Here is a 1,153,433-nt window from a genome sequence, read left to right as displayed (position 1 = left end):
GGTGTACAGAAAAGCAGTTTTTACTGCTTTTCTGTGCACTTTCCTGGTGCCGGAAGAAATTAGCGCCGACCTTTGGGTCGGCGCTAATTTCTTAGAGTAAAGTGTGCGGCTTGGCTGCACATTTTACTTACTGGATCCCACGCGCATACCTAATAGGGCCATCAACATGCATGCATTTGCATGTTGAGGGCGCTATTAGGTGCCGCGGGTGGGCCGCGTGTTTTCCTCCCCTTACTGAATAAGGGGTAAGGGAAAACACGCGTCCAGAGCAGGCTGACAGTGCGCTCCGACGGAGCACACTTTACTGTATCGACCTGATAATTGTTATATATTATATTCCTGAGTTCTTACATATAATACAGTTCTTGAGTTCTCATGTATAACATTCTTGCGTTGTTATGTATAATGTTCTTGAATTCTTATGTACAATACTGTTCTTGAGTTCTCATGTATATTATTATTGAGTTCTTATGTATATTGTTCCTGAGTTCTCATATATAATGTTGTTCAAATGTAAACCGGAGTGAAGGCCAACACTAATACTTCGGTATATAAAAACAAATAAATAAAATAAATAAATAAATAAATAAATAGGAGGTGTATTGGTGTTTTAGGGCTTGGTGTAATATTTGTAGGGTTGCCCTTTCATAGGTAACTTCTTACTTTTTGAGTTCTGGCAGTTAGTGTTGTTTTGGTATGGGTGATTTAAAATATTGTAATTGTAATTCAGTGTATTCATGGTTTTCTGAGGGTTAAGCCTACCACTTTTTATTATGTTTTATCTGTACCCTGCTACAATCATTGGAGTGGCGGCTAACAAATATTTTTTTAAATAAATAAATACACCTATATGCGCTACCATAGACCTAATACAATATGGGTTCCAAGTGTCTGTTCTGCAAGATTTTGTGATAGGCACCACAGCAATGCATGTAAATAATACTGTACATGTAGTGATTTTTTACCTCAGAATGTCCTTTTCATGTAAAATCTAGTATTATAAACGTATAATTTTTAATTGTGAGTGGGGAGGGTGGACTGGGAGAGGGGTGACACCTGGTGGTTGGATTGGGAGCCCATGATTGCAAGGTCCTGAAGGGAGCCCTGATGCATGACCCCCAACCTAGAACTGACACTACAATGATAAGAGTAAAGAAAGTTGGGAGGGGAAAAAAAGATCCCTGGTAATTGTAATTGAAGGCTCGTGGCACCAGGATCTTGATGCTGGTCCCAACTGAGCTGGAAGCCCAGAGGAACAGGAGGAAATTTCTGGGTCACAATAAAAATAAAAGCTCCCTTACATTTAACAGTGTCTCCCAGCTCATGATGTTATATGTTGTGTTCAGGATGAGGGCTCACTTTTTCATTTGGCCATAGGTGCCAAATGGCCTAGCTACGGCTCTGAGAGATGGTAATGAAGAGAAAAAAAGACGGAAGTCGAGTAGAGAAAGCTGAATTGAAGGTGAAAGACAGAACTTGGGTCTTTGGTGGTGGGCCAGAGGTAGTGGTAAGTAGTTGCACTATGGTAAAAGCAGTTTATTTTAGCCCCCCATCAGCAATCCCTTTCCCTCCTCCCACTCATATGCAAAAGTTAGTGTTCAACAGTAACGCACATCTGTACACAGCCTGGGAAAAATGAGAGGGAACGTTGGGTCTTGAGTGCTACAAGGACATATCAGTCAGAACAGATTTTCTGTAACATATGGCTGGAAAAGTGGAAAGCAAATCAGAGCTCTTCTCTACAGTTTATTACATCAAAGTCAGCGTAAAAGGTCTACAGAAGTGAACGCTGTTGCTCGTAAATCCTCATCATTGTTGATTTATATCACACTTTTCCAACTAAACAGCTTAAATCGAATTACAAGAAGAATCTTTAAACACAATTGACTACTCTGTTTACCCCCTGGAAACTATCGGTCTCTGTCTTGTCTGTCATCCCTCTTACCCCACTGACTTTTCTTGTGACCCTGGGCAAGTCCCTTTACCACCCTTGTAAACTCCGTTTACATGGTCAGACCACACCCTCATTTCTACATCTCTCGCACTGAAAGAATCCATCTCTCCCAATATCCCTTCACCCTCCTTCCACTACAGGAAACGATGCACCACGGAAGACCTCAACAACCAGTTGGATTCACAGCTCCCTCTATTAGACCTCACCGACCCAAACTCTGCCATTCACTCCTGGAACAATATAACAGAAAACATAGCTAACAAGCTCTGCCCGACAATCTCTAAAAAATCTCACACTAATGCCTCCAACAGACAACCTTGGTTCACCAATGAACTTAGAAAACTAAAACAAAGTTTAAGAAAGAAAGAAGCGATATGGCGTAAAACCCCTTGTGACAGTACCATCTCTTCATACAAAGCCACTCTACACCATTACAAATCACTCACCTCTAAATCAAAAAAAGATTACTACGCTTCTAAGATCCACAACCTGGTCTTAGACGCCAAAGCCCTCTTCGCTTATGTCTCCAGCCTCACTCACACCATTCCCCAAGAAATCCCCAATAACCTAGCACAATCCAAAGCCGAAGAACTCGCTCTGTTTTTTCAAAACAAAATTACCAATCTCTTAACCCAACTGCCTACCAACTCCACCACCCTCCCAACATATCAGCACCCTCCCTACAAAAACATCAGCCTAAACATCTTTGAACCCGTCTCCTCCTCTGAGATACAAGCCATCATGAAAAAAATGAAACCCACTTCTCATCCTGCGGACCACATACCCACCAAACTACTTCTATCTATCCCAGACACCATAGCCTCATCATTGACAGACATCATCAACTGCTCTCTCGCCCAAGGAACCTTCCCAGACGATCTTAAAATGGCTTCAATCACTCCTCTCCTAAAGAAACCTAACCTTGACCCGAAGGACCCCAACAACTTCCGTCCCATAGCTAATCTCCCTTTCATCGCTAAGATCATGGAAAAACTAGTGAACACTCAACTATCAGACTTCATTGAAGACAACAATATTCTCTGCGCTCCCCAACACGGATTCCGTAAAAACCGAGGTACAGAATCCCTCCTCACCTCTCTGACAGACTATATCATAATGGGCCTCGACAAAGGTCAATCATTCCTACTAATCCTGTTAGACCTATCCGCAGCATTCGACATGGTCAATCACGCCATCCTCCTAAACCAACTATCGTCCATAGGAATCAGCGGCACCGTACTATCATGGTTCAAAACCTTTCTCAACAACAGAGGTTACAAAGTTAAACTACAAAACAAGGAATCTTCAAGATTTGACTCTACCATAGGAGTCCCACAAGGTTCATCACTATCCCCAACTCTCTTCAATATTTACCTTCTTCCTCTTTGCCATCTTCTCACCAACCTCAACCTAAAGTATTTTCTATACGCAGATGATATTCAAATTATCATCCCCATCAAGGACACATACTCTAAAACTCTTGAATACTGGGAATCTTGCCATCAAAAAATCAAACAACTACTCAACAACCTAAACCTCATCCTAAATTCCTCCAAGACTGAAATCCTACTCATCTCGCCTGAGAATAGCATTCCTAACAATAATCTTCCTACCAACCTACCCACCACACAAGTTAGAGACTTAGGAGTGATCATAGACAACCGGCTGAACTTCAAGGCTCACATCAACAAAACAACCAAAGACTGTTTCTTCAAACTCCAGGTACTAAAAAGAATTAGACCCCTTTTCCATGCTCACGACTTCAGAACGATCATCCAAGCAATCATTTTCTCGAAACTAGATTATTGCAATTCTCTATTGCTAGGTCTTCCTTCATCCTACTCCAAACCGTTGCAGATGGTTCAAAACTCGGCAGCCAGACTACTAACAGGCGCCAGGAGAAGAGATCATATATCGCCCATACTGAAAGAGCTTCACTGGCTACCTGTACACTTCCGAATTTTGTACAAAGCCATATCCATCATATTCAAAACAATACATCAACTCACCACCCTTGATCTGCAAATCCCAATCCAAATTCACAACTCGTCAAGACCAACCAGAGACGCTTACAGAGGCTCACTCCTAGCACCCCCTGCGAAAACGACCAGACACGCTACCCTAAGAGATCGTGCCACTTCCACAGCTGGTCCCCTCATTTGGAACTCCATTCCTTCAGATCTCAGACAGGAGCCCTGCCTCCTAACTTTTAGAAACAAACTTAAGACTTGGCTTTTCAAGCAAGCGTTCCCGGACACAATCTAACGACCCCACTATCACCTCCTCAAAACTTCCAGTCTTCAACCATGCATTGTATATAGCACTTAATTTGCATATTGTTTAACCGCTACTATTCTATCCTTTCTCTTCCTCCTTCTCCCAGTTCTGCTACCCCTGTTATATGTAACTGCACCTTCTGACACACAGTTCCAGTTTGATGTATATACTGCACCCCTGTTTTATGTAAACCAGCAAGATATGTTGTCATGATTGCCGGTATATAAAAACCTTAAATAAATAAAATAAAATAAAATTGTCAGGGAATATTGTCGCCTTGAGGATTACTTAGAAAGGCGGGCTACTCACCCCACCCCACCCCAAATCTTTATCTTTATTTTGGATTTATGATTTACCTACTACCAATTTGCTATGCGATGTAGAAGCAAACATACATACATTAAAATGATAATTAACAGTAAAAATAAAGGATGCAAGCCAGACTGGCACCAGCTACCAGCGGCCACCCGCCTAGGTAGCGAAAGCTTGACAAGCGCAATTAAGCGATCAAAGCTGTCAGAACCCGGCGCACGCATCAACCTGCAGGAGGAAGAAGGCAGAGCGCGCGCCAGTCTACCCACCATTGCGCTACAGCAGCGCCCGATCACGTGACCTGTGCCACGGCCGCGGCATCCCCGTCACGTGACAGGGAGCTCGGTTTCTTCCGGGTTAGATGACTCGGGCGGCTGAAACGGGGCGACCATGGCTGCGGTGCCAGCTCAGAGTTTGAAGGCGGTTGACATTCGTGAGCCTGCGGCGCTCTTCGAAGCCTATGGCGCCGAGGAGATACGCGGTATCGAGCGGCGCCTGCGGGCAGGCATCGAGCAGAAGAAAGAAGAGTTGCGACAGATGGTGGGCGAACGCTACCGAGACCTGATCGAGGCGGCGGACACAATCGGTGATATGAGGCACTGCTGCGGTCAGGTGCTGGGGAGCGTACAAGATATGCACCGCACCTGCAGCGCTCTGCGGAGGGGTCCCCGCGGGGAGCAGGTAATAGGGGGAGACACATAGGGGACATGCACCTCTGCACCTAGTGCCTGGGGCAGGGGACGACGACAAGCATCTCTTTACCCATTGTCTCTGTACCTACCGGCAGTGGTGGTGGTGAGGGGAACGACAGGCACCGCTTTACCCACTGCCCGGGGAGACTTTTACTGTGCACCCACTCTTTAGGGTAGGTGGGAGCACCCAGGTACCTCACCACCTACTTTACTGCCTGGGGGAGATGAGGGGGACACAGTAATGCATCATGTTGAGATGTGGGGTAGGGTCTGTGGGTCCTAGGGTTGGTGTGAGTAGGGTCATGTACAGTACCTTCATTAGAAAGGAAGGACACATGATGATCTCATGGGACATTTGATTGTGTTTAAATTTAATGATACACAATCGTCAAACCTTTTCCTTTGGAAAGAAATCAGTAGAACTAGAGGTCACGAAATGAAATTTCAGGGAGGACGACTCAGCACCAACGTCAGAAAATATTTTTTCACGGAGAGGGAGGTGGATGCCTGGAATTCCCTTCCGGAGGAGGTGGTGAGGACAAAAACAGTGAAAGAACTCAAAAGAGCATAAGATAAACACTGTGGATCCCTAAAAACTAGAGGATGGAAACAAAGAAAAGAGTGCATGGGGGTAACTTGCTGTTGCGGTGGTTATTACCCTTAACCAATAAACTTGCATGCTGTTAGTGCAACTCCATCCGTGCTCTCTGCTTCAATGGCAGGGGAAAAGGGCCCTAACATTTTTGGTTTGGGAAACTGTAGACTGGATGGGCAGACTGGATGGACCATTTGGTCCTTTTCTGCTATCGTTTCTATGTTTAAGTTAAAGGAAACTTTCTTTCTGTCCATTTCTATTTTATCTAGACTCCAGTTCGGTCACAGGAGAAGTTCTACAGCATGGCAGCCCAAATCAAGCTGCTGCTGGAAATCCCAGAACAGATCTGGAGCTGCATGGAGGCCTCCCAGTCCCTGCGGGCGACCCAGCTCTACCTACTGTGCTGCCACCTGCACAGCCTCCTGCAACTGGACTCCTCTGGGTCCCGCTACAGCCCCATCCTTGCCAGGTTCCCTATCCTGGTGCGACAGGTTGCTGCAGCCGGCCACTTTCGGTAAAGCAACTCATGTGAAGCCTTTACTTTGTTCATGGAATAACGTCTCCCTGGAACCTTGGGGAGTTTTTGTTTTTTTTAAATATTCTACTAATTGGAAGACAATCTCTTCCTCTCTTGTCTCATAAACAAAGCTGATGACAGTAAATATATAGTGTGATAAATAGTGTTTAGTTTTTTTTCTAATATCACACAGATCAAACTATTAATCTTTTAATTTAATTTACAATGTATTCCCTATTTTACGAAATAAAAATTTGTTCAAGCAAATAACTATTTGACAGATTAGCAGAATAAGCCCATTCTACTTGCAGAATGCCTGCTATTTACAAACTAGCAGAAGGGAGATGAGTTCCAGCAGGATTAATAGGAATACACAAAGGCTGAAGCTCCTCCTTGTGGCTCATGGTTTAGGCAAAATTGTTTCACCCCAGACTTGCACGCTAAAGGAAGACTGCTTTGTTCACAAACTCTTTTCTTACTAGGGCAACAATCCTCCAGGAAAGCAAATCCTTGCTGAAATGTCCAACTGTTTCGGACCAGGCTGTTGCTGAAGCTTTGTGTGCCATCATGTTCCTAGAAGATAGTTCTCCACGTCAGGCTTTGGCAGACTTCCTGCTAGCCAGAAAAGCTGCCATTCAGCAGTTGTTGAACCAGCCCCACCATGGTTAGTTAAATTTATTTACACACACGTGTATATGTGTGTGTGTGTATATTTTATTTTTATGTATTTAAATGTTTTATATACTGTCATTCCATGTGAGAATCACTAGTTCATAATGGTTTACAGTTAAAACATTCAAAATATGTGTTGCAAGGTGAATAAACATTCATAGAAACAGAAGTAATAAAATGATAGACATCAAACATGAAAACAGAGTTAGATTATAGGAGATAGCGAGGGAGGGTTATTGTACAAGAGTTATTTAGGTTATCTGAGGGTGTTTGTCAAGTGGAAGGTATTTTTGAATAGCCAAGTTTGTGTGTGTGTGTGTGTATATATGTCCTGTTCTGGAGCAGGGCCCCCATGAAAGAGTGAGCCGGTGTTTTTCTGTTTTTCAGGAGCAGGTATAAAGGCACAAGTGTGCTCAGTGGTGGAGTTGTTGGCCACTACCCTCTACCAGGCTCATGCCCTCTTTTACACCCTGCCTGAGGGGGTGTCACCGGACCCAGCGCTTCCATGTGCTGTGCTCTTTTCAACATTGGAGACTGCCACAGGCCAGTATCCAAAAGGTGAGCTGCTGAAGTCACAGTTGCCAGGTTGTCTTTGTCAAACAGCTAGAGTTTACTAAGATAAAGCCCCATGACTCCTCATGTCTCCAGAAAAACAGGTCTTTACCTCTTTTGATTTCTCAGGTAACATAAAGGTTTGATATTTGGAAGCTGTTCTCATTGTCTTGATGCAATGCTTGTTTCTGACATTTTTTGCACTTATTAATTACACTATCAGCAGGCAATGTATAGCATTAAATACATTCAAAGCATGAATGTGGGGATGAACATCTGGGGAGGAGAATAAGCATGAAGGCAAGGCCATAATGAAGTGTGCATACTTTTTTTGTTTTTTGTTTTTTTTGTTTTTTTTTCCAAAAAAGTAAGTGTGTAAGAATTTTTTTACACACGAGAGAGGACATCTCTAAGTGAGACTAAAAATCGGAGTGATAGAGCCTGATGAGACAAGATGGCATGAGTCAGTGAGGTGATGCTGCAGTTATACAATTCATTAGTATTAAGCGCCAAACACACAAGGATACCATTCCAAAATGTGTAGAAACAAATATCAATCTTATGTTGCATATCCTTGGGAGATACAGATGGCAGGACTTCTGCTTATGAGAAGCACTAGCCCCTGGCTTATTTGAAGAAACTTCTTCATTAGGTAAAAAAACCAGTTTGATTATGATAAAGTGATTTATGGGAGTTAGCATAAAATATGGCAGAGAGAGCATCCTAGTTTAGGAAGAACACGATAAAATGTAGGAATTGTTTGTGAATGCTAGGGTGATGTACACAGTTTGGATTTGGATGTCCTCTTCCCTCCCCCCCTCCCCCCCCACACACACACCCTTCTCAAACTGAGAATGTGGCTGGAGAGCTCTTCCAACACTGGCAAAAACATTTTGGGAATGAAAGCTGCATTCCATAAGCCTAGATCATAGAAGGTTGATATGCAGCTGACTACTGAGGTGGGAAAGTTACCCAGATGTTCAGTAGAACATGGCTGTATAATTGTTCCACTGAACATACCCGGCTATAGTTCCTTACCTTGCCAGACCAGTCTAGATGAATGGGTTATCCTAGTTTGCCAGCAGATGGAGACAGAGAACAGAAGCCTTTTCTGTAGTCCTGCTCCCAGGATGTCTGATGAGCCAATCTTTTTGGGACAGCCTAAAACTAGTAGAAAAAAAGAATGAAGGCCAGGATTGGCTGCTCTTCTCTCCCTAAAGGGAAAAAAATCAGTTCCCATTTAGGCTTGGTAATGAAAGCATAACGGGGGAGAGGGAGAGTATGCCTACAGATTCTCCTGATGGGCCTGCAGAAGGGCTTGGTTTCTCCCATGCTTCCCCCAACCCCGGCTGCAGAAGACCAGGGGAGAGAGGGAGGAGGTGTCTCGCTATCTGGCAACAAAGTATAGTTGCAGATCCTTTTTGCAGGAGCTGCAAGAGCCCGGAGGAGTCTGTGTTTGTTCAGACAATGCGGGAAGAAGTAAAAGCCACTGCGGTGTCTGAAGGGGAGTAGCTGCCGACTCATTAGAGGGCCTGGGTGGGTGTAGCACTGGCTTGCCCAGGAAGCAATGGAGACAGCAAGAATACTACAGCCAAGCAGCAACAGACCCCAGGACTCCACTGAGGACTTGCCTGGGAGTATCACAGCAGGACTCCACAGTGGAACAGGGGTTTTCCATGGAGTTGGTCCTGATTATGCACAACTCTTATTTTGCAATGAAAATCGGGGGAGAGAGGGAGTCAGTAGAGGCTGTTAAGCCCCCTCCCGATCCTGGAGAGGAACAATCTCCAGGTTTAAAGAGAAGCCAGATGGAACTGAATACATATTTTTCTCAGGACCGTTCCTGGACCTCCTAGAGTGATCCATAGAAGGGAGGTTGAGAGAGACGGGCATCTCGGGGCAGGACTCTAGAGAAGCAGAAATTATATCACTCTGAGGTGAGGGCACAGTGGCGTGAGACTCTTTAGGAAAGCTGAATGTGGGGGTGCTTATATCCTAAGTAGTCCAATCTCTGAAGCTTTCATATAGACAGGAAAAGGAAGCAGCTCCATGAAGAGATCCAAGTTTAGCAAGGAGTAAGAAACCACCCTAAAACCTTCCTGCTTCATCCAGTAGTACAAATGATTACAGCAGAATGAAAGCCCCTGGACTTCTCCCTTAGGATCAAGAGACCATGCCAGCATTTTACCCAATTCAACAGGCAGAAGTGGACTGCCTGTTGTGAATGCAGCAGTGGCTGCAGTTACATGAAGGTGGAAGGGGATACAGCCCTGAAGTGCTCCATGGATAGAAGATTGAAGTAGCTCCTGAAAAGATCCTTTGGGATTATCAGTTTGTCCCTACTGGTGGCAATCTGGTGGGGGTACATGGCTAGACTGTTTGGGTGGGCCCAGCAGCTGCAACTGGATGCGGAGGAGCTCCAGGTCACCCAGAATAGAGAGATGGCTAAGCTGGAATTGGGGGCAGCCCTCTTAGTGAATACTTTATAGTACTTCATTAGGACATCAACCAAACAGGTAGCAATGGTGGTGTCAGCTAGGAGGTTGCAATGGCTGAGGAACTGGGTGGCAGATTCAGCCTCCAAAGTCTGTGTAGGCTACACTTCAAAGGGAGGTTGTTCGGAGAAGAGCTAGAAAAGTTGGTAAAGAACCTGGGAGGGGAAGGAGTTTCCAGGCCTCAGACTGCCAGAGGACAGGAGCAGCAAAAGGTTCTCATGGTCATTACCGGGAGGTCAGGCAGTATAAACCCAGAAGATGTCACCCCCTCAGAAAGCTAGGCTACTGACAGTCCACAGCGTTTGGGGGAGCTGAAAGAGTAGCTCAGCACGTCATGAGGACCCAAAACTCAAAATAAAGCTACAAGGGTCCACGCCTCACCTCCACCAGTCAGTGGCCGTTTGCTATGGTTTTATGAGGAGTAGATTCACATTACTGTGGAGAAATGGGTCCTGGTATTTATTCAGCAGGGTTATGCCCTTGACTTGGCCACCCTTATTCCAGAGGCTTATGTCCACTCCCCTTGCAGACTGAGATCAAGGAAACTAGCCATCCAAGGGACGTTAGGCCAACTGCACTAGTTGGAGACTACAATGCCAGTTCCCAAGAAGGAGATCAAGAAAGGCAGATACTCCATTTACTTTGTGAGGCTCAAGAAGGAGGGGATGTCTCACCCAGTCTTGGACCTAAAGCATGTCAACAGTGTACTTTGTATGTTCTATTCTCGAATGGAATCCTTAAGATTAGTAATGCTAACAATAAGGAAGGGAGAGTTTCTTACCTCCTTAGATCTTTCTGAAGCGTATCTTCATATCCCCATCAGGAAAAAACATCAGAGATTTTTGATATTTGCAATATTGGGGAACCACTACCAGTTCAGAGTTTTATTTTTATTTATTTATTTATTTTAAAACTTTTCTATACCGTCGCTAAGTTATATACCATCGCAATGGTTTACAAATAGGCACATAGACTAAGGTAAGTAAATGTAGGATATCTTACATTCTAACAGGTGCCAATAAAGTTCGGTTACAATTTCATAAATAAAATCATTATTTGAGTAATGTTGGTCAAGTCCAGGTATATTATTGAGTTACTATCGCTTTGAAATATTACTTCTTAAAAGTAGGATTGATTAAATTCATTCTCATCTGCATTACCTTGTACTTTCATTCTCTACCCTCCACACTCTTTAGTGAAGGCTTTTTTAAAGAGCCATGTTTTTAGATTTTTCTTAAAAGTTTTGAGATTATTCTGTAATCTGAGTTCGGGTGGCATCGTGTTCCATAGTATGGGCCCAGCCAATGATAAAGCCCTTTCTCTCACTTGGGTTAATTTTGCTGACTTTACTGAAGGGATTGTTAGTAGTGCTTTGTTTGCTGAGCGGAGGTTTCTTTGTGGAACGTGTACTCGTAAGGCTGTGTTTAGCCAGTCTGCTTCTTTATCATATATTAGTTTGTGTATGGTGCATAAGGCTTTGTATTTTATCCTGTATTCGATGGGTAACCAATGTAAGTCTGCTAGAGTTTCGGTTATATGGTCCCTCCTCTTTTTTCCCGTTAGTATTCTGGCTGCAGTATTTTGAAGTATCTGGAGTGGTCTTATCGATGTGCTTGGGAGTCCTAGTAAGAGTGCGTTGCAGTAGTCAGTGCTAGAAAAGATAAGTGTTTGCAATACTGTTCTGAAGTGGGCAGGTGTGAGTAATGGTTTCAATCTTTTGAGGACCATAAGTTTTGCGTAGCCTTCTCTTACTTTTATAGATATGTGGCCATGGCCCCGCAAATCTTTACCAAGGTGATTTTAGTGGTTGCAGCATTCCTGTGCGAAGAGAGACTATTAGTTCACCTCTTTTTGGATGATTGGCTAATTCAGAGCCAAGTGGAAGCAGGAGTGTCAGAAGGCCACAAACAGAATTCTCCAGCTCCTGCAAGCCCTGGGTTGAGTAGTCAACAGAGAAAAATGCCAGCTTAATCTGACTCAGTTCATAGTTTACTTGGGATCCCAGTTGGACACGAGATTAGAGAACGTTTGATGCCCAAGAGAACCACCAGGCTGCAAGCACAGGTGAGGGAGGTGTTGACTTCCAGATATCCTAGAGTAAGATTGTATTTACAGGTATTAGGGTCGATAGCTGCAGCCGTTGATGTGGTATCCTGGTGAAAGATCTGCATGTGCCCCCTGTTCTTTTGATGGTCTCCTCAAAGGCAGGACTACGAATGGCTCTCACTGTACCTCAAGGATCAATTTTAATGCCAGCTTTGTTTAATCTTTACTTGGCACCACTTGCCCTTCTGATTCAGGATTTTGGTTTCAGTGGCTATTTTTAGGCTGATGGTTTGCAGATTGTCACCTTTACAGATTTGTACTCTGATATTGATTGCTCAGCTTTAATGTCTTGTTTTTCTGCAGTTGCCTCTTGGTTATATGATCAGAAATTAAAACTCAGTCCAGATAAAACAGAGGCACTGTGCATTTCAAGATTGAACCAACCTTTAACTAATTTTTCCTCTTTGCTGAATGTAACACTACAACCAAAAGATGCAATTGGACAACAGGAGTCAAATTAGACTCCAGACTTTCAATGAATGATCATATTTCTGTTCAGAGATGATTTTTTTTTTTGATATTTAAATGTTATTAACCATAGCATAATAAACATCGAATCCTTTACATCATAGGGTAAGAATAGACAACATGAAAATGGTACATACACATGATGCTAGTACATAGAACAGTAATGAGTTAGCAACTACCCCTGAAATGCTATTCAGAGATGATTTTAATGGTTGTGCTTCTTGAGTCAAATCAGATTTTAACTAGGAAAGATTTAGAAACAGCTTATTCTTTAATCTTCTCTAGACCAAAAAGTATGATCCCATTACTGCCTTCATGATTAAATTTGATTGGCTTCTCATTAGCTGTAGAATTAAGTTCTTATGTTTTGTCTTTAAGGCCTTATCTAATGGATACTCCTCGTATGTTGTTAATATGCTACCAGCCCCAACGTTTTGTTGTGCTCTATTCAGCAGGCACTTCTGGTTGTTCCCTCTTCAGTTAAAATTAGCCTTGAGCACATTTGCACACAGCATTTCACTATGTTGCACTTGCGTTATGGAATAGTGTTCCACTGACAATCGGGGAAAGAGAAAAATTACCTGAAATTCATAAGGCCCTGAAAGCATGGATGTTTTCTCAAGTATGAGGATCATTTAGACTAGCTTAGAAAGTATCTGATGGCTTCTTTTTCTTTTCTGTTTTCTCTTTTTTTGATGATTAATGTCATTTTATTTGTATTTTATTTTTCTTATTGCATTTACTTATTTTAGAATTATTTTTTTTTGTTCATATTTTATTGAGAATTTCAAAGTAACAAAAGCATCTGGTATGGCAGTAGAACACTTAAGTACAAGCAATATGACCAGCCAATAAAAATGCAGATCAACAGTATGCACTGCCCCCTCAACCCTTCCACCATTCCCTGCTCCAACCCCTAATACAACAACTAAAGACTGCTCAAAGAAAATGAGGTATCGGAACCTAAGTAAAATCACACAGGGTGGTTGTTGCACATCCACTTTTATAAAAGGATCCCAAATCTTTTCAGATCTGTCCAGACCATGATTTTTATAGGTAATAAGCTTCCCCAAATGATTAAACTCCTCTAGGTAATGCCGTACTGCTCCCAGGAAGGGGATGGAGACTTTCTTCCCCCATTATGCCAACTTGCAGTGAGCTGCTCTTAGAATCACTGAGCTAAGGGTGGAGCCTTATCATTGATGTAAGGGGCAGGAAACTCAAAAGACAGAACTTGCGATCCAGTGGGAAGGTAACACTAGTTCCCTGTACGAACCAGGATCAGTCCAGACCGCTGGGTTATGCCTCCCTTCCAGCAGATGGAGTCAGAGAAAAGCTGAAAAGCACCCCCAGATAACCCGGTGTGCCACCTGCACTCCTTCAGTATTTCTCTGACTCCAGCAGATGAAGGATGGCATAACCTGCGGTCCTGATCCTTTGCAAAATTCTTTATTTGATTGATTAATAAGTGAAGGGGGTATCCTATCCTTAGTACCTTTTGACTAGATCAACTTGTAGTAAGTAGTAAAAAAAAAAAAAAAAAAAAAAGGGAAGACTGAAATCACTTTGTAATAGCAGGTAAGGCTGGGCTTCTTCTGGCCTTGGCCTTAACACCCGGAGAATATTGACACAGCCCGGTGAGTTGGGGGGGATTTACCGGTGGGCTGGTCCCTCCCCCCCATACAGTGCCAGAGACATCTTAATTCCTCTGGTGGGAGCTACAAATTTGATATTAAGCCCAGGGACGTACATTCCCCTGATTGAGTAGCTCTGAAAAAGAAAAAATAAATACATAAATAAAAGACAAAGGATAAGCCTTTTAAACAGAGCGAGCCTGCTGAACTCTCCCGGGGCTCCAGAGGGGGTGAATTACTTCATTCAGCTGATTTTCTGCTTACGGCTTAGATTGCCATGCTGCAATGATCATGATGTGCAGCGTGTGGAGATCCGGCAGTGCGGCTCTCTCGCAAAGGCCTCTGTTCCGGCTGTATCCCCGGGGGCGAGGGGCCTTCGCAGCTGTCGATTGCAGGGAAAAGATCAGCGTCGCTACGATTGTGTGGCTTAGGCCTGTAGAGAAGATTGCGTGGCTTAGGCCTGTAGAGAAGTAGAGGCCTGCCCCGTCCCCGACAAGCGCGGGAAGGGCAGCCATTTTGCCCGATTCAGGCCCCGATGCTGCGCAGGGCTCAGATGCTCAGGGGGAGGGGATTTCCTGCTGATTGCTCCGCCTGCGTTAAGCCCCCAAAGGCCTCGCGATTTGGGACATGATTCTTTTCCTCCTCCTGCCGTGCCTCCGGGGGGGGGGGGGGGGGGGGGGGGGGGGGCGGGCTCTTAAAGAGACAGTACCCATTTTCTTCTCAGTTTATTTTACTGCTTCACAAAGCTTATATGGAGGCTGAGGGAGACTTGGATGGGCAATATTCTCCTCCTGCTAAGATTCCCAGGACTGCGGAGGATCAAGGGGCTCCTAGGACTCGGCCTTCCCGTCCCGCTCCTGCCGCTGAGCTACCAGCGCCTTCCACTCCTCCGGGATCCGTGCTTCCGGACCGCTCCCCGGTGGATACGAGCGATGATGTTGACAATGCCACTCCGGTGGAGGGGGATGATCCGCAGGTGCTCTGGTTATTTCGTAAGGAGGAGCTAGACCCTTTGATTCCTCATGTGCTACAGGAACTAGATATTCAGACTCTGCAGCCGGTGACGGATCCTTCTTCAGGGGATCCTGTTTTGTCGGGCCTGCAGGCCCCTCCTAGAACTTTTCCTTTCCACCCGATGCTTTTACAGCTTATGACCCAGGAATGGGATGGGCCTGAAGCCACCCTAAGGGTTAGTAGGGCCATGGAAAAACTTTACCCGCTGCTGGATGAGTTCTTGGATCTTCTCAAGATCCCTAAGGTGGAAGCGGCCGTGTCGGCCATCGCCAAGTGTACCACGTTTCTGGTAACGGGAGGAGCAGCTCTCAAGGACCTCCAGGATAGAAAGCTGGAGGTTCTATTCAAGCGGATATTTGAAGTATCGACCCTTGGAGTTAGGGCGGACGTCTGTAGTAGTCTCATACAGAGAGCTACCCTTAGATGGGTTCAGCAATTACTCACACCTCAAGAGCTCCCTCCGGTGGAGGCAGAACAGGCCGACTGCATGGAAGCGGTGGTTGCTTATACAGCAGACACTTTGTACAATCTTCTTCGAACTTTTGCGCGCACGATATCCTCTGCAGTTTCGGCACGGAGGCATCTTTGGCTCCGCAATTGGTTGGCTGATATCTCTTCTAAGTCTCAGCTGGGTGCCTTTCCATTTGGAGGAAAGCTGTTATTTGGAGATGATCTGGAACAACTGGTTAAGTCCTTAGGGGACAATAAGGTTTACAAGCTCCTGGAGGACAAGCCCAGGCCATCTCGCCCTTTTGGTGTGACTCAGGGTCATTTTCGGGGTCAATGCCGTTTTCGTACAGGTAGGGTCTTGTCTTTTGCCCCTCGGCAGTCGTCAGCAAGGTCTCAGGCTTGGGCTCATTCCTTTCATGGTAGATGGCCTTAGCGCGATGGATCCTCCCAAGGATTTTCCTCCAACAAGGCTTCCCAATGAAGGTGCGCCGGCCCATTCCTCTGTTCCCAAGATTGGGGGTCTTCTCTCCCTGTTTCGCGAGGAATGGGTCAAGATTACTTCGGACTAGTGGATTCTAGATATCATAGAACACTGTTACGCTCTGGATTTTGCTCACCCACTTCGGGATGTTCCTGGTGTCTCCTTGCAGGTCTCGGCTCAAGGCTCTGGGAGCGGTTGTCCCGGTGCCACGAACGAATGTTGGACTGGCAGGAACTCCATTTATTTCATAGTCCCCAAGAAGGAGGGCTCCTTCCAGCCGATATTGGACTTAAAAAAGGTCAACAGAGCACTACGGGTCCCTCGTTTTCGAATGGAGACATTGAGGTCCATCATTGTGGCCATCTACAAAGGCGAATTTTTGGCTTATTTGGATCTGACAGAGGCTTACCTTCACATAGGAATCAGAGAGCATCATCGAAGGTTTCTGCGGTTCATAGTCTTGGGCGAGCATTACCAGTTTCGTGCGCTGCCGTTCGGTTTAGCAACGGCTCCTCGTGTCTTCACCAAGGTGATGATGGTAGTGGCTGCGTGTCTGCAGCGGGAGGGGGACTTAGTTCATCCCTATCTGGACGACTGGCTCATTCGGGCGAAATCGGAAGAGCTCTGCAAGGTGGTGGTGCAGTCTGTTTTGCATCGCCTCCATTCGCTCGGATGGGTTGTCAATTTCTCCAAGAGCCAATTGGTACCGTCCCAGGTGTTGGAATTTCTGGGAGCACGGTTGAATACGTCTGTGGGCAAGGTTTTGCTACCTCGGGAGAGGATGGGCAAACTAATGTTTCAGGTTTGACATCTTTGGCCCTTCCGTTTCCCAAGGTATGGGACTATTTGCAAGTTCTTGGTTCTATGGCATCTACTCTGGAGTTGGTTCTCTGGGCATTTGCTTATATGAGGCCTTTGCAGAGGATGTTTCTTTCCTCTTGGGACCCCAAGTCCGAGGAGTTCCACTTGCCCTTGCCCCTTCTGGATCCAGCCAGGGCCAGTCTAGAATGGTGGTTGATCCCCGATCACTTACAGCAGGGAATGGATCTAGAGAATCCACAGTGGATGATCGTGACAACAGATGCCAGCCTTCCCGGTAGGGGGGGCAGTCTGTTAGTCAATATCAGCACAAGGTCAATGGACAGCGCAGGAGTCCAAGAGGTCCATAAATCGGTTGGAGATAAGGGTGGTTCGTCTAGCATTGCGCCATTTTCTCCCGCTAATCCAGCATCGTTTGGTAAGGATCCTATCCGACAACGTGACAACCGTGGCTTACATAAATCGTCAAGGCGGAACAAAGAGTCGGCTGGTGGCCGCAGAGGCGGACAAGTTGATGGTCTGGGCAGAAAGCAATCTGCTCCAGTTGGCGACATCACACATAGCCGGAGTGGACAACGTCCAGGCAGATTTTCTCAGTCGACAAAGGCTAGATCCCGGCGAATGGGAACTGTCCGAGGAGGCGATGCGGCTCTTGACTCGCCGGTGGGGAGTCCCCCGGCTGGATTTGAAAGCAGCTCGTTTCTTCAGTCGCAGAAGGGAGCACGGGTCGGAAGGGGTGGATGCCCTGGTCCTTCCGTGGCCTCACGACGTGCTCCTCTGTGTTTCCTCCTTGGCCGTTGGTGGGGAAGGTCTTAAGGCGAATAGAGTCCCACCGGGGGCCGGTTATTCTCATAGCTCCGGAGTGGCTGCGGCTCGCAGACCTGATCAACTTGGCGGTAGATGGTCCCTTGCGTCTTGGTCACCTACCGAATTTACTCTGACAGGGTCCAGTATTTTTTGATCAGGCGGCTCACTTTTGTCTAGCAGCTTGGCTTATGAGAGGAGACAGTTGAGAAAGAAGGGCTATCTGGATGCGGTGATTACCACTCTACTACGCGCACGAAAGACCTCTACTTCTCTCACCTACGTTCAGGTGTGGAAGGTTTTCGATTCCTGGTGCAGTGGGTTGAAGGTGTCCCCGCGCCAGGCCACTATTGTGCACATTCTCGCGTTCTTGCAGGAAGGCTTAAAGAAAGGACTGGCATATAGCTCGCTTTGGGTTCAGGTAGCGGCGTTAGGCTGTTTAAGAGGTAAGGTTGATGGTACATCCATTGCAGGACATGCGGATGTGGTGCGTTTTTTTTGAAGGGAGCCAAACATTTACACCTGCCGGTGCGTGCAGTGTGTCCTTCATGGAGTTTAATGTGTGGTTCTCTGTGGGCTCTGCGGTCCTCCCTTTGAGCCTATCAAGCGGACTACGCTGAAAGATTTAATACTCAAGGCGGTGTTCCCCGTGGCTATCTGTTCAACCAGACGAATATCGGAGATTCAAGTGTTGTCCTGCAGAGAACCGTTCTTGCGAATCTCGGACTCTGGGGTTTCGCTTCGGACAGTGCCTTCTTTTCTGCCGAAGGTTGTATTGGCGTTTCACTTAAATCAGTCAGTTGAGTTACCAGCTTTTCCAGATTTGGATAGGAATTCTCAGACTCAGGATTTGAGGAGACTGGACATCCGCATGATACTTCTGCGGTATTTTGAAGTGACTGATGCTTTTCGATTGTCAGATCATCTTTTTGTCTTATGGGAGCAGCCCTAAGAAAGGGTGTAAGGCTTCAAAGGATACTATTGCTTCGGCATACGTATGTCACGGGCGGCAAGTGCCAGATGGTCTTAAGGCTCATTCGATCAGATCTCAAGCGGCATCTTGAGCAGAGAGCCAATGTGTTTCGCCACAAGAGATTTGCAGGGCAGCTATTTGGAAATCTTTGCACACGCTTGCTAAGCATTACTGTTTGGACGTCCAGGGAAAGGAGGGACAGAAAGAACCGAGAATGGGGGTAAGGGAAGGCGTGAACTGACCAGGGATTGGGGGGGGAGGGAGGGACAGAGTGAACTGGGAATGGAGGCAGTGAAGGGAGAGAGTGAACTAGGGATTACAAGGGAGAGATAGGGCCGGGATAGGGACAGAAATGAGCCAAGATTAATGTGGGGTTTGTGTGTGGGGGGGGGGGGGGATGGAATGAATCAGGGTGTGTGAGTAATTCATGAAGGAGGTGGGGAGTGAACCTGGGGGTTTGTACTATTGAGGGAACCAAGATGTGGAGAGGACTTGAAGGAGGAGAGTGAGGGATCAAAAAGGCTTTGGAAGGGGGATAAGGGAAAGAGTATGGCTGTGTGATTTGGAGTGGTTGTGGCTTTCCTCCTTCTCCCCAATTACTAGTCTTTCTTTCTCATCCCAGTCTTCCCTTGCTTTCCATATTCCCATCCCTGATCCCTCCTTTCTTTATCCTCCGTGAATTCCCCATCTTTTATCTCTCTACCCCTCCTACCTTCTTCATTTCCCTCTGCAGTCTTCTTTCTTCCTATTCCCAGGTTCCTTACTTTCCTTCTGCCCCAGCCCTAGTAAAATCCCTTTTTCCTCAAATAAATAACCATATAAATTAACTGGACACACAAATGTCAGAAAATAACTTCAATTTTATAAAGTAAAAAAAATATATATTTATATTGTAAATATATGCAAAATTAGGCAAATTTGCCACATAATTGTTGCAGAATTTTGAAAAATCTGCAGAATTTTCAGACTCTTGCTGCAGAATCTTGAAAATTTGCCACAGGAAACTGGGGGCATTGATGAAAACAAATCAACATAATGGCTATTATTCAGTGTAATTATTGCAGTGCATTAAGTCTTAAGGCAGACCATCTAGAAGCTCAAAACTTGTCCTATTTGCCTTCAGCTGTCTGCAGTTAAAAAGAAAAAGGAGTGGACTCAACTGAAAGAGGAATTGTCTGTGATTAAATAAGCCTTCCCAACTGTTCAGCATCCAAAATATTCCCTCATTTCCACAGAGAGTTCAGAAACCCAGGAACAAATGAATTTCAGTGGTCTCTGGGAGGGTAAGATCTGTGACACAGACGCCTATTCTTCTAGATGATACCCATACAAAACACCTTTTCCGCATTGGACGATGATGCTCCAGAAATGGAAACTGAAGTGGTATCTGAAAAGAACGACACGCAATGCACACAGAAACCCTCAAATATTTAAATCATAACAGAAAGCCTGTTCTGCTAAGAAATAATGTCACTAGAGTCCTAGAGAAACCACAAAATATGACCGAACATCTAACAGAAGCTGTTTCTGGTGGGAGACTATATTATTAGAGGCACAAAGTTGGGGACTGATTTTGAGGGATACACAATAGTTAAATGCATTCCAGGATCCTCAGTTGGCAGAAATGCAAATCAGATTCAGTGCCATTAAATTAAAGTAAGGACTATAAAATTGATGTTATCCATCCGGGGGCCAATAGCATCCAAGCAGTGCAGAGAGATTTCAGACTCTGGGGAAGCAGCTTGGGCAGCTAAAGACCATTCCCTGTACTTGCCCAGATCAGTCCAAGGAGGACTTTGTAATTGGCTCAAGATTCCTAGAGGTAATGACGGCGTTACCTTATTCAGGTTACATACTGCTCGAGCACATGCCATTTATTAGGACTAGTCTGGCAGGGTGATAAGGAAGGTGAAATTTAAGCTGCTTTTAATTTCCTTTCCTTGAATCCTGACCAGTCCAGAACCCACCCATGGGGCAATAGTGCCTTTTTCTTATTCTTTTTCTGGTTGGCTCTTCAGAAATATTTGGGAAGCCCACTAATATTGGCATACAGGGAGGAGAATAAAGTTTTTCCCAGAGATGGAAGAACAGGTGAGCCTGTTTGTGGCCCTCGGATAAGTAGATCTATAATTTTTGTTTAGATACTGGGGTAGAGGGGGGACAAAAAAATTGTGATTAGACAAAGGCTTGGGCACAAACCTATTGACGGCCCTTCTTGCTACACCCAGCTATATAGGGGAGCATGACCTCAGAAAAGGCTTGTATTCTTAGCCTCCACTTGCTGGCAAGCAAGAATAATCCAATTAGCTTAGGTCCTGACTAGTCTGTCAGGACCTAAGGACAAGAAATGAACAGGTATGCTTACATTTCACCTTACTTGAGTAACATTAAGACAGCTAATTTCCCACTGTAGACTTCTCTGGCTAACTGTAGCCAGATGGCACTGAATATCACTGCTGTTCACTGGTTAAAATTATCACCCTTCCATCACTGCCACTTTTTTTTTATTCAGCAAAATGTTGTGCGGGTGATCGGCTACCTAGCAAAATTTAGCCAGTCAGCTGGGGGGAAATATTCAGATCTCGAGTTTTGGCTGGATATCTTGAAAAGTTACCTGGACAAAACCCTTTGCCTATCGACTTCTGTGTGTTTTCGAGATGTCTTTTCATTGAATTTCACTGGCTGTGTTTGTTCCTGTCGAATTTAAGTGGAGCTTGCTCACTATTCTGTGGCTCACAACTGTTTCCAGGGCAAAGTGTCCGAGTTCTGCAGGAAGAGATGAAGTCAGGAAGCTGGTTTAAGTATTTGCCTTCCTCCATCTTGGATTTCCAGCCAGCGTTGAGGACCTTGGCCCACCCCATCAGTCGAGACTATCTGCGGGACACGCTTCAAAAATGGATCAGCATGTAAGAAAGGAGGGAACCAACGCTGTGAATCCGCCACATGCTCAAAAAATAACCAAATGAATTCAGCTAACAGAGGAACACTTGAGGGCAGTTCAGGAGATTAAATACCAAATACTGTTTGCTTAGTTCGGTCACACTTGTCCTGCCTCCTCTGTTGGCTGTTTTTATTATTGTTTGTTTCTGTAATCCTGTGATTAATGAGTTTTGGTGTTAATGAGTGTTTGCTATGCTTCCTTAGGACTGTGCAAAGCTGCTTGACAAAGTGAGATTTGAAGTCCTCCCCTCCCCCCACCTCTGACTAGATATTTATAGGGTCGGGTGGTTGTACTGTGATTAACTTTAGTGTGTATTTACATCAAGCCCTCCTTGAACAGTTGGGTTGCAGATATTCCTCTAAAGCAGGGTGGCAGAGAAGGGCATCTGTAGATGATGGCCAACTTTATTTGTAGAATAGGAAGATTAGCAGCTAGCCATTAGTAACCACAGAAATTTCTCTATAGCTTGGATGCTCGCGTGAGAGAAATCAGGGTCACATGACTTCATTTATGGTTCCCTGACTACTGAATTTCTGCTCCTTTAAGACAAAAGGCTTAACACCAGCGATGGGAAAGATCGTGTTCTGATTTGCAGAATTACGGTGCATGCATTTAAGCCTTGATTTTCTTGAATTTGTGTCCAGGTGCAGTGAGGATATCAAAGCCAGCATTGCGACGCTCCTGGTGTACATAAAGACTCTGAAGGGACTAGCAGGAATCCGGGACGCTGTGTGGGAGCTGCTCAGCAGCGAGTCCATGAGAAACAACTGGGAAACTGTGTGCTGTCGCCTGCTGGATGGACCCCTCCGCTTCTGGGAAGACCTGCTACAGCAGCTCTTTTTGGCCAGATTGCAGGTGATGGGGCTTGGTTACTGGGAAGGGTGGTACAGACAGGAGCCAGTCATTAGCACTGGGTTTGTTGTTTTTTTTTTTATTTAGCTACTTCTGTCCTTATTCCATTTTTCCTGTCCTTCAGCAGTAAGCCATGACAAATACACCATCTCCTGTTTTCTCTGTTCAGCTGTAGATGGCATACTCCCATGGCCCAGGGAACAGAGTCCTTTCCAATACTGCTTGTGGCTAATTTCATGTTATACTAGTCGTCCCCCCCCCAGGGCTCTGTAGGTTGTCATTCGGTTCAGCCCAGGGCTAGTGACCTGTCCAGCTTGCTGTAACTCAAAGCATTAAGTACTGTGCCATTCCTATGGCAATCTGACTTACCCATTCACTTTGGGATGGATTGTGGGTTACCACAGTGCCAGACTCCGTTGCCTACATTAACTCTCAGGGCAGTACCTAAGGAGACAGCACACTGCCAGAGGTGGGTATCCTTCCAGCGCAGTAACATTGCCTCCACGTACACTAGCTCAGAAAGGGTGAGCTGCTCTCTGAATAACATTCTGTTGTGTGTTTTCCAGACACTAACCAAAGAAGGATTTGATTCCATCTCTAGCAGTTCCAAACAGCTTCTCCTCTCTGCGCTTCAAGAACTGGTTGTAAAATCCAACAAATACGTACACTTTGAATACGATATGGCATCATTTCTCTGGTCGGAAAGCTTGAATGATCTTCCTTCTGATGCAGCGTGGGTCAGTGTGGCAAACAGAAATCAGTTTGCCAAAAGTGGCTTGTCCATGAAGGCCCGGGGCCTCACTCCTTGTGTTCAGAGCTTCTGCTCTGCTTTGGATGCCAAACTCAAGGTCCAGCTTGATGACCTGTTGTCTTACCTCCCGTCTGATCCTTCCGCATCTAAAGAGCCCTCCATCAGCTCTTTGCCTGCACAGATGCAGCACTCTGCTTTTGACAGATATATGGATGCCAGCATTGTGGAAGAAATGCTGCGAAGTCACTGTCTCGCTTGTGTGGAGTATATCCTGAGCTGTCTGGAAGGAGAACTGCAGAATGTCCAGGGGAGCTTGGAAAACAAGGACACACTGGACATTCAACTCAGCCCAGTTCTGTTTATGGCAAGGCTCTGCCAGTCCCTGGGAGAACTCTGTCCTCACCTGAAGCAGTGCATCCTGGGAAAATCGGGCAGCTCGGAGCAGGCGTTGAGGGAGGCACGTCCAATAAAAAAGCTGGGGAAAGGGAAGATACAGGAAACCAACCCAGTGCTGGCCAAGTGGCAGGAAGTGAAGGAAAAGCTCTTGCAGCAGAGCCTGGCGGCCTATCGCATCTGGAGCTTGGCAGTTGTAAATGTAAGCAGCTATGATTTATTTTTTGGCGATACGTATGCCTCCAGTTTATATTTCTCCAATACCACTTTATAAAAAAGCCTGCAGCTTTGTAAGCGATGTTGGCAGAGGGCTTCATGTACAGGTGTCACTGTTATGTACCGCTGCCTGTGATTGCTAGTTGTCTTCCTTTTACAGGCGCTGGTTCAAAGCTTCACACAGACCTTGCTCCTGGAGTCAGCTGGATCTATACTGACTACAGCTACCAACTGGGAGGAGACGGAGATCCAGGAGGAGACAGAGTCCGGAAGCACTGTGACCTCCAAAATCCGTCTTCCTGTACAGGTGCGAGAAGCCTGCCCTTAAAGAAGGGGAAAAAGGAGGAAGGTCGGTTGATGCACTCAGTAGCAAAAGTGTTTCCTGGATTTTTCTTGTTTGGTTAAAACGTTTTCAAAGGATTTTATGTGGGTAAATGAGTGGGTTTACTGATGGAGAAAGCCCACTTCAAAATTCCATCCATCTCATGCAGGGTCATCTTGGTTAAAGTACACAAGGGAAGAATTTATTATTTTTTTTGTAACACCCTGCCCCCTCCCGGTGCACTTCCTGGTGGGGTGTTTGCAGCTGCAAACTCTGTGGGCGCTTCTGTATCTGCAGTCTCTTCCCAACTCTTTGGGGAAATTTCCATATTCAAAATGAGCCTGCAGGCCCATGGGGAGGGACTGGAAATTGCCTTCTCTATGCATACTTGTACCGTTTTGTGTTACTGATTAGCACGTGCAGCACTGCTTCCTGTAGAGTCGGGCCTAAAGAGGTGGGGGAATGGGTGTCTCTTGCCTCTGAATGTTAATTGGTTATTGAAGTGTTTTTCTCTTTCTGGCCAGTCCCATTCGAGTCCAGCAACGCCACATGTGCTAGTCATGCGCTGCAGCATCTCTCACCATCTCCTTGCTTAAGCAAGGAAACTCCCGAGTCACACAAAGGGGGGTGTGGCTACAGACGAGAGAATAGAAGGAATGCATGAACAGATACATTTAAAAACTGATCCTTGAAAGTATTTTTCTGATGATTCTGAGCTAGTTAGGACTGAGCCAAACTCCAGCGAATTCTTCCATGAATATCCCAAGGGTTTTTTGTTTTTCTGTTACAGGCTTCTTGGTACGTTCAGTCACTGTTGTTCAGCTTGTGCCAGGAAATTAATCGGGTTGGAGGACACGCCTTCCCTAAGGTCACACTGCATGTCCTGCTGAGGAGCTGCCTGACGGAGGTCACCACCAGCTACGAAAAGCTTTCCCTGGAGAAGCAGCACAAGGTGTGTCACTTGGATATGTCGGCTAAGAATTTGGAAGAGTCTGTATTTTTTTTTTAACCTCCCAAACAGGTTTTATCATCATCTGAGTGTAGTGACTTAAAGCAAGAGAGGATTTCACTTCACTGTGAGATCAGAATCACCACAAAGAACCATTTAAAAAAAAAAAAAAAATGGAAATGTTAATTGAACAGAAATCCCAGGCCTTAATACTTGGTGCATCAGGTCTAATTTAATTTGGTAATTAAATAAATTGGACTAATGTATTTTGTAATTGCATGGCTTTAATTAAAAAAAAAAAAAAAAAGTTGACAGCACAATGGTGACACCTAGTGGCCTGACTCAGGATACACACGTATTGGGCTCTGGCGGGATCCGGGTTTTGTGGCCCCTGGCCGAGGGCTGTTGCTGCATCTGGCTGTACTGTATGGAAGGTGTGGGGAGCACCATTTCTGATTGAGCTGGAAGCCCAAATGGAACAGGACAAAACAGCTGGGCCACCCCAAAAAAGAAAAAAATGTTGAGACTGGCAAACCTGGCCTTAAATACAGAGCTTAATACTGCTTGCAATTATTAGGAAGTTTTTTTTTAATGTGCTTTAAGATCTGCCCATTTAACTCTTGTGTGTGTGTGTTACAGAACCAAGGTCTCTTTCCCATGACCCAGAACAGGGCTCTGCAGTTGCTGTTTGACCTGCGCTATCTGAGTATACTTCTAACTCCTCGGAGCGAAGATGTGAAAGGAAGCAAGAGCAAGCAGGATGTACGGTGCGGTGTACACTGTCAGATTAGGTCCCTCCTTTCTGTTGCCAGCATGCTCGCCTTCTTCTGAAAGTACACCCCGGGGAACATTAAGAAAGCTGCTGGCAGGGGGGGCGGTGGCAAGTACGGAGGGCAGTCCAAGCAGTTCAGGCTCGAGCTATCGTGTGACCTGGTGGCTTTATAGTCAGGGTCGTTCATTTCTGACAGCTCTCACATTCTGTAGCAAGAGGAGGAGAAGCTGTGACTGATTTATCATGAAACTAGCACATGTCACAAAAGGAGATGCAAATTCACCCTTTGCCATCTCGTTTCAGGATTCAGAAGGTGGCAGATCTTCTGGAAAGCCATATTGACCCATTTGACCTGGATGTTTTTATGCCGTACTTAAACAGCAACCTTAATCGTCTGGCCCAGCGGACCTCTGTAAGTCCAGGGAGCTGCTTGGGAGAAATTGCTTATCTGTGTGTAGTGCATGTGTGAAATTGCCCTGTTTTGGGAGCAGGTGAGGATTCTGTACTCCGTGCCCATTACACAAAGCCATTGGTGCATGTTGGGGGCGGGGGAGGAGAAGAAGAGGCAGACTTTACAATCCTTAGGTTACAGCAGTTTATTTTCTTTTCAGTCTAACAAAGGAGAGAATGAGATGAATATCCCTCCACCCCTTAAAAAAAAAAAAAAAAAAAAAGTCCTGCATGCCACTCCTGAGCAAAGCGCTTGTTTCCTGTTTGCTGCCACCAAGCAGAGCCTTATTAACTGAATGATAATATTAAATAGGAAGGTTGCAAAATCCTAACAAAGAAGTGAAGACGGGATTCAGAAGTGCCAGTAGTTTCATACGGAAGCATGGCAACCTCTGCCTGTGATGTGAACAGGTCACTCTGTTGGGGCACAGGTGACCCTGCTCTTTCTTGTGTTCTAGGTTTTGTTTGGATTGCTGACAGGGGCAGAGAATCAGTACACTGCCAGGAGTGCCCCGTTTAGCACCCAGGAGGTGCACAATATCCTGCCACTAGCAACTAGCCAAATCCGGTAAGAGATTTTGTGTTTTATAGCGAAGGTTAGGTTCCCACTAAAGGAAGTGATGTCTGCGTTAATCAAGAAAAAGTGAGAAGATTTCCCTTGTTCATTGAACCTTTGTTCAGACCGATGACCAGAGCCGAGGCACTGAGCAGTCCTCTGCATTCTGTCGCTGAATAATGGAAGCACTGCCCCTGAGCCTGCATGTGCATGCAGTGACCAAGACCCAGTGCTCCAACTTAATTTAGCTTTAATGCCAAGTTCTGGCACATTGCAGCCACCGCCCTCCCATGCAACGTGGCAGTTTACTCCAACAGACACCTGCACGCTTGTGTGGACTGTGGAGGAAGAACAACAGACCTTTGTGTGTGTGTGTGTAAACATGTTTTGGCAGTATTAAGACAGTGAGCACTAGAAAATTTCTTTTCTGGGGCTGTCTGAGTGGCAGTGCTGCGGGCTGCCACCCAGGAAGCCAGGTTGACTCCCTAAGCCCAGCTTTGCTCTCTGGGTCCTAGTGTAACAGTGACACCTAGGGATCCAGCCTGAGGGGGTGCGTATATACTGGGTGCTGGAAGGAGCTGCGGTCTGTGGTCCTTGAATTTTCACTGCCATAGGTTATGTTAAATTAAAAAAAAAAAAAAAAGAGGAAAAACCACAAGTAGTTGAAAGAGGGCTATTGTCACCAAATCCCAGCCTCTGTTTAAATTGAGTTGGAAGACCAAAGGGGCAGGAGGATACGGGAGGGTGGAGGCCCCACTTTTTATATAGCAGTAGTTAGTTTGAAGGCATTCGCAACATACATCCAGTCCCTAAAGTAGATGAAAGCAAGTTATGAAACTTAACCAAAGAAACTGCTACACTCAATGAGCTGTGCCATAATCCTCTAACATTTTTTGTATTTCTACACACAAAATAGTTTGTAAACCTAGGATGACTTTAGCCCCAATGACCCTGTCATCTTTTTGATCACCTATTTTTCCCCTAAAAATCTGACTTGTTTTATTTTGCAATGCAATTAATGCAACTGTTTTCTCTCATAAGATTTGGACTCCTCCCGCTTAGCATGTCAAGTTCTCGCAAGGCCAAATCTGGTTCTCGGATCACAGAGACAATCAGAGCTCCGGTGAGTGAGACTTAGGGAGCTAAAGCTAAATCTTGCAGTATCAACCAAGACTATAAAAAAAAAAAAAAAAGACTATAAAAGATGCCAGAAAGGTAAAACTGCAGCTATATGTATTTCCTGGAAAATGAATGCTACCCTTTATAAAAGAAATTGTTGGCCAGTTATGTTTTAACCTTCCTCTCCCTCCCCCCAGTCAGAAAAATATTAACTCAAATGGATTAGCTAGGGGTCTGCATTGAATAATCCACTGGGATCATTCTCCTTCCAGCTGTAACCTAAAGGATGTGTTTGATTAGTGAGTGGTGGGGTCCATCAGCTGATAATTCCCTGCCAGGTTATCAGCAATAAATGTAAACCTTAAGGGGAAGAGACTTAGTATTTATAAGCTTAGTTAAAAGGGTACTGGGACAAATTCTTCATATGCAAGTCTGCTTTATATAGCATACACCGTGTGAATTTGAATTTCTATAGGGAGTGTTTGTGAAAGGCCCAGTCATCGTGGAGAAATGCTATATGAAAGTATCCTATATGGATTTTCATGAATAGTTTTCCACATTTGCACAGTGCTGGCAGCTCAGTAAATACAATGTTTAATAAAAGTTCTGATAGGACACCCCAGAGTCACCAAGAATCATAGGGTCTAGTTGCTTAGGATTTCTCCTATTTTTGTGTCTAGGGGAAAATGCTTCGTAAATAGGGCCCCTAGTTTGGTAGGATCCCACATTGCTTTTTGCTTTTGTTCAGTGTTTTTCTGTCTGGCACAAAATGGGGAGCAAAATGCCATTCACTGCTTTCTTTTAAGTGCTGCCTTGTAAATAATTCTTGAGGGTAACCATCAGCAGCATTAAGAGCTCTGTTTGCTGCCTGTTTGATCAATTTTAGTGGGATCCCCTGTGAATCAGCTCTTATATCCTTTATTAAAAGGGGACTGAGTGTGAGTTTCACTTCTGTCTCCCTTCCTATTGGTGCTGCAGCCTCTTGTGGCCCAGATAAAGAAAGATTTGAACCAGGCTTTCTTTAGTGTTCCCCATTAAAAAGCTCTTAGTTATGAATAATTAGTCATAAGTCTCTTCTCATGTATTGATGGCAACAAGAGTTTTCCTTACAAAACAGGAGCCCTGCATGAACACAGATCCTGCAGTAGCATTTAGTGTTAACAAGATTGGGAAGTTGTACTCCATGGTGTGCACCACTTCTAAAGCTGCTGTTTATACTGCGTGCGCATTTCCAAAATGTGTGGGTATGAGTGAGAGGCAGGAGTTTGGGTGGTGGTTCTTGTAAGAGACGAGCCCTGTGGGTGCATTTGAGAGCTTGAATTGTGTGTGCTCACTAGCAGATGCTGCTGTTGGGTGGTATTGGAAAAGGGAGGGTGTCCCCTTGGTAATTATCGCGGTCGGTGGGTTTTCTTAGCTTGTACATATAACTTGGTTGCTGCTCAATTTTACGCACACAGGGGCGGATTTTCAGAGCCCTGCTCGCCTAAATCCGCCCAAAACCAGGCGGATTTAGGCGAGCAGGGCCCTGCGCGCCGGGAAGCCTATTTTACATAGGCCTACCGGCGCGCACAGAGCCCCGGGACTCGCGTAAGTCCCGGCGCTCACGGGGCGGCCCGGGGGCGTGGCTGCGCCCTCCGGACCCGCCCCCAGGTCGCGTCCCGGCGCGCAGGAGGCCCGCTGACGCGCGGGGATTTACGCCTCCCTCTGGGAGGCGTAAATCCCCCGACAAAGGTAAGGGGGGGGCTTAGACAGGGCCGGGTGGGTGGGTTAGGTAGGGGAAGGGAGGGGAAGGTGAGGGGAGGGCAAAAGAAAGTTCCCTCCGAGGCCGCTCCGATTTCGGAGCGGCCTTGGAGGGAACGGGGGTAGGCTGCGCGGCTCGGCGCGCGCCGGCTATACAAAATCCATAGCCTTACGCGCGCCGATCCAGGTTTTTAGCAGATACGCGCGGCTCCGCGAGTATCTACTAAAATCCAGCGTACTTTTGTTTGCGCCTGGAGCGCAAACAAAAGTAGGCTATTCGCGCTCCTTTTAAAATCCGCCCCACAGGTTTTGTGGCATTGGAAAAGTACATGCTTATGTGAACTTGGAGGCAGGAATGAATGCTCCCTTGATGCATCCAATATCCTTATATAATACCAATATTTCTGATGCCTCGAGTTTCATGTGAAAAAGAACACAGATAGAAATCTGTGTTGACATAAGGCACTGTCCAGCACTTCCTGTACAGAACCCCTAAAAAAAGTAAAACCAAATGAAATGTTCTCTGTGGACAAACTAGATGATACAGCCACACATCTGGGGTGATGTCATCCGACAGCGCCGTTACAGGTACTGCTCTGTAGTACTTTCCATGCGCTATCCCTTTTGGCGCCCTTGTTGCAGTTTGCCTCAGTCTGTTTTTTTCCTCGCTTTGCTGATAATTGGGGAAAACCTCTCCCTTGCTGAATCGCTGCACATAGATTAAAAGAAAAAGCTTAATATTTTAAAACCTTTAGTTTACGAGTACTAGAATTTAGTTAGGATAAGGTAAGTAAATAAATAATTCAAAGATGCTTCAGAAGGAAGACGACCAAAAAAAGGTAAAAGTCCCTTCAAATTATGTCAGAGGTTTAAGGGTGAAATGGCAGTCCGTGATTTCCATGCCCTCTTGCTACAACGTTTGGGTCCAGATCACAACTCTGAAAAATGTAGGCCGTGTGGGATTATTTCCGCTGCTCCAAGAAGACTGCTTAACCTCCATAGATTTAAAAGATGCTTATGCTCATATACCAGTCTGTCAACAACACAGAAAATATTTGCGTTTTGTATTTCAAGAGCAACACTACCATTTGGTCATGCGGCTGCACCAACAGCCTTCACCAAGTGTCTAGCTGTGGTAGCGCCTTATTTGTGAAAGCAAAACCTATTGATCTTTCCTACTGATACTTGGGAAGATTGACTAGTATTGAGTACATCCTACATAGCATCAGGGAAGGATGCAATGCAGATAATATTGACCATACAGCAACTCAGATTCCTAGTCAAGTTCGAAAAATCCATTCTACAGCTATTTCGACAAATATTTCATAGGGGTTCCATTAAATATGATAGGCAAATCCTATCAACCTTACAACAGGGCCTTTTAAAGCTAAAACACCTGATCCAGAGGCTTTCTGTCAAGAAATGAGGAATGGCTCGCAGTTTTCTAAGGCCTCTCGGACACATGGCATCCACGGTGCACATAACCTCATTTGTTTGTCTCCCAATCTGACATGCCCAGTACCATTTGAAAAGGACATGGAACCAGCATACTCAATCATTGGAGCACAGCACAGAGATAACTGAGCCTCTGACAGTATTGCTTACCTGGTGGAAGCTAGAAGAAAGTATTTGTGCTGGTCCCAGCATTCCTGCTCCAGATGCATACACTGATGCGTCTCCACATGGGATGCACATTCCATTGCCCTTGTGTACAAATGTTATTGCAATCAACAGGAGCTCAAATGTCACGGAAATTTCCTGGAACCGAGTGATTCACAAAGTGCTATAAGTGATTTGAGACCTGGATAGAAAGCAGAGTAGTCCAGATTCAGACAGACAACCAAATGGCAATGTTCTACATCAAGAAGCAAGGAGGAACGGATCCCTAGCCCTCTGTCAGGAGGAAGTGTCTGTCTGTCTGGGAATGGGCAGTTGCCAGAGGGATTACCATTTCAGGAATATACATACTGGGAATACTTTAGCAGATGCTGGGAGTCATCATCTACAACCACACAAATGGTCCCTTCATCATGAAATAGCACAACAGCTTTTCAGATTGTGGGGAACACCAATCTTAGACCTCTGTGTCTCCATGCAACAAGGAGACATTAATTCAAACAATAACTACAGAGGCATTCTACGTTCCTTGCAAAAAAGGCCTCCTTTGTGCCTTTCCCCCATTCCTGTTGATGTCTTGCACAGTTCTCAAATGAAGGAAAGATAAATGGAATAGGATTCTCATAGCCCCTTAGTGGGCCAAGACAGGTCTGGTTCTCGTGGCTTCTGAGATTGCAAGTTTTATTAGCTCTGTTATGGACATTCTTTCTAAATCTCATTCCCAATAAGAGGGACCGATAAATCACCCTAGTCTCATGTTGCTGAAATTAACAGCATGTATATTGAAAGTTTTTAGTCCATAAATAACCACTTCTAGGTCATCCTAGTCTAGGAAGCCAGCAAACAGAAGATCTTCAACCTTTAAGTAGAAACATTATTCCATATGATGTTTGAACTTGGGAATGGATCCATTCACATGTCCGGTTGAGACCAGTCTCACTTATCTGCTACATCTCTCAGATCTAAAGCCCCATGTTTATTCGACTGCACCTAAGTGCTATTTTTGCTTACCATAAACCAATTACCCAAAACCCCCTTGTAAGCAAGTTTATCAAACGTTTATAGAGCAAAACCCCCTCGGTAGTGCCTCCACCACCACCACCACACTGGAATTTAAATATTGTACTTTAATCGGTTATTGCACCCACTGTTTGACCGTCTAATTACAAGTGACTTGAAATACTTAACTTGGAAAGTGCTATTCTTGATTGCAATTACATCTGCCTTAAAGAATGAGTGAGCTGCAAGCTTTAGTTGATTAGGCACCCTCTACTCAAATATGATAAAGTAATAATATGGACTCAGCCCAAGTTTTTACCAAAGACAGTCTCCAAATTTTAAGTTAATCAAACCATAACGTTACCAACCTTCTTTAAAGAACCTCTGTACTCGTTCGATTGCCAAAGAAATATAATAATCTATTTGGACAGGATGACTTTTTTGCAAGACAACTCAGCTATTTGTCAGTTTTCAGGCCCACAAAAAGGGAATGCCTGTACAAAACCAGACGCTTTCCAGAAGGTTATCAAATTGCATTTCATACTCTTGCAAAACTCTGCAATGGGATCCACCCTCCAGTGTAACAGCACATTAGATAAGAGATGTAGCTGCTTCAACAGCTTTCATGAATACTGTGTCTATATAAGACTGTAGCAAGGTGGGTGCCTTGGAACCAGCAGGTCCAGTGGGTTTAGGGTTGTAGCTGTCGTACGCTGGAGTTACCGGCTAATCTATAATCAGGCAAGCTGTGCCTCAGATTCTGATTTAATGCTCCTAAGCCCCTGCTTTCACAGGGCTGGATAGGGTGCCTGGTGATATTTATTTATTTTATTTAAAGGATTTATATACCGGAGGTTCCTGTATAATATACATATCACCCCGGTTTACAAGGAACGGTAATTATCGCTTCATATAGCGGTTTACATTGAACATGTTAAAAACTAAGTAACAAATTTTATTTATTTATTTATTTATTTATTTAAAGAATTTTTATATACCGGGGCACGTAGCAAAACATCACCTCGGTTCACAGTGTAACATAACATAGCAAATAGCTTTACAATGAATATAAATAACGGTTCACAATATAAAATGATATAGTAGCAGGCTTTACAAAAGATTATTATCTGCTTGTAAACTATATACAAGAGACTGAAAATTAACTATATACAAGGGAGGATGCAGTCAAATTTGACTGATAACATGGGCAACAGTAAAGGTTTGGGGAGGAGGGGGGGGGAAACAGAAAACTATTGCTTCATATAGTGATTTACATTGAGAGGTTAAATGATATAACTGATAGTCCTTTGTCGGCAGAGGGATTCACTGTTACATTCCCTTAGTTCACCTTCCCAACAAGGTATTCAGGCTGTAAAGACTAGCACTGTCTCTAAATATCCCAAAAGAAAAAAACAAGTCCATGAAGCAGAGATATTCCTTTAGTCACTTTTATTATTAAACGTCCCTGGTGCCTTCTCCATTCATGCAAATCTCATGCCCCAACAGCATTATTATTCTTCCATAAATCACAGGCAGAATTCTTGGGTTCAAACAAAGCATTGTAATTTCAGCCCCACTAGACCCTAAGGCAGGGTCTGATCAGGCTTCCATCTGTTTTCACCAGCCTAAGCAGTAGTGGGAAACCCTAACTAGCAGGCTGATGCAGTAAGGTGCGGTAGAAAGAAAGAGGTGCATTAGTGCCGGGCGCACCCGCGTTTGCCGCACGCACAGTCTGGATCACATACCGCTCGATACTGTATTTAAATGGCATGCAAATGCAAGCCGCGTCCATGAAGCGCAATCCATTTTACTGTATAGGCGCTATACAGTATCCTGGGTGCGCTGGTACCTGTCATTTTAAATGACATTTGAAATGACAGGTACCAGGAAGTGGATCCCAACTTTAAGCAAAAGAAAACCTAAAATCCAATGCACCGGGAAAGCCACTCTTCAGATCGCGACTAATCCCAGCCCCCCAGCCCCCGCTCACCTGCCCTGGCCGCGTCCATGGGTGCCGGTCTCCGGGGCAGCCCCAGTCCTCTCTCCCATCCTCCCGGGGGGCAGCCGGCGGTGAGAGCGAGAGCAGCCCGGGGCGGATTGCGAGGCGGCTTCCAGCAGCCCCCGCCGGCGAGGGTGCATTAACGCGCGCCGTGACCTGAGCGCCCGGCTGGACGTCGGAGGTCACGGCGTGCGCCCATTCACGATCACTGGCGAGGGCTGCTGGAAGCCGCCTCGCGATCCACCCCAGGCTGCTCTCGCTCTCACCGCCGGCTGCCCCCGGGAGGATGGGAGAGAGGATTGGGGCTGCCCCGGAGACCGGCACCCATGGACGCGGCCAGGGCAGGTGAGAGGGGGCTGGGGGATGGGATTAGTCGCGATCTGAAGAGTGGCTTTCCCGGTGCGTTGGATTTTAGGTTGGGCAGGCAAGAGTTTAGGTTATGCCTGGAAACAACTGGTCCTTCCTTCCTGCTCTGGAGCTGTCAGCGTGCCCGCACAGGAGACCGGCACCATGGACGCGACCAGGGCAGGTAAGCGGGGGCTGGGGGAAAGTTTGCCCGATCCTGGCTCTTGTCCCAGGGGGTGAGGGGGTTGTTTGCCCGTGAAATTTCGTCTCTCTGACCTGACGCTCCACACTAATGCAGGGGTAAGGGTAGGCGGTAAATTAGGTTAAACATGCGGCAAAACTGCAGGTTAAAAAAGCGATAATCGGGGCGCACGTTACTGTATGGGAGGGAATAGCTAATCCGATCGTTTACATCTCATATACATGCCGCGGGCGGAAAGGGTTTCCCGTTGATTTAAAGAAGCGGTAAGGATGGGTTAAAAGGGATAGTGAATCGCGGGTTGGACTAACGCGGCCAAATTGTGAGTAGAAAGCGGATTAGAAGCAGGGTAACCGCGGCCGCACTTTACTGTATCGGCCTGTAGTATAGCAAATTATTTGCTTCTCTGGGACCTGAGTTTCACTGAGGCAACTAGTACTATTAATTAGGAGTATCCCTGGTTTTTTTTAGCTAGCCCTGGTTGGTAATGCCAAATGCTTTACTGGGGACTGAGTTCATTTCTGTACATTTCAACACTTTGCTTTACTAAGCAGGGGCTAGCTTACCCCTCTATTGGTCCCAGGCAACTAATTAAGCATGGTCTTTTACTTCTGGGAGTCTCACAAATAACAGCTTTTTAATTCAAACAAAACACTATTCCTATGCATTTCCCTACTGCAGTTTATAAGCTGAGGCGAGGTTTACTCCTGGGCATGTTACAGAATCCTCTCTCTTACCAGGGCTTTTCAAGCAGTGTCAGTGAGGCTTTTCTCTGTCTCCATCTGCTGGCAGGGATGAATAAACTCAGGAGTCTGGACTGATCAGGGAACAGTCTGTACGCTGCTGCCATTGTCCATATTCTCTTTACTGCTGAATACATTAGAGTCCCCTGGTGCAGCAATCCGATTAGGGCAGAACTTAGCACAGCAAGCAACCCCAAACTTCAACCAGGTTATAGCCTCACTAGCTTTTGCCTTGTTCATCATAAGTGTGTGGCTTCCCTCATCCATTTATACAAAACCTTTCCTTTCATTTTCAGTTTATAATAGTGTCCTCCTTGGGCAGTATGGCAAAGGGAAACTATCACTTAACTTAAAAGTCATGTTGTGTGGAAAATCCTGTCTCAGGGTCCTCTTCATCTGAGTCTCTTCCCATGGTGAGTCTGCTCAGCTATTCCCCTTTGTTCTCCCAGCAGTGATGTTTTTCTTCCTTTACTGCCCCAGGAGCCTCTTATATCCCTCCCCTGAGTCTTCTGTGAGGTACTGACGACGCCTCTGGCCCAAGAGACTAGGCAGAGGTACTCTGGGAAATGTAGTTCCCTGTACAACTACTTTCACTTTTTTCTTACGATCTCGCACTGATCCTATGTTTTTATCCAGGGATTCCTGTGCAGGGACTAAGACTCAGATTGGTGTATCACTACAAAGAAACATGCAAGGCAGTAGTTTGGGCAGCACTGCATTCCTTAACCAAACATTACTGTCTGACAAGTGATCTTCAAAAGATATCGTCTTTGGTCATGCAGTTTTAGCTAATCTTAAATTGTAAAAATAAATAAAAAGATGGATTGTAGAACGATGGAAGCAGAATTTAGTGCTGGAATCCCCAAATGTGTGGCTGTTTTTGTCCAGCTTGTCAAAGGAGAAACTGAAGTTGCTTACCTGTAAAAGGTGCTCTCAATGGACAAGAGGACAAACAACCACACACACCCTCCCACCTTCCCCGTAAGTTAGAGTAGCTATGGAATGGACTGAGAACCGTGCAGTGTCCAATGGGTGGCGCATGCTCAGTTAGAATAGTACCAGACTCAATGACATCACCCCAGATGTTTGGCTCTTTGCCCTTCAGTCCATGAAGAACACCTGTTGCAGGTAAGCAGGTTCGCTTTCTGTACATTGAGGGTGTAAAACTGGACTTTCTCAATCTGGTCTGCTGCCTCCATATCCAATTGAATTGTCAGGCTCCCACAATGAATATACGTACTATGTGTGTATATGTATATGTGTGGTTTGCCATGTATGCAGGTATCTCATGCATATTCATGGTGGGTTGATCTTGAAAAGTTGTGGGCCACCAGGACAGGTTGGGGAAGCCTTGCCGTAGGAGATCCAGATCCTGCCCTTGTCCCAATATCTAATGTTTCTTTTGTACATTGTTTCAGTTTTCTTGCAGTGATGACCCATAAATGCTGTGGAAATCTCACTGGGGTATTTTGTTTTGTAAGAGTTTGCTGTGGTGTGAGTGTGTGGCCGTGTTTTGGTTTTTTTTGTTTGTTTTTTAACCTTCTGGTGAAATCTTTCTGCTGTTACATTTATGCAAGCTGGTTGTTTCTGCTGCAGCTTGGCTCCTGTACCATAATATGCTTTCCTACATACCAAACTCTCTTAATCATTTCCCATCAGGAAGCCAGGATTTAGTTACATCTCATGCTAATTATATTCCCTTTAAAATTAGAAGATACTTGAGTCAGTCCAAAAGTCAAAGGCATATGAAAGCCACCATGGGTTGTGGAAAGCAATCCCATGGATTGTATTGAGCTGTTTATAGATACTGCAGCCGCCTATCGCTTTTGGAGTAGGGCACTTAGTCTGTATTAGGGATGTGAATCGTTTTTTGACGATTTAAAAAAATCGTCAGATATTTTTTAAATCGTCAAAAATCGTTAGAGTCGCGATACAATACAAATTCCCCCGATTTATCGTCAAAAATCGTTAAATCGGGCACGGGACTTATTTGGGGGGAGGGTGGGAAAACCGGCACACCAAAACCAATCCCTTACCCTCTCCCACCCTCCCAAACCCCCCCAAAATGTTAAAATACCTGGTGGTCCAGTGGGGGGGGGGGGTGTCCCGGCGCAATCTCCCGCTCTCGGGCCATCGGCGCCATTTTGGCTGCCACTAATATAAATGGCGCCGATGGCCCAATAAAACAAAAAACAACCCACCCGACCCCCTTAGCCTCTCCCACCCTCCCGACCCCCCCCCCCCCCCAAAACCTTTTAAAATTACCTGGTGGTCCAGGGGGGGCGCGGGGAGCGATCTCCCACTCTCGGGCCATCAGCTGCCACTCATAAAGATGGCGCCGATGGCCCTTTGCCCTTACCATGTGACAGGGTATCCGTGCCATTGGCCGGCCCCTGTCACATGGTAGGAGCACTGGATGGCCGTATTGCCAATATTCAAAATGGCGCCGGCACCATTTTGACTACTGGCAATACGGCCCGAGTGCAGGAGGTCGCTCGCGGACCCCCGCTGGACTTTTGGCAAGTCTTGTGGGGGTCAGGAGGCCCCCCCAAGCTGGCCAAAAGTCCCTGGGGGTCCAGCGGGGGTCTGACAGCGATCTCCTGCACTCAGGCCGTATTGCCAATATTCAAAATGGCACCGGCGCTACCTTTGCCCTGTCACATGGTAAGGGCAAAGGGCCTCGGTGCCATTTTTATTAACGCAGCTGATGGCCCGGGAATGGGAGATCATTCCCCGCGGCCCCCCTGGACCACCAGGTATGTGTAAAAAGTTTGGGGGGGGGTTGGGAGAGTGGGGGAGGCTAAGGGGATAATTTTAAAAGGTCGGGGTGGGTTTTTTTTTATCGGCGCGGGCCTCACTAAAAAAAATTAGTGATGTGAATTGGAATCGGAACCAATTCCAATTCACATCTCTAACGATCAGATTCCCCCCCCCCCCCCAGCCAAACCCGATCGTTAAAACGATCGGGCACACGATTCACATCCCTAGTCTGTAGGGCCAGTTGTCCTAAACATGTTTCTTATAGACATAATAGGGGAAGAAGTTGTGTTAGCGCCTTCAGTCCCACTTCTTAATAGTCTACCAGTTGCCACATTGGTCTGGGGATATCAGCTAAAGGCTAACCTTCCTGTCAAATGTGTGGCTAGTTAATGTAAAACTGCCCAACTTCTGCATGGCTTAACTAAACCTGAAATTGCAAACTGTTTTAACTCTTAAAAACCTTAATCTAACAAGCTTTTGAAGACCAGGGCCTACCTACCAAGCCATTAGCCTGTACTAATGCACACATGAATGAACTCTTACAATGGTGCTAGTCTCACAGCAGTATAGGTGATGCTCAGTCCCAAGTGGCAGGAGCTCTAACGCATGAGTGGGCAAGGTGATCTCCAGCCCGAAAGCACATTTTTCAAGTTGAGCAACATTTGTTTTTGCTTTTGGATAACAACTTTAAACAGTGAGCACTTTGTGCATGATGTGAGAATAACTGTTGCCTTTCTTACAGGGATTATTGTAGTTCAATTACCTATCCTTAACCGAACGCTCTTTCCTCTCCTATGGAAACACACTATGGATTTAGCTTGGATTTTCCTTGCAAGCCTTTGGTTAAAAACTTAAGCATGGTACTTAGCGTACTGAATTATAGCACAAGATGCTTTCTTTCACCATTAAACCTCAGATATACAGCTGTAGGGTAATGTGTCCCTCAAGTTGGTTAATTTTTCTATTAGCCAACTTAATCTTTCTCTACCCCACTGAGAGCGATCACATTGGGCACATGTAGTACTGATTGAATTACACCATGGAATTTGCCTAGTCCAGGCCTTGCCTGTTGGTATTTGCTACCATTATTATGAACTAATGAGACCCAACCTATAACACGTTTGGCATGTGTATACCTTTAGCAATTGCACCCATGAACAGGACCATAACAAATGTTTGGTTGAAATACTTTTATACTAAATGGCAAATAAAGCTCTTCCTCTTACTCAGGCCAGCCAAACAGATTATGCACACCAACCAGCAGATGGTGACACATCAACAGGCTTGCTGTCACCCCTTATATACATCTGTGTTGACACCAGCCTGCCATTATTTCAGTCTCCAGCAGATGGCAGGCAAGCATATCCAATGCTAGAGCTTGGTTAGGCCTGGGCTTGGTTTTTGGGCGGTTCCTGTGGTGACAGCCTTGTGTTCCTTTCCTCAGTTGAGCAGGACCCAGGCCCAGGTGGGTTCCAGTTTCTGTTTAGCCTTTCTTTCCTCTCCCTCTTTTTTTAAACCTCCCAAATTACAGAAAGAGGGGGAGAAAAAGAACTTTGTTGACTAAAAAAAAACCCAAACCTGAAGCAGGGAGAATTCCTCCAGCAGCAGCTCTCCTGCTAAGTCAGCCTTTGAAGTAGGTCGGGAATCCTGGTTGCAGCAGTGCTACTTAGGCTGAGCAGGGGAGTGAGACAAACATGTCCGGTGGCTGAGCATAGGAAGAAGATTGTACTTGGTGTCGGTTGCAGTGTGTGTCAGCAGGTAGCTAGAGGGGGGACTCTAATCTTGCCACAATTTCGTGGAGGAGAGAGGAGCTGAGCAGCAGAGCAAGTTGACTGTTCTGGGAGGGGTGGGAGGCTGCAATGGATTATCCGTTTGTGATGGCAGCCATTTTTCTGATGTGGCAGCAAAACAGGCCTTTCTCAGCCTGTGGTGCAGCTTGAGCAGCAGCTTCAGCTGTGTGTATGTTTCTGCTGTGTTTGAGAACTAGTGAGCTTCAGCTGTGAGTAGTTTGAGTGCCTTTGCTGACCCTTTCGGGAGGGTCCTCTTTGTAGTGATTAAAAATTGTGGCCATATTTGGGAGCTCTGCAGTGAGAAGGATTTGGGGCTGCTTCCTCTTAGCAGCATGTTGTTGAGTTCAGTGGAGGACATAGGCTTTGTCCCTGGCTGTGCCTGAACTGCAGACGTAGAATGTTCTCCATCATGTGTATGGCTGGAGAACAGTTCAGTCTTGAAGATCTGCTCCGGTTGTTCCTACTCCTTTAAAAAAAAAAAAAGTCCTCCTGAGGGAAAGAATAGATCTGCTATACCATAAGGGGAAACCTTCCTCTCTGATGTATCAGTCCTTGCCCATTTTAAATATTGAGACTTAGCTAAAGAGAGAATCCCATGTTAGCAGTATTCTGAGCCTTTCCAGGCCTTTCCTGTGCCTAATATGGAGGCAAATTAAGATTTCCTTCAGCTGCCTGTGTTCATGTATGTGGTGCTATGTCCATTGCCAGGCTGTTGGTGGGAGGCACAGAACTAAGGATGTACAAGATGGAAAGATTGAGGCCATGTTAAAGCAAATTTCTGAGGGGACTAGTATGTTGCTTCAAAAAGTAACTCGTGGTGCTATAGTTGCTGGAGCCAGTCTTCGTTTGGCTCAGCACTTTCACAGGGCAGACAGCCACCGCATAGGACCGAAAGATAGAATTTGGGCTTACATAGGCCTTGAAGGCAGTGAGCATGGCTTTTCAGATAGTGGCAGGTTGCTGCTTTGTTGTAAGATCTTGACTGTGTCTTCTGCAGGATGCCTAGGCAGAGTTAGGGGTCCCTGCCATTAGAAATGGGAATGGCATATCTGGCAGGTGCGGGCTACAATTTGGTGCATGCCTCAGCCAGGAGTGGCATCCACGCTAGAGGCTCAACGGCTTCTCTGGATGTTCGTGGACAATGGACTATTTCCATGGTTAATTTGACTAAGCTGTTCCTTAAAGGTCCTTAAGATGGCAAAGGCATGGGGAAATTAGAAAGTCCTAAGGCTCCCCAGAAGATAGAACTTAAGGGCCTGTCTCAGAGTTACTAGTTTCACAATAGTTCTTGAGGCTCTAGATTCAGATGGAGCTGCACAGTTCTTCGGTACAGAGGGCTAGTCTTTTCAATCCAAGAAATGAGGGAGCCACAAGCTCTAGCTCCTCTATGGCAGTACAGTGAATGCTTCAGGGCCCTGCTTTCGTTATCAGAGATAAAACAGACAGGCAGCTGCATATCAAGGATGGACCCAATATACGACAGATCAATGGATCCTAGAGATGATAAAAAGATGGCTTTGCAGTGTTGCTCGTCGAGAAGAGAGCAGCTGTAAAAAGCTACTCTGTAGAGACTTCTCGGCTTGAAGGCCATTATTCTAGTCCCAAAAGATCAGGAAGAGCTAGGTTGCTACTCCATTTACTTTGTGGTCCTAAAGAGAGAATGGTCCTTTTGCATCATCCTGGACCTGAAACAGGTCAACGACTTCTTGAAGGTGGCCCACTTCAAAATGGAAACCTTAAGATTAGTAATCATGCCAGTTTAGAAAGGAGAATTATTGACCTCTTTGGATTTAACGGAAGCTTATCTTCACATCCCAATCCAGAGAGATCCGTGCTGCATGGGATTTATGGTGCTAGGTGCTATTTTTGATTTTCAGATTCTGATGTTTGGGTTAGCAACAGCATGGAGAATCTTTACAAATGTCACAGGGGTGGCTACAAATGCACAAAGCAGGTATTTTGGTGCACCCTTATTTAGACGAATTAAGTTCTTTCAAGAGAGCACTGCGGCTTCTCAGCAAGTGCTCTAGTTGTTACAGGACTTGGGATGGATTGTACATTTTTCCAAAAGCAGTCTTCAGCCCTTTCAGACACTGGATTATCTGGGAGATTGGTTTGATACGAAAATAGTTCGTATGCGTCTAACATAACAAATAGTTTAGAAGTTGTGTGGCCAGATCCGAGCATTGCGAGCGGCCAAGAAATAGTGTGGTTTTGGATCCATGGCAGTAGCCTTGGATTTAGTACTGTAGGTAAAGGTGCATATGTATTCTGTTCAAAAGGCCTTCCTTTCCAGATGGAATTCCAAATCGTAAGGCTATTCCGTGACATTGCTGCCACTGAAGTCAAAAAGGCAGAGCGTACAATGGTGGCAGGATGGTAAGCATTTGAGATAGGGAGTGGATTGGGTGATCCCAGCCTGGATTATAGTGTTGACACATGCCAGTCTGATGAATTGGGGGGTGCATTGTTAAGAGCTGGTTCCTTAAGGATATTGGACCCCCAAGGAAGCGAGCAGGTCCATCACTCTTGGAGGCCAGGGCGATTCATCTGGCTGTCCTCAGCTTTGTGCCTCTGTTAGAGGGGCAAGCGATCAGAGTGATGTCTGATAATGCCACAGTGGTCGCGTACATAAATCAAGGGGGCAGTTGGAGTCCTCAAGCGTAGCAAGAGATGGACATGCTTCTCCCTTAGGCAGAGATGAATTTGCAGGCCTTATTAGCATCTCACATAGTGGGCACAGATAATATTCAGGCAGATTACCTCTGTCACAGGGTTGTAGAGCAGGGCAATGGTCCCTTTCTCAAAGGGCTTTCTATCAGATTGTTAGCCAGGTGGGGTCTGCTAGACCTAGATATGATGGAGAGCAGCCAGAATGCAAAGGGTGTAGATTTTTAAGCCAACAGATAATCATTCATTTGGAATTGATGCTGTGGGTCAGGTGTGGTCGATGGAAATTTTTTTTTTTTTCCTCCTTGGCCCACGATAGGTAGACTGCTTCAGAAGATCATTGTGCAATCGGGGGTGAGTCCTGAACAACCTTTTTGGCTGACTGGCCAACAAGAGTGATGTCCTTTTATGAAAGTATTGTGGCTTCTCAGCAAGTGCTCCAGTTGTTACAGGACTTAGGATGGATTGTCAGTTTTTCCAAAAGCAATTTTCAGCTTTCTGACACTGGATTGTTTGGGAGTTTGGTTCCATACAAAGATTGTTCTGTTAGATTTACATGACCCAAGAGGTCAGAAGTTCTGCAGCGAGATCAAGCATTGCAGATGGCCAGGAAACAGACTGTGTTCTTAGCTCCAGTCTCTGAGCTGGTTGCTCGGGATTCACTTTGCCATTCGTATGCAGATCCCTTGGGCACCTGCTGTGCAAAAGCCCTCTAGGACTTCTGCCTCACAAGGTGTTACTTTGGTAGGGTCCCATATTTCACTAGGAACAGGGTCAGTTTTGTGTTTTACCCTTGTGGAAGGCCCACTTAGTGAAGAAAGGCTATTCTCATGCTGTGGTGTCTATGCTCCTGAAGGCTAGGAAATTCTCTACGACAGTAGTGTATGTGAGTTTGGAGAGTGTTTTGTGAGAAGTGGTGCTTGGGACATCAGTGTCCCTCAGAACACACCAGTTCCACTGTTTCTGAAAATTTTGCAGAAAAGCCTCTTAGGGATTGACTCAAATTGAAGGTATGAGTAGTGGCACTCTCTAGCTAGAAAGGTTGTATATAAGACAGAGCTCTGTCTTCTCATTCAGCTGTGTAGGTTCTTGAGATATTAAGCGTATTACATCTCTGGTCTGGATTCTGGTTCTGCTTTGGCTTCTGAACTTTATTTTTGGCCTTCTTGCTAGGATCAGTTTGCTCTTCTTAGGGCTATTTTATTAACACTGCTTACAGTGAAGACTTTTCTTTTTTTAATTTGAGCCAAAAAATATAGGATACAACTCGATCCAATTCATAACCAGATATAACAAGGCAATAGTGCAGAGAACAATACCTTATCCTCAGAGTAGGAGAGTCCTTAGGTTCAGACAGCTTTTTGCAGTAAAGAAAACTGAACCTCCACACACACACACACACTCACACTGCAATCACACCCCACTCATCGTACCTGAAAGTGGGAAGCAGCGCTAGGTTCACCAAGAACCTAAACAGGAAGACTGCTAGCAGCACACTTCCAAAAAGCTTTCCTCCATAACTCGAAATAACCTTTGTAAGCAGGTCTTTCAACCGCAGTTGCTCAATCTGCATGGTGGATTGCATCAGCACTAACCAATGATCAAAGCTAGGGCTTTCATCAGTTTTCCAACCCAATAATACAGATTTTTTGGTAAGCAACAGAGCTACCATCAAAAAGAGCTTCCCCTACTGTGGAAGCCTTGAGGGGCCTATCAACAAAATGCAAATAAATTAACTTCCCCGACCAGGGAACTCCATTTCTCAGAACCTTGTCCCAAAACCCCATGAGCTTTAACCACCCAGTGAACATGTGACCCAGAGTGAGTCTTACATGCGAGACACATATTAGATTCCCATTTTAACCCTAGTGATGTAGACTATGTAGAGCAGTTTAAGTTGGATCACCTGCATATCTGCAGCTAGGAGAAACTTATGCGCTAATGTAAAGGCTGAGCTCAAAACACTCGAATTGGTAGCAGGCAAAAGTTCTTTTAAGTGAGAAACCCAGATTGAAATGGTGTTAAATTTAGGCCCTGTATCAAAAAAGCTATCCTCCTCCACTGTATATATGAACTTGAACAATGCTCTAGTGCAAACAGTGGTGCCATAATGATGAGCCTACAAAAAATGCCAAAAAATGACTGTGCGGTACTCCCATTCCTCCTGAAACTGCTGAAAGGATAACCAAGGGGAGGCTGCCTGATCCATTAAGCATGCCAAGTTTCTCACCCCCTTGCTGAGCCAAGCACGAAACATAGCATTCTGGTACCCTGGTAAGAACTCTGGGTTGCCCACCAAACTGAGAAAAGGCAACACAGTAACCTCCCACCCCAGGAGACTGCACCACCAGCGCCACACCTTCCGGGCCGCTGTCAACCAGCAGGCAACCACCCCCATCGATTTAAGGGCCTTTTGTTGCACGTGGACCAAATTAATTGGCAAATAAGGGTAGGTCCAATCATCCAGCAACCCCTCCACTTGAACATCCGCTTACACGATGCCCACTCTTGGAAGAGACAGAGAAGGCAGGCTAAATTAGAAACCCTAAAATCCATTAACCTAACTCCCCCCTTTTTTTTTGTATCCAATCGCAGCACATCATAGCAGCTCCGTGCCCTACCGTTGTTCCAAACAAATGAGCTCACTTGAATGAAATTTGCGAACCTTAGTGTTATCAATCCATAAAGACAAGAATTGTAAGGGGTACAGCACCTTGGGGAGAATGACCTTATTAACCAGAGCATTCCTTTCCAACAGAGAAAGGGGCAAGGAGCTACAGCGCAAGCGAAGGGATTTAACTGCAGCAAAAGCCCTATCAATATTAAGAAGACACATCCTCCACAGTACAAGCTAAATAGATCCCCAGGTACTGAATCTGAAGACTTGCCCACTGAAGTGGGAACTGACCCACCCACCTTATCCATTAGGGCAACATGCAAGGAGAAGGCTTCAGATTTGTCATAGTTAATCCGTAACCCGGAAAAGTTCCCAAAAGCAGTGATTGTGTCAATTTCCGAAAGACAGTGAAAAGTAATAAATCATCTGCAACCATGCTAAGCTTGATCTCCTTACATTTAATTTGGATCCCATGAAAAGAATGCAAGCTGCAATGTTTTATGGCCAGCGGTTCTAGGCCTAACACGAAGAGCAGGAGTAATAAGGGGCAACCCTGTCTAGTTCATCGTCCTAGCTCGAATGCAGCACACGAAGACCTGTTAACCAATATTTGCATGAGGGGGCGATGGTACAAAAGGCAAATCCAACTTAAGAAATAAGGTCTGCATTAAAGCACCCACTGGAAATAAGGCCATTCAACACAGTCAAATGCTTTTTCAGTATCTAAACATGCCAAAAGCCCATCTCTGTTCACAGCCTGAGCAGTGAAAATAGCTGTATACACTCTCAGAACATTCAAATTCGCCAGGCAGCCCTTAATAAAAGGCATCTGATCAGGGGAAACCACTTTTTTTCAATATATCCAAAGCAAGGCTCTTAGGGAAGATAAGGCCATTGCAGAAAGACTAAATGAATTCTTTGCTTCCGTGTTTGCTAATGAGGATAGTGTGGAGATACCAGTTCCGGAGATGGTTTACAAGGGTGATGAGTCAGACAAACTGAACCAAATCACTGTGAACCTGGAAGATGTAGTAGGCCAGATTGACAAACTGAAGAGTAGCAAATCACCTGGACTGGATGGTATGCATCCTAGGGTACTGAAGGAACTCAAAAATGAAATTTCTGATCTATTAGTTAAAATTTGTAAACTATCACTAAAATCATTCATTGTAGCTGAGGACTAGAGGGTGACCAATGTAACCCCAATATTTAAAAAGGGCTCCAGGGGCGATCCGGGTAACTATAGACCAGTGAGCCTGACTTCAGTGCTGGGAAAAATTGTGGAAACTATTCTAAAGATCAAAATCGTAGAGGATATAGAAAGACATGGTTTAATGGAACACAGTCAACATGGATTTACCTAAGGGAAGTCTTGCCTAACAAATCTGCTTCATTTTTTTGAAGGGGTTAATAAAGGTGAACCGGTAGATGTAGGGTATTTGGATTTTCAGACTGTGTTTGACAAAGTCCCTCATGAGAGGCTCCTAAGAAAACTAAAAAGTCATGGGATGGGAGGCGATGTCCTTTCGTGGATTACAAACTGGTTAAAAGACAGGAAGCAGAGTAGGATTAAATGGTCAATTTTCTCAGTGGAAAAGGATAAACAGTGGAGTGCATAAGGGATCTTTACTTAAACCGGTGCTTTTCAATATATATATATCACTGATCTGGAAAGGAATACGACGAGTGAGGTTATCAAGTTTGCAGATGATACAAAATTATTCAGAGTAGTTAAATCACAAGTGGATTGTGATACATTACAGGAGCACCTTGCAAGACTGGAAGATTGGGCATTCAAATGGCAGATAAAATTTAATGTGGACAAGTGCAGGGTGTTAGTCTAGAGATGTGAATCGGAACCAGAATCAGTTCCGATTTCAGTTCCGATTCACATCTCTATAGATGTGAATCGGAACCAGAATCGGTTCCGATTTCAGTTCCGATTCACATCGCTAGGTGTTACATATAGGGAAATATTACCCTTGCTGTAGTTACATGATGTTAGGTTCTATATTAAGAGCTACTACCCAGGAAAAAGATCTAGGCCTCAAAGTGGCTAATACTTTAAAATAGTCAGCTCAGTGTGCTGCAGCAGTCAAAAAAGCAAACAATCCCCCTCATTTATCAAAATGTGCTAAGGCGTTTTCACATGCGATAAGCCCTTAATGCATGCAATAACACGCTGGGTTTACAATTTTGTGAAGTCCTATCGCACGGCTTTAATGCCAATTTTAGCTACGTTTTCAGTAGCGTTAAGCCATGCGATAGCTTGTGTTACAGGGCTAGCACATTTCGCGATGTCTCCTCAAAGGCCTGTTTTAGTAGGTTTGAAGCTCTTGGAGCAGTAGCCTAGCCATCGGGGGGGAGGGGGAGGGGGGAGAGAGAGAGAGAGTGCGCCTAGCCATAATGCACTCACCCTAGAGAGGTATTTATATCCCTATGGGAGGCCCACCTCGGAACTCGAGGTGAGGTTTAGATATTAGTGTAGGGGGTTAGGGGCCACTTTGACAATCAATGTGAGACATATGAACAGAACAGTACTCTCTTGAGAAGATTTGATGACCTTTGGAGTGAGGAAACTCACTCAAAGATGAGATTTGTGCAATGTTCTCTCAACCTAGCTTGATGGGACACTCGACCTGGGGTAAATCCTTTAAAATCTGGCCCTATCTACATGAGAATAAAACGTAAACTGTGTCATCTGTGTGCAAAGCGTGCCAACTATCAATCAGTTGCAGCTCCTGGCACACAAACCCCACCCAGATATCTGCCTGTTTCTTCCTGGGTGACTTTGGTAATCCAAAAGAGGATTATCCGTAGGATTAAAATCCCCCCCCTCCTCCCCTCAAAATGACAGTATAGCTTTTCCAAGTGGCTAATTTCCCCACCAAGGTGGTGAAAAACCCATCAGAGTATGGGTTGGTGGCATAAATATTGGCCAAAATAACCCTCCAACCGTGCAATTATCCCACAACTATGACAAACCTGCCATTGGGGTCAGTGAAAACCTTTTTCTTTCTCCAAAACCACATTTTTGTTAATAAGGATCACACCTCATTTCCTAGCAGTGAAGGAGGAAATATTTCTGATGCTCACCATCCTCCAAATGAGTTTCCAGGAGAAAGGCCACATTAGCATTCCTCTAGTGAGTAATTGTTTCCTTTTAAGAGGGGAATGCAGGTCATCCACATTGAAGGTGGTAATAGTAATTGTGAACATAAGTAATCCCAAATTCTTTACCAAAGCCGCTTGTTACACATAGTTGAGGGCAAGACCCTGCCCCCAAATTCTCAAAAGGCCATTTCCAAGATCCAATACGCACTTCCCTTCAAAAGAAAAAGTCAGCCCCACACATACATCCACAAACATACCCCCCCCCCCCCCCAAATACCAAGATGAAACTCCACCTCTCCTGCCCAAGAACCAACACCCCCCCCCCCAATCCTTGGGGAAAGATGTTGACTCTGCAAACCTCGCCAACCAGGAGATGTTCCCTTGAGCATAATCCTCCCGACGCCAGTGGTGCAATGCAGCTTGTTCAGATGCTGAGCTGCATGTCAGATAGGTGCAAGTCCAGCCACCAGGTCTGACTAGAACTCGCAAAACAAGTCCATCCCACAGGTAAACCGGGAATCAATTAACACTGGTTCCTTTAGCAGATGACATCCCAGTCTGCTGCTCCTCAACAAGAAAAAGGTCGTTATAAAAAGGAAAAAAAGTACACATTTCACTATCACTGGATAATATTCCAAAGGGAGAGGAGATGATGATCCACCAGTGAAAAGAAAAAGGGGGAGGTCCCTGAAGCGAATGTAGACTTGAGTACTCGTTCTTCAACCCCCAGCTCATCAGGAACTGGCTAGTTCCTGATGAGCTGGGGGTTGAAGAACGAGAAACAACCCAAGTTCACAACTTGGCAGCCCCTCAGCGAAGCCAGACTAGTGATTCAGATCATTCCTGAGACAACAGCAAATCTGGCATCCTCAGAAATAGGTCAGCAATCAGCCAAGCTGGCCCACAAACTCTTTGGCCTCTGCACTTGTGGCTAGGATCCATGACTTCCCATTATGAAAGACCTTAAGTTGAGCAGCAAACTGCAAAGGGAAACATAACACCTTTATGAAACAGCTGGTTGTAGTATGGTGTGAATTCTTTGCGGGCCACCAGAACACTTGCTGAAAAATCTGGAAACAGAAGCAGCTTGCGATTTTCATATGAGAGCTTTGCTTTCGCAATAGGCAGACAGTAGCTTTTCCTTGTCAGTAAAATTTAGAAATTTAGCAATCACCTGCGAGGCCGATCCTGATCTGAGCCTCCAGCTCCCAGCTTGGGGGCTCTTTTTACTAAAAGCAGCCGAGCCTCCCCATTGATTTGAAGCACCTCTGGGAGTCATTTCTTGCAAAAAGTGATCAAGGCCTTCCCTTATAGGGACCCCCCAGAATTCATAAATTGTCATGCCGGCTTCTAGTTGCAAGCTCATTTAGTTTGAGTGCCAACACTTTATTCTTCTCATGTGGCTCAATAGCAGTTGTTTCTAGGGCGAGTACGTGGTCATCAAGCTTAGAGATTTTACCCTGCGTGCTACTAATAGTGATGTTAAGTAGCCACCTTGTCCCCTATTTCATCTACTGACAATTGAATCTTCCGCAACTGGTCTGATAGGGCAGCAGATAAAGCGAGGGTTTAAGTCCTGAAGTTCTGCATTAGAAAGGCCTCTGGAGGCTGGGCCTGCCTCCAGTGCCATCTTGTCTTCTCCACCACACACTTTTTCAGTTGCTGGTTTCTTGTGCGCCCAGACATTCATGCTGCAAAGTCGACCTCCACGAGGCTGCCGACACCCACCCCGAGACCTGGGAGATGGACACAAGATCTGGCTCAGGAGCAGTAAAAATAGTAAGAAATGACCTGGGCTTCAAAGGAGCAGGAGGAAAAAGTGGCTCTTCATCATGATGTCATTGCTATGCCCCTCAGCAGACTGTGTTCTCATGGTCATTTTTTGTATTTGGCTTGGAAAATATCTGAATTGCAAGCACTTTCCTGCAGCAAACTTTTCTTATTGATTGCAAAAGATAAGGTCCAGATTCATACAGTTTCTTTCCTGCTGAAAGTGGTTCTGGAATTCATTTAAAGCAGTCTGTTTCCTTACCTTTGTTTAGCAGACAGTAAACATGAAGTCTTTGCCTTTGGGAAGTGAGAAGACATCTTTTAAGATACTTATTCCATCTGGTGGAAAGCAGCCACTCTAGCCATGGTGGATTAAGTGATTACAACAGTTTTATGTGGATTCCAGCACTCCCTTGCCAAAGATAGCAGCTCATTCTAGGAGGGTGCAGCGTGCTTTCTCTTTTGGAGATCTATAAAGCAGTGACTGTCATTATTGCAGACTTTGCTAAGTATTACTGACTGGCTGTCCAGGCTTGGAGGAAGTCTTCAGCACAATGATTTTGTAAGGGGCTAAGGCAGCATTCTATCTGCAGTGGGAGAGTAGATTGTTTATCCTATGTGTCTGATTGTATGAAGAGTGAAATTATGTCGTGCCTGATACTTTCCTTTCTATGAATAGTCAGACCTGTACAAGATCCTTCCTTTTGCTGCTAGCATTTGTTTTTCATACACTATCTCTTGCAGGCAAATAAGTGGAGATGGGGGAAAAATAGATCTCTATGCTTTGTAGATGAATTAAAAAAAAAACAAAACCCAAAAACAGTAATCAGGTTTAATAATTAGTGGTAGTGAGTTTAGTCACAGTTAGCTTGTTAGAGGTATTTGGGTAGGTGGCTGCTAGCATAGATGTGTATATAAAGGGTGATGGCAACAAGCCTGTTTGATCTCACTCCAGCTGCTGGTTGGGATGCATAACCCATGCTGTGGGATTCATCTGATTATATGTTAAGGAAGGAATAGTAACCACTAAGACACATTCACCTTTTCCTGATCCTGCTGGAAGTGATTACTAATGCAGAATTTCAAGAGCAAGCAGTAGAGAGATCTGCCCTGGGGTAGCTGTAGCTGCCATAGCATCCTTTAGGAAGCAGTGTGTGGTCTGGGAACAAGTATCTTTTTCTTATACCTACAAGGTAAAAATAACTCTTGCTTTCTATAATAAACAGGTTCCCTCCCCCTTAAGCATAAGGGCAGAAGAAGAGTCCTTCCAACCAGGTTCCTTATTTAAACAACTGGCTACACAAGAAGATGACATCTCAACACCATCACTCTTCAAACTTGGCTGGCTCTCCAGCATGACCAAGTGAAATGGGGAAGCAGCAGTTACTAAATGGGGTGGAAAATTCCAGTCCTTGAGGACCACCACCCACACAGGTTTTCAAGATAAAGCTCTCTTGGCTATGCCTACAAAGGTTGCAAGCCCTTGAAGACTGGAACTCTGTGCCTGACCTAAAACCTATGCAAATGCTCTAGATCAGGGTAGGCATCTCCCATCCTCACTTGCTACAGACATGTCTACTTTTCAGGCTATTTACACTGAATATGTATGAGCTATCTTTAGATACAGTGGAGGTAGTGTATGTAGATTTTCTGCATATTTGTTATAGATATCCTAAAAACAAGCCCTAGTTCCAGTACTCAAGGATGGGAGATAGCTTCTACACCTGAAGCAGGAATAAGTTTGTTAAATATTTATTTTGTTAATAAAATATCCAAGAATTGGGCTTTTATTTGTATTTATGTTTAGAGGTTTGTACCTGAGCAGGCCTGTTTCGATCAATTCTGACTCCCTTAAGAATCACAGCTGTAGCTATAATAGGACAGATTGCCTCAACATGCTGCAGTTATAGCCTTGTTTAAGTTACATCCTGAAGCTAACCAAAGACAGCAGGCTGGATTCTTAAGAACTTGTTAAATGCCACTGCAGCTCTTTTATTACTATATATCTATTCCCCCCCATCATACATACTGTTAACATCCAATAATGTACATAAGCTTCCCTACAATGAGGTGTGATTGGAAAACATAACTGTGGGCTGCTTCTGACAAAAGGCAGCCATCCTTCTATAGAGTGCTGAAGGGAGATGAATGTATAGTGTTGGCCATGTAACCTTAGCCCCTATATTAAAAAAAAAAAAAGTTCTACAGGTGCTCTTTACAGTAAGGAAGACCACACAAAAATTCCAAGCCAGTACCTTAAGCTGGTGAACTGGTCTATCAACTGCTGTGGATGTTGTGTTTAAGTACTACCATGAAGGCCTGGTAATCTCTCTCTATACTCAATGTACAGTACAAACTATTCAGATTAAAAGGCCCTTAGTAGAAAAGAGAAAAGTGCTTGATGTAGTGGAATCATGTGTTGTTCCTACAGTATACACACATCCTCCTCGACGTTAAGTATTTTGGTAGACCTCTGGCTTGCCTGTCTACTATGGTGAAGAACTGTATAATAAATGTAAAACTTAATGATATGCTTTTCAAAGAGAATCATAGCTTAGTGTGCCACTTTAGATCACAGCAGGAATCACTAAAGGTAATGGGACAAAACTGCAATAACTGTCCTATAAATCTCTATATTGTCCTCCAAAACAGACACACTGGGTAAGGATTATTCCACCATTACTAGTTTATTTCAATTAAAAAAAATTGCAGGACTTTAAAAAACAAAAACCCTCACTTCTTGAAATGAGCAGACACAAACTGGCAACTTGGCAGGTCAGGAAGTCATCTAACTTGAAGTTTTGTACTCTTCCATTATACAATAAAGTTTAACTTCCCAAACTGCCATCTAGATATATCCTTCCCATCCCCTAGCAAAAAGAAATCCTACAAAATTGCTTACAAGCCCCTCTGAAAATTTAATAGTGCAGCAAAACATGAGTAAACAATAGCCTGTTAAGCTTGGTAGACTGAATGGCCAACAGGCAGCGATTTGTGCAATTTTTATGTTGAAATATCAAATGTACACAGTGCTGTCCCTTCACAGAAGGCAAGGAACTGCTGGCTCCTCAAGGTGAGGGGCGGCCCCGGTGCTGTAAGCTGGAGAAGTGTGCCTCCTTCAGGATCTGGTTGATGTGAAAGTAAGGACCTTGGCTTAGTGCAGACTGCTCCTGTAAGGAGAAGGACTGAGGGATTTCAGGACTGGACCCTGCTAGCATCTGATTTAAGCTGTTTTCGGGGCCACTTGCTCTGTCAGGGCTGTTGATGCTGCTGCTGTCACTTCCGGAGGACTTCAGAATGAAGAAGAAGAGAGATCTTTAATTACAATTGATACAATACATACCAGAGTAACATGAAGCTAATCTGATACTGAAATGCCCTTCACTGAACAAAAGCTAACACACAGTTCTACCCAGAACTAAAAAGGAGCCTACTTTCCAGGAAAACCCCAACCCTGCTATAACAAAAATGTGTTGTAGATAAGGGTGCATATACAGCAAAACTGCTTTTCCCTTCAGAAGGTAGGATAAAATTGTATAGGACAGAGGTGGCTAATGCCACTCCAAGAGCCAACCAAGCTCAGGCCTAGTTTTCAGGATATCCACAATGAATATGCATGAGATAGATTTGCAAGCACTGCCTCCATTGTTTGGAGATCTTATGCATATTTGTGGAGATCCTGAAAATCAGGTCAGTGACTATAAAGGACCAGGAGTTGGCCATCCCTGATGTAGTATATAATACAGAATGGTCAATGAGATCAAACTGTAAATGCTTTTCTGCCATTTTAAAAAAGATGTTGGTAATTTATTAATGTATTTGAAAATGTAACACAAACTTTAAACCAGCAAAATATTTACTAAGTGGTTTTGCTTTAAACAATTCATGATTACATTTTATCACATTTTGCAAAAAAAAAAAAAAAAATTCCAAACAAATACTCAGAACATGCCAGCAATATCTGAATGTATGACACCAGCATAGAACAAAAACCATCCAATAAGCTGTTCAGTTATAATTCAGTGGTCTGCACTCTATTAGACTTGAAAGGATGACCAATGAGAGTGAAAGAACTCAATCTGAAGTACATACTAAACCAACCAAGCAAGTTTGTGCAAGGATCGATATTTCATGCTTTAAACTGATTCACCACCTGATTAAAAATATTAAATAATAGCACATGGATTCAGGGTGAAAAGTTAGAAAAAATGGGTCCTGCCTTACCTCCGTATCCCAAGAGTCCAGAAACATGTGGTTCCTGCTGCACCGCTTAGACTGCGGCACATGACTGTCTTTTTCATTACTGTTCCGTCTCCTTTTTCTGAGCAGGAAAAATAAGACATGCAATTCTGTTACATTGAAATTATTTTGGTGGGACTTATTCAACTGTTCAACATTGTACAGAGCTGTAAAACATGGATATCTGCCTTACTCTTAATTCCATCTACACTTCCTCCATTCTGATGTTTAGCAAGTCACCTAACATTTTTGTGCTCAAACCAAAGTGGCTAATTCTTTGGTTAAAGGCCAGATGTCTTATACAGAATAGTACACACTTAAGGTATATGTAAATCAAGAATCCATAACGCTAAAATGTTGTTAAATCAGATTCTTTCCGAAAGTCCTGTCAGACCAATCTAGACAAGTGGAATTTGTTCATCCTTGCAGCAGGTGGAGATGGAGAACAAAACTTAATAATGATCTCTATATATGTGGTACAGCTGAGGAAGTCATCAGGAGCCTCTTGGTCCAGATATCAAATAAATGCCCCTCGAATAACTATCAAAACCAAAAAACATGAGTTAGACCAGCGGTTCTCAACCGGTGCGTCGCGACACACCAGTGTGTCGCCAAGCACCGGCAGGTGTGTCGCGTGGCTCCCGGTCCCTCCCGCTGCTCGTTCTTCCCGCTGCCGTTGCCGCCGGGCTATCAGCACGTTCAAGCCCAGCGGGAACGGCAGCGGTGCAAAAAAAAAAAAAAAGCTGTGGCATCCGCGGCTGCCCTTTTCTTCTTCCCGCGCCTGCATCCCCCCCGGACCCGGAACAGGAAGTGATGCGCGGGAAGAAGAAAGGCCGTGCCGCGTGATAAACTAGCAGGCACGGCCTTTCTCCCGCGGCACGGCTTTTCTTCTTCCCGCGCACCACTTCCTGTTCCGGGTCCGGGGTGGGGGGGGATGCAGGCGCGGGAAGAAGAAAGGCCGTGCCGCGTGATAAACTAGCAGCGGCCGCTGCTAGTTTATCACGCGGCACGGCCTTTCTTCTTCCCGCGCACCGCGTATCACTTCCTGGTCCGGGGGGGGGAAATGCAGGCGCGGGAAGAAGAAAAGGCCAGCCGCGGATGCCACAGATTTTTTTTTTTTTTGCACCGCTGCCGTTGCCGCCGGGCTATCAGCACGTTCAAGCCCAGCGGCAACGGCAGCGGTGCAAAAAAAAAAAAAAAATCTGTGGCATCCGCGGCTGGCCTTTTCTTCTTCCCGCGCCTGCATTCCCCCCCCCGGACCAGGAAGTGATACGCGGTGCGCGGGAAGAAGAAAGGCCGTGCCGCGTGATGAAGTAGCAGCGGCCGCTGCAGCATCGGCCCCCAAGCTATTGCAGCAGACGGTAATCGGGAGAGGAGAGAGCAGCAGGAGCCTCCCGCGATCGATGGAATTCTTCCTTATTGGCCTGCGGGGGCTGGAGGAGGAGGAGCAGCTACCGTTGGGGGGGGGGGGGGGAGGGAGAGAGAGAGGAAGTGAGTGACAGAAAGAGAGAGAAGCAGCCAGCCAGCCTGTGTGTGAGAGAATGTGTGTGATTGAGAGCCTGTGTGTAAGTGAGAGAATGTATTTGATCGAGAGTATGTGTGTGATTGAGAGAAACTGGTCAGAGAGCTGATGTATGTGTATATGTGAGAGACAATGAAAGTGACTGCTCAAGGAGATGACTGATGTGTATGTGAGACAGTCAGGGATGTGTGTTTGTGTGTGTGTGAGAGAGAGAGAGAGAGAGAGAAAAAGCATGGAAGTGAGAAATCTGGGTATGTGAGAAAGCATGGGAGTGGGAAGCCTGTGTGTGTGCATGTATATGAGAGAGACTGGTTGGTAAGGTGACGGTGTGACTGGTGTGTATGTGAATGTGAGAGAGAGAATGTGATTCAGGGAATGAGAAGCCTGTGCACGTGGAGAGCGAGCATGGAAATGAGAGAGAGAGACTGGTGTGTGTGTATGTGTGTGTAACAGAGAAAGTGATTATGGGAATGAGAAGCCTGTGCATGTGAAGAGAGTGAGCATGGGAGTGAGAACCTGGGTGTGTGTGAGACACAGCATGGGAGGGAGAAGCCTGTGTATGTAAGACAGAACATGGAAGTGGGAAGCCTGTGTATGTGTGTGTATGCATGCATGAGAGAGATCAGGTGACGGGTGTGTGTGTATGTGGGAATAAGAAGCCTGTGCATGTGAAGAGTGAGCATGGGAGTGTGTGAGATACAGCACGGGAGTGAGAAGCCTGTATATCTGAAAGAGAACATGGGAGTGGGAAGCCTGTGTGTGTGTATGCATGAGAGAGATCAGGTGACGGGTGTGTGTGTATGTGTGAGAGAGAGAAAGTGATTATGGGAATGAAAAGCCTGTGCAGGTGAAGAGTGGGCATGGGAGTGAGAAACCTGTGTGTGTGTGAGACACAGCATGGGAGTGAGAAGCCTGTATATCTGAAAGAGAACATGAGAGTGGGAAGCCTATGTGTGTGTGTATATGCATGAGAGAGATCAAGTGACTGGTGTGTGTTTGTGTGTATGTGAGAGAGAGAAAGAAAGTGATTATGGGAATAAGAAGCCTGTGCATGTGAAGAGTGAGCATGGGAGTGTGTGAGATACAGCACGGGAGTGAGAAGCCTGTATATCTGAAAGAGAACATGGGAGTGGGAAGCCTGTGTGTGTGTATGCATGAGAGAGATCAGGTGACTGGTGTGTGTGTATGTGTGAGAGAAAGAAAGTGATTATGGGAATGAGAAGCCTGTGCATGTGGAGAGAACAAGCATGGGAGTGAGAGACTGGTGAGTGTATGTGAGAAAGAGAAAGTGATTATGAGAGTGAGAAGCCCATATATGTAAGTGGAACACGGGAGTGGGAAGCCTGTGTGTGTGTGTATGGCATGAGAGAAACTGTTCAGGAAGGTGACTGGTGTGTTTGTCAAAGACTGGGAGATGATTGGTGTGTGAGAGACAGAAACTGGTCATGGGGGCATGACTGGTATGGTGTGTGTGTGTGAGAGACATGGGCCCTAAGGAAGAGGACCATGAGTATAGAGCTTAGCCACTACTGCTGCTTCTGGTGTGTGCTACAGCCTGCATGGAAGAGGAGTAGGACAGCTGCTGGAGGGGGTAAGTAAAGGTGGCTTTTTAAGTTTATTTTTCTTGATTGACTGCCATTTTAATTATTTAATATTATGTGATGTGTCTGCTTTTTTTGAAATATTTTATTGGTGTTTGGAGAATTTTTAATAGTTTTTATGAGTTTTTAATTGTTGGATGTTATTCTGTTCATAGTTGTTGTGAAACATTTATTCTGCTTATTAGTATAGTTTTACAATTATTTCTGTGTGGGGATCTATAGCTGCTTGTTAGTTCTGTTTTCCTAATAAGAGGTGTATTGGTTTTTAGGGCCTGATTTTAATATTTATAGTGTTGCCTTTTCATAGATAGGGTTGCTCCTGTTTGAGTGTATTCCATAATACAGGTGTAACTGTGTGTGGATTAGTTTATGTGCATTACTACAGATCCTGGGAGTATGTTAGGTCGGTTCTGTGTCTGTTACAGAGATATTTTACTAGCATGTAAGTGTTTTATCAGTCTTATTTGTTGCGTTTTCTCAAGAGGACATGCATTGGTGGTAAACTGCTGTCTTTTCATAAGTAGGGCTATTGAGCCTGAAAGTAGAAGGAGTTTGAGTTGCTGTTACTGAGATGACACCAGAACCAGAATATCTTTTTTGTAGATGAGTTGAATGGGGAATGTCATAATTCTGCTTTACATCCATTATTGTGGATCAGGGGGGTTCCCGTGGATGCAAACTGTACATTTACATCTAGCCCTGTGACGATCATGGGTCAGTGTGTCACGCATGTGAGAACCATCTGTCAGGTGTGTCCCGACAGAAAAAAGGTTGAGAACCACTGCTCTAGGACATAATCATTAAATGCTGACACTTCTTGTGACCTTGGGCAAGTCACTTCACTCTATTGCCTCAGGTACAAACAATAAGGTAGATTTATAAAGGGCTACGCATGTGCCTGTAAACGCAAATAGACTCCATTTGTACACTGCAAGTCTCTGCCAGCTGCAAGGTGCAAATCAACTCCTTTTCAATCAATCACTTATAAAGGTCAAAAAATCTTTGATGTGAATTTTACAATGGCTACCTCTGAATATGTCTAAGAGCACCACCCTCCCCTAACCCACCTCCCGAAAACTCACCCCAAATCAAAGTGCCCCCATATAATGGCCCATATATATATATATATATATATATATATATATAGTATAAGACTAAGCCCTATCAAGAGGCCCTCTCTCGATGTTTCACCAGACTCCTGTGCCTCTGGAACACCCATGCCCTGCCCCTTTTCCGCCAACTTTTTCTGGGCACGAATACCTAAATGTACGTGCGCCCTTCCCAGCCATTTAAAATTCGCATAGTTCCCGCTCGGGCCACTTACTCACATAAACAGTTTTTGCATGCGCGAGGCTGTTGTTTTTTTTTAAACTTACCTTTTAGTGTCTTATTTACTGTGGCATTTCTCCCATTTTGTGTCTATGGGAAAAATGCTTAGTAAATGTGGCCCGTAGATCGCAAGTCCACTGGGTGCAGTGAAATATCTACTGTAGTTGAATAGAACTTGCTTTGAGCTACCAGCAAAATGGCATGAGCTAACTATAAGTACATGGCATATAGGAAAGAAAAATTGGTTCTTACCTGTTTTGTTCCTCTAGTACCACAGATCAGTCCAGATTCCTGGGTTTTGTATCTCTGCCAGCAGATGGAGACAAAGATTTATTGAAACTGCTATATAACCTAGAGTGCCTCCTGCAGTCCCTCAGTATAGAACTGGATCCAAGCCAAGATGCCACAACTAAAACAACCAATTTTAACAGCCCATCCTAATGCCCACGAACAAGAGGGTGGTGACGCTATAACATGCTAAGAACTCACCCAAGTTTAAAAAAAAACAAAACCCCAACCCCCCCCCCCCCCCCCCCCCCCCCCCCCAACATCTCAGTGACCTGCTAACAACTCTGCAGTAACTCCAACATAACTATGAGCATAAGCTGATGAATCTCCCCTTTATACCATGGGCATGTGTCTGCACTGATCTGTGTTACTACAGGAACGAAAATTATCAGGTAAGAACCAATTTTCCTTTCCCTGTATGTACCCAGATAAGTCCCAACTCCTGGGATGTACCTAAACCAACTAAACTGGGTGAGGACACTCTCACCAAAACCAGCCATAGTTGCTGCCACGACATCTTACTGATAGTCTGGTGAAAGTGTGCAGCGATTTCCAAGCCTCTGCCCTGCATATTTCCTGCAGCAACACCTGCTGGGCCTCAGCCCAAGAAGCTGCCTGCGAATGTGTCGAATAAGTCCTCAAACCTTCAGGCACTGACCAAGCCCTAGAAATATAAGCCAAACCTATCACTTGCTTGAGCCAATGCGCAATTGTAGCTTCGGAAGCTTGCTGCTCCTTTCTTGGGCCATTCCATAGAACAAAAAGGTGATCTGATGTATGAAAATCATTAGTGACCTTCAGATATCGTAACAATACCTGGCAGACATCCAATAGTCTCAGCTCCCTTACATGAGAAATCCAGATTCAGAAAGGCCTGAAGTTTCACCATCTGATTAACATGGAATCCCAAGACTAACTTAGTAAGGGGGGGGGGCACTGTGTGAAAAGACACCCCTGCCTCTGAAATCTGAAAAACAGATCCCAGCAGGATAACACCTGTAATTCCAAAATCCTCCTTGCTGAACAAATGACCACCAGAAAAACCACCTTAAGCATTAAATCCTTCAAAGCTGCTCAGAGGTTCAAAAGGAGCCGCACAAAGCATAAGCACCAAATTCAGATCCCAAGACAGACTGCTTCTTCATGGACAGTGGTAAGTTCTTCGCTCCACGAAGAAAACATACAACATCCAGATATGTGGACAGGGAATAACCTTGTATTTTACTACAAAGACAACCGAAGGCCACTACCTGAACTCTCAGAGAATTAAAAGCCAAATCTTTTACCAGACCCTCCTACAGGAATGTCAAAATATGCACCACTGTAGAATGCAATGCCTGTACATCTCGAACCATACACCAGGACTCTAAGACCTTTCAGACCCGCTCATAAGATATAGACGTGGAAGTCCACCTGGCCTGCAGTTAAGGTAGTTATTGTTTCTTATATACCACACATCAGATTCCAGATCTAGCCAGAGCATTTTACAATTAAAAACCAACAGTTAAAATGTTTACAGTCAATTTAACCACATACATTTTTATTTTTATAAATAACATTTTTTATATACCGATAGCCGTCTGCACATCGTATACACAACCATAAAAGTCATCACCTTAAAACTACCACACAGTATATTTAACACAATGGACCCGTACCCTTCCTAATGAGAAACACCCACTATCACTTTAAGAGATAATTTGCAAAGACCCAAATTATGATGGAAAAAACCAAGCCTTTACCTTTTTCCTAAAACTGAGGTAGTAATAACCGCTTCTGTATAACCCCGCTGTTTTAGTTGCCTCCCCTCAAAAGCCAGGCCATGAGACAGAAGTGAGCTGCCTGTTCCAAAAATATGGATCCCTGATGAAGATTTTCTGGATGGCTGAACTTCAGGGGCCTGTCTATGGTCACATTGATGAGGTCAGCAAACCAAAGGACTGCACGGCCACTCCGAAGCCACTAAAATCACAACTCCTGGATGCTTCTCTAGCCGCCTTATCACCTTGCCCACCAGAGGCCATGGAGAAAAGGCATACAACAGCATGATGTGAGGCTACAGCATTGATACCCTCCGCACCATGCTCGCTTCTTTGTTGAAGAACTGTGGCACTTTTGTGTTTCTTCTGGTCACCATTAAGTCCATATGACGTGATCCCCACCTCTTGCAAGTTAGAGACATTGCTGCCTCCAATAACTCCCACTCTCCTGGGTCCAATGACTTGCGACTCATGAAGTCTGCCTGTACATTGTCCACCCTGGCAATGTGCGATGCCGCTATCCTCTCCAAATGCTGCTCTACCAGGAGGACCAATTCTTGTGCCTCCTGTGCCACTGCCCAACTCCTGGTTCCACCCTGATGGTTGACATAAGCTACCACAGTCACACTGTCAGTCAGAACTCACTGAATGATCTCAAAATCTTGGAAGAAAAGCATGTAACAAATCACACCGCTCGTCTCTGACTGATAGACCAAGAAGCCTCTTTCGTTGACCACTGGCCCTGGGCCACCTGATCCTGACACAGCTCCCCAGCCTGAGATTGGCATCGGTAATGACAACCACCAATCCGGAACCTCCAAAGGCACTCCCCGTTCTAGATTGGCCCGAAGTAGCCACCAAGAGAGACTGTTCCTGCCTACCACCTCTAGCGGAAGGGGAACATGAAATTCCCCCAACAAAGGATTCCATGGGGAGAGAAGAGCCCTCTGGAGAGGTCGCATATATATGAGAATGCCCAAGGGATCAACTCCAAGGTTAAAGCCATGGAACCCAGGACCTGCAAAGAGTCCCAAACCCAGGGTATTGATGGCCCCAGCTGGCAACAAATTTGACCCTGAAGCTTCCGCAACCTTTCCTCTATGAGGAATACGCTCCCCTTCCTTATGTTAAACCACACCCCTACATACTCCAGGGACTGAGAAGGAACACACTCTTTGGAAGATTCACCACCCAGTCTAGCAACTAACCAGTCCAGCACCTTTAGCACCAACCAATCTTCTGACTCTGCCCTCATGAGCCAATCGTCCAGATACAGATGCACTAGCACTCCTTCCCTTCTTAACACTGCTGCCACCACCACCTTGGTGAATGTATGCGGTGTCGTTGCTAGGCCAAAGGGAAGGGCTCGAAACTGAAGATGTTCCCTGAGAATTATAAACTGCAGAAACCTTTGGTGGTCCTGCCTGATGGCTATGTGCAGATAAGCCTCTATCAGATCTAGAGATGCCAAGAACTCACCTCCTCGTACCACTATGATAATTGACCTTAAGGTTTCTGTGTGAAACCACAGAACTCTGAGGGCCGAACTTTAAATCCAGGATGGGCCTGACAGAACCCTCCTTCTTTGGAACCACAAAATAGATTGAATACCTCCCCATTCTCTGTTCCCCTATGGGAACTGGCACTTCGTCTCCTAGAAGTTTCAAGCGATCCACCGTCTCCTGGACTGCCAACTACCTCGTAAGTGGACAGCAAGAGGAAATGACAAAGGCATCCCTGATGGGACCAGCAAAATCTAAAGTGTATCATTCTCTTACCACTTTGAGGACCCACTCCTCAAAAAAAAAAAAAAAAAAAAGCAATAAACGCTGTCTAACAGCTAAAACCAAAGAGTGGAGCAGCCTCACATCATTATGAAGGCTTTGCACGTCCTGAACCTGTCCCAGAATTGTCCCTGGTAGGTCTATAGCCCCCTCGAAAGGACTGCCCCAGGATGAGGTCCTGGCAGAAAATTGACAATGCAGACCCCCAGAACTTTTGGACTAACAAAATCTTCTGTTGTCCCGAAACCTAGTCAGCACCAGTACCAACTTTCTACCCTTAGGCAACATGTGCACCTTGGTTTCACCCAGATGCTTCAACATCTTCTCCAAACAACAACTTTTCTTTAAAAGAAGTGCTCCCGGCTGCGACTTGGACCAAACATTCGCTGACCAATTCCGCAACCATAGCAGACACCTAGTGGACACTACTGACATCATCTGAAGAGGTCCTGATTAGATCATAAAAGGCATCGGCTCTATACGCCACTGCTGCTTCCAGTCGACCACTTCTTGTGCTTCTGCTGCTCCCGCAGGATGTAAGCCTTGCAGCTACTGGACATAAGAACATAAGAAACTGCCATGCTGGGTCAGACCAAGGGTCCATCAAGCCCAGCATTCTGTTTCCAACAGAGGCCAAACCAGGTCACAAGAACCTGGCAATCACCCAAACACCAAGATCCCATGCCACTGATGCAATTAATAGCAGTGGCTATTCCCGAAGTAAACTTGATTAATAGCAGTTAATGGATTTCTCCTGCAAGAACTTATCCAAACCATTTTGAACCCTGCTACACTAACTGCACTAACCACGTCCTCTGGCAACAAATTCCAGAGCTTAATTGTGCGTTGAGTGAAAAATAATTTTCTCCGTTTAGTCTTAAAATGTGCTACTTGCTAATTTCATGGAATGCCCCCTGGTCCTATTATCTGAAAGTGTAAATAACTGATTCACATCTACTCATTCAAGACATCTCATGATCTTAAAGACCTCTATCATATCCCCCCTCAGCCGTCTCTTCTCCAAGCTGAACAGCCCCAACTTCTTCAGCCTTTCCTCATAGGGGAGCTGTTCCATTCCCTTTATCATTTTGGTTGCCCTTCTCTGTACTTTCTCCATCGCAACTATATCTTTTTTGAGATGTGGCAACCAGAATCGTACACAGTAATCAAGGTGCGGTCTCACCATGGAGCAATAGAGGCATTATGACATTTTCTGTTTTAACCATTCCCTTCTTAATAATTCCTAACATTCTGTTTGCTTTTTTGACTACTGCAGCACACTGAGCCAACGATTTCAAAGTATTATCCACTATGATACCTAGATCTTTTTCCCACCAGGAGGTACACCCTCTGCACACCACAGCCCTGATGGCCAGAGCAGAAACCCCACAAATCCACTTGAGATGGAGCTCCAACTTTCGATACTGCACATCCCTCAATGCAGTGGAGACTGCTTCCAGAATAATAGTTTTCTTGTGACTGCTGACACTGAGGCATACACCTTGGGCAGAGCCAACTCCAGTGTCCTCCAGTAAAGGATAGAGCTTCGCCATAGCTCTTCCAACTTGTAGACCGGACTCAGGAGTATCCCACACTCCCTGACCACCAGCTTCTTTCACAGACTTGTAGAAAGGAAGAGCTTTAGCTGACCCTCTCAGGCCATCCAAAGCCAGATCTGCGCTCTCCAATTTAGACTCTTCCTGCAGCACCTTGATTCCAAGCTTCTCTGCAAAGAGGTGAATCACCTTTGAATTGTCCCTTTCAGCCACAGGCACCTCCTGTGGATTCCACGTTGCAGTGGAATCTCTCCTGGGACCGCCCCAGAGGGCCTCCGGCTGATCCTCCAAATCATCCTGTGGTCCACAACCCAAAGCCAGGCCACCCACAGCGCACTCTCAAGAGGATTAGACTTTGTTTGCACATTAGACTCCCCCAGGGGTTGAGACAGAGAGTCAATCCTGGCCAAAAAAGCCTTGTGCATCAGAAGAACAGACTCAGAGGAAAAATACTTGAGATTAATCAGAATCATGATTCTGAGGGGATCCACCATCCGCAGGCTCCGCATCCAGAGGGAAATCTTCCCCTTCAAGGTCATCCTGATCCACCCCAGGACCCGAAGCAGCTGGGAAGAGACAGGGAGGAAAGGGCACGAGCTCCCCAAACTGCAGTAGACCACATGGCCGGCCATGCAGCAGCATCCAAAATGGCTGCTAACCCTCCCCACGCTGGAGAGAGGGGCCCTGGGAGAAGATCTAATGCAGCACATCAAGCTGCAGTGAAAACGCGAGGGAAGGACCCTGCCGACACGCCTTCCCTACCAGCAGCACACCCGGCACATAGGCTCGAACGACTGAGCTGCGAACGTGACAATGCAGGCCTGGCAAAGAGAAGCATGCAGCATGACCAAAAACGTGAGCTTAGTGTCTGAAAACAGCCCCTCACAGCATCACCGAAAAGCGGACGCCAGGAAAACTTGCCTGATGCACACCTCACACCCTTGGTCATTTGTCCTCCCTTAACTAAGCAGCAAAACAGCAGCAGAGAAAAAAAATTGACTCTTCTTGAACCATCTCTCGAACACCTTCCAGACTCTGCCATAAGCTAAGAACATGGAGCACTTCCTTGACTTAACAATGTGAAGACCACCACCTCAGAGTAGCCATGTTTTTTTTGTTTTTTGTTTTTTTTTTTAACTTCCTCCTTTCAAGAGCCAAGCTGTAAGACAATACTGACTTGGCTGTTCCATCACTGCTGGGCCCTGTCTGAGCAGGCTCCTGGCTGTTCAGCATTTGAGAGATCAGTCTTTGCTTACTCTTACCAGATTTGCATACCATGATCTTCTAGGCCAGTCTGGTGCCACCAGGATGATCCATCCTTGATGGTCCCCCATCCTCCATAATGTCCTTGCTATCATTGGTCCTGGGCAGAACACATATGGTAATGGTTCTGTTGGCCAGGCTGAATCAATGCATCTATTTCCTATGAGTTGCTCTCCTGGTCCCAACTGTAAAACTTCTCAGCCTTGGCATTCCTTTAGGTTGTAATTAAATTTCAGCGAGGTCTCCTCCAACTCCTCTTCTGCAGGCTCCCATTCTTCCAGATCCAACATACGCTGGCTGAGATAGTCCCCCTGCACACAGCTGTATGTCTCGCTGACAGTGCCACAAGGAAATCTCTGCCCAGCTCATGAGTGGCACTGTCTCCTCTTCTAGTGGTGTACTCCGAGTACCATCCTATCTGTTCACATACACCACTGGTCGTACTCTTATTACTCTTGCTTCCAATCCTGGGGCAGAACTTCGAGCCCCAGCTTGATTGCTATTAATTCCCAGCAACTTATTGACTAGTCCTCTTATCTCTGACCATCTGCCCTGCACTAACTGCCCCTTACAGTGGGCTCCCATCCTGTCTGGCTAGCATCTGCCAACGTGGTCCATTCCAGAAGGTCCAGACTCACTCCCACACCTATATCCGCCCAGCCTTGAGTTCTTTCTGGTGCTTCCCATTCTAGCACAATCATCTCTCTGATGGCCAGGTGCAATGGAAAGGCCTTAGCAGGCTTTTTAAACCCTAGCAGAATGGAGTCTCCTTGTGTCCACTTTTCTTCCTTCTCCCCCTCCTGCAGGCTCAAGGCCTGCATTACTTTTGTTATGAGGGAACCTAACTCTTCCTTCCTAAAGAGCCTGATCGTGGCATCCTTGCCTTCCCATGCTCCCTCCTGATTCAGTGCTCTTGTCGTAAGAGCTGACTGGGGAGGAAGTGTGCTGGAGAAAACTCTCCTACTCCCAGCCTAGGCCTTTTTGCCCCTACCCCTCACTCTCCAGAGATGCTGGCCTGTAGTCCTGCCTCATTTCCTGAAGCATCAACAGAACAAGTTCAACAGAAAAGTCCATGCTGTCCCTTAATTCTGGTCACAGGTGCCACTGCCAATCTACTTGGGCCTGCTTATGCGTTGGCGTTATCTCCCAAACCAAGCACTCTGCTCGTGCTGCCACCCCCTGCGTAGGCTGTTCACCTTCAGATATTTGCTTACTCTTTTGTATAATGTCCTGGCTTCCCAACCTCCCGAATCTCAAGTGCCCAGATATATCTTTTTTTCTACATGGAGCTCAGGACCATCAGGACAAAATGAGCCCATTAACGAGCTCTGTCTCCTGCCTCTACAGTGCAGAAATTTCTGGCCTCTTTCAGCCAAGAAGACCGGACCACACAAAGGGGGAGTGAGTGGTGGTTTCACTGTTGCTCACTCTCCTGCTCTCTTTGCTTGAGTCTCTCACTCCTTCAAGGTCCAGCTCTACGGGGACCACAGCACTTCCCCTAAGGACTATGCCTAAATGGGAATTTTTTTTTTTTTAATGGAGGGAAGAACAGCCTGCCTTTTGCTTAGTCCTGTAGAAAGAACTCCTCCTCTACTCTTATCACACCTTTTTCTTTTGGTAGCTTTCCCTGCTATCCCCATTTGACCACACAGCTGGTGGCAGAGAACCACTGAAGACTAACTCTGATATCCCAGAATATATAGTTGGAAGTGTTGTAAAAAAATGGGGGGGGGAGGCGTTCTCTGCCTCCACCTGCTAGCATGCAGGAGTAATCCAATTTGTCTGGACTGGTCTGCAGGATAAAGAGGAAATCTTCATTTTAGTGCCAGATACTCTAACTCTCCAATCTTATCTTTTAGACTTCTGATATTTGCATACAGAAAACTCAAAGTATGCTTTTTATTTTGATTCACAACATGCCTATTCGTAATGGATATAGGTAATTTGGAATCACTTGTATTTGTTCTTATATTTAAAACCACTGAACTCTCAGCTCTTACCACAGCCTCTCTATTGGGATATTCCTAATTTCTCCATTTAAGCAGTATTCTTAGAAAACCTCTCTGAACAATGCGCTCCTGAGAAACTGTATGCTTTCCCCTATATTCTGGTATGAAAGTTGCTCTATATCCTGTTAGATTATTAGCACCAGCAGCTAGGTTCCACCCTAGTAAAGGCAGAGCTCGTCCTATCGAAATATGCTTTCCCATCTCCAAACCATTTCCCAGTCCTAACAAATCCAAAGCCCTCTTCCATACTCTAGAGCTCATCCTGTCTCTGAGGTTCTGAGCATGGTACTGGGAACATTTCTGAGAATGATACTTTGGAGGTTTGGGATTTCAATCTTATACCTAAAAGTCAAAGTGTGGTTTCCAAACTCCCTCCTGCATTTTCCTATGTTGTCAGTATCCACATGTACCATGACAGCCAGCTCCTCCTCAGCATTCTTTGTAATCCTATAGGTGATGGGTAAGGTCCACCACCTTCACACCAAGCATCAAGTTACCAAGAAATTCTCACCAGTCACCCAGCTATCTACATTTCTAACATCTGAATCACGAATACCGCAGGTCTGGTCCTTCCCACTTGGGCACACTTCTATTATCATGAAGTGCTAATCTTCAATTCAAAGGTTAGCAATTATTGTGCACCAGTTCTAACTGTGCTCAGCTTTCCAGATCTTGAACATTTTATGCTGTTGCCCCAGACTACTCTCTACTTTCCTCTCTTATCCTCTATCATTTTATTTTAAACATTCTAAACTGCTTTCCAGGCCATAAACTGGGTGACCAAAGCAGTGTACAAAATATAAACACAAACATAAAAAAATCCTACTAAAACCATTCAATACAAAACAAAAACAGAAAATACAGGCAAAAATCAAGCCCTCATTTTATTTTCCTGGACCAGAAAATCAACAACCATAAATCACCTTTAAGGAAACGGACAGCTTTTACCAGCTTGCAAAAGCAGCAAATTCTGTTCTGATTGGATAGTCATCAGAAGTTTATTCCACTGAAAAAACCCTGGCCAGAATACTAGCTTTTAACTACAAGCAAGGATAACAAAGCCCCTTGACTAGACTGCAATTGATAGGGGCTGGTATACAACTCTAGTTTATTCCTTAGATGCAAAGGCCCATTGCCTCTTAAAGGTGGAAATGTGTACTACATTCATTTGCCACCAGAACTTAGAGGCCAACAAATCCATTTCCTTCTGACCAGATCTTCTACAGTTCTTTCATCTCCTATCCTCTCACACTTCCTTTCAATTGAGATTATGTCCTTTTAAATTTAAAAATATATATTTAAAAACAGCCCACATTTTATGGTGTGGGTTCTGTATTCTGCCTTGAGCATTAATTGGAAAGATAGTGTAACAAGTCAAAGTAATAAATAAAAAGGCATGCTCACTGGGCACATGGACAAATTGGTGACCAATGGAACAGAAGGAATCCAGACTGACTCCTATATTCAGATCACTCAGCTTTGTCATTCAATGGTTGTCAAAGGTCTTTTTTGGGGGTGAAGGGGTGAGACAGGCAGGCATGAAATATGGACCTGTAAATTACTTATTAGAGAGATGCCAGCTGTGCACAGGGGTCTTAGATGTATCAACTGGGCAGCATGTGCACTATTACTGTTAGGACATGAGTTTTCCGAACTTTTAGGATAGATTTTCTTTTGTTAAGGCTATAAGTTATACTAATTTGCTGTTTAGTACAAATAAAATACAAATGCACAACATAAGCATACAGAAAACTTACATAAAAAATAAAAAAAACATAATCTATTAAAACAAATGTTATATAAGACAACCAACAAAATATATATTCTAAAAAGATCTCTATTCTCTTAAGGCTTTCTAAAAACCCAAAAGGTGTTCTACTTATACTGACCTTCATTGATTTCAATGTCAATCCTTCTCAAACCATTCTCTACCCACTGTAGGACTGGAGAAGAGGGTACACAGTGCTTCTCTATGAGGTTGTGCATAAAGGCTACACTATCAGGGCTGAAGAACGCAGATGAATCAAGCAATCATGACATGGTGGTAATTTTTACCCACCTCCCAGTGAGCGGAGAAGTGCTGCGTGTTTCCAGCCATGCAACGTAACTGCAGGCACTTGCAGGTTTTATTGCTGCGAGAGATCTGCGTCTGTTCAGGCAGTTAACTGAACTTGTAGAAGGGCACTGAACTATGTCATGGCTTAGCGCAGCCCAGGACCGGCCCCTTCTCCTTCGTCCGGGAAAAGAAGCCGCCCTATTGGGAAGTTGCAGAACCATCTACCCAAAGTGGCAGAAAACCAGAGGAAGGATCTGGACTGAGCAGACCGGTCTTCCCTCTGTCCTCATTCCCAGTTTTCCTCTTTTACAGGATAGTATCGGACTCCGGTAGGCACAATAACGTCACAATTTCCAGCCACCCAAGCGCAAAGGGGGAAGAAAAAAAAAAAGTGCTCTTCCTCTCCCTCCCCCAAAATGAAAAATTCTTACCCCCATCAAATCCATCCAAACCAATATCAATCCTCCCCACCAACGCCAAATTCCCTCACTCATAACCAATCCTTCTCCACCCCCCGAGCTCCTCACCTACTGTCCGGTAACATCTATCCGCCGAGCACCCCGCGGGGCGGACGTGGGCCGCTTCCGAGAGGGCGGAGGCGATGCGCTCTCTCCTCCCGCCCCCTCACCGCCGCGCAACTCTCTGGGTGCTGCCCGGCCCCGGCACCGCACCACTCATGCTCTTCCGCACGCTGCTTTCTATCAGGGCCTCAGGCCGCGCCAGGAACCATCGCTCTTGCCCGGCGGCCTCAGCCTCGGCCCGCTGCTGCTGCTGCTCCTATCCTCCTCCTCCTCACGGGACAAACGGCGCCTGTTTACCTCACTCCGCGCTTGCGCGTGGCCTACGTCACCACCCAGCCTTCACCAAGATGGCCGCTCGGCACCTGCGCCAGTCGGGTTTCCGGTTTCCCCTTCCTCTCGTAAGGGAAGACGGATCGCAGGCGCACGTGACCATATTGGCTGTGATGGGGAAGAGCCGCAAGCCGATGGAAACTATGGAGATCGTGGCCCTCTGGCAAACGTAATACGTCTCCTGGGTACGTCACTAACAGTATGGTCGATGCCTCCTATATTTTTTGGCGTTATTTGTTATCGGACGTACCGTATAATTATTACTGGCTGATTGTCTTTTGTTCTGGAGCGGCTGCGTTTGATAGAGATTATTTTGATTTATTTATCTGGTAAAGGCGAGTGTGGGGTAGAAGAAGCATGTTCAAGTTATGTCAGGTAGTCGGATAAGAACATAAGAAAATGCCATACTGGGTCAGACCAAGGGTCCATCAAGCCCAGCATCCTGTTGCTTTCCCTGTTTTTCTTCATTTCCAGGCTCTGTCCCTTTACTGATTCTGTTCTTGTTCTTGGTGGATATTCAGGAGAGCTGTGAGGAGGCCCTGGAGCCTGCAGCAGGAGCAGAAGCAGATGTGACTCAGGTGGGAAGGTTGGATTCTCCTTTAATCCTGGTCCAAGAAATGGAACAGGGCATCTCTGACATTTGTGGCCAGAGTTCTGATGGTCATTTCCATGAGAGCTGAAAGTGATTCCTTTATTGAACTAGAAATTGGTTGGTAAGTGTATTGTGAAGATCATTCAGTAACTTCATCACACTAGAGCAGACCTGCTAACTTGCTTATATCTTACATACATACATAGTGTATGAGGCCAGAAAAACACTCCTTGTAAAATGGCTTTTAGAAAAGGAGAAGTTACTACTTACCCGATAATTTCCTTTAATAAGGACAGGTGAACCAAAACCAGTGGGTTATGCACCTCCACCAGCAGATAGAGCTGGAGCAATGCTGACATTGCAGTATATATACCCTTGCAGTGACAGCCTGCCAGTATTTCTCTGCAAAAGCAAACTGTGGATTGACGCCAGTACTTCCTGGAACACACAGCCATGCAGGAGGATAATAGCACCACCATCCAGCAGCCAAGGGCAGGAAGGTGGATTCACCTGTCCTTATTAAAGAAAAGGAAATTAGCAGGTAAGTAGTAATTTCTTCTTTCTTAGCATACAGATAGGTGAATCCAAAACCAGTGGGATGTACCAAAGCTACTCCTTAACAGGCAGGAGGCTGCCAGCGATCCAGTCAAAACCGCATGTATGAAGATTGCATCTTCCTGGGCCTGCACATCCAGGTATGTAAAGAGGACCCTGTTGCAGCTTGGCAAATGTTGACAGGAGACAACAGTCTAACCTCCGTCTCATGACGCTGCCTGAGCCCTAACCTGACTAGGCAATGGCTGCTCAGCATCCACATACGCATCCGTGACTATCTCCTTAATCCAGCAGGCTATTGTAGCCCGTGACGCCGGCTCACTTTATTTATTCCCACCATGGAGTATAAATAGCTGGTCTATCTTCCTGAGAGGTTCAGAAACCTCTTGACATTCAAGGGCTGTAACAGGCAATATTCCTCAGTATGTCTTGCCCTGTCCAGAGACAGCAGGGAAATAGACTGATTCAAGTGAAAAACTGAGACCAAGTTTGGCAAAAAAAGAAGGAAAAGTACCCAATTGTATCACCCCTGGAGTCACTCGTAGAAACATCTCCTGGCATGACAAGGCCTCTAGTTCGGATACTCAACACACAGAACTAATTGCCCCAAGAAACACTGTTTTTAAGGTCAGTAATCTCAAGGAAAGTTTTTATGCATAGGTCAAAAAGTAGGACCCGCTAAAAAAATCCAAAACTAGATTGACTCCAGTAAAGCACTTTATCTGCATTAAATGCAGCTAAAAGCCCACATGTTGTGGAACATCATGCATAAGTTTAGCTGCATTGGAATTCTTGGGGGCATTTAGGTAGGGGGAAGAAATGTATGTGCATAGATTGCATTTTCAAATCTTTGCATTTACTTTTCCTGCAAAGTTTTATTCACAGAAAAGCAGGGTTAGTGCCCAAACATACTTGTATATGTTACTTTCACTTTCAGAACTGCTGCGGAGTCCTGGGGTAAGATGTATGCAGTCTTTGTCTCAATATGGATAGTGTGAAAATGACTCTTTCAGTGGCTTCTGTTCAGTTTTCTAAATAGATACCAGTTGTGATTGCGAGCCAGCCTGCTGCACCAATGCTGCCTGAGCTTCCATTTTGGTTTTAAAACAACTGTGATGCAAAAAAGTCAAGGAGGAGAATAAAGTGTATTTTGGAAAGAGAAGAGGCTGAGAAATGCTGTGTTCTCCTAAAGCTTGCTTTATGATTTCTGAGGTGTCAGTATATGATTATGGGGTTCCTTTTGCTGTGCTCTGTGAAAGAATGAGATGCTGGCATGAAGGCTTCATTGGGCATTAAGACATCTGGGACCTTTATGTGCAAATCTTTCTTGCTGCGCTTGTGTGTTGCAGACACCAGACCACTGCAGTCTATGCATTGCACCTGTAAATGGTTGGGCAGACTAAATATGCTTCCTACTCCTTATCAGCCATCATATCTTATATTTTCTACGTTGTGAGTGGAGGAGGCGGGGGTATAAGTAGTGCTTTGTGCTCCTCAGGTTTTCTGTTATAAATGGTAGCTCAGGAAAAGAAAATCTCTTCATTGGATCCCTTGAATCCCTTTTGGAGATGGAAACGTGATGACCAGATACACATGCTCTGGTTAATACATAAGGAATATTTACAAAACATATTTAGGAACTTAAGATAGCAAAATAAAAGTAATCAGGTTGGTGTGGCTATCATTCACATGTTGTCTTCATCACCAAACTGAGAGCCCTTTGAAAGCCTTGCACTCTGCTCCTGCTTGGTACCAGATATCGCTGCAACATCCAAGAACTTAGTTTGCTGGTGAGCCAGTGCAGCAATTCTCTTCTTAAGAATAGGCCTCTTTACCTAGATGGGTTCTCTTGGAAAGTAAGCAAAATTGGTCCTCCTGCCAATGCTACATGTTCCAGCTTAACTGACGTGATGTGTAAATAATTAGGATGACATGTACTCTCTAAAACCACAAATTTAGTTAAATTCATTCCCAATTTCCTGTTTGTGTTTCAGACTGGCAGATGTTCTAACAGAAATGGAAAGTTGTCCGTACTGTGGGAGACCATTTAAGAGGCTCAAGTCACATCTGCCCCACTGTAAAATGGCAGGAGATGTAAAAATGAACCCGGCTTTAAAAGTTGAGTCTAGGACAGTTACAGTCTGTTCCACTGAAAAATGGAAGAAGCAAAATAAAGATTTAACATTAATAACAGAGAATTCTTCAAAAAGAGAAAAAACGAAAAGAAAATCAGATAGCCCAAGAGTTGGGGCAGAAGAAGAGCTACAACCCATACAGAAAGTACATACAGCTGAGTCGGAAATAAATGAGAACATAATTGCAATTAAAAAAGGTAAAGGAATTGAAAAGCCCATGAAAGAATATAAAAAGAGACAGCTTGAGGAAACAAAGCAAGCGATGGGACAGAAAAAGCCTAAATCACTCACAGACACCATCAAGAACGCAATGCCAGAAGTGAAACCTACCCAGGATGCAGCCAAATCACACAAAACTAAGGGTCTAATCATTTCCAGTCAAGCAAATATTGTGCCTGGCAGCATTGTGGTGCCAGGTGAAATAAAACACAGGATGAAAGACTTGTTGGTCCAGAATCAAACTCAAAATGCTGTAAAACCAGGAGAAGTTAGAGTGAAATCTCCTCCAAATCAGGAAAGCGGGGAAGAACCCATTGGACAGAGCCATTGGTGTTCTGCAGAACCTTCCCCAGAACCAGAGTCGGGAAGACAAAATAGCTGGTGAGCAGCAAGGGCAAACAGGAGTGAGCAGGGTGTATGAATACCCAGGACTGGAGGACAGAAGGAATCACAATGAAACCAAGGGATCAAACCCAAAACTCTGTGTGGAAGGAACCTGTGAGAATCTCCTGTGTGAAGGGAACCAGTGGGAAGACTGCAAGCAGGAAAATGACGTAGCAAAGAGTAACACGTGGCATGCAAGAAAAGCTGATGGCAGGAATGTAAGTGTCATTAAATCTGGTGCGTATGATAACTTGCAGGATCCTGTATGTAAAAATCACTGTAGGGAGAAAAAGCAGCCGGCCAAGGTTCTGGCAGCTCTAGAGAAAGATGAACATCTGGCCTCCTACCGAAACTGTGCTAAGGGGTCCACCGAACTGCTCCCCATCTTTAAAAGCGCCCAGCCTTCACTTCTGACCGGTGAAAAGGAAGAGAGAAACTGCATTTATGCAGCATGTGCAAAGGTGATGCAGACTCTGAGTACAGAACAGGCTTCTGAATCCGTTCTACAGACGTTTGAAGAACTGACAGTACACGGGGAGAGGCCTGTGAAACACTGTTTAGAACCCAGTTTGAATGATAAACCAGCTTGCGCCTCAGTGCCTTTGGGCAATAAAACCATACATTCTGGTTCCCTGGGGCTACAGTACTTTCCAGAATTCCACCACAGTTACCTTAGGCTGAACATTGTCTCAGAAAGACCTTTTTGCCAGAAAACAAACATCTGGAGGACTGGGCCTAACCTTCCCAGTGAAGGATGGCAAGGTATAAGTGGATTCCAATAGATTACTGATAGCAGATTCATCCCCTTGCATCAGTAATTCGTTTTTCATCAATGGGTTATTTTTAATTGCGAACACCTTGAGAGTCTTGTGATGCTTAGGAGATCATGATTGCCTGGGAGAGTTTGTTGGATAGAGACAGCTTAGGAGTAAAACCCATGGTTACTCACATTAAGAAACGCTATAAAGTGAATATTGCACAAGAACCTTGAAGAGTTTTCCAGCACATTAGAAACCTCTAATTTGAAATAAAATTTGGGATCCAGAGTGTGTGCTGCAATAAGAAATCCGCAAAAGAAAGACAGATTACATTATGGAATTGCAGCTACCGTATTTTCCAGTGTATAAGGCACTGCTTTTTCAAAAATGTAATTGGCACGACTTATATACAAGTTTTTTGTTCTCTCGCTCTCTCTTTCTCATTGGTGTGTCCGTACCCTGCCAACCAATGTTTCTCGCTCCCACCGGCGTGCAGTACTCGCCAATAAAAGTCTAGACTCTGTGCACTCCTGTACGGAATTCGCACTCCCTTCCGGTGCTCACACTACATTGGGCAGACTCACTTTCTGACTAAGCCAAATCCACGAGCCCGGCGGAGGACAAACAGGTTTGCCTTATCTACCGGTGGGACCTCTCTACCAACTTTTTCTTCAAAATTGATGTTTACGGAGGGGTGAGATTTACACACTGGAAAATACGGTATATAAAGGCTGTGCGACAGATCCTGTTTAGCCCTTACAATTTATAGACGTGGCTGGCGAAGTGAATGTTTCATATTAATAACAGTTTTCTAGAGATGTAATACTGAACTTATAGGTTGAATAATATGGTTTATATAATCCATAATATATCGGGCTTGGTAGTGTGTCCGTCAGTGTGCGCGCATGTCTCCAGCCTGCCGATACATGGCGCTATAATATATACCAAGCCCGATATATTATGGATCGGGCTTGGGGCGCAGGCGGCTCAAACACGTTGCAACACCAAGTACAAGAGGTACTCCGGGGAGAATTCTGCAGTGGCCATCGCGGGACAGGCTGAAAATAGCTGAGGAGACTCTGGCATGCTGCGAACGGTGCGCGTCCCGCGGCACATGCTCCGTTCGCGGCGAAGATGAAGGCCCGGTGTGCCGTTGCGGTGAAAAGGGAAGGCCCCCGTGTGCTGCATTCGGCGCACCCGGGCCTTCATCTTCGCCGCGAACGGCGCAGGTCCCGCGGCATGCCGGTGAGAGAGAATGTGTATCGGAGAGGGGAGGGTGTGAGAGAGAGCATGGGGGGGGGGATGTCGGTGAGAGAGTGTGTGTGTGAGAGGGGGGGTAACAGAGAGCATGGTTGGTGAGAGGGGGGTGGGGAGGGTGTGAGAGAGCATGGAGGTAAGAGAGGGTGGGTGGAGGGATGCTTGAGTGAGGGTTTCAGAGAGAGGGAGCCTATATGAGGGTGTTTGTATGTGGAAGGGGCACTCTTATAGTGAATTTCTAGGGAAATTCTGCTCAAAACGAGCAGATGTGCCAAAAAGGCTCACCGCCCGGGCGTAGAACAGGTACAGTTGCTAGTTACAGTATAACCAGAACTAGCATCTATTGGTATTTATTCTGTATAAAATCAGAGCAGGTAAAGATACAAGAAGAGCATTAGGGATGTGGGGGCCTACCAGGAGGACTTTATTAAAAAGAGACACTAACATCTATTTGCAGCCACACGGTGAAACTTAAGTAACAGGCTCTGATGCAGTGGTCTTGATCCTTCCTTCAATTTGCATGTTACTGCTGCATCACAGAGGAACCCAGACAGACAGACAAAAGCAGAAACCCATATTTCCCCCTCCAAGACTGCAAATAAATTTGCATTTGCACCAAATTTAAATTGAATTTGTAATTCAAAGCTCTCTCAGTAATCTGATCACTTCTGCATGCATTTTTACTGTGATTTTTGTCCATGCATCAGTAGGCGAATTTACACAGATTGAAGCAACATGACTGGTCGATCCTCCTAAGTAGCAGAAAATCTAAAATAGTTAATACAGTGGCTTGCAAAAGTATTCAACATCCTAAACGCAGATTTGTGTGAATTACAAATGACACACAGGTTGTTCCAGACAGCGTTTATTGCAAACCAGTATGCTCTTAAAGGAAAATTTCAAAGTCAGAATTATTTCTCTGCATTTTTTGTAAAATAAAATTTAAAAACTGAAAAATACTGCTTGCATAAGTATTCAACCCCTTCAGACTAGTACTTGATAGAACCACATTTTGCTGCGATAACAGCTTTGGGGCGGATTTTCAGCGCCCTGCTCGCCTAAATCCGCCCAAAACCGGGCGGATTTAGGCGAGCAGGGCCCTGCGCGCCGGTAAGCCTATTTTACATAGGCCTACCGGCGCGCGCAGACCCCGGGACTCGCGTACGTCCCGGGGTTTTCGGAGGGGGGCGTGTCGGGGGCGTGTCGGGGAGCGGGCCCGGTCGACGCGGCGTTTCGGGGGCGTGTCGGCCGCGTTTTGGGGGCGGGTACGGGGCGTGGCTATGGCCCGGGGGCGTGGCCGCGCCCTCCGTACCCGCCCCCAGGTCGCGGCCCGGCGCGCAGCAGGCCCGCTGGCGCGCGGGGATTTACGTCTCCCTCCGGGAGGCGTAAATCCCCCGACAACGGTAAGGGGGGGGTGTAGACAGGGCCGGGTGGGGGGGTTAGGTAGGGGAAGGGAGGGTAAGGTGAGGGGAGGGCAAAGGAAAGTTCCCTCCGAGGCCGCTCCGATTTCGGAGCGGCCTTGGAGGGAACGGGGGGAGGCAGCGCGGCTCGGCGCGCGCAGGCTATACAAAATCGATAGCCTTGCGCGCGCCGATCCAGGATTTTAGTGGATACGCGCGGCTCCGCGCGTATCTACTAAAATCCAGCGTACTTTTGCTTGAGTCTGATGCGCAAGCAAAAGTAGGCTGTTCGCGCGCCTCTTAAAATCTACCCCTTTATGTCTGTTGGGGTAAGTATCTACCAGCTTTGCACACTGTTTGGGAATGTTTTTTGCCCATTCTTCCTGGCAGATTTGCTCCAGGTTGTTCAGATAACGTTTATGGACTGCAATTTTCAAATCGTGCCACAGATTCTTGATTGGATTGAGATCTGGACTTTGACTTGACTATTGTAGAACGTTCACCTTTTGTTGTTTGACCACTCCTGTGTGCTTTGGCCTTGTGCTTGAGCTCATTGTCCTGCTGAAAGGTGAATTTTCTCCCAAGTTTTAGTTTTTTAGCAGACTGAAGCAGGTTATCTTGCTCCCTGCATGTTGCACCATCCATCCTTCCTTCAATTTTAACAAGATGCCCCGTCCCTGCTGAGGGAAAAGCATCCCCACAACATGATGCTGCCACCCCCATATTTGACTGTTGGGATGGTGTTTGCTGAGAAATAGGCAGTGTTAAGTTTGCGCCACACATAGCATTTTGAATTTTAGCCAAAAAGCTCCATTTTTGTTTCATCTGACTACAAAACCTTATCCCACATTTTAGCTGGGGTCACTTTGATGCTCAGATGTGCTTTGATCTGGTTTTCTTCAGCACTGGCTTTTTTCTAGCCATCCTTCCATGCAGGCTAGATGTATGCAGAGTCTTGATGTGGTTGACTGATGCACCTCCACTCCAGTCTCAGCCACTGAACGCTGTAGCCTCCTTCAAAGTGATCGTTGGCCTCTCTTGTGGCTTCCCTCATAAGCCTCCTTCTTGCTCTGAATCAGAGTTTTGAGGGACGACCTTGACTGGGTGGTATGATGCAGCTTCCATTTTCTCACGATTGATCCAATGGTGCTCACTGGGATATCCAAGCATTTACATATTATTTTGTAGCCTTTTCCTATCTTGTGCACGTCTACAAGTTTAGCTTTAATTTCCTTAGAATGCTCTTTGGTCTTCATTTTCACAACTTCCCTTTAGATTCACAGTGGTACTGGCATTAGGAGGTCTTTTATCCAGAAAAGGCAGTTGTTAGGGCAATATCTTTCATCTATGTAAACTTGGAGCTTAAACAGCATGGGGCTGAATACTTATGCAAGCAGTATTTTTCAGTTAATTTTATTTTACAAAATATGCAGAGAAATAATGAATTGTGATTTTAAAAATTTACTTTTAAGGGCATACTGGATTGCAATAATCATATTGTCTGGAACAATCTGTGTAAGTGTCATTAGTAATCCACACATCTGACTTTTTTTAGGGGGTTGAATACTTTTGCAAGCCACTGTATATTCATCAAATGCCTCTAGATCAGCAGATGCCAGGAAAAGTCCATTAAAAAAAAAAAAACCAAAAACAAGACATCACTAACCCTGCATAAAAATAATCAACTCAAGAGCCCTCTTTTAAAAAAATTAGTAAAATGCCTCTATGAGAGGTGGATGTAAAACATGGAGAGCTGCTGTCCTGATCAGCACCTAAAAGCGTTTCAGTAAAGAGGTTTCCAGCAGCAGTATCCAAAGGTAAAATTAAAGCAGGATAGTGCTAGGATAACTATTGTGTTAATTGTTGGAGGTGGCCCTCGCTGTTATGGGAAATCTAGGTTAAAAACACCATCTGTGCAGAAAGGCAGCTTAGAAATCTTAAATTACAACTGGCTACATGGCAAGAATAGGAGACGTCCCTCTTAGCAGCAGCCAAAAAAGAAAAACAGGATCACTGAGCCAGTCATAAAAACACAAACCTAGATTAGCAAAAATGGCAGAGGAAAATGTGACCATGATAAGTGTGAGCAAATTGGCTGAAATGCTTTGAACTGCAGTGTAGTTTTGGTTAGTACTTTCTGCATACTGCTTGACACCAGACACCTTTTGTGTTTCTCTCCACCAGCCTGGGGCAAATACTACAAGCACATCAACATGAAGACAGCTGGAGTAGCACTACCCGTGCTGGTGGCAGGGTGCTGGGCTCTCACCTATGCATTGCACCATGAGCTTTTTAGTAAGACTTTCTTTACTTTTGTCCAGGGGAGGGGTATGGTGTCTGAGCATGACTTTCTCATGTTAGTTCCTTGCACAGGTTTAATGACGTTTCAGGAAGACAGATCAAACGGGGCCAAAGGCACTGCAACAATTATTACCTTGGGCTGACTAGATTGGCTTTATGGTCTTTATCTGCTGTCATATTCTCAATTTCATTGTTAATCGCCATTTTCCATATCGTCTCTCCCCCCCAAAAAAACAAACCAGCCCGTTCATAGCCAAAGTTCCAAGAACAAATGCTGCTCTTTGACTCCTTTTTTTAGGTGACTGTGTTAGTGTTTCCTTTTGTAGTTTAGGGTCACTAACTGATTTCCAACAGATGTACTCTTTAGTTGGGTTAAGTGCTGAGAAATCTTTGATCAGTTGGGGGTTAGTAGGCAATTTACTATGTAAGAGATAGTAATTTCCTGTATATAATCCTAGTTCCTCCCTATCATCCTGTTCTCTTGCATACTGCATTATGCTGATAAAAGAACTCATTTCCTGGATTTGCACTCCAACATGCTTGCCACCTTCCTTCCATTTTCTTGTCATTGCCCAAGAATGCTGAGTCATTTCAGCCTGGCAGTATTGTATGATAGGGTGACTGAGCATTTAAAACACTGACACACCCCACGGCTACTCACTGCTGGCTTAACGGATCAGTTCAGTGCAGCACACACAGTTTGCTTTTTACATCATATTTGTTGCTTTATTATCATTTATTAGTATAGGATAGAGCTGAACCATAGAACATGCAGAAGTTTCACTTTTCTTCTTCTTTTTTGGTTTTCCTCACATTAGGAACTTGACCGCTGGAAGAAGTATCAAGGAGGACGGATGTTGCAGAGGAGTGTGTGTGTGTGTGGCACCCTTATACCAGCCATGTGAGGGGTATGGTGTCTGACACTCCTCGTATTCAGCCTGATGCAGCAAAGCACACAGGTCACAGCATGCATTGTGATATGAAGACCACCAACAGAATTAGGGAACTTTTGTTTGAGAATTCAAGAAAAGACAAAAACGTTGAAAATGTTCAGGCTTGGAGCGTGACCCAAAGCTGCCTTTCAGGAACAGCCCTAGTCTTCTGGTACATCCTCTCTGTGGCATCTCAGTACCTGACTCTCCTGCCAAATCCAGCCACAGAGGGCCTTCGATACATAGGGACAGACGGTCAAACAAGCCAGTGACAATAGGGGCTTTCTATGGAGGAAATGCACTCAAAATGCTTTGATTGCATTGGAGGAATAGCTTAACGGGGAGAGGGCAGCAAATCAGTGAAGGTGGGGGTCCACATCCTATGGGTGCACTCTGTGATCTTGGTCGTCACGCTTGGTTATGTCAGGTATAAACATGGGGCTTGATTTACTAAGCTTTGTCTACATCGATACAGAATGGGAGAAAAGCCTTAGTAGATCAGGCTCGCTGGGGCTATTGAAAAACCTACGGTACCTGAAGGCAATACACTTTGAAGTGGCCGACCATAAATTTAAAAAAAAAGAGAGGAACCCTCATCTTTCAGGAATGCTCTGCTGCCTGTTCTGGGAAAGTAGTTTCTTTGATAGTCTTAATAAAATTATGAGAGAAGCAGAACAGATAGCAGCCGCGGGGAATAAAGATCAGGCTCAGCCCCAGCGGTTTTACTTTGATATAATTCTGAATCATGGCTGGTTTTGTGTTTTCTAATTACTGTGAAAATGGACATTTTGACTGGAAAAGAAGTGTATTCAATAAAACTGGAATTGTGCTGCAGGGAAGAAATTAAACTCTAGGCACCCTTCAGTCGATCAGGAAATTTACTACCCGAGGCTTTCATTGTCCTTGAGGTCTTTTAATATTTCAGTTTCCTGCTTAAGTAAAATGCTTTTGCAATATGTTAATTTGATGAGCTGTACGCTTTGCTAAAATTATGCATACTATTTCATAAAGGAAAACATGCTTTTTCTCTCCAAATCTATATTTAACTCTGTGATTTTGAAGTCATCTTTTAATATAAAAAACAAAGCATTGTAGCCCCACGCCTCAGCTCCCTCACTGGGCCCATACTTACATCAGTCAAAATCCATAAGAGAACCCTGTTGTCTTCATCTGTATATAAACAGACTCTGATGGCAGACAAGGACCTTACAGTCTGCCGTTCCTGGTGCAGTAGCAGAAATTGCATTGAGTTTTGGCTTTCCTCCTCCCTGCAGCACTGAGGACCACCTGTACCTGCTTTCTTCATTTCTGTCACTGCTTTTGTTCCCCTCCCACCGCAGGCTATTCCATACATCCACCACCCTTGCCACAAAGCAATATTTCCAATGTTGGTCCTACAGCTACTCCCTTGCAGATCCGTCCCATGACCTAGTGTTCTGCAGAATTCTTTCCTCTGAAAAAGTTTACGTCTTGTGCATGATTTATACCTTTTGAGATATTGAGATATTTGAATGTTCCCTCTCCTCTCTGGGATATACCTATTTAGGTGCTTAAGTCTCACTTCACAGGGTTTTTGGTATAGACCCTGCACGGGTTTGGTAGCTTTTCTCTGGACCACTTCTACCCTATCTGTATCCATTTGGAGGTACAGCCTCCAGCACTGGAAAAATATTCTACGAGGTTTCACCAACAACCTGTACAACGTCATCATTTTGTTTTTAGCTGGTTATGCTTCCTCCTGTGCACCCTAGCATCCCTCTGGCTCTGACCACAACTTTATCATACTACCTTGAGATCAGATGTGATCAGCCAAGGTCTCTCCTGCTTAGCCCACATCAATATCTTGCCCTTCCTTGCATCTGATTTTTGCATCCCCAATGCATGCTGTTACACTTTTTGCATTTATCCCTGGAAGTAAGGTACAGATCTGCTGGATATTTGTGACCCAAAGTGGCCACTGTCTGAAACAGCTGGTCTGACACAGCATCACGTATCTTATGTTCTTAACTGCCAAGTATTCACCCATTCCTCGAGCTTTCCTAGATTGCACTTCATTTTGTCTGCTCTTTCAGGAGTGGGCACTCAGATCTAAGGGTCATCTGTATAAAGTGAAATTTCCTTCTAACTCCTCCACAATATAACTCACAAACAGCCCGATCCAGTAAAGTCCGTGGGAGAGCGGACTAACGCCCGCTCTCCCGGCGCGCGCACCGGCCCCTTGCCGGTGCGAGCGATCCAGTATTTAAATTAGGCGATGCGGTGCAAACGAGGAAAAGGAGGCGCTAGGGACGCGCCTTTTGGCCTGGAGCGGCGGCTGTCAGCGGGTTTGACAGCCGACGCTCAATTTTGCCGGCGTCGGTTCTCGAGCCCGCTGACAGCCACGGGCTCGGAAACCGGACGCCGGCAAAATTGAGCGTCCGGTTTTCGGCCCGACAGCCGCGGGCCGAATTCAAAATTTATTTTTTTTTTTTTTTTTTACTTTTTTTTACTTTTGGGGACCTCCGACTTAATATCGCTATGATATTAAGTCGGAGGGTGCACAGAAAAGCAGTTTTTACTGCTTTTCTGTGCACTTCCCTGGTGCCGGAAGAAATTAGCGCCGACCTTTGGGCGGCGCTAATTTCTTAGAGTAAAATGTGCGGCTTGGCTGCACATTTTACTTACTGGATCGCTCGGGAATACCTAATAGGGCCATCAACATGCATTTGCATGTTGAGGGCGCTATTATTAGGTGCCGCGGGTGGGCCGCGTGTTTTCCTCCCCTTACTGAATAAGGGGTAAGGGAAAACACGCGTCCATAGTAGGCTGACAGTGCGCTCCAACGGAGCACACTTTACTGGATCGACCTGAAAGACTGGGGATAGAACTGGCCCCAGGATCCCTAAGGCATCATCCTTCTCCCATCTTCTGTCCTCTATCACAGTGTTTCCCAACCTTTCTATGCCAGAGACTGGCTAGCTACCTTCCTTAAATCATGTGGGCCAGTTGCAGCACTGAAACTGTGGGGGAGGGGGAGGATATACTTTCTAACCCCTCTGCTCTTTAATCTCGTGGCTCAGCCCTGCAGTTGCTCTATGTCATTTTAAGAAGGTGACTAGCCTATTTAAGAAAGTTGTTTTCTCTTTGTGGTGCAGAATGCAGTGCATGAAGCTGCAGGGCAGGTCTTGCTTCTGCCTCATCCACCTGCAAGCACCTGCCCTCTGTGGACCGGCAGAAAAGCTGCTGGAGACCAGTGGTTGAGAAACATCAGGTGGAAAAGCATTCTGGTACATGTGATGATTTATATGCTGAAGGGAAAATCAGCTGAACTATCCATTTACATACATTGGAGATAAGTTTGAATTCTCCCAGTTCTATTGGTCATTTCAAGCTCACGGATCCCTCTGCTGCCCAAGACAGGTAAAAATGGTCTCAAATTCCAAAATGTATGCAGTAAGAAATTTTATTGTCATAAGTTACACTGTAGCATTACAAATAGCAGCCACTTTACACTAAAAGACTGAAAACAGAATTTGGCAATTATTCATCTCCCTAATCAAACTACATGGTATTTTTTCTCCCTTAAGGAGCTGGTGAACTGGCTATACATTTATAAACCTTATTGCTAGTTTGTTTTTTTTTTTAGTACTATATGGAGTGTTGGCTTTCACAATTTATCCTGTTTTTACCTTCCTTCTGATTTCATAAAACCAAATTACACAGCAAATGAGAAGAGATTTTTTTTTTTTTTAGAGAGTTGGATTTCTAGGAAATCTGGGGATTGGTTACAGCTTAGGCCTGTATGTTAATGGAGCTATATAATCTACTTATGAGCCAGGAAGAGCAAGCACATGCGAACATGTTCCATTCCGGACCACTTTGGAGACTGAGGAGATGACTTTTCTGTTTTTCACCGATGATTAGATGGCAACTTCATTCGCATGCTTGCAGGGCACTTGAAATAAGACGGCTTGGCATGCAGGGTGGAGGTGACTTTCGAGTCGCAAGCTGGAGGAAAGCATGTCATGAAAAGCAGCTGGACGTTAGCGGGTCACTGCTGCAGAGGTGAAGCCCAAATTTGTTTCTTAATGAGATTAATGCTCATTTGTTCCCACACTCCTTAAAACACCTGGTTGTTATCCCTACTCTGACCCTGCTTAGTGCCTTTTCCTCCTTCAGGGAATATCACCGGGTTGGTACCCATTTAAAGCAACACCCTGCAGCAGCTTGGCACCATGCCTGACTTCCAGTCCTAGTACGAATAATTTGTGTTTACTTGTAGTCTGAGTGCAAGCCCTTCACATGTGAAACATTCTTTCCTGTGATCTATATGCTCAGGTTTCTGCCTTGGTCCCTCCCAAGATGTAGGCACAAAGTACTAAAATGTTCTATGGTGAAGCTTCTTTTGCATTTTTAAACCAAAAACCCAAGATGTTACTTTTTCACGAGGCATGCAGAGCGGCTTTTGCTGCATTTATTTGCATAATGGCCTTTGTCTCCACACTGTAATTGAAAAGAAGAGAATCACAATTAGAAAATGAGTCGGGCCACTCAGCAAGTCGTGCTTGTGCACTACCTATAACTGAGAACTAGATTTGATTACAGGTTGAGGTCTTCCACTGCCCCTGTCGGCCACCGCTGGGGAAGCTGCAGCGATAGTGTTCATAGGCACTGGGGGGCGAGGGAATCCTAGCCGTTGATCAATGGTGACATCCAGAAGGAGTCCTGGCAGATGGTTCCCCAGTTGAGAACTATTGCTGCAGTGACTGCAATCAAGTAAGGTGGAAGGGGATGTAAACAGGGAAAAATATTCCCGGGTACTTGCAAATGAAGGCTGATGGCACCAGATCTAAGGCCTGGTTCCAACTGAGCTGAAAACTGCTGGGTCAAAAAAAAAGAGAGAGCGAGAAAAAACGTACTGTGGAACCAGGCGGTGGAGTCATCACTGAGGGAGTCAGCCTTTACGGAGGCTCCCAATTTAACAGGAGATGGGGAGGGAAGAGCAGAGATACACAATTTAGTCCCTCCTTCCCCTAAATACAACAAAGGACCATCGCTCTATTATGCTCATAACAGCAGCAACTGAACAAGCCCATCATTCTGGCTGGTTGCGGTAGGATTACTACGTGTGATATTTACTGTGCCCTCATGCTAGGCCCTGCGTTGTAATCCCAAAACAGCCAATGAGAACCTAACCTTGAAACACGTAACCTGCTCCAGTGGGCGGAGCATCCCATAGGGATAAGCTGCTGGGCCCTGCAGCCTCTGCTGGCGGCTCTGGACTAGACTGCCGGCGGAGAGGACAGGGAAGAATGGAATGTCTTGCAGCCTCGGGGGATGAACCGTGGTCTAGGGCACAAAGCAATGAAAATCTCTGTCAGGTGTAACAACAAATCATAAGCCAGGAGAAGAAAGCTGGACAGCACCTTGGCACAGAATTATTTTAATAGAACCACCCCTCTCCCTTTCTAAGTCTAGGTGCCAGATCATGCATCCCAGAGGTGGCTGCATGGCTATTTTTGGAGTGTTAGAAATTCTAACGTGCATGGAGCTTTGGTTTGCAGGAAGGTACTGTATAAATCCACTTTTTTTTTTTCTAATTATATGCAACCTTCCAGCAATAAAGAATGTGTCCTTTCCCTGGGTCCTCCTGGTTTACCAGCAGACCCTGTCAGCGGTGTGGAACACTTAAGGATCCTGTGTCGCAGCAGAAGCATTTCTTTATAATGCATCAGTGCTGACCTCCTGTGGTGTTTGGTTGTGGCTGAGATATAACATGATAAGCAAAGCGAAAATTAGAAGAAGATGGCACTTTCATACAGTTCCAACACATTTCTGCACAGAAAATCAGAAAGGAAAAGGATGTTAAAAAAAAAAAACACTGCAGTAGTATTGTTGGTTCAGGAAGCTTTAGTCTTATTTCTTACCTTCAATTGGTCTGAAAGGCACAACAAGTCAAATTTGGGGCTAGAAAGCAAGATGAGAAAGTGATTTCTAGCTGAGGAAGGAAATTCATACTCAGATCCCCAGGACAATTCTGTGTAATGTGGGAAAAAAAAAAAAGAAAGTATGGTAACGCTCCTTGAAAAGGCAACATTGTCAGACCTGGAAAAATGGGAATTTAAAAATCTCAACCCAGCTGCACCATGGGTCTAAAGTTTAGCTCTTTGGATCTGCTACTTAATTTAACTGTTTGGTGCCGCTGAACCACTTGCTTTGCTCTGCTGGTCTTGCAGCCAAATCTACATGGTGGTGACAGATTCAATAGCAGCAATACACATTAACCTCTCAACCCCCTTAAAGATTATTGTTCAGTAAAAGTCCAGGCAGAAAGAGCCTTTGGAAAGACAGGATGCTGTTTGGTTTGTTTTTTTTCCTAGGCTATCTTGAAAGATACTTACTGTACAAATTTGCACTTAGGTCCTTCTGGGCAGAATCCAGCTAAATAGTTCACGCACATCACTCTTCTGGTGTGTCTGTGTTTGCAAGAAGGACCTGCAGTAAAGAGAGACAGAGATCCAAAGTTCAGTAGCAAATGGAACATTTCTTGCAGCCACTCCACGGGGAGAGTCAGCAAGCACTGAGATCAGGGATCGTTTCGGAAGAGACAATGTGGAAAGGTTTTCCCATTCCTTCATGTAGGCAGGACCTACCCAATGCACTCACCATGCTTGCAGAAACCTCGATCGTACCACGGACAGTCTTTAATTTTCAACGCTGGATCGATGTGCAGGAACGGGCATTCCTTGTTACTGCACTCGCCTGAAACGTACAATTCAGACAGCAAGCCACTGGTGAAGTGAGGACTTGGAATAAAAGGGTCTCCAAAGAGCGCAACCACTGGGAAGCCGTCAGCAGAGTGTAATTCACTGCTGTAGAAAGAAAACTGCACTCGCTTGAGCATGAGCGCTTTCAGCCATAATCCACGTGCTCAAACAAATTGGGACACAGAGTAACAGAAACCTGCAGGCCCACAAAGCCCTCCTGATCCATCCCATGTGGCACCTTCTACTTGATCTCTGCATTACCCTCATACTCCCACCCCTAAGCATCCAGGATAACTGTTCCATGGTTTCTTGAATCCTGATACCCTGCATCCAGCATCCTATCTGTGAGGAAATGCGACCTTTACTCCCCGAGTCTACCACTCTCCAGTCTCCTATCAGGATCTCTTTTCTTACACATTTTTTCCCCACTGAAAATACTGTTTCCTTCTGTGCATTTTCTTCTTTTGGGCCTGGCAGATTCCTCTTCCCCCTCCCCAGTCTGGACTTCCAGTTCATTTGAAAACTTAGGGCTGGAATCTGGGGGAGGAAGTGACGTCACTCCACTAAATGGCAGCTTAGGAGACAAGCTCCCAAGCCTGATCTCAGTAAATCGCAGCGTTTTTGGAGCAGGACCATTCAAAATACTACGAAAAGCGCAGAAAAGCAGTGTGAGCCCCCAAGGATGTCGGCGAGGAAGAAGATCAGGGATCTTAAAACACTTTTCCTTTGACCCGACGAAACAGCGGCCTGCTAGCGCTGTCCCGGAGCAGGGGGAAGCCCGTGAAAATGGCAGCGAGGCACAGCGGGAGGCGGCGAGTGCAATGCTGGATCCAGCCGGTCCTGATAGCGGAGCAGCTCCCTCCCGCTCGTGGAGACTTCCAAGCGTGGTTTGGTGACACGAAGGAGGAGATGACCACGATGAAGGAAGAAATTAAGGCAATGATAGGGGAGCTGCGTCAGGATCGTGAGGCACTTGGAGGACGTGTGGGAGAGGCGGAGCAGAGGATCGGAGATCTAGAGGAAATCCAGGAGTCCTTGCAGCGAGAAGTAAAACTTTTACAAACTTCTAACAGTGAACTGCAATCCTGGGTTGATGACCTAGAGAACAGGTCTAGAAGAGGGAACTTGCGATGTCGGGGGATTCCAGAAGAATTTGCCTCTGCTGATTGTCATGCAGTTATAAAAGATGTTTGTGAACTTATTCTATATGAAAATGATCCCCTGGAAGGGAGAAAGGCGATCATTTTTGATAGGGCACATAGAGCCCTGGCTAAACCCCAGGGCAATCTACCCCGGGATATAATAGTGTGTTTTCACTCCTATCAAATAAAAGAAAAGGTATTGTCATGTGCAAGAAAAAGGAACGACATCATATGGCAGGGTTATGCTATCGAAGATTTTCAAGACTTATCTGCCCATACCATCCAGAAGCGACGGGAATTCAAGGGCATAGTTACCACGCTGAGGAACAGGGAAGTCAGATACAAGTGGCTCTTCCCTTTTGGACTATCTTTCACCATTCAAGGCACTACCATACGAGTGCAATCTGTGGAGGAAGCCAGGAAAGCGCTGATTTCTGCTGAGATAATTACTTCTGGTGGCGATGACACACAGCACGAGGAGGTGGACAAGAGAGATCAACCTCAAAGGTGGCAAAGGGTCCAATCAGGAGGAAAGAGACTGCGTCGCCAGTCAGGAGGATCTACTACATCCACGGAACCACATCGTTGAAGCTCTGCCTTTAGATTTCAATCGGTTTCCTGGTCGCTTTTTTTTTTTTCTTTTCATATCGAAGGTCCTTGGACAATTGATTCCTGGATAATGTTTAATCTAGTTATTCGGTTAAGATTACGGATGAAGTTTGAGAACTGACTTATGAGTGCTGCATCGGCCATAGTAGTTGGCCGTTTTCATTCTACTTTGGTCTATAAGAGATCGGGTTCGGGCTCCTTGGGGGGGCCTTTGAGTAGTCATTCCTTCTATGCATTCGTTGGGAGGGGAGGGAGGGGTCAGGTAACTAATAGTCAGGGGGTACAGAGAGGGCGGTGGCAGCCGAGTAGACTTTTTATTTTGATGGTTTGGGGTACTGAGGCAAGGGAGCAAGGGGGCAATCTTTTCAATGACGGGTACGATTAGAGTGCTCTCTTGGCATGTGAAGGGGTTACAGGCTCACCACAAACGCAAGCGTCTGTTACAGGATGCCATCCAGGCTAAAACAGATATTTTGTTGTGTCAGGAAACGCATTTACGAAAAAAGCATGAGAAGTTAATGTTGTCGCATCATTTCCCAGTTCAGTATTATGCAGCGGCTACGGCCCAAGGGATATACAGAGGGGTTGGTATTCTTTTCGCAAGGAGTATGACGGTAGATGTTGCAAACTGTGATCCGGGATAAGGAAGGCAGGTACCTCCTTTTGAAACTTAAACTTGGGCACCAAGTGTAAACGATAGTAAAACATATATGCACCGAATGTGGGCCAAGGACCCTTTATAGATCAGATAGCAGCGGTGTTACGGCAATGGGCAGAGGGTGTAGTGCTCGTGGGGGGTGACTTTAATTTGCCCTGCTATCTGTATTTGGACACGAGCACGGGTAGTTCGGCCTATTCTAAAACACATAGAAAATGTTTGACACATTTAATGCAAGAATGGGATTTAGTGGACATCTGGCATCATACTCATCCATCTGAGAGAGACTGCACCTTCTTCTCTGTGGCCCATAACTCATACTCGAGAATAGATTTGTTTCTCATTGATAAAATGTTTGGCTAACTTTGTACAGGATACTAGTATTGATGTCCTCACTTGGTCGGACCATGCAGCGATTCGGCTCACCTTGCAGGGAATAGGGGATAAAGGGGGGGAAAGATTCTGGAAGTTCAATGAGAGTTTGCTGGATGATGAGCAGTATGAACTCAAATTCCACCAGGAAATGGAACATTATATTGCAGAAAATGACAATGGGGAAGTCTCTCCCTTAGTTGTGTGGGATTGCTTTAAGGAGGTAGCTCGGGGTAAGTTGATTGCGCGGGCTACTCATGTCAAGAGAGAGAGGGAGAGTCTGAGATTTACTATTCTTCAGAAAATAGGGAAATTGGAAATTAGGAATAAGAGACATCCGGAACCACAAATTGGTAATCAATTGAAAGTACTGAGGAAAAAGCTTGAGCAGCTAGACATGCGCTCTATTGTCCATCAATTGGATAGGGTGAAACAGGAATACTACGAGGGGGGCAACAAAGCCGGCAGGTTATTAGCGAGGGGTTTAAAAGCACAGATGAGTCTAAATCAGATTCTTAAGATTCAGGATGAGAAGGGAGGCATGCTGTCTGAAAATGCGGCCATTAGAGAACGCTTTACTAGATTTTATCAACAATTGTATGCTAGAAGGCAAGATATCTCGCAGGACAACATTCAAGCCTACCTGTCTGGCATCAATTTTCCCCAGTTGGGAGAGATGCAGCGAGAAATGGTAAATAAGGAGATAGAGTTTGAGGTGGGACAAGCTATTAAGGGCCTTAAAATGGCTAAGTCACCAGGGGTGGATGGGTTTTCGGCAGGGTTCTATAAAAAATTGAGGGATATTATCTTGGGGCCTCTAACTAGGGCATTTAATCATCTGTTAGAGGGCGGTATGCTTTCAGCTCAGGCCAACAAAGCGGGAATTACGATTCTGGCTAAACCAGGGCTGGAATCTGGCACCATGATCCTTTATCCACAACCATCCAGGGATTTCATTTCCCCTATTTTATACCCCTACTCAACTCACTCAAAAGCAGGCCGATACAGGAGGAGTCCCTAGCGCCTCCTTATTAGTGGAAGTGGCGGCCCTAATTTAAATACTGTATTGCGCACCCAGGAGAGGTGCCTGGGCGAGCGCCGGCTCTTCTGCCGATTTTTTTGAATCGGCCTGACAGTCATTGCAGAGAGAGAGAACCACCCGCACCAAGGCTCCTTCCAGAATGCAACAATCGTGGGCCCTGAATCCAGCCGCTCTGTGTGGCCATTGCACAGCACTCCACCAGCTTCTCCAGCTCTAGCTGACCAGATGCACGGAATCCAGGACCTCCACACGGCAGTGCATGATACTGTCACCAAGCTCCCAGCACCAGTCCCTCTCTTGCACTATCACAATCACTGCCCCTCGCTCCCTTCCTACTCCTTTGCCAAATGATGATCTCGGAGCTTCTGGTTGCTAAGAAGAGGCAGCCTCGCTCCTTCACTTCTGTCTGAGTGTATTCTGCAGTGCACTTTGTAGTCCTGTCTTCCCAATGGATCAGGGAAGAGGGTACGAATCTCTGGCTGGAAATTAGGAATAGCTAGCACAATTTGGCCCTAGTTGCCTTGAGCTGTGGTCCTGCAAGGACTCACAACTCATATGGAGGAATATTTTATGCACAATTATTTTCATAAATAGAATAGCAATAGTGTTGGCAGATCTGTCGAGTCACCAATCCATAGACCACGGGGCAGACAGCCAGGCTATAAATGGAGCAGCAAACTAGAAGTTCAAATCCTAGGTCTGGAGTCACATTGGGAAAGCCTCTTTAACTCCTTAACCTGCAATTAGTTATAATTGGGCAATAACAACAACAATTGTCCCTTCTCCCTTTTGGAAACTATCCCTCAGAGCAACTATCAAAAGTAGTAGCCAGACTTTTCTCCCCAGTGATGTCTGCACCTACATGCTCTAAATATTAAATGGAAAAGCAGATTGGGATCCAATTTGTGGGAAAGGTATTACTCTAAATCCAAATTATTATGTACAAATAGTCTTCATATGAACCAGTAACAGCTGGTGGGAAAGAAAATCAAGATTTACCATATTTGGAGTAGAAAAAGCACTCCGGCATCTTGGTCATGTCATATTCGTGTAGAAACTCACACTGGTCGCCTTTCTTGCACAGCCCACGCAGCCAGTGTTTGCACACCACAGACTTCTCCCCGCTCAGGTGCCGGAAAGAACAATTCAGCCCTTGGGCAAGAAAGAAAGGCTTCAATGTAGTAGCAGGTGGTCACATTTTTTTGTGGCACGAAACACTCAAGGACAAGGCATCATCCAATGAAGCTAGTGCATGTGCGAGTGTAGAACAGCGATGAAGGGCTGCATTCAGGAAGGTCAAGTGAATAGCTCAAGGTCATGCAATGAGGGAGGCAGAGATGGGGGTCTGCCAGGAGAAAGTGGGGAGGGGTTGTGGTTCAGAGGATGTTGCCCTAACTACCAGGCAACAGGATGCAAGAATCGTGTGACGATATCATAGAGTAGCAATAATACATTCATTCTTTAGACTACTGCCACTGATGCTCACCATATCGACACTGTCCCTTGATGAAAAATTCACATACAGCTGCTCCAGACTCTGTGGTACAAAAATTAATATCATTGTTCATAAAAATGTAAAACCCACCGCAACTGTTGTATAAACTTTTAATGTTACCTGTGCTTTTATTACAGCGCGACTGTTGTATTTTACATTTGGAGCTCAGGAAATTTTTGTGGAAGCATAAGAGACCTAGACTGTCTTATAAGACGTTAATGGCACCCAGGACACGTGGTGGCTATGGTCTCCCTAACTTTTATCTCTATTCCTTGGCTGCAAATTTACGCTTCCTAGGGGATTGGATATTTGGCTCTTCGGAATATACTGACTCGGAGCTTATCACGTCACTCTGTATCCCCAAAGATCCTTGCTTTGTGTTACATCTTTCCAATGCGGAATTCCAAAAATTGAGCATCTCCTTTACTCTGGTGCGAACGATTAGGAAGACTTGGGGCATCACCCGAAAAATGATGGGTCTCTCCTCCCTTGTCTCTCAGCACTACCCTCTCCGGGGTTCAACATCGACATCTCTAGAGCTGCTGCCTGCACAGCCCAACTTCGCTATTCAGCCCAATTGGCCCTTGGGGGTATTTTTGGATTCTAGCTCAGACTGGATGCACTCTTTCTCTCAATGCCAAACCTTACTGGGCCTTCACCCGCAAGATTTTTTGTTGTATGGATATTTACGGGCCACTATTCGTGACCTTATCAGCGGATTGGAGGGACAACTACTTAATTCTACTTATTCTGCCTTCACCTTTTGTTTCCAGCAGCGGCAAGCCTCCTTGTCACGGATGTACAACATGCTCACTGCTATATTGCCGTGCCCCATTTTTCAGAATTTGCTATCAAAGTGGTCCAGTGATTGTCAAGAGGAGTTGGAGGAACACATGCTTACAAATTCTTATGCCTCTATTACCAGCATCACCAACAATGTGGGCTTGAGGGAATTACAACAACGGGTTTTCCACCGTATTGTCTACTCCCAGGCCAGAGCGTATCGTATGGGCAGTGTGCAGTCCGCTGCATGTCTTAAATGTTCAACCCCTGTGGCGTCCCTCATTCATTGTCTATGGTCCTGCCCCCAGATACAAACCTTTTGGAACTCCATACGGTTCTTTTTGTCGACCTTGTTCCACACAGACCTCCAATGGTCTTGCTCTTTCTGTATTCTTAACAACGATATTGGGGACGAGAGTATAAATGTGGATAACACTGGCTTTTTGGCCAAAGCATGCCTTATCGCAAAGAAATGTATCTTACTTAAATGGATTGAGAAGGAACCACCAAACCTTGCTATGTGGTCATCACTTATGACAGAACTTTTCCAACTGGAGTACGGCTCCTTATACAAGCGCTTTTCTCCTCGGAAGAAGCGAGTTTTCCATGACATCTGGATTGAATACTATGGCTCTGTTTCCCCAACAGTGAAACAGTTGGCCCCAATGCCAGGGGTCGGAGTGTAAGCAGACGGGACTGTGTGTTCGAGTTTTTTTAACAAAGGGGCCTGCAATGTTACAATTATAAGTTACAATTATAAGTGTTTTTATGGTACTCAGACGGGACTTGTATGTTGTATTCTGTGTTCTGTACTCGATATGCTCATGATGTACACTGTCAGCTTCTTGACCTTCTTGACCTTTTTAAAAAACAACTAAGGTGTGAGATTCTCTACAAAATTGGGGGGGGGGGGGGGAGGGACTAGTGGCTGTTATAAGTTGAAAACTTGGGTGGCATGTTCCTATGCTTTGTTGGAGTCTCTTGTTGTATTCTCTGTGTCCCCCAATAAAATTGCTTTGGAAAAAAAAAAATGTAAAACCTCCATCAGAATGACACCTTCTTTTGTCAGCCCTTGGGTATTAGTACACCCATAGCAAACCTTCCTGCTACAAGGCTTTCTCCAGTACTAATGGCTTATGGGTGGAAGCAGGACAACCATAGGGTACAGAGGAGAAATCCAACATGAAAAAGGGAACTGGCCATGAGGCAGAACCTCACCGAGAGACCCTCTCATTAACTCACCTTTCCTTTTCCATCCAAGAGGTAGTACCTCAGGATACTGCAAACTGTGCACTTAAGGTTGCCAACTGGCTCCAGTTCTGGTTTTACTCCCCTGCATGCAGAGACCTGTAGTCTTGCTTATTCTTAGGGAATGCAATAGGGAAATGAGAACAAGTCCAAGCCTGCAATGAGGTAAAACCAGGACTGGATCAACCTGTCCTGAAAATCTGGATCCAGCTGGCAACCCTACGTGCACTGGCTGTCTTGGTAACTGCTCTTCCAGTGCTATGTAGCACAGTATGGCTGGCACTGCTTCTAAGTCTGCAGTCTCTCTCCCTTCCCCTCCCTGCAGTCTCTCTCCCTTCCCCTTCCTCCCAAATTTCTTATCTTTATAACAGCTTCCCAATTCTGTCCTGAGAGCCCCAATGAAAACAGTGAAACACTGGCTACGGAGTCATCAGGACAGGTTTGGGAAGCTCTGCTCAAAGTAATAGACATTTTCTTTCAGTTGCAAGCAGCTGCTAGCAAGAAAACCACAGACAACTTTACACTCACTGGAAACTAATGGTATAATGTCACATGCATGGCCTCGACATATAAGGGACCACACCATATGAATTACTTTGTCATACTGATTCATACTGTCGGAGGTTCTAGGAGTGTTCAAAGCCTGTGGTTTGGCAGGAATACTTAAGTAAGCAGGACTACATGGCACCTACATGGTGTGGCACAGGTGTTGGAATGGGGTAGGCCACAGGGGCCATGGCCCCACCAAAATCTGGGCCTTCCTGCAGAATCGGTGCAGGAGATTCTGGGCTGGGTAGGCAGCAGGAAGAGAACTGTGATACATCGGCTGCATCCTCCACTTCTGCAGCTCTAAGACAAACTGCTGCTTTGAATAACATTGGGGTTCTGTACACTGCACAGTTCAAAACAGCAGATGGGCTAGGGGGCAGAGGAGAATGGGGCTAAGGCAGCATCACTCATCTCCTGCTGCTGCTGCTAATCAGCTGGGGAAGGGGGATCCTGTGGGGGAGAGGGAGTCGTTAAGGGAAGACATCCAGAGTGGGTGAAAGAGAGAGAGAGAGAGAGACGGGTGGGGGGGCCTGGGGGACAGAGAGAGAGGGGGTGGTGCTTGGTTGACTTGCCTCCCAACCTCAAAAGCATTCTGCTGATCCTGGGGTTTGACTTTAATTTAAGTTTGCTCAGGCTCTTGAAATGCTACGGCATTGCCTTGGATAATGGCATCAGTGCCCAGCTGAGTTCCATCCCCCACACGCAGATGACTCTGTGACCATTTGCTGTACTACCGTTAGGCACATGATACTTTATAAGCAGGGCACCCTGCTCGAATGCACTGCCTGAGGTTTCTCAGTATAAAGTGGGGCCCGAGCAGGGTTTTTCCTACTCACTGTCCATGCCCTGGAAGGGAAGCAGCATGGCTCCTCTCTGCTCCAGCACATCAGTCTCCAGCTGAAAGGTGATCTTCTCCACTCCAGCAATGAGTTCCTGCATGCTTGGGACCTTGGGCATGAGCCAGAGTAACCTCCCGACCCCAAACAAGATCCAGAGTCTTCTCCCGGGCTACAGAAAACAACGTGATCAGCGAAGGGACTGTGCACAAATTCTCCTCTGTCCCTCAAATCAGAATCATCTGTTTTATTTCCTCAGTTGCCAGGGATTTGTAAATTGAATGGCACAGAAGGGATGTGGCTTTGTTTGTTTGTCTTAACCACCGTGCTACGGTCAGGGGGCCGGCAGGAAGAGACACATTTGGATCTGCAGACTGGGGAGCTGGGATCCAAATTTGGACTCTCAAAACAGGTCCCACGGGCCTCTTAAAGAGACAGCATGCTGGTAGTGCGCCTAAAAAACGAGTTTCTGTTTTTTCAGCCGGAAGAACGAAGAGAGCGTGCGCGCGTGTGAAATAAAAGCAACCAGAAAATCCCAAGGAGCTCCTTTTTATGTATTTGCTTAGTATACAAAACATTGTCACCCATTTCATTCAACCTATAGTAATCACATTTTCAAGATAGGTATATCCATAGGAACGCTGTAAAACAAAATAACGTTTTGTTTCTTAATTTACAACTTCTTATAGAGCACCTCATAAAAGAGCACTCGCACAAAGCAATACACAACAAATAAAACGTATGAATGTAGCCCTAAATTTAAACATGGGAAGAATATCACTCATGCAAACAGAGCCAGTGCAAGAGTATTTGGTGCCCTAGGGAAACCTTCTAGCACATTGCTTCCCCCTACTGGCGGCAGTTACTCTAGAACGGTGTTCTCTTTTTTTGGTAGTTTTAGCTCTGTCAAGCACCTTTCTGGCTCTCATGCTGGCAGGATTTTGCTGCCTCCAAAATGTGGCACTCTAGTTTGCCTAATGGAAGCACCAGTCCTGCATGCAAATTGCTCTGCAGTTCTTTCCTTGGCTATACTGCTGCCTTCACATACTTCAGGGTCTGTAGTTTGTCAGCTGTCATCAATCACCTTGCTGGCTATTGCACTGGGTAATATTTAACATACAAAGGAACTGGCTTTCCCAAGTCTCATATTCCCGTAATGCACTGCAGGTGATGGGGTTAGAGCACGGAGCTTGGAAGAGGTACACAGATAAAGATCAAGCAGTGAGCGGGTTACCAACATGGACATCAGGAACAGGCTAAGTCAGTCCTCATTACCCAGGGCAAATTTAAGATCTTGGTGCCCATGGGCAGAATTCCACCCATGGGCCTAAAACAAGTGGGAAGCAGGATCCTCTTTAGCCTGGTTATTTAGTGCCTTCAGAATATGACACTAGTCTAGGCAGTTGCCAAAGTTACCTATTCCTAAATCCGACCCTGCTCGGTGCATGCAGAGATTGTAAGGTGCTGATGTCCTATGCAGTGAGGGTAAAAACCAGGAATGGCTCAGGTTGTCCTTTATGATATGGAAGTGCTGGCAGCCCTCCGAGAAAAACCTGGCAACAATTGTTTTGATAGAGAGATGCCATGCAATAATATGCAAACAATGAAAACTCCTTTAAGCCAGGGTGCGCAGATCCACAACGCAAGCTGCTTTTCAGATATCTGCCATGAAAAATCATCAGATATGTTTGCATACACATGGCCTAGTAATCAAGTCTAAATTGCATATTTCATTTCTCATGAAAACCAACACATCCCTCCTGCATTAAGCATGAGGCTCTTGTTCAAGCATGCCCCACCCCCTCATCCATCCATGGCCCGGAGGTTAAACACAGATGGATCGGAAATGGAGTCCAGCGGGGGGGGGGGAGATCAACCTAAAGCAGACAAGCACAGGAAACTACAAAAATTAAAATCCACTTGAGATGCTGCTTAAAATATGTAAAATAGAAGAATGTTTGTGGCGTATGGCTTTTCAGTGTGGTGCCCCCTGCTCCCTCGGTACGTGGCCTCCAGACTGGACTAGGCCACATCACTGCAGGTGAGCTCTTGGCCAGGGTTTCCCCCGAGGCAGTGGCAGCTCATTTTTTTTGTCCCCGTTGGTTGCGCCTCTTTCTCTGTGCAGTGTGCACCACCCACCAGCTGTCCCCACCGTCTGCTTCCACTCGTATGGCCTCGAGGCCACTTAGGCTCTGTTCATACCAGTTGCACTTCACCTTAAGAGACAGGATGCCCGAATCGAGGTTCATTACAAAAAAAATAAATAAATGTATAAATAAAATTAGTTTTCTTCTTTTAAGAACTCTCCTCTGCAACCATGCAGGCAGTTCCGTGGAAGACAGGAGGGTATTGCACATTTATATTCCTTTGGGACCAGCCATAACAAAACAGGGCACACGTCCCATAATCTCATACTGCGATAGGAAAACTGGGTAGAAAGAAACCCCAGTAAGAAACGGGAATGTAGGGGCATGGGTGGGCTGCTGCAAGGTGCTTTTCCACAGGTATTGCTGGAAAACTTGTACGAGGTTTGCAAAAATGACCCATTCTGGAGCTAGGCCAGCTGTGTTAAGGGAGACAGCTGGTGATCACACAGTCTTCTAACCTTTGACACTCATTTGTGCCCTTAGGCACAGCCTTAAGGAAACTTGCGCCTTGCCCCCTAGCAGGCACTGCTGAGGAAATTTACAAGTATTTCCTTAAAGGAAAAAAAAACAACACGTTTTCATTTCACCTCAAATTTATGTTTACTGATGGAAGGGCCAGCACTGTTGTAATTCCTGGCAGGATGGAATAACCAGTTATTCAAGACAAGTAATGAGTGTAACAGATTACTTTCATACTTCTCAAAATAAATGTAGAATCAAGGTTTGTTTTTCGTTAAAGCCAATTCTTTTTTTTTTTTTTAAGCACTTGCACAGTGAAATATAATTACTTCCAGATTTTATCTAAAAAAAAAAAAAATTTGGCTAAACAAATTTAATTCAGGGGTTATAGGGCATACAGCTCTGAAATCAAAAGACCCTGGTTCCTTGCCACCTCTAGCAAATCCGTGTCTGACCTTTCTCCTCCTCTGCCAGCACCCCACCCAATGTATATAAATTCTCTTACATGTGACCCAAGACTGCATCTTGCCCCTCTGGTGATGAAATGGTGCGCTGCCCCTTTAAGACCGAGCTGAAGCTCTACACATGGCAGGTTTATGGAACATGTTACTTTTGTCTTTTCTTGTACAGCACAAAGAGCTTGTGTCCAGTTCTCTAGCACAATTGTATCCCTGCCCTGGGCTTTGTGAAGATGCAGTATTTCATTAGCATACATCTGTGCTAACAATAGCACTTTAATCCCTGATTACTTCAATCCATGGCTCTCAGTAGTAGATCTCTAGCCAAGTCTTAACTAATGCATATCGCATGTGGTAAAGCCACTCTCGGCCCTTTCACAAAGCACCTGTTCTTGGAGTCCATAGGAAAGGAATACTCAGTCCTTGTGAAGTTGTGCACATCTGTGCAACCCACACTAGTACCTGCTTTACTTCCTTCTCACAAAGAGGTTTCTCCTCTACAACCACCAGCAGTGACACACCAGTAGTGAATGAACAGACCACCACGTAACTTCCCAGAATCAGACAATGAAGCCCCAAGTCCTTTCCCAAGAAGTGAAGGCACAGCTCGTCCACTGTATTGCAAGCACCTTCTACCTTTCCTCTTGCAGGTACTGCAGCTCTGAGCAGTGCACGGTATTTAGACAGCACCAGGCCTGGGGAACAGAAGATCCGAGCTCTGGCGAAGCACCTCGCTCAGTGACTTTCTGCTCATACGTACACAATTGATTGGTTACAACTTCATATTGCACCGTAGACATAAAAGGTCACCCAGTCAAATGGTAGGGGATGGGATTAAGTTACTCTAATAAAAAGGTACAACCTACCATTTAATGGCTATTTCTCCATGTCCATGGCAAACCCACACGAGGTTATGCAGAGGCACTGCAAAGTCATACTGGAATGCAAAGTTTAGACCACATTCTTTTCTTTGTGGAGTTGGTGGCATAGGGCCCGAAGCCAGGTGCTGTGTGTAATGATGATTGCTCAAGAAGTGTATCAGGAGCTTTTCATTCAAGGAAGTATTTGATTTAGGCAGTATACAGTATTTTTTTTAAATAAAATAAATACATTCAGGCTTCAGTGTTCCACAAATTGAATGTGGTTTTTTTTAAAAAGCAAAGGTGTACACCCAAGACAGACTTTTGCTGTGTTATGTAAGATTCCCTCTCCAATCTTCCTCATTTCTACAACATATCTATGCATTACCTATGTGTTCACTGCATCCAATGTCCTTTACTTCTTATTGTAATCTGCCTTCAGACCACTCCAGGATAACGGTGGAATCTCACATGGGTACAAATAACTAAACAAGGTTTCCAGCTTTGGATGACATCAGCAGTTCGCATGAGTCGCACTTACGGGATATGAGATGCTTACACGCCACGCCGTGAAAGCATTGGACAGGCCGAAGAGCCTTGTGCCGTGCGTGGAGCATGGAGAAAGGATTCATTCAGCACAAGTTTGGTCGCTACTCTCTTTTTTTTTTTTATTTAGTGTTTATATCCGACATGTACATTGTACAAAAAGAATCTATGGTCTGCACTTTCTGCCACTTTCTCTGCCCAGGGCATTGCTTTTGCCATTCGTACCTTGGCAGAATTACAAAAAAATTAAAAACGGTATGTTGCTACATTATTACGTTAGAAAAAATAGTGTTTTATAATCGTGTGGTACTAAACATAGGAGAGTCAGGCTCAGCGATAACAGAGGCACTTAACGTTACTTACCCGCCACTGGCCTATGTGCCAACGCATAAATATTATATTACTTATTCACAGTCCCTCTCTCTACTGGAGCTCTTTCCCACAGCTGCCAGTTTCAGTCCCCTCCTCTTAGGGGTATTGGATTTCAACACCCCCTCCCCCCACTCCAGGTTCAATGCAGGACCACCAATCCCGGCATGGTCACCCCTGCCAAGGAGCCAAGATCACCCTTTTGAAACAGAGGGACAGTTTGGTTAGCAGTGGAAGGCACAGCTGCTTGTGACAGCAAGGCAACGTTCCTTTTTTTTGTTTGTTTTTCCAATGACACACGTTAAAGATGTTTTGCGAGAGGTTATTTTACTGCAGGGCTCTGGGGGTAGACGTGCTGGGCGAGGAAGAGCTGGCAAACGGGGAGAGCAAGGCCCCGAGTGGATTGAGTTGGGAGGGAAAGCAAGGGGGATGAGCGGCGTGTTCCATGTGATTTGCTCACTGGCGAGTCATTAGGTTATTTCTGTACAGGGTTTGCACTCACTTTGTTATATACAGCAGAGAAATGGAATATCGGATTTAGGGTGGGATGGCACCATAATGGAAGTCCATTGTCTGACTGCATGTGTGGTAGGGAAGGGAAAGATCTGAGAATATTCCCTTGGGGTGAGGTCTCCACCCCCCGATTCCTGCCCTACTGAGCTCCCTTCTGCTCAGATTCTGCAATGTTCTGGGCTTCAGCACAGGGGACACAGACTTAGGCAGTTCCAGACATGCCGGTCTCTGGAAGTGGAGGATAAAAAAGCAGCAGAGGGAGAAAAGGGATTAAATGGGAACATTTTCCATTGGTAAAAGTAGCATTGATCTATTTACTCCACCCCCACCCCTCTGTCCCAGGATAGGGTCACTGCCAGGTCAACCCAGTGAAGCTGATCCAATCTTGGCTTTGCCCCATTGCATGCAGGGAGATGTAGTCAAACTTTGCTTAGGGACATCAGAATTAGAATACCATGTGTGCAATGAATCAAAACCAGGACTGGATCAGCTTTCATGAGCTGGGTAAGATGAGATCATTTGACTATTGCTTTGCTCAAAACCCAACCTTAAAAATTAGCATGCTCCCAAATCCCTCTGCTGCAGTATACCGATGAATTCTGTACAGTGCAGAGCTTGCACACAGTGCCCCGAGGGTAAGCGTGCAGAAAACAAAATGCAATATTCCAGATGTGGAGAGAAATGAATTCTAGCAAGCAGCAGGTCCCAGTGAAAGATGGAATTAGAAGCAAATACATCAGCACCCCCCGGGCTGGACACAGGGAGCTGATCTATTGATGGGGCTTCTGCTACTCTGCGTCTATTGGAAAAATGCCCATGTGACTTTTAGCTGCATTGAGTGGCAGAAATCTTTGTGGGGGAAGAGGGGTGGGAGGAAAAGTACACGCCCAGAGTGCATTTTCAAATCTTACACGGGCTATTTTCCATTAAAAATGACCCAGCCCCAGAATCATACCCAAACATCTGCAGATACATGTTTCAAAGTGAAAGTACTTGTGGACATTGTGCTTATGAGGACAGAGTGCAAACTGCCTCCTCTGTGCCCAGAGTCTACTCAAGATGCCTTTGTTAGAAGAGGAGTAACCTTGACTGGTCAGAGTAAGGGTAAAATATCCGTAGCAAAAATGTCAGCTGCTACAGTACAAATGGGCAATCCGGTTTTGGGGGGGAAGAGGGAACTGGAGAACCATCTTCTCTCCCTCTCCTGTCCCTTGAGTGGGGCACTGTGCTTAGAAATACGGGCCTGTTCCTGAACTCTGGCACAGTAAAAAAAGAAAATTCTCTGCATTCGCTCACCAGGAGACAAAGCAGAGCCAAAGGAAATACCATCAGGAACAATCACACTTGACCCCATTGCTCATGTAACACTGTGTCAGTCTTCTGAAAAAAGAAATATATCTACAGAGAGAGAGAGGAGGGGGGGGGTCGGGGTCCCCTGCTTGTACAGTATCTGCAGAATTCAGACTTTCTGCCAGGTCCCATTCAGCTGCAGTTCCCTCCAAACATTAAAAAAATACAAGTGGAAAAAAAATCCTTAAAATTGCTTGGAAAAATATATTGCTCTGAGGCCCAGAGCTTATATCTGTCTGTCATTTTACCAAATACTGGGTCAGCCAACGGAGTGAACGCCTGGAGTGCTGCGGGCAGCTGTTTGATCTCAGCAGCGCACATCTTCCAGATCAGGTTTTAGATGCGGAAGGGCCGCAGTGGACTCTTTAGTCAGAAAACACCACAATAGCCCCTCCTGCCACTCAGGTTCTCCAATTCCCAGGAATCTGTGGAGTGTAGGAAATGTCGTCAGGATCCTTGGAAGTTCAGAGATGAGGGCCCCTGCACTGCTGCTTGCATCTCGGACACGCTCATAGGGTGAATCAGGATGCCTTTATTGTGAGCGGCAGGTCAGTCTTTATTCGTTTCCTGGTCCAAGCAAAAAAAATCATATTAAGGACAGAAAACAAACCCTGTGAAAAGGCTCACATCTTCTCTTTCCTTTTCAGATCCAGTTTACACTCTGATTTCATCGTCCTCCTCGTCCATGAAGGAGAAGTCTTTGTCTTGCAGCCTGCTGGATGTGGGTATTGCGCCGACCGTGTGCCTCACATTTCGTGCCTCGCGCCTTTCCTCCAGGAATCCAGACGCGCCGCTGGACACAGGCCTAACGTCCTTGGTCACATGGCTGCGCCCTGAGCCTGGGCTGTGAGTGGGCCCCCGGATCACTTCCCCAGATACCATCGCTGGCTCTGGCGTGGGCCTGCGATCCATGTACAGCTGGGGAGCTGGTGCAGCGGCTGAGCCAGGGAATTCTCTCTCCGTGCCACTTTCACGCCCGGGGCAGCCCAAGTCCACATCGTCTTGTTCCCACTGGCTTTTGTCCATGATGCTCAGGATGTCCCCTAGCATGGAGGGCCCCAGGTCAATGTGAAATGACATGATGGATTCTGCGTGCTTCATGCCAAAGCTGCTTTTAGGGGCGGTGTACGGCAGCTCCGTCAGCTCCCCAAAGTCGCGTTCGGCCATGATTGGGTCCAAGCTGGGTGTCGCCCCATGGGTCGAGGCGCCATTCATGTGCTTCTGCCCAGACTTCTCCTCGGCGGCATTCTTCACCGGACTCGAGGACAGGCTTTTGGGCAACTTGCTGGCACCTTTCTCTGCTTCCTTCTCTGTGAGCTGTGGAAGAGAAACCGCGTTCTTGACAAAGAGGGCCGAATCCCTCAGGGACCCCAACATGTCCCTCTTGTCGCTGCGGGTGACAGACTGCGATCGCTTACTGCTGCGAAATTTTCGGGACAGCAAGCCAGGCTTGGGTCCCTGTTCCTCAGGCTCGGCCTCCTCCGCCTTGCTGGTGAGGAAGGAGGTGTCCCCGAAGGCATCGCCTGACCTCCCTATGTGCATGGTGTGACGGAAGTCCCCCAAGGGGGCGCTGATCATCTCTGCCGTCAGGTCAGCCCGCGAGCGGCGTTTGGTGCTTGCCGAATTGGTCACCAGCTGCTTTAGAATCGGCATGGTTAGCCCTGCTCAGGATTGGCTTTGCAAGGCCTGTAAACTTCAAATGGTTCTCAAGTGTGTGTTTTGTTTTTTTTTAAGTCCTGAAGTGGGCAGCCCACGGTTTGGAGGCTGTCAGTATCTAGAAGTGCTCAGGTTGTAGCTTCAGCTGCACGTGGAACCTCCCATTCCCAGTGATCTCCTTATAGCCTCCCTCCGAAGCATCAGACCCTGCAATGGGAAGAGGAACACAACAGCAATCGTACCATTAGCACTTCTATAAACACCCAATTCTGATTCAGCACAGCTGAGAAAAGAGCGGACAGAGCAGAACTTAACCACACTAGTTATTGTCAGCCACATTTCCCTGCAGTTTATGAAGGTTTGTTAACAGAAGGAGAAACAACAAGTATTCCCCGTTTTAGGGAGAATATTCTCGAGGTCAAGCGCTGTTAACAGATAGCCTCCACCACCCATGCTGTGGCATCTGGGTGTAAAATTAAACTCTGAAAGACTCTCTTCAAACCAACACAATTTTTTTTTAAGCACATGTTTCTTTCTGCCATAAAATACAAGACTTCCAGAGCTAACGAGCTGGTCTGTGAGAGAGGACACGCAATAGCACTCGCTCTTAGCCTACTTAAATGATACTATCCCAAGACATTAGGGTGACAATAGGGTTTGCCAGCTGGCTCCAGGTTTCAACTAACAAGGTTGATTCAGTCCTGGATTTACCTCATTGTATGTATGCAACTTATAGTTCTGATTTTCTTATTGGAGTCCCTAAGAAAAACAGGGACTACAAGCCCCTACATGCAGTAGGGTAAACCCAGGACTGGATCAGCCCTGCAGGGCAAAATCTGGAGCCAGTCGGCAACCTTACGTAACTATCAGGCCAATACAGTACCGGAGCACACTGTTAGCCCAGGTTTGGACGCGCATTTTCAACACGCTAGCTTTACCCCTTATACAGTAAGGGGTAATAGCGCGTCGAAAATGTGCGTCGAACCCCCCTGAAACTAATAGCGCCTGCAACATGCAAATGCATGTTGATGACCCTATTAGTTATTCCTGCACGATACAGAAAGTAAAATGTGCAGCCAAGCCGCACATTTTACCTTCAGAAATTAACGTCTGCCCAAAGGCTGGTGTTAATTTCTGCCGGCGGCGGGGAGGTGTACAGAAAAAGCAGAAAAAACTGCTTTTTTGTGCAACCTCCAACTTAATATCATGGCGATATTAAGTCGGAGGCCCCAAAAGTTAAAAAAAAAGTAAAAATTAAAAAAAAAAAATTAGAAATCGGCTCCCGGCCCGCGGGTCGGAAGACGGATGTTCAATTATGCCGGCGTCTGTTTTCCAAACCCATGGCTGTCAGCGGGTTTGAGAACCGTTGCCGGCAAAATTGAGCATTGGCTCTCAAACCCGCTGACAGCCGCCGCTCCTGTCAAAAAGGAGACGCTAGGGACGCGCTAGTGTCCGTAGCGCCTCCTTTTACCACGGGCCCTAATTTGCATAGGCCACCCTCCTGAATCGCGCGCCCAGGAGAGTGGCCTGTGTGCGCGCCGGGAGAGCGGGCGCGTGCCAGCTCTCCTGCGTGTTTTTCTGTATTGGACTGAATGTGTTATTCTTGATATAGTTGCCCCTGTAAAAGGGCAGTCTCATGGGATTCTGGTACTGCTGCAGTTCTAAGTCATCCATCCACAAGCCCCACCCTCATCACTCCTGAATAATCCTTCTACATCCAGTAAGTGCATTTGCACATGTGTAGAGTCAGGGCTCTTCAGAGCTTTTTCCTAGCACAGTAAGAGGATCCCGAGAACCGTACATTAAACAAATTCAATACACCATCAAAAAGGTGAGAACAGAGTTCTCACTGTGTGACCACAGTGACCTTTCCTTCTTCCCAGGTATAGCAATGATCCTGAATTGTTACCTGTTCTGGTATGGCAGGGGGGGCCAACTGTGGGCCAAGATTTACCAACAGGCTTGGTTTTCAGGATATCTGTAATGAATATGCATGAAATATAGTTGCATATAATGGAGGTGGTGCATGCAAATTTATCTCATGTATATTCATTGTGGATTATCCTGAAAACCAGGCAACCAGCCTGGCCTGCCCTGTTATTCCTCTCTACACTGCCAAGGATATTTCCCAGCTGCCTATAGGATCTCTCTCCTTTGCCAGAACAGTTTTTGTCATCTTATCTGGGGGAATGTGTTAGTATCCTTAGTGCACTCTCTATCGTGCATTACCACTTAAAAGAAAGTGCAACTCGGAACGGTGAACCATATTGCATTGTATGAAAACCTGTTTAGCAAAGAAAGCCGTGAGAACTGGGTTGACAAGCACTGCTATAGATAACCTGTGGAGTGCCACCTGCTTAGCGCTGAACAAACCCTGAGCCATCTAGAGCCATAGATAGGCAATTTGGCAGCTATGGCCAAATGAAAAAGTGTGTCCACTCTGCGCCCCCCCCCCCCCTTCCCCAGATTACCACAACCACCAACATCTCCCCTCTTTGTCCCCTTCCTCTTCTACCATCATCAACACCCCCCTTTTCCCTCCAGCCAGCACCAACATTTCCCTCTCTATACCCAGGCACCCCATCCTGTGCCCCTCCCTCTACAACCAACAATTCCCCACCTAATCTATAATCCTTGTCTTCCAAATCCCCCCTGCCCTCCCCCCAAACACAGATACTGAAACAAATGTGACAAGGTGGTGGCTAGAGCCAGAGAGATGCTGGGATGCATACGGCAAGGCATAAACAGCAGAAAAAGGCAGTGATCATACCACTGTACAAGTCACTAGTGAGACCTCTCCTAGAATATTGTATCCAGCATATATCTAGCAAACCTGTCACATCAGCTCCCAGAACTCAAACAGCAACAATCCTACCTATGAAAAAGATAGCTCTGCAAATAATACACTAGCCCCTAGAAGATCAATATGCCTCTGATGGGGAAAACCCAAGCTGAACTGCAATAGATCCATTCACAGAAACTACATGCTAGCACAGGGATGGCGAACTCCAGTTCTCGAGTACCACAAACAGGCCAGGTTTTCTGGATATCCACAATGAATATGCATGCATTTGATTTGCATATAATGGAGGCAGTGAATGCAAATCTTTCTCATGCATATTCATTGCAGATACCCTGAAATGGAGAAATTACTTACCTGAATTTTCCTTAGTGTAGACAGATGGACTCAGGACCAATGGGTTATGTTCCCCTGCCAGCAGAAGGAGACAGAGCCAGATTTCAAAGCTGACTTCACCCTAGTTACACCCCTGCAGTGACCTCAGTCCTTCAATATTATCTTCAAAAGCCACTGTGGACATACTATTGAAAAAACTTGATTTAAAATGATTAAAATATGATTAAAAATGGATATCTGTAACTGTACACAACCAATCATAAACACTGAACCCCAGTAAGTTTATAGATGGCCTGATCTAAGGACTGGATGATGGCTTACCCGTAACCTCTTGGAATGTTCTTGGGTAGCCGTGGGCGGGATGCTGAGTCTGTCTACACTAAGGAAAACAAAATTATCAGGTAAGTAATTTCTCCATTTCCTAGATGTAGCTAGATAGACTCAGGACCATTGGGATGTACAAAAGCTACTCCTGATCGGGGTGGGAGGTTGCCCATGGTCCGGTTAACATCGTCCTTGCAAAGGCTGCATCCTCTCGGGCCAGAACATCCAGGCGATAGAACCTGGAGAAGGTGTGCAAGGAGAACCACATTGCCGCTCGGCAGATATCAACGGGAGACAGCAGTCTAGGTTCAGCCCATGAGACCGCCTGATCCCTAGTGAAATGAGCTTTAACCTGAAAAGGTAACAGCTTTCCTGCCTCCACCTAGGCTCCTGTGACCACCTCCTTAATCCAGCGAACTATGGCAGCCCGTGAAGCTGGTTCACCCCGCTTGCTTCCACCGTGAAGGACAAACAGGCGGTCCGTCTTTCGGACCGGTTCTGAAACTTCCAGATACCGCACCAAAAGTCTACTGACATTCAAATGATGGAGGAGGTGGCATTCTTCTGCGTCCTTGTGCTTATCTAGGGATGGCAATGAAATGGACTGATTCAAATGAATCTCTGAGACTACCTTGGGCAAGAAGGATGGAACGGTACAAAGTTATAACACTCCTGGAGTCATCCGGAGGAATGGTTCCCGACACGAGAATGCCTGTAGTTCAGAGATGCAACATGCCGAGCATATAGCCATCAGGAACACCGTTTTCAAGATTAATAAACATAAGGAAAGACTGTGCAGCGGCCGAAAAGAGAGCCCTGTCAAAAATTCTAATACTATATTAAGATTTCACAAGGGAACCGGCCACCGTAGGGGTGGCTGGAGGTGCTTCACCCCTTTCAGAAAATGGGCCATTCCGGATGAGCTGACAAGCGGGGTCCATTCACCTTGCCCATGAAATAGGAAAGAGCTGCTACCTGAACTTCAAGGAGTAAAGGGTCAAACCTTCATTCAAGCCGTCATGCAAAAACTCCACAATTAGTGGGATTTTGTCCGCCCAAGGGGGGCACCGCTTTCCTCGCACCAGGCCTTAAATACTCTCCAGACCCACACATACGCTATGGATGTAGAGAACTTCTGAGTACGGAATAAGGTGGCAATTACTGCCACAGAATATCCTCGCTTCATCAAGTGAGCCCTCTCAAGAGCCAGACCATAAGACAGAATCAAGTCGGATCCTCGTGAAGTGCTGTTCCCTGCTGTAGCAGGTCTCTGTGCGGTGGGAGGCACAGTGGGGTTTCCACCAGGAGTCTCCACATGTCCATATACCTCGGACGCGTGGGCCAATCTGGAGCTACTATTAGGATTAATCCCCTGTGTTGTTTGATTCTGCAAATGACCCTGCCCAGCAGGGGCCACGGAGGAAGGCGTATAGCAACTCTTCTTCCGGCTAGGTCTGAATGAAAGCATCGATCCCCAGGGACCACTGATCTCTTCTGCAACTGAAGAATTGGGGAACTTTCACATTATAAGATGCGGCCAGCAAGTCGATGGAAGGGAGACCCCCAGCAATCTCTATCAGCTGAACGGCTTTGGCTGACAACACCCACTCTCCTGGATCCAGACTCTCCCTGCTTAGAAAGTCTGCTCTGACATTGTCTTTTCCTGTGATGTGGGAGGCTGAGATCATCTGTAGATGTATTTCTGCCCATTCCATAATGAGATGTATCTCCAGTGACACTTGCTGGCTCTTGGTTCCACCCTGGTAGTTGATGAAGGCTACAGTCGTTGCATTGTCCGACATTTCACAGACCGCTTGACCCTGGAGTCTGTGGCTGAATTGTAGAAATGCCAATCTGACTGCCCGGGCTTCCATGTTCCAGAAGGTCTCTTCCTTGGTCCAACATCCCTGGGCTGTCAGTTGCTGACAGTGAGCTCCCCAGCCCCAGAGGCTCGAGTCTGTTGTAAGGACTAGCCAGTTCAGAGAGGACAGGGATATACCCCTGCTTAGATGAGCTTCTTGTCACCACCACTGGAGCCGAGAGCATACTCCCATCAGAAAGTGGAAGCGAATCGAATAGTCTTGAGACTGCGGGTTCCAAAGTGACAGTAGTGAATGTTGAAGCGGTTGCATGTGTGCCCTCACCCACGGCACTAACTCCAGGGTTGCCACCATCAAACCAAGAACTTGGAGATCGCTCCACAATCATCAGGCGTATCGTGCTCATCAATTGACACACAGGGCATCAACTTCCTTATCCGAATGATTAGAAGGAAGACCTTGCCCTGCTTGGTGTTGAACCAGACTCCCAGATATTCCAAGGGCAGGGAGGGCTTGAGACTGCTTTTGTCCAGGTTTACAACCCAGTTCCTGAAGCAAGGAGGACTTGGCCCGGATCAACCAGTCATCCAAGTATGAGTGCACCAGGATCCCCTCTTTTCTCAATGCTGACGCTATAACCATCATAATCTTGGGAAATGTTCTGCAGACGGTGGCTAGGCCAAAGAGCAGTGCCCGGAACTGATAATGATGTCCCAGTACTGCAAAGTGTAGAAAACGTTTGTGTTCTTGATGGATTGGAATATGCAGGCAGGCCTCGGATAGGTCCAGGGAGGTTAAGAACTCTCCCATTGTATGGCCATTATCACGGAGCGTAGGGTTTCCATGCAGAAATGATTCACTCGTAGATGTTGGTTGATGCTCTTGAGGTCCAGCATGGGGCGAAAGGAACCTTCCTTCTTGGGTATGATGAAATAGATGGAATAACACCCTGTATTTTCCTGGGGCGCAGATCCTGGGATTATAGCCCTCATCCTGAGGAGCCTTAAAAGAGTAATCTCCACTGCCTGCTTCTTGTGCTGGGAGTGGCAAGAAGACATAATGAATATGTCCCGAGGAGTGCTGTGAAATTCCAGGTCATATCCTTCTCATATGACCTCTAGTACCCATTTGTCCGAAGTGATCTCGACCCACCTCTGGTAGAAGAGGGACAGTTGACCCCCTATCTCCTCGTTCTGATGGTGGGTCGGCAAATTTTCATTGGGGGGATTGGGACAAACCTGAACTCTTCACCCGTGCTGTCTGGGTCCCTGCTAGGGATACCTTGGCGAGGCGAAGCATGCCTCGAGGTCTGCCGATAGGACTGGGAGAGGGAGGGCTTACCGGCTGAGGTTCTGTCCGGACAGGGGCAAGTGCGCCTGTACGAAGGCTTGAAGGCCCTGGAAATATTCCACCCAGGAGAGCACAGCCAGGTCCATGCCTAGCCCAGAAGGTACTGGGGTAGGTGCCGCTGAATTTCCCTCCCCCATAGATGACCCAGTCCTGGGGGGTACTCAGATCCAGGGTACTTCCAGTTAAAGCTGTGGCTATCCTCTGAATGGGAGGAGCCGGGCTTAGCAAAGTCCGAGGAGGCCATCTCTCCCTGGGCTTATTCACAGTGCTGACATAAGTTGGAATCCAGGTCAGACTGTGAAGCCCTAATATGACAAGCAGCACAGAAAGAAAGGCGCTTATGTTTCTTGGCTGCCAGAGCCATTGGCGGCGATACCTGTGTGTTCAGTCAGCTCGCGCTTAAAATTTTTATGCGCACAGATTTCGGGCGCCTAGGTGGCATGCGGCGAGGTGCACGCACAGCCTGTGCACCCGGCTTTACCTGTATTCTGTGCTTAATAGGTTGTACATGTATGTATGTGTGTGCGTGATATGCACACAGCACATGCCCAGAGCTGCTGGCACTGCGCGTACCGACATTCTATGGAGGGCAATTCGGCACGCACAAAGAAGCGCTCAAGATGGTGCCGCCTCGGCCTACCAAGCGGTGTGCCGATCAAGCCTAAAGCAAGGCATAACCCACCAGTGAGCCGCTCAAGCCGCTCGGAAGCTCACTTCCCCTTACCCCAATGGGATCAGGAACGACATCGGTACAGTGTGCTGAGCTAGGAGACCGGAGGAAGTCTTACTGAAACCCCACCAAATGTCTCTGAATCAGGAGGTAAATCTTCTTCTCTCTCTTTTTTTTATTTTTATTTTACTTACCTGGGTTCAGCGCTTACCAGCTGAGTACAGAGACGGTTTCTGGCTGTGGGGGGAGAGGGCTTTGGTTGTCATCGCCGCACTCGGCTTCCTGCACCTGCTGCCTTTCAGCTGCTTAAACATCAAAGTCCACGCCGGGAACCGGCTACCGGACCAAGGAAAACCTCTGAGGGATCTCGGAAATTGCCTCAGGAATTCTCAACTGGGGGAGGGACCTTAAAGTATCACCGCAGGAGAGAGGGAGGCTCAATTTTTCTTCAATTTAAATATAGAATTTCTCCTTCCAAAAAGTACAGCAATCCCCATAGGGAGATGTGCGTCCACCATCTGCTGAAGATGGAGAAATACTGAACAGCTAAGGTGTATCTAGGGTGACATCAGCTTTGAAATCTGACTCCGTCTCCATCTGCTGGCAGAGGAGCATAACCCACTGGGGTCCTGAGTCCATCTGGCTACATGCTAGGAAAACATGGCCTATTTGTGGCACTTGAGGACTGGAGTTCGCCATCCCTGCTCTAGCACAATCCCTCAGCCTGGTCACATGCACAGAATAGACACTCTAATAAAATACAGAATAAGGAATCACAAAGTTCAAATGTTCAGATAAAAATTGAATTGGGAACCCCCAAGAAGCATGCAGGGCAATACTGGAGAAATGCAAATAGAAATGCATTTTATCCTGTATTGAGCACAGCACAAAAATTAGGAGATGCACATTCCCAAAGCTGACTTATTCCAACCACTAAAGTTAAAATGAAACGCTTTTTTCTCCTTTGTTGTCTGGTCATTTTATTTTTCTAATCTTCATGATCCTGGTCTCTTATTTTCTGCTGACCTCCTCTAATTCCTTTCCCAGATCCATTTCCTGTTTCTTCTCCCTCCCTGACTTCTTCACTTCCTGTCCTAGATCTGTCTGACATTGATCTTTCACTTTTCATCTCATCTTGCTCCATTTCTCTCTGCTCTGCCTCTTTATCTCTTCCTCTCTATTCACTGATAGATTTCACCCCTCCCCCCCTCTCTTTCGCCCTTCAGTTCTCCCCTCCATTCCCCCTTCTCATCTCTCCACTTCCCCCTCACTGGATTGCTTAATCGCCAACTCAGGTCCAAAGCACCTCCCATCTCTCTCTCCTAGCATCTTTCCCCCCCTCTCCTTCCAGCATCTCTCCTCCTTCTCTCTTCCCCTGCATCTCCCCCTCTCAAAATCTCTTTTCTCCTCCCAGCCTCCCCCTTCCCCAGCATTTGTCCCATCCCCCCCTCAATTACCAGCATCTTTGTCCCCACACTTCCTAGCGTCTGCCCTTTCTCTCACCCTTCACTTCCCCGCATCTTCTGTCCACCTTTCCCATCAATTACCTCCACCTCTCTCCTTCACCCCTTCCTCCAGCATTTACAACTACCTCTCCCCCTTCCTAGCATTTCCCTCCTCTGCACTCCTCCACATCCCTCTACTCAGCATCCCTTCTGGGCCTGGGTCCTCCTCCATCACCTGGCTCATCCATCACTTCTTTGGGGGGAGGGGGGTGATGGGGAAACCTGGCCTGGATCGGCCTTCTGATCTTCTGCTTTCTCATGGTCCAGGATGCACCTGCTCTGTCTCCCCTGCCAGCAGGTCTTTCATTTAAATAAATGCAAGCTGCTCTGAGTTTTTATCATGGCAGGAACTGCACCAGAATGGTGAAGGTGCAGAAGGACAGGAGAGAGTCTGCATGCACACTGCTTTCAGGCCCCCTCCTGATGGGAGGCAGAGCCTAGAAGAAGGGCACGTGTAGACTCTCTCCCGTCCTTCCATGCCTTCACCCCCTTCATTATGGTACATTTCCTGCCATGATAAGGCTGGGAGCAGTGTGCAATTATTTAAATTAAAGGTCTGCCGGCAGGGGAGAGGGAGCTGGGGGAAGGTGGGGTTTGCAACACCACCAGCTTCTACACTGTAGCTGGTGCCCTTCCAGCAGTGGCGCCTATGGCCATTACCATATTGGCCATAGGCTAGCTATGGCACTGAGTAGAGATTGCCATTGAAACCAGATCCTGAGTCATTTTTCTTGTGAGCCAAGACAGATGTGAACCAAGGGTTCCAGATGTGTGCATTAACCCACATCCACTCAGTAGTTTGCATTTGTCAGGTTACAGGCAGAGGCACAGCTGCTAAAAGAGCTTGAGTCTCCTGGCTCTTCTTGACATGCTCCCTGGCAAGAAGCAAATTCTAGGACTGTGCCGCTCAGATCAAAAAGCCCAGCCATCTATTCCAACACACTTTCCATTGTTCAGCGACTCGTGGGTAGCGCTACACTGTAATTTTGCTACAATTTTCCTCCCGTAATCCACAAAAAAATGGCACTTTGTATTCAAAGAAAGCTGCACCTCGGGCGATAGCACATTCCTATAATTAGAACGATACCTGCTTTGCTCCACATTGTAACGTATAGTACTGTGAGATTGCACATGTGAAGAGTGCATATTTGCTTGTACAGAATAAATATTATAATAGCAACATCTGAAATGTAGTATGTAATCCTAGTAACAGTAAAAACATCTACTATACAATCCAGCAAGAACCAAAAGCATCAATTCAGAACAAATCCCTTGCAAGACATTAATAGCACGAAGAGGCACAGCTTCTGTCTGGCCACCCGCCCATTGACTTGTGTTATTCCTCATGCCCATTCGCTGGCCGCACGGCAACCTTCCACCCTCTCATTTCTCATCCCTTAAACTACTGGAACATTCATGCTGCCTTTCCCCTACTCCTCCCCCAACCACTGCCCCCTTCTATGCACTGCAGCACTATGAAATGTGGCACTAAGGGGAGATGTACCCTGCTGCCCTTCCAGCCTGGGAAACTGGTCAGAGCGTTATTAATTCCTTCCAAGCTGGTTTTTTATTGCTCCACGGTTAATTGCTTGAAAGATTGCTCTGTCTTGCAAGGTTTATCCTGTGTGAACTGAAGTTTTGCTTTGCACTTCAATAGGTCAAAAAATGTTGGTATTGGTCTTGCGTCTTCCCAGTAAACAAATGGTTTTTTTTTTTAGAGAAGACATTCTGAGCTTTGTTTCCGTCCCAGGGCACCAAGTGTACAGAGAACATGAATCACTCCAGTCCTTCCTTGGCCTGGCTAACAATCAGCAATTGTGACTTGCCCTACTTCAGCCATCTCACTTCCCATTCTCTCCTCAGTCTGGGGAAGCCAGGCAAATGTAATTTGCAAGGTGACCACAATTAATCAAAATTGTTTTGGAGTTCCACAGCTGAGACTACTGACTTTATAACACAGAGAGCACTAATTGCAGAACAACGATATCAAAGGAGGTGAGAAAAAAAAATCCATGCTAAAGGGAAACGTTTGGTGCCATAGGCTAGAGGATAAGAAGTGGTAATCTGCACCAGAAAAGAGGTCTGAGCAGGGAGTAGCTGGCAGCAGCTCAACCAAGGAGAAAGACAGGGCACCCCCTCCCCCGCATGCATATATGGAGGAGGGGGCCTTCAGTGTGCCCCTTTTTGCAAGAATCCAACACCACTGGTTTCTCTCCACGGGTAGAACTGGATGTAAACGACAGTACTGAATGCAGGCTTTCCCTCAATCACCAATGTCCTCCGCTTTCTTCAGAAAAACTCCAAAGCCCCATGTGAGTTTCCCCCAACTCAATAGCTGAAAATTCTGTTCTGCCTCATGCTGAGCAGCTGCTGGTATTCACTGACAGATGTTTCTGATAACAAACAGCACAACATCCCGGCAGCCCAGGGGCCTGTTTTTAAAGCCCACCTGCTAAGTGGGGTTGCTCTTTTGCTGTATTTTAAGCAGTGGTTCCTTGATATACACAGAGAAGTATATCTGATGAGACGAGAGTGCTGGCTGAGGGATGAACAGACAGGAAGAGTTGGGCCTTGGGGAAACCAAAACCCCTGTTTCTGCATCTAAAAGTACTCTCTGCATTTACTTCCAGACACATTGGCACGAGAAGTATTTGTGACCCAGTTGTCATCCTCTGAGGACATCACAAGGTAAGAAAATGTAAGGTGGTGTTTAGGGTGAGGGCGGGTTAGAGTGCTTCTGAGCTAACCTTGCCTAATCTGGACTAAAATGCCTATGCAGTGAGAAAGGATAGCATTTGGTATAAGAGCATGTGTCTCACATCAGACGGCAGAGGCATTACAGAACACGCTGGGCTCATCAGCCAATCAGGTTGCCTAGCTGGCTGGCATGTTACCCAGTGTGCTTTGCCATATCGTGCACTGCCAGATGCAGGAAGAGATCACCTGTGTCTCCCACTTGATTTTATATTTAAGTGGACAAATGCACGTGCAGGTACTGGAGGCACGGCAACACAGAAAGGAGCTGAATTAGCACATATTTGAAACTGATGGAAAATAGTGCCCATTGATGACTGGCACTGCTAGTCACATGCACATTCAAACTTTTTTTTTTTTTTATAAATGTAAAAATCAGAAGTTTTATAAAGCCCCTACTAAGAGGGGATTAGCAGGTGCTCTGTGATAGACTGATCCATCTTGCATAAGGTCACGCTTATAATCTACATACTATTTTGGGTAGATACTACAATTTCTCTCCCTCAATCCAGCAAGATGAAACACTCAGACCTAAAAAGGTACCTTACATGAGGGCTGGGATCAAAGAATTCCTTTCAGCAAAACAGCACTTTCTGGATAACTATCTTCAGATGTAGAAATAATACAAAGTCACTAGCAGAGTTGTGTATGGGACTTAATATAGCTGGGGATGTGCTGGCAGGGATGTGTAGAGGGAACTCAGGAGTAGAGTATCAGAGGTTGCTAGAGCTGTGTGTGTGGTTTTCAGTATAGAAACAGCAGAGGGTGCTGCAGAGCAGGAGTGAGGTGCACTGGCAGAGTGATGTGTATGTCTCAGTATGAGTGCAGCAGGGCAGGAGTGAGGTGCACTGGCAGAGTGATGTGTATGTCTCAGTATGGGTGCAGCAGGGCAGGAGTGAGGTGCACTGGCAGAGTGATGTGTATGTCTCAGTATGGGTGCAGCAGGGCAGGAGTGAGGTGCATTGGCAGGGTTGTGCAGATGAATTTTTCATGTCTGACTCTAACCATTGCTGTTATCTCTCTTACGGGCCAATTCAGTAAAGTCCGTGGGAGAGCGGGCAAACGCCTGCTCTCCCGGCGCGTGCAATTCAGTATTTAAATGAGGCCTGGTGGTAGAAAGGAGGGCAAAAGGAGGCGCTAGGGACACTAGCGCATCCCTAGCTCCTCCTTTTGGCCCGGAGCGGTGGCTGTCAGCGGGTTTGACAGCCGACGCTCAATTTTGCCGGCGTCAGTTCTCGAGCCCGCTGACAGCCACAGGCTCAAAAACCGGACGCTGGCAAAATTGAGTCCAGTTTTCGACCCAACAGCCGCCGGCCCATTTAAAAATTTTATTTTTTTTTTTACCCTTCGGGACCTCCGACTTAATATCGCCATGATATTAAGTCAGAGGGTGCACAGAAAAGCAGTTTTTACTGCTTTTCTGTGCACTTTCCTGGTGCCGGCAGAAATTAGTGCCTACCTTTGGGTCAGCGCTAATTTCTTAAAGTAAAATGTGCGGCTTGGCTGCACATTTTACTTACTGAATTGCGCGGGAATACCTAATAGGGCCCTCAACATGCATTTGCATGTTTAGGGTGCTATTAGGTTCGGCGGGTTGGACGCGTGTTTTCCGCCCCTTACTGAATAAGGGGTAAGGGAAAACGCGCATCCAATGGCGGGTTAATAGTGCGCTCCGTCAGAGCACACTGTACTGTATCGGCCCGTTACTGAATGGAAAGGGGTTGGGCCATTTATCTTCCACCATTCTCACTGCAGAATGGATTACTGAAAAAGTAGAGAAGGGCAATTAAAATGATAAAGGGGATAGAAAAGCTCCCTTATGGAGAAAGGCTAAAGATGTTGGATGCTCTTTAGCTTGGAGAAGAGACGTCTGAGAGGGGATATGAGTGAGGTGGGACTAGGACTAGGGGACTCTCCATGAAACTGGCAACCGGTAGATTTAAAACAAATCGTAAGGAGTATTTTTCATTCAGTGCATAAAATCAGGCTTTGGAATCTGTTACTGGAGGATGTGGTCAAGGCAGCTAACATACTGGGGTTCAAAAGAGGATTGGACAAGATCCTGAAGGAGAAGTCCATCAGTAGTTATTAGCCAGGCAGATTAGGGAAAAGCCAGCACTTATCCCTGGGAGTGAAATATAAGAAACAGATCAACTATTGGGGATCAGCCAGGTACCTGTAGACTGGACTGGCAACTGTCGGAGATGGGATGCTGGACCTTGGTCTGACCCAGCATGGCACTACTTATGTTCTTACTGAGGGGGGGACACCACTACTGTCAGCACTTACACAGCAAAAAGGTTCTCAGGTTTCCCCCATGCCCATGGATGCCTCCCAGATCTGTAGCAGCACACTGTAATTCAGAGCCAGGTACGACTGTGCGGTTAGATGCTGCTAAATGACCTGTCTGAAGCGTCCCTTTACATGTATCTCCATTCCCAATAATCACTGCCCTGCCGCCTCCTCCTCCCAACCCGCACACGCAGCTACCGCCCGCATGATGTTACGCAAACCCGACACCAAGGTGCCCATAGGTCAGCAGCGAGGAGCATCTGTACATGCAGAAGGTAATGGCTACTTGTAGGCTGGAGCAGCAATGACACAGGAAGCTTTGCACAGGCCCTGTACTCACAATCTGTGGTCTCCCTGCACTGGGAGAGGAAAGCTAGCGTGGGGAAGAGGTAGTGTCCGCATGCCCAACCCAACTCCCTCCTCCTGCCACCAGCCCACACTGATAAGGACTGGGCCTTTAGGCCTCTGTGGTGCAGCCCCTGCGGTGCTCCGGGGCAGTTACACCTTTTTGCAACTTCCTAAAGGTAGCCCTAGCAAGAGGTGAAAAGGGAAATTTTATATTCCATCAAAAACCAGTGCATTCTCAAAACCGTTCAGCATGAACCACGGCTGCCACTCGTACACTATATAAGACCAAAATGAATGGGAGGGGGTAGGCTCAGCAGCTAATCGCAGGCTCTGACAGGCTCCAACAATGAAATATCAGCAGAAATAGGGGGGGGGGGGGGGTGTCATCTCGTTCCTTTCCTGGAAGACCAGTCCCTGACAGTAAAGAAGCAACAGCCGGGCTGCGGGACTGTTCTGTGCCACTGAGATTTTCGCAGTCTTCCCACATGAGCCAGTGCAATCTGTTCTCAATTACTTCTAGATGTTGTCTAGCCCGCACCGGCTCGGCCTGGCAGGCTTTGAGGCCTTGTTCTGCCTTTTACCAGGCTAATTGTCCATTATGCACTCACCGGTCTTTCCACATTATCCTTAAGAACGTCTCAGCCTTAAGCCGTGCACAGAAACCCTGACCTGCAGGAAGAATGCAAAGTTTTGTTTTGTTTTTTTTTGGGGGGGGGGGGGGGCGCTATCTGTCTCCTCTGTCTGTCTCTTGACCCTTCCTGGGGTGGTGACTGCAGTTTGTGGCCAGGCTGCAGCCTCCCACCACTCTGACTCACCGCAAGAAGTTAACAGCCTGGCAAGTAAGAGCAGGCACTTGGCACAAGGAAGGAAAAGCCAGTTTCATAGTCTGGGCAGCACTCGGCCCTTACTGCAGGGCCCTGAACCAGGTTCACCTTTCAGCCCACCTGCACCGAGTAGGGATGTGCTGGCACTGCTGGCATTTCTAATCCGAAATGACAGGGAAAAAAGTTTGTAGTGTACATTAAAATGTAGAAACAAAAAAAAAATTGTAAATGAAAACAAAAGAACAGTTTTTTCATGCCCATCCTTAGCAGCAAGTGCCCAGTCCCAGGAAGACCAAAGTCTAAATGTCCTTTATTCCTCAGAGCTGTGGTTCTCTGTGAATTAGCAGGGGGAGGGATACCTGCGTGCTACAGTTATAGGAGATTCCCTTACACAGGACATTGGTTGCTGAATATCAAACCAAAAAGAAAATTTGGGAAGCAGAAATCATTCTCAACCCTCCCTTTGTATTTAAGATAATCATATGCCCTCTTGTTCCCCTTTTATAGCAAACCTTTGTTGGAAGAACACTTGGTCACACCCTCCCCCCCCCCCCAAAAAAAACAAAAAACCAAACCAAAAACAGTTTCCTCTTGCTTCTTTGGGTTTTCAGCTCAATCAGAACCAGATCTGGGATCTGGCGCCGTGGGCAGTTATTCAAAAGTATCTGGGGATTTTAGATCCCCTCCCAGCTTAGGTTAGTCCGCTCATTGCGGAGACCGTCCTCAGCCAGGGGCCATACACCGGGGCTTCTTCTGGGCCCAGATCTGGTCACTTGCAACCCTGACCGACCAAGGAGCAGAAGGAAGACCCGGAACAGGAATCAAACTCAGATCCCTCCACTGAGCCAGCAACAAACTGTCTTTACAGCAAGCAGATCTGTCAATTCACATCTGTTTATAAAGAGCCAAGTATTGTGAAACCTGAGCAAGGAGAATATGGCCCACTGTATTTTAGTTTTAATCATCTCTTTAACCCTCCCCTCTTCCTTCTAGGTAACAGGCAGAGCCATTCTTACACTCTGATTCAGAATTCCTGGGTTTCTGCAGACAGGAGATGAGAGCAGTCCGTCCTTGGTGACCCAGCCATAACTAGACCCCAGGGAGTGTCTGATTCGCATGCTCCAGGGCCTCGTCAGCACCTTTTTGGCAGTCAGATTCCTGGGTACAAGCTTAGGCCATCGGATTCCTGATCGACAGCACTCAAACCTTTCACCAGCACTAAATCTACTCAGAAGGGGGAGTGGGGGGGGGGGGGGGGGAAATCACGTGTACAGGGCAAGAAGCCTACAGGCAGGACTCCACGTCTGCAGGAGGAACGGACTCTGTACGGAGGCCACAAACCGGGGCAGCAGGTCACGGCAGCCACACACGTGGAAGAGGTGTGCATGTGCAGGGGGGTGGGGTGGGGTGGGTTGAACTGTCAGTCCCTGTTCTTCCGGGCCAAGGCACTCACGCAGACGAACAGGGCAATCAGTATACAAGGTTAAGTGTGTGTAATTACAGTTCTCAGCGACCTCTCTCCTTATTACACAACTTCTTTGCCTTCTAACCCCAAGGTAAATTGCATGCTAGCTGGTACTGGGAACCTCAACACACCCAAAAGCCTTTGCCTAGTGTATGATCAGGGGAGGTTGAAAAGTGAAATATTAGCTTTGTGTGTAATGTTACAGCCAAAATTAATGATGTTGACTGCGGTCAGGGAACTCCACCTTACAAACTCATGAACAGTGATTACCAGAAATCACCTTAATACTACTTTTCCTCTCTCTCTCTCACCATCTCTTTCAATGGACAATGAGAGATGCATTAGGGAACGTGGGGAACTTGAATAGACTGCAGCACATGATGAAACGAAGCAGACATGATCAGCATGCCTGCAGGAGAGAATTAATCAGTGCAGCAAAGGGAAATGCTCTTCCGGATTTTAATGGAGAGGCACAGCCAACCTCGACCATTTATGACTTAATAAAGTCAGTCTGAAATCAGCTCAGGGAGGCAACACAACTTGAATGGTGTGGGTTTATTTCTTTCTGCAGTAATCAATGAGTGAAAACATGAAAGAGAGAAATCTTAAATAATAAAATATGCTACGAAGATCTAAAAATGCACAAAACCTAGAAATAGGAGGACAGGAAAAGACCATATAGCCTATCGAGTCTGCCCAGCCACACAGACATTCAGCTTTACAATCCCTACTTTTGGCTCAGAGATCCCCTGTGTTTGTCCCAGGCTTTCTTGAATTCAGATATTCTCCTTTTCTCCACCACTTCCACTGGGAGGCTGTTCCATTCACCCACTACCTTCTCTGTAAAGAAATATTCCCTTAGATTACTCCAGAGTCTACCCCCTTTCACCCTTATCCCATAACCCCCTCATTTTAGACCCTCCTTTCCATTTAAAAAGACCTGCCTCCTGTGCATGGAAACCTTGAAGATATTTAAATGTCTCTATCCCATTTCTCCTCCAGTGTAAACATGTTTAGATCTTTGCATATCCCAATATGCTTTAGAATGAAAACCACTGACCATTTTAGTAGCCAACCTCTGGACTGACTCCATCCTATTTATATCCTTTTGAAGGTGCGGTCTCCACTGTACACAGTGTTCCAAATGAGGTCTCATCAGAGACCTATATAGAGCAATATCACCTCTTATCTGCTGACCATTCCTCTCTCTATGCACCCAAACATCTTTCTGGTATTTGTCATCACCTTATCCAACTGTTTGGCCACCTTAAGATTATCAGATACAATCATCCCAAAACCCACTCATCTTTTGTGCTTAAAAGAATTCACCACCTATACCGTACTTCTTCCTCGGGTTTTTGCTTCCTAAATGCATTTTTTAGCAATAAATCTTAGCAGCCCAAACCTAGACTATTCTTAGAGCTTAGCTAGATCCTTTCTCATGTCTTCTTAACTGTCTACCCTGTTGCAGATTTTGATATCGGTAAAAAGCCACATCTTTTCCAATAATCCTAATAATGTCGCTCACAAAAATGTTGAAAAGAACTGATCCAAGGACTGCTAGTAACCCTCTTCTCAGGGTGAACTTCATTTATCACTATCCTTTATTACCTCCCAATCAACCAGTTTCTAATCCAGCCAGTGGCGTACTAAGGGGTCCGCCCTGGGTGATAACCGGCGAGGGGATGCCATTGAGAGGATTTCATAAATATGGCCTGGTGGCGCAGCACAGACAGGAAAAAAAAAGCATGTTTTGTCTGCTTTCTTGCCACTGACTCCCACAACTGCGACAGACCAAGAAGGGTTGGTGGGGTATGGCCAGTGATTTGGTTTGCAACACGTCTTCACTGTCTGACTGCATGGCAAAGTGCGTGCTGTTGACACGCAGCAGCTAGAGGATGGATTGGCCTATAGAGTGTGTATGACTCAGTGAGTTTGAGAATGTCAGTGAGTGCGTGAGAGAGTTTGAGTATGTGTGTGACAGTGAGCATGTGAAAGAGACTGTATGTAAACAAGAATGAAAAGAAAGAGTCTATGCATACCTCCCATCCCCAACAATCTTAAGACATTTGGAATAAAAACTTCCTAAGTATGAAGAGGAGGGGATTTATTTATCCTTATTTGTTTTAATTATTTGGAGTTTGTTTGTTTTGAAATATTTTATGGAGTACGGGAACATTTTTAAAAATTTTATGCATGTTTATTATTGGATATTTTATTTAACTGTTTTAAAATATGTATTTCTTATTAGTATGGTTTTACTATTATGATTGATATTTTATATTTCTTGATTTTATTATTTGATGTTTTATGAGGAATGTTATAATTCTGTTTTTTCATTGTTGCACTGCATACAGAGTCTGGCTTGTTGCAGTTTCCAGGTCAGTTTTTGCATGTGTGCAAGAGAGACAGGAAACATATGTGTGTGTCACTCACACATACATACTCTGTCTCTCACCAAGCGTATATGTGTGTCTGAGATAGAGGGAGCATATTTTGTGTGTGTGTGTATACAAATGCTTCTAGTCTATCACAATCTCAGGGTGACAGATATGGAAAGCGGGGGATTTTTTAAAATCCTTATTAGTTTTAATTACTGGGTGTTATTTGATGTGTCTGCTGTTCTGAAATATTTTATCAATGTTTAGGAAATTTTACAATTATATGGGGGGGGTGCCAAAGGAAGTATACACCCCAGGTGCCAAATATTTTAGGTACGCCACTGAACCTAGTCAGTCACTTAGAGCCTATAGCAAAGGTGCTCAGTTTATTTATAAGTCGCCTATGAGGAACAATGTCAAAGGCCTTACGGAAATCCAAGTATACTATATCTAGCGCTCTCCCTTGATCCAACCTCTGGTTACCCAATCAAAGAAATTGATCAGATTTGTCTGACAAGATCTTCCTCTGGTAAAGCCATGCTGCCTTGGATCTTGTAATTCACTAGATTCCAGAATCTGCACTATCCTCTGTTTTTGCAATGATTCCATTAATTTGCTCACCACAGAGGTCAGACTAACTGGCCTCCTCCTTACTTCCACTATTATGAACAGGAATCATATCCGCCTTTCTCCAGTCCTCCACAGCTTCTCTCAGTTCTAAAGAAGCATCAGAAACGTTAGCCAATGGAGCGGCCAGAACCTCCAAGTTCCCTTAATACCCTTAGATGTATACCATCAGGCCCCACTGCTCTCTCTACTTTAAATTTAATTAGCTCCTCACAAACTCACTTTTTTCTGAAAATTGATTGAAATTTACTTCACTTCCAGTCCTATTTGTATCCGTTTTTATGTGGTCCTGCTCTTGGCCCTTTTCGCAGTGAACACCGAACAGAAATATTTATTAAGCAATTTTGCCACTTTTGCACTTCCTCCTATCACTATCATATCTGAAAAAAAAAAAATCTTATCTCCTATTTTATCCAATTTGCTGTTTTTTCTTCCATTTGCATCTTTGGATTCCTGACTACTTTCCCGGCTTCTCTCAACCTTTACAGATACTGCCTGTCTTCCTTTTCTCTGCAGTCTCTTACAGTTTATGAACACTAACCTTTTTTCCCTTACCTTTCTTTAGAAAACCACAGCAGTCCCAGTTTCCCCTCTTTGCATTATTTACTTTCCTAACAAAAAGGTTGGTTGCCCTTATAATACCTCCTAGCAGATACAGCAATAGAGGGATGGGGTTTAGCTCCAGATTCAGCACTCAGAATACCCAGCCAACTAGCCTCAGGCTCCTTCATTCTTCTTTAATTGCAACCAGCAGAAGGGGCTCTCGCCAGCAGTCACCGGAAAGATTTGTACTTCCCCCCACTGACCTGTCTTAAACTGTACTAGGACTAACGTGGCAGTAAAAAGTTAAGATCCCCATTTCCTTCCTGAGAATATATTAGTGTTCAACATTTTGGAAATCTAAATAATATCTACATCACAAATCCAAGTAAAAGCATGGCACTGCTGGGCTGACCCTCATCAGAGCCTCGGGCAGGCATGCATCACACTGATACTCAGAAAACATAATTATAGCACAAATCCCCGAAGAGTAGATGTTCATTGAGCCCCATGCAGGCATCGAACTGATACACCCAAGTCAGCTAAAAAGCTGGTCTTCGTGAGAGCCTCATGTAAACATCACACCGATATATGTAAAGCTGGAATACAGCATGGATACCTGAAAAGTGGATCTTCAGAGCCTCAGGCAGGCATCACACTGTTACACAGAAAGCATAATTATAGCACATATCCCTGAAGAGTAGATATTCATTGAGCCCCATGCAGGCATCAAACTGATACATACAAATCATGAATACACAGTCTTCCCCCAGATGTACTGTGTACAATTCTGGTCACTGCATCTCAAAAAAGATATAATTGCGATGGAGAAGGTACAGAGAAGGGTGATCAAAATGATAAAGGGAATGGAACAGCTCCCCTATGAGGAAAGGCTGAAGAGGTTAGGACTTTTCAGCTTGGAGAAGAGATGGCTGAGGGGGGATATGATAGAGGTCTTTAAAATCATGAGAGGTGTAGAACGGGTAGATGTGAATCGGTTATTTACTCTTTCAGATAATAGAAAGACTAGGGGGCACTCCATGAAGTTAGCATGTGGCACATTTAAAACTAATCGGAGAAAGTTCTTTTTCACGCAACGCACAATTAAACTCTGGAATTTGTTGCCAGAGGATGTGGTTAGGGCAGTTAGTATAGCTGTGTTTAAAAAAGGATTGGATAAGTTCTTGGAGGAGAAGACCATTACCTGCTATTAATTAAGTTGACTTAGAAAATAGCCACTGCTATTACTAGCAACAGTGGAATAGACTTAGTTTTTGGGTACTTTCCAGGTTCTTATGGCCTGGATTGGCCACTGTTGGAAACAGGATGCTGGGCTTGATGGACCCTTGGTCTGACCCAGCATGGCATGTTCTTACGTACTATTTGTATGCCCTTACTTTATGGCACCTTAAAGAAGATGCTGGACACTCAGGTGGCGTGTTTCAAAAATAAATTTACAGTAACCAGTAGGCCAATTAGCAAACAAAATCTTGTGTTGATTTTTTTTCACAAAATTAACCAAATCTAAGATGCACTTCTTATCTCAGTTCTGTTGGCTGAGTCAGTGTCCCTCAGATGACAGGCACTAGCAAAAAAAAAAACCCACCAAAAAAACAGACCTTAAGAGGTAGAATGTGGGCTCTTAGTAGAGACTTGGATCTCCTTATCTCTCTGTCTCTATTTCTCGGATGTGAGCTCTGGACCCCTGGTGCTAGAATTCCTAGGATTGCCCAAAACCCAATGGGCAGGAGCTGATGGCAAAACGCATTCCTCGCAAGAACCAACTTTACTCAAAAGGTTTTCTTCTGCTCTCACCTAGACACTCCCTTCCAGACTTGCAGGGGGGAGGTACTGGCAGAGGGACATGTCTCTTCCCCTGGATCAGGCAATAAGGTCTAAAAAATGGGGACCACTGCAAATAACCTGCTACTCCAAAACAAAATACCACACATGCACATGGACGGAGGTGCCTGCAAGGGATGGTCTGCAAACTACATATCCTACCTACAAGCCTAGCCTAGAGCTTATGGAACAATCTGACTAGTGGGGACCTAGACAGTCCCTGCACATATACAGCACAGACAGATGACGAGTGGATCTTCATCAGAGCCCCATGCAGGCATCATACTAATATGTACAAAGGGTGTGGCCGTAACAGAAAATGCACATCTTTCAAACAGAAAAATAAAACTGAAAAATTATATCAGAGCAAAAACAGAGACAAGTGAGGCCCAAGAAGCAAGTAATCTGCTATTTCCAGCAATCTCTCCAGTAATATCCCAATTATGATGTGCCAGAGCAATTCCAGCAGCCCATCATACTGCACCATTCATTCAGCAGCACCCACAGCTAACTGTACTTGTATTTTGCAGACTAGGTGCGGCCCAGGGAGCTTTCTGATTGGTTGAAGCACCTTCTGGATATGTGTATAAAAAGTAAATAAATTACATTAAAAAACTGCATGGCCGAAGTTCCAGCATAATTGTAGCCGACACATGAAATCCTCAAGGATCATTGCCTCTGACACATGCGGGGAAGAGCAGATTATCCTAGTCAGCTTATGATAAAACATGAACTTTAAATGCAAAGACTTGAGATGCTGTTCTGGAACAAACAGTTACTGTTCACTTGTTGTGGTGGTTGTTGGGTTTTTTTTTTTCACATCTGCAAGTCGGGATTTACACTTCTTGGGGACCAGATGAAAAGCTTCCGAGGGGGGCAAAGCCCCCATAGGATTGGTACCACTGGGACTCATAAAAACCTGGCAGCAGAAATGGGAAGGTGGGGGCTTTCCCATGCAAGCCTGGCACAGACCAGAAAGCATGAAAAGACCGGGCCAGCAGCAGCCTTCATGGTCCTTCCACATTATAACACTGCCAAGCAGCAGGAGTAAAGCCACACAAACAATCTGACAGCAGAAAAGGCCCATCCCTTTACTTTCTGGGGCAGTGCCGCAGACCCCAGCTGCTTTCTGGCTTTCTCCTCACTTCTTCACAGCAAGGGAACATTATCAGATTGGGGTCATGGCATTCCTTCGCCGGAGGACCAGTCCCGGAGAGTAAAGAAGCAACTGCGGGGGCTGCAGGACTGTTCTGTGCTCTGAGCTTTTTCTGGGCTTATCCCAGGCCACCTTAAATTCTGTGTTTTTTTTGCCTCCACATTCCATGCATCCACCACCCTATCCAGGAAGAAATATTTTCTAGCATTACTCCCGAGTTCTACCTCTTTGGAGCCTCATAACTGTGACCTCATGTTTTAGAACTTCCTTCCTTTCCACTGAAATAAGTTTGCTTCTTGTGCATTATTTTAATCCTTGGAGATATCTGGATGTCTCTCTATCGTATTTCTCCTCTAGGGTGTCCCGTATCTAAATTAAGTCTCCTCTCACAGGGCTTTTGTTGCCTGTTACAGGAAGGCTAATCAAAAGTTGTAAGTGCAGGAATTATTCTTCCCCACTGACTGAATAACCTTTTTGCTGAAGGTCAAGACCTCCGGAATTTGCAGAGTTTTAGTAATGCTGGGTAATTTCCAGTGTATCGGGGGAGGATAAGGACTGAGCAATTGGGGGGTTTCCTGTAGCAAAATAAAAGGGGAAACACATTCCATTTTTTGAGAGCTGCTTGTGACATGATAGCTGCTAAAACAAAAGTCAGAATGTGATGCAATTTTTGATTCTGTAACTGCTCCTTGCAGTGTCTCTGCCCTGCTGCAGCCCCTGCACGGGAAGAGCTGACAGCACAGTTGGTTATTATTATGGAAGATCGCCTTGTACCGGTGGAGGCAAGCAGGAGAGCCAAGCTTTGCGGTCCTCTAACACAGCCAGTGGGGGGCTAAATTAGGGCACCATAAGAGAGCTGTGTGTGCCGCTCCCTGCCGCACGGTAAGGAGAGAGCTTAAAGAGAGAAAACAGTGTAAAGCCAGCCAGTCTCAACGAACACCAGACTAAAGATCCTATAATAGCAGCAAAGGGCCTACCTGTAACCCAAGACTTTAAAAAAAAGATGAATGGGAAGCAAGTGAGCCCTTAGCAGGGGCAGATGGCCCTATATTCAGCAGCTGGCACCAAGCTAAACAAAAAGGAGGAAAATGCAAGAAAGAAGGTATGTAAAGCTTGGCAGGGCTCGCAGAGCTAGGAAATCTGCCTCTAGATGAAAACGTACAAGTATAGAATGTAGCAACATGCAAGCACCTCGGAGGCCTGAACAGCACAATGGATTGAAAAGGGAGAAGAAAGTCTTCGTGTATTTTTTAAATCATCATTATTATTACAATGGTTTGTGAGACTGGAATAGAGGAATCTGGACATGAGCCTGCAGAATTATGCTGCCCTACTTAAGCACTCGGCATGCAGGGGGTCCTGGAGGTGGGGATGGAGAGCTCGAATGCCGTTTGGGGATTTTCCACACCTTGGGTGCAGAGGGGGCTTTTCCCCATCTAGTTACCTTGCTGTACGCTTCTTCCCAGGGAGTATCCGTTCACATGGAAGAAAGGTCTGACTCCCCGACGAGGGATTTCCAGAGTCAGCTCAGTCCCATCCTGCTTCGAACATTCTGGAGGGAGGGGGAGACTACGGGACCCCAAGAGCAAAAAAATATACTGTCACTGGAGCTGTAGAAAAATCTTATCTGGAAAGTAGATTTCTGAAATCTCTTCCATGCACTCCTAGTGAAGGAACTCCCCTCCCCTTACTCCTTACTCTCTACCCAGCCTGGACGCGAGCACCACCATAAGAGTACTGTGGAGGGAAAGCAGATGGAAGACAGGATGCACGTGTGTGTGTGTGTGTGTGTGTGTGTGTGTGTGTGTGTGTGTGTGTGTGTGTGTTGGAGGGGGTGGGGGGAAGAGACGCACCCTACAGCCCCCAACCTTTACTGAATAGACGTTACCTAGAAAACCATTAACTATGCCATAGCTAGACTCTTTTTAACGGACACATGCATTCAGCAGCTAATTATTTCCACAGGAGTTACAGAGCAGACAGGAAAATGTCTGAAAACACATTACCCCTAGGCAATCATCTTATGGACACTGCGTTACCAGGGCCAGGCAGGGAAGGGCTAAAATTATGATGCAACAGCAGAACCAACCGGATTCCTTACGTTACAGTATCAGACATGCCTGTTTCTTTCCTTTCTTATCTCATCTTCTTCCTAGTTCTCCTTTCTTTTTCCACCTTAATATCCAGCATTTCTTATAGGCTCGTGCCTTTTACTAATAAAAAAAAATTATGGCCCCATTCCCGTTTGAAAATCTCCTTTCACATCTGTTCTTTCGTATTGATCTATTCAATGACTGCTTGGTATTTTGAGATGGATCGGGCACTCCAGTTCAGTAACATTCGTAACAATGGGAACAGCTGAGTCTGAGGGTCTTTCAAAAAGCTTTAAGCACAAATGTCTTCTCTGAATTGAAACAGAAATCAGAATGGTATGATTGTAAAGTGGGCTGGGATTCTAACTGGTGATGAAAAGTACCATAACAATTGCCATCTGCCCAGTACACTACTCACTCAGTAACTCAGGCTCTGCTTTGGAACCTGCATCCTCAGACACAATTAGGAAAAAGAATAGCTGTAGGGGGGTCAGTGTGCAGTGGACAGCCTCTCTGGGTTCAGTACATGTTTTGGTTTTTTTTTTGTTTTTGGTTTTTTTTTTTTACAGGGAATGAGGAAGGATGGCCCAAGTCAAATCTTATCTTTTAATTCTGGAGTACTCCTCCCACTACTCTTCCCTGTTAATAAGGAGCCAGATCAGCACTGTAATGTACTCTTCCTGGCCTCATATCTTGCATCTCTGGAAGCAAAGCAGCCTAGATGTGGGCTAGCTGAGGGGGATTCCCTAACTCCATGCCAAGGTGATTTAACAACAGTTCTGATGTGCATAGGGGGGGGGTGCAATCAGACATATTGTCCTCCGCCTGGAAGGATAGAGAGAGGGCTCTGGGAGGGTCCGGCTACAACAAACGTGGCTCCAGGCCAAGCATCTCCCTAACAGCCTCCTTTATCAAGGAGGGAGGGAGGAGGGGGAGGTACTGTTCTAAATCTGATCAAAGACAAACAATGAGGCTCTGCTTCAGACCAAACGCAAGTTCAGGTCAGTGGTCAGTGCCTGTGTCTGTTGGAGCCTGCAAGGTTAGAAGGGCGAGGATTAGCCAGAGGCCTCACAATATCATCTTGCCTGGGTTATTTTTCTTTGATTTCTGCACAGTTTATTGATTATTCTTTTCAGCATATCTGTCTTTTTTTTTTCTTTACTTTTCTCCAAACATATTTCACTTTCAATAACTGTCATACTTTCTGCGCCTGTCCCTGCCGCGGCCCTGCACGGAGATCTGATGAGGAGCAGCACAGCAGCACCCTATTGTACTTACTGTTCATAAGAGCGGCTGTGTGACTAGCTAGGAGGAGCTTTCAAAAAAACAGTAATATCTCTCGCAATTAAAATGCAGACCAGAAAGAAACATTAGAAGACTCACACTGGTTTGGTTTAACCGCCAACAGAAATATCTTTACAAAAATAACCCCACCCAGCATAATATTTTGCCAGCGCTGCTGCAGGCCATCGGCCCAGCTCTTTTGTGTGCCCGGAGCTCCAGCTCGCCTTCAAAATCCGCATGGGCCACCAGGACCCAGATCGGAGACTAAAGGCGAAGTGTACGGCCTTCTCCTCTCCCCCCCTCCCCCACCCCCAGACCAACTCCTTGGGGGGACAGGAGTGGGGAGAGAGCCCTGACAAAGGAAACCGTGCCGAAAAAGATAAAGCCAAGAGACCCTCCTACTGTCCCCAGCATCTCCCCACCCCCCTCTCACCGCACCTCCTGTTCCTTCCATGTCATCCCCCCCCCCCCCCCCCCAACTAAAACCAGTCCAGCCCGAGGGAACCGAACGGAAAGGGGGTGAGAAGAATCAGAGCCCGGCCGTAGAGCCAAGTTTCTCCTCCCAGCTCCATCGCGGCCAGGAAAACAACTAGCACCACTCGCAGCCTCAGCCCTCCCCAGCAAGTCCGCCAGCTCTCCAACTCCGTCTCCAGGGCTAAAGTTTAAAGACGGAAAGGAAAGCTCGGGTTGGTTCCCCCCCAGCAAGAACCAGAACCATCTGAGATCCATCAGAGGCTCCGAGCAAGGAGAACGGCGGGTGCTCACCTTCCAGGGAGCAGCTTTTTCTCTCCAGTCCTGTCCTAGGCTCCCCGCAGCCCCTCCCCCCGGTCCGGTGCAAGTGACTCCAAAGTTCAGTCCGCCCTGCTCCGCTCCAGGCGAGTCAGCTGCTGCCCGGTGGTACCGTGGGACGGAGGAGCGAGCGCCAGGCGTCCCCCGCTCCGCTAATTCTCTCCGGCTGAAGCGATTCGATCGCTCGCGCCCGCTGCTTCCCGGGGATCGACTGCCTGCTCGGGGGCGCTGGCGCAGTCTCCGACTGCAGTACGAGACGGCCGGCCCTCCTCCCCCCAGTATTTGCATTTCCTTAAAGAGAGCGTCCTGCTTGCGCTGCTGCTCCTCCTGCCCCTAGCCATCCCATACGGAGCTGCATAATGACATTTACCAGCGCACAATGGGAGAGCACTCTCAAATCAGATCTGGCCAAAAGATCATTCACTCAGACTAGCTTTCTTCCTCGCAAAGAATTGCGCCGATAAAATAACACTTTTTTTTTCAGGAAAAAGAAGAAATCATGTTTGCATTAAAATTAGCTGTCCCTTTTCTGCAGCCAGATGCAAGCAATAATTAAAAAAAAGTTTGCATGTGCTGTATTGCTTTGGAATTGCTATTTCTCTCACTACAAGTTCTTTTTTGAATACAAGTCAAACGTACCCTGTTGGGGGAGGATTTCTGTGGCACAGAAGCAATAAATGGACATCAAATAAACACAGACTGATGTACCCTATAGATACAAAATAGAATAAGATAGGTAGTACATGTTGCCCAAATGATATGTACTTGGCATCTAGGCCTCATTGATTTGAACTGAAAACAAACCCAGTTTAAACAAGTACTTACCACCAGTACATGAAGGTCTGTATAACCACTTACCACCATATAAGAATGATATATTCCAACATGGACTGTAGATTTAATTATTTATTTTTCCAAATCTCAATTTAAGGCCGATAAAAAAAATTCAGGTACAGTTGGTAAATCCCTACCCTAGAGGGTTTATAATCTAAATCTATATCTGAGGCAGGGGAGAGAGAAGTGACTTGCAGAAGGCCACGGGGAGCATCAATGGAAGCAGTGGGATTTGAATCTTGGTTTCCCTGGATCTTCGTCCACTAGGAACCACTAGGCTACGCCAGCCCATATAATTGTGGTCCAGCTCTCAGATCCCCATTTTCAAACTCTCATTCTATAATTCTTAATTGAAGGTATTTGAAAATCCCTACTCCGCTTTCACCTCTGGATATTCGCCTGACCCTTCCCGATCTCACTTCAGGATGCGGGTCTGCTGCTCACCGCGGTCTCACCCCCCTCTCTCTCTCTCTCTCGTGCCCCTTTCCCAAGTACATCATCTCTGTATCTCACCTTTTGGTTGAGGCCCGGTTCTCTCCTTCCCCCGATCTCTCCTCTTCCGGCTGCACCTCTGGATGCGGGTCTGTCCCTCTCCCGACCACACCTCTGGTTGCGGGTCTCTTCCTCCCGCGATCGCTCCAGTTTGGATCGTCTCACCTCTGGATGCAGGTCTGTCCTAGGCTGGCTCCGAGTTCCTCTTCCTCATATTTTATTTCCCACCGGCGCGGTCCGGCTGCTCCTCTATTGTTCATTTCTGCGACTCAGCCAGCCCGGCAATGACGTCACCCCCTCTTGGTAGCCAATAGGATTCGGAGAGGTCATGGGGACTTTCGCAGTCGCCTCCATTCAAAATTCAAACGCCTTTGACTTTGACTCCTGTGAGCGCAGAGCAGGTTGGAGCCAGGTAGGTGTGCCGAGGCTGGGTCGCCTGCAGAAGCCACCGAGCTCCACAGGAGCCAACTTTTCAAAATGAGTCGCAAACACAGAAATTACCCTTCCTGCATGGACAGGGGTAGGGGGAAGGAGTATGCCATCCAGAACTGGAGCCCCTGCCGAGCACCAACGTGCAACTCTCTCAAAAGATACTGCGTGTGTGTGTGTATGATGATCCATCTTCCGATGTCTGTGCCACTAGTAAACGGATCGAGCTGAGCAATTTCAAAGCAGCAAGGTCTTGATGGTTTTTAACTGATGTTCAGGCTGGATCGGTTGATTGACTGCAGATGAAATTGTACCTGAGTTCCTTTTGAAACTCTTCAGAAAAATCAGGGAATATAATTCAGAGCCTGTGCCTGTTTTGTTTTTTTTTGTCTGCTGCATGCCGATCAGGTATGCACATAGACTGCAGAATAGGGTGGACCACTAGGGCCATGGCCTTATCAACCTTTTGCCCCGTATTGTATCAACAGCTATGGTACTTGGGGAGGAAGGAACGGAGGTTGGTTTATTTGCTCACACCCACCCCCGAATAAAAAGGTCGTCTGCTGACCCTGGGTGTGTGCACTGTAGTGTGATCCGGAAAGGAAAAGACCTTTGCAAATAAAAACCCAGTATCTCTTTTTGTCCTGCTTTCCTTGGTAGAGGAGAAACAGGGCTTCCCAAACGTTTAGCCAATGTGACCCCATTTTAGCACTTGAAAATTCACATGACCCCAGTGCCATAGAAGGATGTCCAGCCACACTAGGTGGTGATATCATCACATAATCTCTCTCTCTCTAAAATCACACATAACATTGACCCCAGCTTCTCAAAGAAATACATACCCAAAAATGGAAAATGCACTCAAGCTCCGTGCCTCACTTGCACCACTTCTCATCTGGTCCATCCTTTCAAAACTGCTGCCCTTACCGGCTACTCTGCTGCCCCACCCACTTCTGGCACCCAAGCCCACTGCTTACCCCATCTAATGCTGACCCTGATGACTCCCAAAGGACCACCAAAACAAATTAGCAGGAGTGTGTGGTTCCCAACAATTACTCCAGGCTCAACCTCTCTGCATTCGAGCTGGTCCCCTTTTTCAGCTCCACCCTCTCCAGTCAATCATTTACCTGGGACACCCACCTGTCGGATATAACTCAACTCCTCGCTCAGCTGTCACTCTCCCTCAACCACAAAAAACTGAAATCCTACATATCACCAACAACCCCATCCACAGTCTCAAACATCAAAGCACAACTACCTTCCCGAACCAACAACTAACCCTTTCAGCCAGAAACATCGGAGTCACCCTGGATACAGAAATAACCTCAAAAAGCACATCAACTCCATCACCAAAGATGGATTCTTCAAACTCCAGATCCTCAAATACCTCAAACCGCTCCTTTTCCCACATGACTACAGAACCGTCCTCCAGACCTTACTCTTCTCAAAGCTTGACTACTGCAACTCCCTGCTGCTCGGCCTCCCTGCCACCACTATCAGACCACTGCAGCTACTACAAAATGCAGCAGCCAGATCCCTCACAAACAGGAAGAAATCGGACCACATCACTCCCATCCTCAAGAATCTCCACTGACTACCCATCATCTTCTGAACACAACATAAAGTCCTATCCCTCATCCATAAGTCACTCCTCAACGACAAATTGAATTGGTTAAGCACGCCCCTATGCTACCACACGCCGCAACAAAACCTCCGATCCTCCAACACTGGTCTTCTTCACATCCCCACCCTGAAAGAAGCACATCTATCCACAACAAGAGAACGCACCCTGTCCATAGCTGGACCCTCACTCTGGAATAACCTTCCAGCTCAACTAAGATCTGAACCCTCGACACAGCTCTTCAAAAAACACTTAAAAACCTGGCTCTTCTGACAAGCCTTCCCCCAATGATCCTATTCCCCCCCACCCCACCTTCCTTTCTTTCAGCACCTTCTCCCCGTTCGAACCTTGTTACACATATCATTCTGCTTCCAAGTTATCCATCTCGCATGCTGGTTATGTTTATTACGCTTCTTTGTTAGAATTCAAGTCTCATTAAGTTGCATTTTAAGAAATACGTATGAATTTACTTTTTCATTAAAAGAAATTCACAAGAATTTGTTTCATTAAGTTGCCTTGTAAGAAATACGTTCCATTGTAAGAAACAATTTCCTTTCCGTTATCTGTAAACCGATGTGACATATAAAAATCAGGGGCGGATTGGCCTATCGGGGGATTGGGCGTCCCCTGGTGGGCCGATCGCTCCAGTCACGTGGACTGCCGTGCACGGCTGTGACAGAGCCGTGCTCGGCAGACCACGTGATGTAGTCCTGGGCCGGCCTGGGCGGCGAATACCCGGGCCAGTCCGACATCGTGAGTCTGCTGCTGATAAAAAGGTATAAATAAATAAATTTCTCAACCTCCATTTCAAGAGGACCTCTTCTCTGAACCTCCTTCCTTCCAGCAGACCCCCCCCTCTCACAACCTCTAGTTGATCCCCTCTTATATTCCCCAGCTCATTCCCTCTCTCTCACCCACTCCAGTCCTCTTCACATCCCCCTAGTTGATCCTCTCTGACCCCAAGTTCTTCTTATAATCATCAACTGATCCTCTGTCATCTCCTCCCTTAAACCCCATCCCCCATTCCATCCTCAATCTCATCCCCCATCCTCTCTCTTTCACCTCTCCAACCCTTCTCTCACAACCCCAGCAACTTTTACATCTCCCAGTTGATCTTCTGTCATTCCCCCTCTATTGACCTCCACAGCCAATCCTTCTCCAGCTGGTCCAACCTTCAAACCATCATGCATCTGATCCCTTCTCCAATCATCTCTAAGGCAGGGTCAGCAGCAATATTTTCCTAAAGACTTTGGACCAAAGGTGGATGACAACCGCTGGTAAGAAAGGGCAGGCTGATGACGACAACATTTTTCTCTTGGGTAGGTTTAGTGGTGGGTGAGAAGAGAGCAGTGGCAATCTCCACTGGCCAATACACACTCAGCCTTCCCTCATGGCTGGTCCCGAGTCAGATGGTGGTCTGCAAGTGACAGCGGCATTGGTAATTAAAGTCAGCATGGGACCCGCATGCCAGTGCAATCTCACAGGCCTTGCAGTGGCCCCCAATTCTGTTCAGGGCTTCCTATTACCACAGAGCCTCATGCCAGGGCAGGATCATTGCAGGACCTGTGAGCGTGTGCTGGCTCACAGATCCCCATGCTGATTTCCACTACTAGTGCTGCTGCTGCTGTTCAAAGATTGCTTCTGTTTAAAGCACTTGTGACCCCAGCTGAAGATTTGGGTGACCCTATTTGGGGTCCTGACCCACAGTTTGGGAAGCCCTGACCTAGAAGGACTTTGCTTACACCAGAACAGCTGGTCTGCTTACAAACGAACCAAAAAAAAAAACAGGACTATAGTAATTAAAGGGTGACTAACTTTCTAATCTCCGTCACTAGTATGGAGTGGCTTTCATGTTATTTCAGAAGAATCGTGCACTCTGTAAAGGCACAAAGGTTTAACAGAGGGACTATTGGGAAGCGCAGAAGGAAAAATACTTAGCAAATATATACATATTGAAACAAAGACACTTGAAGGTGGTAGAATTATTACAATTGGCTACAGAAAAGAGGTAGTGTCCCTCCTTGGAGAGGACAAGTTGGCATTAAGCATTTGTCTTTGCTTACCTCACCACATATACTGTTTCTCTCCTTTTTTGTCTCTGTCCCAAACACATCACTAGGAACAGAGCAGATTACAGGGAAGTAAAAGAACTAACCAGGAGATGTCCCATATCCTAAGAGCCTGATTCGTGGTAGAGCTTTTCCCACCGATGGGGAAGGGAATTCAGCTGTGAACAGGCCCAGCTTTCAGAACACACAGGCCGATACAGTACAGTGCGCTCCAGCGGAGCGCACTGTTAACCCGCAATTGGACGCGCTAGCTTTACCCCTTATTCAGTAAGAGGTAATAGCGCGTCGAAAACGTGCATCCAACCCCCCCCCCCCCCGAACCTAATAGTGCCTGCAACATGCAAATGCATGTTGATGGCCCTATTAGGTATTCCCGCGTGATTCAGAAAGCAAAATGTGCAGCCAAGCCACACATTTTACTTTCAGAAATTAGCGCCTACCCAAAGGTAGGCGTTAATTTCTCCGGGCACCGGGGAAAGTGCACAGAAAAGCAGTAAAAACTGCTTTTCTGTGCACCCTCTGACTTAATATCATGGCGATGTTAAGTCTGAGGTCTCGAAAGTTAAAAAAATAAATAAATCTGAAATCGGCTCGCGGGTTGAAAACTGGACGCTCAATTTTGCCGGCGTCCGGTTTCCGAACCCATGGCTGTAAGCAGGTTTAACACAGGCAAAATTGAGCGTCTGTTGTCAAACCCGCTGACAGCCGCCGCTCCTGTCCAAAAAGAGGCACTAAGGATGCGCTAGTGTCCCTAGCACCTCTTTTTGCCGCGGGCCCTCGTTTGAATACAGAATCGCACGCATAGGAGAGCGGGCGTTTGCCCGCTCTCCTGCGACTTTTACTGTATCAGCCTGACAGGTAGTCAGCAGGAACTGGATAGAGAACCATATAAAAAACTGGAACTAAATAAACCCATGCTTAGCTTTGACAGAAGCTTAGTTCAACATAAACTATGAGAATAACGATCTAGTAAAAACAATGGGAGAATACAATTTCATTTTCTGGCAACATTTCAGCTTAGCACTTTGTATGTAACTGTGTAACAGATAAACACTAAATCAAACAGTGTTAATGCAGCACTTGTTACAGTGTGGTCCAAGCAACAAGTCCTGAAGGACAAGAGTATAAATTCTATAGCAAAGCCAAATGAAGAACTCCTCCACTAAAACTTAAATCAGCCGCATCGCTGACATTAGGACCCAGCAGAGACAAGCCCACTTTAGCAACTCATATATATATAGGCTCTATATTTCATTCATAGATCCATAATTGTATACACAAAAGAAGCTTATATTCACCAGTTGCCAAAAAGGGCTTGTCTCTGATGGGTCCTTATGTCAATGATGCGGCTGATTTAAGCTTTACATACGGTAGTTATATTGGCTTTGGTATACAGTGGAGGCGATGCCATTCTACCCCCAAAGCAGAATGCAATAAATCCCCTTTCTCACTATCATATTGTTTGTGCAATGGATGGGTAGGTCAGGTGATAAGGATACAGACTGTTGAAAGGAGGATCCTGGCTACATTATAGAACACACAAACACTATTTTGACCGGTTTCCAACCACACACCAGGAGCTGTGAGAATGCAGTGGGGGATGTTGAGCAAACTTGGAATCAACGGTTTCGCTAAGACAGTGACACGGACTTCCGAGTGCCAAGCAGCCTTCCTCACCCTGTCCTGTCTGGGTCCTATCTTTGCTGCTCTTCTAGCTCTGAAAGCTCCGGGAAGGTCCAGTGTCTCTTGCATTAGAGTTTAGGAATCACCACAGGCCTCCCCCCTCCCTCCCCCGACCATACTCTCTTCTGTCTGTAATAACTCATCTGCTGCACAGTGCAGGAAGTCCCTGCCAACCATGAATACATTTGAGTTAAGTACAAAAGACCCCCAGCGGGACCTGAACTGGAAAACTGTGTGCTGGTTAGGGCTGGCATCAAAGACCTAGATAAAGAAGAGTCCAGGCATCATTTCGGGTTCTGACCTAGTAGAGAAATTCTGGAAAAAGTAGGCAGGGAGGGAACAGGACTCGCAAGGCTTAGAGGCAGCATGGTCCATGAGGAGTGGCTTAAACCTTTTAAAATAAGCATAGTGACGAGCACACTGGGCTGTTTGTCTTAAAAGATCCTCTATTAGTTTCGTCTATATTGTTTTATTTTGACGGTTATCTACTTTGCGGCTCCAGCGACAAAGCAGAAACCAAGTTCAAAGAAAGAAAGACCTGAATGACCGGATTACTAGAATCTGTTGCTCAGAGTCAGTCAGTCATGCAAGCTTTGACTGTTCTACTGGGAAAATTCCTCTTTGGGCAAAATACTATTTCTCCCATTTCCTTTTCTTATTCCTGTCCCAGTGCTCCTAGCTCAGAGTTTTTAACGTCCGTCTGTCTGCAATAACAGCAGTCCAGGCAAGTCTTGGAAAATTACTGAATACAGACTTAACCAATGTGCTGAATCACTGGACTTGCCATTCTTACATTTGTGTGTGTGTGTGTGTTTCCTCATTACTGCCCTAACTATGATTCTGTACATTGAGGCATTCTAAAATTCTTCCAGAAACTAAAGTCTGGAGGATTAAAAGACAGTAAAGTAAAGCAACGTGAGAGCCAGAGATGTGACCCTGAGCTGGCTTGTGGCAAAAAAAAATTCAGAAACAAACCGGGTGGCTTTCATTCTCATGTGGAATAGCACTGTCAGAAAAACATGACTACATCTTCCAAGATGGCCCTGGCAGGATGGTGTGTAAGGAGCCTCTGGAGCTCGGCCAGGAAGCCAAGAGTCAGTCCCTGGGAGGCAGAACGGTGAATGACAAGGGCCTGTGAGAGCCACTGCACCTCCAACCAGCACCTAGACAGAAACTCTGCCACTGGTTTTTCCAGTCGCATTCATACACTTCATCCCCATTTCAAGGCTTCTTTAAGGAATCGATTATACAGTGCACTGGGTGTATGAAGCTCATAGTTAGTAGGACCCTCATCCGAAACATTTACAATCTAAATTGAAGCAGATGGAAGTTAAAAGGACAGTGAGTGACACGGAAGACAATGGTGCATTGTTAGTTACGCTCCAGCCAGAGCAGCAGGAATCCTACCAATCCTTTCTGCTTCTTTCTTAAGCCCATACGTCCACAGACCTATCAGCAGAGACAGACTGGGTGGTGAAGGGGAGTGGGGGGAGGGGAGGGCTGGCAAATCAATTTTCTGGGGCTGATCCAGGTTTCATAAAGTGGGCACCTGTTTAATCAGGATGCCTTTATTGACAAAAGAGCCCTTTCCAAAACCAGAGATCCTGACAGAAAATGTATTCCTTGTTTATCATGCTGGGGGGTTATTAGCTGACTTGCTCTGTTGCATTTTTTTCCCACTGCATTTTAATTCTGGTGTAGGCTGCTGGATTACAAACGTTTTGCAGGAACATCAAGTACATAACCCGTTGACTGAAAATCAAAACGCCACATTATTCAAAATATACCAGTTGAGAAAATAGCAAGTCACAGCACTACGCTACTAGGCAAGCACAACTATGAATAATGTCTCTCCCCCCCCCCCCCAATATACTGTGAATATCTGAAGAGAGAGTCCCCTCCCTGTGGCGCTACATTATCATAACTGACAGCGTTCTCATACCCTATACTGCTGTATCTCAGTCTCAGGGGACTCTTTCATGGCGAGAGGTAAGTTCAGTGATCCACACTATTCAGTTCATGTCCAGAGACTCTCAACTAAGGTGCCAACTAGGGTTAGTTGTGTAGAAAGTTTTAAATATTTGAACATCTATCCAATAGGAAATGGACTGAGGCCACCAAGTCATTTTATATGTTCAGCCAATACCTTCTAGATGCTGTTCCCTAAGTCCTCGAGGTGAGGGACTTGTATCCCTGTGCTAACTCCCTGACCCCCTCCAATCCTAGAGGTGTCAGGCTCCGCTTCACTACCCCAATGTGAATTCGACCAGCTATAGACCTGAAAGCCTTTGCTGAATACAGCACTCCTGTTTACTCTATGACAACCATGATATCACTGATTGGGGAAGTGTGCTGGTCCATGATCTTGTGCTCTCTATTATCTTTTGTTTAAGTGGTAAATCCTTATCAGGTTCTAGTTGGAGGAGATCCTGCACTTTTTTAGTCCATTTTATTTTGTTTTGCACAACTTCAGTATCATCACTTTTCATTACTAAATCACAACTAGTATGCAGGGTGTGCACAGAAGGGCTCTGTTACAGTCCTGCAGCTTGAGTCTGGCCTGCAGCATCTGAAGACTGCATTGAAAATCTTGTAAACACACCTTACAATGAATCATACAATATACCCTGAACATGACCTCCTGCCTCCTCTCTCTGCCTCCCACCAAATTCACTCACACATAAATCTTCTCTTTTGTTGGACTGCCATGCAAGAATTGTCATAAAATTTCATGACTCAAAAAAGAGAAAAATTTTCAAGCATGAATCTTCTGTGAAATTACTTAACATTTTCCAGATGGGTTACAAAATGGGCATTCCCTCTGTCAAGTGTCTCTCCAAATAGCATTTGGCTATTGAACTTCTAAGGCAGAATGGTCAAGGATGTGGTGCCCAGTGAGGAAGAATCTTTTGTGGGGCTGCTTTTATGAGACTTGATTCACCACCTGGCAGCTGAGACAAAATGGTTTGTGATTTTTAGGTGTTCTGCGGGTGGACCCTTGGATCAAGGGGGAGTTGTCCCCACCTATGGGGAGGAGCCCTAGAGGTCCCCACCATCGGTAGGCGAGGCAGAAGACTAGCAAAGACCCCGCTGGAGTTTCACCACCACCAGCTCATGTTCACCTCAATTTGAGCCTTTGGGTACCGAGGCCGGCTGGACTTAGGTGGGGCCTCTGCAAAGATAGGCGTCCAGAGAATAGGCTGGTAGCGCAGTCTGTAGTTAGTGTCCAGGCAAAGGTTGTGGCAGGGGCATAGCTCATAGTCAATGACCAGTTAAAGGTCATGGCAGGTGGCGTAGCTCGTAGTCAGTGTCCAGGCAAAGGTAGTGGCAGGCAGCATAGCTCGTAGTCAAGTCCCGTCCAAAGTCAAAGCCAAAGACAAGCAGTAGAGACGAGGAGGGAAGGAATGAGGAAGCAACTCAGGACAACACATGGATCGTAGGAAGTGAGGAGAACCATTGCCAAGGCAAAGGCTGGAAGCCAGATCCAGCCCTAAACACTGTCCCAGGGAGGATGTCATCAGGGAGGGCCGGCAGCATTTCCCTGCTGCGGGCCCTTTAAGAAGGGGAGGAGGGCTCATGTGCGCGTCTAGAGGGAGGGCCCTCACCGAAAGAACTTGGCATCCAAGCATCATGGAGCAAAAGACCGGTGGTGTCCAAGGGGTGGACCGCAAGCGGAGGTGGTACTGCACGTCGGCAGCAGTTTCCCACCGCTGCTAAGGAGCCTTGGCCTGACCCCACCATGGAGCAGCATTGGGTAAGAGAAGCTGGCCGCAGACTGCCACGGCCGGCAAACACAACAGTACCCCCTCCTCCAAGCCCCCCTTCTGATCAAACACTTCCATGCCTCTCATCCCAGCAAGGGAACGGCTTGCTGGGATGAGAGGCATGGAAGTGTTTGATTTATTTATTTATTTATTTATTTATTTCTTTTGTATACCGACATTCGATCGAGATATCACATCGGTTTCCAGAAAACAGGTTGAATAGAGCCGGAACTGCCCTATTTTACATTGTAACAAGAGAACAGTTGATTAAACAATAAATATAAGGAACATTGTAACATATGAATAAAATTAAAGTTAAATATTAGATGTGGGTATATAGAAATGTCATATAGCCTATATACAATATGTACAATATGACTTGGTTATGAGTAGGGTGGGGGACAGGGAAGAGGGAGGTTACGAGAAGGGTGGGGGACAGGGAAAAGGGAGGATAGAGAAGGGGGGAGGGGTTATGCGTTCATGCAGAGTAGAAGTTATGCGGTAAGGCTTTCAAGAGCGTTTATTATAGGATGTTGGGGTTCAGGAGGGAATGCTTTCAAGAACAGCCATGTTTTGAGCTGTTTTTTAAAGACTTGCGGTGAGGGTTCGTTTCTGAGCTGTGGGGGGAGGGAGTTCCAGAGGGTAGGGCCAGCTATTGTAATGGCTCGTTTGCGTGTTGTATTGAGGTGAGCATTTTTAAGAGTTGGGATGGAGAGGAGACCTGAGTTGGTGGATCTGAGATTTCTTTGTGTGAAATATGGTTGGATGTTGTTGTTTAGCCAGACCATTCTGTTGTTGTTTATTTTTTTGTGAAGAAGGGTGAGGGTTTTATACTGGATTCTTTGTGTGATGGGCAGCCAGTGGAGGTCTTTGAGAGTGGGTGTGATGTGGGAGGATTTTCTGTGATTGGTGATAATTCTGGCGGCGGCGTTTTGTAGAACTTGGAGGGGCTTGATGTGGATTTCAGGAAGTCCAAGGAGGAGGGAGTTGCAGTAGTCGAGTTTTGAGAAAATAATTGATTGTAGTACTGTTCGGAAATCATGCGGTTGGAGGAGAGGTTTGAGTTTTTTAAGTGTTTGAAGTTTGAAAAATCCATCTTTGATTATATTGGAGATGTGTCGTTTAAAGTTGAGTTGGCTGTCGATGGTTACTCCTAGGTTTTTTGTGGATGGTGTGAGTGAGGTTCTTGATAAGTTTGGCATCCCAGTGTTGTTTGCGCTTCCTGTGTTGTTTGAGGGGGTGCTCTCGAGGGGGGAAGCGGGATGGTCGTCCTGGATGTGAATGATTTCTGTTTTGGCTTGGTTGAGGCAGAGAGATAGTTGTGATAGCAGTTGAGATAAATTTGAACTGAGTTTGTTCCATCTTTCCATGGTGAGTTCAATGGATTTGGTGATGGGGAGGAGAATTTGAATGTCGTCTGCATAAACGAAGTAGGTGAGGTTGGCATCAGAGAGGTATTTGCATAGTGGGAGGAGGTAGATGTTGAAGAGGGTCGAGGATAGTGAAGAACCTTGAGGGTTCAGATTCTTGTCCAATATGTTGGATGCTGGCTCCCAGGTGTCCTCCTCTGGGCTATATCCTTCCCAAGTGAGGAGGTACTCTCATCTTTGTCCACGTCTTCTCACGTCAAGTATGTCACGCACCTGATACATGGTGCACTCTCAGAGGTGAGCTTTTGCTGTTCAGGTATCTTTCTAGAGGGCCAGGAGAGTACCAGGGGTTTTAGGAGGGAGAAATGGAAGGAGTTGTGGATTCTTAAGGACAAGGGTAGACGGAGCTGGTAGGTCACTGAGCCCAATTGGTGGAGTACTGGGAATGGACCAATATATCATAGAGCTAGCCACATGGATGGAAGCTTGAGCCAGATGTATTGTGTACTGAGCCAACCCTTTTCTCCAGGCTTAAACTGTGGAGCCAATCTATGGTGAGCGTTGGCAAATCTCTTGGTTTTATGCCCTGCTTCTTGAAGCATTTGCTGCGTATAATTCCAGAGTAGATGCAGTTCTTGGGCCATTAGCTGAGCCGCAGGTGAGGGAACATTCAGTTGCAGCAGCAGAGGGGGAAGTGGCCGCCTTCTGTAGATGATCTGGAAGGGCGAAGATCCAGTGGCGGAACAAGGATGTGAGTTATGGGAAAACATCTTGGGGAAGCAGTGTGGCCCAATTTTCCTGCCGAGCCTTGACGTAGGCTTGAAGAAAATGCTTTAGAGTGTGGTTGGTCCTTTCCACCTGACTATTTGTTTGCGGATGGTAGGCGGTCATGAAGTCCAGAGTGATAGTGAATTCCTTACAGAGGGCTCTCCAGTACTTGGCTGTGAATTGAGTACCACGATCTAATATATTATATGCTTGGGATGTCCATGAAGATGAAACACGTGTTGGAAGAAGAGTTGTGCCAGTTGAGGCACAGAAGAAAGACCAGGCAAGGCAGTAAAATGTGACATCTTAGAGAAATGGTCAACTACCACCCAGATGACCTTGTTGCCGTTTGAGAGTGGGAGATCCACGATGAAGTCTGTGGAAATGTGAGTCCAAAGTTCCTTGGGGGCTGGCAAAGGCTGTAACAGCCCCAAGGTCATCTCACCAGAGGTTTCTGCTGAGTCCACATAGGCCTGAACATCCTTAAGCATATTGGGCCACCAATAAAATCGCTGGAGTAATGCAAGAGTCCGGGCTCATCCAGGGTGGCCTGCAATGCGAGAATCATGGGACCTGTACAACACTTTGTTATGGAATTTACGTGAAACAATTGTCCTCCCTGGAGGGACGATCATGATGGTTGTGAGAAGAACCTGTGCTGGATCTATAATATGCCAGGGAGGTTTAATAGTATCCTCAAAAACAAAAGAGCGGGAAAGGGTGTCCTCTTGGACGTTTTTGGCTGCGGGTCTATATCGGAGTTCGAAGTCAAAGTGGGTGAAAAAGAGAGCCCAATGGGCTTGTTATGGTTTAGATGCTGGGCTTGATGGAGATATTCAAGATTCTAATGATCCATGTAGATAGTGATACAGTGTTGAGCTCCTTCTAACTACTGGCGCCACTCCTCCAAAGCAAGTTTAATGGCCAACAGCTCCTTGTCACTAATCCCATAGTTCCGCTCCGCTGGGGAAAATTTCTTGGAAAAGAAGGAGCATGGATGTAAGGTTCCTGAGGACGATTGCTGGCTCAAGTTGTCCCTACCCTCTCGGAGGAGGTATCAACCTCCACAATGAAAAGGCTTTGTGGATCAGGATGCCAGAGACAAGGTTCCCGGAGGAAGGCCACTTTTAAGTCCTGATCAGCTGTTACTGCTTCAGGAGGCCACAGTTTAGGGTTTGCCCCTTTCCATGTCAGAGCTGTGAATGGGGCCACCAGCTTGGAATAGTTATTAATGAAGGTATGATAATAATTTGCAAAGTCAGGGAACCTCTGTAGGGCCTGCAGGCCAGTAGGTTGTAGCCAGTCTTGAATACACTTGAGCTTTTCTGGGTCCATTTGAAAACCTCACTTGGAGACAATGTAGCCTAAGAACAGCAGACTTTCTTTCTCGAAAGAATATTTCTCCAGTTTGGCAAACAACTGGTTATCCTGAAGATGTCAAACATCAAGAACTCAAGAAACATCTTGGCAATAGGTATTTAGGTCCTTGGAGAATACCAGGATATCGTCAAGGTACATGACCACTCATTCATAAAGTAGATGCCGGAGAATTTCGCTCATCATGTTTTGGAAGACGGCAGGCGCATTGCAAACTCCAAACAGCATGATCAGATATTCATAATGGCTGTCTCTGGTGTTGAAGGCCATCTTCCATTCATCACCCTCTCGTATCCAGATCAAATTATAGGCACCCCGGAGATCCAACTTTGAGAAAACTCTTTCCCCCTGTAACCGGTCGAATAGTTCCGCAATAAGAGGTAAGGAATAACAGTCTTTCCGGGTGATGGTATTCAACCCACAGGCAGAAGGAACTATACACAGGCGGAAGGTCCCACCTTTTTTGGTCACTAAAAAGAATCCTGCCCCCACAGAGGAGGGGGCAGGATACATACAGGTTTTCCTGTATGTATTCTGACATCGCCTGGGTCTCAGGAAGTGATAGAGGGTAGACTCAACCCCATGGGGGCTCAGTACCGGTTAGAAAGTTGATGGCACAATCATACTTGCGGTGAGGAGGCAGAGTGTCTGCTCTCTTTTTGGAGAAGACATTGGCGAAGGAAGAATATTGTGGCAGGAGGCCAGCAGGAAGGAGCAAAGTCAAGAGACAATGCTGGGTGGCAACCCTCTCCAAACAGGATGTGACAGCCTGGGCCCCATCGGGACAGCTGCAGAGAAGCCCAATCGAACTGGGGGGAGTGTTCCTGGAGCCAGGGCAGACCAAAGACCACAGGATGGATGGCTTTGCTGATGACATGGAACACCAAGTATTCCACATGGAGGGAGCCCGTGCAAATCTTCAAGGGAACTGTGCTATAAGTAACTCTCCCAGGAAGGGGATCGCCATGGATGGAGGAAAGGACCTATGGTACTGGAGAAAGGAGAGTAGGAATCTGAAGGTGTTCCACTAAAGCCTTCATGATAAAGTTGCCTCCTGCCCCGGAGTCCACTAGGGCAAAAGTATGGAAATCCTGGTTGTCCACCGAGAGTATCACGGGAAGAGTTAGTGGGGGAGCTGGCATGGTCAGGCCTAGGGTCATTCCCCTGCTGATACCTAGGCTTGAGAGTTTAACGGCCATACCAGACAGTGGGCTATTAAGTCGCCTGCTTCATCACAGTAGAGGCAGAGATTGGCCTGCCGGCGCCAGAGACGCTCCTCCAGGGTTAGCCTGCCACAACCCAATTGCATGGATTCCTCCACTGTGGCTCTAGCATAAGAGGGGCCTTCCATCGGTGAAGAGGAGCACCGGGAGTGATTGACAGTGGTCAGGCATTTCCTGGAAGCTTGCAACTCTTGGTTCCACTCTTGGATTCGACAGTCTATCTGGCCAGCAAGGTCTATGAGAGCATCTAGGGAGGGCAGAAGCTCATGGGCCGCTAGCTCATCCTTTATTCAGGTTGCCAACCCATCCAAGAAAATGAAACATAGACAATCCTCCTCCCAGTGGAGTTCTGAGGCCAGGGTCCCGAATTCAATTACATACTCCGTGAAAGGGGGCAAGCGCCCTGGCAGATGTGAAGGAGATTAGAGCCTGAGGCTATCTGTTGACCAGGATCATCGAAGACTGTCTGGAAGAGATCCAAGAAGCCTTGCAGGTCCCGTGGGATGGGATCTGACTGCTCCCACAAGGGAGAGGCCCATTCTAGGGCCTTACTATCCAAGAGCGAGAGGATGTATGTGGTCTTGGTAACATCATCAGGAAACAGTACAGACTGAAGGCAGAAATGCATGTTGCACTGGTTCAGAAAACCTCGGCAGAGTTGGAGGTCCCCAGAATAGTGGGGAGGAGCTGGAAGTGGTATGACGGAGTGCGTTGTGGGTGCGGGAACCGAGTAACCTGGAGCAGGAGAACTATGAGAGCCTGCCAGGACTGTGGAATCGAGATGAGCTCTAAGACATTCCACTGAAGCCGCTAGCACTTCCAGGACCTTTTGTTGCTCCAGAATCTTCTAGGCCAAGCCTGGAATAGCCTTTAAGGCGGATGTGTCCGCCGGGTCCAAGGCTTGACAGTCTGTTCTGTGGGTGGACTCTTGGACCAAGGGGGAGTTGTCACCACCTGTGGGGAGGAGCCCCACAGATCCCCACTGTCAGTAGGCGAGGCAGAAGACTAACAGAGATCCTGCTGGAGCTTCACCACTACCAGCCTGCATTCACTTCAGGTTGAGTCTTTAGATACCAGGGCCGGCTGGACTTATGTGGGCTCTCTGCAAAGATGGTAGCGCAGTCCGTAATCGGTGTCCAGGCAAAGGTCGTGGCAGGCGGCACAGCTCATAGTCAGTGACCAGGCAAAGGTTGTGGAAGGTGGCGTAGCTCATAGTCAGTGCCCAGTCAACAGTCATGGCAGGTGGCATAGCTCATAGTCAAGTCCGGTCCAATGTCAAAGCCAAAGACAAGCAGTAGAGACGAGGAGGGAAGGAACAAGGAAGGAACATAGGAACTCAGGACAACATGTGAATCGCAGGAAGTGAGGAAACCTGTTGTCAAGGCAAAGGCTGGAAGCTTGATCCAGCCCTAAATACTGTCCCAGGAATGATGTCATCAGGGAGGACCAGCAGCATATCCCTGCTGCGGGCCCTTTAAGAAGGGGAGGAGGTGAACGCCTAGAGGGATGGCCATTCACCGGAAGAACTTGGTGGGGTACGAGCAGTGGGGAGCAAAATACTGGCAGCTTCCAGGGGGCGGACCGCAAGCGGAGGTGGTACTGCATGTCAGCAGTGGCTTCCCACTGCTGCCAAGGAACCTCGGTCCGACCCCACCACGGAGTAGCATCGGGTAAGAGAAGCTGGCCACGGACTGCTGCGACTGGCAAATGCAACATTAGGAGTACGAACCCGATTCAAAATAAGCATGTCACTGCAAGTAGGGCTCTTTATGCTGCTGGGAAATTTCCCGATTCTTCAAAGCTTTCAGGTCTCCTATCCAAGAAAAGTCCATCTAAAGCCACAGAAGTCTTTGAGTACTACTGCTTCCTAGAAAAGTTTAGCAATATTTCACTGCTGGTGCCTGAGAGAGTGTCAGCCTGAGGAGGATGATAGGAAAGAGCCTGCAGACTGCCATTGTATCCTAGGGTAATGCTGCAGCTTTTCTCCTCCTGTAGGGGAGGCAGTCCGTCCCTTTGCCCTCAAGAGAAATGTAGTCATAACAATCAATGCAGACTCTTGTGTCGAAGTTGCACACTAGATAAAATGAAAGAAAACCTTGTGGACTGCAGCAAAACCTTTTCCTTTAAAGCTTTTGAAGGATATGGAACATCCCTACTTGCTCAGCTTAGTGTATCTAGCGTTGCCTTTTAATTTTTTTTTCAAGGTTCATCTCTTCTGTGTCTTGCGGATCATCTCTGGAAGCCACAGCTCATGGTTTGGGAATGCTAATAACATGCACACTTCCTCTGTAGAGCTCTTCCAGGGCCCTATCATTCCCTCCCTATATAATTAGACTTGACTTTGTCTGTAAACATAAATACTGGATGCAAAATCTCCATTGTCCTTTTTCTTACTGAAGAATTTATTGCTTTTTCAGCATTCCACAATCGCTTAGCCTTGGACCATGGCACAGACAGCTGTACAAGAAAACCCTGGCCGAGTTGAAATAAACCTTAACTTTCCTGGCTACAGCAATTCTTCTCCATCTGGGATTGACAGGCAGCCCTTAGCTCATCTGGGACATTATTTCCCTTCTCAACTTTTTGGCTGAAAGATAAGGTCTGAATGGTAATCTAAGGATGGTCCATTCTTGGCCTTTTGGCTGAGATTGAGAACCTGCACACCTTGAGGTTTCAACATCCTGCCATCCAACCCCACTGGGGATACATTGATGCAATGCCCATTGCCAAAGGAGGAGGATCAAGCATTTTGCTTAACAGAAATTTATTTTGCTTCTTGGTCTTTTGGATAAAATCAAATGTAAGGTTTGAGCCATGAGCCAAAGAGGGTCCCTGCATGGCCTTTTGACAGAGAACCTGTGCAACATGGGAGAGTTAACACAAGAGTCCTAGAATCTGACAGCAGTTGCGAGTCCCAGATCGGGGGTGAATCAAGCCCTAAGCCTTTCTCAGCACTCCAGGCTCAGATACCGTAACATAGCATGAAGTCATTGATGATTGGTTCCAAATTTGGCTTCTTTTATAATTAAGCAACATAGACACTGGTGGCTTTTTTTTTTTATTATTTATTTTATTATTATTTTTTAATCTTGCAACCCAAAGTTTATTTAACCAGCAGTGGGTATAAAGAAGATTTCAATCCAACAGAACCTATGGAGATAAGCAATACCTCTGTTACAATGTATAATTATATTTCACACACAAAAATCTTGGCACCACAGCTTGTAGATTGTAATATAATAAAAGGGGACCTACAGTAAATATAGAATTTTTAGAAATGCTTTATTTCAAAGCCAAACATAAATAGAAAACTATTTTTTCTTTGTTAATGGTCCATTCTGATCAGCTTTCTAATTGTCTGAAGATGAATAAAAAATACCTGATCATATCACTATCCTGGGCAACCATGGGAATTTGAGGGTGAATCCTCACTATGTGCCTCTTTTCTGAAAGTAAGATTCATGTGCAATAATGTCCCCCCACAATCTCACATCTTATAATGTTATATGTAAGGGTTCTGCCCAATGCCCAATGTAAACCGATACGATGTGTGAACGGCTATCGGTATAAAAAAGACATTAAATAAATAAAATAAATAAATCTGCCAAATCCTTTGGAAGGAGATCCTGTCCTCTTCAGGAAAAGTAATTCCGTTTTAATCTTGCTTTGTCCCCTACAGAGTGTCCCTCCTCCTTGTGTACATCAGTGATTTTAAGACATCTCTCTATCAAGAATTCTCAAAGGCTGGCTGGGTCCCGTGCTGTTACCTGCCACCCTGGAGATCAGCGTTCAATTCCTGACAGCTTGTGCTTCTTGGGTTGGAGGAAGGGTCAAGAAGCAATCTTTGTACAGCCATGACAGTTATGATAGGATTTAGGGTTCTGAAGGGAGCTGTGCTCTTTTGACTTCCTATTGAGGACAGACACTGCCATGGCTCAGTTATAGAAGAAGAGGATGAGGGAATGAAGAGGAATCTCTGACATCTGCAAAGGTCTATAGTGTTATAGACCCTGTGGGATGCAGGGAAGGGAAGCAGGTTACAATGGAGCTGAAAGCCAAAGAAGTTGGAGAAAGCTGCTGGATGCAATAATAAAAAAAAAGGTTCTGCAGCCTCTGCAGCTCTTTTCTATTCTGTACTTCTACTGCCAGGGGCTGTGGAAAAGCAATGAATGACAGATGTGTGTGTGCATGTGCATTAGAATGAAGGAGGACCCCAAAATGGTAACAACTTTTGGAAGATTTAGGGGCTGATGCAATACAGTGCGCTCAGCCGAGCGCACTGTATAACCCGCAGTTGGATGCTAACTAATCCCTAATGCGCGTCCAATGTGGAATGAATCTAATAGCGCTCATTACACGCAAATGCCTGTGAATGAGGCTATTAGCTATTCACTCTCTATGCAAAAAAAGCGATCAGTAATTAACGCCTGTCTGAAGCAGGCTTTAATAGCTGAGTGCCCTTAAAACTAGTACAGAAAAGCAAAAAAAACTGCTTTTCTGTACTGCCTCCTACTTAATATTGTTGCAGCGTCAGTTTTCCTAATCTGTGGACGGCCGACCCGATCGGGTTCTCATTAGCAAGGAGGCGCTAGGGGCGCACAAGCAACCCTAGCACCTCCTTGCTAATGCGACCCCCTAATTTAAATATTGCATGGCGCCCCCAGGGAGGTCGCCTGGTGGTGCATTAAGAAAGTGGGCGCTGACTGTTCAGCGCCCGCTATCTGCGCATAATTATTGCATCGGCCCCTGAGTTTGTAATGCTCCTTGGTGCATCTTAAATTAGCTCTCCCTAAAACCATCCCCTTGTCTTTCAAAGAAAAAGCAGATAGGGGCCCATGAACAGTCTTAAATATATTTAAATTGTTGTTAACCCTCTGTGGCAACCCCCTGGATATCTTCTACAGACCCTGGAGCAACTAGGGCTGCTGCTGCCATCTGGAAGGGATTTTCCCAGTAGCTTCACTGGAGGAACACTGCTCTGGTATCCCAACTCTTCTGGCAGTGTTTATACAAAGTAACTGCTAGGGCTGCAGCTGAGTTAAAAAGAACATGTAACTTTTAAAATTGATCATGCTGGGCTATTCCTATACCAGCTTTGCTTTTTTCTTTTAAAAGAAAAAGGGTGTCTTTTTTTTCTTTTGTGTTAACAAAATCACTCACACAATCAGGCCGATGCAATATCGTGTGCTGTGGCCAGCCCTCGGCTCTACATGCAATTGGACTCACGTTTTGGCCACGTGTTCATAACCCTCAATGCGAAACAGATGTTAGCACGTCCAAAACACGCGTCCAATCGAGCGCATAGCTAATAGCACTCATCACATGTAAAGTATACGTAGATGAGTGCTATTAGCTAATCCCTGTGATGCAAAAAATTTCCCGCACGGCCAATGCACCCTTGCAATGTGGCAAATTTTTATAGACCGCTTCTCCTTTCTTCCTTTCAATGGCGTGAACCAAGCTATCCATAGCGGCAATTAGTTGTGCTCTTCTCAGTGGTGTTTTTCTCAGCTGCATTTCCTGTGGACCTTTTGTTATGGTTTTGGCTGCTGTGCAGTCTCCCCTCTACCAGAGGACTCCGGTGAGCTCCGCTCTGAACTGTACTCTCTAACACATCCCTGGTTTCATGCCTCAGCCGGTCTTAGAGCCTCCGCTCTATCAGGGGACCTCCATGAGCACATTTCCCTGGCTGGCCAAGCTCCTCTCACCTAATTGCACCACACTCAGACTCCAGCATTACTTAACTCAGTTTGTCCCTTGCCTCAGTGCTTCGGCATCAAGTTCCTGTTGGCTCCTTGCTCTAGTCACTTCTCCCTTGAGGCCTTCCCAGGCCTTTCCTCACTTTGCTTCAAGGCCTTCAGGCCTTCTGATTCCAGTCTTACTTTGCTTTGCCTTGCCTATCCTTGTCTCATGGCCTCCAGGCCTTCTGTCCCCAGCTTTCCCTTGTCTTGCCTTGTAGCCATCCAGTCTTCTGTTCTTAGTTTTGCCCTGTGATGTTAGAGCTTTCTGGCTTCTTCCTTGCTTGTGGCCTATTCAGGCCTGCTCCTGACCTCTGGTCTCCAGGCCTTGTCTAACTCTGTGGCCTCTATAGGCCTTTCTCTGCCTTGCCCCCTCAGGGCTTTTCTGATTTTTTTTTTTTCCTTCGGGTTTTATGTTCCGTGTTCTGTGGTGTCCTTGTCCTGTCCTGTCCTGTCTTAATCTGTCCATGCCCTAGTCTCTGTTCCAATTCCACGCTTACTTGTACTCTGTTTCATTTCCACTTCCATGCTTACCCATACTTTGTTCCATTTCCACTTCCATGCTTACCCGCACTCTGTTCCAGTTCCATGCTTACCTGCTTACATGCACAGGAAAGGAACTAGACAATTCCCAAATAGGGACACAAGCATATATGTGAGGACAAGATATCTTAGGGGGTCTATGACAAGGCAATAGCCAAAGCCAGAAGAATGCTGGGCTGCATAGAGAAAGGAATAACCAGGAAGAAAAAGGAGATTATGATGCCCTTGTACAGGTCCTTGGTGAGGCCTCACTTGGAGTACTGTGTTCAGTTCTGGAGCCCGTATCTCAAAAGGGACAAAGACAGAATAGAGGTGGTACAGAGAAGTGCGACGAAAATGGTGTGGAGTCTGTATGAGAAGACTTATGAGGAGAGGTTGAAGGATCTGAATATATATACACTTGAAGAGAGGAGGCATAGGGGAGATATGATACAGACCTTCAGATACCTGAAAGGTTTTAATGATGCACAATTGACAAACATTTTCTGATGGAAAGAAATTAGTAGAACTAGGGGTCACGAAATGAAACTCCAGGGAGGATGACTCAGAACCAACATCAGGAAATATTTCTTCACAGAGAGGGTGGTGGATGCCTGGAATGCCCTTCTGGAGGGCATTCCAGACGGGCATGAAGGTGGTGAAGATGAAAGCAGTAATAGAATTCAAAGGGGCATGGAATAAACACTGTCAATCCCTAAAGAAATTAAGAAAAAACCGCTGGTATGGCGGTTACTACCCTTAACCAATAAGCCTTCATACTGTTGATGCAACTCCATCATTGCTCTTTGCTTCAACGGCAGGAGAAAAGGAGAATTGGATTCAGACAGCAACCAATGAGGGCCTAACTTTACAGATTGGGAAACTGTTAAGCATGGGGGAAACCTGCACGGCACGGCAGATAACTACCGTGGGTTTGCTGGGCAGACTGGATGGACCATTTGGTCCTTTTCTGCCATAATTTCTATGTTTCTATATGACTCTATGTTTAGGGGTCCACAGACCACTGGTTGGTAATCACTGGTATAAAACAAAGTGTATGAGTAGGTGGGTGGGGAGGGGTGTTTGTAGCCCAAATGATGGGAGGACTGAGGATCAACAACTGTCAGCAGTCCTACCCCTGTCCCTTACCTCCCTGGTCCTCAGACTCAGAAGGTCACTACCCCTGGTCCTCTAGGTTGATGGGCTGTCCAGTTACGCTTCGTGGAAAAGTTGGCCACCCTGTGTTTGACAGATGAACAGAAAAACACATATGCCCAGGATATGTCTGCCGAAAGTCTCTTGAAAGACAAAATCATTTTTTTTTGTTTTGATATCTTTTACTGGACCAACTTAGGAATTATCCTAAGATGATGTCATACCTGAGACCTCAAGGGTTCTGTCTTCAGATACTCATCATTATCTTTGGATAATTTTTCTGCTGGTCTCTTAAAAGGTGTCATTCCCTACAGAAAATCCGATATATTCTTGGACCAGTGAATGGATGCTCAGACTCTGCACCTTTGAAAAAGTGAAGGATTTTTTTAACCTTTGACCTTCTAACAGCTGTTGACTTATTTTGTCTCCTGTAATCTCCACACAACAACTAGCATAAAATAACTGCCACTTGTAAGATGACTAGAATTAGACAATGGTAAGTGCAGTGGTGGATTGTGGGAAAATATCAGCCCAGGGGATTTTTATCCATACTGGTCCATGGGTATCCAATTACACAAAAATAATAACAAATTTCTTGACCACTTAAATATAACAAAATTACAGAATAAAATAAATATAGAAAGTACAAACATTATAATAATGTATAGTGCACGTTTTAAATATGTAATATACTGATTTCGCTGATTTAACGAAAAAATAAAAATCCTCATAAATAACAATCTCAACAACAACACGCAAGACCCAAAAATACAAATCAATCAAACACCAAGTTGGCCCAACTTTGATTCAGCATCTTCACTGGAAATCCAAGCTATCATCAAAAAAATGAACCCAGCAAAACACCCTATCGATAGCATACCCATACCGACGATCAAAGCCATTGAACCATCAATAACCAAAACGTTAACCGACATTGTGAACCTATCCCTCACAGAAGGAAACTACCCCAACTGCCTAAAATCAGCAATTATCAAACCCATACTGAAAAAGACCAACCTTGATCCAGAAAACCCACTAAACTATGACCCATATCAAACCTACCATTCGTTGCCAAAATTATTGAAAAAGTCGTCCACTCCCAACTTAGCTACCACCTGGAAAGGAACAATATCCTACTCCCCACACAATTCGGCTTCAGGAAACACCTGAACACTGAGTCACTACTCCTATCATTAAACGACAACATGCTCAAAAGCTTTGACAATGCCACAGCTACCTTCTAGTCCTACTTAACCTATCAGCAGCCTTTGACACGGTAAACCACTCAATTATGATTGACCGTCTCTCCGAAATTGGTGCAAAGGGAAAAACCATACAATGGTTCTCATCCTATCTATCACAAAGAACCTACCAGGTGTCAATCAACAAAACCCTCTCAAAGAAAATAAACCTTGACACCGGAGTTCCCCAAGGCTCATCTCTATCTGCGACACTCTTCAACATTTATCTTCTCCTGATATGCCACTTCCTCTCAGACCTTAAACTGACCCACTTCATATATGCGGATGATATCCCAATACACAACACTCTGGAAGACACCTACAAAAAAACAACCACCCACCTCAACAAAACAAAGCAACTACTAACCAACATGAAACTCATCCTAAACTTCAATAAGACAGAAATAATCATACTGGATAGAAAGAACAACTCTCCTCAACTACCACCACTCAACATAATGAACCAAAAAGCGGCAATCTCCCCTGTCACTCATGCCCGCAATCTAGGAGTCATAATTGACAATGAACTATCCTTCAAGAACCACATCACTACTAAAATCAAAGACTGATATCACAAACTCCTAACCCTATGTCGTCTAAAACCTTTCCTTTCCCCCAACGACTTTCAGAACAGTCCTTCAACTACTCATCTTCTCCAACGTAGACTACTGCAACTCCCTGCTATTCAACTTACCTCTCACCACCAATCGACCACTCCAAATCCTCCAAAATACAGCCGCCAGAATACTTACAGGAACTAAAAAACACGATCACATTACTCCAACATTTATATCACTACACTGGCTCCCAATAAAATTCAGGATAGAATACAAAATACTATCCATATTACACAAAATAATATACAAAAAACAAACAAACTGGCTAAGTACATCTATAAAACTCCGTTCTCCAAACCGAAACCTCCGCTCAGCTAATAAAGGTCTATTAAAGATTCCACCTGCGCATTCCAAACAACTTACCTCAACTCAGAAGAGAGCCATATCCCTAGGAAGCCCCAAACTCTGGAACACCCTCCCAACCGAACTTAGAACACAGCAAAATTTAAAAACCTTCAAAAATGAACTAAAAACTTGGATGTTCACCAAAGCCTACCAAAACACCCAATGACTCTCAGATATTACTTCCCTCCTACTGACCCTATGCAAACATGTGGAACCAATGCAAGCACATAATAGAACCTATATAGTTTGACATCCGAACTACGTTTATAAAGCATACAATATCTTTGTTAACAATCGCATGAATCTTTTGGACACTATGTTAAACATCAAAACTTTGTAAACCGCTGTGATGGCGAAACCGAACAACGGTATATAAAACTCGATAAATAAATGTTTATAAAACGTTTCAGCAAGCGCTTTCATTCAACAAGAAACCTGCCAGTTTGAGAATATTTTCTGTTTTCAGTGGAAGAGCATTTGGCAGCGTAACAATACAGTGCTCCACAGTCACCAGCAGCTTGAACTGACGGGCTTAATCCCAAAGTCAGAATAAGCCGCTGACCTCATTTATAACAGATTTTACATGAAAAAGGCCAGGGGAGAGGAGCCTGCTTCTGCTGTGGCAGGCCCGGATGGGAAGCTGTGGGAGATCTGGACACGAAAACAGCCACGGCAGTATTTCAGAACGCAGGGAGGAAGTCCCTAGCACTTCAGGCCTCAGCCTGGAAGAGTTCCTGCTGCTGCTGCTGGCTCCCTATCCAGGGAAAGATATCATAGCTTTTGCCCGCTGGAGAAAATAAAAAGTGGGCTTGGGAAGGAGAATGAGCAAAGAGGCCAGAGAATGGAGAGATGGAGGGGAGAGAGGGAGGGGGAAGTGGGGAAGGGAGAATAAAGGCAAAAAGGGTCGAAAAGTTAAATAAGCAAATCAAAATATGAGAAAATAAAGATGAGCAAACTAAGAAAAATACAAAACAGAGAGAAAAACGTTAACGCAAAATAGTAAAAAAAAAAGCAAATGAAAAAAAGTCGAGCAAGGTAGGATGGAGTTTCTCAGCTCCTAAACAATGTTGGCTTGCACCTATTTTTTGAAACATTTCCAGCCCTTATCCTTGTAGTGTATGGCCTGATTGTCTGGGTGTAATGTTATGTGTGTCTTTGTGTTTGTCTCTTATGCTTTGGTCTGAGTGTGTGGTCTATGTCTGTGTGTGATGTGGTCTGTCTGTGGTGTGTCTGTGGGTTTTTTTCCCGTCTCGGTGTGGTATGTCTGTGTCTCTGTGCCCGTCTGAGTGTTGAATTTCTGTCTCTCTGCGGGGTGTCTGTCTGGATATAAGGTATCTGTTTTTCTCTGTGCCAGAATATGTATGTGTGTGTGTGTGTGTGTGTATCCCATCTTGGTGGGTGGAGATGTGGGGGGGGGGGTGTCCAACCAATTGCATGCATGGAAGGGGGGCTGTGGCTCAAAGTTTGCTCACCCCTAATGTAGATGCTGAAAAGTGTGGGGTGTAGGTTTCATCCTTGCTCACGCCTTGCTCCTGTCTGAAGATACCTGTCTATTTATTTTTACCTTACAGCTGATGGATGAACACATGGGTTTAATTATATCATAGGATTTCCCCCCAATTCCAGTTTGTACTAGTTTAAAATTGAGGCCAGGGCCAGTGGAAGGCTTTTGTAGTCAATAAACATGCAAATATACTCCCTGAAGGGGTGCTCTTTACATGTTTGATCAGTGTCAGTAAGGTAAAGATGTGGTCAGTGGTTCTGTGTAGAGCTTTGCTGCTAGGAATTTTAGTATTCGTCTGAGGACATTGCAGGAGAGTTTGCTAATGTTACTGTTGACACAGATCCCTCTGTAGTTATTTGAGTTAGTGGTATCTCCATGTTCATAGCTTGGTATCATTAATCCCTCTCACTATGTCTTAGGGACGTGGCCAGAATGTAGAATCAGGTTGAGTAGTCTTACTAGTACTTCCTAGATTTGTATATATTACTCTACCTGAGCATTTGCTCTTCATGTCTGCAGGTATGCCTTCATCTCCTGTATGGTTACGGGAGGACTGGATATTCTTTGATTGCCCTTTTCCAGCAGGTATTTCTCATGGGTGTGTTCTAGATCTTCTTGTGAGATCTTCAGGTTTGATCTCTGTACAGAGGTGCTGGAAGTGCTCAAAGCCATATTTTTCCATTTTGGATTGCTAGTTCTGTCCCAGGAGGAATTTTTTTTATCTATGGCCTCTGTCTCAGCCATTTTTTCTTCATCTGTTAATTATTTGTTTCTTTTTTAGGGCTGCTTTGTAATTTCTGAGATTGTGATTTTTTTTAAACTCTGCTTAGATTCACTAGTCTCTTGCTATTCTTGTGGAAAATTGTATTTACCTCAATAACTGCTTGGTCTGTGTCATGTGTGACTGCGATTCTTAGTCAGGAAGGCGTGAATGTGGTCTTGTTGCTGCCTTTTCTAAGGATGTCTGAATTTGCATCACTTTGGTGTCCCCATATGTGCTTTTGGAGGGAGTCTGAAGGGTTGGAGGTGGGGCTTTTAGTGCTGATATTTGCTTTGGTCTATTGGTGTACATGGACCATTTGACTGGGGTCTGACAGTTAAGGCATTAATATCTTTAATCTTTGTCGGTTATTGCATAAAAAGCCACACTTTGTTCGTGCATAGAATTAAAAGTAAATCTTCCCAAGGTATACCCCCTTGCTCTGCCATTCAAAATATATAGCTCTAATGATTTAAATAGGTTAAGGAGTTGCTTCCTATTTAGGTTAATTACATTGTGATAGTGGTTTCTTTCTTTTTTTTCATACTAAAAATAAGATATTTTGTCCTCACCTATATGCTTGTGTCCCTGGTTGTCTAGTTCCTTTACTATGCATGTAGTTAGGTTACCATATAATGTAATTTTCTTGTTTGTTTGCTTGTAAAACATTCAAGGTCAAAATGGAATCAGATGGAGATATATAGAGGGCACAGGTTATGTATCTTGTGGCATCTGGAGTAGATCTTTTGATATTTTAACGCATAAATGTCTTGCCTTTATTGATAATTAATGCTTTATAAATAACCTAACTTAAAAACATCAGAATGGAAAGAGCTACAATAACAAGAAGAGCAAGAGATACTAAATGAAGCATGAGGAATAAACTTAAGGAGAGAGAGAATGTAATAATCGCTATAACATACTGATTAAAATGTTAAATATCATTTTATTTTATTGTCTGTATTTCTCACTTATGTCTCAGATCTTTAGTCAAATATATTGGAACATTTCTTTTGATAGATGTAAATCCTGTGATAAACACTATTTCTGTAACCCGTCATTATTTGTTGATTTATAGCTATGAATGTTACTTTTGTAAACCGTTGTGATCTAAATAAATACATAAATAAAAGGCATAATCAATCCGGCTAATTCCTCTCTGTAGCAGATTGATACTTCACAAGTTCCTGTTTTTTCTTTCTTTTTTTTGTTTTTTGTAGCCAAATTAAAGGGGTTTTTTTTTTTAAACCTGTGGGGCAGTGTGTGGCTAAATCTCTGTTTAACCAGTTTCCCTGAAATATATGACCATATTATGGTTTTATTAAATTATCAATGAAATCAGGGTCTCTGCTTTAATCGTCAAACATTGAGACTGTCAGTCCTTGGATTTTCCAACTACTAACAGAAAAACAATTAATTTTATAGCTGCTAGTACTATACTATACTATACAATTTAGTTATGCTATGGCAAGTGAAAAGAACAGTACAATTTCTAGTGATGGGCTGTGAAATACAAGCTTCTCATATTTATGTATTAGTAATAGGAGCAGGGTGTAGAAATGTTTAGGAACGGATTTGCTACATATCAGTTAACAGCAGTTTCTAGTTCTGTTCTGAGTTTCTCTCACAGGATGCTCAGCATTTCTTTTATATCTTTCAGTTATGGTCCCTATGTGCCCCTGCTCTCTTCTTATCCTCTGTACATAGCACATAGCTGCCTGCTGCTTAAAATCAGCGGAGCTGAGACTGCCTGAATCCCAGCCTGGAGGGAGGTGGGGGGTGGGGAGAGTATGCAAGCCACCTGCAACGGTGCCACACCCCACAGCTCCTCCTCTCCTCCACTAGCACATACTAGGCACACACAAATGGGAATGCATCGGGGACCGGAGAACTGGGAGGCAAATTAGACAGGAGGGGAGGGGGTAAACCAGGGAGAAATACCAGACGGTGCGGCTTCTGTGTACAAGGCAGCAGGCCAAGCAAACAGATTAGGGAGTAGGGCCCAGCGAGGGTTCAGGGAGGATGGTGGGAGGCCTCTTACATGATGATACTGCTGCACCATTACCCAGCCTGCCAAGCAGCAGAACAAAAAAGTGAGTGTATTACAAAGCAAGGATGAGTGCGGCTGCGTGTCAGAGACAGAGAATGTCCGTTTGTCGACCTACGTTCCAAGTTTCCGGAATCTGAAAATCTGCATGTGAAAGTGTCTGTCAGAGGGGTGAGAACAAGAGTGTGCACATCAGAGGCGGCATCCCTCCTGAAGGGCTCAAAGGATCAAGGAGTTTAAAAAGAAGATGCAAACCCTGCACTTGTCACCCCCTCCCCCCCCCACCAGCTCTGATCTGTCCTGCTCTCTACTCCATACCTGCAACTTCCCACAGGTTTTTACTGCTTTTACTTAAGGCAGTTTATTTGAGCAGCTATTGTTCCAGGAGGAGTTAGTGTCCATAGTATTAATTCCCAAGTGTGAATCAATCCGGTTTTTTTTTTTTTTTAATATTTAAATATTTTGGCTGGCTTTGAAATGATTTTGGGCCAGGAAGGTTAGCTGAGCCCTGGCAGCACTGTGCTCTTGAGTCTCAGTCGTGTGCAGGAAGCAGTTCACGCTCAAGCCAGTAGAAAGTGAAGCCAGACTTCAGGACGACAAGAAAAAAAAATGTTATCTGGTGCACATCCCTTCCCGCTATGCCCCCTCTCCCACCCCATGCCCGTGGGAGTTGATATGGGGGTTCTTTATATTTTTCAGGAACAGAGTTGCAAAAATACCGCATCGCTTTAAGACTTTTGTTTCCAAGTGCATGTGTATCTTTAAATAAGAAAAGGTAGGCGCCGCCAGGCTCTTTGTGTTACATGTTCTGAAATGTGAGTGGAATGCACCTTGAGGTCCTTTTTCTTTATAATCATCTGCTTCCATTAACAGCAGCAGTATTTAAGACGGGATGGGATAACCACCCAATGGCCCTTTTCCAAAATTAAAGGAAAGCCTCAACAAAATACAACGATCTACTAACTAGAGCAAAGCGACTTGTGAAATCTAGAAGTACAATAAAGTATATTCATTATTATCTGCTTTGCTTGCACTTCTAGATCTCTCAAGTGCCTTTGATCTAGTACAGGGTTGTCCAACTCCGGTCCTCGAGGGCCACAACTCGGTCTTGCTTTTAGGATATCTCTAATTAATATACATGAGACAGATCTGCATACAATTGAGGCAGTGCATGCAAATGTATCTCATGCATATTTATTAGGGTTACTCTGAAAATCAGATCGGTTTGTGGCCCTTGAGGACCTGAGTTGGACACCCATGATCTAGTAGATCGTTGTATTTTAAGGTGCTGTGAAGCTTTAGGATTGGATGGTGCTGTTTTAAATTGGCTTCTGAGTTTATACTCGATTGAAAGCAATTTGTGTTTTGGCAAGGGAATAAATCTATGTGCACTGAGTTGCAGACGGGGTACCACAGGATTCAGAATTCCTCATTATCCCCTATCCTATTAAATGTTGGGTTTTTTTTAGCTCCTTTGGATAAAATGGTGTAGATTTTGAATTTGAAATATTCATCTATGTAAATGATATTCAAATTCTACCTCCTTTTGGGATGTAGCCAAGAGAATACAGTTGAGAGATTAAATCTATGTTTGCAATCAGTGTCTGAATAGTTAAGGAAGAACTGAATGTTTCTAAATTGTGCAAAAACAGAGCTGCTGAAAGTGGGGCCTGACCAGTTAAAGCACTTCCCAATGTTAGGGGGAGTTGTACCGTCTCCCAAAAAAGAGGTGAGATTTTTGGGGATGATTGTAGATGAGGACTTATCTATGGAAAAACAAGTAGTCAGCGTTTTACGCCATACCTATGGGAAATGGAAAATTGTATGGCACTTACGTCCATATTTGGACTTCCAGGCAATGAAAACAATGACATATGCATTGATTTTATTGTGTACAGATCACTGTGATGTTCTTTCTGTCCTTGGGTGCACCTTGAAAGTTGATACGTAAACGTCAGATAATTTAGAATTCTGCCCCGCACATAGTCCCAGGGTGGTCCAGGAAAACTTCAGCTGGTCCCCTTCTATTCCAACTTCACTGGCTCCCGGTCTCTTTCCATTGCAAATTTAAATACCTAAGCTTAGCATTTAAGGCAGTGGCGTAGTGAGGGGGAGGGGCAAGGCCCCCCAGGCACCAGGCTGTAGAAGGCATCTGGGAGCCTTTTGTCTTTTTCTTTCAGCACTGGGAACTTCTGAAAATTCCGGGCCCTATGGATGAAATCATATGCTGACAGACCCGGCACTACCAGGTGTGCAATTGCACAGGGAAGCTCACCTGAGGGGGGGGGGGGGGGTGCACAGTGGCAGAAGACAAGGAGGCCTGCAGACCTGTCAGTAGACCCCCATCCCACTGGCGGCCAAGGAGAAAAGGAGGTCTGTGCGAGAAGAGGCTGCCAGTGGAGCCTATCCCACCAGCAGACAAAGAAAGAAGAGGGAGCCCATTCTCCTGCTCCTACACTGTGCTGGCATGTGCTATCCTACATACATACAGCTAGCATGCGCTCTATGCTAATCTTGTGCATGGTGAGGAAGTGCTAGCCTCGTGAGATTTGAATAACACAGGGGCTGGTATACAAAGAAGAGCAGCAGAATTGACTCCCTCATCTGCTTCCAATAGTATCTGTGTATGTGTGTGAATGAGAACCTGATTGGGGTATGTGCGAATGTGAATGAATGAGAGCCAGACTGGGGTGTGTGGTGGGTGTGTAAATGGAAGCTTGACGTGAGGGTGTGGTGTGTGTGTCTGAATGGGAGACTGACTAGGGTGTGGTGTATGTGAATGAGAGCCTGACTGGGATGGGTGGGTGGGTTGATGTGTGTCCATGGGAACTTGACTGGGGGGGGGGGGAGGTGTGTATGTGTGCATAGGAATCTGACTGGAGTGTGTGTGTATGTGTAAATGGGAACTTGACTGGGGTGTGTGCATATGTGTGAATGGGAGACTGACTAGGGTGTCTGTGTGTGAATGGGATCCTGTTTGGGGTGTGTATGTGTATGAGAGAAAGGGAGCATGTGTATGAGAACACGTGTGTATGAGAGAGAGGAAGTGTGTGTGTGTGTGATAGCCTATGCATATGAGAGGAATGTTTACATGAAAGCCTGTCTGTATGAGAAAGAGGGAGCTTGTGTGTGGTGTGAGAACATGTGTTTATGAGAGAGAGGGAGCATGTGCTTGCGGATGTGCGTATGAGAGAGATGGAGCTTGCATGTGTATGAGAGTCCATGCATATGAGGGAGAGGGGCATATGTGAGCATGTGTAAATAAGAGAGAAGGAGCATGTGTATATGAGAGAGAGAGGGAGTGTGCATATGTGTGAGCCTCTGCGTATGAGAGAGAGGAAGCATTTATGTGAGAGCCTGGGTGTATGAGAAAGAGGGAGCTTGTGTGTATGTGTGAGAACGTGTGTATGAGGGAGCAGGAGCTTGCATGTGTATGAGACCCTGTGCGTATGAGGGAGAGGGGCATTTGTGTGAGCATGTGTACATAAGAGAGAGGAAGTATGCATGTGTGTAACAGCCTATGCATATGAGAGAGAGGGAGCATTTTTGCGAGACCGTGTGTATGAGAGAGAGAGGGAGCATTTGCTTGCAGGTGTGCGTAAGAGAGAGGTGGAGTTTACATGTTTGAGAGCATGTGCATATGAGAGAGAAGGAGCTGTCGGCGGGCTTCCCACACGTGGTCAACAGGAAGATTATTAGGACCACTGGAAGACAGGTGAGTCATTTGGCAGATCGTGACTGAGAAGGAAGGGAAGGGGTATGAATAAGGGATGGGAGGGAAGGGGTGAGGGTGGTGAATGAGAGAGAGGAGGGAGTGAGGGGGCAGGAAGAGATAAATGACTGAGGGGGAAAGGGAGGGGGCGAGTGACTGGGAGAGAAGCAAGGTGAGAGTGAGGAGAAGGGTGCTCAGTGACTGAGGTGAGTAAAAGGGAAGGGAGGGAGGAAAAGGGTCTGAGGTTATAAGAGTGCATGTTGGAATGAACGTGTATGTATATGAGAGAAGAGAAAGTTTGGGTTCCCTCCTCTCCTGTTCCCCCTCCCCCCCTTAACCCCACCTACCCTATTTCCTGTTCCTCACCTGTTCCCCCTCCCCCCCTTAACCCCACCTACCACCTATTTAATCTAGTCTATTAATTGCCTTATTTATTTACTTAAAGTTGAGCTTAGTTTTTGGTTTTACCTATTTATTTAGATCAAGTGGTTTTTTTTTCTTGTTTCAAGTCTTGTTCAATGTAAACTGTTCCATGTAAACTGTTCTATGTAAACTGCCCCCCTGCAATAGTTCTTCTGTTAACTGTGAACCGGAGTGATATGTATTGTATACAGGAACTCCCGGTATATAAAAACTATAAATAAATAAATAAATAAATAAATAAATAAATACCCTCCACTAATTCAGGACAATCTTGGAGGGACTGGAAATCAAAGGTTCCCAGGTATGGCCAGGGAAAATTTTTTTATCCTTATTAGTTTTAATTATTGGGTGTTATTTGATATGTCTGCTGTTTAGAATATTTAATTGATTTTTGGGAAATGTTTAATGTTATTTTTATTCTTATTTATTAGATGCTCTATTCATCATCTGTTTGTGAAAGATTGTTATTTATTAGTATGGTTTCTATTATGATGGATTTGCATTGCTTGATTTTATTCTATGAGGAATGTGATGTTTCTGTTTTTTGCATTATTGTATTGCATACGAGTCTGGCTGGAAGGTTTGCGGGGGGAGAGAGAGGCTGGGGAGCAAGACTGCTAGGGCCTGGAAGGACAGGAGAGTAAGACTGTTATTGCTTCTTTTTCTCTGAGATAGGAAGTGGGAGAATTTGATTTTCTCTGTGTCATTTTTGGGAAATGTGCATCTGAATGTTTCTCTGTTATTTCTCTGGTGTTAGACTGCAGGCAGAGTCTGGCTTTTGGGGGTTTCCACTTCAGCTTTGGTCTCCATGTTTTCTCTTTCTAATTTGTGGCCAGTTATTCTGTATTTGGTGAGGTGACGGGCAGTGTGCTGTAATAAGGCTGCAGTAACGAGTGAAGGTCTAGAAAAAAGGACACATTTGAAATGGTTTTTATTTTATTTTTTCTCCTAATGGTCAGAAATGGAAAAATTGGAAATTTTGGAAGATTTTATAATTTTAACATCACAGACCTTGACTCTTGGTCTTATTTTTTATCTGAAAATGTTTTTGTTTGCTTGCTGTACCATGGAAGGAAGGGGCAATGTGGGCTGGCTGTCTGCAGGCAGGAAAGCTTTTGCCCCATAGCTGCTCCCAACAGTCTGTAAGTCTGACAAAGTACCCCATGAGAAGCTTCTAAAAAAATGTAAAAGTCATGGGATAGGAGGCAATATACTTTTGAGGAATGCAAACTGGTAAAGACAGGAAACAGAGAGTAGGATTAAATGGTCAGTTTTCTCAGTGGAGAGAAATAAACAGTGGAGTGCCTCAGGGATCTGTACTTGGACCGGTGCTTTTCAATATATTTATAAATGATCTGGAAAGGGGATCAACAAGTGAAGGGATCAAATTTGCAGATGATACAAAATATTCAGAGTAGTTAAATCACAGGCAGATAGAGATAAATTGCAGGAGGACCTTGTGAGACTGGAAGATTGGGCATCCAAATGGCAGATGAAATTTAATGTGGATGAGGGCAAGGTGATTCATAAAGGGGAAAAAAAACCTCATGCTCATACATGATGTTAGGTTCCTGCACTGACGTCAGTGTAGCTGAGGCAGGGCTGGGCCGAGGAGCAGGCCCTGATGTCAGCAGCGGCTTCTGCTGCTGTAGGAGGATCCAGGGGCGGCTCCGGCCGCCAGGCAAGCCCGAGGACTGCGGCCTCTGGCTGCGAAATGGCAAAGAAGTCCGTGGCTCCGGCCACGGTGAAGAGACATGATGGGCGGCCTCCGGGCTGCAAGAGAAAACAGAGTCCGCGGCTCCGGCCGCGTGGGAGGCCCGATATTGGCAGCAACTGGCTGCGTCAGGAGCAGCAAGCAAAGGTGAGGAGCCTGCTCGCGGGGGACCGCGGGCAGGATTCATAACAGTACCCCCTCCTCAAACCTCCTGTCAACAGCTTGAGGAAGAAGGTATCAGTCCATACCGAACAGAGGGTATTCAAGGGTCCAAAAACAGAAGCTGCTGATTCCGGGGACTGAAATGAAACAAGTAAGAAATTGCAGAAACACAAGAGAGAACACGAGACCACGCGACCGACATAAAAAAAATACAAAAGAGAGAGCACGGGAACGGGGAGCACAGGAACAGGGTACAACAAGCAAAGGACAACACAAACGAGCAAAGAGACAACCAATAGCACAAACAAGACAGAAAGCACAAGAACGTCAGGAAGACCTGAGGGAGGGAACCCAGGGTGGGAAACCAGACCCAGCAAACCAGTTGGGGTGCAGGCGCCTCCTGCTGGTCGTAAAACCCCAAGCTGGTAAACGTTGGAAAAAGTCTGGATGCAGGCGCCTCCTGCGGGTCGTCAAAATCCAGACAGCTGGCATCTCCAGCAGGTCGTAACAAGAATCCTGAACCGGAAAAAAAATTTTAGGTCCCCAATACAAGTCCAGGAACACAGACAAAGACTTTGAAGACAACTCCAGGAACAAGGCGGATCCATCGCCGGAACACGTTACCGGACACATGGCCTTGCATTCTGTTAAGTGAAGGGTTTTTCTTGTGTCCTTGGGCCTCAGCCCGACCCCAGACGAATCTTGGACCGAACCGAGGGTTGGCGGCATGTCCCAGCATGACGGAGACAAGGTCTTACCCTCTGCCGGGCCTGCATGCTCCCGGAGCCAACAAGATAATGTTGGTAGATGAACAGTCCTCCGACAGTTCCCAGCCCTTTCGGACATGCCGCAAAGGATCGGCATGGAGCAGCAGTCCGGCCTAAGGATGAGGGCAGACGGAGGCCTTGTGACATAGAAGACTTGGGACTATGACTGATGCGAAGACATCACCGACGAGGGCTGAAGTGAAGACGTCACAAACAAGGCGAGAAGCGTAGACCTCGCAGACGAAAGCTGAAGTGAAGACATCAGAAACGAGGCAAGAAGCTGGGAAGGTAGACATTCGCACTGTCTCTCAGGGCACCCTACACAGCCCATCTTCACGGGCGGACCCAATGAGCTGGTTGTGGATCACCCTGACCCACTGTGCGCCCTACACAGCCTAGTCACGGACCACGCAGAGAGCGGGACGAGCGCAGGAAGGAATCCAGCCAAGGCGAGACTCTGATGATGGAGCCGGTGTCATCCGGAGAGCCACAAGAGCTGGCAGGTCAGGAAGGCTCAGGAGCACAGGACAACAGTCCACCTCAGACAACTCCCATGATGAAGACGCGTCACCCGGAGATCCAAAGAGCTGGCAGAACAGAAGGCTCAAGAGCACAGGGAAGAACATCAGGAAGAGCTGAAACATCCGGACACGAGACATCGGATAACGAAACATCAGGAGACCTGGATGAGGACCTCAGGAGATGAAGACATGGCACAAGAAGCAGACGAGACATGGAGCTCCAATGAGGAACAAGAAGGACCTGACTGAGCGCTGGAAGGCAGGAACTTCCAGGAGTGAAGTAACTCCGATGCAAGGCAAAGGCGGAATGCAGGAGCAGCCCTTTTATAGGACTGATACAGGAAGCAGTCCATAGCTGGGGCCCAGGGTATATCCGGCCGTGGGTCCTTTAAATCTTGAAGAGAGGCAGCGGCCCTGCACCGACATCAGTGTAGCTGAGGCAGGGCTGGGCCGAGGAGCAGGCCCTGACTTCAGCAGCAGCTCCTGCCGCTGTAGGAGGATCCAGGAGCGGCTTCGGCCGCCAGACAAGCCCAAGGACTGTGGCCTCTGGCCGCGAAGATGGCAAAGAAGTCAGCGGCTCCGGCCGCGGCGAAGAGACATGATGGGCGGCCTCCGGGCCGCAAGAGGAAACAAAGTCCGCGGCTCCGGCTGCGTGGGAGGCCCGACATCGGCGGCGACTGGCCGCGCTGGGAGCAGCAAGCAAAGGTGAAGAGCCTGCTCGCGGGGGACCGCGGGCAGGATTCATAACATTCATGGAGTGCCCCCAGTCCTTGTATTGTCTGAGAGAGTAAATAACTGATTTACATTTACCTGTTCAAGTCCTTTCATGATTTCTTAGACCTCTATCATATCAACGAACAGCCCTAACCTCTTCAGCCTTTCCTCATAGGGGAGCTGTTCCATTCCCTTTATCATTTTGGTCTCCCTTCTCTGTACTTTCTCCAGAGTGACAATATCCTTTTTGAGATGTGATGACCAGAATTGTACACAGTATTCAAGGTGCGGTCTCACCATGGAGCGATACAGAGGCATTATTATATTCACCATTTTGTTCACCATTCCCTTCCTAATAATTCCTAACTTTCTGTTTGCTTTTTTGACTGCCGCAACACACTGAGCAGACAATTTCAATGTATTATCCACTATAACATCTAGATCTCTTTCCTGGGTGGTAACTTCCAATATAGAACCTAACATTGTATAACTATAGCAAAGGTTATTTTTCTCTATATGCATCACCTTGCACTTGTCCACTTAAATTTCATCTGCCATTTGGATGCCCAGTCTTCCAGCCTCACAAGATCCTCCTGCAGTTTATCACAATCCACCTGAGATTTAACTACTCTGCATAATTTTGTGTCATCCACAAATTTGATCACCTCACTCGTCATACTCCTTTTTAGATCATTTATAAACATATTAAAAAGCACCAGTCCAAGTACAGATCTCTGAGTCATTCCACTGTTTGCCTTTTTCCACTATGAAAACAGACCATTTAATCCTACTCTCTGTTTCCTGTTTTTTAACAAGTTTGCAATCCACAAAAGGACATCGCCTCCTATCCCATGACCTTTTAGTTTTCTTGGAAGCCTCTCATGAAGGACTTTGTTGAAAGCCTCTGAAAATCCAAATAAACCACATCTACCAATTCACCTTTGTCCAATGTTTATTCATCCTTTCAAAAAAATGTAGGAGATTTGTGAGGCAAGACTTTCCTTGGGTAAATCCATGCTGGCTGTGTTCCATTAAACCATGTCTATCTAAATGTTCTGTGATTTTATTCTTGATAACAGTGTCCACGATTTTTCCTGGCACTGGTCAGGCTCACTGGTCCTATATTTTTCCGGATCACCCCTGGAGCCCTTTTTAAATATGGGGGTTACATTAGCCACTTTCCAGTCTTCAGATACAATGGATGATTTTAATGATCGGTTACAAATTAATTGTAATAGGTCTGAAATTTCATTTTTGAGTTCTCTTAGAACCCTAGGGTTTATACCATCCAGTCCAGGTGGTTTACTACTCTTCAGTTTGTCAGTCTGACCTACTACATCTTCCAGGTTCACCATGATTTGGTTCAGTTCATCTGAATCGTCACCCCTGAAAACCATCTCCGGAACAGGTATCTCTCCAACATCCTCTTGAGTAAACACAGAAGCAAAGAAATCGTTTAACCTTTCTGCGATGGCCTTATCTTCCCTAAGTGCCTCTTTAATTCCTCGATCACCTAATAGTCCAACCGACTCCCTCGCAGGCTTTCTGCTGAGGATATATTTTAAAATTTATTTTATTTATTTATTTATTTATTTAAAAACTTTTATATACCGGTATTAGTATGCATACATCATACCGGTTTACAATGTAACTTTAAAGGTAGAAATTACAATGAACAGGGAGGGCGAACAAGGAGGAGTATACAAAGAGCAGGAGGTGGAGGAATTAAAGCAATAAATAAAAACTGCAACGGACTATTTACAGGAATATACAAGGCGTAGGCAAGATACTTGCAGAAGCCGGTGTACTTAATCAGGGTAGGCTTGTCGGAAGAGCCATGTTTTAAGTTTTTTTCTGAACTTGGCGTAACATGGCTCTAGCCTGAGAGTGGTAGGGAGGGCGTTCCATTGTTTAGGGCCTGCAATGGATAGTGCACGGACCCTAGTAGAGGAGAGGTGGGCTTTTTTCAAAGGGGGAATGGAGAGGGTGCCTTTGTTGACAGTGCGAGTGGGTCGTTCAGTGCGTATAGGACGAAAGGGTTCATCCAACCAATTGGAATTGTGCGAGTGGATGGACTTGTGCACTATGGTTAGAATTTTGAAGAGAATTCGGGATGCGATGGGGAGCCAGTGGAGTTCTTTGAGTATTGGGGTAATGTGATCAGCTTTCCTTGAGTTGGTGATGACCCTGGCGATGGCATTCTGGAGCATTTGTAAGGGCTTGGTGGTGGAGGAGGGTAGGCCAAGGAAGAGGGCATTACAGTAGTCCAGCTTTGAGGAAAGGGTGGCTTGGACGACGGTGCGGAAGTCATGATAGTGGAGGAGGGGTCTGAGTTTCTTCAGGATGTGAAGCTTGAAGAAACCTTCTTTGAGTATGGAGTTGATCTGTTTTTTGAGATTGAGTTGTTGATCTATGATAACCCCAAGGTCTCTTACTGTGGGTTGGGGTGTTATGACGTTGAAAGCTGGATCGTTGGAGATCGGTGGTTTGGGAGGGAGGTGAGGAGAGATAAGGAGCAGCTCTGTTTTGGAGGAGTTTAGAGCGAGGTGGATGTTGGTGAGGAAGTCATTGATGTTGGCAAGACATGTGTTCCAGAAGGCAAGGGCATCTGAGAGAGAGTTGTGAATGGGAATGACGATTTGAACGTCATCTGCATAGAGGTAGAATTTGAGGCCGAGGTCTGTGAGGAGCTGACATAGAGGTGTGAGATAAATGTTGAAAAGGGTGGAGGAGAGGGAGGAGCCTTGTGGGACACCTTGAGACAAGGGATAAAGTTTTTATTATGAGTTTTTCCTCTACGGCCAACTTCTTTTCAAATTCTTTCTTAGCCTGTCTTACCAATGTCTTATATTTAACTTGCCAGTACTTATGCTTTATCTTATTTTCATCTGATGGATTCCTCTTCCAGTTTTTGAATGAAGATCTTTTGGTTAAAATAGCCTCTTTCACTTCACTTTCTAACCATGCCAGCAATTGTTTGGCTTTACTGCCAACTTTCTTAATGCGTGAAATACATCTGGACTGCGCTTCTAAGATGGAATATTTTTAACAATGTCCATGCCTGTTGTGCACTATTAACCTTTAGAACTGCATCTTTCAGTTTTTTTAAACTACTTTTCTCATTTTATCAAAGTTTCCCTTTTGAAAGTTTAGTGCTAGAGTTGTGGATTAGCTTACTATCCCCCTTCCAGTCATTAATTCAAATGTGATCATATTATGATCACTATTGCCAAGCGGCCCCAGCACCGTTACCTCTCTCACCAAGTCCTGTGCTCCACTGAGAATTAGATCTAAAATTGCTCCTTTTCTTGTCAGTTCCTGAAGCAATTGCGCCATAAAACTGTCATTTATTCCATCCAGGAACTTTATCTCTCTAGCATGTTCTGATGTTACATTTACCCAGTCAATATTGGGGTAATTGAAATCTCCCATTATTACTGCACTACCAATTTCGTTAGCTTTCCTAATTTCTCTTACCATTTCACTGTCTGTCTCATCATTTTGCCAGGTGGACAGTAGTATACTCCTATTGCTATACTCTTCCCCAACACACAAGGAATTTCTACCCATAAAGATTTAATTGTGCATTTAGTCTCTTGCAGGATTTTTATCCTGTTGGACTCTATGCCATCCCAGACATAAAGCACCACTGTGCCATCAAATTGCTCCTCTCTGGGGGGCGCTGTTTCCGGCGGATGCGGATAGACGGGTGAACCCTCAGCTCCGCTTCCCGCGCGCTAACAAAAACCCTTAGAAAGCTTAAAACCAGCCTAAACTCGCTGAAACAACGCCACACCGGGAGCTGATCCCCATTTTTCAGGTTTCAATGGCCGCGAAAAGAAAAACTGCAGATTTGAAGCAGTTTTCTTATGAAAAGCTTGCGATCGCGGGCAGCCAAGATGGCGCCGAGACTGAAGACGCAGCGGGGAGAGTGAACAATGGAGAACAGGAGCCGGTCGGGACCGCGAAAACTGGCGAAACTACTTCGGACGCTGCTTTACTCACCCGGGATGAGGCAAGAATGTGGTTTTTGGAGATTCGGGCGGATCTGAAACAACATCGTGAGGACATCATGGCGTCTGTAGCAGAATTGAAGGAAGACCTGGCGGCTTTAGGGCACAGAGTTGATGAAAATGAGAACCGGATAGATGGTCACGGTGACTCTATTAATACTCTCATCTCTCAGCAGGCATCCGCCTCATCTGCCATTATAGACCTGCAGACTAAAGTTGAAGACTTGGAGAATCGCAACAGGCGTAATAATTTACGCATCAGGGGAGTCCCGGATACCCCAGAATTTGCAGAGGTGGAGGCGGTGGCCCGTCAGATTTGTCAATTCATCTTGCTTCAAGATTCAGAGGCTTCTCAAGCATCTACCCCACAGCCAGAGGTGGTTAACTTTGAGAGGGCGCATCGGGCACTTGGCCCTAGGACTGCGCAGCGGCCCCGAGACCTCGTGCTGTGCTTCTCCAGCTTCCCTGTTAAGGAGCGGATCTATTCAATTGCTAGGCGAATGAAGGACATTACATGGCAGAACCACAATATCTTTATTTACCAGGACTTATCTCCTGTAACACTGAAGAAAAGATTTGAGCTGCGTGAAGTTACTACACAGTTAAGAGAGCGGAACATTAAATATAGGTGGACATTTCCTTTTGGGCTCTCCTTTCAGGTGCAAGGAATTAGCTATAAGGTCTCTTCCTTGGCTGAAGCGGCTGAGGCATTTTCTACGGCACAACTACCGGTCACATTCCAGCATGCCAATGAATCTCACAACCAGCGGAAGATGGACAATGCGCCACGCTGGCAACGGGCGGAAAAGGGAGGAAAGAGGCTCAGGCGACAACCCGATCCCAAGAGATCAACAGCGCAGGATCATGGGTGATACTGCATTACTTACAGGACATTTGTGGTAATTTTGGGCATATGGCCTAAATAAGGTGGCATAACTACGTGGGCCCACGTGGGTACTCTTGGGCCCGGGATGTCATTGCTCAGTTTATTTACAGTTATGGCCTGGGGATGCGATGGATAGCCGTAACACAGAGTTTGGTTGGTTAACACAGAGTTTGCTTGGTTACAGGGGTTTTTTGAAATTCTCATTATTTGGTTACAACTTGCGGGGGGGGGGAAGTCACAGGGTTGGGAATAGCACGCACCGCCCGAAAACACTGACCTCCGGAGGTGATGTATCCCATGGAGGTACACCGGGATACTTTTGGACTGTTTGGGGGAAACGCTGGAGTTTTTGTATTCATGTATGGGTGTGTGTATGTACATGCAGGGCTGATAGCAACAACTAGTGGCACGTCTGGGGGACGTCATGAAGCGCGGCACACTTGCAGACGGGTGTGGGAGGGTCGGTACGCCTCAAGGCGTGCTCCGAATGATAATAGAGGTATAAATGACCACTAAAATATTGTCATTGAATGTTAAGGGACTTAATACGCCATGGAAACGTTCCCTATTGCAGAGAGAGTTACAGAGACAACAGGCGGATATAATATTCTTACAAGAGACACACGTCCGGAAGCACCACCAAAGGCTTCTGCAATTCTCCAAATATCCGACTTCCCATTGGGCAGCTAGTACGAAATCTTCTAAGTATACTGGGGTGGGCGTCTTAATTGCACCCACACTTATTCACGAAGAAATCTCTCATGTGTATGATCCCTTGGGCCGATATATTTTGGTTACAATGAGGGTGGGTAAGCAGATATTCACATTACTCAATGTGTACTTCCCAAACACGCAAAAAGCCTCTTTCATAGCAATGCTTCATGACCTTCTTAAACAGCATATGGAGGGTGAACTCCTCCTGGGTGGAGACTTTAATTTTGTGCAGAATCCATCTATGGACTCCAGCTCCGGGAAAGTGTCGGACCCGACTACTCGTAGGCGGTGGCACCAATTTTTAGGGGATTGGGGTCTAATTGATATCTGGCGGGAGCGATATCCTGCATCTCGATCCTATACCTTTTTCTCCTATCCGCATGATACGTATACTAGGATTGATTATTTCTACCTCTCCAACACAATGCAAAACTTGGTAGTAAAAACTGACATAGACCCTATCACATGGTCAGACCACGCTCCAATATGGCTCACATGCTGTTTTACAAGTACGGATAAAGGGTTTAGATCATGGCGTCTTAACGATAGTCTGTTTAAAGATGCTGCTTTCTGCGGGCAAATTGAGCGGTTATTACGGGACTATTTCACCATTAACCAAACGGATGGGATGTCACCCCTAACGGTTTGGGAATGTTCTAAGACGGTAGTACGGGGGGCGTGCATCGCAAGGGGAGCCTTCTGCAATAAAACGAGGGAAAGTCAAAGGCGGCAGTGGACACAGGAGCTCGTTGTTTTGTTACAATTGCACAGCCGTACCAAATCAAAATCCACATACAAACAGATAGTAAAGCTACGGGACCAACTTAGAGCTCTAGAGGATACCGCCATAAGCCATCAACTTATGCTGCTGAAACAGCAATATTTTGAAGGGGGCAATAAGGCCGGGAAATTTCTTGCCCGGCAACTTAAGTCAGTTCAGGCTCAGACAGTAGTACCCAAAATACAAAATTCGCAAGGCCACCTGGTTACGTCGTCTGCGGACATTCGAAATACTTTTACTGATTTTTACTCTTCCCTTTATGCTAGGGATGTAGATATTACAGGGGAGGGCATTATTCGGTATTTGGAGAATGTACAGCTCCCGGAGCTCACTGAACAACAAAAAGATGGGCTGGATAAACTTATAGAGCCGGATGAGGTGGTTGCAGCCATTAAACGACTCAAGACTGGAAAAGCCCCTGGGTTGGACGGCTTCACAGGCTCCTATTATCGGAAGTTTGCCAATTTACTAGTAGGGCCCTTAACCGATGCCTTCAACTCCCTGCTGGACGGTGCATCCCTTACTAAAGACGCTAATACAGCGGGCATCACGGTATTGGCGAAACCTGGACGGGATCCCTCTAAGTGTAGTTCCTATCGCCCCATATCTTTAATAAATATCGACCTGAAAATCCTAGCCAGAGTCTTAGCAGCTAGACTTAACAAAATACTCCCTGGGCTCATACACAATGACCAGGTGGGCTTCGTACCAGGGAGACTGGCTGCGGATAATGTAAGGCGCATAGTTGATATAGTAGATGTGGTACAACAACAGCGTATTCCGGCAGTGCTCTTAGCGCTTGACGCCGAAAAGGCGTTTGATCTTGTCCACTGGGATTACCTTTTTCATACTTTAGAGGCCATGGGCTTTGGGAACTCTTTTCTACGCTGGTTACGAAAACTGTATGCTCATCCCCAGGCGCGGGTAAAAGCTAACGGTGGATATGGAGCTCCCTTTTCCATTCAGCGGGGTACAAGACAGGGTTGCCCACTATCACCCTTGTTGTTCGCACTGTTTCTCGAACCCCTTGCTATCAGAATAAGGGGAGATGAAACCATCAAGGGCATAGTTGGGGGCAACACTCACTCAAAAATCTCCCTCTTTGCGGATGATATCATGTTGACCCTCACTGAACCCCAGACTTCCTTGCAAGGTGTGATGGAGGAACTCCGACTTTTTTCGGCAGTGTCTGGAATGCGAGTTAATTACGAAAAATCGGAACTGCTTAATTTAACTCTAGCGCATGATGAAGTACAGGTCCTTAGTCGCAATTTTCCATTTTTGTGGGCTTCCTCCTCACTTAAATACCTGGGAGTTAAGATTGGACCCCATAATCATCAATTGTTTGATTTAAATTATACACCGCTGGTCTCCAAGTTACAGGAGAACCTCCGACGCTGGGGATGCCATAATCACTCGTGGCTGGGGAGACTGGCTATAGTAAAGATGACAATACTGCCTCGCTTTCTTTATTTTTTTACTACCATCCCTATCCGCCTCTCTACCGCCTGTCTTAACAAGTGGCAACAAATTATTTGTGGATTCATTTGGCGGAAACGTCCGCCCAGGGTGGCTAGACACATATTATATCAATCTAAGACCAGGGGGGGATTACACTTACCTAACTTAGCCTGGTATTATTATGCGGCTCAACTTCGGGCCCTGGTGGCGTTACACAACACACAGGAGGTCCCTCAATGGGTTCGACTTGAGCAAGGGATGCTGGGAGCCTTCCCCATATCAGCGTTGCCTTGGCAACCCCGTTCATCCTGGGGACCCCTTAATTTTGTCCCATACGCTTTTCGCACCACTATGTACATCTGGCACAGGTGGAAGTCGGTATTAGGTGGCTTGGAAAGCTATTCCTTAATGACTCATTTATTCACTAACACAGCACTCCCTATGCAGGAGCGTTCTTTAGCTGTCAAGCGCTGGAAGGGCGCAGGAGTGTACCGATTGGGTCATGTTATTCAGAAAGGGAAGCTGCTCTCCAGGGAACTGTTAAGTGCCTTGCACCCGGAAGGGACTATAGACTTTTTTCTGTATGCCGGCATCCATTCATTTGTACTCAAGGGGTTGAGATTGCGTACTGTGCGACCCACTAATACCTTGTTTGAAACTTTGTGCCAGCACGCCCCGACAATTAAAGGTATTATCTCTAAAATATATACCATGTTCAATAACGCAAAGATTAAGGAGCCTAAATTTAGGTTGCTCTGGGAGTCAGATCTTGCGGAAAAACTGGATGATAGCGCTTGGGATATTATTTATACTATGGCTAGCAAGTGCTCAATTTCAGCCGGGCTTCAAGAAAATTGTTATAAAATGCTCTATAGATGGCATTACACACCAGCCGTGCTTCATAGATTCTTCCCTTCAATCCCAGATCGGTGCTGGCGTGGTTGCGGTGAGCAAGGCACGTATTGTCATGTCTGGTGGACATGCTCGGTGATACAGGGATTCTGGCACACAGTGTTTCAGTGGGTGGCACAGTTGCTCCAAGCTCCATGCAATGCTTCTCCCTGGAATGCACTATTGGGGCTTCCTATGTCAGAACATACTATTCACACACAAAAGTTGATTTTACAAATATTTATTGCGGCTAGAGCAGAGATAGCATTACATTGGAAGCAGAGGGAAGCACCGACTTTAGCTGCAGTTCAGAAAAGATCGCTCTCTTATTATCAACTAGGAAGATTGACTGCTGTACATGTGAATAGATTGCAGGCTTTTCGAGCAGTGTGGACACCACTTCAGACATGGTTAGATGCTCAAGGTACTCTCTAAAGTTGTAGCTCCGTTGGGGCAGGTTGTTCCCCTTACAATTGCTGCCGACTTCTTTTCGATTTAGCTCTGTCTGTAGCAACATACTCAGCTAATTTTTGATATTATTTTCCAGCAGGGGTGGGAGGGAGGGGAGGGAGGGTGGGGTTGGTTATACTGTTTACTTTGCTTATCTTGTAAAATTGTCAAAGTAATGTATACACAGGATTCCGATTTTTGTATGTTGGCTCTTTATGATGTTTTGCGATTCTCTGTACTTCAGAATCTAAGTGCGGGTCTGGGTGTGCTTGCCTAGATTGATCTGTACCTGTTTTGCCTGTTATCCTGTTTTCATGTTGGGACAATAAAAATAGATTATATATAAAAAAAAAAAATTGCTCCTCTCTATCATTGCAATATAATTTGTACACTGGTATAGCACTTTCCCATTGGTTATCCTCTTTCCACCATGTCTCTGAGATGCCAATTAGGTCTTTGTCAACATTCACTGCTAGGTAGCAGGTAAGAAAGTGTAGACCAGTTGATACAGTTCTTGAATATTGTTCATTGGGGAGATCAAATTCTTTCACAACAGAATGGATGTTGCAAAAAATGCCCGACTCTGGCTGAGTTTCACCTATAAACTGGGCTGCATCAGGGGCTTGTAAGAATTTGATCTCCCTAATAAACAATATTCAAGAGCTGTATTGACTGGTTTATACTTTATCTGCTTCCTGGATTTCATAGACCGTCTTCCGTGATATCTTTTGGGAACATTCACTGCTATACACTCTAACTCTTCCATCTTACTTTTTAGACTTCTGGCATTAACATACAAACATTTCAAAGTGTGTTTTTTGTTTGTATTAACATTCTGCTTTTCAGTTGACAGGGATAATTTGGAATCTTTTAGCTCAGGTAATTCTTTACTTATAGACACATGGGTGATTTTTCTTATTATTGGAACCTCTCTGTTGGGATGCCCTAACTCTAATGCTTCATTAGTATCCTTCAAAGATACCTCCCTCTGTACCATGTGCTGCTGAGCGACTGTCGGCTTTCCCCTTTGTTCTAGTTTAAAAGCTGCTCTATCTCCTTTTTAAAGGTTAGCCCCCAGCAGCCTGGTTCCATCCTGGTTAAGGTGGAGCCCATCTCTTCAGAAAAGAATCTCCCTTCCCCCAAAAGGTTCCTCAGTTCCTTACAAAATGGAATCCTTCTTCCTTGCACCGTAGTCTCATCCACGCATTGAGACTCTGGAGCTCTGCCTGCCTCTGGTGACCTGTGCATGGAACAGGGAGCATTGTCTGGCTTTTACTATCGCCTTCTCCATTTGTTTGGTGTCCTTGATCATCACATACAATAAATTCCCCCCCCCCTCCAAATCTGCTCTTGTTTCATGCATAGAATTTCACTCCTATACTGTACTGATCATTTGGGTTTTTATAGCCCAAATACATGAACCTGCATTTTTGATGGAAATAAATCTTAGCTGCCAGATTCTAGACCATTCCTCAAAGTTAACTAGGTCCAACGACCGGTCCCTGCAGCACCCACTAATGCCTCTCTCCTCAGAGTGAATGCCGTTTGCAGCAATGTGACAAGGCAATAGTTAAAGCCAGAAGATTGCTGAGCTGCATAGAGAGAGGAATAACAGTAAGAAAAAGAAGGTGATAATGCCTTTGCACAAGTCCTTGGTGAGGCACGGGGATAATCTGCAAGGAGTGGCAGTTACTGTCCCTAACAGAAGGCACGGGGATTATTACCCTTAACCAATGAACTTACTTGAAGAAAGCTGCCCACTCTGTAAAAATGTTGCTAGCAGTAATTTTGTGATGGGTTTGACAGTTTAATTTGGTTAAAAATTAAACTGGCAAATCAATCAATGTTTACAATCAAAACCAAAGTTTTAATTTGGTTTTGATTGTAAACATTACTATCATTTAACATAAGGCTTGGGAGTAACCAGCATGGAGCAGCAGTTGCTACCACAAGAAGCTTGCTGGGCAGACTGGATGGACCACTTGGTCTTTTTCTGCTGCCATTACTATGTTACAGCTACACCTCCCACTCAATCAGTTTCTAACCCAGTGTGAAGTCCCGATAGGCAATTCTCATCTTCCAGCAGGGACCTCTGGGCTTCTGGCTAGCTGGCCAGGCCTCCCAGTTCCTTGACCCACACTTCCTGCCGGCAGCCGTATCATTTCCTATTTGGACAATTATATGCCTAGTCAATAGGTAGCCAGAGCTTGGGTCTCATTCTCCAAACCGTTGTTGGAGTCCTGCTTCAAAGTTCATCTCACTGCATTGACAAGGATATTCCTCATTTCTCTGAATTTCCAATTTCATGTTGTCTGGTTTTCCTGTTTCCAGTTAGCTTGTGCTTCACTCTGCATTCCTGCTGAGCCCTGGGATGAGGCCTACTTTCTAAGCCCTGCCAGCCACCAGCACCTGAGGGCTCATCCTGAGTTGATCATGGCAGTCGGACACCCTGCCACTGTTCCAGTTGGAACCTGTCTGACTTACCTTGCTAGTAGTATACCAGCCACTCCAGCCTCAGGGTCATGCTTCCAGCAGACTGTGCCATCACACTTGGTCACTTTAGTGCCCATATCAAGGATGCTCAAATTATTAATAACAGTATCTGGAACCATATCAAAGGCCTTAATGAAATTAAAGTACACTACATCTAACTCTCTCTCTTCCCTGATCCAACTCTCTGGTCACCCAATCAAAGAAATTGATCAGATTCATCTGACAAGATCTACTCCTGGTAAAGCCAGGCTGCATCGGATCATGTAATCCATTGGATTCCAGAAACTTCACTATCCTTTCACAATAAAATATATCAATAAAACAATTGTTTCGATGGCAGTTACAAAATGTTGCAATATTGCTAGTAAAATTTAATAATACATAAAACAATACATAAAACCATTTTCTCCAGCACTGGATCCCTGTAATCCAGTTTTACATTCTTTCTTCTATCCAGCATATGCAAGACCAAATAGCCATGTTTTTAAATCATTCTTGAGCAGCTTTATATCTTTCTAGACACGCAATTTGCCTGGCATTGAATTCCATAATCTGGGATCGGCGATTGAATCACTCTTCTCTCACGACGCTTAAATGATCAGCATGCAATGAAGGTATTTGTAGTAGACCCTTATTAGCTGAGCTCAGGTTTTGTTGTGGAGTATATAAGTGCAGGGCTGCACTTAGCCAGTCGGTATTATTATTATTAATAATCATATTGTAAAGTATGCATAATACTTTGTACTGTACCCTAAATTTGACCGGTAACCAATGTACAGATTTCAGGATGGGTGTGATATGATCATATTTGTTATTGTCTGCCAAAACGCTTGCAGTAGCATTTTGTAATAACTGCAGGGGACAGATTGTATTTGCTGGCAATCCAAGCCATAATGAGTTGCAGTAATTTAATTCAGTAAATATAAGAGTTTGTAACATGGTCCTGAAGTCATCATGTTTCAGTAGTGGCTTCAATTGTTTCAGTATATTTAATTTATTTGAGCCATTTCTTATTTTATTTGAGATATGCTTCTTCAGCGGCAAGTTGCTATCAATAAAGACACCAAGACTGCGTGCCTCATCCATCAGTTCTAGTTTCATGGAATCTATCATAGAGAAAATCAGGGGTTTTTGTGGGAATCTTTCTGTTTAGTAATATGATTTCTGACTTTTGTGTATTAAGGACTAATGTCACGTGTTTTAGCAGTTGCTGTATTGCAGAAAAATAGACTTCTAATGCTTTAAGGGAATGTTCAATTGATCTGTCTATAGGGACTATAAACTGGACATTGTCGGCATAAATGTAATGGCTAATTCCCATTCTTGACAGTAGATGACATACTGGGAGCATATATATATTAAAAAGAGTTGCTGATAGTGATGATCCTTGAGCTACCCCTGTGTCCATGTTTATTAAACTCGAGGAAGTCCTTCCTAGTCTCACTTGGAATGTTCGATTTGATAGGAAAGACAAACTATTTTAAGGTTTTCCAGTTAAACCTATTTCTATCAGCCTTTGGATCATTATGTTATGGTCCAGAGTGTCAAAGCATGCTGATAAAGCCAATAATACCAGTAAATATGAATGCCCTGCATCAAATCCTCATAGTACTGTATCAGTCAAAGCCAATAGTAGAGTTTCTCTATATAATGTTTTCTGAAGGCAAATTGGGATGGGAATAATATATTATTTGCTTCAAGATGATCTATTAGTTGTAGGAGGATTACTTTCTCCATTATTTTGGCAATGGCTCGTAGAGTTGATATTGGTCTATAATTGTTTAATGCTTTGCTATCATTATTATTTCATTTCAAATTTGATTTAATTTAATAGATGAGCATTTCAATGGCCATGGAATTTCATCTTCTACTAAAGATAAATTCACCAGCTTGGTGATATGAGGTATTACCAATTCAGATATTGACTTTAACAAATTAATATGTGGTTGGCTGGATTTAATCTCTTTAGTATTACGTCAATTTCTACCATGTCGGTATTTGATTACAAAGTTACAATTTGATTCGATGATTGGGGAAAGTTTTGGAATCTTTTGATTAAAGCACTTTGCAAAATTATTGCATCTGGTTCCTGAGGCTTCAGAGTTTTGACTATGGATATCTGAAACATCTTTAGTTAAGTTTTGTACCATCGTAAATAAGGCCTTGGGGTTATATTTTATATCATGAATTATGTTGTAAAATAGCTCTTTTTGGTATTATTAATTAAGGTTCTACATTTATTTAGGTGGGATCTGTAAATTCCTAGAGTATTAGGCGATGGTGATTTCCACCATAAAGTTTCTTTTTTCCTTAATTGCTTCTTTTTCTATTTGATTTCAAGATTATACCAGGGTTTGTTTTTCTTATTTTTAACAACCTTCATGGTTAAAATTGAACTGATACCATTGACTACCATATTTGTCATTTCAATCCATGATTAAGTCGCTGTCTCTATATTTTCATATGACATCATAATAAGCGCCTCTGACATTTGCCTGTAAGATCCTCAATTTGACATTTCCTTTCTATAAGTAATTAACATGTGTCAGCTATAGAGCTATCTTGGGTTTTCATTATATGAACAGATGGATGGTTCAGTCTATGATCTGACCAGGGGATTGTTTTGAGCTCAGTTTGTTCTACCAAAATTTTACTTTTATTGATGAACAACAGGTCTAGGGTAGAAGCAGAGGCCTGTGGTGCTGCCGGTGAACCTGATCCCACCGGCGGCAGAAGAAACAGGAGGCCACAGCAGCAGAGGAAGCCTGAACAGCAACTCCTCCTCATGTGCTGTCCCCGCGGTATTTAGCACTCACGGTGCTAGCACTTCCTGTATTCTCATCTTGCGATGCATGAGATGAGAATACAGGAAGTGCTAGCACTGCGAGTATTGAATTACCTTCGGGCCAGCACGTGAAGAGGAGCTGCAGAATGGTTGCTTCCCACAAAGAAAGGACCCACAAAGCAGGATGGTAAGCGGTCTAGAAAAGCCACGAATGTGAAAAAACAAAACAAGACCGTAACCTTGGAAAGGATTTTATTCAATTGGATATGATCAGCCTGACTCTGGCCAGAGTTTCGCCTTTTATGGTATTTTTTAAACACTCCTGATATTGCCGAATGGAAAATTTTACTCTCTTTCTGAAAAGAGCTTCAAAGGATTAGCCACTGGCTCACCTTACAAGTGATTGAACAAGAAGATACAACCCTTAACCATAGAGTTGCTTGGATATGTATTCACGATTTACTGATAATCAAGAGCCCCTGATGCAGCCATAAAAGGCGAAACTTTGGCCAGAGTTGGGCTGATCGTATCCAACTGAATAAAATCCTTTCCAAGGCTACGGTCTTGTTTTGTTTTTTCACTTCCACAAAGAAAGTACAGGCTGGCAGCAGCAGCAGCGGAGGAGGAGGATCCTGACTGCCTGATCTACATGTGTATGTGAGTGAATGGGAGGCTGCCTGGGATGGGTGGGTGTATGAATGGGAGTCTGCCTGGGTTGCATATGTATATGTGTGTCTGTATGAATGGGATGTTGCCTGTGATGGGTGTGTGAATGGGAGCCTGCCTGGGATGTGTGCGCACACATTCATGCCTGCTTTTGAAAACCTGGATCAGCCCCTTGGATGAACAGGGAGTGTGTATGTGAGAATAGGAGCTTGCCTGGGATCTGAGGTTATAAATGGGAGCTTGTCGTGTGTGTGTGTGTGCGTGTGTGAGTGAGAGAGAGAGAATGGGTACTGCAGGTAGATTCCGACCTGTCAGCACCTGAAATGAGGATGAGGGCATGACGCTGTTGGTAGATCCCAAACAAAGAAAATCTGGAGATGCCTGCGGGTTTGTCTGAGGGGGAGCGTATTGTGTATGAGCTTGTGTGTGTATAAGAAAGAGAGGAGAAAGTTTGTATATCCCACTCCCCCTAATCCACAACAATCTCAGGATGACTGGAAATCAAAGTTCCCAGGTATGGAGAGCATGAATTTTTTAAATCCTTTTTAGTTTTATTTTTTAGGTCTTATTTGATGTGTCTGTTGTTTTGAAATATTTTATTGGTGTTTGGGACATTTTAAAAAACTTGTATGAATTTTCAATTATTTGATATTTTATTCATCAGCTTTTTTTCAAATAATATTATTAGTATGATTTTAGTATTATGATTATGTATTTATTTTATTTCTTGTTTTTATTGTTTGATGTTTGAGGAATGGTGATGGCTCTGTTTTTTCATTTTTGCACTGCATTGAGTCTGGCTTCTTGTGGTTTCCAGTTGTTTTTGTCTGCATGTTTGTATTTCTACTTTATGGTTGCTCTATTCTGTATTCTGTTTATGTTCTGCATGTGTGACTGAGGCGAGGCATTCTCCTAATAGGAAATATATTAGTGTATTTGGGCTTTCAGAGGGTCATGCCCACACCCAACACACATCACAATAGGCCTAATACCATATGGGTTCCAATTATTTAGGCACACTCTTTGCACCTCCAGCCAAGTCATTGCTCAAGAAACGTGCATTCTCGACCACTGGTCCCACACATTGGAACGCCCTCCCCACGGACCTTCGACTAGAACCTTGCAAGCAAACATTTAAGAAAAAGCTTAAGACTTGGCTTTTCACTAAAGCCTTCACTTAAAGGCTTCAATAATCCCTACACCTCAGCTTAGACTGGCCGTTCTTTTTCCTCATTCTTCACCTTATCCTGGGCTAGTCTTCTCCCAGACTATGGTCCTGGGTTAGAAAAATCTCTGGGGCAAATGCCCTTTTGTTCATTTGTTCTTCGGGTATATGCTTATGTGCTCACATTGTTCGTACAACTGTGTTTATTACGTTTGATGTAATACTAAGTTTTTGGTTTATCTATAATTCTTATTACGTACGCCTTGTTATATGTATCACACATGTTCGATGTAATTTCTAACTTTTGTTCTATGTAAACCGACAAGATATGTACTATTACATGAACATCGGTATATAAAAGCCTATAAATAAATAAATAAATAAATAAAGTGTCTTTTTTGCAGGGATTTCTGGTTGGCATTACTATAATGTAAGTGATATTTTTACCTCAGAATTCTGTACTTTGATATTTTTCATGTAAAATATAAATACATAACTCTTAACTGTGTGTGTGGAATGGGGCGGGGGGGCATTTGTGCAAGGCTATAAGGTTCGTCTAGGGCACCTAATACCCTTGCACCAGCCATGGGTTCGGGGGGGGGGGGATGGTGTCAGATTTGAAAGTTTGTGTCACTGAAGGGAGCTGGGTGTTTTTTTGGTGGGCCCGGGACAGAGAATGAATGAATGGGGGCTGGGGGGGCGGGGCGGCACGGTGATTGTTCATGCAGAGCAGCAGGAAAGCTGGCACTGGCCTTGATTCACCTAGTCAGTCCTGAGGTAACTGAAATCCTTCAATTGTGGTGCCAATTTTATTTGCCTTATTGGTTACAATTTCACAGTATCTCCCCATCCTAGCCAGCCTGCTATACTCTTCCCTGTCCCATTTCATTTCCGCCCCTAAAGATTCCAGTGCATTGTTTCCTATAGGACGCTATCCCGCTTGATGCCTTGCCAGGCATCTATAGTTCCACGTCTGCACCAATTTGACCTGCCCATCAGGTTGATATAAGTGGAATCTCAAATGGAATCTCACCTTTCAGGTACTGGTTATACAGTGCAGTCAGTATACAAAGCACAGTGCAAAATAAATCCTATGCTTAGTAGTAGGGCTGGTGCTTTAATTAGGTAACGTAGGTGGTTGCCTAGAGTGGCAAAATATTTTTTGGGGGGTGGGGCATAAAATCCACCAGCCCGAGGACCAGGGGGGAAAAGCCAATGCTGACAAAGAAGGGAGTGCTGTGCTGGAGCTGCCACCAGTGGGTAAGTTGTGGGTGGAGGGTGCATGACCGAAGGTTCACCTAGGGTGCCAAATACTCTTGCGCCGACCCTGCTTAGTAGGTTCCTCATCCCATGAGTTACCATCTTTAAATTGGAGCAGATTGACAGTGAGTGACACAGAAGAAAATTGTTCATTGTAAGCTACTCTCCAGTCAAGATTTAGAAGGATCCCTGCAGCTCTTTCTCCTTCTTAATGAAACCCAGTTTAACAGAACATCCTTCTAGAGTCCTATCAGCAGAGCCAGAAGGAGGACTTCAGCCTTTGGGGCTGATCCAGGTTTTCAACAGCGGGCACCTGTTTAATCAGAATGTCTGCTGCCTTACTGACAAAAGAGCCATTTCCAAATGCTGAGATCCCGATTCAATTGTATTCCTGGCTTCTCTGACTTTTTCTGTTGCATTTTTTTCCACTGCATACTTTTGTAAGCTATCAGATTCCAAGCTTTCTCAGCAACATCCAAGCACATAACCTGCCGAATGAAAATCAAAATGCCACATTATAAAAAAAAACAAAACAACCCAGTTCAAAAAGCAGCAAGGCACAGCACAGCTCTGCAAGGAAAACTAGATTGCTTTCATCTCCACCTCCAAAATAATGGGAGGATCTGAAGTGTCCCCTCCCTGTGGGGCTACATTAACATAACTGAATGTGCTGGTCTTCCTTGTACAGTGGCAGCTTTCTCATACCCTGCCCTGCTGTGTCCCAGTCTCACAGAGGCTCTCTTAAGTGAGAGGTGAGTATGGTGTTCCAGACTATTTAATTCATGTCCTGAGCCCCTCAAATAAAGTGCCACTAGGACTAGATGTGATGGATATTTTAATGATTTGAACATTTATCGACTTGGAAATTGACTGAGGCCACCAATTATGTATTCCTGTGCCCATCCCTGGAGCCCTCCAGTCCTAGAGGCATCAGGCTCTGCTTCACTACACCAGTCTGAAATCATCCAGTTGTAGACCTGAAAGTCTTTGCTGAATACAGCACTCCCAGTTTACTCCATGATAATGATGGTATCACTGATTGGGGCCGTGTGCTGGTCCATGAACTTGTGCTCCCTGTTATCTTTTCTCTTGTATTTTGGAGGAAAAACCTTACCAACTCCCAGATGGAGGAGATCCAGCATTTTTTTGGTCAGGTTTGATGTTTTTTAATTTTTTTTTTTTTTTTTGCTGAACTTCAGTGTTATCACTTCTCATTCCTGAATCACAGCTAGTACGCAGGGTGTGCACTGAAGGCGTCTGTTACACCTCTGCAGCTTGCGTTTGGCCTGCAGCATCTGAAGATTGCATTGAAAATCTTGTACACGCAGCCTACAATGAATCGTACAATATACCCTGATCATGACCTCCTGCCTTTCCCCCCTCCCCCACCAAATTCACACATAGATAAACACTGTCAGTACAATTATGATCATTTTATAGATGTAGGCGGTGGTAGGTATTTTAGGATCACAACCCTTTTTATCTATTCTGTTTTTATTTTTATGTGCTATGATATCTTAAGTCATAATTTTGTTTTATTTTTTATGCGTTTTAATTTATAAATGTCTTTTAGAGAATTAGCTAATTATGGGCCTTATTTTCCAAGGCCCATAATTAGCTAATTCCAAGCTTGCGAAGGTAGCGCACACCTGCGCTACCTACATCGGGGCGGAGTCGGCCCCAGAAGAGGAGGAGTCGGGGTGTCACCGGGGCCCACTCTGCGACGATGGCGCGGACAGCGAAAAGGTAAGGGCCTTTTCGTGTCCAATGGCACCACCTTTCACGGTGGCGCTATTGGGTGCGAAACCGGCAGTGATCACACCGCGGCGGTGCGATCGCTGCCGGCTAGCGCAAGACCGCACCCCTCCATTTCGACCCCCCGCCCCCCATTAACGCAATTTTCTAAAGTATCGCAGGCCTGCGATACTTTAGAAAATGAGGCCCTGTGTGATCTAGAAATGTATGAATCAAAATAGATGATAACCTTCTCTTCTATTAGACAGTAGTGCAAGAATTGTCACCAAGTTTCAAGACTCAAAAAACTCAAGTACATTTACTAAAACATTTTCAGATGAGACTTCCTTAAAGCCTAGCAATAAGAAATGTGGCCAGTCTTCCAGCATTTGAAGAAAATGGCCCTATAGTTTGGGTTTGAAAATAGGTATTCTTTGCACTCTGTCCTGCAAAACAAAATTTAAAAAAAAAATTTCCAGTGCAAGACATCACAACACAGTTACAAGACAAGACCTGTCCAATGTGTCTCCCAAAATAGCTTTTGGCTATTGAACTTTGGTAGGGTGGTCAAGGATGTGGTGCCCAGTGAGGAAGAATCTTTTGTGGGGCTACTTTTAAGAGACTTGACTCACCACCTGGCAGCTGAGACAAAATGGTTTGTGATTTTTAGGAGTATGAACCCGATTCAAAATAAGCAGTTCAAGGAAGGCGGTCCGGGCTTGTCCCGGCCCGACGCAGATAACATGGGCTTGAGCAGCTGTGAGTAAGGGATAGGATTAGCAAAGGCAGGTGGGGGTGGGGGAAAAAAGGGGAGTTAGGTAACCAATAGCAGCATCAGCAATTTGAATGCTGTTATGCTATTGGTCAGTAGTTAAACAATAGGCTGGAGCAGAGCTTAGAACGGCAGTTGGGGAATTCAACAGCAAGCAGAGGGCAGGTTTTTGCTTCCCTCCCTCCCTCCCGAAATTTTATATTGCTGTTAATCATCTTATGAGTGTTTGTATTATATATGTCGCAGTGGAGGCGGAAAAACCCGAGCCATATGTTTAATGTATTATTTGGAATTGTAAAGGACATTGGAGGGGGGGGGGGGGAAATGCTCGTGTAGTTTGGGGCTGCTACACGGGAAGGCCTAAAGAGCAAGAGGGGGCCGATGCTCAGGCCGCATGCTTACCCTCGCTGGTGCCATGGCGGGGTGAGTGATGGGGGGGTGCCTAAAGTCGGCGGGGGGGGGGAAATGCTCGTGTAGTTTGGGGCTGCTACACGGGAAGGCCTAAAGAGCAAGAGGGGGCCGATGCTCAGGCCGCATGCTTACCCTCGCTGGTGCCATGGCGGGGTGAGTGATGGGGGGGTGCCTAAAGTCGGCGGGGGGGGGAAATGCTCGTGTAGTTTGGGGCTGCTACACGGGAAGGCCTAAAGAGCAAGAGGGGGCCGATGCTCAGGCCGCAGGCTTACCCTCGCTGGTGCCATGGCGGGGTGAGTGATGGGGGGGGGGGGGGGGGGGTACCTAAAGTCGGCTTACCATTGAGACGCGGTGGTAAGCGAAAGAGGGGCATGGGGGCGGTGGAGGTTTGGGGGAATTAACTTTGGAATTTTGTATAATTTGCTGACTCGGGTTATGTTTTAATAAACTGCGGCCATTATTTAATGCCACATTGTTGTTATGTGCATTTTGTTCAGGGAGAGAGGGGCAAGTATGTGTATGTATGCACGAACAGCTAGTATCAAGTCCCTATGTTACTACAAGTAGGGCTCTTTATGCTGCTGGGAATCTTCCTGTTGTCAGTCAGTCGTCTTGGGCAGATTAGAGGTTTCAGGTCTCCTATCCAAGAAAAGTCCAGCTAAAGCCACAGAAGTCTTTGAGTGCTACTGCTGCTGCCTGGGAGACTGTCAGCCTGAGGAGGATGATAGGAGAGAGCCTGCAGACTGCCTTTGCATCCTAGGGTAATGCTGCAGTTTTTCTCCTCCTGTAGGGGAGGCAGTCCGTCCCTTTGCCCTCAAGAGAAACGTAGTCATAACAATCAAAGCAGACTCTTGTGTCAAAGTCACACACTAGATAAAATGAAAGAAAACCTTGTGGACTGCAGCAAACCTTTTCCTTTAAAGCTTTTGAAGGATATGGAACATCCCTACTTGCTCAGCTTAGTGTATCTAGCGTTGCCTTTTAATTTTTTTTTCAAGGTTCATCTCTTCTGTGTCTTGCGGATCATCTCTGGAAGCCACAGCTCATGGTTTGGGAATGCTAATAACATGCACACTTCCTCTGTAGAGCTCTTCCAGGGCCCTATCATTCCCTCCCTATATAATTAGACTTGACTTTGTCTGTAAACATAAATACTGGATGCAAAATCTCCATTGTCCTTTTTCTTACTGAAGAATTTATTGTTTTTTCAGCATTCCACAATCGCTTAGCCTTGGACCATGGCACAGACAGCTGTATAAAAAACTCTGGCCGAGTTGAAATAAACCTTAACTTTCCTGGCTACAGCAATTCTTCTCCATCTGGGTTTGACAGGCAGCCCTTAGCTCATCTGGGACATTATTTCCCTTCTCAGCTTTTTGGCTGAAAGATAAGGTCTGAAGGGTGATCTAAGGATGGTCCATTCTTGGCCTTTTGGCTGAGATTGAGAACCTGCACAATCTGAGATTTCAACATCCTGCCATCCAACCCCACTGGGGATACATTGATGCAATGCCCATTGCCAAAGCAGGAGGATCAAGCATCTTGCTTAACAAAAAATTACTTTGCTTCTTGGTCTTTCGGATAAAATCAAATGTAAGGTCTGAGCCATGAGCCAGAGGGTCCCTGCATGGCCTTTTGACAGAGAACCTGTGCAACATGGGAGAGTTTACACAGAAGAGCCCTAGAGTCTAACAGGCTGATGCAATACAGTGTGCTCAGCCTAACGTACGGTTTGCCTTGGAGTTGGATGCACGTTTTGGATGCACTAGAATAACTCCCCATGCAATAATGCGATTAGCGTGCCCAAAACGCACATCCAAACTAGCGCATAGCTAATAGCACTCATCACATATAAATACCATATAGATGAGGCTATTAGCTAATTATTACCCCCAATGCAAATAATCGATGTGCGCCCAACACCCACTTTTTAACCTGCAAAACCTAATGCCAGCCCGGAACTGGTATTAAATCTTCATGTGCTCCAAGCCGCCACAAAACAAGCCCAAAATACTGCTTTTCTGTGTTTTTCTAACCCATGGCTGTGCACAGGTTAGGAAAACAGACACTCGCTAATTGAGCATCCATATTCCTAACGGGTGCACAGCCACTTTTCCTGAGTGCCCGGTGCCATGGACGCACAATGTATCCCTAGCGCATCCTTTTTAGCCTAGCAGCTCTTTTGGTTACTGCGTTGGGCACCCAGGAAAGGGGGGATGTGCGCGCATTGGAAAAAAACGTGCACCCAGTTTGGATGCGCGTTTTTTTTTTTTTTTGGCGCTTGTCTTGCATGGGCTGTAAGTGCTGACAGTGGCTGTTAAGTCTCAGATCGGGGGTGAATCAAGCCTTAAACCTTTCTCTGCACTCCAGGCTCCGATAATGTAGCATGAGGTCATTGATTCGGGTTTGTTATGATTTATGTTTACGATTGAATTTGAGGGCTCACCATTCCAAACACTGCTTTAATTTTGCTGCAAAATATGTGCCAATAGAAGGCCTGTAAGTGAATTTACATTGACGGTGACAATGAATGCAGTTCTTTAAGCTATCCTGTAACATCTCTACTCTGCAAAGGCTGCAGAAAACCTGGAGAAAATTCTAGCGCACTGCCTTTCTCAGACCCTCTGAAACAAAGGTTCTTTTACAAATAAGCAGCACAGACACAGGTTGTTTAGTTTTTTTTGCTTTTTCGATTTGTTTTATTTTTTTTTTTTTTGTTTAAATCTTGCAACCCATAGTTACTTTAACCAGTAGTGCGTGTAAGGAAGATCTCAATCCCACGGCACTTCCGGAGGTAAGCAGTACCTCCGTTACAATGTATAATTATATTTCACACACAACAATCTTGGCACAACAGCTTGCTTGTACGTTACGAAATACCAAAAGGGGACCAAAAATAAATATAGGATTTTTTTTTTAATGTTTTATTTCGAAGCCAAACATAAATAGAAAACCTTTTCTTCTTTTTTAATGGTTCATTCTGATCAGCTTTCTAATTAGCTGGGGCTGATTAAAAAAATATAGATATATATTCCGGATCATATCACTATGCGGGCAACCATGGGCATAAGGAGTTGAAAGCCCAGGGAAGTCATCAATTTGCCAAAAGGATTCGCTGGATTCTCTACGTGATATGCACAAGCTCATGTGAAATATTGTCTCAGATCTGCCAACTCCTTCAGAAGCTCTGTCCTCTTTAGAAAACGTAATTGTTTTTCTCTTGCTTTTTCTCCTACCAGAGTCTCCCTCCTCCTTGTGTACGTCAGTGGTTTTAAGAATTCTCAAAGGCTGGCTGGGTCCAGTGCTGTTACCTGTGCTGTTACCTGTTCAATTCCTGACCTCAGCTTGTGCTTCTTGGGTTGGAGGAAGGGTCAAGAAGCAATCTTTGTACAACCATGACAGTTATGGTAGGATTTAGGGTTCTGCAGGGAGCTGTGCTCTTTTGACTTCCTACTGGGGGACAGTCACTGCCATGGCTGGGTGACAGACGGAGGAAGGCGAGAGAATGACACTGGGGGAAAAACCTCTGATATCTGCAGAGGAAGGTCTACAGTGCTTATTGCCCCGGTGGGGAAGCAGGTTACAATGCAGCTGTGAACCCAAAGCAGCTGGAGAAAGCTGCTGGGCTGCAATAAAAAAAAAAAAAAAAGGTTCTGCAGCCTCGGCAGCTCTTATCTATTCTGTACTTCTACTGCCAGGGGCTGTGGAAAGCAGCGAATGAGAGATGTATTTATGTGTGTGCGCTGGACCAAAATGGTAACAACCCCTGGAAGATTTACAGTTTGGGATGCACCTTGGTGCACCTTAAAGTAGCTCTCCCTAAATCCATCCCCTTGTCTTTCAAAGAAAAAGCAAACAGGAGGCCCATCAACAGCCTGAAATAGATGTACATTTTTTTTAACCCTCTGTGGCAGCCCCTGGATTTCCTCTACAAACCCTGAAGCAGCCAGGGCTGCTGTTGCCATCTGGAAGGGATTTTCCCAGTAGCTTCACTGGAGGAACACTGCTCTGGTATCCCGACTCTTCTGGCAGTGTTTATACAAAGCAACTGCTGGACCCTGGGGCTGAAGCTGAGAGTTAAAAAGAACATGTAACTTTTAAAATTGATCATGCTGGGCTATTCCTATACCAGCTTTGCTTTTTTTTTTTCTTTTAAAAGAAAAAGGGGGCCACTTTTTGTCTAGTGCTAACAAAATCACTCACAAAATGAGCTCTAATAACAGAAAGCTGATGTCTTCTCCACCATAGTGAAGTAGAGAAATAAAGGTCAACGTCCGCTGCAGAACTCAAACGCCGCCGTATCAAACTGTCTTTCTAACAAACTAAACCAGTGACCTCTCCCCTCCCCCCATCTCTTAAGAAGATGGGTCGCTGTATTTCTGTCTGTACTTACAATCTGATTCCAACCCTGAAAACAACCCAGAATTTCAGCTTGAGAGGAAGATAAAAACAGAACACTGTGCTGAGTTCTCAGCTTTCCAGGGCTCCCCTGATTCACAGCTTCAGGTCTGAACACAGAACTGATCTGGCCTTCTGATTTAACCCAAGGTGACCAGATGGCTCCATGAGGCCGATCCGGTCCGGGCTTTAACCCCATTGCATGCATGGATTTGGAGTCTTATTTATTTAGTTTTTTTAATATTCCACTTTTCAGCACTTCAAAGTGTACATCGAAGCAGATTACATTCAGGTACAGTAGGTATTTTCCCTATCCCCACAGGGCTTACAATCTAATTTTGTACCTGAGGCAACGGAGGGGCAAAGTGACTTGCCCAAGGTCACAAGCAGTGACAGCGGGATTTAAACCCTGGTTTCGCTGGGTTGTAGTCTGCTCTCTAACTACTAGGCTACTCTTCTTGGAGGAATGGAAACAACGCCATAGACGCAATGGGGTATACGAGGAGCGGCTTGGCCAGTGCATTTGAAGGCACAAATTCAGTGACTCCCCAGTCCACCAAGTCATTTAAAGCTTCAAGCTCAGCTTTATAGGAAAGAAAATCTTAGCTTTGACAGCCAAGCACTCAATTCCAAAACCTCACAACAGGCTTCTGAAGATATCAACACTTTAAAAGGGCGTTGGGAATGTCCTTGCAGACATTAAACCAATTGTTTTTTTTCACATTTCATTTAAAAAATAAACCTGCTAATAAGCTGTACAGGACATATAATCTTTATTTTCATTTACAGACAGCTGCCACTAACATCCTCTTCCCATCTTTTTTTAATTATATCTATATGATAGTCAAAAATACTTTTTTTCAGATCTACACAAAAGCAAATGAAGGCGAGATGTTCTCATACTTTTGGTCATTCCTAGAGAGAAGAGACATCGAGGAACCCTGTCATTTTCTCATTCGGTCTGTGAGGTCCCCAGCCAGACGAAGACTGTGCTAGGCATAAGATGACAAAGCAATTGCTCAGGCTCCTAGAACTCACTTTTATTTACCATTTATTTGTTCCTTCCTCCTACGGCTGAGGGCCCTCACCCCCGCTAGCACCAGTACGTGTCAAAAAAAAAAAAAAAATACTGCCCTGATGGCATCGCCCTTTTCCCTAAATACACTGTTTCAAGAAAGAAGAAATGTCTTATGAGCAAAAGATGAAGGAACATGTCAGCTGGATCTGGCCAAGTAAGCAGACCTTGATGCTGGTGGACTGGACTCACTCACTGGCACCACAGGAACAATGGGGTTCCTGTGCCACACCTAATTCACCAAGGGGGTTTTCCCACTGGCACTGAAAGAGGGAAAACACAGGGAGAAACTGGACCCTTGATCTCTGGGACCAGTTCAAAGAGGGAGCTTTTGTTTTATGAGGCCTCCTGCTGCATTTTGGGACCTGTAATCCTCTTTGTCAATAGTAACAGTAAGATCACAAACAGCAGAGTGTTGTGGGGTATTATTATTATAATAATAATATTATGGGCACCTCTACGGGGATTTGCAGTAGCACATACTGGACATCTGGTCACAAATTACGAACAAAGGCTCTGTAAATTTGGAGCCCATATACTTTGAGACAAATTAATATACGTTGTATTGGAACTGTTATGTAGAGGCCAATGGGCCTAGTGTAACATCAGATTTAAAACAGGGGTGGAGCGGTTTATAAAGAGAACTCATTTAAGATAATTGTTTTCTGGAAGGAGATCATCCTTGCTTTGAGGGAATACCATCATAAAGCATAGCTGCACCCTCATCAAATGGCCACTTATCACTGGAGTGCCTCCTTTGGGCCACAGTGTCCCTGGTGCCTGCTGCTATTGGTCACGCTGGTCTCTCATGATCGAGAGTGTCAAACAGTCAGTAATTCCTCCATTTCTCACCCACACTTTTGGCTGCCTAGCTAAAGGCCAGGGGCAGGCCACTCCAGTCCTGGTTGTCAGAATATCCAAGATGAAGATGCACCAGGTATATTTTCACGCAGTTACCTCCATTGTATGCAAATATATGTCATGCATATTCACTGTGGATGTCCTGAAATTCAGACCTGGTTGTAGTTTTCCAGTTTCCGGAGTTCCCTTCCCCTGCTGTAGGCAAATTACTGACACCGGGATCCAGCTTACCTGAGAGCACATTCACAAGTCTGCATAATTTAAAAAAATGTGTGTGTGTGTGTGTGTGTACAAAACTTTCAAATATGTAAAAAAAAAAAAAAAAGCCAAACTGGAACTCTGGCTTAAAATAAATCCCCAAACAATTCCTGCCATAAATATTATAATATACACTTAAATTGTCATAAAGTTGTCTTATGTAAATTCTAAACAGAAAAGAACACACGCTACAGTTTGTTAAAAAAAAAAAAAAAAAAAAGGCAAGAAAAAAAAAAGCAAAGCAAAATTAAGAGGAGCTTCACAGAGCTGCTGCCAGAAGCTTCTGGTAGATTCCACAAGACAGGAAGGCTTGGGTATATTTAAATCCTACCTCAAGGTGTTGTTTTTCTCACATGTCGTTGTTATCAGACAGGAAGCATCTTAACTTCATTATCAAACTGTCCTAAAAGTGCCCTCAGCCCCTTACAGTTACAGTGTGCTCTCAGTCAGCTGAGGGAAAAGCGTCCCATCTCTGAGACAGGGCGGGGGGGAGAGGAAAGAGAGCCAGCAAAGGGGGGACCTCGCCTGCATGCAGCACACACACACACACACAGGGCCTGCTGAGCAAGCAGCTCTCTGTGCCAGGACGGACAGGCACAGCCAGTCCTGGTTTTACGCCCCCCCCCCCACTGCCTCTATGGACTTGCAGGTCCAGTTTCTCTAAGGCAAGCGGAAACCAATGCATCCATAGATGCCACAGTATGTTTATTTATTTGTTTGTTTTTACATACCGGGGTTCGATTTAGATATCACCTCGGTTTACAAATAATTTGAGAGGTGCGGGAAGGGAGTCCCTTCCTTTAGAAAGGTGCAGTGAATGATTAGAGAAATGTCATAAAATGATATAGTAGCATTGTGGGTAAAAACAGTGCTAACATAAACCAGGCCTGGCCAAGCCTTGCCCTTATGACCTAAACTTATTGTACCTGTTATAGTTCTTTTTTGTTTTGGCCAGGTTGGTAACAAAGTGAGACCTGGCTTTGATCCAATGAAGCCTGGATGTCCCCTTGACATTGGGCAGCATGCGACTCTTCCGAGATGCTGTCCAATGTCAAGGGGACATCCAATGTCAATGTCTTCCGAGTCGCATGCTGTCCAATGTTTTTACCCACAATGCTACTATATCATTTTATGACATTTCTGTCATCATTTAACTGTCATCTATTAACGCCTGCTGCAGGCAGGAGTTAATAGATGACAGTTAAATGTGTGTCCCAGACTCACATTTTTTTTTTTTGCATTGGGAGTGAATGCCTAATAGCCTCATTCACATGCATTTGCAATGGACGGGCTAATCCCCTTACTGCATTAGGGGATTGATTAGCGCCTATTCTACCCACTTCCGACTGAAGCTTAACATTGCGCTCGGCTGAGCGCAGTGTATTGCATCGGCCCCTCAGCATGTTAATACCACTGCCTGCTTCTAAGCCACATATGCCTTGAGAGGCTAAGCCATTCCAGCTTTATGGAATCCCATCCCATTGTATTCTGGAATTTGCGGTACTGTCATTTTACAATTTTGTTTGTTAGTCTTGCAGCAGACAGCAGGGGAATGGGTGATTAAGAAAACCTGGACAGGCCTATCCTGTGAAGCCTGACTTTGGGTCAGGTGGTAATTCTCAACTGATCAATGTAGGAATGTGTGTGTGTGTGTGGGGTGCTATTAGTTACTGGGAAAAGAAACCAGTAAGGCTTTGGTGCACCACCCCTGTTGTTTTGCCCATTTAAAGCCTTTTACATGAATCTCTCTTCTATATCACATCATCACAATCTCCAGAAGTCCCTAACAGCATCTCTCCCAGAGGAATGAAAGGAAGCCGTGGTAGTTAGTGTCTCTGACAGTCCGCTGCTCCTAAACTCCTCTCCCATCCCCTGCTGTGGGAAGTAATCAGAGGTGTCTTATCACTGTGCTAACACCTTAATTGCATTATAGCTGGAGAGTGTGCTAACCTGCTAATTGCATTACAGATGGAGAGGGTGGAGGGGCTTCTAATCCTCTTTAACTCTCTGCCTGCTGCCAGAAGCTTATTTTGTAAAACAGAAACTTAACATATGTAGGTGTGTATGTCTGTGCCTTGACACCTGGGCCATCCTTATTCACACTGTGACAACCAGAACTGGTTCCAGACCCTGTAGGGGAGGGGTGCCTGCACCCTCCTTCTGTCAAAACATAACACTTTTCTGTTTTTTGTTTTTTTTTACTTCATCAGACCCAGATTAAAAATTGACTTTACAAAGTGCCCTGGGTGAACGAGTCCAGAAGCACAGCCTTCTTAAAGTCTTCACTCTTAATGTTAGAGCACATTTATTTACTCCATTCAGGTTTGCCCTGCAGGCGCTCCTAACTTTTATTGCAGGAACACATGAATAATCCAAGGGTGATGCTGTGCCTGAGCGGTCCTCAGACACAGAGAATTCTTATGCTGCAAACAGTCCCACTTTCGCTGGGACTAATAGGGCTACTGGTTCCCAGCACAAGCACCTGAAGGAGAAGAGCAAATCACTGTTCGCTTTCTGGCCACCTCTTTTAACCCAAAGCATATTACAGAGTGGCGTGGGTTCCGACCATGTGCAAAAAAAAGTAAGGCTCATGGATTTTGAAAATCTACAGGACTGAAGTTATTGGAGCATATCTCTCTAGGGCTTGGAAACGATTTCTTTTAATGAAGGCCATGGTACTCTTCTATTGGGAGACACACAGGAAGCCTGCTGCTTACACACTCCTTTGCAAATAAACGGGCAGGATAATTTCTAAGCATGGGAAGAGAGGCAGCAATTCAGTTCGTAGAACCTTAGTGCCTTTACCAGAGTTGCACAGGGGACTGATACTTGCTGGGTGGACATTTTTCCCTCCAGCCACTGAAAGCATCATTTTAAGGGTGGCAATTTTCAAAGGGACTTCAGGGGGTAAAGCCGCAGATAAGGCCCTTTGGAAAGTTCCACGCATACATACTGTACTTACATGCACAGGGAGAAGCGATCCGGGGGGGGGGGGGGGGGGGATCGGGCGGGGTGAGACTCCCGCGCACACTTTCTCCATTTTAAAAAGTACGAGTGTAAATTCTCCCGGCAAAACTACACCCATCACATAGCAGGTGTTAACGGTGCACCGGTACTTTTGCCAGGATAAATATCCAAAGAGAATTTTCTAAGCGTACGTTGGCATTGCAGCCTGAAAATTCCTCCCCTCCCCCCCTGGAAAACAAAACTGCAATTTTAGGATTTCAGAACTCAACAAACAAGTAGGCACTGTGGAATTTGTTCTGCTGAAAATGAAAACATCTTACTTTGATCATGTTCCTTCCACTGAAATATAACAAAATAAAGTCTGCTTTGTAGATAAAAATGCACCTTTTGAGGTCTCGGTGCAGAGGAGTGAGCGATCCATCCCCAGCATGTTGAAGGGTTGCCTCGGCCCTGACTGACATCAACGGGAAGAGATGCCCAGCAGGTTGCCACAGAAAAGCTGGATAACAGGAACCCCCCCCTCAGCTCTCAACGCCTCATTCGCTGCACTCAAGGTCCACTTGATGCCGTCTTCTTTCTTTTTTTTGTTCCTTCAGACTGGAACAAATCCTGCCCACGATGTTCCATCTGACCCTCCGAGGAGAGGCGGCCTGTTGTGAACTAGAGCCCAGCAACACGACCTCAGCGAAGGCTCGGTCCTCCCCACTCACCCCCCCCTTTTCACTACCAAGGAAAAGTCACAACAAGGTCCAGCCCCCCCCCCCCCCCACTCCACCCAACCGAAAATGCCTAAAAAGAACCAGCCACCCTGTCTTGCTTTGTCGCTCTTGTTTTGTTGGCGTTTGCTTTGCAACACAGGAGTTAAGGAACCGCTTTAAGCACTGACAGTGCCTCACAGAACTGGTGGAGCCTGGGAGGCAGAAAGAAAACCTAGTTTATGGCCTCTCTTCTCCTAATACTTTTTCGATGTGTGCAGTACATTCCAGCCACTCCGTACTGAATGGCGACCGGTTGGCATCTTCCATAGAGCACCGGCAACGTGTCTTGGCCCGTGGTTGCTGTGCCCACATTCTCCACATCACACAAAGGATGTCTGTCATCCACAGCCCTTCAGCCCTCTCTACTCTTCCATCTTACCTGGCTTTTGCTCGTTCCTTTCTTCTGTCTTTGATAGGTATCTGTACGTTTACCATGGACACTCGGTCACAAAAAAAAACCAACAAAAAACAAAACCATCCCTGTGACTGAAAAGAACTAAAAACTTTGGCAAAATGATTCTGCTGTTTAAAGAAAAGTTTGTTCCTCTGTTTGTTTGTACCCTTGCTTTGCTTTCCTTTGCAAGCACTTTTGCTGCTACCATGCTGGATCTGTGCAGGAGGCCCACACTGGTCACTGATTCGCCGTTTTGCATTCAAGAGAACTTTCTTGCAAATGCTTCTGTAGTTCTAGTTCATATTTCCTTTTTCTTTGCACAAGCATCAATAGTATGTAAACGTTTGCAACTTTTCACTTATTACTGTGCAACTTCTGAAGCAGCAAAAGGAATGCGCAGCTACTGATTGTCTGCCATGTAATCTCTCCTTGCTTGATATTTTTTATTTTTTACTTTTTAATTTCTGTTCGTACCTCTTAAAAAATAAATTCCACGTAAAAAGTTTTAACATCAAACAAATGACGAAAATCCGGCTATGGGGGCCCGTGATGCAGGGCCCAGGCTGCTGGGGGGCCGGTAGAGGGTGCTTTGCTGGCTGGGGGGGTTTGTGGACTGTTGGGGCGTAGGAGTCCGGCTAGCCTTGGGCCTGAATAGACTGCCCTGCTGGGTGCTATTGCTGTTGGACACAGGGCAAAGGTCTGGCTCGCCGGAGTCACTTTCGGTATAGTTGTAGGCATGCACCCGGGAGATGCCCTTCTGTTGGCGGCGCCAGGAGTTGTAGTAGGTTGGATCACTGATATAGTGATTGACGAAAGAGTGGGTCTTCTGCCGGTCCTGATCCACTTCATACTCACTGTCGCTACCCTGCAGTTGGACAGAGAGAAGGTTTTCACTATTAGATGGGTCGCACTACCGGCACAGAGAGAGCACCAGGACGCATCTTGATTACTGTGTGCAGTTTTGGTCACCCCCGCCTCAAAAAAAAAGACATAGCAGAACCCTAAAAGGTGCAGAGGAGAGCAACGAAAATGATAAAGGGGATTGGACATCTCTCCCATGAGGAGAGGCTACACAGGTTAGGGCTCGTCAGCTTGGGAATGAGACGACTAAAAGGGGACAGGACAGAAGCTTATAAAATCATGAGTGGGATGGAACGGGTAAATAAAGGACAGTTATTTACCTTTCAAACAATACTAAAACAAGGGGACACTCCATGAAACTAATCTGACAGATTTAAAACAAATTGTAGAAAGTACTTTTTCACTCAGTGCGCAATCGAGCTTTGGAATGAGTTGCCAGAGGACGTGGTCAAGGTGACTAGCACAGTAGGTTTTAAAAGACGTTTGGACAAGTTCCCAGAAGAAAAGTCCATAAAACATTAGCATTCAGGTAGACTAAAGAAAGCCACTGCTATGCCTGGCTGTAACAGGAAGTAGTTCTATTTTTTGGGATCTGACGGGTATTTATGACCTGGACTGGTTATTGTCAGAGTCAGGATGCAGGGTTCGATGGACCTTGGTCTGATCCTGCATGGGATTTATTTTATGTTCTAATGATGACTCATGCAAGGGGCATTGTGGGAGGCCAACATTTCTCCAGATTAAGGAATAGATAAGGCAGAGAGGAACTGAAGTCTAATAATAATAATTAAAAAAAAAGTCAGAAATTGAGATTAAAATGTCCTAAAAAAAAATCTTCCTCTCCTTCTGCAAGGCAAACTGTGGCCTACATCTCAATGTCTGAAATTTAGATGTATGTATGGGTGGTTGTGGGAGGGAGTAGCTTGGTTTCCTTTATGGGATGCACTGAAGGAAAGGAACTTACAGGATGTATCAGTGATAAAAAGGTGACACTTTAGATTAAACAAAACGCCTAAAACGGAAGAAGTCAGGTGGTCAGCCCTGCCCATGCATTATCATTAAACCATGGCTGTGGAACTAGCTCATCTGTGGACAAGCAGATTGGAGTTCCTGGTGCATCTTCCCTCTGGTGATGTTCATTGTATTAATGGGGAAATTCTAGTGTTTTACTGCTGGTGCTATGTTTCTAGGAAAGACTAATCTAATTTGTACGCAAAAAATGCCAAAGCTTCAGCGTTCTCAGATTATGGAGGGGCAGAGGGAGTAGAGTGGGAAACGCTAGGTGAGGAGAACTTTCCACTGGAACACACTGGTGTATAGAAATGCTTTGGAGGGAGAATGGGAAAATGGAATATTTTAGCTTAAATAACAGGGGATGTGCCTTTTTAGGGACGGGGACAGACAGAAAAAGAGGGAGAGAGGGAGTGCTCTGTTAGCACTAGCAGGTGTACAAGCCTTGTAAGCACGCGGAAAAGAAGAAAGTTAAACTGAACGCCAAACACCTCCCACCTTCCTGGCCTTATGATTCCAGCTCTGCCAGAGTAACAGCAGAGGCAGCTCAGACAAAGATACCTGCAGTCTGCCCCAAGAAAAGAGAGATCCCGCTAGTCCTCACCCTGGGAAGAAACTGAGAGAAAGGGAAAAAGAAAACCACATTTCAAAGCTATCTCTAAAAAAAAAAAGTCCCAAAGTTCTTAATTACAGTTCATCAAAAACTAGCTTTAGAACGTCACCTCACCACTGCCCTCTTTTCTCCTCTCCTGACTGAACCTCTTGTCCTTGGGAAGGGACAGAACAATGGGGTCCATTCATCAGAAGCTCCATTGGCCCCAAAAAGGTCTTTCAGCTCTAAACAGCTTCTCAAAGAGATTCAGTCATGAAGAAGAGAAAGGGGAGCTGGTTAAATGCAGGTGAGGCTCGCTGACTCTCCTTCCCATGAACGCAGTGAACACAGCAAGGGCTCACCCTGCCAGCTTACATGGGGCTGCTGCTGCGTACCCAACCAGGCACCTGCTAGAACCAGCTCATGTGTTCTTCTAGTGCCCTGCTAGCAGAACTGCCAGTTCAAGAAGGGGAATTTTAGGCCACCCCTGGATTTCTGACAACTGCCTTCCTGATGCACTTGGGTACATGCAGCACCGATTTAAAAAAAAAAAAAAAAAAAAAAAAAAATAGTGGAAGCAGGGACTACAAATACCACTATGCATTGAGATGCAAGTTCAAAAACAAACCAGAACTGGTCAAAAGTCTCCCTCCTTGAACTGGACTGGGTCACTTAGCAGTTGCGTCTCAGGCTTATAAAACTTGGAGCAGTTTTAGTTTTGCAGCTCAGTCACACTGTAGGGGGTTTGATGAGGCACACTTTATGTAAGAAATTTGGCCAGTCCTAGGTTTTTGAACATCTGCCCCAGTGCATTGTGGGAATTGTAGTCCTGATTATTCCCGCAGCAACTAGCACTCCAGGTACCATACTACAGCTGGAGGGAAGGAGGGGGGAGATTAAAAAGAGTCTGGACTAGTTAAAAACTGGGTCACATCACATCCCTGCAGTAGAGCATCGTGCAAGCTGTAATTCTTTGCGGAGTCCTGCCATTTTGTCGCAGCTCTGGACAGACTTCCAAAAAGTAGGTGGCTGGGCTCCAAACCCCAGCCAGACCCAGTATGTTCCCTAACCGACTGCACGTCAGGACTGTGCTGGGATCGCCGGCACTTCAGAAATTCCCCAGACAAGTTCCTTATTGTCGGCAGAGCCGAGCCTTAGCAAGGTGTGGTTTGTTTACCTGCACGAATTAGGGAGGCCTCGTTCCTGTGGCAACTGCCTTCAGCAAGGGGCGGTCCTGGTACACAGCGCCAGCTTACTTATAATGCAACACAAATACAAACACCCGCTAAGGAATGCCAGATGACAAAGACGCCATCTAACCTTGCTGGTTTCCATTGGAAACGCTAAAAAAAAAAAAAATCTCCACAATGATCTGTGGTGCCTGGAAACTGGAAGAGGTTCCATGCAGGTCAACACACGCTCCCCTCCCCTTGGAAGTATTTACAGTACAGGGGCGGTTCCTATTTTGTGCTAAGAGTGTTTTCGAACAGGAGGCTACAACATTCCCCTTGATTCCATGTCACCAGCAGCTTTGAGATCCAGGCCTGGTTTCCTACTTTACATCTGGAGCTTTGAGATCCAGGCCTGGTTTCCTACTTTACTGCACATGGAAAGGACTGAACGAATCCAGGAATGGGATGCTGCAGGGGCAGTGCTCACAGCCAATAGAGGGGGTGGGTGGGGGCAGGTAGTCGCTACACACAGTGGTGACACCCAGTGGTTGGATTCAGGGTCCAGGATTATAGGGCTCTTGAAGGAGCCCTGCTGTGTGGCCCCTGGCCAGGGACCATTGCTGCAATGACCGAACTAAAGTAAACTGGGAGGGAACATACCCATCTTTTAGTTAGGATTTGAGCCCAAGGCAAGTTACAATTCAGGAACATTAGGTATGTCCCTGCCCAAAGGGCTTAGTACCTGACTTGGTAACTGACATAATGGAGGGGGAAGTGACTTGCTGGAATTTGAGCCATGGTTCTCAGCCTGCTGCTCTAACCACTAGGCCGTTATGTTTTGCGGTTCGGGGGGGCTGCCCCCACAAACCACCTCACTCACCTCCTCAGCTGGGCCGACCTGAAAGGCTCCCATCACGGCCTGATGCTGCCAGCCCTCCCTGCAGTGACCACTGCCTGCCTATGACCCTAGCTAACTACACACCTTCTCTTCTGCCATCAACAGAGACCCCCACCTAAGTCCTGCTGGCCCCGGCACCCAAAGGCTCAACCCGAGCAGAATTTGGGCTGGTATAAGTGAAGGTCCTGACTGGTCTCTGCTGCCTTGCCTATGTCTGCCTGCCGATGGTGACAACATGCAGGGCTCCTCCCTGCAGGTAGCGTCAATCTTGCTTCGGCCCAAGGGTCCACAGACACAACAGTTTTCTGAGGCCATGGACTTGGCAGACTTGACATCACTGCAGGACATCCCTGGCAGAGCATGCAGGCTGCAAGACCATCAAGGTACCCTGGAGCTCCTGGCCTCCACGATGGACCGGCTCACCACCCGCCTGGGCCACACCTTTGGTACCATCTCCATTTGCACTGGTATCACTACCTCCTTCAGCACACAATCAGCCCGTTCCTCAGTTTGCCAGCTCTATCCTGGTATTCTGGGGACCCCAAATGATGTCGGGGATTCTTGAACCAGTGCAAAATGCAATTCCAGTTGCAGGCTTCACTGTTTCCCCGAGGACCAAGCTAAAACAACAGTCTTATGTTCTTATGCTCTTATCCTCTCCCTGCTTGATGGAACAGCACTGGCCTGGGCTTCTCCCCTCTGGGAGCAAGGGGATCCCCTCATGCTTGACTTGCAACAGTTCTTGGAGCATTTCTTCACCATCTTTGAGGAACCAGGTTGTGCAGCAGCAATGGCCTCTGATTTGCTTCACCTCCGTCAAGGCTCCTAAACCCTGGCTGAATATGCAGTGGAGTTTTGGATACTGGCTTCTGAGCTGAACTGGTGAGAGGACAATTTAGTCGTCATCTTCCTAGAAGGCCTCTCAGGGAAAATAAAAGATGAGTTTGCTGCCCGGGATCTTCACCTCGCTAGAAGCTTTCATTGCCCTAATCAGCAAAAATTGGTCGTTGTTTGCAGCAAAGGGCTTGAGAGACTCATCCAGCATGGAGGAGTGTGTCACTGGCTCCTCGCTTCCAACATTCGCTCTCACCTCCAGCTACCACACTTTTGAAGTCTCTTCTTCCAGAAGAGCCAATGCAGTAGAGATGCTACCACTTGGTCCCAGAAGAAAAGCTCTGCTGCAGACAGCAGGGCCTCTGTCTCTACTGCGCAACCCAAGGCCATCTCTTGGCTCAATGTCCACAGAGGTCGGGAAACTTAAATGTCTAGGGTCTTTCGGGGAGATGACCAACTCTCCCAACTCCTGCTGGTCACACTGGAACTGGGATCTACACGTTTCTTCACCCAGGCCTTTATAGACTCTGGTTCTGAGGGGGACGACGACTTCATTTTACAAGACCTAGTCAACCAACTCCAAATCCCTTCGGTCCAGATGACTTCCCCTCTGGTGATCCCCTCTGTCTATGGAGATCTACTTCCAGGCCAAGTTACCAGCCCACAGCGCCTATAGCCTTATTTACTGGCCTCTTGCATCAAGAAAAAATCAGTCTTCACGTGATTTCCAGAGCCACCTTCCATCATATTAGGTCTGCCATGGCTCTAACAATATCAACCACAATTCATCTGGTCTACTTTATAACTCACCTGCTGGGGCCAAGGTTGTACAGACTTCTGTTTAGTGACAGTAGAACCCTCTCGTCGAGTGACCATGGCTTCCACCTCAGTATGTGGATTACAAGGAAGTCTTCTCAAAAAAGTGTGCTGAAGTATTGCTTCCTCATCGCATGTATGAATGCAGCATTGAGCTTATGCCAGGAGCCATGCCTTCACGCGGATGAGTTTGCCCCCTGTCTCTCCTAGACACTCAGGCCATGTCCGACTACGTTCAGGAGAATCTGAAATGTGGATTTATCCACCCTTCCTCCTTCTTCATTGCAAAGAAAGACAGATCTCTCAGGCCGTGCACAGACTACCACGGCCTGAATGCCATCACTAAAAAGGACAGTTATCCATTACCACTAATAGTGGAACTCTTCAACCACCTACAGGGTGCCAAGATTTTCACAAAATTGGATCTCAGAGGTGCACACAATCTCATCCACCTCATGGCTAATGATGAATGGAAAACTGCATTTAACACTCGCTATGGACATTATGAGTATTTGGTCATGCCCTTTGGGCTTTGCAGTGTCCTGGTGGTTTTCCAGAAAATGGTCAACAAGATCTTTCACAATCTGCTATACACCTGTGTGGTTGTATATTTGGACAACATATTGATCTTTTCTCGAACTCTAAGTTCCAATCAAAGAGATGTTTGCATTGTCCTGCAACATCTGTGAGAGAATAATTTCTATGCCAAACTGGAAAAATGTCTTTTTGAACAAGAGGAGCTCCCCTTCTTTGGCTACATTTATTTATTTATTTATTCAAACATTTTTATATACCGGCATTAGTTGTGGACATCATGCCGGTTTACAGTAAACGTGTTAAGCTTGGAAATTACATTTTAACAGGGAAATCAAAACTGGGAAAGGGGGTAACAAGAGGTAGCTTGTTACATAGTGTCACGAGACAGATTTCAGATGGAGCCTGTCAAGATGAAAGCCACCATGGATTGACTTTGCCCTGTGCCCTTGGCCTTACAAATATTCCTGGGTTTTGCTAATTATTACCGTCAATTTATCTCAAATTACTCATCTGTGGCAGCCCCCCTTACTGCCCTTACCCACAAGGATGCCAACAACAAAGATTGGCCAACCGAGACTATTGAAGCATTTCAAAAGTTAAAGAATGCCTTTGCTGACAAGCCTTGCCTGTCCCACTTGGATTCCACATGACCCTTCATCTTAGAGGTAGATGCCTCTACCCTTGGGGTAGGGGCTGTCCTCAGCCAACACACTCTAGAAGGGGTACTTCGTCCGTGTTCCTTTTTTTCTAAGAAATTCTCTTCAGCTGAATGCAATTACAGCATTGGAGATCAAGAGCTCTTGGCCATCAAACTAGCTCTTGAAGAATGGCATCATCTACTAAAAGGAGCTCAACACCATGTTATAATATACAAGGACCACAAGAACCTTGAACATCTACATGAAGCTCAACAGCTTAATGAAATTCAGGCCCATTGGTCTTTGTTCTTTACTCGTATTGATTTTGAATTATAATATCACCCAGTGCTCAAGAATCAACGGACAGACACCTTCTCTCACTCCTTCCAGACCAAGGATGTTCCAGAACCTCTCAGGCACATCATCGATCTTGCTAAGTTACTCCTGGCCACTACAGTAGTTGTCCCTCCAGGGAAGATGGTCTTATTTTCCAGCTTGAATGCCTGGGTGAGCATGAACCCATAAATTGCTTCAACGACATTAATAGTGGCCCCAAATGAAGCAAGATGTCAAGGCCTATGTTGACTTGTTCCCTTCTTGTGCATAGCTGTTACTTTGACCACAGACTTTATCGTGGACCTCTCTCTCTTTAATGGCACCATCATGATTTGGGTGGTGATTGATCGATTCTCGAAGATGGCACACTTTGTCCCATTACCAGGACTTCCCTCCACTCCAGAGTTAGCACGTCTTTTCACCCTCCATGTCTTTTGCCTACATGGCCTACCAAAGCACATACTATCAGATAGAGGAGTTCAGTTCACCACGAGGTACTGGCACTCTCTTTGAAAAGTGTTTGGTATATCGCTCGACTACACTACTACCTACCACCCACAAGACGCTTACCAATTGTACCCTTATAACCTTCCTTCGTGCAAACGTCAAGTGCCAGGATAACTTGGCTACCCTCTTACACTGGGCTGAATTTTCCTATAATAATCACATCAATGCCGCCACTGGCTCTTTGTCCTTCCAGCTGATCTATTGAAAACAATCTCTGTTTCCTCTGCCACTGCCTGTGACAGTGCCCTCTCCAGTGGCTCAACTCTCTGCCCAGGAATTGTATGAACTATAGGAACACACCAATTTTGATTGAGAAAGTCGCTGCCCAAGCCAAGAAGATGGCAGATGCCCATAGAAGGCCAGCAATTCGGTTCAAGGTGGGAGAAAAGGTTTGGTTGAGTACCCAACCTTTAACGCCTATGACTACTTTCTATGTGCCTGGCCCCTCACTTTATTGGACCATTCCATGTGCTTCGACAAGTTAACCCTGTCACGTACCAGCTAAGGCTACCACCCATGTTAAATGTCTATAAAGTGTTTCATTTGTCCTTGCTTAAGTCAGTGGTGCTTTCGCGGCCCTCCAGAGTCCTGCCTGAACCTCAAGAAGTAGCTGCTGACGGAGAAGATGTATAGGAGATCCTGGACTCCTGCCAGAGGGGGAAAAAGTAGAGTATTTAATCTCCTGGAAAAACTATGGTCCACAAGAAAACTCATGGGAGCTATCCTCCAACATATTGGGCAGTAACCTCTTGAAGGACTTTCATCATCAGTACCCTGGAAAACCCAGGACCTCAGGAAGGGGGCTTAAGAAGAGGAGTACTGTTACATTTGGTGGTTCACGGGCTGCCCCCTCAAACCGCCACACTTACCTCTTCAGTTGAGCCATCCTGACGGGCTCCCGTTGCGGCCTGATGCTGCTGGCTCTCCCTGTGGCGAGATGCCATGCTCCTACATGGCAGGACACTACTAGGCCCATCCAGCCATGCTCCTCCTTAGTCGTGCATGCACCCGACCTCCTTTTAAAGGGCCTGTGGTAGGAAAAGTCCTATGGCGCCAGCTGATGACATCACACGCCAAGCTCTATAAAGGGCTCTCCCTGGCCTTTTCTCACTGCCTCAGCAACAGGTCCAGTTACTTCTTAGTAGTGCCTTTTGCTTTCTGCATTCAGTCTTCATCCAACTTGTTTTCAGTCTTTGCCCAGCTTGTCTTCAGTCCTCATCCTGCTTCTTCTTGCCCTTGCCTGCCTACCTTGCCTATCCATCCCTATTTTCCTCCTTTGGATGGATACCTGGTTTTGACCTTGGCCTGGACATGCCTGAACTCCACCTGCCTTTGACCATTGCCTGGACCCCGGATACGCCTGACCTCCACTTGCCTCTAACCATTGCTCGGATCCCGAATATGCCCGACCACCACCAGTCTACAACCCTAGCTAACTATGGATCTTCTCTTCTGCCATCAGCAGAGACTCCACCTGTCCCACCGGCCCACCCAAAGGCTCAACCCTCGGGGAATGTGGGCTGGTATAAGTCAAAGTCCTGACTGGTTGCTGCTTTGCCTGGGTCCTGCCTGCTGACGGTGAACCTGCAGGGCTCCTCACTGCAGGTAGTCTCAATCTTGACTCGGCCCAAGGGTCCACAGACACAACATAGGCTACTCCTTCATTTCAGATGTGAATGAAGGCACAAGGTGCCAGATCCCAGCCCAGGTTCTGACTGAGCTGCAAGTACAATGGAACAGGAGGAAACTGCCAGCCCTATAAAAAATTCAGAGTGCACAGAGTATAGGATCCTTTTACTGACAGAGTGCCCAGGCACATGGCAATATCAAAAACATCCAACGAATCATGTCTCCCTTCTATCACATAAAGCATGTGAGAATCACAGGACGCTGACAGGAAAAAAACATCTCTTGTCTGTTGTATTTTTTGCTGCCTGCAGCAAAAACCTGATTTCAGGACATGTGCCCTGATTCACACGCTGAGACCGATCACTAGCTCCCAAGGATTCACATACCAGTAGCGATTTCAGTAACCCCGGGATTCACATTCCCAGAGCGACCCCCAGCCCCACCGGATTTCCAAGCCGAGACTGATCCCCAGCTCCCTAGATTTACAAGTCGCCACCGACCCGAGCTCCAGGCTTCATACACTGAGACCGATCTCCAGCTCCCTGGGATTCACACACTGAAAGCGATCCTCAGTCCTTGGGATTTACACCCCAATTGTTATCTCCAATAACCTCGCCCCACCCCCCCAGATTCACATACCAAGAGCAAGCCCCTGCTCCCAGGATTCCCACGCCATGAGTGATCCCCTACCCCCCAGGATTCACATATACAGAGCAATCCCCAGACTCTGGGATTTACATGCTGAGAGCGATCCCTAGTTCCTGGGATTTACATGCTGAGGGCTATCCCTTGTTCCCAGGATTCACACGCTGAGAGTGATCCCCTACCCCCCAGGATTCACCTATACAGAGCAATCCCCAGACTCTGGGATTTACATGCTGAGAGCGATCCCTAGTTCCTGGGATTTACATGCTGAGGGCTATCCCTTGTTCCCAGGATTCACACGCTGAGAGTGATCCCCTACCCCCCAGGATTCACATATACAGAGCAATCCCCAGACTCTGGGATTTACATGCTGAGAGCGATCCCTAGGACCTGGGATTTACATGCTGACAGCAATTCCCCAGCCTCCAAGATTCTCAGGTCAAGAGTAATCCCCAGCTCCAGAGACTCCCACACTCATTCTGCCACCTGTGCGGCCTTGCAGGGCTCTCTCCTTGTCACAGCAAGCCTCCCACCACCAGGTAGAATACGGGTAAGGTGAGGACAGCAATGATATACACCAAAGTAGGCGGGAAAGAGAATTAGTTAATGCTGGGATCAGGAGCTCTCAGAGGCTCTTACTGGAATCAATGAGTGATGCAAAATCCATCCCCACCCCCCACCCCCTCCTGGGGGGTATAAGTGGCTCTTCCTTGCATTCTGACTCATGGGAAAAAAAACAGACCAGGGTAAGATATTATTTTCTGGGCGAGGTCTGGAAGTATTTAAGGGAAGGCAAAATCCTCTGTGGTTTGAAGAGTAGAATGTTTTAGTTAATCCTTGTGTGACCTTTCTTCAGTGAACCCCGCCATCTTCGCAAGCTTCAGTGCCAAGATTAAGAGACACAAAGAAATATTTGTAGTGGCTGCTGCTACTCCGTGAAAAGACATATAAGAAAACAGAAAATTCCAGAGCAAGGAGCCGAGACAGAAGGAAGTCGACAGAGCCACGTGTGCACTGGCTGAAGTTTGGATCCGGGTGATCCAGGTTCTAATCTCACTTAAATCTTTTTCACAGTACCTTAGATGGTAGGCACTCTGTAAACACTTGATTTACATTGCACATGGCTATGTCTAATCAGGACACACTAACAGATATTAAATTCAGTATTCTAAATTTCCAAGGAAGACTAGGACACTCCCTTGCCACCCACAGTGCTATGTAAATAAACGTGCAGATTCTGCTCTTCCCACCTCAGACTTCCTTTTAATCCCAGGACTAGCCTAAGCTTCCCAGAACCACAGTTTCAAGGATAAGCTGCCTCTGCAGGGAAGCACTGATCCAGGCAGATTATGTGTCTCTGTGGGACCAGCAGTCAAGAACTTAAACACCCTCTCTGGCACTGATTGTCTGGTCTGTGCGGCCTTAGCAAAGCCACGTTATCTCCTAGAGGCCCCCATTTTCAAGCTATAACATGTAATTATTATTACTACAATTATTTATTGTAAAATTATAAATCACTGTCAGCTGTTTATCCCATCCTCAGTGACCAAACGTTAAGTGGCAACCTACAAATTCCTAACACTGGCCAACTTAATGGGATCATTTGAGTATGTACATCCCAGCTCGCCTTTTATGGGGAAAGATGTGGTACAAAGGGGGTTAATTCCCATGCTCGCTAAAGGATGTGTCCACACCAGCTGACTTTTCCTGTTTATTGATTTTTTAGCCTGGTGAGGGCTGCCACTTCTGTAACAGGACCCCTGAAAGCCACAGATGAAGTTGGGGGCGCTGAGGAAAGGGAGGGATTCCTGACAATCTGTAGACAACAAGATATACAGGAAGGCAAAATGTTAATGTGGGAGCCTTGTTTCCCGACTGCACTGTTAGCAGAGGCAATTGTAAGACATTTCCAGATAGCCCTATAACAGTGTGCAAACACAGAGCTGCGTGTGGGGGTCTCATTGCTGGAATATCAGGGGGGGGGGGGTGCAATGAGTAGAAGCAAGGCCCACTGGCAGAACTGTGTGGGAGGATTTCAGAACAGGAATAATAGGGGTGCTGTGAGGCAGGACTGAGGTGCCCTGGCAGAGATGTATGCGCGCGAGGGCCTCAATACCGGAATAACAGAGCATGCTGTAGGGCAAGACTGGGGTGTGTTGGCAGAGCTGTGTGTGTGCGTCCTCATTGTAGGAGTGCTTCAGGGCACGACTGAGGTGCACTCACAGAGCTCTGTGCAGGTCCTCATTGTAGGAGTGCTTCAGGGCAGGACTGAGGTGCACTCACAGAGCTCTGTGCAGGTCCTCATTGTAGGAGTGCTTCAGGGCAGGACTGAGGTGCACTCACAGAGCTCTGTGCAGGTCCTCATTGTAGGAGTGCTTCAGGGCAGGACTGAGGTGCATTCACAGAGCTCTGTTCAGGTCCTCATTGTAGGAGTGCTTCAGGGCAGGACTGAGGTGCATTCACAGAGCTCTGTGCTGGTCCTCCTTATAAGGGAACTGCAGGGCAGGACTGAGGTGCACTCACAGAGCTCTGTGCAGGTCCTCCTTGTAAGGGAGCTGCAGGGCAGGACTGAGGTGCATTCACAGAGCTCTGTGCAGGTCCTCCTTATAAGGGAACTGCAGGGCAGGACTGAGGTGCATTCACAGAGCTCTGTGCAGGTCCTCATTGTAAGGGAACTGCAGGGCAGGACTGAGGTGCATTCACAGAGCTCTGTGCTGGTCCTCCTTATAAGGGCGCAGCAGGGCAGGACTGAGGTGCATTCACAGAGCTCTGTGCAGGTCCTCATTGTAGGAGTGCTTCAGGGCAGGACTGAGGTGCATTCACAGAGCTCTGTGCAGGTCCTCATTGTAAGGGAACTGCAGGGCAGGACTGAGGTGCATTCACAGAGCTCTGTGCAGGTCCTCCTTGTAGGAGTGCTTCAGGGCAGGACTGAGGTGCATTCACAGAGCTCTGTGCAGGACCTCCTTATAAGGGAACTGCAGGGCAGGACTGAGGTGCATTCACAGAGCTCTGTGCAGGACCTCCTTGTAAGGGAGCTGCAGAGCAGGACTGAGGTGCATTCACAGAGCTCTGTGCAGGTCCTCCTTGTAAGGGAACTGCAGGGCATGACTGAGGTGCATTCACAGAGCTCTGTGCAGGACCTCCTTGTAAGGGAGCTGCAGGGCAGGACTGAGGTGCATTCACAGAGCTCCGTGCAGGTCCTCCTTGTAAGGGAGCTGCAGGGCAGGACTGAGGTGCATTCACAGAGCTCTGTGCAGGACCTCCTTGTAAGGGAGCTGCAGGGCAGGACTGAGGTGCATTCACAGAGCTCTGTGCAGGACCTCCTTGTAAGGGAGCTGCAGGGCAGGACTGAGGTGCATTCACAGAGCTCTGTGCAGGACCTCCTTGTAAGGGAGCTGCAGGGCAGGACTGAGGTGCATTCACAGAGCTCTGTGCAGGTCCTCCTTGTAAGGGAGCTGCAGGGCAGGACTGAGGTGCATTCACAGAGCTCTGTGCAGGTCCTCCTTGTAAGGGAGCTGCAGGGCAGGACTGAGGTGCATTCACAGAGCTCCGTGCAGGTCCTCCTTGTAAGGGAGCTGCAGGGCAGGACTGAGGTGCATTCACAGAGCTCCGTGCAGGACCTCCTTGTAAGGGAGCTGCAGGGCAGGACTGAGGTGCATTCACAGAGCTCTGTGCAGGACCTCCTTGTAAGGGAGCTGCAGGGCAGGACTGAGGTGCATTCACAGAGCTCTGTGCAGGACCTCCGTGTAAGGGAGCTGCAGGGCAGGACTGAGGTGCATTCACAGAGCTCTGTGCAGGACCTCCTTGTAAGGGAGCTGCAGGGCAGGACTGAGGTGCATTCACAGAGCTCCGTGCAGGTCCTCCTTGTAAGGGAGCTGCAGGGCAGGACTGAGGTGCATTCACAGAGCTCTGTGCAGGTCCTCCTTGTAAGGGAGCTGCAGGGCAGGACTGAGGTGCATTCACAGAGCTCTGTGCAGGTCCTCCTTGTAAGGGAGCTGCAGGGCAGGACTGAGGTGCATTCACAGAGCTCCGTGCAGGTCCTCCTTGTAAGGGAGCTGCAGGGCAGGACTGAGGTGCATTCACAGAGCTCCGTGCAGGTCCTCCTTGTAAGGGAGCTGCAGGGCAGGACTGAGGTGCATTCACAGAGCTCCGTGCAGGTCTTCCTTGTAAGGGAACTGCAGGGCAGGACTGAGGTGCATTCACAGAGCTCCGTGCAGGTCCTCCTTGTAAGGGAGCTGCAGGGCAGGACTGAGGTGCATTCACAGAGCTCTGTGCAGGTCCTCCTTGTAAGGGAACTGCAGGGCAGGACTGAGGTGCATTCACAGAGCTCTGTGCAGGTCCTCCTTGTAAGGGAGCTGCAGGGCAGGACTGAGGTGCATTCACAGAGCTCTGTGCAGGACCTCCTTGTAAGGGAACTGCAGGGCAGGACTGAGGTGCATTCACAGAGCTCTGTGCAGGTGCTCCTTGTAAGGGAGCTGCAGGGCAGGACTGAGGTGCATTCACAGAGCTCTGTGCAGGACCTCCTTGTAAGGGAACTGCAGGGCAGGACTGAGGTGCATTCACAGAGCTCTGTGCAGGTCCTCCTTGTAAGGGAACTGCAGGGCAGGACTGAGGTGCATTCACAGAGCTCTGTGCAGGTGCTCCTTGTAAGGGAGCTGCAGGGCAGGACTGAGGTGCATTCACAGAGCTCTGTGCAGGACCTCCTTGTAAGGGAACTGCAGGGCAGGACTGAGGTGCATTCACAGAGCTCTGTGCAGGTCCTCCTTGTAAGGGAACTGCAGGGCAGGACTGAGGTGCATTCACAGAGCTCTGTGCAGGTCCTCCTTGTAGGAGTGCTTCAGGGCAGGACTGAGGTGCATTCACAGAGCTCTGTGCAGGTCCTCCTTGTAAGGGAACTGCAGGGCAGGACTGAGGTGCATTCACAGAGCTCTGTGCAGGTCCTCCTTGTAAGGGAGCTGCAGGGCAGGACTGAGGTGCATTCACAGAGCTCTGTGCAGGTCTTCCTTGTAAGGGAGCTGCAGGGCAGGACTGAGGTGCATTCACAGAGCTCTGTGCAGGTCCTCCTTGTAAGGGAGCTGCACGGCAGGACTGAGGTGCATTCACAGAGCTCTGTGCAGGTCCTCCTTGTAAGGGAGCTGCAGGGCAGGACTGAGGTGCATTCACAGAGCTCTGTGCAGGTCCTCCTTGTAAGGGAGCTGCACGGCAGGACTGAGGTGCATTCACAGAGCTCTGTGCAGGTCCTCCTTGTAAGGGAGCTGCAGGGCAGGACTGAGGTGCATTCACAGAGCTCTGTGCAGGTCCTCCTTGTAAGGGAACTGCAGGGCAGGACTGAGGTGCATTCACAGAGCTCTGTGCAGGTCCTCCTTGTAAGGGAGCTGCAGGGCAGGACTGAGGTGCATTCACAGAGCTCTGTGCAGGACCTCCTTGTAAGGGAACTGCAGGGCAGGACTGAGGTGCATTCACAGAGCTCTGTGCAGGTCCTCCTTGTAAGGGAACTGCAGGGCAGGACTGAGGTGCATTCACAGAGCTCTGTGCAGGTCCTCCTTGTAAGGGAGCTGCAGGGCAGGACTGAGGTGCATTCACAGAGCTCTGTGCAGGACCTCTTTGTAAGGGAACTGCAGGGCAGGACTGAGGTGCATTCACAGAGCTCTGTGCAGGTCCTCCTTGTAAGGGAACTGCAGGGCAGGACTGAGGTGCATTCACAGAGCTCTGTGCAGGACCTGCTTGTAAGGGAGCTGCAGGGCAGGACTGAGGTGCATTCACAGAGCTCTGTGCAGGACCTCCTTGTAAGGGAACTGCAGGGCAGGACTGAGGTGCATTCACAGAGCTCTGTGCAGGTCCTCCTTGTAGGAGTGCTTCAGGGCAGGACTGAGGTGCATTCACAGAGCTCTGTGCAGGTCCTCCTTGTAAGGGAACTGCAGGGCAGGACTGAGGTGCATTCACAGAGCTCTGTGCAGGTCCTCCTTGTAAGGGAACTGCAGGGCAGGACTGAGGTGCATTCACAGAGCTCTGTGCAGGTCCTCATTGTAAGGGAACTGCAGGGCAGGACTGAGGTGCATTCACAGAGCTCTGTGCTGGTCCTCCTTATAAGGGCGCAGCAGGGCAGGACTGAGGTGCATTCACAGAGATCTGTGCAGGTCCTCATTGTAGGAGTGCTTCAGGGCAGGACTGAGGTGCATTCACAGAGCTCTGTGCAGGTCCTCATTGTAAGGGAACTGCAGGGCAGGACTGAGGTGCATTCACAGAGCTCTGTGCAGGTCCTCCTTGTAGGAGTGCTTCAGGGCAGGACTGAGGTGCATTCACAGAGCTCTGTGCAGGACCTCCTTGTAAGGGAACTGCAGGGCAGGACTGAGGTGCATTCACAGAGCTCTGTGCAGGTCCTCCTTGTAAGGGAACTGCAGGGCAGGACTGAGGTGCATTCACAGAGCTCTGTGCTGGTCCTCCTTATAAGGGCGCAGCAGGGCAGGACTGAGGTGCATTCACAGAGATCTGTGCAGGTCCTCATTGTAGGAGTGCTTCAGGGCAGGACTGAGGTGCATTCACAGAGCTCTGTGCAGGTCCTCATTGTAAGGGAACTGCAGGGCAGGACTGAGGTGCATTCACAGAGCTCTGTGCAGGTCCTCCTTGTAGGAGTGCTTCAGGGCAGGACTGAGGTGCATTCACAGAGCTCTGTGCAGGACCTCCTTGTAAGGGAGCTGCAGGGCAGGACTGAGGTGCATTCACAGAGCTCTGTGCAGGTCCTCATTGTAAGAGAACTGCAGGGCAGGACTGAGGTGCATTCACAGAGCTCTGTGCAGGACCTCCTTGTAAGGGAGCTGCAGGGCAGGACTGAGGTGCATTCACAGAGCTCCGTGCAGGACCTCCTTGTAAGGGAGCTGCAGGGCAGGACTGAGGTGCATTCACAGAGCTCCGTGCAGGTCCTCCTTGTAAGGGAGCTGCAGGGCAGGACTGAGGTGCATTCACAGAGCTCCGTGCAGGTCCTCCTTGTAAGGGAGCTGCAGGGCAGGACTGAGGTGCATTCACAGAGCTCCGTGCAGGTCCTCCTTGTAAGGGAGCTGCAGGGCAGGACTGAGGTGCATTCACAGAGCTCCGTGCAGGACCTCCTTGTAAGGGAACTGCAGGGCAGGACTGAGGTGCATTCACAGAGCTCCGTGCAGGTGCTCCTTGTAAGGGAGCTGCAGGGCAGGACTGAGGTGCATTCACAGAGCTCTGTGCAGGACCTCCTTGTAAGGGAACTGCAGGGCAGGACTGAGGTGCATTCACAGAGCTCTGTGCAGGTGCTCCTTGTAAGGGAGCTGCAGGGCAGGACTGAGGTGCATTCACAGAGCTCTGTGCAGGACCTCCTTGTAAGGGAACTGCAAGGCAGGACTGAGGTGCATTCACAGAGCTCTGTGCAGGTCCTCCTTGTAAGGGAACTGCAGGGCAGGACTGAGGTGCATTCACAGAGCTCTGTGCAGGTCCTCCTTGTAGGAGTGCTTCAGGGCAGGACTGAGGTGCATTCACAGAGCTCTGTGCAGGTCCTCCTTGTAAGGGAACTGTAGGGCAGGACTGAGGTGCATTCACAGAGCTCTGTGCAGGTCCTCCTTGTAAGGGAGCTGCAGGGCAGGACTGAGGTGCATTCACAGAGCTCTGTGCAGGTCTTCCTTGTAAGGGAGCTGCAGGGCAGGACTGAGGTGCATTCACAGAGCTCTGTGCAGGTCCTCCTTGTAAGGGAGCTGCACGGCAGGACTGAGGTGCATTCACAGAGCTCTGTGCAGGACCTCCTTGTAAGGGAACTGCAGGGCAGGACTGAGGTGCATTCACAGAGCTCTGTGCAGGTCCTCCTTGTAAGGGAACTGCAGGGCAGGACTGAGGTGCATTCACAGAGCTCTGTGCAGGTCCTCCTTGTAAGGGAGCTGCAGGGCAGGACTGAGGTGCATTCACAGAGCTCTGTGCAGGACCTGTTTGTAAGGGAACTGCAGGGCAGGACTGAGGTGCATTCACAGAGCTCTGTGCAGGTCCTCCTTGTAGGAGTGCTTCAGGGCAGGACTGAGGTGCATTCACAGAGCTCTGTGCAGGTCCTCCTTGTAAGGGAACTGCAGGGCAGGACTGAGGTGCATTCACAGAGCTCTGTGCAGGTCCTCCTTGTAAGGGAGCTGCAGGGCAGGTTTCTGGTTACTATGTATTCAAAGATGTACTGGGGGAATCTGCCTGCACAGTGATGGAGTTCAGCCATGGTGCTAAATTCTTTGCATCATCATGATTATTATCCCTGGAGAAATGCATGCGCTATCAATAGAAGCAAATAAAACAAAAATCGATACAGCGCTGAGCAGCATGCACATTTAACTGCTCAGATATAAAGAAACCCAGGTTCTCTATTCTGAGAAGTCCTTTGGTTGTTAATGAGGCGTTGGCTGTGGCTCGGGTTGCTCCGTCAGGACAGGCCCAGCCTTGGAGATTGTCTCTCTCTACAGGCGGCGAGCCTCCTCCCGTTTCCCTGTAACTGGCTCGGGACATGCAGCCCCCGGTGGATGGCTCCTGCGCCCTGACCCAGGCGGAGCCTGCAGCATCGCAGGGGTCCTCTCTCTCCCCTCCCCCTCCCCCGCCTCCGGCTCACCTGCGAGTCGGAGACCTCCGAGGGCTTCTCTGTCAGGCTGCTGCTCTCGGCTGGGATCAGGTCGTTGTACTTTGTCACGTCTTCGTCGGAGTAATGGAGGCTCCCAGGGCTGGGACGCGGAGGGGACCTTGCAGAAAGAAGGAATAAGGCAGTCAGGCGGAGGAAGACCTCAGTTATTTCTCAGTGTAAATACTTTCTAAACCATCCTGTGGGGGGGGGGGGGATTTTTTTTTTGGGGGGGGGGGTTGGGAAGGCGGTAGAGGAGATGGCAGAAGTAGAAAGACGATCTGAAAATGGGATTCAAAGCTCGGAGGAGCTCGTCACACGTGTTCCAGCTCATCACGGCTACGGCCTTTATTCCCTCAAGCACCATTGCAGAGGGGTAGAGAGCACAAGCAGGCAGAGAGAGAGAGAGAGAGAGAGAGAGAGAGAGCGCTCCCCGAGTGACTGCTGCACCGCCGGGAGAGCAGGTGCAGGCAGGACCACCGCCCCCCCCCCCCCCTGCCCCTGTCACAGCTGATGCTATCCACTCAGCCCTGTGAGCCTACCACATGGGATGGAGTGGGAGTGGGGGGGTTAGAGCTTGCATGAAGATGTGACATTGCACATTTTGTGGGCCTGGATCCACAAGCCCTGTCTTGAAGGAGTGAGCACTTAGCTGTGGGTGCACACGTGCAGGGTAAATTGGCTTTCCTAAATATTGTTCTCCCCCCCTACCCTGCTGAACGAACCTGTGGGTTTCCATAGCGCATGCACTTTTAGCCGGGCTATGAAAAGGCAGGGAGAGGGGGATGTTCAGTTTGGGGGGGAGGGGGGGGGGGGCAGAGGAGGAAGACGGGGGTCGCTTTCCATTTCCATTTGCAAAAGAACATACACTGTTTTACCTGGTTTCCTTCAGTGCCAGGAAAAATAGTGGAAAGTGTTCTAAACATCAAAATCACAGAACATATAGAAAGACATTGTTTAATGGAACAAAGTCAGCATGGCTTTACCCAGGGCAAGTCTTGCCTCACAAATCTGCTTCACTTTTTTGAAGGAGTTAATAAACATGTGGATATAGGTGAACTGGTAGATGCAGTGTATTTGGATTTTCAGAAGGCATTTGACAAAGTTCCTCATGAGAGGCTTCTAGGAAAAGTAAAAAGTCATGGGATAGGTGGCGATGTCCTTTCGTGGATTGCACTCTGGCTAAAAGACAGGAAACAGAGAGTAGGATTGAATGGGCAATTTTCTCAGTGGAAGGGAGTGGACAGTGGAGTGCCTCAGGGATCTGTACTGGGACCCTTACTGTTCAATATATTTATAAATGATCTGGAAAGAAATACGACGAGTGAGATAATCAAATTTGCAGATGACACAAAATTGTTCAGAGTAGTTAAATCACAAGCAGATTGTGATAAATTGCAGGAAGACCTTGTGAGACTGGAAAATTGGGCATCCAAATGGCAGATGAAATTTAATGTGGATAAGTGCAAGGTGATGCATATAGGGAAAAATAACCCATGCTATAATTACACAATGTTGGGTTCCATATTAGGTGCTACAACCCAAGAAAGAGATCTAGGTGTCATAGTGGATAACACATTGAAATCGTCGGTGCAGTGTGCTGCGGCAGTCAAAAAAGCAAACAGAATGTTGGGAATTATTAGAAAAGGAATGATGAATAAAACGGAAAATGTCATAATGCCTCTGTATCGCTCCATGGTGAGACCGCACCTTGAATACTGTGTACAATTCTGGTCGCCGCATCTCAAAAAAGATATAATTGCGATGGAGAAGGTACAGAGAAGGGCTACCAAAATGATAAGGGGAATGGAACAACTCCCCTATGAGGAAAGACTAAAGAGGTTAGGACTTTTCAGCTTGGAGAAGAGACGACTGAGGGGCGATATGATAGAGGTGTTTAAAATCATGAGAGGTCTAGAACGGGTAGATGTGAATCGGTTATTTACTCTTTCGGATAGTAGAAAGACTAGGGGGCACTCCATGAAGTTAGCATGGGGCACATTTAAAACTAATCGGAGAAAGTTCTTTTTTACTCAACGCACAATTAAACTCCGGAATTTGTTGCCAGAGAATGTGGTTCGTGCAGTTAGTATAGGTGTGTTTAAAAAAGGATTGGATAAGTTCTTGGAGGAGAAGTCCATTACCTGCTATTAAGTTCACTTAGAGAATAGCCACTGCCATTAGCAATGGTTACATGGAATAGACTTAGTTTTTGGGTACTTGCCAGGTTCTTATGGCCTGGATTGGCCACTGTTGGAAACAGGATGCTGGGCTTGATGGACCCTTGGTCTGACCCAGTATGGCATTTTCTTATGTTCTTATGTTCTTATGTTCCCACCCAGGCTGCCTACCCAAGCAGCAGGTGCAAAGCCCACACGCGCCCTTTACACTAGCTGCACGTTAAAAGGGCGCGCACACCCTGCCACTGGGTAGGAGTCTTAAAATCACCCCCATACTGCTGTCATCCGAAGCTCTCTGTGGCTTAGCCCCCAGTCACAGCGGCTGCTCACTTTACAGATCGCAGAAGGATGTAATGCAGAGTCCACAGTGGGACGCCTGACTGAGCTATCCTGCTCTGCCCTGAAGGTCCCCGCTGCGATGGGGACACCACGGTGGAAGCCAGATGTGCCGAGCTGAGAGAAGATCCAGATGCGCTGGATCTTCCAGCAACATCTCATCCCATGCTGAACCTGGCAGGGCCTGCGCTGCTTCTGACAGGGGATCTCCCGGGCCCATTTCTTTCCCCGTTCAAGCCCTGGGGTTGGTGGCAGGGACGTCACTTCGTGTCAGGGCGCTCTGGTCCGTGTACGGTTGCTGAGACTCGGATGACTTTTCGGTTGGCAGCCTCTGTAAGAAGCTCTTTCTTCGGCCTTCTCGGACGGCTTGGCTTCCGCCTTGCTGCCGCTCTCTTTGCCAGCCTGTGACACTTGAGGTGCTCCCTGCTCCCTCTCCACACTGGAGCAGCCTAACAGAGGAAGGCATTGTTCAGCCGCCTGTGAGAAGATGCAGAGTCCTTCCCCGTGCTGCAGCTTGCTGGGACGAGACGGGAATACCAAGGGCAAGGATTTACAGCAGGAGGGAAGCAGAAGCAAAACTAAAGCAGGACTTAAGCAACCGAAGGGTCCCTGTCAGAGGCACAGAGAGACTGTAAGGATCAGCAGGCTGGCAACATACGCTAATGAGCCAGCATTACTGGTATCCCTGGAGGAAATGAGACAGCAAATCACCATCAGTGATAAATCCGTGCTCCTGCACTGCTATCATGCACCTACATGCTTACAAAGTTGTTTAGGTTAAAGGAAGGTCAGCAGTCCGCCTTTCCCCCATTGTCCGACAGTTCTCTTAGGAGTAATCCAGGGGAAATGTAATTAGTGGAGTACCACAGGGATCGATACTGGCATAGAAGCCAACTTTTGAAATGGATTGGGTGTGCTGAACTTAACACAAAATTACAGCACCCCCAGCAAAAAAAAAAGGGAAAAACAGAACACAGTAGGTTGTGAGTGTGACTAATCAGTCTATATTTACACGTCCAGAGAGGACATAAGAAGCTGCCATACTGGGTCAGACCGAGGGTCCATCAAGCCCAGCATCCTGTTTCCAACAGTGGCCAATCCAGGATACAAAGTTCCCATGCTGCTAACACTAGTAATAAGCAGCGGCTATTCGCTAAGTCAGTTTGATTAATAGCAGTTTATGGACTTCTCTTCCAGGAACTTGTTCAAATCTTTTTTAAACCCAGTTCCGCTAACAGCCTTAACCACATCCTCTGCAGCACTTCTCCCGGCGCTCACAGTTTCCAGGCCGGAGCCAGTCCCACGCCTGCAGAGTCCACGTAAGACACTCCACCACCTGCATGTCCTGAGCCCCAACAGCTCAGCAGTCAGCATCTCCCCAGTCCCAGGGCCACAGCAGCGGGAAGGGCTTCCTGCCTACGATTTGGAAACCCCAGAGAGAACTGCTGTCTTCTGTGGGATATAACAGGGAAATGTTTTACTTATTTTTGTGAAGAAGGGGAACAATATAATCACCTCAATTCAAGCCCTGGCTGCGGCCCCTCTCGCTACTGGAGCTGCCAGTTTTTGAGAGAAAGATTTTAAGCCAATGATATTGCAAACCACCACAACCTCCTCCCCCTTTCCCAAACTTTCCGTAACATCACTTATTTATCCTGGTGACTGTAGGGCTGGAAGAAAATAGCAGATACCACCTGCCCCCAACTCTTGACCCTGCTCAGCTAGCACAGCTTCACTAAACTTTGAATAAAAAAGTTTCCAACCTTTATGTCTGTGGTTTGAATCTATCGTCTGTCACTCCTTCCTCTTGGCTTTCTCTTAGATTTCTCTCTGCTTCTTTATTCATTTTTCCTTTCAAACTTCTTTTCTTTTCTTCCTCTCATTTCTTTACCATTTATTGTTTTTTTTCTCAATGTGTATCTCTTTCTATCCATTGGCTGTCTCTCCACAGCTCATTATCTTCTCTCAACTCCTCCTAGACTCACCCCCTCCTGCCACGTCCATCTCTCTCCTCACCTCTTCTCTCCATCATGATCCCCTCTTCTCACAACCCTTCTCTTACTTTACCTTCCCTAATAACTCCCCCCTCTCTGTCTACACAATTCCCTTCCCAGTCCCCTTAACCTAACCACTTGACTCTGCTCCACCTCGTATCACAGCCCATGTTTTCTCTCCCAGCTTGTATCCCTTTTTCTCAGCTATTTTCCCCTTCTCACAGCCTAGACCCTCTCGCAGCCTTCTCTTCTGCTCTCACAGCCTCTGTCTACTCCTCTCCCAGTCCCTCTTCCCCTCACAGCTCCTCACCAAATCGTCTCTCAGCCCAAATTCCTTCCTTCAGTTCTCTCCCAGACCCTCACAGCAATATTCTCTTTCCCCCCCCTAGTATCCCCTTTTAAACCATTTTCTCCAACAGTCCTCTCAGCTCCTGTCTCAGCCTCCTCATAGCTCCTCTGTCCCGCGTTCCCTTTCCTAGTCCCTCTGCGGGCAGATCTCCCCATGATCTGGAAAAGGGAACGACGAGTGAGCTGATCATATTCGCAGCTGACACAAAATTATTCAAAGTTGTTAAAACAGTAGTGAAGCTCGAGGTCCCATAAAAGGACCTTTATGAGATTAAGAGACTGAGCAACTGAATGGCAGATGAAATTTAATGTGGAAAAGTGTAAAAGTGACGCACATAGGGAAAAAATAATCCCAACTATGGGCACACAGTGCTGAGTTCTGTATTGGGAGTCAGCAACCAGGAAAAGGTCCTTGGCGTCCTTGTGGACAATGTGTGGAAGTCCTCAGCTCAGTGGCAGTCAAGAAAGCAAATAGCAGGGGGGAATGGCTCTGCCGAACTTACAGGGTCTATTACTGAGCAGCTGAGCTGCAGGGTGCTATGATGTGGCAGAACAGGGACAAACAGGATTTCACAGCTCCCCTTGGAGAAATATGTGGCCGACGGGCTGGGTCTCTCTTCTCTTTTGCTCGAGCTGGATTAATCCTTGCAGGCTAAAAAAGCCCGACGAGTTAGTCCTTTCATTTCACCTCTGCTATGGGAGGCAGTTGGGAAACTTTTGGGACTCCCTCTGGAGCCTCTCTCTCTCTCCCCTATCTCCTACTCAAGGCGACCCCCTCTCGTCGGCACACAGAGAGGCTGCTACCTGGTGGAAAATGGACTTGAAGTCGGGCAGCTATGGGAGGAGAACAGTGTTGCTTATAAATCCTTTTGGGATCTTTATTATGAGTCTGGGACAGAAGGACCCATTGGTTATTATCGCAGGCTGTTTAGCAGTGCTATGTCAGCAATGGGAAGGAGGATGGATACCCAGGGTCCCCTCATAGTTTGAGGTGGTCTTCCTCTGGGAGGAGGCCCCTAGAAAGGGCATCTCATTGATTTATAAGGCTCTTCGGAGCTGTCAGATTGAACGAGATTCCCCTCCACCCTCCTTTCCTGCTGGAGCAGAGATCTGCAATTCACTCTGGGGGGGGGGGGGGGGGGGGGGGGGGAAGAGGACTGGAAGGGGATTTGGAGGGCAGCTCCTACGATTTCATTAGGAAGTTGCAGAGTTCAGTTGCTGATTGAGCTTCTTCACCGGATTTACAGATGCCCCCTTTTCTATGTCAAACTTTCCTGTGGTGGCTGGTAGGATATGCTGGAGAGCGTGTGGGCTGGAAGCTTCTTACATAGATAGGTGGTGGGAATGCCCACCGGTGGCAGCTTTTTTGGATAGAGGTTCTGCAGGAAATTTCTGCCACTGTGGGGGGTTATTTTCACCCCGGAACTTTGCCTCCTGGGGCGGCGCAGCATTTAAGTACATCTAAAAGAATACTAACTGATCAACTGATCCATGCCAGTAGATTTGTTATTTCAACTTTGTGGAAATTTAGCCCTACAAAGGAACTCTGGAACGTGGACAAAGCCATGGGGCCTGATGAGGTTCATCCCAGGATACTGAAGGAGCTCAGAGATGTGCTTGCGGGTCCGCTGTGTGACCTGTTCAATAAATCCCTAGAAACAGGAGTGGTGCCGAGTGATTCGAGAAGAGCGGTGGTGGTCCCGCTTCCCAAGAGTGGGAGCAGAGAAGAGGCTGGTAACTACAGACCGATTAGCCTCATCTCGGTGGTGGGAAAAGTAATGGAGTTGCTGTTGAAAGAAAGAATAGTGAACTATCTACAGTCAGGAGAATTGCTGGACCAGAGACAGCATGGATTCACCAGGGGAAGATCCTGTCAGACAAATCCGATTGACTTTTTTGACTGGGTATCCAAGGAATTGGCTCGAGGAAGAGCGCTCGATGTCATCTACTTGGATTTCAGCAAAGCTTTTGATACGGTCCCACATAGGAGACTGGTGAATAAAATGAGAAGCTTAAGAGTGAGTGCCAAGGTGGTGGCCTGGATTGCAAACTGGTTGACTGACAGAAGACAATGTGTGATGGTAAATGGAGCTCTCTCTGAAGAGAGAGCGGTTTTAAGCGGAGTGCTGAAAGGATCGGTGTTGGGACCGGTCCTGTTCAATATCTTTGTGAGCGACATTGCGGACGGGATAGAAGGTAAGGTTTGTCTTTTTGCGGATAACACTAAGATCTGCAACAGAGTGGACACGCCGGAAGGAGTGGAGAGAATAAGACGGGATTTAAGGAAGCTGGAAGAGTGGTCGAAGATATGGCAGCTGAGATTCAATGCCAAGAAGTGCAGAGTCATGCACATGGGGTGTGGAAATCTGAAAGAACTGTATTCAATGAGGGGAGAAGGGCTGATGTACACGGAGCAGGAGAGAGACCTTGGGGTGATAGTGTCTAATGATCTGAAGTCGGCGAAACAAAGTGACAAGGCGATAGCTAAAGCCAGAAGAATGCTGGGCTGCATAGAGAGAGGAATATCTAGTAAGAAAAGGGAAGTAATTATCCCCTTGTACAGGTCCTTGGTGAGGCCTCACCTGGAGTACTGTGTTCAGTTCTGGAGACCGTATCTCCGAAGGGACAGAGACAAGATGGAGGCGGTCCAGAGAAGGGCGACCAAAAAGGTGGAGGGTCTTCATCGAATGACTTATAAGGAGAGATTGAAGAATCTAAATATGTACACCCTGGAGGAAAGGAGGAGCAGGGGTGATATGATTCAAACTTTCAGATACCTGAAACGTTTTAATTATCCAAAGACAATGACAAACCTTTTCCGTTGCAAAAAAATCAGCAGAACCAGGGGTCACGATTTAAAACTCCAGGCAGGAAGACTCAGAACCAATGTCAGGAAGTATTTCTTCACGGAGAGGGTGGTGGATGCCTGGAACGCCCTTCCAGAGGAAGTGGTGAAGACCAAAACTGTGAAGGATTTCAAAGGGGCGTGGGATAAACACTGTGGATCCATAAAGTCTAGAGGATGTGAATGAAGAGAAGAGGCAAGGGGTGGCTTGTGGGAATGACGGCTACTACCTGGAGATTAATATCCTTATTCAATAAACATACACATGCTTAATGTGACTCCAACATTGTTCTATGCTTCAACGGCAAGAGGAAATGTGGAAAAAAGGATTTGCATCCACAAAAAAGCAGGGGAGTAGCTTACTTGTTATGGTGGTTACTACCCCAAACCAAATAAGCCTGATACTTCACTTTCAATGCATATCCAGTATAGTTCTCTGCTTCAATGGCAGGGAGAATGAAGAAAAGATAATTTATATTCAGACAACCAACAAGGATTGAATTCCACAGGCTGAGTAAACAAGTGTGGGAGTAGCATGTTTATTAAGGCGGTTACTACCCCTAACCAATTAGCTAGATACTTCACTTAGATGCAGCTCCAGCTCTATCTACATCGATGGCAGGGGTGGAAGGGAAATAGAACCAAAAAGTTACTTATAAGGGCCAAGAGTAACAGATAAGTATGAAAAAAATAAGTGTGAAAGCTTGCTGGGCAGGCTGGATTGGCCGTTTGGTCTTTTTCTGCTGTCATTTCTATGTTTCTATGGAACAAACAAGTATATCATATAGCATTGACAGATAAGGTGACATATACACACGATCACAAGAAGATCTGGGGTAGTTATTGGGAATACTGGGACACAAGGTCTGCATGTTTATTTCTGTTCGATTGTTAATAGGTCTAGGGATGTCATCTTTCATCTGTGGATTATGCTCTTCGAGGTGAATTTTAAATGCCGGATGCACTTTGAAATCGGGATATGGGTGCGCGCCTAGCACTAATGTGTGTGCACACCCTATTTTATAAAGTGGACAGATGCGCGCACATCTCACATTGGAAGAAAAAGGGGTACGGTGTGGGCATGGCAGCCTTCTGGGATGGGGCCAAGAGATGTGTGCCCAGGTATCATGTGCATGGTCCAGTGCTGCGAGACTTTACTTCTGCTACGGAGGTGTAAGTTAAAAAAAAAAGACATCTGTGAGGGGTTTGAGGGGTCTGGGGTAACTGGGGGGGGGGGGGGGTGCAGACTGTATAACCAGGGGGTTTAGTAGGTGAACACTGGGGGAATTGATGGGTGAACTGCTGAAACTGGCAGTTACGCGTCCATAAGTTGATTTATACTGCTGGGCGCGCACAAACTTAAAATTAGGCACACACTAACACAAAAAAAACCCTAGACTATTTTATATCATGCACGCATATGTTAACGCAGGTTATAAAATGGTCGCGTCTCTGGGTGTGCGCCCACGCACCCACTTGAACGTTACCATTTTATTGTGGGTTTTTTTGTTGTTTTTTTTTTACCTCTTCCTTGTCTTCTTTCTGCTTTGAGGAAGATTTATGTCTATTGGTCAAAGGCCTGTTCATCTACGGTAAGCTATAACCTACAATCTGCAAGGTGCTGTGTTGCCCCTTTTTGAAAATAAACGTTTTTGTTTTTTTTTTTTTGTTTCTGTTTTAAAAAAAGCTAATAGAATGTTAGGAATGATCCTTCAGAGGAATAAAATGGAAAATATACTGTCCCTGTATCGAGCCATGGTACAATTGCATCTTGAGTACTGCATGTGGTTCTGGTCACCTCATCTCATAAAAGACCTAGCGGAACTAGAAAAGGTGCAGAGGAGGGTGACAAAAACGATGAAGGGGAGAGAACAGCTCTCCTATGATGAGAAGCTATGGCGGCTAGGGATCTTCAGCTTGGAAAAGAGACGGCTGAGAGGGGACCTAATAGAAGTTTATAAGATCACGAGTGGGGTGGAACGGGAAAATAAAGGATGGCTGCTTACCCTTTTACAAAATATTGAAGCGAGGGGATGCTCCATGAAACTAACAAGCTGCTGACTTAAAACAAGTTGTAGAAAGTACTTTTGCACTCAGTGCACAGTCAAGCCGTGGAGTCTGTTGCCAGAGGATGTGGTTAAGGCAACCAGCACAGCGGGGGTTTAAAAGAAGTTTGGACGAGTTCCTGGAGGAAACATGCATAACACGTCGTTAGCCAGACAAACGGGGAGCGAGTGGCAGGAATTAGATCTGCTTTATGGGACCTGCCAGGTACTTGCGACCTGGATTGGCCACTGTCGAACGTAGGTCTGACCCAGCATGGCATGTTCTTGTCATGTTCTCTGTGCATTTACACCAGTAAAAGAAATTCCTTCCAGACCACAAATGCAGCGTTCAGTTCAAAATCGCTGTATTAACACTATGATCCCTAAAGTGGCAAAATGTTCCGTAATTTCACACCTCAGTCCCTTCCTTTGGAGTGAAATCTGTTACCCCTTAATTCTAGAGGATGCCTCTCCTCTTTGGTTTGTAGCTGTTTCAGTAAAGAGAGATCGGTGTAATTCAACCCCCTCTTAACATCTTGTTTCTAATGCCAGTCGCCTCAGATTGAACAATCTTTCAGCACATCACAGTAAATAACTAAACCACCCTAAAATCAAACCTCAGACTGTTTGCTCTTTGGAGGAGTATAATTTGTCTTGCACTGGAACATATACCTTGAGCCCTATAAATTAAACTTAAGGCCTCTCTCTCTTGCTCTCTTTGTGGCTCGCTATGGGGCCGGTGCAATAAATGTGTGCAGAAAACGGGCACTCAGTGTTGAGCACCCATTTTCCTAATGCGCGCACCCAGCCACCTCTCCTGGGCTCCCGATCCAATATTAAAAGGAGGGGTCGCGCTAAAAAGGAGGCGCTAGGGACAATTGTGCATCCTTAGCATCTCCTTGGAATCAGGTGCCCAGGAGAGGTGCCCGGACCGTGTATCTTGTGTGTGTATTGGATGTCCAAAATTTTTTTTTCATAGAATTTTTTTTTTTTAAATAAATACTGCTTTATTTGGTTCCTCCTACATAGTATCACTATGATATTGGGGCAGATTTTCAGAGCCCTGCTCGCGTAAATCCGCCCAAAACCGGGCGGATTTACGCGAGCAGTGCCCTGCGCGCCGGGAAGCCTATTTTACATAGGCCTCCCGGCGCGCGCAGAGCCCCGGGACTCGCGTAAGTCCCGGGGTTCTCGGAGGGGGGCGTGTCGGGGGCGTGTCGGGGGCGGGCCCGGTCGTCGCGGCGTTCCGGGGGCGTGTCGGCAGCGTTTTGGGGGCGGGTACGGGGGCGTGGCTACGGCCCGGGGGCGTGGCCGCGCCCTCCGTACCCGCCCCCAGGTCGCGGCCCGGCGCGCAGCAGGCCCGCTGGCGCGCGGGGATTTACGTCTCCCTCCGGGAGGCGTAAATCCCCCGACAAAGGTAAGGGGGGGGGGGTGTAGACAGGGCCGGGTGGGTGGGTTAGGTAGGGGAAGGGAGGGTAAGGTGAGGGGAGGGCAAAGGAAAGTTCCCTCCGAGGCCGCTCCGATTTCGGAGCGGCCTTGGAGGGAACGGGGGGAGGCAGCGCGGCTCGGCGCGCGCAGGCTATACGAAATCGATAGCCTTGCGCGCGCCGATCCAGGATTTTAGTGGATACGCGCGGCTCCGCGCGTATCTACTAAAATCCAGCGTACTTTTGCTTGAGTCTGATGCGCAAGCAAAAGTAGGCTGATCGCGCTTCTTTTAAAATCTACCCCATTATTAGGAGGAATCTGAGAAAGCAGGATTTTTCTTTTTTTTTCAATGCAAACTTGAGCTTGGCACCCCTTTATGCCAGCCTCAGCTTGGCGTAAAATTCACCGCGTTGCAAGGGGGCACTGGGCGCGCAGAAAATTTATTGGATCGCGGGGGGGTTAGCTAATAGCCTCATCTATATGGATTTCCATGTAGATGAGCGCTATTAGCTATGCGGAGATTTGGACATGCGTTTTGGACACGCTAATCCCCATATTGGATCAGGGGTTATGGATGCGCATCCAAAACATGTTAGGCTGTGGGCAGTGCCTAGTGCACAATATTGAATTGACCCCCATGTCTCTGACCCTGGTAAATAGGAAAAAGAGTTACCCTCCAGTTTACTGTAGCTGAGTAAAGGATTCTGGGTAACCGATCCTTTGCTAGGGCCCATGGAGGCTCCTCTCTGAGCAATCATCACAACCTTCAGATCGGGGAGGCCGTACGGGGTACGGCATGGCACGGCCTGATAGGCTGCAGAAGGTGTCATGGCTGGACAGTGATACCTGGTGTAAATGCCATTCTTTCGACAGAAGGAATTCTTGACGGACAGCCGGCGGTTGTTCAGCTCCAGAGCAGGGAAGCTGCTCTCGTCCAGGCTAAGCATCTCTCCGTGACCCAGGGCATTTGACTTGGTGGCGTTCCCTGCAGGAGGACAGACAGACACAGCAATCTTCAGAAGTCTGTTTGAAGAAACGTTTCATTGTTATTTTCTCCTTCCAAGCTGCTAGTGTAGTCAGGTTTAGCAACGTGCTGCAGAAAGCCTGCTCAGAGAAGGTATTAATGACAGTCCTGTGGGCATAAAAACTACAAGCTCAATTGAACAGGGAAACTCCATCCTTTGAAACTCCTACCGGCACCCACAACATGGGTACAAAGTGCCCATACTAAAGCAGGGGCAACATACGTACAGAGATTTAAATATACAATCTCCATGCATACTCTCCCTCCCCTAACTAAACCCCGCCCACTTTTCCCCATAGCTAAAATGGGGGGAGGTAAGGGTCAATGGGGAGGTAAGAGTCAATAGGGGGAGGTAAGGGTCAATGGGGAGGTGAGAGTCAATAATATGAGGGGAGGTAAGAGTCAATGAGGGGAGGAAAGGGTCAATGGGGGAAGGTGAGTCAATAATATGAGAGGGGAGGTGAGAGTCAATAATATGAGGGCAGGTAAGGGTCAATGGGAGAGGTAAGGGTCAATGGGAGAGGTAAGGTTCAATGGGGGAGGTAAGTCAATAATATGAGGGGAGGTAAGGGTCAGTGGGGGATATAAGGGTCAATGGGAGAGGTAAGTGTCAATGGGGGAGGTGGGAGTCAATAATTTGAGGGGAGGTAAGGGTCAATGGGAGAGGTAAGGGTCAATGGGGGCATGTGAGAGTCAATAATATGAGGGGAGGTAAGGGTCAATGGGAGAGGTAAGGATCAATGGGGGCATGTGAGAATATGAGGGGAGGTAAGGGTCAATGGGGGCATGAGAGTCAATAATATGAGGGGAGGTAAGGGTCAATGGGAGAGGTAAGGGTCAATGAGGGGCATGTGAGAGTCAATAATATGAGGTGAGAGTCAAGGTAAGGGGGAGGTAAGGGTCAATGGGGAAGGTAAGAGTCAATAAAATGAGGGGGAGGTAAGGGTCAATGGGGAGGTAGGTCAATAGGGGGGCATGTGAGAGTCAATAATATTAGGGGTAAGGGTCAATGGGGGAGTTGAGAGTCAATGGGGGAGGTAAGGGTCAATGGGGAGGTGAGAATCAATAATATGAGGGGAGGTAAGGGTCTATGGGGGAGGTAAGGGTCAATAATATGAGGGGGAGGTAAGGGTGAATGGGGGAGGTAAGAGTCAATAATATGAGGGGAGGTAAGAGTCAATGAGGGGAGGTAAGGATCAATGAGGGGAGGTAAGGGTCAATGGGGAAGGTGAGCGTCAATAATATGAGGGGGAGGTGAGAGTCAATGGGGGGAGGTGAGAGTTAATAATATGAGGGGAGGGCAAGGGTCAATGGGGGAGGTAAGAGTCAATAATATGAAGGCAGGTAAGGGTCAATGGGAGAGGTAAGGTTCAATGGGGGAGGTAAGATAATAATATGATGGGAAGTAAGTGTCAATGAGGGGAGGTAAGGGTCAATGGGAGAGGTAAGGGTCCCATTGAGGGGAGGTAAGGGTCAATGGGGGAGGTAAGGGTCAATGGGGAAGGTGAGAGTCAATAAAATGAGGGGGAGGTAAGGGTCAATGGGAGAGGTAAGGAACAATGGGGGATGTAAGGGTCAATGGGAGAGGTAAGGGTCCCATTGAGGGGAGGTAAGGGTCAATGGGGGAGGTAAGGGTCAATGGGGAAGGTGAGAGTCAATAAAATGAGGGGGAGGTAAGGGTCAATGGGAGAGGTAAGGGTCAATGGGGGATGTAAGGGTCAATGGGAGAGGTAAGGGTCCCATTGAGGGGAGGTAAGGGTCAATGAGGGGAGGTAAGGGTCAATGGAAGAGGTGAGAATAATATGAGGGGAGGTAAGGGTCAATGGGGGGAGGTAAGGGTCAATGAGGGGAGGTAAGAGTCAATGGAGGAGGTGAGAATAATGAGGGGAGGTAAGGGTCAATGGGGGGAGGTAAGGGTCAATGGGAGAGGTAAGGGTCCCATTGAGGGGAGGTAAGGGTCAATGAGGGGAGGTAAGGGTCAATGGAGGAGAATAATATGAGGGGAGGTAAGGGTCAATGGGGGAGGTAAGGGTCCCATTGAGGGGAGGTAAGGGTCAATGGGGGAGGTGGGAGTCAATAATTTGAGGGGAGGTAAGGGTCAATGGGGGAAGGTGAGTCAATAATATGAGGTGGTCAATGGGGGAGGTGAGAGTCAATGGGGGAGGTGAGAGTCAATAATGAGGGGAAGTAAGGGTCAATGGGGAGGTAAGGGTCAATAGGGGCATGTGAGAATCAATATGAGGAGAGGTAAGGGTCAATGGGGAAGGTGAGAGTCAATAATATGAGGGGAGATAAGGGTCAATAATTTGAGGGGAGGTAAGGATCAATGGGGGAAGGTGAGAGTAAATAATATGAGGGGAGGTAAGGGTCAATGGGGAAGTAAGGGTCAATAATATGAGGGGGAGGTAAGGGTCAATAATATGAGGTCAATGGGGGAGGTAAGGGTCAATTGGGGAGGTGAGTCAATAATATGAGGGGGTAAGGGTTAATAATATGAGGTCAATGAGGGAGGTAAGGGTCAATGGGGAGGTGAGTCAATAATATGAGGAGCGGTAAGGGTCAATGGGAGAGGTGAGAGTCAATATGAGGGGAGGTAAGGGTCAGTGGGGGAGGTAAGGGTCAATAATATGAGGGGGAGATAAGGGTCAATAAATGGGGGAGGTAAGGGTCAATGGGGGAGGTGAGTCAATAATATGAGGGGAGGTAAGGGTCAATGGGAGAGGTGAGAGTCAATATGAGGGGAGGTAAGGGTCAATGGGGGAGGTGAGAGTCAATGGGGAGGTGAGTCAATAATATGAGGGGGTAAGGTTCAATAATATGAGGTCAATGGGGGAGGTAAGGGTTAATGGGGAGGTGAGTCAATAATATGAGGGGGTAAGGGTCAATAATATGAGGTCAATGAGGGAGGTAAGGGTCAATGGGGAGGTGAGTCAATAATATGAGGGGAGGCAAGGGTCAATGGGAGAGGTGAGAGTCAATATGAAGGGAGGTAAGGGTCAATAGGGGGCATGTGAGAGTCAATAATATGAGGGGAGGTAAGGGTCAATGGGAGAGGTAAGAGTCAATAGGGGGACATGTGAGCGTCAATAATATGAGGGGAGGTAAGGGTCAATGGTGAAGATGAGAGTCAATAATGAGGGGAGGTAAGGGTCAATGGGAGAGGTAAGGGTCAATGGGGGAGGTAAGAGTCAATAATATGAGGGGAGGTAAGAGTCAATGAGGGGAGTTAATGGGTCAATTGGGGAGGTGAGAGTCAATAATTTGAGGGGAGGTAAGGGTCAATGGGGGAGGTGAGTCAATAATATGAGGGGAGGTAAGGGTCAATGGGGGAGGTGAGAGTCAATAATTTGATGGGAGGTAAGGGTCAATGGGGGAGGTGAGTCAATAATGAGGGTGGTAAGGGTCAATGGTGGGAGGTGAGAGTCAATGGGGGAGGTAAGGGTCAATGAGGGGAGGTAAGGGTCAATGGGGAGGTAAGGGTCAATGGGGGAAGGTGAGAGTCAATAATATGAGGAGGAAAGGGTCAATGGGGGGAGGTGAGAATCAATGGGGGAGGTAAGGGTCAATGAGGTGAGGTAAGGGTCAATGAGGGGCAGGTGAGAGTCAATAATATGAGGGGTGGTAAGGGTCAATGGGGGGAGGTAAGGGTCAATGGGGAGATGAGTCAATAATATGAGGGGAGGTAAGGGTCAATGGGGAGATGAGTCAATAATATGAGGGGATGTAAGGGTCAATGGGGAGGTGAGTCAATAATATGAGGGGAGGTAAGGGTCAATGGGGGAGGTAAGAGTCAATAATATGAGGGGTGGTAAAGGTGAATGGGAGGAGGTAAGGGTCAATGGCCGGAGGTAAGAGTCAATAATATGAGGGGAGGTAAGGGTCAATGGGAGGAGAGAGTCAATAATATGAGGGGAGGTAAGGGTCAATGGGGGAGGTGAGAGTCGAATACCAGGTATATCTGGCTAGGTTAGCCGGATAACTTTAGACCTGCTCTTTTATTTTTCCCCAAATGTGTTTATTAATTATTCTCATACAACAGATTTAACAACTTGATTCACAATAATAAGAACAATTCAGTGTAACCTTCTGTAAGTTAACTCACTGCAGATTAATTTTACCCTATCACATCATTCTATATCATCCGTTCCTTACACTCATAACCCATACAATAGGCTCGTTCTAAAGTGTTACACATGGGAGTGCTGGAAGCGTAAACTGGGCGGAGTTTACGCTTCCAGTGCTGCCTATCAGATGCAGCTCTGGAGCCACTGGGAGCAGGTGAGTGAGCCCCTTGTTCCTGGCAGGGATGATTTTTTTTTTGTCATGGGGGGGGGGGGGGGGGGGTTCCAGGTGGGTGGGATGGTGGTTCTGGTGGTGGGGGATAATTTACATAAGGATGGGAGCCGTGGGTCCTATGATTTTTTTTTTCCTTTTTTTAATACTGATACAGTGCTACTTACCCTGGATATCTTTTAAAGTAAGGGTAAGTAGCAAGTTATCCGGCCACACAAGGCCGAATAACATTAAAACATAATCGGCTATATTCAAAGGTGCCCCTAGATTCATTAAACCGTGATGCTTTATCACGGGAGGGGGTCCCATTATCGCAGGGAGGTTTCGCCGTGATAGGCCCTCCCCCCAAAAAAGCATCACGGCTGTATGGCATATTCCTTTGTGACGCAGACAATCATTGCAGCACAGAAGAACTTGGTGAGCAGCCCTTTAACACCTTTTCCAAAATGGCACTGACCTGACCTTGCCCCAGCCCCAGCTATTTTGGAAAATGGTTCTCAGCTCAGGGGCAGAACACCCCTGAAACATCTCCTTTTTATCTGGTTAAATTAGAGTCAAATAACTATTGGTCTGGCTATAATTTACAACTACACGCCCAAGCCTAAACCACCGTGAACACTCTTGGATTTTTGAATTAAGATCTATGAAACCTGAGGGACTGAATGAAGTGATTAATTGGTATTCCCTGATTTAATTGAAGTGATGTCATTTCCTCCTTTGGATATAAATAGTGGTGGTGGACACCATGTTTTGTTAAAGTTTATGAAGAGATTTCACAAATGAAGTTTGTCTTTCGGGGAGCAGAGCGATGAATTAAAAGAATGAAAGAAGATATCACACTCTATAGAGAAGCCCCTGATGCTGATGGGACACTGAAACATGGATCCATGTCGGGGCAATGATTGAAACATTTAAGTTAAGTTTGGGTTCTTTTGCTCTCTATGAGGAAATAAAACGCTTACAAGACGGCTCCTGTGGTGGATCTTTATTATGAGTATATGATCCGGAGATCCGGTGAAAAGTTTTAATATAAAATGAAGTTAAATGAGATCTTAAATAAATAAATAATAAAGCAAAGTTGGACTTACAGAGAACGCAGTTTGTGTCTATTACAAACTGTACTCGTGAAGGTCCCACAAAGAAAAACAATTAAATATTATAAAATATAAAAAGTAAAAAGAAAAAGAGAGATAATAAGATTATTGTGGAATTCAATGTTATGAAATATACAACTGGGTGACAGTGTGGTGGATTTTCTAGTTACTGGCTATAATTTAGCCAGATAAGTGGCTGAATATGCCACATTTGCTATTCAGATGGATAACTTTTGAGTTATCCATCTAAATAGGTTTTGAACATGGACCTCCTTAATGTGAAACCAATGCAATGCATGAGCATTTCCTAGTTCTCCAAAGAACAGAGGATTTTTTGCAGCACAGTGGCGTCTCTTAAATTTTGTAATTTCTGATTATTAATACATGTGTGTGTGTGTGTGTGTTGAGTAGGCTCTGCGGCGCGCACAAGCCCCGGGGCGCGCGTAAGTCCCGGGGCTTTCCTGGGGGGAGGGGGTGTCGGGGGAGGGGGTGTCACGGCGGCGCGTCATTTGGGGGCGGGGCCATGGGCGTGGTTCTAGCCCGGGGGCATTTCGGGGGCGTGGCTGAGGCCTCCGAAATGGCTCCTGGGCCTGGGAATCGCACACCGGCGGCCGGCCCTGCGCGCGCAAGTTCGCCTGCCTTGGGCAGGGGGGTGGGTTAGGTAGAGGAAGGGAGGGGAAGGTGCGGGGGGGTGGTGGAAGGAAAGTTCCCTCTGAGGCAGGCTGTGCGGCTCGATGCGCGCAGGCTGCCAATTTTGCACAGCCTTGCATGTGCCGATCCCAGATTTTAACAGATACGCGCGACTACGCGCGTATCTGTTAAAATCCCGTGTACTCTTGTTTGCGCCTGGTGCGCAAACAAAAGTATGCGTGTGCGCAAATTTGTAAAATCTACCCCTATGTGAGCAACCTGCCACCAACCATATTGCTATATTCTGAACCACCTGAAGCCTGTGCATGAGTACCTCAGGGAGGCCCACACACAGGCAATTACTGTAGTCCAGCTGAAAGTATGTGTGTCCTTTCATTTTGAAAATTAGTGACAAGACCCCCAGACTTTTCATTTTTAAAATTATCCCCATCGTGTACATGGAATGGCAGCAAAAAGGGTACACAAAGTTTACATACAATGGCAGCACGAAGGGTACATATAATGAACATGCAATGACAGCGCACAGGGTATTCACAGTGTACAAGTAATGGCAACACAGAGGGTACACACAGTTTACATACAACGGCAGCATGAAGGGTATACACAGTGTACACATAATGGTAGTACAGAGTGTACACACAGCATACATACAATGGCAGCACAGAGGTTATAGCCCATGTGCATACAATGGTAACATAGTAGGTACACACAGTGTACATACAATGGTAACACAATGCATATACTGTTCCTTTTTTCAGTTCCTCTGACTTAATATCATTGCGATATTAAGTCGGAGAAACCGAAATAGGAGAATTAAAAATAAAACAAACTATGCCAGTGGTCAGGTTAGGGAAAGGGTCGCTCATTTAACAAGTGTCCATTTTCCTAACCCGTGGCTATAGACAGCATAGGAAAAGGGATGCTCATTAAACTGAGTGCCAGACCGAATGGCAGCACAGAGAGTACATACAATAGTAGTGCAGAGGATACACACAGTGTATATATAATGGCTGCGTGAATGGTATTCACAGTGTACATGAAATGGCAGCACAGAGGATACACATAGTGTTCATACAATGGCAGCTCAGAGTGTATACAGGGTATACACACAATGGCAATGCAAAGGGTACACACAGTGTACATGCAATGGCAGTGCAGAAGATACACAGAGTACCCATGTAAAGGCAATGCAGAGCGTATACATGGGCAGCAGATTTTCCCATCAGTTCACAATAAGATTAGCGGGTGCATCGTTTCAGTAGCTGTGCTGTGTATAGAGGTATGTAAATAATGTCAGCCGAGAGAGACTGTGAAGAATATAAGGCTTCTGCTAATTCTTATGACCTGTCATGTCTAATCCAGCCAAGTGTGCTCCAGTAAATAATAATATTAGACATTAATTTAATCTTCAGCTTCTAAAGTGACATTTAACAAGGCCGGTGATGCACATCCATCTATCTCCATCACTGGCTCTGCGAACAGAACAAGAGGAGTTGTGTGCATCTACAGTGGGCGGCAGGTGGAAGCATTATTTCCCTCAGAGCTGCAAATCATGGAAGCAGTAAACAAGAGCAGAAAGTGGCCTGAACTGGGTACAGCATCAAGTTCCATACAGGCAGAAGGTGAAACACTTGTGATGGGGTGCTCAGGCCTAGGTTGGGTCCAGTGAGTCTCAGGGCTACAGATAGTGTCCCAAATATATGCTCCTGTTTTGATTTGACTTTTGGGAGGGAGGAGATGAGCAAAGTTGGGGGGAGATATGATTTAATTTCAGTGTCAAAGGGGTTGGGCACAAAGGACTGAGATTGCTGCATGCGCTGGAAGCATTTCCTAGTTCTCCAAAGAACAGAGGATTTTTTGCAGCACAGTGGCGTCTCTTAAATTTTGTAATTTCTGACTATTTATACATGTGTGTGTGTGTGTGTGTGTGTACGCTGGGTCTCCTGGTCTCACCTGAGTCTGATTTCTTGGCATATTTTTTGCTCTGTCCCCGGATAATGAGGACAAAGACCAGCAGCAGGATAAAGATGAGACCCACCAGCGCGATCACAACCAGGAACCACCATTCCTCGTAGAACGGGTTTGCTTTCTGGGCTGCAGAATAAGGAAATGAAACCAGAGGGATAGGAGATCAAAGGAGCCAGCAAGGACCAAAATGCAACAGCACAGAAGATCAAACCAGGACGAGCCCCAGATCTGCAGTCAGAGTTAAAAGCTAACGAGGTAAGGAGATATTTCTCACTTTTAATACCTGACACTGCCGGGGAAGGGGCACTGGGTGTCCCGTAGCCATAATCATTCACGGCAATCACCCGGAAGTCGTAGCTCACACCCTGCTTCAGGATCTCCATGTTGAAGGTGTACGATGTCACTTCCTTCGGAATGTCCTTGATGAGGATATCCCACAAGCCCTCATCTGAAAGGGAAATATATATCTGTCAGGTGTGCAAGGGCACAGGTGTTGGAGAAGGTGGAGAAGAGATTCTGCTGGGATACACAGCAGAAAACTTCACAGACCTCAGGTGCCATCCATGTCTAGACCTCTGAAACCAGCAACGTCAGTAACACCTCCTACACTTCCAGTCAGGAGCTGGACCTCTCTAGCGCTGGTGGCATTGGATGACTTTGATGGAGGGAGCATCGTGGTATGGGCAGTTACCAAGATTCTGGACCTCTTTCCAAAGTCTGCCTGCCACATCGGGCCTTTGCACATCTGTTTCTGCTCAGAAACGTTTGAGGGAATGCTTCCTTAGGAGGTCAGTGACATCGTTGTCTGAGAGCATGAAAAACCAGCAAGGAAAACTCAGATCTGATCTCTGCAGCTCTGTGACAGTTTGCTCTACAGGAGGATTTCACTTTAGGTACTTGAAGTTTAAAGCGACTGGCCCTTTCTTCGGGTTGGTGAGATGCTGCTGGTGCCGCGAGGTGTATCTTTTATTCATAGGCTGAGAAGCCAAGCTCACTGATCAAACAGGTCCTGATAAATCAGAGCGTAAGGGGATAAACTCTGCCGCAGGCTGCGCGCTGATGATCCGATTTACTTGAAGTGAGAGTTGGCCTCGTTCCAGAGAGACTTTCCCTCTGCTCACCTCCCCACCCCCTTCCCCACCCTCAGTCTGGGCCCCATCAATATTACATTAAAAGCGACAGCAGAAGGCTGCAGCAGGGCCTGGGGGCCAACAACTGGCTCTCCAGACCTCTCCTAGAAGCTTTATCTGCCATCTGAGATGGGCATAGGACAGGTAGGAGCTGGGGGATGAACCTCTGAGAAAAGCCTAAACCTATAAACTAGAAAACTCTGCCCCTTATGGTGAATAATTGGCAAAGCTCAGAGTGGGGAACACGGGGCAAGGGAGGTGCTGTACCTGATGGTCTTGCCTCAATGACATATCGGGTGATAGACCCTTTCCCTGGGTCTCCGCTGGACCAATGAATGGTGATTGCTGAGCTGTACCTGGAGATGAAGGGCTCCCCGGGGGGGCCAGGTGAACCTAACACAGGGAGAACAAGTTGAGATCCATTAGAAAAATGTAGTTTCTTAATAACATCTAGTGAAATACGATCTGCCCCTCAAGATTTCATTTGTTAAAGGGAGGTTCAGTTTATGAACAACCTTTGGGGATATGCCGGGTACTTGTGACCTGGACTGGCTACTTTCAGAGACTGATCTCCAAAGGTAGAAAGTCTGGGGACAGGAGAGGAGTTGTCCTATGAAGAAAGGCCTGTAGACTTTTTCTTTCCTTCAGTGCTAATCTTGTTAACATAAGAAGTGCCACGCTGGGTCAGACCAAGGTCCGTTGAGCCCAGCATGCGGGTGAAAGGAGCTTGATGGTCCTGCACCCCCTCACAAAACGGCTGACCTGGAACCGGTTCTGCCAGGATGTGCCAGGATGTGGACGGCTTCTGCAGCGCCTTCTGCTAGTGCCTCCCGCTAATGCTGGCTTTTTTCAGACTCTTGTCCCTTACCAAAGACATTTTCCCCCCAGTACAAACAAGAAGAATTAGAGGGCAGTTTATCAGCGTTTCCTCTCCTTCTACCCACCAAGGTTTCTTAGGACACGTTTTCAATGGCACAGGACAGCGGGAACGGAAACGGGCGGTGGCTGGTGAATCAAGCCCTCTGACTATCTTCACTGTGCACTTTCTAATAACTCACTGCCCATGTGTTGCTTGCTATCGCTTTAATCTTTTTTTTTTCTGGGGGAAAGCCTCTTTCATCCTATTTCCATTCCTTTCTCGGAAGTGTTTTCTTATTAGAGGTGTTCAGATTTGGCTTTAATAGGCTGCTTCTCTCCGCCCCCCACCCCCCAGAGAAGATTTATCTGATTAGCTTGAGTGCTTGACAGCTTCGTATGGCTCTAGGATACCCGGTCCTCCTGCAGCTGAAGGGCACGGGGGGGGGGGTCACTGACAAAAGGAGAACACGAGAAAATGGGCATCACCTGGGTAGGGCTTGCACCAGAGGGTCATCCCTTCCTCCGAGGGCATGGTCTGAACCAATGGATATGCTTCAAGGTCAATTTTCAAGCTAGGGAACCTATAGTATGGTGACCCTTGAGCCTTAACCTGACACTAGGTAAGGAACCAGTAGAGCAGAGACAGGTGACAATGTGTCAGTGAAAGGAAGAAGGGCGAAGGTGGGATGTTATTTATTTATTTATTTAAAGGTATATTTATTTATAACCTGCACCTTCCAAATGTCCAGGGCGGGGTACAATAAAAAAACATACATACAATAAGAGCAGTATCATATGAGCACAAATAAAAAAATACATTGTAAGGAGTAGCCTAGTGATTACAGCGAGCTATGAACTAGGGAAACCAGGGTTCAAATCTTACTGCTGCTCCTTGTGACCTTGGGCAAATCACTTCCACCCTCCATTGCCCCAGCCCTCTGGGGACAGGGAAATGCCTACAGTACCTGAATGTAATCCGCTGTGAAGTGCCTGAAAAGTGGAATATAAATCAAATCAAATAAGAGGGGATGAGGAGAAATGTGTGGAGGGGGGGATGTGAAAAATGCAGAAAAGTTAAGGGAAATACTTCTGTTCAGTATTCACTAAAGAAAGGTTTGCAGAAGGACCGCTGTTAGTGAGGGTACATATGGTACAGGGGTAGATGCCACACCATTTACAGAGGGCAGTATTTGTGTAGAACTAGAAAAACTGAAAGTGGGCAAGGCCATGAGGCCAGATGGGATGCACCTGGAGGCTGCACTTCAGGAAAGACAGAGCTGCGGCAGGTCAGAGAAGGCCTACCAGAATGGTGCAGAGTCTGCACCAGAAGCCCTGCGAGATGAGACTTAGGGGGTCAGTATCCAAAAGATTTATGTGATAAAAATTGGCTTTTAACTGGATAAATCTAAGAACATAAAAACCACTATACTGGGTCAGATCAAGGGTCCATCAAGCCCAGTATCCTGTTTCCAACAGTGGCCAATCCAGCTCACAAGTACCTGGCAGGATCCCAAATAGTAGACAGATCCCAGGCTGCTAACACCCAGGGATAAGCAGTGGCTTTCCCCAAGATTACCTGGCTTAAAACTGTTTATGGTCTTTTTCTCTAGGAACTTGTCCATACCCAGCTATGTTAACTGTCTCAACCACATCCTCTGACAATGAATTCCAGAGCTCAACTGTTCATTGAGTGAAAAAAAACAATTTTCTCCAATTGGTTTTAATGTGCTACTTAGTAACTTGAGGGAGTGTTCCCTTGTCTTTGTATTTTTTTTTGAAAGATTAAACAACTAGTTTGCCTTTACATGTTGCACTCCACTCATGATTTGATAGACTTCTATCACATCTCCCCTTAGCCATCTCTTCTCCAAGCTCTTAACCTCTTTAGCCATTCCTCATAGAGGAGCTGTTCTATCCCCTTTATCATTTTGGTTGCCTCTCTCTTTACTTTTTCTAATTCTTCTATTTCTTTTTTGAGATGTAGTGACCAGAACTGCACTCTGTACTCTAGGTGTGGTTCAGAGGCATTATTTATTCTTCATTCCTTTCCTAATAATTCCTAACATTCTGTTTGCTTTTTGACTGCTGCTGCACACTGAGTCGAGGATTTCAATGTATTGTTCACAATGATGCCCAGATACTTTTCCTGGGTGGTAAATCCTTATATAGAGTCTAACATCATGTAACTACGGTTTGGATTACTTTTCCCCATAAGCAACACTTTGCACTTGTCCACATTAAATTTCATCTGCCATTTGGATGCCCAATCTTCCAGACTTGCAAGGTCCTCTTGCAATTTCTCATAATCTGCTTGTGATTTAATAACTCGGAAAAATGTTGTGTCATCTGTAAATGTGATCACTTCACTTATTGTTCCTTTTTCCAGATCATTTATAAATATATTAAAAAGCACCAGTCCCAGTACAGATCCCTGGGGTACTCCACTGTTTTATCTTTCTCCACTGAGAAAACTCACCAGTCCTATTTTCTGTTTCCTATCTTTTAACCAGTTCACAAGCCAGAATAAAGACATCTAACCAGTTAAAAATGATATCACCCTCTGTCCAGCCAAAATCTGCCCACTTAAAATCACTGCACACATTTAACCAGATAAAAAGGGGGCCAGGCTGGAGCATGCATGGGACAGGGTTTTCAAAATTTAGCCGGTCAGCATGACAGTCAGTGCTATCTGGCCCAGGGCCTTATTTACTAAGCCCATTCTGTGTGGTTGTTTTTTTTTTATAGAATATTTTTATTAATGTGAGTAAACAAACATCATGTAACACCCAAAAACATCAACACAGTCTGCACAATAAGTTGTGTGTCTTCTTGGGTAAAAAAAGCTTAGTAAATCGGTCCCTAAATTTGGCCGGCTTAGTGCGGCTGCACAAATGCTGCCTTACATTTAACCACACATGGTTTGTGCAGTTAGATTTAACTAGATATTTAGCCCCCATTTTAACCAGTTAGCGGTGGCTGAATTTCCAAAGTTAAACAGCTAAAATTAATCAGTTAACCCTGAAAATCTGTGTCTTAACAGTAGGGGTTCTCAACCAGCTCTTGGGCACACCTTGCCAGTCAGGTGTTCAGGATATCGACATTGAATATGCATGAGATAGATTTGCATACAATGGAGGCAGCGCATCTCATGTATATTTACTGAGGATATCCTGAACAGCTGCCTGGCTAGGTATCTTCTGAGGGCTGGATTGTGAGGCCTTGCCTTAGAGATCTAAATTAGTATACTTGAGAGGAGAGGAGAGGAGGGGAGATAGGACAGGTATTAATATTGCACAACAAACCTTTTTTAATGGAAAAGATGTGGTGGAACATGGGACCACAATATGATGCTCTTGAAAGTAAACTGAAGGGCAACGCAGGAAATATTTTTTTCATGGAGAGGGGAGTAAGATGCATCCTGGAGCTGGTGTTGGAGGCTGTTTGGATTATTGTGGGTCCTTACAGCGCCCCTTCCCCTCCCTATTGTGGGAGGGGAAGGGGCGCTGTGTGTGAACTAAAAAGATGATCTTATATGCTCAGTTAGCCAGGAGGATGGAGTATAATGGAGGAAGATGCTAAATACTATCTTGGATAAGGAGAGATATCCTGCAGGTGGTCACTCTCTATAACTGGCAGCTGAGATGGCAGACGGGATGGACCGATTGGTTTTTTTCTGCCATCACTTAATAATAATGAAAATAATGGGATAGATTTTAAAAGAGTTACGCGCATAAGTTATGCGCGTAACCCTTTTAAAACCCCCCTGCGTGCGCCGAGCCTATTTTGCATAGGCTCGGCGGCGTGCGCAAGCCCTGGGACGTGCGTAAGTCCCGGAGCTTCACTGGGGGGTGTCGGGGGGCGGCGCGATGTTTGGGGCGTTCCGGGGGCGCGGCCGAGGCCTCCGGAACAGCCCCCGGGTCGGGTGATGGTGCTCCAGCAGCCCTCTGGCAGGCGTAACTTTGTTGACAAAGGTAGGGGGGTTGTAGATAGGGCTGGGGGGGTGGGTTAGGTAGGGGAAGGGAGGGGAAGGTGGGAGGAGGCCGAAGGAAAGTTCCCTCCGAGGCCGCTCCGATTTCGGAGCGGCCTCGGAGGGAACGGGCAGCGCGCGCAGGGCTCGGCACGCACAAGTTGCACAAATGTGCACCCCCTTGTGCATACCGACCCCGTACTTTTGTTTGCGCCTGGTGCACGAACAAAAGTACGCACGGGCGCACTTTTAGAAAATCTACCCCAATATGTTATGTCTGTTAGCACATTATTTCTTCCATTTTGCTTCTGATGCACTGAAAGTGTATTTATTTATTTAGATTTTTAAAAAAAAATTTATATTCCGCTTTTCGCACTTTTTCAGCACTTCAAAGTGGATTACATTTAGGCACGGTATGTATTTCCCTATCCCCTCAGGGCTTACAATCTAAGTTTGTACCTGAGGCAATGGAGGGTAAAGTGACTTGCTCAAGGTCACAAGGAGTGGCAGTGGGACATGAACCCTGAAAGTGTAGTATATTTAGGGGTTATCCTTAAACAATCAACTGACATGATAAGACATGCTTCTCAAACTCTACCTTCCCCTGGGCCTGTGGTGATGTTGGCCTCTAGCTCCGGTCCATAAGTGAAGGTCTTGGCCCGTATGCGAAACCTGTAAGTCATGCCCTCCGCCAGGTCCTTCAGCTTCATCCAGAGCGGGCTGTTCCCCTTCACATCTACGGTCACAATCTTACTCACACCTTGAGTTAAATCAAAACAAAAAGGCATGAGATGTCCTCAGGGGCTGGAGGGGGGGGGGGGGGCCCTCTCATCGCAGGTCTCCGAAGCTTCCCGGGGGGATATAGCATGAGTTTATCTGGCTTAACTGGCTCCAAGATACCCCTGCATCATTCTTCTACGATGATGATAAGACCAGCACCATGCTAAGTGAGAGTTTTACCACCCATGAGGTTTTCAAAAGCATCTTTGCATAACGCAAAGTGCATTTGGTATGACAGTACTGTGACCGAGACACGACACACAGAAACAGAGGACCGCATACACCGGGGGAAGCAGGGAATGAAAAGGTCACCAGCATGTACATGCCAAGTCAGATGAGAGGGTACCCGAGCAGGCAGTGGTGACTAGAAGTCCAGAATGGCAGTGGTGATGGGGTGATGGTGTAGATAGATAGAGAGTTGGACTCAGAAGGGAGAGGATATTTAAGCTGAAAGTTAAAGAGGGAAGAGCCAGGACAGTGAAGGCAGACAGGGAGAGAAGAGATCTGGGTGTGGGGTGATGAGACAGAAAGGGAAACAAGGAAAGGATGGGAGGAGGAGACGAGTGCAATTGGGTGAGATAAAGAGGTACAGAACTACTCTCCCATTCGAGCACGTGGACCCTGCAACAACTAAGCAGTTATTCTGCAACTTCTGGTCATGTCTTAATTATAAGGAATTAATAGGATGGGGAAGGGCTCATTATAATTGGAGTGTGTGTGTGCGCTTGTCATGGGAGTCAAGATTTGAGATGGGAGGGGCTATGCAATAATTGATGAATGTGGGGGTGGGCGGAGTTACATGGTGCAGGATTTGTTGATACTGCCCTTAGCAGAAGGCATGGATATTACTACCCTTAACTAATAAGCCTTGATGCTTTTAATGCAACTGCAACACTGCTCCCTATTTCGACAGCAGAGGGAAAAGGAGAATTGGATTCAGACAACAACCAACAGGGCCCCAGCTTCTATGGTCTGGGATACTGGTATGCAGACAAAAAGGGAAAAAGCACAGGACTGCATCTACGGCCAAGTCCATAAGCAAAGCATGTCCGCACTATCTGAATTTTCAAGAAAGCTCATCATCCAGTAAAAAAGGTTGCTAACTGCAATTTGTATGGGTTATCATAAGGCTTGGGGATACTATCTTTAAGAGAAACATGGGAGTAACCTGCATGGAGCAGCAGTTACTGCCTTAGGAAGCTTGCTGGGCAGGCTGGATGGACTAATTGGTCCTCTTCTGCTGTCATTAGTATGTTATTATATCATGAGGTAATGTTTCAGTATGTGCACAGCAGAGGAGGGGATACATGATTTCAGTAGTGGGGGAGGGGAGTCATAAGCTAAAGGTGTTTTTATCTCACAGAGACTATAATGGAGCAGCAATGGGTTTTGTGATGGGGAAGGAGCAGGGATCTAGGATTGTCTTCACGTACCATCCACGGGGGTGCAGGGTTCATAGATGAGCCGGTAACCTTCCAGGATGCCATTGGGGAATGCAGGTGGCTCCCAAGACACATTGACGGAGGTCGTGGTGAGTTCACTGAAGCGAATGGCGCTGGGAGCACTTGGAGCTGGGAGAAGAGAAACATCCTTTGTTGTTAAACTACTCCGGCTCACAAGAGATCCAATGAATGCCCAGCAGAGCTCCAGTCAACCTCTCCCTGGCAAATCTGTGCAGGGTTGAGAACTCTAAACTCATGTCCGAGAGCAGGCAGCTCACTCTAACGCATTGCAGCAAAAAAAGTGTTTGAAATCCGAGTTTTTAAACTCCAGGACTGAATATTTTCAATATATCTAAAGGGGAAAAAAGAAAATCCAGTTTCAGCCCTGGAAACTTCCTGCTCTCCAGAGGATGAGAACAGAGGCATCCCTGTGCTGCCAGCATTCAGAGATTGTATCGCTGCTTTCAGAGCCCCCAACAACCCGCCACAGACCTCGGCAGTCCTGATGTCAACCAGATGGGTAAGTGCAGTCAGCCTAGAGAAATCTTTCTGTGAAGCTTTCCTCTCCACTGTTCTCCCTCCCCTCCCAAGCAGAGGAATCTGAGCACATCACAGGGCTGCTGGCATAGAAACAAAGAGTATGCCAGCAGGTAAGGACTGTATGGACCAGCCAGTCCTTCTCAAAGTTCCTTTTTGGTGCAAAGCCACGGACCTCAGCGGAAGTTCCTAATATCTGCTCCTAGTCCTGGGACTGAGAGCCATGCCAGCAGGGAGAAGACTGCCTTAGGGAGGTGACGGGAGCCCTGATGGCCACAGGAAACCCTGAGCAGAAAATGTGAAACTTGGTACTCAGTTTTTAAGGGGAGGTTGGAAGAAAGAATCTATTGTCAGCAGTTCATGTAGTTTTTAAGCTGTTGATCTAGAGCCACCGGGGATGATTTTTTTGTCAAGCATAAGACAGAATGCATGGGAGGGTTCTGCAGGGGTCAGAGGGCAGCCAAGTGGCTTACACTCGGAGCTAGCCTCAAAGTGATGGATACTTTGGGTGTTGGAATAAACAGGCCTGGGTCACCTGCTGTCCGTGGCCTGCAGTCAGCGGAGACCTGCTCTGCTAGGAAGAAAATGGGCAACACAATGTAGACAATTCAGAGAAATGGGAGGGCTGCCAAAAAGCTGCAAGCCATCATGGACAGGCTGAGCCAGTCCTGGTTTCTATCCCGCTGCACCCATAGACTTTCTCCCATTCAAGATACAATGAGGGTAAAAGCAGGGCTGGGTCAGACTGATCCTTGTGAGAATGGCGGAGACCCCGCCATTCTCAAACGGTGACAGGCGGCTCACTTGCTTTGCCCCCACCTGCTTGCTGTGTCTGCCCCTTGATGGCCAGGCTCAGGGGCCCATCCCCCGCTGCGTTGAAGGCTGACACTCTAATGAGATAGGACGTGTATCCTGTCAAGTTCTTTATCTTCACCCCGTTCTCCGGCAGGAACAGCGTTTTCACCTTCTCCGTTTCATTCTTCCGCTTAAACTCCCAGAAATAGATCTGCAGTTAAACAGGAGACAGCAAGTGACAAGAGAAAGAGGAATGGTGTCTACCTTACTCCGAGTCTAAAAAGCAATAGAGTTACAATAACATTTAGAACAGATGCAGTGTGACTGTTGTGCCCAGTTTAGGGATACCGCACAGTATACAGGAAGTACAAATACAGCCAGCTGGTTTCACAAACATTGCAAACGTGTGCCACCATGTGTCCATAACTGGAGTTGCAGTCATCTTTTCAATAGGGGGGGGTTTCCCTCCCACTCCTCCCCTGGCATCCTTAATTCTTCATCCTTACTCTGAAGACCCCTAAGGCACCTTTCTTTCAGAGGAAGTCAGGATCAGCCGCCTACAAACTTCTGACAATAAAGCAAGGGAGGATCCCAGGAGAGGAGAATCAAGGCAGACTCCTGCAAGCCATCGTGGTGAACCGAGCATTATGACGCTGAATCTTTACACTAATTATGGGACAGGCTGCCGTGTAGCTGACAACATCATGGCTCACTTTTCCGTACACTGAAACAATGGCATTGCCGACGCGTGAGAGTTTGTTTCCATTTGGAGAGAGCTGGAATTTGATAATGCTTTTTCTGATTATATTTTCTGTTCAGGATTCTGCAGTTGAATATAAAAAGTATATTAAAAAAAAAAAACAAAAACCTACGGTACCAGCATATGTAAAAGAAAGTGAAAATAAAGGGAGACATATAAACATATTGGGACCATGAGGTTTTAATCGTAGACAGGGCCGGCTTTCGGGTTGTACAACCTGTGCAGTGGCACAGGGCGTCAAGCTCAAGGGGTGGGGGGGGGGGGGCCCTTCCGCACCCTTCCATATGTCATCTGCTAGCAGGAGCATCAGGAAGGCCGTGGAGAAGGAAAGGGGCGTCCATCTGTGGTGGCAGGTGAAGGATCAGCTTGTAAGGAGGAGGAAGCGAGGAGGTGGGAAAAAGAGGAGGGGATGCTGCTGGGCAGAAAAGGGGAAAGAGAACGAGGGGGGATGCTGGTGCTGGCGAGAAGGTGAGAGAAGTGTTGGACGGGCAGGGGGAGGGCTGGGTGTTCTGTGCTGGAGCCACTGACAAAAGCAGGGAGGGCTGTGCCCGAGCTGCCATCCAGGAAGAGGCGCCAATTTCAGTCCTTGCACCGGACGCCAGTTAGCCTAGAGCCGGTCCTGATCATCGGGCCCCAGACAGAACGAGCATTTTTGTTTCAGGTTTTTTTTCTGCACATAGGGAGGGCAGCGTTCAAAGCCATTTCAGCGGGTAAAATGGGTTTTACCTGCATTAATCGTCTGCCCAAAAACTGCCGTGTGATGACCTCCAGCCACACAGAGAGGAGGCGTTCCCGGGGCGTCTTTAGGGTAGGGGAGGAAAGCATCACATGGAGATTGCAGGAAAAACAAAGCAGGCACAAGTGTCCGCTCTTATGTTGCGCCTACAGCAAGTTTCCACACGATAGGATGCATGGACTTTCGCTTTGAAACTGGTGCCAAAGTCCGCAGGCAAACAATATCTGTGGCCTTTATCCCAATGTGGACTGTTTCAAAATCACCTGCAAACTAGACCATACGGTATTCATTACAAAATTGTCCAGTGACGCTTTGTAATTTTGCACACTTCCAGGGCCGGTGCTAAGGTTTTTTGCTTCCCTATGTGAACAATTAATGTGCGCCCCTCTCCATTTCATTCAGTCTCTGTCCTGGGTCCATCAAAAAAACGCCCAGCTCCCTCCAGCAATCTTATTTTTAAAATCTGACACCCTCCCCCAAAGGGAACCCATGGTCAAGGGAAGGGTATTAGGTACCCTAGGCAAACCTTACAGCCTTGCACAAACACACACACCCTCTACAGACACACACACACAATTCAATTATGCTTTTATAACAGATTTTACATGAAAAAAGAACATTCAAAAGTACAGTCTTCTGAGGCAAAAATATCACTTGCAACATGCATATTATATTTACATACACTGCTGTGGGGTGAACCAGAAAACACTGAAAAAAGGTCACTTGGAATTCCTATGGAATTAGACTTTTTGTAATGCGTGCTGCGTGTGGACTTGGCCCTCAGACAGCCATGAATAAACGGAATTACCATTACAATACAGTAAACCTCCCATACCAAAACAACCCTAACTGCCAGCACTCAAACAGTAACAACCTTATCTATGAAAAGGCAACACTGCACATATGACACCAAGACCCAGGGGCGGTTCTACAATGAGGCAGGGTGAGGCGGCCGCTTCAGGTGGCAAGATTTTGAGGCGGCAAAATTGCCCCCCTGAAGCCTTCCTGCCGCAGCCGCCTCAACCTTCATTCTGTCGGCAGGAAAACCTGCAGTGCTGGCGGCGTGGAGCAGTGACCCGCTGGCGGGGTTACTGTAGCTGGCGTACAGCTGACATCCACCGTGCTCTCATAATGTGGCTGAAAAGCCGCTTCCCCTCCTCCCAATACAGCTCTTTCTCTTGAAGACCAGAGCTCTGCCTCCCAAGTGAAGAACCGACGCGCCGGCAACTGGCATCCCCCCTAGCCCTCAGGGCCGTCCGTGAAGGCGGAAGTGGGGGAGGGGGGGAAGCTAAACCGGGACAGCACTGCTGCTTAGCTCAGTGACAGCGTGCATAGGCAGTGAGAAGCAATGCGGCCTGTGGGGTCCGCATGAATTGCCATCAGCCTTCTTTAGTCCAGTCGAAGCAGGAAGAGCAACGCGACGCTCAGGCCACAAAAAGAAGCATTGGCTCCCCCAGACCCCCTGGCAGTCAGGTACAGGAGAAAGCGCAGCTCGCAGTGTAGCAAAAAGGTGCATCAGCTCCCCTCCCCCTGAAACGCAGGAACAGGAGGAGCAGCGTGGCTCGTGGTGACGCTAGAAGTATCAATAGCCTCCCCCCGCCGCTATCGGGAACAAGAAGAGAGCGTGCTGCACGGGTCACAAAATGAAGCATCGGCCTGCCCCTGGCAGTCAGGAGCAGGAGGAGAAGTGTGGCCTGCTAGCTGAAAGAAGTGCCATCGGTCTAACCTCCCTATCGTCAGGGGCAGGAGCAGCAGGGCCCCAAGCTAGAAGGAAAAGGAAAAGTCTGATGGGCCGAAGGAAAAGGATTCAGCTGCTGATCTTGTGCTTCCAGAGGAGGGGAAACAAATGAGAAAGCAAGCGTGCATGTGTTTATATGTGATTGAGCATGTGACAGTAGGTATGTGTGTGATTGAGCTTGGGTGTGTATATATATATGTGTATATATATATATATATGAGTGTGTGTGTGTATATGTGTATATATGAGAGGGGGTTTGTGTATGTATGTGTGTGTGTATGAGAGGGTGGTGGGGGTGGTGTATGTGTCTGAGAGGGTGGTGGGGTGTGTCTGTGTGTATATATGAAAGGATGTGTATGTGTGTGTAAATGTATATATGAGAGGGTGTATGTGTGTGTTTGAGAGGGTGGTGGGGTGTGTCTGGGTGTATATATGAAAGGATGTGTATGTGTGTGTAAATGTATATATGAGAGGGTGTATGTGTGTGTTTGAGAGGGTGTTGGGGTGTGTCTGTGTCTATATATGAAAGGATGTGTATGTGTGTGTAAATGTATATATGAGAGGGTGTATGTGTGTGTTTGAGAGGGTGTTGGGGGTGTGTGTATGAGAAGGTAGTGGAGGTGTGTGTGTGTATGTGTGAATATATGAGAGGGTGTGTGTGTATAAGAGAGGGTGTTTGTGTGTGTAAATGTGTATCTGTGAGAGAGAGTGCCTACGCACATGTGTGTGCATGTGTGAGAGTACCTATATATATATATGTGTGTATGAGAGAGGTCAAAGTTTGTGCAACCTCCTCTAATCTACAACAATCTCAGGAGGACTGGAAATCTAAAGTTCCCACTTATGGAGAGTGGGAGATTTTATTTTATCCTTGTTAGTTTTAATTATTGGATGTGATGTATATACTGTTTTGAATTTTTTTATTAGTGTTTGGTAATATTTTAAACATTTTTATACGTGTTTTTAATTGGCTGAATTTATCAGCAGATCTGACATTCTTTTTATTGATATGTTTAATGTTTTATAGTTCTTGATTGTGTTTGCATTGCTTACAGAGTTTGGCTTCTTGTGATTTCCAGTTCAGTTTTTATCTGCACGGTTCAATTTATATTTCATGATCTCTTTATTTTGTATTTGGTGAGAGTCTATCTGTGTTCTGCTTGTGTGACTGAGGCTTTAGGTATTATGCTAGCATGTAGTTTCTGTGTAGGGATTTACAACAACCTGGCTTTAATCTGTTTTCCTAATAGGAGGTGTATTGGTGTTTAGGGTCTGATGTAATATTTGCAGAATGCCTTTTTCATAGGTTGAGTGCTGGTAATTGTGATATGGAAGGCTTACTATGTTGGAATTGTAGTTCAGTTTATTCCTGGCTTTCTGTGGGCCAAGTCCACACCCAGTGCCCTTTACCATAGGCCTAATACCATATGGGATCCAGTAGACTGCCTTGATTACTATGAGAAAGGTAGTTTACTAAGTCTATTAAACTATTATTATTGAAAGTATGTTTTTTGCAGTGTATGCCGATATAATATATATGTTGTTGTAAGAGATATATTTACTTCAGAAGATTGTACTTTGAATGTCGATTTTCCAAATGCAATCTGCCTTTTTAGGTTGGGGAAGTTAATACATTTTAAAATGGAAAAGAATGCATAAGTTTGATTATGTGGTGAGGGGAGGGAAGGGGGAATGAAAGGCTGTAAGGTTTGTCTAGGCTAGGGCATCTAATACCCTTGTATCAGCCCTAAGAGAGAGTGTGTCACACACACACAGACTCCCACCATTCACCAATCTCTCTCACCCCAAGGGTCAGATCCTGGCTAAGGGTGGGAGGCAGGCAATAGGGAATGGAGGTGTCCTATTTCTAGTCCCAGGAGGTGGGGCAGCCTTTGGCAACCCTACCCCATTAAATATTTCTTCATCACCTCTAGTGCAGATGCCGAAGACAGATAAAAAAAATATAACAGGCCCAAAAACTGAGTGGTTAGAGCAGTGGGCTGCCAACAAGGGAAGCCAGGGATCAAATCCTATTGTCATTCCTTGTGACCTTGAGCAAATCACTTCACCCTCCATTGCCTCCCCCCTGCCCTCACACAGACACACACACATACACAAGCTCTGACACAGACACTTGCACACAGGTTCACACACACACACGGCCTCCTTTCTCCAGGATCCTCGTGTGGCCCCATCCATCCTCTTCTTCATTTCGGGCCATGGTGGGATGAGCTCCACCATGGCCCTGCGGGCTTGTCTTTCCTTTGGTCCTGTTGGCTTTCTTGCAATTTGGGGGTTGAGGGGGGTGGGGGCCGGAAAGCTGTGAGCGCACATGCGTCTCTAACAGAGCAAACTGCCGCGGCCTTTCCTCAACCCGCCGGCAACCTGCCTCTCTTCTTCCTGGCCTTTTCTCATTTTCAGTCGCCGGAGGGTTGAGCGCCGACGGCGGCCCATGTCCTCTCCTGCTGCTGCCGCCCCCTCAGATGTGCTGCCCCGTGCAAATGCACAGTGTGCGCACCCGGTCGCGCTGGGCCTGCACACTTCCTGGAAAAGCGGTGAAAATTCCAACACACATCATCTGTTCATTAACAGTGCCCTGCAAAAGTAAGGCGCTATCAGAGAACAGAGCACGTTTAAATGCCAAAACACAGCTGCATGGATAGCCCTGTTCAAGAAACATCAGGCTCAGAAATCGAGCCTGAGCTTTACACTCCTGGGGATCTGTACATAAACAGTAAAGCTGACAGAAGTGGCTCACCACTAGACTCATCTTGGAGATGACTGCTCTGAGCCGGTGGTTTACTGTACAGTGGTCTCAAAAGCCACCCGGGATTTGTTGATATGAATATGCAAGAAGGGGACAGATGATGTAGTGCTCTCAAAGGAAGACTTCAAACTGGCATCACAGGCAGCAGGGAAGGGGGGGTAGCAGACATGCAATTTAAGAAAGTTTTCCTGGCGAGATGCTCTGCAGAACTCTAGGTGCCATATTCGTCCTTCAGAAAATGCAGTTTTCTGCAGCCCGTGTTCCCTTGTATTGGACCAACACGGGAATTATCCAAAGATGATGATGCAGATTAGCTTTTATCAAACATAACTGTATTGGAGCGGGAGAAGGCAGCGTGATCCAATGCTTAAGCCTACTGGTCTCTGATTCAGAAGAAATCTGCGCCCCCCCCTTTGCTTCTGACTCTCTGTGTGATCTTGAACAAGTTCCTTTATATTCCTGGGCCTTAAGATTTAATCCTGGCTCTGCCACTGACTGGGTGACCCTGAGCGTGTCACTTTATCTCCCTGAGCCTTCTAATCTCCGTTCTGTCCCCGACTCTCTGCGCGTGATTCCAGCGGAGCCATTTGCTTTCTTTCTGCCTCCTTTCCATGAGGGCAGCCCAGCCCTTGTTTTACCTTATAGCCCTGGATGTCCCCATTTTGTGCCTCCAGAGGTGGCGGCTCCCATATCACATCCAGCTGGGTTGCGGTGCTGCTCTGGATTTCTACATTCTGTGGAGGCGCCGTGGGCACTGTGTGAGAGAGAATCACAGGGTAAGGCATGGACAAGCACTCACCCCGTGCTGCTGCTGAAACAGCACAGATAAAAAAAAAAAGGACCTGGGCATCCTTCCACAGGTAGCAGAAGACCACCCTGGGATCAGGGTGGCTGATTCAGCAGGCTGTATTAGTGTGAGGAGGATCAAGGAATGTACCAAAGTGCTTAACATTACTTTCGATAAACTTCAGGATGAAACGTCTCCCGTGTAGCCCTGTGTACGGTGAACATATTGTTAGCTTGAAGGTTAGGTAGCACACACACCTTGCTAGAAATATTATTCTAGTCCACCAAGAGAAATACAGGGAACCTTAGACTGCCCTCTGCAAGAAACATTTATTACCCAAGGGTCACTCTAACATGGTGGTCTTTGGGCTGCCAGTACCCTGACAATTATATTGCCTCCAAATACTCTGTGGTGCCACTTCTCAGCTAATTCAGGGTGTGTGCAGCCTTTTTGAAGGAAGGGTCTCTCTCTCTGCCTCCGCGGAGGAATCCCATAGGGGAGCTGCGGTGGAGATACCTGACTCTTGCTCTCACAAGATGCAAGGGGGGAGGACGTTCACGCTCAGGTAAGCACTGGGACTTGGCGCTCGGCGTTCCTGTCAGGACCGCGTGCAGACGCGCTAGCGTGCACGATGGGATGAGCCTGGATGGCGATTGGATGGAATTGTGCCAGCATTCATCATGCTATGCAGTCACTCTGCGCTGCTTGGCATCCTACCTCCCCCACCCCCGGGCTTGTCGCACTCACCAGCTTCTCCAACGAAGACCTCCTGCGGAGAGCTGGATGGTCCCTCCCCCACAGCATTGTACACGCTCATTCGGATCTCGTAGCGCTTGTGCTTGCTGAGGTCTATAAAACACGGGCAGCGAGGTCAGTGACCAACCCCCAACATCACAGAGTAAAACCAGACCCAGCAGAACTCACCCCCGAACTCAGAGGAGTCCATACTGAGCGGTGCAGCATGCAGGAGGCTACCCGAATAACTTTAGGCCAGATATTCAGCAGGGTTTATCCAGGTCAGTATGTCGCTGAACACCCCTCCCCCTAAAATTACCCGGGTAACTTTAGGACGGTGACGTGCCCAACCAGACATAGATCCCAAAATTCATCTGGATAGCAATGAATATCAGTACAACCCGAATAAATTTAAGCCATGCTCGCTGAACTATGCCCCTCCCCCCCGCCTCTTTTTATCCGGTTAATTTTTTACCTGGGTGAAATTTTGTTGTTTGGCGGGGCGGGAAAGTGAATTCTCAGGGTTTGTCTGGATAACCAAAAAGTTACCCAGACAAATCCTTTTCAGTATAAAGCTCATGATATAAAACCAGACCCATCACAACCCATGCCAGAATACCCAGTCCCATTGGAATGCACTGCTGGATCCAAAGCATAAAACCAGATCCATCAGAACCCACTGCTGATCCTATAAAGAAAAAACCCATAAGACCTGTCAGAGCCCAGAATCCCAGGGCTTCCCATACCCTGTTCTTGTTAATGTTCCACCATCTCTCCAAAGGCCTCTCCTTCTACCTTCTCATCTGGTTTTCACCAGGAAGCCATCACATACAGCCTTTCTCCTTAAAACCTCTTATCCAACACTCATCAGGGAGCTATCATGCACTGACTATCTTCTTACTTTTCCCCCTTCTGTCGCTCCTCTGAGACCCATCACACACAGACTGGTATTTTTCATGTCCTCCCACATACAGACCATGTAGCACAGTGGCCTCCTGTGACAAAGCAGCATGCAGCTCCCCTGGAAGATACTTGCAGTGCTGATCTCCAGTCAGCCAGCAGGTGTCACTGTAAGAGTCATACTCAGCTCACTAAGGGGGTTATTTTCCAAGCCGCGATAGGCCCTTATCGAGTGCATTAGAGCCTTATTGCGGCGGTAAGATTTAAATTAGGGGGAGGGGAGGAGTCAGGGCGGAGTTAGGGTGGGAATTATGGTAAACGGCAGCGCCACCGCTGCCGGCGATAATGTTTTGAACATTATCGCCGGCAGTAGCATGGGGAATAGCACCACCTTTTACGGTGGCGCTATGCCCGCGATAGCCTGCAGCCATGGTGCGGTCGGCTGGAGGCTGCCACCTGACCGCCCCCTGCTTCGCCACCCCCCCCCTGTAGCGCAGGGTTCATCATTCGGCACGGAATGATGAATCCTGGCCTAAGACTGTGATAACTGCTTTGTTTCAGCAGCAACCCTCAATCCCAGCTGGCCCGGGATGCCGGATCCAGAACCTCAGAAGAGCAGTTACTACAAAAAGTGCAGAACACAAAGGCAACAACTTACTGTCCAGTTCATAGCGGGTGAGGCTGGACTCGCTCAGGTTTCGGATGGCATAGACGGCTACACCCAGGGGTAAGGCAGGAAAAGAGGAGGAGCAAAGCAGTGAGTGATCATTAGTACATACAAACACTTCTAGCAGGCAGGGCAAAGAGCCTAGTGCAGCCTAAGACAACAGTGACCACTTCCCCACGCAGCACTTCAATAAGAGAACCGGAGGACAAGAAACAGGAGAATCCAGAGCAGAGTGTAAAATCCCCTCTAAAACAGAAGCTGGCTGAAGTACTAAAGTCTTTATGCGGCCTGCAATAAAATCATTGCACCGGGACACAGGCATTAGCTGGGGCTTGGGCCAATGTCAGTATAATCCCGGAACCACTGGGCATTTTGGATAAGCAGCAGAGTGGAAATGCACAGCCAGCACGCGGGTCTGGTTTTCTATGTGGGTCTTTAGAGTTTGCTCTTACATAAGAACATAAGAAATTGCCATACTGGGTTAGACCAAGGGTCCATCAAGCCCAGCATCCTGTCTCCTACAGTGGCCAATCCAGGCCTCAAGTACCTGGCAAGTACCCAAACACTAAGTAGATCCCATGCTACTGATGCCAGTAATAGCAGTGGCTATTCCCGCAGTCAACTTGATTAATAGCAGTTAATGGACTTCTCCTCCAAGAACTTATCCAAACCTTGTTTAAACCCAGCTACACTAACTGTACCAACCACATCTTCTGGCAACAAATTCCAGAGTTTAACTGTGCTTTGAGGGAAAAATAATTTTCTCTGATTAGTTTTAAATGTGCTACTTGCTAACTTCATGGAGTGCCCCCTAGTCCTTCTATTATCTGAAACAGTAAATAACCGATTCACATCTACCTGTTCTAGACCTCTTATGATTTTAAAGACCTCTATCATATCCCCCCTCAGCCATCTCTTCTCTAAGCTAAACAGCCCTGACTTCTTTAGCCTTTACTCATGGGACAGCTGTTCCATCCCCTTTATCATTTTGGTCGCCCTTCTCGGTACCTTCTCCAGTGCAACTATAGATTTTTGAGATGCGGTGACCAGAATTGTACACAGTACTGAAGGTGCGGTCTCACCATGGAGCCATACAGAGGAATTATGATATTTTCCATTTTATTAACCATTCCCTTCCTAATAATTCCTATATGCATTCTCCTGATTGGCCACTGTTGGAAACAGGATGCTGGGCTTGATGGACCCTTGGTCTGACCCAGTATGGCATGTTCTTAACATTCTGTTTTCTTTTTTGACTGCTACAGCACACTGAGCTGACAATTTCAATGTATTATCACTATGATGCCTAGATATTTTCTTGGGTGGTAACTCCTAATATGGAACCTAACACTGTGTAACTACTACAGCATGGGTTATTTTTCTCTATATACAACATCTTGCACTTGTCCACATTAAATTTCATCTGCCATTTGGATGGCCAATCTTCCAGTCTCACAAGGTCCTCCTGCAATTTATCACAATCCGCTTGTGATTTAACTACTCTGAATAATTTTGTAAGATCTGCAAATTTGATTACCTCACTTGTTGTATTCCTTTCCAGATCATTTATAAATATATTGAAAAGCACCCATCCAAGTACAGATCTCTGAGGCACTCCACTGTTGTTTACCCTTTTCCACTGAGAAAATTGACCATTTAATCCTACTCTCTGTTTCCTGTTTTATAACCAGTTTGTAATTCACGAAAGGACATTGCCTCCTATCCCCTGACTTTTTAGTTTTCTTAGAAGCCTCTCACGAGGGACTTTTCAGATGCCTTCTGAAAATCCAAATACACTACATCTACCGGTTCAACTTTATCCACATTTATTTATTTGTAATTTTTATATACCGACCTTCTTGCATGAAAATGCAAATCAGGCCGGTTTACAGTGAAACTGAATAAGCAGGAAATCTAATTCCTTAGTCTGATACATTGAAAATCTAAAACGAAACAAATGTTAACAAGGCAAAAAGCTAAACAACTTAATAAAGGTTAATTAAAAGACAAACATAAGTAAACTTATTTTAAAAGAGGCACAAAGGTTAGCACGAAGGGGAGCACAAAGGGGGGAGCCCCTTTGTTGCGTCCCTTCGGCGCGTGACGCCCGGCGCGCGATGCCCGATGGACCGGCGTCGTTTACCGGCTCTGACGCTAGCGTGGTGACGTCATTGGGGGTGGGTCTATTTCTCTCTGAGGAATCCCATTCTTGAAAGTTTCATGGCGATTTTTTCAATTCTTTTCACTTTTTTTCAGCCCGGGATAGTCTCTCAGGGTACCCGATGTTGGTGGGTTGCCCCTCACCTTCCTTGGCCGATTAACCGGCGTCGTTTACCGGCTCTGACACTAGCGTGGTGACGTCATTGGGGGCGGGTCTATTTCTCTCTGAGGAATCCCATTCTTGAAAGTTTCATGGCGATTTATTAACATGTTTATTAACTCCTTCAAAAAAGTGAAGCAGATTTGTGAGGCAAGACTTGCCTTGGATAAAGCCATGCTGACTGTGTTCCAGTAAACTATGTCTTTCTATATGCTCTGTGATTTTGATCTTTAGAATAGTTTCCACTATTTTTCCCAGCCCTGAAGTCAGACTCACTGGTCTATAGTTTCCTGGAACGCTCCTGGAGCCCTTTTTAAATATTGGGGTTATATTGGCCATCCTCCAGTCTTCAGGTACAATGGATGATTTTAATGATAGGTTACAAATTTTAACTAATAGATCTGAAATTTCATTTTTTAGTTCCTCCAGAACCCTGGGATGCATACAATCTGGTCCATGTGATTTGCTACTGTTTAATTTGTCAATCTGGCCTACTACATCTTCCAGGTTCAAAGTGATTTGATTCAGTTCATCTGACTCATCACCCATGAAAAACCATCTCCGGAACTGGTATGTCCCCAACATCCTCATTAGTAAATACAGAAGCAAAGAATTAATTTATTCTTTCTGCAATGGCCTTATCTTCCCTAAGAGCCCCTTTAACCCCCCTCAGTCATCTAACAGTCCAACCGACTCCCTCACAGTTTTCTTGCTTCGGATATATTTAAAAATGTTTATTTATGAGTTTTTGCCTCTACAGCCAACTTCATTTCAAATTCTCTCTTAGCCTGCCTTATCAATGTTTTTACACTTAACTTGACAATGCTTATGCTTTTTCCTATTTTCTTCAGATGGATCCTTCTTCAAATTTTTGAAGGATGTGTTTTTGGCTAAAATAACCTTTTTCACCTCATCTTTTAACCATGCCGGTAATAGTTTTGCCGTCCTTCCACCTTTCCTAATGCGTGGAATACATCTGGACTGCGCTTCTAAGATTGTATTTTTAAACAATGTCCACACCTGTTGTACATTTTTAACCTTAGCAGCTGCATCTTTTAGTTTTTTCTTAACTATTTTCATTTTATCAAAGTTTCCCTTTTGAAAATTTAGTGCTAGAGCTGTAGATTTATATAATGTTCCCCTTCCAGTCATTAGTTCAAATTTGTTCATGCTATGAATACTACGTGGCGCCACCACTATTACCTCTCTCAAAAGATCATGTGTTCTACTAAGAATTAAATCTAAAATAGCACTGCAGCACGTGTGGACTGATGTGTGAACATCTGACTGTGCTGATACCAGAGGAAACCAACATCAGCCTTCTGTACAAGCCTAGTAACGCGGCAGCACCTCCTACTCAGATCAAAAATAGGACACCTGAATTATAAGGCCTATTCAATAAACAGTGGTTCACAAAAAAATAAAAAACCCAACCCCCCCAGAGATTCTGATGGCACAAAGCTCCTCTAGTCTCTGCTTGTTTTTCTTTCCTATGGCAAATGCCACAAACCTCACTTTACTCTGGCTTTCCCTTCACATATTCAGCACCAAGGATCCTCTGTGCTTATCCCAGGCTTTACCCTCACTACCCCAGCGCTAAGGATCCTCTGTGCTTATCCCAGGCTTTACCCTCCCTATCCCAGCGCTAAGGATCCTCTGTGCTTATCCCAGGCTTTACCATCCCTACCCCAGCACTAAGGATCCTCTGTGCTTATCCCAGGCTTTACCTTCCCTACCCCAGCGCTAAGGATCCTCTGTGCTTATCCCAGGCTTTACCATCCCTACCCCAGCGCTAAGGATCCTCTGTGCTTATCCCAGGCTTTACCCTCCCTACCCCAGCGCTAAGGATCCTCTGTGCTTATCCCAGGCTTTACCCTCCCTACCCCAGCGCTAAGGATCCTCTGTGCTTATCCCAGGCTTTACCCTCCCTACCCCAGCGCTAAGGATCCTCTGTGCTTATCCCAGGCTTTACCTTCCCTACCCCAGCGCTAAGGATCCTCTGTGCTTATCCCAGGCTTTACCCTCCCTACCCCAGCGCTAAGGATCCTCTGTGCTTATCCCAGGCTTTACCCTCCCTACCCCAGCGCTAAGGATCCTCTGTGCTTATCCCAGGCTTTATCCTCCCTACCCCAGAACTACAGATCCTCTGTGCTTATCCCAGGCTTTACCCTCCCTACCCCAGCACTAAGGATCCTCTGTGCTTATCCCAGGCTTTACCCTCCCTACCCCAGCACTAAGGATCCTCTGTGCTTATCCCAGGCTTTACCCTCCCTACCCCAGCGCTAAGGATCCTCTGTGCTTATCCCAGGCTTTACCCTCCCTACCCTAGCACTAAGAATCCTCTGTGCTTATCCCAGGCTTTACCCTCCCTACCCCAGCGCTAAGGATCCTCTGTGCTTATCCCAGGCTTTACCCTCACTACCCCAGCGCTAAGGATCCTCTGTGCTTATCCCAGGCTTTACCCTCACTACCCCAGCGCTAAGGATCCTCTGTGTTATCCCAGGCTTTACCCTCCCTACCCCAGCGCTAAGGATCCTCTGTGCTTATCCCAGGCTTTACCCTCCCTACCCCAGCGCTAAGGATCCTCTGTGCTTATCCCAGGCTTTACCCTCCCTACCCCAGCACTAAGGATCCTCTGTGCTTATCCCAGATGATTCTGTGCCTGGCTTCTGGGATTCGGTATGGTCACTGACATACGAACCTCTCAGGCAGGGTAATGATATGATGCTGGACCAAGTGCGTACATCCCAGCAAGCTTGAGAAGATTTCTAAATTCTGCTCAAGCAGCTATCTGGGAAGTTGACAACTCCTCTCCAAACAGCACTTGAGTCTGGTCTACCTCAGGGCCGAATTCTGGGCCAAATTCCCCTTGAACCATTCCACACTCTTGAGGAACTCATTTCTTTAGTAAGCTGATTATGGTAAATCTGACGTTTCTTCCTCTTATCTGATTGGACTATTTTATAGTCCACTGGGCTGTTATTTTTCCATTACCTCATAGGACCCTTGCCAACGGGCGAGCAACTTGCTTTGCAAAGAGGGCAAGAGAACTAGAACCCACCCTCTGGGCTGGAAGCTCCTCTGAACTATGGAATGGTTGTAAGCCCATCCTGTGCGGTCTGAACCTTCTCTAAGTACAAGCGGGTGGCCTGCCTGGCTTTCTTTAGGTGCTCTTGCACCCGTATGACATAGGCCGCGAGACTGTCTGGGGTATTCTTCATCCTCTCATGTCTCTCGAGCCAAATCTAATATGCCTCTTGGTCTTCTACCGTATAATAACTCGAAAGGCGAGAAGCCTGTTGAACTTTGGGGCACCTCGTGGACTGTGAATAGCTCATAGGGCAGTAGCAGTTTCCAATTTTTTGCCACCTTCATTTATGAACTTCTGTAACATTTGTTAAAATGCTTTATTGAAGCTTTCCAAGAGGCCATCGGTCTGTGGATGGTACACCGATAAGAACATAAGACATGCCATACTGGATCAGCTAAGGGTCCATCAAGCCCAGTATCCTGTTTCCAACAGTGGCCAATCCAAGTCACGAGTGCATAGCAAGTACCCAAACATTAGATAAATCAAAAGCTACTATTGCTTATCAATTTCCATAATAGCAGTTTATGGATTTTTCCTCTAGGAACGTATCCAAACCTTTTTTTTAACCCAGTTACATCAACTGCTGTAACCACATCCTCTGGCAATGAATTCTAGAGCTTAACTATGCACTGAGTGAAAAAGAATTTTCTTTGATTTGTTTTAAATGTGCTACTTGCTAACTTCATGGAGTACCCCCTGGTCCTTCTATTATCTGACAGTAAATAACTGATTTACATTAACTTGTTCAAGTCCTTTCATGATTTTGTAGACTTCTACCATATCCCCCCCTCAGTCGTCTCTTCTCCAAACTGAACAGCCCTAATGGCTTTAGCCTTTCCTCATAGGGCAGCCATTCCATGCCCCTTATCATTTTGGTCGCCCTTCTCTGCACTTTTTCCAGTGCAGCTATATTCTTTTTGAGATGCAGTGACCAGAACTGCACACAGTATTCTGATGCACACAGAGTTTTCACCTTAAGCAGGCTGCAGAGTTGCTTCATTAGTTTAGAGACAAATAGGGTCCCTTAGACTGTCAGGATCTCTTTGGGTAGTCCTACCTGAGAGAAAACTTCCATTAAGGTAATCACCACTGTTGGGGTTTTCATTTTTTTCAGTTGTAGGGCCTCAAGGTATCTCGTGGCATAGTCTAGGATCACGAGAATATACTTGTTACCTCGAGTTGTTCTCTCTAGCGGCTCCAGGAGGTCCATGGCCCACCCTTTCAAAAGGGGTTTCAGTTATGGACATGGGAATGAGAGGTGCCGCCTAAACACCGGCAGGTTTAGTGAGTTGGCAGGTAATGCAGGACTGGCAATATCACTGGACCTGTTTATATTCCCTGGCCAATATAACTGGGCCAATATTTCCTCTCAGTTTTTTTTCCTTGCCCAGATGAACCCTCTAAGAGTTACTATGCGCTAGCTGCAAGACTTTCTGGTGATAGGACTTGGGAACTAGGAGTTGCTCTATCAGTTTCCCTTCCACATTCCCCTTTATGACTGACTTGGTATAGCAAGTCTCTTTTCATTATGAAATATGGAGGATCTGGTGCAATCACTGGAGCTCCTGGAACCATCTTACTGTCTACCCTCTTTAAGTGCTCCCTTGCCCACTTAAAAGACTCTTCTCTCTGGGCCCATTTAAAGTCCCCCGGTTTACTCTCCTTTTCCCAGTTAATGGGGTCGGGTATAAAATGTGAGTTGGCTGGTGATTCTTCCCCAGAGTCAGAGGCAGCCTCCTCCTCTGTCTCTTGCTCAACTGCATAACTATATTTATCCTGTCGTTGTTGTCTCTGGGATTTAGGCATTTTAGCTACCTTAGGAAAGAAGTCCATGTACTCTATGGGGAAGAGTTTGGGTAATGGCAACTCCTCAGTAGGGGAGATGGGTGTCCCCATCGTAATCAGGGTCCAAAGACTGTTAAAGTTCAGACAGTCCTACCCAATCAGGACAGGATAAGGGAGCCAGGGAAGACCCCTGACTTTTTTTTCATTTTGGCTGACTAGTGTCTTCAACTGCAATCGACATGTTGGATATTGCCTGTGGTCACCATGTTTGAAAGTCAAAATTACCATTTGATCATAGTTGATTTGACCCTGTTTCACCAGTTCTCGTTGAATGACAGTCTTCATACTGCATGAATCCACCAAGCCTGTGTTGATACCCCATCTATTTCTACTGAAATTAGGAAAGTGCTGCCCTCCTCCGGGTGTATATCCACAAAATGACAACAGTGCGGTGTCACAGCGTTAACGTCCATGACTTCTTCTTCACAATGGGGGTGTCCTGGGTGAAATTGCCGCTCTCCCTGCAACTGAAACATGGGGGGTCTTCCAGAGTTGGGCACCTGAAATGCGAACCTTGTTAGGGCTGGTTCCTCTGGCAACTGGAGCTTCTGATACTTAGGGCCCGTCATCCTTTAAGCACATCACGCAACTTCTCCTGAGAGCGTGGGGTCTCTGATACCAACTGAGCCTGGTAGTAGGCCTCCACCACTTCTAAGGCCTTCTCTAATGTTAGATTCAGATCCTGGCAAACCCACTGTCACATGGGTCAGCTGAGGCTATTTTGGAATTGCTCCAGAAGAATGGTCTTGCGACCTCTTTGCCAGTCTTCCCCTCTGGGCGTAACTACTTCCAGGCAACATTACGAAGCCTATGGAAAAGGTTTCTTGGATTCTCCCCTGCCTGCAGGAGCCCCCGCTGAAAGCATTGTTGATAGGCCTCTGGGTTAAGGCCAACTCTCTGAAGAACGGCGGTCTTCACTTCCAGATAGGTGGCGGTGCCCCTCTAGATTTGTGATCTGGAAAGTATCCAGACAGTCTCCAAATAGTAAATTAGTCAGTCTAGCAGTTCACTCAAAGGTTCTTTAAGAAGCTTTTGGGGTCCTCTCCAGGGGTCATCTTCAGTGATGCTGAGGTCAGTGGGGGTGGTCTAGTCACTGCTGCTTGCACTGCCTGTGCCACTTGAGTCAGCAGAGTGTTTTGATGACCCACCTGCTGCTGGTCCATCTGTGTCTGTGAGGCATTCTGCAGCTGCTGCTGCCTAGTTGCCAGGACTTGTATTATTGCTCCACAAGTCTGGTATTTCTTCGGGGAAAGGAGAATAGGGGAGGGGAAAGAAAGAAAGAAAAAAAAAACACCTGCTGGCCTATTTGGCCCTGCTCACTTCTTGAACTTTACCTATTCTTGGCAGGGCTACGCCCCTTAGCCGGTTTGTAGCGCCGTTGGGTGAGGAAACTCTGAGGGCCTCGGAAACAGAAACACTGTTCTTTGTTTTCTTTTTCTAGTTGTGGATCGGTGCCTGTGCTTTCCTCTGTGCTTATCCCAGGCTTTTCTGTAAGGGTTTTTGCCAAAACCACCTCCCTTGGAAAGCCATTCTGGGCATCCGTGGCCTTTTTGGTGAAGAAATATTTTCTGAAGTTACTTCTGAATCCTCCTGTGATTTCATGTTCCTGAGCTGCCTTTACACTCAGAAAGGTTTGCTTCATGTGCATTGTCTTTATCCCTTCCCCCCTTCCCTCTCCTTTCAGGCCTACTCTTCTCTTAGGTCCTTAAGTCTCACTTTAGGGCTTTCGGCGCAGACTCGCATCCCCTTTCTGTTGCTCATTTTCTGTTATGCTCTAGACTGGCACTTGAGTGCTTGGGAAGTGACACATACCGGTGCTCAGGGACAATTCTGCTCTACAGAAACTGTCCTCTTTGCATCACCACCTGTCAACCTTCATGCTGCTCTTGCTAGCTTGGGATGACAAGTGCGAAGTGCCCCAGCAATCTTTCATTATCTGGGCTTTGCTGCAGGACAGACAGAGGAAAGCAAGTAATTAAAATTCAGACTCAAGGGAACTCATCTGTTTCATGGGATTCTTAGGCTTCAAGTGGTATTTCATCAATTCTGTTTCATGTAAACTCGTGCAGAAAACCATGCATATCACACTGCATTTTATCAGATTTAAGCATGTGGTGGGTTTGTGTGGAGCCTTACAAGGCTGCAAGGAATTTTATGCAAATGGAAACATTTTAAGATATGGATGTATCAAAAATATAAGGCAAAACCCTGCCGCAGTGTTACAGTATGAGACTCCCTCCAGCTTCCGTTTCTCCAGTTTCTCCTCACCCTGGATCTCTTGATCTGCTCTCCCACAGCGGCTCCCTAAGCAGAGGCAATGTAGACAGCTCCGGACATAGGAAGACAGTAGACGTGTGTAGAGGGAAACCAGTGAGACAGTGCCAGACAAAACTTTACAAACAATACTTATGTTTTTAGAGACAAAGCAGTGGAAAATTACATTGTGCTGTCTGTTAGGGAACATTCAAGTGAGAACTGTATTTCAAGGCACATCGTCAAAGCTGGTAAAAATGCAGATAGAAATCTCTTGACATTTTTTTGTCCAGCAGCATCGACCTGTCCTGTGGTGTCTGCACGGCTTCAATTTGCATATCTCAGCTGTTGCATTACAGCACCAAAGTATTCAAAGTTTCATTAAAAAACAGCCAAGAGGTTAAAAAGAAGTTCAAACTAGAGCTAAACAGGCAGCACTGGGATAATTACATCTACTGTAATGCCTTGTATGTGGGACTTCCAAAGAAAGATCTTAGACAGTTGTAGATAATTCAGAATGCCATAGCTCACCTGCTGGTAGACTAACACCCATGCTCACATCATTTCACATTCTAAGGCTTTGTGCTGGCAACTTGTTCATGATAAGGTCAATTTTAAAAACTTGTGTTTGGACTATAGGGGCTTGGATGGCTCCAGAGCAGTTCATCTAAGGGAGTGATTAAACTATTATGGGGCCGATGCAATAACTGAGTGAGGAAAATGGGCGCTCAGTGTTGAGCACCCACTTTTCTAATACACACCCATCCACCTCTCCTGGGTGCGCAATTCAATATTTAAATGAGGGGTTGCACTGCCAAGGAGGCACTAGGGAGAAATGTGCACCCCTAGTGCCTCCTTGGCAGTGAGCACCCATGAGAGGTCACTATCAGCAGGTTGGGAAAATGGACGCTCAATTTTACGACGACTATTTTCCTAACCTGTGCATAGCCACGGGTTAGTAACATGGATGCTCATTAATTGAGCATCCATTTCCCTAAACTGACCGCTGGCACAATTTTTTTTTTAACCTTTTGGTTCCTCCAATTTAATTTCGCCACAATATTAAGTCAAAGGATGTACAGAAAAGCTGTAGTTTCTGTTTTCTGTACAGTATTTTGGGCTGCTCAGAAATTAAACTCTGCTCTGGGCAGGCATTCATTTCTGAGTGTAAAAATGTGCAGGTCGGGCACACATTTTTTTTTTAAGATCTGGGGAGAATAACTAATAGCCTCATCAACATGCATTTGTATGTGATGAGCACTATTAGTTTCGCGGGGAGTTGGACTATAATCCCCTTATAGCATACGGGGTTGTGGACGCGCGTCCAAAACGCTCATCCAAATACGGGTTAAACCGTACACTCGGCTGAATGCACTGTTTTGCATCGGCACCTATGTGCACCTTGGTTGCAGGAAAAACATTCATTAATAGTCTCATCGGTGAGAGAAGCCAGGCTGGCTGGTACTCACAGGAGAGTCTTATCCTATGTTGCTCAGCTTTGGAACAAACTTCTTGGTGAGATGCGTCTCACTGTGGACTACCTCCAATTCTGAAAGTAGTTTAATGGCTGTTTCTATCAGCTTTCAACTAACAGATCCAGTGTGACTCCATATCCTTATAGTAGAAAGTGGTTAGATTGTCTAACTTACTGAGCTAGCACTATAGATACTAAATATTATATATTAAAGAGGTATATGTTCCCTTAGACCTTGAGCTGGTGTCTCTATCTGTAGGTTGTTGTCATCCTGACAAAACAAACATAAAGGAAGTCTGATGATGTCATTAAGTCATTTGTTGTCTGCTATGCAGGGATAAACAGTCATTTGAAATAACATGGAAAACACCAACAACATTTATTGTTTTGCTCTGTCATTTCCCATCAGAAAAAGAAAAAAACCCCAACAAGTTTTCATTTAGGTTTTATATTTTGGTAGTTAACGCCATTCTGCTGCAAACACAATGTTTCATCAGTATAAACAGGAAAGAGAGAGAGAGAGAGAGAGGGTGAGATAAGTATTTCCTCCCTGTCTCTTTGGCTAGTGATGAAAGACTCAGAAATTAAGTAACTCACAGGTCAGCTCACTCCATTTGGCATTGGGGCTATTTATATTTCTCATGGTGAAGCTCCTGAGCCCATCATAAACCAGCTCCCGATACCGGATCCGGAAACCCAACAGAATACCGTTGATCTTGTCCTCTCCCGGGGGCTGAGAATACAGAAAGAGTCAAGGTGCTCTTCAATCAGCGTAAGCTAGATATGAGATTATCCAGCAGTGGGACTATCATCTGTCCTCACTGCTGGCCACTGATGAATTCTTTACATGCAGGACCACTATATGTCCCTGCCACCAGTCCATCATGAAATCTCTAACAAGCCACCTGAGAGATTTCCATCAACATCATTGCTGATGGTTCTTAACACTGACTCAACTGTGGGCATTCTATCAATATCACATATACACTCATAGGGGATATAGAACTGAAACAGCTATGATTTTGGTACTTAATGAAATTAGTCTAGGTATGGATAAAGGCAAAACTATTCTCATGTTCCTATTGGACATGAGTGCAGCTTTAGACATGGTCAACCATTCCCTTTTAATTGAGTTAGGTGTGAGTTATACCCCCTTTAAAATGGTTTCTCTCATACTTATCAGACAGACTTTTTCTGTAGAGTGGAATTCAACAGAATCGGGTCTATTTTATCACCTGCATTATCATCTACATTATTCAATTTTTATTTGTCACCACTGGCTACACTCATTCAAAGTTTAGGCTTCTCTTGCTATCTATATGCTGATGATATTCAGATCATTGCCTCTATTGACACCAAGAATCAGGACTCTCAACTTCAGTTTAACAACTGTCTTTCTAATGTCACAGATTGGCTTTCTATAGGTAAAATGAAAGTCAATCCTGACAAGTCAAAAGCCATTGGTTTTCCAGGAAAACTAATACTTCTACTTTCCCAGCTTCTACTATGTCAGGAATTCATATTCAGGTAAAAGCAGTAGTCTCTTCTCTAGGAGTCCTATTAGATTAAACTCAATTTTAAACCTCAAATCTCCAAACTGATTCAGAAAACATATTTTTTCCTATGTTTAATCAATCGAGTTAGACATTTATTGAATACAACTGACCTGCAACTTTTAATCCATTCATTGATCCTCAATCACCTAGACTACTGCAATTCATTATATCATTCTCCATTGTCCCGTTCCATTCACAGATTACAACCAGCCCAAAATACTGCCATTAAAATAATTTTTGGAAAAATGAATTTGTTTATGTAACCCCTCTTATGCATGACCTCCATTGACTACCCATTTCCCTCCACATCCAGTTTAAGATTGTTGTTTGGCTTTTAAGGCCTTTCTTTCTTGTACCCCCTCATATCTGGACAATCTCTTAATTCCGTATGTTCCAAGTCATGCACTTCGCAATATGATTTAGTTTGAGTCCCCACTTTCAAAGAAATTGTTTATGAGGGCACTCATGAAATGTCTTTTGCTTTTCTGGCCCCCACATTGTGGAACTCTTTCCCTCTCTGAATTTGACTTGAGAAACAGTATCTTAGATTTAGAAAACGTTTGAAGACCTGTCTGTTTTGCAAGGCCTTTCCTTTTTGAGTCCTTATTTTTTTGTAAATTTTTATCCAGTTGAGTATCATTTGATGTTTGATGTGTTTTTTACAATGTATTGTTGATTAGTTTATATTTCAAGTTTTGTTTTAATTAGTATTAAGTATCATTTGATGTGTATTTTACAGTGAACTGTTGATTAGTTTTCTATTTTTAAGTTCTATGTTTTAATTAGTATTTTTATGAATGTTTTATTGTTTTGCTCATTTTGATTTTATTAGAAATCACTATGATTTTTCTTAAGAAAAGTGATCCATCAAATGCAATAAACTAACTGACTAACCAAACCAGCCTATCATGAGAACATAACAAGTGCCATGCTGGGTCACAAGTACCTGTCAGATCCCCAATAGTTGATCTGTTTCTTGTATCATACTCCCAGGGATAAGTGCTGGCTTTTCCCTAATCTACCTGGCTAATAACTGTTTATTAACTTTTCCTGCAGGAACGTATCCAATCCTCTTTTAAACCCCACTGTGTTAGTTGCTTTGACCACATCCTCCAGCAACATATTTCATAGCTTGATTGTGCACTGAGTGAAAAATACTTCTTATGACTTGTTTTAAATCTGCTGTTTGTTAGTTTCATGGAGTGTATCCTAGTCCTAGTGTTGTTTCAAAGAGTAAATAATGGTTCTCTATTTACTCATTCCATCTCACTCAAGGCTTTATAAATTTCAATCATATCCCCTCTCAGTTGTTGCTTTACAAGCTAAAGAGCCCTCATCTGTTTAGCCTTTCTCCACAAGGGAGCTTTTTCATTCCCTTTATCATTTTTGTCACTCTTTTCTGCACCTTTTTTTGAGATGGGTTGACCAGAATTGCTCACAGAACTTAAGGTGAGGTTGCACCACGGATCTATATAAAGGCATTAATGATATTCTCAGTTTTGTTTTTTATTTCTTACCAAATAATTCCTAACATTCTATTTGCCTTTTTGACCACCACCGCACCCTGAGCTGAAGATTTCAAGGTATTGCTCTCAAGGACTGCTTTTACTGGGCAGTGACTCTAACATGGAACCTAGCATCTTGTACCTGTAATTGGGTGCATTACTTTGCATTTGTCCTCATTAAATTGCCATTTAGAAGCTCAATCTCCTAGTCTCATAAGGTCCTTCTGCAGTTCTTCACAATTTGCTGTCATTTTAACAACTCAAACAATTTCGTGTCATCTGCAAATTTGGTCCCCTCACTCGTTGTTCCTTTCTCCAAATCATTTATGAATGTGATAAATAGCCCAGGACCCAATGCAAGCTGCTGGGGCACTCCACTAATGATATTTTTCCATTTGGAAAACTGATCATTTAGTTCTACCCTCTGTTTTCTGTCTTTTATCCAGTTACCAATGAACAATAGGACAATGCCTTCAATTCGTTGACTTCCCAATTTCCTGAGGAGTCTCTCATGAATGACTTTGCCAAATGCCAACTGAACATCCAAATACACTGTATTAACTGGCTCACCTTTGTCAGCAAGTTTATTTATACCCTCAAAAAAATCTAGTAAATTGATAAGGCTAGACTTCCCTTTGCAAAAATATGTTGATTCTCCCCCATTAAACCATGTCTATTTATGTGGTTAATAATTTTATTTTTAAGACTTGTTTCAACTATTTAGCCTGGCACAGACATTAGGCTTACCGGTCTATAGTTTCCTGGATCACCCCTGGAGCCCTTTTTAAACATTGGCATCACATTGGCCACCCTCCAGTCTCCTGGTACTGTGGATGTTTTAAATGATAGGTTGAAAATCATGGGGCAGTTTCTCCAATGAGTATGTAGGAAATGATCTTAATCTCTCAAATTTATTGCTAATGCCCTTCTTGGTACTTGCATTGTGCCAAAGAGAACCTCCTTAGGTTGCAAATCACCAGAAATAGGTCAGCAATAAACTTTTTTTGTTTCTTCAGAACTCTGTGGTGAATGCCATCTGGTCCTGGTGATTTGTTATCTGTCAATCTGAGCTATTACATCTTCCAGTTTCACAGTGATTCCATCTAGTTGCTCAGAGTCATCACCATCAAAAAATGTTTCTAGTGTGGATTTGACCCGAACATTCTCCTCAGTAAAGACAGAAGCAAAGAATTCATTTAGTAGTGATTCTCAGGAAAGATATAAAGGAAACTGATAGGTATAAGCAAGGATCCTGAGGTACCTCTGGAAGCTGCACATCCTAAATATGTCCCCTTTATCCCCTCATTAATCTACTGCCATTAATAAACATGAATGTTACTGTCTGTATCTCAGTATAAGACATTTTGGTATAATTCCTCTGTATCCTGATTCTCCTTCCCCCAACATAATATAGTACAAATATAAACCAACTTGTCCCCCTAATATAAAACTCTTGACTCCCAAAGAAGTTGCAGGGGAATAAGAAGAGCATACTCACAACATTCAGAAAAGAAATTCTGTATAAAATGGTGAACATTGCACAGGCCATTAAAAAATATTGGAGCCCAGGGGTTAGAGAACAAATACCAGTATAAAATTGAGGCACATTGCAGCTCTTCTGTTGCCATCTCTGCAGACAATGTACCAACCTCCACACATTACTTTAAAAACTGGTTAGTGAGCTTCTGGGAGACCTACCTGCCAGTGGATCAGCACAGAGGTGGTGGTATGAGGAGTAACTGAGAGGATTGTGGGAGCGTCATCTGGAGCTGGGGAGAGAGAAGATGACAAAAGGGATATTTAGGGTGAGATGACCGGTGGAGGTGCGAGTGCCAACTTACAGCCTGGGCTAGGAGATGGGAGACAAGGCTTGATGCCTGACTGGCAACCTCCCTGCTGCAAGAGCCAGCCTATGGGGATTCCCAACAAATCAGGGCAATGAAGTCAAAAGCAGACACTGACCAGCCTGCAGTGTGGTTAACGACTCCGACTCCTCACTGTACTCGCTGTCCCCAATGTCATTAGTGGCTTTGACACGGAACTTGTAGGATGTGAAGGGCTTTAACCTGGAAGAGGCAGACAACGGATGCACATGTGAGAGATGGATGGGGGTGGGAGGGGGTTGCTGCTGGGCTCATTTCCTGCCCTTCGCCACTCCCGCCTCACTCCGGGCAAAAGAGAATCAACCAAAAGTTCACTTTACATTTTACTGTTTCAAAATCAAGAGGTAGGTAGGTACATGAGTAAATCAGAGTAATAAAAAAGCCATGGTATTGAGAGAAAAACAGAGGCATTTTCAGAAATGTTCTCCTTCTGGTATCTTCCATTTAGGAGGTTTTTGGCTTCAAACAGAAGCCAGTAGAAATCAGGGTGCTGGGGCCATCAAATACCTTGGTCTTTAAGGCAAGTGCCACATGGTTAAATGAATATATTTCCTTGGAATTTATACATAACATCCAGCAAACTCTGCTCTCAGGACTCTTGAATTTCACACCTGTCTCCTCCAGGCCTGGCCTAGGCAAGGCAGCTGGACTCCTTCAGCCTGGAAGGGACCTCACCTGTCTACCACGAAGGCTGTGGCATTATGGCTGACAGAGGCAGAATGCATGGCCCAATCCTCGCTGGGGAGCTCACGGGTCTGAATGGTGTAATATCTGACCGGGGACAGGCCGTCGCTGCCTGGTTCCCATGACAACAGCACGCTGCGGGCCTTTATGTCCTCCTGCTGTACCACGGGCTTGCTAGGAGGCTGAGGGCGATCTGAAGCAATAGGATACAATGAGGAGAGAGGCTTTAAGAAACAGGCAGGAGGTGTTCCAAATTCCACATGTCAGAAACATGTCCTAAAGCCACAACGCTAGGGATCAGGGTGTATCCTCTGCAGCCCTTGCCCCGGTTGGCTCAGCTCACACTCTCAGGCACAGTTTACCTTACCTCTCTTCTCCGTGGTCACGACTAGTGCCTCGGCTGCCTGCCCCCAACCCTTGCGGGTCTGGGCTGTGATCCGGAACAGGTAAACAGACTCTGGCTTCAGGCCAGTGGCGGTGTACTGCCGGGCGCTGGGGTTCAGCACCTCTACGGTGGCAGTGTTGGCACTGGTGGTGTTCAGGCGGTGGGTGATCTGATAGGCTGCCGAAACAGAAACAGTTTCTCATATCAACGGGAAATATGTAGAAGCCCAGAAACCTCATCTGTACGCTGTGGAGAGCCTTTGTTACTGGAGTTTGGCATGCACATGTGTTATTATGTGTTACACAGTTATGTTTGCTGTGCATATATGTGATTATATGGCTATATATATATATATATTAGTGTGAAGAAAGAGGACATATTTGGGAATGTACAGCAGAATGAAAGGGGGACATGAGTTAATACTGGCTCTAGTGCAAAAATTGCTCCAGATTCATCTCTGACAGTAGCATTCATGTTTATTTCTCCTGCAGGCATCGCTGCCTCCTGTCTCTCACCTAGAATGATACCGTTCGGTGCTGCTGGCGGCTGCCAGATGAGCCGCACGGAGGTGGTTCTCACCTCTGGAAAGAGAATTCCCACAGGAGGCCCCGGCACTGGGAAAGGAACAGCAGAGCAATGAGAATCAGGACAGGTTAGTATGCCAATGCAACCAAGAGCACATGACCTTGAAATCAAGGCCAATCTCTCTGATACTCGGTACAGAAATAGGGAGGGGTACCAGGGGTCTTTAGAGGAATATTTTTATTTTATTTATAGTTGTTATTATTTGGGGTTTTTTTTTTGTTTTGATTTTGTTTATGGAGATTTTGTTGTTTGATAAGAACATAAGAACATAAGATATGCCATACTGGGTCAGACCAAGGGTCCATCAAGCCCAGCATCCTGTTTCCAACAGTGGCCAATCCAGGCCATAAGAACCTGGCAAGTAACCAAAAACTAAGTCTATTCCATGTTACTGTTGCTAGTAATAGCAGTGGCTATTTTCCAAGTCAACTTAATTAATAGCAGGAAATGTAATTTCTATTGTATGCAATGTAATTTTTGTCCTGGGCAGTCAATGAATAATGATTAACAACCTAACTAAATAAAGAAGGGCACCCAAGGTCTGCAGAGGAATGAAGAAGGGTACTAGCAGCTTTCAAAGTTTACTCCTGGGGGAATTCTGCACAAAAATTTACAATTCTGCACACAAATATTTAAAATTCTGCGCATAAAAACTTAAAATTCTGCATACTTCATACTGGGTCAAAATAACACAATATACATGACAGTCTTTAAGAAATAACTTTTTCCATATTACATTTTAAATTAATTACTTAAAGATGCAGAGTTTTAAATATTTTGAGCAGAATTTCCCTAGAAGATCACTGTAAGAGTGTCTCTTCACAGGCTCCCTCTCTCTCTCTCTCTCTCACACACACACACACACACACACACACACGCTCCCTCTCTCTAGTACATATACATACCCTCTCCTACAGGTTCCCTCTCTCTCTCTCGCACACACATCCCCTCACACAGGCTCCTCACTCTCTCTCTCTTTCATGCATACACACCCTCATACAGACTCCCTCTGTCTTTTGCACACAACACCCCCCCTCATACAGGCTTCCTCTCTCTCTCGCACACACACAACCACACAGGCTCCCTTTCTCTCATGCATACACCCTCACACAGGCTACCTATGTCTCTCTCTCACACACCCCTGCACACAGGCTCCATCTTTCACTCATATCTCTTACACATAGGCGCCCTCTCTCTCTCTCACACACACACACACACACACACACACACACACACACATCCCCTTCACACAGGCTCTCTTTCTTACACATACAAACACCCTCGTACAAGCTCCCTCTCTCACAAACAAACAAGCACCCTCACAGAAGCTCCCTCTCTCACAAACAAGCATCCTCACATATACACAATCCCTTTTTAACACACATCAGCTCCCAAACTCTCACTCATATGCACACTACTTCACAATCTCCTCACATAGTCTCCTTCTCTCTGGCACCCACACCCACGCAACCTCACACATGCTCTCTCTCACCTCCCAGGCTCGCAGTGTTATACACACATGCACATGTGAGCACACACACACACACACACATACACACAAATACACATAGACACACACACATCGAGGCCTGCTCCATTTTTGCCATGAGCGGGATGGCCTCCGCTCGTGGTACGCCTGGGCCTATTCCTTCGCTGTGAGTGGAGGTCATCCTGCTTGCGGTATGCCGGAGCTTGCTCCTTCTTTGCTGCGAGTGGGACAGCCTCCGCTCATGGCATGGCAAGGCCTGTTCCATCTTCGCTGTGAGCGTATGCCGTCCCGCTCACAGCAAAAATGAAGCAGGCCCAGGCGTGCCATGAGTGGAGGACATCTCACTCACAGCGAAGAAGGAGCAGGCCCCAGCATGCCGCAAGCGGAGGCTGTGTTGCTCATAACCCAGACAACACAAAGAACACATAGTCTGTCAAACAGACCCTGCTATGTGAGCTCCTCCATTTACACTAGGACTTCTAGTTAATTATTACCTTAGTTACAGCCTGCCAGACTGATCCATTTGCAGGGTTGTTTGTACTTTCTGCTAGGTTCTCTAACATTTCCTCTTCCTCATTTTGCCATTAGGGATGTACACAGCAATAATTTTGTTTAGTTTTTTTTATGTCGTTTCATTTGGGTATTTTTTGTTTTGGTTTTGGAAAATAGTGCAAGCTATTTGCAATTCGCACACACTGTTTTCAGAAACTAAAAACAAGACCCCAGAGGTCTCAGAGACCCCCATCCCACCCCCTCCCGCTGCCCCTGGAGGTAGCTGTTATCCCTCAAAAAGTAATATTTTGTAAAATAAACCCCTCGTCACAGGCCTCAGCACCAGCCTCCCAGCCCTTCCCTTTATTAAAAAATATCCCCCTCCCCACCTTCCCAGGAGCCAGCACTCCTGTGGCCTATCCTAGCCCACCCTCCTGACCCTCTCCCCCTGGAGGCCAGTGCCATTTTGAAAAATGGCGGTGGTTGGTTCTGGGAGCAGAGGGAGTCACTCCCAGGCCCCCATTAGACCACCAGGGAAAATGGGTGAATTTGGGGGAGGGAGAAGGTTCAGGATGGTGAACTGTGGGGATCTGGGTTCCGGGGAGGGAAGGTATTTTTTTTAACAAAGGGGAAGAGCTTGGGGATGGGGCCTGTGATAGGGGGTTTATTTTACAAAATATTACTTTTTTTTGGGAAACAGCCAACTGAAGGGATGGCGACAGGGGATGGAGTAGTGGGGATGGAGACCCCCAGGTTGCGCTGTTTGTTTTGGGTACTTGTGCACACTATTTGCAAATAGTGCACATGAAAATCAATAGAAAACCCCCCCACAAAATTTGATTTTTTTTTTTCCTATCATTTCGTTTCAAAACCGAAATGAAACGATATAGACAATTATCCCCAGATAATTTTCCAAAGCCGATTTGGCACAAAAGCATTTAGAAAATTATCCCACTACTGTACTTTTCCATCTTTGTTGGTTAGTTTTTTGGCCAAGCATTGTGCATGGGACAGATTCTTACCATCATCCAGAGTCCGCTCCAGGATCGGGGGGTAGCTGGGGATCCCATCTCCGATCCTGGTGAACGCCAGCACCTGGATCTCATAAAGGACATACTTTCCCAGGCTCATTAGCTGTACACTACGCGATGAATTTCCTTCCACCAGCCAGAAATGAGGCAGGGAATCAGAGTCCTTCTCCTTGTATACTACCTAAGGAAGCAGACACACAACACATGGAGACAGCTCAGCCTGGAAGAACATTGCAAAGTGTTGTGAACTCAAGCCAGGCTGCCCAGTATTGGTGCTGTGGTTACCAGGACAAGGAGCAACAACTCAATCTTTACATAGGTCACCGGCTATTCAAAAGACGATAATGATTTTCGATCACTACTGATCTTAGAAGTATCAGCTGCATGATAATTGGTCACAATGGGGTCCTTCTGGATATATTCATACCATTGTGAAAAGCTCTTCCATAAAGAGAGCTGATACGGCAGTGTGGTTCCTGTATTAGTCCACTGGGATATGCAGAAATAAAAGACATCAGAAAGGTTGTTGGAGACTTTTTTTTTACTGGACTAATAATATATTTTGGACTAGCTCATAATAATAGACTTGCTACTCGTGCAGTGCCTCCTTGGGCTGCGGAGGATTTCTCTTCACAGCTCTTAAGGGGATGCAGACCGAGTGCACATGAATGTTTCCTGCTGAGCAAGCAAAGAACAGACACTGGAAGGACCTAAGATCTGTGTTCCTCAGCCAACATGCATGCAGCTGTGATACACGAGCTGCCAAAAGGCTAGAAGTGAGTTAAAAATTGCTCTCTGCTTCAACGGCAGTGGGAAAAGGGGAATTGTATTCAGACTGCAACCAACGAGGGCCCTGGGGGTAATCTGCACAGTGCGCCAGATATTAGCAGAAGCTTGCTGGGCAGACTGGGTGGATCATTTGGTCCTTTTTTTGCTGTCATTTCTATGTTTCTATGAAGAGTGAGCAGTATATAAAAGGCACAAGACATCTTGGCTCTTGGACTTCCCTATCAACATGGGGGACAAGTTGGGCTGGAGCTTGTTCTGGCTGGGCTGGAAGCACAGGAATCAAAGGAGGTTAGTTGACCAGAAAACACAAAACCAGACTAGCAATTTCTACTGACCTTGTGACCCAAGATGAGTCCATTGCGGTCTGGCTCAGGCACCTCATTCCACCTCACTAAAATGCTGCTGGATGTAGTTGCCAATGCTGACACGTTTGTAGGTCCAGACGAAGGGACTGATATCAAAGAGAAAATTAGAAACAAGATTTATATTTAGCGCCTACCATTTCCTTAAGCAGATTCCAGAAGTCCAGCTCCTGGGTGTCTCAGAGGTTGCAACTGAGGATCCTGGTTCTAGGGGTAAAAGGGGACTCTGAACTTGCAGCTAAGGAGCCACAGCAGTTGTGACTGAGATAGTTTTATGACAGGGGCAGCTTTGGTTGACCTCAGCTTCTCAGACCGTAGGTCATAATTGTACCTGATTCTCTGGTGCGTCCCAGGACCATTGGACACCAGGGCCCGGCACCAATGGCATTGAATGCCTGGACTTGGACCCGGTACTCTGTCCACTCTTCCAGATCCTCAATGGTGTATTCCCGCTCAATCCGGTCATGGATGACGTGGGTCATAGTCTTACCATGCCCGTCTGCATGGCTGTACTTTATCTTGTAACCAAGTGATTCTGGATTACCATTGTACTCCAACTCTGGGAGAGGCTGTGATGAGAGGAAAGAACAAGAAAATTCTAAACAGACAGACTAGTGATGAAGAATCTCACTCTAACACACCTGACTTGTCATTCTCGAGTCAACTTTTAATAAGGCATCTAACTGCAAAATTATCTGCATACAGGTAAGTCTAAATAGAACAAGTCGGTGTCCAAACCCAAGCTATGCATGTTCATTTAGTCAAAGCAAAATGAGGATGTAAATTTAGGCACACGAGCAGTTTGTTATCTATGCGTGTGCCTTTTGGAAAAGTATGGCTTGAGCACACATCTAAAATGTGTTTATCGTTATTATTTTATTTAAACATGTTTATATTCTGCTTAATTCAAAATAAATCATTCTAAGCAGATGAATACATGCTCCCACGATATCCTCTCGGAACACTTCTTTGTGAAACAGACATGCTGGAGCATATTATGAAAGCATTAGGGGGTGTGCTGTCACTTTAAATAATAGGGAAACAACACCAACATTTTTTGTTCTGTTTTGTGCCATTTCAGTGCATGCCAAAATGGCAAAACAAAACAAAAAAAACCCCACAATAACAAAACAAAATCAAATCGCAGACAAAACAAAACCCTGGAAAAGTGGCTGAAAAACCACATCCCAACATATGTCTTCCTTAAGCAGGTTAACCATTTTGACCTGTGTAACTAGTGTCTTATGTCTCTGAAATCCTACCATTGTATACAGATATGCTCCACTGCAGCATCCCTGGCTGATAAAGTTATCACAAATATTATGTCACTGAGGGTCAACATTCAAATGGCTTGTACAACTAAGTTCGGGGCCTAGCTGGATAGATTGTGGGCTTTAACATTCCTGTGCCTCCAAATTATCTAGCTAAGTAGTTAGCTAATTAAAACTTATCTGGATAGCTTGAAGGTGTTCTGGGGTGGAGTTAAATTAGCCAGAGAAGTTTCTGTGGATAGCTAGGACTTTATCTGGTTATATTCTGTAGACAGCCTAATTGGCAGCACTCTGCTGAATATCCCAGACAAGCTACCCAGCTAACTTTAGCCGGATAACTTGTCTGCTCCCTGCACTGCTGAATATTGGGTTCATCAAATGAAGTGATACTTCGTAATAACATCAGGGGCTTAACCAGCACAGCCAGCTAGCTCACTCACTATCTGTGCGCCCACGTCTAACGTCGCATCTTGCACCAGTACTCACCACCCAGCGCAGCCACAGGCTCGTCTCACTGGCTGTGCGCAGTGTTACATTCACCGGTGACATGTCCGGTGGGGCCTGGAGGGTCTGGATTTTCCGTGATGGTAAACTTGGAGGACTCGTCCCGACAATGTTTACCTGCCTCATTCGGAAACTGCGGGGGGGAAGAGAAATTATCCTGGAAAGCAAGAGACTCCACAGCAGGTATGCCCACCAGTGCAGGCAGGCAGCCAAGCAATGACGCCCCTAACATAGAATAACAATAACACACTGCAACATGCTATAATGGAGAAATTACTTACCTGATAATTTCGTTTTCCTTAGTGTAGACAAATGGACTCAGGACCAATGGGTTTATGCTCCCCTGCCAGCAGATGGAGACGGAGTCAGGTTTCAAAGCTGATGTCACCCTAGATACACCCCTGCAGTGACCTCAGCCCTTCAGTATTCTCTTCAAAAGCCTCTGTGGACATGGTATTGAAAAAACTTGATTGAAAACAATAACCATAACTGTACTCAACCAAACATAAACCCTGAACCCCTGTAAGATTATAGATGGCCTGATCTAGGGACTGGATGACGGCTTACCCGTAATCTCTTGGAATCGATATCCACTCCACGGGCAAATTCTTTACACTGTTTTTGGGCATCTGTGGGCAGGATGCTGAGTCCATCTGTCTACACTAAGGAAAACGAAATTATCAGGTAAGTAATTTCTCCATTTCCTAGCGTGTAGCCAGATGGACTCAGGACCAATGGGATGTACAAAAGCTCTCCCGATTGGGGCGGAAGGCTGCCTGCGGTCTGATTAACACCGCTGCATCCTTCCGGGCCTGAACTCCAGGTGATAGAAACTGGAGAAGGTGTGCAAGGAGGACCACGTTGCCGCTTGGCAGATGTTGATGGGAGACAGCAGCTTGGCTTCTGCTCATGAGACTGCCTGAGCTCTAGTGGAATGAGTTTTAACCTGAAGGGGTAATGGCTTTCCTGCCTCTACATAGGCTCCTGTGACCACTTCCTTAATCCAGCGAGCTATGATAGTCCGTGAAGCTGGTTCGCCCTGCTTCCTTCCACCGTGAAGGACAAACTGGCGGTTTGTCTTTCGGACTGGTTCTGAAACTTCCAGATACCGCACCAAAAGCCTACTGACATTCAAATGGTGGAGAAGGCGGAATTCTTCTGCGTTCTTGTGCTTATCTAGGGATGGCAACAAAATGGACTGATTCAAATGAAACTCCAAGACTACGTTGGGCAAGAAGGATGGAAAGGTATGAAGCTGTAATGCTCCTGCAGTCATCCGGAGGAATGGTTCCCGACACAATGCCTGTAGTTCAGAGATGCTAGGTGCCGAGCATATAGCCACCAGGAACACAGTTTTCAGGGTTAATAAACAGAAGGAAAGACTGCTCAGTGACCGAAAGGAGAGCCCTGCCAAAAACTCCAATACTAGATTAAGATTCCACAAGGGAACTGGCCGCCATAGGGGTGGCTGGAGATGCTTCACCCCTTTCAGAAAATGGGCCATGTCTGGATGAGCCGAGAGGCAGGTTCCGTTCACCTTGCCCCTGAAACAGGAGAGAGCCACTATCTGGACCTTCAGGAGTTAAGGGTCCAACTTTTATTCAAGCCATCCTGCAAAAATTCCAGAATTAGTGGGATTCTGAGGGGAAATACCGCGATCCTTGCACCAGGCCTCAAATACTCTCCAGACCCGCACATACGCTAGGGACTTTGAAAATTTCCACACACTGAGTATGGTGGCAATTACTGCCACAGAATATTCTTGCTTCATCAGCTGAGCCATTTCAAGGGCCAGACCATAAGTCCGGTCCCTGCTGTAGCAGGTCCCTATGCGGTGGGAGGCACAGGGGGGTCTCCATCAGGAGTCTCTGTATGTCTGCATACCACGAAAACCTGGGCCAAACTGGAACCGCTAGTAGGACTAAACCCCTCTGGTGCTCGATTCTGTGAATGACCCTGTCCAGGAGGGGCCATGGAGGGAAGACCTATAGCAGCTCCTCTTCTGGCCAGGTCTGAACAAGATCATCGATCCCCAGGGTCAACTGATCTTTTCTGCAACTGAAGAATTGGGGAACCTTCGCATTGTGAGATGCGGCCAGCAGCTTGATGGACAGGAGACCCCAGTGATCCACTACCAGCTGAAAGGCTTTGGCTGACAATGCCCACTCTCCTGGATCCAGACTCTCCCTGCTTAGAAAGTCTGCTCTGACATCTTTTCCTGCGATATGGGAGGTTGCTGTATTTTGGCCCATTCCATAAGGAGATCTATCTCCTGTGAAACTTGCTGGCTTTTGGTTCTACCCTGGCAGTTGATGTAGGCTACCGTTGTTATGTTGTCCAATATTACGCACACAGCTTGACCCTGGAGTCTGTGGCTGAATTGTAGACATGCCTGTTGGGGGAGCGCTGGGAAGCGATCCCGATTCTGGGGAGATTTAGTGTGCTCAGACCATGACACGACCCCAGAGGACTCCAGGGAAATACCGAGACAAGACGTGTTCAAGCACAGGCGGACTGGTAGAACACCAAGGAGCCTGATCTCTGCCAAACCCATCGCACCAGAAGAGACCCAACAATGCAATGCTGGTCTATGGGGTAACCCTCTGGCCACTCGATAACCCTTTCGGACCTGCAGCTTGGGAACGGCAGATGCAATGGGATGGACAGAGGTCGAGGACAGGTGATGGTACTGGAACAGGAACAAGACGGAGTGCTTGGAGACTTGGACGAGATGAGGAAAAGTGGAGACTTGGATGAGAAGAGGAAACTTGGAACTCAGGCAAGGATTCAGACATAGACGAAGGTTCAGGATGCTCAAAAATGGATGAAGATACAGTATGCTCAGACGTGGATGGAGATGTAGGATACTCAGAGGATTCAGAATGGAATACAGGTTACTCAGAAGACTCGGACAAGGTTTCAGGTCACACAAAAGACTTGGACAAGGATTCAAGTTACTTGGAGGTCTCAGGCAAGGATTCAGGACTCAGGCGAAAGTACTGGGTGAGAAATGCATCACAGCGTGCCCTACACAGCCACCATGGCTGGTAGTGGTCCACGATGAACGCGAAGCAGACTCCAGGTGAAGAAATGGAAGTTGAAGCCAGGACATGACGAAGATTCTGTTGCGATTCCGGGCCGCCCCCGGAATCGCCACCCACCTGGTCGCGCGTCCGCTCGGGCCCCGTGCTCCCCGGGCCTCCGGGGATCTCTGCCGCCGCAGGCCCGGCGTCTCCCCACCTCGCCCGGGCCTGCAGCGCCTTCAGTTCCTGCTCCTTCGCTTCGCCGGAGCAGCCGGCGCCTCGCGGTGCTAAGCCGCGCGTCTAGGGCTAGTATTTAAAGGGGTCAGCGCGGGAAACCTCAGGGACGCCCCCTGATGACATCAGACGCTGCAGGGTACTTAAGCCCTGCAGCTGGACCAGGACATCGCCTTGCAACGAGGTTCCCAGGTTCGTCCTGCTCCCAGTTGCTGTGTTCCTGCTCATCGCTTGATCTCCTGGTTTTCGACTTCGGATTGGCTTGTGGTTCTTCCTGGCTCCTGACTCTGGTTTGGCTTCGGTGACTTCTGGCTCTCAACTCGGCTTGGCTTTCGGTACTTCTCTGGCTCTTGACTTGGACTGGCTGACGACGATCCTCTGGCTCTAGACGCGGACTGGCTGACGGCGATTCTCCGGCACCTGACCCTGGCCTGGTGAGCTCGACTCCGTCGGTAGAGATCTCCTAAGTCCCAGCGGCCGGGTTCCTACGGGCTCCTCCCGGGGGGACACCGGCTTCCAGGGTGAATCGCCTAAGTCCCAGCGGCCGGACTCCTACGAGCTCTCGGGGGAGTACCGGCTTCCAGGGCGAAGATCCTCTTCCACCGGGTCAGCCTCTCCTCCTGGCCCTTGGTCGCATAGGGCCCTTCGTGTCCTCCTCTCAGCTGTCCGCGAGCCTGTCTTCGCCGCCTCCCGGTTGGAACCGGTGTCTCTACCTCTCTAAGGTATTCCATCTCCTGGTTCCGATCGGCCCAAGGGTCCACGAAGCTGACAGATTCAGGAGAGGCCTGCACTGGGGCACGTCCTACACAGCCGCCAGTGGCTGGTCGCGGACCATGCTGAAGCGGAGCAGGTTCTGGTAGAGTATTAGGCATGGAAGGAAGCAGGCATGGACTCCGACAACCGGGAACAGGATACAAGACTCAGGATTCAATACTCGGAACTTGGAACTCGGATTCAGGAACATTAAAAGCAAGGGTCCATTAGAGACTTGCGCTGAAAGGTGAAAGCGGGCCAAATGCCACGAGGCGCCCTACACAGCCAATCAAGGCAAGGCACGGGCCATGACAGAGGCACACCAGGAAAGATGGAAGAAAGGAACCTGGAAGCTGGACCAAGAGCTGACAAAGAGGACGTCAGGGTCAGGACAGGAACGAAGACCATTGGGTACATTAGAATGGTGGCGGCTCCAACTGCCGTAGAAGTCAGGCGACGGCCTCCAGGCCATAACAAGATGGCAGGCTGGCAGTGGAGAACTGGCGTTGGTAGTGGCGGCCTCCAGGTTCCGCTAAGGTGAAAGGCTGCTTGTGAGCCTATCCCACAAGCAGAATCGTAGCAACGCCAATCTGACTGCTCGGGCTTCCAGGAGGTTTATGTTCCAGAAGGCCTCTTCCTTGGTCCAACACTCCTGGGCTGTCAGTTCCTGACAGTGAGCTCACCAGCCCCAGAGGCTCACATTTGTCATGAGGACTAGATAGTTTGTAGGGGACAGGGGTACACCTCTTCCCAGATGAGCTTCCTGCAGCCATCACTGGAGCCGAGAGCATACTTCCATCGGTAAGTGGAGGCAAATTGAGTAGTCTTGAGACAGTTGGTTCCAATATGACAGCAGGGAGGTTTGAAGGACCGAGGACTTGAAGATAGCTCCACACCGTTGGGTATATCGTGTTCATCAAGAGATGCACTTGGGACATCAACTTCCTTATCCGTGTGGTCGGGAGGAAGACCTTGCCCTGCTTGGTGTCGAACCGAATGTCCAGATATTCCAAGGATTGGGAGGGTTTGCGTGTTCAGATGGCTGGAGCTTAAAGTTTTATGCCACAGATTTCGGGCACTTACGCGGGCCGCAGTGAGGTGCACGCACAGCCTGTGCATCTGGCTTTACTTGTATTCTGCACCTAGTAAGTTGTATACGTATGTACGCTTGCGACATTATGCACACAGCCTGTGTGCGGTGTTATGTGCACAGCACGAGCGCAGAGCCAACACACACTGTGCTTACCGAAGCTCTATGGTGGGCAATACAGGCACAAAATTGTGCGCAAGATGGTGCCGCTGTGGCCTACCATGCGGTGTACGCATCTTCTGGAGACGGAGAAAATTAAAGGGCTGAGGTCACTGCAGGGGTGTATCTAGGGTGACATCAGCTTTGAAACCTGACTCTGTCTCCATCTGCTGGCAGGGGAGCATAAACCCATTGGTCCTGAGTCCATCTGGCTACACGCTAGGAAACATACAATGCAATCTTAATAGGCTGCAATACTATTGCTAGATCAACATAAAAAGACGCTGTTGTATCTAAGCTTTTGAGACCGTAAGGGCCCCTACATATTTCATACTGAATAAGGGGCCTGTGTGATCTCAAAATCTCAGGACCTAAAGAAGAAATTACTTCTTACCTGATAATTTTCTTTCCTCTAAGGAAGGCAGGCCAATGCACACCAGTGGGTTATGCACCCCTACCAGCAGATGGAGATGGAGTAAACTGACTCACTGACATCACTGACATATAGCACTGCCCAAACATCAGTCTGCCGGTATCTCTAGAAAAGCCAAACTGTGGAGAAACTGATTACACTTAAACCATGACTATTAACAGCCAATTCGGAAGTACTGAGCTCAGTAAAAAATGTAACATCTTAGGGGCTGGTTCATCATTTACCAGTCCTTCAGATAACTCAGAACAAAGAACACTGCATCGTCCTCGAATAAGGAAAGAACTGAAACCAAAATCAAGTAGGCAGCCTAAGGCTGCTTACTTGATTTTAAGGTATAAATTTATATTGTAAGCCCTCTGGGGAAAAGGAAATACCTACAGCACCTGAATAAAATCCGCTTTGACGTGCTGAAAAAAGTGCAAAAAGAGGAATATAAAAATCTAAATAAATAAATAAGGTGGATTGTGGATTGGCCTGCTTTCCTTAGAGGAAAGGAAATTATCAAGTAAGAAGTTATTTCACCTTCCTCTGCACTCAGGCAGGCCAATCCACACCAGTGGGATGTACCTAAGCTACTCCTAAATGGGTGGGAGGCTGCCTGCGTTCCTGTCAACACCGCCCGCACAAAGGCCACATCCTCTTGAGCCATAACATCCAAGCAGTAATGTTTGGAGAAAGTATGCAAAAATGACCATGTTGCCGCCCAGCAAATCTTGACCAGAGACAACTGAATCTCCACCCACGAGATCGCCTATGCTCTGGTGGAATGTGCCGTGACTTGCCTAAGCAATGGAACATCTGCATCCATATAGGCAGCTATGATGACCTCTTTAACCCAATGGGCTACTGTCACCCACAACGCAGGTTCTCCTTGTCTACTTCCACCATGGACAACAAACAGCTGAACAGTCTTCCTCAAAGAGCAAGTAACCTTTGACTACTGCATCAGATGACGCTTCACATCTATGGCATGTAACAACTGAAAATCCCATTCCTCTCTCTCCCTGTCCAGCATGGGCAAGGAAATATCACTGATACAAATGGAACTCCAATACCACCTTCAGCAAAAAAAGAAGGTACAGTCCTGAGCTGCACCGTCCCTGGAGTTATTCGTAGAAATGGCTCAGAAATACGCCTCACCAAACAGATCGCCACCAGGAAAACTGTTTTCAAAATAAGCAGCTACAAAGAGAGATCATGTAGTGGCCAAAAAGCAGGGCCCAACAAAAATCTCAGTACTATATTAAGGTCCCAAAGAAGCACCAGTAGGCACAAGGGAGGCCATAGATGCTTGACTCCCTTCAAGAACCTATTCCTATCTGGATGGGATGACAAGGGCCTACCATTAATCCACCCTCTATAGCATACGAAAGTCGCTGCCTGTATCTTCAGGGTGTTTAGGCCAAGCCCTTAACCAATCCCTCCTGCAAAAATTCCAAAATCAGTGGGATCTCTACTCTGAGAGGGTGAGAAACTTTCAAGCCAAGTCGCACCAGTTCTTGAAAACTCTCCAAACCAGAGATGTAGAAAACTTTCTAGTGTGAAGCAATGTGGATATTACTTCTGGAGAATAACTACGCCTCAGCAGGCAAGCCCTTTCAAGGGCCAAACTGTAAGATAGAACCGACCTAGATTTTCGTGCATAATCCGCCCCTGATGCAAAAGGTCCTCTCTGACTGGCAGTCTCATAGGACTGCCCATTAGGAGTCATTAGAGGTTGGTGTACCACAGTCCTCATGGCCAATCCGGAGCCACCAGATGCACAGTCTTGGTATGACTCGCTATCTTCTGACATACCCTGCCGATCATTGGCCACGAAGGGAAAAAAAACCCACCCCGTTCTTTGGCCACTATTGGGCAAGAATATTGATTCCCAATGCTCTCGGGTCTTTTCTGTGACTAAAGCTTGCCATTAAATCCAGATACTGCTGCCTGTAACATGAAAACATGAAACCATGAGCTGAAAGGCATCGTCTGCCAGCTCCCACTCTCCTGGGTCTAAGACATGCCTGCTGAGAAAATCGGTCCTCATATTGTCTTTCCCGACAATGTGAGAGGCGGATAACGCCTGAAGAGGTTGCTCTGCCCATACCATGAGTGCATCTATCTTCACTGACATCTGATGACTTCTGGTTCCACCCTGAAGTTTTATGTAGGCAACTGTGGCATTGTCCGACATTTCTCTCACTGCTTCACTTGCCAACTGCTCAACAAACCATAGACACGCCAAGTGAACTGCATGAGCTTCCAAACATTTGATGGCCCACTGATGTTTCTTGGCATTCCACCGACCTTGTATCATCAACTCTTGACAGTGAGCCCCCCAACCCAGGAGGCTCGCATCTGTCATGAGCACCAACCAGTCCGGTGTCTCCAAAGGCGCGCCTTTCCTAATGTGGTGCCTTTGCAACAGCTACTGCAACTGCTCGCTCACTTCCATCAGCAAGTGGAGCCTTATTGTGTATTCCTGTGATTGCGGATTCCACCTTGAGAACACCACATGCTGAAGTGGCCACATATACACCTCACCCAGGGTATTACCTCCAATGTTGCTACCAATGACCATTGGTAGCAACATTGGAGGTAATGGATGGATGGATTGGATGGAAGGCCATCTTCAAGAACTGAACTTGGGTCACCAACTTCAGGATGTGTTTCTTTGGCAGGCGCACTTTGCCCTACTCCATACTGAATCACTGAGGTATTCCAGGGTCTGTGTCCGCTGTGCTTTTGGCTAAGTTCACCACCCAGCCTAGCTCCTGAAAGAGACAGATCACTTTGCGAGATGCCAATTGATTCTCTTCGGCACTCTTGGCTCAAATCAACCAGTTGTCCAGATGTGGATGGACTACAATGCTCTCCTTGCGCAGAGATGCTGCTACTACCACAATGACTTTGGAGGTTCTGGGCCCCATAGCTAGACCGAACGATAGGGTTTGAAATTGATAGGCCCTAGAACGTCAAAACAAAGAAACTGCTGATGCTCCTGTCGAATGGGGGTATGCAGATAGACTTCTATCAGATCGAGAGATGTGAGGAACTCCCTTGTCTTTACTGCCATAATTACAAAACATAAAGTTTCCATTCTGAAGTGAGTCACATGCAAATGCCGGTTGACTCCCTTCAGATCCAGAATCGGTTGGAAGGAACCTCTTCCTTCTTGGGAATGACAAAATAAATGGAATATTGCCCCATATTTTCCTGCGATCTGGGAACTAGAATCACAGCCCTGAGGTCTAACAGCCTTCTCAATGTATTCTCAACTACCCTCTCTTCATTAGCAGGTTGCATGGAGAGACCTTAAAGGCATCCAGAGGAATTTGGAGAAATTCTAGAGCATAGCCATTTTTTATTACATCTAGGACCCACATGAGATAAAAGCAAGATAGATATCCGCCTATCTCCGGAAGATCGAGATGCTACGGTTCTGGAACCCACGTCCTTATGTGGCTTCTTAGGCCAAAATAACTGAGATCTTCATAAGGGATGCGACTTCTGAGTAGCCGTCCCTCATTCTCCAACTCATTCCTGAACAAGCGAGAACCCTTAAAGGGTAACCTTGTCAAATTCGACTTAGAAATTGCCAACTAATTCCATAGCCACAGCAGGTGTCTTGCCACTATCATAGAAGCTACACTTCTAGTGGCCATATGTACCAAGTAACAGCCCGAATCAGCTAAAAATGCAGCTCTCAGTTCCATTGCGGGTCCACTATTGGCTCCCACTCCTTGAGAGTCCTGACAGAGATGCAAACCTATTCGTACCATTAAGCAGCAGCAAAAAGCCATTTGTAAACTCATTGCCATCGCTTCAAATGCCTGCTTGAGGATGCCCTCAATCCTTCTATTCTGGGCATCCTTCAGTGTTGTTCCCCCTTCAAATGGGATGGTGGTTCACTTGGTGAAAGCACACACCAAGGCGTCAACTTTTGGGAACTGCAACTTCTCCCTTGCTTTCGGATCCAAGGGGTACAGGTCTGCTAAGGAGCACTGACCTTTAAAATTCCTTCTAGAGCATTCCACTCAAGCTCAATTAACTCTTGCGCTGGTTCCAGGAGGGGAAAGAAACAGGATGCCTTGGCAAGGTAACCAAGATGGGAGCTTTCTTTTGTAATCCCTTAGCGTCATTTCTGTCTACTCTGAGTGTTTTCCAGGTCTGAGTCAATAGACTGGTAACTCGTCCTTGTGAAAGAAGCAGAGTAGAGTCCTATGTGGCTCCAAGTCAGGCAGAATTTCCCCCTCTTCCAGAGGTGTGGAATCCAAGTCACCACTGGAATCATTCGACAGGTCATGATCCTCATCCTCTTCTACCTCATTTGGGACTGGCTCTATATGGCGCTTGTCTGACTTGGATACCAAGTGGGAAGATCTATGACATATCCCCTTCTTATGGGGCTGCTTTGCCTCCACTGTGCTCCCTTTCAGAAAGGCCTGTAACCCCTGGAAAAAAACTCCACCCATACCAGCCCCATAGGATCAAACATGGCATGCCCCAAACCCTCCCCCAGGGATGTCTTTCCCATTAGGAAAAAGGGGGGAGGGGAACTGTCCATTGTATTGCCTCCTGTTCTCCTCTCCACTGAGTCTTCCATCAGTAGGACAGATGCCCCAAAGGTGGCAAAATCCTTGGGAGGCAAATTGCTTTTAGACTCCAGACAATGTTGGCGTAGGTGAAGTGCGAGCAATGGCTGGATTGCCCTTCTATGGCAAGCTGCACCAAATGAAAGGCACTTAGACTTTTTGGCCCCCCCCCCCCCACTAGTGCCATTATCCATTTCCAAAAAGGCCAGTCTCCTCATATGCAGACTCCTGCACGCACACCTAAGCATGTGTGGACGTACCCGCGCAATTATGCACTCAAATCTAGGCCGCGGGCTTGCGTACATACACGCATGCATACGTGCACGACTACTCTAAGCCACAGCCGCACTGCTTGAACTTGCATGCGTACCTGAGCCTGCGGGAACAAAACTGCCCACCGTGGCCTAAGCGCGCTTCGTTGCAGCCTAGCCACCCACCACGTGGCCGTACGACAGGGCCTGTGATGCGGGGCCTAGAAGCAAATGCTGCTCTACCTGCTGACCCAAGCCGCCTCCACTCTCCCCTAACTCCCGGAGGTGTGGGAAGGTTTCACGCCGAGGGAGAGAAATGATCTGGTAAGGAAAAGGGGGGCCTATCACTTCTCTCCTTTCTCTTTTTTACCTGAGCTCAGCCCTTCCCTGGCTGAGAGCAAGATTGGGTCAGCAGCTATGGGGGAAGAGGGCACAAGCCTTCACTGCCAGGTCTCCTTTGTCCTCCGACGCTCTCTCTCTTGTTTTTTTTATTTTATTATTTATTTTAGCACAGGCAATCCCCACTAGGAAGATACATGTCCATCATCTGCTGGAGGCAGAGAATACTGACAGGTTGATGTTGGGGCAGGGCTATATATCGATGAGTTCAGCAAGTTGATTCACTCCGTCGCCATTTGCTGGTAGGAGTGCATAACCCACTGGTGTGGACTGGCCTGCCTGAGTGCAGAGGAAACAGCTTTTTATGTTGGTCCTATGAGTCCAAACTTTTAGACAATATGACCCCATTTTAGCACTAGAAAACTCACCACCTTAGGATGACTAAAATAAATTAGAAGGGGTGCGGTCTCCTTCCAACAATCACTCTACTTTCAACCTCCCCGCACTCCAGCTGATCCCTGCATCTCAACCTCCATCTTCTCTCTCAACCTCCACCCCCACCAGAGGATTCCTTATATTAACTTCCTCCCCTCAAGTGGACCCACTCTGTCAACCACTGCCCCTCTAGTTGATCCCTTTTACATCCCCCGGCTTCTCTCCCCAACCCATCCCCTCTCTCTCATCCTTCCCAGTCCTTTTCATATTGCCCCAAATGATCCTCTCTCACTCTCAAGCCCTTCATAAAACCCACAACTGATCCTTTCACCCCCTCTCACCCCATCTGCTATTCCCTTCTGAATCTCTCTCACCTTCTACCCTTCTCTCACATCCCCCCAGCTGATTCTCTTTCATCCCCAGCTCCTCTTTTACATCCCCCAGTCGATCTTCTATCATTCTCCCTCTCCCCCGCAAAGCCAATCTCTCTTCAGCTGATACAACCATCAAACCTCTACTGCACCTGATCCTTCCCTTCAAACAGCCCCTCCTCCAAACATCCCATGATTAGGATCAGCGGCAACATTCTCCTTTGGGCCCCTGGGCTAAAGTTGGATGACAACTGGTGGCAAGAGAAGTCAGGCTGATGAGAGGGGCAACGTTTTTCTTTTGGGTAGGTTCAGTGGTAAGTGAGGAGAGTGGAGCAGTGGCAATTTCTACTGAGCCATATACATTCAGCCCTCCCCTCTCTTCATGGCTGGTCCCAAGCCTGACGGTGATCTGCAAGTAGTAGCAGCATTAGTAATGATAGTCAGCACAGGGCCCAAGCTTACAGGCCCTGCAGGAGTCTGGATCCCTCATCATTAATGAGGAATCAGTGCAAGGGTGGGACCACTGCAGTGCCTGTGAGTGTGTCCCGGCTCACAGGTCCATGCTGACTTCCACTAATGCTGCTGGCACTTGAAGAGCGTTGCCATTTGAGGCACTCATGATCCCAGCTGAAGGATCTGTGACCCCCATCTGGGGTCCTGACCCACAGTTTGGGAAGCTCTAGTCTATGAAGATTCCAGTTTTCCCAGGGATGGACCCATTTCCAAGAGCTCTGTACAGCAGAGAATTAATGAATACACAGTAACTGGGAGCACACATGGTCCACCCACACAGGTACTCACCTATAGTAGGTGTAAGGGTTCAGGCTGGGGACCTCCAAGGACCGGATATCAGGCTCATTAGCCAGCTGGTGCACCAGGATCCACTCTTCATTTTCACCAATTGTGCCAACCTTACATGCAAGAATGAGAGAAAAGAGAAATAAAGGGGCACTGTGCCAGCCTGTAATATCACAGGTTCAGGACAGGGCCAATTGCCATTCTTCAGTATTACTGGTACAGGACTAGGCACTTCATCTTATTATGCATTTTCTGGTATAACACAATTTCGTTGCTATTATAAGGAGGGTTTTGTTTATTTGGGCATGAATAGCACCGCATACACCAACTTTATCAAATATAATTTCTCTCTTTTTACCTGGGCTTCCACCTGCCACCTGGAAATGGAGGTCTTGCCATCATAGCCTGGCCGGAACTGTAGTGTCACTGAACGAGGACCAATGTTAGAGATCCCGAGGTTTGTGGGAGCTCCAGGAAGCTCTGAAAGGAGGACGATATCAGAGGTAAAGAGAAAAAGTCAGGGAAAACATATCTGCAACTGAAGACGTAGTCAATCAGATTCATCCCCATTGCCTGGGCCATGGTAAGGGATTTAGAAGAGAGTGAGAGAGAGAGAGAGAGAGAGAGAGTACTGGCAATAGTCACAGACAGAGAGGAGAGGAATGGAAAGAGAGAGCTGGGCAATTGAGGTCTTTTGCTGAACAACAGGAGCTGTTCTTACCTGGGGGTACTCCAGAGGAGATGGTGGAGGAGGAGACCTGCCCCTGTCCCTTGGAAGTCATGGCTGCCACCTCAATGGTGTAGGTGGTGAGGGCGGTTAGGCCAGTGACCCGGTACTCCAGGGTGACATTGGGGAGGTAATGCGTCACTCTTGTGTTGGTTCGATTGTACTCCTCCCATGAAATCCTGTAGCCTGAAAGACACCATCAGAATCTGCAGGCATTGCGTCCAGTTCTGCCCACTACACAAGGACATCAGTAAAGCAAGAAAGGTCTTACCTCTGGCAGGAAAACCTAGCAGAGAGCTGCCCTCTGCTCAGGTGCTCGGCACAAATGCAGCCATCACATCATAACTGGACCAACAAGTAACATCAACCTACCATTTTGTGAATGCCTTGATAGATGTCCCGATACAGTTTAATAGTGATGTCGCCGAGGACATCGTCAGGCCGCTTCCAGTGCAAGCCGGTTAAAAACACCAGCATGCCACATCTCAGTCCTGCATCATGCAGACAAACACTTGGGGAAAAGTAAGTAGCATGCTCCCATTTCAATCAGCTTGTACTGAAGGGTGAAGCAGGGCATACGGTCTCAAGGGCATTTAACCTCCTACACCCTACAGCCCGCATGGGCTAAAGTCTGCAGATTCTTCTTACCCACAGCGTTAGGCAGAATTTTCAAAACTGATAAATTTAAGCTCATAAATCCGCTTTGAAAATTCGTGGGTGTGAGCAGAATCAGTGCCGAAATTCAAGCACAGATAGTTACACTTGCTCGGGATTGGATGTAACCTTCCGCATGTACGTTTATGCACCTACGTTTGAAAATCAAAGCGTGCACATAAGGTCCTGTCCCTGCCCCTGCCCCAACTCTGCCCCTCCCCCCAGAATTACCTCTTTGTAGCACACATGTGTGTGACATGGCTTCTGCACGTACTCTTACACGCACAACCTTCCCGGCCATTTACAGGCATAAAACTAGGGCCTATGCACATAAATCTGCCTGAAAATCATCCCCTTACATACCTCCAAGGAATAAATACAATGAGGCTGGAGGAAGGGAAGCTTGAGAATGAGGGGGTCACGGGTGAAAGGAGTTAGACTCAGGTGTAAGCTATGGAAGTATTTATTTACTTATATCAAACGGATAAGTTATTATTTAACGTTTTTATTAAGTACAAATAGAGGTACAAAAGGTGAAACCATTATGACATGGAAACATTCAACAGATGTACCCCAGGGAACGGATATGCCAAAGCAGTAGATGCGCAATTATTTTAACACTTTCAATCCCCCAAAACCTTCACCCCACCCCCACCGCAAGGCCTTTCCCACTCCCTTCCCCCAACCTCCATCCCCTGCACCCCAGGCTTGGGTGAACACAGTACTAAACTATGAAGAGATGATACAGCAGTCCTTACACAATCACTCAGAGTATCTGTCCTCAGCTAAAGTTCTTTAAAAGTAAATTCCTGGATTTCGCTGACAGCGACTGAATAAAGGGATTCCACGTCTGCCGGAAACGCCGCTAATGTTTAGGTGTAGTCCGTGACGCCATTTCGTCCATGAGCATCATTTTATGGAAATGGTTGCACCACGCCCAATACGAAGGTGGGTCTGAGCTCCTCCATTGCAATAAAATTATTTTCCTCCCCACATAACATGTCTTTCTGACCAGGAGACGAGCCCCTGGAGTCCGAAGCAATCTACTGGGAATAGCATCAAACAAAATCCACTTTGGGGAGAGTGAAAGGTGAACATGCATCAAATGATTCAGGTATCTAAGAATGCGACCCCAAAATCTCTTAATAGATAAGCAAGACCAGAAGAGATGTGTAAGGGACCCTTCCTCCTGCTGACATTTCACACAGAGGGGAGAGGTTATAACATGAGAGTGAAAGGCGACTACCGTAGACATGTGTGCCCTCTATAAAAACTTATGTTGCATTTCCCTGAAATACATATTGGGGGAAGTTGACGCTATCCTATGAAAACTTGCCTTCATCACAGGAACCATTTCTCGACCAACCAAGGAAGAGGGTCACAGTGGATATGGCCTTTCAACTGTTTATAGTAATAGGAAAGAGATGCCCAACAAAAACAGAGCCTCTAAGGTGGTGAAAACTTGTGGTTGAAGGGACGCTGCTGACAGGGACTTAATGTAGTGCTGTAATTGATAATATTGAAAATGTTGGGTTGGCCGTAGATCATACAAAGAAACAAGGTCTATGAGTGGTAGCAGGTGGCCAGTCGCATCTAGAACCTGTCCCAGCTGGAGCAGGCCCTTAGCCCTCCAAATTTGAAAACCCAAGGACTGAGTCCCCAGGGCAAACTCAGGGTTGACCCTGAGCGGCAGTAAATATGCACATGTCGAGGGCAAGGACAGGGCCTTCATAAGTCTAGCCCATGTTTGTCGGATAGGAGACACCAACACCCTGAGCGCCGGCGGGGGAGAATATTTATCATCGGGGCACTGAAGCACATAGCAAAGATCCAGGGGATCCATTACCGCGGTTTCAGCAGGGAGATTCACAAAATAAGATTCCACCACCAGCCACTCTAATGATCCGCATATTGCAAGCCAGATTATATACGCCTATGCCGGGACACTCAAACCCCCCGCCACCCCATCTATCTTGTAGACGAGCGAGAGAGATACAAGCCTTTTTGTTTCGCCAGAGAAACCATCGTAACGCTGTCTCTAGCAGACGTACATCCCGACGTTTGAGGAGCAGGGGGAGATTTTGAAGAATATGCAACCATTTTGGGAGCAGGGCCATCTTGAACAAGTTATTCTGCCCATTAAGCAACAGGGGCAGATGTGCCCAAGCTCGCAGTTTAGCCTGTGTCTGACATAGAAGAGGAGTGATATTGTAGTCATACAAATGGACTATATCCGTGGTAATATACACTCCAAATATTTAAGTTTCCCTTCTGCCCAGGCTAAGAGAAAAGAACCGTCCCATCTATCTTTCAATGCATCTGGGAATCCCAAGGCTTTGGACTTGTCAGGGTTCAATTTCAAACCCGAGAACGACCCAAAGTCTGCAAAAACAGACAACAGAGCAGGCAATGACCGAGGAGGGTCAGTTAAAAAAACCAATATATTGTCTGCAAAGGCAGTGTACTTAAACGTCTCCTGATGGAAGTGCAGGCCTTTTACACACTTATCAAGCTGGATCGCACACAATAGTGGTTCCAATTGGAGCAAAAATAACAGAGGGGACAACGAGCAACCCTGCCTTGTGCCTCGCTGAACCACAAATGGCGCGGACTGATTGCCATTGGTCAAAATAATTGCGTCTGGGTTACAGTATGTGAGATGCACCGCGTCTAGAAAAAAACCCGTTATCCCCACCTGGTCCAGGACTGAGAAAAGATGGGGCCACTCCACCCTGTCAAAAGATTTTCAGCATCAAAGCTAACTGCGAGATAGGGCTCCCTCATGTGACTACAAAGAACCGTAGCCTTAAGAATTTTCCTGATGTTAGTAAGACCATAGCGCTTCTTTACAAACCCCACCTGTCCCGACTGTATTAATTGTGGGAGTAGGGAGGCTAACCGGTCAGCCAGTACTTTTGTCAACAATTTCTGGACCACATTTAGGAGGGAAATGGGCCTATATGATGATACCAACATTGTATCCCTCCCAGGCTTAGGAAGAAGCGCGATATGTGCCAAATTTGCATGTTCTGGGAAGCGTCCACCGTGAACCAAAGCATTATAGGCTCGAGTCAAAGGTGAGGTTAAATGATCACGGAGGCTTTTGAAAAATTCTGCAACATATCCATCCGGGCCGGGGGCCTTATGTTGTTTCATATTTTGGATAGTGACCCTTACCTCCTCCTCTGTGATGGACCTACTCAACCATTCTTGCTGGGGCAAGGAAAGGCGTGGGAGATCTAAGGGGCCTGAGAAGGCCTCACTGGCAGAATTATCTGAGCTCCCAGCGGTATAAAAACCTTGATAATAAGTTCTAAATAACTGCAATATTTGTGGGGTGTCCGTAACAGTCTGCCGTGAAGGGGAGCACACTGCCAAGACATGGCAGGGGGGGGGGGGCCCTCTGAGCTTGGATTAGATTAGAGAGCAACTTGCCAGATTTATTACCATATTGATAGAGTTTATACTGATAATAAAGGAAACCTTTTTTGGCCCTCTGATGAAGCAAGGAATTCACCTCGCCCTGCAATGCAAAGTAAGCTTCCTTGTTGGCACAAGTGCTCGAGCCCGCCAGAACCCGCTTTGCCTGGTTCAATTTTGCAGTCAGGAGAAGGAGATTCTTATCCAATAATTTCCGCCTTTTAGCTACATAGACAATAATCTCCCCTCTCAGGACTGCCTTTGCTGTGTACCAGAAAAGAATAGGGTCTTCAATATGACTCCGATTATGTTCTTGGTACTCAGTCCATTTATCTCTGAGATAGGATTGAAATTTGGTGTCCTCAACTAAATAATATGGATAGTGCCACAGAAACTGAGTGGGCGAGACTAAGTTAGTAGTAAAGTCAGCCCAGACTGGGGCATTATCCGATATGTGGTTCAGGCCTATCCCAGTCTCCTGAAGCTCAGAAAAATGGCAAGCACTAATTAAATTATAATCCAGCCGGGACTGGGAGTCATGTGCCCTCGAGATGTGCGTATATTCCCGTTCCATAGGCATTTGAGAGATGCAGCATGCGCTCCTAAAAAAGAATCCTAATGTCCAGGGGGGGACGGGTAGAACTAGACGCTTGTTTATCCAACTGTGGGTCTCTCAAGGCATTTAGGTCACCTCCTAAAATAATAGTGTAATCCAAGTATGGGAGGAGTAGTGTATAGATGGCCCTAAAAAATGCGGGGTCAGGACTATTCGGGACACAGACATTGCAATACACGGTTGTAAAGCCATGATGTTCCGTAACCAGAATAAGATACCTCCCCTTAGGGTCTTTTATTTCCTGGGTCACCTGTATGGGCAGTCGCTTATTGAGAGGGATTGCAACCCCAGCCGAATGAATGGTAGCAGAAGCAAAGTAGACTTTGCCAACCCATCGCAGACATAGTTTCAAATGTTCTTGATCATTCAGATGCATTTCTTGCAGCATCGCTATATCTGCAGAATGCTTTTTGAGCGAGGTGAGAATTTTTGTTCGCTTAATGGGGGAATTAATACCACTTACATTCCAGGTAATCACTTGATATCCTCTCTTAGCCATTTATCAGAAGGTAAGTGCAAACTGAAAATTTTCCATCTAAGTGGAATGTATGGAGGCCGTCCCAGCTAAGACCTCCACACTTATAGCCAAAGGCAGATCTTGATCCACGTACCTTTACGAAAGCTCTGAATGATCGAGATTTACAGTGTTTCCCCAAGAAATACCACAATGAGTCGTCCCCCCCTTCCCCCCCCGCCTTTTGGTCTATTCCCACCATAACACTTAGTTAGCTGTCCGCTAGGAAGAGGTCCGTCCCCTCCCAAACTCCCCTCCCTGAATAAAATGCTACATTATGAAACTCGAAAACCACAACCCGGTTTTTAGCAACAAAAACGAACAACAACATGGGGAATCTGGAATTGGGCTGTTAGGATAGAAATTGAACCGAGATTCCTAGCGTCCGTAATTGCTGATGACAAACCATAACAGGGATGTAATGCAGTCTGCTGTGGAACAATAACAACATGCAGTGAGGCTGCTTCAGCCGTCCCTCATTAATTCCAAGAAAAATGGAGTAGTTGGATTGAAACAACGTGACCCTGAGCTGGCACTAAACTGTTAGACCCAACACCGGTCCTCAGTGGGGTGCAACTGGCGGCGGCGAGGATCTCGCCTTCTAGCCCTTAGTCTCCTGGGTGCTGAGAAATTGCTGAGTCTCCATCTCCATCTCCAACCAGCGAGCGCTTTGCTCTGTCGCCACTCTAATCCATGCCAGATAGACCAAATGTGCCCTGCTGCCCAGAGCAAATAATTTCGCACAGTAGGGGGCCATTTTCCTGCGCTGCTGGGAGAGTTGTGCCGAAAAGTCTTGGAACACCAAGATCTGCTGGTTCTCGTACAGAAGCTCTTTCCCTGACCTCAACACCCGCATAATCTTGTCTTTATGAGCTTAGTTAAGTAGTTTAGCTATGACCACCCGTGGTCTGGGTAAATTATCCTTTCTAGGCCCCAATCTGTGTGCACTTTCAATACGGAGTGGTCCAGACTGCAGCGTAAGGGCCAGCTCATGGGTGAGCCAAGTTTCCAATGTCTGGGTAAGATCTCTCTCAATCAGGGACTTGGGCAGACCCATCAGCCAGAGGTTGGTGCGCCTGGGCCTGTTTTCCAGGTCTTCAAGTCTCTCTTCTTGCTTCACCAGCTTTGTTTTCAATTGTTGCAAGTCCACCTCTGAGTCCCGACTGCCATCTTGGAGGTCGGAAACCCTCTGCTCAAGATCTACGAAGCACTGTTCAAACCCTGTGATGGCTGCAGTCAGCTCTGATAGCTTAGTGGAGATGATGGTGAGTTCTGGCTTCAGGGTAGCTTGAATCACTGCTTTAATATCGGCCAGTGTTCCAGTCGGTGTTGAATCCGGTGGCCCTTTCTCCCGGTATCGGATTGGCCTGTCTAGGCCTCTCCCAGTCTTTATCTTTCTTTGTGAGTCAGGTCGCCATGAACCAACCCAAAAATGTTCCGTCAGTCAGCGGCAAGCTCCAGACAGAGAGAAGGTGAATTTCGGCCATATAGTTAGCGGATTATTGCGGATATGCGAGGGGATCACAGCAGCCTGCACGTTAAGTCAATGCAAAAAAGTTCAAAGATGACGCCCATCCAAAAAAAAAAAAAAAAAAGAAGGCACTGATGTGTACACAGATCCCTCAAATAGCCTCCCATACTTCAAATCATCTGACTGTTATGTGATTTATTCAGGAGGGTAGCTGACAAGGACGGCCGCCATCTTGGCCATGTGGTGCTGCATGCCGCTCTGTACCCGCTGCGGCCCCAGGCACCAGAGCCTTCCCAAGTAGTTTCTTTTAAGGGCACAGACCTCGCCAAGCCCTCCGGTCCAAAAACGCCACACAAACGCCAGCCAGGTCCTGAAAATTAGTCGGGGTAAGTTCCCATAACGGCTGCCATCTTGGCCCCGAGGTTTCTGCTCTGTTTCACGCCGTACCGGCTGCAAGCTCCAGCTACCCGCGGCACAGCAAAACAATTAAAAACACATCGTTGGGGACATGGGCCTGTTAGAAGTCCCTCCCCCGGCGAATTTAGCGAGAAATCGCTGCCCCGGCATGTAATAAGCGAGGGAAATTCAGCGGGAGGCCGGGGAGCTCCGACTCCAGACGTCCTTACCGGTGATGTCATCGCTGGACATCCACGGATAAGTTACAATGTTGGTTGAAATCCCCATTCACACCCTCCGTTCCCAGGCTGAGTGCATGGTACGCATAGCACAGGAAGTGGTCTCTCAATAGTCGATGTCAACAGTCACGGGCAAAATGCTTTAGGTACTGAACAACCTATTCTGCCGCCAACTTTCCGGCTATATTCCTGGGAAAAGAAAGCACTTGTGTGGCTGTGCAGCCACATACAGGGGACGTGAAGGTCTCGCTTTTCCATCACCAGAGGATGATTTGTGAAGGAGTTTGGGAATTGCAATCAGTCAGTACCATCCCTCCTCCTTCAGTTAGTGAATGGCTTTTGCTTTGCAATGCCTCAGTACAGTTTCACCGCTACCTTTCCACTGTAATATTATGAATTCGCTTGTACGGCGCCTGGAGCCTTATTTGGACAGGCAACTTCAAAATATAAATAAATAAAGTTTAAAGAAGACCCTGAAGAAGATGACGCATGCCTTTCTAGGGTCTCCCTAAGGTAGAATCACAGCAGGTGTGAACCAGCCTGAGATTCGGGACCCATCCATAGGACCTTCATCAGAGCAGTTGTTTTTTAGAATAGAACTTTTATAATTACAAAAGAATATAAGAACATAAGGCTTGCCATACTGAATCAGACCAAGGATCCACCAAGCCCAGTATCCTGTTTCCAACAATGGCAAGCCAGGTCTCAAGTGCCTGGCAGCATCCCAAGGGATAGATAGAGTCCATGATGTTTATCCCAAGAATAAGCAGTGGATTTCTGCAACTCTATCTTAATAATTGTTAATGGACTTTTCCTCCAGGAACTTGTCCAAAACTTTTTTAAATGCAACTATACTAAAAGCTTTCACCACATCCTCTGGCAATGAATTCTAGAGCTTAATTATGCATTGAGTAAAAAAATATTTTATCTTATTAGTTTTAAATGTATTTACTCAGTAACTTCATTATGTGTCCCCTGGTCTCTGTACTTTTCGAAAGAGTAAACAATTGATTAACGTTTATTCTTTCCATTCCATTTATTATTTTATAGACCTCTATCATATCTCCTCTCAGCCATCTCTTCTCCAAGCTGAAGAGTCCTAATCTCTTTAATCTTTCTTCATAGGGGAATCATTCCATCCCCTTTATCATCTTGGTCACCCTTCTCTGTACTTTTTCTAATTCTGCTATATATTTTTTGAGATGCGGTGACCAGAACTGCACACAATACTCGAGATGAGGTTGCACCATGGAGCGATACAGAAGCATTATGATAGTCTCTGTTTTATTCTCCATTCCTTTCCTAATAATCCCTAGCATTCTATTTGCTTTCTTGGCTGCTGCCGCACACCGAGCAGAAGATTTCAATGTGAGATGGGGATACCGAACAATAGCAAAAGAGATTAGATGTGGGGATAAGAGCGAATGGCCCCCATGCCGCCGCTGCCCCCTACCTGTCAGGATTCCATTCTTCTCCAGTGGCTCCTGCCAGCTCACCTTGAGCGAGGTATCCAGGATCTCGGAGAAGCTGAGGTGGCCCACGGGGCCTGGGACTAGAAACACAAGCACACAAATACCCTAAAGTGGATGAAAAGGCAATCTGAAATAAATAATTTTACTGGATCCATATCTGCTTGCAACCCTTCCCCTCCGCCCCCCACCCCCCCCAGACTGCAAATTGACTATTGGGAGAAGGCTATGATTTTTCACTAAAAGTGTATCATGGGGATGATTTACTTGTGGCAGTTATGGGGTGATGAAACTTATAGAGGTAAATAATGTATGGTGTCTGCCTTAAAATGCTGGGATCACACTGAAGACAAAGGAGAATTTAAAAAAGCCAATACATCATATCAGATGACCATGGGTTAGTGAGGTCAGGCTGAGCCAAGCTCCTGCTGCACATCTGGAACTTGTAGTTCCAACATCTGGAAGAAAAGCAGGAACTGCAAGTCCGTGAATGTAACTGGGTCCAACAAGGGGGGATACACGTCCACACAGAAATACAAATGGTGCAGAAACCAGGACTGGCCCGGCCTCTCCCTTACTCATCTACTTGCAATGTCTCTCTCTCTCTCTCTCGGCTTTCCTTCTCCCATTTATTCTGTAGCCTTCCCTCTCCTGCACATCTGCTTTACAAATTAAAGATCCCTTGGTGGAAGTCTCCTACCATCCTCATGGGTATGCACCGGCTGCGCCGGGCTGCGCGGCCCATCCCCTGGCGTGGTGAAGCACAGCACGGATGTCAGATACTCTGTGAACTTCTTCAGGCCCGAGATGAAACCCACGTGGACGTTGTCCTGGAAGTTAGGCCTCACAGTCACCATGGCTATGTCCTCTTCTTGCCCAGGCTCCCAGGCTATCAGCTAGGGAAAGAAGAACCCCTCTTAGTAACAAACACAGATCTCAACACCACTCAGTTTTCTGCTCTTATCTGGCAGTCCTTTCAAAACAGGGGTGCCAGTTGTCTACATTTCTGTCTCTTCTTCTTTTTTTTACCCTTTACTTTAAGGAAAACAGCAAAGCTGTCCTGGATAGGCATGGTATCCTACAAGGAGTCATGACTTATAACTGAAAGCTGAGATATCCCCATCCTTGGGCAGTGAGGAGGAGAATAACTGGCAGATTAGAAGGGGCCAATTGGGTTTTCTCTGCCTTCATCTACTGTGTTCCTATGCAATCAGTGCTACAATTCCAAGCATGCAACAGGGTTAAAGCAGGACTGGTTTGGCCCGACCAGCAGGCATACAGCCAGTTGGTATCCCTACTTTGAGATGTGCTTGAGCTCAGAGAAGTGTGCAAAATAGAGATTTGTGAGCAAAAAAGGGAAATTTCAAACGCTCTGCCAAAATGATTTCAGACACTGTTTGGTCACATGCTCCTGTCTGAGGAGGCACCGTGTGGATCCTGTGCAGGCTGTGGATCTTTGCCTCTCCCGGTAACAGAAAGCTGCACGTCACCTCTGTTTATCAGAAGTATGCCCTGCCCTGCTTAGCACCATCCTTAAACTGGAAGAAAGAACTTGAGATTTTTGTGAGAAGACTGGCAACCATTAAATTTAATTCAAACTCTCCTTTCCACTTGACCAAATTACTTATCACAGCAAAACTATTCATCTGCCTAGTAACAACAGATCGTTTTATTGTTTTCCCTTTATCGTGCTGTTCTATTCCACTCTTTTTAGAGATCCATCATGTGTGGCTTCTCTCCTTAGTTCCTCGTGACTTTCATCGTGCTTCTGCCTGGTGCCAACTGTTATATCTCTGTAAGTAGAGGAATCTTTAGGAGTGGGCAGGGGGAACAAACTCTCACCCCCTCCCCTCCAACTACCCTCCCAGTCTGGCTGGACCACTTTTGATTGGTTGGAAGGTAAATCACTTGGAGTTTATTCACCTTGAAGTTCAGTGTGCCCCCCCCCCCCATGCCCCCTCATACAAACATTTTTTGAGCCACCACTGCCTCTTATGATAAAATCTATGGACTATTTGGGTCTTTATATACCATCATTTCCTTTGTTACTATGTTACTTTGTAAGAGCTGGCAGTCGGCACTGATGTTTTGAAGCTCGCAGTGCTATGAAACACCTCATTCAAGTCACTCCTGGAGTTTTACATCTTACCAAAAGATGTCACCATTGTACAACAGATGAGTTTTATTGATCATGGGTCTGATTTATCAGAGGTTTACTCCACAAACACAAAATGAAATATATAAGCTAAGCACTTGAGACCCACAGAAACAATCTTATCCAGATTCAGAGAGCGAATGTACTGAGCAGACATTCCCAAGAGGATAGAAAGACTCTCTGTGGACAAGGACAACAAACAGCCACACAAGATAGGTGAAGTCATCTGAGTGCACTGAGTCGGGTCGTTTTTCTCTCAAAGCGCAGAAAGTTTTTTGCTCTTTGAGCACGTGCGGGCCTTCCTGCACGTGAGTTTCCTCAGTCTGTTTTCATCCACTCAGCGTCACCATGTGAATTTAGAATGTCTGTGGACAAGAAGGGGAAAAGCCCATTTTAAAAATGTAAACAATGTGGACATAGGATGTCCTTACTAGATTTGCATACTCTTTGCCTCAAATGCCTCGGGCCAGATCATGCTGAGGCCACTGATTTACTGTGAGCTCCCACACAAATATAAGCACCCAGGCTCATCAAAACAGAATAAATCAGAAATCCTGTTAAAAACACAGGAACAAAGAAGCCGGGAATTGATGGTGGTAGACACAGCAACACCAAGGCAATAGGGCCAAGACACGCCTGTGCCTAAGAGGCATAGTGCCAAACAGTCAGAGTCGATGAGTCGGAGCAGAGAACCATCTACACCAAAGAGGCACAGTGCAGATCCATCGATGCTGAAACACTGAAGCCATGAAGCACTGGTGCTGAAAAAATATGGTGCAGAAATACTGGTACCGAGAATCTCTGGAGCCGAGAATCGCTGGTGCAGGAAAAAAGCATCTTGGACCACTCAGAGCCAAAACTTCAGCGCAAACGTACTTGCAAGCCGCAAGTTACCTCTTCATCAAGCTGTCCCTCCCATCTCATCAAAATAGGAGGAAAGTATTTAAAGAAGAGAAAACATTCAGAAACATCAAGTGGTATGTCTTCACCTCCTGTGTTGGCGCTTCAGACAGAGTCAAAAAGAATTGCATGTCCAGACATCCTACCATAGCAACCACTGAAGGAGTGTCATGCGTTGGTGTAGAAATTGTGGGTTGATATTCGTAGACACATATATGAAGCGAGTGTCTCAACAACAGAAGTCTGCCACTCATCTCATATTGGAAAGGTTGAGGGTACACCTAAAAGCAAAACTCCCACTTTCCTCTTCTGAGAGAAAAAAAGGAAGATACGGCAAAGGGATAACACAAATCAGAAACAATATATGTATAGACCATATTGGACGATTCATGTAGTTCCTATTATTCCGTACTCATACAATCAAATGTACCATTGGACTCGAAACCAGAACGCTACCTGAAGACTCCAAATATCCAGATTTTCTACAGAAAATATGGGAAGTAATATCATTCAGTTTAGAAGAGGACCAAAAGGAAATAAGCAATTTACAAGGAGTCCTAAACTTCATTCAACCTCTGAAACAGGATAAGGTTCTACCAACGCATGATGCTCTAATGAAAGTGCAAACTAAACTCTGGAAAATACTTTTCACTGGACCAACTATAGCAAAAACTATTGGGGTAGATATTAAAAGCTGGCTGTGTAAGTAACTTAGCCAGTTAGACTAATCCGGCTAAGTTACGATGTACAATCAGCAGCAAGGCTGGCTAAGTTTAGATCTGTTCTGTGGGGCATCTAAACTTAGACGTAAACAGCGATGGATTTAGGACATTGCCACCCTAGGCACTAGTGGTGCTGTCACCACCCTCCCTTCCCCTGAATAAGGAACAGAATAGAAGATATAAGGCACAGTCTTCTATGCTCTGCTCTCCCTGCTCACCTTCTCCCTTCATGACTTGTATTGGATTGGCCACTGTTGGAAACAGGATGCTGGGCTTAATGGACCCTTAGTCTGACCCAGTATGGCATGTTCTTATGTTCATACTCTGAATGACAGAGAGAGAGCTGGATTAGGGAGCAGAGTGGGTTTTTTTTTACTCTCTTTATTGGGGGGGGGGGTGTGTTGGGGTGAGCATGAGGCACTGGAGGCTGGAATAGGGAAATAACAGTTTTTCTTTGCTCTGTCCATTCCAGCCTCACCCCTCTCCTCCTGTTCTCTGCTGAGTGAGTGAGATTCAGCAGAGCTGGGAGTCAGCAAATCATCAGCTGGCCTGCTGCCCCCAGATTTTTGCCACCCTAGGCATAGGCCTAGTGTTCCTATTGGCAAATCCAGACCTGGACATATAAATTATATGGCTAACTCGCTCTGCCTCCGATCCGCCCAGTACACATCCACTTTTTGTGCGTGTAACGTTTAGCCATATAAGGGATTATACAGCTAAACGGTGGCTGCTGAACGTAGGCACATATTCAGCAGCCACTGAATAAATTCTGCTTATCTGGCTAAATAGCGCTGAACACACTTTGAATATCTACCCCATTGATATTAAATATAGAATTCAAAAATGTCCCAGGCATGAAAGCATGCGACTCCCACATGAAAAAAGCTAAGACGACGAAGATGTATTCAAACTCACCACCAGGTAAAGATCCAAGGATTCTTGATATGATTGGCAAAAGGGTATATCAAGATGTTACCTTGCAAGCCAGAATTGTTGCCCATCAAATACAGATGATACAGTACCTCTATAATAACTCTGAGAAACTACAGAAAAGATCCAACAACCTGCCAGACGAAGAGAGGCAAACCTATAATGAGATCATCACAGACATGAAAGATTGTGCAAAACACATCACACAATCTATTTATGACTCTTTTGACACTGCTACAAGGGTATCTGTAACAGCCATCTCAGCAAGAAGGTTGGCATGGCTAAGGACTTCAGGCCTCTGGGATGATGTCCATGAAAAACTGGCAGGTGATTATTTATTTGACAAAATAAAAGATACAGTTGAAGCAATAAAGAACCAGAATACTGCTCTTCAGTCTCTCACTTCTGCTCTACAGGAATCATCAACACAATGGTAATACAAACAAGAACCTTACAGAAGATCATACTTCTGCTCACAGAGGAGATGATATAATCCATATTATACCTACAGACAACGTCCTGTAATCATACAGCAGCAACACCAGCCAAAACAGCAGAATCAGCAACCACAATCCAGACAACAAAATCGAAACAGATCTCAACAAAGGCAAACCAATCAGCCTCCAATAAGATCCACTCTGTCCTTTTGATCCCAAACTAGCATACTAACAAAAAACATTTCCAGACCTGGAAACAGGAGGAAGAGTTCAATTTTTTTCAAAAAGTGCAGGAATCAAATAACAATGGACAAATGGGTTTTGAAAATAATTAACAAAGGATATTTTCTAAACTTCTAAATCTTGCCACCTTCAAATCCCCCAGTTTATGAACAACATCCAATAGATCAGCTGACTATTCTACAGAGGGTGCTGGAATCACTTCATTGGACAAAGGCAATACAACCAGTTCCTCCATCTCAAAAGGGAACACGTTTTTATTCCAGTTTGATTCTGAAAAAACAAAATAAGAGACCTTTGCTCAGTACTACATCTCGGAGATTTAAATACCTACCTAAAAAAAGAAATTCAAGATGAATTCTATAGGTACCATATTACCACTCCTACAAATGGGAGACTGGCTTATGTCCTTGGACCTAAAAAAACACCTATGCGCACATTCCAATCAACAGAGCTTATTAAAAGTACCTAAGGTTCACCCTAGATCTGCATTAACAATACAATATGTTGCCTTTTGGTCTCTGAGCAGCATCCAGAATATTCACCAAATGCCTACCAGTGGTAGCAGCTCACCTATGAAAACAGAACATATTAGTATTTCCATACTTAGAGAGCTGGCTAATATCGAGAATATGCTATGAAAATTCAATCGAAGACTCAGTCCTACTGATAAAAGCATAAATTATGAAAAATCCAAATTCACATCAAAACAGCTTCTGGAGTTCATAGGCATAAAGTTGAATATGATCAAAGCGAAAGCATATCTTCCAATGAAGAGAGCAAACAAATTTAGCAGCTTAACACAGGAAGTGAAAGTGAAGAAATGGAGAAGAGCCAAACAATACATGAAATTATTGGGATACATGGCATCAACAGCAATTGTAACTCCTTTCGTACTATTAAAAATGACACAAGCACAATGACATCTAAAAAGCAGATGGAATCAGCTCATTCAACCACTGAGCTCCAAAATCCACCTAAACAACGAAGGGAAAAATTCACTCTCATGGTGGACAGAAAAAAGAAAACTTCTACATGTTCAGAATTTCCGCTCACCAATAATGCAAACTATAGTGATAATGGGCACATCTCATCATGGATGGGGAGCACATCAACAACATCTGTACACAAGGAGACTGGTCGAAAGAAGAATCTATTCTTCATATCAAACTTCTGGAGCTGAAAGTGATTTTCAATGCTCTAAGAACATTTGAGCCTTGGCTGAAGCATAAAACCATACAAATATAAAGGGACAATCAAGTAGGCATGTTTTATATAAATAAGCAAGGAGGAATAGGATCCTACTTACTCTGCAAAGAGTCCATGGCTATATGGAATTAGACAACCAAAAGGAAAATGCAGTTCTCAGCACTCTATCTACCAGGAAAGAACAATATAATAGTCGACCAATTAAGCCATCAGTTACAACCACATGAATGGTCACTCAACAATGTCATACTACAGCACCTTTTTGCAACTTGGGGCACATTGGGGTAGACCTTATTGCATCTCCATTCAATCACAAAACTACAGAAGTATTGTTTGAAAAGACCATCACAAGACACAATAGCAAAGGATGTCTTTCTAATTCCTTGGAATGAAGAGATGGTATATGCCTTTCCATTGCATTAATAGTAAAGATAATTCTGAAATTAAAGAAGGACAAAGGAATGGTGATCTTAATAGCTCCCTACTGGCCTCATTAAAGTGGGTTCCTTTGGTTGATCAGACTGGCAGCAAATGTGCCTGTAAAATTACCGATAATTCTGAACCGAAATTGGTAGTGCCGCCCCAGGACATTGAAACGAAGATACTTCTGGTGTTCCTGACTGATCAGGATGTGAAGGTAGGCCTCAGTCAAGTCGAGAAAGGCAAGGAATTCACCTGAGTGAACCGCTGCTATCACCACCCTCAGGGTCTCCATTCAAAAATGGGGGACCTTGAATGCCTTGTTGACTCTTTTGAGGTCCAGGATAGGTCGAAAGGAGCCGTCCTTTTTGGGGACAATGAAGTAGATGGAATACTGGCTGGACCCCTGTTTCTCCTGGGGGAACCGCAGGTTCTATTATCTGCATCTGCTAGAGACAAAGAAATACTGAAGGGATGCAGGGTGAGCACTGTCCTGATATAGGATACCCTTTCAGTTTTTCTCTGTCTCCATCTGCTGGACAGGAGGCTCAACCCACTGTCTGGACTGATCCGGGTGCGTACAGGGAATTTTAATTTTTGAAATTATTTGTTTTCACTATGTTTTTATTTTATTTTCATAATTTTATTTTGTTGTTTAAATTTTGTATTTATTGTAAGTTTCAAATTATGATGCATGTTTTATTGTGAGCAGCTCAGAATTTCAGATGACGCGACCTCTAACTTTTCAAAATAAATAAATAAATACATACATAAATTGTTGGCATGGATATTGAAAGTAACATGATAATGCAGGTACATTTACCACAAAAACCATAAATGAAATTCTAATCGCATCCTGAAAACCTGCCACAAGAAGGTCCTACAATTTCAAATGGAAAAGGTTCACTAATTGGTGCACAAATCAAGGAGAATTCCTTTCCCGTGTTCAACTTCTAAAATTCTCCAGTACTTACTAGAATATTTTAGCACTATATGCTCAGGACACTGGGCTAAAAAGAAATTCCATCAGAGTACATTTGAACACCATAGCAGCTTATCACGACATGAATGAGGGAAAGCCAGTTTTTCCACGACCATTCATAAAAGGACTGTATAACCTTAGACCACCACTATAAAACCCTGCACCTCAATGGGCTTGAATATTGTGTTGACACGGCTTTGAACCAATGGCTATTGCAGATATGAAGTTCCTGGCATAGAAAACCTTTTTTTTTTTTCCTAATAGCAGTCACATCAGCCAGAAGAGTAAGTGAACAACAGGCATTAGTAACTTATACCCCCGTTCTACCCAGATTTTCGAAAACAAAGTACTCCTCAGAACTCATGCAAAGTTTCTTCCAAAAGTAGTATCACAATTCCATTTAAATCAAGAAATAATGCTACCGGCGTTCTTTCCTAAACCCCACCTGTCAGTGGAGGAACAAGCATTTCATATCCTGAACTGCAGAAGAACCCTCTTGTCTTTCTTGGACAGAAGGCAAACACTCAGGAAATTGACCCAGCTTTCCATATTATATGACACAGCTGAAAAAGTATCAGCCGTTAAAGAACAGATTTTATCAAGAAGGTTGGCACTATGTCTCTCTCATTGCTATGCATTCATGAGGCTGGAAATACTGCACACTGTAAAGGCGCATCAGATACGAACAATGGCCACGTCAAAGGCAATTCACAATTAATAAGAAAATAAGAAGTTGCCATACTGGGTCAGACCAAGGGTCCATCAAGCCCAGCATCCTGTTTCCAACAGTGGCCTATCCAGGCTACAAGTACCTGGCAAGTACCCAAAAACTAAGTCCATCCCATGTTACAATTGCTAGTAATAGCAGTGGCTGTTTTCTAAGTCAACTTAATTAATAGCAGGTAATGGACTTCTCCTCCAAGAACTTATCCAAACCTTTTTTGAACCCAGCTACACTAACTGCACTAACCACATCCCCTGGCAACAAATTCCAGAGTTTAATTGTGCATTGAGTGAAAAAGAACTTTCTCCGATTAGTTTTAAATGTGCCACATGCTAACTTCATGGAGTGCCCCCTAGTCCTTCTATTATCCGAAAGTGTAAATAACCGATTCACATTTACCTGTTCTAGACCTCTCATGATTTTAAACACCTCTATCATATCCCCCCTCAGCCGTCTCTTCTCCAAGCTGAACAGCCCTAACCTCTTTAGTCTTTCCTCATAGGGGAGCTGTTCCATTCCCCTTATCATTTTGGTCTCTCTTCTCTGTACCTTCTCCATCGCAACTATATCTTTTTTGAGATGCAGTGACCAGAATTGCACACAGTATTCAAGGTGCGGTCTCACCATGGAGCGATACAGAGGCATTATGATATCTGTAAGGCTGCCACATGGACAACTATACTGACTTTTGCAAAGCATTACTGTCTGGATAAGGACTCATGGAATGATAGTTCATTTGGATAGGTAGCGCTTAAGAGTCTTTTTAAATAATCGAAACAAAACGGGTTGCAAAATAAACCATCGAAAGCCAGAACTACTTTGAAGCAGCTCTCAGGTGAAGAGTCCCATGTCTGTGGCTATTTGTTGTGCTCAACTACAGAGAAAGCAAAGTTGTTTACCTGTACCAGGTGTTCTCCGTGATCAGCAAAGCAAACAGCCACACAGTCCCTCCCACCTTCCCAGGAAGTTTACCAAGCTTGGAAAGAGATTGAGGTGACTCCCGTGTGGGAAGGCCAGCGCATGCTCAGAGAACAAATTAGAACTTTCTGGGCTTTGAGAGGAAAAAAAGACCCAACTCAGCGCAGTCAGATGATGTCACCCATCTTGTTATGCAGTTCATGGAGATCAGGTAAGCAACTTCACTTTCACAAAAATCCAAAACTCTTCTCGTAGCCATCGCAAGCTCACTTAACCAGCTATTTTTCTGTATCCATCACTTTGCATAAAAATTTCCCAAGGCAAATTGAGACGTGACAACTGGCGGAGGTTGGCTGAATCTCACATGTGAGCAGAACTATAATGTAGCACTATAGGCTCAGGACAAGTAAGAGAAAAATCTTCATTTTCCTCCTCTGTGCTGCTTAGCTCCAACTGCTGAAAACCCTCTCTGGAAATGCTGCCAAGCGGCAGCATTTCCAGAATGCACAGAGGTGCTTCTGGGCTGCGTCCCCTTCCCTCGTTTTATATGCACATAATCTCTGTGTTCTTGATATGTTTGACTGCTATGTACTTAGCCATGGTCTGTGCCCTTTTCCTAGACTCCCATGATCTGTAAGAAATACTCTTGTCTTTCATCCGCCACTACCCAAACTAGTCTCAAATTAATTAAACACCATTTTGATACTAAAGTTAATCATCAGAAATCTTAATTGACATTTAATAAATTATGTTGTATCTCTCCCTGGAACATCTTGATTGACAATTAAGTTTCAAAAATTCCTTTTGAGTACTTTAAGCAACACACTTAATGTGGATTAATTATACTTCTGAGCCAGTCGCAGAGTCCCTGGGGCCTCCAGAAATGTTTCCTGTCATTCTGAGTGGCTAACACATTCCCTCCCACAAAACAAAATAAAAGAATAAACCCCGCCACCTGTAACATGGTGAAAGGGCTTCAGAAGGCCGACAACCCGGCGGATTCCATTTCAGATTCTTGTCCCCTCCTGGTATTCCAAGTCCCAGCTCTCTCCATTCTGGAACTTGTAGTGGAGCTTCTGATTCCTAAAATCCATTCAAATGCATTCTAATCCCCACACACGGCCCCCACATAACAACTTTGGTCAGAATGCAGTGTGCCCTGGGTAATCGCCATGTCTTTTATTAATAAACTAAATACCGCAGTTATATCCTGCATACTCAGCCTGCTCTCTGGCATAACCATGTCCTGAAAACACAGTCTGTCCTCTGCAATAACTCATGGAGCGTACTGCATACTGAACGTTACGGGGAACAGTATAGCTATGGACTGTGATTCATTACATTGAATTAACATATAATAATTACCCAGAGATATTGTAGCAGCTGAGCTGGCCTCTGCATATTGGTGCCTTCTCCACAGCTCACCTAATACACAACTGTTAGGTAATAAAAGGGATCACAGCCTGCAGAGTCTCAAGTCTCCTCAAACACAAGCATAGCTTCTAGAAGGAAGCAATGAAACCAGAAGTATCTTTTGAAGGAAGAGAATATTATTCTGGGATGGGGTGGGTCCACTTTTCCGTAAGTCACATCAAATCTGACATTAATGATGTCAGAGAATGTAATCGTGAGGATTTTATAGTGTGTGTATGTGTATATGTAGGGGTGTCAGCGTGTGTGCGTAAGAGAGTGTGTGTATATGTCTGTGCATGTATGTGTGTGTGAAGCTAGTGCTCTGCGGGATAACAAAAACCCTCTGTATCCAGCTCCAGGCAGACACCAAAAGATGGATTCCGGCCGTGGGTGTTTGTTTTCATTTTCTGCCAGACCTGCCTCCTCCATCCTCGTGCAGTACAAGCAGCAGCATGCTGTGACGATGAAGCCGTGCCGTTTGCTAGCACTTACCTTGTAACCCTGATTAATGCCGTTGATGAACTGCGGACTGGGGGGGTTCCAGGTGAACCTTATGGTGGTGGAATTAATGGCCTCAGCCTGGACGTTTCCTGGAGCCACGGTGGGAACTGAGGGAGAGCACAAATACCTTTACTCTTTACAGCTCTGATTATTCAAAGCACCCAAACAGCCAGCACCAGCAAACTGGGCGTGCCAGGCTTAACTCTCACCCCAATGCATTCTGGTAGTTGTAGTCTTTACATTCCTATTGACCTGCACTAGTGCCACAATGCCCCGGGATGATGGCTTACAAACCCCCAATTTTAACTAGAGTTATACACACTTCTTAACAAAAACACGAACTGCTATGTTGAGTTTCATGGTGGTGGATGAGAAGGAAATGTACTAAAGTACTGAGACAGTGAGAAAAGAAAGAGAGAGAGAGGAGAAGGACAGTAACAAAGAGAAGGAAGGAAGGCGGCAACTGGCACAGAAAGAGGATGAAAAAGAGCAGGGGGAGCCTGGTCAGGATGCCATAGGAAAGCCAAAACAGTAAGAACAGCCGCACAGAGTCACTAGAAGTCAGAGCCGGGCTGCTCTCCGGACCCCACCTCCCTGCAGTGTCCATTCGGTCACTTTGGAACTGTAGACCCCCAGCCCAGCGCTGTTGAAAGCTGCCACCTCTATCTCGTAGTTGGTCCAGATGATGAGGTCCTCCAGAATTAAATTGGTGACATCGGGGTTGGAAATGTTTTTGTACTGATAGCCGACGGGCAAGCCAGAGAGGCAGTACCTGGAGAAAGAGAGTTACCAAAAGTTCTGTATTCTCCCCCACACAGGAAGCCCTTCTATGGTCAGCAGCGACGCCGGAGATATTCCTCTTATCACTAATGACGAGAGCATAGAGAGACTTTTATAGCCAAAAAGTACTATGCATATGCTACGCAGTGATAAGTAGTCTCTTTATTACGCGCTCTCACTGCAGTAAATATCCCTTCTCTAAACGGAGACGAAAGCAGATATGATTATTTGATAAAGGCAGCGCAACCTGTGATATTATCCCTACTGAAGAGCATGCAGATGTGCTGTCAGTAGTGATAGTGGCCCTGGGATGCAGCTTACACACCTCTTCACCTTCAGTGGGACTGAAACATTGCGATAGAATAAGTTCTTCTGCCAGGCTTGTCTTCATTTCCTTTTTCTTGCTATTCTCCTCATTTCCGTTCACACACACACACACACACTATGCTGCCCCCACCCCCGCCAGCGGCCAACCTGATGATGAAGCCCTTCAGGACGCCGTTCTGGTGGCTCTCAGGGGGCGGTTGCCACTGGATCATGATGGACTGGTTTGTCCTCCCGCTGGCGATGACGTTCTGTGGAGGGGCACTGGGTGGCTCCTCCGGGAGGGACACTCTGGGACGGAAACAAGACATGATCCAGAAATGCAACACAATATTTCCTACCACCCTCCCTAAGACAAAATCTTCACAAGGTGGAGAGGAAAATGAGGGGGAGGTGTTAGGTGTGTGAAGAAAGAGGCTGAGAGAAGTGAGAAGATAAGAGAGTGAGAGAGAATGGGAAGTGGGAGGGTGAGAGAGCAGGAGAAGACAGAATGAAGAGCGTGAGGAAGCAGAGAACGAGCTGCTGTAGGCTCTCTTGCGGTTACCTCTCTGTGTCCTTACTGTACTGCCCTTTTCCCACGTCGTTGACGGCGCAGAGCCGGAACTGGTAGGACCTGGCTGGGATGAGTCCTTGCACGGTGACAGACGTGGATTCAGGGTCGATATTGGACAGGAGCACGGTCCAAGGGGCATCTGTAACACAGACACAGTTCTCAATAACTTAGAAACATCAAGCACATTTAGGTGCACAAAAAAAGAACTCGAGATACCTACAGGGACCGGATTCCACCAACCAGCTTTCCAGTTGATGGCAGAGGGGAGGTGAAAGGTATATTTTGGGGACCAGTGAAAGAGATGAGGCCTAAAGTGACCTTCCCATTTCTCTGATACACTGCGCTGAGTGGTATTAAAACAGGAGTTTCAGGTCGTTTCAAGGACCAGAGGAATATCCTGTTTTCACGAGTGTTCTGGGAGATAAAATCCTCACAGAATGGGAATAGCAGCAGGCTGTGTGTGTGTGTGTGCGCGCGCGCGTGCATGAGATTCTGAGTGTGTGTATAAATGTGTGCAAGTGAGGGGGTGCATGCCTGTCTGCGAGAGTGAGCTCTGTGCATTTGGGTGAAGGTGGAACACAGAATCTGCCTGTACCATGCAGTGGTAAAAGGAACTGAGATGGAGCTGATCAGAGGCAAATCTTGCAAAACTCTAGAAGAGCTCCCGGGTAATAGCAGTGAGGTCAAAGAAAAGGACATTCATGACCAATACAGACAGTCATTCTTCACTCCCTCCTCCCCCTGTAATATGAAGAGACAGCTGAGGGGGGATATGATAGAGGTGTTTAAAATCATGAGAGGTCTAGAACGGGTAGATGTGAATCTGTTATTTACACTTTCGAATAATAGAAAGACTAGGGGGCACTCCATGAAGTTAGCATGTGGCACATTTAAAACTAATCGGAGAAAGTTCTTTTTTACTCAACGCACAATTAAACTCTGGAATTTGTTGCCAGAGGATGTGGTTAGTGCAGTTAGTGTAGCTGTGTTTAAAAAAGGATTGGATAAGTTCTTGGAGGAGAAGTCCATTACCTGCTATTAATTAAGTTGACTTAGATAATAACCACTGCTATTACTAGCAACAGTAACATGGAATAGACTTAGTTTTTGGGTACTTGCCAGGTTCTTATGGCCTGGATTGGCCACTGTTGGAAACAGGATGCTGGGCTTGATGGACCCTTGGTATGTATGGCATGTTCTTATGTTCTTATATCTATCTGCCCATCTATTTATTCTCCTTTGGGTGCTGAATTTTTGCACAGTTAGTGTCTTATCAAATAATCTTCCATCGGTTTGCTACGTGCTTCTGGCCTGGGGTGTGTGAGATGTACAGGGTGTGGCTTACTGTTCTCTGACACCTCCATGATGTACCGGAGTAGGGGACTGTTCCCATCAAAGGCCTTAGCCCAGGTCAGGTTAATGGCTCGTTTCTCGAAGGTGCTCAGCGATGCCACGGGGTTTTCAGGACCATGGGGCAGCTGTCTGCAGGAGGAAGCAGACACAGACTGGACAGTACAACATGCGTCACACAGCAAAGAGTAATAGTAACCTGGATTCTCGACTGCTGAGGACACAGGGTAAAGATATGACATCATTATTCATGTACGTTCAAGAATCCAGAAAATACTTTCAGACTTCTGGAAGAACAGTGATCCCTAAAGCTTGCCTCTGGCTGCCCGCTAATTCCAGTGCCCTGTGTAGCTGGGTATGACAAGCAGACACTCACAGACACTGATGTAATAATCTGTGCATTAAGAAACCATGTGCTGGATTTCAGGGCACAGTTTTAACGCACAAATTGAAAATTGCTTTTAACTCCTTATCCAGTAAGTTAATGCTATGATAATGCATTGGGAGTTTAAAAAAAAAAAAATCACATTGACTGTAAACTGTGCGCTCAGCACAGGCCAAGCACAGATATTAACTCAGGAAGGTGGGGGTGCATTCCTTGAAACACGGAGAGAGAGTACTTATCTGGCTTAAATGGTGGTGCCTAACTGCGGCCAGTCAGCTGGATTAAGTCCGTACTTATCCAGCTATCTGGCCAGATTAGGAAAAACATCTTTTGTTTTCGCCTGCCCCCTTGGTTTTAAGTGTCAGCAAGGCAACGCTGGAAACTTTACTCCACCTTTAACCGGGAGTTAAGTTTCCGGTGTTAACAAAACCCAGGTTAGGCCAGCGCACCTCTCTGCATCGGGGAGCACTGCTTAATGCCCTCATTTGCATGGGATTTCCATGAGAGGGCGCTAAGCAGGACTCACATTTTTGTACGCACATTTTGTGAGTGTAACACTCCTTGAATGGCAGTAAGGTTTATGCTCACAAAATATGCGCTGAAGAGCGGGCAAAGCTGTGCGTTTGGCTGAACACACCTTTCTGCATCGGCCTGTCAAGATAGATGCTGCAGATTAGACAATACACTGACAGATCTATTACCAGACAGACAGATAATGCAGAAAGACATATGAAGATGTTTTGCCATGAGACCTTAGATCATCATCTGATAGGTCTTTCTCATCCTAATCAGAGCACAGGTCTCACTAAACGTCTCTCTCTTTCTTTGGTGTATATTTATTTATAAAACCTATTATTTATTTATTTATTTGTTTGTTTGTTTATTTATTTATTTATTTATACATGTTTTTATACCGACCTTCATGAAAAATATCATATCAAATCGGTTTACAAGGAACAGTGTGATAAAACATTAACCTTAACATAAACAAAGTTGCAGGAAAGTTACAATAAAACAGGGGTAATGGGGCTAAGGGAGTAGAAGATGCTAGAAGCGGAAAGAGTAACTCAGTAACAATAACGGTGCAGTAACAACATATCAAATAAACTGTGCTATGTGGCGTACATTGTAACATAAATGATTGTACACACTGACTGGATAATTACCTCACAAATCATATAAAGCACATCTCAATATTATCTATTTATAAAACATATAAGGAGGTCTTGGGGCGCAGTCAGGCATGGGCTGGGGCAGTCTGAGGACTCACCTGACTCGCAGATGTGCGTTGCGAGAGTCATTTCCTCCGGCAGACAGTACCCGGCAGGTGTAGGTGCCGATGTCCCCTGACCACGTCTGGGAGATATGCAGCGACCCGTCGGCATCCAGCCGTATCCTGGGGATGCTGTCAGTGCTGAGAGCTGATCCGTCTTTCTCCCACACGTACCTGGGGGAGGCGAGAAGGTTGTGGCAGGTGATTACAGGGGAATGACAGACACCATCAGGCCTCAGGCCTTTAGCAACTCTGCCTGAAATATCTGGCTTTGAATAGCTCCTTTTTCCTGTCTGCCTCTTCCCTGTCTCTTGCCTTTCTCTATCAATCTGCCCTTCTAGCTGTCTCCTTGCCTGTCTCTCTGTTTCCCAATTTCAAGATGTAATTATAAACTGTCGTTTAAAAAAAAAAAAAAAAAAGAAAATCTTGTCAAACAGAACACAGAGCTTCTTATAAATCTTTTGATTGTCAACCTTGGGATGAGGAGGGAGACAGGCATTTGTCTCCATTTTTCACCCTTGGCTCTCTCTGCCCCCTCCCCCCAGCCCTCCATCCCCAGACCTTCGGGGGCTGTCATAGTGGCAGCAGTCACTCTTTCTCCCTCCCGGAGCCTGGGTGCCCATACCCAACCATCCCTCACATGGATGGCAGATCCCAACCTGAATCGTTCATGCTGCAGCCTGAGCCACAGGGCTAGCTCAAGCCTGAACCCTATCTGAAGGAGAAACCTCATAACGTGTTAAGAAGGAATTTGGGCTGCAAAACCTGGAGAAACAATACAGAAGCCCTAGCGAGGGAGGAATATTTTATTTAAAAAATCTATATTTAAAATCTTTTCTATACTGTCGTTAAGCGGGTGCCATCACAATGGTTCACAATAGGACACAAAAACTATATGTTGTATAAAGTGTCTGGAATTCTAACTCTTAAACAGGTGCCACCAATATACTGTAACATAATTTCACAATAAATATTATTTGGTGGGTGTTATAAGCCATGTCCACTTTTTTTTCTTACTCCGTTATAATATATAGTACTATCAACCTAATAAAAGAAGCTTGACTGATGTGTCGCAAATGCGCAGTAGAGAGCAGCTCTACTGCACATGTGAGCAGCTCTACTGCGCATGTGCGGGCAAGCACGTCGGTCTCAGCGAGCGTCAGCTGGATATCAACATGGCGGCGTCGGGCGGCGTCGAGCGGTAGTGGCAGCGGCGGCGATGAGGAGCAGTGGCCAGTAGCGAGGAAGGAGAGAGTGAGAGGGAGGGAGGGAGGAGAGAGTGAGAGGGAGGGAGGGAGTGAGTGAGAGGGAGGGAGGAGAGAGTGTGTGTTTGGGTGGAGGGAGGGAGGGAGGAGTGGGTGTGTGGGAGGGAGCGAGGAGAGAATGGGTGGGTGGGAGGGAAGGAGGAGAGTGTGTGGGTGGGAGGAGAGAGTGGGTGGGAGGGGAGAGGGAGAATGAGGGGGGAGAGGGAGAATGAGGGGGAGGTGAGAGACAGAGGGATGTGAGTAAGTGGAAGGTAAGAAGTTGTGGAGCAGAGAAAAAGGGAGTGGAGGAGGGCTGAGGGAGAGGGGATGGGATTGAGAGAGGGTGGGGAGTGACTGAGGGAAGGGGAGGGAGGTGAGAGTGAGGGGAGGGAGGCAGTGGGAGACAGAGGGTGAGTAAGACTGAGTGGAGGGAAGGGGTGAGTGAATGAGGGGAAGGGGGAGTGAGGGAGAAAAAGTGTAGAAGGGTGCTGTGTTCGAAAATGGACTGAAAAAAAAATGTAATGTAGCCCATTTTAACGGGCTTAACGGCTTGTATCTTATAAATGGAAGGCCTCATCCTGAGGCCCACATTTGTCTAATAGTCACCAGAGGGCGCAGCAGGCACATGCAAACTACTAACACCCGGAGCAGACAAGAGAGCATTGGCACCTCCCGGGCTCACGCCACTCCACTGCACATTATTACTGCCCAATAAAATAGTCACTAAGACTGAAGCTAAGTCATGTTAATTTTTTTTAAAGCACTGTAAATTTTTAAACAGAGTTCATATATATTTTACTACTATCAAGTTCCAATTTGGAAAATGTTCACGGTGAGTTCAATATTTAAAGAAGTTATTGTGGTTGGAAATTTTTCAGGGTTTTTTGTTTTTTTTTAATTTTGAGCTGGATTTATTTTCCAGAACAGTCAAAAATACTTTCTAGAATAAACAGAGCTAACCCAATGGCTGAAGTCCACTAATGTACAGTTATTATAAATCTTAGTCATTTTATTTTGTTGTTTTCTTGTACATTTTATGCTTGCTGATACAGTAAAGTGCGATCAGCTGAGTGCTCTGTTTTACCCGTGGTTGGATGAGCTTTTTGGACACACAGCCACTGTTATACAATAAGGGGTTTAGCACATCCCAAACGCGCATCCAAACCCCACCCCACCCCCGAAACTAATAGCGCTAATCACATACAAATGCATATTGATGAGGCTATTAGTTATTCACCCACAGTACAGAAAAAAAATGTGCGCCCGAACCGCTCATTTTACGCTCAGGGCAGGTGCTAATTTCTGAGCAGCCCGGAAAAGTGTACAGAAAAGCAGAAAATACTGCTTTTCTGTACATCATCTGACTTAATATCGTGGCGATATTAAGTCGGAGGAACCAAAAGGTTAAAAAAAACCCAAAACTTTTTTAAAACTGTGCTGCGGGTCAGGTTAGGAAAACGGACGCTCAACTTTACGAGCGTCCGTTTTCTTAACCCGTGGCTGTGCAAAGGTTAGGAAAACGCACGCTCGTAAAATTGAGCGTCCGTTTTCCAAACCCGCTGACAGCCGACCTCTCCTGGGCATCCGCTGCTAAGGAGGCGTTAGGGGCGAGCTATTGCCTGTAGCGCCTCCTTTCCAGCGCGACCTCTCATTTAAATACGGTATCACGCGTTAGGAAAGCGGGCGCTCAACACCGAGCGCCCGTTTTTCCACGCGCTTTACAGTATCGGCCTGAAACAGGGCAATCCCTGAAGACTTCCTCTGGCTGTGTGAGACTTCCTTTGACTCGCTGCAGCGGGAGAATGGAACAGGAGGTGTGAGATGGCTCCATCCTCGTGCAGCAGGATGATAACCGATGACATCAGCTGACAACCGAGATGCCGTCACAGCAGCTGTTGGGTAAGTTAAAGGGATACTGACCCCCCTCCACCCCCCTCCCTGGGCTGCAAAAACAGCTGTCCACCAGCAGAGATGGGAAATTGGTTGGTGCTTCCAGATTGCAACATAAGGCCACAACCCATAGGGGTTTGAATGATCACAATCTTGGATCACTTAGAAATGATCCAGGGAAAATCATAAGAAAATTATCAAAGCTCCACCATTATCTGTTTTAAATGATTAAATAGCCTTTAAAAAAATAAATAAATAAATAAATAATATATATTATATATATATACACACACACACACATACAAACATGTGTACAGATATGCTTACGGTAAGGCTCTACGTCTTGTTGACCTTTCCTGCCCAGAAGCAAAGATCATGAAATTCAGCTATCAGTGACTGGCTGATCCCACAGGGTGTGAGGTCCTTTCCCCACCGCAGTGTCCACACTTCCCACCAGAAGACACCATGGCACTAGCAACCAATGCTTCGGGTTTCAAACGTTGACAAGCATTTGTTTACTTAAATACTACAACAGGAAACAGTGTGAGAGGAAACGGCCGAGAGGAATCTTAGAAAAAAAGGGATAGGTTGTCTGAAAAAATGGAAATTGATATTCAGCGTCACTTAGCCAGCTAAGTGGCCACTGTTTGAATATTCGGCTACGCAGAGTGTCTGCCACTTAGCTGGCTGTTTATCTGGCTAAACAGTTACCTGGATAAGCGAGGGGCAGGATGGGGCATTCTGGGGGCAGAGCTACTTATCCGGCTAACTTAGGGCCACATTTATAAGCATTTTCCCCATAGACACAGACTGGGAGACAAGCCTTAATAAATCAGGCCCTTAATTAGACAGACAGGTCTAGGGCAGCTATTTGGCTGTCCTATAGTTAGCCATATAAACTTATCCGGCTAACTATAAGATAGCCGGGTACACTCAGTGACGCAGGCATGCCACTGCATATTTTGGCTAAGTCAGCCGGATAAGCTTACCCCGTTAACTCGCTCAACTGGATAATGGCTGAATATTGTCCTCATGGAGCTGACTGGAGCGAGAGAGAGAACCCAAATCATCCTAAAATCTGAGACAGCCCCAAGGAGCGGAAAGACTTGAGAGGACATGGGCTAACACAAGAGGCGCACCTTATGGTTACACTAGGGTCATGGCTCACGCCACAGCTCATGGAGGCCTTGGTTCCTTTGATGACGCTCTGATCCTGCGGTGGGTCCATGATCCGGGTACGGGCTGGAAGAGACAGAGGAACACCCATGAAATTCCTTGTGATTTCTGAAGCAATCTGATTGCTTTCACCTCCAGGGGCCAGGCTGAGAATTCAGAAGAGAAATGGACAATTCACACCGACCACATTCCTAGGTAAATTATCCCCACAGTATGCAACTGTTCCTCGTAGACGTGCAACAGGGATAGCTTGACCGGGCAGATGAGGAAGGCTGGTGAGGAAGGGAGCCCCCTCCCTGCTTAGTAAATAATATCCCTTATACAACATAGCATGAGAAGGGTAACATGGATAGCTAAGGAGGGAAGAAAAACCTTTATGGAAATCTGAACCTGAATAATATTGGGGGTAATGCCCTAATACTAAAAACGGACTGGAAATGCTTAACTGTTCATATTCTGACCAAACTAAGAAGACCAAACCTTATAGCTCTTATTTTTTTTTTGTGATATAGGTATTAATTGTGAAGGGCATGCCTGTGTCACGTTTGGAATCAGTTGGACAGGAGACAAATGACAGGAAGCGCGACCAGACAGATGCCACATCCTCCCTCCCCTCCGCCATCCCCTGTCATTACCCCAGACGATGACATCTGCAGAAGCCTCATCCACCCCACGTGAGTTGGTGGCCAGGCAGGTGTAGGTGCCTGCGTCGGAGAGGTGGGCCGGGCTGATCAGCAAGCTGCCGGACTCCAGCAGGGTGAAGCGGGGGAGCTGGACCGAGCCGCTGGCCAGGATCCGTTCCCCTGGAATGGAGAGAAACAGAAAACATAGAGCAGTGAAAATCCCCGGGGAGGGGCACTGGAAGGAGATCAAGAGACAAGCGTCCTCAGGAAATGAATTACAGACGTGGCAAAAATGACTTCCTTTCAGCCTTCTCTTCCGGATGAACTCTCCAGAATGGAAATTTTTCTTAATGCTTTTAATCCCTATCACCCTCCCCACTGAAACAGCAAACACTAGATGCCTCCAGGTATGGTAATGTTTCCTTTTCCAATGCACCATCAGAAAATTCACAGGGTTGCATGGTCTCCGCCCTCAGGCCCTTAGGATTGGTCACTGAGCATGGAAAAGGCTCAGCTGTATTAAGTGGTAGAGACGAGAAGTGAAACGATGTCCCCAGCAGGCAGGTCTGTGCTGTGTATCTGGGCCCAACCAGTGATGCACGGGTGCTCACAGGTGGAGCAAAGGAAGTCATTTGCCACCTTCCCCCCCCCCCGGATTTTGATTACAATTTTTTTAGAGCTATTTCTACAATTTTGTTTTCATGCATCCCTATTTTTTTTGTTATACCCCGCCTCCCCCCCCCACCAATACACGTGTTCTTCAGGTGCCCTGTGAAAACAGACTCCTTGTGTTACAGCAAGCAGCACTGTGACCGGAGCTGCGGGGCTGGAATGCCTCTTATTTTTGTAATATTTTTTTTTTTAACATGAATTCTCAGAAATCCCAAGAAAATGTGACCGACAACAGTAATGAAAAAAAAAAAAAAAAGGAATAAACCCGAGATCAAGAAGAACGATAATAGCTTTCCGGTGAACCGAGGTGACCTTACAGCCATTCCAATTCATTCAAAGTCAAAGAAGTCATCAGCATGCGGGCCCCGTGCTGAATCCCCCTGCTCTCTTAGGAGGGATGAAGGGTGCCTTTAAATCTGACCGAGGTAGGGGGGGAGGGGAGGGGAGGGGAACCAGCTTAGAGGCTCCCAAAGATATAAAAAATAATTACACGGAACCAGGGTCGTTAATGGCCTTTTGCTGAGGAATGCTCTGACAAAGCAGAGGCAAGCGTTACCTTGAGCCGTGCATGTTACGGCTCAGCTTGTTTCAGTCTTCGTCTGCCCAGCCTGTTCTAGTTGTCTGCCCAGCTATTCCAGTCTTCGTTTGTCCAGCCTGTTCCGGCCTTCTTCTGTCCAGTCTGTTCCTGCCTTGCCTGCCCAGCATGCCTCAGCCCTATCCGTCCCTTTCCTCTTCCTCGGACAGATACCTGGTTTCGACCCCTGCCTGGACCCTGAATACGCCTCGATCGCTGCCTGCCTGCGACCTAGTCTGGCCTTGGACCACGTCTCCAGTCATCTGCAGAGACCCTCGCCTAAGTCCTGCTGGCCCCAGCACCCAAAGGCTCAACCCAGGGGGGAACGTGGGCTGGCAAAGGTGACGCCTCTGACCGGTCTCTGCTTCTCCTGGGTCCTGCCTGCTGACGGTGGGAACCTGCAGGGCTCCTCCCTGCAGCTAGAGCCAATCTCACCTCAGCCCAAGGGTCCACAGATAACAACACGACGGGCCGGATTTTCAAAAGGTTACGCGCATAACCGGCCTCACGCGCACCAGGCCTATTTTCAAAAGGCCCGACGGTACGCGTAAAGCCCCGGGACGCGCATACGTCCCGGGGCTTGCAAAAAGGGGGCGAGGAGGGGGCTGGGCGTGGGTGGTCTGGGGGAGGTGTCAGCGGCTCCTATCACAGCGGCCACTTGCCGCGGTGTCAGAGATCGCGTGTCGGCAATCATCCGGCGTGTGCAAAAGTTTTGGGGGGGGGGGGGGGATTAGAGATGGGCTGGGGGGGAAAGGTTAGTGGAAGGGGTGGGAAGGTCAGGTTAGGGGGAAGGGAACGGGAGAAGGCCGCGCGGCTCGGCATGTGCAAGGTGCACAATTGTGCACCCCCTTGTGCGCGATGACCCCGGATTTTATAACTTGCGCGCGCCTGCGCAAATTATAAAATCGGAGCACATGTATGCCCACGTGCAACCTTTTAAAATCTACCCCAATGTGTGCTCATTTTCAGTGTTATCAGTGCAGTGTACGCGTTTTTGTTAAATTGACTTTTCAGAGGTATTGGTGCAGTGTTATCGATGCAGTTTGTGCTTCTTTGATAAATCGACCCCCCTTTTCAGTGTTATTGGTGCTCTGTGTGCTCCTTTGGTAAATCAGCCTCTTTGCAGTGTTCAAGGCCAAATGTAAAAAGTCTGAATCTGGGAGGGGGCAGGGATGGGGATGAGTCAGTTTTTCATGAATATTGATAGAAGTACAGAATCCGTTAATAATATGCATGAAGAAATAATCTGAGAAAGTGATTCTGCTGACTTCAGATTCGCTCACGATGATGGTGCCACTGATCTGCAGCTTTGCCACCTGCTCTTAGATGCCATTTAATTAAAAGCACCAATTTCAGTCCCGTTTGATGCAGTTCAGGATTTTCAAGTTAAAAAGTTAGTGGAACATTTCCCTTTCCAAAACTCCTTCTCTCTCATGACTCACGGTGCCTGAGTCTCTTCTTTTTGCCTGTCTTTAGTGATCTCAGACTGAATCTGGAAGATCACAGCCAGTCCAGGGGGTCAATATCAAGCAGGCTAAACAAAGGAAGCTTTTGGAGAAGTCAATTTAACTCTTGGTGGCCAAGTTTATTAAGGTAGTAAATGCTCAGATTATAAGCTCTTCTGAGTAGGGACCATTTGAGTACATGCTGTTGTGTGTGTACTTTGACAGGCTTGCCTCTTCAGTCAATACACGTCCCATGCGATGTGCCTAATCACCCCAGCCTGGGTGCTTCCTCAGCCACCCACCTCTCAGCAGCAGCCCTGTGACATTTCTGCCCTGCCTTTTACCTTTTTGCCAAGTGATTGCAGGTCGGGGAGCCCCTGAGGTCTCGCAGCTCATAACCACGGCCATGCCATCAATCACCGTGCTGTCCAGCGGCCCCCTGGTGATGTTTGGAGCGATGCCTGTGGGGGAAAAGTGGGAGAGCTGAGCACACAGCACCCTGTCCTCGATGGCGGGATCTCCTAGCTAAACCTTTCCTGGATTTTCCAATACAGTGAATGAAACTACGAGAGAATGCCCCAGAGAGTGTAAAATCAGATTATTCACCCTCAGCTCCCCACCTCGAACCAAGAAAAAAGAAACAACTTGTCACAGTCTGATGACCTCATTGAGTATATGAGGCCTGGAGTTCTAAGAAACCGTGATGTCATCACATCGGTGAAGTTTGTTCCAGCTGTGATGCTTGGGCCTCATACGGTTCAGCAGCTGGTTCTGTAAGCCAATCCCGGTTTTGCCGCCCCCCTGCTCATTCAGCTCAAGGACTTGCAGGACAGCTATTTTCCTGATCGGACTTAGCCAGATAAATTTAAGCCACGCCACCTGGAATGCTCCTACATTTAATTTTCAAAAATGACGCACATGAATCCAGACTCACGAAAAAAAGTTACACCTTCTCTCTCCAGCATGAATGCAGCCCTAGAGCCCGTGCAGGCCCCGCAGAGTTTCTGAGCGGATTTGGGCACATAAGCAAACTTCCAAAATCTGAGCTAAACTCTGCGAGTAAATAAACGGGGATTGCTGGGGTGGCAGCGTTGCTGGGGAGTTTGTATTTCCAATGATTGCTGAATAATCCCTTGGTCCGTTTGGTTGAAAAAAAAATGTAATAAAATGTAAGTATTAAAAAGTCTGCAAATCGTAGCCCTAAATGGGCTGCTGAAAATGACCCTTTACGTGCGAGTGAATACATCTCCAAAGGATTCAAAATGCTGCAACCCGGCTCTTATCCAACAGGGCCTTTTCTGATCCTGACTCTCCCGTTTTCAGGAGACCCCCCTCGGCTCTCCTGTAGCTTCTAGGCTACACTTAAGGTTTGGGCTTTAATATTCAAAGCCTTGCGTGGCTTGGATCCTGCCTGGATGGCAGGGGGGGGTGTCACATTTTTGTAACGTGTGCTCTTTGCAAGAATCCCTTTGGAAGGGCTTCCCTGCTTTCACAGAGGCAACGTTCACCCGTACGAGTGATAAAGCCTTTTCCGTCACGGCCGCACATCTGGGAAACCCGTTATCCCCGAGAGCGGGCAAGCTGCAAGGGTTCGAGGAGGCAGCCAAGGCCTGACTCTGTTACGAAACCTTTCAAAGGGGCCTGATGTTCGCAAGCCAGGATAATAGATTGAAGGGGGGGGAGGAGTCCTGCTAGAAGGTTCAACCTTGCTAGAAGGTTTCATGTTCAACCTTTTGTTTTCGGTTACTGTTCTTGGTTCAGTTCCCCTATTCAATGTGAACCGACCTGATATGGTCTCTACCATGAAGGTCGGTATAGAAAAGTGTTAAATAAATAAATAAATAAGGTAGCTATCCAGGATCTGATCGCTGGATTTCACTTCCTATGTTTTAATAATAATGCGGCTATCGCCTTGTAAGATACGAGAATTGTACATCGCATTGCCCTGGGAGGCTAGACGCTGTGCACTACTTGCCTTCTCTTGCTGAAACCTCTTTTTTTTTTTTTTTTTAATTTAAAGGAACCCTGACCAAGTTCCCCTAACAAATCAAAAAGCATTACCAAACAATGAAAAGGAGAACCAAACTACCCCTAACTTAGCACCACCAAGAGACACTAGGCTTTGCACCTCCACCATCTGCTGGAGACAGAAGAATACCTGCAGACACAAGGTGGCACCTCAGGGGTATAGGACAGAGTCCGCAAAGTCTTGTTCTGTCTCCATCTGCTGGTGGGGAGGCAAAACCCAGCTGTCCTGGACTGATCCGGGTACGTACAGGGAAATAAATAGTCAAGCGCTTCCTTCTCACAGGTCGTGATACGGCGGCGTTCACAGGAATCTCCTGGAATCATTCTTTAAGAACCAGGCCCTTCTGGGTAAAACGGGGCTATGCCTCCCCTCCCCCACCCCCCCCTTGTGCAAGCGGCAACTTCCAAAAAGCCTGGGAAAAATCGCTTACTGGTGACTGCCAGGTAGGTGGAGGCCTGCACTTCCCCGGCATCGTTGCGGGCGAAGCACTGGAACATCCCCGTGTCGTCCGGCAGCAGGCCGCTGATCTGCAGGTTCCCCTCCTTCAGCAGCTTGAAGCGGCTCGCCTTTCCCACGGCCAGGGCGGCGGCGTCCTTGTACCAGGAGATCTGCGGCCGCGGCACTCCTGCGGGGGGGAGAGAAGGTCGCACGTCACCAGACGGGGGGAGTCTGGCGTGGTCGCCGCCTCCCGGAAGAAGCTTCCATGGATTCTTACCTTTGGCTTGGCAAGGTATCTCCACCACCTTCTCCATCTCGGCGCTGAGGTGCCTCTGCGGCTCCTTCAGAAACTGGGGTGGCTCTGCAAGGCAGGGGGGGGGGGATGACAGGCTGAGTTCATATAACGCTCCACCCCTCACAGAGAGAGAAGCCAGACGTTCCCTACACTCCCAATTCCACCCCTTATATAGTTCCTTTTTATTGAAATCTTTCCTCCATCTCTAGAGATCAATGCCCTTATCTATGGACGGTTAGAAGAATATCTTTCCCAATTTCTTTTTTATTTCTATTTATTTTTTTTCTTTTTTCGGCCTGGCCTTGTCTCTCCTGCTTCTTTGGGATTCCTGCTCAGTCGGGTAAAGGGACTGGGACCTGGCGCCATGAGCCTTCATTTACAACTGTGCAAGGGTTTTCACCCCCCCCCCCCCCCCCCCCATCCTTTATGTCTCGTCCCAGCTTACTTTGGGTCCAGCATTGCAGTGACAGCCCTCGGCCAAAGCCCAGGCACCGGTCAGAACTCCTTCTGGACAGTAGGTGTCACCATTGAGCAACGACTGGAACCTCCCCCCCCCCCCCCTCTGGAACTTAAAGTGCTGCCTCCCCCAGCATCCTCAGCCCCTGCCAACATCACTTCCACCCACCACCCCCGGGAGTGGAAGATTTGAACTGGGGACCCAAACCCAGATCCTCTGCCGGACAACTGCGCAGTAATGTCCACGAGCCCCTCCTCCCCCCACGTGGCCGGGCCTTCCATTCCTTCGCTTAGGACGAGGCGCAGGGCGGCTCCCGTCTACTCGCCCTGTTTCTTGCCGGCCCGGCTGAGCGCTTCTCGTAAGGCCCCCCCCCCGGACCGCGCTCACCCAGCACGGAGAGGAAGGCGCCGCGGGTGATGGAGGGGACGCTGCTGCTGCGCAGGATGGCCTCGCACTCGTAGAGCCCGGCGTCGCTGGCCGTGGGGTTCACGATGGTCAGTCTCCGGTTGTAGTCGCTGATCCCGCTGGACAGCGGCGCCCCGTCCTTCTTCCAGACGATGTGCAGTTTCATCAGAGGCCTGCGGGGAGAGGGGGGGGGGGGGGGGAGGGAGGCAAAGAAGGAGAGGAGAAGGACCCTTTCTTTCAATAACATGGCATCGCATATCAGAAGAGGAAAGAGGGCAGGCAGCTCCAAACTGAAAGACTGCACAGCCGGGGCAGAAGACAGCAGCAGCAGCAGCTTTTCCTCCAGCATCTGACCCGGAGCCTGGATTCACACGATCCGTCACCTTCCAGGCACAAATCTCTCTGGGGAGTGGGGAGAGAGTAGATAACGGATTACGTAGCACTGACCTCCCCCTCCTTGGAGTTGTTCTCCGCCTTTGGCTGTGTATTTAAGGTGCCTGAAATTCCCAACCGCGCTCCATCCTCCCGCTGCAAACAGCACATGCTCGAAAGCCCATTATTATAGGCAGGTTCCTTGTACGGCTGCTGCTGCTATGCGAAGTGACTAAAATCCCAAAGGGGTGTGTGCCCGATACAAATGAAAAGTTTTAAGAGACAGAGCTGCAGATTTAGACTTTGCCTTTCTGTTTTGTTTTACTGCTGACAGCCAGATCCAGAGTGACAGCCCTTCCTTCCCCCCCCCCCCCCCATGCATTACGGTCCTACTTTCATATTCAGCCTCATTTGTTCCATGGGATACTGGAATTGCAAGGATCGGAATGCATCCGGATGAGAAGAGGCCTGAATCGGGCAGCTGTGGATCCCTGCTAACAGGCTCTCTGCCTCCTGCCCAGTGACAGGAGCCCAACAACATGCAGAGATCCATTCTAATGGAAGGAAAGACTCCTGTATCAAAGGAGAGGTCCGGACGCACCTTGCATTGGCAACACACTCCATGGTCACCTCCGACGTCCCCGACACAGCACTCGTGTTCCTAGGTGGAATGATGATGGTGGGAGCGATGGGATCAGCGGGGCCGCCCACATCTGGAAAGAGCCAAAGCATTTAAAAGAAGCACAACTCAAAGGGCTACAACTCATTTTCTCAGCTCCGAGAAATGCTGCTCATTTTCACGCGACGCTCGTCTGCTCTGAGGCAGAAGGGTCAGACGGGGAAAGGCAACTTTAAAACGAGCGTGCGTGTGCCCACATTTGCGGATATGTGCTCGCACACGGTCTTTTTTTTTTGTGTTCGGGCCAGCTTTTTTAAAAAAACTACCTTTTAGCTTGCAACTGTTCTGCATTTCAGGGGTGGCATTTCCAAGCTGTTACATAAATGAGGAAAGTTAAAGCAGTACTTGCAAAAAGGAATGAGATCACAGTTTCAATGTGCCACAGCCCCAGGCAGCTAAGAGCCCAGTGCCAGACTTCACCGTGGAAAAATCGGATCATCCAAGAAGCTGGCGTTCACAAAGCTTTACGAACTGGGCAAAATCAGGAGCTCTTTTTTTTTTTCACTTTCAGCCCAATGCACTTTGGGGTTTGCCATGTTGACCTCTGTTTGAAATCACAGGACCACAAACTCCACATATCTGACACATCTAAACGACGTGCCATCTCCACCCAGCTGGCTTAGAGGTCCTGGCTGGGCCCATGCTGGCCGGTAGGACGTTAAGAGGCAGGAGCTGCCTGTTAAATTTCCTGCTGGGCCTGCTAAAGTCAAACAAGCTTCCCACCTGTTTCTTTTGCTGCGGCCAGGGATCGGTTTACAATGTACCCCTTCCTGACACCTTGGTGACCTCACAGACAAAAAAAACCTACCTAAGGTGCATTCCTTCCTACCCTGCTGGGACACGGGCCTTTGAACAAACAGAATAGACTCCCTTTTGTATTAGGTATGGGAAAGGTTCTCTTTGGATAATCTTAACCCACAAAAAAAAAAAAAAAAGAGCGAAAACGCCCCTGGAAGCTGGTACTATTACCTCTCAAGCTTCCTATCCCCGCTGCGTTTTTTAACAAGATGCTCACCAGCCCCTAGCTCTGTCAAGATGATTCCTGTCAGGGCTAGAGGTGAGAGCGCACAGGAAGAGATGAAATGTTTTGTCAGCATCGCAGTAATGATTTTTTAACGCATCGCTCGCTGCCAAACTGCATGGCTTGCTCCACGCTCAAAAGAGAGAAGCCTGGAGATGGTAAAGGGCAAAAGAGGCCCTCACTGTTCAAGGGATGGAACGGCGGCCCGGTGGCTCAGCGACAGAGCCCTGCAGGGTCCAGAAGGGGAAACCCGGGTTTGATTCTCAGGGGAGCTCTTCCATTCCCTGGGCATAAAGAGAAGCATAGGCGCCAGCATTTTGGTTGCTCAAGCACACCCCCCCCCCCCCCCCCCCCCCCCCTACCGCATAAACTTCTTCACTGTGTTCAGGGATGGGCAATTTGTGTTTGTGTTGGGTTTAGCCATTTTGAAAAAGTTGGCTTCCCGTGCTGTGGAGGCAGCATTCCTGGCCACTGGCACGAGGGTTTCCAGCTGGCTGCAGAGTTTCAGGACAGGCCGATCCAGTCCTGCTTTTACCCAATGACTTGCAGGGACTCGTACTTCTGGTGTCTCTACCGATGTCCCTGAGACAAGTGAGCCTCTGCATGGGGTAACAGCAGGACTAGATCAGCCCCTCCTGAAAACCCGGAGCCGGCTGGCAACCCTACCTGGTGAGGAGGGAGTCCCAGTCATTGTGCAATGATGACATCCAGTGGTGGGATTTAGGGCCCACAATTGGGAGGGTCCTGAAAAGAGCTCCGGTGCATGGCTATGGGTGCCAAGGCCAGAGGAATTAACTCACCTCTCTTTTCAGTCCTATCCCAAGCACAGGCAAGCCCCTGCACCTCCTCCATCCCCCCCAAACGCACACAACACACACACACACACACACGCACACACAACACACACACACACACACACACTCGCTTTCAAAACTGCCAGAACTGCCTGGGGGTCTTCTTGGGCGAAGTCCATCGTTACATTAAAGAAGTGGATTTATGGTTACGAATTTAAAGCACGGCTACGGCGCTGCCCTGCCCCTGCCTCTGCTCCATCTATCGCTACAGGTGCTGCCCAGACTGAGTACAGGTGCTGCCCAGACTGAGCACGGCAGGACCTCTCATAGGGGGTGGCACGTCTCCTGTTATGGATATCCCAACCTACTTTTGCATTTTCCTCCACGGTGGGGGGGGGGGGGGGGGGGTGTCTGCTCTTTCTAACTTACATCAGGGGGGGTCGGTCTGGCAAATTCAGCTGGGTAATCAATTTGTTTATTTTACAGAAAATAAAACAAGCCGAGGGCAGAATTCATGAATGTGTGAGCAGAGAGACCTCCCCACCCCTCAGGGATCCCCACTAAATATCTCTAGTTTAAGTCCTGTTAGGAGTATGACAATCCTAGCCTCACCTCCAGTGAGGCTGCTGGGCCCGTCAGCTCCAGCCTGTATTAAAACAAGCAGAGCGGGAAAGCAGTGTGGCATTTTGCAAGAGGAGGAGCTGCTGTTTGTTTTTTGTTTGCCTCAGGACCAGTGCTCTCTTGTTTTGCTGCCCCTAGGCCAATGTTTACTGTGCTGCCTCCCCACCCGGCACCCACCACTACCCTCCACCTCCTCGAAGGATCCACTAGTTTGGGCTACTAAAAACCGAGGCTGAATGAAGACTTAGCCAAGGGACTAAGTGTGAACCCTGCACACTTACAGGTGAATTTTGAAAGCCTGATGTGCGCCAAAATTAGGGGGATGCGCGAATATCTCGGGCTGGTGTGCGCCGAGCGGATTTGAAAAGCCGCCCGGATATGCACGTAAATGCCGCTGTGCGTCCATCTCGGAACATCTCAAAAAGGGGTGGGGCTTGGTCTGGGCAGGGCATGGGCGGTACGAGGGGGGGTTGGGGGATACGACCCTGAAATTTGCATGTAAACACTTATGCGATCCGACCCTGCACCGAGGTTCCCTGCCTCATAACTTCGCTTCCGTTATGGATGGCGTGTAAGTAGAAAAAAAAAAAATAAAAGTAACGATCCATTCAGCGGGGCGTAAAGGGTCTGGGGTAACTGGGAGGGGGGGGGGGGTGTACAGGCTATCAAACCAGAGAGGTTTGGAAGACCTAACTGGTAACTGGGCGAACTGGGGAGGAACTGGCAAGACAGGCAATGGCGTCGGCGTGCGTCCATTTTAAAATGTCCCCACTTACGCGGCAGAAGTGGGATTTGTGCGCACAGGAGCATGCTCACTTAAAATTCAGCGCACATGTGCGTGCAGCCAGGCTATTTTATAGCATGCACGCGAGCCCTGGGTGCCGGCTGACAAACGTGCGTACAATGTGCAGCCGCACCCCACTTTTAAAGTTACCTTCTTAGGTAGGGGCTATATATATATATATATATATATATATATATTATATATAATATATATTATATATAATATGTAATATGCAGTAATTCCCTGGATAGTAGGCTGTTCCATAGACAGGCGAATTGAACTGTCACCCAGATTACATTTCTCAGTGCTTCTGGGGGCCCACACGCCCAGTAAGTCTCGCTGCTGTGACACAGGAGCATAGGGAACGCAAGGGAACACGATGGCACCACGGGAGGAACGAGTGCATTTATTGAATCTGTATGAGTCTAGGAAAAAAAAAGTCTAAAAAAATTATCAAATCTACAGCAAAAGCATTACTAAGGGATGAGAGAGAGAAGGTGAATTATAGAAAGAAAAACACAGCGGGGGGAATAGAGCAGCTTTCACTGTGGCGGCAGAGAGAGAGAGAGAGAGACCCAAAAAAAAAAAAAGAAAGGACTGACAAAAGAAGAAAAAATGAAATGAAAATAAATCTAAAAAGAAACTGAGTAATAAAAGGTAGCTGAACAGTGTGTCCCAGCAATTCCTGAGCCCTCCATCCCAGCTCCCTTCCACTTATTCAGTCAAAACATGGCTGTACAAAGAGAAGGTCACCGGGGAAAATAAAGAGTTTTATTTCATAGTAAAAAAAAAAATAATAATAATAAGTAGCTCTAAAATACAAAGGTTGGGAAAAAATGAATATGGAGTGCAGAGAAAAATAGTGAGACTGATACGGAAAGCAAGAACAGGTGGGGGGTGGGGGCAGCATTGGACAATCATAAAACACCCCAGGCAGAAGGCACTGGAAAAGACACTCGCAGCGCAAGATGCTGAGACAGCACATCCAGGGGTGCTCTAAGTGGTTTATTACACACATGGAAGCGGGAGCGAGCAGCTAGGAAAACAGATTAATGCTACCGAGATGACAGATGGGCCACGAGAGTGCATCAGGTCGGAGCAGAATGAGACCTGGAAAGAGCCGAAATAAGCAGGTGGCTGCAAATATTCACACACAGAAATCTTTTTTTTTTTCCCTGCCCAGGTTTTTTAGTGATGAGGTTATTTGACAGTCTCATGCTGGCTCGTTCACCATGTCCCGCAATTTCCATGCCTTCAAAGGTCTTCCTGTATGTTTTGCTCTCCACGAGTGCCTGCAGGAAACAATGCTGCACAAGATCTAATGCATCTAACAGCCCTTGAAGAGCCAGCAGCGTGGGGGATTCACCCTGAACGGTCAGCCTGGGAGATTTAGAAAAAAAAAAATAATAATAATTTTTCACATCTGTGAGCACACCAGCTGCTTCAGCACTGATACTAGAAGAAACCAGCCAAGCGAGAGACCATAGGCCCAGCACAGAATAAAGGATGCGGAAAGCTACAGGAAAGCAACTGCAGTGTTCAAAATTATAATATGAGTCAATGCCTCCCCTGTAAAGTGTCAGCTCCTTCCCGCTAAGCAAGAGGTGGCTTGAATCTCCAGGCTCTGCTTCTCTGTTTTGTCATGGCGGGATGAGGAGTGGGGAAGAGGAGTGTGGTTAAAAAGTGAGAGGTTCATGGCAAAGGACTAGGATTGTACAGGGGGAGACAACTGGACTTCGCTTCTCTCTTTCGGCGAGATCAACACACCACAAGAACAATCTTTAGATTTTCTGTAACATCAAAACAGCTGAATCAAGAAAAGTCAAACTCACTTTTTAAATGCATGTATTTATGTGAGATTTATATGGCATGCTAAATGTGCACGCTAAAACGAAATAAACGAATGGGAAAACAAAACAACAGAGACGTCATAAAGCCGAAACGAAAAGGCGCAATGGTATGAAACTACATTTTTTCCCCCACGCCCACCCCTAGTGCAAGGAAGTGAGAAGGAGAGAAGCATGGGCTCCTGGACTTGAAGTGGAAGGTGGGAGGACTCAGGTGGGTTGGGATGGAGAGCACTGCAGTAGACTAGAAGTAAAATGAAAATAGTCTGAAGTGGAGAATGGCATGCATCTATGGAAAGAAATGGATGAATTTTGCAAATATTATAAAGTCAGTGAGTCACGAAAGAACAGAGTTTAGATATGTGAAAAATAAAAGATCAGGCACGATCAAATGTGACAATAAAGCTCCTTGCAGAATCAGAAAAGGGCAGAAGAGGGGGCGTCAAATGGATATCTTGGCAGCAAAGAACAGAACTTTGGTTTTTCCAGTATTCAGAAAGAAAGCTGAAGTAAAAAAATAAACTCTTTAGGGCAGCAATAAATTAATATATAAAGGAAGAGGAATTGTACGGTGATGACATGCTAAATTAATTAGGCATTAAGAAAAAGGTTCTCAGCTCCCTCGCTTTGCTCTCTCCCTGCTTCTCGTGATACCCCCGCAATCACCAACTGGCAGACTGACCGCCCGGCTCCATTTTTTTTTTTTTTTTTTAAGGTCTGGCAGAGGCTCAGTAGCAGTGTTCAGTACTGCCATGCAGAGGAACTGGGTTTGATTCCTGGGTCCTTACCAGGCTGACTCGTGATGCTGTGAGGAAGCATTCAAAGTCCTGGGGGGGAGGGGGAGGAGTCTCACTCACTGCACAACAGCGACATCTAGCAGACGATTTACAGCTTGTGATTGCAGGGTCCTGGAGCAAGGGCTGAGTGAGTTGGGTGAGGTTATAAGGTAAGAGGAAAATCCCAGAGTAGTTGTGAATGAAGGCTCATGGGTCCCAGGGCTGGCTTTAGGGAAGGGCAAGCAGGGCAACTGCCCAGGGCTCCAGCACCACAAAACTCTCCCTCCCAACCTCGGCAACATGTCAACACTGAGGAAGAGCTTAAGGACACCGCTGACAGGCCAGCTCTTTAGTTTCTACCCTGGGCTCCAGTGTGTCTAACACTGGCCATAATGCCACCGCATCCCAGTCTCGGTTTTGCGTAAGCTGGAAGCCTAAATGAACAGGAGGAATCTACTGGGGTCCTCCTTCCAAATAAAAAAACAAAACAAAAAAAACCCCAAACCCAGGCTGGTCCAGTACCAGTTTTCTTTAGACAAGTAGGACTCCAGTTCATGCATGCAGAGGGGTAAACTCAAGATTGGATCAGTCTACCCTTGAAACATGGAGCCACTGGGAACTAAACCTCTGTGTTTTTTTTAAATTCTTTTAGTTGGTGAACTGGAGCTCGAAGATGAAAACTGCAGGGTAGGTGGTCATGTTCCCAGTTCATTTCACAGCTTAATTTAAATCAGAGTGGAGCCCAACCTGGCTTCACTCCCTCTGATCAACTGATCACTCAATTAAACACAGCACTGTCTCTAGGATTTCTGAGTTCTTTTCAGACTACTGAGGCTTTCCTATGCAGGGCCGGGTTTTGGGGTTTGAGAACTGTGCAGCTGCACACGGCATCATGCAGAAGGGGATGCCCTGTAGCTTGCTTGCTTGCAGTATCAGCTTGAGGATGGGAAGAATGGGGCATCATGATGGTACCCAGCAATAGGTGTTGCCATGGGTGGGATCCCTCTTAAAAACGATTTACTGGTGCCAGGCACCTCTATCTCTCACTTCCATGGCTCCTCAGCCCTGCATCCTGTCCTCCGTGTTGGCATTTCCAATGCAATCCTCCTTTTGCCAACCCTGGCTTCTTTCGTATGGATGTCAGACAATGATCAAGCTGCTTGAACCACGTGATACTTTGTAGATCTATGAAGCTCCACTGAACCATGCAGGAGAGGCCAGCACACCAGTGCTGGGGACACCGCTGTGTCTCTTGCCCTTTGGCATGACCCAGTGCTGGGGTCATGCCAAAGGGCAAGAGAGCTCAGGAAGTGAGAAACAAGTCGGCAGAAGCAGGAGGATATCTGAAGCTTTAGATCAAAGGAGAGACAGGAGAGAGCATGTTACGCCCGTCAGTCGCAGATGGCTGATGCTCACCTCTTTCTTTGCTGCATTGACCCCGTTGGGGAGAATGGCGGCTTCCGCCAGATACCGCCAACCTGCCTGGGGTCCCCGGGATGGCGTGGGTACTGCCGACCGCTATCTTGCCTTTGGAATCATTTAGGCGCGCGCACGCGCACAGGCCAGTCATATGCACATCATGGCGGGAACCTCAGGGGCGTCCCCTCCGGATGATGTCATCACTCCTGGATACCTAAGCCGGCTGGCCCTGCCTACTGACGACTTGGCAACAAGTTCCCTCATTGCTGAATCCGCTTCGCTCACTACAGACTTTCCGTTCCAGTTCCTGCACCTTTGGTGTAGGACGCTCTGGGTACCTGCTCCTCGGGAGCCCTTTCCTTGTCTCTGGCTGTCCGCTCCTCGGAGGGCCTTCTGCCCTGGACTACTACCCATCCCCGCTCCCCGGGGATTCTACTGGAACATTCATCACTGTGAGTACCTTCACTCTACGGACCACTACCATACCATCTCTAGTGTGGAATCCTCTCCGGTGTACCCCGCCCTGCGGGCCACTACCGTACCATCTCTAATAGGAAACCTCATCGGTGTACCTCGTGCTGCGGACCTCTACTGTACCATCTCTAGTGGGAAAACCTCACCGGTGTACCCCACGCTGTGGGCCACTACCGTACCACTGCTAAGTGAGGAACCCCTTCGATGTACCCTGCGCTGCAGGCCACTACCGAATCATCTCTACAGAGGAACCTCATCGATGTACCCCGCTCTGTGGATCATTGCCGTACCTTCACTATTGAGGTATTCCCCTGGGTATATCCCCACCGCACAGACTCTGTGACTTTCTCCTGCACTCCCCGCTTCTTGGGCAGTGCCTCTCTCTCTCTCTCTCTCTAATAAAGACTTTATTCCACAACTGTGTCTGACATCCGCTGAGACCTTGCCTCCCAACGGTGAGGCTCACAGGGCTCCTCCCTCTCACCTCGGCCCAGGGCCCACATATCTACAAATCCTAACAGATTGCCAAGTCCATGGACCTGGCACAGGTCTCGGAGATTCAGGCCATCCCTGGCCTGGTCCAGCGAATTACAGAGCAGCAAAAGGTATTAGAGACTTCAGCTAACGCCATAAATCAATTGAGTAATCGGCTGGACTCTGCCTCGACCCCTGGCAAGCCAAGCCCTGCATCTCATTCGTCACCGTTCCGGCCTCCAGTGCCTCTGCCTGCACCTCCTCATTTCACAGGTGACCCCTTGTTGTGTAGGGACTTTTTGAATCAGTGCAACATGCACTTTTTCTTACAACCTGCATACTTCCCCGACGTAGTTTCCAAAACTACGTACATCTTGTCCCTCCTGGATGGAAAAGCCTTGGCCTGGGCATCACCCCTTTGGGAGCGAACGGATCCGATCCTCAATGACTTGCTGGGCTTCCTCGCCCTATTCCACTCCGTATTTGATGACCCCGGTCGCAAGAACATCGCCGGATCTGCACTCCTGCATCTACAACAAGGTGTCAAGCCACTGACCGATTATGTCATTGAGTTTAGGACTCTTTCCTCAGAATTACACTGGGATCTGGGCTGCCTGCGTGCCATATTCCTAGAGGGTCTAAGTTCACGCATCAAGGACAAATTAGCAGCACAAGAACTCCCTGAGGCCTTGGACTCACTTATTGACCTCGCCGGTCGAATTGATCGCCGTCTGCGTGAGAGGTCACACGAGGCTAGGGGATCCAAGAGTACGTCTTCGGGTGTTCCACACATTCACCCAACATCTACCACCCAGACCGCTTCTACACCTAGCACCAAGGAAGAGGAACCGATGCAAATGGGTCACAGTCATCTATCTGCAAAGGAGAAGCATCGTTGGCAAAGATCAGGTCTTTGCATGTATTGTGGCCAACTGGGTCATGTGGTACCTTCCTGTCCACTCTGTCCGGGAAACTCCCAGGCCTAGGATCTGCCGGAGGACTCCTCCTAGGCCTGACCGCGCCCTCTCCTCCGCTAACACTGCCTGTCTCTATTGGCTCGGATGCCCTGGAATTTCACACCCTGGCACTGGTGGACTCCGGGGCCGGTGGAAACTTTATACTTAGACAACTCGTGGAACACCTACGCCATTGCTACTGTCTTCTATTCATGGCAAACGGTTACCAGGCGAAGTTACCTTCTCCACGATCCTTAACCAACTTCGCACCGGATCACTGCACATGGAGACCATTTCTTTCTTGGTACTAGATAAGGCTATACACCCTGTGGTGCTTGGACTGCCATGGTTACAACTGTACACACCACAATTCGATTGGAGCACTTTACAACTGTCCCACTGGGGCAACTCCTGCCATGGAAAATGCTTGGAGGATCCCTTCCGGGTCTTCCACTGCAATACTCCTCTTTTAAAGACGTGTTCTCCAAGAAAGCCGTTGATACTTTACTACCTCACTGCTCATTCGATTGCGCTATAAACTTATTACCCAAAACTGAGCCTCCCAGAGGAAGGGTGTACCCACTTTCTCTGACTGAGACAAAGGCCATTTCTGAATATATACAAGAGAATTTGGCGAAAGGCTTCATTCGGCCTTCTAAGTCTCCTGCTGGAGCCGGGTTCTTTTTTGTGGGAAAAAAAGATGGCTCCCTCCGGCCGTGCATAGATTACTGCGGCTTAAATGAGATTACCCAGAAGGATCGCTACCCATTGCCATTAATCTCTGAACTTTTTGACAGGCTCCAAGATATTTACCAAATTGGACCTCAGAGGAGCGTATAATTTGGACAGGATACGCTGGGGCGACGAATGGAAAACCGCATTTAACACCAGCGACGGCCATTTTGAATATTTAGTAATGCCGTTTGGCCTCTGCAACGCCCCGGTGGTATTTCAGAATATGATGAACAAAATCTTCAGAGATATGCTCTACAGTTGTGTCGTGGGTTATCTGGACGACATTCTGGTATTTTCATAAGACCTTCAGAGCCATCACTTGGACATCGCCAACGTCTTACAACGCTTGAGGGATAACCAGTTATATGCCAAACTGGAGAACTGCTCCTTTCATCAGGAGTCGGTCCCCTTTCTGGGCTATGTGGTCTCAAGCCAAGGGTTCCAGATGGATCCACCAAAGACTAAGAGTATTCGAGATTGGCCTCAACCTACAGGTCTTAAAGCGCTTCGAAGATTCCTGGGTTTTACTAACTACTACAGGTTGTTCATCCACCATTATTCAACGCTGACCGCCCCACTCACAGCTATGACTCACAAGGGAGCCAATCCCTCCCAGTGGTCATCTGAAGCCGTGACTGCCTTCCAAGAACTCAAGGAGGCGTTCCTATAAGAACTGCGCTTATGTCACACAGATCCTCGACGACCCTTCATCGTCGGGGTGGATGCTTCTGACATTGGTGTTAGTGCAGTCCTCAGACAGCATTCAGCCAATCACACCTTGCACCCATGCTCGTTCTTCTCCCAACGCTTCTCTCCTGTGGAGTGTAATTACGGAATTGGGGACAAGGAATTACTGGCAATTAAACTAGCCTTTGAGGAGTAGCGCCCCTGGCTTGAGGAAGCGCAGCACCAAATCATGGTTTACACTGACCACAAGAACCTCGAGTACTTACACCATGCTGAACGCCTTAATCACAGGCAGGCCCGCTGGTCCCTATTTTTTACCCGGTTCAATTTCCTCTTGCGATACCGGCAAGCCAATAAGAACACCCAAACCGATGCACTCTCCCATTCGTTCACCACGGAAGATGTTCCAGACACTCCACGGCACATCATTGACCCAACGAGGGTGCTCCTCTCCGCTACACACACAGTGCCATCCGGGAAGACAGTGGTTCCCCGACCACTCAGAAGGAAAATCCTCAGATGGGCTCATGATTCCTTGCTCGCAGGCCACCCTGGACAAGCTAGAACTCTTTCTACTCTTCAAAGGTTCTACTGGTGGCCAACCATGAAAAAAGACGCTCAAGCGTATGTAGAATCATGTCCCATTTGTGCTTGTCAGAAGCCGCCGACAGGCCTTCCTTGGGGGCTCCTTCAACCACTTCCTGCACCTAGTGAGCCGTGGACACATATAGGCATGGATTTCATTGTGGATTTACCTCCATCCAGTGGCAACAACACCATCTGGGTCACCGTGGACCACTTTTCCAAGATGGCTCCAGAGTTAGCGAAATTGTTCATTTGCCACATCTTTCTCCTCCACGGACTCCCAAGACACATACTCTCTGATCGAGGGGTTCAATGTATGGCGAAATTCTGGAGGTCATTATGCAAGAAATTTGACATATCCTTGGACCTCACATCAGCCTACCATCCACAGGCCAATGGACAGACAGAGAGGACGAATCATACCTTAAAGCAGTTTCTCCAAGCATATGTGAACTCTAGACAGAATGTCTGGTCCGATTTACTACCCTGGGCTGAGTTTGCCTTAAACTCCCTCAGTCTGCTTCTACTGGATCTTCGCCCTTCCAAATTATATATGGACGCCGACTCTTCCTCCTCTTCCAGTACCCCTGTCTGTGTCGTCTCTGGTGGCACAGGCTTCTGCACAAGAGTTACACCAACTCTGGGAACACACCAAACAACTTCTACGGCAAGCTGGTCAAAAAGCAAAGAAGTTCTATGATGCCCATCATCGGGCAACTCCTCGGTTGAACCCCAGAGACAAAGTGTGGCTCAGCACCCGCTTCATCTGCTTGAAACTGCCCTCAGCTTGCTTCGCTCCCAGATACATCTGGCCTTTTGCAGTACTTCACCGACTGGGTCCAGTTACTTACAGCCTTCGGTTACCCACTTCATTTAAAATCCACAACGCCTTCCACATTTCGCTCTTAAAGCCGCTCATCCTGTCTGAATTTTCAAAGAAACCTCCGGACCCTCAACCTCTAACCGCTGAAGAGGATATAACATAACAGGTTGAAGACATCTTGGACGTAAGGAAGTGCGGAAGGCGTTGGGAATATCTCATCTCGTGGTAAGGATTTGGTCCCGAAGAGAATAGTTGGGAGCCCGCAGTCAACATCCTTGACAAGGAGCTGATCAAACAGTTCCATACTTCTCACCCAAGAAAGCCAAAACCCCCGGGAAGGAGCCCTAAGAAGGAGGGTACTGTTACGCCCGTCGGTCGCAGATGGCTGCGACAGCTGATGCTCACTTCTTTCTTTGCTGCATTGACCCCGTTGGGGAGAATGGCGGCTTCCGCCAGCTACCGCCGACCTACCTGGCGTCCCCGGGACGGCGTGCACACTGCCGACCGCTATCTTGCCTTCGGAATCACTTAGGCACGCACGCTCGCGCATGGGCCAGTCTTATGCACGTCATGGCGGGAACCTCGGGGGCATCCCCTCCGGATGACATCATCACTCCTGGATACTTAAGCTGGCTGGTCCTGCCTACTGATGACTTGGCAACGAGTTCCCTCATTGCTGAATCCGCTTCGCTCACTACGGACTTCCCATTCCAGTTTCTGCACCTTCGGCGTGAGATGCTCTGAGTACCTGCTCCTCGGGGACCCTATCCTCATCTCTGGCTATCTGCTCCTCAGAGGGCCTTCTGTCTTGGACTGCTACCCATCCCCGCTCCCCGAGGCTTCTACTGGAACATTCATCATTGTGAGTACCTTCACTCTACGGGCCACTACTGTACCATCTCTAGTGTGGAATCCTCTCCGGTGTACACTGCGCTGCAGGCCACTACTGTACCATCTCTAGTGTGGAATCCTCTCCGGTGTACCCTGCGCTGCGGGCCACTACTGTACCATCTCTAGTAGGAAACCTCATCGGTGTACCTCGTGCTGCGGACCTCTACTGTACCATCTCTAGTGGGAAACCCTCACCAGTGTACCCCGCGCTGCGGGCCACTACCGTACCACTGCTAAGTGAGGAACCCCTTCGATGTACCCTGCGCTGCAGGCCACTACCGAATCATCTCTACAGAGGAACTTCATCGATGTACCCTGCTCTGCGAATCATTGCCGTACCTTCACTACTGAGGTATTCCCCCTGGGTATACAACACCGCACAGTCTCTGTGACTTTCTCCTGCACTCCCCGCTTCTCGGGCAGTGCCTCTCTCTCTCTCTCTCTCTCTAATAAAGACTCTATTGCATAGCTGTGTCTGACGTCCGCTGAGACCTTGCCTCCCGACGGTGAGGCTCACAGGGCTCCTTCCCTGTGCGCGGTACCATCTCTCACCTTGGCCCAGGGCCCACATACCTACAAATCCTAACAGAGGAACTCAGCAACTGGGGATTGGGTCAGAATGGGAAGGCAGCAGTAGGTAAGGGGGGTGTGATGGGGGATCCAATGATTGGTGGAGAGAAGAATAGCAAGGATGCTGTAATTGGTAGTGAAGAACAGAAACAGATTGGTGAGGGAATGGGAGAATAGGACATAGAGAGAGAGAGAGAAGGATGCTGGGTAGAGGGTGAGTGGGGGTGAAAAAGGGGGATGCTGCTGGTGGGTAGGGGAGAGAGAGAGCGAGAGAGAGAGATACTGCTTAGAAATAGGAGGAGAGAGAGAAGAAGATGCTGGACAGTGATGTTGGGGCTACTGTCACCACAAGAGGGAATGTTGTGCCTGTGCCAAAGCCACTGTAACTTGTATTTTTTCAGGGGTTAGAGGGTGTCAAGATAAGATTTTTTTGAATAGGGCACCAGTTAGCCTAGAATCGGCCCTGTTCCCAGCCCATCTCTGCGTCCATGCTTCTTGGTCAGTTCTGCGCTTTAATGACTTGTCAGTTGGGATGTGATTAATTGGAACGGCATGCTAACCTGAGTCTGGTCCTTCAGCAGGAGGTAAATGTCAGTGGGACTGGGAACTCTCATAGACCTGGTGTACAAGGCACAATGCATGCCTCAAGTGCACAGAATATCAAATACGGCAAACGCTCTGCACAAACCTGTCTAAGGCTGCTCCCTAGCAAGGCTCACACAGCTACTGAGCCCCTTAATTAGAATTACAGCTCTCATAGTCAGCCTTATCTAGAGGGGCCTGGGAAGAACTAGGAAATTTGTCCTATGGTGGCTACGGAGTCTGTCCTTACTCAGATATGGTGTATAGTCCCTGTTCTAGAAAGGTCGGCATTTATAAATGTTAACAGATACCATAACAAAAATATATTTTCAGTAGTTGCTTCTTACTTAAACAAAGCAACAGTAGCTGCAATGAGCTGGCAACTGCAATGGGCATTGGTGTCCAAGTGTAATACTTTGCAGTCATACCCTCTTCCTTCCAAATTCTCTAAGACGGCGGAGTGAAAGACCTCTAACCACGTCCTGGGTAGCAAATCTGCCTCATGTAACCAGTGACAAAATATCATCAAGGACAACAAAAAAAAAGGAGCTGAGCTGAGCCATCCGTCCTGCCAAGGATATCTCCCAGCTGCTGGCCACAGCATGGTCTCCAAGACCATGTTTGTTGCCCTTCCTTCCTTCCACACTACCCTCTTGGTGAGCATACAAGGTCCCCCAGTTCACAGACAGACACAGCTCTGTGAGGGCCGGCGTTTCCGCTAAAGCCCTTCTAATGATCCTATGCAAACATGTTGAACCAATGCAAGAAAGTAATATAACACATAACCGAAACCTGTATAGCTTGACATACGAACTACGTTTATAAAACCGACAAGATCTATGTTAACAATCACAAGATCCTTTTGGAAACTCTGCTAAACCTCGAAACTTTGTAAACCATTGTGATGGCGAAACCGAACGATGGTATATAAAACTCGATAAATCAATAAATAAATCAATAAATAAAGCGTTTTACTCATTACTGTGCCAGCGGGCCTGCCAGACAGACCTGGCTGCTAGTGATTTCCGTCATCGCGGTGGTCAGATTCTAGAGATGTGATGCTCGTCTATCGAGCCTCCGATCTGACTCTGCCGCCAACTCAGTCCGTGGGCTTCATGTTATTTCGGCAATGAATATTATCTTGTTTGAATATTGGCAGCTTTTGTCATTGTAGCAGGAATTAAATGAAAATACAAAGTTAGCAGCACTACAAGCATAAAATCTATAAACATATAAATCAAGGAACTGAAAAAACAAAGAGAAATCCATGGCTAAAAGCGTGTGTACAAAACCATCTTTAAAAGAAAATATTAAAAATTAAGATTTAAAGCACGCCATCCCAGCCAATGATCTGCTCTGGATCACTCCCAGAAAGACCAAAGTGCCTACATTCATAAGAACTGCATCTTCGTTCTTGTAATGTTAATGAAATCTCTCCTCTTTTTCCACATAAACCACATCCATAACCAAGCTCCAGTGACAAGATAATGGCAAATATCCCCTTGGTGCCAGTCTGCCTTCATGAGGGTGTAGCTTAACCGCCTGCTCTCCGTGACCCTGCTGCACAGGACTGGAAACCGCCCGCAGTGCCACTTCTGGGCAGAAGTAACTTCGTTCTGAGGAATATTCTCTCTTGGGATATCTGAACAGGAGAGCTGGCTTTGGCTCAGTCAGTCTGCTGAGAAATATCACCGAGCTGAATAAAAGGGCTAGTCCCCCCCCCATACAGAAAATTTGCTTTTGTTCCTGAAACAGCCTACACAGCTTGGCTCAACGAGATGCCTCAATTATACCTGGAAGAGCCTTCTCTGGAATTCCAATACAAGATCCCCCAGGGACCCACTGTACTGCCCCCTCCCCCGTAGCAGGGGCCCTTAAGTCACTGGATTTTGGATAAAGCATGTGGACCTTTTACCTCCCAAAGCAATGAAATCCACCAGCAACCACAGAAATGGTAATGTGTGTGTGTGTGTGGGGGGGGGGGGGGGGGAAGGGAAGGGAGCAGTAAGGAGTTACAGAAGCAGGTCCGGTTCCAGCAGCACAGCCCAAAACACCTAAACAAACTTCAAAGATACCGAGTCGCTGACTCAGCAGAAGTGGAGCGACAGCCCAGATTTACTGAAATTCAATATGGCCACGGGCCAAAAGGCTGGCCGGTGAGGAAGGGCCATTATGCAAGAGGGAGAGACAGAGGGAGATAAGTAAGTAATCCTGAAAAGAGTAGGCCAGCAAGTAATATCCCAGCTCTCTAAACGAACAGGTGTGGGAAACAAGATAGCAGGGAAAGGCCGGGTGAAAAGCTGGAGAGTGCGCAGGGCGCTCTGCCTAATGCGCTCCAGGAAAAGTATTAAGAAAACCATGATCCCAGTGTCCACAGAAAGAATGAGCGTGCCAAGCTCGCTGCCCCCAGTCTGAATGAAGATACATTTTGAACGTGTGCATGCTGCTGGCAAGTCCGAAGGACTGATTGATTGCTCTGCTGGGCCCTTCCTCCATTGCTGTTTAAACTGGACCAGGGAGCTCTGCTCCCCATTCTTGGATGGGGGAGGGGGGGAGAGAAGGTGACAGATAAGATAAAGGCTCCAGGATGCTCAGTTAGCCCATGCAAGAAGCAAATCCTCCTATAAAGGACTCTAATTAGGGTAAGGATGGCGTGGGGGAGGGAGGGAGAAATCGGATATGTAATGGCGATCCTGGCTTGGTTACAGTTCCTGAGAGTTACTCAGGGCCAGACACTAAAGCAGTGGTGCGCCCTTCATCCGGAATCGTTAGATTGAAACCCAGACAAACATTATCCTCTGTCAGACGAACGTCTGCTACAGGAACCCGGCTGAGATCTCTTCATTTAAGCAGAAGGTGACCTTGTGCTAATGAAGTCATCTCTCCAGAAGGGTGCGCTCCCATCCAGCTACTTGAGGGAAAACAGTGAGCGTTACATGCAATTACCAGAACGTTAATAAGTTGTGAGACCTTCTACAGACCAATGCCAAAGGTGTTATAGTACCTGACCTCTCCAGGGCTCACTGGTCCCCTCGCTGCTCGTCGTTACAGCACCATGAGCCAGACGTGGCGCATCCTCCGATGGCAGTCCTGTATTATGCCTGCAGTTTTTTTTTTTACTGTGTTGTACACTGTTTTGGACAGCTTGTTGTCAGGAAAGCAGTTTAGAAATTGATTAAATAATTAGCTAAATAAACAGCAGGATTACTATTTTCCTGAAAGGTACCGCTTAGCCTGGAATAGACAGACCCACGGATGATGGCTTCCTGCTGCACATGCCACAGACCAACTAAAATGTGGCCCTTGCTCGTGGCTGGGTGCAGTTTGTATTAGTGCTGTAAATGTTAAACTAAGATGAGTGGCCTAGTGGTTAGAGCGGTGGGCTAGAGGTCAGAGTTCAAATCTCACTTCTCCCACTGCCACGTTTTGTGACCTTGGGCAAGTCACTTCTCCCTCCATTGCCTCAGGTACGAATTTAGGGCCTGATTTACCAAGCATTTTTCATATAGACTCAAAATGGGAGAAAACGGTTAGTAAGTAGGCTCCTCAGACTGTAAGCCCTCTGGGGCAGAGGCTTCCAGCTGTGCGTGAACTGTACCTTACCTTGGGGCCGATGCTATAATGTTCGCGGAAAGCGGGCGCTGACTTTTCAGCGCCCGCTTTCTTAATGCACGCATGGCGCCCGCAAGGGGGGGCGCCATGCAATATGTAAATTAGGGGGTCGCGCTAGTGCGACTCGCCGCGGCTGCCGGTTATGAAAAGCGACGCCAGTAAATTCGGCCTCGGTTTTCATAACCTGCTTGTCTGCCGAGTTTTCATAACCTGCTTGTCTGCCGAGCTTATCGGCGGCCATTTTCATTACTGGCAGATGGCCGGTTCTGAAAACAGAGGCCGAGTTTACCGGCGTTGGTCTGCCAAGTTATTTTATTTTTTTCACTTTAAAAGAGAAGTACAGAAAAGCAGTTTTTTCGGCTTTTCTGTACTTCTTTTACCTGCGCTCAGCTATTAACTCCTGCTCCAGGCAGGCGTTTAGAGCAGAGCGATAAATCTGCGTCTGAGACGCACATTTATCTTTTTGCATGCGGAGTGAATGAATAATAGCCTCATTCACATGCATTTGCATATGATGAGCGCTATCTTGTTCACTCCGCGTCAGACACGCGTTAAATAGGCGCTAATCCCCCTATTGCATTAGGGGGTGGATTAGCGCCTATTTATCCCGCGTCCGACTGCGGGTTATACAGTGCGCTCAGCTGAGCGCACTGTATTGCATCGGCCCCCTTGAGCATAAGTTCAGAAAGGCAGGTAATTAAATCCAAATCCCACTACAAATTATGCTGGCACATTTAGAAGGAAAAGGGAAGGTAGCTGTCTTGCAGCAGTTCAAGGGCAGGTTTCTGCCACTGCAGGGAACACATTTCTGTTTGGTGCTTCTGAGAAGATGGGTGCAGCTCCATACTCAGTGGTGTCAGAGACACGATGCAGGGCAGGCGCTGTTTAGAGATTGGCTGCTGATGCTGCCCTCGCCGTGTGATTACAACCCAAGCGGCGTTTGGGAGAATGGCCCTCGCACTGCAGCCACTGCAAGGCGAGGAGCTCATCACCGCATCCTCCCACTCTCCTGCCGCACACAAGGCGGGCTGGACCCCACCACGGCAATGGAGCTTCCACGTTGCCAGCCTCCGCCTGGACTCCCCAACTTTCCAAACACAAATTGCAGGGTCTGTCTCAGCATCACGCCTCTGCACAGCCACCCTGCGAAGCGCAGCTCTCGTTATTTCGGTGGGCCCAGCTCACACAGCACTTCCTACCTTCTCTAAAACAGCTCATTATTTCCCTGTTGGGAGCTCTATACATAGCCGGCTGGCTCTGCCTCACCCAGTAGGCTGCCCATGGTCTGCCCACTAATGAGACCCGTGCAGGAGCGGAGAAATACAAACAGATTTTCACCAACACAGCGAGGCATCTTTCAGTGCCACCTGTCAATGCGTGATCTCACAGCACAAACTGGGACTGTAAAAGAGAAAGGTATGCAACCCTTTTCCCAGTTTTTTTTTTTTTTTTTTTTTGAAGCCTCCTCTTTCTATTTAAAATCCATTTTCCATCTGGTTACTATGTTTTGCATTTGTGCTTCTGTGACAGATTTCACTGCACATTTCTGAAGCCTAAAGGAGAGAAAAGGATTTTTTTTTTGCTATCTAAAGCCTAAAAAGATCCAGAATTGCACAGTCAAGAGGATCAGGAGGCGAAAGAGAAGCGTAGGGCATGGGCACTCTGGGGATTCGCTGTCCCTTGTGGGGGATGGAAATTAGTGGGGAACCTGCAGAGCTGGCACTCACCGGAAGCACAGATACCCGCCCCCTGAGCAGCTGGGGTCGGGCACCCCTATCAAAGATGGGAGAACTTTATTCCCCCCCCCCCCCCCCCCAGTATTTGCTCTGCGCTGGGGTGAGGGGGACAACAGGGCTGGAAAAACCTGGACTTTCGTGCGACGGAGTTAGTGCCAGACACCGACTCTGTATGCACAGGGCGGTTATGGCATCCCGACAGCGGCGCACTCTGGTCGGGGATGTCCTACAGCAGGCAAGGTCGTGCCGACGACCTGAGACAGGAGCTGAGTGGCCCAGGCGGCAGCAGCCAGAGCCAAAACAAGACAGAATACAGAGAAGGGCCACTTCCTCCTTCTCCCCTCTGGAACACACAGCCCTTAAGTAAAAACTAAACAGGAGAGCTTTTACCACCAGGGGGTAAAAGCTCTCCTGCTGTTAATATATGGCTTCTCCTTAATATCCTTTGATTGATGGTAGCGGTTCTGTGGACAGACAAGACTGCAGATGTGCAGTTAAAATTAACAGCTGTGTTTCTCTCTGCCTGGCCATCACCGGGGCCCTGCTAATGCAATTCAGTTTTTCCAGGATCAGTAGGGTGCTCAGCTCTCAAACAAAAGCTACTCTGAAAGGCATTTTGTGTCACATTGTGAGGAAAAAGGGACACCTCGGTGGTCACATCCCATTAAAGTGGGAGGCATTGAATTCATCTATTAGAGGAGAAGGGGAAAAAATAAGCCACTTTGTAGTGTAAATGTGGGACAATCTCTATAAAGGCAGGAACCAACCAGCAGATTTTTTTTTCTTTTAGGATGGGGTTGGGGGGGAAGGGTCCTGCGTCACAGCTTCCTTATGTATTACAAACTGTAGCACTATCTTATACCTTAGTTCTATTTTATAGTGAAGCCCTGTCCTACAGCTGTGAGGGTCGCACACTCCTTGCAGCACTCCCCAATACTAGAGCTCTATGTGAAGGTCCTTCACCCTCCCCCCCCCTGCAGTGCTCTGCTAAAGAAGTGAGTCCCACAGCTGAACCAATAGGAAATCAACTTGCTACGTCTGTGTTTCCCCTTGATCAATATTGTTTTTAGAAGAACATTAAAGTTCCCTTGCCTCTTTCTGCCACACAAATGGTTCCTCAGGGAGAAAGGTTTAATGCCCCTGCCCTCACTCCTCCCCTGTCATCACTCACTTTCCACGGTGAGAGTTATGGGCTGGCTGGTCTTGTTGTCTCCATTTTTGTCGTTGACGGCCTGGACATAGTACCGTCCTGTGTCAGGAGCCACCGAAGACAGGATGACCAGGGTGTTATCCAGGGTGATAGCTCTGGAAGGGAAGAAAGAGGAAACAGGGTTACAGGAGACTGAAGGCATCAAGCCCCATGTGCCATGCACAAGCCAATGGGAGACTTTAATGAGGAATGTGGTGCATTCGTAGGACAAGAACCGGCAGCTTGCAGCGATCGGCGCACGGTGCCTCCTAAGGGTTAAGCAGTGGAAGATCTGCTTGCCTTCCTCACCTGCAGTTCTTGAGAATGCGTGGAGGGATCTTTGGTGCCTCCTTGCTAATGTGACCCCTTCATTTAAATATTGCATGGCCCCCCCCCTTGGGGGCGCGTTAAGAGAGCGGGTGCTGACTTTATTGCATCGGCCCCACAATGGGCAGGCAATATTATAACAGGGCCACTTCTCTGGGTAAAGCCCTGCTTTATTCACAGAAATACCTTGGTATATTACCCCCCCCCCCCCCCCCCAATCGCAGAAAATCAGAGCATACAAAATGCCTATTTCTACCTCTGAGTGACAGCGACCGTCTTCATTAAGGTAAAGCGGCAGGAGGGAAGAAATGTCATTCATGGCATTATTCTGATTCCAGGTCACATAAGTGAGTTAGTCGGATAAGACTTAGCAGCTAACTCACACAGGTTATGCAGCGGCACGGCTATGCCACTGAATATACCTGAATAAGTTGCTGGTTAGCTGGATAAGTCTTATCTTGCACTAAAAGTTTCAAGGTGGCTTTGAGGCTTTTCTGTAAATATCCATCTTTTTGAGGAAGCTTTTCCTTTCTTTAAGGATGTTCTGTATTGCTTGTCTTTTGATTGTATGTTTTGCTTTGTTTTAATTATTATGTGTGTTGTATTGTTAGCCTCCTAAACCTCTGGTATAGGCGACATATAAATGCCAATAAAGAAATAAACAAATAAATCTGGCCAACTTCAGACCTGCTTATCCGGTTAACTTAACAGGATAAGTCTGGTTATTGGCAGTTATCTGGCTAACAGGCAGATACAGAACGGTGCACTCGGCCGAGCGCACTTTTTAGCCCCTGTTTGACCGCGCGTTTTACACGCTATTACCCCTTATACTGTAAGGGGTAATAGCGCGTGGAAAACGCGTGTCCAACTCCCCCCCAAAACTAATAGCGCTCATCACATGCAAACGCATGTTGATGAGTCTATTAGTTATACCCGCGGGATACTGAAAGTAAAATGTGCGGTCAAGGCGCACATTTTACTCTCAGAAATTAACGCCTGCCCAAAGACAATACCAGGAAAGGTGTACAGAAAAGCAGAAAAAACTGCTTTTCTGTACACCCTCCAACTTAATATCATGGCGATATTAAGTCGGAGGTCCCAAAAAAAAAAGCTGTCTGCCGGCCCGCGGGTTGGAAAACAGACACTCAATTTTGCTGGCGTCCGTTTTCCGAACCCGTGGCTGTCAGCGGGTTTGACAACTGACGCCGGTAAAATTAAGCGTCGGTTGTCAGACTCGCTGACAGCCGCCGCTTCCGCTAATGAGGCACTAGGGATACGCTAGCGCCTTCTTATTAGCGCGGGCCCCAATTTAAATAATCAAGTGCCCAGGAGAGGTGCCTGGGCGCACGTCAGGAGAGCGGGCGCTCACCATGGAGCGCCGACTCTCCCGCGGAGTTTATTGAATCGGCCTGTAAGTTAGCCAGACAAATAAGTCCTTCCCCTTAGGCCTACATCCTGCCCACCACCTATCTGGCAAACTACTCAGCTGGATAAATACCTATCTGGCTAAGTGGTGGCTGTAGAATAGGATCATATATTCAGCTGCTGCCACTTAATCAGATAAGTCCCTATTATTCAGCTCATCACATGAAATGCACTTTTTATTTCCATATCTAAGTAAATAGAACTCCCTATTTTTCCCTATCCTGTATCTCTTTCTTGGGATGTCTGTGTTCTCTTCCTCCTTCCTTTATATGTGTTCACACACAGACATGAGTCTTCCTTGATGGTGATATTTTTTGAAAGGAACAACTGTTATCACAACAAAGGAAACTTCCTACTGTTATCACAACAAAGATTTGATAGATCCTTACCTTAAATAAAGTCCCACTATTGAGACAATGGACAGGCATTAACCCAACTACTACTGTTTGTCCGCAGGCAGTCACCATGCAGGAGAATTCTTAGGGCCCAATATTCAGCACCACTTAGTCAGACTTAGAGAGGGGCTAAGGGCACTTTGAATATCTGGTTGTAGTCAGCAGTTTCCACTTAGCCAGTTCAGCATTATCCAGCTTAGTTACCCAGATAAGTATAGGACTGCTATTCGGCTGTCCTAAAGTTAGCCAGATAAACTTACCTGTTAATTTCCTTTCCTTTAGTCCTAACAGATCAGTCCAGACAAGTGGGTTATATCCCCCGCCAGCAGATGGAGACAAAGAAAAAAAAGCTTAAAGCTGTTTTCATTCCCCCTTTAAAGGTCTGGTGCTGCCTCCAGGTCTTCAGTATCCTATGTCAAAGCTAAGTCAACTGAAGGCAATTATTTGTTTTGGTTTCAAAATCACCACCACAACCAAAACCTGATACAGTCAAGAAACTTCACTCCATGGTTATTAACTCAGGAAATATTTAATCCCTACACTAAAGTCATGATTAGGCCAACTAACTTCAGAGTGGGCGACAGTGTACTTGCTGCTAGCTTCCTGAACTTGTTATACTGAAAGCCCTTGATCGTTGTGGCTTCCCTGGGTGGGTCCTAAACTGGTCTGGCAGGACTCAATAAAAGAATATTTACAGCTAATTTTAAATTTCACCTTCCTTATTGTCCATGCCAGACCAGTCCAGACAATTGAGATGTACTAAAGCTCCATCCAGACCAGGCAGGAGGAAGTCATAATGCCTTTCAAGACTCCTGTGTCCAAGTGTAGCCTTTCCCAGTCTGAACATCCACAATGAGGTCCTTACAGCACAGATGCAATGGAGGCAAGAGCACTGCCTGGAAAGACAGGTTCTGATTTTGCCTACAAGGAGTCCTGCACCCTTGTCGAGTGGACTTGACAACCCTCTGGGACCTTCCGACTATTGCTGGAGCAGACTGACATGCTCATCTACTTGATTCCTCCTGAAATCAAAGCCTTAGAAATCACTGTGCTTTAATAGGTCACATAAAATACCTAAGCAAAGAAAACTTGGTCACCTACAAACATCTCAAAGGTGACCTACAATGGACTTGAGAATGGGTGTCCTTGTCCTGGCTTACATTGCCTGATTTTCTCACCATCATAAGTGAGAAAAGCCTGATTCTGTCAGAAATAGAACTCTATCCTTAAGATAGTATATTGTGCTCAGAGATACCCTTTCCTTTAAAATGATCAAAGGCCACCAAGAAGAGACTTCAACAAAACTCAAAGAGACACCCTATAAGGTTTGAGCGGAAGGGAGGCCAGATCCCTTGAAAATTAAATTCAGGTTCCAAGTTAAGTAGACCTTTCACAGTGGAAGACTTGAGTTCTTGACTCACTAGAAGAAAGTATCCAATCCCAGAGAGTAGCGAAAGAGCTTCCATGACTGTGTCCCTTACAGCAAGTCAGAACCGGTTTCTGCCCTCTGTGAGATATGCAAATTATGTCTTCATTCCAATTTCCTCTGGCGGAAGAACAAGATTGAAAGAATGGATCCCTCAAAGGGAAATACTGAGGCCAATTTTCAAAGGGTTTAAGTTCCTAACGTTTGGAGATAAGCTCCTAAATTGACCCTTTTGCTAATTTACTAGGAGTAAGTGCCTAAATTTTGGCTTCTGGTTTCACTATGGCTCCTAAATTTAAGGTTCTAAAAAGTGTGTGGTTACAGGGACGGAGTTTAACACTGATTTTCAGAACTAGGTACCTAATTTAGATCTCTAAATCTAAGCAAATGAATTCAGACACCTAAATTTATGTAAACTGAAGATCCTAAATTTGGTTGAAAATAATCACCTACATTTATCAATCTCATTGTCTCCTCTCTAAACTGAACTCATCATAGAGGCTCCAAATTCTAATTCAGATCTGCTTTCATGCCACTGAAGGCTGTAACCCCTGACATTAATTATCCTTACTATTTAGCCTGGTTCTCTCAACAGTCAAGGTTATAAACCCTAGCAGATCTCTTCCATTCTCTTTTACAACCTAGAAGAATCCTCTGTTGGGGGAAAGGCAGAAAGTCACTCATGGTTGTATTTTCAAAGCTCAGTCTAGAGAATGTCCAGGCTCCTGGCAGGAATACAAGCAGAAGATTGGATGCTGGTCATGGCTCTACAAGGATATCCAAATCCCTGGGCTCCTGTTTTCCTTTTTTGGCTGAAGAACGTGGTCATTGCTGGGCTGCTTTGAAATCCACTTGCATTGGTGCTCCACCTGACCACTAATATGGCAAAAGCCACTTCTGCCAGCCTCAAGAGTGTCAGCTCAAAACATTTGTCTGCATCATGATGGTATTGGCCATGTGAGCTACTGCTAATACTGTAGGGGAACACCAAATCAGACCAAATCTGATTCACTTAACAGGATGCCCGATGTCTGTTAGATTCCCTCAGCTTTTTCAGCTAATGGCATTACATTCATTGACTGCCACCACCCAGGCAGCCTTCTCCTGAGCTAGAGGCCAGGATTTCTGGAATTCTAGGCAGCTCTTGCCTTCCCCCTAGACTTGGACCCATTGGTTCTCCACTAGGACTCCTACCCCACTTCAGCTGCTTTGGATGATAATTTCCCTCCTAACCTTAACCTATAAAGCTCATGTCTACAGTGCGAAATAATCAAGAAGGAGACTGCAAATCCATTCCCTGCAGAAAACAACTATGATAAGCCATCTGCTCAGGTTTCTTCTAATCTCTCGATGTTGCAAACGCGGCGGTGCAGTCGCTTGCTCAGAGAGATGTGAGCCCTTGGGCTACTGTGCAGCTCAGGGAGGAGTGAGAGCCTGTTCGCGGGATGGGCTCCGTGAGCAGGATCATAACATCCGAGAGAGGGAAAATAGCCTTGTAACACTGGACTACTAGATATCACCATGAAAAGAGTGCAATGCATGCAAGTCTGCATCCAAGGTACAACCTTCAGGTCTTTTGCCCTAGAGCCTAGAACCTGCAGAACAGGCCATGCTCAGGATGGACATGGAAATGGGAGATCTGGGCACCAGGAGTAAGGCCTTTCTTCTTTTGCAAAGCCATAAGACTACTTTCTTTTTCGGATACGAGAGGGCTTCCCTCTATGCCAGAGACTGGGAAGGACTGATTGCTGTTCAGGATAATCATCAGTCATCTTAGGAGTTCCAGATCTGCATAACCTTGGCTGCAGCCAAATGTCTTTCCTGCTCTGATCTGGCCTGAATAGTCAGATGTTTGACTAAAGGGGGAACCAGAATCCTTCCCTGCATAAGGAGGCCTTGACTACCCCTTGACCAGCAGGTTCCTGGGGTCATGGCTAGCACAAGGGGACAGCAATGGATCCAGGATAATGCATGTGAAAAATATCTGGTAGTAATGCCTGGAGAAGACAGGGGGGTATGCCCCTGTGTATCCATGTGGGGTACCGCCTAAGAAGAGGTCTGCCATTTTGAATGGGGCCCCGAAGAAAAGGAGAACTCAAAGCCCTTTCTGGGAGACCTAAAATAAATAGTACTATGCCCCTAACCTCTTTTCAAGGGAGACAGGGCCCCAAAACATGTGGCTGATCGAACCAGCCTAATACCATCACTCCCAAAGCCTACACTGAGGGCAACAAGGAAGTCCCTCTGAGTGGTGGCAGACCACTCAGAGCAGAAGACTCCAAGACTCACTATGAGGGAATACACCAAGTACAAAGCAGCTGAAGCCATTGATCTGGAACACCTTCCCTGAGGAAAGGAGAGAGCTGCTTACACAGATTTCTTGTAGCCTCTGAAATGGCCCCAACCAGAACTGGTAAGCCCCCTTAACTAGACTCTGAACTTTGATTCCTAAAAGTCCAGGACTACTCCAAAGGATAGTTAATTTCTTAGAGAGAATAAAACTGTAGAAAAAGGTCAAGATTGCAGCTTCCCTTATGGGGAAGCTCCTGAGAAGCCAGGTTGCAATCACTGTGGCCCCATCTTGAACTTGCCTGGGCCAGGCCACATAGGGGATATGACCGAAGGAGCTCCTAGCATCACTTGGACTGTCCCAGCCAGTGGCGTGCTCTAGCACCCCAAATGTTGCCAAAGTTCATCTAAAGTCCTTCTAACTCGGGACACAGATGAGGGCTAGGAAGGGCTTGAGGAGAAAATCAAAGGCACTGCCTAAGCAGGACTACCCTGGGAATTTTTTTTTTTTTTTTTTAACAAGCTACAGCCTCACAGGACTAATTTAGCCTTGAAAGACCCTCTGGAACACTTCATTTGTGTAGAGGGAAGACAGCAGTCTCTGCAAGCTGTTCCTTCCAATGTTTAGCCACCAGAGAGTGCAAGAGAGAGGAGCTCCAACATGCATGTGAGGTGGCCCGCTGAAATAATAACTAAGTAGAGAACTGGAGCTGCACAGGCTCTGCTGCGCCTGAGGGAAAATGAGAGTTCTCACGGAACTTCTCTGTTCAACTGACAGAGGGATGAGGGGGGTAAAGAGCCTGGCATGCTTAATTTATTGTTTATTTTTGGCACAAAATTAGCAATAAAACGTCTGCTGATCCGACCCAAATGGGAGTGCTGATAAGGCCCTCTTTTATATGCACCACAGTACTGCCTTCTAGCATATGGGCCGGGGGTTGATCTGGGGAACCCTGCCAGTTTTGCTGTTAGCTGGGTGCTGACCTGCCACGGTTCACAACCCTCCTGCCAGATGCATGCCTACTCACAAGCCAGGCAGAATGCGCCAGTTGAGCCACCGTGACTTACCTACGGCACTGTGTCTCCCTCTTTTTTACAGCCATACAGGAAGCAAGCAAAGGAAGGAAGAGGGATCACCTCTGACCCCTGACCCAGTTCAAATCCAGCACAGCACCGTAAGAGACTGGGAGACAGTCCAGGAAAAAGGCTGTGCTGCCACCTTTTTTTTTTTTTTTTAAATACATTTTACTGCCTCCCTGTTGCACTCCCAGAGTAAAGGGACAGAATGCTGTCAATAGTTCCTGCTGCAAGACCAACAAAGAGAACAGTCACCCAGGACTACCGGGTGCTTGACTCATTGGTGTGGAAACTCAGACCCCAAATAGTCGGCTCCCAAGGGGAAAGAGAGAATGAGTTCCACCAGGACCAAAACCCAAAACCAAAACCCAAGACTCTGCCTACACTCCATCGGGAACCTGGGCCTAAAGCCATCCCAGGAGTAGCATACTCATAATTGCAGCACCAGTCCACACATCTGCAACACCTGCTGAAGACAGAGAAATACTGAAGAGCTGAAGGCAGCACCAGACCACTACAGGGAAACTGAAGTCAGCTTTCAGCTTTTTTGTTCTCTGTCTCCATCTGCTGGCAGGGAGGACTTAACTCTCTTGTCTGACATGGTCTGGCATGGACAATAAGAAATATAAGATATCTAAGTATAAAAATTAGCCAGATAAAAGTTTATCTGGATAACTTGTGCTACAGGATGGCAGCTGAATATCAGCCCCTTAGTCTTTATTTTTCGAAACAGTCCTGGTTAAACAGAAAGGGAAATCTGGTGTTAAGAAGGTAAAGTTCTTTAGGAGGTTTCTGGTATTAAACCAAGAGATGGTGCTGGTGGTTTGGCCTGTTCCTTTGATTTTCAGTAGGGCTTCTAATCCTATTTTGGCTATGGCCCTACCACTTATATTTCCTCAGAGGGGTGGGGTGGCAGGGTGTTAACCCCACTCCCTTTCTTGTACAAGTTCTCAGTCTTGCCCAAAAGTCTAAGAATGGCCCAGCCTCAGCTCAGGGCTCAGACTTTAACCCAAAAGAAGCCGGGAAGCAATTCTGTTCCCTTGTCTGTCTCCAAAAGCACTTTGGTTAAAAGCAGTAAACAAATCAACAAACCTAGTTCAGACAGGCTAGTAACTCCTTGCCTAGGGCTTAATTTTTAGACAAATAGGAAGTGGAAATGTGGTGCGGGGGGGGGGGGGGGGGTTGAAGAGCAGGGTCATGGCCAGGTGTGACCTGTGACCTGTGTGAGGGGGTGGGGTCAAGAATTATCTTCCAAACACTTCCCACCTCCTCGCCCCATTGATCCTCCATCCCCAGCCCCCCACCAGTGTTCAACCTACAGCTGCCCTTTACCCACCAGAACTGACTACCTTGGCCCTACTCCACATCCTCGGGTCACACCGTTCTAGGTCATTCCACCAGAGATGAAGCCTTACGTGAAAGACACAAAAAGGAGTTGAATTAGCGCAAGTCGGAAACTTGTGAGCGGTAGCGCAGTAACCAGGGTTGAAGCCTTGACACCTGGCACTGCTGCGGTGTCTGCTGCAGGATCACACTCTGCCCTCCTGTTCCACGAAGATGAGGAGGTGGCGGCGGTGAAGGAAACAGAACAACAGGGGCAGAGTGACTGTTCTCTGCTCTGCCTGCTCACCCCTCCTCCCCCACTTCCCTGCAGGCTGCCCAGAGGGGAGAGGCCAGAACAGAACATTCCTGGTACTCTGTCCATTAACTCTGAAAAGAAGTGGAGGAACTGCGTCCCCCCACAGATTAAGCCATGCTCCTGTCTTGGGCTGAATAGGTGGAGGAGGTGTAGAGGTTTCCTGAGCAGCACGGAGGAAGCAAGTCGACTCTTTCTGTATTCCCCTTTCTCCAATAAGCAGAACCATTCCTGTGGAAAGTGTGTATCTGGATTTAAAACCTGTGAGATTGCAGCCATCTGGTCTACTTTCTTAATGTAGGTTTTAACAAGCAGGAATCCTGTAGGGCTCATTTAAAATGTTCACCTTAGAGAAGTGTTAGGAGGTAGACAGGTAGTCGCAGATTTTCTATAATAAACACCTTTACAAATGTCTCCACAATGTATATTCAAATTCTGCTTACTGCACTTTGTACCTTAGTATGAGGTGCCAGACTCTTATTTTCACTTCACAGTAGATACATAGTAAATGTCAGCAGAAAAAGATCCAAGTGGTCCATCCAATCTGCCCAGTAAGATTTTTTTGGGTAGTAACTGCCACTCCATGTATGGTACCCCAGTTATCATAGGTTACTCCTTTTCTTCACTTCCACCCTTTAGCAAGCAGAGATCCTCTGTGTCACGCCGGGGGTAGTGAGCCTTTCTGTCACTGTTAAGTCTGCACTGCCTATCTTGTGCGAGCATAAGATAGGCCTTAACTGGCGGCAACTGACACCCCGCAGGAGTAGGTCTTCTGCCTAGTCAACCACCTCCCCCCTTGAGTTGAGCCCTCAGGTTTTGGCCGCTGGCAGGACTTTTCTGGCATGATCCGAAGGTAGTGACAGAGGCTAGACAGCTGGCTGAGCTGAGTGAGGTCAGAGTCTTGTCCAAGGGCGAGACAAGAAACGCAGCAACAAGCACCAGGGCAGACAAGGACGTCAGAGAATGGAACAGGGAACCACAGGACTCACAAGGTGGACACCACGCCAGGAACAAGGCAGGAAGCAGGAACACCGAGAACAGACAAGAAAATGCTGGGCAAGTAGCATTGCTAAGAAAGCAGACCTATTGCGAAGGCACGGGGTACTGGGTAGTAGTTCTAAGTCGCACTTTATACGAGGCAGGATGTGATGTCATCTGAGCGTGTCACAGGAAGTCCTGCCAGTAGGACCCATTAAAGGGCTGAAGAGCTGTAGGAAATTCAGCCATATTCCTTGGATGCAGCATGATGCTGGAGGTGTGTAATGTTTTCGTGGCTCACGGGTAGGCCAAGCCTTGTCTTCATGGCAGGATGCCGCCGACCTGTTGACCCCATTTTCTGGCAGCAAGACACTATCACCGCTGTTCAGCTGAACCTGGCCCTTCTTAAAGGATCTGCAGCAGGACATCATTCTGGCTGCCCTATAAAAAGGTTCTTCCTATTCCCCCACTCTGTCTCAGCAACGGGCCGCCTACAGTCCCCGTGTAGTGTGAGTTGCTGCTTCGTTCCTGCCTTCCTGTTCTGACTCTCTCCAATTCAGCCTGCCTTGCTTCTCCAGTCCAGCCTGCCTCCTCGCTCCAGCCTAGCCTGCCTCCTCGCTTCTGCCCGGTCTCTTCCAGTCACCCTCTTCCATCCTGCTGTCTCAGTCCTTCTCTATTTCTCCTATGCCTTCCCTCAGACTGCTACTGGATTTGACCCATGCTTGAACTCTAACCGTTCGTGCCTGCTGCCTGCCACTGACCCTAGCCTGAATTTGGTCCACTCTCATCTGCCGCCTGCCACTGACCCTGATCTGGATTTGGTCTACTCTTGTCTGCCACCTGCATCAGATCCTAGCTTGGCCATGCATCTGTGCTCTCACCAATAAATAGAAGACTCTTGCCTAAGACCTGTTGGTCCCCGGAATCCGAGGGCTCAACCTAAGGGGAAAGAGGCTGATATAGGTGAAGCTTCCAACTAGTCTCTTCCCAGCCTTGGTCCGCCAGCTGTCAGTGAGGACCTACAGGGCCTTCCTGATAGGTTGAGCAAACCTCACCATAGCAACAAGAATCCATGAATCTGAAAAGGCACTTCAGAACAGAGGTGAGGGATGGTACACTCTGTGTTTCTCCCACGCCCTTCTGAATTCCATGATGACCATTCTTGTTTTGACTATCTTTTCTGGGAAAGCATTCCATGCATCCACCACCCCTTCCATGAAGAAATATTTCTTGATGCTGTTCCTGAGGCTACCCTATTACAGGTAAATTCTAAGAGTGTTGCTCGCGCAAAAATGGCCCCATACACGCGTATGTGGGCCATGTGAGAGCAACACAAATTTTAAGAAGCCGCAAAGTACTCGTGTACATACCCATGTGTGCATCAAGAACAAGGGGGTGTTATCCGCATAACTCTATTACTAGTCCTGATGAGGAACAAGTCTGGAGATCTCGACTTTTAGGGATTTCAGCACAGCAAGAGGGTTCAGAGTCAAGTGGGTGGCTTACAGAATGAAGAACCAGAAGGGTCTTCAAGACTGCTAAACTATCATGAGAGGAGAGAGAGAGAGAGAATATGACACTATATGTATCTACCTCTAAAATAGAGGCACTTTCAGCTCAGAGTGGGTTTGAATCTTAAGAACTTTATCCAAGCCTTTTTTTTAATCCAGTTACACTAACTAAGTGAAAAAGAATTTTCTCAGGTTTGTTTTATTTGAGCTACTTACTAACTTCATGCAGTGCCCCCTAGACTTTCTATTATCTGAGAGCGTAAATAACCGATTTACATTTAGCTATTCAAGTCCTTCATTCCCTCCCCCATGGCCAGGGAGCAAGGGTCTATAGTGCACCAACATAACACCACAACCCCCCCAATCTTACAGTGGTAGATATATATATATATATATAGTGTCATATTGTCTCTCCCTATTTCTCTCTTTCTTTTTCTCTCTCTCTCTCTCTCTTCCTCTCCTCATCCCCCTCCCCCTCCCCCATAAGGGAATGAAAAAACTGGTTTTCCACTTGTGTGAGCATTTGTGCGCAAAAGCCGTTAAAGCCCGGGTGGCAATACATGCAGGACATTTACTCAAGCCACCTCTTAAGATCACGTGCACACATACACGCGGCAGGAGCATTTTCTATGATTTGTTCGTCTGTGTGCGCACAATATAAAATCGCAGAGTATCTCTACAGGAAAATTAGTTTCTTACCTGATAATTTTCGTTCCTGTAGTACCAAGGATCAGTCCAGGACACCTGGGTTGTGACTCCGCACCAGTAGATGGAGACAGATTAAAACTTGTGGGCGGAGCCTTATATGCCCCTGTGCCAGTCACAGCCCCTCAGTCTTACATAATGTCAAAGTAGAAACGCCACTAGAACTAGCTAACAACTACCTTTAAGGAAACCGAACATAACGCAAACCCCTTCCGAAACTGGACTCCGCAACCAGCAGAGCGCAAACAAGCGACCAGGGTAGCTAAGAAAACACTGAGCGGACTCTCCGTTACTACTACGCAGTGCTGTGGGCGGGATCCTGGACTGATCCTTGGTACTACAGGAACGAAAATTATCAGGTAAGAAACTAATTTTCCTTTCCCTGTACGTACCAGGATCAGTCCAGGACACCTGGGATGTACCAGAGCTAAATTACCGAGGGTGGGAAGCAGAGAGTCCCGCTCGGAGTACCTACTCTCCAAAACCCCCGGAAACAGTAGCTGGAACCTCCAACCGGTAATGTCTAATGAAGGTATGGAACGACTTCCAGGTAGCCGCTCTGCAAACTCCGGAGGCGATACCTGCAAAGACTCCGCCCAAGACACCGCTTGGGACTGCGTCGAGCGAGCCCTGAGGAGGCCCCCCAGGAACCGGTTTTCCCCACACGAGGTATGCCAACCCAATGGTTTCTTTTAGCCAAACAGGCAATCGTCGTGTGGGATGCTGTGGCTCCCGTTCCTTGGACCCGAAAGGAAACAAATGATCTGCTATCCGAAAGGAAGTCGTGACCTCCAGGTAGCGTAGAAGGGATCTTCGCTCAGCAAGCCTCATGAAGTCGCTCGCTAGAGGATCAGAGGAGCTCCCGGCCGCAGAGCGGACAGCTCAACTGACTGATTCAAAAGAAAAAAGACCGTAGGTAGAGAGGAAGGGGTCGACCGCCAGGATACTCCCGAAGCGGAAATACGCAAAAAGGGACCCTACCGGAGAGAGCCTGCAACTCGGAGAAGTGCCGCACCGAGCCAAGCGCCACCAAGAATACAGTCTACAATGTGAAATCCTTAAGATTCATCCGCTTCAAGGGGCAAACGGTGCCGTGCACAAGGTGGAAAGAACCCAATTAAGATTCCAGGACGGGCAGGGGAAAAGCAATGGAGGACGGAAATGCTTAGCCCCCTTAGAAAACGGGAGACATCAGGACCCGCCAGCAACCAAGCGCCGCCACTTGGACCCGCAGGGAACTGCATGCCAAGCTTTTGGCCAGACCAGCCTGGAGAAAACCAGAAGATCAGATACCACACTCCGCTGCACGCACCATTCCTCAAAGACTACCGAGACCCGGACGTATGCCAAGAACGTAGGCTGCTTCCCGGACCTCAGCAGCATAGCCACCACCGCGTCAGAGTAACATGTCCCCTGTAGCTGAGGCCTCTCAAAATGCCATGCCGCGAGACAGAAGGGAACCGCGTCCGCCAACCAGACGGGGCCCTGACTGAGGAGCCCCGCGAACCCCTGGAGACGCATGGGACGCCCAGTAGCCGTCCCCGACCAACTGAATGAGGTCCGCGAACCACGGACGGCGAGGCCAATCCGGAGCCACCCTGATCACGTTGAATGGATGCAATTCTATGCGGCGCAGAATGTTGCCGAAACATTGGCCCCGGAGGAAAACGTACAGCCGGACATCCGTCGGCCAGGGAAGCACCAAAAACGTCGACTCCTCCTGCTCCCCTTTCTCGGAGCCAATTCGCCACTGGCCATCCAGTCCATGTGGGGATACCCCACGTCTTGCCGATGAGGCGAACCGCCCCGTCCGCCAGCTCCCAGTCCCCGGGAACTCGACGATGACAGCTGAGAAAAACTGCCTGGACGTCGTCGACCCCATGCGATGGGAGAGGCTGCGACGTTGTCGAGATTTAGTTCCGACCAAGCCAGCAAGAGCCGCGCCTCCTCTGCTACCTGTGGGCTTCTCGTCCCTCCTTGGCTATGGACGTGGGCTTCCCGTCCCTCCTTGGCGATCGATGTAGGCCACTGTGGATGCGTTGTCCGACAAAACACGGACCGCTCGTCCCCTCAGCAGAGGCAGGAACGAGTGCAGCGCCCAACGGACCGCTCTGGTCTCCCGTCGGTTGATAGCCCCTCGGGCTTGAGACGCTGACCATAGGCCTTGAACGGACTTACCTAGACAGATCGCTCCGTATCCGGAGAGACTTGCGTCCATGGTCACCACTGTCCAGTTGAGCACTAGGAGGGACACTCCAGAGGTCAGATGACTGGAATCGAGCCACTAGGCTGGATCTCGCCCGGCCTACAAGTGGAAGTGGACGGTAGAATTCCCCCGAAAACGGCTTCCAGCGGGATAGGAAGGACGACTGCAATGGCTGTAGATGAGTGAACGCCCAGGAGCCCAACGCGAGAGTGGAGGCCATAGTACCCAGGACCATCAGGTAATCGCCGACCCGTGGTAGGTGTAGCGACAGCAAACGCCTCACTTGAGACTGCAGTGTGCACCTTCGTTCCTGCGACAGGAACACGCAGCACCGTGTCGTCGAAGGTATTCCAAGGTCTGCGTGGGTACCACTTGACCCTTGTTGCAATTGACTACCCAGCCTAGAGACTGCAAGAGGTGTAGGCCCCTGGCCACCGCCAACCGACACTGATCCTCGGACTTCGCCCGAATCAACCAATCGTCCAGGTAAGGATGAACCAGAAAACCCTCCCGGCGTAGCTGCGCCGCCACCACGACCATCACCGTCATGAACGTATGAGGCGCCGTTGTGAACCCACACGGGAGAGCCCTGAATCGATAATGCCGCCCTAGGACGTCAGAACCGTAGGGATCGCTAAAAACGACAGTTGAATTCCTACGCGAAGGTACGCCTCTGTGAGATCTAGTGAGGCCAGGAATTCTCCTGTACGCACAGAGACGGTCACCGACCAAATAGTTTCCATTTTGAAGTCAGGCCCACACAGGCCTCCGTTCACCCCTTTTAAATCTAGGATAGGGCTTGAAGAGCCAACTTTCTTTGGAACAATGAAGTAATTGGAATAACGCCCTTTGCCGTGCTGACAGATCGGAACGGGGGAAATGGCTCCCAACTTTTCCAAGCGCCGGATGGTGTCTAGCACTGCTGCTTTCTTTGCGGGAGCCTTGCACGGCGAGACCAGGAACTTGACTGCTGGGAAACGACCAAAATCTAATGCGTAGCCGAGCTTTAACACGTTGAGGACCCACTGGCCCGACGTTATCCTGGTCCACTCCTCGACCAGCAAGGTCAACCGCGCCCCTACATTGGAAACGACGTACTGGGGCTGAGGTGAGGGATGGGCCGGCCGCGTAACAGTGTGAAGACTTGGGCTCCTCCCTATCTACCAAAGCGTGTATCCCGAAAAGACTGCTGCCATTGAGGGATCCGGGAGGAAGCTGACCAATAAGGACCGGTTGCTGCCATTGAGGGATCCGGGAGGAAGCTGACCTATAAGGACCGGTAGACCATTGAGGACGCGAAATCCTGGGTCCTCGGAAACGGCATGCCGAGAGGAGGGAGCGCGCCCTGAATCTGCCCCCAGGCAGCCGGTTTGGACGAACCATCTGCAGCCCAGTTGCGCAGCCACAGCAGGCAACGCGCAGATACAGCCGCCATTCTGGACCTAGCGGATGAACGCGGCAAACCGTGGAGAGCAACTGCCCCATACGCAATTGCTGCCTCCACCTATCTGCCTGTGATGCCTTTGCCGCCGACAGACCTGCGTTCACCTGAAAAACTTGGGCCCATTGCCCAGCGCAGACTCACTCGGATAGCGAAGTCGGGCAGCCCGCACACCCAGGGCAGACACTTCCAAAATCTTCTGGAGTTGCACTTCCAGTTTCCTATCCTGTAGATCCCGGAGAGCCGTGGCTCCCGTAACCGGAATGGTCGACCTCTGCGTCATCGCAGAGACTGCGACATCCCCCTGCGGCAGTCGAAGGAGTTCCAGCGCATCCTCGGGTAGCGGGTAAGCTTGTCCATGGCCATACTGACCTGCAAGCGTAACTCCGGCGTATCCCATTCACTGAACCGGATATCTGTCGAAGAAAGTTAAAAAGGAAATGCTACTGCTGGGCCCGCAAGACCTAAGAGCACCGGATCCATGTTTGCCTCTGGATGGGCCACCACTGGCGGAGCCTCTATTGCCAGTTCCTGAGAATTGCCGGAAGCAGCGGGGACAGTGCTTCCCTGCGAAAGAGCCGCACCACCTTGGGGTCCTCCCCCTCCACGGCTAGTGTCCCTTTGCCCGCGCTGGGCTGGACGGGACCATCCGCAGCCGCCTCCTCGGGCCCCATCAGGGGCCCGAGGAGGCGGCTGCGGATGGTCTTCATCGGCAGTTGACTCTGAGTCAACTGCCGATGAAGATTCCTTCTCAGACACCTGAAGTACGCCACGCGGCGGAAGCTTCCACCGCGAGGGCTCCCAAGAGCCCTCCGCAACACCCATAGTGTTCTTTTTCTTTGGAGCAGACCAGCGGGTGCCCCCCCCCCCCCCCCGCGACGCCCCTCCGGCTGCGCTTACTATGCTGATATTTAAACCCTGCGCAACAACAGATGAAAAAGGAACCCGAATCTGCAGAAAACATCCGCGGTAGCCACCGGATATCGAGGCCCCTCCGTGGGGGACCCCCCCCCGCCGGACCCCGCAGCGGAGAAAACGCGGGGGGCGGAGCTGTATCCCCTGCCGAGAACCGAGCAAATTCGCGGCTGTAATCTAAAATGGCCGCCGCACTCGCCCAGCGCGGGAAGAAAATCTTGGGCCTACCAGCCGCGCCCCCCCCCCCCGCGCGGCGGCGATCGCACGGTTCAGGGCCGGGCCCCCCGAGGCGATCCGGACACTCCTTCTTTCGTGGGCAAGCCGAGCCGCAGGCATGCCGGCAATCGCGGCGAAAAATGGGCGGGAAACGCAGCGAAATTTCAAAGAAATTAAAAATTCAAAACCGGCGACCTCCCTTCTGCTACCGGCGCCCCCCCCCCCCTAAAAACGGAGCGGAGATTGAGACGCGAGTAAACGGAGAGCCGGCACAACGAAAACAAAAAAAAAAAACCCTTTTTTTTTTTTTTACACAGTTTGCAGCTGTCCTTGGTTCTGGAGCCCTTGTCCTGCAGGGGTGAGTGAACCGGGCTCCCCGGTGTCACCCCTGACGCTGCTACTAGGTAAGCCGGGTCCTCGACCCTAGCAGCGGCCTCAACCAGGGGGGGGTAGTCCCCTCAGGACCTCTCAACCCCCCTGGGAGGCAGGGCGGACAGCTATAATCACTAAAAGAAAACACCTACTTGGAGAAGCTCACCGAAGCTTACCTCAAAAACACCAAGTTACCTAAAAAATAACCGAACCTGACCGACTAACAGAATCATGCCAGGCAGGGGCTGTGACAGCACCTGCACCATCTACTGGAGACAGAGTAAGACTGAGGGGCTGTGACTGGCACAGGGGCATATAAGGCTCCGCCCACAAGTTTTAATCTGTCTCCATCTACTGGTGCGGAGTCACAACCCAGGTGTCCTGGACTGATCCTGGTACGTACAGGGAAGTGCGTTTATGTGCGCGTGCGCATTCTTTTTAAAATTAGCCAGCTGGAGTTTATATCATGACCCTCTAATTCTACAGCTTATTTTCCATTGGAAAAGGTTTGATTCTTGTGCATCATTTAATACCTTTAAGATATTTAAAAGTCTGTATCATATCTCCCCTGTCATTCCTCTACTCCAGGTTAGACGTATCATCTCATATGGCTTTCGATGCAGCTCCCACACCATTTCGGTTGCCTTTCTTCAGACCGCGTCCATCCTGTCTCCATCCTTTTTTGCCATACGGTCCCCAGAACTGAACCCACTACTCCAAGTGAGACCTCACAGTGACCTGCACTGGGGCATTTGCCACCTCCCTTTCCCTGCTGATTATGCCTCACCCTGTGCAACCCAGTATCCCTCTGACCTTTGCCACCACCTTGTCACATTGCTTCACATCATCAGATGCCATCACCAGAGGCCTCTTTCACAGTCCGTGCACATCAGTCTTTCACCCCCTTCCATACAGCCTTTGGATTTCTGCACCCCAAATGCGCTTCTTGGCATTGCATGACAAGGCAAGTCAGAGAAGGAGGACAAGGGAGAATCAGGAAGGAGAAGGTTGGGGAAAGTCTGGAGGAGAGGGTGCGAGGAGGACAAGGATGAGGAAGGGGGTGAGGGAGAATCAGGACAGAGAGGGTGGGGAGAGTCGGGGGGGGGGGGGGGACAGGACGACAAGGGAGAATTAGGAGGGAAAGTCAGGAAGAGCAGGTGAGGGAGAGTCAGGAGGAGGGGTGAGAGAGAATCAAAAGGGAGAATCAGGAAGACAAGCACAGAGAGAATCTTCCATAGGTGCTATTTACAATCTAATGATGATGTGCACAGTCCTGAGAAACAGATCCTGGGAGAGAACCCCATAAATCCCCCCTTCTCCAGCGATGCCTGCCCTGGGCATGCTGACATGTTCTCTCCTCACACTCTGCACTGCTTTATATTTAGCAGCCTAGCCTTGTACACCTGCAGCAAGCTGATAATTTAATTAGGAAGGAACCAAACACATAAGGACAATGCTAAAATAGCTTGCGTGCCGCTGCCTTTGTCTCAGTGTCAGGCTGTACACAGGCGGTGGTTTGATAAGGTGCCCTAATCTCTACTTTGGGCATATGAGGAAAAAAACATACCTTGAAGCTATCTCTGTGAGCCGCGGGCAGCTCAGTCCCTCGGACTGGGCTCGTTTGATATGTATCTTTCTAGCACAGACACGGCTGAATTTGCTTTTTTCTGGAGAGCCTTTGGAACTCCTCCAGGTTCTGTAATCACTGAGATAAGGCCGCTGCATCTCCTGCTGCTCAGATATCAGCGCGGCGTGCCTGCCAAGCCGGCATTGCTCAGCTACAGACCAGCTGCACCCGTTTTTCTGGACGACTGGATGCAGTCCTGGTTGGACCCTCCATTGCGCTGAAAGACCTGCGGCTCTGGTTTCCCTGAGAAGAGCAGGCACGCCGCTCCGGGCACGCAGTGAGGCACATCCAGGACTGGAGCAGGCCAGGTCACTCAAGTTGTCAATAATGATTTATGGGAATAGAAGGAGGTGGTGGTGGTGTTGGGGTAGGGGTTGGAGGGATTGGAAGACGGCCTCTTTCCATTCGGAGTTGCCCAACAAAATAAATGTACACACACACACACATATATACATACTATACATATGACTGTAAATAACTATTTAAGTAGAATTAAAGTGCTATGTATGACTTTATATTAGAAAAATTAATTTAAAAATGCAAGTTTTTCTCTCATGTATTGTACATTTTGTGCAGCCACCCTGCCTCTGCTGCTTATAGAGGTTAATTTGAATTTTAAAAGCAGATTTATACACACAATTCTGCTTTGAAAATTTGTGTCTACATATGTACAGGAGATGGCACCTGCTCCCGAGAGGTACAAATTTCTGCATGCACATTTACGTGACTACTTCCCAAAACTGAAAGTAAGCACATAAAACCTTTCCCCATCTCAACTCCACCATCTGGAATGCCTACCGTGAGTGTGGGGCAAAGAGCACACATTTTCGACTTAACTTTCCCCCGCACAACATCATTTTCAAAAGCCGATTTTCACGCATCAACCAGGGCTCATGCGTGCAAATCCTTTTGAAACTCACTCCCATGTTGTGCCCCTCAGACTTTCCACAGCGGGATTTACATACATGCGGTTACTGGGTGGGATCTTCCGTCCATCCCGGAACCAGGTGACCTGCGGCTGCGGGAAGCTGTCTATGTTGGGGGCTGGGATGACAGCGGCCTCGCCGTGAGAAACGCTTTGCTGCTTTTCCCGCTCTTCAAAGCTTCCCATATCTGAAAGAGCAAGACAAAAAAAAAAATAGCTCAGAGGCCCAGTGATACCCTGGTGGCTTAGCACAATGAGCTCCAAACCGCTGCATTGCCCTGTTCCAGCCCTCAAGGACCACCAGCAGCCCTGGGGCTCAAGGGAGTGAAGGCAAGCATCGTAAGCTGGCTCCGGGACCAAATGTGTTCAGATCTAGCTGATAAATCTTCAAGGCGGATCTCACGAAAACCAGACCACTTTGTGATCCTTGAGGACAAGAGCGGATTACCCAGCTCCAGCAAGAAATGTAATCACAAGGGATCTGCATCGCTTGCTTCCTTTCCTCTAAGGAACAGCTGAGGAAATCGGCATCTTTTTAATGTCTATGCCGCTGCTGCCATCATGTACCATTTCAAAAAGAAACTTCTGCAAAGAACAAATTGTTACAACACCACGGCACCAAGTGCCGCAAAGCAAAAAGGAACAAAGGGGCCCACAGCTGATGACCTCAGATCGTCTGCATCCAAGAAACCAAACTATGATGTCATCGGCTATGTAATACTTTGATGGTATGATGCAATACTCTGCTTTTCTCTCTTCCATTTTCCCTCTCTCCTTGTTCTCTTGGTCTTGATTTTGTCTCTCTCCCTCTGATGCAGACCCTAACCACACAGTAAGGGTTGCAGGAAAACCTGTGCCTGGTTCTGGAATAACCTAACTCTGACCCTCTGAGACTTGCCAGCCACAGGTTCCTGCAGATTCCAAGAAAGAAAACAAAACAACAGAACAAACAATAACTATTTATTGACTTGTCTTAATTGCTGTAATTAAAAACAGGGAAAGAATCTTTTTCTTCTAACGACTTTGCCATTATCATTAGTTGTTAGCACAGCTGCCTTATTAATTTCTCATTAGTGTCTTGGTGGACTAACGCGGCAACAACAGTGCTTTATTCATTAAGAGTTTTTCATCTGCCATTGGTCTGTCGGACCAGGTGTTGTCTCCCCAGAGACAGTCCCTGCCTCGCCAGGCGAGAGATGGGCGCCAGGATCCCCGGAACTTGGGGAGAGTGCCGGGTGCTGCGCTCGTGACGGTGAGACGGTGATGGCGGAGGAAGTGACCCTCGCAGGCCTTGAGGGAGCTCGCCTCCTCTCTCTCTTGTCTTCGCACAGCACAGACTCTCGCTAGCTCTGCTTTCTCTGGTTGCAGATGTTTTCCTTCCGGATCTTCTTGCAAGCTAGCTGGCAGTGGAAGACGATGAAGCCGGACGAAAGGACAAGGGAAAGCCTGCTGCAGAGTTCCTCCGGCTGCAGCCCAGCTGTCCAGTGAGTGATCATCCAGCGATTATATCACCACGGCTACTATTGCTTATCAGTTCTATAGCACTACCAGACATATGTAGCGCTGTACACAAACCCAGGAGAGAAAGAGTAGCTGCTATATGGAGCGTATAATCGAGGCAAGACACAGACAAGAGTTACAATGAATGCTGTAGGGTATTTCATTATAATCACAGAAAGATCAAGCCAATATTCTGCCACTGTTTACAGATTGCTAGAGTTGGTTTAGGATTAGCCATGAAGAGGGCAACTGTCAAGGCTATTTACTCTCGTAAAAGGACTCAGACAGCATTGCCCTCCTCTGTCCCAGCTAATAAATAATAAGCGCCGGCTTCCATGGTGAACACACTTACAGCTGGGTGAAAGTGAGGCGTTCCTGGAGGGAATTCAAATTATATATCATAAGGCATTTAAACTAGAGGACAGGGGTGGCAGAAGGAAGTTGGAATATCACCCCTGACAAATACAGCAATTGGGTGGAGAAATTAATAAATTTCAGCTCAACAGAGTAGAAATGGCGTCGAGAAAGGCCAGCAAGCTGAGTGAGAAAACCTGTACAGCTATGAGTCTGGGGAATAAAATTCCAGATCTGCAGGCCCTAATGGTGGAGGTGGACTTGGATATTATTGCTATTACGGAAACATGGTTCAGTGAGTCTCACGAATGAGATACGGCCTTACCAAGCTATAACTTATTCAGAAAGGATAGAGATGAAAGAAATGGGGGAGGAGTAGCTATTTATGTCAAAAACAATATTCAAACAACTGAAATAAAGTGGGCGTGGGAATGGAAGAAGCGCTGTGGGCTGTCTTAAAAAAAAAAAAAGATGACGTTTCCATTTACACTGGTGTGGTCTACAGGCCTTCTAACCGGACGGAAGAACTGGATAGAGATCTGGCCGAAGACATCCAAAAGGTGAAAAGGAAGGGATTCTGCCAGAAGTACAGAAATTGCGGATGCCCTTCAAGGGGCTACGCTCAGATAAACGGGGGCTGTGACCCATGAGGGAGGAGCCCTACTGGATCTGGTAGTCACAAATGGAGACAGACTCTCAAATGCCCGGGTAGGTGCTCATCTGGGCACTAGTGCTCCTCAGACAGCACGGTTTGATATAACAGCAAAAAAAGGGAGGAAAGTCACACGAAGCTCAAGATCCTAGATTTCCAAAACATAGACTTTGGTAAAATAGGCACTATAACTGAAGGAGGAGTTGGAAGGCTGGGAGGAGATGGGTGAAATGGAACAAGAGTGGGTCAAATGTATGCAAAAAAGTAAATAAAAGGAAAAGGAAAAGGAAACTGATCTGGTTCTCCAAGGTGGTGGCTGATAAAATAAAAAGAAAAAAAAAGCTCAGCATTGAAAAAGTAAAAAGGAACTGAAAAAGAGGAAGGCAGGGAAGAATATAGTGTGAAGTTGAGGGAAGTGATGAAAGAAATCAGGATAGAAAAGGCTTGAGCGGAAGAAAAGGTCGCCAAAGAAGTAAAGCGTAATGACAAAACATTTTTCAGATATATCTGGGAAAGGAGGAAGTCCAGTGGTGGCTTGGTAAGATTGAAAGGAGACATGGAGCAAGGTGAGGAAATAGCAGAAATATTAAACAAATACTTCAGTTTGGTTTTTCACCAAGAAAGACATTGGAGAAGGACCATTGCTGGCTAGTAAGAGAGTACAGATGAGAGCGGGGTAGATGCATGTCCATTTACAGAAGAGAGTGTTTGGGTGAAACTAGGAAAACTGAAAGTGGGAAAGACCATAGGGCCGGATGAGACACATCCAAAGGCTACTTAGGGAACTCCGAGAAGTGCTGGTGGGTCTGCTGAGAGACTTGTTCACTAGATCCTTGGAGACGGGAGTAGTGCAGTAGGATGGAGAGGGCTGGTTGTGGTCCCTCTTCACAAGAATGGTAGCAGAGAAGAAGTTGGAAACTGCAAGGCCGCTTTGCCTTCCTTCAGAGGTGGGAAAATTAATGGAGAGGCTGCTAAAGGAGAGGATAATGAACTGTCTGCAATCCAGTGGGCTACAGGATCCACGACAACATGGTTTTACCCAGAGGAAGGTCCTGTCAAACAAGTCTGATTGGTTTTTCTAATTGGGTAACCAAAGAATTGGAACAAGGAAGAGCTTTACTTGGATTTCAGCAAGGATTTGATATGGTCCCGCATAGGGGGGCTCATGAATAAAATGAGAAGTCTGGGAGAGGGTCCCAAGGTGGTGGAATAGATTACACATTAGCTGACTGACAGGTGTCAGCAAGCAGTGGTAAATGGAACCTATTCTGAAGAAAGAAGAGTGATAAGTGAAGTTCCTCAGGGATCAATTCTGGGACCTGTTCTATTTGATATCTTTATGAGAGACATTGAGAAGGGATTAGAAGGTAAAATTTGTCTCTTTGCAGATGACACAAAGATCTGTAACAGAGTGGACATGCCTGAAGGAGTAGAACGAATGAAAACTCAAGAAGTGGTCGAAAGCTTGGCAGTTGGGATTCAATGCCCAGAAGTGCAGAGTCATGCATTTGGGGTACGGCAATCCAAAGGAGTTTTATGTGTTGGGGGATGAAAGGCTGATGTGCATGAACTAAGAAAGAGACCTCGGGGTGATAGTGTCTGATGATCTGATGGTGGCTAATGCCAGGGGGATGCTGGGCTGCGTTGAAAGAGGCAGAGCCAGCAGGAAAAAGGAAGTGATATTGCCATTGTACAGATCCTTGGTGAGGCCACACCTGGAACACTGCGTTCAGTTCTGGAGACCTCATCTCAAAAAGGATAAGGACAGAATGGAAGCAGTCCAGAGAAAAACAAGCAAAATGGTGTGGGGTCTCTACAGAAAGCCATATGAGATGAGACTGAAGGACCTTAATATGCATACCCTGGAAGAGAGAAGAGAAAGGGGAAATATGATACAGACCTTCAAATACCTGAAAGGAATTAGTGATGTACATAAATCAAATCTTTTTTGATGGAAAGGAACTGTAGAACTAGGGGTCATGATATGAAACACTAAGGGGGAAGACTCAGGAACAATGTCAGGAAATATTTCTTTACAGAAAGGGTGTGGATGCAAGGATGCGATGTGATGTCACGTCTTGAGCGGCTCAATACAGTAAAAACGCGGCGTGTGCACAGGCCACTCTCCTGTGCGCGCGATACAGTATCTTAATTTATTTAAATTAGGCCCGGCGGTAAAAAGAGGCGCTAGGGACACTAGCACATCCCTAGCGCCTCTTTTTTGACGGAAGTGGCGGCTGTCAGCGGGTTTGACAGCCGACGTTCAATTTTGCCGGCATCGGTTTTCGAGCCCGCTGACAGCCTTGGGCTCAGAAACTGGACACCAGCAAAATTGAGCGTCCGGTTTTCCACCCGACAGCCACGGGCTCATTTTAAATTTTTTTTTTTTTAAATTTTTTACTTTTTCTAACTTTTGGGGGCTCCGACTTAATATCGCCATGATATTAAGTCAGAGGGTGCACAGAAAAGCAGTTTTTACTGCTTTTCTGAGCACTTTCCCGGTGCCCGGAGAAATTAACACCTACCTTTGGATAGGCGCTAATTTCTGAAAGCAAAATGTGCGGCTTGGCTGCACATTTTACTTACTGAATCGCGTGGGAATACCTAATAGGGCCATCAACATGCATTTGCATGTTGCGGGTGCTATTAGGTTCGGGGGGTTGGACGCGCGTTTTGGATGCGCTATTACCCCTTACTGAATAAGGGGTAAAGCTAGCTCGTCAAAAACGCGCGTCCAAATGCCGGCTAACAGAGCGCTCCATCGGAGCGCAGTGTACTGTATCAGCCCGCTTGTCAGCAATGTCAGTTCATTCTTTTCACACACTCAGGCCGATGCAGCAGTCTGGGCGGGAGAACTGTGACCTGAATTCCAGCGCACAGTATTTTAACGCTCAGATCAAACATTTTTTTTAAACTCCCAATGCAGCAAGCTAATGAGACGCTAATGAATCGGGAGGGTTACAAAAAACAGGTTTTGCCTTTAAAATATGCTTTCGGAATTTGAGAAGGGGAGAGGGGCATCCTTGACAGGCACTTAAAACTCCTAAAAAAAAGGGAGAACAATGCTTTTAAAAAGTTTTAAAATGTCCGCGGATAAGTCAGTACTTCACTGAGTAAGTGGCGGCAGCCTCTGTTTAGCTGCATAACTACTGACTTATCCGCGGACATTTTAACACATTTTTAAACACCCCCTCCCGTTTTTAGGGATTCTAAGGGCCAGTGCAGTAGCGCTGGAAACCTAAATCCAGTCCTCTGACCCAGGAGTTAAATTTCCAGCGCTAAAGAAAGCTGCGCTGGACAGATGCAGTCTCCCTGCACCGGGAAGCACTGCTTAATGCCCTCATTTGCATGGGATATCCATGGCGGGGATGCGGAGCAGTGTTCCCGTTTAGGGAGACGTTTTCTGCGCCGCAAAATTCCTTGCTTGCGTCGGTGGTTAAGTTTTCCCGCACAGACATGCGCGTGGAAGCTCAGGCAGAAAGGTGCGTTCAGCCGAGCGCACCTTCCCGCCTCGGCCTGGCTAGTAGCAAGCTCCAACCTCGAGCTCAACAAAATCCTCCCAATGCCTTGAGTCTGTGAAACCCTAGTTCTCCTCTCCCAGGCTTCATCTCCTGCTGTCGCTGTTACTTGGGAGGACTGGCACCAATGCAAAATTAAACTGTGCTCAAAGGGTTTGGCATTCCAGTTCCCTGAATGTGAAATAGTGTTCATAGGTGCTCTAACGTGAGACTGCCTCTCCTGTTCCCTCCTCCACCTCCTTTCTTCTTTTTGTCATTCTTCTCTCTCTGCTCTTTCCTGCTTACATCCTGCCCCTAGATTCTCTCCCTCTCTTCTGCTTCCTTTGATTTTATTTTCCCTTCTTTAACCCTTCCTTCGCCTCCTCTGCTCCCATACCTCTTCTATCCACTGTTCCCCTCTCTCTTTCCCGCTTGCCTGGTCGCAGCGACTCCCCTCATACACAGATGCAGCCTGGGGGGGCCCAAGTCTTTCAAAACTGCCACCTCTCCCTTCATCGGCCTCTCTGAAATGAATGTGAATAACACGTCGTGGCGCGTCTCATTTCTGGCCACACAAAGCTGTAGCACCAAAACAGCAGACAGACAACATGGACACAGACATCTTTACTGCCGACAAGGGCAGTTTGGCTGTTAAAAGCCGCATTCCTTTCCGTAGATACAAGGCAAAACGTATTAAGCTTCTGCTAATCTCCCCTTCGCTTCTGACCTCCTTTGTCTAGCTTATACTGTAGGTTTTGATCTGTTCTGACACTGCAGTGGCGCCAATGGGCACCACAATGTCTACAGGCCACGTCCTGGCAGACGGCAGCATAATAATTTTCTGGAGAAAGGAGAGCCCCCCCATACGTTGGCCAGCCGGCCCCGTGTGCTCTCCCTGCTCAGGTTTTACTCAATGCCTTCCATCACTGGACTGCCAATGAGATGAATCCAGCTTTAGCAATCACAGGCCAAACTGACAATGGTTGGGTCCCTTGGAATTCCATGAGACCATGCCTGGGGCAAACAGCAATAGTGGGCAAGGATCCAACCGTCAAAGATAAATAACTAGTGAGAGGAGGAAGGATATCAAAGGTTTCACAATGTCCATGAAGTTCAAAAGGAAGTTTTTATTAAGCTTAGGCAAGCAAAACGTTCAAATTGTCAGCATCAAGCCAGAAGGCTCGTATCAAGAAATCAATGGTCCCCTGACATGGGCCGTGCTTCATGAAAACTGCATCAGGAGGGAGCCCATAAGCTGGGAGAGACTCGAATCAAATTAAAAATGATCATCAAGTAGCATTAAATCCCCAGTTGCATGGCTAGCCTAGGAAAGGTCAGAATTTTTAACAGTCTCATTGACAACTAAACGGTTCAAGATTCAAAATGGGACGGGCAAGATGACACTGACAAGGCTGACAAAAGACCATGACTAGGGGCCAGTATGTCAAAAGTGGAATTCAGAGGTAAAATTGAGCAGATTGGACGGACCAATTAGTGGCTCTTTTTTTTTTTTTTTGCCCTTATCTACTAAATAAGCAATTATGTATTTTTTTCTGTGCTGAGAAAAAAAAAAAAAAACTTTAAAAAATAAACAAGAAGAAAAAATACAGCTGGAACAAAATGGCCTCCCTCTTTAGAAATCCCGCATGCCGCACTTGACTGTGTGGTGCTGAACGCATGGACTTCAGGGCATTCTGTGCTGGCGAGAAGACTGTGGCTCAGCTGTCATCACATTCTCATTTTCCGCTTGCACTAGTGAAGCTTCCCTTGTGTTGCAATGAAGGGCTCGTGTTGTTTGCCCCTGTCCTTTGCTGAAGGTCCCATTCTTTCGGCCCACAGAATGCAAGCTACAGACTCTGATCTCCCCTCTTCCGTTCCCTCTTTAGAGTTGCTAGGGAGCATAGCCTCCTGGTCTCATTTTGTTGCATGGCAGCGGCCTTGAGTATTATGTGTCAAAAGCTCAAGGGTGCATTAAAAATTCAGTTTGCTGCTTGTTACAAGGCTATTTTGCACAACAGGAGGATCTTCACCACAAGGGATCTCTGGTAGCTTTCCCCCCCCCATCCCTGCTGCAAACATCTGCTTCACATAAACAGAACTCGGTTTGAAATAATCTCATTTCCAGGAAGAGGAGAGAAAAATGCACGGGGAGATTGTGCAGGCATTTCCAAACAGGCTGAAAAGTTATCAGCAAAATGCTTCCTCCTGATTGGTGACAGAAGCGGCAAGAGGATCAGGGCTGTCCTTTGTGGGGGAGGCAAAGGACAGCCCTGAACCTTTCGCAGTTTCTGTCGCCGCTTTGATTTAATGTTCAGAAAAGCGATTTATCAAATGTGATAAAGTAAAACAAACTAAAAAGAGTGGCCCCCGGGCCCTGTGCTTTGGTTGCCCTGCAGTTCCACAGTAGCCTTGGCCCCTGGCACTATAATTTACTGACATATTGGGAGCAGAGCTACGCATGTTAGCATCCCCCCCCCCCCCCCCCCCCCCAAGGTCAGCCCTGAAAGGGACCCACAATGCTTGGCAGACAGAGCGCAGGGCGCCGGCCGTTTAGACACGTGCGCTCTGTCTGCCCATTCTGACAAAGCTGCGCACGCCCATCCATAAAGGCTGCAAGGTCCATATTCAAATAGGCAAAGAGGTTTGTCCGGCTAGGTTTGGAATTTAGCTGAGCAAACTCCCAAGTTTTCAGGTTCCTTTCTTCCCACCTGGTAGATTTTAGCAGGAGTAAAAAAGAGGCGCTGTGTTCTGGGGGGAAGGGCTTAAATTTAGCCGGCGCTCTCTGGGTAAGCCTGGCTGTGCTGGAGGGCCGACCCTAAAGTTATCCGGATCAACTTTATCCAAGTAACTTTGACTGCAGCAGGGAACATTCAGCAGAACACGTTGTCTAGTTATATTCCACACTGAATATCCGAGTAAAGTTATCCAGCTTACTCCATACAGACCTCTGTTATGTGCCCCTTCTGCCAAAGCTTCATGTCCCTGCCCTCATGGCTTGTGTAGTGAAGAGAAAGGCTTTGCTGGCATGAGAGCTCCTCCATCTTAAGGAGGTGATAAACGAAGACAAGACTGTGTTTACAAGTGGATACTGGCCGCACTAGGGTTGCATTTAGTTGAGGTGGGAACAGTGGGAGCTGGTGAGGGCAGCAGGGACGGTACAGGTGTTGACTTGAACAGGACACTGCGGGATGGAAGGGGGAAAGATTTAGTGTCTGGCGCATAAGACTTGGTCCCAGGCTCACTTCAGCCAGGGCTAGAAATCTGCCCCGGTCTGTGCCAATAGAAACTCCCAGGTTGTGTGACGGTCCCATTTAACATCCCGTTTTCAGAAGGGCTGCAGGATGGGATCTTGCTTTAAAATGTGGTTTTTCTAGACTGCAGGAATCTGCGTAGCTAAGGATGCTAAAGAAAGACGTTTGTGTCCAGTGAGGTATGCTGAATCCACTCAGAGAGTTGTGCGTTCACTTCTAGCTCAGTACTTCTGAATTCTGCCTCTTACTCTCCCTGTAATCTCCTTATCTGCAGTAGGTAATATAATAATTGTTTCTTTTCTCCTTTCCAAATATTGACAGCAAAGGAAGCAGCTCCCCAACTGCTCTCTCCCGAGAATCCGGCATGTAGCACTGAGGGATCTGGTTTGGTAGAAAGGTCCTTTATAGAGCCAAATTATGCTATTACATGGCCCTGCAGCCACTTGACAGGAAAGAGTTTTCTGTTATGCCGTATAGGCTAGGAGGCTGGAGAGTTCGTAACTTCAGCCATCTGAGAGGTGTAATTACAAGTCGACAATCGATGTTAAACATAGCAGCGCACTATTCATGCCAAATTCCATTTCATTATGTCACTTTTTTTTTTTTCTGCAACTGTGTGCCGGCTGCCTGCTTGCAAGAGCAATTACAGACAGTTCTCCAGTGCTATTCAAACAGCAATAGTAATCCGAGCCAGCGGTCAATTTATGAATGAGACGGAATGGCACTGCAGTCGTGAACCTCCATCCAACCATAACAGACAGCTGACATGCTGCGCTGTGTGTATGCCTCTATCTGCATTGCCGGCTCTACATATGCCACCACGCCTTGTGTGTAACCACACTTCCCAGGCAAGATCACGCGAGCCAACATACAATGTACGACGCTGCCAGTTAGCCCTTCATGCAGAAGGCAGGATAGCGGCCGATAATATCAAACCTCCTTTTCTTGCATCTTAAGACAGTATCATAAAGCAAATACAGATGTGTAAAGTCACCCAAGAGGTATAGCTAAGGGACATAAGTAGCCAGAGTCTTCCCATATATGCACAGAAAAATGCGTGTGCATATATATATAGGGCGCATGGTATAACAGGCACTAAAAAGGGGGTGAATTAGCACAAGATTGAAACTTGGGTTGAAGCCTTGACAATTGGAGCGACTGCTCTCAAGTTTCAAGCTATTTCAACCCCATATATGCAGGGAGAGAAAACCAAGGGCTCTCTGTCAGGCCGATGTGCGTTTTCGACGCGCTAGCGTTACCCCTTATTTAGTAAGGGGTCGAAAACGCGCGTCCAACCCCCCTGAACCTAATAGCGTCCGCAACATGCAAATGCATGTTGATGGCCCTATTAGGTATTCCTGCACGATTCAGTAAGTAAAATGTGCAGCCTAGCCGCACGTTTTACTTTCAGAAATTAGCGCCTACCCAAAGGTAGGTGTTAATTTCTCTGGGCACCGGGAAAGTGCACAGAAAAGCAGTAAAAACTGCTTTTCTGTGCACCCTCCGACTTAATATCATGGTGATATTAAGTCGGAGGTCCCAAAAGTTACAAAAAGTAAAAAAATAAAAATAAAAATTTGAAGTCGGTCCACGGCTTGAAAACCAGACACTCAATTTTGCCGGCGTCCGGTTTCCGAACCCGTCAGCGGGTTTGAGAACTGACGCCGGCAAAATTGAGCGTTGGCTGTCAAACCCGCTGACAGCCGCCGCTCCTGTCCGAAAAGAGGCGCTAGGGAATCGCTAGTGTCCCTAGCGCCTCTTTTTACCGCCGGCCCTAATTTGAATACTGAATCGCGCGCACAGGAGAGTGGCCTGTGCGCGCACCAGGAGAGCGGGCGTTCACCCGCTCTCCCGCGACTTTTACTGCATCGGCCCGTGTGGGAGCTGGCGCTACTTTTCTAACTCTCCTCCTAATGTATAAAGTGACTTAGTACCAAAAGAAGCATTTTCCAAAGGCTGGAAAGAATCAGATGCAAATATTATACCTACAATTGAGGGCCTCTTATCAGCAGAAGGACGGAACACAGAGGAGTGGAAAGACAGAGAAGGAAGGACACCCCTGCCGTAAAGGACAGAAGCCCGAAGCCCACACCATTGAAATCATGAGAAACTTCTTTCCGTGTAGATCGAAGGCCGAACGAGCCCCCGCCCATCTCCCACTGAGAATCAAAAGTGCCAGCACGGCCCCCCCGCCCACCCCCCCAGCCCGACCCGTCCTGATACCACCTTTCCTCCAGAACGCCTTTTCTATCGTCTTTACATCCATGGAAGAGCTGGGGGACTATTCATCCACACGAAATGAAAGGCTGCGTAATTTGCCAGTGATAAATAATCCAGACTTTTCATTTCTTTCTCATTGTACATTCACGGTTGCGAGTCATGCTGAAAGGCTCGCTGCTTTTGTACAGTACCACGCAACCTTTTGAAGAACAAATATATTGAATGAAAGTTGTTACATTTGAATGTTACATGTTTGCTTATAACCTGAGAATGATCCTTTTTTTAGGGCTTGCATTGATTGGGATTACTTTGCTTTTCAGATAACAAACTGGTACATCTATGCTCTTTGAAAATATTTTTATTTATTTATTTATTTAAAAATGTTTATATACCGCAAACAATAAGACATTTGCATGTCCGTCTAGGCGGTTTTCAAATTTACATACACAAGTTAAAAATAAAGCATAGGAAATTTACATATGAAGGTTAAAATAGACATAAGCACTTAAATATGTCGTATTTGGTTATTTGAAAACAAACACTGCAATTACAAAAATAACAACCAAGGTGACGAACAGGTACTTCACCCAGCGCTCTATTAAAGGCTGGCTGTGACTCTGTGGCTAGCTGGGATGCTGGCTGGAGTGTGAGGAAACAGGCTTTTCCATGGCTCCTTGGTGCCAGGTGGTGAAAGAGGCAGGGGATAGGGATAGGGAAATACCTACAGTACCTGAATGTAAACCGATGTGATATCTCAGATCGAATGTCGGTATATAAAAAATAATAAATAAATAAATAAAAATAAATACAGCTCCTCATGCAGGGAGAGAGGGAGACCTTCCCCTGGTCCCTAATTTTGTACACCAAGAGACTTTAATCACTTAAACAAAACTATTACACTCCCAGGCATAATGAAGGGGAACATAAAACTAATTGTAAGTTCTCATTATTTATTTACATTTTCACATGCAGAATGATTTTAACTCTTGGGACCATCGGGGTATCTTCTAACCATGACAAAGAATGCATATTTCGGCTACTATGGATCCAATTGGAGAAATTACTTACCTGATATTTTTGTTTTCCTTAGTGTAGACAGATGGACTCAGGACCAATGGGTATAGTGTTCTCCTGATAGCAGTTGGAGACGGAGTCAGATTTCAATCTGACATCAGCACCAATACATATACCCCTGCAGGAAGCTCTGCTCTTCATATTCTCTTCGAAAAGCAATTGTGGATATATGTGTGTCTGGATAATTTGATTAACTTGGTTAACTTTGATTAACTTGAATAACTTGATTAATGTGATTAACTTGAACTGGTTGATGTGGATTAAAGCTGGAGACTGCCAGTGCACTCAACCGAGAAATGCTGACACCTGGTAACTATGGGTGTCTTAATTAGAGGAAAGGGCGGCTTACCCGTGTTTGTCTTGCTCTCGGGGATCGTCACCCGAGGTTCCGTGTTTGGCGGTAGCCATGGGTGGGATACTGAGTCCATCTGTTCTACACTAAGAAAAATGAAATTATCAGGTAAGTAATTTCTCTATTTCCTAGCGTGTAGCAGATGGACTCAAGACCAATGGGATGTACAAAAGCTACTCCCGAACCGGGTGGGAGGCTGCCCGTGGCCCACTTAGTACTGCCCTTGTGAATGCTGTGTCCTCCCGAGCCTGGACATCCAGGCAGTAGAATCTGGAGAAGGTGTGAATGGAGGACCATGTCACCGCCCGACAGATGTTGGCGGGTGACAACATCTTGGTTTCCGCCCAGGACATTGCCTGGGCTCTAGTGGAATGGGCCTTGACTTGTAGAGGCGGAGGCTTGCATGCCTCTACGTAAGCCGCCTTGATTACTTCTTTGATCCAGCGGGCTATGGTTGCCCGCGAGGCCGCTTCCCCTTGTTTCTTCCCACTGTGAAGGACGAATAGGTGGTCCGTCTTTCATATGGATTCCAACCTTTCTAGGTATCGGGCTAGGAGTCTGCCGATGTTAAGATGGTGAAGACGGCAAGATTCTTCCGAGCCCTTATGCTCGTCTGGAGATGGCAGTGAGATGGTTTGGTTTAGATGGAAGTGAGAAACCACTTTTGGGAGGAAGGAGGGGACCGTGCGTAGCTGTATGGATCCCGGTGTGAACCTGAGGAACGGTTCTCGGCAGGATAGTGCTTGAAGTTCGGAGATGTGACGGGCCGAACATATTGCCACTAGGAATACCGTCTTCAAGGTTAGGAGTCGTAGGGACAGACCTCGGATAGGTCTGAAGGAGGCTCCTGCTAGGAAGTCTAGTACTAGATTGAGGTTCCATAGGGGTACCGGCCACTTTAGGGGTGGTCGAATCTGCTTGACCCCTCTCAGGAAGCGGGAGACGTCCGGATGAGATGCTAGGCTGGTGCCTTCCACTTTGGCTCCGAAGCAGGCCAACGCGGCCACCTGAATGAACCTTGATGGAGTTGAGAGACAACTCCTTCTGTAATCCATCCTGCAGAAATTCCAGGATCGTGAGAATTTTGACTGTCTGCAGAAGGATGTCGTGGTTTTCGCACCAAGCTTCAAATATTCTCCATATTCATATGTAGGTCAGTGATGTGGAAAACTTGCGTGCTCGGATCAAGGTCTCAATCACCGCCCTCGAATATCCACTCTTCTTCAGGAGTGTCCTCTCAATGGCCAGACTGTAAGAGAGAATCAAGTTGGGTCTTCGTGGAGGATCGGGCCTTGCTGGAGCATATCCCTGTGTGGAGGTAGAGGGAGAGGGCTCCCAGTCACGAGCATTCGCATGTCTGTGTATCATGGTCTTCTTGGCCACTAGAAGTACTAGACCCTGTGGTGCTCTATCTTGCGGATGATCCTGCCCAGTAGTGGCCACGGGGGGGGGGGGGGGGGGGGGGGGGGGGGGGGAGGCATATAGCAAGTCTTCCTCTGGCCAGGTCTGGACAAGGGCATCGATCCCTTGGGATTGTGGTTCTTGTCTGCGACTGAAGAAGTTGGGAACTTGGGCGTTGGACCGGGTTGCCAGGAGATCCATGGCTGGGGTTCTTCAGCGGTTTACTATCAACTGGAAGGCTGTGGTCGACAGCGTCCATTCCCCTGGGTCTAGACTTTCTCTGCTGAGGTAGTCTGCAGTGACGTTGTCTTTTCCCGCAAAGTGGGCAGCTGAAATCCTTGTAGGTTTGCTTCCACCCACGCCATTAGGGGATCTATTTCCAGGGACACCTGTTGGCTTCTGGTTCCTCGCTGGTGGTTGATGTAGGCAACTGTCGTGGCATTGTCTGACATGACTCTGACAGATTTGCCTTGGAGTCTGTGACTGAGCCATATGCAGGCTAGTCTGACCGCCCGGGCTTCCAGTCGGTTGATGTTCCATCCCGACTCTTCCTTGTCCCATTGCCCTTGGGCCGTGTGTTCCTGGCAGTGGGCTCCCCAACCTCATAGACTCACGTCCGTGGTGAGCAAGATCCAGGCCAGTTGAGATAGCCTTACTCCCTTGTTCAGATGGTCTTCTTGTAGCCACCATTGGAGCTGGTTCCACACCTCCTCCGGGAGCTGGAGGCGAACGGAGTAGTCCTGGGACATCGGGTTCCACCGTGACAGTAGGGAGCGCTGTAGCGGTCGCATGTGAGCTCTTGCCCATGGGACCACTTCCAGGGTTGATGTCATGAGGCCGAGGACTTGGAGGTAGTCCCATACTTTGGGGCGAAGACTTGTTAGCAGGTTTCGCAATTGGTTCATCAGTTTTCTTCTCCTTGTAGGAGGAAGAATGACCTTGTCTTGTCTGGTGTCGAACCAGACTCCCAGATATTCTAAAGATTGGGAGAGCTGTAGACAGCTCTCCCTGTTTGTGTTGACAACCCACCCAAGGTTCTCCAGTAGAGCCTTGACTCTGGTGATCGCCTGATGACTTTCCTCTGGAGATTTTGCCCTGATCAGCCAATCGTCCAGATATGGGTGTACGAGGATTCCCTCTTTCCTCAGTGTCGCCACTACTACCACCATAATTTTGGTGAACGTCCGAGGGGCTGTGGCGAGCCTGAAGGGTAGTGCCCGGAACTGGTAGTGGTAGTCCAGGATCGCGAAATGCAGGAAGCGCTGATGCTCGTGATGGACCGGGATGTGCAGGTATGCTTTTGACAAGTCCAGAGATGTAAGGAATTCTCCCGGCTGTATCGCCTTTATGACCGAGTGAAGGGTTTCCATGCAGAAGTGTGGTATCCTCAGGTAGCGGTTGACTGATTTGAGGTCCAGGATGGGCCGAAACGTTTCCTCTTTCTTGGGGATGATAAATAGATGGAATAGTGCCCAGTATTTTGTTGTTGCATGGCCACCGGCGTTATGGTCTTTAGGGCGAGCAATTTGGCCAGTGTGATTTCCACTGCCATCCTCTTGGAAGGTGCGTGGCAAGGAGATTTCACGAACTTGTCCGGAGGGATGTTGTGAAAGTCCAGATAGTATCCCTCTCGAATGATGGTTAGGACCCACTTGTCCGCTGTTATCTTGACCCATCTTTGGTAGAATAGGGCAAGCCTGCCCCCTATGGCTTCTTCCTGTGGATGGGTCAGCTGATTCTCATTGTGGGGTGTGGCTTGGGCCTGTGCCAGAGCCGGCTCCCTCTTGTTGTGCTTGTTCCGAAAGGACTGGCCCCTGCCTGCGGGGCGAGGTGCTTGATATGTACTCTTGTAGGGTCTAAAATGCTGTGATCCTCTGCCCTTAGGTAATCGGGGAGAGGGGCATTGGCTTCTTTTGTTCTTGTCCTCCAGTAGCCGAGGTAATGGGGATTCGCCACATTTGTCGGCTAACTTCTCCAGTTCGCTTCTGAACAGGAGGGCTCCTTTAAAGGGCATTCTCGTGAGTTTCGTCTTGGAAGTCGCATCGGCTGACCAACTTCGGAGCCAGAGTTGCCTTCTGGCTGCCACTATGGATGAGACGCCCCTGGCTGAGGTGTGTACCAGGTCAGAGGTCACATCCGTGAGGAAGGATACCGCTGGTTCTAGTGGTTTGACTGGCGAGGTGGAGTTCCTGGTCATGGATAAGCAGGCGCGTGTCACCATGGCACAGCAGGCAGCAATCTGTAGTGACATAGCTGATACGTTGAAAGACTGTTTAAGGATTGATTCCAGACATCTGTCCTGGGCATCCTTGAGTGCCGCTCCTCCCTCGACTGGAATGGTAGTGCGCTTTGTGAATGTGCAGACCATGGCGTCCACTTTGGGGAACACCAGGAGATCTTTGGCTGAGGATTCCAGTGGGTAGAGGGCTTCTAGGGCCCATCCGCCTTTGAAACTGGCCTCCGGAGCATCCCAATCCAGGTTGATCAGCTGTTGTACGGCTTGCAGCAGAGGGAAATGGCGGGAGGGCTGACGGAGTTCCTCTAGGAGAGGGTTCGTCTTCGGGTTCCCCTGAGGCACTAGTGCCTGGGATGGCGAGCTCCTTCAAGGTGAGAGCCACGAGATCTGATAGCTCGTCTTTGGAGAAAAAAACGCCTCATGGTTCGGTAGGGTTCCATTCCTGGAGTGATTTCCCCTTCCTCCAGGAATTCTTGATTTTCGTCCGAGGTGTCCGTGTCCCCTATGGTGAGGCTTTTGGCTGGGAGAGGCACGTCTCTGGGGGGCCTAGAGGGCCCTGGGAGGTTAGGGTCCCCTGGGGGAGGCTGTGATTGTGTCATTGGTGTCACTGGTTGCATGTGGACGAAGGGAAGGGAATTCTACCCAGGAAAAGGATGTTGGATCTAAATTGAAAGCCGCTGCGTCCCCAGGGTGCCCCGTTTGAGGGAGGCTCGCGCTGGGGGTGGAGAGGTCCAGTGTCCACCAATAGGTGGATCCGGATTCCTGTACTGGCTGGGGAGGGCCTTGACCTGGTTCTCCCAGAGCCTCCTCGCACTGTCAGCACAGGGCTGTGCCTCTTCGTGCTGCACAGCTCTTATGTGGCAGACTGGGCAGAGGGCTTGTGCCTTGACCTTCTTGGCTGGTGGTGCCATGGTTTGTGCGCATAGGATCGCAGAAAGCCCTGTTTAATGTGCGCGCTGGGAGGTTTAGTTATGTGCTCCGGGTGTGCCGAAGGCGTACATGTAGGCCGGGATGCACGTTCACAAGGATGTGTGCGCAGCTGTGCGCACAGACTTAACTTATGCGCCCGGCACCGTTGAGCGTGTGGCTGTGCGCCCGGCCCCCTCGTGCACGTCGCTGTGCGCACGGTGCTTATGCGCGTGCCGATGTGTGCACAAGTAAATTGTGCGCCCGGCTCGTCTCTGTGCGCACGGTTCGATTAGGCGGACAGGACGGCGATCAAGGGTAAATGGTGTCGGCGACCACACGAGCAATATGGCAACCATCTCGGAGGGTCTCCATGTGGGAGGACCCTCGTATCGGATCGGGGTCTAGCCCAGACGGGGCTGATCAACCCGATAGCACAGACGCCGACTGGTGATCTGTTCAGCTTTCCAAGCCTCGGAGACTTTTAGAGTTTTCTATCTTACCTTGTCTCAGCGTGTCCCGGTTTCGTTCTGGGCAGTCTCCGGTTGCCGGGGGAGAGGGAAAGCACCTTCGCCGCCACGCTCGGTGTTGCACCCGCTGCCTCTCAGCCACTCCCATTGCTAGGGGCTAAGTCCACGCCAGGAACCGGCTGCCGGAGCGAGGCCTACCTCTGAGGGATCTCGGAAATCACCTCATGAATTCTCAACGGGGAGGGACCCGTAGGTATCATCGCAGGAGAATGTGGCCATTCTGTAGAGGTAAGATTTCTTCTTGTTTGGAATTTTCTTTGGTTTGAATACTCTAACGCTGTGCAAGCATGTATAGAGTCCCGAACTGCTATGGAGACGGAGAAATACTGAAGAGCAGAGCTTCCTGCAGGGGTATATGTACTGGGTGCTGACGTCAGATTGAAATCTGACTCCGTCTCCAACTGCTCTCAGGAGCACACTATACCCATTGGTCCTGAGTCCATCTGCCACACGCTAGGAAAATGGCGTTTCAGCACAGGTGACTTGTTGACCTGCTATGCTGCAGCGCTGGTTCCCTGGAGCGATATCCCATTATGCATCGCTGTCATTAGCAGACAGCCAGAATAACACAATGTTTCGCTGAAAGCTCAGCACTGATGCTTAGCTGTGACGGCAGGCTTTCAAGATGTGAGACCCCCTGGACTGAGACTCCCAACTCATTCCCTGCACAGCACATGGCTGACAACCGCAGTCAGTGACAGGGCACCAGTTTTCCCAGAGCCAGCTGAGAACCTTAACGCTTATCCTTAGCTTGCTCTTCTGCTTTACTGCGTGTCAAACAGGACCCTGGCTCCTTTGAAACCATGAAGGACAACATCACTTACATGCCACCTGGACTTCTGTTTGCCTCTGTAGCAGGGCTCCCATCCGGTTGCGGACAACACAGCGATAGAAGCCAGCGTGTGTGCGGTCCAGAGATGTGATCATGTACCTAACAGAGAAAGAAAGAGGAAAATACAAGAGTTCCCTAGGTCAGACATTTGGAGAAGGTATTAGGCACCCTAGGCATAAAACTTACAGCCTGCGGCACCCCTCCCCCATTACACCCTCCCCACACACATTTAAAAATTATGCATTTATAGTAGATTTTATATGAACCAGAACATTTAAAGTACAATCTTCTGAGGTAAAAATATCACATGTATATTTTATCTACATGCAATGCTGTAAAACCCAACAAAAAAGTAAAAAAAGACAATTGGAATTAAGTTTATTGCAATGTGAGTTTGGTATGGGCTTGGTCCTCAGAAAGCCAGGAGTAAATTGAATTACAATTTCAATATAGTAAATCTCCCATACCAAAACTGCAATAACTGCCTAACATCCCTACTTATGAAAAAGCAACACTGCAATTATTACACTGGGCCCTAAAATACCAATTTCAATACCAATTTCAATATAGTAAATCTCCCATACCAAAACTGCAATAACTGCCTAACATCCCTACTTATGAAAAAGCAACACTGCAATTATTACACTGGGCCCTAAAATACCAATACACCTACTATTAGGAAAACAGAAAATGCCAAACTGCTATAGATCCCTACACACTAGCATAATATGTCAACTCTGTCACACATGAAAAATACAAACAGACCCTCAATAAATGCAGAATAAAGTGATCATAAAGTAGTAATACAAATGTGCAGACAAAAACTGAACTGTAAACCGCAACAAGTCAGACCATGTATACAGTGCAACAATGGAAAAACAGAAACTTAACAATTCTTCATAAAAAATTAAATAATAAAATAAGGAAATAAAAAATATTGATAGAAGTAAAACCATACTAATTAAAAGAATATTTCAAAACAGCTGACAAATAGATTACCATCCAATAATACTGTATAAAGCTCATATAAATTTTCTAGAGACCAATCAAATATTTCAAAACAGCAGACACATACACCACCCAATACTTAAAACTTAAAAAAGGATAAAACACCCTGCTTTCCATACCTGGGATCTTTTGATTTCCAGATGCCCTGAGATTGTCATGGATTAGCAGGAAAGAGGAGAGGAGAGGTATTGTTGCTCACAGTTTTTCTCCTCTCTCTCATATATTCACACATGCTGAACCACAGAACATGCTCTTTCTCTCTCTCTCTCACGCACACACACACATACACACACAGAAGACATGCTCTCACACAAACACACAGAGACAGACATGCTCTCACACACATACACACAGGCATGCTCTCACGTACACACACACAGACCTGCTCTCATACATATGGACATACTCCCACACACATACTCCCACACAGATAGACATGCTGTCGTATATATACATGCTCTCACATATATATACACACAGACATGCTTTCACACACACAGACATAATGCTCCCATCAGACATATTCACTTCCTTCCATCAAAGGCAGAAGTCTAGTGGGCAGCCTCCTTTTCTTGAGGCCGCAGGGACTAATGCAGCACTGTTTTCTGCATCTGCAGGGGAGGGGGAGGAATGGCATGCTGTTGCTTCTCCAGCGCTCCAACAATGCACGGGCCTAGGGCCAATGTTTCCTCTTCCTGCGCAAGGGATGTGCCATTTTTTCCTCTGCTTCTGGCCACGACTGCATGACCTCTCCTTCTTCCCGCCCACACGGATCTACCACTTCCTCTTGCAGGCGGGCGGGAAGGAGAAGCTATGCCATCACCGTTTCCAGACCGGTGGCACTCTAGGCAGCAGCCTAGTCCATCTAGTGCTTCCACCAGCCCTGATCACCCCTAGTCACGCTATTGCTGCCTCCTCATCCAGCTTGATCCAAATAGGCTGATGCAGCCTTGGATTTGCACCCATTGCATGCAGAGAGTTTCTATTTTACTTAGGGATATCAGATCTTATCTCCAGAGGTATTTCTAGAAAGACTTGGGGTACAAGCCTGTATTGATCTTCCACTCACCACCCCCTATCCCTGAGGTTTTGTAACTCACCTCAGGCATTAGAGTGATAAGGCACTAAGTAATAAGTTTCCCATATTCGGCCACTTATCCAACTAAATTATAGCTGGATAAGTCATTATCTGGCTATAGTTTAGTCAGATTAAAAAAAAAGAGACATTTCGAGGTCATGATTGACTTATCCGGCCATCTCAGACAATTTTCAATAATAACTGATTAAGTTCTCTGGACAAGTTTAGACCTGCTTCAGAGCAGATCTAAAGTTATACACGGCTTGTGTGGCTGGATAAGCAGCCTCTTAACTGGATAACTTTAGGGATGTGCAATTGTTTTAATGAATTTGCAAAATGCAACAAATATGGGGAAATTCATTTCGTTTGGGGGGGGGCCACGAAATGAATTGAGGAGCCCCACAAATTAAACAAGGGCTGTGGCTTAGGCCTGCGCTCGACACTGGAGACTTGGCCAAGACCCGAGCAGGTATAGAACCCCCTGAAAAATTAATCACTTGATCCATTGGGTAACCGAAGCATGGCCGGTCAGGTCCTGATGCCTGGGCCTCGGATCCCCACCGGAACGGGTAAGTAAGGGCTGGGGGAGGATCCTGGCCCCGGCATTTTTCTGGGTGGGAGGGATGCATGATGGAGTTGGTAGGCCCTATTTGCTTTTTTTCTTTTTAATGAAAGAAACAAATCAAACATTAAACGAATCAAAATTCATGGGGGAAAAAAACCTCCTGAAAGTGAAACGAAAAACAAAACAATTTTTTTTACTCTTGCACAACCCTAGATATCTTCAAAGCTGTCCAGTTAAATGACAATCCAGTACATTAAAAAAAAAAAAAGAATTACTGTGGGCCCCCAGCCTGATTTCCCCCCCCCCCCCCCACCATCTCAAATGTTACAAACCCTTTGTGGCCCAGATCCTCCAGGCCTCTGCCCTCCCCCTGGAAAAAAATTAAACCAAATAGTGCAAAGTCGTCACCCTCCAACCCCCATTCTGCCATCCCCGCCAAGGCCTCCCACTCACCCAGTACCTTCCACTAGACTCATATATGGCCTGGGATCTCAGTCTGTAGTAATCCCAGGAGCTTCCAGTGTAGCTCTTAGCGAGCTACACTGGAAGCCCCCAGGATCGCCGCAGACTGCGATCCGGGGTCACGTAAGGGCCTTTTGAAAGGGGTAAATAAGGCTATTTACTGAAAGTATAGGGAAGAGGGAGGAGATTGTAGTGACATGTGATACCATAGACTGAAAATCTATCTCTCAAAAATTGCTCCCCCTTGGCAACTCCAATATTGAGAGGGGCTGTGAGGTTCCCCTTTTTCACAAAAATTAAAAAAAATATATATATTCCCCCGCTCTATCCCACTCTGGGGTTTCGTAGATGAGGGCAGGAAGCTCCAGATGCAGTCGTAGCCTTGGCACTGGTGAGATTCAGGTTACTGAACTGCCAGGGCTGAGGATAAGCCCAGGTGTTGGAGTATCTTATGTGGACTCTGCAGGCAGGGGACTCGGTCTGGCCTGGAATCTGTTAGTGCCAGGAGAAGTACTTCCAGGGATGTGGAGGTAGGAACAGTTACAGCAAAAAGAGATGTGCTGGAGCTCATGGAGGGCAGAGCAAAAAAGTGATCCAAGCTGTGAAGGAGGGGAAATCACAAATTCAGAGCTGAGCTAAGCCTGTCCGTGACAAGGATAGGTGCAGTGAAGGGATGAATGAACTAAACCTGCAGAGAAAAGGATCTTTCTAAGGAGGGTGAAGAGGAACCTGCTGGGATTGGAAGGATAGGAATTGGGAGGGGAACAGAGAAGGATGGGCTAAGGAGATATGCAAGTCAGGGAAAAATGTATACTTTATGATTTTGAACTGGGATCTGCTCAGTTCAGAGGGTGGGGTTTTACTCACAGAGCCACAGAATAGCTCAGAGAGAGAGAGAGAAAGAGCTAACTCTAGCATACAGATAGTTTACTATATGGCCCCACCCCTGAGGATCCAAATCGATCCTCAAGGGACTTAAAATGAGTGCTGGGACAACTCACAGGTATTCCCAGCATTAATTTGGCACGGAGGCCAAAACAAAATTGATAATCTATCTACATTGTGTTGTGCTGTTCTGGAAGGATTCTATGGTGCAAAGACCACATCTGTATCTTTGGTTTGGAAGTAAGCTTTTTATGTTTTTATTTATTTATATACTGTCACTCTGTATACAATTGTGGTGGTCCACAGCAAAGTTAAAACATAATTATATTACACAACAATTACAAACTATAAAATACAGTCTATGAATTATTGTCATCAATGCCTCTGGGGGTTATACAGATCCTTGCCAATTGCACTGTCTTAAAAATATATGACTGCTCTCATTCAATTTTTATGCCTTTTGTCCTCTGTTATGCACTGCAGATAATAGAACAGAAAGTTCTCAAGTCAGGAACCATCTTATAAATAAAAACTTTACTAATGCATTAATCCTGGGTCCATGTGCTGCAGAGCCTTCAGCCTGAGAATGAGGAGCAGAGCAAACTAAGAGGGATGTAGGGCGTGGAGCAGGCAGAGGGTTAAAAGAGAGGGCGTAAGGAGGGGAAGGGGAAAAGAGGATAAGAAAGGGAGAGAAGGAAGATGAGATTAGGAGAATGTGAAAGAAAAGAGGGGGGAAGTTGAGAGAACGTGATGGGGACATGCAAGGGGGGGGGGGAGCGAAGGAGCAGAGAGGACACTGGAGGGGATGAGCTGGGATTGGGGAAAAGAATGACTGATGGTACTTTGACTATGTCCCTAGCTTTTGCTTTGACCTCATGACTCTTCCCCATGTCCGTATTACCTGCTGCTCTCTGGACAGGCTGGTCAGCCACACTCACGAGCCACTGTATTTTGTTTTTCTTTTTTTTTGCTGGGGGCACTGTAATTTGTATTGAGGAGGAGAGAGCTGGGACTGGGGCCACCTCAAGCAGACTCGGGGCACAGGCCCCCCACGTGCCCATAGCTAACGATGCCCCCTGCTTATCTCCCTGCATGCAATGGGGCAAAACCAGGACGGAATCCGCCCATTTGAGCTGGCCCGGGCCCGGGTGGCAACAGTAAGTGACACCGACTTTCTTGCCCTGCTTCTTGGCATGCCATCACTGCCAGCCTTTCGCTGGCCGGAGACACGGAGAGGCTGACAGGACGGAATGAAAAGCGGCAATTTTCAACAGTAATAAAAATATGATTTCTGAAAGAGACCCAGTCAGTCCATTGTTCAGCTTCTGAAGGTTTGTTTTTTTTGCTCTTCACATTTGTTAAGACACCTGCTGTGGTTATGAATTGTGTTTTGCAGTACACAAATTATTTCAGGAAAGGCCAGGAAAATAAAGCCCCATCTGGTTGCCATGACTATGGCTTTGCTGGAGTCTTTTTTTTGTAGCTTTGGCTGTCAATGCTGCATCCTCATGTCTGGGGGCAACTCTGGCACTGGGAGAGGTGGAGGGAAACTTCAGAAGCACTACAGTGGGCACTTCCAGTGCAGGACATAACTTCCAAGGGTGAGATGGTGCCAGGGTACAAGAAGCTTTTCCTCTGTCACAGGAACTTCAACAAAGCAGTCAATGCAGGCCCTGTGTGTGAAGGGCCACGTTTGTCTGCTCATCCAAATTCTCGATTGGTTTCTTTAACAGAGGAGCCAATGTGCAATGCAGCCATTGTTGGCATGTCAGAAAGCTTAAGGATGTCACACGGTTAGGTACATCATAGTGTGATATAATCTAAAAGGAAAATTTAAAAGCTGGACGCGCGCTGAAATCAGAAGATGGGTGCCCATCAAGCCCAGCATCCTGTTTCCAACAGAGGCCAAACCAGGCCACAAGAACCTGGTAATTACCCAAACATCAAGAAGATCCCATGCTACTGATGCAATTAATAGCAGTGGCTATTCCCTAAGTAAAATTGATTAATAGCCATTAATGGACTTCTCCTCCAAGAACTAATCCAAACCTTTTTTGAACCCAGCTACACTAACTGCACTAACCACATCCTCTGGCAACAAATTCCAGAGCTTTATTGTGCGTTGAGTAAAAAAGAACTTCCTCCAATTAGTCTTAAATGTTCTACTTGCTAACTTCATGGAATGCCCCCTAGTCCTTCTATTATCTGAAAGTGTAAATAACAGATTCACATCTACCCGTTCTAGACCTCTCATGATTTTAAAGACCTCTATCATATCCCCCCTCAGCCGTCTCTTCTCCAAGCTGAAAAGTTCTAACCTCTTCAGCCTTTCCTCATAGGGGAGCTGTTCCAACCCCTTTATCATTTTGGTTGCCCTTCTCTGTACCTTTTCCATCGCAACTATATCTTTTTTGAGATGAGGCGACCACAATTGTACACAGTATTCAAGGTGCGGTCTCACCATGGAGCGATACAGAGGCATTATGACATTTTCCGTTCTATTAACCATTCCCTTCCTAATAATTCCTAACATTCTGTTTGCTTTTTTGACTGCTGCGGCACACTGAGCCAACAATTATCCACTATGATGCCTAGATCTTTTTCCTGGGTGGTAGTTCCTAATATGGAACCTAACATCGTGTAACTACAGCAAGGTTTATTTTTCCCTATGTGCAACACCTTGTACTTGTCCACATTAAATTTCATCTGCCATTTGGATGCCCAATCTTCCAGTCTTGCAAGTTCCTCCTGTAATGTATCACAATCCGCTTGTGATTTAACTACTCTGAATAATTTTGTATCATCCGCAAATTTGATAACCTCACTTGTCGTATTCCTTTCCAGATCATTTATATATATATTGAAAAGCACCGGTCCAAGTACAGATCCTTGAGGCATGCCACTGTTTACCCTTTTCCACTGCGAAAATTGACCATTTAATCCTACTCTCTGTTTCCTGTCTTTTAACCAATTTGTAATCCACGAAAGGACATCGCCTCCTATCCCATGGCTTTTTAGTTTTCTTAGAAGCCTCTCTGAAAATCTTAGAAGCCTTCTGAAAATCCAAATACACTACATCTACTGGTTCACCTTTATCCACATGTTTATTAACCCCTTAAAAAAAATGAAGCAGATTTGTTAGGCAAGACTTCCCTTGGGTAAATCCATGTTGACTGTGTTCCATTAAACCATGTCTTTCTATATGCTCTATGATTTTGATCTTTAGAATAGTTTCCACTACTTTTCCCGGCACTGAAGTCAGGCTCACTGGTCTATAGTTACCCGGATCACCCCTGGAGCCCTTTTTAAATATTGGGGTTACATTGGCCATCTTCCAGTCTTCAGGTATAATGGTTGATTTTAATGATAGGTTACAAATTTTAACATTATAGATCAGAAATTTCATTTTTTAGTTCCTTTAGTACCCTAGGATGCATACCATCCGGTCCAGGTGATTTGCTACTCTTTAGTTTGTCAATCTGGCCTACTACATCTTCCCGGTTCAAAATGATTTGGTTTAGTTCGTCTGACTCATCACCCCTGAAAACCATCTCCGGAACTGGTATCTCCCCAACATCCTCATTAGTAAACACGGAAGCAAAGAATTCATTTAGTCTTTCTGCAATGGCCTTATCTTCCCTAAGAGCCCCTTTAACCCCTCGGTCATCTAATGGTCCAACCGACTCCCTCACAGATTTCTTGCTTCGGATATATTTTAAAAAGTTTTTACAGTGAGTTTTTGCCTCTATGGCCAACTTAATTTCAAATTCTCTCTTCGCCTGTCTTATCAATGTTTTACACTTAACTTGACAATGCTTATGTTTTATCCTATTTTCTTCAGATGGATCCTTCTTCCAATTTTTGAAGGATGTTTTTTTTTGCTAAAATAGCCTCTTTCACCTCACCTTTTAACCATGACGGTAATCGTTTTGCCTTCCTTCCACCTTTCTTAATGCGTGGAATATATCTGGACTGTGCCTCTAGGATCGTATTTTTAAACAATGTCCATGCTTGTTGAATACTTTTAACCTTTGCAGCTGCACCTTTCGGTTTTTTTCTATTTTCCTCATTTTATCAAGGTTTCCCTTTTGAAAGTTTAGCATTAGAGCTGTAGATTTACTTATTGTCCCTTTCCAGTTATTAGTTTAAATTTAATCATGTTATGATCACTATTGCCAAATGGCCCCACCACCGTTACCTCTCTCACGAAATCCTGTGTTCCACTAAGAATTAAATCTAAAATAGCTCCCTCTCTTGTTGGTTCCTGAACTAATTGCTCCATGAAGCAGTCATTTATTATATCCAGGAACTTTATGTCTCTAGCAAGTCCTGATGTTACATTTACCCAGTCAATATTGGGGTAATTGAAATCTTCCATTATTATTGCACTGATAAATTGGTTAGCTTCCCTGATTTCTCTTAGCATTTCATCATCTGTCTGACCATTTTGTCCAGGTGAACGGTAGTATACTCCTATCACTATACTCTTACCCAACACACATGGGATTTCTAACCATATAGATTCTACTGAGCATTTAGTCTCTTGTATGATCTTTATCCTGTTGGACTCTATACCCTCCCGGACATAAAGTGCCACACCCCCACCAAGTTGATCCTCCCTATTATTGCGATATCATTTGTACCCTGATATAGCTCTGTCCCATTGGTTATCCTCCTTCCACCAAGTCTCTGTGATGCCAATTATGTCAATCTCATCATTTACTGCTATACACTCTAATTCTCCCATCTTACGTCTTAGACTTCTGGCATATATACATTTCGAAGTGTGTTTTTTGTTAGTATTAATAACCTGCTTTTCAGTTGTTAGGGATAATTTAGAAATCATTAGCTTCAGTGATTTTTTACATATAGGCACATGGGCTACGTTTTCTTTTATTGGAACCTCTCTGTTGGGATGCCCTAACTCTCCTGTTCCATTAGTATCCTTCAAGGATACATTGCTCCAAACCATGCACTGCTGAGTGACTGTTGGCTTTCCCCCTTGTTCTAGTTTAAAAGCTGCTCTATCTCTTTTTTGAAAGTTAGTGCCAGCAACTTGGTTCCACTCTGGTTAAGGTGGAGCCCATGGGCTGACCCAGCATGGCAATATTTTATGTTCTTATGTACTTGCACGTGTGCACCCGATTTTATAAGGCAGCCAGATGCGCGCACAAGTGCCGGTGCATGAATATCTCACGTCGGCCAAAAAAGGGGCAGGGTGGAGCGCGCATGTTATAAAATCGTCGGGTATCTGGGCGTGCGATGGCACACACATGTATATGTGCACTCGCGTGCCCATTTGAAAGCAACCGTCCCTGTCTCACTCCTAACTTCCTCATCAGGTTAGCTTCGCTTATGCATCACAGTGCCTTGTCATGTAGGGATGCACTGACATCTTCAAAATAGGTTTGTCTAGCAATCAGCCGTGACTGGGAAAATCTTTCAAAGTTTCAGCAAATCTGTTATCCAGGACAGTCCTGAAAACAACCAAATCCGACAGCAAGAGTGACAGACATCAGACTGCAGTTTGCAGAGGAGGCCTTTCCGATAACTCACCACAGAGCAAACAGAGAAACCGATCTCCTTTCCAAAGTTCATCATTTTATAATCTCAAGTTAGCTTATCAATTGCAACTTTCTGTTCTTGTTGATTTTCTTCCTCACAAATTTCTCTACAAAGACATTTTGCTCCAATGATGGAAGCTACAAGTGGAAGCGTGGCCTAATGGCTAACAGCAGAGAAGCAGGGAAGCCAAGGTTCAAAGGTCACTTCACCAACTGACATTCCTTGTGAAGATGGGCAAGCCACTTAACCCTCAGATATCAATTTAGATCAAAAGCCGTCATGGGCAAGGACCTTTCTATTGCAACTCAACTTGAGCTCAGATTAGAATAGGTAATCATAAAACCCAAACCCAAAATGACCCCCTCAGCATATTACTCACCCTGCTTGCCTCTCTCCTGTATGTCTCGTGACTAGAGATGTGTGGAAAGAAATCAAAGCTGAACTAGAATTAGGAGGATATCAGTCTTGATTCAAATTGAATGGAATTTTAGAATTTTCTGGGCAATTTGCTGAAATTTCACTAGCAAACCTGAAGAACAGTTAACCACATTCAACAGAGCCTTGCTGCGGATTCACAGGGATATATGTTTGCTGCAAACCCCTCAGTTGGGAAAATCTGCTCTAACTCAGATCGGAGGGTTTTCAATTTGATTTTCTTTTTAAAGAAGTTGCTAATTTGAGAAACCTGTAGACTTCTTGCAAGTTTGTCAAACCGGTTCACAAACTTTTATTTTATTTTTAATTTTTTTAAAGTTGACATTCTACACTTGATAGATCTTCTTACAGTCAGCTGACTCGGGTTAACAACTAGCTCCACAATACCCAGGATCAGCTAAGCCAGTTCTGGGTTGCCCTGTGATGCCCCCTGGCAGCCAAGAAAATTGTAGTGGAAAGTAGAAAACCAAGAGTGGACTCCAATCTCATTGTGACATGGAGTTACAACAGCTCGGCAGATGCTTCAGCAACTCATTACCAGCTCTGCTGCTTCTTAACAGACCTAATATTCCAAGGTTACAAAGAAACTCCTTCAGACTGTGCTATGGAAATCCTGCTAGTCCTCAGTTATTAATCGCTAACATGGACTGACAAACTGCAAATAAATTACTCGAGTACAGTAATTATCCTTAATCCGCTCTGCAAAAGAATGTCAACCTCCAGAAACCAAAGGCAACGCTGCCCCACTTATATTTCTGGAATCAACTTGGTAAACAACCTTTACTGGTGACTTCCCCCTTGAGAGGACAATGACAGAAAGAACGATGCTCTTGTGATGTGTCTCAGATGCGGCAGAGCTGCGCCCGCTGAATAGTTAAATGTGCCGTCGTTGGGCGACAAAAAAAAAAATTGCTTATTTCTGATCTTAATTTGTGACATTAAACCTTGAGCTCATCACACTGTGAACTCATGCGGTAACAGAAAGAACCGGTTTTAAATTGAAAATGAATATTATTTTGTAGGCAAATTACATTCAATGTTTTGTCATTTCTGTTCTGGTGTGATGTTTCAGGGATGGTTGGCTTAATTATGACCAAGTGGCTTGACTTGATAGGGCTGCCTCTTCTGGGTCTCCTAGCAAGGACGGAGACACTGCCGACCCTCGTTCCTGCTCAGAGGACTTGGTCGGATTTAGGAAAATGGGCATACTGAACACCAGAGGAAGAAGAGTAAAGCCGTGCACGATGTGGATGGCACAGAGAACCTGAGAGGTCTTGGGTGACATCAGAGCATCTTTCTGTAAGGGATCTTCTGTCATGTTAAATGCCAGCTCATATATCACTTCCTGGCAGGTAGCCGGATGTCACGCTCACCTGGCAAAGATGCTCTGGCAGACCTGCTGGGCCAGCTGCCTACAAACCGCAAAACAGCACAATACATAGTGACTCTTCAAGACCATATGTCCAGCCCCCAGCAAACATAAAAACAGCAAGCCCATTCTGCTACGTTAGCCATCTGACTATCGGCAGCTTTGGACACATATCAAGCTCTCTCTCCAACAAGCCAGCACGTTTCCCAGCCACTTCCCTTCCTCCCAGAAGATCCACCGGCAGAATGCTGGTGGATCTTCTGAAAAGGCAGCTATGAGAAGGAAGAGCCTCTTTCCCTGCTCCCCCTGGGAATAAAAGAGGGTGCGGCCTTTGCTGAGAGATGTGAAATAACCCATTCAGATCCAAGCTCCGCCCACAGACTTGCCACGGAAGTCTCTTTCCCTCCCTCTTTCCCTCTTGCCACGGAAGTCCGTTTCCCTCTCCTTCCAAAGTGGTGGTGGTGGTGGTGGGGGGGTGGGTGGGTATGAACCCCCAGGCAACAAAGGCCCCACCCGGGGTAAAAGGCCCCTGCTGGCCAGATTGGCTTCCTGTGGAATGTACGTGGTGGTCCCTTCGTATCTCTGGGTCCCTGCTTTTGGTTTGAATCTTTTTAGCCTCCCGTGGATCTCAGTTGTAAACTAAAATACTGAACATTTTATTGATTTATTTAACAATGATTTCCTTTACCGCACAGGTCCAAAATTTTGTTTTCAGGGCAGACTGTCTCGCGTTTCTCCTTAATTTATGGTTGTTCCTTAATTTATGGTTACAGTGGAGGCGGCCCTGCTACGCGGAAAAGCCCAGACGTACCCATGGCCATTGGGAGCTGGGGGCTGGCGCACTTGACAGATGACATTCTGCAAGCAGGGCGATTGGTTCTGTGAAACAATAACCTTCAGCTATGCTGGAATTTCAGTTTTTCTTTCCTCTTCCTCCAACCGTATAATCCATTAATGTTTCCTTTCAAGGCCAGGCAGTTATTTATGGAGAGGAAAACATATTTCTTAATCTCATTTGCTCTGATCCTTGCCTTTGAGCTTCATTCGCCCCCATGGTGGCCTGTGTCGTGCGCTCTTCCTCCCATCCATTCAGTCAGCACAAGGCGCCTCTAATCTCCTCACTTACATGGTCCTCTGTTATTAAAAGGGGGAACCTTAAGTACCCTGTGGCTTTTTTGAATTTCGTCTGTTTAACAGAGCAGAAAGACATCCGTGAAAAGAAACAGAATCTGGTGCTGAAATTGAATAGACTGTTTAAGAAAGCCCAGAGCTGTCTGACACTTGTTTTAAAACACATGGTTTTAAATTACCCATACAAAAACAGAATCTGAGCTGCAATGCTTGCTGGAGTTTCCTCGGACAGTTTCGAAACCTTACGACGGCGGAAGGAGTAGGCAGGGTTGGCACGATGATGCAGTCCGAAGCAACCACCCAGAGGGGTCACCCAGCCGCCTGAGAAACAAGTGCCCAGGATGCATCAGAGTCCGTCGAGCCCAGGGTGGGCCTCAGCGGCCGTCTCTGGACTACAGGTAGGCACCCTCGACTGCAAGGGACTGCCGAAGACAGCACTTGCCCAGCTTGCTGCACAAGGTTATGTTATCACAGGGAATACAGAGGAGGAAGAACGAAAGAAAGAAGGATACAGAACACACAAAGCACTGAAAACGGACTGAGCTTTGCAAGCCTCTTTAAAGAGCATCTTTCATCCAAGCTGAATGCTAAAGAGTTTTACAATTAAAGCGTTTCAAAAGACGAATTCCACAGATGCAGCCACATCTCCCTTTTCATGCTGAATTTCCATGATAACTTGCAATGGGAAGGAATGCAATGGAACAATGCTATTTTAATTATTATTGCCCAAATATGGTTGGCTAACCTGTTACAAAGGAAATAAATTAACTTGCCCAAATCACACAGAAGACCAGTGGCAAACTTTCCAGGATTTCATTTCACTAAAAATTCTTGCCTCTAACCCAGGCACCTTCTTGCTATAGGATTGCCAGCTCACCCCAGGTCGACCAAACAGGCTGATCCAGTCCTGCTTTTGCCCCATTGCATGCATGGAGCTGCACTTCTGATTGTCTAAGATAGTGGTTTTCAACCTTTTTCCCATCGTGACACACCTGACAGACCACGCTCACACATGTGACACACTGCTCATTACAATTCATGGTGGAAATAAAAAATAAAAGTTCAGTTTTGTTTTTTATTGATAAGAATGATACAAGGAAAAGATACGTATTCTGTCTGAACAGAAACTGCATAAATAGTAAACATTCCATACCAAAACAGCACCAATTTCCAGCACTCAAACAGTAACCACTTTACCTAAGAAAAGGCAACACTGAAAATGTTACACCAGGCCTTAAGACACCAATACACCTCCTATTAGGAAAACGGACCAAGCCAGGCTGATATAGAGTCCTACACAGAAACTGCACACCAGCAGAAAACCTCACCTCAGTCAAATGTGCAGACCCTCACCTAACAAAGAATAAAGAGACCATAAAGAATAACTAGAAACATGCAGAAAAAACTGAACTGGAAACCGCAACACGCCAGAGAGAATGTATGCAGTGTAACAAAGGAAAAAGAGAAACATTACCAGTCCTCATAAAACAAATTAAGAAATATAAAATCAATAGCAGTAAAACCATAATAACAAAAAGAACAGATTTCAAAATAGCTGAACATCCAATAATTAAAAACTTATATAAAAAATTTCTAGATACCAATAAAATATGTCAAAATAGCAGACACAAAGACCCAATAATGAAAAATAAGGATAAAAAAATGCTTTGCTCTGCATACCTGGGAATGTTTGATACCCAGGTGCCCTGAGATTGTTTTGAATTGTGCAGGAGGGTTGGTTTGCTTGCAGTTTTCTTCTCTCTCTGTCACACACAAGCTCACTCTCTCACATTGGCTCTCAATCACGCACATATACACATGCTTTTTCTCTCTTACTTATATAGGCTCTTAAACACACATTTACACACATGCTGACTGTCTTTTCACACTTACACACACACAGGCTTTCAATCACATACTTGCATACACACATAGACTCTCATTCACACACACGCATGCTCTCTCTTTCTCTCACTTTCACACATGCTCTCAATCACATTCTCACATGCTCTCTCACCTACACCAGCACTCAGTCACACACAGACACACATTCTCTCTCTCTTATACACACAGGCTCTTAATCATACATACACATGATCTCTCTCACACACATATACAGGTTCTCAATCATACACTTACATTCATGCTATCTCTCTTACACACAAAGGATCTCAATCACACTCACATACTCTCTTTCATACTTACACATACAGACTCACTTATTCACATACATACTGCCTCTCACACACACACACATGATCTCAAACACAAATGCTTGCTCACTCACTCACTCTCTCTCTCTCTCCCCCCACCGAACTAGCAAACAGCAGCAGCCTCCTCCATTTCCTGCCTTAGCAGCATCAGCCTCCTCCACTTCCAGCCCTCGCGGCCTCGAGAAAGGACGATGCTTATATCTTACACCATTTGCGTTTAACTATGACATGTTATTCTGTTCATTGTATTTTCTCCTTTCAGTTCAATGTAAGCCAGTATGATGTGCCTCATGAATGTCGGCAAAGAAAAGTCTATAAATAAATAAATAAATGAATGAATAAATAAATAAAAATTGGCCGCAGGGGTTGACATTGTTCCTCTTTTGCTTTGCTTTGCGCTGCTCTTCTTCAGGCCACGCCTCTCTTCTTCGGGCCGATGCTGCATGCACTAACATGGTCTTTTCTTCCCTCGTACATGGCCGCTGCACACCACTTCCTCTTCCGGGCCACGGGGGGGGGGGGGGGGGGGGGGGGGCGGGAAGAAGAGACCATGCTGATGCCACTGAATCCAGGCTATCAGCGTTTTAAGCTCAAGCAGAGGATGAATACCTATTTCACTGGGGCAGGGGGAGCAGCTGGGTCAGCGGGGGACCGGGAAGTGTGGCAACACCCCTGCGTGTGCTTGGCAACACACTGGTGTGTCGTGCCACACCGGCTGAGAACCGCTGGTTTAAGGGACATCAATGGGATCATCAGAACTACAACTCCATGCATGCAATGGGGCAAAACCAGGACTGGAGCGGCCTGTTCTGTCAATCTGGGGTGAGTTGGCAGCCCCTATCTTGCTATAATGTATCCACTGAAACTCCTCTTGCTGCCCTTGGAAGAAACGGAATTTTTAAAAGGACACAAAGAAAGAAATATTGTTTTCCTTGGGTCAAGGGAAGTGGATGGTCTCTCTCCAGCACAGGTCACTGGCAAAATGGCAAGGAACACTTCCTCATCCTTGACAGACAGATGGACATATGGTAAGTGTGAAAAATATGGGTACATTGCAGTCTTTTATCCACTGCCCAGCAGAACCGAGACAGGAAAATGCTATTGAATATCAATATCTGAAGGCTCAGAGCTGTGTAATTCTATCAGCAAATCACAACTTCAGGTAGCACAGCTCCCTGATATCTGCTCTCAGGAGATATCATGGGGGCAGAGATGTGGGGCACTGGAAGGACAATTTTAAAGGCATCATTAAAAAAAACACACAATACGTGTTTCCCTCAGAGCTTGTTCTTGGAAAGAAAAAAAAGACTTTTACGTTCTCTAGAAAGTGGGATCCATACTGCTATGAAGGACCTCCAGGTGGCAGTGCAGACCACATCCCGGGTGGGATCCTGCAGCATGCCAATTCCGATGCCTTGCTCCTGGCCAACTTTCATGCTGTTCTCCTCTGGCCTTAACTACTTATTCTTAAACGAGTAATGAAAATGGCAGTGCAATGCGTGAGGGAAAGGGGGTCAGATTGCTGCTCCCTGCATTCCTCCAGTGCAGCAAGGGAGGCACTGCGCCAGATGAGATCGCTGCTCCCTGCTTTCCTGCAGTGCAGCAAATGAGGGAATGCGCCAGATGAGATGGCTGCTCCCTGCATTCCTCCGGTACATCGGGTGAGAAAATGCACCAGGTGACATCGCCACTCCCTGCATTCCTCCACTGCAACCAGTGAGGGGAATGCAGCAGATGAGATCTTCCTGCATTCCTCCAGTGCAGCCAGTGAGGGAATGCGCCGTAACAGATAACTTCCCCCTGCATTCTTCCACGGCAGCAAATGAGGGAATGCATCTGATCAAATTGCTATTTTCCATATACCCAGTGGTGGCATGGCTATGGGTGTGATGGACTGACATGTTTGGCGGATTTATTTAAGAATGTCATTTTTTCATTCTGCAAGAAGGGAGATTCCCTTTTAATAGGCTACAGAATTCTCTCTCCTAAATATCCCCTGGGGTTCTTCCACATATCATATCATTCTCCCCTCTCCCCTGCCAAATTCCTCTCATGCCAGCTTTCTAGCATGGGCTGTTTCTGGCTGTGCTACAGTTTAATGAAGGATGCACTTGTCAGCTGCTTCTTGTGTCGATCCCCCAGAGTCAGATTTCTTTCCCCGACAGGCACATTTCAGCACTCATGAGTTGGCTCCAGGAAGATCCCTGCACTGTACGGTGGCCAGCGTCCAGCAATGGGCAGGCCAAAAGGTGTTGCACGGTCTGTTTTCTCAGCACAGTCACAGGTCTCAGATCTGGTAGAGTGGGCCCCAGTTTGCCATGCCAACTCTTGTCCTGCTGGCGTGGGTATGGAGGCAATTTAGTGCCTTCCAACTGGTCCATTCCTCCTCTGCCCCAGCCGGAAGCTGCTCGGTTGCTCCAATACCCAAGTTAATGCCATTTGGCGAGATCTCCAAGTCGCCACTGCCACATTGCCTTGCGGGCAAACACATATGTGCTGTTACTTACTTCTGCTCTCATGAGGAGCTTCTTGATGTCTTTAGGTTTGGTTTGTTTTGCCGCAGCGTGATTGTATGGGGAGTGTCTGGTATCCTGTGTTTGCCGCTTCCTCTCTGTTTGGCTGGCCCACAACTCTTCGGATATCTGGCGGGGCTGTACCAGCTGGGGCATCATCTCTTATCAAATCGGTTTTCCAGTGCTAAGACTGTAAAGAAAACCTCAGAGGCCAATGCTGTACTCTTTGGTGTGTGTACATTGGGGGAGGGGGAGAGGATAGCGCCTCTTGGAGGTCATTTTCACTCTTCCCGGTGAAGGTTTTATAAATCAGTGGCCCGTAGGAGCTGCGGGTATAATTTTGCACCTGCTTTGAAATCCACACGTGGACATTTTACTTCCCCCCGCACTCTATGGCACGAGCACTTTTAACTGCATACGTGGGCTGGGGGTGGGGGAGGGATGTACAAGAGATGTGTTCATCTGCAGAAAACCTTTTCTCAACTGTTGCCCTCACAGTCTCATAGCTTTTCAGCCACTACCGATTTCAGGCTAAGAAGAAACCAAGGCCTTGTTGCTACCCCTTTGCTGGTCTTCTTTCTGATTCCCCTCTCTTTCTTTTATCATACAGCACGTAAGCCAACTTCCTTGGAGCAGGATCCAGGAAGGACCGTTTACCAATTTCCAGGTGGGGAAATTAAAGAGACATTCTTGTGTTCTGACCAGGTTCTAAGGAGGAAGGGGGCCCCCATCAGAAATCCAAATCCCACCTACTGCACGTTAGCAGGGTGAGAAGCTGACGTATTCTGAAGTTTCTCTAGCGAATACTTGGGACTGTGTGTCTAGTGAATTCCTTGAAGAACTGTTTTATATTTTGTATTTCTGCGCTGCTTTACTTGATTTTTTTTTTACCTCGGTAAAGTATATTGTAAAAAACATTCGTAGAGTGAGACTTTTTATTCAAGAGACTGTGTGCACGATCCCACCATGGCAGAATCCAAGGTTTGCATCAGATCCTTTTTCTACTCCGCAGCTTCTGAAAGTAGGCCCTTGCCAGTGCAGGGAGTGCTCAGTGCAGTGGCGGAGCTACCAGTGGCTCGAGGCCCACCCACTTTTCAAACTGACAAAATTCCCCGCAGGGCCAATAGTAAGCAGCCATGACCGGCAGCTACCGTCACAGAAAGCTTCTTCCAGCAAGCGACACACAGTGGCAAAAGAGAAAGAAGAGCCCTTGATGGCAGGAAGGAAGACAGAACAAGAGGAGCCTGCGCGGAGGCGGGAGATTAGGCTCAGCGGCAGCCTAGGCCAGGGTCAGCAGTGGGAAGAGCATCAGCGGCAGCCGTTGTTTTTTTTCGCGGCACCACACAGCCCATTTTGAGTCTCTGCGGAGGCGGGAGGATTCAGCAGCTGTTGTGGTAAGCAGATCAGCAGCGGCATGTAAGCATGTAGAAGCCATGAGGGAAGGTCACAAGCATCGGCAAGGAGGATGAATTCTAAGACAAGGTAGAGTGAGGCTGCTCGTTTGAGCACTGCTGCTCTCTGCTGTAGACCAGGATCAAGTAAGGGAGAATCAAAGAGAGGTCACTGGGTGACAGTAAGTAAATCTGTGGGAGACTGCACTGCTGGGGAGTGGGGATGAGGATGGGGTCGAGGGACTCATTGAGGCTGGAGGGGGGTCTGAGGTCAGAGTGTGAAGTAGCTGAGGCTGGGCTTGGGCCTGCAGGAGATGAGCATGAGGTCACTGGGGTCTGTGAAGGCGAGTGTGAAGGGGCTGGGAATCTGGGGAGTGAGTTTGAGGCGGCTGGAGATCTGAGAGGGTCAGCGTGAGGCTGCTTAGTCCAGGGGGTTTGGGGAGGGGGGGGCGAGTATGAGATTAATGGGATCTGGAGCTGTGAGTGTGAGATGGCTGGGACCTTTTTTGGGAGGGGGGGTGAGTGTGAGGTGGCTGGGGCTGGATAGAGGATGTGACACTGCTGGAGGTTGAGTGTGAAGCTGATGGAGATCTGGGGGCTGAGTGTGTGATTGATGGAGGTCTGGGGTGAGTGAGATAATTGGGGATGGGACTAAGGGGATGTGAGTGTGAGACTGATGGGGTTTGGAGGGTGAGTGTGAGATGCTTTGGTTTTGCGGGAGTGAGTATGAGGCTGCTGGGGAATTGGGGGTGTGAATGTGATGCTGCTGGGACCCTGAATCTTTGGGGGAGGGGGCTTAACTAAAAGTCTCTTAAGTCTGAGCCCTGGTCCTCCCCATTACGCGCTCTCTCTCTCTCTTTTTATCATAGGGGCATTAAGAGAGCGAGAGGGACAGAGTGAGAGAGAGATTCCTGCAGACAGGATAATAGAAGGACTAGGGGCACTCCATGAAGTTAGCAAGTAGCACATTTAAGACTAATCGGAGAAAATTCTTTTTCACTCAACGCACAATAAAGCTCTGGAATTTGTTGCCAGAGGATGTGGTTAGTGCAGTTAGTGTAGCTGGGTTCAAAAAAGGTTTGGATAAGTTCTTGGAGGAGAAGTCCATTAACTGCTATTAATGAAGTTGACTTAGGGAATGCCCTCTGCTATTACTGGCATCCGTAGCATGAGATCTTCTTGCTGTTTGGGTACTTGCCAGGTTCTTGTGGCCTGGTTTGGCCTCTGTTGGAAACAGGATGCTGGGCTTGATGGACCCTTGGTCTGACCCAGCATGCCATGTTCTTATGTTGAAAGAGATTCAGAATCAGGAAACTTGACTGGCATGCATTGTCAAAGTAATACAAAATGTTAAAATAAAAAGAATATGCATGAAAAAAATTATATTAGGGATATCAGTAAAATGAAATTAAAGATTAAAGAAAGAACAATAACAAAGACAATTCTGAGGTCCTGGTGCTGGTCCATATTTCATCTAATCAGCTCACGTTTAAGGCCTAGTGGCAGGATGCAGTATATTTAATTGTTTTAATTGCTCTTTCTCCTGTTTTTGTAGTAGAGAATGGATGTACTTTTGGAATAAAGATGATATTTTGTTTGTGTTTTGCAGATGTAATTTTAGATATTTTATGCTTATTACTGTAAACTACCTTGGGTCTCCTTTGGATTGAAGACGGCAGTATATAAAAGTGAATGTTATGTTCTCCCTGGAGTTTTTCTTGCTCATTCTTCTGTGGGAAGTGTTTCTCTGTTATTTTTGGAAAATGTGCATCTCTGCTATCTTTATATTTTGCACCGTACAGGAGGAAATGCATTTCATTTTCTCCAGTGTGGAACAGCAGGCAGATTCTGGCTTTTTGGGATTTGCGATCACTTATTCTGTATTTGGTAGGGTCTATGCGTGTTTTGCTTGTGCAACCAAGGTTAGGTAATCTGCTAGCGTGTTGTTTCTAAATAGGGATCCGTAATAGTCCAGCTTGCTCTGCTTTCTAATCTGCACTTCCCAGCAGGAGGGTGTGCGGTGTTCTAGGGCAGTGGTTCTCCCCTATTCAAAAAGGCACATTAAGTGTTAACATGCCAGAACATGCACTTTGTAAAGCAGGCCCCGTTATTTTTGTTTGGGACTATTTACTAATAAAGCATGCTTTGGTGTGCTAACACATTGCACCTTTTAAAATTGGGGCCTTTATTTACATTACAGTATGATATCTGGACTTGTATACCTTGTGCCCACCATGTTAACCTTGGAGCCAGCCAAAATAATCAGTTGGGACTACACCACTGGCCCAGTGAAAAGGGAGTTACATTTACTAGCATAAGTGGCCTTGAGCAAGAAAGGGAAAAATATAATTTAAATAACATAAATGAAAATGAATTAATCTAAGAGGTCAACATTCAGAGGCATTTGGCTGGCTAACTCTGAAGTTATCCGACTGAATGTTGGCTTTTGAATATTTTAATATCTCATTACTTGGCTAAAATTTAGCTGCATAACACAGAGGCGTTCCAGGGGTTTTTATGGGAGGATTTGTTAACCGAATACATTATCCAGCTCCCTCTGATAACAAATCTGGCTAACTCTGGTCGTGCCGCAGAGCTGTCCTAAAGCTTATTCAGCTATCTGTAAGGTAGCCATCTATATTCAATACTGTACCACTGAATATCCCTCCAAGGTTAGCTGGATAAACTTATCTGGCTACTTTTGTAATCCAGGCAGTGACTGAATGTTGTACAATCCACAGCGTCTGTTTGTCAAAGTCAACTTCATCAAATCCTTTTTTGTCTCCTATTTCAGCCCATCTTCTACTGTCTCTGCCCTTCCATTCCAGCTCCTCCAACATGTCCTCTTGCTCACTTGTTCCTGTTCTCTTGGTCTTGCCGTGCTTTCCGCCTCCAGTTGTTTGCCATTCTCGGTTCTAATTTCCTACTTTTGAGGAGGGTTTTTGAATGACGTACGCACATACACTGGCTCTCTGACAACTATCCTCCATCAATAGAGCTAAACGTCCGGGCAGTGTTAGCCTAATTTACAGGAAGTGACAATTAGGAGGCAATTCTTTTTCATTGTATTTTGTGTTCGGTTAAGAGCCAATTTTTGGTGGAATACCAAGACCCTAAGAAACAAAATGATCAATCAGTAAATGTCCTGAAAAGTCAGCACAAATATATATATATATATATTTTATTTTTTTTTGGAGCACGACAGCGTGACCAGCGCACGACTGGAGCAAATTATAGAGAGAGATTATTTCTCCAGTGCTGTGAAAACAACAACAATGCCAAGAAATTGATATTTGAGCTGGATTTCCTTCTAGCCAAGTGCTGGTGATGCATATTAGTCACAGCTCCCACAGGTATTCCAAACTAGGATTTGCATCACTGCAGGATTCGGGAGGACAGCTGCATTCCAAAGCAAACGTTTTTGTCCTATAATTCTATTTATTACCAGTTCATAAGTGTCTTAAGGCCAGGCTTAAGCACTGGGGAGAAAAAAATAAAATACAAAACCGCTCGTAAAGCAGCTCACTTGCACAATTTTGAAGTACCCCGGCTTTTGTCCCAGGCTTTAATTTATTGAGGAAGGGAAAATCCTAGTGCAAAAAGTGCTGGGGGGATGTTTGGGCGAGCCTTGGCTATTGTCCATTTACTGCCACCGTAAGTGAAAGAGTAGGATAATCTCCTCCGTATTCGCTCACGCTGCCGGCTGGCTGGTTTACAACGAAACAAAACTTAAACAAGTGGTTACAACGGGTGCTGTAAATGGACCCAGCACCTTACTAACACAACAAAAAAGAGAAATGTTGATGGGCTGCACTCCTCCAGAGGTGCCACTGCATGGACGGACGGTGCAGCAGGTAATGTGAAAGGATTCTACCTTGCTCACAATAAGATAGCTGAGCAGAGATGAAATATCTCGTCAAGGCTTAACCCGGAGCCCAGGAGTGATGGCCAAGATCTCCTTGTATTCTCCTTGCCGTGAGGTCAATCCCCGCCTTTCCACGCACACACTTCACACGGCTCTGCAGGTTCCCCCACCATTACCATTCATTTAGCATGGAAAGCGCGCAGCACACGCAGCCAGGAGACCCTTCCCTGACCTCTAACTATGATTTGCCCCCATCACGGGGGGAAAAGGAGATGCAAAGGATGGTGGGGATTTCAGAGGCTTCGGGGCTCACCTCGGCTGCCTCTTCCCCCGCAACGTCACCACATGACCAGGGAAATTGCTTTACTGTCACAAATAAGTATGATGTTTGTGAAATTAGGAAGAGAATTGAGGGTGTGCCTCTGAGACTGAAAGCATGGAGGAAAAATAGCATTAAGTTACTATGTTCACATAGCCGAGTTTAGGGATTAGTAATCCATCTCACGATCTCTGGCACCAACCTCACCTCAGGGACTGATGATCCATTTAAACATCTCAGGTCCTTTCTTGACATCAGGAATGGATGATCCCTCTCAGGTACTTCCATAACTTTAGGGATTAATAATCTGTCTCAGGCACCAGCCTGACCTTAGGGTCTAATGATTCATCTAAAACTCTCAGGCACCTTTTTAACATCTGGGATGAATGATCCCTCCCAGGGTCTCAGGCACCTGCCAGAGACTAATGATCCATGTCAGGGTCTCGGGCACCTGCCTGATCTCAGGGATTAATGATTCATCTCAGGATCTCGGACACCTGCCTGAGCTCAGGGATTAATAATCCATCTCAGGATCACAGGCACATTCTTAATTTCAGAGATTAATGCTCCATCTCAGGTGCTGTCCTAAACTCAGGGATTAAAGATCCATCTCAAGGTCGAAGCACCCCCTTAACTGCAGGGAGTAATGATCCATTTCTGGATTTTCCACGCACCTCTCAGATAATTAATCCATCTCAGGCACTTCTCTGACAGGCCGATGCAGGAAGCTGAGCAATAAAACATTGGGCACGTGACTTCAGCACATGGCTTTAACGCTCAGTTTAAAGTACTTTTTAACTCACGATGCAGTAAGCTAATGCTATGCAAAATTCATCGGGAGTCAACACAATGCACCTAAACTTTAAAATGTGCGTTTGCCACAGGCCGAACACACATTTTAACTCAGGAAGGGGGTGGGGGGGGGAGGCATCTCTGACAGGACATTAACCAGGTAAGTGGTGCGGTTCGCCGCTACTTAGCTGAATAAAATACTTATCCAGCTAAGTAGTAGCGAACTGCGCCAGATAGCAGGATAAATCTGTATTTATCTGATAAAGTGGCAGCGGCTGCTGGCACTTACCTGGAGTGTTCCTGACTTTTTTTTTCTTTAAACCTTTGTATTCAATTTATTTAAGTAGCACTGGAAACGTAATTCCAGCTCTGACCCAGGGGTTAAGTTTCCAGTGTTATGAAAAGTGCACTGGCCAAATGCGGTCTCTGCATCGGGGAGGACTGCTTAATGCCCTCATCTGCATGGGATTTCCATGCCAGGGTGCTGAGCAGTATTCCTGTTTCGTAACGCCCATTTTCTGCGCAAATCTCCTTCCTCATCGGCAGTACATTTTGCGCACAGAAAATGTGCATTCAAGTGCAGGCCGAAAGGTTCGCTCGACTGAATGTATCTTTGTGCTTCAGCCTGTGAAAGAGCAAGAAACAGGTGAGATTTCAGTGGAAAGGATGAGGACCATTGATCCCTGTGTGTTCCTCGGTTTACCTATGTATGAATCAAGTTTGGAGAATAAATCCTTCAGTTTTATTTGAATTAATGATGCATGCCAATATATAATGACTTGTTCAAGGACTGCCTCTGCTGGGATTGGAACTCAGCCGTTCTAACTCCTAGCACTGGGCCCTACTCATTCATATAAGCATCACACCAAACCTGAAACTAGGCCAAGGATTTACTTAGGTAAACGGTGAATAAGGTCTAGCGCATCTTCTAGACTTTATGCTCTGCTATTGGTGGGGGGAGCTAAGGATCCACACTATAAATGAACAGAGGAAGAGATTTTTATATGGGGCTGGATGAGAACATTTGGAAGACTGCCCTAACAATTTGGTATGATCCTGCTAGACACAATAGTGTGGCTGCCGTCTTAGTGCACTTGAATGCAGGGAAATGACAAATAAAAACAAAAGAAGCAGAAACTATATCAGGTGATGCCTTTTTATTGGACTAGTTTAATACCTTTCTTGACTCGCTTTCTGGAGCTCACACGCTCTTCCTTAGATTGGAATAAAATGTCATTCTGACCTGGGAAAGAGAGTGTGAGCACCCAAAAGCGAGTCAAGAAGTGTATTAAGCTGGTCCAATAAAAGGGTATCACCTGCTATACGGATTTTGTGTTAACCTTTCTTTTCCGTGCGTGCTAGAAACAGCGTTTGTAGATGAAGTACTTTTTATGACCTAGCTGTACACTGCTAGGAGGGATCGTAGCTCCCCGATTTTATTTCATCTTCACTGGTTGCCTGCAGAATCGCCTGTAACTTAACAACGTTTCTATGCTGGTGCGCCAGCTTTCTGAGTTGGACTCTTTACCCCCCCCCCCCCCCCCCCCCCGGGCAATCCATCGGGGGCCCCGCGATCCTCACCCCGTGGCCTGCTTGATGTTCAATCCGTTTGGTATGCACGGTTAGCCGAGACGCGTGAGAGGACATTCTCCGTGGCGGCTCCCACTATGTGGAGCCTTTTACTGCAGTCTCTACGGTTAACAACCTGTGTCAAAACTTCTGAAGTGCGCTGAAAACTCACCTTTTCAGACTTGCTTATAACTAAATGCACTGAAAAGGTTGTAGTTTTAAATGTACCTCAGGTTTTGAGTGGCAGCCACTCTCGACATATTGCCCTTTATGTTGTGTTTTATCTATTTTATGTATGTTATTTTGTGAGCTGCTTAGAGCCGGTGGCATTAGCGGCATATGAGTAGAAATAAATAATAGTGAATAATGCGTAGGTCATATTGGCCTCCTGTTGATTAGTAAGATGGACCACACTTTTTCTGCCTTGCGTTAGAGGAGGGGTGGTGCAACTGGCACATATGCTTTGGCGGTGCCCTCCAATTCATACATTTTGGAATAAGGTGTTTGACTTTATGCCAAGTATCACTGGCTTACCAATTCACAGCAGCGCTGAACTGGCTTTGTCTGGAATCTCCTTACAGATGGTAATAAAGCTGAGATAAAGACTCAGGTGGGGATCCCTTGTCTTTACCCTGGCACAGTGGTTTATAGTGAGGCACTGGAAAACCATTAATGCAGATCTTTTTCAAGACAGGTGTAATTTGATTTCTGTTACCGCCTCCCATGAAAAACTAATTTACAGGGTGAATGACAACTTGGTTTAAAAAATGGGCCAGATTTTCTAACATGCACGCGGGCTTAGATTTGTGCGCGCAACCCGGCACGCACAAATCTATGCCCGATTTTATAACATGCGCGTGCAGCCGCACGCATGTTATAAAATCCGGGGTCGGCACGCACAAGGGGGTGCACATTTGTGCATCTTGCGCACACCGAGCTCTAGGGGAGCCCCGATGGCTTTCCCCGTTCTCTCTGAGGCAGCTCTGAAATCGGACCTCGGAGGGAACTTTCCTTCCGCTCCCCCCCAACTTTCCCTCCCTTCCCCCCAGCCCTACCTAAATCCCCTCCACCTTTGTTGTCTTAGTTACGCGCGCCAGCTGCCGGTGCGCGATCCTCCAGCACGGCCGCTGTGCCGGAGGCCTCAGTCACGCCCCCAGACCGCCCCCCCTACCCCCGCCCATGCCCCTTTTTCAAAGCCCCGGGACAGGCTTGCACGCGTCGCCGAGCCTATGCAAAATAAGCATTCTCGGGGTTAAGCGCGTAAGTTACGTGCGTAACCATTTGAAAATCTGCCCAAATTTGTTTGAAAAAAATAAAAAACATTTTTACAGTTAAGAATAAAAGATAAAAGGTGACACAGAGAGAATGGAAGTGGAAAAAGCCTCCGATGAGAACCCCGAGGAAAAACCTGTCAATGAAAAATTTCACCTGCGTGCATTTATTTTGTGGCTCATTTTGAAAATGAGAACTGCATGGAACATTTCCTTTGAAAAAGTGCTAGCACACTGCATTCAAATTGGGCTTGCATCTGCTGTTTGTGTCTGTGTGTGGAGGGAACAACAAGTGCACCATGGAAAATGAAAAGCACACGTGCTGTCTTACTCCCCCAGTCTAAGCATGCCCTCCCCCTATCCCGGGAGCTCCCCCTCTTTAATGCCAACCCCATGCGTACTCTATAGGTGTTCCGAGGAGGCAAAATTTCAGACAGGCCAGTTAATCAGAGGAAATTATTATTTACCTGCAGAAACGGCACTGGAAAGGGATCTCTCTATTGTTACATTTTCACAGGAAGCCCGTAAGGCTGCCCTGGAGTATCAGCAGCGCTGCACTGTGTTTGACGATGGACCAAACTGCAACAGTGGCAGAAATCTGCAGTAACATAAGGCCCACTCTTCAGAAGAAGAAACCAACACGCTCTGTCGGATGATGCATCTAGGCAACATGCACACTTAACTCTGGGGACAGCAGCACAAACAATATTACTCATTTGTGGTTTAGTAGACTGAAACAGAGCCTTGCACAAGGCCACCAAGAGACGCCTCCCGGGGAATTTTTAGTCAAAGGGCCTGTGATCTGTCCATCTGCTTTTCCATCCATTGTTTACTTCCCAAAACCTCCAAAATAAGCAAATGGGAGGGTTGCACAGTCATCTGACTTCCAAAACCTGCTTTATATTTTAAGATCGCCTTCAGTGACTAATCTGTCTTATCTGACTCTTTGTTTTAGAGATTATTTTGATTTTATATTTTATGTTCGGATAACAGAATAGATTAGACGCCCAAAGGTAGTCCGAATATGAGCTTTCTTTGAATGCTTTTCGAGTGGGGACGATACTTGATCGCTGTATCCACAAAAAACCACCAGACTATCAGAGATATTGTGAATTAATGTTATGAGAGCACACTCATACACATTAAAGACTAACTATACACAGCCCCTGAGGCAGCCCCTACATGGGGCGAAACTCGGCCTGAGTCAGGCACATATAAAAAGATAATGTCTCCATTGATATAAAGCTCATATTCGGACTACCTTTGGGCGTCTAATCTATTCTGTTATCCTAACGGCTTTCTTAGACAGCCTACCCGCCTGTTTCGTTGGTCCGTATTTTATGTTAGTAACTATTTGATGTATATTTGTTTTATATTATGAGTGTATTTTTGTAATCAACCCCTTATAAGAGGGGTGGAATAGAAATATTTTAAAATAAATAAATAAAATTGTTGGAGAGCTACTACTTTTGACTCTCCAAAACTTAGGAATGCTCCTGAAAATAGGTGCATGAAATTATGCCTACTTCTGCACAAAGGACCAGGAGCTATCTGTGATTTTCAGTAGCTATGATGACAATAAAAAGAGTGAAGCCACTGAGGTCTCCAAAGATGAATGACATGATTAGAGGGTGACGCCACTAAAGTCCCTGGAGGTAAGTGATGTGGTTAGGAGGGGATACTATTCCGTGACGGATTTAGGCACAGGCTATAATTTAGGGCCTCAGATTATGAGAGGCATCAAAATACAAAAAATATATATATTTATTAAATTTTAAGTTTTACATATTTTTTGGCAATGTTATGGGGTCTCCTAAACTTGACATAGTGTAAGGACCTGAAGCCATCAGAGTTTCTAGTTAGGAAGGGTATGCTACTGAAGTTTGTAACAACTTAAGAAGTGCCATGCTGAGTCCATCCTAGATCCATGGAGCTCAGCATCCTGGCACATCGCCAATAGTTGATCTGTTTCTTGTATATCACTCCGAGAGATAAGCCCAGGGTTATAGACTTTTTCTTCAAGAACATAAGAACATGCCATACTGGGTCAGACCAAGGGTCCATCAAGCCCAGCATCCTGTTTCCAACAGTGGCCAATCCAGGCCATAAGAACCTGGCAAGTACCCAAAAACTAAGTCTATTCCATGTTACAGCTGCTAGCAATAGCAGTGGCTATTTTCTAAGTCAACCTAATTAATAGCAGGTAATGGACTTCGCCAAGAACTTATCCAATCCTTTTTTAAACACAGCTACACTAACTGCACTAACCACATCCTCTGGCAACAAATTCCAGAGTTTAATTATGCGTTGAGTAAGAACATAAGAACATAAGAAAATGCCATACTGGGTCAGACCAAGGGTCCATCAAGCCCAGCATCCTGTTTCCAACAGTGGCCAATCCAGGCCATAAGAACCTGGCAAGTACCCAAAAACTAAGTCTATTCCATGTTACCATTGCTAATGGCAGTGGCTATTCTCTAAGTGAACTTAATAGCAGGTAATGGACTTCTCCTCCAAGAACTTATCCAATCCTTTTTTAAACACAGCTATAATAACTGCACTAACCACATCCTCTGGCAACAAATTCCAGAGTTTAATTGTGCGTTGAGTAAAAAAGAACTTTCACCGATTAGTTTTAAATGTGCCCCATGCTAACTTCATGGAGTGCCCCCTAGTCTTTCTACTCTCCGAAAGAGTAAATAACCGATTCACATCAACCCGTTCTAGACCTCTCATGATTTTAAACATCTCTATCATATTGCCCCTCAGTCTTCTCTTCTCCAAGCTGAAAAGTCCTAACCTCTTTAGTCTTTCCTCATAGGGGAGCTGTTCCATTCCCTTTATCATTTTGGTTGCCCTTCTCTGTACCTTCTCCATCGCAATTATATCTTTTTTGAGATGAAGCGACCAGAATTGTACACAGTATTCAAGGTGCGGTCTCACCATGGAGTGATACAGAGGCATTATGACATTTTCCATTTTATTCACCATTCCCTTTTTAATAATTCCCAACATTCTGTTTGCTTTTTTGTCTGCCACAGCACACTGAACCGATGATTTCAAAGTGTTATCCACTATGACGCCTAGATCTCTTTCTTGGGTGGTAGCTCCTAATATGGAACCTAACATTGTATAACTATAGCATGGGTTATTTTTTCCCTACATGCATCACCTTGCACTTATATACATTAAATTTCATCTGCCATTTGGATGACCAATTTTCCAGTCTCACAAGGTCTTCCTGCAATTTATCACAATCTGCTTGTGATTTAACTACTCTGAACAATTTTGTATCATCTGCAAATTTGATTATCTCACTGGTCGTATTTCTTTCCAGATCATTTATAAATATATTGAAAAGTAAGGGTCCTAATACAGATCCCTGAGGCACTCCACTGCCCACTCCCTTCCACTGAGAAAATTGTCCATTTAATCCTACTCTCTGTTTCCTGTCTTTTAACCAGTTTGTAATTCAAGAAAACATCGCCACCTATCCCATGAATTTTTACCTTTCCTAGAAGCCTCTCATGAGGAATTTTGTCAAACGCCTTCTGAAAATCCAAGTACACTACATGTACTGGTTCACCTTTATCCACATGTTTATTAACTCCTTCAAAAAAGTGAAGCAGATTTGTGAGGCAAGACTTGCCTTTGGGTAAAGCCATGCTGACTTTGTTCCATTAAACCATGTCTTTCTATATGTTCTGTGTTTTTGATAGAACACTTTCCACTATTTTTCCTGGCACTGACATCAGGCTAACCGGTCTGTAGTTTCCCGGATTGCCTCTAGAGGCCTTTTAAATATTGGGGTTACATTAGCCATCCTCTAGTCTTCAGGTATAATGCATGATTTTAATGATAGGTTACACATTTTTACTAATAGGTCTGAAATTTCATTTTTTTATTCCTTCAGAACCCTGGGGTGTATACCATCCGGTTCAGGTGATTTACTACTCTTCAGTTTGTCAATCAGGCCTACCACATCTTCTAGATTCACCGTGATTTGGTTCAGTCCATCTGAATCATTACCCATGAAAACCTTCTCTGGTATGGGTATCTCCACAACATCCTCTTCAGTAAACACCGAAACAAAGAAATCATTTAATCTTTCTGCAATGGCCTTATCTTCTCTAAGTGCCCTTTTAACCCCTCGATCATCTAATGGTCCAACTGACTCCCTCACAGGCTTTCTGCTTCAGATATATTTTAAAAAGGTTTTAACTGTGAGTTTTGGCCTCTACAGCCAACTTCTTTTCAAATTCTCTCTTAGCCTGTCTTATTAATGTCTTACATTTAACTTGCCAACGCTTATGCATTATCCTATTTTCTTCCGTTGGATCCTTCTTCCAATTTTTGAATGAAGATCCTTTGGCTAAAATAGCTGCTTTCACCTCCCCCTTTTAACCATGCTGGTAATCAGCCTTCATTTCAAGCCTGCTATATTAATTGCCTTGATCACAGCCTCTGGCAACAGATTTCAGAGTGAAAAAATACACCCTACAATTTGTTTAAAATCTGCTGGTGGCTAGTTTCATGGAGTGTCCCTTAGTCCTAGTGTTATTTGAAAGGTGAAATAACCAGTTCACCCCCACTAATGTTTTTATAAATCTCAGTCATATCCCCTCTCAGTCCGCTGTGTCTTTTTTTGAGATGGGTGGCCAGAAGTGCATTCAATACTCAAGATGCAGTTGCATCATAAATCCATACAAAGGCATCATGATATTCTCCCTTTTATTCTCCATTCCTTTCCAAATAGTTCCTAACATTTTATTTGCTTTTTTGGCTGCTGCCACACACTGAGCTGAAGATTTCAAGGTACTCCAAAATTCTTTTTTTGGGTGGTAACTCCTAACAGAATCCAATATCATGTACCTATAATTGGGATTATTTTTCCTTAGATGCATAACTTTGCACTTATCCATCTTAAATTGTATCTGCCAGTTAGAAGCGCAGTCTCCTAGTCTCACAAGGTCCTTCTGCAGTTCCTCACAATCCCCTGCTATTTTAATGACTCAAAACAATTTTGTGTCATCTGCAAATTTTTTCACCTTACTCGTCATTCCTTTCTCTAGATCATTTATGAATATGCTAAATAGCCCAGGTCCCAGTACAGACCCCTGGGGCACTCCACTAATGCCTTTTCTCCATTTGGAAACTGACAATCTAGTCCTACCCTCTGTTTCTTGTCTTTTATCCAGTTACCAATCCATAATAGGACACTACCGCCGATCTCATGACCTCCTAATTTCCCGAGGAGTCTCTCATGAGAATTCTGACAAATGCCTTCTGAAAATCCAAATACACTACATCAACTAGTTCACTTTTATCCATATGTTTATTTACACCTTCAAAAATATCTACTAAATTGGCAAGACAAGACTTTCCTCTGCAAAGTCATGTTGACTCTCCCCCATTAAACCATATCTATTTATATAGTCAGTAATTTTGTTTTTAAGAAAAGCTTCAACCATTTTGCCTGGTACTGATGTCAGGCTCATCAGTCTCCAGTTTCCCAGATCACCCCTGCAGCCCTTTTTATAAATTGGCATCTCTTGGCCACCCTTCAGTCTTCAGGTACTGTGATTGTTTTAAATGATAGGCTGCAGATCACCTGAAGCAAGTCTACAATTTCATGTTTTACTTCCTTCAAAACTCTGGGATGAATACCGTCCAGCTCCAGTGATTTGTTATTCTATAGTCTGTCAATCTGATTTATTACATCTTCCAGTTTTATAGTGATTTTGTTTAGTCACTTAGAGTCATTATCATCAAAACATGTTTCTGGTGTGGGTATGAATCCAACCCACATCTTCTTCAGTAAAGATAGAAGCAAAGAATTCATGTACTTTTTCTGCTATTTCCTTGTCCTCTCTGACCACCCCTTTTACCCGTCATCATCTAGCAGCCCAACTGACTCCCTCCAAGGCTTTTTGTTTCAAATGTACTTGAAAAAAGTTTTATTTCTTGTTTTTACCTCTGTGGCAAGCTGCTTTTCAATTTATCTCTTAGCTTGCTTAATTACTTTTCCACATCTAACTTGCCAGGGCTGATGCTTGTCAGTTTCTCCTGCTGTGCAGTCTTTCCTCCACCAGCGAGCCTTGCTCACCACCTTGCCAGTTATCTCCTCACTGCTTACACTATGTCCAAGTCTCAGCCTGACCAGTACCTCAGTACCTCTTCATTGAGTCACCTCGGCTCTCTGAGCTGGCCACTTCTACCTTGCTATCCTTGCCGAGCCTTGTGGTCTCCAGGCCTTCTGCCTTACCTAGCCTACTCCTGGGGGAATTCTGCACAAAAAACATTTAAAATTCTGCGCACAAAAACTTAAAATTCTGCAAAATTCAGCATATTTTATATTGGTCAAAATAACACAATTTACATTTTAAATAATTCAATTTAAAATTAATACAGAAAAAAGTTATTACTTAAGGATGCAGAATTGTAAATATTTTGAGCAGAATTTCCCTGGAAATTCACTGTAAGAGTGTCCTTTCCACTCGCTCTCCCTACTCCCCTGGCCACTTTGCCCTCTCAGGCCCCAACTCCTCCACCTGCCAGTATCTCTCTCCTCCACCTCTAGGCTCAACCCCTTCCACTCTATCACCAGTCCCAGAGTTTGACTCCATTCTCAGTACTGCCCCTCACACAGGCTCCCCCTCTGTCCCTCCCTCTCTCACACACATTCTCCCTCTCTCTAGTGCACATACATAGCCTCATACAGGCTCCCTCACTCTCTTGCACACACTCATCCCCTCATACAGGGACCCTCTCTCTTGCATACACACCCACCCAAGCTCCCTTTCTCTCTCACACATACATCCTCACACAGGCTACCTATGTCTCTCTTTCATGCATCCCTTCACACAGGCTCTGTCTCACACATACACAATCCCTTCACACAGGCTAGCACCCTCACATACACATGATCCCTTTTTCATACACATCAGCTCACAATCTCTCACACACATACACACTCCTTCACAATCTCCTCATATAGGCTCCCTCTCTCTGGCACCAACACTCAAGGATCCCCCCCTGCTCTCTCACCCTCCCCTACCCCCTGCTTTCTCACCCTCTCCTCTCTCATACCCCTCCCCCTGCTCTCACCCTCCCCTCACACCCCCCTGCTCTCTCAGCCTCCCCTCTCTCACACCCCCTCCCCTGCTCTCTCACCCTCCCCTCTTCTCCCCCCTATCTCACATCCCCTCCCCCTGCTCTCTCATCCTCCCCTCTCTCACACCCCCTCCCCTTGCTCTCGCCCCCTTCCCCTCTTACACCCCTCCCCTTCCCTTCTCACACCACTCCCACCATCTCTCTTGCACCCCTCCGCTCTCTAACACCCCTTCCCATTTCTCACACCCCTCTCCCTCTCCTCTCACACACACACACACACACATTCACTCTCACTGGGGCCTTCATCTTCGCCACAAGTGGAGCACGTCCCATGGCACGAGAGGGCCTTCATTTTCGCTGCAAACAGCGCACACTCCATTCACAGCACACGAGGGCCTTCATCTTCACCACGAGTGGCACGCCGGGGCCTTCATCTTCGTGCACTCCATTCACAGCATGCTGGGGTCTCCTCTGCCATTTTCTGCGCAGAATTTAGCAATTCTGCGCAGGGGGGAATTATGCGCTCCGCAGTAGTGCAGAATTCCCCCAGGACTATTAGCCTTGTGGGGTCTGGGTTTGTGCCTTGCTTAGGTCTGTCGCTTCTGGGCCTTCTATCTTGCCCAGCCTTGTGGCCTCCTACCTAGCTGCCGATGGGCCCTCTGCCTTGCAGCCTCTGTGTTTTCTGTTTTGTTCTTGCTCTGCTTCGTGCTCTGTTTGGCTTCCTTGTTTCCTGTTACCTGTTTGTCCTTGTCCAGTTCTTACCCTGCCCAGTCCAGTTCAGTCCCTTGTCTTTTTCTCAGGCCTTGCCATTGTCCTTGCCTTAGGTCCTATACTCTGTATCTAGGCTGTCTGTGCTCTGCATCCAGCTCGTAGTCAATGCAAAGTTCTACATCCAGTCCCCAACCTGTGTTCTGTATCCAGTCCCAGCCTGTGCCTGTCCTCATTTTCCAGCCTGCCTCATCCAGTCTGCCCTGTCTTGTCCAGCTTGCACTCAGCTCCCAGACCATGCCCTGATGTTCTACAGAAGACAAGTCCTACCGGCTCCCAGAACCCAAGGGCTCCATCTGCGGGGGAGGGGGTTGGTCAGGCAGACGATTAGCCTCAGTCCTGACTTGAAACCCTGTATTACCTCTGTGGGGGTACTCCCTGACTCCAGGCTGCCAGTCCATGACAATGCTGTTCCTTATTTTCCTAATTTGGGTCTGCTTTCCATTTTTTTGAAAGGTGCCGTTTTGGCTTTAATTGTCTTTTTTACCTCACTGTTAAACCACACTGGCAGTATTCTGCTTTTCCTTCGACCTTTTTTAATGGAATAAACTTTGGGCCTTCAAGGATGGTCATTTTGAACAATATCAACACCTCCTTCAAAGGAGGTGAATAATGTGAGCAGTGGGGTAATTGCCTATCTAGGAAGGTGTCATCCAACCCACAATGAAGTGGAGTTGAGAACATGTGATTTTTTTTCAAATCCAAAATTTATAACTTATTATTTAGTTGGTCTCTGACCCTCTACCAGAATGAAACAAGCATGCAGTGGCCACACATTTCTGTGAGACAGAACCAAAATCTTTGGAGCTAGGCTATCAAGATTTCACCCGCATGGACACAGAGATTCTAGATAATTTGGAGGACAATTAAAATATGCGTAGTAGAAGAAATACAAAATGCACACCAGAAGACTTACAGATAATTATTAATAAACTTTTTTTTTTTTGCAAGCTACTTGTCTGTTCATTTGCATAAGCCTTAATAAATGAGTCAAGAGTCTAATTAAATTTCCCTCATCTCTGGAGCATGAGGCGTAGGGGCTGCTGTGTGTTTTGGGAAGAGGAGGAAATCCTCTGGTTGCATCTCAGATCCCATAGCCAGATGTGCAGATGAAAAAGGGCTGGAGGAAGGGTTAGGAATCAGTTCCAGATGAAGAGAGCCCCAGTGGCTACTGGAATCTGAAAGTACTTCACATGGCCCCCTCCCTCCCCACCAAGCTCTTTTGCATGCCAAATTTCTCCAAAGGAAAGAAATGAACATATTCTTAATTCACCAGAGGACAGCTTTCCAGTGAAAAATAGATGACAGACATCAAAATAACCTTATTTGCATGATCAGATTCCTCATCTGATAAGTACCTGGAAGCCTCAGAAGAACTCCAGCATCCCTAGGTGCTACACTGGCAGAAAATATATTCCAAATTGAGATCTAACTTCTGGGGTCTTCAAATACGCCTGCTATTCAGTGTCTTGCCTCCAAACTTGCTTTTTACACTAAACTCTTTTGCTCTGGTTTTTTTTTTTTTTTTTGTAAAATAAAGAAGTGCAAAGGCACCCATATGGGGTGAGTGTGACCAAGGGCCAGATACAGAAGCGAGCAAGATAGATGTATCTCTCTTGGTCCCTTCCCTGGGGTTCAGAGATTTGCTGATGCAGCTTTTGCAGTTGCAAAATGACTACTTGGAATTAAGGCCCAACAAACAAGTTGTAGTGAGATGTTTTTTTTACTGGACCCACGTAATACATCAGTAACTAACTTTCAGGATTATCCTCCCTTCATCAGGTCAGTGAAGAAACAGTGCTTATTAAGTCCTTTTGTGTTTGATCAGCCTGATTTCAAATGTTTTCTGTACTTGTGTTCTCTTAAAGTGCTCTTTGAGTAATCTGACTGTGAGGTCATAAGGACTTAAGAAGGTGACATACTGGGTCAGACCAAGGGTCCATCAAGCCCAGCATCCTGTGTCCAACAGTGGCCAATCCAGGCCACAAGTACTTGGCAAGTACCCAAACATTATATAGATCCCAAGCTATTGATTAATAGAAGTTTATGGACTTATTCTCTAGGAACTCACACTAAGGGAATGGTCTTCCTTTGAGAAGTGCTCTTGCCTACTGAGCTGTTATTCAGTTTCCTCTGTAATGTTTTATATTTATGATTCTTGTCATCAGGTTTTGGCTTGTTTCACCAATGTAGCATCCTTCTTCACCTTTTTTTTTTTTTTGCATCAGATCATGTTCACACTATTCACAGAGCAGCATGAATGTGAACCTTTAATTCCGCATGTCTTTCCCATGTGAATAGCTGTAGGTCCTGTGATATCTTGCAGGATTTTGGGGCCGTTTTCTTCTACCTGGGTTTCTGTTTGGATCTTACTTCTTGTGGGGGTTATTTTCAAATGGATGTATGCACATACACCCCAGTTTTATGCACGTAAATTGCCTTTTAAAAATTACCCAGGGTCGATGTGCATGAAAGTATGTGCAAAAGTCATTTCATGTGTACTTTTATATGCACCAGAAAGAGGCATTCAGCTGGGTGGAGTTGTAACTAGGACATGATTTATATGCATTCTTCATCCATCCCATCCAGACCACTAAGGTCATCATGCACAACAGCTCCATCGATGAAGCAAATCAAAAGTACAGATGCATGCAACAGATCCATCATGGGAGCAGCACCTGCTCTATGGAACTTTCTCCCAGAAGAGCTCTGACAAATACATGACTGCTCTGTCTTTAGTAAGCAAGTTAAAGCCTGGCTTTTCTATCAAGCCTCTAATGCTAAACCCAGAACTCAGTGCTGCTAAACTGTCTACAGGAAACTCGAACGCGTTAAACATACTGCTACAATCCAGAGGTTTGCTGTGGAGCTATTTATTTTTGGAATTAGAACAATTAGAGCTTAGTCCTTATTGTTGACCTTTTGAGGGTTAGGCCTTGAGGTGCACCTTATTTTGTGGAATATTATTGTGATTTTGCCACTGTTCAAATTTGTTTAAACCTTTGTAATGTGAGGCCACAAATGACATGTTTCTAAGCTGGTATTCTAATATGCTGTAGCCCGCTTTCAGTGAATTCCGTATTTAAAAAAAGGCAGGTAATAAATCCAAGTAATAAACAAATAAAATACTTTTGAAAGTATGTTTGTAAATAATATACATGCACAAAGTGATGCCTGCATCTCTGTGCATGCTTTGTTGTCACTGGTTTCTGTGCACAAACCTGCAAACTGTCAAAGCAGATTTCTCCGCATGAATCCACTTTGAAAACTGGTGTTAAAGTCTGTGAATAAAAAGTCCCTGTTGAGGCTATCAGAGAGATTAACCTACCTTGCTTCAGTGAGAACTGAATTATTCCTGTGAGTTTTTTCTTGCTCAGAGAGATCGGGACGCCGGGCTCTCACCCGACGTTAGAGGGAGGCGCCGGAAGAACTGAGATAAAAGAGCGCATACCCGTGAGATCTCCAGAGGCTATCAGAGAGATTAACCTACCTTGCTTCGGTGAGAACTGAATTATTCCTGTGAGTTTTTTCTTGCTCAGAGAGATCGGGACGCCGGGCTCTCACCTGACTTCAGAGGGAGGCGCCGGAAGAACTGAGATAAAAGAGCGCACTCTCCCGGCGCGTCGCCATCGTGTCGCCGAAGCTGCGTGCGCTCAAGGGGTGCGCGCGACTTTGCCCAACTTAGCCTGACTTAGCTATTATATCCGTAACTTTATCTCTGAAATAAGGAACAATAAAGCATCATAGGTCGGAACTATTTAATTTGTTTTCCTAAACTATCATGCCTGCGAAGAGGAAAGCGAAAATACAGGTATTCTCTCCTGAACCCGTTCCTTCTACCTCAACACAGTTGGAAATTCACAAGTTCCTGACACAGCTGGGTAAGCAGGGAGCTGAAGAATCTGTTGGAACACCATGCGTGGGAGAAGCGAGGTGCTCCCAAGATGAGGCGTCCCTGAGTCCTGACAGTAGACCGCCTCCACCCCAAGGCACTAGCGAAGATCAGACAGCTCAGTCGCCTATTCTTGGAACGGAGGTGGCGTCAGGGCAGGAGGGTGCCTTTTCCTCGACTATAGAAGATCTGGTGCAGATGACATCTAGGCCTGAAAAGGTAACACTCGAGGCAATATGGGACGCAGTGAAAAGTTTGAGCAATGCCATGGTTAGGTTGGAGAAAAAGATGGACACTGTAACTTTAGATTACCAAGGGAAATTACAATCTTTTCAAGCCCAATCTGTGGAATTATCGCAGAAAGTTAATGAGAATGAGAAAAATATTCAATCCTTGCAGAAATTAAATGTAATAGTCGTTAAAGACCAATTAGCATCTTCTCATCGTTTGGAAATTTTAGAAAATAGAGCAAGACAATTACATGTCAGAATAACTAATTTCCCTCAGGTATTAGGAGAACTTCCCTACATTTCTCTTAAAAAATATCTTAGAGAAGTGTTGCTATATCCCGAGGAAGAGATTTCTTCAATTAATATTTGTCATTTTTTAATGAAGAAATCTCCAGTACCAACAAATCTGTCTACCTTTTTGGAAGATTCCAATTTAGATGTAATTCATCAAAATACGTTGATTGTTTCCTTTATTGTTACCAAAGATATCAGTAATTTGATGAAAAGATATTTCCAAAAATTTCCTACAATGTTCCATGGTCAGATAGTAAAGATTTATCCTGATTTAGCCCCTATCACAAGAATTAGACGTAGAGAATTTTTGGCCTTAAGACAAAGGGTAACCTCGTTAGGATACTCCTTTTTCTTACGGTATCCCTGTAAATGTGAAGTAAAAAGAGGGGAACATCAATATGTTTTCTATCAATCTGACCAGCTCCAACAGTTCCTGGATGCTCAAAATCCCACTGCTTCATCTCCATTGCCTGTCAGTGAGCCATCGATTGGGGTGATACCTACAAGTGAGTAACTACTTTTAGGACATTTAAGTAAAATACCAGTTTGAACTATGTAAAGCTGTTATAAAATAATTTGTTGTTTTTCTTGTATATTCTCCTGTTTTATTTCAAAGTTCCTTTAATAGCCTCAATTTCCACAATACAGTAATTGTAAATTGAAATTGTTTTCTTTTGAAACTCCAGATATACAATCAGATTATTTATTGCAAGGTATTAACTGTAATACTTTATGAGGTAATGTAATGAAAGTATTTTCTTTGTATATTCGGATGGAAAATTATAAATAAAGAATTAAAAAAAAAAAAAAGTCCCTGTTGTCTTCAGCCTACATGGGCTGTTGGAAAATTAAACTTTCCCAAGTTTTTATTTCAGGTTAGTTGGTTACCTACAGGCTAGATCTGGGGGAGCAGGGAATAGTCCTTTCAGTAATTCATCCTCAAGTAGTATGGCTGTAGGTCTTTCATGATGAAGAGAGGATAACTCTCAAAAGCTTATCACACAGGTATTAAGTTAGTCCAATAAATAGGTATCACCTACAACTCATTTGTTGACTCTTAATTGTTTATATCCAAGACGGGTTAATGTGGCAACCACAGTTTTTGCTCAAAATCTTTCTAGAGCATGAAGTAGAAATGTAATTAGACAAATACAAAGAGACAAACAAAGATGAGAGTTCCTGTGAGATAGAAAATGGTTGCACCAACATGTGCACATCACATGCGTTGATATTCTGAATCTGTTACATGTTGCGAGAATAAAATGAAAGATTGGATTTCACAAATTCGTATCCAGGCCTCTACTGGGGCCTGTGCTGGCATGGTGGAAATTTAGTGTGCCGGGAGTCTCAGAGGCCATAGGAAGACTAAAACAAAATGAGAAAAACCGGCAGCTAGCTGAAAAGGCCTCTTTTTGTGGGAACTTACATGTCTCGTCCTTTGGAAATTATTCCTTTTAATAAAGACTAGCTGCCATTGCTAATAAAATTATCTGGTTGGGAATATTTTGCAGGATGAATGTTAATAGAGGAGACTTGTGGAGAATGAATTCAAGACTCAACTGTGCATTACAGATGGAAAAAATAAAGATGACCTGTACTAGCACTATGCCAAGTATGCAACAGTGCAAAGTCTTCTGTAACAAGTAGAAATACATCCTGTACCTTCGGTCAGCCCATATAATGTTCCACTTATGCAATTTTCTGGTTGTTTTTGACAACATCATTTCTCTTCCTTGGGGGTTTGTATGTGGCTTTTAAAGACTTTTCTCTTAAACAGGAAGAAAACTGTCATTTTGTTGACAAAGTGATTTATAGGCTGGTTTGTTACCTGTTACTACACCTGTATGCCACTGGCCAGGATGCCAAATTACTTTTGAAAACTGCCTTGCCACTGGCTTGCACACAAAAAAACATGAAATGATATACACACAGACTGCCACTTCACCCAGTTTAACCCAAACAGACTGATCCAGTCCTGGTTTTTGCTCCATCACATGCAGGAGCTGCAGTTCTAATATCCCTAAGCAAAGCAGAACTTCTCTATGTATGCAATGGAGCAAAAACAGAACCAGGACTGGATCAGTCTGTTTGGTTGACCCGAGTGAGATGGCAATTCTTACACACAACCTCACTCCGTAGCAGGTGAACAAATACCCCCATTTGTTTTGATATTATATCTGCACATTCAGAAGTATAAAAGCCAGGAGGAAATCAAATGCAGCCAAGAGCTGCAGATTAATGCTGAGCCCAGACACAGCCCTCAGAATGGACTGAGCCAATCCTTTTAAAATCTTATTACTTGCTTTTATTCACCAGGTACAACGGATAAACAGCCACCATGTCTCAATGCTCCTGAGACTCCTGCTGATACAGAGTTAATCTATTAGTCTGTCAGTCTGAGTAATGGATTGGAGGGTTCTGTTCATGCATCTACTCTGCTTTCCCCTTCTCCAAGCTTTGCATCTCCATCTACCCTCCTCTGGCTGCTACTGTGACAGGGGACTCCATGGCTCACTTAGACCTTCCTGGCTGGGCTTCAGCTTTTCATTCACATGCTCAGGTGCTGTGGAGTCTGCAGTTGTGTTTTCTTAACAGGAAAATCTAGCTCCCAGAATGCTCTGGGAAGGGTATTACAGAATAGGGGTTTACAGCTGAAAACTTGTGCTTGTTTCGTTTTGGGTTTTTTGTTTCATATTTTGTTTCATTTTAGTGCACAAAACAAAACAAATGACTGCATATTCCTGGCATGTCACGGAACCATGTGATTACCAGATAATAAAGTAGAGAAAAAGACAGGCAGGCAATCAGACCAATGAGAAAAGAAACATTCACTCACTACCACCACTCACTCACTCACTCATTAATTTGCGTAATCAGTAACAGACTTTATTTAATAGCAACTCATTCACACGGAAGAGTACTCAGTATTAAAAGAAGAGAAACACCTGTTGAGATCATGCACCCACTAAAACCGCTCATTCATTTGCTGAATTAGAAGAGCTCACCGCTTGTACTGTTATAACAGTAGATCTGTCAGGAATGCTGTAGTAGATTGTTATACTGCTAAATTTTATTGTAAACTGTCATGACTGTTCGTGGATTGTTTTATTATACTGGCATGTTTTTAAGTCTCTGTTGTATACCGCCATGATTGCTCACAGAACGACGGTATACAAATAAAATAAATAAATCTGTCACGAGTGACCTGGCCAATTCTCGTTCTTCCAGACTCTGCAAGTAGTATCCAACAGTCTGTGTGCAAGTGTGTCCGAGCAGCAAATCTGAAAATGAGGGGTGAAGAAATTGGCTGCCCTGGGCCTCAGCCAGCAGCTTTAAACCATGGACCGCCCTTTGCAGCTCTGGGATTCATGTGACCTTAGGGACGGTAGAATCCCATTAGCCCAAGTGACTTAAAGTGACCTCACAGAAGAGAACAAACAAAGATATTCCATTCCACCCTCATTAGTACAGCTCGGTGCAAAAGCACGACACAGCCACTGCCACCAGGGGTACCCTCTGCAGACCTATAATTACGTTTCTTAGGTGTTGGGAGTAGGATGGGGTTACCATGGTAACATTGCCAACAAAAGTCAGAACCTTTTTTATTTATTTATTTTTTTTTTTTGGCAGTAAAGACAACTTATTAGTCTTAATAGTGTAATTACCACCACACTGCTGTGCAGTGACTAAAGGGCTCAACACCTCTTTAATCAGTATCATTAACTCTGGATTCAAGATGCACTTGACTCCTTCACCCTGTGCCCCCTTCCTTCCTCTCCTGCTTTGATTCCTTTTATTTTAAAATAATAACAACCGAACAGGAGGTAGCTGCCTCTTACAGTGCACACACACCAAGGTACACTCTGAGCTGCTGAGGGCAGAACCACTCGAGCTCGAAGGGTCAGAATGGACCCATTTCAGGCAATTGGGTCCTGCAGGAGAGTCACCAGCTGTAGCGGGGAGCAAGCCGTGCTCTGGATCTAGTCCGAAGTTTAAGGCACATCCTGTAGAGCATAACCCCCTGGAATTTGGGTTTTCAAATGACGGTCTATGTAGTTTTTAGATACCTGAAAGGAATCACGAAAAGGACAATTTTAAAAGTCGTTTGCCTGGGGCTAATTGGCAATCGGACAACTGCCCTCCCTTCATCCTGCTACAAGTACACACGAGCTTCCACAGCGCAGGGACATTTAGTCAGTCAATCTAAAGGGGGGCATTTCCTGGGGTGGGAAGGAGGCAGAGGGAACGTCTAAGTGAGGTTGGAAAACAATGCACATAGATCGGATTTTTAAAATGTACACCTGCTGTTTTCCAGCAAAAATCTGTCCGCAGACAGAAGCAGATGCAAAGTGCACGGGTCCTTTCTATCCACGGGCAAGGGAAAGGATGCACGCACTTTCCCTCTGAAGATGAGGAGCAAGGTCGGTGGGCAGGCCCGGGTTAAGGCACAGGCGACCGTCTCCTGCACCAAATTCTTATAGGCACTGGTGCATTGCCGCTGCTGCCAAGCCTAAATGGGAGCCTGCAGCGCCGTTTCTCTCCTCTAGCGGCGCAAAATGATGGTGATCATGCAGCGCAGGCCCCTCCACAGCCCTTGTGTATGAATGGATCCTGCAGCGCTGCGGCCCCTCCTCCCGCATGGGCTTTCTGTTACTGTGGAAGCCCGGGCAAGGGGCGGAGCATCACAGGGCACATTAGTGTGCAAGAGCTGCTGAAGGCCCCGCGCTAGTTTTTCATCTTTAGGTGCCAACTTGGAGGTGAAGTTGGAGGGGGAAGGGAATTTCGGCAGAAGGGATCATCCCCAGGCCCTACACTACAGGGAGGAGGAGGAGGAGAACACTCCTACCCCCATTGCCTATGGGCACGTCACCTTAATCCGTCCCTTTGCATGTACGGGGAGCTGTTTGAAATCGGTCACCTTAATGGGTAATCTGCAGTCAGTGAAAGCTACAGGCAATGACAAAAGTAGCTGGCTACTGATTATTAGCCACTATGCCTTGGGCTGTACCGAGACTAGAAGGGGAATCAGAGTTTTCATAGTATCAGCAGACTGAGGTCTAGATTCATCATTTTTGCTATAAATTTTGCAAGAATAGTGCTCACAATAAAAAAAAAAAAAGAGCATGATTAGGGTAGTTTTCCAGATACTGCAAGAGAGAGAGAGAGAGAGAAACTCTTTATGAGGCTCTTATCTAATAAACTATTTATACCACTGTAAGAGGGGCAACTAGTAACTCAGGTGAGGTTTTGGTGGTGGCCTAGGTTTTGGGGGGGCAGTATGAACAGTGCAGTACCTAGCTTGATAGCAGCTAGGTAGAGAGTGCATCAAGCTAGGTCAAGAGTACATTGTACAAATCTCATCTTTTTATACCTTTCATCACTCCAAATCACATAAAATCTTCACTGATGTCTACTGTGCTGTTCGTACCTCTGACTGTGCATGTAAAACTGCCCCCCAAAACCTAGGCCACCACTAAAATCTCACCCCGAGTTCAGTGGTATAAAAAGTTGACTAATATGTGTGCCTCCCCAGAGATGCTCTCTTTCTCTTCCCCCCCCCCCCCCCCCCCCCCCGTCGCAAATCCCATTTCGGGCATAACACCAGGAAAAAAGTTGTAGTTATTTCCAGCATTAAACTGTGCAATAGCGTGTGTTACGCTATCACATGCAACATTAAACAGCCCTCATTTTCATAAGCTCCACCCAAACTCCTCCCTTTTGATTACATTTTGAAAATTTGCATATGCATCTCATGATGTGTTATTTATTGCATGTGTTTTTGGCATTATCACGGGCATTAGGGACCTAACACCCGCAATAAGGCCCTAAAGCAATTTGATGCATGGCCCCCTAAGCTAGTGACCAGCTAAAATATGCTTCTATAAGCTGACATTTTGTTATTTCCGTATGTTCCAAGAAGGAAGTCAACTGCAGTGTGGAAATCAGGCTGAATATTACATCAAAATCCCCTTAATTACTGAGAGCCAGATGTAATAAGACGCGAATAAAACATGTGCACATTTTCTTTACCCCCTAAAAAAGAAAAAAAAGAGCTCCAGATGCAGTAAGCTAACAGTATGCAAATGCATCGGGAGTTAAAAAGAACACCATAACTGGGGCAGCCTGGACATCCGGGTCTCCTTCCCCCTCCCTTTCTCCCTCACCCATATGTTGAACCAAAACAGTAACAGAAAACAAACATAACGCAACACTGTAATTGGATGTAAAAAGGCCGCAGCTGTTTATTAGATGCCCTAACAAGGAAATCTAATTTGGGGTGTTGAGTCCTACAGGATTAGCTGCACCAAATAAATGCATAGTAAGCCTCTGCCCAAGCAGATGATCCCGAGGCCTACTCCCGAAAGCCTCTACATGTGTGAGGTAAGGGGTAGTCTCCAGGAGGAGTCCCGTGTAGGCCACCACACAGCAAGCCTACTCGAGCCCCTCCCCATCGCCTTCCCACCAGCGAGCACGTCAAGGCCCATTCCCCAGGCCTCACATCTCCCCTCTTTTGGCCGTCTGTTGTAGAGTGTGGCCATAGCCACTAACTTCCTTAATGGCACCTCCCTGCCCTGTTATCTCTTGTTAGCCTACATCTCCCAACCTGGACTCAGCCACCCGTGGTACAACAAGGCAGCAAATATTAACCTCAACTAACAGATTGTACTACCTAATGTGCTGGGTGGGTTGGCTGGGAATCCCCGCGTTACCCGATCCATGGAAGAAGAGGGGGTCAGTGCGGAATTTAAACCTCCCGCCGGCCCGCCTTCAGCACCACGTCAGTGCGCTGCCCCTCTCGACCTATCAGGTGGTTCTGCTATGACCTCATCGTTCCCAGCACCAAACCAATCGAGAGGGGCTGCTTCATTGCTATTCGACCCGTGCTTACCACTGCTCCCCCACACCACTACGATGCCGGCGCCGTGCTGTGGGACCTGGAGCGTCACCCCCCAGGTAAGTAGGGAGGTGTTGGAAGGGGGGCGGCCGCCCAGTCGGATGCCATCTGCTCCCGTTATTTGCGGCACCTGCGCATACTCGCTGGGGGCCGCCCATCGCTAATCTGATAAAGTGTGCCCAAAAATAATGATTGGTGCACATTAACCGTGTTTTATATGATGAGGACATGCTTTGTGCACAAACTGTGTTTTATACGCATAAATCCTGAGTACAGGACCCCGCGCCACAAACCCCAGGTTCATCTCTGTACAATTAACACTTTCCCCTGAAACCTTTCTTCATCTCTGACCAGGAGTTAAATTTACAGCGTTAAGAAACCCCGAGTAAAGCCTACACACTTCTCTGTACCGGAGAGTAATAACGAACACTTTGATTAACGTGGGACTTACATGGAGGCTTACTAATTAGTGCACCTAAGATTTTTTCACCTTTGTTTGCACATCTTTTGTGCCCTACACTCCTTGTTAAATCAGGAGTAAAGCTGTGTGCACAGCAGCCAGGTGTGACATGCTCGCGCCACCGAGCACACCTTATCACATGGGGACCTAAGGCTGCTAATGAACCCTCTTATGCTAAAGGAAGAAGCAGGGGACAGTGATAATCTTGCAACTACCTGCAGCACCACGCTGCCCTTCTCAGCTAGGCCTGTGAGTCTATGAGTGCATGAACCCAAAAGGGAAGGAGAGCTAGGTGCGGAAAGGACCCTTGCCCGGGGCGGCGTCTTATCCAGTGAGTGCTCTGGCCTCTTCAGAGAGATTCTCACACCTGGGCGGACCTGGAGAGAAAATGCAAAAAGGTTGCCCCCCACCAGTCCCAGATTCCCAGACAAGAGCAACACAAACTCCAGTAACTGAAGAGAAACAAGGCAGATGTACCAGCCCAGCCACTGGCCGCACGCAGAGGAGTAAAGCAAGAATTAGTGAAATGCATTGTCATGGGGGGGGATGGGGAGAGCATGGCTGAAGAAATAGCCCAGAAATGGGGTGGAGTGGGGAAGGATGAACCCTTCCACACAAAGCAACAGAGAAGAGCATGCTAGGATTTTGTACTACCCTGCCCTGCGTTCTTAGGCTATTTTGGGGGATTTAACACTTTTTAATGTGTTCCATGATTGAGTGAACTTTCCCTTCTCTGGTTTATAACCTGAGGGCGGCCATGCACTTCATTGCTCTTTGGTTCTTTAATCTGTGAAGAAAAGAATAATGTGGGACTCAAGTGGGGCGAAGTGAACTTTAGATGTCATTGAGCGACACCAGCAGAAAACCTGGAGTTTTAGCAGCTTTCTAAGGCTCTTTCTGAAGCCTTTTGGTGAAGTGAACAATGTGGGTGGCTGCTGATTTGAATTAAAGACGGAACTTGGACCCCCTCTTCCCGATACTCCTCAAAATCCGGTGTCATGCTCACACGCGCCATCATCCTGGGGCTGCAAGAGCGAGATAAAGATCAAAATAAGGGGAAACCAATGATGTGAGGAAGATCACAAAAAAAACCCAAAAAAACTCATCAAGAAAGAAAGGGGAAAGAATGGGAAGTCAAAAGAGTGAGAAAAGATGAACGTGAGGAGAGAAATGCAGAGAAAAAGAGAATGAAATCAAGCGAGTACTGGGAATGACGGAGGTGAACATCTCATTCCCCGCCAGGGGCTAATTAGTGGCGGTAAAAGGGTTCACCTGCTCAAGAGCAAAGCTGTGTGGGGGGTGTGCACGTGTGAAAAAAACCCATCAGATTCAAGCAGGGGCCAGCAGCCCTCCTCCTACCGAGCTGGCAGGAACTGGAGAGAGAGGGGAAAAGGAATCAGAGTGGAGGGCGAGAGAAGTGGGGATGAGAAGAGTGAACATAGGCTTGCCTGCCCCATGTGCTAAAGTGCTTTGTAAGGGAACTGTGCCCACAAAGTGAGCTGCAGGACTGGGACAGAGCGATCCCGTCATCAGGGCCCAGCCTGTGCCCTCAGGCTCTTCAGTTGCCCACATCCCTTCAATGACCCTTCCATAAGGCCGTTTTCAATGTCTAACGGCCTGTACTAGGCCTTGAGATTCGGCGTATGAAAAGCCCATGATAGGACACGTGAAACCTGTGCCCAACGCGGCCACACTAATTGGAATCGCACAGGAAAATGACACAAAAGGGCCTTGAGAAATAATGACCCAGGGGACTCACTGTGCCAGGAGATGGGGGGGAATCTCAAAATCCAAAGTCATTCCGGTCAAAGTCATGGCAGTGACTCATGCAGCTACTAAGAAAAACACAACAAGGTGCAGGGTGAATGCACTGCGGCGGGCTCTAAAAAAAACAAACCAAAAAAGGGGGCCAGCAGTTTCTGTATTTACTTTTTAGAATTCCCATTGCAATGCATTGTGGAAACTGTAGTTTCATTAGGAAAGAAGCAGGGCCTTGGATTGGAAGATAAAAAGCGGGGGGTGACCGATTCGGACTCTCCCTCTTGAATAGTTTGTTTGCACGAGACCCTGTAACTGGACTGCAAAATCCTTCAGACATGGTACAGCGATGATATGGAAGGAATAGGAAAACAAAAAAACCAAAAAAATGGGAATCAAAAGACAAGCCTGCCTCCTCATGTGCTGGGATTACACCAAACCAGAGTCTCAATAACTGTCGAGATAAAGCTGGGATTAGTGAAAGGAATCCGTATGTTCTGTTCTTTGTCTGTTGACACCTTTAGGGCTGAATATCATTAAAATGTTGACTGCAATGAGAGTTTTGATGTACTCCATTGATTTTTGTTATAGCTAGTATTACATTTTAATAAATGCAATGTTCAGTTGCTTTCTGATTGGTTGGCTGGCTTACTGGGCATTAATCTGCTAAACATATTTCACTCCAGAATGGTCCTGTCATCTTCTTATTAATTTTATAAAAAAACATAATGGAAATAAGTCCTTCCACTTCTAAAACAAAAGCCTTTTAGATTAAGAGAGCATTATCTCTTCGAATCAGGAGCAGTGCTGTTCATGCACTGGCTGAACTAAACACTGCACTATATAGACTCTGTGCTTCACATACATTTGATTTTTTACAAATATTTTTTCAATTTTTTGTTTGTCTTTTTTGTTACTTTTTATAACCTTTGAATTTATATATTTTTCTAGTGATTTCTTTTTTTAAAAATAGTTCTTGCACACATATTACATACAGCATCTTTTTGGTTAGTACTTTACAAACCACAAAAACTTCAGCTTTCTCCTGGACACATATGGCTACTAGAACTGTACTTTCCACATTATTATTATATTAGTATTTCTGTAGTCTAGGTTATATCCCTGTATGTCACAACTCTTTATACACACGCACACACAGCTGTGTGGTCACCTGCAGTGCAAACACGGCTTTGGTTAACTTAAGGCAAAAAGTGCAAAGAAAATGAAGTGAACCAGGGAGAGAATTTGTTTGGTGTCATTGCTCAAGGTCAGACAGCAAACAGGGGGCAGGAAAGGATGTCTGCAGCTTTCACATCTTTGTAGTCTAATCGGAAGGTCTCAGAAGACGCTTGGGAACCTTGCTTGGTTATACAAGGCTGAAAGAAGAGCAGAGATCCATGGAGTCCAACCCTATGACTGCCTGACAGCTCTCTCTGAAATGTCACACTGCGATCTAGCCGTATCCTCAGAATCTAACCATATTCTCCTATTCACCGACTTGTTTTTCCTCTAAAAATGTTGTCCATATTTCTTTTGAAGTTATTGAGTGTTGTATCCATGGTAAAATGTCCAATAAATTCACCAGCTGTTTTGAGTAAAGAATCTCTTCCAGTGAGGATGCTGATACTCTCTTTAACTAGCTGGCACCCCTTGTCCCGTTTCCTGTTCCTGGAGTAAAATGATCACTTATGAGATCCTTGTAGGATCTACTGATATATTAATGCAGCGTAATTAAATCTCCCCATCAAACATCAACTTTCTGTTGAAAGCACCCTAAATTGCCTCTTACTCTGTTAGCGCCCTGAAAATTAAATTTCTACAGTCACCTTGAATAACTCTGGACAATCCATCAATCTTTATTCCAAGCTTCCTTGGTTCTGACAAAATTCACAGGTCAAAGGAAGGGCATTCCAGTTTCCCAGGGGAACCTTCCTCTGCCATTTTGTCATGAGAAAATTAGTACAGTCCTAGATTTGTTAATTTTTAATTACTGCTTCTCCCACTGCCAGAGCATAAGGACTCCATGCCTCTTATATCTCTGTTACAATGTAACTGCAACCTATCATAACTAATTCTGGCTCTTTTGCTTTCTCGCGGGCAGCCTTCAGTTTCCAGAGAAGACATCCAGGACACCTGTCTAAACATATTAAATGTCAGATAAGAGTCAGCAACAGTCGGCAGATGTACGTCTGAAGTACCGTAAGTTTGGTCTGTATCTTGCACTACAGATTAAAGCATCAGGTGTATTCTACTGTTACTTGTAGAAGGAGGTGCAATAAATATTGTGGGGTTAGGGAGAGGGTTTTTTATACTCTGAATAGATGCTCTATCTTACACTGCCATGTGCTGATGGATGAACACTACGCAGTTCATTGACTGATGAGTGTATCAGATCCTTATGCCACTGGCTAGGGCGTCAGCACTGCTGGGAGCTATCGCATATCTCTAACATCAAATGTAGTTCAGATGAGGGACCAGATGGCTCGAAGAACCCAGCATAAGGTCAAAGGGCTTTTCACCTTTTCATCACCAGTGACTGGAAAAGGTGGTCCATGTGAAATGAGTTGGTGGTTTCAGTTCAGCTCCCAGGGGACAGGTGTCCACATCACTAAAACCACCGTAAGACTATGGCACCAGTTGATGCTCTTGTTAATAGTCTCAGGCACTGAGACTGACTCACCTCCCCCCAGAGCAGGGCTATGGCACATTGGCAGGGCTGCCTATGCTGTATCTGTCAAGGAGGGGGAGTGGGGAGGTTTAGTTTGCACCGCTGGCCACACTGTGTCTGTTCTCTGAATAAATGGACAGAAACCCATGGGGAGTTACAAATGAAGATGTAACGTTTGCGGGAAAGGTAGTCCCTTGGTGCTGTGGTGTGATTGGCACCGCCTAATGAGTAAGCCTGCTAGGCCCACTCTGACAGCTGGCGGAGAAGCCCTGTGGTGGGACCGGCTGGAGCTTCGCCTACACCAGCCGCTTTCCTCGCAGGTTGAGCCCTTGGGTTCTGGTGGCCGGCAGGTCTTAGGTGGGTCCCTAAGGCAATCCAGATACAAGAATCCAAGTCCAGATGACAGCTGGGGCTGGCGGCAGACAAAAATATACGAATACCAGGCCAGAGGTTGGGCAGGCAGAAGATAGCAGAGGTGGATAATAGGCCAGAGGTTGGGGTAACCAATAGACAAGGCAAGGTCAGTTCCGAGGAAAAAGGTCAGCTCCAGACAGCGATCAAGGAAGGTCAGGATCCAAGCTGGGGTCAGAATCCATGAAGTCAAGCCGAGGGGAACAGGAAGAAGACAAGCACTAAGACAGACAAGACAAGGCTAGGGCAGAACATGGACAAAGCAGGAAATGAACAAGGTAAGACAAGGCAGGCGGCAAGGGACCATGAGAACAAAGGCCAGAAACAAGATGCAGGAGAAAGCAGCACACACTGAGACACAAGGCACATAAGGAGACCTGTTGCTGAGGCACTGAGGCAGTATTCTGAGGGGCCTTATGTACAGAAGGTCTGTGATGTCATTGGAGGGTGCCGCGGCCCCCTTAAGAGTGCACGAGCTGCGCGCGCACACGCCTAGGGAGTTCCCGAGAGGAAGCTGAAGGTGGCAGCGTGCTGGTGGCGTTCAAGCTGCATCGGGGGGAGTGGCCTGCAGCACGGCAGTGGGGGTGAGCTCGGCGGCTCGCAGGGTCGACACGCAAGCCGCGGATCATAACAGTGGGTTCCTGGCACCATGGCCTCAGTGGTTGGATCAAAGAGCAAGCTGGAAGCTCAATGGAGCCAGAAAAAATTGCCAGATCAAAAAGAAGTCCATGAGAAATATGATCTCCTTGCTATAAGGACAGTAAGACAGTTCAGATTGCCCTTTGCCTGGCTCTCCTGACCTTGCACTTTGCACAGTAACACAAAGCAGGCTGGAATGGCCAGGTAACACTCACCCCTTGCTGTTTCTATTTTACATTAGTGTCCTTGACAAATTTCAGTCCTTTCTCAGGGTCATAAGGTCAAATCTGATGCCGTGATCTGAAGGAGCAGTCCTGTGATCGCATCTGTGGGCTACAAGAAATAAGAATATGGTGCAGGGACGTCACAGGAAGAGTAATGAGATTCACCTATGAAACCCTCCCCCAAATGTCCCAGTGCCATCCTAAAATGCCAGAGAAGTTCCAGGACTTTGCTTTGTTTTCATTTTGCCAGTCTGGGAACGCTCAGAGCATGTGTGGCAGGCTGTGGAAGTTTGACAGGTCCATGTGACTATCAAATCCTACCCACACCACACCAGCAGCAAAAAAGCTAACTGGGCAGCTGCAATGTATGTTCTGAACTCTTTCATGAGGCTGATCTCATAGCTCTGAAGCAAAAAGAGTGAAAAAAATGTCACAAACTGACTGTACAAATAGTCCACTTCAAAAATAAAACCATACGGTAGTACACACACCTACAAATGTGAAGGATGTGTGCAAGCTACCAGATCCAAATCACTTGCACACACACCATCCAGATCTCCTAGCAGCAATCGCAGACCCCGTAAAAACAGTGCAAGCATTGCTACGATTAGTGCAAACAATATGTTCTTTAATAAAGTAAAGGGTATGTTTAAAAATTTTTTTAAAAAGCCAGCTCTTTTGCAAATCCACGGAACTAAGTTTCTCCATGTAGCCCTGATTTGTGAGTTTCTCTTCTGTCAAGTAATGATCTCTAGTAATACTGCCAGCTCTTCCATCCTGAGGATAAATGCAACCTTGCTGGATTGCATCGAGCACCTCTGATTGTTAAAAAGTCGGTAGGTAAGAATATTACTAATCTGCATTAATCTGTCGCCTCTCGGCTAAAATGGATCGCACCAATCTTGACACTCATCACATTCCGGGAACACGCAAGCAGCCTCCTCTGAAGTGCACGTGCACACACACACACACTTACACACGCATGACAGCGGGGAGAGGAAACGATTTTACAGCTCAGAGAACAGAAGGGAGCTGGGCCCCCAAAGCAGCAGTTCTTCTGAAGCCCCCAATCCCATCAGCCTAGGAAGCAGGAGCCTGAGTCAGGAACAGAGGACATGCAGAGTGCTAGCCACAGAGCCCGGGGGGAAGGGGACTGGCTACTGGAGCTGATCCCTTGCGGTCCTCTGACAGGTGAACAGAAAGAAATGCACTGAAACATAAACTGCTAGATATTAGTAGGAAGGTGGTTCTTTCAGGCACTGGGGAAAGGTTACATGATGCTATTTCCCAGCAGCTGGGAAATCCTGATATGTCCCAGATGACATCATCCCACCTCCTACAGAGAGCTGAAAGAGGTGGTTAGCAATAAAAAAAAAAAAGATATATATACAGTGTCCAGCCTTGAATTTTACCATCTTTTCTTATTCAAATTGCAATCTTTTTTTTTACAGACATGCTGAAAGCAGAGAGATGACAAACTACGCTCTCGCCTGCCCTTGATCTTTTCGGATGAAAGCAGCCCAAGTAATTTAATCAAGGAGGTTTTATTTTTCAAATTCAGTGGGGAATAAAGCTGTCTTAAAGCAGCATAATACCAGCAAAACATATTTTCTTAGCATTCAATCAAAAATTAGAAGCAACAACATTGAGATTCCAATTTTTTTGTTCTTTTTTTTTTTTTTTTCTGGTTTGGATTACAGTGCCGAAGTGACGTTTTCAAAGAATGTCTTTTGGTTAGGAACCTCCTTTTCCCTTAAAAGATAAGAGAAAGGTGAGACAGGATTACTTACGTGCATTTAAATGACTCATTTCTATTCTTAGTGCTGCCTCTCTGCTGCTGCTGCTAGCAGCAAACTCATACAACCTGCTGTTTGGGTCAGAGCAATCGGGGCCATTATTGCGTTTCCGGAGTGGTTTTTTTGTCTCCTAGGACTCCTACGGAAAATCATTCTATAATATTCTGGAGTTGATCTATGCATCTAGTTCCCCACTGGAGTTTTCCAAGCCTCTCCTGCTTACCTATTCCTATCACCTCCATAGATCGGGGATCTGGAGGATGAAAGCCCAAGCAAGGGATGAACCCAGAAGTGATAGGGGATGACGACTGACAATCCTTGGCCTGAGTAGAGGAGCAGGATGAAAAGTAGAGGGAGGGGATCAAGAATGACCCTGAGGGGGTCTTGCCTGGGGCCAGGAGACAAAATACAGGGAAAGTCAGGGATTGAGAAAGAGAGAGAGAGAGAAGGGACCAGAAGCCTGGAGAGCAAACTGGAAAGGAATATCAGCACCTCAGCTTTCTTCACCTTTCAGCCTAAATATATGAGATTCCGTTCAGACAAAGGTGGAAGACTGAACAGTAGGAGACTGAGAAGAAGGGGAGGAGAATCATGCAGTAAATAAAAGTTGTTTTGAGGGGTTGGTGGGGATAGGGTGGGTGGAAGGGGGTGTTGGATGGGTGGGATAGTGTGGGGATGGTATTTAATGAGAATGTAAACCACTTAGTAAGTAGATGATTTAGGCAGTACATTAAGCATTCTTAAAATAATATAAATTGTCAGGTGTGCCATCTTTTAGTCATGATGGTCCTAGGTATGCTCATGGTCCTGTCCTCTTCCTTCCATCCCCTTCCTGGTGAGCAGGTTACAGTGCATGGCACAAAATGCCCATCCAGCCAATGGATGGGTAAGGTGTCACCTAAATAACTTGGTGGAAGACCACATAAAATTGTTTCTTTACGCTCTCATTGCAAAATAAAACTGTGTTCCTCCCCTTTTTGTTGACAGCCGGTCGGAAATACAGGGATCGTTTGACACCTGAGTTCCTACAATGTTTGCCTGAGTCATAAAGCAAACCGCCACTGGTGTGAGTGACAGCTCTGCACACCATAATTACTGTTATTTTATTAAAATGGCCTACCTCCGACATAAAAAGGTGCGGACATGCTTCATTAAAACTGAAATATGCTTTCCACAGGTGGGATGGTTAATAAAAAGAGTTTCCATCTTATTTTCCTCTTTCTCTCTCTTTCTACTTGAGACTGAAGAATTTCAAAATGACAGAGTCCTTGAAAAATGGTCACTTAACACGTTCCTTCTTCTATGAGTGGACTGATTAATTAAGCATAATTTCACTAAGTGGAAAATTGTTACACTCCTCAAGCCATCAAACTTTCAGCCTCTCCCTCCCTCCCTCCTCCCACCTCTTAGCCTTCCCTTACCATTTTCTGCCAGCCCCCTTTCTCTCTTGGACTTGAAATAGCAATGTACACTAAAGGATGGTGCACTAGATATGGATTTCATTAATGAGTCGCCTTTCCAAACCCATGGTCAAGCTGAGTTACAATTCACAAGTACAGTGTCCCTGCCCCAGAGAGGGCTTACAAACTTAAGCTGCTACCTGGAGTAATGAAGGGCAAAGTGACATGCCCAAGGTCACAAGGAGCATCGGGGGGGAGAAGCGGGGCACAGAGACTGCCTTGCTCTGTTGGGGGCTGTTCTAGAGCATCTTCAAGAGGCTGTTCAGTCTCGTCTTTAGAAGAGCCGAGGCTCCACTATGTCATGGTCTTCTCTTTAGCCACAATTCCGGGGTTAAACATTGTCCAGCAGGACATTGCAGTGGAAGGACAGGGAAAGCAGTGGCATGCAATTATCCTGGCCAGAAAAGAAAAGAGAACTGTGAATCAAGCTGGGCCAAGAGGGAGAATAAGAATCATAAGGAGAGACAGAGATGTAGTTCTGTGAGTTTCAGTGTAAGTCAGTAAATAATGTGCTAATGGGATAGCAAAATAATGCAGGAGCAAGTGAGAAGGAGAGTGAGGAGGAGAGCACACTGGGAGCTCAGGTATAGAAATGCCAGTAATCAAATCCACTGGGATGACAGTCTGAAAGGCAGGAAACATCGACTGATTACAAAGGAATGGTAAACCTGACAGAAGAGAAAAATATCCCCTAAAAAGGGTATGGGAGGGAAGAGAAGAAAGGAAATGTGTGTAACGTTTGGTCGGTGGCAGAACACCCCACAACTGACTGTACTCACCATGGACACTGCCAACCAGCACCAACACTGCCCGACTGTTGCGTCCGTTGGTGCTAGACGGCTTCACCCCGTGTACCTCTCCTTGTTCACGGCTCCTCCTGCATCCCTAGGGAAAATGTCTGCCACCGCATCTACAAGCCGACCTCTCCGGTGCCCTGGAACGGCTATGGTGCTGCCTCCCGCCATGCTCCTCCCAAGGGCCTACTAGGGTGCGCGCGCACGCACTACCCACGTCTTTATTCCAGCTATGGCGTGAACCTCGGGGACGTTCCCCTCCACTGACGTCACGCCATCCGGGTATATAGCCTGTACTTTGTTGCTAGCTCGTTGAGTTAGCAAAGGATTGGTTTTGGCCGGTTCTAAGTTACTCTGCCGCTTCCGTGCTGGCGCTGGAAGCTCTCTCTCCGGGGTATTGCTAACCTGGGAACCCGCTCCTCGGGGGCCCTCAGCTTTATTTCAGGTGCCTTACAGGGATCAGGTACTCGTTCCTCGAGGGCCTGCTCTCCCTGCCTCGGTGCCGCTACCAAACTTCTTCAACCTGGTGGAATCGCATACCAACAGCAACCATCTAGTGAGTAATCTAACTCTCAGTCTATCTCATCCACAGTACTCCCTTGCTGGGAAACATGCACCGGAATCCCTCTCTACCAACGGGGTGAGAAGGGTCCCCTCTGCCGAGGGTCCAGAGACAGCTACTTCCAGACTACTTCACTACTGCCACCTCTGGTGGTACACTACAAGCTGTTTAATAAAAGAACTGAACTCTGTGTTGTGCATCTGCATTTAGCCAGTACTGCGGCGCCTCACGGGGCTCCTCCCCGTGGGCGTGGCCATCTGCCTCAGTACACAGGAATCCACCCAAACACCACTTAACCATAACACAAACCCTTGGCTGACTTTGCTATTGAATTCAAGACACTGGCGTCTGAATTACATTGGGACCCTAAATGCCTGAGGACCCTCTTCAAAAGGGAAACTTTGAAAAAAATGAGAAAAATAGTTTAAAAAATGAAAGGTGCAGCTACAAAAGTTAAGAGTGTGCAACAGGCGGGGACATTGTTAAAAAAATATCATCTTAGAAGCACAGTCTGTTATGTCTGCCGGCTGCGGCTCCCCGCGACCAGCCTCCTCCACTCACCGCAGCAGCGCTGCTACCTCGGGGCCGGGCACGCTGGCAATGGCGGCCAGCCGCTCTCGGGTTGCTCCCTCGCAGCTTCTCCTGCCACCACACCGGTAGGCCCTGCTGTCAGGGCCTTCCTGATGCGTAGGCTGTGCTCAGCGTGGGCCCCTCTCCCGCTTGGTCTCTCTAGGCCGGCGTGCACGTCTTTGCACAGAATTTAAAGGGACCGCGGCAGGAAATGGCCGCGGCCCCTCCTTGCTGCTCCACCCTTTCCTTTCCTATTTAAAGCAAGGTCTGGCTCACAGACCTTAAATTGGCTTCTTGCTTTCTAGTTTCTGTATCCTGTTCCTCCCCGGAGGATCTCTCCAGTGTTCCTGTTCTGTCTGACATCTTCTGGAATTCGACCCTTGTTTGGAACCACATCTACGAGTACTGCCACCTGCCCCAACTTCGCCTGGAAACACAACTACGAGTACTGCTGCCTGCCCCGACTTGCACCGGGAACCACAACTAAGAATATTGCCGCCCATCCTGTCCCAAGCCTGGTAATCCGAGACCTGCTGCCTGCTCTGCCCCTCACCCACGACTCTACCATCGAGTCCTCACGGCAGCTTCCAGACCTGGTCCTCGCTTCATCTCCTCATCTTCAGAGACCCCACGTAAGTCCAGCCGGCCCCGGTACCCAAAGGCTCAACCTGAGGGGAATGCGGGTTGGTAGTGGTGAAGCTCTAGCGGGGTCGCTGCTCCATCCTGGCCTCACCTACTGACGGTGGGGACCTGTGGTGGTTTCCTCCAAAGGTGGCATCAACCCCACCTTGAGCAAGGGGTCCATCCTCCAAAGCGCATCACAGTCCAGATGTATTCCACATTAAGAAAGGTGGAAGGAAAGCCAAAGGATTGTCAGCATGGTTAAAAAGTGAAGTGAAAGAGGCTATATTAACCAGAAGATCTTCATTCAAAAATTGGAAGAAGGATCCATCAGAAGAAAATAAGATAAAGCTTAAGCATTGGCAAGTTAAATGTAAGATATTGATAAGCCAGGCTAAGAGAGAATTTGAAAAGAAGTTAATCGTAGAGGCAAAAACGTATAATAAAAACTTTTAAAAATATATATGAAACAAAAAGCTTGCGAGGGAATTGATTGGACCATTAGATGATAGTGGGAATAAAGGCGCACTTATGGGAGATTAGGCCATTGAAGAAAGACTAAAGAAATTCTTTGCTTCGGTGTTTACTGACGAGGATGTTGGGGAGATACCCGTTCCGGAGACAGTTTTCAAGGGTGACGATTCAGGTGAACTGAACCAAATCATGATGAAGCTGGAAGATGCAGTAGGCCAGAATGACAAACTGAAGAGTAGTAAATCACCTGAACCAAATGGTATATATCCCAAGGTCCTGAAAGATCTCAAAAATGAAATTTCAGGCCTATTACAATTAATTTATAACCTATAATTAAAATTATCCACTGTACTAGAAGATTGGAAAGTGGCCAATATAATCCAATATTTAAAAAGGGCTCCAGAGGTGATCCAGACTGGTAAGCCTAACTTCAGTACTGGAAAAATCATGGAAACGGTTATAAAGAATAAAATCACAGAACATATAGATAGACTTGGTTTAATGGGACACAGCCAGCGTGGATTTACCCAAGGGAAGTCTTGCCTCACAAATCTACATTTTTTTGAAGGAGTGAACAAACATGTGGACAAAGGTGAATCGGTAGATGTGGTGATTTGCATTTTCAGAGGCTTTCAACAAAGTCCTTCATGAGCAGCTTCTAAGAAAACTAAAAGGTCATTGGGTAAGAGGCGATGTTCTTTTGTGGATTGCAAACTTGTTAAAAGACAGAAATCAGAGAATAGGATTAAATGGTCTGTTTTCACAGTGGAAAAATGTTAACAGTGGAGTGCCTCAGGGATCTGTACTTGGACCGGTACTTTTTAATATATTTATAAATGATCTGGAAAGGGGTATGATGAGTGTTTCCAAATTCACTCCATTTTCTCCACAGAGAACGCCGCACAGCCACGGCATTCTCTGTGGAGAAAATGGAGTGAATTTGGAAACAAGTTTGTAGGTTTAATGTGAAGTTCAGAATTATATTATTGGAATTACTCAAAGACATTGAGATTGATTGTGAAGTGAAGAGTGCGGAGCAGTAAAATAACGTGGGTGCGAAACCGCAGGATATACTATATTATTCTAAGGTTGTGGGTATATTGGTCGGAAGAAAATGGACATTGTATATTAAATAATCTGAATAGAGAAATTCAAGAGACAGCACATTAAGTAAAAACTCATATATACAACGAGAATGAAAATGATAGAGATGTTCCCTATACTGGAAATGAAGAAAGAATAATTTAAATAGTGATCCCCTGAGGAAACCATCTGGGTGAAACGAGAGTCTCTCGTCGATTAACTGAGAAGGGAATGGAGTAAGCAAATAGTGCTGGTGATTTTTGTCTGTTATAAATGAAATTTGAGTAATCGGGAGTTTTAAAAAGATCAAGTGAGATGTGAACGTGTAAAGGGAAATGTTTACAATTGTATAATAATTGACATATGAGATATATGTATGTATTTTAATATGTTAGCAATAGGTATAATATTGTATTAGGGATAGGTGTAATGTTATAACTTGTGGATGAATGTGGTATGAGTGATGAATGTTAGTAGATTTTAGATGCATGTGAAATTAAATTATAAATGGTTAATAAAATTTGTGTTTGAAATTTACACAGGTATATGTTTGTATATTGATTCATGTATGAATAATACCTGTGGATTGCCCATTCAACACTAACTTTTTTAAGCAAGAGAAGGATTCAGTCGTTTTGTTCTTTAAATTACCTGAGCAATTTGTTGATGAACACCTCTATGTTGTAACAACCCTGCATGTAACTGTAATGTTTGTCATGTTTTAGACATTTATTACAATTGTTGACAAAGTTATCACAATGTTATTTAGAAGCGATCTTATTTTTAACAATCATAAATTAATAAAGACAATCATCTTTTTTATTATTATTATTATTATTAAAAGAATCAGGTAATACTAATTTTTAATTTAGAAGTTAAAATATTCTATCTTACATAATTTTGTACTAATTCTTTTTCCGTCTAGTTTTGGGTGACAATGAAAAAATGTGAAAGTGGTGCGGCAAAAAGAAAACGAGCCAAATTACAGGAAGCAGCAGTCAAAAGATCGAAATTGATTACAGGATTTCTGATCAAAAACCAAAAAACACACGAGGCTAGGAACAATCAGATTAGTAGAGACAATCAAGTGGTTGTATTACCTTCCGCACCAGACAATGACTGCTCCTCACAAGCATTCGATAAAGAAATAAATCAAACAATCAAATTGGATCAGCCTTCTACAGGGGAAAAAAATAATGAAACGGAGTCTGAAAGTTGCTTATTATCATAACGCGACGTTGGATTGATTAATAAGAGGAACAAGTTTCACACTGAAAGTTTTCTGAAAGTTCCAGCTTTTGAAATACCAACCAATGTTTCTAATGATAAGGATAATCATTCTTTTCCAGTTAGACTTTTTATAATGATCCTTAAGAATGGGGAAAAACATAAAAGAGATTGGCTGTGTTGGAGTAAAGAAAATATTTCTTTGTATTGTGCTCCTTGTTTTTTGTTCAACAAAAGAGAAGTTTCTTCAAATGTAAGCACATTAGCTGAACATCCAGGATGGGATATTGCAAAAGGATGGCGAAGATTGAAAGACATTGTACCAAATCATGAAAATTCCAATATACATAAAGGAAATTATATTACATGGAAGGAAGCAATGAAAGCAGTTATATGTAATTCTACAATCGATAATTTTGTTGATAATCAACTTAAGGCAGAAAGTGAAAAATGGAAGACGATCCTTCGTCAAATTTTACATATTATTTTTTTTTTGGCTGAAAGAGGACTTGCATTACGTGGATCTTCCGAACGAATAGGAGAGAGTACTAATGGTAACGTTTTGGGCCTAGTTGAGCTTTTGAGCAAGTACGACCAGGTACTGAGTGATCATGTTGCACAAGTTTGTAATTCACAAGAAAATAACTCCCATCTTCAGGTGCATTATCTCTCTCATCATATTCAAAACAAATGTATTGAAATATGTGACTCTTTTGTTCAGAAAAAAATTATAGAAGAAGTTAAAGCAGCAAAATATTTTGCTATTTCTGTGGATGGAACATATGACTATGCTCATCAAGAGCAGCTGTCATTTATCTTGAGATATGTTAAAGTTACAGATACAAGCTTTTCTATTGAAGAACGCTTTATTATGTTTTGTGATTTCCCTAAAAAGACTGGTGAAGAAATTGCTGAAAAAAGTTTTGAAGTCTTCGATAGTTTTGACCTTAACTTTGATGACTGTGTAGGTCAATTGTATGACATGTACAATGGTGTTCAAGCTAAATTGAAAGAAAGAAATAAGAATCGCTTGTTTTCAAGCTGTGCAAACCATACGTTAAATTTAGTCAGAGCGGATAGTGCCGAGGCATGTAAAGAAGCGATTACATTTTTTGGAACGATTCAAAAAATGTATAATATCTTCAGCTCTAGTTCACAAAGATGGGAAATACTGAAAAAACATGTTCCTATATCCCTCCATCAAATGTCCAAAATGAGGTGGTCAGCCAGGATAGATTGTGTTTGACCTATTGCTCTACATTTGGGAAGTATTAGAAACGCTGTAAAAGAAATGAGCAAGCTTACAAACTTAACAGCAGAATGTAAGGCTGACCTTGGTGGTATTGAAAAGTATCTGGACAGTTTTGAATGTGTTTTAATGGTTTCAATTTGGATTAAAGTGCTAACAATGATACATGAGGTAAATCTATTATTGGAATGTCGTGATGCAACATTGGACGCATAAAGAGACAATATCAATCAATTACAAGATCTTCTGAAGCTTAGACAAGTGGGATGAAATACTTCAAGAAGCCTGAACAGTGTCAAGTAAAATAGGTATATTGACTAACTTTAATTTGCGTCGTGGATCCACGCACTCAACTCAACAACATGCAGAAAATTACTTCATTGTGAATGTCTTCCACCACATAATAGACTTTGTACTTAATGGGCTTAAGCTTCGATTTTCTGCAGTTAAAGAAATAAGCAGCTATTTCGATTTCTTATGGGACTTTAAGAACTTGAGTGTAGACAAATTATTTAAAAAAGTAAACAGTTTTGTTAGCCAATATGCGAATCAGGTTTCAGTTGAACTCCTCGATGAAATAGCTTTGCTTAAGAGAGTGTTTGACGTAAATTTTAAAATTGATGATATATCACCGAAAAAAATATTGAATATGGCTATATTGGCTATATTGAATATGAATAGTGATATAGCAAAGTTACTTGACTTTTCAATTGTAATTGAAGAATTTGCTAACAAAAAAGCTCATAAAGCCTTCTTAAATAAATAAAAATTATTTGGGAAATTTAGAAAACGATTTCTCTTATTAAGTATCACATCAGAACCTTACATAGGTGCCTACTTTTCTTAGCTGGCACGTACCTAATTCCTGCTCTCTCCGGCCCTGTTCGCCCACGCTGGAAGGTCTTATCACCTTGGCCATATGGGTGGATCTGCGCTTTCAGGAGAGAGTCCAAGAGAGAGGGGTATTCCATTGATCTTTCTGATTGGCCCCTATGATCCAGCAGCCTTTGGTTACTTCTGCTGACTCCATGGGCACCAGCTCTTCAGAGAAATCCATGCAACTGGGTAGGTCTTATCTCACTGAAGAGGAAAAATGGAGGCGTAGGCAGCTCAACCTTTGCCTCTATTATGTAGGCCAGAGGCATTTCACCAGCTACTGCTCTGAAAAACTGGGAAAATTTCAAGCCTAGGGTTAGTCGGAGAGGCAACCCTAGGTTGATCTTCCTCTTCTCCGCAGATCTTAGTGCCCAATTGTCTCATCTCCGGGGATATCATGGTACACACAAAGGCTTTCTTGGATTCAGGAGCAGGCGGCAACTTTGTTGAGGAGTCTCTGGTTCACCAATATAATCTCCATATGCAAACCTTAGCCCAGGCACTCACCATATCTTCAGTGTATGGTGAGCATCTACCCAGTTGCCTGACTGTGATCACCTTACCTCTTACCCTGCAGAATGGCCTCTTACACTGGGAAAGAATTTCCTTTTACGTATTACCCAGGGCTGTCAACCCTGTCATCCTAGGAATACCCTGGCTCATGCTGCATAACCCATTGATGCACTGGGAGATGCTACAGATAACTCGGATGGGGAACCTCATGCCAAGGGCACTGCCTCTCCGAAATCCACCTGTTGGTCAAGGCCACCTAGATGGCTACGTCAGCTCTGCCAGGGCTCCCACCCCAGTATTTGGCATTCACTAATGTCTTCAGCAAGCAACAGGCAGAGACCCTACTACCACACAGGACCTATGACTGTCCAATTGATTTGACACTGGGCAAGATGCCTCCCAGGGGCTGTGTATATATGCTATCAGTCCCTGAGACCAAAGTCATGACTTCCTACTTCCAGAAGAACTTGGAACCGGTCACCATCCACTTGTCCTCGTCACCAGCTGGAGCATAGAAACATAGAAATGGCGGCAGAAGAAGACCAAATGGCCCATCCAGTCTGCCCAGCAAGCTTTCACACTTATTTTTTCTCATACTTATCTGTTACTCTTGGCCCTTATTAGTAACTTTTTGGTTCTAGTTACCTTCCACCTCCACCACTGATGTAGAGAGCAGTGCTGGAGCTGCATTTAAATGAAGTATCTAGCTTAATTGGTTAGGGGTAGTAACCACTGCAATAAGCAAGCTACTCCCACGCTTGGCTACCCAGCCTGTACAATTCAGTCCTTGTTGGTTGTTGTCTGAATATAAATCACATTTTCTTCATCCCCCTGCCATTGAAGCAGTGAGCTGCGCTGGATATGTATTCCAAGTGAAGTATCAGGCTTAATTTTTGTTAAAATTAACATGTACATTTGTATATTATTCCTGTATATAATTCTTGTTTTTGTCCCCTGTTAACCCTCTCCCTGTTAATGTTAATATTGTAAAGCTGGTTGCTAAGTTATGTTATATTGTGAACCGAGGTGATGTTTTGTTTTAAAACGTGCCTCGGTATATAAGAAACCTCAAATAAATAAATAAATAAATAAATAATTGATTTGGGGTAGTAACCGCCGTAACAAGAAAGCTACACCCATGCTTATTTGTTTACCCAGACTATGTAATTCAGTCCTGGTTAGTTGTTGTCTGAATATAAATCCTCTTTTCTTCATCCCCCCTGCTGTTGAAGCAGAGAGCTATGCTGGATATGCATTGAAAGTGAAGTATCAGGCTTATTTGGTTTGGGGTAGTAACCGCCGCAACAAGCAAGCTACTCCCCCGCTTTTTTGTGAATGCAAATCCTTTTTTCCACATTTCCTCTTGCCGTTGAAGCATAGAGCAATGCTGGATTCACATTAACCGTGTGTATGTTTATTGAATAAGGGAATTAATCTCCAGGTAGTAGCTGTCATTCCCGCAAGCCACCCCATGCATCTTCTCTTCATTCACATCCTCTAGACTTTATGGATCCACAGTGTTTATCCCACATCCCTTTGAAATCCTTCACAGTTTTGGTCTTCACCACTTCCTCTGGAAAGGCGTTCCAGGCATCCACCACCCTCTCCGTGAAGAAATACTTCCAGGCATCCACCACCCCTCTCCGTGAAGAAATACTTCCTGAGTCTTCCTCCCTGGAGCTTCAAATTGCGACCCCTGGTTCTGCTGATTTTTTTCCAACGGAAAAGGTTTGTCGTTGTCTTTGGATCATTAAAACATTTCAATTATCTGAAAGTCTGTATCATATCACCTCTGCTCCTCCTTTCCTCCAGGGTGTACATATTTAGATTCTTCAGTCTCTCCTCATAAGTCATGCAATGAAGACCATCCACCTTTTTGGTCGCCCTTCTCTGGACTGCCTCCATCCTGTCTCTGTCCCTTCGGAGATACGGTCTCCAGAACTGAGCACAGTACTCTAGGTGAGGCCTCACCAAGGACCTGTACAAATGGATAATCATTTCCCTTTTCTTACTCAATATTCCTCTCTCTATGCAGCCCAGCATTCTTCTGGCTTTAGCTATCGCCTTGTCACATTGTTTCGCCGACTTCAGATCGTTTGACACTATCACCCCCAACACCATCATGCGGAAGAACTGCTAACGCCTACCACTCATTATGGAACAATTTGCCCGCCTATGGGGGGCGCAAATCTTCATGATGTCAGAAGAGCCTATAACCTTATTTGCATCCAAGATGGCAATGAGTGGAAGATGGCCTTTAACACCAGAGATGGCCACTAAGAGTATCCTATCATGCTCATAGGCCTTTGTAATACCCCCGTCATCTTCCAACATATGGTAAATGAGATCATCTGGGATCTACTGTATTCCCATGTGGTGGTATACTTGGATGACATCCTCATTTTCTCACATTCCCTGCCATAGCACAGAAAGCAGGTAAAGCAGGTGTCTCAAAGAATCTGGGAACACCACTTGTACACAAAACTCAAAATGTATATATTTGAATAAGAGAAGCTGCCATTTCTGGGTTATATCATCTCCTGGCTCAGACTACGTATGTGCCCAGAGAAGGTCAAGGCCATTCAGGTATGGTTGCAGCCCATAGGACTTAAAGCCTTGCAATGCTTCCTTGGCATTGTGAATTACTACCGCCAGTTTATGCCCGGGTACTCCTCCTTGGTGGCTCCCCTTACTGCCTTTACCAGAAAGGGTACAGACACCCGTCACTGGCCCGATGAAGCCATCCAAGCCTCTAATCACCTCAAAAAGGAGTTTCTCCAAGGCTTTTGTTTCTGCCATCTGGACTCATTAAAACCCTCTGGGATAGGGGCTATCCTCACTTAACACAATGATCAAGGGACCTTGATGCCATGATTCTTTTTTTCCAAGAAATTTTCCCCGGTGGAAAAGAATTATACAACTGGGGACCAGGAGCGCCTGGCTGTGAAATTAGAGCTGTAAGAATGGCGTCATCTATTGGAAGGGGATAAACATGATCTATACTGACCACAAACACTTGGAATATCTACCGCAGGCCCAGCACTTGAATACTCACCAGATGGTCATTGTTTTTCAGTCGAACATAAGAACATAAGAAATTGCCATACTGGGTCAGACCAACAGTGGCCAATCCAGGCTACAAGTACCTGGCAAGTACCCAAACACTAAATAGATGCCAGTAATAGTGGCTATTCTCTAAGACAACTTGATTAATAGCAGTTAATGGACTTCTCCTCCATGAACTTATCCAAACCTTTTTTAAACCCAGCTACACTAATTGCACTAACCACATCCTCTAGCAACAAATTCCAGAGCTTAATTTGCGTTGAGTGAAAAAGAATTTTCTCCGATTAGTTTTAAATGTGCTATTTGCTAACTTCATGGAGTGCCCCCTAGTCCTTCTATTATCTGAAAGAGTAAATATCTGTTCTAGACCTCTCATGAGCTCCAGTACTATCCTGTGGAGAAGAATCAACGGGCTGATGCTCTTTCTAGATCCTTTGAGACAGAAGACCCATAGAACCCAAAGGTTCAACCTGCGGGGGAACAGGGCTGGTACAAGTGAAACTCCTACCCCTGTCTCAACAAGGACGTGTCCACCAGCTGTTGGCATGGGCCTAGTGGGTTTGCCTACTAGGCTGTGTCAACCATGCCACAGCCTAAGGACTCACAACTTCGCTTTAGTAATGCTGTGTCAAGGGTAAGATTTCTTTTTACTAATTCACTATTTTAGCACTAAAATAATGTTTTGTTTTGTTTTTATTTTGGGTGCTTATGCAGTTAGTTCCGACACTAATGCTGAGGAAAACCAGTGTCCAATAGCAAGGAATGCTGGTGTCCTTTGCAGTGCACGCTATGAACTGCAACCACTTCTTATTAGAAGAACCAGCAGATGAGAGAGATCATTTTTGAAGCAGAGACATGTTTTGAACAATCAAAGATGATTTGGGTGTTTTTGTACTGAAAGAAATTCCCTCCCACACAAAACAAAGAAAGTATTTGGGAGATGCGTCAGTTCTTTCCTAACCTAGTGACTTGTCAGGCATTTATTAAAAGTTAGCGGCAGCTGGTAAGGAAGAAATGGCCAGATTCTTTTATCTGGAACCCAGAGTAACAGGAAGCCCCTTCTTTAGAAAGGGTCTGCAGAGCCGGGGGTGGGAGAGAAAGGTGAAAGTTTTTTCTTCAAGGTCACATCCTTTTATATAAACCTTCTCCACTGTCAATACCTGCCCAGTAGAGAGGGCTACAGAGCGGCTGCAGGTCACCTGGAACAGCCCCCTCCCCAATTTTCCACACACACACACAATTTTCAGAGCTGAAACATAACTTCATTTGGTCTCGCTAAAACCTTTTCATTAAGATTCATGAGGCTCATATAGTGCTTTGCCCCCCCAAATGTGAGGTAATTTATAGCCTGGGGAGCCCTGGATAATCTGCGGTATCAGGCATGTGATATTTGTCTGGGGAGGTATTACCATATGATATTCACAGCAGTATAATTTACACAGTACCACTCCTCCAACATCCTACCCATTTGTGAATATTTTTTATTCATGTTAAATTTGACTATATATTGAGAACAATCTATAAAGGAGGCACGTTGGGTAGCAAATTATTCTGTTCATTTATTATTTACCAAGTGAAACAGAAAATGGCTCTAATAACATTTTCTAATATTCTGTGCTTTTCTTATTACAAAACAAAACATTGCTAATAGTATATTGTCTCAGTTATTTAAACATTTTTCATGACTTTAGGGTTCGTGAAAGGGGCTGGACTGACGATGCTGGAAGCTAATATGCTCCAGTTAGCTACAGAAGAGCAGATGCAGCAGCAGTGCAAGCTCCCTCCTCGCGTATCCCTTCCTATCCCCCAACAGGTACAGAACAGTGCAAACTCCCGGAGCTCTTGTTGCTTTGTTGAAAGCTTCCATGAATCCTCCATGATGCCTTAATCAAGACTAGAGGAGAGTGGGTAGACCAACCCTTCCTCTGCATCTGCTACATTGCTCAACTAAACTCATCTCTTTCAAATCTGATCCACTGACCCTCCTTGCACAGCGATCCTCAGGTTTCACAGTAAAATTTAAGTGGATTTGAAATTGAATTGACTTTTAAATTCTATCTGAGCTCCTGGAATATTGTCTTCCTCAGTTTGCTTTGGAACAAACATCCAACTCTCTAAAGTGATTAACTCTTCCCACACTGGATCTTTACAGGGGAGTTAAACACCTCCTCCCCGTTCCTTAGCACATACCACTCAATTACATGACTCACTATAGCCTGCTTTTGTAACCATCCCCTTGCTGGCTGTGAATAAAAGCAAGCTAACAGAAGCTGCTTCCCATGGGTAAGAACACTAAGACGATCTTGCCAGAAATAAACCAGGTTGGCCAGGTCAACGAGGACCTTGGGCAGCGCGCCAAAACCCACAACTCACCTGTACTCCAACGAGAACTTGGTGAGCTCCAGGTTGTCATGAAGCCATTTAAACTCAAGTGGCCAACTGCCTTCCGCCATGCAGGTGAGCACCAGACGGTTCCCCTCCAGGTGAACCTGCGTTCGGACCGGCTCCGTCTTAAAGTATGGGGGGACATCATCTGAAAGAAGAAGAAGAAGAAGAAGAGGACTCATGTTAGTCTCATCAGAAACAGCAGCGACTTAGGACCCGACATGCTGAAAACTGTGGGGAAAAACACTTCCTAGTTAACTTCCTCTAGGAGGGAAAGCATCTTGTTACTGCACCTTGGGCAGACTTAAGTCAACTGAGATACAAATGGCTTTAATTAAAAAACCGTTTCCACTTTATCAGAACGTGCACTACACTTTATAGGCAAGCATGATATGGGAAGCATATGTAAACATCTTCACTATATTTGATGCCTTAATAACTGTTCGGCATGTCGATTGAAAAATGATTTACGGTAACAGTTATTAAGGGCATAAGATTTGGGTCAGACCAAAGGTCTATCAAACCCAATATCCTGTCTCCAGCAGTGGCCAAGTATCTGGGAGAATCCCAAAAGGTAAATAGATTACACATTTCTTATCCCAGGGATAAGCAGTGGATTTCTCTAAGTCCACCTTAATAATGATTTCGGGACTTTTCCTCCAGGAACTTGTCCAAAACTTTTTTAAATGCAGCTATACTAACAGCCTTCACCACATCCTCTGGCAACGAATTCCAGAGCTTAATTATGCCACTGTCAATAACTGAATCACGCCTCCATGTTAGATTAATCCTTATTCACAGTACATCTAGTGGACAGCCACCTCTGAGGTGGAACAGCAGAACGCTGGGTCAACGCATTTCAGATTCTCCATGAGCACCAAGAGTTATTTCCCTGTCTTCAGCACAGCTACCAGGCACAGAGCCTTCCCCAGCTGCTTCCTATCATGTCACTAGCAGACAAAATGCCTTTTTATTTTCAATTCACCTTTATATTAAATATTACCTTCTGATTTAATTTTACCCAGCTTACTTTTTTTTTAATTTTTAGACAATGTCAGTGTGTTTCCTTGTAGAAACTGCGAGGATGCTGCACAGATACCCTTGTCAGAGGCACAGCCACTGGTGCTCTCAGTCTGCCTCTGTACTATCCAGAAAACCAGCAGCTTCCTTCCCCCTTTCCTTCAGCTTCTAGTTTGACCCTCTGGGTAAAAGAAACCAAACAGCCAAAGCAGGTGAAAAGTGGCGCTCACAGGTCACAGAATAGATAAGTCACCTATTCCTTATGACGTTTAAAGCTGGTTGACCTATTCACCACCCAAATCATTCCCAGACCTGAAACTAAATAAAAAAAAAAGAAATCCCCCTAAAGAATTGAAAGTGTCTGTATGATAAACAGGTGCACCCTGCTCCATCTCAGGTTGTAACAGCAATCAGGAGACGGGTTCTGGTTTTCCTCCAGGAAAATGAGAAATTCCACTTTCACTGAAATCATTTGTTTTGCACCTTATAAAACCAACAATATTACCAAGGGTGAGGGTCATTGTTAGAATAGAATCTGGCTACTAAATAATAGTTTATTTCAAAGGAAAATCCAGAGGCAACAGATTCACGTCTGCTGGAATATATTTGCAGTGGCTTTATCACTGAAAACACTTCTGTGCCAGCTATCAAATGCAAGACGCACTGAATATTTTATTCTTATGATTTGTTTTGCTGAACACAGAATGTAGCTGCTCTTATTACGCACCGGCTGAGATGTAAGCTCCCCAGATGAAGGGGATGGGATCCTGCCGAGTGGAACCAGCATGGCTCCCTTTCATTTCCTCATCTCTATCTTGAAGAGATAACACAGGAGGTCCCTGCTAAGTACACCAGCTTCCTCTCAAAATCCATTCCCTATCAGTCAGCGGAACCAAAGCTGTCAAAGCAATTCCAGGACCCAAAACAACATAAAGATAATGAGTTAGTAGAAAGGTTGCTGTGGCTAGGTGATATGAGAACATCATGAGCCAGAAGGGCAAGGAGAGATGGAAATGTTTCATTATTCCCAACTATGATATTTGGTAGGTAAACTTTGGTGTAATAAGTACATCATTAAACATTAGAGATGGTTTCTCTTCATGGCAGGGCTTCTCAAACTTGTCCTTTGGACCCTCCTCCCCTCTCCTCAACCAGTCGGGATTTCAGGATGTCCACAACGAATATGCATAAGATCAATTTGGAAACACTGGGTTTCCAGTGTATGCAAATTGATCTCATGCATATTTATCGTGCACATTCTGAAAACCAGACTAGCAGGGGCCAGATTTTGGAAGCTCTAACCTAATGAACAGTAGGCAATAAGTCAACTGGTGACTATAGGCACTAACCAGTGACAGGGCAGCTTTCAAAATGCCAGATGACATACTATGTGCTCTGACCTTCTTGAGATTTCAGTTGAACTGAACTGACCTATTTCCCTGTAGGACAGAAAAAGAAGAGGGGAATCCAAGTGTCAGGGACAACAAAAAATGAAAAATATGATCCGGGGGCGGGGGGTGTCATTGGCTAGTCTACATTCTGTGACACGAATTGGATTAAATTTATTTACATAATATTTTTATACCTCCTTCCCAGTCAAAGACCATTCAAAGAAGTGTACAAGTCAAACCAAATACAATAAAACATAAAATCAACAATATCAAAATACGAACCAATAAGCAATTAAAATATGGTGACCAACAACCAAGTATGCTCAGAATTATGAAATCCTCTATAGATAACCATCACAGCCACAACATTCACTTCAGAGAAGTTCAAAAGTTATTAGAGAAAGACAGCCACAAACAGGACTATCTTATAAGACCATTTTCCTACAGAAGATGAAGCTAAAATGCCTTTAAATTTGTTTTTTTGAGTGCACATGGTGGGAGTTATGGAGCAGACACTGGAAAGACTTCACTTTCTGAGGCCGATGCAATAAGATGTGTCCAGCCGAGCGCATGGTTTTACTCACAGCTGAGCGCGTGTTTCGTGCACGTAATGATATCCGCCTATACAGCAAGGAGATTAATGCACCTAAAACGTGCATTCTAATAAGCACGTACCAAATGGTGCCCGCACATGTAAATGAAGGCACAATCCGATGCAGGAAAGTGCACCCAAAGGCTGGATGCCCAATGCACATTTTTTAAAGTGGGGAAATTAACTCCAGCTCTGGAAGTGCAGTAAAGTTAACTCACAGTCGAGGACTCATAAAATAACATTAAAACATTTTTCCTCTGTGCTGCGACAAATGTGTCCTCCCCCTTAGTATAAACCTAACTGATTGAATTTACCGCTTCTCCAGTTTCCCTGAGCAAGTCAATGTATAGATATTTTACAGCAATTAATATATAGTGTTCTTTCTGCTATACATTTCCTTCAGGTACAGCTTATACTCAGAACTTGACAGCTTGGGACAAAGCAAAATGTTATGTAAATCACATATTATTTGAACGGATTTTATGAGGTTTATGAGGTTGAAGATTCATCTAATTATAAAGAGGTCCAGATAAGTTGTCCGTTCCCTGCTTTATATGAACTCATCCTTAATATGAAGTTACGGAGATCTGCTATGCCTGTTTTGGGGAGTTTAATTGCCTTTAATGTGTCTTGTTTGGAAGAGAACTGGGCATTGGTTTGCTTGACTTATCGATAAAAGTCCAGATAACAATAAAGTTTCTTTCCTCATTGATCTTGCAAAAAATCCCAGATATAGATTAGAGTGGTATCAAGGCAACAAAAAACTGTGGTTGGTGAAATAGTTTGCTTCTGAGGATACTAATTAAAATCCTGACCTTTTCCCCATGCTGTACATTTCCTTCAGACACATTTTTTAAACCACTTAAAACACATTTTTAAACCAGGGCTTATTAAATTAATTACAAGAAAACAAGGTGGAGAAAAAAAAATATATACACACACATACTTGATCAGGGAAACCGGAGAAGCAGTAAATTAAGGCTTTGTCTGCCTGTAGCCTTTATATAATCTGCAGGCTCCCACACCACATGGAAACTGCATTTTGAAAACCATCCTTTCACCCCGAACATTAAAATCAGCAATCCTATGAACTTCAGCAATATAACCTTAAAAAGGTGCACTTTTGTTATGAACACACAGTTTTGACGGCTGTGCGCCCAATGCAATAAACCTTTGATCCCCAGAAATGCACATTTCCCTCAGCATGCCCTTTTTCTGCTGCTCCAATCTCATTCTCGTTTGAATACTGCATCAGGCACACTGGGGACACATGTGGGTTAGGAAAACAGGCGCTCAGTATGAGTGTCTTATTGCATCAGCCTGATTGTATGCTTTGGCTTTCAAGTGACGTCAAATTTTCAGGGTGAAGTATGAGAAGATCAAGGCTTGCACCAGCGATGAGATCCTGGATGCAGATACAAGAGCCAAAACCATGCCAGTCAGAAAGCTGCTTGCTCATAGTATAATGAACACAGAGTACACCAGCCAACCAGAGGGCAATGTTTCATTCAAGGTATACAAAGTGGTATGTAAAAAAAAAATATAAAAAAAAGGTTGGCTGCTGACTGACTTGTGCTCTGGTGTGGGCTGAGCCAACTGGTATTCACCCTTTCAACAATGGTGCAGAGTGCACTGCACCGGTGTCTCACAGTATTATCAGAGGTCAACTCATGCCTCTTAGCAGGTTTCAAAGATCTGAAAGGGACGCTGTAATAAAAATTATGTTACTGCAGGGTTCACTTCTGTAAATTAAAAAAAAAAAAATGTATTGACTCCTCTTCATAATACTCAAAAAATTAAACTGAAAGTGTAAGCCAACTGGCTAGAGATTTCCTACTGGCATGAGGTTAATCTGCACAGTGCGGCAGTTACTACCATAAGCCATTTGCCGGGCAGACTGGATAGAGCATTTGGTCTTACCTAACCTGCCATCACTGTTATGTTCTTACAACATCCACTCCAACACACACGGAGACAAAACATAGGCACAATCTTTCCAATGTCATCAGGATAGTCTGGCCACTTTTACTGCACCTCAGACCCAGGCATTCATTTTACTGCAGTAAAATAATGCAAACAGAGCAGTATGACTCCTAGCCTACCTCCCTACCTTGCAAGTAATACTTAATTTACATGGGATTAGCAAGGTGGTTAGCTGGTGAAATTAGCATTTGGGCACATATACGGCTAAATTCTAGCTGGCTAATAAATTGGCTAAGTTAAGGACATAACTAGGAGGGGTTGAGTTGGCTAGCTAAGTTAACCAGCTAACTCCGAGATTCAGAATTAGCTGGCTGACTTAGGGAGGTGTTTAAAATCATGAGAGGTCTAGAATGGGTAGATGTGAATCGGTTATTTACTCTTTTGGTTAGTAGAAAGACTAGGGGGCACTCCATGAAGTTAGCATGGGGCACATTTAAAACTAATCGGAGAAAGTTCTTTTTTATTCAATGCACAATTAAACTCTGGAATTTGTTGCCAGAGGATGTGGTTGGTACAGTTAGTATAGCTGTGCTTAAAAAAGGATTGGATAGGTTCTTGGAGGAGAAGTCCATTACCTGCTATTAAGTTCACCTAGAGAATAGCCACTGCCATTAGCAATGGTTACATGGAATAGACTTAGTTTTTGGGTACTTGCCAGGTTCTTATGGCCTGGATTGGACACTGTTGGAAACAGGATGCTGGGCTTGATGGACCCTTGGTCTGACCCAGTATGGCATTTTCTTATGTTCTTATCAAAGTGCTATATGGAGTTTTTGCATGCGAAAACTCCTTTAACGCGTGTGAAAGCACCATAACGCATGGTGTGATGCAAATGAGAAAAAGGGGAGGATATTGGGGCGGGATTTTTGGCCAAGTGGGCTGGGCTCACAGTTTTGCAAAGCCGAATCGCACGGCTTTAACGTACACTGTGATGTAGCTATCAGGGCCCTCGGGGGGGGGGGGGGACAGAGAGAGAAAGCCTCACAATAGATTGGTATTTATATCTCTATGGGAGGCCCACCTAGTCACTCGAGGTGAGGTTTAGGTATTAGTGTAGCGGTTAGGGGCCACTTTGACATTCAAAGTGAGACATACGAACAGAACAGTGCTCTCTTGTGAAGATTTGATGACCTTCGGTGTGAGGAAACTCACTCAAAGATGAGATTTGTGCAATGTTCTCTCAACCTAGCTTGATGTTACCCAGGTAGAGAGTCCATCACTAGGTGGCTCGCGCATGTTATGAAATTCAAGGTCAGCGTGCTCAAGGGGAGGTATAATTTTGCAAATTTGCATGGCGACGCTTCGGGGCCTTCCCCAGTCCGCTCCAATTACGAGCGGACTGGGAGGGAACTTCCCAACCAGCTACCCTAACCTCCCTTCCCCTTCTCCTAATCCTACCCTTCCCTTATCCCTATCCTAGCCCCCCCCCCCCCCATTTTTTTAACTCACCTTTTGCTCTTGCAAAGGAGCAGGAGCAAGTTGCGTGTGATGGCATCCTGCCGGCATGCAATCCCCCGGCATAGCGGCAAATGGCCACTGTACCAGGCGCCTCTAGCCCCGCCCCACACCCTTTTACGGCCTGGCAATTACACACGTGGCCAAGCCCATTTGAAAATTGGCCCAGTGCGTGTAAGGCCTGGCCACGCGCGTAAACCCCGGGATTTACGTGCGCTGGGGTTTTAAAATCCTGCCTATAATTGTTTTTTTTTTACTTTAAAAAGCATGCAAGTAAGTGTACAACGCAAGTTACGGGTCCCATAGAGGAGGTGTAAACATTTACGAGAGTGAATTTCTGCATGCATGCAGCCAATTATCGGCAAATGTTCAAAGTGAATTTAGGCGCATAAGTTCGCTTTGAAAATTTTCAGTAAAATCTGCAAGTACAACGTAATGCGTACATGCAGAATTTACCGCTATGCAGACTGTTTGAAAAGCAACCGTGAAAAGCATTTTGGACACTCAGCTATCGTCCATGTTTCTTTGATACATGCACACAGGCGTGCACGAGTTCAGCACAGCCGGCTGAAGAGCAGACCTGCATTAGAACCCCACTCTGGTGCTGCAGTGATACAAACAAAACAAGACCCTGTCAGGTACCCAGCACTTTGACCTGGAGCTATCAGCAAGCACATGGGACAAAGCTGTTCATTTTTCATGGGTTGAAAGAGCCGGCTCCCCCCTCTGTTCCCCCAAAGCACTGGAAGAAGCTCCCAGGTGCGCACACAGTGACACCTCTACTGAAACGTAAGTCAAAGAGAGCCAATGGCGTTGGAGAAGAATTGAGGCTCAACGTCCTCATTCTTGAAAGGATTGTAAAAATCAACCTGCTTTTCTGTCAAAGGGGGAAAAAACAAACAAAGAACTAAGAGATGTATCTCTAGGAAATCAGTGAATATATTACCTTTTATATGTCACAGATACTCAGATCTCATGTATATGTGTGTGTGTGTGGTGTGTGTGACACACACAGAGAGAGGTATGTGTGTGTCTGTGTCTTTGTCTATTAAAACTCCCATTAAACATTTATACTATCAATCAGATCATTATTTACTATGTTCCAAACTGTGGTTATTTTAACTCATGTACTTTTACTTGACTTACCTAAAGTGCTGTCTACATTGATGGTGTTTTATAGAGAAATAATGTTAAATACCATTAACCAAAATAAGACTTTAAAAAAATAATTTTGCAAGAGAAATACTGATCTGTTATAAAAAAAATATATATATATTGTAATAGCAAAAGAGGGAAAGCAATCCAGTCAGGCTTTTCCCAAAGGGCAAAATAAAGCCCTTTGAGACCTGTGCCATAAAACATCGCTTCTCTGGAGGATTCCAGATTGATTTATGCCCCTAGCCCCAAATCTTTGCCATCTACAGGTTCTTTGCTTTCAGGAGGATAAATCTCCAAGGTCTTTCCTCCTTGCCTGATACAAAACTCCAAGCTGCCATGGTCTCCATCCTAAAAAAAAAAAAAAAGGCTCCTTGTTGCCATGGGCTCCGTCATAAAAAAATGCTCCATTCTGACACATTCTGCTGATGTGAAGCTCTGAGGGTGGTGTTTTGGATACTGTGATTCCCACCAAACATTGGCAAGTCTTCAATTCATGTTTTCAAATCCACAGGGAGGCTCATAATCAGGGACATGAATGGCCGCTTTTTCTCCTTTACAATCCTGTAATTGGTAGGGGTCTCCGGGGACCCTTCACTGGCCTTTTGCTGGAAATAGGTACGTCAAAGGCACTTTTGAGAGCTGACTACAGGCTTTCAAAAATTGTGTTTTGGGAATGAGAAGGAAAAAGGAGGGAATCTGGTCAGAGATTTGGTTACATGCAAACTCAATGCATCTTCTTTTTCTTGTATTAGTCCTGAAGAAAGTGAAATTTAATCTTACCTGTTAATTTCCTTTCCTCTCTCTTTCCTTATCTCTGCCTATTAGCAGCTGGAGAGCGAGGTCACACCCTTTTTCAGTAATATCATCACTTGGTATATAGGCTGGTGGTGCACCAACAATAGTCAGAGTTCTTAAGTCAAAGCAATGGCAAATACCAACTGCCCCTAAAACACAATTAATTTTAGGAACAATAAATAGAGACTTCATATACAGGATGGACATAGAAAACTCTCCTGTCTGTTTGACCTGCTTAGAAAGCAAACTCTTCTCATCAGGGACTGTATTCCACTTGTCTCTGTATGGCACTATGCATGCCAAGCAGTGCAACAGAAGAGACAAATAGCACAGAAAAAGCAGTCTAGGGCGCAACTCTAAGGTGCAACTGAATGTTTCTGCCAAATCCAAGATCCACTACCAAGGATAACAGTGTAAGCCCGACTTCCCTGGAGGTACCTGGACTGGTGTAGCAGGGCACAAGGAAAGGAAATTAACAGGCAAGACTAAATTTCACCTTCCTTATCATCCTGCTACACCAATTTGGACTAGTGGGATGCACCCAAGCCCATTAAAACATCAGTGTGAAGAAGTCAAGGCTGCTTTGAGAATGTGTGCCTGAGCCCTCATAGAATGAGCACAAAGCACCCTCAGAGCCTGTTGACCCTTCAATAAAGGCTGAAGGGATCATCTGCTTGATTTACAAGAACAATGCTATGTTTGGCCGGCTGTGAGGTAGGCCCATGACCAGTTGCCCTCTCCGACTCACCACAGCGCCTTCTGCACCCTCCCAATACGGTAGGATGCTGACATGATTCAATGGGCCCCAGCATCCATTGCGGCTCCGACGCTGCCTGCACGCCGCCATCATCCTGCTCCTCCCTAGGGTCTCCATAGGCGTGTGTGCATGCCATGCATCTGTACTTAAAGGGCCAGTGGCGGGAAAATCCCCGTGGTGCCTAGTGATGACATCAGCAGGCCCTCACTATTTAAGCATGGTCCGGACTGCCTAACACCACCTCAGCAAGGGTCTCCTACCTTGTGCACAGCGTGTTGCTCTTGCATTCCTGAATTCTTGTGTTCTCTCATCGAGCCTTGCCTTACCTTGCCCAGCCTGCCTCATCCAGCCTTGCCTTCTCTAGCATGATTTGTCCAGTCTTGAGTTCCCCAGCCTGTCTCATCCAAGCTTGCCTTCCTCAGCTCATCTCGCCCAGCATCGATTCTTGTTCCCCCCTCGGCCTGGTACTGATCTTAGCCTTGGACATTACCATGTTTGCCTGTTGCCTGGACCTGACTCTTGCCTTGTACCTGACAACACATGCTCACTGTTCACCTCGACTCCAGGCCTGCTCCTGGTATCTCCAGTCTATTGTCTGTCCTGACCCTGGCATGTCCTTGGACTCTTGTTCTCTCTCCATTGCTCTAGGGACCTATCTAAGTTCACCTATGAGGCTGCGTCAACTATGTCACAGCATCAAGGGCTCACTTCCACGCCATTCTTCACAGTTTGCTGAGGCCATGAGCTTGGTGGACTTGCCTCAAGCCTCCACCATTGCCAGGTTAGCTCATCAGCTGAAGAAGCAGCAGGACCAATTGAATACGATGACCAACTATCTTCAGGGCCTGGTTACTTGCCCAGCTCCCAAGGTGCATTCCTGCAAGAATTTTGCCCGATATTTGATGAATCCGGTTGCAATTCTTGCATGGTGATGGAGCTCCTCCACATTAGACAAGGTTCCCTTTCTGTAGGCAAAAATGCAGTTCATTTCCGCACTCTGGCATCTGAACTCTAATGGGGCAATGACAATTTAATTGCCATTTTCAGGCAAGGGTTGTCTGAATGCATCAAAGATGAGCTGGCCGGCTGAAACTTACCTGATATCTTGGAAGCTTTAACCAGTCTGGCAATCTGTCTGAAGCTTAGATTCCAAGAATGGGCTCATGAGAGGGAATTGGCTTGACACCCCATCCAACTTGCCCCCAGCTTTCAGCGACCTGTGGTTAACAGACCATCTCCAGAACCAGCTCCTTTGAAGGAAAAATACATATAGGTTCACTTCAAGTTATCTCCAGAGGAGAAGGTAAGGCATAAATACTTCAATCTATGCATATTCTGTGCTGCCTGGTCAAGCTGGGAAACTCCAAGACCTAGGTCTGGTGGGAGAGGCCACTCTAGGTTGTTAATGTTCCTCCACAAATCCTGGTACCAATATGCCTCTCTTTCGGGGAAACCCATGTGGATACTCAAAATTTCCTCTATACCGGTGCCGGTGTAAATTTAATTCATGAATTCTTGGTGCAGCAGTATGGTGTCCCAACTGTTCTGCTAGACAATGTATTCATGATTGCTTTGGTTAATGGAGTACCCCTACTAGGATGTGTTATGTTGGCCACTGCCCCAATATCCATGCAGACTGGTCTTGGGTCTACTGTGGTTCATGCTGCATCAACCTCACATTGATTGGGGAACCTTACAGATAGCTTGGTTATGATCTCGTTGTCAAGGAGAATTTCTTGCCTGGGCAGTCACCCTGGAGCTACTTGGCCTGCCACAATATGTAGGGTATTCAGATGTCTTTAGCAAGCAGCAGGCAGCAGTCCTTCTGCCTCATCACTCCTATGATTGTTGCGCATAGAGAGTTGACCCTTGGCCTGGTGCAGGATTGGTAGGCCCTCCGGTCAGGCCGGGAAGGTGCCTTCCACCAGGAAGCGGAGTACAGGTGGAGACTGGATAGTTGGAGCTTCGCCAATAGGAGGTGGTCCTCACAGGATCTCCTATAGAGGAGTGCCCACCACAGGTAAGGGTGCGCAGTCAAAGTTCAAGGAGGAAGGCCAGAGGTCATGGAAGGCCAGCATAGAGAGTCTAAGTGGAATGCACGGGTCAAGGCCAGATAATCAGTCCAGGGTAGTTAGCCAAGGCAAGGGTCAGGAACCAGAGGTCGGTCCGGACAATGTCAGGTCAGGCAAAGGTCAAAATCCAGGTGGCGGTCAATCGGAGTCAAAGTAATAGGCAGAGGTCAGTACCGAGAAGACAGTCTGAATGGTACTATCTGGGGAGACGAAGGAACAGAAGGATGCTGGAACAGGAGAACACTGGAACAGGAGATACTTGGGCATTGACCGAGGAAGGTGCTCAATGAAGGTCAAACTGGATCCAGACTCCGACCATCGAGGAAGGCGGACACGAGACGGAACGGATAGTCCATACGATCAGCCAAGGACAGGATCCAGGGCGAGCAGCTGTCGGGATAGATGCGACCCGATTCCAAGGCAAAGACAGACTGAGCGAAGAGCCCTTATGTAGGGCTAAGGAGGCAACTCCCTGGAAGGAGCTTGCAGGTGGGACCTGGGGCGGATCTGGCTGCAGGCCCTTTAAATCTCCAAGGAAGCCACGGGCCCACCCCTAGGAGGAAGAGAGCAGGAAGCAGGACCCTGGACAGCGGCCTGCAGCAGTCCAGTGAAGCCAGAAGCTAGAGGAGGGCCGTGGAGCAGGCCCCGACGTCATCTGTAGCGTTCTGCTACGAAGAGGAGGTCCGGAGGCAGCAAGAGCGCAGCAGAGGTCCCAGCTTCGGCGGCCTCCGGGCCGCGAAGTGAACAAAGTCACTGGCTGCTTCCTGTTGCGATGGAGAAGCCTGGCACGGCTCCTGCCGTGCCGGCAAGATGGCGGCCGGGCCGCTGGAATCCACGGCGTCAGCTGGAGAGGTCCGTGTTGCTGCGACCTCCGGGCCGAGGAGGTAAGAGGCGGCTCGTGGCTCCAGCCACAGGCTGCATCACAACTATGATTTAATTCCTGGAAAGATACCTCCCAGGTGTAGAGTCTATTCTCTCTCAGTGCCAGAGATAGAAGCGAGGTCAAAATAAATCAAAGAGAACATAGATTTCACGACAAAAACAGTGAAAGAATTCAGAGGGGAATGAGATAAACATTGTGGATCTCTAAAGGCTAGAGGATAAAAATGAAGAAACGTGCATGGGGGTAACTTGCTAGTGCGATGGTTACTACCCTTAACAATAAGCCTTCAAATTGTTGATACAACTCCATCACTGCTCTCTGCTTCAATGGCAGGGGGAAAAGAAGAAAAGGAGTATTGGATTCAGACTTTTACGGTCTGGGGAAACAAATAAGCATGGGGGTAATTTGCTGATGTGGCTGTTAATATCCTTAACCAATAAGCCTGATACTTTTGACACAACTCCAACATTGCTCTCTGCTTCAACAGCAAGAGATAATGGGGAATTGAACTCAAACAGCAATAAACAAGGGCCCTGACTTTTACAGTCTGAGAAACTGATAAATAAGGAGGTGACTTGTACACCATGGCAATTACTGCTGTGGGCTTGCTGGGCACACTGGATGGACCATTAGGTCTTTTACTGCCATCATTTCTATGTTTCTATGTTTGGATAGAGGGTTAATTTGGCTATCATTGTCACCAGCTTGAGCTGGCTTCTTCATTGAGGAGAAAAAGGGTGATTTCTTATGACCCTGCATTGATTATTGAGGGTTCAGTTCTATTACCAAGAAGAACCAATACCTTCTCCCGTTGATCACAGAACTGTTTGACTGTCTCAACGGCATGTAGATATTTACCAAACTGGACCTCCGAGGGAATATAATTTCATCAGAATATGAGAAAACAATGAATGGAAGACTGCTTTCAATACCAGGGATGGGCACTACAAGTATCTGGTGATGCACTTCAAATTTTGTAATGATCCTATTGTCTTTCAGTTTATGGCAATGAGATTTTACATGACCTTCTCTACGCTTATGTGATAGTATATCTGAATGATATCCCTGTATTTTTGAAATCCTTGAAAGAACATTGAAATCATGTGAAACAAGTCCTCCAGAGGCTCAGAGAACACCAGTTGTATGTAAAATTAGATAAATACACCTTTGAGCAGGAGGAACTCCAGTTTCTTGGCTATATCATTTTGCAGCAAGGCCTATGGATGGATCCTGAGAAGTTAAAAGCCATCTTGGAATGGCCTCAGCCAGTAGGCCTCAAGGCTCTGCAACGTTTCCTCAGACTTAGAAATTATTATAGACAATTCATTCATGGCTGCTCTTCCCTGGTGGCTCCCCTCACAGCCCTGACCAAGAAGGGTTCTGATATCAAGAACTAAACTGAGGAGGCTGTTCAGGCATACAACCATCTCAAAGACGAATTCACTTGGAATCCATGCCTGCATCACCTGGACCCTTCAAAGCCATTCATACTAGAGGTAGATGCTTCTACCCTTGGGATAGGGGCTGTCCTCTCTCAGTATAATAATCATGGAATCCTTGTAACCTGCTCTTATATCTCCAAGAAGTTTACTCCTGTAGAAAGAAACTACACAATTGGGGATCACGAGCTGCTAGTGGTGAAGCTAGCTCTAGAGGAATGGCATCTTCTGATGGAAGGGGCCAGAAACCAAGTGACTGTCTACATAGACCATAAAAACCTGGAACACCTGGTGTAAGCACAACTGAACCCTCGGCAAGCCGCTGGTCACTATTCTTCAATCGATTCCACTTTGAGTTGTGGTACCACCCCACAGAGAAAAATCAAAAGGCTGATGCCCTCTCATGATCCTTTGACACCAAAGGCTCTTTGAACTCTCCTAGGACATATCACAGACTCTGCACAAACAGTTGTTGTGGCCACCGAACTGGTCTCTCTTGGGAAGACAGTAGTATTTCAGTGTTTACACTGGAATATTCTTCAGGGGCCCACGATTCGCGTCTAGCAGGCCACCCAGGTAATTCCAGAACCTTGGAGTTAATCTTCCATCACTACTGGTGGCCACAAATGAAGGTCGATGTAAAGCGATATGTTGAATCCTGTCCCACTTGTGCCATGAATAAGTGAATCCAAGTTCGGCCTTGGGGACTGTTATAGCTGCTGGTAGCCCCCAAGGAATCCTGGACCCATTTGGTGACTAACTTTGTCACAGACCTTCCCCTCTCAAGTGGCAACACCAATATATGGGTAGTGGTGGATAATTTTTCGAAGATGGCTCATTTCAGTCTGTTCCTTGGACTCCCATCTACACCTGAATTGGTTAATCTCTTCATACAACACATTTTCATCTACCTGGACTCCTGTCCAATTTTCTCTCGGACTAAAGGGTACAAGAAACAGCCTGCTTCTGGAAGATCATGTGCAAGAAGCTTGGGATCATCTTGGATTTCACTTTGGCCTATCATCCTCAGAGCAACTGACAGACAAAACGAGTTAATCAGACTCTGAAGGCCTTTTTGCGGGCCTTATGTAAACCAGCATCAAGACAACTGGGCAACCCTTCTCTCATGGGCAAGTTCTATTATAATAAACATGTGGGAAGCGTGACCGAGTCTTCACTCTTCTATTTAGTCTTTGGACACCACCCTCGGTTACTCTTGCCGGTCTCTGCCTTGGTTGCCTGCCAAGCAGCTCCAAGGTCTGTGGCAAAAGATCAATCATCTCCTTGAACAGGCAGCAGAATGCTTCATATAGCAAGTGGACAAGAAACGAGGTCCAGCATTACAGCTGAAACAGGAAGAGTTGGTATAGCTCAGTACAAAAAACCGGCACCCCAAGATGCCATCCTTGGACTTTACATCCAGATTCATGGGACTGTTCCCGATCCTTCAATAGGTGGGACCAATGGCTTACAAAGTGAAACTCCCACTTATACACAGAATCCATAACATCTTTCAATTATCTCTGTTAAAGCCTGTGATTCTGTTTTGGCCTTCAAGACTGCCACTTAAGCCTACTGAAGTGGTGATTGTTGATGACACTCAATACGAAGTCGAAGAAATTCTGGATTCCAGGAAAATCAGGAGCAAGATCCAGTACATTATTACTTGGAAGAGCTTTGGGCCTGAATAAAATTCATGGGAGCCTGCCTCGAATATCCAGGCACCTCGATTGTTAAAGGACTTTCACAGATGCTTTCCTCATAAATCCAAACCTGGAATACTGTGTTCAGCTCTGGAGAACGTATCTCAAAAAGGATTGAGACAAGATGGAGGTGGTCCAGAGAAAGGCGACCAAAATGGTATGGGGTCTGTATTGGAAGACTTATGAAAAGAGGCTGAAGGATCTAAATATGTATACCCTGGAGGAGAGGAGATGCAGGTGAGCTATGATACAGACCTTCAGATACCTGAAAAGTTTGAATAATAATATAATAATTATATATATAATATAATAAAAAAATAATAATAAATAATAAAATAATAAATAAATACATAAATAATAATAAATAAATAATAATAAAAAATAATAAAAGTATAATAAAAAATAATGTATGAAATTCAAACCCTTTCCGTTGAAAAGCAAACAGTAGGGGTCACGAAATGAAACATGAGGGGGAATGACTCAGAATTAACAACAGGAAATATTTCTTCACAGAGAGGGTGGTGGATGTCTGGAATGCCCATCTGGAAGAGGTGGTAGGTTGAAAACAGAAAACAAATTCAATAAGGCATGGGATAAATACTGTGAATCCCTAAAGGCTAGAGGTTGAAAATGAAGAAAAGGCTGCTTGAGGGTAACCTTCATGGAGTGGTAGTTACTACCCTTAACAGAAGGCATTATTACCCTTAATCAATTAACTTTCATGCTTTTGACACAACTGCAGTTAGTGTAGCTGGATTTAAAAAGGTTTGGATAAGTTCTCGTCGAAGTCAATTAACTGCTATTAATCAAATTGACTTAGGGAATGGCCCCTGCTACTACTGGCATCAGTAGCAATGGATCTTCTTAGTGTTTGGGTACTTGCCAGGTTCTTGTAACCTGGTTTGGCCACTGTTGGAAACAGGATGCTGGGCTTAATGGACCCAGTATGGCAATTTCTTATGTTCTTATTGCTCTCCGCTTTGGCGGGGAGAAAAAAGCAGAATTGAATTTAGACAACAGCCAACGCTGGACCCCAACTTTTATGGTCCAGGTTACTGATACATAGACATTGGGTAAAAAACGGAGGACTGCTTCTATGGCCAAAGTCCAAAAGCAAAGCACATTCAAGCAGCACTGTCTGAAATATCAAGAAGGCTGCTCACCCAATAAAAATATTGCTAACAGTAATTTTGTTATGGATTTGATAATTGCTTGGTTTTGATTGTAAATATTATGACCATTAACATAAGGCTTGGGGGTAACCTGCACGAAGCAGAAACATGGGGGTAACCTGCACGAAGCAGCAGTTACTACCTTAAGAAACTTGCTGGGCAGACTGGATGGATCATTTGATCTTCTTCTGCCATCGTTACTATGTTACTGGCTTCTGGTGTTTCCCACATATGGGACGAAAGTTCCAGCTCTCTTTGAATAGCCATAGAGCCAACCACCAAAAATGCTTCCATCAGGTTGCGAAGAATACCCCCTTAATGGCTGGTTATTTCCACAACAGCAGTGACTCCTGTCCAAGCATATCTCTGGCAGGGAAAAGAGGCGGAGGCATGTTAACTTTATAAGGACAGGCTTGAGATCCGATGGCTACAGGTCCCGCCATGACAGTGAATGATAACGGATGCATGGAGGGTCTCCGGAAAGGACCTTTCCCAGGTTGCAACTCTGTAAACTATGTTGCAGCAGCAACTGAAGGACCACAACTGGTTATACTATTTACATATATATATATATATATATATTTTTTTTTTTTTTTAAGTGGCTGTACTACTGCTGCCTAGAGGTAAAGGAATTAAACCCAAGCAAAGGGGGTGGGGGGGGGCAGAACTTTAAGGAGAGAAGAGAATGGGGGAGAGGACCCACATCTACAAGACTTAGAGGAGGACCTGCCAAAGGCCTGAGTCACTTGCCAGGCCATGCTCAACCAGACCCAAAAGGGAACCTGACAGTCACTTACCTGAAGCTACTCAACCAAGCCCACAAGGGAATCCAGGTGTCACAATCCAGGCCTCTGCTCAGCCAAGCCTTGAAGGGAATCCTGGGAGCCACAATCCAGGCCCTGCTCAACCAAGCCCCGAAGGGATCCCTGAGAGCTATGATTCGGGCCTGTGAAATATGGGAACAAATTAAAAAATTGTTTGCTCTGGGAGCTGAGATCCTATCTACCAAGGAAAACCATATGAAGGCTGTTGCCCTGGGAGTAAGTTTCAACAGGGACCAGGCTGAAGCCTGTGAATCTGGGTGTTGCACTGGTGGTGGACCCTTGGCCCGAGGTGGGGTTGATGCTACCCCTAGGGCAAGCCCCACGGGTCCCCATTGTCGGGAGGCAGAGCAGACTGGGAGACGGATGCCGACTGGAGCTTCGTCAATACCAGCCCTCGTTCCCCGCAGGTTGAGCCCTTGGGTGCCGGGGCCGGCTGGTCTTAGGCAGGCCTCCGTCAGATGACTCCCAGTGGATGTTCGAGGTAGGCAGCCAGGGACCAGCAGAGGTATCGGAGGGACCCAGACAGGTCAGGATGAGGAAGGAATCCAAAGACCCGGGCGGCAAAGACGGACCAGAGTGCAAGGATAAGTGATGCCCGGGCAGTAGAAGGTCGAAGCCTAACAAGGCCAAGTCTGAGGGTTTACCAGAGGCGAGGTCAGGAACAGGCTGGAGTCGGGGCAAGCGGCAGAGCTAGGCAAGGTACAGCGGAGCAAGGGTCAAAGCCAGTAATCAGTCCTGAGCATGGTCCAACGAAGCAAGGGTCAAGCCAGTAATCAGTCCTGAGCGTGGTCCAACGAAGCAAGGGTCAAGCCAGTAATCAGTCCTGAGCGTGGTCCAACGAAGCAAGGGTCAAGCCAGTAATCAGTCCTGAGCGTGGTCCAACGAAGCAAGGGTCAAAGCCAGTAATCAGTCCTGGGCAAAAGCTAGGGAGGAACCAGGAATGCAGTCTGGAACAGGAACCAGGAACAAAGTCAGGAACAGGAACCTGGAACGAAGTCAGGAACTGGAACGGACAACGGAGCACACGACTAGCGTGGAGACCTGTTGCGAAGGCAAGGAATGAGTAGCGGGCCCTGCCTTAAGTAGCAGGGCCCGATGATGTCATCATCATCCGGGGCCGTGGGTTAGTTTCTCACCATAGACCCTTTAAAGGCCGACGAGGCACGCGCATCTAGGAGGCAGCAAGACCCTGGACGGCGGCATCTCCCCGCAGCACACGTGGGGAGACCCGCCGGGAGCCGGAGGGGTCCGCAGAGGAACTGGGAGCACCCGAGCAGGCAGCAGGGGCGCAGGAGCGCAGGTGTCTGCCCACCGCCACCGGTGAGGACGGGCCAGGTCCGGGAGCCGGGCGCCGGAGGTAAGTGGGCCCGGTTGTGGACCTGCCACGGCCGGGACACGCAATAGTGGGATCCAAGAAATCCTACTACATCAGTCCAGTATGTGTTCACCATCTGCTGGAGATGGAGAAATACTGACTATTGCTGGTGCAGCACCAGCCTATATATTATGAGGTCAATATTAAAAGCTGGCCATTTAAGTAACTTAGCCAGATATAACTCATCCGACTAAGTTACAATGTATATTCAGTGGCATGGAGAAGTCACTGAATATACTCTTTTATGTGCGCACTTCACCGGAAAAGTCCACCTGGCTAAGCTTAGACCTGCTCTATGGGCCGTCTAAACTTACACGTACAGTTATACACCTAACTTCTAATATTGGTAGCTAGGCGTATAAGTTATACATCTAACTCGCTCTGCCCTCGATCCTCCCAATGCTCACCCACTTTTTTTTGTGCATACATCTTAAGCGTATAAGGGATTTATATGGCTTAAGCAGCAGCTGCTAAACATGGGCACAAATTCAGCGGCAACTACTTAAGCTGCATAAGTCCCACTTATCCAACTAAATAGTGCTGAATGTGCTTTGAATATTGACCTCTGAGTGATGATGTCTCTGAAAAGGGGTGTGTCCTCTCTCTGACTGCAGTGTAGCTTTTGGGTAGGGCAAGTTGAGTGATTGACTATGGCACAGTGAGGAAAATAGCACCATTTACTCTAGAGTCAGCCCTCCTGTTGGGCCAGTATAAGAAAAATCAAAAGACAGTGCAGTAAGCTTCTGAGATGACATAGTCCCTTGCCTCAGCAGATTCTCTGGTAGTGAAGCTCCAGGCAGGAGCTTATCTGAATCTGAATATGAGGAGCAATTAATCAGAAGATGGTTAGGCATTAGGTGGGTTCTGGCTGGTTAAAGGGATCCACTGATGAAAAAGTGCCCTTTGGATTACCTGTGTGGTCCTACTGCACAACAGCCACACAACATCTACTTCTGTTCCTTCTCCAACACATTTCCTTCTCTGATGACCTAAGCTTAGCTCCTTGAAAAACACAACCCGAGACCTATGTAACCTGTCCATAGAGACTGAGGAGGGAAAAATGTTAAACTTTTAAACTGAGTTTGCTTTTTCATACTCAGTTGGCCTTGGACCTCTCTGTGGAAACTGCCAAGTGCTTTGCTGGGTCACTGATGGGCTGATGGCAGGTGCTGCGATTTATGAAGAAGGAATGTTAGCAGCTCTGGTAACAATGAGAGCGTGCAGGGGACGTCGGCCAATCTGCTGGACGATGGCATGGGTGGGGGGGGATGGGGGAAGGGGAGAGGGCACTCCTTAGCAGCTCCGGTACGGGAGTCAGCAGCATTTGAAAGCAGATGAATGGGAGCAGGGTGTAACTGTGTTCAGCCTGTAATCAAGCTACATTCATTGTCTTACACACTTCCATGGGGGGGGGGGGGGGGGATGTCGCCTCCCTCCCAGACAATGCCACGCTGCACCTCGTCCTTTTGATTGCCAGAAAAAGCGTATTTTCAGCTAAACAAAAATGTATTGATTGCACTGTCATTTTAGCTCAGCTTTGCTGTCTTGGGCTGAAAGTTTTCTTTTAAGAAACCAATTAGAGTCGTATCTAACACAGCCATTATTTTGACCCTAACAGCATTGCCAGCTCATTCATTTTACTTTTATATAAAAGAACGGTTAATCAAAAACAATTCAGGGCCCTATTACCCACCAGCGCAGCCAGTCAGCGGCACAGGCTGCCTTCCAATCGGCCAGTAATTGTGAGTCTGTGAGCAAGACTACAGAGGAAAATTGGAATGCCTTTGTTGCCAGAAAAGCTTTATTTGGAGGCTATTGGGGGGGGGGGGGGGGGAGGTTGTTAGGAGAGCACGGAAAATAAACATGGCAGAAATGGATTGGTTACGAATGAACGGTACAGCGTTGCACGCCCGAGAGAGGAATACCAATACAGGACGCACAGAGAAACTAGAGCAAGGGGAAGGCAAGAACCAGAGCGATCCTGGCGCAGGTGCAGATGATCCCTCGCTGTAAAGAAGCGAGGGGGGGAAGCCGGAGATAGGCCCTGGCACTTCATCAGGAAAGACACAGGCCCGGCGGTCCTTACCTGCTGTCATGCTCTCTGTCTCTGATGTCCAGATATAGTAAACAAGAGGAAAGCACCAAATTAAGCCCAAATCTGGTGCAAAAAGGAGGGCATAAGCTCAGGGCGGAATTTAAGATTTCTCCTTTTGAAGCTGGGCCGGGACATGGCCCCTAAAGCATAGGGAAGCAGGCTCGTTTTTGGCCTCATTAAGAGGCGCCTTCCAAATTTGGTGGTCCAGGCAGTTGCCTATGTTGCTTATGCCCAAATCTGGGCCTGCACAGCCTGAAGGAAGAAATCTGCTAGTATTAAGTCACTGTGCACTGAAATGGCACTGATTTACCAGAGGAGCGCACACTGCACTGATAATACTAAAAAGGCATACTCTAAACCAGAGACGTCAGTAGGGGTGGGGCAAGACAGACACCAGGCCGGGGTGAGGAGGTGCCAGTGTGCCACGCCGTCACTACTATATTCTTCTGCTCGCTGCACACAACCACGTCCTAGGCGGAGGACCAGCCAGAGCAGGCCATCGGGGGTGGGGGGGGCATCCCTGCCCCCCCCATCATAACTGCTCAGAGCACCATTTAGCCTCACAGGGATCCTACACTGTATTGATAACACTGAAAAGGCACCAATTTACCAAACAAGTCCACCATGAACCGGTAACACTGAAAAGGGGTTGATTTACCAAAGCAGCATACACACTGCACTGATAACACTGAAAACAAGTCGATTTACCAAAGGAGCGCACACTGCACTGATAATGAGTCGATTTACCACAGGAGCGCATGCTGCACTGAAAAGCTGGAGATTCTGTTGCCTTAAACACATTATTACAAACAAACATGCTGCAATGTTATTTTCTGAATTAAATCACTAGTATTTGTACTGTTGTTTATTGTTTACAGAACACAGTATTGTTTAGCACCTTTTATTATTGCCAAGCTGAAATGTGATTTTTGCTGTTATTTTAAATTTGCTATACACTTTCTATTTGTAAAGCTGCAAATGATCTTTGCTCATCTGCTGCTATCCTAATGTACTATAAATTGCTTTGGGTGAATTTCATGTTCAAGAAAGAGAGTAATAAATCCACATACAGGAAGGTAGATTTAGGGACGGAGGTGTGAGTTTCTGGCACCCACAGCATGGGGCTCTTATGGCCACAGGCGCTTGTAAGATGCTGCACCCATCTCTTGGCTCACTGGCCAGGGTTTCCCAGTTCATTATTTATCAAAAACCAGTTTGTAGATGCATTCAGTGGGACCGTACAGTTTCCTGCAGATGCTCACGGTGTTATAAATGTCAGCTTCATTAGCCGAGTGTGAATCTTTAGCCCTTCTTAATCTAATCCTCATCTTTGACCTTCAGATGTGAAACACCTCTCGATAGTGTGCCTTCTAAGTACACAACAATTAATTACAATGATGCTGCATAGATTTTTCACTGAGAGGAAGACGCTTGAAAACCATCTAAAAGAGCAGATCATCAATTTGTTTGAATAAACATTTTATTTGGTTAAGAGGTAATACGGTGCTCTAACAACAATCATCGGAGTGAGCAGGGGTCCCGAGGGGGTTCACCCTGGCTGGCACAAGGTGTCACGGGGTGTTAGGGGCGCACCCTGCTTCTGACATTTGAAGTGCGGCCTCTGAGCCCTACCACCCCCCCCCCCCCCAGCCGACACATCACTCACTTCTCAGGGCACAGTAGATGCATCACGATCTAATTTCTATAGAATCCATTCGCTCCAAATCCTTAAGGCTTCTGGAGGATAAATACAGCCAAGAAAAAAAAAATAACCAAAGAAAAACTGTTGTGAAAGAAAATAATCAATGAATTAAAAAAAAAAAGGTAAATATTTGCCATGGCTTGAAAATAAAACGATCTTTGGAGTACTCAGGAGGCACCACCACATATCTCCATGCATCCCCTCCCCTCTGCCTGCAAACACCAGGGCTTAATTTACGTTTTAATGCAACAAAGCAGTCTTCCCATACCTTTCCGTGCCCCATGTCAGCAGCAAGAATTTGGGGTGGAAGTAAGAGAGGTTCTTGGAATGCTGACAGTGGAGGTGATACGATCGGGCCAATGGGAGCAGGAGGCGGGGCGCGCTCGAGTTGCCCTGACCAATGGGAGCAGGAGGCCTTGTAATCAGCCGTGAAGAGCAAAGCAAAGAATGCCTTTAGGTTTGCTACTGTGGCTTTACCCTTCCTGAGTGCCTGTCCCTTTAGTCTCCTGGTCCTCTAGTGATCCAGCCGACTCCTTTGCAGGCTTCTCGTTTTTGATGTACTTGGGAAAACGTTTTGCTATCCATTTTTGCCTCTTTGGCAAATCTCTCCTCAGATTCTCTCTAGGCCCGCCTTAGCTTATTAATGTTTTACACCTACCTTGCCGGTGCTAGGCTCTTTCCCATTCTCCTCATTTGGACTTGCTTTCCTCTTTTTAAAAGATGCGTTTGTGGCTTTAATAGCCTCTTTCACAGCACCATTTAGCCATGCTAGTAGTTGTTTGGTCTTCTTTTGACCTTGTGAAACATTTTATCTGGGCTTCAATTATTGTATTTTTAAAACACCTCCACATTTCATGTAGAATTGTAACCCATGCAGTTGCTCCTTTTAGTTGCCTTATAACTAATTTCCTCGTTTTAACATGATCTCTCTTTTTAGAGTTACATGATATTGCAGTAGTTTTATTATTCTCCTTCCAGTGATTGTCAACTTTAAGAACATAAGAAATACCATACTGGGTCAGACCAAGGGTCCATCAAGCCCAGTATCCTGTTTCCTACAGTGGCCAATCCAAGTCACAAGTACCTGGCAAGTACCCAAACATTAAATAGATCCCATGCTACAAATGCCGGCAACAAGCAGTGGCTATTCCCTATTGATTAATAGCAGTCACTTTTCTTATCAGTTGGATGGTAGTATGCCATATAACTCATGCATGGAATTTCTATCCATACCCAATCTAATAACAATTAATGAGACTAAGATGAGTTCCTCTTTTTTTCTTTTTTACCAATTTAGACCTGATTTTCAATGGATAATAAGCTTGGAGTGTCCTTAGGGTCTGCAATTGAGGGGTGGGGATGATAAGCAGGAACAGGGTGGCCAGATGGCTCCATGAAGACAGTGTCCTTTCACCCTGCCTCGGTTCTTCTTTAATGCACTCCCCCAAAATATTGTGGGGTTTGTAGTCTGATACTTCAAAAAGAAAAGGCAAAAAAACTATAGATCCCACAATGCTATGGGAGGGATAAAAGCTAAAACAAGAGAGATGATGAGAGGCTTGCTGGTAAGTATGGCAGCAGTGGGTCACACTCAGCAGGGTTACCTGTTGTAGAGGAGGTTGCAGGGAGTGGAAAGGGAAAGGGACTTTCCCTTACCTGCCATTAATATTTATCCAAAACATGAACTGTCTAGTCAGTCACAACACCCGTAGAAGGGAGCTGTACTGGAAATGCTGCTGATAGGTAAACAGGGGAGATGGGGTGCTTACTGAAGGTTCACTTAGTGCACCAAACACTCTTGCATCGGCCTTGCTTGTTGACCCTTATTTCTAAGCTAAATAATGGATAATCCCCTCTCAGGAAGGGCAACTGGCAGTTCTGGGATTAAGGCATCCACTAGGAAACAGAAAGCGATGTTTCAAAAGAAGAATCCTGCCTGTATTTTTCTTTACGGCCTGTGGGAAGCTGCTAAGAGTTTTGTGGACCATTAAAATAATGTCTGAACACATAATAATCTCAAGGTTTTTAAACTCTGCCTTTATTTGAATCTTTAACAACAAAAGCTTGACCCTACTGTTCAAATGGGGATGTGAGGCTGAAGGTAAACCAGCAGAAGCAAGCGAGCTAAATTCTTCCTAGTCAATACAGGGGGTTTAGTCAGCAGGCAAAGTCAAACAAGGCATGCAATACCTTAGATCTAGTGATTTAACTTATAAGCATGATAAGTTTACCTCAGAAAACTTGTACAAATAGGCCATCCCACCACAGGTGTTTGAAAGGATCCTGCCTTCTGTAATTTCAAGTGTCAAATGCATTTACTGCACGGTATTCAACTGAAAAGTAGGACACCATTAGCGTTTCCAGAACTGCAAGTTAACTTTCCACAACGGTGGCTTTCCTGCAAAAGTTACCTCTCTTCCGGACTGCTGAAGAGGACACAGAATCAGACTATAACCTTCTCTGCTTTTAAAATTTGGGGCAGATATACTAAAAAGGTTTCCCCGTTCTGCGTCTATGGGAAAAATTCTCAGCACATCTGTTCTGTATGAAGCAAAGGCTTAAAAAAAACATTCAGAGCCTGAAGGGAGGGAGCCTTATAGCGAGCTGGGGGACGGCTATGATCCTTCAGAAGTGTGAGTGGGGAAACCAGAGTGGGAGCAGGCAGCTGAGGATCCCCTCCTCAGATTACGCAGCATAGGTTCAAGCATAGCTCTAATTATAATTATACTACCATCTGATTCAAAGCAGCTGTCACTTCCGATTCAGTCAGCCACAATTAAAAGTAAGTAGAAAGGATCCCTAAACCCTGGAGAATCTCTTTAATTTAATAGAACGTTAATCCCTCCCCCCCCCCCCCCCCCCCAAAGACTCTATTTCGAAGGCGCTCTTTAATTGATTCAGAAATTCATCTTTTCTTCGAGAAGGCTCCAATGAGCTCGGAGATTAATTCTATAGTCTTGAATCTTCTCTTGTTGACCCCTTTATACCCACAATTTACTTCCTTGCATCTTTCTGAGAGACTGAAAGGAAGCCTACCCCAAGAATAAAACCTTGTGGACTGCTCTTGTGTCATCAGATTCGTTCTCATTCCCAGGCCCCATTCCCAACTGTGCTCACTCCCCACTTCCCCGTAACACGAGGAGAACTGGAAACAAGGTAACTGGAGCATGAGGAAAATCGCAAGAATATTTTTGAAACAAATGTACAGTTGAGCGCTGCTAAACACAACTCTAAAGCATCTGTAATTACTTTCCAAATTAAGTAAGCACAAAAGTTACAAATATGATGCTTTAGCCATAAAATGAAGGCGCTATGATACTGTCACATGAATGCAATCAGATGGGGACTACAGTGACATGGCGGACAGGGTCAACTGGGCAGTCTCATGTGGTTCTTTCCTGTCAGCAACCATCATGCTACAAAGCTATGGTGACATCACAAACACTATACCTATCATGTCCCTTTTATTTCATAAATAGACAGTCAATCCAATAAGTTCTCGGGCTATCTTGGCCAATCGGATGGGTTGCTTTGGGGTTTACAGCCCTCTGTTTCTAACTGAATCAAGCCTCAGGTGAATCCATGGCAACCGAAGATTGCTTAGCAAAAGGCAATAAGGAACAAATCCTCCATCTCTTGTTTTTGTACAAAAATCCATTTCCCTTTTCCTGTTTAAAAGTTGTCTCTGCTGGGGCCATTCTTAATGTCGTAGCGATAGAATAGCAAGGAGTGAAAAGGCACCCCAATGTTCCAGCCTGGACCTGTGTTAATAGTAACTGACCATGTTATTATGCAGCTGGAGACCAAGCTTGGTAGTGAGTGGCATATTGTCAGGTGGGGACTTAACCAGCCCTGGTGTGATTGATGGGCCTGGTGTATCAACGGGCCATTTCCAATTCGCTGCCTTCAAAACGCGCTCCCTTCTACCGGAGAGAATAATTTATTTCCTAAGCTCCAGCTATCGGTCTCCTCTTTTTCTTCTCCTCGTCAGAAATCATCAAAGTGCTGCTGCAGCTGTCTATCTGGGAGCTGTTTAAAAGTAAAATGAAGAAAAAGGGGGGCAAGGAAAGCATCTTTTGTCCCTGCCGTTAGGAAGATGCTTGAAGTCCGGGCTTCGGGTGAGTGTGTGGTTGGGCTCTCTGGTAGGTATTTTAACTACAAGAAGAACAGTAGTGGAACTTGATCACTGCTACCCCCTCCCCCCTCCCACTCCCTTCCCCACACAGTTCTGGTGTTTACAGGGACCATGCATGAGAAGTACTTAGATTAAAAGCCAGGTTAATCTGCATAGTTTGGTTACCTTCAAAACCAGACTTGTTCGGGGGTGGGTGTCCTTGGTCCAGAGGTGAGAGCCATTGGTTTGGTTGGCCTTCAGCAGGTGAGTCCAGAAGCATGGACATGATGTCTGCAGGTAGGAGAGGTTACCATGCCGTAAGGTCCAGCAATCAAAGCTTTGTCGAGAGCGGGTAGAACCGTGAACTGGCAAGAATCCAAAACTGTTCTTATTTTTAATTTTCAGACTTACGTTAGAGTGGTGAGGGGAGTCACAGACTGTACGCAAATAATGTAAAATGAAATGGTAGCGCCCTACTGAGAGGTTTCAAACAAGTCCAGAGTGATTTTTACAGAGAATGAGGTTTCCTAGAGGTGAGGGGTCCCATGCAATCTCTAGGTAACGACATGATGCACCTGCCCTTTGGGGATAGGGAAATACCTGTAGTACCTGAATGTAATCTGCTTCGAAATGCCAAAAAGCAGAATAAAAATGAAAAATCACAATCAAATCAAGCAAGAACTGTCCTTTCATATTACTGTACCTTTATCAGGGGAGCCAAGTCTTTTCTGGTGACCGGTATTCTCTCTCTCTCTTTGTTTGCTGCCTGCCCTCGGCCTGCTCACCATAGAGTAGCCCAATCCAAGACATGAAAGCTCAGGGTCTGGGCAGATTTGAAGCTTTTATCTCCTCCTTTCTACCGCACCTCTCCTGTGTCCTCTCTGAAACAGCAGCTGCTTCTAGGGCACCTATGTTTTGAGTGAAATGTGTTTTACCCACTCCCAGGACTGCAATCCCTGCCTCCGCTGGTTGTAGCATGTGGAAACCATTAACATCCTGAAGCCTTCAAACTCAGGTTTCCCACACTCCAGGGTTTTTTATTTCACTGCCCCCCCCCCGTCACGTCCCCTTTAATTTCCCCATTAGCCTGCTGGAAAGGTTTCATTCTTTCCCATCAGATTCAGAATACAGAGGGAGGGAGGGGGTAAGCGGGAAGGAAGAGAGAGGGAGGGAAATTATAGACAACCTCCAACGTTTTGTCCAGTTTCTATTGCATCTCAGTCTATGAGTAAAGCCCCTGCGCTGCTGCACCTGGCTGTTATGGTGAAGGAAGCAGGATGTGGCTCCTAAGAAGGTCGAGGTATCGCACAGAGAGCTGCTTTCAGTGTTACTTTTTAGTCTCAAATCCTTCTGTGCTACTGAGCGCACATCTCCCCGGAGGCCTTGCGAAGTGAATATTGCTTTTAATTACCCTCCAAGTCTTGGCCAGGATAGCCCAGGGAAATATGGAAATCAAAACCAAGGACTCCTCTGTTCAGTACTGTCACACCGGCCTCTACTTTATAACACAGTAAAGACGGCAGACAAAAAGACAAAATAATCCCCTCCATTCTGCTCAGCAAGTTTCCTAAGATAGTAACCGCCACTCTGTGCAGGTTAAGGGCAGTAACTGCCGCTCCATGCAAATTACCCCCCAAGCCTTACGTGAAGGGTAGTAATATTATCAAAATGAAGCAACTGTCAAACCCATAACAAAATTACTGCTAGCAACATTTTTACAGGGGGAGCGACCTTCTTGTTAATTCAGACAATGCTGCTGCTGGAACGGGCTTTGCTTTTGGACTTGGCTGTACAAGCAGTCCTGTGCTTTTCCCCTAATATCTGCATATCAGTGATCCCCTGGCAGTCGTCTAAATCCAATTCCCATCCCCGGCCCCCATCATCGAAGGAGAGAAGGATGCTGCAGTTGCAACAAAACCATGTAAACTCCTTAAACTAACTGGTTAGGGGTCATAATTCCTATGCCTTCTATTAGGAGTAGTAACTGCTGCTCCATGCTGGTCATCTCCCATGAACCCTTTTCTTCATTTTCATCCCCTAGCCTTTAGGGATCCACAGTGCTGTTTATCCCATACCTTTTTAAATTCGTGTTTGCTGTGTCTGTCTTCTCCACCTCCTCCTCCGGAAGGGCATTCCAGGCCTCCACCACCCTTCTCTGTGAAGAAATATTTCCTGATGTTGGTTCTGAGTCGTCCCCCCTGAAGTTGCATATCGTGACCCCTAGTCCATCATTAAAACCTTTCAGGTATCTGGAGATTTTAATGATGCATGTTCTTTGAACCTTTTCCAATGGAAATCAAACAGTAGAACTAGGGGATGAAACTTCAGCAGGGGGGGGGACGGGACTCAGAACCAGCGTCAGGAAATATCTCTTCACGGAGAGGGTGATGGATGCCTGGAATGCCCTTTCCCATCCTCTTTTCTTTCTTACTCCAGTTCTGATAGCTGTGCAAGGGCGCAGACTGATTTAAAGGATAAGGGAATTGGTCTCACAGAGCCTGATTGCCATGTAATTCTTTGGGGGAGCCTCACTCTCAACAGCTGGAGTTCTCTGACCCCGATCTCTGGCTTTTGTCTGCAGGATTCTCCGTCCCTGACTTTTGCCTGCAGGATCCCCCATGCCAGTTTTGAAGGCTGCATCTCCTCCTGAAAATTCATTTGTCTACCCTGGCGCTGAACTCCCCCCCCCCCCCCCCCCCACCTTCCATTCTCCAACACCAACCTCAACCTCAACTCCTGTTCCTTACAGACTCGCTAGGGCTGGAAAGCCACAACCACAATAGCAGATCACTCTCCCGGGACTCTCTTCACTTCTCCTTACCCTGCACTTCAGTTACCTTCCCAGAAGGACATAGCTTTCACCTTCGGAAAGCATCAGAGCAGACGGCTTGCTGTCGCTGTGTCAATCTGTGACTGCCAATCCCTCTCCTGGTAGGCTCCAGCTGCCAGAAGGATGGAAGCAGGTAGATAAATTAGACAGGAAGGGAATTGCAGTGTCTGCTGGCAGCAATCTCTCCATGCTATTACATTTTTGGAGAAAGTCTCTTATTAAATTAACCGGATTCATCTGAGGTCCTACAATGAACTAATCCAATGCGGCTGTAATGACAGAAGAAGCATTTTACAGATAGCTTCTTCTGTCCAGGCATCTTTTTTTTCCCCCTTTTTTGGCCTAGCTCACCTTCCTCCACATTGGAGTTTCCAGCATGGCTGAAGTCTGCCTCAACCCCAATCAGCACTATTTGTGATGAGGGGAGTCTGATACCTTTGTTTACAGTTCTTGGGTCCTTTCTTCCCCACCTCTTCAGTCTTTAGGCAGCCATCGCTGTGACAGTCCTTGGTAGATGGCCACAGGTCACTGCTCCCTTCAGGACCAGGACAATCTGCATCCTAAATCCCATCTCTATGTGTTGCTGTTGTGCATTGACTGGGATTCCTCTATCCCCCAAGACTTAGGTATGCTGTCTTTGAAGCGTCTTCAGATGATCCCAGATCTTACTTCATGATTATCTAACTAAAGGTGAAATAATGTTATCCAGTAAAGTATGTACATGAGGGACACAAATGTAGCACAGACTTTTTTTTTTTATATAGATTTTGCCTCTTCTACAAATACTTGAGATAATTTACAAGAAAAATAATACAACTGAACTACAAATCAATTTAAATTTATACAATCAATGACTGAAATATAATGATACATTAAATGTATTCCTGTTTTAACAAATTAATATAAATAGTTTATAAACACGGCAGCATGATTCCTATATTCCACACAAATATTACAATTTGGGGAACAAAGGAAGAACTCTGGACATAAACAACCTGTGCTCTCCCTATTCCAAATTATTCCAATTTAGAGCATAACTGGCTGACCCATTTAGCAACATTATATGGGCAGAACTTTCTAAACAGCCAAGTTTTCAAGCGTTTTAATAAATGAAGATATTCTTTTGGTATTAACGTCAGGCAAGCTATTCCTCAATGTCTGTGAAATTACAGAGACAGATTGAGCTCTTGTTGAGGCTAACCATGCCTCAGTTCTTCCAGGAATGACAGAAGTTCTTTTTGGGAAGACCTTTAGTTTACAGTTTGAAAAGGTTTATCGTGTAGATATTTTGGACCTGTCACATTTAGTACGTTATACATAGGAATAATAATCTTGAGCATAGCCCTAGACTCTTTGGGGAACAATGAAGGCTTTTCAATAAAGGTGAGACATGGTTTCTGACTTTTAAGTCCCCCGACAATCTTTGCAGCAGTGTTCTGAATCATCGGCAGACTTCTGATCATTTTCTGAAGCAGGCCAATGTAGACTGAATTACAATATCTGGTTTTGACATACGCAGGGCCTAGGTTACTGTAGATAAAGCTGCTGAAGCAAGACAGGCACTAAGAGCCCGATTTTTAAAAGCATTCACATGCTTAAAATTGGGTTTTACAAGTGTAAATGCACTTTACCCATGTAAGTGGGCTTTTGAAAATTGCTATAATATATGCCATTGAATCGTCCATAGGATATTCATGTGTAAGTACACTTTATAGGGCAGATTTAAAAAAACTAGGGCCGCGCGTACTTTTGTTCGTGCGACCGGCACAAACAAAAGCATGTCGGATTTTAATAGATATGTGCGTAGCCGCGCGTATCTTTTAAAATCCGCGGTCGGCGCGCGCAAGGCTGTGCAAAATCGGCAGCCTGTGCGCGCCGAGCCGTGCAGCCTGCTTCCATTCCCTCCACCTCCCCCCACCTTCCCCTCCCGTCCCCTACCTAACCCACCCCCCGGCCCTTACTAATTCTCCCCATACCTTTATTCCAAAAGTTACGCCTGCCCAAGGCAGGCGTAACTCGCACGCGCCGGCTGCGTGATTCCCTGGCCCAGGAGCAGTTTTGGAGGCCTCGGCCATGCCCCCGAAATGCCCCCCGGCTGGGACCACCCCCCCGCCCCTGGATGACGCGCCGCCGCGATATGCCCCCCCCCCCCCCCCCCCAGGAAAGCCCCGGGACTTACGCGCGTCCCGGGGCTTGCGCGCGCCGCCAAGCCTATTCAACATAGGCTTGGTGCGCGCAGGGGGAACTTGAGGCAGGTTTTCGGGGGGTATGCGCGTATCTTACACGCGTACCCCTTTGAAAATCTGCCCCAATGTGTGTAAATGGCTTTTTAAAATTGCTATGATAGCATGTTACATTTACATGTGTAAGTCCTCTTAAAATTACCTCCTATGTGAACAAACACAGGCTTCATGACAGTCAAGATAATCAGCCAACAAAGTGTGGCTGGTCATATCGAAATGCAGCAGACAGATCTAGCAGGATCAGAACTGTGTTTTCTCCCCCATCCAAATGTCTGAGCAAATCGTCTAAGAGAGAGACTAACATAGTCTCTCCATAATGTGATGTAGCTGAAGCCTAACTGGATACTAATAGATTACATCATCAGGGTCGGATTTAAACATAGGCAACACAGGCATGCGCCTTGGGCACCAGATTCTGAAGATGCCCGAAAACTGGAACACCCCTCACTACTGTTCTCTGATCTCCAGAGGAAAATTCCCCCTACCCTGTCTAATGGGTGCCAACATTTTAAATCCAGCCCCAATCATCTATAAAGACTAGTAATTGCACAGAGGCCACTTTTTCTATAATCTTCCCAACAAAGTTGTATATTTGCAATGGGTCAGTAATGTTCTTCCCAAAAGTGGGACAAGGAATGTTTTTTCCAATAGAGGTTTATTTATTTTATTTATTTATTTTATTTATTTATTTAAAGCTTTTCTATACCGGCATTCATGATGCAATCATATCATGCCGGTTTACAAATAACAGGGGGGTGCAATAACTTTGTTATTATTAACCAGTGCAGAGGAAGTAAAAAGTTACAATATAACAAGGTTGTTGAACTGGGGGAGGAAGAGGACAGGAATAGGCAAGAATAAATATAAATCTTTACAGAGGTAGATTATTTACATTGTGCAGTAATGTCTCTTTTATGGAATTTATTTACATTGTGTAGTAAGGTCTCTCAATGGATAATAGACTCTGGAGTGCTTGATTGCTGTAGGATCTCTCCTTGGATATAAGTTTCGGGAAAGGCTTGTTTAAATAGCCAAGTCTTAAGCCTTTTTCTGAATGTTAATAGGCAAGGTTCAAGTCTGAGATCAGGTGGTAAGGTATTCCAAAGAGCGGGTCCCGCTATAGAGAAGGCCCGGTCTCTGAGTGTAATATGGTGAGTAGATTTAATTGGGGGAACAGTCAGTGATCCTTTGTAGGCTTCTCTGATAGGTCTGGATGATGTGTGTAGTCTGAGGGGTATTTGGAGGTTGAGGGGGGCTTGGGCGTGGATGGATTTATGGATGATGGTGAAGGACTTGTGTAGGATTCTGAAGTGTATTGGCAGCCAGTGTAGATTTATTAGAATGGGAGAGATGTGGTTTCTTCTTCTGGAATTTGTACGGATTCTGGCTTCTGCATTCTGGAGCATCTGAAGTGGTTTAATGGACGAGGATGGGAGGCCTAGTAAGATAGAGTTGCAATAATCTATCTTGGAGAATATAACGGATTGTAGGACTGTTCTGAAGTCCTGAAAGTGTAGGAGTGGTTTCATTCTTTTGATTACCTGCAGCTTGTAGAAGCAGTTTTTGGTTGTATTGTTGATAAATGTTTTTAGATTCAAGTGTTTGTCCATTACTACCCCTAGGTCTCTTGCTTGTGTAGCAATGGTGTTCACATTTTAATTATTCTGGAAGAAAATTCCTTGTACAAGGGAGGCATTTACTATCTTCGCTAACCTGTCTCCCAGCACATCTTTTGTGGCCCTGATCAGAAAAGATAGACAGAGGACCAATTTATGGTATGTTGGCTTAAGTCTCATTAGCAGGTCCAGAAGCAAACCATGATTTACCAGAGAAGAATCTGAAATGGATATGACTGCGTGTGCCGGCAGTGGCACTGGGTGTAGCAAATGAAAAAGAAGGTAAGAAAACATAGTGTTCAGGAAATAAGATGGCTTTTCAAAGTCCTCATGTCAAGGGATTATTTAAATACCACCGAACAGAACAGATGGCAATGAAATCCTCAGGTTACAGGTAGAGAACATCTACAGGTGGGTCTCTGTAGAGGAACTGAAATGCCATGAACATGGAAGACGGTCCATCAAAAGACTGGACCATCCCTTGAACCCTTCGGCTGTTACACAAGTGTGGTGCTGTGTACATCCTGCTGAGAGGGCTCTATACCGGAATCTCAAGTGACAACATAAGTAAGCCCTGGTCACAACACAATGCCCGACTACTTGGACTACCCTATGGGGACGAGCTAGAACAAGGCAGCAACCTTGCACGTCCCACAAGGTCCTTCTGCAATCAAACGCTATCGTAAATCTCTGCAAGGAGAAGGGAACCTGGGACAAGCTCGGCTTAAGTCTCACTACATTCATTTAAGTCTGCCAGGGCCTTCTCCGTTTTGCAAGCTGCCGGGGATTCCTCCAAACATGTTATCTGTTAGCAGTGCCGCCGGCTACAGAAAAGGAGGAGGAAGAGGTTTCCTCTCTCTCTCTCTCTCTTTCTCAGGGAGCCGTTAGAAAGACCGTTGAAATGGAGCCTTCTAAAAAGAAAAAAAAAAATTGGTCTTAAATAGCGCCGGTTGACTGCACAGTGAAATGAAGACTGAGCAGCAACATAAAAGAGTGCCCCTTTCTTTCTTTCTTTTTTTTTTCACTCTTCTATGAGCTGAATTACATGCACCTGGGCTTGCCACGTGCTCAAAGGCAGCGCTGTGTCCTCGACCTTGTACTTCCAGCAACTGTCGCTGATGTGGGGAAGTTCCCGTGCAACAACAATTAAAAGGGCAGCCCAGACTTTTACAAATGTGTGCGGAGGAAGCTCATTTAGCAAAACATCTATGATGTAATCAACCATTAAGATTGCCTGCTTCCAAAAAGCACTTAGTTGCACTGTTGATTAAAGAGCTGATCTTATTAATTAGAAGTTAGATTTGCAGAGGGGAAGTCAGCAGCCCGGGTGGGAAGGACTGAGCTGGGGATTCTCCTCTCAGCGAAGTCTAATGGATGCCAGAACTGTAGATAGACTGGTTCGGGGGTGGTGGTAAAGAAGTAATTGTTCCACATGCTAAGGCTGATTTTAAAAAGCATTTACATGCTTAAAACTGGGTTTTACATGTGTTAATGCACTTCACCCATGTAAGTGGGCTTTTGAAAATTGTTACAATGTATGCCATTGAATTGTCCATAGGATTTACTTGTGTAAGTGCACTTTATGCGGGTCAATGGCTTTTGAAAATTGCTACAATAGTAGGTTAAATTTACACGCCTAACTCCTTTGAAATTTCACCTGTAAGGGAGCCTATTTTGTGGGATGTACATGTGCACGTGTCTGCGGTGCATATATATGCATTGATCTGGTGGGGGAAGGGGGGGGGGGGGAAGAAACATTCCCTGTCAGAAGCCTCATCTCCCACCGATGTGTCTTCAAAATTTGGTGTGGAAAGGTCTTCAAATACAAAAGTTACTGGGGTGCATGCACACACAACAAATAGGTACATTCACACACACAGACACAGAAATCTCATAAGTCCTTTTCCCGCACAGTAAGTAAGGTAGAGGCAGAAAACATGACAGCAGAGAATGACTGTCCAGTCCCGAGGCAATACCACAGAGGCTGCCCAATCTCACATCCTGGCAACTAAGGATCAACAGTCTCTGTCCCAGGCTTTTCAGAATTTTGTCACAGATTTGACCTCCACCCTCTCTACTGGAAATATTTCATTGTGTTATTCCTATGCCTATTTCTTTTGGAGGCTCATATCATGATTCTTTGTTCTAGAATTTTCTTTCCAATGAAACATGTTTGCATTTTGTGCATGTTTTATATTCTCCTCTCTCACTTTTCATGTAGGATATACAATATTTATGTCCTTTAATTTTATTGTATGGGGCTATGATACAATTCTGAAAACTCAGCACCATTTTGGTAGCCCTTCTCTAATCTCTCTATATACTTTTGGAGATACAGACTCCAGAATTGGACACAGTATTACAGATGAGATCTCACCAATGACCTGTACAGAACCATTATCACTTTGTTGTTTCTAATGCCTCTCCTTGTGCGCCTTAGCATTTTTCCAGCTCTCACTGCTGCATTGCGTCACTAATTTGCTACCTCTCCCTCGGGCCGATACAGTAAAAACGCGGGAGAGCAGGCACGCGCACAGGCCACTCTCCTGTGCGCGCAATACAGTAAATAAATTTATTTAAATTAGGCTCGGCAGTAAAAAGAGGCGCTAGGGACACTAGCGCATCCCTAGCGCCTCTTTTTTGACAGGAGCGGCGGTTGTCAGCGAGTTTGACAGCCGACTCTCAATTTTGCCGGCGTTGGTTCTCAAGCCCACTGACAGCCACGGGTTCGGAAACCGGACGCCGGCAAAACTGAGCGTCCGGTTTTCAACCCGCGAGCCTTGGGCCTATTTCACTTTTTTTTTTTTTTACTTTTTTAAACTTTCGGGACCTCCGACTTAATATCGCAATGATATTAAGTCGGAGGGTGCACAGAAAAGCAGTTTTTACTGTTTTTCTGTGCACTTTCCGGGTGCCCGGAGAAATTAGCGCCTACCTTTGAGTAGGTGTTCATTTCTGAAAGTAAAATGTGCGGCTTGGCTGCACATTTTACTTACTGAATCGCGCAGGAATACCTAATAGGGCCATCAACATGCATTTGCATGTTGCGGGCGCTATTAGGTTCGGGGGGGGGGGGGGGGGGGGGTTGGACATGCGTTTTGGATGCGCTATTACCCCTTACTGAATAAGGGGTAAAGCTAGCACATCGAAAACGCGTATCCAAATGCCGGCTAACAGTGCGCTGTACTGTATCGGCCTGCGTGTTTGGTGCACAACAATACTTCACCCTCCATCAAGTACAGGTCTCTTGCAGATCTGTGCCCCAAATACATGACACCATCTAATAAGAGATTTAGAGAGTTTAATTCATTATGGAAAATGGTTACAATCAATAAGGCTATGATAAGGGGAACTAGGGATTAATATAAAAGCAGGCTCAAAAAGGTGGATTTTCAGGCTGGATTTGTATAAGGCCAGATAGGGAGTGAGATGCACTGACTCAGGAAGTCTATTCCAGGAATATGGAGCAGCAAGGTTGAGAGCACAAAATCTGGAGTTGGTGATGAAGGAAAATGGCTTAGTTATTACACATGATTTTGTAAGAAAACTGTCTTTTTGCAGATGATATAAAAATCTACAACACAGTGGAAATTCCAGATGGAGTAGAGGAAATTAGGAGTGATCTAAGAAAGCTTAGGAAGTGTTCAAGAGTTTGGCAATTAATATTTAATGCAAAAGAAGCTTTGTCCTGTTTGTCTGTCTTGAATAGATTGTAAGCTCTACAGAGAAGGGACTGTTTCTTATATGTATTTGTATAGTGCTACTAGCACAATAGTAATTATAAATAGTAGTAGCAATATCACTCACTAAAATATTGAACAGGAAAAGTCTCAAAACTTATCATTGAGGCACTCCACTAGTTACTCCCCCTTTCCTTGGAGTGGGACATTCAGTCTAATACAGTGTAAATCACAAATGGATTACAATTAACTGTACCAAGATCTTGGTACTGGCCTCCTAAAAATAAACTTTACTGAGCTACTGAGAAGCTCTCCATTCATTCCACTGAATGAATGTATCTGAGTTTTTTTGGACTGCTTGGACAGTTTACTAATTAGATGGAAAAATCATTGTTGGAGGAAGGTGTGAAAGGGGCGGAGGAGATTATTACAGGGTTCCATGTTATGGGAAACAAGTGAAAATTAGTCCAACAGGAAACCACACTCATTATTCATAATTCACATAAATGTACAAGAATCAAGGTTCGCAAACAGTGATAAATCAACTTATGATAATAAAGTCAAGCACACCCAGTTATAAATGTGCAAAACATTAATTAGATTAACAAACATTTCAGTCAATAATTAGACTTTCATCGGGGTTATGGACCGAAACGGTTAAGGTAATTAATTAATGTTTTTTACATTTATAACTGGTATACTCAGCTCGCTTATCATAGCTGGGAGCAAGTGAGCCATCCTCCTCTGCTTTGGAATCTAAGCCTCTTTCCCCCAGTGAATATTGAGACTTGTTTTCTCCATTAATGCAAACGTCAGTGTTTCTGCCACGTACCTGTGCTTTCCATGACATACACATCAAATACAAGAAGCAAACCTCATCACACATGCCGCATGTTCCATCCTGCAAGGAGCATCTTTCATCAGACAAACCTGATGCCTTACCCCAAATACTGCATGTTCTACCCTGTAACATGCCGACTGCACACGCTTCAGCACACCCAGTGCGTGTCTTATGCCACAAGAGACATGCCCTATCACCTGACAAGAGAGCACGGAAACACTTTCCTCTGTTTCTTCCGCACAAATGATAGGATTTGACAGCTCTAAGTCAGGATGGAGAGGGGAAACTTAGAAACACCAGCAGGAACCCTGCAACTCTTAGAGCTCTCAGCCTTGCATAATTATAACCTCTATAGATTTTACACCTGGCTGTATAATACCTGACATTTTATAGCGCTTTAATTATACTCTGAGCAGTTTAATACTCTCTGTCTCCTGTGGCAGCATTCTTTCCAACAGTAAAAATAACACAGAGATGCATACTCCTCAGTACCAGTTTAAAAGACCTAGTGCCCTAAGGGAACATATAAAAGATTGGAGAATGCTCCTCCTGTGAGCATGTAGTGTGATCCTTCATTGACCAGTCACAGAGCCAGGAAGACTGACCAATGAGAGGGGAGCCTGAACAGTGGCTGATGACATCACTCACTGACATTTCTAAGACATATAGCAAAAAATAATAAAAGGCAAATTAAAAGTTAATTAACTTTTTTTTTTTTAAATTTTGAAAGCAATAGGCAGGGTCCTAGGACATTTTTAAGCATGAAGAGAGAAAAAAAAATCGGAAATCTAAGACTCCTTCCTTCATAAGAAGTGATCCTGTAGAAATTGCTCAGAATTTTGACAGGTTCTGTCCAGGAAGCCTCTCCCTTGGGAACCAATCACAGGCATTAGGCAATGCAAAACTGAAGGCTTTGAGCAGTGCCCAGTGCCTTTTCTTTGCTGTTTATAGTTTAAGCAATCCGAAGTATAGAGGGTGAGCAGGACTAAGGTGCTCCCCCCCCCCCCCCTATTTTGGGTCCATGAGAACAGTTATCAGCTGCTGACCCCAGTTCCCAGTTTTTGATAGTCTAGCTAAATTTTCATCTCAATTGCTCTAGGACAGTGACTTTGCTGTGCTGTCAACTTTCCCCAGATCATGGTGTGTCTCTCTCACGGGCCGATACAGTAACGGGCGGTAGAAAGAGGTGCGTTAGTGCCTGGCGCACCCGCATTTGCCGCACGCACAGTTCAGATCACCTACCGCTTGATACTGTATTTAAATGGCATGCAAATGCAAGCCACGTCCAACCCGCGTCCAACGTGACATCACGGCGTACGTTCATACGCTTTCGCTCGCTTGAGCACCCAAACTGACGGGCGCCCAAGTCAGCGAAAGCGTATGAACGTACGCCGTGACGTCACGCACGCCCGTTCATGCGCCTTTGCTGACGAGCGCCCGTGCACTACGGGCGCTCGTTCATCCATCTTTGCCGGCGGGGGCCGCTGGAAGCCGCTTTCGCCGCCGGCTGCCTCCAGGAGGCAGGGGAGCCGCGGTGCGCGCCTCTGGAGGAGGGCAGAGAGGACTGTAAGAAAAAGTAAGTTAACTTTTGTTACACTTTATTTACAATATTTTAATAGCATGTCGAGTCGCTTTTCGCCCTGCGCCTTGCTTCGCGAGGAGGGGAGAGAGGACTGGGGCTGCCCCGGAGACTGGCGGCCAGGGCAGGTGAGCGGGGGCTGGGGGAAAGTTTGCCGCCTACCCTTACCCCTGCCTCTAACGCAGGGATAAGGGTAGGAGGTAATTTAGCAGGTTAAAGATGCGGCTAAACTGCAGGTTAAAAAGGCGATAGTCGGGGCGCACGTTACTGAATGGGAGGGAATAGCTAATCCGATCGTTTACATCTCATATACATGCCGCAGGCGGAAAGGGTTACCTGTTGATTTAAAGAAGCGGTAAGGATGGGTTAAAAGGGATAGTGAATCGCGGGTTGGGCTTACGCAGCCAAATTGTGAGTAAACAGCGGGTTAGAAACGGGATAATTGCGGCCGCGCTTTACTATATCGGCCCGTCAGTTTGGACTAAACTTGTGCAATCTCTCTTCACCCTCAAAATACACAATTTCTTACTTGCATGTATGCTTAGTTTCTGGATGCATCCTGAGCAGAACCCATATGATAAGAACATAAGAGGTGAAATGCTAAGACAGACCAATAGTCCATCAAGCCCAGCATCTGATTTCTCACAGTGGCCAATCTGGGTCACTTGGAAGAACCTGGCAGATCCTAATAGATACGTCCATGGCTGCTACAAGGGTATTAGATGCCCTAGGTGAACTTTACAGCCTGGTACCCCCTCCCTACAAGGACCTCCCCACACACAATTCAAAATTATGCATTTATAACAACAGAATTTACATGAAAAAGGACATTCTGGGGTAAAAATATCACTTACAACAATATGCACTGGTATTTTAGAGCCCAGTGTAATATTTGCAGTGTTGTCTTTTCATAAGTAGGGTCGTTACTGTTTGACTGCTGGTAGTGATTAATGCTGTTTTGGTATGGGAAGTTTATTGTAATTGTAATTCAGTTTATTCATGGCTTTCTGAGTAAACAGATGTAATACTACATTGGTTCCTGTCTTTTTTGCAGGGTTTTCTGGTTGGTACCACATTTGTGCAAGTAAATATAGGAGATAATTTTCAAAAGGAGTTACGTGCATAAATGTAACTACTATTGTAACAATTTTCAAAAGCCAATTACTTGCATAAAGTGCACTTACTTGAGTAAATCCTCTGGACAATTCAATGGCATATATTGTAGCAATTTTCAAAAGCCCACTTACCCGAGTAAATGCTTTTTAAAATCAGGCCCATAATATACACCTCCCATTAGGTAAACAGAACAAGCCAGACTGCTATAGATCCCTACAAGAAACTACATGCTAGCAGAATACCTCACCTCGGTCACCTATGCAGAACACAGACAGACTCTCAAATACAGAATAAAGAGACCATAAAGTATAAATAGAAATGTGCAAACAAAAAACAAACTGGATATTATAACAAGCCTGACTCTGTATGCAGTGCAACAATTTAAAGACAGAAACTTTACCATTTCCTCAAGAAATATAAAACAGCAATCATAATAAGTAAGACCAAACTAATAAAAAGAATTAACATTTCATATCAGCAGATAAACAGAATAACATTCAATAATTTAAAGCATATACAAATAAAAAAAAAAAAATTCCAAACACAAATAACATAATTCAAAACAGCATACACAGCAAACAACACCTGATAATTAAAATTAATAAGAATTTTTAAAAATTCCATACCTGGGAACTTTTGATTTCCAGTCAAGATTACCGTAGATTAGTGTCTATGTGGGGGGACGGGATGCACAAACGTTCTCCTCTCTCTCTCTCTTTCAAATACACACACCTAGCCAGTTAGATTTTCAGGATATTTACAATGAATATGCATGAGATAGAGTTGCATATAATGGAAGCAGTGCATGCAAATCTGTCTCATGCACATTCATTGTGAAAATCCTGAAAACCTGATTAACTAGGTGTGTCCTGAGAATGGGGTGGAGTACCACTGTTCCAACAACACACATGCTCTCTATCTCTCACACACATACATAGATTCTTTCGCTCTCTCTTTCTCTCTCCCTCCCTGCACACACATGCAAACATATGCTCTCTGTCTCCCACATGCTCTTGTACACAAACATACACGCTCTCTCTCCCACACACACACGGTCTCTCATTTCTACATGCTCTCTCACAGACACACACATGCTCTTTCTCTCCCAAATGCTCTCTCCCACGCACATGCTCTCTCACTCACACACACACACACACACATTTTCTTTCACCTACATGCCCTCTTACACACACATATGCTCTCTCTCCCACACACACATATGCTCTCTCTCCCACACAGATGCACACCTATATGTATATATAGAGCTAATAATTGTTTATGGATCTATTCTCCAAAACCTTCTACAACTAAGGTTTACTAAATAGTTTGTATGTTTGTAAAATACCATTTAATTTGTTTAATTTCTTAAGAGAGACAGAGGAGAAGGAACACAGGCAGCATTTACCCTTAGGCACAGATGCAGATGTGCAATCCTGCACCCTTCCGTCTGCTGTGTAACTGTTTTGAAAATGATGAATTTATGAATTTCAACACCAACTAATTAGTCGCTAATTAGCAAGTACAGTGTGGCAATCACAACAGATGGTAAAAAAAAATAAAAAATAAAGGGAAATAGTAATAATGGCCTTCAATTCAGGAACCATTTGTGTTTGAGTGCAAAAAAGGATGCCACACGATGCCAGTATGGAAACTCTTGTGCAGAGTGTCAGAAAATGATCAGACACAAACAAACTCTAGGAATGAGCCTTGAAGCACAGAGCAGGACGCCCAGAGCCAGGCAGAGAGTGAAAACGTGATGGAAGGAAGCCATTGTTCAGCCATGCTGTGCCCTTTGTGGGCACTGAACTAGAGTCAGAATCTCTCTTGGGGTGGACTGTAGAGCCTGGAAGAGACAGCATCTGAGTTTAAAAAAAGGTATTTGTAACATATTTGATTTGTTGAGAGATTATGTGACTTCAAAAGCATGCTAAACATTTACTAATAAAGACAAGAATTATTACCAGTGGAAAATATTGTCTAGAAGGGAAGAAACTGACAGAAAGAGGACATTATGGTCCCAAGCCAAAGGCTCAGGTTAATTTTTCCTCCAGTGGGCCCTATTTTCTCCCACGGCACCAACAGGCTTCTTCCACCAGAGAGCAGATACAGTGGTCTGAATTTGTTTGATGTTGCTGTTTTTATTTTATATGCCAAAAAGTAATTTTGAGGATGTCATCATCACATAGACTGTTGTCTGCCATGAGATCTACCGACTGGTCAATAGTTAATTATATCTTGATCCATGTAATATCTAACTCAGTGGGAAATGCTGTTACAAATTTAAATAACAGGAGCCATTTGGATAACTTCACCACATTTTGATACTCCCTGAGAACGTGAAAAGGAGTTTTACCAATATAAAAACCGACATGACCTTTCTGAGGCGAGGGAACTAGCTACAGGGAGGAATGTTTTTCAAAAGGTTTTAAATTTCTGTAGGGTCAGAATCAGAAGCCATCGTTTCTCAAGGTTTCTGATTCTGATAAGAGACAAGTGAAATTTTCAGTTTGACTCCAGTCTGATGATTTGGATAAGAGAAAATCCCAGTTCTGCTGAGTTCAAAATGTTTGTGCCTACTGTTTCTCTTTTCAAATTCTGAAATAAATAACTCTTATAGCAAACACAGATTGGCTTGTACCGATTTTCTCCTCCATGCGTCCTTCACCCTGGCTGGATCAGGTTTACTGCTCTGGCTCTGCTCTGACGTATTCAGATATTGATCTGTGCCAGGTACCAGACTTCTACGATACTGCTGCTGAGCCGAAGAACTGGCTTAGCCACTGGAATGCACTGTGAGCCCAGCCAGGATCACAGTATAACTCAACGGTGAGCACAAAAAAAATGGGGGCTGGGGAGACAGAGCGAGGTTATCCGCCCTCTGCTGAAGAACATTTGAGTTAGGAACGCAGGAAAAAAAATGGAAAAGGGGTTAGATGGCACGGCTACATCTCCATCTCAAACAGGGCAAGGTGGGTGGCTTTGCCAGAAGCCCCAGGATACCTCCGTCTCTTAGGTGTGGCAGTTTGCAGAGGCCGTGCTTTATTTTTATTTAGATTTAGCTTACAACTATCCATTGGTAGCTCAAGTCGAGTTGCATTCAGGAACAGAAAGCTTATAGTCCAAGCACCTGCGGCAATGACGGATGAAGTGGCTTGCCCACGGTCCTTCACAGCCCTGCCGCTCTAACCACTAGGCCACTGCCCCCACACCTTTACTGGTTGCCAGATTAGCCTTTGCTGAGAGTATTTCCATGAGGCAGGACTTCAGAGGAAGGGAGGGGCAAGGTGGAAGGGACCCAGGACCTTTCTAAGATAATCATTATTCCCTGAGGAGGCAAAGTGAGCCTATTATTATAAATCCAGAGGAGAGATTCCACATAAAGAACTACAATCCAAGATTCAAGGAATGTCCCAGACATGACAAAAACTGAATGTGTGTGTTGCCAAAATAATAAACAGGGTAATAAACGGGAAGAGGTACAAGGTGTAGAAGAGAAACAAGGAAAGAGAGCTCCTGGGTTCGGGTGATGAACAGTATCATCTGTGGTAACATCTCCCTTTCTACTTACACTTTAATGCCAGCGCTTCAGCAAGACAGTGACCCCTGCCCAATGGGGAAGGACCAGCTCTGAGTCCTCGACTTACATCATTAGCGTTAAATGTGAGATCATCCTCTCAAGCAATGTTATGCACAGCATAAAAAGGGTAAAAGCTAGGTAGAGCACTCTCTGCCTATCCTATTACCCAAACACACAGCTGGGAACTTACATTTGTCTAATGCATCTTTAATACCCAGCTATAATGGAGATTTATAAAAATGCTTTGGTTTTTTAAAATTCCGTTCTGTGTTAAGAGAGAGTTCATTTTAAGCCCTGAAAAATCAAACCTGAAGTCCACGCCACATGCAGCAGCCTTTCTATATGTTAGCAAAAGAGAGAACCACACCACCATCAAAGGTCTATCTGCTCTGGGTCCTTTGAAACCTCTCCTTGACCCCCTCTCCCCACCCGGCTTTTATCTGGGGGGTGGAGCCATTGGTCATGGCTGTGATCCCTTTAAATCAGTTTCCCACACCTGTGTCCTTGGGGAGTCCCACAGCTAGTCCGGTTCTTAGGATACCCCCCATGAATATGCAGGAGATAAATTTGTATGCATTGGAAACCCTACATTTGTAAATTTACCTTCTGTATATGGTGGAAATCCTGAAAACCTGACTGGCTGTGGGGTCACCAGGACAGGTGCTATATAAGAGACCGGCCGGAGGCAAGGCCACAGCCAGAAGGGAACTTGTCCCATGCGGGTTTTGGGGAGAGGGAAGGGGTGCCAAACTACAGCACATATATTTATTAGACCAAAGAGGCAATGTTTTATACGTGCAACAAACCTGTAATGAACAGTGTCAGATTTCAAACTTTTAGCATTTAAAAGGGAAAGAGGTATGTTGTATCCCTGTTTTGAGAGCACATTAAAAGGGGGAAGTATGCATTGTATTCCTTCTTTGTGGGTGCATTATGCAGATTTCACACACAGACGCAGAGTCCTTTGATTCCAGGCATAGCGCTTTATTCTTCTAGCTTGCTCATTTATAGAAAAATATCTAAATGTCGGCTACTTCCCGCCTGCCCTTCTAGCCTTTTGTTCTTCTGCAAAAGCACAAGATGGATCATTCTGACTGTCCTGGCAACAAAAGTCTCACTGGGTGCAATAATGGAAATCCTTCCCCAGGCATCACAATGTCTCACTAGGGCTAGTCTGGTGGCTCTGCAGCAGTGATGCACACTGCCAAGTGGAGGGACTTGGTTTTGATTCATAGCTCCAGTCTTCTGCTCCCCAGGCTGACAGTGGCTGGGAACACTGGGAGGGAGGGAGGCATTCCCAGTCATTGCTCAATGGCGACCCCCAGTGGCTGGATTTAGAGCCCATGTTTGCAGGGTTCCAGAAACAGCCATTGTGCATGGCCCAGACTGTCACTGCAATGACTGGACTAGGTAAACTGGTAGCACTGTTGTTGATTTTCTTCTCAGTCTGTATTGTACCTTGTGAACTCACACTGCAGAAAGGTAACAACCCTAACCCTAACCCTAACCCTAACGACTACTAGTCGTGAAAGCCGGTATAGAAAAATATTAAATAAATAAATAAATAAATAACAACATTTCTTTTTCATTCACTTGCACTGCTCTTTTGCTGTGGCACAACAGCTGACTGCTCATATCACAGGTTTCTGGGTTATAATTTATTTATTTATTTATTTATTTATTTATAGTTTTTTATATACCGCCGCTCATCAAAGATATCACGTCGGTGTACAATGAACATGTATTGCGATTTCAGTACTGCATCAAACATGCCAATACTTAAATGTATTAAGGGGAAGATAACAGAGGGTTAAAAAGGGGAGGTCCAGAAAAGTCTAGGGAAGTGAGGAAACTTTAAAGAAAACTTTGAAACACTTTTGACTAATTAAAAAGGGTTTCCCTTCAAGAGACAGGACTGCTCTGTTCCATATAGTTGTAAACTGCAGGAGACAGGTTTAAAGAGCACACCCTGTGCTCTCCAGTGATCTTTCTACAACAGGAGAGCTGCTCCCTCCAGACCAGTGGTTCCCAACCCTGTCCTGGGGATCCCCCAGCAAGTTGGATTTTCAGGATATCCACAATGAATATGCATGAGAGAAAATTTGCATGTTATGGAGGCAATGCATGCAAATTTTCTCTCATGCATATTCATTGTGGATATCCTGAAAACCCAACTGGCTGAGGGGTCCCCAGAACAGGGTTGGGAACCTCTGCACTAGAAGGATATTATCCTTACTGAAGCACACTGTGTAGAACTGGGCCTTCACTTAAGGTTACTATTCACCAAACGGGAGGGTATATTGTAAAAGGATTTTACAATAGATGAACTAGACATGCTAATTGGAGCAAAGGAAAGCATTCTTTGGCTCTGAGCAGAGGGAAAAATCGGGCTGCCTGCAGACTGAACTCAAGGAGCCACAAAAACGCAGGGAAAGTGCCAGGCCTCCCTCTGTCTTTCTTTCGAGCGGCTGCTGCAGGTTGGAGGCAGGCAGCTGCACTCGACTCTCACGCTGCTTTTGGAGGACAAGGCTAACTTGGACACGTACAGAGCCCGCCACCCTGATCCAGGGAATGTCTGCGTGAGAACTCATTATTAAGCAGAGCAGACAGGGCAGCCGTGCGGCGCACAGAGCTGACTTTCCAAGAGGTTTGCTCGGCAGCTCCCACCCTTCTCAGACGGTGCCTGGGGGGGGGGGGGTGTCTGCCTCTGCACACGCGTGCATGCTCGCACGTTTGGCGAATGGCGACGTGGGTGATGGGCCGGGATACTGGGCAAACGCGAGGGCTGAAGGCAGTCGGGGAGTGTGTTTGTGGCACTGTGGCGGAAAATGTGATGAGCAACGGTGGCAAAGGGTGGATGAGTAAGACAGCCTGAGCATGCCTTCGTGTCAGAAAGTGGGGTGTGCAGTTGAGTTGGCAGGCTGTTGGGCGACTGAGTAATAAACACCTGCTTGTGTGATTAAGTAACTGCAGCAGACTAGGGTAGTAGTGAGCTAGAGTGAGAGTGTAGAGGTGCGTGGCGCATGCATATCTGAGCGAGCCTGTGATTCAGTAGGATGCAGAGTGGCCAAGCAGATCAGTGGGAGAGGCTGAGACTGCATTCTGTAGAAAGGCTGTGGGAGCGAGTACATCAAGGCAACCAATTGTGATTTAGTATATGTACGCACACTAGCCACCAGTGCACAGCAAGATGAATTTTAAAAGCCCAATGCGCACATCAATTAGGGGATGAGCAAACATGCTGGGCTTGTGCGCACCGAGCGGATTTTATTAAAAGCCGGCCGGATACGCGAGTAAATGCCGCTGCGTGTACAAATGAAAAGTTTTCAAAAAAGGGGCGGGCCGTGGGCACGGACTGGGCGTTCCTGGATTTTATCCTGAAATTTGTGCGTAAATACTTATGCGCACAGGGGTGTGTCCTCCCCCCCCCCGCCGTGTAGCTTTACTTCTGCTATGGATGACGTGTAAGCGATACGACAAAAAATCTAGGCAGATCAGCAGTGTTTTAAAGGTCAGGGCTAACAGGGGGGAGGGACGGCTATTAAATTGGGGGGCTTGGAAGACCTATCCCTTAACTGGGCAAACTGGGAATGAACTGGTTTTAGTGGCAATGGCGTCGGCGCACGTCCCTTTTAAAACACCCCTTACGTGGTAGAAGCAGGATTTGCATGCACCCACTTAAAAATGAGCACATATGTGCGCCCAGCCAGGCAGTGTTATAACATGCTAGCATATAGGCGCGTATGCAATAGAATAGCTGCGTCTCTGGGCGCGAGCTGATGAATGCGCGCACATGTGCACCCATGCGCCGCTTTGAAAGTTTCCGTTATTATGAATTTAAAAAAAACCCCCAAAAAAACCCCTGCTGTTGTGCAGATCGGTTGAGAATTCTTCTTTTTTTTTTTTTTAATTTTGTTTAATATTTTTGCTTCAGGGGGAAACAGTCTGCCCACTGCTAATGGTTCGGCCCTGGCTCTCTGACAGACCTATTCTTGCTTGGATGCTCACCTGCTGCCCTTCTCAAAGAACTGCATTCAACCTGGGAACAATCCCTGAAGAAAATGACTCTTCTGCTGATTGGGGTGGCTTTGTAGAGAAATGGCCTCTGGTGGGAATGATTCACCAGAAAGAAATGCGCCTCAGTGAGCGCTGCCCCTCTGTATGGACGTTACCTGCTTATAAGGACAATTTTCAAAAGCCCTTGACCTGGGTAATTATGGATTTTTATCCAGAGGGGAGAGCTTGCAGAAAATTGCCTCCTCCCCCACCCATAGGGGTAACAGAACACCTTCACCTTCACCCACACAGTGCAGCAGGGTTCACAGGGAGGGGTTAGTTCGGAGAAAGCAATGACACACAGTAGTTTTACATTTTCAAAATTACATAGGTTGTTTAGAAGGGGGAAAAGCAGGTCCAAGTCTCTGCCAGAGCTTTTTCCCTGGGTAAGTTTGAAGGGGAAAGAAAGCTCTTGCTTTCCCTTTGAGAACTGGAGCAAAGCTCCTGACTACAAATAGCTGCGGGCTTTGCACCCACCCTCAGGCTTTGAGAATCTCCCCCTATGTGTTTATTGCTGTAGAGCTTTCAACCAAATGCAGTCATCTCTTTTCCCACCTCCCATTGATGAAGAATTGCTGCTGGATATAGGTTGCTGTCTTCCAGTGCTGGATCGTCCTTGTCATGAATTTACTTGTGGCGATGGTGTCCTGTGTTCCCTGTGTGCCCTTCAACTTCCCAAGAAGCTAACTCTGGGTTTGGGTCACAAAAGAAAGTGAAATATCCTGAGATACCAGAAGAATATTCAGTCTTGCCATGTTCCATTCTCTCCCCCCCCATTCCCCTCGCCACGCTCTTCGGATGCCAATATTTATTGTTTCTCTGGGAAGATCACTGGGATGACAACCTCTAAAAGTGATAAGAAGCCACTCAACCGAACATGAAGGCTCGATATAACAGACTGCATGATCCATCATCCATCTGTCATTGAAAGGAAACAGAAACCCTAACAGCTGCTATCAGGGTCTCTCTAGTCCCTGGGACCTCCCGACTATCACATTTCAGTACTGTGTCAGCCTTGGACTGTGACATCTAGAGCAAATTCTTCCATCCGATCCAGAGAGACCCTCAGACAAGCAAATCCATGTTTCGTCTCATGCCTGAAGCCCGTTTCTTAATTCTCAAAGAATTCCACTTTGAAGCTCTCATTCTTTCTCTGCCACCCTAACCTGGTAATGCCTTCCAAAACACGCTCCAGCGATTAGAACAGGAGGCTTATTTTGACTCCCGCTTTGCTGGAAATATCTCACAGATTAAAAGGACAGAGGAAGTCTTTGAGGGCTTTAAATTATTATTAATTTGCATCCCGAAAGGAAGGAGGTCTTCCAGCAGAGCCGGAATGTTGAAATGAGGTTCTAGAGGTCAGAAGGGAATGGAGTTTCAATCAAAGAAACAAGTCTCCATTTCTCAGCCACCTAGTGCATCGGAGGAAGACAATGCAGACTCTCTCTGAAGCTGGAGTAATGGGATATGCATGCCATTCTTTGTGGGAATGGGGCCACAGATATTCTATCCGTGAACTTTCCTGGCATGACTATCCTGGCGCCGAGCCTTTGAAAGCGTGCACCAAAGAATCATCGCCAAAATAGAGATTTCAGCTTCAAGCAGGAGTTTACAATAAATGCACTTATACTCTCCTCTCTTACTGCGGCGCCCATCCCCCCACCCCCTTTTGATGTTTGTTTTTATGTCATAAGTTTGTTACAGCATTTGGTGAAACTTGAGGCATGAAAGAGCCACTTGTAAGAGGTCAAAACCATCAGTTTAAGTTCTAAGAAGGAGAACATTTGGACAGAAATACACTAAATCTACACGAGAATAAACAGGGACATTGAAAGTTATGAGCAAATCCATGATTTTTTTTTCTTTAATGTACACTGATTGTACTGTTTAATTAAACCTGAAGGTGAATTACAGGGAGCAGGATTCATGTTTTAGGTGAAATTCATTCCCTCTCTACCAAGCACTGCTATTCAGAAAATGTTTAGTGACATCACAGCTATCATGCAACAACAGAGCCAACAGTTCTTTAGACTGAACCCTCCTTTTATAAAATAATATTTAATGTCCACATTTCTTTTTTCTAAATAAAACATTGCAGATCACTTTGGATCAAGGTTACCAGGTCATTCGGGTTGGGGGAGCTAGATCTGGTTACTTCCAGGGCTGACTTTTCCATTAAGCAAACTCGGCAGTTGCCTACAGTGCCACACATTTGGGGATGGCAAAATCATGGAGGGAAACCCAGGGCCACCAGTGGAGCCCATGCCACTGGCAGCCAAAGAGCGTGGGAACAGTCCTGAGGTTGCATGGAGAGCCCAAGCTGCCAGTGACCAGAGTGCAGGAGCTGCCAACAATAGGTGTCAGGGAGGGAGTGGGTGCAAGGCCAAAGGTTGCAGGGGGCACCTCTAATACCCTTGCACTGGCCTTCGTTACTTCCTTAACCAATGACATTCTGGGATTGCCTTTTGGTGGTGTGAGAGTGGGTTTAGATTCCACAACAAGTGTGTGTGTGTGGGGGGGAGGGGGTGCATATGTTAAAACTAATCAGGACCATGTAGTCACCTCTAGGTTTGCAGGCTTCTCAACATATGAGCTAGCTTGCCAAGACGATGGTATTCCCAAAAGTGCACTGGAACCTTCCGTTGCTGTCCTTGTGTGTGAGTGACAAGAGTGAGCCTGGCTGGAGCAATCAGCCTGTCAGATTTCTACTGCCAGACTTAGGTCCATGGAAAGCAATCCAGCATTCTGGGTTTGTTATTTAGTGATTCACTGGTTGGTCCTGAAGCTCAAATTCGATAACCGCCAGTCGGTGTGACAGAACAAGGTCAAAGAGAATGGCAAACCAAACCATTCATAGTTACAGTACTTTTAAGGCAACATTTCGTTAGTAGTCTGCTTGTCACTCTGCTGTGCAGAGGGTGTAAAGCCAGCACACATCCCCCTGCCAGCTTTTATTGCTGTTATGGCTGGGACTCCCTTCCCCCCCCCTCAATTTGCCCGGAGCAATCTGAGATCTGGGTCACTAGAGACAGCTTGATCCATCCCTGGTTTTCTCACTCCCACTTTGTCATCCTGTTTCCTCAGCAAGAGCAAAAACACAGAACTGAGAAACAGGATTGTCCGTGGGTGGAGTTTACCGGCTCCCAATCCCAAACTTTGCAATCAGGGAAAACCTAGCAACACCTCTAGTGTGAGGATGGGTTTGGCGTGGCCGAAGATATTGTATTATGCACAAAAGCGGCGGGCAGCATGACCCAGGCAGAAACAATCCTAGGTGAGAACTCTTCCTCGACAGAAGCTGTTTTAATAAGCAGCTTTAGTGATAACAGAGGTTTCATGAGCAGAATTACATCTGGCCCATTACCTTTGGTAAGTGAATCCTCTCAGAGACACATTAACTTTTGCACAACAAGCACAGTGTGGTGCAGCTAGGGCTGAGGGGCTCCATTCCCATTTTTACATTTCATTTATTTATGATTCATCTACGCTTTGATTAAACAGCAAGCTTACCTCTCTATTTCTGGCCACAGGCGGACTTGTGTAGGATCTCTCTCTCCCTGGGAGATCTCCTGGCTCTACAGCCGCTCAATGCAGGTCACTAACGCCTGACCCGTGAAATAATTTTTTTTTAACTACATAGGAGTTGCTACCTTACCCTGATCAATCCGAAGAGAATGATCCAGTCCTGATTTTGCTCCATGGATGCATGGAAAAATAGTCCTACTGTTCTTAGGAAAATCATGATTAAAACTCCCTGCATGCCATGGGGGCAAAAAAACGGATCAGCCTTTTGAGGTTGATCTAGGAAAAGTGGCAAACTCTGTAACCTGTCTTCCCAACACCCTCTGCTTGTAGAAGATAAAATGCTGCTTTGACCTTGTGGCGATACCCAGGTCAATAATTTCTACGATACCTGCTGAAGCAGGTCAATAAATCCTCACTTCCTGTGTGTCTATATTTATACATATTTTATGGTTTCTCTGTAATCCATCTAAAGCGGTCGGCGTGGTGGTGATAACTGGGCTGCATCAGCTGCTGAGTATATCAGCTCATCCTTTCCTGGTCTAAGGATTGTGCCAGCGCCTTTTCAGCAGCTGCTGGAGCATATCCTAATCTGCCTACAGGAGGCAGCTGGCCAGAGAATTCCTTCATTCTCTGGACAAATTCCAGTGCAAGAGGGCAGACTGGGGACACAAACACAAAGAAAAATGGAGAGGAATGAAGATGCATGCTCCATGAACACAAAAGCTGTTTAGGAGTGCATATGGAGCACATTACAACACATGCATCAACATGTAAATATGATGTCTTTTAAGAATAAGAGATGTTCTTCGAGTTAGAGGAGTTCAAAGTGAAGCTGGAGCTTCTGCTAACGATGGAAGACACAACATCTTCTACGAATAAGAGAACCCCTTAGAAATTCCTTTGTGTGGCACCTGCTGTAAGCAAGCTCTAGAAAAGGGAGTGTGTTCAGTTCAGTGAGACTGTGAGCAGCTGCAGTGAGTGAAGCTGAAAAACAGAGATTCTTCAGGAGAAACGGTTGAAGAGAGAATGCCAGTCTCCTAGTGAAGGTCTGAGCTCTTGGGAGAGTATGGAACCCCCACCTTTGAGAGTTTCCAGTCAGATGGGACAACTGGAACAGTGATCCACTTAATATACACCACTCTTAAGAAGGATGTGAAACCCTCGTAAATGGTACCTCTGGAACAGAAGGATTCACTTCTATGAGAGGAAAGTGTTCAGTGGAGAATGAGTTCAAGATTCTTTCCTTGAGAAAGCTGAGGAGAAGCCACACATTTTTAAACTCTGAAAAACATAGCTGAAGTTTGAGTAAGAAGTATCAATGATTTGTTTGGATCGAGATCTGTGATCCCAGAGCACCAAGTTAAAACCATTCAAGAAAAAAGTATTTATATTGAAATCTGTTTATCGAAGCATTGCATAACAAGTAGTTAACAATAGCCTGATTTAGTACATCTATCTTAACTCAGGCAAGATACGGCATTTTAATTACAAGAACATGCCAAGCTCCCCTCAGTAGATCCCAAAGCCAAGATATTGTTACCAAACAAAGATGACCTGACGGCAAGGGGTCCTGCAATCCATCAGGCAAAGCCATAGATTTTGGAACGCTTACTGGGGAAGCCGCAGCATTCCCAACACTCCCAACCCTCCCTGTCACTCCCCCCCCCCTTCCACCCTCTGATCCTGAGCCATCCCTTCATATGACTACCAACTCTTAGGCCACTCTCACCAGGTTAGATACTATTATAGGGTGGCGAACAATCAAATAGGCAGATCAAACCTCTTGCAAAAGGAGATAAAGAATTCAAATAGGGCTCCCATCGTTTCACAAAATCCCATTTTGTCTTGAACCATTCAATTTTGTCAACATATTTATCTAATATACACATTTGATGTATAACATTTCTTAATTGTGTCAAGGTCGGTGGTTCAGTGGACAACCATTTCTGCAGGATACATTTCTTGGCCAGCAAGATCGTCACTCTGCACTACCATTTAACATATTTACTAGAAAATGTGATGCCTCTCATGTCATCCCATAAAAACATATTGACCACCAGGGAAAGGTAATACCACTCAGCCTGTTAAGATAACCATTAACCACCATCCAAAATCTATGGATTACAGGACATGTCCAGAACTGGTGTCCCAAAGTGCTATCTGCCTCCCCATACTTACGACAGCACCCAGAGCTCACCACCCCTAGTCTATAAGCTATCTTAGATGCAATATAGTATCTATGAAGGAACTTAAATTGAAATTCCATGAGATAAATGTTAACAGATAAAGGCTGTAGCCTCCTAAAGCACCCTACATAATATGTGGACATCAGCTTAGTCTCTTAATTCCTTATTCCAGTCCCTCACTAGGATGCCCCAGTTTAGGCTGGGGTTTTGCTTACGGAGTAATTTGTACCAAAAGGAGATTGTATGCCGACTTGGATCATCCAAGTCAAGAAAATCTGAAAGTAGTTCCCATGCGTAGCTGTGAGGATCAGGCAAAGACAATGAATTGACATAATGTCTTAACTGTAAAAAAGTGCTTCGAGTCCAAGTCAAAGTCTTCTTGTAAAGCTTGAAAGGAGTGCAAATGATTCATATCATCAACTACCTGATCCACAGCTTGGATGACTTTATCATGCCAGCACTTAAATATTTTATTCTGCATGCCAGGACTGAAATCTCTATTACCTAAAAAAGGCAGATAATGAGTGACTTGCTGACATAAACCCATTTATGGCAAAACCAGTGCCAAGCATGCAAAATACGACGAATGAGTACACTATCTGAAGGTGTATTGGAAACACGTTTAGTTTTATGTAAAATATAGCGCAATTCTAATGGCTTGATTCTAGGTTTTTCTATTGACAATGGCATATAATAAGTGGTATCCATTATCCAATCGCAAATATGGCACAAGTTACAGGTTACATTACATATCTTAATATCGGAAGGTCCCAGTCCACAGTGCATCTTAATGCATTTCAATTGTATGAGAGCTATATGGGGTTTCAAGCCTTTCCAAAGAAACTGCCGCATTTGTTTATCTATGCCAGCAAGTTCTATCTTTGTCCAATAAATAGGAAGTAGTTGCATCAAGTATAACATTGAGGGAGAATCATCATCTGAAACAATGCAGCTCTCCCGGCCAAGGATATTGGAAAGTCCATCCATTTTTTTAATTGATTACAAGTGCGTTTCCATGTAACCTCATAGTTTAAAGCTTGCACTTTCTCTGGAACCCGATGAATCAAGATACCCAAATACAATAATGAATCTTCCACCCTAGGGATGGGAAAATCCTCCGTCACCCAAACTTGGAGCTCCGGTTTAGTTAACATAACCTGGGATTTATTTAAATTCAATTTTAACCCCGCCACCTCACCATAGGCATCAAACTCCAGTAACAGCACCATCTAAGATGCCTGCAGGTCATGAGATGGACCAAGATATCATCCACAAAGGCAACCAGTTTAAATTGTGCTGTCTCTCCCAGTCTCATAGAGATACCTTTAATGCTATAATTCCCTCTGATCTTATTTAATAAAGGCTCCAAAGTAATAAGGAATAAAAGTGGAGATAAGGGACACCTCTATCTTATACCTATTTGGAGTTCAATGGGAACAGAGGGAATTCCATTGACTAGCACAGACGCCAAAGGATGATGATAAAGGACTTCTGCTACCTTACAAAAATATCCTGCAATACCCATCCTGTCCAAAGCCGCAAGCATAAAAGCCCAACTTAGCCGATTGAATGCCTTCTCAGCATCAAAACTGATCAGCATCAAGGGAATTCCCTGCCACTGACAAGTCTCCAAAGAAGCCAGGATCTTATGCACATTTAGAGATGAACTCCTTCCCTTAACAAATCCCACCTGATCATTTTTTATTAGATGCGGCAGACTTCTAGCCTGTCTATTGTGTTGCGGTCCTGGTCGCGACCGGGACCTTACCTCCTGGCTCCTGCTCCTGCCAGGGCGCAGGCCGGCCTGTTCATCGGCGATCTCGCAGAGGCAACGCCATTGGAGGCTCTCCGGGGGATGCCCAGGCCTTAGGTGCGCGCGCGCGCAAGAAGGGCTCAGATATAGCCCTGTTCCCGCCACGCGACGCTCCGCCCTCTCCGCTGACATCAGACGCCGGGGGTATGTAACCCCGGCACCTGCTCTCAGTCGGGGTCTTGCAACAGGGTTCCCTAGTGCTCTCACGTTGCACCGGGCCCCGAAGCATCTCGCCAGCCCCTGTGCTTGCTTCGTCTCCTGTCTGATTCCTGCTTGATTCCTTGGCCTCCCAGCCTGGTTCCTGCTTGACCCCGGCTGTCTTCAGCTTCAGCTCCAGCCTGGTTCCAGTACTCGTCTTCAGCTCCAGCTCCAGCCAGGTTCCAGTATCCGTCTTCAGCTTCAGCTCCAGCCTGGTTCCAGTACTCGTCTTCAGCTCCAGCTCCAGCCAGGTTCCAGTATCCGTCTTCAGCTTCAGCTCCAGCCTGGTTCCAGTACTCGTTTTCAGCTCCAGCACCAGCCAGGTTCCAGTATCCGTCTTCAGCTTCAGCTCCAGCCTGGTTCCAGTACTCGTCTTCAGCTCCAGCACCAGCCAGGTTCCAGTATCCGTCTTCAGCTTCAGCTCCAGCCTGGTTCCAGTACTCGTTTTCAGCTCCAGCACCAGCCAGGTTCCAGTATCCGTCTTCAGCTTCAGCTCCGGCCTGGTTCCAGTACTCGTCTTCAGCTCCAGCTCCAGCCAGGTTCCAGTATCCGTCTTCAGCTTCAGCTCCGGCCTGGTTCCAGTACTCGTTTTCAGCTCTAGCACCAGCCAGGTTCCAGTATTCGTCTTCAGCTTCAGCTCCAGCCTGGTTCCAGTACTCGTCTTCAGCTCCAGCACCAGCCAGGTTCCAGTATCCGTCTTCAGCTTCAGCTCCGGCCTGGTTCCAGTACTCGTCTTCAGCTCCAGCACCAGCCAGGTTCCAGTATCTGTCTTCAGCTTCAGGTCCAGCTTGGTTCCAGTACACGTCATCAGCTCCAGCTCCAGCCAGGTTCCAGTACCTGTCTTGCTTCTGTCTGGCTTGCTTGCAGTAACCTGTTCTGCTTCAGTTCCAGCTTGGTTTCAGTGGCCAGCCCTGCTTCAGTTCCTGTGTGGTTCCAGTAGCCAATCCTGCTTCAGTTCCTGTCTGGTCCTGCTTCAGCTCCGGCCTGGTTCCAGTTCCGAGTCTTGCCACAGTTCCTGCCTGGTTTCAGTTCCGAGTCTTGCCACAGCCCCTGCCTGCCTGCTCCAGTTCCAGCTTCCGTGATCTCCTAAGTCCCAGCGGCTGGACTCCTACAGGCTCCTCCCGGGGGAGTACCGGCTTCCAGGGTGAAGCTCACGTCCAGCTCCTGCCTGGTATCCGCCTCCCGACCTGTCACTTACCAGAGACTATAGTACACCTCTCCCCAGTCTCTCACAGGTTGACCCAAGGGTCCACTAAACCATTCACTCACGACATATTGGCCATAATTTTAGCCAAGAGTTTATAATGAAAATTTAACAGAGAAATTGGTCGATACAAGATCAGGGAGGTAGGGTCCTTATTAGCTTTGGGAAGTACAGTAATATAAGCCAAATTAGAGGAGCAAAGTGAGTGCCCATGATCAACAAGGTCTTTAAATGTTGCACTCAGAGGCAACGTCACTTGTGTAGCTAGTATTTTAAAACATTCCACCGAATATCCATCAGGGCCAGGAGTTTTGAGTAATTTTGCTTGTTGTATACCCATTAGTATTTCTTGAGCCTCAATAGGCTTATTAAGTAACACCAAATGAGAGTCTGTCAAGTGGGGAAGGTCAGAAGTCTGTAAATAAGCTGCCATATGAGCCTCAGGGACCAGATCAGCTGAATACAAGGTTTTATAATAAGCATGAAATATGTTACTAATATTGTTAGTAGAATTAACCAATTTGCCTTGCGAGGTCCGCATTATGGGGATATATCTCTTCCCTCCCCAAGATTTGGTCATATTAGGAAGTAATCTCCCGGACCTTTTCCCATAATGATAGTACTTAGCTTTGTAATACCAAAGGGGTTTCTATAGGGATGTGCAATAGTTTTTCCCGAATTAGGCAATGTCAACAAAATTGCCTAATTTGGAATGGTTCGGGAGAACCGAAAAACGATTTAATTTTTTATGAAATTTCGGAAAAAAATTCATTTTTGAGTTTGAGCGTGCTAACAGGAGTTAGCGCGCACTAACTCCCAATAGTGCGCACTAACCCAAAAATCGGGGCCCCCGAAACCCCCCCCCCCCCCCTGAACTGCAGGAAAACCAAAATTCCCGTGGGGGGCCCCGAAATGAGGCCCAACATGAAATCTTTACCCGAAGCACATCTCTAGTTTTCTGCGCTCTCTGATGTAAAATGGAATTGAGCGCACATTACGTTGCAACCAATTTTTCCTTATTTTGTTTAGTCGGTTTTGTTTCATAAAACAATTTAACCTTTCTCAGCTGTCCCTTAAGTTGTCAAATTTTGGCAGTCAGGGCCCTATTTTTTGCTGCAAGAAAAGCAATGATCTCCCTTTGCAGTGCTATTTTAGCAGTTTCCCAATATAAAAGTGGTTGGCACTGATGCTCAACGTTGTTGTGAGTGTATTCTTCCCATTTTTTTTTAGCAAAAACATTCTAAACCCAGCATCCCCATATAGATATTTGGGAAATCTCCATATCCTAGAAGCACTCATCGGACAAAAGTCCTGTAAATCCAAGATCACCTGCGCATGGCCAGTTATTTCCAGCAATCCAATATCTACTTGCATCAGTATCATTATCCCTCATTAAGAGATAATCTATGCGAGAGCCCATTCTCTGTGCCCTCGAAATGTGAGTATATTCAACATCTGTTGGGTGGAGTATTCTCCAAATGTCCACTAGACCTAATGTGTTGCACACATAGGACACACCTCTCGTCATTAGATCCCCCACTCCTGGGCGCTTCGATGTCCGATCCATTGCGGGGTCTAATACACAGTTTAAATCACCACCTATTAACAGAAAGCCCTGAGCCCATTCTGCTATCAGTTTCGTCATCATGGTAAAAATAGTATGCTGATAAACATTTGGAGTGTAAATGTTGCAAAGTGCAATTAGTTGCCCATTCACCTTCCCTATATGTATAATATACCCCCCATCATCATCTGTTATTACTTGTTCAGTTTGAAAAGACATTTGTTTACCAATATTTTTATTTTATTTATTTATTTAAGGTTTTTATATACCGGCAATCATGAGAACATATCTTGCTGGTTTACATGAAACGGGAGTGCATTAAATACATCAAACTAGAACTCAGGTGACCGAAAGTACAGTTACAATTAACAAGGGTGGCAGAACTTGGTGAAGAGGAAGAAAAAGGAAAGAATAAATGGTTAAACGATATACAAGTCACATTACAAGTTATGTACAAATGGCATGATTAATGGCTGTATTGCCACCCCAGCAGACCTAGTCGAAGACTGTGCAGAAAATACTTGTCCCACCCACATATGACATAACTTCTGGTATTCTGCCTGATCTATTTTAGTTTCTTGCAAAAAAACTATATGGACTTTGTGTCTCTGTAAAGACTGCAAGAGTTTATATCTTTTGACTACTGAGCCTACCCCAAAAACATTCCAGGACCAGAACCTAAGATGTGTGGGTATCAGATTGTTGCACATGTAAAGTGAGAATTGTGAATCGGATAAACAGCACAAAAGAGCCCAGACCTCCCAGCCATGATCCAAACTCCAAAAGATGAAAAGGTGATAGTAGCCTTGAATACCATGAAACCATACCTGATAACTCAGGATCAGCCTCCCATATCTCCCTAGTATAGTCTACCCTAAATAAACCCCAACTCCACAGTTTTCCCCACCCACCCACCGTCCTCCCCCCAAGGTAATAATGGAATCCAAGTATGTAGGCAACATGTCAGAAAACCAGAATTCAACGTAGAAATAGCGACACCACCACGTGGCCCAGAAAACGAAGAAAGTGAGAGCTATGTGGTACTTTTCCTTATTCCGAGGGCAGCGTGTCCATGGAGCTAAAAAACGTAAGCGCATCATCCACAGACTCACAGAACCGCTTGTCATTCTGCCAAATAATCTTTAATTTAGCAGGAAATTGCAAAACAAAGGGTATCTTATGCTGTATCAGCTTTGCACAAACTGGGGCAAAAGCCTTCTTCTGTGCCATCACCAGTACCGAGTAGTCCTGAAAAATTAGACTGAGCAATTTTTCCTATAAGCCTGCAGAATGTCCATTTTATGAGCTGAATTAAGAAACTTTGCAATAACAGGCTGCGGCTTGCATCGATCCGCCATTTTCTGGCCTAGGCGATGGGCTCACATAATGCGAAGGGCGCCATGTTTAGTATGCAAGTCAAACACTCGTGGCAACCAGCTCTCCATTACCTCAGCCAGATCTACTTCACGGATACTTTCGGGAAACCCAATGAAACGGAAGTTTCCCTGCCACGATCTGTTCTCAAGTTCGAGTTTCTCAGCTTGCTTATCCAAATCGGCTTTCAAATCCACAAGCTGCTTTTCAGAGAGCTCTTCGCGCTCTTCCACGGCTGCCATGCATGCATCTATTTCTTGAAATCATTTCGCTGAATCCGCCAAAAGTTGATTTATATCCTCAAACTTTTCATAAAGTTTATCCAATTTTACATCTAGCGCAGCCACAACTGCATCAACTACCTCAGTTACCTTAATATCTTGGGCTGCGGGAGATGGTGGTACACTCAATATCACGGCCATTTTGGGGTCCATCTATTTAGTTTTCTCTATGCCTCGGCACTGCGGTTTCGCAGCCATGCAATCCAAAAAAAACCTGTCCAAATTAGCAGCTGGAAGCAGTGACAAACTACCGAGCTGGGCACCAAAAGAAAAAACAACTTAAAAGCAAAAATTAAAGCGACTCTGGACGGAGGGAATGCGGGAGCTCAGCAAGAGCACGTCTTACTCCTCCAGCCTGTCATGGGACTCCCTGAAAAAAAAAAAAAGGTTTAAAGGAGGAGGGATTTTTTTGGAATCTTCAAACTGTAAAAGGAAATGTTGAATGTAACCCACCAAACTCAGCACAGATTATTAAATCGTGTGTACAGTCAAATTCTGTGTTTTAAAGCAGTTTGTAAATATTTTGCTTGTAAATAAAATTAAGACCAGTTGGACTCACAGATATTGATGTCATCTCCATTCATTTCATGCCTTGACTAATATAAACCAGTGTGGCCACAGAGCGGTTTTGGTCACTCTTGCTTTTGAGTATTTGTGTTCTCATAAGGACATATGACATGCCATGCTGGATCAAACTCAGAGGCCCTCGAGCCTTATGGCTTTTTTAGATTGCCTACCTTCTTGTTTCTTGGGTCCAAGAGTGACCAATCCATGTCATTAGGAAGTAACCCACAGATCCCAAAGATTAGATCCATCCCATGTTGCTCACTCCCAGGGATAAGCAGAGGCTTTCCCCAAGTCTACCTGGTTAATAATTGTTTATGGACTTTTCTTCCAGGAACTTGTCCAAACCTCTTTTAAACTAAGCTATGCCAGATGCCTTGACCACATCCTCTGGCAACAAATTCCACGGTCCACTACACCAACTGGTTGATCACACTTTCCTATGACCAGAGGAAATGGATACATATGACTCTATTATTAGTTAAGCAAAGGCAAAAATATGAACTAAGATTAATACCATGAGTTGTTATGCATAAGAAAATGGAAGACCTCAAAAGACCAAAAAAATGACATGATTTGGGTGTTCCTTCCATGTGGCTAATCTTCTTCCAGAACTCAACTAAACTGAAAGAAAGTGCTGTGGTAAACACAAGATCCAGATATCCTGCACTCTACAGGCATCCCGTACTAATGTTTCTGACATATGGGACAATTAATCTAACTGTAGGGGATTCTGGGAAATCAGGTCCTCCGAGATATTATAGCGAAATGGCATCTTAATTCAATTCCGTGCTTTCAAGGTTTTCTCTGAAGTACAGAAACAATTCTGGGCCAATACAAAAAGCAATGTTGATAAAACAAGCTGGAAGGAACAGATCAAAAATTACTTTAGTGTGCTGGCTAGAGACGCAAACACAGAAAACATTTATTAGTTAAAGAATGGAGCTGGAGTGTAGAGAAAGACTGGCAATCACATCCCATCACAATGATTTTACAGTCTGTGGCACACACAGAAGGGCATATCATTATTCACTAAAATACATTTTATTCTATAACTGTAAAAAATGTTTCATGGCAGATCGATGCCACGCACTCTGACTAGGTCTTGAGACTGCTGCTGTGACAGGAAAGTTCACACTTCAGTTTTCAGCCTGGGGGTATTCTGAGGAGAGACGTGTGGAGGGGAGCATGAATAAGTGAAGTACTTGATATAGATTTGGGAGCAGAAATAGGAAGCATTTATATATTTTTTTGTTTTTATTTAGATATTTATTACTCGCTCTGTCTAAAAATCCCAGGTGAGGTACAATTTACATCCATAAAACAATGATATGCGATAAAGTTTTGTGTTGTTCTTTCAACACAGGTCACATTCTGGTGTCCAGTGAATCCACAAAAGGGTGTATGAATACAAGCGTGTGTCTGAATGTTCACTGTTATCAGCACCGGATGTCACTACACTGCCATAGTGCAGTACATAGGACTGGAATTTAACCTGTACTAAAACAAAAGCAATATGACCATAATTCCCTAACCTCAGGGATTAATAATTCATCACAGGAACTCGGGCCCCTCCCTAACTTTATGATACTCGTATCAGCCATTAAAGGTTATTATAAACTGAAGGTGGTTTACATTCACTCAGAAGAATTCCGAGTGTGATTAAATTATAAGATGTACCGATGATGAATATAGATTTAGCTGTGGCCAGGAAGAGTGTAAAATTAAACTGGACTCTTGGGTTCAGGGAGTTGAAGCTTCAGAAGACTCTGCAAACTTCTGTTTCAACACAAATAAATCCTCAAACAAGAGGCCAATCTTGAAAGACACTGGTTCCCTGAGGCCAGTCCCTCTACCGGCCCCACTATGTACAAGTGGCCCCCCTTAGCTATTATGGAGGCATCCCCTTGAGTTTAGAAACTTCTAGAAGCTTCAATTTTTTACATCACAGTCAAAAGAAGCTTGCAAGGCTTCCGCTCTCTCTTCCTCCCTCTGCTCTACAGCTGCAACAAGACAATTAAGAGAAAAGAAACAACTTGGAGATGGGAGTGGATTTTTTTTTTTTTGGCTGAAAAAATACAATAATCCTTCTTTCTTTTTCAAACACTGCAAGTAGAACAAACCCTCCTCAAAAAATTCCTCTCAAAGGACTGTCCCTGAATCAACATCTCAGGCAGGCTGTTAAGGAACACAAGCCTCTTTGTGTCTTTGTTAAAGGAGACAAACAAAGCTTTTCTGTACAGCCATTGGAAACAAACGGTTTTGTCCCTAACCATCTCAAACTCTAGATGAGGCTCTCGCTTTCTTTTCCTATCAAGATGTTGATGGCTTTCAGATTCTGAAGTGTTTGCTGGCATTCCATGGAGCACTTGCCCTGTGGAGCCACATTCCCACCCGGGACGCTCAAGGGCGGAGGGAAGAAACCCCCAACCCTGAATTTCACACTGTTATTGGCACTTTGCCCCATGGGGGTCTGGGGAGAGGGAGAGCGGGGAGGTGGAGGGAAGAGTGTCACTGGATTTGAGTGGCTCAAAGGTAGCTATCTGGCTGTGAAGTGGGACAAAGCTGAAGATCCGAATCCAGAAACATGGATGAGTGCTGAATTGGATACACAGATGAGACAGATAGTCAAATCTTATACTGTAACGCGATGGGGGTGGGGGAGCATCATCATCATCACCACCATTAAAACAAAGACCGCAGGATCCCAAAGTACTTTAAAAATACGTACATACCCATCTCTGAAGTCTTGGTGCCTGAAGTAGTATGATAAATTTCATAGGGGAACAGTAATATTATAATTATTATTATAATATAAAAAATGCAGGCAGAGGAAGTGGTTTGCCCAAGGTCACGTAGATTAGACCTGGGATTAGACTTCAGGCACACATAGATACAGTGACTTGTCCAAGATCAGACAGACAGACAGACAGACGAGAGTCTCATACCTATATCTCAGAATTTCTCCTTTTATTTCATTTAATACAAGCACTACATTCCTTAAAAAAAACAAACCAAAAACAAATATATATATCCATATACACATAATTTAAAAAAGCCATTGACATCAAGACTAAACAGCTGGAAACCTCTCCTAAAACTTATTTGTGCCTGCTTTATTCATCCCCCCACACCAATACGTTTAATTACACCCTGTGCACATTATACTGGATACAGACTTTAGTAAAAGGTATCAATTATACACACTGAAGATAGCTCTGAGGAGGAGGAACCTGTACATTATGTGGTAAGAAATTGTGGGTGAGGGCAGGGCCTTCAGTGAGCTGTAATCCTTCACATGCCCTAGTGAACACTCGTTAACTTTCTGACAGGAAAAAAAAATTGCTCCTGTATCATGAATTACTAATGCATCTCTAAGCACTACCTCAGTAATCTGCTATTTAAACAAATTTAAAAGCTGATGAAAAATATAGGGGAGGTTTTTTGTTTTTTTTTAATAAATTTTGTTTAATGCGCCTTAAAGGGCAAATTCGTGGGAGGTAATCCTGTCTGGAGAGCAGCTCTCACGCTGACAGCATGAAAGAAACTTTTCAGAGGTATAAGCCAGTACTCCAGCATTATTCATTTAGGTGGCCTTCATAAGGTCAAAGAGCAGAAGTAGAGAGCTCAACAGGAACAGGTGTAGATAAGAAGATAAAAACTCTTTCAGGTCCTAGAGCTGAAACATTCTGGATACCTGTGCCAGCCTCTGTGCCATCCTGTCCTAGATGGGAAATGCCTTGTATTCCTAGGTTCTGCCAGTACCTACACTAAAGTCATCTGGCCCATTAATTCAGTAGAACCAAGGACAGATTTAGTACTTTGCTGCCCCTGGGCACTATTAGGGTAATGTTGTCATATAGTCCCTGCCCACCAACTCTCTTTCATCCCCAATGAACCTCCGATTTCTCTGCTGCCACCGGTCTTCAATTCTCCTCCTTTACCCTGGTGAACCTCCATTTCCTCTCCCCTCTGCAGACCTATGATTAGGTTCCCATCCTGCCTGGACCCAGAATCCTTTCCCTCCCCCTGCTGCTCAGACAACCTCAGACACAGATCGTGAACGCATGGCACTAAGTCACGTCAGGCCATGTGCTCACAAGCCTCACACCCCTCCTCCATAGAAGCTCAGAAACAGCGGGGTCCAGCTCACTGCCTTTCTATAACAGCAGAGATTAGACCTCAGCCCTGAAGTCTGAGGCGGGATGGTGGGAGAAAAGTATCATAGTTTTAAGTAGTAATCGGATCAGGTCACTGAAAATGGGAGCGGCAAAATGTTTTGTAGGGCAGGAACTTCGCCACCTGCAAAAATGTGCTGCCCTAGGCACAAACCTAGTGTGCCTAATGTGAAATCCAGGCCTGTGTAGAACTTAAGCCTGAAAGTGCAAGGGTGTGCAGTCCTCCACCCAGACCTGCTCACTGCCATGCATGACAGGGTGTTTGAAGCTAAGGGGCCTTCACTCATAGCCACCAGCGGATTTCTCCCCTGATTGTCAGCTACCCTCATCCCTCTATAACTCAGTCATCACAGCAAGTGTTTTATGGCAGGGGGCCACAGGCTATAGCTATTTTTGGAAGCAGATACACCGAATCCCACCCACTGCCTTAAGAAATGGCTGAAAACCCCTTCTCCCAGGGACCCTAATCACTAATTCTGCAGCATTCTCACCGGCCTAGTGAGCAGAAGCCGGGTCTAAGAATCAAACTTGGGTCTCCTGCCTGGCATCTCCCCACTGAACTTGTTCTTTTCCATAAACCTTGAACTTGTGCTACTTGGAAAGGGAGACTGTGATCTGGCTGTCACATGCAACATTTCTTGCCCTGTGCAATACACGGGGAAAAGAAATGGAAAGCTGAGGCCATGTACCTCTCCCCTCTATTCCAAATCCCCAGGGTTTAATAATACAGTCTATTTAAGCAGCCAATTAGCTGGTCTATTGCTTCTCTCACTTCATGAAGGCCTGCTCCTCACAGGAAAAATAATGTCCCAGAACCTCCCTAGAATCAATAGAGGAGTTATTATTACACTAAGACTTCATGGGCTTAGGAAGTTACTAATATATCAGTATTACAGGCGCCTGTGTGTCTGAGACCAAAACGAGAGGCTCTATTGATCCTGCAGCCAGCAGGGGTCAATACTAAAAGACAAATTCTCCTTCAGCAGCAAACTGTAACCTTAAAGGATTTTACAGTGTGTGTGTCTAACGGGGGGGATCTTGGGAAACTGCAAGTCGCTTTCCACAACACAGTAGGCAGGAGGCTCCAGGGTCACTGTAATAGCTGTGCTCAGTCCTCATATTTTCAAATCCCTGCCCAAAGTTTTCGAGATTTGTGGTCCTGAAGTTCCTCCAAGCAGGAACTTCAGGACCACAAACCCCAGGAGGCTTTGGGGATGAGAGCTGAAGAGATGACCCCAGTCAATGGAGCCAACTCATCATCCAACCCAACTCAACCTCTTCTCCTGGACTCCTGCTGCATCCATCGTTGCCTCCAGATGTGGGAGGGAAGAACTGAAATGTGCACAAGGCCTGTAAATCACTCTGTCACTGCTCCAAGAAGAGACTTTAGGAGTCCCAAAAACTTGCTTCTTTAATTGCTTGTCAGACTTGTAAATGGTGTCATCCCTACTTAAGCACTTTGTTCTTTTCCTTTTAACTAATGTTATTTTTGGCCTGCCTCTTTCTCTCTGTCTAAACCTTTTGGAGATTTTGTAGGAATACAGAAAGGAGGAGAACAAACATCTCTCATGTGAAGATTATAGGCTCTCTAAAATTACACAGTAGGTTTTGTGGAATTTCCAGGCGTTTCGACACAAGAGGAACACGTCTTCCAAGACAGAACTGGCGCTCACAGAAATGCTACAAATCTACTTTCTGGGAACGGGCCATATGTTTTTGGGTGGTGCAGCCCTGCTTTCCCTAAAGACAAAAATAGCCATAACATTTGACGGCTAAGGAAAATTAGAGGGAGGGCACAGCCCAGGGCTTGATTTATCCAAGGTTTTTCTTACCAACATACGACGAGAGAAACTGTGAGCTCAAGCCTGCTCTCACCCGCCCCTCCTATCCTACCCCCAGCCTATGGGGCCAATGCAATACAGTGCGCTCAGCCGAGCGCACCGTTTAACCCGCTGTTGGACAAGGGTTAAATAGGCGCTAATCCACTCCCTAATGCAATAGGGGGATTAGTGCCTCTTTAACGCGCATCCGACGCGGAGTGAATGAGTTAGCGCTCATCACATGCAAATGCATGTGAATGAGGCTATTACTCATTCACTCCAGACGCACATTTATCGCTCAGTTATTAACGCCTTCCTTGTGGGCGCCATGCGTGCGATAAGAAAGCGGGCACTGAAAAGTCAGTGCCTGCTTTCCACGAATAATATTGCATCAGCCCCTATATGAGGAGTCCTTCATCTTTAGCAAGAGATATCTATAGCTGTTTTTTGTCTCTTACATCAATGGATGCATTTGCTGTTTTGCTTTCACCACCAGCTAATTTACTTCTATCAACGCTAATCAATTTCACAGCAGTTAAGGAGGCTGGTTGTGGTGTGTTAGTTCACTGATACAGGTATTAAAAAAAAGGGCATAGGTGACACTTTTACATTGAACTAACTAATATGACTGTGACTCCTTTTCAAGAGTTATACTGCCTTCATCAGGTCAGGGGATGATGAGCTAAAGAGTAGATGGTGTTTCCCAAATAAGGTCAGCTGTTGACTGGGTTGTTAACTCCAAGTCAAGAGTGACATTGGGAGCTGCTTTATCCCATTTCTCTTAGCACCATGGGATTCTTCCTTTTTGTCACCCAATACTTAGGGAAGCGAGATATGAAGAGCAGGACCCAGGACCCGGAGTTCATGCTAACCCTGGCTTGGAGGGGAAAATGGTTATTGATTCACTGGTCCCAGAGCAAAGCTGCAGAACAGCATAAAATATTCAGCCAATATTACTGGCCTGCAGCAACTATTTAATACTGGATTGCGTTTTATGCTGCGATCGTTGTGGCTGCATCATGCATGCAAAGTTTCCCTCTACAACTCGAGCTGGGAAACGGAAAGCGAATCCTGAAAGCTGGGCATCTTGTCCCAGAAATACGCTGACTCTTCATAGCTGTGTCACTGACCTTCAACCTCCCCTGTGTATACAAATGTCTTTATTGTACCCTGAATAGTGGGAGGTGAAGGGGGGGGGGGGCGGGGAGAGGCACAGAACCACATTGAGAATCCATCGGGATCAGAGGTCTATATAAATAAAATAATCTGGAAAAAGAAAAGAAAACAGAGCTGTCATGTGTTGTGCACTCACTGTGTCACGGATCACGACAGTTCAGGGCAATAAGAGTACTTTTCAATCTTTAGTTTTTGGTAAGCTCTAGAATATTTTTCAGTATCTGGTGCCACTCTGATGAGAAATCCTGTCCTCCTAAATTCACCCAGAATCATAAATAAACCTTTAGTTGGCACCGCAAGCTCCTCTGAGCTGCAGGTGTTTGGAGAGATTTAGTCAAGCTGACAGTAGGGTTTGTCCTGAGTGTGTATAGGGAGAGGCTTATCCCTTAGTGCAAGAGTGGAGCTCAGCTCCATTGCCACACGTACAGAGAGACCTGCACGCACAAACACACACACATACACACACACACACACCCCTCTACATGCTTACAGAGAGACAGGCTCACTCTACCTACACACAGAGAAATAGACATAAACACATACAGAAAGGCACAGTCACACCTACACACCTACAGACAGACAGGCTCACTTCGCCAACACACATACACATATACACTCCTACAAACAGAGACAGGCATAGAGACACATACACCAATTCTTATACAATGGAGCTGGTATAGGCAAAATCATTTGTACTACTGAAGAGACCTGGATGAAGCAGAGAGGATGCTGAGCAGCAGGGAAGTGAGGGGAATGTCAGAGATCAAGAGGAAAGGAAAACTGACTGATCAGAAGGGTCTTGAGGTCATTATCTGCCCTCAAATTCTCTGGTCCCAGAAGTCCTTACTTACCGCATTACACAGAAACATAGAAACATGAGGGCATAAAACGAGCATGTGGCCTATCTAGTTTGCCCATTCACACCAGCTACTCAGCCATTTATTAACCTCTGTGCAATGAGCGCAGGTCTTTCCTCCTCCCAGCGCTGGCCCTTGCATGCTCCACAGTACTGGCTCTTGTAATCTCTGTCCCCCATCATCTGCTCTTGTGCTCCTCAACAATGTGGGTTTTCCAAACTGTACAATGCTATAGTCCGGAGAAGCTCTTTTCTTCCAGGCGCAGTGTGGGAGATTTTAAACTCTGAATTTCTCCTGCTGTTTCTAGCACTGCTTCCCAAAGTGCATGGGCAGCTAGAATGATTTAATTGCATTTTTTCAGTTTTCTATTTGATATAAACTATGAAAAAAGAAAACAATAAGACATGAATATATATGATTTTGGTCAGATCCTGAATTCCAGAGTAGCATTATTCCAGGAGTATTACATGCCTGGGTGGTGTTACTTTCTTACTGCTTGTATACAGTTATTCCAATGTTTTTCTTACACTATGGCTCCAGCTGTAGAGGACACTCTTCACATGTTTGTGCCCACATAAGGCGAGAGAATTGCTTTTGCTAACAGCCAGCTGTAACAATAGACAAGGGCAACTACAGACCCTGGTTTATAACTCAGAGGCTAATTTCTGCCATCCGAGAGGTCATTAGGTGAAGAGAGCTTTGATGTCCTTCAGCACCTTCTGCTATGCAGCTGACCTTCCTTGACCATGCACTTGGCCCACTGAGAGGTGCCAGGACCAATGCTCCAGTCTGTCACTCTCTCCCTATCCCACCCGCTGAGTGCCTTTGACCTCCGCACTCTGTTGACACATCAGCAAGCACATTAAGATTCCATTTATTTCACCTCCTAAATCACACATTATAATCTTTTCTCTCTGGAATGGAGGCCTTTATTACCATTTGCTGGCAATGAACGTCACCAGGGATCACTGCAGCAAAAGTTGGGCATGTGAGTCCTTTACCCAGCTCTGGTTAATATGATAGCAGACTGGTATCTGAGCTCTCCCAGGCCCCCCCCCCCCTCCCTTTAGCTAAGGGGTCTATACAATCTGGACTTCTGCCATCATTCAAAAGCAAGACACATTTCCCCATCACTGGGCCGGATGTAATAAGCTTCACTTAGCAGAGCGCAAAGTTTTAGTCTCAGTTGCGCGCTCATTTTTTTCAGGCCAATGCAATATCTGCGAAGGACAAAGGGGGCGCTCATGATTGAACGTCTGCTTTTCTAATGTGCGCCGATCTACTTCTCCCGGGTGCGCAATCCAGTAGGCAAATGAGCTGCTGTGTTAAAAAGGAGAAACTGTGCATCGCTAGCACCTCCTCGGCATTGGACGCCCAGGAAAAGTGGCTGTGCGTGAGTTAGGAAAACAGACGCTCAATTTTACGAATGTCCATTTTCCTAACCCGTGCACAGCCACGGGTTAGGAAAACAGACGCTCATAAACTGAGCGTCTGTTTTCCCAACCTGACCATCGTCAAGACATTTTTTTTAATTATTTTTTTTCACGTTGTTGCTTTCTGTGGTTCCTCCGACTTAATATCTCCACGATATTAAGTCGGAGGAACCACAGAAAAGCAGTATTTTCTGCTTTTCTAATCAAATTTTGGGGGTTCCTCAAAACTTAACGCCAGCTCCGAAGCTGGCATTAATTTTTGAGGGTTAAAATGTGCGAATGGGGTGCATAGTTATTTTTTTACATCAGGGGTAATAGCTAACAGCCTGGCAAGAACATGTGATGAGCGCTATTAACTAAGCCCTTCTTTGGATGCGTGTTTTGGACATGCTGATCCCCTTACTGCATCAGAGATTATGGACGCATCCAAAACGTGTGTCCAATCGCAGGTTAACCTGTGCGAGAGTCTGAGCGCATGGTATTGCATCGGCCTATTTGTGTACAAACTTTACTCCTGATACAGCAAGGAGTTTTGCGCAAAAAAATAAAAAGGTATGCATAGAACAGTATCCATTGCTTCGTGCCCTCATACAGAAATCCCATATAAATGACAACATTAGCTATTACCGCCCCCCCCCCCCCAATGCAGAGAGGTGTGATAGCTTAATTCATATTTTCTTAATGCTGGAAATTTTACTCCTGGACTGAGGTGCAGTAACATTTCCTGCACTAGCGTCACTCTATGGACAGAAGTAAGCGTTTCACTTCTGAGACCTGTAATCTGTATTTTATATGCAGAAAACATGCTTTGTGCACATAAACCATGTTTTCATGTTTTTCTGTGCACTAAGCCTTTTCTTTGTAAACATTTTCTGGTTGGTGCACATTTTTTAACTTCCGATGCATTAGCATTCCATTGGCTTACTGCGTTGTGAGTTAAAAAAAAAAAAGATAAGCTTATGCGTTATGAAACTGTGCGCTGAATGCAGCGGCCCCGTTCTTTGTAGCCTGAAAAAGCTGTGCACCCTGGCACTTTCAAAACATATGTCTGCATAAGTTCTCTGAAATGCTACTTCACTGCTGTCTTGTGGTACACGATATCCTCGCCTGTATCATTTATAGTCATCATACTGTTGATAGTCTAATGTCACAATATACTGTGCAAAAAATGTTTAGATTAACTGATGTCTACCGTATGTGAAGTCTTTTATTTCTCCCTATTTTCTCTCCTGCACATCATACGAGGAATTGGATTGTTGGGGCGAGCAGCTGCTCATCAGAACCTTGAAGAGCTACTGAATACAGATCTCTGATAATGGGCCTGGAGGAAGTCAGAATCTTTGTAGCTTCTGACACCTTGCATTGGAACAACTATAAAGAAACTAAAGTACCTGAGCTTTAGAAACCACAGGCTCCTCTTTAAAATGAAACAATATCTGAAGAAGAAACTTGTATGGTCTTGCAATCCAAAATGAAGAAATAGACTGTGAAATGCTAGCAGAAATTAGAAAGGCAAATACATCTGGCACACAATAATAATGGGAGATTTCAATTACCCCAGTATTGATTGGGTCAGCATCTTATTGGGACATGCTAGAGAAGTTAAGTTCCTTGATGCCATAACTGACTGTTTCATTTCTAGCTGGTCCTCGAATTGATGGGAAGGGGAACTACTTTAGATCTATTCCTTAGAGGAATGCACAACCTGGCTCAAAAGATTACAGCGGTGGAGCCACTTAGCAATAGCAATCATAATGCAATTATGTTTGACATGATTACTGAAGGGTAGATATTAGGTAAAACCACTCCAGTAGCACATAACTTTAGAAAAGGGAGATTATGATAGAATGAGGAAATTAGTGTAAAACTAAAAGGAGCGGTTGCAAAGGTTAAAAATTTGCATGAGACTTGGACATTGCTTAAAAAAAACATTTTGGAAGCCCAGATACAATGTATTCCATACATTAAAAAAGGATGAAGGAAATCAAGTGATTGCCAGTATGGGTTTAAAATTAAGGTGAAAGAGGCAGTTAAAGTCAAAAGCGCATATTTCAAAAATTGGAAAGCAGAACCAATTAAAGAAAATAGGCAAGAGTAAAAGTAGTGGTAAGTTAGATGTCCAACAGTGGCCAATCCAGGCCATAAGAACATGGCAAATACCCAAAAACTAAGTCTATTCCATGTTACCGTTGCTGGTAATAGCAGTGGCTATTATCTAAGTCAACTTAATTAATAGTAGGTAATGGACTTCTTCTCCAAGATCTTATCCAGTCCTTTTTTAAACACAGCTATACTAACTGCACTAACCACATCTTCTGGCAACAAATTCCAGAGTTTAATTGTGCGTTGAGTGAAAAAGAACTTTCTCTGATTAGTTTTAAATGTGCCACATGCTAACTTCATGGAGTGCCCCCTAGTCTTTCTATTATCCGAAAGAGTAAAAAAACGATTCACATCTACCCGTTCTAGACCTCTCATGATTTTAAACACCTCTATCATATCCCCCCTCAGCCGTCTCTTCTCCAAGCTGAAAAGTCCTAACCTCTTTAGTCTTTCCTCATAGGGAAGCTGTTCCATTCCCCTTATCATTTTGGTAGCCCTTCTCTGTACCTTCTCCATCGCAATTATATCTTTTTTGAGATGCTAGATTGGTCTAGCAGGATTCAAGGAAAGAAAATGATCAAGTAAGCATAATTTAACTTTTCTTATCTTCCTGTTAGACCGATCATTATGTATGGGAATAACCTAAGCTTCCTCCTTGTTGGAGTGGGAGGAAGACAGGGTTGTCCTTAGGACTCCCACTCCAAAGGCTGAGTCTGCCTTAGCCTGCACATCCAACCTATAGACATGGTGCAGAGAAGACCATTTGGCAGCCCTGCAGATTTCATCCAAAAAGATTGAGGATGCTTCAGACCATGATGCCACTTGTGCCCTTGTAGAGTAGGCTCACAGGACTTCCAGGGCTTACCTGCCCGAGAGCATATATGCTGAAGCTATTGTCCCCCTTGATCCGCTTAGTTAAGATAGCTTTGGATGCTGCTTCCCTTTCTAGGGACCGCTAAACACCACAAACAGTTCTGTCTGTTTTTCTAAAATTGTTTGTTTCCTTTAAGTACTTCAACAGTAGGCATTCATCTTTTACCTTACTGTGTCTACTATTAAAGGCTGGCAGAGAAAGAGATTGGTTAATATGAAAGGCAGATACCACCTTTGGTGGAAAGGATGGTACTGCCTGAAAAGTCACCACGTCTGGGGAAAAGACCAAGTAAGGGTCTCTACATGAGAGGCCTGCAGCTTTGAGATGAGCCTTGCAGAGCAGAGAGCTACTACAAAGACTGTCTTCAGGGACAGTTCTTTATGGAGGCCTGTCTTACTGGCTTGAAGGGCAGTTTGACTAAGACCTTTAAGACTAAGTTGAGATCCAATAGAGGAACTAAGGGTCTGAATGGCAGGCGTACCTGTCTTACCCTCTCAAAAACCACACAACATCTGGGTGTGCTGCCACCTGGGCATCTTTGACTTGACCCCTAGAGCATATCATCACAGCCATCTGCACCTTTAAGTATTATGGGCCAGTCCTTTAGCCTGGCCCAACTACAGGAAGTCTAAAATATGTGGTCTGCCTGGTCTTCCATAGGCAGATTTCCTGCTTGCCTTTAATTCCTCAAACAATTGCCAGATTCTGGTATAAGTCAATGGGTAAATCTATGTTGGCTATGTCCCATTAAACCATGTCTCTCTAAATGTTCTGTGATTAGTTCATTAGAATACTTTTCACAATTTTTTCCGGCACTGAAGTCGGGCTCATCGGTCTAAAGTTTCCCGGATCACATCTGGAGTCCTTTTCAAATTTTGGGGTTACATTGGCCACCTTCCACTCTTCAGATACAATGGATGATTTTAATGATAAAATTACAAATTACTAGTTATAGATCTGAAATTTCATTTTTTAATTCTTTGAGATCCCTGGGGTGTAAACCATTCGGTATGGGCGATTTGCTGCTCTTTGGTTTGTCAATCTGGCCTAATACATCCTCCAGGTTCACTATGATTTGGTTCAGACCATCTGAATCTTCACCGTTGAAAATCATCTTTGGAATGGGAAACTTCCCAACATCTTCATTTGTAAGTACTGAAGCAAAGAATTTGTTTAGTCTTTTCGCAATGGTAATATCTTCCCTAGGTGCCGCTTTAATCCCTTGATCATCTAATGGTCCAACCGACTCCCTTGCAGGCTTTCTGCTTTGGATATATTTTAAAAAGTTTTTATTATGAGTTTTTGCCAGCTTCTTTTCAAATTCTCTCTTAGCCTGTCTTATCAGTGTTTTACATTTAACTTGCCAATGCTTATACTTTTTCCTATTTTCTTCAGATGGATCCTTCTTCCAATTTTTGAAGGACATTTTCTGGCTAAAATAGCTTCTTTCACTTCGCCTGTAATCAAGTTGACAGTCGTTTGGCCTTCCTTCCACCTTTCTTAATGTATGGAATACATCTGGATTGCACTTCTAATATTGTATTTTTAAATAATGTCCATGCTGTTTTTTTTCTAACTTCCTCATTTTATCAAAGTCTTCTTTTAAAGTTTAGTGGTAGAGCTGTAGACTTATTTATTGTCTCCTATCAGTCATTAATTCAAATTTGATTGTGGCACCATCACCATTACCTGACCAAATCCTGCATTCCACTAAGAACTAGATCTAAAATAGTTCCCTATCTTGTTGGTTCCTGAACCAATTGCTCCATGAAGCAGTCATTTATTCTATCCAGGAACTTTACATCTCTAGCATGTCCTAATGTGTTATGATTTGTGGGTATATGGGCCCTTGGCCCAAGATGCAAGTTGTTACTACCTGTGGGAAGGACCCCCACAGGACTGCACCATCAGGAGGCGAGGTCAGAGACAGCGGAGAGCTCTGGGTGAGGCAATGGAGAGATTCTGAGATACCAGGAGAGGACCCCCGTGGAGAGTAGACTGGAGGCAATACCTGGGCTGGGAACCTGAGGGAAAGAGTGCCAAACAGACTGCAGAGCGGGGGGGGGGGGGGCATGATGCTTGGCCAATCAGGAGGTACTCCGGAGGGCAACCCTGAGGGGAGGAGCTGCACAGCTTAGGATGATGATGTAATGCCGTAGGCCAACCCACAGGACAGGGAAGCCCGAGCTGAGCCTCTGGTGATGACGTAGCACCGCCCCGAGGAGTGGGGAAGTGTTGGCAGACTCAATGTAGTACGTAGGTGCAACCCCAAGGAGCGGGGGAGCATGCAAAGTCCCAAAGAAGCCGGAGGGCCCTACCCCGAGGAGCGAGGAAGCCCTGGCAGTCACTGTAGAACGTAAGCACGGTCCTGAGGAGCGTGAAGCGCAGACAGTGTTGTTCAGGTTGCGGGTGCAACCCCGAGGAGCAGGGAAGCCCCTCTGTAGAGCTCATGAATAGCTGAGATGTCCCAGAGGAAGTCGCGAGGAACAGGAAGCCTTGCAGGTTAGAACCAAAGAGACACAGAGCCAGCCCGAGGAGCGGGGTAGGCGAGGAGAGCGAGTTCCCAATGCGTGCACTGGCCCCCAAGGAGTGGGTACCAGACAGGGTTCAAGACCAAGGCACGAAGTGAGTCTCAGGAACATGTAGGCAGTAGTATGGAACTTGTTGCCAAGTTGGCTAGCTGAGGGCAAAAGTGGAGTTTAAATACGCCAGTCTGATGATGTCAACCGGAGACACCCCCGAGGTTCCCGCCGATGAGGCTTCAAAGGAGGGCCTAGTGGCGTGCGCGCGCCTAGGAAGGCCCGAAGTCAAAGAGGGTGGCGGTGGCGTCCAAGCCGCCATGAGAAGTCCCGGGGAATGCGACGGTGAAAGCTGGCCTGAGCCGCGAGCAGCCCCAGGGAGGGCAGGAGAGCAGTGCAGGAAGTAAGCACACATGGTCACAGCCATCTGCGACCGACGGGTATAACAACATCATTGCCTTATGTCAGAAAAAGATTTAGGCTTCACAGTGGACAATACATTGAAATCGGCTCAGTGTGCTGCGGTGGTCACAAAAACAAACAGAAAGTTAGGAATTATTAGGAAGAGAATAGTGAATAAAACGGAGAAGGTCACAATGCCTCTGTATCGCTCCATGGTTGGTGATACAGCACCTTGAGAATTGTGTTCAATTCTGGTCTCCACATCTCAAAAAAGATATAGATGCACTGAAGAAGGTACAAAGAAGGGTGAACAAATGATAAAGGGGGATGGAATGACTCCTCTGAGGAAAGGCTAAAGAAGTTAGGGCTGTTCAGTTTGGAGAAGAGACAGTTGAGGGGGAATATGATGGAAGTCTGCAAAATCATGAGAGGACTAGAACAGGTAAATGTGAATTGGTTGTCTACTCTTTCAGATAATAGAAGGACTAGGGGGCACTCCATGAATTTAGCAAGTAGCACATTTAAAACAAATAGGAGAAAATTATTTTTCACTCATCACACAATTAAGCTCTGAAATTCATTGCCAGAGAATGTGGTTAAGGCAGTTAGTTTAGCTAGGTTTAAAAAATGTTTGGACACATTCCTGGAGGAGAAGTCCATAAACTGATATTAGTCAAGTTGACTTAGGGAATAGCCAGTAATTATTACTGGCAGTAGTAGCATGGGTACTTGCCAGGTACTTGTATCCTGGATTGGCCATTGTTGGAAACAGGGTGCTGGGCTTGATGGACCCTTGGTCTGAACCTTGGCAACTTCTTATGTTCTTACACAACTGAGCTTCCTCTTGTGCTAGTGTCTAGTGGTGGGTGCCCCCTTGCTTGTTTACATAGGCTACTGCCATGGTGTTATCTGACATCACACTAATTGCTCTGCCTTTCAGTAAGGGGAGAAAATATTGGAGAGTTAACCTGATAGCTCTTGTTTCTAGCCTATTTATCATCCACTGTATCTCTTCCATTGACCCTTGCCCCTGGGTTACCTGGTCTTGAACTTGGACCCCCATCCTCCCAGGAGAGTATCTGTGATAACTATGATCTAATTCTAGTCGTCGGGGCTCTAGAGCTACTCCTTTCAGCAAATTGGAAGGCTGTAGTCACCAATCCAGACTTCTCTTTATCTCTGGAGGCACCTATATATAGAAGGCACTAGTAATCCTGGAAAGAGGGTGTAACATGAGGGATTGCTGTAATGGTCTCATATGGGCTCTGGCTCCTGGAACCAGGCCCAGTGTTGCAGCCATGAGGCTAAGCAACTGGAGATAGGCCCAACCTCTGGATGAGTCCTACCCTTGAAAGGAATATACCCTCTGGATCAGCATGGATATCCTTTTGGGAGGCAACGTGACTCTTCCTTCCCTCATACTAAAGTGAGCTCCAAGAAATTCTAGGATCTGAGATGACTCCAAACTGCTTTTTGCAAGGTTTATTATCCATCCCAGCTGCTGCAAGAGCTGGACTACCACTTCTGAGAACATGTGGCTCTCTTGTACTGGCTTGGCTCTTATGAGCCAAATGTCTAGATTGGGGGGCACCATAAATCCTTGTGTGTGAAGGGCTGTCACCACTAAGACCATGACCTTGGTGAAGGTTCTGGGTGCAGTCACCAGGCCAAAAGGTAATAGCTGGCATTGAAAATACTGTCCCAAACAGAATCTTATGCGGCTTTGACGGGTATTCCAAACAGAAATGTAAAAGTATGCTTCTGCTAAATTCAGAGAGGCCAAGTACTCCCCTTGCCTACTAAGGCCATAACCAATCTTAATGTCTCCATTTGAAAGTAGGGCATGTGTAAGCACTTGTTGACTTCCTTAGGTCCAGTACTGGCTGAAAGGAGTCATTTTCTTTCAGCACCACAAAGTATATTGAATAAGTGCCCTGGCCTCTCTCTTGTGGAGGCACTGGCACAATAACCTACAGGTGCTGTAGTTTTATCAGTGTTCCCTTTACTGCTTCTCCCTTGGGCAGAGATGTACAAGGGGAAACTTTAAAAATATTTGGAACCTGTCTTGCACACTCGGGGGCACAACCCTGCTACATAATGTCCAGAACCCACTGCTCCGACATGCGCCGGACCCCCTCCGGCTACCCAGAAGGTGGCTGCCTATCAATACTATCACAGGGGTCCCACTTTATTTCATTGGAGAGGACACCCCGAGCCTGTGGCTGCAGGGGCATCATCCTTAGTCTTTCTAGCTCCTCGAAAAAACTGGGCCTTAGACTTCTTGGTTTGGTGCAATGCAGACCTGCAAGCTTGAAACCCCTGAAACTCCTTGCAGCGCTGCCTTTTTGGTCTTCACATATCTGTTCTGGGCCTTATCTTCAGGCAACCTCTGAGACTTGAACTCTCCCAAGTCCTTTATGAGCTTTTTTCATACAAAAGACCTTCTCTGAAAGGCAATTAACCAAGCTGGGCCCTGGAAATTGCATCTGCTGCCCAATTTCATAGCCACTTTTCAGGCCATTGCCCAGGAGGCCATCCTTATAAAATCAGACAGGATGTCTGCCAAATAGGCTACTCCTAACTGTCCTTGCCATATCCTTCATTTCCAGGAGCTGCTGCATCTATTGCACAACTGCTCATGCCACTTAAGCCTCTGCAAATAGCAGCCTGTAAAGGACAAGGCATTGGTGGAAAAAACCTGCTTAAGAATCGCCTCAATTTTCTTATCCTGTGCATCCCTTAGAGGGGGTCCCACCTTCGACTGATAATGGTCATTTTGTGGTAACAGCCGAAACTAGGGCTTCTACCTTGGGAATTCTTAAGAGTGCATTGTTATCCTTTAATGGTAGAGGGCATAGCCTACTCATGAGTCTTCCACTCTTTAAGCCCCCTTGGGGGTGTCCCATTCTGATAATACTATTTACTTCAGGACAGGGTCTAAAGGGAAGGCTTTTGGTGTTTTACAGATTCTCCGTACTATAGTATCTCCTTCCATATGCTCGTTCCCTTGGGGGTCCAAGATCTTAAGGGCGGCCATCACATTAGTAATAAGGACCATTAATTCTTCCCTGTGGAAGAGATGAATCACAGCAGACTCTTGCTCCTCGGAGGAGTATTCCCCTTCCTTCAAAGGATCTGAGGTTTAAAAAGATCTGAGTATAAGATCTGACCCGGCATCTTCTCTGGAGCCCTGAGTATGGATATGGGCTGAGGAACTCAGATCTCAATCTGACGATCTGGCCTGTTTTGGGACGGGGCCTGCTCCACTGGGAACTTAAAGGGCTCAGGATGGGAGGGAAGTGGGTACAGCCCTAGTCTCTGAATAGACAAAAATGTCTGATACATGAAGCATTCCAATTCTGGTGGAATTTCTCCTATGGCTTTCCTTTTTAAAAAAACATCTGAAGCAGAAAGCCTGCGAGGGAGTCGGTTGGACCGTTAGATGATCAAGGGGTTAAAGGGCACTTAAGGAAGATAAGCCTATCGCGGAAAGATTAAATGATTTCTTTGCTTCGGTGTTTTCTGAAGAGGATGTTGGGAAGATACCTATTCCAGAGATGGTTTTCAAGGGTGATGATTCAGATGAACTGAACCAAATCACGGTGAACTTGGAAGATGTGGTACGCCAGATTGACAAACTGAAGAGTAACAAATCACCTGGACTGGATGGTATACACCCCAAGGTTCTGTCAGAACTAAAAAATGAAATTTCAGACCTATTTTAATTTGTAACCTAGCATTAAAAACATCCATTGTACCTGAAGACTGGAAGATGGCCAATGTAACCACAATATTTAAAAAGGGCACCAGGGGTGATCCGGGAAACTATAGACTGGTGAGTATGACTTCAGTGCCAGGAAAAATCATAGAAACTGTTATAGAGAATAAAATCACAAAACATTTAGATAGACATGGTTTAATGGGACACAGCCAGCGTGGATTTACCCAAGGGAAGTCTTGCCTCACAAATCTCCTACATTTTTTTGAAGGGGTGAATAAACATGTGGGCAAAGGTGAACCAGTAGATATGCTGTATTTGGATTTTCAGAAGACGTTCGACAAAGTCCGGCATGAGAGTCTTCTAAGAAAACTAAAAAGTCATGGGATAGGAGGTGATGTCCTTTTGTGGATTGCAAGCTGGTTAAAAGACAGAAAACAGAGAGTAGGATTAAATGGTCTGTTTTCACAGTGGAAAAAGGTAAACAGTGGAGTGCCTCAGGAATCTGTACTTGGATCGGTGCTTTTTAATATATTTATAAATGATCTGGAAAGGGGTACGATGAGTGAGGTGATCAAATTTGCAGATGACACAAAATTATGCAGAGTAGTTAAATCTTAAACGGATTGTGATAATTTGTAGGAGGACTTTGGCGAGACTGGAACATTGGGCTTCCAAATGACAGATGAAATTTAATGTGGACAAGTGCAAAGTGATGCATATAGGGAAAAATAACTCTTGCTGTAGTTACACAATGTTAGGTTTTATCTTAGAAATTACCAAACCAGGAAAGAGATCTAGGCGTCATAGTGGATAATACATTGAAATCGACGGCTCAGTGTGCTGTGGCGTTCAAAAAAACAAACAGAATATTAGGAATTATTAAGAAGGGATGACAAATAAAATGATGGATATCATAATGTCTCTGAATTGCTCCATAGTGAGACCACATCTTGAATACTCGGTGCAATTCTGGTTGCCGCATCTGAAAAAAGATATAGTTGCACTAGGAAAAGTGCAGAGAAGGGCGACCAAAATGATTACGTGGCATGGAACGGCTGCCCTATGAGGAAAGGCTAAGGGAGTTAGGGCTGATCAGTTTGAAGAAGAGATAACTGAGGGGGGATATGATAGAGGTCTACAAAATCATGAAAGGACTTAAACAAGCTAATGTAAATTGGTTATTTACTCTCGGGTCGATACTGTAAAGTGCACTTATACAGTAAGTGCATCGAAAACGTGCGGCCAACCCCCCGGAAACTAATAGCGCCCGCAACATGCAAATGCATGTTGATGGGCCTATTAGACATTCCTGCGCAATACAGAAAGCAAAATGTGCAGCGAAGCCCCCAAAGGCAGGATATCATAGCGATATTAAGTCAGAGGCCCCAAAAATAAAAAAAAATGTTAAATTTAGAAAAAAAAAATTTTAAATGTGTTCGCGGGTCGGAAGATGGACGCTCAATTATGCCGGCGTCCATTTTCCGAACCCGTGGCTGTCAGCAGGCTCCAGAATCAACGCCGGAAAAATTGAGTGTCGGCTGTCAAACCCACTGACAGCCACTACTTCTGTCAAAAAGGAGGCGCTAGGGACACGCTAGTGTCCCTAGCGCCTCCTTTTACTGTGGGCTCTCATTTAAATACTTGCTTGCGCGCACAGGAGAGTGGCCTGGACGCGCGTTAGGCAAGCAGGCGCTCACCTCAGAGCGCCGGCTCTCCCGCGGGTTTTACTGTATTGGCCCGTCTCTTAGATAATAGAAGGACTAAGGGGGCATTCAATGAAGTTAGCAAGTAGCTCATTTAAAACAAATTAAAGAAAATTCTTTTTCACTTGACGCATAGTTGGGCTCTGAAATTTATTGCCAGAGGATGTGGTTGCGGCAGTTGGTGTAGCTGGGTTTGGGGGCGGTTTGGATAGGTTCCTAGATGAAAAATCCATAAACTACTATTAATTAATAGAAAATGATGGCTTGGGATTTATTTGGTGTTTAGATGCTTGCCAGGTTCTTATGGCCTGGATTGGCCACTGTTGCAGGCAGGATATTGGGCTTGAAGGACCCTTGGTCTGACCCAGTATAGCAACCCCTAGTGCAGTTCCTTGTCATGCTTCCCTGTTGAAGAATATATGTATATATATGTATATATATATATGTATATAACCCATTCCTTCCTGACCCTTTCTTTCCTTCCCGTTCCAATTTGCTCCCCACCCCTCTTTCCTCCATTGATTGCCTTTGATATTAGATTAAGTTATGCTACTATAGTTATCTTTACTATATTGTTTTATCATTCATTAGCTAAATAAGTTGTTCTTGATACTGTATTATACTGTTTTAATGTAATTTGGATTTCATCTATTATTATACTGTTATATGTACACGCAATTGCGTACTTTTGTTCTATGTACACCAACGTGATATCTTTGATGAGCGGCGGTATATAAAAACCAATAAATAAATAAATAAAATAAATAAATAAGAAGTCTCAGAAGGGGGGATCCCCCAGCACTAGGCCATGAGGAATACATAGGCCTTCTAGGTCTGTTATTCCACCCCCTCCAGGCACTGCCACTTTCCCCAACAGGCCCCCTGCCTGCTCCTGTTCTTCCTGGGTGGGAGAGGCCAACAACTCCTATGGGGGCTGATCCAAATCCCAGTCACATACCGGGTACAAGGAGCCTGCCACTTTGGCCAATTTCTTACTGCTACGGTACAGGCTACACACCTACAGCCTCTCATCATGGCCTTTATTTTCTTTTCTTTCTAAGGTCAGGAGGGGGAGGGCAGGCAGGCCACCCGAGAAATGCTACAATCGGTGGTCACCCTGTGCTATCCTCCTGCTGCCTTTTTATTTTATCTTGCAGTCAAGGCTACTATTACAGGGGAAACTTAATCCTTGTTTAAGCTATGTGTCTTTTCAAGGTCTGAAGCTGCTGGCTCCCGCAGCTGATTGGTCCCTTCAACTGCGGTCTACAATGGGGCTTGCACCAGCCTCAAACACCACTCTCCCTCCTGCAGTAGCCATGGCCCTGCCACAGTGGATTTAAAACCATTGCAGTAATCAAATACCCAGCTTCCTGACTCCCCCGCAGGGCCCTAGGACCATAGAAATGTATTCCCCCTCTTCTAAGCCTCTGTGACACTGACGGCGTCAGTCCAATACCAAGGGCCTCATTGCTTTCTTCTTGTTGGCTTTTTTTTTTCCTCAAAAAAATGTAAGTACTCCTGTAGTGCCCAGAAACAAAGGGCAATGAAAGGCAGAGAGAGTTCCACTGCAGTCAGAACAGGAGAAAAGAAGGGAAGAGCAGACCACAACCCCACTACACACCCCAGCTTCCCAGTTCTCTGGGGTGGAGAAGAGAGAACCTGTCCCGTCCCCCCCCAACCAGGATACTCACCAGACCCCTTAAAAATACAGTGAGGGAACCCGAGGGAGCTGGTTTCAGAATTTTATTTTTTAAATGCCTCTTTCCCGGGAGCAAGCTTCTACAGAGGGACGTAGCACCAAAGGACTGTTTCCCTGGGACCTAAAGGACTCAACCAGGCCAAGGATGAGCCAAGACTCTGGGAGCTTTAATAGCTGTCCTGATGCATCACAACTGCTGGAGACAGAGACCACTGGGATTGGATCAGGACCCCGCCCTTCACATAAGGCCAGAGTGAGGTCATAAAAGGGTCCTCTGTCTCCACCAGCTATGGGAGAGGGGGAAATCCCACACATAATGACTAGACTAACAGGAAGATAAGGAAGCTACTAACAGCAGCATTTTTAAGTACATTTGAAGCAAAAAGGTTATGAGAGAGAGTCACAACCTCCTCGAGCAAACCTTTTATCTCTCGGTCAAGGAAACAGCAGAACAACTGAATGAATTCTTTGCCTCGGTCTTTAGTGAGGAGGATGTTGGGAATATACCAACACAGGAAACATTTTTTTGATAGTGGTGATTATGAACAACTAAAGCAAATCTCTGGGATAATGGAAAATATAATAGATCAAACTGACAAACTAAAGAGTAACAAATCATTTGGACTGGATGGTATCCACCAGTGCTCTCTCTAATACTGTGTGTGCTGTGTGTGCAAAGAAGTTCTTGGGGGCAATGTAGTGTACCAATTTGTGCACCATGTTCTTTGAAACACATTTCTATTTTCCTTTTCTTGTGCATGTTAGGTTTTCCTGTGTGTACTTGTTTTATGACTTGTGGGGTGTGTGCATACACAAGCACAGTTTACAGGAAACATTGCTATCCACCCCAGAGTCCTAAAGGAACTGCAAACCAATTATTAGTAATCTGTAACCTACCGGGTGGCCAATGTAATGTTGATTTTTAAAAAAGGACTCCAGGGGTGATCCGGGAAATTGTAGACCTGTGAGCCTGATGTCTGTGCTGGGCAAAATGATAGGATACCAGTAAATGGTCAGGTTTCCAAATAGAGAAATATTATTATTTATTTATTTAATTATATTCCCCCCTTTCAGACACTTCAAAGCGTGAAGTGTCAGGTATTGTAGGTATTTCTCTGTACCAAGAGGGCTCACAATCTACAGCAATGAAGGGTAAAGTGTCTTGCCCAAGGTCACAAGGCGTGGCAGTGAGGTTTGAACCCTGGCTTCCCTGGGTGGCAGAAACCGGGATCTGTTCTTTTTAAAATATCCATAAATGATCTGCAGGGACCTTCATTTTCAATTTTATTTTGACTGGCAATTGAAATGTTAGAACAAAAATTAAATCAGTAGAAAAATAACTGTTCCACTGATTTTTCTCCTGGGTATAATATCAGTCATTTTTCCACTGACTTTTTTGTTATTGAAATTCCCAGGAAAATAAAATAAAAACTGAAAATGAAGGTCCCTAATGATCTAGAAAAGGGAGCAACAAGTGAGCTGTTCAAATCTGCATATGACTCAAAATTATTCAAAGTTGTTAAAACAGCAGTGGATTGTGAGGAACTGAAGAGGGTCCTTGCGAGACTAAGAGACATCTGAATTGCAGATGAAATTCAATATGAAAAAGTACAAAGTGATGCACATAGAAAAAAATCATTCCAATTACAGGTACATAATGCTGGATTCTGTATTGAGTCACCAACCAGAAGAAAGACCTTGGAGTCCTTGTGGATAATATGTTGAAATCCTTGGCTCAGTGTGCAATAGGGGTCAGAATGTTAGAAATGATCCAAAAACAAACAGAGAATAAAACAGAAAATATCGTATTATGGACTTTTTTTCCCCAGGAACTTGGCCCAAACCGCTATGCTAGTTGCCTTGACCATGTCCTCTAGTGACAGATTCAAGGAGCGTCCCCTTGTTTCAGTATTATTTGAAAGGGTAAATAGCCATCCTTTATAAACCCATTCTACCACACTCATGATTTTATAAACTATCAGGTCCCCTCTCAGCCATCTCTTTTCCAAGTGAAAGAGCCTTAACCTGTGTTGCCTCTCGTCCTAAGGGAGCAGTTTCATCCCCTTTATCATTTTTGTCACCCTCCTCTGCATCTTTTCTAGTTTTGCTATGTCTTTTCTGAGATGGGACAATCAGAACTGCATACCCTACTCAAAGCACCATGGAGTGATAGAGAGGCAATACATTATTAGCCAGGTAGACTAGAGGAAGCCAATGTTATCCCTTGGAGTAACAAGGAATAGATCTACTTCATGGGATCTGCCAGGTTTGCGACCCAGCATGGGAAATACCTATAGAATCTGAATGTAATCCACTTTGAAGTGCCTGAAAGGCAGAAAATAAATCAAATAAATAAATAAAAATAACAATTTCTTATGTCCTTAAACTCATCATCATTGCTTATTTCTTACTTTTAGTTGCTTTTCCAACAACAAAAGAGTGCTAAGTGAGTTTTGACATCATACATAGGGCCGGATTTTAATAGATACGCGCGGGCGTAGATTTGTGCATGCAACCCGGCGCGCAGAAATCGGTGAGGCCTCGGAGGGGACTTTCCTTCCCCTCCCTTCCTCTACCTAACCCGCCCCCCCAGTCCTATATAAACCCCCCCCTGACCTTTGTTTAGTAAGTTGCGCCTGCCTCTGGGCAGGCGTAGGTTGCGCGCCGCCGGCCAAGTGCCGGCGTGCGATCCCCTGGCACGGCCACTGTGCTGGAGGCCTCGGTCCCGCCCCCGCCCCCAGACCACTCAGCCCCGCCCCCTTTTTCAAGCCCCGGGACATACGCACGTCCTGGGGCTTGCGCACATTGCCAGGCCTATGCAAAATAGGCTCGGTGTGTGCAGGAGTGGGTATTCGCGGTTACGCGTGTATACCCTTTTAAAATCTGCCCCATACTGTATATATTAGATAATGCATCAGAGTAGCTCCTGAAATAGGAACACAAGTTAAGAAAAGAACAATATTTCATTATGTTATAGGTATTATATTCCCCTGGTCAATAAAAGAAGGCTGGCAGTAAGGAAAACCTGGAAAGGAGATTCAGTAAGTAACAGAGGCCAGGATAAGAGTCAGACTCCCACTCCCAAAAGACACAGGGGCTCTGGAGGGGGAGGAACTACACAGGTTTTACTCTATGGAGGGGCCAACAGAGCCCAGGTGCGGTGGGAGAAGGCTGAGAGCCTGTCAGGAGGAAGGGTGGGGCTGGAACAGGAAGGAGTTCTACCTCCAGCCAGAGGAAGAGGCAGAGGAGATGGAGGTGTGAAGGTGCTGAGCAACACTGAGGACGAGCTGAGCTAATGGATCTGGGAGACAAGTGATGGAGACCCCTCCAGAAGAGGATATGCTCAGGGAGTCTGCAGGTCAGGAGCTTTAAGGTAACACTCTGTGGGTGGATGTAGTTGCAGCCATAGTGAAAAGGGAAGCACAAACCCCCGCCGTAAACTATGGTGAGAGGAAGCAGTGGGGGCCTGGTTCCCTTAGAACCAGGCCCATAGAGAGCAAGCCAAGCCTAGGCTGTGAAGAAAGCAACAGTGAGCAGCCTGCAGGAGAATCAAGGAAAAAGTTACTTTATGATTTTACGATTATGTATGATGTTGGGACTGATGTTGTTTGATAAAAAGTAAAGCTATAGAGATTTTAAACTACCAGGACAGCCAGGGACTATGTTTGTTTAAGTCCAGCTCACCAACTGGGGTGAGAGAACCCGGATCCATAGCTGTGACACCCTGGAAGGAACAGGTTAAAAGTAGGCAAAAAGGCTTAACCAGAGTTCAGTTTTCATGTTTAACCAGAGAATCGCAGCTTGGGACTGGGAGAGTGATTGGGATTGGGACTGGGAGAGTGGCCGATGGAACAAACCCATAATAATTATTAAGTACATATCCAGCTTGTTTTGACCCTGTTACCTATTCCTGCTAGAAGTCATAACTCCCTTGTTGGTGACACCACAATCATGTCCACAAGGCAGCTGGAAACTGACAAAGATGTTAAAGTTTGGGAAGAAACAGTGGATCCACTTTATCACCCAATGACACAATGATTTCAGATTGGGATCTGGGGGCAGGGGCTGTGTCTTAAGATAAACCTCAAAGGCCTGCGATGGCAGGACATCTATTACTTCTGTCTCTGGTGTGAAGCTGTCTCATTTCTCCAGCAGGTTCACGAGAAATGTACATCCAACTAAGGCAGATTTATGAGAAGCAAAACAGCCCAGTGCATGTTTCTAGCTAATTGGCATTAATCACTTAGGCAGAGGAACAGACTGATGAATCAAACTTGCTTGCTTGGTGCTTCTGCCCTGATAATCAGCCCTCAGTTACCCAGCAAAATTAACAGAGGGATCCTCAATGCTCCCTAATCGGTTCTGTGGCAGGATTGTCAATGTATCTGTTTGGTTTAAGCATTTCTTCTAGGGCCTGCCCTTCCCAAAGTAGGAAAGCTTCATCAGTCTTCACTTCCCTTGGAGGGAGCAGCAATAATTTCACTATGGAAGAATGGATGCAAGGATGGTAGACTCTCAGCATAAGAATATAAGAAATGCCGTACTAGGTCAGACCAAAGGGCCAATAAGCCTAGCATCCTGTCTCCGACAATGGCCAATCCAGGTCACAGGCACTCAGCAATATCCCAAAGGATAGTTCCAATCCTCCTTGCTCATAAGCAGGGATAACCACTAGCGTTCCCAAGTCTACATGCCTAATAGAGGTTTATGGGCTTTTCCTGCAGGAATTGCTTTTACCTCCTTCTCTGGCAGAAACTTCCACAGTTTAATTGTGCACTGAGTGAAAAAATACTTTCACCAATTTGTTTTATATGTGCTATTAGCTTCATGGAGGATCCCCTAGTCCTAGTACTATTTGAAAGGGTAAACAACAGTTCTCCGTTTACCCCTTCCACCCCACTCAAGATTTTATAGACCTCTATCATATTTCTTCTCAGCCATCTCTTCTCCAGAATGAAGAGCCCTAACCTGTTTAGCGTTACCTCATAGGGGAGCCATTGCATCCTCTTTATCATTTTGATTGCCCTTCTCTGTACCTTTTCTAGCTACACTATACCTTTTTTAAGATGGGACAACTGTCCATAATACTTATGGTTTGGTCACACCATGGATTGATACAGAAGCATTATGATATTCTCTATTTTATTTTCCATTTCTTTCCTAATAACATCTAACAGGCTATTTGCTTTTCTGACGCCGCCACTCACTGGGCCAAGGATTTCAAAGCATTGTCCACAATGATTCCAAGATCCTATTCCTTGGTGATGAAGCCTAATATGGAATTCAGCTTTATATACCTATAGTTTGAATTCTTCTTCCCTACATGCATCACTTTGCACTTGCCCACATTAAATTTCATTTGCCATTTAGATGCTCAGTCCTCCAGTCTCACAAAGTCCTCTTGTAATTCCTCACAATCCGCTTGTGATCTAACAACTTTGAATAATTTTGTGTTATCTGCAAATCTGATCACTTCATTCATCAATCCCTTTTCCATATCATTTACAAATATATTAAAAAGCACTAGTACCAATACAGATCCTTGGAACACTGCACTGTTTTCTCCACCGAGAGAAATGACCATTCAGTCCTTTTATTTGTTTCCTATACTTTAGCCAATTATCATTGTCTCCTATCCCATGAGGGATAGAGGTCTCTTTATAAGAGAGTCTCTTATGAAGGAGTTTGTTAAAATGCCTTCTGAGAATCCAGTACCTTACATTAACTGACTCAGCCTTATCCACATGTTCTAAAAAATCTAACAGATTTATAAGACGAGACTTCTCTTTGTGAAATCCAGATAGTCGGTAATTTTGTTTTTCAGAACAGCTTCTACCTTTTGTCCGGCACCAACATCAGGCTCATCGGTCTGTTGTTTCCCTGATAACTCCGAAGCCCTTTTTAAAAATGGGTATTATGTTGGCCACCCTCCAATCCTCAGGTACCATAGTTGATTTGAATGAAAAATTAGAGCTTACTAGTAATAAGTCTGCAATTTAATGTTTTAGTTCTTTCAGAGCTATGGGATGTATACCATCCGATCCTGGTGATTCATTACTCTTTAGTTTGACAGTTTGCTCTATTACATCTTCCTAGCTCATGGCAATTTGATTCAGTTCCTCTGACTCATCACCCACAAAGAATGTTCCCAGCACAGGGTATCTCCCCAGCACCCTCCACAATAAAGACCAAAGTACTGCGTGTCTGGGAAGGTGACCATTTTTATGGTGGGGATGAGCCTTTTATGTCTTCAGCTCTCCATCTTTTTGGTTTACATTTAAATCTTTTTTATTCATTTTCAACCAACAACAATGGGAAAAAAAATAGCAATTACAAAGGATCGAGCACTATGGTTGTTTCTGCCCCTAGGCTCTCAGCTTCATGCAAAGTACAAGCACAAACAGAACAAACTCCTCATTTCCCTGTCCCCCCCCCCCCCCCCCCGCCCCCTCAGTTGGCTCTGTTTTTCTTGCCCTCCCTCCAACCCCGGCAGTGCCGGGGGGACCCTTACCCTGAAGCTGGCATCTTTTTGGTTTAAATACACACATTGTTACCTCTGCTTTCTTCCTCTTTCATTGTAGTTGCACTTGGATCATCCTGTGACTCCTCTCCAATGTTACACGAGCCCCAGCAGTGCTACTGCTACCTAAAGGTGCTCAGTGACCAGTGCAATCGACTCCCTCCCCCAGTCACCTCAAGATGCGGAAGGTTAAAGGACACTTCAAAACTTGGATCTCTCTAATTACATCATACCTCGCTATTTAACCACTGGCCCATCAAAAGCAAGCAATGTCAGAAAGCTGGAAATCAGCGGCAATAACATATCTGACCATGTGATGGACTGAGCCTTCTTGAGTCTCCTCTAGAACCTCCAAGCAAATGCATGCAGTGCTACTTAGGTGATTAAAGTCACCGCATAAATGAGATCTTCTGGTTGACCTTATATGACCCTGTTGTGATTTCCTGGGCATAGCTACTGAATTTGCTGGTTCAAATCACTTTTTATGCAGACTCCAGTACTGCTTGCAGAAAGCAGCTGACAAAGCACTGAGCAATAAGATCAGTGGCAATGTATGATTCTTGCTACGTTTTTTTGTGATTTTAGCTCCATTGCCCAGGACTGCATCCCAGCTACTTTTTTAAAAAAAAAAAAATGTGCTTCTCTCCCACCCCCAACCCCCAACCCCCTCCCTGAACAATCACATCCACCAACAAACCTATTCGCCCACTGATATTTACATTTTCCAAGGCAACCTCTGAAGAGTTGCTGCCTAAATGCTGTTCAGCCATGCATGAGGCACGTAAAGATGAGATTACACTCACCACTTTAGATAATTTTAAATGGTTGAATTATGAATGTACAACAAAAATGCACAAATGGACAGCAGCTGGCATATGAAGCCTTGACGATTGGTGCTACTGCTCAGAGGTTTCAAACTTGTGCTAAGTCAATCCCTTTTTGGGCCTGTCATCATGTGTCCAATATATGTGCATGGATTTTATTAAGTAACAGGACAGTCATTGTCTCATGATAAAAGCTGTTTGTCCTGTGCTTACTATACAGTATTTGAGTGTGCAAGAAGAGTGATTTCAACCAATAAAACAAGATTAGACAGGTGTAGTCCATGAAGTACACAAACTTTACACAGACATTCTTTACCTCCAGCAGTTCATCGTGAGTGATGAAATGCATTTACTAGATAAGACAGCAGATAAAGACCAAAACAGCGCATCTGGTCTGTCCAGATTATTTCAATATGGGGGGATGACCATATGCAATTCCCCCCCCCATGCCTTTTATCTGACCTCTCAATTCTTTTCCTACCACTGCCCACTGTATCTATCCCAAACACAAACAAAATCTATTACAGTGATGGCCTTCACCACCTCCACTAGTAGGCCACTTCAGACCTTGTTATCTTCAGCTTTGCTTCTTACAAGATCAATAATCAAATAAATAGGTAAATAAATATTTAAGTCAGCACCCAGACTCCCTTCTATGTGTTGCGCCCGTCAGTTGCAGGCAGCTGCGACCTTTGCTGCTCACCTTCTTTCTCCCTACAGCTCCGAGTTTGGGGAGGATGGCCGCCTCTGCCTCCACACACCGACCCTCATGGCGTTCCTGGGACGGCGTGGGCGCTCCTGGCAGCCATCTTACATCCGGGATAACCTAGGGAACGTGCGCGTAGGCCCCCTTCTTGAACACGTCATGGCGGGAACCTCGGGGGCGTCCCCACCGCATGACATCATCCGCCTACAATACTTAAGCTCAACTGACTTTCCATACGACGAGTTAACAAGGATTCCCGTCCTGCTTAATTCCGCCATTCTGGGACTTCGCTCGCTGTTCCTGTCTGGGTGTTCTCGGTACCCGCTCCTCGGGGGCTTTCACACTCAGGGCTATCCGCTCCTCGGAGAGCCATCTCTAACTGTCTCACTTCTCCTCCAGTGAGCCCTCGCACCGTACCTCGGACGACCCTTCTCTACTCCTGTTCCGGGTCTCCTCAGTGTCTACTCTTCAAACCTGCTACCTCAGCGCTGTGTGAGTACAGAGCCTGCTCTTCAATTTCCTCTACCTTCGTGGTGTGGTTTCTCAGGTTATCCTGTTCTGCGGACCACTACTGGATCCATACCATCCTGTGCAACTATTACCACCAACATCCTGCCTACCCCGCACTGCGGACCACTACCAGAGAACGCCTGCACAAGCTCCATCCAGAGAAGGTATTTCCCGGGTTACCCCGCGCTGCGGGTCATTACCGGTTCTACACTGCCTTGTGTATCTACCAGCTTCAGCCTCCGGCCTACCCCACTCTGCGGAACACTACCATTCAGAGGAAGTATTTCCCGGATTACCCCGCGCTGCGGATTACTACCAGAAGACCAACTTGCAGGCCTTACTTGGACTGAGTCTCTTAACCCGCTCCTCGGGTTACCATTGCAGTATAATAAAGATATTACCTTTGTTGTCTATCACTGCTGAGACCCCACCTGTCGTGGCAAGTTCCCACAGGGCTTAGTTCTAGACACACAGAAGTAACACTATGTCTTGGCATCCAGTTTTGTAATAATCCCCACAGCAACCAAAATTAGTGAAGCTGTTGTTCAAAGCATCCAGTCTCTCCATGCTCACTGAAGTTTGGACTTTACCTGTGGTGCCTCCATGCTGGTGATCTGGCTCTTCTTGGAAGCCCAATGCCGCTGTGCCACTGCTGTTAGGCTTGTAACCACCACCCCGCGCAGGCTACCCAAATACCTTCTCGGAAGCCTGATGCAGTCATGCAACTGCTGCTTAGGGTACTTGCTATCTACTTCTATCGCTGACCCTTACTCAAATACTTATTTTGAAGGGGGGAGGGGTGATTTTTATTTATTTTATTTTGGTCACACTTGATTTCTTGCCTTATCATTGAAACCCCCCCCCCCCCCAAGGTGAGATATAAATAAAAAGAGGCTAACTACAATCTGCAAATCATGCCACTGCCCTCTATCCCAAGCATGCCCAACATTTTTTGGGGGAATATATCTGTGTGATGTGGTTTGTGTGTGAAGTGGTTTATGTGTGCGATGAGTGGGGGCATTTTAGAGAAATTGTGTGGTGGAAGTGTGCATTTTGTGGGAGTGGTGTGTATGTGGGATATATGTTTGTGGGGTGTGTATGTTTCAGGGATGGGGGGGCTGGGTAAGGGGAATGTGCATTTTTTTGGGGTGTTTGTGGGAGTGTAAGGAATATAAATAAGAATGTATGTGTTTCTTGAGTGTGTGATGGATTTGGTGTGTGTTCAGAGAAGTGTGTGTTATGGTTTAGCGGTGTTTGGGTGGATTCTTGGGTACTGTGGCAGATGACCACGCCCACGGGGAGGAGCCCCGTGGGGAGCCACAGTACTGAGGTGATCCAGAGATAGCAGTCTCGGGACCCTCGCCAGAGGGAACCTGTCTCACCACGTTGGTATAGGGGAATTCCGGTGTAGGTTTCCCAGCAAGGCAATGCTGTAGATGAGACAGACTGAGAGTTAGATTACTCACTAGATGGTAGCTGTAGGTTGGCGAGTCCACCAGTAGAAGTAGATGGTACAGGCACTGAGGCAGGGAGAGCAGGCCCTCCCAGTAAGGCACCTGAAATAAAGCAGAGGGCCCCCGAGGAGCGGGTACCCAGGTTAGAGATTACCCCGAAGGGCAGAGAGAGAGCTTCCAGCGGCAGCACGGAAGGGGCAGAGTAGCTTAGACCAGATGAATCCAATCCTTGCTAACTCAGTGAACTAGCAAACAAGTACAGGCTATATACCCGGATGGCGTGACGTCACTTGAGGGGGACGCCCCCAAGGTTTGCGCCATAGCTGGAATAAAGACGTGGGTAGTACACGCGCGCGCGCCCTATTAGGACCTTGGGAGGAACATGGCGGGAGGCAACGCCATAGCCGTTCCGGGAACGCCGGAAAGGGCAGCTTGCAGATGCGGCAGTAGCCATCTTCCCAAGGTAAGCGGGAGGAGCCGAGAAAAAGGTGAGGCATAAGGGGCGAAGCCGTCTGACCCCGACGGATGCAACAGTGTGTGTGTGTGTGAGTGTGTGTTTTTTGAAGATGGTGTGTGTAGAAGCTTTAAGGGATGGATTTATATAAGGAGATATATGTTTTAGGGGTTTTGGCATGAGGGTTATTTTGTAGGTGTTTGTAAGAGTCTGGAGAGTAGATGTTTTGTGTTTTGGTGAAACTATCTGTTGGGAGCGTGGTGGTTATGTGTATGTGTACTGTAGATGTGGGTGGGTGTTGCAGTCTGGGAAGCTGCGGTTCGAGAGTGGACCCTTGAGCCGAACCACCCTGGGTAGAGTAGCTCGGGAGGCGGAGCCACAGGCACAGGTCTTCACCCGGGAACCAGGAACCCCCCAGGAGGAGCCCGTAGGGTCCCAGAACCTTGGGACTTGGGAGTACTGATAAATTCTTCACCCGGGAACCGGGACCCCCCAGGAGGAGCCCGTAGGGTCCCTGTCCCTTGGGACTTATGCACAGTGTCAGTCTCTCTAGGAAAGCCCGGGCAAGGAGTAAGCACAGAGTCCAGCAGCAAGAGCCAATAGGCCAGGGAGCACAGAGCAAGCGGAAGCAGGATCAGAGTCAGTAATGTCTTGACTGGAACTTGCAGGGTGCAAGATGGGAGCCAGCAGCGAGTAGGCCAGAGCCTGGCAGGAAGTAGAAGGTATCAGGACCCAAGACAGTCAGGCAGTAGTTCCAGCCCAGGCCGGCAGGAGGCACTGTCCGGAGGACAGGAGCGCGGCAGCTGCAGCAGAGAAGCCGTGGACTGAGGCAGGCGGCAGGCAGCGGTCGAGTCAGGAACGAGCAGAGGTCGGTGGCTGGCGGCAGGCAGAAGCAGAGTCAGGAACGAGCAGAGGTCGGTGGCTGGCGGCAGGCAGAAGCAGAGTCAGGAAGGAGCAGAGGTCGGTGGCTGGCGGCAGGCAGAAGCAGAGTCAGGAACGAGCAGAGGTCGGTAGCTGAAGCAGAACAACGGAAGTGCAACTAAGAACTACACACTGTAGCGACCCTCGTTGCAAGGCAATGAGAGGACTGATGGACGCCGGTTATATCGGGCTTGGGGCGTGGCGTGGCCAGCTCAGGCGGGGTCAGGCTTCCGGTGAGCGTACGTCCATAACGCGCGTCCCCGCGTGCGCGCAGGGCGTCAGCGAGACGGCCCAGCAATGGCGGACGCCCTGAATACTCAGCAGAGCCGCGGAGGCGGCGTTCCCGGCCTCGGAGGTGAGCCCTGAACACAGCTAGCAAGGGGGAAGCGGTGGAGACCGCAACAGTGGGTTGCGTTTTAGACAATGTCTGTATGTGGGGAATGTGTGCTATTGGGGATGTGTGTGGTGTATGTGTGTAAGAGGGTTGCAAGAACAGGGGTGTACGGTGAGAATGTGTGTGTTTGTGCATGTGTGTATGATGTGTATGTGTCTGTATGCTCCAGCTGCCAGCAAACTCCTACTATGCTTGTATAATTTTTCACCTACACATATGTAGACAGTTACACATGTAAATTCCTTGCTGTAGATATATATATATATGCATAATGTTTTCGTAGCCAGGAACTGTGCGTGCATAAGTGTCTGCACCTGCAAAGATGAAAAATGACATGGGCAGACACATCATAAGGCACCTAGATGTTTCTAAAGTACTTTATTGTAAAGAACACCGAAAATCAGCAGTAACCAGTCAGTCATACAAAGCAATGCACAAGCAAACCAAAGTTTTCTTTTGCACCAGGGAGACACTGTGAGTGCAAGGTAAAGCGATGGAGGTAAGACTGTTAGAGCAGGAAGCCCCATCCAACGCCACTCTGCAGTCATGGCCACTGTTCAGATGGTGCGGGGAAGTAAAGAAGCTCTCCTTTCAAAATGACTGAGTTATAGCTTGGAGCTGCACATCTAAACTTAATCTCCGAGTCCCAAAGGCTGAAAATAAACTCTCCGAGAGAGTAAGAAGCTATAAGCCTTCGCTATTCTTAATTTGCTGTCAAACCAGGAGCTCCTGACAGGAAGCCAAGTATTAGGAAAGTCCCATTTTCACATTTTATGACTTTCTATTTGATCGTGGAGGCTGATAACAGCCAAGCTGGGACTGCAGCCCAACCAGTTTCCCTATCAGCACTCAATATTAGGCAGAGCTCTTCTTTCCCCGCTGTGATTCAAGGTATTTATTTACAAGGAGAGCAAATCAAGTGTGTGCAGGGAAGGTAGCGGGAGGGGAGGGAGGGAGAATTCTGTGCCCATTCATAAGTTTAGCGTGTTTTTATAGGGTTATGCAAAGGAAGAGTTTGGCCTGAAAAAAAAAAAACAAACAAAAGAAAACTAAGTTCGTATTCAGCTGCTGAGCAGCTTGGCTAGTTAGCCAGATAAATCTGTCTGGCTAACTAGCAGGGGATATTCAGCAGCACGACAGCACCGCTGAATATATCCGGCTAACTTTAGGGCAGCCCTGCGGTGCGACCAGAGTTAGCCGGTTATCTTAACCCAGGGGCGGTTCTATAATGAGGCAGGGTGAGGCGGCCGCTTCAGGCGGCAAACTCTGGAAGCGGCAAACACTGCCCCCCCCCCCCCCACATACAACTCCTCTAGCGGTCGCCTTACCCTGCTGCCAAAACAACAAAGGACCCGCAGGCCTCCGGTGGATAGTCCTGCGCAGAATCCCGATTCTGCGCAGAAAATGGCAAAGATGGAGGAGACGAAGATGAAGGCCCCAGCCTACTCGCATTGAAGATGAAGGCCCCAGTGAGAGTGAGTAGTGGTGTGTATGTGTGTGAGAGAGATTGCGAGCTTGAGGGTGATGAGAGAGCATGTGAGAGGGTGTGTGTGGAAAAGGGAGAAAGGGGGGCAGGGGGGTCACAGAGGGGGGCAGGGGTGACGGGGTGCAGGGGCCCATCTCATGCCTCACCTCAGGCAGCAGATTGCCTTGAGCCACCCCTTTCTTAACTGGCTAACTCCGTTCCTCCCTGGAACGCCTACTTCCTGCCCCATCTTATCTCACTAAATTCTAGTCGAGTACTTAGTTACCAGGCTAGAATTTTGCCAGATAAGGGTTAAATATAGCCATGTAAGCCATTTAGATGGATAACTAGTATGTTATCCATCTAAATGGCTTTTGAATATGGACCTCACTGTGCTTTGTGTGTGTGTGTGTGTGTGTGAGAAGTGAAGCACAGCTCTGTACACTAACCCAAGAAGTGAAGTAAGGTCCTGCTTAGTGCTAGAGTTCCCAGACTCTTGGTTTTAGGCCAAAAAACCCACAGACTTGAAGTAATTACTAGTAGGATTATAATCTGTTTTCACTGTTATGTAGACCTAGAAAGAAGAAATAGGAACTAAATTAGATAGGAACCACTATGACATCTTTGAACATGCATAACTATGAACTAAAATTTGTATTTGCTATGATGTTTGAATTAGAAGGGTGAACGATAACACAAAGCATATGATCGGTGACCACGAATATGAATACTAATACCGTAAACCGTTGTGATCTTCTTTTGGAACGACAGTATATAAAACACCTAAATAAATAAAATAATAAGTTCCATTTTCTTAAAAAAAAAAAAAAAAAAAAAGGCAATCCTTATTCAGTCACAGTCCGGATAGCAAAGTTAGCCAGATAAACTTATCTGGATAACTCTGGAGATAAAGTAATTAGTGCAATGGCTTTCTCTGCCTCTTTCTCACGCTCTCTCTCTCTATAGAGCTGGCTAACTTTATCCAGCTAACTTTAGGATAGCTCTTTGGCCTGACCAGATTTTGCCGGCTAACTTTGAATATTGGGATTAGCCAGATAACTTAACCGGCTAACTCAACTCCTCCAAGTTACGCCCCAAGAACATCCCTAACTTAGGCCTGGATTTTCTAAGGTCGCAGACCTTAGGGAATCCGGCGGTAACGGGGGGCGGGCCTGCGAAAGCCGGCAGCGATCGCATCTCCAAAAAAGGCAAACCTTTCCCAACAGTCCATCTGCAACATCGCTTATGGAAATGTTGAAATGAACCGGTTCCAGAACAGATCCCTACAGCACATTTCTATTACCACCCCCTCCTCGGAATGAAGTCCCTTTATTACTACCCTTTGGCACCTCCCACTCAACCACTTTCAGTCACTCTAGGATCCATATCAAGGGCGCCCCGTTTATTTATGTCACCTATGCGGAACCATGTCAAAGGCCATGTCAAGTACATTACATCCAGACCTTTACTCCTGGGGAAATTCTGTGCAAAAAACTTTAAAATTCTGCGCACTAAAACTTAAAATTCTGCTAAATTTGGCTTATTTTATATTGGTCAAAATAACACAATTTACATGACAGTCTTTAAGTACTTAAATTTTAAATTAATACAGAAAAAAGTTATTACTTAAAGATGCAGAATTGTAAATATTTTGAGCAGAATTTCCCTAGAAATTCACTGTAAGAGTGTCCCTTCCACTCGCTCTCCCTACTCCCCTGGCAACTTTGCCCTCTCAGGCCCCAACTCCTCCACCTGCCAGTATCTCTCCCCCTCCACCTCTAGGCTCAACCCCTTCCATTCTAATGACAGTCCCAGAGTTTGACCCTGTTCTCAGTACTGCCCTTCACACAGGCTCTCTCTATCCATCCCTCTCTCACACACACATGCTCCCTCTCTCTAATACATATACACCCCCCCTCATACAGGCTCCCTCACTCTCTCTCACACACACACATCCCCTCATACAGGGACCCTCTCTCTTGGATACATACCCACACAAGCTCCCTTTCTCTCTCACACATACATCCTCACACAGGCTACCTATGTCTCTCTCTCATGCACCCCTTCACACAGGCTCTGTCTCACACATACACAATCCCTTCACACAAGCTAGCACCCTCACATACACACAATCCCTTTTTCATACACATCAGCTCCCAATCTCTCACACAATACACACTCCTTCACAATCTCCTCATATAGACTCCTTGTCTTTGGCACCCACACTCAAGCACCCCTCCCCCCCTGCTCTCTCTCACACCCCCCCTGTTTACCCTCCCTGGTCTCTCTCACACCCTCCTGTTCTCTCACCTCCCCTGATCTCCCTCACATCCTCCTGCTCACACCCCTGCTCTCACTCCCCCTGCTCTCTCTCTCACCCCTTCCCCCTGCTCTCTCTCTCACACCCCTCCCCCTCCCTTCTCTCACACAAACCTCTCTACACACATTCACTCTCACCAGGGTCTTCATCTATGCCGCGAGCAAAGCACGTCCCGCAGCTCGTGAGGGGCATTCATCTTTGCCCCACGCTCTGTTTGTGACACGCCGGGGCCTTCATCTTCACCGCAAATGGCATACCGGGGCCTCCTCTGCCATTTTCTGTGCAGAATTTGGCAATTCTGCGCAGGGAAGGGGGAAATTTTGCGCAAATTCTGCGCTCCACAGTAGCGCAGAATTCCTCCAGGACTAGAGCTTGCCCCTGAACCAACTCTCTGATCACCCAATAAAATAAATTTTTGTTTGACAAGATTTGTTTGACAAGATTTACCTCTGGTAAAACCATGCAGCTTTGGATCTCGTAATCCACTGGATTCCAGAAACTGTACTATCCTCTGTTTTAGCAGTGATTCCATTAACTTGCTCACCACAAAAGTCAGACTTACTCATCTGTAGTTCCATTTTTGTGATGAGGAATCACATCTATCTGTCTCCAGTCCTCCAGAACTACTCCTGGCTCTAAAGAAGCACTGGAAAGATCAACCCACAGAGCTGCCAGAACCTTGAATGGATAAATGTGAAATGCTAATTTACTCGTTCGGATAATACAAGAATAGCCAATGCTTGTTGCTGGCATTAGTAGCATGGGATCTATATAATGTTTGGGTACTTGCAGCCTGGATTGGCCACTGTTGGAGACAGGACACTGGCCTTGATGGACTCTTGGTCTGACCCAGTATGGCATATCTTATGTTCTTTCTAAGTTCCCTTAAAAACCTTGGATGTATCCCGTCTGATCCCATCGCTTTATCTACTTTTAGTTTTGTTGGCTCCTCACAGTCTTCAGAAAATCATCTGAGGATTACCTCACTTTCCATCCTGGTTGTGTTCATTTTATGTGGTCCTACTCCTGGTCCTTTCACAGTGAACACCAAACAGATATATCTATTAAGCAATTCCGCTTTTAACTCACCAGCCTCTACATATTCCTTCCCTTCAACTCTCGAGTCTTACAGTACCCTGTTTTTCTGTATTTGCAATTTTTTCTTCCATTTGCATCTTCACTCTCCTGCATACTTTCCCAGCTTATATTAACTTTTCCATATATTGTCACCAATCTTCCTCGCTCTGCAATCTCTTGTACCTTTTTTTCCTTATCTTTTTAGCTTCTTCTTTAGAAAACCATAGCAGTCTCTTTTTCCTCTTTGTATTTATTTTCCTAGCAAAAAAGGTTACAATATCTTTTAGTTTTGCCCCCTACACTTCTTCTCCCTAGATTTTCCTATCCAGCTAAAGACTCCTTGAGATAACTAAGTTAGCTTTCCTGAGGTCTAGGACCCTCTGTTGCGCCCGTCGGTCGCAGACGGCTGCGACCTTTGCTGCTCACCTCTTTTTGCCAGTCAGCTCCGATTCTGAATAAGATGGCCACCTCTGCCTCTGCATGCTGACATCCCTGGCGATCCCAGGACGGCATGGGCGATCCCGGTCACCATCTTGAACCTGATGTGACATAGGCACGCTCGCGCCTGCCCGCCTCTTATCCACGTCATGGCGGGAACCTCCACAAGACGTCACCTGCCTACAGATACTTAAACCTCCCGGACCTTCCTACCTACGAGTTAGCAAGGACTTCCTTCCTGCTGAATTCCAATTCTACAGAGACGCTTCGCTTCGTTCCTGTGTTCCAGACTGAGTGCCTTAGGTACCCGCTCCTCGGGGGCCATGCAGCACTCAGGGTAATCCGCTCCTCGGAGAGCCTTTCTCTACGAGTCTCACATTCTTCAGCCTAGTGAGTACTCCTCGCTTCTCTACTGACAGAACCTCTAGTGCTCCCGTGCCTCGGGTCTCCACTGTGACTACGACAGTAGCTATTCTGCTATCCACCGGAGTGAGTATTAACATCTGCTCTACTCTCCTCCTCTCTGCATCTGTGTGGAGCCTCGGGTTACCCCCAAGCTGTGGGCCACTACCGGATCTACGCTACACGTACCATCATTGAGTGCCAGCCTCTGGCCTACCCCACGCTGCGGGCCACTACCAGAGTCTCTTCACAAGGACCTTCTGGAGGAAGTACTCCCCGGGTTACCCCGTGCTGCGGGCCACTATCGGAGAATCTATCTCTGAGTTATTCTACTCTGGACTGTGCATCTATACCCGATCCTCAGGTCATTCTCTATTTGCTGTATAATAAAACCTCTCTGCTTCCTGTGTCCATCACTGCTGAGACCCTGCCTATCGTGGTGAGTCCCCACAGGGCTCCTCCCTGTGGGTGGAGTCAGCTCTCAACATGATCCAAGGGTTCACTACCAAGGCAAAGCACAACACCCTCACTTCTGAATGAACCATCACTGCTTGCATTCTAAGCCGGAACTACACCATTTGGAGATCACAGGATTCCAGATCATCTTCTCTGACATAAGAAACACTCTCCCCATTGGTAAGAAAGAGAACATGTGTGGGTTCCGTTACCTGTTGATGTAACAGTTCTCCCTACAAGGAATCCAGGATCTCCCTGCCAGGATGTCCCAATCAACATTCAGCAGATTGAAATCACCTAGCAATAGCATCTCCCCTTTCATAGCAATTTTGGGAATATCTTCCATTAAATCTCTATCCATTTCTTCTGCCTTTGAGGGAGGTCTGTGTATAAACCAATATAAATAGATATTCCATTCCCTCTTTCTGTTGCTTTAAAGTTTTTTTTATATGTAGTGCCAGGTCTTCTCCCTTTATATATATAGACCCTGAATAGATAACTATAGATAACTGGGAATAACTATATCCCAGTTGTGGTTTTCTATGTATGTCTCTGTAATAGCCACTGCATCCAAGTCAGCCTCTTCCATGACTGTCTCTAGACCTAGGACTTTATTTCATACTATGAAGTGGAAACAGTTCTTAAGAATTATCATTTCATCTCATTTTCACAGAGCTGCTAGATGGCTCGAGAGCATCCAAGGAAGGCTGAGCCAGTCCTGGAGTTCCATTATTTGTAGAAACATTTTTTTTTTTTACCACTGACTTCTCCAAGAATAGCTGGGAGACATCTGCTGACTCTAAATTCCCATTATACTAAGGGGAGTCTCCATCACAGCCCTGACATTTGGCATACCCCAAGGTGTCACGAGAGACTCCAATTCATCTTGCAGTGCCAAGAATGTCCCGCTTCACTTAAAGGAAAAAATGGCATTTCAATAAGAAAGCTTTCTAAAATGCTGCCACCTTGCTCTCAGAACTGAAGGAGCATTGCCTGTGCCACAAGAGAAATATTCACCAGGAATCATCCTGCCTGCTGGAGCCCAGTGCACCTAACATATCTCAGCAGGGAAGTCCACTTCTGGCTCTCAACTTCACCCTAGTAATCCCCACAGAGTTCTAGTTTTCAGGACAACCAGCATAGGCAAATTAACCTGGTTCTTAAGCTGCAGCATTTCATGCATGTTGTGGGTATAGAGAGAGAGAGAGAGAGAGAGAGAGAGAGAGAGAGAGAGAGGAAACTCACTCCAAGAAGAGATTTGGGCAATGTTCTCTCCACCTAGCTTGAACTCCGACGGCCAGCAAATCTTCACTAGAGACCACTGTTCTTTCCGTACGTCTCATGATGAATGTGAAAGTGGCCCCAACCCCCTACGCTCATACCTAATCCCCACCTCGAGTTACTAGGTGGCCCTCCCATAGGGATACAAATACCTGTCTAGGGCATAGGCACTATAGCAAGGTTCTCTCTCTCTCTCTCTCTCTCTCTCTCTCTCTCTCTCTCTCTCTCTCTCTCTCTCTCTCTCTCTCTCTCTCCTGTATCATTCCTTCTGAATAGTTCTCTTTACTTATGACAGACTGTACATTTGGAAGTCAGTAAATTCTGTCGCCTAGGTTTACAAGTATTCCCTTGCTTCTTGAAACAGAAACAACAACTACAAAATCTTGGGAAACTCAGTCACTGTTGCTGTCTTCCTTTTAGGGGTTTGGAAGAAAGTGAAGTAAAGAAGTCGGATGAGTTTAGCTGGAGTTGGTGAGGGGGCAGTGAATGTATAAATTATAAGGCAGTGTGTGAAATGAGTCCCTGCACGCTTACTGAAAATACAGCATTTTATTTTGCAGACAGTTTAGAAAATAAAGTTGAAAGACGACCATCATTTCTTCATTGGTGCTTTCGGGGGCTATTCTTTGACGCCCCTCTTGAAGCAACGTCGCCAAAAACGCCGGCAGCGGCGGCGGGTACGTCGCCAACAGCGGCGGAAGAAGCGGCGGAAATGGCGGCAGCAGCGCCGCATTCTGGAGCGAAGCTTCCTGCAGAACGTTCTCGGTTTCCTGGGCCCTATCCGTCTTCTCCTCTTTTTTAATTTCTCTTTCTTCTTTTTGCTTTCTCGATCTGCTTTTGCCTTTGCTGGGTTGGCCACATCCTTGCCCTTCTTTTTGTCCATCTCTCGCCCTCCGGCTTGCCTTGGTGGCGTCTATCTGTCAGAGGCAGCGGAGTTCGGTCAGGTTTGTAAATTCATTCACGGAAGCAAAAACGCCCACTGGCTACCATCGCTTTACGAAAAGGGATTAATCCAATCTAAACTGATGGAAAGTGTAAAGAGAAAAAAAAAATACACAAATCCTCTTACAATGTGCAGCAAATCTGTAACACATGCAAGGCAATGAAACCATCTGCTGTAATCTCAATAAACCTAAAGAAAGGGGAATGGAATGGCTTGCAAAAACTACCTGTGCTAATGTTAGCTTTGTATCTTGCTTTGTTTGTCCAGATTTAGTGGCTGACTGCATATGAAGCCTAGCTAGGTTTTAAAGCCAAGTTACAGTGTTTTCACAGTGCCTTAAATGGTGGCACCTTCACGTCTGCCTCAGCTTTCCAATGTTGGTGCCTCCAAACAAGCTAGGAGCCCTCAGCTCTGCACCTGCTGCTTCCATTTCTTTCTGGGGCTGGGGATCAATTTGGCAGCAGACAGAAACCCAATTAGACATTCAAATAGCACAAAGTTAACCGGTTACCTTGGTCCAGATATTCAGCTGTAGCCAACCAGCTAAAATTGTGGCTGAATCTCCAGTTTGATCTTTGTAGTTAGATTTAAGGCGGCCAACTGTGTGATCCTACTTATCAGGACAAACTTAGCTCTTACTACTGAATATTGTACTAACCAGATAAATTTGAAAACCTCATCTTGGGCATGCCCCGATCCGGCCCCTTTCTTGTTTGGCTAAATCTACCGATATATACTCAGTGATTTTGTGTGGACAGATTTTAGCTAGACAGGTGAGGGCAGCTTAATTTTTAACCAGTTAAATTCATACGGTTAGAAGCAGATTTTAACCGCATAAATATTTTGAATACCAACACCAGTGAGTTGATGGCTCTGTGCTACTTATATGATATTCCCAGACTTCTGGGCAGAATCAACTTTGGTGGAGCCCAAAACTTCAGTGGAAAGCATATCGACTGTCAAGATCTGGACCTCAAAGAAGTAAAGCAGTGCAAATACATTGCTAGGTTCATGCATCGTGATGGAGTCTCACTCGCTCCCTCCCTCCCAACTGTGACCTCATACACTGCAGTGAAGGCTCACTCCTATCACTCACCTCACACACTGCAGTAGCATTTAATTGAAAAAAAGGGAGACTATGAGAATTTATGTGCGTAAATCATGTTTTTAAGTGGCTAAGAAGATAACTTTCAAAATTGCTCATAGGCACACATTTATGCGTGTATATGGGCACACACAAAGTTGCTACTGTATTTTATGACCTGCGTGGATCTGATATGCACAGGTTATAAACTACGAGTACATATGCATGCACAAATCTCGCGTATTTAAAACCACAAGCCGCACAAGTTCAGACTTATCTGGATACGTAGCACGTATCCAGATAAATTAGCCGGATAAATCTGAAAAGCTCTACTTCTCCATCTAAGTAACTTATTCAGGTATGTAAGAGAGCTGGATAAGTCTAAAAAAAAAAAAGCACTACTTATCTGGATCAGTTCAAATTTGTCCATCCTTTATACATATTCATATATATTCATATATTCATGTTGACAAACATTTTACCATGTTATTTAGTCATTAACTTGCATGTTTATTAACTGTTTAATATTATACACTAATTTGTTATTTCGATTAACTTTGTTCAATGTAAACCGCTAAATGAAGCGATAGTTACTGTTCCTTGTAAACCGGGGTGATATGTATATTATACAGGAACCTCCGGTATATAAATCCTTAAATAAATAAATAAATAAATAAATAAATCTAAGTATCAGCAAAGGTGATACTTAGCTGGATAATTTGGAATTTAGCCAGATAAGTGTGCACAAGTACCAATGCATATTTGTACTTCCAATTTTAAAGAGATATGAGAGTAGATTTTATTTTCGATATTTAGACACATTTACTCCCATAAGTCGACTTTTATACGAGCACGCCAGGGGATTTTCTAACATCTGCATGGCAATGAAATAACCAGTTTTACCAATTAGTCTACCAGTTCACCTAGTCCACCTGCAGCTTCCTGGCTCTTCAGCCTGAAATTCCCCCCCATGTCAATCAGACTCCCCACCCAGTCATTTTTTCACTTTTAAGATGTTTCATGAGCATGTATGCCAGATAATGACCAGGTATAAATACACACAAGGCTTACTTTGGCAGGTTGTAAAATAGCAACTTATTAAGTAAATGCTGGCTCCCCTCTAGAAGGCCCCTGGCCCATGCTTTTTATTTACATACATACGTTAATTTACTCATGCTCCCTGATTTATGCGTGCATGTTTTAGTTTTTAAAATAGCATATACTTACACATATGCTATTTTACACATGCAAGTGCTAGTTTTTATGTCTGCAACTTTTGAAAATTCACCTTTTAAGCCTTTTCTTTTCAGGTCTGTGCACATTAGCATACCATTAGCTTACTGAATTGGGAGTAAAAAAAAAAATTAGCTTATATATTAAGAAACTCTGTGTTGAATTTCAGTGCACAGTTTTAGCGCTCAGCTAATTACACCAGCTCCTAAATTAATTCTTTGATTCAGTTTTCTCTGAGGAAGGTTTCAAGGAGATACCTACATCAGAAAACTTCTTTAAAGGTGGTGATTTAGAAAAAATGAATCAAATTATGGTGAACTGGGAAGCTGCGATAGAGCAAATTGACTAACTAAAAAGTGACAAATCACTGGGATGGGACGGGATGTAGCTCAGAGCTCTGAAAGAACTCAAATATGACATTGTAGACTTATTACTAGTAGGGATGTGCATTCGTCTAGGACAAATTAGACAGATAAGATGGCTGAAAGGCGATATAACAGAGTTCTATAAAATCATGAGTGGGGTAGAATGGGTAAACAGGAAGCAATTATTTACCCTTTCAAACAATACTAGAACTAGGGGACTCTCCATGAAGATATTAGGTAGCACATTTAAAACAAATCAGAGAAAGTATTGTTTTTACTCATTGCAGAATTAAACTGTGGAATTTCTTGCAAGAGGAAATGGTGAAAGCAGTTAGCATAGCCAGTAGGGACGCCCATTCATTTTCTCCAAATGTCTAAAGTGGGACAGATGAGGCCCTGATCAGGTCTGTTTGAAAGTGTGGTATATAAAAATTTTAAATAAATAAAAATTAATTTGGGCTCATTCTGAATGGAACAAATTAAAAATAGCCTTCCCCAACAATATCTGAAAATTTTCAGGTATTTTCAGTTCATTATTAAAAACAAAACAAAAACAAAAAATGTGTCTCCCAGATGCCCTCCAGCCCCAAGAAAGCCTTGGAGCCTGGGCCCAGCCAGGACCTCCCTGGACCACTCCAACAAATGCAACAGAAATGTTTTTCAGAACCCAGGACCTCCTCCCCACTTACCTCTTTCCATGGGGCATCCTTAAAGCTGAAAAAGACAGGAGCAATCCTGCCCTATTTATCGCTTCTGCTCTTTGCAGCTTTAAGGTCCCCATGGAAGGGAATAAGTGGAGACTGGGAAGGAAGTCCCAGGCCCTGACAAACATTTCCATGGGTTGGGCAGAGGGGCCTGAAGAGGCCTGGTTGGGTAAGTCTAGGTTCTGGGCTTGAACTTTATGGGGTAGGAGGGGGGATCAGAGAGGCCTGGAGAGACCCTGGTTAGGCCTGGCTCAGCCCAGCTGGGTAGTCCCAGGCCCCAATGCTTTCTTGGGGGTGGGATGGAGGTTGGAGGGCCTTTTGGAGGCCTGTTTTTGTTTGTTTGCTTGATTTTTTATTTTGGAATGGTAAATGAAAAAAATTAAAAACAAAAACAAACATTAAACAAACTGAAAAACAAAAACAAAAAACCCCTGAAATGAAAACATAAACCAAAACATTTTTCTTTAGGCTCCACGCCCTTATTTGCCGAGTTCAAAAAGGGTTTAGGAAAGTTCCTGGAGGAAAATTCCATTAACTATTAGCGATGTAGATTTAGGGAAAGCCACTGCTTATTCCTGGTTATGAGAAAAAAGGCAGTGGATCTATTCTTTGTGACCCTGCTGGATACTTGTGACCTGGCTTGGCCACTGTTGAAGACAGGATGCTGGGCTTGGTGGGCTTTTGGTCTGACCCAGTTTAGCAAGTCTTATGAGCCTCCCTCCCTCCCTTCCATCGCTGACCTCACACACTACAATGGAATTCGTTCACTTATTTGGACCCTTGAACCTCCTTCTGCTCGAGCGAGGGAGCAGGATCGTCGTGGGTAGGCAATTATCTGACAAAGGCATATAGATATATATATATATATATATATATATATATATCTGTTAAAAAAAATAAAACCCTGCTTGTTTTATTTTTTTTCTATCCTTAGTTAACTGGCTGCATTGAGCAGATCAAGGTAGTACACTGTGAATTGATTTGTGGACTGCAAACAGCACAGAGGGTGCCTGCCACACTCCTCCCCCCTCCATCCCTGCTACTGATTGATTCTCTAGGGGCTGCGCTTTCACTTGTCACTTATCGACAGGCACTGTCATTTCTACTGAGGCCTCAGGGAGCTCAGCAGATGGGAAACCGCTACTGTCTAGCTGGAATATCAATGAGCCGCTATGAACAGGGATCTGGGACATTCAAAACCTCTCTCCCGCTGAACGTACATGAGGGTAGGACCTTTCCTACACTTCTTTGCCAGACTGTTTCATTGTACAATTCACTCTGAAAGGTACAAGAAACAGAAAATGAGCTCTCATCGTATTATACATTTAAAAGAATGCATGCAATTTGTATGTTATACCAAAATACAAGGTTTCATTGCTTTTACTTGGGCATAAAACAAAGAGCTGCTTTGGCCATGCATGAAAGGCACTTTCCCTATATAATCTTAATCAAGCTTCCTTCACCCCTCAGACCTGGGGATGTCTCTCTCTTTCCGCAGACCTATGTTCTCAACTATTCCGAGATTCTCCCTGCTTGCACTATTGGTTCTGTAAGGCTCATTTGCCTTGCCACTGGCTCCAGTACTCTCTTCAGTGGTCACCGAGTCCTGGGAGGAATGAAGGGCATTGCTGGCTTCCGCTTGGACTCTCCGACGGGCTGCTACTCACAAAAAGCTCTGGACAAGCCCAGAGAGGACGGGAGTCGATGTGCAAATGATTTTAGCCAGTGAACTCTGGGAGCTGAGTGGTTAAATCACCTTCAATTTAGGTGAGCTTAAAATGGCTGGGGTTAGGTTTGGGGAAGCCACTGAAGAGGCTTTGTGCAGGTTTTCCAAGTCTTGGCCACCCAGATTTAGGCAAATTTTCAGCAGCTGAGCTCTCTGAAACCTGACCCTGATGGGTTTCACCAAGAAGCATCAGCTGTACTGAGCTTTCTTCCCCTTGACACAAAATGTGTCAGTGCATCTTGACCAAAGCGCGTTGGAGTAATCACTAGAGATGTGAATCGGAACCAGAATCGGTTCGGATTTCAGTTCCGATTCACATCTCTAGTAATCACAGACGGTGCACAGCTTAGGACACTGAATCTCCTCATTCAGAATAACGGGATCTCCTTTCTCCTTTTGTATTTTACGCCCCCTGAATTTTATGTGCGTTCTGAAGCCCCCTCCCCCCACATACACACAAACAAATCAAATCAAACGGTGAAAATAGGGGAGAGATTTTCCTTTGAGGGGTATTGGAGGGGGAAAAAACTTTAAAGTTCTCCCTTTTCCAAATGCTTCCACCTCTTTCATTTCCTGAAAATAGGCCAAGGAGAGCTCCTGCCTCCCTCCTGGGGTCAGCCCTGTCCTGCTTCTTTGCTTACATCTTGTACACATTTACGGCCAAATTTTAATTCCCCAGCGCAGGTAAAAAAACAGGGATTACGCATGTGGCCGGGCCTTGCATGCACTGCATGCATTTTCAAAGGGGCCCAGCCAGAAATGTAACTCCTGTTACACGCAGAAGTGCCGGGCCGAAGAAAAGGGGAGGGGAGAGGCGGGGCTGGAAGCGGCCGGTGCTGCTGTACCAGGGAAGAGACTGCCGGCGTGCGCAAAAAGATAGGAAAAAGGGTTTAGGGGGTGGGGAGAAGAGGAGAGGGGATGGGGATGGGGAAGGGGAAGGGGAAGGGAGGTTAGGGTAGGGGGTAGGTAAGTTCTCTCCCAGTCCGCTCCTTAATTGGAGCAGACTGGGAGGGAATTGGGGAAGGCCGGGATGCGTCGCCACGCGAAATTTGCTGAAGTCTAACCCCCCCCTTGCACACTCCGCCCACACATATGCGCACAGACTACAAAATCCGGCATGCATGTGCGCGCAGCCTGCCTATTTTATAACATGCGTGCGCCGGCACGCACATGTTATAAAATCGGTGCATCCATGTATGCGCACCAGGTAGCGCCTGCTTCTTTAAAAATCTACCCCTTAATCTTATACACCGCTTTGAGCAATCATGGTTTTGGAAAAGCGATTTATAAAGTAATACATAAACCTTTGCGCCATCACCTTTTAACCACAGAGGTGCTTCACCCAACCCGATTTCAAACCCATATCTGTCTCAACAACGTCTTGCACCAAAATCAGCCCTAGCGAATGTGGTCTAGGGAAGGATGTTGTTGCCCTTGCACACTGACCTGTTCCTGCACTCCTGAATTACCAGAAAAAGCTGGGGAAAGATACTGAATTATTCTCTAAAGGGATTTCAAACTTTTTATGCTGTGGGCCTCAGTTTTAATCTCTGAGAGTTTGAATGGGACTCTCCTGATATTTTAATTTGACATGTATTTTACGATAATCAAAAAACCTTTCAGACTTGTCAGCAAGGGTCATCTTAATGGGCTGGCTTGTTTATAATCTACAAAATAGCAAACAACTGGTTTCCTGGTCAATCTTTTTGTCATTACAATGCGCCACATAAACACAATTCAATGCAAAGAATATGATAGTTTTGGAGGACCAATATGCAACAAGTCTGTATATCAATCAGATTCACCATCGAAAGGTCACATTACTTTATTATTATATATTTCAACTATTTTTTTAAGATTTTTACTTAACTAAAATGAGTCCATATTGCCACTGGGAACTTGAAAATACCGCAATTGAAAGTTCACTTCAATTGTAACTTCATAGGAATAAGCAATATGGACTCATTTTAGTTAAGTAAAAATCTTTAAAAAATAGTTGAAATATATAATAATAAAGTAATGTGACCTTTCCATGGTGGATCTGATTGATATACAGACTCATTGCGTATTGGTCCTACAAAACTATCATATTCTTTGCATTGAATTGTGTTTATGTGGCGCATTGTAATGACAAAAAGACTGACCAGGAAACCAGTTGTTTGATATTTTGTACTTGTACCTAAGGTTTCTGGAGTACAGTGTGTTAGGGCCTATTTTGTTGTTGTTTATAATCTAACCATTGCAATGTGTTCCCTTCTGGCTTTCCTTAACTTGTTTAACTACAATAACTAGCTCTGTATAACTACTTTATCTAGTGTAACTAGTAACTTGTATTGCTGCTGTTCCTGACCTTAATTAACATAAGGACAGTTTCTGTGTAACAAAATTTGGTTGCAAATTTACATGTGACGGGACCCCCAAATTGGGGCCAAGTCTGAAAGTTTGGTATCTGGAGAGACTTTGCATGGAGGAGCCCTATGGTGTCTCTGTTGGGAGATTTGGAAGATGAGAATGGCATTGGGCCACAGTACCAGTGAACTACCATTAGATGGCACAAGAAACAGTGCTGACCTATGCTATATGCTGGGTAATAGGAATGTTCCAGATACAGTTGTTAAGGGGTTCAAGTCCTGGTTTCCCTTTAAGAGAGATGGAAAGATGAGCCTTTAAAGGAGTGGTCTAGGAGGGTTTATAATCTGGGTCGAGTCTGGCGGGAGCTGGAGTCGGTTGGAGACTGAGAAATCTCCAGTATGGTGTAGAATGCTGGAAGGAGCCAGCCTCTGGACTGGTGGTCCAGAGACCCCCTCCATTTGAAGTGGGCCCTGCAGAGGATTTTCCCCTCAAGGGGAGAGGCCTGAGGAGGAAGTGATGTTTCCTCCAAGGAATGGAGAGTGGGGAGAAAGTGGAAGAGAAGGGGTTTTCCCAAGAGGAGAAATACCTCAAAGGAGTGCCAAGATGGAGGATGCTGGGGAAGTCTAAAACACTGCTAGAGCAAAGGCACAGGACTTGGATGGAGATGGTGTCTGGCGACCTATGGTGTGTGAGAATCCTTGGTTATAGGGACCTAGAGAAGACTGTGAGAAGAGGACAGTGGGGAATATAGTGCGGGTGGGGTGAGTTAGTGATCCCGAGTATGTGGGAATAATTCAGGCATGTGAGTCACACATTCCTACTGGGAGTAGTTGAAGGAGTAAATGTGTAGTATGGGGAAAATGGGAGGCGTATTGCAAATGGTACTCTAAATTGCACAGCACGGTTTGCTTGCATTTGTGAATTGTATCTCGGTTGAGATTCCTGCTGAACCCTGAATTATTCAGTGATCTTGTTTTTCCCTCTATTCCAGTTGCTGACTGGAAACCCGGAAAATAAAAGCTATCTGTTTGAATTATACCTTGGTGTAGATTGTGTTTGAGGGGGGTCCACTGTGTTTGCCCCCATCCCAGCCGAATAGTGTTATTGTAGGACAGGGTTCACAGAGGGGAGATTCTGAGAGGGGTCTCCCTGTCCAGCTCAAGAGAAGCCCAGGTCCCACTACCACAAACCTGAGAGCCTGACACTTAGTAGTCCAGCAGGGTCAGAGCCTCTCATCATTGTGTGTGCCCCGTCAAGGGGTTACATACAGGACTGGTTCTGTGGATCTCTTTATTGCATAGTGGGATGCAGAAATCCTATGATAAAATACTCAGTATTTTGGTGCCTTTATAAATGGTACTGGAATTTTTAGGTTAATTTAAACAAACAAACCCCAAACACGTGGCACAGTCATGACAGGGTTAAGAAGATTTTGAAATAAACCTAATCTCCCCTCTCACTCCCCCCCCCACCCCAACTCAAATTGTCTCTCAACTCCAGCAGCTTCTTTCCCATTCATCCCTAATTACAGAGGGATGCAAATAGAAATGGTCTTGCCTCAATTTAAAACAGATGCACAAATTACAGAACTTCTCTGCTGAATGAGAATGGCTTCAACGTGGAAAGAATACGTGTGGTAGCAAGGAAAGACAGACACAGACCAGGACACACTCAGAATCTGAATCTGAGAGAGAGAGAGAGAGAGAGAACAGGACATGACAGGCAGCAAGAGACAGAGAGAGTGAGAGACGGATGGACATGGCCCATGAGAGCTATTGGTATCAGCGTTTGCTCTTTCTGTGATGAAACACTTGTTTTTATTTAAGTCGAGGAGGGTCAAGTGTTAATGTTGTGGTAGTTAAAGATAATTCTCTTTCTCTCTCTATATATATATTTATATATCGCTCAAAGTCTACAGCATGTTTAGTGAACAATATTGCAGATTAGAGGGTATGTAACAAACCTCTGAACTGGAGTATACAGAAAATCCTTCTTTGCACTTTGATGTGTTAGAGCTGCAGTTCCAATCAGCCCCCTTTCTCCTGCTTATCCCACACAAATTCCACATTGGACCGTGAAGTCTAACCCAGTCCTAGATTTCAAATTCAGCCAAGTGCCAGCAGAATGTTCTGCACGAGGCTGAGAGTCAGGTGTGCATTACATGTTTGGTATATTTTTGGCTCCTATACAAGCAAGCAGTTATCATAAAAGGAATTTTGGAGACTACAGCAAGTAACAACCACTTCACTACGCTCTCACCACAACAGCAGCAGCTGAGCTAGGGAAAATTATCAAAATATTCATATATAGCAGCACCAGCTGTTATCCAGCTGTTGCGGACAGCCTTCCTCAACCTTCCCCTGTCTCACTTCTGCAAAGGCCTCTTGCAATCTGTAATTTTTCTTTTAGCATGTGTCCATAAATAAGTCAGAATGATGCAGGTGTAATCTACTTCCACTTAACCAATTTTTTTTAATTCTGTTTATGATTATTTCTAAAATATAGCAAATATAAACAATGAAACAGGGAAAACATGGAAAACTGTGACATAAAACAACATACAGAAAAATTCTTGTTAAGCAAAGAGAAAAAGAAAGAAAAATTGCCCTTCACTTTGCCACAAAATAGTCCACAAGAAAATCTATGATATGTAGACGGCATGATACTTGCACTACCCCATGTCCTGCTGCCTCCTAACCTGTAACCTAATGCTTTAATTTGACTAAACCTCCACTATGCAATCTGCTCGGAAGTGGCTGACGAGCTACAAAAGGCAGAATAAAAATACAAAATTAAATAATCTCATACCATACTATTTAAAACCAATATAGGCTTAATGTGCAATCCCCCTTCCCCTCCAAACACACACACACACATACACAAACGGGAAAAAACAATTAAGCAGTCCACACTAGCAAATGCTCCCTAAAGAAATTTTCCGACTGCTGCAGCTCATAAAAGGTGAGACGTTCTCGCCAATATTTTATTAAACTTTCAGAGAGAAAATTCAAGAGGAAATCTGCACCAACCTGCATAAGCTGTTAACGCAGGCCCAGAAAGGTCTTATGCCTTTTCTTGGTAACCTCAGACAGATCGGGGAAATATCCTCACCTTTCTGCCTAAGAAAAGAATATCTCAGTTTCAAAAAAAAAATTTTTTTTCAATGATTAATATTAATAACAGGACGGACCTCGATATCTTCTCCTCTGAGGTTCCTGCCAAGACAGCAGAGGTCTGTGTTAAACTATCCTTTACCCCTTACCACCTCCAATCCTTAACATGTTTAAAGGGAGGGGGTGCATATAATAAGCTCTTATAATATGTTGTGTGTGTACCTTCTGGGGAGATTTTGAAAATCTCCGAGAAAATGTATTAACATATCAATAGGAAATGTGAGATTAGATCTGGGAAAATTGACAAAAGTGAAAGCCCCTCATCCTGCTAATATTTCCCAGTCTCAATTGTATTCCTTTAAGCCAGGCTGAAAGCTCTTTATTTGAACGCAATCCACCTTGAGACTAATTCGGGAAAAGGTAGAGTATCAAATCCTCAATCGGCGTTTTTGAATTGACCCGACTTGCTCTCTGCTTAACTAGCTTTGATTATCAAATGGATTTGGCCCATTGTGTGCTGAAAATAAGGCCTTGAACTAATAATCATCCTTAACATTGTTATGCAGTGGGCAATGAGAAATGAACCAAAAGCCACAGGGGTCATGCAACGAGATCTTGGCATGGCCAGAGTCTTGCGTGGGCATTTTTGCAAAAGACGATGGAATAGAGAACCACGATCCTCTCCATCTACCTTTCTCATGCAAATTAATCCCATTTAACACTACAGCAGCTTTTTTTTTTTTTTTTTGGGGGGGGGGAGGGTTGTTTTACCCCTCGTTCCTGTGTAATACTTTAGCTGTAAGAACCCTTACAGAGGACAATTCATCAGCTCCTCAGAGGGTGATTCCTGCACTACAGACTTGAAAAGAAGATGAAGAGAATGGGGCCTTTAAGATATTTACGCCACTGCCCCAGACACAGTTTTCTGGAGGACTTTTCCTCCTACCAGCAGTTGCTGTTCCAGCGAGTCTGTGTGAGGAGGCGCTGGAGAAACCCTTTCTAACGGTGGTTGGGCTCACTGTGGGATCCTCACATTGCATGCCCAGTGAGGTGGTGGAGGGGTCTAGTGGCTGGCTGCGCTGGGCAGGTCTTCTACAGGAGCAGAACAGGACGTGGGGATCCCAGGGTTCCAACTCTGGCCATGCCAAGATCTCGTTGCATGACCCCTGCGGCTTTAGGTAGCTGATTAATCTTCAGCTGGTTTACCCATGGTTGTGGAAATCTAAAATGCTGCAGGGGCGTTAATATTTATAGCCTGTGACAGAGAGGGTGGGAGGGGATCTACTGGTTAGAGCAGCGATCTATGAGTCAGCCAGGCTCCTGGGAAGCACTGCCTCAAACACCTCTCTACCTCTGGCTAATCAGTGTGATCCTGGGCAAGTTGTTTTACTCCCCATGCCTGGTTCTGTCACTGACTCTCTATATGACCTTGGGCAAGTTACTTTATCTTCCCGTGCTCCAGTTTAGTCCTACTGGTTAGAACAGAGGTGGCAATTTTTTTTATTTTATTTTTTTTTACTCAGAGCCATATTAGTGGCGCATGCTTCCACCAGGGGCCAGTGAGGGTCCTCCTTGCTCCTATCAGGGACAGCAGGAGCAGGGGTCCCCTATGAGCTCCAGTCAGGCTGTTGTCCAAGAACTGATGGCACTCTCCTAGCTGGACCCCAGTATCCCTCTTCCTTCCCTGACCCCCAGCCAGACCTCCTGCCTCTGAAGCTTCCTTGGGGCTGGATCCCCCTTCTTCTCCTCCTGTGCAACTGCCTCTGTTTCTGCCCGCTCAGAAACAGAAAAGAAGGAGGGACCGCCAGATGAACAGCCAAGAATGGGAAGCGAGAAAGGGAGAGATGTTGCTGCATGGGGGTGGTGAGGGGCGCTGCCCCCTGCCTCGCCCTCTGCTCAGCTGCCTCTTTGCCTCCTCCTTGCCCACGCTGTCCTTGATCTGCCAGCCCAACATCATCATCATCAAAGGCCCAAAACAATGTGGCACATGATGTCGGACCATTGCTGATGACATCAGGTCAGAGCGTCAGTGGGCTGGAGACAATGGAGATCATGTTCAAAGGTATGCAGACGATAAAAAAGGGGGAGACAGGCTGGTTGTGGCCCATGGGCCATACAGGGATGGGTTGGAGCCCATTGCTCCAACCCATCCCTGGGTTGGAGCAATGGGCTGAGAACCAGGGAAGGAAGGGTTCAAATCTTGCTTCGCCCACCTTGGGCGGGTCACTTTATCTCCCATTTCCTTAGGTTCCCATTTAGATTATAAACTCTTTGAGGCAGGAATTTGTACCTGAATACTTATCACCATTGGACAAGGTGGTATGTGTCCAGTAGCGCTATAATAATGATAAGCATTGTAAAAGGTTTTACCATAGGCACAAAAGGGAAGGAAACTCCGTGATAAAAAAAAAAAAAGCTTATTGGTCACTCCCGAACAGGGCTGACCTTCCACCTCAAAGCTGGCTTCTCATTTAGACCTTGTTGGGATTCTTCTTTAGTTTAAAGGTACTGAGGAAAATGCAAATTATTATTTTATGACGAGTCGCAACATCCCTTCTGAAGTGTGGACAAAACATGATCATCAAAGTGCTCTCACAAAGTAGGGAGAAAAAAAACATCCACAGACTAATTAAGCGCCATATCTGAAAGGCTCACTCTGTCTCTCGTGAGACTTGTAAAGAATAAAACTGGGTGTCTTTGAGTCCAAATGTAGGGCTTTATCTCTGCCACGTGACTTACTGCAGAGCCTCTGGCAGTTATCAGTGTTAGGAGCACCAACACAGCACAAAGAACAAATATTCTCCAGCCACTAATAAGTCATCACTCAATTCTCTTGCTCTCCTTCTCTCTCTCATTCAGCAGAACACATGCAGTCACTAAGAAATACAGTATTTTCAGCACAATAATAGCAAGAGAGCCCTGGCAGGGACTGGAAAGGCACTGAAGTACCTAATTGGGCACCACTGTAATCTGTCCCTGGCCATTCTCCGGTCAGAGTCGTTCTACCAATAAAGCCAATACCCATCCCTGGCTTTAAAAAAAAAAAAAAAAGAGCTCCGCCAGAGAGCAGAAGAGACTTTTCCAATGGCAAGAGAACGCAATGCCTGATGGTGAAATAGAAGGATGGGACACGAGCGGGCAGAGCTTCATCCTGGTGGGGGAAGGAATGCTCCCAAAGGTTTCTGCTAGAGTTTATAGTAGGGAGAATCTAGGAAACAGCAAAATCAACCATCCCCTCTTTGCACTTGTGAGAAAAGTTCAGGGTTTTAAAAAAAATAAATTAATTTTTGATGGGGAAGCGAGAAATTGGCCTGGGAGATTTCTCCTTCTCTTTTGTTCTTTCCAACAGAGTCAGAACCGGGGGCTGGGAAATGGTGCCATGAGCCCTCATTTTCAACTACCTGGTTATCTGGACGAGTATTAAAAATCCACATTTTGAAATCTCACCCTCAGACTGATGGGACCAATATTCATTTGAGAGAGGTCATTTCGATCCTGTGTATGAAATCAGATTGCCAAATCAAATTTCAGCTTTGACTCGTTAAATGCTTTTCTTAGATTTGTTTGTTAGATAAAGCAGACTTAATTACTTTGCATTTGTTCTAGTGCAGCTAAACTATTGCAATAGTTTATATGTAGGCGTGTCAGCAACCTCTTTAAAGAGGCTGGAATTACTGCAAAACACAGCTGCTAAAGTGGTCTTTGGTCGGTCTAAACCTGTCCATGTGACCCCACTATTGAGGGAACCACATTGGCTGCCGATTAGGGTTAGAATTAAATTTAAGATACTCTGCTTAACTTTGAAGTCCTTTTATAAGGGATTATCCCAATATTTAGCTAATTTGCCGGTATTTTAGAGACCTATTAGAGTCTTCTGGTCGTCTCAGTGGGGACTTACTAAGATTTCCCCCACCATCTAAGCTGAGACTTGAACAGACACAACATTCTGTGTTTTCCTATCAAGCACTTTTATTATGGAGGTGCAATTACTCTAGATGTTCGATTGGAAACAAATTATGAGAAATTCAGGAAGAGAATTAAGACTTTGATTTTTAATCAAGTGTTTTAGATGGGCCAAGTCTCCTTGTTTTAGTATTTTACTGTCTGATTTTAAAGGGAAATTTTAGGTACAGATTTGTGTAATCAAGGATGGGGGTGGGGGGGGCTTCGGATTATAGTAACATAGTAAAGATGGCAGAAAAAGACCAAATGGTCCATCCAGTAATTATCTTATGGTAGCAACTGCTGCTCCATGCAGTTATCCTCAAGCTTTATGTTAAGGGTAGTAATATTTACAATAAAAACCAAGGAACTGTCAAACCCATAACAAAATTACTGCTAGCAACATTTTTACGGAGTGAGCAGACGTCTTGATAATTCGGACGATGCTACTTGAACGCGCTTTGCTTTTGGACTTGGCTTTAGAAGCAGTCCTGAGCTTTACCCCTAATATCTGCATATTAGTACCCCGGACTGTAAAAGTTAAGGTCCAGCATTGGCTGTCATCTGAATCCAATTCCTCTTTTTGCCCCTTCCCCCTCCCCCCACCCCCCCATCAAAACGGAGAGCGATGATGCAATTGCATCCAAAGCATGAAAGCTATTTGGTTAGAGGCAGTAATCTCTATGCCTTCTGTTAAGGGTGGTAACTGCTGATCCAATCAGATTACTCTCATGCATCCTTTCTTCGTTTCCAACATGTAGCCTCTAGGGATCCATAGTCTTTATCCCATGCCCTTTTGAATTTGTTTATTATTTTTGTCTTTACCACCTCTTCTGGATGGGCATTCCAGACATCCACTACCCTCTCTGTGAAGAAATATTTCCTGATGTTGAATCGATGAGCCCTTCTGCCTGGGTATTCTTTTAGGATTTTATTTTTAATTATGTATAGTTTACTGTTATTTTTTGCATTGGTTATTTATATTTGATACGTTCCTTTGATCTGATCTGCTGAAATGGTGATATATCAAATATTATTAAACTTAAATGTACCCAGGGCATTGTACCCCTATTGTTTATAGTCTTCTCTTAGGCCAGCCATTGCAGCAACTCTCCTCAGCCAAGGGTCACACAGTCATGCTCCCTTCGGCATGTATATGAGACTGGCCACATTAGCTGTCACTGCTGAGTGATGGGTGAGGCTTTCCCACCTCTCTCCCTATGTGTCTTGGGGAGGGGGGGGGGTTAAACACAGCCTCTGCACCAAGCCCTAGCTCTGACTGGCCAATGAAGCAAAATCCTGGTCTGAGAATCAAATTCAGGTCCCTCTGCATGGTAGGACATAGCACTGCCTCTGAGACACTGGACCAGCCAAGGATATCAGGTTTTTAATGTCAGTCCTCTGAATCGGGATCATCTCCTACTAGTGGAAAGCTCTGCCTCTTCAGCACCTGAGGAGTTCATGTAAAGGAAGAACTCAAAGTTTGTGACAACATTGGCCTGCAGACTTGGAGAAGAACTCATAGCTGTGCTCTCAGAGCTACGTGATAAGAATTTGGGGAAACCCAAAGAGTGACTACCGTCATGGGGGACATGCACGTCCTAATGAAACAAGAAGCAGGGGACTGGGGGGAAGGGGTGGAAAGACAATGAAAGTCAAACCCGCATCACAAATACCAAACACTTTGGCTCTTCAGCACTACATTTTCCATATTTTAAGCTTCACTGAAGGCTGCTGAGAGCTAGATGTACCCTGACACAAGCCTGTACTATCTAAGAGCTAAGCATGGTCTTCTCCAACTATTACTAGAGTCCTGCAAACAGGACTCTAGTAATAGTTGGAGAAGAATAGTCCTGTTTGCAGGATTCTAGTATGCATCCTGCAAACAGGATGCATACTAGAGTCCTGCAAACAGGATGCAACACAACAGACCACAATCTTCTCATCTCTAGACTGAGTGACCTAGGAGAAGCAGACCAAGCCTTAGTTTGGTTCACATCCTTCCTATTTGATGGTGTGCTTTACTGCCCAAGAGATTCACTCAGACGTGAAAAACTTCCAGAGAGGAGGAGGTAAAGACGCAATCATTTCTACCATCTCATGTCCATCTTTGAGCATTTGAATCATGCTCTGACATACACAGGGCAGCTCATGCTTGAAGGCAAATGAGCAAGGATCTCTGGTTTGCCTAGAGCTTTTTCTGCCTTCTGGATCAGCCCAGAGCTCAATCCAACTACCTGACATTCATTTGACCTCCCTTGCTTGGCTTTCCTCAGTCACAAGCCTCAAACAAATAATACATATCAACCTTGCCTGGATAGCAATGCTTCAGAGATTAGAGGCACATTAAATCCCATTGCTGCTGCTGACAGCATGTTGAAAGTAAGAATACATGATTGGAGTTTTCAAGATCTGGCATTTGTAGGCTGCATGCCTGACCCTGGAGAAATCAAAGGCTTAAGAGACAGAGAATGGAGGACTGTGGAATATGTCCTTGCCTGGAAGACTGCTTCTGAAGGAAGGTACAATAATTTTGCCATTTCTGCTTGGGAACACATGTAGAGAACCCCCTTAGGATCACCACTAGATGGCCCTAATCTAGGACATGGGGTTAGGAGAGGAATGTACCACTTCTTACAGCATCCCCTATGAGGTTGGCTATAATGGTGAGCTCCTGTCTACTCAAAGACAGGCAGAGCGGGAGATCAGAGTGGCATTTTCAGATAGAGTTCTAAGGTAAAGCAGTGATTTATTTTGGGTTTTTTGGGTCCCCTATGCCTGATGGGCTAGGCCTCCCAACCTAGTGTTTCCAGAATAGGAAGGAGGCCATTTACGTTTTTGGTCTACAGTCTGGCTAGAGAGGTTGCCTCAGTGGGTTTTGTTTTGGGGTTTTTTTTGTTTGTTTTTGCAGTTTAAAAAATTTTGAATTTAACTTTTTGGTGTTTTGTGGCTCTCCTAGTACTTGCTCAAGGAAGGAAAATCCCCTTTCCTCTGGGAAGGATTAGGATTAGAGAAGCTTTTCTGTTCCATCTTGCACCCAGAAGATGGACAGAATTGACTCTGGTGTGAGTGACTGAATATTTTTGTGAAAATTTTTCCTTTTTTATTCCAGAAGGAAGTTTGCTCCAAGAGAGAGGAAAAAAAGAAGAGATTTTTTTTTCCCATGCTTCCTGGACTTTCCATTCTAGAAGATCCCCAAGTTATCATCTGAAGAGGGGAAGTGAGAATAAGAAATTGTATTCATCTGGAGACTCTCACCAGAGTCAGCTCCTGTGGTAGAAATGAGATTTGGGAGTTTGAAGAATCTGAAGTACATCAGGACTTCAGGAATTGTTTTGGGAAGGGATTCCACTACACCTAGGAAACCCACCTGCGAAGCTTGCCATTCGAAGCCTTGAAGGGTGAGACCATTTCAGGACACCGAGGATGCTTTCACAGATAAAGAGAGTTATTTGGATGTAAGCACAATTAAAAGTCTATGGTGCTAAATGATTACTTTTGAAGATCTGCAGGAGTAAAATTAAGGTTGGAACACCTATCCAGTGTGTCCTGACTATTCATTTTGGCACCCAAAACTATCTACACTACACTGACTGAAGAGGTTCACTTCCTACACTTTGGGCTCTGGAGGTCTATCCTCCCCCTTTCAGAGAATCCACATTCAGGGCTGTTGGACCATACTGGAACTTAGCCCTGGGAGAGGGTGTGACTCCTACCTTCCTGGATAATGCCAGCAGAGGGGCTGCAGGCACATCATCCTTCAGAGGAGTTTGATGCACAAGTTATTACAGCATTGCTCTACCATTTGACATCGGTTTCAATGACAAATAAACCATACTTTGTGTGACATTCTACAAATAAAGTATTTAATCCTTTGGGGGTAATTTTCAAAAGGAGTTACGTGCATAAATGTAACTACTATTGTAGCAATTTTCAAAAGCCATTTACTCAAGTAAAGTGCACTAATGCGAGTAAATCCTCTGGACAATTAAATGGTATATATTGTAGAAATTTTGATAAGATCTAGAGATGGAAGCATTAGCCTAGGGTACATGTTCCAGTCCTAGCTCTGCCACTGACTTTCTTTGTGAGCTTGGCTATGTACTCCCTGTGCCTCATTTCATTTAACTCTAGTTCACTGATAACAGTAAATTGCATTGTCCTCTTGATCTCCAGTCCTAGCAACCAAAATCTACTTCTTGTCTATCTACCCCATGCCTTCCTCTTTGTGTGAGGACTGAACAGCACAATACCATGGCCCATTATTAGTCTTATTAATGTTAACACTTATAACTTGACCATGCCCACCCAACCTCCCCTTAACCTTACAAACCAACCTTCGCATCACCTACTCTCTACTGTGCTCATCAAAATATGCCACATTCCAAATTTAATGCAAACACCCCCCTCAGTCTCACCAATAATCACTATCACTGGACAAGACAAATATTCTCCACAGTATGTGCCAGAGTCATGTAGACAAAGGAACTCCACAGATCCCTCATCCACCAAGGCATATCAAAATGATGCACCCCACAGACAAATCGGTCTTTAAAGGATAGTGGTGGCTACTTCTGAATGCTTGGTCCATCCACAACAAGATTAACCAATTATATGGCTTACTCACAGATGAGTTTGTGGATACCTATGTCTAACAGAAACTTGGACACAGGATGCAGATTCACCCCTGCTCAAGGAAATCTGCCCTCAGGACTACACCTACACCCACACCTTTTGTAAGAACAAGTGAAGTGGAGGAGTAGATACTGTCTTCAGGAACACATTAGATTTGACATGCTCCCCCATGCGGGAAATAAAAGGAATGAAAACCATCTTCTTCCAGGTGAACACCTATCCCAGAAGAGAGATCCTCCTAATATACTGCCCACCAACAATCACCACATTACCCTATACGATGCCTTACAGCTCATATCGGAGATCACTCAGGAACATTCAAGGACACTGATACTAGAAAATTTCAACGTCCACGCAGGTGAACCACAGCTGGACATCCCACAAGAATTCCAAACCTCACTAAAGACCCTAGGCCTAACTCATCTAGTACCCGAACCAACCCATGCAGTTGGACACACTCTGGACTAGTACTTGCCCTACTCCAATTAACAAACATCCAATCAAGAATGTACAAACCACCAAACTCTCCTGAACAGACCACTGATTGCTGCACTTCAAAAGACACCTACTCCTACCACCCCAGAAAACTAAACCAGAAGAGAATATAAAATTGTTCAGACCAACACTGCACCTCAACCCAGTACCGCTTTTGCACATCCTCCCATCCTCAGTGGAGAACTCCCCTTCCCTCTCCAGAGCCTCCCTGGTAGATAACTGGAAAGCAGATAGCAAACCAGCCTTAGATAAAATCATTCCCTGAAAAAAAATGATCCTCTGGTCAACATCAGAACTAGAAGAGTTAAAAAGAACTGGAAGGAAGTTGGAAAGGAAATGGCAGAAATCAGACTCTTTTAGATAAGATCAAATATAGACATCATCAGATAGCTTATTGCAAGGCCACTACAGAAGCAAAAAGAACCTATTACACAAGAACACTCAATGAGGGAGAGAACTCAGCTAGAGAGTTATTCCAGACTATCAACAAACAAATGGCAACCACATTCCTACTTTTCTCTTCCATTGCAACTGGGACCCAGTATTAGAAACCCGGCTGAATTTTTCATGGAAAAGATCACATGTATCCAATTCGAACTGGTCAGGAATCAATGGGAAGTCCTCTACAAAAACAACAGCTTTCTTCACTGCACTCTCTAACAAAACTTCTGCTCACTAATAGAAGATGTGGATGCCCTGCTCACCTCCATCAAACCAACAATCCAGGCCATCACCAATGTGTCACTAACAAAGGCCCATCTTCCAAAGTGCCTAAAAAGTGCAATAATAAGACTCATACCAAAAAAACCCTAACCTGGACCCAAGCTATCCCAACTACTGCCTGGTCTCAAACCTCCCCTTCCTAAGCAAGATCAAATTATCTGCTCACCACCGATGCCCTGGAGCCCTACTAATCTGGTTTTATCCAAACCACAGCATTGAAATCATACTAATCAGCCTAGTGGATAAATTCTAACAATGCACAATCAGCAATATTAATACACCTGGATTTCTCAGCAGCCTTCAACACAACAGACCACAATCTTCTCATCTCTAGACTGAGTGACCTAGGAGAAGCAGACCAAGCCTTAGTTTGGTTCACATCCTTCCTATTTGCTCCTCCCAATCTGTAACACTGGGAGCAAATCTCTCCAAAACTCATGTGGTATTCCACAAGGCTCTATCCTATCGCCTACATTATTCAACATTTATATGCCCCCCCCCCCGCCCCCACCCTGGGCAAACTCATCAGAGACCATCAAATTATATACTAGTCATATGCACATGACATATAACAACTGATCCCTCTCAGCACAAACCAAGGATTAACCATTAACAACCTCAGCAACTTAAGCAAAATTTCAAACTGGCTACATCACCATAAACTAAGCCTAAACCCAAAAAATAAATGCTATGAATTGGAAAAAAAGTGATCCTTGATGGAACAACCCTATCCTTAGGCTCCCAAGTATGAAGTTTAGGCTTTATACTAGACTTTCAACTCACCACCAAGACCCAGATCTAAGCAATGTCCAAAACAGCTTTCTCCACCTTCAACTACTACTGGATGACAAAGCTTTCACAACTGTCATCCAAGCTTTGGTAATTTCCCACCTGGGCTACTGTAACTCCCTCTATGCCTAAATTTGCCACATACTAAATCAACGTCTGCAGCTCATTCATAAAGCTGTGACCCACATGATAATAATATAGCCAAATAAATTTGACCACATTATCCCTGTTCTAAAAATGCCCTTCCAGCTCCCAACACTCAAAATTCAAACAATTGAAATTCAAACACTACCTCAGAAGATTTCTTATCTCCTCTATACCTATACTCCCTCTGCCTTCACTTAGGCATGCCTGGGGGTTCCATCCCCAAAAACAATAAACCTCACCAAAACCAGGAAGAAAACCTTCGCAGGTTCAGTCCCGACACTGTGGAACTCTTTACCATCTCACATCAGATTCACTCTAGATCCCCTATCCTTCAAGAAATTGAAAACCTGGCTCTTTGAAGCAGCATTTTGTGCCAACCAATAACGCAAGCCCTACTAAAAGCTTTGCATATAATCCCTTAGACAGCATTATTGCACAATTTAGACTTTAACTGTACTTCACTACTTATACTTGACAGCATCTTTGCATTATATATATTTGACTACTACACTATCTTTTTTGAGTTACTTAGCCAATGTTATTTAATCTATGCTATTTAATCACTGTAAACTACTATGCCAAATGTTTGTTTATATTTAACATGCATCCTACACTAGAATTACCATGTTGTACTGTTCAACCATTCTATCTGAAAGACGCTTTGAACTCCCAGGCTGGAAAGTCATGTCATAAATAAACAACGATGATGAATTTGACTAACAAGCAAAGAAGTGTAGCAGCTTAGAACATCACTCAACAAAAAACAATCTCCCTGACAGGATCAATGGAGTTTTGAACTCCATGGATACCATCCTACAGGCCCCTCCCGGTTGTTCTCTCTGGGTCCAGTAGTGAGGTTTAAGGCCTGTAGACCAATGATCACAGCATCTCTGAAAACTCCGTCTCATGCAGAAAGTTAACATGTCTACAAGAGTTCATGGTCATTTCATTAAACTTAACTTTGCTCATCCAAAGACCTGCCTGTTGCCATGGTTACACTTACATTTCAAGGATCTGATTTTCTTTTTCTCTTTTGTTGTTTTGTTCGACCATGTTCTCTTGAATGCTATAGCCTAACATCTTCTCCTGCTGTGCTAACAATAAAAGCTCAGCGACCTATCAGCAGCAGTGGAGGTAGAAGATTTTCTAGCCCTCAATAATAATATGGGTAAGAAGGCATCATGGAAGAAAGAATCAGCACAGTATAACACGTTGGCTTTAAGATAAGTGACCTGAATCTCAATTTCAGACTCCCCTGAACATGAATTTGACAATCTTTCATAAGCTTGGAACAAGACTTCAGTCAAGAAGCCATTAGTAGTTGTTACTTATTATATTTGGGAATCTTTGCCGCCATATGGACTATTATAAAATCAGTTCCATGAAAGTTCTGCCTCAGTCTCCCTTCTCACTGGTCATCAATGAGCTTCCATTTACTAATCCTATGAACTGGGAACCTGCACTAGATGGTGTCATCTCATAGTCACCAAATGTTTAGAGTGAGAAAATGAGCTGGGATTCAGTGAGCATTCAACAAAGAGATCTGGATACTCACCAGGCTTACTTCAGCTACCACCTGCCTTCCAATAATCTAAAACTATAGACCACTCTCAAGAGTGATATGCATAGATCCAATGCCACCATAGCCCGTGCACACTCTGCCTTTTGAATGGTATGTGCATTTGTTGGTTTTGCTTTTTTTTTAAAATAAATATTTGAAAAAAAAGGTGGCATTTGAAGAAAATCTGTTGAGTGCTGGTTTCCCTGTCAAGTGATCATTAGGCTTTGCTCCAAGCAACAAAGCTGCAATTGTTTCATTACTATGAAACTATTTGAGCTCTGTTTCCATTTTCTTCGATCAGGTTCAGTCCACTTTTGATAGATCACAAAACTGAACAAATTCTTTTCAATGCTGTAATATATTACCATATCCATTAATGCTCTTTTGACTCTTGAAAGTATACAATTATTGTATCTTAAAAATATATAAATAATGTTATATATAGTAAGTAGAATCTCCATAACCAGAGAATCAAACAGTGAAACAGCTCTTCCTGAAGTTTACCAACACTCAGGCCGATACAGTAAAGTCCGTGGGCGCTCTCCCGGCGCGCGCACAGGCCAGTATCCTCTGCGCGCGATACAGTAAAACAAAATATTTAAATTAGGGCCCGTGGTAAAAAGAGGCGCTAGGGACACTAGCATGTCACTAGCGCCTCTTTTTGGACAGGAGCGGCGGCTGTCAGCGGGTTTGACAGCCGACGCTCAATTTTGCTGGCGTCGGTTCTCAAGCCCGCTGACAGCCATGGGTTCGGAAACCAGACGCTGGCAAAATTGAGCGTCCGGTTTTCAAACCGCGAGCCGCGCATTGATTTTAAATTTGTTTTTTTTTTATTTTTAACTTTTTTTAACTTTTGGGACCTTTGACTTAATATCACCATGATATTAAGTCGGAGGGTGCACAGAAAAGCAATTTTTACTGCTTTTCTGTGCACTTCCCCGGTGCTGGCAGAAATTAACGCCTACCTTTGGGTAGGCGCTAATTTCTTAAAGTAAAATGTGTGGCTTGGCTGCACATTTTACTTACTGTATCGCTGTTCTGGACTTGCTAGGGAGTTAGCAATCTGTTCTGAATCTGATGCTTGATGGGAGGAACAATCAGATAGTAGTTAGCAATCCGTTCGGGATTTGTAGTTATATATGAGAGTTGAGGGTGTATCCTTGGACCGGTGGCAGATGACCACGCCCCCAGGGAATGATCCCGAGAGGGACCACCGGTCAGGTTCAGAGTTAGGAGACAAACACACACTAGTTCTTCATTAGACAGTATACTGAACCACCAGAGATGGCAGTAGTGAGCTGGTAAGCCCGGCTGGGCTGTAGTCCCTCAGATACCGGAACAGCGATCCCTGGGGGCTGGGCTGAAGAGAGACTGAGATATAGTGAGAAGGCAGGGTATGCAGATGGTAACACTCACACAATGTCCCAATGAAGCCCATGAGCTGGAAAGTATAGGCCCTCGAGGAGCGAGTACCTGGTTCCAGAGAAAGCTCAGAGAGAATGATGGTAACTCACTGATGTAGCTGATACAGTAGGTAGTGAAGACTTCCAGGCAGAGGAGTATACGAAGCAAGACTGGGATCAGGGCCCTGTCACCTGAAAAAACAAGGAGAGAGTGTGGCCTCCGAGGAGCAGGTACCTCTGGTAAGTCCGAGGAGGCAGAGTAGCTTAGGTAGCGAAACCCTTGCTAACTCGCTGTGTTAGCAAATTCCAAGATCTTAAATATCCGTTGCGGGTGACGTCATCTTCGGGGGACATCCCCCGAGGTTCGCGCCAATGCCGGTACTTCAATCGGGGCCGCACCGCACGCGTGCCCCTAGGCCTCCAGGAAACATGGCGATTGCAGCGTCAAGCCAGTCCGGGAACGCCTGAGGACAAGTGACAGGAGAACGCCGCGGTAGCCAGTCTTCCCGCGGACGGAGAGGGAGGCGCCAGAGAGGTAAGGAGGGCGGAGAGAGGGCGTCAGGCACTGACGGACACAACAATCGCACGGGAATGACTAATGTGTGTTCAAAGTTCAAATTCTGGGGTTATAAGAATACTTCATGCTGGATGTTAGAGAATGCCCAGGAACTGCTAGATGCTTTAACCTGGTACCACTGCTGTTTTGAGTGCAGTGGAGTCATATTTTACTGATGAGGGCTTTTACATGAACTAAGAACAGCATTCTATTGGAAGATTTTATAATGAAATAGTCTGATTCACCAGTACTTCGTGCTGAGAGACTTTCCTCTGGGTCTTTGCACAGATTCCTGCTTTTTTATACTTACCAGGGCTGGCAGGGCTGTGGTAGGATCATGCCCATTTCCCTGATGGAGACAGTAGACTTACAGCTTTAGTCCCTTGATATCTGGCCTAAGGTGCGGGTCTTCGGGTGAAGCTGCTTTCCCACTGCACGCCTAGTCCAACAGACAGGAAAAGCTGTGCGAGAAAACTCCCTGCCTCGGCTCTCTGAACCTGTTTCCTTGGTAGTCTTCTCCCAGCCTAGCTCCAGGTATAGGTTTAATGTACAGCCTGCAGGCAGCATGAGGAAGAAAAAGAAAGCAGCCGGGGAAAAGAATACCGAGAGAGGTGATTTGTGAGCATGACAACAAGAAACACAACAGCAAAGGTGAATTTGTTTTTACTACAGAAACAAATGTGCCATCAAGCCTCTGAGAAGAACGTCAGGAAAGTGGTTCTCCTGGTTCTTGGAGACAAATGACAGTCTCTTGAGCTTACCCTCAAAATGCTGCATTTTGTTGCACAGGCTTGGAAATTGGAGTGATAAAGAAGCTGCTCATCATGGAAGCACAGGCAGCCTCTGTCGATTGGTTTATTTATCATCTTTGCACCAAGAACTACTGTGGGCTCTGCAGATGTTTGATATCTCTCGCTGCCATAGTACAGCTAAAAATGAGACTCGCACTGCCTCATAGTTTGTTAATGTATCTGGTGTCCTACGTGGAAAATTATATAAATGGGTATCCGGAGAAGTCTTTATACGATGGATAATTAGGTGCAAGATAAAATAAATTAAAAGAGCAGGCCATATTAATAACAGCAAAGGAAAGCATTAATACTCCTGCATCTGCTGATGTGCATTTAACGATTTTAATTTGCACAGAGATTTACTGTACAGAAAGAAAAGAAAGCTGATATGATTAGCTTGATGACTCTCTGTTTGTGCTCTACGCTCTGTTTCCAGCCTGGGGGTTTGCTGAGTCAGGGAGTGCAAGAAATATACATGCAGTGCCCTGTAAGAGTTCATGAAATACTTAATCAATGAAGCCATTTGTGGCCAGCTCGAACCTGGACTTTGGGTTGCAGAGCAAAGCTTTGGGGTCATGATGAGCATCAAGACCAGCATCTAACCGTCAATAAAATAAAAGTATGAAATCCAAAACTACTTAAGAAGAGGACGGGTAAGCCTGTTCCCTTGCCCACGAATCAATGAATCCATCATAAAACTTTAATAATGCTAAATATTTTCTTCTACATGCAGCTTTCACTGTTGGTCTAGTACAAGTGATGTTGAAGGAAGACAGTCATGCTTTATTCAATACCTACATTTCTGGCCACTTACTCTTTCCTACAGTCGTAAAATCATGTTTTAATTTTGAAAATAATAAGACTACATTAAAAACCCCAGTCCTTTAGAAAGACAACATTTCTCCCATGTTCCCAGCAAATTATTTCACAGCAGTCCTGCAGAGTCAGGGAATTAAGCTGCTTTGTCTGGCAACTCAAGTCCTTCAGATGAGCTTGCTGGATTTAATCAAAGATGGGACCCCCAACAAAATGCAGAGCATGGGGCTGAAAATGTTACAGATTCCAGTAAAATGAAGTGCAGTTGATTTCAGAAAATCTTCCTAAAATAGGACAATGTCCCACTGAAAACAATGGCAAACTCAAGATCAAGTCAAAAAAATGTTGGGGACAAAAAGGCAACTTATTTTAATCTTCCTTTGCTAAATGATTTGCACACACCTCTGAATTCACTGCAAGGAGACAGCCAGATAGGAAGAGCAACATTTTCCTAACTACATCAATCAATGGCCTCACCCTCTTAAAACTTTCTTCTCTACATTACTTACCTCCTTAAACTTCACTCTTTTCAACCAAAAAGCCACCAAAATCTCATTCTGGAGTGAATTCCGAGGTAGCCTGCTGTGGATGGATGGTAGCTTTTGAGAACCAAAAAACACCAGGCCCTGGTCACTAAAGAACTACAGTATAGCTAATTAGCCAGGTGCAAACCACCCTTCCCTCATATCCCCAACCTTTATAGAGCAGATTTACTCACTGGACAATTCTGAATTGGCCAATCAAAATAGTCAATTTGTCCTTTTTTAATGCACAACTCCACTAAATACAGAGCACACATACCAGTCATGTTTAACTTGGTCTGTCAGGATGCTCTTCTCTACCAGGTAATTACAATTTAATGGAGTCTCCCATCTGAGCAATGTCTGTTGGCTAAGAGACTGGACAGCAGAGGGAGCCTGCACCTATTGACGAGGCTTGGCCCACACCGTGCATCACCCCAGTGTTGTTCCCGTAGCCCCGTGTGAAACCAGTTCTTCCGTTCTGAACGTGTGATACATTAGCTCAGCTTAAAGCATCCAATCCATTCTAAGAACAGTTTCATCTGCAACGCCACTTAAAATATTTCATGCCTTCTACCTCTCACTCTCCTCTATGCCTCTTTAATGAATTATTGGACATATTGAGCGGATGGCATGCCAAACTCAAATCACAAAAAAACCTGAAATATGCTGGTGATAGTGATTCAGCTAAAGCACATCTGTTATCAAGGAGCAAGCTGTTGGCACAGACAAAGCAGCCTTCACGGCCTGAGAAGAATGGTAGGGAAACTATACAGAACACAGCAAACAAACACATCAAATGGCTCCAGCAGTCATGTGCACCCAACCCAGCAGGTATTGGGTAACAGGTGCACTGCATACGGTGCACACTGACATTTATCAGGACAGACTTGGAAGAAGGAGGCTTTTGATTTCTGAAGCGTTGTAAACCTCACCGATTCACAGAGCTAACACTTGTCTGTCAACGGGAAGCTACAGACACCCCCCCCCCCCGCCCATTTTAAACAAAACATTGACCAGCCCTCTGCTCTGTCCTTCCAAAAAGGGTTCTTTATTCACCCCCAAAATCACTTCTCTCCAAACGCTGCCAACTCTGGCCATAGCCTTTAGTTTGATGGAGGGGTGCAGATGTAATAAATAAAGGTAAGAATGTTGCTGCTCATTCCACAGCTTTCCATGGCCTTCTACAAAGCTCTCAGTGAAATGGCTGCCCCCATGGCCTTGACAGCACTCTCCCGGGGGTTTTAGGAAGCGGGAGCTTCCTGTGCAACACAAGCAAATCTCAGTGAGCATATGCCACGCTCATGAAACGTTGGTGGGCACGGACAGTAAATGCTGTACCCAAGAAGTCACGAAGCAAGTTTTCAAAGGAGGATGGAAACACAAGGGAAGAAATGGAATTCTGTTCTTAATCAGCTCAACGAGAAAAGAATTGCAAGGTAAAAAAAAACCTCCTGAGACCCTCCCAAAGCACTCAGGACTGAGGTGCATAGAGATTTCACATTGTAACAATGATAAAAATCCCTAGAAACATTACAAAAAGATACTGACAAATGACATAAACAAGGAACATTAAGAGATGTGGTTTTAGTAAAACACTCGTGTAACATATGTTGCTATCAAGTCAAATGACTATACATGTTCTTGCTGCCAGCCTACTAATACACTCTCCTGTGCAGGCTTGACCTAGTTTGGATAAGATTGGCTATGGCATACAGTCACCTGTTCTTAAAACAGACACCAACGTCCTTCTGGTCTTGTTCAAATTCAATCAGAACTCCAGCAACTACATCCAGATAAAGGTTTCTGAAAGCTTTCTCAAAGCTCACACAACGCAAAGGGTATTCTGCAAATCTTGGTGGCAGGAAGCACATGGTGCCTGCGCCTACTGTGCCATCTGCTCGGACTAAGAGCAGGAAGCCAAAAAGAGCTTTGGTGAATTAAATCTTGTGTCCTTCACTATACTCACCAGAAACCTAGTCACCATTATAAAGCATTGCTTTTTTTCTTGCCTCTGTTTTTCTGGTTACTCAAGCACATACTGAAGTTCTCCCTCCCAACCCATGTTCTCTCATGGTGGGTGACACTGCAGTGAAGTCATGAAGCTGAATTGATGACTTCACAATAATTTGCTAGGCAACCATGATGTCACTGATTCTGCTTCAGAAACGGTTTAATAAAGCAGAGAAAAGAGCAGAGGGAACATACTCTGTCTTCTCAGTAGCTATATTTATCTTTCTTTTTCTGGGATTAGAATATATTTTACTTTTTTCTCTGACTGTGAGTGAAGCTTCTTCTTAAATACAGAAAGGATTCAGCCTCCACATCAAAGAGAAGTCTGAGTGGGAGATGAAACAGATTTCCCTCCTCTGCAACTTAGAATTCGCTCACACACACAGTTCTTGCTGATTGAATTCCTATTAAAATATATCAGGCAGATCACAAAAAGAAAGGCTCTACTCCCATTAGTCAGAGAGCTGGTTACATACAGTGCATTCAGAAAGTATTCAGACCCCTTCGCTTTTTCAACATTTTGTTACGTTATAGCCTTATTCTAAAGTGGATAATATGCTTTTTTTTTCATCCTCAGTCTGCACACAATACCGCATAATGACAAAGCGAAATCAGGTTTGTAAAATTTGTTCAAATTAATTTTAAAAAAATGGAATTATCACATTTACATAAGTATTCAGACCCTTTGCTATGACACTCAAAAGTGAGCTCAGGTGCATCCTGTCTCCATTGATCATCCTTGAGATGTTTCTCCAACTTGGAGTCCACCTGTGGTAAATTCAATTGATTGGACATGATTTGGAAAGGCGCACACCTGTCCATATAAAGTCTCTCAGTTGACATTGCATGTCAGAGCAAAATCAAAGCCGTGAAGTCAAAGGAATTGTCTGTAGATCTCTGGGACAGGACTGTGTCAAGGCACAGATTTGGGGAAGGGTACAAAAGACTGCAGCAGCATTGAAGGTCCCAAAGAACACAGTGGCCTTCATCATTCTTAAGTGGAAGAAGTTCAGAACCACCAGGTCTCTTCCTGGAGCTGGCCACCCACCCAAACCAAGCAATCGGGGGAGAAGGGCCTTGGTCAGGGAGGTGACCCAGAACCCAATGGTCACTCTGTGTTGACTGATGGTGAAGTGGACCCTTAGGTCGAGGGGGAATTGACGCTACCTGCAGGGAGGAGCCCTGCTGGTCCCCACGTCGGCAGGTGGAACTGGCTGATGCAGAGGCCCCACTGGAGCTACGCCAATACCAGCTCATGTTCCCCTTAGGTTGAGCGCTCGGGTGCTAGGGCCAGCTGGTCTTAGGTGCGGGCCTCTGTGATTAGTGGTGTAGAAGAAGCAGGTCAGGTCAGAGAAGGTTGCTAGGAAGATGGTAGAGATGAGAAGTGAGATTCAGGATGAGGTTGGTGGCAGGTGGTCCACTAGGGAGAGAGGAGATCCAGGCTGTGGACTGTGGCAGGAGAAGCAGCTGAGAGATGAGACCCGTGGCAGCCGGAAGTAGGCAGTCATAATCCAGGCAGGGGTTGGTGGCAGGCAGAGGTCAAGCAGCGTCAGACCCAGAGCAAGAGTCAAACTAGGAATCCAACAAAGAACACTGAAGGAGACAAAGGATCACAGAAGGATGCTGACAGGAGTTGGAGAAGCCCAGTGAGGAGGAGATTGAACACGGGAAAGACGAGACTGGCGTGCCAACACAGGGACACTGGTACATGAAGACTGGACACAGGAACAGGAGACTGGAAAGCAGGAATACGCTGAGGCAACTAACACTGCCTAGGAAAGTAGATGACCTATTGCCAAGGCATTGGTAGGCAGTCTAGAGCAGCCTTATATATGCAGGGTGGATGATGTCATCAGAGGGCGCCACTCCCTGGTTCCCGCCATTGGCCCTTTAAAGAGGCAAGAAATGGGCACACACGTGCATAGAGAGGGACTACTGAGTGGCGGCATTGGAAGCAGGTAGGAGAGGGAGGCCCATCATGCCTGCAGGAAATGAGGCAGCTGGCAACATGTGGCGGTCAGCTGTGGCTTGAGTCAGGGACTTGCCATAGAGTCGGGCAGCGTCGGGAACTGGGTGAGTCAGCAGATAAGTGCAGCAACTGGCAGGGGAATACCACAAGCCGCCAAACACAACAGTATCCCCCTCTTAAACCTCCTCCCTGTGGATTGAGGTTTCTTGGGTTGAATGGCATGGAAATCTTTAAGAAGCTTTTTGTCCAAGAAGTTGGTGATGGTTTCACAGGTGTTTTCCTCTGGACCATATACTTCCCAGAAATTGAGGTATTCCCATCTTTTGCCACACCATCGAATGTCCAGGACCTGGTTTACTTGATAGGTAATGTCAGTCTCCAAGGAGACCTCCTGAGGTTTCGAAAGTTTCGTGAAGGTCAGGTAAAAAAGCTAGAATGGCACGGAGCGGCAGTTACTACCCTTAAGAGAAACATGGGTGTAACCTGCATGGAGCGGCAGTTACTCCCTTGGGAAGCTTGCTGGGCAGACTAGGTGGACCATTTTGGTCTTTTTCTGCCAACATTGCTATGTTACTATGTTACTATGTAAGGACTAGAGGCTTCAGGAACGACACATGGAACACATTATGAATCCCCAGAGAAGCCAGTAGGCGCTGTTGATAAGATACTGGTTCCAGTTGGCGGAGGATAGGAAATGGGCCAATGTACTGCGGGGTGAGGTATATGGTAAGCATCCAGAGATGAATGTGTTGAGTGCTGAGCCACACTTTATCTCCAGGTTTCAGTGGAGAAGCCGGTCTCCTGTGCTTATCAGTGATCTTCTTAGCCCACTCAGTCGCCTATTGAAGCATCACTGTGGTGTGTGTCCCGAGTTCCTGAAGTTTCTGGGCCATGAGGTGAACAGTCGGTGAAGGAACTACCAGTGGAATAGGCAGCGGAGGAAGAGGTTGTCACTCATATACAATTTGAAAGGGCAAAGACCCTGCTGCAGTGCAGAAATGGAAATTGCGAGAGAACTCTGCCCATGGGAGCAGGGACACCTAATCGTCCTGGTGGGCATTGATTTAGGCCCAAAAGAAGCTTTTCAGAGTGCGACTGCTCCGTTCGGACTGTCCATTAGCCTGTGGATGATAGGCCATAGTGAAGTTGAGAGAGATGTTACATTTCTTGCAGAGGAGCTGCCAATACCAGGCCATAAACTGGGACCCCTGGTCAGAGACAATATGTTTGGTAGTCCATGGAGACGAAAGACGAGCTGCGTGAACAGCTGTAGGAAGAGCTGAAAGCGGTGTGAAATGAGCCATCTCAGAGAATGGTCAACTACGCCCAAATGAAGGTGTTGCCATTAGAGAGAGAAAGATCCACCACGAAGTCAGTGGATAACTGGGTCCAAGGTTCCCTGGGAGCCAGCAATGGCTGTAACAGCCCCTAGGGCCTTCCAGTCCCTGGTTTCTGCTCTGTGCAGGTAGGACAAGAGTCCGCATAGGCCTGGACATCTTTCTGCATTTGAGGCCGCCAGTACTATTGCTGGAGCAAAGCGAGAGTCCGAGCTTGTCCAGGTGACCTGCTACACAGGAATCATGGGACCATTTTAACACTTTTTCACAGAGTTTGCGAGGTATGACCGTCTTTCCTGGAGGGAATGTCAAGGTGGAGGTGAGAAGGATCTGAGCCAGGTCGATGATGTCTTCAGAAGGTTCGGGCATGTCCTGGGTTAGAAAAAAGAGGAAGAGAGCATCCGCTTGGGTATTCTTGGTCACAGGTCTATAACAGAGTTCGAAATTGAAGCAGGCAAAGAACAAAGAACAAAGTATCCAAAAAATGTATATATCTCAATGGTGATATCACTTCTATCTTATGCCGTCTTAATTCTGGCTCAGCGGCGCTGAACTCCCAATGGTCTAGCTCAACAAGTTCCCCTTTTAAAGCTGACAGCTGACACATTGACAGTCTCTGTTCCTCTCCTTTGAAGTTTGTTGAGACGAAGACCATCCTGATGCAAGATTAAATTATTTACCAACACAAGATAAGTACTAATATATACAGATTGATACATTAATACAATTGAATTGTTTTTTGTTAAATAGGAATATGAACAGAGTTAAATAGTGAAGCGGTGATAGAGTTATTTTGAATAAAAGACTAGATATGGACAGCTCCTGACAAAGCATTTACCAGCGAAACACTGGCCGTTGTCGAGCTAGACTGTTGGGAGCTCAGCGCTGCTGAGCCAGAATTAAGACGACATAAGATAGAAGTGATATCATCGTTCAGATATATATATTTTTTGGATACTATACATTTTCTGGACACTGTTGACACTCTTAGACCGCAAATGATTGAAAAGTCCGGACGGCCTCAGTTTGAAAAATAAATGAAGTACGTTGTCAGGCTTGCTGATGCGGCACAAGAGATAAAAGAATAATTTTCATTTATTTACAGTACTACTACAAAAAAGCTGCGAGTGGCTACATTTTGAAATAGTACATTTTATGATTTCCTTTTTTTGCATTGTTTTCTTTATTTCTAACCCATTTAAAATCCCTAAGCGGCTCACATAAAGAACATTTTTCAAAAAAGATCAGTATACAAAAACATAGCTAAAATAAACTAATAAAAACATGACAAAATTCCTTAAGAACTCATGCAAGCATTCCTAATGAACACTTAAAGATGTTCAAAACTTTGAAATTCTAAAAGAACATAGCATTAAAATAGCAGACAGCAAAGCTGTGTTATTTAAAATATGCTTCCTGATAAAAGGTTTTTAGCTGAATTTTAAACGTTTTTAAACATGTGATCAACCATAAAGCCTCAGGTAATTTATTCCATACATTGGGCACAGCAACTGGAAAAAGCACAACTCCGGGTAACCTTCAAGTGGGCCTGACAGACACGTAGAACCTCCTTCTGGGAAGAACGTAAAGGGGCAGATCTTAAAACATATGCGCGAGCGTAGATTTGTTCGTGCAACCTGGCGCAAACAAATCTACACCCGATTTTATAACATACGTGTGCTGCCGCGCGCATGTTATAAAATCCGGGGTCAGCACGTGCAAGGGGGTGCAAGGGGGTGCACACATGTGCATCTTGCGTGTGCCGAGCCCGAGGCTTTCCCCGTTCCCTTCAAGGCCGCTCCGAAATCGGAGCGGCCTTGAAAGGAACTTTTTTTCCGGCTTCCCCTCCCTTCCCCTATGTAACCCACCCCCCATCCCTAACTAAATCCCCCCCCCCCCACCTTTGTCGAAAAAGTTACGCCTGCCCAAGACAGGTGTAACTTGCACACGCCGACTGGCTGCCAGCGCACCATTGTCCGGCCCGGGGGCTGCTTCAGAGGTCATTGCCACGGCCCCGCTCCCGGAATGCCCCCGAATGCTGCACCGCCCTGGACACTCCCCCCAACACGCCCCCGACACGTCCCGGGGCTTTGCGCGTGCCGGTGTCCTATGCAACATAGGCGTGCCGGCACGCAGGGCTTTTAAAATTTACCCCAAAGCTTTTAATCAGAGCATTACATCTAGGAGGGAGGGTTCTGAGAAAGCAATTTGTAGACAGTTGTAGGAACTTTATAGTCAGCTCCTACATGTACAGGGAACCAATGCATGTCAACCAGCACAGGGGAAATATGCTCCCGCATTGAATGGCCTGAAATCAATCGAGCGACAGCATTCTGCAACAGCTGCATAGCATTAGTTACAACATTAGGCAAACCTAGGTAAAGTGTGTTGCAAAAGTCGAGGACAGGTAAGACCAAGAATTGGACAACAACCCTGAAATCATCATAATATAGAAGTGGTTTAATACCACGGAGGAGTTTCAGCCTCAGCGCTGATGGCCCTATGCAATAAACCGCACATAAACCCACATTAATGTGTTGACCTGTAATTGATTCTTGGTTGAAAGCCTTTAAGACAGTAGTGAGTTAGTGTAGTGGTCTGGGAGTGGGGCTGAAGGTGGGTAGAGCAATGTCTAACCCCTTCATGATCCGTCACTGACTGAGTGGGAGCTATAATGCTGGCTGTCGTGAGCGGGGGAAATTCTGCAGAAATTTGGAAGGGGCTACAAAAGCATTCATCATTTCTGACATGTGCCTGTTCCCTCTCCGACCTCTCTTCTGGCTTCTGCCACTTAATTTTTTGACCTTCAGATAGGCACTTAAACTTAAATCCTGCCCTGATCCAGGTGCTAAAAAACCCACTTAAAAAAACCTGAACTAACACCAACGCGGTTCTCTGTATTGCCCATGAATAGGTAATTGCCTCCTTTGCATGGCTTTAGCATGGACTCGCATTAAACCAGCCGTGGTTTTTTGAGGATTTTGCACGCATTTTTTCTGCACTAACTGCGTTATTATATACACGCGTAAGATAAGCATTAAAAAACGCGCATAATTCTAAGTGCACAAACCCACAGCAGGTCTACCGCAGCTAATTACTTCGGCCCCACTATAACAAAATCTTACAAAACAAATCAAACCACATGAGTTCTCTATCAAGTTTTACAGCAGGGCCAGATTAAAAACAATATGATCCAGTCATTGGTTTAAAGAATCTATAATATGTTTATTTGAGGGATCTTGCTTTTCTTTAAGAAGAAATAATGGTGGAGCCCAATGGCTGTGCTGCATGCTGCCACGCAGAAGACCTGGGGTTGATTAACAGGTATTCCATTGCTCAGGCTAGCTGGAGCTGGGCTATATGGCAGAGGTAGCGTTCACAGCCCCTCTGGGGAGGGAGCCTCAGTTATTACTCAACAGTGACACCTATGGTCCAGACTCTGGGTCTACATGCACCAGGCTTTGAAGGGAACTTTGTTCTGTGGTCTCTGGTGAAGGACCATCTCTGCAATGGTTGGGCTTGTTGAGGGGTTATCAAACAGGGGGAGGGGGGCAATCTCTGCACAGTTGTGAATAAGGCTCAAGGTACTGTAGCCCAAAGGAGGCAGGTTTCATTTCAGCTGGAAGCTCAATGGAGCAGGAAGAAACTAATGGGCCTCTCCCCACCCAAAAAAAAACATTAAATAAAGGGAGAGGACTTTAGCACTGTGAATGGGGTATGAACCTCAGCAGCCGATAGGTACTCTCCAAAGGTGGGTTATAAATTGAAATAATAATAACTGAGTTCAGAGAAAACCTTACAGACAGGGCCATCTTAGGGAGGAGGGGGAAATTAGGGGGTGACTACCCTGGGCTCTTCACTTTGTTGTTGATGGAGCTATCTCCCACCGCCAAATCACTGTGAACCTGGAAGATGTAGTAGGCCAGATTGACAAACTAAAGAGTAGCAAATCACCTGGACCAGATGGTATGCATCCTAGGGTACTGAAGGAACTAAAAAATGAAATTTCTGATCTATTAGTTAAAATTTGTAAACTATCATTAAAATCATTCATTGTGCCGGAAGACTGGAGGGTGGCCAATGTAACCCCAATATTTAAAAAGGGCTCCAGAGGCGATCTGGGAAACTATAGACCAGTGAGCCTGTCTTCAGTGCCGGGAAAAATAGTGGAAATTATCTCAAAGATCAAAAACACAGAGCATATAGAAAGACATAGTTTAATGGAACACAGTTAACATGGATCTACCCAAGGGAAGTCTTGCCTAACAAATCTGCTGCATTTTTTGAAGGGGTTAATAAACATGTGGATAAAGGTCAACCAGTAGACGTAGTGTATTTGGATTTCAGAAGGCGTTTGATAAAGGTCCCCCATGAGAGGCTTCTAAGAAAACTAAAAAGTCATGGGATAGGAGGCGATGTCCTTTCGTGGATTACAAACTGGTTAAAAGACAGGAAACAGAGAGTAAGATTAAAAGGTCAATTTTCTCAGTGGAAAAGGGTAAACAGTGGAGTGCCTCAGGGATCTGTACTTGGACCGGTGCTTTTCAATATATATATAAATGATCTGGAAAGGAATAAGACGAGTGAGGTTATCAAATTTGCGGATGATACAAAATTATTCAGAGTAGTTAAATCACAAGCAGCTTGCGAGACTGGAAGTTTGGGCATCCAAATGGCAGATGAAATTTAATGTGGACAAGTGCAAGGTGATGTATATAGGGAAAAATAACCCTTGCTGTAATTACATGATGTTAGGTTCCATATTAGGAGCTACCACCCAGGAAAAAGATCTAGGCATCATAGTGGATAATACTTTGAAATCGACAGCTCAGTGTGCTGCAGCAGTCAAAAAAGCAAACAGAATGTTAGGAATTTTTAGAAAGGGAATGGCAAATAAAACAGAAAATGTCAAAATGCCTCTATATCACTCCATGGTGACACCGCACCTTGAATACTGTGAACAATTCTGGTCGCCACATCTCAAAAAAGATATAGTTGTGATGGAGAAGGTAGGGAGAAGGGCAACCAAAATGATGAAGGGGATAGAACAGCTCCCCTATGAGGAAAGGCTGAAGAGGTTAGGGCTGTTCAGCTTGGAGAAGAGACGGCTGAGGGGGGATATGATAGAGGTCTTTAAGATCATGAGAGGTCTTGAACAAGTAGATGTGAATCAGTTATTTACACTTTCAGACAATAGAAGGACTAGGGAGCACTCCATAAACACATTTAAGACTAATCGGAGAAAATTATTTTTCACTCAACACACAATTAAGTTTTGGAATTTGTTGCCAAAGGATTGGTTAGTGCAGTTAGTGTAGCTGGGTTTAAAAAAGGTTTGGAGGAGAAGTCCATTAACTGCTATTAATCAAATTGACTTAGGGAATGGCCTCTGCTATTACTGGCATCAGTAGCATGGGATCTTCTTGGTGTTTGGGTACTTGCCAGGTTCTTGTGGCCTGGTTTGGCCTCTGTGGGAAACAGGATGCTGGGCTTGATGGACCCTTGGACTGACCCAGCTTGGCAATTTCTTATGTTCTTATAATTTCAGTGTTCCGGTTGATTGCCTTGGGCCCTGCACCCTACTAAGGTTAGTTCTGCTTGCAGGGGAGAGGTGGAGTGGCAGTCCACTACCTCCCAGCTTCCCCATTAAACCAATGTTTCCCAAGAATTGGGGAAGGAGTAGTGGATCAGACATATTTCAGACTGGAAGCTGCGCCACAGATTGCTTATTCCTCTGATTCCATTTCAGCAACTTCTAAGATTCTTCTACATGCCATCTGGATGTCTTGGCTTTGTGCATCAGCTCATGCAGCCGCTGCTGCTGTAAAACTCAAATGACTCCCCATGGAGGAGCAGGCAGGGTAATTGCTAAATAAGTGCTATCTGGCCAGCTGCTTTTCCACTAGGGTTAATGTGGAAGCCGTTTACTCCATGGCATGTTACTGTATTCTAGGAGTGGAGAGAATTCACTAACTCAGGCAACTTCCAGGCTATTCTCGCCTCCAATTTCTAGGAGCACTTTTTACTCTGAAAACAGAGCTAAGACGTCACATTGCCTACATGATTGTAAGGAATTCTTGGGAGCCATGAGTTGAGGCTGGAGGAGAGAAATGGAACAGAGCCAGACTGAACCTCCCTCTGCATACAGGCAGAACCCAGCAATGGCTAATGAGGGGTTAAATGATTTGACCAATATTCTTCCAGCTTGGGCAGTCATTTTTATTTTACTTGCTCTTTACACCACTTTGAGAGATCAGAAAGCACCGGGATGGCAGTACAGAAATGTTTTCAATGCTTCTTTAGTGTCGGGAGTAGTTGTGGAGGCCTGGAGACAGGTGGATGTGGTTCCTATTCACAAAAGTGAATATAAGGAGGAGGTTGGGAACTACAGGCCGGTAAGTCTGACCTCTGTAGTCAGGCCTGGATTTGTGCCTAGGGCAGCAAAAGTCTGGGGGCAGCAGGCTGGCTGAAGAATTGCTACCTTCCAGCTTTGCTGAATCTCAATCAGCAGAGAACAACCCTTTGCTTCTTGATCCAACCCCCTCCCCTCCCAGGCAGTTTGCAAAGGACAGGAGGGGGGGGGGGGTGAACCTGGAATAGACAGAGCAAAACGGAATCATTTTAAGGAAAATAGGAAGACTAGGGATCTTTTGGGGGTGAAGAGAGGCTGGGAGGATGTCTGTATGTGAGAGAGAAGAGAGAGTGTGTGTGTGTGATATTTATTTACCATATTTATTTACTTTTAACAAGTGTATGCCACCTATTTCACAGGTCAAGCGGATTCCATAAAAAACATATAATAAATAAGAATTAAAGCACACATAATCATATTAGAATATAACTTTAAAAATGCATATACAAATTGATAGTAACATAAGGAGAAATTACTACTTACCGGATAATTTCATTTTCCTTAATACAGACAGGTGAATCCAAAACCAGTGGGTTATGCACCTCTACCAGCAGATGGAGATGGAGCAAAGCTGACATCACAGTATATATACCCCTGCAGTGACATCAGCCCGCTAGTATTCTCTCAAAAGCCAACTGTGTACAACAAACTAGCAAAAACTTGATTATTAACAGATAACCATTCCATCACTCAGCAAACAGGAAAACACTGAGCTCAGATAAGGAGTATAATAACAATAATCTAGGGACTGGATTGACATTTACCATTACTCCCTGGAACACAGAGCCACATAGGAGGACCATAGCACAACATTTGCAGCCAAGGGTGGGAAGTTGGATTCACTTGTCTGTACTAAGGAAAAGGAAATTGTCAGGTAAGTAGGAATTTCTCCTTTCTTAGCGTACAGACAGGTGAATCCAAAACCAGTGGGATGTACCAAAGCTACTTCCAATCAGGGCAGGAGGCTGCCCGCGATCCAGTCAAAACCGCACGTGCAAAGGTTGCAAGCTTCCGGGCCTGCACATTCAGAGAATAATGCCTGGAAAAGGTGTGTAAGGAAGACCACTTCACAGCTCGGCAAATATTGACAGGAGACAATGATATAATCAGCCTGAGCCCTAGTGGAATGAGCCCTAACCTGACTAGGCAATGGCTGCTCAGTATCCACATTCCCGGCCATGACTACCTACTTAATCCAGCAGGCTACTGTAACCCGCTATACCAGCTCACCTTGTTTACTCCCACTATGGAGAATAAATAGCCAGTCCGTCTTTCTGAGAGGTTTAGAAACCTCTAAATACTTCAATACCTGTTATGGCCTTTTGACATCCAAAGGCCGTAACAGGCGATAATCCTCCACATCTTTTGCCCTGTCCAGAGATGACAAGGAAATATACTGATTCAAGTGAAAATCCGAGACCACTTTTGGCAAAAAGGAAGGAACAGTATGCAGCTATATCGCCCCTAGAGTCACCCATAGAAACGGCTCCCGGCAAGTCAAGGCCTGTAGTTCGAATACTCGATACGCAGAAGAAACTGCCCACAAGAAACAATGTTTTCAAGGTCAGTAACCTCAGGGAAATGGTACGCATCGGTCGAAAAGTTGGGCCTGCTAAAAAATCCAAAACTAGATTAAGACTCCACAAGGGCACCAGTAACTGCAAGGGAGGACGAAGATGCTTCATTCCTTTCAAGAAAATGGGTCACATCTGGATGAGCTGACAGGGCTCACCATTCACCTGACCTCGAAAACAGGCAAGAACCGACACCTGAACCTTCAATGAATTAAGGGCCAACCCTTTACTCAATCCATCTTGCAAAAATTCCAAAATGAGTAGTATCTTAACCAAATGAGGAAGAACCCCATGATCCTCACACCAAGCCTCAAACACTCACCAAACCTGCCTTGTCTGACAATTCCCATTCTCCTGGATCCAGACTCTGTCTGCTGAGAAAGTCTGCTCTTACATTGTATTTTCCTGCAATGTGCGAGGCTGAGATCTCCTGAAAATGCACTTCCGCCCATCCCATAAGTTGATCTATTTCCTGCTACACTTGCTGGCTCTTGGTTCCTTCCTGCCGATTGATGTAGGCCACTGTCATTGCATTATTCGATATTATCCGAAGCACTCAACCCTGCAACCTGTTGCCAAACTGTATGCATGCCAACCGGACCGCCCGGGCTTCCAGCTGATTGATGTTCCAGAGAGACTCTTCTGCACTCCAGCGCCCTTGTGCTGTCAGCTCCTGACATTGAGCTCCCCAACCCTGGAGGCTCGCATCTGTCGTGAGTACTAGCCAGTCCGGTGAACTTAGGGAAATCCCTTTCTTAGATGATCCGCTTTTAACCACCACTGTAGTTGAGAGAAGACCTCCATTGGCAGATGGAGCCGAATCGAATAGTCTTGAGACTGTGGGCTCCAACGAGATAGCAGAGTGCGATGAGGACGCATATGCGCCCTCACCTACGGCACCACTTCCAGGGATGCCGCCATCAATCCGAGCACCTGAAGATTGGACCACAGGGTTGGGCGTATTGTATTCAACAATAGACATACCTGCATCATCAACTTCTGAATATGGCCCTCCAGCAGGAACACCCTACCCTGTTTTGTGTCAAACTGAACACTGAGATACTCTAGCGACTGTGATGGCTGAAGATTGCTCTCCTCTCAGAAAACAATATGGAAGCCGATCCAACGCAGAAGGAATGTGACCAAAACAAAATTAGATCAGTGTCAAGAAATACTTTAATTATAAATGGTAAAAACCAATGCCCACTTCTGGTATGCTGAGATGCTGATTTCTGCATTCGTGTTCTTCAGTACTGTAAAGTTAAATAAAACTTCAGCAGTGGACAAATACAGTAGATTCCCAGTCTGCTGAGATGCCAATCAGTTCACAAGCTGTGCCCTGAGCCTTTGTGCTCAAGGTGATGTATATAGCTGCACCACTAGATAATGTGGAGGATTTTATGTTTTTAACATTATTTAAATGATCATCTTTTATTTCATGTGTTCTTTTATATACATAGCCCCTGAAGCAGCCCACATTGTATGGGCGAACCTTGGCCTGAGTCGGGCATTGGTTTTTACCATTTATGATTAAAGTATTTCTTGACACCGATCTAATTTTATTTTGAAGATTGCTCTTGGCCAGATTCAAGACCCAGCCTAGCTCTTGCAACAAGGAGGCTCTCTTCCAGATTCTTGGCCGAATCAGCGAGTCGTCCAAGAATGGATGTATCAGGATCCCATCTTTTTTTCAACTCCGCTGCCACCACCACCATAACCTTGGAAAAAGTTCTGGGCGCAGTGGCCAAACCAAAAGATAGTGCTGGAAACTGATAATGATGACCCAAAACTACGAAACGTAGAAATCGCTGATGTTCTGGTTGGATGGGAATATGTAGGTATGGCTCAGAGAGATCCAGAGATGTCAGGAACTTCCCCAACTGCACTGCCATTATCACTGAGGGCAAGTTTTCCATGCAAAAATGAATCATACGCAAATGATAGTTGACTATTTTGAGATCCAGGATGGGAAGAAAGGAGCCCTCCTTCTTGGGCACTACGAAATAAATGGAATATCGGCTTGTATTTACTTGAGATGAGGGTACTGGAACCACAGCCCACAGGCTGAGGAGTCTTGACAACGTAACTTCCACAGCCTGTCTCTTCTGAGGAGAGTTGCAGGAAGACACCACAAACACATCCTGAGAAACACTGTAAAACTGTAGCACATAGCCATCTCTTATCATCCCCAGCACTCACTGGTCTGTCATGATCTCGACCCACCTCCAATAAAAAAGAGATAGACGACCTCCTATCTCTATATCCCAGAAGGTGGTCTGCACATCGTCATTGTGAGGCTCGGGATGTTCCACTATCTGAGCCTGCACCCTGACTTGGCTGCCTCAGACGAAAGGACTGAGATCTAGCCAAAAGTTGAGTCCTCTGTTAATTCGCTCCTCTGTAGGGTCAAAAATGCCTGAACCTTTCGTGCTGAAGGATCACAGTGCCTGTTTCTTTGTCTCTGGTAAACGAGGAACCAGGGACTCACCCCACTTATTGCCCATTTTCTCCAGCTCACTCCCAAATAAAATGAGCCTTTGAAGGGCAACTTTGTAAGGTTAAACTTCGAGGTTGTATCAGCTAACCAAGTTCTCAGTCATAGCTTAGCTTTCGCCTAGCCGCTATTACCGAAGCCACCCCTCTGGCCGAAGTACAGACCAAATCGCAAACCCGCATCTGCCAAAAAGGCAGCTGCTGGTTCCATCACTGCCCTGGAATTAATGCCAGATTCATCGACCTACTGAGAGAGCAGTAAATAAGAGTGAGCCACCAGGGAACTACAGGAAGCTATCTGCAAATTCACTGCCATTGCTTCAAAGGCCTGCTTAAGGATAGCCTCAATTCTCCTTTCTTGACCATCCTTCAAAGCCGCTCCCCCTTCTATGGGAAAAGTTATCCGCTTGGCAACAGCACACACAAGCACATCCACCTTAAGAAAACATAAGACCTCTCTCGCAGCTGAATCCAGGGGCTACAGTCCGTCCAAGACTCGGACCCCTTTAAAATTAGCTTCTGGGATGCCCCATTCAAGATCAATTAATTCTTGAATGGCTACCATAATAGGGAAGAAGCATGAGGTTTTACGCAAGGAAATCAAAACAGGATCCTTCTTTGGCTCAGACATGGAGTCAACCCCAAGTACTCCCAGCATCTTCAATGTCTGGGAAATGAGATCCGGTAACTCATCTCTATGAAAGAACCTCAATATAGCTTTATACGACTCCAATCGCAGAGAAATTTCCCCATCCTCCAGGAAGTAAGGATTAGTCTCATCATCTGTGTCATCTGGGTCCCTTTCGGGAAGGCCGGATCCAGCGTACCCCGGCGTTTACCCGCAGCACCAGGCATGCGGGATTTCACCACTTGCAATCCTAGTTGTTAAGAATGGCCGGGGCCGGGGACTGCACCTGAAGGAAGAAGTGCAGTCCTTGAAAAAATTCTACCCAAGAAAAGGCAGAAAGATCCATGCTAAAACCAAGGGCCAACTGACCTTGCCCACTGAACTACCTTCCCCCGCTGAAGAACCAGTTAGGGAGCTCCAAAATCATGCAGTTCTTTTTCCACTAGGCTGGGAAGAACCAGGCTTGATAAAATCAGGAGGTAATTCTCCCTGAGCCTCCAAACAGTGCTGAAACAAGTTTTTGGGAACGCCATGTTGAGATACCCGAATATGACAAGCAACACATAGGGCAAGGCGTTTTAGGTTTCTTCCATATGGGTGTCATCAGTCTGTCAATATGCCCTAACAGGTGTCTGACAACAGTACACCCCAAAATAAAATTAGGTACTCACATATAAGGTGCACAAAAACTGTGCCTTTATAAGTGCCCAATCTGAGCTCCCTCAGGACGATCAGACAATGCATGCAAAAAAGATGCATGGGTGCGTGCAAAAATGGGCGCCCTGATAGGCGCTCCTAAGTGCCTAACTACGCACTTAGCTAGGTGCCCAACTAGGCACTCAACTAAATGCACAACGGGCCACTCAGTTGGGTGCACTAGCTTGATCCGACAGAAGTGAAGAGGGCAGTCTACAGTGCACAAAAAATGTGTGAAACCACTGCCGCGGCTTACCACACAGCGAACCAGCAGAACCTTGTGCGGGGCCTAACCGCAAGGGCTGCTCAACCACCAGGCTGCCCCCATTCCCAGAACTCGCGTGCCGAGCACAGAGACCGGGAGAGGGGGGAGGAATCCCTACTCAACTCCCCTTCTCTGTGTCCTTTTTTTTTTTTTTTTACAATACCTTTACCTGAGCTCAGCCCACCCCAGCTGAGTTCAAGGTTGGTCTCTAGCTGTGGGCGAAGAGGGCATAGACCTTCACTGCTGTGCTTGGCTTTCTGCACCCACAGCTGTTTTGTTTTTTTATTTTTACAGCTAAGTCCACGCCAGTTGAAAAAACCAGCTACCGGACCAAGGCACTCATTGAGGAACCATGGAAATCACCTCATGAATTCTCGACTGAAGGAGGGACCCTATGGTATCACCACAGGAAAGTGGGGCGAATTAATTTTCCTCTTCTTTTCTCCTTCAGAATTTTAAAGCAATCCCCAGTAGGGAGATGCACGTCCACCATCTGCTGGAGACAGAGAATACTGGCAGGCTGATGTCACTGATAAGGTATATATACTGTGATGTCAGCTTTGCTCCGTCTCCATCTGCTGGTAGAAGTGCATAAACCACTGATTTTGGATTTACCTGTCTCTATGCTAAGAAAAAAGAAAATTAAAGACAGACACCAATGAAATACAATAAAAATAAAATTAAAACACATAATAAAAAAAAGACATGCCTAACCCATCCCAGCAATACAATTCAGATCCTTTCTCCCTTGACTTTTAATTCTTTCCCCACAATCCTGGGACCCAAACCACAACACCTCCTACTTCTTCCTCCCCTTCCTCAATCCCAGAACCACCCTCCCTCTTCCTCCTCTTCTCCCATCCCAGAGTCCTGATCTTTCTCTCCCTTCCTCAATCTTCCTCATCCACCCCATCCCCAATTCTGTCTCCATTCTCCTGCCATCCCCAGTTCTCTTTCTTTCTCTCACTCCTCCTTACCCATTTCCAGTCCTTCCTCGCTCCATTCCTGGTCCTCGTGCCCTCTCCTTCTCCTCTACACTATCCCTGTAATCTTCTTGCTCTGCTGATGCTTGAGATCTTTTTTTCTTACCCATAAAAAAAACTTAATTTACACAGACATAAAGTTGAAAAATTACTTCATTTTTATAACTTAATATAAAAGATACAAAATGTTTGCCAACATGATTCAGAATTTTCTAATTTTTGCCACACCCAAGTACTGCAGGAAACTGTGGTGCTGTGCCTTAGACCTTCTGCTCCCTTTTATGTGAACGTATGGGGAGGTGGGGGCAATAGCACCAGTACTGCCTAGAGGTGGCAAAACCCTAAATCAATCACTGTCTGTAGTGAGTAAATTAATGGAATCTTTTCTAAAACAGAGGATAGTGCAGTATCTAAAATATAATGGCTTATAGGATCCAAGAGAGCATACTTGTGGCAGAGGTAGGTCTTATCAGACAAATCTAATTGTAGACACATAGAAACGTGATGGCAGAAAAAAGACTGTACAGCCTATCTAGTCTCCCATTCACTCAACTAATTTATCTTTACAATTCCCATCACTCCCTCAGAGATCCCCTGTGCTTATCCCATGCTTTCTTGAAATCAGATACTGTTTTTGTCTCTACCACCTTCACTGAGAGGCTGATCCATGCATCTGCTACTCTCTCTGTAAAGAAAAACAGAGAAAAATAACCCATGCTGTAGTATGATGTTAGGTTCCATATTAGGAGTTACCAGCCAAAAAAAGATCTGGGCATCATAGTTAATATTACATTGAAATTGTTAGCTCAGCGTGCTGTGGTGGCCAAAAAAAGCAAACAGAATGTTAGGAATTACTAGGAAGGGAATGGCAAATAAAACAGAGGATGTCATAATGTCTCTGTATCGTTCTATGGTGAGACCGCACCTTGAATACTGTCTGCAATTCTGCTCGCTGCATCTCAAAAAATATATAGTTGCACTTACACTGGAGAAAGTACAAAGTAGGGCAACCAAAATAATAAAGGGCATGGAACGGCTCCCCTATGAGGAAAGGCTAAAAAGGTTAGGACTGTTCAACCTGGAGAAGAGACGGCTGAGGGGGATACGATAGAGGTCTACAAACTCATGAAAGAACGTGAATAAGAAAATGTGAATTGGTTATTTACTTTCTAGATAATATAAGGACTAGGGGGACACTTCATGAAGTTAGCAAGTAGCACATTTAAAACAAATCAGAGAAAATTCTTTTTCACTCAGTGTACAACTAAGCTCTGGAATTCATTGCCAGAGGATGTAGTTAAGGCAGTTAGTGTAGCTGGGTTTAAAACATTTTGGATAAGTTCTTGGAGAAGTCCATAAACTGCTATTAATCAAAAGGGAATATCCACTGCTTGTTGCCTGCATTAGTATCGGTTCTATTTAATGTTTGGGTACTTGCCAGATACTTGTGACTTGGGTTGACTAGTATTGGAATTAGGATATTGGGCTTGATGGACCCTTGGTCTGACCCAGTATGGCATATGTTATGTTCTTATGTTCTTAAATATTTCCTAAGATTATTCCTGAGTCTACCCTCTTTCAACCTCATCCCATGATCCCTTGTTCTAGAAAAAGGCTCATCTCCTATGCATGGAAACCTTTGAGATATTTAAATGTCTCTATCATATCTCCCCTATATCGCTTTTCCTCTAGGGTATTCATGTTTAGATCTTTAAGACTGCCCCTGTATGCTTTAGAACGAAGACCACCACTATTTTAATAGCCACCCTCTGGACCAACACTATCCTGTTTATATCCTTTTGAAGGTGCAGTCTCCAGAATTGTACCCAGTATTCCAAATGAGGTCTCACCAGGGACCTATACAGGGGCTATATCACCTCCCTTTTTCTGGCACAGCACTCTCTCTCCTCCGGAAGTGGCAGCAGATCTGTCACAATATACCCATTCCTCCTCTCCATACGTACTTCGCCTACCCCCTGCCCTGCTTGCTTTCCCCCTTCTTACAATGCCCAGCATGCCCCTCTCTCTCTCTCCCTAGCATTCTCTTCCTCTCTCTCTCTCTCTCTCTCCTGTCACTTTCCTACCCAGCAGCATCCCCTCTCATTTTCTTGCCTCCTCTCTGCAGACTGATGCTTCACCTACCACAACAGACAGAAGCCTCCTTCTTTGTGCAGAGTGCTGCTTGCAGACATTATATGGAAGAGTGCAGGAGGAAGGGGCAGCGACACACCCTTGGGCATGGTGCCCTGTGCAGGCGCACAGGTCACACACCCCAAAAGCCAGCCCTGTATCTGATGATTTCAAGGTGGCCAAATAGGTGGATAAGGTGATGGAAATAACCAGAAAGATGCTCAGGTGCATAGGGAAAGGGATGGTTAGCGGAAAAAAGGAAAGTGATATTGGGCCCCATATACGTCCCTGGAGAGACCTCATTTGGAATACTGTACAGGTCTGGAGACCAAACCTTTGAATGTATATAAACAGGATAGAGAGGGCCTAGAAGGTGGCCAGTGTGCTAAAGCATATGGGGACAGATTTAAAGAAGTAAACATGAATACTCTGGAGCAGGGTGTCCCCAAACTGTAGCCCGCAGAGCTCATTTGCCCAGCATCCCCTACTTTTCCTTCATGCAGCTGGATTTGGCCCTGGAGGAAATAAGAATTATTTATTTTTTTAACACACGGCAGTAGGATCAGCAGAAAGGCTGGCAGGGCTTTTCAAACCCCAACAGTGGGACAAGAGCCACTAGACCCATCATGATGGAAGACACTTGCTGGTGGAGAGATCAGTCCCCATCAGCAGGACAAGAAATGCCCAGACCTTCCCCCCCCCCCCCCCCCCCATGCTGGAAGACCAGGCCCCAGCAGTGGGACAAGGTCTGTCAGACTACCACCACCACCACCACCCCCCACATGGGAAGACACCACTGGCGAGGAGAGCAGGCTCCACCAGTAGAAAAAGAGCTGCCCGGACACCCCACACTGGAAGATGCTGCTGGCAGAGAGACCAGGCCCCACCAGTGGGACAAGAACTGCCATGATGGAGGACACAACTGGTGGGGAGACTAGGCCCCATCAGTGTAAGCGAGGTGAATGAGTGAGGAAGGGAAAAGAAGGGAAGAAATAAGAGGTGTGAAAGAGGAGTGTGGGGTGACTTAGGATGGGCTGAGGAAAATAGGGTTAGTGAGAGAAAAAGGAGTAGTTTCTTTGAGGGGGGAGGGTGAGAAGCAAGTGGGATGAGTGAGACGGAAAGGGCAAAAGGTGGAGGGAAGGGTTGGGAAGGAATAGGTTTATTTATTTATTGGGTTTTGTATACTGTCATTTGGTGTAGCCATCATAACGGTTTAACAAATTCAAATGCAAGTAAAATAAAGCCTGATAAAGATAAAATACAATAACATTCAATATGAAAATTAAGATACAAGTTACATATTAAAAGGCAAATAAATATTTAAAAAGCAATAAATACTAAGAGAAATAAATACTAAAAAAAGGTTGAGAGGAGAGGGGGCTGGATGAGATGAAAGAAGGGAATGAATAAGAGGTGTGATAGAGCAGACGGAAAGGAGAGAAGAAGGAGAGTGGGGTTAGTGACAGGAAAGGGGGTGAATGCTCGGGATCAGTGAGAGAAGAGAAAGGAGGAGGAGGGAAGGGAGAGAGGAGAATGGGATGACAAAGGAGTTAATGAGAGGGATGAGAGGGGAGGGAATGGAGAAGAGTAGGGGAAGAGAAGAGAGGGGGTGACTGAAGGGAAGATAGTTTATGAGATGGGGAGGGAAGGGAAAGGAGAGGGAAGGAGGGGAGTAGGTTGAGAGGAGAGTAGGGTGAATGAGAAGGAAGGAAATGAATGGGTGATTGAAATGAGCAGAGGGGGTGGGAAAGGAGAGGAGAAAAGAGAGAAGGGAGTGGAGTTAATGAGAGAAGCACGTGAAGGGAGGGGATGCGGTGAGCAGGAAGGGAAAGGAGGGGAGGAAGGAGAGTAGGGTGAGAGGAGAGTGAGAGGAGAGTGAGGGGAAGGGAGTGGAAGGGGTGCACTCTACACACACACACACACACACATTCCCACTCCCTCAGTGGGTCAGATTTAGAAGAAGGGAAGTCAGGGAGCAGGGTTCTCAGGGGTATGGCAGGGTTGGCAACTTCAGAGAAATCTAGAAATATTACTACTAGCCTGTTACCTGAGAATCTTGCTTCCTCCCTTTCCCAACATTTCAAATTAACCAAAGGACAAGATATCCCCTCCTTCCACCCCCACTCACCAGGCTGTGACATGGACCCCCACCCTCACCCCACTCTGAAAACTCCAGGAGAGAAATGCCCCTCCTCCCCCGGCCCTCGATGATTTGAAATGTCTTATGGGTCCCTTCCCTTAAAAGGTTTGGGGACCCCTGCCCTAGGGGAAAGGTGAGATGGGGAAATCTCATAGATACATTCAAATACCTCAGAGGTATCAATGCACAAGAGGCAGGTCTCTTTCAATGGAATGAGGGGGTCATGGGACGAGGGCAAACGTGGAAAGACTGAGGAATAATCTAAAGAAGTCATTTCTTTACAGAAAGGGTGGTGGACGCATGGAACAGCCTCCCAGTGGAGACAAGGACAGTATCTGAATTCAAGAGAGCATGGGACAAGCGCAGGGGACCTCTGAGGAAGTAATAGGCATTGTAGAGTTGAGCAGTTTTTGTGGATGGGCAGACTAGAAAGGCCATATGGTGTTTTTCTGCCCTCATGCTTCTATGTTTCTAAATATTTAAAGCAAATTCTGGCTTTAAGATATTGAAGTTTTGTCCCTAAAGTTAATTTGTCAACATTATTTCTTACTAGTAGCAAAAACCCATCCAAGGACAGAGAAATATGTGAAGTGTAGGATGTGCGTAATTGAGATGTGTGGTAGTAGAGAGTGTGCACTAAACTTGAAGGGTACTGTATGTGGTAGTAGAGCGTGTGCCTTAAACGTGAAGGGTATTGTGTGGTAGTAGAGAGTGTGCGCTAAACTTGAAGGGTACTGTGTGTGGTAGTAGAGAGTGTGCGCTAAACTTGAAGGGTACAGTGTGTGGTAGTAGAGAGTGTACGCTAAATTTGAAGGGTACTGTGTGTGGTAGTAGAGAGTGTGCGCTAAACTTGAAGAGTACTGTGTGGTAGTAGAGAGTGTGCACTAAACTTGAAGGGTACTGTGTGGTAGTAGAGAGTGTGCACTAAACTTGAAGGGTACTGTGTGTGGTAGTAGAGAGTGTGCGCTAAATGTGAAGGGTACTGTGTGGTAGTAAAGAGTGGATTCAACAATTGAGAGAGGGGGTTGGTGGCGCTTTAGAGTACAGTGAGAGAGAAGGGCAGAGCTCAATTTCCATATGTGGTAGTAGAGAGTGGATTGGACAATACAGAGAGAAAAGCGGACCTGGAGAGTGGGATGAAGCTGGAAAGTACAGGGAGAGAGGTGAAGCTCAATTTCCATACAGAGAGAGGGGCTGAGCTGGAGAGTTCAGGGAGGTAGAGAGGTGGAGCTCAATTTGCATACCGGCTACGAAGTCATGGGGCAACTCTCCTTATTATAGCTTGACAGCAGTCAAATTCTGATTTATACAAAAACCCTTCTTATTTTAGACATATTTGTTGCGGCTCATAATGAAGAGGAGCCAGTAGAACAGGTGATGGGTGACTAATCAGCAAGGGGTCATCTAAACCTGAGAGATCATTTACTCTCAAGGATATATAAATCAGTGGTGTGCAAACCAGAAGGGGGGAACATGCCCTCCTGGGGCAGGAGAGGTGAATAGTTCTGCACAGGGGTGCAAGAAACAATGGCTTGCACAGATTGGGAGATAAGCGGTGCAGCAGTAATGTAAGGTGAGGTGGGGGGAGAAAGATGTCTGGATAGGGAGGACAAAGGTGAGATAAACTTCTGGGGTAGGGAAAGGAAGAAAGCGAGCTCTTTGCATTAATGGCAAGGGGAAATGTGGAAAAGAGGATTTACATTCAGACATCATCCAACAAGGCATGGATCTGTGCAGTCTGGGTAACCAAGCACCGGGGTAACTTGCTTGATGTGGCTGTTACTACCCTTAACCATTAAGCCTTATGCTCACCTTTGATGCAACTCCAACATTACTCTCTGCATCAATGGCAGGGGATGGCAGGAAATTTGAATCAAACAGTTACCAACAAGAGCCCTGAAATTAGTGGTTGGTGAAACAGATAAGTATGGGAAAATAAGTGTGGGAGCTTGCTGGGCAGACTGGATGGGCCGATTGGTCTTTTTCTGCTGTCATTTCTATGTTTCTATGTTTCTATAGTGGAGGCTAGGGAGAGTGAGAGAGACTGGTGAGAGATGGGGAAATATGACAACAAGGACATATTTCACTGCAAATCATTTGAAGGTTTCAGCTACTCAGAAAAGCAGTATTGGGCGGGCATGAATGCTATTTCTGTTTTTTTTAGGGTGTTTTTTTTTTTTTTTAATTGGAAAGCAGAAAAAAATAGTATTGGGAACACTGAGCCTGGTTGCAGCACCATAAATAGAAGACATTTTGTATAAAATTGGGGGCTGGAGGGGGGAGGACCAACAAATTGCATGGATGGGACAGTGCAGCCCAAAACGTTTGCGAACACATGCAAGTGCTGGAATGAGCGGCCAGGTCCCAGGTCTGCCTCTAGAGCAAAGCCCATGGGAGCTCTTCCTTCTGTATTCTGTCTTATCATTAATTTTACAGGATTCAGGACCACAAACACCGCAATGCAATGAGAGGAATTGGCTTAGCTCCTCCCTAAGGCCCTGGAACCACGAAAGAGTCCCTAGCAAGTGAATGGCCACCGCCCTTTGTGCCATTTTCCTGTGTTTCACCTCTAGGGTTTAAGTCTTTTAACCATACGGCACGATGATATACAAAGCGCATGCCAACATCTGCAAAGAAGGGGGCAGTTTCCAGGGCTCAGATTCACTAGGGGGTGTTTCCTGTCCTGTTTGTTCCTTTGCAAGGGTGGCACTTAATCTCCCATCAAAATGCACTGAAGCAGGAGAACGCTGTCGGGGGGAGGGGGGGCAGGGATAGTAATTTGGCCAAATATGAAGGATTTGTATGTTGGAGGACAGCTGGGAGAAAGGTGCCACTAGCAAAAAACTAGGAACACAGCGTGCGGCCTACACAACACAAACACCTGAAAGTTCGGTTTCAACGGGCCCTGGCTTAACACCGCAAGTCCATCGTTTCCCAGGAGGAAAGAGCAGAGCCGCCTGTGCAAAGGGAAGCAAGGCTAAACAAAGCAGATGTTTTACTTTCCTTCCATGACGAATATTGTGCTAAACCTCTTCGACATAAAATATCGCTAGAGTGCCGCAGCACATGGAGATTAAAAAACAATAAAGGGAGAGACAAACTCTGCACTATAATTACGAACCGATAGCCGCCAGCAGCGAAAAGTACTAAAATTTTAATGGGAACCACTGCATTTAATTTAACGACATATTTTTTCAATTACCAGAATAATTGTTTTATTCATAAAAGGCGTTTCGATAAAGAGGGACAATTTTCCTTTTTGTTTTTATTATTCATTTGTGCAGTGTGTGTTAGAGCAGTAATTGATCTGCTTGTGGTTTGAGAGTAAAGACGCAGACAACTTTGGTGCATCTGCTGAGGCCGCCTGTTTGGGAGGGGGGGGGGGGGAAATAGGGGAGGACAGCAGAGGGCAGCAAAGCTGCCGGGAGGAGCTTCGTTTGCTTTCTATAGTAAATTTGCTGCTGGTGGGAGGTGCTTGACGGATGGCAACGGACAGGTTTCCCGCCAAGCAAAGCAAGGGCAGGTAGTGCAGGCCAAGCTTCTCCCTCATTATCCTGCCAGTACGCCTCGTCCCCTGCTCTGCCTAGGGGCTAAGACCATGGCCATCCGATCCCCGGCCCCTCTGCTGAGATCGCCAGCTGAGGTGCCACTCCACCGTGCTGGTGCCTGGACATGGGATGGAGACCACCTGCTCATTTCACATAGGCCAAACGAGTGCCCTCTGTAACAGATACCATCCTAGCGAAATTGGCAAGCAGCCATGAGAAAATCCTGATTATGAATCAGGTCACAAGTCACTTGTCTTACTCTGTATGAGTTTGGTGGCTTCTCTTAAGTAATTCTAGGGCTTATACTGCATTCGTAGCCTCATGGTAAGAAAATAGAGATTGCAGTTCTCTGCATTTAACGCTGACCTATGGGACGTTCTCCAACTAAGCAATTTATTAAAATCCTTCCAAGTGGAGGGAGATGTTTCTTTGTCCTGAGAGATAGCTTAGGCTGGACATGAAGCCACTGAGGTTTAAACCCTTAAATGTGCAGTCTTTCAGCAGCAGGACTGGTCCTGGGGAAAGGAGGATCTTTTGCAGATTGCAAAATATTTTATTACACCAACATAAATAATATAAATAACAAATGCTGTCCAATCACTTTTGAAACCTCACTAGGTCCCTGCTTCAGCGACATCTGAAGGGGGCGGGGGGAGAACCTCTTTGGTTCCTAAAAGTCCATGTTACATAAGGCTTTGGAAGATTCGACTGTGGGTGCAGTTAAAGGAATCACAGTCCCAAGGGAATCCCATGAACCCCAAAATGTCATCCTTTGTTCAGCAGGAGAACCCTTCACCCCTACCTCACCATGAAACCTCTCAGGCCTAACTGCACCATGTCTGTCACAAATGCAAAATCCCCGGAGGGCCCTGGCCAATAGATTTCCTACCCCCCACCCCCACCCCCTGACCACTGTCAACCCACCAGCGACTCCCGTCGAGGTGGGGCGCAGCATAAGATCAGCCAGGATTCAGTGACCTCACTAACGGGCCGATACAGTAAAGTCCGCGGGAGAGCGGGCGAATGCCCGCTCTCCCGGCGCGCGCACAGGCCAGTGCACGCGATTCACTATTCAAATTAGGCCCGGTGGTAAAAACAGGCAAAAGGAGGCGCGAGGGACACTAGTGCGTCCCTCGCTCCTCCTTTTGGACTGGAGCGGCGGCTGTCAGCGGGTTTGACAGCCGATGCTCAATTTTGCCGACATCGGTTCTCGAGCCCGCTGGCAGCCATGGGCTTGGAAACCGGACGCCGGCAAAATTGAGCGTCCGGTTTTCGACCCGACAGCCGCGGGCCGACTTCAATTTTTTTTTTTTTTTTTTTTTTACTTTTGGAAACTTTTGGGACCTCAGACTTAATATCGCCATGATATTAAGTCGGAGGGTGCACAGAAAAGCAGTTTTTACTGCTTTTCTGTGCACTTTCCCGGTGCCCAAATAAATTAGCGCCTACCCAAAGGTAGGCGCTAATTTCTGAAAGCAAAATATGCGGCTTGGCTGCACATTTTGTTTTCTGAATCGCACGGTAATACCTAATAGGGCCATCAACATGCATTTGCATGTTGCTGGCGTTATTAGGTTCAGGGGGTTGGACGCGCGTTTTCATCCCCTTACTGAATAAGGGGTAACGCTAGCGCGTCGAAAACGCGCGTCCAATAGAGGGTTAACAGTGCTTTTCATCGGAGCGCACTGTACTTTATCGGCCCCTAAGTAAGAATAGCTTTCACAGTAGATTTTGTATAATCCAAGGGCAAAATGTTCCCTCTGCAAGGTAAAGCTCTTTTTTTGTAACAGCCTTGGTGTTTATTATTAGGAGCTATAGAAAGAACCCACATACACCACCCCGTCCAGTCCATAACGTCATGTACTTCCTGATATGTAACTTTCCCCGATTCTCTCATCCCTGGAAAGGTTCCTGGGCTAATTTCCAACTGCCCTCTTTTCATACGCGCTCCTTCCATGACTCAACAAACTTCACTCACTTCGCTCCCCGTCTCCTGCCAACTTCCAGGCTGGAAATAACTTGTTAAATACAAGCATATGCACACATTGCACGTCCCACCAAATTACCTTTCATCTCCCTTGAGACAATGATTACAGGGAGCGCGTGTCCAAAGCAGAGAGTGGCCCTTCTTCACGGCTCTACCACCACGCATGAAGCATCAGCAGCGTCCCCATGGCAACAGACTGTGATGCCAGAGACCCGGAGCTGTGACCTCATCCCTGGAACAGGCAAAATGTGGTCTTATCCCACAGCCCTGCCATTCACACAAAATTAAATGCAAGGGTTTTCCCGGACAAGGGCCAGATGTTTGAAAGGGTCTCTGCCCCATTTCGGGTCCACGGGAAAACTGCTTAGTGCATCAGGTAGATTTTAGAGTGAATTCCCTTTTCCTTTTGGTAAAATCCGTTTCTCAGCCTTGCCCTGGTCTGAAAGGCCTTCGTGAGCTACCCTTGATAAATGCCTTTCATGTCATTGAAACATAAGGCATCCTTGATGCTCTCAAAAGAGCTTTCCGTAGACAGCTGCTCTGTGTCTGATGTTTTCTAAAGAAATTACATCTAATTAGAAGGAAAGGAATTAGCATGTTAACTGAACTCAGCCTTCATAAAATCCTATAACTTTCAACAGCCTTTACCTCCACCCTCCTGGGAGGGTTATAAGGTGTGCACGCCTCCTGATTTACCCCAGAGCTCCTGGAAATAAATCACTTGTCTCTACTGGTACTTTATCTGCTGGGGGGATGTCCTGCACCAATAATCAGAGCACATCTATGCCTGTAGCTTTGCTTTGCTTTCTCGCATAATGAAAAGTTCCACCCAGAGATTTTTTTTTGTGACTGCTTTCTCTGCCGGTAATGTTGCAGATGTTGTTCCATTCGCCTCCCTCCCCCTGCCCCCGAGAATGCCTCTGCAATATATGGATAAAAAGTCCGCAAGTTGGTGAACCGGCATTCAGGGTGGGCAGTAATCAAAGAGCCCGTTTAAGTGGGTAAAACACTGTTTTGCCTATGTAAATAGAGGCACGCCTTCTTTCTATGCATTCTTTGTATTAATTATTGTGTGCTTTGTACCCCTTGAATAAACATTTGATTTTTTTTCTTATTTCCTTGTATATTTATATGTACATACATACATTTTACTTATTTTTACTCACTGATTTTTTTTTTTTCAGGTCATTATTTATTATTCGTCACCTCTCACCTTCGCTCCTTTGTGTTGTTACCCATGGAAATGCCTCTATTACCCTCTATGTGAATTTTCCAGGAATAAAGGATTAAATTCCAAGAAAAAAAAAATGAAGAGAGAGTTAGCTTTTAAAGGATTGTTAACAACACTTTCCTGGAGAAAAGTATTCATGCCCCGATATAATTTCCAGTACTAAAGGATGAATTTTCTAACAGGTTAAAATACGGACTTGGTCTCTGGAAGTAAAGGACTCATCTGCCAACAAATTAGAACAGAGACATCAGGATAAAAGTTCACCTTCACAATATCCTCCCTCTTAAAATAATTCATGTCCCAATAGTGTCCCTGAATAAATAATTCAGATCTCAGTAGATTATACAGTCTCCACCAGTAAATGATTCATATACCAACAGATTAAAATAGAATCGTCCGAGAAAAAAATACTTTCCATTAGAAAAAAAAATTTCTCCTCTCTCTGTGGCAGGACATTGTAAATTCAATTTTATGCGGTTCTTATTCTCCATACTCTCAACCAATCTACTTTAATTTTGACTCTAAGGGGTCGAAGGTTGCAAAGAGCAAAGAAAGCACATAAGACAAACATTTAGTCAAAGCACTAGAGCTGCAGCCTACGTCTATGTGAAGGACAGGCCGAAGCCTGCTAGCAGTTTGGGACAGCTCCCGCCATTTTCTCTTGTATAATGGAAGCTGTATCTGACAGCTGCACAGGCTCGAAGGGCCCAAATGTTGCTGGGAGAGAGGAACAGACTAGGGTTCTTCCACAACAGCCGGTTGAAGGAAGAATAAGCAGAAGCTTGGCAGCATCAGGCCTGATGCCAGTGGGAGAGGAGGTGGTGACAGCAGTAGCATGGGGGTCTATCTGTAATATGAAGCTGTCATGACTAACCAAGGAACAGTGATCTCTTAACACCTTGGGAGCATCCCATTAGATAGTGGCTTCTCATAAAGACAGCTCAGGTGTCACTCATGCACGTCAGGCGCCTGCTTCCAAATCACAAGTGATATGTAATTAACAGACCAAAGTATCTTTCTAACCAAACCTCACAGAGATAATGAGGAAAATCAAATGCACAATGGTACAATTCGCCCGGGCTTTCTCTCTCTAGGCCTTGCCCTTCCTAATTTACTTTCAGGTTCAAGTAGAGCCGCCTTCTAAATTATGATGACAAGCCCCAATAAGAACAAGGAACGTGCCTGAAGTGTGCGGTGTCTGTCCCATGCGCACATCTTTGCATGTCATTTCTGTATCAGATGGTGTATTATAGGTAGGACCAGTAGTCTTAATGAGCAGATACCCAGTCCCTGAACTTACACAGCAAAAGCTCCCAGAAGCTCAGTCCCTGCATTCATTATACTATAGGCACTGCTGGGTGCCCAGTCCAGGGGTATCTCAAGGCAATCTGCTGCCTGAAGTCAGGGAGGAGATGGCTTCTCACTCCCCAAGACACAGCGCAGGTCAAATCACCAAAACGGCCAAGCAGGGACCCTCTGGAATTCTGCTGAGCGGGACTCCCTTAGTGTCTGGTTCTTTTGGAGTTTTAAAATGCTAGGGAAGGTAGGGGTCAGAGTTCCCAGATAAATGACAAGAGTGTCAGTGATAATCTTTCTAGGAAGTTTTCACACTTCCAGGAACCCTATCACCTGCCTCCCTCACTTCCCCAGCATCTGCCCCCTGGGGAAGTAGATGAATGTTGAGGATCTACGTGTTACCACTGACCCTCTCCCCCCCACCCCCCCAGTACAGTCTTGCTCCCTCTCTACTTCCCTCCCTTTTCTCCTACCCCTCTCCATTATCTCTTTTTCACTCAATCCCCTCTTCCACCTCACTCACAGCCCCTTCCGCTTTCCTTCCCTCCCCTCTCATTCATACTCCTCCTTTCCTTCCCTCTCACTCAACCCCCCTTCCTACCGGTGGGAAGTGGGAACCCCCTCCCCCCAGCACCTTACTGCACCTCCCCCTGCAGGTCTTCTTCCTGCCATCAAGTTGAGGGAACCCTGATGGCACATCTTTAAACCATGCCACTGTGTGGGAGAGAGAAAAAAGTGCAGAGGAGAAACAATAAGATATACTGAAAGGACTATCAGGCTCACTGCAGTGAGATTGGCACCATGGTGCAGAGTTTGGCAGTGAATAATCCACCCAGCAGGAATTCTGGCATATTCTTGTGGTCTTTTCTGTGGATTTGCACTTTCTTTTCTCTGAAATGTCATGAATGTCTCCTAGCACAGTTTGCATCAAGTCAAGAACAGGTTGAAAGCTGTCACACACCCCCCCCCCCCCCAAACAAAAATCCAATGGGAATGACAAAATGAACAGTAACACTGCCTCACCCTGCCCAATGATAAAACCGTCCCGGCCCAGCCCCTGCACGTATGCTGAACAGAATTAAATCACAGGAACCTGGCGTTAAATATTTCTCATATTATTATCCCAAAATACATTTCTGGCTACATACACTCTCATATTGTTTTAAAATGTTATTTTAATTGTTAAACTACACCAGCTGAAAAATGAACAAAATGTTGCACAATGATGACATCATCAGATAACGACAAAAGCAAAATATCTGATTGTGATGTCATACGCTAAAGGACAGGATAAGGTCCTATAGTCCATCATCAATGGTATCTTTATGCTCTTATGATGGATGAAAATTAGATTCCTCTGTAAAAGAAAAAAATATTCCTGCATTTCCAAAAGAACTTTTGGATAGTTACAAATGTGGAAAGGTGCTGGGAAGCTGACAGATGTCCTGGGAAAGGGCTCTGTAGTGCCCAGAACCAGGATATTCCATAAATAGGACTGCGCAAGCGACAGGAGGCGCGGCTGCTGAGCCCTGGGGGGGCTCATCTGTGTCTGAATTACATTTACCACATGTTTAATCTGAGCATGTGGTTAGACTCCATTTTTCATCGCGTTTGATAATGTAAGCACACTTATTAAGTGGTGTGGGTGTATGTGTGTGTGTGTGTGTGCTTGCACTTGCACAGTCTGTATCTGTGTTGATGGAAAGCGGGAGGACTGCACAGTGAGGTTGATGCACATTAACCCTTTCAGCAATGATGGGCACAAAGGGAGAGCCCCGCGAGGTCCATGCGCCTTAGTCTTCCTTTCTCCAGCTGAGTCTTTTTAATAATCTTTTCATTTCCTTGGAAGTACTGCTGGGACATTATAACTCTTGCTAATGAAATGAGCGAGTCATTGAAAATTTAATGGATAACTCTACCAAACTAGACCTATGGTGAAGGGTAAACAGGTATGAACTCACCTGGGGCACTCTGAGGTTTTTGATGGAAGGTCAATGGGCACGAAGGGATGCAAAGAGGCAGATCCTCTTTGGTGTCCCCCTATGGTGGGATCGCCATAAGGGGATCTGATCATTCACCACAAAGCAACGTCTGCTTCGAGGGATAAATTAATTTGTCGGTTTCATCTCCACATTGTATTGCTTCTGGAGCTGAAGCCAACAAGTGAATTTATGCCCTGGAGTAGATGCTGTCTTCAAAACACAGACCCATGTGATTAAGACGATGAGTATTGATGTTTTCCAGCATTCTTTTTTTTTTTTTTTGCAAAAATTGTTTTTTTAAATATGTAAAAAGACTGATGTTCATAAAAAGGACCAAATGATGATATGTGAGACTTGCTGAAAAGCTTTATTGCTTGTCTATTCACACTCAGTATGAGCGTCCTCCACGTGTTTCCACCACTGAAAAATTTGGCATAATGTGGTATATGGTAATAATCTGAAAATTATTTGGGGATTGATTCTGTATCTGTTACTGTTTATTTTGTCATTCCCATTGGACTTTTTTTGGGGGGGTGACAGCTTTCATCCTGTTCTTGACTTGGTGCAAACTGGGCTAGGAAACACATTCATGACATTTCAGAGAAAAGAAAGTGCAAATCCACAGAAAAGATCACAAGAATATGCCAGAATTCCTGCTGGGTGGATTATTCACCGCCAAACTCTGCACCATGGTGCAAATCTCACTGCAGCGAGCCTGATAATCCTTTCAGTATATCTTATTGCTTCTCATCAGCACTTTTTTCTTTCTCCCTCAGTCTGTCTTCTAAATATTCCTTCTGATGCTTAGACATGGCTTTCTAGACTAAAGAATATACAGAGAATGAGGTGCACGTGAGCTGAACACACAGTATACACACAAAGGAGGTGGGGGAGGGGCGGGGGGATTAGCGTAAATTCGGACTTTTCTAATTCATTCTTCTTTGTGTGCAAGAAACAGGACAGAACTGACGCTCCTCTACAAAGCTTTTTCCGCAGAAGTGATTCGCAGCCGAGAAGTAGCAGATGCGGTTGGCTTAGCACCGTTTTCCCCTGGCTCCAGAAAAGTACTTAATATTCCGCAGATGGGACCGCTTCCCTTAATAAAAAAAACAACAAACAAACAAACACAGACTTGAAATGCTGAACACTCCTAACACCTGGGGAGATCTGGAGTATTAAAACTTCACACCTCTTAACAAAAAGACAAATGAAAAGATGTTTAACCCTTTGATTCCTCTGATAGGGCAAAATTGCTTTTTACTGTAATCCGCACACTGTGCATTAAGAACACTTTTCTTTTAGGGGCCTGATCCCTGCTAGACACAGTTTAAGATTAAGATGTTCAGTCTACAATACATGCAAGGATTTCATTGTCTTGCACTACCTTCTCTTGCACACCCTTTTTAAGTTTAAATGCATTTGGGTACTTTTAGTGCCTTCTTAAAGTCACTGTCCTACTATGGCGTAGTAGGGCATGTGCACATTTTGCAAACTGAGAGAAAGGGTGACATTGTGGGTGGCGTGACGAAGCCCTGAGATCAGTTGAGGAGGAGTTCAGCATTTGTAACCACTTTTCAATAACATTAGGACCTTGGGAGAGAGATCAGAAGGAAGGTGGAGAGATATTTTGTTTTTTTGGGGGCAGGGTGGACTTGTTCCCCATCACTCCTCTCAGGATGGACTGCAATAAAATCACAGGAAAGGGGAATTTTCCATCGAAAATGAATTTCAAGGAAACAGAATCAACGATATGAAGTTGGTGGAGGAAGGTTCAGAGGGGTCTTTCCTGAGAAGGTGACAAAATTCAGGCACACTTGGGTCGGATAGGACAATGGTCGGAATAGGACTGGGAGGTTACAGCTTTGCAAACAATCCACTTCAACAAGCAGAAGCAAAGGGAGAGACGAAAAGGCGCAAAGGGTGGATAAAGGAGGTTACCTGCAGGCTACGGCTCCCCAGAAACCAACTGGGGTGGCGCCAGCAGGCTGATGGTAGCCAGGTACTGACCGGCAAGGCCCCCAAGGAGGCTGGATGATTTGGGAGACAGTCTCCCTAGGGTTGGTAGCCGTTTAGATTATTACAAAGTTTTGTGCTGATCGGTACCCAGGATGGTGGAGAACCAAAGCGAAAGACAACAAAACCTGACTTGGATAAGGAGCAATATCCTACAAGTGGTCAAGCTTCTATGGCTGACAGCTAAGATAGGTCTTTGGCAGTGTAGAGAGGAATAACTGGGCAGACTGGAAGGGTCGCTTGGTCTTTTTCTGTCGTCGTCTGCTGTGAGGTAGATATCCGGTGGGCCAGCAAGTGCACCCAGAGAAAGTTTTCCAGGTAAATTTAGGACAGGGTATGTTTTCGAGCATGCTTTGCCACCCAATTTTAACTGGGTAGTGGAGAATATCAGCACTCACTAGCTAACATTTAATCCCCTTCCCCCTCTGGAACACCTCCATCACCGCCTGATTTTATCCGGCCACATTTTGCATGGGTAGTGAGTTACCTGGAGAACAGAGACATTTTTAAATCTCGGCTTTTGCCCGGGTAACGTCAAACATTACCCGGAGGAAGCCTTTGCATATCAACCTGCCGGTTACGGAGTTGCATGCCCCGGCTGTCTCTGCTCCCCCCCCCCCCCTTTGGTCTGGGAGAAGGCTGCTCCAGAGACGGTTCATCTCCATCTGTCACCGCGCGGGACGGCAGCAACTCAGGCCGGCCTGGCACCAAGCCCCGCTACTGTCATAACTGGGTTACTTTACAGATGAGTCTCCCATTGATTTATTGAGTCTTTGCTCTCTGCAGCGATTTGCTTCTGGGGGTTAAAGCTGAGAGAAATTGTTCTTTCTCTGGTAAAACGTGAGCCTGATGGTCCGCCCTTCATCTCTCAGGCACGCCGCCTGTGCTCCTTCTTAATGCAGCACAGCTTCTCCTCTGAATTTCTTAACACCGCATCTCTTTCCACCGAGAAACACTCCCCCCCCCCCCCCCCCAGATCTACTGCCTAAAGACAGACGTGCATTCATGGGGGAGAGGGGAAGGAGGGAGAGGTGGGGGCGGGGGCACGCATGACCACCCCATGATACAATGAATGCATTTGTGCATGGGCTAATAGTGCTCAAACAGATTTGTAAACATTCCCCTTCCCCTGCGGGGCACCATCCCCACCCACACTTGGAAAAACAAATCACCTGGCAACAGAGGCGCTGCCTGCGGATAAAGACCTGTTGGTCCACAGTTACTCCTGCCTACTATGCCACCATTCACCCTACTCACTCTCTGTTCCCCGCCCTTCCTTGACCTTACCACCACCACCCCACCACCCTCTCCCTCTGTCACGCCGTTGGCTGTTGCCTCCTCTGCCGGCAGGCAATCCGGCGCATCCATTTACCCTCTCCAGCACAAATCTCTTCAGTTTTCTTTCTCGTTTCCCGCTCACTCATGGGTTTTTGACATCTGTATTTTGAATCCTGGTACATTATGTTCTTTTCTATAAAGACTCAAAAAAGCAACCTCATAAGCAAGCAATGCCAGAGAATGCCGTCTTTGTATTCAAAACCGTCTAGAAAAGTCCCATAATAGGAACAGGTGAAAAGTATACACAACTTAAAATCCAAAAGACAAACCCCTATCACAGCTCAGGGCTACCTGACAGTAACCAGGAACTGGAGAGAGAAAAGTGGCAGAAAAACAAACATCTGCTAAACTTAATTCATATATGAAAAAGATAAAAAATGTTTATAATTTACAAATGGAAAACTTAAATTTAATTATATATCCATGCAGCTCTCATTATAACAAATATAACATTCACATATAAAAAGATGAAAATGTAAACCAGTTCACAAAATACATATTAAAAATGATATTTAAAAATAAGTCCCGACATGGCCATTTTCATGTTTCAGCAACAGACATCTGCTTCAGAGGAAGTTTATAAATTGAATTAAAGCAGAGCCTTCTCTTCTCAAGGACAAGGATATCCTTTGTTGTCAAAACTGGAAAATCTCGAAGAATGGGAAATCCAACCAAACACCGTCAATGGGAGCCAATTACCGAGAATGCCCAGTTGCAGGTTACCTGTAGTCACACTGTCTTGATAGTGGATTCCATTAAAAGACCCTTGTCAGTCAACCTTTGTGCTCACAAAGGAACATACCTTCATAACCTACTTGATAAAGAAACAGGTCCATTCTCCTGAAGGGCTTTAAAAACTAAAATCATCATTTTGAATCTAATCCTCTACTCAACAGGCAGCCAGTGGAGTTGTTTCAGTACGGGTGTTTTATGTGCTCTATGCCAGCTCGATGCTACCAAGCGAACGACAGCATTCTGTAATAATTGTAACGCTCATATCATACGTTTTGGAAGCCTATGTACAGTGAATTACAGTAATCTATGGTGGTCATAATGAAAGCCTGTACGACTATTCTGATATCCACAGCAGGTAGTAACTGAGATGTAATAACAGCACTCGGGGTTTCAGAGAGAAAGTGGGGGTCCACTGTGAAACCTAAATCTCTAATACATCTGGATAAGACTATTGGAGCTCCTTCGATAACAAGATTATGTAACTGCAGTAGAATTGGTGATTTACTTATCCATATAGTACCTCTTTTTTTTTTTTTTTTTAATTTAGATGTAAGCTATTTTGCCCCAGCCAAAGATTCACTGCCTGTAGGCAATCTGTTAGTGATTTAATAACCGAAGACAAAACAAAAATAAATCAAAGAAAATAATTGTATGTAAATAAATTTTGAACTCATCCACATAGGAAGCTAGAATACAGCAGAGAGGTAACATGTACAGATTGAATAACATTGATCAGAGAGTGGAAACCTGTAGACCCCCCTTCACTATAAGTTTCCATGATGATCTATCTTGACCAATCTTAACTTGAAATTGATTCTTCGTTAAATAAGAACAAAATCATTCTGAGTGAGGATAATCTTTTTAACAAGATAGATTGGTCCACACAACCAAAAGTAGCAGATATCCAATGAAAGCATAATCAGTGAATCACCCTGATCGAACCATAGCAAAATATAATCGGATAATGATAATAATAAGGTTTCCAATACTACAATTTATTGGCTCCCTACCACTTATTATAAAGAGGACCCCTGTTCTTAGCTCGTAACAAACAGGTCCATGGAAGGTCATCGTCAACTTTCAAGTCCTGACTTGTTGAGTCTATGAAAAGAATTCCTGTTGCAAGAACAGTCTACATCAGGGGTGGCCAACTCCGATCCTCGAGAGCCACAAACAGGCACCGTCTCCACTCTATACAACTCTATCTCATGCCTTTTCATTTTGGATATCCTGAAAACCTAGACTGTTTGTGGCTCTCGAGGACTGGAGTTGGCCACCCCTGGACATCATCAAAACAGTCTAGTCTAAGACCACATAGGGCCTAGCTCTCTTCTAGGATAATTCCCTTGTTAGGAACTGTCCAATTAGACCAAGATTTCTGACTAGTTTCAGGAGCATTTTCAAAAACAGTACCCACTTAATAAGAAAAAGTGTAAAATGTGGCCAAATGCACAGCCAGATTCACAGCGAGATCCTTTCAGTGACTTTGTGAATAGGATGGATGATGACAGATAGAAGCACAGGCAGAAACTGCAAGTAGAAAATATGATACAAAGATTCCTTGACAAGGAAAAGAGAAAGAAGTAGATAGAGAGAGCTGGAAATATAGATCATACCATAAATAAAACAAGAGACATATGGATGGATCAATAGATTGATGTGTAGCCAGCAAATCTCTTCAAATTGATCTTCTAATTCCGAACCGTAACCTGAAAATAGAACATTGTCCGTTTGATTAATGTGCTCCTTCCCACCTCACCCCAGCTTCAGCTACCTCACACAACCAGGTGGACATGGGGCATTCGCCTCTGGCTCTAGGTTGTTATCTTCCTTTCTCCCCCCCCCCCCTTGCCCCCTCCACCCCAGGCTTTGACAGCAAAAGATGCAAAAGACCATTCAGAAAGCAGAGCATTTTCAGTAACGCCTTTATATCACACTACTTGAGCAAAGCTGGTTTGGTTCTGAAGCCGAAAAGGAATACTGAGCTGCAGCTCTGCTCTTGCTCCAGGCGGGATCCATAATCAGCAGCAGGTGAGCCGGAAGCAGGGCACTAAAAATTTGGGCAAAGAACAACTGCTGCTTGGGAGGACAACTGTTAAGGAAATTTACTCCGGGTAACATGGCCCGAGTGAACACTGCCCTCCTCCAACATGGCTAAGGGTCTGCCACGTGCTCCATCACGTACAGAATTTTAGCCACATTAAAAGGAGGCGATTCTGGGAGGGGGGGGGGGGGGGAGAGACACGTTTAAGTCAAAGGCAGGAAGACAGCTCGTATGCATATGAGTTCCCAAAAATACCCTGTATTATTTATTTAGTTACAGGCCGATGCAATACTGTGCACTGGCCACAGCGCACGGCTCAACACACGATTGGACGCGCGTTTTGGCCGCGCGTCCATAAACCCCTGTGCAAAACGGCGGTTAGCGTGTCCAAAACGTGCGTCCAATTGAGCACATAGGCAATAGCACATATCACATGTAAATTCATGTTGATGAGGCTATTACCTATTTCCCCCGATGCAAAAAAAAAAATGAGCGCCCAACACGCACATTTTAACCTGCAAGAGGAGCCCAAAAGAATTACAGAAAAGCAGAAAATACTGCTTTTCTGTTCCTTTATTCGGTTCCTCTGACTTAATATTATTGCTTTATTAAGTCGGATGAACTGAAAAAGGAGAATTAAAAAATAAAAGTGTGCCCGTGCATCGACTGACCGCCACCTCTCCCGGGTGCCCGCCACTGAAGAGGCACTAGGGACGCACAATTTCCCCTAACGCCTGCTTTTTACCGTGGCACCCAATTTAAATAATAAATTGGGCTCCTGGGAGAGGTGGATCGCTGTTAAGGGAGCAGGTGCTCAATTATGAGCGCCTGTTTATCACGCGCCGATATTGCAGCGGCCTGTTAGTTCGTTAGTTAAGCTTCATTATTCACTTTACCCTTCCAGCCCAGAACAAGTCTGTGATCGGCCCACCCATACGAATAGCAGGTGCAAAAGCGCACGGACGCTTTTAATGCGCAGACGTCGCGCCTGCTCATTTTTAAAGGGGAACAGCGCACGTCGTTTCCTTTTGAGAACTGTCGCAGTATCCCCAGCTAAAAGAATGTGCGTACTTTGCATGCAACGTGGGCTATTGAAAATTCCCCCTTTAAGGAGTGAAAGTTTCATTTTTGTGCACTAACAAATGCCGCAAAGATAACAGCTGAGCATGCCAGGAACAGGTTAGTGATGCAGTGGGGCAAAACGGTTTCTCTACAAACCCATCCACAAGTATTATTAATTTGGAACAAATATCTTCAGCTCACTCGTACTGTGCGCCCCCCTCTTCTCTCTGCCTTTTCCCTTCCTTCCTTCACCCTCAATCTCCATTTTCACATGTCCTTCAAATGGTCCTCCAGCGATGAAAATGAGCATAGAAAAATGCAAAATTCAGGACCAGTCTTTTTCAAGCACCGACACTATAAACTGAGAGAGGATGTTGTGGTCAGTGCTTGAAACAATCATCTGCTTTCTAATACATTGTTCCTGTGCAGTAACTGAAAGGATTAAGTAATTTTTAAACAGTAAATTGGTTAGCTTTGAGATGTAAGTGGGACAGCAGTTGCTCTCTGGCAACCTAAAGGCCTCATTTATGGCTTTTCTCACTCTGGGAGGAGGTGGGATGGTATATGCTACAGATGGCTATTAGCCTGGAACAGAAGTCCTTTGTTTTGATAGACAGCGGTAAGTACTGTGGTAGACTGGACCTACCTTAGCAGTGGTTACATTGAGGTGCGCGTTACCCTCCACCATCTCCAGATCTGTGTTTTGGGGGTCTGCGCAGTGACTCTGAGAGTCAGAAATCTGCAACAACACTAACTCACTATCCCGAGAAAGCCCTCTGAGAAGTCAAGAACTGACACACAGGCTGGTGACTCTCTAATTCAGAGCTCTCGAAATAAATGCAGACTGCACTTGCAAGTGGTTCCTTTCAAGAGGAAACTCATGCAGGGTTTTGCAACTGTTTGAGGGCGGGTCCCTGTATCTGTAATGCAGCCTGGTTAGGTTATTAAGGATAGATTGGGCTGTGGATTAAGTGAGGCATTCTTACACTGTTCTCCTGGAATCCACAGCATGGTCTTGCCTTAAGACAAATAAGAGTTTGGAATAAATATCTAAAGTCTCAAAGGGTTGTTGCAAGAATATTTGGCACCCTAGGCGAACCTTCGATCATGCACCCAACTTACCTCCAGCACAGTGCTCCTTCCTACTGGCAGCAGTGACTACAGCACAGCACTCCCTTCGTTGGCGGTTTTGGGTCTGCATGGAACCCCTCTGGGCCTCCTGCTGGCAGGATTTTGCCACCCCCCAAAACACTGACGCTCTACGCCACTGCCTAGTTTGCCTAATGGATGCATTGGGCTCTGTAAGATGTAAGACTGTAAGCTCCACAAAGAAGGGATTATCTCTCATGTGTATCTGTGCAGTGCCGGGTGCACCTTGTAGCACTGTGCAAACGTGTAAGCAGAAATAGTCTAGTACCGCCAAGAAGCTCCATGTCATGAGGGGCAGGTAGAGAGCCAGGCCAGGGTTTTACTGCACTGCATCCATGGGACTGCAAGTTCATAAAGGCACTGGAAATCAAACCAAGACTGGCCACGAAGACATGGAGTTTGTTGACAACATTAGTGTCTCCTTTTAACGTTCCTCTTTAAATACCAGCTCATTCTAATACGGCGCCATGCAAGAAGCAGTGGGTGCTTCACCGTACACAGCCTGAGTTTATGGGTGGGAATTACCTTAAAGCATGCTATAAATGATCATTGTTGCCGGTTTACATTTAGGACATTCGCAGATGGCTGGCAGTCACTACTGTGGAGTCTCTGGGCCCCATGCCACGCTCATCAGTATCTCCCCCCCTAGAATAGGAAAGAGAATTTCTGCTCGTCCAAGGAGGACTGTGAAAGCACATAGACCAACAGCAGGGAGAGACGAACGTGCATCCTCCAAGCCCAAAGCATGTGCAACCTTCCATTTCCTGCATTCTGCAAGTACCTCTGTGATCTTTAGCACTGGAGAGTCTCAGACAAAATCAATAAGCCTCCTGGCTTCAAAAGAGTATTGAAGGTCAGGTGGAAGTCACCTGGGCAGTGGCAGAAGTTAAAAACACATAAAAATTAGTCTTTTCCACTTCACACATAGCCACCGTTGGCTCAGGTTAGGTGACCAGGCTTTTACTCTGCATACATTCGGGCCTTGTTAGAACCAGGCTAGATTTGGCTTTTGAAATACTGGAGAACCTGAGTAGAGTGGAATCTTAAATCGCACGGGTATAGAAGTAGCAACTGAGGAATAAATACTCAACGTACACTAAACATATGGCAGCATCCAGAAAGGAACTCTGAAACGAACTTCTACTCACGAGATATGCTCACCCCTCATAAGCATTCAGTTCCGTTCAATCCCTGACAATAGTAGTGCTAATCAAACTTACAAACTTGTGCATCTTTTCAAAATTTATATTCCACCTTTTGTGACACGTCAAAGTAGACTGCATTCAAGTCTATGGGTATGTCCCGATATTCAGAGGGTTTACAGTCTAAGGGCCTAACACACTGACATGTGGTATGTAAAACACGGCAAGTTATTCTGCCCCAGCACTGTGGGTAGCTAATCAGGTCATTACAACCCTAATACATAATCAAGTAATGTAGTTTGCCTCAAAAATCGCAAGCCACATTATTAGATTAGATGCTTTCCCCGGGATCATCAGGACACTAATGCACGGAGTCATGCCTTGGTCTCCGGAACATCCTTGTCCTACTCCCCACCACCCCTGAAGGCAGTCAAAGTTCCCCCAAAAAGGTTTTACTTTAGAGAACAACCCAAGAGCAGGCTCCAGCCCAAACTCTCCAACTCCTCCACTTTGTTTAAAAATAACCCTCCCAGAGACTGCTTCCCACCCTAGCCCATCTTCCCCCCCCCCCCCCCCCCCCCCCCGGACTGACCAAATTTGCTCTGGTGATCAAGTGGGGGCCTGGGGCACCCCCTAGGTTCTGGACGTAGCAGTTGCCATTTTCCAAAATGGTGCCTGCCAGCTGCTAGCTAGCCTTTGCCCCTATCATGTGACAGGGGAAACATTTACCATTGTGGAAAATGACTTCCGCTGGGACCAGAACCTAGGGGGAGTAGCCTAGTGGTTAGAACCGGGAGACCAGGGTTCGAGTCCTGCTGCCGCTCCTTGTGACCTTGGGCAAGTCACTTTACCCTCCATTGCTTCAGGTACAAAACTTAGATTGTAAGCCCTCTGGGGATAGGGAAATACCGACAGTACCTGAATGTAATCCACTTTGAAGCGCTGAAAAAAGTGCAAAAAGCGGAATATAATTCTAAATAAATTCTAAAATAGCAAATCTGATAAGTCCAGAGTAGGTCAAGAGTTGGCTTATGTGGGGGTCAGGACACAAAAGGGGGGCTATTTTTGAACAAAGGGTAGAGGTTGGGGCAGGGCCTGGGCCCAGGGGTTTGTCTAAATGAAAAGCTTTTTGGAGAACGTTGCCCACCCCAGGGATGGTGGGGGAGAGGGTTGGACAGGAGAGACCTCCAGAGTCTCAGACACTTTTTATTTTGGAGGGTGTTAGTTTTAAGGCATAGCAGCCCCACACCCCTGGGGCTGCCATCGCGCAATATAGGCAGGGGCAATAAAGATCAGTATTTTACCGTCAGTACTGCAGCATTTTCCCATTAGGGGAATGAGGCCCTAAATTTGTAGCTGAGGCAATAGAGGGTGAAGTGACTTGCCCAAGGTCACAAGGGATGTCAGTGGGATTTGAACCCTGGCTTGCCTGCTGCTCTAACCACCAGACCCACTGCTCCACTCCAGCTTTGGCTGCAAATTTATCAGAGATCTCTCGAGGGGAATGCCCCTTTGACTACAATACACAAAGATCATTTGGTTCTCAGATGCTCCAACAAGATTACTAGATTAATATCAAATGTGAATTATAAACATTATAAACTGTTCCCAATAAGATTTCTCTTCCAGCTGGTTTCAAGTCCCTCCTGTGTCTCCTGCTCTAATGATGTCCACTAATCTGATGCCACGCTGTGGCTATGCTGCCGGTAAATCCCTGACATTTCTGAATCATCTGCCCTCAAAGAATTTAACAAAAAAAAAGCCTCCCCAGAACTAAGCCAGCCTGTTATCCGGCATGCACGCCTACACATCCGATCACCGCGCATATGTGCAGATCCGGAAAAAAAATCCCCACACCACTCAGAATCTTTATGTCGTCCGTCCGTCCCCCCCTGATATTCCCTCCAAACATTTTTGTTGCCAGGACACCAGGCAGAAAAGTTGTGGAGGGGTGGAGGGGGGTAAGGAGACAGCCATTTCTTCAGGTTTTTCGTCCTCTTCGGAAAGTAGGCTAAGGATGAACTCCTGGTGCTGGCCCGACGGCCCGTTCGTTGCGCATAGTACATTCACATAAGAACTCCTAGCCCCTGCTCCTTGAGCTATCCAGAGCAGAGGATGCTGTGCTGCCAGAAACATCCTCCTGGAGGGGAGGGAGTCCTCCGACTGAGTAACAGGGGGTGGCTGTCATGGCACAAGCGGGACCCTGAACCAGCCAGCAAGGGTTTAAGGGTGAGGCGACATCCAGGGTTTCCACCCCTCTCTAGGGGGGTTGCGATTTCTCGTGTCCACAGCAGGCACAGGGCCTGGTCGGCCCCGGAAGCAGGAGCCCTAGAATCCAACCCGGATCTCTTACCACCTAAACTCTGTCCGTGCCGCCGGGCCATTTCGAGGCCCGGCCCCAAGAACTGACTTTTTACATTCCTTCACCAGAGCTGTGCAATCCAGTTTCCTCTGACATGCCGTGATTACCGGCCTGTCAAACCTTTCAAATTGAGAAGCCTCAGCCATGGAAGTCGTATAAGCGGGGCCGATTAGGCAAATTGAAAATAGAAGGCACTGACTGACAGCACTGAAATTTTTATTAAAAAAAAAAATCACACTTAGCACATCTATTGATTTGAGCAGTAACCTGGGGATTTATAGGTGCAATTTGTCTCCCATTTGATGGCGGCTTGTCAGGGAAGTGACAGCTTCTTTCCGCATGGGCCCCTGACATGGTTAGCAGAAACAGTTTCTCTGCAGTCCAGAGATGGAATGAATAGTCAGCTCAGTACCGGGGAAGACAGAAGCAAAAACAGGCAAGGAGGAAGAGGGGGAAAGTTGGCAGAAGGGAGGAACTTCCAGTTTCATTTGTCTTTCTGGAGCTGGGGGGAACGGGGGGAAAAGCGGAAGTGAAGCCTCTCTTCATGGCTGGCATGAATGAGGGGCTTTTCATGGAAGCTCTGACTTTGAAACACTTTGCAGACAGAGCGTGTTCCCATCACCGGAGTGGAAAGTGGGCAGCAAGTTGCTACTGCGAAATTGTGTGCCACAATTCTAGGGGGGAGAAAAGGAAAGAAACAGAAGGGGAGGCATTGAGAGAGAGAGAGAGGAGAGACCAAGCAGAGAGGGAAGTTATTTATTTATTCAAAATTTATAGACCGCATATCAACTTTACTAGGTGGTTAACAAGCTACCATTCATAAAATACATAAAACAATCAAAGCATAATCAATTGAAACAAGACTAAGACAAACCAACCATACAATGTATAATATTTAAAAACAGCATAATCAGTATTAAATAATTAAATATGCAAAAACTAAGCAAATATTAGTTACAAAAAAACTAAAAAAACAGAAACAATAGATAAAATAAAAGCCAATAAAATCAAAACTAATAAAACTAATTAAGGAAGACAATTAAGAACTACCATCAACCTATGGTGTAAAAAGTAGAGTCATGGCTAAAAGGCTAGTTGGTAGTGTATTGCCTTTACCGCTTACTGAGAACCTTCACAGTGACATATGGGTTTATATGCTGAAGGCTTGTTGGAATAAAAATGCTTTTAATAGCTTCCTGAATCTTAGCAGAACATTTTCTCCTTTGATACATTCTGGGAGTGTGTTCCATAAGGTCGGTATTTGGACATAAAATAAATGTTTTCTTGATTTGTCCAGATGAACTAATTTAAAAGAAGGAACATCTAAAAGTTGTTGGGAAGCTTATCTTAGTGATCTTGCAGGTTTATACATTTTCAGAGCTGCATTAAACCTATGTGGAGCCAGGCCGTTGATTCCTTTAAACACAAGCATCAATTCTCAAAACTTGATGTGCCAAAAGACAGGAAACCAAAGGAGTTTAATTAAAACAGGAATAATGTGATGGTAAGTTGGAATCTGAGCAACAATTCTACAGAATTCTGGACACATTGCATGGAACATAATAAATTGTGAGGTAAACCCAGGTACAAAGCACTACAATAGTCTACGGAACATATTACTAAAGAATGAAGCAGTCTTTAGGTCAACACTATTTTAAAAAGGACGAAGTCGTCTAAGCATTTGCATTTTAAAATATGCATTAGGTACAACATGGCTAATGTGTGGTTTTAATGAAAGCTTCGTATCCATTAATACCCCAAGATTTCTGACTTCTTTTGAAATGGCTATATTATTGCCACCTGTCTTCAATGATGCTGGTATGTTTTTAGGTGGACATCGGAATAAGTACAGGATCTCGGTCTTTGACAAATTCAGCACCAATTTATTAGTGGAATAGCACCGATTGCGTTTCTCTACGCATTTTGCAACTTTATCAAAGACATCATTAAATAAGCCCTTAAAAGGAACATAGAACTGAATGTCGTCAGCGAAAATTAAATAATTGAGCTTCAGTTCCGCAAAACTACGACCAAAGAATAAAGAAGTCAATAAGGCCAAGTTCTGTGGTACTCTAGTATTCTGAGCAAATAACGTTGATTTAGTGTCCACACACACCACCCTAAAACTTCTGACCTTGAGATAAGACCCAAACCAGTTTAAGATCGCATTCCCCACTCAAACATCTCTCAGCCATTTTAGCAAGAAAGCATGATCAACAGTATCCAAGGATGCTGTCAAGTCCAAGCACACTAACAGAAAGTCTGTTCCATTATCGAACCCATGCCTAAAAATGTCAAAGAGTGATAATAGCAATGTCTCGGTGTTATGTCCAGGTCTAAACCCATATTGCTGGGTATCAAGAATTGAGTTATCATCCAAGAATAATTGAAGCTGTTTTAGAACTATTTTCTCTAGGATTTTTTAAATGAAGGGCAAATTTGAAATAGTCTTGGTCAAGGGTTGGCTTTTTAAGAATAGATTTAACATTTGCAATTTTCAGAGACTCGGAAACATAACCTTCAGCAAAGGTAAGATTTATGAAATTACTAATGTACGCAGCTATATCTTTCCTGAAACAGGTTAGAGATGCATTTGAACAATCATGGAGTGGACAGACAGTTTTTAGCTTGCTGATTACAGCAGTTACTTCATTGGAAGAAGTTTCCTCAAAGTTTTCCCATAAAGTAGGAAAGCTGCATTCTATTGAAGGTTTATTCAGTAAAGGGCTGGTGGTGGGATTTGGATAGGGGATATCCTCAGGTTTCACAGTTGTGTCCTGAGCTCTCTGTAACCAGATGTGTCACCTTACCCCACCCCACCCGTCCTCTGTGCTTGTCATGAGCCTACAGTCCTGGGACCACGCCACTGGAGCACGATTAGAAGCGGGCAACTGTGTGTATGTCTTACCTATGTGTTTATAAGCATTTGATATTTCACTGTTTCCTAAAGGTAGGCCCAAGGCTGATTGCATAAAGTAAGAAGGCAGTGAGTACATAAGTGATGGAAACATGTAGGTATGATATACAGATGTGAGCTGGTTTGCAAGTAAATAGAGAAGAATTGGGGTACATTAGGCAGGAATAATGACGTGGGTGCACTGGGTATAAGTAAGTTAGTTAAACACCAGTTGGATAAATGTAGTGCGTAAGCGAGCAAACCTTGTGGGACTCATGGTCAGGAAGATTACTGATAGGCAGGTATTAGAGGATGAGTCTCTGCTGTGGAATCTAAGGGAAGGCCTGGCTAGACAGCCGAGCTATGACTTTTTTTTCCAGAAGGTGAGGTAACAGGTTTTCAGGTGAAACGTTAAAGGTAACTTGCTCCATATTTTAGGGGGCAGAGCAGCTGAATGTGTGAAGTCTCATGCATGTTAATCTAATTGGAGGGGAGGACCGATGGGATGCTCAAAGTTCCCTCATGGGAGTATAGCAGAGCAGAAGATATTCAGGGGCCAGCCGATTCACACATTTGATGACAAAGCAAAACATTTAAAATGTTATCCTGCTTTCAACAAGAAGCCGTGCAGGTGGGGCAAAATTGGCATAACATGGTCAGTGGATTTGACCCCCCACCAAAAATCTAGTTGCTGTGCTGTGCAAAAAAAAAGTTGGAGGCGTGCAAAATGCTGCTGCTCCGGGCACGCCAATGCCCACTAGCAACGGTACAGGCCTTACTCCATGAGTTCACAGCCCAGACCTGTCTGTCTCTCTTCCCATTTCTAGTCAAGGACAGGGACTGGCCTGAAATCTCCCAGTGCCACACTGGGAGGGAGGCAGAGCGTTACTAGGATCCTCCTAAGCATGCCATTCCAGGAAGAAGCCGCGCAGAGGGACGCTCACTTTCCAGTAATAGAACCATTGCTTGCCACACGCCAGAAAATCTTTATTTACTTGCTAGGATTTAATGAGATGCCGGGGAGCTCTCTCTGAAACAGAGCGAGCTGTAATGGATGTTAGTGGTCATTAAACAAAGGCGATGCATAAACACCGGAGAAGCAGGGCTGCAGGAAGGGGTTTGCACAAACTCCTCAGGGAGTACACCGGGATGAACAGCTCAAAGCAAACCAGGTGCAGCAAGGAAGGCAAAGCTGGCAAGGAAACACAGGGCCCAGGATAACTTCCTTGTTGCAGAGTGGACCTGGCCATAGCCTCCAGGGAACCTGCTGGTTCAGACTGGGTCATTCTCGGCATACTGCAGACTCCCAGGTGTCGGGGGACGCCACAGGCATGGCGGGGGCAGGGAGTGCTGATTAATACCCTGGCACCCAGAGCAGCAGATCATGTCCTCTTGGGGAAGCAGCGAGAGCCGCTTCAGCTGAGCTGCAGTTTTAAAAATCTGGCCTAGTGTGCATGATAGGGTCAAAAAAAGTAATTTGGCACATACCAGGGTACCATTTGGTTCCTCCCTTGCACACTGCTGAGTCTCTGCTAGAGGCCCCAGTGCTTACCACCACTTCCTGACAGACCCAGCAGGAACTTGGAGAACTCTTATATAACTCTGAAGAAAGCTACTTAATTTGGGATAAAATTTAAATTCTTTTCAGCTTCTCAGAGTTAATGGTGTTTCTGTCTACTCCTTAGGGGAGCATTTCCGCCTCACAGACTCTGAGTTGGCCCTTCTCTATAGTAAGGTGACTGGAACGCTCCATGTCAAAGGGACAAAACTGGGCCAGTCCTGGGTTTTCCCCAATTCCCCAATGAGTTTGTAGTTCAGTTTTTTTTTGTTTTGTCCTTCTGGCTTCTAGCTCAGAAGCAGGACTTGGATCTGGTGCCCAGAACCTTCATCTGCAAAGATTCACAGATTTTTCTCTGTTTTATACCACTGCATTTTATGTCCCAGTGCTACAATTACACAACACTGACAAGGGCTGTGCTGTACAAGTCTTTCATCTAAGAATTCGTTATGCTAATATTACCACTCAGCAAGGAAGGACTCAAAACACCAGCTAGAATTATAGAGGAAAGAGCTAGTTTTTGAAGTCACTTTTTGCTCCATAGGGTATATAGCGTTATGAAATGAGCAGAAGCACTGTAATGACAATGTTTTTTGATGTAACTAACTTTTAGATGGTCACATTGAGATGCTGCTTTAATATAAAATAATCTTTATTAGGAAGTCTGCATCTGCACTTAGCAAGCCGCTTACATGGGACATTACATTTTTCTGGAGTGGTTTTCTTTTTTCCTTTTTTCAACTAGTGTCAAAAATAGAGACGCGAGGAAACCCTAGGTATGATGCATTTTTTTTCCCATAGATGCAAAATGGAAGGAAAAACCATTTTAGTGTTCTGAGTCTGGCTTCTCACTGCCACAATCAGTCACTTCTGTGCTCTTCAGCTCCCAGACTCATGGGCCGTCTGCTCCTCCTCGCTCAGGGATTTTCTTCATATTGAGCGTGTTAAGAAATATGAACAAATAAATAAATCTAGCACAGCTGGGTTTATAAGGGGTTTGGACAGGTTCCTGGCAGAAAAGTCCATGAACAATTATTAGCCAGGCAGAAAGCCATCGCTTTCTGCCCTGGAAGGATCTACACTTTGGGATCTGCCGCCCACTTCTCGGAGATCCAGATTGGGCGCTCTTAAATGGCAGGGCCCAATGGGCCCTTGGTCTGACCCAGAATGGTACTTCTTTTGTTCCTATGCCCTGCCCCCTTCTTTAAACTTCACCATATCGCAATCTTTCGATTGCGGGGGGGGGGGGGGGAAGCATGCGTGAAGTCAAATATAAGTTCACTCTTTGTGCCGGCCACGCAGAGGTCCATTTTCCCATAGGCAGATGCACCTGTGTAATTCCAGAATTTATGTGGCATATATCATGATGACGTTTTTGAAAGCGCAATTCGTTAAATATACAACAAAACCCAGTTTTGAAAACAAAATGACAAAAGGCTTTGGGAAAGGTAAAGAGCACGGGAGAGGGAACCTGTCCATCTTCATGCCCCCTCGGTCACACGTCTGAGGGCCTTGTACAGGGAAGAATCTGATAATCGCTAGTTTCTTTTTCTTCACAGGGCTTTAAGGTTCTGCCTCTGGTGACTCAGTCTCTCCTTTAGCATTTCATGAGTTTGTCTCTCTTGCCCCTTCCTCACTGAAGAGCTGGGGTTGGTGGGGGGGAGGGGAGCCTCTTGGGCAGGGATGTCAGCTGGAGCTGGCTGAGGCGGTTCCCTCCGTGTCTGCCCCCAGAGATGCCCAGCTGGCGAGTGCTGTGAAAGCACCCGACTTGGCTCTGGGCACAGAGGAATTTTATACCCCTTTTGGTCTCTCTCCTCGTCGTGTGTTTGTTGCACTTTTCTACTTCTCGTCAGCCTCTTCCACACAGGCACCTGTTCTCATCCTTCCTAATTACGGCACTATGTCGTTATTATTCTCTGCTAATTGTTCTCAGCCCTCTTTGTGAAACAATATCCTGCCCGCAATTATATATGAGCGGCAAAGAGAAAAAAAATGTATGTGCATATATTTAATTTTTTCTCAGAAAATGTGTAATTTAATTAATAAGAGTGCAAGTGAGACAGATCGCATGTGTGAAATAATCAGAGATGCTTAGTGCTGGCATTATTAGGGATGCTGCCAGTAATTTGCCTCCTGGCATGCAGTACATTGCTTTTCAGAAGACCCCTAACCTTTTGTTTCTTTTGCATTTGCTAAGCCCCACATATAAGGGCCGATACAGTAAAAGTCGCGGGAGAGCGGGCAATTGCCCGCTCTCCCGGCGCACGCACAGGCCACTCTCCTGTGTGCGCGATTCTGTATTCAAATGAGGGCCCACGGCAAAAAGAGGCACTAGGGACACTAGCGCGTCCCTAGCGCCTCTTTTTGGACAGGAGCAGCGGCTGTCAGCGAGTTTGACAGCCGACGCTCAATTTTGCTGGTGTCTGTTCTCGAGCCCGCTGACAGCCACGGGTTCGGAAACCGGACGCCGGCAAAATTGAGCATCCGGTTTTCAACCTGCGAGCAGATTTCAATTTTTTTTTTTTTAACTTTTTTTAACTTTCGGGACCTCCGACTTAATATCGCCATGATATTAAGTCCCAGTGCCCAGAGAAATTAACGCCTACCTTTGGGTAGGCGCTAATTTCTGAAAGTAAAATGTGCGGCTTGGCTCCACATTTTGCTTTCTGAATCGCATGGGAATACCTAATAGGGCCATCAACATGCATTTACATGTTGTGGGCGCTATTAGGTTTGGGGGGGGGGGGGGGTTGGACGCGCGTTTTCGACGCACTATTACCCCTTACTGAATAAGGGGTAAAGCTAGCGCGTTGAAAACCCGCGTCCAATCGCCTGTAATTAGGTAGGTAACCATTTTTAAAAAAGAAAAGGCATTGCTATCTCACAGCCAAATAAGAGGCGCCAGTTGGGAAGAAAAGGCAATGGTCACGTGGGACGCATCCAGCCTTGGGACAGTACACCCTGTGAGGCATATGGCCACAGTCGGTTTATAGTCCCATAGCCGAGCTGTCTGAGAAGTGATGCTAGCCTACATGTTGGATAAGCAGATAATCTAATAAGGGAAAACAGGAATTTATTATATTTCTTCCTACCCCATGGGATTCAAAGCCAATAATATTGTTATTTAAATTCTTAACATAGTAATGACAGCAGAAAAGGACCAAATGGTCCATCTAGTCTGCCCATCAAACTTCTTATGGTAGTATCTCTGCCGCGCTGTGCAGGTTATCCCATGTTTCTCTTAAGGGCAGCAACTGCCGCTCCGTGCAGTTATTCGATGAGCCTTCTTGAAAATTCAGACAGTGCTGACGTGTTTTGCTTATGGCCTTGGCCTTAGAAGCAGTACTGGACATTTTCACTTATGCCTGCACATCGGTATACTAGACCAGTGGTTCTCAACTGGTGTGTCACGACAAACCAGTGTATCGCCAAGCACACGCAGGTGTGTCACCACACTTCCTGGTCCCCCGCTGACCCAGCCGCTCCCCCTACCCCCAGCAAAATAGGAACTCATCCTCTGCCTGGGCTTAAAATGCCGATAGCCCGGGCAGAACGTGGAAGGGAGAGCTGGAGACAGTGGCACCAGCATGGTCTCTTCTTCCCGCCCCCTGCGGCCCAGAAAAGAAAGTGGTATGCAGCGGGAAGAAGAGACCAAGCTAGTGTGTGCAGCATCGGCCCAAAGAAGAGAGTCACAGCCTGAACAGCAGCGCAGCGTGGAGAAAACGAAGAGCAACGTCAACCTCTGGTGGTGGATGGGAGTCCTTTCTCTAGGCCACGAGGGCTGGAAGTGGAGGAGGCTGCTGCTGCCACAAAGGCTAGAAATGGAGGAGGCTGCTGCTGTCACTAGTTCGGTGGAAAGAGAGAGAGAGAGAGTGAGTGAATGAGCAAGCATTTGTGTTTAAGATCCTGTGTGTGTGAGATAGCATGTATGTAAGTGTGTGATTGAAACCTGTTTGTATGAAAGAGAGTATGTGTGTGTGACTGCGATCCTTTGTGTGTGAGAGAGATAGCATGAATGTAAGTGTATGATTGAGAACCTGTATATGTGAGAGAGATCATGTGTATGTATGATTAAGAGCCTGTGTGTATAAGTAAGAGAGAGAGCATGTCTGTCTGTGTGTGACTGAGAGCCGGTGTAGGTGAGAGAGTATGCGATTGAGAGCCTGTGTGTAAGAGAAAGAGACAGCATGTATGTAAGTGTGAGATTGAAAGCCTGTGTGTGTGTAAGTGTGAAAAGACAGACAGCATCTGTGTAAATGTGTGTTTAAGAACCTATATAACTGAGAGAGAAAAAGCATGTGTATATGTGTGTGATTGAGAGCCAATGTGAGAGAGTGAGCTTGTGTGTGACAGAGAGAGGAGAAAGTTGCAAGCAAACCATCCCTCCTCCTGCAAAATTCAAAACAATCTCAGGGCATCTGGATATCAAATGTTCCCAGGTATGCAGAGCAAAGCATTTTTTTATCCTTATTTTTCATTATTGCGTCTTTGTGCCTGCTATTTTGAAATATTTTGTTGGTATCTAAAAATTTTTATATGAGTTTTTAATTATTGGATATTCCATTCATCACCTATTTTGAAATCTGTTCTTTTTGTTAGTATGGTTTTACTGCTATTGATTTTATATTTCTTGACTTGTTTTGAGGACTGGTGAAGTTTCTCTTTTTCCTTTGTTACACTGCTTACAGTCTGGCTTATTGCTATTTCCAGTTCAGTTTTTGTCTGCATGTTAAGAACATAAGAACATGCCATACTGGGTCAGACCAAGGGTCCATCAAGCCCAGCATCCTGTTTCCAACAGAGGGCAATCCAGGCCATAAGAACCTGTCAAGTTTGAAGTTTGTGCATCATTAAAACCTTTCAGATATCTGTAGGTCTGTATCATATTTCCCCTGCACCTCCTCTCTTCCAGGGCACACATATTCAGATCCTTCAGCCTCTCCTCATAAGTCTTCCGATACTGACCCCACACCATTTTAGTTGCCCTTCTCTGGACTGCCTCCATCCTCTCTCCATCTTTTTTGAGATATGGACTCCAGAAGTAACACAGTACTCCAGGTGAGGCCTCTCCAAGGGCATCATCACCTCCTTTTTCTTATTGGCTATTCCTCTCTCTATGCAGCCCAGCATTTGCATATACAGCTAAGCCAGTGCAGAAGTGCACCGAGTAATGAGTTTTGCAGGTACAACGGCTGGAAGGCAGCTCTCTATCCCAAATGAATGGGGAAGACATAGAATGCAAAGAGTTTAGAAGGGATGTAAGCAGCCAGTAAATCAGTCTACAGTACAAACTTAGGGCCGGATTTTAAAAGGGTTACGCGCATAAGTTATGCGCGTAACCCTCTTAAAAGGCCCCTGCGCGTGCCGAGCCTATTTTGCATAGGCTCAGCAGCACGCGCAAGCCCCGGGACGCACGTAAGTCCCGGGGCTTTGCAAAGGGGGCGTGCCGGGTGAGCGGCACGGATTTTGGGCGGGGCGGGAGGCGTGTCAGGGGCGTGACGCCGGCCCGGGGGCGTGGTCGAGGCCTCCGGATCAGCCCCCGGGTCGGGTGATGGCGCGCCAGCAGCCCGCTGGTGTGCGCAGATTTACGCCTGCCAGAGGCAGGCGTAAATCTGCCAACAAAGGTAGGGGGGTTTTAGATAGGGCCGGGGGGTAGGTGGAGGGAACAGGCAGCGCGCACCGGGCTCGGCGCGCGCAGGTTGCACAAATGTGCACCTCCTTGCGCTCGCCGACCCCGGATTTTATAAGATACGCGCGTATCTTATAAAATCCAGCGTACTTTTGTTCGCGCGTGGTGCGCGAACAAACGTACACGCGCGCGTTGTGTTTTAAAATGTACCCCTTAGTCTGTACCAGTGTATGGCTCAAAATCTCAATTGTTACTATCAGTTAAGTAAATCCATGCTCTAGCAAAGGGATGGGATAGTATAATCAGGTGAACCCTTAGGCTAGGTATGCACATAATATATTTTTAGATTTAGCTTACATCTTTTCATTAGTAGCTCCAGGTAAGTTACATTCAGATACCCTAAGGCCACAAAGGAGCATTATCAGCCAGATTTGAACCCTACCTTCCCTGGCTCTCAGCCTGCTGCTCTAACCACTAGGCTATTCCTTCACTCCAAGTAAGCTGTCTCAGAAGAGTTTCAAGAGAGAGAAAATGACAGGCAGCATTAGCTCTAGGATGAGACTAAGAGAGCATTGAGAGTCACTTATGTCTAGAGAATAAGGTAAGAAAGGAATTCTATAACCCCCTAACTCTGTGAGAAAATACTTAACAATGTTTATTGGTCTTGGGTAACAAGTAAGAGTTGGGACAAGACAGACCCTTAGCTGATTGGATCTCTAAGATACTACTTATTAGGAAAAGACATCCACAAGCTTCCAGGAGTATGCTGAGCTGGGAGGGAGGAGAAAATCCCAGAGTGATCCAAGGATGGGCAAGTATTAGCCATCTTCTTTATCTAACAGAGTAGACTGGAGTGAAGTAGAAAGTGCTCAGTCCTAGAAAAAGCTTGGAGAATTGCCGGGACTAGGGCAGAAACTGCCACTAGTCATTCTGGCACTGTTGAGCAACAGCAGTAATGATCTGAGGGATAATCCAGCCAATAACTCATTGGGCAAACTGTAAATATTGGAAATGTTTTTTATAAACATCTTTCATAATTTATGCTTGAAGTAAAGAGCTTAACTTTTAGGAACAATCGACCCGTGGTGGTGGTGGCGTGTCTTATTTGAGGACAGTCAGAAGTTGCACTCACAAGCTCCCACCAGAAGGGTCTTAAAGGTATAAGCTTACCCTGCCGTGGAGAAGAATCCATTAGCCCCTCTCAAGCCCAACAGAGAGCTAGGGCTGCACCAGTATATGTTTGTTTAATCCTGGTCACCCAAAGCTACACTTACAATATCATTTCTCTCTGAATGGGATAAATAGGTTCATTATTGAATACATTGGTGGTTTTCGTCATAGCTATTTTTATTCTCAATTAACAATGTCATCACAGATGAGTTCAGAACGGAGAGATGGGGCCAGATAACGATCCCAAGCCCTAAGATCAAACACAGGGTATACAGCGGAGGAGATGACTAGATCTCAGGCACAGCCATATTCAGTAAAGGATTCATGAGCAGAGTCACCGTGTCCTCCAGGTTAACCCCAATCAGTTAAGGCCAGATGCGCCCACTGTCTATTTACAGTTTGCATTGTACTATATTGCAGTTCATATGGCATTGCTTGACCCATTGAAAAAGCTGGGACTATAATTGCCAGAATGCGTTTGGTAAAGCTGAGAAAACAAGGCTGGGCTTATAACCATGCCTGCTAGTGCAGAGCCTGTCTGTTGGATGGTAATGTTGGAGTCCACTCAGCAAGCACTGTCTGACCACTGCATATTGAATGTAAACAGCATGGCATCTCTGTCTTTTATTTTGCACTTCTAAAACTGTCTGACCCAGTAAATCCACTTACAAGATAAATATTTGCTCACTGCTGGAGGTAGTATCAAATCTCTGCTGCCTGCTGAAGGCTGAATAAAAGAGTGAGAAAATGGGAGCCAGAGGATGAAACCCCCATGACATTTATTCCTCCTACAGATTGGAAATCCCTGCATAATACCCCAATGCACAAAAGCTGTTGAATTAATAAAATATTCAGTCTATGAAAGTTTAAAGTGCTACATGCATAGATATGGTCTTTTATCAGTCTCCCTGCAAGCAGGTTGCTGAGAGATTTATTAAAGGATTGGTGCAGGTAATGCCGTGACTTTATTTGCCTTGTGAGTGGTGGTTTAACTGCTTTGAGTCGGACCAGGATGCGAGTGTTTTCTTTATTTTGTCAATAGCAAAGGAGCTGGTGGAATGGATTTTCTTTGGAAGAGGACAAACAGACGGCATCTCCACTGGTGAGGGTGAAGGAAAGTGTGAGAGATGGAGTGGCTTCAGTAGTTATCGAAAGCACAATCAACCTGCCGATGAGCTCTCCACTCTCTTGTAGCAGAGAGGCTAAAGCAAGAGTCAACTCTTCAGTAATGTCACAAGACGCCTGCTACTTCATGGCAGATATGAGTGTAACCCCCTCCCCCCCCCCCCCTTTTGTAGGGAATTCCCTAGAAAAGGCAAGGAATCATCGTCAGAGACCTCTGCACTGAGGAAAAACATGGCTGCAGCTCCAGATCAGGATTCTTCCATGAGGTTAGCAAACCTGTAGGGCCCTAGGGGATCATCACACAGCCTTCCATTAAGCCAGTCCACACAATGGGTGTTCTTCCAAAAGAGAAGTTTAAAAAAATGGCTAGATCAGTAGAGCAGTCAAAGAAAACACACATAAACAGCTCTTCACCAAATCCGAAAGTAAGACAGTCTCAATTAGTAGAAAACAAAAATCACAAAAAGTCAATTTCTCCTGCTGCTTGGGTGGAACAGGTGGAAATGTGTACTTCTGATTACTCTCCAGGCTCCTTTCCTCCTGGCTGAATCCCGTCTGAACCCAAATAACAGATGATATTTCTCTACTTGGTTGCTGCAGTCAGCCTTGCAGATGACTTTTCTCTCCCAATGGACTAGCGAAAATTCGACCCCCTGGAAACTGAGGAAGTTGGGTCCCTCCTGGCCTTGAAACACTGCAGTACACGGAGAGCAGACAGAACATCCTTCCGAAAGGGGAGGAAGGAAATCTCTCTCCAAGAGACTGGAGAGCCCAGCACACACTCCTGTCAGGCGACTCCTATAGAGAGGGACCGGTACGATCAATCACCAATAACCCTTCCCCTTCAAAGCTGCTGGTGCTGGAAGACTTAACCGGGTTTGGATTTAAGTTGCCTGCACCTATAGGTAATAGGGGAGGATGTCCGTCCCCCGTTCCCCTTCCCCCTCCTCAAATACTCCCCTCTGTGCGGCGTCCCTCTCCCTTCTACTGCAGCAAGAAATGGAGGCTGGAAATTCAGCTCAGGACCTCCTTCAGCCGGGGCACAGACTGACTGGCCCAGGGGTGCCCCCCACCCCTTCCTGCAGGGGCTTCCTGTTACCTCGGAAATCCCTGTGAGGTGAGGGTTGCAGGAGGGCTGGTCAGGGTGCGCCCGACGTAGGCAGGCAGCGGCAGCAAACGATGCTGCAGCGCTCACAAAACAAAATGTGATGCCAGAGGCGGCTGCCCGCATTGCTCTGTCTAAATCCGGGCCTGTTTACATAGGTATTTTCAATCCTAAATCCTTGCTCTTTTAGTTCAGAATTGAAGTACATTGATAGACATGTTGGGGGAGGGGAGGGGGTACTTTCTCCGCTTCACAAAGTTTCCTCCCTCTAGTACACTGCTGCTCCATGACAAAGTAGGGTTTTGTTTTTTTTTTACTTTACAAGAAATAAGGGTGCGGTCCATGAATCTGGACTGGCACAAAGAGCATCACAGGATGTGGAAAGTGCGCATTCTGCTGAGCCTAGGGCTTTGTCCCGACTTTAGTAACCAGCAGTTTGAATTCTTCTCTGCTAAGCATTGTGGTAGACCACCACTGACCTTCCCAAATGAAACCTCCCGAGTCCAGGCTTCTGACTCCCAAAGTCAGTTCACAGATGGGCTCCTTCCCTACTGCAGGCAGATCACACACTCCTGACCCCTTTGGCAGCGGCTCCTTGGGGACGGGGGCAGGGGAATTTCAGGCAGGCATTTCATAGCTCGGTCACCCAGCAAAAAAAAAAACAAAAAACCAAAAAAAGCTAATGTTCTGTCAAACAGCCTCCCTTGTCTTTCACCACCATCGACCCAGGGTGTTGCATGTGTATGTTATAGCCAGGGCCCCTTATGCTGTGTATGGATTGTCTTCCCTGCCATACTGTACGATATATGTATATATCGCACTGCATTATATGTACAGTATTACCTCTGCCACCCTATGCGATAGTGCTCTGTATTTTATTTATGTTCCGTCTTTTCAGGCACTTCAAAGCAGATTACATTTAGGTACTGTAAGCGTCCTGTACGGATATGCCCCTCACACACACACACACCCCAGCTCTGATACTTTCTACTTTGTCTCTACCACAATGTGATTGTAAACCACTTGGTAATCCTGTATCTCGCTCTGAGTACCGTGATAGGAAAGTGAGCAATAAAGCCTCCTAATAAATAAATACAGTTTTGCTGGCTGATTAGAAAGGTAATCATATTTTTACATTCAGACACGGTGCCAAAGTTCCTAGCACCTGACCCAGCCCTGGTTTCTGACTCCATGGATCCCTCCACTCTTATCTTTAGCACACTTGGCGGAGCAGCAGAAGGAATAGATAGGTGGCAGTAGGACAGCGAGAGATCAGCACGGGAGGAAGTGCGGGGATAGCAGAAGATAGATGTAAGGGTCAGTTTCAGTGAATCCTTCTCCCCCAATGTGAATGGAAGAAAGGAATTGGAGCACCCTTGGAGCTCTGCAGGCTTACAAAAAGAAAACAGAGCCAGGACCCTGATCCAGTAGGAATTTCTCCTCTGAAACTACAGAAATGAAATAGGATCAACAAGTCAGCACACAAGCCCTCTTATTTACATGTTCCCTTGTCTTCCTCTGTATTTTATTTTATTTACATTTTGCTTCTTATTTAAGTGATTTGTTTGCCCACAAAATCTGTTCTAAGCTGCAAATCATTTGTCTATGCAAAAAAAAAATGTGATCAATAAAATCTTTAACAACTTCGGCCTGGAATGATTACAGAAGTCTGAGCAATTTCTTTCACACCAAGCAAAGCACCTGGTGCCCTTCCTGGTCTCTGGGTAGATCCTGCAGCCTGCTAAATGCCACACTTGTCCCCCCAGTGCCTGGACAAGTGCCCGAGCTCTGCCTTCAGGTGCTGGTTGCCAGCTGATCCAAAGGCTGCGTGCCGAATGGCATTGGGTTATCGGGGACCATGAATTACCTAAGCACGGAGCTCACCTTTTAGCAGGGCAAACTCTTCATTAGGAGCCCAGTATTTAAGTTGGCTAAATGGAGTAATGGGAAGATAACGGGACTTATCCAAGGTCACAGAGAAAGAGCGTGTGGCAGAGCTGAAAATGAAAGCCGAGGAACCAAGAGACAAACTGACCTATCCCAGATCCCAATAAACTGAGTCAGTGGCAGAGCAGGACACAGAATTCATTTTCTGATGGTCTCCTGACTTGTAGTTGTCTGGTCTAATCAGCAGGTCGCCTTTTCCCTAGGATTAAATACTGCATCAGGATATCTTAACCAAGCAGTAATAGGGAAATAGAGGGAGAGAGAACAAAACATGGACAAGGAAGCAAAGCTCTTTCCTATGATGCACCCTGCATTTTACAAACTGCACCTTCTACCAAGGAGGGACGCTTGCACAGAACAGGAGAGAGGTGGCAAGTTTCTGCTGCTAGAGAAGGAGAGGAGTCCCTCTCTGTCCTTAATGGGTCTCACTCATGTCCACATTCACCCTAAGACAAAGGATCAGCAAGGGCTTTTCTGAAAGCCAGAACTGGATCTGCTAGCGCACAGTAACACAGTGAATGACAGCAGGGAACGGTCAAAGTGGCCCATCCAGTCCACCCAGTTGGAATTCTTCCGCGTTGGGTAGATGAGCATATAAAAACTTGCACACAACACAAACCACTAGCCTGGTATATGCAAATTTATCTCATGCATATTCATTGTGGATATCCTGAAAACCCGACTGGCTGTGGGGTCCCCAGGACAGGTTTGGGAAGCCCTGCTCAAGCCCCTCCCCTGAGCTTTCAAACCCTCTGCTGTCACTGCCCTCTATATCCGTCCCAAGCATGCTCAGAATCTGTTAAGTACTGCACTCCACCACCTCCACTGACAGGCCCAGATAATCTGCCTGGTAAAACACAGGCACCAAACACTGAACCTTTCAGGCTAATGCTCATTATATCCAGCCTGCCCCGGGCCCGTGAGGGACACTTCTTGGAGTCTGGAGGCAGGCTCTGCCCTCTGTGGCGGAGGAGGGGTTAATTCCAGCCCTGCTATAAGGAAGACACAGGGAACACTGGGATTTCTAAAACACCAAAGTGAGGGAATGTGGCACATAGGGTGGATCAGGGTTCCTAAGGTGGTAGGGAGAGGAGAGGGGTGTGCTGTGATTTCTAATGTACCTGGGAGCTGGGGTTGGAGGGAAATTGTACCAGGGTTATCTGAGGATACAGGGGGGAGGGATGGTGGAGGGGTATTGTACCAGGGTTTCTAAGGTAGAGAGTGTGTGTGTGTGGGGGAAGGGGGAAGGGGGAAGCAGGGAGTAGTATCAAGGTTTCCAAGGCACCGGAAAGGAAGGAGAGGCAGTATCATAGTTTCTAAGATGGGGGAAAAGGAGAAGGGTATCCCAGGGGGGCAGCAGGGTTTCTAAGAAACAGGATGGTGGGGGAGGGAACAGGATGCACCAATGTATCTAAAAAGGCATAGGGGCAAAGAAGGAGGGTGCATCAGGATTTCTAGGGCACGGGGGAGGGGGCTGTAGCAGGGTTTCCACATCTTTGGAGGGTAGGGTGGGGGAAGCTGTACCAGGGTTTCTAGGACATGGTATTCTTTTCATCCATGGTCCTGCAGCACAGAACACAGCAATTTAAAAGCAACCCGGCCTTGGCTAAATGCTAGTGAAGAGTGACAGTACACCGTGGGGACCCTCCATGAAACTAACAACCAGTAGATTCAAAGCAAATCTTAGAAACTATTTTTTTCACTCAGTGCACTGTCACGCTGTGGAATCTGTTGCCAGAAGATATGATCGAATACCTATAGTATGTGAATGTAATCAGCTTTGAAGTAGAGAGGCAAATATAAATCAAATAAACAAAATCAAGGCGTCTAGCATAGCGGGGTTTACAGGAGGTTTGGACAAGTTCCTGGTGTTAAGTCCATAACATGTTATTAGCCAGGTAGACTGGGAGTCGCGGGAAATAGAGTTACTTTATGGGATCTGCCAGGTACTTGCGACAGGATGCTAGGCTCAATGGACCTCTCAGTCTGACCCAGCATAGCATGTCTTATGTTCTTATTAGTGGGAGTGGAAAATAAAATTTTAAATTTACCAAAAACTGATAAATAATTATTGTAACATGATTGCACAGTTCAGCTGCTGTTTTAAGTTGATCACAACCTAGGGACCAGCAGAGCCTCTGTCACATTGCTATTGCCTCCCTCCTTCCTTTTGTGATTTGTGGGACATTCATACTCTGCTCCGAGTCACCTATTGTATCTAAATGGAAACTCGGAGACTGTGCATGCACTGCCAATGGTCATAGCCACTGAAACACAAGAGGGGGAAAAAAAAAAACCCAAAGATGCACTGGCAGAGCTCTCTGTGTATGTCTCAGGATGCTCTGTAGGGTAGGAATGAGGTGCATTGGCAGAACTGTGTGGGAGGGTCTCAGTACTGGAACAGCAGAGGTGCTGCTGCAGGGCAGGAATGAGGAGCACTGGCAGAGCTGTGTAGAGCTGTCTGCAGTCTCCATGGGAAGGGTTACGCCAGTCACAATATAGAGTGCTTTGCAAAAGTATTCGACCCCACTAAAGAGTCAGCAGATTTGTGTGGATTACAAATAACATTTATACAGATTTTTCCAGACAGTATTTTTATTGCAAACCAGTATGCCCTTAAAGTAAATTTTCAAAGTCACAATTCATTATTTCTCTACATTTTTTTGTAAAATAAAATAAAAACTGAAATATGCTGCTTGCATAAGTATTCAGCCCCATCTGCAGTGGAAATTCCAAGTTTACACAGATGAAAGATAATCTTCTAACAATTGGCTTACAATTGGCCTCTACCTGTGAATCATTGAAAAAGAACAGGTTTTCGGACAAAAGACCCCCTAATTCCAGTACCATTGGTCAGACTGTGAATCTGAAGAAAAGCTGTGAAAATGAAGAGCAAAGAGCATTCTAAGGAAATTAAAGATAAAGTTGCAGACATGCACAAGATAGGAAAAGGCTACAAAATAATATCTAAGTGCTTGAATATCCCAATGAGCACTTTTGGCCACAAGAGAGGCCAACGATCACTCTGAAGGAGCTACAGAGTTCAGTGGCTGAGACTGGAGTGGAGGCGCACAGTCAACCATATCAAGAGCTCTGCATACAACTGGCCTGCATGGGAGGGTGACTAAGAAAAAGCCATTACTCAAAAAAAAAAAACCCCCCAACATATCAGAGCACATCTGGAGTTTGCCAGAAAGCATCAGAGTGACCCAGCTAAAATGTGGGATAAAGTTTTGTGGTCAGATGAGACAAAAATTGAGCTTTTTGACCAAAATTCAAAACACTATATATGGTGCAAACCTAATGCTGCCCATTCCTCAGTAAACACCATCCCAACAGTAAAGTATGGGGGTGGCAGCATCATGTTGTGGGGATGCTTTTCCTTGGCGGGGACTGGGTATCTTGTTAAAATTGAAGGACGGATGAATGGTGCAACATGCAGGGAGCAAGATAACCTGCTTCAGTCTGTTAAAAAACTAAAACTTGAGAGAAAGTTCACCTACCAGCAGGACAATGATCCCAAGCACAAGGCGAAAGTAAAACAGGAGTGGTTGAACAACAAAAAGGTGAATGTTCTACAATGGCCAAGTCAAAATCCAGATCTCAATCCAATCAGAATCTGTGGCACCATTTGAAAATTGCAGAACATAAGCGTCATCCAACCAACCTGAACAACCTGGAGCAAATCTGCCAGGAAGAATGGACAAAAGCCACTCCCAAACAAAGCTGGTAGAAACTTATCCAACAGACTTAAAGCTGTTATTGCAGCAAAAGGTTGATAGGGAGGCCTCGGGGGGGGGGGGGTAGGAAGCCAGCCTACGCTAAATCCTGCTATGTGTGATATCTCTGTGTTACCTGAACTTTAAGGTGAGCTGCATCATTTGTTTGTTTTACTTTGCACATTGTCACTAGAAATAAATTACGCAAAAGGAAACAGCCAGAGTCTGCCTCCTTATTCCTTCTGGCTGTTTCCAAGCCGCTATCGCCCAAGTTACCGCATATGGTGGCAGCAGTGGGACCTCCTACCTAAACAGGAAGCACAGGCAGAAACCCACAGAAGCAGAAAAAAAATCCTGCAAAGTTTTTTTTTCTCCTTTTCTGGGGCCTCCCAGTTCCACTCATCCAGCTGAAGCTACAAAAGGCCAAGGAGAGAACTTTCCTTCCACCTCCCCGCACCTTCCCTCCCTTCCCCTCCCTAACCCACCCCCCGGCCCTATCTAAACCCCCCTCTACCTTTAATCCAAAAGTTACGCCTGCCCAAGGCAGGTGTAACTTGCGCACACCGGGCCGGCTGCCGGCGCGCCATGTTCCAGTCTGGGGGCTGGTCCGGAGGCCACGCCCCCGGGACGTAACCACACCCCCTATCCCGCCCCCAGAACGCCCCCGATGATGCGTTGGCAGCGACACGCCCCCGACACACCCCCAATGACACGCCAGCTGCAACATGCCCCCCCCCCCCCAGAAAAGCCCCGGGACTTACACGTGTCCCGGGGCTTTGCACGCGGCGGCAGCCTATGCAAGATAGGCTCGGCGCGCACAGGGGGGGTTTGGGGTAGGTTTTCGGGATTACGCGCGTAACCCTTTGAAAATCTACCCTTTAGTTTGTTCACTGAAAATAAATTGCACAAAAGGAACAGGCCTGGAGTAACTAGGTGTGCATACCATACATTTGCATGGGGTAGCACACCTGGTGGAGGTGGCAAGCCAGCGGCCGTAGGAGAGGCCACGGAGTCACTGGCAGCTGAAGAAGAGGCTGTAAGCTGCCAACACTCAAGATGCCGTTAGCTGTTGGAGAGACCTGTCTTCCATTTGATTTTACTATTATGATTGTTTTGTATGTCTTTATTTTATTTTTTAATGTTTTATGAAGAATGGTAATGTTTCTCTTTTTCCATTGTTGCTCTGCACGTAGAGGCTGGCTTGTTGTGGGTTCTAGTTCAGTTCTTCTTAGCATGTTTCTGTTTATACTTTCTGATCTCTTTATTCTGTATTTGGTCAGGGTCTCTCTGTGTTCTGCATATGTGACCGAGGTGAGATATTTTGCTGGCATGTAATTTCTATGTAGGGATCTATAGCAGCCTGGTTTCCCAATAAGAGTTTTACTGGTTTTCTAGAGCCTGGTGTAATATGTGCAGTGTTGCCCTTTCATAAATAAAGTTATTATGGTTGTTTTGGTATGGGAGGTTTACTATATTGTAATGTTCATGGTTTTCTGAGGGCCAAGCTCACACCCAGTACGCATTACAAAAAGTCTATTTCCATAGGAGTTCCAAGTGTCTTTTCTTGCAAAGTTTTCTGGTTGGCACCACAGCAGTGCATGTAAATATAATATGCATTTTGTAAGTGTTATTTTTGCCTCAGCAGACAGTACTTTTGCATGTTCTTTTTCATGTAAAATTTATTATAAATGCATAATTTAATTGTGTGTCTGTAAAGGATGTAGAGATGTATGGAGTGACATGTGAGCAAAGCTGAAAGGTTTGCCTAGGGTACCTAATACCCTTTTCTATCCATGAGTTCTGGGGTGGTGGGGCATGTCAGTTTTTAAAAATATAGATTGCAGGACGGAGATGGGCTTTATTTGATGGGCCAGGGACAGAGACTGAATGAATTGGGGGGGGGGGGGGGCAGCACAGTAATTTTTTGCACAGGGCAGCAAAAAAGCTAGCATCGGCCCTGAAAAGGAAACAGCTAGAGTCCGTCTCTTTATTTCATCTGGCTGTTTCCAAGTCGTTATCACCCAGGTTATCAAACTGTGTAAGTGTGATTTGTAATCCACACAAATCTGCTAATTATTTTTTGGGGGGAGGGGGGTTTCGAATACTCTTGCAACCCACTGTATCTTAAACAACTGCGGACAATCCATGCACATGCCATGCAGAGTATAAAGAAGATTAAATCTTCCTGTGCCTGCTGGTTTACCCTTCTATGCTATTACAGACTGGCATTTAGAGCTTGCTAAATTTAAAATTCTACAGGGTTTGTATGCAACACTGAGCCCTAAATAATAAGGGTGCAAGCTGTTGACAATGGTGATTGAAAAGCAATCTCTGGCAAGACTACAGCAAAGTCCCAAAATAAACTTCAGACCCAGAGCTGTTAAAAATGTCAAAAAGAGACTTGAAGGAATTCAGTTCAAGAGGCTACCCTTCTGAAGTCAAACCAGCAATGATACTCTCTTCAGAAACTCTAAATAAAAGCCAGTTTCCTCCCTCCCCAGAGTATGTCTATAGTGAAAGAGAAGCAAGTGTGTACTGTAATGTACAGCCCAGGACTGGTATATGTGACTTGCTGTTCTGCACTATGCTGCCAGGTACTGTATATGAAACTTTCTGTGCTGCACTAAACAGCCTAGTACTAGTATATGTGACTTGCTATGCTGCACTATACAGCCCAGTCCTGGTATCTGTAATTTGCTAAGCTGCACTATTCAGCCTGGTCCTGATATACGTATCTTACTGTGCAGTACTACACAGCCTGGTCCTGGTATATGTAACTTGCTGCTCTGCACTATACAGCCCAGAAGCAGCAGATGTGCACAACTGAACTGTAATGAAGCCCAAGAGTGCAAATGTGAACTGCTGAGTCATAATTTGGTCCACAGGGCAGATGTGGATCGCTCTGCTGTAATACCACCCAGCACACCAGCCCATTGGCACTTTAAAGAAGTGAATGAATCCTGAGCGATCCTAAAGCACTTCTGAAGTGCCGTATGTGGTTTGGAGTGGGGGAGGGGAGGGGAGGAAGATGGCCTTAAGGAACCTCCTTTGCCATTCCTCTATCCTATCAGTTTACAGTATTAACCAATTCTCTATCCCTCAGATAAGTTTGAAATTGAGTTTCAATGTGCTTAAGGAAAAACAAAAAGAAAATACTCATGCCTGCATGTCAGCCTCCTAGTGGCATGAGGTTAGTTTGGGAATAGCGGATAAAGTCTTCACAGCTTATTTATTGCTAATAAAGAAAAACCTAAAAGAACCATCACTAAGACAAGTGGTTGCAAAGGGCGGAAGAATGTGAACAAGTAGTAATGATAGGAAAAATATCACCAGCTGTAAAAGATTATATTCACATTAAAAATACACTAGCAAAAAACATTTATCAGAGTAGAGAAGCCATTTCAAAAGAAATGAAGTTTAAAAAGTGATTTAAATTTCCCTGCAGAGTCATCCTGCCTAATTGCAGCAGGGTTGGAAGGAAGCAGGCGAAAGCTGAAGCCCGGATCTCACGCACAGAACCACGCCGGGGCTTCCAAAGCTGTAATCTGATTGGCTATCGGGGGTGGCCCACTGGGATGACATCACACACTTCTAAACTGAAATAACATTGTTTAAAAAAAAAAATCACTTGGGGTAATTTCTAAGCTGTCTTGTTGGCGGTTAAGGTTTTTGTCACCGAACTCTGTTGGTGCACTTGACAGATTTAGTATTTGTGGTTAGGCCACAGTTTTCCCTGTGGGTGATGAAGCTCATTCTTCTGATGAGAGGTTTTCAACTCACCATGCAGAGGACGATATTTCCATTCCACCAAACCCATGTCCACGCTATTCACTGTGTCTCCTTTGAATACCCTCCTCTTAAGCCAAAAAGATCTACGGGTGGAATGGGTGTGGGGGACCCACTTCCTCATGCTTGCTCAGGAGTAGGGGAGAAGGGCGGCTAACCCAGGGCACAAAGTCGCCTGTTTAAATGGCTGAAATGCAAATGTGCCCTGGCAGTGAATGAACATCAAGAAGAGTTCATTCTGCTCCTACCAACCGGGTTAAGTGAGGGGCAGCGGATGACAGGGAAAGAGGACTGGACATCAGGGTAGGAGTGAGGAGAGGGGTATAAGTATTTTTGCCTGCCCCAGGTGCTAGACTGCCTGGCTACGGCTCTGCGCTCACAGACCAATTGGTCCCGCTTTGCATCTTTACTCATGCACCCACATCGCCTGTGTTTCTATGGCTCGGTTTTCCATTATCCACAGTTCCTGCACTCAGTCAATTCTGTAAGGCACTTTGGGCCCTATGAGACACAAAATGGGAGAAAAACATTAGAAGTTAGGCCTCATATTTACCTCAGCAGTGCTAGGGTTCACCTTTCATCAATTCAGTCACTCAAATGTTCAGTTTGCTGGCCTGGAAACTCTGTACATTCATTACTTCTTAGCTGGTTCCTGCAGTACGGCATCGCAACCAGCACAGAACAATCAAGTCCGGGGTATGTGGGAGTCATTTATGGCTCTATAAGAAAAATGGCTGCTGAAACCATTAAAAAAATAATACCTTGATGTGGAGGTGGGGGCTAGGATTCCTAATGACCATCCGCTCATGTGAAAATACTCAGTAGTATACAAAGCCTCTTCTAAAAAATCCTACAATAGTAACAATCCTAAGGAAACCGAGAGCTTCTTCCTAAGTTCAGCTGCCTGCAAAAGTCACTCTTCTAGATCCATGCAGAACATTCAAGTCAAGCTCAAGTCAGTCAAACTTCAATCTGCCTTGATCCTGATGGAATCTTTCAGACTTGCTCCTGATTCTCTGAGGAAAAGCACAGTTGCTTATCTGTAGCAGGTGTTCTCCTAGGACAACAAGATGTTAGTGAAATCATCCGCTGGAGCCTGGCAAGGAAAACTTTTGTCAAAGTTTCTAGAAGCTCTGACCAGCACAATGAGCAAGCCCAGCATGCTGCTATCCGTGCGTCCACGCAAGGTCCCCCTTCAGTCTCGTAACATAGATAAAAATAAGAGGGAAAAAATAAAACAACAAACAGAGGGAGAACCCAACTTCACGGGGTGGCGGGCGGGATTCCCGAGGACTAACATCCTGCTGTCCTAAGGGAACACCTGTTACAGGTAAGCAACTGCGCTTTCTCCTAGGACAAGCAGGATGGTAGCCCTCACATGTGGGTGAATACCAAGCTCCAGGCTGTCCCTCAGCAGCAGGAGAGACTAACAGTTACTAAACAAAGTGCCAACGGGCAACAACAAGAACTGAGTTGCTGTTGCTTGGCTGGGGATTGCAGGGGTGCTAGGCTGGAAAAGTTGGATTCAGGCTTGGAAGAGATTGTGAAGAACAGACTGGCCAAAAGCACTGTCCTGTCGACTATCTTTGTCTAAGCAGTAATGGGCCGCAAACTTGTAGAGGGAACTCCACATTGCTACATGGCAAATTTCGACAACGGGGACCGCTTGCAGATGAGCCACCAATGTTGCCATGGCCCGCACACAGAGTGAGCTTTGATTCGGCCTGTCAGCTGAAGGCCCGCTTGCGCATAGCAGAAGGCAATGCAATCTGCCAGCCAGTTGGAAAGAGTCTGTTTACCCACTGCCACCCCCAGCCTATTAGTGTCGAAGGACACAAAGAGCTGGGTGGACTGCCTGTGACTGGCTGTGCGTTCTAAATAGAAAGCCAGAGCCCTCTTGCAGTCCAAAGTATGAAGAGCCTATTCCCCTGGATGGGAAAGAGACCTGGGAAAGAAGGTAGGTAATACAATGGACTGATTGATGTGGAAATCAGTCACAACCTCAGGTAGGAACTTAGGGTGTGTACACAAGACCACACGATCATGAAAAAACCTTGTGTAGGGCAGGAAATAACCAAGACCTGAAGATCACTGACTCTGCGAGCCAAAGTAACCGCCACTAGGAATATAACTTTCCAGGTGAGGAACTTCAGGTCGCAGGAGCGCAACGGCTCGAAGGGAGGACGCATGAGCCGCACCAGGACAATGTTGAGGTCCCAGGACACAACAGGAGGCCGAAGAGGGGGCTTCAGCTGGAGCAGATCCCTCATAAAGCAACCCACTAAAGACTGAACCAATTTGGGCGTGCCAGCAGCACCTTGATGGTAGACACTAGCAGTGCTAAGATGGACTCTGACTGAGCTGGTTTGAAGCCCAGACTCAGAAAGGTGCCACAAGTAGTCCAACAGTTTGGGAAGGGGGGCATGTGATGGATCCAAGGCACGTCTTGCACACCAGGTGGAGAATCTTCTCCCTTTCAAACTATAAGACTTCCTGGTGGAAGGCTTCCTAGAAGCCACCAGCATCCAGGAGACACTGTCCAAGAGGTCTAAAGGCTGAAGAACTAGGCATTCAACATCCATGCCTTGAGGGATAACACCCGAAGGTTCAGATGGTGCAGTGAACCCTGGTTCTGAGTTATCAGATCGGGTGCCATTCCCAGCCGAATGGGGTTCCTGACCGACAGACCCTGAAGGAGAGGGAACCAGACCTGTTAGGGCCAATAAGGCACCACGAAAATCATGGTCCCTTCGTCCTGTTGAAGCTTGAGCAGGGTCTTCAAGAGGAGTGGGAAAGTAAAGGGAGAAGGTGTCGCAGGCCAGAAGTCCACCCCTGGGTGACAGAGAGCAGAAGCGGCTCATCTTGTAGTTGAACAGGGAAGTGAAGAGATCCACATCTGGGGTACCCCACTGATGGAAAATCCTGGCCTCCACCTCTGGATTGAGGGACCACTCGTGCATCTGAAATGAGCAGCTTAGCTGGTCTGCCAGCACATTTAGAGTCCCCAGCAGGTACGTCGCTCGCAGCGACATCCCCCTGTGCCAGAGCCCAGGACCACACCTGCACCACCTCTTGACAGAGGAGGAATAATCCCGTGCCTCCCTATTTGTTGATATACCACATTGCAACTTAGTTGTCCATCCAAATCAGGACTTCCTTGAATGACAACCGATCCCTGAACGCCCAGAGGGCATAATGGACCACCTGAAGCTCCAAGAAGTTTATTTGACAGCAGGCTTTGTGAGCGGTCCAGAGATCCTGTGTGTGGAGACCGTCCACATGGGCTCCCCAGCCCTGAGGAGAGGCATCGGTGGTGAGGACCACCTGAGGCGGGCAGTCTGGAAGGGAATTCCCTGCTCCAAGTTGGAGAGGATTTCCCACCAGAATAGGGATGTCCTCAGAGGTTCCGTGACTGAGAGACAGGTCTTGAGGTCCTGGGAGGCCTGTTGCCACCCCATGTGACCCAACAAATGGAGCAGAAGGTGGGCCGTTACTTGTCGGCTGCTGCGTACAAAGGTCGCCAATGAAGTAAGGACCAGGGCCTGATCGTGGGGCAAAAACGCTTTTGCCTGTGCCGTGTCCAGCCTGGCTCCTATAAAGTCCAGCTGAGGAGATAGGCAGAGGTGAGACTTCGGGTAGTTGATTACAAACCCCTAGGACTACAAAGTCTGCACCGTCAGGGCTAAAGCACTCATCGCCCCTGCAAGAGAGTCACTCTTGATCAACCAGTCATCTAGGTATGGGAACACATGCACTGTACAACGCCTGAGGTACACAGCCACCACCACTAAGCATTTGGTGTAGACACAAAGGGCTGAGGCTAACCCAAAAGGCAGCATCTTGTACTGGTGTTGATCTTTCCCACCACGAAGCGGAGGTATTTTGTGTGGCTGGGGAAGAAAGCAATTTGAGTGTAAGCCTCCTTGAGATCGAGGGAGCAGAGCCAGTCTCCTCTTTTGAGGAGGGGGATCAGAGTGCCCAGAGAAACCATCTTGAACTTTTCTTTTAAAAGAAATCTGTTCAACACCCTGAGGTTGAGAATGAGGCGCAATCCTCTGTTTCTCTTCAGTATGAGGAAATACCTCGAATAGAACCCTCGACCATGCTGAGGGCGAGGAAAGGGCTCTACCACTCCAGCTGTGAGAAGGGCAGAGAGGTCTGTCTGAAGTATGGCCTGCTGGGTGGATGAACCCCACAATGGACATGGAAGAGAGTTCTCTGGAAGCGTCTGAAACTGAGCCAGTACTCCTGACAGACTATGGAAAGAACCCATTGGTCTGGTCCTCCAGGGGTGGGCAAAGGCGATGAGCCTGCCTCCTACTCGGGGATCCAGTGCTGGGTGTATGTTTGGCTGACCTGTGCTCCCTTGCCACCAGTGAAAAGGCCGTGGATGGGGTTTGCTGTGGTGCTGGCTGAGGTCTGGGTGCCTGTTGCTGACGGGGGCAGCCCCTGGAGCTAGTACACAGCATGCGAGCTCGAGAGGCTTCTGGATAGTATCTCCGCTGCCTGTAGAAGGACTTCCTGGAGCTTGGCTTGGAAGATTTCTTGGCAGAGGTAGGCGTGTCCGAAGTGCTAGCTGAGAGCTGCTGGAGGGTTTCATGGTGGCCTTTCAACTGGGCCACCACATCCTAGACCTTATTTCCAAAGAGGCTGTCACCTGTGCATGGGAGGTCTGCCAGCTTCTCTTGCACCTCTGGGCGGAGGTCAGAAGCCTGGAGCCAGACCATTCTGCAGGTGCCTATACTCACGGCAGCTACTCGGGCCACAGTCTCGAACACGATGTAGGTGAATCTTATGTCATGTTTGCCAGCTTCTAACTCCTGCAGGACGATAGCTGAGAGTGATTCCTGCTGCTGCTGCTGCGGCAAGCTCTCTGTGACGTCCTGGACCCGTTTCCAGAGGATCCGGTTGTTTTGGGTCATATACAACTGCTAGACAGCAATATGGGCGATGAGCACAGCGCCCTGAAAAATCTTTCTGCCCAAAGCATCCAGCTCCCTATGTTCTCTCCCGGGAGGAGCAGCAGCATGAGTGCGGAAGCATGTAGCCTTCTTGAGGGTGGACTCTACTACCACTGACTGGTGGAGGAGGTGCCGCCATTCCAATCCCAAGGCCTGCTGTACCACATAGGTGGCATCTCCCTTCCTATTAACTGGAGAGATGGAGATCGGGTGTTCCCACATCCAAAGAAGAAGGTCCTTAAAGATGTCGTGGATGGGAACCGCCACATTTCCTTGGCAGCATCGACAAACTGGAGCACCACTGCAAAAGAGAGCTCCTCTGGCGGGGAACGACGTCTTTCCTCGGAGAGGGGGTCGTCTGAAAACCCGGTGGAAGACTCCGAGGAGTCATCTCCCCACAGGTGATAAGGCCTTTCCTCCTCATTGAGGCCATCGCGGGATCACCACAGACAATGCTCATGGAATATCCTAGCCCTGGGCTCCGATGGCTTCGGAGGCACCGAGGGCCCCAAGGGAATCGAAGGTTCCCCTGGTAATGGGGGAACCAAGGGTCGCGGGAGGCCAGAGAGGCCAGGCAAAGGTTCGAGGAACCAAGGCCTTGGAAATGCAGCACTGGCCGTGTCTTCCTCCTCAGAAGACCCAATGATAGGGATCGCTCCCAAGGGGGATATCAGTGGCTGCTGGGGAACCGAAAGGCCCTCGGGCACCGGTTGCATCAGGATGGCACCAAGAAAGACAACCAGACGCTCGAGCATGGGTGCTAGGATAGACGGTGGGGCGGCGCGACGCTCCGCAGAGCTCTGACCACCGTGGTCTGCACCCTGTGGTCCTACTCCTGCCGGAAAGTTTGGTGAGCCCAGGACTGAGGGAGAGGAATAAGGCGTCATCAGTTCTTCCTCGGTTCTCTGAGATGGCATGGTGTCTGACACCGGTGTCGGTGGGGAATGCCTGGGACTCCTGGATACATCAGAAGATGGGGCCTCCAAGGAACAGGGTTGCTTCGGTGGCAGTATGGTAGCCACCGGAATTGGAGCTGTGCGCCAATGGCAACCAGTGTCGATGCTTGCGGGATCTCCTACGGAACTCGGCCCAGTCTCTCCCCAGCGCTGAGGAGGTGGAGGATCCTGGTATCCTTGAAACCGGTGAGATCATGGAGGACTGATCGTCATTCCCTCAATCCTTCGAAGAAGAAGGCAGAGGAGTGGTGAGAGGGAACATATCAAGAGGCTCCCCTCGATCCCCTAGCGTCAATGACTCCGACGCGGGTGTGGATGGAGCGGATTTTTGAGGACCATAAAGCTTCTCCATTTTAACCAGGTGCACACAATGGCCCTTGGGGGTCATCTGGTCACACAGCTGACACCCTCGGACATTGTGCAAAGCCCCCAGGTAGAGGATGCAAACCTAATGCGGATCCATGATGGCCATGGTCCGCGGGCACTGGGAACACTGATGAAAGTCGTACGATGCCATGAAAATACCCGACATGTGGTCAATGACCAGCGGTCACCAAAAAGCGAGATGCCGGAAATTGACCGCAAAGAAGCAGAAAAACAGGGACTTTGAACCTACTGCGCTGAGGAGGCACTGACAGTGAAGGGGGATCCGACAATGGAATCAGAAATAAAAACAAAAAGGAACAGAGCTCCACGAACAGCGAGGCAACTGCACCTGCGGAAAAAGAGAGACTGAAGGGGGACCTCGTATGAACGCATGGGTAGCGGCATGCTGGGCATGCTCAGTGTGCTGGTCAAAGCTTCTAGAAACTTTGACAAAGGTTTTCCATGCTGGGCCTCACATGTGATCTCCATCGGATGATGTCACCCACATGTGAGGACTACCATCCTGCTTGTCCTAGGAAAATGCATCAAGATTCACTCAGCAAATCAGGGGAATAGCCAACCAGATTCAATGCAAATTTGCCACCGACTTGTACAAACCAGTGACTACATCTGTCCACCATAAATCAAGTGAATCTGATCCATCTCTAACCCAGATTTGCCAATTCAAGGAACTCGCATCATATTATTTAAGTAAAAAACCTACTTGGCCAACCCACGAATTTCTTGTGAGTTGTTTGAATTACACTCTCCTATGACTGGGTTCTGCATTGCTATGGCTGTGGCAGGCATTGATCTTCCTCAGGCTATTAGAATTAGCACCTATTACATTACCTTTATTATCTTTCACTCCAGTTATTTTATTGCTATCATTCAATCCACTGGGTTAACTCTAGCATACTGATGATCAAGACAGAAAATTTAATTCCGATTGGGTATTTAGGAGCACAGGCTCTTAACCCACTGACAGCACTATTGTCAGAATATGGGACACAGTAAGAACATGTCTCACTGCCTGTCTGCAGCAGCCACAGAAGGGCAAATGGGAGCCAGACAACGACTCTCTTGCAGGGCCGGTGCAAGGGAATTCAGCGTTCTAGGCACCTTCAGCCTTGCGCCGCACCCCTCCCCCTCCATCGTGCTGCCACCAGCCCGCCCCCGGTCGCAGCCCAGACTCTAGGGGCAGAGACCACATGCCGCCACTCACCCACCCTCCCAACCTCTCCCTCCACCCCAATAAAAACCTCACAAAACACCTGGTCCAGCGGGGAGCCCAGGAGCAATCGGCTGCCACTAACCAAAATGGCGCCGGTGGCCTTCAGCCCCTACCTTGTGATAGGGGCTATCGGTGCCATTGGTTGACCCCTGTCACATGGTAGGGGCTAAAGACCACCGGCGCCATTTTGGTTAGTGGCAGCCGAGGTCCCGGGAGCGGCAGATCGCTCCTGGGCCCTCCGCTGGACCACCAGGGGGGCGTCGGGAGGTTGACATGATGGGGGGGGGCGGGGAAGCAGGGTGAGGCAGGGGCTGGGCAGAATTTTGAAGGGGCATTTTTTTGCCCCTTCAAAATTCTGCCGCCTGAAGTGGCCGCGAGCGGCGGCGGCACCCCCTAAGTCTCGGCGCCCTAGGCACAGGCCTAGCTCGCCTAGCGGTTCCTCCAGCCCTGCTCTCTTACTACCATAGGCCTAGGAAAGGTCTTCCTCAGCCCTTGGCTAGTGCTAGGCGGGCTCCTTTGAAAACAAGCGCAGTCACATGGAGTTCTATCTTCAAAGGGTTATTGCCAGAGAAATGCAAAAACAGTTGCAAACTAATTCCATGTCAACCTTAGGAATGGTCCAGCCCTCATTATTACATTTTTTAAGTCCCAACCCAAATTGCTCATCTCACTGATTAGATCTCATATACTGTAGGATGCAATGTTAACAGCACTCCAATAACAGTCTACAATGCCTGCTGTCTCCTTGTAGGTACTACAACCTCCCTCTCTCCCAGAATAATTCATAGCCCCCTCTCTGCTACCCAAGATTGGGGGGGAACCTGTTCTGTAGGGTAATAGCCTGTATATTGCATGTTTTTGATAATTTTGTGATCCGCCTCGGGCATAATTTTATGGGTTAGCGGAATATAAAACTAAATAAATAAATAAATAGGTGCCCATAAAACAGTCTAATCTTTACTGCTGCATACTAGTTTGTTTTTATTGCACATCTAATAAAGTTCTTTTTTTTATTATTTATTTTCTTAGCTGGAATACAACAAATTGGCTAGGACACAACACTTGTTTCAAGGCTGAAGTCAGACTTTATGGATTCGGCTGTCCATATCTCTTCTGGAATGAATAGAGGAAACAGGAGCCGCAGGAATTAACAGCTGCTGAAAGGCAGGAGGGCTCAGGGTTCCCGTGCCGCAGCCGCCAGCACAAGAAATAAAAAAAAATTAAAAAAAAGGCAGACTGGGGGTGAACGGAATCACAGATCGGGGGCTGCCTGGCCGGGCTCTGTGCAGAGAGGTTTCTTATTCTCTCCCTGCCTCGAGGAGAAACGAATTAATTCACTACATCCCCCAGACTCCAGGATTGGCGCCGCTCTCTTGCTCGCGCGATGGGGAAATCTCCCCGACACCCCCCACCTCCCCCGCAGGGTCAGGCGTGCACCGTCCCCCACTGTGAGGTGGATGAAAAAGCGGAGGAAGGCCTGGCAGCGAGGGAAAGGAACCAAGAGCAAGACAAAAAAAGTCAGAACGGTCCTGTTTTGGGGGGTGGGGTTTCAAAATGTGTTTACTGCATTTCAAACCTTGAAAACTTTGCGACACATGCACTATAAAAGCCGACACCGAGGTAGCTCTTCACACCATCAGGTTAGCAATGGATAGGAAAGAAATACAGATTTTTACATTAAATCCCCTGAAAAACCACCCCCCCTCCCTCTTCCCCCCCATCATATCTGGAAGAACTGTCCTGTTTAAGGCTTGTTTGACACTCAAGAAACAGCAACTGCAACCATTTTTCTTTACAATAGTATGCTATTATTATTATTATTATTGTTATTTACAGAAATTATGGAAAGCAAGGTAGAAAATGCACTTCCTGTGTAGCGAACTGAGGCAATGGAAATTACATTTCATGCCTCACCAGTTCAAGATGCAAACCCTGAGCCAGGCAGCTAGGGCTTGGAAGGGAGATAAGATTTGATTAAGAAGGCCACAATTAATTTATGGCAAGTACACTCCTGATAACGAAGAGGTTGCCTTTAATTAATAGCCAGAAGGAGTTTTGGCTCCCAGTCTTGGTGAGGAGAAGGGGGTGGGGCAGAGCATGAAGAGAACAAAGTAAGTTACAGAGATTAATGAACAGATCTGCACTTCCCTTTCTTGTTGTTATTAAAAAGAGGATGCACAACCTAAGAAGTAATGAGACGTGTTTGACGATTAATTTTTCATGCGTTTTTATCCTCTTGAAATGAAAGGAGGGGGAAGGGTGCATGATCACTTGGACGCCTTTGCTAAGGGCACCTCATGGGGATAGAGCGATCTGCAAAACAGCTTCAGTCAAACTCCATCCAAGGTCATTTCAGCCTCGCTTGGCTTTGAAAAATCCTGTGGGTCTGCCCGAGACCCATGGAAAAAGTCAGTGCGTGTGTTTTTTGTGAGATTCTGGTCAGGACTGGCGCGTCCTATTAGGCAAACTAGGTGGTCCCCCTCGGGTGCCGACCTATAGGGGGCACCAAAGAGCAGCAATGTGGGGCTGCAAGCAGAGCCTATCCAACTCGCGGCAGAGATGTAGAGATTCAGTTGGCTGCGAGCAGTGCCCATCCTGCTCGCGGCCCAGTGAAGCATACACTCGGCAGGCACGAATGCGGTAGTGCCGGGGCCGAGACCAGGGGAGGGCGGTGCAACGGGGGGGGCGGCACGACCGGGGGGGTAGGTGCAAGGCAGAAGGCTCGCCTAGGGCGCCTAATACCCTTACACCAGCCCTGATTCTGGTTATGGCGTGTCGGCAATGCAAACAAATCGCACCCAGTCTGTGCATCCTCGAGTGCCTGCTGCAGGATTTTGTACCATTTCTGGGGGAAGGGAGCAGGTTTTAAGCTGTGCTGGTAGGACCATGGAATGGTTTCCTTTCCCCAGGAACCCTATTCCTACGGATCCTGGCACAGCCTCTGCGTGTCATACAGGAGGATCAGAAATGCGAGGCTCATCCCTGGCTTAGCATCACCCCGGCTGGGAGCCTGAACCATCGCTCAATGGAGCCACCCACTGGCTGGACTTAGGATGCACCATGCGGCTTTCAGCCAAGGACTCTTGCTGCAATGACTGAACTGAGGTGGCAGCCTGGGGGCAGAGGCAGGGGGGAAAAACTCTGGGTAGTTGCAAATGAAGGATCAGGATACTACAGGCCATTGGAGGAGAGTTCCGACTGAGCTGGAAATCCACAAGGCGCAGGCCGGGAAACTGACCAGCCAGAAAAGAAAACATCTCCCCTGACTGTTCCAGTGCCAATACTGCTGATTTTTACTGGAACATTCCAAACTGCAAGGCTTCCTGATGCTCTCCGTTGCTGGAAAGTTTCAGGGTCTTCAGAAGTACAGAAAAAAAAAACATAACAAAACCTGGAGAGAACTGAGAAGCGGACATCTGCTCAGGCGCTGCCCGTGGCCAGCGATCCAGCACTACTACTACTACTACTACAGGCCTACACCTCTCCAAACACCAAGAGTGGAAAATCATCTTCTGGGGTTTCTGCTGGAGCTTCCCAAGTGCACATTTCTCTAATCACCTTACTCTCCAAATGCCCAGTCCCTCTGTCGCCATATGAGTTCTCACTTTAGTCAGAAATGCAGAGGTAGCAGCAGCTTGACTGAACCTGGACACAAATTCACACAGATCTACACTGAAAGCAAACAGATATAGCACAGAGGACGGATGGAGAGCGCGAGTTAGACAAATTAGATATTATGATACTGTAGATACAGCTGGAGCTGTAAAAAATGACTGCTAAATGCTTACTCTCTTCATTTTGAGACCCTGCAACTGCGTCCCCCATTCTTCTTCATTAAAACACAATATTCTACAATCTGTTTCTTTCTCTTATAAGTATAATTCTTCCATCACCATTACTTCTCCCCCCCCCCCCCCCAACCCTTTCCGCTTGAAATACTCTGTCTCCTTCAGATCTCTTATTAAATGTGTCTCTTTGGAGGCTGTGCCAGGGGACCTGCACGTTATCACATCCAGTTTGGCTGCTTGTTTGTAAGGGATGCAGCTCAGCGACAGCAGCCAAGAAGAGACCCAACCCAAGTGCCCCCCCTGACCGCCAGGAAACCAGAAGGTGTCTCTTTCAGTTATAACAGACAGCCACGGGGTATTCAGCTGACTTAGGTACAGGCAAAGTTTCTGGACACTGTAGGCCCGCAACATGTCCTGTTCCCCACTACTTCTGGGGGACGTGGCTTCGTAGTTGTGTGGCAATGTGCTGAGAGTCAAGGAAAGCAGGGCTCAGATCTCGCTTCTCCCACTGATACTCTTTGTGACCTTGGCATGTCACTTCATTTCTTCGATTGTCACTTAGATTGTAAGCTCTTTGGGGAAGGGTCTTATACCCAAATACTTATCACCAATGTACAGTGCTGTGTCCATCCAGCAGTGCTATAAAAATGATAAGTATTATTATTGTGATGATATCTCGTACAAATGAAGGGGAAATGATTTAGTGAAGGTCTGTCACAGGGGCACAAGACTGGTGAAGAGTTCCAGTCAGGCCCCCCTCCCAGTGCTAAGGGAGCGAGCCACTCCAATTGATCTTAGCTAGATCCTTAGGCAACTTAAGGCCTTACTTACTGTGTAAGAACTAAAGAAAATGAATTCGTCAGCGAGGAAAGGAGGACAAGTGTGGGAGTGTGCAAAGAACAGCTTTCACTATGTGAGGGATAAAATGAGTGCAAGCCTGAATCAGAGAAAAAGTGGCAGTTTGTGTCTCTAAATGGGCGTGCAGGTAAATGAGCTTATCAAAACGCCCTCTGACTTCTAAGTTAGCACAAAACCCGGAATGCTCCCCGTGTCATCTGTGCCTTTCGGATCCCGGACGGCAAGCCTCAATGACAGCTCCAAGCAAAACGCTTTCAGCTAGCAGACCTGGCACCACAATGCTGGGGGCAAAAGGCTATTGTGCTTATGATGCATTTCAAAAAGATTACGCCCCCTTGGATCTGCCCCCAACCCCAAATGTTTTACCGTTTTGTAGGGGTTACCCTTTTAGGAGGGTTAGGCCCTTTTTCTCTGTAGAAGAAGTTTATAAAGAATTCAGCAAGCTGTGCTCAAACGGGGGAGGAGTTTTGCCCTTGGAGGGCATGGGTTAACGTGGCACGAGGCACAAGGCACTTGGTGAAGCTGAGAGGACACGGGGACGTGTACAGGGCTCCTAGTCAAGGATTCCGAGTGAGGAGTAAACAGAGCTGAGACTTGCACGGTCTGAGAGGGGCTGAGTTGCTGAAAGAGCCTAAGAGGGGTTTTTGCCAGGGTCACTGGAGAGCCATCTAGAGGGATTAGACCTCTTGAGAGAGGCTGCCTTGGCTGGGGAAACCCAAGGTGAAGAGGAATTGGAAAATACTTTATTCAGAAGCCTTGACCTAATAACCTTGGGTTAACTGAAGAAAGAAGTGGAACAATATCTGAAGTGGATTCTGTTTTGGAGTTGTACTGAGTGGAGCCAATAAGTGACTGTTATCCGGCTTTTCTTCTCTGTGTTTTTTTGGACTGTATCCTGAGATTTTGTTGGGGTTTTACCATTGCTCAATTTCAGACTTTAAAATACATTTTTGTTGTTTTGGAACTATAACTGTGTTGTGGACCTTTTTTTTTTTTGTTGTGAATCTCCTCTTGGGCTTTTCAAATGTATCTGGTCCCCGATTGGTCGAACTCTGATGGTGGATTATTGGGACTGCAGAAGAGTCACTCACCATCCTCAGCCGAAGGTGACCCTCAATGAAAAGGGGGTTACATAATGGTTACTCTCCTAGAGGATTTATTTTGGTGAGCAGCTCAGTGGTTTAAAGCTTCATTGAATAGTTCAGCGGTTTGTGATGTCATCAAGTAGCTCAGTGGTTTATGATGTCACTCAGCATTGCTCACAATAAATTTCACTGGTTAGATGGAAGAATGTCACAGATAGAGTTTAATTTCCTACTGACCTCATCATCTTAAGCAGTTGGATGCAACAGATGGTCTTTGAACTCATTGGGGTCTCTCCACAGTATCAGTTGAATCTATGTACCGTGCCTGTCTGAAGTATCTCTGTATTATTCTCCTGTAATTTTGCAATCTAAGTAATTTTGCATTCCGAGGCTCTATCTGTAGAGTCTGTCTCCATCACATCTCTGCAGGCACAATCTCTTTCTTTCTCACATGTTGGCTGCTCTATCCCTGCCTCTGTCTCTCTACAATAGCATTATCTGTCTTTATTCATCCACCTGTATAACCCTGTCAAATGTGCAGCTAGAGCACTTTACATTAGAAACTTTTCTCTCTTTGTGCTACCTGGTGACATGATGGAGATAATTAAGGCAACATCTGGTGCAGCACAACGAGGCGACTCCAGGGGGGCAGAGCGCTGCGCCACCGCAGAAAGTGAAACCCCCCCTTCCAGGCAGGGGAGGCATGCAGGACAAATGACATTCAATTTATTGCAGAGGCCAAGAGAGAAAAAAAAAAAAGAAATGAACGCTGTCAAGAAGAGAGTGAAATCAGCTCCCCAATCCCTCCACTGCCTGGCAGTGTGCTGTACAAATGTACATAGGCTTCCTGCTTCCTCTGAAGGTGACCTGTCACACTGATCCACTCTCATTACATGGGGAGAGACAGGACTGAAGAAGCTTAGCGGAGGAGGCGGATGGTGAAAGGAGGCTGCCGGAAGCAGAGTAACTTTTCTCGTCACTGAGGTTGGTTGAGTGTTGCTGCACCATTAAAAGAAAGGTCCCTGCAAACACAGACACCCAGCGAAAGAGGAATTCAAGCCTGGACATCAACATCACAGCCTGAACAAATTCATCAGCAAATAAATGCTAGGCAGGAGGTAGCATTGTGCAGACCACCAATAATATGGGACTGGGGACAGCAGGAGGTATGAGAACAGAGTTCAAGAGTCAGCTCAGCAAGGGGGTTTATCAGTGACCTATTCCAGTAGTATAGGAATCCAGTTTGGGGTTCTTCTCTTGTAGGCAGGGATCCTTCCAGGGACATTCAAATCCAGTCCCTTCCCAGGAGGAAGGGAGGTCTCTGACATCTGAACCTGAGGAGACTACAATCCCTCAGTCCCAGAAGAGCCTGCAGACAACACCAAATCATCACAAACAATACAAAACTGTTTGGTTTTCTAAAATAAAGGACAGACAGTACTGAAGCCTACTGGACAACAAACAATCTTGCCCCATATATACAGAAGACGCATGACACAAGGCGAACCCAACAGGCCAATTCTAGTCTCTTGGAGTCAGCAGTCACAGAGCCTCCTACCTATAATCCCCTTGTCAATATTAATTAAATGAAAAAGAGATTAATAAAAAGGTATAGAGACTAAGTCTGTGAAATTAAATGAGTCATTTCAAGTTAGACCACATCAAGCATTAAGGGGATATGGGATTATTGGGTTTGCAATGCTGCTTCACATGACATTAAGAAAGGAAAAAACTTCCTAAAATTTTGTACGAGCTTCAAAACTTGGCTAGTTTTATTGCCTATGAAATTTAATCAACGTTTTACTAATCCTTGAGTCTTTTTATTACCTTCTTAGCTTGATTCCTATTGAATATTTTTTAAATGATTATTGCTCTTATTTTATGTTAGTTTTACTTTTTGTTTTATTACTTGATTCTTTTATTGTCATGAATTTTATGTTTTCTTTTTACTTTGTTGTCTGATTTAAGTTGACTGCAATTTATTATCATGTTTTTTTTTGGGGGGGGGTTTAAAATGCTACAATATTATTAAATGGAATGGCAGTCAATCAATAAAAAAATAATAATTATGGACCATGTGAGGTCCCTCAAACAAAATTTCCTCCTCTCTACTCTGCTGCCAGCTGGACAGTAACCATCAAACCTGAGTGGACTGTGAGCCCTCTCAGCTTGAAGGAGGAGCATCCAGCAGTCAGGGAACAATGTCTCCTCCCATTTCCCACAACAGGGGCAGGACTAGAGAGGTGCAGAAGATTCAAGGTCAGTCTTGAACCAGGCGACTTTCAGCCTGAGTTTGAGTTTGATTGAATTATTTGGCTTTTCCACCCCAATTTGCTGGGGAAGATTGTCTCTGTTTTTCCCAGCGAATCCCAGGGAAATTCTGACATATTCAAAGCAAAGTCATGGAAAATCAAATCTGACCACTGCAAATCCACATGGCCTTCCAGGCAGATTCGCAAATTCAAGGAATCTGCATCAGCAAATCTTCTGAAAACCTTCACAGAACCAATCTGACGAGCTGCAAGCTTTCTTATGTGTTCACTGAAACAGTTTGCAAACTTGTATTTTTAAAGTTCGTACACCCTCAGGCGGGACACGCTGACATGTCTGCTCTGCTTCTGAGGCAAAGTACAAAGGGAAAAGCTTATTTTTGCAATAAAGCCTTCCTAACAGCTAGTGAAAGGTTTTTAGTTTATTTATAGATATATATTCTGCCTTTTGTGACACTTCAAAGTGGATTACCTTCAGCTACTGAAGGCATTTCCTTAGCCCCACAAAGATTACATTCTAAAAAGCCTCATTTACTAAGCATTTTTCCCATAGACAGAGATGGGAGAAAAGCCTTAGTAAATCAGGCCCTAGGTTTGTACCTGAGGCAATGAAGAGTGAAGTGACTTGCCAAAGGTCATATGGAGTGTCAGTGGGATTTGAGCCCTGGCTTCTCTGGTTCACGGTCTGCTGCTAATCTACTCCTCCACTCCCAACTTTTTCAAGTCCACAGAGCACACTTACATTAAGAAAAAATGTTATGTGGCACACCAAACTCCACCGAGCAAGCAGTATGGACATGGAGAGGACTTATATAACCAACGAAGAGCTAGGGAAGCACGCTCTTCCAGATATTCCACACGTCGGGGACCCACACGAACCCATCACAATGGACCAGCTCCCTCTATTTACAAGTTCAGGAGAAGGGAGAAGTCAGTGAGATGCAGACAGCCGGCCTGGTTAGTTATGTTGGCTGCTGCCAGTTACTGCTAGAGCTCCTCCACTGCTGCTGCTGCTGCTCCCAACATCAGAATGACTTGCGCCCAGTGCTCAGTGCAGCGCTCTCTCCCCTCTTCTTACTCAGCCTGGTGATAAGACAGATGCTGGCTCAGGAGGGGTAAGATGGAGAGGTCCTGTGTGTGCTGCACAAAGCAGATCCCAGCTAGCCGTGCCCTGCATGCTGCCCATTAACTACCGCAGTCCAGGGCTCATGCTGTAGCTAGCTAGGAGATAGGGGCATGCACCATTACACATGCTCAGAAAAGAGCTGCTTCGCATTTAGAGCCACCGCGGTGTCTGTTGTTGCTGCAAGGTGCTCACAGCACGGGCCAGGTGCTGACCTGGATCTGAGCTAGGGTCTGGTCCCTACAGATTTCTGGGGTACTGAATGGAAAAAAATGAGGTTTCAAATGGCCTGATGTTGGGCTTTCCTCCTCGGCAATTATACAATTCACTGTGTGCTTTGGGAGCTATTTAATATTCAACGTGTGTGGCAATGCATTTATTTTGTTTCAACTTACACAGAACTTCAGTCCCATGATCTAATCAGAGACCTAAACATTTTTACCAGACAGTATTCTGGCCCCTGGGCAGGTAAAAAACCAATCTTTTCTGGGGAGTAGAGAAGTTTGAGACCCAGTGGTCACGATACGGGGCTTCGAAAGAGTAAACACAAGTGTAACAGAAATTTCTTCACAGAAGCGCAATAGATGCATGGTACAATACCTTCCAATGGAAGTGATAGAAACAAAACAGTAACAGTTTAAGAAAGCATGAGGCAAGTACAGAGGAGCATTCATTGCAAAGAAGTGACGGGGAAGCCAGAGATGAACTGGGGCTAACGGCACTAGAGCAGGAAGTAACTGTGCAGACTATATATGTCCTTATTTGCTATTTATATTCTGTTTTTCCTGTGTTTTCTAATGGTGAAGAGAGGCAATAGAATTCACATGTGCGTAAATCCCAGCAGTGAAGATATTAAATAGCATCTCCAAGTGCTCGGAAATTGATGCTGAAAGTCCTGCAACCCTAATGTGAGCATCAGGCCCCTAGTGACTTTGTCCATGGCAGGTCTGAAGACACACCAGTCAGGAACACACCGATCCAGGGTACATCAAGCACATGGACTAGGTTGGAAAGGACAGCGAAGGTGTTCTCCAAAAACACGTGGCCTACAAAGCCAGCCCCTTCCCGGTCACGTGATTCCTACTCTGAAATTTGGCCTTCTTACAAGGGACAAACCAGACTTGTTAATTTATAAGGTTTTACCATGACCGGGGGCCAGAGTACTTGACAGACAAGTTGGTGAGCTACGTTCCCCTCCTGCAGCAGAGGTCAAACTCCAGAGGATAAACCCACAAAGGAGGAAATGCATTTGTGCAGGCTGAGAGACAGAGCTTTTTCAATGGGCAGCTCCTTGCCTTTGGAAAAGTTTGCCAAGGGACGTTTGACTCCAAACAGATTATCGATGTTTACCACAAGGCAGCGAAAATGGTGGGTGGTTTTCCCAAGCTTTTGGATTAGGAGTAGATTTAGGGAGCTTCTGTGACTTTATTTTTGGGTGTCTGAACTGAGATGGATAGGAGGCTGGAGTTTAATACAGCTGTATATGATTAGGATGGAGAGTTAGTAAAGTGGTTATGGGAAAATATTTACTTTGAGAATTAGTAAACAGTGCTGTGTTAGAGTAAGTCTGTGGGTACATGATGTTAATGGACCTGATGATTTTATTGTTTTTATAAGAGCTGATATGGGATTTTTGTTATGGTCCATTTGTAAAATAAGTGGCCCGTTGGGTGGTGTGAGTTATTTTAAAATTTGCAATATGTGATGCCTGTAAATCTACTCTCCATGATTTATAGAACTTTAAATGTAAAAACAAAAAAAGCTTCTAGATACCAAACACCAAGGCCCATGTCCTGTGATGGATCTGCTCTAGCCCAAAAGATGGACCTTGCACCTACCTGTACTTTCTGAATTCATGTCTTCTTATGTATTCTGCCTCAGAAGGAGTGAAGAGGCCAGCCAATCCTTCCCTGGAACTGCCTGCTCTTAATAGACTAAATCCACTTTGAGGCCCTGCAAGTGTCATTGGAAGCACTGACCTAGTGACTCGAATGCCATGCTAGCCGGGGCTAGCTGAGCTCCATGCCCAGGGAAGACGTTTCTGATCATCTGAAATCCCATTCTCCAATGGTAACTCTTGCATAGGGAAAAGAAAATTCACCCAAGCTCAGGCATTCCCAGTATCCTAGGGAGAGAGCTGGGTGCCTCCTAGGAAAGCACCTTCAGGATCCATGACCCTAGAGAGTCGCCTGACAACTATTTGTCAGAGGCCCGCTCCTCGATCATCCCTACCCTCTCCTCTGCTCTGCTCTTCATTCTTGCACACCAAGCGTGTGTGTGTCCATGCATGGGCAGCTGGTAAGCAATGGGTAAAAAAAAAATTTGACTAAGGACAAGTGCAAAGGAATCTTTAGTAATGTTAGGGGCCCTCCTCCTCTGGCTTAGCGTACACAAAGAGAAAAAGATCAGAGGAATGCGGTGCGTACTCTCCTTGGGCTGCAGCTGCTTGCTCAGAACCATCCTCAGCTGCAGTAGTGAGGGTACCTATTTATAGAGAACTGGCGGTGTGTACTCCAGCACTGAACATGTAAAGAGCACTAGATTCAGATTCAGACAACTTTATTGGCATGACAGTTGTACATGTGTTGCCAAAGTAATATACAAAAGAATGACTGAAGAAGTTGACTTAGTGACGGTTGCACAACAACGAGTAGTGGAGGGATTGGGACTTTCCCCAAAATGCTTCAGGGCTGGCTCAAGACCAAAGCAAATCGGCCTTGGACGAGGTGACTTCACCAATGCAACCACCTGGCTGGTGCAGGAGCAGGTGGTAGCAATTCAACTCTGTTTCCATTAACGGGCCTAGAGCTGATTCTCATTCTGCCTTTCACCCATCTCCCAGCTCTTTTACTGTCACTGCTAAGAGTTAAAATTGCCTGAGCCCAGGCCTAGATTCTTCGCCACCTACAAACCAGCCAAACCCATACTTGTAGCAGCAGTGCTGTGTGTGTGAAGGTGATCAGCCCTCCTGTCCAGCAAGGAGCAGCACCAGGTGATGTGAAGCGTGAGTACACACTGCTCTCTGGCTTTCGTAGGTGAGATCCCTTGTGCTTTGACAATTATACTTTTCCCAATGGCTCGTAAGGACAGAGGAGCAGGATTGCCTTCCAAGACAAAGAAAGGGACAGAAGCAAGGGTTCGCTGCGCCAGGGGCAGGAGGGAAACGCTTTTAACACGGCGACACGTGCCCAAAACAGGCTCTCCCTTCCTCTGGCTGTCCAGCGATTCAGTACGATTCTCCCACAGGAATGCTAGGAGCTGGAGGACTGATGACAGCAGGAAAGATTTAGGGAGCCCTCTCTTTGCTTGCTGGACACCCACCCAGGCAGAGCAAATAAGTATAAAGGGTAAGATGGAGGAATAAAATCCTAGCGGAGGGGGGAGGCGAGTATACCGGGAGACCCATCTGTTCCACAGTTTGGGGTGGGGGGTCATAGCCGGCCGCTGGTTAGCCAGGGGAGCCAGCGGACAGGACTGCCACGAGATTCCCGTGACACTGCCGGCCGGATTGGTGTGGGCTGCAGAGACTCAAAAGGCCACAGCAGGTGATCGCATCGCGAACTGGTGGAAATAGTCCCAGAGGCATAGGCAGATCAGGCACAAGGTTCTTCTGCTTTTCATCTGCTGTAATTAATAAAGCTGAGGCCTTGCACATTTCTATTATCTGCTTTGTTAGAGAACCCAGTACGTGGATGTTTATTGGGACTGGAAGGCGGTGGGAAAGCTGCCAGCATTTTTTTTCTTCTGTGGAGATCATGTTGCTTTTGGGTGCTCAGTGGCTTCAGTCCAGCAAGCAGAAAAAGCTGTAAAGGAATTTATTTTTTTTTCTAAAGCATAAAAAAAAAAAAAGGTTAAAAGGCCCTCAGCGGAGCAGCTGGTGCGTGCGCTTCTTCTCAATCCAGGCCAGAACAAAATAGCAGTCGGTGACAGCTCCCAGGGCTGGCGGCGAGTGCAGGAGAGGGGTGAATTGCAGGAGCTTGAGAGAAGGACCTAACCTTGTCAACAAAGACAACTCGTAAAAGTTGTGCAGGGTCCTGGCAGTCCTACATTACTTCTGCTGCCACTGCCGCTACTGCCAGCACTCCAGCAGTGACAGGCGCCTGACAGCATCTCTGGCTAGGGACCTGAGCCGGGTTTCATGGAAGGGCATTTGTAGAATGTGCACACCGAGGACAGTTTTGAAAGGGATCTAGACCTCCACCCATAGAGTGAGGCTCCTAGATCCCTGGGTGGGCAGTCTGCCCCGGGCAGAAGGACCACGCATTTTCACGACCGCTGTTAAAGCAGTGTTCTTGGGGTGTCTGGGTCAGGGAATAAATGTGAATTTGAATTTTCAAATATATGCACAGATGTATGTAGCTCCCATCCCGGTCAGCTCTCGAACACATGGGGAGGGCCATGAACCACGCAAAGCTCTATGACCTCCCAGGGTTCCCACATGGGGGCCGGGGGAGGGGCGGGGAGGGAGTTCACTCTTTCCAAGGCCCTTAGGGGCTTTGTACTCAAGGGTGCTCTTCCTATACACCAGTCAGGCACTCCAAAAAGACCACATCCCCATGCGTTCTGATGTTCAAAATAAAAATCGTTACTGACTGATGGCAGGGAAAACACAAAGTCTGGGCAGTGCACCACACTGTAACTAGCGTCAGGGAAAAGTCGCAAAAATAAACACAGCCTCATTAACCACACCACATTTCTTTCCGAAACAGGTCCACAATTTGGGAGGGGTACCCCTTTCCACCCTAACCTTCCCAGTACCTGTTTGGTAGCTGTAATCTTTTCCCCATGGTCCTTCCCCTCTCTCTTTCTCTCTCCTTTGAGTCTCGGACTGATTGTGGATGAACCAGCATCTGACTCTGGTGAACTTTCTCAGGCAGGCTGCCCGTCCTCTGGCACCTCCCGGTATCCCGGTCCACCAACGCCTCAGAAGAATCCTCTTCTCCTTACGGTTCCCGCTTCACTCTGGCAGACTTTCCAGGCAGGTTTTCCTTCCCCTGGCACCTCCTAGTTCACTCGTTCCCTGCTCCTTAGGACCCTCTTTACACTCCAATCTTCTGAACTTCCAGGATCTCCTCTCCTCAAATCCTTCTCCACTCCCACGGGACTCCAATGCTTAGAATCCTCTCCTCAGTCCCCCAGGCCCATCCTTGTGAAGGGATAAGGCCCCTCAGGTGCCTTCCCCGATGAGAGACACCTGCTCCCGCAGCCCTGAGCTAAGGCTGATTCTCCACTCACCCATGTCACACGGACCCCTCCCAATGCACTAAGAACATAAGAAAATGCCATACTGGGTCAGACCAAGGGTCCATCAAGCCCAGCATCCTGTTTCCAACAGTGGCCAATCCAGGCCATAACAACCTGGCAAGTACCCAAAAACTAAGTCTATTCCATGTTACCATTGCTAATGTCAGTGGCTATTTCTAAGGGGCGGATTTTCAGAGCCCTGCTCGCCTAAATCCGCCCAAATCCGGGCGGATTTAGGCGAGCAGGGCCCTGCGCGCCGGTGAGCCTATTTTACATAGGCCTACCGGCGCGCGCAGAGCCCCGGGACTCGCGTAAGTCCCGGGGTTCTCCGAGGGGGGCGTGTCGGGGGCGGGCCCGGTCGTCGCGGCGTTTAGGGGGCGTGTCGGCAGCGTTTTGGGGGCGGGTACGGGGGCGTGGCTACGGCCCGGGGCGGTCCGGGGGCGTGGCCGCGCCCTCCGTACCCGCCCCCAGGTCGCGTCCTGGCGCGCCAGAGGCCTGCTGGCGCGCGGGATTTACGCCTCCCTCTGGGAGGCGTAAATCCCCCGACAAAGGTAAGGGGGGGCTTAGACAGGGCCGGGTGGGTGGGTTAGGTAGGGAAGGGAGGGGAAGGTGAGGGGAGGGCAAAAGGAAGTTCCCTGCGAGGCCGCTCCGATTTCGGAGCGGCCTTGGAGGGAACGGGGGTAGGCTGCGCGGCTCGGCGCGCGCCGGCTATACAAATCAATAGCCTTGCGCGCGCCAATCCAGGTTTTTAGCAGATACGCGGGCTCCGCGCGTATCTCCTAAAATCCAGCTTACTTTTGCTTGCGCCTGATGCGCCAGCAAAGTAGGCCAATTCGCGCTATTTGAAAATCTACCCCACAGTGAACTTAATAGCAGGTAATGGACTTCCTCCAAGAACTTATCCAATCCTCTTTTAAACACAGCTATACTAACTGCACTAACCACATCCTCTGGCAACAAATTCCAGAGTTTAATTGTGCATTGAGTAAAAAAAGAACTTTCTCCATTATTTTAAATGTACCCCATGCTAACTTCATGGAGTGCCCCCTAGTCTTTCTACTATCCGAAAGAGTAAATAACCGATTCACATCTACCCGTTCTAGACCTCTCATGATTTTAAACACTTCTATTATCCACCCTCAGCAGTCTCTTCTCCAAGCTGAAAAGTCCTAACCTCTTTAGTCTTTCCTCATAGGGAAGTTGTTCCATTCCCCTTATCATTTTGGTAGCCCTTCTCTGTACCTTCTCCATCGCAATTATATCTTTTTTGAGATGCAGCGACCAGAATTGTACACAGTATTCAAGGTGCGGTCTCACCATGGAGCGATACAGAGGCATTATGACATTTTCCGTTTTATTCACCATTCCCTTTCTAATAATTCCCAACATTCTGTTTGCTTTTTTGACTGCCGGCACACTGAACCGACGATTTCAATGTGTTTCCACTATGACACCTAATCTCTTTCTTGGGTTGTAGCACCTAATATGGAACCCAACATTGTGTAATTATAGCATGGGTTATTTTTCCCTATATGCATCACCTTGCACTTATCCACATTAAATTTCATCTGCCATTTGGATGCCCAATTTTCCAGTCTCACAAGGTCTTCCTGCAATTTATCACAATCTGCTTTTGATTTAACTACTCTGAACAATTTTGTGTCATCTGCAAATTTGATTATCTCACTCATCGTATTTCTTTCCAGATCATTTATAAATATATTGAAAAGTAAGAGTCCCACTTACACACTAACACCACCTACAGTGCACTGACCTCACACACAGAGGCAGGCCTGGATGAGCCCTCTGATTTAACATGGCTGGCAGGATGACCTGTTGAGATCACAACTTCCATTCCATTAAGGGAAACATCCATGTGGGCGGAATTTGCCACCTCATCACATATATATAGACACATAACCACACACATACATGCGCATGCAGTATCGTAGACACACGCAATATACACACACACATATATATATAATCATACATACATTAGATAATGTATACATGTGTTGAGTTCTCATCTTGGACAACTAAACCTCGTGAATGCTCTTGGGTCAGCCCGGTGGCTGTGACAATGCTGTCACTGCTATATGACGAGACCTAGGTTTCATTCCTGGGTTAGGCCTTTTCTGGGCTGGTTGGGGATCTGCAGAGGCAGCATTCACATCTCCTGGGTGGGGGGGGGGGGGGGGGGGGGGGGGGGGGGGGGGGGGGTGGGGGGGGGGGGGGGGAGGGGGGGGAGGGCACAGGGGTGTCCCAGTCCTTGTGCAATGGCAAACTTAGGTTGCCCTGCAAATGGCAGGCTCAAGGTACTCCGGAAGGAGCTGTGATATGTGGCCCCCAGCCAAGGACTGTCACTGCAATTGCTGGGCTGAGTCTGGAAGGAGTTATAGGAATACTGGGAAAATAATAATCGCCAGATCCACAGACCAAACATATACGAATGCGGTTCATGACTATTAAGTGCAGATAACTTAAAAGGCCGGCCCGCTGGAGTCTTGTGGAGACCACTGCAGTGTATAATAACCACATGGGAAGCAGGCAGGTTAGTAATTTGCACCCACTTATGAATGTCAGTCTCCTTCATCTTGCAATGTTTGCCGAAAAAACAGATGTGGTGTGGAAAACCCACATTGCCCTCCCCCCCCAACAATCCCGACATTATATACGGACGACTTTGATCTGAAGGGGGTAAAAATCTGAGTGTTTCAGAGTGCACAACCTCTTGGCTCTGATGGTCCAGAATGATACCAGAATCCCAAGAGACCACAGCAAATGCCTGACAAGACGTGAGACGCGGCACCATGGACCGCTTCCAGATCTCAGCTGGACGTGTGCAAGAACAGGCAAGAAGTTTGTCAACAGAAATGCTAAGAATGAGATGCTCAGGAGTGCCAGCTTTCCTCCCCCCCCATCAGACCGAAGGGGTTTTTGCACACTGTCACCTCACCCTTTCCTCCTTTCCCACAATGCAGGGGGCACGCTGCCAGTTCTGCCAGTCTTCGCAGCTCCGGTGCCAACGGTCTAAGTCTATGAAGCTAACCATATTGCCTCCCAGACAGGCAATCTGTTAAATGCTTGTTTGCTGATTTACTTTTTATTTAGGGCAAAATTCCAGGTGAAGCGGGGAGTTCGGCAGAAGGGGCTATAAAAAAGAAACACACAGGCTCCAAGTCTGTTCAAGTGCTAAAAATGTCGCAGTCATGCTGGCATTTGGTGGCTGAGAGGCAGCGAGAGACATCTCAGCACTGCAGGGGGGCTTTTCCCTGCATGCAACGTCTCTGCATAAGCATTTCTGCAGCAGCTGGAAAGGCAGAGGTCAGGGCCTTTTCGAACAAAGAACACTGTAAGACTCCCACTGCACAGTCTCAGTCAGAGGAGTCCATGTAGCCTAAGATAGGCTGAGCCAGTTCTGGTTGGCACACAGACGTAGGCCAAGTTTGCCATTTTGTTTTCTCAGGAATCACATTTCCATGTGCGGGCAAAACCAGGGACAGCTCAGCCCACTGTAGGCAACATGGAGTCATCTGGAGATCTTAACTACACCCGGACAGGTGGAAAACAACCCCCACCCAACCTTTCAATGGGGTTCTCGGGGATCATGGGCTGCCTGCTTCCTTTTTAGGAGTCTTAAAAATTCCCGGTTGCCAGCTCCTTGTTCTCCTTTTCATAAGAAGGGGCCATGCAGTCCGAGACCCCCCACTGACGGTGAGGTGTCTCCCATGAGACAATGAAGTTGGTAGATTGCTCCCAGAGGTCTCTGGTCTCTTTGAGGCCACAATCATAACCCAGGTAACACCATATCTACCTCATCACAGCACTCAGAGGTTAACATGGAGGAGGTGGGGATCAGTCTCATAGTGGACCATGAGTCCTCTGAGTCTCTGTATCTCTGTGTCACTTGTTTGTAAGTAATGACATTGGACAGAGTAGATGAGCTTTATGGTCCTTATCTGCCTCATATTCTACATGTCTATATAAGGGAGGGTAGAACGCTCCCCCCGTTCCTTCCTCTTTCTCCCCTTCCCTCCAGATCAAAGTCTGGCTTCATGGGATACCGTGGGCTTCTACGCCGCTCAAGCACTGGTCCCACTAGGACAACAGGTGCAGCCTGCAGTTGTTTCTCTATCCAGATCATTAAACAAGACAACAGTGTGTGCCAAAATGTAATGATGTCACATCTTGAGATCTGAGAAAGAGAACACCTCCAATTGTAAATCATTCCTCTCCCCCTCTCTCCACTGTGCCATCTGGAAGAGGAAGAGAAGGGAAAGAGAGAGGGAAACTCAGCGAGCCAGAAAAGAGGGAGGGAGTTAGGGAGAGAGAGAGAGAGAAAGAGTGATATGGAGAAAGAAAAGCAGAGAGAAGGAGCAAGAGAGGGAAGGGCAGAAAATGAGGAGAGAAAGGAAAGACTGATGGAGAGAGAGGCAGGCAATGGCAATGTGCGCAGTGGGTGGGGGCGGTGGTGGAGCATGAACCTCCTGCTGGATTTCCAAGCGGTCACCTCCGACTCCCACACCCAGGCAGTTCTCATGCAGGAAACAAGACATCGACCCCCCGCACTCCGGTCATCCTCATGCAGATGAGGAATTCCAAGGCCTCATAGGTCAATGTGACACTCGAAAGGAGATGTTCTGGGGACCTCAGGGGGCCTTCTGTACCCGAAGCATAAGGACAGCAAGCTGGGAGAGATTAGCCAATTTGTCAGCTAACTTTCATCATTTGTGATGAAACCTTGCTTATAGCTCAATAAAATCTGTATACAGCCTTCCTTTGCATTCCTCGTTTCAGCAGGCTTTTCTTCCTCCCGACTGAGGGCATCCACGGATACCAGAATATGAGTGCACCAGGCAGGGGAAGAACCTTTGGAGTCGGAGTAGGCAACCTCGGTCCTACAAACAGGTCTGGTTTTCAGGATATCCACAATGAATATGAATGAAGTATATTTGCATGCAGTGCCTCCATTGTATGCATATTCATTGTGGATATCCTAAAAAAAAAAAAAAGACCTGTTTGTGGCACTCGACGATCAGAGTTGCCGACCCTGCTTTGGCGCATCTATCTAGGTCAGGGTCAAAGGGCAAAACCCTTGCTCTCAAATACTCACAACTTGCAGATTAAAGACGTATGGTCATAGGCTGCAGTCATCGTTGGTGACCCAACCTCCCTAGTATCAGTGAGGTCACATGATTGCCCTCTAACCCAGTGGTTCTCAACCCTTTTCCCATCGTGACACACCTGACAGACCACGCTCACATGTGTGACACACTGCTCATTACAATTTACAGCGGAAATAAAAAATAAAGGTCCAGTATTATTTTTATTGTTAAGAATGACACAAGGGAAAGATCAGTAGTCTGTCTGAAATGAAACTGCATAAATAGTAAACATCCCATACCAAAACAGCACCAATTTCCAGCACTCAAACAGTAACCACCTTACCTAAGAAAAGGCAACACTGAAAATATTACACCAGGCCTTAAGACACCAATACACCTCCTATTAGGAAAACGGACCAAGCAAGGCTTCTATAGAGCCCTACACAGAAACTACACGCCAGCAGAATACCTCACCTCAGTCACATGTGCAGACCCTCACCCAACAAAGAATAAAGAGACCATAAAGTATAACTAGAAACATGCAGTCAAAAACTGAACTGGAAACCGCAACAAACCAGAGACTGTATGCAGTGTAACAAAGGAAAAGAGAAACATTACCAGTCCTCATAAAACAAATAAGAAATATAAAATCAATAGCAGTAAAACCATACTAACAAAAAAACAGACTTCAAAATAGGTGATGAATGGAATATCCAATAATTAAAAACTCATATCAAAAAATTTTAGATACCAACACAATATTTCAAAATAGGAGCACAAAGACCCAATAATGAAAAATAAGGATAAAAAATGATTTGCTCTGCATACCTGGGAATGTTTGATATCCAGGTGCCCTGAGATTATTTTGAATTTGCAGGAGGAGGGATGGTTTGCTTGCAACTTTCTCCTCTCTCACACTGGCTCTCAATCACACACATATACACATGCTTTTTCTCTCTCATTTATATAGGCTCTTAATCACACATTTACACACATGCTTTCAGTCTTTTCCCACTTACACACAGGCTTTCAATCACAGACTTAACATACATGCTGTCTCATACTTGCCTGGAATGCCCTTCCGGAGGAAGTGGTGAAGTCTAAAACTGTGAATGACTTCAAAGGGGCGTGGGATAAACACTGTGGATCCATCAAGTCTAGAGGGCGTGAATAAAGTGGAGGCAGCAAAACACTGCACGGAGCGGCAGTAGCCACAGAGGCATTCAAACACTGCACGGAGCGGCAGTAGCCACAGAGGCATTCACGGAGCGGGATGCCAGTGGCCAGTAGTTAGTGTTCCACCTTCACGGAGCGGAAGGATGGAGGGCTGCTATCTCCAAAGAAATAAATAAATAAATAAATAAAAACAAAAAAAAAAAAACAGGGGTGGGTAAGAGTATGGGGCAAGGGGGTGGCCTGCTTGTTACAGCGGTTGCTACCCCTAATTGAGCTGGATGTCACTTGGATGCAGATACGGAGCTGCTCTCTAAATTGGTGGTGGAGTGGAGGGGAATTAGGGCTGGAGGGTACTGGAAGCCAATAGTAACAGGTGGGAGAGAGAAAAAGGGAAAAAAAAATGGATAAAGTGCGTAGCTTGCTGGGCAGACTTGATGGGCTGTTTGGTCTTCTTCTGCCGACATTTCTATGTTTCTCTCACACACATAGACTGTCTTTCACACACTTACTTCATGCTCTTTCTTTCTGTTACTTATACACAGGCTCTCAATCACATACTCTCTCACCTACACCAGCTCTCAGTTACACACAGACACATGCTCTCTCTCTCTCACTTATACACACAGGCTCTTAATCATACATACACATGATCTCTCTCACTTACACATACAGGTTCTCAATCATACACTTACATTCATGCTATCTCTCATACACACAAAGGATCTCAATCACACACACACATACTCTCTTTCACACAAACAAGTTTTCAATCACACACTTACACATACAGGTGGTCAATCACTCACATACATGCTGTCTCACACACACACAGAATGTCAAACACATATGCTCACTCACTCTCACTCTCTCTCTCACTCCCCACCGAACTAGCGGGCAGCAGCAGCCTCCTCCATTTCCAGCCCTCGCAGCCTCGAGAAAGGACTTCCATGCGCCGCGGGGCTGACATTGTTCCTCTTATGCTCCGCGCCATGCTGCTCTTCTTCAGGCCACGCCTCTCTTCTTCAGGCCGATGCTGCACACACTAGCATGGTCTCTTCTTCCCTCGCGCGGAGCCGCTGCACACGACTTCCTCTTCCGGGCCGCAGGGGGGGCGGGAAGAAGAGACCATGCTGGTGCTGCTGTCTCCAGCTCTCCTGCCATGTTCCGCCCAAGCTATCAGCATTTTAAGCCTGGCCGGAGGATGAGTTCCTATTTCGCTGAGGCAGGAGGAGCAGCTGGGTCAGCGGGGGACCGGGAAGTGTGGCGACACACCTGCGTGTATTTGACGACACACTGATTGAGAACCACTGCTCTAACATACAAACCTGCTTAGAGTAAAGATTAAAGCAGGATTGTCAGACTTCAGTTGTATAGGGTCATGCTCCCTTTTGGTTTTCAGGAGATCCACAGGGATTTTCAAGAGATGTATTTGTATTCAGAGACTCTAGTTTGTAATTAATTCACATTTTTTTTAGTTATCCTGAAAAACAACTGGATTGCGTCCCTTAATGACCAGAATTTGAAATCCTGGATGAAAACATGAGAGATGGAAATAACCCCCGAAAAATTACAGGTGGAATAACTTTATGTTAAAAAGTTATTCCCTCTTCTTCAAAGTGTACAGCATTTTACTTTAGCTGTATGAGGGGGACTATTTTAAGTTAGCCCACTTCCAGGTTTGCTAATCTGAAATACTGCTTCAGGAAGTACGAGGTGCAACAGGATTTCCCCAACCTGTCCTCCCAACCCCGCAGTCAGTCGGGCGTTCAGGATATCCACAATGAATATGCATCAGATAAATAATGGGAGGTTGATATTCCAAGGCTTTGACTAGTTAACGTTTGGAGTCAGCTGGACAAAACCCGAGGTTTGAATACAGAAAGGCAATGCTAAAGGCAGGGCACAGTTTGACTTTGTCTGGGCAGCACTACCTGGATAAAATTAGCCAGATGAGTCTAGTCAGACAAACACCTACCCTGAAGGTTTTTCTTTTTTTGCTTGCCAAATGGACTTCTTGACCTGTTTAATAAAGAGTTTTTTCATGGGTACGGAATGAGAAAATGTCCCTTTTGAATAAAGCCCCTTTGGAGGTGTTGCTGCTCTCCACGCATAGTAGGAAGTTACAGCGATGTGCCAGGTGCCTGCGTTGGCAGGGTGTGGCTCTCACTGATTCATGACGGGACGTGAAGGAGGGGCCAACCCGTGAAAACCTCTCTGTGTGAGAAAGTGGCAGTCTCACAGGCAGCCTACAGGCACCAGCCAGGCAACAAAGATTCTCAGTATGTGAGCATGTGTCAGGAAAAAAGGGTCCATTAATGAAGAAATCCAAAGCTTTTTTAAAAAAAACAAAACAGTCACGCCCTGAAATTCTAGTTGGAAAAACCAACATTTTTCCTCTAGAAACACAAGTGCCTTGGTTCAATACTGAAGAATCTGTGAACGAGAGCTTTCTTGAATGTGTTTAGGTTTTGTCTGACGCAATATCCAGGTATGAAGGAGGGAACTGCTGAGGATTTTTTCTTCCTTTGGTGGCTCAAGCACAGTGGACTCACTTCACTCAAGTTTTATACCCTGGGAAAATACCCTCACAGAAAATTAAACAGAATTTTTTACTTTCTTTAATGTTTGCAAACAATTTTGCCCACAGGGCTTCCTGGAATGTGTTCTGACAGCCTTAAAGTACGAGGCGGTGATATGACCACTGTCCTACTGTGATGAATCCCAAAATTTGATTAGTAGTCATCTTTTTTTTTTTTCACATTTGCAAACTTTGTTTGACTGGCCTGCGCAAGATTCAAAACCAGTAACCTCCAGACAAGGCTGTGATGCTGCCACTCCATTAGACACAAAAAGCAATGTGAATGGCTTGGGTGAATAAAAATAATCACATTTTATTTTTCAAAACCACATCTCAGATATTCCACCCCAGTGAAGCAGCAATTCAGCAATATAACACAGCAGCCCACCTGGCTGGCTGGAAGAAAAGTAGTGGACAAATTCTTGCTGGGACAGGAAACGACCGAGGCTAGAGAAGATGGGCTAGGAGGGGAGGAGCTTCAGGACAAGAGTGAAAGGTGTGAGTGCACCAGGGCCCTGCAGTGGTCCGTCCCACAGGCCTAAATATAGCCCTGTTGCATGGGCTGACTATAGGAAGAGGGAGTTTCAGTCCACTCCCAGGCTTCCCACTTATTCCTGAGCTCTAGGATGCAATCATTCAAAGGTGCTGTACATAATGAAGGGAATCTGATGTGCATGGACTGGAAGAGAGACCTCAGGCTGGTAGTGTCCTGACAACCAGAAGGTAGTGAAGCTATGTGATAAGGTGGTGGCTAAGGCCAGAGGGATGCTGGGCTGCATAGAGAGAGGCATAACCAGCAGGAAAATAAAAGAGGTGATAATGCCCCTGTACAGGTCTACGGTGAGTTTGTGTTCAGTTCTAAAGACTGTATCACAAAAAGGATAGAAACAGGATGGAAATAGTCCAGAGAAGGGCAACCAAAGTGGTGTGAGGTCTGCACTGAAAAGACTTATAGGATGAGATGAGATTGGAGGACAATTAAGGAGAGGAGACACAGGGGAGATACGATACAAACTTTTAAATACCTTCAAAGTATAAATGATGCACAAGAATCAAACTTTTTCTGATGGAAAGGAAGCTGTAGAACCAGGGGTCATGACCTGAAACTCCAAGAGCGTAGACTCAGAACAATGTCAGGAAATATTTCTTCACAGAAAAGGTGGTGGATGAATGGCATACCCTCCCAGAAGACGGTGAGATAAAAACGGTAATGAAATTTAAAAGAGAATGGGATAAACACAGAGGATCCCTAATGGCTAGAGAAAGGAAATGAAAAAAAAGGGGTAACCCATGTTAAATTCAGGTGTAACATTTCTGAATGAGGGTATGCTGCATGGAGCGGCAGTTACTACCCTTAACAAAAGGCATGGGGATATTTCACATAGAGCGGCAGTTTACTATCCTAAACAACTTGCTTGGCAGATTGGATGGACCATTGGGGTGTTTATCTGCTGTCATATACTATAAAGCTGAATTTTAAAAGTGTTGCTCATAAACCTGCGTATGTTGGCTGTGTGTGAATGACATGGATTTTTAAAAGCCGCTAATTATGTGCATATAAGCACATGAGCGAGCTAAAAAAAAAAGGGGGGGGGGCAGAAAGAGGGGCGGGGCCTGGGCATTCTGAGGCAGGGCCAACAGTTACGTGCATAAATTTGTTATTTAAAACCGGAAAGCCACAGCAAGTGGCAGCTTGTTAGCCGCGTAACTTTACTCTGCTCCTGATGAGGGTTAAATCTGTAGAAATTGCATTTTAGGCCTAAACATGATAGGGTGAGGGGTCCAGGTCAACTGGGGGGAGGGCAGGCTTAAAAACCAGCGGGATCTGGATGACCTCAAGATAGCCTGAGCAAACTGGTGAACAACTTGGTAAACCTGGGGAATGTCCTTTGCTCGAACATGCTTTAAAATCCGCTTACCTGCGTGCATTAAAGCCAACAAAGTCCTAAGGATGTTATGGGAAGTACGTTTGCTCGAGTAACGGGTTAAACTTAGGAGCACATTTGCGTGCAATAGGCGTATTTAAAATTATACGTACGCCACTGCGTGCATGATTTAAAATTCCAGCATATATTTGCATGCCTATATGCATGCATAAGGGCACCCGCGCAATTGTTTTAAAGTTACTGTCTATGTTATTATGAGTAAAGAATACTACGTGAGATTGAAATTTATTTTAAAAAGTGCTTCAACAAACACGAAAAGACAGAAGCTATTAATCAACTTGCAATCCCTGCACTCTCCTATAGTTCTGGAATAGTAGACTAGTCTGAAAATGACTTTGGATGTAAGAACAAGAACATTTCTCTCCATGCCTAACAAGTAATCTATAAGAATCAGAGTATGCTGAGATTGTATATTGCAAGAGTTGAAGGAGTATGGACCTTACAGAAAACAGATTATACATATAGACCTGCTATTATAAGCCTTCAAGCATACATAGCAGCATCAATAGATCCTAATATTCCAAAAGTGTCGAAGCATGAAAGTAAATAGCCCAAAATCAAGTTTCAGATCCTTAAGATTAAACTATCGTTAAGTGGAAGAAACAAGGGAAAATTTACTAGCACATGTTGGGAAAGAGGCACAGAAATTGCAAAACAAGAGAAAAAAACTCTTTAAAGAATCTGACCAGCAAACAAGGAAAATCTGTTGGCAAAAGCACAGATATAATGGAAAAAAATACAGAGAGTTACTTCAGAAATCCCACGTGGATCAAGATCAAATGCAGGGATGGTTAAGGAAAGGTGAGCTTAGACATGAAGATGAGAGATTGATAATTGCAGCGCAGGACAGTAGACTACAAAGAAGATGGCTCACAGCCAGAAGAGAAAAAAAAAATGATAAAACATATATGTCGGATTTTACCTGTTAATTTCATTTCCTTGAGTCCAGACTGGTCAAGCAGGAAGAAAAGGAAATGCATATTCTGTAAAACAGAACTAGAAACAATTACACACCTCGTTGCCAGATGTCAAATGTTAATGTCAGAAGACCTATATACAGAAAGGCATAATGAGGTAGCATGTCTCATCCACTGGAAACTGTGTAAATGTACCAGAAAAGCACTGGGATCACAACCCTAATAGAAAATGAAGAAGTTGTGATCATCTAGGACATCCTTATTCCAAAAGATAAAAAGCTTGATGCAAGAAAACCAAACATTGTGATAAAGGAGAAAAGCACAAGAATGGTATTACTGATAGAAGTGTCAGTACCGACCAACTATTCTGTGGACCATATCGAGAGAAAGAAGATCCTTCAGTACCAAATGATTCAATCAGAGACCCAGAAAGATACAGAAATAGTCCCAATTGTATTGGATGCCACTGGCCTGATTAAAAAGAATTTCCAGGAGCTTCTTGATATGCTGCTTCTGCATATAACATCTTACAAACTTCAGAAGGAAGTTCTCTTTGGCACAACATAAGTATTAAGAAGGCCATTATTGGTGAATTTGAGAAATTTAGATCATAATCAACGTGCCCTGGCTTACATATGAGGTTAACTCCTGTCAAGGTATACACAAAATGAATCAATTTAAAGATACTGCGCTGGGAAAAGCTCCTGGGACCATTTTGTTGGCCTGGCTGCTAGGAAAGCCACGTGGTGGCAGGTTGTTCACGAGTGCTGAGCCTATGAAAAACCAGGCCTCACTCCGGCCTAAAGTTGGCCCTGACACTGGGCGATATTCTTCACGGGGCCTCATGGAACATCTTGGCAAAGCTGAGCACTAGGAGATCACATATATTCCAGGAGGACAGAGTGTAAGGAAAGAAAGCCTATAGTCCACATACTCTATGACATTCATCACCACAATTCCCCACCTCTCATCTCCTTTTTTTTTTTCCCTTCAGGTAGGATCTTCTCTCACCTCTTGCATCAGTGGGCACCCAAGTTTCTATCAGTCTGGTACTTAATGACTTGGTCTGTTTGCAACCCCCAGCAGCTGCCAGACTGAATCAACCAAGGTCCTGAATTCTGATATATTAAGCGTCCATTTCCCAGATGGCAGCCTGTGCTCCTTGACCCCTTCACGAAGGTATGTTCCAGAGATCTGAGCCCTCCTTCGCCGCTCTCCCAAAGTGTTGCTGACATTTGAATCCACATCTTTGGGGCACCCTGTCTTGTCACCACCCATCATGCATGTCCTTCTTCTGGGAACCAAGTGTCCCTGCCATGAATCACCTGGGACACCAAAGAGGAGGATGGGAAAACAGGTTAGGCTCCTTCTCCCTTGCTTACTGCTGCAGGAGCTACTGCTTTTGTTTTATCCCTAGATTTTTATTTTTTTGTACTTTATAAATGCATTTGTTGTTTTTGCCTTTTAAGCCCCTTCGAGTGCTCATGCTATCTAATTAGCAAAGATGACTTTTTTATAGCATCTTTCCAAACAGTCAGTTTATTTGCTCTCTTTCATTGTTTGTTCTGCTTGTTTGCAGAGATTTTTTCTGTGTGATTACTTCAATTCACACTTCCATTACCAGCAGGGTACTGACAGACCAGAAACAAAAGCAGAATTTTGGTGTACACACACACACACACACACACACACACACGCACAGACTGCACTCCAGACTGCTTGCACACTTGCATCCTGCAACACAGGATATAGACACACATGGCAGGACAAATCCTCACGTAACTAGTAAGGCACAACACACCCACTGCCTTACCCCATGATTTCACAGTCAAGACTGTGAAACCTAAGCACAATCACTGCTCTCCAATATGATTTCACGCACACATTGGATCATCTTAGCACAGTCATTTCACACACTGGTGCATAGCAGCTAATCTGTAATTTCAGTCACACATTGGGGCACGCGGTATGCTTACCATATGTCCAGTATATGTGCACCTATGTTTCTCTGCTCTCCTCTGTGAATTAGTACTTGTGTGTAAGGTTCTACTCTTCTGCATTCTAGCAAAAAAAATCTACTCAACTTGCCAGTTAAACTCAATTTTACAGTTTCAATTACTGTCTAAATAAATGAATTAGTATGGTGCTCTCCTGAAGTGCTCGGCACCTGCCGTCTGTTGGTGTCTCAGTACCCGGAAGAGTCAGCCCGCAGCTCTGCACGCCATCACTGTGACACTTGATCCTTGTAGGGACCAAACTGAAAATGATTTGGACACAACAGGTTGGGCTTTAAAGGAGAACACTAAGATTTGGGTCTTTAAATGTATATTACCAAGTTCTGAGCCCGTTTTCGGGCATAAATGCTTTTGAAAATTGGGCCCGAAGGATATACACAATAAGTAAATAAAACCATGAGGCCTCCAGCTTTGCTGCACCATCGATGTTGTGGCACGTTTTCTGCTTTGGTTCATATTCACTCTGATGGTGATGCTGCTGACGGCAGGGCTGCGTGAAGGCTTGCTCCTTTTTCTTTGGGGGGGGGGGGATCTGGGGTTTGAGGCTGCAAGAATTAGACGTATGCATACAGATATACACCTGCTCCCAAGCAGATGTGAATGCATGCACAAATGCCACGCAGGGCTCCGCTCCGCTTTGCAAATTCGGGCTGAAGCCTGCATGTACGTTCTCCATCGCAGGCTGATATTAAACTGTCTTCTTCGATTTTAAACTGTCTTTCCGATAATGCTCATAATATATCAACTAAATGGAAAATGTAATCATAATGATGGTACAACAAATGATGGTACAATAATGAAGGTACAACAAATGATGGTACAATAATGAACTTTGACCTGCACGTGCTGGTACAGGTGATGCTTGGGAAGCTGTCTGTGCATATACCGGTACATCTCGTTTCCTTTATTCTGTGCGTGCGTCACAATCTTGTGCTCCCTTTTAGGCCTTTTGTATGGAAACAGAGACTTTTAACCCTTGGAATTCACGTCCATCTCCCTCCCATTTCTAGCCCTCCCCTGCCTAATGATCAGCTTGAGACCACACAGTCATTTCCACATCAACAGACTGCCAGGTCTCAAGCAGGGAGGACAAGCATTTCAGGTCATGGGAAGCAAGAGGAGTCCAAGGGACATCTCTTTACTGCATGTGCCCTGGCAGATAACAATGAGAGGAGAAGAAATACCAGGAGAGATCCCGGCATGGATTATGGCGGGAGTGTTGCTGGTCAGTGCTAGGAGTATCTGTAACTCTCTCTCTCTCTCGCTCGCTCTCTGTCAGGCAGCAGGGACACTGGAACATGTTTTTGACACGTTTCTTTATAGGATTTCCAAACAGATTGGCTGATCTAGAACAGTTGCCAGCCCAGCTACAGCAGCACCAGCCCTCTGAAACCCAACTTTCACCAAAGTTACCTAAATACCGTAACTGTCATCCAGTCACAAACCTCCCTTTCTTAAGTAAAATCATTGAAAAGACAGGTCTATAACAACTCGGAGCACCTTATCACCACCAGTGCCCTAGACTCCCATCAATCTGGCTTCCAACTACACCACAGAATAGAAATGCTACTAATAAAGTTTGGTGGATGCACTTTGACTCTGTCTAGACCGAGGACAATCAGCCTCACTAATACTCCTAACCTTGTCAGAAGCTTTTGACACAGTAGATCACAATCTCTTCACCATGCAACTAAAGGACCTAGGAGTAGCGGGGCCATGCACTTTCATGCTTCATCTCCTTCCACCATGATGGTACCCAGGCTGATTCTCTGGATACAGCTCTGTCAAAACCTCATCTGTTCTCATGAGCTGTAACACAAGGCTGCATCCTGTCACCCACCCTCTTCAACATCTATTTGTTTGGCCCCTTCGAGAAAACTTATCAGAAACTACCAAATCACGTACTACTCCTATGCTGATGATATCCAATTACTGATCTCACTCAACACAAACCAAGACATTGCCATCACCAATTTCAACAACTGTCTGGACAAAGTGGCACACTGGCTACTTCAAAGCAAGCTAAGTCTAAACTCAAGAGAGACAGAGATGCTATGCATTGGGAAATATAAACCCAGCTTTCTTCACCCAGACGTCTCTTGATGGAATGGCACTAACCTTTAGCTCTCAATCCCAAAGCCCGGGTTTCATCTTGGACTCCCAATTACCCATCCAATCCCAGATCCAAGCAGTGGCCACAACAGCCTTCCTTTCACCTCCACAAGCTCTGCCATCTCCAGGTTGACACTGCCTTTGCAACTGCTGTTCAAGCCACTGTAATCTCCCACATAAATGTCTGCAACTTGCTATATGCTGGAATTCATAAAACCCTTAACCGCTGCCTACAACTCATACGAAATACAGCAGCCTACCTGATAACGAATACTAACAAATTTGATCAGATAAGACTTATTCTAAAACATTTCATTGTCTCCCAGCACTCTAGCACCCTCAAAGGCTAGCACTAACCTACCTCAATGGATCTCTAACCCATGCATACCCACTTGCTCCCTGGCACAGGGTTACTAGTAGTACCATCCCCCAGATTAACACCAGGAACAAGACCTTTGCAGGATTGGTTACAGCTCTGTGGAACTCTTCAAAACTCTACATCAGACTTGCCCCGGACTTACTATCCTTCAGAAGGCAGGTGAAAACCTGGCTTTTAGAGGCAGCATTTGGTACCAACCAGTGGCACGAACCTTGCTAAACTCTGTACATAATCCACTCACCCCTCTACACAATATGAACCAATTCAATCAACCTCCTCAACCATAAGGAACTTTGTATTTAAAAACTACAGCGTACTGTATTATGTTGACTTCTAATTAGTATTTGTATTGTACTTAACCAACTACGCTACACTACCCCTACTGTTCTAGCTAGCAGGAACTATTGTCTTACACCTCACTCAATGATTCTATCTATAACTTATATCTATTTAGCACTAGTTTAAGTAATCTATTGTGTTGCAACCATACAGAATGGTTCTATCTGTAACTCACTTTGATCTCCCTGGCTGGAAAAGCAGGTCATAAACAAACAACGATGAGGAGGAGGATTCCTTGTCCTTGGACAGCAACATGCCATTATTCATGGGGATCTTAATCATAAGGCAGAAAATGCTGCCAGTACAAAAATGATTCTAAGGCATGCCTGGTTATTCGCAGCCTGACATGAGAAGCCATTGATCCTGTTTTCCTAGTAATAGATATTCCTTAGGGCAGAATGCAAAGGTCCACAAAGAATGGAATAATTGGTACTAAGTAATTTACACTGGCTAAATGACTTCCTCTTGCTAAGCCCGCTCCTCGACCTTCCCCACTATCCATCTGCCTGGTGAGAGGCAGTTCTGTATAATAAAGCACCAGTTCTCACTAGCACAAGGATAGAACATTACAGGGAAATAACAAAGAGAATTTCTCTTCCATAGAAACAGAGAGCTCAAGGGTAGTAGGCAAAGACCAATCCAGTCTGCCCATTCTCCTTTCATGATGCAGTACTGCACACCCCTCCCAATCTCTGGCTTTTTCTTCACTTAACACAAACTGGACTTATCCCAGACTTTCATTAATTCTGTTTCTGTTTTGGCCTCCACCACAGGATGCTGCTCCATACTTCAGCACCTTTTCTGTGAAGAAATATTCCCTGATGTTACTCTTGAGCCAATCTACTTTCAGTCTCATATCAAGAGCTCTTCTTCTAGAACTTCCTTTTCTCTGTGAAAGGTTTGCTTATCTTTAATGAGGAAGAATTTGGGATTATGAGGAGATACCCACAGTAGAAACATTCATGATTAAGAAGAACTGAAGGAAACCATTCTGAAAATGGAAGATGCAATAGAGCAAATTGACAAACTATAAAAAGGAGTAACAAACCACCAGGACCAGATGGCATTCACCCCATAATTCTGAAAGAATTAAAAAATAAAATTGCATATATGCTATCATTAAAAACAGCCACAATACCTGAAGAGTGGAGGATGGCCAATCTAATGCCTGATGTTGGTGCTGGACAAAATAGTAAAAGCTATTCTTGAAAACATAATTACTGCCATAGGTATAGATATGGCTTAATAAAGATGAACCAACATGGATTTAGCAAAGTGAAGTCTTGTCTTACCAGTCTTTGAGATTTTTTAAAGGTGTTAAAACATATGGATAAGAGTGGTCAGTAGATATAGTATATCTGGAGTTTTAGAAAGCATTTTCCAAAGTCCCTCATGAGATACTTCTCAGTCATGGGATATGAGACAATGTCTTATTGTGAATAGCTAACTGGATAAAAGAGAGGAAACAGGGTAGAACTAAATAGTCAGGGGTAGTTTTGGTTTTTTTTTAAATGGAGAAAAATAAATAGTGGAGTGCCTCAGTGAGCCATATATACTGGAAGCAGTGCTATTTAACATATTCATAAATGATCTGGTAAAGGGAGCAATGAGTGAGGTGATTAAATTTGCAGATGACACAAAATTATTCAAAGTTGCTAAAACATGAGCAGATTGTGAAGAACTGCAGAATGACCTTGCAAGACTAGGGGACTGGGCATCTAAAAGACAGATGAAATTTAATGTGGACGTATGCAAAGTGATGAACACAGAGGGAAAAAAAAAGACTAAATATATGAAAACAATGCTTGGTTCTGTACTATGAGTCACTACCCAGGAAATGGATCTTGTGAACATCATGAAATCCTCCAGCCAGTGTGAGGCGGCAGTTAAAAAAAGCAAAAAGAATGTTGGGTATTATTCAGAAACAAATGAAGAATAAAACGGAGAATATCATAATACTTCAGTATAGATCTGTAGTGTGACTGCATCTTGAGTACTGTGTGCAGTTCTGGTTGCCCTATCTCAAAAAAGACATCATAGAACTAGAAAAGGTATAGAGAAGGGTAACAAAAATGATAAAGGGGATGGAATAGCGGCTTCTTCCGCTAGGAGAGGTGTTGACTGAAAGGGGATATGATAGTGGTTTATACAATCATGACTGGGATGGAACAGATAAACAGGGGACAGTTATTTCCCCTTTCAAAGAGTAAAGGACACTCAATGAAACTAACAGGTGGCAGATTTAAAACAAACTGGAGAAAGTATTTTTTTTTCACTCAATGCACAATCAAGCCATGGAATTTGTTGCCAGAGGACATGGTCAAGGCATCTAGCAAGGCTGGGTTTAATAGGGATTTGGACAGGTTTCTGGAGGTCCCACCACAATAACCCATGGAGGACTAGATCTAAAGTAGCTGCCCCTCTCGTCAGTTCCAGCACCAGTTGTTCCATGAAGCAGTCATTGTTGCGCCGGAGGTGGACCCTTGGGCCGAGGTGGGGTTGACGCACCCTACGGGTCCCCACCGTCGGCAGGCGGAGTGGGCTGATGAACAGAGGCCAGCTGGAGCTTCACCAATACTAGCCCTCATTCCCCGCGGGTTGAGACTTTGGGTGGCGGGGCCAGTTGGACTTAGGTGGGCCTCTGTATGTTGTCGATGAGGAGATCAAGATCAGCCCAGAGACAGCAGGAGGGAGATGGTACAGTCTTACACTGGACAAGGTAGTGTCCCGGAGACTCGGGCGCCAAAGGAACGAAGACAGACAGGGGGTACCCGAGCAAGAGCAGGCCGAAGCCTGAATAGACCAAGTCCAGGACATAGGCTGAAGAAGCATCGTGGAACAGGCTCGAGTCAGGGTTGGCAGCAATCTGGAAGCAGTGGCAAGCAAGGCTGAGGTCTGATCACGGAGATAGTCAAACGATGCTGAGGTCTGGGTCTGGAGAGAGAGGCAACAACGTAGTCAGGCAATGCAGAGGTCTGGGTCTGGAGAGAGACAACGACGTAGTCAGGCAATGCAGAGGTCTGGGTCTGAAGAGAGGCAACGATGTAGTCAGGCAATGCAGAGGTCTGGGTCTGGAGAGAGACAACGACGTAGTCAGGTAATGCAGAGGTCTGGGTCTGGAGAGAGAAAACGGCGTGGTCAGGCAATGCAGAGGTCTGGGTCTGGAGAGAGTCAACGGCGTAGTCAGGTAATGCAGAGGTCTGGGTCTGGAGAGAGACAACGGCGTGGTCAGGTAATGCAGAGGTCTGGGTCTGGAGAGAGTCAACGGCAAGGTCAGGCAATGCAGAGGTCTGGGTCTGGAGAGAGTCAATGGTGTGGTCAGGCGAAGCAGAGTCAAATTCCGTATAGGCAATCCTAGGAAAGGAGAAGAGCAGGAACGTAGGAGCAAGGAGTCAGGAACCAAGATCACCGAGGAACAGGAACACGGGAGAGAGACAAATCTCTCAGGAGGCAACGAGTACTTGACCAGCGAGGACACCTGTTACAAAGGCAAAGCTAGGGAGCGGAGCCCGGGCTTAAGTACCGGTGCTCCGCTGATGTCATCATTCGGGGCCGTGGCTCAGTTCCCGCCGCGGGCCATACATAAGCATTGGTGATACGTGCGGCGCCGAGTAGCAGCGTCTCTCCACGGGTCACACAGAGAGGCCCGACGTGGAGCAATGGAAGCGGTGGCTGGACCAGGAACGCCAGAGACTGTAGCTGAGCCGGAGGCACCAGGGGAGGCCTGAGGACGGAGCTGACAGCCCACAGTCGCCAGGGATGAGGAACCAGGTGCTGGAGTTACTGCAGAGAGGTGAGGGGGCCGTGCTGCGGGTCTGCCGCGGTCAGCACACATAACCGTCATTTATGGCATCTAGAAACTTAACTTCTCTAGCTTGTCCCGATGCGACATCAACCTAGGCTATGCTGGAATAACTGAAATCGCCTATTATTATTGTGTTGCTAAACTGATTTGTATTTCTTATTTCTATTAGCATTTCACAGTCTGTTCCTTCATCGTGGATGGGTTGACAGTAGTATACAATCACTGTTATCCCTCTTATGGAATGTCTATCTAAAAGGATTCTGCAGTGCATTTAGTTTCCCTTCTATGACTTTTTAATGCTGAAATATTTTTATTGATTCCTTCGTGACTTTTATCCTGCTTGACTCTATTACTTCCTTGACATTCAGTGCCATCCCTCCACCAACGTGATCAACCCTGTCACGACAGTATAATTTATACCCTGGTATCACAGTGTCTCACTGGTTATTCCACCAGGTCTCTGAGATGCCGATAACGTCTATATCCTTGTACAATACCTACATCTTTGTATAATGCCATACATTCTAACTTTTGATGGACTTTTGGTCTGACTCAGCATGGCACATTTTATGCTCTTCTACTTCATGTACTTAAATGCTAGATCTGTATACTCCTCTAGAGTATACAGATCTAGGTTCTCTTTTATGATATCTTATTCCAATGCCCCGTTGTGAGGAACTTCAAAATGTGCCTTCATGTCTTTTTAAAGTTAAAGGCACGTGGTATCTCTGAGTCGGGTACAACGAAGCCTCACATCGCTGCTGTACGGAGCTCTGCTCAATAGTTGAGGATTGATCGCTCTCGCCTTCTTACTCAAAAAGGTGAACACTCACTGCTACAAAGACACAAAAACATTTGCACAGGCTGATGACATCACGGCTGTGTTTTTTTTTGTGCTGGTTTTTAGACACTCAGTCTTGTCAGAAAAAAAGGGTGGAGGATGCTTGGGATTGGCCTTCCAGGTAGGGGAAGTGGTGGAGGGAGCCTGGTGTAGGCACAGAGGGTCCTTATCTTTGGAAAAAAATAAAGAGAAAGCCAGTCAGACAGAGGTGGGGGGGGGGGGGGGAGCAAAGAGATGATCCCTCCCTCGACCAAGAGTCGAGGGAGGGAGGGGGAGAATCACCTGCTGGTTAAGAGGGAGCAACTCCTAATTGCCTCCCCCTTTCTTTTTTATTTAGGGTGCGCTTCTTCTTAGCTTTTCTCTTCCAGGCATTGATTATCAGTGGGACTTTGGTCAACATCAGTTAGAACTGAGGATGAGGAGGACCACAGCTGTTTTCAGCTTCTTCTGGTGGCCTCCCCCACATCTGTCCAGATTTAAAAGAGAAGGGAGATTACCTCTGTAATGTGTATTTTTGCATTGGCCTTCCAAGTGCATAAGAAACACTGTCTGTGCTTGGGGGTTTGGTTTGTAAATGTTTCTTTACTGCCAACAAAAATGTTGAAACAAAAAAAGTTAAAAAAAAAAAAAAGGGGGAAGGGAAAGCCAGAGATCAGTTGAGACACGTGCTAGGCATCAGGTTTTAAAGTGGGCAGACTAGAAGGGCCTTATGGTCTTTATCTTCCATGTTTAAATCAGGACTGCATCTCCTTACAGGCAATGGAGCAGAGGCCAGGCCTGAATCAGTCTGTGAGGTGAGCTGGAGTCATCTGATAACCCTAGAAACAGAAAAAACCACAGGGCCCTCTAGTTTGCCCATCCACACCAACTATTCAGCTTTACAATCCTTCACCCTCCCTCAGAGACCCTCTGTGTTTATCCCAGGCTTTCTTGCTTCCAGGTCCTAAAACCATGCATTCTAATTTAGCTCAAGGATCAGAATGCAGTAGCGTAGGAGTCTGAGAACTGGGGCTCATCTCAGGACCTGCAGTTCGGTTGCTAACATTTATTTACTTGTGCTTTACAGAGCCAAGCTTGCTCCCTGAGTTTGCCCGGCACTTTGACCTTGTTGTTAAAAATCACAGTATGCTCTCTCAAAAGCTATGTTTACAGAGCTTGTTGTGGGCTGCTTGTCCCCTGCTCTGGAAGCTTGTGGATAAAGCTATGAATTCACATAAGTAAAGTTTCATGCTCCACAGTTGATGAAGGGATCCGCCCACGGCAGGGCTACAACGTCTACTGCTGCTTAGAAATATAAGTCCCCACCCTGCAACGTAATTCTGCCTCCCCCCTCCCTAACAGCGAAGAGCCGGCAGAATCTCATCAGGTGCCGGTGAAAAGCTTTGCAACAGGATTAATTTAGCGCTGGCTAAGAGGTGAACCATGTAACCGGTAGCATAAAGCAAGCAACAGCACACAGGGCAAAACAGAGGTCAACAGGAATATATAAGTGAAGTAAAATAGCAGAGTTGTGGGGTGAGGAGGAGTCAGTACTGGAACAACTGTACTGGGGTGATAGTGTCTAATGATGTGAAGACAGCGAAACAATGCGACAAGGCGATAGCAAAAGCCAGAAGAATGCTGGGCTGCATAGAGAGAGGAATATCAAGTAAGAAAAGGGAAGTGATTATTCCCTTGTACAGGTCCTTGGTGAGGCCTCACCTGGAGTACTGTGTTCAGTTCTGGAGACCGTATCTACAAAAAGACAAAGACAAGATGGAAGCGGTACAGAGAAGGGCGACCAGGAAGGTGGAGGATCTTCATAGGATGACGTACGAGGAGAGATTGAAGAATCTAAATATGTACACCCTGGAGGAGAGGAGGAGCAGAGGTGATATGATACAGACTTTCAGATACTTGAAAGGTTTTAATGATCCAAAAACAACGACAAACCTCTTCCGTAGGAAAATAATCACCAGAACCAGGGGTCACGATTTGAGGCTCCAGGGAGGAAGATTCAGAACCAATGTCAGGAAGTATTTCTTCACGGAGAGGGTGGTGGATGCCTGGAATGCCCTTCCGGAGGAAGTGGTGAAGACCAGAACTGTGAAAGACTTCAAAGGGGCGTGGGATAAACACTGCGGATCCATAAAGTCAAGAGGCCACCAATGAAGAGTGGGTGACTCGCCAGAATGATGGCTATTGACACAATACCCTTACTAAATAAACATACACATGCTTACTGTGACTCCTACATCACTCTAAGCTTCAACAGCAAGAGGTAATGGAAAAAAGGATTTGCACTCATAAAGAGGGGAGTAGCTGGCTTGTTACGGCGGTTACTACCCCAAACCAAATATGCCTGATACTTCACTTTCAATGCATATACAGCATAGCTCTCTGCTTCAATGACAGGGGAGAAGAATAACTGATACTTCACACATCCAGCAGAGCTCTCTGCTACAACGGCAAAGGAGAAGAAAAAGGGTTCGCACTCAAAACGCGGGGAGTAGCTGGCTTGTTACGGCGGTTACTACCCCAAACCAAATGTGCCTGATACGTCACTTTCCATGCATATCCAGCATGGTTCTCTCCTGCATCGGCATGGGAGAAAGACTGATACATCACGCATTTCCAGCATAGCTCTCTGCTTCAAGGGCAGGGGGAAAAAAAAACAACAAAAAAACAAAAAACTGATGCTTCACGCATATCCTGCATAGCTTCAACGACAGGGGTGAAGAATAAAAAAGGATTCGCAATCACAAAGCGAGGAGTAGCTGGCTTGTTACGGCGGTTACTACCCCAACCAAATGTGCCTGATACTTCACTTTCAATGCATATCCAGCATGGCTCTCTGCTTCTACAGCAGGGGAGAAGAAAAAAAAAAAAAACCAACAAGAGCTGTACAACATAGTCTAGGTAAAACAAATAAGCATGGGTGTAGCTTGCTTATCGCGGCGGTTACTGCCCCTACTACCCCTAACTAATCAAGCTAGATATTTCACTTGCATGCAGCTCCATCACTGCTCTCTACATTAATGGTGGGGGTGGAAGGGGAATAGAACAAGGAGCTAAGAGTAACAGATAAGAATGAGAGAAAAAATGTGTGAGGCTTGCTGGGCAGACTGGATGGGCCATTCGGTCTTCTTCTGCCGTCATTTCTATGTTTCTATGTTTCTATAACAGGAGGTGATGCCTGGCAGAGTAAGATGTATTAGAGCAGTGTCAGAAGGTCTCCGTACTGGGCCAGCAGAGGGTGCCGGGGGCAGGAATGAGGTGCACTGGCAGAGCTCGGTGTGTTGTGTATGTGGGTATAAATCCTTTATTACTGTGGGTGCTGCATCAGTTCCTGCACACTAGCCTGTGTTCTCACATTCCTGAACATTAAACCCCCTCGCCGACGTCTTTCTTCCCGTAAAAGGCTACAGACACGTTAGATGCAAAAATAATGACTGAGCCGCCCTCAGTCTCCTCCAGATCCCCTGTGAAAAAACTACAAAGCCAACACTCTGTGATTAATCAATTACTAGAACCTGTTATGTAGCCTGAAATTCTTCCCATCCAACTTCTGAAGGGGCTACAAATCCTCCGAACAGAAGATTACACAGCTCTTCTGTATCTGGGTCACTCTGCAGGTCTCCTTGGCTTGGAGGAATGACTTTGTGCAATTAAAGCTTGTAGAAAGAGCAGTTGATTGCATTGCTAATTTTCCCTGGAGTGGTTTTAACTGCAAGAAAAATTAAGTCTCTATCTTTACAGAAAACAGAAACGCCAGGCAATATATATTATCTCCCCCCCCCCCCCCCCAACTGTTAAAAAAAAAAAATACAGCAAGTGAGAAAATGAGGGACCAGACAAGGACGGCATCAGAGAAGACTGCTCCAAGGACAGAAAATCGCCCATTGGGCTTCAAAGCATCTGCTCCTCCTTTCTGCCAGCTGTTGCTTTTATTCTGTGGTTGCCTTTCAGTTCTTTTATGAAGAGGTTTCATGTCATATCATTTTACTTATGGAGGGGTGGGGGTGGAATAGGAAGCCGGCAGTCTAAAAAAAAAATGTCTCCTCCCCTTCAGGATGTCCAAGCTGGAGTCCTTTCTTAAATGCACCAGGACGATAATCCACCTCTAGGTCGAGGCTATAATGAAGTCAGTGCAGCAGCTCCTAAATTTAGAAAATGTGGCCTGGAGATTCTAGCACTGATCTGCCTTGGGCCATAAATTCACTTTCCTTCTAACACAACTCTCTGCATGACATTGGGTAAATCTCTTCCTGAGCCTCACTTTACTGAACTGTAAATGGATAACAATGAAGACTTTGGGTCAGTCCAGACTTTTTCATCTTGTTCCTTCCTCTCCGCCCAAAGCATCTCCTGATGCATTCTGGTACCTGTAGTTCCAATTCCAGATGTCAGGAGGACCACACATGCCACAATGCACTGTGGATGCACACTCCGGGCTGGCCACAAGTCTCCCTACAAAGCCTGGTTCACTTTTCGTTGTTCTGTAGGCTTTATCTTGTATCTTTAAGCTTCCCTTGGTAATGACAGTCAGTCACAGTACTGAAGTATCAAGAATTACAATACCTCTCTCTGTGCTTCTCCTCCATAAAGTCATATTTTATTACTGAAAATATAATGGAAGTATGACACTAAAGCCTAAACCCATCTCCTGTTGCATACCAATGACATTATAGTTTCTCTCTGCGGCCACACCACCATTACTGCAATATGCAAGCAGTCAAATTTAAAAGAACTGAAATATATTTCCTAGCATGTAGACAGATGGACTCAGGACCAGAGGGTTATGCACCTCTACCAGCAGATGGAGAAATCTGATGTCACAGTATATATACTCCTGCAGGGACATGAGCCTGCCAGTATTCTCCGTCTCCAGCAGATGGTGGACGTGCATTTCCCTACTGAGGATTGCTGCAAATTTAGAGGAGAATTAATTGTAGATTTTAATTTGCCCCGCTCTCCTGCACTGATACCTAATGGACCCTCTGCCACTTGAGAATTCCAGAGGTGATTTCCGTGGTCCCTCAGATGAGTGCCTTGGTCCGGTATGGTTAAGGCCAGCGTGGACTTTAGCTGTTAAGCAGCTCAAAGGCAGCGGGTGCAGGAAGCCGAGCGTGGCGGTAATGATATATTGCCCTCTTCCCCCGCAGCCGGAGACCGCCTCTGTACTCGGCCAGGAAGACTGAGCTCAGGTAAGTTTACAAAAAAAAAGAGAAACAGTCAGAGACAGAGTGGAGGACTTAGTGTAGGACTTCCTCCGGTCTCCGTGCTCGGCACACTGTCCCCATGTTTGTTCCCGCACTATGCGGGTTTAGGGGAAGTGGGCAGTCTGGCGGGTTGAGCAGCCCGGGTGGGACAGGCTTCTTTTTGCGTGCACCGTGTGGGAGACCACGGTGGCATTTTTTGAGCGCTTTTCTGCGTGTTCGGCTGCCCTCTAAAGGATCTTCGCTGTGCGCAAGTGCATCTGGCTGTGCGTTCTGAATTGTGCGCCCAGTTTGTTTTATGGACGCATTCTCTTACCTATTGGTTGTGCGCCCAGGTTTTGGTGTGGTGACAATGTGTTAGTTTTTTAGCGCACAATCCTCAGTAGGGCAAATAAAATTTTCAGTGGGAACTCAACTGGACGCACATTTTCAGTCACCTGCTAAGCATACTGATGGCCTAATGGCACCAGTGGCTAAGAGCCCTAAGCACCTTTCCCTCTGTGCAGCCTGTCATATTCAGGCATCTCATCTTGGAGCACCCTCTAACTTGTGCCAGTGCTGCTTAGAAGCTCAGGGAGAATTACCTTCCTCTTATTTTACTAAGCCTGGGTCTTACCAGCCTGATTATGGCCGGGTTAAGGATATTTCAGGAGGGACACTTGAACTTGGAACTCCCTTGACTGGTTCCTCAGCAGGGGACGGCAGCCCAGTGGGAGCCGTGCAAGCACCTCCTGGGTTTGGCATGGATCCTTCTGCCTTTTCTTGGGTAGAATTTTTTTTCAAGGATTGCAAGCCATTCTTCAGGTGCAGTTGTCAGCCCCGTCCAATCCCGTCAATTCAGATCCTTAGGCTGTGGCCTCTCCCTCTTCCAGTTCTACATTTAAGCGCCGAAGTACACTTCGAGTGGCAGGTGTTTTGGACAGGAATCCGGAGGGCACTGATGATGAGGCAGATCATGACTCCCTGGAGGATAGGGTATGGAACCGTATAGGACTATGTTGTGGTTCTTTCATGGAGATGAACTGCCAGCCCTGATTTCCCAGTCACTGAAGATAATGAGCCAAAGAAAAATCCCATTTTGGTCTCTTTGCGTAAAGCTCTTGTTTTTTCCCTGCTATGGAGGCCATTCAAGAACTGAATGATCTTGAGTGGGATGCCCTAGAGGCAAATTTTAAAGGGGGTTGACCCTTGGAAGACCTGTACTTCCCTGGACCCAGTGATGAGAGAGCGTTTGCATTTTCCAAAGGTGGATGCACCTTAGGCAAATATGCTATAGGGTTCCGCACCTTGGCCTCTGAATTACATTGGGAAGAAGATAGCCCCTGTAAAAATATAGCTGTGAGGCTATTAGGAAGGATCAAGGACGAGCTAGCAGGCCAAGACATCCCTACCTCGCTGGATGGCTTGATTTCTCTAGCTGGCCGTATCGACTGCCACTTTCAGGAAAGGGCTAAAGAAAATAAACCCACTCAGCGGCCAATATCTCTAGTACCAAGTTTCTAATGGCCTCCATCTCCAGTACCCATCTCAGTTACCCAAATAGCAGAGGAACCTATGCAACTTGGCAGAAGTAAACTTTCCCCCGAGAAGAAACTCTGCAAGAGACAGATGGGCTTGTGTCTCTACTGTGCAGACCAGGGGCACATGGTGTTCAATTGCCCAGAGAAGCAGAGAAACTTGCATGCCTAGGCTTGACTGGGGAGGCAACCCTAGGCCAAACATCTTCCTCCCCTCAACTTCTTATCCCTGATGATCTCCACAGGCGAGACCCGGGTTCACACTGAAGTCTTTCTTGACTCTGGAGCCAAAGGAAATTTTCTAGAACAAGCCTTGGGCCACCAATACCAGATTCCTACCACTCTCCTGAAGCAACCCATGACCATTTCCTCTATCTATGGGGATTCCCTGCCCGGCCAACTCACATAGATGACCATTCCCATATCTTCACATACTGGGCTTCTTCATTCAGAAACCATCTCGTTTTGTGTGATCCCTTGAGCTGTGAATCCCATTATCTTGGGTCTACCATGGCTTCAGCAGCATCTGTCCATAATCAACTGGGCCTCTCTGGAACTAGCCCAATGGAGTCCCTCTTGTTCCAATACCTGCTTGGCATCCATTCAGCGTCCAGTTTGTCTGGCTAGGATGGCTACAGTGCCTGGACTTCCCCCACAGTATGCAGACTACATTCATATATTCTCCAAACCACACAGAGGCACTATCACCATATCGTCCTTATGATTGCGGCATTGAGCTCCTCCCAGACAAGATGCCCCTGCAAGAAAGAGTTTACCCACTGTCTCCACCAGAAACCAAGTCCATGAAAATATGGCCTAAGGCTTTATCCAGCCCTCCTCATTTCCCACAGGAGAGAGTTTCTTCTTTGTAGCCAAAAAAGATGGGACTCTCAGACCTTGCATTGACTACAGAGGCCTTAACGTCATTACCAAAAAAAAAATGTTACCCCTTGCCACTCATCTCAGAACTGTTTGACCACTTTCAGGGCACTAAAATCTTTACTAAGCTAGATTTAAGAGGAGCCTATAACCACATCCACATAAAACAAGGGGATAAATGGAAAACAGCTTTCAACACTTGGGATGGACATTACAAGTACCTCAGTATGCCCTTTGAACTTTGCATTGCTCCAGCCATGTTTCAAAACATGGTCAACAAAAATCTTCCGGGATCTTCTTTATTCCTACATTGTGGTCTGCTTAGATGATATCCGCATCTACTCCCTGTCCTTGACTTCTCACCGAGAACATGTGAGACAGGTATTTCAACAACTATGGAAACACCACCTCTACGCAAAACTCGAGAAGCGCCTCTTTGAGCAAGAATAACTTCCCTTCTTGGGTTACATCATTTTTCGCACTGGCCTCCTGAAAGCCATCTTGAATTAGCCCCTGCCAGACGGCCTTTGGGCCCTACAATGCTTTCTAGGATTTTCCAACTATTATCGCCAGTTCATTCCTGATATTCCACCCTAGCAGCCCTGCTTACAACCTTGACCAGAAAAGGGGCAGACATTCGGAACTGGTCACAAGAAGCCAATGATGCCTTTCAGGAGCTAATACACTCCACTGTTCAAGGTCCCTGCCTGTGACACCCGGATCCGAATCCTTCATTGTGGAAGTAGATGTTCTACCCTCGGCGTAGGGGCTGTCCTCAGTCAACACAATATTGAAGGGACTGTTCTATCTTGCTCCTTTTTCTCCAGGAAGTTTTCCCTGCCAAAGAGAAACTTCCTGATGGGGGATCATGAATTTCTTGCAGTAAATTTGGCTTTGGAGGAATGACAACACCTCCTGTAGGGTGCCAAGCACCAGATCACCATCTACATGGACCATAAGAACAGAGTACCTTCAGCAAGCCCAACAACTCAATCCCAGATGGGCTCGCTGGTCTCTTTTCTTTTGCTAATTTGATTTCGAACTCCACTACTGACCAACTGCAAAGAACCTACGGGCAGATGCACTCTCCCATTCCTTTTTAATGGAAGATGTAACTGAGACTCTCCAACACATCATCGATCCTGCAAAAACATCCTCACTTCTGCCACATCTGACCCTGCTGAGAAGACCAAGGCACTTCATTGTGGATATCCCTCTCTCACACAGCTCCACTACGATATGTTCCCAAGAGAGTCCAGGAAAGATTGTTAAAGTGGGCGCATGACTCTTATGTGGCAGGACATCTCAGAGTATCCTGAACTCTCAACCTCCTTCAATGCTACTATTTGTGACCTCAAGTAAAGAGAGAGGTAAAAAACTACTTGGATTCCTGTCCTACTTGTGTGCACAACAAACCTGCTCTTGCCCAGCCATTGCCAACCCCAAGGAACCCTGGACACACATTTCCACAGACTTCATTGTGGATATCCCTCTCTCACACAGCTCCACTACAATATGGGTCATGGTGGATAGATTCTCTAAAATGGCACATTTTGTACCTCTCGCTGAGCTACTTTCAGCTCTTGAGTTGGCCTATTTGTCCAATATGTCTTCAGATTACATGACCTACCATCTCACATTCTGTTTGACAAGGGCATCCAATTCACAGCACACTACTGGAGGGCTCTCTGTCAAAAATTTGGCATCACCTTAAGACTTCATCACAGCCTAACATCCTCAGGAGAATGGGCAAACTGAGAGGATCAGCCAAGTTCTCAAAACCTTCCTTCGATTGTACGTTAATAAATGGCAAGATGATTGGGTGACTTTGCTAGCTTGGACAGTGTTTTCACTTAACAACCATGTCAGAGGTACAATTGGTTCCTATCCAATCGTCTATGGAAAACACCCCTGGGTACCACTATCTCTGCCTTTCACCACTGAGAAACTCAGAGACCTTTTGGATACAGACAAACCAACTGATCTCTCGGGCCACTGTCTAGGCCAGAAAGTATGCAGATGCCTGACATTGACCAGCACTTCAATTCAAAGAGGGTAATTTCATGTGGTTAAACATCCAAGATCTGCATATACGCACCCTTTCACTCTATCTGGCATGTCACTTCATAGGTCCTTTTCCTGTCCTACACCAGCTGGGACCAGTGACATATTAATTCAAACTGCCCATTTCTTTGTGAATCCACAGTGTCTTTCATGCATCTCTATTGAAGCTGTTAGTTCTCTCCTGGCCCTCCCAATGACCTCCCAAGCCCACAGAAATCTTTGCTAAACAGGATTCACAATATGAGGTACAGGAAATCTTGAATTTGATGAGATGACACAACAGAATCGAATATCTCATTGGCTGGAAATGTTTTGGGCTGGAAACCAGCGAGTAAGCTCCAGGCCCCTCTTCTGGTCAAAGATTTCCACTGCCAATTCCCCTCCAAACCAAAGCCTTGGACCTTGAAGAGGCTTAAGAAGGGGGTACTATTATGTTTGCCAGCTGGCACACTCACCCAAGGCCGCCGCCATCAGTTCCTGTTTCGCAGTGGGGATGCAGACACCATCTTGCTCCTGGGGCTTCCCCGTAGGTACATGCCTAGTCTTAAAAACCCCATGGTGGGAACCGCTAGAGCCGGCACTGGCAGATGACATCACATGGCTGGATATTTAAACCCCAGCCATGCTAAAGACAGATGCCTCAGCAAATGGTTGCTTGCATCCTACAGTCTTGAGTTGCTGCTCCGAAGTTCTTGGTCCTGCATTCCTGATCCAAGCCCTACCTGCCTCATGTCTCCAAGCCCTTTGTCTTCATTCTCCTCAATGCCTTCTTCGCCTACCCTCAGACTGACCATTGGATTTGATCACAACCTGAATTCTGACCTTCATTGCTTGCCGCTTGCCTCTGACCTCAACCTGGACCTTGACCACTCTCACCTAAAGCCTACCTCTGACCTCAGCCTGGATCTCGACCATCCTCGTCTGCCGTTTGCCTCTGATCCTAGCCACGACCAGGACTTCCGTCATTTCCAACTTCTACAAAACTCATGCCTAAGTCTTGCTGGCTCCCAGAACCTGAGGGCTCAACCTAAAAGGAAAGAAGCTGGTATAGGTGAAGCTCCAGACAAGCCTCCATCCAACCTAGTCCTGCCAGCTGTTGGGGAGGACCTGTTGGCTCAACCTACAGGGCCTTCCCTGTAGTTGAGCCAACCTCCCCACAGAAGCAAGAGTCCATGAACCTTACACTGAAAAAAAGGGACAGTACTAAGCAGGTCTAGACACAAGATCTGCTTTAAGCTAGGCCTGGTCTATCAGACCTCCCTTATTTGCCCCAAGGCAAGAAAATCCAGCATGCTTACACAGCAGGAAAATGAAAGAACCAGGGCTAGCCAGAGGATCACTCTTCACTTGGAGTCACAGCTCGTTTAAGTTTAAGGGTCACTAGATAGCCCCAAGTCATCAGAACAGTTTGGCTAAACCTGGTTTTGCCGCATTTCATATAGTGAGCTCTACAGACCAGTAGGATTGCAAATCTATAAATACTGTGGGGGGGGGGGGGTACCAACCAGGACTGACTCAGTCCCTGATTACATGGGTCTACAGGGCAATCCTATCTCAGATGCACTGGAGGCTTATTGCCAGGCTCTAGACCAGTGGTTCTCAAACTTTTTTCGGCCGGGACGCCTGACAGATGGTTCTCACATGCGTGACACACTGAACAAGTGACCGTCACGGGGCTAAATATAAATATACATTCTGCATCCTCAGGAACCCCCTCGACCCCTCCCCCCCCCAAAAAAAATGGGTGCAGAGTAGAACTAGGGCATTATCCATACATCTCACTATATAAAAAAAGATATTCTGGTTCTGATGACATCTCAGTAAAAGCAAAACAAACTTTACTTGCAGGCACAATACCCCTCCTTATGAAAAGACAGTAATTTACCACTAATGCATGTGCTATTGAGAAAACACAATAAATAAAATTAATACAAATGCCTACATGCTAGTAAAATACCTCACCTCGGTCACACACCCAGAACTGACCTTCACCCCAAATTATAAATATGGAGACAAACTGGAATGGAAAACCAAAACAATCACTCTGCATGCAGTGCAAACATGGAGAAATGGAAAGAGAAATATAGCACCTAACATAATCCCAGGATCTGCAATAATGCACACAAACTAATCTGCACAAAGTTACACCTGTATTATGGAACACACTCAAACAGTAACAACCCTACCTATGAAAAGGCAATACTACAAATATTTAACCAGGCTCTAAACACTAATATACCTCCTATTAGGAAACCAGAACAAGCCAAGCTGCTATAGATCCCCACACAGAAATAATTGTAAAAACTATACTAATAAATATTACAAAACAGCTGATGAACAGAATAACATCCACCAATTAAAAACTCATAAAAAGCATTATAAATTGTCCAAATATCAATAAAATATTCAAAACAGCAGACACACCACACAATACCCAATAATTAAAATGTCAGTCAATCAAGAAAAATAAACTTAAAAAGCCACTTTATTTACCCTCTCCAGCAACTCTCCTACTCCTTTCCCTTACAGGCCAACAGCACACACCAGAAGCAGCAGTGGCTGCTGAAGCTCCGTCCTCAAGGTCCTCTTCCTTAGGCCCACAACCAGTCACTCATACACAGACTCTGTCTCACACAGACCAGTAACCTCCCTAACCAGTCTTTCTTCTTCACACACACACCAGTCACCTCCCTGACCAGTCTCTGTCTCACACACACACACACACACACACACACATACCAGTCACCTCGTTGACCAGTCTCTGTCTCTCACACACAGACCCAATCATCTCCTTGACCAGTCTCTGTCTCTCTCTCTCTCACACACACACACACCAGTCATCTTCCTGACCAGTCTGTCTCTCTCTCTCTCACACACACACCAGTCATCTTTCTGACCAGTCTGTCTCTCTCTCACAGAATCACATCGCCTCCGACCATGGTGTCTCTCAATCACACAAATGCTCTCTCACTTACACACAAGCTCTTAATCACACACAAATGTTCTTGCTCCCATTCTACCACACACCCACAAAGCTGCCACTCACGCACCCAGGTACTTATTCTACCACACACCCACAAAGCTGCCACTCACACACCCAGGTACTCATTCTACCACACACACACACAAAGCTGCCACTCACACATTCAGGCTCTCATTCTACCACACCCACACAAAGCTGCCACTCACACATTCAAGCACTCATTCTACCACATAAACACATAAAGCTGCCACTCAGGCACCCATTCTACCACACACACACACAAAGCTGCCACTCATGAACCCATTCTACCACACACACACAAAGCTGCCACTCACACATTCAAGCACTCATTCTAACACATACACACATAAAGCTGCCACTCAGGCACCCATTCTACCACACACACACAAAGCTGCCACTCATGCACCCATTCTACCACACACACAAAGCTTCCACTCGCGTACCCAGGCACTCATTCTACCACAGGCACACACAAAGCTTCCACTCATACACCCATTCTACCACAGCACATTAAGCTGCCACTCACACACATACATTCACATAGAGCCTCTTCTCATTGCTTGGCCAAATAAGCCTGGCCTCCGCTCTTCAGCTGCAGCCGGCCCAGCCTCCGACGGTGGCACTCAGCGTCTCTCCGCTCTTCAGCTCGCCGGCCCAACCTCCAGCGGCAGCGCACAGGGTCTCTCTGCACTTCAGCTGCCGCCGGCCCAGCCTCCGAGGGTGGCACTCAGCGGCTCTCTGCTCTTCAGCCCCACTGGCCCGGCCTCCGGTGGTGGCACTCCCCTATCAACTGCATCGACCAGTCCACCCCTGGGGAGAAGGGAAGCACAAGTGGGGCAGTGGGACACCGGGAGCCGCAACACATCTGCTGGTGCTTGGTGACACACTGGTATGTTGCGACACACCGGTTGAGAATCGCTGCTCTAGACATAAGCAACACCGACTCTATCCTGGGAGTGGGGTAGTTATCAAATGAATCAAAATTTTTCACATTGAGAAACTCCCAAAGTGCTTAGAAAGAATTGAAAAAACCAGGCCTGACTCACTTGTTCCTTAAACATGGGGGAAAATTGTCCCACCCTGTCTGGCCAGTTGAGATTCTTCCATTTTTTAACAGATGTGCACATAAATTCCCATATGTAACCCAACCCAACTCCCTCCACCCTCCGTCACCCAGTGGCATACTAAGGTAGGAGTAGTAGAAGAGATGCCCAAGTCCCCCAGGTGCTGGGCTGTGGGAGTCACCCAAACAACCAACCCAGAAGCAGAATCAGGGAGCGAGCAGGAGGGGTAGGCTCACACTGCTTTTTTAATCTGAGGGTCAGTGGAGACCAAGGCTGGAAAATCAGGGCAGATGCTGGGGGACAGGGTAGGAGAGGGGGGCGGATGCTGATCGTGGGAGGGGGAGAGGAAGAAGCAGATTCTGTGTCTGGGGGGAATCAGGGGGCATACACTAAGAAAGAGGGAGAGGAAGGAGGCAGGAGGATGATCACTGGAGAAATGAGGATGGGCGAGAGCAGTGATTGAGGTGGGAGAGCAGAAGAGCACAGACTCGGAGATTAGCTGGAAATTGGGAGAAGAGTGGGGACTCAAGTCTTGGGTTGGAGAACAGGGACTTGGGAATTAGGTTAGGGGGGAGTAGAGATTGAGTTTGAGCTGAGATTAGGATATTATGGGGGACTAGACGATTGGGTGGAGGTATGAGTAGAGTTGTGAGACAGGATGAAGAAAGGCTGGGAAATGATGTGAAGGACCTGGAGTTTTAGGAGGAACATGAAAGAGACAGGAGCCTGTGGAGGGAGTGAGAGACAAGAGGAAGGGGATTGGTCTTTGAAGGGAGGTTAGAGAGGGTGGAAATGTGTTAGGATTTTGCCTACTATGCAGCCTTATCCTACCTTCATGACACCTCCTCACCAGCAGAGGTCCTCAGTATGCCTCATCACTAGTCTTGTCAAGTTCCTCCTCACTGCCCTTGCCATGCCCAAGTCCCAGCCCTATGTAAACCAGCCTTGACTGTTTCTCCTTGTCTTCTCATGGGGTCACTTCTGGCTCCGTGACATGATTCTTGGTCTTGTCTTGTCTGGCCTTGTGGCCTTCAGGTCTTCTAGTCTCTGCCTTGCCTTGAGGCCCTCGGGCCTATCTTGCCTTGTTCCCTTGTCCTAAGGCTTTTGGCCTGTTTTCTCTTGTATCTTGCCTTGGGGCTTTCAGGCCTATTCTGTCTGTGGCCTTGCTGCTTTCGGGCTCTATGTTCTTTTTCTGTGTTTCCCTTGTCTGCCTTGTCTAAGTCCTGCCCTAGTCTGCCTTGTTGGTCTTGTGCTATCTGTTCCAATCTCCAATTCTGCCTGTACCAGAGTCCTGTCCTTGCCTTATTTCAGCCTTGTCTAGTTCCAGGTCCTGCTTAGTATCCAGCCTTGCCTTGTCCTGCCAGTCAAGTCTGCCTGGTCCAGCCTGCCAAGCAGGGGCTGCTGATTGAGGCAAAGGATGAGATGGCACCCCCCGCCCCCCCTCCCTTTTCCACCCATACCCCCTTCCCAAAACTCAAAATGTTATTTCATGTGGCAGCAGTGTTGCATACCAAGCCACTTTGCTTCCAGCTTGTTTCCGTGAGTCGTCTGAGGCATTAATGAATACCGAGATCGCCCTGCCACCATCCATCAGGAGAGGGACTTCCTCCAAACCCCGGGCAGCGGCTCAGGGGTCCATGCCAGTGGCTGGCAGGCTCCCCTCTCACCCCCCGCCATTACTTCTCAGCTCTCCAACCTACCGGGCTTGTTGCAGCAGTCAGAGCAGTAGCCAGGCAATTTGGTGCCTATAAAAAAAGTGCGTCCTCACTCTATACACAACATGAGCTTGAAGACTCTCTTAAATGTTTTAACTTCAAATTTAACATTATTATTTATAATCTATAAGTAGATATAAGTGTGACCCTGATCCCAAATTGTGACCCGTAGGTCTGTATGGATGTGACCCTCAACCTTTACCCAACTGATTATTTATTTACTTATTTATTCTTTCAATTTAATATACCACTTGCTATAAAAAAAAATCTCTCTAAACTGTGCACAGTAATTATAACATCCACAACCTATCCCAATATATTCTAAAAGAAAAATGATCTCCTTTTTTGTATAAGCAAATGAGGATGGAAAAGGATGTGTGTGCCTTTTTCTCTTCTATTGAATTATGGTATATTTTTTTATTATTTTAAAACTAATTAGGGTCTAGATTTCACTGACAACAAAACATTCTCTCCTCTACCAGGTGCACTGTGATGCATTACAAAACCATACTAAAAATATACTCAGAACGTTTGTAGCAAACTGCAATACTATAACAACAACAACCTTATTTATGAGAGGGAAGCACTACAATTACTACTACAGGCCCTAGAACAACAATACACCTCCTACTGGAAAAACAAAACAAGCTATAGATCCCTACACAGACAGTACATGCTAACAGAATCCCTCAGTGCAGTCATAGAGGCACAACACAGGCTGACCCTTACCTAATACAAAATAAGGTCCACAAATTAGCTTCAGAAACATGCAGACAAAAACCAAAATGGAAACCACAGTGCAACATGGGAGAAACAGAAATAGAAATGCAACATATAAAGATATAAGAACTGTGCATTCCCAAAGCTTGACACATTCTTCTCTTGTTAAACTGAAAATAAAATGTTATATTTTCTACCTTTGTGTGGGCAATTAATTTGGTCTTGACCTCCTTTTGATTTTAAGTTCTTTTCCAGGTTCTCCTTCCCAGTTTCCATTTTTTTCTCTCCTCCTCCTGTCTTCTCCCTTTCCTTTCCTACATCTGTCTCTGACACTGATCTTTCCCTTACAACTTTATTCTTGATTTCTCTTCTCTGCCTGCTACTCTCAGACATAACTTTCAACTCTCTTCTCCCCCCTCTAATCCTCCAGTCCTTAGTCTCCCGCTTTTTACCTGTCACCTACCTACCAGCTTTCTCTCTCCTACCCCTTCTCATTCCACCCATCTTTCATGCATCCCCCAAACTCGTATTCCTTTTCTGTTTTTCACCCATTCCTTAGTTCCTCATTTCCACCTTCTGTACTCACACCCAGCCCAACCCTTATCTACCTTCCTCTGCCTCTCTCAGCTCCAGCTCCCTTCCTTCTCATACTTTTCCTCCTTGGCCCCTTTGTTTTGTCCCAACTGATCCTCTTTCACTGCCTTCTGAGCCCCTTTCCCACCCTCTCTCACCTTCACAACACCCAACTCCTTTTCCACTGCCTCTCATACTCTCTCTAGTACTCCAGATCATTCACACACACACACACACACTCACACTCATACTCACCCAACTGCCAAGTTCCCATTGCCTGCCACAAGTGACTGCTCAGTCTGTGTCCCTGCTCTCGGCATCTCCGAGTCCTTGTTCTGCCCCCCCCCCCCCCCCCACACACACACACACACACACTCTCTCTATTTCAGATTCCCTGCCCTTCCCGAGTCCCCAGATTCCCAGTCACCGAGTTCCTGCTCTTACCCCCTGGTCACTGAGTCCCCATTCTTCCCCTAGTCTCCAAGTCCTTGTTCTTTCCCGCTCTCCCACCACCCGGAATCTGAGTCCATGTTCTTCACCTGCTCTCTCTCTCCCTAGTCCCCAAGTGTCAGCCCTGTTCTCCCCTGCTCTCCCACCCCCCGTCCAGTTCTCCCTCTGCTCTCTCACCTTCCAGTCCATTCTTCCCCCTGACTTCTCCCACCCCCAGAACCCCAGTCCCCACCTAATCTGTCCCCCGGTCCCCATTCCTACCTTGTTTTCCCACACCCAAGTACCCCAGTCCCCACCCCCATGTGAGAGTGCCATTCTTCCCCTGCTCTCCCGGTCTCCCTTCTACACCTTATCTTCCCAGAAATCCCCAAATCTTTTTATTTTTGGCAGGCCCCTGGGGCTCTGTTTCTACGGAGCCCTAAGTGCTTCAAACAACTGCAATTTGAACTACAGGGGTCAAACTTCTGATGTTTGAACCCTGTGGGGATCTCTAGGGGACAGAGAGCCCTGCAGTCCAAATAGTGGGGCTGAGGTTTTAGTCGCTGGGTGGAAGAGGGCTGGCTGCCAAGGTCGGGGTGGGAAAGGGGAAGCTCGCGCTTCTCTTGCACTGCCAGCCCCGCAATGGATTTGTCATTCATGCGGTGGGCTGGTGGCGCCTGTGGCTGAGGCCATATTGGCCATAGGCTAGCTACGGCTCAGCTCCCGATCGCTTTATTCTCTGCCCTCGGCCCCTTCGCTTTTTTTTTTTTTTCCGGCGACCGGGGTGGTAGGGGAGGAGCAGCGGCAAGAGGCTGAAAGGAAAACAGCACAATTACGAGGAAGGGAGAAGAAAAGAGAGAGGGTAAGGCGGCCACTAGAGGAGTTTGGAGGGGCAGTTTTTGCCGCTTCCAAATGTTGCCGCCTGAAGCGGCCGCATCAGCCTGCCTCATTATAAAACCTCCCCTGCTGCCAAGCCTTGCCTGCCCTCATCCAGCCTGCCAAGCCTTTTCTAGCCTGGTGTGGCAGACCCTCCCAGTCTGGCCACTAGATGTCACTGTCTCTGTAGTATAACACTCTAGTAAGTCCCTCCCACCTGGAGAGTCTGGATTGGATGACTGAAGACTATTTAGCCCAACGATTTTAAGACACATTTGGGTTCAGTTTGAGAAAGCAAAGTTAGAGTAAAGATGTTTAAGATTTACACTCTGGTAAGGCCTCACAACTTCACCCAAAAGGAGTTTCTTTTAGAAGTGATACCGCACCATGCAACTCCCTGCCAGGGGGTCCCTCTTCTAGTTTAAAGAGAGACAGATTTTAAGCCTGATACCCTTTAGGGGCAAAAGGGCTCTCGGACCAAAAACCTCTGAGCCTACTCTAAACCCTAGGTGGGCAAGCACCGGTGATGGATCCTGCTATGAGAGACCGTGAGGGCAGAAGATGTGTCCATTTTAACTTTTAAAGTATTTTTGGACTATAGCAGAGTGGGGAGGTTTTTGGAAACACCCCCCCCCCCCCCCACTGGGATTGCAGTGCTGAGCGCTTGTCTGATCCTACTGACTTTTCCCCAAGGGAAGTCCCCCAGAAATATTAATAAATAAAGGATGAAAGAACCACTAAGGAAGGACGAACAACAGCAGGAGACCCCAATCGGATCGCCACACACCAAGGACCAGGACAGGCTGGGGGACCGAGGAGAAGATGTCTAAAGGTGGAATTTCTGCAGTAAAGTTAGGAACCCCTCCACTAGAATTCCCTCACAGCCGCTGGGTACACTACACGCACTGAAAATCACCATGAGGCTACCCAGATGCCTGAAAAAAGGACACCTGCCTACCCAGAACCACAAATGTAGCAACATTCAGGTGTAACTTTCATATTATGGATGGATGGACTTTAATTTATGAGTATTAATCAGTAAACTTTTATTTAACACCCAGACCTGGTCCTGTCTGAGTTATTACAGCCTCTCACCTCCAAGGGAAGCACCAATACAGTATACACACATAGGGAACCTTTAGACATCGCTTGGGTCACAAGCAAGAACTTACCCCCTTAAAAAGAATCCCCGCTCCCCGCCCCCAGGGACTGAGAGTCAAACATGGGATGGAATTGCTAGCCGGAGCAGCCCCTAAAGAGAAATAAATTAGTTTGTGTGCTCTTGGATTAACACACCCAGCTAAGGGTTACACTTGTCTTCAGCCTCCTTGTCCAAGCCTTGCCTGTCTGGCCTCGTCACTATGATATCCTGCCACTGCAGAGACCTACTGGGCCCCGAACCCAAGGGCTCGACCTGCGGGGGAGGGGGCTGGCTAGGCGGAAGAGCAGCCCTTGTCTTACTCCGAGTCCTGCCTTGCAGTCCCGGGCTGCTCCCCAGGTGGGTTTCCCAGACTCTGAGGGCCCGTAACAAAATGGAGGAAGTGAAAAAGGAAATGGGAGATAAGAGACAGAAGAGGTGCTGGAGACATGGAGAGGGTGAGTTACAGGGAAGGAGCTGGGGCTGCTGAGAGCATGAGAGGCAGAGGAATGTAGGTGAGGGTTGGAAAGAAAGTGAGTACAGTGCATGAAAGAGGGGAACAGAAGATTGGGGAAGGAGTGAAAGACAAAAGAGAGGAAATGGGAGAGCTGGGGAGGTGCAAAGAGGAGATGGAAAGCTGGCAAGTAGGTGAAAAGGGAAAAGAGGCAGATTGGAGGGTGAGAGGTGAAGGAAGAGAGAGATCTAGCTATGGGTGGATAGAGGCACATGAGAGAAATGAAGAAAAGGATGAAAAGGCAAAATAATTGTCAGAAATAAATGCAGGGAACGAAGGGAAGAACTCCAAGAAAGAGAAGACATAGAAAATGGAAAAGAAACTTTGGAAAAGGACTTGGGGAAAGATTGACAAGGGGAAAGTGAAAAAGAGAAATGTGGCAAACTTAATTAGAAAAAATAAAAGGATCATACCACAACGGTACAAAAAAAATTATTTTGAGTTTTTAGTGATTGGAATATGTCAGTTTTGGGAAAAGTATATTTCTTGTCTATTTGTATTTTGCTTAGGCAGTACAAGAGGAAATGCATTTCTATTTCTCTTTCTCAGGGACAGTGCAAGGATATTAAGCGCCCTAAGCGAAACTTACAGCCTTGCCCTCCCCCCCCCCCCCGTCTCGTCCTTCCCACACAGAATTTTAAAAAGTCATTTATCTATAAAAGTAGATTTTACGTGAACAAAGTACAGTCTTCTGAGATAAAAATATCACTTTCAACCCGTATATTATTTATTTATTTATTTATTTATTTTTATTTTTTTTCTATACCGATGTTCCTGTATTCAATACATATCGCACCGGTTTACATGGAACTGAACTGTCGCCTCAGGGGCGGAATACATTATAACATTATAACATGTTATAATGTTATAACATGTTATAATATTATATTTACATACACTACTTTGGTGCCAATCAGAAAACTTTGCAAAAATGACACCTGGAGCCCATATGACATTAAGCCTTGTAAAGCATACTGGGTGTGGTCTTGGCCCTCAGAAAATGAATACATTGAATTTCAATTACAATATAGTAAAACTTCCATACCAAACCAGCCCTAATTTCTAGCATTCAAACAGTAACAACCCCACCTATGAAAAGCTAGCACTGCAAACATTACACCAGGCCCTAAAACACCAATACACCGCCTATTAGGAAAATAGAACACGTCAGGCTGCTAAAGATCCCTGCATACACGCTGGCAGAACATCTCACCTCGGTCACACATACAGAACACAGACCGACTCTCACCAAATACAGATTAAAGAGACAATAAAGTATAAATAGAAATGTACTGACAAAATCTGAACTTGAAACGCATAAAGCCAGACTCTAAATGTAGAACAACAATGGAAAAACAGCAATGTTACCATTTCTTGGAAAACATCAAAATATAAATCAATAATAGTAGAACCATACTAATAAAAAAATAAAATATTTCAAATCAGCTGACAAATAGAATAACATCTAATAATTAAAAATGCATATAAAAATTTGCTAAATGCCAATAAAATATTTCAAAACAGCAGACACATCACATAACACCCAATAATTAAAACTAAAACAGATTTAAAAAATCTCCCCATTCTTCATACCTGGGAACTTTTGATTTCCAGATGCCCTGAGATTATCTTGGATTAGAAGGGTTGCTGCACACAAACTAACTTTCTCCTCTCTCTTATATACACACACAGCCTCCCTCTAACACACATGGACAAGCGCTCAATCACACATACACACCCCTCTCTCTTTTCCCTCTCTCACACATACAATCATACACACAGTCTCTCTCATACACACCCACATACACTTTCTCACTCTCCCATAAATACACAAACTCAGAAACACAGTCTCTCTCTCACACACACACACCCCTCTCGTTCTCACACACAAACACTCTTGCTCTCTCTCATAAACACACATACTCAAACACACAGCCTCTTACATACATACTTAATCATACACAAGGCCTCTCTCTCTCTCACATGCACAATCACAGTCTCTCTCTCTCACACACACACACACACACAGCCTCTCACAAATACAAGCTCAATCACACATACAGACATATGTAGCCTCTCTCACACACACACACAAACCCACAATCAATCACACACACACACACACACACAAAGCCTCTCTCACTCACTCTCTGCCCACTCTCCCGAGCACAAATAGTAGTAGAAGCAGCTTCCTTTTTCAGTCCTGATCACCGGCAGGTCTCATAAGAACATAAGAAATTGCCATGCTGGGTCAGACCAAGGGTCCATCAAGCCCAGCATCCTGTTTCCAACAGAGGCCAAACCAGGCCACAAGAACCTGGCAATTACCCAAACACTAAGAAGATCCCATGCTACTGATGCAATAAATAGCAGTGGCTATTCCCTAAGTAAACTTGATTAATAGCCGTTAATGGACTTCTCCTCCAAGAACTTATCCAAACCTTTTTTGAACCCAGCTACACTAACTGCGCTAACCACATCCTCTGGCAACAAATTCCAGAGCTTTCTCCTTCTTTCCACTACCTGAACAACAGTGCTGCTCTTTCTGGCAACCTGATCCAGCTCCTGATTGGGAGGGGGCATGCGGCCTTCTTGCTCCAGCTCCAGATGGCTGCGGGGCCCTACAGCTGCAGCCTACTCCTGGCTCAGGCCGCACAGCCTGCTGCTTCAGATCCTGAGGGCTACTTGGCCCACGACTCTACTCCACTTCAGCTGACTGCCGCGATGCTGCTCCAGCCGCCTGAGCCACCCTAATCCAGCACCACTGCTGCAGTTTGTGACCTCCAGCTTTCCACCCCTGCGGACCCACAGGACAACACTTCCTCTTCCGGGCCACGGGGTCAGGAAAGACTAGATGCCATCACTGCACCGCCGCCCAGCACTGAGGCGCTCTAGGCAGCTGCCTAGTTTGCTTAGTGCCTCCACCGGCCCCACCCTTTCCTCAGTGTTCCACTGCTCAGGCTTCTGTTCCAAGATTTAATGTGGATGTCTCCATTTCTAAACTGTGGTCCCTTGTTTGGTAGTAGTTGAAGGTCCATCTGCGTTCTGTGTGTGACTGAGATGCAGTGTTTCTGCTGGCATATAGTTCTACATAAGGCTCTGTAGGAATTTATCACTCGGCTATGAGAAAGCAGGGGTGGGGAGGGGGAGGGGAGCAGAGCAAATGCAAGCCTAGGCTCTGGAGTGGCGGAGACCCACAGTGCGTCTCTGCTGGTACCCTCCATCCCCCCCTCCCCCCTCCCCCCCCCCCACACACACACAGACACTCACACACACACACGCACACGCACAATCTTGCCTTTTACCAAACCTCTCAACCCCTTTTCCCAAAGCCGCTCTCTTAAAAACTGCAGGTGGCAGCTTGGCAGGCTTGAGCTAAAGCAATTCTGCATCTCCCCCCCTTCACAACTCATTTACAGAAGTGACAAAGACAGGAGGGGATAAAGAGGGCCACCAGAAGTGAACTCAGGGCTCATCTCCAATCAGTTTTTTGCAATCCAGCCAAAACTGCTATTTTAGAAAAATTTGCAATTCTTCTGAGAGGATGAAGAAAGGGAAAAAAAATGTATCACCTTGAAACTGCCTGAAAGGACAAAGAGAAATGGGAAAGTTTCTCTTCAGTTTTCAGTGGAGCTTGGCACAGTGAAGAATTAAATCTCAGAGAACATAGATCTTGGTCTCCAAAACTGGATACATTTTACAGGCTAAGATGGGCCAAAATTCTGACTCTTCTCCAGCATTATAAAAGAACTATCTCAAGCTTCTTCCCAAATATGCCCTTTATTTTGGGAAGTTAACTCCTTCTAGCCTCTAATTTTTGGGAGTAAATGAAACCACCCAGGGCTTCCCAAAACCTGTCCTGGGGTCCCCTCAGCCAGTCGGGTTTTCGGGATATCCACAATGAATATGCATGAGATACATTTGCATAGCATGGAGAATCTATCTCATGCACGTTCATTGTGGATATCCCAAAAACCCGACTGGCTGGGGGGTCCCCAGGACAGGTTTTGGGAAGCCCTGTAACTAACCCAAGTCCCTCAGCACGGTTCCCTTAACTCTGAATTACTGAAGTGAAAGGGACTGGGGTTATGGACTAACTTCGACATTAATGAGCAAGATCTCCTGAAAGTAGCGAGACCAATGACACAGGGAATAAGAAAAACTACATTCCAGCTGAACAAGACTGCCTACCAGCTCCTTTCACAAACTGTACTCTCCTGTGCGAGGCTGCCTTCAACAGATGAGATTGCCCTCCTATGTCTGACACTGCCTTCCTGCACTTGAGGCTGCCCTGAATGTGCCTCCTCATAGCCAAGATTTACTTTCCAATGAGTGGGGCTATGACATGTCTGCTTCAGAGCAAAACAAACCCTTCATTTGTACCTCCAGGGCAACGGCAGCTTCCCAACTCACCAATGCTGCTACCTCCGCTGGCAAGTCTCGGAGAGATCCCGACAAAACGGGCAGAGCCAATGGTAAGGGGAGCGATGCAGCAGAGGCTGAGGCTTCTTGTGGACATGGTACAGGGGATCAATGCTCACAGGCTGATGGAATCGTTCTATTAATTCATGCTGGTAAAACGTTTTTCTTTGCAAGGCTAAATACATACCTGGGGAAACATGACCTGGCACTGATGCAGCACTCTCAAAGGGACTGACGTAATACACTCACATGTTTACTGCGTTCCGCCATGAACTGAAGACCTGGCTGATGACTTCCGAGCTTTGAGTTCAAGTTGTTTGTCTGTCCAAAATTTTAATTATGACTTTTCAGTGACTATAGTATTTTATTTGATATTGTTTTAAGTATTTTATTGTAGAATTGTTACGATTTATTGTTTTATTTTTGTTGTACATCACCTTGGAAGAACTTATTGTAAGTTCTGGAAGATGATTCATATATTTTTATAAATAAACAAATACACTCAAGACCTGAGCTGGCTCCTTTCCTCGCTTTGATGATAGTCCCTAGCCATTCAAATGATTTGTATGTCTTAAAGAAATCCAGGTGGCCTCTTATGAACCGTAAATTCAGTCACTGAACTCTTCTGAAGTCCCAGGCAAGCCTGCTGTGGTCAGCTCCGAAGCAGCTTCCTCCTTAGTGCCATCCGAAAAGGCACAAAGTTATCCATCTAAATGGCTTGGTCTGAACGCTGACAGCCAAATAAGAAAGGGGAGTGTTGGGGGTGCTCCCAGCTGGGGCAGAGTTAGGAAAATAACTTATCCTGCTAACTCTGATATGAAGAATTACCTGGATAAGTTTTGGGCCTAGCTCTAGACTTGCCAGAGAGCAGGTCTAAAGTTATCTTGTTCCATCGAACAATACTTGCATTTATATTTTCTAGGCCCCCCCCCCCCCCACCCAAACCTATACCCTCCTGGTTCCTTATTTTCCTTTAGTTTTCAGCCCGGATCGTGGAAGGGGCCTACTGCGACCCGGGGTCTTGGCTTCTGTTGTTGCTTAGCACCTATGCTACTAGTGTAGGCTAAAGTCTTCTTGAATGTGCCCCTCTTTGGAGACACCGCACCATAGACAAATCTGTGGCTCACCTCCCCTCCTCATCACCTCCCCAACCACCCCCCCCAGGATGATCTGTCGAGCTCATAGAGAACAATTTGGTTTTCGGAAGCCAAGTTGTCTGTGCAGGGCCAGGAGAGGCAGGGAACCCTCACGTCGTCATCAGTTATTTGTTTCACGCTTTTTGCAGCTAAAACAGAGTTCAAAGTGTGTTCCAGTACACTAATGTTGCAGTACAGTTTTTTGCCGATTACAGTCTGCAGTTTGTGACTAAAATGTTCAAGTGAAAGCAGGATTCTATATACAAATATCTAATTACAGTTACAGGTATTTGTGGGGGGGAGGGTGTCAATGTACATCAGGGGGTAATTATTAAACATATGCAAGAATCGGGTGCTGCATAACCTTTGCCTCCCCCACTGCAGCAGCAACCAGAAATCTGATAGAAACATGCAATATACCATTTTAATCAGTATTCAAAACGGAATTAAACAACATATAATTAATAGTTGGTGAGTGCTCAGTTGGCTTGCAAAACGGTTTTAAAATGAGCAGGGTAATAGCTTTTTTTTTTTCTGCTTGTTGCTAGAATTTTCAATAATTTTTTGGCTTTCTTGAGACAATTTTATCAGTTGACCAATCACGAAATTCCATAAAACACTCGTCAGCAGTCTTGTCCCATGTCCTCTGAACCTAGCCTTCACTTTGACCTAATTTTTCGGTAATCCACTTTTTCGTAATACATATTGCTCCAACATCAAGTGCCTCACGAAATGCAATACGCTTAATACAGTCAATCTGATGCTGTTTTTCGCTATTGTATGTTCCAGCCATAACCAATAAATTTAAGCAATGTGTAAGATACTGTTAAATTCCAAACTGAATGGCCTACAAAATGGTACAAAAATTATATTAGCTGGATAATCCAGTGGAGCACTGGTGGAGGAAGATAAAGGTTATGTAACACCCAGTATAAGCAAGAAACTGGCAGGGTTGGGTCAACTAGGTAATTGTTAAGGGCTAATTTCAGTAGAGGAAATGCAGGGGGTGGCTGCCACTATCACAGATTTGGAGTCTGAGGGCGGAAGGGACGGGAAGATCATCTGTAGAGAGGGTGGGGGATGTTGCAGGCAGGCAGAGATTTGGAGGGCCTGAAGGGTTACTGGAAAAGTGGAGTAGTTGTTAACAGGGACTGTGCTCAATTGCTCTCAGAGGGTACCTGGTATGGAGCTGTAATAATTACAGAGAGTGAAGGTATACCCCATCATTGCTGGGGACCAGAAGCCAATTGGAAGAGGCACATTTTTAGTAGTTTTAAGGCTAGAAGGTCTGGGGCTTGTCTGATATTCGGCGGCAGTGCATTCAAGGGCTAGTGCAGCTCCTCAGAAAGTCTCCTTCCTGGTGCTTATGAGGCATAGGTCCTTGAGGGCAGAGACCGCCAGGAGGGTCTGTGACAGCAAGTAGAAGAGACTGCATAGTTGTTGAGATAGAGAGGATCATTACTTGCAAAGGCCTTGAAGGCTAGAATTAAGATTTTACATTTTGAACGGTAAGAGTGTAGAGAGCTAGTGAAGGGCTTTCAGTGTAGATGTGATCTTGTCAAGTTCTATTTTGTTTCTCAACAGTCGGTGCTGCAGTATTTTGTATAAGTAGTAGGCACTGGTTCAGTATGATGGGCAATCTGATGTCCAGTGAACTGTAGTAGTCCAGGTGGGAGATAATAGAGGCCTAGATGACTGCCGCAAAAGGCCACGTCATTGAGCGGAGGCCGAAGATTTCATAGTTAACATAGTTGGAAGAAAGCTGCTTTAACCACTGTTCGGACTTGGGCAGAACAGAACCAGAACAGCCAAGTGTAACAGTGACTCTTCCAGTGACAATCCCAGTGCTGGGAAAGCCTGATTTAAGGACCTGGGTTTAAGGACCTCCAACAGGCCTTGAAATAACCTACTATCTGCTGGAGCAGACACCTCTCCATATCTAGTTACGGGGGGGGGGGGGGGGGGGGGGGGGGGAGGGGGGATGTTACCATTAACACGCCAGAATCTGCACAAATGGCCAGGCACTAAGCCACCTTGAAAAACAAAGAGCAAAAAGAAAGTGTTATAAAGAAGTAACCAGGAGGTTTTTGAGGACACTTCTTCCCCTAGAGCAGGGTTATCAAAATTTTACAAGCTACTTAGAAGAATGCTTGAGGAAAAGGTGCTGGATTAAGTATGGGAATTTTATAACATCCACCCAAGATGGTGGTGGAGAACAAAAGATAAAGCTATCCTACAAGCGATATTGCTTCTGCGGCGGCAGCCAGGGGATATTCTTGACAGCGCAGACAGGAATCACGGGGCAGACAGAGTTGGGCAGCTGGTCTTTTATCTGCATTCATTTACCATATTACCCTGAGGGGGCCAGGATTAAGAGGTGAAACCAGTGGCGGTTTCTGAGTCCTGTTACAGGTAAGTCAGGTTGGAGGGTAAGAACGGGTTTAGAGTTGTGTCTCAGTCACCAAGGCCACTACTGCTGCCTAGAGCCTGTAAATGTCCTTCACAGCCCCCCCGAGTGACAGCCCCCTCGGGCAGGAAGTCTGGTAGACAGCAGGAACCCTGCCAGTGTTAAGTCCATTTCCTGATTAAGTTAAAATAAGCAGCAAATGTGTGTTTTACTGAAAATCAATAAATGACGCCTTTTCAGATCATCTTTAAACCTCAATAAAATCTAATGGGACAGAGGAGACAAAACATCACAGTTAAAAAAAAAACAACCAAACTGATTCACAGTAATGAAGCCTCATGTAGTTGTTGAAGACAGAGGTGAAATTCACCATATTAAAAGTTGGAATCTTAAAAAATAAAAAAACAATAAACAGTTATTCGTCTGGAAAAGAGGGGGGGGGGGAGGGCATCCTGGGAAAAGTGAGCAAAGCTTCCCAGAAAGGCAGAAAAGCACAAGGGGCCCAACATTAAAAAAAAGCTAAGCCCCTAAATCTAGGCTCCTAAATTAAGCTCCGTTTTCAGGCCTATTTCCAGCTTAAAATTCACAGAAATTTAGGCATCTAATAGTTAGGACCACTATTCATTTGCCTAGATTTAGGCTCCTAAATTAGGTATCTAGAATTGAAAAACAGTGCTAAGTTCCTGTCTCCCTGTCCTAACTTCACCCCTGTAGTCACCCAATTTTTAGGCTACTAATGAAGCTAGGAGCCTAAATTTACACACTCAGCCCTACTGAATTTTCAAAAGGGACAATTTAGGATCCTAACTCCAAAAGTCAGTACCCTAAACCCTTTGAAAATCAGTTTTCTAATGGGACATAGGCTTTTCATAAAAAGGATTTCATTTGCATATCATGCATTTCATTTACATAGGAAGGCGTTGCTTGTCGCTGATGGGATCTGTGCTTGCCAATGAGTAAATTCCGAAAGCCTGCCCTCTTGTGGTGGGGAATGGTCTACCAGAACTGGCCCTCTGAAGGCTCTTCCGCGGCACCAGCTATGAAACTGCCCCCCCCAGGAATATTCAGGAAGGTGTATGTGCATTCAGCTGGGCTAAGGTCCGGGCGGCTTGCAAACTTCCGTCACTCTGACAACCTGGACTGCTACAGGGAGGGTCTTCAGATCTACAGAAAAACTATACAGAAAACTCTGCTGAAGCCTAGAGAGTTGCAAAGTGCTGAAGTGTGCAGTACAGAACTGGAGGTTGTGCCGACCAGCCACCGCGGCCGTCTCACTGGAAACCCTCTGACCTGGTTTATACAAGAAATTATTTGAATCCAGCCGCATTTCATCAAATTTTTTGCTTTGAAAGGCACATGAAAAGCAAATTGGCTGAATTCAAAGAGTTCTCATTATTCATCCGGCCTCTAGGGAGAGAGATACAAAGAAACCCCTTGGACTCAATCACAGACTCCGACCATCCGTGTGGGGCTGACTAAGCAGACGAGGTTACTCCTGTTGCATGTCCACAGGCTGTATCTGGTCTGCAGGGGTTAACAGCTGCCTCAAAGGAAAGCGCATGTCATTAGGAAATTCTCCTGTAAGCACTCCTGGGGCCTACCAGAAGTCCCTGGCTCTGTGTTCGGCTCTCCCCTCCTCGGAGCAGTGCACCCCCGTACAGAAGGCCAGAGCCATCCCAATCCTGTCCACATTCTTTTGCTGGAGATTCCTTTAATGTGGACCAGCTGTGGAGACCGATGGATCCTACCGCCACACGGTCAGACAGCCGCGCTGGGGCCCTCATGGAGTTAAGGGCGCTCGCCACGCTAACCTTTCCCCTTCCTTACTGAGCATTTAGTGCTCTCTACTGGGAATCTCTCGAGCTCGTTTCTCTCGCTTTGAACATTCAGGTTTGTGGCTGCTCCATGCTGAATTCTGATTGGAAGGGGGGAAGAGGAGGGTTATTGTCATTTGGCAACTGAAGACCTTTTTTGGTTAAAGGGGGGGGGGGGGGGAGGGCAAACAAACCATCCTATGCCTCCCGCTCCCTAGTTGCTGATACTATGAGGTGCAAAAAAAATGGGTAGGACCATGGCCCTGATGCCCATTCCGTTCCTCTGCCTATCTGGCGTCAGATCTGTGTACCAACTTGCAATAAATGCATACCTATGACATCACCAACATGTCCTGCCCAGACCACTCTCCCCCCCCCACCCCCAACCCTTTCTCCCGAAAAAATTTTTGTGCGCACAGCAAGCGCACATCCGAGACACGCACATATCTCCCAGTTTTGGCACTCACAAGGCTTTTAAAATCGTCCAGTTAGTCTATCCACTCTGGCCAAGAGTCATGGCCTTGAGACCACATTATTTATGATTTTTCAATACACCTTAGAGTCCCTGGTGTCACAGGCAATGCCTTTAGGGGTGACTAAAGAGCTTTAGATTTTGGTTTAGGTGGGTGGACCTGAATGAGGACACAGAGGAACCTGCATCTCTGCACATCCACACTACCATTCAGCACACGGACTCCAGAGAAGCCCTCGATTACCCAGCAGCCGCTGGGAGCACCTTCCGGCAGTGCAATTTGAATTAAACAGGATTTGCTAGTAAACTAATCTTATTAGTTTGCTACTTACTATCCATGTGTTCGCAAAGCTAATATCAATCCATTCGCTCAGTGTAGTGCGGCAAAATCAATCCACGGCAGCAGAAATTCCCTGTGTACTCCCTTAAACCACTTGTTAGGAAGCTCCATCCCTTTTATCCATCCCACCTCACCCCCCCGCACCCCTCCCCCCACAGAAAGCATCAAGTAAAAAGCAGAAGAGGATCAAGCTGATGCTAGTAACCTGGAAGTCCCTACTCCCAGTAAAAGAAAACCTGGAGCACTCAGTACTGCAAGAATGTCATATCTGACCAAGCCAGCCATGGAGCACTTATAGCCTGCTGTACCAGCCTCTGAGCATTCATACCTTTGTCATGCCAGCCACAAAGCACTCATTACTGCAAAAACACCCACCCTGGCCATGCCAGCCACTGACAAACAGGCCGATACAGTAAAGTTCGCGGGAGAACGGGCACGCACAGGCCAGTGTCCTCTGCGCGCGATTCAGTAAACTAAAATATTTAAATTAGGGCTGGAGGTAAAAAGAGGCGCTAGGGACACTAGCGCGTCCCTAGCACCTCTTTTTGGACAGGAGCGGCGGCTGTCAGCGGGTTTGACAGCTGACGCTCAATTTTGCCGGCATCGGTTCTCAAGCCCGCTGACAGCCACGGGTTCGGAAACTGGACGCCGGCAAAATTGAGTGTCCGGTTTTCAACCCACGAGCTGCGGGCAGATTTCAATTTTTTTTTTTTAACTTTTTTTAACTTTTGGGACTTTCGGGACCTCCGACTTAATATTGCCATGATATTAAGTCGGAGGGTGCACAGAAAAGCAGTTTTTACTGCTTTTCTGTGCACTTTCCCGCTGCTGGCAGAAATTGCTAATTTCTGAAAGTAAAATGTGCGGCTTGGCTGCACATTTTACTTTCTGTATCGCGCGGGAATGACTAATAGGGCCATCAACATGCATTTGCATGTTGCGGGCGCTATTAGTTTCGGGGGGGGGTTGGACGCGCATTTTCGATGCGCTATTACCTCTTACTGAATAAGGGGTAAAACTAGCGCATCCAAAACGGCCTGTATGTGTGTTATCTAATTTCATTTTACCCACTTGTCTTTATCCTTATCAAGTGTAATTAGACTGAGTGCAAATGAGAAATAGGAAACGGCACACATTTCCAAAGTGTGGCTTCTGGCTGTGGAAGGGCCTTACCCTCTCCATCCGAGTGAGTCACGGTTTGGACTATTAGCTGTGAATCTCACGGTACACTGAGCACATTCTCTGCTCTGAAAAAGATGCCCTAATCCCACTTGATCCCTTTTCATGGCTGTCAGCTGTTTCCAGGCACTGGGGCTGCAGGTTCTCAAATGTGCACCATTCTTCTCTGGCTTTTTTATCTGAAACACTAGCACTAGCCCCTTTGAGTCTTTTGTTCTTCAGATATGCCAGGACAGGACCCCTGCTCAGTCTCTCAGCCCCGGGAATTCCTGGCCTGAAATTTCCACTGAAAGTTTAGGAGGAGGGGGAGGGCTTGACCTGCCATTGCCCTTCAAAGCCAGGAGCGGCTTAAGGGTATCATCTAATCATGTACTTATAGCCATCACACAGAAGTCAAATAAACTCCCCGATGACATTCCAGTAAAGAATTAGTAGATTTGGGATGTTAGGCAGTTTACTCAGTTACAGTCTTGTTATAATATGATCCTACTCACCTACAAGTGCCTTCACTCTTTACCCCCTATCTCTCCTCTCTTTATCTGCCTCTACACCCCTCCTCATAACCTCCACTCCTGGGTCAACCTGCTCTGTCTGGGCTGTTCTCCTCCTCCATCGCCAGCTCCCAGCTCTGCTCTGTATCCCTAGAACAGCCTTCGTGAGTCTGTGCATTGTGCTCCCTCTCTGGCCAGTTTCAAGTCCCTACCCTTTTTCATGGTTGCTTTTAAATCTTAAAACATGGGCTATTGTAGATTTTAACCATCTCAATTTTAACCATATTTACTGCAAGCAATACATTTTTTGAAACCTCTTTTTTTGTTTTTACTGTGTGGCTTGACTAGATTGTAAGCTTTGTGAAGCAGGGACTATATTTGTACAGCACTATGTGTGTCCAATAGTGCTACAGAAATAAGTGGTGATAATATTAGATCATTTTAACAGGTCATGTTTGATTCAAGAGTATTGCTTTTCGTCCTGCCAGATCAGGCTATACAGTGAATTTTGTCCTCCTACCAGCAGATGGAGACAGAGCATAAAACTCTTCCCTTGACATCCCTCTCTCTATAGGCTGGTGCAGCCGGGAAGGAATCAGTAGTTCTCTGCCTCCAGCAGATGATAAGTGGAACTGGTCCCGTAGGAAAAGGAGGAAGTGGCATTAGGGGCGTTGGCCTTCCCTAAGGTCAATTTCCCTGTAGACCGCCAGGGCCAAGTTGGGGGACCCTCCACAGGATGACAGCCCTCCTAGGGCTGCTTTTCCTTCCCTGGGACGATTAGGCTCAAGGCCTCGGATTTCCCTCTGGCAGCAGCAGAACTGCTCAGGGGAATAAAAAAAAAACAAGGCAGCAAAGCGCAGGGCAAAAGGGCCCTGACTGCGGACTTGGCACGAAATCCCCCCCCCCCCCCGAATTACCATCGTGGAATGGAGTATGGACAGGGGGAGGAAGCGTTTGAGCTGTGGCGCATCACAAGCTTCTTTTTCCCGAACTGCCATGGCTGAGAGAAGGGAGCTGCAGTGAGAGGAGGAGAAGGAGGCAAAGGTTTTTCGGAGCAGTGTGGCTCGATGGCCTTGGCGTTTCCTGCTATTTTAGAGCCAGGAAATGCCTCAGATAAGCATCCTAACCATGCCTCCACGGCGTCAGAGGAAGGAGCAGGGGCCAGAGGGTGGAGTCTCCAGAGAAAATGGAGGACGATTTCTCCACAGAACTTGTGCTGATTATGCACAAGGCCTACTGCCAGATGAAGGGCAAAGCAGCTCAGGCAGGGAGCCCCATGCCAGGGTCCCCCAAAGTAAGGGAACCCATGGGTAAAAACTGGAAACCAGCAACAGAAGAGGAAGGGGCCCAGAGGAAGCAGAGGAAATGAGCAGCTCTTCCCAGGAAGGCTCCTAGGAGGAGGAGGAAAGCAGTTACCCAGCAGATTCAGTGGTGAGGCCATTTAGAGCAGAGGAGCTAGGCGCTCTTATTCCCAAGGCCTCACAGGTCCTAAAGCTAGCAGAGGAGCAGCCGAGGGACGTAAAGCCAAAGGGTAATCCGAACCTCACAGAGATTGAAAAGCCAACTAGGGCTTTCCTGATTCATTCAGCCACCCAGGACATGATAACAGCCAAATGGGCTACCCCCGGAGACAAGATTAAGAACCAGAAAAATGACGGCAAAGTTGTATGTGATGGAACATTCTGGTAGGGATAGATTTCCTTCCCAACCAAAGGCAGTACAGGATGCAGTAAGCAGGCTACTCAATCTACAGGCAATAGTACCAGCCCCAAGAGAAGAGGGAGGGAAAGGAACCTATTCTATATAGTTTGTGGTGTAAAAAATAAGGAAGGCACCTTTTGGCCAGTACTAGAGCTGAAGAAGGTAAATTGCTCCCTGAAGGCCCCACATTTCCAAATGGAAACCTCGGGGATGGTGAAAGCAGTAGTAAGAAAAGGAGAATGCCTATCATCACTGGATTTGATGGAAGCATATATGCACATTCCAATTAGGGAAAGTTTTCAAAGGTTTCTATGCTTCGCGGTGCTAGGACAGCATTAACAGTTCCCGGCATTATCTTTTGGTTTGGCAACCTTCTTGCGCAAGAAGGGATCAGGATCAGGATCCATCCTTATCTAGATGTTGGCTAATAAGAGCAGACTCCTCCTTCTGGGAGGGCTGCAAGTGACAGAAAGGGTAATTCAGATATTGGAGGAGTTGGGATGGGTCCTGAACAGGACCAAAAGCCACCTGTGCCCATACCAGTCATTGGTTTATCTGGGAGCATATTTTGATAGAAGGAAAGAGATGGTGACCCTAACAGAGGACAGGATAAACAAACTGCAATAGCACGTGAGGGAGCTGATGGCCACCGCAGCTCTCAGAGTGAGGATGTACCTACAGGTTTTGGGATCAATGACAGCGGCCATTGATACAGTGACATAAGTAAGAGCCCATATGAGACCATTACAGGGGTTCCTGCTAGCCAGCAGGGCTCCACAATGCCAAAATCTTGACTGGAAACTTCCGATGAGAAGTCAAATGAGAAACAGCTGGAGTGGTGGATCGCCAAGGACTCCAACCTAGAATCTCTGCATTAGATCATGCCGGTCGTGGATGCCAGCAGCAGAGAGTGGGGGGGGGGGGGGGGGTACAATGTGAGGAAGAAGTGGCACAAGGCCCCTGGCCAAGATTAGAGACCAGCGCAGTCAGGCTAACACTGATACATTTCAGCCCAAAATTAAAAGGAAAAGTATTCAGAATCCTATCTGACAATGCCATAACAATAGCCTATGTGAACAGACAAGGGGGGAACAAGGAGCTCCCAGGTGGTGAAGGAGGCAACCAAGATAATAGCATGGGCAGAAAGGCACCTCCAAGAAATCTCAATGGCTCATATAACAGGGATAGACAATGTATAAGTAGATTTCCTCAGTCTCCAGGAGTTAGACCCAGGAGCGTAGGAATTGGTAGAGGAATCATTTCAACAAATCCCCCATGGGATCTGATGGCAACAAGAAGAAATGCCAAGGTAAGAATATTTTTCAGCCAGAATTGAGAACAGGGGTCCAGAGAGAGGCACACATTATCCCAGAAATGGCCCAGAGATGCATTACTCTCTGTTTCTCCCCCCCGTAGGAAAAATCCTGAGAAGGACAGCAGACCATCAGGGTCAGGTAATCCTAATAGCATCAGATTAACCAAGACGACCATGGTATGCAGACCTATTGAAACTAAGGGTAGAAGAATCGATCAGGTTCAGAGCACAGCAAGGTTTTCTAAGGCAAAGACCAGTGACGGCAAATCCACCTCAATTCTCTCTTAGGCCATGGCTATTGAGGGGGACAAGCTTAGAAGAAGAGGGTATTCAGCCTGAGTAACTGCAACCCTGCTGAGAGCAAGGAAGAAGTCTTTCTCACTAACTTATGTCAGGATTTGGAAAATGTTCAAGAACTGGCCTAAATAAGGAACTGGAAGTACATTTTTTGAGGGTCCAGGTTGCTGCCACTATGTGCTATGGGGGCAGTTTAAGGGATCTTCTATAGCAGCACAACCAGATTTGATTCGCTTCCTGAGGGGAGCAAGACACCTACACACCCGTCCCACACGGAAACCCCTAATTCTCCCTGTGGGATCTGACCTTCTAACTAAGGCACCTTTTGAACCCTTCAATAAAATTCAGGTAAAGGACTTAACACTAAAGATAGTTTTTCTAGTAGCAATACGCTCAGCAAGGAGAATTTCAGAATTGCAAGCCCTTTCATGTAGAAATCCATATGTGTGTTTTTCAAATGAAAAGGTAACTATCAGGCCGGCTCCTCTAGTTCTCCTCAAAGGGATTTTGGAGTACCATCTTAATCAGACAATCACTTTGCCAGGTTTTAGGAAGGCAGAATGTGCTCATAAGCTGTGGTTCCTAGATGTTCAGAGAGTTCTCCCTAGATATTTGAAGTTACCAATGACTTCAGAAAATCAGACAGGCTATTCATACTGTAATCAGGAGATCGGAAAGGAGAAGCAAGCCTCTAACGCATCCATTGCAAGATGGATTAAGGATGCCATAGCTCAGCTTACATAATAAAATAGTAAAACGTTCCATGAGAACTTAGGGCTCACTCTCTAAGGGTACAGGCAGCAACTTGGGCAGTAGCTCTGATCAACATTTGTAAACTGGCCACATGGGCCTCCATGCATACATTCTTGAAATATTATAGGTTACACCTTCAGGACAGAGAAGTGACAAAATTCGCCATGGGAATCCTGGAAGCAGCTCTGGGAATCTCCCACCTGGGATAAGTACAGCTTATCCCACTGTAGAGATGTGTCTGGCAGAACAAAGAGGGAGGTACAATTAGTGTTTACCTGCTACTATTCTTTCCATACAATTAGTGCTTACTTCCTAATATTCAATCCAGAATCCACCCCAAAAACAGGAAGGAATGGAAATGTATAATAGTAGCAGGGCCCAGAAGGGCCAGATGAGAGATCAGAAATAATTTTGACCACAAAGGTAATTTCAGTTAAGCACATAAGAACATGCCATACTGGGTCAGACCAAGGGACCATCAAGCCCAGCATCCTGTTTCCAACAGGGGCCAATCCAACTTTTATTTGGATTAAAAAAAAAAAAAGAAGAAGAAGAAAGGAAAGAAGGAATAAGTGCCAGTGCTGCTCTTTGGCATGGCTCTTTGCAGCCATGCCAAAGAGCAGCAGAAAGGATGGTCAGCTAAGAGTGGTCCCTTGGTTGAGAGCACTAGAATCATTCTTTCCTTCCTGTTAAAAAGAAAAAAAAAAGAAAGAAAGATGAAGAGGAGAAATCAGGAGAGCCTGGGAGGATATAAAGACTAACTTGGGCAAGAAGCTATTTCCCTGCTGTACCATGGAGAGACCTCAGGGGAAGAGTCTTGAGCTCTGCCACCATCTGCTGGTAGGAGGACAAAACCCGCTGTACAGACTGGTCTGGCAGGACTCAAGGAAAGAAAATTAGCAGGTAAGCATGAATTGTACCTTGTAAGTGGCTTTTGAAATGCTCTTACTAATGAGTGCATTTGAACCAGCACACAATGGAGTTGTGCAAAGAACTTTTGTCAGACTATATATGTTTCAGAATCCTCTTGCACTCAAACATTTTGTATGGTCTGAAAATGTAAATGTAATTTTGAAGATGGGGGCGATATAAAGTGGAGGGAAGGCCAAAACAAAAGCAACCAGACTTTTTATTGGGCTAAGCTATAGATGAGAAGAAATGTGGGAGGATGCTATTCCACACATTAAAAAGGTCAATGGAAGACGAAATGGCCACCAGCATGGCTAAACTGTAAAGTGAAAGAGGCAGGAATAGCCAAAAGAACAATTTTCGCAACATGGAAAGCAGATCCAAATGAGGAAAATAGAAAAGAGCATAAGCACTGGCAAGTTAGATGTAAAACATTAATAAGGCAGGCCAAGAAATTATTTGAAAAGGAGCTAATCATAAAGGCGAAATATAAACAATTCTAAAACTTTTTTCAGGTACATTTGAAGCGAGAAGCCTGTGACTACAAGATGACCAAGGAATAAAAGGGGCATGCAGGGAAGGACAAGGTCATAGCAGAAAAACTAAATGAATTCCTTACTGAGCTTTCAGTCTTTACTGAGGAGAATGCTGGGGAGAAATCCACAGCGGAAACATTCTTTGATGGTGATGATTCAGAGGACTGAAGCAAATCATTGCGAAAATGAGAGATGAAATACAGCAAATCCACAAAATAAAAAGTAACAAATTGCTAGGTCTGCATTATATTCACCCTGAGTTATGAAAGAAATCAAACAGGAAATTGCATAGCTGTTACTTGTAATCTACGTATCATTAAAAACAACCACAGGACTTGAAGACTAGAGGGTGGCCAGTGTAATGCCAATTTATAAAAAGGGTTGCAGGGATGACCCAGCAAAATATAAACTAATGAGCAAGACATCAGTGCTGGGCAAAATAACAGAAGCTATTCTTAAAAACAAAATTATTGCCCATATGGATAGACATGGCTCAGTGGGACAGAGCCAACACAGATTCAGCAAAGGGAAGTCTTGCCTTACCAATCTACTGTATTTTTTTTTTTTAAGTATTAATAATCATGGGGATAAAGGTGAGCCAGTCGATACATTATATGTTGATTTTCAGAAGGTATTTGACAAAGTCCCTTATGAGAGACTCCTCAGGAAATTAAAAAGTCATGGGATAGGAGGTGATGGCTTACTGTGGATTGGGAACTGGTTAAAAGATAGGAGACAGAGAGTAAGACTAAATGGTCATTTTTTTTCTCAATGGAGAAAGGTAAATAGCGGAGTGCTCCTGGGATTTGTACTGGGTCCAGAGCTGTTTAATGATATGGAAAAGGGAGCAGCGAGGGAGGTGATCAAATTTGCAGATGATACAAAAATATTCAGAGTTGTTAAAAGAGAAGTGGATTGTAAGGAACCGCAGAAGGACATTACAAGACATGGGGACAGGCATCTAAATGGCAGATGAAATTTAATATGGACAAGTGCAAAATGATGCATATAGGGAAAAATAATCCTAATTATAGGGACACAATGCTGGGTTCTGTATTTGGAGTCACCACCCAGGAAAAGGAGCTCGAAGTAACTGTGGACAATACATTGAAATCCTCAGCTCAGTGTGTGGCAGCAGTAGGTTAAACTAGCAAAGAGAATGTTAGGGATTAATCAGAAAGAAATGGAGAACAAAGCATAGAATATCATAATGCCTTGAATAATGCATTCAGTTCTGGTCGTCCCAAATGATAAAGGGGATGGAACAGTTCAATTATGAAGAATGGCTTAAACAGTTTAGGGCTTGGAGAAGAGAAGGCTGAGAAGGGATATGATAAGAGATTTATAAAATTATGGGTGGGGTGGAATAGGTGAATAGGGAACGGTTATTTACACTTTCAAATAGTACTAGGACAAGGGGTTGCTCCATGAAACTAACAAATAGCAGATTTAAAACAAATCTGAGAAAGTATTTTTTCACTCACTGCACAATCAAGCTGTGGAGTTTGTTGCCGGATCATGTGGTAAAGGAATCTAGCATAGTGGAGTTTTAAAAGGGTTTGGACAAGTTCCTGGAGGAAAAGTGCATAAAGCATTATTAGTCAGGTAGATCTTAGAAACCCAACACTTATCCCTGAGAGTGAACAGCAAGGAACTGGCTCTACTCTTTGGGATCTGCCGGGTACTTCTGACTATTGTAATTCACTATTCATTGGGCTTCCTGATCCCACCATTCACCCACTTCAAGTGTTACAGAATTCAGCTGCTGACATGATCTCAGGGGGTCATAGATGAGATGACATATCTCCGTTGTTAATTGACCTTCATTGGTTACCTGTGAGCAAGCGAGTTGAGTTCAAAATGTTGATGCTTGCTTTTAAAGCACTAAAGACTGAAGGTCCATCCTACTTTATTTATTTGTTTGTTTATTTAAAAACATTTTTACCCATCCTTCCTACATTCAGAGAGGGGTACAATAAGAACATAAACAGTCAAGCGAACGGATAGAACAAGACGATGCATCAATGGGTGGTCTCCATCGAATGACTTATGAGGAGAGGTTGAAGAACCTGAATATGTATACCCTGGAGGAGAGGAGGAGCAGGGGTGATATGATACAGTACTTCAGATACTTGAAAGAATTTAATGATCCATGGTCGTCAACACACCTTTTCCATTGGAAACAATTTAGTAGAACTAGGGATCACAATTTGAAACTCCAGGGAGGAAGACTTAGAAATAATGTCAGGAAATATTTCTTCACTGAGAGGGTGGTGGATGCCTGGAATGCCCTTTCGGAGGAAGTGGTGAAGACTAAAACTGTGAAGGATTTCAAAGGGGCATGGGATAAACCCTGTGGATCCCTAAAAGGCTAGAGGATGAGAATAAATAAAAAAGTTTAACCGGCACAGAGCAGTAGTTACTACCCTTAAGAGAAGCATGGGGGTAACCTGCACGGAGCGGCAGTGACTGCCTTGGGAAGCTTGCTGGGCAGACTAGATGGACCATTTTGGTCTTTTTCTGCTGTCTTTACTATACGAAGAAGGGGAATAAAGAAGGTCTTTTCTCAAATACATCTTACTTCCTTAGATAGACTGTTCCACAGTAGTGGTCCTGCAGAGAAGAATGCTCGTTTTCTGGTTTCCTCAAGGTGTGTGAGTTTTGGCAACACTTCTCAAAAGATATATAGCTGCTCGGAATCTGCGGTCCCAAGGAAAATTATTATTGTAGGCACCCTCTTTTAAGGGGGCCCAATTAATGGAAACTCAAAAACTAGCTTACTATGTTATCAGACTATTGTTGTGGAATGCTCTTCCAGAATCCTAAGAAATACTGATGATATTTTTATTTTTATTTTACAATTTTTGATAGCATTTGATATGGCAGCACCAGCTCAATATTTTAACAGTAAGGATTGTTTATATACATTTTTTATTTTCGTTATTTTATTATTTTTAATAATATGATTTTATTATATTTTACATTGTTATAATCCGCCCAGCACAGTTATCCATTCTAGGTGGAATAGAAATTGTTTTAAATAAATAAATAAATAAATAAATAATACTTGTGATCCGGACTGGCCACTCTGGAGACAGAATGCTGGACTTAAGGGTTTTTGGCCTGACTCAGCATGGCACATCTCATGTTCTGTGAAAATCCTGCAAGACACACATGATGGCGATAGCTCTCTGATGAGAGCTGGATAGGCGGAGTAAAAATAGAAGCCATGCGTTGTGGCTACCTGATGAGATAGCTCAAAGGAATAACTACAGAGCCTGTAGATGACAACTCTCATGAAGAGTGCTGGATAAAGAAGATTCGAGAGAGACCCATGCATGACGACTCCCAGATGAGAGCAGCATAGGACAAACTGAGTGAAAAGGGCTGGGCAGGGTTCCAGAGCACTGTCACTGCTTTGACCAGGCTAGACAGGAGAGGGTTAAAAATGGCAGAAAATCCCTGAGTAGCTGCAAATGGAGACTCCCCTGCTATTGGTCCTGAGCTGAAAGGGTGCAATGTCTGGAGCCAGTAAATCTGGAGTGGCACAGGCAGTGCAGGATTCCACAGAGATTTTTCTCCAGTATTGTTAGGTGCATGAGCCTAATTGTATTAACTGTTTAATGTACTGCACATACCTTGAGTCTCTGGAGATTTTATACATTGAAATTATAAATAAATGTGTACGATGCTGATTGTAACGGTTTCACGATTACTTGGCCAGTTATTTGACTGCAGGAAACCCCGGTAAACCATATAAACATATTTTATTTATTTATTTATTTATTTAAGAAGTTTTATATACCGCGGCTCGTTAGCAAACATCACCTCGGTTTACAAAGAACATTAAGGAGGTAATTTTCAAAAGGAGATATGCGCATAAAAGCAACTACTGTTGTAGCAATTTTCAAAAGCCTTTTATTCAAGTAACGTGCATTTACAAAAGTAAATCCTATGGACAATTCAATAACCTACAATGTAGCAATTTTCAAAAGCCCACTTACTCGAGCAAAGTGCATTTACTCAAACAAAACCCAGTTTTACTTGAGTAAATGCTTTTTAAAATCAGGCCCTAAATTAGCAACAAGCTTTACAATCCAACAGATAAAAGTAATGATATATAGCTGATAACATATCATGAAGCTCAACAAGTTTCTATATTATTTCAAGCGTAAAATAACGTTAAAACATTTTCCTGGAGGTCACTTGGAACGTGTGCATCACTGCCGGATTCTTCCATGCCACATGGCAATCTCTGTGCAAAATTTATAAGGTATGCAATGTTCCCTCAATCCATGCACATGACTGGCTAAAGAATCCTCCAAGTTTTACAATAAGAAAAGGAACCCCCTAAATGAGCCTTTAAAATAAAATTAAAAAAAAAAACCAGGCTTAGGAGTGTCCCAGAGACAAATCCCCCCCAGGAAAATCTGGGAATTGCATTTGTGTTGTGTTTTACTACTCTTAGGTATCCACTGGAAACACTCCGTCTCTTGTTCAAAGAACATTACTCAAAAAAAAAAAAAGAAAGAAAGAAAGAAAAGCTTTGTGAAGCCTCTAAAAATAGCCAGAACATCATTAAGTTGTTTCAATTCCTGAGCAAGGCTGGTTGATGTGGCAGGAAGGAGCCCCCTGGTCCACCCCACAGAGACATCCCCCTCCAAAGGCAGGGCAGGGACAGAGAGAAAGGGGAGGGGAGCGGGATAAGACAACGCAGAAGAGACCGTTCAGCCAACATTAACCACAAAACACTAAGAATTATGAATGGCTTTCTAATAATTTTTAAGAACGTCAAAAGAGGAGCTGCCAGAGCAGAACTGCCGTCACCTTTACTATGTCACTAGAGGAGTTGGGTGGGGGCGGAAAGCCTCCATAAGCACCTTTGCTTCGATTTAAAACACTGGCAATTGTGCTGGGCTATTTTTGGAAAGCAGAGCGCCTGGATCTGTCTCTTGCGTATCCTTCCATCAGCTAATTAAGTTTTCTGAGAGTTTGTAGGGGTTTTTTTTTTTTTACTGTGCAGAGGTTTAGGGAGGGTAGCAGAGGCAGGGAGGAAGGAGAAAAGAAAAAAACTCTGGCAGCTGTTCCAGCCGTGTGGGCCCAGACAAAAAGCTCCCAGGCAGTCCTACCCAAAGCCAAGACTTGCGGAGGAAGAATTCCTGGGAGTCTCGGAGGAGAGGGGAGGAGGGAGTACAGCTGCTCTCTGTCAGGACTGGAGGCTGAGCCCCCTGCAAGCCGAGACAGAGACAATGAAAGACTTCAAAGTCATGGAATGGCAGCTATGCGTTTTCTCACTGTGCTGTCCTGCTCACCATACAAGGGGTGGCCTGTGCCAGGAGGCCGCGCTCCATCACAAGTTTTATTTAGCTCACAAGTTGTCAATGGTAGCTCACATGACATTCAGGTCCAAGTAGGTAAGCTACCGAGTCTGGCAAACTGTACACAAGGTTTTGGACTAAAGGGCACTGGAGGGTGCAGGGGACGGACACAAGGATACAGAGCCTGTCAGCTCTAGGGCTGGAGGGCTCAGGGGATGGATGCAGGGATACAGAGCCTGTCAGCTCTAGGACTGGAGGGCTCAGGGGATGGATGCAGGGATACAGAGCCTGTCAGCTCTAGGGCTGGAGGGCTCAGGGGATGGATGCAGGGATACAGAGCCTGTCAGCTCTAGGACTGGAGGGCTCAGGGGATGGATGCAGGGATACAGAGCCTGTCAGCTCTAAGTCTGGAGGGCTCAGGGGATGGATGCAGGGATACAGAGCCTGTCAGCTCTAGGACTGGAGGGCTCAGGGGATGGATGCAGGGATACAGAGCCTGTCAGCTCTAGGACTGGAGGGCTCAGGGGATGGATGCAGGGATACAGAGCCTGTCAGCTCTAGGACTGGAGGGCTCAGGGGATGGATGCAGGGATACAGAGCCTGTCAGCTCTATGTCTGGAGGGCTCAGGGGATGGATGCAGGGATACAGAGCCTGTCAGCTCTAGGACTGGAGGGCTCAGGGGATGGATGCAGGGATACAGAGCCTGTCAGCTCTAAGTCTGGAGGGCTCAGGGGATGGATGCAGGGATACACTAATATCAAGCTGGTATTTCTTATAGAAGTGGTGATGGTTCACAATATATTTTGAGCACAGGGATATATGTGTAGAGATAAGGAGGTTATGTACATGACAAGTGGTTGGTATCTGTTGTCATTTATAGATATCGTTGGAATGTGATAGACCACGTACAGTATAAAATGATACTGTTGAAAACTTATGTCTGATCTATGAACAAAGGAGGAAAGATATTTCATGATGAAAATATGATGACATCACTAAGCATTGCAAATCCCTGAAGAAGCCCTGATTTCCAGGGTGAAACGAGGCTCTTGTCGGATATATACACAATTGATAGTTTTGGATGTACATCTAATTAACATCTGTAAAGAAGGTTAGACATATAATGGAATCATGTACAAAAGCAATGCAATGTATTTGTGAATATTGATTATTTAAATATAATAAATAGAGAAGTAATGTGAGTCATCAGTGTAGGACATAAGCAATGTAACACATAAAAAACTTTTTGCTGGTGAAGATATTGATGAACATTGGAGTATTTTAATTGAAGTGTTGTATGTATGGTACGAATGGTGTGAATGTAGGGTAATGTATGAATGATAGGGGCATGTTTTTAAATGGTATGTGGTCTAATAATAATTGTGATAATGGGAATCATGTTAAAAAGTGGATAATAAAATAACTGTGGGCATAATAATTTGCTGAGTGTCTCTGAGTTGATTTCATAGTTCATTAAAACATCAGAGGAATTGCATGGATGTTTTGACCTGTTAGGGATACAAAGCCTGTCAGCTCTAGGACTGGAGGGCTCAGGGGATGAATCCAGGGATACAGAGCCTGTCAGATCTAGGACTGGAGGGCTCAGGGAATGGATGCAGGGATACAGAGCCTGTCAGCTCTATGTCTGGAGGGCTCAGGGGATGGATGCAGGGATACAGAGCCTGTCAGCTCTAGGACTGGAGGGCTCAGGGGATGGACTCAGGGATACAGAGCCTGTCAGCTCTAGGACTGGAGGGCTCAGGGAATGGATGCAGGGATACAGAGCCTGTCAGCTCTATGTCTGGAGGGCTCAGGGGATGGATGCAGGGATACAGAGCCTGTCAGCTGTAGGACTGGAGGGCTCAGGGGATGGACTCAGGGATACAGAGCCTGTCAGCTGTAGGACTGGAGGGCTCCGGGGATGGATGAAGGGATACAGAGCCTGTCAGCTCTATGTCTGGAGGGCTCAGGGGATGGACTCAGGGATGCAGAGCCTGTCAGCTCTATGTCTGGAGGGCTCAGGGGATGGACTCAGGGATGCAGAGCCTGTCAGCTCTAGGACTGGAGGGCTCAGGGGATGGACTCAGGGATACAGAGCCTGTCAGCTCTAGGACTGGAGGGCTCAGGGGATGGACTCAGGGATGCAGAGCCTGTCACCTCCAGGACTGGAGGGCTCAGGGGATGGATGAAGGGATACAGAGCCTGTCAGCTGTAGGACTGGAGGGCTCAGGGGATGGACTCAGGGATACAGAGCCTGTCAGCTGTAGGACTGGAGGGCTCAGGGGATGGATGCAGGGATACAGAGCCTGTCAGCTCTAGGACTGGAGGGCTCAGGGGATGGACTCAGGGATACAGAGCCTGTCAGCTCTAGGACTGGAGGGCTCAGGGAATGGATGCAGGGATACAGAGCCTGTCAGCTCTATGTCTGGAGGGCTCAGGGGATGGATGCAGGGATACAGAGCCTGTCAGCTCTAGGACTGGAGGGCTCAGGGGATGGACTCAGGGATACAGAGCCTGTCAGCTGTAGGACTGGAGGGCTCAGGGGATGGACTCAGGGATACAGAGCCTGTCAGCTGTAGGACTGGAGGGCTCCGGGGATGGATGAAGGGATACAGAGCCTGTCAGCTCTATGTCTGGAGGGCTCAGGGGATGGACTCAGGGATGCAGAGCCTGTCAGCTCTATGTCTGGAGGGCTCAGGGGATGGACTCAGGGATGCAGAGCCTGTCAGCTCTAGGACTGGAGGGCTCAGGGGATGGACTCAGGGATGCAGAGCCTGTCAGCTCTAGGACTGGAGGGCTCAGGGGATGGACTCAGGGATACAGAGCCTGTCAGCTGTAGGACTGGAGGGCTCAGGGGATGGACTCAGGGATACAGAGCCTGTCAGCTGTAGGACTGGAGGGCTCAGGGGATGGATGAAGGGATACAGAGCCTGTCAGCTCTAGGACTGGAGGGCTCAGGGAATGGATGCAGGGATACAGAGCCTGTCAGCTCTATGTCTGGAGGGCTCAGGGGATGGATGCAGGGATACAGAGCCTGTCAGCTGTAGGACTGGAGGGCTCAGGGGATGGATGAAGGGATACAGAGCCTGTCAGCTGTAGGACTGGAGGACTCAGGGGATGGATGAAGGGATACAGAGCCTGTCACCTCTAGGACTGGAGGGCGCAGGGAATGGGCATAAGGATGCAGAGTCTGTCACCTCCTAGATCTGAACACAAACATGTCAGCACATGCAAACAATCCCTCATTCACACATGTAAAGTCTATCTTCCAGTCCCCACAGGAAGGAATTACCGGTAGTTGGTTAAATAAATGAGACCAATTAGCAAATGAATTGTCTAGTGGCTTGTGCTGCTGGAGTGCCTGCACATTTGCCTAATGCTGCTCTTTCCCCTGGAAGATAAAGCAGCAGGGTGCTGATGGGCAGCAATAGGAGCTCCTCCGGGGCGCTGCTTAATTACTAAACACGGGTCTCAGGCACAGGCCCACCAGCAGCAGAAAATGAGACGCGCTCTGCAGCCTGCTCCCTCAGCCTAGCCATCATCCTGCCCTCACAGTCACCCTAGCCCCCACCCCACTCCCCAAGTCCATTTCCTTGTGGAGTGACTGGCACAGTGCCTCCACTATCTGCTGCCTCAGCTCGCTGACTTCCAGAAGAACGAGGCGCCCTTTACATACACCTTAGCAAAGAAGAACCTTTATCTAAGGCTTAAGGATCTTAGGCCCGTCTTTAATTAATTTTTTTAGGTGAAAACAACAAAAAAAAAATTGCTTGCATATTGGCGATCCTTGAATGCCCTGCTAGAGTACAGCTTGGAGAAGAGACGGCTGAGGGGGGATATGATAGAGGTCTTTAAGATCATGAGAGGTCTTGAACGAGTAGATGTGACTCGGTTATTTTCACTTTCGAATCATAGAAGGACTAGGGGGCATTCCATGAAGTTAGCAAGTAGCACATTTAAGACTAATCGGAGAAAATTCTTTTTCACTCAACGCAAAATAAAGCTCTGGAATTTGTTGCCAGAGGATGTGGTTAGTGCAGTTAGTGTAGCTGGGTTCAAAAAAGGTTTGGATAAGTTCTTGGAGGAGAAGTCCATTAACTGCTATTAATGAAGTTGACTTAGGGAATGACCTCTGCTATTAATTGCATCAGTAGCACGGGATCTTCTTAGTGTTTGGGTACTTGCCAGGTTCTTATGGCCTGGATTGGCCACTGTTGGAAACAGGATGCTGGGCTTGATGGACCCTTGGTCTGACCCGGCATGGCAATTTCTTATGTTCTTATGTTCTTATCTCTTCCAATGCCACAAAGTCTTGACAAACGCCGGAGTACATCTGAACAGGAGAGAGAGAGATGACGGAGACAGCGCTCAGATCACGGACAAGACATTGGGAATGGGGAATGTTGCCGGAGTTTCCGGCCAACCAGGCCGCCTAATGCTTCCAGGCCACCAAAATCAGCACGTGCCCAGCAGGACCATCTCCATCGCGCCTTCGGATGCCCCTGGAAGTTTACAATGAACCATTTGCATGCTGGTTGCCACCTCCGGATCGCCCCATCCTTCCCTTTAGGTCAGAGATTCTCCACGCCGGTCCTTCAAAAAAACGGGCCTCGTTTACAGAGTAACTGACATCTGCAAAATGAACCCGGTTTTGGGGGCTACCTGTATGAAGATTTACCAGGCGAACATTCGTTTTGAACATTTCTGGAAGCCACATCCCTTTCCAGCCCTTCCGGGACCAAAAAAGCCCCTGGCTTAGATGAAGACCCAGAGCAAGAAAGGACTCAATTGGACACCCCTGAGGGGGAGGGGGGTGGCTGCCAGCTCAGCAGTCATTGCCAGAAGAGCTGCCCATCTGTGCCAGATTTCTCTTCATTAGCCCAGTCATATCGGCACTGACAGCAGCTATCTATTATGGTCCCAGCGATGCACAACCTTGCTAACGAGCCTGGTGGAGAATTGATGAGAAGGACAACTTCTGGCTGTGCAGGGGGGAAAAGAAATCCTAGCCTGGGGGGTCACTGTAAATCCTTTCTTCACACAGGGACTATGGAATTTATTCGGAGCTGCAACTTTTTCTTTTTGGTTTTTTTTTACCCCTATTCCATTGGGAGATAAATCCCAATCCTTGTAGACGAATTCTTCACACCCAGACTGCCTGGAGAATTCGTGGCAAACCGGAATAACGTGGTCACCCTGCAGGTTCCTGCCCGACCTCAGCAACAACATGCGCACACAAGAACTGTTTAGAAATTGCACAGCAGCGTATTGCACCAAAATAATTTTATCCCAGAGCGAGTGATTCATGTTTCCACTTTTAACCATACCTCCTGTCAACTGCAAAGGGTTTCTACGACCATTCTACAGTGTGTGCGAAGCTAAGAGCATCCCAAATTTTAGCGAGAAGACAGCTCGATCCTGTGTTTAATCTGGTTTCCGCTGCTCTCATCCCCAAATATTCCGAGCTGCGGAGGCTTCTATTTCTCAGTTTTCATGACATTGATTCTTGGCTCCCTGTATCTGGTATTTAAATGTCCCGGAAGGGTTCAGATATCATGGAGCTGAGAATGAGATATAGCTGGAACAGAGCTGAGACATGGAAGAGGGATGGAGCTGCTCTGCGATCTCAGGTTGAGGTGGAGGGGTGGGTGAGGAGACAGTTACGTTGCAGTGAGGGTGAAGAAAGATATAGGAGTCCCTATTTCTCAAAGGAGGTGCCAGTTTCCAGCTTTCCTATTTTCCATCATGCTCCTGAGAAAGAAATACCGGTGCACTGTGTCAGCCCATTCACCTGCAATCAGACAGCACAGCGCACAAAAAACAAATCAAACACGGACAAATCAGCAACAAACAAGAAACACAGAATTTGACAGCAGGTAAAGACCATAAGGCTCATTTTATCTCCCCAGTTTACTTTCTGGCACAGTGCCATAGACCTCAGTTCATCCCCTGCTTTGGGGCCGATGCAATAATTGTGCGCAGAGAACGGGCGCTCAGTGTCCAGCGCCCAGCTTCCTTCCACGCGCCCAGCCACCTCTCCTGGCTGCGCGATTCAATATTTAAATGAGGGGGGGGGTCACGCTAAAAAAGAGGTGTTAGGGGAAAATGTGCATCCCTAGCGCCTTCTCGGCATCGGCCCCCAGGAGAGGTGGCTGTCAGAGCGGGCTGGGAAAACGGGCGCTCGTCCTACGAGCATCTGTTTTCTCCCACCACCGGCATAGACACACGGCCTGGACCGTGTATCTTGTGTGTGCGTATTGGGCGTCCAGAATTTTTTTTTTTTTTTTTAATTAAATACTGCTTTATTTGATTCCTCCCACTTAGTATGGTGACGATACTGTCAGGAGGAATCACAGAAAGCAGGATTTTTCTTTATTTTTTCAATGCACCCTTGAGCGTGGCAATTTTGCCACGCTCAAGGGTGCATTGGCCACGCGGAAAGTGTATTGGATCGCGGGGGGTTAGCTAATAGCCTCATCTACATGAATTTACATGTGATGTGCGCTATTGGCTAGGCGGTGATTTGGACGCGCGTTTTGGATGCGCTCATCCCCGTACTGGATCAGGGGTTATGGACGCACGTCCAAAACATGCTTCCAATCGCGTTGAGCTGTGCGCAGCGGCTAGCGCACGGTATTGCATCGGCCCCTGTGCAACTAAGAATCCTCTATGCTTATCCCAGGCTTTCTGCTATGGGTTGTGTCTCAGCTACCTCCACCGGGAGGCCCGTTCCATGCAGCCAAGGCCCTTTTAGGATAAGCGATCGTCCATTCTCCCGATTCTCGTACCACTGAACTTCTTACAAACCTTGGGTTACTTTCTTCTTATTGTTTTTTACATTTTCAAGGACATTTTAGGGTGGAGGAGAGATGGAATATCTATTTGACAATCTGAGTTATTTTTCATCTGAGGAATTGCTAAACTCCGACTCTGGTCAGATAAAACCACTCACCCACTGGAAAACACAATGGAGAGTGCTATGCCCCCTCGCTATGGTGATTCTCGCGAATGGGAGACCAGACCATCTCTGACCCGGAGACGTCGAGAAGCTAGGACGGTGGGTAACAAGCCACGAAGCCTCCTGCTTCTCACAAACTATGATGGGAGCAGCTGCGGCTATATCAGCACAGCAGGCAAGACCCCCATCTCCCACTCAAAGCCTGGGCTTTCCCGGCTGACAGCAAGGAAGCAGCTGCTGCAGAGACCCACACAGATGACATGTTGACAGCACATTTTGGTGACTGCTTGTCCTTCAGTGCTCCGCAGGAGATGGGGCTATCTATCGGCAGACACATTTTCCAGTCAAATCACACCAGTTGCAAACCGCTGAGCAGCAGCGTCATTAATTTTGCTTTTTAACGGTAGGTTTAATCTTCCTTTTTTGACATTGGTCATAACATAATCGTGCCCCCAGTAGGGTGGGCTGGCAGGATGTTAACCCTCTCCTCCCCTCCCCCATACAGTACACACGCTCCGGGGCAAAAGGCCAAGAAAGGTTGGGTCCTTGGCTCATGGCTCAGACCTTACACGATCTCAGCCAAAAAAAACTGCCACTGAATCATGGAGTTTCTCGTGGGTTGGGGAGAGGAGGGGGTGGTAGCTCCATCCTTCTTCGAGCAGTAGTTTATAACTGAACAACGTAGATTAGTTGGCTGGAGAGTCCCAGGTAAGATGGACAAAGATTATAGCCCTCGTGGAAAAAAAAAAAAATGAACAGTTATAGATAAAGTTGTAACACAGTAAAAAAAAAAAAGGTGACCCTGGAGCAGGAGTTTTGCGCATATTTTTATTTTATTTTATTTTTTTTGTTAGAGGGTGGGATCAAGCTCCACCCAAACTAGATCATTTCCTGCTATGGCTAGAAAAAGCAGGGAGAAGTCAGACAAGGGAGAGGCAAGATGAAAGAATACTCTCACCCTTCTGAAAATTCGATTACCATGCACAGAGGCTACTTATGCGCATGTAGGCCAATTTTATATGCAAAACCCCTGTCTAAGTCTTTCAAAATTCACCCCATGAGACCTGAGTCTATCTAAATTATGAAGAATAATTCAGGAAAATATTGGCAAGCAAGAAATGCATGGCTTGGGGTTGTAAAGATATCAATGTATGGTTATTTAGGTATTTATTTATTCCAACTTATATTCCGCTGTATCAATTTTTCCAAGCGGATTACATATTTTATATACATAACAACATGTATTAAAAATAATACGATATAAAAATGAAATAAAACTGTTTTCAGCACACAGTGCCCGACATACCGCCTGGCAGTGATTGAGAGCATCCGATGGCGGTGGAAGATGTGACACACGAATCTTTATATCTTTATATGAGTGTATAAACTACACCTCCTCTTTCTCTAGACCAGTGGTTCCCAACCCTGTCCTGGGGACTCCCCAGCCAGTCGGGTTTTCAGGATATCCGCAATGAATATGCATGAGAGAAAATGTGCAGGTTATGGAGGCAGTGCATGCAAATTTTCTCTCATGCATATTCATTGTGGATATCCTGAAAACCTGACTGGCTGGGGGGGGGGGTCTCCAGGACAGGTTGGGAACCCCTGGTCTAGAGCAGCACAGCCTTCGTCTTGGCTCCTGACTCTCTACAGTACTGGCCATGTTATCAATAGGCTGTTCCAAGGGGGGCTTGGTTGCTTAAACAAGATGACATCCCAGCCTCTTGTGCTTTCACGGGCTGGGGGTGGGGGGTGTACCCTGTATAGTAGGCATGGCTGGGCTATCAGCAAACAAGCTAAGCAACTATATGAAGCAAGGCCCCACAGAAGACGTGCTGTCACCCCCTGCAGATTACACAATGCTGAGAAGCGAGCATGCAGATTCAGTTACAGAAGCACTAAATGGGGAAGGGAGTAGGGGTTAACACTGCTTATCCATCAGCAGTTTACAGGCCAAAACCCTTTATCCAAAATTAGAAATGTCTTTAGGGGGCAGAAATGCCAGTGTCAGTCTTCATGATGTACATCATATCCTGGCGTACATGATGCAAGGTTGTTGGAGGGAGGGCTTATATTGGAATTCAGGATTCATTATCAAGGGAATTCAAAGTCAGGGATGCAAAATCAGCTTTCAGATTGAGTGACCTGCTACAGCAGAAATTAAACAAGTAATTAGGAAGGCTCACAGGCTCTTTTAGGGGTCCCCCACAAAATATTGACTAATATTTCTACTTGCATTAGTGCCCAAGAGCAAGAAAGGGAAATTTAGGATAATTCATAATCTGTCGTACCCAGCTAGATCTGGGATCAATGATTACTTAGATCAAATGTATTGTTCATTGCAGTATGCTCAATCAGATGGTTTTCCTCATCAGGAATCGCGGGAAGGGATTACTGCTGGTGAAGGTAGACAAAGCAGCTTTTAGACTGTTTCGTATCCACCCTGACCTTTTGTTGGACCATCAGATTTGAAATTCAGTGGGTAGCAACAGAATGATTCACTGCTTTGATGATTTCCTGTTTGTGGACCTGGCTAAGTCAATTCATTTCTTAGGAGTACTTAAGGAAATGGCCAAGGAATTTGACATTCCTCTAGCCAAGAAGAAAACTGAGGGGCATAGAGCCCAAGAATCAAACCCTTTCTTTCTGGGCATTTAAGCACACCTTCATGTACACAGTGTCTAGGCTTCCTCCAGAAGAAATTCACGAGTTATGTGAAGGAACGCAACAAGCCATTTCAGCCAAGAAGTCAATGCTAAAGTAGCTTCCGTCTTTAAAAGTCAGTTTAATTTAGCATGCAGGGTAATTCCTAAGGACCTATTTTCATAAGAACTTTCGTTTTAGGGCTAGCTGGATTAAAATCTAAGCATAATTTTACCAGACTAGCCAGGACAATCACAGAAGCTCTAAAAGGTGTGGCAAGTATTTCTGGATAGGTTGAAGGTCTGCGACTCTGATCTTGAATTTTTATTTACAAATTTTTATATTTCACATTCCTTACCCAAAACCATATTTGAAGTGGTTTGGAGACTTCTCCAGTCCCCACCCCTGGAGGTCACTGGTGTGATGAACCCTACCCACCGCAGTGGCATAGAGCTGGCAACACAAAAAATTAGGACTTTTTTAGCGCCATTCCCTGTACTGGCCACGTATGTGATTTCGGGGCAGGATGCATCGCGCAGGAAAGTATTATTTCGCACTGACAACTCGGCAGATGTGACTGCAATCGACAGTCAGAAAGCTAAGACATTCACCCTTGGGATAGCTGATGCGGAGAATTCTGCTAGTATCTTTGCCGTTGAAAGTGACAATTAAGGCCAAGCACGTCCTGGGAGTTTTTAACAAAATTGCTGGTGCTTTGTCTTGTTTCAAGACGTCCACTTTAAAATTCTGACCCTGGAGATGAATGAACATGGAGCAGCTGTGGGGGCTTGAGGCAAAGAGGTAAAGACCTCGCTGCTCAAGAGAGCCTCGGCACAGTCCACCTGAAGATTCTACGCAAGGGGATGAGATCACCTCATAACATGTCAGCATCTCATGGGGCAACTCAAGCACTGACCCCTGGAGATTTCTCAGTTAGTAGATTTTGACATACTTGCCTGAACAAGTGCTCTGTCGGTATATGCAGTAAGCCTCTCTGCAGCTAGCATCTCCTTTCTTGTCAAAATCAGGGGTGAATTTGATCCAGCGAACTCGTTCTTTGTCAGAAAGCTCATGCAGACTTGAGTTGGAAGAAGCTGGCAAGAAAAGGCTAATGGCTAGGAGACTGCCCACCATGCATGGCAACTTTAGTGTGCCTCCCGCAGGCGGAAACTCATCCTCTTACCAACTGGCACTTTTCACAGCCACGTTTTCACAGGCAATTTTTGATGCTCTGCAGGTCAGCAGGTTGTTCTTTCCTGCAAAGTTAACACTGGAGAAAAGGGGGTTTGTAGCTGAGCAATGAGGTGAAAATCCAGTGTGGGTTAGAGGTGGGAAGTAAACTGTGAATCAGGAGGGTGGAGGAACTTCAGAAGGTCATAGGCATGTGTTTATGTCCATTCAAGAGTGTTAGCACAAGGTTGGGACTGCAGTCCCTGTGCATCCATATGGGTAGGCTTTGTCCAGGTGCAAATTTTCTGCCATACTGAAAAAAATGCCTAAGCACGTTTTCGGTATGTACTAATTTAGGACAGAAGCAGAGACATTTGCTACCAGTTTAGGGTTCTCCAAAGAGAAGCTAAAAATGATAGGCAGATGGAGATGCAGCTAGGTCAGGTTACACAAGACAAGCTTTAAGTGATGCTGCACATTAAAGCGAAGAGTTGGAGGCAGGTAATGGCAGGGTGGGTTTCTGCATAGAGTAGGCTGGCCGAGATGACTAATCATTTCCCATTTAGGTAAATTGATGGTGGCGTAGAGATTGTTATTTTTGTCCATTCTTACATTTTATGGGTGAGGAAAAAGAGTATTAAAGAAACCTCAAGACCAGGGCCGGTGCAAGGTGATTAGGTGCCCCAGACGAAACGTTTGCCTTGCGCCCACCCCCCCCCCCCCCCCCACACTGGTTGTGCCGCCATCCCCTGGTCTCAGCCCCAACTCCTACCGCAATTTTGATTGCTCCTGCTGAGTGTGTGGTTTTCGGGGCCGTTAGCAGGTTGGGAGCTATTCGCAGCCAACAAATTTCCACTCCTGTTTGCTGCCGCTTGCGGTCCCATGTGGCTCACACTCCACCAAATCTCCACTCCTGTTTGCTGCCGCTCACGGTCCCACGTGGCTCACACTCCACCAAATCTCCACTCCTGTTTGCTGCCGCTCACGGTCCCACGTGGCTCACACTCCACCAAATCTCCACTCCTGTTTGCTGCCGCTCGCGGTCCCACGTGGCTCACACTCCACCAAATCTCCACTCCTGTTTGCCGCCGCTTGCGGTCCCTCGTGGCTCACACTCCCTAATGGTCAGCACCCTAGGCCCAGGCCTAATTTTCCTAACTCCCTGCTCAGGACGAGTGTCTTGGGTTAGCTGCCAGCCACATCATGTTCCACTGGATGGGACTAAGAGGGCAGAGATGGAGCCAACTCCTGACCACTTTGATTCAAGTGAGCAGAACAGTGCCAGTGGCAATGATCTAGCAGACCACAAGGGCATCAGGTTCATTCTAAAAACAAAATTGGATATCGCACAATTAGCTATTTTATTTCCCACAGCATGATTAGCCTGGTTGGGTACCATCCTGAGAAGGATGTGGGAGGCAACTTGACCATGAAAGATATTGAAGCCAGGAGGCTGGGGGGGGGGGAGAGAAGGAGGAGGATATCCAACTAAATATCTATTTAGAACATTTCCAGATTTGTTTCTGTCCAGGATGGTGTTGCAATAGAGCTCAAGCCCTTGACAACAGAGCACCCCAGCTTGTACAGACAGGTTGGGGTTCAACTGTCACTTCTGACATCTTTTCAGGATAAAGTGAAGGCAGGGCTATCCTGCTTGTTGCAAATGGGAGGGAGCTAAGATAAGTGAAATTTTGCTACTCTAGAAAAATAGGATCATGCCAGGGTTTTTTATGATAATAGAGCACACTGGACATTGTAAGCAACCACTAATCATCCTGTGCTACGTGTCCCCCAGTTGATGGCATGTCCAAGAGTAATAAGAAGTGGCAAAGTTCACGATAGGAACGTCATAGCAGCAAAGCAGGCGAGGAAGCAACCGGATCTGACTGGCAGGCAGCAGATTCCAAAATCCATAAACAGGTGCCAGGTCTGTCTGGCAGGCTACGCGCAAATTCGTAATTAGAAGTCCTAGCAACAATTCGAGGCTTCCCACGGCCGAGCCTGCCCGGCAGGCTCATCGTGTCGGCTGCGTTTGTCTGGCAAGTCAACGCCAGCCATGTTGGTCCAATAGGATGCAAGCTATAAATTAGGGAACTGGGGCTGTCCTGAATGCGTCCACTGACAAGTTGGGCCTGGGATATCTTGGGTCATGCTTCTATACATTTCTTCTTAATGAAATGCTAATAAAGTTTCTTAAAGCAGCAACCGCTTTTCTTTCATTAATCCTGCCTCCAGACTTCTTATTTTTCTTACAGGTGTGGACCTGCATGGGGGGGGGGGGGGAAGGTGCAGGAGAGGGTGGCTTGGATCTGCATGGGGTTTTCAGGGATTGAGAAGGAGGTCGGGCATGAACCTGCACAGAATGCTCAGTGACTGGGAAAGGGTCAGGGGAGGGTACAGAGTGCTCAATAATTGGGGAGGGAAGGGGCTGCAGAGTGTGCAGTAAATGAAGAGAAGGGGGTTGGGGGCAGCACGGGGAGTCTGGCTTGGGAGCAGGCCGGCCCACCCTGTGGCCTTCGGCATATACTGAAGGCAGACGTCCCAGTTTCTGCCTTCTCGGCTGAGAAATGTGGATGAAATCAGGACAAGATGTTGCGGAAAGCAGCCATGTCTCCAGTAAGATTCTCCGTTTCCTCCACTTTGTTCACAGCCCTGTCCAAGCTGTCTTCCAAGCACAGAGCCCTCCCCCAGCCCCGGGATTACTCCTGGATGACTCTTATCTGTAGTCTGTCTGCATGCAGTCGGTGTGTCTGGATTCCTGGCCTGCGGTATTTCCCAGACTCTAGGAAACAGTTCTCTCTCTGGACCCTTCCTCCTGGCAGGGCCCGATGCCGACCAAAATGCACAGAGCGGGCTTTGGAGGAGAGAGCAGCTCAGGAAGAGCCCCCTCACGGCAAGAACTCCAGCAAATGCTGCCCAGGAGGTCCAGTCGGGACACCGCAAGCAGGGAGCAGAGCAGGTACAAGAGAAGCAGCAGTGCTGAAATCAAAGGGAGAAACTGCAGAGCCCTCCATTTCCTTTCCTTCCTGGAACCAGTAATAAAATGAACTTGGGTGAGCTTTCCAGGCTCTCCCCACTGTCCAACCCCCCCCCCCCCCCCCCCCCCCCCCCCCCCGCTAACTCAGCCACTCCGATACAGGGCTGTGATCTTAAGTGGCCCCTAAGCACAGGCGTCTGGGGGGCCTGAGGTAACCTCCCAGAGTCCAGCAAGAAGAGAGTTTGGCCTCTCCCCCATTCTTCTTTCTTGGCAGTTAAAACACTTGAAGAAAGGAGACGGAGCAGGTGAAAAAACAACAACAACAACAACAAAAAAGACTAAAAATACGTGACAGAGACTGAGAGAACATGAAAAAGAAGGACCAGAGACAGAAGCAGAGTGTGCAAGAGAAGAAAAATATGGTACAGGTGAGAGCGAAGAGGTACAGGGTGGAGAGACAGACAGAACCTGGGAGAGAAAGCAACAAGTACGTAGTGCCACAAAAAAAAAAAAGAGAGTCCGTGAAGTTAGAACTTTCTGTGACAGAGAGAACAAATATTTTTAAAGACTGTTGTAAGTGGAAAGAGATTTTACTTTTATATTCAATTTATATTCTGCTTTTTTCAGCCCCTTCAGAGCGGATTACATTCAGGTACGGCAGGTATTTCCCATCCCCAGAGGGCTTGCAATCTAAGTTTGCCAGGTTCTTGTGGCCTGGTTTGGCCTCTGTTGGAAACAGGAGGCTGGGCTTGATGGACCCTTGGTCTGACCCAGTATGGCAATTTCTTATGTTCTTATGTACCTGAGAGCCACCCCCGCTCCCACTGCCAGTTTCTTAATTTACGGGTACAATTAATGTGATTCTTTGCAAAAATCAAAGAGTATAGTTATTCATTCCCAGACCAACAAACCAAACGCTTGATGCTGGAAAACCAGACACAGTGCTAAAGGAGAAAACAACAAAAACAGCATCACCACTTAGTGACTAATACTCTGTCGCTTAGCACTTAGCCAGACACCACCCCCCCCCTCCCCCAGCACATACACACATAACAATGGGGCCCATGCAATATGAATCGGGGAAAGCAAGGGGGGGCGCCATGCAATATCCAAATTAGGGGGTCGCGCTAGCAAGGAGGCGCTGGGGTCGCTTGCGAGTTTACCGGCATCGGTCTTCATAACTCGGTGGTCTGCTGAGTTTTTTTGTTTTGTTTTTTTTTTACTTAAAAAAAAAAAGTACAGAAAAGCAGTTTTTTCTGCTTTTCTGTTCTTCTTTTACCTGCGCTCAGCTATTATCGCCTGCTCCTGGCAGGCGTTAATAGCTGAGCGATAAATGTGCATCTGAGACGCACATTTATTTTTTTGCATGCGGAGTGAATGAGTAATAGGCTTATTCTGAGTGCTATTGCATTAGGCGCTAATCCCCCTATTGCGTTAGGGGGTGATTAGCGCCTATTTAACCCGCGTTGGAGTGCGGGTTATACGGTGAGCTCGGCTGAGCGCACCGTATTGCATCGGCCCCCAATGGGGGCAGAGCGAGATACTTTCCCCTGCGCCTCACCATGCAAAAGAATTCTGGAGTTACTTAAGTAACCGAAACAAAAAAAAAAAATTCTCCATTTCCAAGCACATTGTGAAACATGAAATTCTGCAAACAACAAAAAAAAACCCCACTCAGCACATATACAGCAAGTCTGCCAAATCACAGCAGCACTAACTCAGAGGACTCCAAAAGGAACAACCCTACCTAGGAAAAAGCAGCGCTGCAAATATTACACCGGGTCCTAGAACACTAATACACCTCCTGTTGGGAAAACACAATGAACAAGATCCGCCACACTCTAGCTGCAGAATACCTCAGCTCAGTCACACTTGCAGAGCACAGACAGACCTTCCCCAAATACAGAATAGCTGACCACAAATTACAACTGTGTAGACAAAAACTGAAACGGAAACCCAAGAAGCCAAACTCCGCATGCAGTAGAAAACTGGAAAACTGACTTGCACTCTTTCCCCCACTGCACAGCAGCTTCCCCCTTATCCTGCCCCCCCCCCCAGTCTCTCTCTCTTTCTTCCCCTTGCCCCCACCAGAGGACCAGGGATGGGGAGAAAACCAGGGGAGGAAATGGGAGAGGTCTGGGAGTGGGGAGGATAAAGGAGGTCAGAGAGGAGAAAAGGGAGAATCTGGTATTGCAGGCTGGTGGGTACAGGGGAGGGGGCTGTGTGTGTGTGTGTGTGTAAGAGAGAGCATGCAGGACTGGGAGTGAGAGGGAAAGAGAGGCCAGAGAGGAGAGATGGGGTTGTGAAAGGGAGCTTGGCCAGAGTGGGAATAGGGACAACTCTTGTTTTTCTTCCTCTTCCTCGGCCCATAAGAAGATAAGAAATGCCACGTTGAATGAGACCGAGATCCATCAAGCCCATCATCGGGTCTCCGACAGTGGCCAATCCAGGTTACAAGTACCTGACAGATCCCATAAAGTAAATCTAATTCCTTTTACTCACTCCTAGGGATAGGAATAGCTTCCTTTAGTCTACAAAGTCTATAATACATTATTTGCCAGAGAGATTAAAGAAGCTAAGGCTATCCCTGGGAGTGACTGATAGGGAGCTGCTCTACTTTATGGGATCTGGACTGGCCACTGTCAAAGACAGAATGCTGGGCTCAATGGACCTTGATCTGACCCAAAATGGCACTTATGTTCTTATGGGAATGGGGAAGAGGGAGGAAAAAAAAGAGTTGTCCCTATTCCCACTCTGGTCCTGATCCTTTTCACATTATTATACCCCTCTCTAACCTCCTTCTCTCTCATCCCCAATCCTGCAAGCTCTATCTTACACACACACAGCTCCCTCCCCTGTACCCATCTTTCAAACCGGCCCTGCATCAATCATTCCTTTCAACCAACTAACCTTGCCCCCAACCATGTCCTCCCCATCAGTCAGCCAGCCTGCAGGCTAATTGCCTAGTCGCCCATCCCCCAAGTGCAGTTTGCCAGCACCCTCCAACTAGCCAGCCAGCCTCCAGTTCTGAACCCTTCTCACAGCCTCAATCCCTCCCCAGCCAGACTCCCGTCGCAGACCACCCCCAGCCAGCCAGTCCCCACGACCAGACCAACTCCCCGCCCCCTGCCCCACAGCCAGTCCCCGCACCAGACCCACCCACCCCCTGCCTCACAGTCAGTCCCCAGCACCAGACCCACCCCCCCCCCTGCCTCACAGTCAGTCCCCAGCACCAGACCCACTCCCCACGCCCCACAGCCAGTCCCCAGCACCAGACCCACTCCCCCCGCCTCACAGCCAGTCCCCAGCACCAGACTCATTCCCCCCGCCCCACAGCCAGTCCCCAGCACCAGACCCACTCCCCCCCGCCCCACAGCCAATCCCCAGCACTAGACCCACTCCCCCGTCCCCCAGCCAGTCCCCAACACCAGACCCATTCCCCCCCACCCAACAGCCAGTCCCCAGCTTCAGACCTGCCCCCATCCAGTCTCCAGCCTCAGACTCCCCCACAGCCGGTCCCCAGCCTCAGAGCCCCCTCCAGCCAGTCTTCAGCCTCAGACCCACCACTGTTACTAACATTTCTATAGCTTTACTCCAGGTGCGCAGAGCCAATCTAAAGCCTCAGCCTCCCCCCCAGCTAGTCTCCAATCAGTCTTTGGTCTCAGATACTCCCCCCCCCCCCCCACCTGTCCAGGCTTCAGCCCGTCCCCAGCCTCAGGCTCCCCAGTCAGTCTCTAGCCTTGGAACCCCTCCCACCCCCACAACCAATCTCCAGCCTCATTCCCCAACCTCCTCAGTCTCAGGTCTCTTCCCCTCCACTCCCCAGTCCGTTGTCAGACCCCCCCCTTCCCACCAGTCTCAGGCCCCCTCCCCTCCCAGCCAGTCTGCAGTCTCAACCCCCCCTTTCCCCAGCCGCTCATGCCTTGGAGACCCCACTCCCAGCAGCTAGTACCATGCAATCTCTCCTACTGTCTCTGAAGTGCTGATTTCCTCCCTGACTCAGTGCGGCTCTGTTTGCTTGCGCTGATCTGCACATTTCACAAGACCAGTGAAAGCACGCAGAGAGCAGTGCAGAGCTGAGCCAGTGGTCAGCACTTCCAGAATGGGCTGGACAAAACACTGGGACAGGCGAGGGCGCAAATGGCCCACCCAGTTCCCACACCTATGGCCTGCATTGCTGCATACCCCGCTGATAGCTTTTACGCACACAGTTTGCAGGAATAATCAAAGCAATTCTAGGCAGGTAGTTTTGCTTTGATTAGTGCCCCACAGAAAAGCACTCAAGCTCCATGTCGATTTGATGATATGGTTGTTGCACTGTTGTCTCTATGCTGCGAAATGCAATAAAATGTTAATTACAAAAAAAAGAAAAGTACGCACACAAATTTGCTCCGGTACTTTTTCAAGGCAAAAAATATGTGGGTGGTTTTGATAATGAAAACATAGTAACATAGAAGTGACGGCAGAAAAGGACCAAATGATCCACCCAATCTGCCCAGCAAGCTTATGCCAGTATCTGCCGCACTGTGCAGGCTGCCCTCGTGCTTATCGGTTTCCCAGACCGTAAATGTCAGGGCCCTCGGATGCTGTCCGAATCCAATTTTTCCTGAGCCCTGCCGTGAAAGCAGAGAGCAATGGTGGAGCCGCATCAAAAGTATCAGGCTTAATGATTAAGGGTAGTAACAGCCGCGTCAGCAAGTTACCCCCACGCTTATTTGTTCCCCAAACCGTAAATGTCAGGGCCCTTCATTGGTTGCTGTCTGAATCCAGTTCCCCTTTTCCCACTGCCGTTGAAGCAGAGAGCAATGATGGAGTTGCATCAACAGTATGAAGGCTTATTGGTTAAGGGTAGTAACCGCCACACCAACAAGTTATCCCCATGCACTCTTTTCTTCATTCCCATCCTCTCGCATTTAGGGATCCACATTGTATATCCCATGCCCCTTTGAAATCTTTCACTGGTTTTGTCTTCACCACCTCCTCCGGAAGGTCATTCCAGGCCTCCACCACCCTCTCCATGAAGAAATATTTCCTGACCTTGGTTCTGACCAAACCTCATCCCGGGAATATACGTGGGGTACCTTAACTGCGCAGAAGATGGACAATTTATCAAAAGAGCCAATTACATGGATAAAGAGGCAGCGTACTACAGAAATGGCTTTCCTTATCGCCCTCCCCATATTCATGTTGCTGTGGGAAAATGGACAAGGAGACGGGAAGATGTTTCAGTTCCTTAATTACCGAAGGGCAGCGTTTATCCTTGCAGCATTTATTTTAATAAAATTCAGCTTGCGTATGGTCCAAACTGAAATGCGGTCTGTACGCCTGTACCTTTCACACTATGTCTGCTGCACTCTAAAAGCTCAATAAAAAGCACAGAAGGGAAACATATGAAAAGGGAGGAAAACATTGTAAAGACTGCAAAATAAAAAAAGAGAACAGGAAAGAAAAGAGTGATATATAGGGAAGAAAGAAATGAGACTAAAGGCCAAAGGACAAGAAGTATGAGAAGAGGCAGGAGGGAAAAATGAAGAAGAAAAACCGAGCTTGGGGATGGGGGGAGAACCTGAGCACTCTCCTGGCTTCAGACTCTGCTGCCAGCAGGAGAAAGGTGACAGAGAAAGATGTACAGGCTGCACATAGAGATATAGTTACACTGGAAAAGGTACAGAGAAGAGCGACCAAAATGAGGAGATAAAAAGGCACCCCTACGAGGAAAGGCTAAAGAGGTAGGGTCTATTCAGCTTGGAGAAGAGATAGCTGAGGGGTTGGGGGGAGGAGGATATGATAGAGATCTATAAAATCATGAGTGAAATAGAACAGGTAAAAGTGAACTGGTGATTTACTCTTTCAAAAAATACAAAGACATGGGGACACTCCATGAAGTTAGTAAGTAGCACATTCAAAACAAATTGGAGAAAATTCTTTTTCACTCAACGCACAATTAAATGCTGGACTTCATTACTGGAGGATGTGGTTAAGGCAGTTAACGCAGCTGCATTTAAAAAAGGTTTAGACAAATTCCTGGAGAAGTCCATAAACTGTTATTAACCAAATAGACTTAAGAAACAGCCACTACTTATCAATAAACAATCAGCAGTATGGGATCTATTTACTGTTTGGGATCTTGCCAGGTACTTGCGACCTGCATTGGCCACTGTCGGAAACAGGATTCTAGGCTTGATGGACTCTTGGTTTGACCCAGTATGGCAAGTCTTATATTCCTATTTAAATCAAGTCACCAGACCAGCAGCATTGCTGAATCACTGAACTGCTTTACAGGAGGAGCTCAATCACCCACCGAGGGAGATTTAGGAGTGTTCTGGGCCAACTATTTAATTACATTACAGGGTACCAATTATTTTATTTCAAAAGTCCTCCTGGAGCAGAAAATAAAGACCTTTAATTTCAACTTCTGTTAGACTACAGCTGAGTTAAACCACGGTGCTGTTTTGTACTGTAAGTAAGACTGCAATGTACCCGCATATTTTTCTATTCTCATTACGGCTGGTATTCTTTTCACTTTTAAACCACCCTTCCTCTTGTAGCCCAATCACTGCAGATGGAAGGGAGCGAGCGGAGAGGATTCCTTTTACAAGCATCCAGCGGTTCTACTATTATTGCTAATAACGCAGGTTATAAAACCATGAAAGCAGGGAGTGCACTGTGGAATCTCCACTGACAACATTGTGCAGATTGACATTGCTCTATAAAACTGTTATTTATCCCCAATTTACCTACCAGAGAAAACTCTCTCACTGGGCCCCAAATCTCCTTAATCCACTGCTAGATACTGCTGGAAGAGTGAGGCTCTTTTAAGCTGCAGGGTTCCCGTTTTCTTTCTCTGTAAGAGTTGTTGCCGGAAGCGGCCAACGCATTTCACTGCATGTCACATTTTTTTTTTCCACCTGGTGTTCCAAATGCTCAGTCAGTGTCACTAATTTCGTACCACTTTGACTGTTCGCTGCCAGCCCAGGCATGCAAGGTGCTTCCAGCCTCCTTCCCACATACACAGAGAGATGCGATGAGACCTACCGCTGGAACTCTGCGATCTGTGTGACCCACTAAGACAGGAAAGCTTGTGGCCCCAAAAGCCACAATAGTGAGCAGAAGAGGATCCCCAGGGTGCAGAGCCCCTCTCTCGATACTGCCTGACAAGCTAGAGCTCAGTATCTACTTTATGGCCCAGTTCACACAGCCAAAGAAAATTAAAAGGTTATAGCATATTATTGACTGAAATGTTTAATAAAAGATGATAAAGGACCAGATCAGTGAAGGGGATGCTGTCTGCCAGCATTTACTATGTACCCTGCATGCATGGGGGGTGACACAAGGTGATAAGGTCAGGAAGAAAGAAGGTAGAAAAAGCCTGAAGGTGGCCGAGATCGCAGAGAAAACGAGGGGAAGGAGACTGGCATGGTTCGGAGATGTGGAAAGAAGAGATGGAGGTTAGGTCTGCAGGAACGTACTGGTAAGTAGAGGTGGAGGGGAAAAGACCTAAAAGGAAGAGCAAAAAATGAAATGGATCAATACTGCTCACCAGGATAGTAGAGGCCCATGGCTCAAGCCACAGAACTCAGCTGGACAAAGTGACCAGGAGCGCAGATCCCACTGGATGGGAAATACATGTCCAAGAAGAAGAAGGGACCCGATCCAAGAAAATAACGGCGCCGAGACTCCCACGGAGAAGCACGCCCCTTCAAAGGGCAACTGCTTTAGCCTCACCTGGCCAATGCCGCTGGAGGTATTTCCCTGAACCCGATCTCTCACCCCTCATACTTAAGGTGGAACGTTTCTATTTTAGTACCATGCCTTGGGTTAGCCGAGACATCTCGGCTGCTTCTGGCTGTTTCCATGGCAACATTCATCAGAGGCCCTTCACGGCAAGAGCGGAGGCATGCGAGCGAGCGTCGCAAGAATAAAGGCCGGGTGTGGCCATGCCAGGCATGATGTCTGCCAACGAGCAACGCTTCCACTGCGGCGGCGCGGCGACAGCAGCCACGAAACAGCATGCCTTCCAGAACCTCCGCTGCCCACGAGCCCCCAGGTATATACACGCATGGCTCTCTCCTGGCCTATCCTATACCATGGATAGCCGTCGCTACCACCAAAATACTACTCAAGGCAAACTAGGAACACTTCAGCTTCCCCTAGAAGGAAGTTACTAGGGCTCCTAGGAGAGAGACTACAGTCAGAAAGAGTCCCAGTCCTTTGAATGGGAATGGGAGAGAGAAGGTGAGGTTACCCAATGACGCTGTCCTATTCCCTGCTACTATTGCCTGCAGATTGATTTCTGGCTTTTTTGGACACACCGGAGACAGAGCATGAGAAAGCTGGGTGGGAGGGGGAGGGGGCACGTGTGAAGCAGTGATGCCAGCTTAACCCGCCTGGCACCATGTGCATGTTACCCCACTCCTTGTTTTCCTGCCTCCCATCCTGCTGCCTCTTCTGCTTGTTATCTTGCAGAACTGGATCAGATCTGTGGGGGCGAATCTGGAGTCAGCTGGCAACTATACAAGTTAATTGAACTACTATTAGGATCACCTAGGGCAGGGGTAGCCAACTCCAGTCCTCAAGAGCCACAAACAGGCCGGGTTTTCAGGCTATCCACAACGAGTGTGCGTGAGAATCATTTTGCATGCGCTGCCTCCATTGTGCAGAATGTACATCTATCTCATGCACATTCGTTGAGGATATCCTGAAAACCAAACCTGCCTGCAGCTCTTGAAGACTGACCAAAAACAGAATGTGCGCATCCATTCCATTCCCTAATCCCCCATGCTTATCATCGGGGGTCTCAAACTCTGCTCCTCGAGGACCGCAAACTGGTTGGGTTTTCAGGATATCCCTAATGAATATGCATGAAACATATTTGCACGCATACAAACGGGCTCAGTCGTATGCAGATCGATCCCATGCATATTCATTGGTGCTACCCTGAAATCCTGGCCGCTCTGCAGCCCTCGAGGACCGGAGTTTGAGAGCCCCCTCCTGTACACCACTAACATGATAAGCTGAAAGGCGGAAAAGCCAGGGCTGGATCATAATCTCATGGACAGAGAGAGAGCCAGACTGGCAGCACTGCCTCTGCAGCATTTCAGCTATGAGATTCTAACTCCATTAGACCTGTGACTGACTGTGTAATGTCAGCGCTGATCGTTGCTTTTGGTAATTAGCAAGAGGCCCTGATCAATTAGTTATTTTTCTGCTGTGAATAATCAATAAATACATGCTACTGGTAAGGCTCTCAGTTGTAATTAAACTTTCATTTCTTCATAAATGTCAGCTGTTCTCTGATTTTTATGACCCTTCCTCAGCAGCTTTCTCCCTCCTTTTTACGAGTTGAAGTGGGGTCAGAGGAGATTGTTAAGGCCTGGCCTCAGTCTTTTCCTCCCTTTGCAGTTTTTAAGGCGTTCTCAGGGTTGCCTTTTCTTTGCTCTCTCCCTCCCACTTTCTATCGATCCTCCCTGGCTGACGGAATCCTTGCGTGGCTGGAATAGCTCCGATGGTAAATTGTGCATGTGTGGAAAAAAAAAAAACCAAATTCACTAAGGCCAGAATTCTGGTTTTGGACTCTGAAATTAGAGGGGTAAGAAATAATTTGCTGCCATCCCCCCAATTTAGAAGCAGCTGTGTGAAGTTTGAGGATTGTTTGCCATGACTGGGGTCAAGTGAGGAGTGCTTTATCCTTTGGAGAGAAAAACTACCCCCATCAATACATGGCTTATTTGACAGCACTAAGGGTAGGGTTGCCACCAAGCTCCATGTCATAAGGGACAAGCAGGCTGAGCCACACTCGCTATTACCCCAGTGCATCTGGGGACTTCTGGTTGCAATTTATCTTATAAAAAAAAGAAAAGAAAGGGCAGAAGACTACAAGTCCCTAGATGCATTGGGGTATAATCAGGATTGACTCAGGCTGTCCCTCATGACATGGAGCCTCCTGTTCAATCCCGGGGGGTGAGGTGACCTGACAAATTCCAGATGCATTTTGTTTTAAACATTCCCCGATTCACTGAAATAAGACTCCATACTCTAATTTGCATAACCATAGAATCTGGGAAGCTGGGGGGTTGGGAGAGGAAGGAGCTTCATCCCTTTATTCTACTGCTGAGGCTGCATTTAAAATATGCCCTTTGTACCAGTTCTGGGGTTGTAAATAAAAGGGAGGGCAAAAGGGTATTGTGAGGCCAAGCAAGATGCTGGCAGGAGGGCTCAAGCAAAGCATTCTGGGATTTCTAGGAAGCCAGGGCTGGTGCAAGAGTATTTGGTGCCCTAGGCGAACTTTTCGTCATGCACCTCCCTCCCTCAACCTGCCTGCTGGTGGTAACTCCAGCACAGCACATCCTCCCTCCCAAGAGCAGCAATGGTTTCAGCACAGTGCCCCCCCCCTTGTTTGGCTGTATTGGCTCTGGCACAGCACCACTCTGAACCTGTGCTGGTGGGATTTTGCCACCCTCAAATGTTTGATACTCTAGGCACCTGCCTAGTTTGTCTAATTGAATCCCCAGCCCTGTAGGAAGCACCCTGAGGAGACGGCTCACAATCAGACCGATGCAATACCATGCGCTGCGGCCAGCGCACGGCTCAAAACGCGACTGGATGCGCGTCCATAACCCCAATGCAAAACGGGGATTAGCGTCTCCAATAGAGCGCGTCGCTAATAGCGTTCATCGCATGTAAAGTGCATGTAGATGAGTGCTATTAGCTAATCCCCGTGATGCAAAAAAATGTCCTGCGCAGCCAATACGCCTTTGTGATGTGGCAAATTGTACACCAGCCCAGGGTTGGCGTAAAGATCTGCCGCGATCAAGCGCTCATTGTAAAAAAAACAAAACTCCTGCTTTCTACTAGTATCATCATGACACTAAGTAGGAAGGACCCCAGAAAGTGGAATCGTGTAAAAAAAAAAAAAAAATTGCTAAAAAAAAAAAAATAAATAAAAAATGCCTGGGTGCCCAGTATACATCCACAATATACACGGTCCAAGCCATGTATATTGTGGTTGTATATTGTGCTGCTAGCAGGAGAAAACGGACGCTTGCATTGAGTGTCCATTTCCTAACCTGCCCTGACGGCCACATTTCCTGGGCGGCCCATGCCAAGGAAGCGCTAGGGGCGCACAGTTTCCCCCTAGCGTCTCCTTTTACCACTGCAGCTAATTTTAATATTAGATCGGACTCCCGGGACAGGTGGATCGACGCACGTTAGGAGAGCCCCCGATTTATGCACGCGGGTACTGCGTCGGCCTAAACGCTTGTACAACTCTATCTCAGGGCCGTGCACTAGAAACAGGCAATTCAACCATGTCAGGCAGATATGCTCATTGAGGCCTGCACCATGTATGTGATGGGTGTATATTGGGTGCCCAGAAATAATTTTTTTTTTACATGATTCCACTTTCTGAGATCCCTCCTACTTAGTATCTTGATGATACTAGGAGAAGGGATCACAGAAAGCAGGAAGTTTGTTTTTTTTTCACAATGAGCCCTTAGGCTCGGAAGACCTTTACATTAGCCCAGACTGACGTAAAATTTGCCACGTTGCAAGGATGCATTGGCCAAGTGGGAAATTTTTGGCATCACGGGGATTAGCTAATAGCCTCATCTGCATGCACTTTACATGTGATGAGCGCCATTAGCTATGCGCCCAATTGGACGTGCATTTTGGATGCGCTAATCCCCATTTTGCATCAGGGGTTATGGACGCGAATCCAAAACGCGCGTCCACTGGCCGCAGCGCACGGTATTGCATTTGGCCTGTTAGTGTACAGTGTACAGTGAAAAGCCGAAACCGTGCGAACTGTGCCCCTGGTCAGTGTTCACTCATCCTGCAAAGAGAGGACCGGCCCGGATCCCCCTGGGAACAAAGTGGAAAGTCTCTATGAGGGCAGAAAGGTAAAGATGAACGTTGCTTCTGGTTTGATAAGCGAAGCTCTTTATTCCCAGTTCTCCTTTCCGCAAAACCCTAAAATAGTTTCCAAAAAAAAATATACTGCAGGCCACTCAGCTCCGGGTCAATGTCCATAAGAGCGCTTCCGACCAGCCCAGGTTTAACTGCCACTTCCACTGTGTCCTGCCCCTTCTTCTGGTAAAAATGAGCCCAGAGAGCCAAGAATGCTCTCAAAGAGAGTTTAACCACCACCCACCCTGCAACCATCTCCTAGTCACATGAAGACACCCACAACCCAAGGCATTACTAGCAGGGAGGCGGCCTTCCGTTAATCTTTATCTTCAGCAAGTAGGAAGAATTCCCCGCATTCAGCATGGACCATATTCTCATTTTATCTCCGAGGGCTGCAAACCGATTTGGTTTTCAGGACAGCCTACTGAATACGCAAGTGGGTTCCATTTGAGGCAAGACGTGTGCATTTCTCTCGTGCATATTCATTAGGGATAGCAGGGGAAAAAAAAAAAAACAGGTCAGCTCGCGATGCCTCTTACGGTGAAAAACAATCATCACGAAAATATAATTCCGCTCCTCTTAAAAAGTAAACTTCCGTGCAAAAAAAAAAAAAGGTTGTTTGTTAGGAGTCTGGAGTGGAGCCAGTAAGGCACCTCCGCTCCGCTTCCACGTGCAGGAAACCGTGGCCGGGGCAGGTGGAAGTGGTCCGTGGCGCTCTCCCGTGGCCGCTTTATCCTCATTACCGGCTGCCTGCTGCTGTTCTGCTCGGCGCTCGCCGCTCATTAGGAAATTTCTGCGCGAGGGGAAAAGCTTATTTTAAGCTCAATATACTTTGCTCACTTGGGAGCCACTTTCTAAGGCTTTTTAAGCGCCGACACGCTGGAAGATCTTTAATGGCAGGGAAAGAGGCCAAAGGAGTTCAAGCATTTTTTTATTTTTTTTTACAGACCAATTAGGGCCAACCCCCAATTAATCAAGGCGTCTCGGCGGCGTTAGGATAACGCTCATTTCTGAAGACAAATGGACACGGGAGGGACTTCACCTCTTCTCCACACTCATATCCTCCTCCTCTCCCTGTCATTTCCCTGCACAGCGCCAGGGCTGGCCTGTCTGCATGGGGACCTCGTGTTTATAAAAATCCGGCTCCTGCCAACTGCAAACCCTGGAAATTGCTCGCCTGTCAAAAAAAAAAAGGCAGCTGAAACCCAGCCGGGTAAACTGGGATGCGAAGGGCGCTCTCCCCAGAGTCAGAGTAAAAAAAAACCATACAATATTTTGCATTCTGACAGCTGGTGCTTCCCCGGCAGGGCCATGTGGGGCCATTCTCCCAGCAAAAGGAAAAAGTGAAGGGCAAATGGAGCAGCTTGATGGATCTTAGCATGCGGATTCATTTGGGAAGCATGGTGTGGGGAGGTCAAGACAGCTCATGGAAACAAACAAGAAATAATATATAATTTACAGTTTTAATTTAACAGAGGTGAACACTGGTCATTATATATATAAAAAAAAAAAAAAAAAGCCAGGTCTCATTTTCCGACTTATTCCATGTTAAACTTGGCTGCAGTGGGTGCATGCATAGTGCTATATACTCCGAGAAGGTGGCTAGTGCTACAAGAAGGGGGGGATGCGGCACTAGCCACCTTCTGGGAGAAAGAAACCCGGCTTTCTTCTTGTGAACAAAAACAATTTGGAATAATGTTGGAGGTTCTTGTGCTTAACCCACTCCTGAATTCTCTCTGATCTCCCAACAGGAACAGCTGGAAAAGGGCATGCGGAGGAAAGGAGACTAGAAAAGGAAGCACACAGGATAGGAAAGGAATTTTGTTTCAGCCATAGAGCATACGGCACTTGGCTTTGCTTCCCCAGGGGATCTGCCTCCCTCAGTGTCGCTGACTAAAAATGACCCCCATGAGATTAAAAGATGTGGGGAGGGGATAATTATGCTCACATGAAAAGCTGGATATAAGATGCAGAAAGAAACTGCGAGGTCCGAGGCTGCTGCAAGGTATTTCAAAACTAAGAACACATTTTGGTTTGGGATTCTAAATTCACTATCTGTGAAAAGGAAAAACACGAAATATGAGCCCAGAAATGCTTTCACCGAGGCTTTTCTCTACAAAACCCATAAAAACAGAAAATCTATTTCAATAAAGGAAATTTCATATCTGCCCGTGCTGGCAGGAGACCGCTCACAGCCCTGAAAACTGCTTCATAACTCAGGGGAGAAGAGCGAGCAGCAGCCTTCCCAAAGGGGAGGGAGAAAAGAAGCGAGAATGGGGAGGGAGGGAACCAGAAACCATGAGTAGGAGAGACCACCAGGAAACAAGTCAGTGGGGGAGAGAGAGAGAAGGAGAGGAGGGAGATGCGATGTGGCTTGCTAGACTCAAAGAGTGAGAGGGATTTCTGAGTACAAGAAGTGTTCCACATATATATCTGGGCATCAGGGTTCCTGGCTACCAAACCTGTTTTGTTTTTTGGTTTTTTTTGCCACTGACTTGCTGTGCCATCCAGCTCAAGTCACTTGTCCTCTGTTCCAGCGTTTGCCAACCAGTGCACCTTCAGACTTGAATCAGAGGTGCCACGGAAAAGCCACCACTGCCTGAGGCTCAGATCCTGGCCAGCACCCGGGCTCTGCTTTCAGTGGCTCACAGCAACAAGAATCACCAGTGGTGGCTTTTTAACACGTAGGAGCTCCTTTCTGAGAACATCTGTAATCATGCACGCCTCCCTCTTCCCAGCTAAAGCATGAGCCCCGGAGTGTGGCATGAACAGCTGGTGCCCATTTTGAGCAACATACACCACGCACTCAGCATCTCCTCATCTTCCCCGTCTGAGTCCTTCAAGCCTCTGTCCTATCCCCAGGCTGAGTGAGAGGGGGAGAGCGTGCGCTGAGCCCTGGATGTGAGTCACATGCAGGCCGATGCAATACAGTGCGCTCAGCCAGGCGCATGGCTTTACACGCGCGTCCAAAACCCCTTATGCCAGGTTCTTGTGGCCTGGTTTTGGCTTCTGTTGGAAACAGGATGCTGGGCTTGATGGACCCTTGGTCTGACCCAGCATGGCAATTTCTTATGTTCTTAAGGGGATCAGCACGTTCAAAACAAGCATCCAAACCCAAGGCACACTTTTTTACTCTCAAAAATTAACACCTGCCCCGGAGCGGGCGTTAATTCTTGAGGAGCCCCTTGTGGTCCCTCTGATGTAATATCGTGGCCATATTAAGCTGGAAGAATGAAAAAAGGAGCAAGGGAACAAAATAAATAATAATTTTTAAAAAATGTGCCGGCGGTCGGGTTAGGAAAAAGGGACGCTCCTAAAATCGAGCGTCCGTTTTCCTAACCCACTCTGACAGCCACCTCTCCCGGGCGCCCGACGCTGAGGAGGCGCTAGGGACGCACAGTTTCCCCCCTAGCGCCTCCCTTTTTTTTTTTTTTACCGCGGCAGCTCTTTTAAATATTAAATCGGGCGCCCGGGAGAGGTGGATCAGCGCGGGTGAAGAGAGCGGGCGCTCAATCACGAACGCCCGTTTAACGGGGGCGCCGAGGCTGCATCGGGGCCTGTTTGAGGGCTGTCAGCAGCAGCAGTGAAGGAGCTCCGGCGGTAACCAGCGGAGCCGGCTGCCTGCACCACAGCTGCTTCTTCCTTCTCCTGTGGCAGCTGGTGCATTACGACGGGGTCCCGGTGTCTATCCCCCCCCTCTCTGCCTCTGCTTTAGAATTTGGGAGAGGCACTGGTGAGGCTTGCGGGCGCATCCCTGGCCAGTTGGATGTGGTTGGTGCAGTTAGTGTAGCTGTGTTTAAAAAAGGATTGGATAAGTTCTTGGAGGAGAAGTCCATTACCTGCTATTAATTAAGTTGACTTAGAAAATAGCCACTGCCATTAGCAATGGTTACATGGAATAGACTTAGTTTTTGGGTACTTGCCAGGTTCTTGTGGCCTGGATTGGCCACTGTTGGAAACAGGATGCTGGGCTTGATGGACCCTTGGTCTGACCCAGCATGGCATTTTCTTATGTTCTTATGTTCTTAGTTCTTTTGTCCATAGGGGGCCTCCACAGGCCTGCCCTGCCTGCTCCGGGGGAGCTGGTGGGCCTTTGGCTTGAAAAGGTTGGGAAGCAGCAGCTCTGTCCCACCTGTAAGCGAGTCACGACATTACACTTTGTCCTCCCCCCCCCCCCCCCCCACACACACCCGCCTCCTCTTACAGGACGCGGGCCTCTCTCCCCAGAGGTGGCCAGGGGTAGGGCTTCCGTTCTGGAGCTGGCTGGCCCAGCTTCTTTGCTTGAGAGGTGCTAGACAAATAAAATTCTGTTAAGAAGGCGCCGCATCACAGAAACCCAGTCAAAGAGCCCATTTTTTGCTTCTCCTTCTGGTAATGGATGAAGGCAGCCCATGTGATTAGCTGTTCAGAAGGCTCTGCAGGACTCTGGGTGCTGGCTTGCCGGCCTGCTCAGAAGAGAATTTTATTTCAATCCCTTTGACTGCAGCTTGGTAATTTCCTTGCATTACAGAACAACGGGAGTTTTTTTTTTATTATTTTTTTTTATCACATTCAGCTCTCCTACAGCTCAAACTGTTAAACAAAAGAAGCCAGAAGGAAAGGAAATGCAAGGAGGGAGAGACGGGGGGGGAGAGAGAGCATCAGCAGAGGTAAAAAACCGAAGTGTGACACCTTTCCAAAGAGCATCAGAATCATTACAAAAGGTTTTGAAGCTTCCAGGAACTAATGAAAGATTTTTAACAATCCCAGGTCTGAGGGAAAGGATTTCCTTAATGAGGGCAAAATATACTCTTCAGATGCCTCTGCTTCTCTTCTCCCCCTAGTCATTTCTCCAAGCCAGGCCAAGAAATAGAAAAGGCCTTCCTCATCCTGGGTCCAGGGAGTCATTAGACACTTCTGTGCTGCCCCCAAGGTCTCCCAGACCCCCACCTTCTCACCCCCTCCCCCCTTCCCTGAAAGATAAATGTGTCTAATTGTCTTGTGCTTTCTAAAAGCACAGGAGCCTTGGCTCCGGATCGCAGCAGCGAGCACAGCGCTAGGTAATAATAACACGTTTCTGCCCAGACCTGTCAGCTCTCACGGCACCGAGAACTCATTGTGCTCGGGAACAAATCTACTTTTCAATTGTCTCCATGTTTTTTTCCTTTCTCCCCCCCCCCCCTCCCCCCTTATAAGCAAGGGGTGTGCTGCAATAACCTTCTGCAGCTTTGGACAGACGACAACACCGCCGTCTTCTTAATGTAAATCTCAGCCTTCTGCATTGTTGTCTTGACGGGTCTGCGGATAAGAGGGGGTGGGGGCAGGCAGGTGTTGCAGTGTGATACCAGCCTGTAAAAAAAAAAAAAAGGCCGCCACTCACTTTTGAACGCAGCTGTTCATAGAAAGCCAACCAAATATTAGACTTTCAAAGCCCTGGGACTTGAGGTTGGGGGCTTCAGGGAAGATGCCTGTGTGATTGCTAGTTGAGAGCCTGCCTGCTTGCTGTGCCAAGGCAGGCTGGAGGAGCTGCTTTGCAAAGCTTCTTGTTTGCCATTCAAAAAAAAAGAAAGAAAGAAAGAAAAGCCATCATTCAGCGGTACCTAAGAAGTCCTGCTGCACAAGTTGATCAGGAAAAGAAAAAGATGTTTGATAAAGTGAGAGCCCAGCACTTTTTTTTTTTTCCTGCAGGTTTAATGTGCTTCAGCCTCCTGTGGAGGGAGTCATAAAATAATGTAATTGATTGTTTTTCTAACCAAGAAAGCCAGGGGAAGACAAATGCCTGGTTTTCAATTTGGTCCAAGTAAGAGGAACGGAGAGATAAAGCGGCTTCCCCCGGCTCAAAGACAAGTCAGTGGTTAGAGGTGGCATTAAAACTGGGGTGCAGGGAGTCCTAGGGAGTTAATCAAGGTCAAGCAGGGAAGTAGGGCAGAGGGGAGACTGGTCTAGCACCTCTGAATCCCAGCCAAAAGCCCTCCCACCCCCCAATATTCAAATGAATGGGGAAAATGTGGTTTTATGATACTGTGCTCGTAGACCACGACTGGTTTCTTAACTTTTCTAAATCGTTGCAGTGCTCTGCATCTTTTCAAGTGGAGGAGCAAGTCTATGAGGTGACCTGCAGCAAGCAGCTCTGAGAGGAAGCTTCTTATCCAGGCAAATTTCTGATAAAGATTTCTTTTCTGAACAGGAGGAAAACTGCGCCGAATAAAGAAGTGCACAGGTTGAACCCTTGGGCACAAAAAATGGAGAAGGAAAAAAGGGAACCCGGCCAGAAATGTGCTGCTAATCTGAGCTGCTTTCCCTTGTAGTCGCTGCACGTGAGATGCTTAAAAAAAAAAAAACCAAGACAGGCAATATGGACTGGACCCTGGCAGATCTAAATCATGTTCGCTCTGCTTTTCTAAGCAGGCTGGGGACTCACTGGAGCCTGGATCAATACAAACTGTGTACACAGATAGCACCAGATGCAGATGCTACCCAGAGCCCGGAGGAGGATTTGCATGAAGGTATGGGGTCAGCAATTGCTCGGCAGAGCAGAATCAGTCACTGCCACCGGAGCGGGGCTTCTGCTCCTCGGAGAGGGGCTACAAGAAAAGGAGAATCCCCTGAAGGAATGGCACTGGAACAGCAGGGCTGGAAACCAGCTATTCTCCTCACTACAAAAGGACTGAAGAGGAATCCAGTGGTTGTAGTTCATTTTTATCCCACAACTTCCAACATAACGTGTGAAGCGCAGATCATAAACAAACAAACAAAAAAAAAAAGAGATAATACAATAAATACACAACCCGGCCAGCCAAGGGCTCAGACTGCTGCTGTGACTATGACATGATTAGCACTTCTGTTTGCCCACCAGTGGCCAGCTGCCAGTGGCAATGGAAGCAACAGCTGGGTTGCAGTGCCAATGGCTGGGCAGGTCCCCTCTATATGGTTATTTATTTACACTCAAATTTTGGTTCTTGGTTTTTTTTTTATGGAATGAATTATTTTTTCAAGGGCAGTAATGCCGAACCAAGAGATTTCATCAAGCACTGCCTGGCAAAGACGAGTCTCAGCTAGCCACATTCACAAGCCAGCTTGTTCTAACGCCAAGGATCCGTTTTCTGGGGTTCCTGTTTGGGTGGGGGGGGTCTGGTGTAAATCCTTCCAGCCGGCGAGGGCACATGTTGCCTTTCAGCAGTGGGATCCGGGCACAGACGCGTGAAAAGCATTGGTGATGACTCGCTAGGCAGGACGAGTGGGCAAGAGCGCGCGTGAAGCGCATCAGACTGCGCGCTGCATCCAATGCTCCCCCAGCCGTCACCGGCAGCTCCCGGACTAAGCAACCTAATTAGGCAGCAGGCTGACTGGGTCCGGGGACTTTTCCTTCACTTTTACTGGGCTTCTGTACTTTTTTTTTTTTTCTTCCTTTCCTGTCTAATCTTTATTGTTACAATCTCTGGCGTGTAAATTCCTCACTTTCTGCCTTTCCCCTCTTTTATCTTCTCCTGCTTTCTTTTTTTTACTTTGAAGTGCCAAAAAAGCGGACTATAAATCAGAAATATACGCTCCTCGGATCCGATCTGCACAGTCCCAACTTAGCAAACGGAAAGGACTGGTGGCCCAGCGCTTTCCCGCTTGTGATAGAAAGCGATCTCGGTATAAAGCCCAGAACGCAAGGGGAAGAGCCGGGCTAAGAACAATTCACTACCAACATCCCGCAGCCGTCAGCAGGCTCGAACATCAAAACTGCCTGCAGGTGTAAATTATTTGCTAAGAAAAACTGGGGGAAAATGCAAATATGTACATATATCAAATGTCACGTGTCCACTGTATACAAATATACTCATAAAAGGTACTGGGTGCATTGATACACTATAATACATTACTTCCACCCATGCCCAGCAGTAACAATATTAGTTTTTCTAACTACCAACCATACTGCAAATAAAGTGTGTCCCTGGAATATTAAGTATACTGATGGTGACAATGTGGATGAATTACTTTTAGCAATAACAATGCCAAGTCAGAACCCAAATAATTTGGTCTAATGAATCTGAAAAGCACAGAAAGCGGTGAACCCCGCCCCCCCCCCCCTTAAATAATAATAATTAAAAAAAAAAAAAAAAAAAGCACTGAGCACACCGACCTTGAGCCCTGGCCGGAAAGATCATCTGCTGAACCAAGATGCAAACGGCCACTTCCCAGCTGCACATCCCCAGCATGGTCCGACGGCGAAGTTTTATAATCCCTCGTGCGCTGCTGTCCCCGGACGAACTCCGGGACAGTCCCTCCCCGGCAAGTCAGCTCTCCGACGGCGGGGCGAGGGCGATCCGAAGGGTCCCCGGTGCCGGAGGGGGGGGGGGGGGCGGGGACGATGCAATCCAGAGAGCCAGCTGCTCGCCCCGGCCCCCGGGGGGTTCAGGAGGCCGCCCGTGCAATGGACCGCTGGAAGAGGCAAACTTCTTGCAGCCTCCCGAGAGCCCCCCTTCCCCGCCCGCTGCAGGGAGTTGGGGCACTTCAGCGGGAGATCCGGAGGGGGCGCGGGTCCGTCTGCCCCCCGGGCGAGCAAATGGATTTCAGCCTGGTCCAGGGCACGGAAAGTTTCTTGGGGGCCGCGCGGCTGCACACCCCCCTCCCCTACGGCTCGGATCAGGCTCGGATGCTGCACGCCCGGGATCCCTGAGGCGGGAAGTTTTCCGGCGGCGTCCGCGCGGGGGGAGGGGGAGGGGGGGGCTCGGAGGGCTGCTGCTGCCGCCTCCTGGCTTAGCTCCCTTGCTTGGCCGGCTTCTCCGCCCCCCTCCCCTTTGTGTCGGCGGGCTGCAGGGCAGAGTGAGCCGAGCAGCGCTGCGGTCCTTGCTCCAGAGCCGGGCAGAGAGGGGGCGGAGGGAGGCAGAGACCGAGAGAGGCACAGCGCCACCTGGCGGCCGCTGCCGGACATTCCCGCCCGGGCTCCTGAGTGCCAGCTGCAGTGCCAGCCCTCGCTGCACTACGTCCTCTCTCTCTCTCTCTCTCTCTCTAATCGCGTTACCGGGTCTGTACTGCTCGCTGGATGACTCCCTGAATTCTCCCAGCACCGTCTTTACGCTCTCTTTCTTTGTGCTGTGTCTTTGTATTCACGGTACTGTCTGGGCCCTCTCTGTACGGATAGTGAGGGGCTCGTTCTGTGTTGTCAAAGAAGGCTCCTAAGAGCCACACGGGGGTGTCTAGTCACTCAGACCTATGTCTTAGCTGGGACATGATCTGAGTAAGAGGCGTAGCAGATGTTCCTAACTTGTTGCTTTCGATGAGACCGACCCGATTTTAGACTTTCTTTTTTTACTGATTATTTTGAACCGAATCGGCCACCCATGTCCCTCCTCACTCCTGCTGCGACTGTCTCTCAGATCATAACCTGTTGCTGAGTCCCTTGTCTCTGCTAAGCCTGCCTGCCTCGTGTCCTCCATAGTTCACAGCAGGACCCACACTTTATATTTCAGCTCTAGATTTGGATCGGTTTCAGTGGAGGCTCTTGCCAAGGAGGCCTTCACGGATTAAGTAGAATTTCATAGCAAAAATTCTTCCATTTTTCCTTCAAGAAATGTAGAGAACGAACAGTAGGAAGGGTTGATTTCTTTAAAAAAAAATGTCATTTTCTATCATCCTCTTTTTTTTTTAACCTGAAGTCTAATTTCTCTGTGATAAAATAAAGAGAAGGGGAGCATGGTTTAGTTAAAAAATCAAGGCACTGAAGGGTGCTCCAGTCCAGTTAGTTTGTAGATTGTGATCCCTGTAAATTTCATGTTTCTTTTTCCCTTGAGAGAGTCTTCAGTTTTATGCTATGCTTATTTTGAGAGCAGTAGATTGTTTTTCCCTCCTAAATGCCAGTGTGTTCATCGGTAAGCCGTGGCTGGAAGAATTATTCAATAAACATTTAAATTGCAAAAAAATAAAAATGAACAGTTTTATTACTTTGCAGTCTGATGCTGTCCCTTAGAAACGTTAAGATTCAATAAAGAATTATAGAAATGTTTAAAGCACCAGGAGCAGATACAAAGTTTCTAAACAGGATTCCATTTTTTATAGCGTAGCAGTTATTATTACATGAGCAGTTTGCTTTATGCCTTAAAAAAAGTGTGAATATTTCATGATGCCACCTTTCTTTCTGTAGTGCAGAAGTGTGCACTCAGTTATGGCAACGTTTGCTATGTGAACTTATGTGCAATAAATATATTATTAAACACTAGAGATGGGTTTTCCTGATAGGAAACTAGACAAGATATGAAGTCAGAAGGCGTTAACCAATGGCAAGGCCCACTTTAAAAATGCTTAATGACATCACAGTGTGTGCTGACCTACCTGAGATTTCAGCTGAACTGGACTGGCCTATAGGAATTTAGAAAGTAAAAACAAATAGTGATTCTAACTATCACTGGGCAGGAGAGCATTCAGGGCATAGATTTTGATTGCCCCTGGATTGACACCTTTGTCTTGTCATATTTTAATTTCTGGGAAAATTTCAAATGGGAAAATAGCTAGAACCATGGTCTTGTGTTCCTTGTCAGCTTTTTTTTTTTTTCACCATTAAATAGAATGAAAACAGTCAAGACACCCGATCCTCATTATAACAGAATCAAAGGCAAAAGAGCAGGGTAATGTCCTTCTCCGTAATTCTGCCCAAACACCTGCACGTGACCCGATGTACCTGAAGATTAGGCAGAAATATTACGCGGGGGAGATTGCTTTTAGAAACGTGAAATTTGAAAATGCATAATCCTTTTATTACATCCATAACTTCTGCTATTTGTTTTGTTCATTTTTGTGGAAATGCCCCTACAGCTCTGTAGTCCCAGCGGGTTTTCCTGACAGACACTGGCAACTGGAGCTTGCAGCTGAGCAACCAGCAGTAATTTCCCATTTTCTGAAGCAGAAGCGACAGAGACGGATGGACTGAGAGCTCCTAGCTCTATGAGGGGGGCCATAGATGGGGACAGTTTCTGCTTTGCCCCGGCACAGTATAATTGTATTTGGGTTCTCTACTCGGCGTTCTCTTTCAGACCATTCACCAGACTCTTGGAATTTCTTCTCCTTTACAATATCCAGGGCACGTTTAAACAGGTTTTTTTTTTTTTGTTTGAATCTTTTTTAGTTCACTGAGCTGACCTCAAGACGTGGCAGAATCAGCTTAGCGATGTAAAATAGATCTGCTTCTGAATTCCAGCTCAAATGAAATACTATATGGCCATTGGAGCAGAGGAAAGGTTAGGCCTAGCTGGGAGAGGCAGAGGTGGCATGGGAGAGAATCTCTGGAATGACACTGATGAAACAGCACAGCAAGGTGCTTTTTGGTTATTTGTTTTGTTAGATTATGCCTTTTTTTTTTTTATACCACCTTCCATGAAACAAATTCAACACAAGGCAGTTTACATGAAACACATGTAACAATCAAACTACATCATATAAATAATACAACATAAAATACACAAGAAAAAAAATACATCAATAATCTAGAGCCAGGACTAAAAGAACCCCCCACCATACTCTCACTAGGAGGAAGAGAGTCACAATTCATCTAAACATGATTAGTATGGCTATTGTGCTTAAATCCACTATACTAACTCCCCTACAAATTAATCCCCCAGTCCAAGGTCACATATGCCACCATTCCTCAAAATTCAGATGCATTTTTTCGTGTCCTTGTCTCCGATAGAAGGCATCTTACCTCCTGCAACCTCTAGTTCTATCAAAGTGCCTGATTCCTGCCTGCTTTCCAGTACCAAGTATTTCGCACACGGCTCTGCCGGTGCACAATCAGCTCCTGCCCTTGCATCATCCCCTGCTATCCCAGCACAAAGACTCTCATGCACTGCTCTGCTGATGCACCTCACTCCTGCCATGCTGGACACCCCCTGAAAGGAAGTTTGATGATGTTATTAACACCGAATATTGACTGTCAAACTAATGCCTTGTTTGTCACAGCTAGACAATGGGCTGTGTGATCTCAGATGAAACAATGAGAGACTGTGTTACAAATTCAAGGTTTAATGAAGAAGCAAACCCCCCAAATATCCTGCAAGATGCCACTGTCTGCTGACTGCTACCATGACTTGTTGCAACAAATGCATGCAGGAGGCCAGTGTGTGCCATCCCCTGTCAGCTGCTTTCCCCCTTATCTCAGGGCACGGAAGTCCTTGGGGGGAAGAGGGCAGGGGCTGGATGCTCCTTTATATATTCTGGAAAACCCTAGGCCCTGGTCTGCTCCTTTACCCAGATGGAATGAAAAATCACATCCAAGTTAGCTGCAGTAAGGAACTTCCTCTTCTATTAGTTTTGTGTACGCAGGGAAGTGCAACAGAAAAGAGATGTTGCAGTTTTAATTAAAACAGGTGCCAAAACAGGGTGACTGCCCCTGGTCCTGCACCTTCTAGGGCTCTGCATTGCCCCAGTAGCTCACTTACAATGTCTGGCATCACTCAGGAGTGCCAGCGGGCCAGGAGCTGCAGCAGTCTGCACGGTTTAGCTTTCAGCACCAGACCAGGAGGTACAGTGCAACCTGATCTTCAATATCTTGGGGGGTATCACACCTCCCCACATGCTTCAATATCTGAAGGAAGGGGGCTACCCCCTTAAATCTTTGTGTGTGTGGGGGGAGGGGGGGGAGAGAGTGCTACTCCAGCTGAACTGCCCTGGACCTTGCACCTCCTTAGAGTCAGCCCTGCCTCAGGATTTCTACCCATGACTTCACAGCAGATCAAAGCAAAAGTCATTTTAAACTGATTCTGATGGCTTTCTTTAATCTTCCCATCGATCTGAGGCTTCTGTGCCTCCCTTTCCATCTGTCTGTCTGTCTCGTTTCTTTTCTGCTTGATTACTTTTGGGTCACCAGTATACCATATACAGTAATTTTGCTGCAGCTATTTCTAACATAAAGTAGAGAGCGACTCACGGTTTCAGCTTCTTTAAATGTTTACGTTAAGGATTAGCTTCAGGGCCTGGAAAAGAAAGAGCCGAGCCTGCGAGTATTGGGGTAAGCAGAGGTGGCCTTCAATAACAATGTGTGTGTGTGTGTGTGTGTGTGTGTGGGTGGGTGTATGTGTGTGTGTGTATGTGTGTGTCTGCCCGTATATGCTGGAAGGGCATAGTAACGGTGGGATACAGGCTGGTCGAACCCAACCCTTGTGCTCACTACAATGGGAGTCATTAGAATGAATTTCATGTAGATGCTGCTTTACTTGTAATATCCCTGCTTGTGATGTTCAGGCTGCAGGGACACAGCATGGTATTGGGGGTATGCTTTCAGTTTGAAACATTAAAAAAAAAAAAAACAACAAGCCACGAAACACTGTTTCATTATGTGCCACTTGAAAATGAAACAAAAAAAAAAAAAAAAAAGGACAAAATTTGCTGGATTTTTCATTTCCAGTTTTGTAGCAGAGACCCAGGCGCCCAGCTCAGTCTCCTGCCGAACCTGTAACCCCCTCCCTCCCACAGAGCTGCCAAAATAAAACAACACCCTCCCACCCCCAATCTGTGGGGTTCCTGTGGTCTACATAGGACAGGAGTGATTTCCACTCATTCCTACTTGGATTTGGCACTGGCCTCAGGGCCAGCTCATGCCAGTTTCAGTTCAGGCCTGGGGGATCATTCCTGTCCCACTCGGACCCCCGGAATTCCATGTAAGGAGGGGGGAGGGATAGGGTAAGGCCTGGGGAGGGGGCTCACTGTTTTCTTTTGGTGCTGCTAGGAGGGTTTGGCAGACAGGGGAGGACCCCTTTCCTATTGTTCGGGGTTTAGTTCCTTATTTTTTTCACTTTGTTCTTTATTTCGGTCAAATAAATGAAACAAACTGATTATAAGCCTCAAGTGAAATGAAAAATGAATAAAAAAGAAAAATGACATGAAAACCACAAAATGAAAGGAAAAAATATTTCCATGCACATCCCTACATGGTCTGAGCGTTGCAGGTGAGCTGTGCATAAGCAAATGGCAAGAAAAGGCTAAAAAGGCAGGCACCCATTGCACTAGTACCATAGAAAAGAGGCTGATTTAACAAAGCAGTGCAGACTGCATCGATGAAAGGGCTGACTTACCAAAGAAGTATACACTGCATTGATAACACACTGAAAAGCATCATTTATCAAAGGAGCGCACACTGCATCGATAGCACTGAATAAGAGCTGATTTACCAAAACAGTGCACACCGCATTGATAACACAAAAGGGGCAGATTTCCCACAAAGGAGCACACGCTGCATCGATAACACTGAAAAGAAGCTGATTTACCAAAGGAGTGCACATTGCACTGATAGCACTTAAAAGGGGCTGAGTTTCCAAAGGAGTGCATACTGCATCGATAACACTGAAAAAGACACACTGCACTGATAACACTGAAAGGGGGCAGATTTACCAAAGATGGGTACACTGTCCTTCAGCTCTCTACAAATGTGGACAACATACACCGCCTACCACAAAGTCAATCTATTCTTCCAGTGTGATGCATTTCTAACCTTCAGATTCAGACACCCTAACCCAACAGGTTGGTGAACTTAAAACTGGCATTGTGCCCTCTACTGGCCTCTAGATATGGGCCATGGTTATTTATGGGGAGCTTTCCAGTAAGTGGGAGGTTCTGGCAGATGTGCTTAGGGTACACATGAAAGGGAATCCCTTCCCCAAAATGAGATGGGTTTGGGAGAAAAGTTCTTAAGGTGCTTCCGCAGGCACCGAGGAGAGTTGGTGGGTTGCAGTTAGTTGAAGCAGTTTGTAGAAATGGTGGACTGAGGCTGTCACGAGGCAGAAGTCGAAAGACTGAGGCTGAGGCTTGGAGCTTTGGTGGGTGCCCAGAAGGGTTCTGAGCTGAGAGGATTTGAGAGCTGGAGGAGTGGAAGAAACCCGGAGAGTCCCTCAGACAACCGGAATATATTTGTCTGCCTTGGGACGCCCACAGTTGGGGGGGGGCAGAGATTTTGTAGGAGAGGAGTTTCCAGTGCTACCTTTGGGGTGCCACAGGAGTATGGGGCTGGTCTGGGAACGTCCCCTGAAAAGTGGTCAGTTCTGAAGTGAACTGGGCGTGACCTTTGTGACATCTTAATGATTGGAAGTGAAATGCTGTTTCTTGGGAAGTTCTGGACTTCAGCCGCTGACGTTTTGTTCTCATCTTTATTCTGCTCTAACTGCTTTGTGTGTTGTTTGATAGTAAATTCTCTCTGCTTTGGAACAAACGCTTGGTGAGGGGCTCCTATTTTCTTTCAGGTTGAGTGGGTCTCCCCTTGGGTCTTACCGCTTTCCTGTCCCCCACTGGACCGAATCCTGATTCTAGGGCTGCAGAAAGGTAATTAATTTCCCATCCCTGCAGCCACCGGGGCCTGTGTGTGTGTGATCCCTGACAGGAGTGGGGGTCACACACATCACAACATGGTAACATCCTCACAATGAATCTGCAACTCATTTTAAACCAGTTTTAATTCCATTTTAGGATGGCTGAAGACAATTCACTTTGCACTTTAGAAACTCCCCTCCCTCCCTATTGCATTAGGTTACAAATTGCCTTCCCTAAATTCCATTACTCTGGGTGTGTGTGAGAAGAGAGGCTGCTGAAGCCATCCGAGCAGGAACAATAACAAATGTTATTTTCACGTTCCCAACCTCATTGTCAGTTTATTTCCACTTCTCTGGTAGCAGCTCCCTGCGATTGTCAGGGCTCCAACCTGATGCCGCCTCTGTCACAGATGTGAACTGTTGCTATTTCAGTTTTTCACTTCCTCTCCTTGTGCTCTGAAGAAAGGTGCAGCAGGGAGGGATCGGGGTACAGACCTCTAAATCCAGAAAGCATCTGGGACCCGAGTTCCAATCCCACCTACATGAGCTATTCATCATACCTCAGTTCACCGAGCCACAGTTGGTAATATCTTTTCCCGTCCTCTCCCTAAAGCTGTCCAGACACCAGAAATGTGCTGCCATGCCATAGACCCTCTGAGGTGACTGCCTCCAAAATGTTCTATCAGATGCACTAGGATGCTGAAGGAATAGCAAGTATAAACCCAATCCATTCTTAGAAATGTAGGGATCCTTTTGTAAGGAAGCACTTCGCACAGTTTTGTTACAGATGTTACATTTTGTTTTAACAAACCTTCCTTCAGCCTCTACGTTATAAAGAGGAACCCCCATTATCCCTTGACTACTAAGTCTATTAACCTGGACAAAGATAACAGAAAACCTTGGTTCACCACAAAACTGAAGTCTCGTAAACACGAGCTTAGAAGCAAGGAAAACCTATGGCGTAAAAGCCCTTCTACAACAACCCTCCTCAACTACAAATCATGCCTCAACACCTACAGAAACGAAATCCACAAAACAAAAAGAGAATATTACTCCAAAAAGATACACCACCTCTCATTCGATTCAAGAGCACTCTTCTCTTATGTCTCAGCCCTCACTAATCCTCCTGGACCAAGCATCCCAGATGACCAAGCTCTAAAAAAAGCCAGTGAACTTGCCGATTTTTTCGACAACAAAATCACAGCCCTCGTAGCCCCCCTCAAAGGGCCTACGCCACACACTAGCCTTACAAGCAACCACAGCCAGCAATCAGATACAACAACCGCCTCTCAACCCAACACTCACACAGCAGTGCTTGAATCTCTCGAACCCACTTCCACCTTAGAAATAGCAAATATCCTTAAGAAGATAAAACCGTCCTCTCACCCCTTAGACCATATACCATCAAACCTGCTGAGTTCAATCCATGACACCATTGCCAAGCCAGTGGCTGATATCATTAACTGCTCCCTCGCCCAAGGCCAAGTTCCTAAACAACTCAAGTTAGCGCTTCTCAAACCTCTACTCAAAAAACCCAACCTTCCCACTACAGATCTGGCTAACTACAGACCTATAGCGAACCTCCCTATGCTAGCTAAAATTATGGAGAAAATCGTCAACAGACAACTTTCTGAATTCCTTGAAGACAACAACATCCTCACTAACAACCAATATGGATTCCGAAAGAAAAAGAGCACCGAATCCTTATTAGCCACACTAACAGACAACATTATCTTCAATCTCGAAAAAGGCCAACCTTGTCTTCTCGTGCTTCTGGATCTTTCCTCAGCTTTCGACACCGTGAACCACCCTAGCCTACTACAACAACTATCAGTCATCGGCATCACTGGAACAGCTCTCAACTGGTTTAAGTCCTTCCTAGAGAACAGAACATACAAAGTGAAGATAAACAACAAGGAATCTCACCCCATCCAAGTCAAGATGGGGGTACCACAAGGATCATCACTCTCACCCACCCTTTTCAACATTTGCCTGCTCCCTCTCTGTCATCTACTTACTAACCTCAAGCTCACCCATTTCTTATACGCAGATGACATTCAAATTCTCATCCCTATCACGGAGACCATACACAAAACCATATCCTATTGGAAAAAATGCCTCTCATCCATCAACGATCTACTAACCAGCCTCAACCTGGTGCTAAACACCAAAAAAACGGAAATTCTCATCATAGCACCAGATCAATCTACCCCGCCAACATCCATCAACTCTCCAGACACCTCAGGATATTCCACCGCACCTCAAGTCAGAGATCTGGGTGTACTACTTGACGACAAACTCAGCCTCAATAAATTCATAAATAACACCACAAAAGAATGCTTCTTTAAACTACAAGTGCTAAAGAAACTAAAGCCCCTTCTACTCTATAGGGATTTCCGCACAGTACTCCAAGCCATCATTCTAACTAAATTAGACTACTGTAATTCACTCCTGCAGGGCCTTCCAGCATACACTACCAAGCCACTCCAGATGGTTCTGAATGCCACTGCAAGGATCCTTACCAATGCCAAAAAAAGGGACCATATCACCCCTATCCTACAGCACCTCCACTGGCTCCCCATCAAATATAGGATCCAGTTCAAGACCTGCATGATGGTTCACAAGGCACTACATAACATCTCCCCCCTCATCCTAACTTTCCAGCTTCAACTACACTCTTCTAACAAACCAACCAGAAGGGCATACCAGAACAGAATGATCACCCAACCTGCAAAATCTACCCTGAGGAAACGCGCTCTATCCACAGCGGGCCCGTCACTCTGGAACTCACTACCACCGGACCTCCGCCTAGAACCGTGCCATACAACGTTCAAGGTGAAACTCAAGACTTGGCTCTTCCTTCAAGCTTTCCCAGAGAGCTAAAGCAGGAAGAACAAACATCCAGCCTTGTCTTACCACAATAATGTAATGCTCACATTGAGTCAGTTTTTTGTTCCAAGTTGTTACCTAAGTTGATCTTAGTTGTTTCTTAATATAATATATTTCACTGTATTATAGTTCTTCTGTTCATTATATTATATTTGATATGTTCCATGTAAACCGCCTACCCGGCGATAGCTATATCTGTTAAATGTGAACCGGAGTGATATGTATTGTATACAGGAACTTCCGGTATATAAAAACCAATAAATAAATAAATAAATAAATAAATCTTCAGGCAGTAACATCTTCACTTCTGGGCCACAGCTGGATCCCCAGTCCTGGACCACAACAACTGCCCTTATTGCTTCACAGAAATCGACACCTGATTGCATGCCTGGGAACCCAAAATTGTGTTGTCCGGCAGAACAGCTGCCTGCACAACTCTGTCTCTGTATCTTTGGTTATAACAGATGGCCACATTTAGGCAGAGGCAATGTAAGCTGGTGCCTAGGGTGCCAAATTCTGAAGGCACTGGAAAAGTGGGACTTCCCCCACTACTCTGACTTGCAGGAGGCAATCCCCTTCCCCAAAGCCCTCCGCTTATGGGCACCATAATTTTAAATTCAGCCCCGACAACAGGCAGAGAATCACAACTCCTGGGTTAACCTGTGTACTCTGCAGCATTGACCCTAAGGCAAAGAAAATGATCCATTTTTCCCCTCACACCTTGTCCCACAAAAGGATTAGAAACACATCCTTGTCTTTTTTACTTGCATGAAATTGAAACCCCCAACAGGAACTCAAATTCGGGAGGTAGACGTGCTTCGAGGGCATGACCCTTCCCCAGCTGCCAGCAGCTATTGGCAGGAGGAGGACTCCGCTTCTTTCTCTTCCAAGTACAAATTGAGCACAACCTGCCCAGACAGTGCATTAAGAGTTATCCATCACTCAGTAATTAAATCCAGCCTCCTCACTACAGGACATGTCCCGGGGCGGGGGAATTTCATATCTGCTCCCAGTCCTCTGGTGGGTTATGTGACCTAGGAAGGATCTGCCAGTCCTGGCGTTTTAAACACAGTGACATTTTGTGACCAGTCTATATAATTTTTGGGTGGTCACAGCTCTAGGTGCTTCTCCTGGGGAACTTGTCTCCAAATGGGTTTGACAAGAACGAATCTCACTTATAAAATCCGAATCTCTTACATGTACTGCTGTTGCTCTTAGTACTTGCATTGTGCCAAAGAGAACTTCCTTTTGGAGTTAATAGGGTGTAATATATATCGTCAACATACCAAAGTGGGCCCGGAAGTCAATCTGAATCAGGCCAGTGGTGTCCAATACAATTGGAGCTCTTTCTGTATCTTTCTATTACATTTTCTTGGACTTTGATTGCATCTTGGCGCTCTCACGTGCATTCTGGCCAGCTCCCTGGTTTAATTTACTTCTCTTCTTGCTATTCCTTTGTCTCTGTGTTTCTTTATTTTTTTTCCTTTTATTTTCTTATACTTCCCTTCTCTACCCACACACACACACCCCTCCCCCCAGCCACCCACCAGCTACTATTACTGAAGCAACAGCCCTCGGAGGTGCAGCTCCTGACTCAGACATCTCTTTCTTCTCCTTAAATACTGATATTCCTGTAATAACAAATTTAATAACCCGCTGTGACTGTGCGAATGCGAAGCTCATTTGTTTAATAGGCAGAGGTTCAACTTGGGCATGTCCATTTCAGTTTTAATGATGCGCAGTTGCACTAATATTGATTTTAGCTTACAGGGACTCCAAAAACTTTCTGCTGTAACACAGCTGCTTCATCCCTCCAGTGTGAAAGTCTTATCTTCCTTCATTAGCCTCCCCAGTTAATTTCAGCATCTGCAGGTGGAGTTACGCACAGAGCCAGATACCTTAATATATATGTCCATGTGACCTTTTAAGAGCTTGGCCTTTTATTAATATCTTGTGTCTGATAGGTGTAATGGGTTACCCGGGAAAGTGTGTGAGTGGGTAGGTGTTTGAGGAAATTTATTCATCTTGGAAAGCATAATGGGTCATTTCAAAATCTAGAAGCAAATTTTGTAAACCCTCTCTTTATATGTATATATATATATATATATACATATAATGTGCTTGTCCTATTGGTCCACTTGGATATGTAGAAAAGGTGAGACCTTTTTATTGGACTAATTTAACACTCTGCTCCCTTCTTAGGTTTTGCTTTGACCCAGTGAAGTGTATGTTGTACCTGTGGACCCTTGGGCCGAGGCAAGATTGACACTACCTGCAGGGAGGAGCCCTGCAGGTTCCCACCATTGTCAGGCAGACCCAAATGAAGCAGAGACCCTTCAGGACCTTCACCTATACCAGCCCTTGTTCTTCTCGGGTTGAGCCTTTGGGTGCTGGGGCTGGTAGGACTTATTTTAGGTCTCTGCTGATGGCAGAAGGGTAAGTCCGTGATCGACTAGGGTTGTGATCGACTAGGGTTGTGGGCAATGATCAGAGGCAGGAAGCAGACAGTCATAGCCAAGGTCCAGGCAACAGTCAGAAGTAGGCAGCAGTCAGTAATATCAGAGGTCCAGACCAAGGTCAAACCAGGTATCCATCTGAGGGAGAAGAAGAGGGATGGATAGACAAGGCAGACAGGCAAGGACAAGAACAAGCGGGCAAGGTGGATGGACTAGAACGAAAACACAAGACAACCTGAGGATGTCTGGGTGAAGACCAATACAGCTGGACAAGGACTGAACAGAGGGCTGGAATGAAGACCAAAGACAAGGTTGGAATGAAGACTGAATGCTGGGAAACAACAAACACTACTGGAAGTAGTTGGACCTGTTGCTGAAGTGAGATGCTTCCGCGGAGCTGCCCATATATAGGGCTGGTCATCTCTAGGGGCCATGGGGACATTCCTGCCGCAGTCCTTTTAAATTCCAGGATGTGGTGCACAGGGGAAGGTCTGGGGGAAGGCATGGTGCATGCTGTTGGCGGCATCCTGCCGCATTGCTGACTGGCAGTGTTTGCTGCGTTGAAGAGGGACTCCGCCATCCTGGCTGGGGAAGGTAAGAATGGTGGTTCCCAGGGGTAGTCCATGGACCACCAAACACAACAGTGTAACTGTCTAAAGCTAGACAAATGTATTTAGTCCATAAAATATATCACGCACAATCTTTTGTCGACCTTAATTTCTACATATTTTTTTTAGATATATTTTGTTTTGTTCTCTTTAGTAAAGCCTGTGTTTGGGATATGATGTCCAGGTAATTCCATACTGCATTAGAAGGATTTGCTCATGGGAAACTTAGGTTTCATTTCTGGCTCAGACTTCTACTTCTAAGGCTAGTGGGACTAGGTGGTCTGCTGAGGTAGCACATACTACTCCTTAGGAAGGGAGGATCCCAGCACTGGGACCCTGTTAACTGATAAGGAATGGAGGTAGCTCTGGAGATAGCTGTGGCTGCCTGTTCTAGGTGATATGGTCACATCTAATGCCATCATTAGTGGACCTGTGGTTGTCACTTTAAGAGTGGTAGATTGTTTCAACCATCTTAGACCAGGCCATGAGTACTAACTCAGCATCACCACACTCCTTATCTTGGACATCTTGAGGAGTCCTATCCTGAAATTAAACTGGAACTTGGCTCTCCTGGCTGGAAACGGAAAGTGTTAATCTTTGGGGGTACACTCACAATTGTTTTTCTATCATATGCTCCTGCACAGCAGCAATTTGTGATACCCCCCTTAACTCCCACCATGTTGAAGTGTGGAATCTGTATCTGAAGGGAAATACTACATGAGATACAAATTAGAACACCAAGAGGGGTCCTCTTTTCCCCCAGTGACTCAGAGTTAGTTGAAGTAACCTTAGTATTGTCTGCTCTCTGTTTCCATGACACTATGCTCCTCCATGACTGTCCCGCTTTCTTCTACATGGTGCAGATAGTGGGAGATAGTGATCGATGCCTTTGTCAACTCCACATTAGATTTCATCAGTTTTCTGCAGATTAGACTGCCTGATAAGGTTTGGAATAAACTTCAGAGTCTGCAGCCATGTAGCTGGAAGCAAGTCCCTTAGTAAATAAGGAGGGCAGGATGACAGGAACTTGTTCCCAGCCCTGAGCAATCTACAAGCATGTTAATTTTGAAACTGCTTGACTTTAAACAGAAGCAGGCCAATACAGAAAGGTGCGCTCGGACAAGTGCACTGTTTAGCCCCCGTTTGGCCAAGCGTTTTAGACGCGCTATTATTACCCCTTATACTGTAAGGGGTAATAGCGCGTGGAAAATGTTCGGCCAACTCCCCTTCCCCCCGAAACTAATAGCGCTTATCACATGCAAATGCATGTTAATGAGCCTATTAGTTAGTTACCCGAAATACAGAAAGTAAAATATGCGGCCAAGCCACACATTTTACTCTCAGAAATTAACGCCTGCCCAAAGGCAGGCATTAACCATAGGCAGCACCGGGTAAGTGTACAGAAAAGCAGAAAAACTGCTTTTCTGTACACCCTCTGACTTAATATCATAGCGATATTAAGTCAGAGGCCCCCAAAATTTAAAAAACTCCAAAATTCTTTAAAAAAAAAAAATCTGCCCACCGGTTGGCGGGTTCGAAAACGGACGCTCAATTTTGCCAGCGTCCATTTTCTGAACCCGTGGCTATCAGTGAGTTCGAAAATCGACGCTGGTAAAATTAAGCGTCGGTTGTTGGACCTGCTGATAGCCGCCGCTTCCACTAATAAGGATGCACTAGGGACGCGCTAGTATCCCTAGCACCTCCTTATTAGCACTGGTCCTAATTTAAATACAGAATCGTGCGCACAGGAGAGGTGCCTGGGCGCGCATCAGGAGAGCGGGCGCTCAACATGGAGCGCCGGCTCTCCCGCAGGTTTTTTTTAAATCAGCCTGAAGGTGCTTTATGATTTGACACCAATGACCTGTCTGATACAGCGCACCTTCTTCCCTCTTCCCCCAAGCCTGTCAGAGGTAATTGTCTGTAGCACCATCCATTCTATCACCTCCTATATGTATATAATTTGAATAGCTCAGAAAAGACCACAGGGTTTTCCAAAGAATCAGACTTTTATTTGTCAGACTTTTCAGATTTAGCAGTTAAAATAAAATAGACAATACATGTCTACAGTCCTTGCTGCTCAACATTGGTTTATACTAAGTAAAGTTTTACATTATTAATAAACTTAACATATCAGAGACTTTGTCTTGCTTAGGGTATATTAATAAATGAAACTAGCTAACTAACCCCATAATTTTAGGAGATTACCAGCCATTTCACTCTGAAACAGTCTCTAAGGAGGCAGTCTGTGCCGAAGGGAGCAGGTGTTCTTGGCCCCAGTCACTTTCTGGGCTAAGACTAGTCTAAGCCCTGGAGAAGAAAAAGATAGGTTTGAGGCGAACAGCCATATAACAAAAGAGCTTCTTACATGCTTAGGACACTGGAGCTCATCTGCTTCATCACAAGGAGGGGCAAGGGGTGCTGGCTTGGGTGTCATCCTCAGGTGTTAATGGTTCTTCTATCAGTGGCCCCCTGAGCCTTCTCCCTGGCTGCTTTTAACAGGCAAAGCAAGAATATGTAAGAAGCTCATTCATAGTCAAGCAGCAGGGTGGATGGGGATCTTTTCTCCATTTTAGACTGCTGGCCCCCCTTTCCGATGGGGGGGGGGGGGGTGTCACTGCTCCTGCACAGTCCAAGATCTGATTTCAGTCCTGCAACCGCTAGACCCACAAGCTGTCTTGCAGTGTCAGCACTTTTATGTGAGCTGATCTGTCTGATAAATTGCCCTTTGGATATAATCAAAATATAAATCCTGCACTTCCAATTCTTTTACACACTCCACATCCTCAATAGTTCCCCCAATAACAGATCAAAGATGTTCACCCTTCCAACACACCATACAAAAAATATATATTAAAATTCTGTTATCACCTCAGTAACAACAACACAAACTCCTTCTACTGCCAGGCACTTTGTGAAATAACACAAAACTCTGCAAAAAAAACAAACCCACACACTCAGAATCTATATAGCAAAACTATCATATTATAACAGCATTAACTCCAAGTACTCAAAACAGCAATAATTCTACCTTTAAAAAGGCAGAACTGTATATATTACTCCAAGCCCTAGAATACCAATACACCTTCTATTGGGGAAACAAAACAAAGGGGCGGATTTTCAGAGCCCTGCTCGCGTAAATCCGCCCAAAACCGGGCGGATTTACGCGAGCAGGGCCCTGCGCGCCGGGAAGCCTATTTTACATAGGCCTCCCGGCGCGCGCAGAGCCCCGGGACTCGCGTACGTCCCGGGGTTCTCGGAGGGGGGCGTGTCGGGGGGCGGGGCCGGAGCGCGCGGCGTTGCGGGGGCGTGTCGGCAGCGTTTTGGGGGCGGGTACGGGGCGTGGCCATGGCCCGGGGGCGTGGCCGCGCCCTCCGTACCCGCCCCCAGGTCGCGGCCCGGCGCGCAGCAGGCCCGCTGGCGCGCGGGGATTTACGTCTCCCTCCGGGAGGCGTAAATCCCCCGACAAAGGTAAGGGGGGGGTGTAGACAGGGCCGGGTGGGTGGGTTAGGTAGGGGAAGGGAGGGTAAGGTGAGGGGAGGGCAAAGGAAAGTTCCCTCCGAGGCCGCTCCGATTTCGGAGCGGCCTTGGAGGGAACGGGGGGAGGCAGCGCGGCTCGGCGCGCGCAGGCTATACAAAATCGATAGCCTTGCGCGCGCCGATCCAGGATTTTAGTGGATACGCGCGGCTCCGCGCGTATCTACTAAAATCCAGCGTACTTTTGCTTGAGTCTGATGCGCAAGCAAAAGTAGGCTGTTCGCGCGCCTCTTAAAATCTACCCCAAACTGAATTGCTGCAGATCCCTACCCAGGAACTACACACTATGGGGTAGATTTTAAGAGGCGCGCGAACAGCCTACTTTTGCTTGCGCATCAGACTCAAGCAAAAGTACGCTGGATTTTAGTAGATACGCGCGGAGCCGCGCGTATCCACTAAAATCCTGGATCGGCGCGCGCAAGGCTATCGATTTTGTATAGCCTGCGCGCGCCGAGCCGCGCTGCCTCCCCCCGTTCCCTCCAAGGCCGCTCCGAAATCGGAGCGGCCTTGGAGGGAACTTTCCTTTGCCCTCCCCTCACCTTACCCTCCCCTCCCCTACCTAACCCACCCACCCGGCCCTGTCTACACCCCCCCCTTACCGTTGTCGGGGGATTTACGCCTCCCGGAGGGAGACGTAAATCCCCGCGCGCCAGCGGGCCTGCTGCGCGCCGGGCCGCGACCTGGGGGCGGGTACGGAGGGCGCGGCCACGCCCCATACCCGCCCCCAAAACGCGGCCGACACGCCCCCGAAACGCCGCGTCGACCGGGCCCGCCCCCGACACGCCCCCGACACGCCCCCCTCCGAAAACCCCGGGACGTACGCGAGTCCCGGGGCTCTGCGCGCGCCGGGAGGCCTATGTAAAATAGGCTTCCCGGCGCGCAGGGCCCTGCTCGCCTAAATCCGCCCGGTTTTGGGCGGATTTAGGCGAGCAGGGCTCTGAAAATCTACCCCTATTAGAATCTCTCAGCTTGGTCACACCACACAGAGCATGGACAGATCATCACCTAATACAGAATAAAGAACCACAAATTAGAATCAGAAACATGCAGACAAAAAAATGAAATGGAAAACCCAAGAAGCCAGACTCTGTGAGCTGTGCAATACTCGACAAAGAAAAACAGAAATGCATTTCATCTTGTACTTTGCGAAATACAAAAATAGAAGAGATGCATTTTTCTCAAAGCTTCAAATAAATGGCCACAGGTGCCACTATTTTTTTAAAACTATTTCTCAAAGCTGACATATTCCAATCTCTAAAAAAGGAAGAACAATATTTTCAATTTCTACCTTTATTGTCTGGGCATTTTTACTTCTAATTGTGTTGGTCTTGGTCTCTTTTCCACTCTTCTGGTATCTGTCTTCTCATAAGTTCTTTTCTTTTCCAGAATTTCCTATTTATTTTTAATTTTTACTCTCCTCCTGTCTTTTTCCCTTCCTTCACTTCATCTGTCTCTAACATTCGTCTTTTTCTCCATTTCTCTTTTCTCTGCCTCTCTGTCCACTCGTAATTAGATTTTAGCCCTCATTCACCCCCTACTCTTATGTTCCAATCCATAGTCTCCAGCTTTTCACCCTAACAGCTTTCCCTCTATCCCCAACCTTCCCACGCTCACCTCAGCCTCTTATTCCCCCCCTTCACCCACTCTTTAGCCCCTCTAATTTCCAACCTCTTTACTCCCTCCCTCCCCAGCCCTCATTTACCTTCTTCTCTGACTTTCATTTTCTTGCCAGCCCTATCTCCTTTACTGTCACTCATCCCCTCCTGGCATCCAGCCCCTTTCTTCTGTCTCTTAGTTGCTACTCATTTCCCCATTTCCCCTCTTTCACCTCCACCCCCTCTCTATACACTGACTCTCAACCCCTTCCCAATCCCTCTTAAACCTTAACACATCTCTCCCTCCCTCCAGACACACTTTCCCTCTTCTCACCCACTTCTTTTCTCCCTGCAGATGCTCTTATCTCTTCATTCCCTCCCACTTTCGAAAGGCTCTACTTGCTCCATCACCCCAGATGGTCTCATCCCCTTCCCTCCCTCCAGAGGCTTTTCCCCAACCAGTGTCTCTATTCCCTCCCCCACCCCATCAGTCCCACTCACCAGTTTTACTTACCCCCCTCCCCCTAGTAGCAAGGCTGTTTATTCATCTTCCTTCCTTCCCCCTCTTTACTTACCCCCCCTCTGGTCAGGCTGCCACTCATATGCTAGCCTGTACTGCTGTCCTTACTGCTGCTCTCATGCCAGCTGGACAAAAATACCCTGTAGGCTGATCACGAGAACGTGCCAGCAAGTGATATTTGAACATACTGACCTGACTGGCACAGAATGAGAGAAGGAATGAGGAGAGCAGCAGTGGCTCCCGCTGCTCCACTGGCTGGGTCCAGATGTGCAGCCGACCCAACAGCGATAAAGTACACCTCATCTCCTATTGTCGCAGAGCCATTCTCGTGACAGAAGCAGTGCGATCTCACAGCTCCTATCGTGAAACTGGCCCCATGGCTGTAGGAGATGAAATTTTCTTTAATGCCTCTCCTACTGCTGGCTCATGGAGAGAGGGGGTGAAGTGAGGATGAGAGGAGGAGGATCATGGTTTCACTGTCTGTATAGCAGTGCATCGAATTGGGCGGGGTTTTGAATTACCCCCATCCAACCTGATGTCTGAAACTGGGGTGCCAAGCCTTGTTTTGGGTGGCACTTGCCACCCCTTTGCTATCCTATAGTGACACCTAGGCCATTATATTGAGCTGCTTGATAGCAACACATTTCTCATTGCCTGTGGTTGTTTAGGGAGAATCATCTGTCATACTTTAGATATTTAGTTTTCGCTTTCCACTTCATTGACTCTTCCAGGAAATCAAAATCTGCATCTGGTCTGGGGGCAGGCTGTGTGTTTGATCTTTGTCTCTGCAGTACCTACCTTCTTCCAGCAGGGTTCACAGCAGGAAGCCCTCCACTGGGGCTCCGAGGGCAACTTCTCCACGACAAGCTGAAACCCTGTCAGGAACCTAAATCTCAGATCAGGACTCGGTAGCCACACAGGATAATATCAGCAACAGAAAAAGCCTTAGAAAATAGAAAAGTCAGGGGAAAGAAAACAGGAGGCAGAAAAATTCTCCCTTATATATCCTTTAATATCACAATCTGGTTTCTACCAGCATATCTACAAGAACAAATTCCCAAGGCCCGGAAAAAAAGTGTTGTAGAAAGTCTGAGACATAACTTGTATTCCATACTTGATTAATAACTCACTGCCTCTCTCCATAAAAGTCCTTTGCCTTCTTATGACAAAACTAAGGTACAGTGGGATTTAGATTCCCTCAATGATTTTTTTTTTATATTTGGTGCTTGACAATGTCAGAGCAGATTGCAGGAGCATATTGATTAAACATCCAACCTTTTTATTTTTGGTAGGCATCCCAGACATTCTGATCGATATAGCAACTTTATCTTCATAATTGCCCAGGAAAGGCTTGGGATGGGCTCCTTCCTTGCAGCCTTGGAGCATGGAGGACATTTAAGGCTAGATAATAAACACCTGAAGAGAGGGGACCCATGAGGTCTTGTAAGCTCAGCTACAGCACCATCTGTGGGCAGTTCTTACATTGGTCCAATACTTGGTATCATGGCCTGCAAAGATCCAACTTCCTCCAGGACTAAAATGCCTCTTAGAACACTCTGCCAACTAAAATAATGAATTAGTTAACTATCCATAACTGAAAGCAATTCTGAACGAGAAGAGTGGGTTGTTTGGAAAGGGTTTGGAGCCAGATGTCACAAGAAAGAAAAAAAGAAATAGGAACAAAGTGGAGCCAGTTCGAAGGAGGCCACAAACATGGTGCACTATAAGCCACATGCAGAAAGACTGAAGGAGCTAAAGATGTATTCTGCAGAAGAAAAAAGGGGACGGGACATATAATACCAACATTTAATTATCTCGCGGGCTTTACTAAAGTACCAAAGGGACGCAGTTTCCATATGTAGGGATCCTGCTAGTATTCAGTCAGGATATACCATTAGTGAGGGAAGGAGAAATAATAGTAATCTTGTGTGTGAATAGTTCCCCCATGTGGAAGTTGGCAAATGGTAAGCTCCTCTGGAAAATAAAACATTGCCACCATCTTTGGGTGTGGATTCCCTATTTTCTTTTGTAGATGTAGCATGTCTTGGCTGTCCCCTGATTTTCTATATTGAGTTGTTCCCTCCATGGAAAGTTTCTTTCCACCCTTCCAATCCATGCTGTATGTTTAACTGGATTTATGTATGCTTGAATATCCACTAACTAGGGACTCAAGTTAATTTACTTTCTGCTCTCTCATCAAATGGGAGAGGTTCCCTTCATGTAAGAGGAACCTGATACCATCAAGAACCAAGGAGGAGGAGGATTACAGCCACCCTGGTGAGACAAAGGAGAGAGGGGAGAGAAAGAGTTGCATGAATCTACAGTAGGGGCCCAGGAACATCTTCGAGAGATATGGAGAAGAGGAGCTACAGGTATCATGTTGATACTGAAAAGGAGAGGAGACGGACTGGTGCCATAGAGGTACTGTGAGGAGATTAAGGAGTGTGAGGAGACAGCTTGGAAGACGTTGGAGGTAAATTACTATGTAACATGAATTCCATCTTTGATACTTCACCTACATGGGAGGGAAGTAATCAACTTGCCCAATACTAATGGGACGGAAGAAATTACCAACCTAAAGACTGAATCAATTGGCTTTAACTTCTTAAACTTGAAGATTTTAAAGAAGTCATAATTTATTTAAAAGCACTTGTACAATCTAAAAAAGAGAATCAATCTGCTGTAAAGAACTTTATTTCATCATCTTACAACCTATCAGTAAAAGTATTGTTGGAAACTACCAAAGCCTTCAATGTGTTTCCTTGTTTAATAACTATAATGCTTATTTGTGCTGTTATCATCACTGTGGTATACAAGATTTTGGAACTGGGAATTGAAAGAATGCAATGCAAAGGGCCTTGAAAGTAATCTTTTCCCCTGCTCAGGAAACCCTGCAAAATAATATGAAAGTGAAACTGCTTAAAACTGTAAATTGAGCTATGGCTTCTGGAACTGCTATCTGGGTTCAGCCATCACAATGATAAACACATAGAATGAGAAGCTCAAAGAAAAGCTCAGAAGGAATGTGAGAAGACGCTTTGTCACTGAGAGGATGATGGATACCTGAAACAGTTTTCCAGCGCTGGTTATAAGAGCCAGAACAGTGGCAGGATTCAAGCACACATGGAATAAACAAAGGGACCTTACAGGTGGAGGGAGGGAGAAAGAACAGCACAGATCGAGTAAGACCTGTGACAGCATAGTAGGTAGACACTACCGGGCAGACTGGATAGACCAAGGATTCTTTATCTGCCAACATTTTTTGCGCTCCTTTGTGTTTCTAAGAAGGATAAAGCAGGAAGTCTGAGCCCTGCCTGGCACAAGATAGGTGATAATCTGATCTTAAAAACTCAGTGAGATCACTCACTACTGCCGGACGATTCAGTTCTGGGGCGCAGGAGAATCAGCGGTTCTACCACTTGCCTGGGCCAAGTTCTGTTTTAGAAAGTCTAAAGAACTGTTCAGAATAGCTCCAAGTACCAGAGCTGCTAAATTCCATCCACTTCCAGGAAGGAAATTGTAGGCCATTTCTGACAATCCCATCCTGACGTATTCTGGTACCTGCAGTGCCGATTTCAATGGGTAGAATCAGGGACTACAAATCCCACCGTGCACTGGGATACAAGGACAAAACCAGGAATGGCCAAATAAAATGTTCCCTCTTGGAACTGGATAACTTGGCAACTGTGAACTACACTGGAGTAGGAGTGGGAGAGGAGGAGGCAGGGAGTTAGCAGGACTAATGATGTAAAGTTGGAATGAAAGTCCCGAGTGCAGCCCAGCAGATGGTGCAGAAATTCCTGCCAACAGGAGGTTATCTGGGCCAGAAATAAAAGTTCTGCTGTAGAAATATTTTGGAAAGGAATGTGGGCTGACCAGCTGGCAGGGGTCACTGATGTGTTCCCACTCCCCCTCACTGACACGGCTGGTCTGCTCCAAAGGGTTTGGTATGGAGAGGCAGAGGAGAGAAAGGAGAAGGGATTCAAGTTATTCTGTTTGCAACGAAAAAGCCCAGACTGTTCTGAGCACTGGTGATCAGGCCTGTTTACACTTGTCCTTTCTTCCAGTTCCAGGTGCTCACGTCAGGTTGCGCTGCACAGGGTGTTTGGTTCTGATTCAGTTCGGAACACACATTTTGCGAGCGTAAAACCCTTGGCTACATCGGCAGTAAGGTAATTACGCTCACAAAGTGAGCATTCGAATGCTGGCAAAGCTCCGCATTGGCCTGAACGCACTCGTTTCCATCAGTCTTGTGTGTGTGTGTGTGTGTGTGTACTCTGTATATGTATGTCTGTGCACACATGAATGATAGAACGAGAGCTTACACGTTGTGCGTCAGCACATGCACATAAACGCATGTTTCGGAATACTGCCAGATACAGTACTGAAATATTGGGCCAGGCGGCCCGTCACTTATATCTGACTCAGGTCGTTAATTTTCTCAGTGGGGGTGGTGTTGGAATGCAGCAAGAGATGGAAGGAACTGGGAGCAGTCTACAATTTCTGTCATTTAGAAGATGGAATGGCGTCATTCAGTCAGGGCTAAGCAGAGAAATAGAAATGGTCTGTGGGGGGTCTTCTCAATCTAATGCAGTGAGCCATGGCACATTTTTTTTCCCCATCCCAGCAGGCATTGCTGATGTCTGGAAGCACAGACACTAGCTGGAACATTGATCACATACCCCTGACAGCCAGACAAACTTCTTCACTCCCCTGAGAGGGCTCAGCAATGATGAATCTCTCTGTAGGACAAAACTCCGCCTGAAAATGGTGGATGAAAACTTCTCCAGAACGAAGGACTGGTGCTGGAGAGGAATGAAGGTTTTGTAAAAACCCCTTCCCCAGCAGAGTCTCATGGGCCAACATTTACAGGTTTGAGGCATATCCGTGAAAATGATATTGTGAATACATGCTTACACTCACCCACCTCCACGGAAGTACAGTAGGGTAATAATCTGGGAGAACAAGAGATGGCATTAAGACCATTTGTCATAATCTTTAACTGTTGTATGCAATATTGGTTGTTTTCAGTTTTACTTGTGCCCTGTTTTGATGTATTTAAGGAGAAGGAGGCAATTAAATTTTAACAAATAAATAAGAAGCAGTAATGTGGAACACTTGGTATATTAATACAGGGAACCCAACAGGCCCAGGTACATTGCCCTCGTCTTACTGCACTTCTGGAGATACAGTGCTATTGTTATGCATTCTCAATATCAGACAGTTTCCAATAAGCACCTCTCAATTATTAAGAACACAAGGACTGAGCACACTCTATCACTTCTTTGCTTTGTCTTTTTCTCTGGTTCTCCTACATCTTGTTCTATCTGTTTCTTTCTTCCTGTCTCTTGTTTTCTCTCTTCCTTGTTTTCCTTGACATTTTCTCTCTCTCTCTCTCTGATCCTGTTTTCCATCTTTCTCTGCCTTTTCTTCCCTCACACTCTCTGACTGTCTCTCTTTTCACCCTTTGCAGTGCATAGAATTTATAAATATTAATACTTGCCAGATAAGGGATGTGAAACTATGACTAAAAAGAAGAAAGAAATGCCTTTTATGAGAATTTCCCATTTCATTTCTGTATTGTTTTTGAACGTCTATTATAGTTCGTGTTGTCAGTGATAAAGAACAAAAGAATTTTAGCACACCGCAGAAGGTGAATGACAGATTAAATGCTGGGTCATCCGCCAATGAATATGCTAAAACCCAAATGTTGTGAAAGTCAAAAGGAGAAACTTTGGACTGTGTCATTTAATCTCTCATGACATTTGACATGGAGAATTATTCTGTAATCAGGTGAGATTAAATAAATCTTTCTTCTTCCCCACTCTGCCACATTCACTGTTTTCTCTCATGTTTTCTTTAACTCTTTTCCCCCTTTCTCTTGCCTCTGTCTTGCTTTCTGTGTATCTTTATCTGCCTCCTGGCCTCCATGCCTCAGTCAAGGACTCCCATTCCCTTCTCTGTCCCTTACAATGGCTTTCTTCATACACTTCATGTTTTCTCTCTTTTTCTTTACTTCTTTCCGCCTTCTCTCTCTTTCATCTGACTCAGTAGCTTCTTCCTGCTTCTTTGGCCATCCAGTGCAATTGGAGCTTGCCCCAGATGACTCCAGTGCTGTGAGCCTGTAGGGCTTTTCCCATTTTTATTCCTGCTTTGACCTCCTGTCTAGCCCGGTCATTGCCTTGTCATGTCTCCTGTGGTGTAGACAGTTGTGGTCAATGCACAATTCCCTCTAGAATCCCTCTGGTACAGGTATACCCTGAATCAGGCCAGTACAAATTACTGTTGTTCCACAATGGGAAATCCCTCCTGCCAGGGGCTATAAATGCTTCTCCTGAAGCATCCCAACCCCAGCTATCCTGAGGAAGAGAGATTGGACTCAGAATTGAACCCAGATCTCCTACATGGCAGTGCCACAGAGCCATTGGGCCAGGTTCTCTCTACCCTCTTCTCCTAGCTCTCTGATTCCCAGTGTAACCCAGGCATCTTTTCAGGTTACTGGTAAGCCCTGGCACATGTCATGGTAGTGCAGTTAGTGAGAGAAATAATTAGGGGAGGATCCATTTGTGTGCAGCCTCTCCCATTGAAGGTGCTTTAATGGATATCCCACTCAGAGGTTTCATAGCACAGCTCCACCAAGGGCTCTGGGGGCAGTTTAAGTTGGCAGTTTAAGAGGAAGCTTGGAGATTTTTGCCTGGGGCCTGGGCTCCATCCTGCCTGGGTATCGTACAGATTCAGATCATAAGAACATAAGAAATTGCCATGCTGGTTCAGACCAAGGGTCCATCAAGCCCAGCATCCTGTTTCCAACAGAGGCCAAACCAGGCCACAAGAACCTGGCAATTATCCAAACACTAAGAAGATCCCATGCTACTGATGCAATTAATAGCAGTGGCTATTCCCTAAGTAAATATGATTAATAGTAGTTAATGGATTTCTCCTCCAAGAACTTATCCAAACCTTTTTTAAACCCAGCTACACTAACTGCATTAACCACATCCTCTGGCAACAAATTCCAGAGTTTAATTGTGCGTTGAGTGAAAAAGAACTTTCTCTGATTAGTCTTAAAAGTGCTACTTGCCTACTTCATGGAATGCCCCCTAGTCCTTCTATTATCCGAAAGTGTAAATAACTGATTCACATCTACTCGTTCTAGACCTCTCATGATTTTAAACACCTCTATCATATCCCCCCTCAGCCGTCTCTTCTCCAAGCTGAACAGCCCTAACCTCTTCAGCCTTTCCTCATAGGAGAGCTGATCCATCCCCTTTATTATTTTGGTTGCCCTTCTCTGTACCTTCTCCATCGCAACTATATCTTTTTTGAGATGAGGCAACCAGAATTGTATGCAGTATTCAAGGTGCGGTCTCACCATGAAGAGATACAGAGGCATTATGACATTTTCCGTTTTATTAACCATTTCCTTCCTAACAATTTCTAACATTCTGTTTGCTTTTTTGACTGCTGCAGCACACTGAACCGATGATTTCAAAGTATTATCCACTATGATGCCTAGATCTTTTTCCTGGGTGGTAGTTCCTAATATGGAACCTAACATCATGAAACTATAGCAAGGGTTATTTTTCCCTATAAACAACACCTTGCATTTGTCCACATTAAATTTCATCTGCCATTTGGATGCCCAATCTTCCAGTCTTGCAAGGTCCTCCTGCAATGTATCACAATCCGCTTGTGATTTAACTACTTTGAATAATTTTGTATCATCCGCAAACTTGATAACCTCACTCATTGTATTCCTTTCCAGATCATTTATAAATATATTGAAAAGCACCGGTCCAAGTACAGATCCCTGAGGCACTCCACTGTTTACCCTTTTCCACTGAGAAAATTGAGCATTTAATCCTACTCTCTGTTTCCTGTCTTTTAACCAGTTTGTAATCCATGAAAGGACATCGCCTCCTATCCTATGACTTTTTAGTTTTCTTAGAAGCCTCTCACTGCTGTACTAGCCTCATAAGTGGCTGTCCTGTGAATAATTTGGCTTTTGGACTTGGTAGGAAATTTGCTGTACCCCTGGGCCTTTCCTGGATTCAGGCAATGGGGAGCCCCCGTGTTTGGGATGCTCAGGGATAGGGACGACCTGCCCCAAAAGTGGTGGTGACCCCATTGGAAGAGGCAACTCTGACGTTATTTCCTTTTTGGAAAGTAGAAGAAATTATTTTTGAAGATCTGGGAGGAAGATGTTTTCTGCCCTTCTTCCTACCCATCGGCGGACATGTAAGTTGCAGTTCCATCCAGGAACCCTCCCAACAGGGATCCCCATTGAGTGAAAAGGAATATTTACAACTCTGCATCTTTAAGTAATAATCTTTTTTGTATTATATTATAAATTCATCACTTAAAGACTGTCTTATATATTGTGTTATTTTGACCAATGCAAAGTATGCAGAATTTTGCAGAATTTTAAGTTTTTGTGCACAGAATTTTACATTTTTTTTGCACATAATTCCCCCAGGAGTAAATTCCCAAGAGACCTCCAGCGGAGTTAGGTAAGCGCTCACAGGCAGGAGCTGATTGATTGGTAGGACCCGAGATACCATGTTGTAGCAGAAGGTGACGGCGAGGTCAGGCAAGCTGAGGTCGGGACAGGCAGCTTTCATACACAGATAAGAGTCAATCCAAAATCAGGGCAGGCAGCATTCAAGCACAGGTGAGAGTCAATTCAAGGTCAAGAGAGGCAGCATTCAGTACAAGGTCAGGAAGAAGGCCAGGTCACAAGGAGTAGTCAGTTCAGGAACAGCGAAGAGATTCAGGAGCAGCAAAAGGCACCTGGTGAGTGGAATAAGGTTCTATTTATACAATAGTAGCGTTGACATAATCAGCCAGCACCTCGGGAAGCCAGGCTTATAAAAACCTGGCAGTAGTAGTGTGCCCCAGATAGCGTGAGATATGGGGCAAGAGCAGAAGCCAGATGCTGGGAGCCATGTTGGAAGACCTCAATTTAGGCTGCAAGTTTCACAGTGGGACCCGGATTGCAAGGCATGTGTGTGTGGTTGATGGTATGTTACATTGGATCAGATGTACTAAATCATTTTTCCCATTTTGGAATCCATATTCAAATGCATTTAGCCCAATTACTTGTGAGTTATTGAGCTAAATGCATTCTTTTGAATATTTTGGGCATTTGTTATCTGGCAAAAATTTACCCGGATAACATGGGGACATTCTGGAGATGTTCTGGGTAGAGTTTAGCTCTGATATTCAGAGTTAGCCAGATAACTTATTCTGGTTGTACCACAGAAGAGTCCTAAAGTTAGTCGCATAAAGTTATCCGACTATCTTTAAGATAGGTATATTCAGTGATGCTGCTAAATATCCCAACAAAGTTAGCTGGAAAAGTTTATTTGCCCTCTTTGGGGTAGATTTTTAAAAACAGCGCGATCGCGTACTTTTTTTTATAAGATATGCGCATAGCCGCGCGTATCCTCTAAAATCCTGGATCGGTGCGCGCAAGGCTGCCGATTTTGGGCAGCTGGTGCGCGCCGAGCCGCGCAGCCTGCCTCAGTTCCCTCCGAGGCCGCTCCGAAATTGGAGCGGCCTCGGGGGAACTCTCTTTCGCCCTCTCCTCACCATCCCCTCCCTTCCCCTACCTAACCCACTCCCCCAGCCCTATCTAAACCCCCCCCTACCTTTATCCATGGATTTACGCCTCCCAGAGGGAGACGTAAATCCACGCGCGCCAGCGGGCTGCTGGCGCGCCGAGACCCGACCCGGGGGCGGTTCCGGAAGGCGCAGCCACGCCCCCGGAACGCCTCGGCCCGAAACCATGCCCCCAGGCCTGCCCCCAAAACGCCACATCCCGCCCCCAAAACGCCACGTCGTTTGGCCCCCCCCCCGACACGCCCCCGACACGCCCCCCTTCGAAAAATCCCGGGACCTACGCGTGTCCCGGGGCTCTGCGCACGCCGGCGGCCTATGGAAAATAGGCGCGCCAGCGCGCAAGGCCCTGCTCGCGTAAATCCGCCCGGATTTACGCGAGCAGGGCTTTTAAAATCTGCCCCTTTGTGTCTGTGGGAAAGAAGCTCAACATTTCTGATCCAAAGAGTGATAGAATATGAAACGTGTTACCAGCAGAAGTAGTTATGGCTTTGACACTAAAAAGGAATTGAAAAGAAAATTAGACAGGTTTACAAGGAAAGAGATAATGGTATGTATGAAGACAGAGCTCTACACTAGGAGAATAGTGCTAATCCAGCAGTTCTGAACCGTTAGCTAGATTTGAGACCAGAAAATATATTTTTTTGCTGCCACAAAATTGGTTACATATGTGCAATCTTTTTTCTCTTTCCCCTGGATTATCACAGAGATTGCTGGTAGGCGATCAGAGGAGCTCCCTGTTCCACCTGCGTGTGGCACAGGGAGCATTTCAGAGAATGCTACCCTGGAGGTTCTGGATTTCAGCTTTCTACCTAAGAGCCTAAATTTGGCTTCCAGAACCTCTCTCCCACATCTTCCTATGTCGTTGGTGCCCACATGTACCAAGACAGCCCACTCCTCCCCAGCACTGTCTAAAATCCTATCTAGGTGATGAGTGAGGTCCGCCACCTTCGCATCAGGTAGGCAGGTTACCAGGCGGTCCTCACGCCCTCCAGCCCCCCAGCTGTCTACAATCCTAATGAACCTCTCACCCCTAACCAGCTATGTACCAATAAGTTCACTCTGGCTCACAGGACAGCAGAATAGGGATGTGAATCGTTTTTGAACGATAAAATTATCGTCAGATAATTTTAAAATCGTCCAAAATCGTTAGAGTGCAGATACAATACAAATGCCCCCGATTTATCTTCAGGGGCATTTGTATTGTATCGTTAAATAGGGCGCGAGAAAACCGGCACACCAAAAAAACCCTAAAACCCACCCCGAACCTTTAAAAGAAATCCCCCACCCTCCCGAACCCCCCCCAAAATGTTTTAAATTACCTGGGGTCCAGTGGGGGGGTCCCGACGCGATCTCCCTCTCTCTCTAGCCACGACTGCGTTGAGAAATGGCACCGGTGGCCCTTTGCCCTTATCATGTGACAGGGCAAAGGTAGCGCCGGCGCCATTTTGTTTCCTGGCACCCGACGTCACGCCTGCTGAAGATCACCCCCGGACCCCCGCTGGACCCCCAGGGACTTTTGGCCAGCTTAGGGGGGGGGCCTCCTGACCCCCACAAGACTTGTCAAAAGTCCAGCGGGGGTCCGGGAGCGACCTCCTGCACGCGGGCTGTATTGCCAATCTTCAAAATGGTGCCGGCGCTACCTTTGCCCTCACTATGTCATACAGGCGACCGTCGCTGTTTAACCTGTGGTTGGACGCTCGTCCACAACCCCTTATGCTATAAGGGGATTAGCGCGTCCAAAATGCGAAACTAACAGCGTTCATCACATGTAAATGCGAGCTGATGAGGCTATTAGCTATTCTCCCCAGATCCCCCCCCCAAAAAAATTGTGCGTCGGAACCGCACATTATTACGCTCAGAAATTAACGCCTGCCCAGAGCAGCCCACAAAAGTGTACAGAAAAGCAGAAAATTCTGCTTTTATGTACAGGTTTAAAAAAAAAAAAAAGTGTGCCAGCGGTCAGATTTGGAAAAGGGACGCTCAATTAACGAGCATCCGTTTTCCTAACCCACTGACAGCCACCTCTCTGTCCTGGTCGCGCTGCCATGGAGGCGCTACGGATGCACATTTGTCCCTACTGCCTCCTTGGCGCACGACCCCCTCATTTAAATATTCAATCTCGGGCCCAGGAGAAGTGCTGGGTGCGCATTAGGAAAGCGGGCGCTCAACACTGAGCGCCCATTTTCTGCGCTGATTTTTTGCATCAACCCATTCTTCACATTTAACGTGCTGGATGAGACAAAGAATGGCTGGGGGGAGGGGGGGGGGTGGATGCAGGATCACCGGGGAAAGGAGAAGGCAAATAGAGAGAATGAGGCTCTTTCTCCAGGGCTGGATTTAAGATGACGGCACCCATAGGCAGAGGCCAAGATTTCCTTTCTCCCCCCTCTCCTTGGAAAGCAGAGAGCAGCCGAGGGGAGTGCCAGGTTTTGTGCACCTTCTTAATCTGGCGTTCAAGGCATGCGCCTATATTGCCTCTGCCTGAATCCGGCCCTGTCCCTTCCTCTCTGCCCTGGTGCTCCTGATCTTCCATCTCTAGCTCCTCCATAAATTCCCCAGAGGGGCCTTGCCTCCCCCTTCCCCCAGTGGTCCTAAAGCCCCTAAAATCTAATACCCCTATCCATGGTGATCCTTGAGCCCCCTCCTCTCCCTGGGAAAACCATCCTCTCCAGCAACTCTCCTCCTCCTCGGCCAGTCAAGTACAGGCCTCGCCTTCAAGCCAGAATCAGCTGGCTTCTCTGGGGTGGGAGAGGAAGAGGAGCAGATTGGGGTGCACTGCCTGCTGTCCTCAAATCTCCTTGGACAGTGGTATGGGGCCCGGAATTTAAAAGCAGGGCCTGTTCTTTGCAGCCTTGGGGGTGGGGGAAAAAAAAATAAAGGAGCAACGGCACATGCCCACACTCACTCTCTTCTCTCTCCCTCCCCCTACCACACGTAATCCTTTCTCCACCCCATCCGATCGCTTCACTCACAGACTGCCCCCCCCAACCCGCTCATCTTATTCACATCTCAAAAGTCCCTCCTATCCCCTCACTCACACTCCTCAGCACCTTTGATCCCCTGATTCACTCTTCCCCCCCCCCCTCGCTTCCGCATAAACCACAGCTTCTCTTATCCCTTCAATCACTCTTTTGCCCTCCCACATCCCAACACTCCCTCTCCTTCCTTCCCTCACTGCCCCTGCCCCTCTCTCTTGGCCCTTTCACCCTCACTAGTGTGGTCACCAGCAGCAGAGGCTGCAGGGCCTGGGATGAGGGTGAGATAAGCAGGGAGCCAACAAACCCAGGAGTGGCAGAAGCAGTGGGGCTGACAGGCGTTCACCCCATGCCTATTTTTTTTTAATTTTTTTTTTATAACGTTGGCTGTCGTCCCTCACAGCCTCTTAAATTGTGCTCGGAAATTGCACAAGAATCGAAGCTACTGTACGTGGCTGCCCTTGTTTCAGGGTCAGCAGCTTCAACCCGCTCTCTGTTCTTCTCTGCTTCCTCCAAGGGCCGGGGGGAACATTAATAATAATCCATGCGACTACTGGCCCTGGCTCCGCTCTGCTCCGCTTTCTTGGGTGCCAGGAAAAAAAAAAAAAGGTGGCAGAAATTAGGCCCTCAGTAATGGACACAAAAGGCAGTGAATTAGCACGAGTTTGAAAGTTGTGAGCGATGGTGCCATTCACCAAGGCCTTCGCAATTGGCACTACTGCTCACAAGCTGCAGACCTGTGCTAATTCAAACTCTTTTTGTGTTTTTTTCTTTGCTCTGCAAGGTCTTCTTGGGTATCACCCCTTTCCCTTCTGTTCTCTGTAATACAGGCAGAAGGGGAGCAAGAGGAGCGTTCTTAATGGTTAGGGCAGGGGAAAGTAGGTTCAAATCCCGCTGCCGCTTCTTGGGGAAGTCACTTTACCCTGCATTGCCTCAGGTACAAATCAACAGGCCCTTGCACTGCTTTTCAGCAGACATTTTTAACCCCCAGATGAATGTTTTTTTGTTTGGTTTTTTTTTTTTAAACTCCTGATGCAGTAAAGCTAATGAAATGCAAATGTACTGGGAGTTTTAAGAAAGCGTGTTGAGAGTACAATGTGCATTTGGCACAGGTCCAACGCACATTTTAACTCAGGAAGGGGGAGGGGGGAGGCACCCCTGACAGGCCATAAGTGATGGCAACTGTCTTCACTTAGCCGGATAAATACTAATTTATCCAGCTATCTGGCGCAAGTGATTGCTGCTTAGCTGGATAAGTATTTATCCGGCTAAGTAGCAGCCACCAGTTACCGGATAAGTCAGCACTTGTCCGTGGACATTTTTAAACTTTAAAAAGAAAACTTTTTTCCTCTTTTTTTAGGGATTTAAAGTGCCAGCGCAGTAGTGCTGGAAACAACTCCAGGCCTAAACCAGAGTTAGGTTTTCAGTGCTAAAAAGATGCACTGGCCAAATGCGGTCTTTCTGCATCGGGGGAGGGGGGAGTACGGTTTAATGCCTGTTATGTTTGGCAGCACATGGGATGGCCCCATGAGCTGCCACATTCACCCCAGTCATCGCCGGCTTCTTCTCATGGTAGGGATGCCACCAGTAGACGAACGCTGCAGACAGCAGCACACAATACCTGGGCGCTGCCATGTTCTGGCTCCTCCCCAAGGCCTCCCTACGTGCGCACACACACGACGCGCACTCATACTTAAAGGGCCCACAGTAGGAAACTCCCTGCGGCACCCTGTAATGACATTAGCAGGCTCGACCTATTTAAGGCACTCCCGGACAACCCACCGACGCCTTAGCAGCAGGTCTCCTGCCTAGTGCACTGTCGGGCCGATACAGAAAAACCCGCGGGAGAGCGGGTGAGCGCCCGCTCTCCTGGGCGCGCGATTCAGAAAACCAAAAAATGCAAATGAGGGCCCGTGGTAAAAGGAGGCACTAGGGACACTTTTGACAGAAGCGGCGGCTGTCAGCGGGTTTGACAGCCGATGCTCAATTTCACTGGCGTCGGTTCTCGAACCCGCTGACAGCCACAGGTTCGGAAAACGGACGCCGGCATAATTGAGCGTCCGTCTTCCAACCCGCAGGCCGCGGGCAGATTTTTAAAATTTTTTTTTTAATTAAAATTTTTTTTTTATTTTTGGGGCCTCCGACTTAATATCATAGCGATATTAAGTCGGAGGGTGTACAGAAAAGCAGTTTTTTCTGCTTTTCTGTACACTTCCCTGGTGCCAGCCAAAATTAACACCTGCCTGGGAATAACTAATAGGGCCATCAACATGTATTTGCATGTTGAGAGCGCTATTAGTTTCGGGGGGGGGGGGGGGGGGGGGGGTTGACCACACATTTTCGACGAGCTATTACCCCTTACTGTATAAGGGGTAAAAATAGTGCGTCGAAAATGCGCGGCCAAACGTGGGCTAACAGTGCGCTCCGCCAGAGCGCACTTTATTGTATCGGTCCGTGTGTGTTGCTCTTGCATTCAGCTGTTCTGTGTTCCTATGATCCTGTGTTCCCGCGTCCAGCCTTGCCTTGCCCAGCTGTCTTGTCCAGCCTTGTTGCACTCTCCTAGTCCTGTCCACTGTCTCTTCATCCATCCTTGACCTGATATCTTGGTACTGACCTCTTTGCCTTGGACCTGACCATGCTTGCCTGATGCCTGGACCTGACCTCTTGCCTTAGACCTGACTATACTTGCTTGCTGCCTGCCCCGACCCTTGGCCTATTCCTGATATCCTAAGTCTGCTGCCTGTCCTGACCCCCCAGCGTTCCCTTGGACTCTTGCTCTCGGGACCCACCTAAGTCCTGCCGACCCCCAGAACCCAAGGGCTCGACAGCGGGGGAAGCGGCTGGCATAGTTGAAGCTCCGGCCCGTCCCACTTCAGGGCACGCTTGCCAGCTGTCGGTGTAGCCTTCATAGGTTCGCTTACGAGGCCGCATCAACTACGCCACAGCATTAAGGGCTCGCTTCCATGCCACTCATCACGATGTCCTTATTTGCATGGGATTTCCATGTGAGGGCGCTAAGCAATAATCTCATTCACAAACACATAGTTTCTGTGTGCAAAACTCCTTGCTGCAGGGGCAGTAGGTTTTTGTGCACAGAAAATGCGCATTGAAGTTCAGGCAGAAAGGCGCATTCAGCTGAACACTCCCCTCTGCATCGGCCAGTTAGATTGTAAAGCCAGTGGGGGGAAAAGGGGAAATACCTGCAGATCCTGAATGCAGTCCATCTTGTAGTGCCTGAAAAGCTGAATTATAAATCAAATCAAATAAATAAACGAGAGGAGAGGAGAGGAGAGGCTGGATCCAGGGAGCAGAGCAGCGTGGCTGTTGTCTTCTCTGTGGGCTCCAGGCTCACTCCCTCCTTTTCTCTTCCCTGCAGGCTGCCTGGCGGGGAGGGGAGGGGCTGGGGCAGAACACCTCTGCTACTCTCCGGCTTGAGCCTGGAAAGGAGCGTGTTCCTGGCTATTCCCCGACAAATTAAGCCCTGCATATTAAACCTGTCATAAGGACAACGGTTCTTCGCTCGGATTTCCATTAGGTAAAATGTGGCACGTTAAAAAAAAAAAATCTGACAAATAAAATAAACAGGGTCCTCGAGACCAACCCCCCGACAGATCTGGTTTTTCAGGATAACCAAACCATCCGAGTCAACACAATGTATGTAAATGCAGCTCATGAATATTCATGGTAGCTGTGCTAGAGCTCTCACCTGTTTGGGGATACATACGTTCCTCATCATTGTCTAATAAAGGGGCCGGCTTGCATCTTTAGACAGCTCTTAACCTGATAAAGGTGCTATCTCTGTGCTGGCTTTCTTTTAACAAACCTTACAAAGCAGCCAGGGTAAGAGCTGTCCTTTTCCTCTGGTTAATTTAGAGATGGAGGGCAAGGTTTGCCTTATTCCCTTAATTTCTGCCTCATTTCTCAGATAGTCACGAACCACGCTTGGGGAAATCTGGGAAAGCAGCCACCAAATCTATGTCTGGAAATCCACTTAAAAGATGTTTTGGTTTGTAAATGAAAATATTCGGGGCTCCTGTGCTCGATTTAAGCCAGAAGGCACATTATTGCTGCAACAACTCAACTCCCGAGCCTCATCATCAGAGAGAAAATTTCTGCTGATACACAGACTTGCAAGAGAATATTTCCTGTGGAGAAATCTTCACGACAGAATTACCTCTGACTTCAGACAAATGAAAGGAGCACATTTGAATCCGGGCCGGCTTTTACCTGTGCGAGTATTGGGACTGGCGCGCCCCCTCCACCCCACTCCACAGCTGGGGGTTTGAAGCAGGCCCTTTCCTCCCTCTCCCTCATCTTCCATCCCTCCTTCCAGTGGCCTGATGACCATACCTGGGAACTCTCCGGATTTGGTCCGGAGACTCCGGAATTCTAAAGGAATTGCCGGGGTCTCCGGGCCAGCATCAGAAAATCCGGGTCCTGCTGCAGAAGCAGACCCTGGGAAAAAATAAAAGTCACCGGGCGTGTGGCTGAAGGGTGATCTATCGGGGCTGCACAACCCAGGAGGAGGAGAAGGAGTGTGGGCCCCACGCGGGAAGGAAGAGACCCGTCAAGCCATATGCGCGAGGAGGAGGAGGAGGAGGAGCATGGGCTCCACGCCGGAATGAAGATGGGCTGCGAGTGCGCACATGCAGAAGAACAAGGAGCATTTCCCTCCCCCCCCACCCCTGAAAAGGGAAGAGATCCATTGCCCATGCAGCTGCAAGGAGGAAGCATGTAGGAAAGAGGAGGAGCTTGAAGGAGATCTGTCCACCCTGGAAGAGGAGGCTGCTGTGGTTGGTAGGTTTGGGGTGAGGACTGTGGGTGGAAGAAGAAGAGAAGTGAATGTGCCTGTGTGTGAGAGTGCATATATGCATATGATAGAGGGAGAGAAGTGTGTGTGTGTATGTGTGTGAAAAAGGGAGAGCAGTGAGTGCATGTGTGTGAGTGCATGTGTGTGTGTGGGAGAAGGAGAGAAGTTAGTGTGCATATGTGTGTGGAAAAGGAAGAGAAGTGTGTGCATGTGTGTGAGGGCATGTGTATGATAGAGGGAGAGGAAGTGTGTGTGTATGTGTGTGAAAAAGGAAGAGCAGTGAGTGCATGTATGTGTGTGGGAGAAGAAGAGAAGTTAGTGTGCATATGTGTGTGGAAAAGGAAGAGAAGTGTGTGCATGTGTGTGAGGGCATGTGTATGATAGAGGGAGAGGAAGTGTGTGTGTGAAAAAGGGAGAGCAGTGAGTGCATGCATGTGTGTGGAAAAGGAAGAGAAGTGTGTGCATGAGTGTGATAGAGGGAGAGGAAGTGTGTGTGTATGTGAGAAAGTGCATGTATGTGTGTGAGTGAACATGCGAGTGTGCTATTGTGAGACAGTTTGTGTGCACGCCCCCACCGACAATCTCAGGGTGACAGGAAATCAAAAGTTCCCAGGCTATGCTGATGACAGGAGAGTGGACCCAGCCACAAGCAGTCTAATCTCCTCCTACCACTGTCTCCTCTCTCAGGCAATTCAGTTTACCGATCAGTTGTTTGAACAGGCAAGAGAGAAGAGCTAACAGCAAGAAGAGATTTAGAAGCGCTGGGCCATCCGCTCTACTCTCCTATCAGTCGGGCTGCAGGGAGGAAGAAGGCAAGCACCGAGCAGCCACCCAAGCCAAGACAAGATGCTGGGTCCTAGAAGCTCTTGGACCCTGCAGGCTGTGCTGGGAGGTGAAAGGGCTGAGCAGGGGCAACAGCTCTTTATCCCCAAAGGCTGTATTGGAAAGGGGCAGCAATTCTTCTTCAGCTGCATTGAGAGGGCGCCCTCTAGTGCGTACCCTGAGCAACCACACCGGTCACATAATCCCAAAGCCAGCCCTGCATTTAATAATGTAAGTAACTGCTCAGTACCTTTAAATTTATCTACTTCCTCTCTAATGGCTATTATTCTTTTGCTATTAAATCTGTTCAATGCTTGCTTTATGAACATCGGAGCCTGCAGGATAACGCTTGCCTCCTAAAATATAAACATAAAATAAAACCTGGAAAGTAGTTAGCAGTGGGGAGAAACTGACAAACCTCAGGCACTTTAACAGCATTTGATATAAATTTCTGTAGATGCTCGATGAGAAGTGACTGTGCAGCTTCTAAGCCTTCCACACACAGCAGGAAACAAATGTGTTTATTCCATGGATACCGAATCGTGTGCTCTTACCTGGATTGTGAGGTATAGTCTGCAAGCTCCCCCCCAGATCAAGACCTCAGCATTGAACAGGATCCCTCGGAATCAGCAGCTGCAGGAGTCCTGTGGTAAACTGGGGAGAGATGAGATGATTAGCCAAAAAAAAAAAAAGTTCATTATGTAAATAAATTGGTGAGAAATCAGCCCCTTTTCATGGAAAGTTCCACCTTAGGATTGATGTCAATCCTTTTTTCATGAATTGTAGTGGAATAACATGGTGTCACTGGGGTTATTGCTAATGCACTCTTGTGAATGTGCAAATGGTACCATTTCCATTTTGTGAATAATTTGCCTTTTTTTTTTTTTTACTTTGACAGCAGATTTTTTTTTGCATGTAGTGACAATGAAACTGTGCTGAGGGTGAAGGTGAGTGTTAGAGCTCAGGTAGCCCTGAGATCTTTGAAGGAAAATTGCTCCATTCCTAAGTTACATCCCCAGTCTCCTTCCATTACGGCTGCTGTGACATAAGTGTAACACAGACAGACAGAAGTGATGTTTAAGGCCAGATAGGTGAGTGATAGAATAGGCTTTTGACCTGGCTCCATTTTCTCAGCAGTCTCATCCAGTCCTGGTTTCACCCCATGGAAGACATGAATATGTACTTATGAAGGCAGTGACGTAGTAAATGATGGCACTGCAGATAAAAAGTGACCTATCCAGAGTGCTTAGTTAAAATCCTTCTTCTTTGATTTTCCTCTACTTTGGATAGAAGCACATATAAATTCCCATTCTTAAACCAACAACATAGCTAAGAAAAGCAAGACTGAAAGCCTACACTTTCAATAGGATAAAACCAGGACTAAATCAGCTTGTCCCGGAAAAATAAAGCCAGAAGGAAACTCTAATTGTAAATTTGAAAATGCCTGCCATAGTATTCCATTCCTGGGTTCATGATGGTTTAATCCTTATTCTTGGTAATTTAGTTATAACCCTATTCAGTAGGACAACTAAGTGTCTAGCTTAACTGGTAGCATCATCATCCTTTGTTATTTCTCCAGTGACATTCATAATGCAGACGAAAGATGTCATCGGAATGCAATAGCTTGATCCTGGTTCAAAGGTGAGAAGGTTATAGAGTTAGGGGATTCCACTACATTATTTCCTATGAAATTAAACTAGTTTTGTGGAGCTTTAGCACGGGAAGTGCTCTCAGGAACACATTTTTAAGAGAATGCTCAAGAAAGCTTGCTTTTCTGCCTGCCACTTCTAGGCTCTGTGATGTCACACTGTCCCCAGGACGTCCCTGCTCTGTGATGTCACACTGTCCTCAGGATGCCCCTGCTCTGTGATGTCACACTGACCCCAGGACGTCCCTGCTCTGTGAGGTCACACTGTCCTCAGGATGCCCCTGCTGCTCTCAGGCTCTGTGATGTCACATCATCCCTGGGTCTCCTTGCTGCTCCAAGCCCCATGAGGTCAGGATTCCCTTGCTGTTTTTGTGATGTCATACTATTCCCAGTGTAACCCCCATCTTTGGGTGGCTACTAATCACTGATGGGGGCCATAAAAATGTGTAACTTTTGGGGCTGGGACACTCCGCTCTGCTACAGTCTCTTTCCTTCCCAGGGCCTGAGTTGGGATTTTTTTTTTGGGGGGGGGGGAGGGGGGGAGTCTCTTTCAGGGTCCAGGGTGATGGGGGTGCTAAGGTTACTCTTTTCCCTGGAGCGATGCACTGACTTTTCTCACTGTGAGTGCTGTACGTGCCAATGAAATAATGGAACCGTTGGTTTAGTGTCCAAAAATAAATTCTTTACTGATGGGTAATCAGGTGAAAAATGGCAAAGTCCTTAGCACCACAGCAATTTTCAGATTACAGTTCTTTTCTCTCAGTCTGTGCAGGCATCTCTATTACCAGGACTGAGAGGCATCCAGCTTCCAGTGAGTGAAAGTAGTTAGGCTCCAAAGTGGGTAAGATTTCCTTTGTTGGGACAGGAAAAAAAACAAACCCCTCCAATTGGGCAAAAATGTCAGAAACATGGTTTCTGCACAGAGAGTCAAACCCCTCTCTGCCCGTGGGCTGAAGACTCCGAGTGGGTGACCTCAGTAGGTGTTCACGCGTTACGATTAGTAGTCTCTTTCTTGTTCTCACCATCTTGTATCGAATCCCAAGTTGGAAGGGATCCCCTCAAGGTCACGCAGCCCTCGAAGGGCAGCAGAAATCTTCCTCCTGGTTTATCTAAGAAAATCTTTTCCCTGAATAGTCCTTCAATCCGGTTCACCCCCACACCTCTGGTCCCTGAAGAGGCTGCAGAGGGAAATGCCTTCCTAATCCTGGGTCCCCCAGACAGGGTTCCCCCTGCCCTGAAACCAGGTAACGCCCAGGGGTCTCTTAAGGCTTTCTACCACGAAAAGGATACAAAAACCCGGCGAAACAACTCGGAGATAAGCCCAACCAGCCAGTAGTGCAGCCTCCCGACCTTGCTCAGGATCCCCAGGCAGGGTTTGCCTGGATCCTCCGAGTTGGCCCAAAATTCAGCTTAGGAAACATTCACCTGACTGCCACCTAACTCCAGCTCAAAACACTGCCCACAGTCTCAGCTGCTTATAACTCCTACCCGGGGGGGTGGCATCCCAGCATCCTTCAAACGGAGGGGGCTGTACCTAAACTAACCTATACTGCACTATCTCTAGCTCAGTGGTTCTCAGCCTACTGGGACACACCTGGCAGATAAAGCTTACAGGTGTGACACACTGAACATTTGACCATCACAGGGCTAAATGTAAACAATATACTCTGCATCCACAGGAACCCGCACCTATCCGCAAACAAGGGACGCAGAGCAGAACTAGGATATTTCAAACACAATTCGCTATATAAAAAAGATATTCTGATTCTGGTGTTATCTCAGTGACAGAAATACAAACTCTTACTACCATGCGCATTGTAAAACATAAAACCTGAAAAATAAAACCACTCAGCACATGTGTAGCAAACCTTCCATACCATTGCAAAACTAATCCCAAGAACTCAAACAGCAAAAGCCCCTCCTATGAAAAGGCAGCAGTGCAGCACCAGTGCAACAGATGGATATAAATCCCTACCTACTAGTAAAATACCTCACCTCAGTCACACATACAGATCGGACAGTCACCAAATACAGAATAAAAGACCACAAATTACAAATGTGGAGACAAAAACTGGAATGGAAACCTCAAATAGCCATTCTGTATGTAGTGCAAAACTGGAGAGCTAGAAACAGAAATACAGATCCTCCTACACTAAGCAAAATACAAAGATAGAAGAAATGCACATTCCCCAAACTGACATGGCACTTGCATCCCATCACTCCTTTTCCATGCCTCCATCATCCTTCACTTTTCCCAATTACTCCCTTTCAATCATCCGTTCACACTCTCATCCCAGCCCAGCATTCCCGACTCCCCCACCCCCCACATCCTCTTCCCTGTGCTCCCTCTCTCTCCTGCTTGACTCTCCCTACCCCTTCATCCCATCTCCCATCTACCCCCTTCATCCCATCTCCATGCCCAGCTACCCCAATCCCCTCTTTCCCATCCCTTCCTCCTCAGCAGCCACCACACTCCCTCTCTGTTTCACCTTCTTCCCAGCATCCCCAACCTCCTTTTCTCCACGCTCCACAGGGTGAAGAGATCATCAGCAGGATCCCTCCCAGACTCAACAGGGGAAGATAAAGTTTGAGTCTCATCAGGCCCAGAACAGCAGGAGCTGGCAGAGTCTCTCTCTCTGATCTGAGTGAAGGAGAAAACAGCCTCCCACTGGGCCAGAAAGAAGAGAAGGAAGTGAGAGGAGCCTCCCATCAGGCCCAATGCAAGAGAAGTCAACCAACTCCCACCTGGGCTGATAAGGAGACAGCTGGCCCTGCGACACCTCCCAGGACCTTGTGACACTCCAGTGTGTCACAAGGTCCTGGGAGGTCCTGGGAGCTACAGGAGCTCACCCAGGGCAATGACTACACCAGGATTCTCTCAGGCTTTGTGAAGCTCAGCAACTGCTCAACAGCTTTACAGAGGTTTCTTGTCTGATTTTTTTTTAGTCTGTTCAAAGAAACAGGAAGGCAATGTGAAGGCTGCAGGTAGGATGCAAAACCCAATTTCATGTCCAAGGTTCTGTTTGGAGATTTTGAAACAAATAAGGAAAAATCTTGCAACATCTCTCTGCAAGCTGCAAGCTTTCAGTAGAATTTCTGCTGGGTTTTTTTTCTTTCAAATTGTGCCAGTTTTAGACTCAGTTTGTTAAACACCCGCAGTCCCCCTGGACTCAGCACTGGTTCAAAGAACTCACAACTCATTAATTATGGAATTTATTTTTTGTGTTTTGTACCACGTGGCTTCATGTTATTTCCCTCCGGGCTGTGGAGAGAAAAATAAACAGTTACCAAAGGAGCTACAAGTAACTGAGCTATAGGAGCAGAAGAGGGGCTTGAGGGAAGATGGAGGAGAAGTAGGGGAGGAAGAGTTCAGTTCAGCTCAGGTTGAGGTCTAAGGGTCTAGTAACACCATGAGCAAATGCCTTGGAGGAGACCAAAGGAAATAATCCTTCATGCTGGGAAACAGGTGAGTGATAGATCCTAGCTAGGACAGGAAGAGTACCTGTTCAGGCCTCTTAAGTGATTGGGAGCAGACCTAGATTTGCCAATAGGCTCACTAGGCCTGTGCTCTAGGTAGGGTCGCCAACTGTCCAGTTTTGGACCGGACAGCCAGGTTTTCAGGCATTCTGGACAATGTCCAGTCAGAGGTACCCACCGGATGCCAAATGTCCGGTTTTGCAGGTGGATCCTCCTTTCCCCCCCCCCCCCCCCCCCCCCACAGCCTCTTAGAGGAAGAGAAAGGCAAGTTGGAGCCTATCAGAGGAGAGCTGTGCTGTACCCCCTGCCTCATTTCCCATGCTGTGATTGGACAGCATAGGGAGAGGAGGTGGTGCTTAGCACGGCCCTCAGCTCCCAGTGGTTATGCAGATACCTAGATACACTATTTAGGTAGTTCACTGGCAGGATCTAAAATGTATGCAAATGAGGGGGTACCATTTCCCCACCCCACTCCTGGTCCTCATGTGTCCAGTCCTGGCCTATGGAAAAGTTGGCTCTAGGTTGGCAAAAAAAAAAACCAACCTGGGGGCAGCGTGCTGGCTGAAGATGTATTGTCTTCCAGTCCCAGTGGCTCTCAGTCTCACTCTGCAGAGAACAGTTCTCTGATTCCTGCTCCACTGCTCTGCTCCCTAATCCAGTCCTTCCCCTCCTATCAAGTGCAGAGAGGATAGGGGACACAATAGCACTAACAAAGCCTAGGGGCAGCTGAAACCTAAATCCCTTGCTGGCTAGGAGCAGCAACTCCCTGTCAGAAGCCCAAGCTTTGATCATCACCATTTAATCCTGAACTCTTTTTTTCTCAGATTCACCAACATGTGAAACTCTGTGTGTCTGTACAATATTCAAATTGTCGGTCATGTATGTTCTTAATGTGTGATTATGTCTCACAGGTGAGTATTGGGGTGTCTGTGTGACTGAATGCATTGTATAAGTACAGCGTGTAATCTGATTATTTATTTCCATTTTTGAGTCGCCCTATTTTAATAAAAGGTCAGGGTGATCCGGTCCATGTGGTATGTGATGATATGGTAGGAGTGTGGGATTGTAGGCAGCGAGCATGAGGCGGCATGGCGTGACCGTGTGGGTACAGAACATGTGGTGAGTGGGTATAAACAAGATGGGACTGATGTGCCAGTGGTGCCTGGACGGCTGCTCGCTTTCATTTACTGTCTTCAGTAGATATTGGAGGTTCAAACAGTCCTGGCACCCCTCCCCACCCCCCCAGGCATAGAGGGGGCCATGTCAGGAAAAGCAAATCCCTGCATTTTTCTTCCTGTTGATATCGGAGCAGCTGCTGCTGCACCGACACAAGTTCTTCCTCTTCTGACCGACCGTCCCGCGTCTGCACGGAAGCTGCATCCCCCCGTGGTCTCTGCATCCCTCGTGGTCTCTGCAGCGGGGGGGGGGCGTTCACATTGCGGGTGACGCTGTTCCTGCTTCTCTTTCCCTGTACAGAGCAGTGGGCTGCGCTTTCACAGGCCTCCATATCGCCGGCAGACCCTGTCGTGCGTTGCCGTCTGTGCCTAACAGCTCATGGGAAGCGAGCCAGCAGATAATATCCCTCTTTTTACTGTTGCCTGGCAGTTTCCTGCTGTTTTCTTTGGGCTTCCAGTTCAACAGGAACCAGGTCCAGGATCCAGTGCCAGGAGCTTTCATTAGCAACCCATCCGGGGATTTCTTTCCCTTATCATCCCCTCCCTACTTTTGTTAAACCCAGTTATTTCAGTGGCAATGCTAGATTGGGAGAGGAGGGAGGGTGGGGAGTATTCACCTTTATTTTAACAGTCTAAGCAGAGGCCCTAAACCCAGCCACTGGGTGTTTTCTCGGCCTCGGCCAGCCCAAGGAGTGGAAGACCTGACCCAGTATTGAAAGCCAGTCCCCACTGCGTGGCTGTGCAGTGATGGGCCACTGCGTGGCTGTGCAGTGATGGGCCACAGCTCTGTGCAGTAAGGGAGTCAGTTCCAACCTATTGGCGCTGAGAGGTCAGCTCAGCTCTTGGAACTTAGGTGGAAGGCGATTTTGCTGATGGGGCCCGAAGTGAAGCAGATGCTGCAGGATCTCCTTTCTCACCCAAACCCCAGCCAGTGTCGACTTGGCTCGCATTCCCATTTCCAGCCTGTCCCAGTGAGAAGGGCTCAGAGCTGGGGACCCCCCCCCCCTCCCCCGCCCAGCTATCAGAAGCTACAGATTAAGTGGGAGAGCTGCTCAGACCACTGCCTGCCAACTCCGAGTCTTGTCGCATCAAAGCTGATAGCTGCAGGCCGGCCCAGTGACTCGGTATCAGTGCTACCACGCGCAGTGCCTCCGGATCGGGCCTCTTGCACCCCGGGACAGCCGGGGCTGGAGATGCTGCGAAGGCAGCGTTCACCACAGCCCCTCTAGGGGAGAGAGTCATGGTCAGCATTAAAGGCGACACACAGTGGCTGGATTTGGAGCCCTGATGTGTGGCCTCCAGCCAAGGACTGTCCCTGTAATGACCAGATGGGGGAACAAGGGGAGAGAAGGTTTATTATAATAGGGGGAAAATCCCCGGGTACTTGTGAATGAAGGCTCTTAAAAGACCGATCCTGGCCCTGTTTTAAACTGTGCTGGAAAAGGAAGAGCGGGACCTAAAACATCTGTCAGCCACTCCCACCGACCCCTGAGTAAATCAGTTCCCAAACCAGCACGTCGGAGTGACTAGGATAATTCACGTCACGATCAACGGCAAAAGCCTAGACAAAAATCCAAAGCAAGCTGAATCCATCAGAAGTGGGTCCCAGTTATTTGTCCCACCGCCGAAAGCACATGTCAGCTTGTCCGGAGGAGCTGCATTTTGCTTTGTGTATGATGTTTCTGGTGTGCCACAGAGGATGTCACAATCTATCTTATAAAATATTACAAAAATCTGCAGTCTGCAAAGAGTAGAAACAAAAGTCAATGTTCTTCTTGCAAAACAACCTGAAATAAGCACATGAGGAAAAGATGAGATCTGTGAGCATGCTAGGAGCTGCAGAGGGAGGGGGGCAGGGCAGCTTGTGGACTGGACTGGACTCTGGCTCTTGCAGCTTTGCAGTGGTCATTTGGTTCTGTGGTAAAATGTGCTGAGAAGACAGGCAGAGGGGTGGCAGTGAAACTGGGTAGGAACAAGAAAAGCCGGCGGCACAGTAAATGCGCCTTTCAGAAGTCTTCGCGTGGGCATAAATATTCCAACGGTAAATTCTGACCCAGACCTCCCTTTTAAGGGCAGTTCCATCTTTGTGTCCTCTTCCCATCCTCAGCCTACAGGTTCCACCCTCTCTGCTTTTTTTTTTTTTTGCTTTTTTTTTTTACAGACCCTCCGCTGATTCCCTGCTGTCTCACAGTAACCTTGGCTAAACCAGCCCTAAATCTGCAAAACTAATTTCAGATCTAAAGTACTCAACGCGGCTTTATGTCTTCAGGGAGAGGTGGGAAGCAGGCATGACAACAATGTATTTACTCGGCTTTTATGTACAAAGCGTGCTTCGTTAAAAAATAACTTCATTTGTAAAATTGTTTCCTTGTCATTTCTGGTACTCTGCACATTTGTCATGGTAAGAACTAAATGGATTGCAGTGTAATAAGAAGCCCTAGGGGGCACTTAAGCCAATCCGATGACTTGCAGGGCTGACACCCGCTCCCCGCCCCCCCCCTTGCTTTCAGTGCAGTGTGTCCCCCCCCCCCCCCATGCAGTGCAATGGCAGAGAATTCAGAGGTGTAAGGCTCCCAGTACCAACCATCCCTGGGGAATGGTTGGTACTGGGAAGGGGGGGGGGGGAATTCCTCAACCTGGGAAAGAGGCACCCTGTGCTGGTATCAGGGAGAGAGAGGGGGGTTCCCTCCATCTACATTGGTGTCAGGAAGGGGAGATAGGGCCACCCTCAGGCTGTTGCTGGTAAAGAAGGCTCCTTCAGTCTGTACCGGTGTCAGATAGGGAGTGGGGGTTCCCTTGGTCTGTGCTACTGTCAGGAGGGGGAGAGGGGCTCCCTCAATCTTTGCTGATGTCAGGGAAGAGAAAGGGAAGTCCATCAGTCCATACTAGTGTCATGCATCATAACGGGCCAAGCCCTTGGTTCAAACTTTCTAGGAATATCATGGGTAGCCTTTTGGCACCAAGTCAAGTTGATGTGGGATGGTCTTGCCACCTGAAAGTCCGAAACTCTTGAACTGCTCAGAGATAGGGTTTAGGGGCAGATAAACAGTACTGCATGCATGTGACAGGGTGGGAAGGTAGGCCCCCCCGGAGGTCCCCCATGGCCCTTCCCATCAACGGGCAGCTGGCTAGCTGCTTCCCCTCCTTGCTGGTGCACCATGCCAGTAAATAACAGGGGCCTCGTAGGTGGCAAAATGCCAAGCGCATCCCCTCCACCAGCGCTGCGAGTGATTCCTGGTATAACAAGACAGCTGCAAAGAGAAGCAAATAAGCCAATTAAAGCAAGAACTTTTGATTGCTGGTTCTCCTTTCTCCTTCACACTCTGAAATTTTATTCCAAGAATAAATAGGGAAACTGCCATGCCTGGGAAGGGAAAGTGGATGTCCTCATTATGCATGGCGTTCAGACAGCTCATGTCAAAAGATTCAAGGAATCAAACTCATTTTCTCCTTGTTTCTCTCTTCCTCCCCCAAACAGTATGCAGTGAGCCGAGCTATTAAAATACTCAGGTAATAGGAGCAATTTCCTCGGCTCATTCTGTGTTATTGCTGTCGCTGCTTTCTGCCTCTTGTCTTCCTCCCTTGCGTGAGGGCTGTAAAGCCTCTCCTGCTCACCACCACCCCCTGCTCACCACCACCTTCCCCCCCCCTCCCCCTTTACTCTGCTTGAAATCTCTGCGGCAAATTGATATGTGAGGCTTTCACACAGCCGAATATCCTATTCCTGAAGGGCCCGGCCTAGACAAGGAAGGCTTCCCGTGTGTGCTGTCCGTGACTTCACCCGCTGAGACTCGAGCAGCACGACAGGCGTTGTACATCAGCTTACACTGCTCTGCATTTAGGATACCTGGATCATCTTTGGCACATTAGCACCCCTAGGCCCACAATTAGTATAGCCATCTCCCATCCCACAAGACCATCATGAGCCTATTTTTTAAGGTGTCCTCAGCAGACAGCATGATTTATAGTGGGGAAGGTACAGTGACCGGCAGGCCAGTGAGGGAGCTCTGATCTTTTCCAAATAGAAAAGGGGTTTAGAGCTAAAAGATTGTGTATTTATTTATTTTAAAATAATTTATCAGCTACAGCTATCTTAACAGGCTTCATCCACAAACATATACAAACCCAAAAAACAAATGGAGCCCCTGCTTCAAGGTTTTCAGCTAAATGCGCAGTGGTCGCGCTCAGTCCCGGAGCTAAGTCAGTCACTGGTCCATTCATCCCTGGTGGGGGTCGGGAGGCTGAACCTCCAGGGCCCAATACTCTCTGGGGCCGGTGCAATAAAGTGCATTCAGCCTAGCGCACGGCTTAATCAGCAACTGGGCGCACGTTTTGGACGTGCTAGGCTAACTCTCGATCCAAACCGTGCCGTCCAAACTCACTCGTAGTTAATAGCGCTCATCACATGTAAATGCCATGTAGATGAGGCTATTAGCTATTACCCTTCCCCCCCCCCCCCCCCGATGCAGAAAATCACCGCTCGGCGAACACATCCTTGTTAACACGACGAATTTAACGCAGCCCTAGAGCTGGCATAAAGTCATAGCGTGAGTCAAGGGCCCCTTAGCTGCAATTTTATGTTTCCTCCTACTGATTGCCTGCCTGGTTAGTAAAACCCAGGACCAGAGTGCCCTGGGAAGCGCATTGGCTTCCTGCTGTAAAAATGATTACATTTTACGAGGCTGCAGTCTCTACATTTTGCAATGTTTACATTTTTTGCGAGGCCGTACAGCTGCTATTTGCCGCTGCTCTTTGTCTCACGCCAGCTTTTCTTTGGCTAGGCGAGAAAACGGACGCTCGTGCCGAGCGTCCGTTTCCCTAACCCGCGCACCACCGTCTCCTGGGCGCCCGATGCAGAGCGCTGGGAACGCACGACTGATCCCCAGCGCTTCCTCTGTGGCACAGCAGCTCACTATATCACTGCGTCGAGCACCCAGGAGAGGCGTCCCTGCTGGCGTTAGGGAAATGGGGAACTCAATGCGAGCGCCCGCTTAGCCGTGCGTCATATTGCGTCGGCCTCTCACTGGGTGTGCCCACAATCTCCTTGGCTCCTCTGTGCTTCGGTCCCCATAACACACTGGATGCTCTATGGCATACGGTCGCCCGTATGACATAGTGAGGGCAAAGGTGGCGCCGGCGCCATTTTGAATATTGGCAATACGGCCCACGTGCAGGAGGTCGCTCCCGGACCCCCGCTGGACTTTTGGCAAGTCTTGTGGGGGTCAGGAGGCCCCCCCCAAGCTGGCCAAAAGTCCCTGGGGGTCCAGCGGGGGTCCGGGAGCGATCTCCTGCACTCGTGACGTCGGGAGCCAGGAACCAAAATGGCGCCGGTGCTACCTTTGCCCTGTCACATGATAAGGGCAAAGGGCCACCGGCACCATTTCTCTTAACGCAGCGGTGGCCAGAGAGAGGGAGTTCGCGCCGGGACCCTCCCACTGGACCCCAGGTAATTTAAAACATTTTGGGGGGGTTCGGGAGGGTGGGGGATTTGTTTTAAAGGTTCGGGGTGGGTTTTAGGGTTGTTTTGGTGTGCCGGTTTTCTCGCACCCTATTTAACGATACAATACAAATGCCCCTGACGATAAATCGGGGGCATTTGTATTGTATCGTGCACTCTAACGATTTTGGACGATTTTAAAATTATCTGACGATAATTTTAATCATTCAAAAACGATTCACATCCCTAATAACAAGCATCAGCCTCCTCCCATGTCTTCCCCAGCAGTGAGGAGCAGCCACAACAATCATTGGCTTCCTACCTCTGACCAGCCACATGCTGTTAAGAGCACCGCGGGGCCTCAGGAGGAGCAGCAGCACAGACCCAACATGGATGGCAGGGTCTGAAGGAGGTAGAGCACAGTGTGCGCTGCAGCAAGGAGCAGGAAGCCAGTGCAGGGTCAGCCCGTGCAGCCTGAAGAAGAAAGTTTCCCGTCTCAGGGGATGAATGAAGAGACTGCTGCCACTTCTGCTTCAAGAGAGAGGGTTGGAAGTGAGTGAAAGCATGTGTGTATGCATGAGTGAGAGAGTGCATGTGCATTTATAAGTGCAAGAGAGCATATGCATCTGTGCCCAAAAGAGCATGTGAGAACGTGGTGCGTATATGAATGTGTGTTAGAGAGGTCTTTCTTAAGAACTTTGAATGGGCCACCATCCTATTAACCTGGCTGGATACCAGTTGGACAACTTACTTGGCTAATTTTCTCACTGGTAAGAGTCAAGCAGTGTTCCAGGCCTCCACTTCAGATGGGAGGGCTTCCTATGAGAACATCAAGACCACTATACTACAGCGGGCGGGGTACTCCCCCAGAATACTATTGGCAGCAGTTCCGACGGGTGGCCCTTATGCCCGGGGAGTGCCCCAGAAAGCTCTTTCATTGTTTGAAAGACGCCAGGTGGAAGTGGCTCCAGCTGGAGGCAAGATCGGGACTGGAAGTGGCTCATCAAATACTCTTGGAGCAGTTCCTAGACCGTCTGGACTGGCCCATGTGGAACTGAGTCTGTCAACACATCAGGCTCACCCTAGAGAGAGTGCCTTTCACCAGGCATAGTCAATGCCCGCTGGCATAAGGGGCTTAGACGGACAACCATTAACAATTCCCTGGCATGGTACAGAGGATAGAGAACCTCAGCAACTTACCTGAGATAGAGGACTCGGCCTCCGTACCTGGATTGTATGTGCCAATCTCGTCCACATATTTTAACTGTGGACAGAAAGGACACTTGGCAAGGGACTGTTGGTATGGCTGAAGCCAACCTATGGATGTTTGCCTGGTGATCCAGCCAACGCCCGAAGAAGTACACATACTTAAAAATAGTGCTCTGAAGCAGTGACGACCCACAACCCAGAAAAAAAAAGAGGAATCCAGAGAGGCAGAAACAACTGAACAACGGAGCATTGCAGACTCTCTCTTTTTGTGCCTTTGAGCGGAGAACGAGCATGAAGAAGACCGCTGTCCATAGGGGGGAGGCACTTGAGACAGAGCCAGGGTGTGCTTCGGGCATGTCTGGACACTTGACCAGACATGGATGAGCAGAGGGGGAGGGTATGTGTCAGAGTGTACCGACAACTTCCTCATCCTACCTTAAGGAGTTTGGATCAAGGTTTTAACCTGGTCCTCCTTAAGGCAGTTCTCTGCAGGAGAATCTGGGTGAAGGTGAAGGGAGGTTCCTTTCACCTTCCATAAGAACCCAGGCCTAGAAAGGCTGGGAGAGGCCCCAGGGAGCTGGTAAGACCTCAGGATATCCCCAGATGGTGGTTTTTACTGGTTAGTTGTGCCAGATGCAAGGTGAGCTACTATCTTGATTCTTGTATCTTTAAAGCACCATAAATAAATATCTGCACCATAACAAAGTTGGTCCAGTCTTCTTATATTCCTGCAGCCTCAGCAGGCCTGATTACATTACAGAGGATCTGTCTGTGTTCTGCATTTGTGACCAAGGTGAGGTATTCTGTGTAGGGATCTCTCTGTGGAGAGGGCAAAGGTAGCGCCGGCGCCATTTTGGTTCCTGGCTCCCGACGTCACGCATGCAGGAGATCGCCCCCGGACCCCCTCCCAGGGACTTTTGGCCAGCTTGGGGGGGCCCCGGACCCCGGATCGCCCCGGCCCCCCGGACCACCCCGGATCTGGACCCCCCCGGACCACCCCACCCCGGACCCCCCCGGACCACCCCCGGATCGCCCCGGCCCCCAACCCCCTGGACCAGCGGGCCCGGGGGGTTGGGGGCCGGGGCGATCCAGCGGGCCCGGGGGCTTGGGGGGGTCCGGGGCCCCCCCAAGCTGGCCAAAAGTCCCTGGGAGGGGGTCCGGGGGTCCAGGGGCGATCTCCTGCACGCGTGACGTCGGGAGCCAGGAACCAAAATGGCGCCGGCGCTACCTTTGCCCTGTCACATGATAAGGGCAAAGGGCCACCGGCGCCATTTCTCAACGCAGCCGTGGCCAGAGAGAGAGGGAGATCGCGTCAGGACCCCCCCACTGGACCATAGGTAATTTAAAACATTTTGGGGGGGGGGTTCGGGAGGGTGGGGGATTTGTTTTAAAGGTTCGGGGTGGGTTTTAGGGTTTTTTTTGGTGTGCCGGTTTTCTTGCGCCCTATTTAACGATACAATACAAATGCCCCTGACGATAAATCGGGGGCATTTGTATTGTATCGTGCACTCTAACGATTTTGGACGATTTTAAAATTATCTGACGATAATTTTAATCGTTCAAAAACGATTCACATCCCTACCTGACACCATATCCTTCTTGGATACCCAGCCCGTACTGGTCCCATGGTTGGAGACCCAACTGGGGTCTCCTGGTCTTGCTCTTTCATCCTTAATTGTTATTATTGGATGAAAACTCAAAATTGGATCAGGCTATACCAGCACTGCATCCCTGTGGGGAGGAGTGGTTCAGAAAAAACTCCCCACAGAGCAAATGTCCAAAAATGCTTCCAAAAAGTCAAACTGGATACATCCTCAGCCATCATTGTCTCTCTCAGAAGGATCTGTCACTGGTGCTTGCCTCATGTAGGGTTTAGATTGGCTCACAGGTTTTCAGTCATCTGGATGAGAGTCCCTTCATCCCAAAAGGGAATCTGGCTTAAACTCTATCTCTCTCTAATTAACATGAGAAGGACCCTCTGGTAGGGAGTGCATGATGAGATAGCACTTCAAACTGAAGGTGCAGGGTGATGCTGGAAGGCCTCACCAGGGAATAAAACCAAACCATTCTTACTGTTACAAGGCTTTCTAAAACCGATACCACTGAGTTCTAAAATGGCTGGGCTAAATAGGGTGAGTCATCCAATCCAGACCTTCCAGGATGGGAGGAGCTGAGAGATGATATTAAAGTTCTCTACAGGGACCTAGTGGCATCTAATGGCCAACCTGTAGGGGTGCCACATAAATGCATAATTTTTAATTATGTATGGCAGGGGTGAGCAAACGTTTTGAGCTGCAGCCCTTCTTCCATTCATGCAATTGGTAGGGGCCCTCTAAGTTGGGTTATTATATATACATACATACAAATATATATATATCTGTCTGTACACACAAACACACACACACACACACACACACACACACACACACGTTAAAGGTATTCACCAGGCAGCCCCCATTTTGTTTCTGTTCAGGTTTCTGAAAGGAATGAGCTCACATGGGCACAGAGAGGTGGACACACTGTACCCAGACAGAGGGGAAAAACAGATACCTCATACCCAGACAGAAACAGACACTTCACACCCAGACTGACAGAGAGCAAAACAGATATCCAGACACATACAGAAACCTCATATGTGGACAGTTTCCCCATACCCAGACAGAGAGAAACAAAGATACCCCACACACAGACACAGATACTCCACAGAGAGATAGAAACCCAACACCCAGCAGACAGACAGAAGATATACCACACCTAGACAGAAGACAGACATACAGATATACCACAGACAAACTCCCCCCCCCCCCCCCCCCAGTTTGCTCACCCATGGTGTATGGGAAGGGTGCAGTGGGGTAGGGGAGGGTGAAAAGCTGTAAGGTTCATCTAGGACATCTAATACCCTTGTACTGGCCCTGGGCATTGCAATACACAAAATAGCAGTGAAGGAGCAGAAGTCTATTCACTGCTGCCCCTCTGCATTTCTCTCTGTGCCAGCATGCCCATTAGCAGTTTGAAACCTTGCTGGCCAGCACTTCCTAGTGCTGATCTTGCGATGCCTGAGATCAGCAGTAGGAAATGCTTGCTCCCAAGGTTTGAACCTGCTAATGGCTATGCTGATGCAGCATGGGTGCTGCCACATAAATATAATGAAGGTATGCGAGCAGGACTAGGCAGGGCAGTTGCTGGGGAAGGGTGGGGATATGTGGAGGCAAATGGTACATTTTGCAAAAGGGCAGGGGAGAGAGGAAGGGAGCATATACCGTTGACGAGCAGGTGGAGGCAGGCAGAGGTCAGGTGCTGGGGAAGCAGGGAGAAGTATCAGAACATCCAAGAAGGGCATTAAAACCTGGCTCTTTCAACAAGCTTTCACTTAACATCTGGCGATACACTTAATTCCTCAATTGTCATGCCCATAACTCACTTAACCATTTTACAGGACCATTGAATTGTATTTTATGATATGTTGAATTTTTTATTGTATTTAATGTTCATTGTGATTAGTTTTATTGAATTGTATATCTTATTTCTTGTAAACCGATGTGATGTATCCTATGAATGTCTGTATGTAAAAACAAACAAATAAATAAATAAGTAATGGGAAGCAAGGAGAGGTATGGGGGCGAATGCTGGGGAAGAGGTTGCTGGCGAAGGAGGAAGAGGCGGGGAGGCAGATGGGGAAAGGAGCGAGAGAAATGGAGGATTGGTGGGAGAAAATGGTAAGAAATATGGAGGAATATAATGTGTGGTGGGGACGGGATAAGCCTAATGGATGGGGTAGTGTTGGAGTCCAGCAGAAGTGGAGTGAGCACTAGAGAGAGAAAGGGGGAGGAAGAGAGGGGGAGTGCTGGAATCTGTCCTGGGGGGGGGGGGGGTTTCAAACAGGAGAATGCTGGGGCCTGACCTGGAGAGCAGGGTGGAGAGACTGCTGGGGTCTTTCTCCCACTGGAAGGTGAGCAGAACTTTAAAGTTCCAGATATGCTTCTTGGGGTTTCCAATTTGTCTGCATGTTTCTGTTTCTAATTTATGATCCCTTATTCTGAATTTGGTGAGAATCTGTCCATGTTCTGCATATGTATCAGAAGTGAAGGATTTTGCTAGTGCTTATTTTCTGTGTAGGGATGTGTAGTTCAGCTTATTCAATTTTCCTACTCAAAGGTGTATTCCACCTATACAGATATAAGGGTCATACTTTTGGGACCAGGGTCATGCTTCTCCACGCCGACCCCTTCAGCGTTCTCAGTCCGGCTTGGGCGATTACATTTGCCATCTTTCTCCCGGAGTCACCTAGGGCATGCAAATCCCCGTCCTTTACGTGCGTCATGGCGGGAGCATCGGGGGGCGTCCCCACCACATGACGTCACAAGCTCTGGTATTTAATCTCGGTTCACGAATACAGATACGAGTTAGCAAGGAATCCTCCATGCTGATCCCTCCTTGCTACCAGACGCCTCCGCTCTGTGTACTCTCGCTCCAGGACGACTTAGGTACCTGCTCCTCGGGGGCTTTGCCTCGCTCCTGTCTACCCTCCGGGGTTGTCTACCGCCTTCAAGGACGCCTATGGTACCCACTCCTCAGGGGCCTTATTTCATCCCGGACCCCTGCTCCTCGGGGGATCTCTGCCTCTACAACCGCCAGTATCACAGTGAGTAGTACTACCACTCCAGTTCTGTCTCTGCATTGTCTCATCTCTCTTCTCAGATCCTCGGCCTACCCCGCTTCGCGGACCACTGCCGGACCCATCTCCCTCACGGGACCTGGTGAGACTGTGGAACTGCCTTTTCCATCTTGCAGCCCTCAGAACAGAACATTGCCATCAGACATCTCCTCTTCTAGCTGGGAACACTACCCGTTCCTCGGGTCACCATCTACATTGCAGTATAATAAAAACTATACTTCTCTGTGTCCATCTCTGCTCGGAGCTAGCCTATTGCTGCAAGTCCCCGCAGGACTCCGCCCTGTGGGAGGTGCCATCTCTTACAGCGACCAAGGACCCACGCTTCAATGTCCAAAACACAACAACGGCTCTGCTGGGCCCTCTTCTCGTCTCTCTATATAATAATTCCCATGGTGCTCTGATTTCCTCTCATGGCTTTCAATACCATCTTTATGCGCGTGATTCCCAGATTTACCTCTCTACACCAGAAATTTCATCATGAATACAGTTCCAGATCTCAGCCCGTTTGTCCAACATTGCTGCCTGGATGTTGCGTCGCCACCTTAAACTCAACATGGCCAAGGCAGAGCTCCTTATCTTTCCCCCCAAGCCCACCTCCCCTCTTCCTCCTTTCTGTATTTCTATGTATAACACTGTAATTCTCCCAGTCCCCTCAGCCCACAACATTGGAACCATCTTCAACTCCTCTCTCCTCTACGCACATTCAAAACACTGCTAAACTGTGTCATTTCTTTCTCTATAACATCACCAAAAGCCGTGTCTTCCTTTCTGAATATGCTACCAGATCCCTTATCCGCTCTCTCATCACCTCTCGCTTAGGACTGAATTTTAAAAGCATTGCTCACGCTAAAAAGCCCACATACGCGTGAGTATGTGGGCCGCGCGCAAGCGATATGTATTTTAAAAGCCAGAAGTAATGCGCGTACATACGTGTGCGCGAGTAACAGAAAGGGGAGGAAAAGGAGCGGAGTAGGGGACGGGGCATGGGCGTTCTGCAGCGGGACCAACTGTTGCGCGCATAACTCCAGATTTAAAATCGGATGCCGTAGCGCACAGTGGCTTGTTAGCCGCATAACTTTACTGCTGTCCCTGATGAGGAGCAAATCTGCAGATCTTGTGTACTTTGGGCTGACGGGGTGAGGGATTCAGATACACTGGAGGGCTTTCAGGATGAAGAACCAGAGGGGTCTGGATGACCTCAAGATTGACTGGGCAAGCTGGTGGACTAATTGGAAAAAACTGGGATTGTCCCTCCCACAAGCATGTTTTAAAATCCACTTTCATATGCGAGTTAAAGCCAGCAAGGTCCTATGGAAGATATGTGAAGTAGGTTTGCTTGCGTAACCTTGTTAGGGTTGATTGGTCTGGATTAAGGGAACTCCACCCAGGGAATGCCATGAGACAGCAGGTCAGGACTAGGGTTAGTCTTCCAGCCAGCCAGCCCCCTTCGGGGCCCTTGGGATCTGGGAACCATAGGGCTTGGCTCGGCACCAGTACATCTTAGTGAGTGCTGCTAAGGGCAGGAGCTGATACCTGCACTCTGTTACAGTAAGGATTGGAAACCGATCTTGAATGCAGGCAAGGACTGGAATTGAGGTTTGAGTCCAAGCCAGGTCTGGAACTGGGGCTTGACTCAAGGTCAGATACAGGACAAGGACTGGGGCAGGATACAGGCTGAGGCTGGGCAAGACAAGGGCAGGACACGAAGGAGGAATACTGAACACAAAAGACTGAAGGCAAACAAGACAAGAGGATACGAGAAGGCCTGGAGGCTGTAGGCTAGGAAGAAGGCCTGAGAAGGCCACAAGGCTAAGGCAAGGCAGAAGGCTTGAGAAAGCCACAAGGCTAAGGCTGAGGCAAGACAGAAGGCCTGAGAAGGTCACAAGGCTAAAACAAGAAGCTAGAAGACCCAGAAGCTTTAAGCAAAGTAAGGGGTCAGGGCAAGGCAGGGTGCCAAAAGTGGGCAGGGTGGCAGAGGAGCCGGTAAGGGCAGCACTTTTGAAGGGATGGACGAGATGAGAAGTGGCGTGAGTGAGACACAGAGCTGGTGGGCATTTTCTGTTTTTGGGTATGTATTTCTTTGAGGAGCTGGGGTCATTTATTGTGTGGGATTTGAGAGAGAGAGAGAGAGATCACGTGATGACATCACCGCCTAGGGCGGCTGGACACCCTTCCACTAGCACTGAGGCAAGGAGCCAAGGCAGACATGGTGTGAAGACATTGAAGCAGGGAACAGACAGGGTTATGTAGGACTGAGACTTGGGTGTGGTCAGGCAAGGAGGAGGAGCTTGGCGAGGCTGGAAACAAGGTTCGCTGAGGACTCCTGGTGGCTAGAAGGCTGCACCACAGGCTGAAATGGATGAGCTGTGAGGAACTGATGTGGATAGCATGGAACGAAGCTCCAAGGAATCCTCTGCTGGTGGGGAGGCATCATAGTTAGGGTATAATGAGGCTGTGTAGCAGGTGAAATCGTAAGAGTAACCTCTTAAAATTAGGAGCATACTTACCTGCAATAGAGGTATTTTAAATCATACGTGCCCATGTGCATGCATAATTTCAAATGTAAGCGTATCTCCACTTGTATACTAATATACAAGTGTATGGGTGCATGCACATTCATTTTAAAATTAGCCTGTGCAACTATTGCAACCAAGCTATCCAAAATTCAGATGCACGACTTATCTTTTGCCAATCACTACACAGATATAACCTTTCTTCTCAAGTCACTACATTTGTCCAAAGGCTTGCTCAAACAAAAATGCCTTTAACCGTTCTTTTTTTTTTTTAAATATATAGGGAAACCTCTGTGCTCAAAACATTAGGAAGAGACTTCCGTAACTGCAGACCAGCAACCATAAATATTCTGACTTGAGTTTCATTCAGTCAAATCTGTAGCACAGAAGGAATATCCAGTAGAGTATGGCCTGAAGACCAAAGTAAATGAGAGAGCCTATAGATTTTCAGAACAGAGCTAAGATAGATATATATATATCATTATTCAAAGCCTTGTGAATTAAGACCAGATTCTCAAATTTTTCATGCCACCGTACTGGTAGCCAGTGTAGAGAGAGAGCAGAACCAGTGTAATATGCTCTCTCACACTGGTTCCCATCAAAATACGAGTGGCAGTATTCTGAAAAGGCTGCAGAGCTTTTAATGTAGGCGCTGTACAAAGAATTACAATAATAAAGAGCAGACAAGAACAGTGCCTGCAATACCATAAGAAAATCCTTGCCACCTAAGTAAGGACTGAGCCTATACAACATGCATAACATGAAAAAGGAATTATTTATTTATTTTATTTTTTTTAACGAAAGATGATGATGATTTTGGTCCTGCAATTGTGGTGCTTTTCTACTGGACAGACATAAGAATGTTACAAAGATGGACATGAATATTTTAGAGCACAGAAGCTCCTTCTTCAGATATGGTTCTGAAAGCTTGGACTTGACGACATTTTGACAGAATCCTTATGGTGGTCCAATTTAAGGTGGCAGAGCCCACAGACAATCCCAGATTATACTTTCATATTGGTCAGCCATAACGCAGTCTTGCTACCTGCCTTTATGAGTTTGATACAAGAAGCCTGATAGGAAGAAATCCAAAGACGACAAAGGGTGGCATCAACTAGTATCAGTATCATTAAAGGGTAAAGTCTGTGTACAATTATTGTTTGGACAAAGTACAATTCATTGTATATAAACACAGAAACAGTGGTGCTGCTAGGAGCTCCTCAGACGAACATATTGTGTTTCTAGCTCTGTACATCTTTCAGGGCTGCATACATCACACAGGGGATGAATTAGGAGGGAGAGTTGGACATCAGCCCTAGCCAAAATGCACTCTTCCATGGTGAATGAGTTGTATCCATTAACATATTGAAGGGCCATAATAAGCAGTTAATAGCTGGCGCTCCACTGATACTAATTGAAATTGTACCAGCGTGCTTCCAGCCTGCAGTGGCGGGCTTTATTCTGTAATATCTCACTGGGCTGGTTTATTGCTCTCCAGACGCCTTCCTGGATGGAAGCGGCGCAACATGTTGGCAACTGAGACCAGAGTTACTTTGTACGGAAGCCAGAAATTACAGCTGATGATAAATGCTATTAAAGGTCAGCTGGGGAGAGCGAGCAATTTATGCAAAATGTCACCAATTATGCAATAGAAATCAGGAAAGGCACTTAAGGGCCAGTCAGCGGGGTCACCTAAACCTGTAATAACTCTTAAAGTGCTCTCCATCCCCTGAGGAGGCTGCGCTCGAGTTCCACGAGAAAGATGAGGTCGCAGAGAGTCCATGTGCATCATCCCAAGACAGGCCCAATCTCTGGAAGCTTTCAGGATGGAGATCTGACAAGAGAGCAGTGTGGATGCTGTATTAGTCCACTTGAGTGCACAGAAATAAATTTCTGAAGTTGGAGGCTAAGAAAGTTTAGGAGGCAGAAATTATAAAACTGGTAGGATTGTTCATTTTGATACAATTAAGACTCTTTCCCACAACGTTTGGGTTGATTAAAGTTGACTCCAGGGCATAAGAAACAAGTAAGTCAGCCTAGATATTGCAAGGGCTGTCCTACTTCAAGCATTTTCGTAAGAAAGAAAACAACCGCCCAGAAAGCCTTACAACAGGCACTGTAAAACCAGGGCTGGCGCACTCTCCTATAGGACCTGGAGCTAGCCAGGTAGTCACCCAACTATTTCTCACATCCTACAGCATTTTCTGCTTTTCATGTTGTTTCTGTAAAACTTGGAATGCTCTTGGGTGGGAATTACAAAATTTTGATTCTGAATGTATCAGCTTGTATTATACCAAGTGATTCCACACATTGGGATTTTATAATCAACCCAATTTCCCTTGGGGACTGCTAGACATTTATTATTATTTTAGAGAAATCAGTGGGGAAATGATTTCTCATACTGCAGAGAATATCTCATGAAAACGGTAACTGGGAATTTGTAAAAAAAAAAAAAAAAAAATAAATTTGCATGGAAATTGCAGATAATTATTTAGGCCAATTGCATATGGAAAATTACAGAGTAAATCTGTAGAAATTGCAGAGTGCAGGCAGCTAAACCAGTCATTGTCATCTCTGGTGCTTGTTAATAATGTGAATTAAGACACAGGCACTGATCAGCCGGGTGGGGGTGGGGATGCTAATTAGATTAAATGTTAGCATTTTACTATGAGATAATTCAGCAGCACAATTTCTGTATATTTCATCCTGGCAACTCCTTCCTTCCACTGTTTCCAAATTATTTACAGAACTCCTTTCATTTAACTTTATGATTTGATACTTACCAAGCCCCTATCCCAACATGCACGCATACATATTCAAACAAATCTGATACTTACCAAGCTCTCTATCCCAACACGCACGTATAGATAGTAAATGATGGCAGATGGTCCATTCAGTCTGCCCAGCTGAGATTCTTCCTCACTGGTTTTCTACTACTTTGAATAGAGGCACATATCAATTCTCATACTTAAACCATCCTTCACTGATTTCCCCATGCCAACACACACTCATACATATACAAACACATCTGAAATTTACCAAGTCCCCATTCCAACACACATGCCTACATATACAAACACATCCCATATTTACCAAGCTTCCCAACCCAACATGTTCTCATACATATACATATATATATATATATATATATATATATATACACACACATATATGTGTGTGTGTATACATATGTATGTGTGTGTGTGTGTGTGTATATATATATATATATATATATATATATATAAAAAACAGTACAAACCCATCCAAAACTCATCAAGCTTCCCATCGCACCACAAACATACACATACAAACATATCTGATACTCATCAAGCGTTCCATCCTATCTCTTGCCTATAGATACAAACACAACTGGTACTCATCAAGCTTCCCATCCAAACACACTTATACATGTACAAACATTTCTGATACTTATTTTAAAATATTTGTTAATTGCATTACTGATTTCAATAACTTGCCCAAAGCAATGTACAAAATTAAAACATCACGTTACAATACATAAAAACTAAACAAAACTGAAACATAATTCTACAACATAAAACATCAACACAACTGGACCATCCATCCAGCTATCATCATTAAAAAGAATGTCCAGTCATCCAGTTATCTTACCTGCCATCCTCCTACACCCCAGAAATCAACACACCTGATACCAAGCTGTTGAAAGCATGAACCCTTAGACTGAGAGGGAGTTGGCGCAACCTGCAGGGAGGAGCCCTCAGGCTCCCACCGTTGGTAGGCAGAGTGGTCTGGAACAGAGGTCCAGCTGGAGCTTCACTAATACCAGTCTTTGTTCCCCTTAGGTTGAGCCCTCAGGTGATGGGGCCAGCTGGTCTTAGGCATGGGCCTCTGGGTTGATGGAGATTCAATGAGTTGCGGGCGCAACTGGCCAGTACAGGAAGAGTAAGTGGAGTCAGGTTAGAATGGAGGTCTAGGCAGGCAGCAGTCAGGTGAAGTCGTGGTTCAGGCAGGTGGCCTGGGCAGACAGAAGTCAAACAGTGTCAGGGTCCAAGCCTAGGTCAAGTCAGAAGGTCAATCTGAGAATAAGCCAGGAGCCAGTCCGAGGTCAAGAGCCAGAAGTCCAATCCAAGAGGCGAGGAGCGAGGAGGGCGGAGAAGGTGAGATGCTGAAGACAGATGAAGAAAGGACTGACCAAGAAGACAGGAACCAGCCGGCAGGGAACCAGGAGCCCAAGACAGGAACACACTCAAGAACAAGAATAAGGAACAGGCATGCAGGTCAATGCACCTCTAGATGAGACGACCTATTGCCAGGGCATTGGAGGAACATGTGGTGAGGCCTTATATAGGCCCCAGCCTGTGACATCATTGGAGGGCGCCACCTGGTCATTCTCGCCACTGGCCCTTTAAAAGTGGGGGAGATGGCTGCACGCGAGCCTAAGGAGGCAGAAGAGATGGCTGGCTGAAAGGCGACCCTGGCCCTGCTGCCGTGCCAGGGAGGAGCAGCGCAGCGTGGCTTCCTGCCGCGCTCAGAAGAGGACCCTGCATCAAGCCTGCTGGAAGCAGGGGAGGTGCGGCGTCTGGGGGCTACATGGCTGGGCCCAACTGGCAGGTAGGGGCGGCGGGTCACGGGATGGACCCACGGTCTGCTGAATATAACACAAGCTTCCTGTCCCAACACAAACTCATAAATATGTAGAGACCCTTTGGGTCTCCACTAGATAGCCCTAGTTCCACCCTAGGGTTAGAGAGGTAAGAGAAGGGGCATACCAGTCACAACAGCATCTCCCCTGGGGCTGCCTGGAATGGTGAGCTCCTGATTCATAAGGAAGGAGGAGTTTGGATAGTGGTGTGGCAGTTTGGGGTTTCTTTTAGAAGGATCAGAAGTATTTTTTGTGTTCTCTCCAAGTTTAGGCCCCTGCCTAGATTAGGAAGGGACAGGCACTGCCTTTCTCGCTCTTTTACAGAGTGTAGGGGATAGCAGAGTGAAAAGAGCGTTTTGCCTTTTTTTTTCTGAGTTTTGAGAGCCTTTTCCTGTCTAAAATCTGTGCCTTATTGGGAGGCTGTTTCCCCTGCCTAAGAACGCCAGGAAGGTCCTGCAGACCTCGTCGCCCAGATCAAGATGGCTTGGGTCTGCAGTGATCTCCAGCTGAAGAGAGAGGCCAAGCATATTTTTCACAAGTGTTGCTTTTTCTACCTGAGTGTAAGGAAGGAAGTTTCTTTTCTGCCTCTCTTCCTTATCCTACAGCTGTGAAATATTAAGAACTGTCTTCTCAGTGAGAGGCCTTTCCTCCAAGATGGTCAACTGCCATCTGGTTTGGGAGAGGAGATCGAGAGAGAAAAGAGGAGTTGTGATAGCTGGAGACCTCCACCAAAGGCATCTTCCCCTAGGACAAAGGACATTGCCCGGGTTTTGAAGAGCTCGAGAACACTTGGACCTCAGGTGCTGCGGGGAAGGGAATCCATCGACCACCTAGAACAACCTCAGCCCATTTGGAAAACTTATCATTCCACTCCCTGGAGGGTAAGCCAGTCTCAGGGCCCAGCACTGAGCGAAACATCCACAGAGATAGAGACTTTAAGTCTGTACTCCAAGAGAATGGTTGAACCTGGATGTAACTTAATTATTTAGCACCAAATCACCATAAACGTTTTATTTTAACTCCTTGCCAGTGAGTCCAGCCTGTTCTTTCAGTGCACCTGCCCTAAAGAGTTAGAGATTTCACCCCTAGCTTGGGCCTTGAAGGATATCCTTTCCCCCTGAGATCAAGAAGTGACTGTAACATTGGGACTCAGCCCCTGGATTTTTATGGCCGCATCAAAATTCAGCAGATACCCTGAATTTGGGTTACATATATACACAAATGCATCCAATACTTATCAAGTTTCCTGACCCAGCCCACTCATACATAGAGAGGCCCATATTCAGACACATTCAGGATAGCAAAGTTAGCCTGGAAACATGGCTCAAAGGGGCCAACAGACTTGAGTCAAATCCCCCTCCCCGCCTAAAGTAATGAAAACAACTGAGAGGTCTGCCTAGATCTCCTGTCCCATCCCCCACCACATCTGGTGGCAGCTGTAGTTTAAAAAAAATGTTTACAATTTTAAGTCTGGCTCAAGCCCTGCCCCCAAACCCCAATCTTTCCCTTCCATAAATGAATCCAGCCCCCGGAGGCCAAGACCCCCACCCTAGCCCACCCTATGGACCCCTGCAACTCACAATTCTATCCCCAGTGGAGGCCCAGAGTGCCCCCCCTTGGCTTTGGGCCTGGCAGCGGCCATGTTCCAAAATGGCTCCACCTGGCCTTTTCCCCTATAGGGTGGGACAAGATGACTAGGCAGACTCTGGGGTTGTTTTCATTACTTTTGGGGGGGCAGGGCATTTGACTGAGTGCTGTTGGCCCCCTTAAATCAACTCTTGAGTTGTAGCTAACTTTATGTAAAATAACGTAGCAAATGATTCTTTGGGAAACTGCATTATTTGATTTGCATGGTTTTGATTAGTAGGCTGATTAGCATGCATTTGCATGGTAATCAGCTCATTTAACTACATGCAGTGCCAGGGTGGAAATAACGCAAGGTATTTCAAATACATTGCATTATGCCCCTGTTAGGCCATTTACGGTAAATGGTCTAACACAGCTTGGTGAATTAGCCAGATAAGTAGCTCTCCCCGTTACACCCCCATCCGTCCTGCCCCTTAGCCGGTAGGGACATATCCAGCTGTGGCGGCTGCTAAACATGGCCGAATATTTCAACACCACCACTTAGCCGGATAGGTCCCTACCTATTCGGCTGACTGATGCTGAATATTAGCCTCCTAGTGTATCAATTACAATTTCAAGTAGAGCTTGAAACAAGGAAAGTACAAGATAGCAAATAAGTACCAAGAAACACATTTAAGACAAATATTATCCTGTCAACGCAACTCAAGGAAATAATAATAATAATAGTACAATGTAAAATAGAGCAGAAGCTAATCAAAATTATACACAGGGAGTGGTGGAAGGTGAAAATAGAAAGCCTTGGCCTACCCTGACTGCCCAACCTTATCACTCAAAAAAGAACTACGTTGAAAAGACTCAAAGAATAAATATGAAACATTATTGTATTTCACAAAGCACTTACTGAAACTTTAAAATAAATAACGCTTAGAATGATATTTAGGTTCCTTCCCTGCCAAGAAGGATGGAAGCGCTGATCACTCCCCAGCTCTGCTGAAAAAGGCAGGGACTGATTTGACACAGTGTTTGATTTGCTGCTTTCTAGAGTCTACCTGCGTGATTGCTTCTCATAAGTGAGAATATTCCCTTACCGTTTGGGAGAAGCAGTCAGTTATCCAGATTCCTAGCAAGACTACAGACAGATCTGTCCCCATCTCAGCCCTGCAATGGAGGATGAAGCACTGTTACTGATATTATTTGTTTGAGCTTTACTAACCCACTGACGTAAGGGATAAAGACTTTCTGTTTTTTTTTTTTTATGAAGGGATATAATATAATCCTGCTAGAGGAGACCATCCTAAAGGGCCAGAAGACCAAACCTTTAAAGATTTGTTTTCTTTAATTGAGTGTACTAAGAGGTTTAAACATCATTTATGTGTGGTGGAATTCATCTCTGTCACCACTACCCATAGTTGGTCTTGTCACAGTCACACATGTAGCTGTCACGGTTTTGCCGGCTATGCAGCCTTCCTCTGCCATGGTTCAGCCTGCAGTGTAACCTCCCCTCCACCATTGGTCCTCAGTGAGCCCCGTTCACAGTTGTGCAAGTTATCTCTTTGCTGATTACCTGATGCCTCAGCCCATGCTCTACTTAACTCAGCCTTTCCATTCCCTTGGTGCCTCTTCATTGAGTCACCTCAGCTCTCTGACCTGGCCAGCCTTGCCTTGTTATTCTACTTTGCCTTGTGGCCTTGGCCTACCCAGGCTTCTGCCTTGCCTTGTGGCCTACCTCGGTCTCCTGCCTTGCTCAGCGGCCTTCCAGGTCTACTTGCCTTGCTTTGGGCCCTTCTAGCCCTTCTGTTCTTGTTCTGTGGACTACTAGGCGTATCTGCCTTGTTTGGTGTTCTCATAGGCTTTCCTGTCCAGCCTTGCGGCCTTCGGGCCTTCTAGGTTCACCTAGTCGGCCTTGTGCCTTGTGGGGCTTTCCTGTTTATTGTTGCCTGTTCTGTCTAGTCCAGTCCAGTCCTTGTCTAAGACTTGTTCTTGTCCATTCCTAGTCTAGTCTTGTCTTGAACAGTCCTTCTTCTGCCTTGGCTAGTCCAGTTCAGTTCCTTGTCTGTTCCCAGGCCTTGCCCTTGTCCTTTGTTTCTGGCCTGCCCTTGATACCAGTCCCAGCCTCCAGCCATGCCCTTATGCAGTTCCAAGCCTGCCCCTGCTACCCTCAGTACCAGCCCCTGCTGCCCTCAGTACCAGCCTTGCTTCCAGTCCTGTCTACAGGGCCAGCGGAAGCACCAGGCGAACTAGCCAGGGGCCTAGGGCCCCAGGATCCCAGGGGCAGCAGCCGTGGCAGCAAGAGAGAAGAGACAGCTGCTGCCACAGTTGTGGTAGTGGCAGCTCAGCAGCTACCAGCAGGATATTTCACAGAAAGCGACAAGCGACCCATGCGTTGCGTCGCCCCCTACCGGCTTGAGCTGGTAGTCGGGTCAGGTGAGGATGGAAGGGTTGCTTGCTGGTCATCGGTGAAATATCCTGCTGGCAGCTGCTAAGCTGCTACTACAACCTCTGCGGCAGTGGCTGTGTCTTCTGTCTTGCTGCTGACCAACGAGCGACCTGTCCACCCTCTCCTGACCCGACTACCGGCTCGAGTCAAACTAGTTTGACTCGAGCCGGTAGGGGGCGGCACGATGAGGGGTGGCGCAACGGTGGTGGGGGCAGGCACAAGGCAGAAGATTCGCCTACGACGCCTAATACCCTTGCACTGGCCCTGCCTGTCTACATCCAGTTCCTGTCTGTTCTCAGTACCAGCTCTCAGTCTGTACTTAGTCCCAGCTCCCAGGTTGTGCCTAGTTCCAGCTCCCAGCTGGATCCAGCTCCCACCCAATACCTGAATCTAGCTCTCAGCCTGTACACAGCTCCCAATCCGTGGCTGCTCCAGCCATGATGTTCTGCAGGAGACAAGTCCTATCAGCCCCCAGATCCCAAGAGCTCATCCTGCAGGTGAGGGGGCTGGTTGGGCAGAAGGACCAGCTCCAGTCCTGCCCTGCAGTCCCGTACCGACTCTATGGGGTGCTCCCTGACTCAGCTAGCTGAACCGTGACAGTAGCAACCTTCAGATAAAAATGGAAAGTGGCCCTGTTCTAAGACGTGTAGCACACGTGTGCATTGAAGTAACTGTTTGACAACGTTGTTGATTTAGCTGTATTTTAATTCATCCAGATGGAGGCTGAATTCATGCAGTGGAAGCTCCCTTGGGAGTCTGTCTATGGCCAGGAGGAACCATTACGGTGATAAATGTCTAGGTTGATCCTGCTGCTGAATTGCCACTTCCGAACGAAGAGGGAAGAAGGAACTGGAATTCTGAGGGCCACCACCCTCCAAGAGCGTCTGATTATTGCCTGTGGAAATAAGGGGTCACCTACTTGCAGGGGCTAAGAGCTGCCATCAGTGTGTCATTAACCTTCGGTGATTGGAAGAACCCTCAGGTTACTGTCTGTGTGCAGATTACATGCAGCTGCTAGCACAGTGTGCTCCAGCAGTCTGTAATGATGCTTAAATGATGTGTTTAGGTCCCGTCAGTGCCAGCACACTCTATTACATGTGATAAAACCATACTCAGTATCCCCAGAGGGGGAGAAGACTTTCTCTGATGTCGTATTTGCAGTCTTGCATTTAGAATTTCTTTACACAGAAGAGACCGTTTTACATCTATGGACCCATCCTATAAAAGCTACATGTGCAGAAGAACACAGTTTTCAGGCATAGGGACTCCCATGGGGAAGTCCAGAGATGCCGAGGTCATCAAAGCAACAAAAAAAGAGGACTGCGACCAACAGTTATTGATACAAAAGGGCAAGCAAGTTTCCAGCACATAATACACGGTAGCTAGCCCCTGAGTGAGCACCGTCCTCAAGGGAGAGACAACGAGGCAACACAAACCAAAGAGCTGCAATGAGGGGGCAGGTGCTGAGAAAGGAACAGATTTATTTAGCTCCCATCCTCTGACACATCTTAAGCACAGCGTCTAGTTCCACGGAGTCACTGATGAAGGGACCTTAAATCATGCCAGGCTCAGAATTTATGCCATTTGCTTCTCTTTGTAGGCTGCGGATGTTCAGGCCCACCACCCCATTCGGCTGGCTCCAGAAGAAGTGAGACATTTTCCTCTATTCCTGCTTTCTGAGCTCTTGCTGCAGAGCATTCTGGGATTTGCAGTCCTACATCGCTCAAACCCAGGAGGCATCCCTTTAGATGGGAGTTGAAATGCCAGGACCGAACATCTCAATGCTCATTAAACCCATCTACTCCTTTGACTTGGTGTCTCCCTTGACTTCCTAATCTCCAGGCACAGGGCTTTTTTTTTTTTTCCCTGTTGGAATTTGAGGTACTTAGTACCAGTACCTGGTTATGACAGGAGGGGAGGGGCTGGATTAGGGAGCAGGGTAACTGTACTCAGCTCCATTCTGTTTTCTGCAGCACACTGGCCGGTAGAGCTGGGGTACCTGGGGATCATATAGAACAACTCCAGAACCTAGTGATTGTCCATACTATTAACCATCCTGTATTTTATTTATTTATTTACATGTATTTTGTATTCTGCAATTCATTACCAAAAAGATGTTTAAAGCGGATCACAGCATTCTTATAAATAACAATCTTATAATCTTGCAAGTAATAACAAACAACACATATATTTAAATAAAACTGTTATGTTTTGTAAAGTGTGAACCCCTGGGCCGAGGTGAGAGGTGTCTCTGCCCACAGGGAGGAGCCCTGTGAGCCTCACCATCTGTTAGGCGCGACCTCAGCGACATCAGACACAGCTGTAATTAGAGTCTTTATTGAAGGAAGAGAAAGGCACAACCCGGGAAATGCAGTAAAGTGCAGTCTTGGGCAGAGGGGTATACCCACAGGCGATACCTCAGACGTGAAGATCCAGTAGTGTCCTGCGGAGCGTGGTACGCCGGAGATGTGTCTCAGAGATGGTAGTGAGAAGGTTGTCCGAGGTGCAGGAACCCCGATGAGGTTCCTGTAGCGGTGGTGTGGTAATGACCTGCAGGCAGGGTATACCGGAGTGGTTCCTTCTGGGATGAAGTGGTAGTGGCCCGAGGCACGGGGTACACCGTAGAGGATCCCACAACGAGGTTAGGAAGTTGAAGTCCGTAGGATAGGTGCTCACAGTAGGTAGTTCCAGGAGAGGTCCCGAGGAGCGGGACAGCAAGCAGTCCAAGGCAGAAGGTCCTCCAAGGAGTGGATGACCAGAGACAAAGGAGGGACCCCGAGGAGCGGGTACCCAGAGTGTCTCACGCCAACTTTGAATCTGGAACCGGAAGTCCAAGGAGCGGAATTCAGTAAGAAGGGAAATCCTTGCTAACTCGTCTAAGCGAAGGGCCAGCTAGCTTAAGTACGATGGATGGGTGACGTCATCCGGAGGGGACGCCACCGATGTTCCCGCCATAACGTGTACAAAGGCGGCCCATGCGCGCGCCTAAGTAATTCCTGGAGCAAGATGGCGGTCGGCAGCGCCCACGCCATCCCGGGAATGCCAGGATGGTCGACGGTGGTTGGCGGAGGCCGCCATTCTCCCAAAGGATGACAGTGCAGTAAAAATATGAGGTGAGCATTAGTGGTCGCAGCCGTCTGCGACCGACGGGCGTAACAACTGTACCCTGTAATTCTGATTACTGTTATTAGCACTATCATATATTTTTCTTCTTTTTTTCTCCTTTTAACCAGTTTATGTATTACTTTGACAACACGAGCACAAATTTTCTCATGACAAAGTTCCCTGAATCTAAATCGGAGAAAAGCACGGGTGGTGCCTCTCTCTCATCCTCTTTCCCTCACTGGTGCTTTTCCCATTCCATAATGGTGGCAGAAGAGGTACAGCAGGTAACAGCGCTGCTCTCTTATGCCTCCTGCCAGCAAGAGAGAGGATGGGAAGAGAGGGTAGGATCATGCTGTAACAGCCAGAGGCATGGAGCTAGGCTATCTTAAGGGTGGGAGGGCAGTTGCCCTGATTTTTCCCCTCTTTTCCCTGCATCTGAGTATCAGCACCTTTCCTTCTAGGAAAGAAAAGCCCTGCTCAGACATCTAATTTCAGGCACTGAAGACTCGAGGAGAGTTCTTCATTATTCACAAGCAGATTATCATACTTCCTTCTATCCCCCCCAAATCTTTTTCCAGTCCCACGCATTCCTACTGGAGGGTGTTGAAACATGGCTCACATATTTTTTTTAAATAACTCCCCATGCCACAGCATTCAAAGGCTTTTCATTCTATTGTTGCAAAGGAGACCTACGAACTACAAATCCCAGAAGACTTTGAACCTACCCCAGTCTTTGGACCCTGATGAAGGCTGTATATCATACCAAAACATCAGCTAAGCTAAAAAGAGTCAACAAATCCATTGATTTTCATCAAGATAAGGTGTGCTTGGGTTTTGTTTGAATTTCTAGTTGTACACAGAAGGGAACTGGAGGGGATGGGAGAGAAGGTGACTGAAGGAAGCATGAAAAACTGGCACAGAATTTTGGAATAAACTCCCATTTCCACTGAATCAAAAAATGTTGCATTCTGAGGAGCTGTATAATGTATACACCATCAGCTTAACGAGAACTTAACAATTTGCGCTCCCAAATAGTCACCGACAGGCATCAGCAATAAGCAAGCTTGGTATGGACATGAAAGTTTGCCCCCATTCCCACAAGACCCTCCTGAAATCCAGCAGGGAGCAGCTGTAGAAGATGTTCCTGCTGCTATAAAGGGCTTGTTTTTTTTTATGTCCTGGCTATTGTCATAGTTGCACAGGTGTATTCTAAGACAATGTTTCCCAATCCCAATCTTTTTAAACCCACGGCACAACTACATTAATAAAAATGTTGTGTGGCGCACCAGTCTCCACGGAGCAGGCAGTGCGGCCAAAATAGGAACTAGGGAAGCACTGAGAAAAGCCTCACCAACCTCTCTTCCAAAATTTAAAACAGAGAGATGGGCCCGCTCCCTCCCTGTGCAAGTGCAGGAGACGGGAGGAGTTGATGTGGGGCAGGCAGCCAGCTAAGGGCCTCGTTTACTAAGCCTTTTTCCCCCAAAGTCACAGATTGAGATAAAAGCCTTTAGTAACTCAGGTCCCAAATGAGTTACTTTGGCTGCTTCCTGTGACTGCTGGAGCTCCTTCATTGCTGCTACTCCCAACACTCGGAGCAATTCATATCCGGTGCTCAGTGCACGCTCTTCCCATCTCACCCAGTCTGGGGATAAGACAGAAGAGGCTGGAAAGAACTCAACGGGGAAGGCTCAGGACAAGGAAGATGGAGGAGGTGCTGTGCGCGGCACAAAGCGAGCCCCGGCTATCCGCGCCCTGCATGGTTCTCATTAAAATGGCACACTCTGGGGGCTCGCGTGTGTATGATTACCCTGTCTCAGAAAGGAGCTCCTATGAATTGGAGAGCCACCACTGGTTTCTCTTGTTGTTGTGGGGTGCAGGCCTGGATCTGAGCATCAGGGAGTGGTGACTTTTCCCTGACACACCTGAGGGCCCCACCGGTTAGGAAACACTGCTCCAAGAAAGCTAAGGAGCACAGTACCCACATCCTCTCTTAAGAAGGAGCTTTGGTAAAAGCAAAGATCATGCATTTTATTCTTCTCAGGACGCTGGAATTTGGGGGTTTATTTTACGAGTGAGATCATGGAAAAAACTGTTCTATTTTTGGTGTAAAGAGAGGGAGTCTCCTTGTTAGCATGCACAGCAGTATTTTACCAATTTTTTGTGTGATTAGTTTGATGTATGGCTGTTTTAGTGCCAGGACCTTACATCTGTCTCTCTCCAAGTGTTCACCATGATACAGCAGACTGAGAAGTTCCAGACCCAGACAGAGGTTTATGTTGACAGATGAGGAAAGATGTATTTCATCTGGTCGTACAGAAGCTCTCTTCCATGCATGGTTTGCAAAACTGAAATCAGCAACAGGAGCTACAAGTAACAATACCACAACCTTGCAAGCTACAGCTGTGCTGCTGCTACTGCTGATTAAACAAAGTGGCTGTAATTAACCCCTTGAGGATCTCATCTAACCGCACATTCAGAACTGCCTTTGTGAGTCCAAGTAGAGAGACCAGCTGACTTCGGGGTTTTTTTTTTGCACCCTAGATTGATCCAATCCTGGATTTACCCTCAGCTTTTTTTTTTTTTTTTTTGTATGCATGGACGTGTCCTGCCTGTGTTTTTAGCTTTATTATTGTCTTATTTTTGTGTAAACCTCATTGATCTTCATTTCGGATTTGTGATTAATCAAGTAACCAACTTCGGAAAAGGGGACCCCATTGGCACCACGTATAAGAAAACCTTGAGGCTTCAGGCGGCGTTTCTACAAGCTGGTGCATCGCAATGGTTAGGTTATGCAAGTCACAGCAAAGGCAATGGACGACAAGACAAGGAAATTAAAAAAACATGGGATGCAAATCTCATCTTATCCAAGGCTGGTAGGAAATTCAAAAAGCCAGTTATTTTGTTGAAGTAATCAGAAGAAGAAAAAAAAAAAAAGACAATTTACTGGCTGCCAGGGGAAGCCCACGGAGTTGCTGCCTTCGGTGTGAGCTTGCATCAGGCCTGCTCATTAAATATACAGGGCTACTAGTCTGTGTCAGGGCAGCCAATAAAACTTCCATTTAATGGGAGAGGAGGGGAATAATTTAACTCGTGCCTGACACATCTCTCGTCTGGGGGAAAGAAATGACAGCATTTCTTGGGTCCAAACAGCCCATAAGCCATAAGCATATTTCTTTCATGTGCAGGTACTGGTTTGAAAGGTTTTCCTAATACTCATTCAGCATCTCGACAGCAGCTCAATTCCGTGTTAATCATTGGCAGGGTCCTGGGAGACCTGCAGATCAATATTTCTTACCGTTTCATATTTGTGTAGTCATTACTGTAACACCCTAGAAAGGGGTGCAATGTAAAAAAGCCAAATAATCATCATCATATTCAAATGAAGGAGCAGGTCTCGCTCTCTTTCCCTGGTGTAGATTAAGAGATCATGCAGCTCAGGTAGAGCAGGTAATTTCTAGGGCAATCAATGGTATTTACATGGTTTGTAGCAGTTTCAGCTCTCAGCTGCTCCATGTTTAAGAAGAGGGGCTCACATTTCAGACCCATGCTCAGCTTTTCCCTGAAGCAGTAACCAGGTGTCTTAAGAAACAGTGTTTTTTTCATACTTTCATCCCATAATAAGTCTGGCTTTTGTAGTCGTACCTCCATTAGGACTGCACTAACAAAAACATTGTACTACATATCCCAGTATGCTCTGACACAAAAGTTCCAAAAGTACAGGAAGAGATAAAACGTGCTTTTCAATATATTTATAAATGATCTGGAAAGGAATACAACGAGTGAGGTAATCAAATTTGCGGACGATACAAAATTATTCAGAGTAGTTAAATCACAAGCAGATTGTGATAAATTGCAGGAAGATCTTATGAGAATGAAAATTGGGCATCCAAATGGCAGATGAAATTTAATGTGGATAAGTGCAAGGTGATGCATATAGGAAAAAATAACCCATGCTATAATTACACAATGTTAGGTTCCATATTAGGAGCTACCACCCAAGAAAGAGATCTAGGCATCATAGTGGTTAACACATTGAAATCGTCGGCTCAGTGAGCTGCGGCAGTCAAAAAAGCAAACAGAATGTTGGGAATTATTAGAAAGGGAATGGTGAATAAAATGGAAAATGTCATAATGCCTCTGTATCGCTCCATGGTGAGACCGCACCTTGAATACTGTGTACAATTCTGGTCGCCGCATCTCAAAAAGATATAATTGCGATGGAGAAGGTACAGAGAAGGGCTACCAAAATGATAAAGGGGATGGAACAGCTCCCCTATGAGGAAAGACTAAAGAGGTTAGGACTGTTCAGCTTGGAGAAGAGACGGCTGAGGGGGGATATGATAGAGGTCTTTAAGATCATGAGAGGTCTAGAACAGGTAGATGTGAATCGGTTATTTACTCTTTCGGATAGTAGAAAGACTAGGGGACACTCCATGAAGTTAGCATGGGGCACATTTAAAACTAATCTGAGAAAGTTCTTTTTCACTCAATGCACAATTAAACTCTGGAATTTGTTGCCAGGGGATGTGGTTAGTGCAGTTAATGTAGCTGGGTTCAAAAAAGGTTTGGATAAGTTCTTGGAGGAGAAGTCCATTACCTGCTATTAACTGACTTAGAAAATAACCACTGCAATTACTAGCAACAGTAGCATGGGATAGACTTAGGGGTAGATTTTAAAAGGGTGCGTGCGGGCGTACAGTCGCGCGCAAGTTATAAAATCGGGGTCGCTGCGTGCAAGGGGGTGAACCATTGTGCACCATGCATGCGCTGAGCCGCTCTGCCTTCCCCTGTTCCCTTCCCCCTAGCCTGACCTTCCCACCCCTTTCCCTAACCTTTGCCCCCCCAGCCCTACTCTAACCCCCCCCAAAAGTTTTATCATACCTTTTGCGCCAGACAGGCACAAGTTGTGCACGCTGGCAGCCTGCCGGCATGTGATCCTTCGACACAGTGGCAATGGCCGCTATGTCGGAGGCCACTGGCTCTGCCCCCTCCCCGCCCTGCCCCCGGACCGCCCCTTTTTGCAAGCCCCGGGATTTACAGGCGTCCCGGTGCTTTATGCTCGTCGCCGGGCCTTTTTAAAACAGGCCCGGGGCGCATACCCCCCGCCCCCAACACACACACGCATAAATCCTCTGGATATACGCACGTAGGGCTTTTAAAATCCAGCCCTTGTTGGAAACAGGATGCTGGTTTTGATGGACCCTTGGTCTGACCCAGTATGGCAGTTTCTTATGTTCTTAACTTGGTTGGAATGGTTAAAAAAAGGACAGTTATTTATCTTTTCAAATAATACTAAAGCAAGGGAACACTCCATAAAACTAACAACCAGCAGATTTGAAACAAATCGTAGAAAGTACTTTTTCATTCAGCACACAATCAAGCTTTGGAATCCGTTGCCAGACGTCATGATCAAGGCAACAAGCATAGCAGGATTTAAAAGAGGTTTGGACAAGTTCCTGGAGGAAAAATCCATAACACATTATCATCCAGGTAGACTAAAGAAAGCTATTTCTTGTTACACAGCTGATAATATTATGCTCATTCTCTGTGCTTTTTGTTCAACCATTTAAACAATGACATCATCAATGTGCAAGTTTGTTCCTCTTGTTGAAGTGGGATTTGCTTGTATGGTACTTATGTGATGGTGTGTATTACAAGATATAGTATGAATTTACAACAGTTTTTGGGTGGGCTTATTTGGGTTGGGATTACGGTATAGAAATTGAATTTTAAAAAATCCAGACACATGTTTTGGGAAAACGTGTAGGATTTTATGAGAGTAGAAAAAGGACAACTGCCCCATCCAGTCCAGTCCGCTCCTCCACAAAATATATCCCAGCTCCCAGCCTTAGAGCACGACCACTTGTAAGATCTCATCTCATCCAGGGCAGTTTTGGCTGCCTTTCTCGGCTATACCTCACCATCTTGGGAAGATGGGCACACAAAATCCTCTGTTTTTGTTCATACTCAGGACCTCCTTTTCTCCTCTGTCTAAGCACAAAGCTTTGTAATACTCTAATTCCCCCTTTCAGTGACGTTTGGGCCTACTCAGGGTGTAGTTGCCAGCTAGTGCCCTTCCAAGCAAGCAGTCTCTGTGTAGCAGTAGTGTATGTAACCAGAAAGCTCCATGTTATAAGGAGCAGGCTGAGTTAGTTCTGCTGTTTCCCCATTGCATCTATGGATTTGTAGTTCCAATTTCTCTAAGAACAGTGAGACCTACAGGTTCACAAGAGCAGTGGTGTGAGATCAGGACTGGTTCGGCCTGCCCTTGGTGGCATGAAGCTCTCTGCTTGCTGTAGTACATGTATCCTTCATTTAATGGGATAGATAAAGCAACAGTGACAAGAAAAATGAAATGAAATAAATAAATAAAGAAAGAAAGAACAAGCAGAGATGCATGGATAAATGAAAGGCTTTCTTCCTGTCAGAGGGGGCCCAGGAAGCAGGTCTTGTGGCCGCAGGCACTAGGAGGGTGGAAGAGTCCTGGGCATCTGTGCTGAGTGAGGCAAGGAGGAAGAGGAAGCTAATGGGAAAAGAAAGTTCAATCAGATTTGTAAAGGGCATGATTTACAAATCGGTCACATATTCTGCTAGGCTGGGATTTTCGGATTAGTCAGTAATACTTAGGCAGCTTTTTGTAATAAAGCCCCGAGCTGCACCAACCCCAGGAAAGCAGGAGGGTAGGCGGAAGCCTCTGTGCTCTCACTCATTTTCCCTGTGTTCTTTTGATCTGGCCAGCCCCATTAATCTCTGCTTTATCTGCCTATGGAGAAAGATTGAACTCCTTATTGGATTTTTGTCAAGAATAAATGATTTAGTTTGGGGGATACTGTGGAAACGATTTTGTGTGGTATTACACCATCTAATAAATGAAACAGCAGGGATCAATTCCTTTCTTGCAGTGTGTTCAACAGGCAGAGTGAAATATGTCCCACAATTACTTAATATTGTTATCCATTGTGTGTGGATGTAATATTTTGTAATATCTCTTACATGTATAATTTGCTACATCTGTGTGTTGGTCACTCTGTCAGTCATGCATCAAAAACTATCTTTATGCTGCATTTTTTTCAGGACATTTACTGATTGATTTCATTTCCTTAGAGTCTACTCTCTGTATCATATCAAAAGCTGTCCCGTAACAACCTTAATTGAAGATAAAACACAATAAAAATGATTTTCTTATCCTATGAATAATGACAGAAATTTTCTAGGCGTCTTCAGAAGGGTACGAAACTTCTTTATGCATGCATAACAGCCTTCTGAGCACTTCCCAGACTCAGTGTGCATAGAAATCCTTGCACTGTGTACTAGCACGCATACGTTTGCCAGCTGGGAGAAGAGCGTGCTCCGTCTCACAGCGCACGGGCATCTATTCGCTAGGTAACAGTGCGCGTACTTTCAACTGCTGAGCAAAAAGGGGTTCTCGGGGCGGGAAGGTCAAGGGAGCGAATGTCCCTGTGTAAATGCCTTTTTCCCTGTCAGGCGGGTGCATGTATATATATTTCATGACACTTTTTGGGGCACTCCGACACAGGTTAAATAAGAGCTAATCCACCCCCTACTGCAATAGGCGGCCATTTTTGGGGCACTCCGACACAGGTTAAATAGGCGCTAATCCACCCCCTACTGCAATAGGCGGCCATTTTCATTAATGGCAGACGGCCAGTTATGAAAACCGAGTTTACCGGTGTCGCTCTTCATAACCGGCAGCCGCGGCGACCCCCTAATTTGGGTATAGCATGGCGTTCTCTTTGCGGGCGCCATGCGTGCTTTAGGAAAGCGGGCGCTGATTTTTCAGCGCCCGCTTTCCGCGCTTTTTATTGCATCGGCCCCTCTGTTTGTATCAGTACAGCACCTTACACAGCTGCAAATGAGCCAGAATGACCAAATCCAAATTTTGCTGTAGCCCTCTAAAGCAGACAGTAGTTCACGGAGGAAGTTGCGGGTACCATGAAGACATCTTTCATATGCCCTTTTTCTGCCTTGCAATCTATAAACAATTATAGACTGCCGTATTTGCCAATTATTAAAAAAAAAGAACCAGAAGCCCCACCGAGTCTCTGTTCTTCCTCAGTCCTTACTTCACTCTGTTTCCTACCGTTGAGCACAGTGCCAGTCCACAAGGGGTGACAGGGAAAGACCATTTAACCGCCTGAGTTATAAATCTTCACCACTGGCTTTGGAATGCACCCAACATCCAGCAGGAGCGACCATTCCAACGGGGACACCAGCTCTCCAGGGCTGGACTTTCCTACCTAGGCGGCTGGCTACCCGCTGCCATGGTGCACTGCTCAGCAGTGATGTGGACTACATAGAGCTGAAGAATTCAGGGGCACTCCCGGAGAGGTCTTGGACCACAGTCCTAGAGCAGGGCTTCCCAAACCTGTCCTGGGGACCCCAAGGCCAGCTGGGTTTTCAGGATAAACCACTATGAATATGCATGAGATAAATTTGCATGCCGTGTAGACTCCATATATGCAGATTTATCTCATGCATATTCATAGTGGTTATCCTGAAAACCCGACTGGCCTTGGGGTCCCCAGGACAGGTTTTGGGAAGCCCTGTCCTAGAGCCTGCGGCTAAATACAATTAGTGTTAGCATTTATTTGGCCAAAATATCCCTAGTCACTCATTGCGTCTTTCTGATAAAGAGCTCCTTAATTAATTTGTTTACTGTCTTTAATTGACTTTGTATTTTAACAAAACACATGCCTGTGTTCTCTGGTTAGTATAACTCCACCGCAGGGCTCTTGTGACCTGCATTAACCACTTGACCTTTGATCTCTTGATTTATAGTCACCACCACCCCTCGGTAGAATTATCAGCTCATTGCTTCACTTATTCTTATTATAATTCCATTTGTGCTCTCCCTATATGTATCAGAACAGTGAACTCATGTACAAGACCAGATCTGAGGAACTATTAACTAATTTTCCAGAAAGCATTAAATGATCTAATAATAAGACAGCTATAATTAAATGTTTTCTGTGTGGGAATGCTAATTTGTTTAAAAATTATTAAACCGATTTTGATGCAAGAATAGCATTGATTATGGAGATGGCCATTCCCTTCACTAGCTCCTGATTTTGCTGCTCATTAGTTATGCAGTCTAATTATTTTAGAGTCTGTGTAAAGGCTTTTTTTTTTTTTTTTTTATTCTCTGCCCTTGCTGGCTAAGGTAAGAGGCCTGGCTGCTTTCCACTGTCTTTATCAGACAGTAACCTTTGCAGAGCAGGCAGGAGACAGCTACGCATGAGATGAGCCGCAAGAAGGATTAATGCAGAGAGGGAAAGAGAGACACACTGGAAATTTAATAGAGGGGATTTTCAGGAAAGTAATCATTTTCTTTAGGAGCTGGCCCTCACCATGAGGTGCCACCATTATTCGCGCCACAAGGAAAACGCTTTACTGAAGCGGAAGAGCTCGTGTCTGAGACCCATTCACCTCCCCAGCCTGGGAGATAACAGGTGGTGCCCATTAAGTTCAGAGAAAGCAGGGCAGTCCCTCTCTGTCCCTGGCATTGTGCTGTAATTTTGACAAATCAGTTCCAGATGTGGAAGGGGAGGCAGGGAGCCCCCATCTGGGGCCATGCTGGCCAGCACCAGCGCAGAGAGGCCATCAGTTTTCACGGCGTTGGGCTGAATGCAGGAATGTTTTGGCCTGCCTGGTGCCTTTGCTAGACTGTCGCCTGCATGGCCCGGAGACAGCCTCTTTTGTGTATCTGTACAGTGCTGTGTGTGTCCCGCAGCTCCACGGAAATGTTAAATATTGTTAGCGGAGGAAGGGCAGGTGACAATGGGAGAACGCTGGCTTGGGCTGGGAGTGCTCCCTGCATGGTAGCCTACAGGATGCCTGCTGACCCCCGAAGGAGGGGATGAAAAGAAGGATTCTCAAGAAAGGGAGGGGAGAGGAAAGGAGATTATTCTTACCATTCACTTGCCTTCTTATTCCTTTTCCTGCTGCTACTTCCAGCCCTCATATTCCACATTTTGCTGGTGTCCTTGATATTTTCAGTTCCTGCATTTTCTATTGTGCTGCTTTTTTTTTTTTTCTTTTCTGTCACACAGAAGTTGTTTGTCCTGGAAAAAACCTAGAGTCTTTGTAGATTGCCTGATACCTTGAAAAGGACCCATGAAAAAGATGCTGAAGTGCCTGAGCTTTTCAGAGCGTGCAGGCCTCTTCTTCAGAGGAAGAATCTCCAAAGACTATGGCAATCTCTAAAGATCCCTAAGCATTTTTATTTTTTTTGGATATTTTCAGCCCCTGCATTCTGCGTTTTGCTGGTGCCGCCCACATTCTCATCTGGGGAGGCTCGGTTCAGCACATTGGTGGCAAAACCTCTGACAAACTGCTGCCAGAGCACAGATCAAGGCAGGGGTTCAGGGAAGCCGTCCCTGCATACAAATCAGGACCTCCATTCACGAGCATTTGGAAGTATGGCTCTTCCAAAACAGCTTGAAAACCTCTGAAAATAAAGAAGCGGAAGTATTTGAAGTCTAATGATTGTTCTTTTTGCCTTCAAAATTTGGAGTCCTACCTGCAAAACTATGGGAGCCATGGTCACCTGGGATTTTTGGACTTCTAAAACTGAAATTTTTATGTAGAAATAATTGTAGTCCTGCTTGTTGTGGATTATGATTTAAAAAGAGTGACCCATTTAATTTCGGGTTCATGAAAATGAACACCTGTGTCATGAGCTGGGGCTGGAGGCATGATTGGGGCGGAGGGGTGACTGGGGCATGAGGGGGTCAGTGGCACAGGAAGGGTAACTGGGGCATATGGGAAAACTGGAAGCCCTGGCTAGTCCAGATCTTTCAGTATTAGGCACGTTTTTGCAGAGCCTTATGTTTTAAATGTATTTTTGTTTTAAAATAACCTTCCTGTCATTAAGGGGTGTGCTCCCTTTAACTCCCATTCTCTGGGGTTACTTGCTGGTCCCATGTCATCTGGATGCACTGAGTCAAGGTTGGTTTTGCCCCTACTGCTCTGCTTTCCACAGAGAAGTAAGACCTCACTTCCACAGATACGGTGGGATCAACGCGGGACTGGCTCAGCCAATGACACGGAACGCTTGGTCCACCAGTCACATTCCTGCACACTTCCTTGTCTTAACATCTTCTCTTCCAACCCTTTCCGCCTTACACTATGTCCTGTCCCCTTTCCGTTCCACGCCTCGCCTCATTGCTACGTGGGATCACCACTGGCGGACCTGCCAGTAGGGACGGGCTGAGCTGGTCCTGGTTTTGCTTCACTGCATCTCTGGATTTTTTCTTAGAGAAACTGGAAATACAAGCTCAGAGATGTAATAAGGTAAAACAAGGACAGGCTCAGCCTTTCTAAGAGATGAAACCAATTGGTGGTCCTATTACTATGGGATCACCTTCTCCTACATAGTCAGTGCATGTCATCATTACTGATAGCTAAAGACTACCCACCCCCACCAAGACTCATGATTTACCTCCTATTTTCTCTAATCTCTTTTGCTTTTCCCAGTATGACTTTAGGTAATTGCTTTTGACACGGTGTAATTGTGTATTGACTTCCCTGGAAAGCAGCATGGTCACTCGTGGTGTATAAATCCAGTCCACGTAAAGTAAATAAATAAAAATGCTAAACTGCCTGCACCCCAGGGGGATAGTTTGCCTGGGCGCAGTGTCACTGGAAAACTGAGATTAAAAATAAATGCCCATTTGAGTCTCTTTGGATGTCAGAGAGGTTCCCACCCCCAGTTCTCATGGGAGAATATGGAGAGGCAGTTCCCTCTGATCCTGACCGTTAACCATCTATTGATAACATGAAGGACTACTAAGGTTGAATTGATGGCTACAGGGGAAAAAAAAATCCACCTCATTACATGTTAGAGAAGTGAATTATTAACAGTTGCAGAAGGCATTAATTGGAGGATAAGGCCAATCAGAGAACATCCTGCATTCTAGAGAAGGCATTAGCCAGTAGATAATTCCTACCAGAAAGGGTGTAAATTACAAGATAATATCTGCCAGAGAGTGCATCAATAAGTGTGTGTGTGTGTGTGTGTGTGTGTGTGCGTGTTCATAGATGTCTGTTTGTGGGTATGCAAACTATATAGGATTTTGTCTGTAGATGTATATGTTTAGGTTTTTCTGAGTGTACCTAGGTAATTTCAGTGTGAAGGGATATGCTTGCATGGCATTTAGGAAATTTGCATATGTAGCTGAGTCTGTTTTATAGGTGTATAAATGTGTAAAATTGTGTAGATGTATTTGTGTGTGTGTGTGAATGTGTAGTTGTGTGGGTATTAGACCATGCATGTATGGTTGTGCAGTAGCATAGTAATGACGGCAGAAAAAGACCAAATGGCCCATCCAGACTACCCAGCAAGTTTCTTATGATAGTGACTGCCGCTCTGTCAGTGCCGGTGCAAGGGTCTGCAGCCGCCCTAGGTGGCGATGACGTAACGGCATCACGTGATCTCTCTCTCTCTCTCCACGGGAGCAACCCGAATCCCGCAGGTCGCACACCATGAACCCTCAAAGCTCCATTCACACACCACAACCTTTCCCAGCTCCATGCCGCTCCACCCTTGCTCTCCGCTTTCAAAAATGCCACCCTCATGTCTTCTTAATAATTCAGATAATGCTGTTTGAAAAAGCTTTGCTTTTGGACTTGGCCATAGAAACGGTCCTGCGCTTCTTCCCCAAAGGTCTGTGTGTCAGTACCCCGGACCGTAAAAGTCAGGGTCCAGCATTGGCTGTCATCTGAATCCGATTCCCAAGGCTAATTGGTTAAGGGTAGTAATCCCCATGCCTTCTGTGTTATGTTTAAGGAAGGATGTGAACAGCTGGGCTGAGATGAGCGATGTCTCCGCCCACAGGGAGGAGCCCTGTGAGCCTCACCGTCAGCGGGCGCAGTCTCAATGACGTGGGACACAGCTAGGAATGAAGACTTTATTAAACAGGAAGGAAGAATTAGCCTTCACAGAAATGGAAATGTTCGTACGGTCCTGGGCAATGGGAATTATCCAGAGTGAGACACAGCTGAGAAGATCCGGTAGTGGCCCGCGGAGCGGGGTACGACGGGGATCCCCTCTGATGAGCGTAGGCAGCTTCAGGAATACAGATCCGGTAGTGGCCTGCGGAGCGGGGTATGCCGAGGATGTCTGTACAGTTAGATGTTGAAGAACTGGTAGCGATGCCGGAACCCGGAAGTGGCTCCTGTAGATGGGATGTAGGCATTCTGTAGAGCAGGAAGGTGAATGACTCCCACAGAAGAAAGGCGGTAGTGGCCCAAGGATTGGGGTACGCCGCGTGGAATCTTTAATGCAGTCTGTATAGTAGAAGTCAGTAGAGGTATTCACAGTAGGAGGTTCCTGGAGTGAGATAGAGACCAGAGAAGCAGGTTCAGTAGCAGTCAGGCAGGAAGGCCTTCCAAGGAGCAGATCGCCGGGAACGCAGGGGAAGCCCCCGAGGAGCGGGTACTCAAGAGCGTCCGTATGCCAAGACTGAGTCAGGAACAGGAAGTCCTTGAAGTGGAGAATTCAGCAAGACGGAACTGCTTGCTAACTCGAGGAAGGCAAGGGCAGGTCAGATTAAATACACTGGTGGGTTGACGTCATCGGGCGGGGACGCCCCCGAGGTTCCTGTCATGATGTGTTCAAATGAGGCCCTTGCGCGCGCGCATCTAGGTAACTCCGGGTCCAAGATGACCGTCAGCAGCGCCCACACTGTCCCGTGAACGCCGGAGAGGTCGGCATGGATTGGTAGAGACTGCCATTCTTCCCAGACTTGATGGAGCAGGGATAAAAGAGGTGAGCATGAGAGGTTGCAGCTGTCTGTGACTGGCAGGTGTAACATTCTGTTAGGTAGTAGCTGCCGCTCCTTGCAGATAATCCTCATGCCCCCTTTTCTTCATTCCACCTTCAGCCGTTAGGGATCCACAGTGTTTATCCTATGCCTTTTTTAATTTGTTTATTGTTTTCATCTTTACCATCTCTTCCGGCAAGGAATTCCAGGCATCCCACCACCCTCTCCGTGAAGAAATATTTCCTGATGTTGGTTCTGAGTCGTTCCCCCCCTGGAGTTTCATTTCATGAACCCTAGAACTACTGTTTGCTTTCCAATGAAAAGATTTGAGGCTCGTGCATCATTAAAATCTTTAAGGTATCTGAAGGTCTGTATCAAATCTCCCCTGCACCTCCTCTCTTCCAGGGTTTACATATTAAGATCCTTCAGCCTCTCCTCACAGAACTTCCGATACAGACCCCCCACCATTTTGGTCGCTGTTCTCTGGACCACCTCCATCCTATCTCTGCCCCTGTTGAGATACAGGTTCCAGTACTGAACTCAGTACTCCAGGTGAGGCCTCGCCAAGGACCTGTACAAGGGCATTATCACCTCCTTTTTCCTGCTGGTTATTCCTCTCTCTATGCAGCCCAGCAATCTACACCCTGTCACATTGCTTCACCACCTTCAGATCACCAGACTTTATCACCCCAAGGTCCCTTTCCCAGTCCGTGCACATTATTCTTTCAGCCTCATCACATACAGCTCTTTTGGATTACCACAAAAAGTGTCAGTATCCCATCACACAGTACTGCAAGACCCATTAGTGTAAGTAGGTCCCAGCCTGAGAAATGGGTCTGAAGTCATTCTGAGATGTGTTGATGCAGGATCCATAAGTACAAAGAAATGGCCTTGGGCAACAGTAGCAGAAAATAAAATGTTGCTTTTTTTCAGAGATAAGAACAAAAAACGTTGTTTTTTTTGTGAAAGCAAAGAAATTTCTCATTAGGAGAATGTGTATTTGGCTTATGAGCAGATACAGATAAGGTGCTAAAAATGACCATGAGCCTAATTGGCTAGAGTGACCTGTGCTTTGCAGGCTGAGTATAAGTATCCAGGTGCTCTGCCATATTTTAATCAGGACTCCATCCTCTGAGCAGGTAGATAATTATAGTGTCATTTGATAAAACTGGTATAGGAGCGCCTTTCTTCTGTCATTATCCTACATGATCAGGAGCCTCTCAGTTACACCCAGGACCAAACACTAAATGCCGGCTTCACAGATCAGCCTGGGAGAGGAGTCAATATACATATATGGGTGTGTGTATACCACTCTCACATACACACACACATATATATATATATACACACAAGTACATCCACTCACATACACACACATATATAATTTTATTTATATATATATATATATATATATACACACACACACACACACATATATATATATACACACACACATATACACATATATACGCACACACACACATCTCTCAGATCCTGAGAAGCTGCAAGAGTAAGTTTTTCAGTCCATCAGCGTTCAGCTCAGACATTTTTGAACTGATGGATTTGTTGCATGGAAACATGTTTTATGATTTTATCTGTGCACCACATTTCCTGTACTTTTCTTCCTCTTTCACTTCACTGAAGTGCAATCACTAGTTTGATTTTTTCAGACCAGGTCAGATTAACGTAGTTTCCTTAGATTGCTTTTCTGCCATGTCAAACTGCTTCACACGCCTTTTCAGAAGGGATTAATTTCCCCCCCCAGTAGCATTCTCTCTCCTGAAAGGGAAGCTGTGCCTCTGTTGGCCTGTTAGAAGACACACGAGAGATCGTGCGGATGCATGCCTGGTTCTGCTTCAGGAGTCCCTGGGCAGGAGGCTCAGAGTTCTCGTGTCCAATCCATCAAGTGCCTAAAAGATTTCAGAACTTTTAAAAGAACTGAAAAGCCCAGTTGAAATTCCACATACATGGGGCTACAAGCAGGATTTGCTTAACCATTATGCAAACTGGGCGGTCATCTAGGGAGGCAGCTTCTGGGGTTTGCCAAAGAGCGGATACGATCACAGCGAAACAATATATGCTGTTTTGGTATGACAGGTTTGCTAAATAGGTTCCAGGTAAGTCTTTTTCTCAGGGTTTTGTGTTCCTCACAAAGTATCTGGTAATGAAGGGAGTTTGTATCGCTGATACTGGACTTTAGGTAACTTGTATTGCCTCCATCATTTCCTCGGATGTTTCTCTTTTTCTCTCAATTAAAAATGGTCATTTTTTAATACTTTGCACCCTAGGATTCTTATTAGATACAGGATACCTAAATTCCGTAAGACTTTGACCAATCTGCCAATAAGACCAATAGTATCCAGCAATGGCTCAGTCTTAGAGCCAGTGGCAATTTTGTTTAGACTCGTTTTTAAGACCACACGTTCAAAGCATGCGTTCATATGTCCTCTAGAACATGACGTAGGTCTTGCAAAAATTGTCAGATTTTTCTCATTTCCTTGCACAATCTTGGTTGGTTAACATGGATGTTGTATCACTTTATACTAATGTATCACAAAACAAGGTATTGGATGTTATTTTTAACAGTCTTTATAGTGCAATCTTTTTTTTTATCATATTGGCAGAGATAATTTTGAAAAATGATTATTTTTCATTTCAGGGTCAGTTCTTTTTACAAACTCATGGAATTACGATGAGGTCAACCATGGCCCCTTCTATAGCTAATCTAGTGATGGGTGATTTTGTGACTGCACACATCAGAAAATTTCCATAAGATCATAATTTGGATGAGATGTATCTATGACTTGTTTTTTATTTGGAATGCTTCAATTTCAGAACTTCACGTCTGTTATGAAATGGTTAAATTCCTTGGATCCATGGTTAAAGTTCAGTATCTCTTTTGATCAACCCAAGATAGCAATTTTGGATATTTTGATTATAAAGAATGATGACCAGATTTACACCACAGTTCACAGGAAGAGCATAGACAGAAATAATCTACAGGCTGATACAGTAAGGAGCGGTAGGAGGAGGTGCGTTAGTGCCAGGCGCACCCGCATTTGCCGCACGCACAGTCCGGATCACCTACCGCTCGATCCTGTATTAAAATTGCATGCAAATACTAGCTGCGTCCAACGCGAGTCCATGAAGCGCAATCCATTTTACTGTATAGGCGCTTATACAGCGCCTATACAGTATCCTGGGTGCGCTGGTACCTGTCATTTCAAATGACATTTGAAATGACAGGTACCAGGAAGTGGATACAGGAGAAGGGCTGACTGACCCCCTAACTGACCCCCTAACTCCTCCCCCTCCAGGACTCCTTCCTCTCAACAGGCCAGGCCATCCTCCCCCTGAGCCCCAGCCACCCCCTGACTCCCCCCCAAACTTTCCGCCAGCCCCCGCTCACCTGCCCTGGCCGCGTCCATCTCCTGCGCTGACAGCTCCGGAGCAGCCCCAGTCCTCTCTCCCCTCCTCCCGGGGGCAGCCGGCGGCGGCGAGAGCGGCTTCGGCAGCCCGGGGCGGGATCGGGCGCTCCCCATGGCTCCCTATTCTCTAAAAGGTAGTGCGTGCACGTCGTGACCTCGGACGTCACACGCCGTGACCTGAGCGCCTGGCTGGACGTCTGAGGTCACGACGTGCACGCATTACCTTTTAGAGAATAGGGAGCCATGGGGAGCGCCCGATCCTCCCCGGGCTGCCGAAGCCGCTCTCGCTGCCGGCTGCCCCTGGGAGGAGGGGAGAGAGGACTGGGGCTGCTCCGGAGCTGTCAGCGCAGGAGATGGACGCGGCCAGGGCAGGTGAGCGGGGGCTGGCAGAAAGTTTGGGGGGAGTTAGGGGGGAGTCAGGGGGTGGCTGGGGCTCAGGGAGAGGATGGCCTGGCCTGTTGAGAGGAAGGAGTCCTGGAGGGGGAGGAGTTAGGGGGTCAGTCAGCCCCTGGGGCTGCTCAGGAGCTGTCAGCGCGGGAGATCGGCATCCATGGACGCGGCCTGGGCAGGTGAGCGGGGGCTGGCGGAAAGTTTGCTTGGTCTTGTCCCGGGGAGTTAGGGGGTCAGGCAGTGAAGCGGGGCTGGCTGGGGCTGCTCCGGAGCTGTCAGCGCGGGAGATGGACGCGGCCAGGGCAGGTGAGCGGGGGCTGGCGGAAAGTTTGCTTGGTCTTGTCCTGGGGAGTTAGGGGATCAGGCAGTGAAGCGGGGCTGGCTGGGGCTGCTCCCTGTCCCGTGAAATTTCATCTCGGCTTGCCTGACGCTTCACACTAACGCAGGGGTAGGGGTAGGCGGTAAATTAGCAGGTTAAACGCGCGGCAAAACTGCAGGTTTAAAAAGCGATAATCGGGCCACACGTTACTGTATGGGAGGGAATAGCTAATCCGATCGTTTACATCTCATATACATGCCGCGGGCGGAAAGGGTTACCCGTTGATTTAAAGAGGCGGTAAGGATGGGTTAAAGGGGATAGTGAATCGTGGGTTGGACTAACGCGGCCAAATTGTGAGTAGAAAGCAGGTTAGAAGCAGGGTAACTGCGGCCGCACTTTACTGTATTGGCCTGCTACTTAGGTGTCAGAGCTTTCACCCAGGTGGTTTTAAAGCTGGTCTTCCTGTTGGCTAATTTTTTAGGATCTGTAGAATTTTTCACCATGGATGAATTTAAAACTCAAGCATATGTTTTGGTTCAATGCTTTTTTGCTTGAGGCTATCCTTTTTTTCTTGTGAAAAATGCCTGTCATAGGGCATTATATTCTGACAGATCTACGCTGTTGCAGTACCGGTGTAAATGTACGGAAACATCTACAGTGTGTGTGTAGTACCTTTTTCAATCAAAGCACCCCGGTTTGTTAATAGTATCAAACGTCACTGGTACATGCTATCTTTCCATCAGATTTTCAAGGAACCTCCTCTGTTTTCGTACACTCGGGGCCAGAGCATTAGAGATCATGTTGTCCGGGCAGTTATTTCAGAAATCACTTCTGCCTCTCCTACTGACTCCATCCTTGGCAATTTCCCATGTGGCCATTGTGACCGGTGTGCACTCTTCTTTCAGGGTACTGCATGGGTACATCCTATCATGCAATTCAAGATACATCTTAACTTTTCATCTTCATGTAAATCTTGATGTGTAATTTATATCATCCAATGCAACATATATCAGAAAGACCAAGCACACAATTTGCACTCGGCTCCAAGAGCACAGGACTGGCCTTAAGACTAAAAAGAACAAGCTCCCCATCGTAAGTCACTGCATTTCTAAAAATCATTGTTTTGAAGATCTCAGATGGGGTATCATCAATATGGTAACTCTCCCTAAAAGAGGTGGTGACTTTGTCTCTATTTTAAATTATGAAGAACAGCGTTGGATTTTTCAATTGAACACAGTTTTTCCGAATGGCATGACTGAGGAAATTGAATGGCGATGCTTACTTTAATTTTTAAACTTTATTTCCATTTCTGGTTTTCCATTTCTGGTTTTCAAAATCTTTCATGATTTTTTTTTCCCATATCCTGTTTTGGTTTTTTTTTTAAATATATCCTTCAACCTTTTGTGAGGGAGCATTATCACCTGGCATTCCCTCCTATTTGTAGCATTTAAAAGGTGGCATTAATATGTGGCAATAATGACGCTAATGAGGTACTTACTATCTTGGCAAACATAGCGATCTCAGGTAATTATTTGTATTTTTGTGCATTCCTGATACCAGGAAACAAGGAACTTACTGCTTTTCTTTCATTCCAGAACTGCATTTAAATACATGGACTTAGCCCCTGATGAAGCACTGAAATGTGTATCGCGTCGGGCTATCTTTTGAAGTGGTGGCGGTACATTCCGCAGTGATAAGTTCCCTTATTGCTTTCAGTCATAGAAATTTTAGTTTTAATTGCATATGAAAAAATCTTTGTTAAAAACCAATTCAATGTAAAGAATATGATTTGGAGACCAGTGATTATAAAAAAAACTGCAGAGTATTTCAGTAGCGGTTCAGTGACTGTTGTCACAATGGTTTTCTGCCTGTCTCTGATCATATGAAAGTCTCATATCCCATTTGCTAAGCTTAGCGATTCTTCTTTTGGTATTTATTATATATCTCCATTTCTGGGTTCATTTTGTTTGAATGACTAATAATGGAAAACATCCTGGCCAGCCAGTTCAGAGATTCCCTTTAGCCAATGTGGTTAGGATTTTTTTTGATTAGTATTTCATGGTTTTGGTTGCAGTCTACCCACAAAAATCAAAGATGATACATTCATCAGACGCTGTGACATGATTTCTGCAACTTATTTATATTTAATATTACAAAGTCTAATGTGCAATTACGTTTTTACAGGAGCATTCTGGGAGGGATGGTAGTGGGGTGAGCATGATTGTTGAATTCAATTATCAAAATCTCAGTGGAAGCCCAAGGTCCTGAAAGTTAATTGGGTAGTGGGGCACAAGGCTGAAGGCTCAGCTAGGGCACCTAATACTATTGCACCAGCCCTGACTGCAAGAGCCAAACAGGTCTGCTGAAGAGCCCAGATAAGCAAGGTCAAACCCCCTACCAGTCCTAAGTAGGAACAGAGCAGGAGGACAGAATGCTCCTCAGTAAGAGGAAAAAGGACAGCAGTATGTCCTGGGCAGAGAAGGAGGGACAGCAGTCTGATGCCTCTCAGAAGGACAACGATCTCTCCTGGTTAGGATGTTCCTCAGGTAAAGAGGGAAGGAGAGCAGCCTCTTCTGGCAAGGAGGATAGGATGCTTCTCCAGGACAGGAATGATGACTTCAACCTTTTGGGTTTGGAATTTGCACAAGATTAGATACTAATTCAGCTACAGAGGCCTTCCAATCGAAGGGGGTCATTTACTAAGCTGCAGTATTTTCCCCAGAGGAGGAATTATTGTGGGGTTTCTAGGCTGTAGTATTCAGTGCTGCAGCTTAGGAAAACCCAGGGTAGTTTCCCCGGTGGTAAAATACCGTGGGAAAAGTACCATAGCTTAGCTGAGCCCCATCAGAACCATGGGATGGTAGCCCTGGGCAGGGAAGCTGTCAGAAATTAAAAGGACCGATTGGCCCAGATGACCCCCCCCCAAATAAAAAAGGGTCTCAAAGATCCTTGGGGTCTTTCAGGACCACCAGTTACACCCCTTCTGCCACCCTTCAAGGCAGCCAAAGTTCAAAAAAATCAATTTTAACCCCTTGAAGTGGCAGCCAGGCCTTGCCCCAAAACCCCTTCCATTTCTCATAAAACCGCAACCTGGAAACTATCCCCCTCCACCACCCTAGCCCACTCGCCCAACCCCCTGGACTTTCCAAACCCCTTGGACTTACCAGGTGATGGGGTAAAGGCAAGATATCATCTGGCTGGTGCCATTTTAGAAAATGGCCGCTGCTGGGTCTGGAACCTAGCGGATGCTCCAGGCCCCCACTAGACTTCCAGAGCGAGTTTGGTAAGTCCGGGGGAGGGGGGGGGGTCAGAGGGTGGGCTATTGGGGATGTAGGGGCTGGCTTCCAGGTGGGGGGATTGAGAAACAGGAGGTGTCTGGGGCAGGACCTGTGCTACTATTTTAGGAGGGTTAAAGTTTAGGTTTTGCCCACCTTAAGGGGTGGTTGGGGATGGGTCTTGCAAGACCCCCAAGGTCTTTACTTGGGGAGGCTAATCCCGGCTGATCAGCCCCTTTAATTCACTGCCCCAGGAGCATCAGGATCCATGTTAGCATCCTGATGCTCCTGGGAAAATTTAGCTGCAACTCCTGAGTTGTAGCTAACTTTCATGAAAATAACCCTGCGTTCAATTTTCCAGGCAAGCCATGTTATTATATTTACATAAAATTAGCTTTAGCAGTATAGGGGGGGAAAATGCCATGTGTTATCACTACTGCTAGGCCTCTAGTGGGCATCAAATGCTTAACACTGCTTAGTTAATGACCCCCTAAGTTTGTACTTAAGACAATGGATAATGACGTGACTTTCCTACTTCACTCCAAAATACTCAGACCCAGGGACACACAACTAGCGAGCGCGAGAGAGAGACACTCAACACACACATGTACACGCTTTGGCATCTGCTGGCTAGGTTTGTTCTCCTTATTTTCCAGCCTTATCAGACCATGATTCTAAAATCTTGAGATACATTCATAACTGAAAGGTTTCTCTGTGTATAAAACCCTGCACGTCTGCCTTCATAGCAGGGCAGCTGGACTTTGAGGCAGAGGTAGGTACAGCTTCATTCTACAGAACAATGGTTCTCTAACCAGTCAGGTTTCCAGGAGAGCTACAATGAATATGCATGAGATTGATTTGCATGCACTGCCTTAATTGTATGCAAATCAATCTGATGCATATGCATTATAGCTATCCTGAAAACCTGACTAATTCAAAGTGCCTTGATGGCCGGGTTGAGAATTCTTCTGGGATATGGACTAGACCTGTGGCAAGGCTATTGACAGATTTAAGATTACGGCACCTATAGGTAGAGGACTGGGACTGGAGTTTTTTCACTCCTGGAAATTAGAGAGCAGCAAGAGTCACAGTTTTGGGTGACTTCAGAATTTGATCTCCGACACAGGCAGATTACACGGATATTGGCAGAACCTAACAGCTCCTCTGATTGGTTGTAGTCTCCAGGGCTGACGCAACGCATTGTTCAAGCCGTGCACTTGCATAGGGCAGAGGCTCTGAGGAGGCGGTGGCCTGGGTCCACCAGTGGCCAAATTGAGCGGAGGCTGTGGGGCCACCTAGAGAAGTCCATCCCACAGGCAGCCGAAGTGAAAAACAAAACAAAACGGGGGACACATAGGAAGCTTGCCAAACCCCTGCCTGATCCAATGTAGTGGAAGAAAAAGCACATCCTCCGCGCGACCGGCAGCAGGAGCAGCGGCAGCATTTGAGTGATGTCATCTCCTGCTGCTGTGGATTCAGTCTCACGAGAGGAGCAGCGAGTTTTCACAGCTCCTACCGTGAAACTGGCTGTGCAACAGTAGGAAATGTTAATCAAATGCTGCTCCTGCTGCTGGATCGTGTGGGGTGAGGGAGAAGCCCGACACTAATAAACTGGGCTAGGGAGACCCTGCACTTGGAATGGGAGGAGAAAGAGCCTGGGAGTGACTGGGTGAGAAGGTGGGGGGAGGAAGAAAGTGATGGAAGCATAGAAAGGGGAGGAAAGAGCAAGGGATGGAGGGAGAGGGGGGAAAGGGGGAAAAAGTTGAGGAAATGAGGAGAGAAAGGGGAATCATCAGATAGTAAGGGGTGAGAAGGATCTCTAGAGGGACAGAAATGGGGGAATAACTGAGGTAGTGTGAGAAGGGGAGGGAGGGAAGAGCCTCTGGAGGGAAAGAAGGGGTGAAAAGTAGGGGAAAGAGGAAAGATGGTGAGGGAAAGGGGAGGAAGAGCTGAGGTGGTGAGGTAAGGAGATGAGACGTAAAGGAAAGAGCCGAGGTAGTGAGGCCACGGTCCACCTGGTGGACTCTATCCGTCCACTGATAGCCTAAGTAGAGAAGAGGCTTTGGGCTGCCGGCAGACCCCATCCCCCCAGCAGTTCAAGTGGAGTGGATGCCACCTTGTGATCCCGACCTGATAGAGGCCAAAGTGAAGAGACGGGCCCAGAGCTCCCAGGGGAGCAATTGGAAGAAAAGAAAAGGTGAAGCCCGTGTTTGTGAGACAGCATGTGTATGTGTGCACACGTGTGGGAGAGAGGGAGTATGTGCATCTGAGAGAGGAAGCATGAGTGTGTGAGCGTGAGTATTTATGAGAGAAAGAAAGTGTGTGCGCATATATGAGAGAGAAAAAGGAGGAAGTTTGTATGCCCTCCCTCCACCACTAATTCCCAGGTATGGAATAGGAGTTTTTTAAATCCTTATTACTTTAAATTTTTGGGTCTTTGATGTGTCTGCTGTTTTGAAATATTTTACTGGTATTTGGGAAATTTAAAAAAACAATTTAAAATGAGTTTTTAAATATTGTTTATTCTTCAGCTTTCTTGAAATATTTCTTTTCATTATTAATGTGGTTTATATGATTAATATTTTATATTTCTTGATTTTGTTATTTGATATTTTGAGGAATGGTGATTTCTATTTTTGCATTGTTGCACTGTAAACAGTCTGGCTTTTTGCAATATACAGTTCAGTTTTTGTCTGCACATTTCTACTTTATAGTCTTTTTATTCTGTATTTGGTGAGGGTCTGTCAGTGTTTTGCATGTGTGACAGAGGTGAAGTATTATGTTAGTGTGTAGCTTCAGTGTAGGGCTGTATAGCAGCCTGGCTTGTCCGTTTTCCTAATACGAGTTGTATTGGTATTTTAGGAGCTGGTATTATATTTGCAGAGCTATTTTTTGTAGGCAAGATTGTTATTGTTTGAGTGCTGGCAATTAGTGCTGTTTTGGCATGGGAAGTTTGCTATATTGTAATTGTAATGCATGGCTTTCTGAGTGTCAAGTCCACATTCAACATGCATTACAATAGGCCTAATAACATATGAGACTTTTTGCAGGGTTTTCTAGTTGGCATCTCAGCAGTGCATGTAACTGTAAAATACAGGTTGTTGTAAGGATATTTTCACCTCAGAAGACTGTACTCAATGTTATTTTAATGCAAAATCTGCTATTATAGATGCATAATTTGTAATTGTGTGTTTGTAGAGGGCCGGAGTAGGAGAGGGGGTGCTACGGCACCTAATACTCATGCATTGGCCATGAGTTCCAGAGGAGAGGGGGTGGACCTGGGAAAGGAAGAATGTCAGATTTTAAAGTTTAGATTACTGGAGGGAGGTGAATGAATCACTGGGGTGGGGGGAAGCAAACTATTTGTTTGCATAGGGCAGCAAAAAAGCTAGCACCAGCCCTGGTAGTCTCTTGATCCCTTTCAGGCTGGAGGGAGGGAGAATAGGACAGACGCATCTGATGTTCTGTTTAGCATGCTGTATTATCGTCAGCAAGAGCATTAATTGAAAGGACTGTTGTTTTTCAATTTGCATATTAATACTTTATTGCAAATTCCTTTTAAGAACTTGCAAGTTTTGTGAATGCAGTTTTCTTTATCACCTTAATGACAAATTACCATAAATTTCCCATACTATACCAGTTTAGTCTTAAATTGCCAGCGTATGTGTGAACCACATTGGCAGAGCTGTGTATGGGGGTCTCATTACAGGAATAGCAGGGGGTGTTGCAGGGCAGGAGGAAGGTGCATTGGCAGAGCTGGGTGTCTAGCGGTCTTATTACTGGAATAACAGTGACAAAGGTGAGGTGAGCTGGCAGAGATTACTAAATTGGGATAGGGGTGGAGAAATGAAGAAAGGAAGGTGTCTTAATGAGGTAGCTAGAAGGAAGAGATACTTAATGTGGAGAAGTGACAAATGGCATCGGGCAGGGGTGGGCAAACTGTTGTAGATGATGGGCCACGTTACCAATCATGAGACCCTCATTTGGCCACGTTAGCTGCTTTCCATCAGGGGGGTGGAGGGACCCCCCTCTAAGCCCACACTGCTCCTCTGTTTTGTTCCCTGCCTCCCACTCCCATCCTGCCCACACTTTTTCTCTCTGCCCCAATCCCTTTCTATGTCTGCCACTCCCCTCCCTCTTTTTCCTTGCCTACATTGCTTCTCTCTGTTTTTCTTCCCTTCCCACCCTCCTGTCCCCAAACTCCCAGTAGACTTATCTTCAGATCTGATTATAAAAAATGTTTCACAAGTCCTACCTGCGGCCCATCTCCAGTGTCTCTCTCTCTCTCTCTGGCAGGGGCTCCTGTGTGTGCAGTTGCTTATGTGGCAGCTGTGTGTACAGAACAGGTCCGCTTTAAAGCAAAGTGGCCCAGTGGTTAGAGCAATGTGTTGAAAACTTACGGGCCGATACAGTAAAAATCGCGGGAGAGTGTGCGGCGTGCGCACAGGCCACTCTCCTGTGAGCGCGATTCAGTAAATAAAATTATTCAAATTAGGGCCCATGGTAAAAAGAGGCGCTAGGGACACTAGCGCGTCCCTAGTGCCTCTTTTTGGACAGGAGCGGCAGCTGTCAGCGGGTTTGACAGCCAACTCTCAATTTTGCCGGCGTCGGTTCTCAAACCCGTTGACAGCCACGGGTTCGGAAACTGGACGCTGGCAAAATTGAGCGTCCAGTTTTCAACCCGAGAGCCGTGGGCTGATTTTAATTTTTTTTTTTTTTTTTTTTTTAATTTTGTTTTTATTGAATTTTCAAATTATTCAAACATTTCACATAAATGTCAAGTAATACAGTAATCTTGAACATATAATGTAAATTAAACATTTTCCTTCTTTTACAATTCTACTTTCAGTAAAATGCTAATCCAAAAGGGATATTAACTAAACAAATGGAAATAATATATATATTACTGTTTTTCACTTTTATACTAGTAAGAGAAGATCCATTTTTTAAATTTAGAGCAATATTAACCAAACAATATTTTCAAAAACTACTGAAAGTTAGGCTGCACTATATTCTATAGCTGAATTAATTCTGTCCTGTGTCCAAGGTCCAGTGGTGTGTTTGTATAAAATTTCCCAATTGGTCAGGGTCATAAAAAACATATCTCTGACCTTCCACTCTCATCACACATTTACAGGGAAATCTCAATATTATTTGAGCCCCATGTGATCTTGCTTGGGGCAACAAAGACAGGAATTTCTTCCTTTTCCTCTGAGTTTCTTTCGAAACATCTGGGTACATCCACATTTTTTGATCTAAATATAACTCTGACCTGTGTTGGAGAAATTTTTTCATTACTATATCTCTGTCCATTGAAGACATAAATTTGACCAGCAGGGTACCTCTTCCTTCAACTTGATATTGTTGTGAGGTCTCCAAAAACTCCGTAATATTTAACCTTACTTCTTCCGTTTCCATCTGATTTTCTGTAGTTGTTTTAAGTACTGACACAAAATAAGCTTTATTTATAACAGGCATATCTTCATTTGACATTTTCATTATGTCTTTCAGGTAACTTTTAAATTGCTCTTTAGCAGAAAACAGTTTGCACTTCGGGAAGTTTATAATTCTGATATTTGTATTTCTCAGTTCGTTCTCAAACGTCTCCATTCTTCTGTTCATAATTACTTCTCCTTTAATTATAGAGTTTTGGACTTCCTCTACTTTCTTTATTTTCCCTTCAATATAAGTTATTCTCTCAGTTTGGCCAACCATAATCTTTTTCACATTAGATATTGAGTCTTGAGTTACCTTAAATCCTTCCGAAATTGTCATTAAGGAGGTTTGTAATGTTGATATTGCAAGCCACAAAGATTCTAGGGTAATATTTTGAGGCCTTTCCAAAGGTTTTAAAACTGGAAAGGGTGCCGGTTGGATAACAATATTAATTTCATCCATACCTCTGGATATCTCGGGTGGTATCTCCAGGATAGATCCCCCTCCTCTGTCCATTCTCAGGCTCTCGGGGGATTGCCCTCCTCCCAGCGGGGTGGACGCCATTGCATCACCCTCCGTCGCAGGGACCACGATCTCCTCCGAAAAACGCACCTCAGATGAGCTCACCTCCTCTAACGGCATCCGTTGTTGAGAAAGCTCAGCGTTTTCAGGCTGTGTCCTTGCAGGGGGGGAGGGAGTCAGCGGTGCTCCAGGACTTAGTGTTATTTCGCCCGCAAGCGGTAACGACTGCTCACTCGCTGCCGCAAGCGCGGGGCTCTCTGGAGGTCTGGCTGCCTGAGCAAACAGGTCCGGGATTAAGGTCTGCGAACTCGGCAGACTAGGGCTCGCTGAAGAAACTTCCCTAAGTCTGCCTTTCCTCTTAGTGTGCGGCATAGTTCCAATTAGGAAGGCAATAAGGCAACAATATACAGCACAAAGCCCCGGAGCTCCGTTCGCGTCCTTTCAGTCCGACGCCATCTTGGATCTTACAAGCTATTTTTATCTTTATTTTTTTTTTAAATTTTTGATTATTTTTAACTTTTGGGACCTCCGACTTAATATTGCCATGATATTAAGTTGGAGGGTGCACAGAAAAGCAGTTTTTACTGCTTTTCTGTGCACTTTCCCGGTGCCGAGAGAAATTAACGCCTACCTTTGGGTAGGCACTAATTTCTGAAAGTAAAATTTGTGGCTTGGCTGCACATTTTACTTTCTGTATCGCGCGGGAATAACTAATAGGGCCATCAACATGCATTTGCATGTTGGGAGCGCTATTAGTTTTGGGGGGGGGGGGGGGGTTGGACGTGCATTTTCGACGTGCTATTACCCCTTACTGTATAAGGGGTATAGCTAGCGTGTTAAACGCGCAGCCAAACGCAAGTTAACAGTGCGCTCCGGTGGAGCGCACTGTTAACTTGTTAACGTGCGCCCACCGGAGCGCACGTTAACAAGTGCTGTCTGTCATCAGAAGCGAGTGCAAACAAAAGGAAAACAGTATGATGCTGCTGACTATATGTCAATCTGCTGCAGTAATTTTGGGGAATCTAATGTTATGATTTTATTTCTATTTAAGAGCAGACATGATTTTATAGCTGTGATTGAGGAGCTCTGAGAATGGAAATATGTTAAGGGAAGTTCTACAACAGCCCTGCTTTATAGCATTAGAACATCTGTTCAGTAACTCAAACAGCTCCAGGGGTCTATCTGTATTTAGGAAACCAATGGTGAGCCCAGAAAGCAGAAGAGAGGAGACAGGTGAGACTGGTGACGTTATGAGTAGGACCTTGGGTGCTGCAGAAAGAGCTAACTAGACTTGTGTGGCATCGGGCGCTCAGAAGACGTGGCTGGGCGCACAGCCACGGGCTAGGAAAACAGGCGCTGGTAAACTGAGCTTCCGTGTCCCTAAGCTGGCTGCCGTCAAGACTCGTTTTTTTCATGTTGCTGCTTTCTGCGGTTCCTCCTACTTAGTATCACGACGATACTAAAAGTAGGAGGAACCGCAGAAAGCAGGATTTTTGGGGTTTTCTGTGAGCCCCTAACGCACGGCTGGCGTTAAACTTGCCCTGTTGAAAAGTGTCTGTCGGACGCAGGACAATTTTTTGCGTCGGAGGTTAATGCCAATAGCCTCATCTACGTGGCATTTACGTGCGATGAGCGCTATTAGCTACATGCGAGTTTGGACGCACGTTTTGGACACACTAATCCCCTTATTGCATTGGGTGTTAGCCTAGCGTACAAGACTGAAACAGAAGGGCGCTTGTGGAGCAGAGGGTGCCAGCGAGGCTGCAGGCTGGAAGAGATTGATCACTGGGCTGGAGGCTGCCCAGCCCTGGCACAGGGAAAAGAAGGCTCAGTGGTATGACACAGACCTAGGAAAACATTTTGGGCCTTTATTCAATAAAGATTTTTTTTGTCCAATGAGGACCAAGTGCTTTTTCAGTAAGGCTCTTTGGTGCCTAACTAAAGTTTATGTTTCAGCCGCGCCTGCCTTGGTTGCTCTTTTCTCTCCCGCAGAGTGAGAGCTGGTACAGCACTCTTTAATTTTCACATCTGCTGCAAGAAAGGAAAATAATTTCCTCTTTTTTTTTTGTTCCCGAAACAAAACCCTTACTGCCACACAAGTCTAGTTAGCTCTTTCTGCAGCACCCAAGGTCCTACTCATAACGTCACCAGTCTCACCTGTCTCCTCTCTTCTGCTTTCTGGGCTCACCATTGGTTTCCTAAATACAGATAGACCCCTGGAGCTGTTTGAGTTACTGAACAGATGTTCTAATGCTATAAAGCAGGGCTGTTGTAGAACTTCCCTTAACATATTTCCATTCTCAGAGCTCCTCAATCACAGCTATAAAATCATGTCTGCTCTTAAATAGAAATAAAATCATAACATTAGATTCCCCAAAATTACTGCAGCAGATTGACATATAGTCAGCAGCATCATACTGTTTTCCTTTTGTTTGCACTCGCTTCTGATGACAGACAGCACAGCAACACCCTTCTTTGGTGGAACCTGACAAAGTAGAAGGAACTTTCATAAATATCAAACATGCTGTAAAGTGATGCTTTATTTATCTAGAAGCAGCCAAACTAAGGAAGTGGACCATCTACCCCGCTGACTCCATCCCCCCTCCTGATAGAGAGGTCTCCAACACAGGAGGCCCAGGGTTTGGTTCTAGTGGCGCTGTAAACCATGAAGTGCTTTCAAGCTTTAAAAACAGCTTGTGCTGTTGCCGCTCTGATGAGATGCTATTGGCAGAGTAAAGGGCAGCAAAAAATACTCTGTGGCATCATTTCAGAAGGCAGTAAATGAATCCCCTCCCCCACACTTGAGGTCAGCAAGACTTTAATGGTGCTTATCTGTGATGGCATGCAGAGGTCAGCAGAGACCTGGTGCATTTCCTTCACTTTCCTGCATTCACTCCTGTTGCCATCTTGCCATAAATTTGGTTCTTTGATTTGATGGCTCTCCAGAAATATCCCTGAGGGGAGTGAGGTCTTCTGCATTTCACCATGGCTGAGATGGGAGAGATTTAGTCCTCAGTTTCTACTAGAGAGTCATTCTTAGTTTGGGAAGCAAGGGCAAAATCTCAGGGCAAGCTGCGTCTCTCAGCCTTAGCCTTAGGTTACTGAGACATCCCAATCAGGGTCAGATGTGATCAGATAGCCCTCTATGATTACTGACTGCTTACAGCGCAATTACATGGCCACCTCACTATAATACCCTGGTTTATAAAGTCATTATGAAAATATGCATTCACTTTAAATATTGTTGACCAGAAAAGCCATATTAAGACAAAAGTCTTGCATTGAGCTTGGAGTCAGTGGGAAGGAGGAGAGTAGCAGAAGACAGAGCATAGTATTTTATACACCAACACCATAAGTTCTGAAGTCATTATGTATAGTGTCTCCTTCCAATAAGTCTCCTGGGCTATAAAGTCATTATTCGTGGTTTCAAAGGCACTATAGACACAAAGAGGGACCTCTGCAGGTAGTGGCTTACCCACACAAAAGGCCCTTTGCATGCATTGTTATGCAAATAGGGGAGAGGCGTTCCAGGGGATGGAGTCTGGTCAGGGTTGGGGTTTATGTGCACATTTTTAAATGTTAAAACATGCGCACATAAATAATCTCGACAAAACTCTGTGCAGCTGTAATTGCGTGCTCGTGCTTTTGCCCTGACAAGTTTCAAAGCGCAAGTCTGCTTTGAAAATTGGTGAAACTTATTTGCCATCTAATTTATGTGCGATATTAAAAGTGATTAAACAGTTGTTTGGAGAACTGGAAAATATCACCTCTTGGCTACAAATCGAAGGTAAGCTCTGAGTTATAACTGAGGAAATTCCTTTCCTGCTTTTTTTTTTGCCGAGATTGAGAAACAGTAAAATACAGAGGGCAGTAGGGTGGTGGTGGTGGTGGGTTTAACACCCTGCCACCTGACTCTTTTAGGGACACAAAATTGTTCAGACTGCAATCAAACCAGGAAGACTAAACTGCTTGTTTAAAAAAAAAAAAAAAAAAAGAAGTCATTATTCTACAGCCTCTTTAAGTATTAACTGTATGAGAAGAAAAGTTGTTCTATCATTCTAAGGGCGAACGCATTGATGTATTCCAATTAATATCAGTGGTACAACAAGCGATAAGTAGGTCTCAGCTCCTTGTCTCCCTTTGATGTTGTAATGTGTAAGTCTGTAGCCCTGGGAGAGAGAGAGGTAGAAGTTGGGAGAGCCCAACAGCACAAGCCTTTGTGAAAGTGACTGTGATCCATCCTTTCCTTCCTCCTCCTCTGTCCACCCTGCCGTTGTGGCTGGAGCAGGATTGTTCAGTCTTCTCAGGGATGCATTCCCTGGAATTTTTCTCGACTGCCTGCGATTCCTGTGGTGGTGCTCTGGCTGCTGCATCCTACGGTGTTGTGAGAATAATGCTCTGCGTCTGACACGCAGCAGAGCATCTTCTCTTTGGCACAATGCAAGTATTAAGCAGGGCATTAGCAGTGAGGTTGGGAGGCTGAGATCACTCTCAGCATACCCAGGCTTGCGAGGGACATTCACTCCTGTCAAGATGTGTGCAAAATTAACCCATTTGCAGAGATTACCCTCTCTGCTCCAGACAGCAATCTTTACCATAGGACCGCAGCAAAACTGAAATCAGAGGTAAGGCAGGAGAAGAGAAGGAAGGTGAGAATCTTGGCTGAAACCTTGACTAGGTTGACAGAGATGCACTTGCTAACACACACAAGTTGTCTCTTTGACACACATGCTATGATACAGGCATGTGCCAGTGTACACAAGCTAACACGTGCTTGCTCAAGACACACACACAAGCTGTCAAACTGAGGTGTCCTTGCTACAACAGCCTTATCAGTGCTGGACTTGCAGTGGCAGAGACTATTTTGTATTGAAACCTCCTGCTGACACTGCAGACTATATGCGAAACAGATGAGCTTCCACTGGAAAGTTGTGTTTGTAACTTGAAGCTTAGAAACATAGAAATGACGGCAGAAAAAGACCAATCGGCCCATCTAGTCTGCCCAGCAAGCTCCCACACTTATTTGCCCATACTTATCTGTTTCACCGACCACCAAGTTCAGGGCCCTTGTTGGTAACTGTTTGATTCAGATTTCCAGCTACCCCCTGCCATTGATGCAGAGAGTAACTTCGTGTCCTAAAGAAACTAAGACCTCTCCTACATTTCAATGACTTTCGCACTGTCCTCCAGACCATAATGTTCTCCAAAATTGACTACTGTAATTCCCTCCTCCCCGCCTCGACCATCAAACCCCTCCAATTGCTACAGAATGCTGCAGCTAGAATCCTCACCAACACACGCAGGAAAGAGCACATTACACCTATACTAAGAGGTCCCCATCTCCTTCAGAATTATCTACAAGAGCCTCTCCCTTATACACACAACTTTACACAACCAGAACATCCAATGGCTAAACCACCCTCTCCACTTTCATACAACCAATAGACCCACCAGATCTGCCTACTTAGGAACCCTTCACATACCCTCTCCTAAACTCACACACCTCTCTCCTCCACGAGGGATCGAGCATTATCAATAGCAGGTCCCTCAAACTGGAACCCAGTGCCTCCTGACCTCCGCATGGAACCTTGGACACAGAAATTCAAAAAAAGATCTAAAACATGGCTATTCAAACAAGCCTTCACCTAACACCCCTTCCATCCATTGCTTCCTCCTCCCTCACACCTGGCACCCCACACCCCTATTATCTTGTTCCTGCTCCCTTTCCCCCCTTCCCTCCTCTACATATTTGCTTCCCCCCTAGCCCCTCTTTCCCTTCATCCTCTTTATCTATAAACCTCTCTGAGTTCTCCAATTGTTATTTTCCTCTTTTGAATCCCATTTCTCTCCTGTTTTAATTTATTATGTTTACTGATATGTTTATATCCCTCTTGATTATTTATTAATATGTTTATAGTTTGTACCATTTCTTAACTTTACAATGTTACCAAATGTTCTATGTAAACGTTATTTCTTTTAATCACCCCGTTCCATGTAAACCGATGCGATGTGCAAACGGTGATCTGCATATAAAAGCCTTTAAATAAATAAATAAATAAATAATGTTGGAGTTGCATCAAAGGTGAGCATAAGGCTTCATGGTTAAGGGTAGTAACCGCCGCATCAAGCAAGTTACCCCGATGCTTGTTATTACCCAGACTGCACAGATCCATGCCTTGTATTTCCAGGCGTTTTCCATTGGTCATTCCTCAGCTGCTGTTTCTCCTTGCACTGACCTCCCTGCTGCTCATCAGAGCTCTATGACTAAAGCCTGGATCCTTGCTGAGCTTCCTGGTGGGAACCCCCCCCCCCCCAGAATAAATTAGTTACCGATGCCTCCACCTCCAGCAAATGACACTTAGGCATCCCCTAGCGCTTCTGTTAATAGCAAAGAAGGCACCGGAGCAAGGTCACCTCACTGGTCACTCTGCAGTGATGCTGAAGGGGGCACTGCAGGGCAGGACTGAGGTGCAGTAGCAGAGCTATGAGTGAGGTCAGAAGCTTTCCTAGCACTGCCCACCCTCGGCTCTGATCAGGGTATGCTGACTCTCATCTGCAAGCGAAAACACGAATTAACATCTTCACTGACCTTTTATTTTCTTTAGTCAGCGAGAAAAAAAGGGATTTCCCAGTCAGCTCCTCATTCCTATGAAAGGTTAAAAGGGGATGCTGGAAGCTGCACAGAGTGAGGGCATTGGTAAATGAGACATCTTTTGCAAAGTTTTGGATCACAGACTGAACCTACTGTTCCCAAAACCTGCCAAATGCTTCCAGTCCTGGATAGCACAAGGAAGGGGAACCACGGAGGTGGGAATGAATGAAAGCTAGCTGAGGGAGATTAGCTGAAGTGGTGATTTTCCCAAATAAAAGGCACCAGCCGGAAGCCTGCAGCAGCCTCTCTCTCTCTTCCAATCCAGCTGTAGTGGGGAAATTGAAGCAGTCTGCGGCAGTCCAAAAAAGGTTTCAGGTCAGAAACCCAGCACTAGTTAGCCTTGAATGACACTTCTTAAAGGATGCACCTTCTAGTATCGTCACCCATTCCCCAACCTCGCAGTCTTTGTGTACATAAGACAACTTGTAGAAGTATTTCTGCTAATAAAATTAGCTTTGTTTCTGGCTCGCGAGGTTGGGACCGTCCCTTAACGAATCAGGCAGGAGCTGAAAGGTCATTGGATTTTTGCATTCAATACATGGAAAAGAAAACTCAGTGTGACGGCGAGGGGAATGTCAGATCTGATTTAAAAAGCACAATTCAAATGCAGCTGCCTCACCGAGGCTTATCTGGCATCTTTTCCCAGATATGGAAGAGACCTTTAAGTCGAGCACCTGCAGGCTTGCGTTGCTCCCGGCCACCTTCGCTGTATGCAGGGGGACAGGGCTGGCTGACAGGAAGATGAGCCGTGAAAGTGGAAATTAAAAGCTTTATTGCAGGGTCATGCGCACTAATTATGGAGCTCCTATGCAGGGAAGCTGAGGTTGATGAGTTCAAGCAGGAGCCGTGAATTTGATCGCAAGTCTATGAGCATATGCTGGGGGGAGGGGGGCCGTCTGCGCAATTACTGGCACTGCTCCCCCCCTTCCTTGCAAGCCTGGCATTTTAAAGTGATATTTATACGGCTTCCTCATGTGCCCGGGTAGATCATTTTCCTGCGTGTATATAAAGAGAAAATGAAAGCATAGTCACAGCTTTCCCCTCTCCCTCCAGATGCAAAGCTCAACAGGGAGAGGCAGGTGCGTTGAAAATGTTGTGTCGAGAGAACCTAACGGAGTCCCGTGCCTTGTCCTTAATACACGGGTACTCCTTGAAAGGTATTGAATGTACTGTAGTCGCCCAGATGAAATCCTGCTCAGGATCCTAGCCAAGTCTTCAGGGAGACATTTGTCGCCAGAACAGCCAGAGTGATATGTCCCCTGTTTTGAGGCAAACCAGACCATAACTCATTGCAACTCTCAATCTAAATGGACTTAAAAAAATAGTTTTAATAATATGATCCTCTCTTCTTTCAGACTTTTCTAGAGAGGATTCGAATTTTCGACCAATCTTCACGCTCCAAAGGAAGACTTCCAGCAACAAGTATTTTTACGTGTATATTTATATTCAATATTCCGTCTTTTTCCTACGTAAGGCACAGGGCACTAATTATGGAACTGCCCTGCATAGCTTTGCGGGCTGAGCAGGTAGGAAGATCCCATCTCCTGCAGCAAGTGTGTTCCAGTCCTCTGCTCATAGGACAACCTTGGGTTTATTCTCAGTACAAACTGCCTCTCCCTCACTGTCCTATAGACATCCTGCAAAGGTCTCCACTGCCGGAGAGACTACTACTGGAGAAATTATCGAAAATGTCTCTTTGAAGCGAGACGTTCTCTTTGGAAAGTCTGCATCTGCTGTCAGTCCATTATATGATTAGTCAAAGACTGCGTGCCGCGGCTCTTAATGAGAATTTGGCCTTCTTACGTGTTAGACTGTGATGAACTCACAAACTGTTTCTTTGTCTTTTCCTTCAGTTCATGATTACAAGTGCCCACTCACTGCGGACTGCAGCTTCTTGCCCAGTGAGGGATGCTGCTGCCTGCGCCTGAGTCTCAAAGGACAGTGGTTAGGGTTTGTTGGCCAAATCCTACACTCTCTGGGACGGATGGAGAGCGATTATACCGTTTCCATCCTTAATTGATTTTAACCATTTTCTTAATACGTTAAATTCCCAAAGCCTCTTTTGTTCTGTATGTCTGTCCTGAGTAAATTGTAAGCTCTACAGAGAAGGGACTCCCTCATGTGTTTTTGTACAGCACTATAGAAGTGATAAATAGTAGTGAATAGATTTTTCTTTGCAGCAAGGAGATAGCAATGGAATGGACGAGAATGTTCTCAATCCAAACCCACTTTAGCCAGAACCTGCTGTGTTATCATTATCACCCAGTGAGTGAGGAGGGGGACAGAGTTGTGACAACATAGGTTTACTCGGGACTGCTCAAGTTACACCAACACAAAGAGAGAGCATGCAGTGCTGCTCTGGCACATTCAGACCCAGGCACATAAAGGGTGCGCTTAGCTAGCATAAACACGGCTGCCATTTATTTAGTACCTGCAGCCAAGGCTGCATAACACCCCTATCACCCTACGCTTCAGAAGAGATGTTAAGAAATCAGAGCTGTCCTAGAATGCCCTTAATAACCCTTAGTTATGACATCAGCAATAAATGCCTCTTTACTTGGGTACCTGGAGAAATTTCCAACTCTCCTTCAAACCGTTCACCCTCATTCACAGCAGGGGAGCTCCATTAGTTGTGTTGGAAGCTGCAGAACTGTTCTCAAAAGTGATTTTGTGAGCGTGCAACTCTGCGCTCATTTACGGACACCTGCCACTGGCCACAAACAACGCCCACTATCCCTGCCCTGCCCGATACATTCTGCTAGATAGGCAGGGTCATCAAGAGCAAGATACAACCGGAGAATGAGGCAGCTGAAAAGAGAAAATTACAGGATGCCAGTTACACTTATTTGGTATTCAGACAGTACTCCTATTACCATTCCCATTTATCCTCCTTTCTGTTTTGTGGATTCTAGTCATCTTCTTGCAAGGAACTGGCATTTTAATGAAATTCCACATGCTTTCACTCCCATGCCCTGAGACTGGGTGTTAGGGAGAGGGGGGCATTTACTCATATGGTCTCTCATCTAGCACACCTTGCCTACAAGCACAGAACTTGCTTCCAAGGCACTGAAATTCCAAAAGCGCAAGCATTGAGCTGTGTATCAATCCAGCTGCTGCAGACAGATCACAAATGGACAGATACACACACAAAAATATATTATACTGTACACACACATAGACATGTATAACTGTAATGCGCACACACTGATAGGCACACACACTTACATTGATATATACACACACGCACACACACACACACACACACACACACATTCATTCCTAAACTATAGACCAGCAGGTTGCTGTGGAGCTTCAAAGAGTAAAGGATTTATCTTCCACTATATTAAACACATTCTTGAAGAATAAGTGCCCTAACACATTAGAACAGGTTAAAAGATAAAACCTGTAAGAGCAGCAGTTTTAAGATCACACGCACATTTGCTCAAAGATAAAAACACCTATGTGTTTTAAATGTTTTGGCTGCTATCATGGGAGGTCAGTTATGTAACAGAGGAAGATAGTAACATAGTAAATGATAGCAGATAAAGACCAAAGGGTCCATCCAGTCTGCCCAGCAAATTGCTTATGGCAGTGATTGCTGCTCCATCCAGGTTACCCTTAAGCCTTTTTGTTAAGGGTAGTGAGTGCTGCTCCATCCAGGTTTCCCTTAAGCCTTTTTGTTAAGGGTAGTGAGTGCTGCTCCATCCAGGTTACCCCTAAGCCTTTTTGTTAAGGGTAGTGAGTGCTGCTCCATACAGGTTACTCCCATGCAGAAATGTTACACCTAAACACAGGTTACCCCATTTCTTCATGCCCATCCTCTAGCCTCTAGGGAATCCATGCCCTTTTGAATTCCATCACCATTCTTATTTAACAGGACCATCCTCTGGTGAAACCACGTTGCCTCGGGTCCAGCAACCCACTGGATTGTAGATAATTCATTATCCTTTCTTGCATCAGGGTCTCCATTAATTTTCCCACCATCAAGGTAAGGCTAACCAGCCTCCTCTCTGCTACTACCTTTCAGGCCAATACAGAATGGTGCGCTTGGCTGAGCGCACCGTTAGCCCCCATTTGGATGCGCGTTTTTGACGTGCTATTATTACCCCTTATACAGTAAGGGGTAATAATAGCGCGTGGAAAACGCGCGGCCAACCCCCCCCCCCCCCCCCCCCGAAACTAATAGCACTCATCACATGCAAATGCATGTTGATGAGCCTATTAGGTATTCATCCGCAATACATGGCATGCAGCAAAAAAGCTTCAGAGCGGGGCCTAGCCTATAGAGACTGCTCAACCCGCCAGGCTGCCCACGTCCCTCGACCTCCCACAGAGCAGAACGACCGTTGGAACAGCATGCCAAGCACGGAGACCGGGGGAAGGAGGAAGCCCTACAGCAAAAAACCCTCCTTCTCTGTCTCTTTTTTTTTTTTTTTAAACTTACCTGAGCTCGACCTTACCTGGCTGAGTACAGAGACGGTCTCTGGCTGTGGACGGAGAGGGCATTTGCTGTCACCACCATACTCGGCTTCCTGCACCCACTGCCTTTCAGCTGCTTAACACCACACCGGCTGAAAAACCAGCTACTGGACCAAGGCACTCATCTGAGGGACCATGGAAATCACCTCAGGAATCCTTAACTGGGAGAGGGACCTTTTGGTATCACCGCAGGAGAGCAGGGCACATTTATTTTCCTTATTTCTCCTTTTTTAAATCAAATCAATCCCCAGTAGGGAAATGCATGTCCAGTTTGTCCACCATCTGCTGGAGATGGAGAATGCTGGTAGGCTGATGTCAATGCAGGGGTATATATTCTATGACATCAGTTTGCTCCATCTCCATCTGCTAGTAGAGGTGCATAACCCACTTGTTCTGGATTCATCTGACAGGATGATAAGAAATTCACCATAAAAATCTGGAAGACCATAATCAAGAAGATCAGATGACTATCATATATAGAGATGCTAATGACACTCACTTGCAGAGTGTATATAGCCTGCCTCTCGATCACGTCTATTAGTTATAATCACTGGTCATCAAATAGTCCATATTTTTTTATTTTTTTCATATGCAAATAAAAAATAATTCATTTTGTAAAAAGGTCTTGTTAATTGTTTCTTCAACTGAAAATTCCTGCCACCTGACACCGCTCCAGTGTTTTGGTAATACACATAGAGATGCTGTCTGACTAAGCTGAGGTCCACAGATTACCAAAACACTGGAACGGTGTCATGCGGCAGGAATTTTCAAAGACCTTTTTACAAGGTAAGTTATTTTTAACTCGTATATAAGAAAAAAAATATGGACTATTTGATGACCAGTGATTATAACTAATAGATGTGGTTGAGAAACAGTCCATATACACTCTGCAAGTGAGTGTTATTAATGTCTCTATATATGATAGTCATCTGATCTTCTTGATTATGGTCTTCCAGATTTTTATGGTGAATTCATATTTTCTGATTGGAGTTACTTAGTGGCTGGATGGCTCCCTAATAGCCATAGCCAGGCCATAAATCTTATTGTAATGTGAGTCTTAATTAGAACAACTAACTGGCAGACTCTGGATTAGAGCCAGAGAATGAGAATATAAGAAGCTGCAACTGACAGTATTTTTTGGATGATCCATGGACAAGAGCAGGTAGCTAGTACTTATGGTCCCTGAGCTTGTACTGGCTTTCATTTCACAGAATACAATGGCTCATAGAAAGGAAGACCTATCAGGGAAGTATTCTTTGTATAAAATATTTTCTTTAGTCCTATCTTTGTTATTACAATAGCTATTTGCCTTTATTGATTTAAGTAATATTGCTGTGATGCTATATGATATTATTTGTCTTTGCTGATTATACAATTTTCTACCATACTTTACTATATTTAATAAACTGAGTATTATTGTGTGTGTGTTCTATGGCATAATATAACCCCCATTTAGGCTACCAATTATACTATCCATGTTCTTGTCAACCAGCATCGATTCTACTCCAAAATCTTCTTTAGTGAACACCAAACTGAAATATTTGTTTACTATTTCTGCTATTTCATCATTTTTCTCCACACATTGCTCCTTGTCTCTTTTCAATTTTACAGTACTACCTCTGGCCTTCCTCCTTTTTCTAATATATCTGAAAAATTTTTTGGCACTGTGCTTTACCTCTTTGGTCCTTTCTTCTGCTTGATCTTTTGTTTTCCTGATTTTTTTCCTCATCTCCTTCAGCTTCACCAGTCACAGATAGTCTTCTTTTTGGGATCCTTTGTACTTTCAGAACACTGTTCTTTTTGCCTCCTTTGAAAACTAAATCAGTTTCTTTTTCCTCTTACTTTTGTTTACTTTTCTTACATAAAAATTAGTTGCCTTTGTAATAACCCATTTTAATTTGGCCCACTGTTGTTTCACTTCCCCATCTTCTCCTAGTCTTCTAGTTCTTCCTCAAGATACATCTCCATTCCACGAAAGGCCATATTTTTGAAATCCAAAACTTGGATCTTTGTGTGACTTCTCTTCATCCTGGCTATTATATTTAACCATACTCTCTAATAACTACTAGTGCTCAGGTGAATACCTACCCAGACATTAGAGACATTATCCCATTTGTGAGTATTAGGCCAAGTATCACTCTCCTCCCTCATGGATTCCATCACTATTTATTTGAGAAGAGTCCCTTGAAGGGCTTCCATTATCTCTATACTTCTTGCAGATTCTATAGTAGGGATACTCCAGTCCACATCCGGCAGATTAAAATTTTCAATGAGTAATACTTCTTCTTTCTTTTCCACCTTTTTAATGATGACCATATATCTGTCCTGTTTCACCTGGAGGCCTGTAGATAGAATCACCATCTTCTTTTTTTTATTAATCTTTTTATTGATATTTTTTCCAATAAACATGTCATGTACACACAATAAGTTTATACACACAAGTATTCAAAGTCAACATAACTTACATACAAAAAAACCTAATAGTTGTACAAAGCATTGAATGCCATATTACGATATTCAGACCACAAAGTACAAAAGAATCCCCCCTCCTTGCTTGTTCGAGCATGGTTTGAAACTCCAGTAGCCAAAATCCAAAAATTATTTTCATTTTTGGTGGATCAAATTTCTATGTAGTACTTATGAACTGATTTTTCACATAATAAGGTTGAGTATTAAAAAATGGGGTTCAAGTCTGGTGGTAAAGCTTCTGTTTGTTTTTTGAAATTATCAGCACCGTTTTCTGCTCTAACAAAAATAAGTCTAACAAAGCAGTTTTCCAGATTTCCAAGGACGGCCCAGCATTATCTAAACATTTCGCTAGGATCAAGCAAAGAGCAACAAGGCATCCCTTTACCAGCAATTGATTTTCTGATTGCGAGAAAGTTCAATACGACCTAGTAGACAGAAGGCTGCCGACCATGGCACCATGGAGATCTTCAAGGAATTAAAGAATTGTAGTAAATGCCTCCAAAGGGCTTGATTTTCTAAACAGTGCCATAAACAGTGCATTAATGATGCTTTAATCTGAGAACATTTGGGACATTGTTGCGACCGTCGCTGCTCGGCCTCCTCACTCCGCCCTCTTTACCTCTGTGGCGACTCCCTCCGGGTCTGATGGACAGCTGGCTGCCGTGGCATCTCCATGCCGTCTTCCTCTGGCATCCCCGGACCGGCTCAACGTTGCAGATCTGCCATGTTGCCTGAAGACTTAAGGCGCACGCATGCGTGCTCTGATTGAAGAACCAGCAAGGGCGTGAACCTCAGGGGCGTCCCCCTGAGATGATGTCATCTGCTTCCAATATTTAAAGGTCTTTGAAAACGCTAACAAACTGAGTTTAGCAGGGGGAAGGGGATTGCTTCAGCTACACCTCCCAAGCTACTCTGCCTCCTCGGACTTACCAGAGGTACCTGCTCCTCGGGGGCCTCGCTCTTTTCTTTATTTTCAGATTACAGATAGGAACCAGTACTCGCTCCTCGAGGGCCCATGTTCCTGAACATTTTGAAGATTCTCTACTGCCTGGAAGCTATCACTGCTACAAACAATTGTGAGTTACCACCGCTCTCTCAGAGCTTTCCCTGGAACCAGGTACTCGCTCCTCGAGGGCCTAATCCTTTCCAGTTTCTGAGCTTACTTGAGACCTTATGTGAGTTTTATCATCGAGTTCTATTCATGAACTCTGCCTACTCTGCCTACTCACTTTCTACAGTTTCTCAACAGCTCAGCTATCCTGGGATCATTGTTCCAGTACCTGAGGGACTACAGCCCTGCCGGGCATATCATCTCACTACTGCCAACTCTAGTGGTTTCTAATAACCTGTTTAATAAAAGAACTAATGTGTGTCTGTCTCCATAGTCCAGCCTAGCCGGTGGTCCCTCTCGGGGTATCCTCCCGGGAGCGTGGTCATCTGCCATCGGCCCAGGGATCCACCCACAACTATATCAGATTTATTACAGATTGCTACTCCTAGCAAGACGATATCTGAGACACTACAAGATTGCTGACTCCTCCCTCTCCAGGAGCCCGCTACCCAGAACTTTCTCTACAGATTGCTCCTCCTATCTGATTGCTCCTCCCATCAAGCATCTTCTCCATAGCAGATTCACAACAGATTGCTATCTCCTCACGGAGATCCAAAACAGTTTGCTAACTCGAGCAGCAGATATATAACAGATTGCTAACTCCAGTGGATCCGGCTAATTATGGGATGTTGTTAACTCCAGTGGATTCGGCTTCAACTTTAGGATGTTGTTAACTTCATGGATCTGGCACATCTCTCTGCTTTACAGGCTCTACCGGGCCTGGCCCAATGCATCTCAGAGCAGCAAGAAACTTTGGAGAAACTTACTGCAGCATTTCATCAGCTACACACACAGAAGATACAAGGCACAACTTCTAATCAAGAAGGTCAGTTACAGGAGGTAACTTTAAAGACTGCTGTACCACTGGCGGCTCCTGTCTGCTTTTCTGGAGAAATCCAGAAGACCTGGGGCTTTCTGCACCAGTGCTGCATGCACTTCACCTTACAGCCAACTTTATTTCCCATGGCTCTTTCGAAGACCACTTACATCCTGTCATACTTGGATGGAAGAGCCCTGTCGTGGGCATCTACCTTGTGGGAACGCAAGGACCCTATCTAGCAGGACATAGAAGGATTTATGAACTTGTTTAAATCCGTCTTTGATGACCCTGCTCGTAATTCTGTTGCCAGTTTTGCTTTGGTGGACTTAAGAAAATGCCATACTGGGTCAGACCAAGGGTCCATCAAGCCCAGCATCCTGTTTCCAACAGTGGCCAATCCAGGCCATAAGAACCTGGCAAGTACCCAAAAACTAAATCTATTCCATGTTACCATTGCTTTTGGCAGTGGCTATTCTCTAAGTGAACTTAATAGCAGGTAATGGACTTCTCCAAGAACTTATCCAATCCTTTTTTAAACGCAGCTATACTAACTGCACTAACCACATCCTCTGGCAACAAATTCCAGAGTTTAATTGTGCGTTGAGTAAAAAAGAACTTTCTCCGATTAGTTTTAAATGTACCCCATGCTAACTTCATGGAGTGCCTCCTAGTCTTTCTATTATCCGAAAGAGTAAATAACCGATTCACATCTACCAATTTTAGACCTCTCATAATTTTAAACATCTCTATCATATCCCCCCTCAGCCGTCTCTTCTCCAAGCTGAAAAGTCCTAACCTCTTTAGTCTTTCCTCATAGGGGAGCTGTTCCATTCCCCTTATCATTTTGGTAGCCCTTCTCTGTACCTTCTCCATCGCAATTATATCTTTTTTGAGATGCAGCGACCAGAATTGTACACAGTATTCAAGGTGCAGTCTCACCATGGAGCGATACAGAGGCATTATGACATTTTCTGTTTTATTCACCATTCCCTTTCTAATAATTCCCAACATTCTGTTTGCTTTTTTGACTGCCGCAGCACACTGAACCAACGATTTCAATGTGTTATCCACTATGACACCTAGATCTCTTTCTTGGGTTGTAGCACCTAATATGGAACCCAACATTGTGTAATTATAGCAAGGCAACATATCACTGGTTGAATTCGCCATAGAATTCAAGACTCTTGCAGCGGAACTACGCTGGGACCCCAATTGTCTCAAGACTCTCTTCTGCAGAGGCCTGGATATCCGCTTGAAGGACGAGCTGGTCGCTCGCCAGACACGTGACTCGCTGGATGAATTAATAGCCTTGGCTACTCGGATTATCACCGGCTCCGAGACAAGGTGAAGGAACTCCGGCCTAAGGTGTTACCTGGGTTGAAACAGGCTAGTACTACCACTGCACCTCGGATGGTTCCAGTAACTGCTGCTGCCGATAAAGATGAACCAATGAAACTTGGTCGTGGACACTTGACCTCAAAGGAGAGAAGATTTTGGAAGAAACGCAGCCTGTGCATGTATTGTGGTCAGCCCGGCCATGATGTCTCTGGATGCCCTATTCATCCGGGAACTGACGGGCCTAAGTCCTGCGGGAGGACTGTTCTTGGGCCATATTGTGTTTTCTCCTCTGCCCTCTCTCCCAGTCTCCTTGATCTGCTAACCGGCTACGGTTCAGACTCCTGCCCTGATGGACTCAGGGGCAGGAGGCAACCTTATTCTCAGACGTCTGGTGGAAGACCTGAGGAGTTCCTTCGTCAAACAAGAAGATCCTTTACTGCATCACAATTTGAAGTGGGCTTTGGACGTTTCTTTATATCGCCACGTCTCCTGAAGATCTCAGTGGCGTCCATGGCAGTTCTATTCATGGCTGCTGATATTCGTAGCGCCTTCTACGTTCACATTGGCTCAAAGGTGTTCAACATCTATCCGCATTCGCGGATTATAAACTTAGAGATATCTGTCACTTTCCATCCATTCGGAGGATTTGTTTGATGAGCCACAGCACATATTGATCCGAAGAAGATATCTCTGGCAACCAGCTAGTCTGTTCCGCTGGTAATGCCATCATCTTTAGAAGTGGATTTCAGATGTACACCAACATCACCGCTTCCGCTGAAGCCTCAGTGACGTCCATAGCAGCTACTTATCACTGCTGAATTCTGCTTCATCTCTCGTCCAGCAACTTTACTGGAGAGTCATCTTAGAAGTGGGCCTTGGACGTACCCTAACTTCATCGCTTCTGCTGAAGCCTCAGTGATGTCCATAGCAGCTACATATTACTGCTGAATTCTACTTCATCTCTCATCCAGCAACACTACTGGAGAGTCATCTTTAGAAATGGATCTTGGACGTACTCTATCATCACCACTTCCACTGAAACCTTCAGTGACGTCCACAGCAGCTCTGTCTATTACTGCTGATATCATCAATAACACTCTGCAATTCTTCCATATCTCAAGATCCATCTGTCATTGTTGCAGAAGACGAATTAGAAATCAAGATCAAAGAGATTCTGAATGTTTGTAACAGAGGCAAGACTTTTGAATACCTTCTGATTTGGGAAGGATTCGGCCCCGATTTAATCACTTGGGAGCCTCAGACCAATATCTTGGACAAAGAGATGCTTCATCAGTTCCATCTCGTGCATCCTTCTAAACCTAAGCCTGGTACCCGAAGAGGAGATCGCCCTTTGAAGGGGGGTACTGTTGCGACCGTTGCTGCTCGATGTCCTCACTCTGCCCTCTTTACCTCTGTGGCGACTCCCTCCGGGTCTGATGGACAGCTGGCTGCCGTGGCATCTCCATGCCGTCTTCCTCTGGCATCCCCGGACCGGCTCAACGTTGCAGATCTGCCATGTTGCCTGAAGACTTAAGGCGCACGCATGCGTGCTCTGATTGAAGAACCAGCAAGGGCGTGAACCTCAGGGGCATCCCCCTGAGATGACGTCATCTGCTTCCAATATTTAAAGGTCTTTGAAAACGCTAACAAACTGAGTTTAGCAGGGGGAAGGGGATTGCTTCGGCTACACCTCCCAAGCTTCTCTGCCTCCTCGGACTTACCAGAGGTACCCGCTCCTCGGGGGCCTCGCTCTTTTCTTTATTTTCAGATTACAGATAGGAACCGGTACTCGCTCCTTGAGGGCCCATGTTCCTGGACACTCTGAAGATTCTCTACTGCCTGGAAGCTATCACTGCTACAAACAATTGTGAGTTACTATCGCTCTCTCAGAGCTTTCCCTGGAACCAGGTACTTGCTCCTCGAGGGCCTAATCCTTTCCAGTTTCTGAGCTTACTTGAGACCTTACGTGAGTTTTGTCATCTAGTTCTATTCATGAACTCTGCTTACTCTGACTACTCACTTTCTACAGTTTCTCAACAGCTCAGCCATCCTGGGATCATTGTTCCAGTACCTGAGGGACTAAGCCCTGCCGGGCATATCAGTTCACTACTGCCACCTCTGGTGGTTTCTAATAACCTGTTTAATAAAAGAACTAATGTGTGTCTGTCTCCATACTCCAGCTTAGCTGGTGGTCCCTCTCGGGGTATCCTCCTGGGAGCGTGGGCATCTGCCATCGGCCCAGGGATCCACCCACAACTATATCAGATTTATTACAGATTGCTACTCCTAGCAAGACGATATCTGAGACACTACAAGATTGCTGACTCCTCCCTCTCCAGGAGCCTGCTACATAGAGCTTTCTCTACAGATTGCTCCTCCTATCTGATTGCTCCTCCCATCAAGCATCTTCTCCATAGCAGATTCACAACAGATTGCTATCTCCTCACGGAGATCCATAACAGATTGCTAACTCGAGCAGCAGATATATAACAGACATTTGTCCAATACAGTTAATTTGGCCTTAAAAGCCTTGCTTGGCCAAAAGATAATTCTGTGCTTAATTTTAAAATGTGTTTCCCAAAAATTGATACATGTCATAGACTTTCTTATAAAACTATCACAATTACAAATGTCATCTTCTGTCAAATCACAATTAAGATCTCGCGCCCACATAGCCACCAGTGACTTGTAAATTAAGTAATTAGCACTTGTATGCAAAAATTTATAAAAAATCATTGCTAGAAACTTGGTTTTTTGCATTTAATAGTAAGAAACGCTGAAATGGACCATTTGTTAAATGTTTATCACCTGCGGCTGATATGGTTTGAATATAACTATGTAGTTGCAAGTATGTAAAAAAAATCAGAATCTGTAAAATGCAAGTAGTAACAGCAATATTCAAATGTATGCATACCACCATTTTGCAGATTAATAAACAATAAAATATTGTTAATACCCTGTGAACAAAGTATACAGAAGCTTTTATTAGGGGAACCTGGAGGACACTTAGAATTATCTATCAGCGGAAGACAATAAGAATTCTGCCATGCTAGTCCCAGATGATTTCTGATAAAACGCCAGCATTTCTTCAAGGACCCTGCTAACAATGACTGTAATATGTGAAGGTAAGACTTCATTATGTGAATGAATTAAATATGCAGCAAACAAAATAAGATACAGTGAAAACCTAATTATAAAAGGCGATCAAGTTAGTAAAGATCATTAAAGAATTGTACTAATTATAAGGTAGGGTGTCAGCAAGCTGGGTATACGTGTAAGACCTCCCTGAATATGGAGGTTTCCCAAATTACTCGATCAATCATCCTTGGCCCACACAAGGTGCCATATAGGTCAAAGCTGCAACATTTCTTTAAGCTTGGTTTTTTCAGTAATGCAAATAAAAATGCCTAAAGGCATAATAGTACACAATGAGACAAGCACACAGTGACATAAGAGAGCGAAACCCCGACATCAGCTTGTGATTCGGAACTCCTGCATCAGGGTGACTTATCTGAGAAAAGAAGTCATCTGGAACGATTACTCCATCTGGATCAGTTGATCTTCATTAGTTAAGAAAAGCGTACTGACACAACCACGAACATTCTTTCATAGGGATCCAATCCCGGAAATGATGTCATCTGGCAATCCTAGGCAGAGAAACTTTATTAACAATGAATAGTCAAAACAGAAAACACATAGAAACTTCAACATATAGCGATTACCACCGATCACAAGAACACAGAAAAATCCAAATCTGTGTTCAACCCAAGTGGTATGACTGTTTGTAAATGGTAAATCCAACATTGCTCAATTTGTAAAAAATGGCAGGAGAAATCTCACCCACGCCAGTCATGATATGGCACATCTATAATGCAAAACCGCAGGTCTTCAAAAACATGCCCAACTTCCAAACATTGTGGCATAAGTGGAGCGGTCAAACGGCCATTCTTCAGGCAACTCCAATGTTCTATCATGCGTGAGCACACGGCACGGGTAGAATGCCCAATGTGGCACCTTTCAGATTCAGAATGAATCAAATAAGCCAGATTATAAGATTTCATGAAATCACCTTCTAGACTTTCCAAAGGATCAGATATTCTTCCTCCTAGCCAGTCTCTAAGAGGCAGGCTACATTATAGTATCGGATGCTTGAAAAACCCAATCCTCCTTCTTTAGGAGCCATTAAAGTAGCAAATTTCAACCGTGCCCTGCCAGATTTCCAAAAGAATTGAGGACAGAGTTTTTGTATAAGATGTGTATCTTTTCTCAATAAGTATAAGGGTACCATTTGCAGGATATATAAAAGTTTAGGAATCAATATCATTTTAACTAAGTCTATGCATCCAGTAAGGGAAAGATGGAAATGTTGCCAGCTAGTCAACTTCTGCCTAAACTCTTGGATGGCAGGAGAAAAATTATAATTATTCCATCCTTTAGTCTGTATTTTAAGGTATTCCTTGCCCACATTAGAGGGAAGTTTTGCCAAGAATTTGTAGGTGTCCCGACTCCCGAGATATCTATAGCTTCAGATTTTGTCAAGTTTAATTTTAGACCGAAAAACTACCAAAATTATGAATGTGTTGTAACAACAAAGGGAGGGTTCTATGAGCATCAGTGATCCCCATCAGCACATCATCTGCAAAAAGCATCATTTTCAGATCTTGATTCCCTGTTTGAATTCCTGTTATACGGGAGTCTTGTTTAATTTTAAGAATGAGAGGTTCCAAAGATAAAATAAATATTGTAATAATGGAGACAAAGGGCAACCCTGTCTGGTACCCTTGCCTTGGTTAAATATTGGTGACGTAGACCCAGTGACACATATGAAAGCCTTGGGATCCCCGAATAAAATTTGAATTGCTGATAGTATTGGACCTTTGAAGCCAAATGTCTCCAGGATGGTAAATAAGAATTGCCAGAACACCCTGTCAAAGGCTTTTTCAGCATCAAAACGTACTAATAAGGGGTCTATCACTTGAGAGGTATTGCAACTTTCCTGTGCAATCAATAAGTACCTAACATTAGCTACATTTTTCCTGCCATATACAAAACCGGTCCGTTTTTGAGAAATTAGGGAGGGCATCACATACTTAATTCAGTTTGCCATTATCTTTGCGTATACTTTAACATCTTGATTCAATAAGGATATAGGTCTGTAGGACTTTAGATCTGTTAGGTCTCTGCCAGGTTTTGGAAAATAGTTATAGCTGCTATTTTCATGATGTCTGGCAGCACCTGATTTTGCTCCATATGATTAAATAGGTCTTTCAGGTTCAGTGTCTCCTCTTCTTGCAGCAATTTATAGAATAAGGACATTAAACTGTCAGGACCCGGTGCTTTGTGCAGCTTCAACTCTTTGATCACCTGAAGAATTTCTGATTGAGTAACTGGGCCATTGAGCTTTCTAAGTTGTAAATCTATTAATTTGGGTAATTTTAGATTTGTAAGAAATTTTTTCTTTTTTTTCAAATATGGGCATTGGTAGAAATCTCTAAATATCTCCCCAATTTGTCTTGTGAACGTAATAATGGACCCCCATGGTGACTTAATACTCCTGATAAATTTGGATTGTGTTTGAGTCCTGATTAAGGCCTGGATTTATCAAAATGCACTAAGGGCCAGATTTTATAACATACGTGCATGTGTAGATTTGTTTGCACAACCCGGCGCGAACAAATATATGTCCGATTTTATAACATGCGTGTGCTGTCGCGCGCATGTTATAAAATCCAGGGTCGGCGCGCACAGTGGGGTGCACAATTGTGCAACCTGCGCGCGCCGAGCCAAGCAGCCTGCCTCTGTTCCCTCCAAGGCCGCTCCGAAATCGGAGCAGCCTCAGAAGGAACTTTCCTTCTGCCTCCCCCCGCACCTTCCCCTCCCTTCCCCACCCCCCAGCCCTAACTAACCCCCCCGACCTTTATTGAAGAAGTTACGCCTGTCTCCAGGCAGGCGTAACTTGCGCGCGCCGGCTCTCCATCCCCCGGCCCACTGGCTGTTCCGTAGGCCTCAATCCCGCCCCCAGAACAGCGCCCTGCCTATGGCCCTGCCCCCAGAACGCCCATTTTTTCAAGCCACGGGACTTATGCACGTCCCGGGGCTTGCGCGCGCCGCTGAGCCTATGCAAGATAGGCTTGGCGCGCGCAGGGGGTAGGTTTTCAGGGGTTGCGCGCGCACAACCCTTTGAAAATCTACTCCTAAATATCGCATGTGATAGAAAAAGGGGCGTGTTTTATGGTAATAGGCAGTTTATTGCAATTTGCGCTAATACCTATGCGAAGAGCTAAGTTACCGCAAATTACGATAATGTTTTTGCACTCCCATGTTTACTATTGGGCCGATTCAGTAAAGTCCGCGGGAGAGCGGGCGGCGCGCGGACAGGCCACTCACCTGTGCACACGATTCAGTATTTAAATTAGGCCCGGCGGTAGAAACGGGCAAAAGGAGGCGCTAGGGACACTAGCGCGTCCCTAGCGCCTCCTTTTGGCCCTGAGCGGCGGCTATCAGCGGGTTTGACAGCCGACGCTCAATTTTGCCGGCGTCTGTTCTCGAGCTCACTGACAGCCATGGGCTCGGAAACCGGACGCCGGCAAAATTGAGTGTCCGGTTTTCGACCCAACAACCACGGGCCGACTTCAAATTTTTAAATTTATTTTTAATTTACTTTTTTTACCCTTCGGGACCTCTGACTTAATATCGCCATGATATTAAGTCGGAGGGTGCACACAAAAGCAGTTTTTACTGCTTTTCTGTGCACTTTCCTGGTGCCCGAAGAAATTAGCACCTACCTTTGGGTAGTCGCTAATTTCTGAAAGTAAAATGTGTGGCTTGGCTGCACATTTTACTTTCTTTATCATGTGGGAATACCTAATAGGGCCATCAACATGCATTTGCATGTGGTGGGTTGGATGTGTGTTTTTGGCTCCTTACTGAATAAAGGGTAAGGGGTAAGGGAAAATGTGCATCCAATGGTGGGTTAACAGTGCACTGTACTATATTGTACAGTATTGGCCTGTATGAGAGAGAGAGACTGACTAGCCATGATGTCCTCACCCTAGATAGATATTTATATCTCTATGGGCGGCCCACCTAATAACTTGTGGTGAGGTTTAAGTATTAGTGTAGGGGGTTAGAGGCCACTTTGATATTCAAAGTGAGAAGTACGAACAGAACAGTGCTCTCTTGTGAAGATTTGATTACCTTTGGAGTGAGGAAACTCACTCAAAGATGAGATTTGTGCAGTGTTCTCTCAACCTAGCTTGATGTTGAGAGAACATTGCACAAATCTCATCTTTGAGTGAGTTTCCTCTCCCTCTAGCTCTCCTAGGCAAAAAAGGTGTAGCTAAAATCCGCATTAAAGCCGTGCGATAGGGCTTCACAAAATAGTAAACCCTGCCCACTCCCAACCCTAACTCCTCCTCTTTTTCTGATTTGCATCGCACCATACGTTATGGTGCTATCGCATGCGTTAAAGGTGTTTTCGCATGCGTTAAAGGTGTTTTTCGCATGCCATAAGCCCTTAACACATGCGAAAACGCCTTATAGCATTTTGATAAATGACCCTATAAGTAAGCTAACATGTGCCCGGGTTTATTACCATGTAAAAACAGTATGTGTTTGAAATTGAACATTGCAACCTGTGGCCTTTTGTTGTATTAAATCATTTAGAATAATTTGTGTATCCTTAAATTTACGTTTTCAATCTTCTGAATTAATTTTATTCCATTGAATCTTACAATAGGCCAGTCTCTTTTACAGCTCTAAAATATATTTGTTTCTTTGTCATTTTTTAAATGATGCAAATCTGATTACTTCCCCACGAAGCCCAACTTTTGCTGTCTCCCAGAATAGCACCAGGTTATCTCTGTGATGGTTATTAGTCTCTTCAAACAAACATCACTTTTCTTTTAAGTAAATGGGGAAAAACAGGTTCTTTACTCAACCAGTCCGGAAGTTTCCATTGAAATAGAGAGCCCAGACCAATCTGGGTGCCCGTTTTACATAACACAGGACAATGATCAGAAATTATCAGATTTTCTATATCTGCTCTATCTACTCTGTCAAATAATGAATCTGATATCAAAAGGGCGTTACCCTCTTATGCGATGAATTACGGTTACTGGATATATGGTGGGTGTTACACCCAGGGGAATCTGACTACACATTCTATTCCAACCCGCATCAGACTTATTCGCGACTAGACTACTTATTGGTTTCAGAGTCATGGTTTCCACAGGTGATGGAGGCTAGTATCGGCGCTATCTCCCTTTCTGATCATGCATCTGTAACGATGACGCTGAGCTGTGGACCTAGTACTCGACCCCCATTCTCCTGGCGCATGCGTCCTGACCTTTATTTAGACAAAGCATTTCATACGTATTTACAAAATAGTTGGATGGAATACTTAAAATGTAATGTTACTCCTGATGTTGGTCCAGAGACGGTGTGGGAGGCAGGAAAGACGGTCATGCGGGGGGCCATTATAGCATATGTTGCTAAGATCAATAAACAATGTAATGCGGAAATTTTGAGATTAACTGCCATTCTTAAGGATGCTCAACAGCAACATATGAACAAACTGATGGTCAATACTAAAGCGACTGTTGACCGAGCTCGGGAAGCCCTTAACGGTTTGCTTCACCAGAGAGCTTCTAAGTCCCTTAGATGTTACCGCTATCAATTATACAAGCATGGGAATAGGGCTAGTAAGCTGATGACCCATCTTATTCGGCCTAAAGGGCAGTGGGCATCGGTGACAGGGATCCGGGATCGAGCGGGAGTTCTCTTAAACACGCCATTAGACATAGCACGCCGATTTCGGGAATATTTTGAGTCCCTTTATGGCCCTAAGAATATGGATGCCAGGGTGGCTGACTCTCTATTTCGAGATCTCCCATGGCCTTCACTGACCGCGGAACAAGCCCAGATGCTTAACCGATCTATTACAGACGGGGAAATCTACGCTGTTATACAAAAGCTTAAATTGGGTAAAGCTGCTGGAATGGACGGGTTGGGATCCGAATTTTATAAGGTGCTGAGATATACCGTTCTGACCCCGTTGCAGAAATATTATACTGGCCTGCTGTCTACCCAACGTATAGCTGAGGGTAGTAATCGCTCTGTCATTGTTGTTATCCCTAAACCCGGGAAAGACCCCTTGGAGGTGGGTTCTTACAGGCCCATTTCCTTGCTGAATGTTGATATTAAAATCTTGGTGGCGGTACTTGCGGCCCACTTGTCTGACCTTTTACCTCTCTTGATCCAAAAGGATCAGACAGGTTTTGTAAAGGGGCGGCAAGGAGTACGAAATATACGTCGGTTGCTGGCGGTCCTCAGTTACCAACCGACAGCGGAGGCTTTAGTCTTAAGTTTGGATGCGGAAAAGGCCTTTGACTCCCTATCGTGGGAGTACTTGTTCTGGGCCTTACAGCGTTATGGGTTCTCGGGGGCCTTTCTTCAATGGATGGAGGCCCTCTATAGTAACCCTGCGCCTCTATTTTACTTAATGGGGAACCCACAGCACCCTTTTCCCTACATTGTGGTGTTCGACAGGGATGCCCGCTGTCCCCGCTTCTATTTGTGTTGGCTTTAGAACCTTTAGCTATGCGGCTGCGAGACGACCCGGGATTCTCTGGGATTAGTGTGGATGGTTACCCTCTAAAGACAGCTTTATTTGCTGATGACGTCCTTCTGTTTGTGGGAAAACCACGTACTAGTGTGCCCATTATTATTACTCTTTTTGATAAATTTCGTCAGGTGGCAGGGCTAAAAATTAACTATGGAAAGTCAGAGGCCTTGGCCTTAAATGCACATCTGCCAGACTCCTGGGAGGGCTCTTTCCCTTTTCAGTGGGCATCGGACAAGATAAAGTATCTGAGTATCTGGGTCCCTCGTCATTTAGATCGGCTGTATGAATTGAATATCACCCCGTGTATTGTAAAGCTTAGGGCGCAACTGCAGATTTGGACATCCTTACCTCTATCCCTGTTTGGTAGAGGTGCTCTCCTTAAAATGGTGGTGGTGCCTCGGCTCCTCTATTTATCCCCTGCTGGCTAAAGGCTGCCAACCTTCGGCAGTTGAGAGTGGGCCTACAACAATTTCTGTGGAAAGGAAAGCGAGCGCCTGCCATATACGGTTTTGGAACGCCCTAGAGAACAAGGGGGGTTAAATTTGCCCAACTTTTGACTTTATAATGTGGCAGGCCAGCTTCGCTATGTGGGTGAATGGCTCACGGGAACTTACTCTTACTGTGCACATGGCATGTTAAATAGGATGTCCCAGTCTGCGAACCCTTTAAGCCTTTTGCAGTTGCGCCCGGGAGTGCGAAGCCGCTTGGATTATCCCAGGGTGCTTTTGTTTCCATGTATTCGAGCTTGGAGGTGGTTGCGGCGACTATGGGGACTGCGAGGATTGGTATCACTCCTTATGCCGTTTCTGGGAAATGCAAGTTTTGTGCCAGGGAGGGACAGCAGGACGGTTTTCCGGGACTGGGAGGACAGAGGGGTGATATTTTTGTTCCACTTGTTAGACCCGGAATCTCCTGTGATTCAAGACTTTGCCACCTTGGCCCGCACATTTCAGCTGCCTAACAAATATTTTTATGCGTACTTGCAAGCCCGCCACTATATCCAGTCTTTGCATTGGTCGGCAGAGGAGCTGACAAAAGAAATAGCTTTTGCCACCAAGGTTTTTGATACTGCCTGCCTTGCTAATACAATCACTGGATGGAAATCGCTGGGTCAGTCCCTCGGACAGGATGGACATTTGCAGCGTCTTGCGACCCGATGGTCGACTATGCTGGGCCTGCCGCTCACTTCAGACTTTATGAAAAGTTGTTTCAAGGCTCTTTATCAGCTGTTACCGGATGCAGGACTTCGCGAGGTACAATATAAAATTCTTCACGGTATTTACTGTGACGATGTTCGTAGATATCAAATGAAGTTAACTTTTTCTCCACTTTGTGGAGTCCACTTTGTGGAGTCATGATTAAGAAACTGTTCATCGATCTATGATTAAGAATGCTCTATGACTAGGAATGCTTTATGACCATCGATTTATGCTTTATGACCTCTGATTCTTGTACATTGTTATTTATGTTTTATAGTTCTTTATTTATTTATTTATTGAGTTTGAGTTTGCGCTCCATTTCAGTATTATCTACTCTCCCTGTTAATTGTATTTTTATCGGTTATATGTAAGGGCTCTGCCCAAAAGTTCTTGTTTTTTGTGAACCGATACGATGTGTGAACGGCTATCGGTATAGAAGAGACTTTAAATAAATAATAAATAAATGTGGAGCTACCGAGGGCCATTTGTATCATCGTCTACTGGAATGCCCAAAAGTACAGTCGTTTTGGCAGTATGTCATTGCAGTGATTAATAAGAGTACTGGTGGCGTCCTTGCTACTACGGGTTGTATTTTACTGACCCATCATCAAGTGGGACCACTGCCAGGTATCCTTTCCAGAGCTAAGTTCAAGCGCTTGGTGATTTTGATGGCATGTCGCACCATCTTGGCCATTTGGACTGATCCAGGGGCACAGCTTACAGGTGACGCTTGGTTAAGCAGGATGGCCTCATTACTGCAAATGGAATATATGGACTTTTGTATCGGTAAACGAGTGCTGGATAAATTGTACTGTGCCTGCTGGAATGCTTGTTATGCCCAGTTCCCTCCAGCCTTACAAATCGAACTAAGCACTAATGGTTATAAATCTACTTGGTCTTAACTGAGGTTCCGGGGTGGGGGAAGATTGGGGGAAAGGGGAGTGTTATGTCTGCGATACTGTTAGTGGTATGAATGAGGTGTGAATGGTGATGTATATGGAGAAGAAATTGGAGTGGCAAGTGAGTATGGTAAGCTCAAGGGGGGAGGGAAATGGGGTAAGATGAAAAAAGGGGGAAAAATTGCAACAGGGAGTGTGATAACTGGTAGACTCAGGTATTGTGTTGTTTGTTTAGCATACTGTTTGTAATGTGCACCAGTTGCTACTTGAATTCTGTTATATTGTATTCCTGAACCGGTGTATCGCCTTCCTGTCAATAAAAAAATTATTTTGCAAAAAAAAAATAAATATTATCTATCCTGGATTTAGCAGTATGTGCTCTGGCATAGTGTGCATAATCTCGTCCTTGGGGTAAAGTGTCCTCCAGATATCTAATAAAGAAAGGGATGCGTTTTATCTGCCCTACCCTATTCAACTTTGAAGTAGAGCATTTATCCAGTAAGTGGTCACTTACGCCATTAAAGTCCCCACCCATTATAATGGGAATTGGTCCCCACTCCAAAAGCGAGTCACTAAATTACTGAAGAAAGCATGATTGTACTGGTTTGGTGCGTAAATCGACGCTAGAATAACAGACTTTCCAAACAAGTGACCTTATACTATGATGATGCGACCCTCAGTGTCTGTTCACGACTGTTCCAAATTAAATGCTACTTTTTTGTGTACTAATATGGCAACACCATTGTGTTTTGAGGTGCCAATCGAATAAAAAATCTGATGAAACCCTCTTTTGTTTCTCAATTTCTCATACTCAACATAGGACATATGAGTTTCTTGTAGGAATACTATGTCCCTTTTAGATTTATGGATATGTGCCAAAACTTTCTCCCACTTAATGGACGAATCCAAACCTGCCACATTCCACGTTATATATATTAATCTTTAGAGCCCATGTCTCAATCTGAATTCCACCTCTCTCCACATCTTCAGTATCATGGAAGAAATCACAAAAAAAATCCCGAAATCTTTCCCAAGACACCACTGGAGAAACCCAACCGTCCAAGAAAACAAACAAATAACCATTAAATTCCCCCCACCACTTGTCATAGTAAAATCATTTCTCATTGGAAAAACATAGCAAGGATGCATATTTTCCATTCTGCTCAGGATTTACCAAGTTCAGTTTTCACCCACCATAGTGTGCTTTCCCTTCCCTCCTATCCTCCATTTATCTCCCCCTCCCCCTCCCCCTTCCCAACACCCCTTTCATTACATAGCAAATTAGAGCTCTCTATTCTGTCAGCCAGAGACACAATGTGAGCGATCCGGTGCCATCCCCTGATCTGCCCCATATAGCATGCCCTTCTAAGAGAAACTAAAACATACTATATATGTTATGCAATCTGTAAACAGAGAAAGATTCAAGACTTCCACGTGATATTGTCTAATGAGTCTATGTAAAGAAAATGTAAGCAAATTAAAGAAGAGACAAAAACTGTTTCCCCTGCTTTTTTTTTTCTGCCTTCCTTTTCAGGTTTTCCAGAATCGGGTGGCAGGCCGGAGTATGACCTGTTAACAAGCTGTTCGCTCATCCTTCCTGTTTGAAGTTGCTGGGAAGAAAATTAATCATTGATGACTCGCCTTCTGCTTATACTGGTGCTTCCTGTCGTTTTTTCTATATATAGTTCTGTATTTTCCATATCGGACCCAAAACTGCATCGGCTACCGATTTAAAGCCGCTTGAGCTTTCTGTAATGTAGAGGAAGTGGTCATTTTTAGTCAAACACTCCACACAATTTGTGAGGAAAAAAATAAAAATAAAAAAAAGACCATATTAACCCAAAATTATGAACCAATTCAATGTATTTCCAATTACTGCTTTTTCCATCGTATGCAGTGCCAAACACTCAATTGTGGTTCAGTCCCACAATAACGAATCTATGATGGACAATAACGAATCTACGTAGAGAAAATAAAGGCAAACTGTGCAGCGCTACATTAGTGCTCCTTCCATGTAAATAAATTGGATTTAGCTCAAGCCATCGACAAATTTTTTTCACCTTATCCAGCTTGTCAAATACATAGTGTCATTTCTCCAGATTCGTAATCAGGCTGGGAATTGTAACGCGAATCTGACCTGTTTCGCTGCTAATTGGGCACAGAGTGGGACAAATTCTCTTCTTTTAACCACCACCTTGAAAGAAAAGCCCTGAAAAATCTCGATCAGGGTAGAGTTATATTGCAGAACTATTGACTTCCGGTATATGTTTTCCAGATCTCTTGTTTATGAACATAATTGAGGATCTGCATGATCACAATATGGGACTTAGAATCTCCTGACTTTTTCGCCGCCAATCTGTGAGCTCTTTCTATAACTAAAACATTTTTCAACTCTGGGAGATTCAGCCCTTCAGGGATCCAATCAGTTAGTAAATCTGCCTACTTATGCTCCAAAATTTCTTCGGCAAAACTGATGAAACGCAGATTTTTTCTCCTAGATTGTTTTTCTAATTCATCGATCTTCTCTTCATGCATTTCAATTGTCTTCTCCAGTTTATACAGCTTTCTAGTGGACTCCAGTGCATCGTCTTCTGCCGATGATAAACGGCCTTCTAGCAGGTCTAATCTCAGCCCAAAATCATTTAGTGAGGATTTTATATTGGCAATTTGCTCTTCTATTGCATCTGATTTATCCGTGATTGCTGCCGTTACGGCTACTGTCATTGCGGTAAAAGCATTGTCATCCAACTGACCTGGTTGAATTTTATCTGCAGCGGCCATTTTTTCCTCACTGGGCTTGATCTTTTCTCTTCCTTTTTTAGCCAGTCTAGTTGGCAAGCCAGTAGGAGATTTCTGCATGTATCAATCAATGTTCATATGAACAGACTGATTAAGTGATTTTACAATTCAAATGAGTCCAGATGTCACGATTAATGCCCAGATTCAGGAGATGGCACCTGGAGCCCAGAATAGAGCTTCTTCCCGGGTTCACCTCATCATGTGACTCCCCACCATCTTCTTTTCTTCAGATAGCCCATAGCACTTCTTCCATATCCCATTCCCCTTGCATTTCAGTTGCATTGATATTGTTTTTGACATAAAGAGCTACTCCTTTTATTTTTCTGTCCTCTCTGTCCTTCCTTAACAGGTTATAGTCTGGTATGGCTGTATCCCAATCATGAGATTCACTGACTCATGTATCTGTAATAGCAATAATGTCCAAGTCCACCTCCACCATTAGGACCTGCAGATCTAGGATTATACTGCAGAAACTAAGAGCATAGGTGGTCATAGCTTTCCAGCTTTTCCCCTTGGGTTTGCTGCTTTTTCTAGTCACCTTTTCTGCTCTTTTACTTAAGTGTGAAATATTGAGCTGTGTGATTTTATTTTCTTCTCCCACTTCCTGTAGTGCTTGGGGGCGACATTCCAATTTCATTGGCCACCTTCTGCCACCTTTGTTGCGCTTCCCGGCTGCATTGGCTCCGCGGCTGGGCCAGCTCACCTGGCACGACCGTCTACCAGCTCCTCCCTGACTCCCAGCTCTGCTCGGCCGCAGCTCCGACCAGCGTCCCCGGACTCTCCGTGGCCTACTCCCTTGCAGCTCTCCTCCCCCCTAGCTCGGGGCCTTGGCAATCGGGTCATACACTCCGGTGTCTCTAGTTTGCCTTCCTGCATTCCAGTGTCTTGCTCCTGTGTCTCCTGTTCGTTTCTCTGTTCCAGCATCTCCCGTTCCAGCGTCTCCTGTGTCTCCAGTTCCAGCATCTCCTGTGTCTCCCGTTCCAGCGTCTCTTGTGTCTCCCATTTCAGCGTCTCTTGTGTCTCCCATTTTAGCGTCTCCTGCTCCTTCGTCTCTCCATCCCTGGTAGTACCCTTCGGACTGATCTCACAGTACTGACCTTTGCCTATTCTTGACTACTCCTTGATTGCTGCCTGACCTGATCTCTGCCTGGAACTCCAATTACTCTTTGATTGCTGCCTGCCCTGACCTTTGCCTGGAACTTTACTACTCTTTTATTGCTGCCTGCCCTGACCTCCGCCTGGAACTTCAACTACTCTTGTCTGCTACCTGGAACCTGACTTTCTGCTTGATCTGACTACGCCTGGATTGACCTCGGTTACCGACCCTGCCTGGCTGACCATTCTGCATTAAGACTCTGGCCTTACTTCTCGCTATACACTCGGACACTCTATTCTGGCCTCCTGCAACCTCTGGACTTCCTTGTCTGAACACCGACCACGCACCCTTGTTCGTGGTGGGCACTCCCTTGAACTTTCTCTTTAGGAGACCCTGCGAGGTCCACCTAAGACCAGGCGGCCCGGGTAACCAAGGGCTGAACCTGAGGGAACCCCGGGTTGCTATTGGTGAAGCTCCAGCTAGCCTCTGTCTCCTCCTGTGCTCCGCTTCCTAGTGGCAGGCGCTCTCCAGGTCTGACCGGAGGGCCGAACCAATCCTGCACCAGGCCAAGGGTTCACTCCCAGTGCAACAACCTTATTCTCTAGTTTAAATGCCTGATAATGTATGACCTGAATGTAGGACCAAGAGCGGTCTTAGGATAGCCAGAGGACATATTCAAGCTGGACTCTGGCAGAAATCTTGCTTAAACTTCTTTATTAGTAATAAAAAAGCAAACAAAAACTGCTCTGCTATTCTTTGCAGTTCAACAAAACAAATGTATTAATACAACTTACAGTTCAGCAGCATTCTCTTTTACTATGGCTTCTTCTCTCCCTTGTGCCTCCAGTTCTCACTTGGGCCTGGCTAGTTATATACCTTCCCAGGGATCTCCAGCCAGATAGGATTCCCTGCTGTCTTAAGCTTAAGGTGAACCAAGCTAGATCTCTGGATCTGGTTCTTTTAAGGTGTTTGGGGGGTTTTCTCCTGTATATTCCTTTACATACCCTCCCCATTAGCTCAAACTTCTTACTAGGGATATACTCCTAAGAAAACATCCATTTCTCTTTTCCTTCCCAGTTCTATTCTGGGGCTTTTTAAGCCATCTAAGATTTCCCTTCTCCATCCCATTTGCCATTGGGTTCTTGGTGACAAGAACGTCTGGTCTGGATTGATTATTTATAAGCTGATCCCTCAGGTTTTTCAACTGCTGACAATTGCACCCTACAGCCACCCGATATGGGAACTCAGGAAGTATTCCCATGTCCATAATGGTTTGCCCTGCTGGAGTCACGAGCAGAAACTGACTAGTTGGGTACTGCTACTAATCGCCATGTACATAGGCGAGTGTTGCCTTTCTCTTGTAATTAATCCATCCTCTCTGGGCTAAGTCGTTACATGTGATGATCTTTCTGCATCCTGAATCCACTAGAGCTGGGTGGGCACCTTATTCAGATCCACTAAATTACAAAGTCTGAAAGTTCTCTACATGGCCCATCTACCAAATTACAGCTTTGCATTTTTGCAAAAGCATTTGCCATTCTTGCTCCCACTCTTCATTCTCACATTGAAGACAGTTTTTCCTAATGTGCTTTTTCACTCCACAATGCCTGTGGGATTTGTTCCACTTTGATTTTGATAGTGCCTATAATGGGTTTGTCACGCCCTTCCTTCGGGTGGCTGCGTTCTCTGGGTGATGTTCCACTAACTTGCTCTCCCATTCTGTGTCCTTCTATCATAGGCAGTCCTCGAAAGTATGGTCGTCCGTCTTTGAGAAGGAACAATAGCCACAATACTTGTTCAGTTTTAAGTTTACTCCTTCCTACCAAGTGTTCTTCATTTTTTTCTTTTATCATAGGAGCAACACTCATCATCAGGTCCATTCCTGGCACAAAGGGAGCAAAAGGAAAAAATGTCCAGATCCTTGCTAGTCAGGAGGGTGGGTTCCTTTGAGGTTCCCTTTTTCCTTGACTCTTCAGTCGTTCCTGCTTTGCAGGTCCTCACTTGTCAATGCACATATTAACCTCTGGTGTTGGCTGAGTTACCAGGTTGACGACCATAGCCTCAGTTCCTTGGTATTGGCAGTCTCTGGCCAAATATCCTCACAGTTGAAACAAGTAGAGTAGCCCAATAGCGGACTGGGGGGAATGAAGATAAGAAGATTTACATTCAGACAACTACCAATAAGGACTGAATTGCATAGTCTGGGTAAACAAATAAGTGTGGGAGTAGCTTGCTTGTTGTGATGGTTACTACCCCGAACCAATTAAGCCTGATACTTCACTTTGAATACATATACAGCGCAGCTCACTGTTTCAACGGCAGGGGGGTGAAGAAAAGATGATTTATAATAAGACAACAACCAACAAGGACTAAATTGCACAGGCTGGGTAGACAAATAAGCGTGGGAGTAGCTTGCTTATTGCGGCGGTTACTACTCCTAACCATTTAGGCTTGATACTTCACTTTTATGCAGCTCCAGCACTGCTCTCTACATCAATGGCAGGGGTGGAAGGAAATTAGAACCAAAAAGTTACCAATAAGAGCACTGACCTCAGCGGTCAGAGTAACAGTTAAGTATGAGAAAAATAACTGTGAAAGCTTGCGGGGCAGACTGGATGGGCCATTTGGTCTTCTTCTACCATCATTTCTATGTTTCTATGTTGTTGGGTCCTGTACTCTCACTGCCCCAATAAGGGGCCTGTGCATGTTGTCTCTCCAGTCTCCACACTAATTATGGCATCAGCTGAGACTAATGAAAGATGTCTGCCACTTCCAAGGCTTTCTCCATGGTAAGCCCTGGGTATCAACACACCCAATTCCATATGGGTCAGTCTAGCCCGTCCAGGAACTCTCCAAAAGGACCTGATTGGCTACCTCAAGGCTAGTCATCGCCAGACTGTAGCCACTTCCATCTGGCACATTTTAGCTGATGGAAAAGGCTTAATGGGGTTTCCCCTGGCTGTAGAGTACTCTTTTGGAATGCCAATAGGTCTCTGTCATATAACCAGGATGGCGGTTTTGACCATGGTATAGTTGGCTCTCCCATCGGGATTGACCACTTGGAAGGCTGCTTTACGCTTGCTGATGAGTAGGCTTACTAGGAATGTAGTCCATCTGGCTTCTGGCCAACCCATCAAGAAGACACATCTGGGTCTTCCCTCACCTACATCATTGTGGTTTGCATTGTTTGTGCCAACTGGATCAGTACTGTCCGCTGGTTGCTCGTCAACGCTAGCTGCTAAGCCACTTGATCAGTGAGGGTGTGGACTGCTTCCCTGGTTTTTGCTGCCCCTCAGTGAGGCATAGCTCTCTCCATGGCAGCCCCCTGGCTCTGGTACCACAAAAGTATGCTAAAGGGCTCTACCCTGTTCTGGAACACTTACACAATTTCCTTTCTCTTTGCAGGAAAAAATGAAAACAAAGTCTACCTGTTCGGCACTGACACACTATAGATATAAGTTCGTCACTCCTGGCAAAGCTATCCTTCTTAGCCTCTTTGTAAATTAAACTTTTAGCTGCTGCTGCTGCAGAGATCCCCAATAAAGGAGAAAATAATGTGAGGAAAAAACTTTCCCCCTTTTTTTCTTCTTTTGGTATGGTTTCTCTGTATATGCAGACATTTTACGCAGAAATTCCAAAAATGACATTATATGTGGTACCATGAGCAATCTTAGGGTATCCAGAGGACAGATTCAGGCTGGACTCTGGCAAAACTCTTGCATAAACTTCTTTATTAGTTACAAGAAAACAAACAAAAGCAGCTCTACTATTCTTTGCAGTTCAACAAAACAAAGCTACTAATACAGTTCAGCAGTATTCTCTTTCTCTAGGCTTCCTTCTCTCCCTTGGCTTCCTGTTCCCTCCTGGGTCTGGGCCTGGCTAGTTATATACCCAGGAACCTCCATCTGGACCAGGATTCCCTGTTGTCTTAGACTTAAGATGGACCAGGCCAGATCACAGTCCTTTAATGTGTTTTGGGGTTTTCTCCTGTATACTCCTTCACACTGAATTTCTCGTTTAGGATCCTCTTTCCTGCTATGGACAACTGTAGTCAGAAAGCCAGACGGTGTCTGGTAAAATTTCCAACACCCGGTCTTATCTATCATCCATCTTGTGACAGTTGCTTGAAAAATACTTCTACATCTTAGTCATCAGTAACATTTTTGTCATGTTTTTAAATGCAGAGAAAAATACGACACCCAAAGCTCAAGTTCATTCAAGAGAAGTGAAAACACTTGGGCTTTTGGGTAATGTGTTTTTCTCTGAATGTAAAATTGTCTCAAAAAAAGAAGTGTTTTTCGAGTGACTGTCACAAAATGGATGATAGATAAAACCGGGTGTTGGAAGTTTTCACCATACACCATCTGGCTTCATTTTCATTTTAATAAAATTTATTGATCGCTTCACACTGTTGGCCAAAGCGATGTACAATAAAACATACATAAAATATAAAATATAGACACATACATTGCTAAAATAAACAAACCATATATAAGAACATGCCATACTGGGTTAGACCAAGGGTCCATCAAGCCCAGCATCCTGTTTCCAACATTGGCCAATCCAGGCCATAAGAACCTGGCAAGTACCCAAAAACTAAGTCTATTCCATGCTACTGTTGCTAGTAATAGCTGTGGCTATTTTCTAAGTCAACTTAATTAATAGCAGGTAATGGACTTCTCCCCCAAGAACTTATCCAATCCTTTTTTATACACAGCTACATTAACTGCACTAACCACATCCTCTGGCAACAAATTCCAGAGTTTAATTGTGCGTTGAGTGAAAAAGAACTTTCTCCGATTAGGTATATATAAATATACCCTCTAATCAAGAGACATGCTACAACTTTTGGCAGTAACATCATATATTAAGATGTAAATATAATTAGTTGGTCAGTAATTCCGGAAAGCCTGCTGCAAAAGAAGCGCCTTAAATGCAGTTCTAAATGATTTACTGCAGAGATTTAGCCTTAAGTCAACAGGCAAAGAGTTCCACAGAGAAGGTGCTGCCACCGAAAACACCAACTCTCTTGTAGATGACAAGCGAGCAGATTTGATAGATGGCAAGTCGAGCAACCTCCACTACGATGAACGTAGTTTATGAGATGGATGATAGACTTTCAATAAAGCTTTGGCCCAAGGACATGTATCTGAATTTAGAAGTTTAGATATGGTCATACCCACTTTATAGGCAATTTGTTGTTCAATTGGAAGCCATTTTAAACCTACAAGCACAGGAGTTATATGTTGATAATGCTTAGTATTTGAGATTAAATGAGCAGCTGCATTTAGCAATAATTGTAAAGGATGTAAAGTAGAATATGGTAAATCAGGATAAAGACTATTGCAGTAGTCAATAACAGGCAAGAAAATTGCTTGCACAACAGTTCGAAAGTCAGAAGCAAATAGTAAGTGTTTTAAACCAGCAACAACGTGAAGCTTGAAAAAAACAGATTTAATCACAGATTTAATCTGAGGTTTGAAAGATGAGAGTCAATCAATATTCCTAGACTTTTAATGGAGTCTGAAATGTTGAATAATGTTCTCATCTTTCTACAAGGACTCCAGCCTCTGGTTCCTCCTCGCTGGCGGCAGTGGGCCTCCAGCTCCATCCTCGGGCCTCCCCTGGTGCCTCTGGCCCTGCTACAGCCTCCGGTGTTCCCGGTCCTGATGCCACTACTCATCGGGTTGCGTGGCCTGCGGAGAGACACCACCACTCGTGCCGCGCTCCTCCCACCGACCACCAACCCTGCCCCGAGCAGGGTCACTACTGTGGCTAAGACAGGAGAGCCCATGCAGTTGGGCCATGGGCGGCTGACACAGGAAGAGCGCCTCCGGCAGAGACAAACCAGTCTGTGTCTGTATTGCGGAGCACCTGGCCACCTGGCCACCATGTTCAGACCTATCCTATCCGTCCGGGAAACTTCCTGGCCTACGTTCAGTAGGGGTCCTGAACTTAGGCACAACTTCTCCGGCCCCTCAGTTATCTGTACCGGTCACCTTGATCTGGGATTCCCGATCCTTTCCAGTACTTGTTCTGGTGGATTCCGGAGCAGGAGGTAATTTCATTCTCAAAGATCTTGTCCAGCTCCTGGGTATAAAGACCCATTCGCTAGAGACCTCCTTGTGTATAGCATCTATTTATGGAGAACCGCTACCCAGTTGAATCTTCCTTACCACTGAACCTGTCCAGCTTTGCACTGATGCCCTACATACTGAAGAACTTGAACTGTTAGTATTGGAGAAATCCATCCATCCGGTAGTCCTCAGACTCCCCTGGCTACAAAAGTATTCTCCCCAATTTAATTGGGGCTCGTTGCAACTGGTGGAGTGGGGTCCTGCCTGCCACCAGTCCTGTCTTCAAAAAGAGGTACCGCCATCCGTAGTTCCTTTGGCGGTCACCTCCTCTGGCATACCCGCTCCTTACACTGACTTTGAAGGTGTGTTTTCCAAGCATAAAGCAGACCTTCTTCCGCCTCTTCAGAGGTTTGATCATCCTATTGATCTTCTTCCAGGGACCATGCCTCCTCGAGGACATACCTACCCTCTGTCTCTACCCAAGATGAGGGCCATGACAGAGTACATCCAAGAAAACCTTGCAAAGGGATTCATCCACCCCTCAACCACGCCCACTGGGGCGGGATTCTTTTTTGTGACCAAGAAAGATGGGTCACTTAGGCTGTGCTTTGACTACTGCGACCTAAATGCCATCACTCGCAAAGACAAGTATCCTCTGCCACTAATCTTAGAATTATTCGATTGTCTTCAGGGAGCATCCATATTCACAAAACTGGACCTATGCGGGGTGTATAACCTAGTTTGAATCTGCCCCGACGACATTTGGAAGACTGCCTTTAACACCCGGGATGGGCATTACAAATACCTGGTGATGCCTTTCAGTCTCTGTAACGCGCCTGTAGTTTTCCAACGAATGATGAACAAAATTTTCAGGGATTTACTATATACCAAGGTTGTGGCCTACTTGGATGATATCCTTGTCTTTTCTAAAGACCTGGCCACACCGCACTGATGTCCGTACCATCCTCCAATGCCTTCGTGAGAACCACTTGTTTGCAAAATTGGACAAATGCTTGTGCGAAAAAACCAGCTTGCCTTTCCTTGGATACATTATCTCCCAGCAAGGATTTTCCATGGACCCAGCTAAGCTAAAAGGAATCTGGGATTGGCCACAGCCTGTGGGTCTTAAAGCTCTCCAGCGCTTCCTGGGGTTTCTGAACATTTCATCCCACGTTACTCTACTCTGGCTGCCCCTTTGACAGCCCTAACTCGAAAGGGTCAAGATACTTGCAATTGGACTCCGGAGGCAGTCGCAGCCTTCCACCACCTCAAAGAAGCCTTCCAGGTGGGGTCTTGCCTGCATCATCCCGAACCGAACCGTCCATTTCAAGTGGAAGTGGATGCCTCTGCTATTGGAGCTGGGGTGGTCCTGAGCCAATGCACTGCTTCCAGCACTACAGTCCTGTGCTCATTCTACTCCCGTAAGTTCTCTTCCGCAGAGCAGAAATACAGCATAGGAAATAGTGAGTAACTGGCCATAAAATTGGCCCTCGAAGAGTGATGCCTGTGGCTAGAGGGTGCGCAACATAAGTTCACTGTGTTCATCGATCATAAGAACCTGAAACATCTGAGCCAGGCTCAACGTCTCAACGCCCGTCAAGAACGATGGGCTCTATTCTTCTCCAGGTTCAATTTTGAGCTTTGTTACCATCCAGCCAATAAAAACCTCCGGGCCGATGCCCTATCACGCTCTTTTGAGCCTGAGGATACGCCGGAAGAACCTAGCCATATAATAGACCCAGCCTGTATCTGTTTGTCTGCTACTCACCCAGTTCCTGCTGGGAAGACCGTTGTGCCCCGACGACTTCGAGAAAGAGTTCTCTGCTGGGCACATGATTCTAAGTTCGCCGGTCATCCAAGATGAGCATGAACTTTGGCACTGCTCCAGCGGTTCTTCTGGTGGCCTACTATGGTCTCTGATGTGAAAGCATACGTCGAATCCTGTAACACTTGTGCACAGCAAAAGCCCCTGGTCGGTCGACCTTGGGGTCTCCTACATCCACTTCCAGCACCCGAGGAACCGTGGACCCACTTATCTATGGATTTCATTGTGGATTTGCCTCCATCAAAGAGTCATACCGTAATATGGGTAACCATAGACCGATTTTCAAAAATGGCCCATTTTGTCCCTCTACAGAGTTGCCATGCCTATTTTTTCATCCTATCTTTAGATGCATGGCCTACCCAAGGACATTGTCTCAGACAGAGGTCCACAGTTTGTTGCTAGATATTGGCATGCTCTTTGCCGGAAATTCAGTATTAATATCAGTTTAACAACTGCCTATCATCCCCAAGCTAATGGACAAGCCGAGCGAATGAATCGCTCTTTGAAGGCCTTCCTGTGCACATACATCAATGACCGCCAAGACAATTGGTCGGAACTTTTATCTTGAGTGGAGTTTTCTCACAACTCCCACATTGCCACTGCTACTGGCACGTCACCATTCTCTGTCGTCTATGGAAAACAACTACGACCACCACTGCCCATACCTCTGTCTGTACCATCCCCTGCGGCACAAGCTACTGCACATGCCCTCAAGACTTTATGGGAGCAGACGAATCTGCCCTTACGTCAAGCCGCTTCCTGGGCCAAGAGAACTGCTGACAGTCACCGATGCTCAGCTCCTGAATTCTTCCCTGGCCAGAAAGTCTGGTTAAGTTCTTGGTATATCCAACTCAGAATACTATCCCAAAGGTTCGTTCCAAGGTATATTGGACCTTTTACAGTCACCTGACGTATTGGACCCGTTACGTACAAGCTTCGGCTGCCTGAACCACCTCCACTTGTGGCTGAAACTGACACAATGTACAAGGTACATGAAATCCTCAACGTCCGCCGTAGGGGCCGCCAGTGGGAATACCTCCTTTCTTGGGAGGGTTACGGACTCGAAGAAAATTCTTGGGAACCAGCTCAGAACATCCTGGACAAAACCCTCCTCCTGAACTACCATCGTGCCCATCCGGGCAAACCCAGACTTCCAAGAGGGGGGCATAAAGGGGGGGTACTGTTACGTGTGCCGTCCATGGCAGAACCACAGCACAGCCCTCTCACCTTTCTACAAGGACTCCAGCCTCTGGTTCCTCCTTGCTGACAGTGGTGGGCTGCCAGCTCCATCCTCGGACCTCTCCTGGTGCCTCTGGCCCTGCTACAGTCTCTGGCATTCCCGGTCCTGAAGCCACTACTCGTCGGGCCTCTCTGCGTGGCCCAAGGAGAGACGCAACCAATCGCGCCATGCCCCTCCCTAGGCGCACGTGCATCGCTGATCCTTATGTAGGGACCACGGCAGGAACCTAGCCGCGGCCCCAGATGATGATGTCAAATTTATCATAGTATTTAAGCTCAGGCTCCGTTCCATAGCGTTGCCTTTGCAACAGGTCTCCTTGCTGGTTGAGTACTCATTGTTACTAAGAGATTCGTCTCTTCCCTGCATTCCTGTTCCTTGTTGTTCCTTCCTGGTTCCTGTTTCCTTGTTCCTGTTCTACTTATGCTTCGGATTGACTACACGGACTTTGACTTTGCTTCACCTGACTATGCTACAGCCTATCTCCAGTCCCAGACTTCTGCTTTGCCTGACCACGCTCCAGCCTATCTCCAGACCCAGACCTTTGCTTCGCCTGACCACGCTACAGCCTATCTCCAGACCCAGACCTTTGCTTCACCTGACCACACTACAGCTTATCTCCAGTCCCAGACCTCTGCTTTGCCTGACCACGCTATAGCCTATCTCCAGTCCCAGACCTCTGCTTCACCTGACCACGCTATAGCCTATCTCCAGCCCAGACCTTTGCTTTGTCCAACTACGCTATTGACTATTCTCCATGATCAGACCTCAGCTTCGCTTGACTACACTATTGACTATCTCCGTGATCAGACCTCAGCTTGACTTGACTACGCTATTGACTATCTCCATGATCAGACTTCAGCTTTGCTTGACTACGCTATTGACTATCTCTGTGATCAGACCTCAGCCTTGCTTGCCATTGCCTCTGGATTGCCGCCAGCCCTGAATCAAGCCTACTATTGGACGCCCCTTCTGTCTACTTCCTGGACGTGGATTCATCAGGCTTCGGCCTACCTTTGCTCGAGCGCCCTCTATCTGCCTTCGTTCCATTGGCACCCGAGTTTCCAGGACATTATCCAGTCCAAAGCAGAACTGTACCATCCCTCTCCTGCTGTCTCTGGGCTGAACCCACTTCTCCTGCAACTATACACAAAGGCCCACCTAAGTCCTGCCGGCCCCGGCACCCAAAGGCTCAACCCGCGGGGAACAAGGGCTGGTATAGGGGAAGCTCCAGCGGCCTCTGCCTTTCAGACCACTCCACCGCCGACGATGGGGACCCATAGGTCCTTACCTACAGGTTGCGTCAACCCCACCTTGGCCCAAGGGTACCCCAGTGTTCATAGTAGTCTTTTGTGAATATTCATTATTGCATTTTACTTGTAGTGATTGATTTCTTAAGAATGAAATAAACCAATCTAATACTTTTCCAGAAATGCCACATTCCTGAAGGTGAAATAAGAGTATATTGTGGTCAACTGTATCAAAGGCAGCCGAGATATTGAGGGAAACAAGAAGATATTCACAGCCGCTATCAAGACCTCTTCTAAACGTATCTATGAGAGAAAGTAACAACAGCTCTGTACTCATAGACTTCCTGAAGCCAAATTGATGCGGATCTAAGATCTCACTCTGCCCAAGATGTTCGGTTAGCTGTACCAAGATAGCCTTCTCGATTACTTTAGAGACAAACAGTAAGGAAGAAATATATCTGTAGCTACTCAGGTTCAGTCTATCAAGAGTTGCTTTTTTTAGAATAGGCTTGTCTATTGTCCTTTTAAGGATATTAGGAAGATATCCATCAAAATATTTGTTGACAATAGAAATTAAAGTTGGAATGAGAGAGTCTTTCATGGCTTTGAATAAAGCAAAAGAACAGTTGCTTAGTGAGCAAAAAACAGTGTTCATAGTAGAAATAATATTTTTTACCTCAATTTGAGAAATCTGAGTAAAAGATGACCAAGTGATAGCAGACTCAGAACTGGATAAGGAGTACCATATAGAAACATTAACAAAGTCAAGGTAGATCTTTTCAATTTTTAATTTAAATAATCTCAGGAAAGAATCGGCTGAAAGAGAGTTGTGAATCATATAGTCTGATGAATTACTAGAAATAAGATTTCTAGCAAGTTGAAGTAATATCTTCAGATAATAGCCAATTTTCCTGATTTTGTTAAAATAAAATTATTTTTAGCTTCTAAAGTTTTAGATTGTTATTGGATAAGTAACAACCTATGGCCTAGATTTATCAAAATGTGGTAAGTACTGCATGCGATAGCAAAAGGGGTGTGGTTTATGCTAATGTAGTATTTATTGCATTTTGTGATAATTACCTATGTGAAGAGATAAGTTAGTGCACATTGTGATACCACTTCATATTCTGTGATATGTGCCAAACCTGATGTATTTCCTGCATTCAACCACTGGGGGACCCATTTTTCAATGATCCCAGGAGAGAGAGAGAGAGAGAGAGAGAGAGAGAGAGAGAGAGAGAGAGAGAGAGAGAGAGAGAGACTGGCCATGATAGCATGTCCCATGCATAGGTATTTGTATCCCTAGGATAGGCCCACCTAGTAACTCGAGGTGGGGATTAGGTAAGAGTGTAGGGGGTTAGGGGCCGCTTTCACATTGTACATGAGACGTACGAACAGAACAGTGGTCTCTTGTGAGGATTGGCTGGCCTTCGGAGTGAGGAAACTCACTCCAAGATGAGATTTGGGCAAGGGTCTCTCAACCTAGCTTGATGTTACCCAGGTAGAGAGTCCATCAAGCTAGGTTGAGAGACCCTTGCCCAAATCTCATCTTGGAGTGAGTTTCCTCACTCCGAAGGCCAGCCAATCCTCACAAGAGACCACTGTTCTGTTCGTACGTCTCATGTACAATGTGAAAGCGGCCCCTAACCCCCTACACTCTTACCTAATCCCCACCTCGAGTTACTAGGTGGGCCTATCCTAGGGATACAAATACCTATGCATGGGACATGCTATTATGGCCAGTCTCTCTCTCTCTCTCTCTCTCTCTCTCTCTCTCTCTCTCTCTCTCTCTCTCTCTCTCTCTCTCTCTCTCTCTCTCTCCACACCCCTTTTGCTATCGCATGCAGTACTTACCGCATTTTGATAAATCTAGGCCTATATTTGTTGACAGATTCAGATGAAGGTGATATACGCCAAAGCCGTTCATGTTTCCTCAAGGTACATCAAAATGAAATCAGTTCAGGAGAGAGCCACAGTTGTGTTTTCCTTTGTGAGGATTTCATGGATTTAAGCAGAGCAAGCTCATCAAGTATAGAAATAACAGTATTGTTACAAAAACATACTAAATTGTTTAAGGTATCAGGAAAAGTAGAGGTGGCATGAGATGAGAAGGAATTGGCAAATTATGCAGTATCAATAAAGCCACAACAGAGAATTCAGACTTCAAAATTAAACGAGGACAAACTGAAAATTTAAGTAATGAATGGTCAGACCATGGAACATCTTGAATGGTAATGGGGTCTAAGCAATGGGTTTTGACAGAATCATTCACAAAGACGAGGTCCAAAATATGACCACGTAGATGAGTAGCTTTCTGAATTACTTGAAACCAACCTAGTGATTCTAAAATTTCTAAAAAAAAGACTAGCATTAGGAACAAGAGAGAAGCTTTTAATGGCTAAATTAAAATCCCCTAAAATAATCAGATTATTAAGATTGGTTTTGGACCTCATTAGTTGCTAAAAAAAAAAATAGAAATGTTAGTAGATAAAACTTTAGGTGGACGGTAGGTTAAACAGATTGAAAAACCAGAAGTAGAAAGCAGGAGAGTTTCACATAAAGACTCCCCACCCAAATCTTCAAATTTGGGTTTCCAAATATCCTTAAAAATGATGAGTAACCCTCTCTCCCCTGCCTTTTTTTCTTGGTTGGGAAAAACAAGCATAGTTAGGTGGACAGATTTGATTTAGAATGACAGAGTCAGAGTTCAATAAATAGGACTCAGTCACACAAAAGAAATCTAGTTTTACAACTGCAATTAATCGAAAATAAGTTGAAACTTACTTTTAATTGCTTGAATGTTGATCAGCATAACCATGATATCCGATGGGATAAACGTGAAGGGAATATTAGAAAGAGCAACATTAACCAAACAATATGGCCGCCGACAAAAGGAGTAACGTTTAATCTCAGATAACTCTCCATACTGGCCATAGTTAGTAATCTCCGGGATAGTGGAGCTACACTGTAAAGACACAGGCAATGGCCCAACATCATAACCATCATCAAGGCATCCGGTGGCACTCGGTGCAAATGAAGGAGTGAACAAAGGAGCTCCTTTGTTGCACTCCTTCATTCGCGCAACAGACCGCACGCACCACTGGTGCTCGACACCTCTGGCATCGCTCACTGGCTCTTGATCCCCCATGCAGATGACATCAGCGGGGTGGCGGGGTTTACACCTGATGACATTTCGGCCAGTGGGAACACTGTCACTCAATTCCTCTCAGTAAAAGGGCAGTATAATAAGCTCCCTGTTGGTCTGGAGAGGCAGTGTACAGGCTCTTTCATGCAGGCAAGTCTCTCAACGGTGTCGCTCACTGGCTCTTGACCCTCCCACGCAGATGACATCAGTGGGGGGCCAGGGCTTGAAAAATGCATTTTGACTTTGTATTTTAGGTCCTTGTCTCTTGTTTTTTGAATGACTCTTGGTGTGAGATAGGGTCAGTCTCCATTTTATGGACAAATGTATGACAGCCTTACCATATAGCTTTTTTTCTGCTCCAAACACAACCTCAGTCTCCAATGTATCCAAAACCATTTTTTTACGCATTGTTTTGAGTCATGTATTGAAATTATCTATATGACTTAGCCTTTCCTTTCCATTTCCATGAACAGATAATACTTCAGAAAAGGCAATTGTCTTTCACATGAGTCTAATCTTCTTCCCTAGATTTTGAAAATCCTTCTGAACTGCTTGGATACTGTTTCTAGCGAAGTCATTTGTACCCAGATGAATAATAACATTGATATTAGAGTCCCTACTTTCTTCTATAATCGCATCGACTAGCTGGTTTGCATTTGCATTTCTATTTATTTATTTTAAAATTTTTTCTATACCGCCAACCCTAAACAATCGCAGTAGTTCACAGCAAAACATACACAATAAAATTCAAATCACAAACAGACATAAAATTCTCCAAAAACAAAGTCACAGACAAAGGCTCTTTTCTTGCTGCCAATCTCAGCCATTCAATCTCTCTCTTTTTTATGGTTGCTCTTCAAATTCTTGCCTAAATAGCCAAGTTTTTAAGATTTTTCTAAAATTATTGGTATCTGAAGTGACTCATAACTGCTCTGGCATAGAGTTCCTCAGGACTGTCCTTGCTATAGAAAACAATTGATCCCTAACCTCACCAACATGTGCATTGATAAAACCTCTACAAGGCCTTTATTCTGAAATCGTAATGATCTTGATGGTGTATATATTCGTAATAAGACTAATTGGAAACGAACTGTAAAAATAATGATGTATATAGTAATACTTAAATCAAAAAGAACATCACCAATGTAACTGTTGCGATCCCCCCTGCTGCTGCGCTACAGGAGGTCTCTTACCTTCCTCCGGAGGCCGCTCTGAAGCCTGGGCCTCGCCTGTGTTCCATCCGGGACTTGCTCCAGGGCCTGAGAGGCCTAGCTGTGCCTGTGGCTTGCTTGCCATCTATTGTGGGTGGGGAGGAGGCGGGGGCGGCCAAAGGCCGCCCCGCCCCTTAAAGAAACAGGGAGAAACAGACAACTAAAGAAAGGGAAGGAGAATCCATTGCACCCCAGCGCCCCCTTGCGAGGGCGCCGGAGACTACCAGCATGGGACAAAGGAAGAGAAGGTAGGAGGGGCGACAAAACAAGAGGCCACTAGGACACACGTGGCCGAAAAAGCAAGCAGGAGGCTGGAAGCAGGAAGCAGCAGTAGCTGGAACCAGCAGGCAGCAGCAGCAGCAGGGCTCAGGAGTAGCAGCAGGGCTGGAGGCCCAGGAGACTCAAAGTCACAGGGCTGGAGGCCCAAGAGAGACAGCACTATAGGGCCGGAGGCCCAAGAGAGACAGCACTACAGGGCCGGAGGCCCAAGAGAGACAGCACTACAGGACTAGAGGCCTAGCAGACACAGCTCCAGGGCCTGAGAGGCCTAGCTGTGCCTGTGGCTTGCTTGCCAGCGTTTGGACTTCCTGTTTGGCGACGCCCTTCTCCTAGGGGCTGGCCCGCAGCTCTCCACCTGACTTATAGGCCCAGCGGTGGGCGGTCCTGGCAAGCTCCTCCCAGGGAGTTGCCTTCTACCTCAAGTATTTAAGGACTTTCTGTTCACTTGCAATGGGCCTTCGGATCAGGTCCTACAGTCGTCTGTATCCTTGCTGATCCAGGTCTTCCGTGATCATCATATGCTTTGATGGATCCCTGTCCAGTGTCTCTGCCTAGATGTTTGTTCCTGTGCCTGCCAGCCGTAAGGACTTCGGATGTGAGTATCCCAGCATCGGAGTTCCTGTTCGCCTGGAGTTTCCCTGCACCCTCCTTCTCAGCGTGGTCCGCGACCAGCCTTCCTGGGCTGTGTAGGGTGCGTCTGGGACAGGGTGGTCCGCGTCTCAGTCCCACGGGTGGGCTGAGTAGGGCGCCCTGATGGACAGTGCCATGTTTCCGTCCAGCCTTGTCTACAGTGTCTGCTTCAGCCCTTGCCCGGATGTCTTCGTGTCTCTGCCTTGACCTACGTCCTCGTCTGGTTCCTGAGCCTTCTGTCCTGTTGGGCCCTGGAGTGGCCAACAGGAGGGATTCGTCCCATGGGCTCTTGAGCTTCTGCCAGCCGAGGGGGCTTCGGATGTGAGTATCCCAGCATCGGAGTTCCTGCTCGCCTGGATCTTTCCTGTGTCTCGCTTCAACCCTTGTCCTGATGTCTCCGTCTTGCTTCAGCCTGCTTCTGCCCCATCTGTCTTCTGTTTAAGGACTCTGTCTGCCCTCGCCTCTGTCCGGCCTGCTGCCCATTGCCGTTCCCTGCGGCAGGTCCGAAAGGGCCGGGAACAGTCGGAGGACCGTTCATTAGTCAACTTCCCCGTGTTGGCTACCATGGGCATGCAGGTCCGGCTGAGGGTCGGACTCCCTGCTTCTGTTCCTGCCTGCCTGGCTCACCATGCCTGCTCAGCTCACCTCCCACGGTGTGGCTGGGGCTCCTCCCTAGCTTCCGCCGTGGCCCAAGGGCTCACCACCCGCCCGAGACGACCGCGCCTGCGCGCGCTCGTAACAGTAACTGTTATTAGGATGTGATACCTCATATTTTATAGGGAGCCTCTCAATATTTCTTAGAGGGTGCTCTCATAAAGTCATATTTCAAGCGTTAACCATGATATATAGGCACAGTTATACGCTGTATGGACTTTTATGTTTGTAATCACTGGTACCAGCAATCCCTGGTTTTGGAACAATGCGTTTTGCAAACCGGTGTTCTTGAAAAAAGCTGTCACCCATGCACGCTCAACATAATACGATAAGTGAATGCTTTCCATCATATAATTTACCTTAAAAAGAAAAATTCTTTCAAAAAAAATTTTTTTTCTGTTTGCAAAACGCATTGTTCCAAAACCAGGGATTGCTGATACCAGTGATTACAAACATAAAAGTCCATACAGCGTATAACTGTGCCTATATATCATGGTTAACGCTTGAAATATGACTTTATGAGAGCACCCTCTAAGAAATATTGAGAGGCTCCCTATAAAATATGAGGTATCACATCCTAATAACACAGTTACATTATATATTCATAATAAAGCACCTAGCTAAGGTACTTTCTGATAGCTAATTAATTTGTGCATTAACATTAAAACTTTATATTGTATCCTCGATTTTATCAGCAGCCAATGTTGTGATGCCAAAATTGTCATAATATGATCAGATTTTCTCTTACCAGATAGCATCCATGCCATGGCATTTTCTAATAATTGTAATGATCGTATTGTAGAGTTTGGGACACCTAACAGTAACGAATTACAATAATCCCAATTTCGGCACATTAGCAGTTGTAAAACTGTCCTAAAATCCACTTTATCTAAAAGAGGTTGCAGTCATCTCAATATTCTTAATTCATATATCCTGACTTTGTCTGGTTCCTGATATGCGCTCTCATAGACAGGCCGATACAAATATGGATGCGCTAAAAAAAAGCCTGTCTGCTTCGGCGCCCACTTTTTGAATGCGCGCACAGGTCCCTCTCCTGTGTGCGTGATACATAATGCAAACGAGGGGTCATGATAAAAGGAGACACTAGGGGTAATTATGCTTGGCCCAGGAGAGGTGGCTGTCAGCAGGTTTCGAAAATGACGCTTAATTTTACGAGCGACCATTTTCTGAACCCACTGACAGCCATGGGTTAGGGAAATGGATGCTCATAATATCACTAGGATATTAAGTTGGAGGGTGTACAGAAAAGCAGTATTTTCTGCTTTTCTGTACAATTTTCTGGCTGCTCAGAAATTAACACCTGCCTTTAGGCAGACACTAATTTTTGAGCGTAAAATGTGCGGATTGGCCCCACATTTGTTTTTCAGTATCCCGGGTGAATAACTAATAGCCTTATTAACGTGCATTTGCATGTGATGAGCACTATTAGTTTCCAGGAGAGTTGGACACGCATTTTCGATGCATTAAATTCCTTACTGTATAAGGGGTAGTGGATGTATGTTGAAAACGCACATCCAAATCATGTTAAACAGCACGCTAGCCCGGGCGCACTTTACTGTATCAGCCTGACTTAGATTAGATTCCAGTAGCACCTCCTAGGTCACGGATGGTAGATGATATTGGTATAAAAACCCTATTAAACTCTAGTTTTCGGCTCTCATCTGGAACTTTTGTTTGTGAAAATCTAATGATCTCTGTCTAAAAATTAAGTGCTAATCAGTTATGCGGCATCCATTTACTAATTGCTCCTATATATATTTTTAGATATTTCATCGTAGAAGAAAGAGAATTAAGTATTGGGATGAGAAATTGGACATCATCTGCAAAAATAAAAAACTTTAGGCCCAAACCATTCAGCAATTTACATATTAATTTAGATATTAAAAAGCATGGTGGATAACGCTGATCCCTGAGGGACACCTGTTTTGATTTGGTTCAGTTTAGATGTTTTTCACCAGTACATATCTGCTGAGCTCTGTTAGTCAGATATGATTGAAACCATTTAAGCACTGTACCAGTGAGTCCCAGTTCTATTACGTGACCAATGAGAATTTTATGATTGATCGTGTCAAAAGCGGCAGTAACATCTAACAGTACCAAGAGATATTCTTGGCCACTGAAAATCCTGGAAAGTATTTAATTGTTGTGTTCCCCTTAAAATGAGTTCCTAAATAAGTTCTTCTGATGACCGAATCTCCCAGCAGAAGAAGCTTTCTTTTATGATATTTGATATATATTAATGGATTTCTGGGTGCATGAGTGACTTTTTCCCTTTCAGACACCACTTCATTTTCTATTGCTGGAACTTCTTCATTTTCCAGTGAAGAAAAGGCACTATATAAGGGAATCATCAGAGAGAGTGGATGTTTCTTCGTCACAAGCCTTATTCTACCAGAGCCCATCATAATCCATTTATTCCTGGATTTCTGACTTGTCTGTGGAATGAGGGTGGATATTATGGATACTGCACAGTTAGGGGAAACTGGGTGTCTCTGGTTCAAAAATCTTGTTCTACCAGAACCTAATATAATCATTTATTCCTGAATTTCTGAATCCTCTGTGGGAGGTGGAGGGAGATATTCTGGATGCTGAAATTTAGGAGGTTTTTTTGAAACCTAGACAATTCCTCTTTCAGATGAGTCAGCTCCTTTTTCATTGCAGACTGCTGAAGGAAAATTGGAAAACCATTAGATCTCCAAATAGCATGGGACATACGTACCATAATTATTACACTAAATAAAAGACATTCTGCTAATAAGTGTCAGTGAGGATGACTTGTATTGTGTTATCTTGATTAACATACAAGTTGTTAGATTGATATTTGGATCTTATATTATTCACTTAATCTAAGTCATTGGAAGAACTATTTAAGAAGGGAGGGAATAAACAATTTCTATAGTTACAAGCCTTTTTTTTATGTCCTTTTAAAAACACAGGAATTTAAAATAAAGGCTAGCAAAGATTCTTAAGTTCTAAACAGATAGAAAAAAGAATTAAAAAAAACCCAAGCGATATAGAATATTAGTGAGACTCTATCAGCATGAAAAAGCAATCAATATTTTGGCAAAGTTAAAATAAAATGTAGCTCCAGAGACTTATCCAGATAACAAGGTCAGATAGCTGTGTACTCTCAGAGCACACGTGCATACCAAAACATCTGGATGAAGTTAGAGAAGAGACAATGGTATGGGCCTATGAGGAGGACAGCCACACTGCCCCAGCTGCTATTGCTATGTCAGGTTACTGGAAGAATCTGGCAGCAGTTATTTCTCACAGTTTGTCCTCCCTCCCTCTGTCCTCTCCTTCCAAGCTCTAGGGAGACTGTAACTGAAGGACCAGGATGGTGACACTGTGAAGGAATGACACATTTGAAATGTATGCTAGGAGTCACTGTCACCACATGCTTAAATTTATATGCATTCCCAAGGATTTATTCCATCTAAATATTCAGAATACCTTCCTTAGCTCCAGGACCAGCTTAGGGTAAGCATCAAGAATATGTGTTAGTAGAGCAATATTGGGACTGTGATCCAGGGGAAGTTCAGGGACATGAGGCCAAAACGTTATTTCCCAGCACCTCAGATCTAATCCCGTCTGTGTCAATGTTTCTCTGTGTGACCTTGGGCAAGTCACTTTATTTCCCTTAATCTAGCTTTCCTGATCAACATATGAACATAACATTTGCCATATTGGGTCAGACCAAATATCCATCCAGCCCAGTATCCTGTTCCCAGGGATAAGCAGCAGATTTCTGAAACTCCACCTTAATAATTATGGACTTTTCCTCCAGGAACTTGTCCAAACCTTTTTTAAATGCAGCTACACTATTAGCTTTCACCACATCCTCTGGCAACACATTTCAGAGTTTAATTATGGTTGAGTAAATACATATTTTCTTTTATTAGTTTTAAATGTATCATTTAGTAACTTCATTGTGTGTTCCCTAGTCTTTGGACTCTTTGAAAGAGTAAATAACTGATTCATGTTTACTCTTTCCACTCCAGTCATTATTTTATAGACCTCTATCATATCTCCCCTCAGCCGTCTCTTCTCCAAGGTGAAGAATCCTAATTTCTTCAGCCTTTCCTCATAGGGGAATTGTTCCATCCCCTTTATCATTTTGGTTGCCCTTCTCTGCACCTTTTCTAATTCTACTATACCTTTCTTGAGATGTGATGACCAGAACTGCACACAGTACTGAAGATGAGTTCACACCATGGAATGATAGAGAGGCATTATGATTCTCTGTTTTATTCTCCATACCTTGCCTAATAATTCATAGCATTCTATTTGATTCCTTGGCTGCTGCTGCACACTGAGCAGAAGATTTCAATGTATTATCAGTGATGACACCAAGATCTTTTTCCTGATTGGTGACTCCTAATGTGGAACTGTGCACTGTGTAGCTATAATTTGGGTTACTCTTCTCGAAGTGCATCACTTTTCACTTGCCCACAAAATGCTTGACTAGTATCCACTTTCAGCTTTCCTTCCGTATTCCTCAAACCCATGGCCCCTGGGACTCTGAGCATAATCCTGGTGCCACCCAGGTGTATTGCTTGGTATGATGCAATGTCACATATTTTGAGTATTTCTGGTGCGTATTGGTGCTGACTTTATACACATCCTCAGTTTTATAAATGATTATACACACAGCCTCCTGTGTCTTATGTGATTCCATCACTCTGTGGATTGCTGCTGAAGCCTGGATCAATAACAGCATTAGGTGTGAACATTGATTATTTTATAAAGGGGTACATGCCAAACAGCTATGTGCCAGAGGAATGCCAATTCTATGCACAGATGAGATGTGACCTAATCATTATCTCCCAAATTTCAACAGATGCGGCAAGAAGCCAGTCCAGGGGCACTGGCTGGCACGGTGCATCCCTCTGCCCTGACACGCCATTGAGGGTAATAGAATCAGAAAGGCTGAAGAGCAGCATACTGCACGCCAGCAGCTTGATGGCAGGAAGCCGGGCACAGAAGCGCCTCAGCAGGATGGAACCTGAGAAGCACAGACATCTGGCTGTCACAATTACAAAAGAAAAATTAGAGCAAAAAGCTTCGGGTAATCCAGCAATGTCTGAGAGTGATCATCATCCTCATTAAAAAAACACAACTAATTATTATTCTGCCTCATTAGGAATTCTAGCTCTCTGGCTCCAGAACTTCATTAAAAAAAATGACAAGTTAGCACTTAATTATGTTCGTCTGCAGTCCAGTACAGCAGAAGATATTAACCCATCCACCCTCCCTGCCAGGACCCTTCTCATTAACTGTACACAGTCAGTTCCTTCGCTTCATGTAATGTGCACAAAACACTGAGAAGAGTACACCACACACACACACCTCCACATTTTTTCTTTCCTTTGCTTTTTCTCTGTCTTCTTTTTCCTTGGTACTGGACACAAGTACTAGCACAGAGCTCTCATCCCTAATAGAAATGTATCTTTACTAAAGCCAGTCATCCAGTGGCACAGAGACCTGCTTTAGGCCTGGTTAACTGAATCCCTTACCTGCTTAGCAAACATGTCAGCATTTCACCATAGCAAACAGATTAGAGGCAGATTAGAAGGCTAGTGATGGGTCGATGGCCACTGCGGTGCCCAGCTGCAGAAACTAGCACGGAGTGTATCTTTGCAAAGTGGGAAGCCCCTTTCCCAGTCCTACCTCCGCTGTACAAGGCCCCTCAGAACAGGACCCCTCCCCCCCCCCTTCCCAGAAATATCAGCTATTTTCCATGCTTCACATTTGGCTGTCCCTGCAGCCCCCAGTTTTGAGCTGTGAATGATGAAAGCTGAACATCTTTCACATCTTCAATGATGCTACAGCAGCACAGTGGATGTGCTTTAGGTGATCTTACTCCCTATTTTTCCAAGTTGGGCTCTGTCTTATGACGTTCCCCCAACCCCTTATCACCACCCCATGTCTTTAAACAGTAGCTTCTCTTTTGGGGTCTCAATCCCCAGGCTGAAAAGCACTTCCTTAAAGTCCACATGTTCTATGTGTAGCAAAGAATGCAGATTAGAATGAGAGTGGGGAAAGAACTAGAATCTGTTGTATATGCTAAACTGCAGCTTTGACATTTCTGCATCTGTCTACCTACTTTCTGTTCATTATCAGTCATCACACTTTATCGTTTGTTGTCAGATATGTAGAAATGTGATGTGCTCTTTATTGGAAGGGAGAGAAATCAGGGCACCGAGGCACAGCAGGCAAAGCAAAGGCTTCTTTAGCTACCAAGTGCTGGTGGCTGTATTTAATAGTCTTAGTCTTCTACTGTTCCTACCAAAATAAAAAGTCTAAACAAATGTTATCACAATCTAAGTTTCACCGGTCCTTTAAACAATGTTAAATCTTCTTACATGTATTGGTTGGCATTCTATACTCAATAATTCATTCCACAAGCCGTAATGCTACATCTGCTTTGCTGCGGGTGCTTAACTGCACCCTGGGAGAGGACTCCAGAGGTGGCTGTGAGTGAATCCAGGCTTCAGGGTCCACAGCCCCAGTTTCCAAAGGTCCCTCACCCCTTGCAGCAGAAGATGACCAGAAGGCTCGTCTCCATATCCTACCCAGCAGCCCCTGGTGAGGAGTCCAGAGGTGGCTGTGAGTGAATCCAAGCTTCAGGCTCCACAGTCCGAGCTTCCAGAGGCCCCTCACCCCTTGCAGTAGAAAAGAACCGGAAGTGCGCACCACTCAAAACTCCTTACTATAAATTTAATTACAGATTTTATACAGAAGGAATTTAATTCAAAACAAGAGTCAATAAGGTGGGTAACTAGGTAGATATAAGTAGATTAACTGTAGTGTTTTGAGGGTCATTGACAGACAAATATAAAATACATCAATAGACTAAAAGTACATTAGATTAGCTTAACATCCCTACTCCCTTAGAAATTTTAGCTCGATAATAAATCAACAAAATTAAGATGCATGCAGTAGTCCAGCAACAAGAGGGAAGCTTTCTTTCTAGACATTTGCACCGCGTGCCACATGTATGATTATCTCCTAGCTGGCGAGAGGGTGTATGTGTGCACTAAATGCAAAGAGCTCCTAGCCCTCAGATAGCAAGTCCGATCTCTGGAGGCTAGAGTGGCAGACCTGGAGGAGCTAAGGGAGACAGACAGGCATATAGGGGAGAACTCCATGGACATAGCTGAGAAGTGCAGGAAGCAATCCTGTAGCTAGGAACTGCCCTCAAAGTGATGTAGTATCCTCTTGCACTAAGGATATGTCTCCAAGGGCACATGCCCAGGAGGAAAGGGTTAGGATAGCCTTTGTAGTTGGTGATTCGATTATTAGGAAGGTAGGTATGTGGGTGGCTGAAGGATGTAAGGATCATTTGGTAACTTGCCTGCCTGGTTCGAAGGTGGCAGACCTCATGCATTCCATAGATAGGATTTTAGATAGTGCTGGGGAGGAGCTGGCTATCTTGATATATGTGGGCACCAATGACATAGGAAAGTGCAGGAGGGAGGTTCTGGGAGCCAAATTTAGGATTTTAGGTAGAAAGTTGAAATTCAGAACCTCTCCCCCGTTCCATGTACAGGACGCCAGAGGCAGGCAGAGCTCCAGAGTCTCAATGCATGGATGAGATGATGGTGCAGGGAAGAGGGTTTTAGGTTTGTTAGGAACTGGGCTTCATTTTGGAGAGGGGGAGGCCTTTTCCGAAAGGATGGGCTCCACCTTAACCAGAGTGGAACCAGGCTGCTGGCACTAACCTTTTAAAAAGGAGATAACCCAGCTTTTAAACTAAATGATGTGGGAAAGCAGACAGTCACTCAGAAGCACATAGTTCGGAATCATGCATCTTTGGAGGATACTGAGAGAATAGGGAAATTAGAGCATCCCAGTAGAGAGGTTGCAAAAAAATGCTAAAATGGATAAGGTGCCTTTAAATAAAGAGCAGATAGAACAGAAAGATTCCAAACTACCCCTGCCAACTGATAAGCAGGTTGCTAATACAAACAAAAAACAGTTAGTTATCCGTATAAATGGCTTACCCAGCTGTTTTCAACCTTTATCTGGCTAAATTCTAGCTGGCTAATAAGTTAGGAGGCAAGTTGTATGTGAAATATCCTAGTTCTGCTCTGCGTCCCTTGTTTGTGGATGGGTGCGGGTTCCTGTGGATGCAGAGTATATGTTTACATTTAGCCCCCTGATGGTCAAGTGTTCAGTGTGTCACGCCTGTAAGCATTATCTGCCAGGTGTGTCCCAGTAGAAAAAACTTTGAAAACCACTGCTATAGAGTGTGCTCTACTACTTAATTATTTAGGAAAAAATGTGAAATTTATGCTGGAGACTTTTTGGCTCAAATCTGCCAAGTTTGGGGTTAGATGATGTACGTTTCAGGGGGTGAGCTGTTGAAGCATGTGGAGCAGGGAAAGTGCACATGTATCGCTCAATGGTGCAACTTCATTTTGATTATTGTGCAGTTCTGGTCACCATGGGAGCCAGATACCATGCCCCCCCCCCCCCTCCCCGTGAGCTGGTTGTGAAGAAATCCCTGGGATGATATTTTTCTGCATTCTACTCTTGCCTTCTTGGGGAATAAGGAAATAGTGGAAGTAGAACCCCCTTGCCAAGCTCGTAGGAACAGGCTTTATTATCTGCTGGCTGAGAAGCGACTCAACCTCGAGACAATGATGGGTCAAGTGAGACAGTTCCAAATTGAAGGTTGAATGCTGGTGCAACAACACCGGAGGATGGGAACTGTGCAAATGATAACCAGATTCCACAATTTAGAGGATCCAACGTTCTTTTGTTATCTTCCTCCTAGGAAAAACTGAATTCTCCCCCCTATTGGAGAGTTCACAGCTTGGAGGCTAAGTTCCATCAAAAACTAGGCTTAGGCTGGGTCTGTTGCAGTGTCTTTAGCTGATGACTCTTGCTCTGTTGTCCGTGCGCTGGAAGCCGCTGTTGTGGTGCATGATATTGCTGAAATTGGTAGAGGGGGTATCTCTGGAAGAAAGATTGTTAAAAAGCAAAAGAAGGCTACCTAGAACAAAAAGACTGTCCAATTTCTGTCAATAGAGACTATATGGTGGCATGTTGTTCCTTAATTTCTGTGACTGTTTCCCTGACATAGTCTCCAAAGAGGTTGTGCCTCATATAATTACAATGGCCAACATTTATATGAACATCTTCATGCAATCTGCTGGCTCTCAACCAGGCCATCTGACATGCTCCAATGGCCACTGCAGAAGATTTTCCAGCTAATCGAAAAATTCATATACTGAGAGAAGAAGATGTTATTTGCATTCTTCTGTATTCAGAAGAGCTCACTGATAGCTGTCTTGCTCTCTGACCAGTGACTATACCAGGTGTTTTAGCTTGTCGATACAATTATGTAAGTCATTTACCCTGTAGAATTGGTGGACAACAATGTGGATATTGAGCATCAAGCTTGAAAGAACTTTTTCCCCAAACTGTCCAACAATCTAGAGTCCTTACCTGGGGGAAGGTTGGTGTTGGAGAAGATTCTAGTTTTTTTTTTTAAGCTCATTTCAATGCTGATTCTACTACCACTTACTAATGTAGTAGCTGAACAACTCAAGCACTCTATATTTCAGGCCCAGTTTCCTGCCTACTGGGGGACAGGAGGCCAGACTCTCCCACTTTCTCATTTGAAAATCCTATAGGATCGAATGAACCAGGATCACTGCTGGCTCAGACAGTATTGCTGGAATCTGGAGAAGGCCAAATAACTTGATGCTGGGGTCTGTGTCCTTATGGACAGTGTCTCCCATTGCCTTGCCCAGCTTGTCCAGGAATTTGGAGTATAAGAGTTCTTGTGGTGAAGAATGCTCCGGTGGATCAGGTAGGGTAGCTGAGGGAATCCTTGTAGATCTGTGGTAATTCAAGTGGTAGCATCTTGGAGACAGCCAAAGGAAAATAGGAGGCAGACTCTGGCTGTTCCTTAAGTATAGTTTATTTACAGTGAAACCCAACAAATTGCAGTGCACAACAACACAAAACAAATTAGGCAGCTCACTTTGGCTTCAGGTATCTCAAAAAAAGTCAGTGCAAAGCAAAACAATCAATTTAGGAAGTTCACCTTGACTTCAGGAACACACAGTCTTTAAAAATAACAAGTCTTAACCTTCATCAAACACAGCAGATCTTAAACTTCATACACTTCTCTAATCTTAAATGTAGCAGGTCTTTGCGTAGGCTTGGACTCCGTCAGCTCCTTGGGGGGCCCGTCTAACCTTTCTAGGGCTCTTCCCTTCACCAAGATTCCCTGTGAGTCTCAGCCTTAAGGAGGACTGGGAGAGACAGCTGTGCCCAGTCTTTTAAGGTAGTCTGAGGGAGTTTTCTGTAAATCCACATTGGCATTCTCCCTTCTTGCCCTGTGACGGATCTTGTAGTTGAAGGGCTGTAGGGCCAGGAACCATTACATCACCCTCACATTGGACTCCTTGCTCCTATTCATCCGTAGGAGCGGTTGGTGGTCCTTTATGAGCATGAACTGCCATCCCAGCAGGTAATAGTGCAAGACCTCTGAGGCCCATTTGACTTCCAAGGCCTCCTTCTCATCTATTGAGTAATGCCTCTTGTGTGGCATCAGCTTCCTTCTTATGTATGCAACAGGATGTTCTTGGCCATCCTTCTTCTGAGATGGCTCCCAAAATGACGTCTGAGGCATCGGTCTGCACCGTGACGGGTTCAATGAAGTCTGGGATTATCAGGACCAGTTCACAGCATATCGCCTCCTTCAGGGCTCTGAAGGCCTTCTCTGCTTCCTCTGACCACTGGACCTCCTCTGGTGATTTCTTGTGAGAGACTCTGCCTTCTCTGAGTAGTTGGGAATAAACCTTCTGTAGTATACTATAAGGCCTAGGAATACTCCCACTTTCACTTTTGTTTGCAGGACTGGCACCTAAGTAATCATCTCTTTTTTCCTAGTCTGTGGATAGACCTTGCCCTTCACCAGGGTGTATCCAAGATACTGGACCTCTTGTCCTCCCAGCAAGCATTTATTAGGGTTAGCAGTTAGCCCTGCTTTCTTTAGACTGCTTAGCATGGCCTGAAGTTGGCTAAGATGTGTCTTCCAATCGGGGCTGTGGACCATGATGTCATCCAAATAGGCAATTGCATACCATTGATGTGGGCGGAGCAGGCAGTCCCCCACTCATTGAAATGTTGGGGTGGTGCTGGAAAAGTCCATCGGGTGTTGAGAACGCAGTCTTCGCCTTCGCCAAGGGCATGAGAGGACCCTGCCCATACCCTTTGGTAAAATCAAGGGTAGAGATGAATTGGGCTGATCCCAGACGCTCAATCAGTTCATCCACTTGTGGCATCAGATAGGCTTTGAATTTTTAGACCTTGTTGACCTTTTTGAAGTCAATATAGAACCTTATGCTCCCATCTGGCTTTGGCACCAATATAATGGGTGAGGACTGATCACTGTTAGACTCCTCTATAACCCGAGCTGGAGCATCTCCTTCAATTTGGTCTTGATGATGCAGCATCTAGCCTCGGAAATCCGATAGGGTTGTTGGAATACCACAACTTCAGGAGACTTAATGATGGTGATTATGACCAGGCAGGTTTGAAAAGATCTCCTTGTGTACTGTATAGCTGCTCTCTGATAGGAGCTTGGGTTTGGTCCACTTCAGATCCAAACTTTGGGCCAAACTCTCCTTCCTGTACCACGTCACAATCCTGTGCCACCCATTTCTTCAGGAGGTTTACATGGTAGATTTGAGCTTTTCTCCATTTATCTGGCTGAGCTATTTTGTAATTCATGGGCCCTGTTTTCTCTAAAAATTTATAGGGTCCCTGCCATTAGCTTGCTTTCTGATGATGGGAGGAGGACAAGGACATGGTCCCTTGGCTGGAATACTCATTGGACCGTGGGATGATTGTAAGCTTGAGCTTGGGAACTCTGAGCCTTTTCTAGACATAGACAGGCCGCCTCCCCAGTCTTTTTTAGGCGATCTTGTACTCAGAGCATATAGTCTACTGGGTTCTGCCCGTGGTTTGCTTCATCTTCCCAGGTTTCACAAGCTATGTCCAAGATTCCTCTCAGTTTCCTTCCATATAGTTACTCAAATGGGGAAAACCCCATTGAGCTCTATGCCACTTTGCGGATTGCGAACAGTACATAGGGTAGTAATGTGTCCCAGTTCTTACCATCTTTGTTCATAAATTTCCTCAACATTTGTTTGAGCATCAACCAGGCCATCAGTCTGTGGGTGATACACTGAGGTCCACAGAGTTTTTACCTTGAGCAAGGTACAGAGTTGTTTCATGACCTTAGAGATGAAAGGAGTACCCTTATCCATCAGGATCTCCTTATGCAGCCCAAGTTGTGAAAAATCTCCATTAGGACAGTTACCACCATCGGGGGTCTTCATATTCCATAGCAGCACTGCTTCTGGATATCTAGTGGCATAGTCTACTATGATGAAGAATGTATTTAGTTCCTCGAGTCAATCCGTCTAACCATTCTAGGTTCGGAGATATTATACACTGATGAAGGGCTCCTCTCTTCACCCAAGATTCCCTGCGGGTCTCAACCTTAAGGAGACTGGGAGAGACAGCTCCTAGTGAGGGAGTGTACAGTTTTCTGTACACTCCCTCACACAATTCTTCCTCAGAACCAAGAGGCGAAGGGACACTGACCCACGACTCTGGTGATGAATGCCAATCGAGGCAGGGTCATCAGTCATCTCAAAAGGAAATATTCCTGGGGCACACTGTAGACAGTGGTGTCCTATGCCCTTTTCTCAGACTGGCTAGACTCCTCCACAGAGAGAGATGCTGGGGTGTAGAGCCCACCATTGGGACTTCTGATGGGATCTCCTATGGCATGGAGATGAGAGGAATTCCCTCTCAAACGAAAAAATCTGTCACTGGACAGGAGAGGTTGTGTCAGGCAAGACCCCACCATGGGTTTAGACCGATCTTAGCTCCAAAGTTTAGAACTGGAGTCTTGGCCTCTAGACCAGCCGGGAACCTGAAGTAAGCAGAAGTTGTAGGGGAGAAGTCTGGTTTAGAGAGCCCTGGAGGCCATACTCCTGGGCAATGGAGATTGGCTGGGGCTCATCTAAAAGGGGTTGCTAGGAAGCAGGGCACTGTTTGCAGCAACCTGAAAGCTGGCCTGCCTCTTGTTACAGAATCTACTATTTCATGAAGGTACAACTTACTCTGAATTCCAGTTCCTGGCCTTTAAGTCAAGCTTCTGTTCCAAGCCTGCTTCATTGTGAACTTGCTACTGACTCCAGCTTCCGGCCTGTAAGTCCAGTTTTTATTCAAGGCTACTTCATTGTTAATCTGTCTCTGTCTCCAGTTTCTAGCCTGCAATGCCAGCTTCTGAGTTAAGCCTGCTTCTGTGTGAACAGTTCCTGATTCTAGTTCTTGGCCAGCACTGCAGCTTCTGTTTCTGTGTGCAACCTGATAGACTTCGGACTGTTTCCAGCCTGGCCTTGGCCTAGTACGAGTAGCGCTAGGCTCTGTTCTGTATCTATGAGTATCCGGAGGGTGGTAATCTGACAGATTGAAGGGTGCCCTCCTTGTCACCTGCAGCCAGTGAGGCCAAGGAAGTCTTCACCAATTCCGCTACCTGGTCTATTGGCTGCTGTATTCTCTGACCAGGAGTTGAGGAAGAGACATCCTCCTCTGAAACTAGTATGAGGTTATCCTCCTAGTGGATTCCAGGAGGGAGCCTCCATCTGGATCAGCTGCACTGGTGGATGCATAGAAACAAAAGGCACAATGGAGCATATCAGCTCTGGAGTCTCCAAACAAAGTCCTTGATTGAGGAGCCAGGATAGAGATATGGATATTAACATGGATGGAGGTAAGTGCAATGAATGCATTGCTGTGGCTGAGGATCAGTGCTTTGTGCATTGAGGCATGGAGCATCAATGGATATGAGGCTGGGTGCATCATTGGAGCAAATAGCTACATCAGCTGAATCAATATCTGATGCATTGACAGAGATACAGGGACTGAGGCCCAGTACATTAATGATAATGATTGCTTATTTCTTGATAGCACCAGGGGCTTGTGCATCAGCTGTACTGAGTGCATTGACAGTGCTGGGGCCTGGACTGTCAATGGTGTTGCTGGCTAATGTTTTGACGATGCCAGGGACTGATGTGCTGATGGCGCCACGGCCCAATGCATTGATGGGACTGATCCTAACCTTAGATTCTGTTGTGCCAACTACACTGCTGGTTCTGACATATGACGCTTCTTCTTCTTCTGCACTGAGGTTCTCCATGAGGCACGCAATGAAGGGCTCGCCAATCTCTGTTCGCAATGCTTTCACACCCTGCTCAACCCAGATAGGGTGGTGGATGTGAGAACAGACACCACAGAAGGGGGAGATTTGCTCAAGGAGCTCCTGCTGAACTTGGCATAGAAAGAGCCCAAGGAGGCTCTGCTCCAAAAGGAGGAATAACTCTGGCTTTTCACTGACCTGCAAAGTTCTTCCATCTTCCGGGTTCTGTTCCTCTGGTACCTCGTTGACATCAGACCACAGCCATAGCAGTTGGCTGTGCCATGGTCTTGGTCCAGACATTTATAACAAATCTCATGACCACCAGTGGTTAACAATTTTCATCCATACCCACCTTGAAGACCCCAGAAGTGGTTTTATTGGAGCTGGACTTTCCTCAAACTTTTCTGTATTAAGTTTAGTTTCATTTTGATTAGTTTTTGATAGCACTGAAAAGTGCTGTTGAGGGGCTGCCAAAGCAATGTGGTAACTCAAAATGAGTTTAAAGAAGAAAGAAAAAACTACAAAAAACCATATCAGAAGAGAGAGAGTCCTTGTAGAAGCTCAGACAATAAAAGACTGAGAGACTCACAAGGCAACTCCCATACAAGCTCAGTAGAGCAAATGCTCTATGTGATAGGAGAAAAGGGTCCATTCGGCACCATTGGATGATTTCACCCATGTGTTATGGATAATTCAGCCATGCTTGTCGACAGAGAACAGTGCTGTGTTTCCCAGAGGTACAAAATGAACAAAAACTTGATAAATGAAGCCTATGGAGGGAAAGAGAAAGTGTGTGTGTGCGCGCATGTGCGCACGCGGGCACACTAGTATCATCTTTATAGGTGTGGGACTAGGATGGGAAAGTCTCCCTAAGATTATTCTTATTATCATGATTTGTATAGTGCATACCAGATGTACGCAGAGCCTTAGAGTACTCTTGAGGTTTGGGGGCATTTGTCATGCATGTCAGGGTGTGCCTATACAATGTGCTAATTTGTTGGATACTATAAATTCCTATTATTATTGGATTATGGATGAAAGGGAGTTTACAACTTTGACTCTATCCCCATTGTAAGTGAGGACTAAGGCAGAAGTTTGTGATTTTTATTTTGTGATATTTATATAATGACATTTTTGCAATGATGATTTCTCATATCTTGTTATGTTAAATTTGTATTTTGAATGTTATTGTATTATATATTATTTTGTTGTAAGCTGCCCTGGGACCAATTGTAGAGGAGGATGATATATATATATATATATATATATATATATATATATATAAATGTGAGAATAGAACAGAATAATGGACAATGCTGACTCTTGGAGCGTTTGGCTTCCTATCAAACACAGGATACTCTATAAGGTACTCACAATCGTCCACAAAGCGACATACAAACTGGCTCCTATCATGCTAAGCTCTCAACTTCAACCGCATACATCTTCCAGACCAATTAGAAGCGCATACAAAGGAACACTGCATGCCCCACAAGTAAAATCATCGTTGAGCAAACGAGCACTATCTTCAGCAGGCCCCCACCAGTGGAACGCGCTCCCCCCAGATCTAAGACTAGAACCCAGTCATCAAGAGTTCAAAAAAATACTGAAGACATGGCTTTTCCAACAAGCCTTCCCAGACTCTCAATGCTACTTAGACGGGAGGACCTCCTAAATATGAGGTATCCCCAAATTACGGACACCTCACCAAGTCCTACTATCAGGACCCTGCAACTGTACAACAATCTTTGAGTCCAAAAGTTCATCATATTTTTATTGTATTTATATTGTAGCTTTAATATGTCATTATTTCTACGTTAAATAGTTAAACTGTATATATAATATTTATTTATTACTATGTTAAATTGACATCCGGTTATATTGTTCCATCTGTTCTATGGTTCCATGTAAAGCCCCTTTCTCTTTTGGGCAGTTCATCGTTTTATGTAAACCGGAGTGATTTGTAGTTCTCACAAGAACTTCGGTATATAAAAATTAAAAATAAATAAATAAATAAAAAATAAATAAATAACCTAGTCAAGACTGACAGACATCGAATTCCAATACTGCGGGCATTTCTATCATAGTCAAACCTGGGAGAGACCCCACGTTATGTGGATCTTATAGACCTATCTCCCTTATCAATGTGGACTTAAAGATATTAGCTAGAATACTGGCGGCCCATCTCAACCACTATATGGCCCAGCTGATAGATTAAGATCAAGTGGGTTTTATCCCTGGGAGAATGGCAGGAGATAATGTATGTAAATTGGTGGACATACAATGGTTGGCTCATAGAGAGTGAATCCCTGCTTCCTTTCTCTCAATCGATGCCAAAAACACGTTTGACCTTGTTCATTGGCCATTTTATTCAAGGTGCTAGAACACAGGCGCTTCAGCACTTTTTTTCGGTCCTGGATTCATAAATTGTATAAATCCCCCAAAGCCTGCATTAAAATCAATGGAGGGTATTCAAATTATTTTCTGGTGGGACGAGGTCCAAGACAGGGTTGTCCCCTGTCTCCGTTGTTTGCCCTATTCTTTGAACCATTGGTGATTAAAATCCAAAAGGACCCTCTCGTATCAGGTATAACAGTAGGCGAGACTACGATTAAAATATCCCTATTTGCGGACGATATTATTTTTACTATTAGTGAGCCCCATCGCTCATTGGTGGTGAAAGAAGACAGATTGGGGGAATTTAGCAGACTTTCAGGTTTCAAAGTTAATTGGGAAAAATCTGAAATTTTTAAATGTCACCTGTAATACTAAGTTGTCCACTTAAATACGAGCTACCCACCCCTTCAAATTGACCACGGGAAAAATTAAATATTTAGGTATAAATCTAGGCCACCATCCAGACTCTCTCTTTGAGTTGAATTATTCTCCACTTGTGGACAAGATTTGGCAAGATATGGAGAAGTGGGAAAGGTTACAGCTTTCCTGGCTTGGAAGGATCTCCCTTATAAAGATGAATATTCCCCCCCATTTTCTTTATCTCTTTCAGACTTTGCCCATTCATATACCCTGTGCCTTGTTAAAGCACTGGCAGTGGAAAATTTTCAGTTTTATATGGAACAGATGACCCCCTAGAATACAGCGCAGCTTTTTGTATGCTTCAAAGCAAAAGGGTGGGTTGGGAGTTCCAAATTTGGAATGGTACTACGTAGCTGCCCAACTTCGACAAGTGATTAGTTGGCATAATGTACAACATCCCAAGCTGAGGGTATTGGTGGAGCAAAGCATGCCATTGCTGCTACTCTTTGGCAACCTAGATCCACCTGGCGGAATAACCTTCAGATGCTCCCTACCACTCGTAATACTCTAAATATCTGGAGAAAATGGAGCATGGGATTAGTAGGCACTCGTCAATATTTTAGGTTATCCCACCTTTTTCATAATACCTCCTTTCTCCCTGGCTTGCCTTTAGCAGCATTTGCACCCTGGAGAGACTGAGGCATAACTCTTGTAGATCACGTATGGGAGGGCGCCCATGTGCTTTCTTTTGCAAAATTGGAAGCACGATATTGTCTTCCAAAATCTGAATTCTTCTCTTACCAACAAATTGTTCATTTCCTCTTAAGCAAACAGGTTAAGTTGTATTTGCTTAAGGTAAAACTATTTTTGAAATCTTTTGCTCTGGAGGGAAAGAAATTAAGGGTTTCATTTCTAAATTGTATAATCTATTGCGTCTCCCCATTAAAGCTAAACCCAACACTTTCAAATATGGGAAAGAGATCTAGGCAAAAATTATTCAGAGAAAGACTGGGATTTCATTCTTCTAAGCATTTGTAAAGCTTCTGTTTCCTCTGACATTGTAGAAAATGGCTCTAAGATGCTCTACCGCTGGTACCTCACCCCTGACAGACTAAGGGGGTTATTTTTTAAGGGCTTATCGCACGCGATACGGCCATATCGCATGCGATAAGCCTCTATCGCACGCAAAAAGGCCCTTTTCACGTGCGATAGCATGCAAATTAGATTGAGGGCGGAGTCGGCGTGGCTTCGCTGCCGGCGATAATGTTACTAACATTATCATCGGCAGTAGCACACCGAATAGCACCACCTTTCATGATGGTGCTATTTGGTGCGAAAGCCGGCAGCTGGCGCACCGCAACCGCCGAAATCGCACTGCCGTGGTGCGAAGGCTGCAAGCTTTTGCAGGCCCGCCCCCCGCTCCCTGTTTTCGCAGAATTCATCATTCTCGAAGAATGATGAATCCAGGCCTAAGTAAGATGTTCGCAACTGCTACTAACTTGTGCTGGCGGGGCTGTGGCTTAGTTGGATCTTTTATACATATTTGGTGGAGCTGCCCACTTATTCAACAGTACTGGGAAAAGATTACAACTTTAGCCTCTGTTATCCTTGGCTCCCCTATAAGCATAGTTTCCCCCATGGCCTTATTGAATTTACCTCCTGTAGGAATAGCGAGCTCTGCCTGTCACCTCCTTTTGCAGTTATGTGTGGCCTCTAGGATTGAAACAGCGGTTCACTGGAGAAAGCCGAATGCTCCGGCGACCTCCAGAGTGCTTAGTAGACTTGATAGAGTATGCACTATGAGTAAGCTTACTGCTGTACGGAGAGATACCATGAGCAAATACCATGTCATCTGGGATTCGTATTTGGACTGGAGGAAGGCCAACCAAGGAGAACCTTTATAATTCTGTATTTAATTTTGAGTGTAAGTGAGCTCAGAGGACTATAATGCAACACCTGCCTATATTTAATTCAACCGGATGTCTTTTGTAGAATGTGCAGCCATTGGATATATGTAAGAATTAAGGGTTAGGCCTATTGAGGGGAAGGGGAACTGTTCAAAAATTTTGTTTGTGTATGTCATTGTATACATTTTATTTTGTTATCCAGTATATACATTACAATGTTGACATAAATAAAAAAGATAATTTCAAAATAGACTGACAGACAGAACACATAATTAAGAAACTAAATTAAGACAGCAAGGCTGAGACTGAGAAGGTTTAACGTAAGTGGTTATAGGTGAAGTTCAATGCAAGATCAGACTGTTCTCATTTAGTTTGAGAAGGCACAAAATATCTAGACCAGTCTGCTAAACCACCAGTGCTCAGACAGCACTAACCTGGAATGTTCTATGTAACCCCCTTTTCAGTGGTTGTCCTGAATATAGGGGTACACTGATGTCTTGGGACCACAAATTCCCTCTCTTACTCTCGTTCCCTTTTCTCTGAAAGACCACAGGCCTCAGGTGCCAGGGAAGAGGATTCAACTTCTGCGGCTCAAGGCAAGCTGGGTGGGGCAGCTGGGTGGGGCAGCTAACATACATACAGTTAGTATAGCTGTGTTTAAAAAAGGATTGGATAAGTTCTTGGAGGAGAAGTCCATTACCTGCTATTAAGTTCACTTAGAGAATAGCCACTGCCATTAGCAATGGTAACATGGAATAGACTTAGTTTTTGGGTACTTGCCAGGTTCTTATGGCTTGGATTGGCCACTGTTGGAAACAGGATGCTGGGCTTGATGGACCCTTGGTCTGACCCAGTATGGCATGTTCTTATGTTCTTAGGTTCTCTCTCTCTCCGTCTCTTTCTCTCTCAGATATACTCACTCTTAAGATGCCCATGCTATAGGTCACCCCTAGTTCTTACAAAAGATACTGGATACACTGGTGGGGTGTTCTAACAAAAATTGTACTGAAACTCAAAAATATCTTCAATCCAATTCATCTTCTCACACTTCCAAACTGCACAGCTGAGTAATGTCTCTTGAGGTGGCAGGCATTTGGGAAAGACCCAACACTTCTAGTGATAGAATGAGGGCTCCTAATGGGGACTGGGATCTCTTGATCTCCTTCTCTAATGTTACTCCAGACCTCTGGGTTAGAAAGTCCAAAAAATTGCAAAAACCAAAACCTTTTCTCCTTCTCACAGGCAGGAATTGATGGCAAAAATTCCTCCCACCTAAACAGGAACAAAAATCCTCTCTAAAACTGTAATTCACTGGCAAGACATTGCTGTCTCTCCTTGATTTGAAGGCAGGGAATCTCAGTTCTTAATCCTGACCTTCTCCAGACAGGACCAGGCTCCATACAAAAAAAACCCCAAAGACTTCACAAAACTCTGCCTCTCAAAACTCTTCTTCCTCTCCACCCCCAGAGACATTCCATGCCAGAATGAGGGGGTACTGGTCAGAAATATGCCTCTTCCCCTGTATCAGGCTATGGGACTTAAAAAAATGGGGAATCAGTCAGTCCTCTCCCACGCCAAGAAAACTGCAACTCAAAGTGCCACACCACTCCTTGTGCTCTGCCTCTTGCTGTACACCTTGCTGACCAATCCAGGCAGCCTCACATGAAGTACCTGCAAGGGATGGTCTGTAAACTACTCTGAACTACATTTTTACCTTGCCTAAACTAGGGAAAAGGAAAAAAAAGGTAATGGGACCTAGAGGGTCCCTACATATGGTCTCCATTCCGGTCTTCCTGCCAGCACCCCAGCACGAATCCCTTCTCGTTTGAGTCTGGGATACTGTCCCTGAATGTAGATTTGAAGGGACATCTGTGCTTGCATGGTGCCAGAGGGACTGCCTTTCACTACTCAAGTGCTTCTACTACTAATAGCAAGCTCACGCTGACCTATTGGGCACTTGTTGCAGGCTGCCATATGGTATCATCACCTCTCCAGGATTCTGGCAGATAACTGCAGACAGACTGGAGAGAAGAACACAAGAAGATTTACTGCTCTGGAGCTAGTCTGTAAAAAATACTAAATATTACATTGCTGTGTTTGACAGCATAATTGCTATTTTCCCCTGAGATTTAGTGCAGGTTTTTACATTTTTAAACCTCTGCATGTTTTAAGATCCCTTTTCTTGCCAGGTGATGTCAGACTGCAGATTCTGACAAGGTCTTTTTTGCTGTTGTTGTTTGTTTGCGAGGAATTAAAGGTCTGAATAAATTCCATCATGTGAGCCTAGAAATAAATCCAAACACGTGGGAGGGAGAGCAAAAGAGGAAGGGCTTACATTTCTCAGGCCAGCCCTAGAGACATCCCAGATCTGTAAATTTGTACCTTGCAAAGCCACCACAGTTCTAGAATCATTTATTTCTCAAAGAATTAAATCAATAGGCAGTTAAAATCTGTATCAGCCTCTTTTTAATTCTAATGTTTGATTCCTAAAGCAATAGTAGTGTTTAAAATTTTTTGAAAGTTCTCTCTCTTTAGTCACTCCCACCTTTATGAATCTAAGAAGATGAAGGAATGCTGCTCTGCTGATCTCCATTGGAGCCCCTGTTGTGCGTCCCGGCCGCGTGGGTGCTGCGACCGGGCCTGTTCACCTCGCACTACCCTCCACTAGCTCTGGTCTTGCCGCTACTGCTAGCTCCCGGCGTCCCCAACGCTCACCGTGGCCCTCTCTGGCTTCCTCCACGCTGCAGGCCTCACAGCGGAGCTCCAGTCTGGGCTCCGTGTCTTCGGCTGCCTTAGCCCTGCCCCTAGGCACGCGCGCGCGCGGCCGACATCCTCAGTTTTAAAGGGCCAAGCGCGGGAAACCTGACTCAGACGTACACCGATGACATCACGTAGCCCTAGTATAAATAGCGAGGCCCTGTCCCCAGGACCTCGCCTTGGCAATCGGGTCGACACCGTGGTGTACTAGTTTGCTTACTCCGTGTTCCAGCATTTCCTTGTTCCAGTGTCTCCGTTTGTTCCTGTGTCCTTACTCAGGTAGTACCTTCTCGGACGGTTCTCTGGAACTGACCTCAGCCTATCTGACTACTCTCTCGTCTGCTGCCTGGAACTGACCACTGCCTGCCTGACTACGCTCTTTGTCTGCCACCTGGAACTGACCACTGCCTGCCTGACTACGGTCTTTGCCTGCCGCCTGGAACTGACCACTGCCTGCCTGACTACTCTCCTTGCCTGCTGCCTGGAACTGACCACTGCCTGCCTGACTACTCTCCTTGCCTGCCGCCTGGAACTGACCACTGCCTGCCTGACTACTCTCCTTGCCTGCTGCCTGGAACTGACCACTGCCTGCCTGACTACGCTCTTTGCCTGCTGCCTGGAACTGACCCTCGCTTTCCTTGACTATGCTCGGACTGACCTTGGTATTGACCTCTGCTTTGGCTGACCACTTCTGGATGGATACTCTGGCTTTGACCCTTGTGCTTCACTCGGCCACTCTCTTCTGGCCTTCGATGACTACCAAACCAACCTGCTTGTATCCCATCCGCGGCTTTCACCCGACTAGACCCGCAGGTGCCGCCTGTCTCGCCTGGAGGGCCTTCCTGAACGGAGCTTCCAGTTCGGGTCTGGTCCATCCTCTCTGCATCAGCCATGCACCCTTGCGCGTGGTGGGCACGCCCCTCTGCTACCTCTCCGGGAGACCATCTGAGGCCCACCTAAGTCCAGGCGGTCTGGGCACCCAAGGGCTCAACCTGCGGAAACCCCGGACTGTTATTGGTGAAGCTCCAGCTAGCCTCTGTCTCCTCCTGGGCTCCGCCGCCTGGTGGCAGGCGCTCTCTGGGTCCGACCAGAGGGCCGTACCAATCTTGCACCAGGCCAAGGGTCCACCTCCAGCGCAACAGCCCCGGATCCACCCCCCACCCCCCTGGCCTGCACATGTTACATAGATGCACCTAAAATATGAATATAGAACAGACGGACTCAGGGAAAAAGACCTTTTAAATGCAAGGATGAGATCATAATAAAACATGTACACATTTAATTGTAAAAAGTGTGAAAGCAGAAAGAATGTGTTAGACCAGAAAAAGGAAACCAAGGAATAAGATCCAAAATGGTATAGCTGCCATGAAACAGGCAAGCTGATAGCCTGAGAGATCTAATTAGCACTACTGATTTGAATTTGGGAATGATCCGGTGGGCAAAGCTGTCAATGCAAATAAAGCTAGACTTAAAATAGTAGTGTTTAAAAATTTTTGAAAGTTCTCTCTCTTTAGTCACTCCCACCTTTATGAATCTTTGTTTGTAAGCTAATATATGCATTAGTGTAGCCCAACACATATATTTAGTGCCATGATACCTTCCAGGAGAAGTGGTACTGGCTGTTTAAAAAATGTCTTTGGCCTGGCAAACCAGCTAATGTTTAAAAATAGGGGAAAGCTGTAAAAAAAAAAAGAACCTATTTTCTTGGATGGGGGAGGGAGAGGAAGGTAGAATGGGTGTGTTCAGGCCATGAGCACAAATGCCTGTAGTCTGGGCAATAAAATCCCAAACCGTCAGGCTCTAATGGTGGAAGCAGATTTGGACATCTTTACTGTTACAGAGACATGGTTCACTGAGTCTCATGATTGGGATACGGCCATCCCTGGCTATAACTTGTTTAGGAAGGACAGAGAGTACAGAAAAGGTGGAGGAGTAGCTCTTTATGTCAGAAACAATATCCAAGCAACTGAAATGCAAGGGACAAGAAGTAAGGAAGAAGCATTATGGGCCGTCCTAAAAAAAAAAAGATGTTGCTTCTACAGGTCTCCGACTCAAACAGAAGAACTGGACAGAGATCTGGTTGAAGACATCCAAAAGGGAGAAAAGAAGGGAGAAGTGTTGCTAGCTGGAGATTTTAATCTGCCGGATGTACACTGGCGTATCCCTTCTGCGGAATCTACAAGAAGTAGAGAGCTAGTGGAGGCTTTTCAAGGGGCTCTGTTCAAACAAATGGTAATAGAACCCATAAGGGAGGTTATGAGTAAGCGCCCACCTGACAACCAGTGATCATCTGACGCTATGGTTTGATATTGCAACAGGATACAGAGAAGATACACAAAAACCAAAGTTTTGCATTTCACAAATACAGACTTTGTCAAAATGGGAATGTTCCTAGAGGAAGAACTGGAAGACTGGGAGAAAATGGGTGAGGTGGAACAACAGTGGGTCAAACCAAAAAGAGTTATTACAAAGGCAACAAATCTATATGCTAGAAAAGTAAACAAAAGTAAGAGGGAAAAAGAAACAGATCTGGTTCTCAAAGGAAGTTACTGAAAAAAATAAAGGCAAAAAGTACAGCGTTCAAGAATTATAAAGGATCCCAAAAAGAGGAACACAGGGGAGAATACCTGGTGAAACTGAGGGTGACCAAAAAAGAAAACAGGAAAGCGAAAGGTCAAGCAAAAGAAAGGATTGCCAAAGAGGTAAAGCGAGGTGACAAAACATTTTTCAGATACATCAGAGAAAGAAGGAAGGTCCCAAGTGATATAGTGAAATTGAAAGGTGACAAGGAACAATGTAAGGAGAGAGACAAAGAAATGGTAAAAATATTAAACAAATACTTCAGTTCGGTGTTCACTAAAGAAGACCCTGGAGAAGGACCGTCGCTAGTTGACAAGATCGTAGATGGGGATGGGACAGACAAAACTCAGTTTACGGAACAGAATGTATGGGAAGAGCTAGGCAAACTGAAAGTGATCAAGGCCATGGGGCCAGATGAGGTACATCCCAGGATATTGAGGGAGCTCAGAGATGTGCTGGTGGGTCCGCTGAAGATCCTTTTCAATAGATCCCTGGAAACAGGAGTGGTACCGCGGGATTGGAGAACAGTGGTGGTGGTCTCACGTCACAAGAGTGGGAGCAGAGAGGAGGCTGGAAACTACAGGCCATTTAGCCTCATATTAGTGGTGGGAAAATTAATGGAGACGCTGCTGAAGGAAAGGATAGTGAACTATTTACAATCTGGTGGGTTGCTGGACCCGAGGCAGCATGGATTCAATCCCTGATTGATTTTTTGATTGGGTGACTAGAGATTTGGATCGAGGAAGAACGCTCAGTGTGATCTACTTGGATTACAGCAAAGCTTTTGATATGATCCCTCATAGGAGGTTTGTGAATAAAATGAGAAGCTTGAGAGTGATGGCATGGATTACAAACTGGTAGACCAATAGGAAACAGCATGTAATGGTAAATGGAACCTACTCTGAAGAGAGAACCATATTAAGCAGAGTGCCACTGGGATTGGTTCTGTTCAACATCTTTATGAGCAACATTGTGGTCGGGATAGAAGATAAAGTATGTTTATTTTCGGATGATACTGAGATCTGCAACAGAGTGGACATGGCTGAAGGAGGAGAGAGAAAGAAAAGTGATTTAAGAAAGCTGGAAGAATGGTCAAAGATTTGGCAGCTGGGATTCAATGCCAAGAAGTGCAGAGTCATACATCTGGGATGTGGTAATCCAAAAGAGCTGTATCTGATGGGGAGGGGGGGAGAGGGTGAAAGACTGATGTGCATGGACCAGGAAGGGGATCTTGAGGTGATAGTGTCTGGGGATCTGAAGATGGCAAAGCAATGTGACAAGGTGATAGCTAAAGCCAGAAGAATGCTGGGCTGCATAGAGAGAGGAATAACCAGTAAGAAAAAGGAAGTGATAATGTCCTTGTTCAGGCCTCACCTGGAGTTCTGTGTTCAGTAATGGAGTCCGTATCTCAAAAAGGATAGAGACAGGATGAAAGTGGTCCAGAGAAGGGCGATGAAAATGGTGTGGGGTCTGCATTGGAAGGCAGAGAGATATGATACAGACCTTCAGATACCTAAAATGTTTCAATGATGTATGGACTTTGAACCTTTTCTGCTAGAAAGAAAATAATAGAGCTAGGGGTCACCAAATGAAACTTCAGAGGGGATGACTCAGAACCAATGTCAGGAAATATTTCTTCAAGGAGAGGGTGGTGGAGGCCTGGAATGCCCTTCTGGAAGAGGTGGTGAAGAAGAAAACAGTCAAAGAATTTAAAGGAGCATGGGATAAACACTGTGGATCTCTAAAGGATAGAGGATGGAAACGAGATAAGCGTGTAGGGGGGTAACTTGCTGGTACAGCAGTTACTACCCTTAGCAGAAGGCATGGAGATTACTACCCTTAACCAATATGCTTCAATGCTTTTAATACAATTGCTAAACAATAATAGTGCAGTGCCTCTGTTTATCATATAGTACAATCACAACCAGAGGACCTACATCAACCCAATCTCCATACAATATTATTAGTATGCATGAGTAGTGTGTGAATGGAGGGTAATGCATGGGTTATGGAGTTTTAATGTATGTACCGCTTAGATAGGTGTTTCTATGTATTAGGAGAGGTTGAAAAATTGTATGAATATATTTAATAAAATAATATTGTATGGAGATTGGGTTGATATAGGTCCTCTGGTTGTGATTGTACTTTAATACAATTGCAACATTGATCCCCACATAGAGTGCAGGGGAAAAGAGGAACTGGATTTAGATGACAACCAAGGGCCCTGACTTCTATGGTCTGGGATACTGATAAGCAAACATAAGGGGAAAAAGCACAGGACTACTTCTATGGCCAAGTCCTAAGGGAAACGAAGAAAGCGTGCCTGGGGGTATCTTGCTGGTGCTGCGGTTACTACCCTTAACCAATAAGCCTTGATACTTTTGATGCAGCTCCAACATTGCTCTGTTTGTAAATGGCAGGGGAAAAGGGGAATTGGATTTAAACAGCAACCAATGGGGGCCCCGATTTTTATGGTCTGAGGAACTGATAAGCATGGGGGTAATCTGCACAGAGCAGCAGTAACTACCCTTAGCAGAAGACATGGATTACTACTTTTGATGCAACTGCAACATCGCTCTCTGCTTCGACAGAGGGGAGTGGGGGGTGGTGGGAAGGAGGAATTTGGATTCAGAGACGACCAATACAAGCCATTAATTTTTTACAGTTTGGAGTATTAATTCGCAGACATTAATGAAAAAAACACAGAATTCTTCTACGGCCAAGTCCATAAGCAAAGCACATCAAGCAGCACTGACTGATACATGGGGGTGACCTGCACAGCATGGCAGATACTACCATGGGAAGCTTGCTGGGCAGACTGGGTGGACCATTGGTCTTTTTCTGCCATCATTTCTATGTTTCTATGTTTCCTTGTGTCAAAATTGTTCCTGTAGGAAGTAATGGAAGCTGTTTTGTCTTGGCAGGACTCTATCACAACCTATGGCAACTTCAAGTAGGAGTAATTATATTTGAGTCTGAGGGTTCCCAGAGGTAAACAAAAGGTACATCTTTGTCTGGATGAATTAGTGTTTATAGATAAATCTGTGAATGGGGGTGATAATAGGGTATCTGTGGCAGCTCTGCCTCCTGCACACTCCCAATACCTTTTTTTGGGCTAAGCAGAGTTCCTTATCTGTAACAGGTATTCTCCCAGGACAGCAGGATGTTAGTCCTCACATATGGGTGACATCATCAGATGGAGCCCTGTCACGGAATACTTTTGTCAAACTTTCTAGAACTTTGACTGGCAGATTGAGCATGCCCAGCATGGCACTAACCCTGGGGCCACCAGGAGTCCCCCTTCAGTCTTGTTTGTAGCAAAAAGTACGAGTGAAAAATAAAATAAGAAAGCGTTATCGACCCCAACTCCGTGGGGTGGCGGGTGGGTTTCGTGAGTGTTAACATCCTGCTGTCCTGGGAGAACACCTGTTACAGGTAAGCAACTCTGCTTTCTCCCAGGACAAGCAGGATGGTAGTCCTCACATATGGGTGAATAGCAAGCTACAGGCTGAGTTATACGAATGAGGCCAAGCAGCACACAACATGTGCAACAGGCACAACAACTGGGGTGCTGTTGGCAAGGATGAGGCAGCCTGAAATTCACAGCGGGTCAAGGCAGGATGAGTTGGTTTTCTACACTGGGAATAAATTCCTTAGGACAGACTGGCCAAAGACAGAGTCTTGTCATCCAGCCTTGTCTAGACAATAGTGAGCTGCAAAGGTGTGGAGAGAGCTCCATATCGCAGCCCTGCAGATGTCAGCAATCGGTACTGAACAGTTGTGTACTACTGACGTTGCCATTGCCCTGACTGAGTGCGCTTTCACTCATCCCTGAAGTGGAAGGCCTGCTTGTTGGTAGCAGAATTCAATACAATCTGCCAACCAGCGGCGTGCAGAGGCAGAGGGGGCCATCTTATCCAGAATCGTACGTCCAGAGTTTGCTTGCCCACTGCAACTCCAAGTTTGTTTTTATCAAAAGAAACAAAGAGTTGGGTGGACTTCCTGTGGGTAGTAGTGCGGTCTAAATAAAATGCTAGCGCATGCTTACAGTCCAAGGTGTGTAGAGCTCGCTCACCTGGATGAGCATGAGGCCTTGGAAGGAAAGTGGGCAAGACTATGGACTGATTTAAATGGAAATCAGTTACCACCTTAGGAAGGAATTTAGGGTGAGTTCGGAGAACCACCCGGTTACGGAGGAATCTTGTGTAAGGCGAGTAGGTCACAAGGGCCTGTAACTCACTTACCCTGCGAGCAGATGTGATTGATAGTATACTAGGAAAATTACTTTCCATGTAAGATATCGGAGTTCGCAGGAGTGCAGTAGTTCAAAAGGAGAACGCATGAGCAGAGCAAGTATCACGTTGAGGTCCCGTGCCACAACTGGTGGTCGTAGAGGTGGCTTAAGCTGTATTAAGCCTCTCATAAATCGACTCCCCAGGAGTTGAGCCGTTATAGGCGCATCCCCTACTCCTTGATGGTAAGCAGAGATGGCATTGAGGTGTACTCGTATGGAGGAAGTTTGTAGTCCAGATTCTGAGAGGTGCCAGAGATAATCCAAGAGTGCTGGTGTGGGGCAAGAAAAGGGGTTAATGTCCTTTTGTGTGCACCACCCTGTAAACCTTTTCCATTTAGAGCGGTAAGATTTCTGCGTGGAAGACTTATGTGAAGCTACAAGGACTTGAGATATGCTAGTAGAAAGGTTGAGGGGTTGTAGTATCAACCTTTCAACATCCAGACCATCAGAGATAGGGTCTGGAGGTTCGGATGGCGTAACTTGCCGTGATTCTGTGTTATGAGGTTGGGCGCTGTGCCCAGGCGAATGAATTCCTGGTGAGAGAGGTCAAGAAGTATGGGAACCCAGACTTGGCATGGCCAAAACGAGGCTATGAGTATCATTAAGCCTCGGTCCTGTTGTAGCTTCACGAGAGTCTTGCTGATTAGCAGAATCGGTGGGTACACATACAGCAGACCTGTGTCCAGGGGCGGGCGAAGGCATCCATGGTTGGTGCTCTTCTGTCCCTGTGTAGGGAGCAGTAGCATTCCACTTTGTGATTCTGTTTGGACACAAAGAGATCGATGGTCAGTTGACCCCATTGGTGGAAGATTCTGCTCGCAACAGAGGGATCCAGAGACCACTCGTGGGGCTGGAAACTTCGGCTGAGGCGGTCCGCTACTGCATTCTGTGTGCCTGCCAGATAAGTGGCTCACAGTTGTATTGAGTGCGACAGGGCCCAGGCCCAAATCTGCGCTGCCTCTTGGCAGAGCAGATAAGATCCCATGCCCCCCTATTTGTTCAGGTACCACATTGCTACTTGATTGTCTGTTTGAATCAATACTATCTTGTTGGATAGGCAGACCCTGAATGCATAAATGGCGTACCGCATCATCCGAAGCTCCAGGAAGTTTGTCTGACAAATCACTTCAGTTTTTGTTCAAGTCCCTTGGGTTTGAAGGCCTTCGACATGGGCTCCTCAACCTAGGTTGGAGGCGTCCGTGGTTAAGGTCACCTGAGGAGGTGGTTACTAGAAGGGTAGACCTGTTTGTAAGTTGGCCTTGTGCGTCCACCAAATAAGGGACAAATGAAGTTGACTGGTTATGTGGACAAGGGACGTAAGTGGCTGAGTGACTTGATGCCACTGAGACTTTAAAGTCCATTGTGTCAGCTCATGGCTAAGCATGCCATTGGGGTGACATGGACTGTTGATGTCATGTGGCCAAGCAACTTGAGAAGTTGGCAAGCCAAGGCTGTTTTTCGAGTGTGGATAGAGCTGGCGAGGCTGGACAGCGTGGTTGCACGGTCGTCGGGTAAGAACCCTTTGGCTAATGTGGTGTCTAGATCTGCTCCTATAAAGGAGAGATGGTGAGATGGTGTCAAGTGGGATTTCGGGTATTTGATCAGAAATCCCAGTGAGTGCAGGGGCCATATAGTGAGATCAAGGTGTTATGTTTTAACTTGGTTTGTGGGCTCTTGGGTCGTGGAGAGAGCTGACTCCACCCACAGGGAGGAGCCCTGTGGGGACTCTCCATGACAGGCAGCGTCTCATCAGTGATGGACATAGGAGTCAGAGTGTATTTATTATACAGCAAGAGAAACCCGAGGAGCGGGTTAGTAAACTCAGTCCTGGAATTAGAAGACCTGAGATGAATTCTCCGGTAGTGGTCCGCAGCGCAGGGTAGGCCGGAGGCAGATGGAGGTAACTGGTACAAGACAGTGTGAATCCAGTAGTGGTCTGCAGAGCGGGGTAACCCGGAAAGTACTTGCTTCTGGTATACCTTATGCGTTGGAGCTCTGGTAGTGGTCCGCAGCGTGAGGTAAGCTGGAGGTAGATATTGGTCACTGGCACAAGACGACGTGGATCCGGTAGTGGTCCGCAGAGCGAGGATCCACACAGCAAGACAGATGTGGTGATGCAGAGTAGGTCTTGTACTCACAATGCAGTAGAGAATTCATAGTAGCAGCAGCGGAGATCCGATGCAGGAAAACTAACTTAGCTGGTAAAGGTGAGACAGGCAGAAGAGGCTCTCTGAGAAGTGGATAGCCCTGAGTGCAGCAAGGCCCCCGAGGAGTGGGTACCTGAGTCACTCAGCCTGGAACGCAGGAACAGCGATGCAAAGCATCTCAGAGTAAAGAAATTAAGCAAGATGGAATCCTTGCTAACTCGTAGGTAGGAAAGTCCGGTAGGTTTAAATACATGTAGGCAGTGACGTCATGCGGAGGGGATGCCCCCAAGGTTCCCGCCGTGACGTGCTTAAGAAAGAGGCAGGGGCGCGTGCATGTCCTAGGTCACACCAGATTCAAGATGGCGACTGGGATCTCCCTCGCCGTCCCAGGAACGCCACGCGGGTCGGCGTGCAGAGGCAGAGGTGGCCATCTTATCCAGAATCGTACGTCCAAGATGTCATCCACTTTGTATGCAATGTCCTCTTCAGCATCCAGAGGCTGTGGACCTGGAATCTTGCGAAAGAATTCAGAAAGGACGAGAGGTTTTAGCAGTGAAACGTGGAAAGTGTTGTGTATTTTCATGGATGATGGTAACTTCAGGCTATAGGTCAAGGGACCTAGGCGGAGAAGGACAGAAAAGGGTCCAATGTAGTGTGGAGCAAACCTGACAGAAGGGAGTTTGAGGCAAAAGTACTTGGTACTGAGCCAAACCTTGTCTCCTGGCTCAAACTGAGGTGCTGCTCTGTGATGAGCGTCATACTGCTTTTTGGCCCGTTGTCCTGCTTTGTGTAGAAGGTCCTTAGTTTGAGTCCAGAGTTGGTGAATCTCTTCAGCTGTAGCTTGAGCCGCTGGTGATGTACCTGTCAAAGGTATTGGAAGTGGTGGTAATGGTTGACGACCATATACAATCTGGAATGGAGCGGATCTAGTGGCAGAAGCAGGATGCGAGTTCAGGGTGAATTCAGCCCAAGGTAAAAATTCTGCCCATTCATTCTGCCTAGTGTTGACATAGACACGAATGAACTGTTTGAGAGTCCAACTCATTCTTTCTGTTTGCCCATTTGATTGGGGGTGATTCGCTGATGTCAGGTCTAATGCAATGTCAAATTTACGACACAGTGCCCTCCAGAACTTGGCGGTTTATTGAACGCCTCTGCCTGAGACGATGTGCTTAGGCATCCTGTGCAGGCGGAATATATGCCATATGAACAATTTGGCAAGTTCTGGAGCAGATGGTAGTCCGGGTAAAGCCACAAAGAGCGCCATTTTTGAGAAGTGGTCCACTGTGACCCATATAGTATTGTTCCCACTTGAAATCAACAACGAAGTCGGTCGCGATGTGCGTCCATGGTTCATCTGGAACTGGTAAAGGCTGTAGGAGACCCCAAGGGCAACCGGCAGGAGGCTTTTGTCTGGCGCAGGTAGCGCAGGAGTCCACGTACGCTTGGATATCCTTTTTCATAGACGGCCACCAATAAAAGCGTTGAAGGGTGGCCAGCGTATGAGCCTGTCATGTTTTTCTTCTGGGGCCACGCAGGTAGGAAGGAGGAGGGGCATCCTGCTCCTGATGCCACCCCACCAGGTGTGCCGCCCATGCAATTGCACGCTTTGCACACTCAGTGGTGCCGGGCTTGTCCCCTCCAACCCTTCTCTCACATCCCCCCAGTTGATCCACTCTCAAGCTGTAGGTCCTTTGACATCACCAATTTTCATTCCCCTTCTCTCACCATTGTCAGTCAATCCCTCTTCAGCTGATCCAACCATCAAAGATTTGATCCATCCCTTCAAACTGCCCCTTCTAAAAACATCCTCCTCTCCAGGGTCAGTGGCAACAGTATCCTTTGGGACCTGAGTCAAAGGTAGATGAAAACAGTTGAGAAAAGAAGGCAGGTTGATGATAGGTGCAACATATTTCTCTTGAGTAAGTTCAGTGGTGGGTAAGAAGAGAAGAGCCTTGCAATCTCTATTAGCCCATACATACACAACACTCCCTTCCTCCCCTCATGGTTAGTCCTAAGCCCGATAGTGATTTGCAAGTGGCAACAGCATTAATAATGAAAGGCAGCAAGGGTTGTATGAGTTAGTGCAAGCTCACAGGCTCTGCTTGTAATCACATGTAAGGCAGTGCCACCTCAGGGCCTCTAAGTGCATGCTGGGGCACCAGCCCCACTCTGACTATCACTATTAATGCTGCTGGTGCTTATAGAGTGCTGCAATTTGAGGTGCTTGTGACTCCCACCTGAAGGTTTTGTGACCCCATTTGGGGTCCTGACCTACAGTTTGGAAAGACCTGCTGTAGGTGATAGGAAGATTTCTGTCTAATGTAAGGACATCATGGCATGTTTCAGCTGGAGTTGGCAGGCACAGCAGTAACTGTGTGTGGAGATCTTGTTAGTCCCCTACTAATACTGGATAAGGATTATACCACTTGGTTTAGGGTAGACAGATTGGTGGTTTGTTGAGTTTGCAGCTCCCCCATGTGGCAGCTAGCAATGGTAGTATCCTTAGTGTTTTCTAGGGAAATTATCATTTTACTCTCGTGGATCCTTTTCGCTGTTGCAGAGGCAGCATGGCCTAAGCTGTGCTCTCATTCTTCTAAATCTTAACTTTAAGCTCCATGGAGACTTTTGTTTTGGATGAGAGTTTCTTTCCACCCTCTCATGCCACCTTAAACTTATTTTGGTTTTGGAGAGCCAAATGCTTTTGGACTCATTTAAACTTATTTAATTTTTGCTCTTCTATCTAATGGAAGAGATTCCCTTCGTGCAAGAGGAACCTCTTCCAGGTAAGGGCGGAGAAGCGTTGAACGCCATTTTGTTTTTTTATAATTTATAATTTGTATTGCTGTCAATCAAAAACATGGAAGAAACAGTGTGAATAAAAGACTGAGGTTAAACAGCATTATGCATTACAGCTCATAATGTATAATTCAAGATATAGGTATATAGTGTAAAATTTATAGTGCAAAACCTCCCACTCCCCCTCCCCCCTTATCATGCTACACGAAAAAAGTAGGTCCGTATCATGTCTATAATAGTCACTTAAGAAGTATATAAAGTAATAAAGGTCCAAGTAGATGTCCAACAATAGGGTTAAAGCGCAGATAAAGTTAGTTGTCTCCAAGAGATGTAGGGATCCCAAATAAGATGGAATTTAGGTAGGCAATGATATTTAATCGCTGTCAAGTGGTAAAGGGTACAGGCCCTATCCAAATGACTCAGTATTTCGGATGATGTTGGTGGTTTAACTCTCTTCCAGAATGCAGCAATTTCCATGTTAGTGGTGGTACAGACCATTTGTATAAAGGTTTGAGCGTGAGCAGGCAAGTTATCATCAGGGAAATGGAGAAGAGCCTGTTCCTTAGTGAGCTGGATAGAGCGATTAAGATTCTCGGAAAATATCGCAGAGATGTATTGCCAAACTGTTTGAATATGGATACAATCTCACCACATGTTGCTGTATGTGCCCATCTGGTGGCACTTTCGCCAGCACAACGGGTCATTAGTAGAGCAGAAGTGATGGAGGCGGGTTGGGGTGAGGTGTCATCGATATAGAACTTTGTAATTGGCTTCCATGATAGGTGTGGAGACTAGCTCATAGGACATTCACGCAAAGATGGTATCCCACTCCTCTTCGGTAAGTGGCTTACCTATATCCTGTTCCCAGGCTTTCAGGTGAGTTGGCTTAGTGGATGGATGGGATGCTAACAGTTTATAGAGTTTGGATATTAGTCCACAGGGCAACTTTGGGTTGGTGCAATATCCTTCAAATAATGATCGTTGAGAGGAGAGAAGACCCTGTGCCTGTATCCGCATGAGGAAGTGGCGCAGTTGCATATAAGGTAAGAATTCAGTGTCAGGGAGTTGGTAGATCTCCTGAAGATTTGTGAAGGGAATGATAGAGCCCTGTGAGTATAAATGAGAGACATGGGTAATTCCTTGAGCCTTCCAAGATTTATAAGCAGATCTGGGTAATCCTGGAGAGAAAGAAGTATTATGAAACATAGATGATTGTAAGAAGTAAGAGGCGGCGCCCACCAGCTTGTATTTCCAGCCTTTCCAAACATTAAGTGTGTGTCTAGTGCATGGAGTGATAAGGGAGTCTGGTCTCCAAGTCTTGTGAGGCTGCCACACTAGAGCGGAGAGGGGCATGCTGGATAGCCATGCTTGTTCTATCTGAACCCAGGGTTTATTATCGCCAGTACAATGCCAGTCGATGATTGGTCGCAGTTGTGCAGCAGCATAGTACCATATTAGGTTAGGAAGTCCCAGACCACCCTGAGCTTTAGGTTGGTAGAGGACCATTCGTGCCACCCGAGGTGGTCTACATTTCCATAAGAAGCGGAGTAATTTCCTTTGCCATGTTTTCAAGATATCTGGATGAACGGGAATTGGTAAGGTTTGAAATAAGTATAAATATCGAGGAAGGACATTCATTTTGAAGGTTGCCAAACGGCCCAACCAAGTTAAGGGCAGGGAGTTCCATCTGGTAAGATCTTTGTCTACTTTTTGTATAAGAGGAATGTAGTTAAGCTGGAATAAATCAGATATGTTTTTACCAATAGAGACTCCCAAGTATTTAAGCTCATATCCGGAGGGCATGAAATATTCAGAATTTCGGACTTGTCCCAGTTTATTTTAAATCCTGAGACAGCATTAAAATAAGTGAGTTCAGATTCTATCTCCTTAAGGGAGGAGGAAGGGCTGGTAACCATAAACAGGATGTCATCGGCAAATAGGGACATTTTATATTGCTGAGAGTTTAAAGGGAAACCTAACATATTCGGGTTATTGCAAATACGGGTAGCTAGTGGTTCAAGAAATATAGCTAAGAGCAGGGGAGAGAGAGGGTAGCCTTGTCTAGTGCCTCTCTGGATGGAAAATGGGTCCGAGTATCTATCATTTATCTTTAAGCATGCTGAAGGGGAGCTATATAGAGCCTGAATCCAGATATGGAAAAAGGGCCCGAACTCCATTTGAGTAAGAGTTTGAAAAAGAAAAGGCCAGTGGACCATATCAAAAGCCTTTTCGGCGTCAATGGCTAAGAGAATATGGTCCAGTTGTTGTTTTGAGGAACCCCAGAGGATCTTTATAATCTTGCGCACATTATCGCTGGCCATACGCCCGGGTATAAATCCCGCTTGATGAGGATGAATGATTTTAGCTATGAAGCAATCCAGTCTATCGGCTAAAATTTTGGCTAATATTTTAAGATCTAGATTTATTAAAGGTATAGGCCAATAAGAGGCGCATAGAGCAGGGTCCCTGCCTGGTTTGGCAATGATGGTGATTCCCGCTTTATTGGAGTCAGGTAATAAAGAACCCCCTTCACGAAGATAATTGAAATGTTTTTGTAAATGGGAGATGACAACAGGCCCATAGGTTTTATAAAATTTGGCGGTAAGGCCGTCGGGCCCCGGGGCTTTGCCTACTTTAAGATTATTTATAGCAGAGAGAATCTCTGAGCTGGTTATTTCAGCATTAAGTAGATCTCTCATTTCTGGGGAAAGGTGGGGAAGAGGTATAGGTTGAAGATATTTATCAATGTCACTAGTCCGGTTATGGGACTCGGCCGCATATAGTGTTTGGTAGAATTTAAGAAATTGGTGTGTGATGCCTGCATTAGTGGATTCAAGTAGACCTTGGTCATTTTTTATTTTAACAATATGGTTTTGGCAAGATAACTTTTTCAATTGATGGGCCAGTATCTTTCCAGCTTTATTACCCCCCTCAAAGTGGGTCTGGCGGGTGAGGTTCATTACATGAGTTATATGGTCTACCTCTAGGCTATGAAGATCCTCCTGAGCCTAGGTTAGTTGTGCCAGTATTTTGGCAGAGCCTTTGTGTACATGTTGGTGGGTCAATGTCGCAATTTGGGCTCCAAGAAGAGAACAGGCTGTTTCCCTTTGCTTTTTAAGATAAGAGGAGAGAGAGATAAAGTGGCCTCGAATAAAAGATTTAAAACAATCCCAGATTACTATCGGAGAGTCAACCGAATTTGCATTATCTAGGAAAAAGTCACAAATAATTGGTGAGGATGTTTGTATATAGGATAAATCATGGAGGATGGAATCATTCAATCTCCAAAATTGGCATCCATGTTCCCCTCCCTGGAGGTGTAGGATCAGAAGTATAGGGACATGGTTGGACCAGGAGATAATATCCATCTCGGAGAGGCACACAGAATGGTAAAGTGTTTTATCTATGAATAGGTAATCAATTCTAGAGTATGAATCATGTGCTGAGAAATAGTAGGAATATGAATGAGAATGTGGATATTTTACTCTCCAAGGGTCCACTAGATTATTTATTTATTTATTTAGTCACTTTTCTATACCGATATTAGTGTGAAACATCATATCGGTTTACATCAAACTGCAGATAGAAATTACATAAAACAAGGAGGGGTAGCGGACTGAGAGAACTAAATGAAAGATAAAGGAGAGGCAGAAAGGAATGAACAATAATAAAATAACATGATTAAATCAATACATTGTTACATTGTTAAATGGTTATATCACTAAATGGTAGTGTCTTAGCATGATTGCATGGTTTCAGAAACTTAGATTATGTTCCTCCAGAAGCTCTTTAAGGGCTCGGGTGTGAGCCATGGCTGTGTGTGAGTGACCCTTGGAATTATCAAGGGGCGGAGAGAGAGTTACATTAAAATCTCCTCCCAAGATCAGTTTTCCCACTGTGTGTTGTATCAGGATTGGGTGAATTTCTTGGAAGAACCCAGTCTGTTCCCTGTTCAGAGCATACAGATTAAGGAAAGTATAAGCACAATCATGAATGGTAATACATAACAGCAGATAGCGGCCCTTAGGATCCTTGATACAGTGTTTACATTCAAATACAAGATGTGAGGCGAGTAGGATACCAACCCCTGCTTATTTTGCAGTTTGTTAGCTGGTGAATAATATTGATGATTAAATTTAGATGATCTCATTAAATATTCATAGAGAGCAGTAAGGTGAGTTTCCTGTACAAATACTATATCAGGGGTGGAGATCGCCAATTCTCTGTAAAATAAGGCACATTTTTGGGGTGAGTTTAGGCTTTAGCATTTACTGAGAAAAGTTTTAAATTCACCATTTCTGAGATATTAGAAGAGAGAGTATGGAGAAACTAAACAATCAGCCCATTAGATGCTGAGGGTTGGTACCAACAATGATAACACCAATCAGGGTAACCTGGACGTGCGTACAAGGACATGAGAAACGAAGAAGATTAAAGTATATGGTGTGAAGACTGAGTGAATACAATAAATACAGTATTTTGTAAGTGACTAGCATTAAAATAAAATGAACATGAAAGGTAGCATGAAACCCCTGAGGGCTTAAAAGCACCCTCAAACTTGTATAAGAGCCTGCAAAAACCTCCGAGCAGGCTCTTATACCCTCAAGGGGGGGGGGGGGGAGGAGTATGCCATGCTCAGATGGGTTGTGATGCCACCGTCTCCCGAAGCATCTGTAACTTCAAATATTAATAAGAACAATTACAACCACAATAGCTGAAATAGTGAGTAAGAATGAAACAAAGATAGACTGGCTAAAAGGGAAAAAAGAATGGTATCATCAAGGGGCCAGTAACATCACAGCAGTTTTTTGTCCTGGGTATGTAACAGCATTGTAGCCCATAGGAGTGAAGATCATGGTGGTCAGGCAGGACCCTGGCTAACAGTAGAGCCTCCAGAGTGGCGGTGTAGTCGACTGTTGCGTTTGCCCACCCTCTGCCACGCCGGGTAGGTGATGTTCTCGCCAGGAGGTTTGGACACATTCTGTGTGTTAGTGAACCCACAGGTAGATAGATGTGGCAGTGCTTCGGCTGGCTGAATATATCTGTGTGTAGTACCTTCCATGGTGAAAGAGAGACCAAATGGATTTAGCCAGCGATACTTTATGTTTTTGCTGTGCAGGAAAGTAGTGATTTCCCTGAAGGATTGTCTATTTTGCAAGGTGGCTGATGATAAATCAGGGAAGACAGAGATATTATGGTCTTCCCAGGGCCACACACTGCGAGCCCTAGCTGCCATAGCAATTTTCTCTTTAGTAGTAAAATCAGAAAAGCATACAATGATATCTCTGTGGCGGTTGGGTTGTAGCACCTTAAGAGCTCTGTGAGCATGGTCCAAGTGAATGTCAGGAGGAGTATATCCCTCGGACCGATTAGCCTCCGATAGTAATTGCTGGCAAAACTTTGTAGTTAAGTCGGAGCAGTTTTCAGGCCCCGATGCCTCTGGGAAGCCGCAGAAACGTAAGTTGCTACGTCGCGCTCTATATTTTCTAAATCCGCTAGTTTTGTTGTCAGAAGATGGTTATCAGAGCGGAGAGTGTCACAAGCCTGTTTATTTGAGGAGGAGAGTTCATATTGGCTCTCTAAACATACATCCATCTCATCAACCCGGTGCCCCAGGCACGTGAGATCTTCGCGCATTTCCTCGACATGGTCAAGAAGCTCTTTTCTGTATGCTTTAATATCAGCGCAAAGGTTTGCAAACAATTCATGAAATTCAGTGCGAGTGGGATGTTCCGAGACTTGTGTATCTGATGATTCATTGTGAGACCCATCTAAGTCGGGGCTAGAGGAGAGCAAGTCGGCGCCATTATGTGCTCCTACCTCGCGGTCAGCCAGGGCATCGGAGGCGCGATTTCCCTCTTTAATGAAGGAGAAGCATTGTAAGTCAGTGTTTTTCTTTTTAGTCACCATGTCCAGAGATTGCGCTGCGTCTTCAAGATGTCCAGGGGTGATTGTAAGGCTAGATGAGGTTAGATGCAAATGATTTTAGCGGGAGTTGGTGAGAGCTCAGGAATTAAGCTGCCATCTTGGTGCGTGACGTCAGCGTCCCCCTGAATGCCATTTTGGAGAGCTGCGATGTGAAGCCTGGATAGGCTGTAAAAGAGAGTAAGTCCAGCTGTTAGCTGAATGAGATGTGTAAATAAGAGTAAGGAAACGGGTTGTTAGTTTTGTTTGAGTGTTTGCTGTGTTCTTTCTTGCTGCAGTAATATTGTGTCCCCTGAAGAAGGCATGGTAACATGCCGAAACATTGTCAATGTTGGGCATTGATAAATGGGAGCACCACAGTGGGGAGTAAAAGCAATTGAGAAGCTTCATGCAAATGAGAAGTGTTAAATATACGGAAAGAAGTTTCAAATAATTGATAAGCATTAAGTACATGGAGAGTGATTGAAAGATAAGTGATTACATTCATTAAAATAAATAAAAATAGTTTTTAGGTAAAGGAATAAAAATGGAGTTAAAATCAATATATGGGAAGAAGTAAATGATGTAAAATCTTGTACTCATATATGATACTGGTTGCAGCCCACTGCGGGCAAGAACCTGAAGACTGAAAAGAGCACTACTAACTCTGATACTAATTTATCTACTAATCCTCCTAGATTTATCAGCTGCCTTTGAAACAGCCAACCATACCATCCTTCTTGACAGACTAACTTAAATAGGAGTAACAGGGATAACCCTACAATGGTTCTCATCCTACCTATCCCACAGATCTTTCCAAGTACTGTTCAACAACACCCTCTCGAATAAAGTCAACCTCAACACTGGAGATCCCCAAGGATCCGCCCTATCAGGAACACTCTTCCAATTTGTCACACATTAGATCGCCTTGGTCTGACCCACTTCCTATATGCTGATGATATTCAGATACTCATTCCCATACAGAATACATTAGAAGAAACCTACAAAAAACTAACCTTCTATCTTACAGAAATCAAACAACATTTATCGGACCTAAAACTCATAATAAACCTCAACAAAACTGAAATAATCATACTAGACAGAAAGAACAACAACTCTCTCATGCAACCACTCAAAATGGAAAACCCAAAAACATCAATCTCCCCGGTCATGCATGCTCGAAACTTAGGAATCACCATTGACAACGACCTTTCATTCAAAACCCACATAACTAATAAGATAAAGGAAGGAAAGCACAAACTACTTACCCTCAGATGTCTTAAACCTTTCCTTTCACAAGATGACTTTAGAACTGTTTTGCAACTTCTCATCTTCGCCAGCCTTGACTACTGCAATGCCCTACTACTGGGCCTACCACTCGCTACCATCCATCCACGCCAAATCCTACAAAACACAGCCGCCAGAATCCTAATCGGAAAAAATAAACATGAACACATTACTCCAACTCTGACATCTCTACACTGGCTACCAATAAAATATATAATAGACTACAAAGTACTATCAATTCTGCATAAACTAATCTTAGGGCAACAATCCAACTGGCTAAGCAAAACCATCGAGCAATATGCCCCAAAACGAGACCCACGCTCAAAGAATAAAGGCCTCCTCAAAATTCCTCCCGTCAGAACCACAATACTAACTACAACCCATGAGAGAGCTTTATCCATCGCCAGCTCCTCACTATGAAACTCACTCCCAACCAAAATAAGAACTCAACCCAACATAAAAACTTTCAGAAAAGACCTGAAAACCTGGCTGTTCACCAAAGCCTACGCAAACTCATACCATCAACTGCACTGCCAGACACCTATACACACCAGCATCAAGAAATAACCGTCCATCCCATGATCAACAACATACCTATGACCTACGACCACTCGAATCCCCCAAGACTTTGATTTTTTAACTAACCCTGAATGATTACCTTTCAGCATCTCATCTATATATATATATATATGCTGTTATATAATGTAACTAGCACACTAACCAAATGATGTAAACCGTTCTGACGGCGAAACCGAATGACGGTATACAAAACACGACAAATAAATAAATAAATAATTCCCGATATATATTTTTTTTAAGTAATTAAGAGTGATCCTCATGATTGGGTACAGTGCCTTTTGTTGTATAAATAAAACCATAACATTTTAATGATAAATAAAAAAACAATGAACAATATTCATACAATAATTTTCAAAGTAATAGAAACAATTCATACAATTTAATTTCCAAAATACATACACATTTTATATAATCAATACAAAAAAATTACAAAATTACAAAAAATTCATATATCCAACACCTACAAATACGACATATATTTATATATGAGGGTTTTAATTGGTAGGTGGGATGGTTTGGGGTTTTTTTGTGTTTGTTTTTGTGATACAAAATTGTTTGTTTTAATTTGGTGTTTGCATATGTCATATTTGTGGGTGATGGAGTGCCTCCATGGCACCAAGATGCAACAGCGCAGCCAGTGTGCCCTTTTCAGGATTCTTCAAGCTCCCCCTAGGGGGCCCTTCCCATCCCAGTTTGCTCACCCTTGAATTAGTCTCCCTTCATCAGGTCGGCACAGAATGAGGTCTGAGTATGTTCACAAATGTGCAGTGGGTAAGGAAACTTTCTTTTTTATCAGAGCTGGTAGGGGAAGGGATATATATCAAAGGCATTTGTTTTCAATATATTTGTTAAAACTCTTGAATCACATTCCTTTGCACCGAGTTAACCTGGATTACCAGGCTGTTTGTCTGGTGGTTCTGGACAGCCACATTGTCAGTAGAGCAGAATTGGGTCTATGCGTTTCCAAGTAACTCTCGCGGAACGCTGCCTGAGCAGCCCCAAAGAAAGGCAATTGAAAAAAAGTGTCTGGACTGAAAGGCGGTGATCGATAGGGCCATTCATCTGTGAGGTTTGATGTTCCCTCCACAGATGCAATCAAGGCACTGGAGACAGTACTGGCAGAGAGTGAACACAGCAATATATTCAATCAAAGAACAGATGGAGAGCTGATAGAGTGTGCAGGAAAGCAAGTTTCCATAATAACATCCTCTTTCCCCCTCCTGTGCTCTAAAGCAATTCCACAACAAGCACATTTCTTCATATCACCCCCTACACAGAGTGTGCAATATCAAGCTCTAAGGGATGACAGCACAGCCAATCAGAGTTCTGCTGCAGTTCTCATTACCCGCCTCATGAGGTAGGACCTCTCAATTACAACTGAATGTTGGGGTCAGTTGTAGCAACGGGAGGATTCTCTCCCTTGGCCCATCTTCCTTTCAGCATCAATTTAGGACTAATCAGTTCAGCAAAAAAACACATTCAAAGTACTATATTGTTATTTATTTTTATTATTTATTTTTTGATTTATATTTTTGCCAAGCACTTCAAAGTGGATTACATTCAGGTACTGTAGGTATTTCTCTGTCCTCAGAGGGATCACAATCTGGCACCTCATTTACTAAGCATTTTTCCCAGGGGCTGATGCAATAAAGTGCACCCAGCCTAGCACACTAGCACCCGATGCAGTAAGATTAGCGTGCCCAAAACGCGCTCCCTAACAAATGTGTACTCGATAGCGCCCATCACAATGAAATTCTACCCCCCCCCCGCCCGATGCAGAAAATCGCGGGTGCCCAATGCACACTTTTTAACACGGCAAATTTTAATTCAGCTCCGGAGGTGGAGTAAAGTCAATTCGCGAGTTGAGGGCTCATGAGAAATTAAAAAAAAACAGAGTCCTCTGTGTTACGATGAGTGCACCCTCCTACTCAGTATTGTTGTGACACCTTAATTTACTGTTTGTGGTGGGGACAAATAAATGGATATATTAGTTTGTTAAAAAAAACAAACCAAAAAAACAATTTTCTTATGGCCACACAATTTTAGATGCCCATAGCAAGGGGCGCTTAATATAAGACACTTAAGCAACCTCAGCAAAATAACAAAAAATCATCCTGAAGAAGCGGGATAAAAATGGACGCTCATATTGAACACCCGTTACAATTATTGAGCACTGCAGAGCAAATTCTCCCCTAGCGCACCTTTATTTTAAGCAGCCCCTCATTTAAATACTGCATTGGGCATCCAGGGGACGTGGCTGCAGATGCATTAGGAAAACAGGCGTTTTTCAGAGCGCATCTTATTGCATTGGCCCCTATATGGAAGAAAATCTTAGTAAATCAGGCCCTAAGTTTGTACCTGAGGCAATGGAGGATGAAGAACCTGTCCAAGGTCACAAGGAGCAGTGCTTTGATACCTGATATTTGGGGACCTTTGTTTGCCAGCCTTTATTTCATTTTCACTGGGAATTTATCAGCGTTTATTACAACAAGAACAAAAACAGGAGAAACCTGTGGGAAAAAAAATGACTTCACTTTTCCAGGTAAATATTTTTTCTCTTGTTGTAATAAACACTGATAAAACTCCCAGAAAAAAAAAGAGAAACTGAAAATGAAGGTCCCCACTGATGTTAAAATGTGAAACTCACATAGTCTGCAGAGGAGTTGCCACGAAATAGCAAGGGTTTCTATAGCAGATGGGGAAATATCCTTCTCTGTATCTCATGCACATTTCTAGGAGTTCCTGCAGGGGCTCACAGTATAGGCAGGAGACAAAGTCCTTCACCGAATCTAATGCAGGTTTGTGGGAGTTCCTGCAGGAGATGGTACCTTCTTTTGTATCTAATGCAAATTGGCTTCCGCAGAACAAGTGACTTCTTCAAGAATGCAGACATGGTAAATTCCTCTTACCTCTTTCTTAAAGCATTGTGTTGTAAAAGAGACATTTCTGAAACAAAAAAAAATAATTTTTAAGAATGCTGGTTATTTTGAGGAAAGAGCCAGTATAGCTCAAATGTTAATTTTTGTCAGGATGTTTATTTAAAATACATTTTTGTCTTCTGTGTAGCTTATGTAGGGCTATTCACCCTGTACCGATAAACAATTTTACCTCTATGTCACTGGCTCCCCTGGTGAGGCCATGTTGAAAACAGTATCACAGATGATTCACATGGAACGGGATCAGATTGGTTCATGTAGTGCCTGCGATGTCACTTGTGAAGTCATCTTTAGCTCGCTTGCTAACATAGCTGTTAGTGCAGCTTCAAAAATTTCCCAAAAAATACATTAACAATAACATTTTTGATGAAGACTGGGAGAGTATTACTATTTGCTGTGTGAAGTCCATACAGAATACAACGTTCTTTTAGAATTTAACCAAACTGCTTGTATAATAGCTCTAAGCTCAGGCATCGGGATAGTTCAGGGTGCCACACTGGCACTTTTGCAGTTAATTTTACAAGAACATTGCACTAAATGGGGTAAGGGGGTCACCAAAGTATCCCTCACTATATACATCAGAGGCTTCACAGACATTGGATGTGTGAAATCAGAGAGAGAGGAGGTTTTCTTGACACTTCCCAATGGGAGGGGCTTAAAAAAACTCATGAACCCACTTCAGCTCATCTTCTTTCTTCTGACCTAAGAGAGTGCTGAGACCCAAGGGAGGAGCCCTCAGGCCTCCAGGGTTTGGAAGCAGATTAGGTCCAGAAAAATCCGCAAGCAACTGAGAAGTAAAGGCCTGACTTGATAACAGAGAAATTAGTACCATAAATGGGGCATGCCATACCTTTTGCTATTATTACCCTTCCCCTCTTCCCATCTTCTCACCAATGACACTTTCCTTTAAATTCCAGAAACACAACTTTATTGAGTGGATGAAAATGGAGATCATGGAGAAGAACCGTTGCGGGTTGACAAGACTGTCCATGGGGGTAGGGAAGACCAGTGATTCTCAACTGCTGCATCGCAACACACCAGTGTGTCTCCAAGCACTGGCAGGTGTGTCGCGGCTCCCGGTGTTCCACTGCCCCGTTGTGTTTCTCTTCTCTCTTTTTCCTGCCCCCACGGGCCAATGGGAAGCCTCCCTTCTTCCTGCCCCCGCCGGCCTATCGGAAACCTCCTCCTCAGCCGAGCACACCGTTAACCTGCAGTTGGACACAGGTTGTAGAGGCGCTAACTAATCCCTTTATGCAATAATGGTTTAGCGCCTCTACAACACCTGTTCAACGCAAAGTGAATCTAATGGCGCTCATCTCATGCAAATGCATGTGAATGAGGCTATTAGCTATTCCCTCCTTATGCAAAAAAAAAATGTGCACCTATGACACACATTTAGCGATCAGGAATTAACGCCTGCCTGGAACAGGAGTTAATAGCTGAGTGCTCCTTAAACCGATACAGAAAAGCAGAAAAAACTGCTTTTCGGTATTGCCTCCTACTTAATATCGTTGTGATATTAAGTAGCAGGAAAAACTAAAGTAATTTAACAATAAAAAAAAGCGCCGACAGTCAGGTGCAGGAAATGGATGCTCAATTGAGAAGCATCTGTTTCCTGAACCCCTGGCTGTGCAGCATTTAGGTAAACCAACACCGATAAACTCGGCATCAGTTTTCCTAATTGGCAGGTGGCTAATGCACTCGGGCTCTCCTTAGCAAGGAGGATCTAGGGGCAACCCCTAATTTAAATATTGCATGGCGCCCTCAAGGGGGGCGCCTGGGGGTGCATTAAGAAAGCAGGCGCTGACTGTTCAGCACCCGCTTTCTGCACCAAAGCTCCTGTGGCGGCCCCAATGTAAGGCCGCCACAGGAGCTCATCTCCAAGGTGGCGAAGAGGAAGCCCAACCCCACTGAAGCGGCCGCCATGGGAGCTCATCCCTGTGGCAGTGAAGAGTAAGCCCGACCCTGCGAAGCAAGGCCGCCATGGGAGCACATCCCCGTGGCAGTGAAAAAGAAGGCCTGGAGTAAAGCCGCAGTGCAACTGGAGACCATCCCTGCGGTGAGGCCTGGTGCATGCATGTGTGAATGGGAGCCTGGGTGTGGGTGTTTGTGTGTGTGTGTGTGTGAATGGGAGCCTGAGTGTGAGTGTGTCTGTGTGTGTGTGAGAATGGGAGCCTGGGTACGTGATCGAGAGCTTGTGTGTGTGGTAGAATGGGAGCCTGGGTGGGAGAGCGTGTGTGTGTGGTAGAATGGGAGCCTAGGTATGTGAACAAAAGCTTGTGGCTGTGGTAGAATGGGAGCCTGGGTGCGAGAGCTTGTGTGTGTGGTAGAATGAGAGCTTGGGTATGTGAGCGAGAGCTTGTGTGTGTGGTAGAAGGGGAACCTGGGTGCATGAGTGAGAGCTTGTGTGTGTGGTAGAAGGGGAACCTGGGTGCATGAGTGAGAGCTTGTGTGTGTGGTAGAATGGGAGCCTGGGTGCATAAGTGAGAGCTTGTGTGTGTGGTAGAATGGGAGCCTGGGTGCGTGAGAGCTTGTGTGTGTGGTAGAATAGGAGCAAAAGCATTTGTGTCTGATTGAGAGCTTGTATGTAAATGAGAGAGCAAGTGTGTTTTTGAGACAGAGACTGGTCAGGGAGGTGACTGGTGTGTGTGTGAGAGACCGAGACTGGTTGTGGGCCCTAGGGAAAAGGACCATGAGGACAGAGCTTCAGTAGCCACTGCTGCTTCAGGTGTGTGCTTTTGGCCTGCAAGGGAAAGGAGTAGGAGAGTTGCTGCAGAGGGTAAGTAAAGGTGGCTGTTTATGTTTATTTTCCTTGATTGACTGCCATTTTAATTGGGTATTATGTGATGTCTGCGGTTTTGAAATATTTTATTGGTATCTGGTCATTTTTTAATAATTTTTATGAGTTTCTAATTGTTGGATGTTATTCTGGTCATCAGCTGTTTTGTAACATTTATTAGTATAGTTTTACAATTATTTCTGAGTGGGGGTCTATAGCAGCTTGGCTTATTCTGTTTTCCTAATAGGAGGTATATTAGTGTTTAGGGCCTGGTTTAATATTTGTAGTACTGCCTTTTCATTGGTAGGGTTGTTACTGTTTGAGTGTGTTCCATAATACAGGTGCAACTTTGTGCGGATTAGTTTGTGTGCATTATTGCAGATCCTGGGACTATGTTAGGTGCTATATTTCTCTTTCCATTTCTCCAGAATTGCACTGCATGCAGAGTGGCTTTTTTGGTTTTCCATTCCAGTTTCTGTCTCCATATTTATAATTTGTGGTCTTTTTGTACTTGGTGAAGGTCAGTTCTGTGTGTGACCGAGATGAGGTATTTTACTAGCATGTAGGCATTTGTATCAATCTTATTTGTTGTGTTTTCTCAATAGAACATGCATTAGTAGTAAATTACTGTCTTTTCATAAGGAGGGCTATTGTACCTGGTAGTAAAGGGAGTTTGTTTTGCTTTTACTGAGATGTCATCAGAGCCAGAATATCTTTTTTATATGGTGAATTGTACGGGTAATGCCCTAGTTCTGCTCTGCACCCATTGTTGGGGGTCAAGGGGGTTCCTGTGGACGCAAAGTGTATGTTTACATTTAGCCCCATGAAGATCACATGTTCAGTGTATCACACACATGAGAACCATCTGTCAGGTGTGTCCTGGCCGAAAAAAGGTTGAGAACCACTAGAGTAGATGAAACTCCGTTTACAGAAGAGAATGTATGGGACGAGCTTAGAAAACTAAAAGTGGACAACGTCATGGGGCCGGATAAGGTATATTCAGGATACTAAGGGAACTCAGAGATGTGCTGGCAGGTCAGCTGAAAGACCTGTTCAATAGATCTCTGGAAACGGAAATGGTGCCTCGAGATTGGAGAAGAGCAGTGGTGGTCCCGCTTCGCAAGAGTGGTAGCAAAGAGGAAGCTGGAAACCATGGACCAGTTAGCCTCATCTTGATGGTATAAAAATTAATGGAGATTCTGCTGAAGGAAAGGATAGTGAACTGTCTACAATCCAGTGAGTTGCTCAAACCGAGGTAGCATGCATTCACCAGGGGAAGGTCCTGTCATGAAAATCTGATTGATTTTTTTAATTAGGTGACTAGAGAATTGGATCAAGGAAGAGCAGTCAATGTGATATACTTAGATTTCAGCAAAGCTTTTAATACGATCATGCCTAGGAGACTCGAAAACAAAATGAGAAGCTTGGGAGTGGGTGCCAAGGTAGTGACATGGATTGTAAACTGATTGACTGACAGGAAACAATGTGTACTAGTAAATGGAACCTACTCTGAAGAAAGAACGGTGTTAAGTGGAGGGCCACAGGGATCAGTTTTGGGACTGGTTCTGTTCAATATCTTTGCTAGTGACATGGCAGAAGGGATAGAAAATAAAGGTTTTCTATTTTTGGATGATTCTAAGATCTGCAACAGAGTGAACGTGCCTGAAGGAGAAGAGAGAATGAAAAGTAATTTAAGAAAGCTTGAAGACTGGTCAACGATTTGGCAGCTGGGATTCAATGCTAAGAAGTTCAGCGTCATGCATCTGGGGTGCGATAATCCAAAAGAGCTGTATGTGATGGAGGGTGAAAGACTAATGTGCACAGACTGGGAGAGAGATCTTGGGATGATAGTGTCTATCTGACAGTGGCAAAGCAATGTGACAAGGTGATACCTAAAGCCAGAAGAATGCTGAACTGCCTAGAGAGAGGAATAACCAGTAAGAAAAAGGAGGGGATGCCCTTGTACAAGTCCTTGGTGAGGCTTCACCTGGAGCACTGAGTTCAGTACTGGAGCCCTGTACCTCAAAAAGGATAGAGAATAGATGGAAGCGGTCCAGAGAAGGGCGACCAAAATGGTGTGGGGTCTTGTAGCACAGCACGAGCAATCTGTAGCTGGCTGGAGGACAGATTACAGTCTGGACTCCAGCTTTTCTCTTGCACACTTTTATTATCAGCATTCAAATTGCATACAGAAATTGCTTATCTCAGCAATACTTACCACAAACACAGCAATTCAGCAGGACTTCAAAGGAGCTGCTTTCTTCTCGTCTTTCCCTGGGGCCTCTCGTGCTCTCCTCTGAGCCTATACTACATTCCTGCTCAGAGGAGACAACCAGTATCCAGAATGCCTTGGGTTAAGGCTTTGGGACCAGGCAGCTGGGACCGGTCTTTTAAGGTGTTCTGAGGGTTTCTATAACGTACTGTGCCCCATTCCCTCCCCCTCAGCTCAGTCTTACTCAATTGAGTGTCTGACCCTCCCAAGGCTATGTCCCTCAGTAGTACCCTGCTACACTTGCTTTTGGGGCCTGTCTTAACGTGGGATATCCTTTTTCCCATTCTGATTCCTGCCTGCCTTAGGGTACAGGGTTCTAAACCAGGGAATGCCTTGTCCTTTAATCCCTTGGGATTCTTTCTGGCTAGGTACCCTATCCCCATCATTTTGGGTTTTTAGATAAGACTTCCTCATGAAACCCCAATTCTCTCTGGTTTTCTGGGTGACCCACCCTGGTTAGCCCCAGAGTCCAACTCCCCGAATATCCAGTTCACAAGTCTCTAGTTGTAGCTTATCTTCTCTGGCCTGGACTTCTGAAAGCTCCATTTTTCTAATCACTCCTGGCTTTCTCAGTCTTTTGCACTTGCAGATGGGTAGCAGCCCATAGAAACATAGAAATGATGGCAGAAAAAGACCAATTGGCCCATCTAGTCTGCCCAGCAAACTTCCACACTTATTTTCCCATACTTATCTGTTTCACCAACCACCAACTTCAGGGCTCTTGTTGGTAACTGTTTGATTCAAATTTCCTGCCATCCCCTGTCATTGATGCAGCTAACTAACCTTCCTACTTGTTTTTAATTTATCCTGTATTAAAGCATCTATATTTATTTTATTCCTATTTTATTTTATTTTATATTAATCCTGCGTTAAAGCTGTTTGCGGTTTGTAATTGTTCCTTGTTTCCAATGGTTTGAAATTGTTTGAATGTTATAATACGCTAATGTTCATTGTTTAATGTATCGCCTCCCAGCGAAAGTTTTTGTTTCAATGTAAACCGGTGTGATATGTATTCTTTACAGGAATGTCGGTTATATAAAAATCCAAAATAAATAAAATAAATAAATAATGTTGGAGTTGCATCAAAGGTGAGCATAAGGCTTATGGTTAAGGGTTGTAACCGCCGCATCAAGCAAATTACCCCCATGCTTGTTTACCCAGATTGCACAGATCGATGCCTTGTTGGATGATGTCTGAATATAAACCCTTGTTTTCCTCACTTCCCCCTACCATTGAAGCAGATAGCAACGCTGTATATGCTTTCAAAGTGATGTATCAGGCTTAATTGGTTTAGGGTATTATCCGCCGTAATAAGCAGCTACCCCCACAATTGTTTACCCAGATTGTGAAGTTCAGTCCTTGTTGGTTGTTGCCTGAATGTAAATCCTGTTTACACGTTTTTCCCCTGCCGTAGAAGCAGAGAGCAGCACTGTATATGTATTCAAAATGATGTATCAGGCTTAATTGGTTTAGGATAGTAACCACCGTAATAAGCAAGCTACCACCACGCTTATTTGTTTACCCAGATTATGAAATTTACTCCTTGTTGGTTGTTGTCTGAATGCTAATCCTCTTTTCCACATTACCCCCTGCCATAGAAGCAGAGAGCAACGCTGTGTATGCATTCAAAGTGATGTATCAGGCTTAATTGGTTTAGGGTAGTAATCACTGTAATAAGCAAGCTACCCCCACGTGTATTTATTTACCCAGATTGTGAAGTTCAGTCCTTTTTGGTTGTTATCTGAATGCAAATCCTCTTTTCCACATTTCCCTTTGCCGTTGAAGCAGAGAGCAATGTTGGGGTTGCATTAATCATGCAAGAGATTTTTTTTGAGTAAGGGTAGTAATCACCAGGTAGTAGTTAACATTCCAGCAAGCCACCCCCATGGCTCTACTCTTCATTCCCATCCTCTAGCCTTTATGGATCCACAGTGTTAATCCCACGCCGCTTTGAAATCTTTCACAGTTTTAGTCTTCACCACTTCCTCCGGAAGGGCATTCCAGGCATCCACCACCCTCTCCGTGAAGAAATACTTCCTGACATTGGTTCTGAGTCTTCCTTCCTGGAGCCCAATTTTCCCAACACCAGTCTGACTTTTTCTCTGCCCTGGTGGACCTCTGGGCTCAGGACATCTACGTCCACCTCAGTGCTTTCCTCTTGTTCTGGCTTTAATCCTGTGGCTTCCTTTGCTGCACCGCCCTCAGTATGTGGGTTAGTCATGCTAAGGGCCTGCTGCTCTCTTCGCAGCACTGCATGGGACTTCTATTCTCCCTTGGAAATCCGTACCAGCAGGTCCCCTCGAGAGCTCCCTTGCACCTCTGTCAAGTTCACCATGAGTCTATTCACAGGTCTTCTATATTCTTCTCTTGTAGTCTAGTGGAGTTGTGCTTGCACTGCTGGAGTTTGTTGCATTATCTGTCCCAACGGAGCAGTTCCTGATTTCTCTGGCCCATTGCCAGGGCCCCGTCATGCCCTCCTTAGGCTCCTCTCCGGAATAATCCAGGTTGGGCTTGGTCATTTCTGGCTCCACTTACGCTTTGCCCGGTTCCATGGTAGCATCATCTTCAGGCCAGTCTTTGTGAGACTGAAAGGTAAAACCCCAAACAGGTGACATACGCAGGGTTGCTGCACCCCCTCTGCTTTCAGGCCTTCCTTATGCTGGATGTCATGCGAGCCGCATCTGCTTCAATCTTCTTTCTGTTCTTATCATAGGAAAGCTGGCTATTTATGAGGCTTTCCTGTAATTGCCTTTGTCCTTCCAGGAGATTTTGAATGCAGAGGTCCATTTTTTTTTCTCTCTCTCTACCTGGGATTCAGAGGGGCTCCGCCCTGCTCAATTTTCTCTTTCTTTGCAGCCAGAGCACACAAGTGAACAAAAAAAGTGAACAAAAAAAAATATCTTTTCTCTTTGATCTACTCCCCCCCCCCCCCCCCCCCAAACAAAGCCCTGCCTGTTTAGTGTTAACTAACTGTTTAATTTCCTTAACTCCAGGTGAAGCTGGTCGTCTTGTCTTGCTGTAATTAACTTTTAAACTGCCCTTGCAGTGAGGCCTGGGACTTTTCTTTTCCCCACTGTGCTTTGCACTAATATAGCTCTGTATGCTGCTTACGGCAAGATGCTTTCTCAAAAAAAAAAAAATCTCTCTTTCTTCACTTCGAAGCAGAGTTACTGCTAGTGTAGACACTTTCAACAAAACTTCTTTTGTTGCAGTCACTTTCAGGAGACTTGGACTTCTGCCTGTGTAGTCGCTTAGTGCCTAGCACCATCTGTAGCACAGAACGAGCGGTCTGCGGCTGGCGGGAGGACAGATTACAGTCTGGACTCCAGCTTTTCTCTTGCACACTTGTATTATCAGCATTCAGACTGTATACAGAGGTTGCTTACCTCAGCAATACTTCCCACAAACACCAGCAACATAGCAGAACTTAAACAGAGCTGCTTTCTCCTCATCCTCCCCCAGGGCTTCTCTTGCTCTCCTCTGAGCCTTCACTATATTCCTGCTCAGAGAGGACACCCTGTACCCAGAATTGGATTTTTCTGTTGGGAGACAGAAGGAGGACTGCCCATTCACAGAAAATGTTTAGGGAGTAGCTGTTGGGAGAATTATCACCAGAAACTCATCTGCTTTCTCAGGAGGAATTTATATTTTCCTGCTAAGGAGGAGGTCTGTGCTACAGGTACCAGTAAGGGGGGAAAAAACCCAGAGAGGGACAATCTCCAAAGAGGCCCTCTGTCTGCAGATAGTTTGGTAGAAATAAGGGTTGTGTGCAAGAACCGTGATATTTGGATTGTATCCAATGCTTGCTTTCTGTATGGACAGCACCAAAACTAAACGCACTCTGTGCCAGATAATTCATCTGCACCAAGTAACCCAGTAAAAGATTTCTTTTTTGAACGAGCCCAGACTGCTGTATTGTGTGATTTTTCCCATATTGGGACTCTGCAAGAAGACCTTGAAATCCTAAGTTCCTTTTTCTTTCCCGCCTGTCTGGATGAATCCTGGGAATATGCTCCACTGATCCCAAATGTGCCCCGAAGATCTACTAGTTGGTAGAATGGGGACTACAACTTCCGCATACAAAGCAAAGCAAAGTAAACTTTCCAATGGCATAATTACTGAGAGAGTCATTAAAAATGTAACTGGATTGAGGATGAAGGGAGGTGTGATTAATGAGTCCTGTAAATTTCCAACCGGATGTCACCTCCTTTGATTAAGCTAAGTAGTGCATGATGCAAACCTTATTTATTTCCTAAAAGAGAAAGCGTGTTTTAAATTTGTAGACGGAAAGGGTAGAATGAATTATTTTATGGTCCTACTCTCTTGGCTACATTAAATCCCCTGGCATCAGTGCTCACCCCTGCAATATGTTAACCTTGCGTGGTTAATATGGAGAGGCAATTTTCAAAGCAATGTAGGTAAGTAGAAAGCATTTCACCCATGTTAATTAGTTGTTTGATAATTGCCCATCTTCGATGTGGCTTTACACGCACTTTCAGCCACATGGAGAAGAGGCGTTCCCAGGAGCGAGTTAAGGTCCGGGAGGAAACATACTGGCATAGATGGCATCAGAGTCAGCAGAATGCCTTGTTGGTTGGGAGGGCCATGGAAACCAACCAAACTCCACATCCAGTTTCCACTGCCAATTTCCTATTTCACATTTGCAGTTAATAGTTGTTTACTACGGACCCTTCTATTAGTAATGTTCTTTTTATGGCTTTCTTCTTTACCACTATGCTGGTTTTCTAGCATCAAGCTTTTTGTTGGTTTGGTCTGGAAATAAATCATTATACTTAATTTATCCAAAGAATGTTTGTAAGAAAAAATGGCATTCTATACGAAGTAAAAGAAGAACATCAAATACCAAGAGATGTAATCAGAGACCAAGAAAATCTGGCCTAAAGAAACAGAAACAATCCTAACTGTTTGGGCACCACTTGCCTGATTAAAATGAAACAAAGAAATATGATGGCTGAAAAAGATCATTCGGCCTATTTAATCTGCTGATCCACATCAACTGCTCAGCCCCACAGTCCCTATCACTGCCTCGTAGATTTCGTGAGCTGAATTCAGATGCTGTCCTTGTCTCTGCTGCCTCCACTGGGAGGCTGTTCCATGAATACACCACCTTTCCTGTAAGAAATACTTCCTTAGATTACTCCTCAGTCTACCCCCTTTCACCTTCATCCCATGACCTTTTGTCCTAGAGTCTCCTTCCTTTGAAAGAGACCCACCTCTTGAGCACTGATGCCTTGGATGTACTTAAACATCTTTATCATTTCTCCCCTATTGCACTCTTCTTTTAGGTGATGTGTTTACCAAGAACTTACAAGCTCATCTTGATATGTTGCCTGTATATATTGCACCACACAAGCTTCAGAAAGAAGCTATTTTGCACAATGCAAGTATTAAGAAGAGCATCAACAGTACATTTCAGAGACTGAGATTATACCCAACATTCCCTGGCTTACGAGTGAGGTTCATTCCTGTTATGGTATGCATAAGATAAATCCAATATAAAGTCTAAATATATGTTCGGCATTTATAGACCCCATCCACCCACTCCAACAATGAGTGCAGAGCATTTCCCTGTAGAACTCACCATACCAAACACCCCTCAGGGACCTTTCCACCTGAACAATCTCAGTGAAATTTGACATCACTAGCACCTCCACAAGACACTCCATTACCAAATTTCAGTGAGATCTGTCAAGTGGAACAGCCCTGCAAACATTGCAATATTCAGAATACCACAGCACCTCTTAATGGGAGGAACAGATTAGTATACAGAACAAGCTGGAATGCTATAGATCACTATACAGAAAATATACGCTAGGGAGAGGAAGTGACTTCATCCATGAAGCTGGCTGCCTAATTCAGCAGCTCTATGCAGCGATTTTTTTAAAACACTAAATACAGCCCTTAAATATGCTTCAATTTCAATACAAATAACCATCATGATGTTGCGGAACAAAGCAATTGACTTGTGGGAGTTTTCCTTCCCTGGAGCCATGGGCAGTCATAAGGATGGCCTGGAGACTGATGACGCCATTACAAGTCAGCAAGACCACATGGTGGAGGAGAAGAAGGCCATGCGAAAAGAGAGAGGCCTTATCAGAGCAGATTTTCTAGCGTGGTTTAAATACTTGAAAAATGGTATTGCCAATGTTAAATCTTAAATACATGAGGCAATGGGCAATCTAAAATGAGAAATGGATGGCTTGGGACAGAGTTCTGGATGCGGAGCAAAGGGCAGAGGGCAGGCAGATGAGATGACGCAACTCGGTAGGCTTCCAGCACATGTCCAAAGAGCATAGAGAGTTGAAAGAGAACATTGAAGATCTAAAAAATAGATCAAGAAGATGTAATATTCGAATAGAGGAGTGCCTGAGGAGAAGGAATATTCTAATTGCTTACAAGTCATGAAGGAGGTTTGTGCAACAATTCTCAAGTGGCTGTAGAAGTGATCATCGACAGAGCTCACCGTGCACTGGATAGTCCATTCGGGAATAAGCTCAGGGACATTATAGCATGCCTTCATTATTTTGAAATTAAAGGTAAGTTTATGCAGAAGGTGAGGAAAATGGATTCTGTTAATCGGAAGGGGGGTGTCCATCCAGATCTTCAGCGATCTATCTGCAATCACACTACAAAGGCATAAAGATCTCAAGCCCCTCGTGGACACATTAAGGGCCAAAAATATCTGTTATAAATGGTTTTACACATTTGGCAAAGCCTTTACCATTAGTGAGCAAAAGTCTAAAGTATGGTCTATAGAAGAAGTTGTGCCTATCTTGAAAAAAGTGGATATAGTGGTAAAGTCCAGAGTGGGGGAAGGGAAGCCCCTGCGAGAAACATCACACTGGCAAAGAGCGGGCAAAGGGGATAAATGATTGAGGAGAAATTTGGATGGTGACCTCCCTGCTAGAGATGATGGCATGTGACGTAGTCTGGATAGATATTGATTGCCATGGGCAAAGCTTCTCAAGCTACAAGCTGGAAAGTTTAGTATGGACACACAATGTTTTTAACAATGTTTGGATGGTTACTTTGCTGAATTAGGTTATTGCTCCTTAAACTGGGTGCATATGGCTGATAATACCGTAGTCTTTTTTTAAGTCTTACGCTGTTGAGGGTCTATTTTATGGAGGCATTATTCCTCTGGGATAGTGTGCATTATGGGTTGCACAATGCACATGGTTGTGTTTTGGAATATGGAGGGCTGGGTTGGGGATGGAGTGGGCCAGCAGATGAGGAGGAGGTGGAGGAAGGGTTAAGGAAAGATTGGGAAGGGAAATTTAAATTTGAGTGGGAGACTGGCTGGTATAATATTATGAATATTTTCTCTTGTTTGTTTAATGGCAGATGTTAAAGTTTTTTTCTTGAAACCTGAAGGGCCTAAACTCAGCAAGGAAGAGGCAATTATTCATTGGAGAAGCATGTTCATCCTTTGCCTCCATTTTTTATATTCAGGAAACCCATTTCAAGAGAAAGGATGAGCATTTATTGAGAAGCAAATATATTCCAAATATCTTTTTTGCATCTAATTTAATTCAACAAAATCATGGTGGGCTTGGAATTATGTTTTCAAGCAGTATACACTTTGAAACACTGGAATGTAGACGGGACAAAGTGGGTAGATACTTAGCAACGAAAATAAAGCTGGGTAATACAGTATCATAATAATGACAGCACAAAAAGGCCAAATGATCCATCCAGTCCTCCTAGCAAGTTTCATATGAAAGTAACTGCTGTTCCGTGCAGGTTACGCACAAGCCTTATGCTAAGGGTAGCAATATTTTTAATCAAAATTAAGCAACTATCAAACCCATAACAAAATTACTGCTAGCTACATTTTTACAGGGTGAGCAGTCTTCATGATAATTCAGACAATGCTGCTGCTTGAACGGGCTTTGCTTTTGGACTTGGCTGTAGAAGCAGTCCTGTGCTTTTTCCCTAATGTCTGCATATCAGTACCCCAGACTGTAAAAGTTGGGGCCCAGCATTGGCTGTCGTCCAAATCCAGTTCCCCTTTTTGCCCCTACCATTGAAGCAGAGGGTAATGTTGGAGTTGCTTCAAACATCAAAGTTAACTGATTAAGGGTAGAAATAATCCCTATGCCTTCTGTTAAGGGTAGTAACCGCTGCTCTGTGCAGGTTACCCCCATGCACCCTTTTCTTCATTTCCAACCTCTAGCCTTTAGGTATCCACAGCATTTATCCCATATGCTCCCAATATGGGACGAGAAAACTTTTTCAATATGTTAGGAGAGCACTTGAGTGATATGATAGAGGCATATGTAATTCTGGGTGGTGATTTTAATCTCACTATTTACCCAGCCCCAGATAATGCTCCTGGCAGTTCAGATTTATTAAAATACCACAGATCGAAACTAAATCTCCTCTTGCAATCTTGGAGACTACTAGATGCATAGAGGCAGCAAAATCCTACCTCGCGATTTTACATTCTGTTCTAGTGTTCATGAGTCGTAATCTAGAACAGTGGTTTCCAACCTGTTTTGTTTCATGGCACACCTGGCACAGAGATCACTTCGTTGTGGCGCACCACCCATGTCCCCATCATCACGTTCTCTTATCTTCCCTCTCCCCCTACCCCTTGCCACCATCATCTTCTTCCCTTCCCTATCCCTCACCCCCCCCCCCCCCCGGCATCATCATCACCTTTCTTCTCCCACCATCTCTTCCCCCTCCTTGTATTATTATCACCTTCCCTCTCCCTCAGCCCCATCTCCTAGCAACATTACATTCCCTTCCCTCTCCCCCCAATATACTGTGGCACATTCCTCATTCCACCCCCAGTCCCTGAATCTCTGAACAGCAAAGGTTTGGGAGCAGCCTTTACCAAATGCGGTTTCTTCCTCCTTTGCTAGCCTCCCTCTGCAATCTGAACTGCATGGGGCCAGCAGAACTCACAAGCCTACAGAGCCCCCTGCAGTTTCTGTTGCAGGGGAGAGCCAGCAGAGGGGAAGCAGGAGCTGCTGCCAATAAGCACTGCTCTCCAAGGCCCCCTGCTGGCAGGAGGGCATCCTGCAAGTCAGGAGGGGAAACAGGAAAAGAGACTGCAGTCATGCATACCTGCAATCCAGCCAGGGCACACCGGTTGCGAAATGCTTCTCTAGAATTGATATGTTATTAATGAATCGGGATTGTTAATCAGCATGTAGATTGAACAATATTGGCTGCATTATGAGGACTGATCATGCTCTTGTATTGGGTACCTTTCTATTCTCACAGAAAGAGTCAGGTGAACAAGTTTGGAGACTAATGATTGTATAGATACGTGTATATCAGGATCGATAAACAGGAATATATGCAGATTAATGATCGGGGTAATTTTTCTCTGCAAGCACTGTCGGATTGCCTTAAGGGGGTCGTCCAGGGAAAGTTGATTTCCAAAGCAGAAATCTACAAGAGACAGAAAGAAAATCAAATATAAAAGAGAGTGTGATGCCGAGCGATCAGGACTAGCCAGAGAACAGACTCTATATGTTAGACTCTGGCAACAATCTTTATGTTTCTTTATTGTTAAACAACAATAAATAAAACAAGTTAGCTGGTTTTAGCACTTCAACACAATAATTGTAACTTACACTTTGTATTCGAGGCTTCTGATATTGCCCCCTTGTCTTTCTTGCACTATTTCTCTAGCTTACATTCACACTCCATGTTGTCTAACCATGGACTCTCTTTGACATTATGGTCCACCGCTTTACAAAAAGAGCATACCACTGGGTGGGTTTGTCATTGTCTTTAGTCATTCACCTTGAAGGCTCTTTATTTTTGGCCTTTCTAAATGGACAGTGGTCCTCCTGATGTCTATTCCCCCACACAAAGGGCACAGAAGGAAAAATTGTCTATAGTGTTGTTCCTGGACTGATTTGAACTCCCTGAGGTACCTTTCTTATGGGTGAGAATTTTTTCTGCTTTGGAGTTTTTCCTTTATCCCCAGAGACTTTACAGTCTAGTGTTGGCTGATGTTCATAACTTCAGGCCCTTCAAATCAGTAGTCCCTTGCTAAATGACCTCTCCGACCACAGTTAAAGCATATGGAAGAGACTGTGGCCTGGGTTCTTGGTACAGAAGATAAGCTGTCCTCTTCTGAGGGATGCTGCCAATAAGCTTCATTCTCTATGCTTCACCAGGAGGTTTGTGCGGGCTGTCTTTCTAGATTCCTTACTACATCGGGCATTAACTGTGCCTGGTGGAAGGCATCTGCCACTTCTAGAGTTCTTTCCAACCTGAGACCTGTATGTCAGAAGACCCAATTTCGTATAGATCGGTCGAGCTCATCTAAGAATTACTCCAGAAGCACCTGTTGGGCTACTTCAAGGCCAGCCTTTGCCTCCGACTGTAGCCACTTCCTGCTGGCATCCTTCAGGCGATCAAACAGTCTACGGAAGCTCTCCATGGGCTGAAGGAATCTCTGCTGGAACTGCTGCCAGTATGTTTCTGGGGTATACCCAGCTCTCTCTAGGATAGTGGCCTTGACTTCCGCAAAGGTAGCCGTCCCATCTGGGTTAGCTGCTTGTAGAGCTGCTTGACTGCTGCCCGTGAGTAAGTTAGCCAAGTATGTATTCCAGTTGGCTTCAGACCAAGCTAAAAGGCAGGCAGTCTTTTCAAAGTTTCTCAGGAAGACCTCCGGGTCCTCACCTGCCTTCATTTTAAACAGGATGTGAGGCAACAGATTTGCCTGGGTTAAACTGGTCACAGCAATCTGCACGGCCTGTGCTACCTAAGTTAACACTGTGTTTTGTTACATAAGTTGTTCTCGCAGTGCCTGCTGCTGGTCCATTTGAGTTTGCATGGTGTTCTGCAATTGCTGCTGCCTTGTAGCAAGGATCTGGATCACTTGCTCCATCTTCCCTGCTTTTTGAGCCACTTCTCCACTGGGTATCTCTCTGGACAGGATAGTGAGAAAAAAAAAAGTGCTGCCCTGTTCGGCCATGACTCACTGCTTGATGCCTGACTATGTAGGCAGGGATGTCCCCCTTAGCCTGTTGTAGCTTCAGCTGGGAGAGTGAAACTGGGAGGTCCCAGGGGAAAGCAAAAAACAAAACAAAAAAAACTTTGTAGGGTTTTTTTTTTCCTGCTACGGTTATGGGCTTTGCCTCTGCTTCCTGCTTAGACAAATTATCCCTCTTCTCACACCATATGTGATACCGAGTGGTCAAGACTAGCCAGAGAACTATCTCCAGGCTGGACTCCTACAACAATCTTCCTAAGTTTCTTTATTGTTAAGCAATAATAAACAAAACAAGTTAGCTGGTTTGAGCACTTCAACACCATAATTGTAACTTACAGTTTGTATTCTCAAGGCTTCTATCTCTTTCCCTAGGCCTCCCTCATCCCTCTGGCCCTGGTCTCTTATCCCGGTTGCTGTGATCCACCCTATCCCAGAATCCCTTGCTGGGTTGGGACTTAAGGAGGACCAGTATAGACAGCTGTGCCCGGTCCTTTAAGGAGTTCTGAGGGAGCTCCTTGCTCCCTCACAGAGACAATTAGAGTTACAACATAAAAAATATGGCAATCCCAAAGTCCTCGGAGAATTAGATCAGCATAGAGGGAGATTATTTTCTATTTTATATGAAGAAATTCAATATAAATATGATATAGGGCACCAGGAATATTTTGAATGTGGAAATAAGGCTAATAAGCTGCTAGCCTGACAAATAAAAAGACAGCAGGCACAAAATCAGCTTTTGAAAATAAATGATCAAGGGGGTGATTTTCTATATGAAAATGATCAGATTAGGGATACATTTGTACAGTTCTAATACAAATTGGATACTGCTGATAATTCTATTCAAGGGGAAGCTATAGATTAGTATTTGGAGACTGATGTTATCTTGTATTTCGGTGAGCAATGCTCAAAAATTAGGGACATAATGCGGCCTGAAATAATTGTGGCTATCGCTTCACTTAAGATCCATAAGTCTCCAGGACTGGATGGATTTACTGCCGTATTCTATAAAAATTTCAAGACTTATTGATCCCACCTTTATTGAAATTATATAGTTCCTTATTGATTGAGCCTGACGTACCCAGATCTAGGAATGTGGTTGGTATTACTGTGTTGCCTAAACCAGGTAAGGATTCTACTTTATGGAGTTCTTTTAGACTAATTTCCTTGTTAAATTTAGACTTAAACTTCTAGCAAAGGTTTTAGCTACTTGGTTATCCTGGGTACTGTCAGAGATGGTGCACGTAGATCAGGCTGGTTTTATACCTGGTAGATATGCAGCAGATAATATTTGGAAAATCATAAATGTGATTTGGTGGGGAAAGGGGGGAAAGATACCTGCAGTGTTATTAGCGGCTGAAGCTGAAAAAGCTTTTGATCGTGTACATTGGGATTATGTTTAGGATTCTGGGGAAGAAAGGATTGAATACTCATTTCTTGATTTGGATACATGCCATGTATTCCTCTACTAAAGCATGCAATAAAGTGAATGGGAGGAATTCTGGGGTATTTAATTTGGGAAGAGGCATGTGTCAAGGTTGTCCACTTTCTCCACTTTTATTTGCAGTAGTTGTGGAGCCTTTTGCATAGCGAATAAGATAGAATGAAGATATTCATGGTATACTAGTGGGGCAAACAATATTTAAAATCTCTTTGTTTGCCAATGACATCCTTTTTACCTTGACAAGGTTTTTTTTTCATTTCTAATCCTAGTTAAAGAACTGGAATTGTTTGGCAGGATATCTGGATTTAATGTTAATATGGGAAATCAGATCTACTTAATGTCATTTTAGATGTAGTCCAAGTACAACAAATTCAAGATAAATTTCCTTGTAAATGGGCACGGACAAGAATACGATACCTTGGAGTTGAAATAGGGGCAGATTGGAGGTATGGTCACATTATAACTTTTCATGGCTGGGACATATAGCCTCCAATAAAATGTTGTGAATGTGGGGTGCAGTCGCTTGCTCGAGAGAGAGAGTGAGCCCTTGGATCACAGCACAACCTCAGGGCAGAGCTCCAAGGTACACACTGAGGGAGGCGAGAGCGTATCCATGCATGGGTTGGACTTGGAACATCACTCTCAGGCTTCTGCTTAACCTGTACGCACAGAATGAAACCCAACAATACAATGCTGGTCTCTAGGGTAGCCTTCTGACCATTCGATAGCCTTTTTAGACCTGCTGCTCGGAACAATGAGTGCATCAGGATAGATGAAGGCTGAGGACAAGACATGGCATGATGAGGAACTTGGGCTAAGACATGGTATGACATGGAACTTGCTCAAAGGCTCTGGAGAAGAGGAACATGGATGGAGGCTCTGGTTCAGGTTAGAGTTCAGCTTGCTAGGGCACTGCACTTCAGCGCGCTCTACACAGCCTGCTGAGGGCTGGTCGCAGACCACGCTGTCCCGCTGCGCGCTCTACACAACCTGCCACAGGTTGGTAGTGCACCACACCAGGAGCAAGACAGTCTCTGGACTCGGATGAGGATGGAAGCCAGGGCATTACTTGGAATGAGGAACATGGCTTGGAGCAAGGAACATGGAGATCCGCTGGCTGGACAAGCTCTACGAGACCTGGAACTAGGAACATGATTAGGAACTCGAAACATGACTTGGAACTTGAGTTGAAACTTGGATATCTAAAAACAAGGATGGACTCTGAGGACTTGATCCAGTGAAGATGGACTTGGAGACAGGCCTTCTGCCAGGAGGCACCCTACACAGCCCCCATGGTCTGGTGACAGACCACGTCACTGGCATGCCTGAAAGAAGGATTTTATTTATTTTTATTTATTTATTTAAGGTATTTATATACCGCTTTTTAAAATAAAATTTTATCAAAACGGTTTACAGTAGTTAAAATAAGATAAAAAAAAAATGCAAATTAAATTAAATAATAAAAAAGTACATAAATTTAGTTAAGTAGCCAGATAATTACTAGCTTAAAATAAAATTCTTAATTAAAAGATAAAACAATAATAATAATAACAATAGTAGTAGCGTTCCATGGTAAACGGAATAGGAAAAGTAAAAAGGCGAGAGGGGGAAGGAAGAGGTGATGAGTTATCAGATAAATATATCCCAAAAAAAATGAAGGGAATGAAAAAGATTGAATGAAAATTGAGGTATTATGTGTCAAGTGAGGAGAATTGGGGTAATATGTGTCAAATGGACGGGGTTGAAGAGGTGGAAACTTCTGTTTTGTTGGAAGAATACTTAGAGGAGTTATTAAATGCATGTTGAAAAAAGTATGTTTTCAGAGCTTTTTTGAAGTGATGAGGGTTCGATATTAGACGGAGAGTGTTGGGTAAAGAGTTCCAAAGAGATGGTCCTGCTACTGAAAATGCTCTCTTTCTGGTTATGTCTAATCTGGCCTGTCGTGGTGATGGAATGTCTAGAAGATTTTGAGTGAGTGATCTTAGATGTCGGGTGGGTTTGTAAATATGAAGTAAGGTGCATAGCCAGGTGGAGGAAGAATTATAGATTAGGCTGTGAATGATTGAGAGTATTTTGTATTTTATCCTGTATTTTATGGGTAGCCAGTGAAGAGATTGTAAAATAGGAGTTATATGATTGCAAACAGGGGTACCAGATAATAAGCGAGCTGCACTATTTTTGGACTAGTTGTAGTGGTGAATTGATGAATCGGGTAAACCTAGGTAGAGTGCATTACAATAGTCTAAACCAGAGAAGATAAGAGATTGGAGAATAGTTCTGAAATCACGATAGAAAAGAAGAGGACGAAGTCGTTTCAAAAGTTGTAATTTATAAAATGATTTCTTTGTTAGGGAGAAGATTTGTTGTTTCATGGATAGGTCTGTTTTATAGTTACACCTAGATTTATGGCATGACAAGTTATTGGGATAGTTGAGCCGTTGAAAGTAAAGTGAGATAGAGGGCCTATAGAAGTATCTGAGATAGATGTTAAGTGTACTAATTCGGTTTTTGATGGATTGTGTTGCGATCCCCCCTGCTGCTGCGCTACAGGAGGTCTCTTACCTTCCTCCAGAGGCCGCTTTGAAGCCAGGGCCTCGCCTGTGTTCCATCCGGGACTTGCTCCAGGGCCTGAGTGGCCTGGCTGTGCCTGTGGCTTGCATGCCTCAGCGTTTGGACTTCCTGTTGGGCGACGCCCTTCCCTAGGGGCTGGCCCGCAGCTCTCTACCCTAGTTATAGGACCAGCGGTGGGCGGTCCTGGCAAGCTCCTCCCAGGGAGTTGCCTTCTACCTCCAGTATTTAAGGACTTTGTGTTCACTTGCGAAGGGCCTTTGGATCGGGCTCTACAGGTCGTCTGTAACCGTTGCTGATCCAGGTCTTCCGTGATCTCCATTTGCTTGATGGATCCCTGTCCAGTGTCTCTGCCTTGATGTCTGATCCTGTTCCTGCCAGCCGTAAGGACTTCGGATGTCAGTATCCCAGCATCGGAGTTCCTGTTCGCCTGGAGTTTCCCTGCACCCTCCTTCTCAGCGTGGTCCGCGACCAGCCTTCCTGGGCTGTGTAGGGCGCGTCTGGGACAGGGTGGTCCGCGACTCAGTCCCACGGGTGGGCTGAGTAGGGCGCCCTGATGGACAGTGCCATGTTTCCGTCCAGCCTTGTCTACAGTGTCTGCTTCAGCCCTTGCCCGGATGTCTTCCTGTCTCTGCCTTGACCTATGTCCTCGTCTGGTTCCTGAGCCTTCTGTCCTGTTGGGCCCTGGAGTGGCCAACAGGAGGGATTTGTCCCACGGGCTCTTGAGCTTCTGCCAGTCAAGGGGGCTTCGGATGTGAGTATCCAGCATCGGAGTTCCTGCTCGCCTGGACCTTTCCTGTGTCTCGCTTCAGCCCTTGTCCTGATGTCTCCGTCTTGCTCAGCCTGCTTCTGCCCCGTCTGATGTCTTCTGTTTAAGGACTCTGTCTGCCCTCACCTCTGTCCGGCCTGCTGCCCATTGCCGTTCCCTGCGGCGGGTCCGAAAGGGCCGGGGAACAGTCGGAGGACCGTTCATTAGTCAACTTCCCCGTGTTGGCTACCATGGGCATGCAGGTCCGGCTGAGGGTTGGACTCCTTGCTTCTGTTCCTGCCTGCCTCGCTCACCATGCCTGCTCAGCTCACCTCCCACGGTGGGGCTTGGGGCTCCTCCTTGAGTCCTGCCGTGGCCCAAGGGCTCACCACCACCCGCTTACGATGACCGCGCCCCGCGCGCGCTCGCAACAGGATTGAGTTTCAGATGGTTATGGGATAGCCAAGAGTTAATAGTAGATAGATAGAGTGAGACTAACGATAAAGTATCGGACCAGGAAGTTTGTAGGGGACAAGAAATTGAATATCATCTGCATAAATTTTAAATTGTAAGTTGAGTGAAGATAGGATATGACAAAGAGGAAGAAGATATATATTGAATAGTATGGGGGATAATGATGATCCTTGGGGAACGCCAGATGGAATTGTATAATGAGTAGAAGATTGATGGTTGATATTGACTTGCTGAGGGCGGTCTGTAAGAAAAGATAAAAACCAATTTAGTACTGTACCAGTAATGCCTATTGCTTGTAAACCTGAAATGAGGATTTGGTGATCAACCGTATCAAACGCTACTGAAATATCTAAGAATACTATGATATAATCTGTATATGAGTCAAAATGCCCGGAATAATGTATCGAAGGTAGATAGAAGAAGTGTTTTCTGTAGAATGTCCCTTTCTGAAGCCATGCTGATTGATGTGAAGATTATTATTTTCGGATAAAAATCGGATAGTTGACGTAGTACTGCAGATTCTATTAGTTTAGCTAACGATGTGAGTGTGGCAATAGGTCTGTAGTTATTGAGGTCGGTTGTGCCTTTTGTCTTTGATTTTAGAATAGGTAAGATAGATGTTTTTTTCAGATTATGTGGAAATTGTCCTGTTTCTAGTGATTGGTTAACTAGACTGCTAAGAAAGGGGTATGCATGATGACCAATAGCTTTAAAGAAAGCTCCTGAGCAAGGGTTATAAGGTGAATTTGAAGGTTTTTGTTTACTAATTATAGTTTGAATTGAACTGTCAGAGACCGGGGTGAATTCAGACCATTGATAATCAGGTTGTTTCTTAACACTGGTAGGATAGGGCAGTTGTGAAAATTATATGGAAATGTTAGTTACTTATGTTTTAAAGTGGTTGGCGATTTTATTACAAAATGTTATATCATGATCTGTGAAGTTTTCATTGTATGGAGTAATTAATGTTTTAACTATATTAAACAGAGCATTGGGATTTCCATTGGCTTTAGAGATTATATTTCCATAATACAGTTTTTTGGCTTGATTTACTTCTTTGTAATAGTGTCGGAGGGTACATCGGTACACGTTTTTTGCTTCAATTGTTTTCTTATGTCGCCATTTTCGTTCCAGTTTTCTAAGGTGTGTTTTAAGATGATGTAACGGTTTTGAGTACCAAGGAGCATTGGACTTCTGTTTCCTATTGTTTGTTTGATATTTTTTGTATGGGGCAATCAAATCTAACGTTGAAGTAATAGCTAAATTCCAGTTTGACACTGAGTCTTCTATGTTTGATGATATGGAGATAGGTAGGTTAGGTATAACTGCTTCTACAAATGAATCTTGATTAATACATTTCCTTTTAAGTATTGTAGGTTGTTTTCTAGATGTGTGTTTACTATGTTCTGTACTAAAAGAAAAATGAATTCTGTGATGGTCTGACCAGGGGACGGGGGTAACTTTAGTGTCCTTCGGAATTGGTGTAAAAAAGAGTGGGTTAAAGAACACAAGATCTAAGATTTGGCCTTTTATATGAGTTGGAGTTTTAATAAGTTGTTCCCATCCTAAGCCGGTAAAAGAATCTAGGAGAGAATTTGCAACCACAGATGGTGTGAGTATATGCACATTGAAATCACCAAGTAATATAGTTTTACTTAGATCTACCAGAAGTGTTGTAATGATTTCTAGAAAATTGGAGATCTCAGAGTTGAGACAGCCAGGAGGACAGTAAATAATACCTATATTTAATACTGTTGTGGTAATTAATAGAATTTCAAAGGAACCAGAGAAAGTTATTTGTTTTTTTATCGGTTTCAGGAAGGTTTTTATGATGGCTAGGAGGCCCCCACCTCTACGGTGTGCTCTTGGTTCAGATATAGTGGTATAACCAGGGGGGGTTAAGTTGTTTACAGTAACTATATCAGAATTGGTTAGCCAGGATTCAGTGATTAAGAAAAAGTCTGGTTTGTTTGTGTGAACAAGATCTAATAAAACAGGGACTTTCTTTCGTACTGACTGAGCATTACACAAGATAAAAGACAAAGTGAACATAGCTGATAAGTGCAAGGTAGACATTATGGATGTTAGGGTCCGGTTAAGAAATTTCTTTTTTTCAGCGTCAGGAGATGACCTTTTTTTGTTATTTGGGTACATCCAGTAGTAATTTCCTTGTCCAGTGATCGTGGGAATTTCCATTATGTATTAGCAACCTGAGGATGTTTGCGTTTGGCGCAGTTATGTGAACCGAATGATCTGAAACGAAGGGGTGAAACAAAGGGGCAAGCCCCTTTATCGCGCTCCTTCATCGCGCAACGCCCGGCGCACAACGCCAGGGAATTGCTGCGATTTTAAGTGGCTTTGTCGCTCCCCGATGATGTCATGAAGGGGGCGGGTCTTCCAGCCACTGAGCGCGGGAGAAACAGCGTTTTTTTGCACAAATGGAGATTTTAGTCCAGGAGTCCAGCAGTGATTAAGGCTCTCTAGCTGGTAACAGAGAGCTTGGCAGAGGAACAGGCACGAAGCCCCTCTGCAAATCGCCGCAATTTTAAGTGGCTTTGTCGCTCCCCGATGATGTCACGAAGGGGGCGGGTCTTCCAGCCACTGAGCGCGGGAGAAACAGGATGAGAGAGGATCTAGAAGGCACACCTTGGAACGAATACAGGAACATCAGGAACTTGACTGAAGATTCAGAAGACTTGGACGAGACAAGAAATCAGAAGGATTGAACAAGGAACTGACGAGAAATCAGGAACATGGAAGGCAACACGAAGGAGCTCAGACTAGGAAAAAGGAGACCAGGAACATTCAACAAGCAACATAAAGACTATCAAGATAGGATCATGACCCCGGAAGACCTTGCAAGATGAGGAAACCATTTATGACCATGAGGATCCATTGCAAAGGTCCCAAGGAACTGGCAGAGAGCCCTTTTATAGGGCTGAGAATGTGACAAGGCAGGATGTCATAAGAAAGGGCCATGGGACTTTTCCTGCCACTGGCCCTTTAAATTGAAAGGACAGGTGCGTATGCGCACTTAGGAGGACGTCTGGAGCAGGAGAAAGTTGGCACCATTCCAGCTACGAAGAAGCAGCTTTGGTGGCCCCAACTGCGAAGAAGACAGTGGTGGCAGCAGCGGCTCCCAGCTGTGAAGATGGCTGGAAGTGTTGGTGGCTCCTGGCCTGCGAAGAGCTGGAGGCGTTGGTGGCACTCCTGCCTGAAAAGATGAGCGGCAGCAGTGGCTCCCGGCTGCAAAGGAGGAGAGTGGCGGCGGTGGCTCCCAGCCGTGAAGTCATAGGCAGTGGCAGCTTCCGCCGCAGAAAAGATGGTATCTGCCCTGCCTCGAAGAAGGCCATGCATGAGCCGTGATCCCACCGCTGGCATCGGGGGAGAGCACGGGATCGGCGTCAAGGTCGATGGGTGAGCCACTCGCTGGCTTGTCCTGCGAATGAGCGCAACATAAAACGACCACTTTGTCCAAAATGGAATTACTTTTTTCCAAGTTCTAACCATAGAGACAAACAAATTTATGCAATTATTACATAAACGAATTTTCAGTTATATCTGGAGCAAATGGTTCCCTCGAATAGCGAGGAAAGTGCTTTTCCTCAAAAAGGCACAGGAGAGACTGGCTGTGGCCAACTTTGGGCAGTACTGTATAGCTGCGCAGCTTAGAGTTCTCTGTAATTGTTTGCTGCAGAGACCACTCAAGCAGTGGGTGTTTTTAGAACAAGAGAGTCTGCCTACAGATTCATTATATATTAGTGTATGGTAACCACAATTTGCTAAACTGGCACGGCAATTGACAAACCCTTTACAGCTTTGACTATAAAACTGTAGGAGAGATACAGGTTGATATTAACCAGTCATATTCTCCATTATCGCCTTTAGATGTGTATGAAGGAGCTTATAAATTTCAAGATGCAATGCTGTATTTTCGTACATGGAGGAGGTTTGGCTTATAGAGTTGTGGACAATTATTTTTGGATGGGAAAATGTTAGGATTTGTAGAAATAAAGGAGAAATTTGGGGTTCCAGAGTTGGAGAGATTTAGGTAATCTTCAACTTGGTAGTGCAGTTAGTGTAGTTGGGTTTAAAAAAAGGTTTGGATACGTTCTTGGAGGAGAAGTCCATTAACTGCTGTTAATCAAGTTTACTTAGGGAATAGCCACTGCTATTAATTGCATCAGTAGCATGGGATCTTCTTAGTGTTTGGGTTACTTGCCAGGTTCTTGTAGCCTGGTTTGGCCTCTGTTGGAAACAGGATGCTGAGCTCGATGGACCCTTGATCTGACCCAGCATGGCAATTTCTTATGTTCTTATGTTCTTAACTCTGACACTGTCTATCTAAAAACCCCTCTGGCAGTCAACTAGGTCATGTTTTCTCTCCCGTTTGAGGCTATTTGTTTAAGAAGTCTGTAACGAAAGGTTTGCTGTCCAAAATATATGTAATGTTTTATTCTTTACAAAAAGATACATTTAAGCATGTACAAAAATGGGAACAAGCTTTTTATTTATTAATTTATTTATTAATGAGGATACATGGAATAATTGCTTTTTGTCTGTAGTTAAGAGCTCATGATTTACAAATATTGTTGAAACTAACTATAAACTACTTTATAGGTGGTATTTCATGCCTTATAAGCTATGTAAGATGTATCCTAATGTTTCAGAATCTTGATGGAGAGAGTTTGGGGGTATTGGTACATTTTATCATATGTGGTAGACCTGAAAGAAGATTGGGAGACTCAGTAAGTAAAGGGGAGTGGAGTTTAGCAGTGGCAATGGGGACTTCGAGAATGGGAACAGTCTGCAGCATGTGGAGGCAATGGAACAGCCCCCCCCCCCCCCCCCCCCCATCCAGGTGCCTTGCGGCTCTCTGCATTTTTCACAAGACCAGTGTGAAACATTCATCATGGCAGAAGTTGAACCCACTTCCAGGACCATGACTCAAAATTTGGTGAGGCTACTGGGTGATCCACTCTGTTTCGACACCTATGAATGGTATTTTTTAAATCTTTCGTACATACATTTCAAGCAAAATTCCATGTACAGACACAGTGAATAAATGACCCATATGTAATTTGTACCCACAGCAATTTTCAGTGAAAGTTCTTGTGTACTTTCCCTTTAAAAATTGGTGCATAGACCATGGGTAAAAAGTATGTGTGGGACTTTGGCACCAAAGCAGAAAGTTTGAAAATTGGCCCCTTCATTACACTAACTGGGCTACAAGAAGGTGAGTACATTGGATGACAGGACAGCTTTTGTAGTTGGTTCTCAATGGGTACCCATACCCATCACATGTTTTGGTTGGGTGTATGCTGTGTGCTATCTTTTTGGAGGACATCTACGCTGGCTCAAATGGTTCCTTTGTGTCATTTGCAATTTGATCACCTCACTTATATTTATAAATGATCTAGAAAGAGGGTACTATATTAAAAAACATCGGTCCAAGGCACGCCAATGTTTACCTTTTTCCATATGAAAACAGACCATTTAATCCTACTGTCTGTTTCCTATCTTTTAACCAATTTGCAGTCCACAAAAGGACATCTCCTCCTATCCAATGACTTTTTAGCGTTCTTAGAAGCTTCTCATGAGGGACTTTGTGAAACGCCTTCCGAAAATCAAAATACACCACATATACCGCGGTGATGTTCCGAACGTGCCGCGGTATATAAAAACAAACAAACAAATAAATAAATAAATATACTGGTTCAACTTTATCCACATGCTTAGTCACCCCTTCAAAAAAAATGTAGCAGATTTGCAAGACAAGACTTCCCTTGGGTAAATCCATACTGGCTGTATCCCATTAAATCATGCTTTTCTGTGCACCCTCCGACTTAAGATCATGGTGATATTAAGTCGGAGGTCCCGAAAGTTTAAAAAAGTAAAAAAAAAAAAATTTGAAATAGGCTCGCAGCTCGCGGGTTGAATACCGGACGCTCAATTTTGCCGGCGTCCGATTTCCGAACCCGTGGCTGTCAGCGGGCTCGAGAACCGACCTGGCAAAATTGAGCGTCGGCTGTCAAACCCGCTGACTGTTATGCTCAGGCTTGTGGACCCTTGGCAGACAAGAGGATGGTATACCTTTTGGAGGATCCGTAGGGTCTCTTGTCGGGTGGCGAGGCAGAACAGGAGGCGGGACCGGCTGACCCTTGGCACTGGAGGCTGAGGCGAATACAGAGGCGATGAAGAGACGAGATGAGGCGCTGAGTCTTCACCACTGGTGGTCTGCGGTCCCCCCAGGAGGAGCCCGTAGGGACCCGACCGCTGGGGCTTAGGTGGACCTAGGGAGGTCAGAGCAATGGTGCAAAGGCCAACTGGAGCTTCGCCCTGGAAGCCCGCGGTCCCCCCAGGAGGAGCCCGTAGGGACCCGGGCCGCTGGGACTTAGGTGGGCCCTTGGAGACGGAGTCCTGGAGGAGTCCTAGGTCGAGTGCCAGAGGGTCGTCACTCACCAGTCCAAGGTCGTGCACCAGAGAATCGCCACTTGCCAATCCAAGGTCAGGAACCAGAGAATCACCGTAAGCCAATCCGAAGTCAGGAACCAGAGAATCACCGTAAGCCAATCCGAAGTCAGGAACCAGGAACACCAACACGAAACAGGAGCAAGAAGCAGGAACTCACCGAGGCAAGCAGACTCAAACAACACTCGCAAGAGACGTTGCCAAGTCAAGGAATGAGCAGAGGAAGCCTCCCTAAACACTTCCTCTGCTCTGGATCATTGGAAGCAGGTGAGTCTAGTTAAAGGGACCAGTTCCCTTTAAATGCAAATGAGTTGACGGCGGCCATCTTGGATTTCCCCGGTGGAGAAGGAGAGACGCCGCTGAGGGAGCAGGAGGCTTCCCCTGCAGCGGGCAGCACGGGCGAGTCGGAGCCCTCCCCCGGGGCTTTCATGGCCGGAGACTCAGGTAGGGGAACGCGGTCATGGGGCGCCATGGCCGCGGAGCACAACAGCTGACAGCCGCCGCTCCTGTCCAAAAAGAGGCGCTAGGGATGTACTAGTGTCCCTAGCGCCTCTTTTTACCGCCGGGCCTAATTTAAATAAATGTATTTACTGTATCGCGCACACAGGCCACTCTCCTGTGCGCGCGCCGGGAGAGCGGGTGTTCGCCTGCTTTCCCGCGACTTTTACTGTATCGGCCCGTTTATGTTCATAGTTATTGAATTTAAAACCAGCAATCTCCTCTGACCACCTTATTGCCTGGGCTAGTGGTTCAACTGCCAAGTCAAAAAGGAGGGGGGACAAGAGGGCAGCCTTGCCTCGTCCACCTCTCTACTGGAAACAAGATCGACAATTCATTTGTCTCCACTCTTGCCATAGTATTGCATATAAAGCTCGCAGCCAGGCCACAAATTGTTCCAACAAGCCAAAATGCTGCAAAAGTAAGGCCAGGAAACCCGATCAAATGCCTTATCCACATCCATAGATATTATGGTTCCTGCAATCTTTTTTTAGAAGCTAAATGTAGCAAGTTAAGTAGATGCCTGGTATTGTTCATGGAAGATCTACCTTTTATATATCCTGTCTGGTCAGTATGTACCAGCCGGGGCATAACATCTTCCAACCAAAACTGTAAAGGTTTTGCCAGAATCTTCATATCTGTATTTATTTTAAAAAAAATAGGCCTGTAGGAGACACAATCCAGGGGATCCTTGTCAGGTTTAAGAATTATGTTCGCTTTAAGAGTTGTTTTTGAAGAAGTTTTTTCTTTATTCTTGAAAGGGAGGAAGTCTTTTTACCACCACCTTCCTGCCCACATTTTGGAGGAAAGAATTTCCTTGCTTTCCTGCCACCAGGAAGGGGCATTGATCCAGAGTTAGAGAGAGAGAAACTACGACACTTGGGGTTTTTATTCCCCCTGGATCAAGAGATACATTGATCCCCACCTTCCGTGCACCTAGGACCCCGGAGGCTTGTCTTCCTCCCTGCTGGTGAAACCATGGCATCCCAGTGGTCAATATATGGTATGTACGTGGCAGAAAGAATTAGAGGTCCAGGATGATAAGACTGGCTCTGAGACAATAGTGACCCCTATATTCTGGACATCAGCTGAAGAGAGGGTTACATTTTGGACAGTGAATTAAAGACCCTCTGATTTTTATTTTCTATTTCACATATTTACACTCTCCCCATACAAACATTTGCCTCTTTCAGTCTTGTGCTGAGTGTGATGATTGTTTCTGGAAAATACAAATCTGATTAACACAGTCTATGGTGTGCATGATTATATAATTAAGGCCTTTCTTACTTTCCTTGCTATAAGTTATTCTGAGGAACAAAATCTGTAATCTGTTCAAGTAATTAGTAGCCTGCTTTCTGAAGGGAAGAAAACTTAAAAGTTCACCTTGGGTGAGTGTGTCCGACTCCTAATCACTTTTGTGTTTAGTGTCCTATCCACATGAAATTTTCAGTGCATGTGAGGTAGTTCAGTGAGATCTTGACATGGCTTTTCTTTTTTTTTTATCATGTATATGCATGGATGCGCTCATAATCCCAGAAAGTAGACTTCTGTAATTCTATGTGGAAGTTCTTGTTTTATTTATAAAGAAAATAACACATTAAAAAGAACTATTTGGGCAGCCCCCTGACCAAATGTGCCACTTTGGCAATCCCGTGATAGCCAAAATGCAGCTTCCTATAAACTTTACAAACGTGATGCCAAACGGGATCTGATGTGTACAAAGGGGCAGGTGCATTATTAGGGAGGGTACAAATGCTAATAGATGAGGTAGAACCACACACGCAGTAGGATATGGATACACCCCTTCTCTACTAAACTTGTCAGGTTGGGTCACAAATCCCTTCCAGCTGTGATGCTCAGCAAATAGCTGGCAAATAATAGATGGGTGTCTGTAGGAAAATTAACACTTACAAATGGCTATAGCATTTACTTAAATGTCATTGCTTTTGCCAAGCTATTGTCTCTGCAGGACAAGCTTATTTACTGTGCTTTGGATTCCCTCTGCTCAGGGTAAATGGCCTCATTTTTCCTTCCTGCCACTTTGCTCCTTCTGTGCGGAGCGAGCGCATTGCAGTGGAGGAGGAAGATACACAGTGTCCTAACCTAGGAATTACATCTGTTTTTATTTGTTTGGGGGGAGGAGGGTAGGGTGAGAGCGCTTTTAATCACCCAGCAGTGACCTGTGGTGCTCTGAATTTTAATGGCCTCTATCACAACTTTCTAGCAGAATTACAAACCCCATACAGACCGCCAGTCACCTGCCTTCATGTAATAAAGAGGGTTTTTTGATTTGGTAGCTAAAGTAAGTGTCAGTCCTAGGGCCTTGAAAATGGTGTCACTGCCGCTAGAGGTCACCTCTGAAGAGGCGAGTTAGAGTCAATCCAGTCCTTAGGGAGGGTTGGGGAGAGTGTTTTGAATGTGGGGCTTTGTGCTTTATTGTATGGACTTGGGATGGATAAGACTTGTTTATGTTTTCTCCCTGCCCTTCTGTGAGAGAGGTAGGCATGGAAAAGACTCTGGATTTTATGGAGGATAGTGGTTAAGAGGATTGGGTTTCTGGAGTAGGTTGAGTGGATTGGAGATTGCTGATTATTGATTTTCATCTATAATGTAATTTGTAATATATTATTTCAAAATTTGTATTGAATTGTTATATTAGTTTATTTATTATGTTTTGATTATTTAATATCATGAAATATGATATTGCATTTTGCTGTATTTGATTCTACATGCGTTGAGTACAGATTTTTTTGTAGAAAGGCATGATCCAAACTGAAAATAGAAATAAAGAACAATACTTATTTATTTTATGTTAATTATTTGGTATTCCGTCTTTCAGCACTTCAAAGTGGATTACATTAAGGTACTGCAAGCATTTCCCTGTCCCCAGAGAGCTAACAATCTTAGACCTAGATTCATCAAAATGCTATAAGTATAATGGAAATAGCACCCTCAATAAAAAAGGGTGTGGTTAGGATAATTTACAGCCTGCCACATTGTATAGGTAAATACCGCATACAAGGTTGTGTCAGCACATCGCGCATTGCATCACCGTGCGGCACATCATTTTACGTGGCTAGCATAAATTAGTGCGTGGCGCATTATTTTTTTTCAGTTTATATATCCAGGCTTCCTGCAGCTGCCTCTTTGAGGGTGTGTCAGGAGTTTGGAGAGAGGGGGTAGGTAAGTGTTGTTGGTGACTAGTTAGAGGTTCTTTATAGTGATTACTGAGTGAGTTGCCTTGTTTTCTGTTGCTATTTGTTTCCCTTTGCCTTGGTCTTTTGTCTTCTTTGTTGGAGTGAAAGTTTTTGTTTGTTAGTCCAGTTTGTCTGTCTGGCTTTTGGTATGGAGGAGTGGTGGTGGAAGAATGGAGGAATGAGGAGGGGTGGTGTGAGTGGAGGAGTGAGGGTGGTGTTGGTGGAGGAGTGGACTAGTGAGGAGGAATGGTGTGAGTGAAGGAGTGAGGAGAAGTGTTGGTGGAGGAGTGTGGAGGAGTGAGGAGTGTTGTGAGTGGAGGAGTGACAAGGAGTAGTGTTGGTAGAGGAGTGTGGATGAGTGGTGGTTGTGGTGAGGAGGAGTGAGGAGGATGGAGTGTGAGAGGCATGGGGAGAGAGGAGAGGAGGGGGAGGAGGGGGAGGAGGGAGGCATGGGATACACCTCCAACACATACAGGCAGAGCTATTGTGCCTCAGGAGGGCTGTCAACAGGCAGAATCAGATCCTGCGAGATCAGACTGCTGAAAACACACAGAATGTAACGATGCTGGCCGAAACAGTTAATAGCATGACGAACAAGCTGACGCAGATCCTGCAAAGGATGCCCGAGCAGTCATTAGAATCTTCCCTAGCATCAATGGAGTCCAGACCCCATAGCAGTCCCCAGGCTGTCAGACGCCCAAGGGGTAGAACCCCAAAGACATGCCCCCCTAAGTGGCAATCCACAATGTGGCAAGGGGCCATAAAAGACCAAAGGTTGTGGCATTGAATGCCAAATAAGAAGAGTTGTACCAACAATCCTGGGCAGGTCCCTTTACAGTGTTCCTGTGCCGACTAGATGGAAGAAGCCTACTGGACCTGTCCTCACTACAGAGTTCCTGTGCTGGCTAGATGGAAGAAGCCTGCTGGGCCCATCCTCACTAGAGTTCTTGCCAGCACGCAGAAGGGATGGTCTACTGTCAGCCATTTGGTCCAGCAGCCTAATTCTAAGACCCTCCTCGATGCTCTGTCCGTTTTCCATCTTCCTTGATGTGGCCTACAGTCAAGGTCTGGTTGCTGCCTCTTCTTATCATGTCTCATCTCCTGCTCCTATGCTGATCTCTATTCTCATCTCAGCTCATGTTGCTGCTGCCTCCATGCTGCTGTGTCTTCTCCTGGGTCTCCTGCCTCCATGCTGCTGCCTTCACTTGAACTCTGCTGCCTTACCCCATAGGCTGTCCCCTTGAGTGCACTCTTTCAACATGGACTGTCTGGGTCTTCACTTGAACTCAGCTGCCTTGCCCCTTAGGCTGTCCCTTGAGTGCAGTCTTTCAACTTGGACTGGTCTGGGGCTTTTTCCTAGCCATCTCATAGCAGGGCTGCTATCAGCTGAAACAATAGAGCTGTAGAGCTGTACTGTAGCTATTGGGGGTGCAAGTTCCACTTTCTATGGTCTTTGTTGTAATCATGATTGTGCCAAAAGGATAAGTTGCTAAGCCTGTACATGTAATGATACCATTTCAAACAATGTACAGGTCTACACAGAATATGCTGTGCATATAATGTACAAAGTTTTTTTGCTATTTACTATCTTGTCCTTGCAGATTGTGATTACCTAAGATGTTGATTTGATTTAAACAGTGACCTACATGTCTTCCCTAATAAAGTGGTCACTGGTTTGAAAAATACACTTCCTGGTTGGCTCCTTTCATTGTGTGCTTTTTATTAAAGGGTTCACTAGGTACAAGATTTGCCCTCCACATTACTTTGCATGCTAGAATGCTCTGGCACATTCCAAGTAGCCACTTAACTAGCAGGCAAGACCATATGGGCTAGGCCATACAACTGAATGCTCAGTGTATGCTCTAAGGAAGACAGCAAGAAGTAAAGAAAAGTTTATTACTGGGGACCTTCAATATTGTCTCTTTTTGCCTTCGTCACACTGTGTACTCTTAGCTAACTCCCTAAAGTGGCAAGCCTCAGTGACAGCTTAAGCTATGGACAGTAACTAGCTCCCAACAGTATATTGTGTACATGTAGAGCTTGTTTGGTATTAAGGGGACGTTACAGTCATCATCACATAAGACTTGATCTTCGGTCCCCTTACTTGTGTCATGACTTAAAGGCTATCTGTACCCAACCATTTGTACCTTTCACAGTAAACCAACTATGATGTCTACTTGCTGATAGTTGGAACAGAGTGTCAGCTGCTGTGTGACAACTAGGGAGAAGGAGTGAAGGAATAGTGCCTTATTGAGAATGTCTACAGGCAAAGAGCAGAGGGCCTAGAGCAGTGATGGCCAACCTTTTGAGCTCAGTGTGTCAAAATTCATAAAAAAACCGAGCATAACTCGGGTGGTGTGTCACTTCTAGAAAAATCCATAATTGTGATATTTGTAGCTCTAATTAATAACAAAGTTATAATTTTAATATATGTACTGTATTTACTAATAAAGCAAAAACAAATAATTCTTTACCTTACCTGCTTAGTGACTTTTTTGTTGCTGATTTCATCTCGGCTAAATCTTCAATTAAAACACTCTCTCCCCCCCCCACCCACCCCCCTCCCACAAAACTCTTACTCCCCTGGATTTTCTCATACATACTCATGCTCTCACACTCACTGGCTCCCTCACATACACACAAACACACACACCCAGGCAGGCTCCCATTCATTTTCACACCACTCCCGCTCCATCCTCCAGGCAGGCACCAATTCATTCTCATACACAGACCCCCAGGCAGACACCCAGCATTCACACACATACACCCCCAGGCAGAGTCCCATTCATACACATGCACACACTAAAGGCAGATCCCCCTCTCTTTTGCCAGCAACCTCGGAGCCTCTCTCATTCCTCTGCTGCCACTGTCACTGCTGCCACATGACTATTGGGGATGTTGCTATTCTTGCACATTCCCAAAGATTACATGTGCCAATCACTAAAAAATTTTTTTTTTTTACTTTGCTGTGTCTGATCTTAGTTTTCTAATTGGTTGGTCACAGGCTTTTTTTTTCCACCTTCCCTTTCTTTTTTTTTTTTTTTGCCAATTCCTTTTATATTGTCTTTTTTTCTGTTTCTTTTCTCTCCATCTTCTTCCCTCAAAAACACAGTCAGGTTCTCATTCTCACATGCATTTCTCTCTCTCACACACACACAGGCTCTCACTGTCACATGCTCTCTCTCATACAATCATTCATACACACAGGCTCTCACTGGCACATGCTCTCTCTCATACAATCATTCATACACACAGGCTCTCACTGGCACATGCTCTCTCTCATACAATCATTCATGCACACAGGCTCTCACTGGCACATGCTCTCTCTCATACAATCATTCATACACAGGCTCTCACTGGCACATGCTCTCTCTCATACAATCATTCATGCACACAGGTCTCACTGGCACATGCTCTCTCTCATACAATCATTCATGCACACAGGTTCTCACTGGCACATGCTCTCTCTCATACAATCATTCATGCACACAGGCTCTCACTGGCACATGCTCTCTCTCATACAATCATTCATGCACACAGGCTCTCACTGGCACATGCTCTCTCACATACAATCATTCATGACACAGTCTCATGGATGCTCTCTCTCATACAATCATTCATGCACACAGGCTCTCACTGGCACATGCTCTCTCTCATACAATCATTCATACACACAGGCTCTCACTGGCACATGCTGTCTGACTCACACACACAGGCGCTCTCTCACTCCCACATGCTGTCTTGCTCAAGCACATGCAGTCTCTGCAAACATTCAGGTCCTCACACACAATCTCTCAACTCATCTCATACACGCACACGCGCACACACGCACACACCCTCTACAGACCCTCAGCCTCTCTCTCACCTCTGGGCCTCCTCTTCGCGGGTCGCCGCAGGATGGGCTCTGCAGCGGCCCTGCTACCGGGCCTCTTCCTCTTCTCGGGCCGCTGCGACTTGGGATTCGCGGCGGCCCGTAAGCGCAAGCGATGCTCCTCTTCTGCACGCACTGATGCTTCTCCTCCTTCCTGCCCACGCGGCTCCGGCAACGTTTACTTCCGGGGCTGCACAGGCAGGAAGGAGGAGGAGCATCAGCGCGTTCAAACACGATCTTTTTCTTTGGGCTGTGGTGACGTGAGCCTCACCACAGCCCTGCCTATCTGCCTGTCGCTGCGCCCGGGGGCATTGGGGAGATACTGAAAAACTAATTTTAAAGGCTCGGCGCAGCCGATAAAAAAAAAAAAAAAAATTCGATAGTCCCAAAACGCTACGCGTGTCAGCAAAAACGGCTCGGCGTGTCACCTCTGACACACGTGTCATAGGTTAGCCATCACTGGCCTAGAGGCTGCTGCTGCTTGAGACCAGGCAGCCTTCTACAGACTGTCTGGCACCCCTGTATTGGCATGGCTTGGGGATCTGTATAATACGTGTAATGTAAGGATGACCTTACAGGTAGGATCCAGATCCCGAAGACAGCCCACTACAGGGATGGCAGTCAGTCTATAGAAGTTTGCCTGGTTCCAAACAGCAGCAACAGCCCTCTAGGCCCTCTACTCTTCATCTGTGGACATTCTCAATAAGACACTACTCCCTCACTCCTCCTCCATAGTTGTCACATAGTAGCTGACATTCTGTTCCAACAGTCACGAAGTACACAGCTGTGTCGAGGTTAGTGTACAAGTGAAGTGCCAAAAGTGTTAAGGAAAACCTGTCCTCTAGATTCTACAGCAAATATATATGCATAGGAAAGCTATAAACCTACATATGGTAGAAAGAAGGTAGCCCTATCTTGCCAATTTATACAGAGGACAGAGTGAATGTCCAATGATGCAGCCTGGAGTAGCAGCTTCTATGAATACTGTGCATGATATGATCAACAGAGAGGAGGCTAAGGAGACAAATGACTGGAAAAAGAGACTCTAATGGGACTGCCGCCAGGCCTCGGACACCCACCATCCAAACCAACCCCACCCCACACACACACACACACACACACACACAACCTCCTGCACCGGGTATCTCACTACATGCTGCCAATAAACCCTCATCCAAACCATTCATCTGTATCAGGCCAACATCAACGCCATTAGGAGGTCCTTGCCACTCCATGTTCCTGCCATTGCAACATACCCACATTCAGTGGACAGCTTCTTAACACCCACTTCCTCCCTCCCTAAAGTGGCAAGCCTCAGTGACAGCTTAAGCTATGGGTATCCTGTACATCTCCAAATAACTGGACTATTAGACCCACTCCAAGTACCAGGTGGAAAAGCCTCCATGGCGGGGGTTGCACGGTGTGCATTACAGGCAAATGCCAACTAATATGCACACTTGTAAGTCTGCATATTTGATGTGTTAACGCTGTCAAATTTCACACCTCCACCCTTCTCTCAGTGCTAGGTTTAAACAGTGAGCGGACTAAGGGAAATGTTAGAATACAAGGCCTGAGGCCATGCATACTTCAACCCATAAAGTCAACTCTGAGGCGCCCCTTCTCATGAGTGGAAGCACTTGATCCCTGCTGTCCAAAAGCAGTGTGTGTAAAATGAATGCACACACACTGCCTGATCTGGGGTATGGATTGCTGTGGTAAAGGAGGGACCTAGTGCAACAACACCCCCAGAGACAGAGTTTGACAGAGGGTAACACAGCACGTCACTCACCAAGTCGCATAGTGACATACTTATCTTTTGAGTGCAGACTACCTGCAGCACTTAAGAACATAAGAACATAAGAACATAAGAAAATGCCATACTGGGTCAGACCAAGGGTCCATCAAGCCCAGCATCCTGTTTCCAACAGTGGCCAATCCAGGCCATAAGAACCTGGCAAGTACCCAAACACTAAGTCTATTCCATGTTACCATTGCTAATGGCAGTGGCTATTCTCTAAGTGAACTTAATAGCAGGTAATGGACTTCTCCTCCAAGAACTTGTCCAATCCTTTTTTAAACACACCTATACTAACTGCACTAACCACATCCTCTGGCAACAAATTCCAGAGTTTAATTGTGCGTTGAGTAAAAAAGAACCTTCTCCGATTAGTTTTAAATGTGCCCCATGCTAACTTCATGGAGTGCCCCCTAGTCTTTCTATTATCCGAAAGAGTAAATAACTGATTCACATCTACCCGTTCTAGACCTCTCATGATTTTAAACATCTCTATCATATCCCCCCTTAGCCATCTCTTCTCCAAGCTGAAAAGTCCTAACCTCTTTAGTCTTTCCTCATAAGGGAGCTGTTCTATTCCCCTTATCATTTTGGTAGCCCTTCTCTGTACCTTCTCCATCGCAATTATATCTTTTTTGAGATGCGGCGACCAGAATTGTACACAGTATTCAAGGTGCGGTCTCATCATAGAGCGATATTGAGGTATTGCTAGTCCTTCCTCGGCAATGATTATGTAAACCTGGCCACATAAAACACATCTGTCAGAGGTATATATGACACCTTTGTCTGAGGTACTGACATGGGCCCCTCAAGGCCTTAGGTGGCACAAAATGCGTGTTTGGCAAGAGAACAACACAGAAAGGCCATCAGCCATCATGGCAACCACGTGAGACCTCTGGGAGCAGTAGGCCTATACATTCAGCACTGTGTGGTGTGTACAATGGAGGCAGCTTATAGGCTCATGAAGTCATCAGCTGACAACAGTTTCTCTAGCCTTAATGCTTTGCACAGAGCAGATCATTGAGAGTGTAGGAGTACTCCTGCCCTGCTCACCACTAACTGTAAAAGTGACTTACACAACATGAGGCACAATATAGAGGACAGCAGCTTTTCCTGCTGTGACAGGCATATGGATGAGCAAGGGCCTGCAAACATTAAAGCATGTGGAGTGATGTTGCAAACAGAACTATCTGCAAGCTGTTTGGCGCAGGAGTACTCAGCCTATGTGCTTTAAGGTTGGTAACAGATCGCACCAGGACTGTAAGAGATATTAGCTATTGCTCAAAGCTAAATTCTCTGCATATTTTCTAGGTACATACATATGTACATAAAGCTGCACCACATGTCTGTCAGTGAGCCACAACGGTCAAGGGCCCTACAGCACCCAGATATCTCAATATCTCTGTAAAGCTAGCTGTGACGGTTGATTTGAAGGCAGGAGACTCAAACACACTTAACCAGTGGCTTCTATGATGTCAACCTTTGCTCAGGAGAGATGGGTGTCCTCTAAGAGTCATTATAAACTATACAGTGATGGTGACATCTCTGAGCTCATAGGAAAATACAAGGGAAGGCAAGACACCATCTGATTCCCAATCCTGCCTTCCCAGAGCCGGACGTGCATCCTGGTGTAGACTCGCTGAGAAGCTAACCGAACCGACATGACATCACATGGGCTGCACCACATGACTATCAGTGAGACATAATGGTCAGTGGCCGGATCCAAATCCCCTCAGATTTCTTCATATAATTCCTGGCTAGCCCGAGAGCTGAGGCGATACCTACGTGCCAGGCACTGCACCCTGGACCCCAACCCTACAGGGCCCATGTCTCTGGTGCAGGGACTTCCCAAGGAGGGCTTGGAAAGGCCCTTGTCTGTTCTTGAGGTTGTTGTTGTTGTTCCGCTTGTGGTCATCTGCAGTGAGCCTCCCGAAGCATCCAGTATCCCCCAACAATTAAACTTGCCACAAACATGGCTTTAGGAAGCTTGACCAGGTAAGAACAGGAGTTTTTATTGGGGCAGGAAGGCCTGGTAGGTGTGTCCGTTATCATTCCTCTTTTTATCACACATGATAATCGCTGCGATAATACCCGCAATCTGCGATATTGGTCGCGGGAGTGCGATAAATAGTTTTTTCACCATACCGCAAAAAAACAAGTGTAGTTTTTTCCGGCATTAAAGCCCGTGATAGTGTGCATTACTCTATCGCATGTCACGTTAGCAGACCCTCATTTCCATTTACCCTGCCCAAGCTCCTCCCACTCGCATAGCAATTGTCACATTTGCATACTAATGCACGTTGTGTTATTTATCGCACGTGTTCGCGCCGTAACGTGCGCGATAAGGCCCTAACACAAAATGATAAATGACCCAGTAAATTTGTACCTGAGGCAATGGAGGATAAATGGTGGATTGGCTTCTTTTCAAAAGTGAATCCCCTACCAGAATCTATAATTATAGTACTCAGACCACAAGCAGTAGCAAGGAAGCAGAATACACTGCTAGCTCTGCTTGTAAACTCTTGCCTTGATGAGCAAAACGTTGTGTGCAAGGAGCGATTCCATGAAGGTATTTGTCAGAGTAAGGCCAGGTGTAATGCAGCGATACCTTCTGAACTGGACTCTAATTTCTGCAGGGGAATTTGCCTTTCTGAAGCTGAGGAATCAGACACATGATCTCTCCGTTTCTCCTGCCCTGGGGGAATCAAGTCATTTTCAGCATTCATTTCTTTTCCTTTATTGTAATGAAATGGGGGTGAGCAATTGTCCAGGAGCATGACCCTTCCGAGGGGGACATGAGCTTGCAGCGATCGTAAAACAATGAGCTGCACTAATAAGAGAGCAACAAGGGAGACTGAGGCATTACAGCAGGTTTACAGCGGAACGTGAGGGACACCTGTACCAAGGGGACTCCTCTTGCTGAATGCTCATGGGCCAGATACATCAGCAACTCATTAATGATGTATTTCTGATGCTGATTCACAGCCAGGATAAATGGTTGGAAATGGCCCTTGTAGCTTTTATGGTAATGCCTCCCGCACCTGTTTTTGTGACTCCCCCATAGCCAGTTGGGTTTTCAGGATATCCACGATGACTATTCATGAGATAAATATACATATACTGGGTCTACAGTCCATGCAAATTTATCTCATGTATGGTCATTGTGAATATCCTGAAAACCTGAAGGCCAAGGGGTCCCCAGGACAGGTTTGGGAAGCCCTGCTTTAGAGTACATGAAATGTAAACTTAAGTACTGGATATGAAATCATTCTTTATGTAGCATCAACACACACACACACACATGCAGGCTTTCACTCTCACAGGCTTTATGATATTAATTGCATTAACATCACAAGAGGCAATGATAGTTGAACAATCGCTATATAATAAATGACATAAAGGCATTTCTAGCAGGATTTGAATCTATTTTTATTATGTTGACCTAGATTGAATTACTATGAACTAAATTAGATAGGAACTACTACTACGATAGCCAGGGTGATGTTCATTTAGGAACTAAATATATATTTGCTTTGATGTATAATTTGATGTGTGAACATTAATTCAAAGCATATGATTGTTAATCATGACTATGAGCCCTAGTAATGTAAACCTTGTGATCTTCTTTTGGAACGCCAGTATATAAAATGCCTAAATAAACAAATAAATAAATAAATGCTCACTGGCAGATGCAATGAGAGAGTCTCTTTAAGGATGCTCCCACACATCCCATTTTAATGTGAGATGTGTGGGAGCACATCCCTTGCTATTACAGTATCAAAAGAAGGCACGCACTGCAACCTTTAACTACAAAATGGGCTTATGGTAGCTAAACTGTGGGGCAGGGGTATGAAAAATAAAGCTTTGCAGAAGAGCATGGAAACTTTTGGCAGTTGAGATGCTGGTAATAGTTTTAACATGAAACATTCTTACAATAAAAAGGGGGGTCTCTGTTGGCTGATAATGGAATCTCATTGGCAATTTAAAAGATGCTTGGATTCCCAAGAACGTACTGTACAATATCAAACAAAGGGCAGAGTCGCAGACATAGTTCACTCTAAGCTGAACACGTAAATCAATTGCTTATAAATACTGGAGTGTTGCTCACAGATTTCACATGGTCGCTCACATAAACTTGGGAAAAATAGTTGATCGCACCTCCTCCCCCTAGCCATTATCTCCCCCTTCTTCCCAGAATTCTCTCCCCCACCTTCATCCTGCCTCCTGGCATTATCCCATCCTTTGTCCTTCCATCCATTCTCTCCCCAGTCCCTCCAGGCTCTCTCTCTCTCTCCTTCTCCCTCCTTTGATATTCTCTCACTCTTCTCCCCTTCCCTCCATGCACTGTCTCTCTCCTTCCCCTACTTCCCCTCCCTCCCACCATTATCTCCCCTGACATCCTGCCTTTCCTAGGCCCAGCTCTCCTCCCCATATGTGGTTGGCACTGCTCCTGTCCTAGATCCAGGGCTGTTTTAACCACTTGTGAGGCTTAACTTTTGGAGACAGCCAGACAAACCCCCAAGATTTATATTTTGTACCCCACTCCCGGTCAATTTTTATCTGGGCAAATTGTAACTCTGTCCAGGTAAATAGTAGTCCTAAAGTTACTTGGACAACTGTAGACCAGATATTCAGCCGACGTGGCTTCAGACAACAGAGCAACCCCAAAAAAACCTTTGGACTCAGCAGCAAATCCATGGGTTATCCTCTCTCCTGCTGTTTAACAATCTTATGTAGCACCACAGGTGACAGCAAGGTATAATAATGCGCTGCACACTACCTGCAGGCAGACTCACAACAATTTGCCCTGGCCGTTGCTTCTCCTGTGGCTTCTCCTTCCTCCTTCCTTTCAATTTCAGTGCCGCTGACCTGGGACTACCTGTGTCTTTAAAGGGACAGACTCTCTGTAACTAGCATTTCCCTGAATTGCCTCTCCCGCACCAGTTTCATGCCCAGCCTGGCCCACTGGCTAATCAATTCAATGGGCATTGCTAGGGGCACACAGGGTGCCCCTTCTCTCCTGGCACCCCAGGCGACCACCCAGTTCGCCCTACTCAAAGGCCGATCTTAAGTGGACATAGACTACAACTATTTGTGATGTGATCCATTGTCTGGTTTGGGTGACCACAATCACTTTGAACTATCTTTGAATTTCCATTTATGGAGATATGTACAATATCCAGCCAAGATTCAAAGTGATTTATGGACACAATTTTTCTTGGGAAGTCAAAATTATATGCAACTTGTGAAGGATCCTTAATGAGGAACCACCATTTAACAGTGGGACCACTTGTTCTACTTTTTTTTTTCCATACTTCCATAAGGTGGTTTCAAGGAAGACTGAGCAGTTGTGGATGTTATGAAAGCTCTGGCTATTTTATGGATTATCTTATTGTGTTATCTGAATAAAAATTGGCAGGCATGATCAAGGGCATCATTAACCCTGGACACATGTGGCCATGCCCCAAGTTTAAACCTCAGTGCCTCGAGTCTCAGCCTTAGCTCCTGCTAAGGAGGAAGCTGCAGCGCAACTATGTCAGCTGTGCTCACATAGCCAGAGGAATAGGTGGCGGCTGCTGTGTCAGCCAGGTCCGCACAGCCCAAGGAGGAGGAGGTAGCTGCTATGTCGGCCAGGCCCGAGCAGCCCGAAGAAGAGGAGGTGGCTGCTGGGTTGGCCGGGCCAGCACACCTCGAGGAGATAACGACTGCGTGTGAGAACAGCCCGTGGAGCTGAAGAAAGAAGGCTGCTCCTGCTTGCACCTGCATGCTCTGGCGAAAGAGAGACAGAGAGCATTTCTGCATGTGTGTGAGAGACAGAGCATGAGTATGCATGTGTGCGTGTGTGTGAGAGACAGCATGAGTGTGCATGTGTGACAGAGCATAAGTATACATATGTGTGCGTGTGTGTGAGAGACAGCATGAGTGTGTATGTCTGCATGTGTGCGAGAGCCTGAGTGTGCCTTTGTGTGTGTGACAGCATGTGTGTAGGTGTGTGTGACAGAGAGCATGTGTGTATGTGTGTGTGAGAGAGACTACATGAGTCAGAAGAGAAGGCTGCTGTTGCCTATATGTTCCAGGGGGACAGCATGTGTGTGTGTGTGTGTGTGTGTGTGTGTGTGTGTTTGAGAGAGCATATGTGTATAAGCAAGCGAGTGTGTGTATGTGAGAGAGAGAAAAAAAAAAAGTTTATGCACCCCTTTCCCCAACTAATCCATAACAATCTCAAGATAACTGGAATCAAAAGTTCTCTTTATGGATAGCAAGGGATTTTTTAAATCCTTATTTGTTTTTATTCTCGGGTGTTATTTATTATGTCTGCTGTTTTGAAATATTTTATTGGTGCATGGAAAATTTTTAAAAATTTGCATACATGCTTTTAATTATTGGATACTTTTTTGCCAGCTGTTTTGAAATGTAATAAAACCATACTCAGGGAAAGAATTATTGTGATGTTTTTATATTTCTTGGTTTTTATTTTTGATGTTTTATGTGGAATGAATAATGTTTGGGTTTTTTCCATTGTTGCACTGCATACAGTCTGGCTTGTTGCATTTTCAAGTTGAGTTTGTCTGCATGTATCGTCTCATTAATCTCTGTTTGAGGATTTGTCTGTGTTCTTCATGTGTGACCATGATGAGATATTTTGCTAGCATATAGTTTCTGTATAGAGATCTATAGCAACTTGATTTGTTCTATTTTCCTGATAGCAGATGTACTGGTGTTGTAGGGTCATATTTGTTGTGTTGCCTTTTCATAGGTAGGGTTGTTACTATTTGAGTGATGACAGTTAGTGCTATATTGGTATGGAAAGTTTACTATATTGTAATTGTAATTCACTTTTTTTTTTTTTTTTGCCAATTTGTTGTCAGCATCAAATTAAAGACAGCATGATTTTTAAATCTTTATAGTTGTTGTGGAAACGCGGGTAGCGGTTCCATATCTGGTGTTTTTGTGTGCCCCTGGGCCCCGATACAGCCACAGAGGAGCTCCAGCAAGCACTGAGGCAGGTGAGAGGTGTCCCAGCATGGGCTGAAGATGGAAAAGATGACCTCAACCACAGCCACACCTGTACACAGCAGAAAGAGACCCAAACAACGCAATGTTGGTCTCATGAGTGGTCCTCCAATTACTCCAAACCCTTTCAGACCTGCCGCATGGAGCAGCAACTGGTCAGAGGATGAGGACATCAAAAGCAAAGACTTGAAGTGAGACAAGATTAAGGATACGTGAAGTGGAACATCCCTCCGGATACGTGAAGTAAGATGAGACTTCGACATGAAGAAATGCAATCTGGATACGTGGAGTGAAGAGGAACTCTGGTCACATATATGAAGAAACTCTGGAAGGCCATGAGTTGCTTGAAGAGGACTTTGTCAGTACTGGACATCACGTGCCCTACACAACCTAGCTGGACTGGTCTCGGACCATGCAGACAGCGCACCCTACATAGCCGGGGTAGGCTGGTTGCGGACCAAGCTAGTGGCTCCCCACACAATTAGCAGAGCTAAGTCGGTACTGCACATCACGCGGCCAATACTCAGCCAATGAAGACAGGTCACGGATCATGTTGGTGGTTCCCCACACAGGGAAGCAAGAAGATGAAGTGAAGACTCCGACGAAGCCTGTTCCAAAAATGCACCCTGTACAGCTGATAAAGGCCAGGCAGGGGCACAGCCGGAATGGATCGGATAATAGAGTTCATTCGTGTAGTGGAGGTAGGGTGCAGACTCTAAGGATCCAGGCAAAGTTGAAGATTCAAGGGGATGTCTCTACGACACAGGTTAAAATGAGGAAACCTTGCTGACACGTGAATGATCATTGGACTGTATTCCATTGTTTGCTCCCACGGGGGTTTGTTTAAAAAATTTCAATAAAAATATTGTACAAAAAAAAAAAATGAGGAGGTGGAACCTTTTGGAGACTTGCGCTGCCAGGACAAAGATCAACCAGATAAAGAAGACACTTGAGACGATGAAGACGAAGACGTAGTGTGAGGACATCACGTAGACACAGGATCCTACATATAAAGAAGTGCCTTGAGAAGCAGATGACGAGAAGTCCTAAGGAGGACTGGCTCCTTGCGAAAGCAAGGAAGGAATGAAGACAAGACCTTTTTATAGGCAGAAGAGGTGGATCCAACGATGACATCTCTTGGTGTACCACTCCCTCGCTGTCCCTTTAAGAATGGAGAAGAGGCGCGGCTTCACCCCTTAGGAAAAGGGGCAGGACCTTGGACAGCGAACCTGCAACTCTGAGGAGTAGAAGCAGGACCCGGCGCTGAAACTAGGCCTCAGGGCAGGCCCCACGCAGAAGGCAGTTTCCCCAGCTGCAGGAGGATGGTCTCTGGTGGCTCCAGACCTCGGGCAAGGTCGAGGATGCAGGCCCTCACCTACGGAGGGGTGCAGGTATGTTGTGGCCTCCGGGCCGAATGAGGATGTTGTAGGCGGCTCCGTGCCACATGAAGAATAGCAATGCAGCTCCTGCCGCAAGAAGAACGGGTCGGCGGCCTCCGGGCTGCTTGGGCGGCTCCGGCCGCACAAGTGAACAGTCGGCAGCCTCCGGGCCACTTGGAAAACGTGTCTGTGGTCTTCAGGATGCGACGGGGACTCAGCGCGGTTCCTGCCACGAGATAAAGATGGAGGCTGCCTCCAGCCGCTTAGAAGGAAATAGCACAGTTCCTGCCGCGTGATGACAATGCCGGTGGTCTCTGGACTGTGAGAAGGAACGCCGACGGCCCAGGCCGCTAAAGAAACATGAAAAGGAGGTGAAGAAGCTGCCCGGGAGGGCAGAATCGCAACAATAGTATTGTAACCCAAAGGTTGAAAGTAAGGGGCTGTGTGCTGTGCTGTATCTGGGTCCCTCAGCCAGCTGCTGAGAAGAGATCAGTGAAGGGTGTGGATGACTGATGCACTCATAATATTTCTGTACCATTCGGAACATTATCAATGCACCCATAATAAACACGTGCATGTGGGACAAGACACAAAAGGCAGAGGTTTCAACTTTTATTGAAATGCAGACTAAATTGATACAGTCATTTCAATATTGCATTTCTCATTTAGGGTTTCAACCACAACATTACTTAGTTTATTCCCAGATTAGGAGTTACATCAGATAGACATTTGAAACCCATAATGTTCAGTACACCTCAGGCCCCTTTCAGAGGTTTCTTGGGTTACGTATGGGTGGCAAACACACCCTCTCGTCTCTTTATAACTTTCTACACATAGTCTTTTCTTATTAAAATATGTTACCGTTCTATGTTGGCACACGTATAATTTGTAATCTATACCAATTATAGTTTTTTTCTTATTGTGCCTTTCTGTAAACCGTTGTGATGGTGAATTAACTTAACGACGGTATAGAAGAGTTTTTAAATAAATAAAATAAATAAATAAACTACACTCAATTACCTCATACGCTTCTGTTAAGCATGGCCCAGGCTTGGGGCAAGGAACTGTTTATTACCTTAGACGAAGATGATATGTTTTTATGTTTTATAATAGACTCCCTCAGATGACCCATCTGAGGGAGTCTAGAGAACTGCAATTTAAAATTATGAACTAGATGTATTATTCTCCCCAACAAGCTTTCCGAGCTGAGATTTCCAGCCATGATAATTGCCTTAAATGTGGACATAGGGAAGCGACCTTAAGTCATTCTTTTTGGGCTTACCCAGTGGTTCACAAATTTTGGCAAAATATATTTCTCACGATGGGCAAATGGTGGTCCATATCCATAGAGAATTTGGCAGAAGTATGCGTCTTGGGGAAAACCTTGGAAATAGAGAAATTGGGCAAAGAGGGGGCCCTTCTTATCTACAAATGCTGTTTGGTTGGGAAACAATGTATACTATCACATTGGTTGGATTCCTCTAACTTGAACATAACAGAATGGCATAAAAATTAGCAGCTTTGACTTGTCTGGAATCCCAGTCCGCAAAAGCAAAACCTCCTGCACGAGCAAAAAGGTTTCTTAGTGTTTGGAAACCGCTTTTGGATTCTCTGCCAACCGAGCTGCGACAAAATGATGTTACACAACGTGCACTATTCCATTGCTTAATTGAAGAGTGCTACTCACTTTGGGGGATCCCACACCTTTATATTGTACCTTTATTCAGTACCCTTCTATTGTACTATCCGGTTATACTACATAAAGGCCTTATAGCCCTAGGTTTTTCAGCCTTTGTAAAACACTCTGCTTTAAGTACCTGGTTGCGTGGGGGACAGGGGACAGAGTAATCGTTAACATGGTATGTAGATTTCATGCTGCATTAAATTGGTCCTGCAGATATGATAGAGCACTGCACTAGGAGATTGAAGGGGGGGAGTTGGGGGGGGGAGAGTGTGAATGGCTTGTCATTATGTTTTCCTTCTTGTCATGTTACACTATTGATATGCCTGGTTACATTTGAAGGTTCTGTAAATTTATGTTTGTAAATTTGCAAAGTTCAATAAAAACTATATGTTATAAAAAAAAAAAAAAAGGGAGGGGGGCGGATCCAAGATGGCCGCTCGGTAGCGTTGCTCGGAGTTTGAGCTCCATTGAGAGCAGTTTCCTTTTGCATTTCTTGCTGCTAATTACTTGCTATGGGTAGGAAATGCAAGCCGACGGGGGAACCATACCCTGTGGCCCCCCCAACTGCGATCGTTACTGGACCAATGGACGCTCATATCGTGCGAAGAAATTTGGGAGCAGGACGACAACCGTTCGAGAGTGGGGGAGGAGAAGAGGAGCTCCCCTCTCTCCCTGGTTCTTTATCACCATTTAGCCCTGCTGCGGGATCCCCATCGGTTAACCCGGCCGCGATGAGGAGCACTCCCGTGTCGAGGGAGATGCCCGGAGACCAAAGTGTCGAGAGACGGAGCCCAGCAGGGGTCGACGTGGTTGTGACCGCGATCTTAGACGGAACACCAGGGCAAGCCGGTGTGAGCAATAAATTACGACTGGAGAAGGCTGCTAGAGTTGAAGGACTCTTTCCTGAAAGAGGATTATCATTGGGGGTAAGACCCGAAGTTTTTACCCTTGAAATTATATGGGACTCTATAATGGAGATGAAGTCTTTTATACTATCGCAGTTGCAGCCTATGAATGTCAAAATTAAGGAGCTGGAAGAAAAAGTCAAAGTCATAGACAATGCTAATTCTGATTTGGAACAGCAAATGCAGACAAACTGTTGCGTTCATGCCTGTTCTCGCCCTCGTTCCACCCTCTCTACCTTAGTGGTGACTCCCTTCGGGTCTGACGGACAGATGTTGCCGCGGCTTCTCCTCGCCATTCTTCCTAGAATCCCCGGGCTGGCCTGATACTGCGGATCTGCCATGTTCCTGATGACGTAAGGACGCGCGCTCCAGAGTTTGTACTGGCAAGGGCGTGAACCTCAGGGGCGTCCCCCCGTAGTGACGTCATCCACTTCCACCTTAAAAGGTCTTTGATTGCAACTACGAATCGAGTTAGCAAGGGGAATTCTTTCTCTGCTGCTCTGCCTCCACCAACTTACCTAGGGGTACCCGCTCCTCGGGGGCCCCGCTCTCTTTCTTGATTTCAGATTGCTAAGACGGGATCCGGTACTCGCTCCTCGAGGACCTACGTCCCTGAATGCTCAGAAGACTCCTTACTACCTGGAAGCGATCTCAGACGTGAATACTGTGAGTTCTATTACAGATAGGAATCGGTACTCGCTCCACGAGGGCCTATGTTCCTAATCTCCAAAGACTCCCTTCTGTCTAAGATGTTATCGCAAGTACGGAGATCGTGAGTCATTATTGCAGATTGCAGATAGGAACCGGTACTCGCTCCATGAGGGCCCATGTTCCTAAATCCCTTCTCAACTCTCTTCTATATCAGAAGCTATCATATACCTATATCTTGTGAAATACTATTATAGATTGCAGATAGGAACCGGTACTCGCTCCACGAGGGCCTATGTTCCTAAAACCCTCCAAGATTCTCTTCTATTCCAGAAGCCATCTCATACACAGATATTGTGAGTTCTCATTCCAGACTGCATATAGGAACCAGTACTTGCCTACGGCTCCTGTTTCTGAATATACTGAAGACTCTCTGTTGCATAGAAGCCATTACAGATCTCTACAAATGTGAGTGTATCATCTACTACTGGTTATGTATCCAGCATACCCTGTCTACTCACTACCTATAGTCTCTCTCTACGGCTCAGCAACCCAGAGACCACAATTCCAGTATCAGAGGGACTTCAGCCTTGCCGGGCACATCAGCTCACTACTGCCACCTCTGGTCGTTCTACTTCCTGTCCAATGAAGAACTATCTGTGTTTGTCTCCATACTCCAGCCTAGCCGGTGGTCCCTCTCAGGATATCCTTCTGGGGGCGCTGTCATCTACCATCGGCCCAGGGATTCACCAATTTACTTTAAGTGTTCATTCCTTACACTACTAGAGTGGTATTATACGACTGCCACTCTGTGGGAAGCCAACCCACCACAGATCATTAACTCTGCCTACGGAGTATTACAATTGTTAGCTCTTCCCCTTGGCAGGGTGATCCATAACAGATTGCTAACTCCCTGGCGGATTTATAACAGATTGCTACTCCTAGCAGCAGGGATTGATAACAGATTGTTAACTCCTCCCTCTCCAGGAGGAGATCCATAACAGATTGCTAACTCCGAGCAGCAGATTTACAACACAAACAGAGTTAAAATTCAAGAATTAAAGCAAATACAATATGCTACTATAAAGGAAAGGAAGATTATTTCCATGAAATTGGAAAACTTGGAAAATGCAGCTAAGTATCGTAATTTGAGATTTATAAATTTCCCACAAGTTATGTTAAATCCACCAAGAGAAATTTTTAAAAGATTTCTGTTGGAAATTTTGCATTATACAAGAGAATGCAATACCTCCAATTTCTAAGATATATTATCTTCCAAAACAAAAAAAATCTACAGAGCAAAATGAAGGAATTTCACCTTTAATGACTATTCCAGAGCAACTCTTGAATGTTTCTGAACTTTTGGAAACTTCCAAAACAGAACTAGCTGTTCCTGCTACCTTGATAGTGACTCTCGCTCTTGAACCCGACAAAGAGTGGCTGTTAAGATTATGTTTGAGACACAGAAATGATTGATTTCTGGATTTAAATGATAGAGTTTTTCCAGATGTCTCACAAGAGACTCAGAAGAGAAGGAAGGCTTTTCTACTTTTAAGACCACAAGTGTTATCAATTGGAGGGGTTTTCTTTCTAAAGTTCCCATGCAAATGCATGGTCAAACATGCAAATAATACCTATATTTTCTATGATCCCCCCCCCCCCATTAACATAATTTTTAGTGGGAAAGACTCCTTCAGAAGCTGCAGTCACCAGAACCGGAATAGCAAGTCTCTTATGATAAGTGATAGTCTCTATACTCTATTGAGCTTTCTTTTTCTTTGTTAAATTGTATGTAAAGATTACCTTAAGTTGAGTAATCCTACCCCCTCAGTTTTGAGGACTTTATTTCAGAGCAATCAAGCTTGAATTGTGGCTTTTGCTTTGTTATTATTTCCATGATTATTTCTGTATTTTTCTTTCAAGATTGATATCTTGTAAATTGTTTGAAATGCATAAAGTGAAAATAAAAAAAAACCCAAAAAAACACATGTGCATATACAATTCTTGGAATGCATGGTTGGATGCAGATTATGCTCTGTCAGTCTTATAGTGTTTCAGTTAGATTCATCAGTAAATCATTATTGATAGCTCTGTTGATCCATTGGTAGATTTTCCATTGCTACTGCCCTGGGGATGCTAGAATAGAAAGAAGAGAGGGAAGAGAGAGAGAAGGCAGGTTCAGAGGCAGTGATGGCACATTTATGCAAATGAGGGGTTCAGATGTCTCTTCTCTCCCCGGATCTCAAGCATCCGGTCCTGGCCTGTGAAAGGCGGGGTTGGGGAGGAGATAAGGAAAGCACCTATGGGCTCATGCCCTGGATCTTTGAAAAACCTAGCAACGTCCTTGGGCATGATGTTAGCCAGAATAGGTAATCACTTTGTTGGGGTGCATTTAAGTTTCTTATTATCATCCAAAGAACATAATTAATCTGGCCATTTAGTTTCCTAACTTTGCTGCTTGATGCCCTAAGTGATGCAAAGTACTCAGTGCCAGAATATACTAAACATAGTGCAGCTGTTCAAAGAATCTCAGGTCCCCAAATTGTGCCAGTCAGTTTTTGTATAAGTGCAGCCCATGCCCTCATTTTTGTACATACCATTTTTATATTGTGACATGTCAGGGTAGGTTAATAGCTTCTAACACCAGCTTTGCCTTGGGTTCAATAAGGTGAACCTTTATTTCTGTCACATATGTGTGCTGTTATTGTCATCACTCAATAAACTAGGACCTATGCATTTCAGAGATGACTTTCCACACTATGTGAAGGCATGACACCATTTTATTCCCAATCCAACCTTCATATAGTCAGATCCGCATCCCTCAATAGCCTCCCTGTGCAGCTAACATAGCCAACATGACAGTCGAAGGCCCAGGGCCCTCATTATATGGAATTGACTGTTTACTTATATAGGTGTAGCATGGCCCAGCTATGAATGGTCATTTGCAACCCCTATGAGATATGCTAGCTTGCAATGACCTATGAGAAAGTTGGGATAGCCACAATATTGCACATGTGCTTCCCAAAAGGCTCTAAGTGAAGGCCTGCTATGTGAGAACTCTAATGTCAGCACTTCTTCAGAAAATGATGAGGCAGTGCTGACACCTGTGTTTTTGCTGGCCCATGTGCAACTATGTTTCTGATGTACATGTGGGTATATTCAGATGCAAATGGATGTCAGCTAGGGCAGGGGTCCCTAACCACCGGTCCGCGGACCAGGACCGGGCCGTTGGGGGGTTTTTGCCGGTCTGCGCTGAGCTGCCAATGGCCGCTGGTGGACCTCATCCCACTGGCAGCTGAGCGGTGAACTACTGCTGTGCTGTGTGCTGGATACACACAGCAAGAAGATCAGTAGGGCCGTGGTGGAGCTCACGTTACCACAGCCCGAAGAAAAAGGCCACGTCTAAACGTGCAGGTGCTCCTCCTCCTTCCTGCCCGCGCGGCCCTGGAAGAAAAATGTTGCCGGAGCCGCACGGGCAGGAATGAGGAGGAGCATTAGCCGCGTGCAGAAGAGGAGCAGCACGGCCCGAGAAGACCAGGGCCGCTGCAGAGCCCATCTGGTGGCGACCCGTAAAGAAGAGGCCCAGAGCTGAGAGAGAGGCTGAGGGCCTGTGAGTGTGTATGTGTGCGTGTATGAGATGAGTTGAGAGATTGTGTGTGAGAGTGAGTTGAGAGACTGTGTGTGGGGAGTGAAGACCTGAATGTTTGCAGAGAAAGCATGTGAGAGCCTCTGTGTGTGAGAGAGAGACAGCATGTGACAGTGAGAGCCTGTGCTTGAGCAAGACAGCATGTGGGAGTGAGAGAGAGCCTGTGTGTGTGAGACTCAGACAGCATGTGACAGTGAGAGCCTGTGCTTGAGCAAGACAGCATGTGGAAGTGAGAGAGAGCCTGTGTGTGTGAGAGTCAGACAGCATATGCCAGTGAGAGATTGTGTGTATGAATGATTGTATGAGAGAGAGCATGTGAGAGTGAGAGCCTGTTTGTGTGTGAGAGATAGATAGCATGTGAGAATGAGAACCTGACTATATGTTTGAGGGAAGAAGACAGATGGAGAGAAAAGAAACAGAAAAAAAGACAATATAAAAGGAACTGGCAAAAAAATAAGAAAGGGAAGGTGGAAACTTAACTGGAGTTTTTCATTGTGAAAGGCCTCAAGGGGAGATCTGCGGGAGGAGAAGTTTGGTGCTCACAGCCAGGGGAGGTCATGAGAGGGAAGGCGTCAGGTGGAAGAGAGAGGTGTGAAGTTTGGAAAGCAAGGGAAACAAGCCCGGTCCTCCCACTCATTCTGAATCTATGGTGAGTTGAGTCACATTCACATTATAAATGTCATAATTAAATGATAAGTATGCACTAAAATCCAACCCCCTCCATAACCCCGCCCCCATATTACCAAAGCCCCACCCCGCCCTGCCGGGCCATGGAAAAATGGTCTTGCTTGAAGCCGGTCCCTGATGCAAAAAAGGTTGGGGACCACTGAGCTAGGGAATCTGGCTGTAACATGTAGAGTGTATGATTGAAGATTTTAGCTGTTAACTTGTAGCTTCAGGCAGTGCATTTAAGCAGCTGAGCTACTTGTGAAATATTTAACTTATACAGCACTTGACTCCATGTCATAGGCTCTGCAGGAGTTTCATCATTCCTATGCGACTATCAAGCCAACCTGTGAGAGTTAGGACAGGGTCAAAGGCATAGCTGAAGCTAACAAGAAGGCGAAAGCTAAACCAAACTATATACATTGTGTTGGCAGCCCTACACAAATGCTATGGTGAGATGCAACTCTTTTTGACTGATAATCACTATGAATACATTAAGACAGTCACATCTTTTTGTTGTTAGATATATTTGGTATTGACTGTGTCTACTACTGTCAATTGCACCTATTGCTGTAGGATCATGATATTGCCTAACTAGGCCGAAGTGTTTTCTTTTACACATTGACCCAGACAGAGGACCAATGAGTAAAAGAAAGACACTGATGTAACCAGTGTGAACCACTCTGCTGGGCTCTCTTCTATGCAAGTAGAAGGACCAGATGACAACTAACAGGCAAAGTAGCTTTGTATAATGCTTTGACGAAACTGACTGCCAGTCTGTGTGCTCTCTCCAGCTTCTGCTGGGGGACATGGGAGATTCTGAGGTAGATCTGGAGCAACACATAATGGGATGTCCTAACTTAGAGCCAGATTATGAAACACATAGCAAACAAACACTAACTCTGCTAGTGTAAGAAGATAATTTTAGGCAGCTTAGCTAGATCCCCAGAAGACTTTGTGATGGATCAGAACAGGCTCTAATGATTGATGATTATTGCATGTAAGTTGAGTACAGGGATTGTATAAAAGCATGACACTGTCACATCATTCTGAAGAGCTGGGATGGGAACATTGGTGTCTCTTAACAACTGGGGAGATCAAAGTCTAAGACATCTAAACCAGTATGATGTTACCACGAATATCTGTATAGAAAAATAAATAAATAAATAAAATAAATAAATCTGCTGTCTCTTAACACCTGCAAAAAAATCAAATACCAAAGACCAGTACCGATACCAATGAGCTAAGACATTTGGTGTTCCTTAACAAATACCTTCCTGGATACAGTGAAAACTGAAACATCTAACTTGCAGAAGGAGATATATAAGGAATTGCATTTGCTCATGTTATTTGGATGATCTGAAAGGAACAAAGAACGAATCAGTTGGTTCTTTTTAGGGTCCCCGAGCTTGCAGTCTTCCAGGTTTCCAAGGATACTGTCTTATAGATGGAAGACATATAAGGGAAGTGTTCTTTGATTAAGATTCTATCTTTATTTCTGTTTCCTATTTATCTGTATTGATTTATATACGGCTTACTGTGAAACTGTATTCAGTTTTGATATTACTTATCTTTGCTGATTTATTATCCATATATTTGCAACATTTAGTAAACTAAGTTTTTGCTTTACTAGACTGTGTAGTGTTCTATGACATAATATAAACCATAACCCCATACGGCTACCACGCATATTGTCTTGTTCTCTCCTTCACTTGACTGTGTATTAGGGATGTGAATCGGGCTTCGGACGATTGAAAATATCATCAATATTTTCAAAATCGTCAGAAATCGGGAGCGCCCCCGAAATGATAGGAAAACCCCACGATATTGATAGTGGGGGTTCTCTTATCGTTTTGGGGGAGGGCGGGAAAAAGGCACACAAAAATAACCCCTAAACCCACCCCGACCCTTTAAAACTAATCCCTTTGCTTCCCCCACCCTCCCGACCCCCCCCAAAAAAACATTTTACAGGTACCTGGTGGTCCAGGTACCTGTAAAATGGTACCTGGACCACCAGGATACTGTACCAGATATAACTGGGCCTAGCTTATCTGATCTGCCTATTTACTTGAGGGCTATAAGCTTTTTCCATTAAAAAAATTTTGGACAGGTTCCTGGAGAAAAAGTACATTAACCATTATTAAGGTAGAGTTGCAGAAATCCACTGTTTATTCTTGGGATAAACAGCTTGAAATCTATATACCTTTTGGGATCCTGCCAGATACTTGTGACCTGGCTTCACCACTGTTGGAAACAGGATACTGTACCAGATGGACCTTTGATCTGACCCAGTATGGCAAGTCTTATGTTCCCTTACCAGCTCATTCCAGCTCATTCCAGCTCATTCCAGCTAATCCCTTTGCTTCCCCCACCCTCCCGACCCCTGGGGGGGTCGGGAGGGTGGGGGAAGCAAAGGGATTAGTTTTAAAGGGTCGGGGTGGGTTTAGGGGTTATTTTTGTGTGCCTTTATCGGCTCGGGCACAGCCGATAAACAAAACCGTGATCGGGCCCGATGAAAAAAAACACACATGTGAATCGGAACCGGAATCCGAACCAATTCCAGTTCCGATTCACATCTCTACTGTGTATGTTCATAAATAGTCTGGGTGGGGCATACATTAAAGCTCCCCCCGTTTTGTCCAAACAGCGAAATCTACTTTTGAGAACTCTGAAGATGCGTTCAATGATAGAGCAGGTAGGACATAAGGCCTCAATGTACCTCGTCTCTGCTGGCGTGTTCAGATTAGCAACGGATGTGAGAATACAGTGGGAGCACTGAGAGGAGAGGATCACCTTGCTGGTGGCTAAAAGAATCAGTAAGTACTGTGTGAGGAAATTTTTAAAACTTAAAAGTATTGGGGAGAAGAAAACCTATTGGGATATATTATTTAGTGTATTTGTGTGTCTGTATTGATTGAATAGCTAGTCAGAGGGTAGGCAAAAGCCAGGAGTTTTGTGTGTTCTGTATTGAATAGGTAGTCAGAAAGGCAGGTAAAAAACTGAAGTTTGTGTGTTTGCATTTATATAAGAACATAAGACTTGCCATACTGGGTCAGATCAAAGGTCCATCTGGTACAGTATCCTGTTTCCAACAGTGGTGAAGCCAGGTCACAAGTATCTGGCAGGATCCCAAAAGGTATATAGATTACAAGCTGTTTATCCCAAGAATAAACAGTGGATTTCTGCAACTCTACCTTAATAATGGTTAATGTACTTTTTCTCCAGGAACCTGTCCAAAATTTTTTTAAACGCAGCTACACTAACAGCTTTCATCACATCCTCTGGCAACAAATTCCAGAGCTTAATTATGCTTTTTCTCTTATTAGTTTTCTTGCAGTGTTGGCGCTTTTCTGTGAACTGACCTGTTTGATAAACTGCCCTTTGGATAATCATTTCGCCTCTGTGACCTTTTCCTATCTTGGACTTAGCTCTTGTTTAATGGAAAAAGCTTATAGCCCTCAAGTAAATAGGCAGATCAGATAAGCTAGGCCCATATTGTTATTCTTGTTAAAAAGTTCCTTGTCATGTTTTTCTGTGCTGAGACATACATGTCAGCATCCATCTTTTAAAGTCTGTGTCCTTCTGGGCTAAATATTCATAGAAGTTGGAATTCATATTTGGTTGTATACAGTGGTAGAATATCTGATATTTTCCTACATTTCCCCCTTCCTTAAGCTGGAATGAGCTGGTAAGGGAGCTTATCCATGCTTAAGCATAACTACCAGACTACTATACAAGTCTCAGCCATCATGGCATGTATGACCAATGATCACATCATCATCATGAAGCACTAATAATAATGCGACAATAGTAGAGTAATAATGCTGACAGGGAATCATAATAATATAATAATCATAATAATAATGGAAAATAATAAAGCAATCATGGAATAACAAAAGATAATAGAAATGATAATTGTAAAAAAAAAAAAGGAAATATAAAAGCATAAGATAATACAGAAGTACTGTAGTTCTCAAATGGTAAGCATACTGTAGGGATATGAGGTAGTGACATCAATCTTAGACTTGAGGTAGAATATGTGTATGCAAATCTACTTACATCTAATCTAAATGTGATGAAGTATAATCACTAAAATTACTTCTGTAACTCATACTCCTAATTAATTACTTTCATAGTAAAATGTAAGTATGCTAAGCCAGTCTACAGTTCCAGAGACTGGTGCATGGTCTTGTGGTGAGAGTTTCCCCATGTGCGTCTGACTAGGGCCATTACTCTTTTAATATTTCTATATTTATTATTTAGCTATTAACATTGTTCTGTTACCACTTGGTACTATTTCTCTCCTTTACCTCAAACTCTAAGTTCCTACTAAGTTAGCCATGTTATTTATACCCAATCGTTGGATGTAATTGTATATTTGTTTAATTGTTCAATCTGTTTGATGTAATTTTCTGTTCCTTGTTCTGTGTAAACCGAAGTGGTATGCACTAGTGCATGAACTCCGGTATAAAAAAAGCCTTTAAATAAATAAATAAATAAAAGGGAGGATATAAAATATCAGGTGGACAACTGATATTGTGGCTAGGACAGGAAAGGCATAAGTCAGAATATAGTCAGTTTGCAAAATATCTTCATCTGTGGAATCATAATTGTAGTCAGTGATTTCTGCTGTGCCCTGATCCACAGACAGTTCAACAGTGTGAGAGTCTTTATAGACATATCAGGTTTTCATCAAAGTTGATTTCATGGCCTGAAACACATACAGGATCTCTACTTCTGTGGGAACAGGCTCTGGTTCCAGGTAATATAAGGACACTACCCCTTCTTATGTGCAAATTTCTTAGGTACCATGACTAAAAAAACATTACTGGGGAAGGGAACCTTACTGGTAACATCAAGCTTGTTAAAAATAGCGATCTCTCACAGGGGGGTGCTAACTAACCAAACATTATTTACAATAGCAATCTTGGTTTCAGATAATTCATCATACTTTGTCATGGTAATCTTACATTTTCCCAACCCTCCCACCCCTCTCTTACCCACCCCTAGCTCATCCTTTAATTTATAGGCAGGTGACATTTTCACACTAAAAAAAAAAAAAAGTAAATCAAAAAATTAATCAGCCTTTTAACAAATTCAGAAATTTCCCACACCTTATCAAGAGTTTAATCATTCCCTTGTAGGTCACTACCAGATATATAGTGAATACACTAATACATTTAAAGGATCCTAATTGTACACAGTCCTAATCTCATAGCAACCTAAAACTTAACTAGGATCTGAACAAATTTAAGAAGATGGCAGCAGTCCAGCAGCAAGAGGGGGGCTTCCCAGTCTTCTGCATCAAGTGTCACATGTATGATTTTTTACCTGCTGGTGAGAAATTGTACGTGTGCATCCGATGCAAGGAGCTCCTGTCTCTCAGAGAACGAGTCCAATCTCTGGAGGCTAGAGTGGCAGACCTGAAGGAAATGAGGCAGACAGAGAGGTATATAGATGAGACCTTCAGGGACAACATAGCCACGTCTCAGTTTCAGTTTAGCAGCCCTGGTGTTGCCTTGGAGAAGGAAGGTCTCGTGATCAGAGAGCATCAATCTGGTGCAGCAGGAAATGATCCTGTAGCAAGGACTTGCTATCCAATTGGTGCATTGTCCTCTCACATCAAGGATGTGTCTCCCAGGGCTACTGCCCAGAAGGGAAGGGTTAGGTTGGCCTTTGATTATTAGGAATGTAGATAGCTGGGTGGCTGGTGGGCATGAAGATCGCCTGGTAACATGCCTACCTGATGTGAAGGTGGTGGACCTCACGAGTCACCTAGATAGTATTTTAGATAGTGCTGGGGAGGAGCCAGCTGTTGTGGTACATGTGGACAACAACGACATAGGAAAATGTGGGAGGAATGTTCTGGAAGCCAATTTTAGAGTCTTAGGTAGAAAGCTGAAATCCAGAACCTCCAGGGTAGCGTTCTTTGAAGTGCACCCTGTTCCATGAGCTGGTCCCCAGAAGCAGGCAGAGCTCCGGATCCTCAATGTATGGATGAGACGATGATGCAAGGAGGAGGGATTCAGTTTTGTAAGGAACTGGGGAACCTTTTGGGGAAGGGGGAATCTTTTCCGAAGGGATGGACTCCACCTTAACCAGGGTGGAACCAAGCTGCTGGCGGAAACCTTTAGATTGATTTAATTTAAAAGCTGCTCTAAGGGGAAAGCCAACAGTTGCTCAGCAACGCATGGTTAGGAGGGACATATCGTCGAAGGATACTAATGAAGCATTAGAGTTAGGGCATCCCAACAGAGAGGTTCCAATAATAAGAAAAGTAGTCCAAGTGCCTATAATTAAAAACTCACCTGAGATTCTAATTTATCCCTGTCAACTGCAAAGCAGAATGTTAACACAAACAAAAAACACACTTTGAAATGTTTGTATGCTAATACCAGAAGTCCAAGAAATCAGATGGGAGTGAATGATGACATAGATTTAATTGGCATCTCAGAGACATGGTGGAAAGAGGATAACCAATGAGATAGTACTATACCAGGGTACAAATTATATCGCAATGACAGAGAGGAGCATCTTGGTGGTGGGATGGCGCTTTATGTCTGGGATGGCATAGAGTTCAACAGGATAAAGTTCCTGCATGAGACTAAATGCACAATTGAATCTTTATGGGTAGAATTCCCTTACGTGTTGGGGAACAGTATAGTGATAGGAGTATGCTACTGTTCACCTGGCCAGGAAGGTGAGATGGACAATGAAATGCTAAGAAAAATTAGGAAAGCTAACCAAACTGATAGTGTAGTAATAATGGGAGATTTCAATTACCCCAATATTGACTGAGTAAGTGAAACATCAGGACATGCTAGAGAGATAAAGTTCCTGGATGGAATAAATGACAGTTTTATTGCGCAATTGGTTTAAGAAATGATGAGAGAGGGAGCAATTTTAGATCTAATTCTCAGTGGAGCGCAGGATTTGGTGAAAGAGGTATCGGTGGTGGGGTCACTTGGTAATAGTGATCATAATATGATCAAATTTGAATTAATAACTGGAAGGGGGACAGTAAGTAAATCCACTGCTGTAGCACCAAACTTTCAAAAGGGAAACTTTGATAAAATGAGAAAACTAGTTTAAAAAAATTGAAAGGTACAGCTAACAAAGGTAAAAAGTGTGTAGCAGGCATTCAACAAAGTGCCACATGAGAGGCTTCTAAGAAAACTAAAACGTCATGGGATAGGAGACCAAGCACCCATGCATGTTGGATGTTGGAATACCATAACACCCATCACAGGACTATGATCTGAAGTTACTAAATCTTCTATACTAGACGTAGAGAACCTGGAAAGAAGACATTCTGAAACCAATAACTAATCAATGCGAGACCTTATCTTATGGGCACGAGCTATATTGGTAAATTCCTTAGCACCTGGGTGTAAAGTTCGCCTCAACTCCCCAAGAAGCAAGTGGTTACATAAGAACCGCGGGCCCTTATGTTCACTCAGTAAAGGACCTCAAGATCCTGGGTCTCTATCCCACTCCGGGTCAACAATGCAATTAAGATCACCACCCAGGAGGGTGGGAATGTTCCCCAACTGAGATATCTGTGAAAAAAGATCTGCAAAGAAAGTGTGAGTATACTGATTAGGTGCGTAAGCAGAGACCAGGATAACCTGTATTCCCATAAGAATCTCAAGGAGAATAATAAAGCGTCCCTGCAGATCAATCACATTTTGCTGCAGCTGAAAAGAAAGTGTTTTGTGAATAAGAGCCGTAACACCATGACTCTTCAACATACCGGCAGCTGAAAACACCTGCACCACCCCATGCTTGTGAAGTTTAGCGGCTTCCACAGTAAAAAAAAAAAATGAGTTTAGCCTATAAGCGTTGTAACCGTGCTAGGACCTTCTCACGCTTTACTGGCATACCCAATCCAGTGACATTCCATGTTACCACATTCACAGACATCATTTCTAATATGTCAAGAAGAAACCCACAAGACCCCCTGCAATTATTACAAATCGGGTTATATTTAGAAATCTCATATAATGAAAATTAAGAAAGAAGGAGGTATCGAGATATTCAAGTCTGGGTGACAGAATACCAGAACTGAAAAATATACATAGAGCCCTCCCATTTATCCTATTCCAAGTAAGATTCAAAAGTGCCCTGGTGACGGATCCCCCCAATATAACATATAAAAAATGAAAAAGAACACTGGATGACAATTTCCATATCCTAAAAAATTCCCATCCCAAAAGGAAAATACTATCTCCCCACGGGAGAACCAAGATCATAGATCGACTCATGAAGTGCTCAGGCACCAACTTCCACTGCAGATGAGAAAAGAGAGGAATTGAAAAATCACTGAGGAAACTAGTACAGTCATCTTCTGGCTTTAACCGCTCGAGGTAAAAACCATTGCAGCCAACACTAGCCCAGGGCACCAAGTCTACTGATCCTCAATTGCAGGCAACGCCTGTGTAAATTGAACCACAGCTTTTGCATCATCAAAAACCTGAATGCCACAATGCCACATCATCAAAAACTTTGATGCCACAATCATAATTTTGCGGAGAATTGTAGAGCGAAGCGGATCTTCCATTTTGCTAGCTCTGAGCATAGGGGAAAAAATTATTTTCTCTGCAGAGAATCACTTAAAGTCTTGAAAATTTAGGGGTAGATTTTAAGACATGCGCGTGGGCGTACATGTGTGTGTGCTACCCGGCGCGTGCAGGCGTGTGCATGTTATAAAATCGGGGGTCGGTGTGCGCAAGTGGGTGCATACTAGTGGACCTTGTGTGCACCGACACCCACGGGCTTCCCCTGTTCTCTTCCCCCTAACCTTCCCCCCCCCCCAGCCCTACTCTAACCCCCCCCCCCAAATTCTTAACAAACCTTTTGCGCACACCAGCACCCTGCCGGATCATGATCCTCAGACACAGCGGCAAATGGCCACTGTGTCGGAGGCCTCTGGTCTTTTGAAAATAGGCCTGGTGCGCGTAAGGCGATTTACGTGCGTAGAGCTTTTAAAATCCAGACCTCAGGATTTTGCGATTTCCAATTTGCGCATCTTTCCACTTCCTATAAGACTGCAAAATTTGTGATTTCTGAGTGTAGTTCAGCAGCTTGGCAATGGCAACTCTGGGTTTTTGGTCCTCAGCAGTGTGTGCGTTCAACTGTGACTCCATGCACTTGTTCCGTGGTAAAGAGTTCTGACGATAGCCAAGTTTCCAACGTGGTCACCAACTCTGATTCAGGATTGTTCTCTGGGAATCCCACAAAATGCAGGTTATTTCTGCACAAACAGTTTTCTAACTCATCAACTTTATCATCAGGGGATTTAGCTTCCTTCTCCAATACTGTGACCTTTCTTTCGAGCGTGAGCAAATCATCTTCCGCAACTGCAATCCAGCTCTCAACTGCTTCCATTCGGTTTCCAAAATCTGCCAACGATTCCTGAAGATCATTGATTTGGTCTATAATGCGAGATAATTTTGGCTCCAATGCCGCAACCACTGCGGCAGTAATTGTACCATCCTGTGTATCATTAGGTAAGGAATCTGGATCATCCAGTTTTGCGCCCTCCATTTTGGATTCAGGGGCCTTCAGTTTGTCTTTGTCTTTTTGCAATTATTTCGAAGCCATTTCCCCAATCTCCGTCGTTGGGTTGTAAAAGCATGGCTAGTCACTACTGACAGAAGCAATATCTGTTGTTTCGGTAAAAATAGCTTCTTAAAATTTACAGATTTAGGAAGTGGTGCCTGGAGCTCGATCACACTCATCTGATCAAGCCCACCACATCAGATGAGCCCCGCAAGTAGCTCATTTAAAACAAATAGAAGAAAATTCTTTTTCACTCAGCGCATGGTTAAGCTCTGGAATTCATTGCCAGAGGATATAGTTACAGCAGTTAGTGCAGCTGGGTTTAAAAAGGTTTGGATAAGTTCCTAGAGGAAAAATCCATAAACTGCTATTATTTAAGCAATAGTAGCTTGAGATTTATTTAATGCTTGGGAACTTGCCAGGTACTTGTATCCTGGATTGGCCACTGTAGGAAACAGGATACTGGGCTTGATGGACCCTTGGTCTGACCCAGTATGGCAATTCTTATGTTCTTATGAGAAGCCAGATCCTGCAACCATATTCCGAATCTCCTGCTTCCTCAGTCACACCTCTGTGACTGTTATCTCGCTGCCAACCCACAGCATGCTATAAGACACTATAAGCTAAGCTCTAGCTTGACATGAGCCATAAAAAGCTATTTTCAAACCCTAAATCCATGCCACTTTTACTGTAACATTATATGTATGCTATAGCACTTGTTATGCTGTATCAGATCTTCATGGATGGAAAAAATGCAAACAAAATGTGTACATGTCACTCACAAGCAAGAAATCTCTACCTAGTTCTAGCACTCCTACAACACAGAAGCTGTAATTCTCAGATCCCAAGTCACTGCAGAAAGACATCAGCCTCGTGCTATGATTGTTCCTGTCCCTGGCTGTTCTGCAGTAGGTCCTCCAGAGACACAAGCTTGTCAGACATGACACACTGAATAGGATTGGGCCAAATGGCACATCCCACAATGTCTATTGAACCCATGTACCCCTGTGATTATTGTGGTGCTTACAAGCCTCCCCATTACAGACATGAAAGAGGTGAAGAAGCAGTCAAACACTTTTTGACATGTCACGCATGAAGTCATTATTCTTATTCTCAGTTTTTGCTTTTTAATCATAAGCAGTTTTGAAAGTACTGACAACATTTTAACCTTGCACTTGTTTTCCTAGACAAAAATGACTCTATAAGTTAGATAAAAGATACTAAACTTCAGCCTTGCACTAGTTTTTCTAGCATCTATTTTCAGAGCACTACAACACGATGGTGAAGACAAGCTGCAGCCATCAGAGCAGAAGCACTGTAGACAGGATACTGATATGGGCACTGTTAGCTGAAGGCCGGCAGAGCATTACAAGGCACACCTGACCTGGGAGACCCTGCACTGGGCACCCAAAAAGGTTTGGGTAGACAAGTGATATTTCCACAGCTCCAAGAGAAAGAATATGAACTGCTTCTTTGTTTTAGGCTGACAAGATGAAAGTCGGTAGTGTTCGGTCACTCACTGACCTTAGGTGGAAATTGCTTTGTATGGATACATAACATTAAGAACATAAGAACATAAGAAATTGCCATGCTGGGTCAGACAAAGGGTCCATCAAGCCCAGCATCCTGTTTCCAACAGAGGCCAAACCAGGCCACAAGAACCTGGCAAGTACCCAAACACCAAGAAGATCCCATGCTACTGATGCAATTAATAGCAGTGGCTATTCCCTAAGTAAACTTGATTAATAGCCGTTAATGGACTGCTCCTCCAAGAACTTATCCAAACTTTTTTTTAACCCAGCTACACTAACTGCACTAACCACATCCTCTGGCAACAAATTCCAGAGCTTAATTGTGCGTTGAGTGAAAAAGAATTTTCTCCAATTAGTCCTAAATGTGCTACTTGCTAACTTCATGGAATGCCCCCTAGTCCTTCTATTATTTGAAAGTGTAAATAACTGAGTCACATCTACTCGTTCAAGACCTCTCATGATCTTAAAGACCTGTATCATATCCCCCCTCAGCCGTCTCTTCTCCAAGCTGAACAGCCCTAACCTCTTCAGCCTTTCCTCATAGGGGAGCTGTTCCAACCCCTTTATCATTTTGGTTGCCCTTCTCTGTACCTTCTCCATCGCAACTATATCTTTTTTGAGATGCGGCGACCAGAATTGTACACAGTATTCAAGGTGTGATCTCACCATGGAGCGATATAGAGGCATTATGACATTTTCCATTTTATTAAGAATTCCCTTCCTAATAATTCCTAACATTCTGTTTGCTTTTTTGACTGCTGCAGCACACTGAGCCGATGATTTTAAAGTATTATCCATTATGATGCCTAGATCTTTTTCCTGGGTGGTAGCTCCTTTATGGAACCTAACATTGTGTAACTACAGCAAGGGTTATTTTTCCCTATATGCAACACCTTGCACTTGTCCACATTAAATTTCATCTGCCATTTGGATGCCCAATCTTCCAGTCTTGCAAGGTCCTCCTGTAATGTATCAGTCTGCTTGTGATTTAACTACTCTGAAAAATTTTGTATCATCCGCAAATTTGATAACCTCACTCGTTGTATTCCTTTCCAGATCATTTATATATATATTGAAAAGCACCGGTCCAAGTTCAGATCCCTGAGGCACTCCACTGTTTACCCTTTTCCACTGAGAAAATTGACCATTTAATCCTACTCTCTGTTTCCTGTCTTTTAACCAGTTTGTAATCCACGAAAGGACATCACCTCCTATCCCATGACTTTTTAGTTTTCGTAGAAGCCTCTCATGAAGAACTTTGCCAAACGCCTTCTGAAAATCCAAATACACTACATCTACCGGTTCACCTTTATCCATATGTTTATTAACCCCTTCAAAAAAATGACGCAGATTTGTTAGGCAAGACTTCCCTTGGGTAAATCCGTGTTGACTGTGTTCCATTAAATCATGTCTTTCTATATGCTCTACGATTTTGATCTTGAGAATAGTTTCCACTATTTTTCCCGGCACTGAAGTTAGGCTCACTGGTCTATAGTTACCTGGATCGCCCCTGGAGCCTTTTTTAAATATTGGGGTTACATTGGCCACCCTCCAGTCTTCAGGTACAATGGATGATTTTAATGATAGGTTACAAATTTTAACTAATAGATCAGAAATTTCATTTTTGAGTTCCTTCAGTACCCTAGGATGCATACCATCCAGTCCAGGTGATTTGCTACTCCTTAGTTTGTCAATCTGGCCTACTACATTTTCCAGGTTCACAGTGATTCATTCAGTTCGTCTGACTCATCATCCCTGAAAACCATCTCCGGAACTGGTAGCTCCCCAACATCCTCATTAGAAAACATGGAAGCAAAGAATTCATTTAGTCTTTCTGCAATGGCCATATCTTCCCTAAGAGCCCCTTTAACCCCTCGGTCATCTAATGGTCCAACAGACTCCCTCACAGGTTTCTTGCTTTGGATATATTTTAAAAAGTTTTTATTATGAGTTTTTGCCTCTATGGCCAACTTCATTTCAAATTCTCTGCAGCATAGAGAGAGAAACCTGGGCCCTGGCATGATAACTTGTTGACCTAACTGTGCAAGCCACTTGTCATGTAACTGATGCAGTCACATTCCTGACAGCACCCCCCCCCCCCCGCCCCATGTCACTTCCATTTGCTGTAAACACATAGCTGGAGAGGGATGATAGAAAGAAGCAAAGCTCTTATCTATGAGCCAACCGTCACGGTAGAGACCGTCTTCAAATTGTTCAAACAGGCCAGACTGCCTAAGTATAAAGGAATTGGGTGCAGCTCTCAGGCACCTGCCAACCACATCTAGGATGCACAGTCGAGCATCACAGACCACTTGCACATTGAAGGAGTGTTAGAGATTTCTGTTGGGGTAGATCGCCTCTCTTGCTATGGGGTGGGAAGATGCCTATGTGAGTGCAGTCAATAGCTCCCAGAACATTTGGAAAGTTGGCAATATCATAAAAACCTCTCTTCAAGTCCAGCAAGTCCTGCCTTTCACGAAGTGGGAAAAAGATGTTTGGGACATTCTCCTGACTGTTTGGAATGAGTCAGATGCCATAAAATATAGGGCACACAATAATTTGGTGAGGCCTGGTATAGCGTGGGACATTTCTGTGACCGGATCTAAATCCCCTCTGAATTCTTGATAGAATTCCATGATAGCCTGAGAGCTAAGGCGATACCCTCATAACCAGGTGGTCCTCTGTCATCCCCAGCAATGGGATGCAGCGATGAAAGTTGCACTCCCTGTACTGCCTGCTACGTGGCCCTGACTTGGGCCAGGGCACTCCACCGGCAGGGCTTGCAGCTCTGGCTCCAATGTGGGTGCTTCCCCAGGAGGCGTTTGAACCTCCCTTGCCTGTTGCAATAGTTGTTCTTGTTGTTGTTGAGCAGCGTGAAGCAGCCAGTATCCTACTTCCTAACATTGTAGCTTTAGGAAGACAGGGCAGGTAACAAAAGGTATTTCTATTGGCCCATCAGGGCTGTGTAGGTGTGTCTGAGAGAAGGTCTCTTTTTAGTGCGTGTGATATTATCTATGAGCTGAAATAATAACCATTGTCGTGCAATAACACTTTTACCCACCCTAATGCAAATCAAAAAGGTGTTGTTATACCCCACGTTAAATTCAGCGTTATTATGTGTGGTAGATGTCCCTCATTTACATACTTTTCCTGTTTTTACATACTCATTATCTTATTTAAATACTAATGCGCAATGCGATAAATACCGCGCATTAGACCCCATTTAATGCACGATAAGGCCCTAATGCCCTCTGTATCTTACAAAAATACATTTCAATGAGAGTCTGAAAAAGCCCAAAAAACAAAAAAAGGAACAGCCAAATAATTATTCCAATAAACATGGGGCTATCTGAATGTTTTATTTTTGGTACTAGCTCTGTATTGATTTGATTCCAATTAACTGTTCAATAGCAGTGAGCGCCTGTTAACATTCAGCGCAGCCTCTCTAACGTTCTCCGCAGCCTTTAATCTCAGATTTATTCTAAAACCGTCCAGAGTTCAAAAGGGAGCCTGAGATTTGTGTGCAGTACCGTCAGACTCACTCATTCCTTTGCTGTCGACAAGAAAGAGCAACCATCAAAGAGCTGTGTCCATTGTTTATTGCTTAGATCAGCCCCCATGCTATGTTGTCGACTTTTCCACTTAGAAAGAAAAGTAATAAATCATCTTTAGCTGCTTCTAATGATCCTTCAGTATTGATACAAATCTCTCCCATTCACCCCAAGATATTTCATTCTTGCAATGGCCATTACAAAACTGAGAGTTCTTTCTGTTCTCTGTTAACCCCCCTCAGTGGATTCCATTAGTCCCTTGTCCCTGGTCCCTCCCAGACATGATGCGTGTTATTGTGTGAGCTGCATTTAAAGTAAGATGAGAAAAAACTAATGTCTGATGGATCGAACAGGAGACACTGTACTGGCCACTGTGTGAAATCTCTTGGACTGGAAAACTCGAGGTGGGAAGAGGGACAAGTGGACAAAATATTAGCCTTTGAGAACTAAAGTACCAAGGCAGATGACCCGAGTGATGCCACATATGTACCAGACAAATATGGCAAAAGAGAAAAGCAAGACTTCTTGGACATAACCTGTTGTTACCTGGAGCCACTCCAAGACATCATTAAAGAGCTCCAATATTCAGTGAGAACAATGCAAAATGATCATTGCATACATCATCCCCTACTGTCATTAGAACAACCTTTGAACATATCCAAGCTGCGTGTCAGAACAAAACTGAGAGCAAGGGAACACTAGAGGAATATAAAATTCTACTGTCATTAAATAAATTCCCACCATATCCAAGAGCTTGAGAACACTAGATGAACATAAAACCATACCGTTATTCACCAGAACTCCCACCAGGTCTAACCTGAGTGTTAGAAGTCTCTCCGTCTGGAATGACAGGACCCCATGGGGAACAGGAAACGTCACAGCAGCTGAAGATGAGACAGTTGGCAGCAAATCTCTACAGCGAAGGTCACAAATAGCCCAAAAGAAATGCAGACGATTCCAGAGACAGATACAAATAAGAAAAGAAAAGAAAGTGGGGGACTTGCACATCTGATCAGTTTCAGAAGCATGCAAAAATATCTCTGTTTTCCAAATGCATAAAATGCCTCCTCACTAGCAACATTTTACTACTTATCTTACTCTCTTATCTGTCTCTTTCCTCCTCCCTTCTCTGGCTCTTTTTAAAGAGCTGTTACTGAGCCCGGAAGATTAGTGCCTCTGCTGAAGGTTACATTACCAATCAGGAAGGGGTACAGCAAGGAAAGACTGAGCAGAGCAACAGGTTCTTGGAAAAATAAACGGCTGAGGTTTCCAAGTTTTGTGTGCGATGATTATGTTATTCTACCCAACCACTGGGATGTGCTTTCCAGGGGGCAGTGTCTCGGGTTTCCCCAGCTCCCTTTCCCTTGGTGTCTCACCTTTTTTTTTTTTTTTTTTAACTCATTTAACAAACTTTCAGGCCGATTCAGTAAAAGTCGCGGGAGAGCGGGCGAGTGCCCGCTCTCCCGGCGCACGCACAGGCCACTCTCCTGTGCACGCAATTCAGTATTTAAATGAGAGCCCACGGTAAAAAGAGGCGCTAGGGACACTAGCACGTCCCTAACGCCTCTTTTTTGACAGGAGCGGCGGCTGTCAGTGAGTTTGACAGCCAACACTCAATTTTGCCGGCGTCGGTTCTCAAACCCACTGACTGCCACGGGTTCGGAAACCGGACGCCGGCAAAATTGAACGTCCGGTTTTCAACCAGTGAGCCGAGCGCCGATTTTAAATGTTTTTTTTTTATTATTATTTTTTACTTTGGGACCTCCGACTTAATATCGCTATGATATTAAGTCGGGGGGTGCACAGAAAAGCAGTTTTTACTGCTTTTCTGTGCACTTTCCCGGTGCCGGCAGAAATTAACGCCTACCTTTGGGTAGACGCTAATTTCTGAAAGTAAAATGTGCGGCTTGGCTGCACATTTTACTTAGTGAATCGCGCGGGAATAACTAATAGGGCCATCAACAAACATTTGCATGTTGCGGGCGCTATTAGTTTCGGAGGGGGGGAGGTTGGACGCGCGTTTCGACCCCTTACTGAATAAGGGGTAAAGTTAGCACGTTGAAAACGCGGATCCAAACGCGGGTTAACAGTGCGCTCCGCCGGAGCGTGCTGTAGTGTATCAGCTTGTTTTTCAGCAAACATTACACATATTCTTTCAATATACATCTTTAGCATAGCACAATACATAAAAGCAAAGGAAATCAGGGAATAACAGGTACAGGATGTTGCGGTCCCAGTCACGGCAGCCGCGACTAGGCCCTTATCTCCTTGGTCCCGGCCCGTCTCCGAGGGTCTGCGGCCTGTTTCGCGGCATCCCCGAGGGGGGGACTCCGCCAAGAAGCCCTGCCTGGACGCCTTCTCCCTAGGCGCGTGCGCGATCCGCACTTATGAAGGCCGTTTCCTGCCACTGGAAGCTCTGCCCTATCGATGACATCAGACGCCGCGGCCTATGTAAGGCCGCCACGGAGCCCAGGACTTTACCTTGCAATGAGGTTCCTTGCGGTTCTCAGTTGCTCCGTGCCCCGAAGTGTGCTATTGCGTTAGCAACTCCGTTCCTGCCTGAGACTTGTTTCACTCCGTGCTCAAGTCTTGCTTCTGTCTGGCTTGCTTGCAGTAATCTGTTTTGCTTCAGTTCCAGCTTGGTTCCAGTAGCCAGTCCTGCTTCAGTTCCTGTCTGGTTCCAGTGGCCAGTCCTGCTTCAGCTCCTGTCTGGTTCCAGTAGCCAGTCCTGCTTCAGTTCCTGTCTGGTTCCAGTAGCCAGTCCTGCTTCAGTTCCTGTCTGGTTCCAGTAGCCAGTCCTGCTTCAGCTCCTGTCTGGTTCCAGTAGCCAGTCCTGCTTCAGTTCCTGTCTGGTTCCAGTAGCCAGTCCTGCTTCAGCTCCTGTCTGGTTCCAGTAGCCAGTCCTGCTTCAGCTCCTGTCTGGTTCCAGTAGCCAGTCCTGCTTCAGTTCCTGTCTGGTTCCAGTAGCCAGTTCTGCTTCAGTTTCTGCTTGCTTCAGTCCTAGCCTGCTTCAGTTCCTGCTTGCTTCAGTCCTAGCCTGCTTCAGTTCCTGCCTGTCACCTGATCCCTGCCTGCCTGCTCCAGCTCCAGCTTCAGTGATCACCTAAGTCCCAGTGGCTGGGCTCCTACGTGCTCCTCCCGGGGGAGTACCGGCTTCCAGGGTGAACCTCATCTTCAGCTCCTGCCTGGTATCCGCCTCCCGACCTGTCACTCTCCAGAGACTATAGTACACCTCTCCCCAGTCTCTCACAGGTCGGACCAAGGGTCCATGAAACAGTTTACTCACAACAGATTGCAAGGCCATGGACTCGGACGAGGTACCAGGATCCAAGGATCTTCCTGGGTTGGCTCTGCAGCTACAACAGCAACAACAATACCTGGATGTCCTGGCCGGATCCGTTGGGCAATTGGCTGCCCGAATGGATGCCCATGATACCCGTTCTTTGCCTGCTGTGGGTTCGAGACCCGAGGATGCAGCCTCACCCGTGACTCAGCTGCTGCCGCCTGCTCGCTACGCTGGAGATGCTAGGATCTGCCGTGGGATCTTGAACCAGTGTTTCGTGCGCTTCTCGCTTTTGCCCCGGCAGTTTCCTACGGACTCCGTCAAAGTAGCGTACATTCTCTCCCTGCTCGATGGTAAGGCCCTGGTGTGGGCCTCCCTCCTGTGGGAGCGTAACGACTCCGCCTTGGACGACTTACAGCAGTTTGTCACCAACGTTCGCCAAGCCTTTGACGAACCCGCCCACCAGGCCTCAGCCATGTCAGAATTGCTACAGCTTCGCCAAGGATCCCGTTCCCTGGCGGACTATGCAATGGATTTCAGAACTCTCGCTCAGGAAGTAGGTTGGCAAGACGATAGCCTTAAAGCCATCTTCTTGGAAGGGTTGTCAGGGCGCATCAAGGACGAGATTGCCGCCCGGGATCTCCCGGAAGATCTTAACGCCCTCATTGACATGGCTGCCTGCATCGATCGCCGCCTGCAACAGCGAGCACGAGAGTTACGCACGACAAAGCACAGCCCTGCCCACAATTCCTCACCCCCGCTGCCTTCACCCAGGCCTGCCGTCCTGATGTTTCTGCCTCTGAACCCATGCAGTTGGGACGTGCCCCGCTCTCCCTTGAGTAGAGACAACACTGCTGCTCGTTGGGCTTGTGCCTTTACTGTGGTTAGAAAGGCCATTTCTTGGCACGCTGCCAGCAGCGTGCGGAAAACTCCAGAACCTAGAAGGTTGGGAGGAGCTCCTCCTAGGTTGTGCCACAGCTCCTCAGAGTATGATACCCATTACCTTGGAATTTCCCGGAGGGTCCTTAGAAACCCTCGCCTTCCTGGATTCCGGAGCCAGAGGTAATTTTATCCAGCAAGACTTGGTCTCTCAACTGCAGATTCCTACGCAGAGATGAGAAGTTCCACTCCGGATTACCTCCATTCAGGGAATGCTCCTTCCAGGTCGCATATTGACCGCCACGGCTTTCATCACAGTCCGCACCAGGGCGATCCACTCGGAGGAGATAGCCTTCCTGATTCTCGAAAAGGCTGTCCACCCCGTGGTGCTAGGGCTGCTGTGGCTCCAAAAGCACTCGCCTGGGATACAGTGGGATACTCTGCAAATCACTAAGTGGAGCCCCTATTGCCTCTCTCATTGTATAAAGGTTCCCAAGCCTCCTGCACTTCTGCTTTTGCACTCCGCCCTTGGACCTCCAGCACCCTACGAGGACTTTACAGATGTCTTCTCGAAGACTAAAGCCGAGATTCTTCCGCAGCATCATGCATATGACTGCGCTATCGACTTATTGCCTGGATCTATGCCACCTCGGTGTAGGGTGTACCCCTTGTCCCTGCCCGAGACACGGGCCATGTCTGAGTACATCACTGAGAATTTGGTGAAAGGATTCATTCGCCCGTCAAAGTCGCCCACCGGTGCGGGATTCTTTTTCGTCAGCAAAAAGGGTGGCTCCCTGAGGCCCTGTACCGAGGGCTCAATGCAATTACCAAATGGGACCGCTACCCTCTCCCGTTGATCCCAGAACTACTTGATCGGCTCCAAGGCGCAAGAGTCTTTACTAAGCTGGATCTACACGGGGCCTACAATTTAGTTAGAATCCGTCCCGGGGACGAATGGAAGACTGCGTTCAACACGCGGGATGGGCATTACGAATATCTCGTAATGCCCTTTGGCCTTTGTAATGCCCCAGCGGTCTTCCAACACCTGATGAACGAGGTGCTACCGGATTTGCTCAATGTCTGTGTGATCGTCTATCTCGATGACGTCCTGATTTACTCCCGTGACCTGCCTATGCACCGCCAGCATGTTCGCCAGGTGCTCCAAATTCTCAGAGAGCATAGCCTATACGCTAAGCTTGAGAAATGCAGCTTTGAAAAGACTTCCTTGCCGTTCCTGGGGTATATTGTTTCGGCTGATGGCTTCCAGATGGATCCGGAGAAAGTCGCTGCAATTAGGAACTGGCCGCAGCCGAGGGGTCTCAAGGCGTTGCAACATTTTCTCGGCTTTGCTAATTTTTATCGGCATTTTATTCCCGGCTATTCTCGCATAGTGACTCCTCTGACTGCGCTCACCCGGAAGGGAGCCAATGCGGTAGACTGGCCTGCCCAAGTCTGTCAAGCCTTCGAGGAATTGAAAAAGGCCTTCTTACAAGACACATGCCTCCGCCATTCTGATCCCAGTCGGCCGTTCGTGGTTGAGGTCGATGCCTCGAATGTAGCTGTTGGAGTGGTGCTGAGCCAGCACTCCGACAATGGATAGCTTCTCCCGTGCTCCTTTTACTCTAGGAGATTCTCCCCGGCTGAGAGTAATTACGGAGTCGGCAACAAAGAACTGCTCGCCGTGAAACTAGCCTTGGAAGAATGGAGGCAGTGGTTGGAGGGAGCCAATCACCCCTTCACCATTTACACGGATCATAAAAATCTCTCTTTTTCTCCGCCAAGCCCAGCGCCTGAACCTGAGACAGGCCCGGTGGTCTTTGTTTTTTGACCGATTTGACTTCATGCTACGATATTGCCCTGGCTCAAAGAATGTGCGAGCAGACGCCCTGTCACGGTCCACCGAGGTTGAGGAAACCCCTGAGACGCCCCAGTACATTTTGGATCCCAAGAAAGTGTCTCTCGCCGCCACCTCCGTGTCTTCCGAAGAAAAGACCATGGTCCCACGCCGCGCTCGTAGGGCCGTGCTGGCATGGGCCCACGAATCCCTCACTGGAGGGCATGCGGGCCGAGCTGGTATGCTAGACCTCCTCAACCAGTACTATTGGTGGCCAACGATAAGACAAGATGTTCGTCTCTTCGTCAACTCCTGCCCCACTTGTGCATTGCAAAAACCACTTGGCGGGAAACCTAGAGGGTTGTTACACCCCTTGCCTATCCCAGTGGAGCCCTGGACGCACCTCTCCACAGATTTTGTGGTGGATCTCCCAGCATCAGACGGGAACACGGTCATCTGGGTTGTTGTGGACCGGTTCTCCAAAATGGCACATTTTGTTCCCCTGTCAAAATTGCCTTCAGCACCCGACTTGGCTAACTTATTTGTTCAACATGTGTTCCGATTTCATGGCCTTCCCCAGGACATCATATCAGACCGAGGACCACAATTCACCGCCCGCTAGTGGAAGGCATTATGCAAACGCTTCAAGGTCCAGTTGAGTCTCTCATCAGCCTTCCATCCTCAGAGTAACGGGCAGACTGAACGTACGAACCGGACTCTGAAAACTTTCCTGCGCTCCTTTGTAAACAAAAGACAAGACGATTGGGCCAAACTTCTCCCATGGGCGGAATTTTCATACAACAATCATACACACTCCGCTACAGGAAGTTCTCCCTTCTTATCTGTCTATGGAAAGCAACTTCGGCCTCCCTTGCCCTCGCCTGAACCCAGCGCACTGCCAGCAGTGCAACTCTCTGCCCGCCAGCTACTTGCCCTCTGGACGTCTATCCAAAAGAAGATGCAAAGAGCTGCCCTTGCTGCTAAAAGATGGGCAGACAGCCACCGTCAGCCAGCACCAGTCTACCTCCCTGGGGACCGTGTTTGGCTGAGTACAAAGAATCTACAACTTTGGATTCCTTCCCGCAGACTCGCCCCCAGATTCTGTGGACCATTCCGCATTGCCGAGCGCGTAGGAGCCGTTTCCTATCGCTTGTGCTTACCCTCCTCGATGCATGTGCACAATGTCTTCCATGTGTCCCTTTTGAAGCCTCTCATCCTCTCCAGGTACCATCCCTGAGCTCCCGAATCTGCAGATCCTTCCGTGCCAGGAGACACCACCTACCAAGTCCAGGAGGTTCTAGATGTCAGATTCCATCAACGTCGCTGGGAGTACCTCATCGCTTGGGAAGGTTGTGGATCCAAGGGCAACATATGGGAGCCAGCTCGCAACATCCTTGATAAGGACTTATTGAAAGCCTTCCACCAAGACCACCCAGGTAAACCTGGGCCTGCTAAGAGGGGGCGTAAGAGGGGGGCTACTGTTGCGGTCCCAGTTGCAGCAGCCGCGACTAGGCCCTTACCTCCTTGGTCCCGGCCCGTCTCCGAGGGTCTGTGGCCTGTTTCACGGCATCTCCACGGGGAGGGGACGCCTCCGAGAAGCTCTGCCTGGACGCCTTCTCCCTAGGCGCGCGTGCGATCCGCAATTATGAAGGCCATTTCCCGCCACTGGAAGCTCCGCCCTATCGATGACGTCAGATGCTGCGGCCTATGTAAGGCCGCCGCGGAGCCCAGGACTTTGCCTTGCAAGGGGGTTCCTTGCGGTTCTCAGTTGCTCTGTGCCCCAGAGTGTGCTATTGCGTTAGCAACTCCGTTCCTGCCTGAGACTTGTTTCGCTCCGTGCTCAAGTCTTGCTTCTGTCTGGCTTGCTTGTAGTAATCTATTCTGCTTCAGTTCCAGCTTGGTTCCAGTGGCCAGTCCTGCTTCAGCTCCTGTCTGGTTCCAGTAGCCAGACCTCTATCTGGAACCAGACAGTTCCTGTCTGGTTCCAGTAGCCAGTCCTGCGTCAGTTCCTGTCTGGTTCCAGTAGCCAGTTCTGCTTCAGTTTCTGCTTGCTTCAGTCCTAGCCTGCTTCAGTTCCTGCCTGTCACCTGATCCCTGCCTGCCTGCTCCAGCTCCAGCTTCAGTGATCACCTAAGTCCCAGTGGCCGGGCTCCTACGTGCTCCTCCCGGGGGAGTACCGGCTTCCAGGGTGAACCTCACCTTTAGCTCCTGCCTGGTATCCGCCTCCCGACCTGTCACTCTCCAGAGACTATAGTTCACCTCTCCTCAGTCTCTCACAGGTCGGACCAAAGGTCCACTAAACAGTTTACTCACAACACAGGAGATCCATAATGTGCATGGTACAAACCCCATACTTTTTCATACTTATAAAAATTCTCCTTTTAGGTCAAAACACAGCTTTTCCAGATCCGCAATATCTCGGACCTGGGGGCTGCCAGTAACCCAAAGTGGGGGTAGATTTCCAGTAGGTAGCAATGGTGAAACACGCCGCCAATAACAGCTGGACCCACCAGCTTCCTGCACTTCTCTGGTACCAAGGACCCCATCCCAATTTCCAAGGAAGGCAAACAAAGGGCAAACATGCACAGCAGTATCAATGATATCGGCAATTTCCCGCACAGTTTGGGACCAAAACGTGCGAACTACATCCCCTCCAGCAGTCCCATACTCGCATCGGCAGAAAACCTTGCGTAAAACAACCTTTTTTGTTCTCGATACACTTGGTATGGTGTTGACAGAGAAGCCCGTCACAAATTAATACCTGAATGGCTCCTAACGACAGGCCTACCCCACTGAAATAATCAGAGCACTTTCCTCTACTTTGTGTGACAGCGGCTCTAAATCTCCCAGCACTAGAGTTCATGCACTGTTATCCCTCAGCCACAAAAAATAGCTATGCCAATAAACTTTACTTCTCTTTATTATTATTGATGTAGTTAAAGAAGATGTGTTTGTCTCCTTGACTCTTTGTGGGTGTCGCTGCCTGCTGCTGAAGACAAATCAAGGATCCTCATGTAGCTTACTTGTGAAAGTGATGAAAAGAACCTAATGACCCTGCTATTTTATCTTCCAGGGCACTTTTTATACAGAGGTACCTTAGGATGTTATGTGGTGACCACGATCACAATACAATGATAAGTTACCAAAGGAAAAATACAGTCACATCTTTCTTCTTATCATAATTCCCAAAGGAGAACTATCACACATGTTGCAACAGTGGATTTATTTTAATTCTGAACTTCCTGTGGGCACTGTTGATGCAAGAAACACAGAGAAAGGAAGGGGCAACAGAGCGCCAGCCAGAACCGGACATCTTCTGCTATCTTATTAGGGCTAAACGCTGCTGGTGACCCTGGTGTGGTCCTTGTTCTCCACCGGCTCCTGGGTCGGGCTTCCTTCTGAAAAAGAGGAGCTATCACGCTTGGTGGCACTCAGCGGGAAAAGAACCAGAGGAGCCCTGCACTAGAGAAATACACTGGTGGCTTGTTGATATCTAAAGGTAAAATTGATCAAATAACTAATTTAGACAGAAAGAGAAGAAATGCCAAAAGAAAAATCTGTTTGTCAGCAGCTGGGAGCTGAGGCTCTGTCAGAGAAATTGCAGCAATTATAACACATAAAAATGGCAATTTAATATCCCAACTCTCTTCTGACAAAAATAGTCTTTTCACAAGTACTTGAGAGTGAGGAATAGAATAAAGTACTGCCTTCTAATTTATTTACAAACTAACTGATGTTCACATGGTTCTAGAAAACAGAATACACAGAGCATGTAAGACAATTATCTGGTTTCTTTCTTTCTTTCTCTGCATCTCTCCAAAGCTCTGGAGAGATGCAGAGAAAGAACAAGAGCCATATCCCAACACCCCTGCTGACTGCCTCATTTTCCTGAACAGAAAGCTGCCCCCTCACCTGCCCCCCCCCCCCTCACCCCAGTGCCTGTGTGTGTGATGCCATGCAGACCCAATGGGGTCCAGTAAACTTGGAGAAACATGTGACATGGTTCTGTGCAATGCTGCTTCCTGGATCAGGGAGGCAGCTTCAACGATTTCCCAAATAAGGATGCAGAAGTGATCTTTTCGGATGTTTTGGTGGTGCTGGGTGGATGCATATACCTGGTAGATCCTAATGGAGGGATACATTCCCTGTTGCTTATTCCAAGAAGTAAGAGTTTGTGATCCCCATATACATCTGGGTAATCATTTTTAATGGACCTGTCCTCCAGAAACTTGTCCAAACCAATTTTAAGTTCAGCTATAATACTAGACCCTCAATGCACAAATTCCATTAGCTCAATTGTGTGTCAATGAAAAAGAATGATTCCTTAAATTTGTTTTACATCTGCTGTTAGTTTCATGGAGTGTCCCCTCATCCTAGTGTTATTTGAAAGGGTGAAAAACTATTCCCTATAAACTAGAAAAGCTGTATCTGTTAATTTTTCTTCATAAAGGGAGTCATTCAATTCATGAGGGAGCCATTCCATACCCTTTCAGGTCCATTTTCAAAGAGATATATGTGAGTAAATAGCATAAGAACATAAGAACATGCCATGCTGGGTCAGACCAAGGGTCCGTCAAGCCCAGCATCCTGTTTCCAACAGTGGCCAATCCAGTTACAAGAACTTGGCAATTATCCAAACACTAAGAAGATCCCATGCTGCTGATGCAATTAATAGTAGTGGCTATTCCCTAAGTAAACTTGATTAATAGCCGTTAATGGACTTCTCCTCCAAGAACTTATCCAAACCTTTTTTGAACCCAGCTACACTAACTGAACTAACCACATCCTCTGGCAACAAATTCCAGAGCTTTATTGTGCGTTGAGTGAAAAAGAATTTTCTCCGATTAGTCTTAAATGTGCTACTTGGTAACTTCATGGAATGCCCCCTAGTCCTTCTATTATTCGAAAGTGAAAATAACCGATTCACATCTACTCGTTCAAGACCTCTCATGATCTTAAAGACCTCTATCATATCCCCCCTCAGCCGTCTCTTCTCCATGCTGAACAGCCCTAACTTCTTCAGCCTTTCCTCATAGGGGAGCTGTTCCATCCCCTTTATCATTTTGGTTGCCCTTCTCTGTACCTTCGCCACTGCAAGTATATCTTTTCTTAGATGCGGCACCAGAATTGTACACAGTATTCAAGGTGCGGTCTCACCATTACGGTAATTGTCTGAAACTTCTTCCACAAAGTGCATACTTTTAGCTGCACTCAAAAGAGGCATTCCTGGAAGAGGGGAAGGAGCTTAGGTCAGGGAAGGGCCACACCACAAGTAGCTTTCATTTGCAGTGCTACATGTCAGTGTTTATGGAAAAGTACCCTCAGAGAAAATGGATGCAAGTATGCAAAGCTACTTTGTACCTGCAGCAAGTTTCAAACTGAAAGCCTGCACATGCTTTCCCTTCTAAACTGGTGCCAAGTCACAATTTAAAAGTTCTCACAGACTTTGTGCCATTGCGGAACCTTTGAAAATTGCCTCTTTATCATTTTTGTTGCCCTTCCCTGTACCTTTTCTTTTTTTTTCTTTTTTCCAAAAAAGCTGTTTTATTTAGGAATGACCATGAACAACAGGCAATAGAATGCAATTCCAAATTAAACCTTATATAGCAAGATAAAATATCACATTCCTTACAAAAATGACCAATAATTAACAACACTCTTAATCATACCCTTTTTTGACTCTTCATTCTTATCAGTGTACTTCACCTACAATTCCTCCCATCCTAATCAGAAACCCTTCTCATGTAAACACTCAGCCGCTCCTACACACCCTGTCACACCACTCATCCACTCCCCCTTAGTGCCTACAGTCCCTGTTTTGAAGGAAGAGTTGTTTACCCATCTCAGTATTCCTACTCCAATCGGAGCAGTATCCTATACTTTTTAACATGTCATAACCACTTGTATTTAAAAGATTAAAGAAGCATTCCTAGGTCTTTATATAATCTGTAGTAACTCCCCTTGCCATTAACTTTACAACATACCTTTCTATTTGCATCAGAGAAGTCATTTTTTCACACCAAATAGAAAAAGAGGGAGGCATAGCTATCATCCCCTTCTTTAGAATACTGCTTCGCGCTACCATCAACGCCAATAGTATAAATAAATAACATCCCTTAGGGATAGCTGGTGGAATAGACTTTATCACTCTCCCATCCCCCGATAATAAGATATCCCCCTGCAATGGTATCGTGAGATCTGTACATATATTCAACCAGTTTAATACCTCTTGCCAAAAAGGAAACATTCTTTTGACAGTTTAAGAGCATATGAACAAAGGTACCTTTTTCAATTTTACACTTATGACATATTTCCATATCTGCCAGTCTCATTTTGTATAAGCGAACCCTATCCACTTGACAATGGTCCAGTATTTTAAACTAAAAAGGAGGACAACTTCTGCACCCAGTGAGCAAACAAACGAATAGGAGAAGTGCAGAATAAATTGAAGGTCCACACATGTGTCTTATTCACTTTCATAAATTTTTACTTGGTACGACAACTCCACTGTTTTGAAATACACATCATTTCAAAGCGGGTCCCCCAACACGGATCCCGTGTTTCGCCATAAGGCTGTGTCTGGAGGGACAAACATGGAAATATCAAATCTAAAAATACAAACAAAAACGAACAACACTGTGGGACAAAATACTGATGGAGAAAAAAAATGATATTTCTTAAGAAGCGTAAACATACCTGTGTCATTTTCAACAAGAGGTGACTGGGAGCGCACAGGTTAGAGGAATACAATGGTCCTTTAAATGCTATGATTTTGGCATGAAAACCGCCAACCAATCAAAACAGATCAGAGAGACAAAACAAGCAGGACGTGAAAGAAAACTAGGTCATACCAAAATTAAGTGAAGAAGCACCATTCGATCTCATTATTCAGACTATGTGGAGAAAGACTATTAAGATAGTAGATCCATTTCTGCTCTTTACGAATGAGCATTTCCGAAAAATTCCCCCTATGAAGTGGAGGAGATAACACATCAAGAACAAAGAATTTAAGATCAGAGACACTATGCGACTGAGCCAGCCAATATGCCACTAAAGGAGCATTTTCACGTTGATTATTAATGCTTGATCGATGTTCAGTGAGTCTAGCCTTTATCATACGAGTTGTTTTCCCTACGTATAATTTCTGACAAGGACATATGATAACATAAATCACACCTGATGATAGGCAATTAGACCTAAACTGTAGATGAAACACCTTTTAGAAACAGGGTGGATGAAAGATGAGAGAGAAAGAGAAAGTGAACATACTGAACAATTCCCACAAGGGCTATGACCACCTAAAGACGAAGATGAGGGAGTGGAGGAACGTAATTCACGCACTGTGGAATTTTTATATAATAACCAAATCCAATCTACAAAATGGTCCTTGACACAAAATTGATCCAATACCCAGAACATGTACTCCCAATTTATATTAACAAATACCTTTTCCACATGTATATTCAGGATCATGCTCCAGCTATTCCGCACCTCATGATCAGATAGGACAGCAAGTAATTTCCTGACATTGTTAACACTATATCTTCCAGGCACAAATCCAGTCTAATTAGAGTCCACTAACAATGGTAACACAGTACTCAATCTAGAAGCTAAGATGGATGCCAGTATTTTCGTATCCACATTAAGGAGTGAGATTGGTCGTTAAGACACTGGGGGTCCCTAGATCCCTACCCTTCTTTGGAAGCAATATGACAACTGCCTGGGTCATATGAAAAGTATAAAATCCATGATTTAATGCATGATTAAACATGTCCTGCAATGGCGTCAGCAATTGAAATTTAAGAATTTTATAAAACTCAGTACTCAGGCCAACCGCCCCAGGGGTCTTCCCCAATTTTAACTTGTTAATAACTCTAAAGACTTCCGCCTCTGAGATGGGCCTATTCAATTTATCCAATAGATTATCCTGTAATACAGAAAGTGAGATTCCATTAAAAATCTATCCCTCATTACCCTATCTGACTCTGTTCCAGAGTACAAATTCTTATAATAGGTCCTAAAGATCTCTAAAATTTTATTAGTATCTGCTAATGGGGACCCCCTTCTCATCTAGTAAACCCATGATATAGGATTTCTGTCTTGTTCTTTTAACTGAGTCATCATCTTGCCCGCTTTATTCCCAAATTTGAAAAATTGAAAACAAAAATAGCTTCTTTAACATATAGCAAGTGATTCAACAAAATCTTAAGCTCATCCATTTCCTTCTTGATCTTTTCAGAAAGAAAAAAGAACAACATTTCTTCTAAATCCTGTAATGTTTTAGAGAAATTTAAGATCTCCTTATCTCTCTGCTTCCTTTTCTGGATTACGTATTCCATTATCTCCCCCTCATGACTGCCTTCCCCGCTTCCTATAAGAGTGTTGGGGAAATATTGGAGTTTCATTAAATTGTTTATATTCCATCCACTTCTGTTGTAAAAACTCACTAAAAGCAGAAGCTTTAAAGAGACCTGGACTCATCCCCTATGATAAATAATCTCTAGTTTTCCTGCATAACTGTAATGTCAGAAAAACACGCGCATGATCCGAGATAATGCTGTTACCATTAGAAACATTTGAAACAGCAGGGAACAGTTTCTGATATGAGAATGTAGTCTAACATAGAGTAGCTCTGATGAGGATTAGAGAAAAAGGTATAATCTTTCTCTCCAGGCTATAATACTCATCATATATCTAATATTGCCAACTCTTTTTTCAATAAATTTACTCCTCTTTGACTCTCCCTCGGATTAGAGATCATAACCCGATGACAATCCTCAGCATTATCTGCCACATTAAGATCCCCACCCAGAACTAAACAGTAGTCAGGATATCCTAAGAGCACTGAAATAAGTTTTGAGAAAAAGTCTGGAGTATAAATATTGGGCGCATATAAGTTCCCTATAAGAATTTTCATTCCAAAAAGCATTCCAATTAAAAACAAATAATGCCCTTTGGGGTCTTTAATTGTGTGTTCTACTTGAAAAGGTAAATCTTTCTGAATCAAGGTAGCTACACTGCGTTGTCTCCTAGTATAAGATGCAAAACAACAGCTGCCCACCCAGTCTTTTTTTTTTAACTTGCGATGCTCCTCATCAGTCAAATGTGTCTCTTGCAAACACTCAATTCGTACTACATAAGAACATAAGAACACTCAATTCGTACTACATAAGAACATAAGATGGACCAAAGGTCCATCAAGCCCAGCATCCTGTTTCCAACAGTGGCCAATCCAGGCCATAAGAACCTGGCAAGTTCCCAAAAACTAAGTTTTTTCCATGTTACTGTTGCTAGTAATAGCAGTGGCTATTTTCTAAGACAACTTAATTAATAGCAGGTAATGGACTTCTCTTCCAAGAACTTATCCAATCCTTTTTTAAACACAGCTATAATATCTGCACTAACCACATCCTCTGGCAACAAATTCCAGAGTTTAATTGTAAGTTGAGTGAAAAAGAACTTTCTCTGATTAGTTTTAAATGTGCCACATGCTAACTTCATGGAGTGCCCCCTAGTCTTTCTATTATCTGAAAGAGTAAATAACCGATTCACATCTACCCATTCTAGACCTCTCATGATTTTAAACACCTCTATCATATCCCCCCTCAGCCGTCTCATCTCCAAGCTGAAAAGTCCTAACCTCTTTAATCTTTCCTCATAGGGGAGCTGTTCCATTCCCCTTATCAGTTTGGTTGCCCTTCTCTGTACCTTCTCCATCACAATCAAACTTTTTGTTTCTTTAGTAAGGACAACATCTATATTCTCTTTATGGAAGAATGGACATTCCAAGTCACAACTTTAAGATCTCCCAATAAGAAAAATGAAGAGATAACCCAGTTTGTTCGCCCTTAAAAGAGCAAAGATAGTTTTGATTTCTCAGAGACCATGCATCCCCAGCCTAGATGGAAAGCTAAGCCATAAAAAATCTCTAATCCAAACCATGGCAGATGTGTGACCCTTCCTCCACTAACAACAGGGCACCCCATCCCCTTCCCTTCCGCCCTCCTATTATCATCTCTCCCTTCCCCCAACTCTTCAAGCACCATACACACAACAACAACAACAACCATACCACACTCACAAAAGAACAACCCTCTCTTAATGTTACCCTAAGGGACCACCATCCTCCACTCTCCAGCATCACTTACTCCCCCAGCTAGAGGTAAGAAGATGAGCTCATAGGAACCCTGCATTGAGTTAAAATAAACACAGTACTCTGATATGTTAATGAGACATATTCACTACCCTGGACACATTAATAAACATTAAGGAGAACTTGCAAAAGATACAATAAAAGAACACCAATAACTGTTAACAGACACCATTGCAGAGTTCACTAGCCACACTCATCTGTGTCCACCTTCATTGTATAACACAGACATTGAGCAGAGCTGAAAAAGACCTTTCAGCCAGATTCTTGACAGACTCACTTTTTCTTCAATACAGCCTCACAGGGAGTAATCCAAAATGATCAATGTGAACAAAAACTTCTCCGACCACTATGAGGATAATGATTTTCAATCCATGCACCGCCAAGATCCTTGCCCATGAACATGGAGAGCTCACATGAAAACAAATCGTACTGATTTCCACGTGTGCCTTCCAATCTTCCTGGCCACTCAAATCCTAGTGATATTGACACAGTGCAAGACAAACTATGGCATAGACCAACATTTAAGGTCACTGAATCATACCAGCAATGACACAGCTAAAAGTAATCTCAAATACAGTTAATATCTACTAATGAATATTCGCAGGCACGGGCTCAGTAGCCCCCGCAATGATTCTACAAACTATCTCACAGTTCCAGAAAATGATCGATCTTGTATCCAGCATAGTCCGTCCTTCATTTAGTTGTTTTTGCTTTCTCAAATTGCGGATCTCAACTAATGTCGCAACTCCTGTATGAATTTTCGCATCTGATCTTTATCTGTGAGAAAGGTGGTCTTGCTCACATTCTGTATTCATAATTTTTCAGGAAAGAGCACTGAGAAGCAGATACCATGCTTATGCAGTTCAGAACTGATAGGCAAGAGTTCTTTCCGCTAGGCTGCTACTTTAGCTGAATAATCGTTAAACATTAATATCTTAGATCCATCGTATTCAACAGAGCGTTTAGCTCTATAGGCATTCAGAAGCTTTGTCTTATCAGCCCAGTTCAGAATAAAAGCAATGACCGGTCTTGGTCTGCTGTCTTTTTCTCATACCAGCCTGACCCTGGGTGCTCGTTCACATTTCATAGAGTGGGCCCAGTCATGCAGACCTACCGCCTCCGGGAGCCTTTTTACAAAATATTCCTGGCAGATCCCTCTCCTTCAAAGTTTCCAGGAGGCTAATAACCTTCAGATTATTCCAACTGCTGCGTCCGTCGGTCTTCGACGGCTTCGCCCCGCTTGTTGCACCCCTATCTCGGCTCCTCCTGCTTACCTGGGCAAGATGGCTACCGCAGCGTCGTCTAGCCGACTTCTCTGGCGTCCCCGGTACAGCTATGGTGCAGCCGTACGCCATTGCTCCTCCCAGGTACCTGCTAGGGTGCGTGCACGTGCAACCCACGTCTAAGTACGCCCAGTGGCGTGAACCTTGAGGGCGTTCCCTCATCTGACGTCATGCCACTCCGGGTATATCTACATCTCAAGATTGCTAGCTCATTGAGTTGGCAAAGGCTCGAATAGACTCTATTGGCTCGACTGTTCCTGTCTGCGCTACTCTGCCGCTTCTCTGCTGCCTGCGGGAAGCTTTCCTTCTGCCCTTCGGGGTTTACTACTAACTTGGGTACCCACTCCTCGGGGGCCCTCTATTCTATTTCAGGTGCCATCCAGGGAACAGGCACTCGCTCCTCGAGGGCCTGCTCTCCCTGCCTCAGTGCCTGTACCTACTGCTAACCATCTGGTGAATCGCATCCATACAACTAACACCAAGTGAGTACTTTAACCTCTCATCTGTCTCATCCACAGTATCTGCTGCGGAACCTCCTGACGTCATCCTGGAGAGAAGGGCTCCCTCTGCCAAGGTCCCTGAGACTACAACTCACCACTGCCACCTGGTGGCTACTTCAAGCTGTATAAATAAAGAATTATTCCGGTGTTTTGTGTATAGAGTCTAACCCAGTGCTGTGGCTCCTCACGGGGCTCCTCCCCGAGGGCATGGTCATCTCCGCAGCACCCAAGGAACCACTAAAACACATGTAATAACAACACCAACGGTTTCTGTTCTTTTGATCTTCAACTTTAGCCATCAAAGCTGCATTTTATTTATTTATTTATATAAGGTTTTTTTTATACCGGCATTCATGAAAAAATTCACATCATGTCGGTTTACATAAAAAACAGGGGTGCGATGAATACAACAATGAACATAAATAAACGTGAAGAAGAGATGCAGTTACAATTAACAAGGGCTGTTGAACTGGGGTGGAGGAATTAAAGAGAGATAGAAGCGGTTAATTATATACAAATATACAACATGTACAGTGTACAATATATACAGCTACTGTGTCGAGTGTTTGCTGGTGATGCGTATTAGATGGGGTTTGGGAAGGCTTGCCTGAACAGCCATGTCTTGAGTCTTTTCCTAAAGGTTAGAAGGCATGGCTCGTTTCTGATATCTGGGGGGATGGAGTTCCATAAAAGTGGGCCAGCTGTGGAGAGGGCTCGGTCTCTTAAGGTACTGTGATTAGTGGTTTTGGTAGGTGGAACATGGAGGCATCCTCTGTAAGCTTCTCTGGTCGGTCTTGTTGATTTGTGTAAGCGGAGGGGAACTTGAAGGTCGATTGTGGTATGTTGGTGAATGATTTTATATATCAGGGTGATAGATTTGTAGATGACTCTGAAATGAATTGGTAACCAGTGAAGGTCTTTTAGGACTGGGGAGATGTGGTATCTTTTCCTAGTGTTTGTTAGTAGGCGGGCTGCGGCGTTTTGAACCATTTGGAGCGGTTTGGTGTATGAGGAAGGGAGACCAAGTAAAGTAGAGTTGCAGTAGTCTAGTTAGAGAAAATGAGAGCTTGAAGGATGGTTCTGAAGTCTTTGGCATGGAAGAGGGGTCTTATCCTTTTTAAAACTTGCAGTTTGTAGAAGCAGTCTTTGGTAGTTCTGTTGATGGAGGCTTTGAAGTTCAGCTTATTGTCGATTAGCACCCCTAGATCCCTCACTTGAGTGGTTTGTGGGTTGGTTGGATGACAGGCGGTGAGATTGTTGTTGTCAGGAGTTATGAGTAATATTTTGGTTTTGGAGGAGTTTAGTACAAGATTTAGGCTGTTGAGGAGGTGTTTGATTTCTAGGTGACAGGACTCCCAGTAGTCGAGGATTTTTGAGTATGAATCTTTGATGGGGATCAGGATCTGGATATCGTCTGCATAGAGAAAGTGTTTTAAGTTGAGGTTAGTGAGGAGTTGGCAAAGTGGTAGGAGGTAGATATTAAAGAGTGTAGGAGATAAAGAGGAGCCTTGTGGGACTCCAATAGTTGAGTCGTGGCGTGATGATTCTTTGTTATGGATTTTGACTTTATAACCTCTGTTGGTGAGAAACGATTTGAACCAGGAGAGAGCCGATCCAGAGATTCCTATCGCAGCTAACTGGTTGATGAGGATGGAGTGATTTACGGTATCAAAGGCTGCCGAAAGATCCAGAAGGATCAATAAAAAGGACTGGCCTTTGTCGAGACCTAGGATGAGGAGGTCTGTAAGGGAAGTAAGGAGGGATTCGGTGCCTAGATTTTTGCGGAATCCATGTTGCGAGGCGGAGAGAAGTTTGTTATCTTCAATGTAGTCTGATAGTTGAGAGTTCACAAGCCTTTCCATAATCTTAGCGATGAAGGGGAGATTGGCTATTGGGCAGTAATTGTTGGGGTCTTTTAGTTCCAAATTGGGTTTTTTAGGAGAGGTTTGAGTGAGGCCAGTTTGAGGTCTTCTGGGAAGGAACCGTGGGAGAGCGAGCAGTTGATGATGTCCGCCAGTGTTTTGGAGATGGTGTCTGGTATTGAGAGGAGAAGTTTGGTGGGAATATGGTCCGCCGGGTGTGAACATGGTTTCATTCTTCTAAGGATGGTTTGAATTTCAGAGGATGAGGTGGGTTCAAAGGTTTCGAGGTGAGTGTTTCTGATGGGAGTCAGCAGAGCCGATGGTAGGGGGGGGATCTTAGATGGTAGTTGAGTGAGAAGATTCGTGATTTTGTTTTGAAAAAAGAGAGCGAGTTCTTCTGCCTTAGATTGAGCTTGATTACTAGGGCATTCTGGGGAGGGTACTTGAGTGAGAGAGGAGACATAGGCGACTAGAGCTTTAGCGTCAAAGACCATGTTGTGTATTTTGGATGCATAAAAATCCCTTTTTGACTTAGAGGTGGAGGCCTTGTACAGGTGTAGCGTGAGTTTGTAGGCAGAGAGTGTACTGGCGCTTGGAGTTTTCCGCCAGTTAGCCTCCTTTTGTCTTAAATTTTGTTTGAGCCTTCTAAGTTCGTTGGTGAACCAGGGTTGTCTTTTGGAGGCATTAGGATGGGATTTTTTTATTGTTAGAGGACAGAGCTTGTTGGCTATAGTTTCTGTGATTGTATTCCAGGAGCGGAGAGCAGTGTTGGGGTTCATTTCCTTCTGAAGCATAGCAATTTGTACGTCCATCTGTGCAGCATGGTCTTCTTGGGCTGACACTCAATTTTCCACCTCTGCCACCTCTGAAAGCCTGTCCTCCAGAGCCACCGAGACACTCTTAGAAATAGTAAGTATGACCTCTTCAGATACCACTATTTCAGCTGCAGGCCGAGGTGCCTCCACCGCCATCTTTGAATCCAGGAGTTGACCCTTTTCATGTACTGCTCTATTGGATTTTACAATCATAACTTGGTTTCTGGTGTATAAAAAGGTCTCCAGATCAGTCATACAATTTATAAACACCAAATATTATGTAAAACATTTTTTTTATATATGTAGGACCACTACCGACTGGATCTGCCAATCAGTCAGACCCAATATAGGAGAAGTCACATTGCTTTATTTAATCTATCTTTCAAGTCCGAATCATATTTCAAAAAATATTGCCATGGGGAATACCAAAGCCACAAAAGGCTAATTTTAAATCCAAAACTCGCAACAAAATAATAGCAGTACTTAGCTTCGAAAAATACAGTTCCGACGTGATCACGTTTCGGACCCTCAGGTCCTGCTTCAGGGGTAGTAAACTTCTAAATCCTCAATATTCGAGGTGCGATGTAGTTCCCAAACGGCAAGCAAAACGGCGTTTTCCTGTTTCATCATTCAATGGCGGTCCTGCTTTGGGACCTGCTGTTACAAATGGCGGAAATGCAGGGTATTTAAACCCATCCTCCGGATATGACGTTAGAAATCTCTCAATCAAAATTTTCTCGGAAGGGTAAACAGTCTTCTAACAGGACATCTATCCACCAGGGGGAGCACTCTCCGAAAATATTTCATTGGATGTAAATTCAAAAACGGATGCTGTGTTGACGCTAAATACTCCTTTATGATGGAACCTTTATAGGCACAGCGAAACCCATAAAACTAGCAGAGCATATAAATCACCTACAGACATTGAAGATGTAAAAACTTGCTCATAAACTTTTAAAGTGCTGTCTCAAAAGAGAATACAGGAAAGAATCTAATCACACATGCAAAGGAACAAATCCATCTTTCCAAAAACTATCTCACTTAGGTCAGAGTATACCAGTTGATCTTTTCATTCAAACCTCCCGGATCAACTGTTTGTAGAGTGAAAATCCAATATTGTTCACGCAAATTCAGGCGTTGTTGTATATCACCCCCACGTATGCCTGGATATACTTTTTCAATAATGGACCACTTAAGATCCACGAATTTGTGTTTAGCTGACATACAGTGTTGTACCAATGGGGCTGTTATTTTCTGATTTTTGATACAGCTACGATGCTCAATGAGCCTTGTTTTGATTTTCCTCTTGGTGCGTCCTACATAAACAAGATCACATGGACATTGTATAATGTAAATTACGCTCTCAGTCTCACATGAGGTAGTGGCCCTGAGTTTGATAGTAGTATTGTTCGTGGGAGATTTCCATTGTACACCCACCATAGTTTGCGTGCACAGGTCACACTTCCCACAGGCTTGATGTCCTCCTCCTCTAGGAGCAGGGGGGGGTTGAATCAAATGCTGATTTAATCACAATGTCCCTGATGTTTTGAGCTCTGGAGAAAGCAAACCTCGGTACATTATCAAAAACCTGATGGAGACTTAATACATGCCAATGCGATTTAATGATCTGTACCACGTCTCTAGAATGGGCAGAAAATCTCAGTATGCATGTGAGGTCTTCAGATGAAGGAGGCTGTTTGTATTGTAATAATAATTCTCGGTTGGCATACAACGCTCTTTTGTATGCTTTGTTGATGACAGAACGTGGATACCCTTTCTGAGAAAATCTGGTCTTTAGGTCAATCGCTTGAACACGGTACTCAGTGCTGGAGCATATCCTACGGAGGCGTAGAAACTGGGATATTGGAAGACTATCTTTCAGTCTTTTAGGATGATAGCTTGTATATCTCAAAAAATGGTTTTTATCCGTCTCCTTCCTATACAACGTTGTGATTATCCGGGCACCTTCCCGGACCAAAATTATGTCTAAGAAGGATGCTCTGTCATGGTGGTATTGAGCCACAAATTGCAAATGCAAATTCTGTCCTGTTAGAAGACTGTTTACCCTTCCGAGAAAATTTTGATTGACAGATTTCTAACGTCATATCCGGAGGATGGGTTTAAATACCCTGCATTTCCGCCATTTGTAACAGCAGGTCCCAAAGCAGGACCGCCATTGAATGATGAAACAGGAAAACGCCGTTTTGCTTGCCGTTTGGGAACTACATCGTGTCTCGAATATTGAGGATTTAGAAGTTTACTACCCCTGAAGCAGGACCTGAGGGTCCGAAATGTGATCACGTCAGGACTGTATTTTTCGAAGCTAAGTACTGCTATTATTTTGTTGCGAGTTTTGGATTTAAAATTAGCCTTTTGTGGCTTTGGTATTCCCCATGGCAATATTTTTTGAAATATGATTCGGGACTTGAAAGATAGATTAAATAAAGCAATGTGACTTCTCCTATATTGGGTCTGACTGATTGGCAGATCCAGTCGGTAGTGGTCCTACATATATAAAAAAATTTTTTTACATAATATTTGGCGTTTATAAATTGTATGACTGATCTGGAAACCTCATTTGTGTTGGTATTGCTACTCCCGGTTTCTAGTAGATTGGGCTGTTTGTGTTGTGATTGTATAAAAAGGTCTGTCATAAACTGCTGATATTGCTGATATTGCCATTACCGGAGGTCTAGTTCTATATTTTTTGAGAGGGGGTTACCAGAAATACACACAATTCTCAAGCTTTGGTTGCACCATGAATACATATAGAGGCATTATGATACAGGGAGACAAAACAATGTCGTTTTGGTTCGTTTTTTCATTTTGTGGGGGTGGAAGTGTCATTTATTTTTCAACTTGCTTTAATATTTACTTTGATTCAGTTCATCTTCCGAACTAAAATAAATATTTTATAAAAACAAGGCCTCCCCAATCTCTTTACACCAAGAATCTCCTGGGATATCTACTGGCCCCTCTGACCTCCTCCCCAGCCAATAAACCATGGCCAGGGATCTCCCTAGCCCCCATTTACCCCTTTCATGAAAATTTTCCATGAAGAAAGAAGCTTTAAAAATAGCACCAGCTGACCCCAAGACTAGCACCATTTTCTTGTACTCCCATACAAATGGCTGTACAAGAAAATGGCACTGGCTAGCCCTGAGACTGGCACTATTTTGTTGGTCAACTTGGCAACAGTCTCAGGGCCGGCCAGCACTGTTTTTAAAGGGACACCGGTTGAGCTCCTATCCCTTTCTTCGTGGTAAATCCTCCCATGGAAGTGGTAAGTGGGGGCTAGGGAGGACCCCAGCTCTGGCACATTTGTGGGGGCAAAAGAGTGGAGGGGCCCAGAGAGACCCCAGCTGGATTTGGTCTTGGGTATTTTCAGCCAAGTGTATTTTTGTTTCATTACATTCAGAATGAAACAAAAATACTTTTTCGTTCCAAAAAAACAAAAATTAGTTTTCAAATTGAATGTACATCCCTATTATGATATTTGCTGTTTTATTTTATATACCTTTCCAAATAACTCCTAACATTCTATTGCTCTTTTGACTGCTGCAGTACACTGAGATGAGGATTTCAACATTGTCTTTAATGACTCTTAGATCCTTTTCCTGGCTGGCAATTCCTAATATGGAACCCAACACTGTATACCTGTAGTTAGCAAGTTTGCTTACCATAAATGATGTTTTCTGTAAAGAGCAAGATGAATTAGCAATTAAATGTGGGTGACATCATCCGGGGGCACCAAACAGACTTATCTATCCAAGATAGTAGAGCTACCTAAGTAAAAACCATTTACGGTAGGCAAACTTGCTTTTTCCATTGATAAGCAGGCTGAATTGCCATTTCATGTGGAGAGTCCCAAGCTAAGGGTTGCAGCAGAGCATTTTCTTAGTAAGCAACCCAATCCCCACCTTGGAGAGTGTTCTACAGAGAAAATAGGTTATGCAAAACTGCCTCTCTGAATTTACTGTCAGCTCTTGAAAGGCTATCCAGAGATAAAGGCATGAACAGAAGACCAAATGTCAGCTTTGCAGATGTCCTCAGTGGGCACATTATAAAAATGAGCTACTGAGGAGGCCATAGTTCTTACCTGATGAGCTTCAACCGAATCTATGAGTTGTAAACCTGCTAAGTAATAGCAGTGTTGGATGCATTCAGCCAACCAATTAGATAAGATTCACATGGTGACTACAGCTCCCAGATGGTTCAAGTTGGAGAATACAAAAAGCTGATTGGTTTGACAATGGGGCAGAATTTTTCTTTTGTAGTTCACCAAAGTCCGTTTGCAGTCTAAAGCATGAAGGGCTCTCGTACCCTCATGAGCATGTGGCCTTGGGAAAAACATGGGCAGCACGATGGATTGATTAATGTGAAAAAGAAGGCCACTTTTGGCAGAAACTTGGTTTGAGTTCAGAGAACCACCCTTCTACTAAAGAATTGTAGATAAGAAGGATAGTGAACAAGAGCCTGAAGTTCACTGACCCTTCTTACCAAAGTAATGACAATGAGAAAAATCACCTTCCAAGTCAAAAATTTCAGTAAAGTCAATCTGAGAGACTCAGATGGAGGCTTCATTTACTGTGAAAGAAAAACATTAAGATCCCACAGTATGAGAAGTTTTTGAACCAGAGGTCTGACACGTAACAGTCCTTTCATGAACTGATATATTGGTGGCTGAGTGGAGATAGGTTTACTGTCTTCCATGTCATGGTAGGCTGCTATGGTGTTGAGATGCACTTACACTGAAGATATGGCAGGGCCTGAGTTCAAAAGGTGAAGAAGGTATTTTAATAGATGTTGAGGCTGACATAAGAAAAGGTCGAAAACCTTTTGTAGAAGCCACTTAGAATATCTATTTAACTTGAAGACGTAGCTGCACCTGGTTGATAGTTTTCTAGATGAGATTAGGAAATCGAAAATCTCTGTGGGTACGTCAAAATGTGCTAACATCGAGCGCTTAACCTCCAGCCTGTTAAGTTGAGGGCAACAAGGTTGGGATAATAAAGAACAGCATCAGATCTGATCCCAGTGGGATGGGAGGATTGCTGGAAAGTTGCAAGAGAGATGCATACCATGCTTGTCTTGACCAGGCTGGAGCAATTAGGATCAGTCGAGCATGATCCTGAAGAACTTTTTGCACAGTTCTAGCTATGAGTGGTATTGATGGAAAAGCATACATGAGACTTGCCTCCAGTCAAAGAGGAAAGAAGTTTGAGCTATTCTTAGCTCACTTGAAGAATTGAGCAGCATTGATTTACCTTTCTGTTCTCTTCTAAGGCAAACAGGTCCGCTGCTAGCTGACGCCATAATCTGAAGATTTTGTCTGATACAGATTGTTACAGAGACTAGTCATGTGGATGAAATATTTTGCAGAGCAGATCTGTGAGCAAGTTGGAATCCCTGAGAGATAGGAGGTCTGAAGCCATGTCTGATTCTTCTCTGCCCAAGTCCAGATCTGGAGCACCTCCTGGAATAGGACATAATACTGTTCCCCCTTGTTTGTTGAAGTAAAACATAGCCACCTGATGGTCCTTTTGAATGAGGATGCTCTTGCCCTGAAGAAGGTGCAGTGACACGAACTGTAGTATGCTGAGTAAGGGCTAGAGCGGGGAACCCGCTGTAGCAGGTGCCAGGAGAGTAGCAGCGCAGAGGTACTGCTTGAGACACGGCAATGTGGTGACAAGACCTTCTGTAGTAGCAGCGCTGGGGAATGCCCCGAGGAGCGGGGACACCAAGACACAGTCTGGTGGAGTACCACGCTGAGCCAGGTGTTGCTGAGAAAAGGCACTGGAGCAAAGTTCTCAATGAGAAGTGCCATGGGGTCCCAAGGAGCAGAGGGCATTGTGGTAGGGACTCACAAGTGGAGGCGCAGAGCCAGGCCCCGAGAGCAGGAAGCGCTGAGGGAGAGTCCAGGTGAAGTAGCATTGAGCCAGGGCCTGAGGAACAGAAAGCGCTGAGAGAGAGTCCAGGTGAAGTAGCGCAGAGCCAGGGCCCAAGGAGCGGGAAGCGCTGAGAGAGAGTCTGGGTGAAGTGGCACTGAGCCTGGCTCCGAGGAGTGGGAAGCGCTGAAAGACAGTCCAGGTGAAGTAGCGCTGAGCCAGGGCCCAAGGAGTGGGAAGCGCTGAGAGAGAGTCCAGGTGAAGTAGTGCTGAGCCAGGTCCGAGGAGCGGGGAGAGCTGAGACAGGAACCCGGGTGGAGAAGTGCAGAGATCCGAAGGTAGTACCAATAGGTCTGTGGAAAAGGAACTGGCACCAAAAGGAACCAAGGAACTCGTTGCCAAGTCGGTTAGTGGTGGCTAGAGGTGAAACTTAAATATCCCGGGCCTGTGATGTCATCAGCTGGGGACGAGCCTGGAGTTCCCGCCATTGGCCCTTCAAAGGGAGGACAGGTGGCGCGTGCACCTAGAGATGCCCAGGATCGGAACGCTGGTTGGCGGCATCCCAGCCACCACGTGGAGTGCAGGGAGCCAGGAGGAACGCGGCGGCAGTGACTGGCCACCACCGCAAGAGTACCGGTGGTAGAGAGCCAAACATGACATGACATGAGTTGAGCATGCTGGGGGCGGCTGCAGCGGGCAGCCATAACAGCAATGTTACAAAGCAATGGCTAAAGCCAGAAGAATGCTGGGATAGACAGAGAGAGGCATATCAGCCAAAAAAAAAAAAGGAGGTGATAATGCCCCTGTATAGGTCATTGGTGAGGCCTCACCTAGAACATCATGTTCAGTTCTGGAGACCATATCTCAGAAAGAATAGAGAGGCTAGAGGCAAGTCAGAGAAAGGCAACTAAATTAAAATGGCATGGGGTCTGCATCAGAAGCCATATGACATGAGACTTGCGGGTCTAAAAATGTATATCCTAGAGGAGAGGAGAGATGGGGGATATGATACAGACTTTTAAATACCTGAAAAGTAGTAGCTCCCACTTTTTTCAGTTCCAGGAGCAGCTGCTCCAAGAAGCAGTTATTACTTATTTTTGTATTTCAGAGACTTTTCTTCCTAGCTTGCCCTGATCAGACATTCACTACAATCGATCTTGGGGTAATTGAAATCTCCATTATTGTGTTTCCAATTTTAGTAGCCTGTCTAATCTCTGTTAGCATTTCACAGTCTGTTTTGCCATTCAGGTCAGGTGCTTTTTTTTCTCTCTAAGCATATTACTGATGGCCCCTGCCTCTCTGAAGCCCCTATCACTAATTGTCTCAGGAGCTCGCATGCAGAATCACCCACTAAGAATTAAAATAAAGAGGCTAGTAAGCAGAACCTCTAGGTGACATGAATTTGTTTGAACTGTTTCCTATGAATAGGCAGTCATCCTCACTGTATCGCTTGTGTTCAATTCTAGCAATTTGCTCTGATTTTCAGACCATTTTGTCTTAAAGCATTGCTTCATCTTATCCAGGTCCAGAAACTGATCCTTGTAAAATGCTTCTGAGCTGGTGGTTTACATCTCGTGGGAAGTTGCTTACTTGTTAACAAATGCTCTCCAAGGGCAGTAAGATTTCAGTCCTCACAAATGGGTGACATCATCTGATGGGGCCTGGCCTGGAACTTTTATGACAAAGTTTCTAGAACTTTAACTGTGTCCTACTGGGCATGTGCAAGCTGGCATAATATCACACGTCCATGGTGGGGCCCCTTAGTCTAGTTTCTTAGCTTATACTTGGAGGAGCCAACTCCAAGGGGAAGCAAGCGAGTTTCATGAGGACTGCCACCCTATTGTCCTCAGAGAGCACCTGTTACAGGTGAGCAAATCTGCTTTCTCTGAGGACAAGCAGGGTAGCAGTTCTCACAAGTGGGAATCCCTAGAAACAGAATGCCCTGGTTGAAAAAAGGGAAACCAAAACTATGCTAATGGGCAAAACAAATTGATTTTTGCTAGCAACAGGCCTTTTTGCTTGTAAAAGGATAGCCTAGAACATGGATGGATGGAGTTGAGTTCTACACCTCAAAGATTCTGTAGGACAGACTGACTAAACCTACTGTCATGTCAGGAATCCCTGTCCAAAGAATAGAGAGATGTGAATGAGGACCCCACATTACAGTTTTTCATATTAGTACGGAGACCGATCTAAGGTGGGTTATCAATGCTGCCATAGCTTTAACACTATGAGCCTTGACATGACCCATCTAAGCATAACAGAAGGAGATACAATCTGCTAGCTAATTGGAAAGAATGTATTTGGCAATGGCAATCCTCCTCATATCTAACTAATAGATCATATCAGGTTTTCATCAATAATTCGCACTCTAAAATATATCCACTTGAAACAGGAGTACCCCAGGATTCTGCCCCATCGGCTACTTTGTTCAATGTATACATGTTGCCTCTTTGTCAACTACTTTCGGGTCTGCAGCTCATTTATTACATTTATGCAGACGATATTCAAATCATTATACCAATAAAATGACTCTATCGAAAAAACCTTTAAAATTACCAATATTTATCTAAATATTGTAAGACAATTGCTAAAACAAATGAAACTTAAGTCTCAATTGTGAAAAAACTGAAACTATGCTGTTAGAACGTGAACTAACTCCATCCGACCAATGCAAAGTTTTCAATATGGAAAATGTTACTATTCCTTTAGGGAACAAAATTAGAGACTTAGGCATTTGGCTTGATCCTGAATTCACATTAAAAAAATACATTTCCATAAAGATACAGGAAGGATATCATAAATTGTTAATTCTTAGATGCCTAAAACCCTTGTTGAATCATGATGAATCTAGAACTGTTCTTCAAGCTTTGCTATTCACTAATATAGACCATTGCAATTCCTTATTGCTTGGTCTCCCACAGCGGCGGATTCACGATGTCGGACCGGCCCAGGTATTCGCCACCCAGGCCGGCCCAGGACACATCACGTGGTCTGCCAAACGCAGCTCTGTCACGGCCGCGCACGGCAGACCACGTGACTGGAGCGATCGGCCCACCGGGGGATGCCCGATCCCCCGATAGGCCAATCCGCCCCTGGTCTCCCACAGTCATCACTTAGACCATTGCAAGTTTTACAGAATTCCGCCGCTAGGCTCCTCTTCGGTACTAATAAAAGAGATCACATTACCCCTGTTGTTTAGCTCTACACTGGCTACCAGTCGAGTACAGAGTTAAATTTAAAACCTTATGCCTGATACACAAAGCAATCTATGCAGAACACGTGGACTGGATGAATGCAGTTATACGCATACACACTCCACAATGAAACCAGTGCTCAGCAGGTAAAGGTCTTCTTACAATTCCCTCTATTGCCACTGCCAAACTTACCTCTGTTAGGGAGAGAGCTGTTTCATTAGCCGGTCCAGGTTTGTGGAATATGTTACCCATAGAATTAAGGCTCCAGAAAGATTTAAAAGCGTTTAAGAAAGCACTTAAAACGTGGCTTTTTGCACAAGCATTCCAATTAGAAGTCAGCCAGTAATTCTCATATTTTTATATTTTGATGCTTTCTTTTAATTATTTTTATGTTAATGGGTATGTTTTAATGTGATTATTTATTCTTCTAATTCCTAACATTTTATGATTTGATTCATTTGTATAATTATAAGAGTGCTTTATACGTATATGTCAGGGGTCGGGAACCCATGGCTCGCGAGCCAGATATGGCTCTTTTGAGGGCTGCATCTGGCTCGCAGACAGTCGCCACACTTTCCCGCTGACCCAGCTGCTCCCCGGTCCTCCTCCGCCCAGGCTTAAAATGCTGTCAGCCCGGGCGGAACACGGCAGGACAGCTGGAGTCAGCGGCACCGGCGTGCTCTCTTCTTCCCGCCCCCCCCCCCCCCGCGGCCCGGAAGAGGAAGTGGAGAGTATCGGGTGCCTGCGCGGCAAGAAGAGGCCACGCTAGTGCGCTCGGCATCGGCCCGAAGAAAAGAAGACTGCAGCGCGGCTCGGAGGAAAATGAAGAGCTTCAGCCGCGGCCGATGGGACTCCGCCTCCGCGAGGGCTGAAAATGAAGAGGTTAGCGTTGGGAGGAGGCTGCTGCTGCCGCGAGTTCCCGGGGTGGGGGAGAGAGAGAGTGAATGAGCGAGCAAACACGTTTCACTCTCTCTCTCCCCCACCCCGGGAACTCGCGGCAGCAGCAGCCTCCTCCCAACGCTAACCTCTTCATTTTCAGCCCTCGCGGAGGCGGAGTCCCATCGGCCGCGGTTGAACCTCTTCATTTTCCTCCGAGCCGCGCTGCAGTCTTCTTTTCTTCGGGCCGATGCCGAGCGCACTAGCGTGGCCTCTTCTTGCCGCGCAGGCACCCGATACTCTCCACTTCCTCTTCCGGGCCGCGGGTGGGGGGGGGGGGGGCCTGTGTGTGTGTGTGTGTGAGTGAGTGAGTGAGTGAGAGATGCATCTCCACTTCCTCTTCCGGGCCGCGGGGGAGGGAGGGGGAGGGAGGGGGGGGGCCGTGTGTGTGTGTGTGTGTGTGTGTGTGTGAGAGAGATGCATGTATGTGAATGATTGAGAGCCTGCCTGTGAGAGAGAGAGAGAGAGCATGAATGTAAGTTTACCATTGGGAACCTGTATGTGTAAGTTTGTGATTGAAAACCTGTTTGTGTGAAAGAGTATGTGTGTATGATTGAGATCCTTTGTGTGTGAGAGAAATCATGTGTATGTATGATTAAGAGCCTTTGTGTATAAGTAAGAGAGAGATCATGTGTGTCTGTGTGTGATTGAGAGCTGGTTTAGGTGATGGAGCATGTGAGTATGTGATTGAGAGCCTGTGTTTAAATGAGAGAGAGAGACCATGTGTGTCTGTGTGTGATTGAGAGCTGATTTAGGTGAGGGAGCATGTGAGTATGTGATTGAGAGCCTGTGTGTAAATGAGAGAAAGAGAGGACATGTTTGTAAGCATGTGAATGGGAGTCTGCGTGTGAGAGAAAAAGACAGCATGTATTTATGTGATTGAAAGCCTGTGTGTGTGTGTAAGCGTGAAAAGATAGCATGTGTGTAAATGCGTAATTAAGAGCCTATCTAAGTGAGAGAGAAAAAACATGGATATATGTGAGTACTGAGAGCATGTGTGTATAGGTGTGTCATTGAGAGCCAGTGTGAGAGAGAGCGCTGGTATGTGACTGAGAGAGGAGAAAGTTCCAAGCAAACCACCCCTCCTCCTGCTAATTCAGAACAATCTCAGGACACCTGGATATCAAACGTTCCCAGGTATGCAGAGCAAAAAAATTTTTGTATCCTTATTATTTTTCATTACTGGGTCTTTGTGTCTGCTATTTTGAAATATTTTGTTGGTATCTGGAAATGTTTTATATGAGTTTTTAATTATTGGATATTCCACTCATCAGCTGTTTCGAAATATGTTCTTTTTGTTAGTACAGTTTTACTGCTGATGATTTTATATTTCTTGATTTGTTTTATAAGGATGGGTGATGTTTCTTTTTTCCTTTGTTACACTGCATACAGAGACTCTGGCTTGTTGTGGTTTCCAATTCAGTTTTTTCTGCATGCTTCTTGTTATGCGTTTTGGTCTCTTTATTCTATGTTAGGTGAGGGACAGCACGTGATTCAGGTGAGGTTTTCTGCTGGCGTGTAGTTTCTGTGTAGGACTCTATAGCAGCCTGACTTGGTCCGTTTTCCTAATAGGAGATGTATTGGTGTCTTAAGGCCTGGTGTAATATTTTCAGAGACTTATTGTACTTTAAAAGTGTGATCTTACATAAAATGCACACATTTACTTGTATTTAGTTTTAAACATATTGTATGGCTCTCATGGAATTACATTTTAAAATATGTGGCGTTTATGGCTCTCTCAGCCAAAAAGGTTCCTGACCCCCTATGTACTTGTTTGGTTTAACTTTTTATTGTATTTTTATGATTTTTAGTTACAAAAACATTGTAAACCGGTGTGAAGGTAAATACCAACATCGGTATAGAAAATTAAATAAATAAATAAATAAACAAACAATCCCCAATTTGTTGGTGTAAAATGAAACAAAAAACTGGATGGAATTTCTATGGGCTTCAGTCTACTCCAGATACAAGATTAAGACTGTTTTGCAGTCCAAGCTGTGCATTGTGTGTTCCCTTTGATGGACATGTGGCCTTGGAAAGAATGCTGGAAGAATGATTGATTGGGTATGATAGAATTCAGACACCATCTTAGGCAAGATGGGTACAAAGAACCATCCTATCATGAAAAAACTTGGTATAAGGTAGATAAGTCACTGGAGCTTGGAGTTTGCTGACTCTGTACACCAAAGTCACCACCACCAAAAATACAAACTTACAAGTCAAGTACTTCAGGTAACAAGACCACAGTGGCTCAAAGGCAAGCTGGGAAGAACTACATTGAGGTCCTAAGATATAGAGGGAGCGCTGATGGGAGGCTTCAAATAAAGTAGACCCTGCATGTAACAGACAACAAAACATAAGAACATAAGAACATGCCATACTGGGTCAGACCAAGGGTCCATCAAGCCCAGCATCCTGTCTCCAGCAGTGGCCAATCCAGGCCATAGGAACCTGGCAAGAACCCAAAAACTAAGTCTATTCCATGTTACCGTTGCTAGTAATAGCAGTGGCTATTTTCTAAGTCAACTTAGTTAATAGCAGGTAATGGACTTCTCCTCCAAGAACTTATCCAATCCTCTTTTAAACACAGCTATACTAACTGCACTAACCACATCCTCTGGCAACAAATTCCAGAGTTTAATTGTGCGTTGAGTAAAAAAGAACTTTCTCCGATTAGTTTTAAATGTGCCACATGCTAACTACATGGAGTGCCCCCTAGTCTTTCTTTTATCCGAAAGAGTAAATAACAGATTCACATCTACCCGTTCCAGACCTCTCATGATTTTAAACACCTCTATCATATCCCCCCTCAGCCGTCTCTTCTCCAAGGTGAAAAGTCCTAACCTCTTTAGTCTTTCCTCATAGGGGAGCTGTTCCATTCCCCTTATCATTTGGTAGCCCTTCTCTGTACCTTCTCCATCGCAATTATATCTTTTTTGAGATGCGGCGACCAGAATTGTACACGGTATTCAAGGTGCGGTCTCACCATGGAGCGATACAGAGGCATTATGACATTTTCCGTTTTATTCACCATTCCCTTTCTAATAATTCCCAACATTCTGTTTGCTTTTTTGACTGCCGCAGCACACTGAACTGTCGATTTCAATGTGTTATCCACTATGACGCCTAGATCTCTTTCTTGGGTTGTAGCACCTAATATGGAACCCAACATTGTGTAATTATAGCATGGGTTATTTTTCCCCATATGCATCACCTTGCACTTATCCACATTAAATTTCATCTGCCATTTGGATGCCCAATTTTCCAGTCTCACAAGGTCTTCCTGCAATTTATCACAATCTGCTTGTGATTTAACTACTCTGAACAATTTTGTATCATCTGCAAATTTGATTATCTCACTCATCGTATTTCTTTCCAGATCATTTATAAATATATTGAAAAGTAAGGGTCCCAAAACAGATCCCTGAGGCACTCCACTGTCCACTCCCTTCCACTGAAAAAATTTCATTTGGTGTGTAAGATGACCCTATTATGAAGAAATCTGGTATAAGGTGGATAAATTATTACAGCCTGGAGCCACCGACCCTGCACGTGAGTGAAAATTTTCCTCCATAACATGCAAATTTTCACTCATGCATATTCATTGTGGATATCCTGAAAACCCGACTGGCTAAGGGTCCACAGGACAGGGTTGGGAACCACTGGTGTAGACAGATGGACTCAGGACCAGTGGGTTATGCACCCCTGCAAGCAGATGGAGATGAAGCAAGTTGATGTCACAGTATATATACTTCTGCAGTGACCCCAGCCTGCCAGTATTCTCTTCAAAAGCACATGTGGACAGACTAGTAAAAAATTTGATTAAACACAGTCAACCATAACTGTACTCAACCAACAAGAAACACTGAACTCATGTAAGAATCTAGGCACCCCAATCTAGGGACTGGATGAACACTTAAGAGTAATCCCTTGGGAATCCTCGCAGGAGGACTATTCACACACTCATGCAGCAGCCAAGGGCGGGAAGCTGAGTCCATCTGTCTACACTAAGTAAAACAAAATTATCAGGTAAGTAATTTCTCCATTTCCAGCGTGTAGACAGACTCAGGACCAGTAGGATGTACCAAAGCTACTCCCGAACAGGGTGGGAGGCTGCCTGCAGTCTAGTCAACACTGCCCATGCAAAGGCTGCGTCCTCCTGGGCCTGCTCATCCAGATGATAAAACCTAGAAAACGTATGTCGACAGGAGACTACAATCTAACTTTCGCCCATGACACTACCTAAGCCCTAGTGGAATGAGCCTTAACCTGAGTAGGCAGTGGCTTTTCAGCATCCACATACGCGGCCGGGACTATTAACTTAATCCAGTGAGCTATGGTAGCCCGCAAAGCTGGAGCGCCCTGCCTACTCCCACCATGAAGAACAAAAAGGTGATCCGTGTTCCAGAAAGGCTCAGAAACCTCCAGATACTAGGGATGTGAATCGTTTTCCATATCGTCTTAACGATAGAAATCGTGTGGCAGGAGAAGAAAATCGTGTTTGGCACGATTATTTCATTGAAAAATCGTTAAAAATCGTTTTTTCCGATTAGTGCGCACTAACTCGAGTTAGTGCGCACTAACTCAAAATGATACAAATAGACACTTTCCAGGTCACTGAAGGTCAGTTAGGAATGAATATGTGTTCCAATTGGCTGGCAGCCCTCTTATCTATTGATGTTACCAAGGTTTCCACTGAGGTGATGGTTGGGGGGATGGGAAATGGAACTGGAAACTCATGAACACCAACAGAAAATGAAACAAAGTGTTCACACTTCCCAGGTCAGTAAAGGTCACTTAGGAATGAATATGTATTCCTATTGGCTGGCTGTGCTCTTATCTATTGATGTTACCAAGGTTACCACTGAGGTAATGGTTGGGGGGATGTGAAATGGAAACAGTTGGAAGCTTGACATGTGATGATCAGCACTCACGTGACTAGAACTTCTTTGTTTATTATTTTTGTTAGCAGGCACCTGAAATGCTAGTGCATGTTGAATTTGCCAATCACTGTGCATTTTAGAAAGGTGGTCCTGGCTGGAACTGTACACAGTTCAAATATATGTAATTGATTGTTGGTAAGTGTATTTTTTAAGTAGCCACACTGGCACAAGTATGTTTACTTTTCCTCCTACTTAACTCACTAGCTCAGCTTTGTAAGAAGGGCTTCTCTGCTTGAGTGAGGGTCAGGCAGCTCCCCCCTGTCTGTGAAGCCAGCCTCTCACTAGTAATGCAGGGAGGGAGCTGTCTCAGACTTCACCATCCTCCCCCCCCCCTCACCCACACACCATTCACTAGCTGGGACATGGGGGAAGTCAGGAGTGAGGGTCAGGCAGCTCCCCCCTGTCTGTGAAGCCAGCCTCTCACTAGTAATGCAGGGAGGGAGCTGTCTCAGACTTCACCATCCTCCCCCCCCCCCCCTCACCCACACACCATTCACTAGCTGGGACATGGGGGAAGTCAGGAGTGAGGGTCAGGCAGCTCCCCCCTGTCTGTGAAGCCAGCCTCTCACTAGTAATGCAGGGAGGGAGCTGTCTCAGACTTCACCATCCTCCCCCCCCCCTCACCTACACACCATTCACTAGCTGGGACATGGGGGAAGTCAGGAGTGAGGGTCAGGCAGCTCCCCCCTGTCTGTGAAGCCAGCCTCTCACTAGTAATGCAGGGAGGGAGCTGTCTCAGACTTCACCATCCTCCCCCCCCCCCCCCTCACCCACACACCATTCACTAGCTGGGACATGGGGGAAGTCAGGAGTGAGGGTCAGGCAGCTCCCCCCTGTCTGTGAAGCCAGCCTCTCACTAGTAATGCAGGGAGGGAGCTGTCTCAGACTTCACCATCCTCCCCCCCCCTCACCCAGACACCATTCACTAGCTGGGACATGGGGGAAGTCAGGAGTGAGGGTCAGGCAGCTCCCCCCTGTCTGTGAAGCCAGCCTCTCACTAGTAATGCAGGGAGGGAGCTGTCTCAGACTTCACCATCCTCCTCCCCTTCCCCCTCACCCACACACCATTCACTAGCTGGGACATGGGGGAAGTCAGGAGTGAGGGTCAGGCAGCTCCCCCCTGTCTGTGAAGCCAGCCTCTCACTAGTAATGCAGGGAGGGAGCTGTCTCAGACTTCACCATCCTCCCCCCCCCCCCCTCACCCACACACCATTCACTAGCTGGGACATGGGGGAAGTCAGGAGTGAGGGTCAGGCAGCTCCCCCCTGACTGTGAAGCCAGCCTCTCACTAGTAATGCAGGGAGGGAGCTGTCTCAGACTTCACCATCCTCCCCCCCCCCCCTCACCCACACACCATTCACTAGCTGGGACATGGGGGAAGTCAGGAGTGAGGGTCAGGCAGCTCCCCCCTGTCTGTGAAGCCAGCCTCTTACTAGTAATGCAGGGAGGGAGCTGTCTCAGACTTCACCATCCTCCTCCCCCCCCCCCCCCACCCACACACCATTCACTAGCTGGGACATGGGGGAAGTCAGGAGTGAGGGTCAGGCAGCTCCCCCCTGTCTGTGAAGCCAGCCTCTCACTAGTAATGCAGGGAGGGAGCTGTCTCAGACTGGTATCAGGGTTAGGGCACTGTGTGCAGGAAGATCACAACACTCCTGGTATTAATAGGGATAGGGCACTGTAAGAGATGACTGTAGTAGATTGAATAAAGATCTGATGTTTCTGCTCTCCTCACACCAAACAAAAACAACACACAAGCAGAGAAGCCCTTCTTACAAAGCTGAGCTAGTGAGTTAAGTAGGAGGAAAAGTAAACATACTTGTGCCAGTGTGGCTACTTAAAAAATACACTTACCAACAATCAATTACATATATTTGAACTGTGTACAGTTCCAGCCAGGACCACCTTTCTAAAATGCACAGTGATTGGCAAATTCAACATGCACTAGCATTTCAGGTGCCTGCTAACAAAAATAATAAACAAACAAGTTCTAGTCACGTGAGTGCTGATCATTACATTACTTTTTTTGTCAAGCTTCCAACTGTTTCCATTTCACATCCCTCCAACCATTACCTCAGTGTTAGCCTTGGTAACATCAATAGATAAGAGCACAGCCAGCCAATAGGAATACATACATACATATTCATTCCTAAGTGACCTTTACTGACCTGGGAAGTGTGAACACTTTGTTTCATTTTCTGTTGGTGTTCGTTAGTTTCCAGTTCCATTTCCCATCCCCCCAACCATCACCTCAGTGGTAACCTTGGTAACATCAATAGATAAGAGGGCAGCCAGCCAATAGGAACACATATTCATTCCTAACTGACCTTCAGTGACCTGGAAAGTGTTTATTTGTATCATTTTCAGTTAGTGCGCACTAAATCGAGTTAGTGCGCACTAATGGGGAGTTAGTGCGCACTAACTCGATTTAGTGCGCACTAACACGATTTAACGATTTTTAACGATAAATCGTTAGAATTTCTATTGTATCGTGTTCTATAACGATTTAAGACGATATAAACATTATCGGACGATAATTTTAATCGTTGAAAAACGATTCACATCCCTACCAGATACCATACAAGTCTCTTGACATCCAAGAAGCGCAGGAGGCGATACTCCTCTGCATCCCTGACCTTATGCAGGGAAGACAATGAGATGGATTGATTCAAATGAAAGTCCGACACCACTTTGGGCAAGAAAGAGGGAACAGTACAGAGCTATAATGCCCCTGGAGTCACCCGATGGAATGGCTCCCAGTAAGACAAGGCCTGTAGCTCAGAAATTTGATGTGCTGAACATCTAGCCTCTAGGAAAACTGTTTTCAAGGTCAACAATTGCAAGGAAAGGAAACGCAGCAGTCAGAACATAGGGCCCTCCAAGAAATCCAGCACCAAGTTAAGATTCCACAAGGGGACTGGTAACCTCAAGGGTGGCCTAAGATGCTTCACTCCCTTCAAAAAAATGGACCATATCAGAATGGGACAACAAGGAATCACTGTTCACCAGACCCCTGGAAGCAGGCAAGAGCCGCAACCTGCACCTTCAAGGAATTAAGGGCCAATCCTTTATTCAACCCATCCTGCAAAAAATCCAGAATGAGCGGGATCTTAACTGAATGAGGAAGAACACCATGCTCCTCACACCAGGCCTCAAATACTCTCCAAACCCGCACATAGGCTAAGGAAGTGGAGAACTTCCGAGCGTGGAGTAAAGTGGAAATCTCCCTGGAGGAATACTCATGCTTCAACAGGCGAACCCTCTTAAGGACCAAACCGTAAGACAGAACCAAGTCAGATCCTCATGAAGAACCTGACCTGCTGTAACAGATCTTAGTGCAATCAGAAGCTGAAGAGAGATCTCCACCAGGACCCTTTGCAAATCTGCATTCCACGGACGCCTGGGCCAATCCAGCGCCACTAAGAATACCAGCCCCTGTAGCTTTTGATTTTGCGAATCATTCTGCCCAGCAAGGGCTAATGAGGAAAGGTGTAAAGCAATCTGTCTTCCGATCAGACCTGTATGAAAGCATCTATACCTAGAGACCACGGATCTCTCCTGCGACTGTAGAATCGAGGAACTTTTGCATTGTGAGATATTGTACTATTCCTATTGTAAATCATGCTTGAAACCTTGGAGTAATCTTAGACTCTAATCTCTCCATGTCCAATAACATTTCTATAGTAGTGAAAAAATCTTTCTATAAAATACATATGTTAAAAAAATTAAAACCTTTGCTTTATGCAACAGACGTCCGTACCATTCTTCAAGCTTTGATTTTAACCGGACTAGATTATTGCAATTCACTCTACTTAGGTCTCCCTGATGTTGCACTGCCCACTTCAAGTAGTTCAAAATACTGGTGCCCATCTCATTTTTAACACAAATCGCAGAGATCATATTACCCCCAATACTCCAGACTTTACATTGGCTCCCAATTAAACAGTGCATTCAGTTCAAAGTTTTGTCAATGATTCATAACTTAATTTACATTTCAACACATGGCTTTGTTCCTCACTAAAATTATACCAACCACCAAGGCAATTGCGTTTGGAGGACAAATGTCTTTTAGAAGTTCTCACAATCAAGATAGCTAGACTCGACTTAAAAAGAAAACATGCCTTCTCAGTGGCAGGCCCCCAATTATGGAACTCACTCCCAGACTGACTCGGATCACTATCAAATTTTAAAAAGTTCAAAAAGGTGCTAAAAACGCATTTATATTCTTCCATTTTTAGCAAATTTCATACAAACACATGACTCTCACACATGTTCTCATCTTTTCTACTATTTTTAGTTCTTTTAAATATTTATTATTTTAACTACAATCTAAGGGGCGGATTTTCAGAGCCCTGCTCGCCTAAATCCGCCCAAAACCGGGCGGATTTAGGCGAGCAGGGCCCTGTGCGCCGGTGAGCCTATTTTACATAGGCCTACCGGCGCGCGCAGAGCCCCGGGACTCGCGTAAGTCCCGGGGTTCTCCGAGGGGGGCGTGTCGGGGGCGTGTCGGGGGGCGGGCCCGGTCGTCGCGGCGTTTCGGGGGCGTGTCGGCAGCGTTTTGGGGCGGGTACGGGGCGTGGCTACGGCCCGGGGTGGTCCGGGGGCGTGGCCGCGCCCTCCGTACCCGCCCCCAGGTCGCGGCCCGGCGCGCAAGAGGCCCGCTGGCGCGCGGGGATTTACGTCTCCCTCCGGGAGGCGTAAATCCCCGGAGAAAGGTAAGGGGGGGTGTAGACAGGGCCGGGTGGGTGGGTTAGAGAGAGGAAGGGAGGGGAAGGTGAGGGGAGGGCGTTAGAGGATTCCCTCCAAGGCCGCTCCGATTTCGGAGCGGCCTTGGAGGGAACGGGGGTAGGCAGCGCGGCTCGGCGCGCACCGGCTATACAGAATTCATAGCCTTGCGCGCGCCAATCCAGGATTTTAGTGGATACGCGCGGCTCCGCACGTATCTACTAAAATCCAGCGTACTTTTGCTGGCGCCTGATGCGCCAGCAAAAGTACGCCTATTCGCGTTTTTTGAAAATCTACCCCTAAATTTGTATTCCTTATTTGATTATGCTCTTTTTATACTACTCTTGCATAAATTGTTTCTGTATTCTCTAATTTTCTTATTATTGTATTTTCTTATCTTATTGTAAATCACTTAGATCTTACAAACAATCGATAGGCGGAATATAAATGATTTTAAATACATAAATAAATAAATAGATAGATAAGTCACCAGCAGGTCTAGGAACGGAAGGCCCCAGCAATCCACAATCAGCTGAAATGCCTTGGCGGACAACACCCATTCTTCTGGGTCCAGACTCTCTCTGCTGAGAAAGTCCACTCTTACATGTCTTTCCTGCAATATGAGAGGCCGAGTTCATCTGCAGATGACGTTCCGCCCATTCCATAAGTTGATCTATTTCCTGCGACACATGCTGGCTATAAGAGGTCGGGCAGTCCGCGTGTGCGCCTAGGGGCGAGGCTGACGCCACAGAGGACACCAAGCCCCGCCGTGAGGCCTGGTGAGAGGTGGAAGGCCCGGTGGATGCCACCACGGGATGCCGAGGCTGAGCAGAGCTGGTAGCAGCAGCGGGGGAGGACGACCCTGGACCCGCCGGAGCAGGGACGAGGTGAGCAGGCCCGGGTGCGAGCCATCGCAGACGGGACGTGCAACACAGCTTAGAAATGCTGATAGGTGGTATAGAAATGTTTTAAATAATAAATAATACAGGAATGAACAAAAACTTAGAAAAAAGGCCAAAAAAATCTTACCTAGTGATTAAACGGGCAGGACCTTGTGATGAACAATCCTGTGAATCTGGCAAAACACCCAAAAGCCCAGAAAACAGGAGCACGAGGCAACAAAACTGCAACTCAAGGGCTCTGCAGAAAAAGAAACAGTGAATGGACCCCACATGGATGCATGGCATGATAGCATGCATGGGCACGTTTGATCAGGCTGTCAAACTTCTAGAGACTTTGACATGTTTTCCGCATCAGGCTCCACTGGATGATGTTGCCCACATGTGAGGACTGCCATCCTGCTTGTTCTTGGAGAAAAATAAGACTTTTATACTCAAAAGTCTTTTTTCTCTGTAGTTTTTGAGTTGTCTTAGGAGTCTTATTGTCACCTGCCTTCTGTCATCAATAACATGAGGTGAGAAAAGTCAAAGTTAATATACAGGGCAATTTTCAAACTGCCCACAGCAGTGCCAGCAGATTAAATCAAATTGTAGAAAGTACTTTTCCACTCAGCGCACAATCAAACTATGCAATCTGTTAGCAGAGAAAGTGGTCAAGGCAACTAGCATAGCAGCATTTAAAAGAGATTTGGACACGTTCCTAGAGGAAAAGTCCATAAAACATTATTGGCTAGGTAAACTAGAGAAAGCCATCACAACCCTGGGAGCAGGTAAGAAGACATAAATCTTTTGGGGATTTGCTGGGTACTTGTAACTCAGACTGGCCACTATTGACCTTGGTCTGAACCAGCATGGCATTTTGTACTTTCTTATGCAAAATTGATGAGTACTTTTTTACTTGTAGAATTTGCAATAATTTTCAATGGGGGAAAAAAACCTTTATTTAAAAAATTGCCTAATAAAAATTCCCCACACAATGTTGTACCTCTGTTTGCATGGCTTCTTTTTCTAGGTAAAGTTAGGTGCATACTTTGTAAAGTATTCTAAACATGTGTGTGTATTTGCAAGCTCATCTCCAACCCTGCCCCTGGGAACGCTTCCTTTCAACATGGTTAAAATTCCATGCTCGTAACATTGCGTGCACATATGCATAGGCTGAGCAATTTTCAAAGCCCCCTTTTTTGTAATTAAAGCATTGTTTCACCTGTGGAAATTATTTTGAAAATTGACTCAGAGAGTGAGAGAGAGAGAGAGAGTAAAAAAAATATATATCTTAATTTTAAAATTCATGACATCAGTCACATTGCTAATATGATAACCCCCAGACATGTCATTTTTTGCATTTATTTCATTAAAAAAAAATAAAATTTGAATCCCATGCAACTCCAATGCCCGAGGCAGGGAACAATAAAAATACACATAACATCAAGAAGCATATCAACTGAACTCTCCAAGGGCGTGTTATCAGGACATTTGCAGTGAATATTCACACATGCATTCTGAAGTCGGCGAAACAATGTGACAAGGCGATAGCTAAAGCCAGAAGAATGCTGGGCTGCATAGAGAGAGGAATATTGAGTAAGAAAAGGGAAGTGATTATCCCCTTGTACAGATCCTTGGTGAGGCCTCACTGTGCTCAGTTCTGGAGACCGTATCTCCGAAGGGACAGAGATAGGATGGAGGCGGTCCAGAGAAGGGCGACCAAAAAGGTGGAGGGTCTTCATCGAATGACTTATGAGAAGAGATTGAAGAATCTAAATATGTACATCCTGGAGGAAAGGAGGAGCAGAGGTGATATGATACAGACTTTCAGATACTTGAAAGGTTTTAATGATCTAAAGACAATGACAAACCTTTTCCATTGGAAAAAAAATCAGTAGAATCAGGGGTCACGATTTAAAACTCCAGGGAGGAAGACTCAGAACCAATGTCAGGAAGTATTTCTTCACGGAGAGGGTGGTGGATGCCTGGAACGCCCTTCTGGAGGAAGTGGTGAAGACCAAAACTGTAAAGGACTTCAAAGGGGTGTGGGACAAATACTGTGGATCCATAAAGTCTACAGGATGTGAATGAAGAGAAGAAGCATGGGGTAGCTTGCAGGAATGACAGCTACTACCTGGAGATTAATACCCTTATTCAATAAACATACTCACTGTCAATGCGACTCCAGCATTGCTCTATGCTTCAATGGCAAGAGGAACTGTGGTAAAAAGGATTTGCATTCACAAAAAACCGGGGAGTAGCATGCTTGTTGCGGTGGTTACTCCCCCAAACCAAATAAGTCTGATACTTCACTTTCAATGCATACCCAGCATAGCTCTCTGCTTCAACAGCAGGGGGGAAAGAGGAAAAGAGGATTTATATTCAGGAAACAACCAACAAGGACTGAATTACATAGTCTGGGTAAACAAATAATTATGGGTGGAGCTTGCTTGTTACAGCGGTTACTACCCCGAATCAATTAAACCTGATACTTCACTTGGAATACATATCCAGCGCAACTCACTGCTTCAACGCAGGAGGGAATAAAGAAAAGAGGAATTATATTCAGTCAACAACCAACAAGGACTGAATGGCACAGGCTGGGTAAACAAATAAGCGTGGGAGTAGCTTGCTTATTGCAGCAGTTACTATTCCTAACCAATTAATCTAGATACTTCACTTAGATGCAGCTCCAGCACTGCTCTCTACATCAATGGCGGGGGTGGAAGGTAACTAGAACCAAAAAGTTACTAATAAGGGCCAAGAGTAACAGATTAGTATGAGAAAAAAAAAGTGTGAAAGCTTGCTGGGCAGACTGGATGGGCCATTTGGTCTTCTTCTGCCGTCATTTCTGTTTCTATGTTTCATTCCAACAGAAACAGAGACGGTAATGAGCAATAAGGACCAGAAAGCCCATCTAGTCTCTGCCCATTTTTATTCCCGTTACAAGACTACTTGACCTCAGACTACTTGACCTCAGACTACTTGCAGACTACTTGACCTCAGACTTCACCTACACTACCTTCAAATAAGGATTCTCTGTGCTTATCTCACTTTCTTGAATTCTGCCTCTGCTGGCAGGCTCTGCTATTCATCCTCCATCTTTTCCGTGAAGGAATGGTTCCTAAGGTTAAGATTCTAGAGGGATGCTTGGGGAAAGACAGAGAGAGAGATTGGAGTAAAATAAATGGAGGAAAAATTATTCTTCTTTTGGTGTGTAAGGGGCGTCAAAAAAAGTATCCCATACTATTCAGTTTCTCCATGGACACTGGTAGATGAAGTCATAGGAAGGAGTGTAAAGATGTGTGTGACACACCCTGTGGGAGGTGTTCTACCTGAAATGAGTGGTGTTAATAAAAAAGAGTTCCTTCTTTCCTGTCCTGAAAGAATGGCTAGTGGATTTAGGATCAGGGAGATTTTGAGTCCAAGAGTAGACTTTAATCTATTTATATAAAATTACTTTTAGCCCCCCCCCCCCCCCCCCAGTCACACCAATAGCCATACTAGGTGTGTTACAGAATACTTAAATATTATTCATAAAAAAATAAACAGTAAACCTAACTTAAAACACATAAAATAAACAAACAGCAATGTAATAAAATGCAAATAAATGCTTGAGTAAAAAAGTAATGCTTTAAACCCTTGCTTAGAAACTCCTTCAGGTCCAACATGGAACACAGCTTTTTTAATGGCAGATATTCCAAGCAACCAGAGAACAGGTGAGTAAATCCCATACTCCTCGCCTACCTGAAAGCATGAGACAGACTTCTTCAAATGTTTTGGAGAAAGAGGATTTCATTTTTGGGATGTCAGAGGGAAGACTGCCTTGCAGGGGGGAGGTCCCCCCGAGCTGCTGCTTACAGGAAAGCCTCGGCACAGGAGTTTCTGAACTGTATCAGTAGCTTTCTGCTGGGAAGGAGTCTGCATCCAGTTTACAGGTAGCACTGGGGAAGTGCCCAGAGAGGGACCCTTGTGAAAAGTAGCCACTGTTAGGGAGTGCAGATTTATCAGTGACTGTACCTGGATTTTATTTTCTGTATTGAAGTACACTATTCAAAAGTGTACCTGCTGTGAATTTTCATCTGTCATCAAGTATTCAGTAAAAAGATTTATTTTGAACAACTGACTAGTGCAATGTGTTTCTTTTACTGTAAGAAGCAGAAAACCTCTACAGGAACCTAAAGGTTGAAAGACTTGGCTTTCCCTCCTCTAGGTGTGTGGGTCAGGATGAAGCCTCAGCACGCTCCAGTGAGCCCTCTTAGTTGTTGGATATATTATAAACACATATAGCTAGCTTAGACTGTTTGTATCCCAACCAATAAAACAATCCAGATTCACTAGGGCAGAATTATATTGCACCTTTTTATTTTTGTTTCCAGAATGTATTTTTATTGTGACATGCTATAAATTCACAATGAATGACAGTTATGTGAGACATGGATTAAACTCGTTAGGCAACAGTCAGCTACTAATCATTCTGGATTTGGGAAATGCCCATGTCACCAGTACCAGAATCAGGACCAACCCCCACTTTTAACACTTGCATTGCAAAGCTAATTGTCCAGCACAGAAGTAATAAATTAGCCCATGTCTTACATACGCATCCAGGAAGCAGCATGCAGCATCTGGCAATCCCTCAGCAGTAGTCCAGCTGTCCATCCAAGGTCTGCTCTTTCTGGGATTGGCAACACATGCAGGGATTTACCTTCCTCTTATGGCTTACCTGGAAACAGTTCCATAATATCCATATAGATGGGAAGCATTTCTTATTAGTCCCAAGAAGGCAGAGGGCTTTCTGCAAGGCTGGCAAATGGAGCTTAGCAAGCTAACAATAAGACTTTAGAAGCTAGTCTGTCTTGCAACAGGACGAGACCACAGGGAGTGTACCTACCAATGTGGCATTCAGGAACCTTGTGTCCAGCAGGAAAATCCCAATCCTTCTTTTAGGGCTCTTCTTCTTCTTAGTTCCTTTCTCCCTAGACTGTCATGGCTCCGGAGGTCAAGGTGTGAGTATCTACCATCTCCCAAAGATGAGCATTGGTTGGATATCCCAAAATACATAGGTATGCCATTGGTGGGTGATTAAACATTGATTTTTCTCCTTAGCAGCAGAGACACATGACATTGGACATGCTGGAAGGCACAGCCTATTGATCAGAATATCATGTTTGATTGGATACTATGTCCAGCCTCAACAAGCTCATATCCATCTAGCCATGTCACCTGCTTTAAACAATGTCCAGTCTATGGAACAATAACAGTTCTTTGCCCAATACACTGCTATAGTATTCATCTTTGGTTTGGAACCTTTTTTGTTTGTTTCACAGACACATATACAAGGCTCCTTTAAGGCTGACCTGGGCTAGGCCCTACATAACCTGCAGAACGGGAGCTTATTTGCTGCCCTGGATTACTGGAATTAGCTACCCAGAGTCAAAACACTAATTTAGCAAAAGAAAAAAAGGAGGAATAACGTCATCATTCTTCTGCTTTCTTGCTCCAACAATTTCAGCAAAGTCTGTCCCTGAAAAGCTAAGACCTTCTGAAGGTATTCGCAAGGCTAAATTTTCAGTAGGGACCCTAACAGAAGAGTTGTGGGCACACTTTTAAACCTACACAGAACATGTCAGTTTTCAAACACAAGGTACACACTGAAATTGAATCTGAAAGTCAGGTTATTATGTGGCTAAATATATGTGCATACATCTAGTTGATGCAAAACTGAAGTATAAAGTTTGATGTGTTAGCTGTCTATCCACATAACCTTTGGAAATGTATCTATTACACACCCCTAGACCACCTCTTATTTTGCTGCCGAGCTTGTGCATGCATAAGAATCTGCTTCTCGCCTATGGCTAATGGCTCTAACTGTGGAGAAAAGAAGATGAGACAGAAATTTGCACCCAGTCATGACAATGTTCATTACATGAATTTCTGCATAATAAGTAAATAATAAAGCATTAAAGATAACTTTTTTGTTAAAATGCGTTATGCTCAGGCTTGTGGACCCTTGGGCCGACGGGAGAATGGAGTACCTTAGGAGGAAGATCCGTAGGTTCTCCCGTCGGGTGGCAAGGCAGAACAGAAGGTGCGACCAGCTGACCCTCGGCACTGGAGACTGAGGCGACCGTGGAAGCAGATGGAGAGTCATGACGTCAAAGAGGAGAATGGAGTCTTCGCCACTGGAAGTCCGCGGTCCCCCCAGGAGGAGCCTGTAGGGACCCAAACCGCTGGGACTTAGGTGGACCTTTGAGAGGTCAAGGAGTCGAGAGTTCGGTGCAAGGGCTAACTGGAGCTTCACCCCTGGAAGCCCGCAGTACCCCCGGGAGGAGCCCATAGGGACCCGGGCCGCTGGGACTTAGGTGGGCCCTTGGAGATGATGGTCCAGAAGAAGTCCAAGGTCACGCTTACCAGTCTGAGGTCGTATACCAAGGGATTGCCACTTGCCAGTCGGAAGTCACACACCAGGAATCACCGCTAGCCGATCCGAAGTCAGGAACCAGGAACACCAAGACAAGACAGGAACAAGGATCCAAAGCATAGGAAGACTCATCGAAGCAAGCAGACTTAAACAGTGCTACAAGAGACGTTGCCAAGTTGAAGAATGGACAGAGGATGCTTCCCTTTATACTTCCTCTACTCTGGCCCACTAGGGACAGCTGTGAGTAGTTAAGGGGCCTGGCCCCTTTAAATCTGTGGAGGAGGCGCGGTGGTGGCCATCTTGGATTTCCTCCGCGGAGGAAAGACTACAGAACGCTGCGAGGGAGGAGCAGGGACAGCTCCCCACCTGGCGGCCAGACCAGGGACCTGCGCCGGAGCAATGGGCACCGGCCCAGGGGAATTGCTAGGAGCTGCCGCGGCGGGTCACCGCCGCAGGTGAGGTAGGGGGCCACGCCAGTGGCCATCCATGGGTGCGGAACACAACAAATGTCCAGTTTTATTTCAAAATAAAGTGCACGCCTATCCAATACATTAACTGCTGTCTAGAAATAGACCAAATGAGAAACACTACTAGTTTAGCAATAAACACCTGTTTGAAAAGATGCCAACTTGTAACAGTAGACATAGGGGTGACTGTGTGCTCCTTAACTGATGCTCCGTACTCCTGGCTTATCCATTGTAACCTATCCAATCCCACAACTCATTATATGAAATACCATCCTTCCTCTGGGAGCAAGTTATGAATCTTGGTTTTCACAAGCCAAATCTGAGGTCGGAGATGACAACCTGGAAATTTAACCTGCAAGAATTCTTCCTATTCCATTGTATTACAAATACGCACACATACATATGGAATGCAGAGTTCTATTTACTATACCATTCCTGGAGAAAGCTAGAATCTTCGCCAATTGTATAATACCTTTTATTGGATCAACAGGACAGATGTTGCAATTCATGAGACTTTGAAACCTGTTAAGTCCTTTCTTCAAATGCGAGACAAGCGATATATATGACAGGTGTGGCACCTCTTAAAAAAAAGAAAGGACTTAAGCTATCTGGAAGGAAAGGCTGGAGGAAAGGCTGAGTGTGAATTATCTGAAGGCAGAGAGGAAGGTGAGTTCCTTCAACTAGAATGTGATGCAAGGCATCAGAGAAACGGCATTCAGCTGTCAGTTTTCTCTACTTCTAGAAAATTTCATGTGAAAATTATTTAGGGTGAGAAAACAGGAGAGATGTTTGCTGAAACTGCACCAAAATCATTATTTAGCCAGATAGTCTTAGGTATCTCTATCTCCAAATTCTGGAAGCAACATGGAATGAGCTTCTAAGTGACCTGGACTGGGCACTGTCAGACAAAGGATACTGGGTCAATAGACCATTGATCTAACTCAGCGTAGCATAATTATGAGCTTATTCCAAAATCCATTCTCTGTTGTAAATTTTTAGTCTTTGGAATGATGCTGATAGAGTACGCAAGTGTGTGTGTGTAGTTGTGAGACCTTTCATGACTATATAGTCAGCCAATGGTCAATCTCATAGATAAGCTTCCTCTAAGGGGCAGACATATTGAAGATTTGGATTTTAGATTCAATTACTCGCTTTTCCAAATCTGAGCTCAAAGTGAGTTACATTCAGGGACAGTAGGTATTTCCCAACCAGAACTCACAATATAAGGGGCCTAGGGGGAACAAGGAGGAGGTTTTACCACTCTACCTTCCTGCTACTTTCCTGCTATGGAAGAATCTTCTGCCTGGTCGGGAAGTTAGAGAGACGCTGCCACTGACATCATTGTAGGCGTCCGGTCTCCTCTACATAAGGTGGCGCCCTGGGCTGAAGACGGTGAATGAGGATAAGGCTTACCACTCTGCATTCTTGCTACTTTCCTGCCCCAGAACACCTTCTGGTGACGGAAAGAGAGAGAGAGACGCTGTCACTGACATCATCGTGAGGTGCCCATTCTCCTCTACATAAGATGGTACCCTGCGGTGCATAGCTTCCAGCAGGTTGCCAAAGCTGCACACCAAAGGAGCGCACCCTGGGAATAGTTTTTGTATCAGAATACATGAATTCTGATAGTGCTGACTGAGATGCTCCTTGTTTTCCTTTGACGGCTCAGATTTTTCTTGGGTAGAATTTCCTGATTATACTGAAGAGGAAATGACAGGTGTGAGGTTTTTTTTTCCCTTCAGCATTGTTTGCCCCTTCACCATGAACTATTCCACAGCTGTGGATGTGGAATATGGAGCCGTTTAGCTTGGGGAGAGTCCCTTGTTGCGGGTAATGCCAGAGGGACAGCATTGAACCTGTTTGAGGCTGAAATATCATTAAGCGCAGAGAGCTGCTTGCCTCCTATGGCGCCAGATTCCAGAGATAGTATTGTGTCTGTCGCCAGCCATGGTTGGGACGGAGGCGAATCACGCAGCTACGGCTATGGAGGAGCCTCAATGTGTGAAGAATAATCTTGTGAAGGCTGTGGCGGATTCTTGGGGGGGGGGGGGGGAGAGCAGGACCAGATCCGAATCTCACAGTCTACGTGAGACAACTGTGACTCCTGCAGGCGGCCCCCACAACCCCGAGGAAGAGAGGTTGGAGAGACCTGCAATCTTTGGTCTGGAGGATGTTTGGCAGGAAACAGTGATCCTGGAAAGAACTGTGAGTAAAAAGGCTTGATGACATTTTCTTCTTTGGTGGAATCTGTGAAGGGACAAGGATCTGCTGATCAATCTATGGCTGTGGTCCATGATGAGAAGATCATGGGGTTTGGAATCTCAATAGTTCAGAGCTGTTTCTGTTTATACACAGAAAAAATGGAAACTTTTGAGACTGGGTGCAGGGCTCTTACTCTTCAGATACTCAAATTTCCAAGATCTCCTCTTCTTGGGCCCAAAGAACTTGTTAAAAAAATAGATGAAAGAAACTGTGTATTTCAGAGGTGTTATTTCCCTCTCTAAGTTGTTTTTTTTATTTAATATTTAAGAAAAAGGATGATAGATTGTTGTATATTTCTTCAGTTTCATCTGAAAGTTCGAATTTAACTAGTTTTCTCGAGTTGAAAGATCACGCTGCCTTGTTAATTTTGTGTGCTTCTAAAGCAGATAAAAACCTTATGAGTTTGTTTGTTTTTTTAATAATAAAGATTTTTCTTTTATGAGTCAGAAGGTCTGGGTTTTCCCAGATGTGTGTAAGCAGACTCAGAATAGGAGATCTTTTCTTCAGTTGTGTGAAACTGAATTGGGTTGGGGGGGGGGGGGGAGGGAATTTTCTTACCATTTCCTGCTAAACGTCTAATTAAGTTATCTGGCAGTAGATACACTTTCTTTGAACCTAGTCAATTAAAGACCTTTTTAGATAGCAGGATTACTACAGTGCCCTCTTCTGCTCTACAATCTGTTTGCTTATTTTAGGGGGTTTTGTGTTTGCTTTACCTTTGTAATTTGTTTTCCTTTATCTGAGTTTCTTTTTTTTTTAAGTTCCCCCTTTACTGGGGGACTTGGCTGTACTGCTATAGAATTTCTTAATTGACGTTTGTCTTCACTACAATTATTTCATATGTAATACTTTATTTTCTCACCAAATCAAACTGACAGACCTGTAAAAAAATAACAAAATAATTACATATAAAACATTTTAATACAAAATTCCTTAATAAAAACTTACAAACCTCAAATCTTTGCAATATTCTCAAAATGTAAAGCACATATTTTCTCTATCTTTATAACAATCTCAGAAAACAGGGGGCAGATTTTAAAAGGCCTGCGCGTGTAAATCTGGCTGGATTTACGCGCGCAGGGGGGTTACGCGCACCGAGCCTATTTTGCATAGGCTCGGTGAAGTGCGCAAGCCCCCGGGACGTGCGTATGTCCCGGGGCTTTGAAAAAGGGGCAGGAAAGGGCCGGGCGTGGGCAGAGCACCGGTCCGGGGGCGGGACTGAGGCCTCTGGCACGACGGCCGTGCCAGGGGATCGCGTACCAGCAGCCAGCCGGCGCACGCAAGTTACACCAGCAGGCGTAAAATAGAAAACAAAGGTGGGGGGGATTAAGGTAGGGTTGGGGGGCAGGTTAGATAGGTGAAGGGAGGGGAAGGTGGGGGGGGGGGGGAGCAGAAGGAAAGTTCCCTCCAAGGCCGCTCCGATTTCGGTCTGACCCAGCATGGCAGTTTCTTATGTTATGTTCTTATGTATGTGAGGCCCCTCTAGTGAATTAGTTGTTAATTTTCTTTCCTATATTATGGTGGTAACAAAATATATAAGGCCAGATTTTAGTATCTACGCCCGATTTTATAATATGTGCGCGCGCAGCCGCGCACATGTTATAAAATCTGGGGTCGGCGCATGCAAGGGGGTGCCGATGGCTTTCCCCATTCCCTCCCCTACTGCACAAGTGTGCAACCCCTTGCGTGCGCTGACCCCGGATTTTATAAAATGCGCGTGGCTGCGCGCGCATGTTATAAAATCGGGCGTAGATACTAAAATCTGGCCCTATATATTTTGCTACCACCATAATATAGGAAAGAAAATTAACAACTAATTCACTGTAGGGGCCTCACATACATAAGAACATAACATAAGAAATTGCCATGCTGGGTCAGACCAAGGGTCCATCAAGCCCAGCATCCTGTTTCCAACAGAGGCCAAATCAGGCCACAAGAACTTGGCAATTATCCAAACACCAAGAAGATCCCATGCTATTGATGTAATTAATAGCAGTGGCTATTTCATAAGTCAACTTGATTAATACAGCAAGAATTTATCCAAACCTTTTTTGAACCCATCTACACTAACTGCACTAACCACATCCTCTGGCAACAAATTCCAGAGCTTATTTGTGCATTGAGTGAATAAGAATTTTCTACGATTAGTCTTAAATGTGCTACTTGCTAACTTCATGGAACGCCCCCTAGTCCTTCTATTATTCGAAAGTGTAAATAACCGATTCACATCTCCTCGTTCAAGACCTCTCATGATCTTAAAGTCCTCTATCATATCCCCCCTCAGCCATCTCTTCTCCAAGCTGAACAGCCTCAACCTTTTCAGCCTTTCCTCATAGGGGAGCTGTTTCATCCCCTTTATTGTTTTGGTTGCCCTTCTCTGTACCTTCTCCATCACAAATATATCTTTTTTGAGACGAGGCGACCAGAATTGTACACAGTATTCAAGGTGCGGTCTCACCATGGAGCAATACAGAGGCATTATGACATTTTCCATTTTATTAAGAATTCCCTTCCTAATAATTCCTAACATTCTGTTTGCTTTTTTCACTGCTGCAGCACACTGAGCCGACGATTTCAAAGTATTATCCATTATGATGCCTAGATCTTTTTCCTGGGAGGTAGCTCCTAATATGGAACCTAACATTGTGTAACTACAGCAAGGGTTATTTTTCCCTATATGCAACATCTTGCACTTATCCACATTAAATTTCATCTGCCATTGGGCATCCAATCTTCCAGTATTGCAAGGTCCTCCTGTAATGTATCACAATTCGCTTGTGATTTAACTACTCTGAATAATTTTGTATCATTCGCAAATTTGATCACCTCACTTGTCGTATTCCATTCCAGATCATTTATATATGTATTGAAAAGCACCGGTCCAAGTACAGATCCCTGAGGCACTCCACTGTTTACCCTTTTCCACTGAGAAAATTGAGCATTTAATCCTACTCTCTGTTTCCTGTCTTTTAACCAGTTTGTAATTCCCAAAAGGACATCGCCTCCTATCCCATGACTTTTTAGTTTTCTTAGAAGCCACACACTATCCATACATGCCTCATTCATACATTCACACAGCTAAAAACAAAATGGTATAATTACCTCTCAGATGTTTCTTAATTTATTTATTTATTTATTTATTTATTTATTTATAACTTTTTCTATACCGAAGTTCAAATAACAGAGTTAATTATCACTCCGGTTTACATATCAGCCTTGAACAAACATTGACAAAATAATTGTCTTACATAGAACAGGATTGTACTTTACTTTACTAAAGTACTTTCCTAAAGTACTTAATTGTACTTTACTTTCGAAAACCCTATAAAACAACAGTAAATTATATTTTCAAACATTACATTATCAGCTGAATAGGGGAACTAAGAACTCCACAGGCAACCAAACCCTTTCCAATATTATACTCAGTCCAAACACACCACTATAGGATTTTCACTGGTCTTCTTTGGTAGCTATATGCAAAAAAATGTCTTCTTGGTATAAAGCCTTGTAAAACCAGTCTACCAATAATCACCGCTTCTTTGTAAAAAAAATAAACCCAATTAAAATTAAGTCCCTGTGATGGAGTGTCCTGACAACTTCCTCATTCTACCTTAAGGAGCCTGGGTGGAAGTGGCTCCAGCTGGAGGCAAAGGCGGGACTAGAAGTGGCTCATCAAATACTCCTGGAGCAGATCCTAGATGGTCTGGACCGGCCCATGTGGTATTAGGTCTGCGGACACACCAGGCTTAGCCTGGAGAGAGCCCTGGAAGTGGCAGAAGCCTTCCACCAGGCACAGTCAATGCCTGCTGGCATAAGGGGCTTGGAGAGAGAACCCATAACAGTGCCATGGTGTGGTACAGAAGAACACGCAATTTCACTCGCCAGTCCTAAACTTTGGAACACTCTCCCGACTGAATTAAGACTGCAAGCAAACCTGAAAACATTCAAGAAAGAATTTAAAACCTGGCTATTTCCTAAAGCTTATCAAGGGTCATAAAGATTCTCTCGCAAAACCATTGCTCCTCGCCTACACTCTTATACTGCTAGACCTTTCCAACTTTCATTTCTTTTAGCACTTTTATTGTTGTTTTATTTTATTGATGTTTTATTGTAACTTGTACATGATTTTTTATTTTTATTACTTGATACCCTTAGGGCCAGATATTCATACCTATGTGCACCTTGCATGCACTGAGCCCTAGGGGAGCCCCGATGGCTTTCCCTGTTCCCTCCGAGGCCGCTCCGAAATCAGAGCAGCCTCGGAGGGAACTTTCCTTCTGCCCCCCCCCACCTTCCCCTCCCTAACCCACCCCCCAGCCCTACCTAAATCCCCCCACCTTTATTTTTTTATTTACACCTGCCTATAGGCAGGCGTAGGTTGCACGCACCGGCCAAGTGCCGGAACGTGATCCCTGGGCACAGCAGTAGTGGTGAGGCCTCTGGCCACGCCCACTCCCCGCCCCACCCACACCCGCGCAAGCCCCGGGACTTACACACATCCCGGGGCTTGCGCGTGTCACTGGGCCTATGCAAAATAGGCTTGGCGCGTGCAGGAGCGGGTTTTCGGAGTTACGCACGTAATATACGCGCAAAACCCTTTTAAAATATGCCCCTTATTTTTTATATGTATTGAATTTTAAAACTGTTATGATGGTGAACCTGAATGACGGTATATAAAACCTGATAAATAAATAAATAAATAAAAGAACCTCAGCAACAACTCCCCGAGATAGGAGGGTTCCAGACACCAATCTTGCCCACACGCATACCTTATATACTCTTATATATGCCGAGAAATGTATGCCTGAAAATAGGCTCAAAAAAGCCGGGTCGACTTATACATGCACTCTATCTGCATATACTATCTGCGCATACTATAACATTCCCTTGGACACGGATGATCTGAGGGGGAGGGTATATGATGGAGTGTACCAACAACTCCCTCATTCTACCTTAAGAAGCCCAGTTCAGACTTTTAACCTGTCTCCTTAAAGCAGAAGGCCACAAGGGAAATTCCCTTCACCATACCATAAGAGCCCAGGCCTAGAGAGCTTGAGGAGGCCCCAGAGAGCTGGTAGGACCTCATGATACACATAGACTATGGACATTTACCTATTAGTTGTGCCTGACTCAAGGTGAGATACTCTTTTGATTCTTGTATCTTTGAAGTACTATAATAAATACCTGCACTATAACTTACCTGGTCCAGACTTATTGTATTCCTGAACTATTCCTGTGGCCAACAGGCCCAAATACACTACAATCCCCTTCCTGTCATAATCTTTCAATCATCACATATTTTCATGTTCACTTCCTATCACTGTTTATCCAATAAATTGCTTTAAATAAATATTATCAGCACCAACCATTCATTTTTTTAAAAAAAAAAGTATATCTGTTCAATTTTTCAACAGATATCACTTAACATAATCAATAGGTATGTAACTATCCAAATCTTCTGAGATATAAATACCCAATGGTGCTTGACAGCTCTTCCATTTTTCAAATGCCCAACATGTTTCGCTGATAAAGCTTCTTCAGGAGTACATAAAATACAACCAAACCTCCAGTCCTTGTAGTACTGTCATTATAAACAAAACCCAAAAAGTCCATATACATAGAGAAAAAAACACTACTCATCGCATCACAATATATAATTAACTACTTTCCAAGATGGAAACACTGCACAGCAACACATACAACTATCTCCTCCAGACTAATATAACTCACCTTATCATACACTCCCTATAAATCTAACATTTCCATTCAAACCAACCAATCAGCACGCAAATACTCAAAGTTATACTTAAAATTATATACCTCTTGAGTTATTGTTACTTCTCTAATTCAATTTTCAGGCTCCCCCTAGAGCCTCCTGCCCTCGAGTTTCTACTATTGTCCCTCTTCCACCCCTGTTCATTGTATTTTCCACTTACTGTTGAGATGTAAACCGATATGATGTGCATTCTAATGTCGGTATAGAAAAGCTGTTAAATAAAATAAAATAAATAAAAATAAAGGTGTTCTCTTAAAGGTATATCCCACTCCTTCACGCCACAAAATTAAGGAAATTTAAAGGAAAACTCCCCAATCTATCTTATTGTTTAATGCAGGACTCAAGGACCCCCAATTTAAAAATCAATTTCCGTTCCTGATGTAAGAGATATCAACATCATCTCCCTTTATATTTGTAACCTGCTGAATGGTGAAAAACATAATATCATCTACAGAGTGTCCACGATCAGTTTACCAAAGGACTCATTACAAATGCAGGACTAAACAGTTGGACGGGGAGGTAAAAAAATCTTCAGGCAACTGGAGCTGCTGATAGGAGGCCAGAAATTCCCAAAGAAAAAGCTCTCTGGAATGACTGCTTCTTTTCCCCACTTTTATCACTTCATGCAGTCAGAGTTGTGAATTCAGAAAAGAACCCAATAAAACAAATCCATCTTCTAGTTCAGTGATATTGATGTCACCTTCCAAAATGTCAAATGTTTTCATTAAATCATTTGCGTCCGACACGAGATATGGGGAGTTGTTAGGCCAAGTCTTTCTAATCTCCCGCAATTAGATTCAGAAAAGGGTTCTGGTGTTGCTGATAATGGAAGAATCATTTCACAAGCTAATTAAATCTCAGCCCTTCCAACCAGGCAGCGGAGAGTTAACTTTATCTGCTGTGTGGTCAGCAAGCTGTGCTCTGCTCCTTGCAAAGGAGTCTTTCAGTGCCATTGATCAAAACCACCAAGCGGGCTGGATCATACAGAAGCAGGCATGCGGCCGTGTGATCTGTATATCAAGGATGGATCACAGCTCCGACATGTGTCTAAACTATAAGTCATTTCAAACAATGTTCAGATCTAACCTGGACCATCTGATCCATCCTGATGTTTGTGTATTTACATAGTTACACAAGGCACACAAACCTAGCTAATCATCCATCAACCACACAATAATGGAACACCAAAAGTAAACAAAAGGGGTATGCTAGTCTGATATAAAAAAAAAAGGAATTCCACTAATTCATAAATATATCAACCATTCAATCTTATTTATTAAACAATATGAAGCGAAATTCAAATACATAAATTTCAAAATAACCTCCAAAAACATTTTTTAAAAACTCAACATAAAACCATTGTCAAATCTCCTAACAGATAAAATAAATCACAAACAAAATATGAGATATTAATTTTTAAAACAGTCCATAATATCCAAAAAACGCTCAAAACCATGATGGTCATGAATTTCAGTGTACGGACAACAATGTGATAATAATCAATTTCAGTTTACTAAATGATGTTGAATGGGTTGATGCATTTATTGATAGAACTCTTTTTAATATCAGATTGGTGCACCACTTCTGTTTATTTTTGGTATGTATCTAGTTAATCAGTAAAGCAAGTCGTGCAGTCACACACATTTGTCTGCCACCTGTAGGCATCTACTTGTCACCTGCACTGTGACGGTGGCAGCATCTGACAGAAAATTAATTGTGCTGGGTAATGGTGAGACTGAGAGAGTGAAATCTGAAAGCACAAGGCACAAATTTCCTACTAAAAATTTGAAGGGCTAAAATACATCATTTAACTACAGAAATCACATTTGCATTTTTTTCCCTGACAGCTCATTAAAAGTTCTGAATTATGTTTACAAAAGGCCTATAATTTACCCAGTTGCCCCCCCCCCAACCCCCATGCCTAAAGGCAATAGGGTTACACGTCCGCTAGGTGGAAAGTAACTGAAACTTCTAACTCGGCTACCTGTAGCTGCCTCTGTACCCTGGAAGGGCTCTGTATATACTGTATATTGAGATGAGAGATCAGCAAGAATCTTTGTAGGTTGTGATGCTCTCTATCCGTCCAACCAAAGAAAGAAACTTTCAACTCAAGACCATGTAGGACCCTTCTAGAATGCTGCACCATCAATCAGTCTCAAAGAGACATTCTGGATCCTTCTTTCTTTAAACACGGAATACTGCCAGTACGCAGCAGGTTAATATTAAGAATTTCAGCAAAACATACATTGCAAAACAAATTAAGAAAAACTGTCTGCAAAACATTTTCCTCTCTCCCCTGCCCCCTCTATTGTAGAGCTTAGACTGGAAGGAAACATCTTGAATCTCAGGAAAATAGAATTTATTACACAACTCAAGTTAATTTGCTTCTTCAAGATATCTCTACTTCTATGTAACTCACACTTCTGAATATAGCCCATTACATACTAACTAATTCACACTAATTTTTAAAATGATTGCAGATATTTTTAGATAATTCTTTAAAAAAAAAAAAAAAAAAAAGGATTCAGTATCCTGCCTGTTTGATTAAAAGCTCTGAATCCTCCCTCTCTCACTGACACGCCGACTGACATGCAAGAGGCACGCTAACTAATAATCTTTGCTTCAAACTATGGGAAACAGATTATGGCTTTATTAAACAAATTTAGTTGCTAATTTAATCAAAATACCAAAGCAAGTTTATAATACTAATTATATTATTTTAATTAAGCTCAATTTTAAATGACAGCAGCTTTATGTATGACAGAGCATATTTCACTGTTTCAATTTCATTTTAAACTCGGATGTTTTAAATCCACTAAAAGCTGCTCACGCCTTTCTTACTTAGGGCCTGATTCATCAAGGTATTTTCTCATAGACACAGAATGGGAGAAAAGCCTTAGTGAATCAGGCAGTTAGGTTCCTACCCCTCAACTCTTGGCTTCTTAACAAAATAAAGTAACAGTATACGAGTGAAACTGACTTCAATCTACCGAACACACATTTATGGATAAAAGCAAAGGCTCTCAGTCCAAGATTACTTAACGATAAATGTGTTCTCTGACAGGTCACTTTTTGATTCTATTCCCTCTTTGTAGCTTCTCAGGTTCCATATACCTCTTGAAGGCTGCTGGAGCTCTTTTCTATGCTGAGTATATTATGCAACAGCCCCTCTAGTTCCCTGTGACCAAACCTCTTGAAGCATTCCTAGTAGGTAAAGACATACTATAAATTGCTCTGCTTAGAGAATATATAAGGTTTTATTTCATAGTATGCTGGTGGGTCAGAAGCCAGCACTATGCACCAGAGAGAAGATACAGGCAACTTCTTTCCTTAGGATTGCAGTCTGTTAGCTTTAGGTACAGTTCAGTCACCAATTTCTTTTTGCTACCAAATTCTCATCACTGCTTTTTCCTGTCTTCTTCTTTTCCACATCTCCACCTTGCACGGTTTCCTCAGATGGATATAACATATCTTAATTAGCTGTTTAGTTCACTTGGCCATTGGCAAAGCTTCCAGCTAAGAACAATAACAGCCATCTTCAGATTCAGCAAACTTTATTGGCATGATAATTTGTACAAGTGTTACTAAAGTAATTCGAAGGGAGGGTAATTTTCAGGACTTCTGCTTCACCCATAGAAAAAGTCAAGCGGCGAAGGCATACGGAGCCGCGACAATAACGTTGGGGGCAACCGCGCGAGAGATGCAGGCATAGAAATAGCAGGGGGAGTGGGTTAGGGAAGCAGGCAAGAAAGTGCGGGAAAACAAGAGGGAGGAGACAGGGGGAAGGGGGGGCTAAGAGTCAGAGAGAGAGCAGCTATATTTAAAAGAGAGTAAGGGATTGGTTGAAGCCAGTGACGCAGGAGAGTGTGGGCAGCAGTTCGATCGAGGCGAGCAGGGTTGAAGCACGAGCGTTGTTGTGCAGTCGGGCTGAGGAAAAAGCATGAGGCGAGGGGGTGAGAGAGGCCGGAAGGGAGCTGGAAAAACACTGGCGAAGTCGCGCAGAAGAGGTGAGCAAGAGCTGGAGATGACCGCAGCGCCGGTGCCAGGGCCGGAGGGCACAGCGCGAAGGGGGGCGATCGAGTCAGGGCCGCGGAGAGACTACAGCTCGGGCGAGAGCGGCCCAGAAGCGGAGGAAGGAGATTCCAGGTACCAGGGGCAGGTGGACTTGTCACTCGGGCTGGTGGGTTCGGGAGAGATATCCATCCTGGTGTCTGGCTCAGACATCGAGTCCCCGATCCAGCAGCGTGTCGCGGTGGCCCCCCCCCCCCCCGGCGGCAGGCCACGATCGGGAGCGGAACCCAGGTCAGCCTCCGACCGTTCAGGCAGGCCAGCAGCCACAGCACCGCAGAGACACACGTTGGCGGCGATAAGAGGAGAGGAATTCCGATGTAGGATGGAGCACGCCGGTAGGAGAGGAGTCGGTCGCAGAGGGCCCACCATGTGCAGCCCGCGACAGAGGAGGACCATCAGACGGGAGGATAGCCCGGTGCGCCCAGGAGAGAGAAGAGGAAGGAGCAGAGCAGCGGCTGGAGCGCAGAGGCCCGGCAGGAGTGGGGAGGAGCAGGAGGCAAGCAGATACCGGATTGCACTCAGTGAGTATGGTGACAAGGGGTTGGGAGCGGTGGGAGGAGCGGGGGGGGGCAGGGGATCAGGCAGCGGGGGGGGGGGGGGGCGTCCAGGGTACACGACGGGAGGGTTCACACAGATTGGGGAAGGGAGGGACAGGGTAGATCAAGGGAGCCGGGCCAAGGAGAAGGCAGGGACCAGCGGGACCTTTGGGGACCTTGGTTACGCAGCGGGAGATTACAGGCAAGTAGGAATGAGTCCCTGGTCGGGGGCCAGATATAGCACAGGGGAGGTGGCAGAGACAGAGTATCCAGATGCTGCGGCCAGTGTGTTTGTTTCTACAGGTGCTGAGGAGAGGAATCAGCAGGGGACTCCAGGAGAAACGGGAGTGAGAGGGCAGCAGGCCAGAACCACGTATCAATGCGAGAGGCAGCAAGAAGAAGGAACTTTAGGATCGATGGGTGACGTCTCTGGAAGCAGGATTTACAGACCGGAATCAGGTAAAGTAGGGGCGGCGCAGGTAGACCAGCTGAGCCAGAAGAAAGAGAAGTGCCGCAGGGAACTGTCTTCTAGCGATACAACCAGTAGCAGCTCCTCCTCGGAGTCCTCCTCAGACTCTAGTGTCGAGAGGAGGGGCTTGAGGCGGAGTGACTTGGGCCCACAGCAGGATATGGGGCACCCAGCGCTAGCTTCGTTAACAGAATTATGGGAAAGCATACCCAGCCATTTGCGTAGGAAAATTAGGAAACGTAGATATGCCAATATTTTCCTGTTACTCGCAGGTAGGAGGGGGAACAAACGGCGGAAGAAGATAAGTAGCAAGCGAGCTCAGGAAAGCGAGCCCAGGACTAGCATAGCCAAGAATATACTTAACTGGATGCGAGGTTTCTTAAGATTAGCTAGTGTGGTAGGGCACTATCAGCCAGAATTGCATGGGGCGCTGCTCTCCTATTGCGACAGCATACTTGGAGCTTATAAGGATTATGAGGGTTGGGCCTGGCTCAATTATGATGAGAAGTTCCGGGAGAAAATGGCGGGCAATAAGTTCATGAGTTGGGGGGCACAGGATATCAACTTATGGCATACGCAGATGACGAACAAAGGGACAACGCAAGGGAGAGCTACCGGAGGGGGCAGGGGGGGGGGGTGGTGGAGCAAGCGTAGGGGGGGGGGGGTAAAGGGGGGGGGCGGAACTGCAGCCATCAGGGAAGACAGGATGTTTAGCGGCAGCAAGGACATATGCTGGAGGTATAACCGAGCCACGTGTCTGTTTCCGGATTGTAAATTTCGACGCCTGTGCGACATGTAATGGTGCTCATCCCAGCACAAAATGTTCGCAGGCGTTATCCAAAGCAGTGTCTGCAGGGACCAAATAAAAAAAAAACCCAACGTCAACGAATATGCGGGAGATAAGTAGGGGCAATGGGTGCAGGGGGGGGAAGTGGGGGGTGGGCAGGGTGGTGCAAGACAGTTGGCGAGCCAAAAAAAAAAGAGGGGGGACAGGGGCAGGGACTAGAGACCGTAATGCTTAAGTAAGCAAGTTGTGTTCACATCTCCCTTTCCCAAAAGGATGGGTAGCTGAAAGGTGCGGGCCTCGAGCGGTGACCAGGACGAAGAGCATGGATGAAGAAGAATGGGTACTAATTCGGAGATCAGTAGCGCCCAACACGTGGGCAGCTTACGTCAAAGAAAATCAGATAGTTATAGGGTACTTAAGACAGATGGGGTGGGGTGGAGGGACAGTGCTCGAGAGCATGTTAATAAGATTCGTGTTGCAAGCGAAACAAGATGGGTACATGATGGGATCGGTGAATGCCTACCTGGCCGGCTTTACATTTTTTTCAGAGGCTGGCAGAAGGAGGAAGACAGGTGCGCAGCTTTCAGGTTAAGAAAGTGTTACACGGATGGAAAAGAGGTCTCGATGACGTCAGAGATAAGAGGTTGCCAATAAGATGTCATGATTTGGTGAGGTTTGCGTCTAGTTTAGCAGAAGTTTCTTGGTCAAGTTTTGAAGTGGCGTTATTTAGAGTAGCATTCTCTTGGGCATTTTTCGGGGCTATGCGTATCGGGGAGTTGATAGCGAAAACCAAGAAGGGATCACAGGAACATGGGTTGCGGGCACAGAGTGTGTGTATTCGGGAGGAAGAAGTTGTACTATTCTTGCACAGGTCAAAAACGGATCAGGATGGTAGAGGAAAAAACATACGGTTATTACTGGTTTCGGACAAAGTAGTTTGTCCCGTTCGGACCGCTTAGAATTATATTCGATGTAGGCCGGAAGGGTACGGGCCTTTCCTAATACACGAGGATGGCTCTGGGCTGACCCAGTATCAATTTTCACAGGTATTGCGGTATGTAGTGCAGGAAGAGGGTAGAGAGCCGGGGTTATACAATTCCCACTCCTTTCGGATCGGAGCGGCGACCTCAGCGGCGGAAGCCGGAGTGCCGGCCGAAGGGATTAAGAGGTGAGGAAGATGGACATCGAACGCTTACAAAGGGTATATTAGGAAGTTCGCAGAATAGTGGTAGAGAATCAGCGACAGGGAAGGGTTTAGATAAGGGGAGGATCGTAAATGGGGGCGGTGGGGAATTAGGCCAAAAGGTGGTGTTTAACATGTATGGTCTTCTTTTTCAGAGAGTCAGGGGAGGAGGCATGGGACGGGATGTGCCTGGATCGTGGGCCATTCCTACATCCATAGAGCTCAACGACGTGCGTTGAAACGCCCATACGGAGAAAGCCTGGAGTTGGAGCGGTTCGGGTGGAGGCTGGCCTGGTTCAGCAAGAGAGGCATGCAGTGGGACGAGCTGCGGTCTTTCATGAGAGACAGAATCAAGATGTGGGGATGCCGAACATATTGGTTATTCATTTGGGTGGGAATGACATAGGCTCTAAGACATGCCGCTCTCTGCTAACATGTATTAAAAAGAATCTAGCCCAGTTCATGAGTAGATGGCCTCGCATGTGTATCGGATGGTCGGACATAATTGTCCGGTTGAGGCACAAGGAAGAAATCATATGGAACACAGAGGTTAAAAAACTGAATCGGCAAATGGGAAAATGGATGGGATAGGAAGGGGGTTTTTGGATTAGGCATAGATGGTCTTGGGAGTACGAGGCAGGACTGTTCAGTGGGGATGGAATACATCTGTTAGAGATCGGCATGGACTTGTTTAATAATGAGTTACAAGAGGGGTTGGAAAAGGAGATTAGAAAGTGGTAGTAGCCACAGTTTGGGGGAACGAACCGACCATAAATCGGTCGTTTATGGCGGTAAACCCAAGCCCAGTTTATGTGTTACATTTTTAAAGGGGGAGTTGGGGGGAGGGAGAGGGGGTGTACCCTGTGTAGCTGAGGGGGGGCTGCTACGCTGGATGACTTGAACATTGGGGTGAAAGGTTCTCAGTGGAGGCAGCTCTCACTGGCACGTGGCGGAGCAGGCGAGGAAAGGGGGGAGGGGCCGCTCCACCATTGGGGTTTTAAGGTGGTGGAGAACTGGGGTGGGGCGGGGAGGAGGAAAAGGGGGAAGTTGGGGGACAGTTTATGTTTGTACGGGCTCGGGTTATGTTTGCAAATAAACTGCGGCCGATTTAAAAGCCATTCAAGTGTGTGTTGTTTAGGGGGGGGGGGGGGGGGCTCAAACGGGACAGCAAACGAGCGCATGTGTTGCATCCCATGTTTTGGCCCTTAAGACATTTGCACACAGAAATGCACATAAAATTACAAGAATGCACTGAATGCATGTTTTTTGCGAATGGGGGAGAGATACCCCAGGGGATGGCATCTGGGCAAGGGTGGGACTTCTGCACATACTTTTTGATTTTCAAAAGTATTCCCATAAAATTGTCTCAGCAAAACAGAATGTATCAAGTAGCAGGTGTAATTGTACATGCATAGTTTTGCCAGGAAAATTTTCAGTGGACTTGTGCATAATTTTGCTAGTTAACTTATGCACGATGTTACAAAATGTGGTTAAAATGAAAGGAACAAGATAAAACATACATAAAAGTGCTAACAGTAAAATTAAATCACAGGGTACAGAAAGAACAATAACAAAGACGATTCCCAGGTTCTGGTGGTAATCCATATTTCTGGCCTTCTAGCAGAATATAGCCTGTTTTGCTGTTTTAGCTTCTGTTTTCCTGCTCATTCTTTTGTGGAAAGTCTTTGATTTTCTCTGCTAGTTTTGGGAAATGTGCATCCCTGATCTCTTTGTATTTTGAATAGTACAGGAGAAAATTCATTTCTGTTTTTATTTCTCTGGTATTGCATGGCATACAGAGTCTGGCTTCTTGGGGTTTCCAGTTCAGTTTTTGACTGCATTTCTCTTTCTAGTTTGTGATCACGTATTCTGTATTTGGCGAGGTTGCATGTGTGATCAAGGTGAGATATTCTGCTAGCATGTAGGTCCTGTGTAGTGATATATAGAAGTCCAGCTTGTTCTGTTTTTGTGACAGCGCAGGATATCAAGCACCCAAGGAGAACCTTAAAGCTTTGCATCCTCTTCCCACCCTCCCCCCCCCTCCCGGCCTCCCCACACACAATTAAAAATTATACACTTGGAGGGAGAGAGAGAGGAGAGCGGAGGAATGCAGCGGTTCAGTTTTTTTTTCCATCTACAGCTGGCCGGGAAGCAGGACTGCTCAAGACCAGCCGGACTGCCCTGTGACGTCGGCTGCCGAAGGAGGAGGCGGTCCCGGAAGCGGCGCGCCGCAGAGCCGGCGCCCCGCTGAAGCCACATGCGCTCAAGGGGCGCGCGCAGTCAGCGGACTTTGCCGGACTTCGCCGGATTCGCCTAAAAAGTAAGATCTAAATCATATTCCCCACTCCTCTCTCTCGGAGTCATCTATTCCTGATTAAAATATATTAGCATAGAGGGAAAGTTGGGGATTTTCTTGTTTGGTTATTATAGTTATGCCTCCTAAACGTAAAGGCAGGGTTAGAGTGTTTCCTACTATCCCTACGCCATCTTTAATTCAACAAGAAATAACCAACTTTATGGCCTCACCTATTCTACAAGATAGAGATGCCGAGGATTTTAATGTGCCAAGGGGTCAGGGAGGTCCCCTTGTGTCTGCAGAAGAGGCCTCTTTAAGCCCTAACACCGGGCTTCCGCCAATACAAAGGGCGAAGGGAAATGTTCCTGAACAAACTGTGGATGAAAATGAAGATCTTGGACTTACTGCAGGAAATCTTCAATCCCGCATTCAGAGTTCAAATGAGAGAAAAGATCTTTAGTTACCCCTTCAGTTGTTGTAGGGGATAATGAAAGTTTGTCTTTGGCTACTCCAGGAATTGGAAGGAAAGACTCTTTGCCAAGTATCCAGTTATCAGGAACTTTAACCCACCCGGCACTGGTAACAATGGAAACTTTGTGGGATATGATGGCTGGCATGACTATAAATATTAAAAATTTGGAAGGGAAAATGGACTTATTAAATGGGGAAAATGAACAGGAATATTTAAAAATTCAAAAGCAGATTAAAGAAACTAACGATAGAGTAAAACATTTGGAAGACCAGGAAAAGAAGTCTTTAGATTTTAATGCAGCAGTAGTGAAAGACAGGGAAGCTATGAGTAGGAGAATAGAAATGTTGGAAAATAATACTAAAAGGTTCAACTTAAGATTTTTAAATTTTCCTAGAATAGTTGGGGAAGAACCTTTAATGACTTTTAAAAAGTTTTTTCGTTGAACAATTGGGTTTCATTTCAGATCAATCTCCTACCATAAATAATTGTTATTTCCTCCCCATTAAAAATGAAGTACCTGTTTCAGGGAGATCTCTCCAATTTTTTGGAGGATTCTACCGCAAATGTAATAAGTTGGGGAACATTGTTAGTAACTTTCTATTCCACTGCTGATGTTAATGCTATAATGAAAAAATATTTTAACAAATATCCAGTTACATACTTGGAAAAATCAATAAAAATTTGTCCTGATCTAGCGTCATCTACCCAATTACGATGTAAAGCCTTTTTGGCATTTCGCCAAGAAGTGGTATTGTTAGGCTTTTCCTTTGTGTTGCATTATCCATGTAAATGTATATTAAAAAGACAAGAAGATCTATATATATTTTTTGTTCCCGACCAATTAAAAATTTTTCTGGATCAAATGAGATTGCCTACCTCAACCCCAGCTTCCAGTTAAGATAAAGGAAAGAAAGTATAGGTTATGCTAAAAAAATTTTCTTTAAAAATATTTTCAGTTGGATTTTCCCAAGTGTAGGAATTATAAACCCTCCAATTTAATTGATAAATAAATGGAGAGGTTAATAAATTATGTTTATCTATGTTTGTATAAGAATTAAAATATTGCATTAATCATTCATTGTTATTTCAAAATTATGCAATAAGTTTTGAATATTGTATATTGGAAAATTGATAAATAAAGAATTAAAAACAAATTATACACTTAACAGATTTTACATAAAATAACATTCAAATTACAGTCTTCTGAGAAACAATATCACTTACAGCATGTATATTTACATGCACTGCTGTGGTGCATATCAGAAAATCCTGCAAAAAAGACACGTGGAACTGACCCATATTGTATTAAGCCTATTGTAACTGTTGAGTGTAGGCTTGGCCCTCAGAAAGCCATGAGAAAACTGAATTACAATAATCTGGACATAGGCTTTATTCCTTCCCTACCAAAACAGCACTAACTGTCAGCACTGAAACAACAACTCTACCTTTGATAAAACAATACAGAAATTTAAAAAACAGGCTTTTAAAACAGTAACAACTCTACCAATGAAAAGGCAGCACTACAAATATTAAACCAGGCCCTAAACACTAATACACCTCCTATTAGGAAAACAGAAGAAGCCAGGTTGCTATAGATCCCTGCATAAAAACTACATGCTAGCAGAATACACCTCAGTCACAGATGCAGAACACAGATAAATCCTCACCAAATACAAATTAAAGAGACCATAAAGTATAAATAGAAATGTGGAGACAAGATCTGAACTGGAAACTGTAACAAGCCAAACTCCGTATGCAGTGCAACAATGGAAAAAACAGAAACATCACCATTCCTCATTAAACTTCAAACAATAAAATCATCAGTAATAGTAAAACTATATGTTATGTTTGCTGGCTCGCAGAATGGCCCTGGGAGCCGGTGCACTCACCTCGAGGCAGCGTTATGGTTTTGAGGTGTTGGAGTGGATTCTTGGGTACTGCGGTGATGGCCACTCCCACAGGGAGGAGCCCCATGAGGAACCGCAGTACTAGGCTAGACTCTATACACGCAGACACAGAGAATTTGTATTTATTATACAGCTTGGTGGTACTGCCCAGGGAGCGACAGCAGTGAGGTAACCCAGTAGAAGTAGTTCAGGGGTCCTCAAGAGAGGAGACCAGTCCCACATTCAAGTAGATGGCAGGCAGCGCAGGGTAGTAGAGGAAGTCCCGGATACAGACTCACAGCGCTGAAGCTGAGGATGAGACAGACTGGCAAGGTTAGTTACTCACTGAAGTAGAGAGCTGTATTAATGAAGATCCTGGCAGGCAGAAGTAAATCAGTAAGGCACCAGAGTAGGAAGAGCAGGCCCTCGAGGAGCAAGTTCCCGATATCCAAGATAGGTACCTGTAAGAGAGCATAAGGGCTCCCGAGGAGCGGGTACCCAGGTTAGTGAAGAATTATCCCGAATGGCAGAGAGAGCTTCCAGCGGCAGCTGGGAAACGGCAGAGCAGCTTAGACCGGAGGCAATCCAATCCTTGCTAACTTGGTTTGTAGGCAAAAGAAGGGCAGGTTAAAGACCAGGTTGTCGTGACGTCACTTGAAGGGGATACCCCCGAGGTTCCCGCCATGACGTGGATAAAGACGTGGGTGGCGTGCGTGCCCACACCCTAGGAGGCCCTCAGGAGAATCATGGCGAACACCGTAGCCATTGCCATTCCGGGGACGCCGGAGAGAGCAGCGCCATTTTGCGCAAAATGGCGCCGGCCGTACGGCAACACGATTCGACTGCAGGAGGTCGTTCCGGACCCCCGCTGGACTTTTGGCAAGTCTTGTGGGGGTCAGGAGGCCCCCCCAAGCTGGCCAAAAGTCCCTGGGGTCCAGCGGGGGTCCGGAACGACCTCCTGCAGTCGAATCGTTTTTCCGTACGGAAAATGGCGCCGGCAAGTCTTGTGGGGGTGAGGAGGCCCCCCCAAGCTGGCCAAAAGTCCCTGGGGGTCCAGCGGGGGTCCGGGAGCGATCTCCTACGCTCCTGATGTCGGGGGACAAAAAAACAAAATGGCGCGGGCGCTACCTTTGACCAGGTCAAAGGTAGCGCTGGCGCCATTTCTACAACGCACGGAGGTCTGAGAGTAAAAGATCACACCGGGACCCTTCCTCTGGACCCCAGGTAATTTAAGGCATTTTGGGGGGGTTCGGGAGGGTGGGGGATTTATTTTAAAGGGTCGGGGTGGGTTTTAGGGTTGTTTTAGTGTGCCGGTTTTCCCGCCCTCCCCCTTCCCCTCCCCCTTCCCCCGATTTACGATTTTTTGACGATAAATTGGGGGAATTGTTATTGTATTGCGGCTCTAACGATTTTGATGATTTAAAATATATCGGACGATATTTTAAATCGTCAAAAAACGATTCACATCCCTACCTAACAAACAGTCACTCAAGGTCTCCCCTTCATTTGACCCCATGATTGCCACCCTCACCTCCCAACAACCAGTGCGTAATCTTGGCGTCCTAGTCGACACACACCTAAATCTGAAAAACCATATTACATCGGTCTTAAAAGGGGGATTTTACAAACTTATGGTCATAAAAAAACTCAAGCCCCTTCTCCACACAGACGATCTGAAAACTGTCATTCAAGCTACCCTATCTTCAAAACTTGATTATTGTAACTCCCTCTACCTTGGCCTTCCCCTATCCACTATCAGACCATTACAGATACTCCAAAATGTGAAAGCTAGGATGATTAGCAATGCTCGGAAATCTGACCACATAACCCCTATCCTGAAGGAATTACACTGGCTCCCCATTTCATACCGTATTCTTTTCAAAACCCATACCATCTTACACAAAGCCATATACAATCAAAACTCCTCATGGCTAAATGAACCACTCAAATCTTCCCAGTCCTCCCGACCTTCAGGACGAACCGTAAATGCACACTGCAAATCCCCCCACTTAAGAAAGCCCGTCTTACTGCCACAAGAGATCGTGCTTTCTCGATCGCGGGCCCCACCCACTGGAATACCCTACCTTCCCATCTCCGCCTTGAGCCATGCCCCTTAAAATTCCGAAAAATGCTAAAAACTTGGCTTTTTCACCAAGCCTTCCCAGACTAATTTTCTCATCGCCCCCTGCCCATGCCTGCCCACCCGCGCTTTACAGATGTAACCTTCCTTGATCCAACAAATTTTTTGCTGAATACTGTAAATATGTAATTTTATGCCTTCGCTGCATTTTGTAAATAGTTTTGTTCCATTAGTTTTACCTCTCTTTTATACTACACTATTCATCTCGCCTCTGCCTTTACTTATTCTCTCTATATTGGTTGTCCTGTTACCCCTTCCCCTGTTCATTGTAATTTTCCATTTCCATTACTTTCATTGTTATAATGTAACCGATATGATGTGCATTTTATTGTCGGTATAGAAAAACTGTGAAATAAATAAATAAATAAATAGATAAATATAGTAATATTTGTATCCTTAATATTTATAATATCTAACCATAACCTATGAATTGAAATGTATGCCAATTGAACTGAGGTTCCTAAATCTGCTGTACCATGCTTTGCAGCTGGAAAAGCATGTCATAAATAAATGACGATGATGATATCACTACAGTAACTCTGAAGGTAACTGCTTTCTGCGATATGTATCAGCCCTGTTGACAGACAATGCTGCAAAGACTCTGACGCACTTATTGGCTAAAGTCAACACCGATAACCTTGTGTGCATTGACAGTATGTCACAGATGTGAGCCCGTGGGCTGTAGTGTGGTTCATATAACCTAGTAGTGAAACTGTTAGGCCCTTGCCAACAGCCGGTGGACACACTCTCATGAGGACTGGGTCTAGAGTTTCACTTATACCAGCCCTGTTCCCTGCAGGTTGAGCCCTTGGGTTCCAGGGGCCGGCAGGGCTTAGGCGAGGGTACTGCAATGAGCAGTAGGCTGAAGTCAGGCAATAGACTGAGGTCAGGCCAAGCAGTAAGAAAGCAGTGTCGAGATCCAAGCACAGATTGGGGCAGGCGGCATGCAGGCAGTGTCAAGGTCCAAGTCAAGGTCGGGGCAGGCAGAAATCCAGAAGAGTAGTCAGGGTCCGAAGCCAGGGTCAATACCAGAAGTCAAGCAGAGATGGACAGAGAAGAGCAAGGGACCAGCAGAAACAGAATGACAAGGCAAGGTAGAGCAATGAAAGGGAGCCAAGGCTAGGCAAGAACAAGGAGGCAGGGCAATAACAAGGAAGCAGGGAACAGAGACAACAAAGCAACATGCACTGCAGGAGCAGGAGGACATGTTGCTGAGGCATTGGCTGGGTGCTTGGCTGGGGTTTAAATACCCAGCCATGCTTATATCATAAGGGATCATGTGAGCCACTTTTCCTATCGCAGGGCCTTCTTACAGCATCAGTGGCACGTGTGCCTAGACAGCAGGAGAACGGAGGTGCTAGTGTTGGCAAGAAAGATGGTGGCATTGAACTGTGGCCCTGCTCCTGGCAACTTTGGGTAAGTGTAGCCGTTCATGGGAGCATCTCACAGCCTGCCAAATATTCCAGTACACCCCTCTTCTAAGCTTTCTCCCCAAGCCCCTGGACTTAGACTTTTGTGGGAAGAGGCAATAGAACTCTTAGGTAAGACGAAGAGCTTGTATGTTTGACGCAAGTTTACAAGTGTTCTCTTCATGATGAAACCCCTTCCATGAGATGAAGTAATGGAATTTATTTTGGATTTGCTTGGAGTCAAGGATTTCTTGAATTTTGTACTCTGTATCCTCCTAGGAGGTTACTTCAGTGAGTTTAGGAGGAGATCATAATGTCCAAGACATACATAAAAGCTTGAGGAGAGACACATGGAAAACGTCGAATGAGGGTAGAATGCAATCTCAATGGATATGCCACTGGCCCCAAAAGACAAATGATCGGAAATTGGCCGATGAAGCGAGGTAAAAACTTTGTAGAAGGATTTTTTAGTCGGAGATTATGGGTACTCAGCAATACCAAGTCTCTGGGTCTAAAATGGAGTGCTGGTCAACGTTTTTTGTCTGCCTGCTTTTTGTATCTGTCAGCAGCTGATGAGAGAAGTCTGTGAGTTTTATGCCACAGTTTCTCCAGATTTTAGCCCAGTACGTCAGCTGCAGGACAAGGAACCATTGCTGGCATGGGAAATGGGACCTATAGAGATGTCTGCCATATAGAATATGGAAGGAGGAAGACCCTGTAGAGTCTCCAACATGATTATTATAGCAGAATTCTACCCATGGAAGGAAGGATGTCCAATTGCCTTCTCATTCGTTGACATAGGCTCTGAGGAGCCCTTTGAGGATCTGATTTGTCCTCTCAGTCTATCCATTAGTTTACAGGTTGTATGCTGAAGAGAAATCCAGTGATATTCCAAAATTTCTTGCACTGGCTTCTCCAGAACCTGGCTGTAAATTGCACTCCATAGTCAGAGAAAATGTGTTCGGAAAAGCTGGAGTCAGAAGACATTCTGGAAAAAGAGACGTGCAAATTCTGGAGCCTACGGGAGCCTGGAGAGGGGTATAAAGGGAGCCATTTTTGAAAACTGGTCTACCATGACTCAGATGGTAGTACAACCATTAGCAGAAGGAAGGTCAGTGACGAAGTCCATGGCCACATGGGTCCATGGTTTCTTGGGAGCTGGCAACAATTGTAACAGCCCCCAAGGGTGAGCATGGGAGCTTTTATTCACCACACAGTTAGGACAGGACTCCATGTAGTGTTACACATCATACCTCATTCGAAGCCACCAATAGTGGCAAAGGAGCAGTTCCATGTTTTGGCTATCCCAGAGTGGCCAGCCAGGCGGGAATTATAGATCCACTTAAGTACTTTCTTCCAGAGGTGTTTAAGGACCATCATCTTCCTCAGTGGCAAGGGAACTACTGCAGCTATCACAATTCTTGCAGGATTAATAATGAGTCGAGGAGGTTCAGTCAAATCTTATATTTCGAAGGACAGTGAAAAGGTGTCGGTGTAGATCATGATTAGTGTCTAGTTCCCTCCAGAGGTGGTGCCACTTCTCTAGAGCCAGTTTCACCACCAAGTGTTCTCCATCTCCAATAGTATAATTCCTATCCGTGGCAGTGAATTTCTTGGAAAAGAAGAAACAAGGCATGAGATTTCCTTTATTGTTGTGCTGTGCAAGGGCAGTCTCTACTCCAGTGGGAGAGGCATCTACCTCCAAGATAAAAGGCCTAAATCAATCTGGGTGCTGGAGACAGGAATCACTGAGAAATCCCTGCTTGAGGCAGTAGAAGGATGGAGTAGCATCTTCAGACCAATTATTAGTGTCGGCACCTTTCCTTGTAAGAGCAGTGAGAGGAGCAGCCAAATTGCCGGTAGTAATTGGTAAAGCCTAGAAATCATTGCAGGGCCTTGATTCCCACTGGCTGAGGCCAGTCCTGAATGGCCTTCACTTTTTCTGGGTCCCTGCATAGGCCACAATGGGAGATAATATAGGCCAAGAAAGGTAGCTCATTATGCTTGAAGGTGCATTTTTCAAGTTTGGCATATAGCCAGTTCTCTGGAAGCCTCTGCAGCAATTGTTTAATGTGTTTGCAATGCTGTGTCAAGGAGCAAGAAAAAATGAGAATCTCATCCAGATACACTATAACGTGAGACTAGAGGAAGTCTTTGAAGATTTCATTGACCATGTGTTGGAAGATGGTGGAGGCATTGCAAAGGCCGAATGGAATTACTAGATATTCATAATGTCCATCACACATATTGAATGCAGTCTTTTATTCATCCCCCTCCTGTATTTGGATGAGGCTGTAGGCTCCTCTGAGATCCAAGTAGTAAATATTTATGCTCCCCTAATCACGGTCAAAAAGACCCGTAATTAGGGACAGCAGGTATCTGTTCTTGCAGATTATAGCATTGAGGCCCCTATAGTCAAAGTAGGGCCTGAGTGAGCCGTCCTCCTGTCCAACAAAAAATAATCCTTCCCCTGCTGGAGAAAATGGGCAGATAAATCTTTGCTCCACATTTTCTTTGATGTATGCAAACATGGCTGCTGTTTCAGGAGCAAATAGTGGGTAGACCCTGCCCCTAGGCCCCCGGGAGCAGGTCAATAGGACGCTCATAAGACCTATGGGGTGGCAGTGTCTCTTCATGCTTCTTACTGAAAATAACTGCAAACACCGCATATTGAGAAGGAAAAACCCAAAAGAACCAGGGTCAGCATCTGGGCTAATGGTAATGGCAGTGAGACCCAAGTAAGGCATTGTTGCTCACAAAAAAGTCCCCAGTAGGCAATCTGCAGCACCTGCCAATCTATGGAGGGATTGTGCAGTACTGAGAATGACTGGATTGACTGCCAAGACCAAGACGTTCCGGGCAGTGGCGTAGCCAGAATTGATTTTTTGGGTGGGCACAAGGTTAACATGGGTGGGCTGTAGGCATGCAGGCGTGAGACCTACTATAAATAATGCCATATACTACACCCTACAATGGCTTTCTAAGTAGTTTGCAATAACCATTATGCATCATGCATGAAACTTTAAAATATTTTACCTCAATTATTTCAAACACTTACCAAAAAAATTTCTTATTAATCTGTATTTATTTATCTTTATTGCAGTTTATAGATGCACAAGTATATCATGTAAAAAGCAAAGAAAACAATCAGATCCAATCAATCATGTAATAAAACAAAATTTAATGTGTTCTTTCATGAATCCTCTTTGCAGAAAGCCATAAAACATAGCTATAATAAAATATCATTAATCCTCAGACAGGTGCAGGGCAGAGCTAGGACAATTCATATTACAACTAACATGAAAAAAAGAATATTCAAATTCTGGTGTCACCTCAGCAAAAAATATCCCTTCACTGCTATTTTGCAAAGTAACACAAACTCCTGCAAAGAAAGAGACATCTAGTACCTTGCCATACTATACAGTTACAGCACTGATTCCTAGGATTCAAATAATAGCAACCTTATGAAAATACAGCAATGCAAATACTACACCAGGCCCAAGAACATTAATACACCACCTACTGGAATAACACAATAAGCTGGACTACTACAGAAAAACTACATGTGAACAGAAATACTGCACTTCAGTCACACGCACACAAGCAAAATGGAGACCGACCTTTACCTAATATAGAAATAAGAGACTACAAATCAGAAACAGCAACATGCAGACAAAACCAAAATAGAAAGCCTGAGTACCTAGACTCTGAACAGTGGAATACCGAAGAAAGAACAAAATACAAAAATGCACATTCCCAAAGCTTGCACATTCAAATTGCTAAAATATCAAAACAATTTTTTTTTTTACCTTTGTTGTCTGATCTTTGTATTTTTCTAATCAGTTGGTCCTGGTTTCTTTTTCCCATTTTTTCCTTTTCGCTCATTTCCTAATTCCTTTTCAGTCTTCTTCCCTTCCTCCCTCACACTCACACACTTTCTCTCACAGACTCCCTCACACACACACCACTTTTCACTCTCATATGCTCTCCCCCCACACACAAGTTCACATTCTCTACACACACACACACACACACAAGCTCTCACTCTACATGCTCTATCACAGTGGTTCTCAACCTTTTTCGGCCGGGACACACCTGACAGATGGTTCTCATATGCGTGACACACTGAACATGTGAAAGTCACAGGGCAAAATGTAAATATACATTCTGCATTCTCAGGAACCCCCTCGACCCCCAAAAATGGGTGCAGAGCAGATCTAGGGCATTACCCTGTACAACTCGCCATACAAAAAAAGATATTCTGGTTCTGATGACTTCTCAGTAAAAGCAAAACAAACTCTCTTTACTGGCAGGCACAATACCCCTCCTTATGAAAAGACAGTCATTTACTACTACAAATATTTAACCAGGCCCTAAACACTAATACACCTCCTATTAGAAAAACAGAGCAAGCCAAGCTGCTATAGATAGATACCCACTAGAAATAATTGTAAAACTATACTAATAAATGTTACAAAACAACTGATGAACAGAATAACATCCAAAAATTAAAAACTCATAAAAATTATTTAAAATTGTCCAAATATCAATAAAATATTTCAAAACAGCAGACACATCACATAATACCCAATAATTAAAATGGCAGTCAATCAAGAAAAATAAACTTAAAAAGCCGCCTTTACTTACCCTCTCCAGCAACTCTCCTACTCCTTTCCCTTGCAGACCAACAGCACTCACCAGAAGCAGCAGTGGCTGCTGAAGCTCTGTCCTCACAGTCCTCTTCCTTAGGGCCCACAACCAGTCACTCACACACAGTCTCTGTCTCACACAGACCAGTAACCTCCCTAACTAGTATCTCTTCCTCACACTCATACCAATCACCTCGCTGACCAGTCTCTGTCTCTCACACAGGCACACACACCCCAGTCATCTTCCTAACCAGTCTGTCTCTCTCTCATAGAAACACATCACCTCTGACCAGTCTCTCTCTCAATCACACACACATGCTCTTGCTCCCATTCTACCACAACCCACAAAGCTGCCACTCACGCACCCAGGCACCCATTCTACCACACACACAAAAAGCTGCCACTCACGCACCCAGGCACCCATTCTACCACACACACAAAAAGCTGCCACTCACGCACCCAGGCACCCATTCTACCACACACACAAAAAGCTGCCACTCATGCACCCAGGCACCCATTCTACCACACACACACCCAAAGCTGCCACTCATGCACCCAGGCACCCATTCTACCACACACACACACACACACACACACACACACAAAGCTCTCACTCATGCACCCAGGTACTCATTCTACCACACACACACACAAAGCTCTCACTCATGCACCCAGGTACCCATTCTACCACACACACAAAGCTGCACTCACACACCCATTCTACCACACACACAAAGCTGCACTCACACACCCATTCTACCACACACATACAAAGCTGCCACTCACGCACCCAGGCACACATTCTACCACACACACACAAGCTCACATGGAGCCTCTTCTCATTGTTTGGCCCAATAAGCCCGGCCTCCGCTTATCAGCTGCCGCTGACCTGACTTTCGGCGGTGCGCAGGGTCTCTCTGCTCTTCAGTCCCGCCGGCTTGGCCTCCAGTGGCGATGCACAGGTCTCTTCATTCTTGACTTCAGCCCTGCCGGCGGCACACAGGTCACTCCATTCTTCGGTGGCTGCGCACAGGCCTTTCCACTCTTCGGCCTCTGGCGGCGGCGCACAGGCCTCTCCACTCTTCAGCCTCCTGCGGCGGCGCACAGGTCTCTCCACTCTTCGGCGGCTGCGCACGGGCCTCTCCATCTTCGGCCTCTGGCGGCTGCGCACGAGCCTCTCAACTCTTTGGCCACCGGCGGCTGCGTACGGGCCTCTCCACTCTTCGGCCCCGCCCCTACCTTGCAGCTCCGGCTCTTCTTTTCGCCATTACAGGGATGGGATCCCGCCGCAGCCTCGCAGCTCCAGCGCTCCTCTTCGTTGTCTCGGGGATGGGAAACCGCAGCAGCCTTGCAGCTCCGGCGCTCCTCTTCGCTGTCCCGGGGATGGGGTCCCGCGACAGCATTGGTCTAACAGGCCTCTTCCAGGTGGGTGGGCCTGGGTCTAAATTGGGTGGGCAACTGCCCACCCAGGCCCACCCGTGGCTACGCCACAGGTTCCGGGTGATACATTCCTGGTGCAGGAGCCCAGTCCAAAGGATGAGCAGCATTGTAACCATGAATAGCTGGCCAGGAAGGGGTTCCCCATAGACTGAGGAGATTGTCACTGGTTTCTTCAGGGTTGCTACTGGAAGGTTGTACCTGACTACCAACCCTTCATCAATGAAATTCCCTCCAGCACAAAAGTCCAAGAATACCTCTGTGTGTACCTCTGCACTACTCGTGAGAGGACTGATCAGCATGAGTAGTTGAGGAGAAAAGTCAAGGGCCGGCCTAGGGTTGCCTCTCTAACCCATCCTAGACTTTCGGGCAGTGACCCCTTGGAGCAATCCGGTCATCTGGTTGAGTTGGTCTTGCTGCTGCTGGACCTGAAGGGGCAATTCAGAAATAGCCTGAGCAGGGACGAACCCACCGAGCTCATGGCCTTGGCAATCTGTCACAGATGTTAGCGCTTGGGCTGTGGTGTGGTTGACATAACCTAGTAGGCAAACTTGCTAGGCCCACGCTGACAATTAGTTGCCATGCTCTCACAAAGACTGGGTCTAGGGCTTCATCTATACCAGCCCCATTCTCTGCAGGTTGAGTCCTTGGGTCCCAGGGACCGGCATGGCTTAGATGAGGGCCTGCAATGAGCAGTCAGGTAAAGTTGAGTAACAGGCTGAGGTCAGAGCAGGCAGTGAGCAAGCAGTGTCAAGCTCCAGGCCAAGGTTGGGGCAGACAGAAATCAATCAGTGTTGAGGTCCAAGCTGAGGTAAGGGCAGGTGGCAATCCAGAAGAACAGTCAGGGTCCAAAGCCTGGGACAATACCAGAAGTTAAGCAGATGGAGAGACAGAGAAAAGCAAGGGACCAAGACATGGCAGGAACATACAAGGCAATGATAGGGAGGCAAGGCAAGAAGGAGATAAGACAACAACAAGGAGGCAGGACAAAGAGACAACGAAGCAACATTCACTGCAGGAGCAGGGGGACCTGTTGCTAAGGCACCGACTGGGAGAATGGCTGGGATTTAAATACTCAGCCGCGCTGATGTCATCAGGGGGTGACTGGACTGCTGTTCCCACCGTGGAACCTTCTTATCAGCATCAATGGCGCACATACATATACCAAGAGGAAGGTAGGATGGAAGTGCTCATGTTGGCAGGCGCGATGGTGGAATTGGGCCATGGCCCCATTCCCGATGTTTTTGGACGAGTGCAGCCAGTCATAGGAGAATCCCACGGCCAGCCAAACTTTACCCAAAATTGATTCTTTCTTCTTATTCTCAAGTACAAAAAAGCTAAAAATGCAAACCCAGCTGGCCTGAATAATGACGACATGGCTGATAGATACATTCCTGATCACCTTTCCACCGTCCTCTCACCTCCCATCCTTAAATTATTCCACTATTTCCACTAGCATTGTTATGATTAGATCAATAAAAATGGCAGCAACTTGGTTTTAAACAACTATGTTCCTTGAAGACGGGCTTTGTTAGTATTCAGATTATGAACAGAGGAAGTGGGCGTTGCTAGTATGGTTTCTTTTTATAAACAGGACAGCAGCAACCTGACTTTTACAACCATTCACAAAGGTGGGATTGGTCTCTTAGGAAAAGCTTTCAAGACATTATAATACATTCCCCCTTACATTTAGCTCTCACTCTCCTCAGCTGCAGTAAGGAAACCCTGTTTCATGGGCTGTATTATTAAGTGAGAAAGCAAGGATGCTGCAATATTTAACTACTTCTGTAAGCATGTCTGCCAGCCCAGAGAAATGTTCCTGACCTTTTATTAATGCAGCATATGGTGTAGCATGATGGCTTTTATCCCTCCCACAATAAGCCATATTTCCTTGCTTCTTAATTAATCTGTGCTTTGTCACATGATTAAGCAGTTTTAATCCCAGGAGGGAGCACTAGGTGGCAGGAACTGGCTGGCGATGGTGATGCAAAAGTTCCTGTGACTTGGCCCACATCCCCAAGAGACAGCACCCACGAAGAGGAATGCACAGAGAATACACCAGTCAGACAGTGGCGCATTTAAACAGACATTCTTAATCCTCTCAGGGCTACTCTGTAAGTCCCAAGAGGACCCTGACATAAGCTAGTTATATATTTGGCCCAACATGTAACAAGGTGTCAGTGAGCTAAGAAAACACCGTATCTGTTTCTGACTGCATCTGGACTCTTCCTCTGCTTGTGTGAGCTTCACTGGCAGGCTTTAGCTCTTGAATAGAAAACTTTATTTCTACCTTCTGCCTCTCTGCACCACTCCATAAGGTAACATCAGGAAGCACGACAGAACACCACAGTTCTAGGAAAGATTTGTTCCAGCATGGCAGGACAGCATGGTCACGCACTCAACTCAGTGGCAAAATACTTTTCAGGAGCATTTCAGACACCGCCTTTCTGGTTATTACAGAGTTAAGGTGCCTGGCACTCTTTAATCTCCTGAGCAATATGCTCAGTACATACACTCGGGGTCCCAGGGAAGACAGGCACAAAGCTTACATCAGACTTGCAGATTGATATCCCACTGCACTCTGCAGTGTAGTTCTTTTGTAGGAGCCAAAGAAAAACAGGCTGTGTCCTTTGCCTTACAATTTAGAGGGTTCCTCCTCCTGTCTTGCTTTTTAAACTCAGAATGCAAAGTGTGCTGGGATGTGTAGTCCTATAAGACTAAACAGCAAATCTTTGAATATATCAGGCCATAAGCTGAATTCATAGCTAAGGACGTCTCATGCAACAACAGGGAAAGGTCACCCATGAGCAGTACTGGTCTCCTGGACAATAAGCAGCAGCGTCAACATTTGGAGAATATATGGGAGAGGAACACCACACAAGGCTTCCTGAATCTGTTCTGCAAGATTTGGGCCTGATTTTTTTTTTCTCCATTGGGAGCTCAAGGCACGTTATATTCAGATACTGTAGGTATTTCCATGTCCCCAGAGACTTTACAATCTAAGGGCCTCATTTATTAAGCATATTTCCCAAAGACACAGAATGGGAGAAAAGCCTTAGTAAATCAGGCCTTAAGTTTGTGCCCAATGAAAAGGTGTGAGCTAAATAAAACAAAATAAAATAAATATAATAAATTCTGAGTCTATGGGGGGAATAAAAGCTTAGTAAATCAGACCCTACATGTCACTTAATACTCTGCACAACTAACCAGTCCCGAGAATCTAAAGCAGTAAATTTCTTCTTAAAGTAATCATATTTACCAAAGAGGCCTTTAAAGTTGTAAAAGAAAAGTTTTGCATTTAAATTTTTCCCAATGAGCTGCCGAGGCCAGTCTATCATCCTTATGACAATGTAGATAGAGGATTGGCGAGGATTGGTACCTTGCCCAGGAGCCGTTATGGCTTTTTCATCACAAAATATTTCTTCACTTTGTAATTTGCAAAGCTGTCAAAACAATGTGCTCTGGTTGTTGTGACAGTTCTGATATCCTTCAGTCGACAAAAGAAAGGAAAATCTACTGTATCCATGACCTTAAAAATTTCAACAAACATATCATGGGAGGAACAAAAAAAAGAATGTATACACCCTCTCCCACACACACACACACACACACACACACACACAAGCACAGTCTCCCCCTGACACACGTACAACACCCACACACACCTTTATGTAGACTCACATACACACCAAGGTTCCCTCTAAGCTGGGCACTTGTGCAATTGCTCAATCATTTTGGAACCCTGCTCACAGGTTTTACGTGGTTGTTCACATACATTTTTCTTTGTGCTGTATACAGAAATGCAACGCTAATATTGGTGCTCAAAAATTGCTGGTTTAAAAAAAATTGTAGCTTACACACACACACAAAAAAATTTTGCACACACCTAATCACTCCTTGGAGGGAGCATTGATACACAGCCACACCTCCCTCCATTCATATACGCACATATGTGCCTGGTACGCTGATAATGCCAGCCAGTTTTAAATCTGCAACTCTGAGGGCTAAGTAACATAGCATTCAGGTCAATACAGTAAAGTGCAGCCGCGGTTACCCTGCTTCTAACCCGCTTTCTACTCACTTTTCGGCCGCGTTAGTCCAACCCGCGATACACTATCCCCTTTAACCCATTCTTACCGCCTCTTTAAATCACAGGGTAACCCCTTCCGCCCGCGGCATGTATATTAGATGTAAATGATCGAATTAGCGCCCCGACTATCTCTTTTTTAACCTGCAGTTTTGCCGCGCGTTTAACCTGCTAACTTACCGCCTACCCTTACCCCTGCGTTAGAGGCAGGGGTAAGGGTAGGCGGCAAACTTTCCCCCAGCCCCCACTCACCTGCCCTGGCCGTGTCCATGGTTGCTGGTCTCCGGGGCAGCCCCAGTCCTCTCTCCCCTCCTCCCGAAGCAACGAAAGCGGAAAAAGCGAAAAAGCGAAAAAAAAAAAAAAGTAGCAACGAAGCGACTTACTTTTCTTGCAGCCCTCCTCCGGAGACGGACCGCAGCTCCCCTGCCTCCCGGAAGGGAAGCATTTGTGGTTTGCAAGCAAATCAACGAGTCTCCAGCGATCACGGATCCTCCGGAGACGGACCGCGGCGGAGACGGACCGCGGCTCCCCTGCCTCCCCAGTTGCCGGCGAAGATGGATGCCTGCAGGGGCGAAAGCGGCCCCTGTGCGTGCAATTTGCCTGCTCAAGGCGTGACGTCACGACGTTTGGCGTAACGGCATGTGACGTCACGTCTTCAGCGGCCAAATTGCACGCACAGGGGCCGCTTTCGCCCATGCAGGCATCCATCTTCGCCGCCGGCTGCCCCCCAGGAGGCAGGGGAGCCGCGGTCCGTCTCCGGAGGAGGGCTGCAAGAAAAGTAAGTCACTTCGTTGCTTTACACTTTACACGTCGTTTCACCAGTCTTCTCTTCCCCCCTCCCTGCGCCTTGCTTCGGGAGGAGGGGAGAGAGGACTGGCAATCCCGAGTGTAGGAGAACCGTCCACTTCCTGGTACCTGTCATTTCAAATGTCATTTGAAATGACATTTGAAATGACAGATACCAGCGTGTCCGTGAAGAGTTAGGCCAGCGCACCCAGGATACTGTATAGCGCTCTATACAGTAAAATGGGTTGCGCGGGCCTAACGCTTCACGGACGCTTCTTGGACGCAGCTTGCATTTGCATGACATTTCTATACGGTATCGAGTGGTAGGTGAGCCGGACTGTGCGTGCGGCAACCACAGGTGCGCCCGGCACTAACGCAGCTGTTCCTACCGCTCCTTACTGTATCGGCCTGATTGTTTGTTTCACAGGAAGTTTAGTTCTCCTGCTCTGGCAATGGTCATATTATTATTGTGTCCCAAATGGGGTCAGGTGGCAGGGCGTTAAGTTCCCATATTGTACAGGCTCTTAGTCTCAACCAAAAGATGAAGAAGGGACCAGCCTCAGCTCATGGTCCAGATACTGCACTTGGACCTCAGTTAAAAGGCCAAAGAAGTGATTCTCAAAAGTTCTCTCTGTCAAGGTTTTAGAACCTGAAACATATTACACTGGAAGGACAGCACAGCAACTCCTCTTGTACTGCCCTGCAGTGTCAGCAGCGCAGCGGAAGAACAGCGCCTCTAGCGGTGCTTCGGGGGAACCAGGGCACCCTCTTCCATCCCCTCTCAGCCTGCCAGGCAGTCTTTTCCAGATTACCTCATTAAAGATGCTTCTGTTAATCCCACTAACTCTCTGCAGGTGGTCCTAGGTGTATAGCCTGAAAGTGAGGATCACTTTTAAAGCAGAGTACATTTAAACCTTTCATTCCTTACAGTCTCTTCTCAAGGTCACCCTCTTACATCCTCCAAACTTCCTTTTTATCAGGCAGAGCAGCATAAAAATGATAGATAACGCTCTTCGCTTTACAACAGCCTGCTACTGTTATTAAGGCCTCTAAAAATGTTTTCTTTTAAAGAAAAACTATCCAATAGCTAGAAAACGTCAGCGCATGATGGATTACAACAGATAATCTGTCTTGTCAGCCTGGGACCACATAACCTTGATGTCATTATATTTCTTTCTCCCTTCCCCCCCACTACCAAAATGCACAATTTACCATCTTGGGAAGCTGTAGTTCATGAGAAGTGTTCTGTTTGCACTACACTGGGAAAAGAAGCCTCTGGGAAATAATTTCCTTGTTGTTTATGTCCTTCCAGTGAGGAGGGGACTGCAATGGGGATTTTTTTTTCCATTTAAAGCCTCACCCTGCAGCTAAAGCTTTCACGTGGAAGAGAAAATAAAGGGTGACCAGTAGACTCTGTTCTATCAGGACCCAGTCCTGGGTTTACCTTGCTGTATAATGATTAGCTGAGAGATGTTGGTATGAAATCACTGTAAATACCAATGAACTGGAAATGGGAACACACCTGGCTAGATGTGTTTGGTTCTAGACTCCCATGACTGATCACAGGCTCTTGGTCACCTGAACCATTGCCACATCACAGACACCATTGCAGACCAGAAGGAAGGGGTTCATTCAGTGCTTTCAAAATCTAAAGTAACTTTCTTTTTGTTGCTGGTGTTCTGTGGTGCACAATGCATGCACCATAAATTTAAACTGCTTCAATTAAGGGGACCTTAAAGGGATCATCCCCAAAACAAATACTGACACCTAATTAGGTTTTCCCATCTCACAACCCCCCCCCCCCAAAAAAAAGCCCTTCTTCAGTTCTATATCCTTTAGATATTGCAACCCAGTTTCCATCTCTGCAAAGATATTTTTCTGTGGCAGAAAGCTGAGGACTGAATACTCTGCAGCAGGAGGATGCTGGTTGGAAGGGCAAATCCCACAGATGAGTGTCGGATGCTGCAACACTGAAGTATAACATATGCACCCATGCTAGTGCCTATGCATTTATGCTTTTATAACAGAGTTAAAGTGCCTTGGTCAAGGTCAAACAACAAAAAAGAGATGGCTTTGTATATAAGTAATCCCTTCCTGGCTACTCTAGAATGCCTGTGATCTGGTACCTGGCTACAGCTAGCCACAAAGGCAAGAAAATCAAAGACCTGGTCTTATAAAAAAAAAACTTGGAAGAAAATACGAAGGCAAGATTCTCTTCATGTGTTTGACAATGATTATCCCCTCTAGTGGTAAGAGGTAGGAACTGCAGCTGAAGAAAGTGAGCATTTACTGCTTGAATGCTAGTACGGTAGGTGCTCCCCCTTTTGGGCTAACCAATAGAAATAACACTAGCAGACCACAGGGTATCTGGTTCTAGTTCAGGTTGAGACATTTCCAATCAATTTTATATAGATGAAAAATAGCAACAAACAGATATAATGCTACCCTTTGGTGTGTTTGCTTGTGCCATAGATTGAGGCCACAGGACATTGTGAAGCATGTGACAAAGCTCGTTGTTTGTTTGCTTTTTTGCCACAAAGAGGAAGTGATTTGTAATTTTTGTAACCCGGTGTTCATCCCTAGGTTTTGGGACTAGGGGTGCTGCAGAATCATCTGAGGGTTGAGGCTGCCTTTGTACACATGCCAAAAACACTGTGATGACTGTTCCAATTCCCCTATATTCATCTGTTTTATGAGCACAGCAACACCCTGCAGGGTGCTCTGGCTGCCCAGGATATAGCTTGCATGGTACCTACAGGCCTTGCCATGCATGGGCTGCATGATTTATGAGTTATATGGTGTATATGGGATGCTTAATGGCTAAAAGTTCAGTTTTTTTCTTAAAGATATTTGCATTCAAGTTGAGCTGGAGGAGAAATCGGAGAATTCCCTCTTCCACTGACCATTCGGTACAAAGCTCTCAGGAGGAGCCGGGAGCTGCAGAGAGCAAAGCAAGCCCTTCATATTTACAGCTTGGTAGCACCACCCAGCAGAAGATACACAACCTTTCCCGAGGGACAATAAATGCTCCCTGTAAGCTATTCCGAAATCTCATGCTGCTCATTTTGATTATTATTCTCGTTCTTTCGCATCAGAAGTCAATCTTTCTTCTGAGTTTTTCTCGCTTTTCCTTTTTTCTTCGCTGCTCACTGTGGAAATTGGTGTGAAATATAAAATATGTAAAAAAAAAAGAAAAACAACAAAAAGCAAACAAAGAAAGGGTTGAGTGGATTGAATGGATTGGTTCTGCTGAAAGCTCATGGATGCCGGACTTGCAGGAAAGAAGTTGCTTCCCAGTAGGGCCATTTTCTGAAGGTTGTTCCATTCCCTTTTTGTCCACCTCTTTTTCACGCTCCCATCTTATACCCTCTCCTTCCTTCTCCCATCACCTTATATCTTCTCCTGCTGTCTTCTCCATATGTTCTTGCCCCTTCCCCTGTCCCTCCACTCTCTTTTCCCCTTCTTCCCCCTCTCCCATTCACTCTTGCCCCTCCTTCCCATTGCCTCCTCCCTCGCTCTCTTTCTCCCCTCCCCCCCCCCCCCATGCTGTGTTTGATCTCACTTTTCTTTTCTGCTCTGCCTTTAATGGAAATCAGCCTTCCTTTTGTACTTTGATCAAAGCCCATTCCGATGCTGGCACTGTTGGGAGGCTATATTGATGTTCGTTATCTGCAGAGCTCATTGCAGCTGCCTTGCGCCGTTAACCATTTTGGTGCTGGGATTGCTCTGATTCCCAATTCCCTGGCATTCTCTTGGATTTCCTTCCACGTCGGGTCACTGGCCTTACAGAATACATGACTGCTTCAACTCTAACCTGACTGCAGGACACATAAAGAGAGAGACTGAGCCACCCAAGGAAGGGTCTACTGGAAGAGGCACCGTAAGGTGACACCTTTTATGCTTCAATACTGGGGAAATGATTCTGGTATAGTCACTAGACATCACTCCTTCCCTGGCTGAAGCTTGGAACTGGATACCATTAATTATGAAAACCTTGTTAATTCTCCTGAATGCCTTCCCTGTGGGGGAAAAAAAAACAAACCAAAACTCTGGAAACACTTTCACTTTGCTTTGAGGTTAATGGAGGGCTAATTTGAAAATATCTTGTTAATGAAAAAGCTAAAAATATCCCAGATAATTAGATGACACGGAGCCTGGCTTGCTGTTCCCTGCTGTTTCCCCCCCCCCGTCTAGTGTTTCTGGCCTCTTCTAACAAAACCCCCATATTAACTCTCAGCTTTGTTTGGGGGCAATTTTTAAAATGCACCAGGGACTTGAACTTGCATGCGAATTTTCAAAGGGACGCTTCCCGCAATTCGGAGACTGGCAGTGCACAGAGAGTTTAGTAACGGGAAGGGAAGAGAGGACTTTGCCCTTGGTTTACCGCTAGTGCAAAACCTGTCCATAAATCAGGTGCAGGGATTGCAAAAGGAAAGCCCTATAGGTATCCGCACCGCATCACTGTGTAGGAGCTTTTACCCGTGGGGCTGGGTGGGGGATCTTCGTTCCCTGATTTCATCTGGGCAACAGCTTTGCTCCTCGGCTAAAATCTTTTGAAACTCACCCTCCCGGTTATTCCATAGCTGCTGGAGTGTTGTGCCTCTGCTAAGCCTCCCACCCCCCCAATGCCCTAGACTCCTTGGGCAATATTAAAAGAAAATTATATATATGCTGCCATCGGGTGTTCAGAAATGTGATCAGTGGATCTCAAGCCTTCCCTGCAGCACCCCCTGCTATTCCAGTACAGAGACCCTCACACAGCAATGCCAATGCACCTTACTCCTGCCCCACAGCACTCCCCTGCTGTTCCAGCATGGCCTCACCTAACAGAGATCTGCCAATGCACCTCAATCCTGCCCTGCATCACCCTCCACTTTTCCCATAAAGAGTTTCTCCCATTTCGTGTCTATGGTTAAAACTGTACGTGTGTATATCACTACCTCCCTCAGCTCAAGTATCTACATTAGACTCCCGCACTGTTTTCCTCTTCTGTTTGGTTTTTTTTTCCATGTTTATTTTCTGCTGTTTCCTGTTCTTTGTAAGCCCCTGTGAACACAGCATATGTCAAATGAGGTGCAAGCAGGCGTCAAAGTGAATGACTGGGGAATAGGCTTGTTCCTGCCCCTCCGCTGCACATCACATGCAGATTACAAGGTTTCCAGGCCAAGTCTGTTTTCACCAATCCCATTAGCGACTTATCGGCCTGTCAGAAAACACATGTTAAGAATCGGCAGCAATGACTGCCTCCTTCTCAGACCCAGGGCGGTTTGGAGGAGAGAGGTGGAGGAACTTGCACAGTGACAGTGAACTGCAACTCTGCTGTAACAGCAAATCCAAGGTGTCGGATGCTATGAAAGCTGCTCCAAAAATAAAATAGTTCTATCATTAATACAGCAATTATTACTATGGACTGGACTCCTACAGTGCCTCTTATCCGTACAAGATGCTAAGAAACCTCTATATTCTAGAAACCTACATGTAGTCATCTCTGGTGTGGCTGACTTGCAGACAGATTTCTGATACCAGGACCACATGGAACTTTAGACAGTGAACAATCAGGCCGATGCAATATCGGCTCGCATAAAACAGGCACTCGTGATTGAGTGCCCACTCTCCTGACGTGCGCCCAGCCACCTCTCCTGGGTGCGCGATGCATTATTTAAATGAGGGTCATGCCAAAAAGGAGATACTAGGGAAAATTGTGCATCCCTAATGCCTCCTTGGCATTGGGCATGCAGGAGAGGTGGCTGTTACCGTGTTTCTCCGAAAATAAGACAGGTCTTATATTATTTTTAGCTCCGAAAAAAGGTTAGGGCTTATGTTCAGGGGATGTCTTATTTTTTTTCCATGAACCTTTAGGTTCGGCCTTCGTTATCAGCCCGCCGCAGGAAATTTAATTTTCCCGCGGTTTGGGCCGATTTTATTTCGGCTGCCCCCCGAAACGATATCCGAAACCCGCCCCAAACCTTCAAATGTAATTAATTGCAACCCACCCCACCCTCCCGACCCCCCCCCCCCCCAAAACTTGCCGAAATTCCCTGCTGGTCCAGCGGGGGTCCCGGGAGCGATTTCCCGCTCTGGGGCCGTCGGTTGCCAATAATCAAAATGGCGCCGATGGCCCTTTGCCCTTACCATGTGACAAGGGCTATTGGTGCCATTTTGATTAGTGGCAGGCGAAGGCCCGAGAGGAGGAGATCGCTCCTGGGACCCCGCTGGACTACTAGGGAATATTTTTGGAGTAGGGCTTATATTTCAAGCCCACTCCAAAAATCCTGAAAACTCAAGCTAGGGCTTATTTTCGGGGAAACACGGTAGTGCCGCCGGCACAAGATATCAGCGTGTTTATGTTGGGCACCCAGAAATTTCTTTTTTCAAGATTTTTCTTTTTTTACTTCAATCTGCTTTCTGTGGTTCCTCCTACATAGTATTGCGAGGATACTAAGTGGCAGAATCACAGAAAGCAGGAATTTTTCTTTTTCCAGTGAGCCCTTGAGCGCAGCATAACCTTTACATCAGCCCCGGGCTGGCGTGAAATTTGCCGCGTTGCAAAGGGCGCATTGGCTGCGCAGGAAATATTTTGAATCGCGGGGATTGGCTAATAGTCTCATCTACATGTAATTTACGTGTGATGAGCGCTATTAGCTACGTGCTCAATGGGATGTGCATTTTGGATGCATTAATCCCCGTATTGCATCGGGGGTTATGGATGCACGTCCAATACACGCATCCAATCACGTGTTAAGCCACGTGCTGGCCACAGCACACGGTATTGCATCAGCCTGAATGTGACTATTTAACTGCAATTGGGTAAACTGAGGCACAAGGAGATAAAATAACTCAGCCCCTGCCCCCCCCCCCCAGGTCACACACAGAGTCAGTGACAGAGCCAGATTAGAAATGAGGCACAGGGAGATAAAGTGATTTACCATTCCTCCTCTCCCCAGATGACACACAGAGTGCAACCAGTCTAGCGCACAAGTTTACACACTGTCGGACGCGCGATTTGGACGTGCTAGACTAGTACCTGATGCAATAACAAGATTAGCGCGTCCAAAATGTGCGCCCAAACAAATGCATAGCCACTCGCGCCCATCACATGTAAATTCCATGTAGATGAGACTATTAGCTAATATCTCCCCCAATGCAGAAAATGCACACTTTTTAACAGGGTAAATTTAACTCCAGCCCCAGAGGTGGAGTCAAGGGCTCATGAAAAATTTAAAAATACAGCCCTCTGTGACACTTACATTTACTGCTTGCTGTGTTGAAAATTAAATGTATATTGGCTTGATTTTAATAAAAAAAAAAAAAAAAAAAGAATCTTCTGGAAACACAATTCACATGCCCATAGCAAGGGGCGCTTAGCTATGGGCGTCTTCAGCAACCTCAGCAAAATCGTTCAGAGGAAGCGGGATAAAAACAGGCGCTTCCACTGAGCGTCTATTGCAATCGTGGGCGCCCGATGCATTTGAGCGCTAGGGCCGCACAATTCTCCCCATCGTATCCTTTTTTTTTTTTTTTTTATACACAGTCCCTCATTTAAACACTGCATTGGGTGTCCTTTTTTAGGCAGACCCCTCATTTAAATACTGCATACGTATTAGGAAAATGGATGCTCAATACAAGCTTCGGTTTTCAATGTGCGTCTTCTTGCATCGGCCCCTCAGTCAGTGACTGACAGTGACAGAACTGAGGCCCAGGGAGCTAAAGTGACTCATCCTCAAAGTCACACACAGAGACAGAGCTGGGAATCAGAACTGAGGCACAGAGAGGTAAACTGACTCATCCTCAAAGTTACACACAGAGACAGAGCTGGGAATCAGAACTGAGGCACAGGGAGGTAAAGTGACTCATCCTCAAAGTTACACACAGAGACAGAGCCAGGGATCAGAACTGAGGCACAGGGAGGTAAAGTGACTCATCCTCAAAGTTACACACAGAGACAGAGCCGGGGATCAGAACTGAGGCACAGGGAGGTAAAGTGACTCATCCTCAAAGTTACACACAGAGACAGAGCCGGGGATCAGAACTGAGGCACAGGGAGGTAAAGTGACTCATCCTCAAAGTCACACACAGAGACAGAGCTGGGAATCAGAACTGAGGCACAGGGAGGTAAAGTGACTCATCCTTAAAGTTACACACAGAGACAGAGCCGGAGATCAGAACTGAGGCACAGGGAGTTAAAGTGACTCATCCTCAAAGTTACACACAGACAGAGCCGGGGATCAGAACTGAGGCACAGGGAGGTAAAGTGACTCATCCTCAAAGTTACACACAGAGACAGAGCCGGGGATCAGAACTGAGGCACAGAGAGGTAAAGTGACTCATCCTCAAAGTTACACACAGAGACACAGCTGGGAATCAGAACTGAGGCACAGGGAGGTAAAGTGACTCATCCTCAAAGTCACACACAGAGACAGAGCTGGGAATCAGAACTGAGGCACAGGGAGGTAAAGTGACTCATCCTTAAAGTTACACACAGAGACAGAGCCGGGGATCAGAACTGAGGCACAGAGAGGTAAAGTGACTCATCCTCAAAGTCACACACAGAGACAGAGCCGGGGATCAGAACTGAGGCACAGGGAGTTAAAGTGACTCATCCTCAAAGTTACACACAGACAGAGCCGGGGATCAGAACTGAGGCACAGGGAGGTAAAGTGACTCATCCTCAAAGTTACACACAGAGACAGAGCCGGGGATCAGAACTGAGGCACAGAGAGGTAAAGTGACTCATCCTCAAAGTTACACACAGAGACACAGCTGGGAATCAGAACTGAGGCACAGGGAGGTAAAGTGACTCATCCTCAAAGTCACACACAGAGACAGAGCTGGGAATCAGAACTGAGGCACAGGGAGGTAAAGTGACTCATCCTCAAAGTCACACACAGAGACAGAGCTGGGAATCAGAACTGAGGCACAGGGAGGTAAAGTTACACACAGAGACAGAGCCGGGGATCAGAACTGAGGCACAGAGAGGTAAAGTGACTCATCCTCAAAGTTACACACAGAGACAGAGCCGGGGATCAGAACTGAGGCACAGGGAGGTAAAGTGACTCATCCTCAAAGTTACACACAGAGACAGAGCCGGGGATCAGAACTGAGGCACAGGGAGGTAAAGTGACTCATCCTCAAAGTTACACACAGAGACAGAGCCGGGGATCAGAACCGAGGCACAGAGAGGTAAAGTGACTCATCCTCAAAGTTACACACAGAGACAGAGCCGGGGATCAGAACTGAGGCACAGAGAGGTAAAGTGACTCATCCTCAAAGTTACACACAGACAGAGCCGGGGATCAGAACTGAGGCACAGGGAGGTAGAGTGACTCATCCTCAAAGTTACACACAGAGACAGAGCCAGGGATCAGAACTGAGGCACAGGGAGGTAGAGTGACCTTCCAATGTCTCACCTAGCCGTTACCAGAGACCTGAAGTGCCAGAGTTCACAATGTACCTGGGTTAAATCATGAAGAAACGGAGAACTTTGTATGGCTGTGATTGTGTTTAGAGAATCTCTTCTCAAACACCGTTGTTTTCCATGCAGGGAGAGGGAGAGGACGGGGGCTTCTGTTTTGTTTGTTGAGCAGCTGGTACACCAAGAGACAGAAACCTGGGTCTTGTGTGAATTTTTGGCACACTCAGCTGCTTGTGAGACTGGGAGAACCAAAGAAGGTTTATTTTCTTCTTCAGTCAGGAGAGGAGTGGACTGTTGGGGGGAAATCAGATTCCAAATGAAAATTCAGGGAAGTCTGTCAGGCTTCAAACCGCTTTTTATCTGGTGAAGATTTCTGAATAAACCTGTGCCCTGCCGCATCGTAAATTTACATCTGCTCCTCCTGCTCCCCCAACTTCCAGTCCCTTTAATGCAAAATCAGGTCTCATTTTTCTTCTCTGTCCCTGCAATGCTCACTAAGGCCTGCATGACGATGAATATAACAGTATGCAAAATTGTCTGCAATTTGTCCCACTAGATAAACAAAATTAATGATAATAATTCCTCCCATTGGAGGTATAACTTCTTGGTCTCACCAGCTCTCAGCAGCAGACTGTGTCTCACCCTGAAAGAGGCAGTCAGACACAGTATGCCCTGCCAGTACGATGCACTACTTAGTGTTGCCGTCGCTTATGGGGGTAGGAATCTGGAGAGGGAGTGAAGAGCTTGGCAGTCTGGCTGGTATACCCCTCTGTGTCAGAGTATAGGCTTCCTGCCCACACCCGGAAGGAGGGTGGCACTTTGCCTGCCTCTGAACAGAGATGGTACTGCATGCTTGCATGGAAACCGAAGACCAATTGGGCAGGCACATGGTACCTGCCAGGACCCACATTGGGAAAACCGCTCCCTGCCAAAGACAGGAACAAGCTGGGGTCTGGATCCATTCAAACTCTGAGCACAGGCATTTCTTCTCGGCTCACTTCCACCATGGCAGTGTACAGGCTGGACCCGCTCTCTGTACTTAATATGGCTCAGAGCACAGTCTTAGAGTCAGCATGAGGAAAGCACGGACATGATGGGCCTTCTCTACATCAAGGTCTTTCTTTCAATCTAACACAGCCCTCCTGAGTTTGCAATGACCTCTACCCTGTTCCTATTCTCCATGTTCAATTAAGAGAGGAAACTCATATCGCATTTACTTGATCAAACCCTTTTTATAAGTTATGAAGCCTTTTCTTTGCATCCTGGAGGGTCACGCCAGCAGCTGCCAGAGATGTCTTTCCTTAGGTCACCTAACCAACTCTGGAAATGGCATGCTGTTTATTGTTTAGTTATTTAAACTTGGTTACCGCTCAACAGACATACTCTTAGAGCGGGTCTGCTGCACAGCATCGACTTGTTCTCACCACTTGATGGATTTGATGTATACTTCAGAATCTGTCTCAGTGTTACGAGTCTCACAGTCTCTGTAGTCAGGATCTGCTGCATGAAATGCTAGCAGGCCAATGTTCTTTATATGGCCCAGGTCCTAATTTGCTAGCCCTACTGCTTGCATGAAAATGCTCGTTCATGTATCATTCATTTAAACTGCTTTAATGGTGTCTTAGACATTAAAATTCAGACACTACAGGGTTAGCGTAAGACTGGTTACAATGTCATGCAGAGGAAAAAAAAGAAAAAGTGTCTTCCAGCAACTAAACATGAGTTCTGCTAAATCAGAGTGTGTCTGACACTACAGTGTCCAGGGCAGATATTAGCTATGGGTGGAAGTGTGAGCTCTGGTGCTGGCAGGGCCAGTGCAAGAGCACCAACCCTTAGGGGGCACCAAAATCACCAAGCATGAGCCCCCCACCACTGCCACCAAAAATAGAAAGAGACCACCTAGAGAGTCCATTCAGCCTTTCGGGAAGACAAGCGCACTGTTTAACCTGCTGTCGGACGCGGGTTAAATAGGCACTAATCCACCCCCTAATGCAATAGGGGGATTAGCGCCTATTTAACGTGCATCCGACGCAGAGTGAATGAGTTAGTGCTCATCACATGCAAATGCATGTAAATGAGCCTATTACTCATTCACTCCGCATGCAAAAAAATAAATGTGCGTCTCAGACGCACATTTATCGGTCATCTATTAACGCCTGCCTGGAGCAGGCGTTAATAGATGAGCGCACTGAAAAAAAGTACAGAAAAGCAGGAAAAAAAATGCTTTTCTGTACTTTTTTAAAAGTTAAAAAAAAAAGAAAAAAAACCCTCTGCCAGCCGCTTTGAAGACAGATGCCGATATGTACAGTGTCGGTTTTCATAACTGGCCGGCTGCAGTAATGAAAACCGACACTGATAAACTCGGCGTCGGTTTTCATAACCGGCAGACCACCAGTAACCGCGGGGTCACATTAGCAAGGAGGCGCTAAGGTCGCGCAAGCGACCCTAACGCCTCCTTGCTAGCGCAACCCCCTAATTTGCATATTGCATGGCACCCCCCCCTTGCGGGCACCATGCATGCGCTAAGAAAGCGGGCGCTGAAAAGTTAGCACCCGCTTTCCGCGAATAATATTGCATCGGCCCCCTGGAGAGCAGCCCAATGCTCATGGCTGAAGATAAGGAAAAGCCCAAGGAGAGATACACCAGTCAGGGACATGGGGGGAACATAAGAACAAAAGAAAATAAGAAAATGCCATACTGGGTCAGACCAAGGGTCCATCAAGCCCAGCATCCTGTTTCCAACAGTGGCTAATCCAGGCCATAAGAACCTGGCAAGTACCCAAAAACTAAGTCTATTCCATGTAACCATTGCTAATGGCAGTGGCTATTCTCTAAGTGAACTTAATAGCAGGTAATGGACTTCTCCTCCAAGAACTTATCCAATCCTTTTTTAAACACAGCTATACTAACTGCACTAACCACATCCTCTGGCAACAAATTCCAGAGTTTAATTGTGCGTTGAGTAAAAAAGAACTTTCTCCGATTAGTTTTAAATGTGCCCCATGCTAACTTCATGGAGTGCCCCCTAGTCTTTCTATTACCTGAAAGAGTAAATAACCGATTCACATTTACCCGTTCTAGACCTCTCATGATTTTAAACACCTCTATCATATCCCCCCTCAGTCGTCTCTTCTCCAAGCTGAAAAATCCTAACCTCTTTAGTCTTTCCTCATAGGGGAGTTGTTCCATTCCCCTTATCATTTTGGTAGCCCTTCTCTTTTTTGAGATGCGGCGACCAGAAATGTACACAGTATTCAAGGTGCGGTCTCACCATGGAGCGATACAGAGGCATTATGACATTTTCTGTTTTATTCACCATTCCCTTTCTAATAATTCCCAACATTCTGTTTGCTTTTTTGACTGCCGCAGCACACTGAACCGACGATTTCAATGTGTTATCCACTATGACACCTAGATCTCTTTCTTGGGTTGTAGCACCTAATATGGAACCCAACATTGTGTAATTATAGCATGGGTTATTTTTCCCTATATGCATCACCTTGCACTTATCCACATTAAATTTCATCTGCCATTTGGATGCCCAATTTTCCAGTCTCACAAGGTCTTCCTGCAATTTATCACAATCTGCTTGTGATTTAACTACTCTGAACAATTTTGTGTCATCTGCAAATTTGATTATCTCACTCGTCGTATTTCTTTCCAGATCATTTATAAATATATTGAAAAGTAAGGGTCCCAATACAGATCCCTGAGGCACTCCACTGTCCACTCCCTTCCACTGAGAAAATTGCCCATTTAATCCTACTCTCTGTTTCCTGTCTTTTAGCCAGTTTGCAATCCACGAAAGGACATCGCCACCTATCCCATGACTTTTTACTTTTCCTAGAAGCCTCTCATGAGGAACTTTGTCAAACGCCTTCTGAAAATCCAAGTATACTATATCTACCGGTTCACCTTTATCCACATGTTTATTAACTCCATCCACGGTAGAAGAAAAGAAAGAGAAGCCTGGGAGGGTTGTAGGCGGAGCCCAATCTGCCCACAGCTGATGACAGAAGATTGGAAAGGCCGCGGGCAGAGCCCAACCCGCATGCGGCCAAAGACAGAAGGGAGGGCGATGGAAAGGACCCACTAAAGGGAGGAGCAAGAGGCTCGTGCGGCTGCCGGTGGATCCCATCCCACCAGCGGAGAAAGAAGGAAGAGGTCCGTAAGGCCACTGATAGACCTCTTCCCACTGGCTGCAGAAGAAGAGAGGAGCCTGCACTCTGCCGGAAGAAGAGGGAGCCTCTTCTGCACACTTGCAGTGCTAGCACGTTTTGTATGCTAACCTCATGCGTCGTGAGATTAGCATGCAGGAAGTGCTAACACTGGCCAGCACACAAGGAGATGCAGAAAGGATTCCTACAGCTCTGCAAAGAATCCTGTTTTCACCCAAGGAAGGAGGCACTGGGTGGCGGCAGCAGCAAAGGAGTAAGAGAAACCCGTAGACCCTGCCTGCAGAGAGGTTTACCTGGGTGTGTGTGTGCTTGAATGGGAGCCTGCCTGGGGTGTGTGTGTGAAAAGCTTTTGTGCCACCACCACTAATCCACAACAAGCTCAGCGTGACCGGAAATAAAATGTTTTCAGGTATGGGAAGCGAGGGATTTTTCCCTTCTTGTTTCTATTATTGGATGTTTGATGTGTCTGCTATTTTGAAATATTTTATACTGTTTGGAAATTTTTTTAACATTTTATATGAGTACTTAATTGTTTGATGTTATTCTGTTTGTATTCTTTTTGGCAATATTCTTTTTATTAGTATGGTTTATTATGATTGATTTATATTTCTTGATTTTATTGTTTGATTTATGAAGACTAGTGAGGTTTCTGTTTTACTATTGTAGCACTGCATACAGAGTTTGGCCTGTGGTTTCCAGGTCAGTTTATGTTTTCACATTTGTATTTTTATTTTATGATCTTTTTATTCTGTGTTTGGTGAGGATTTGTCTGTGTGTGACTGAGGTGAGATATTCTGGTAGCATGCAGTTTCTGTGTATGGATCTATAGCAGCTGGCTTGTTCTGTTTTCTTAATAGGAGGTGTATTGGTGTTTTAGGGCCTGGTGTAGTATTTTCAGTATTGCCTTTTCTTTCATAGGTAAGGTTGTTACTGTTTAAGTACTGACACCTAGTTCTGTTTTGGTATGGGAGGCGTACTATATTGTAATTCTAATTCAGTTTACTCATGGCTCTCTGAGGATAAACCCTACATCCAAAATAGCTTTTGCTTTTTTGCAGGGTTTTCTGGTTGGCATACAGCAGTGTCTGTAAATATAATATACATGCTGTAAGTCAGTGGTCCCCAATCCTGTCCTGGGGGCCCACCAGCCAGTCGGGTTTTCAAGATATCCACAATGAATATGCATGAGAGAAAATTTGCATGTTATGGAGGCAGGGCATGCAAATTTTGTCTTATGCATATTCATTGTGGATATCCTGAAAACTCGACTGGCTGGTGGGCCTGCAGGACAGGGTTGGGGACCTCTGCTATAAGTGGTATTTTAAATTCAGAAAACTGAACTTTGAATACCGTTCTCGTGTACAATCTTATAAAATGCATAATTTTTAATTATATGTGGGGTGTCCTATGGGTGTGGACAGCATTGAGGTCGGGAGGCGGGGGGCACAAGGCTATAAGGTTCGCCTAGGGCTCCTAATAGCCTTGCATAGGCCCTGGCTGAAAGAGTTCTAGTACTAAGAGCTGTAGTCAGGATTTTGTGCACATAAAACAGGCTTCTGCAGCTAAAACAGTGCTTTACCTACGGAAATAGTTTTTTAAAAAACTGGAGAGGAATTTGCACGTCCAGGCAAAAATTTGAATGATCAAAAGTATCCACACAAGTTTTTTTTCTCCTCCTAACCCCCCCCCCCCCCCCCCCCCCCCAAAAATACATACCCACACAAGTTAGCAGGCAAATTTTTCTGGAATGCGTGTACTTTCCTTTTATAAATTGGTATAGTCTGCAAATGTAAAAATGTCCCACAGACTTTGCACCCCAGAATAACTAATTTTCCACATTCTCTCTCTAAATGCTTGGTAAGTACATTTTAAATTGAAGAATACTCACCACCATCTCCCTGCGTTCTCACTGATCTCATGGTACATGTTAGAGGCAGAGGTTCAGACAGTCAGGACATACAGAATGATTTTTTTTGGGGGGGGGAGGGGCGGGATGGAGACTTAAAAAGAAAAATGTAAGCTGCCTGCGAACATGGCTTTTATTAATGACCTTAGTTGCGCAATGATGCTGGTCTCTTCTTCAACAGATTAGTAGAAATCTAGCAGATCAAATCCAAAAGTAATGAGAAGATTGGCTTTGGAGAATTCTCCCTCAGAAAGTCAGTGGTTTGATTACCTTTTAAGAAAAACACAGAGAAATTGCAACTGGGGGGTGGGGGGGAGTGTTTCACAGGATTGGAGTTGGAATAATCAACAGGAACTTCAGGGCGGGGTGGAAGTTTGCTGGTTGCTGTGGATAGACGCTGTTGTATAATGGAAGGAAGCAGAGCTCTGTTTTGAAGAAGGAGGGGAGCAATTGCCTAGGGCCAGCTAAGTGATGCCATTTAAGGCAGAGCTTTAGGGTATTCAGTATTGGCTGGGCCTACTTTTCACTTCTGCCCGGGGTCCTGCTTTTAAGCATGCCCTCTCCATCCTCTTCTTCGGGTTTGGGGTCACCCAGGACAGGGAGGACAGTTCATTGTTTGCATGTTTAGAGCAGTTTGTCACCAGTTGCTTGCACCTTCCTTTCATGGCCTTTTTTTTTTTTTTTTTTGGTGTTGTTTTCATCTAGGTCCTGTAATTGTTGAAGGGATGGTTTCCATAGTGATGACCCTGGCGGAGCATGCTGGGAAAGGTCAGCAGAATTCCAGGAAGAGTCCTGCTGTCATCTGTCAGCGTGTGTGCTGGCAGAGAAGAGGCTTTTGTGAGCCTCCTGCATCTAGAAAGCTCGAGCCGTGACCCCCTCTTGGAGTCTTCAGTTTTGGATCTCGCCGAGTGCTGCTCCTACCTATATCCAGGGCCGGTGCTAGCTTTTTTGCTGCCCTGTGCGAACAAGTAGTGTTTTGCGGCCCCCCCCCCCACCGTGATTCATTCATCTCCCTCCAGTAATCTAAACTTTAAAATCTGACATTCCTCCCTACCTGGGTCCACCCCCTCTCTCTCTGGAACTCATGGCCAATGTATGAGTATTAGATGCCCTAGCACCCCCTCCCCCACTCCGGCCCTCTACAAACCACACTTACAAATTTTGCATCTATAATAGCAGATTTTGAATTAAAATAACATTCAGAGGTGAAAACATCCTTACAACAACCTGTATTTTACAGTTACATGTACTGCTGAGGTGCCAACTAGAAAACCCTACAAAAATACCCATATGTTCCCTGTAAGTACCGGATCAGTCCAGTCTCCTGGGTTTATTCATCTGTGCCAGCAGGCGGAGACAGAGAAAGTAAAACTGACACTGCTTTATATACCCTGATGCCACCTGCAGTTCCTCAGTATTTCTGTCTCCAGCAGTGGTTGACTGATGCTTAAACCTGCAGTTTGGTCCAGTATTTTTCCTTTTTTTATTGGTATTTTTTCTGTGGATTCTCATTTGAGCCTTCCTTCCACTGGGGGCTGGGGGTCAGTGACCCTTTTGTACACCCTCTCCCCAAGTCACCGTGAGGTGCACATCCTGTGGTCCGGATCCCTCCCTGTCACGTGTGGGCTCACTAAATTTTGTCTTCCTCACTTTCCTCTCCAGTTTTAATTATTGTGCTGAATTGAGCTGAACAGCTCTCTTTAGTTACAGGAAGAGGAAACTTTCAGTGAGGCTGCTTTTAGAGCAGTAAAGTTGTTTTAAAAAAAAAAAAAAAAAAAAAAAAGGGAAACTGAGTTAGCAGCAACAGGTACACTCCCCCCACCACCCTCAGCGCAGTTTCGGCGGTTTTTTCGGGGTGTTTGAGATTTTTTTTCTACTTTTTTTCTTTACTTTTGCCTCAGGCCGTCGACAGCGCAATGGTGAGGGAGTGGCTTGCCGCGCGTGCGGGTCGACTCCAGCGCGGCTGAATCTCCGCGGTTTGTGTGCTGCATGTATTTCGGGGGGGAGGGCCCCTTCGGAGCTCCCGATGCCGGCCAAACGTAGAAGGGGTGGTCCTGCTCCTTCCCCTGCAGCTCCCAGCACTTCTGGCCGTGTGTGCTGTCCTGGTGCGGCAGCCGCAGGAACGACGGCCATCTTGGATACCCCGGCGGTCAGGCCAACTTTTCCAGGCCTGGAGAGGATCTTCCTCTGGCTCTTTCCCCAGACAGCGCTTCTGGCCCAGTGGAGTCCGATGTCGGCGAAGTATGACCAACCCGTTCCTCTCCCTCCGGAAGCCAAGGACAGTCTGTCATGGTGGCTGCACACACCCCACCTCCAGCAGGGGATTTTCTTGGAAATTCCGGATTGGGTTATTCTCACCATAGATGCAAGTCTCTCCGGTTGGGGAGCAGTTTGTCAGCGTCAAGTGGCTCAGAGCACCTGGTCGACCAGAGAGGCCTCCTGGTCTATCAATCGCTTGGAAGCCAGGGCAGTGCGTTTGGCTTTGCTTGCTTTTCAGCCATTACTTCAGGGATGTTTGGTGCGAGTTCTCTCGGACAATGCAACAACAGTAGCGTACATAAACAGACAAGGCGGCACCAGCAGCCATGCGGTGTCACTGGAAATTCCGAACTTGATCTTGTGGGCAGAACAGCATTTAGTTCAGATATCAGCGTCTCATATTACCAGAGTCGAGAATGTACAAGCCAATTATCTCAGCTGCACACGCTTAGATCCGGGAGAATGGGAGTTGTCGGACATGGCGATGCAACTCATTTGCGAGAAATGGGGCTGTCCTTGGGTCAATCTGATGGCGACACGTCACAATGCAAAGGCTCCTCGGTTCTTCAGCAGATGCAGGGACTATGGCGCCGAGGGTGTAGATGCTCTGATCCTCCCCTGGCCTTGGGGAGTTCTGCTCTATGTATTCCCTCCTTGGCCTCTAGTGGGCAAGACCCTTTTGTCTAGTGGCATGGCTTTTGAAATGAAGCGTTTAAGGTCGAGATGATACCCGGAACCAGTGATTACTACTCTCCTTCAATCTCGTCAGAAATCCACCTCAGTGTCGTATGTCTGAGTCTGGAAGGTCTTTGAGTCCTGGTGTGTGGAGAAGCAGATTCAGGCCTTGCACGCTTCCGTGGCACATGTGTTGTCTTTCCTACAGGACGGTTTGGTCAAAGGCCTGGCTTTCAACTCCCTTAGGGTTCAGGTGGTGGCTCTGGCATCTTTGAGGGGAAACCTGGATGGTTACCGTTTGTCCTCTCATCCTGACGTGGTCTGGTTTATTCAAGGTGTCAAAAATTTGCGTCCCCCGGTGAGGAGAGTGTGTCCTCCTTGGAATCTCAACCTGGTACTTCGAGGTTTGTGTGAGGCTCCTTTTGAACCTATCTGCAGGGCTACTCTTAAGGATGTCACTTTGAAGGTGGTTTTCTTGATCGCCATTTGCTCTGCAAGGAGAATCTCAGAGTTGCAAGCCTTGTCTTATCGTGATCCCTTTCTCAAGATATCGGACGGAGGTGTGTCTTTATGGACAGTTCCATGTTTTCTTCCAAAGGTGGTATCTTCCTTTCATGTTAATCAGTCAGTCGAGCTAATGGCCTTTTCAGATTTGGCAGCTTCTGAGCTGAACACTCGTGAGCTTAGGCTCTTAGATGTCCGTCGAGCATTGCTTCACTATCTTAAGGTCACAAATGGATTTCGACGATCTGACCATCTTTTTGTTTTGTGAAGCGGTCTGAAGAAGGGGCTTCAAGCTTCCAAAACCACCATTGCCAGATGGATTAAGGAAGCTATTGAATCCGCTTATATTTTCAAAGGTAAGCCAGTACCGGAGGGCTTGAGGGCTCATTCCACCCGATCCCAGTCGGCCTCTTGGGCAGAGGCTCACTTGGTATCGCCACAAGAGATTTGTAGAGCAGCAACTTGAAAATCGTTGCATACTTTTGCGAGGCATTATCACTTGGATGTGGCAGATCGGGAGTCTCGGTCTTTTGGTGAAAGCGTGTTACAAACGGGACTCTCCAGACCCCACCCTGTTTAGGAAGCTTTGGTACATCCCAGGAGTCTTGACTGATCTGGTACTTACAGGGAAAGGAAAATTTGGTTTCTTACCTGATAATGTGCGTTCCTGTAGTACCAAGGATCAGTCCAGAGTCCCGCCCGGATATTACGGAGGGTGGAGAGTCGTCCGCTTAACTGTTGTACATTACAGATATCAGAAGTTTTTTGTTATCAAGTTTAGATTCAAATGATTATTTATGGTGTTTTGTTTGAAATAGCTTTGGTACAGATTAATACTGAGGAAATGCAGGTGGCATCAGGGTATATAAAGCAGTGTCAGTTTTACTTTCTCTGTCTCTGCCTGCTGGCACAGATGAATAAACCCAGGAGTCTGGACTAATCTTTGGTACTACAGGAACGAAAATTATCAGGTAAGAACCAATTTTTCCTTTATTAGGCCTATTCTAATGCATGTTGAATTTGAGCTTGACCCTCAGAAAGTCATACGTAAACAATTACAATATAGCAAACTTCCCATGTCAAAACAGCACTAATTGCCAGCACTCAAACAATAATCATCTTGCCTATGAAAACGTAACACTGTAAATATAATACCAGCTCCTAAAATACCAATACACCTCATATTAGGAAAACAGACAAGCCAGGCTGCTATACAACACTACACAGAAGCTACACACTAAGAGAATACTTCACCTCTGTCACACATGCAAAACACTGATAGACCCTCACCAAATACAGAATAAAGAGACTATAAAGTAGAAATGTGCAGACAAAAACTGAACTGTATATCGCAAAAAGCCAGACTGTTTACAGTGCAACAATGCAAAAACAGAAATCACCATTCCTCATAAAATATCAAATAACAAAATCAAAAAATATAAAATATTAATCATAGTAGTTAAACCATATTAATAACGAAAAGAAATATTTCAAGACAGCTGAAGAATAAACATCCAATATTTAAAAACTCATTTTAAATTTTTTTTTTTATTTCCCAAACACCAGTAAAATATCTCAAAACAGCAGACACATCAAAGACCCAAAAATTTAAAGTAATAAGGATTTAAAAAACTCCTATTCCATACCTGGGAATTAGTGGTGGAGGGAGGGCATACAAACTTCCTCCTTTTTCTCTCTCATATATGCGCACACACTTTCTTTCTCTCATAAATACTCACGCTCACACACTCATGCTTCCTCTCTCAGATGCACATACTCCCTCTCTCCCACACGTGTGCACACATACACATGCTGTCTCACACACACGGGCTTCACCTTTTCTTTTCTTCCAATTGCTCCCCTGGGAGCTCTGGGCCCGTCTCTTCACTTTGGCCTCTATCAGGTCGGTATCACAAGGTGGCATCCACTCCACTTGAACTGCTGGGGGGATGGGGTCTGCCAGCAGCCCAAAGCCTCTTCTCTATTTAGTCTATCAGTGGACGGCTCTTTTCTTTATTTCTCATCTCCTTACCTCACCACCTCAGTTCTTCCTCCCCTTTCCCTCACCATCTTTCCTCTTTCCCCCACTTTTCACCCCTTCTCTCCCTCCAGAGGCTCTTCCCTCCCTCCACTTCTCACACTACCTCAGTTCTTCCCCCATTTCTGTCTCTCTAGAGATCCTTCTCACCCCTTACTATCTGATGATTCCCCTTTCTCACCTTATTTCCTCATTACCTCAGCTTTTTCCCCCTTTTCCCTCCCTCCTTCCCTCCCTCCATCCCGTGCTCTTTCCTCCCCTTTAGAACATAAGAACATGCCATGCTGGGTCAGAAGAAGGGTCCATCAAGCCCAGTATCCTATTTCCAACAGTGGCCAATCCAAGTCAGAAGTACCTGGCAAGTATCCAAACATTAAATAAATCTCAAACTATATTGCTTAATAATTAATAGCAGTTTATGATTTTTTCTCTAGGAACTTACCAAACCTTTTTTAAACCCAGCTGCACTAACTGCTGAAACCCCATTCTCTGGCAATGAATGCGCTGAGTGAAAATAATTTTCTTCAATTTGTTTTAAATGAGCTGCTTGCTAACTTCATGGAGTGCCCCCTAATCCTTCTATTATCTGAGAGAGTAAATAACCGATTTACATTAACTTGTTCAAGTCCTTTGGTAGACTTCTATCATATCTCCCCTCAGCCATCTCTTCTCCAAACTGAACAGCTCTAACTTCCTTAGCATTACCTCATCGTGTAGGCGGTCCATGCCACTTATCACTTTGGTCTACCTTCTCTGTACCTTCTCCATCGCAACTATATCTTTTTTGAGATGCGGCGACCAGAATTGTACACAGTATTCAAGATGCGGTATCACCATGGAGTGTTATAGAGGTATTATGACACCAGTCTATAGTTTCCCAGATCTCCCCTGGAGCCCTTTTTAAATATCAGGGTTACATTGGCCATTTTCCAATCTGCATGTACAATGGATGATTTTAATGATATATTACAAATTAACTGAAATAGTTATGAAATTTCATTTTTTAGTTCCTTCAGAATGCTGGTGTGTATACCATCCGGTCCAGGTGATTTTCTACTCTTCAGTTTGTCAATCAGGTCTACCACATCTTCTAGGTTCACCGTCTCCGGAACGGGTATCTCCCCAACATCCTCTTCAGTAAACACTGAAGCAAAGAAATCATTTAATCTTTCTGTGATGGCCTTATCTTCTCTAAGTGCCCCTTTAACGCCTCTGTCATCTGACCATCCAACTGACTCCCTCACAGGCTTTCTGCTTCGGATATATTTAAAATAGTTTTTACTGTGAGTTTTTGCCTCTACGGCCCACTTCATTTCAAATTCTCTCTTAGCCTGGCTTATCAATGTCTTACATTTCATTTGCTTTCATCACTTTCTTCCTTCCCCCCTCCCTATGCTCTTCCCCCACCTTCTCACCCAGTCACTCCCAGGCTCTTCCTCCTCCCATTCCAAGTGCAGGGTCTCCCTAGCCCAGTTTATTAATGTCGGGCTTCTCTTTCACCCCGCACGAGCCGGCAACAGGAGCAGCATTTGAGTAACATCCATCTCCTACTGTTGCAGAGCCAGTCTCATGGTAGGAGCTGTGAAATCTCGCTGCTCCTCTCATTGAGACTGACCCCGCAGGAGCAGGAGATGACGTTACTCAAATGCTGCCGGTGCTCCTGCTACCAGCTTGAGCAGAGGATGTGCTCTCCCCCCCCCCCCCCCCCCCCACATCGGATCAGGCAGGGGTTTGGCAAGCTTCCTATGCGTCCCGTGGCTTTCTTTTACTTCAGCTGCCTGTGAGGTGGAGTTCTCCGGGTGACCCCGCAACCTCTGCTCAATTTGACCACTGATGGACTCAGGCCACCGCCTCCTTGGAGCCGCCTTGTGCAAGTACACGGCTTGCACAGTGCGTTGCGCCAGCCCTGCCTGTACCTGTCTTTTTCCTTCAGCTCCCTGCAGCACTACGCTAGGCTATGTTCTATTCATAGGAGGCTTGTAGGATTTCAGATTTTGCTGCAATGGAAGCTTTCTTTAGTTACTTTTTTTTTTTTGTGGCGGGGGAGGCTGGGGGCTTTTTCTCTTCCATTTGGACTCCCCTAGTGGGAGATCCAGTACTGGTTTTTCTTAAACACACATTCCACCCTATCCTGGGACCTTCAGGCCTTGATTCTAATATGAACTGAAAGTCCCATAATGCAGTCTGTGCTCTCATTTTCCATACCTTATAAAGCTCATATAATACTTAGGATTAGAGTTACAAATGAGCAGGGTTGGTCCTGGCCAAGCCATGATACCTCAGATTTAGGTAGCAGATCTGAGAAACACTCAGTGGTAGGGCAAGGAGTGGAACTCCGTTTTCCTGACTCATAATGGAACACTCCACATGCTTCTTTTGAAGATATTCTTATTTGCTGAGCTAATAAAAGGGACATTTATACTGTAATATCCACTATCGCAGGTAATAATGATCTCCTTGCTCTTTGTATGGGAGTCTCATATACACTCCCTCTGTCCTGCCTTTGTCTGTTTCCTGACACTGACAGGGCTACAGATGTTTTCCTTGTGTTCCTTCAGGGCTCTGAGGTCCTCAACCTCAATTTTCTTGAACAATTATCAGGTTTATCTCCCGGGGTGGAGAAAACATGCTTTATCTGAGACAATTAACCGCCTCTATTGGTAATAATGCCGCATTCATTCCACCTAAATGGATTCCCGGCACTGATGGTTTATTTTCTTGAAAAAGAACAAAAGTAGCAGATAATTGTAGTGGAACGCTATGATAAGTAATGTTTGCACTCCTTTTTGCAAGCATTCCCCAGGGGCCCATTATGGTAATTTTTCTTCTATAACTGGCAAATTGTATAACGAGTCGAATGATAAAGTGGCGAGCAAGACAGGGATTTGCATTTTAATACAACTGTCTAAATCATTTTTCGGAGTAAAGGCCGGACAGGACCCTTTACGGCTCTGCAACATTCCTCTACCAGTGTGGTGTTTTCGGTATGGTCGGTTGTGATAATGAGACTCCAGCTGTCAGCCAACTGTAGAAATATCTTATTTATGGCTCTGTTTACTCTCTCCTGCTTTCATACACCCCATAGTTACAGTTAAACTTTACTATAACATCCCTGGCTTACAAAGTTAGCAAGGAGAGAAATTAATTACACACACTGACACCTTGCTATAACATCCCTAGCTGATAAAGTCATCACAAATAGGACGTTCTTCCAGATGGTGACACCTCGCCATAATACCCCTGACTTATAAAGCCCACTATGGACACAGATGTACAGGTTTCCTGTTGTCTGGAGCCGTTTTCTCTATCTTTGTTGGGATTGCCCCCATAGATTTTCCATGTCGGCAGCAGACTGGCAGATTGAAGTCTAGATTTCTCAGAGAAGTGCCCGAGGATCTGCCGTTGGACCCCTTCATCTCTTTTCTTAATGAGAAAGCAGAGACGGATTTCCATGGAGCGGATGAGTGATCTGGCAGTGATACATAAGAGAGGTGTTACTGCTCACAAGTTTCAAACATCCCCTGCCATGCAACCATTTTTTCTTTGCATTGCCTTCTGTCCAATATTTGCTATGTTCTTTTTCATTAGCATGTTTTACATATTTACTAAGGCACTCCTTCTGTAGGTCAAGGGATTTGAAACCATTCTGGTAATTGCTGTCACTGTGCTGGTATAGTTGTCTAAATATAATTTGAAGCATAGCTGGACAATCTATAAGCCAATGTAGAGTTTGCCAAGTTTTACAAAAACACGCAGATTATTTATTAATATTGTTGTGGAATCCATGCCAGTGTAGTTTTCCTTTGTATTTGCTTTTAACTTCTTCCTTACATTATTCATTTGCCAGTCTCCTCTTCACAATCCTCTCTCTGCCACACTCAGGAGGCAGAAGCTTCCCTCTTCTACCCAGAATGCAGTAGGCTCTGTTGTGAGATGGACCAGGTTTGTGTTGTAGAAGGTCTGAGTTCAGATCCCCTGTCTGTCAGAGCCAAGTGAAGTTGAGCATGCTCAAGGGGTAGCGCCTTCAGTCTGAGATAGGAGCGGGGAAGACTGCAGTTACAATGATGGCAGCCCCTACAGCCACAAAGCAATGTGGAGAATGAGCCATTGGAGAGACACCCCTCCAGCCCTTGGGTTGATGAGGATTACCTAGCATGCCACCGAGGCATGCCATCTGGGGAGGAAGATAAAAGACCAGGGCAGGGTGGAGCAGGAGGTAAAAAAAAAACAACAACCTGTTGTGTTAAGCCTCTGAAGAGTCAGGTTCAGCTTACGGCCTTGTGTGGAATAATACTGACAATCCTGCAGAGCCACAAGTGGCTCATTAGCCTTGGCTTGAGAAGCAGTGAAGGACTTAAATGCTAGCCTCAGGTTGAATGTCTATCCCAGTGTGATACAGATGGGGACTGCTGTTAAGGCAGGAAAGTTTATGCATGTTCCTTTTGGATAAGATCCAAGCACAGGGTCTGGCTGGTAGGCCATTTCAGGCCTTGTCAGCTTCTTCTGATTCTTACAAGACCAATACATAATCCAATACCTAGGCCCCTTTTATGTCTTCTTACCAAGTTTTATAATAATTCACACAGCCACCAAAGTTAATGAGGCTGTTGTTCAAAACATCTGGCCTCTCGTTGTTCATTCATGTTTAGGTTTAAACTGTGGTTACTTTATACAAGCTACCTCAGCCTTCTTGGAAGTCAGCTGCACTCATACCACTGCTGTCTAGGGTTGTAATCACTGCTCTGTGCAGGTTACCCCAGTGCGTTCTTGGAAGCCAGATGAAGTCATACTACTGCTGTTCATGTAATAATTAGTGAGGTTTGGGTGGACCCTTGGACACTATGGCAGCTGACCACGCCCACGGGGGGGAAGTCCCATGAGGGGCCACAGGTCAGGCTCAGCTCCGGACACACAAACACAGATTATATCTTTATTTAGACAGTTTGAGAAGCCACCAGAGGTGGCAGTAGAGAGTAGAAGATGTAGCCCGGCTGGGCTAGTATTCCCCAGGGCGCTGGAACAGCGGTTCCTTCGGTGGCAGTGCTGTAGTGGAGAGAACTGAGAAAGTGAGTACAATAAAAGATTCACAGAGTCCAAAATATGGAGAAGCTCCGATATAGTTAGAGCTGGCCCTCGAGGAGCAAGTACCAGATCCCTGGAAGCAGAGAGACTCGTTGGCAAAATTCTCACAGCAGTTCCACGTAGGAGATGGCACTGGCGCTGGAACGGAGGCAGGCCCTCGAGCAGCGAGTACCTGGTTCCAAGGAGACACCTCTGAGGAGTGGATGATAGTAGTACTCACTGATGGTGTCTGTAGCGAATTCTTCCAAGTAGAAGAGGAGATAGATGCAGGCAGCGGGTCAGAAAACATGGGCCCTCGATGAGCGAGTACCGGTTACCTGAAAGCGACCTGAAAGAAGCAAAAGAGGCCCCCGAAAGAGTCCAATGGAAGTTGGAAAGGCAGAGTAGCTGGGTACGGAGAGCGAATCCCATCCGTAAGAATCCCCCTTGCTAACTCAACGGCTAGCAATAAACTGTAGGCTTAAATATCCGGGCAGCGTGACGTCATCACAGGGGGACGCCCCTGAGGAACGCGCCAATGAGGAAATAAGAATGAGGGCCACGCGGCGCGCACGCCCTAAGGTACCTGTAGAACATGACGGGAGGCAGCGCCCAAGCCGGTCCGGGGACGCCGGAGAGGACGGCAGGCGGAAGCCGTGGCAGCCAGGCGTCCGTGAAGAGCAGGAGGAGCCGCAAAAAAGGAAAGGTAGGCGGAGGGAAGCCGTCGGGAGGTGACGGTCGCAACAGTTCAGGATTGTAACCTCTTCTCTGTGCAGATTACTCCATTGCTTCTCTACCCTTCTGGCAGATGACCATAAAAGATCCTGAGGTCGATATTCAAAACAGCACTTAGCCAGATAAGTGGCACCGTGGAATATCTGGCTATGATCAGGGGGTGTCACTAAGCTGGCTAAGTCATTTATCTGGCTAAGTATTTAGCTGGACAAGTCAGGGGCAGGGAATTGGCATAATGGGAGCTAATTTATTTGGCTAACTCCAGTCGGGCCACAGGGCTATCCTAAAGTTAGCAGGATAAACTTATCTGGCTAATTTTAAGATAACTGGGTATATTCAGCAGCGCTACTGCGCCATGAATATACAGAACTAATTAGTCAGATATCATTATCTGGCTAGCAGAGTCGCATGGTGGGTGAATATGGACTGCTGCATACCTAATCCAAAATTTACCCTGCTCCTTCCTTGTCTTTACCACCAAGTTTTTTAATAATCTAACCAGTTACCAGAACTATTGAGCCAGCTGCCCAAACATTTGGCTTCCTAGGTCCCTGTACCTGTAGACGTATTGAACAGTACCTGGCCACCTCCAACCTGCCAGCACCAACCGACTTGGTTTCTGGGGCATTGTAGCTAGCCGGGTAGCCCATGGCCTGCAGTATCACTAATCTGGGTTTCCATTCTCTGCCCTTTTGTTTTATCCTAGGTGACTAAGAGTGGTGTGCTTTCAAAATCCAGATCAATTTTTCACCTGTTCCAAGTAGAACTGCTCCTCTCCTGAAAGTAATGTGTTACTAATTGGACAATTACTTAATTAAGAAGTGCCAGTAATCAAATACTTGAAGAATTAAGTAAATTCTGGTTTTCAGCAAAATAATAGCTTGATGGAGTATTATTTACTTGATTAAGTCATTCTTTGCAAGACCTGTTTAAGACTTTAGGTATTTGTGTACAAGTGTTCCATTATAATATAACTGCATAATTAGCAATAAATTATCAAGACAACTGACATTTTTTTTTCTTGCAATATGTAACAAATGTGTCACTTAGAATTTTACGGTGTGAATGCTGATTGCAGTTTAGGTGAGGATGGTGTTTGGCCCCCTTGGGTGTACTAGCATCTGTTTCTGCTCGTCTCCTCCATGCCACCTGGAGACTGGAGTTCAGTCCTGGTCCTCTTGTTTCTTGTAGTCTTACTTGGATGATTTATTGCAAATAATACTGCAACAACAATTATATTTTTGACTATGCGTTTTCATAACCCCACAACACATCCCGAGGGTTTGAGGTCTTCATCCCAGGAGCCACCGTTACGAGGAGCAGACAGATTCTGATAACAGTAAGAGGAAATTAGAGCAAGGCTTCCTAAACCTGTCCTGGGGACTCCACAGCCAGTTGGATTTGCAAGACATCTACGATAAATATGCATGAGATAATGTTGCATACAGTAGATACAAATGTATCACATGCATGTTTATGGTGAATATCCTGAAAAGCCAACTGACTGGCTTTCCTAAGACAAGTTTGGAAAGCCTTGAATTAGACACTTTATTAAGATATGTGAGGCTAGGAAACTCTGGGGAAGGAGAGAGGGACAAGGAAATTCTTTTAGCTAGGCAGATTTCGAACAAAAGCAGTAGAGATTTGCAGGTAACGGAGAAGGTTTATCAAAGTTTTGTCCCCATGTTCCTGTCATTGGAAACACTGGGATATTGTCATTAGCAAACCTGGAGCAAACATTTCATAAAATATGCTCCAATGCCTGGAATCTGATTGAAGAGAAAATTACTTCCCCTACTTCCCACCTAGTCAATTTTTTTGCAATAGTGAGCTATGTATGCCCAAAATAAAATAAATGACTTACAGCTCCTTCTCTCCCAACCCAGTCATTATTCATCTCTTTAAACATGCATAATATCCTGTCCACTGATAAAGCTCAGCATATAACCAGGAAAACTAGGCCACATTATAAACACTAGGCCACATTATAAACACGGAGCGCACAGAGCGCACTGTTAACCGGCATTTCGACACGCGTTTTCGACACGCTAGCTTTACCCCTTATTCAGTAAGGGGTAATAGCGCGTCGAAAACGCGATTCCAACCCCCCCCCCCCCCCCCCCCCGAGACTAATAGCGCCCGCATCATGCAAATGCATGTTGATGGCCCTATTAGTCATTCCCGCGCGATACAGTAAGTAAAATGTGCAGCCAAGCCGCACATTTTACTTTAAGAAATTAGCGCCTACCCAAAGGTAGGCGTTAATATCTGCCGGCGCCGAGGAAGTGCACAGAAAAGCAGTAAAAACTGATTTTCTGTGCACCCTCCGACTTAATATCATGGCGATATTAAGTCGGAGGCCCCAAAAGTTAAAAAAAGTAAAAAATTAAAAACAAAAATTTTTAAATGGGCTCGCGGGTTGAAAACCGGACGCTCAATTTTGCTGGCGTCCAGTTTCCGAACCCGTGGCTGTCAGCGGGCTCGAGAACTGATGCCAGCAAAATTGAGCTTCGGCTGTCAAACCCGCTGACAGCCGCCGTTCCTGTCCAAAAAGAGGCGCTAGGGACGCGCTAGTGTCCCTAGTGCCTCTTTTTGCCACGGACCCTAATTTAAATAAATTAATTTACTATATCGCACGCACAGGAGAGTGTCCTTTGCGTGCGCTGGGAGAGCGGGCGCTTGCCTGCTCTCCCACGATTTTTACTGTATCGGCCCGACAGTGAGCAAAAAAAAAAAAAAAATGTTCAGGGCTGTCAGGCTCACACATACACAGTTCTGCCATTCTATGCATCAAAGCTTTCTGTGCAAGGAGATCATTTTCATTTGTACTTGACATGGATGAAATCCTTTTGTCCACGGGGGCAGCTCGATGTTCTTGACTGCAGACATACCTTGCTACCTGCGCAGTCTTTTCTTTGCACCTGATGTTACCAATGCCCCATGTCCCTAGCCCAGATTTGTAAAATAGTTCCATTGGAACTGACTTGTTTTGCAGCTCTCCAGTTATGTGCCTTAGCTCCCGTTCTATGAGAGCCCCTAGGGCAGTGATGGCTAACATGACACGCCGAGACTTTTTGCTGACACGTGCAGCATTTTGTGAACTATCGGGAAATTTTTTTTTTTTTATCGGCTGCGCAGAGCCTTTTTTTTTTAATCGGCTGCGCCAACCCTTTAAAACTAGTTTTTTATTATCCCCCCAATGCCCTCGGGCGCAGCGACAGGCAGATTTGCAAGGCCAATAAAAAGATCGTGTTTAAACGCGCTGATGCGCCTCCTCCTTCCTGCCTGTGCGTCCCCGGAAGTAAACGTTGCCGGAGCCGCGTGGGCAGGAAGGAGGGGAAGCATCAGCGCGTGCAGAAGAGGAGCAGCCCTTGCGTTTACGGGCCCCGCGAATCTCAAGTCGCAGCGGCCCGAGAAGAAGAAGAGGCCCGGTAGCAGGGCCACCGCAGAGCCCATCCTGCGCGACCCGCGAAGAGGAAGCCCAGAGGTGAGAGAGAGGCTGAGGGTCTGTAGAGGGTGTGTGTGTGTGTATGAGATGAGTTGAGAGATTGTGTGTGAGAATGAGGACCTGAATGTTTGCAGAGACAGCATGTGAGAGCCTCTGTGTGTGTGAGAGAGACAGCATGTGACACTGAGAGCCTGTGCTTGAGCAAGACAGCATGTGGGAGTGAGAGACTGAGTGTATGAATGATTGTACGAGACACAGCATGTGACAGTGAGAGCCTGTGTGTGTGAGAAATGCATGTGAGAATGAGAACCTGTGTGTTTGAGGGAAGAAGATAGAGAGAAAAAAAACAGAAAAAAAGACAATATAAAAGGAATTGGCAAAAAAAATAAGAAAGGGAAGGTGGGAAAAAAAGCCTGTGACCAACCAATTAGAAAATGAAGATCAGACAGCAAAGGTAAAAAACAAAATAAATTACTTTTTAGTGATTGGCAGATGTAATCTTTGGGAATGTGCAAGAATAGCACTTTCTCTATGCGGATCTCAAAATGTACGAGATCAGCATGGAGAAAGTGGAAGCCCATGGGGCCTACACAGAGGAGGCAGCAGAATGGGCTTCAGTGTCAGTAGCAGCAATCAGCACCTCCCCAATAGCCACGCGGCAGCAGTGACAGTGGCAGCAGAGGAATGAGAGAGGTTCCGAGGTTGCTGGCAAAAGAGAGGGGGTCTGCCTTTAGTGTGTGCATGTGTATGAATGGGACTCTGCCTGGGGGTGTATGTGTGTGAATGCATAGGTGCCTGCCTGGGGGTGTGTGTGTGTGTGTGAGAATGAATTGGTGCCTGCCTGGAGGATGGAGCGGGAGTGGTGTGAGAATGACTGGGAGCCTGCCTGGGTGTGTGTGTTTGCGTGTATGTGAGGGAGCCAGTGAGTGTGTATGAGAAAATCCAGGGGAGTAAGAGTTTGTGTGTGTGTGTGGGGGGGGGGGGGGTGGAGGGGGAGAGAGTGTTTTAATTGAAGATTTAGCCAATGAAATTCAGCAACAAAAAAGTTGAGGGGGGCCAGCCGCCGATAGCTGCGGCCGGCATGCTTAACAGTAGACATGCATAGTAAGCATATTTCCAGACTTGTAGGAGAGAGAATATTTGAGCAATTGAATTTAATCAAATATCATTCCCATATAATAATGCCAAAAGTACTGTACCTGCTTTCTTCCTGATAGTCTTTAGTCTATCAGGAAGATATACAGAAACTCAAAAGGAAGCCACATTTCTAAAAACTCATCATTCTTGTTTCTCCAAAGTCATCTTTTCCATGGAATTCTACTGCTAATTCTCCAAGGACAAGCAGGATGGTAGTCCTCACAAATGGGTGACATTATTATATGGAGCTCGATGCGGAAAACTAAGCAGGTAAGGTAAAGAATTATTTGGTTTTGCTTTATTAATAAATACAGAACATATATTAAAATTATAACTTTTTGTTATTAATATTAGAGCTACAAATATCACAAAATTATGGATTTTTCTAGAAGTGACACACCACCCGAGTTATGCTCGTTTTTTTTTATGAATTTTGACACACTGAGCGCAAAAGGTTGGCCATCACTGCCCTAGGGTCTGCCAGGACAAGTGTAACAAAGGTATTGTCAGACTTTTAGCCTTTGTCTGCTGTGCTATGTCTACCTGCCCCGTTTAACTTCTGTTTTAGGAGCATACACCCAGCATCATTGGCTAGATGCCTAAGTGTAAAACAGCAGCAGCAGCCTCCTCACAGGTTATAAATAGCCCCCTTATGTCTAGTTCCAGGTCTGACTTCAAAACCTGAGCTATCAGCCATCCATCTGTGATTGAATGTGAGACATCCCTCTCACCTTTCCCTTTTGTTCTTTATCTCCTGAATGCCATTACTTCTTAAAATGTAGAGAGAAGTTATCTTGGATCCTTTCCCATCATGGGGAAGAGAAGCCATTAAGACAAAAAAAAAGTCTTGGTTTTTATACACTTTACATGTCCTACCCCAGCTTCCAAACCTAATTAAGATTTTATAAACGTTTGCCCAAGAGGAAACCAAATTAGCATGACAAATGTAGTTATTTCTCATCTTGTTTTGGTCTGGTTTTAATTATGCTGCCTGTGCTGGGCTCTGTATGCGTGTTTGTATGCGTGTGTGTGTTTGTGTTTGTGTCTGTGTCAGATCATCTAATTATTTTCTTCTGATTCAGTCTATTGTTCCCTCTGGTTTTTTTGCCCTCTCGTCTTCCTGTGGTTCAGACATGACCCTGCCGACCTTCTTGGAATAATTACAGTTTAGCCATATGTAAGGCCCTACTTAAATTGCGGTAGAGTAGATGCCTAATATTTTTATTATAGTGCTATCAGGCATATGCAGCTCTGTACAGAGACTCATAAGAGAGAGTCCCTTCTCCTTGGAGCTTACAATCTAGTCAAGACAGACAGAAAAAAAAAAACAAAGAGGCTTTGAGTTAAAAAGTGAGGCTGTGATTGGGAAGAACAACATCAGGTGGTTTATAGATGGGATTAACTGAGGAAGAGGCAGCTTTAATTGAGTAAAGCTGCCATAGAATGAGGCCTCTTAAGACTATAGAAGAGAAAAGTATCTCATAGTAACATAGCAAATGTTGACAGAAAGAGACCAAAATGGCCCATCCAATCTGCCCAGTTGAGATTCATCCTCTCTTGGCGGATGCGCATATCAAATTCCCAAATTAAACCCAACACCAACTCCCCCCTTGAGTCTTTTGCCCAGTCTCTCATATCTATCCCAAGAATGGCCAGTCCCATCACAGTATTAACTTTCTTACAGCCCTGATACGATCATCATTACTGTTTAGGGCGATAACTGCCTCTCTGAGCAGGCTACCCCCGTGCCTTCTCCGATCCCTGATGCAGGTTACCCTCATGCTTTTGTGGTGACCTCATGAATTCATGCCTCTCTTCAGGGCTGTAAGTACCATGTTGTGCAGGTTACCCTCATGCAATTATACCACTGCTGTTTAGGGTTGTAACCGCCCACGCTGTGCAGGCTACCCTCATACTTTCACGAAGCCCTCATACAATCGTTCCGCTGCTGTTTAAGGTTGTAACTGCCATTCAGAGCAGGTTGCCCCCATGCTTTCTTTGATGTAATCATACCATGCTGTTTTGGATTGTAACTTCTACCTCATGCAGGTTACCCCGATGCACTGCATTTCCTGCCACTCTGGATCCTCTATGCTTAGCATTGCTTACCCCATGCATTTTTTAAAATTATGCTACAGTTCTTGTCTGCACCACCTCCTCCAGAAGGACATTCCAGGTATATACCAATCTTTCACTGAAAAAAAAAAGGTTTCTGACATTCCTGAGTCTTCCCCCTTTGTAGCTTCACATCATGACCCCTCCTCGTTCTATAACTTCTCCTGTACAAGGCTTGCCTCTTGTATTCCCTGCATCAGACCTTAATGTACACAATAGTACCTAAGACACCGATCAAGCTGCCAGTAAGCAAACACTTGGAGTCAGCAGTAAAGTGCAGAAAATTCCAACCTTAAAGCAGCGTTAACCAGTTAGATAAATATAAAACATAATAACATAGTCAGAAGCATTCCAAGCTGATCCTGAGAGAGCCCTGAGAATCTGATACCACCGTGGCAGGATCTGCAATTTCCACAAACTTGTGATGTAAGTAGGGACTTGCCAATCAGCTGTTTCCCAGCAATTTTATCTGCTTTGTCCACTACCCAACCACAACGATTTGAAGTTTATCCTGCAATTTAAGTAGGACCTTACTCATGGCTTATTTATAATTCATCATTGAGAATACGGGCTATGGATTTGGCGAATGCTGGGGGGGTTTATTGCTTGAAAGGAGTATTTTATATGAATTTTATTTTATGTATATCAAAATTGAATTAAGGTTAAATGAAGAACTATGCTGATGCCAAAGAATAAGATGGGTTGACAGGGAGGGATCCGTGCAGTCTATAATGATGGAATTTTATTTAAAGGAATTATAGATCCATCTGTTTGCTCCAGAGAACGCATGTGAACGCTGGTGTAAAAACAGTTTGCATATTTCCTGCACAGAATACTAACAAAGGTCACATTTGTTTCCAAACTTTTCACCCAGTGTGAAGTCTAAATAAAGATAAAGAGCCAGGAAGGGGAGAATATTTTTTTTACTCAACAAGGCTGAACATAAAACATGGCTGATAATTCGAAAACATTCTGGTCTCAGTGATTTCAAAGATTTGTCAGGCATTGTGTGTCCTCATTTCCTATTAATATTAAATAACTATTAATATAATATAATATTAAATATAAAATTATAATATAATATTAATATAAAATTATAATATAATATTAAATATAAAATTAATATAATATAATATTAAATAACTATTAATAACTAAAGTCTCCTCTTTAGTTATTTTTGGAAACTGTTATGCATACAATTTGCCACTTCAATTTTTAAAACATGCAAACAACTTGGATATTTTAAAGAGAAAATGACATACCCTCCCCTCTTCTCCCCAGCACACATAGGGCCTGATTTTTCAAAAGGATTTACATACTTTTTTACATGTGTAAATGCACTTTACCCGTGTGTATGGCCTTTTGAAAATTGCTACAACAAATGCATTTGAATTGTCCATAGGTTTTACCTGCGTTAAGTGCCCTTGAGGCAGGTAAATGGGCTTTTGAAAGTTGCTACGATAGTATGTTACATTTACGCATGTAACTCCTCTGAAAAATTCACCTGACACTTTTCACCCCTAAAGCAGAGCTTTTCAAGATTCTGTTAGCAAGAGTTGAAATATTTTGTGGCAGATTTTTCAAAATTCTGCAGCAGTTCTGTAGCAAATTTGCATAATTTTGCATAAAGATTCACGTCTGACTATACAAAAAAAAAACAATTTTTTAATTGAAAACCATTCAGGTTTGTTTTTAAACAATATTTAAACTATATACAAATACAAAAATATACCATATATGAAAATCAGCTATTTATCAAAGGCATAAATTAAAAACTTTAATAACTATGAAATGTCACTTTTGTTTTGACACAACCATCCTTTATATATTTTCTTGAGAAAATCTTTGTCATCGCTTTGAGTATATGAGCATATGTATACTAAAATGCCCTCAGCATCAGCAGTTTGTCAGGGGTTGTTTATATCTGAGCCTCTTCCATTAAACAACATGGCGTTTCTTCACGCTAATGAAGGCTAATGAAAGCTAAGTTAAATCGGAAATTAATATTATTTACAATAATTTTTGTGATTCCTGTTACATTGTCATTATCTTGGGATTTTTCCTGGACTATTTCATGAAGCATAGCAAAAACGTTCATGCACTATTGACCCATGATTATACTAAATGGCGCATTATCTACATGCTATCTAGCATTACATTACATGCCTATTGATATGAGGTCAGTTATATGAGTACAAAAATTATGTTTTCACCAATGGGTGTTGATGTTACTGGATAATTTATGTGGATATACAGTCCTTTTTATAGTGATTATTGTTCACTGTTTTCCACTTGAGATTTTTCTGAGAGTCTATCTTTGATTGTTAATTACACAAAAACATAACTGCCCATATGTTGGGCACATGGTAACAAACACAAAAAAAAGTGGTTGAATTCGCACAAGTTTGAAACTTGTCAGCAGTGCCAGTCATCAAAGTTTGTATGAATTGAAATTAATGCCCTCTCTGCCAGTTGTGGGACACCAGCAGTTACAGATTTCCAAAACACACAGCCAAGTCTTTTTAGCTTTTTATGGGTGACCACATACAGTATGCAGATGCAAGAACCTTTCTAGAAAGATGAAATTCTTCTAAAAGGACATTACTCCATCCAGTAATTCTGTCAAAATCATCTTTGATTTGATAAGGATTTAAGAGATCTTTGAGAGATCAAACATTCTTAATGATTTCTCTGTCCACTCCAACTTCATCCCTCCCTCCTGTTTACTTCAAGACAGGAGGAAGTGGTTGGGGGGGGGGGAACATCAGAAAGGGGCCGATGCAATATGCATGCACTCCTAATGAGCAGTTAGACGTGGGTAAAATAGGAGCTAATCAATCCCCTAATGCAATAAGGAGATACGCGCCTATTTAATGGGCGTCTAATGCGGAGTGAATGAGATAGCGCTCATCACAATCAAATGAATGTGAATGAGCCTATTACTCATTCACTCCCAATGCAAAAAGATAAATGTGCGTCTGAGATGCACGTTTATCGCTCAGATATTAATGCCTGCCTGGAGCAGGCGTTAATAGCTGAGCGCATTGAAAAGAAGTAAGAAAAGCAGAAAAAACTGCTTTTCTGTACTTCTTTTTTAAAGTAAAATAAATAAATAAATAACTTGGCAGACCGCCGAGTTATGAAGACGACGCCGGTAAATGCGGCCATT

The 1,153,433-nt window shown here is 45.8% G+C and overlaps 5 protein-coding genes and 1 long non-coding RNA gene across 14 annotated transcripts; 2 read left to right on the top strand and 4 right to left on the bottom strand.

Annotated features, from left to right (window-relative positions):
* Positions 1–4,887: 4,887 nt before the first annotated feature.
* Positions 4,888–52,283, top strand: COG1 (component of oligomeric golgi complex 1). Of its 3 annotated transcripts, XM_029599260.1 has the most exons (15): positions 4,888–5,224; positions 6,100–6,344; positions 6,830–7,011; positions 7,407–7,577; positions 21,565–21,721; positions 22,401–22,611; positions 23,175–23,954; positions 24,129–24,275; positions 25,081–25,242; positions 25,879–26,006; positions 26,315–26,423; positions 26,920–27,029; positions 28,059–28,140; positions 37,197–37,242; positions 51,726–51,861. In XM_029599260.1, exons 1-14 carry the CDS (start codon positions 4,934–4,936, stop codon positions 37,218–37,220), a joined length of 2,799 nt encoding a protein of 932 aa, XP_029455120.1. In that variant the 5' UTR covers positions 4,888–4,933; the 3' UTR covers positions 37,221–37,242; positions 51,726–51,861. The 3 variants fall into 3 exon arrangements, with proteins under 3 accessions (XP_029455120.1, XP_029455118.1, XP_029455117.1); XM_029599258.1 differs by lacking the exon at positions 37,197–37,242 and having other exon boundaries at positions 51,726–52,283; XM_029599257.1 differs by lacking the exons at positions 37,197–37,242; positions 51,726–51,861 and adding an exon at positions 45,757–46,572.
* An 878-nt stretch (positions 52,284–53,161) lies between these two features.
* On the bottom strand, positions 53,162–70,783 carry FAM104A (family with sequence similarity 104 member A). Its single transcript, XM_029599261.1, has 3 exons — positions 70,434–70,783; positions 54,724–54,820; positions 53,162–53,789 (listed from the first exon to the last, which is right to left on the bottom strand). Exons 1-3 carry the CDS (start codon positions 70,448–70,450, stop codon positions 53,568–53,570), a joined length of 336 nt encoding a protein of 111 aa, XP_029455121.1. The 5' UTR covers positions 70,451–70,783; the 3' UTR covers positions 53,162–53,567.
* Positions 70,784–84,834: 14,051 nt separating this feature from the next.
* On the bottom strand, positions 84,835–100,211 carry CPSF4L (cleavage and polyadenylation specific factor 4 like). Of its 2 annotated transcripts, XM_029599256.1 has the most exons (8): positions 96,771–100,211; positions 93,346–93,396; positions 92,859–93,011; positions 87,936–88,031; positions 87,671–87,764; positions 87,197–87,236; positions 86,466–86,618; positions 84,835–85,772 (listed from the first exon to the last, which is right to left on the bottom strand). In XM_029599256.1, exons 1-8 carry the CDS (start codon positions 96,889–96,891, stop codon positions 85,704–85,706), a joined length of 777 nt encoding a protein of 258 aa, XP_029455116.1. In that variant the 5' UTR covers positions 96,892–100,211; the 3' UTR covers positions 84,835–85,703. The 2 variants fall into 2 exon arrangements, 1 of the variants encoding a protein (XP_029455116.1); XR_003856371.1 differs by lacking the exon at positions 84,835–85,772 and having other exon boundaries at positions 86,515–86,618; positions 87,197–87,306.
* A 1,142-nt stretch (positions 100,212–101,353) lies between these two features.
* CDC42EP4 (CDC42 effector protein 4) lies at positions 101,354–133,924 on the bottom strand. 3 transcript variants are annotated; one of them, XM_029599254.1, is made up of 2 exons: positions 133,676–133,924; positions 101,354–105,335 (listed from the first exon to the last, which is right to left on the bottom strand). In XM_029599254.1, the coding sequence occupies exon 2, from the start codon at positions 105,123–105,125 to the stop codon at positions 104,127–104,129; it is 999 nt and encodes a 332-aa protein (XP_029455114.1). In that variant the 5' UTR covers positions 105,126–105,335; positions 133,676–133,924; the 3' UTR covers positions 101,354–104,126. The 3 variants fall into 3 exon arrangements, with proteins under 3 accessions (XP_029455114.1, XP_029455113.1, XP_029455115.1); XM_029599253.1 differs by lacking the exon at positions 133,676–133,924 and adding an exon at positions 132,305–132,611; XM_029599255.1 differs by lacking the exon at positions 133,676–133,924 and adding an exon at positions 129,607–129,736.
* On the top strand, positions 115,963–152,033 carry LOC115090328. Its single transcript, XR_003856372.1, has 3 exons — positions 115,963–116,245; positions 116,564–116,621; positions 151,638–152,033. It is a non-coding gene; the product is annotated as an uncharacterized LOC115090328 (long non-coding RNA).
* Positions 152,034–200,698: 48,665 nt separating this feature from the next.
* Positions 200,699–778,501, bottom strand: SDK2 (sidekick cell adhesion molecule 2). Of its 4 annotated transcripts, none has more exons than XM_029599248.1 (45): positions 777,786–778,501; positions 460,285–460,444; positions 391,830–391,936; positions 373,073–373,220; positions 353,544–353,677; positions 332,908–333,019; positions 331,917–332,107; positions 331,055–331,138; positions 330,770–330,964; positions 328,655–328,771; positions 325,632–325,799; positions 324,960–325,062; positions 320,684–320,860; positions 319,024–319,160; positions 317,670–317,817; positions 317,276–317,416; positions 316,612–316,793; positions 316,013–316,128; positions 305,171–305,366; positions 304,455–304,553; positions 295,686–295,877; positions 295,323–295,444; positions 294,968–295,077; positions 282,481–282,631; positions 281,055–281,292; positions 280,697–280,812; positions 279,564–279,753; positions 276,491–276,589; positions 275,958–276,152; positions 275,582–275,783; positions 274,986–275,089; positions 274,722–274,792; positions 270,560–270,695; positions 258,971–259,027; positions 257,425–257,526; positions 256,529–256,644; positions 249,914–250,100; positions 248,549–248,686; positions 246,934–247,095; positions 241,778–241,903; positions 240,655–240,828; positions 240,366–240,506; positions 232,197–232,335; positions 220,169–220,295; positions 200,699–201,958 (listed from the first exon to the last, which is right to left on the bottom strand). In XM_029599248.1, the coding sequence occupies exons 1-45, from the start codon at positions 777,859–777,861 to the stop codon at positions 201,605–201,607; spliced, it is 6,540 nt and encodes a 2,179-aa protein (XP_029455108.1). In that variant the 5' UTR covers positions 777,862–778,501; the 3' UTR covers positions 200,699–201,604. The 4 variants fall into 4 exon arrangements, with proteins under 4 accessions (XP_029455108.1, XP_029455109.1, XP_029455110.1 ...); XM_029599249.1 differs by having other exon boundaries at positions 240,664–240,828; XM_029599250.1 differs by lacking the exon at positions 258,971–259,027.
* Between the last annotated feature and the right edge of the window lie 374,932 nt (positions 778,502–1,153,433).

The sequence above is a fragment of the Rhinatrema bivittatum genome, chromosome 4 (assembly GCF_901001135.1).
Source record: "Rhinatrema bivittatum chromosome 4, aRhiBiv1.1, whole genome shotgun sequence".
NCBI lineage: Eukaryota > Metazoa > Chordata > Amphibia > Gymnophiona > Rhinatrematidae > Rhinatrema > Rhinatrema bivittatum.
The sequence above is the reverse complement of the archived record's forward strand: the minus strand, read 5'-3'. Positions and strand labels throughout refer to the sequence as shown.

Excerpts from the sequence above, each read along its gene's own strand:
- CDC42EP4 (XM_029599254.1), bottom strand. The coding sequence starts at position 105,125 with ATGCCGATTCTAAAGCAGCTGGTGACCAATTCGGCAAGCACCAAACGC.
- FAM104A (XM_029599261.1), bottom strand. Across the intron at positions 53,790-54,723 it reads TGGACTCTTGGGATACGGAG|TCCTCCGGAAGTGACAGCAG; the intron begins GTAAGGCAGGAC and ends TTCATTCTGAAG.
- SDK2 (XM_029599248.1), bottom strand. The coding sequence starts at position 777,861 with ATGCTGGGGATGTGCAGCTGGGAAGTGGCCGTTTGCATCTTGGTTCAG. Across the intron at positions 391,937-460,284 it reads AAGTTCTCGTTGGAGTACAG|GTACATGATCACATCTCTGG; the intron begins GTGAGTTGTGGG and ends TTTCTCTGTTAG. Across the intron at positions 259,028-270,559 it reads CAAATGGAGTGAGCTGACCT|CCGTCTATGCCATCCGAAAC; the intron begins GTGAGTTACTTA and ends CCCTGGGTGTAG.
- COG1 (XM_029599257.1), top strand. The coding sequence starts at position 4,934 with ATGGCTGCGGTGCCAGCTCAGAGTTTGAAGGCGGTTGACATTCGTGAG. Across the intron at positions 5,225-6,099 it reads GGGGTCCCCGCGGGGAGCAG|ACTCCAGTTCGGTCACAGGA; the intron begins GTAATAGGGGGA and ends TATTTTATCTAG. Across the intron at positions 22,612-23,174 it reads TCTTTTTGGCCAGATTGCAG|ACACTAACCAAAGAAGGATT; the intron begins GTGATGGGGCTT and ends TGTGTTTTCCAG.
- CPSF4L (XM_029599256.1), bottom strand. The coding sequence starts at position 96,891 with ATGCCCAAGGTCCCAAGCATGCAGGAACTCATTGCTGGAGTGGAGAAG. Across the intron at positions 93,397-96,770 it reads TCCCTTCCAGGGCATGGACA|AGTCTGGAGCAGCTGTATGT; the intron begins GTGAGTAGGAAA and ends TTTGTACCACAG. Across the intron at positions 85,773-86,465 it reads AGCAGGTTACGTGTTTCAAG|TGTGGAGACAAAGGCCATTA; the intron begins GTTAGGTTCTCA and ends TTTCAATTACAG.